At 45.2% G+C, this 1,153,433-nt stretch overlaps 3 protein-coding genes and 1 pseudogene across 6 annotated transcripts; 2 read left to right on the top strand and 2 right to left on the bottom strand.

Annotated features, from left to right (window-relative positions):
• The first annotated feature begins 2,422 nt into the window (after positions 1-2,422).
• LOC146817824 (2-aminoethanethiol dioxygenase-like) lies at positions 2,423-3,105 on the top strand (annotated as a pseudogene).
• An 89,253-nt stretch (positions 3,106-92,358) lies between these two features.
• MCM9 (minichromosome maintenance 9 homologous recombination repair factor) lies at positions 92,359-418,234 on the bottom strand. 2 transcript variants are annotated; one of them, XM_085611281.1, is made up of 13 exons: positions 418,099-418,234; positions 393,618-393,935; positions 359,202-359,518; positions 333,624-333,705; positions 324,045-324,245; positions 296,747-296,872; positions 286,728-286,847; positions 200,222-200,396; positions 161,552-161,754; positions 149,739-149,942; positions 147,893-147,975; positions 108,783-108,928; positions 92,359-95,098 (listed from the first exon to the last, which is right to left on the bottom strand). In XM_085611281.1, the coding sequence occupies exons 2-13, from the start codon at positions 393,925-393,927 to the stop codon at positions 93,361-93,363; spliced, it is 3,705 nt and encodes a 1,234-aa protein (XP_085467407.1). In that variant the 5' UTR covers positions 393,928-393,935; positions 418,099-418,234; the 3' UTR covers positions 92,359-93,360. The 2 variants fall into 2 exon arrangements, with proteins under 2 accessions (XP_085467407.1, XP_085467409.1); XM_085611283.1 differs by lacking the exon at positions 296,747-296,872.
• On the top strand, positions 226,247-265,705 carry ASF1A (anti-silencing function 1A histone chaperone). Its single transcript, XM_085611284.1, has 4 exons — positions 226,247-226,647; positions 242,808-242,923; positions 262,588-262,764; positions 265,284-265,705. Exons 1-4 carry the CDS (start codon positions 226,539-226,541, stop codon positions 265,497-265,499), a joined length of 618 nt encoding a protein of 205 aa, XP_085467410.1. The 5' UTR covers positions 226,247-226,538; the 3' UTR covers positions 265,500-265,705.
• Positions 418,235-494,033: 75,799 nt separating the features above from the next.
• Positions 494,034-1,124,266, bottom strand: FAM184A (family with sequence similarity 184 member A). Of its 3 annotated transcripts, XM_085611278.1 has the most exons (18): positions 1,123,808-1,124,266; positions 872,034-872,879; positions 823,919-824,054; positions 782,487-782,668; positions 761,415-761,612; positions 714,623-714,745; positions 708,812-708,973; positions 683,746-683,867; positions 657,731-657,881; positions 611,448-611,660; positions 610,293-610,446; positions 594,850-594,977; positions 584,532-584,716; positions 552,792-552,938; positions 541,944-542,061; positions 541,563-541,667; positions 496,100-496,299; positions 494,034-494,421 (listed from the first exon to the last, which is right to left on the bottom strand). In XM_085611278.1, exons 1-18 carry the CDS (start codon positions 1,123,976-1,123,978, stop codon positions 494,340-494,342), a joined length of 3,423 nt encoding a protein of 1,140 aa, XP_085467404.1. In that variant the 5' UTR covers positions 1,123,979-1,124,266; the 3' UTR covers positions 494,034-494,339. The 3 variants fall into 3 exon arrangements, with proteins under 3 accessions (XP_085467404.1, XP_085467405.1, XP_085467406.1); XM_085611279.1 differs by lacking the exon at positions 552,792-552,938 and having other exon boundaries at positions 494,202-494,421; XM_085611280.1 differs by lacking the exon at positions 496,100-496,299 and having other exon boundaries at positions 494,274-494,421.
• Between the last annotated feature and the right edge of the window lie 29,167 nt (positions 1,124,267-1,153,433).

Genomic DNA, 1,153,433 nt, shown 5'->3' with positions numbered 1-1,153,433 from the left:
TGACTGACTTTGATATACAACTGTGGTCTTTCACGGTCTGTCTCCATTGTTATGTTATTTTTGTTAAACATAATCTGAACAGTACTGCGTGTTAGATGTATTAGTGGTAAAGTCAAAATACAATTGAAATTCAATGGCTATAAAATCAGTTGCTATTGTTTAGTCTCCTTCTATGTAATGTCACTACAATGTGAAATTTAAAGGCATTTTTGTGAAAATTATCTCAAGTATGTTTTTGTTACTATGAATTCATATTAAATGTGTTACGTATATATATGTCTGCACTAAAGGATAGAAATTAATATGGTTTTGTGTTGTATATATTTGTGATTTTAGAATACAAGTACGGTGTAAAATTTCTTCAGAACCTTCTGAACCATGAGACTTTGTTGCAATTTCTGAAAGCGTCTTTTTCACTCAAATGAGGTACGCTACTAACAACAATTATGTTGGCTTTATCGTTAAGAAAGATCTTGTTCTTTTCACTATGAACTGAAAATTCCTTATTAATAAGTTAGTCCCCATCGTGATAGTAAATGTTAATAGGCCAAGTAATATGTAGCATGTTGTTTGAGACAGTAGATTGAACCAGCTCATGTAAGAAATGAAATGGTGATTGATATGTAAAATTGACAGTTGCGTCTTCTCATAACAAAAAAAAGAGAAAAAAATCATTGTATATATGTAGATTTGGTTTTAAATATCTGTTTGTATGTGTTTTTCTATAGCCCTGAAAAAGTCTCAGTGTGAGACGAAACGTGTCGGCTATGGTCTTTTGAAATCTTAATGAAAATTCAATAAAAAATGTCCTTTGAACAAAAAAGAAAAAACAATTGGACTTTGGATCTTTTCTCATGTGCTCACTGCTTTGAACATTATCGTGTGATTACATTGTAAAGCGCTGAACCTTTATGATTTAATGTGTCTATAGGAATGTATTCCTTGGTGAGGAGTATAGAGGGACGTGCTCCTTGGTTCTTTGCACTGGCACGCTCTACTCAAAATACTATACTTGTCAGGTACGGATCTCTATAGCCCCTACCCTCAGCTTGTCTAAATACACTTATTTTAGTTGAATAATTGATAATTCACATCCAACAGTCATTTACAGTCAACAGAGTAAACATTAAAAAATCACCATTACTGACCATCTGGAGAAAGTTCCACAGGTCCGGGGTCATTGTTTTTCATCAGAAAATTAATTTTATGGGCTGCACAATAAATGATTCAAAATGTCAATTGGATCGTGCCTCATGTTGAATAACCACATTGTAAAGCCTCACAGTGACCAGAATTGCCATTTTAACAGACTTTTCTTCCTACTCAGAAACTTATATTTTGACTGATTTCGGGCAGGAAAATGCCTCCAAACACACTTATTTTAGTTCCAAAAGTGATAAAACACATACAACAGTCATTACAGTCAAAAGGTTAAACATTAAAAAATCACCATTACTGACCATCTGGAGAAAGTTCAACAGGTCCGGGGTCATCGTTTTTAATCAGAACATTGATCTTTTAGACTGTACAAAAATTATTCAAAATGTCAATTGGATCATGCCTCATGTTGAATAACCACTTTTTAAAGCCCCACAGTGACCAAAATTGCCATTTTTAGGTCTCGCGCCTAGTGTTGCAGTGCGTGGCAATGCTCACGCAGCAAGAGACCTATTGGGGTAGTGGGATTTTAGGAGAAGGACTTTTGCTCTAGCCCTTGTTTTCTATTGGGCAACGTCAATATTTATGTTAAACCCTGGCTTCTTATTGCTCTTCAGGGTTTTTGGTTACCGCCCTGTGGCTTTTTTATGCACGCCCTTGGGACATGGAGTCAAGGGCGTCGCTCAGTTTTATGGTTCTTTCCTTATCTGATGAGGTGTGTCAAGGGAAGGTTCAAGGAGAGTTTAGCATGGCATCTGCTTTCCAGGCCGTCACGCTGCCTTCATGCCTGCAGCACGCGCCACTGCGGCTCTCTCATTGGGCCGTGGACTCAGCAGCACACCCCTGACCCACCCCGGCCGGGCTCTGCTTCCCAGCGTCTGCTGGGAGGAGGGGGCGAGGAGGAGGAGGTTGTTTTATTGTGTTTCCTGGAATGCGCGTTGCAGGTGTGACGTAGGAGGGTTGTGTTTATAGTCAAAGGCTGGCTCGTGATTGGCAAAATGCTTTTATTGGGCGAGCATGCCCACTTTCACTTTGAAAGTGCAGCGGGGCAATGCGGCTGTTGCAGGCTTAACTTCACGCCCCCGTACTACATAGCTCACAGAGTTCCGGTTGAAGGAGTTTGCCATTAACATGAATGGATCGGGTAAGGATTGAAGGTTGCGGGATTCAGGCTGTGCCTGCAATGTGTTAGCTTGACCACAGCGACCAGCTCGCGAGGCCACAGAAGTTCAGGCCAGCGCCGTTTCGTAGGGAGACGAGGAAGATGCCACGGGATAACATGGACTGCCTCATCCAGAAGATCGCACGTCAAGCCTGGATCACCTTCCCTGGCGCCACAGCCGCGGCCCCCATAGGGAGTAGCAAGACATTCTCCGACAACCTGAACTAGCTCAAGAACCTGGTAAACGAGTTGCGGGTCGAGGACCTGCAGATCACGCCGTGGAGCTGCAGGGGCGGTGCACCGCCAGCAGCTCCACACAGCCCGCCCGTCACCTATATGCACCTCTGTGAGATGGAGAGCTTCAGCATGGCGTCTTCCTGCTGCAGAGCAGGTAGGCGTGTATCCCGCTGCACGACCACCCAGGCATGCACGGCATGATGAAGGTGCTCTACGGCACCCTCAGCATCTGTGGCTTCGACCGGCTGCAGGAGGTACCCGGGACCACGTCGCCCCCACCATTCAGCCCGCACCTCCAGCCCTTTCAGAGAGACGCGCTGCGCCGATCATTCGGCCCCACCAGCCCTCCCTGCCTGCTCAGCCCGCACAGGGACAACCTGCACCAGATCAGCGCTCTGGATGGGCCTGCTGCTTTCCTTGACATTCTGGTGCCACCTTGCGACCCAGAGGACGGGCGTGACTGCCACTACTACCAGCTGCTGCAGCCATACTCCACTGAGCCCAACGCCCAGGGCGGCAAGGAGGAGGGTGAGAGCCGCGAGGTGTAGCTTTACCCGGGGCCCAGCATGACACTCTGAGAGCATCGGTGACCTGTGAGCAGCTTAGTCAGAACCGTGTCAGCCCCCCAGGAAAGCATCAAATCTGTGCTTGGGGCCCTGGCTCTTTGAGACAGTGGGTGTGCGGGCCGCTTCTCTCCCCCTGTGCGTTAGGTGGACGCACAAGCAGACTGCCTGACAGCGTGTGGCGGTCACAGGATGGACCTAGCAGGAAGAGGTAGGCAAGGGGTCAAAGGACTGGGTTTAAAACAAGCTCCCCTACTGGCCGGAATGTGTATGTTTGTGGGAGGGGGCTGTGCCCATGGATGGCACTCCACACAAGTCTCTGTTGAAACAATTTGTTATCAGTCATCGCTGTCCTTTAGTATTCCCTCTTGGGTATTTGATGTTTTACTTTCAGAGTCAATCACTTTATCTCCCCTTACCTACCAAAAATGAATGTGTCCTTGTGTTATGTAACTGGTGCCCATGTAAAGCACTTTAATACCTTCGGGTGGAGTTTGCGCTGTGTAAAACAAACTGCAAAAAAGAGTGACTCTCCTGCCGCTGGGCCCCTTTTACTTCCCTGTGTCTCTCAAATGTATGTGGTTGTCTCTCTTTTCTTCATTGAATGCATTTACGTGAGTATGTCTTCTAATGGGTCTCTGGGTGTCCCCACCTTTCATTGTCTAGGATTTACTCCGCTTCTTTTGTGAATGTCCTTTAACTTGCTGCAGCTTCAGTAGTTGCAGTATTCTCCACTCTCAGTGCACGCGAGTGGATGCCACCAATCCACCTCTTCCATGTATGTGCAACACTCCACTTGTTCCCACTGGTGCCCTCCCATAGTCGCCTACCGCATATGTAGCACACTTACTATGCCGTAGTTTTTCATTTTAGCCGACCTTTCTATTAGACCTCCCCCGCATATACCCTTACATATATCTTGGCGCTATTGGCAGTCGCTCCCTGCCCCACAAACTTCACACATTATTTCATAAAAACTGTTCTTCCACTTTTAGTAACTCCTTAATATCTGGTTATTCTTTTGCACCGGTGACACCCACATACAATTTTATATACCTTTTAAAGTCCTCCTTAAGAGAGTAAAATATACATTATTTCCCACTTGCTCTCCCCCGGTGTAGTTAGTGTGGTGGTATTTGATTATGTTAGCTTGTGTTGCAGAAATGCTTCTATGAGTCAGTGTCCTTTTTTTCGTACTAGACTCACCCCTCTTGGATTAGCACTTCGCTGTTACTTGTGCACCTGGTTTGTTTATGATTTGAAAATGTTTGGTACTAAACCACTGATTGTAATATAATGTGCTGGATTTTAAAGACCACGAGACACAAAGGTAGACTCCTTATAAGGGGGCTTTCGTTGATTGGAGCTGCTGACCTGTCTGCTGTGGCCTACTTGGAATTAATCTCTTTGTTCATGCAGTTCTTGCAGCTTTCAGGCAGCGGACGCTCCGGGTTGACGGTCCTTTTTGGGGCACTTGGTGCATCAGTGTTTGTTGCTGACAACGAGCCCCCTCTCTTGCTCCTTATTGTTTGCCTGATTTGCTGTTGGGAAAGGACGTTCCGAGAACGGCGGGGCCGGCATCGGCCATGCCAAAAGTATGGCGGTCGTGCCGGCCCCCTCCGGACATCGAGGCAAGCCTGTCGCACACTTTTGTGACGCGACAGGCGCGCCTCCCCATTTGATTGGTCCCGGCCCGGGGCGTGACCCGGAAGTGATTGGAATCACTTCCGGGATGGGCTAACTCCAGGCCGGTTAGAACCGGTCTGGCATGAAACCCGGATAAAAAGGCTTGGGAGCACAGGAGTCAGTCTCTTCGCTCCTTGCTCCCCAGCCTGCCACGTCAGCCTCGCTAGGAGGCTGTAATTTGACTTTCCCACCCACCATCCCCTAGAAGCAAGGTTTGTTGGTATGCTTATGTATGATAATTACTGATTTGTATATGTATTGTTCATATGATGTATATCATGATTGTGTTTATACCTACTTGTTACGTTTACAGGTCATCAATCGTCGTATTTAGTGCTATTCCTTGGTCAGGCGGTAAGGTCATGATTGGTGAGCAGTAAATTTAAGGTCCTTAGAGGGCGGCGCCATTCTTGAATGGGGTCGCCCAAGTGGGAGGGACAAGTGGTCTCTCCTAGAACTCCAGGGGCAGTTGGGTGCGGGGGAGGAGGGAGTCACGCTTGCTCTAGGCTGGTTGGCCACCCCGCACGTGCACAACGGCACCAGTAAATGGCGCAGAACTACAAGGGCCCCTTTTATGGAGATAGTATACAGAGCGTACGGGGGTAACCGGGGGGGAAGTACCCTCACGGTAAACGGGCCCTCTACGCATTCGTGGGCGTGGTTAAGTTAATAAGGATCTGACACCAGTTAGTGACCTTGCCATAGGCCCAAATAGGATAAGCAGAAAAGTAAATGCTGTAATGATTATTAAAGATATGTTAGATTTGGATAGGAAACCTTTGTATTAGAGTTATGTTAAGGTTAGCCATCTGATATCTGTACTTATCAATTGTAATCAATGTAATGCATAATTTTCTGCGTCACTTTTGTAAATTTTGTATTTTTTGTATATTTTAATAATGTTTATTAATTTTTTGTTTAATAAATACGGCCGGGGGGTTTTACGCTCCCCACATCCAAACTCCTCTCATGTCAATATCTGGGTCTGGTTAAGGAAGGAGGGGGTTTAGGTAGTACCTGGCCATATGCGGTGGTTCATGCGAGAATCTTACTTGGCAGGGATGGATTGAACAGTTTTAAAATATGATAGCACAAAATGTAGTGTGGGTTTACTATGTGTCCATTTCAGATTGGTAGCATATTGTATTGTTGTTTGAAATAAAATTGCATAAACCTCCTTCATTTCCAAATTGCCAATATTTACACTTTGCAATGTTTTTTGTTATGATGTTGTTTCGGTTACTTCACAAAAAAGTTAGGCACAGTTGTATAGGCGACAAGTAGTTTGTTTATGCAACCTATAAAACAATTATTGTGAATCCCAGCATTTTGAGAACATAGATAATGCTCTCCTTTTCAAGGAGGATAGTGCTTCAAATATATGAAGGCTTTTAACTCTGCAGATTCTCGTATATGTCCTTACATTGATGCTTTTCTAACACAGAGCCTTTCACATATCCATGCACTAAAGGTTGCTAAAGCCACAAGGTGCCCATGTGACCTAACGGCCAGAGCTGCCTGCTTTGGAGCTGCGGAACAAGGTTCGAGCCTTGGCGTCGGCTCAACATCCTGTGATCCTGGGGAAATCACTTAAGCTCCCTGTGTCTACCAAAAATGAATGTGTCCTTGTGTAACGTGACTGGTGCTCCTTTAAAGCGCCCCAACACCTTCTGGTCGAGTTAGTGCTATATAACAAGCATTGGCATAGCCAATAGGTCTCGCCTTTGGGACTTTATAAGTTTTTAGCCATGCAACAGTTGATGTTATTGCACCAAGGATATTGTGCTGCATAACTAAATACTTATAAGGTATAAAAAGCGAGACCTATTGGCTATGCCAATGCTTGTTAAAATTAGGGACAGTAACTGAAAATAGTCTGGTGAAAAGGGCGATTTATAAAGCTCCCAAAAACTCTGGACAAAGTGCACATTTTCAAGCACAAACCAAGAATCCAAGTGATCTTGCAGACCTACAGAGATGAAACTCACTCTAGAATTTGTGTTAAATAACAGTTTTTCATTATAAATGTTTCTCTTCTTGGGTAAGAGAGGAGATGAGATTGCATTTTTGAAAATGCCAATTCCTTCTGTCCCCACGTCTTGCTCAGATGAGAGAGAACCCACATTATCTCCTAAATAGTTAATAAGGTATGCTTGTGCTACAAGTGGTGGGTGGCACCAACATTAATTTTTGGGCCCAAGGGTTTAATTTTCATTCTCAGACTTTGACTCCAAGAAAGGAATCGAAAGTCAGGAAAGGGAAAAAAAGGGAAATTGAAACATAGGAAAACAGTGACGAAGTCAGAAAGTATGGATGAATAAAGAATCTGCATGATTGAGATACATAGATAGGAAGTGTAGAATGGTCCAAGAAAGAGGTGGAATTAACAACGGCGAGGATGTGGCGCAGTGGCCAGAGCTGCCAACTCGGGCGCTGTGGATCTGGGTTTGTGTCTCGGCATCAGCTCAACATCCTTTGATCCTGGGCAAATCACCTAAGCTCCCTGTGCCCATGGACAGCGCCTGGTACCCTCACGGGTGATAAGCCACGCTATATGAATCTACAACTTATTATTATTACTATAATGATTATCATTATAAATTATTATAATAAGACTAGGCAGCCTTGAACTTGGCGACTCTTGTGTTTGTTGCTGCTGCCCAAACTCTTAGAAATCTTTCTGCTCCTGCGCTTACTTTTTCTTTTTAATTAAGCCCAGCTCTTGCCTCACAACGAGTGGTGGCCGGTGAACTATGAAATGGTTCTGCTGTAAATAGCATGCCCATTTTGTACCAAGCAAAGAGCATAGCGAGTGAACACAGTTCAATTTCATGGGAGCCTGAGGGCACTTTCAAGTCAAGAAAATGTGGCCAGATGCTGCATTTTACATCATGATATTCCAAATATTGTAGTCAAAAAGCTACAGGCTGTCCGAGCGTTTCTATGGGGCACTTAATAAATATTTGACTACTTAATAATCATCCACAGTACATAAAAAAATGATTTATCTGTAGAAGCAGTTTTTTACGAGCCACTCAGGAAAGTGTGCACCTAATAGAAACACAGGTTGCTTGCCAGACACAATGGGGCAGATTTACGTTCCCTGGCGCATCCCGGCAAATCAGCAGGGATGCGCCAGGGAAGATGCGTCACGCAAGTTTGCCCTTGCGCCACCGCTGATGCGCCGCATTTACAATGCGGTGCATCGTGGCGCAAGGATAAGCAGATGCGTGACGCATCTGCCGGTGTAATGTTGGCGTAGTGCTGAAGTTGTGTCGCAAGCGCAACGCAACTCCAGCACTGTTCCAACCTGCCCTATCCCTAACATGGTGCGTCAGACCTTACGCCTGCTTGAAGCAGGCGCAAGGATTTGACGCACCAGCGTCGGAAAAGTGACTGTGTGAAATCTTGTAGATTTCACTGCGTCACTTTTACGAGGCGTTCCTGCACCGGAACGCCCCCCCCTGCGCTGGAACGCCCACATGAAACCTGATGCAGGTTTCATGTGGCGCAGGGCTTTACAACGTGACGCATCTCCCTAGATGCGTCACGTTGTAAATGGGGCGCAACGTGGCGCTTGGTTTACGCCGCCGCTGCGTCACAAAAGTGACGCAACGGCGGCGCAAAAGTGGCGCAAGGGCATTGTAAATCTGCCCCAATGTGTGCAATGACCCTAAAACAGTACCTGATACCTCTTTTCCCCACTTCAAGAAATCCATAACCTCGTTCTCATGCCAGGTAAAGTAGCACATATTTTTAGCACTGTGATGAGAGATGCACATCTTTGATTTAGCATCGCAGGAAACCAAAAAGTTAATAATTGCCATTTTATGCTAGGGCAGGGGTTCTTAACCTATCGTCCGGGGACACGTAGTTGTCCACGACTGCTTAGAAAATTCAATTATGTTAATAGATAAATATAAATAAAGCAGCTAACTGTAAAACGAATAAAAAAATAAAATGTTCAGTAAATCTGAAGGAATTTGAACTTTGAGGCAAAAAATGTTGTTGCTATCATATCGTTTGTGGGAGCAGTGTAAGTGCATCTAGCAGAATATATTGTGGGCTATGGGTGGCCTCAATTGAATCTAGAAAAGCGACAACCTTCGCATTTATATTGAAACTTTTTTTTATTTTTGTTTTTAATATTTGTTAATTAAATGAAAACGTTTATCGTTTGTGTATATGTTTGATGAATGCTTGTTTACATATTTTTGTGTATTGCTTTGTGGTGCAAATCATCGACATTGCTTAGACCGCGGTCCGCTGGCTCCAATAATGACTCAGTGGCGGTCCCCGGATTCCAGTCATGATTAAGTGGGGGTCTTCAGCAGTCAAACGGTTGAGACCCACTGTTCTAGAGTGCTGCTGGTCACCCCATTCCAGGCCCCTTCTAGTATGTATCTGATTTTTAAATCTATCAGAGTGATGCTAATATGTTAGTTAATGTGCCAGTCAGACAATTATGCATTTAATATGCCAACGTTTGTTTCAACCTGCCAGCTTGCTAGTTTCAACATATCGGGGAAGGTATCTTAATGCCTGGCCAGCTGCATATCTGGTAATGCTAGTATCAAAATGCCTGAGTCAGGCAGGTTATTTGTTTGTTTATTTCAGGTAGCTGCATAGCTCGGTCTTCGCCTTAAATGCAACTGAGTACTTCGTATTAACAAGCATTGGCGGCGCGCGCGAGACGCCATATGGGGTGGGGGAGGGGGAGAAGCAGGAGTTGTGCGCGCGCACAGCCAAAGCTTGGAAAACAAGCATTGGCCGCGCGACGCGGGCGGAAAAAGTGAAAGCTCTAGATGGCGCCTCGGGCGCTGAAAGCTGCCGGCTGCGCGCGTGAACGCAAGCGCTAGGCCGTGTGGCAGCACTTTCAAAACCCGTACACTAAATGTCTCGGCCAGACCAGCGCAAGCGCTGGATCAGGCGAGACCTAAAAAAAACAAAAAATGGCAGCAGCTTTCTTAAAGTATGCACCCAGGTTAGACTGTCATCCATATCCAACAGGACTGCCTCACCAATGCTCCAATTAGAAAACTCACCACTTAAAACAAATACTGCATTACGATGCTGTAACACTCGACTTTCGCTCTTAGTAACCAGCTACCCCTCCAAACACAAGCTGACTGTGTCTGTGCCTTGGGCCCGATGCAGTGCCGTGCTGCTTCTCGGCTACGGTTCATCTTTAATTAATCATGTGTATGCATACATTCATACATGTACATAGTTAGTGTTACTAGGTTGTTAAAACACGTATACCTCTTGCGCATTCATAGAGATTAGACATCTGCACTAATTACATGATCGGTCAACACATAAAAGGCTATTTATTGCTGGAATCCATTCAACAAAATATGTTTGAACACTGAAGATATAAGCACTTGCTATGCAATAGGTCTCGCATTTACAAGAGTTTGAGCTATTGGCATTGTAAATGCCAATGCCATTAATTTATGTGTTGCTTTTTAAAACATAAATAAAAGCCATTGTCATTTACAATGTCAATAGCTTAAATTCGTTTTATCTGGCTACACTAGCGCAACTTTTGTTTCTGTAGGAAAATGGGTGGGGGAAGGAGGTACCTAACTAGAAGCTTTTGAATGGAGACTATCTAGATGTCATGGTGTCGCCTCCTAGAATTCAGGATACCTTTCAAAATTCGTAATGTTTGGGGGCAGGGGGAAAAAGAAAAACAAAACATAAAAACAATGTCATTTACAATGTCAATAGTTCAAAATAATGTCACTGCGAGACCTATTGCATTGTAAATGCTTGTTACAGACTGTTCCTCCTACTCAAAAGCTTTTATTTTGACCCTTTTCGGGCAAGGAAATGACTTTAAACACACTTATTTTAGTCATTTACAGTCAAAATATTAAACATTATCATTATGTAAATTTAAAGATTCAGAAATGGCACCGCAAAATTCTTTAAATGTTAAGAAACCTGGGAATCGAAAATCACAGACAATTGATTCATAAACAAATGGAACATATAGTCCCTGTTACCATGCACATGACACACTGCACACTCAGCACAAAAATACAGACAAGCATTCATCAAACACATACAAAAACGCTGAAATATTTTATTTTATGTACATATAGCTACAAAAAAAATCAAAAATTTTAATGGTATGGTTTGAGCGTTTTTTAGGCTCTAATTTCAAATCCCTTCACAGTTAAGGAACGTTTTTAAAATGTTTAGTTTTACATTTTGCTTTTTTATTTGTATGTACTTTATAAATCTGTTACCTTTAATGCAACTGAGTACTTCGTATTAACAAGCATTGGCTGCGCGCGCGAGACGCCATATGGGGTGGGGGAGGGGGAGAAGCAGGAGTTGTGCGCGCGCACAGCCAAAGCTTGGAAAACAAGCATTGGCCGCGCGACGCGGGCGGAAAAAAGTGAAAGCTCTAGATGGCGCCTCGGGCGCTGAAAGCTGCCGGCTGCGCGCGTGAACGCAAGCGCTAGGCCGTGTGGCAGCACTTTCAAAACCCGTACACTAAATGTCTCGGCCAGACCAGCGCAAGCGCTGGATCAGGCGAGACCTAAAAAAAACAAAAAATGGCAGCAGCTTTCTTAAAGTATGCACCCAGGTTAGACTGTCATCCATATCCAACAGGACTGCCTCACCAATGCTCCAATTAGAAAACTCACCACTTAAAACAAATACTGCATTACGATGCTGTAACACTCGACTTTCGCTCTTAGTAACCAGCTACCCCTCCAAACACAAGCTGACTGTGTCTGTGCCTTGGGCCCGATGCAGTGCCGTGCTGCTTCTCGGCTACGTTTCATCTTTAATTAATCATGTGTATGCATACATTCATACATGTACATAGTTAGTGTTACTAGGTTGTTAAAACACGTATACCTCTTGCGCATTCATAGAGATTAGACATCTGCACTAATTACATGATCGGTCAACACCTAAAAGGCTATTTATTGCTGGAATCCATTCAACAAAATATGTTTGAACACTGAAGATATAAGCACTTGCTATGCAATAGGTCTCGCATTTACAAGAGTTTGAGCTATTGGCATTGTAAATGCCAATGCCATTAATTTATGTGTTGCTTTTTAAAACATAAATAAAAGCCATTGTCATTTACAATGTCAATAGCTTAAATTCGTTTTATCTGGCTACACTAGCGCAACTTTTGTTTCTGTAGGAAAATGGGTGGGGGAAGGAGGTACCTAACTAGAAGCTTTTGAATGGAGACTATCTAGATGTCATGGTGTCGCCTCCTAGAATTCAGGATACCTTTCAAAATTCGTAATGTTTGGGGGCAGGGGGAAAAAGAAAAACAAAACATAAAAACAATGTCATTTACAATGTCAATAGTTCAAAATAATGTCACTGCGAGACCTATTGCATTGTAAATGCTTGTTACAGACTGTTCCTCCTACTCAAAAGCTTTTATTTTGACCCTTTTCGGGCAAGGAAATGACTTTAAACACACTTATTTTAGTCATTTACAGTCAAAATATTAAACATTATCATTATGTAAATTTAAAGATTCAGAAATGGCACCGCAAAATTCTTTAAATGTTAAGAAACCTGGGAATCGAAAATCACAGACAATTGATTCATAAACAAATGGAACATATAGTCCCTGTTACCATGCACATGACACACTGCACACTCAGCACAAAAATACAGACAAGCATTCATCAAACACATACAAAAACGCTTAAATATTTTATTTTATGTACATATAGCTACAAAAAAAAATCAAAAATTTTAATGGTATGGTTTGAGCGTTTTTTAGGCTCTAATTTCAAATCCCTTCACAGTTAAGGAACGTTTTTAAAATGTTTAGTTTTACATTTTGCTTTTTTATTTGTATGTACTTTATAAATCTGTTACCTTTAATGCAACTGAGTACTTCGTATTAACAAGCATTGGCTGCGCGCGCGATACGCCATATGGGGTGGGGGAGGGGGAGAAGCAGGAGTTGTGCGCGCGCACAGCCAAAGCTTGGAAAACAAGCATTGGCCGCGCGACGCGGGCGGAAAAAAGTGAAAGCTCTAGATGGCGCCTCGGGCGCTGAAAGCTGCCGGCTGCGCGCGTGAACGCAAGCGCTAGGCCGTGTGGCAGCACTTTCAAAACCCGTACACTAAATGTCTCGGCCAGACCAGCGCAAGCGCTGGATCAGGCGAGACCTAAAAAAAACAAAAAATGGCAGCAGCTTTCTTAAAGTATGCACCCAGGTTAGACTGTCATCCATATCCAACAGGACTGCCTCACCAATGCTCCAATTAGAAAACTCACCACTTAAAACAAATACTGCATTACGATGCTGTAACACTCGACTTTCGCTCTTAGTAACCAGCTACCCCTCCAAACACAAGCTGACTGTGTCTGTGCCTTGGGCCCGATGCAGTGCCGTGCTGCTTCTCGGCTACGTTTCATCTTTAATTAATCATGTGTATGCATACATTCATACATGTACATAGTTAGTGTTACTAGGTTGTTAAAACACGTATACCTCTTGCGCATTCATAGAGATTAGACATCTGCACTAATTACATGATCGGTCAACACCTAAAAGGCTATTTATTGCTGGAATCCATTCAACAAAATATGTTTGAACACTGAAGATATAAGCACTTGCTATGCAATAGGTCTCGCATTTACAAGAGTTTGAGCTATTGGCATTGTAAATGCCAATGCCATTAATTTATGTGTTGCTTTTTAAAACATAAATAAAAGCCATTGTCATTTACAATGTCAATAGCTTAAATTCGTTTTATCTGGCTACACTAGCGCAACTTTTGTTTCTGTAGGAAAATGGGTGGGGGAAGGAGGTACCTAACTAGAAGCTTTTGAATGGAGACTATCTAGATGTCATGGTGTCGCCTCCTAGAATTCAGGATACCTTTCAAAATTCGTAATGTTTGGGGGCAGGGGGAAAAAGAAAAACAAAACATAAAAACAATGTCATTTACAATGTCAATAGTTCAAAATAATGTCACTGCGAGACCTATTGCATTGTAAATGCTTGTTACAGACTGTTCCTCCTACTCAAAATCTTTTATTTTGACCCATTTCGGGCAAGGAAATGACTTTAAACACACTTATTTTAGTCATTTACAGTCAAAATATTAAACATTATCATTATGTAAATTTAAAGATTCAGAAATGGCACCGCAAAATTCTTTATATGTTAAGAAACCTGGGAATCGAAAATCACAGACAATTGATTCATAAACAAATGGAACATATAGTCCCTGTTACCATGCACATGACACACTGCACACTCAGCACAAAAATACAGACAAGCATTCATCAAACACATACAAAAACGCTTAAATATTTTATTTTATGTACATATAGCTACAAAAAAAAAATCAAAAATTTTAATGGTATGGTTTGAGCGTTTTTTAGGCTCTAATTTCAAATCCCTTCACAGTTAAGGAACGTTTTTAAAATGTTTAGTTTTACATTTTGCTTTTTTATTTGTATGTACTTTATAAATCTGTTACCTTTATTTAATTTGCCAACCAGTTGCATCCCCTCTGAGTAGGAATTGCGGGCCCCCTGATCACAGGTTAAGAAGCACTGGATGATCTATCCATCTATCTATCTATCTATCTATCTATCTATCTATCTATCTATCTATCTATCTATCTATCTATCTATCTATCTATCTATCTATCTATCTTCACAGAAAAGACACAGTTCAAAAGTGAATTATGGCTTTAGTCTTGCTCGATGGGCTGTTTCTACTCTGTCATTATCATACATTGTTTTGAGCATGGCGGGCAATGTTAGTTATGGTGTTCATTGTGTGCACTGCAAACCATGACTCGTAAATTGTAGTGGTTTTGCACGTTTGAGCCAGAACTCACTTTTTAACTGTGTTTTTTCATTGTTTTTATGATGGATTTCATTCCTTACCGCTGTTTGGCACATAATTATGGTTTACAGTGCACACAGCACACACCATGACCAATGTTACCCACCCTGCTTTAGTCTTGCTCGATGGGCTGTTTCTACTCTGTCATTATCATACATTGTTTTGAGCATGGCGGGCAACGTTAGTTATGGTGTTCATTGTGTGCACTGCAAACCATGACTCGTAAATTGTAGTGGTTTTGCACGTTTGAGCCAGAACTCACTTTTTAACTGTGTTTTTTCATTTTTTATGATGGATTTCATTCCTTACCGCTGTTGGGTACAGGGCCGGACCTGTAGCCAGGCTTTTCATCAAAACCTCCCTCCTGGCAATGCAGCCCAGTTGAACAAGGCCATCAGCCATGCGCAGCAAAGGCTGGGCACAACGCCAGACCTCTAGTCGACCCTGTGCCCAACCCTCTGCCACCCACTCTCCCTGCAGAGCATGGTCTTCGGCTGTGTCTAGTGGGGTAAAAAATTGAGGTGTTAACTGAAGTGGGTAATGAACCATCTTAGGCAATAACCACACTCCTTGTCCGAGTAAATACAAAAAGTCACTAAATTAACCTGATCTAAACCCCCTGGTAGCTATGGTACAGAGCAGGCAGGCTTAAGTTAAAGGCAATGTGCATGCAGTTCTAAAACAATAATAAAGCTGAAATTAATATCAATAAATAGCCAAAAATTAATTGGAAATGCAGAGTAAAATTTTTTTTTTTTAAATGACACCAAAATACCAACAATCCAATTGGGGACCTGGTCATATGAATTTTTAAAGCATAAGTAAAACAAAATTGCCATGAAGCACAAAGAGATAATTATAGTCAATGCTCGCATTAGAACATAACCAAAGCAGAATTTAAAGCTGACAGCGATGGCATACAAGTCGTATACATTAACCAAGTTAATCCCGGTCTAATATTTTACCTTCTGACTTTAGTCCCTTAAATCCCAATCCACCACAGGATTACACTTCTAAAGTTCCCCAGGAACTCAGTGAGGCACTTAGAGACTCACAGGATGGTAGGCAGAGGTCAACAGCAGTGTCCAGTCCCCGCTTGTCAGCCGAGCAGTTGAGGAAAAGGCCCCTTGTAGCTTGTTGTGTCCCTGTAGCTTTAACAGAATATCAGCCTTATGACCCTTGGAGTCCACAGAGCCTAGTGCAGGTATTGGTATTGTCCACAATAGCTCTTTGACAATAGACAGCTAAAAGTCGCCTGTAGGTGGGACCTAAAAAGCAGAAAATGTATGCAAGGGATTAGGGGGCGGGTCTGCAAGGAGGTCTGTGTGCCAATAATTTTCACCGTGGGACAGACATAGACTGGAGCTTCGTGTATGTCTGTGACTGTCCCACAGTGAAATGTCCTAGAAGCTATTTCCACAATGGATTCTGGAGAGTTTTCCATTAACCCAACAGCCAGAACAATAATAGTTGCATGCTAAATATATACGCACTGAAACAGGGAACAAGATGTATTTATTGTGTCCGAAAACTATGTTGTCCGTGTCTCATGGGGGTGGATACCATTAATCAGTTAGCACAGTGGTAAAGAAGAACTGGAATCTCAGTAAAGAAGATACGTGTCCATTGGGAGCATTTCAGCAAGTAAAAAATGGAGGGGTATATTTACAACAACATTTCGGAACACTGTGTTACGCCATAACGGGTAACGCCGTGCTCTGACATTTTTAAAACGTTGGGATGCGCCGTATTTACATAAATAAGGCTCATCCCTGTGTTGCCCTTAGCGCTGCCACTGATAAAGCTGCCTAGTACCCGTGCAGGCACCCTTGCGCCATGTTGCAAGGTTAGCTGTGCTGCCAGGGCAATTGTTTTTAAAAAAAATTTTATTTGAGTTTTATAGAGCGCGAACCAGACCCGTGAGGGTATCAGAGCGCTTTACAGAATTGACAGGTGGAATACAGGACTTAGGATGGGTGGATACAAAAGGGGTAAAACAGTAGCTGCATTAACAAAAAAAATAAAAAGAGTCATCAATAGCACATCAAGGACACAATAGGGATACAAAAGATAGAACAATAATACAATAATGTAGCCTCAAATCCAGTGTAGGATGTCCAGTAGTGTTAGGCTAGTATCATCCGGGACACCGTGTATAAAACCATACAAGAGTGAGAAACTAAAGTCGCTGAGGTAACTGAACTGCGAGCGTTAGGAGAGGAATTTGCCCATCAGGAAAGTTTTAGCCTCCTTTTTAAAGTGTGTCAGAGACGGAAGTCTTCTGATGGCGGGCAGAAGTGAGTTCCATATTCTTGGGGCGGCACCAGAGAAGGCCCGATTGTACGTTTTCTGTTTTCCACAAGGGTGCCGGTTGGAGCAACATGTCACTGGCAGACCTTGAAGTTCTGGCTCCTCCGGAGATCACGAGTTTCTGGGTGAGATAGCCTGGGGAATAGGCGTAAAGAGCCTTGTGTTTGATGCAAGCCAGCTTAAGTTGGATTCTGGCTTCGAGAGCGAGACAGTTTAGAGCTTTGAGGTGTGGATAGATGTGGTCGAATTTCTTTGAGCCTGTTAGGAGTCTGGCGGCGGCGTTGAGGCAGGCTTTCAATGGTGCCAGAGAGTTCTTGGGTAGGGCTGCGAGGGTAGAGCAACCATATTCGAGTCTGGAGATGACTAATGCCTGGGTTGCCATTTTTAGGTCGTGTGTGTCAAGGAAAGGTCTCAGGTGTCTTAGGTAGTTCAGGTGAAATCTTACAGTTTTGGCCATCGAGTTGATATAGGCACGCATATTCAAGCTATAGTCTAGGGTTATTCCAAGGGAATTAGCAGAGTCCACAATGGTAGGAGGGCAGTTTAACGCTGTTATAGCCTTAATCCATTCCTGAATGTCTGGATTGTTTTTTGGTGGGGAGATGAGAAGAAATTCCGTTTTATTAGCATTCAGTTTGAGCTGGTTAGAGGTGAGCCAGTGAACGGCCAGTCTCAAGGCCTCATTCAGGGAGCGAATGTCCTCAGAAGAGATTTTAATGTAGATTTGGGTGTCGTCAGCATACATGTGGTAGGCGATGTTGGCAGTGCGTAGCACAACTGTGAGCGATTCAAGGTAGAGATTTAAGAGGGTGGGGGACAAGGTTGATCCTTGGGGGACACCAACCGTAATCGGAGAGGGAGCAGATAAATTACCGTTGATTAGGATTCTCTGTGAACGATTCTGGAGGAAGGACCTAAACCATTCAATAACGGGGCCATCCAGTCCCATCCTGAATTGAAGGAGAGTTTCATGGATGACCGTATCGTAGGCTGAGGATAGGTCCAGGAGGATTAGGAGACAGTTTTTGCCTTGGTCAATGGCTTGGAGGGCATCATCCACGATGTGGAGGAGGGTGGTTTCCGTGCTGTGTCCAGGTCTGAACCCGGATTGGAAGTCATCAAGTAGGTGGAAGTTTGTGATGTGCTGGCTCAACTTCTGTTGTACACATTTCTCCAGGACTTTTGATAGTAGTGTGATGTTAGATATCGGTCTATAGTTTTCCGGGGAAGTGTGATCGAGCGTAGGTTTTCTTTAAGATGGGGACAACTTGGCCCGCTTTAAGCGAATCAGGTATGGAACCCTGTAGGAGGGATCGTTGATTATAGCAGTCCAAGAGGGGATGATCGCTTGTGAGACGGCGGCTAGGCAGTTGGAGGGGAGAGGATCAGTCGAGTGATAGTTCAGGTTTAAGGAGGATAGGATTTTCGAGATTGAGAGTTCATCATAGACTTTAAAGTTGGACCAGTGCGCTAGAGTTTTAAGTGAAGACTGGGAGGACAGCGTGGAGAGACGTGGTAGAGCTGGTATTTGAGAGTGCGTTATAAAATTAAGTGCCGGAAGGGACATCTTCCTGCACATAAACAATCTTTAATGGCGATTTGCTCTTTCTATGTGTCCTGCAGAAAGCAGCACACATGGAAAGAGCAAAAAACAAGGAAAAATTAATAATTTCTCCTCGTATCGCTAGTCTAAGACCAGATATTACTTGGCCTTAGTTTATGGTGCTGCCCCAGCCTTGTAAATATGGGGCAGCGTAAAAAACAATGGGTGTTGCGGCGGAACGCCCACTGCACACCCATTGCATGCCTCTTTCACGCTGAGTGAAGCGTGAAAAGGGGCCTTATTTACAAGGCAGCGCTAAGTCATGTTAATTGGCTTAACGGCGCTTTGTAAATAAGGAGAAGGGTATTACGCCTCCAGAACGTCGCTAAAAGTGACGTTCTGGTGGCGATATCCCCTTGTAAATATGCCCCTAAATCTCTAGATATATTCCACTTCGCTTTTCATCAAGTTTGAATGTCGATAGCATAGTTTTGTAAAGTGCGTTTCATTTCGTTGTGTTTTCATCATAAAAGGAAAACACTTTCGAGAAAGACATTTGTTATATAAGCTATACATTTTGCCAAAACTATTTTGTTGGTGACAAAAAGAATCAATCTAATAGTAAATGCATCTGCAGTGAAAATACATAAATCTTAAGTGTTGAGTAAAGTTTAAAAAAAAAGCATATTGACTCATCTCCATTGCCATTTAAGTCTCATCTTTGAATAAATGAAAGGATGCTTAAAAAACGTCAATATTGTAGACTCTTCCATAGGAGAGCAACCAAGAGAAACCAGGCGATACAGCTGTCCCTCACTTTAAACATATGCATGGTTCCGTACATGCCTTTAAGCAGTTTTTACTTTGCATCTGTCCTGACATCTGTCATATGAGAAAATATTTTTGAAGGCTAACTCAGAGGAGAAGCGTCATGGCATCCTCTAGTGGCCAAAATTCGCTTCTCACTTTTTACAACCGGGGACTGAATCTCTTGTCAATTAATCAAATGGGAAATTAGAACTGAAAACACAAGCTGCCTACAGCAGCGAACTGCACTGCTGGCGCGTGGCCAGAAACGACTCCAGGCAATAATGAGATCATATTTCCATAAAATGTGTTTATCTGGTGTAGGGGAGAGGAGCAGCTAAAAATGAAAAAGAATCCCGCCCTGCTTCAACCAGTTTGTGCTTTCGTTCCCGCACACAACTACTTTTGTGTTCGCGATCAAAACACTTACAGGTTTGAACAGTTTACAAACATTAGACAGTTTTTACATTCAACGAAGAAATGTTATGTTCCTAATAAAGTGCAGTCTAGGAAATATCTCTAATTTCTTTTCTGGCCATTCGATTTAAGAGAACATTAGTTAGTTGGCAAGATGGCTTCATCGGACTCGTTCTTCAAGGAAAGTCCATACTTATTGGAGACATCATTTTAGTGTGTGTTTTGCTGAAAAAAATGGGGTGTCAATAAATACGTTGTTGCAGGATTTTATATTAATTCTTCCAAAAGCTGTGTTTTGTTCCGCAACGCCACCAAAATTGATTTTGAAAGTTGGAATATTTGATCTTGATACACATTTTTAAAATTGAGAAAGTGTGTTTTTCTCAAATAGCCAGGCAAAAATCTATTTTGATTACATTTGTGGGACTTAAGTGCTTGAGTGACAAATAGTGGCAAAGACACTGAAAGAAGGGATTTGATCGGGGTTTATTGGGCTACCCCAGCCTAAGGTCTTCCAATATCCCCTCACTCTGGACTGCACCTCCACTAACCTTGCATGGTCATTTTTAGCCCTTCATGGTCCTTGGCGACACTGTCCATCATCGAGTAGGGCATAGATTTCTGTCTTTTGAGCCTCTGGAGACCTGAGAGTTAGCAATCAATTCCAGGACACCGCACCCAGTGGTTAATTTGAGACAATGGTTTCCGATGCTCGGCTCCAGCACCTGCGCTTATGACAGTCTGCCATATGGTGGTGCTGTCTGCCTAATTTAGATATGAGCACAACAAAACTGTTTATTAGTTCAATTTACATTAACAATGACTAATACTTGTGTCGTACAGCAGGTAAGTGGAATTAAATGATTTAATTCATAAATGGACCATCACGAGCAAAGCAGCCGCGGCATCGACAACCACCAACTGTCGTAGCCCCAAAGCTCGGTACAGAACACTCACGCAGTGAGGTTCTGCACCGATGAACACTCTAAGTAGAAAGGAGCATGAGCTACTACATGGGTCTTCCCCCAAAATACAAAAGAAAATGAAAGAAGGTAGACCACAAAGGAGAAAAGAAAACATGAAGAAAATATAACAAAGAACAGTATAAGAGTGCCTGTAAGATCTAAAGTTAATAATATGACAAAATTACTCCATAACAAATTGCAAAGATAAGCAACAATTCCTGCGGAAAGAAAAAACACAGTAATACAAGACAAATCAGACCCTATAATGTGCAGGAATGTTTCTGGTCCTGGACCTGCGTTTCAAAACAGACTGACTCTCACACGAAGAACTCCTGTGACCACCCACGCTACAGCCACCAGATACTTCATCACAGACACCAGATTTCACCAAGAAACACTTTTTTCACCACTGGCCATTCACAAGCTTCACGGAATCACCCTTGACCTCCACTACTTCAAAAGTAGAGCCAAACCTGGAACCACCCTTCCTCAATAGACAGGTTTCTTCAAACGAATACGATCACCGACAATCAACTCAAACTCCTTGACCTTTCTCCTAGTGTCAAAGTATTTTTTTTGCTTTTCTTAAGACTCACCTGTTTCCTAACACAGGCATCTGACCACTGTAACCCACTTACTCATCCAACACGGACAAAAGATAGTGGTAGCTCTGCGTCCTCGCAACAACTCAAAAGGTGAGACACCCGTAGAGGAATGAGGGGTGGTGCGATACAACCAAAGCATGTACAATACACTCCCCCAACACTCTATTCATGCGTTCTACTAGACCATTGGTCTAAGGGTAATAGAGTGAAGTCTTGAGATGCTTGAAGCCACTGGTATGAAGAAAATCCTCCACCTCCCTAGCGACAAACTGAGTGCCATTGTCAGTCACAAGGGCTCCGGAAAACATTCCTTCAAAAAAACGTCTTTTAGAAATTCAACAACAGTACTTGATGTCACTTCTCTCACAAACCTGACTTCAGGCCACTTAGAGTAGTAGCCCATCATGACCAAAGCAAACCTTGAAGTAGCATCAAGTGCATGAAAAGGACCAACAATATAAAGTCCCAATTTAACCCAAGGTGCAGATGGCAACTCAATGGGAGATAGAGGAGGAGTGCGCAACTTAGCAGTCTTATAGCACCTGGAACGAACAACACAAGATGTGACCATTTCATCCACCTCCCTGTCCATAGAGGGCCACCAAAAAGAGAGTATCACCCTTTTTTGTCATGGTGGCTCCCAAATACCCCTAATGAGCACGGGCAATGATACCAGCTCTCAAACACACTGGAGGAACCAACTTATCAGTTCTCAATGGCAAACCATCCTCAATAGACAATTCATCCGCCACCTGTACATATGTTTTTAGTTCAAAACCCAGGTGTCTTTCCCTAGGCCAACCGGTCTCCACATACTTCATGACAGTCAACAAGGAAACATCAGTACTAAGAGCCTGATGCCACTCGTTCTCTGTAAAGCACACAACTGTGGAATATCAACAGCAGCAACAATGAACTCTTCCTTGTCCTCCTCACCACTGAGAAGCCCATCCTCCACAATGTCAGAAGAACGAGAAAGGTAGTCTGCACAGCCTTCTTATTTCCAGGCATGTACTCAGGCAGAAAATCAAGCTGAAGAAGTTTAGACGACAAACGAGCAATACGAGTAGTGAATCCTCTGACATTTTTTTCACTCAAAATAAGAATTAAAGGCTTGTGGTCAGACTTGAAACAAAACCTTCTTCCCCAAATAAAATTTCGAAATTTCATCACCGCCCACCAACAAGCCAATAACTCCTTCTTGATGACTAAATACTTTTTGTCAGCTGGAGAAAGTACTCTTGAGGCAAATCCAATGGTCCTGACCTCATCACCTTTGCTTTGACTCAAAACAGCCCCACACCTACATTACTTGCTTCCACAGTCACAGTGCAGGGAAGATCAGGATCTTAATGCTTTAACACTATTGGCAAAATAAGTTGTTCCTTGACCCAATCAAACACACTCTGGCATTCATCACTCCACTCAAACGCAAAACCCTTCATGAGCATTTACAAAAGAGTCCTCAACTTGGTTGCAAAATCTTGAACAAAACATGAATAAAATTCACAAAGCCCTAAAAAGGACTTGAGACTAGCCTTATCAGAGGGTGTTTATACTTGATAATGGACTCTACAAGACTAGACTTGGGAAGAATTCCCTGTCCCGTGATCAAGTGTCCCAAGTACTCAACTTCTTCTGTAAGGAAGACTCACTTGTCCCTGCTTAGCACCACACCATTAAATTGAAATCTGGACAACACTTCCTGAAGAATGACATTGTGAGCAGCCCTGTCGGGTACAAAAACGAAAACAGACAATCCGTCAATCCCCTTAAGCATGTTATTTATTAAGCGCTGAAAAACAGATGCGGCTGACGCAAGGCCATAAGGCATGCGGACCTATTGGTAGGTACCGAAAGGGAGACAAAAGCAGTGAGATGTCTGAATTCAGGAGCTAACTCAACCTGGTGGTAAGTGGAGACCAAGTCTAACTTTTCAAAAACTTTAGCGTTCTTCAACCCTGCTAAAAGTTTGTTGATATTCGGAAGGAGATGAGAATCCACCCAGATCTCCTTATTTAGAAAGTGGGAATCAAAGCATACCTTCAACTCCCCATTGTGTTGCCTTGCAACAACCAAGGGAGAAAGCCACAGGGAGGAGTCAACAAGTTCTATAATCCCCTTCGCACACAAAGAATTAAGCTCATTCTCCAAATCATGTCTAATACTAAAAGGAACATTCCTGAGTTTGTGTTTAAAGGGTCTCGCACCATCTATCACAATAATCTTATGTTGGTGATTTCTAACCTTCCTAAGTTCACCAGAAAAAACATGAGGGAATTTGTTGATAACAATTTCGAGATCCAAATTGTCCCTTACAACAAGAACTTGCTAACTGGTCCCTGGTCTAAGTAACATACCAAATAATCCCTGGTGAAACCAGCCCAGAATGTTTAACCCTTTGTGTGCAACATGCACTTTCCCAGCAATTTTCCTCCCCCTGAACTCCATAGTGTCCTCAATGTATCCTGACAAATTGATCTCCCTTCCTTCATACGAAAATGCTTTGCGATCAGGAGGTAAGAGAGAACGAGTGGGCCAAGTTTTGTCAAAAAGCTCTTGAGTGATTATTGAAATGTGAGCACCCAAATCTACTAAAACATTCGGGACCTTATCCCTGACCTGGATTTCAACATAGGGGTCAACACATGGTTCTGGATTTCCCACCTTGACTACCTCATCTTGTACCACCACAATCATATCACTTAGATCTTTGGTGATGGACTCATCACCGTCACCATGCACGTTTTCATCCAAGACACATTTGATAGACAAAGATTGTCTACCTTTACTGGCTTGACAAACCTTTGCAAAGTGACTTGGTTTGTTCCAAATCCTGCAAGTAACAAACTTTGCCGGACATTTGTTACCTTTCACGTGAGACCTGTACCAACACCTAAAACAGATATTTTGTTCATTAAAAAAGAATTTTGCTTTTCCCCAGAACCAGAACGTGACTTGTCAAACTGTTTAGTATCCTTTGAATCTTTAACCTTGACTGCAGAAACTGCTTCACTGTTCTTAGGCTCTAGTTCCTATGCTGACAACTGAGACGTCTCAATGCTTTTTGCCAATTTAATAGTTTCCTTCAAAGTTGGATTGCCTATTGAAATATGTTTCTGTTTGATCATTTTGTCCATGCAGAGGCAAATAAACTGGTCCCGCACCAACTGGTCTGCAATATTCTCAAACTGGCATTCAGAGACCAACCTCCTCAAAGAAGTTATATAAGTGTCAACATCTTCACCAGAATTTTGAATACACAAAAACTTGTGTCGCAACACCACTAGGCTAGGTTGGATATCAAACCTGGTTTCAAGACTTTTCACTGTGTCTTGGTACTCATCAAGAATCTCTTCACCTTCAACAACAGGTGGATGAAGGTGTTTCAAAATTTCTCTCCCTTCAAAACCTGATGAATGTAGTAGAAGATATTTCCTTCACTCAGATCTGAATCGAATGGCCCTCAAATCCATCAAACCACTGTCTCCATTTGATGGGTGGATCACCAGGTGTTTCCAAAATTCGTGGAGGAGGTAATACAGCTTGCAAGGTCTCAACAAGTATGCAAAATCACAAAGGTGAATATGAATAAGCAATGACTAATACCAAAGAAAACAAGATTAAAATATAGTGTGAAGTCTGAAATAATTAAAAAGAAATCACAACACTGTCACAGCAATAAAGTTGTTTTGAAGAAAATGAGGGTGTCCATACCAGGATTGGCACCCTACACATGACAATGGGACCTACAATGTTCCACACCGTATGGATGATGTGAAGAACAATACTAAAAACTACTTTACAAAGTCAGAAAGCTCTGTAACACAGCTCCACTGTGAATAAAGAATGCAGTCATTATGACACGCCTCTCCGCTGACACAGATGGAGGCCAACTTGAAGAAATGCTTTGTGACGCAACAATCAAAACTGGAAACGTCTCTTCCTTCCCTGGAAACCAGGAAACAAATAATCTGGAACGCAAGGCTTGCGTTCCAGTTGCAACGCCAGACGCTCACTGTGACCACTCAGCACGCCGTTGTCCGACACATATCTCTGAGCTATGGGAGACTCAGTGGCCCCTCATCACATTTTGCAGGGGGCTCGTTATTTTGAGGTATGCCGCATGTGCGTTCCTGGAATCTATGGTGACCCTCATCCTGGCAGGAATGTTCCTCACTACCTGCAACCTTAGACTGGGAAAAATGGTATAATATAGGGCTGTGGTACTCAAAGTAAGCTTTGGGGGCTGCATGCGGCCCTCCTGACCTTCACTTGCAGCCAGCAGCTGAAGGACTGCACTGGGCTGCTGTTTACTTCAGATAGCACTAACATTCACAAATAAGCTAAATACATGGGAAAACGTTTATTTACAGGCTAACTGAAGTGAAAGAAAGGAAGCAAATAAGGTGCCCTGCAGATGTAACTTTAGTAACACATTCATTTTACAATACATCTAGCAAAAAGTGTAAAAATATGACAAAGTCTCTTCAAAATTTGAAAAGTGTATTTTATTGAAATTCAGACGCATTCCACCTTAGTACATCAGAATAGATAAGTGCATTTAAAAGTATTTTATTTAAAACTGATCATTTTCAAAAATGAGTGTAGAAATATTCATGCCTCCTCACACCCTGACAACAATGCCAATAGTGGATTAAAAAGCAAGTCAGTTGCCATGTGGAGTCCTCTTGGTGGTCAGGGTTGTTATTATAAATGGACAACATTATGCTTTATTAAATCAAATATAAGAGGTCTTTACAGCATAGATCCTGAACTCGTGTATTTCAAGGTGCTCTTATTTGTCATAATGAAGAAAAGGGAGGTAAAGTGAAATTAGGCATTTGCCTCGGATCAAACAGTTGGTTCAAGTGGGGAAGCCGGGATTGAGCCTAGATTTTCTGGTTACTTACTTTTTATTACACTTGCATCTCCCAAGGTAGTGATAGCAAACAGAAAGGCTTACCCCAAGGTGCGGTTGAGGGATAGCAATTCCGATACAGAATAACACAGTATTGTCGAATTATGACTCTACTAGAGACTGGGGACTTAATTTAGAGGGCAGTAAGGAAAGCAACCCTTAAAACTATTTGTCCTAATGACCACACCATATATGTGATTTGCTTACCCTACGTCTACCTTAACTTCCCACAAAGCCCCACTCCCTCCGTGCTGCCAATAATGCGGCCCTCGGGCATGCCACAGAGCATAGTTTGTGGCCCCTGGGGAATCCTTGTGAGTGCACATGATATAGGGTAACCCAATTTCTCAAATATGATTTGAGTTGATATAGAGGTTTATAAAAGTGATTCCTTCATGGTAATCATTTAATATAGATTTCGGTTGTTTTATGAAGAATGCACTGCATCAGCATCCACATTTAAATTGATTGATGCGAATGTAGGTGCAGACGTGCTGTACCCTTTATAAAACAAATGAAATGTCTTAAAAGTGATTTTCCCAAAAGAGTAAGGGGCATATTAACAAGGGCTTTATCTCCGCCTTTTTGGCTTTAAAAGTCAAAGAAGCGGAGATAAAAATATCGCCCTATCAACAACAGGGTGCTAACATGCAAAATCGCATGTTAGCACCCTTTTTCACTACGCTTCCCTTTGCATCTCTAATGCGATGCAAAGTGAAATGAATGAATGAATGAAATGAAAAGAGTTTTTATAGAGCGCGATGGCTACCCTGAGGCATCCCAGCGCTAGAGACCTGCGTATGCGTGAGTGGAAAGTGGGCGTTCCAGAGCAAAATAATAGAGAAATGTCGCAAAGCGACATATCTCCTATTATCAAGCTTCACGCTAACCCTGTTAGAGACAAAAAAAGCAGCGCTAACCACGGTTAACGCTGCTTTTTTACCTCTGCTAATTTTCAGATTTAGCCATGTAAACCAATGGGAGGTGGATTACATGGCTAAGTCCACCATGGGCTATCAACAAGGATATCCCTATCCTTGTAGTTTTATCGCTGCATTACCAGCGATAACCTCCCAAAATGCCGCTATCGCTGGAGTTTTTATCGCCTAGGCGGTTATCGTTGTCAATAACGCGATAACCAGGCGATATTATCCAGCGATAGCGGGCGTTAAAAACATTAACGCTAAGCGCCCTTAGCGTTAATTTTCCCTGTTCCTTGTTAATATGCCCCTAAGTTTTGTAAACTTTTCCCTAGCTAATTAATGCACCAATGACACATGGTGGACCTCTCTGAAATGACGTCGCCCAACTCGGGCATTATGCTGGCTGTGCTCTGGTGTGGCAAATTTTGATATATATTGGGAGCATCCATGGCATGATGGAGCCCACATTTAGCATAACACTGGCTATTCTTGGTATAGTATGGGTATCTTTGGCATTCTGAAAGCCATCCCTGGCATAATTATGGTTCTGGCATAAAGGTGTCAATACTGTTGGCTTTCATGACAAAATTGTAACTATTACTTGCATAATCGTGTAAATCTACAATATGCAGTGGACATCTCTGGCGGAAGATAGTGATGCGACTCCTTGTATTTCAGAATGTGTCCATATGAGCGTAATAGTACATGTGAGAACTTGATGAAAATGACAAGTTCGTGAAGGGGATCATCTCTGTATATTGTAAAGAAGAAAATCTGAAATTTAGGGACATAAATATTGTTCTTTTCTGAAAATGGCAAGATTTTCTTAGGCGGAAATTGAATTTGTGTTTACCAAAAAGAAAAACCTTGCATTTGCTTGCAAAATGTGTCTATTTACAGAATTTTATAGGCTCATGCTTGAAAATATATTTAAATATTAGTCAAACCTGCCGAAATCAAACAGGGGATACGTGTTTACTGTATCATGCGGATTTTTGCATGTTAAACACCAAAATCCACGTTATTCCCCAAAAACTCATAATATGCTCTATTTATCGCACCCGATGAATAACGCACTCTGGGGTATCGGTATTTATGAGGTACACTAAATAGGATCCTGTCAGTGGCCCACTCATAATCAGGGATCCTGACATTTCTTTCCTGATAGAAGTTCAGAAGTTTAAATCAATAAAAGAGAAAAGAAAGAGTTATTACATTTAGTTTCTGATTATGAGTCAGGCATGCAGTATTAGCTTGTGGAATTCGTCTCTGCCTGATGCTAAGTGGGCCAGTGTTACTCTGCAACACTGAACTCTAAAACCTGAAGCTACCAGGAGTTGAATCCGCCTGGAAAAATCACTTGACTTTTGAGGTCAAGCCTCTTTCCCCATCTTTTTCTGGAAAGATCCTCTCTGCCAGAACTGAGTTTCCTCTTCCTCTCCCTACTCCAGACACTCCTTCCCTCCACCCCACCTCATACCGATGCCGAAGCCTCTTATGGTGTAGAAATGCCAAGGGGCGCTCTAGAAGCTTCGCCACATCCACCACAAGACTTTTACCTGGTATGTTAGTCATTTACAATTATTATTTCTCAGAGGGTTATACAGCAGTGACACCTAGTGTGTATGCAGTGTAACTACATGTACAGCAAGTTAAAATATGTGGTAGAAATTTCATTGTTTTCTACTGAGTGTAGTTAGTTGGTGGTGTACAGATTTATGTGTAACTCATTAAATTTGCTAGACAAATCCCTTCATTCTGTTGTCATCTTAGAACTGGCAATTGGTGTTCAATCTGCTCAGTTGATTTTGGTTTGCAATTTTTTAACCTGTATATATTCCATAGTTTTGTTCCCCACCGCACACACGTGGTCCAGTCTCCAAAATCTCTAATCGCAAATTGATACAGTAGAAACCATTCACATAAGGTCGAATGGAATTTCCACCAACGGAGCAGAATACATTTTGTCAGATGAATATCTTTTACCTTGAACATTTAATTGAAAATTTAGCAATACATATTAAATTAGCAGCATATTTCATGCACATACCAGCGTCTTCAGAAGATTATGAAGACGGTATCAAAGTAGACAAAAACAGATACACTTATCATCTCTCACATCCCTGTCTTCCCTCCCCTACAGCATGCAACAGGATAGAGCCAGGTCCAGACTGGGAACCCAAAGCAGTCCTGGCAATTTTGTCCAGCCAACTCCTCTGGGGGCAAGTGGGAAGCACTGCTGCTTTTGTTACTGGTGGTCGATATTGCAGCACCACTGCAAAACCGGCCCCCAGAAACAAAACTGGCCCCCACCACTGCAAAACCAGCCCCCACCCTTCCAGCCTCCCGGTAAAAATGCCCGATGGCAGCTACAGCCAGTCCGGCCCGGGCATCTGCGTGTAAATCCATTGAGCTGTTTTCTACTCTACTTCTCTCTTTGGATTATCAATAAGGCAGCCACACCTGGGGTAAAAACTTGAAAGTATTACTTCCTCTTCCGTTTTTCATTTTAAGAGCTGCAATCTTCATAAATGGATGAGGTATATACTAAGCTATGCCTCGTGCTGGTGCACAATCAAACTGCCTAGCGTCATGCACACAACTTTGCACAATAGTGTAAAGGTTTCTGCATCATGTCTAGCATATGTTTTGTGCTGGAAGGGTACCCTTCATATAAAAAATATGATGCTTAGAGAAACTTTGAAACATTTACTATTTTGTAGATGTGAAAGTCTAGGGAAATAAAAACATTTCTCCCTTTTACGTCTACCTCAAATAGGGGTTATATTTTTTGGTGCAAACCCTGTCTATCATTATTAGTTCATATGGATTTGCATCAAAAACCATGGATGGCTGCACGGGGACTCCATGCACACCCATGGAATGCCCTCTCGATGCGAAGCAGATTAAAGCTCTGCTTTACTTCCAGGCAACATTCCAGCGCAAAACAAGTTTTGTGATGGATAGAAAATTGCAAATAAACATTTTTAACCGGTTTGCACAAAATATCTGCCCCTGAGCAATTCACCAATAGGAGTGCTATGTTGATAAATTTGCATTCCACTTCAACCGTTGTGTGTGTTGGCGTGTCCACCAGGAATGAGGTCACTGCTTCAAGAAAGTTTAATCTACCCATCTCTTCTCTCAGTGTCATGGTAACTGCTTTTCAGTAGCCTTTCAGGTTGGATGTAGAGACACACCATGTGAGGAAATGATGCCTCTTCCGTGGAACATCTGGGGAAAGCACTGAAAAATGATGTAGTTAATGAAATGGAATCTAGCAGGTGTCAAGCAGTCTCATGAAAATAATTAAACTGCATGTATTTGAACCGGTAGTTTCTGGAAAATACTTTTGGGTGCCCTTGTATGTTATTCCATTGTTTTTCATGGATCTTCTGCCCAGAGTTTCTTCCCATTTCGACTAGTTGTGGAATAGTAATGTAAAAGCATCAGGGTTACTGCCATTGAGGTGAGAGCCACACAGTCCATAACTGGTATTCTTAGTCAGTGGAAAATTCGAAGGGGCAGATTTATGAGCCCCTTGCGCCACTTTTGCGTCACTTTTAACAAGGGAAAAGTGACGCGCAAGGGGCTCATAAATCTGCCCCGAAGCTCCTACGAATGGCAGCAACAGCTCAAGGGTAGTTATCATTGAGCAGTTTCACTGGGTCTCTGTATATTCTTACCTGCAGGTACTATAAGGTGTCTGGTGTCCTATCAGTTCTCCATCCATCACATCCTACCTTGTCACGATCCATCATGTCCACAAAATGGAAGTCACGTCTTAGCTCTGTTCATCCAGCATTCCGAAGTCCAGCTGAATTCCTTAAAGATCTGTGTTTACCCCGCTATTTCTGTCCTGAGGGTTGAGAAATGTATCATCTACATACATGACCGTAAGGCCGAGAAGGAACAAGTATTTCGGAAAGCACTGAAGACCTGGTTGTTCGCCCGCTGGTAGCCCATTCCTCTCTTCTGCCTCTGCTGGAGCTGCTGTTAGCGCCAGGACACCTCCGTTGGAGGTAGCCGTGCGCTGTATAAATGACCTATTGATTGATTGATTGATTGATACGGAGATTTGCTTGGTCTCCTGTGCACTGCTATCCCTTTGCAGTTCCTGTTTTTCCAGACTTGGCCGGTCAGATGGTCCATTGTGAGTGCAGGTCTCAAAGATGAACGAGTGCCTCTGTGAACCATGCACGTATCTGATATTAGGCCTCCATCTTTAATCGGGGTATGCGCACAGTGTACAGGAGATAAAGGCACCTCCATTGTCCCCCAAAGTGCATATACTTCAGGGTGACATAGATGAAATCCAACTCAATCCATGTCTATTGCTACCAGCAGGAACAAGCTGCCTTCTTCCCTCAGTCCATTCAGAACATGGAACAGCCAGGGCCGGACTGGCCGTAGCGGGCATTTTCCCAGGAGGCTGGAATGGTGGGGCCGGTTTCGGAGCGGAGGGGGCCAGTTTTGCAGCAGGTCTGCAATATAAACCCCCAGTAACAAAAGCAGCAGTGCTGGGGGCCGGTTTAGTTAAGCAGCAGTGCTTCACACTTGCACCCTAGCCCACCGCTTCTCCCCCACTGGGGCCGGTCTGATAAAATTGCCAGGGCTGATTTGTGTATTCAGTCCGGCCCTGGGAACAGCTGTCAAGAGGTACTCCTCCCAGGCACAAATCCCAACTCGTCCGAGCGGAACAGAGCGGGCATCATTCTCACCAGGTGGGAGGCCAGTATTTTACCCACCTTTTTGTTTCTGTTAAGTAGTGATAGAAACCAATAAGATTTTTTCGTCTAGGGGGGCCCAGTAAGGCTTTAGGAACAGTAACTCCATAGGGGTCTTGAGAAGGGCTCATATGCTGCATGGATGCTTCATAAAGCTCCAGTAACCTTGGGGTGCCACGCTTCTTATATTTCATATCAAACTCAGAGGGAAGTTTGTTTGTACTACAGGGCCGTTTCTAGGTGTTTTGCCGCCCTAGGCGAGAGTTGAAAATGCCGCCCCCCGCCTTTTTACTACCATCACTCTCTCCCCTGTCATCCAGGGTAGAAGAATGAATGCATTAGATATAAAAGAACTTGTATTCAACATTAAACATTAAAACACATCAAACATTAAATAACTAAATAAGCACTGTTCATGATATTTTATTTCGTTTTTAAATTTCTCTCTTCTAACTTCAATGGTGTTTTCTAAGGCCATTGCACTCTATGCCACAACACTGCACTCTACGTCAGTGCCACTCTAGTTTACTCTGCACCACACTACACCGCCCTACTCTACGCCACTGTACTCTATGACACTCCACTATACTCTACGCCACGCCACTCACTATATTCTGCGCTACTCCACGCCACTCTAGTGTACCTCATTCCACTCAACTCAACTCTATGCCATGCCACACCACTTGACTCTACTCTATGCCACGCCATTCTACACCACTGTACTCCACGTCATTCCACTCTACTCAACTCCACGCCACACCACTATATGCCCCTCCTCTCCATTCCACAGTGCTGCACAACATGGCTAAAAGACACTGGCAAAGCCAATAGCTCTTGCGTAGGTGAAACCTATTGGCTTTGAAAATGCTTGTTTAGTTGAGAGAGCAAATATAAGAGGATTCCCCGCCTCCCATTTGTTTATGCTAGAAGTCATTTACATAATGCATATTGTTCCATTAGTGTGGCCTCAAGCACAAAGTAACGCTTGCCAAAATACAAATTGTTTGCTTTGCATAAAAAACGACAAAATAAGAGAACCTTGATAGTTTGAGTAGCCTTCTACCAACCCACCAGGATAGTCCAGTGGATTCTACGCCTGCTGCTAGGGTGCTTGCATACCTAGAATGTACTAGCAATGGATCATTTAGGTCCTATTCAGACTATAAGCCGTTCTGGAAAGATAACTTATGTAACACGTAGCTGTGGTAATCAAAATAAAAGCCAATGAGCCAGTGCGCTTCTAAGCTGCAGGTCCTTGGCTGTAGGTGCTTTATAATGACATCATCATTTCTATGCTTTACTGCACGTGATGCACGTGTGGGCACACACGTACTACTGATGGTGCAATTTTTTAAGTACTTCAAACAGAGGCGCTGATTTTCTTTGTGCATAAAAGTAAACAAGCCTTTTCACTGCACTTAAAATTCTGTTCAGCGCAGTCCCTTCCCCGCACCCTCCCCACCCCCAACACTGCAGGGTCGAGTTCACAGAAAGCAGAATTATCTGTCACTTTGATGAGAGCGCTACATTTTTTCATTACAATCTTTCTACCGGGGATTGGCATTTAATAATTTGTGCTTTACAGAAGTCTCCATCTGGGAGGCAGTATGACGTGAGGCACGACGAGGGCTCTCAAGGGACCTGGTGAGAGGGCCTGCGCTAGGAACGAGCGCACGCACAGGGGCAGCTTTAGGGCACAGTTAGTGGGTTGTGGCACATGGATGGCCTATGCGGAGGGCTCTACGGGGGCCTGGTAGCAGAGGGCTCCTCAAGGGCCTGTGGGCAGAGGGCCTGCACTCTATGGTCACCGGATCTGTGAAGTACTCCAAGCAAATGACGCAGGAAGCGTCGTCACTGAGAGCAGCTGCTGGATCGGGGAAGTACCCAGTGCAGAGGGAGGCCGAGGGCTCCTGGACACCAGGGGGCGCTGGAGCGCTCGCGGCCATGGCGGCCTCTCCCAGCCCAGTGTGTGGACTATGATTTCCGCGCTCGGGCTTTCTCTGGTTATTTGTGGAGAGGAGCGTCCCTGCTGGGCAGGACACTTCTATGCGCAGGTCCTCGGAGGCAGCAGCAAAACAAGCCGTATCCAAGTCCGTCGGGTTACACGGTGATCCGACCAGTGGAACGGGTTTGTACACGCATAATGTGGTACAAAAGTCAGGGACACAAGCTCAAGCACCTGTGGACAGAGGGCCTGCGCTAAGCACGGGCACAGGGGCAGCTTCAGGGCAAGGAAAGTGAACACTTATTAGGTAAATTGTTTCCCCTTTTGCCGCCCTAGCCCTTTTGCCGCCTTAGGCGGCCGCCTAGTCTTGCCTAGTGGTAGAAACGGCCCTGGGTCTTTTCAGTGTTCAGTTAGTGTATAGCAGATCTGACGTCTTTGTATGTCAGTGATGGGTCATATAATAGTTCCCTGTCCTCTGGTGGAGGGTTGAAAGCCTGCTACTGAATTGTTACCATTTCCTGTCCCAACCCTGTATAAATGAGTGTAATAGTTGCTGAAGCGATGGTTAATGGCTTGTTGCATGTACTGAATGTTTACTTTTTAGTTGCATAAGCAGTTATTGGGGGTTCTGTCATCATTTTTGTTTTTAGTAATTGTGCCAATAGTTGGTCCATTCTACCCCCTCCATGTGGTTTTCTGTATATTTACTACAACTCAAATGGCATAATCTTTCCAGTTTTGCTGCATGTTTCCCTGACAAAAGGCAACTGTTTAACTTGTAATTCTTCAATGTATATCTTCCCTTCCTGGTGCTTCATAGTGTCATCTAATAACCGTAGTTCATTACACAATACTGATCTAACTCCACAAATCATTCCAAAGCATATGTCCCTCATACAATGACTTTGAAGGCCTCCCATATTGTCCTGATATCCTCTACCGTTCCTAAAGTAAACCTCTAATTGTCTGGGAGTTGTGACCTGTTTATTACTTGTGTTTCAAGTAAGGTGTGAGTTTCAATTTCCCCCACGGAGCCAGAACAACAGTTTTGTCACCCAAAATACCCCAACCAAATATTCCTTTGCTGATGATCAACATCTTTCTTACTATAGCTAGACAGCTACAAAAACTGAAAAATCGTGTAAAAGAGTAGCAAGAGGGTGGTGATGGCAAGTGCTTGGTGGATCATCTCCACCAGACATCGTCCGGCTGCTTATTACCACATAATGTCTAGTGTTGACCCTACATATCTCATCACTCAGTAACCCACCTTAAGCCTTGGTCTGCAACCCACATGTAATCTTTGCACTGCATCACACCTCACTCTGTATCCTTTACCTACAAAGTATGCGTCACACTTTATGACACTGTATGCACAGAGTCCCCCCCTCTCCATACCTTACTTTAACACTGACAGGGCTAGCACCTATAAAGTTAAAGTTAGGTCAGACTTTCCATAGGAAAGGAATGTTTTGTTTCGTTAATAACTTTGGGGTTGTTTGATGAATCTATGTGAAACTTCCCCCCCAAAAAAGTTCATCCACTTTGGCTCCTTCTCGGAACATTTTGCGCTGGTCCGTCAAGTAGGGAGCCAAGAAGGGGGATGAAGGGGGAAAAGGTAGTATTCACATTTTAATTCCAATAGGAAAGTTTGATCTCCGACACAGAAAAAATGGTGAAAAGGATTCACACCAAATTTAGCACAAATATAGTCCTTTAATCAGAAATCATGCTTTTTGTGATTTGCTAGAAATTCATTAAGCTTTTTTGAGAAATTAGTACTTAAACTGGGGCTGGAGTTGGGCATGAAGGGGTTAACCCTCAGAAAAAAATTAAGATATGCGGACAGTTGGTACTGGGGGACTCCTTCAGTGTAGTACTGTTGCACTCTTGTGGTACCAAAATCAAAGAAATGCTTTGACTTGATTGGTCAAGTGAGCTTTTCTCCTGTTGGCCATTTTGGTGCTAAAGTACTAGTACACACAAATGATCTGATTGGTTGGTGTCAACATTGAAAAAAATGTTGTACCTGCAATTACAGCACTCGGTCCAGAAGCCTGCAATAAAATGCAAAATGGTTTATATGGGGGGGTTGAACAGTGTTTCCTTTGAGCCGGTGGTTTCCAGTGCTCAGCACCAGCACTTAATTGTCAAAAGCAACACTTAATTGTCAACAGTAGCACTTATGACAGGTGCCACATGGTGGCACTATTTGTTGTAGTTAGAGATGAGCAGTATAACAGTCATTTATGAATTCAATATACAATAAAAACAACAAATACCTGCAGCCCTAGCCATTCTTATAGTTTTTGTGCCCTCAAATAGTCTGAATTGTCACACTTACACACAGGTACTGTCATTGGCAGCACTGGCACGTGTACTGTGTGGTGCAAGCTGCAGTGGCCTCCTAACGAGGGACCTGGCCCTTACTTTTTTAGAAATTAAGTACTGGGGCAGTGTGAGCACACCCTAATCCCCAGGCCATCCTAGGGAGTGGGGGGTGGGGGGGAGCTGGTCCTCTGGCTTGCCTCAGTTATTAAAATGTGGAGAAAAAAATATTTCTTTCATCGATACCACAGTACTTCTGCAGAAGCAAGAAAGCCCCAATAAGTTAAAGCGGCACTACTGTGATACTACAGAAATACCATGGTATCCAAATATTTTTTTTAAATAGAATTACCAACTGCCAGTGGGTTGGGCAAGGAGCTTGAATAAAGGGCAGGACCTGCGGCCAACCCCAGCTGTCCATGGCTAAAGGCCGTTGTGCACAGCAAAGGTTGCCACTCAGTGGTGATTCGGGTGCAGGTTCTAGCTGACCCCTGCTGCACATGGCTGAAAGGGTTTGGCTTCTCCCTTGGGCTTTGGGTGCATGCAGTGCTTAATTTGAACCACTGGTTTCCGGGGCTCAGCACCAGCCTTTAATCATCAACACCAGTGCCATTCATGAGCACCAGTTAAGGACATATTCATTTACGGTAGGCATGAGGAGATTAAATGATTTGCACAGAATCACAGAATTTTGAGCCAGACGCCAAGACTCGAACCTGGTTCCCCAGCTTCGAAGTCAGCAGTTCTGGCCATTACACCACAATCTCTTTCCACTTTCATGGTTAGTAGGTGGTTCTGTTTTAGGTGGCGCTAACAGGAGAAATGGGCTGGTGTAAGCTGCCTCCTGAAGAGAGCTCCAACACTTATTGTTTTACAAATTAACCACAGGGTGCATGTCTCCGCTATGCATGGACAAAGATTCCATGGCCAAGCCCCACGTCACATGGCTAAAAGCCATGCGCAGCAGGGGCTGGCTTCCCGCGGCGGATTGAGCGAAGGGCCTAGCTGCAAGCCTGGACCTGCGGCCAACCCCAACCGCACATGGGCGAAGGCTGTGAGTAGCAAGGGGTCGACCACTCCTCAGGGGGTTGGGCGCAGGGGCTGGCCGCTGACCAGGCCATGCACTCAACCTCCACTGTGCAACTTGTGTAAGTGATCATAAACATGGTGGTCTACTGACCCCAGCAGGGCTCCATGAGTGTGATAACAAATAGAATTGTAGTAAGTTGCAATTTGTAACCTTTCCCATGAATATTCCTAATGAAAGTAGGGTTGCGAGCGACTACAATTGAGTATTTTGTGACACAACCTAGTAGTACATAGGTCACTTCACAAAATATCACTGGATTTGCGAAAAGTGGGCACAAATATTACAACCCTGTTAGAAATGGGGTCTCTAGTTGACAACAGTATGTACCCTGTCCAAGCAGGGGCCACCACTCTCGTCAGGGTAAGCTAGATACACACTAAAAAATAACCTGCGCTCACCCTCTGGTAGCTTGGCACAGAGCAGTCAGGCTTATCTAAAGAGGCAATGTGTAAAGTATTTGTGCTTCACACACACACACACACACACACACAGTAACACAATGAAACCACAAAAAGACTCCACACTGGTTTTGAAGAGTAGACAATAATTTTATAAACAAATCAAGACTAAAATTACAAAAATCCATTAAGTAGAATTTGAGTTATGAATTTGTAAAGCATAAAGAGTTCTAGCACTTAGAAGCAATAAGCACCTACGAGTTTATCTGGTTGTGTTGGACCAGGGAAAAGTCAACAATTCAGGCCGACTGAGATGGAGCGCAGGCCAGGGCTAGGAACCACCCAGGCCCGGTGAACAGAGTACTTTGATCCTGGTCGTAACAGCGAGATGCAGAGTGCAGATGAGTGATGCATACATTTCAAGCCCGCAGTTGAGCTGATGCGTCGATTTTCTTCATGCAGTGGTAGCAATCCGTTTGACCTGTTGAGCGAATCACCGGTTCCGAGTGCGGCAGTTACGAAAGCAATGCGCCGGGTTAATCCACGCTGGAGGGTGATGTGTCGATCTTCCCCATGCAGTGCCAGCGATGCATTGGTCCCAAAGCTGCGGTTCCGAATGTGATGCAGCAGCTCAAAGTGCGATGCAATGATTCTACTCCTGCAACAAGGTTGAGGCCCTGGTTCTGCTATACGCAGACTGGAGATACATTGATTTATCTGGTGCAAGTATCTGGGTCCACTTACCCTGAACCAGGAACAGGAGCAGGGGTAGAGACATTGATAGCCCTGAGTCTCGAGTAACAGGAAGCAAGACAACAAGCTCTTGGAGATCTCTTTGTACAAAGCAGAGTCCATCTCTCCTCATTAGGATCTGGGAGCAGCAGGGCAGCACAAGAGGAAAGCAGACCCTCCCAGATCAGTAATCCAGCAGAGTGTCAGTCCTTGATGCAGCATAGAAGTTCTTCTGACGGAGTTCAGTTGTAGATTCAGAAATAGCTGATTTGATGGGGTCAGAACCCCAGTATATATACCCAGTTGTGTCTGTGAAGTGCGGGTGACTTCAAAGAAGGGACTTTGAAGTGCACAGAAGCCCTTTATTCCCAGCCCTGGCTCCAGACTATCAGTAGGGGGTAATCAGCCCTTTGTGGAGGAACAGGACACTGCCTATTCAGGTGTAAGTGTCTGCCCCTCAATCCCTTCCTGCTCAGGGTGAGCCATCAGAATGCAGATGCACACTTAACTTTCCTGTGTTTGTGGCTGTCTAGAGGGAATGCACAAAGTGTAGCAGTCACCCACCCCAGGCGTGTATTGGAGACAGGCTGTAGTCACAGAGAGCTATAAGAGCAGAGAAATGTTCACTTTCTAAAAGTGGCATTTCTGAACTAACAATGTTAGATCCAGCTTTATCATTAAAAAGGATTTGGCATTACCATCAAAAGATATAAAACATGACTTAGCTACTCCGTCTCAATCAGGAATTACAGCTTTAATGGGTATTAAGGAATCCCCAAAGTTAACCTATGAGTTAGGTAGGTCTCACAGCACTGAAAAATGAATTTATGGGTTTTTCACTAACAGGACATGCAAAACTTAAAAGTAGATATCCTTCCTTTTGCCTGCATAGCACACTGCCCTATGGGCTACCTAGGGCCCATCTTAGGGGTGACGTGTAATAAAAAGGCATTTTCGGGTTTGGCAAACGGTTTTAAATGCCAAGTCGAAGTGTCAGTAAACTGCACACACAGGCTCTGAAGTGGCAGGCATGAAACATGTTTAAAGGACTACCTGTGTGGGTGACACAATCAGTGCTGCAGACACACTAGTAGCATTTAATTCACAGGCCCTGGGTACATGGTATACCACTTTGCAAGTGATTTACAGGTAAATTAAATATGCCAATTGCATATACACCAATGTTACCATGTTTAGGGGAGAAGCACATGCTCCTGAGCACTGGTCAACAGTGATAAAGTGCCCAGAGTCCTAAGGCCAACATGAAGAATCAGCAAAAACAGGAGATAATCAAGCATACAGTTTGGGGGAAGACCATCCTAAGTATGACATGTCTAACAAACCCCATTTTACAAATCTAACATTACTATTTCTAGAGGCAAGGCCATAGTAACAAACTTTAACAGTTCAGAACAGACATGAGAAATGACACAACTTTTTTTTCGATTTAAAATAAATAAATAATGGTGGTTCTAAAGGAACCCTGTTTTGTTTGTTTTGAATGATTTACATTTTTATTTTTACTTTTCTTTTCTGGGGGATTAAACTAAACAAAAATGAAAAACAGGATGTCGGATCTTGCAAAGAGAAATTAAGAAATGAAAAACACTTCTTGCAAGTGGCCTGATGACGTAGCACCTCATTTTGCCAAGCAGTGGTACTGTATTCGCCAACAAATATGATTTTGTGGCAGCCCAGACATAAGACTCCAGTCCTGGCAATGCATAGATCACAATCTACTGGTAGACTGCAAAGATAACCTATGAAAGTGTGTCTTCAGCAGCCAAAGCATGTTGGAGGAGAGTGACAGATGTAGACACTACCCATTACTCCTGCCTTCTTCTTTTTGCAGCCCTGAACCGCCAGATGTCTCATGCATTTAGATGCTCATGCATCCTGGAGGTTCTGAAGGACTACTACTTCCCTGTTCCGCTGCTGAATTCCTTTTTACATATTCTTGCATGTGACTTTTTGGACAGACCTTCTTCTTGCCTGATGCAACTGTTTGGATTCCAAATGGCCTCTGCCTTGCCCCTCCATCTCTTCTGAAACTTGAGGTTCAGGGTTAAGTAATCCTGAGTCCATATTCCAAATCATTTTTTAATAATCCCTGAAAACAGGAAAATCCAAAATCTGATAAGACAAGACTTCCCAAGGTGTGAACCAAGTGATCCAAATCCCTAATGCAGGCAATGGGGGTGGACCTATTTCTAATTGAATGAATACAGTAACTCCAACCAATCAGATGCGATTCTACTGCGAATCATTGGTACTGCAGTACCATTGTTTGGTACTGTTATACCGCGACACCTAAAAATGCAGACATTTTAATAAAAACTATAAACCTCTTAGTTAAACAATGACCCCTTCTTTGCCAACTAAACCTTTGTTGGGTACAGTGGAACCAGTAAAGGTCATGCGTGACTCCTTCTGTACTATATAATTTTCTTAATAGGTACTGCAGGAGTACTGGGGTGCCAACAGGACACCAAAAAAAATGATTGGCCACTCAGGGTATACTACTAAATTAACATGTCCACCCCCTTTATAATAAAAAGCTCTAATTATTTTTCTGGACACCATTTGCATACTGCGTACTGGTGAGGAAGGCTGCCGTAAAGACAATCCAAGTCCATCACAGCTTCAGAAAAACTACAGAGCAGAAGCCATCAACCATCCATTGGCCTTTATAGGCCTCAGATGTCACAGGATGATTACATTATTGGGCTGAATAAAACTTCTGAAGAAGCACAACCAACTAGTGCTGAAAAGGAATCATTGATATGGAAATTCTTTTTATTTCTAGCTGGTCAAAAGAAAACTTACCCAAGAAGTTGCATACACCTTCTGCAAGCAGTTGCTCCAAATGGGCAAACTTGGGGGCATATTATCAAGAAACGGCGTTAAAATTATCGCCGCTTTAGCGGCAAAAAACTGCAGCTAAAGCGGCCATAATGGGCTTGATAATATGCCCTTGAGAATTCCCATAGAATCCCATGTTCTAGTGTCAACATGGGCTTCTATTGGAATTCTCTGTGGCATATTATCAAGCCCATTATCGCTGCTTTAGCGGCAGTTTTCTGCCGCTAAAGCGGCGATAATTTTAACACCGTGCTTGATAATATGCCCCTTGGTCAGTACTCCATAAGTGCAAGCAGGATGTAGAAGCACCAGTGGGCTCTGCATCCCAACCACAAGGGCACACGCATAAATGGAGAGAACCCAACAGGGAGCGAAATGAGGTGAAACTACACCACTGGCAGACAGGAACAGGACAGGACAAGAAAAAAATGCAGCCTTTTGCTACATAATGCAAACAATGTCTAAAAATCGCTAGCTTCTGAAGAGACAAATAAAATTATTTTCCCTAAAGTTATGCAGGAGAATCTGAAAAATGAACACAAAGATTTGTGCCAAAAACATAAGAAATAAAAAAACACACTACATAAAAACAATAAAAAATAATAAAAAAGTTAACAAATACAATTATGATTGTTAAAACTAAGTTTTAGGAAAAGTTAAAAAAAATTCAACCCCACAAAAAAACCTTTCAAAATACAACACAAAACATTTCAGAAGCAAACTCCTGCGTCCAATCCCACCTGCATACAACAGACCTTCTATACAGAGGTGGTCCTGTTTGATGCTTCCAGAGAGTTGGGTGCACAGCCTGCACCAAAGGCCAGACTATGCATCCAACACCTAGTGTGCAAGGCTTTAGACCATGCACAGTAGGTTGGTCATCTGAAGAAGTTACACATGCTTAATTTAGAATATGATTAAAAAAAAGAGAAATTTGTGAAAAAAAACCCAAAAGTTTAGGTGACATAGTTAGATATGTTAAACAGATCTTAACGAACGTTAAACAAAAATTCAATGGAAAAAAAGTTACAATTATGTTATTGTTAGGTGTTGAAATAAAACAAGGGCATACATTTAAAAAACGAAAAACCACAGAAACGTCCCAGTTATAGTTAAGTGAGCTAACTATAACTTGAGCACATGCCATGCACTGCTTATGACCTCACATAATACATCACTTGTGACATGTTCAATGACATCATTGATGACAGCAGTCACCCTACTACTGTTCAATTTACTCTATAATCGTAATGCGGAGCCTCTACTACACACAACCTTGGTCTTGGAGGCCTTTGGGGGGAGGGCGTAGGCCCCCACGTCCTGTCGGCTCCTCAACCAGCACCCATCCCCAGGTATTGGTACGTGCCACAGTTGCATGCGCTCCCACCTAACAGTAGCAACGTTTATTTCTGTTTCTGCCCACGCTGGGAGCAAGCCAGTAATTCTTGCTCGCTGTGCTATGGGCTGAAAGATAGGCCTCCTTAAGTGTCATAGGTGATGGCGTCCCTGGACCATAAAACTTGTGTCAGGCCCAAGAGAATGGGTCACCGGGGCAAATAATTGGCTTGGGAGGAAGCCACACACACGCCCACCTCCACAATATATGTCTTTTAATAAAAAATGTGCAACACTTGCAACAACATTGGCTCCCAACATTCATATGAAGGAATTCACGCCCTAACCCTTCCCCCCCACCCCCGAGTCCTGGCACATCCAGTAGGGATTTTGATGAAAAAGGGTAGTCTGCCCTTTTTTTAAATCATTTTTTCCAGCAGTCCCCTGTGGTACTTTCCTTTAAAAAACATTTTTAGGACACCGGACCAAGCTCACGAGTCCTGTAATGGATGCCACAGCATATCTGTTCATGCTGTAGCCAGCCAATCAGGGCATTTGCTCAAAAAAGCTCAAATGGCTGATCAGAACATTTGAATTTTTTAATTGAAGCCCAACTGTGGATATGTGATCAAGGCAGGGGACCCTGCCGAAACGCGTCATGGCTCAAAGCATTAAAGAATAATAAATAAATCCTTATTGTTGGAGACTGCAGCGTCGTCATTTCGGTGCAGGAGAAAGGCACTGGATTTGTGTGATTAATATATATATAATATATATATAATATATATATATATATATATATATATATTATCTACTGGCGGTCGACAGTAGATAGTTATAGTTAGGACCGTGTTTCCATAGGAAATCTGAAAATTCTATTTTGAATAACTTTGGCGCCGGTTGACGGATCCTCGCGAAATTTTCAAAACTAATGGGGCGCTCCGCTTAGCTCCTACCCTGAAAGTCTCGGGGTGATTCGTCAAGCGGGGGCTGAGGAAAAAAGGGGGGTCCCAAAACGCATTTTCCCCATGCATTTTCCCAGAGGACCTTTAGTCGAAGGTACAGCCCGAATGGCTGAACAGAATTACTTGAAATTTGGCAAAGAGGTAGTCCTCAGGTCAGGGATGTGCCTTTTGCATATTTGGTGTCAATCTGTTCAGTAGTTCCTGAGAAAATTGCAGTTAAAAGCACATAAATATCTATATGCGCGCACCATGCGCGCACCATAACGTGCGCGAGCGTAATTCTGATTGGTGGTTACATGTCAGTCAACATTCGAATCGGTCGAAATCAGGAAGTGTCGTCCGCCATTTTGTGTGTGACAGTGAAAAAGAAAGGTGGAGAACATGAAAAGGGGGCAGGGTACAGAGTTCCTGACCCCCTAGCTTTTGTCAGGGGGTCCCTGAAGGACCCCGAAGGGTGAAAAACACATTTTTAAAAAAAAAAAATCGCGAGGATCTCCTCTTGATAAGACAACACCACAAATAGTGCAGGTGACTTTTGGAGCATTCACCTTCTTCTGCCCCTCTGGAAATGTAAAAAACTGCCATATAAAAGAGTCTTTCTGTTTCCTCTGTCTCTATAGCACAAGGGTCTCCTGCTCACTCCCAGAAGATGACTGCTGCTCTGCCATTCTCAAGTACTGGAGTACTGGAAAAGCTGCTCAGCTCCTTCTCCCAGGGAATCAGAAGAAATAATGAGGGGAGTGAGTGTGGTGTTGGAAGTTTCTGGAACTGAAACTACTATAAACCAATGAAAAGTGTTGTTTCTTAATCACATGGCATGCGCGTACGGAGCACGCGTGTACGGAGCACGCGCGCATGCGCGTACGGAGCACGGACGTAAGGAGCACGCACGCAAGCGCGTAAGGAGCACACGCGCATGCGCGTACGGAGCACGCGCGTACGGAGCACGCACGACGTACGCATGCGCACGTGGAGCACGTACGCATGCGCACACGGAGCACGTACGCATGCGCGCGCGGTGCGCGCACGGTGCGCGCACAGTCAAAAACCCTTTAAAAAATTTTTTTTTTTAAAGTGTTTATAAGTTTATAGAAGATATTAACTATGCTGTTCAACTTTATCCAAATTCAAAAAAAAAAAGAGCTGAGCCATTCCATATTACAGGATACAGTCAATCTATAACTATATACATAGGTAGCTTATTATAAAATAAATATTTTAAAAATATAATAATACATTCATAAATTAGCATTTAAAAAACCTTGCAAATTCACTTAAAAAACCATAGGTTTCACACACGTTATAGTTAGGAATTAGCATTTAAAAAACCTTGCAAATTCACTGAAAAAACCATAGGTTTCACACACGTTATAGTTAGGAATTAGCATTTAAAAAACCTTGCAAATTCACTGAAAAAACCATAGGTTACACACATGTTATAGTTAGCTGGACATTTCACTCGTAAAAAACCATTGAAATTCCCCCGTTATAGTTAGTTCAGCTAACTATAACTCGCGCGACCGCAATCCACTGCTGATGACGTCACATATTACATCACTCATGACATGGTCAGTGACATCACTCATGACATCACTGATGACATCTCAAATTGCATCACTATTTGTGCATGGCATATCTAACTCAAGGAAACTAAAAATGAATACCTTTCACAACGAAGCACATAATATGTCCCCCATGTGCGCACGGTGCGCAAAGCGCATCGTGCGTACATGGCCCATCCCGCGTAACGTGGGCACGTGGTGCGCGCAGCGCACCGCGTGACCACCGTGCGTGCACGGCACTAACTGCGTAAAGTGGGCGCGCACGGTGCGCGAAGCGCACCGTGCGCGCACGGAACGAACTGCGTTAACTGGGCGCGCACGCCATGAATGGCGTAAAGTAACTTAGCATTTAAAAAACCGTACAAATTCACTGAGAAAACCATAGGTTTCACACACGTTATAGTTAGGAATTAGCATTTAAAAAACCTTGCAAATTCACTGAAAAAACCATAGGTTTCACACAAGTTATAGTTAGCTGTACATTTCACTCGTAAAAAACCAATGAAATTCCCCCGTTATAGTTAGTGCAGGCAACTATAACTCACGCGACCGCAATCCTCTGCTGATGACATATGTGTCTTTATGAAAAATAAATATTTGTAATATATGTATAGCTAAAATTTAATGGAAGAAGACATGGGCAAATAAGTGTCTAAATACAGTATTAGCATCAGCAGAGGATTGCGGTCGCGTGAGTTATAGTTGCCTGCACTAACTATAACGGGGGAATTTCATTGGTTTTTTACGAGTGAAATGTACAGCTAACTATAACTTGTGTGAAACCTATGGTTTTTTCAGTGAATATATATATATATATATATATAGCCTAATTTCTCCAAAACGACTGAACAGATTTACATTACATCAGAGTTTCTGGACAAAGACCTACCTTTCTGACAAATTTGGTGTAATTGCGTTCAGCTGTTTTGGCTGTAGTGCTGTGTAAAATTCCATATGAAAATGGCGAAGGGAAAAAGCGGTTTTGGATCCCCTCTTTTTTTCAGCCCTCGCTTTTTCGGATTACAGTGAAACTTTCCAGGAAGGGGCTGTGGTGGATGAACTTTATTTTTGGAAAAGTTTGTGAAGATTCGTCAAACAGACCAAAGTTATTAGAGAAACAAATAACTTCCTATGGAAAGTCTGACCTAACTATAATTACACAGTGCAGACCACCACAGTGTAATATACTTAGAAAATACTACTTTCACTGTAAGCATCTGTTCGTAGCCTCTGTAGGTTCACAATATTTGCATACTCCTTCCAGCTAATGTTGGGCTTGAATGTTTAAAGTTGTTTTTCTTCAATGAAGTGTTTCAGTTTACTTGAAGTTCTGTGACTCCTCCTTCAGTCAACAATACGCATGGGCACCAACTTCATCTTAGATTGTTTTTCAAATAACGGGTGAGAATGTATATGGAGTGTGGAGAGAATATAGCACGGTACACAGTGGGGCATATTCCCAAGGGCTTATCGCCAAGTTCTCTGCACTTTATCGCAGCCAAAGTGGCGGTAAATTCATCGCCCTATTCACAAGCTGGTGCCAACAGCCCACATCACCAGCTTTCCTGCGATAGCAGCCGCAGAAAACATCACCACGGATGACACCGGCAACTAACGCTAATGAGATGCAGAGTAGCCGTTCCCGTGCAAAAAGACGCGACAACACCACTTCGCAACATTCTCAACGACCAGCCAGATAGGTGATAAGTAGGCCTGGGCGGTAAATTCCGTTCCGTTCCGTTCGCGGAATTTGCGGAATTTGGGTAATTTCGCGTTCCGCGGAGAACGCGAAATTGCCCAAAAAATCTGCGTTCCGCAACTTCGCGAAATTTTTTGCTTGTTCGCGTTCTCAATATGCGTGTTCGCGAAATATTTCACCCCGAGCACGCAAACAGCGATCGCGAACAGGAAAAAAGTATCGCGAACAAGCAATTCCGCGTGTTCGCGGAATTTCTGCGTGTTCGCGGAGATTTTTTACCGTTTCGCAGAGATTTGCGTAACGCGATTACGCAAATTCCGCCCACCCCTAGTGATAAGATCACAGGCGATAAGGCGAGTAAGCAGCAGGGATTTAACACCTGCTCTTACCTGGTGTTAAGTCGGACGACTACCTGCACCAGAAAAGGGAGCCCAGCCCGAGCCACACCGGAAGATCAACAGATGCCATGGAGCCACTGATCATGCAGCTCGGACACCCAAGAGGGCCACAACACCCACCGCCACCACACCCAGGCCTGCCACCCCCCGGCCCCCTGCCCCCCAGCCCCCCCGGACTACCACAGAGGCAGTGGAGAACAAGACAGCAGACCTTCAGGAAACGCACCAGCCTCACAGACTCAATACCAGAGGATGACATGGCCCACTACAGGCTGAAAAGGACAACCATCCTCCGCATCCTGAATATCATTGCCCACAGGCCGACGGTACCAACACAGAGGACAACCAACATCCCACCTCAGACAAAGCTGCTGGCTGTGCTGCACTTGTTGGCCTCTGGGACATTCCAACCAACAACTGCCAGAGTCAGAGGAGTCTCACAGCCAGCCCTATCAAAGTTCCTCACACCTGTCCTGGATGCCATCATCAGCTTGGTACCCCAGTACCATTACTTCCCCCCACTGCGCAGGAGCAGCTGGAGACCATGCAAGGCTGCTATGCCATAGCAGGCTTCCCGCACGTGTTGGGGCCAATTGACTGCACACATGTCCTACTTGTGCCCCCTGCCGACACTGCACACAATTACCGCAACGGAAAGCACACGAATTCCATCAATGTGTAGGCAATAGTAGACCATCGGGGACTCTTCACCAACGTCGTCGCCAACTACCCAGGCAGTGTGCATGATTCCTACATCTTCAGACAGTCCATCTTCAACCAGTGCTTCCAGGATGGCACCTACGGAAATGCACTGCTCGTTGCTAAGTACCAAATGAACACACCACACAACTCTATTCCACAATCATGCAACTCACTACTCTGGGAATGCATACGTCACAAACTCACATACAACATGCCAAACAACATGCCCGCCTACCAGACATGACAATGCAACTTACTGTGGTAACCTGGGTTAGCCATTGATACAAGCCATCAACGGCATGGCACCTCAGCCACACAACAGCAGAATGTGTGGAGAGGTGGGAACCAGGCATGTGCGAAGGAGGCAAGTAACACACGAATGAGAATGTACACAATGACAAGTGTGGAGTGGATGTGCCGGGCAGACTGCAGTATGCAGACCACAGACATGCCCATGTCGGCATTCACTGCTGGTGTCTGGAGTGTAGTTAACAGGGGACGCAACCATGTTACCCCAGGCAGTGAGGTAGATCGGAAATGTAGCTTGTTACGTCTCCCCTGTAAGCGTGAGCGGAACGGGCTGGTCCGGCATACGCAAGGCCAGTGTAGGGGTGTGAATAAAAAGCTCGTTGCTCGGGCATGGTACTCTTCCTCAATGGCCAACGTGTCTGCCAGGGCGGCGCCTCACAGCCCACCATGAGGCCGATGCCGCGAGCGGCGGTGCCTGCGATCATGTGCGCCTGCTTCACCCCAGGCCCCAAGTCCCCAGACTTGTCTTGGCCGCCCCTGCGCAACCAGGCCACACCGCTCACCTGCCGACACCGGCGTGTGTCAAACAGGGCCCACCACGTTCCTGTGCAAGCTCCAAGCCCGAGGCCCGCGCCCTTATCAGCGTCCTCAGACCATCACTGCCTCCGCGACACAGGCACCCAGCACTCCTTTCTCGTTGACGTACTCCACCGGCCTACACTTAGGTCAAGTAGGTCACACATTTGGAACTGAGTCTTGATTATGCAAGGGCAGAGCACACACTTTATGGCTGAGTTTATATCACTATACTCCCTTCGATGTGGTGCCACCACATAGCATTTCAACCACACCGGTCTGTGGTCCCTTGCTGAGCGCTGCCTCCACTGTGGCCAAGTGGGTCACACATTTGGAACTGAGTCTTGATTTAGTTATGGCAGAGTTTATATCATTGTACAGGCCTCATCGCAGACTGCATCCCCTTTCAGCCACTAAGTCTGTGCCCTGACATTCATGGACACTCTCTGGATGAACTTTGGTGGCGTCTGAGTCCATGGCCTGGGGGTTGTCTTCATCATCATGTAGATGATACCCACTCAGCTCACGTGGCCCTACCTCAGTGCCCTGCAAGTCACCATCCCGTGGCGGTGTGCCTGTGCTGGCCGCAGTGCATCCGGGCCACTAACTCTGTGCAGCTCAAGTCATGGACCCTGTCTGATAGAATATTGGATGGCCTCTGGGTCGTTGGCCTTGGGGTCACCAACGCCATGTGTCTCTGGCCCTGCGCTGTCTGCTGCCTCTGGCCTCAACTTCGGTCCACCAGGGCTAACACATCAAATCGAGTCCTGACTTGCCCGGGCGTCGCATCACCGCAGGATGCACACGCCACCACTGCCAGGACCACCTCCAACCAACAACCGCCAGAGTTGAAAGAGTCTTACTGCCAGACCATCAGAGTTGCTCACACCTGTCGTGGATGCCATCCTTTGCTTGAGACCCAGCTCAGCTCTTCAGGTGCCACTGACTCAGTGCACCACAATTCATGGACTATTTCTGATTGAGTTTTGTGCTGCGGACAGCTCACGCAGCAATGTCACCTCAGGCAGTGTGGAAGACCTGGGACGATAATGAGGAAGATGGTGCAGGTGTAACACACCCCACTGCAGCTGCAGCAGTAATTATCCCGAAGGGACACAATCCTAGACAATTCTTTCACATGAGCATGCTCAGCTCTGGTGCCCCAACCTCAGTGCACTGCAACTCACGGACACTTCTGATTGCATACTGGGTGACCTCTGTACTTGCTCCGCTACCACCATGATGCTTCGCAGTTGTTTCTGTATGGCTGGTGTTTTCTGTTTCCGCTTTAATAGTGATCACTGTTCAAGTTGTTGCCAGCACCAACCACACCGTGAGGGCTGGCTTACACTGACCCCACACACATCCAGCACAGGCTTCACTGTACATGTGACCCTGGCAATAAAGGTGCCGGGCGCACGTGCCCGTAGGCAGTTCCACAAACTATCTTAGTGTGTCTGTGTGGTCATAATGTATGCATGAGGGCCCCGGGCCCCACAACATTACATTGGGCTATGTACAGCAGATGCAACCATGTCACCGCAGGCAGCGGGTAAGACCTTGGACATGTTGCTTTGTCGTCCCCCACTCAATACGTAGGAGCAGAGGACTGGGCCTGTGTACGCGGGTCCAGCGTGGGGGTGTGAAAGATTATACCGGTGATCTGGGCGTGGTTCAGTCCTGGAAATGTGCAAATGCATGTGTCTCTGTCGCAGTGTGGGTCTTCGTTGGGGAGTGTAAGTGGTCCTTGATGGGACTTAGACACCCACGTATGTGATCTAGTTCGGCTTCCATGAGGTCAAACCCCACATGCACCTGTACGGCCACCTCCTTCTGGCAGTCTAACACCTGGCCTTGGAATGCGATGTGTGCTTCGGTGAGGTGCTGTGGGCCAGCCGTGGTGGTGGGTGCTTCCTGCTGTGTGGTCTGTGCAGGGGTGGGGTCTCCTCCATGCAACTGCTCCTGGAGGTGGGTTGCCTAAGATGTCCATGAGCTGTTGTAGGGCGTCGGTGTCGAAGGTGTGGAGGTCCTCTTCAGCATCACTGATGGGTTGTCTGGTTTGCTCTGCTGGAGGTATTGTTTGTCTCTCTGCAATGTGAAGGGGAGATGCATTTTGACATTGTGTTGACATGTATGTTGGCGCATTGTTCATATTTACATACAGACTGTATGACTTTGTACATTGTGACTGTTTGGGAGGAGCTGACTATATGATGCGGGACAGTGGACATTTGGACTACATGACGGATGTGTGGTTGTACACGTACATTTTCATCTCACAGTTTCCTGCTATGTCAGATGTGATTGGCCAGTTTCTACGCACAAGCGGACCCAGTTGTGTTCTCTGTTCTGCAGTGTAAGTGTCGCACTTTGTATCACCTTTTAGTCAATATGGATGTGCTGTTATTGCTATGTGTGTGTGCTGTATTGTGGGGGAGTCACCCCTGCAGCTGTGATTTTGCTGCCCCTTATCCGTTTGAGATGGTGTGCCTTTGAGTTTTGTGCTTTTAAGGAGCTGAGATGTTGGCGACTTGGGTCATTTGTGCTCTTGGACGATTATTGTACTCTTGTGCATTGTTTGTCTGCATATGTATTGTTGATGTCAGGGTTTTTTTGTGCACGTGGATGTGTCAGTGTGACCAGCTCCTTTCTGGATGTGGTCCACACTCAGCCACCTCAGTGTCGTGCCGTGCACAATGTTATGATAATTGTACTGCAACCATGCTGATCGTCATGTAGTGTCAGTTGCATTGTCATTGTGGCTCACAAATACGCATCTTTGCTGGGTTTCGCACATGTGCATGTGTTAGTTGTGAGACTGGTGATGTGTGGGGTGGGATCCCTTTGGGCACATGGTGGACGGGGCATACTTGGTATTTGTATGTGTGCTGCAGTGTGCCACGGGGATCAGGGACATGATCCAGGGTCATTGTGGGTGTGCGGTGTGCTACTCATCGTTGTGCATGTGTGCCATTGTGCCCATCTCCCCCCGTCCCCCCTAGTCCCTGCTAGTTACTCACCCTGTTGATGTTGTGTCAGGTCATATCGAGCTGTGTCCGGACTCCCAACTCCTTGCACCGTCTCCACGCTGATGACTGTGGCCACCATTTCCTCGAGCTCCTGTGGTGCAGGACTCCCACCTCCAGTTGCTTTTGCTACCTTCATGTTGGCAGCAGATTTCTGCTTGGTTTGGCTTTTCACATCATGCCAGCACCTCTTGACCTCCTCCATTGACCTCCTCGACACTCTGACTGCATTCACGTTGTTCATGATGGAATGCCATATTTCCATTTGTGTTGCCAATGACACAGTGGAGGTGACGGACAGTTGTTGGTAGTGTTCTGACGGTGATCAGGTTTTCATGCGACTGTACCCAGTCTTACTCTTCCTCTTCTCCTTGGCCTTCCACGACCCCGAGGTTCCTTGCTGGTGGTCTGTGGGACATGTGGAGTTCACATTGTCCTCTGCACTCGGTCCGGGTGCAACCATGGTGCTACGCAGATTTTTTTGTTTCCATTATTTTTTTGTTCTGCTTTGATGGTGCATTTTCCCGCATGAGGGGTGGGATTTGCAGGCCTGTCGCTGGTTATCTCTGATTTTTGTATCGCGATTGGCCTCATCGCAACTTTTTTCACGTTTGTGTTTCGCGTTTTTTCGGACTTGCATGGATTTTAACGCGGTCATTTGACGCATCATCGTGAGACTTTCGCATGGTGCCGCCGGGTTGAGAATACTACGTTGACACGGCGTTGTTTTCCCGTGATAGACTGCGATATGCAAAGTTGCGTTAAGCTAATTTTGCGATAATTAACACACGTTCTTGAGAATATCCCCCTATGTGTACTGTACCGTCAACTTAGTAAAAGACAGAAGAGCTCTCCACTTAACATGGCTGTCGGTGGAGTAGAGAGGGAGCATGTGAATATACAGCACTACATGTAAAAAGTAGATACAGGGTAATATTTCTCACTTGTAGCATATGTGGCTGTCAATGTAAATAGATAATAAAGCATTGACCACCATAAATGGTGTCTAGCGAGTGGTTGAGGCAGATGTCTGAAACAAAGGTCGCTAAAGTGTCTTAACAACCATAGCCTGCTGGTAGTCTAATGTCCACACAATAGTGCTTAGTAAAAAAAAACAAAAGTGTATGGCATTGGCCTGGTAGCCGCTTTGCAGATGTCACCTAGTGGAGTGTTCCCTAAGATGGCCCCTCTCTTACAAGAGGAGGGTGCCCAAGGGGGTACATGTAAAACTCTCTTAGCTTTGTGGTAGTAAGTTTGATACACTTGACAATCCACCTTGTAATGTCTGCCTTGGAGATGGGATGACCTTTGTGAAGTTTGGCAAAGAGTACAAAGAGTTGTTTAGACTTGCGGAGTTGCTTAGTCCAGTCACTCTATTACATAAGAGCCCTTTTAGCATCTAGCTTGTGTAAGGCTCTCTCCTCCACCGAATCTGGTTCAGAAAGAAGACTCGGAACCTTATAATCTGGTTAAGGTGAAAGAGAGATACTGCCTTTGGAAGACACTTAGTTTAAAATTTTATTTTTTTAACTTTATTTAAATTTTGTAGTCTTACAGTCAGACAAGCAGCACAATAGTACATAATCAATTAAACAAATACTGTTTCGTACATCACCTGGTCAGCACATTGTAAACGCTTTAATGATAACCATTGTATGTCTGACACCTTCGTTCACTGTTGTTCAGTGTGCGATATTGACCTTTGAGTGCATGCTCCCACTATCTATTATTACTTTTCCATGCATATATGTGCTGCCCATCTTAGGTAACCATGAGTGACTCCCCCCGCCACCCAGCGTCTCCACCCACACCTGTTCTGTTGGACCCCTCAGGGTCCACTTCTTCCATAGCCTTCTGCGTCATATAAGTCTGGTACGGCCCCCATATATCCTTAGGTCTGCATCTTTCTGGAATTAGAGCATTATAATTGTCCGATTGTGTGGAACAATAGGCCAGGTCAGTGTGCCAATCCGATTATTTGGGCAGAGGGACCCGCATCCAACGCATTGCTATCCTCTGTTTTGCTAGTAATAGGCTAGTTGCCGCCAGTTTGCGCCCGGATTTGGGTATATCTTTATCATAACCTAGAAGCACAACCAGTGGGGTGTCTGGGATTAGGAGCGCCAACAACTGTGTTAAGGCCAAAAATATCTCCCTCCAGAACGCGTGTATCCAGGGGCATTCCCAAGCCGAATGGGTAAAATTTGCATTACCAGCCCGAACCTCTGGCATCTGTCATCTTCATTCAAGCCCTATTTGTATAGCCGAGCAGGGGTATAGTATACCCTGTGGAGGTATATATAATGTATCAGCCTATGTCGCCCATTCTGTGAGATGGACTTTTGTGTGGTGTCTGAGTGTTGCACCTCCCTGCTGAGTGCTTATAACATTGTGATTCCGCACTGTGGAGAGGTAGCCTGAAGGAGGTATATTAGTGACTTCATCTCTTGTGATTCTGTCATGCCCTTCCCTAGTATAACGTGCAACGCTTGAAGAGCCCTCTGGTATTTCAAAGCATCTAGTGGGAATGTCTGAGGTGCGTGTGCTACAATTTGCCCCCCTGTTTTCACTGTACCGTTAAGAAAGAAATCCCCCATCCGCTCAATTTGTAACTTGCGAAGTGTTTGTATAGCTGCCCTATCTGCAAACATCGGGAACCAATCACACCATCCGATAGGCAATTTGGGAGAGTATATGAGCTGAGCTACTGCTGTGTTCTTCATTTGAGTTCTCGTGCATCCTATTGGGTCGATGATGCAGGGTCTCCCCTGGGACCCACTTACTAGTGCTTTCGGCAATGGGGTAGGGCTGACCACGTTCCTTTCAATGTATAGTTGTGGTAAGGCCTGGGGTCCATGAATCCAATAATATGCATGCAATACCTGTGCGGCCCTATAGTATCTTTCTAAAGCTGGGGTGTTTAAACCACCCTCTGTGTATGTTTTTGTTAATGTGTCCCATTTTATCCGGGGCCACTTCCCAGACTAGGCAAGCTGTATCGTGAGGGTACGGAGGTTTTGAAAGTATGACTTAGGTAGTGTAATTGGGATATTTGCAAATAAGAAAAGGAAGCACAACTATTTTCATTAGGGTTATGCGGCCTATAAGAGACAAAGGAGGTCTTATCCATTTGTCAATTGAGTCTTTCAATTTCTGCACTGCGCGCCCATAATTTTCATGCAGTATCACCTCAGGATCAGTGTGCACCTGAATTCCCAGGTAGTGCACTGGGTCCGTGGTCCATTCTATAGGATAGTCAGTGTGAATGGGGGTAGTTGCACTAGTGAGTGGAAATATCAAAGACTTATGCCAGTTGATATTTAGGCCCGAGTGTTGACCGAATAGCTCAACCTCTTGGAGCATAGGATTTAAATTCTGTTCAGGGTTGCGCATATAGAGCAGCGTGTTGTCTGCATACGCTGCAATGACCGGATTGTGCTGTAGAGATCGAATGCCTCTATAAGCATGGTATTCACCCATAGCGTAGGCAAGAGGTTTCACAACAAGTGGGTACAGTGGAAGGGGAAAAGGGGCATCCCTGCCTTGTACCTCTTGAGATTGTTATCGGCGATGAGAATAGCCCATTAACCCTAACACGTGCTGAAGGCTTAGTGTACAGCACATCGACTCATTTCAGGAATACCTAGCCTACCCCCGCCCTCTTGAGGACAGCATCTAAAAATCGCCGTTCAACCGAATGAAAAGCCTTCTCACTATCTATGAAGAGGGCGGCAGCTCTAACCTTTGGGTTGATACTGCAATAGTGCCGAATAGGGTTCTCAAGTTACACGTGAGGGAACAACCCGGAACAAACCCAGTTTGCGCTTGCCCAACTAGTTTCAGCAAAAGGGGAGCCAACCTGTTCGCCAGACTCTTGGCATACGGCTTAGCGTCCGTATTAAGCAGTGATAGAGGTCTGTAGGAGAAGCATTGATCAGGCTGCTTCCCAGGCTTTAGTAACGTGATCAGAATGGCTTCGCGCATCGAGGGCTGCATTATTCCCTCCTTTGCCATTTCCTCAAATTGATTGATCAGGTGGTGCGTGAGGCGATCCTTGTATGCCTTGTAATAGGCCACAGTCAGGCCATCAGACACTGGTGCTTTGTCGTTAGGTATGTCTTTTAGAGTTGCCGGGATTTCCGTGGCCATAAGTCTTTCCCTATCTGAGTTGTCCAGCCATTTCATCATGATATGGGCAAGATAGTCCTCATCTGGTTCTTCTATGTTAAGTTTGTGTGTGGTATACAGTTTTTTTGTAATATCCACCAAAGGCCTCAACTATCTTGAGCATGCTCCCAACCAGGACTCCATTTTCATCATATATTTGTGAAATATCATTTTCGCTTCTAGGGGGTCGTGTTAACCTAGCCAGTACCGCTGGGCCTGTCCCCTTCAGCATAAACCCGAGCAGTAGTATATTTCCCCAAGTGCTTAATCTCAGTGTGTGGTAACTCATTGAATTCATCTATTTGCGATCTAATTTGTGACAACAGTTTAGGGTCTCCACTTTCTTGGAATTGCTTCTCTAATGTTTTCAATGTTGTTTCCACCTTTTGTAGTTGTGTCCTAATCGATTTAAGGACCTCTGCGTGCTTAGCAATCGTCATGCCTCTTATGAACATATTAAATGTTTCCCGGATAGTGCTTATCTTGGGTACGCAGCCCCTATTGGTAGCAATAAACTAATCTATTGCCTTACCCAGTTCGTCTTGCAAGAAGGAGTCTAGCAAAGAGTACTGTGAGAATCGCCAGGTGGGTACTCTGGTGCATAGCACTGATAGACACCTTTAACATAACGGAAGAGTGGTCGGAGAGGGTGTGCGCCATGTGGATGCAGTTGCATATGAAGGGTAGCAGTTCACACGATGCAAACCAATAATCTATTCTGGTGTGGGTGTGATATACTGAAGAATAGTGTGTATATTCCCTTCCTAGGGGTGAGCGATGTCGCCAAAAGTCAGTGACTCCCTCCGCAATACCAGCTGCCGCTCTGGCAGCCATAGACAGGCGCCTACGGGGGCCTTTCGATCTGTCTAATTCTGAATCCTGTATACAATTAAAGTGTCCCCCCCAGAGTTGCAGTAAATGTGAGTATCGTGTAATTTTACAATGGAGAGTGTGATAAAATTGTGGGTCATCGTGGTTGGGTCCATAGACACCAACCAATAGCACGTTAACATTATCCTTATGACATCTGGCTAGCACGTACCTACCCCCCGTGTCCACTTCCACCTCCTTTACCTGTAATCCTGAATTCCTGTGTACCCAAATCAGCACCCCTCTGGTGTGTGAGGTGAACCCTGACGCTACACATGTGCCCTTTATCCTTCTCGATGCCAGTAGGCCAGTGTCTGGGGATAGGTGGGTCTCTTGGAGTATGGCCACATCAACATGGTGTCGTTGCAAATAAGCCACCACTTTGCACATTTTTCTGTGTCCATTAAGGCCCCTTAAATTCCATGTCATAAATTTTAAATGAACATTAGTGTCAGTGGCTTGTTTTGCGGACAATACATTCACAATTATATAACGGTACAAGATATACGCAATGTGAGGCCAATTATCTAGTCGATCAATGCTATGCGCTGCTAAACTAGTACTGCTAGCTGACAAACTGACTGAATTACCCCTGCCCCCCCGACCACATCATAGCCCAAAAATTACAACTTGGCATAACTTATACAACTGGTTACCCTCCTCCACAGAAACAAAAAAACATGATAAAATGTGACTCCCCGGAGTTTAATGCACTTGGGGGCGGTGGGTGCCTGCCTCCCGGAGCTACCAAATGGCCTATACCAACCCTACTAGTAAAGTGCCATTCAGGTAGTTACAGTTACTGGTGATTATAGGGTGTGCAAGACTATACATTTTGAAGCTGATATAGAGCAACATATCTTACTTATTAGTCAATTGTGCCCGCGTACAGTCTTACGCATCAACTTATCTCGCTACATGGTGCAGATGGGATGCATATATGCCATATAAGTGGTGTCCATATTCGTCTTTCCGACTTTCGAGCAAATCCCGGGAACGTTCCATTACTTTCAATCCTTCTTGTGCACTTCCTTCCTCTACTGCTGGCTTCTGTGGGAGTTTCTTTTTGTTTTCTTTGCTGTGCTTTTTAAGTTCTTGCTGCAATGTTTGAGGCGCATTGTATATCTTGGTCTTGCCATCAAAGGTCACTCTCAATCTAGCCGGATACAGCATTGCATATTCTAGCAGTAGCTCTCTTAGTTAAGGTTTCATGGGTGCAAATTGTCTCCGTGCCTCTTGCACCTGTGGGGTGAAGTCTGGGAAGAGAGCCAGCTCTGATCCCTCATACTTGAGCACTCGTAACTCCCTGGCTCGCTGGAGCGCCGCGTCTCTGTCCCTGTAGTTTAGTAATCTCCCTACCAAGGTACCCCTGGGGGCGGCTTGGGGTCGAGCGAGCGGTGAGCGCGCTCCACCACAAATACAGACGAGAATGTTTTGCAACCCAGCAAGGTCACCAGGAGCTGCTCTGTGAATAATTCCATATTACCGGTTACTGTTGACTCAGGTAGGCCTAGAATGCGTATTTTGTTGCGCATTGAGTGCACCTCCAAGTCCTCCGCTTTGTCGAGCAATGTTGCCATTATTTTGCCCATTTGTTTCTGAGCAAACCCAGCTTCAACTTGCGCGTCCTCTGCCTCAGACAGCCTGCTCTCCACCATATCTAGCCTTTCAGCATGTTTATCCACACGCTCAGACATGCGATCCATTCTGTATGATAAATGAGTCTATTTTACCTTCTATGGTGACCAGGCTTTTCTGCATTGCCGTTAATATATGTCGTAGGTCCTCACCTGGTTCAGTGGCCACATTCCCTTGTTCCGATGACATGCGTCGCTCGAAATTGAGTTTCGGCTGCGCCTTGTCAACATTACCCATGGTGTTAAGCTGCTTGCTCAGACTCAAGAGCAAAAACTGTGTGAGTGCGCCTCCTTGAGAAAGGGTTGCTAGGTCGCCTGTTCCTGCCCCTGCCCCTCCAAACCGCCCAGCAGATTTATATCTATCCCTATTGGGTTCCTGGTACCCCTCTGCATTATGATGCCAGGGTAAAACAGCAGGGCGCTCCCACCGCGCACTTCACGGAGGTCCGAGCTCCCCCGCACCGGTCTAGCCAAGCACCATTCACAGCCGCTAAATGCAGAGTGGAGGGGGTAGCAAGTCCAATGTTCACTCACCACTATCAGGGGTATTTGGGCGGGACATTCCTAGGCACCGCGTGGCACCGCAGGGAGCCTCCCCCGACCTTGTCTGCCACTTTCGCTGTTGCTGGACCTGCACCGCACTGCTTTCCCCTCACTGTCAGTCATTAATTATGCTCATCACAGCCACGGCAACGGCAGGCCTTCTCTGCATGCGGCGGTGAAACCTCAGAGCCGGCCTCCGCCGCCCCGGACCTCAGCAGTTGTTCAGTGCGGCTTCGCAGCACACCCGTGCCAGCATGCACACCAAGATCGAAGCAACATCCGTGCCCTCTGGATGAGGCACGCAAGGATCAGGACCCGGGCCCGCGATCGCGGCTCCCACGAGGCCCAAGTCTCCGCGTCTGCGTACCAATGGGCCCCGCCACACCTCTTCACCGGCAATAGTCGTAGCGGGCACGGTGCATGCCTAGATTGCTCTGAACTAGCAACACCACACCTGCTATGTTCAAAACATTATAATTCCTGGATGCAGAAGGATTCCTTCAGTGTAGTGCGGGTGGCCTCTGGAGCTCTCTCAAGCTGTGGCCATGTTGTTGCCAGGCAAGGTCCGCCCCCAGAAACTTATAGTTGGTCCTGAGAACAACCACAGCTCTGCAATCCTGAATAAATGGCTCTTATAAAGTGAGTACTGAAGACAGTAAAAACCTAGGCAATTGGCTGGTCAAACAAGGACCTATTACAATTCATTGATATATGAAGTGACTCAGTGTACTAAACAATTAAATTATATTTTATTATTATAAATTCATAGTAAAAACAATCTGATCCAAAATGTTGTGACATATTACATTTAACAACATATTAACAAAGATATAATACATACAAGAAAAATAAATGCAATAAACAAATTTCAAACATACAACAAACAGATATAAAAAGATAAATTCATTGTTGCTTATTGGAGAAACGTGGCTAGATGTTTGAACAAGTTCTTATTTTTTTGCCTACGAGCGTTTCGGCGTTTAAGCACCTTCTTCAGGACAGCCACAGCAAACTAGTATAGGTATGCAATTAAGGCCAAAATACAATGTTTGGACCCAAGGTAACTCAATTACTTGTAAAAAAAATTAGAGTAATAGATGACCATGAATATATGGAAGGTCAGTCATTATTATGAAGGCATAATGCTAAAAACAGGTCAGGGCTTCTCTTGTGGATGACTAAATATGATATGAGAAACAAATCACCAGGTCAACCCAGCCGGGTCCTCTAGATTGATCCCTATGTATAATAACAAGGGAAAACTCTTTTTAGCAAGGATAGAGCAAATAATTCCAAAATAGCTGAAGTAGTCAAAGCTGTGTAATAGTGCCAATAAAGATAAGACATTTTGGTCTAAAAGCCGTTTCATCATACGGCCGGGTTCCCAGGATCACAGATCTTGTAAAGTGAGTGCCTGAAGCTCACTAATGCGCCTGAGGTAGGTTATGGCAACTAGGAAGGCTACGTTCCAGGAAAGGAACTGTAAAGAACATGAGTGTAGCGGTTTGAAGGGTGGCCCAGGAGCCTTTTGAGAACTACATTAAGGTTCCACACAGAAGTAGGAAGAGTCCGAGGAGGTATGACCCTTGAGACTGTCATGATTCCCGACCTGTATGCGTTTGTGTGCATGATACATGCGTCATGCGAGTCAGCAGTCTAGCTTCCACTACCAGGAAGCATATCCAGAAGCCACCACCAGGGCACTTCCTGCTGAGACCGCTTAAGAAATCGCGGTACACAGCCCCTGGTGCTTCTGATTCTTGTATTTTCCAGACCAGAGCCTTGGAACATCTCTTCCTTGCCCCTTTTTGCCTCCGAGCCGGTGCATGAGCACCAGCACTGCTTTCCGTGTGTACACGCATAGGACTGCGTCTTAACACACGCCTGCAATCCTCTGCTTCCTGGTGAACCTTGAGGCAATTTCTGACGTCACAGAGAGAATGCACACTGGTGCGCAGTGTCTTTTCTCCGTTTTCTGTTCCTAAACCCCACTCGGTGAGCGCAGGAGCACGTCACCATTTAATCCTTGGGCACTTGTGATTCTACGTTATGGTAGCGCAGGTACCCGCAACTGTCTGAACGCACTTTGGGCATTGCTTTCAACCCAACGGCAAAGCGCCGGAGCGCGTTGCCATCGAGTGCAGTTCAGCACTTCCAAGCCTACACCACGGTGTGCACAGGAACGCATCACCTTCTCTTACTTGGGGCACTTGCATCTCTTCAATAAACGGTAAGCGCAGGAGCGCGTTACCATTTGAATACATTTTGAGCATTTATATTTCAACATACGACAAGCGCAGGAGCGCGTTACCGTCTAGCGCTATTGGGCGCTTTAATCTTTTGAGCACTTTACTGCAGCACAACGGTAAGCACAGGAGCGCATTACCCTCTTTGCAGTTGGCTATTGTTTACCGCATTACGGAAGCGCAGGAGCACTTTTATACTTCGTGAAAATTTTGTTTGGGAATCCATACCTTAAATGCCTGATTATCCAGCGCAGGTGCGCCTAGCTTCTGTTCGTTTTCCTTTTGGTATGCAGGAGCATATCTAAAGATTCTGGAGTGCCACTTTCAGGTGACTATTACTACTCCCCCATAACATCCTTCCTCAGAGTGTGTGTGAGTGTGTGGGTGAGGGCGGTTGTGATTACCTGTTGGTTTGTACTTACAGGCAGTGGTTCAGGAAGGATTCCTGTCTCTCCTTATGGTACATCCCTCCGGGCCCTCTCACCAAAAGGTATACCACCTTCTTTAGGACTCCTTGCCCCGGTCTTCACCACGCCCCCATTCAGGTATCAGTCAGACAGGGGAGTAGGTGGGAGACTACCCTACAAGCGGAAGGTAAGACTTGTGGGGTCCTGACAGAGACACTCCATGAAAGCCTATATTATTGGGATCCGGAAGCAGAATGCATGTTCCCTATTCAGCATGTATGCTGCTACAACAGTGAGGAGTATGCATATGGATGTGTAGGCGAGGCCTGACTTATGCAGATGTAATAGACTATATCCTCGACGCCAGCCTTTAAACGCTCCAGAGTTTTGGCAGTACAGTAGTGGGTGAACCTCTTCCACTTTGCCACGTAATAGGACCGCTCCTGGCAGAGGTTTAAGTATTCAAACTGTAAGATCTCTTGTGTCAGAACGCCAGGTAGAGCTGACTGAGGTCTGGGTGCCGGATTTGTCCTTGCTTCGGAGTAAGATGGTCAGGCAGTTTCTTGTGTGGTCGATGGAACTTTGCAGGAGCATGGGATATCACTACTGCCTGGCCCACGAATGAGCTACCCAAATGAGAATCAGAGATGCCTGCCTTATCTTCCTCACCTCATACAGAATGAGCAGGCGAGGAGGAAATGTGTAGGCAAAGATCTTGACCAGTTCATCCACAGAGCATTGTCCATGGACTGTGGGTACCTCGAGAAGAATCTTGGCCATATTCCGTTGATGGTGGTAGTGAACATGTCTATTTGTGGGGTACTCCACTGCTGGAGGTGGAAGTACTAGTGTAGGACTTGCAAGCGAAGTTCCCACTAATGGACTGGTTAATGCATCCAGCTGAGTAGGTCAGCAAAGTCATTGACCAAACCTGGCAGGTGCTTCTCTAGGAGGTGAACGTTGTGGTGGATTGCCCAGTACCAAATTCCCTGAGCCGAGCTGTGGGGAGTATGTCCCATCTTGTTTCTGAATGTAAAACATCGCTGTCATATTGTCTGTCTAGATGAGAATCACCTTGCCTCGAATGAGCTGGAGAAAGTATTTGACGGCTAGGAGAATGGCCAGTAGTAAAAGGTATATTATGTGGGACCCTGTAGTTGAGAGGTTCACTCCCCCTGCACAGTCATAGCACCAAGAAGCACTCCCCAGTCTGTCAGAAAGGCGATTGTGGTCCCCTACAAAAAAAATCTGTAAAAGCCTTGCCTGCAACAAGTTGTCACTGATCCATCCATTCAGTGAGGGCTGGCCTTCATCAGCACTAGATTCTCCCAGTGACCCTTCACTTCTGACCACTGACTCGCATATGGAGCCTGACGTGAGGTACAGTTGAGATGCATGGGGCCATCATTCCAAGAAAGCACATCACGGTGAGATTACTATTATGCTGAAAAAGAGGTAGCAGCTGCTGGAACGACAACGCTCTCTGGTTGTTGGGGTGGGCTTTTCCTGTGATAGAGTTTTACACAGATCCCAGGAAGGGTTGGATTTTCTGGATGTAGAACTTGGTTTTGTTTATTGTAAATTCCAAGTTCTGGAGCACAGATGTTGCTGTTTGAGTGTGCCCTAGACGTAGTGTCTGCTTCTGCTCTTAATCAGCTAATCATCTAGATATGGGACTACCTGAAAGCTCTCCCTTATCACAAGGGCAGCCACTACCACTAGACACTAAGGATGTACCCTGAACTGGTAATTGTGTCCACTTACTATAAAATGAAAGTATTGGCGGTGGCCAGGGTGGATGGGGATGTACAAATAGGTGTTTTTCCTGTCAAGTGTTGTCATGTGATCGCCTTGGTGGAGCTGAGAGATGACGTACTGCAGGGTTGTCATGTGGAATGTACTGACAGAATCTGTCAGTTGAGAGATCTGAGGTTCAGGATGGGTCCGGAGGAGCTGTCCTTTTTGGGACTGATGAATTAAACAGAGTAGACTCACTTCCTTGAAAGGGCTGGGGGACTGATTCCATCACCCCTTTTTGAAGGATCGCTAGAACTTCCTCAAGAGGCAGAGATGGTCCCGACTAAGGATGTGCCTGTGGAATGATGTGCTGGGATGGGGTGTGTGAAGTTTGTGGCAGTAACTGTGACAAACTACCACTAGAACCCAGTGATCTTACGTGACATCCCCCAAGAGAAAGTAAATCCTGTATCCTCCCCAGACAGGTGACGAGTGATCAGGGTGGAAGTGAAGGGAGTCACTGCTTAGAGGTAGAAACTCCTTTCGCCGAGCCACCTCTGCCCTTCTCTTGAGTGTCACGCCTATATGCACTGGCGAAACCCGCGCCTTCCTGTTGATGGAAGATGTGTTGCTGCCTTGGGAAGGACTGTGGCAAATGTGGTGACGTAGCCCATGCGTAAAGGATTTGCAGGACTCCCATTGACTATCAATCGCCCCAGCTTTAATTTTCTTCAGCATTTCATCAACTGGGGGGGGGGGGTCAGTTGCTCCCTGTGAGACAGGAGGTTGAGGAGCGGCTACGGGACTTCGGCCTTGATCCTGGAGATTGGAAGCCAGGCATGTTGTCTGAGGACACCAGCGTTTATGCCCACTAGAGGCTGTGTCTGCAGCATCAAGAGTACAATGATAACCTCTCGGTAGCCCATGGTATCATCCCACTGGGATGCCCTGACTGAGAAGTGGTCCAAATTGGGATCGCCAGGGTGGTTCGACATCATATTTATCTCATGGGTCATCAGTGGGCCCTGGGTCTAAAGGCCAGTCATAAAGGTCGACAGGATCATATAGAGTGCATGGGTCTGGAAAGGTGTGTGGGTACGTCTCAGGTGACTCTAGTGGATACATATAAGTTGGTGTGCATGAGCATGGTGATAGAGGTTTAATTTTTGGCAAAGGGGTAGGGGGTGCAGGAGGAGGTAGAGGTGGAACATAAGGGTGAGGGCTTGTGCTCCTGCCCTTGAATTTCTTCTGCACTAGGGCCTCCTAAGAAGTTTCTCCTTAAAAGGTGAACCTTCTTTTACAAAGCAGTGTCTCTCTTGTTTTAGTCCGAGACAGCTTTGCCGATATCTTCCCAGTGATGGCATGAACCCCTTCTGCTTGGCATCAAGATTCTCCAGTTGTTGTTCAAAATAGACAAGTCAGATTCCTCGGATCTGGCTGTCGAACTAGCTTTCGATGTGGTTAGGGTCTTCGGTGCTGACTTAAGGTGAGAGCAAGGATGCTCAATGCCCTTGGATGGGCTAGGGCTCGAAGGCCAGTGGGACTCGATGCCCTTCGGTGAAGCCTTCTTAGACTTCCAAGCCTTCTCTCAGTGCTGGCCAGAGCCCTAAGGCTGCAGTGATCCTGGTGACAGCAAAGCCATTTGTCTGTACGTGGGTCTCGATGCCGGTCTCCTGCGGGAGCAATGCTCTACCTTGGCGTAGGACGTTTTCTGTGAAGTTGACTTTGTTGTGTCAGTATCGGAGCCAGGGGGTGTACTTCAGGCCCTGGGCGTGGTTTCCGTTCGAGGGCCGCTAGTCTTCGGTATCGGCTCCACGTCCTCCTCTTCATTGTGCTCCGACACACTGGAGACGACTGGACTGGGTGTGCCCTCAGCTGCCTGGATTCCAGATGGGTCGAGCTTGTCGCCTTCCTCGGTACTGAAGGGGTCTTGTTCCCCATGGATGTCCAGAATGTTAGAGGAAGCCTGTTGGTACATCTTACGGTGTGCCCTTTTCCTTTCCCTTCAGGATATTAGGGTTTCCTATGACTGGAAGGTGAGGCAGAACTCATGGGAGGCGTTGTCCTGGTGGGGAGAAAAGCACAAGTTGCAGATGTTGTGATGGTCCAACCAGAGGTATTTAGAATTGCACTCAGGGAAATTTTGATGGGTGTCCTTTCTACCGCCCCCAAAAGGACTGCATTCTGTAGTGTCGAAAATCGAGAGGGGGCATTGGTCAACAGTCATTCGAAAATGTCCGGCAAAGTACTACAATGGAGAGTTGTCGGCACGCGAACTGGGAAGGTAGATGAGGGGTAAACCCTCCAATCTAACCCCCTGGGAGGGGCGGGCAGAAAGATTGACTCGGCCCTAGGGATGGGGTTGTGGCCCAACGGCAATCCCCAACCCCATACATGTCTGTAATTATCCCAAATGTTGAATATTTTCTGTCCCCACAGGATTGACAGATTTTGTGTAAACCTGCTGATCTAGGGGAGGGGGTGGTCTAAATGCGTCCCAGGTTGCGGGGAAGCAGAAACCCATCCTGGAGGGGCAGCTTCCCCTGTGAACATGTCCTTCCCTGGCGGTCAAGGTGGGTGGATTCCTGCTCTGCGATCACCGTCCTGCAACGGACCTCCTAGCAGGACCCCAGCAGAGGTACCGCTGGAAAGGAGAATCCAGCTTTCCAACAAAAACTCTCCTGCTAAAATCATCTCCCCGGGGTCAGAACTCCGCGCCCTAGAGCACAGTGAAAGCAGATGTTGCTGACAGGTTCCTTTACTTACACTTGATGTCAGCAAGCATGGAAAGCGGATTGTTATTCATAGGCCTGAGCTGGGGGTCAACAAAACTTCACCTCCCCCGAGTTATGAGCCTTTCCCACACGCAAAAAAAGGTAATAAATAACATATTGCAATCTGTGCACCTGCATACATAAAATATATTCAAGGGGATCATGAATCCCTCTAAATGCCATATTGCTCATCTATTTTTAAGGCCATTTTATCTGTTGTTCTACCAGAGAAAGTTTAAATAACACGTCTCTTAAACATAACTAGTACCACCTGACTGAATGAACTTGTACATTGATAGCACGTTTCCTGCTTAATGTTTCCAGTGCACTGCAATACAGCTGTGGAACTTTTGGTTCATGTACATTTAAGGCATAGGTCACATTTCTTTTATATATATATATTCTCCATTATGGAATATCCTAAATATAACAAGGGAGGAGAAAACACGTATGGCGGCTGGAAATAAACATGCCCTGGTGCCAGGGAATGAAAGTTCTAGGCCTTGCCAAGTACATCTGCTAATGTGGGTCTATTCTGAGATTTTTTTTTGTAACACTCTAATTCCATTGTAGCATCACATTTCCAGAATGGTAAAAGACAGGAACATGAGAACAAAGAAAACACTACTGCCGCTAGTACTACTCAGTAGTAGGGAGGATAACATACCGAAACTGTCCCTGTGGGACCAGCCCCTCTGTGGGAGGCGCTATCAGCACCTAGCCCAAGATCATGCCAGGTGCCTGGGTCTTAAACTCAGGAGGAATTCGAGCAGAATTGGAAAGGACAAATTAAAAGGAAAGGAAAAGAAGCGGGTAATAAAATCACTGGGTGGATGTGAAGGGAAAGCAAAGCATAAAGATGGTGAGGTTCTAGGATGGGGCAAAACCAGCTCCTCTGCATAGAAAGTAAATCATGAAGGAATCTGCGTAAAGAACAAAAAGGGATCTTGTTCACCAAGATTCTTGGGTCCAAAGGCCTATAAGTGCAAGCAGGCCGAGGGGAGGGCTTGTAAGGATGACAGGGATTTGGATACATCTCCCCTTCCGTTCCAGCCAACACTGGTCACACAGGATCAGAACTCGATTAGACTTCTTCACAAGTCCATCCGCCTAACAGATGAATATTATATATGGTTTACTGAATATCTGAGCAAAAATGGATACTCACTCTTAAATGTACGAGGCACAACACTGATGCTTCAGCCCCTTGCTTTATTGCCTTCTTTGGCACTTCCTGCATCTTCTGCCGCCCAGCAGCAGTTATTGGACTTAAGTCAGGAAACAAGAGGATACGGTTTCTCTTACGGTATAGCTTTTTTGTAACTGCTGCAGATGTCAGAACAGTTTCCCTCAGACTCACCCAATGTCCCTAGGACTGTGCTGCCTCCAGTGATCTCTTTTAGTTTCATTTGTAGCTAACCATAGCAACTTTTTCATAGTAATTTCCTTAGGAAGGACTTCTTGAAGGTGGAATGCTTCGAGTGCTGTCCTTCTCCTGTGCCCATTCTGAGACCCAGATCAACATGGCCCTGCACAGGTTTTCTAGGCCCTCTACCTGCTCAAGAATCACGACTCAAAGTGGTAGTTCCAGACAGGTCTCACCTAATCTGTTGCACCATTTATTCTACATACTCTTTTTAGGTCTCGCCTAGCGACGCAGCGCATGCGCTGCTCGCCTTGCTAAGAACTATTGTTGTCGGTTTGGTGGGCGAAGGGGGACAGGAGATGTGCACGCGTACAGACAGGAGATGTGCACTCCATATGCGTGCACATCTCCTGTCCCTGCATAGGGCTGGCGCACTTTCACTTAGGACGCTTTCAGGCTTGTTCTCTACTAGTTGCTGTCGGGTGTTACTCTATTGCCATCTGCTGGCTGCAGACGATCACAGCCTCAGAAGGACAAACTGTAATACAGTGCTGTCTAGAGTAGGAATCTGAAATCATGGACAACTGGAGGGGTGATCAAATTCTGTTAATCTTGGACAACTGGAGGGGTGATCAAAATCTGTTAATCTTGGACAACTGGAGGGGTGATCAAAATCTGATAATCTACAGTTTAACATTTAAAATGTATGTTTTTAAACTTTGAGCTGAAGAATGAGAGAGACTTACAGAGATTTGCCATATAGGACTATGGACTATGGTACTTGCATTCATGAAGTTTTTTTTTCTGAAGGACAACTGGAAAGGCTCTTGCAGAAGCGATTTAAGGTACTTGTTGGCATTAACACTATACAAATCTGTTACTTGACATGAAAGGTGGACGCCGAATTAAGCCTGACAGAATTGTAGGTGGGTTCAGGATAAATCTGTGTGTGAACTTCCCATTTCACTTTGAATCCTGCTGGATGGTTCTGAGGTGGACAAAACTGAATTAACAAGCATTTGCAATGCAATAGGTCTCGCATTTGCAACAGTTTGAGCTCTTGGCATTGTAAATGACAATGCCTTTTATTTATGTGTTGGTTTTTAAAACATAAAAAAAAGGCATTATCATTTACAATGCCAATAACTTAAACTCTCGCAAATGCGAGACCTATTGCATTGCACATGCCTGTTTTCACTTGAAGTAGCAACCATCTTTACAGCATGTATAAGTTGCTATTCAACTGACTATTCTAGAGTCGTAGGCAGTAAGTCTTACCTCGATGGTATCAAGTGCATATGCATTTTACCCCATAGATGCCATAAGGACTTCTCACCTTTAGTCTTAGTAGGGAACTTTTGCACCTTATCTGCTGAACACTCAGTGGGGGAAGAGTCTGCCATTGACAAAGCTGATCTACAGGCGCAATTTCGTGACTGTTTCCCTGGGGCGGCACTGGGTGCTTGCAGTTGCTCTTTTCATGTCTTGCCTGTTTTCATACAGTCACAGTGGTGTTCTTCCTTATAGAGTAGGAAAATTAAGCTTGCAAGCATCAACAACACCTCTGAAGAGCACCAGGCAGAACAAGGTAAGAGCTGAGAGAAAGGGTCCCCAGCAGTTCTCCACAAGGATTCAGTTTCCCCCACCTACAAAACATCACCCACCAAACGGTCTCTAATGACCCGAATGCATCCTCTGCCCTGCCTATGCATTCTTTGCCCTCCCTTTACAGATCCACAGAGGGCGTTGTCTCTGGGAAGCATAGGGATCCCTGGAGGCGGAAGAATACCACAGAATTTCGATAACCGTCGAAAGTCACCATCAGAAACAGCTGAAATCTGGTTGGCTTGGTGGTGTCGTTGTCTCAGGGCTACACTGCAGGTATCAGAAGAAAGGATTCCACAGTGACGGATGACCCAGGATGGGCAGGGAAACTGCAAAGAAAGTGGGGTACAAACATATTAGGAGAATGGTGATTGGTGCTTGTGCGCTGGGTGAAGATTAGGTGACACGGTGATAAAGCAGTCGTTCTCTGCTCTTCCCCCAACCTAAAATGGCGGAATATACTATTCACGGTGGCATGAAGCACAATCCATGTTGGTGCTGTTAGAAATCGTGTTTCTGATTGGCCACGGTATGCACCGTGTCCAAGCAAGAACCACAATTATAGTCAGGGTAAGTCAGGTATGCACTAAAAGATCACCTAATCTAAAGAAGCAATGTGCAAAATATTTGTGCACACACTTTTATACACACACAATGCAAACACCACAAAGATATAGATTATTATATTCGGAATAAAACAAGACCAAAATGCCAAAAATCCAAATAGTACAAGTCAAGATATGGACTTTTAAAGAATAAGTGAAGAATAGCACTTAGAAGCAAATAGCTCTTTGCGGTTAGTGTAGGTCACACTAGACTGGGACACAGTCAGGAGTTCAGGTCGCGGTGACCGAGCGCAGGCTGTGTACAGGACCCACACAGGGCCCGCTGTGCAAAGTACCTTATTCCTTCTCACAGAACGAAATGCACTAGTGGTGAGGCGTTGGTTCCGTGGACGAAACGCTGAGTCGGAATGCAAGGGCGATGTGTCAGGTTAATCCATGCTAGAGACAATGTGTTGATCCTCTCCATGCGCTGGCGGTGATGCGTTGATCCCTGAAGCGGTGATTCAGGAGGCGCTGTGGCAGTGCTGCGTGCAGTAGGTCAGGTCCAGACCACGCAGCTGCGTCGATCCCAATGTCGCAGCAGGCGATACATTTGTGTTCGATGGCCAAAGATGTCAAAGTGCAGGTTCTGGAAGATGCAGTATGTTAAACTCACATCCAAGGGCCCTGGACTAGATTGGCACCATTTGGCAGAACAAGACTTAAAGCAAGTAAAGTCCAGGTGCTAGGATGAAGTTGAAAGGTGAAGCGTTTGATATTTCTAAAACTTTAGCAATAGGAGGCAAGCCAACAAACCCTTTGAGAAACTTAAGTCCTTAGGATGTAGAGAGCAGGTCCTTTCCTTCTCACTTTCAGACAAGAAGCAGCAGGCAGCAGATCAACACAGCAAAGCAGGTAGCAAAGCGGCAGTTCCTCATACAGCACAGCAGCTCTTCTTCCTGGCAGAATGTCCTAAGTTCCAGCAGTGTTCTGAGTACATGGTGTTAGAGGTACGGTACTCATTCCCATTTTAGCCTTTGAAGTAGGGATACTTCAAAGAAAGGTCTTTGTAGTGCACAAGACCCTGGCCTTCCTTGCCCTGGCTCCAGAATCACTACAGGGAGGTCTGCAACCCTTGTGTGGGGAGAGGACACAGCCCTTTCAGGGCGAAGTGCCAACTCCTCCCACTCATCCTACCCAGGCAGACCCATCAACATGCATCTATTTTATGTTTCTTGTGCAATTCTGGTTCCTCTTCATTGTAATTGTGTAACCTTTGATTTCTCCAGGTCTTTCTTTTAGGAGTCTTGTGAAAGTTACGGATCTATGGAGCATCCATATGGCGAAGGTATACTGCTGCTTTGTGGTACATGTGTTGCTAATCAGTGCTAATACTCATTTAACAGTTAAAAAAACAATCTAATTTCCATATAAATACAATAACTATAGGACACATTAAAAAGACCTATGATATGTTAAAATACTAAAACAGTAAACAATAAAACAATTAATAAATTACTCCTTTTAAAGAAACAACCTAAATACTAATCAAAAGTGATCCAGCATTTCTATCTTACCCACTCTTCCTGGTTTTTCCTCAGTCTGGTTACTAGGAACTGTGCATTTTGCTTCAGCCCTACTTCCTCAGTCCTTGGTGAAGCAATGGGATTGTCATCTGTATCCTCTGAGAATCTAGTGGTCGTGACCTTGCCAATCTCCTCTCGTTCACAGGTAAGGAATGGACAGACCCTCCTCCAGCACTATTGAGCAGCAGATCTACAGTGCTTGTCATTACCAGTCTCAGACTGGGGAAGAAAATAGGCCCAGGCACCAAAATAAAAGTGGCTCCCATTAGTGAATCAGATATCTAAAAACGTGACCCACATTTGGAAATAGGGGCAGTTTTTATATTGTAAAGACATGGCCTATATGCCTGTAAGACCCTGGCCACTACCCATCCTCGCTGTGCCAAGGGTTGTCCTCTCTCAGCTGTTGCATGTATGGTGCTTGAGCACAGTCATACAGTTGAGCAGGAGGTAGCGGTGTTTCTCTGTTCTCAGAACCCTATTGTAAATCCACCTTTTCTGTGTGGTTACCCATATTTTTCGCCTTTTGCTGGCTGTAGAACTTTGTGCGCTTTACTGCTGCTAACTAGACATATGTTGATATGAAGAGGACAAACATGCTAACACTGGGATACTTCTAATTAACATGATTAACTTTCCCATAAGTCCTTAGTATATCATAAAAAAAGTACCCAGTGCCTGTAAGTTAAATATCACTAATGGACTGCAGCACCCATTGTGCTACATTACAGCGACAGTGCAAACATGACTGCATGCCTACGGATGGCTGTGCAGTTTTAAACTGCAAATTCAACCTGTCAAAATAACCCCTCTGACAGGCTTAAAACCTCCTTTAAAATATTTATAAGTCACCCACAAGGTAGTGTGCATGGTATTTAAAAGTAAGACATGTGGGGGGCGTGGCCAAGCAAGATGGCTGAGTGGACGTGAGCCGCCTCAGCTCCGTACCTCCGATGTTGCCACGAGCTGTTCGCCAGCGCTCATGGAGGGCTGTAAAATGGATGGCCGCAATCGGCACTAACATGTGCTGACCTGGAACTCTGCATGAAGTCCACAAATTGGCCCTGCGATTGATAAACGCATTTGCGGTGTGGCGGGACGAGAGCCCGAGACTGACCCCAAGATGGCACCGAGGTGAGCCCCGATCAGAGCCGTCACATGCAGCTGAGCTCCCGTAACAACCGGGAGATCCTGACCGCGGCTCCGACGGCAGTGCACTCCCCCCTGTATGAGCGCCACTGCGGGTGGGGGGGCTCCGGGGATCAGTTCGGGAGTTGGCGTTTTGCAGTGCAGGCGTGAATGCAATCTCGCACTATGCGGCACTGCTAAGACACATCGCAAGACCGTGCTGCGACAATCGAGGCTTGAGTGAAGCGGTGCAGGAGGCACTGACGGTGTGGACACGGTGAGCGGCAGCGGGAGAGCTTACCTGATGGGTCAGTCGCCTTTGTTCTTGTCTTGGGCGCAATATGCAGAAGGCCTGGAGGGGGCCTGTGAAGTGACGCCTGTCTGACCCTAAGATGGTGCCCGCAGCGTGACAGTCTCCCAGGAGGGCTACCGACTTGGCACCAGCAGCAGCGTGGGGGAGGAAGCAGACGGGCCACCTTCCCCTTCTGCTGCCCTACTTAAGAGGGGAGGAATCCTGTCCCCCCAGTTTTGCTGCCCTGCTCCTCTACATGCCGCCTGACCTTAAGAGGGCGTCCAGGGCTTAATCATCAGCAAAAGGCCTGACACCACGCCTGGGAGACACACGAGTGTGGGGCCAGAGTCTGCATGCCACAACCCGGCAGGGACTTACACTCCTTGCCTTGGCTCTGTGCATCACGCTGCCCCTATGCCACCAAAGAAGGCGACGAACAAAGTATCCCATTACTTCGCAGCCACAGACAAGAACACTTCACCCATCGAGACTGATCAGGAGAAAACAATGGCCCTTACTAGGGAAGACCTGGTTGCTTCCCTCCGGGACTTTAAAACTGAACTGTACCAGGAACTTAAACAAGACCTGCGCGCTTCTATAGATCAACTCAAGGCCGACTTAACAGAAAAGATGGCGATGCTCAGACAAGATGTAGACGCGGTGGGCACCAGGGTGATGGAGGTAGAGGAACAGACGCAGGACCTCGACGCCCACTCTAGTAAACTACTCGAAGCTCAGCACAACCTCCAGTCCCAGCTACAACAAGTGCTCCTGAAGGCGGAGGATTTGGAGAACAGTTCTCGGAGGGAGAACATATGCATCCGGGATCTCGAAGAAGGCGCGGAGGGGCCAGATCTGGAGGCATTTGTGGTCAGCCTTTTCTCTGAACTCCTGGCACCTCGGCAATTGAAGCTGAGAGATAGATCGAGTTCATCGGGTGGGGACCCTACAGACTGGGGAAAGAAGACGAACACGGGACGTCCTGGTGAAGATGCACTCCTTCAAAGCAAAAGAAGCCATCTTAAGCGCCGCGAGGAAGAGGGAAGAGATCTCCTTTCAAGGATACAAGTGCGCGCTTTTCCAGGATTTGGCGCACTCCACTCTGGCGCGCAGGCAGTTGCTTCGCCCGGTCACCACCAAGCTACGAGAGGACAACGCGCGATATCACTGGATGTTTCCCTTTGGCCTTGCCTTTGAATACAAAAATAAGTCCCACCATATAACCAATCTGAATGAGGGTCTACGTATCTTAGGCTTGCCTGAGCCAGAGGATGACAACTGCGCAGGGCTTTCAACTGACTCAGGACAGCCCCGGAGGGAGACCCGGTCCTGGCAGACAGTCGCAAAAAATAGGCAGACTCCTAAATGATCGTTCTCCAAGGGATGTTGGCTACAGACATTGTGCCGCTCATGATGTTCACTTACGGAGCCCCACTGGTGAGCCATTGGTTGCCATGAGCCTGGTGCAGTAGAATAACCAGGGTTCCACCCAGGCCACTAGGTTACAGAATCCATCCATCTATGACAATTCTGATATGCTCAATTGTTCTCTATGTTCCTATCACATGGCAGTTGGGGGGGGGGGGGCAGGCCTTGTCCGTATCGCCCAGAATCACAGTTTTCTTCTTAGAGAAGGATCGAGCTGGGGGCCCGTTGGCGTCTCAGCACAATTTTTCTAGGGTTGGTTGGAAAACATTTTTGGGGGGCGGGGGGGGAGTGGCTTCCTGGTGCTGGTGACGGGGAAATGCTAGTTTTTGGCTCACCAGAGGGTGAGCAGCGTGTGGAGGGGCTCTTGCCTGAGGTGTGGGGCTACGGGGAAGATGGGGTGCAACACGATGAGGGTAGTATACGAGAAGAGGTCGATGGGCGAGGGAGGAGGGGTCAAACTTTCAATGGTCACTATAGTGTCATGGAACGTTAAAGGTCTGAACTCGCCCCAAAAACGGCAGAAGATTTGGAAATATCTTAATGACTGCCAGTTTGAGGTTGTAGCCCTGCAAGAAACACATCTTAAAAAGTCTGAGGAATCGCAACTGCATCACAAATCCTACACCTTAATTTACAGGTCCTCGGCCAGCACTAAACACAACGGAGTGGCCCTCCTTTTCCATACCACAGCCAAGTTCCAGCCCGAGGCAATCAAGCACGACCGGGAAGGGAGAGTCATCATGGTAAAGGGGAGATTAAGGGGCATTCTTTGTACGTTTGTCTCCCTCTATGCGCCCAACTCAGGTCAGACGACATTCCTGGCCAACACGTTAGATCTGATTGAGGGGTTTGCGGAAGGCCCAGTGTTTTTTTGGGGGGATTTCAACCTGACCTGGCACGAGACTTTGGACCGTTCCCACTCCCAGAGGGCGACTCTCAACACCTTTACCAAAGTGGTTAAACAGAAAATGCTCACTTTGGGCCTCTGTGATGCTTGGCGAATGCTACACCCTTCCTCCAAACACTACACATACTTTGCCCATGTCCACCATTCCTATTCAAGGATAGATTAGATCTTCATTAGTCAAACACTGTTGGGCCCCTTACAAGCTGCTCAGATTATGCCAATCTCAATATCAGATCATAGTCTCATATCCGTCAGTTTAGCGTGGGGAGGGACTAAACCGGGCACATCTAAGTGGTACTTCCCGACAGCGATTACCAGAGACAAGACCTTACGAGACAAACTAAGGGCTTCTATCATTGACCATTTCGTGCTTAACATCCCTCAGGATACAACACCCCAAAACAACTGGGATGCTTTCAAAGCGGTGCTCAGGGGTAAATGCATTCAACTTAATGCGGTCCTGAATAAGCAAAGGGAGAAGGAACGCACAGCTCTTGAGGAGGAACTAGAGATAGTGGAGAAAGCCCATAAGGAAACACCCACACGAGAGCTACAGCTCATTTATAACAATAGAGCCGAATACACACTGCTGAAGTTACGACAGGCATCATATGCTCATATTGATAAAGTGGGGTCCCATCTAGCCCGTCAACTGTGTGAGAAGAGGGAACGCAACTTCATTGGGGGTATTTTAGACGGGGACGGTCGCCTCACCCACTCAGATGACCTCAAAGCCAACATTTTTGGTAAATTATATGGGGAGCTCTACTTGGGCACAACCCCCGATACGGCCCTACAGCAACGATACCTCGACTCTGTGGGCCTATCTCACCTCTCCCCGACGGCCATGGAGCCTTTGGAGGTGCCCATCATGTTGGAGGAGGTTGGACGGGCTATTACCAAACTGAAACTCCATAAAGCCCCGGGACCCGATGGTTTAACGGCGCAGTTCTATAAATGCTTTGCATCCGAACTAATCCCACACCTCACTGAGCTGTTCAACGCGATAGCGGTAGGTGCCAAGGTCTCGACTTCGATGGCTGAAGCAGTAATATCTGTAATCCCAAAACCCGGGAAAACCCCCCAGAACTGTGCCTCTTATAGGCACATTGCCCTCCTCAACCTTGACGCAACACTATACTCGGCGATCCTGGCCTCCAGACTGGAGGATCTGATGCTCATGCTAATCCACCCTGATGAATCTGGCTTCATAAAGGGACGGCAGACACATGAGAATATTAGGCGAACTATACAGCTCATCGAGAAAGTATCTAAATTCAAACTCCCTGCAATTTTAGTTGGCCTCGATGCCGAAAAAGCCTTTGACAGGGTGGATTGGTCGTTTCTTTTCCTCACTATGCAGAAATATGGCTTTGGGGACAGTTTTCTTAATATGGTCAGGGCCAACTATCACCTTCCACAGTACCATGTTTTGGTTAATGGCTACACCTCGCTACCCTTCGCCCTTAGCAGAGGTACAGGGCAGGGCTGTCCACTTTCTTCTCCCCTTCTATTCGCTCTCAGTATAGAACCTCTAACTGTCAAATTTCGAGCTAAGGAGGAGATCCGGGGCATATATTTTTAAGAGACAGAACATAAAGCATCCCTCTTCGCGGAGGATATTTTGCTTACGCTCATGGAGTCGGCTTTCTCACTCAGGGGAGTACAGGAGGAATTGAGGTACTTTGAATTGGTGGCCGGATTTAAAGTTAATTTATCTAAATACTCCATACTAAATCTCACGCTCTCCGATGCCGAAGCACTGAGGCTGAGGGGTCAGACGTCCCTGCACTGGGCCAAGCCCTCCCTTTTATACCTTGGGGTCCACCTCACTCCTAGAATCAAAGATCTCTACGCGGCCAATTACCCTCCTCTGGTGGCACAGCTTCAGAAGGATTTTAAGAGATGTTAGCCTCTCTATATTTCCTGGCTCGGTCGTATAAACGCTTCTGCCACGTCTGCGCTCACTTGTCACTAAATTTATCTGGCAGGGCTGGAGGGCACGTCTTCCCTTCTACGTGCGGAGGCGACGAAAATGTTGCCATATTTGCTTATGATGCTGAACAAAAAGAAATTTGACAAAAAGGTAGGATATATAAAAGTGTTACACATGCCCATATGGTGCAAATGGCTCAAAAGCTAGCTTAACTATCACAACTAGGGACAACACTTGAATGCAAAATGAAATATTATTAGTATCTCAGTAATGGGACTAGCTAGAAAAATGATGAAACAGCTACTTTAATAGTTATTAAAATCGTGAAGTTGGATTATTTCTAACTACTAAGGAACAGTAACTTTTAGACTGTTACCTTTTCCCTGCCTGAAGATCCTGGAGACTAATCTGTTTTTTCTTTCCTACTTCTGCAAGGCAGTAATTAGCATTTGAATAGGTTTGAAGTGCCCCCCCAGATGCAAACAATAGGCGGACCTGAATGGACAGAATTAACTCCTGTGAACCTGGCAGAATATGCAGGGTGGGGCTGTAAGTATCCTTTTTGAAATTCGAGCGTGAAATCCTTTTTGCATGTCAATCTTGCTTGACAAGTCTACTGGGTTTTTTATATAACATTTAGGGCACACTTCAAAAAGGCCTCCCCTGTCACAGATAGGTGTTAGCTGACAACTTTGTCCCCCAGCCAAGCAGGCCCCAATCACAATGGGCCTCTTTTTGATATTACAATGTCAAAACCTGCTGAAAAGGTCTGCTGGGTTTACATATAACACTTGGGGAGTACTTCAAAGGAGGGAAACATGTTGCCCAACAATTCTTTTTTTTTTTTTTTTTTTTTTTTTCACCTTGCTGAATGATTTATTCCTGCAGGGCAGCGTTGCATATCCACTGTAAACACACAAAGTTCATCTCGTCACAAGTATTTCCTTACGCGTTTCAGGCGTCACAGCGCCCTTGTTCACAGGACTTTGACAAATGTAGAGTGCAGAATACCGGTCCTCTAATTAGCAGTTTTTTTTTTTTTTTTTTTAAACCGTTTATTACAGGACTCAAAAATTGTAAAAGTATGGGCCTACAACCTTCCGGCCGGCTGCTAGCAATATAAGGAGCATACGGTATACATTTGTAAAACACATGGTGCCGCTGCCGAGCATTTACAGGAGATAACATCGTTGCGTGTCACATTATGCAGACCCCATCATACGGTTCCATTTTAAATTTAAAGCACAGCAAACACAAACAAACCCACAAGGCAATCCTCAATTGAAATAGCAACACGTGCTCCTCTAGAGGGGAAATCTAGCCATCTATAGGAGTCTCAAGAGGTGGGGGAGAGATCAGAACTAGGATTGGGGACACCCGATGCCCAGGTACCGGGGGGATGAGTTGGCTAAGGGGACGGGGCCGGCGATGGATCAGGCAGTAGGGGTGGAGCACAGATTCCCCCGCGGTAGGCGTTCCAGGGGCCCCACACTTTCACCCATGTCGCAGGCTTACCTCTCGCCACATACACCACCTTTTCCCGAAACATGCACCAGTCCATATGCTCCTTCCAGGCCGAGACTGTCGGGGTGCACTGGGATCCCCACAGCTGGGCAATATCACGCTTGGCAATCATATATCCCAGAATCACCCACCACGTCTGCGGCACCGAGTAGTCGGTAGGCTCCCACACATTCAACAGGCATCTCCTCGCTTCGGGCAACAGCGCCACATGCGTGACCACTCGCAGCACCTCATGCACACCTCGCCAGAATCCCTCCACCTGCGGGCACTCCCAAAGGATATGCAAAAAGGTCCCCAGCGCACCACACCCACGCTTACACAAACCGTCCTCAGCATAGCCCATACGCAGGAGCTTTGGCCCCGTCATATAGACCCTGTGGAGTATCTTGAGCTGGACGAAACGAAGGCGAGCCGGTATGGCCACCTCTTTCGGGGAGGCCACCGCGGAGATCCAGTCCTCGTCGTCCAGCTCTAGCCCATCGGCTACCCAAGCCTCACGAAGGGCAGTCAGCAAGTCTGAGCGATCGTTGATTAGTTTTTTATAGATCAGTGAGATCGTGCTGTCAGGGACATGTCCGTCCAGCACTCTATCCTCCAGGGGGGAGCACTCCGGGATGGAGGCGACGTCCGGAAAGACGGAGCCCAGCGCATGCCGGACCTGCAAGTACCGAAAGTACTCGCTGCCCTGCAACTGAAATTCCGTCTGCAGCATCTCAAACGTTTTAAATCCTCCCCTCGTCCAGAGATCCCCCACTCTGCTGACGCCTATTAACTCCCATTTCTCAAAGCCCTTCGAGGTCCACAAGGAGCCCAACCGCTCAGATGCGTATAGTGGTGACGCCCGGGTCAAACGGTCCTTCCACCCCATTGCAGCATTAGCCGTGTGCCACACTTGCACCATGACACGCGTGGGGCCCGTCAGGCGAGCGTCGGGCGCGCTAGAGTAGAGCGCTCGATTATAGTCACCACCTGGAAGTAGAATCCTATCCATTTCAAACGCAGGGTTTAAGGCTGGCCCATATAGGCCCTGATTAATTGCGGCTAGCTGGGAGGCCCAATAATACCGTTTAATATCCGGGAGGGCTATCCCCCCATCATACCAGGGGAGCGTCAGCTTAGCCAGGGCAATACGTGGCCTCCCGTCCCAGAACAGGCGGCGCTGCAAACTCTCCACTTCTCGGAAGTAGCGCGCCGGGACAAGGTCCATCGTGTTCTGTAACGCGTATAGGAAACGCGGCAACGACATCATTTTAAACAATGCCGCCCGGCCGAGCGGCGAAAGCGGCAAACGCCGCCAGCGCGCGACATCCTCTTTCAGACGCTGGAGGGGGGGAAGCAAGTTCCGATCATACCGAGCCTCCGGGTCCAGAGTAATGAAGACACCCAGGTACCTAAATCCCTGCGAGGCGACCTGGATCGGACAGCCCCGCGGGAGGATAGGAGCCTCCCCAGAGAGAACGTACACACACGATTTAGCCCAGTTGATGACCAGACCGGAGTTACGACCGAATGAATGCAGAACATCAACTAGTACTATGAGTGATTTACGTGGGGAAGCTAGGTACAAGAGGATGTCATCAGCGTATAAGGATACACGGTCCTCATACTCGGGGGTCCAGCGGAGACCACGGATGGAAGGCTCCCACCGCAGCCACTCCGCCAGGGGCTCCAAGGCAAGTGCAAAAAGGAGCGGAGATAAGGGGCAGCCCTGTCGAGTGCCTCGGCCCAGCTCAAACGGAGCCGATACTCTTCCGTTCACCACCACCTGCACCAATGGGCCCGAATACAGCAGTTTGACCCAACTGATGAACCCTGGGCCAAATCCAAACTTCGCAAGCATCGCCCAGATATATGGCCATTCAAGCGTGTCAAACGCCATGGTGGCGTCTAAGGACGCCAAAATGGCCGGCTCCCTTATAAACGGGGCATGTGCGAGCACACCGTGCAAACGCCGCAGATTAAGGGCCGTGTTGCGATGAGGAATAAAGCCAGACTGGTCCTGATGAACCAAATCGCCCACCACGCCGACCAGCCGATTGGCCAGTACCTTAGCGAGAATCTTGGGCTCCGCATTCAGCAGCGAGATGGGCCGATAGGATGTAACCCGGTTCCGAGGTCTCCCCTCCTTGTGGATGACCACGATTGTAGCCAGACGCTGGTCCGGCGGGAGGGAGCCCACCGAGTGTGCCGCCAGGAACATAGCCCGGAGGTGGGGTGCCAGCGTATCCGGTCGTAACTTGTACAACTCGATAGGGAGACCATTCGGACCCATGGCCTTGCCGGAAGCGACCGAGCGTATGGCGAGGGCGATCTCGTCGGAGGTGGGAGCGGCGTCCAACGACACCCTGTCCTCCCCAGAAAGGGAGGGCAGCGCGATATCACTGAGCAGGGCGAGGGAATCCTCTTCCGAGCAGGAAGACACCGGGGAATACACCCCATGGAAATAATCCGCAAAGCAGGAGACAATTTCTTCTGGCTCGGTCACACACACCCCATCCGTTTTCTCAATCTGCGGGACCACACGATTCGCTCTCTCTTTTTTGTCCAACCACGCTATAAGCTTACCAGCCTTTTCACCCACATCATACAAACGCCCCTGTTGCTCTCTACTGAGGCCCCTGGCCGCCTCCGTGACGAGGGCCCTGTAGGCCGCCTGCTTGAGTTGGAGGACATGTAATGCAGCATCCGTCACCCCACCTTCTAGATTCCCCTCCAACTCGGCTATTTCAGCCTCCATCCGGGTCACCTCCTCCCGCTCGCGCCTCCGGGCATGGGAAATGAGGGATAGGGCCTCTCCTCGGAGTACTGTCTTGAAGGCCTCCCATAGCGGTATGGCCGAAGGCACAGACCCCACATTCTCATCAAAATATCGCTGAAGGGATTTAATCAATGCAGCGCGAATGGAGGGGTCGCGCAGGTACCAAGGATTGATTGGGACCACCCTACCCTCACCCCTCGGAAAGACATCAAAGTGCAGTAAAAGCGGGGAGTGGTCCGAAATACCCCGTGGCAAATGGCGTACCTCTCCCACCCTCCCAACATAAGCCGCCGGGACAAGGACATAGTCTAGTCGTGAGAGACTACCATGGGCTCCCGAGTGGAAAGTATACTGTAACTGCGCGGGGTGTTTTAAACGCCAGCAGTCCACTAATCCAAATGTATCTAAGAGGCCGGGGAGCCACGCCTGTGCCCGGGGGAGGTCCCTAGGGGGGTGACGATCCAAAGATCCAGATACCACCGCATTGAAATCCCCCCCCACAACCAAAAGCCCCCCCGGAAGGCCAAGGAGAAGGCGCCCAAGGTCCGCAAAGGTGGTCGACTGCAGCCCCGGTGGGATGTATATTGACACAAAGACAACCACTTTGCCCTCCAGTCTTCCCACCAAGACCGTATAGCGTCCCCTATCATCATGGAGCACCTCATCAATCTCCAACGGGAGCGAGTTCTTCACCATGATGCCCACACCCCGTGAGCCGGACGTAAAGCCCGAGTGAGCCACTAGGCGATATCCACGCCGATTCATGGCGCAGAAGGAGTTACCAATGAGGTGTGTCTCCTGCAAAAAGACTACATCAGGCGAGATTCGCTTCAAAAATTGCAGGACCACACCCCGTTTGATCCTGTCCCCCAGTCCATTCACATTCCAGGATAACAAAGTTAGTTCCCTACCCCCCATCATATACAAGAGCCATCATTCGTACCCCGGAGAGCACTTTAAAACCAACACAATAATACGTTTGCCTTGTGGTAAGAACGAACAACACCCCATCCCAACCCACCCACCCCAACAGAACTCCCCCCTCCCTGCACCCCTGCATGAGCCCAAACAGCCCCCCCAACGTGCAGTGTGCCTGTCGCCCCATATATAGTTAGACTAACTAAGCCCCCTAGAGGAGGAGGGAGAACGCCCAAGAGACCCAACACAACCTCCATAGGAGGGGAACTTACAAAAAACTGACGCAGAATTAAAAGTGGCATCATTTTCGTCCAGAGTGAGGCCCATTATGAGACCCTCAGTCCTGATCCAGCGTGCCGTCACCCCCCGCCGCCCCCCCCCCGCCCCCCCGATCACGATCCCCGGGCAGAGTATCCAGCCAGTCCCCGGCCGCCTCGGGACGATCAAAGAAATGCGTGCGACCATCCACCTCCACACGCAACTTGGCCGGGAAAAGCATGGCATACTTGAGGTTTAGGTCCCGAAGACGGCGTTTGACACCTAGGAAGCTCAGTCTCTGCTTCTGGACCGCTGGAGTGAAATCAGGATAGAAATTAACCTCCATATTGTCTAGCTTGACCGGTCCATGCAGTCTGGAGGTTTGCAGGATAGCGTCTCTATCCCGAAAATTGAAAATCCGGGCGATGAGAGGTCTCGGAGGGGCTCCGACATTAGGTCGACCCCCGGGAACCCTGTGAGCCCTCTCCACAGCGAAGAACTTGCTCAGCCCCCGTGGCTGGAGATGGGTAGCAATCAGGTCCTCCACAAAAAGATCCGCCGCCGCCTCCTCGCGTCCCTCGGGCACCCCGATAATGCGGATGTTGTTCCTCCGTGCCCGACTCTCGGAGTCCTCCAGGCGCCGATCCATTAGCGCCGTCGCCCGACTAAGCCGGCGCACCTCCGTTTGCAAGGCCGCCACATCTGTCGTTAGGCCCGATGCGGTGTGGGCCAAAGAATCTACTCGGTCATTGGTTTTGGAAAGATCGGCCCTCACCAGGCCAACATCCACAAGGACCGAGTCAATCTTCAGCGCCAGTGTATCAAACCGCTGGCCCACCGAGGCCTTCATCTCGGCAATGGCGCCCATAACATCTCGCAGAGTCAAATCTGCGGGCAGGTCTGGGGCATCAGGAGGACTCTCAGGGGGCTTGCGCGGTCCATCGGGCGATCCCTTCTGGAGGGTATAGCGGTCCATACTGTTGGCCTGATGGACGGCACCGCGCCGGGTCGATTTGGTCTTTACCCGGTCTCCATCTTGTTTCGTGGCCATGGCCGCCAGTCTCCCAGTCGCACCAGCCACGCCGAGTAGGGCAGGAAAGCAGACACAGGCTCCGGGGGGGCCCCCTCGGGGCAGCGGGGTGGACACAGCCGGCAGGCAGGCAGGCAGGGTCTCCCAGCAAGGCCACACCACACCAACCCCAAGGGCTCCGCGACCCAACCTTGCAGAGACAACAAGGTGGTGCGAAAGTGAAAGTGCGGGGCACGCGAGTCGCCAGGCCCTGCCTGCCGCTGTTGTTCACTTTGTCCCTGGATCACCCCACTGCGCAAATCCGGGGTCCGGCGAGGGGAAGGCCGCACACTTCAATCGGTGCTCACTCCGGTGTCCGAGGTCCGATTCGGAAGCGGGAAACGGGTGCCACCTCAGCTCAGGTTCACCAACCTAGTCCCCTCATCCAGGGCAGGATAATGTCAGGATATTCGTAGGAGGTCGCGGAGGTCCTCGGGAGCCTCGCACCTACGCGGCCATCTTGGTTGCGCGCTAGGCTCCTCCTCCTGCCCAACAATTCTTATGCATCCACAGTCTGGTTGCAGAAAACCCTGTTTTATGTTCTACCACAGTGGTTCTCCTGAGGACCCCCATTGAGTCACCACTGGAAGCCAGGGACCCCCAAGCAATATGTATGATTTAAATGTAAAACAGTAATTCGAAAAATATAGACACGTGTGCACACAAAACAAGTACTCAAATTACTAAGGATTTTAGGAGCATATTTACAAGCCCCTATCGCCATGGGAGCATCACTTTTTGCGATGTTCCCATGGCGATAAGGGCTTCGCCTTATTTACAAGGCAGCGTTAAGCCACTTAACGTGGCTTAACGCTGCCTTGTAAATAAGGCCCCCTTTCACGCAATGCTTAGTGTGAAAGGGGTGGGCAGTGGGTGTTGTGGTGGGTCGTTCCACTGCAACACCCATTGATTTTCACGCTGCCCCTATTTACAAGGGCAGCGTGAATAGGCGGCAGTGCCAAAATTAAGGCCAGGGAAAACCTGGTCTTAATTTGGCGAAACGAGGAGAAATGCTTTATTTCTCATCTTTTTTGCTTTTTCCGTGCAGCACACAGAGAAAAAGCAAAATGCCTTGAATTGTTTATGTTCAGGAAGGTGCCCTTCCTGCACATAAACAATCTTTTAAAAAAATGACATTTTGTAACTTCCATGTGTGCTGCATTAAGCAGCACACATAGAAGTGACAAAATGACATTTCAAGATTGTTTATGTGCAGGAAGGGGACCTTCCTGTACATAAACAATCTTCCCCTGCACGCAGACACCCTTGTACTATTGTGCAAGGGTGCTTGCATTGGCGCTACAATGCTAAGTGTAGTGCCAGCGCAGGGAGAAATGCAGGACTGCACCATAATCTTGTAAATATGGTGCAGCCCTGCGTTTCTGAAGTGGCGGAGCATGTCATTAAGCCAAGGAGGCTAAGAACATGCTCCACCACTGTTGTAAATATCCCCCTTAGTATTTTATATTGAAAGAATTTGCAAAAAACTAAAAATTTTAATGGGAAGGTTGGTGCTGCATCTCCGTGACTTACTTTTAAATGGTTGGTTTTAATTTGCAGTACAAGGCTCCTGCTCCTGCCAGGGCCAGACTGGAAACCCAAAGCAGCCCTTGAAAAAGTTTTCAGACCAGTCCCCATACGGTGCACACCAAGTGCAATGAGTGAGCCTGACCACTACAAAGGGGGCTTTAAGAGGCTCTCTGACCCAAAAAACTTAGGAAACAATGGTGCAGTCTACAACACATTTATAATTATATAATGAATTGTATTAGCTCTTAAAGAATAGTAAATGAAGACCTTATTATGCATCGGGATACGACAAACTTTGTTGGGGTTCTTCAATGATTCCCTTATTATCACCCTTCAACAGTGCCTCTCATCTCTCCATAGCCTCAATGTCACATGTATTTCATTTGTTTTATAGTACCTCATACCAGTGTAGGGTGTTGGAGCACTTTACATCACACACACATTTAGAGACAATGAATCATAAGTGTAAATCAGTGTAGAGAAAATGTTACATAAGGAATAGGGGACTACAAGGTGTAGGATTCACGTGTCATTCATACTGGTAGGCATTTTTGAACAGGGCTTGGTCTGGAGAAGCACAAACTCAGGATTCAGAGCATAAAACAGTGGTTAGCATTAACTTTAACAATAAAAATGTATATCCACCCAAATAAACCTTTTTAGCAGCATAAGGATAATGAAAGACTAGGGAAAAACATAAGTTACTAACTTGTACCATGCAGTTTGCAAGCTGCACTTTGCTGACAGTTTATAGGTCACTGTGCTAGATTACAATTGTCACTTATGAACTGCACAGTATCAAAAGAATCTCTGTGACAAAAGCAGTAACCCACTGACCTATGCACATAAAATACTGTTTTTTAAAACACATGGTACACATTCTTTGCAGTAGGCATATTAACCCTCTGTGCTACATTAGATACGTCAAAGCTGCCACTGGACAAAACTCTCATCTCTCTGCAGCAGGTACATTAATCACTGGCGTTATCTTGACACTTTTATTGTTGCTCAAAAACTGCTAATTATACAAGGAACTTTACAGTGCTTTTAAAACTTTTGCCTGCGGACCCCCTGGGAATGTGTCACGGAGCCCTGGGGGTCCGCGGACCACATTTTGGAAACATTGCTCTATCAAACTTCTGTCGCTGGGTTTTTGGGGGCACTGTGGCAGCTTCAAATTGGATTCTAAGGTTAGATGAGGGAGGACACTGGGATTGCCATTGCACACTCCACACACACCTCCAAGCTTTAGAGCCCAAGATTATTGTGGCCGATGACTTTTGTCATCTTGAAAATGCCCAAAGTGGGTGGAGTTAGCCCTGGAACATTTACCCTACAGGGTAGGACATCCACAGGAGTCATTCTCACCCACTAGCTCATGCCAGATATAAATGTGGCATATCCAGGCACCACTTCAGTAAACTCATGGACTTGTGGGAGATCAGAAGAGGATTGGACCTGCTGTCTGAGACCTGAGAAGAGCCTTAAAGAACTGGACCTGCTCTCTCTTGTACCCAGTACAAAGAATTTGACTCCAAGGGTCATAAGGCTGACCCCTCCTGTTCAAGGTACAGGGATAAAACAAGGTACATGACGACTTTCCTGTAACTGCACAGCTGAACAGTGGCAACTGAACCTGGAATGGACCCTGCTGCTGGCTTCTGCCTGACACCCTGTGAATCGTCAAGTGCCTCCCCTGAGGCCCTGGGAGACTTAGAGGTTTACTCCTGTGGTGGATTGGAACTTAAAGGACTAAGTCAGAAGGTGAAATCTTTTGCCCAGTATGAACCTGGTTAGTGAATCCGACCCGTGCTCATCGCGGTCAGTGTCAAATTGCGCCTAACTCCCCCTCAATCCCAAACATCTGCTATGATTAGCATTCTCTGCTTCTTGGAACGATTGTATCTAAACTTTAAAAAACAAATTCTCTGGTTCTCCTTCTTAGATTTTTTTGTCAATTGGTGGCATTTTGTGCATTACATTTTTCACTATTTTCCTCATTTGATCCGGGGGTTTTATTGTTTTGCATTTCAACTGTATTGCTGTTGATGGTTCACCTTGACAAGGAATGTATTTATTGCTTTATATAGGTACTTATCACCCCTCCCTCTTGACTAATACTCCAATTTCTTGTATCTGTGCTATCTAAGATCTGGCAGCTTCCACACTACTGCACAGAGCAGTCAACTGAATCTGGGACGAGGGGAGGGGGAGCACTGATCTCAACAACCAGGAACTCAGAGGCCAAAGTGCACAGCTCCTAAAGGCACTACCATCCTGGAGCCTACGTAGCCCTGCCCTGAAAAAAAACGCACGCCTGTATCAAAGTTCAGGAATTTTTCAAACATCAACAATAATGTGCTGCAAAAGGTATGTATGCATACACTGAAAATGTTCAATCCATTCACCCCTCCCACATTAGAGGCAGAAAAGGCTGGAACCAGAAAGCAAAACAATCTTTGAGAAGAAGGGTGTGAAGGCGTATGGCGTGAGACTAGATTCTGCACTAGTAGTTTAACCACTGTGTTACTGAGGAAACAGAATAACGTAACATAGGTTCACCAAGATGTGTCTTTTATTTGCTGGTGAAGCAAATATTTAATAAACAATTGCAAATAGGCACCTCAAAACAACAGCTGTTTGATTCATTCCTCGGGTTGTCTAAATATCTAAAGTAGACATTGTAAGATGGGCACAAAAGATGTATGTTGAGACTGTGTTCTGTTAATTTATAACCTTAATTGTTTATATGGGGTAAAGACTAGTTCATAGTTGTCTACCATCCTCTGTGACTTTCTTCACTTCGTAAGGGTGATATGAGCAAGTTACTTACCTTTGGTAATGAACTTTGAAGTGGATACTCTAACTGCAGATTCCTCACCTTTAGACTATCCTTAAGTTCCAGACTGATTCAGAAGATTTTTTAGCACTGCTCCTGTGCATCAGGAGGTGGTCCCATGCAGCTCCAAGTTGACTCTGCCCCACCCTGGAAGTGAGGGGCTGGAGCCACATATAGGTGCCACCTCAGCATTCTGATGTCAGTTTCTTTCTGGCCATTGTCTCTGGTCTCAGGCACAGAGCCCAAATAATAATTATTTGTGCCAGTATGAAGGCCTAGGATTTGGGGCCTTTTTAAATTGAAAGAGTTCATTCTACAGAAAGAGGACGTAGGAAGGCAGTGAGGAATCTGTGGTTAGAAAGAGTAGCCACCAGAAAGAGTATTACCGAAGGTAAGCAACTTTCTCTTTTGATGGATGCTTCTAAATGCATATTCCTCAGCTTTAGAGTAGATACCAAGGTAACACCTTCACTGGTGGAATGACTTAGACCAATAAGTCCTGCTGGACCGAACAGCCAAAATGCCCTTCCAGTGGGGCCTGCCTGTTATGGCAGTAGTGCTCTGTGAGCATGTGTTCTGACACACGCATTGCAGCCTGACAAATATCCATGACAGGTACTCCACATGCCAATGCAGTGGTAGCAGCCCTGGCCCTCGTCAAATGGGTCCTCAGCCCTCCTGGAGATTCGTTCTAGGCCATCATGTAGCAGATTTTAATGAAGGGGATTATCCACTGGACAAAGTCAGTTTCTTCACTGCTAAGCCTGTCTTTGCTCCATCGAAACCCACAAAGAGCTGGCTGTCCACACGATGGTCTTTGGTCCAGTCAATGTAAGATTTGAGCACTGTGATTTCAATGGTGCAGTCTCTCCTCTTTCAATGGATGAGGTAGGGCAAAGAACACTGGGACAGTGGTGCACTGCCTGACATGAAAGTAAGTCACGCCTTTCTGTAGAAAGGCTGTTCTAGTCTTCTATACCGGTTTGTCTGGAAAGAAGGTGGTGTAAGGTGGCTAGTTTGACAGAGCTTGAAGTTCATTCACAAGAAGTGTTGCATAAACTAGGGTACTGGCTTAGCTCTACAAGGTTTGCCTTCACAGCTACAGGTGTCATGAATGAACTTAGTTTAATGCACCAGCAATTGAATGTTAAGAAACATATTGCTGTAGCCCCACACAACCCCAGTCAATACATAGATGATGTGGTGTCTATGCTTTTTAGGTTATTAACAGTCCCTCAGCAGAAATTCAGGGATGCAGTGGTAATGTTAAAGCCAAATTTCTCTCTTCAAATTATCACACAAAAAGCTACACTAAGAATATGACACTTAATGCGTAAAAGTGCTTATTTCCACAGTCTCATCCTCCTGTTGCTTAGCACATCTAAAATAACCACACTAAATATTATTAAAACAGCACTAATGCATGTTGCAAACAGAATGAACATCTCTACCATAGTTAAAACTAATGGAGGTAATAACTTATTCGGCATCTGTATTGGCGACAGTGCATTGTCGAGGGAAAACTAAATGAGTTTTGCAGCAGTGGGGTTTAGGGTAGTTTGTGAACCTGGGGTGCTGGTCGTTGTCAGCAGCATTCCCAACCTTTGCCTCGAAAGGCTTGGGAGGACGGTTGTTGCTGAGGCAATGTCTGATGTGGCCTCTGCTGTAAGACGACTCTCCCTAAGCCTAGGAGGGGATGATACTGCAGGGGAAACTTCCCAGTGGATGGTGCCAGGCCTAGGGAACACAATGCTGCCTTGCTTTCTTTGAAGAGCTCCAGCGCAATGCCCGCATTATCTCCAAAGAAATGGGTGCAATCAAAGGGCATGTCTATGAGCGATTGTTGGATGTCACTCAAGAAACTTTTGGAGCATATTCAGGTGTGCTGTCAAAGCACCCTGCTGGTACCAACTGCCATACCCAGACAGTTGGTGGCATCCAGGAACAACCTGATTACATATTTCGCTGCGTCCTGGCCATCTTGAATGACATGTTAAAGACTTCTTGTACTTCTTTTTCTTTGACTTTAGAAATTTCAGTGCAATGACGAAATCTCTGGTATACAGTCTTGAGAACAAGAACACTCAACTTCTCAACTTTAAACCAGACCAACGCCTTCCGCCGATGCTCGGCGATATACAGTTTAGCCTTATGGTTAAGGGTGGCCTTTGGACTGATCTGACTGCAGTCGCCATACAACTCAGAGTCATGTGAGGAGTCCAGACACTAGCGACAAACTTCATGAGAGATCATCACTGACATGTGTTTGTGGCAATCCTTACAGGGTTTAAAATCTATTGTTTTACAGAGCGACATGTCCCTTGCACATTAGAAAAGTTTTAAAAAGGTTAAAAATTGAAGTCTGTCAGGTGATGGAGATCGAGGGAGCAAGCGCTGTATCTGCGCCGGAAGGTGAAGAAATAAAGGAACTGACATTGGAGCGTTGAGGTGGCCATTATAGTGGGGCCCAATGTCACTTCGAGGCTGGATGGAGCCAATTTTGCACGCCTACTGGTGAGCGAGGGAAAAGCTGGCGAAAAAATCTCCGGATCCTGTCTGGCACATTGGGGGCAATCTTAATCAATGGAAATCTTTCAATTAAAAAGATTTCCTAGAAGGATATCTGGTTGCCACAATGACTTCCAGTACTTTAACAGGGAGATTGAATGCAGTCCGCTGCCTCCGTGCAGTCCCCACACAGGATGGCATAGACTATGCAGGCCTGGGTGCAGGACCCTGCCTGTAATCCTGGAGCAGCAGTCTGCTCGGAGGACAGATGCTCCTGCCCAGAATTTCCAGGTACCACATCCTTCTGCCCAATCCAGAGCCACTAGAATGACTTGGACCCGGTCGTTCCTGATCTTCTTTAGAACTCGGGCAGGGGGAGCAGCAGTGGGAAAGCATACAGGAGTCCCGTGCTCTACTCTAGGCGGAATGCACTTCCGTGATAGAGCGTTCTTGGGAATGTCACTGTGCAAAAGTGTTGACACTGCGTGTCCTCAGTGGTGATAAAGAGATTGAACAAGGGTGCTCTTCATTGCTTAAAGACGCGCTGTGCCGCCTCCGAGTGTAGCTGCCTTCATGATCGGCTAGGTGTTTCTGGCTCACTTTGTCCACCGAGGAGTTTAAAGATCACACCAGGTGGTATATAATCATGGCGATGCCCTGATGAGTCAGCTAAGGCCAGAGGCTCGAGCCTCCTAACAGATAACCCAGGACCCTATCCCACCCTGCTTGTTGCAGTACCACAAGGTGGTGGTGTTGTCCGGGTGGACCTGAACTAGCTTCCCCTTGATGGACAGCGTAAAGTCTTTCAACCGCAAGCCAATGACCCATAACTCTAGCAACCTGATGTACAGGCAGGTCTCTGCAAGAGTCCTCTGATCTCTACTTTTTCCAGATGACATCCCCAACCCAGCAGAGATGCGTCAGTCAGCATAACAGTCTCTATGGTCATGATATTAAAAGAAACCAGGTCCATGGGTTAGCATAACCCCAGAGTTAGACCTTCTCAGGCAAGGTCTGGAGCTCTGATACATCTTCCTCACTAAAAAGTTTAATACTCTCTGCTCAATTTTCAGGGACTAGCAGATGAAAATGCATATCTTTTCTCTTCTCCATGGAAAGTGCATATGCTGTGGGTGTACAACAACACTGAACGAATCATCTGATTGCATTCTGAACTCACCCCACTTTCTTTGAGACAACTATAGAAGAAGCAGCTTCTTTCAGGTAGTCTGTCTCAGGTCAATGATGTCTCAGCGTACAATTTTGAATTTCGTCCAATCATGCCACTAAAATGATAGTTTTGCACACCCTTACTTTCAGGGTTGACTGCCACTAAAAGCAAGGCAATGTGGGTTTTCCCTGTGTCTTGCCCAGACCTAAAACAGTCAGTGAAGAAAGGTGCTCATGCGACCAGGCTTGAAGGGGAGGGCAAAGGGCCGCAAGCAGCATCAATCGCACAGCATATCCTTTAGCCACGGTTTATCGATGGTATACCAGGTGTGGGGATCCAAACATGCTACACATGGAGGAGCTGGGAAGATAAAGAAAGTAAAAACACTGATTTAGCACAGTAACAACATGCTCTGTCTACTGCTATTTTAAAGGTGAAACCATATATTTGGAACATAGGTTTTCACCTGCAACAACCAATACCAATCACTTTTCCTCCAGTCCAACATCATTAGGACTACACTGTAATTGGCAGTGCATGGTTTTAAAAGGGGGACCTAGAGGCACGATACCCAAAGCAAGTATAGGATCACATAGTTATTACAATTGTGGGAGGACCTTAAACAACGGTACAATCAGGGCTAAATACCAGGGTACGACACACTAAATAACTATGTATTTGTGAGAACGCAACAGGATACATCCCCGCTAAGAGAAATTACATTGTCTACAACCCCTTAATTGTGAAAAATATCCATTAGCCCATTTATGGGCATGACTGAAAAGAGCTGGATTCCAGACAAGGTCAAGCACAAGACGCTTTACAAGAGGATTGCAAACTAAAAAATGTTTCACAGTTATAGTTTAATTTGGCTTTAGCTCTAGCAAAAACATAATAGCTTACTATTTACAGCTTGCTAAAAGATAAGTTTATGACAAACATCATTCGTATATGGCTCATTTAGGGACTGGCTTGTGTAATGCTTTGTTCTATCAGTTACATTCTCCCTAACAAATTCATTTGGAATGACTAATGCCACAAAATAAATAGTGTTCCTTTCTGCAAGGTTTCAAGAAGAACTAGCATCTAATTGCTTGAATTACACATTTTAGTGGACCATGCTGTACACTTAATTGGTTAACTCAGTCAAATCCTACAGAAATTTCAGGATAAGCTACAGAACGTAGCCTTGAAAAAGATCCAGAGTTGCACCACTGCTTCTAATAGATCAACACTGCTTATTACTTTCCTTCTTGTTCCCTCTGTCGATACTACAAACAAAACAATACTCGGAAAATGCAGATAACAAAGGACTGGAAGTTACTCTTTCCAAGATGAGTGGGGATAGAAAGCGGAGTCACAGCAACACAAACTCATACCAATCATTACAGGGCAACAAGAAGCAAAGTAACAAAAAATTATCATGATTCATATTATAGCAGGATCATCCATCACAACCTAACATTCCTGAAATATATAACCATTGTTAACTGACAGCAAAGGTATAGAAGTGCAGGTGTAAGTGAACCAAGTACAAGGCAATCATCTTCCCATAGAGATCTCTCCTCCTTGGGATGAGCAATGCCACGTCGGGGAGTTCATAGCAACGAGCTTGTCAAATAAACGTCTCTGGCTTATCGGAAATCCTAAAGGACATAATGGCTGTCATCAAAAAGTGCTACTCTTCTTGAATTAGACAAAAACAAGCATGGTTATAATTTTTCACACCAAAAGCTGACTAAGAAGTTTGAAAAAAATATGTACAAATGAAAAGTGCATGATAGCTACAATGAGAACATAAGACTACAGTAAAGCTGGAGACATGGAATAGCTGCAAGGGTTGGAGCCAGCGCTACGTCCTTGGTTTCTTTTTAATCTCTTCTTCCCAATCATACTCCAGTGTCTCATCATCCAAGTCAGAAGTGGAAAACAGAGACTGGCATGTCAGAAGTTTTTTGCTGAAGGGCTCGAGATCAAAACATTTTCTCTTGTAGCCTGTGTTAGTGTGGGTCCCAAAAGTTAACCCCTGGGCTTCTTTAGTAACTAATGGATCCTTCACAGAAGGAGGGCTTTTAAGATCTGGATCCGGTGGTGGTGAGAAGGAGAACTGGGCCAGTCTTGCAAGGGTACTGGAAGACACCTTTACCTTGCTTTGAATACCGGATGATTTATCTTTTTCATCACACTTATCCAAAGGCGCGGTTGTGACATTAATTGGCGGACCAGTTTTTTGTTCTGAGCGACCACCCCTAAGTTTAACTGCAGCCAACTTTTCAGATTCCCTTGGAATTACTTTATCATCCTGAAGCACTCGACAGCTGTGAGCCTGCCCCTCTCCAGGGTTACTCCCTACTGAACTTCTTCCAGTAGAATTCATAATGTCTGCTTTGTGTTTGGTTGTCGAGATCTCAGTCTGCACTCCAGCCAACTCTTGCTGGTCGATTCCAATACCTTTCCTTTGCCACAAATTGCCCTGGCCAAGCACGTTTCCATTATCCAAACAGCCTGCTATGATTTTTCGCAGCTTCGCTGAAGGATTAGAAGCTGGCCTCAGATGCTCTTCAACACTAGCCTCCTTAGGTAATTCATTTGGTTTGAAAGACTCTTTGGGAAGAGTATGCGGGTTTGTATTTTCTTCAGAAGAATGTACAAGTTTTGACTTTTGTTGAAACGAAAACCTGCCCAACTTAGCTAGTGGTGGGCTGGTGCTTCTGGCTGCTTCAGGTTTGTGGAAGCTTACTGTTGCCTCTTCCTCTTTCTCCATATTAGCTTGACCCCTTTTTCTTGACGTAGGACAGTGCCCTTTCTCCCCTTTGGGAGTACTGTGAGCTTGACCGGAGTAGGTACACCCAGTATCGCAACTACCATGCTGCAAATGATCCATTGAGTCATCCAGGTGCTGAAATGTTGCTGGTTTAGCAGGCATGTCTACAGTTAAGGATAATTCACTCAGTGCCTCTATGTGCTTCTTCCGTAGTTTCTTCGAGACACGTTCTGTGACAGTTGAATCAGGACAGCTCGCAGATGCTGAATCAAACCCTTTTTCTCTGCTACGTTCATTGTGACATGCATGGCCTTTTGCCTCTTTTCTATTGGAACCAGACTCTTGCTCTTTTCCAAAGGCATCAATGCCAAGCGAAGTAGTCTTGTGTGGCTTTTTGCCTTTATCTTGCTCCTTGCTGGGTCTAGTGTTACCTTTAGGGTGGGCTCTGTTCGATAGTGCACTAACGCCATTTGGTGCGTTCTTAGCTGTAGTAATTGTGGAGATCACTGGGGTGCTTTTTGCGCTTTCAACTGCATTGCATTCAAGAGAGTCAAACCATTCCAAGCCATTATCAATGACTACGTCTTTGAGACTTGCAACATTCTTACTGGCAAGTTCTTGGCTGGTAGGACAACATGCCTGTGCACCAACATCTGTACTCTCTGTAACCAATGCAGTAGTCCTGCCACAGGTCTCTCGCTTGTCGGAGACATCTGACTGCACGGTGACATCTGCACTTGCATCTGAATATTCAACTGCAGAGGCCGTGATGTTTGTTACACTTCTTTCTCCTTGCTGTGAGCGACACAGATTTTCACTCTGAAGCCTGCATAGAAAAAAAGTAAAAATTTGCATTTATTTGTTTGAATCACTTTTTTCTCCTCGTAGCACCCTACCACAACCTAATCCCCTAACATGCAGCTAATGAGCTGTGCAGCCATTTACCTAAAGATTAAAACATTGAAGTTTAGAGAGGATAAGGCAAGGAATTTTGTATCACCTTCAAATAGTCTCAAAGAATTCCATTGAGAACATAAATACTTATTTAGTATACACTAAAACATGTGTGTTTGTGCACCCAAGGCACTATGCTGCTTCTGAAAAGTAAAGTGTTACCTACCTTCAGCCACGGGTCTCCAGCCTACGTATGTTTCATAGATTCATGTGCTTGACCTAGTCCCTTTTGTCAGGCTGAAGACCCCCGTACTCAAAATCAGCAAGAAACATGTTAACAATGTCCATAGTCCCAATAACAGTTGTGCTTGTTTAGTAGATTATTCAGCTCAGTGAACAGCAACCAAACTTTAACCAATCAAGTGCATGCACCAAGCACTTTCAGTTCTCAGAAGATGCCAGCAAGTGTACTTTCCAAAGATTTCTGCAATATTTATGCCTGCTTCATTGAAATGTATGGTCAAAAGTAATGTCAGAAATGCATTACAAATGTTTGCAAAACCCTAAAAAATATATACGATCGTGGGTGTCTACCTCATTTGCACTGTTGTCTTATAAATGCTAGCCCACAATAAATTAATTATAAATGAATACACTTCAGATGTAGTCGATGAGGTTATATAACTAATGCAAAAATTAACTCATTGATGTATTGGTAGTAGGCCTAGTGCCTGCGAAATAGCTCCCTGTGATATAGAGGAGAAGGTGGTTAATACACAACTGTGCACAAGCTGTGCTGAGAATGGTAAAATGTGTGCAGAGTGTGACCAAAGAGGTGTTACAATGGCTTAGATTGTGTGAAGCCGCAGGGCATGCAGATGGCGGCTGAGGTGTGAACGGTGAATTGAAGGTGTGCAGTCAGTGACAGAAGGTAGGCATAAGTGTCCTATCCATGTTCCTTAGTGTTGTTGAGGGCTCCTAAAAATTAAGTGGTCAGCGCTTGATATTCTTCTTATTGTGCATTGTTGCAAGTCTCTTCCTAAAAAATTGCCTTTAGCCGTATAAGAATTGCCAAAATAAAGACCTTTTGCAGTTCTCAAAGCTTGCAAACCAAAATATGGATTCACTTCATAAAGGTTTCGGCCTCTTACGTTAAAGATCCATCAGATTCCCGAGTTAAAAGTTAACTTTCAGCCATAACCAATCAGTCTCGAAGAGGATCTTGGCAAACTCCAAGTTGAGTCATACAGTTTCAGCATTGAATATTCATCCACTATTATTTTCAAAAACGCCAAACAGACTTAAAGGAGCTACCATGAAAATGTCTCAGGAACACTCATTGCTTATTTACACTGCAGGACAATCACCCGAATCACCAAGACAAAATCGCCTTCAAGAGAACAGAGAAAGGCGAGCAGCAGCAATTATTCCTTCCAACAAGGTGACATGCACTAAGGTTAGTGAAATGGCATTTACATCATTCAAATGCAATAGAGCACCCTAATTCTTCAATTCTAATTCCTAGACTATTGTGCAGGGGTTTACAGACATCCTGGGTACAACAGTTCCTTCCTCGTAAAACCCCTGAACTAGCCATGTACCAGTAATCCTGGATTAAAAAGTTACTAATTATAGATTACTTTAATTTATTTTCCACGTAGACAGATCTGACAAGAAACCAGCATTTGAATTCATAGTAAATCTCCAAGTCTTCGATTTCTACCAAACAGTCTAGGGCCCCTACCTAACAGCTGACCACACCTTGGGCCTTGCAAATGTGTAAAACATTGCGAAAAACAAAGGTCATACACATTAACTCTGCTCAGACCATTCTTGGATCCTTCCTGACTTAACCAATACAAAAAAATCAAACTCCCTAGAAAACCACATGCTCTGAGTTCAAATGCACCAGACTGTTTAAAAGTGTGAACCCGCCAGCTTTTTAAAATCCTACATAGGTCCCAGGAGTATTCCCAGCTTTTGAAGTTCACCCATAGTCTGAAAAAAACAGGCAAATTATGATTGGATTTATCCTTTTCACTTTCCCAGATCAGGTTAAAGCATCTCAGTCCCTGAAAAGTAAAGTACCTGCTTTCAAGAAAGCAGCTATGGCATACAGAAAGGAGAGCGTGCTATGTTCCAATTTGGCATTATGTGTATATACTGTGTTTAGCACAACAGGCCTTCCATCATATGTGCTTTATCTACTAGGTCTCCATATCCTATCTATTTCTCAACCAGCCAGTCCCGCTACACAAATGCTCATAGGATATTATAATGAAAAGCATGTTCACCAAATGTTAAACTACCATTAATTCAATGTTCATAAGATGGAGTATTAGTGCACTGTTATTTTAGTCCTCATATTCTGTACTAAACATGTAAAGAACATTCCAATATCAAAATTGCAACATATTACAGTTCCTTGCAGAGTAATGTTCTTTGGCAAACTGCATAGATATTTCAAAGGTGTACAAGTTGCTGATAGGAGGCATTATGACATGAAGAAAGAATATTTTTTTTCTCCTAAGAGACCATTTAAAGTTCACTTTCCAACTTTCTTCTTTGAATATATTGACGTGTTTCAGCCTTTACACAATTCCTGGACCTCCTCAGAACAGTTGCTACCAAGGATCATTATTTAACAACATCAAATTCATTTAGCTGTTCTCAAATCACTGTTCTTTAGACAGTGCAACAAAATGCTAGCACACTGATGTAATTTTAGCCCTGTTTAAGAATTACTGGTAAGAACGCCTTCTAATTGCCAACTTGTAAGGAACATGTTTTCAGCAGTGATACCATATGAGCCGTGATGGATCATGAATGGCTCACTGAGAAATAAATAGAAGATGAATCCCTAGTTGAGAATCTGCATATGACAGAAGATTCAGTCTCATATTCTCATGGCTTACAGAAGCCTTTCAATGAACATTAACCATAGAATGACAGAGCTGGCACACTTGCGTCCCATCATCAACATCATCAAGATTAGCACCTCTTGCTCTCATTTAGGAGAAATTGTTGTGCACTGAAATTGCTATACTTCTGTTTTGATATTACCAGAGGTCCACCTAATGTTTGCAGGATAGATCCAAATCGAATTTTCTACCAAGATTTCTAACCGATGAGTGTTGCCAGAGATCAGACAGATCAAACTGAGAGGAACTGCCAAAAGCCATTACTTCAAACGTATTGGAATTAAGCTTCAGACAATTTGACTGCATCCAGTCTGTGACAGCTAAAAGCAGCCCTGAAAATGCACTTCCAATGATCTACCCACTTACTAAAAAAGAGTAACGATTGTCTGTCAACAGCATACGACACAATCTTAAAACCACATGTTTTACACTATTTCTACCAAGGGGGCTAAATAAGCGTTAGAGAGAGTACAGCTCAAAGCAGAACACCAAAACTTAAGTCTGTTAATTCAGATGTAAAAGGGGAAAGGTATACATACAGCTTGTCATCGATCAGAGGGAAAAGATTTCAGCCATCTGAGACAACATCTCTAACTCCTATTGTATCCTGAGGTTCTAGTAAAATATTGTGAGATATGATGCCACATGCCACAGACAGATCTAAGAGAACAACCACAGCTTTGTTACCCTCATCCAATGTCAATTTAACAAATTCGGAGCCCTCTAATAGTGTGGTCTCCATACTTTGCCGAGGTCAGAAATCCATCTGGTTAGCATGCAAAATCTTGTTGTCCTCCAGAAATCGTGTCATTTGCGTATTGACCAGCCTTTCAAGATCTCTGGCCACCAATCGAAGCAAGGAGATGGGTCTAAAATGATTAATGTTAGAAAGATCTGCCATTGGTTATTTAAGTGATGGAAGCTAAAGTGCTTGTTTCCAACAACGAGGGACAGCATCAATAGATAGTGATTGGTTACATAAAACATTGATGTAATTTTTTAAGCAAAGGGTTACATTCTTGAGTATCCATGGAGGGCATGGGTCTAAAGAAGACCCAGATCTAACCGTTTCAATATCTTCAGGCAAGACTGGGCCAAACAAATTTAAAACTGCCCTTTCCAGGGGATTTGACGGGGAAGCAGAAGAATTGTTGGACATTGCATTCCCTATACGGAACGACAAGTGAATGTTCTTTAACTTTTTTCTGAAAATGATCTTAAATTAATCCCACTAATGCTTGAGAAAGGGGAATCTTTTGTGGATTAGCTAATGGGGTCAGAAAAGATTTTACAATCTAAAAAGATTCCCAGGAAGAGTATCCAGATTGAGCAAACAACCCCACTTCTGTTTTCCTGATCAGTTGTCAAAAATTATTCACATACCATCTTATCCACTGAGCGATACATTGTCCTCCAGATTCTCAATAGACTTTTATACACCTGCTTCATACATTGGAGTTGGGGAGAAAAACCACACAGATGATGGTCGATTTCTCCTAGGCCGCTATTACTACTTGGAACAATATTGTCAAATAACTCAGTAAGACCATAAGTAAAGTAGTTAACATTTGCTTCCATTTTGCTTGACACTGAGGTGTTGATAATATCTAACAGTCTAAGGAGATCACTATTCCTAATTTTGTGCCTGAGGGCTGATAAAACTGTAAGTACAAAGGAGACCAGGAGAAAGGGATGAAATGTTGATCAGACCAAGTCACCAGGTAAGGGGGACTAACCTTTACAGAGTCATAATTTGTGAAAATCAGATATACAGTATAGCCTAATTTATGCATAGGGCCAACAAACTTCAAGGCTAGCTTGAGGTCCCAGAAACTTCCCAAAGCTCAACAGAGGCATTATTGTTGGGCTCATCTATATGGACATTAGAATCACCTAAAACGGTGAAGTTGGAATAGTGCAGAAAGTATGAGGTATGAGCATAGTTTCTTGTCAAATTTCCTAAAGTATTCAGGCGGGTGATAGATCAGAGCCCCTGAGAAGGACACAGTTTCAGTGATTTTGATAGAAAAATGAAAGCCCTATGTTTTGCTCAGATGCTCCAGCTTGCTAATCAACCTTGAAAAAAGGATCTGTAGGTATATCACATCAATTCACCCCTCCATCCTCCCAACGCAACCCTCTGGTTCAAGATGTAAAATGGAATACCCATCATCAATTGCCAGGGCGCTATCAATCCTCAAAGAAGCACCCTGCCACGTTTCTGTGAGAAATACCATATCCAAGTTATACTCATTCAATAGGTTCCAGGCATCCATTTTGTGCTTAGGAAGTGACCTCAACATGATGAAGTCTCAACAAATCAGCTTAGAATTACAAGATTACCATACATTTTCTGAGCCAGAAAGCTGAAAGAGTTGGAGGTTGCAACATTCTATCCCCGAATAATTACTTTTGAAACTGAGTAAGTCACATCTATAGGCCTCAAATTTACAACTGGTGTTAGAATTTGGGTTTTTTTGTGTGGCAGAGGTATGCACCCTGCCCTAGCAGGAACCACAAAGCAGGAGGCGAAGTGTCAGTTCTGAAGTACATGATTCATAGGCAATGAGTTGTCATCGAGCTGCATAAATTGGGGATACATCACTGTTGAGCCGCAGACTGTAGAGTTTACGTTGAGAGCTGGAGGCGAAGAGCCACACAAACGGCGATGCAATGTCCTCAGTCCTGCGGTGGCGGCGATGCATTGATGGAGATGTGTCAGTTCTGAATGGCGCAACATCGTCGATGCATGGATTTTGGTAGTTGCAGCAACTTCTACCCACTTCCAAGGGCACAGGACTGGATTGGCACCACTTGGCAGGACAAGACTTGTAGCAGGCAAAATCCAGGTGCTGTTACAAGTGAAGAACAGTCTTTGATGTCTTGAGACTCAGAACAGGAGGCAAGAAGACAAGCCCTTGGAGCAACTCTGGGTTCAAGTGGGTTAGGTCCAGTCTTTCTCACCCAGGCAAGGAGGGCAGAAGGCAGGTGAGCACAGCAGAAAAGCAGTTCTTCCAGAGCAGCATTCCAGCAGAGTGGCAGTCATTCAGTAGCACAACAGTCCTTCTTCCTGGCAGAGTATCCACAGGTCCAGAAGTGTACTGAAGTGGTGGGGTCAGAAATCCAGTTCTTATACCCAGTTGTGCCTTTGAAGTGGGGGAGACTTCAAAGAGGGGATTTGAAGTTCACAGTGATCCTTCCTTCCTGCCCTTGCTCCAGACTCACTACAGGGAGTTAAGCAGTCCTTTGTGTGAGGACAGGAAACAGCTCATTCAGGTGTAAGTGTGAGGCTGTGCCCAGCTCCTCCCTCCCATTCTGCCCATGACTGCCCATCCTAAACAGGAGATTAGGTATTGTTAGGATACAGGGTATGACTTTTAACAGGATATTTTGATCTTTGACCTAGAGCAGGGTAGGGTCAGAGTGAAGAGGCATACAGAGGATGAAAAGGAAGGAGAAAATAATTTTTTTTTTTAAAAGGAGAGTCGACAACAGGAAAAGTCAAAGTCGATTTTTATACGGGATTGGAGGCTTTTTCTAGATTGAATGCAAAACTGTAAAAAGAAAACATTATTTGCATATCTTGCAGTAACACTTTAGACCATGAGAACACCAGCGCACACTCACCACCCTCATCTATGGCGTAAATACAATTAAAAATAAAAATGCTTGAATTTTCGTTTAAAATTCGACTTTTCACAGAAAACATACCGTTTGTGTAGACAGTCCTTCTGCAGAATTTATTGACAGTAAACTCTACTCACAAAAACCAATGGCAAAGCCAGTAGGCGTCACCTGGGATAGTAAGGTGCAGATCTACTGCCTTTGCCACAGTTTGCCAACGCTTATGACAGAAACTGGCCATCTGCGTGTAAACTCCTGAGTTTGTACCGTTGGTGCTCAAAATCATTTGCATAATCATAATGTTACACCATGAAGATCGAGCACTAGACATGACGCATTCGAGCTTTCATATTCACTTTGGTGACACTTTAAATTTTGTTAAGTTATTTTTCGCATTTCACGGAAAGTTTAGCATTGACATTAGTTAGCAATAGAGAGGTGTACACACACTGAACGAGGAAACAGTTGAGTTGTAGCCATTTGCCACGAGACTGCTGCTGAAGTCGGGGAGAAGCTGTGACATCACCGCTGGGGAGAACCACAACTCCCAAACTCCACTGCTTCCACCACGTGCTTAAAAGCGCGCTGCAATTCTGCGGTAATTGTAGCTGCTTGCCACTTGCCTGGAGACTGCTGCTGAAGCCGGGGAGAAGCCGTGACATCACCGCTGGGGAGGACCAGAGCTACTAAACTCCTCTGCTTTCACCACGCGCTTAAAAGCGCGCCGCGATCCTGCGGTAATTGTAGCCGCTTGCCACTTGCCTGGAGATTGCTCCTGAATCTGGGGGAGAAGCCGTGACATCACCGCTGGGGAGGACCACAACTCCCAAACTCCTGTGTTTCCACCACATGCTTAAAAGTGCGCCGCGATTCTGCGGTAATTGTAGCCGCTTGCCACTTGCCTGGAAACTGCTGCTGAAGCCGGGGGAGAAGCCGTGACATCACTGCTGGGGAGGACCACAACTCCCAAACTCCTCTGCTTCCACCACGCGCTTAAAAGCGTGCCGCGATCCAGCAGCGCGGGATGCGCGCACACCAAGGGCGGGCCCGTTCACGTTCGGAGTCCAGGCTGCCCCCCCCCCCCCTCCACCCCCCTAACTTCCTGCATCTGATTTAAGGAACTGTTTTCATTTCTCCTTCTTTGTCAATATGGTGAAACGGAAAGTCACTATAGAGAAAGCAGGTGGAGGAACTGTATCAACACTTGATGTGTTCTTGACCAGAGTAGTGAGTGTCCTCACTCATGAAATTGAATTGACAGAGGCGCTTATCCATGGAACCCCTTCTTTTTTCCCCTCGGGTCACCACCTGGACTGTCCATGAGAACGTTTGACATACTCCGTTAACACAACTGGTAACATCTGGCAACCTTCTTCCTGGCCAATGGGAACCTTCACCTGCTATTTCAGCCTTACCCAACACTAATAGGAGGGGCCCCATGCCTTCACCCCATAATGACTCAGCAAGTGATCCTCCAGCAAAGCGACGTAGGGGCGGCGGGACCGCTAAGCCCAAGCCAACCAAAGCCACTTGTGCTCCCAAATCCAAGGCCGCTCATTCCAAGGCAGTCATAGTGAGTCCACCAACAGCATTGATGCCATTAGTTGCAAATACCTCGCCGGTAAGCAAAATGATGACCACCTTACTGGACCCTATCCTAGCCAAACTAACACAGATCAAAGAGCGATTAGCCAGCCTAGAGTCACAGAACACACCCGCCCCATCCCCGATGGACCCTCAGATTGCTGTCCCTATATGTTCAGTGCGGATAAAATTATCTCATGCCCGTGGTGACCGGGGCACGACTGACCTATTGACTTTGGGTATTCCATCTAGCGCCGTCGCTCGGGTGGGTTGTTCCCTACAGTTCCCGGCCATTCCAACATACAGCCGGAGGTTCCATCTCCACAACTTTTTGTCATAAGGGGCACAACAAACCAGGCACCACTAGTGTTGGGGGACTTAAGAATGGCTCTTCAACCATTAGAAACACAAGATACCCCTATGGCTGTTGTGGATAACCATTTACACCAAGTCCTCCACCTTCCAACGGCAGCCTCCTCCTTAGTGCTGGTCCTGGCGAATATACCTCCCCCGCGGGACAGGCAGTATGAATCCACGTCGCAGTTAATGGACAAATGTCGGCATTGGCTTTCACATCATTTTATGGATTCAGGAATAAGAAGCCATCAGCTGGCTAGTAAAATCGTGATGGCTAGGAGAGTGGGTGGGTGGGCAGCTCCACTAAATCCATTGCTGGAGACTGCGTAGTGATAAACTTCAACAATGCACATAAGGGTACCTCCATCCTCAAAAATCTCCATAGAACATCTCTTAGGAGTATTCAGGTTATTCCTTTACCACTGGAGCCCTTCTATAAACAGGGTGTGATGTCAGGAAATGGTCAGAGGGGCAGGATAAGATGAGGCCAATTTACCTCGAGATATGTGGAGGGCCCCAGCACTATTCCGGGGGTTAGGCTATATAACAGATTTTCTCCCCTTTCAGACCTGGAATCTTGTGACTGACTAACACCACCTATCCATCCACCTGTCAGGAGAGTCTCCATACCAGTCAACCCAGTGTCTGTCATGCAGGAGACCCCTACGATTTCTCTACTTCAGAGAATAGCTGACAGAAATAAGATTAGCTTAGCATCATGGAATGTGGCAGGAATTGCTTAGAAGGTAGGCAATGACAAGTGTTATAACCTCTGGCAATCGCTGGAGATTATTTGCTTCCAGGAAACATGGGCTAAGGAGCCAGTCTTTTCCCAGGGTACCCCCCCTTTTACACAGCCACAGTGCCCTCAGCGTCAGGTAGACCAAAAGGGTGACTAATAACTTTAATCTCCAATACCTTACCATTACGATCAAGGCTGGTGGGCTCCCCGAATAATCATTTCCACCTTCTTCAACTAGAACTCATAAATGAAGGACATTGGATTTTACTTAATTTTTATAATACTGAATTTGGGAGAAATATGAAGCTAGTGGCATACAAATTAAATAATTAGTTAAAAACAATTAACTTACACACACAAAAGGGCCCACCCAGTATAATCTGGGAGGGGGATTTTAATATTCATTGGTGTAAGTATAATGAGGCTAGGGTGTGTGGGCTGGATGATCCTCAGGTTAACCCTCTTCTACACTTTTCACATAATGAATATGGTGATTGCCTTAATAGACTGTTATACACGAGACACCTGAGTATAACCAACATCTTAAAATCAGGCTAGATAGAGAAAACATTTAGGCGGAACAACTATGAGTCCACGATCGACTTAATTCTAGCCTACTCTATAATAGGCGAAAGAGTGGACCACATAGACAACCTATTTACAGGTCACAGCGATCATGCTATCTTACTTATCCATCTAAGCATCCCCCACAAAGTGAAAAAATACCAATAGGCAGTAGATAACCTCGTCCTAACCAGGAAAAATGGTTATCAACTAAAGTGAGCACAGGTTGAGAAGCAGAATTTGGCATTTGTAATATTAGCACAAGTAAGGGATGACATCTTATATTGCTTGGCCGAGGTGACCTCTCTCCCACTACTAGTCACCCAGTTTAGAGCACTTATAACAAAATTAAAAGTGGCACTCACTCGTCCTAAGCCAGCAAATGATATACTACCCAGTTGCTGGTTCGATCCCCCATGTTACTTAGCTAGAAGAGACCTTATCAATGCTTTAAAAAAACGCCCTAGAGACCCAGCATTGATAAGATCACTGCATAGCGACTATAAGCACACCAGAAGTAAACGAGAAAAGGATATAAGGGAGAAGGACTGGGACGACCTTGAGCAAGCTGCCAGCTCAGGCAATAGCAGGGAGTTTTGGAAAGTTATACATGCCCCTCATTTTAAAGATTCCAAGGATCCGTCCCTGGATACACACGTAGATGAGGATGCATGGGTGGGACACTTTTAAAGTATCTTTTGACTAAATACCCCCCCCCCCCCAGCGTTTTTGCCACTTGATTTAGCTCCCCCACCTCAGGGCAGCTTGACATTTTCATTACATGAAGTTAGAAGAGGGCTGGAGGCTTGCGTCCCAGGAAAGGCCCTGGGCCCAGATGGGGCCCCGATCGACCTCTTCCAGGATAACTATGACATGTGGGTATCCCTACTAACAAATGTTTTTAAAAGCGTAGCGGTAGAGGGCCCCCACCATCCTGGAATCATAGTGTAATAATCCCAATCTACAAGAAAGGAGATGGGGGCAGTTTGAAGAACTAAAGACCCATCTCCCTTCTGGAGACCACTGCCAAGCTCATGGGCTGGCTTTTACTAGCTAGGTTGGAAGAATGGGCGCAAGAACACAACATCTTGATGCAGGCGCAATATGGTTTCCAGAAGGGGAAGGGGACAGTGGATCAATGCCTCAATCTCTCGCTCTGCATTGACAAATGCACTAAAGCAAAGGTGGGAAGATCTACATTGCCTTTATGGACCTGTCAGCGGCCTTCAACAGCGTGTCCCACCAGAAGCTGTGGCCCATGATGGAGGAGATGGGGATTCATCCCCTGACCATCCGCTTCTCTCCTCAGTTATATGCCTGTGACACTGCCTGTGTTTGGTATGGCATAAATGGGGAATGCACACGTTCATTTAAGATCGAGTGAGGAGTCAGGCAGGGATGCGTACTCTCCCGTTTCTTTTTTCATCAAAACACAAACTGGGTGGAGGCGGCTCTGTCTGGCTTGTCCTTAAACGTGCCTACATTTTACAACACCCACTCCCAATATTGGCATATGCGGACGATGCAGTCCTAATCGCTAGGACAGGGGTAGCCCTCCAAAGCCTTATAGCTTCATATGCTTCATTCATGGCCTCATTAGATCTTAGAGTGAATGAAACAAAATCTTTCACCATTATAGCCGAAGCTGCCAGAGGAGCGAAATCCCCTATTTCCACCTGGCCTCAAAGAAAAACGAAGTGGTTGAGTCCTTCTCATACCTGGGAGTCTGGTTCGATAAAAAACACTCTTTGACAAACCTGGTGGCAGCAAGAGTCCTAGGTATGGAAAAAAGTCACCAAGCCATAAAGGGCATTGTCAAGAAGATAGGAGCCAGTCCTCTGGACACGATTAAAAACATATAGCATGTCAAAACAAAGGCTGCAGCAACTTACGGGGCGGGAGTCTGGGGGATGGCCCACATTGATCAACTCCAGAGAATGGAAGATAGCTTTTTCAAAACCAGTGTCTCGCCACCACATACATTCTTTAACTACATCTTACACCTTGAACTAGGGCTACCTTACTTGTCTGACTCCATTAGATTGGCACCAATCTTGTTGTGGCTTTCGATTTAACGCAGGACCACTGCTAACACAACGCATAATTGGTGACTGCCTGAAGCTGGAGGGCCATAGCAAGATTGGCTGGCTCAGATATGTAGAGGCTGAACTGAATGCAATCGGGCAGGGAGAACTAGTCAGGGATCCTGTCTCTTGCAGCAGGGTCTCAAAATAGAAAATAATTGCGTTATATATGCAGAGGGCTAACTTCGCCCATAGGGAAAGGAACCAGTGCCAAAAGGCGTCTATTGCATATGACCGTATCCCGCCAAGACCTAGGGTAGGCCACTCATATCTCTCCCGTACAACTATTGCCCATCACAGATTCATTCTGCTGCGCTTCCACCTGAAGCTTATTCCCTTGATGCTTGGGGTCCCAGACAAGAAATTCAAACACGCAGACCTGAGTCCATGCCCGTGTGACAACCATTCGCCCCAGTCCGATCTTCATTTAGTATTGTTCTGCAAGTTTTATCAAACTGAAAGAGAAGCTTTTATTCTCCCAATTCTAAGGCGCCATAATTTTATTCAATGTAGGGTGGCACTGTATTTTTTAAAGGATCTCTCGGACCCTTGTGTTTGTTTTTCGGTAGCATCTTTTTTGTGGGCTTGTTTGAGAAAGAGAAAGGTGAGGGGTCGCTTTACATTATTGTAACTATCTAAAAAATGCAAGTGTATTAAGTGACCCTGGTCCAAGAGACACCTAAAGCCAAATAAGATTTTAAATATTTATATGGTTTTAATATTGTTTGATTATGGCCTATTTGATGAAATTGTGCTTTTATGATCTGTTTGTATATAGATCAAATAAAGATTTTATTGATTAATTGATTGAGTTGGAGTCTTGTGGTCTGTCTTCCAGTTTCATTGAACCGTGTCGGCATTGATGTGCTATGGTATTTTTTAGCGCGTCACAGGTTACGTGCACTTTTTTGAAACAGGAGCTAGCGGTGTCTACACGGACTCGTTCAAGGGCATAGTGAGTACTATGGTTTCGCAAATCACTTAAGTTACGTAACCATTCCTTTTTAATATTTCATAGTGTTTCTTTAATACTTATAGCGGTTGTGTTTTTTGATTTTTGATTTGTGTAGGAAAGTTAATTCCTACGTGGAACCCTTCACAGTAACGATGCGAAGGGGTTTACATCGCAGACGATTTTTAGTACGTAAGGAATATGATGGAGTGAAATGGTCATTATATTTGGAGATTTGCATTAAGCTCATTCAGATGTTTTTGGATTCACAGTTTACTCATTCCTTGGAATCAGTGCTTTGTCGTGTTATGACTGGGTAGGATTGGTTTTACATTTCGGTTATTTTTTCTCTAACATGACCACACGGTTGGGAAGCCCGGTGGAGGATTATTCTGCTGGATTGCTTAATCGGGCCTGTAACATGGATCAGTAAAGGTGCATACAGTGGTTGAAGTGCATGGAGTTTTTTCCACGAACTTTAGGAAGATGTGGGAGAGCACAGGTGGTTATAAGTGTGGATATTTAAACAACAGCATGTACATACACAGTATATTTTCTGGGTCTCGGGCAGGCCTCTTCTGTTTTTGTTTCTGTAGTTTCATCAGTATTGAATACATTTGTTATTTGACATTTCTAGAGTTCACCTGCCTAAGAGTTTTCCCGAAATTCATTGGGAGTGCGGCATAGAATACAACTTCAGATTGTAGCACTGTTCCACAGTGTGATATAAACATTGCAATAAGTATTTTGTAACATTTTGACAATCTTGATGGTTGATTCATGCATACCTGTTAAGTCTCGCAAGCTCTTCGTTCAGCACCTTCTGCAACCCAAGTTTTTCCAAGAGAAGTTCACACTGCATTCTGTACTGCTCAGTTGGGTTTTCCGGAAATGACGTGTGGAGTGCATTTACACCTCCAAGAAGAGCACCACCCTACAGTACAGAAAGAATAAACAAACACTGGCTTCAGTAACAGGCAAAAAATAGTGCCAACAGCAATGTTCACCACACACACATGTAAAGAAATGCAATCTAACATCTACCTGAAGGACTAACTGGGAATTTAGTGCAAGGATAAACCTGGTAAGAAACATTCAGTGCCCTATACTAGAGGCACAGGCGAAGTTACTTGGTTGTAGCATCGGCTTCCTTCAAAGACTGCAGGCATCTCATTTGTAGTACTGACAGCGAATGCAACAAAAAGTGTGAACAGATTGTTATTGTCTATTACTGGAAAGTAGACTCTACAATTCGCTGCCATGACTGAATGCAGATTTCATTTTTACGTGACTCGAAGTAATGCACAAAATAGCAGAGTCTAGAAGAGTGGTGACTGGATGCGATCTTATACAGAGCAGGAACCATGAATTGAAAGTGAAATAAATGAGCCTCACTGAAGGTGCAATCTCATCTCTTTCAGATTAAGATGGCTGTTATGAGCCACCTGTAATGAGCCACCCAGCCTCCACATTACATTGTTGCAGAATCAACTCCCTGGGCCGGGCTCGGGCCGGGGAGTATAAATAAAGTGTGATTTCAGCGCTCGTGGCTTCCGGCACAGACAGAGCTACAGTGTGGTTGTGCGTTATTCCCTGTGCTCGGCATGTTGTAGGCCTCCCAGTAGTTACCTCCATTCCCTGGTCCAGTTAGCCTTCTGTCTCTCATGGTTGGCCCCGTCTACACTATCACATTGGCAACAAGGCGGGTGATCGTCCCGCGCGCGCACGCCTTTTGCAACACAGATCAGCGTTGGTGGCGTGTACTGGTGCAAGCTGCATGCGGAGCGGTGGTGCCGGAGTATCCCGGAAGGCGAGTGGACAGAGTGCGGCCCTGTGGAGGTGAAGGTGGTAGCAGAGGACCACGGTAAGGCGACCGCATGGTGTGGAGGGTCCTGTGGGCTGCAGCAGGAGTGGGACAAGCGTCCCGTGAGGCGCGAGAGGCCTAGAGGAGAGCACGACATATCTGCACAGGCACGCGTGCGCACTAGCACCCAGATGGCTCCCGGCCCTGCCACGTGGGAAAAGAAGGTGCGCATGGTGGTGGGGGTGCCGGCGAAGAGCCAGTGTGAGGGCTGTGAGGCCCCGTATACCCAATGGACCAAGGCCTGGAAGGCGCGAGTTTACTCCCGCTTCCCCGGCAAAGTGAGGACTGCGGGAGATCAAGGTCTCGATGTGTGTGGTGGCAGTGGTGCAGCCGTTGGGGGCGCCCCTGTGGAGTGAGAGTGCCAACTCACCACTGCAATACAGCAAGGAAGGCAGGAGATGTGGTCCATGTCTCCGATGAGCAACCCACTGGCGCACGCAGATGCGCAGGATGCAGGCGCAGCAGGGGCCATGGCTAGTTCACGGATGGCGGTGAAGGCGCGTCCCCCTTTCAGCCAGTTGGCAGACCCGGCCACGGCAGCGCCAAGGTGGCAGAAATGGATTGGGCAGCTGGAGAATTATTTTGTGGCAACCAGAGAAACAAACAATGCAGTGAAGCGCTCAACAATGTTGTTCATGGAGGGAGATGAGCTCTACGACCTGTTCCAAGACCATCCGGACACAGGGGATGGTAACGACTATGACAAGGCCGTGAGGGCGCTTGATCGGCACTTTGACCCGCAAGTCAATCCAGACTTCGAAGATTTCAAACTGCGGGAGGAGTCAATTGACATGTTCTTCGCACGCCTGAGAAAGATGGCAAGTTCCTGCATGGGGATTGACCGATTGTTTGAAACCAGGGCGCAGCTGATAGTGGGGTGTAAGTCGTTGGAACTGCGACAACCAGGAATATCGCTGGACGACATCCTTTTCTTAGGGAGATCATACGAGCTGGCTGATGTGAGGGCGGTGGAGATGGAGTCGGCGCTAGCGAGACGACCTGCCAATCCACAACCGCTTTAACCGAGCCCCATCAAGGAAGAACGAGTGGATGCCGTCAGGTAGACCCACAGCCGTGGGGCTGGCAGCACCAGCGGCGCCAGCGATCGCCAGGGAAAACAAGGCTGCCAGAACGGTGGTTTAGTGAACCATTCCCTGAGAGGATTTACCGCATAAGGAAAACAATGTCTGCGATGTAACGAATTTGGACATTTTGTGAAGATGTGCCCGAGTGTAGCCAGAACAGGGGCAGGCCACAACAGAGGGCCGAGACCACAGGCAGTGCAGGAGGTCGAGGAAATGGACAGCCGGTGCCAGAAGATGCACATCACAGAGGAAGAGGAGGACGACGAAGTGTTCGTGGTGTCAAACATTCGAGGCATCAACACAAAAAGAAGACCGCCGCCCTTTTGTCAGATATAGATTGGGGACAACAGTGTCAAGGCACTTATTGACACAGGTGCATCTGTGAACATTACAGATGCTGTTCAGTATGAGAAACTTGTGCCCAAGCCATTACTTCTACTAAAATAGGCCAAAATCTTCACCTACGGCAGCAACGTGCCCATCCCTCTCCAGGGGGTGATAGAGGTGGAGGTCAAACACAGGAACAGATCTATATGCACCAGATTTCATGTAACCTGTGATCGGGCAGGTTCGATCCTGGGTTGCCACTCCGCAGAAGATTTGGGGCTCGTGATGTTTGCGAGGCATATCCATCAGTCGCAGGCGGACGTGTTCCTGGCGGAATTTCCTGAGCTGTTCCGTGGTCTGGGCTGTCTGAAAGGAGTAGAAGTACAACTCCACATCGACGACACTGTCAAGTCGGTGGCTCTACGGCATCGCAGGGTGCCCTTTCATTTCCGTCCACTGGTGGAGGCAGAGCTGGAGCGCCTGGAAAAGGATGGAGTAATAGAGAAGGTGTCAGAGCCCACTCCTTGGTTGTCACAGTTGGTAAACGCACCAAAGCCCAAGCTACCGGGGGCGATCCGCCTCTGTGTGGATATGAGACTGCCTAATTAAGCGATCCGGAGGGAGCGGCACATTACGCCCACCATAGATGACATCGTAACTGATATCAACGGGGCTCAGTGGTTCTCGAAAGTGGACCTGAATTCTGGCTATCATCAGCTGGTACTGGCAGAGAAAAGTCAATATATAACTACATTTTCGACACATGTGGGGCTCCGCTGGTTTAAACGTCTCAGTTTTGGGATATCTTCAGCAGCTGAGGTGTTTCAAGACGCTGTGAGAGAGGCCCCGTCAGGACTGGTAGGCGTGTCAAATGTCAGTGATGACATTCTAATCTTCTCCAATTCACTTGAAGAGCACCATGTTCAGCTGAAAGCGACACTGAGGAAGTTGGTGGAGCAAGGATTGACTTTGCATAGAGCCAAATTTGGCTTCTATGCCAACGGAGTCGAATCCTTCGGATACAGATTCTCTGCGAAAGGATCCGAGCGGCAGCGATCCCCTAGACCCAATCAGAAGTCCGGAGTTTCTTGGGGATGGCGAATTACTGTGGCAGGTTTATACCACACCTCGCACACTCTCTGAGCCCCTCAGAAATCTTAAAAAGAAAGACGTTCAATGGCAATGGTCCAGTGAGGAGGCCAGGGCGCTCAACGAGATCAAGAGAGCGCTTTTGCAAGGAGCCACAGTGGCCTATTTCAAGCCAGGTCAGGCGACAGAGCTCGTCATGGACGCCAGTCCGGTGAGACTGGGTGCTATACTTCTCCAGAGGGACCAACAAGAAGAATGGGTGCCCATTGCCTATGCCAGTCGGGCACTCACCGTGGTGGAGACTAGGTACGCCCAGTTTGAACGAGAGGAGTTGGCGATTCGTTGGGCCTGCCAGCATTTTGACATTTATCTGTGTGGCCACAACTTCACAGGACCAGAAACCATTGGTACCTTTGTTTGTGGGCACGGCATGGAATGGACCGCCAAGGATAGAGCGATGGGCGGTACAAATCCAGCACTACAAGTTTGAAGTGGTATATCGTCCAGGTGTCAATAACCCAGCGGATTACTTGTCAAGACATTCTCTGGCTATTGGTACCGGGACGAGAGGGGAGGTTGATGAAGGCACGGAGTCATTTGTGAATTAAATCGTGGAGGCAGCGTGCCCACGAGCGCTGTCGATGGAGGAAATCCGAGGGGCAACAAACGAAGATGCGTGCCTACAAGCAGTCAAGCAAATGCTGCACAACCATCAGTGAAAGCGGTGTCTTCAAGGGTCCAGTGGTCTGACGGACGAAGAGAGGGAGTACCGCCTGGGACTGTGGAGATGTCGTAATAAGCTGAGCGAAGGGTGCGAGGGGGTGATTCTAAGGGACACACGCATGGTAATACCCGCCAAGCTATGGAAAAGAACAGTGGACCTTGCCCACCAAGGACATCAAGGGATCGAGAAAACCAAATCCAGGTTGAGATCAAAGGTATGGTTCCCGGGTGTGGACCGTATGGTGGAGGAAAAGGTCAGAGGTTACCATGCATGTCTAATAACGGAGGCTGAACCTCCCACTCCCCCAGTTATTACCGAAGCACCCAGTAATACACCATGGGCCAACGTAAGCATGGATTTTGGAAGCTTCCTGGATGGGAGGCATACCGTGGTCATGATGGACAGTCACTCCAAATTCCCGGTGGTGGAGGTGGTGGCATTGACAGCGTTTGAAGGACTCAAACCCGTAATGGAAAAAACATTCGCGCTCCTCGGAATGCCTGAGGAGATACGCACCGACAATGAAGCGCCCTTCCAAGGACAAGAGTTCCGGGAGTATCTGAATCTCCACTACATCCGACACCGCCGAGTAATGGCGTCAAGCCAACGGGGATGTTGAAAGATTCATGAGGACTCTGAACAAAGCATTACGGATTGGAGCTGAACAGGCAGAGGACCTGTAAGGGTGTTTACATCGCTTCTTAAGGGCCTATCGTCAGACCCCGCACTGCACCACCCGGTGCGCACCCACTGACCTGCTCATGCAGCGAGCCGTGAGAGATGTGCTCCCCACCAGTGAAAGATGGTCGCCAGCGGTATTGGACCCGGTGCGTACCCAGGCTACGAGGCAACACAACAATGACAAGGCCAGTCAGCGAAGGATGGCCAGGCCATCGGAAATCTGCAGGGGAGATTACGTGGTGGTTAAAGATAGACACCCAGGATCCAAGTTTCAGACACCATTTGAGCGAGAGTTGTGGGAGGTGATCCAAGTAAAAGGATCTATGGTCACAGCGAGATGAGGCACCCACCAGATAGCTTGGAATGTCTCCTGGTTCAAGAAAGCAGCCATACCAGCCGCTGTCCGGAGGAGGAGGAGTGGGAAGGAAGTGGGAGTCAGCTTCCGGGAGCAATGGAGGTTCCTGAGCCACAGCCCGCGAAGCCCCTAAGACTCCGGCCATGGGGGTACCCGAAGAAGCCAGCCCAGGACCAGAGGAGACCCGTACTCCCCGAGGAAGCCAACGGTACCGGCTCAGAGCCAACCCCCAGCCCAGCACTCTACTGAAAGACTTTCTGTGTTAACCTAAAACGGACTATGAGCTGCATCGTGAATATCCTGGGACTTTGCTCAGTTTGTTATCTTAGTTTGTTGTGTTGAACATTTATTTTAGTTTGTTGTTTAATCACCCATTGGTTAGATGGGATATAATGAGCCACCCGGCCTCCACATTACATTGTTGCAGAATCAACTCCATGGGCCGGGCTCGGGCCAGGGAGTATAAATAAAGTGTGACGTCAGCGCTCGTGGCTGGCGGCACAGACAGAGCTACAGTGTGGTTGTGCGTTATTCCCTGTGCCCGGCATGTCGTAGGCCTCCCCAGTAGTTACCTCCATTCACCCGGTCCAGTTAGCCTTCTGTCCCTCCTGGTTGGCCCCCGTCTACACTATCATAATGGCTACTCTAAAGGACCAGGCACTGCTGAGCTCCCTTTCTGAGAAACCAGTGACCAGCAATGCAGAAAAAAATCTTGTTACAAAAAATAATATGGACAGTTTTTTAAACTACTCTCCCTATACCGCAATGGTGCAATTAGACCTTTCACGCACTTTACAAACATTATTTGTAGGAAACTGAAGACTTTCCATTAACAGAACAGCCACTTGAGTGTGAGAAGGTGTAAAATGTTTTCTCAGTGATATTTTTCTTGGAGTGTCCAACAGCGGATCCTAGCAGGATAGAGGGTTTAGATACCCCACACTCTGAGGGCTAATGAGGAATGTTTACCAGTGCCAAAAAGTGCATCTATCCGATCCTCGCCCTTACAGTTTCCTCTGCACATGCTCCTCCACACGGACCCTGACTAGAAGCAAGCCACACCAACAGGTGACAACCACTCTTGAATGCATCGGTTCTCATTCATTGTCTCCCTGTCCAAGGAACATGAATGTGTGACCGAAAAGTGAAGGAACGTAATGGTGGTCATGATAAAAGCAACAGACTCCAGTAACAAACAGAAGCAAATGTGGAGCCAGCTGTTAAGAATGATGGTCTGAAAGTTTTAAAGGCAGATCTCAATGCAATGTACCCTTTGGAAGAACTTACTTCCACGGAAATGGGAAGTTGTTCCAAAAGACTAATTTGGGTCAGAATTCACCCATTTAAAGTCCACAACAGGGTGTCCCATAGCCTTTGTGACCCCTATGCGGCAGTTAACACACAGGATGCATTAAATAGGAACAGAAAAGAGATCAAACAAGTGGATCATATGCAGGAGTTGCTTAAAATTTTTAAGAAAAAAATAAAAAGAGGTAAGTAAAGTTTCCATACACGAAGAACTGGTAAGCTGGCATTAACTAAATGTAATTGGCATCCATAGGAGTATGTAGAATGGCTAACCTTGCCAAAGGAAGATGAAAGGCAGTCAGACATGCAATCAGACCAGGATACAGATTACAAAAGCAGTAAAGATATATTAACAGTGGTGTCCCAAGTTGTCCCTATGTAACTCACAATGACTGTCACAGAATCATGCCTGCAGGGCTAGTAGCTTTAAGGAAGCGGATACATATAGCAGTGACTGGCAAAGTTCAATTACCATTCCTGGAAAAAAATATACTAGTTGTTAGACCTGGGTCTCCCCTGCAATTTTTGCCTTTGCATCCTGTGTTTTTGCTGTATGTTGGACTTAGTTTTGCTGGTCTAGATGCTTTGGTCACTTTGCCACTGCTGTTCAGTGCCAAAGTGCAAGTGCTCCCATTTGTGAATTGTTGTGATGGATTGGTGTTTCCATTATTGGCTATTTGATTTCCTAGTCAGACCCTAGTACAGTGTTCTATGTGTGCCCAGGGCCTGTAAATCAAATGCTGCTAGTGGGCTACAGCACTGATTGTGCCACCCACAGAAGCAGCCTGTAAAATGTAACTCTGACCTGCCATTGCAGAGCCTCTGGGCAGTCTGGGATTGCCATGTCAACTTGGCAAGTGCACACACTTGCCAGTCCCTAAACCTTCCCTTTTCTACATATTTGTCCCTCCTAAAGTAATTCCAAGGTACCCCTGTGGGCAGGGTGCGGTGTATGTGAAAGGTAGGACATGCCCTGGTGTGTGTGGTATGTCCTGATAGTGAATTACTGCCAATTTTGTTTTTCACTATTGCAAGGCTACTTGCTCCCATAGGACAGAATGGGGAATTTGTTTATAACATCTTATAAACATAACTTGTCCTGGGAACAAGGTAGAAAAATTAAGTTTAGTATGCCTGAACTCTGAATGTTAAAATGCATCTTTTAGTGAGGGTGATTTTTACATTCTTTGTTTGAAAATACCACTTTTATAAAGTAGGTATTTTCTTGCCCCTGTGTGCCTCTGCTAGGTTTGTATATTGCATGACTGGCTTTTGGGTGACAGGGGCTGGAGAGGGGCAGCGGCTCCAGAAGTCCGATGAGTCAGGGCTAAGCTGAATAGACCTGGGCTGCATTTAGAGTAGGGGGGAAGATTTATTTTCACCTGAATGGGCCTGGTCTCCCTTCAACAATGCTGTCTCCACCTCCTGCCAGGAAGCTGCACCAGTGAGGACAGAACTGGTTTTGGCTGGGTAAAGACACTCTGCCGTCAGAGAACAAAGGATTTCAGTGTTTAAAAAGAGGGGCCCAGACCGCAGACTTTTAGATCACTTCTGGGAAATCAAGAGGAACCTTTGCCAAGGAGAAGAAGCTGAGGAGAAATACTGCCCCTGTGCTGTTTGCTGTCTGGGGTTGGCCTGCAGTGGCTACTTGCTGCCAAGGAAAGGCGAAAAGGACTTTGCTGTTTGCCTTGTCCCCCTGCTTGAAGAAAAGATCTCCAAGGGCAAGGGTAAGTCCGAGTCCGAGTCCGTCGCAGGATTCCGTGTCCTGAAAGCACTGTTGAGAGCAACACATTGCTTCACAACGCAACCCTGGTTTCACCGACTCCATCAACGAGCCGATGTTTGCATCGCGTCCGGAGGGCATCGCACTCCGCAATGCTTCGCTACACGCTGCGAGGACGTCACCGACTCTGTCGCTGCCCGGCGTGAACATCTACTGGCTCCGTCGCCGCACAGGGACCTGCCAGCACCGCAGCGAGCACTGTGTCACCCTTCAACGCAGGCCCTGGTCTCATCGATTCCGTCAATGAGCCGCTGCCTGCACCGAATCGTGAGGACATCGTCCGCGGCAATGCTCCGTTTCACAATGCGACCACGACGTTTTCCCCGACCGACTCGCACCAATGTGTTGGTCGCCACAAGAAAGCTATTGTGACCGAGTCTCCCGACGCTTTAGCTGGCCTGTATCAACGTGGTCGGACGGAATTGTTAGACTCTGTCATATTCAGTATCGCGGTAGCCCCAGGAGGAGCTACCGAGTTGAAGGAACTGTGTTTTATTGATTTTCCTGCAATTTAAAGGTTATTTTGCACAAGTACTATTTTTCAAGGGTATTGTATGTTGGATTTTTATTGTATTTAGTCTTGTTGGTTTAGATAGAGATTTACTATTTTTCTAAACGGGAGTGGTGTCCATTTGTAGTGTTTTCACTGTCTAACTGTATGTGTTCACAAATGCTTTACACACTGCCTCTGAGATAAGCCGGCCTGCTCGTGCCAAGCTACCAAGGGAATGAGCAGGGGTTATTTTAGGAGTGTATCCCCCTTACTCTGACTAGAAGCAAGGGCCCCTATTTGGACAAAGGTACCTACCTCTGCCAACTAGAGACCCCCATTTCTAACACTAGCGAACCAGTGGCCTATTTCAAGCCAGGTCAGGCGACAGAGCTCGTCATGGACGCCAGTCCGGTGAGACTGGGTGCTATACTTCTCCAGAGGGACCAACAAGAAGAATGGGTGCCCATTGCCTATGCCAGTCGGGCACTCACCGTGGTGGAGACTAGGTATGCCCAGTTTGAACGAGAGGAGTTGGCGATTCGTTGGGCCTGCCAGCATTTTGACATTTATCTGTGTGGCCACAACTTCACAGGACCAGAAACCATTGGTACCTTTGTTTGTGGGCACGGCATGGAATGGACCGCCAAGGATAGAGCGATGGGCGGTACAAATCCAACACTACAAGTTTGAAGTGGTATATCGTCCAGGTGTCAACAACCCAGCGGATTACTTGTCAAGACATTCTCTGGCTATTGGTACCGGGACGAGAGGGGAGGTTGATGAAGGCACGGAGTCATTTGTGAATTAAATCGTGGAGGCAGAGTGCCCACGAGCGCTGTCGATGGAGGAAATCCGAGGGGCAACAAACGAAGATGCGTGCCTACAAGCAGTCAAGCAAATGCTGCACAACCATCAGTGAAAGCGGTTTCTTCAAGGGTCCAGTGGTCTGACGGACGAAGAGAGGGAGTACCGCCTGGGACTGTGGAGATGTCGTAATAAGCTGAGCGAAGGGTGCGAGGGGGTGAGTCTAAGGGACACACGCATGGTAATACCCGCCAAGCTATGGAAAAGAACAGTGGACCTTGCCCACCAAGGACATCAAGGGATCGAGAAAACCAAATCCAGGTTGAGATCAAAGGTATGGTTCCCGGGTGTGGACCGTATGGTGGAGGAAAAGGTCAGAGGTTACCATGCATGTCTAATAACGGAGGCTGAACCTCCCACTCCCCCAGTTATTACCGAAGCACCCAGTAATAAACCATGGGCCAACGTAAGCATGGATTTTGGAAGCTTCCCGGATGGGAGGCATACCGTGGTCATGATGGACAGTCACTCCAAATTCCCGGTGGTGGAGGTGGTGGCATTGACAGCGTTTGAAGGACTCAAACCCGTAATGGAAAAAACATTCGCGCTCCACGGAATGCCTGAGGAGATACGCACCAACAATGAAGCGCCCTTCCAAGGACAAGAGTTCCGGGAGTATCTGAATCTCCACTACATCCGACACCGCCGAGTAATGGCTTCAAGCCAACGGGGATGTTGAAAGATTCATGAGGACTCTGAACAAAGCATTACGGATTGGAGCTGACCAGGCAGAGGACCTGTAAGGGTGTTTACATCGCTTCTTAAGGGCCTATCGTCAGACCCCGCACTGCACCACCCGGTGCGCACCCAGTGACCTGCTCATGCAGCGAGCCGTGAGAGATGTGCTCCCCACCAGTGAAAGATGGTTGCCAGCGGTATTGGACCCGGTGCGTACCCAGGCTACGAGGCAACACAACAATGACAAGGCCAGTCAGCGAAGGATGGCCAGGCCATCGGAAATCTGCAGGGGAGATTACGTGGTGGTTAAAGATAGACACCCAGGATCCAAGTTTCAGACACCATTTGAGCGAGAGTTGTGGGAGGTGATCCAAGTAAAAGGATCTATGGTCACAGCGAGATGAGGCACCCACCAGATAGCTTGGAATGTCTCCTGGTTCAAGAAAGCAGCCATACCAGCCGCTATCCGGAGGAGGAGGAGTGGGAAGGAAGTGGGAGTCAGCTTCCGGGAGCAATGGAGGTTCCTGAGCCACAGCCCGCGAAGCCCCTAAGACTCCGGCCATGGGGGTACCCGAAGAAGCCAGCCCAGGACCAGAGGAGACCCGTACTCCCCGAGGAAGCCAACGGTACCGGCTCAGAGCCAACCCCCAGCCCAGCACTCTACTGAAAGACTTTCTGTGTTAACCTAAAACGGACTATGAGCTGCATCGTGAATATCCTGGGACTTTGCTCAGTTTGTTATCTTAGTTTGTTGTGTTGAACATTTATTTTAGTTTGTTGTTTAATCACCCATTGGTTAGATGGGATATAATGAGCCACCCGGCCTCCACATTACATTGTTGCAGAATCAACTCCATGGGCCGGGCTCGGGCCAGGGAGTATAAATAAAGTGTGACGTCAGCGCTCGTGGCTGGCGGCACAGACAGAGCTACAGTGTGGTTGTGCATTATTCCCTGTGCCCGGCATGTCGTAGGCCTCCCCAGTAGTTACCTCCATTCACCCGGTCCAGTTAGCCTTCTGTCCCTCCTGGTTGGCCCCCGTCTACACTATCATAATGGCTACTCTAAAGGACCAGGCACTGCTGAGCTCCCTTTCTGAGAAACCAGTGACCAGCAATGCAGAAAAAAATCTTGTTACAAAAAATAATATGGACAGTTTTTTAAACTACTCTTCCTATACCGCAATGGTGCAATTAGACCTTTCACGCACCTTACAAACATTATTTGTAGGAAACTGAAGACTTTCCATTAACAGAACAGCCACTTGAGTGTGAGAAGGTGTAAAATGTTTTCTCAGTGATATTTTTCTTGGAGTGTCCAACAGCGGATCCTAGCAGGATAGAGGGTTTAGATACCCCACACTCTGAGGGCTAATGAGGAATATTTACCAGTGCCAAAAAGTGCATCTATCCGATCCTCGCCCTTACAGTTTCCTCTGCACATGCTCCTCCACACGGACCCTGACTAGAAGCAAGCCACACCAACAGGTGACAACCACTCTTGAATGCATCGGTTCTCATTCATTGTCTCCCTGTCCAAGGAACATGAATGTGTGACCGAAAAGTGAAGGAACGTAATGGTGGTCATGATAAAAGCGACAGCAACAGACTCCAGTAACAAACAGAAGCAAATGTGGAGCCAGCTGTTAAGAATGATGGTCTGAAAGTTTTAAAGGCATATCTCAATGCAATGTACCCTTTGGAAGAACTTACTTCCACGGAAATGGGAAGTTGTTCCAAAAGACTAATTTGGGTCAGAATTCACCCATTTAAAGTCCACAACAGGGTGTCCCATAGCCTTTGTGACCCCTATGCGGCAGTTAACACACAGGATGCATTAAATAGGAACAGAAAAGAGATCAAACAAGTGGATCATATGCAGGAGTTGCTTAAAATTTTTAAGAAAAAAATAAAAAGAGGTAAGTAAAGTTTCCATACACGAAGAACTGGTAAGCTGGCATTAACTAAATGTAATTGGCATTCATAGGAGTATTTAGAATGGCTAACCTTGCCAAAGGAAGATGAAAGGCAGTCAGACATGCAATCAGACCAGGATACAGATTACAAAAGCAGTAAAGATATATTAACAGTGGTGTCCCAAGTTGTCCCTATGTAACTCACAATGACTGTCACAGAATCATGCCTGCAGGGCTAGTAGCTTTAAGGAAGCGGATACATATAGCAGTGACTGGCAAAGTTCAATTACCATTCCGGGAAAAAAATATACTAGTTGTTAGACCTGGGTCTCCCCTGCAATTTTTGCCTTTGCATCCTGTGTTTTTGCTGTATGTTGGACTTAGTTTTGCTGGTCTAGATGCTTTGGTCACTTTGCCACTGCTGTTCAGTGCCAAAGTGCAAGTGCTCCCATTTGTGAATTGTTGTGATGGATTGGTGTTTCCATGATTGGCTATTTGATTTCCTAGTCAGACCCTAGTACAGTGTTCTATGTGTGCCCAGGGCCTGTAAATCAAATGCTGCTAGTGGGCTACAGCACTGATTGTGCCACCCACAGAAGCAGCCTGTAAAATGTAACTCTGACCTGCCATTGCAGAGCCTCTGGGCAGTCTGGGATTGCCATGTCAACTTGGCAAGTGCACACACTTGCCAGTCCCTAAACCTTCCCTTTTCTACATATTTGTCCCTCCTAAAGTAATTCCAAGGTACCCCTGTGGGCAGGGTGCGGTGTATGTGAAAGGTAGGACATGCCCTGGTGTGTGTCGTATGTCCTGATAGTGAATTACTGCCAATTTTGTTTTTCACTATTGCAAGGCTACTTGTTCCCATAGGACAGAATGGGGAATTTGTTTATAACATCTTATAAACATAACTTGTCCTGGGAACAAGGTAGAAAAATTAAGTTTAGTATGCCTGAACTCTGAATGTTAAAATGCATCTTTTAGTGAGGGTGATTTTTACATTCTTTGTTTGAAAATACCACTTTTATAAAGTAGGTATTTTCTTGCCCCTGTGTGCCTCTGCTAGGTTTGTATATTGCATGACTGGCTTTTGGGTGACAGGGGCTGGAGAGGGGCAGCGGCTCCAGAAGTCCGATGAGTCAGGGCTAAGCTGAATAGACCTGGGCTGCATTTAGAGTAGGGGGGGAAGATTTCTTTTCACCTGAATGGGCCTGGTCTCCCTTCAACAATGCTGTCTCCACCTCCTGCCAGGAAGCTGCATCAGTGAGGACAGAACTGGTTTTGGCTGGGTACAGACACTCTGCCGTCAGAGAACAAAGGATTTCAGTGTTTAAAAAGAGGGGCCCAGACCGCAGACTTTTAGATCACTTCTGGGAAATCAAGAGGAACCTTTGCCAAGGAGAAGAAGCTGAGGAGAAATACTGCCCCTGTGCTGTTTGCTGTCTGGGGTTGGCCTGCAGTGGCTACTTGCTGCCAAGGAAAGGCGAAAAGGACTTTGCTGTTTGCCTTGTCCCCCTGCTTGAAGAAAAGATCTCCAAGGGCAAGGGTAAGTCCGAGTCCGAGTCCGTCGCAGGATTCCGTGTCCTGAAAGCACTGTTGAGAGCAACACATTGCTTCACAACGCAACCCTGGTTTCACCGACTCCATCAACGAGCCGATGTTTGCATCGCGTCCGGAGGGCATCGCACTCCGCAATGCTTCGCTACACGCTGCGAGGACGTCACCGACTCTGTCGCTGCCCGGCGTGAACATCTACTGGCTCCGTCGCCGCACAGGGACCTGCCAGCACCGCAGCGAGCACTGTGTCACCCTTCAACGCAGGCCCTGGTCTCATCGATTCCGTCAATGAGCCGCTGCCTGCACCGAATCGTGAGGACATCGTCCGCGGCAATGCTCCGTTTCACAATGCGACCACGACGTTTTCCCCGACCAACTCGCACCAATGTGTTGGTCGCCACAAGAAAGCTATTGTGACCGAGTCTCCCGACGCTTTAGCTGGCCTGTATCAACGTGGTCGGACGGAATTGTTAGACTCTGTCATATTCAGTATCGCGGTAGCCCCAGGAGGAGCTACCGAGTTGAAGGAACTGTGTTTTATTGATTTTCCTGCAATTTAAAGGTTATTTTGCACAAGTACTATTTTTCAAGGGTATTGTATGTTGGATTTTTATTGTATTTAGTCTTGTTGGTTTAGATAAAGATTTACTATTTTTCTAAACGGGAGTGGTGTCCATTTGTAGTGTTTTCACTGTCTAACTGTATGTGTTCACAAATGCTTTACACACTGCCTCTGAGATAAGCCGGCCTGCTCGTGCCAAGCTACCAAGGGAATGAGCAGGGGTTATTTTAGGAGTGTATCCCCCTTACTCTGACTAGAAGCAAGGGCCCCTATTTGGACAAAGGTACCTACCTCTGCCAACTAGAGACCCCCATTTCTAACACTAGCGAACCATGGCTTCTGTTCACTGAAGATGAACAGTGGGCGCCAGCGGCGGCCCCTCCATTAGGGCAGAGGAGTGCCGCCCCCCTTGCCACTATCATGGTGGTCTCAGGCAGAAAGGTCATGCACGTAAGGGGTACACATAGCCAGTCCTTCACCAACCCCATACTTTACTGTGGAACGACTGGGAGGTGTGTGTGCATTGAGAACTACAAGTCCCAGCAGCCCCAGGGATCCTGACAGGAAGAGGCACCTGAAACCAACCGCTGATTGAGGGCAGGATATAAGCCCCTCCTATACACCGGCCACATGCTTGACAATCATATTCCCTGTGTTTTCCGGCCGCTCTGGGAGCTCTGCTTCCTGGCATCTCCAGCTTTAATGGTTCTTGTGGATTATTTAGCTTGCCCGTAATGCTCACATCCTGAGTGCGTCTCCTGCGCAGTACCGTGTAAGCGCCTTCCTGGAGTTACGGAGACTGCTTTACACGCGCTGTATTCCTCCAGAGCGTCTTGCCCATTGTGGCTGCCAATTCCCACCTGTGTCCTTGCTCGAGGCTCGGCGGTGGGTGCCGTGCCTTATCTGCAAAGTCACAAACGGAACTACCCCGGCATCAACAACTGTCGGCTCCCACATTTCTAACCAAACATTCATATCCGGCTGCCAAACGGTGACGGGGGCCGTGCAGGGACGCAGAGTATGTGCGTTCCTCGTAAACCCCTGACGATTTGGGTTTCCCTAGCCGCTCCTGTGACGGAACAGCGAGCCGCTTTTGGTAAATAGAAAGCAGAGAAGTGGAGGGAGCATCCTTCTAGGTTTCTGAGTTATTTTTTCTTTTCCTGCATCTTATTTTGGGTTTTGATATCTTATCTACTACACTAGTATCTCCTGGAGGCGAGTACGAACTATAGGACATGGAACTTGCAGTGCCTTGCCTGTTGCTTTCACACCCTAACTGGCTGGTGGGCGACGTCCCACAGGTAATTGCCGGGTCCCAACTGAACAGTTAAAGGCATGCTGTGAGAGAGGTGGATGTGAGTACACAGGAACAATAGCGAAGTGCAGTGTTGTGGATGTTTCCTATGTGTGCATGTCTTCCTCATTTCTGTCACCTGTCTTGCACACAGGGCTCTTCCAGTATGGTCAATGGTTCCATGACACCTTAGGAGTCCGCACTGCCCAAGAGGGTTTCCTGACCAGTGCCTTTCCGAAGCACTCCCCAGCCTTTATTGTTTTCTCTAATTCCCCTTTTCCCCTGTGTATTCCCTTGCAAAGTAGTGATTATAAAGCACTCTTTGGGAGGCGAAGTACACGGGAATAGAAGAACCAGCTTCTCACCATCCCCGCTGGATGGCTCCGAAGGTCAGTGGTGTTTCAATCTGGCAGTACTGACAGCCACCACCCTACATTTTTAAAAATCATAAAACGGGTTTTAAACCTGGTTTATTATTATTTACTTTAATCCCCTGGACCTGCCCACAGGACTCTGAAAAGTCTTGGGGGCGGGTCCAGGGGATGACACTGCTGGTGGGGGAGTGGTAGTACATTCCTTGACTGTGCATGAGGGTTTGGCCAGCCGTCTCAGGCCGGTCAAACCCTTATGCACAGTGAAGCTCTCCCTAGCCCCAGCTTCGTTGCTGGGACTGGAGAGAGCAGGCACAGGCTCCCAGTCTACCTGGGAGTGCAACTTGCCAGCGCTCAGGCCAATCCTGACGCCGCAAGTTGTCAGCGCTCAGGCCAATTCTGACGCTACTTCCATGCAGCATCACAATTGCCCGCAATGCAGTCTGGGAGTCTGTGCCCAAAAGCAGGAAGAGCGCGATGCATCAAGAGACGGAGGCGGTAGTGCTGTTAAGGTAAGTTTTTTAAATTATTTTTATTTTTCTTGAAATTAAGAACACATTTGCAGAATACTACACAGCCCTCTACAAAAAGCGCAGCACAACAATAGACAAGGAACTAGTGGAGTACACTGAAAAAGGAGCAATAGTGCCAGTTCCATCTTAGATAGTAGATTAGCTTAGAGCGGACATACTGAAATGGAAATTAAGGAATAGTTAAGAAGATGCCAAGGGTAAAACCCCTGGCTCATGTGGTATCCCGGTTGACCTGTATACCAGATATATTATAATTTTTTTTTAATTATTTGTTTATTAAACAGCTTTTTGGAGCACCAAAATATACAGTGGCCCACTTGCAGGTTGAATGTGTTCTTGTTCTACGACAGAATGTCCATTACAAGCCAATTTTTGTAGTGTCGAAACAACCACCCAAACATGAACTACCCCTACACCCCCCAGCTTCCCCCCCCCCTACCCTGGCACTAATATATACAGTCGTGCCTTACTGGCAGTGGTATATTGCAACACCTTGAAACCAAGAAATGAAATTCCAATTGTCTCATCTCGCATGCACTGTGCACCACAACAGGGAATTATGTCAAGTCCGGGTTAGTAAGGAGATAACCAGAGAGAGGAGCCTAAAAGTCCTTAGGTCTAGATGCTTCGGGCAGCTCCTCCGCATATATTCCCAGCTGGTCCCTGCAGTATAGCAAGGCGCTGATCCACCTAGCAACCGTAGGGACAGCTTTTGCACCCCAGCATTGTGCCACCGCTCTCTTAGTGAAGAGGGTAGATAGGGCTACCAAGCGTCTATTGCAGGGTTTTAACTTCTGGACCCAGCCCAGCAGACACACTTCAGGTAAACACGCAACTGGTTTGGCAATAACATCAGTCAACATCGGCGTGACCCTTACCCAGAATCCGAAAATGCCAGCACATGACTAAGCTAAGTGCATAAAATCTGCGTCTGCCTGACCACAGCACGCATTTTCACACATGCCAAACATGTGTAATTGAATCGGAGTGTAATAAAGCTGATGAAAGTACTTAAAGTGGATGATGCGGAGGTTACAATTTGCGGTCAAACGGCCAGTTTGGGCACAGCAAAACCTCCAGGCGTCCAGTGTTAACTCAGTGGATAGCAGGCGATTCCATCTATCATACGAGGGGGACGCAGCGAGTTCTTGGTCACAAAGAGACTTATTATACAGCTTGGTGATTAAGTCACTTCGATTTTCACTTCCCAACACCGCCCGTAGGGCTTGTAACGTTTGTGGTTTAATAGGAAACTCGGGGTAAACATCCCGAATCGCCTGCCGCACGCGCACATAGGTAAACCCCAACATAAATCCGGTGTCGTGACCCGCCTGCAGATCCGGAAAAGTCCGGAATCGCCCCATCTCGTATAAATCGCCCAGCTTCGTAATCCCCACCTCATTCAATACCTTCAAGGCTGCCGGTTCCCTAGCTGCCAAGATATCAGGGTGGGCAGCAAGCAGTAATTTGGGGGCATACAAGTAGTCCAATCGTGCTCTACGAGAAAGAGCTTTCCATGCCCAGGCCGTGCAGTGGACCAGACTGATTTCAGTACGCGGGCCGCCACTCCCTCCCAGCAACGCAGCCGCTTTCAGGGGCACTGGCAGTATCGAGTCCGCCTCTATTGCAGTGTGCGGTCGAAACTTCTGTGAAAAAGTACCAAGAATGCGCCAATTGCGCCTGGACGCACAGATAATATAGACGCATGTCCGGGGCCTCAAACCTACCGCGGTCAAAGGGTAGAGTCAGTACAGTCCAGCTACAAAGGGGTTCTCTGCCCCCCCAGACAAATTTTAGCAGGGTCGACTGCAATGCGGCGAACAGCACTTTATTCAGACGGATGGGGATATTGATAAATAGATAAAGGAGCTTTGGTAAGAAAGACATTTTGATGACCGCTATGCGGTCCGCAAGTGAAAGGGGAAGCCTTGCCCACGGCGCAGCCTGATCGTGATCCCTTCCACAGCCCGGCCATAATTAGTCGTGATCACCACTTCAGGGTCACTATGCAACCATATACCGAGGTATTTTACTGGGTCAACTGACCACTTCAAAGGATAGTCAAGTTCAATCTCCATGGTCCCCGCGGTCAACGGAAACACAGTGGATTTGGCCCAATTAATGCCCAGTCCCGAGTATCGCTCACACCTGACATACTCACGCAGTAGCGCAGATAAATAGGTGGCGGGCTCTCGAACATAAAGCAACATGTCGTTGGCATATAATAAGACCACCAAGGGCCGCTGTTAAAACCTCAACGCAGCCTGTGCATGCAGTTGACGTAGCTTGCATGCCAGAGGCTCAAGTGCCAAAGCAAATAGCATGGGTGATAGGAGGCAACCCTGCCGCGCGCCTCGTTTAATACAAAATGGGTCAGAGATCCAACCGTTCACCCGAATCCGCGTCACTGGTGCAGTATACAAGAGGTGTATCCATTTGAGAAAGAATGGCGGCATGCCCATACGCTGCAGGACAGTGAACATGAACTCCCATTGTAGCGAATCAAAGGCCTTAGCCGCATCCAGCAGCACGGCCACCGCCTAGAAGTGTCGCTCAAAGTAATGCAGGGTGGCGAAGATTGTGCGAAGATTATGCATGGTAGATCTAGAGGGAATGAATCCAGACTGATCTGGTAGGACCAATTTGGGGACTAGGGGTTGGAGCCGAGTTTCGATCATTTTGGCCAAAATCTTGGCATCAATATTTATTATGGAGAGGGGCCTATACGAGTCGCAAACATTCGCTGCCTTATCCGGTTTCAGCAGCATAACTAGCAAAGCCTCCTTGAGGGATGGAGGCAGGACTCCCGATTCGTACGCTTCGGCGAATACCTCTAACAAGCGCGGTGCAAGGGCATCAGCATATGCCTTGTAAAATTCGCTGGGGAGCCCATCCAGCTCCGCTGCCTTACAGGTCGGGAGAGACATGATGGCTAGTTTGACATCCTCTTCATCAAAGGGTCGCGTGAGGTACTCACGGTAGTTTGGTGGCAACCACCGTAGTGCGACATCATCCAAATAGGCATGGATTTCCTCAGCTGCAGGGATTTCCCGGACCCCATATAAGTCTGAATAATAGTCCAGCACCACCTTGCTAATCTCAGCAGTGCCATATTGCGGCACTCCCTCCTCGTCCAGCAGTTCGGTGATATAAGCTTGGCATCGCGGGGTGGCCAGCTTCTGCACCAAAGAGCGGCTAGGGCGACCCCCTTCCCCATAATAGCGGGCGGTGCAGCGCCAAGATCTGTTCTCCATTTCCTGGTCTACAGTCTTGTTGTGCTCCGTTACCAGCTCACGGATTTTAGAAAGCGTCTCCTGAGCAGGGTCACAAGCATAGGCCCGTTCCAGTGCGGCTATTTCCCCAGCAAGTTTGTGAATTCTACGGCGCAGATCTTTTAGGACCCCTGCCTGCGCCCCAATACAGACCCCCCCGAATCGTAACCATAAAGTCTTCCCAAGGAACCTGGCTATCCACTGTTCCCTCATTTTCTCTGTAAAAATTGTTAATGGCCTCTCCTACTGCATGCTTGAAGACCTGGTCAGTCAGGGAGGACGGCTGCAGCCGCCACGAAAATGGAGGTCGTTCATAACCTGGAACCTGTAGCTCAAGAAGGACCGGGGATAGGTCAGACAACGTTTTTGCTAGGTGTTGCACATCTAGCGCCCAAGTGCAAGCAGCCTCCGAGAGCAGCCTGTAGTCCAACCTGGACCACGAGCCATGCACCGTGGAGATAAACATATCCTACCTGACCCCCGGATGACTTATGCGCCAGACATCGTAAAGGTTCCCTGCCTCCATTATGCCCAGTAGTGTCGTGGTGGTTAATCTCGGACGCCCTGCTCCCGCTCTGACTTTGTCGGCGTTTGCGTCCAAACAGGTATTGAACCCCCCCCCCCCCCCTCAGATAATTTCCGCAGTAGGAAGAGCTGAAATGCGACGCCACACATCCGCATAGAAAGGGTGATCATCCACGTTCGGGCCATGAATATTCACCAACAGCACACTCGTACCCCCAAGCATTTCATGCGCAATGGCCAGCCTGTCCTGGTCTCAGTGCTATGAACCTGAAATAGGACCCCTTGTTTGACAAGGATCATCACCCCCCGGGAATATGATAAATAGGAGGACCTGATCCGCACCCCTGCCCATCGAGATCCCACCTTTTGATCAGACAGTGTAGTGAGATGGGTTTTCTGCAGCATCGCCACATGTACATTGAGCCTATCTAAGCTCACCATCACAGTGCGTATTTTTTGGGGGTTATAGAGGCCCCACACATTCCATGTTAAAAATCGGAAGTTACCTCTCATTACTTTGGAAGAGGCCATAAATACATACACATACAAAGCGTAACTGAATACCATTAAGCCTGGAGCCCATTGAGCTTTGCAGCATAAGACAGTGGTGATCCCAGGTAGCCATACCCCGGAACTCTCAAGACAAAGTAACTGCAAGGCGTACATAAATGCAAGGGTCAGTTCTGAGATTCTCGTGCCATACGTTAAACAGCATCTATTCAGACAGTGCCATTTACTACCCCCAACCTCTCCACCCCCCAACCTCTCCACCCCCCCACCAACTCCCCACCCACTTCGGCCACCCTCAACGTGCCAAAGCCATCCCTGTGAAATCCCTTCAATGGCCAAAAACCAAAACAAACATGTAGCGATGTGTGGGGAACTCCCATATGGGCGGCGGCAGAGTGCTACTATCCTCCCACTTAGTAGGAGGTGGCTGATCAGGTTGTGTACCTGTGTTACAATCCTTAAGCAAATACGTAACTGAGTGCATCCTGCCTAGTATATATATGGCAGAGCAGCATTCACCTTGTGGACAGAAGTAAGAAACATACAGTGAAAAACGCGTGCCCCAACATAAAACAATTATATAATTCAGCACAAGGGGGCCCATTGGGAAAAACTCCAGTCATTGAATACTTAAACATCATCAATCCTCCTCTTCCCGGTCAGTTTCAGTCGCTCGTTGGTGCCTCTTCAATTGCTTTGCATGTTCCATCGCCGCCTTTGGAGTCGTGAAGATCTTAAAGTTCCCTTCCGCGCCCACGTGAAGGCGCGCGGGGTACAGCATGGCATACAGTATATTTTCAGACTGGAGGAATTTTTTGACAGCCCCATACTCACGCCGCGCAGACTGGACCACAGCAGTAAAATCAGGGAAGAAGGATAAAGTCTTCCCCTGATGACAGATGTTGCCCTCTCTACAACAAACATTGGAGACAGCTGCTCAGTACTAAATACCTCCTTAATAAGAGATTCAATGTAATGTTCCATTTTACCAGTGTTTGTGGCTTCTGGAAGACCTAGAAGGCAGGTGTTGTTCCTTCTAGACCTGGCCTCCAAATCCTCGTTCTTGGCCTGTGTGATGGCTAAGACCTTTTCCATATTGAGGGTCTTACTAGTGACATCACTTAGTCCGTCCTCCGCATTAGACACCCTCTGCTCCACTTCCCCCATTCTTGCAGTGTGCTTTTCTAGTTGGGAAGACATATGGTCCAGTCTATGATTTATAGTGGACATGCTACCCTCAATGGCCTGTAGACTTTTCTGCATCGCAAGTAGTGTAGACTTCAGATTTGGAGGGCCTTCTCCCTGTCCGTCCACCTCAGAGTCAGAGGCCGCCTTCTGACTACTTCTACCTGATTTTCACTTCTCGAAAGTGAGGCGGGCTGTGATTTGTCCGGCTTCCCCATGCTCGGCAATGGCGGCGACAGGCGCCTAGGAGCCCCCAAAGCAGTGATGCGATGTCCCAAAATTCATTAGCTAGCAGTAGGCGTAAGGGGAGATCAAAACGGTACAGCATGCGTTCCAGCTGAGTAGATGCGGCGTCTAACAGAAACAAGCCTTCACCGGCAGTCTAAGGAAGGGATATGGCACACAATGAGATGACCCGGGGGACCCTCACTCGATACTCTCGGAGACCAGCAGACAGAAGGCCCCCACAGATGTAGCCATGTCAAGACGGGAGTTCAGGCAGCGGGAACTGGGGTATAGAAGTGGAACCCAGGATCAGGAAGCCCACATCATGCCATGGGCCGCCAGCGTAAGACAGTCCACTCTCCACACAGTCAAGGAGCAGTGGGGCCTCCGCAGCCGCGGGAAGGCCATACCAGGGTCACCTCGCCAGCAACACAAAGAGAGAAACCCCGCGCTGCTCCGTCCAGGCGCAGGCTAGCAATATAGAGAGCAAGAGGCTAATCCATACCGCCAAGAGTCAATTAGCAGCCAGTCTCCACCTCCTATACAGGCAGCTCAAGCAAAACAGCACAGGCAGCAGATGTTGCAAGCGCCGCACAGACAGACCACTGCAGGCAGGCCGCAACCCAAGGCCCCAGCCTGCTCCCACCTCCGTGGTCGCAGGCCTAGGCCCGGACCGCCCCCCACTGCAGTCGGCGTTGATAATGCTCCGCAGCCGCCGGTCAGGTCTGTCAATCTGCTCCGAAGGGTCAGAGTGGAGCCTCCTGGAGTTCGGAACTCGGCCGTTAGTCCCTATGCCCCGACAACGGGCAAGAGACGTGCAGCCGCTGTGGGCGAAGCCAGACCGCTGCACATATTCCGATGGAGCGGTGTCCTCCACTGGCCGCTGACCGCTCAGGGCAGGGGGAACAGAGACTTTCACCCCACACAGTTTCTACACCACGGAGCCCCTAAGAGCATTCAGCACTCTCTCGTCACTGGGGTGGCCGCCATCTTGTCCGCGAGGCGCTCAGAGGCCCTCGGTCAGTTGGTCAGAACACATTCCTGGGACTGTGAGAGCTGTTCCAGGCAGCTTGGCAGAATGTTTCATACCATTTTTATGCTACGCAAGGTTATCATCATGTGTGCAGTACACAGCTGTCGTTAGTATCCCCCCCCACCCCTGAGGATTGTAGGGGTTATATGTTTTTAATGATTTCAGGGTTTCCTCGCAGGCCGAATGCTGAACCATCAAAAGTGAACCACTAGGGAAACTGACAAAAACTACTCGAAAAACTGTACCAACCCTATCAAACTCTGCTGTGGAATTCACCAATGAGGCATTAAAGGCCAGATGCGGAAAGCCACCCATGAAGTCATACAGGCAACATGGGCAGAGACCACTTTCTCAAGGGTGAGAGCCAGATAAGAGTAGATCGCCCATACAGGAGAAAAAAGGGCTGAAGAGCAGTGATAACCTAGAGAAAGATCAATGTGCGAAACCAACCACAAGCGAGTCCAGGTCGGATCACAATATTTTCCACACCACTGATGGGGCCGGCCTGACACTAGTAACATTCAGATCTGTATGAATTGAGTCTGTGCTTTTTAGCCCAGGGCAGCTGGAAGAAAGTAGGGGTTTGTTAAGCACAGATAGCCTAAGCAAAGATAGAGTTGGTCTGCTGGGGTGTGCATTCAGTGGCAAAGACCAAATCCATTCTTCAAGAAATGACAGATACAAGGCATACGATGACTCACTACTGAAGACTGCTCACCTCCCCTGGTATGCATCTTAAAATACTTCATTCTTCCACTTTGCAGTGTGTGTCTCCCTCCCCTACATTACCCGTCCAGAAGAGCCCTTGGGGACGGAGGGGGTTAAAGTGGGGTCATAGTGATTGAGCTTGTCCTACTTTCGGATTGCTTTCTTTATATCTCTTTAGCCTTTTTCCACAGTTTGATTCTCCCTTTTTTGTGGGTTTCTGCCCTCATCTACGTATTTTCGTGTGAATGAACAGTCAATCATTTCCATGTTAATGGATCTTCAACCCTTCATCCAGTAACTTCCAAGTGGTTATTGCTACAAGGAAGTTCCTATCATCGGTTTGGTTGCCTCCTGCAGTCACTGCCCTGATGCGCTGATGCTGGAAACAGCGTCATTGCCTCCTGCACTCAGTGCGCTGATGCTAGAAACAGCGTCATTGCTCAGATCGCTAGACTCACCACCAGCTCCAAGGTCTCTGCATGAGGAAGAAGGTGAAGAAGGGGCGGGTAAGGCCATACACATTGCTCATATAAAAGTATGAATGCACACTCTTGTCCTGGTAAATAGAGACACTGTGGCGAACAGAGGTGAATACGCTCTGCCCATGTTGTGACTCCAAAAAAGCAACGTAGAAACCACAAAGCATGACGGGAGCATCATGGGGCACAGGCAAATCTAGGGTCAACTACTGTTGTTACCAAACGGATGAAAGGTTTTACAGCTTTAACACAATAGTGAATTTCATACCCTTATCTTCGCTGTCACTTCTCCAGGTCTACCTCTTCCTCCAACACTTTGGTATGATAATGTTTCCCTTTAAAATACATGGATTAATGCCACCACTAACTCTCTAGTGAAAATTGCCTTTGTTGTTAATTCCAGCTTCTTGACAAGTTTTCTTAGACTAGTTACCTAAACTCATGTCTACCAACAGCCTGTTTTACTTTTCTTTAAGTAGGTTGCCATGTATCTTCATTATTTGGTAGTATCTTGACTACACTCAAATACTTGTGGAACGCTCTTTGTGAATACAGTGTCCACTTTCTGGTGTGAGATTTATTTTCGTAGATATACTTTTAGAGGCGGGATTGGGATTGAGCACACTTTTTTTTTTTTTTACAAAAACCATGGCATCCATATGGCTTCTTACTTAAGAGCACACACTTGAATCCTGAATCTGAGTCTTTGGTTCAATTAATTTGCCATGCCAAAAATATGATGTGTGCAGAACAGAGACAAACCAGGTTGCTGTTACTATCAGATATTTTTTATGGTATTTTTTTTCAATTACATTTCCGTCTGTATCTATCCATATTTATTTTTTGCTAATTTTATCTGTATTTATCAGGCGCGCAACACCCATTGGACTCACAGGGCTTCAGCCCCCCCCCCCCCCCCCCCCGTCGTGTGTGGCAGCCCGGGATGAGACACCTTCCCGGGCAAAAAAGCAGCCGCACCCGAGCACTTCACAGGTCTTTAAAAGACCATTTGCATGTTAATGAGGCCTTGCTGTTGTTTCACCCCTTCTAAGCGCCCCTGCAGCTCCACTCTGCCTATTGCTTAAAGTTCAGCCCCCCCCCCCCGAAATGTTTGCTCAGCCCCCCCCCGAAATTTGGCTCTAGTTGCGCCTCTGGTATTTATCCATATTTAGGTTTTCTGGAAAAATGAAGCCGAAATTAGTATATATCCACATTTATTTAACCAGTTAACATGCACTCATGCTTGAATGGCCACCAGGTTTCAATGCTGTGAACACCCACAGAAGATCAATCAATGCAATGATAAGAAAATATTCACATTTCAGTATCAATCTTGTGCATATCGACTGCTGTAAAAGCCTTTTTACTAAAATTCCTTTCCGTTTTTTATTTTTTTAGCCCCCTTACCCATCAATCCATGCAGCTAATGGTCTAGCAGTCATGGCAGACAGTTTTTAGAATTACTCAAAAAGCAACTCTCCGTTTTTATCCAGATTTAAAAATAAAAACAGGCAAGAAAATAAATGTTTTCTGTCTGTATTTATCTGTAAAAATCAGTAAAAACGGAAAACAGGGAGCCTTAATTTTATTGAAAAACTGGTGCTCTGTTCCTAACTGCAACTTCCTGGTAAATGTGCTTTTTACACAGTGGCGACCCAGCAACATAAGCTTGTGTGAAAGATGAAAGAATGCCAACTTGGATCACGGTATCCTCGTAGTGTTGGTCCTTGGGTGCACGAGTACAGAAACAATAAAGTCACACAAAAATAATGGGTAGCTCCTTATCAGGGTGGCACTTTTTATCACCAAGCAGGCACTACCGCAGTGCAATTTATCAAATATTCCTGTACTATGTTAGCTGGGCTAAGTAGCCGTGGTGCTATTACACCAATCCCCACTTGCTAAAGACACTTGTGCTGTGACAATATCTTCTCGAAGGGAAAGGGTGTCAAAATGTAGCACAACGTGTAATGATGGAAGCGTGAAAAGTAAACGCAGGAGATTTGAAGTCAGAAAGACAAAGCATCCTGACTCGCCGCTGAAGATATTATACCAAGTGGATTTAACAAGTATGAACGTTATTTCATTCATGTACTAAGCGTTGTTTTTTTGCATTTTTGAACAGTTTAAATTGGAAAAAACATGTATCTCTACGTCTCATGGATGTTTACACCAGTGCTCGCACACAGACCACTCTGGGGAGGAGAGAAGCTGCAATGTACTTCAGAAAGGTGGGCAAAACACACTTTTCAGTACTGTTAGTTCCAAGTTATGGTTGAGGCCATTGTTTACACATTCCTAGAGAGAGAGAGAGAGAGAGAGAGAGAGGGAGGGAGGGGGGAGAGAGAGAGAGAGAGAGAGAGAGAGAGAGAGAGAGAGAGAGAGAGAGAGAGAGAGGTGGGGGAGGGAGAGAGAGAGACGCAGAGAGAGAGGGGAGAGAGAGTGTGGGTGTGTGTGTGTTCAGAATGAAAGAAAGGGGACTGGGCCCGGGCGATGGCTTCCTTTTGCATCGCTCCGTCCGACTGACCCAGATGTCGCGGCTGCCCGGGTCCGAGTGCCGTACGTGGAAGGGTCACCCCTCTGGCCAGCGAAAGGAGCAGCCAGAGGAGGCAAGCATCAGACATAGTGACCACACCGTCATCCGCTCCACTCAACACGCATGCACAGACGTCACCCAAGGATTACACTGACACTTTCATTGTGGGTGAAGAACTGCTGCAGGTTTATTTCATACAACATAAGTATGACGATAAGTGGGTTATCTTACGGGCGATCCAGGGCAAGCAGCCCCTCGCTGCTCCGCCCGCCTGGCGAGCCAGCACGCACGGTGGGTCGATGCCCGGCAGTGCGGCACATATTTTCAGATCATCCACTGGATCACGTGATCTGTTTACTACTCCCGCCCCTTTTGACGGGGGCGGAGCGTGTTGTGGCACACCCCCGGTTGGTCAGGCCCCCCAACCGCCCGAAGGACTAACGGGGCGCCGTCGCGGTCTTCCCAGAAACTCCTTCGGCTCCCGGACCTTGGCTCGGCACCCTTACTGTGCCTGACAGGGGTACCCTTACTGTACCGCCTGTCGCAGAGGTACCCTTACTGTACCCTTCTGCCTCCAGATCGCCCTGTAACTCCGCCTGCAACGCAAGAAAAAACATTAAAACATTCCAATAGCGCGCTGCCTCCGCCGCGCAGGGTAAGCGGAAAGGGTGGGAATTCGCGTGGCCAGGAGGAGCGGCGGAGGAAGCAGAGGAAGAACCGAGGGGGTGAGGCGCCTAAAAGGGGGGTCTAGCCTCGCCCACCCTATTGGCACGCCTCCCTAAGGTAAACCCATTGGGGGCCTCCCCTCCCCGGGGCGCGGCCTCGCTAGCGAGGCGGAGCGGGGGGGGGGGGGGGGAGGCTCCGACGGGCGGCCACTAGAAGGCTGCCCTGCTGATGTCCCTCTGCGTGGGACGCGGGCAGCGGCATAGTGACCACACCGTCATCCGCTCCACTCAACACGCATGCACAGACGTCACCCAAGGATTACACTGACACTTTCATTGTGGGTGAAGAACTGCTTCAGGTTAATTTCATCCAACATAAGTATGACGATAAGTGGGTTATCTTACGGGCGATCCAGGGCAAGCAGCCCCTCGCTGCTCCGCCCGCCTGGCGAGCCAGCACGCACGGTGGGTCGATGCCCGGCAGTGCGGCACATATTTTCAGATCATCCACTGGATCACGTGATCTGTTTACTACTCCCGCCCCTTTTGACGGGGGCGGAGCGTGTTGTGGCACACCCCCGGTTGGTCAGGCCCCCCAACCGCCCGAAGGACTAACGGGGCGCCGTCGCGGTCTTCCCAGAACCTCCTTCGGCTCCCGGACCTTGGCTCGGGCACCCTTACTGTGCCTGACAGGGGTACCCTTACTGTACCGCCTGTCGCAGAGGTACACTTACTGTACCCTTCTGCCTCCAGATCGCCCTGTAACTCCGCCACAGCTCTGGGGAGGCTTCCGTCGCTGCCAGAGCCCCCCTTCCTCCCTTCGCTGTTATGGTGCCCTGCCCCTGCGGGCCAGCTTTTAGTGGGCTAAATTATGGGTCCCGTTCTGTAACCCGTAAATGACGGCATTAATTTGCAACATTACTCAGAAGCCCAGGGCAGACTAACAAAGGATGTCTTTTGGCCCCACTGCCGTTCAGCTTAGACGTGAATGGTGTTCCTAGCTTTCTTAGCGATGCCACTGCAGATCTCCTAACGTAATTATGGGAAGATCTAGCACCTACATATGGAGCCAGAATTGAACCATAGCTGAAATCCTTCCATTCCATCGATTCCCTTCATATCCTAGCACGAAGAAGGTTTTAATTTCAACTTTGTCTACAAAGGTGATGCATTGATGGCGTCATGGTTCCCGAATTGCTGCTGCTGCGAGGATTGCATGATTTCTCGGCAGGGCAAAACCTCTAACGTAACTGCTATATGGACGCCTTTTATCATGACTCCGGATAAAGCCAATATGACTGACTGAGCTGCCGAAGAATACATCTCTCAGCTCGGGGACCCAAATTTGTGAACGTTTCCCAACTCCCTGGCTCCAAGGAAAGGCTGAGCGAGAAGAGCAACACCTAAATCTGTTTCTCAGGCTGGAAAATATGGCATGGGTAACAAGGCATTGGTGAAATAGGCGCTTATGGACCTGCAATCCTGTTAAGAATTTTCAATTGGCCAAATATGGGGCCTTCCTGGCTTAGAATTGTGTTCCCAACAGCTACAGCACAATAAGCTCGTCTACCTCAATAACTAGCCATGTTTAGGAGTTTGCGGGAAGTCATGGTGTCTGTGCAAGACCTAATCTCTGGAGGTTCAAATATCTGGGACCTAGTGTGAAAAAACATGTTCCCCCAAAGTGTTTCCATTTCAAGGATCCCTGGGGAACACCACATGTAGTTTAATCATGGGGGTCGTGACGTGGCCAAGGGGAACCCTTCACGACGCCACATTCAAATCGTAGAATGGATGAAGGGAGCAGTATTTTTTTTTTTTTTTTTTTTTTAGATTTTCACCATAACCACTTGATGTGCCATTGGCTTGACTGTTAGGCAATGTCCTTTTCGAAGGAGTACAGCTCCCAGATATCATCCACCCAACACAGGGCATCTGTGAGTGACACAAAATATTTACAGCTCCTTGTGCTTACTAAAAGGGACCCGCTCCTCAGTTTCCAGCACACAATGCCCTTTAATGTCATCTGGCCCTGGTGCCTATCAAACAACTGTGACAGCCTCTGTCACCTTCATACAATAAATAATGAACTTCACAAGGTCGCAGAAGACAAGCCAGGCTAAGTCTCGGTGGACCATATCACTCTGGGATTTCCCTTGCCTCCCTGTGGCACAGGGAGAATAAACTTAAAGATGTTAAGTCTGACACAAAAAAACCCAGGCCTTCCCCATGTCTCAAAACAGCCCAGGCTGCTGACTGTCCCGTATAGAATAAGCTGCCACTATGACTGCGAGTTGCAGAAAACCTTACACCAGCTGTTTCCGAATAGCAATGCTAAATTTGAAAGGCAGCAGCATCTCTTGACTTAAGCGTGGAACTCGCACTAATAAATACCTTTAGGGTGTTATGTAAGACACACAGACCCATGCCTACAGCTTGTCTCAAAACAGCTCAGGCTGCTGACTTTTCTTTATGGACTAAGCTGCCACTACAAGCTGCCCATTGCATTTATGGTTGAAACTGGGTTTTGGCTGGACCTTTGACATATTTGTACTCCTGCTACCAAGATAACATATATACATATATATCCTCCCTTATCCTGTTGCACCACTCAGGACACATAACTTTGTCACTTCGTACCAACTGGCATGGAGCTACCGCCAAAGAGATTCCCCCCTAGTACCAGATAACCCAAATAAGTGCTGGATTTTGGGACAAGATACCAGAGAACCTATGTAAAGCGCCTTCTGGTGCGTGTGAACCCATGTCATTGCGATCAGTAACTGTTGCTCTGTTTGAACAAAAACATGCCACTTTATTCATTCAGTCATTTAATCAGCACAGCATGCTGGAGATAGAGGAATATGTGGCCGGCCCAACGATATATACAGGTACGACTGCCCCTCAAAATTTAATTTAACTGACAACACAAGCTGAAGCCCTACATGTGTACATATGAAAAGCTGATGTATTGCCAGTGGCGCAGGAGTCTCCTGTAGGTATTAAACTGGTCTCTAAAAAAATTATCATCATCATGACTTGAAGTTGTAGAAAACCACTGGCCCTCAAACCTGCCTAAGGACATAAGAAATGTGGGTTTTTAATCCTATTAAGTGCGTGCCTATGCACGATGATGCCGGGCCGATACCGGGCAATTGGCACTGGTGCCCCACAATGCAAGCTTGCCTGTATCACAAGAAAACCTTCCCCAATTTGGCCATACACACGACCGCCTCTAGTGTCCTGCAATCAGCTATTCCGACTCTGGCTAACGAAAACGACCATTGGCCCAAAGGTAAAGCCACCAAAAGCTAGACCCATTGTGCTTCCCAATGCCGGTCATGCCTAAATTGCAGCAGCAATGCGAGCCCCACCACATTGTCTGAATCTTCCTGGCTGCCCCCAAGGAGGCATTGCACGAGAGATGCACATTGGAAATGCTCTGGGACGAAGGAATGCTGTCTGGCTGCAGCCCTAGCTAGCTAGCCATATGTTTCTCAAAACGCTTACCATAAACCGTGATGAGTACAGACTCATCATATGTCACCCTGTCCCCAAACCTTTCCCATGGAACTAGGGAGAAATGAACTCATTTGCGCAGGGCAAGAAATTCCAAAAGTTAGGATGAGCGTTCGTAGCTCACTGTTGACTATTGGGGCTTTAAGATATACATTGCGAGTAACAAAAGGATGCCTCTTTTGAACATAGTAACCCGCTGACCTATTTACATCATACGCACTCTGAAATCTACCTGGCACACGTTCTTTGCAGCCGGCAAATTAACCCTCTGCACTAACTACACCGAAGTCAAAAACCTCCACTATACTAGTTCCTGATCTCTCTTCAGGAAGATAGCGAATCCCCCTAGTTATCAAGACATTTTATGTGAGGCCTGGAATTGCCACGGAAAGAAACGCAGCATTCGGTGCGTCAAAGCATAATAAACTTCCAAACCCGGCCGGAGGAGACAGCAGGGAACCGCGACGGGGGACCAGATAGCTGAACATGTTGGTATGTCCAGAAACAGAGATGGGCGGTGAGCCCCTAAAAGGAATAACTGCCCCTGAAAGGAATAACTGTCTTATGAGAGCAGCGCCTGCTGGGTGTGAATGGATCCTGTCCGAACAGTGTAGGAGGGGAGGGGTAACGTTATTGAAGGGTGGACACATTACAGCGAGGTACACTCAGCGACACCGGGGCAGAACATATGCAGGGGTGCTTCCCCTCTCCTCACCTGAGGGGGCACTGACAAGGGGTGAGGTTTCATAAATTGACCCTGGAGTAGGTTCAAAGGGACTGCCCGTGAGCCAGACACGCAACACTTTCTACGATTCTGACTGGATCCTACCCCCCCCCCCGCACCCTCATAGCGGACATAATCTCAGCAGGGTTTGTACTTCATCATTCACAGGCCGATGTCGTCAGGACCATCACGTTGTATTCCTGAACTAATCGTAGGCCGAATAAAAGAGATTGGTGAGACGGAGGGACTAGGGCCACAACATTTTCGCCCACGGCTACATTACATATTACCAATACAGGTACTATGGAACTAATGCAGATCAGAACAGGAAAGTTTACATTTAGCCACTTCAGCAATCCCCTCCGGGATGTGCAGTGAAGTGTTGACAGCTGCACAGGACAGGTACACGTGTAGATGGGGACAGAGAGGAGCAGGGGTGACGCACTCAGTGTGACAGCTAAAGCCCTGGTGGCTCCCAGAAGCGGGTTGGCAATAGTGGCTATACTGAGCAGTAAATATATACTGTGACCCAAATACAAACAGGGATGAGCAGTACACAACATGGCCTGGGGTCACCAATGAACCTTAACTATGGTACACATACCATTAGCCCCCCGCGGTCACCACGATGCAATGTGGTCACTGGTATCCCTGCTACTGTTAGCCCTGAGCCTTAACGCACTGCTAGTACAGCCTGGCTGTTAAAATTGAGAGACACGTGCGGAAGAGTGTTAATTTTAAGTAATGAGCACAAGCACCCTGCTCACACCATTTAGCTAATAAAATGTACTCCCGCCTTGTCATCGCTAACAGGCACCCAACTCTTCCGTAAATACATCCGCCAGCAGTGGACACGCGCCATGATGCCTGGCCCTGAACTGCTGTAGATTTCGACGAGGCTGAGCGGTAGACACGACGCTCCTACTGTCTCACAATGTCTGCGCCGAGCAGCAGGCATACCACCCACACCGACCGTATCAGCAAAATTAGTCCCGATGCTTTCTGCCCCACACAGAACAACACCGTCAGTCTCTGCACCGTAAAACAAGAGCGGGCCAAGGGGGATAGAGTGACCCGCCCAGAGACCCCGCGCGAACGCGACCCGAATGCAAGGGGGGGCGCTGAACAAGAGCACCCCACCATCGTGCAAACTCGGGCACGGGACGACAAAGAGATCAGCCCGGGGACACTGCACGACGCGACCCAAAGGCACAGGAGCGCTGCCCATAAACACCGACTCGCAAAATCAAATGCCGCGGGGAGGCGAAGTGGCTGATATGTGAACAGTTATGATAACAAAGTTTTTGTACTATTTTCTAGAAAATCTAGAAGTGACCCTAGCAGTTTTAATGTGGTTTTCTTTCCAGGAACAGGCCCACGTGGGAGATGTTGCTATGCAAATTCACCGCCGCTTACGTTCAAAATCTACAGGCAGACGTTTTCAAAGTTATATTGCAGTCAATGATGGCATTTTGGACTGCCTGTGGCTTTATTTCCAGCAGAGCACCCAACTGGCCAGGCCCTACCCTCTGCCTTCTATTCGTCAGCCGCTGCTGCAGGCAAATCACACACGGTTGTTTCCCGGTATTTACAGAGCCGACACCTGCCTCTCCTAGCTGCCACCGACCACACACGAGCATGTGGGCTTGTATTTACAGGGTTATCTGCTCACAGCTGTGAGATCGTTTAAGTTCTATTTATCCTTGTCAAGCCAGCAATATTGATGTAACCTCTTACAACGGGTCATTTCGAAGATTCCAGCAGCATACAATTGCCTGATGTGAGAAAACATGGAGTCGCGCGGACCCGACGACAATGGGGGCGCCCCACCTCGCCCCGCATCTGCAGCGGCCATGGCACAACACGTTAACGCGCTCCGCCACCAAACAGGCACCCACAGCGATCAAACCTCAACCACAATGCCACAGTGCCTCCGATCCAACGCGTCCCTACAACCAGCCAAGATCGGACAGCGAGCCGCCCTCCCAGCGACCGGACTCGAAACCAGGCTCTCCCGCCACACAGTCCGCCCCCCGCCCCGCACAGCCCGCGAAAACGGCTCCCGCCGCCATCCTCAAAACTCACCACTTTAATATGCTCTGCTTCCCAAAGCAACTACACACTACACTCACCAAAACTGCGACGTGGCGAAAGGCGGGAAAGTAGTAAGGAGAGACCACGACTCGACCGACGACTGTCCGGCGCAAAATCTCGCGTGGCCAAGAGGAGCGAAAGTTCACATACAGGCGAACACAGCTGTTGCCATTTTGAAGCCGTGACTGATATGATTTCTTTTAAAGAAAACGCTCGCTTTCCGATTCAGCAAATAAAAGAAGTTGAAAGCAAATAGTAATTGGCAAAATTACATAAGCTTATTAAGAATGCTTTGAGTAACTGGATGCTTTTTCAAGGAATACGTAATAAGATCAAAACCAGTGAATAAGAAACCTATATAATATATGCCAATAATTACCGAATTGCGAATTGGTTAGAATGTCTTTAGAACACTAATACTTGGAGTACACTCGGTAATTCAAATTCTTCTGACAATTCCTGCATCACTTGCATAAGAATCGAAGCTGCAGTCTCATTTCTATGTCAATAACTCCCTGTACGGACAGGTTCACATGACGGATTTAAGATTGTCCTAGACGGCCCCCGTAGTGAGGTTGCCAGGATACAAGCCGTGAAGCTTCCAGTTACACGCACTCTGTAATCTACTCTGTCTTTGCGGCAGGCACATTAACCCTCTGCACAAATCCCGCTCGCTCCGCATGAAGACAACAAAACAGCGCGACAGAAAATCAAAGTAGAGGCTCCGCGCCTCGCAACACGGCACAAACCGCGCCGCAACACACTGCCCCACCCCCCCCCCCCTCCAACAGCAGAGGCAGTACACGTCCAGAACCACGTGGCGAGCCGGCAACGAGACCCGCTCTCGAACCCCAACACGGAAACTCCCGGATCGCCACGCCGGGCCCGGCCAAAGTGGGAGCACCAAGAGTGAGGAAGGCAGCACCCGGCAATGGCCCGTACTCACTGCAAACAGCCGGACCCGACGACGACACACTGCAAGGCGAAGGGGAGAACATCTCGCGCACACGAGGACGACGACCGCGAGGACGACGACCTCCCGAATTCGCGTGGCCAGGAGGAGCGGCGCAGGAAGCAGAGGAAGAACCGAGGGGGTGAGGCGCCTAAAAGGGGGGTCTAGCCTCGCCCACCCTATTGGCACGCCTCCCTAAGGTAAACCCATTGGGGGCCTCCCCTCCCCGGGGCGCGGCCTCGCTAGCGAGGCGGAGCGGGGGGGGGGGGGGGGGGGAGGCTCCGACGGGCGGCCACTAGAAGGCTGCCCTGCTGATGTCCCTCTGCGTGGGACGCGGGCAGCGGCATTCCCCATTTTTACTGTCCAATCTAGGCTGAGAATGGGGAAGCCTCCACTGCAGTCAAGACAGGGGCCAGGTGGTCACCACAGAAAGTCTCTGGCATTAAAGTTGATGCAGTCTCACAGCTTTATGTCCGAAATGGATGAGTGCACCTCAGTGTCTAACTGAAGTGCACGGCAACTCTCTGTACTTAAGAAATGTTTTCTCTTTTCAGCTAAAAACGGTGCAACTTCTCAGAAGATTTTTTACCAAATCTACATTAAAGTGTTTACACTTTTCACCCCCCTCCTCCGGCTAAGTGTCCCCATACGTTGGTGTGTGTTGCATGTTTGAAAAAATATGACAAATGGTTAAGTTTAAAACTGAGCGCGGCGCCGCGTCAAGGACACCGCTCTCGGTTTATTTTTATTTTTTTACTTTAACACTGAGTGCGGTGTACTTGAAGCGGGCGCCGCGCTCAGTGTTAAAGTTAAAAAAAAAAAAAAAAAACAGAGCGCAATGTCTCTGAAGCGGGCACTGCGCTTATTATAAAAGGTAAATAAAAAAGAATTAAACAGAGCGCGGTGTTCCAGAAGTGGACGCCGCGCTCAACATGAATGTTAAATATAAATAAATATAGTGAGAGCAGGGTCCCTGCAGCTGCTATTGTCCCCATCAGGGTGCATAATCAAAATAGTGCTCAGCCACCAGGTAAAGCCCACCGTGTAACAGGCCAAGTAAAAGGTCCAGTCTTACGGGTGTTAACAAATGGAGACAATGCAGTACCAAGGCGGGACTAACAAGCCTCATAATAAATCGAAAGACAGCATTTTCGAAGGACAATGACACAAAGCCAATGACAAATATGGGCGGAGACTGGACAAGGCTTCCACAGCATACCCTACTCAGCATGCCTAGCAGAACGAGCAACGCATGCGCGCTGATTCTAGGCTCGACATAAACAAGAATGGAATGCTGGATTTAATCTTAGCCTCTGGTAATTACTTGGGCCATACTGCAACGCAATGGACAGGAAAGGGAAGAAATATGGAGGCACACATATAAAGGAAGAGGTAGGAGAAAGAACGACCAAGAGAACAGTGGGAGAGGAACCAAAAAATCAAGTAAGCAGAGAGATAAAAGGAGAGAACGCAAGAAAGGGTCGAGAGACAAAGGTGAGAGACAGATGGGAAAAAGAGGAGAGAGTACAGTTAAGAGTGGACAGAGCAAGAGAGGGAGAAAGAGCTAGGTAGCATGGGGGTGAGTCTGCAAGAGAAGAGAGAAAATTGGAGGTAAGAGGAAAGAAAGAATGAAATATTAGGGTAAACACAGACTCGGAAGGAAGAGAGAGAACGAGAAAATGGAAGAGAAAGAAAACCCGAAAAAGAATAGAGACCAAAGAAAGGAAGAGAGAGAAAAGAGATGGGTGCAGGAAAGCGACGAAGGAGAGGTTGGTTTCTGTGACTTTACAGTGTGCGCGGTTGGACGCTGCCGCGTGGGTCCTAGTGCAAAGCAGGAATTGGGCTCCTTGGATGCTGTTTGATCTGTCAAGTACAGGGATAGTCCAGGGTCAGTGGCCCCTCAGGCTGCTGGGGCCCGGTGCCACTGCACCTTCTGCACTAATGGAAGCTACGCCCCTGGCTGGGTGTCCACTCTGTCTGACATGACCTGTGCTGTGAGGGCTTGAGTTCTTTGTTTCCGTGCACGCTGGGTGGAATGAGTGCTGCGTGTGTTCTATACACGACTGCTTCAGCGTCTACCTCGTCTTGAAGTGCCATGAAGCACAGGTGCGCTTTAACCAATTGTTTAAATGCAGTGCGTGCATCGGTGTGTGCGAGTGCTCACACGGACTGTGCACACGCCTCTGTGAGGAGGCCAGAGAAAACAGTAAGTGTCGTCATGCAGCACTTTCTACCCACGTCTTGCGGCTTCCTAGCGCTGCGAGTGAATGACAATGGCGCACAGACATAAGATTTATTTGTAAAGCACACGATCACACATGGGGTTTCATGGCACCGATTGACAGATGTTTGTTACCCTAGTGAGTGGAGGATAAGAGGCCGGACAGGAGTCAAGGCTGTAACCACAGGTCGAACCTGTGCACCTTCAGTGGAAACTTCACTCCGCCGAGCCATCACACCCGGCTTCCTCCTGCTGTCGGCCTCAGAAGGATAAAGAGCGTATGTCCTGCCGGGATAGGCAGCTGCGACCTACAGAGCTCACACAGACTTCTGGAGCAGGTGCATAACCTCACCGAGCCGTCTTTTCTATTTTCTCATATGTTTTAGTCTGAAATCCAATATAAATAAAAGTAAAAAGCATACAATTTAGAGCGCATAGCACTGCAGCCGCCATTGTCCCCATAAGTGTCCATTATCAAAATAGTGCTTACCCACCAGATAAAGCCCACCGTGTAACAGGCTAAGTAAAAGGTCCAGTCCTTCTAGGCGTTAACAAATGCAGACAAAGCGGTACCAAGGCGGGACTAACACGCCTCATAATCAATCAAAAGCCAGCATTTTCGCAGGACAATGACACAAAGCCAATGACAAATATGGGCAGAGAGTGGGCAAGGCTTCCACAGCATACCCTACTACAGCCTGCCTCGCTGAGTGAGCAGCACATGCGCGTTGCCACTAGGCTCGACCTAAACACTGTACACTACGAAAATTCACCATAAAGACAATACTAAACAACAGCATAGTTTTGTAGGCCTTGAGAAATGCCTACCTCCTCCCGAGACACTCAGAGCTTCTAGAGAGGAGGAAACACAAGGAAACATATATGGCATCAGGTGACAGCTTCTATTTTAAATAGCCATCTACAAGTTGGCCTTCAGGGAAGAATGTGCCTCTTCTAAATACATCGCTCTTCTTATAATTCCTCCTCAAACGCATAATTGTTGTTAATATTGGTGAATTGTGACTCCCATAGACTGAAACTGTACATAATATGTGAGAATATGTGACAATACCGAACTACACGAATCTTTGCCTCACTGGCAAATACTTACACCTATGAAAACTTGCATTAACTGTACCTTATACTAATGCGTATTTACTTCCCTCAAGTGCTAGAGCAGACCTCATTGTTTGCCCCTATCCTGCATTCAGTGCCAGGCAACACTGAACACTTTGTAAACCGCTTTGCGTCGTCATGGGGCTATGTCAGCACCATACAAATACACCCAAAAAATAAATTATAATTAAAACACAAAACGTTCCAATCTTCTACACTGAAAAGTTCTCAAGTTGCAGTCATCTGTGGCACAGAGAAAAGCGACTTCGAAAAAAAGGCTAAAAGTTAGAAAACAAAGGGTGTTACAGCATCTCTTTGGTTTATCTCAGGGGAAGTTGAATACAAAGGCACAGTTTTTTTGTCCAAGCATGGCACAAAGGAATATTTCAAAATCTGAACAATCTCTTGGCAAAAAGGATAAACAGAAAAACACTATCTCAAAGTACGCTGCTGAAAACTCAAGAGTGCACAGTGATGTGCACTGAATGCAGTATTGCAAACTACAAGTGAAAGACTACTAAAGCGAACAGCTCTTCTTTAGCACTTACGTTCTGTGGATATGGAAGTTACCGGACATATTTTGTAGAGTCCTATGTTTTAAGCTAAATGATGCCTCCCAATAATTGGTATCAATAGTGTCAAGGTCACTTGCCTGCATGGAGGACTCCATCACGGACACCACAGTTATTGCATCCTCCACAGTTACAACACTCCTAAACATCAATCTGGCGTGGGCTATAAAAAGACAAAAAGGGTTATTAAACTTGAATAAAACAATATTAACGTCAATTAGATCTGATGGTCTTCCTGACTAGGGTTGTAAACGGGGACACAGCATAGTGTACATTTCCTGGCATCGTTACAAACAGTTTCCAGCACAGTAATATATGTGATGCAAGCAGGGTTATGGGCCAGATGACAGAAACAATAGTTAATCGAGCAAACTGCCTTCACAAGTCCCTTTGCTTAATTTCACAACCAGTTTTGTCACCAATAGTTTAAGAGTGCTTAGAGAGAGCTTTGAGCCTGACCCTCGTTCATAAGTGGGTGGCTTTGCTGTCCATTTCAATTCTCTGCTACTGATGCAATAGCTTTCCTCTCTATTCTTGTGCTTGTTCAACCTCTTGAGCATTCTGGCTTCACCATATCTAGTGTTTAAATGAATGAGTGACTTTTTAACTACAGTTATCAGGGAACTAGTTTTCCTTTTGTAAGTATCTTGGCATCAGACCTTTTGCACTCAGCGGGAGTTCATTGTCCTTCCTCTTTTCCCTTGGTGTGTCCACCGACCCCATCCTCTTTGTTCCTGCGGCTTGCTTCCTGGCCCACCCTCATTCTCTGGCACCTCATTACCCACTCTTTCCATGCTTCCCCTACTCTGGCTCAGTAGCGGCTCCTGGAGGCGTTGCAGCGTGCGCAATGTAATTTGTTTTATTTATTTATTTATGTACTTACCTCCGTTCGGCCATATGCCGGAGTTTACTACCCCCCACCCTGTCCCTCCCCCGCCCCGCAGCACTCCCTTCAGGAGCCGCTACTGCTCTGGCTCCTTCTCCACAAGCAGTCTCTCTGCTTCGTAGCTCTAGCTTACCCCAATCTGTTCAAGTTTACTTTCTTTATTGTGAAATCTATCTTCCCTCAGTCTTCCACTGCTACTCAATTTTGTGTCCAGCAATTTTAAGTGTCTCCCATCTTTCATTCCACCACTCTCTACCTTCCTCTCTTTCTCACTGTTGCTGTTTGTTGTGCATTCATCTGCAGAACTACTGTCTCTGCAGTCATCTGCATATTCAAACTCTCTGCAGATCCTAACTCTTTCTCTCTATCCATGTCACCTTCCCTGGCTATTGGTTTCTTCCTTCTTTGCAATTATCTCCCTCACAATTCTGATGGACTCTCATTCTTTTTGTCCAATGCAATTTGTGATTTCCAGGGGCTGTTTCCTGCACAGGAGCCCAGGGAGGTATTTGACTACACTTCCTACTCCTATCCCCTAAGCTGCTCAGTGAGTTACATACTGACAGTTAAGTGCAGTTTCGAAAGCACCTGAAATTCCTTTGACCAGGTTTACCTTTTCAACTTTTGCTGCACTTTGCAAGGAATGGAGGTAAATGAGGCAGCTACCTTTCCAGTATGCAGCACGGTCTAGGCCAACTAGTATTAGTTTATCTACTCGTATAGAACAGTGTCAAATGCCATCCCCCCCCAACAAACATTACTTGCAACAGAGTCAAAAAAGTAAAGTTATGCCGTCATCAGCAAAGATAATTTGCAAAGGTACAACATTAATAATGTATGTAGCTGAAAATAAACCTTGGTACTTTCCATGGCTGAAGCAGCAGTTGTAGTCCTGCACATATAAACTTGCGTACCATTCCAAGAATGCGTACATAAAACATAGGACAAGCCACCCATCAACAGACTCAGAGTCAAACTCTTAAATATTACAATATCTTGCATATAATTGCACACCAGTATCAAACAGATCTATTGCTGACCTTCGGCCAGGCGGATCAAGCTCTCCAGAAGGCGGATGGTGGTGCGAGCCGCATTACGGTGATCACTCTTGCGCTGCATCTGGTAGTATCGTACCAGGATCAGATCAGCCTCTTCGGACATTCTGGGTTGCAGGCTCTTAATAAGACAGAAGTAGGTTTTCATTTTCTCCATGCTCCACAGCTTTTTTGATTCCTTTGGGCAGCCTGCCATAGTCATAGTTCGAAATGTTAACAGACAGCCCAATCATAAAATACATTTTCATTAGTCGGTAACTAAACCTGAGCATTAAGAGCGGACAAAACAACATTTGTAAAATGTATGTTTAAACAACCTCTCCGAAGCTTAACAATGTTTATTTTTCCTAGGTGGGCAAAATAATGTTAAACGCTACCAGTAAAATTCAAAGGTATGTGTTGCCATGTCTGAGCACCCAACTTAATGCCATGTCATCACAAAGAACCTGTCAAAATAAAGCTAAAACAATAAGTATCTATATTTTAGCAAAACATTCTTATGCTGGGATAACAGATGTGAGAATTATAAGGAGTTTAAAAACCCTCATATAACAAATATTTCTTAAACGTTGCCAATGACTTTCAATGCGTGAAGCCAGTGTGTGCAGGCAAGGTCCAACTTTCGTTTCATAGCAGTGTTCAACAGAATGAATATTGGCTCGGATATCAGAGTCTGTAAATTTCCTTTGGTAATGAAATCACTGGGAGTTCTCTAGCCAACAATCATCTACCATAATAATAAGTTCCTGCTCATTGGAATCCTCGGAGTCCAAGGTCCTGTTTCACTGGAACACCGGTGGGTCCAGTATTAGTACTGCTAAGGATGACCACGGGTCCACACCATGTCACACCATGCCAAGAGGGCTGCAGATGATGAAGTCCAGGTGCTACTTAAAGAGCTATTTCTATAAGGGGCCATTACATCTTTAAGACTGAGCTCAGCCCCAGGGTCAGAGGGCTTTCCTCGAGCTTTCTATAAAGAATGCGGTACCCAGTCTACCAAGGGTCTTTAACGCTACAGCTCTGATAAGGCAGTAGTGTCTGCATGCATGGTGGAGGCAAGAATATCAGTTATACTTAAATCGGATCCAAAAACACACAGGAATGCAGCTCCCATAGGGACCCTATATCATGTCACTGGTAAATTGTTCTGGAAGATATTGTTGAGAAGGTTAAATTCCCTGATGCCCCAGTGGATTCATCTGGATCAATCGGGGTTTATAACCTGGTGACAAGTAGGAGACAACACAAAAAAGGACACACATATGAGAGACTTCATAAATGAACAGAAAAAGCCGGCAATGTTGATATTGTTAGAAGCTGAGAAGACCTTTGAACGGGTCAACTGGAGTTTCATACAACTAGTTCTAATGAAAAGAGATTTGGGCCCATGATTTTGATCAATGGCATTGGCAGGACATTCAAGTTCCTCCGCACACATCATAGTATGTATGATAGGAATTCCCATACAATTACAGCGTGCGCCTCAACTATTTGTGATGTACCTCGAGCTCCTGTTCCAAAAGATCCGTAAAGAACCACAGATTGAAGAGGTGAAACTCGTGATCAATGAGTTCAAAGTATCAAGGTGCACTGACAATATTTTAATTTCCATGTCTACCCTACTAAACATCTTGCAACACAATAGCAAGGTCTCCGAGTCCAAGATAAAACTACAATTCAGAGACTCTGAGCAAGGCATCCCATTAGAAAACCAGAAAAACTACATCACAATCTACGTTTAAGTGAAGTTACAATAAAATTAAATCTGTAGAGGTGCAGTCATAAAACGTTCCTCCAACTACTGACATAACTTAAAGCTGACAAACAACAATGGCATAATCTAGGATTGGCACAGTTGGGCCATATTTCCACCTTAAAAGATGAAGCTGCTCTCCAGACTTTTCTTTTCCTTCCAGGCTCTGTCCCCAATGATACTGTCACACTTTTTGGTAATGCTGCAACAAACCTGTGCCAACGTTATTCAAAGAGGATAGATACAGAGGTTGCTGATTACATTGATTTTTCGTCATCAGATAAGGGGGTGACAAGGGATTCCAAATTATTTTGGCACTACCAAGCTGCATATCTCCGATACCTATTGAATTATCTAAAGAAGGATGGAGAGACACTGGTGGGTTCTTGACCACACTTTGGCCATGAGGTCCCATGGCTTAATCCAAAAGATAGACCAATCAATATGTTGCACTCCCTGATTAAGAAAGCAACAGAGGGAGGAGCCTAGCGCCGGACCAAGATGGCCGCGTGAGCTTTGAGCTCCCGAGACCCACGCGCCCTCCGTCGACTATCCTGTCTTCAATCCTGTTTATATGCACGGCATCTTGCAGATGACTCGCTATGGAGGCGATTGATGCCGCCCGAGTTCGGATCGCCCACCGGGAACCGGAGTTGTGCACGGCGGAAGATTGAGGCCTGTCTCCGAGGGATGCCAGGGGCTGGCGTTGGCAGGATGCCCGACCTCTAATTGAACAACAGCGGCCAGGCGAGGTGTGAACTGTCGGACGGAGGATCCCGTCCTTTCACTTTCACTTTCTCGCCCTTTGTCTGCCTTGGCCCGGGAGTGCTTTCGGCTGCTTTATTATCCTCTGGACGCTCTGCGCCCTACCCTGGCTGGCTATTGCAGATCTGACTTCTCCTGCTCCCTCTACCTGAGAGAGGGCCGTCTTTTTGCACCGGACTGCTTGGAGCCAGACATGTCGGGTAAAGCAGAGGTGGATCGGCTGAAACCCAAGGCTACCAGGCGGGGAGCCTATACTCAAGCCAATAATATGGATCGGTATGCCCAGCAGAAGGGGTCGCCTGGTGGATCGAGCCAGTCGCTGGATGGACAGAAGACTGCCTCACCCCCGGCCTCGGAGCCCTCGTTGCAGGACGTCATGGGCGCGCTCGAAGGGATGCAGGCCTCGATTGGGAGACAGTTTGATGCCCTGGCGCACAAAGTGGATACCATCTTGGTGGACGTTAACCTGATCCGCTCGGACTTGGGCAAAACTAATGAACGGGTAAAAACCCTTGATCTCAGGACCACGGGCCTCGCTGACGATGTCTCGGAACTTCAGACTGAGGTTCGTAAGCTGCGGGCCGAGAGTGACCTCTCCGCCCGTAGGCTCGAGGACTTTGAGAGCCGGGCCAGGCGCAACAACGTGCGCATTATCGGGGTCCCGGAGTCCTCGGACGAGGTTTCTGTAGACCTTCTCGTGGAGGACTTGGTGCTTAACCATCTGAAGCCTAAGGGCCTTGGGAAGTTCTTCGCAGTTGAGCGAGCTCACAGAGTGCCGGGTGGGAGGCCCAAGGTGGGAGCTCCACCGAGACCGATTGTCGCCAGGCTCTTTCACTTCCGAGATCGGGACGCTATCCTGCAAGCATCTCGGGTGACGGGCCCGGTCCCTTTTCAGAACGCGTCGATGAGTTTCTATCCTGACTTCACCCAGCTGGTGCAAAAGCAAAGGCTGAGCTTCCTGGGGGTGAAGAGACGGCTTCGGGAGAGGGACCTGAAGTATGCCATGCTTTTCCCTGCCAGATTACGGGTGGTGTATGAAGACCGAACTTTCTTCTTTGAGTCGCCTGCTATGGCCGGTGAATGGCTGGACGCTTTGCCCCGACGACGGACTGGTGAGGATGCCGCCGCAGACGGGGACAGTGGCCGGGATGGGCAGGGTTGATGCCTTTGGAGCCGGACTGACTTGATTTGGTTCCGGATGATGACTTGAACTGATTGCAGTACAATACGGAGGGTTGCGGGAGGACGATGGGAGCTCTTTCCTCCCTCAGGGTACTTTTTGTAGATTTGGGTTTTGGTAGGGCGACAGGCACACTGCAAGTTGGGGGGGCTTTGTAAGCTGCAGCAGGGGTGCAGGGTGGGGGGGATAGTTGGGATTTTGGGTTTGTTGTTGGGGGTTTGTTTTTGCAAGGCGCAGTAATCATTGTCAGGATTTTTCCATGGTGGCTCTTCGGGTGTGGGGTGGGTCTCTTGTGGTGTGGGGATGGGGGGTAGGGGTTTAAATGTTCTTAGCTGGAATGTTAATGGTTTGGGGGATCGCATTAAGCGGGGGATAGTCCTGCAGTTCTTGAAACGGTCTTTGCCGGATGTCGTCCTACTGCAGGAGACACACCTTATAGGTAATACTTGCCATGCTCTTAATAGGAAAGGTTACAAATTCATAGCTCACTCGGGATTCTCCTCTGGATCCAGGGGTGTGGGCATCCTAGTTAGAGCTTCACTACCGTTTGAGGTGAACTCCACCATTGTTGATGATAGGGGGAGGTTTGTGGCGGTGGCGGGGAGGTGGGAAGGAAGAACTTTGGTTTTGGTTTCGGTCTATGTCCCTCCAGCCCTGCAGGCCTCCACGTTTACAGATCTGGGTAGGGCCTTGTTGGACCTCCCGGAGGGTATGCTAGTGGTGGGGGGTGATTTCAATGCTGTCGGCTCCGGGCTGCTGGATAGGTACCCGCCCAGGGACACCGGGGGGGGGCCTCAGAAGTGGCTTCCAGACTTTCTAGACACACTCGGCCTGGTAGACTGCTGGAGGCTCCGGCAACCCACACAGAGCCAATACACCTTCCACTCCGGGGCGCATGGTAGCCTCTCTAGGATTGATTACCTGCTCACTCTGGCTGTGCATGCCTCATTGGTATCTGAGGCCAGGCATATGGCGCGGGGCATATCGGATCATTCGCCAGTGTGGGTCCGGCTGGATGTCGGGCGCGAGGGAGGGGGCAGGGTTGCTCCTATTAACCCCTGGTACTTTCGTGACCCCAAGATGCGCAGTGCGCTGTTGAAGACAGTTGATCACTTTTTTAAGGACAACCAGGGGTCCGTTGACTCGGCCGTGTCGTTGTGGGAAGCATTTAAGACCGTGCTGAGGGGAGAGGCCCTCTCCTTGGTAGTGGCAGCCAAGCGGCGGAGAGATGGCGAGGTTATGCAGGTTGAGGAGGAGATCGCGGCTTTAGAGGTGGCCCTGGAGGAGGAGGTTACAGAGGCCTCACTGCATGAGCTGAGCCTGAAGCAAGCCGAATATAAGGACCTGGTGACGAATGCCGCCAAGACCCTCAGTAGGGAACAGCAGGGCCGCTTGTATGATGTTGGGGATAAGGCCGGGAAGCTCCTAGCTTGGCTGGACAAAAAAGAACGGGTTAATAGAGTGGTGCCGGAACTGACGAGAGAGGGGGGAGAGGTAGTTGTTGACCCTGAGGGGATAGTACAGTGTTTTTCGGATTATTTCCGTATGGTTTATGCCTCAGTTTCGGATAGGCTGACCGAGGACTCGCTTGACCTCCTGCGGGACATCGATCTGCCCTGCCTGTCTGACGTAGATAGGGACGACCTCGATGGAGACATAACGGTCGATGAGGTGGCGGGTGCCATCCGTGCGCTGAACTCGGGTAAGGCCTCAGGCCCTAATGGTTTGCCGATTGACTTGTATAAGCTGTTCCCGGATAGGGTTGCCCCTCACCTGCGCGCCATGTTTGTGGAGGCGCGGGGGGGGGTGGGTCCCTTCCGTTGGACCAGAGACTGGCGACGATTGTTGTAATACACAAGGAGGGTAAACCCCGAGATAAGTGTTCCTCCTATCGGCCAATATCACTCCTGAATGCTGAGCCGAAAATTCTGGCTAAAATTCTGGCAGGCCGCTTGGTCAGGGTGCTCGGAGACTTGATCCATCCGGATCAATCCGGCTTTATCCCGCACCGTAACACTGTGTTGAACCTTCGGCGCCTCCATGGAGTGATTGCCAGGGCGGGCACGATCCGAGAACCAGCTATTGTGGCATCTCTCGATGCCACGATGGCTTTTGATACGGTGGAATGGGCGTATCTGTGGGCAGTGCTTGCCAAGTTCGGCTTTGGCCCTGGTTTTTTGAGCTGGGTGAGGTTGCTGTATGAGGGTCCCCTTGCGAGTGTTGTGGTAAACGGGCGGGCGTCGACTCCGTTCCAGCTTGGGAGGGGAACTCGGCAGGGGTGCCCCTTGTCGCCTTTGTTGTTCGCCCTTGCCCTCGAGCCGCTGGCGGCGTGGATACACTGGCATCCGGATATACGTGGACTTAGGTGGTCGCCCGAGCACGAGGACCGTATATCGCTCTATGCCGATGACATCCTGTTATATCTCGCCTCGCCCAAGAACTCGCTTATAGTGGTTTGTGACGTTCTGACGTCCTTTGGCAGGAACTCGGGTCTCGTCATCAATTGGAGTAAATCGTATTTGTATGTTCTGAGCGGCGAGGTTCCGCCTGTCCCGCGAGCGTGTTCGATCCAGATCGCCCAGCAGGGCTTTGTGTACCTGGGGATTTTTATCTCCACTGACTCCACCCTGCGGTATGAGAGAAACCTGCTCCCCCCACTGGCGCGCTTGCGGCGGGATGTTGCGGGCTGGCGGAAGCTGCCGCTCTCCCTCGTTGGGCGCGCCGCCTTGTTTAAAATGATGTCTCTCCCCCGGTTCCTCTATGCCTTGCAGAATACCCTTGATTGGGTACCGGCCAGTTACTTTCGGGAGGTTGAAAGCCTCCAACGATCGTTGTTGTGGGATGGAAGGCCGCGCATAGCGATTGCTAAGTTGACGCTTCCGTGGTACGACGGGGGTATTGCGCTTCCGGACATTCGACGCTATTATTGGGCCACCCAGTTGAGCGCGATTAATCATGGTTTCTATGGTCCGGCTCTAAGCCCCGGCTATGCCATGGACCGATGGTTGCTGCGCGGCGGTAATTATCATAGAGCGTTGTACTCTCGGGCGCTGGACTCGTCCCTCACGGGGCCCACTGGGGTGGCGGTGCGCGTGTGGAGGTTGGCGACTGACTCGTTGGGCTGGAAGGATAGGCTCACCCTAGCTACCCCGTTGTTTGAATCTGAAAAATTGGGGAGGCTCTGGCATACGAAAGGTTTTGATAAATGGGACTTGATTGGAATCTCCAGGGTTGGAGATTTGCTGATTAAGGGGAGGGTGAAGTCCTTTGAAGAGCTGCAGCAGGAGTATGAGTTGGGGAACTCCGAGTTCTTCCGCTATGTTCAAGTGCGTCATGCCCTGCGATCAGTTCTCGTAGACGGTGAGAAGGTGCCTGAGTCCTCTCCATTGGAGGATCGGATCCTCGACGGCCATATGCCGGAGAGTACGATTTCTCTCATATATAAGAAATTGATAAATGTTCGGGCGGACCTGCTGTTGGGGCTGAGGGACCAGTGGACTAGGGACGGGCTCGAACTGGATGACGAGGATTGGCAGTCTGCGATCTCCTCTCCTAAGGAGGTCGCGATCCCATCACGTCTGAGGCTGGTGCAGCTCAAAATACTCCACAGAACCTATGTTACGGGGCCTAGGCTGGTACATATGGGATTCTCTGAGGAGGGTTTATGTAGGAGGGGCTGCGGTATGGTGGGTACCTTTATGCATATCATTTGGGAATGTGGCGTTATCATGGAATTCTGGAGGAGAGTCCATACGGTGATGGGGGAGGTGACGGGCATTGTTATGCAGCCGGAGGCGCGGTGCTGTCTCCTGAATGTTTGGGGGCCTACCGATCACGATGAGGGACAGACCCAGTGGGTGACCCTGGGTAATATGGTGGCTAAGCGAGACATCGCGCGCCTGTGGGGCTCAGCGGGTCCCCCCACATTGACTGCGTGGAAAGAAAACATGGACTGGAGTATGCTAAGGGAAAAGACAGTATATTGTGCTAGAGGGCGCCCCCTGAAGTGGCACGCCATTTGGGGGAGGTGGAACCAGTATAGGGGGGGCATATGTCTTGCCCCCGATTTGGATCCCCCCGATGAACAGCTCTCTCCTTAACATTCTTTCCAGCTTTTGTATATGTAACTGATTGTTAATTGACTTTTTGGGCCTCTGCTTTTCCCCCCTTTTTCCTCTTAACACAGTGTTGTGACTGTTAGACGAGGGGGGTCTGCTCTCCCCTGAGGGGCAATCACCAGTGGTATTCAGTGTCCTTCGCCTTGCTGGGGTTTTGTGTGAGTTTGTGTTTATTTAAAATAGAACCTTTTTTGCTTCTCCTCTATGCACTGTGGACGTTTCTTTGTTCTGCTTTCTCAAAGCTGCCGAACCTCCGGGATGTCGGCTGAATAGCTGTGTCCATGTTTTCAAGAAAAAAAAAAAAAGAAAGCAACAGAGGGACTCCGGGATGAAGCGGGCAAAAAAATGTCTCTCACATCTACCTGCCCCTTTCCCTCCAATTTTGGGCAATTCAGCATTGCCCCCAGGAATAGATAGGGAAGCGTTTAACCGGTGGCAGATGGCCCAGTGTGAGGGGGAACATGTCCCCTCCTAAAAGATTTGTAGGGACCGTCACAGACAAATGTCTGTGACAAATCTTCATGAGGTGTCTCTCTGGTGTCTGGGTCACGACTCCAAGTGGTGGAGGGAGTGTGCCCTGATGAACCCAAAGGCAATCTGTGCATTGTTGAACACCACATGAAGTGACAGAAGCCCATTCCTCCTTGAAGTTGTGGACACGGATCCATTCATGCTCTCGGGCCCGGTCCTGCAGTAGGTCATCTATATAATCCAAGCCTTCGGGTAAGTTCAAGTCAAAGCAGAAACACAAAAAGTCCAAGCAGGCATCTTCCCAGTCTCGCCTCTCTCCTTGCGCCTTCTGCTCACACCCATCTATGTCATGTGTAAATTCACACATAGCTAATTTCTGCTTATTCCCAGACAAGCAGTTGTTGCAAAATGTTCCAATAACAAAATCCTATAGCCGTTAGCAATCCAGGCACCATCTGGCATCCTCAGCTAACTAAAAAATAGCTTTCTTCCATTACTTCTTTGCTTATAAATCTCGTCTTGATTGATTACAAGTATCTGTATCACTCTCCATATCGCGGTGAACATTCCGCAGAACATTCTCTCAATCAAACACAACCTTAAAAGGGAACAGTTATGCACCTACATGCCGATAATAGCCTGTGTTTTACTAAATGCATCGACCAGAGAATCTTTGGAAATTATAAGATAAAACTTGTCAGTGTGCGTTTAAGAGGAAATTAGGGTACTACCAGCAATATTAGATTGAGGGAGAACTCTAAAATGGAGACATGCTAAATTGGGAACTAATACACAAGAAAAAGTCTACGATGGTGATATTCGATGTTTAAAGTGGTTTGCGATAATCTGAAAACCATTTATTGGCATAGTTCTCTCAGACCTCAGAGGTAATATGAAGCTGGAAGTAGTGTATTTGGAATATGGACTAAGAGATGGTGTTGCTACTATAGGTTGAATTAACCAACAATCATTATGGTAGTTTAAATAGGGTTTTCGGCTAAATTATTTGTCCAGTTCCGGATATTTGGGCAAGGTCACCGCCAAAGGACAATGCTTTTGTAGCAGGAGAAGTTGTGCATCCATAAGCCCATTTTTTTTTTTTTTTTTTTTGAAAAACCTTTATTGACATTGCAACCAAAGACAAGTATGGGCCTACAACCCTCGGGGCCGGCCGCTAAGCAGTTAAAGTAACAGCAAGCAAATCTTAATCACACGCAGCACCTCGGGAAGCAGATTCTCCATGCTAGTATACTCTAGTCCAGTGAACAGCCCAAAGGGGAAACCAGGATATAAAAGGTTTTCATTTTACAATAAGGGATAGAAGGATCAGGTGCCAATCAAGTTCTCAGCAGCGAAAAATGGCAGGCAGAGTAGTGAACGTCAACAATGAACAGCAATCTATCAAGTCACTGGCGCTGAAACAGGAGGTTCAGGATGTGGAGGAATGTCACGAGCCGTTTGCGCCTGCAGTCCCCTGCCCTAGGACCCAGAAGACATCACGGAAATTGATGCACAAATAAAAAACAATGATTGGCAACGAAGGAAACCTACCGTACTGACCCCAGAAAAGAAAGACAAAGAAGAATAAGAGAAGAAAAAGGAGGCCATAGGAACAAAGTAAAGGACTAAAGAAGCCCCTCCCCCAACCCCCCACCCTGCACCTCTGCAGATGACTACGGCCCCCCCCCCCGCAGTGTGCCTGCCGCCCCAGAACCAGACCCGAAATATAGAAGAAACAGAGAAAAAGGGGAAAGAGAGGAAACCCCCCCTAACAGAGAAGGGGAGAGAGTAGTAATAAACTGGAGGAGGGCCTTCAGTCATGCCCCTGGCTTCTCCCTCCCGCACAATATATTCCTCCCCAAAACAAACAGTAAACAACCAAAATTCGACCATGTCTAAGAGAAATGGGGAGCATTATTCACAGACTACACTATTAGTTATGCCGTGAGAGCACACAACCCCCAAGCCCGCCCGCCTATTAAATGACAACCTCTGAAGGATCAGCCTTATCCTTGGCCACGCTTTGCGAATCCACCAATGCATACCCAGCGACCCATTATCATGTCCAAAGTTACAAGGAAGAGGAGCGTCCAAAGAAGACCAGGAAGGGACACACACATGTAGGGAGGATGTCTCTGAACACCAACACAGTCATCGTCATGGAAGATCACCTTTCCCAGTACTGCCCCAGGGCCTGCGCCGCACACAAGGTCCAGGAAGGAGGAATCAGCCAGAGCAAGCGACCGCTGCGGGAAGATCGCCCGGGTCGCCGGAGGCCGCGCATGGGACAAAGTCACCACCTTCTGCTCAAGTCCAAAATCTCCGGAACAGGCCGACCCCACAGCCAGCCGACCACCCGCTGCCACAGTGTCCGAAATTTCCAGCTGTCCCTTATTCACAGAGGCGGTCACGTTACTTTCCTCCTGTGTAGGGTGAAGCAGATCCTTGTGTACCTGGGGACAGGCAGACCGCAACTGTTCCGACGCTGACGCAATACCATCCAGCTTCCTCCCCAATACCCGGGCGCCGTGAACCAGGGTGGAATGAAGGGCTCCGAGAGCGTCGAGAAGGTCACCGTACCCCAGCACAGCCCCCTGCGCTCGCTCCGCTACGCTCCTCTGCGCCACACACTCCCAATCTTGCTGTGACCCAATGTACAGGATGATAGAGTCCATCCCATCAAGATGGCCGCAGGGCAGGGCCACCCCAGATGGGAACCGGGACTCAGGCACAAGCGCATCAAGTTCCATGGCACTGCAAACAGGGTTCCGGAGGCAGGCAAAATATGAATCCAGTGTGTGGTCACAGGTAACAGTCGTTCTCCTCCTGGGCCAGTGCCCGCGAAAACCGGGAGCAGCCCGCGCAAATCGGGACGAGCCACAGGCCGCGTCCGATCAGTTCACTGGCGAGGGCCCAGGCAATCGCCGAAAGACCCTGGAATCGTCACCCCGGGTATGCACCCACTACGCCACGCTCGATGGTAGGAGCGACCACAGCGAGATTTAGGCCAATATTCGCTCCGCTTCGGTATTCCGACTCCACCCGGTCACCAATGGCCGCTGTTGTTGAACTGCCGCCCGGCCATGTTGTCCACCCGAGGTCCCGGCTCCAGGGCTGCACAGGCCGCAAACTTCAAATGAACATTTCTCAGGCGGTACCGCCGCCAGAAACTTCAGGATCACACGATCGGTTGCCGCTCTCAATCACCAACACGGGCATGTAGCGCAGGCTGAGGATCACATGCAGGATATCTGTGCGGGATGTGGAGGTTCACGGAGCCGGGAGCCTACGCTGCCGTCCCGGTCGCCATCTTGGCTCCTCCCCCCATAAGCCCATTTTTAGATGTCTTATACCATTTTTGTTCAGCCCTTTAAGGTATTTTCTTTCATTTTTAACAAGAAAATGAGAAAATATATTTGTGGATCTGAAGGCTGCCAACTATACAGTTAATGTGATGCTCTGCCCTGAAATGTTGAGAATCTTTAAAACAATGATTCGTTTTTTTTACCTTTCTCTTCCAGAATGAAGCTGGAAATGATTTGGTCCCAATCCTCGTTTCTTGTGTCCAGCAGGACTAACACCAGGTCAAATCGGCTCAGAAGAGGACTTGCTAGCGCTATGTTCACAGAGATGGATTCTGTCGGGTCATACTGGCCCTTTGGGTTTGTGGCCGCTAAAATAGTAGTTCTTGTATTCAGCTTACAAACCAGCCTAGAAACAAAATATTATTATACAGCTTAACAATAGCAACGGGCTAAGAGAGAGAAGCTACAAGTTGTGGAGGCTGACAAATGTCACACAGAGATTAATAAAACACATGCAAGAATAACAACAGATATTGCCATATTCACGGTACATCCTCATGAAGGTCGTTTCTCAAAGGAATACATCAACATAAACCAAGAGGAAATGCTTGATAAACAGAAGCAGTTAGTAACCAGATGCAAATTATAAAAGCTCAACCAAAATGCTAGGCAAACTTTCACAAAGTCCTTTCTCTATGCTATGGTGAGGAGGATGCATATCATAATAGCACAGCAGAGAAGGAAAACAAATGTGTGCCATATTTTTACAACCATCAATCTTTTTACATTTTTAGAGAACAATATTCATGGTCAACAAATCCTTTTCATAAACGTGTTCACATACATGTAAGATTTTATGCACGTCTTGGCCTACTAATACTTCTATCTGAGGGGGCACACAGTCCCACTGCACTCTCTCTCACCACTGTGGCTTCTTCTGCAGCTTGTAATGCATGGCTCAAGTGTCACAGAAACATTAACAACGCCATTAAGCCTCTACATTTGCTACTGGTATTGTGTCATATCTTCTGGCTGCATTAGTGGTCTGTATTTACTCAAGCAGGTTTGTCTTTTTTGCAAGGCTTCTGGCCAAATTGCCACTATGGTAAAACATTTCAACTTTGCTGTGCATTAGCCTTTCAACAGACCAGCCGATAGCCTAAATACAGTTTTCTGTGTGCCTTTGTTTATGTGTGTTTGCTTCTGAGTCATCAGCAATAACTTGGCACGGGTCCTTCAGTGCTTGTGTGAATTCAGACATACCAGATCTCATGACAGAATTTGTCTAAGACATGGCTGTCTTACGTCCTCAACCCTCCCCGCACCCTCTCCCTACCTGTGATCACATGGGGCCTTAAGAGGATTATAGTGAATCAGTAAGACTATTAATGAGGACTGCCTAGATATTCATCAAATTATGCTACTGACATTTTGGCAGGTGGACTTGCCCTTTATGGCAGATGTCCCAATCAATCCTGCACAGATTCCCCATGGCCCCTTCCAGTGGAAGTCCGAACCAGAAGGTAAACACTACTCTATCATGTTGAAGTGTTTTTGAGCTCCTATCAAATCTGCCATACTGCAACAAGTCTGTTCCCCTCCTCAAGTCTCAAATGTTACAATAAATCATCTTCCCTACCTAGATTGGCATCCACTGCAAATTTGCGTGTTTATGAAAGTCCAAGCCCTGGGCAACTAATGTGCCTCCGAAGGATAATTTGCAATCTATAAGATTGGATTGTTGAAGAAACGTAATTGGGACTTCAAATTTTGCTCAAGTCCAGTCAAAGAGCTGGAAGGAGTTCGGGGAAATTTGCCCACATGATGATCAGTCCGCTTTCACAAGCCAGAAATTGGCCAACAAATGAGTATGGTAGTGAGCACACACAAGTCACTCAATCCTCCCCCACAAACTAGAATACAGTCATACAATTTTGGGGAATGACGGTGAGCTTCAGCAGAGAGCTCTGCCATCTACCAGCATAACCATTTAATCAATCACTGTATGTATTAGCAGGCGATTGACAGCCGAGCGCTCTATCATCACCCCGTCTAGCACTTTGACCACCAGAATAATGGTACTTCAGGATGAGAGACTGCCTGTTCCACAGAGGAAGCAACTGTTACATTTAATTTTTAACATGTATTGCAGAACTCCCATGTGCTGGCTCTTTAAGAACTGACTTTACCATACACCAATCACAAAATCAAGGTGTTCATTGTGCAGCTAGATGTGACATACAGATAAGGAGCTAAGATATTCCACATTAATTAAAAAGGTACTTTTGGCAAGTTTCACTTGTAACTGATGCTGTGTTGGATACATCAAGCTGCCCTAGGAATGCAGTTGCGACCAGGAGCAAGAGAAAAAAATTAAGGGGCGTATTACGAAGGCGGGCGGACACCGCAACGGAGCACGGGACCGACCGCCGAAATTGCGGCGGTCCCGCCAGGCAAATTAGAATGCGCCCGCCACACTGGCTGGCGCATCCTCAACATTAACATTGCGGCGGGCGGTGCTGTAAGCAGCACCCGCTGCAATGTTAATGCCCATGTTGTGCATTGCCATGCACAACATGACAGGCACCGCGTGGTGCCTGCCACCTTTTGCATGCCAATGAAGGGGGGTACCATGGGTACCCCCAGTGCAGCCAGCCACACCCCCCACCCCTCCTCCCCTGGGGGCCCACAATGGGCCACTGCGGAGATTTGCTGCATGCCTTTCCATGGCGGAGTCTCCACCATAGAAAGGCATGCATCCCAATATGGATGGCGGTTTCTGCAAGGCACCGCCACCATATTGTGTCCCTTTTCTGCCCAACCGGCGATCCGACCGGCGGAAAAGCGGCGGACGGCCTTTCCGTCCGCCGCGATGCCCCCTGCCATACTAATATGGCGGGGGTGAACCGCGGACATTTGGCAGGCGGATCGTCACCGCCGGGCTGGTGGTGACCACCGCTGGACCAGCGGTGGCGATCCGCCCGCCATCCTAATGGACCTCTATGTTAGTAGAAAGTTTTAGTGAGGCTGAATGCTGGGTCAAGAACTATCCTAAGTTGTTTAATGAGAATTGTGATAACTTGTTGGGTTTTAAGCATAAGATTGTGTTAAAAAGAAATACCCAACCTGGGGTGTGTTTTTTCCAAAATGAGATATTGGTGTATGCTAAATCAGAGGTTAAACTTGGTGAGCGTCTGGAAAAAGGGTTGGACATTCGTCAACAAAATTGTTTAACTGGTGAGGCTGAGAAACGCAGATTTAAGGTACAGAGTGTTACAGAGTGTTACTTATTTAGAACATATTATCAACGCAAGAGGGAATGGTCCACAAGATAAATTAGTTGATGATATCCAAAATGCTGCTGTCCAAAGTAGCAGAGAGAATCTAAGGTCCTTTTTGGGGGTAGCTGAGTTATATTGAAAATTTGTGAGAATGTTTGCTGACAAGACCAAGTAAATGCCCGATTTATTAAAGAAGAGTGCAGGTTTATTTCGAGCCGTGAGTGTCAAGGTGAATTCGATAACATTAAATCTGAGATTATAGGGGCGCCACCTGTAGGAATGTTTGACATTAAGAACAAGATGATATTCACGCCAGATGCAAGTGCTCATCGGCTAGCAGCAGTGCTCAGCCGGGTTCAAAATAATGACAAAGTCATCGTTGCCTATGCATCGTGTACACTGAATGGGACAGAAAAACGGTACTCAGTAATAGAAAGAGAAACCCTTGCAGTAAATTGGTGAATGCACACAATTGGGGCACTGGTATAAAAAGCAAGATGGAGCAAGAGTGGGTGGCAAATATGACCACTGATTTGAGCACAGTGACGGAGGAAGAATGGAGACAGGCATATATGACAAGGATGAAGAACTCATCACACTGGCAAACTGGGTTTAGAGGGCTTGGCCCAGACGTTATGAAGGTTTTGAGATGTTTCATTGTATAAAAGATGAAGAAAGTAACGATATGTGGGGTCTAAGAAGGGGCAGCAAGTTGATTCCTCCCAAAATGCTAAGGAACAAATTGACTGGACTGGCACATCATGGCCACTTGGGACACAACAGAACCAAAAGCAGATTAAAGGGGATATTTTGGTGGCCGGGTATGCACAGAGAGATTGAGAGGGAAGTTAAAGAGTGTTTCTTATGCGCAAACAGTGATAAAATACACAAAATACATATACAACCTATGCAATAGGTGGGTTTCCCATGAGGCCCTGGGCAAAAGTTGCAGTAAACATAAAAGGTTCTATGGAGAAACTTGGAATGCAGCATAGATATGCAGTGGTAATGGTAGATTATTTTTCAAAGTGATTTGAGATTGAGTTCATGGGTGAGATTTTGTCTAGAAGGGTAATAAGATTTATAGAGAAAAAAATCCTAAGTGAAAGTAATCTTGAATAGTTTGTTTCGGACAATGCTGCGCAATTGTGCTCAAGTGAAATGGAAAAATATGTGGTGGACCGCAATACTGTGCACACGAAGATGGCTGTGTACAACCCTAAAGCTAATGGTTTAGTAGAAAGGGTAAACAGAGTTGTCAAGGAAAGTATTCAGTTGGCGATAGCTAATAGCAAACCATTTGAGCATATCAATCAGATGATGTTACAGGACATTCGCCTTCTGAATTTTTGAGAGGCAGGAAACCCAAAACAATGCTTGTTATGGGTGGTGTAGATATGAGTAGCAAGAATGATACAGACAAAATCGAATTGAAGGTTAAGGAGAGACATGTATAATTTATGGTTTGTAAAAAAAATGTCAAGAATAATGGAGTGGCATTGGTCAAATGGTGAGAGTGAGGTATCCATGGATGGTGCAGGAAGAGGATACTAAGTTTTCAGAACTTATGGAGGTGCTTAAAGTGGGTAAAAACTATGTTAAGAACAAGGATGGAACCAAAATTGGAATTCTGGTGTGTGGAAAGAAGAAGAATGATACAAATCAAATTTTGGAACAGAAATGGATCACAGGACTACAGCAAGAAATGAATGTAGAATGGAAAGTACTCGTTCTTTACTTGTGAAGTTCAAAGATTGTGATGGGGAAATGATCCCTGCTCCGGCAGAATAATGATAAAGTAAGAAAAATTCAAACATGTCCAAATTAGCATGTATGTTACATTCAATATTATACAACCATTGCAATTCATGATGTATATAGATGTAAATAGGTTACATGTAAGTAGGAGGGTATAAAGAATATATGAGGTACTTGTAAGCAGGAAATGTAGAAAAAAAGATTAGATTTATACATGTTAAGGCTAGAGGATATATTTCATTTAATGTTGAACATGTATTGTAGAACTCACATGAGCTGTCTCTTTAAGAACTGATTCTATGGTTTATGGTCTATGACATGATATGGGCAGTCACGCCAGAGGCTACTGACTGACGGCAGCATTGGGGAGTTGCTTAATAAACCTACTACTAAATCAATCCTGCACTTTGGATTGCATCTTTTAAGAAGAGATGTTAACAGCTATGAAGCAAAAGTCTTGACAGAGAAAGAGCCAAAATCTCTGGCCAAAAAGCTAGCGATTTGTGAGTTTCTTCTAAAAAATTTATATTTGGCAGCAATAAGGGCAAAAAATGAGGACCGTGATTCAGATCTGTCCTTATTAAGTTCTCCATGTCTACGTGAATATGAAGATGATGTGGCCTAAAATTTCAGATGATGTTGCCCAACCAGAATTCATGTTCAATACAATCCTCAAGGACATCAGTTGTTTTTATTTTTGTTTATATTTTCAGAAACAGTAAGCCCTCATTTCACAATAATATACAAGTAATAAACATCAAATATAAGGCAAAATTATAAAAGGTATGTAAATCATAGCTTCACATCAAAAGGCTGTTCTAATGTATGCAACAATGATAACCTGTTCTATAGGTCATAGGGCAGACCCAATCCAATCCAATCCTTCCTAACTTACTTACTTGGAACACTCCTATCATTTGATATTCAAGAAAAGGGGAACTCGATTATTGCAGGTGAGCACATAAAGGAAAAGAGATGGGAAAAGGGCGGGCAATGTCTAGACAACAGATAACCACAGCAATTACTATGTAAAGTGTTGTTCACCATATATTGTTCAAGAAACGTTTTGAACATGTCCTCAAATATATACCCTGCCTTTCCCCTTTTGTGAAAAGGATCATCAAGTAATGTATGGAAACATATCAATAACCCATTCATCCATGTTAGGAAACTTGCTGCTCTTCCATATTCTTAATGTGCCCCTTTCCGCAATCATGAATGCTTTCCTTAGGAATTGTTTCTGAAGGCTCTTGAGTGAATTCAATTTGAACAACATAAACCATGGCAATCAAAGTTTTACAGACTGCTAGTTGGGCTCCCTACTAAAGAGATCCTCTTGAAAACCGCTCTCGACCACCACAAAGGTAATTAAAAGTCCAACATCTGTCATTATTGTTTGGCCCCAAACTATAAAGTTCCAGCAGCATCTGATATTTTCTGAAAATATCTGTTATTTACAAATATTCCCCCTAAATCACACAGGTGTTAAAACTGGTATTCAGCATATTTGACCAAAAGACATCTATTTTGTGCTCCTCAAGATCCAATCCCCATGCATTCTTTTAGAGCCATAAAAGATGTATCCTCATCTGACATTTTCTGAAGTTTGTCAATAGTCGAATCAATTTCTTCTTTTGTAGAACCTGAAAAAGTAACTACGGGAGACAAAATACTTGAATGGCAAAATGATTTTTACGTACATGACCGTAGGCAGTTATCCACAGGGTCCATTAAATTTACAATATGGGATCAGATGCATTAACAGAGCTTCTGTTGAAACACAATGGCTATACGCCTTGAACCTTAATAGCTCATGTATGAATGGGTGTGCATGCCATGCTGGGAATGCTTGGGGTTTCACAGAAACCTGGCAGACCTGCTATTGTATATCTTTTTAAGGGACTAACTGGCAAACGTTTCAGAACACATGCCCACCACCCTTAGGTATTGAAATTCATTAGCTCTTGTCTGCTGTGTAAAAACACCCTTGCAAACTAAGTTTCTCATAATATTCATACACAATTAAATTAGTTTAATTATTGCATAATTTCAAGGGTATAATGAAACTGTAGAGGTATATGAAATGTTAGAAAGCAGCAAATGCAAGTAAAATCTCATGCGGAGATCTTAATCATACATAACGTTGATCTGTAGTTCAAATTCAAAATTAGTATCAACGCCAGGATGAGGGGAATAGTCAGGATCCAAGTTCTAAAACCATGACATGAACTAGGAAGCAAGGGGACAGTCTAAATGCAGTAACCCTAGCAGTAAACTAGAATATTAGAGGACAGTTGTACAAGAGGTGCCCTAATCCTAGCAGGAACTATGCTGTTAGTAGACATTCAGTATTCACTATACTCACTAATCCTCCTGTGGGTGTAAAAACCAGTCTCACCTAGTACACCTGGACACATCCCTTTTTATGACATGAAGTGATTCAGTATTTTCCTAGCCTGTCCAGGGAGTATCACGTACGGGGAGCATTCTACATCTTTAGTAAGCTTTCTTGATTTTATAGCTGGCACTGTTGCTTCCCTGTGTGGGTGACAATTTCTAAAAATAGAAAGGAACATACTAACACACACACACACACACACACACATTGGGAGCTTGTCAATTGTATTACCTTCTAAATAGAATTCATTGGACTCATTTTAAATTCTTTATATAATTAGTTTTCATCAGAAGAGGCAAATAAAGTTCAGAAATTTGTACAGAAATGTTCCAGTAGGTTGAGGAAATTTGCCATTTATTATGCATCACATAGGATTATATTAAGCATAAGGCAATCCAGATTTGTTTATTCCCCTTACTTTTGGTATAATTCATCTGGCATGTCCTTTTCTGGAACCGAGACCCCTAATGGTTAAACAAAGGCTCAAGTAATGTATTCACAATTCTACTCTTAAACAACTGTACTTCAAAATTGTTCACTCAATTTGTTATTTCACCTTTAAAAACCTTCCACTAATCCTTTCTGTTCACTGACCGCCCACGACACTCCTGGACTAAGCCCTTTGGCTACTCATTGACTTAATCTCGACCCTTTTCTCTGATAGATTACTAACTTTCCAGTAAGAAGCAGGATACTGTTAATGACAATTACCACCTAACACAGAAAGGTCTGGAACACGTGGACCAAAGGTAGATACAGTTATTAAGAGGAGACCCAATCCCCACAAACACCATGAGGATGCCACTGAGGATATCATTTGATCCACTGTATAAGAATCCAAACCCTACAGGGTTTGGCCTGTTAGGAAATTTTAATTGCAACTAAACTAATTTCATTGGTAGGTGTTAACATGATGTATTGTTACAACTCAATTATCCACCCAAGAACCAGAACTTGTAAAAATACAAGCACATTTACATAAAATGGATTGGCCCATGTCAAGTGATTCCAAAATTCTTCTCTCTAAACTTATGGGACACTTGATTTCACTTACTTCCTGATGCCCTAGTTCTATAGCGGATCTTCTACCCTTCTATTTCTCTATTAACTACTTTCAATAAAAGAAGCTTGCACTAGCCAGACTGTGTTGAGTGGTTTTGGACCTTAGTTCAAGGGTAGGTAGGAAACCTGTCAATGTGCTGACCTATGTTTATGAAGCTGCATGTGTCGCTGCAATCTTTGGGGGTATTGGGAGGGTGGCTTAATACAGCTGGAGGAAAACCAAGTTTATTTGGCAGCTCCTGGGTGTTCCCCAGAGCTCATCTACACTTGCCATGCATGAGGATCTTGGAATTAGTTATATCCCATGACTTAAACTTAAGCCTTTATGTTGCTGGATCTCATTTTTGCTTAAGAGAGAGCCAATACTTAACAGATTGATAATTAAAGACTGACTTTCCCTGAACAAGCATGACGTTGTCTCCTTGCTGAGCTATATTAAGTCTGCATTCACAGCCTTTGGCCACCCCAGTCTTTTCAAACAGCCCACTGGCACCGTTAATGACGATTATTGGTGGGTCAAACATAACTTTCGGCTGGGTCTTTCAGGCCCCTAGAGGACACGGAGCTCTGCAAACCATCTTTCGAGCTGTCTGATTAAAACATTTAGCCCTATAGAACCATACCTGACCTGGGTGAAGAATACTCACCACCGGCAGATTTTATTTAGGTTCAGGCTGAACTCCTTTGTCCCACTGGTAAGCTTTCCTAAAGGTTGGGCTGCAGATGGCCTTTTAGGTCCTTGTGAGTGTGACAAAACCTCATCGGAGTCCACCTTCCATGTTGTCATGTTCTGTAGCTAAAACAAGCTTCCAAAGAAAAAGTTTTGGGTTCCTATTTTGAGAAAGGCTCAGTTTGTTCAAATAAGGCCAGCCATGCTCTTTCTTGCCATGTTGGGTGATATTTGTATTTGTGTAAACATGAATATTTTTTAAGTAATGTGGTCAAGATCCGAGGGGCCTGGCCTTAACCAGCTTGCTTTTATAATGTCTGTATAATCTGGACCCGTCCCTCTTACAATTATCGTTGTTTATTGTGCTTGATTTGTCATTTGAATCTCAAGGACTGTGTACCTTGTGTTTTATATTATACGTGTGTTTGCCCTTTTTATTCAGTCTTTATCCCGTTTTATATTTTTAATGGTTACTTATTTAACCGAATAATACGTTTACTACTACTACATTACCTACTAACTAAGGAGTGACTCTTTGTCGGACAACGTACTCCATTAACATCATCTCAAAGTCACAAATTACTTGCAAATGCCGGTGGAAAATGCGGACTATTTTTAAGTGGTTTAGAATACCTTTACAACGGATAACATTGTGAAATTGAAAAATGATTGAAAGGTATGAAGACCAGCTCACGCTAAACATTCTTAAGCATTCTGTGCAAATGTTAGAATCACACAATCTGCTTTGAATAATTTAAATTCTCTATAAAGCGCTTTAATGTACTTGTTTTTCATTTATAAAAATAGTTTTAAAGTTTCTGAAATCAAAAAAGGTGCTGTTTATGCAGAAAGTTGACTTGACTTGAAATGTGGGTCCGTCTGGGCTTCCTGATTGCAAATAGTAGGGTACTTATTAATAATTTGAGCCCAGTCCCTCCACTGATTTGTATCAACACTTTATTGTTTAAGTTTGTAAAAACCATAACAATGTCATGATAGAAGTGAGGGTTCAACAATTTACAATCGTAAAAATGATTTAAAATTTTAAAAAAGAGCATATTACTTATTTTATTCTAAAAGCTAGAGACAGTATCCTTATCATGTTAACAATTTAGGACAAAGCATGATTCTGTATCATAGAATTGTTGACGGAATTAGTGTTTCATCAGATATTGACATTAAAAACATTTAGCATTTTAAAATTTCAATAGGGTTGCTAGACATTACTGGATTGGAAGTGTCTGATTCCTTCGGCCATTTGGTTTTAATAAAAATGTCATCATCTTACAGGTCAACCGAGGGTCTGTTGTTCCAAGTCCTTTGATGATGGCCGATCTGCAAGTTTAAATGCCCCTGTCATTAAAAGACTTTTTTACAAACAATACTTGGTTCGATTTTAAGATGGGGCAGAGACAATTGAGATGGATGAAATCTTGCTGTGCTGCACCACATAAGCTACATGTTTTGATGACTTTATACTTCCATGCAGGTTGATCGGTCAAACTTGGTAATACCCCAAATTTAATTGGCATTAACTTTAGTTTCAAGTGAGGCGAATATGTTGTACTGAGGTATTCCGCAGGTCGTAGTGATGTGTAGGATTGGAGAACCATCCAAGCATGAGATCTTTTGGCTAAAGTGCGTTTATCTTCTAATGATGATGATTGTAGCTTGGCCGCTTTATTTGTCATTCTGCGGAAGGCTTGGAAGGAGGGGTTCTGCGCCCAAAGTTCAGTTGTATTGGTTTCCTTCAGTGCCATTTTCAGGAATTTGCCATAACTTTAGCTTGGATCATCTTCCTGGGCACGCCACAGGGCATCATTTAAGGCAGGGGTACTCACAAACTTTCTCTCGGGGGCCAAATTTACAGTGTGGTTTCTGGCTGAGGGCCGCACCGGTGGGGGCGGGCCAGTGGGGGAGGGGGGGAGGCTAGACCAAAAATCTATCTATCTATCTATCTATCTATCTATCTATCTATCTGTCTCCCTCCCTCTCTCTGTCTCCCTCCCTCTTTCTCTCTCTCTCTCTCCTTCTCTCCATCACTCTCCCTCTCTCTCTCTCCATCTCCCTCCCTCTCTCTATCTCTCTCTCTCCCTCTGTCTCCATCACTCTGTTTGTCTCCCTTTCTCTCTGTTTCCCTCCCTCTTCTTCTCACTCACTCTGTCTCACTCACTGTGTCTCCCTCTCTCTCTGTCTCCCTACTTCCCTCACCCTCCCTCTCCCTCTCTGTCTACCTCTCACTCCGTCTCCCTCCCTCTGCCTGTCTCGGTCTGTCTCCCTCCCTCTGTCTCCCTCTCTCTCTCCCCCTCCCTCCCTCCCTCTCTCTCTCTCCCTCCCTCTCTCTCCGTCTCCGTCCCTCTATCTCTCTCTCTCAATCACTGTTTGTCTCCCTTTCTCTCCATCTCTCTGTCTCCCTCCCTCTCCCTCTCGGTCTCCCTCACTCTCTCCCTGTCTCACTCACTCTGTTTGTCTCCTTCTCTCTGTCTCCCTCCCTCCTCCTCTGTTCTCCCTCTGTCTCCCTCCCTCCCTCCCTCTCACTCTGTCTCCCTCCCTCTCTCTCTGTCTCTCCCTCTTTCTGTCTTCCCCCTCTGTTTTTTTAGTGATTTGCAGTTGAATGTAATAAAGTTTCAAGAAAGACGTATTGGAAAGAAATTATATTTTTAGTGTAACGTTTTTAGACTTTTGTAATGCAGCAAAAGATGACGTAAAACAGAACCTCCGAAAAACACAATAATAAGAAACATAATGTCTCAAAACTTACAGAACTGATTGCTATGGAAAGAAATATTTGTACATCTGAACAGAAATAAGTTGTGTTGAAATGTTGCGATGTGTTTCCGGGCATGGACTAAAAGGGTTGAAAATCACTTTGTTGTGGCACATGTAGGTAAAGACAAAGGGTAAATACAAAAGGTTTGGATCAAAGGTTGTGAGCACAGTTATCGGCTGCTGGGTCATTGTTCAGGCTTTCGTTGGATGGCCTCTTCACTGAAATCACCAATGGCGATGTCTTGGCGCTCTCCCTCTTTTTCTGCTGCTCGGAAGCCTCGAGTCGTCTAGGTATGTTTAGATGTACGTGGGGCGAACCCTGCTCCCCGACTTCACTTTCTTTCTCGTCTTCGGTGTCTTCCTCCTCAATACGCCCCACTGATTCAGGGTCCTCACTGTAGCGGGGCGCAGGGTACGGTGAAGGGAAGCCTCCGTCCCCCCTGAACCGAAGGTGATGGGCAGCCCTGTTTTTCTCCAAGTTTTTGAGGCTGATGGCAGGGGTAGCTCTTCCCTCTCTCCCTCTCTCTCTCCCTCCCTCTTCCTCCCTCTGTCGCACTCGGTCTTCCTCCCACTGTCACCTCACCCCCTGCTCTCACTCCCTGCTGCCCTCCATCACCTCACCCTGCTGTCCTTGTCACCCTCAGTCACCTCACCCCACGCTGAGACAGCTTCCCGGGAACGCACACAGCCACCGCACCCAAGTACTTCACGGGTCTTTTAAAGACCATTCACTTTGGTTTTGCTTTGCTTATTAAGTGAGACGGGCCCAGCGGGGAGCATCAAAGTCCTGTAGAAACTACACCGTGACCCGATGCCAGTGCGTGGAAAAGAGATTCAATGTATGGGTTTTGCACGCTGCCATTGTGCTTTGTTTTTAAGGATTTTTTTAATTAGCTTTTGCTGCTAGAGTTTACGGTAAAGAAGGTTCGCCATAATCTTTGTCTCTGTGAAATCTAAACCTCCTGTCACAATAATGCGGGGGTGGGTTACACTATGGTCCACACAGTGCTACAGTTTGGAGAAAAATACTACAGAAAGAAAACAGAGTGGGAGTTGCAATCTGTATTTTCCGTCCTAGGTATGGAGGAATAACGAAGTCACATGTCCACAAAATGTTGTTTAACTCCAAGTGGAGGCTCTGAGACTTAAATGGGTGGACAGCAGCTGTGGGGCTGTTTCGTTGTCTTGGTGTGTATACATTGTCTTCGTGTGTATACTTCTCTTAGCAGTGTCGTGGAGTAGCGATACATTGGTGTTACATCTGCCTCTCTACAAACAATTTCTCTCCTGAACTGCACACGATGAGAGGGGAGGCGGGGCGGGGCACAGAGTGGCTTGAGCGCACACAGCCGGCGCACCCAAGTACTGCACGGGTCTTTTAAAGACCATTCACTTGTTAATGAGGCTTTGTTGTATTTCGCCTCTTCTTAGTGCCCCTGCATCTCCACTCAATCAGAGTGGAGATGCATGGGCGCTAAGAAGAGGTGAAGTACAACAAAGCCTCATTAACAAGTGAATGTTATTTAAAAGAATCGCCCGGCCCCCATAGCTCGCAACCGGCGATATAAAAAACACAAAGGCATATGAAGTCGGCAAGGTCCGCGGGCCGCCAAGGAAGGCTTGCCAGGCCGCTGGCAGCCCGCGGGCCGTACTATGAGTACCCCTGCTTTAAGGTATTGGATCGTTTCTGCCAACGTTTGTACCAAGTTTTGATAGCGGCAAATTTTCTCCCTATCTCCTGTTGGATAAGGCCGAATTCCAGTTGGACCTGAGCGGGGGAGGCGTTCTGAGGTAGACTAAAATTTTTTTTTATAAGTCTTTGTTTGCAGCGAGTCTAGGAGTTTTGTGCTGCCATTTAACGCTATGCTTGCATAAGTTCCTGTAGGTAGTAGTTTTGCAGCCATCACTGCTGTTAGCGGCTTAAAGGAGGGACCCTGTAGTTTTTATTGCAAGGGCACAGAATGCATAAATAAGGCCATTTCCTTTTTTTTCCAGTTATTGTTTCTGAAAATGGAAATGTAATCGATTGTCTATATATGCCCCCAGGTATTTATATGTACTAACTATTCCAAGGCTCGTTTCTCCCAGCTTGAATTGATATTGAAGTTGCGGACAATTCGCGATTTACATAGTTTTTGTGTTGTTAATTTCCAGGGCATTAGTCTTGGCAAACGTTAGTAACTCATTAAGTGCTCTCTGTAGGCCTATTCTGGTTAGGCTAAGCAGGACTATGTCATCTGCATACGAAAGATGCATTATGGGCAGTGTAGCCAGGCGCGGAGGATGTGTATTTGCCTGGTCCAATTGGGATGAGAGATCTGCCATAAATAGATTGAATAAATGGGGGGCTAATACACAGCCTTGTTCAAATCCAATCTCTGTTTGTATCTTCCTGGACAATTTTGTGCCATTTGCTATTTTCACATGGACCCACGTGCATGTGTACAATTTTATTATGGGTCGTAATACTGTTTCCGGGAGACCCAATTTCTGTAATTTACTCCATAACAGACCACGATTCACACGAATTGAACGCAGCTTTAAAGTCTATGAAACATAGTTGTAGTTTTCTTTGCAGGCGTTTGCACTTGTCCGCTATTGTGGCAAAGGCTGAGATATTGGTTGTTGTGCCACATCCTTTGCGAAACCCTGTTTGGTTGAAAGGAATCAGCCCTTTTATGTTGGACCATTCTACCAAGTCCTCCAGGATTAATGATGCATAGTATTTTGCTTCAACATCTATTAGTGCAATTAGCCTGTAGTTTGCCGGATCCGACCGGTCAACTCCCTTGAAGATCGGGTTGATGAGTGACTCTTTCCAGCTCGGGGGAAGGGTATTTGTTATACCGATCTCATTATAAAGGCCTGCCAACGGTATTGCCCAATAATCTGGATCACTCCTAAAGATGGCCATTGGGATGCCATTTCGGCCAGGAGCCCCATCGTTGAGTCCCAGTTTTATTATTCTGGATAGCTCTTCTAATGTGTAGTGTTGACTGGCCGGGGCTGGTGGTCGAGCTAGGATGGTACCAAGGCCTTGTGGTCCGGTTTAATTCTTCCCTGAGAGTTTAGGCTCCAGAGTCCCTCCATTGAATGTGTATGTATGTAAGTGGACTCTCTTTAGAGTAAACCTAGCCAAAGTCAGTGGAGCGATGTGGCTGATAAAAGTCCTTTGAGACATTCCCAGAATTAATTCAGTTTAGGGCAAGTCCATTATACACGCAATGTACGCATCTCACTTGAAGATTGCAAACTAATTAAGCAACTTAAAAGTGTAGTATTAACAATTAAAAGGATACTTCACAGGTCCTTATATCAATTAAACAAAATGGTACAATGTTATGTTTAGGTTCGCCTGCACCTCACTTTAATAAAAACAAGGACATATTCATTTTTGTTAGGCACGGGGAGATTAAGTGATTTACCCAGAATCACAGGATGTTTAGCAGACGATGAGACTCAAATCTGGTTCCCCAGTTTCCAAGTCAGCAGCTCTGACCGTTCTGCCACACCCTCCTCCGATTGCTCCTACTTTTTTTTTTTAAGTTACGTTGTGCACTCCCAGCTGCTTCTTTTTTACGTCGCTTCTGAGACCTCACAAAATAATCTTGCGCAGCAAGAATACAACAAACATGCAGATTAAAATTCAGCAGGAAGCATTTCACGACCTAGTTGTATATTTCGTTATTGGCATAATTTTTTTCAAAACAAGTTGGTATGAAGTAAGGCACGCCCTCTCTGATCCTGCAGCTTTGGTGATATCTTCCTACACCTGTATAATATAATATGTACTCTTGTGGAAGCCAAGATGAACCTGACTGCTGAAAAAGCTTCCCTGTGACCAATACTGACATGCTCACCACTTGAGGCAGATTCAGCATGCTCTTAAAATACATCACTGTATTACCCTATGTTTACTTTCTCTTTCTTAGCCCTGAGTTTACTTTTACCGATCTGTGCCAGGCCTTTTGGCTCCTCTTCCAAAGCACTCTTCCTTCCCCCTCTTTGTCAGCAGACACCTTTCCGACTGCTGTCTTTTCTCTTAAGTTGATTGTACACCAGATATTGCTGCAACGCATGCAGTCCCATGCTCTTCAGGGACGGTTTCTTTTTCCAGGGTGCAACATTCTGCCCTTTTTTAGGTCTCGCCTGACCAGCGCTTTAGCGCTGGCTCTGGCGAGACTTATAGTAAGCGCGTTTTGGAAGTGCAAACAGTGGCTTTGCAGGCCTCCAACTACAGTGCATGTGACCCGTCCGGGCGCGCGCACCATTTGGAGTCCTGCAACCACTTGTTTGCTTTCACTATTCATCGCACCATTTGGCAGCCTGCGTGCCCGCCCCCACTCCCCCTCCCACTCCGTCAGCTTCGCTTTCACTATTCATCGCACCATTTGGCAGCCTGCGTGCCCGCCCCCACTCCCCCTCCCACTCCGTCAGCTTCAGTGCGCGCTTGTTAGACCACACTATAGAATGACTATAGTTAGACTATAGAATGTCATTGCATTGCCCACCTGACTGGTGTGTATTTGTATAGCGTCGGCTTGACCAAGTAGGTTTTTCCTTATTAATACATTTTAGTTTTATATTTACATGTTCACGAGCAGCGAGATGCAGCGCAATCAGTTTACCCATATTCAGTGCGTGCCTGAACCAATCGTACATATTCACTGTCAGCAGCTTGAAGACACACTAAAATACACAAACGGGGACGCTCAGTTTCTTGACTAAGGTCGTTGGGTGGTGGCCATATTCAGCAAAGCGGGGACTTTTCTTAATTGGCTGCGCGGTGCGCTTCCTATCCCTGCACTTGGCTCTGTGTCCATCCGAGCTCTGCTGCGTTCCTGGGAAGGGCGCTCCGTACAGTGGCTGTTGGTGTGCTTGGAAGCCTTGAGTAGCTGAATCCTCGCGCATTTGGGGGGGGGGGGGGGGGGTTGTGCGTCCACTTCTGTAACGATACTGCTCCTCTAAAGTAGGTAGTAACATTTACAATTGACGGATTCCCTATTCCCCCCTCATTTTCTCGCCCTCTTACAGTTTATTCTACATCAAGCCCACAAAAAAACATACATAAAAGGTGTCAACGTTTTTGTAATTTAAGAAGTGTACCCTTTCAGGGCCGTGTATTTTGTTATGTGTTTCAGATTTTGTTGTTTGATTTGCTCTTGTGCTGTATGAAAGCACTCTCGTGCAACGGGGATACATGACGAGCGCACGGAACTGGGTGCCCGGCCATGGTTATGTGACCGTAACGAGCCAGGCCGCAGTCATTCATTTTCTGGGCGCATCTTTTTTCATTTCCCTCTCAACACGAATCACCTGCCTGTATTCTGTGGAATTGAAGTCTGCATATGATCTTATATCGAATTTTAAGTATCCCACGTTTTGGGTTTCTGATGTTTCAATGTGACCCTTGCTACGTGCCTCTCTAGCATTGTAACCCTTAGCGCTTAGAGGCGCAGAAGCAGCTGCCTAAACGGGATGAAGCCTGCGCATGTTTCCCTTGTGGGAACGAGCAGGGGCACCATATGTTTGCAAGTTAATTACAAACATATGGTGTCCTTGCTCGCTCCCGCCAGGGGATAGCCACACGTGCACAGATTTCGCGAATCCTATGATGAACAAGCATTTGCAATGCAATAGGTCTCGCAGTTGTTAAGAGTTTGAGCTATTGGCACTGTAAATGGCAATGCCTTTTATTTATGTGTGGGTTTTTAAAACATAAATAAAAGGCATTGTCATTTACAATGCCAATAGCTCAAACTCGTATAAATGCGAGACCTATTGCATTGCAAATGCTTGTTTATCATATTCTAGGCATCCGCAGGCTGATCGGAGGTGGCATCACGGGATTTGTGATGGTCGGGGGCGTAGGGATGGCCTAGGGGCTTGGAGGAGCACACTGATGGCGGTGAAGCCGAAAGCTGGGCACACTGAAGCAACACACGACCACACTGGCTCAAGTCCGTGCGTCAGCCACGAGCGCTGACGTCACCCTTTATTTATACTCCCCGGTCCGCGCCGGCCCAGGGAGTTGAGGAGGCAACATTTGCCTACACATGCTCTCCACCTCGTCCATCGCCTCCGCCTTGTGCACCACGTGCTTGCCCGTCCCTTGAGTCTTCTGTCTACTTGCTCCGGCCGATGACCGAGCCGTACTCATGCAAACTTTTGCTAAGTGTCCGAACTTCCTGCCTCTCAAGCACTGTTTGCCTTGCGCCGGACACCCCCTTGGTGGATTACTCTAGTCCACAATTTCTGCACCCTTTCCTTCCTGATCGGTCACTGGCGCCGCCTCTTCCTCGACCTCTTCCCGCGTGGATGGCATCCCCCGCTCTTCTTTGATAGGGACGGAATACAACGGCTGCGATGTGGCGGGCTGTCTCGCCAAAGCAGACTCCATCACTCCAGCCCTCGCGTCGGCCAACTCGTGTGCCCTCCCGAGCACCAGAATGTCATCAAGGGATATTCCTGGTTGACGCAGTATAAGTTTGCGTAGCTCTGATGACTTACATCCCAGTATCAACTGTGCTCGAATCTTGAATTGACGGTCGATCCCCTCACAGGAACTTGCTAGCTTCCTCAGACATGCAAAGAACATGTCAACAGACTCCTCCTTCTGCTTCGCCTGGCGCAGTTTAAAATGCTCAAAATTAGGATTGATCTGAGGGTCGAAGTACCGATCCAGCGCTCTGACGGCCTTATCATAGTCATTTTTATGCCCTGTGTCTGGCAGGTCTTGGAATAACTCATGCAGTTCCTCTTTCCCAATGTGCAACATGGAGGAACGCTTTACTGCGCTGTCTGTCTCTCGCGTGGCGATGAAGTAGTTCTCTAACTGTCCAATCCACTTGCGCCATCGTGGGGCAGCCGTCGCTGGATCAGCTAACTGGCTGAAAGGTGGTAGCGCCTTCAAGGACATGCACGCGCCAGTCTCTCCCAGCCCTGGATAAGTTCCTTCAGCCAGCACCGACATCTTCCGGCTTTCTCCTGTCCCCTGCCTGTACTTTTGTCGCTCTGCAGTGTTCCTGATCTTTTACTCTCCTCGTGCCTCTTTGTGGCGTCTCTCCTGTCGTGGTCTGTGATGTTGCACACCTTCACTCGCTCTGCTGACTCCTCTGCGGGGCCAGGGGCACAGGATGCTCCTCTTGCTTGCACGTGCCTCACTCTTACTTGGCCTGCCACCAGGTGTTGCCTGCACACTCTCCCTCCTGTGCTTCCTTGCTGAAAGAGCCGGCCACACGAGCACTCCCCCACTGCAGCACCGGTACAAACCCCCCACAGGGACACGTGGTGGGCCTCCGCGGCCTGCAATGCCCCTTGGTGTTTCGCGCGCCTGTCCTGAGGGCCGCACCCTCGCGCACGTCTGGGCCACACCCTGCAGTGCGTACAATGCGCTCACACCGCAACACTGAGCCCACACGCTCAGCCAGCACCTCACCGTCTACTGGAGATGCCACTCCGGCCCTGCTATACCGCTCCCCACTGGGCCGCACGCTGCACTAGCGCGGGCCGTGGTCAACAGCACGCGGTTCGCGGGGCCCGCCGTTTCCCGTGCACGCGCCGTCAACGCTGATCTGCGTTGCGATGGCATGCACGGGACACACCCGCCTCATTGCCAATGTGATGGTCAGGGCGTAGGGATGGCCTAGGGGCTTGGGGGAGCACACTGATGGCAGTGGGGCCTAAAGCTGGGCACACTGAAGCAACACACAACCACACTGGCTCAAGTCCATGCATCAGCCACGAGCACCAACATCACAATTTATTTATACTCCCCGGTCCGCACCCGGCCCAGCGCATGCGCTGCTCTGGCGAGACTTATTGAGATGGCTCCAAAAAGTGCTACCAGGCCAGCCTAGAGCTACAGTGCATGTGCGCGGACGCGCGCACCGCACTTTACCGCGATAACTTTCACTTTCACGGCCGCTTTGATGTTTGATCGTGATCGCGATCACTTTCACGACCGCACGGCCGCTTTGCATAGCCAATAGGTCTCGCTTTTGGGACCTTATAAGTATTTAGTTATGCAACTGTTGCATAGCTAAACACTTATAAGGTCTCAAAGGTGAGACATATTGGCTATGCCAATGCTTGTTTAAAGTTACGGTGTGCACTCCAACCTGCTGCTTTCCGTTTAACATCATAAAGCTCGGATGCCTCAGGTAATTCCTCAAGTTCTTCATGGAGTTCCTTGGATATTTCGGTTTCTCTCAGTAGTTCAAAGTCTCTGGGGGAAACAGGACATGTTCGTGAGGCTTGCACAGACTATGCAATTCCCAGTGGGATAACTCTGCTACGGCCCCACCGGGAATCCTGAGCCACTCCTAATGAAGCACCAAGTTGAATTCTCTCTATAGTCAAGGCTACATTTTTCTTTGCCACCACTCTGTTAGGCTTCCAATATCTGGAATTGAAATGGTATGTAAGCTGGATTTTGCTTTATGAAGTATTTACAATATATTGCCTTTCTCAGTAAACAAGTCAGAATACTTTTACGGGGTTTCTGTAACTTATATTGCAAAACTGCTCACCAAACTACAACTTAGAAAAACAAAGTTATTATTAATCACAATGGCTAAACCAAATGGATTTAACAATGCCTGTTTATTTATACGATCATATTTATTTGATAAATCTTTTGAGTATATATGAGAATCCACTCCTGGCTTTTCGCTTCCCCAGTGCTTCAGTCACCGGTGTTGCCTTGCCCAATCGTAGCAAGGTACCTGGCTTTAAAAGGAGGGCGGGAGAACTATTGATGTTTGAATCCCGGCAAGATTTGATAAAGTTTTTTAATAAAATGAAACGCATCATGCATTAATGCCGAAATAAATGGATTTTAAGCAGCTTCTCTGGAGTCCCGTGGTGTTCCTCTCCTTGAAATTTGGAGGAGGTTGGTGCTAATGTTTAGGGGTGCTGCCACGAACACCCCTCCTCATATCTTTTGAGACGTTCTTTCATTGAGCTCATAGCTCCCTCCACTTTTTCAGCTTCCGTGGATTTTTTGACATCCTCATTAATTTCTTGTATTAGTTTGAGTATATTGTCTCTGTCTATCCACGCATACTTTACCAGAATTTCTAGCATCCTTTTGGAGCTCAAGGCAGAGTTCTGTGACCATTCTAGCATTTCAGGATTAGGTGTTTCATAGGTTGGCGTAGTAAAAATGCATAGACCTCTAGGCACCATATCTTGGTCAATATAATTCTGTAAGGAAATTGCTTCCCACCATTTAGAGATCTCTGACCTCTTAAGTTTCTCCAGTTTGAGTAACTTGTCATTAATAGGTTGAATTTGAGTCTTTTCTATCCTGCTAACCCCTTTCGGCTGTCTTTTAGTAAACATAATGTGAGCTGCTGCTCTTCTCTCCTCCTCTTCATCCATAGTGCACACACCCCTGGAGTAGTTCCATTCCAACATGTCTGCCATATTCCTGTGACATTGTATCAGTTATTTTCGTATGTCCCTCATCTATGTTCACTATTGTAAACTTTATCAATCCCCATGTTTTGTGCACTAACCTTACGGGAACAAGGCTTTGCAACGAGCTGAAACGCGTTGTAAGATTTAACACCCCTGTTGAAATAGATTGAACTGGAGTATCTGTTTTCTGAGAGCGCATTTTATTGAACTGTTTGGAGACATTTACTAGCCGGCGCGCTCCGCCGGAATATGCGCCACCTCTCTTGGGTCCCTCGCGTCCGGAAGGAGCAAGTTTTGGGATGGATATATATATATATATATATATATATATATATATATATATATATATATATATATATATATATATATTCACAATCCCTTGTTGACGCTGCCGCGGCTGCAAGGAAGCCCGCACACCAGGTATAGTCCAAAAACAGTTTATTTATCGCTGATGCGTTTCGACCTTGCGGTCTTTATCAGAGCTGGGGAAACATTGTAGCAGTGTTCTCTATATAGCCAAAGAGACACTGTTGCATAATTGATAAAGATAAGTAAAAGACTTTAGGCGCTGTTACATGAACAGTGCCACTAAGTTTTTAAAGAAAGACTACATATGTTAAAAACATAGCAAAGAATAAAGACATTTTTCTTCCCTTAAAATTAAATGAAAACATTGCATTTCATGTGTCATAAAAATATACGTGCTTAAAAAAATTATAATAACTAAATTGAGCCAAAAAGAAGAAAACACCAATTTGAATTAGTTTACCAAGGGAATCATGCAAGTGCATATATACTGTGGTGCAACAGTAGTTCCATAAGGTGCCCCAATTGGAGTATGCCGTAGCGGAGTACAGGTCCAGTGACCTAGGGAAAGTAGAGGGGCAGACACAGAGGGTGTGAAGAAGTATTTTAATCAAGGCAAAGTGAGGAGGGTAGCCCGAAGACAGGGGGGAAAGAGGTGGGGAAAAGGAGAAGGGGGGGGGGGAGTGGGGTTCCGGGCCGGGGGGGGGGGGGAGAGAAGAAGAGGGCGTGGGGGGGGGAAGAATGAGAGGCGAAAGTGAATGGAATGGCACAGGGTTATCAAAAGTCAATAATCTCGCGTTCAGAGTAAGTTATCCCAAATTTACATGAAGCTCCTCATCATATTATATATAATATATATATATATATATATATATATATATATATATATATATACATGAAAAAACAAAGGTTGCCCCAATGAGGAGGTCGCACTTGAAGGGGTTACTGCACACGATCACACCGGCAGCAGCAGTGCCAGTCAGCCCTCAAAGTTTCCAATCGAGACTGCCAGACGCGTTTCGGGCAATTAGCTGCCCTTGTTCACCAGCTCTACAACATCAGGCGGGGACAGCGGATCTATGCAGGAATAGCTTTATTTAAATATGGAGTCCTGCCCTCATGGGCATGAGCAAGCAAGGCATTATGGTTGATGTAGTCTTAACCCATAGCTGCTCTTGACTCTCCATTCCAATAAAACCCGGTTGGGTGCCGCAGACCCCGATGAAGTAGTTCTCACAATGTCATTACCCCAGTGGGCTTGAAAAAATTGTAGAGTCACTTGCACTCCTGCCAATATTTACCGGCAATCAGGCCCCCTTCACTCCAGTCAGCGCTCATAGTACTCAAGCACCGTGGAACCACCAGATTAAGGTAGCGGGACCCCCTCGCAACCGGGCTGGCTGCTAAATTTGAAAAAACAAAGGTTGCCCCAATGAGGAGGTCGCACTTGAAGGGGTTACTGCACACGATCACACCGGCAGCAGCAGTGCCAGTCAGCCCTCAAAGTTTCCAATCGAGACTGCCAGACACGTTTCGGGCAATTTGCTGCCCTTCTTCACCAGCTCTACAACATCAGGCGGGGACAGCGGATCTATGCAGGAATAGCTTTATTTAAATATGGAGTCCCGTCCCCATGGGAGGTAGAGGCTGGCTTAGCTGCTGTCCGTCCCCATGGGAGGTAGAGGCTGGCTTAGCTGCTGTCCTCACGAAGGAGGATCTTACTTCCCGGGTGTGGCCTTTCCTCAGAGGGCAACCTTTCGTTCTACATGTTTAAGCGGCCTGCTCGGTCGCGGAAGGGCCCCGCCGCAAATACAGCGGATCCAGGGTTGCTGATTCAGAGACCTGACTGGACCGGGTTGTACCCAAACGTGAGTGACTTTGCAAAAGGCAGAGGAGGCAGCCTTTTTATTTTACCAAACCCACTGGGGTGAATATTGTTATAATGGAGGGCGTCCAGGAGCACCAACATGGACACATTAACAGTGGGACTACGATAACCAGGGTGCAATACTGCACACGCCTACAAGTGAGACCTCAACGCCCACTGGGGCGGGACTTTATCAAATAAAGAGGCACTTTCCACTACTTGCTGTTGTCTGTCCTCTATTCCCAGTGATCAAGGGCTTGAACGTCCGAAACATGTTTGGCGCTTGGTTGGAGGTGGAGGCTGGCTTAGCTGCTGTCCTCACGAAGGAGGATCTTACTTCCCGGGTGTGGCCTTTCCTCAGAGGGCAACCTTTCGTTCTACATGTTTAAGCGGCCTGCTCGGTCGCGGAAGGGCCCCGCCGCAAATACAGCGGATCCAGGGTTGCTGATTCAGAGACCCGACTGGACCGGGTTGTACCCAAACGTGAGTGACTTTGCAAAAGGCAGAGGAGGCAGCCTTTTTCTTTTACCAAACCCACTGGGGTGAATATTGTTTTAATGGAGGGCGTCCAGGAGCACCAACATGGACACATTAACAGTGGAACTACGATAACCAGGGTGCAATACTGCACACGCCTACAAGCGAGACCTCAAAGCCCACTGGGGCGGGACTTTATCAAATAAAGAGGCACTTTCCACTACTTGCTGTTGTCTGTCCTCTATTGCCAGTTATCAAGGACTTGAACGTCCGAAACATGTTTGGTGCTTGGTTGGAGGTGGAGGCTGGCTCAACTGCTGTCCTCACGAAGGAGGATCTTACTATCCGGGTGTGGCCTTTCCTCAGAGGGCAACCTTTCGATATATATATATATATATATGCCACCAGATCCCACGAAAGGAGAATCGACGCTGTGTCGTTCAGTTAATCCACTTTATTGTCAGCTGGTAATGTCAGACGCGTTTCGCCTGTCCCGCAGGCTTGCTCACTAACCTAACTAACTTAGTGAGCAAGCCTGCGGGACAGGCGAAACGCGTCTGACATTACCAGCTGACAATAAAGTGGATTAACTGAACGACACGGCGTCGACTCTCCTTTCGTGGGATCTGGTGGCATATTGGGACCGAGTCTCGGAGGTCCGGAACGCCGACGCGCACTTCGATTTGGCGGTGGTGGGATTACCGAGGCACAAGTGGAGTATATATTTATATATATATATATATATATATATTCACTGAAAAAAACATAGGTTTCAGGCACGTTATAGTTAGGAATTAGCATTTAAAAAACCTTAGAAATTCACTGAAAAAACCATATAGTTAGCTGGACATTTCACTCGTACAAAACCATTGAAATTGCCCCGTTATAGTTAGTTCAGCTAACTATAACTCGCGCGCCCGCAATGCACTGCTGATGACGTCACATATTACATCACTCATGACATGGTCAGTGACATCACTCTTGACATCACTGATGACATCTCAAATGACATCACTGATGACATCATCCAGTGAATGTGTGTTTTTCTGAAAATTACATATGTTTTATATATGTATATCTCAAGGTCGATGGAAGAATAAATGGGTATATAAGTGTCTAAATGGATGATTTGTTTTTGAAAAATTGATTGTATAACTGACTGATTAAGTGTATCTTAGTGAATACATGGCTTAGTGAGTAATGTTTAAATGTGTAAATATCTGTATCAGTCTCTCACTTTGTGTATAAGTGGCTGCATGGGTTGGTGGGTAGCTACATGAGTGTCTATATAGGTTATTAGTTGGTTTTTTGAGTATCAGTATGAGTGTCTGAGTGTCTGTATGGTTCGGTGGGGGGTATTACGTAGTGCATAGGTGCATGAATGAGTGACTCACTGTTTGTATGTGTTGAAGACAGCATGTGTGCAGGACTGTATGGGTGGAGGAGTGTGTGCATGGGTGTGTTAGTGAGTGAATGACTGTCTCAATAGTGTCTTTATGAGTAACTACATATGTTTTAAACTAGTATATGTGACTATTGGTGTATATAAGTGAGTATATGTGAGAGTGAGAGATTGAAAGAGTTCCTGTATGAATAAGTATGTGTTTCTATAAGTGATTGTTTAAAAGACTAAGTATGTGTAAGTTTCTGTAGAAGTAAGTGTGGTGGTGTGTGTATAACTGTATATGCAAGTAAATGGATGTTTGATTCTTTATTAGCATGAGTGACTATGTGTGTGAGTAACTCTATGGATGAGTGGCGTTGTGTAACAGGATGTATAGGTGTGTGAGTACATATGATGAGTGAGTACATGTATGAGTGACTGTATAGGACTGTTGGTGAATGAGTGGATGTGTATGTGGATCTTAGAATTACTGAATAGGTTGTTGTAACTGGTATTGGTATGTCCATTGTTTTGAACATTGTAGTTTCTATTTTTGAATGTGTGTATCAAAGGTTATATTAGGGGAAGAGGAGGTCTGCCACTCTATCACAAGGATGATGTCATCAGTGATGACAATAGTGATGTAATTTGAGATGTCATCAGTGATGTCATGAGTGATGTCACGGACCATGTCATGAGTGATGTAATATGTGACGTCATCAGCAGTGCATTGCGGGCGCGCGAGTTATAGTTAGCTGAACTAACTATAACGGGGGAATTTCAATGGTTTTGTACGAGTGAAAAGTCCAGCTAACTATAACGCCCCTGAAACCTATGGTTTTTTCAGTGAATTTCTAAGGTTTTTTAAATACTAATTCCTAACTATAACGTGCCTGAAACCTATTGTTTTTTCAGTGAATTTCAAAGGTTTTTTAAATGCTAATTTCTAACTATGCCTACAGAGATAGGACATGTGAAGTAAGAAGAAAAAATGCACAGAAAGAAAAAAAAGAAATGCAGAAAGAAGCAACAGAAGTCCTTAAAGACAAAGAAAAGTGCAGGAAGAAGGATAACGTGCAGAAAGAACAAACAGAAGAGCAGAAAGAAGCCTTGTTGCAAAATCATCCTATACCCTCAACTTTTTTCAGACGGATACTGGTGGTAACTGAGTCTGACTAACTAGTCCTAGAGCCAGTGCTATGTTAAAAGACACTCAGAATACAGTGAAAACACCTACATACACTAGGGAACACTATGCGTTGGGGTCCCCCTGTGATCAGCATGACCTCCTCTGTAAGCCCCTAGTATATAATAGGGCAGGGGATTAAAACTACCTCTTAAAACGCGCCACGGGGCGTTTTTGCACAAGGTCACCTCAGGCCCCGTCCCCTCACTTCCCCACTGTGTAAACACGCCCTGTGGCCGTTTTAAGTTGGGAGATTAAGTCCCCTTGAATCCTGAGGGTCCCTAGGGTCCAACTAGACCACTAGGTACCTCCAGTAAGCGCCACAGAGCTGCGTTGCAGAGAGATGTAAGAAGGGGCACGGCCTAGACCACCTCTCTGCAACGCAGCGGAGTGGTGCTTACTGGAAGCACCTGGTGGGCTAGTTGGCCCCCAGGGTCCCTCAGGATTGAAGGGGAATAATTTCCCCAACTTAAAACGCGCCACAGGTCTTGTTTGCACACGTTAACTCAGGCCCCGTCCCCTCCCTTCACCACTGTGTAAACACGCCCTGTGGCCGTTTTTAGGTCTCGCCTGACCCAGCGCATGCGCTGGTCTGCCGAGACTTATTGAGAGGGCTCCAAAAAGTGCTACCAGGCCAGCCTAGAGCTACAGTGCATGTGCGCGGGCGCGCGCGCTGCGCTTTACCGCGATTACTTTCACTTTCGCACCGCACGGCCGCTTTGACCGCTTTGATGTTTGATCACGATCACTTTCACGGCCGCTTGGCATAGCCAATAGGTCTCGCTTTTGGGACCTTATAAGTATTTAGTTATGCAACTGTTGCATGGCTAAATACTTATAAGGTCCCAAAGGCGAGACCTATTGGCTATGCCAATGCTTGTTAGTTGGGAGATTAAGTTCATTTGAATCCTGAGGGTCCCTAGGGTCCAACTAGCCCACTAGGTACCTCCAGTATGCGCCACAGAGCTGCGTTGCAGAGAGGTGTAAAAAGTGGCACGGCCTGGACCACCTCTCTGCAACGCAGCTCAGTGGCGCTTACTGGAAGCACCTGGTGGGCTAGTTAGCACCCAGGGGCCCTCAGGATTGAAGGGGAATTATATCCCCAACTTAAAACGCGCCATAGGGCGTGTTTGCACACGTCACCTCAGGCCCCGTCCCCTTCCTTCCCCACTGTGTAAACATGCCCTGTGGCAGTTTTTTACGTTGGGAGATTAAGTCCCCTTGAATCCTGAGGATCCCTAGGGGCAAAATAGCCCACTAGGTATGTCCAGTAAGCGCCATTGCAGAGAGGTGTAAAAAGGGGCACGGCCTGCACCACCTCTCTGCAACGCAGAGCAGTGGCACTTACTGGAAGCACCTGGTGGGCTAGTTGGCCCCCAGGGTCCCTCAGGATTGAAAGGGAATGATTTCCCCAACTTAAAACGCGCCACAGGGCGTGTTTGCACACGTCACCTCAGGCTCCGTCCCCTCCCTTCACCACTGTGTAAACGCGCCCTGTGGCTGTTCTAAGTTGAGAGATTAAGTCCCCTTGAATCCTAAGGGTCCCTAGGGTCAAACTAGCCCACTAGGTACCTCCAGTAAGCGCCACAGAGCTGCGTTGCATAGAGGTGTAAAAAGGGGCGTGGCCTCAGAACACCTGTCTGCAACGCAGCTCCCTGGCACACACTGGAGATACCTGTCGGGCTAGTTGGCCCTCAGGGACCCTCAGTATTGAAGGGGAATTAATTCCCCAACTTACAACTGGCCAGGGGGCGCGTTTGCAGAGTGCTGCAAGGAGGGGGCGTGGCCTCCAGCGCGATGCCGGTCTTTTATTTATTTTATTTTTTTTAAGAAGGAGGGCTGTGTGGCCCCCCTTCTTTTTCTAATTTACTGGCCCTGGGGACCCCATCCCCCAGGGCCTGCACCCTATTTTTTTTTGTTGAAAAAAATAAATTTGGCCCTCCCAAGGCCTTAATCGGCCCCGGGGACCCCAACCCCCGGGTCATGGCCTTTTTTTAATTTAAATTCTTTAGGAGGGGGCTGCGTTGCCCCCCTCCTCAGGCCACTTATGGCTCTGGGGACCCCATCCACCGGGGCCGGCCTTTGTTTTTTATTATTTAAAAAATATATATATTTATAGAAACACCTAGGACATGCTGGACAAACCGTATGTACCTATCACCATGACGATTTGCGTGATATTCATTAAAAGGCGACTATGCATAGAATGAATCCACATGGAATGTATTTACACCGCTAGTGAAGCTCTGACGTGTCTGACGCCCTACCGTGCCTAATCCCGGCGCCCCCGCCGGTGGGTACTCTCCAAGTAGACACCCTTGTCGGTTATTTATACAAACATGGGTAGCTATTGACGGGCACATTTAATATACACGCACACCAAGCCATTCAAAGGGGATTCGACAAAAATTCGACCAAACTATGCAAGAAACCCCCCTCACGGTTAATAAAAAACACATCCACCGCCGGATGTGTAATACTTTTTATTTTACTCTCTGGAAAGGAGACGAACCTCACTTGAGAGTCACAGCATGCTCCTGGCTGAGCCCAATGCTGTGTTACACCCACCAGTGCCCGCTGATTGCCTCACACCTCTGTGTTGTATTCCACCAGCTAGTGTGTATGCTATGACACTCTCTAGCCCATGTGCACTGTAACACCACCCCGTGAACATGTCATGCCACACTTGCCTTCGCATGGGTTATATTGCCCCATCTAACGTGCCTTCCTCGATGTGTATGTTATAACGCACAGCGCTATGCCATACATATTACAATCTGGGATCCATATCTTTGTCACAGTGCATATGCAACGTTACACTCCCCAGCACATATTTTATATTACAACTTTAGAGACTAGTTATGTTACACAACACTGCCCTGTGCATATTACACTCCAAGGCCCATATCGCATAGCACGCGCTAGTGCCTGTGCTATCTCGCGCTCTCCAATCAATCTGTCATTGCGCACAATGTATTGCATATTATATTTCACGCCCCGGTTCATCTTATATCACACTTTTTGGTGCATAGTTTATACCATATACTACATCTAGTTTTCATTTTCACTCGTGCTCTCAGGACTATGTTCTATATAACACTGCGTCCACCTACCCTTTTCATGGACATTACATTTTGCGATGGGGGTGGAGGGTCAGGGGGTGTTTCTGCCAAGTGAGCCCGGAGTCACAGTCACAAACGTCCTCTTCTTCCTGAATAAACGTGAGATTATGCTGCATACTTGTTCATATTTCAAGTAGTTCGCACAGACCTACATTTTAAAAACAATAAAGTTCCTAATACCCACCTTCTCTGAACAGTTAGCTTGCTGCCCCATCCACCTCCTCCCTATCCTCTGTCTGAATCCATGGACTAGCCTCCTCCCTCCTGCCATGCATGGTCTGATGTGCTGCCACTGCCCTCCATTTAGCATGATGTACCAGTCCACTCCTCCTGCCCTCCATTGCCCAATTCTATGGCCCATCATTGACCTCCTGCTTAGCCTCTGTGCTTAGCTTGCTGCCCCTATTCTCCTTCCCCCTGCCCTCCGATGTCTTTGTGCATGCCCCTGCTCCATCCTTTTTGCCCACTATGTTCCATGGACCTGCCACTCCTATCTACTCTGAGTGTTCTGTTGAGCTGCCACTCCCCTCCCACCTGCCTAGCATTGTCAGATGACTGTAACCTGTCCCTGCCACCTCCACCCTGCCTGTCCACATGCCATGCCCATATCCCCTTCCTCCTGTCCTCCATGCTCCATTTTACTGCCACACCCTTCTGCCCTCCCTGATCTGTTGTGCTGCATCTGCTCCTCCTGCCTGCCCCGCGCGGTCTGTTGTGAGGCCCCTTCCCCTGAACTCTCTTGTCTGTGCCCAGGTCCTGACCCTCCCTTTTATCCTCCATGGTTCTTTGTGCATGCCCCTGCACCCTCCTTCTTGCCCATCATAGCCATTGTGCTGCCACTAACCCTCCCGTTTGCCATGCATGGGCTTCTGTGCTGCCATGGCCCTACAGAAAGAATTAAGAAAGCCATTACAGAAGCAGTGGAAGAAGCATTAGCTAATGGCTGGATTACTTCACTAGAAGCACTGTTTTTGCATACCCCACATCCGGTGATGCCATACTTTTATACTTTACCCAAAGTACACAAAACCCAACGTCCACCACCAGGAAGGCCCATAATATCGGGCCAAGGATCACTACTAGAACCTCTGTCTACTTTCGTAGATCATTTTTTGAGGCCATTGGTAAAAGGTATGCCTACCTATCTACAAGATACCAAGGATGTCTTACGTTTACTACCCACAGTGGATTTTGATATCGAAAAAGATTTTTTAGTATCATTAGATGTAGAATCATTGTATACATCCATCCCACAAGATGAAACTCTTGACACCATCTTCTCCATCCTGAATGATACGGTTTTGGATTCCATCACTCCTGTTCACTTCATCATGACGCTTGCACATTTGGCTATGAAGAAAAAAAAAATCAAATTTGAAGACACTATATACCTTCAAGTCTCAGGTACCAGCATGGGAAGCATTTTTGCTCCCAGTCTAGCCAACCTATACGTACACTCTTTTGAACAGGAGCATGTACTCAATCATGACAATCCCTTCCTTGACTCAATCAGATTATGGAAGCGCTACATCGATGATATTTTTGTAGTATGGTGCGGAGATCTGTCTTCGATCTCTTCCTTTTTACAGTGGTTGAACACTAGAAACAACTTCTTAAAGTTCACAGTTGAAGCCCACAAAGAAAAATTGTCTTTTCTGGACTTATCCATTTTTACAACTCCAACAGGATTGGAAAGTGAACTCTATAAGAAACCTATGGCTCGTAATTCTCTCCTCAGATACGACAGCCAACACCCTAAATCTCTTAGAGACAATCTCCCGTATGGGCAATTTTTGCGTGTAAGACGTAATTGCTCAACACAAGACAAATACCAGAGGCATGCGCAAAACCTAACTGAACAATTGATTGAGAAAAAGTATCCAAAAAGTTTGATTAAAAAAGCTTTCAAACGGGCCTCCAACAACAACAGGGAGGCTTTGATAGAACCTCCTTTTGAAAAACCTCCGATGGACCGGCTAACCTTTGTCCACACTTTCAGTACTTTAACTAATGGGATTCAAAAGTGTGTTAAGAAACATTGGCGTCTTTTAAATTCATGCAACGAAAAGATACAGTTACCCTTATTTTCTTTAAAGAGAGGAGTGAATCTTAGAGACAAATTGGTTCACACAAGACCTCAAGAAGACAGACCACGTCAAATTGGTACATTGTGGGATTTACCAGCGGTCCAGGGACACCACCCTTGTGGTACATGTTCAATCTGCCCACAAACTAAACATTCTAAATCTATAGACATTGGCACTAAGACACCGTGGGAACAAAGGACTTTTACCAATTGTAATAGTGAAAATTTGATTTACCTGATCGAATGCCCGTGTAAATATCGATATGTAGGCATGACTACCCGCAAAGTTAGACAACGGATGCTTGAGCATAAGAGTACATTCAGATGCAAGAAAACAAACACCAGGTTAACACGACATTTTCTTGAGGCCAATCACCAAGCCAACGATTTCACTTGGACGGTTCTAGAAAAACCTTTTGTACCGTCTCATGTCAGTGATATATCTAATTTTTTGTTCCGTAAAGAACAAAGATGGGTCTTTAAAATTCACAGTGATTTAGAAGGCCTAAACGATGACATCCCATGGTCTTCCTTATAATGTACACTTTTTGCAGTTTTGTCTTTAGATTCTCTTAACTGCAAACATATGCTCATCAGCGAAAATACTGTAATGGCATGTATTTTCATGCCGGTTTTGTAGTAAGCTAGTCGGTGTGGTGCAGCTCCATCTATCACAGACCTAGCACAGATAATTGAGGTTATTTTTATACCCATCCGATCAGCATGCTACACACGTGGCGGACCTCACAATGTTTTATAGATTCAAGTGAATGCACACATAAAAAAAACACATAAAATAAACGCTTACTCAAACTAAACGCTTATTTGTTTTCCATCCTTTCCAATGAAGCTTTGAATAAGGCGTTATTCTTAAGGAAGTGTTCAAGATATTAAGCTATGGACCTTTTTTACATATACCAGCCTCTTGAATAAACAGTTTTTGGATTTGTTAAGTTTCTCCCACTGTCATGATCGATAAAGCTAACATTTTTCAAAACTACTACTTCCCAGTTTGCACACGTCATTTTGTAGTTTTGGAACGTTACTATACACTGATTGGTTACATATTTTCTGCCGATGACGTCACACGATGGTCATTGGTTGATTGATTTACACGCAATTTTGCGTGCTTCGCTGTTGTTTAAATGACCGCGATTCAGACCTTCCGTTACCTCCCAAACGGCTCAGACATATCTCGAGGTACCGACGGAGAGGTAGGCGAACGTGTTCTCTGTAATGAGTTTTGTTAAGAACTTGTCGCGCGTTCTGTTTTAGAGCGATGGATTACTAGTCCGTGATTGAGTCTCCTTTGGGTTTCGCCCGTAGCTTACCAAATGGACAGTTCATTAATATCCCTAGTACTGTCACACATTTGTAGAGCTTGCCTACATAGATTTGATTACAGGCACCGTAGTTTTTAAGCAAACAGTGTACAACTGTAGAGATAAAGAACGGACGCCCGAACTACCTTATATATCGTCTTTCTGTTTGATGAGTTGTCTAGCAGAGTGTTTGAACGGATGTCTTGTTTTTCTGGATCCCAAATGCGATCCTTCAAAACCAATGATTTTTGGCATAGTGCTAACGAGAGATCTCTCTCATCTATAACCATATTGTCGCAACCCTTCCCTCTAATTTACAGGGCGGGGCCTCCCTTAACCTGAGTCAGTACCGGGTGAGGTGAGGCTTACTCCTCGTGCTAATCAGGTAAGCGCTTGGAGATATGTTATTGGTCTTGTTCAATATATACTATCAAATCAAGAGAGTGAATGATTAAACTTGCAGTTGTGTTTCCTTTTTGTGTACAGGTAATTCATATATACCGATCGCACGAAGAGTTATACACCACGAAGGTTGTATTTTATGCACTTATTTTTTGTCACATTTATTGTTGCAGTAGCAATACATGTATGTTATAAGATCCTGAAGAAAGCCATTTGACCATTGGGTCAAGAAGGCTGAAACATGTCGACCGTATTGACACACAGCCTATTTGTTAAAAGCTGTTTTTGCACCAATTTTTATTCAAAGGATTAGTAGGAATATCTTGAATAAAATTCCCCTTTTTTCCTCTAAATCCTTTTTTAAATTTTCACGTTTCTGCACTGCACCTTTCATATATCATTTCTGATACATTTTTTGACTAAACCAGTGATCTTTGCTGTCTTCTTTTTTCCCCTTCCCGGGTTACATTCAGGTGATCTGGCTGACACCTACACCACATGGAACACCTCTTTTTGGAGAGGTTTATAGTGGTGGGAAGGATGGATATCCAGATAATGATACTGACCAATCACTGGTTGTTGATGGAAATCCTTCATAGTCGAACAGCACTTTAAAGCTTCTTTCCTGCCTTTTGCATGTTTTCTATTTGTCTCTCTTGAATGTGCAGACCACCAGACTTCCTTGGTTTATCTGCCATGGCCCCTCCCACCTTCCCTGTGTGGTCTGTGTGTATGCCACCATAGTCTCATTGTTGCTCTCCATGGTGTGTCTTGTTTCTAGTTCCCATCCTGCCTGACCTCCATGGTCATCTTGCTGCTCCTGCCCTGCCACCTTGCCCCCAGCCCTCTGTTTCCATGTGCAGACCCCCTATTCCCTCCCTCCTGGCTTGTCTGTTCCATTGTAATGCCCCTGATCCGTCCCTCCTGCCCTTTATGGTCTGTTATGCTGCAGCTTTCTCTCCTGTCTGTCCATTATGGTCAGCTAGCTACCATTGTCTCTTTCCCATCTGTTCTCTGTTGTCCATGTGCATGGCCCTGTCCCCTCCCTATTGCTTTCTATGGATTGTTGTGCTGCACTCCCGTCCCGCATGCGCTGTGTGGTGTATTGTGCTGCTGCAAACTCTGATGCCTGCCCTGTAGGGTCAGTTTGGTGCACCTCTCCATGTCCCTCCTGTCCTCTGTTATCCGAGTCCATGTCCCTACCCCAATTCCTCCTGCCTACCATGATTCAATGTCCCATACTTGCGAACATTTTGAACTTGGTAAGAGGGAGATTTTGAAAAAAAAAACGGGCATTTTGATTTTCCCCTTTGAGTTACATTGAAAAAGAGGAGATTGTAGACAGGAGACAGATCAAATAAAGCCCATTTGAGCTTAATAACATTGGACGTTTCCTGGCTGAAACAGGTCTGTTGGCATGTATGGTTGTACTACCACTGCCTCTTCCTTCTGCCCACAATGGTCTATTATATTGCCACAGCCTCTCTTGCCAGTCCTGTATTGTTGGTTTGTTGCCCCTGCCCCCCTTTCCACTGCCCTCCATAGTCTGTTGTGCTGCCACTGCCCTTCTTGCCTGCCCAGTGTGGTCAAATTGTTGCCTCTGCATTCTCCTACCTGCCTTCAATTTTCAGAGTCCGTGCCACTGGCCTCTGCCTCTCAACAGTATCCCAATGAAGAACTAGATTGCTAACATTCTATATTTATTACAAAAGTGTGGAACGCCTGACGTCATCTTGATGTAATCAAAACTGTAATACCTAGAGTATTTCCTTTAGAAATTACATATATGAGAGGGTCTTATTTGCATCAAAATTATGGTTAGTGCTCTAAAAAACTAAAATGAGGACATATTTTCTGAGTTTTCAAATAGCGACAAAGAACTTTTAAATTATTTGTAATCTTTATGTTTTGTTATCCAGTTGACCACTTGATTAAATGTTGCACCTTGGCGAGAGGATGTGGTGTTACTTCCAGAGCTGCAGACTTTGCAACTGGGGAACCAGGGTGGAGTTTCTGCTTCAGCTCAACATTCTGTGATTGTGGTCAAATCACTTAATCTCCCCATGTCTACAATCAAAATGAATTTGATCTTGTGTGATGTAACCAATGCTTATGTAAAACATTCCAATACCTGACAAGTCTGCACTATATAAAAAAGCAAATACACAAAAAATAAGTGTTTTGCACACTTCTGTAATTGGGCTACATGTGGGCTACATCTGGGTGATATTTGTGCTGCATTTAGGCTCTTTTGTCTCTGGTGGCCATCTTGGGAGATTTATTTGTTATGAAGTTTCCTAATTTCCTCATTTACTGCAGTCTCCTCAGTAGGAAATGCTTTCAGTTTTTTACTTTGATTCCATCAAGAAGGTATGCAGATATGTCACACATTTGCCATACATTCTGAATGTTAGCACTCTAGTTGCTCATTAGATCACTGTAGTAAAGCTACTGCTCACCACGGAAGTCTGCTGCTGGTATTAAAAGTGCATGTTTCAGTCTGCATATCAGAATTTTTTAATGAAATAGAAGAGGATTTGAGAAGTCACTCAAAATCTGCCCTAATCTTTCTTTCTTCAGCACTAATCATAATTTCTATGGCAAAATGGACCCCCTCATTGAGTTCCTTTTTAAATTAAATGTTTTAAGTGTTACCAGTTTATTCCAATCAAGATGGCTTCAGGTGTGCCATACTTTTGTCATAAGTAAGACAGTAAGCGCTCTAGTTGTTCGTTAGAACACTCTGGGACATTCTGTCATTGGGCTATACTTGGGCTACATCTGGGTGATATTTGGGCTACATTTGGGCTCTTTTGTCTCTGGTGGCCATCTTGGGAGATTTATTTGTTATGAAGTTTCCTAATTTCCTCATTTACTGCAGTCTCCTCAGTAGGAAATACTTTCAGTTTTTTACTTGGTTCCATCAAGAAGGCATTCAGAAGTGTCACACATTTGCCATAAATTCTGAATGTTAGCACTCTAGTTGCTCATTAGATCACTGTAGTAAAGCTACTGCTCACCAGGCAAGTCTGCTGCTGGTATTCAAAGTGCATGTTTCAGTCTGCATGTCAGACTTTTTTTATGACATAGAAGAGGATTTGAGAAGTCAAAATGTGCCCTAATTTTTCTTTCTGCAGCACTAATCATAATTTCCATGGCAAAATGAATCCCCTCATTGTGTTGCTTTGTAAATTAAATGTTTTAAGTGTTACCACTTTATTCCATTCAAGATGGCTTCAGGTGTGCCATACGTTTGTCATAAGTAGGACTGTTAGCGCTCTAGTTGTTCTTTAGAACACTCTGGGAAGCTGCAGTAGAACACAAAGGAATCAACTGACAGTCTCTGCCCTTGTTGGATGTACATGTTTTACTGAGAATGTCAGACTTCATTCTCACATGACTGAGAAAGATAATGTGAATTTACAGAAAATATGCTCTCAGGTAGCTTATAGATCACCTTCCAAACCTCTGTGGGAAAAGCATGAGAAAATAGTTTTCTCTCAAACATGATTCATGATATCACAGCAGAAGGCTTTTTCACATGGTAAAATCACCTTAGACCACACCACAATTCCTAAAATGAGTATGGTACCATCAACAAATGATTTATAATGTAACTAAAGTCTTAAAACCTTATATTAACTGCAATGCTTTTTAATGAGGTGCTATCATGTATATTGGTCCTAAGATGGCTGCCAACACTTCTTGGATGAAGTGCTGACAGCCAATCAGATCTCACGATGAGATGTGTAGTTAGGCTCCGCCCAGATATATATGTGATTTTACTTTTGATTTTCTCAGGAACTACTGAACGGATTTACACCATTTAAGCAAAAGGCACATGCCTGACCTGAGGACTACCTCTTTGCCAAATTTCAAGTAATTCAGTTCAGCCGTTCGGGCTGTACCTTCGACTAAAGGTCCTATGGGAAAATGCATGGGGAAAACGCGTTTTGGGACCCCCCTTTTTTCTCAGCCCCCGCTTGACGAATCACCCCTAGGTGCTGAGCATAGAGCCCCATCAGGTTTGAAAATTTCACGAAGATAAGTCAACCGGCGCCAAAGTTATTCAAAATAGAATTTTCAGATTTCCTATGGTAACTCGGTCCTAACTAGAACTATCTACTGGCGACCGCCAGTAGATAATACATATATATATATATGTATATATATATATATATATATATATATATATATATATATATATATATATATATATATATATATATATATATATATATATATATATATATATATATATATATATATATATATATATATATATATATATATATATATATATATATATATATATATATATTATTTTTTTTCTCTCAGAACACTTTTATTAAATATTTGCAGGTAAAGCAGACAATGGCACACATCGGTACAGGTGATACATATCTAATGACGCAATGTAGTGATCCCTTTAACAGGGTTGCAATGACAACCGTAGGGAGCATATATGCATTCCTCAGCCTAACTGCAACTAGAGACATGGTTAAGCGTAAAAACAAGCAGGGCACGAGCAGTTCTAGAACTGGTATCTGTAGCTCCCAGACGGGAGGTGCATCTATTGTATGGAGCGGGCATCAAGCTCTCCCATCCTACCGGAGCCCACATCAGGCATACACAACGGTCTAGTACCGCTCCTTTCACACACAGTAGGAGGAGCGAGAATCGGTGAGGGCAGGGGCATCTCTGGCATGGCTTCAAAAGCAAGGCAGATGGGGAGGGAAGTCACAGCTCGTTACACGAGCCTCCCTCCTCAGGTTCCTCAGAGTATATATGTATGTATGTAAGTATGTACATGGTATTTTTATAGCATGCACATGGCCTGAAGACAGCAGAGCATTTCACAGTGTCAAAGTCAAGCGTAAAGTCATCAAATTATAGGAGCTATAGATGGGTTGCGGACAGTTTATGCATTGTAATGGAGTGTTCTTTAAGGAGGTGACTTTTCAACTCGTCCCTAAATTGGAGCAGCATTACGGCAGACCTGATGTATATGGGGATGTTGTTCCTGATCCTGGGTGTATAGAAGGAAAAGGCCTTCTGACAAGGACTACAGATTAACACTAAACTAAAAGGCAACAAAGGATAAAACATCAAATAAATTAGTCAGAAATTAGGAGCATAGTGGTTAGCTCCTGAGCAAAACACTTGAGATGATCAGCTCTACAATGCTAAAAAGTACATTAGTAAAATAAGTTGTGCTGTCCGTCATGGTGACATTGTGTATTGAGTTGGCATTAGCCAGGGCCTTGACTAGTTGACCTGGATTTGGATCTGAAACCTCATGTTATCCCTTGAAGACTGTGGAGGGTATTAAAGACTAGGCTACTGGTAAAAACTCTTACCCAGCTTTCGCCACACTTATGGTTTGCTGCTCCATTGCTTCGTGAATGCTCGTCCTGTCATGCTCCTTGATGCTATTGAACTCATCAATGCAGCATAGTCCTCCGTCAGCAAGCACCAGTGCTCCAGCCTCCAAATTCCACTCTCCCGAGTCTTTCACCGCTGTCACTGTCAAACCTGTAGGAATATATATCAACACATGACAATATCGGAGTATAGTGTGTCTATCACCACCTAGATCTTAAAACCCTACAGATAGATTGACCTTACGCTAACATTGATGTAGAAAGCAGCAGATGCACAGAACCAACACATTGATATCTTCAAGCTCTTTAATGGTCACTGAAAATCAGGTTCAGTGTCAAAATTATGAGTTTTACAATTAAGGATGCTGGCAAATGTGTACAACTCAACCTCTTACAATAGATAGCACAACACCCCTCCACAGGAGCCTCCAAGTAAATTATGCTCTCTCAAAATTAAACCCATTAAGCCGTGATTCATGTCACAGGGGGAGTGGCAGGAGGTTCTGTGTCAAGGCCTCTAGATTTCCTATAACAAAATTTTTAAATGCCTTGAGATTTTACAACATCATTTTAGATGTTGAGAGGACAGTTTAGTGATCCGTATGTAGATAGAGAATTGCTCCTTATTACCTTGTTGATTTACTTCATATGTATCATTAAATGTATCTATTATAAATATATAGCTTCCCAGATAAGGTCTTTTCTTTTCTGCCCTCGATCTCCATGATGCTTTTCAGTGATGGTCCTTCATTTTACTGGACCCAAGCTATGGCGTAGACTACCAATGCTCCTTGATCTTTCTTCATCGCTGGTTGTGTTTAACAAACAACAGAAAGACCATTCACTTGATATAGCTTTCACATATGTTTGGTAAATATTGTGCCTTAGGTCTCATAACCTGACAGCACAATGTGCCTGGTTGAGAAAGACTACTGTAACCTTCCAGTGGGTATACAGACCACCCATTGCTTACCATAGGATGGCTTTATTTCACACTCATTTGCATGCTGATTAATCCATGGCTTGCCATCCCCTTCTGGCAATTTGTCCCACCCCTTGAGCATAGACTCTTTATGATCCTTCTGATTGGCTGACTTAAAGGGTTATTTTTGTTCTATTTTATGCATTTCACAGTGTATGAAAACACAAGCTTTGGCACACAACGTTTTTATGGTGCTGGAGGGAATAGCCATCTGCTGCACTTTTTTAGCTAGCATATGAAACAGATGGTGTACTTAGCATGACACGTCTTGTGGAATTCCATAAGCCTAATATTTGAAAAACAAATCAGGCCATTTACAAAGAAAGAATTTCAATGTACAGTTTAGAGATACCATAAGAAATGTGTTTGCTTTTCCTCTAGTATTTTGATTATTTTTGTAATTTTACTTTTTTTAACAATACTTTACAAACATGTGCATTATAAAGGCGAGACCTGTTGTTTTTCTTTTGCCATTCTTGCTTTTAAGAGGTTTTTTCACTTGTCCACATCTAATTTTGCACATATTATCATGTGTATGACACAATTGGAAGAAAGTGCTAGATACATTTAAACAAATAATAAACAGAGTAACAATATGAGGAAAGCCTTACTGAAAAACATATATTTGTGAGAAAATTGATGAAAATGTACAAATGGTGGGATGCTACAACTCTCAGAAAATAATTAGACACTCAACATACATGTTCCAAGCCTTGAAAAAGCACTCAAGGGCTGAAACACGTGGTGTTTATGAATCGATAAATGCTCATGAATCTAGCAGTACATGTTGGAAACTTTTCAAGCGAACATAGGAGCTAAAATTTGAGAATGAAAAACTGAATCCATATTCAATATATTTCAGACCGAGCATGTCTTTGTTTGTCTCCATTAAATCCTAGTTACTGATATCCTAGTGATTGTTATATGAAGTTGAAGTACCCGTACGGGAGGCAAGGCTAGATATTAGCCAGATAGCTGGAGCCAGAGTCTGGGAAGCCCTGGTCAAAAGCTTAAAACACCCAGAAACTCAGGAGGAGAATAACACATCGCATGGCACTCCCCCCACATTGCCAAATTCACTCTACACCACTTTACTCAAAACCAATGCCCGCCAATCGACTCTGCACCACTGCAATATATGCTACTAGACTCTATGTTACTGCACTCTACGCCATTGTACTCTGTTACAGCACTCTACACCACTCTATTCTGCGTTGCAGCACACTATACCACTCTATTCTACTCTGCACCTCTGCTCTCTATGCCACTCTACTCTGCGCCACTGCACTCTACTCCATTGCACTCCACGCCACTCTACTCTACACCACTGCACTCTATGACACTATTCTGCAGAACTGCACTCTCTGCCACTGAACTCTATGCCGCTCTACTCTGTGCAACCCTATTGTATGTCACTGCACTCTACTCTGCACCACACCACGCCATTCTATTGCACTCAATGCCACTCTGATCTACTGTGCACCACTGCACTTTATGACACTGCACTCAATGCTATTCACTCTACGCCTCTCTACTTTAAAGATATGAAGCAAATGGATAGTTGGGGAAAGCCACAGCTGCACTACCCTACTATACACTACAGTGTTGATGATAAATATAGTTCAAATTGCCCACCTCTAAGGTCCACTATCCACAGACCATATACGTTTAGACACCAAATTCATTTAGCAGAGAGGCAAAGTAATAGCAGAGTAACAATAATGATGGTACATAATGTATTTCAAAAGACAAGTATACAAAAAGAAAAAATAGGTTCTTTTAATTTGTTGTAGCAGAGAAACAGCCAACGCGTTTCGCCCAACAGCGGGCTTCCTCAGGGCAAGGATTGGAGAGTAGTCCGATCCAGTCCGAAACCTAACGTTTATCTCGACATCAACTTTAGATCACTTCGCGAATGCTCTTCAAACGTAGATCCCGGTCTACGTTTGAAGAGCATTCGCGGTTCCGTGTTCCCAGTACTCGGAGTAATATGGAGTCGCTTGGATAAGATTACTGATGCTCGGATAAGTATTCACCAATCGAAGTGAATGGTTTTGGCTACTTCTGACGTATGGAGAAAAGTATTTCTTCTATTTTGATTATGACCCATTGATGAACTTTCCGGTGGACTGATTCTCACTAATTGGGACACTTGAGGAGACCTTTTTCGCTCAATAATAAAGTGATCTAAAGTTGATGTCGAGATAAACGTTAGGTTTCGGACTGGATCGGACTACTCTCCAATCCTTGCCCTGAGGAAGCCTCTCTACTTTACTCTGATCCACTGTACTCTATCCCATTCTACTACATACCACTGCACTCTTTGCCACTGCACTCTACGCCGTTCCAGTCTAGGCCACTTTACTCTGCACCGCTCCACTCTACACCGCTCCACTCTACACCACTTCACTCTACACCACTCCACAACACTTCACTCTACGTCAATGTACTTTACGCCACCTCTCTATACCAATTCACACAATGCGGCACCACTCCACGCTTGACACTCCCCTCTACTCTGAAACAATCTCCTGTACGACACTGCACTCTATGCCACTGAACTCTACGCTACATCACTCTATTCTACACCTCTCTACTCTATGACTCTCCGCTCCACCCTGCATCATTATGCTCTACCTTGCAACACTCCACTCTACTCTGAAACAATCTACTCTTTGCCACTGAACCCTACACCACTGTACTCTGCACCTCAGCACTTTACGTTATGCCACTGTACTCTAAACCATTGCACTATACGCCAATGCATTCTACACCACTTTACTCAAAACCAATGCACTCTGCGCCACTGAACCTACACCAACTACTTTGTACCACAGCACTTTATGACACTATACTCTACAACATTCTACCCTATGCCACTGCGCGCCATGTCACTCTACACCATTGCACTGTATGTCACTGCACTCTATGCCACTCTATTCTACTCAGCACTACTGTACTCTACGTCACTGCATCACTATACTTTGCATCACTCGACCCTGCACTCTGACACTCTACTCTGCATAACTGCGCAACTGCACTTTACTCTGCACCACTCTACTACACTCTATATCACTGCACTCTACGTCACTGCACTCAGCGCCTCTGCACTTTACCCTGCACCACTCTACTCTATGCCCTCTTCACTCTACGGCACTCTACTCTACGCCACTGCTATCTACCCTGCACGGCTCTACTCTTTGCCACCGCACGCTTCATCACTGCACTCTACACCTCTTTACTCAAAACCAATGCCCTCTCCGACATTGAACTCTCCGCCAATTTACCCTGCACAACTCTACTTTACGCCACTTCCCTCTAGACCACTCTACTCCACTCTGCTACACTCCACTCTACGACACGCCACAATAATCCACTCTATGATGCTCTACTCCATTAAACTCTGCTCCACTGACACTCTACGTCACTCCACTCTACAGTACTCGGCTTCACTCTATGCCATTCTACGACGCTACTCCACTCTACGACGCTCTACGCAACTCCCTCTATGCCACTCCATGTCACTTTACTCCACTCTATTCTATGACACACTACTCCACTCAATGCATATCTACTTCACGCAATGCCACTCTACTCTACAACACTCTACTCCACTCTACGCAACACCTTCTACGCCACTCCACTCTGCTCTACACCACTCCATGACACTGTGTCACTCTACTCTAAGATACTTTTCTCAACTCTGACACTGTACTTCACTCTGCACCGCTCAACTCTACACCCTTCCACTCAAAGACACTATACTCCCTTCACGAAACTCCACAACACTGTCTGCTACTCCATGACGCTTTACTCCTCTCCATGCTACGTAACTCTACTCTACTCCATAACACTCCACTTTACAACACTCCAACCACTCTCCTTTACCCCACTAACGTTTTTCCATGCTACACAGCAGCTACTTTGGTGTACAACGTTGCTAAAACATATTTGCAAAGCTAATTGTTCTTATATAGGTGAAACCTATTGGCTTTTCTAATGCCTGTTGTTCTTATCACAGTCCATGCCTCTAAGCCAATAAAGCTGGCACACATGCAAAGCCAGATATAAACTGTCTGTGCACTGATGAAACTAGGCAACAAGAGCCTGCAGAGAGAGTGCATGTGTGCACCTTTAACAGGACAAAAAGCAGTGTCTGCTAGGTACACGTGACGTAGGAAGTGGAGGTTTACTTTCAGCGATGACCGAGTGCCCACACGCATATTGGAACTGCTGTCCCACATCCAGCATCTACGATAAAGGTATTGCCTCACATATTGTATTTTTTCTCAGCTACAGTATACAACCTAGGCTGCTTCTGTTCTCTATGCAGCCGATTCCCTCCACTACATGCACCAGCAACATGCTATCACCCAGGTGCTATATCTTCAGTGCAACTGCTAAACATCAGTTCTACTGGTTCAGCCCACTGCACTAATCTGGTTCAGCTTGACAATGCCGTTTTGGGCCCAATTACTGGGGGAACATGCTGTTTATAATGTCACACATGTTCCCATCGTAAATATTATGCACCCTACCTTATGGGCAGCTAAACGTGCTTAGGGGTTACTTATTTAATATTTACGATTAGGTTTTCCTACCTGTCAAAATGATTTTGACAGGTCTATGCAGCACGGTTCACGTCGCTTCCATCAGGATATACAGAGTAGACCTGAAACCATGTTTCCACTGCAGCTATAGTGGATGGCACAATAGATATTGCAGTCCACAAGTTACCTTTACATGCCATGGCTGTATTTCTGCACAAATATATATTATTATATATAATAAATTATATTTTTTATGGTAAGTTTAAATGTGCCAATTAGGTTTTAAGTCAATTTCAACATGTTTTAGGGGTCAGACCACAAGCATTGGATGGCAGGTCCCAGTGTTCGAGTTCAAGATTACCATCAGGTGAGTCCCAAACAAAATAAAAAACTGAGAGTGACCAATCAAAAAGGGTTCACTTTGTGACAGTTCTCTATTATTTCTATAATAGTAACTCCTAAAGTTGGGTACGGGAAAGCAATTTCAGTGACAAGTCAGGATTTCCAAAAGGGTTTGATAAGTGGTGTTGTGTCAGGCATCAGCCATGCTGCACCATGATCACATATGACCTGGGAGCCTACTGTGGTAAATAAAACAGAAGGCACAAATGTTATGTTAATCAAGAAGAAAAAAAAATCTATTCTAGCATGCATTGGAGAAGCAATAATAAGCTCTTTCTTTCTCTCCTATATGCGGAGCCCTACATACGTCCAATAAATCCATGTCAGTTATAACCTGCAAAACGGGAGGTGGTGCATGCTGACAGTCGGGGTGGTCTATAGATCTTCAGTAGGGTGCAAAATGGCATGAAAGTTGCCCACTATTATCAAATGTCCTCTTAATGGTCGGACAAAATTGAAAACAGGTCAGCGGAGAACCGGTATTTTCCTGCACCCGAACTGTATATGGAAAATATTGTAAAGGATCTTAGGAATCAATTGAGCCCTAATATCTTGCCCGCCTTACCAATATATTTACATTCTACACGAACGTCAAGCAGTGTCTGAGAAAAATACTAACCCCATCATTTTATTCACGCTTCAAGAGTAGAACTGGGCTGCAATTGAGCATAAACAAGGTGCAGCCATTTTAACAACACCTTCATTTTCACGGGAGAATTAAGACCATATTTAAGGTGTCTATCGACAGGTGATACATAATTCTCCAAGATCGTAAATGTGACCATGCTTGCAGCACCACCATGGAGGACTCCCCTCCCAAGATAAACCTGTGGAAAAATGACATGATAGTCATTATTGTAAAATATGTTCACTGAGCCCCCCGCGAGAACGTGTCATAACAACCTATGCTCTGCAATACAGTGTGACGTTTCAGGACAAACAAACATGAACTGTGAAGTATCCAAACAAATATGATTAACATTAACAACCGTTTACAAATATAAAGACATTTACATGAAGATAGTACCAAAGCGCACCTATAAATCTTTGTGGCAAGCAACTGAAAGGTGATATTGGTCTCATGCCGCCCCTCCCCCCAACATTTTTAGGATGTATCTAATGACGAAGCATGACTCCAACTGAGCTTGTTGTCTATGTACAGTTCAAGTAAAAATAGTAATAGCATGGGTCGAACAATTATATTTAGCCCTCTTGAGGTGATTCACTAAGAGATATGGATGTGCACTGTAAGAATATGCATTATTAGCTGAAGTGGATGGTAGTAATCTTAAACTAATAATGGCACTGTTCCTTACTAGATGCAGTAAGGTCTCAATAATTTAAACCTGAGCTCAACTCTTGGTAGCTGTAGCACAGAGCAGACAGGCTCATCTTAGGACAAACGCTTAAAGCCAGTACCAAAACAGTTAAACAGTAGAAAACACAATAGAATTACAATTTCACTCCAATTTACTGAAATAGAGATTAATTTAATGAGAAAATAGACATAAAAAACACAATCTGGGAAAAGGAACCAGAGATATGATTTTTAAAGTTTTAGGTGTTTCTAGCGCCAAAAAGTACAAAGTTTAACTGTGGGTATCTGATCGTGCTAGACCGGGTTAATGTCAAAAAACTTAAAGCTGATCGCGTTGGAGGTAGGTTCGGATACAGGGACCAGATCCATCTGGGTGAAACGTTTACCTTCTGACTTTGTTGTTTTTCTGAAAGAAAGGCCTCATCAATGAGGGTTGCAGCTGGTTGGTGTGCAGGCTGGATCTGAAGAAGAGCTTGTCGATGGCACCCAGCTGAAGTGCAGGACCTAAGTGGGACCCTCGGCTCTGGCGGAAATTTGAGGCTCTCGGTCTCGAAGGTAACAAAACACAGAGCAGCCTAAGTCCAAGCCCAGGGTGTCGTTATCGTCGGGGTGATGCTCAGCATTGGCCACAGTGAAGTCCTCCGTGATAGGACTAAGAAACTTGTCTGGATCCTTTTTGAAACGTAAACTGGTAAGTTTAGTCCGACTGGCAGTTGGACACTGGCAGCTGCAGCTCGGCGGCAATTCAGAGGAAGCCACTGGTTCTTTTGGCAAAAAGTCCAGAAAAACTTTCGATTCCTGCAATTTTGATGGAGAGGAGAGTACATTCTAACACCAATCAAAGGTCTAGGACCTTTTGGACACCATTGAATATCTCAGAAACCGCCTGCAGGGCCAGGGCAAATCCAATCCGAACTAGTCAGCTGGGCTCAGCAGAGATTTGTGCTTCTTGCATCTTATGTGTTCCCAGACCTTAACAGGAAGCTAGCCAACTAGCCAGTGGATTCCAGCCTTCTGCCCTTGGTACAAGTGGGAGGCTTATTCAGCCCTTGGGGTTTATTTCCACGGGCTCAATGGCAGGTGAAGTCCTTTTTTTGGTATTCCACAGATCCAGAGGTGTTTTGAAGAAGGTATTCAGGGATGCCATATTTATGCCTGGCACCAGCTTGTGGGTGGTGTAAGCTTGCTAGCTGATAGGGAGTAAGTTCTCAGGGGCAGCCTTACCACTTTCACATCACTTCCTGAGGTGTTGTACCTTAATAATCCCACAGTGCTCTGTTCTGCCAAAATCAAACATGACAGAACCTTTCTTACCCCGATCAGAGCTATGAGCAAACCCCTGTAGTGTGTCCAGGGAAATAAGAAACTACCCCTGCAAACCAGTTCTGAAGCAGGTTTTTTTACCACAGGGATTGGTGTCACTTTGACTACTTGGACAATGATAGGGGAAGGGCTGCGTGGAGTTACATCTGCCTGTTATAGGGGATGCTCCTTTGAAGTTTGTTCAGTTGCTGGGCACATCCCCCAGACCATCCCGTCAATACGAGGTCACACCTCATCCTACTCAAGGCCCTTTTGTTCCCTTTCCTGGTAGCCACTCACACCTACTTGTAAGGGGCCAGCAGACTGCCAGGTCAGGCCTGTTCAGCTTGAAAAGGCTACAGGAGACTATATGCAGGAAATGTCGGATTTTAAATTAAAAATTGCCTTGACCATTAATTTGGATTTTAAATTATTATGGATCCGAGTCCTTAAATCATTGTTCTACCTATTCTTAAACTAAAATAATGGATTATACGGTATAATGTAATTCTGTGCTTTTCTATGGGGGAGCCAGTCTTGCCTCAGTGAAAAACAACGTTGGAGATTTTTCACTGCTAGGACATATAAAACGTAAGCATTCATGTCCTACGTTTTAAATACCATGCACCCTGCCCTATGGGCATTTAGAGCCTACCTAAAGGGTTACTTATAAATATTAAAAAGGAAGATTTAGGCCTGGCAAAAATATGTATTTTGTCAGGTCGAATTTGTAGCTTTAAAACTGCACACTCAGGCTGCAGGAGCAGGCCGGAAGACATGCTTTGCCTCGTCACTTCCGTGAAGACACAATAGGAACTGAAGTCCACTAGCAACATTAAACTTACAGGTCCTGGGGACAGTGGGTACCATATACCACGGACTAATAGTAAGCTAAATAGGCCAATCAGGATTTTTAAGCAATTCAACAATTTTGGGGGGCTCAGAGGATATCACTGGGGTGTAGTTGGAAGGGTGTACAAAGTCCAAAAACCAACAGCATCAGTTCGAAAGATGTGGGTGAGCATACAAAAGAAAAGGCATTTTCTTATATGGTTTTATCAAATTTATAAAAGATCAAGCTTAGTATTAGTAGCAAAGAAAAGTAAACAATGCTTTAGTTCAGTGCAAGCTACTATGTTTTGAAACTCTTGAATAGAACTAACTTCAGAATGTTACTGTTTTGGTTTTTAAGGAAAACAATATGGCTGCCCCAGCAAACTTTACAAACATAGGAGGGCTGCTGTTAGACATTGCATCCATTGTTTTTAGTCAGAAATATTAAGCTAGTCATAATGTATTAAACAAGATATTGGTATAGCATACAGAATTCCGGACCTTCAGCTGTGTAGAGATGGAACAACATTAATGAAGAACTACCAAATCAGCTTATCATATGGGTTGATAGAATTTGCCCATAATTACACTTGTTGCAAAAAGTAAAAGTATCATGGCCAAGGGTGAGAATGTTAGCAAAGGTGTGAAATATTGATTTAAACAAGCACAATCTTGCAACATACGGGAAAAAGTCAGATTATAGAAAGCAACCAAACTTGGCTTTGATGGATTTCATAAGTAATGTAACTCAACTAAGGACTGTGGAAATATCACGTGCCTCAATTTCGGGCAAAATGTCAGAATTTATTCTGCTGTGCCGAGATTGGAGCCGTACCACGCCCCATATTGAATATACTGATTTGGAATCCTATGGTCAATCGATTGAAGCATTCTGCTATTCATGTATATCTGAACTATAACAAAAAGCTGTGATAAAGTGTAACACAGCGAGAAAACGTGTTAGATAAAGAAAGATAATATTTCTTCAATTTTGCGAATTGTAATTTATACAATTGAAAATGTAGGATTGGAATAAATGTGCATAATTTACAATAATTGGAACAGTATCAGGAAATTCCCTTTTATGTTGCCTCAATCAAAAACACTGTAATCCTACCCTTATTGCCACTTGTGAAGGAATAGCAGTGCGCAGGCCTATATACCTTAAATGCTCTAAATATTACACAGTCCTTTACGGTTGATCCTTGGTAAACGCCACACTGACACCTCAGTCACATTTAAACTAATCTTGGAGGGACATTTGCCGCCCATTATTTGGCACGAATAACAGCTGAAAGCAAGGACAGCAATGGCATTATTTTTTTTTTCTTACATAGTACCACTGAGTCTTTGTACTGTACTGTTATCCACCACAGTTTTTGGAGAATGGTCACCTGTTGCTTTAAACTCTTAAATGACTTCACTTTGCTGGCAAGCGTCTTGGGCTGAACTAGAAACCTTGTGCCTACCTTTGTGATTCCCTCCACCTCAGCGTCTCTGTTGCTGCCCGAGTCTCCCTCCCGCCGCCGCATCTGCTATCCCCGCGGCCGCTGTGTGGAGGGAGACTACAACTCCCAGGCTCCCCGGCTCCCCACAACCGGAAGTTGTCACACCATCATCCGCGCCTGGAGGCACTTTAAAAACGACTCTGTCCCCGGTGGAGCGGGTGCTGGCAAGCGTCTTGGGCTAAACTAGAAACCTTGTGCCTACCTTTGTGATTCCCTCCACCTCAGCGTCTCTGTTGCTGCCAGAGTCTCCCTCCCGCCGCCGCGTCTGCTATCCATGCGGCCGCTGTGTGGAGGGAGACTACAACTCCCAGGCTCCCCGGCTCCCCACAACCGGAAGTTGTCACACCATCATCCGCGCCTGGAGGCGCTTTAAAAACGACTCTGTCCCCCGCGTCTCGGGACCGCGCGTGGGCAACGCTGGGCTAAGCCCGGGCAAAGGGCGGGCCGTCTGGGGCCGTCCGGGGCAGGCCGTGGCTGGGCTGGGCCATTCCACTAAATCATCCTTTACCGCCCTGGTTGAGAGGCTGATCGTGACCCTGATATTCTGAGAGCGCTCCCGCACTGCCTGCTCACAGGTGATCTACTTATAACTGGACATTCTGCCTTTAATAGTCATTGCTATTACCATCCTGTACTGTAATATCCCAAAATTTTGATTTCAGTTCTGTGTTACCACCGTTACTGTGCTCAGGGATCATGACCTCACGCGTTACTAAGCCCAGAAAATCAACGGTGGGCGGTTCAGTGAGGGGGACCTTAGATCTCTTCATAACTAGAGCAGCCTCAGCGCTGGAGCACGAAATAGCTATCACAGAACGACGTCTATCTTCTGAACCTCTGTATAAGAAACGTTCCTCATTGGGTAAAATTCAAAGGGCTATTACACCTCCCCCTAATAAAAGGAACAAAACAGATCAAATACATGACCATATTACACCCATGGAGCCACAAGATTCAATTATTTCAAATCACAGGGATGTAGAAGATTTACATTCTACTACAACTCCCGATGCTATTAGTGTCGATCACGCTTCAATTACATCTATAGATGACCCTAATGGTCCAATATCCCATAAAACACGGGTGCATCCAGCACAGAAAAATTAAAAGAATAAAAGTGGGATCACTCAGTCTAGGCGGTCTGTTAAACTTTCTAAGAGGAAAAACACCCCTCTAGTTAACTCTAATCAAAGAACGGAGAATATCATTATAGAAAGTTCCCCCACCTCGCCTAAATCATTAAAAGAACTATTAGGCTCTATGGAACTACTAGTGAAAGCATTAATATTGCCACTTATAGAGAGAGTAAAAAGAATGTCTGTTCAATTGGAGTCCATGGAACAAACTATTATAACCAATACTGAAGTGATCAGGGCTTCTACTACAGTTACAGACCCAAATACAACGGTCCCTAAACCTCCCCAAGAACGAACGGGTGATAAATCATCCACTCAACATTCTCTAGTAGGGAACGAAGCTTTACCAACGACACCCTGGAATCATAATAACCTTAGTATCAGACCTAGCGTAGATCGAGATGCGGGGAATGACAAGATTTCCAACGATCAGGAGAAACAATATAAACTTACGAGTAAACCTCTCCCAACTAATGACATGATAAGGGGTAAACAACAAATAATAGATCTCCCCCCAGAAGCAGCTCCTTATGTGGTGGTACTGACAGGGGTTCCGGAACTAAAGGGACCAAGGATTGAAGGGCAGCAGGAACTAAAGAACAAAGTGATCCATTGGTTAGGCTGTAATAGACCCCTGCCGGCCCACATTGATGGAGAAATTCTCAACGTAAGGAGACTATGGTGGTTGGGACATAGACCCAAGGATATCAGAGGTGACCTTATCATTATCAATTTTAGAGATAGAAATGTGGTTAGACACATGGGAGACTGGCCGAGGGAGTAGGGAGGAGACGCAATCTCTACTCGTGATTTAACTTACTTTTATCCCCAATCTATGTTGTCCAAATCTGACAGAGCCTGTCCCCGACTTGGTTACACTAGAGAACTACCTAGATATAATGTGCCTATTTTTTTTTTTTTTTTTTTTTTATTTCAAAAGTTTTTATTGGTTGTTACAGCATAGACATATATAAAGCAAGTCCATTAGTGTAATATGAGTCATAAATTGACGAATCAAAATTACTGTACGCTACAGTACATCATAGTAAATGTCAGTACAAAAGTACAACAGTAGAGCACGTATCACATACTCACAACAATTCAGTAACAGACATTGTATTTCAACAGCATTTTACTCATTCATTAAGGACAATTATTTACGGTGGCTAGGAGTGCAATGAAGGCAGTCGGGCAGCATATGTTGGTGAGTCGTGGACGGTGTGTGGGCCCATCTAAGGTGGCTTACGTGTCGTGAAGTAGTTATCAAGAGTCGACCATAGTTTTCTCGTGGCAGGACGCCACGGTGTCTGAAGGAGTGTAATATTGTCTGCTCCACGTAAGCTAATTATCCAATTTAACCACCCTGCGTAGTTGGCCTTGCTGGTATCTTTCCAGTTGCTGAGGACTGTCTTAACTGCAGCCGAGAGGAGGAGGTCAAGTAATGCCCTATCATCTGCATCAAGGGATGGGTGCTGGGTGAACCCGAAAACTAGGTAAGGGAGCTCTTTCACCGGTGAGATGGGGAATAGCTTTGAGATCAAGTCGAATATATTCTCCCAGAATTGCGCCACGCAGTCGCATTCTAGGATGATGTGTGATAAGTCACCCCCCGCGCGTTTGCAATTCCAGCAAAAGGCATCTGGGGAGAGGTTGTGTGCAAATAATCGTGCAGGGGTCCAGAAGGCTTTGTGTAAGAGCCAGTATTTTGTCTGTGATAGTGTAGGGCTGATTTTGTGTCTCGTGCAGGATATCCATGCGTTGGTCCAATCTGAGTCTGTGATTGGCCTAGATGAAAGGTTATTCCAGAATTGTGTGATTGGGGCAGTAAGGCCAGATTGTTGGGGACGGCTGAGTTTATAGAGAAAGGAAACCTGGTGTCCTAGTCTGTTTAGTCTGGCAAGGTATGGTGGGAGTGAGGGCGGTGTCGGGGAGAGATTGAGTTTGGACAAAGCCGTTTTTACGTTTAGGAAGTTATAGAATTCAATTGGTGCAAGATCGTATTTGATTTGTAGGTCGCTGAAGGGAATAGGGTATTCCCCCGCGTACAGCTGGTGTGGGAACAGTATGCCTTTTTTGATCCATGTCTCGTTGTGCATGGGCTTACCCTTGTACAGAATGTTACGGTTGTCCCAAAGGGATTCCCATCGTGAGCCCCGGATGTTGATTTCTAGGATTCTATCAAACTTTAGGAGAGCAGATTTTGTGTTATGAAATATCGATTTAGAATGGGTCAGTTTGTTCAGGTTGGATGAGAGGGCCGCGCTAGGGGAGATACCGTTAAGAATTTCCTCCTCAATTTCTAGCCATACTGGGGTGTATTCAGGTGAGGGAGCGAGCCAGTGGGCTCCTTGTTTGGCTAGGAAAGCGGTCTCATATCTCTTAAAGTCTGGTAAATTGACCCCTCCCGCGGATTTGTCTAAGCGAAGCTTTTTTATGCTGATTCTTGCCCTTTTCCCTTTCCATAGGAAATTAGAGATGGCCATGTCTAGTTTGTGATAGAAGTCTGGTGTGAGGGTTAGTGGGAGCATAGATATGAGGTAATTAACTAGAGGTGAAATCATCATCTTGATGGTTTCCACCCTACCCCACCAAGTGATGAAACGGGGGGACCACCCCTCTAGTTGCGTCTTGATTTTATTTAAAGTGATTTTTTCATTTCGATGGAGGGTCTCCATGAGGGAGTCACCAAACTCGATACCTAGGTACTTCACAAACTCTGGTTGCCAACATAGCCCTGAGTCTCCCAGCACCTCTTTGGTGGTTAAAATATTGAGTGGTTTGACCTCAGATTTATCCCGGTTGAGTTTGTATCCTGAATGGGAAGAGTAACTAGCTATGGTGGACATTAGTGCAGAGATTGAAGATTCTGGTGATTCCGTTACAATCAGGATATCGTCCGCATAGGCGGCGAGTTTGACGCACTTATCCCCGAATTCCACACCTTTGATGTTATCATTTTTTTTTATATGTGCAATTAGGGGCTCCATTGCCAAGAGGAAAAGTGAAGGGGAGAGGGGGCAGCCCTGTCTAGTCCCTTGTTCTAAGGGAAAGGCGTCCGACAATGAACCGTTTATAGCAATGCGTGCGGAAGGTGACCGGTATAGGGCCATAACCAAATCAGTGAAAGTTTCTCCCAGATTAAAGGCGGACATGCAGCTCTTGAGAAAAGACCAGGAGACTCTGTCAAACGCCTTCTCTGTGTCGAGGGTAATGGCTACGGCCGGGGCTGCGAGCATGTTGGCTTTTTCAATGACGTGACAGAGGATCCTCGTATTATCGTTAGACATGCGCTGTTTCATGAAGCCTACTTGTGATGTGCTGATTAGCTTTGGGAGTTGTAAATTTAGACGTGTGGCGAGGATCTTAGCATAAATTTTGCAATCTAAGTTAATTAGGGAGATTGGCCTGTAATTTTTGGTTAGCAGAGGGTCTTTACCATCTTTAGGTATGACTATGATGGTAGCTTCACTCATGGACTTGGTAATACTTTTTGTTACGCTAAAGGATTGGAATAGTTTTAGGAGAGTTGGGCTCAGGGAGTTTGTGAGTTCTTTATAGAAGCTGGCTGAGAACCCGTCAGGACCCGGTGCTTTCTTACATTTAAGCGTCTTAATGGACGCTGATATTTCCTGAAGGGTAATCGGAGAGTTCAGTGTGTCCTTATCAGTACCGTTTAGTTTAGGAAGACCCAGTGAGGTTAGGTACCTGTTACACTCTTCCGAGTCAAAGTCTAGGTTATTTTTGTACAAGTCTTGGTAAAATGATTTGAACGTATTAAGAATTAGATTCTGCTTTGTTTGGATGGCATTGTTGCTATCTTTAACTGAGGCAATGTTGAATTGCTTATTTTTATGTTTTAGATATGATGCTAAGATCTTCCCAGCTTTGTTGCCCTCACATGTTCTTAGAGCCTTAAACTTATTGATCCAGACCCCTGCCCTTCTGCTGAGTATCGAGTTGTATTCATATTTGAGTTTGGTGAGGTCGTTTAAAATATTCGAGTTTTGGAGATCTGCTATATGGGCGGTTTCCAGCTTTTTGATGTTGTCTTCCAGAGTGGACAAGTCTTTGTTTAGTTTTTTGTTAGTTTGAGCTCGGATGCCTATTATTACTCCTCTCAAAGTGGCTTTGAGTGCCTCCCAAACACTCGCTATGTCTGAGTCGGGGGTGTCATTATGTTTGAGGTAGTCAAGGATGGCCTCCTCGATTTTTCGTTTGTTTTCTGGCTCGGAGAATATTTCGTCATTGAATCTCCATCTTTTAGGGGGGAGAATGGAACTGGAACCCACTAGTTTGGTCTGTATGCTTGAGTGGTCGGAAATCAATTTAGGGGCAATACTGGTTTCTTCGATGAGGTGGGTGAAGGGGCTATTAATGAGGATATAATCTATCCTCGAGTAGGAATTATGAGGAGGCGAGTAGAAGGTGTAATCACGGCCATCAGGGTGTTGGAGTCTCCATGAGTCGTGTAAGTTGAATCTGGAGCATAGGCGGTGTAAACTAGTATGTGAGCGTGTAGGGTGGTAGGCGCAATTCGAGTGTCGATCGGTGATTGGGTCTAGTGGCAGGTTGAAATCGCCCCCCACAATTAGTAGATCTCCCTGGGGAATACAATCTAGGGTCGGGGCTAGTGAATCCCAAAACTCTGGATCGTCATTGTTGGGGCCATATATGTTTAAGACATGGATATGATCTTCGTTTCTCTGAAGGTGTGCCATGATGAAGCGGCCGTTATCATCGTGAGTGTGTGAAACTACGGAGATGTTGGATTTCTTAGCTATTAGTGTGAGAACCCCCCTTTTTTTGCCAACTGCTGGGGAGCAAAGGTTGTGAGATATCCAATGTTGGTTTATAAAGACAGCGTCATCCTTTGATAGTTTAGTCTCCTGCAGGAGTAGAATGTCACCCTTGGATTTTGCCAGATAATCTAGAACTTTTCTCCTCTTGACCGGATGGTTGAGACCTTTGACATTGAGGGAAACAATGTTAAGGCCCTCCGAGATGGATGTATTACGAGTCATTGGTTACTATGGTGTCGCTCTAGTTCTGGTGTATTATTGTTGAAGAGTACGTTAGAGGGTGGTAGGTGTGTGATGAGTATGAATGAGTAAGCTGCTTCATTGGATCTGTTCTGTCTCGCGTGTAGTGCTGTTACAATGGTGATGTTAGAGCAGACGCATTTCGGGTTTGTAGTGAACATGGTACTGGAGGCTATTGCTGTGGATAGGCTAGTAGCACAATAGGTTAGGTCACCGCATGTGTACTGCGAGGGCCCCCATGAAATATCGGAAAGCAGTCCTTTTGCTGACATATAGTTGAGAAAGAGCATTAACCTCAAATAGAAAAAGCATGCTGAAACAAACCAGATTTTTCCTCCCCCTTCCCCCCCCCTTGCCCCCTTCCCCCTCCCTCCTCTCTCCCTCCCTCTACTACCCTCCCCCCTCCCCCCTCCCTTCTCAACAGAACTTGGGAACTGCGACGGCATTGCCATCCATCTGCAGCGCAGGAAGGAGTTAGACTGATGGATGTAATAGGGAACAGGTAATTAACCATATTCGATAGCTGTAAGTAGTAAGCAGTATATAGTAGTGTTTGATACACTGATAGGTTTTGTAAACATAAAACTTAACCAAGCAGTGAAGTTTAAGAACATATTCAAAAAGAGTAATGACCATTTAGCCACGCACACCGTGTGCATTCATACGTGTAAGACATGCGTAAACAAAAGGTATGCGCAAATAGAAGACAAGATGACATGAGGGGATTTTCTGCAGATACATATATAGATAGTCCCTGAGGAACAGCTGATTCCCCGGTATGATCATGGTGTAGAGAGTGAAGGAGCAGAGCATATGCCCCGATTTCGGATTAGAGAGCATCAAGCAAGATCCATTCTAAAACACTTGTTAAGGATATTAATGGATGTACAGGTGACCACGGTATGAACACTGGGCGGTCTTACCTGACGGAGTCGATCAGAATCAAAGCATCAACAGAAACTGAAAACAGAAGAGACAGCAGAAAGTTCGGCTGCTCAGGGGTGAAGATTATTTCAACTAGCTATTTATCATAGGCGATACTGAACAATGAGAACATTATGCACTTCAAATTAGAGGCTTGAAATTGTTCCGTTAGAGTCACCCATGACCAGAACCCGAGTTTATATTTTCTTGCGAGTTGGTCTTCCGTTTGTTTGAAGAGCCATTGGACAAGTCCATGTTCTGCGGTGGAGAGTCACCGATGAATTGCGCCAGTGCATTGGGGTCCGTGAAGAATTTCGGTTTGCCCTGTATGGTGATCCTGAATTTCGCCGGGCCAACAAAGGAGTATTGAATGCCTTTTGATCTAAGTTTTTCTCTCAGGGCCAGGAAGCCTTTCCGGACTTCGAGTGTGTCCTTTGAGTAGTCCTGGGTGAAAGTTATATTATGGCCTTCCCAGGAAATTTTGTGATTGCGTCTTGCGAATTGAAGTATAGCTTCCGTATGTTGGTACCTCAGTGGTTTGCATATCAGTGGACGCGGGCCTCTGTATCCATGAGGGATGTAGCTAGGAACTCTGTGGGCTCTGTCGAGTTCAAACTCATGGTGGAAGGAAATCCCTGTTATCTTCGGAATCCAAGCTTCTAGAAAGTCCACGCAGGAATTCGCATCTTTCTCCGCATTCTCTGGGATTCCAAAAATGCGCACGTTGCCCCTTCTGTTCCTGTCCTCCAGTTCCGCCACCTGGCGTCTAAGTTGGACCGTTGATCCCTGGAGTTGCTGTATGGAAGTGGATGCAATATTGGATTTGTCTTCTAAGTCACTAATTCTCTGTTCCGCTTCATCTATGCTTTTGTGTACAGAGCTCATGTCAGCTCTAATTGCAGTAAGCTCCAGCTGCATAGAGTCGGTGTTGGATTTGGTTGATTTTGCTAGGTCGTGTACCTCTGCCAGTTTTTTCAGGATTACCTCTAGGGTACTGCTGACGTCTGCCCTCGATTTAATAGGAGAGTCTGATAATGAGGGTTCCGGTTTTACCTTTTTGTTGTTCTTCTTCTCATCCCTGTCCGACATTTTGCAGGCGGGTCGTGTGTGGAGGACGCTATTGCGACGGCCTTCCAGTTTGAGAGAAAGGACAGGGTGGTCTGAAGGATGTCAAAGCGCTGGTCGAGTTAGGTCGTCTAACAGAGATCTCAATATTGTGATCTTAAAGCTCAGAGATCTAGCAGATGGTGTCGGTGCGTTCAAAATAAGGTTTGGGACACTTGCGCTGGACCTTTGGCTTTCAATGTGAACGTGCAGAAAGCTATCAGCCTCAAATGATATAGTGACTAATGCTGGTTAGTGTTCATGTGTCACGCTCTGCTTGTGGCTGTACTACCATTTGTGGCTGCAACTCCAAAAGATAATGTGTCATTAGATTATGCCACCTTGGGTCTGCAGGACTGATTGAGCAAACTTCCCATTTGTTTAAAGTGCACAGAGCACTATTATTGCATCTCTTTCCCGTTTTTCGCGCCGAAAAAAAGGTGGAAAATTGAACAGAGTCGCCATCTTGGGGTCAGGCGCCAGTGAAGGAAGGTTCTCACTATTTTCGGCTGTATCGCCGCTGAAATTGCGCTCTCCCTACCAAGGGCACCCTTCAGGAAGGCGTAGGGCAGAGACACTGTGCCATTTGAACATTCCGCTGGGCTTTAGCAACTGTATTAGCGCTTTTGTGGAGATTTACTTGCAAGGTAGCTGTCGGGCGGCCATCCTAGGGACAGGCAGGCGGACACACGGAGTTACTGGCAAGCTCGAACCACGCCGATAAGCTCACCAATTTTAAAAACTGTGAGCATACATTGACCGGCGCCTCCCTCAAGGCTCACCTTCTCTCCGTGTGCGAGTCTCTTAGGTCCGCCGCTTTCCACCAGGAGACGTGCAGGCTGACAGCGCTCCGCTCCGTGATCAGTGTCGTGGCAGCATGTCAGCAAAAAGGTGCGTCCGGCCGATATCAAGAGCCGAGCTTCGCACCGAGCGTGCCTTAGAGGTTCTAAAGCCCTGCTCCGCGGTGCATACGGGTGAAGAGGTGTTTTTCTGCCCCCGAAAATTGATGAGATCGCTCTCCTGCACGGCAGAGAACAGGCTAGGCGGCCATCACCAACGCCGTCCAAGCCACGCCATGTGCCTATTTTTAATCGATACTCCGCGCTTTCGGAAATGGAAGCAGTGGACTGACGCTTCATCCGGGTTCCCGGGGAAACACAAGCTGAAAAACTACAATTACACAAAAAAGCAATATGCCCACATAATAATAATACAAGCCCTATAGTTCAGTTGGGCAGCAATCACCAAATTTTACTAACACCCTTGAAAGATTTGTTAATCCGTCCCGAACTGTCCCATAAAAGTCTAGACTTAGCGGAATCGATAACACTCAATATCCTTGGAATTAATTCCATTTCGCCTGGACCTATGGAAACTTTAACATCAAAACAGTTTAAAACATATTCGGAGACAACGTTACATAAACAAGGATTACCAATAACACTGCTTTTTTGGAACATAGCAGGTTTATCCCGTAAAATTGAAAATGGTCAGGGCCCTACTCTTTTTGAAAAATCAAATATTATCTGCCTACAGGAGACGTGGACTACAGATGCAATACATATTGTAGGCTACAAAACCTACTTTTCATCTGCTGTCTCTACATCCTCTGGCAGAGCAAAGGGCGGTTTAATCATCTATATTACTAACTTGCTAGGAAATGTTCATATCATTCCATTTATTCTAGATGTCCATTTTCAAATACTGAGCATTCGCTTCGCTAAAGGAGAATTGGTTCTCCTTGTTAATTTTTACAACAACTTAAAGGACTATGATTTACGGGTAGTTCTCCGATAGATCTCCTCCCATTTAACAACACTGATCAAAGCATCCCATATGGGCGCAACCATTATCTGGGGAGGTGATTTTAATTTACACTTGTGTAAAATTAACAAAGGTATTTTGTGTGGGCTAACAGATGAACAAGAGGAACCAACTCTCCATTTCTCGCATATCGGCGCAGGTCCTACCTTAAATGAAATATTAATCGATATGGACCTCGTAATTGGTAACAGTAGGAATCCTGAAACTGATTGGCCGGAGTCGACCTTTATAGGTAGAGAAAGACACTCTATTACTGATTTTATTTTAATTTCAAATTTAGTGGGAAACCGGATGAAGGATTTTGATACACACATCGCTGTATTAAGTGACCACTGTGCCTTGACCATAACATTTTTTCCATTATATGAATCCCAAATGCAAACTGTATCTAGTATATTGAGACAAAATTCCCTTTACTTGGATAAGCTTAACGGTTACGCTCTGAAATGGGAAAAGGTGGACCCAGTAGAAATATTAGGCAGAATAATTAAAGAGGTCTCTAATGACATTGTAAAATGTCTAGATTTGCACACCACGGAACCTGAACATTTGGTCCACTTTGGGGAGATCCTGAAAGCAACTAATAAAGCTTTGTTTGTAAAATCAAAAAAACTAACCCATCTGAAAAAACTAGGTTGGTTTAATCATAGATGTACAATTGCCCATACCAAACTAAAAAAAGCTTTGCAAAAAAAAGATAGGGTACCCCAGGAAATAATAATCCTGAGAAGAGAATATAACTCAGCCCTAAAAGACAGAAAATCTGAACTTAAGTCGGATCTATGGGCACAACTTCAGAAAAGCATTACAAATAAAAATAGTTCTGCTTTCTGGACCATAGTCAAATCCCCTTTTTTTAACAACACTAACGATTCCCCAACCATTGAGGTGGCAATTGATGCAGGGGCCTGGGTAGAGCACTTCTCAAAGATTTTTTCAAATAACTACATGGAAGGGGACACCCAAGACCCGGTAGTCTTAACTGCTCCAGGAACATCCTATCCCCTAAATATTGATATATCCATGGAAGAAGTGATATTAGCACTAAAAGCGAGCAAAAACGGTAAGGCCCCGGGCCCGGATGGGGTTCCCATAGACCTATTTAAATCAAATCTAGAACTCTGGGCCCCAATCCTAACAAGGGTCCTTAATGCAGCATGCAGGGTGGGTTTACTACCTTCATGGTCTAAAACAATCATGATCCCTATCTTCAAGAAAGGAGATCGTCAAGATGTCACTTGTTACCGACCAATTTCACTACTAGATTCGGTGGGCAAAATGGTGGGGAGGATTATATTAGAACGCCTCCAGGACTGGGCCGAGGATTCCAAAATCCTATCGGATATTCAGTTTGGGTTCCGGAAGGGGCTAGGGACAGTTGACCAGGCCCTAAACCTGTCATTATTACTGGGAAAATACACATCTGCTAAAGGAGGCAATGTCTATATGGTCTAGGTAGACCTGTCTGCGGCCTTCGATTGTGTCAGCCACTCGAAATTATGGTCCACACTACGGGATATGGAGTAGACACAGCACTACTAAATTTTTTACGCGAACTGTATTCTAATGCTTCAGCTAGGGTAAGGTTTGGGATAAATGGAGAACTAACCACCCCATTCAATGTGGAGAGAGGGGTGAGACAGGGGTGTGTCCTGGCCCCCTTTCTTTTTACCCTTTATACTAATGGCTTGGAGAGAGCCATGCTGAAGGGGAGTCAGGACCTCCCACGTGTTAAGGATCGTCAGATCCCAGCCTTATTATACGCCGACGATGCGGTGATTTTGGCAAGAACCCCAATCGAGTTACAAAGGGCTTTGAATAGATACTCTGATTTTATGGGCTCCTTAGACTTACGAATAAATATAAAAAAAACTTTTGTTATGTCCTCTGGTCCCAGTAAAAAAACTAAGAAGGAAATTTATTTGAACCAAGAGAAAATTGCTACTACAGCTCAATATCCCTATTTGGGAATTATTATTGACCATAAATTACAATGGAAAGCAGCACTTGAATCTAGAAAGCTTCACTTCGTACGAACTACAAAGGCCATTGTTAATTTTGCCCAAAAATTAGGCAAGAGACCTCCCGTGGAACTACTAAAAATTTACATTGCTAAATGTCAATCTGTAGCATTATATGGGGCAGGTCTGTGAGGCTATCTAGATACACACTCACTTCAGGTAATCGAGAATGCTTTTCTGAAATACCTTTTATCTCTTCCCACGAGTGCATCGACCTTTGTTTGTCACATCGAACTAGGCATTCCTTACATTTCAGATTTAGCCAGAATTCAACCCCTTTTACTCTGGCACCGCATCTGGTCTTCGGATAAGAACTCTTTCACACAATTAATAATCCGAGACTGTATGGAGCTGGACTCTGTAACTAAAATTCGATGGCTAACTTACATAAGATATTTTTTAACTGATTTAGGTATGGAAAAATACTATCTAGTTCCAACCTCAATCAAAGCGGTATCTAGAAAAACATTGAAAAAGAAGTCTCTTAGCCATCTTGAAGAACTCCGGATTGCTAATGAAGGGTCAAAACCAACTGTGCAACAAAGCATCGCCCTTCAAATTACTCCTAATATTCACCCTTACCTAACCTTTGATTTTACCACCTTTGAAAGATTTCTTTTGGTCAGATTTAGGCTGAATTTGTTTCACCGTTTGGTTGCCTTCCCAACAAATAACAATTGGAATAAGGTTTTATCTTGTTGTCCTTGTGACAATATCTCCAAACAGGCAACAATTCATACTGTTTTTTTCTGCCAATTCTACAGAGAGTATCGGAAAAAATGGCTAATACCGCTTTTAAGACTCATCGGAATTAGAAGATGCTGTCCAGCATTACTGGCTTTACAGCAACTGGATGGGGAATGGATAGCAAGGTCAATAGTGAAGTTTTTGAAATATATTTTTCGACATCGAATGAATTTATAAAAACTACACGATGTTCCAGTTTCATAGAAGTTTCCTTCTTTTAATTTAAATCTTATCTTTTTAAATGTCTTTTTATGAATTAGTTGTTATATTAGTATATACATTTGTATAATTAAGTGATGTATTTTTATGTGACTGCTTTTATGGTTTTTTTACAATGACAAAAGCCGAATAAAGTAATTATGACTATGACTATGACTTCACTTTAGTTGTTTTTACCCCTGTAAGAAGTCTGTGTCTTACACTGAAAAGGTAAGAATGGTTAAAATCATTTGTTTAAAACCAAGGACTTTTCTAGAAAACAGGTTCCTACAACTGTTACTTTGGTACCAAGCCCATAGGCTTAAGCGCACACCTATCTCACTTAGAAGTTGTGTAGCACAGGTCCCCGGATGGCTTAATTCACCTAATTATTCTGTGGTATGGTACACTGTTTGCTATAGTAAACTGGATTCAGCTCTTAGTGTGTTAAATTTCAGTGCCTTAAGGTGTATGATTAGACGATGACATCCAGCAAGCACCTCACTTGTTCATTCTTCTGGAATTTAGTCTGTCTGCTGTATCTGCCTTGAAACAGTACACTTGCCTTTTGCCTTAAAACTACAAATAGCAGAGACAGGAAATAGAAATCAGTTGTTTAGAGATAAGCATATTTTTTGTTTCGGTCAGATTTTTTTTCCATAGAAAAGCTCCTTTAAAACCACTAGTTACCTTGTTTGGCTCACGTATGTTGAAATGGGTTTTTTTCTGTTACATAACCTGTAACAGGGTTGTGGCCTTTTTCTGGAAGGTACTGTGTATTGGCATATCTCTTCTCCTAATGCGGATTGTCTTGTACAGATGGGCGTTGACATTTTGTCTTTCAGCATGTCGTGGCTAATACTAATTTGCTGATTATTTCCGAGGACCGGTGGTTACTGCATTAGAAGAGTCTGATTTGAAATATATAAAATTTTATTTTATGAGTTTATATATTGCATATCGTTGTTTTTAATGATGGTTGCAACAAAGCGTTTCTTTTCTGCTTTTCTCATGTTTTCTCATTCCATTTACATTTGAGATTGTGTTCGACATTCTACGGAATTCAAGAAACGTGGACATTTTTCTGAAACATTTGGTAAAATGTTATAAATTTCGGTGAGAGATAAATCGAAAGCAGCATTGGCTCCATTTTCATTCAGGGGCAGTCTTTGCTATTCTTTGAATGCAGCCTCTCGTCGCTTCCATAATTTCGTTAGATATCTCCGGAAATGCGCACACACGCTCATGCAACGCAAACAAACTCGAAAGATCGTGCAGAAAAATATTACTTTTTTATTTTTCTTCGAGAACCAGTGAAACATTTTTATAAGGGTCGTTATGGACAGGCCTATTTCCCCTCTCCACAAATGCACAGAAACAAAAAGGTTTGTTTCCATAATCATTGACTCGGTCTGCCTTATTTACCGTAACATTCTGGTACCTGTAAATTGGATTCACAATAGGAAAAGCAAATCTACATTTACCAGAACAGAAAGAAAAATATGCTTTGATAAGGAACAAAAACATATACATGCTAACCCTCTCAGTTTAGGCCAGAGATTCGGTTTTCCTCGGCGGATTTTTTTTATATTTTCCATACTTTGTATTAGCCAATGGCCAATATACAAATCTCTCTCTTTCGAGCTCTTGGAAGTTCTGACATGTTGGCAGTTATGCAATCTTGAGGTGTGGGGCAACTAGAAATGTAGCAAGTATGATTTATTTTAAAACGGGTATAGATAATGGAAACCCAACATCCCACCGCTAACAGTTTAAACTATATCAGTTTTACAGTGCTGGCAAATGCAGTGCACTGAACTGTAAATCACCGTAAATAGTATTTCAGAGCACAATAAAGGCCACATTTCCAAAAGAAGTGTAAAAATGATGTCCCCTGCGCCAAGGTTGTCTGTCTGTACTCTGTACTCAGTTGCATCACTGGGCTTCCAATGAGAACATTCCAGCACATCGAGTTTGAGGCAGGGTATTATTCTGGTTAGACTAACCTGATTACCACTGCCTCCTGCGGGAGCTGTGCCGCACACCGACTGCCGGCAGGGGGAGCCCCCCGCGCAGGCTCCAGCCCTTCCTGCCAAGAGGTGCCCATCTTGCATTCATGAGACTTTGGCTTCCAGTGGGAGGGCTGGAGCCCGGGACTGCACCCAATCGGCTGAAAGGCTGGCGGCAGCAGCACGGCAGAATGGCTTGGAGTAGAGACAAACTGGGGAGCTGCTCGTCAAATATGGAGATGTTCCTGGTGTAAATAAAAAAAAAAAAAAAAAGGAAAAGTTTCTGCCGCAGCCGTCCGGCAGGCTGGCTGAAATCCGCGACACGGGTCCGCACGAGACCCCCGCGCGCTTCAACGTGCTGCCTCGCCCGCCTTCACGGACTGCGTTTGCGAAATATGGCAAAGGTGCAGGTGAACAATGTAGTGGTGCTGGACAACCCGTCTCCCTTCCAGAACCCGTTCCAGTTTGAGATCACATTCGAGTGCATCGAGGACCTCTCCGAAGGTGAGTGTGTTTTCCCGGTGGATGGCGGGTCCTCGACGGCCTTAGGGGTTGGGATTCGTAGATTGCAGGGGTGGAGAATTTGCACGGGCCTCGTTCTAAAATTGTGCAACCTTGGCAGAATGCACGGCACATTAACCGTAGCGCCTCAACTGGCGGTGAACAGGCAGAGCACAGGAATGAACTGGGAACAACCTAACTTTGTCTTGCTGTCTGTCGAGGCTGTGATGGTGCAACAGGCACCAACACATAGGCTTATTAAATAATAAAGCTCGACAAGGGCACGTGCACCAAGCCGACTCTGTAAGCTCCGACTTCAGTCTCCATTTTTTAAATTAGTTTGCATTCTGATATTTGTTGTTTGGATCCTTGCCTGGTGGAAAACACCCTGGAGTGCAAGTATCCGAATGCAAAAAAACAAGGCAACGACTGGCGCAGGAGGACTTGGCATCTTTGTGTTGGGGATTTGGTTTCTCTACAAAGGACCTGAAAGCATATGTTAATGTCGAGGACACTGACTTTATGCAGGTAGAATGTTTGCATTATTATCGTGCTTTCAAATAATCCAATTCCATAGAAATAGTTGGTGTTCATATTCTTCTGCTTAGCCAGAGACCAGTATTTAACAAATTAGATTGCACCTTAATTTGCTTGTGGATAAAATTTTGACCAACCACCCTCTACCCACTCCGCCACATCTAACCAAATTCAAATGCTTCCTGGACATGCCAAACAATGACAGCCATATTTGGATTGGGAATTACTCTGGTCATGGTAAGCTCTGCGGTCTGTAGCTTCTTCCTAAGCAAGTGCCAAAAGTTAAGGTGTAAATCTGATCAGTGCAGGGGTCTCCAACCTTTTCTGTAGTGAGAGCTACTTCTGACCAGTGAAAATCATTGTGACCTACTGAAGGCCAAACAACTCGCGTGTTACAAGGAAACCCCAATGCACCCAGCTTAATTGACTATAAGCCTAATGTCCATACAGCCAGATGCGTTGGTTTGAAAAAAATGCATTGACTAGGGGTACTTTGACAGGGCAGCCATGCGTGTTAGTGAGAGCGTGGTCTTTGGGGATGTATGAACATGTGTGCGTATGAGTGGGCTATATGTGTGCAGGCGACAGAGACTGTGTTGTATGTACTTGTGGCACTGATCATAACTTTTGCCGTATGTGGCCCCGTTACATGTATAATACAAATGGGAGAAATTTAAAGTGCAGAAAAATGTTAAGAATATGGAACATTTTTCTGCACTTTAAATTTCGCCAACTTAAAATATTGGCTGTATTTTTCTCTATATCGGGAACATGAAACTAAACAGTTTACTTTGTTTATATGCATTGTATAAAACTTATTTAAATTTTCTTCCATTTTCAAGCGTCAAATTTACAAACACTAAGCATCTTGCTCCCAGTGCCCTGTAGATGTGGTGCCATATTGATAACAGAAAAATACATTTGTTTGAATGGGGGGAACTTTAAGTGAATAAACATGCTTCATAAAACATAAAATCTTATTTGGCTTCATTGAGAGTGGAGAAAGAAATTTATACTTAATGGTTCATAAAAAAAGTTTTCTTCTCTTTAAATTTCTCCCATTTAAAAAAAAATACTATGTTCCAGTTATAAATATGGTACAGTGTATACTGGCCACTGGGAGCAAAAGGCCTTCTTGTAGTGAAGGATGATCATTGAATCCAGGTAATTGATCAAGTATATTTATTAAAAGTAGATGGTACAGGATAAGAGTACATAAATTAAGTTAAAGTAAAGGAAATAATAAAACCCCACCAGGAGCAGGATGGTACCAGCTCAGCCCTAACTCTCAACTGACCAACAAAGAGCACTGCAGCATTCTAATACATCATCATGATGTCAACATTCTACAGGCTAGGCAGGAGACTATGGGGAAGGAAGTGTGAAGTGCCATCACTACACTTCTGCTTGTAAATATGACACTTTGGAATGGGAGAAAATTAAAATGAAAAGGTAATCATTAATGTAACTTTTCATTTTGATTTCCTCCCATTCAAAAGCCTCCAGAAACTACATTTTGTTCTCGTGCTTCAATATTGATTTGACAAGGACTTTTAGTTAAGAGTTAAATACTAAAGTTCTTAATATCTGTGACCCAGCCTGGCCCATAAATTTGACTGAGCACTGCTCATTATCAGGCTCTGCTATCTGCAGCCTGATGATGATAATGTAAACACAGCCTTTCCTTAATGTTAAAAGTAAAAGGAGACCCTGTGCTTATTTAAAAATGAACTCAAGGCTGCAAGCTACTTTTTTTAATATAAAGATTTTATGTAAGTTCAAATACAGTAACATCAGGAGCACATACACATTACAATCAAAAAGCACATATTGACACATTTACATTCCATGACACTTCTGTAATCGTTGTCAGCTTATATTAAGCAGTTTATCAGCGGTAGTATTACATTGTGAACATTGCACATCATACTGTAAATACAGAATTCATGTCCCTTGAGCCCAACTCCACCATCTCTAAACTTTTGTCTTCTAACGTCGCAATGTGCGTTTATAGTGAATTGCAATGAACACTTACTTGGTCGTGACTCTTTGCTCAGTCCTCTTCCCCATCTTAGATAACATTATCATTTTGGTTCCGTATAGAGCCCTGCTAGTTATTTACTAAATATGCTCTTAAGGGGTCCCAGATATCCTTAAGCCTGGACGCAATTGGTAAGAGTTCGACATATATTAATGACTGTACAGGCTAGAATATAAGATCCTAGATCCATTCCTTACATTTTGGCGCTCTTCCCCTGCCCCACCTGCATGTCACCCTGCACTTGACCAGAAGCAACGTCAGTGCTGTGTATTTCCTAAATGGCACTGCTATGTCCTCTGTGTATCCCAGTAGGGCCATAATGAAATCTACCTGCAAGGGGGATTTAATCATTTGCGACAATGCACTAAAGACCTGCTGCCAATATTGGTGGACTGGAACACACTCCCATGCCAACTGTTAAAAGTCTGCAAATGCACTGCCACAGTGATCGCATTTATCTTTATCTCGCATCTGGAACCGATGCATCTTGGCAGGTGTATAGTATAGCCAGTGTAAAAATTTAAATGTATTCTACATAATCAGCTGCTGGAAGTTATTTGAGCAGTTTGTTGGCAGCAGTATAGCCATTGCGCATCTTGCAGCGCTGTACCTAGTTCCTCCTCCTAGCGTGTACGTCCACTTATCAGGCATTCTGCAAGTGAGGCTTGTGTGCGGTGGTAGAGGAGAGAAACTACGTGTGTGGGAGATGTTGATTGAAGCACTTTATGCAATGGGGGTAGTATCATTGGTTCGCATGGGAACTCCAGTGTGACAGCCTGCACATTTTGTCTTAACCTGACATATAGGAATAGGTCTATGGACGTGTGCTCAGTCCCCTGAAAGAATTGCTCTCGCATGCGGAATTTACTCTCCATCACCCCATGTCTGCACCTGGACTCTTTGTAGCATTTGCCTGCAGCTTAATTCTTCACTTACTTTCAAGCCAGAGTGGAAAGGAAGGGACTGCAAAGGTGAATAGAGCATTAGTATGTTTAACTAGTCTGCTAGACAACGCCATGCCATCTATCTACATGTCACTGTCATGGGATCAGAATCCCTAATCTTTGGTTTAACAGCAATGAACCCAGATAGTAAAGTTGGCTCCATATATCCCTTCACCACAAGGTGCGGCATGGAAGGGGTGGGCGTGTAGAACCCGTATACCGCAAGGTGCGCTTGTGCACATAGATAGTATAGCCCTAAGTCTGGAACCTCAAATCCCCCCTACCCAAATGGGCGTGTTAGTATTTCCCATTTTAATCTGGGTCGTTTAACACCCCACACTAAGCATATCATCTGCTCTGTGGGTCTTTGAGATGTAGTGTAACGTCGTCTGCGTATAGAGACACTAGAATGTGTCTAGAGGGGTAACGCAATGCACATTCTCGATGATGCTGCCACAATTTGGCTGCTAGTGTTTCAATGGCGAGCACAAAGAGGAGGGGGTGTAGTGGGCACCCCTGCCATGTGCCTCTGGAAATGGGAAAAGGGGTTGAGTGTATGCCATTGGTGAGAACCCGTGCTTGTGGCTGGCAATAAAGGAGCTAGATCCGAGGAGATAATCCCATTCAACAGAGTCAAAAGCTTTAAGGCATCTAAAAATACTGCCACTGCTGCCAACTCTGGATCTATATCCTGCATCAAAGAGAAAAGAGTGCGAAGATTATGGGATGTAGCCCATCCCGGAACGAAGCCCACCTGGTCAGGTAGTACCAGAGATTCCATGAGAAGGCTTAGCCTGTTGGACAGCAATTTAGCCAACATTTTTGCATCACAATTAATTAGGGAGAGAAGTCTGTAGGACTCAAATTTATTTGCAGGTTTTTCAGGCTTTAGCAAGGAGGAGAGCACCGCCTCACGCATAGTATGGGGGAGGATACCGATCTCTCTACTTTCGTCATACAGCTGTTTGAGTATGGAAACTAAATGTTTCACAGATGCTTTGTAAAATTCGGCCGGAAAGTAGTCCGGCCCGAAGCCTTCTCAGATCGCATCTGCATAATCGCTGTGCGGATCTCGTCTTCTTCTAATGGAGCAGACAAGAATTCTCTTTGTGTTTTCCCCAGCCACCCTAGGGCAGTGTCTTTAAGGTATGGGGCCAATGCAATTGGCTGTTGCCTCCGTGTAGTGTATAGTGAGGAGCATCTTTACAGGAGAATGATCCGAATAGGTCCGTGTCAAGTGCTCAACCTTCACAATCCATGGCCCAAGTCACCAAGAAATAATCAAGTAGTCAAGCCTTGACCATGTTTTATGTACAGCTGAGTTATGTGTGCCCCCTTTCCCATTTGGATGAAGGTGTCTCCATGCGTCCAGAAGACAGTTGTCATTAATAAGGCACTGCATCTGGCTCTGGGAAGCTGTGTAGTGATGGGGCAGGGGGTGTGATCTATCCTTGTATGGTTCCAATGTTCTATTAAACCCCCCCCCCCCCCATATAACATGTAGTTCCGATGCTAAGTACTTTCTCTTACAGTGTAGTAAAGTATGTGGGATCATCTGAATTAGGCCCACAACAGTTCAATAATGTGATAGTATGTTGTCAGAGTCTGCCCCACATGATACTATAACGGCCTTGTGTGTACTTAATGGCACCCATAGCTGCATTTGGCACATTTCTTCTTAATAAGTATCGCTGTAGCCCTGGCATAAGTGGAGTATGAGGAGAAGGTTTGATGTCCCACCCAGCGAGCTGCAAAGGTAGGAGTAACCTGAGGATTAAAGTGCGTCTCTTGTAGGAGAGCTACCTGTATGTTGTGTCTAACTAAGTATGCAAAGATATGTCTGCATTTGTATGGGTTATTCAAACCTCCAATATTCCAAGATAGGAATTGGCGTTCAGAGCGGTTAGTTGGTCGCGTCATGAGTATAACAGAGTGTAAAGATAATGATGTGCAATCTTATCGCATGAATAAGCACATGTATACTAATGACTGTATTGCACCAGTTATATCACTTTGCATTTTGTACTCCTGAATATACAACCCTAAACCCCCCTCCCACAACGGCAACCTAAACTTGTCTGAGTCTACTCTCCCACTCCCTCCCCCCCTCAAACAATAAAACGTAACCCCACCACAGTACATATAGCATGTATGGCATCTTTTTGCTTTCCACAATCGACAAGCATGTTATCTCTATACAAGAGGACCCCATCTATATTCTGTAGGGGGTATTAACGGGGAATGTTTTCCCATCACAGCCCTTTCCCATAAGGATGCAGGTGGATAGAAAAAGAATAGGAATGAGAAAATGTATATAGTTGCAACCGCCACTGAGTAGAGTTCAATAATAAGCAATTACAGAATCAAAAATAAGTACAGGGGTTCTTCATAGGAGGTATCACCAGAGGGCCCTGTAACTCTCCTCCTCCAGTGGAAGCATAGGCGGGATAAAGCAGAAGGAGCTAGGGGTGCCCAGGAGTATAACTTCTGTTATTTCCAAGGACCTATCTTTGTATTCTGCACCTGTGCTGTTCTCTCTCACAAAAAGTAAGTTGAGTAATAAATTGAGCTACCGTTCAGCATACCATCATGTCATGATTTGCAGGAATCAGTTTCAAACATTGGTACCACAGTTCACCATATTGTAGCTATACCATGGACCAGCGAAATGACTATAGTCTTAATCACCTATCTTTCTGAGGAAGATATTATCCCTGCTCTGATAGGGGTGAGGAACGCTCAGGAGAACAAGCTGAGGCAGATTTGGTCGCATTTCGGCCGGTGTGTTTTAGAAAGTCTATCTACTACGGATTGTTAAAGATATGCTGTTTTCCTTGATAGGTGACACAGGCGCGCTGGGTACAGCATAGCGTAGCCAATTGGAGCCTAGTAGCAACTTCTTCATGGACACACACGTTTTCCGGGCCTCTTGTACTGTGCTTGTAAAATCTGGGTAGATCGACAGCACGTTGCCTTCAAACTGGAGTTTTCGCTTTTCTCTAGCTATCCTAAGGACAGCATCACGATCCTGATAATTAAGAAGTCTGGCAATTATGGGTCTGGGGTTGGCACCCGGTGGAGGGCGCAGTCCAAGAGATCAATGTGCCCCCTCAAAAAAAAGGTATGAAATAAAGGCGTCTGGGCCAAAAATGGTTAGGAGCATCCGTTCTATGTATTCTTTCATGCAGACTGTATTCGTACTTTCAAGAATACGTATGTTATTGCGCCTGGAGCACGCTTCGTGATCTTCATTTTTGGCTGCAATTGCCCTCAACAAGCGGTCCATTTGCTGTATTTGTTCTTTCCGGCCATCTGGCGTATCCTCTGATATCCTGTGCTCTGCTTCCACAATTCGGGTATTGTGTTTTTAAATTTTCTGAGTGATGGAATCCCTACGAGCAGACATTGAATCCATTTTAGTTTCTATTGAGGTAAGACTGTGCTTCATGGTGAGTAGCAAAGCTTTCAGGTCTACATCCGGATTCTGCACTGTGTCTGGGGAATGATCTGGCTCGGTATGTTCAGATTACTCACACAATACCCCACAACCCCCAATGTCAGCTGGACTAGTTTACCTTCGGTTCTACCCATGATTGGTACATAACTAGTATTTTTATAGGGACTGCATGATTTTATGCTTACAAGGTTTATGACCGACTTCGTTTTACATCTATCTTTGCAGGTGTCGTAATCAGAAACAATTCCTCAGTTAGGTAATGGACCTGTTGGCGCAATATCGTATCAGAGCAGTCGCCCTGTTGGACCCTTGCATCCAGTGATAACAGTTTGCTTGACTTTCCACAGTCCTTAACGCTCAATATTGGCATCCTTGTCAAATCTTAAGTCTCTAGCCATTGATTTTGAGCGCAAGTAAATCAGGCAGCTGTGTCCTAGCTATGCATACTGTAGTACCTCCCCAGCTGATTTTTGGTGTTGGTGCCTTGTGGAGCAGGACTTGGCCTCTACGCACAGTTATTTATATTTGTGGCCAATGCTGTCTTGTGGACTCAGTTGCACTATTCCTTTTTTTCCCCTCCTACCAGCAACACCCATGCTCTCCTCATAAGGCATTAATTGACGGTATCACTGCCAGTTCCTCATGAGCTGTTTCAGGAGGCACAACCGCACCCTCAATTATGGAGCCAGTAAGGCCGTGCACGGAGCTCTAGGGCTGCTTCCCTGAAATGTGGTAGGCCCTCGCTTGCCACTCCTTTCAGTGAGCGCTTCAGTATGTGCATAGGCCAATGCAACCTAACCACAGGCAATGCGTTTGACTTTAGGATGCAGCCGCAAAAGTACCATACTTCAGACGCTTCCGAGCGCGTAAACGTCTCTACAGGGGTATCGAGCCTCATTCTCCAGACTACGATGTGTGTAGTTATGAAAGGGGTGTAGTTTGACTCACCCGCCTTGTGGCTTCTCTGGCCCTCAGTAGCAGAACATCTAACAGCAGGCCCATACAGCAAGCATATTTATCGAGCTTGGGTCGTGAGCAATGCTCGCATATCAATTTTCGCTATAGGGGCATATCAGAGCGTTTCCATGTTCTTCAAACGGATCCCACCTCAATCGCGACTCCTCTCATCTCGCCTGTCGCTTTATGTGCGCAGGCCATGCCGGTGCTCACGGAATCCTCTGGCTCGATTTTCCCCGTTAGCGTCTCAGTCTTCTTCAGTATGAGGTTTCCAATGCGAGCACTGCACGTTCTGTTTCTGTCGCTCCTCATAACAGGAGTTCCAGTTTACCACATTATATTCTCTTTATATAGGAGAGTGCAGGCCATATTGCAATCGGCACGCATCTGAAACTAAGAAGGATTTTTAACGGATCTTGCATCTCGGGCAGCTGGAGCCCCACAGCAGTGCTGCTATTTTGTGTGCGTGCCAATCAAGTGCCCCCCCCAAGGCGGCGAACTACTTTGAAGGTGTCTGGGAGCTACTGGTAGCTCACGATCGACTGGTTGGAAACACCTGGATCAATGAGACTCAAAAAACACAGTAAGGAGAGAGGAGACATTTTGGGGATGAGCGCTGTTATGCATGCATCGAGACCCGACCCACAAAGAGATCTGTTTCTGTTCTGGGGAAAAAACACTAATAATGATAGTTGTACTGCTAGTAGCAAAGAGGCAAAAGCTGTAAGTTAGGCAAGGAATATGTCACTTACCTTGTAAGCATCTATTTGTGGCGTGTAGTGCTGTAGATTCATATGCTTAGCATACTCCTGCCATGTAGTGTTGGGCTCGGACGTTTGCAGCTTGTTTTTCTTCAAAGAAGTCTTTCGAGTCACAAGATATAGGTGACTACCTATAGTCTGCATTGCACATGGTCATCGGCTCCACTGTTGGATTGTTTTTGGCTCATTGGACAGCTTGACATAGGAGCAGTAGAGAGACCGTAAAGATGAACATGCAAAGATATAGTTTAAGAAGAATGTATTATTTATGAATAGTGTGTACGTGAACCATTAGCTTCCAGGGAGGAGGGGGGGGACGCATATGAATCTCCGGCAATACATGCTACGAATAGATGCTTATAGGGTAAGTAATATATTCCATTTGTAGCATGTGTTGGCCGCAGATACATATGCTTTGCATTGAATGTAAAGCAGTGCTCCCCAAAAGCAGTGGCAAGCTAATAGTTGACGTAGATGCTTGAAAAAGTGTTTGGCCCACTCTAGCTTGTTGGTTAGCTAAGACAGCAACGCAATAGTGTTTTGTGAATTTATGTGGGTTATTCCATGAAGCTGCTTTTCAGAGATATGCTAGTGGAATGTTTCCTAGGAAAGCCATGGAGTCGCCTTTTTTGTGTGTGACCTAAGCTCTTGCAGATGCAAGTTTCAACCGGTTAGTAGTTTTGTAGTTGCAAGTTTGAAAGCATTTTACTGTCCACCTTGCGAATCCTGCTTTAGAAATAGGTAAGTCTTTGTGTGGGTTTGAGAAAGCTATGAAGAGTGGTTGAGTTTTTCAAAAAGGCTTTGTTCACTCGAAGTAATCCATTACTGCTCTTTTAACATTGGCGGGGGGCGCTCTTTCCGCCACGTAGTCTGGTTTGAGAAAAACCACAAGGAGCTCAATGGTTTGGTAAATATGAAAAGTAGAAACTAGATTTGGTTGAAATTTGGAATTTGTTATTAGTACTAGTTTATCTTGACGACTTTGGCAAAAAGGTTCTTCAAGGGTGAGCGCTTGAAGTTTACTTATCAGTTTGAGGGATGTAATAGCGACTTTAAAAGCTGCTTTCCATGTGAGATACTGTATATCACATGAATGCAATGGATCAGCAGGAGGACCCATAAGCCTAGCAACAACAATGTTTATATTCCATGTGAGTGCTGGTGGGATAGAGGGAGGAATTACTCTTTTTAGTCCCTCCAAAAAAGCTTTAATAACTGGAGTTTTGAATAAAGACATCTTTGTCTATTTTGCATATAGGCAGCAAGTGCAGCTAAGTGTAACCTAACAGAGGTTTATGCAAGTCCTGCTAGTTGTAAATGTAGCAGATAAGATCTTGTACTGTTGGGGAAAGTGGTTGCATTTGTTTTTTTAGACAGTAATGGACTGTTTCCACGTTGCTGCAAAACAGGCTCATGTGATTGCTGTGCTTGCTTGTTTTAGAATGGTCATACATTCTTGTGGAAAATCGAGGTAACTGAATTCTAGGATTTCAGGAGCCAGATTGCTAGATTTTACTGCTTGGGATTGGGGTGTTAGAAGATATAGGCAGTTTCTCGTGAGCTACAACCAATCGTTGTAGTAGGGTTATGAACCATGCTTGTCGAGTCCATGATGGGGCATTAGAATTAGTATGAGGAATGTTAGCGTGAGCTTCTGAACCAAGTAAGGAATGAATTGGAGAGGATGAAAAGTGGAGGCAAATATCGCGGGCCAATTAATCCAAAAGCCACTGCCTTTGGATTGTGGGTGAGGAAACCTGGAGGCGAAGCTTTAGCATTTTGTGTTTCTGGTGTGAGGTGAAGAGGTCTATCTCCTGGGTTCCCCACCACTGGAAATATGAGTGGAGCAGTATTGTATTGAATTGAATTCCCGCATGTGTACCTGCTGCTGCATTTGGCTGAGCATTTCTGCAAAGTTGTTGTCCACCCCTGGTAGGTATTCTGCTAGGAGGTGGATGTTGTGATGTATTGGGACTGTTGTTGGACTATGCAATTCCTCGTGGAGTTTGCACAAAGCACAGATTGTCGACTGCGCTTTTGAGTTAATTTTTTTGAAAATGCAAAGAGGCTTACCTGTATCGCTAAGCCATGCTCTCAGCTTTCTTTGAAATGAGGAAGTATAGTGAGTACACCCCTGTCCCTGGTATTTTATTAGGACAGGCTGTATGGCCCCCTTTTGATGCAGAGCTAGAACCTTCTCTGGTAAGATAAGAGTGAGAGGTGTTCTGTTGACAGTTTGTGTTCGAGGTGGGATATTGGGAGGATGAGAAGTAAGTCAGAGACAATAGCCAACTTTTATTATTGATAGGACCCACTGATCTGATGTAATATGTTCCCATTATTTGTGGTAGTCCTGTAGTCATCCCCCTACTGGTGTTAACTGCGGAGGGAGAGGCGAAGAGAGTCAACGTTTAGTGGAAGTGGTCCCTTTGGAAATGGGTCCACAACCTCGGCCTTTGTTACCCCTGCAGTGTGATCTATAGTATGACCTTCTAGTGTACTGTAAGTGATAGGGGCTTTGTGTCTTTTGAGGGGTGGATGTGTCTGTGGAGGTGGCTATTTTGGATGCGCCTCTGTATTGGCCACTCTGAAAGGAACTATTGTGTTGGTAGGTTTGAAGGGCACCCATGGTTTTTGAGGTATTGGTGTCCTTTTGTATTTTATCTACCAATTCATCTACTTGGGGGCCAAATAGGGGTTCCCCATCAAATGGTAGATTCAGTAGATATTGTTCCACATCATGTTTTAAACCTGATACACTGAGCCAAGCATGGGGCCTTGTAATAATGCGGGTGCTTACTGCATCTAATGCTCATTGAATTGTGACATTGGATATTACTTTTCATTCTTCTACTAGTTCGGACCCTCGTTGCTTTTACTGGTCAGGGATATGCTGGAGTAAATCATGCATTGCATCCCATTGTGCCGTGTTATATCTAGATAGGAGGCCCATGGAGTTCGCTATTCTAAGGTGGCTGGCTGCTTGGGCTGCCACACACTTAACCACTGCATCATACTTTTTGCTCTTCTTATTATTGGGAGGGGTATCACCAGTACCCTGCGAGTTGGCTTGTTTCCTAGCTGTATGCCCTACCAGTGAGTCTGGTAGGACATGCCCTTTGATGTTAACGCAGTCAGTTAGTGAGGCTTTGTACTTTTGGTCAACCCATGGTGTTATAACCCTGGATTTTATGGGTTGGTTAAAGATTTCAGCTGTGGGTTTAACCATGCCCTTCAACATTGGCAAGAACTGACCAGTGCAGTGGGATTAGGAGAGGGGTTCAACAAGAAAATCGTCCTCATTCTGGATGGTTTATATTTCTACCTTTATGGTATTGTGCAGCCCTGTGAAGAACCTCATGGTAAGTAGTAGTGTTGTCTGGTGGTGAGGGTTTAGAGGGGTATAGATCTCCCCGAGGGTCAACATCATAGCTGTCCCATGGCTGATCAATATTCCAATGTCACGTTGTAGATTGGGGGAGTAAGGTGCATCATAAAGGTCAATATGGTGACTTGGACTATGTTCTCCTAAGGATGATGATGTGGGTGACCGTGAGGGGAGGACCATGATATTGTTGGATAAACTGGAGGAGATGGCATCAGTGAAAGCGGAGGAGGGGGTTGGAGGAGATGGAGCACAGGGTAAAAAAGGTAGTTGGGTTCTGTGAGCCAGTGTGTGCGTTTTTGTTTGGGTGTGGGAGGCTTTTGTTAATGTACTCACGTGCCCCATTGAGTCTTCCGGCTCATTGTCCAATTCTGAGCTATCTCCACTGCTGATGAGTAGGATGGGAGCATCCATTGGAGCCTCCTGGCGTTTTGCCTCCTTGACATCCTCCTCAGTGTGGAGGCTTTGCAGTTGGTCCCCGAAAATATCGTGTGCATCATCGGCTCAAGTTACTTAGTGCCGTTCTCTACGTTGACAAAGAGTTTTCTTTGACCGAAAGGCCTAGCGGGCTTCACACAATGTTTCCACGTGTTCTGAAGACCGGTAGAGGTTGCAGATCCGGTGTTGGTCTTGCTTAGAGTATTTGCAGTGGCACCTGGAGCAGAAGCTGAAGGCAGTCTTTTCCATCACTCTGTGTGCATAGAGTGAAAGAAGATGGCGACGAAGTAGGAAGCTGAAGTTGAAACCCGGGACCGAGTCCGGGCAGGCGAAATGAAAGGTGTAAAAAAAAAGACCAGTAGTTGTTGTTTTCCTGCATTATCCGTTGAAGGTCGACAAGTTACCAGCTGAAGGAGGCCACAGGAACGTGTCGAAACTTCAATCCTGGAGTTCCGAGATAGATGTTCAAACTCAATGGAGGAAAAAAATCAATGTAGCCGATGACCTTGTACAATACAGACTATAGGAGTCACCTATACCTCGTGATTAGAAATACTTCTTTGAAGCAAAACAAGTTGCAAACGTCTGAGCCCAACACGACATGGCAGGCGTATGCTAAGCATATCTACGGCCAACATGTGCTACGAATAATAAACTTCCTCCATGTGGGATTAAAAAAAAAATAAATAAACCTAACCTAAAAATTCCTAGTGAGAATTTACCGGATCATGAATACAATTTATTGACTGTTAATAGTTAAATGTGCGGTTTGTACTGTCTTCATACCAGTCTTCTTGGTGCTATAGTACTCTAATGTAGGCCATAAAAGATTATACCATGATGTGTCCCTCAGCACCACAAAGAAGAAAGCAGCATTTGGGGAAAAAGGTGAGGTTCCATGTCTACATTAAAATACTTTAAGTAACATTTTATAGAGACTAGTATTTTTAAGACCTAAAATCAGGACACTTCTTCTGTTGGGTGGTATGCATACAGGGCACTGGGATGTTTGGTTTCAGAAAAAGCCAGACTGACATTTTTTAAACAGTGATATAAACATGGATGTATTGTGGCTCCCCTATTGTAGGAACTATATAACTAAGGCCAAACCCCCTTTTGAAGAAACAAGACTTACCAAAAAGAGAGGCGAGGGATACTATTCACTTTTGCCCATATCACAAATGCTCTACAGAACTTGTTAAACATTTGGGTGAAACAATGGGAAGACAGTCTAACCAAATATAAAAGCCAACTCAAAAGTCATGTTTTAAGCATCATCAAAACAGGATTGACACTGAACAGGAAACAGGATGGACTAGATAACTGCATACCTTTTCTTATTTGCCTGACCTTTGCACCCCATCTATGACTGAAACCTAAGCCTGCTTCGAGAAAACCAACAGTAAGTCAATGGTATATTGCCACTTTGACTACAAATGTGACACTGATACAACACTAATACCCCTGCTTATGTTGCTGAGATACTACCACCCATAATAGATGACATCCTTCTGTACGACACAAACCTAGAACACTACAACCTTTTCCCAAAGTTGTTTTGAGTGCCTTAGAGTTTCATGCATTTAAATTAGATTTTTTCTTACTTCCCTATATACCATATAGTATGCTGTCAACCCGTTCGCTGCGTTAGTCTGCCAACAGCCATCACGAGCACTACCTCCGTAGTGCTGCGCACGTCTGTTGGCCGACGCGGCCCCGCCTGCGCACGGAAATGCCCGGATTTTACGCCGCGGTTAAAGGGTTAAGGTGAATAAATGTATTGTGAAACATTGTACATTAGAAACACAACACTGACATATAATTATTGGCTAAGTCTCCACCCCGTCCCCTTTCAGTTATCACTTCCAGGACCCACACCTGGCAGCAATTAAACCACACCACATGACCAGCCAGAAATGTTTGCACCAGGACCACACATGGCCATGCCTTCAACCACCAGTTCTCTAGCCTGCCTTTGGCCAAAATTAAGCATGATTATGTAAACCTGTAACACCTCTTCAGGTACTGGAGTGTTTCCTCTTGTTAGGGAATCTAATGCCTTAGCATGGTAATCTAACAGTACCTGCAAAAACTGGGAGGGATTTGCCACATTTTAGATGAAACCACCACAGAAATTCCCCACATCAAGAGACCTCATCAGCTTAAGCATTTTGTGTGAGTGCTTTTATGGGTGCTACAATCTTTCTTAGCATCTCTCATGATATTTGGGTTGGCAAATAGGCTTAATTTTCTGAACACTTGCCCAGAAAAGTGTAACATCAACTTAATGTATTCACTCTTTGATATGATAGGTAATCTGTCCTCATACGACAAGATATCCTCATTCATATTGATGACATTAGAGGCGCAGGAAAGTAGTTTCCCAATCAAATCCTAAGTGACCTACACTGCAGAAGATAACCTCAAACTATGGAGGCAAACACAATGGGGAAAAAAGTAGTTACATACATGGAGTGTGGGCACAGCTCCATTCGATGGTACCCTGCCTCCATATCCAGGTTAGAGAAATAATACACTCTAGTTAGCAACTAGTTGGACCATCACTGGTGGGTGAGGGTTTGTGTTCCTTCTTGATTGTTCTACCTTCCACAAAGATCACAATCTAATTTGACTGCACTGCTTTTTTGTCAACTTCAAATCAGGGAAAGCCAAGGAGGGTGGTTTTGAACTCATATTATCATATTCGGGTATCCTACACTTATTCATCTCTTGTCTGGCAGTGCGAGTGTATGCAGTAATTCTGAAAGGATTTTGGCATGATGATGTTATTAATATACAGAATTACCAGATTTTGAATCAGCCAAGCGCTTCCAAGGAACAACACCTTTGATTTTCAGAATGTACCATAGCCCACCCATGAGGTGATTCTGTGCAACATTACCTATTCACACAAACCCAATGGTTCCAGTACTATGTAGGATTCTCTAAACTGAATCTTCCGATCCTCTACCTTACACTTGGACTGCCTCTGGGTCTACCAATACCCTTGCCAATTATCAGAAATGGAAGACACTAGCTTGACACTTTATTTCACATCAGGCACCTCTCTCCACATGGCATTGTCACTTAGGTATTGCATCACACCTTGGTACAAAACGGGCAATGCGCAAAGTGCATAATGATTCAGTTTGCTACAGTTCAACAGCAACATACTTCCATATATTGAGGTAGAAGTGGCTTTGGCCTTTTTCAACGCCTATGTACATACCTTTTGTTTGTAACAATTCTTTATTAATTTTCCTCAATAAAAATACAACACTAGTTCCAAGCCAGGTCATGCTCAACACATTCCATAAATAGCAGAAGAGAAGACGTCGAGACATCCCACATGTGTCGTGTATGTTACTGCTAACCAACAAACAGAAAAATCCAAGACACCCTAGCCTGATCCCAACATATGTCTTCAAACCAGAACGAGTCAGAAGGGGGTCAAATCATAATGACCTTCTCACATCATGGGTAGCGTAATACATCCACACTTTCAATGTTACTGTGCATACCTTGGAACCGCGTGCTTTGGAGCACTTAGTTAGTATAATGTTCAATAGTGTTGACAGAACACTTCCACCCCCTTTGACATTAAACGCTAAAAAATACAATCATTTACTTTCTGTCCCTGCAGACTTGGAATGGAAAATAATATATGTGGGTTCTGCTGAAAGCGAGGAGTATGACCAAGTACTAGACTCCGTGTTAGTGGGACCAGTTCCTGCAGGAAGGCACATGTTTGTATTCCAGGTAAGCTCACTAATCACAAGAGAAGTTCCATTAAAAGAGTAATTTGAAATGATCACTGTATAACTTGAGCTTAGGCCCTTCAGGTCTAAAGTGAAACATTGTCTACTGGGATATCAAACTGTGCTGAAACATGTCTTTACATTTTTTTTTTGCTGCCGTTTTTATATATACATTCCTCTTCTGCGGTTTCAAACCTACATGCGCTTTGCCACCTGCAGCCTTGATACACCATGCCCCACATCCAGATTTCAAACCTAAAGCTTCCTACCCTCCTAGCGCTCAATTGTACAAGCTGCAAGCTGTCCCCTTCCTCAGCCTGTTCAGGACTGCCCTTAAAATACACCTTTTAAAGGAAAACCATGTATGAACCTCCGACCCCGCGACACCCGTCAACTTTCAGAGCCACCTACATTCTAGTGATACCAGAAATGTGCTACGTGTATTGTCTTTTTATTTTTTACTTTCATGTTTTACTGTTAGAAGGTCTATTATCCAACCCTCAAGTATCTACATCACCTTTCAACGTGCCCATGCGAAGAGAAACAAAATCCCTGCGCCATGTCTGGTGGAAATGTTTTTGGCCTTTTTATTAAGCTGTACAGAGCCAACCGCTGCAAATAAGACCAAGGAATAAAAAGGTGTAATTGCCATTTAAACTGACTGCTTCGGTAAAGGCACACCCAATAGCCACACTTACCAACCCCCCCCCCCCCACCCCTCCCCTAAAAACAAAATGACTATCCACCTCTTAGCCAACTATGCAATCATGGACCATTGTCCCAATGGTCAAGGCTAGTAAAAGAACACAGAAACCGGCGTATGTAAGTTTGCTAGGGATTTTAAAGTTTCACTCTTCCTTCAAGCTCTCAGACAATGTATCGAAGAGTCTGCAAGAGGTCATGTGCGCTGGAGTAATTTTGTTTTTGGTTTGGTGTTCCCCTTCAAGATGTATTTCAACCAAACCCTAAAGACCTTATCACGGGCCTGCCTAGCAGTTCTGTTTTCTGGAGGAGGCGCACATTTACATAAAAATCTGCCCTTGAAGACAAGTGTGGCTACCGTGGTTAGGCAATCATCACTTCCAGGTTAAAAGTATGACTTTCTAGAATAAAGTATCCCTGCAGGAGTCAACGGTCTAATCACAGCCTTTATATTGCAAAAACATTACATCTCATGAAATTCCAAGTCTGATTGTGAACAAACAAGTCAACCTGAAAGCCCTGTCTCAGCAGAGAAGGTTGGCTGAAGAATACAGATTGCTGGTTTCTGAAATTAAAGCATTGTGAACCAGATTTCCCTGGGCAATAGTAAAGGAAGGCACTAGGGACATCTGAAGTAAAGGGTTTATTGTAGAAGATTTGCTTAAAGATTCTTTCTCATACTGGAAGCAGATCTGCAAAATTGAATGCTAAATAAATAAAGGTGCTTATGTCTTTGTTTTATTTTAGTACACAATTTACTTTGTGTCCCCCAAGGGGCTCAGAAAACAAAGCAGCTTTAGCGTGCATAAAACCAACTGACATTCGCTCAAATTCAGGATTTGTGTCAGATAGTCAATAGTCTATTTCTTCATCTCATTTCCTTATTTAGAGTGTTCTCTGGGTAGTTTCAGTTTTATGACAGTCAAACTGTGTGCTATAGGCAGTGCGTCTGATGCAAGAAATGGTGATTATGTAGTGTGACCCTTAACCAGAGGCTGTCCCTGAAATACCAATCCCTCCAAAGGCTTGAGACTTAATCTATCTTTCACACATGTTTAGTACAGCGAGCTCGCCCTTTGGGCAAAGCTATGAGTGCTTTCTTTGTAGTTGAAGCAAGTTTTTAGCTGTTACCCATTAAACAGTCTAGTCTTTTTTTCATGATAAACGGTTTAATGAATGTTTTCAGACAGTTTCTAAAGAACAAGTTACTTACCTTTGGTAACGCCTTATTTGGTAGAGACTATCTAGCCGCAGATTCCTTACCATAGAATTATCCCCAGGCATCAGACTGGATCCAGAAATGTTTCGTGAGCAGTATCCCTGAGTGCTGGTAGGTGGTTATGTTCAGCTCCACGTGGCGTCCGCGCCAGAAGTGACATGCGCGGTGCCTACATCGGCTCCACCCCAGCGCGCCAGACGCCAGTTTTTTTTTCAGACTTTCCACGCCAGGAGCACGGAGCCACCAAGAACACTGACCACTGGTGTGGAAACTGTGGCCCTAAAAGGGGAAAAGGCTGGTCGCTAGAAATCCGTTCTCAGAGTGGGAAGGACGGGTGGGTCGGTGAGAAATCTGCGGTTAGATAGAATCCCTACTAGATATGGCGTTACCGAAGGTAAGTAACGGGTTCATCTAATAGAGACCTCTAGCCACAGATGCCTTACCTTAGAATAGATAATCAAAGCAATACCTCCCTGGAGGTGTGTCTGCGAAACAGTTTCACACTAAAATGTTCTGCAGGACCAAACGGGCAAAGTGCCTTTCCGACAAACCTGACTGTCCAGGTAATGGTGCTTGGTAAATGTGTGCAGAGATGCCCGTGTGGCTGCCTGGCAGATTTCCAGGCCTGGAACTCCACATGCTAACGCAGTGGTCGTAGCCTTGGCTCTGGTGCAATGAGCACACAAACCCACAGGGGGTTGCTTCTTGCCCAATGCATTGCAAATGTTAATGCAGAGCACGATCCATCGGAAGATGGTCGACTCCCGCACGGTCTTTTCCTTCTGTAAAACATACCCCAAGAGTTGGTCGTGCACCCAGAACTCTTTTGTGCAGTCAAAGTAGAACGGAAACACTCTTTTTGGGTCCAGTCTGAAGTCACTACTCTTCCTTTAAGGGATGTGGTGGAGCGTAACAATTAATCAATGTGATGGACTGACCTAAATGAAAAGGAGTAACCACTTTTGGCAGAAAGAAGCTCTAGGGAACATGCTCAGGTATGGAGGCTTGGATGACAAAGCTTTCAGCTCAATGACTACCCTGGCAGATGTTATTGCCACCAAGAAGGCTGTCTTGGTGGAGAGGAGACTGAGAGGACAGTTGTGCAATGGCTCAATGAGAGGGCACAGCAGGACTAGGTTAAGGTCCCACTGTAGCATGGTGAAGTAGGAAACATATGTTGCAAACCTTTCAAGAACCTATGTACAATAGGGAATTTGAAGAGGGATAGCTGGTCAGGAAACTGCAGAAAGGCTTAGATAGAAGAAAGGTAGCCCCTTAAGATACCCACAGCAGAGTCCTGCAGGGCAAGGGAAAGTATAAAAAGAAGGACCTGAGAAAGGAGGCAGAAATAGGGTCAAACTGTTTCTCTACACACCGTGCCGCAAACTTGCCCCAATGGCACGCATATACTGTTTTGGTGGAGCGACGCCTGGCTGCCAAGATAACATTACAGACTTCGGGTGGAAGGTCGAAAGCTGTCAACTGTTGCCGCTCAATCTCCACGCATAAAGGTGGAGTGTTAACAGGTTAGTTGGAGAACCCTCCCCTGTTGTTGTGACAGAGGATCCTCCTGAAGAAGCAGCCTGATCGAAGAACCCACAGCCATGCTCAACAGCTCGGGATACTAAACTTTCTGAGCCCAGTTCAGAACCACAAGAATGACTTGGGCCCTATTGTTCCTGGTCTTCTTGAGAACTCTGGGCAGGAGATGTATGGGCAGAAAGGCGTACAGGAGTTCTGAGCTCCACTATAGTCTAAAAGCATCTCTGAGCAAGTGCCGCCTTGGAAACTCCTGCACGCAGAACTGACATTGTGCATTCTTGACGGTGGCGAACAGATCAAACCAGGGCTTACCCCACTGCTGGAAGAGAACTTGCACCACCTCCGGATGGAGCTGTCATTTGTGATCTGCTAGGCATCTGTGGCTGAATTTGTCTGCCCTGGCATTCAGAGAGCCCACCAGGTTTTGAACCACCAGGGATATGTCCTGATGTTCCAGCCATGTCCAGAGACGCAGGGCCTCTTGACAAACTACTTGGGACTCCATGCAGTTTGTTGCAGTACCACATGGTGGTGTGGTTGTCTGTGACCATCTTCTCTAGTCTTCCCTTGATGGAGGGTAGAAAGGCTTTTAATGCCAGCCAGATCGCCCAGAGCTCCAGAATTTTTTTGCGGAGTCCATATTTCACTAGAGGGCTCCAATATCCACCTCTCTCAGATGGCTGCCCTATCCCAGGATTGGCGCATTTGTCACTACTGTGAGATTTGGTTGGGGAAGGGAGAGGGGCATGCTGCTGACCTAATCACAGTTCGTTAACCACCACTGCAGATCTTTCGCAGTTACCTCTAAGCTCTGGATCATGTTGGAGAGATTCCCCTGATGCTGCACCCACTGGAACTTTAGGTCCCACTGCAAAGCCTGTGTATGCAGAGTCACAAGTAGGATGCAGGAGGCCCGAGGCCCAGCTGCCTCAGAGTCAGTCTCACTGAAATCCAAGCTAGTGGCTGAAACATCAGTATCATAGCCTGAATATCCTGGACTCGCCATTCTGGAGGATAGGCCTGAAACTGCACTCTGTCCAGAACAGCTCAGATGAAAGTTGAGCCTGAGAGGGAGTCAGGTGTGACTTTGGCATGTTGATAGTGAACCCCAGCAAATGCAGGAGGTCTGCCGTAGTCTGTTGATGGCAGACGCCAGCCTTGGGTGAGTCCGCCTTCAACTGCCAGTCATCAAGATAAGGGGAAGACTGGCACCTCTAATCTCCACAGATGAGCTGCAGCCACAGCCATAACCTTGGTGAACACCTGAGGGGCACTAGTAATGCCTAGAGGGAGCATGGCAAACTGAAAGTGCTCGTGGCCCACCGTGAACCACAGTGAATGCCTGTGGGCATGCAAAACAAGAATGTGGAAATATGTGTCCTGCAAGTCAAACGCACCCTCCAGTCTCCTGGGTCCAGGGCAGAAAAGACTTGAGCGAGTGTGAGCATTTTGAACTTCTTCTTGAGTAAGACATGTAGAGGGAGCAGGTCTAAGATAGGATGAAGGCCTCCATCCTTCTTGGGCACCAGAAAGTAGCAGGAATAGCAACCACAACCTACTTCTGGCATCGGCACCCTCTCTATAGCTCCCTTAGCCAAGAGAGCCATTACTTCCTGGCGAAGCAAGTTAAGATGGTTCTCCATCAACCTGTCGCAAGCAGGTGGCATGGTTGGAGGGGTAGTCACAAAGGGGATGGAGTTTCCCTATTGGTCTGTGGTTGTAGACATCCAGTGGGACAGGTGATGGCATATCCTGCCTCCCACATGGTGCCCATGATGGTTAGAGGGCAAACTATAAGGGTTTGGAGGCTTAGTGGGTGGGAGGGTATTGAGATGGCTGGAAGCCCCTTCTGTGGCCACTAAAAAAGCGAAAGGTGGATTGGGAATTGCGAGGGGCCATGGTAACGCCCAAAGACCTGGCCGTAGCTGTGCTGTCCTTAAAGCGCTGTAGCACTGAATTCGCCTTGTCCCCCAAGAGACGGGAGTCATCAAAGGGCGTATTTATAAGCGATGCTTGGAGATCTAAAAAGCCAGTTGTTCTTAGCCAGGCGTGGCACCTTATGGCCACCGTCAAGGAAACTGCTCTTTCTAGTGAGTCTGTGGTAACTAGTCCATATCTAATCGTGAACTTAGCTGCATCTGACCCGTCAGCAACAGCCTGGGAGAGTATGGCCAGGCCTCCTCCCGTACCATGCGCAGCACCTGCGCTACAAAATCCCACAGAGCATGTGAGTAACAGCATGGAAGGCATGTGGTGTCCACAGACCGCAGTGCCAGGCTGGTAAAAGAAAACATCTTCTTACCTAAGCTGTCCAACCTGTGAGATTCCCTATCCGGTGAGGCAGCAGGGAATGCACCAGGATTTACACAGGAGGTAGAGACTTGGACAGCCAAGCTTTTCGGGATAGGATGCTGTGTATCATCAAGATCGGAAGACCCCTGCCCATACCACATCTTCAAGAAAGCCAGCAGCACCATCGCACCTCATCTCCGGAAAACCATAAAAATCTCCTTCGAGACAGCGACCTTCCCGGAGAGCTGGAATCACGCAGAGATCAACGCCTTACTCAAGAAACCCAAGGCAGACCCCAAGGACCTCGAGAACTTCCGACCCATCTCCCTGCTCCCGTTCCCGGCGAAGATCATCGAAAAGGCCGTCAACAAACAATTGACCAGCTTCCTCGAGGAGAACAGCATCCTGGACCCATCCCAGTCCGGGTTCCGCAGCAACCACAGCACCGAAACTGCCCTCATCGCCGCCACCGATGACATCAGGACCCTGCTAGACAACGGAGAAACCGTGGCGCTCATTCTCCTGGACCTGTCAGCCGCCTTTGACACGGTCTGCCACTGCACACTACGAACACGCCTCTACGACGCCGGAATTCAGGAGAAGGCCCTGAAATGGACCTCCTCCTTCCTCTTCGGCAGAACACAGAGCGTCCGCCTCCCCCTTCCGCTCCGAAGCCACCGAGATCCTCTGCGGCGTACCCCAAGGCTCATCCCTCAACCCAACGTTGTTCAACGTCTACATTGCACCACTCGCCCACATCACACGACGGCACGACCTCAACATCATCTTCTACGCTGACTACACCCAGCTGATCCTCTCCCTCACCAAAGACCCCCACACCGCCAAAACCAACCTCCACGAAGAAATGAAGGCCGTCCCCGACTGGATGAGGAACAGCCGACAAACTGAACTCTGACAAGACGGATGTCCTCATCCTCGGATCCACCCCTTCGGCCTGGGACGACTCCTGGTGGCCGACTGCACTAGGAACACCCCCAACACCCACAGACCACGCACGCAACCTAGGGGTCATCCTAGACTCCACCCTCTCCATGACGAAGCAGGTCAATGCCGTCTCCTCCTCCTGCTTCAACACCCTCCGCATGCTTCGCAGGATCTTCAAGTGGATCCCCACCGAAACAAGAAGGACAGTTACCCAGGCCCTAGTCAGCAGTAGACTGGACTACGGAAACGCACTCTACGCAGGAACGCCGGCCAAACTCCTGAAATGACTTCAACGCATCCAGAACGCCTCCGCACGCCTGATCCTCAACATCCCTCGCTGCAGCCACATCACACCCAACCTGAGAAACCTGCACTGGCTCCCTGTCAACAAGAGGATAACCTTCAAACTCCTCACCCACGCACACAAGGCACTCCACAACACCGGTCTAACGTACCTCAACAGCTGACTCAGCCTCTACACCCGCCAGCTCCGCTCCCCAGACCGCGCCCTCGCCACCGTCCCCCGCATCCGAAGAGTGACCGCCAGCGGCAGATCATTCTCCCACCTCGCCGCCAAGACATGGAACACCCTCCCCATTCGCCTGCGGCAGACCTTCTGACCTTCAGAAGACTCTTAAAGACCTGGCTCTTCGAACAGTAGCAGTTAATTGAAATACTTACACTTATTTTTTTATAACCAATTTTATTGACTTTTGATTGCAACAAAGAACACAGCACCATTTAGAAATACCCTTTAGAAAACAAGACCCAGATACAAGCCCATCAAATTGATATAAAAGATTTGATGCACAGACAGCCAGTATCAGCAAGTCCACTTCCAAACTAGAGATCATATCAGTCCAAATCAGTCTTCTATCACTCCGACCCACTTGCCCCAGATACGGCGAAACTGCTTAGAACAACCCCTGGTCACATAAAGAGGCCGCTCCTGTGCGGCACACCAGTCCATCCCCCTGCGCCAACGCACCAATGTGGGTGCGGTATTATTCAGCCAGTGAGCTGCAATGTCCCTCTTAGCTACCGCTAGTGCTGCATTAAGGAAGAGTTTCTCAGACCTGGTGCCGTCCAGCCCCTCTGTGATGCCCAGGAGAATATGTGTAGGGTCGATGGGAACCTCCCAGCCCAAGACCTCCGAGAGCTCTCTCGTTACTGACTCCCAGTACCCCTGTATCACAGGGCAAAGCCACACCATATGATACAAATCATCCTGGGAGTGGGAACAGCGGTGGCAGAGGGCATAGAGTCGAAGCCCAGCACAGTGAAAACGCAGTGGTGTAAGATAGGCAGCATGTAAGAAGTATATTTGGACTAGCCGCAGCCTCGCCGAGACCGCACTTATTTTAGGGGCCATCAGGGCGTCCCTCCAGTCAGCGTCATCCAAAGTCCCCAGCCAACCCTCCCACTTGTCTCGGAGTTGAGAGAGGGAGTTGGGAGCGTTGTTGGTGAGTGAACGGTAAATACGGGAGATCCCTCCCCGGCCCAGATCGCCAGTCATGACATGGGCCTCAGGGGGACTATACTCGGGGAGTGCAGTGCCGTCTGAAATATAGGAGCGGGGGGCATGACGCAGCTGCAAGTATTGGAAAAACTGAGACGAGTGAAGGGAGTGTCGGGCCTGCAAATCCTGGAAGGAGCGTAAGTGGGTACCGCTCCAAACATCGCCTAGCAGGGAAATCCCAATAAGATCCCAGGGCCGGAATCCTGAAAGTGAGGCGAACTCCTGGAGCCGGGTGCCGCACCACAAGGCGGTATACCGGGTCAGCTTACCAGACCAGCGGGTATGACGCAGGAAGGCCCGCCAGGCCAGGAGCACTCCTCGCGTGACATCAGGGAGAGCTTGGGGGACAACATCTCCGTATAGCATCCCCTGGATAGTGGCAAAGCCAAGGGTGTGCAGTTCCAGGCGGTACGCCGGGTCGGACCAGCCGCCGTTGAACCAATCGTGTACTGTAGGAAGCCGGGTCGCCAAGTAATAGAGGTAGAGGCTTGTCATCCCAAGACCACCATCAAAGGGCGGGATCCGGCATTGGGCCAGGGCCAGCCTGGGCCTCCGTTCGCCCCCATAAGAACTTAGTGGCCAAACCGTCCATCTCCCGGAACCAGGACCTAGCGAAAGAAAGATGCGTATTTTGAAGCATATATAAAAAGCGAGGTAAAATCATCATTTTAAATAGGGCTATCCTGCCCAGAGGGTTTAGGGATAGAGTACGCCACTTAAGGAGGTCAGCGCGAACCCGCTTAACCAGAGGGGTGACGTTGAGGGACCACGCAAGATCGGGAAGAAGGGCCACCCAGATCCCCAAGTACTTGAAGGACTGCCGTCAAAGGGGGATCGTCGACTGCCAATCAAAGCACTCCCGGGACAAGTGAAGGGGAACCAAAACAGACTTGGCCGGGTTTAACCGGAGGCCGGAGGTGCGCTCAAAGAGACCCAGAGCCCGAAGGCATCGGGGCCCCGATTGGGCCGGGTCCACTAGGAACAGCAGCACATCGTCTGCATAGAGCGCGATCTTATCCTCCACAAAGCCAGGCCACCGCCAGCCAGTGAGGGAGTGATCAGATCGAATAAGGCAGGCAAGGTGCTCCATCTCTAAGGCAAACAGGATCGGCGAGAGGGGGCATCCCTGCCGCGTACCTCGTCTGATAGCGAAGGGACGAGATAGTCCAATTGACAAGGACCTGCGCCCGGGGCGATAATACAGCATCCTCACCAAGTTGCGGAAAGGAATTCCGAAGCCCATCTGCTCCAACTAAATAACCCCAGTCAACCGAGTCAAACGCGTTCTCAAAGTCCACCAGAAGGAGAGACAAATGGGGGGACAGCAAATGCCGGTTCGCCAGGGCAAGATGAAGGAGTCGAAGACAGTGTCTAGTCCCTCGGAGAGGCATGAAGCCGCATTGATCTGGATGAACCAGGGTAGCCAGGTGCGGTCTTATGCGGTTGGCCAGAACAGAGGCAAAGATCTTGAGCTCAGTGTTTATAAGAGAAATGGGACGGTAGTCAGAGCAGCAGCTCGAGGGGGGTTGAGACTTAGCGATCACTACAATGGTGGCCAGGTCTGTCTCTGGGCGAAAAGAGCTGTATTCCACCGCTACGTGATACATCGCCACCAGAGGTGAGACTAGGGTGTCTCGATTTGACGCATACAATTATTGGGGGAACCCATCCGGTCCCGGCGTCATTGGGGGAACCCATCCGGTCCCGGCGTCTTACCAGCCGCCATGCGCGATATGACATCGGACACCTCTTTGGGGGTGATCGGGAGGTCTAGTGCCTCTGCCTCGGATTCACTAAGACGTGGGAGGGGGAACTTCCCGCCGGAGGAGCTCACCGAGCGAAAGAAAAGGCGCCTGCGCCGAATAAAGGCAGGCATAGTAAGTGGCAAAACATTCGGCCACCGCAGAAGGGGCACGGTGGATCAGCTACCTCTGGAATTATACGATTGGCCATAGGGTAAGTAGCAAGGCGGTGGAGGAGCTTCCCATTTTTATCTGCCTAACCGTATACTCGGGCCACAGAAGACCGCCCAAGTAATTTGGCGGCCTCCAGAGAGGTTTGCCCGATTTCATCCCGCAGGAACGCAAGCCTCCGGTCCTGGGCAGCAGATCTATCTGCTGCGGGCAGTGTCAAGGTGGGCGGCCTGCGCCTCCAAATATGTGAGGTGGGAATCACGCATCGTACGGGTGAGCTTGAGTCGGCCTTTGGCAAAGCCCCGAATGGTGGTTTTCCCGGCCTCCCAAAGAGTACGAGAGGAGGACACCGAACCGTGATTAGTGGTGAAGTAGAGGCGAAGCTCGGCACCCACTTGGTCTTTAAACTCTTCATCTTGGAGAAACCAGGCGTTGAGTCGCCAGATCGGCCGCGAGGACTGGGAAGGGGAGCCGATTTGCAGCAATACCAGGGACTGGTCCGACAAGCCCCTGGGAATGATAACAATCTTTTGGATTGCCCGGCAGTCCTGGGCTGGCAGGAAAACGTAGTCTATGCGTGCGTGTGGTGAGAGGCTGAGGTGTGGGTATAGTGTCGCTCTGTCTGGTACCGAAGTCTCTAGGCATCCCCGAGACCCAGTGGCGGCCCATGTCGAGAGGAGGCCGGATTGGGCAGTCCTGGAGGGGGGCGAAGCGGTGTCCAGGCCTGGGTCCATGACTGCATTGAAGTCACCCCCAATGACGGTTATTCCTAGGGGTAGGGCAGCGACCTCTGAGGTGAGTCTCTGGAGTCTGGAGGCCAGCAGGGTGGGAGGGGAATAGACAGCCAGGAGATTAAGAGGGCGATCTCCAAGGGTCCCCTCCAGGAGAATAAAGCATCCCTGAGGGTCGTGCGCCACTTTGCGTGCCACCAGGGGAAGGGAGCGACGCACCAAAATAGCCACTCCTCGCGACCCCCTACTAAATCCAGAGTGCCAGACTCCGCCATAGCCATGCCGCGCCAGGAAGGGGCAATGATTGCCCATCAAGTGGGTCTCTTAAAGCATAAGTAGATCTGCGGCTTGACGCTGGGCATATCGCAAGACAGCTGTGCGCTTAACCTTGTCTAACAGGCCATTAACATTCCAGGACAGTATCTGGAGTCGCGAACCTCCGTTAGAATCACTGTGCAGGGGGAAGGCGTGCAAGGGGCCGGGCTGCCGGCAAGCACAGCAGAGATCGTGGAAGCGGGACTGCATCTAGAGCCAGTGGGTATGGTGTCATGGTGTAAGGTGGCATGTGTGCGCCGAGAGTAGTTCAAATGCAAGGGGTAATAAACGGGGGGTGCAATTCTGGTCACTGCCCAGTCGTTTCCCAGGTCTGCAGACAGGTTCGTGCAAAAAAAAAAAAAAAATGACAAACAATGAAATCAGGGGACAGCGGTCGCCCCTCCCCAACCCCACCCTATACTTCAGGAACGGAAGCATCTGTCGCCCAGTCAGTGAGGTATTAACAAAAGGCCAAACTATAATGCATGGGAATGGGGGAAACATGGAGGACCCCTCCTCATATCAGGATGTGCATAGGCAAGTCTGTCGGGAATGGAAGAATTAGCGTGCCGCCTCCGACTGCGGAGCCAAGCCCGGCAGGCAGAGGTGGGTTCAGGCGGGGCCCGAGAGGAGCGTCGGGCTACATGAGGTCCGTATCAGGCAGGTCCAGCAGAGACGGGCAGGGCGAAGCACCCCCAGAGTCCAGGTGGCCGGAGGAGCCATACCGCCGCATGGCCAGGTCGTTCCCAGGGAGCGGTGTCGGCTGTCGAGAGGGTCTCAGCGGGTAGTCTGAGCGGGCATGTCCATGGCATGTTCACGAGTTGTTGCGCTGAGGTCAGGGACCGGGGGGTTCCTATCGGACGCCTCCCCCAGCAGCACTCCTGGGTGATGAATTATGGGCACTGACTCGTAGAAGGCACTCCTCCGTGGCCCAAGTCCAGGCCTCCTCAGGGGTGTCACAAAATAGGGTCTTATGGGAATGCACCATGTGTAGGCGTGCCGGGAAGAGGAGTCTGTACTGGATGTTAAGAGCGCGGAGCTTCTGCTTGACCTCCACAAATGAACGGCGCTGACCCTGGACCTCGCGAGTGTAATCAGGGAAAGTCATGATGGTATGATTGTCGTATTTGAGGCATTGCTGCTTGCGGGCCTTGAAATTGAGAATCCTCATAACCGGTCTGGGAGGTGCCCCCGGGGGCGGCTTGGGAGCAAGGGAGCGGTGCGCACGCTCTATCGTAAACCACGGAGAGAGGGAGCCTTCAGGGATCCAGGTGCGTAGCCACCTCTCCACAAAGTTCGCCATCTGGCCCTGCTCCGCTCCCTCCGGAAATCCCACCAGGCAGAGGTTGTTGCGACAGGACCTATTTTCAGCATCTTCTGCCCTCCGGTGCAGCTCCTGGGTGTGGGATTGGAGGCGAGCGAGCTGTCCCTTGAGTTGCTGAATTTCGTCTTCCACGGTGGAGATTCGGGATTCAGTTTCTTTAATCCGAGCCATGGCGTTCCGAAGGTCCTTCCGGAGGAGAGTGACATCCACCCGGACCTCAGCGATCTTGCCCTCTACGGAGGACTGTGAGGCATGGATAGCTTGAAGGATGGTAGATGGGTCTGCAGCAGGTGAGGCATCCTTATCCACACCGCCACCAGACGTCCCTGAGTCCATGGTGGTGAAACGATCCATTTTGGTCTGGGTGGCGGGGTTAGGCGGTTTGGGTGCGACCCATGGCCACAAACCAGCAGGACAGGGGAACCAGTCACGCTTCTGACAAGGTCCCTGGAGGCCCCAGTGAGATCCAACGGCGCATGGTACACGCAGCCGACTGTGCCTCCAGCGGCGGAATCCCACGTCGAAGCAACAGTAGAGAGGTCTGACTCCAGAATTCGCAGCAGGGTCAGAGGCCACTCCGGGTGCCAGGAGAGCCACAGTTCAGGAGCAGGGGGATGGCAGGGGCAGTTTTCCTCCAGGGCCCCAAGCTGCTCGCTACATGCGGCCGAGTCCACCCCCGGGCTGTACCCTCCAAGCAGAGGCGACACAAGAGAGGCAGGGGGAGCATTTGAGGGCAGACAGGGGGGCTAGGACCCAAGTCAGCTTCAGAGTGGGCGGTCCATGCATGTGGGGACCCCCACAATACAGGCACAGTGGGGGCCCCAAGGGAGCGGCACAGGGGCAGCACCGGGGGACTGTTAGGCGGTGCAGCGCAGGGGCAGCAAACCATGGTAGGTAGGGAGATACAGTGAGCCAACTCTCAAGTTGCAGCGTCCAGGTCCCAAATCACCTTCAGGGCAGCAATGGCCACACACAACACAGTCAAAATAGGGGCCCCAAGGGAAAGCAGTACAGGAGCGGCACCGGAGTCCGTTAGGCCGGGCAGGCGCAGCCAACCAAGACAAGCAGGGAGACACAACGGGCCAGCTCCCAATACGCAGCGTCCAGGGCCCAAATCACCTTCAGGGCTGGTGGTCCGTGTGCGCGGGGGGGGGGCCTTTCCACACCACAGTCACAGAGAAGTAGGGCAGGGGTTGCAGGGGGCTCCGTCCCAGGGAGCATGGACCGTCCACCGGGTACTGCCGGATCCACGTGCCGCAGGCCTTATCCCCTCACGAGCGGCGTAAGGACCCCGAGGGAATGGCACAAGGGCAGCTCCTGGGGCAGTCGGGCCGGGCGGGCGCAGCAAATAAGGCCAGGCGAGGAGAACAGTGGGCCAACACCCAACCTACAGTGTCAAGGGCCCAGGGCACCCCAAGAGCAGGTGGTCTGCGTGTGCGGGGGGGGGGGCTTCCACAACAGTCACAGCCTCCCCCCCCCCCCCCCCCACCAGGTCTCTGCGCCCGCCGAGAATCGGGCCTCCAGTCGGGAGACTCCGAGGATGTCAGGCGGCCCTCCAACACTGCCGACTCGGGATACCTGCTGCCCGAGGATGACAGCCGGCACCACGGCAGCGCCGTGGGGGAGCCGAGGGTGCAGTTCCAGGAGTCTCCGCCGCCGCAAGCAGCAGCTCCTGCCCCAGGGCACGGCAGAGCAGTCCGGCGGGCGGCAACGGCCGCAGGAATGGGATCTCAGCCAGGCAGGGGGTGAGGACACCGCAGGTACCACACCGGGGGAGCCCAGATGTCACCACCAATCACCCACAGCAAGGCCAGAAGCGTGTCGCGACAGCTCGGTCCAAGGGCCGCAGGATCTCAGCAGCAATGCGAGGAGGCCGCCATATTGGAGAAGGGCGTCCGGCAGGCCGAGAAGCATGAGAACACCGGATCACCGGGTCCCCAAGGGCCAGGACTTCAGCCAGGGGTGCAGCAGGGCGTCAGCAAGATGATGAAAGGCTGGATGACTCCAGGGACTAGCGGATTCCAGTCGGATGGAGGAGGGGTCCAGGAGCACACTCAAGGTGCGACCACCATCTTAGCTGGGTAAGCCACGCCCCCGAAATACTTACACTTTTACCTAGTAAAACAGCTGTTTTGTTTCCATGGTCATGATGTTGATATGCAATGAAATATAAACAGTTACAACGATCCTTTTATTTTACACAATTACAAAAACTCTGGGTTCAATATTTTTTATAGATCATGACTGCATTTAGCATTTTGAGGGAAAACACAAGAGTGGCACATTATAGACAATGGCGTTACTAATGTGAAGTAAATGGGAACAGGCACCTCTATGCAAGTTTGTAAAAAGTGTCTACGTGTACTGGCAAATAGTTTCCTTCATTTTTGTCACCAATGTGTTACGCTCAAAGAAACCGATCCTTTTCAAGCGTGAGCATATATATTGAAAAGCAACATGAAACGACATGTACATTTTCAAAAGGGGTTAGTGTCAATGTTAGTTGTCCAGTTCAGCAAAGGAAAATGTCTCAGCTATTTACAGCTTCAGGTGAAGCAGTAGGAGGCTACTCTACAGTCCTCTCCTTGATATTATCCATTTGGTTTGGCAGAAAAGGGAGAGAGCGGCTTCAGGAGTGATTCTCTGTTTTGTATGGAGGAGAAGCGTGGATGGAGTGTCTTCATAGAGGTCAACCCAGTATCTGTACTGTACAAAGACTGTGCAAATTGAAGAGAGAGCTGTAATTTTTAAACTTGCTACTCTATGCTTTCAATTTTTCAGTGTGTGTTAACCAAGCTTTAAAGGCGTCCTATTGTCCTGTGCGGATTTGAAGGGCATAAAAGAGATACTACTCCCCAGTTTTGATCACTGCGAGCTGGCAGAACCTCTTTTGAAGAGAGAGGCCCAAAAAATATAGGACTTCAGATTCTACCTCAAAATCTGGGATGATTGGGCAGTATTATGCCACTTTGGGATGGCGCTCAGAACCTTTAAATACATGCCCGATAGTATGAGATCATCTCTGTAAAAGGCATGTCCTTCATAGAGTAATCGGAGCTGTAAGTGGAGGCCAGAAAACTCAACAATTTGGCAGCATTGTTGCACTGCCGCATTGAACATCAAAAGATAGTGCCAAAAAGGTAATTAATGCACGTCATAGCCAAGTGCTCAGAAAAGAAAGCAGTTGTTAAATGCCCGATTTCCTCATCTCGTTATTTTTTTCTGCTTTGTTGGCAGAAGAATAAAAAGATAGCCGTTTTATGAATTCAGCAGATAATTCCCAGGAACAACCAGTGCAGAGGACAAGAGCCCAAAAAGAAAGGTAACGGTTTAGCTCCAACAATTTCAACTAGTGAAGCCAGCTAAACCGAGGGAACAGAACTATTGATACACTTTTGGCAGTATACCCATCAACATTAGATCAGTCTCAAATGGAGGATGACTCAACAACCCATTTTAAAGGAATTTCCCCCCAAGAACTAAAACATTGAGACATAACCTTATTAAGCTGTCAACCTCGGGTAGATAAAGTACTTGAGAGGCATTATTTTCAGTCCACGAATACCCAGGTGAGAAATGAAAACGTCTGTTGACCATCTGGTTTCACCCTCATATGGTGACTGACAATATTGTTTGGTGAAAGGGCCAAGACAAAAGAAGAAACACTCTTAACTAGTATAAGTAGTATTTGACAAACTTTAATATCGTCCTTACTGGTCCCTATCACTTGCAATGTCTTTAATGAGAACATATGTCAAACCAAGCAATAAGAGCAGAGGCTGAAAAAGACAAACTATTTCTTTAAAAGATTTCAGAGTCTGACTAAACAGAAAAATAACAAGCATTTACAATGCAACGGTCTCGGCATTGTTAAAGTTAGAGCTATTGGCATTGCTCATGACAACGCCGTTTCTTTAAATGTTTTAAAAAAAAAACATAAACAAAAATAATGTCATGAGCAATGCCAATAGCTCTAACTTTACCAATGCCGAGACCATTGCATTGTAAATGCTTGTTACTTTGTTGTATACAAGTGCATGCATTGTTAGGATGTCAGATGGGTTGGTCTGTCTCAGTGCTTACACAAATAATTTAAATAGCACTATTTTATTTCTTTTATAGCGCTACTCATCCCAATGCAGAGTGTTAGAGCACTTTACATAACATACACATTATCCATTCCAAATAAGTCATGTAAGTGTGTAAATTAATGTAGAAGATGTGTTACATGAGACAGTCGGGGTTAGAAGGTGTGGTAGTCAAATACACTTCATAGCTCACTGTAGTCTACTGGAGGGATTCCAATTTATTGACTGCAAGTAACAAAAGGATCTCTGTGTTCATAGCAGTTATCCTTTTACCAATCGACATAAAATAAAAATCAGTGATCTGTTACTTGATATGCGTTGCAGGAGACAACTTAAAAAAAAAAAACATTTTATTTCATTTTCAGTTGCCATGGTTATTGACGTTATGTGCTTTGATAGCACGCGTTATAATTTCACTCGCATACTGCCCGACTTGGTTAATCCATCCACTTATTTTTTAAGACTTGTGCCCTGGGCAGGACGCATAAGGGGCTGAACCCCACTGGGGAGCATAAGAGGCCAAAATCCCTGCGACAATGCAGAGGGAGCCCACAGATGGGAAGAATCCCAGATAAGAAGCAGATAGAATGAAGCCAGCCTCCGAGATAGAAAGGCAGGATAGAACCGTACACAGAAGTAGACAGATTGAACCCCAGACAGAAAGCAGATTGGATGAAACACAGAAATCCTAGACAGGAAATAGATAGAATACTTTCCAAACTAAAGTTAACATGCCTCTATCTAGGTTACCAAGGAAACAGCAATCCAGTAGCCCCGCTTCTTTTAGGCTAGATTTACACGATATAAAAATATCACAGACATGCCTATCAGAACATAGCCTCCTGTCTAATCATTGACTTAATCTTTCCTTTCTTTCTTTGACCCTGTACAGTGCCCCACTACCTTTTGCCTGGTTTAGTTCTACAGACATACCACACAACTATCCATAGGTACAACTTCATAATGTATTCTGGTGCTTATTACCGTGATGACTATCAGTGAAACTAATTTGACTAAGCCACAAAATCACAGTGGTCAGTAAACGGAGAGCCCAGACCGTGGGCATGGCAGCCTGGATGACCTGGGGTCATCTGCGAAGCGAAGTCAGACGAGAAACGGTATAACCGGTCATACAGGAAGCAGAGAGGAGCACCGAGGGAGAAGGAGGCGATCGTTTCAACTTTCAAGTTCTGTAACTTGAAAAGATTGAGTCTTTTTACTCTGTTCTTTAACTTGGTCCGATCACGTGTCACTTTATTTAAATCAGTGATGTGCAGAAACACAGTTACTCGTGAGCAAGGAGCTCTAACTACGAAATGCGTAGAGTGTTTTGGGTCGAAGCCTAATAAAATTTTACCTTACAAAATTGAGTACACGGCCTGCTGCTTGGTGTATGAGGAGACAGCATTGGTTGATGTAAAGGGACTCGCCATCCCACCGTGGAACGCCGTGATTTGTGGACGGGGTGAGGCGACTGTGCTTCACGCTTTGCGGTTGGATGAATGTGAGATACCCCCACCCACCCCATAGTACTTCGGAGTGTATTGGACCGCCGGTACAGTTGCCCGTTGTGCCCCATGTGGATTTGTTGTATGGCGGCGACGGATTGTAATGCGGACCTTATAATTCCCCATTTTGCAAGAGAGCTACACAGCACTAACGGCTTCCTCTCAACGAACGCGACAAGAAGTTTAAAAGAGGAGTTTGCAGGCGGTAACGCTGACATTAGTGTTCTACCAATATTAAATTATGGGTATGACGAGATCTGAAAAGCTTCGAGGCAGCTGGCAAAATGTTCGAGAACTACAAAACATGTGAATCACTGGAGCGAAATGAAGGAATAAATAATGCATCACCAAACAAACAGAAGATCCCTTTAAGATGGGGGGGGGGGATTCGGCAGTAGCCACGTGCACGGACGTAGAAGGGATCTGCCTTTTGTGCCGCGGCGGAGGCTCGAAGAGTGGCTTGGGAGCTGGAAATGTGGCAGACTGCGGTGCCCTGAGCTGAGCCTTGCTGCCTTTCTCCGTGGTGAAGCAGAAATGCCTCGGAGAAAGGCAGCGGCATTTTCGGATTCGGGGGCGTGTTTTCGGATTTGGGGGTGTGTTAAACACGCCCTGAGAAAACTCGCAAAAAACACGCCCCCGAATCCGAAAAGGACGGGGCCTGTTCGGAGAGACAATCCTGTTCTCCAATGGCTGGCCAGCATTCAAGAGGCCAGCCAATGGAGAACAGGAGAGAAGAGGGGCGGGTGCAAGCCCCTCTTCTCAAAGACATTAAATCTCCGGACTTCCGGTCTGCCGACCGGATGGTCCCGAGACCTAAAAACGAGAACAATGGGATGGCCATCCTAAATTATGGGACCGATTTGAATCCTGTCCAGTGACTGACAAAACAGGAAAGGGGAAAGAGGTTGCCCCTGCTGTTTTAGAAGTGTATAGTACTTCCAAACCCATCATGCAGATCAGCAGTTGGCACAAGTATGTAAAAGTAATGTAGATGCAGCCTTTCTTCTAGAAATGTTTGCTACAAAAACAGTCATCAGTGCTGAGTATTGTCCCCGCTTATCCCCTAAATGTTTTGTTTTAATCACACGTTTCTGGTTATCAGACTTGCTATCAAATGGTTAGAAGCAAGAAATGGAAAGTATGTTTAATAATACATTTTGGTAATAAATATTCACTTGTACCTGTAAGAATAATGTTCACGTTTTATTAGTAGTACATAGGTTTATTTTTTATGATTTGTTTTCCATTTCTACAGTACCTTTTATAAGAAGCCTTATGAGAGACTGGATTAACAAATTAAAAAAATAAAAATGTGAAAACAATTTGGTAGTTCATACAAGGGAATTCCAAAGTAGAAATTCAACTCTTTCCAACACGTACTTTAGAAAGACTAAGACGGTTTCAATGTCTCAAGACAATGGCAAAAGCACCGGCACCTACCGCAATGACGCTTTGCCCTGCTGAAGTTCCACACCTACTAAATAATTAACAGTGGTGTGTTATTTACAGATTGTGGGTAATTGTATGTGTTCACTCTACTTTTTTGGTACTTCTTTTATCTTTCTAGGCTGATGCAGCCAACCCAGTACTCATTCCAGATGCGGATGCAGTGGGTGTCACAGTTGTTCTCATCACATGCACCTATCGAAGTCAAGAATTTATCAGAGTTGGATATTACGTGAACAATGAATACACAGAATCGGAGCTGAGAGAAAATCCTCCCGTAAAACCAGACTTCACAAAGGTAATATGTCCACAACTCAAGATCTTTATGAATGCTTTTGAGTTTGGGAGAGCTGGGGAGTCACGGGGAGCACATTCACATATTCCTGGTTTAAAATCCCCCTATCGGCCTCCAACATCTTTTAGACAAAACAAATGAATTTTGCAAAACTAACTCATTAACAATCAACCTAAATAAAACCAAAATAATGACAATAAATTACCATAAAAAAAGGAAACGTCTATGGAGATTGGATGGCCAGAAGCTAGAGCAGGTACACACTTACAAATACTTAGGCATTATATTAGACTGCAACGGCTCCTTTAAACAACAACTAGAAGCCATTCGTCGGAAGGGCACGACATTTCTTATGTCGATAAAGCCACTCCAAAAAGCTCTTCCAGACTGGTCTCTGGGTCCTCTTCTGCAGGTAATAAAAGCTTGCTTACAACCAATGCTCACCTACGGCTTCGAATCTATGCAAGGCAAAGATGCAACAATATTGGACAACACCAATCGTCGTGCATACAGGGCAATATTCCACCTTACCACCTACTCATCACCAGCCCAAATTCGCCTCGAGTTCGGATTACAAAAACAAACAGTGGAGAGAAGAGGCGCATATATAAAAAGCTGGTGGAAAATTAGAAAAGCAGAACAAGGAACACTAAATGCTCATCTCTGGACTGAACTGACTAAATGAGACAAATCCCCAGCAAGGACCTACTTAATGGAATCATTGGACATCCTGGGTCTAACAGAACTGTGGGAGTCTCCAACTGACGCCGGTACCTTCAAAAGAGTGGTAACCAAAGTCATCAAGGCGATCTCGTTAATAGAGGACAAGGCAATTTTAGCCAAGAGAGAGCATGGATGGGTGGCTCTGAAAGACTACACAACTCTCAAACCACAACAGTATCTAACAATGGGACTCACACACACAACAAAAAACAAGTTCCTTAACCTCCGCCTAGGTAACATACCCATAACGCCACACCTAGCACCCTGGAAAAGGGATAAAACAATAAATCTTTGCAGACTATGCCTTTCCGGCAAGGAAGATCTTATACACATTATTTGTATTTGCAAAGACCTTATGGACATAAGGCGTTCCTTGTTTCGGGCCCTTTGGAATCAGAGGAGGATAACCAGCTGCAGACAGGCCGTGCTGCTCTGTTTTAACCCCACGGAAATTCAACTGAATTGCAGAACAACAACATTTTTTGATATAGCGGCAGGTAGACTCAAAGAAAAAACGGGACACTAATAGACTCAAACTATGACCTTTAATACTTATAAAGATTTTAAACAAGCAGACATTTCACTCCTTTTCGCTCTTCTTAAACCCAAACTTTTAGCAATGTTATTATTTTACTAAATGTTGTGAGTTTTTATTAACTGTGCAATAAACTAAACCTTAAACCTGGTTTAAAATCAAGATAGAATGCAGTCTTGGCTATCACATTAGACCATTTCACTATGCACTTTTTACTAAGCAGCGATTGTGTTGTAAATTATTTTTGTTACTTTGGTCTGGCAAGCAGAGGCAACAGTTATTTTTAATAAGGAATATCACAGCCATCAATAATTTAGTTTTAATCACTTTAGACCCCTTAAAACAGTTTTTCAAAACGGTTTCAGAAAAGTCTTGTAAATTGGACCACTCATGTTCCCACTGCACCGCAAAACCAGGCTGAGTCTTTCATAGAATGTAAGACGCAGTAATGTCATTGCAGGAGACCTCTGCCAGTAGTCACCTTGCTCTATTACAACTCAGGGGTTACGTCTTTTCATTTGAGTAGATGCAATTTTAAAAGAGAAAGCAGAAACATAAACAGGCTTAAAAACTGACACTTTAATTTGCCTAGGCAAGAACAAAATACTGACAAAATTGACAACATTGAAAAAGGGTAACCAAATAGGTTGATGGTCCTTCCCATCCTGGTAGCATTTAGGATGCTGAAGAGGTCTTGTGTCTGCATGGGAGCCAGAAAAATGTTTACATGGTTTGATAATGGCATTGATGATCCTAGAGGAGAGGAAGTCCTTGGCCAAGATTTGTCAATTTATTTTAGTTGGGGACAGAAACCTTGAAAATGAATAGGGCAAAATCCTTATGTTATTGGAAAGTTGATTGTTGGAAACAGGTTTTCATATAGCAGCAATTTCACTTTAGGGTTGTCTCACTTAGTGTACAGGAGTGCGACTGACTGCACAGTAACATTTAGTTGACTTTGAAGTTGAAATGGTACTGTAGTCATTCAACAGGATATCGTTAAAATATGAGGAGGCACTTCTACAAGAAGTCCTCCGTGAACTCATGCAGATTAATTTCCTAGGAGGTCTGTAATCTGAGAAGTGTTTTGGTTTCTGTGTTGAACTTTATTTCAAGTAGCGTAACTGTGCTCAACGTGTGAGTGTGTGTGTGTAGTCATTGATGCCCAAGCCTGCACTACATGCGCCTACAGTTGTCCATTTCTTTGTTTGCATTCTATAGGGTACAAAGTTAACATGCTTTATATTTGTCCCTCTCTCACCAGCTTCAGAGAAATATTTTGGCATCAAATCCAAGGGTTACCCGATTCCACATCAATTGGGAGGACAACAGCGAGAAACTGGAAGACATGGACAGCAGCAATCCTAATTTACAATCATTGCTTTCCTCAGATGTCCTGCCTTCTGCATCGAAGGGGTGGCCACCCACGTCCGAAAATTCACTTAACGTCATGTTAGAAGCACACATGGACTGCATGTGACTATTGGCAATTCCTCTTTTACAGCAACTGGCCTGTAAAACTACTAACACAACAAAGAAAGCAAAAACAAACTTTCATCCTTAAACTATTTTGCATTGTCCTATGTACAATGTGGAAAATGTCTTACGCCTGTAGAAAGTTTATTTAAAAAAATCCCTGTATTTGAGAAACACGTGGAATATAAAATACAACTATTTTTGAATATGCGTTCTTTTCCATTATGAAGTTTCATTTACGTGTGCACTAAACACAAATTATGATTTCGTTCCTCATTTTACTCTTAATTGCGCAGTATATTGTAAAAAAGTACATTCTAAGGCGTTTCACAGTGCATGTCTAGTGCCATCATTGAGGTGGCCCAGTACACATTTCTCCTAGGAGGCCTTTATCTAAATGGTGTGTATAGGATGATACACACACACACACACCATCTGTAGCACTGTTGAAAAGTAACAGCAAAGCAATGAGGTATTATGAATAAGTCTACCTGTTGCATAGGCTGTGGACATGAAGTATATGGATGGTTTCAGATGTTTCCAAGCTGCCAATGTTTCACCCTGTCATTCATTCTGTGCTGATTGTATATATTTCAACAGTCTGTGGAAAATAGCTATGTTTGGAGCTGTAGCCAGTACTGGATTTATTTGAAAAGTAGTGTAAATTATCTTAAAGAAAATGGATAAAGTCAGAAATGTCTACCACTGGTTAACCCCAAAGTGATTTTCTGGAAAACAAGTTGACCATGCGCTATGCAGCACATTCTATAAGGGTGGCATCAGGAAAGCTTGCTAATCTGTAGCTACTCTGCTTACCAGGGTCTTTTTACAAATGTCTTGGAATAATTGATCAAGTTACTTACCTCCAGCAAGGATTTGTCTTGTGGATACTCTTACTGCAGATTCCTCACGTTTAGAATTTCCCTGGGAGATTTAAAAACAGCATTTCTCCAGCACACTGGTAGGTGCCAATGTGCGGCTACACACCAACTTTATTCTGTCCCAGAAGTGACAGGCAGGCTGACATCACTATCTTTTTTAACCTTGTTTGCACCCTCGTACGCATTGCCAACAATAATTAGAGGTACTAGGGTGCAGATTGCTATGGTGGAACCTATTTAGATTGGAAAAGAAACCATTCCACAGAATTGAGAGGTCATAGAGGAATCTGAAGTTTAAGTATCCACAATAAAGAGCGTTATTGGAGGTACGTAACTTGTTCTTCCAATGGATACTTCTAACAGCAGATTCTTCACTTTTAGAAAAAATGCCAAAGCAGTACCTCCCAAGGTGGTGGATCTGTGCAGTGGTTCAAATCATAAAGTCCTGCAGGTGCGCAGTGCCCTTCCCTTCAGATCTACTGTCAAGGAAGTAGTGCTTTGTGAACATGTGCACTAATGCCCACGTCACAGCCTGACAGACGTTGAGAACGGCCACTCTGCATGCCAATGCAGTGGAAGCAGCCTTGGCCCAGGTTTAATGGGCCCTAAATCCTTCCGGAGGCTGCTTTTTGGCCAGTGCGTAGCAGATCTTCATGCACAGTACTATCCTCCTTGATTGAGTCATTTTCTGGACTGCCTTGCTTTTCTTTGCCCCAGGAGAACCCCATAAAAAGCTTGATTGTCCACCCAATGAGGTTTGTTGCGATCCATGTAAAAGCTAGAGGCCATCTTGGGGTCTGCCGATGGAGTCTCTCCTTCGCTTTTGATGGGTGAGGAAAGCCAAAATACACTGGGAGTGGGTTGGAATGCCCAACGTGGAAGTCGCAACCTCTGTCAAAAATGTTGCCCTGGACCTCGACATCACTCTAGCTGGGAAAGAGGTGAATTAAAGCAGCTGCACAGAGAAAGCTTGGAGTTCACTTTTATGACAAGGTTAAGTTGTAGCGACCAGGAATAGTCTTCAGAGTTAGGAGATGTAGTGGACAGCTGTGTATCATTTCGGAAGTAAGGAAAGTGAGGAACAAATTGAGATCCCAGTGTGACATCACAAAGGGCTTGGGAGGAAACGCAAGTCTAACCTTTTAGAAACCTCATTGCAACAGGGGACTTAACAAGGACAGCGGGTCTGACAAATTTAAAAAGGCCAACAAATAACCTTTAATGGCACCCAGAGCAAGACCTTGCTGGTCGTGAGGTAAAACAAATAACAAAACATTCAACACTTTGATCTGTTAGAGGTCTCCATAGCTGATGGTGCCCCAGGTCACAAACTAGCCCAGTATCTGGCATAAACAGACTTTGTAGAGGGACGCCTGGCAACAAGGATGACATCCACAACTTTGGGGAAGAAGATTGAAGGTAGTCAAGTGCTGCTGTTCTGTACATGGAGATGCAGGTTTGGGTGCCAGGCCCTGCTACTGTGACAGGAGATCCTCCCAGAGGACAAATGCTTATAAACCCACTCTCCTTGCCCAATTCACAGTCGCTAAGATGACTTTGGCCCAGTTATTCCTGATATTTTACTGAGCTCTGGGCTGAAGAGGCAGCGCCGGAAAGGTGTGCAGCAATCCTGAGCTCCACTCTATCTGGAATTCATCTCCAAGAGAAAGCCTTCTTGGAAACTTCATGACGCACAAACTTTGCCATTGCGTGATTTTGATGGTGGCGAAAAGATCTAGGCAGAGTTTTCCCCATTAATGGATGATGCCCTGTGCCACCTTTGAAAGTAAATACCATTCGTGATCACCAGGCTGTGTTCGTTCACCCTGGCAGTCAAAGATCCTGCCATGTGGCTCACAACCAAGGAAATGCCCAGATACCCCAACCAGCTCCACAACCTCTTGGCACAGTACCCTACCATCCTTCTTGTTATAGTACCACATGGCGGTGGTGTTGTCCATGAAAACCTGAACCAGCCTCCCTCTGATTGACTTTTGGAAGGCTTTCAGAAACAAGGTAAATGGCCTGCATTCCACCGGGTTGATGAGGAGAATGGTCTCTGCCGGAGACCAGAGTCCTCGCATCTCCATTCCTCCCAAAAGATCCCTCCATATCCCAGCAGTGACTCATCTGACACCACTGTTAGCTCTGGTTGCGGGAAGGGAGAGGGGTTTACCACTGATCCAATTAAGGTTGAGAAGCCATCACTACAGGTCTTGTGCAGTCTCCTCTGAAACCTGGATGGAATCCAACAGATTCCTCTGCTGCTGGATCCACTAAGACTTCAGGTTCCACTGAAGAGAATTTATATTAGACTTTGCATAATCAACGAGAAGGATGCAGGACGCCAACAGGCCCAGAAGCATCAGAGCCACTCTCACTGAGATGCTGGTCTGAAGCTGAAACATCAGGATCATAGCCTGAATATCCATGACTCATTGTTAAAAGAAGGCTCAAAACTGCCGAATATCCAGGATGCTTCCAATGAGAGGGAGCCTCTGCAAAGGAGCCAAGGGTAACATCAGCATGTTTATAGTAAACCCCAAGGCCTTCAACAGCTAGACGTCAAGGTAGGGGAAAACTGGAATCCCCAACCTATGAAGGTGTGCTGCGACCTCCGCCATCACTACGGTGAACACACAAGGCGCACTGGTGAGGCTGAAGGGGAGTACGACAAATTGGAAATGCTCCTGGCCTACCTTGAACCACAAGTAGCATCGTGGTACTGAAGGGTGAGTACATGAAAGTTGGTCTTGCGCAGGTCATAAGACACCATCCAGTCATATTGATCTAAGGCAGACAGAACCAGGTCCTACCTGAGCATCTTGAATCTGTTCTTCCACAAGAAGGCACTCAGAGTTAAATTTAAAAAATATGACGAAGGCCTCTGTACTCCTTCGGCACAAGGAAATATCAGGATTACCAGCCAGTCCCTATTTCTAGGGCAGAACCTTCTCTATGGCTACTTTTGCCAAGAGTCTGCACTTCTTGATGCAAGGTGAATAGGTCCTCTTCTGAAAGATGTTCTGATGTGGGTGAAAGATGCAGCCGGTTGAAAAGATCTGAAAGACCCACCTGTTAAATTTTATATTTTGCCATCTTTAAGAAAAGGGCGGTTGTGTGCCACTGAGGGCTGTTTGGAGGCTAATGCTGCAGAGGTGGGGGGGACAGGGAAGTTCGCTACACCTGGAGGCTGGGGTGCCTATTGCATAGGTGGTGAGCCTTGGCACTGATTGGTAGACAAAACATCTGAAGTAGCCCCAAAGGAGGTGAAACTTTGGTCTTGCCAGCGTGTAAAGACCTAAGGAGCGTGCCATGGCAGTGTTTTCTTTTTAAGCGCCCCAATGCTAAATAAGCCTTCTCACCAAATAGGTGGGATCCATCAAAGAGCATATCCATCAAAGCGGCTTGCATGTCATTAGAGAAGCCTGCGGTTCTCATTGAAGCGGGACACTGAAGTACCATCTTAGTGCTGACTGCTCTGCCCAAAGAGTCTGTAGTTTCCAGACCAGAGTGGATGATCTATTTGGATGCATCGTGACCATCCTGGTGGTTTGAGCAAAGCTAGCCTGAAATTCTCAAGGACTGCTGGAAAGATCTCGCCGACCATATCCTTTTAAGCGTTGGAATTTCTCCAGAGAAATAGCGGAGGCACTGACTGACTAGAGGGCTCGGCTGGCCGAGGAAGACATCAGTTTCCCCGAATGCGGATTCTTTTTGACTCTGTCCAAGGGAGTCGTACATAATGAATTAGGGTTCCCCCTGCTGGTGAAAGCCTGAACCACCAGACTTTCTGGCGAGGGTGCTGCACCCAGAAGTCACAGTAGCCTGGCAAACTGCCTGTTCACAGGTGGGCAGGAACAGGCTTAAAGATGCCTATTATGGTGTTCATCAGTGCTTCACTGAATGGTATCAGTGCCTCAGAGAAAGTCTATCCAGGCTGCAAAACGTCTGTTAAGACATTAGTTTTGACTTCCATAGTTGGCAGCTGTAAGTCTGATAACTACTGCCCGTCTCATCATCACAGCAAAGAAGGCACTCTCTTCCGTTAGTGGCTTAGGGCACTAAAACAGCCCAGCATCTGGGGAAGTGTCTAACCCACTGGCCATTTACAAATCAATGTACAGATTATCATCATCATGGTGTGGAAAATATTTCTGATCATCATTGTCTTCACTAAAGGCTAGTTGACTCTGATCAGTCAGAACTAAACATTAACTGGGATGCGGCTCTGAGGCAGAGGTATGTCTTTGAGGCAGTGGCATGGCTCTGGCCGAGTTGATCTGAACTGGGACCAGGTGTGTCAGTACGGATTTGGGGAGCAATCTTGGTCAGAGACAAGATGAATTTGGCTCGGAGTTAAATAGGACTATTGGAAGGGGCCTTCCTATGGCTGCTTCGGGGCTGGTGTTGATGTCAGAGGATGGATTTTGGTACCAGACTTAAGTGTGGAACCGTATGCAGGTTCTGGAGAGACAGTCTGCTGAGGACGGACCTGCCAGGGGTAACTCGACTGGAGGCCTATGCAAATCTTTGCATCCCTAAATGCCTCAATCTGTTGTGACCTTAACGAATGCTCCAGAAACTGGTTGCATCAGGATCAGCTGCTTAATCAACTCATCGGCGGGTGACCAGAAATGAGAGAGAGAGGCACTTTGAGGTCCTTGCGACTTCTCCTGCTGTGGCAGGATTGGGACTAGTGCCACTTGGCCTTTTTATGCTTCAACTTACCGGAAGACTTGGACCACCATGAGGACCTTTGCTGGGAACGTCCCGAGAGTAGGAACGGATCCACGCCTTCAACTTCAAGTGGGAATAGGATTTTCAAGACTTTGTTTGGTATTGGTGACATACAACTTTGTTTCGTGTTCTTAGATCATGGTCAGATTCATGATAGCATACTCCTCGCAGGATCTGGAGTAGTGCCCTGAACCGAAACACCAGAGTCACACGTCTTGGGGATCGGTCACAGACATTTTTTTGTGACAGTCCCTACATGGCTTAAATTCTGAAAAAAATATAAACTTATCACATGATAAGGAAATGTTGGGAGCGTCCTCCAAATCCATGTACGAAGGCATGGAAAGAAAGGTACAGGCGTCAGTGCACGGAGGTCGGTAGCACTTACATGCTGCCCTGCTGGTCACTCCTGTGGTGGAATCAGGCGCGCAACACCCATTGGACTCGAAGGGCTTCAGTCGTGTGTGGCAGCCCGGGATGAGACAGCTTCCCGGGCAGACACACAGCCGCACCCGAGCACTTCACAGGTCTTTAAAAGACCATTTGCATGTTAATGAGGCCTTGCTGTTGTTACACCCCTTCTACGAGCCCCTGCAGCTCCACTCTGCCTATTGCTTAAAGTTTCAGCCCCCCCCGAAATTTTTTCTTAGCCTCCCCCGAAATCTGGCTCTAGTTGCGCCTCTGGGTGGAATGGAGTTGGCACGGAGCCGCACACTATCACCTACAGCCGATTGGTAACAATATTGTTTTACATTTTCAAGATCGAGTTTGGCGCCTGGTGATATTTTAAAGGTGAGAAATCTGCACTTAGAAGTGTCAATTAGAGCTGTAACTCTTGACAGGAGCAGAAACTACACTATATATAGCAACTGCATTATGGCCACTTCCCTTCTCTTCTAATTTTATCAAATGTATGTCAGTTATGGCTGCACTTCGGCTAAGGAAAGTGGTTGAAAGTTGGTAATAGAAGACCTCTGGTCTCATTTAGAGGAGGGAAGTAACTGGACTTCTGCCCAAAAATTGGCCATGTCACGTCTGAATCCTCTTCAGTTCCCCATCCTAGTTACAGACTAGGAGAATGTTGATTTCTCACCAGCCAAGCTGCCACCAGCTTAGCCTTAAGCATGCTCCTTGCCGTGGGCCCGACGCCCTCCCCGCTGGTGCAGGTCATGTTTGGTTGCAATGTTAAAGATAGCAGTCCCAGAGAGACAGAACATTTCCAGAAACGACCCCCATGCACTTGGAGCGAAATCCCAGTACATAGGGGATTTTAATTATGTTTTCTGAAAATGGTCTCCCACTTTAGGGTTCGGTCTTTTTTTTTGGGGGGGGGGGGGGGGGGGGGGGAATATAAAGGCAGACAAGCTACCTGGAGGCACATTTTCGTTTTCTCCTGAATCAGTTCCCGCCACGGACGCAGCGGTCACTGAGAAAACAAAAACATCAACTGGGCAGAGAACTCTTATCTTTGGCTGCCAGCATTCCTCCATATCTATCAAAATATTTTTTCAGGTTCGCACTTTCATCAGGAAATTGAACTTCCTTGCTCCCCCTTGTATGCTACCATTTAATGCAGAGAGATTAACAACTTCAATATGGAAAAAAGACCCGTGATACTTTCTGGATCGAAATCATCTCCAGCGCTTTTCACGTGCGTTGTTATTTATTAATAAAATCACACAGTGCAATACTAACTCCTAAAGGGAAACACTTGCACTTTTGATGCCTACATATTTCAAGGCACTTCTCATGCAGTCAAATTCAAGCACATGTTAGAAATTTGGCAGGTTTTGTGGCTTTCTGAAGAAAACCTAATTGACGAAGTTCAATCAACTGAGAGATGCTTTCTCAATTACTGTACACATTATACATTTTCATGCACATCAGTTGAGGATCATACTGCTACTTATTCAGACCTTGCTTGCCCCCCCCCCTCCCCCCCCTCCCCATCGGTATTAACAGAGAGTACCTGGAACTAAGATTTAAGTGCAAGGGACTCGGTAACATGATCTGCTCATGTACCCCTTTGCTCCATGTTTGACTGCACGTCATCCCAGCCACTAAGCAGTGAAGAACAGGATATGAGAAATATGTAAAAGGCTAAATTATCTGAGTGTAAGCGGCAACCTACGACAGGTAATTGTTATGTTATTTAAATTTATAAGCGCACAGCTACCCAGAGGGGTTTGCGGGCACCGGCAGGTAAGGGTGAAGAAGAGTTAGTTGGAATAAATTACTGATTAAACAACCAGGTCTTCACTTGTCTGCGGAAACTACTAAAATCAGATTCCTTTCGTATAAAGCTAGGAAGAGAGTTCCACAGGGAGGGGCCCAAAAAAGAGAAGGACCTACTGCCCATCTGGTCCGTTTAATTCTAGGAATAACAAATTTAGACTGTCCAGCAGAACGCAAAAAACAGGAAGGAGTGTACAACTGGATTAAAGATTGCAAGTATTGTGGGGCTGTTCTGGATTTAATTTTAAACTTAATGCTCAAGGCCTTAAATTTAATACGGTTCTCCACTTTTAGCCAGTGTAGTTTGCGAAGAGAATCGGTGGCTAACACCATCTTGGGTACCTGACACAGCAGCCTAGCAGCTGCATTTTGCACCACCTGCAACCTACGTATTATAGTTTTATTAGAACCTAAGTATAAAACGTTGCCGTAGTCCAGCCTAGACGTAATGAAGGCCTGGACCACAGGACATTGCACAGAGAGGGGTAACATCCACAGAGGTTTTCTCAACCATCTCAGAATGGTAAAGCAGGTCGCAGCCACCTTAGTGATTTGTTGCTTCATTGACAGATGGTCGTCAATGATGATACCCAGGTTACGAACTTGATGTACTGGCTGGGGTAACAATCCCATTTCAGTGGGCCAATGTTGCGGTCCCCAGAGGTCTTGCTCTTTTCCTAGAATCATAACCTCAGTTTTATCTCCATTTAGTCTGAGCAAGTTGTTCTGCATCCAAGATGTAATATTACTCAGACCTATCCGGAGAGCAGAGAATCAGATCCACTCGATGAAGTAAAGGAAAAGATTATCTGTGTGTCGTTCGCATAGGAAAAAAGGGACAGCCCAGCCTCTTCGGCAATATGTGCCAACGGGCACACAGAGATATTAAACAACAGAGGACTCGGCACAGAGCCCTGAGGGACTCCGTTAGGAGATCGATGGATATTAGAACTTGCCGACGTGGAAAAAACTTGAAAAGTTCGATCAGCCAGGAAAGAGCGAAACCATTGTAAGGCAGAGCCTCCAAGGCCTAAGGAATGCAAGGCTTTCAACAGGGCAGTGTGAGACACAGTGTCAAAAGCGGCACTGAGATCCAATAACATGAGAGCCACCCTATCACCATGGTCCAGATGCCATCTCAACATTTCGGTAACCCCAAGTAAAGCAGATTCAGTGGAGAAACCTGCTCTAAAACCAGACTGAGAAGGATGTAGAAACTCAGAGACCCAACCAGAGAAGTCAGCTGAAAATTGACATGTTTTTCAAGAAGCTTAGAAAAACCGGAAGCGGAGAAATAGGACGAAAATTAGATGGCATAGAAGGATCAGCATTAGGCTTCTTTAATAGAGGGAGCACCATGGCATGCTTCCAGTCAGGAGGAACAAAGCCTTCCTGTAAAGAGGCATTAAGAAGATCCATGCTCAACCGGAGCGTCGGTGCCTCAAGCTGTTTCATCACGGAAATAGGAAGAAGGTCTCTAGGGGAGCCTGATTTAATGCTAGCCAATAGACTGTTAAAAGTACTGGGTTCTAAAAGGGGCCATGCTTCCACTCTAATGCTGGATTTTACATTATCCTGAATCCGAGAGACTACCATACTAACAATAGTAGGTACGGTATTGGAAGTCTGCAGAGAAACTAGTTGGTTGTCATAGGCTAAAGTAGAATCCATTTTCTCAACTTTCTACACAAAGAAGCTAGCGAGGTTCTCGCATTGCGTAGCAGTGAGAACACAACGGGTAGTCAGGGTATTAAAGCCAGATAGTTCTTTGACTACCTTAAAAAGAGTTTTTGGACAATGCCGCACTTGAGATATTTTTAGAAAAACAAACTCACCGCGAGCCGATTTACCAAGAATATGATACTCATTTAGAGCCTTTTTATAGGCTCTCTTAGCATCTATCATGTAGTGTTCCCTCCATTGCCTTTCCAAATTTTTACACTTTGATTTCTCAATCTTTAGGTTCTCTGTAAACCAGGGGGCAGGCGACCAATGGTTGCCTAAACGTTTATGGGAAAGAGGACGGCAGGTATCTACTGCATGCAAAATCCATTTTTGAGTGGAGCCCAAGCCAGAGGTAGCAAGCTTTTTTATAGATGGTCTTGATGAATAATCTAAAAAATAATTTAAGACACTGACGTCGAGTTTGGCCCAATGTCTGACTTTAGGTTTAGGTCCGCCCGTAACTGCGGAGGTGCAGGCAGCAGTCTTCAGTAGACATGTCACTGCAAAATGGTCAGACCAGCACAAGGGGAAAACGAGATGGCAGACCAGATCCAACGAAGTAGAAAAGATAGGCTCAAACAAGTGGCCGGCAACATCGGTAGGACCTGAATTACAAAGATGGATATTCATTGCTTCAAGATCCGCAATGAAAGCCGTGCTGTTGGTGCATGCAGAATCATCTAAATGAAGATTCAGGTCACCCAGAATAGTAAAATTAGCAGCATTCAAAACATGGGATATTCTCAGATCCAGGAAAGATACTGCCCAAGGTCCAGCTGGGCCCAGAGGGCAATAAACTAAAGTACCAGACAATGTGAACTTAGGTGTGAGTTTAAATAGCAAAGATTCACAGACCTTAGCAAGGAGGTCAGCACAATTGCAATCAATAGAACTTTTGTGAACAATAGCAATGCCACCCCCCATTTTTGATTTCCTATCCTTCCCGAAGATGGAATAATTTGTGGGGAGTGCCGAGCCACATCCGGCCCTGAACTGTCATGTAGTCGGGTTTCTGTTAAGAAAACCGCACCCGGCTGGTTATTAAATAAAAGATTAAAGATATCCGCCTTGTGCCTTGGGAGCGAGCGAAATTTAATGCTATAAAAAGTGAAGTTTTGGTATGATGGAGGTATACCCAAAAGAGTAGTTTTAACTGCCAAAGTAGCATGATTAAAAAATCCTGGTTCGTCCACTAAGGGCAAAACTCCGTCTTGACAGACATAATTAGCAGTGGTCATAGAGGGGAGCCTACAGTGCTGGCATTCAAGAGGGGCTGTGTCTAATGCAATCTTGGCACAGTTAGGAAGGGTCGGTTTAGACCATGCAGTTGACTGGAGGAATACTTTAACATCACCATAATAAATTGGCCTGGGGTTGTGGCCCCTGGTCCCGGACGGGCGTGCCTTTAGCGCGCCGCCGTCACACCCGCTGCGCGTCCACTCCTGGGCATAGAAATAGTAGTCTGGGGAGCCGTAACGCGAGAGCTAGACCGCTAATTGGAGAGGAAGTGACTGTGCAAAGATGACCTTCAAGGGAGCAGTCCCGAGGTCCAAAAGTATAAAGTGCTAGGAAGGATTTCCCACTGACAAGTAATGCCCCCCAAAAAGCTTAATATAACACACTCTGCAAACAGTAATACAATAATTCATTAAAAAAACGAGTTAAAACAATGTCACAACTCAATTCAGTAAAACAATACTATTTTTAAAAAGTGTCAGGCGAAGAGAACAGAGAGCCTACCAGCCGCGTTTCTTTGTGATAAGTAAAGCATAAAGTAGCCATTCCAGTCTTTTCACTTTGTCTCTAAGGTAGTATCAACAGCATGTTTTAAAGTTTGCCAGTTCCAAGATGTCCAGTATCAGTTTTACATACACACAACAAAGCACCAACTTCGACTGGGCAAGTATGAAGAGTATAGAAAATCCATCTTTTTGCGTGGTCACCTCAGATTTTTCACCTTTGGATGGGCCCTATATTTCGGCAGGGTTTAGAACTCTGTGCACATCACCCATGCTTGCCAGTACTACAGTGCCTGTGCTACTCCATTGAACATGGTTAAATTGGCATATCCCTAATTGGATCCTTTAACTTGCCTATAAGTCCTTAGTATATGTTGTAGAAAATGCACGCAGAGCCTGGAAGTTAAAATGACATTTGTGGACTACAACACCTATTGTGCCATCTACTACAATGGCAGTGCAACTACGGCTTCAGGCCTACCCTATGTATCCTGTCTGTAGCAGTGTAAAAGCTGAAATTCGATCAGCAAAAATAACCCTTTGTGATGGGGAAAAAAATGTCCATTTGGGGGCAGAGTCTCGATGCAGCACAAGAGGCTCTTTGACCTAGCTGCGAGGTGGTCTCCCAGCGGCATATGAATGAAAGTATGGAAATTGCTCCTCATGGACATGGTAGAGCAGGAAAAGAGGGTCCCCAGCAGTAAGGTGCATTTGATATACTGCATGGTCGGACTACGTGAGGAAATGAGGGCCTAAGGAATCAGAAGAGCCTGGACACTTTGAAATCCTCAATTATGATCATATCATATGATGGTGCTCGACAAGCATTGATGCATCTATGACTGCTGAATGAGAGACATGGCGGAGGGTATGCCGACTTGCATGGAATATACTGAGTTTATGGACATAGAGCGGTAATGGGTAGTCACACCGTGGTGATATGAACATATTTGCCTAAATCCATGAGCTGGTAAAAAAGTACGGACGCACTGGGTGCTTCTTAAAAGTGGACAGACAACTCCTGACCTGGTAGATAAAGCATAGTAGTGCCTGAGAGGGAAGCTAAGGAGGGCACCTTGAATTGTGTGCCCCAAGAAGTACACTCAAGGAAAGCTAAAGAGGTTCTTCGAATATACTAGACACCAATGAGAGAACCCCTCTAAGACAGCAAACGATATGTGCACTGAGAGAAAGGTACAATGCCCAACATGACCTTATCCAAAACAGATCTCCGGGCCAGTCTCCAGTCCTTTAAGGCCAAACTTCAGGAAAACTACAAAATGATTTAAATCAAAGAACTCACAGCCACACCTTCAAACTTGGTGGAAAAATTGCAGTACTCCAGAGTGATACCGATTCACCCAGGACAGCCATGGTTGAAGAGGAAGGGAAGATCAACTCACTAAGATAGAGGAGTGCAGGCCTGGAGGACAGTTGTAACACTGCAGTTGCTGAAAAAGACGAGATCATCCGTGAACTGAAGGACCTTGTAAACTGGGCTCAAAGAGAAACATTGAATACAACGCCTTAGGGAAGGAGCAAGTATAGAAACTTTTGTGATAGGCTCTCTGTCATCTGCTGAGGACAGAATCGGAAAGCATCACACTAGATGGAGTGGAATCCAGACCTTCCGCTTACTCAAAGAGACCTCAAGATATGCTAGCGACATTTCATAATTTGCAAACCAAAGAGAAACTTTAGAGGGTGACGAGAACAAGATCAAATATGAATTGAGGGCTAGGATTCAGCTCTTTTTCAAGACATTGCCACCTTTACACTAGCCAGAAGGCAGCAATTCTGCCTTATCACAAACTCCCTTAAAGACCATAAAACACAATACAAATGGCTCTTCCCCTTTGGATTCGTTTTTGAACTAAACAACAAGTCTCACCAAATGTGAAAGAAGCAGGTTGCAGCCAGAATTCTGGGGCTACAGCTTACAGAGGAGAGTCTGGATTTGTGGCAGGGCCATGGAATAAAGGCCCAGAGGTGAGAGGCCTTGAGCTCTAAATGGCACACACCACACCACACCCCCAGAAATGGAGAGGAACAACCTACCAGGAGCATCAAAGAACTAATTTAAACTATACTCTCGCCAAAGAAACCAGAAACCATGACTTCATGAAGAACTCTGTGTAGGAAAAAAAGATTTTAAAAAACACAGTCTTCCCATGTATTTGATCACTTGAGATTTATTTATTATCGCCTGCAGGGCCTCTGGGGACATTTCAGTCCCACGGACAGCCCTGCAATCACAGTGCGTAGAATGCCCCCTGGAAGTAGTCAAGGGGGCTTCAAATCCACATGTAGGGTTTATTCACAGCACTGTCAGACGCTTTTTCTATGCTATCCTTTTGATTCAGTTTCCAAGTCGAGTTATTTAGTTGGGGGCTTAATAAGGGGAGTGTCTTACTGATGCCCATTTGGATCTTACCTCTGTCCCACTCCACTGTCTGGTGAAAGCCCTAACCTTGAATATTAAGGGATTGAATTGCTAATGTAAACGCACAAAAACCTGTCATCACATAGGAAGAGTAAAATTAGATATTGTAGCCCTCCAAGAAACTCATTTAAAGAAACCAAGACTAGACTCCAACATATGCAATATCTGCAAACCTTTTATACATCAATGACACACAACACACCGGGGTGGCACTTTTTCTCCATAAATGTCTTCCATTCATTTCAGTGGCTTTCAAAAGAGATAAGGAGGGTAGGTAGGTACCTTATGTTGATTACTAGCAGGGAGGAATGTTACGATAACAGTACACGACAACAATACTGGTCAGGATACCCTCCTCTGTAAGGTGGTAGACACCCTGGCAGAGTTTGCAGAGGGAAGACTTCAACTTAGTCTGGAACCCTTTTCTGAGTATAATTGAGTAGGTACACATGAGGGGAGGGGAAGACATTTAAAGACATTTAAATACAAATCTTTGCGATGGTCGGAGGGAACAGCATGACAGTGAGATGACACCTTTTCCCCCGCATATTCACAGGACATACTGCAGGACTGACTATGTCATAGTCAACAACACATTGCTTTCTTTTATAATACAGCCTGAGATAAGGGTAATTCCCTCATCCAGCCATACCCCACTCCTTAAAGATGTAGCCTTGATGAATACAATAAAGGAACATTCAGGTTTTCAGTGGGCTACAGGAGAAATTACCTATCTAGCAATCAAATTATCATCAGCAGTTATGGATTTGTACAAACGTAACCGCCTACCTCTCCTAACAGATATATGGGGAAGCCTGCGATGGTGGCCAATCTAACCGTGTACTGGCTGGAAAGAATAGCATCAAAATGAATGTTTTTCCTAGGCTGTTTCTGTCTCCGACATTACCACTGTTGGTGCCTCTGACCACCTTTGCTAATTTCAAGAGTATGATTTAGAAATACATCTGAGGAGGGAGGAGACCTAAAGTTGCATATACGGTATTGTGCAGACCAAGAGAAAGCAGAGAGCTTGCTCTTCTGGATATGCACACCTATTAACAGAGCAGAGGAATTGACAATCCTTGCAGACTGGAACTCACAAGAACCTGAAAAAGTATGGTTGCATATCGATAGGGCAGTGTCTGGACCCTCACTGTGGGACTTGGTATGAAATACCGACAGGACAGACTGTCTAATATACATCTTAGTACATCCAGAAGGACAACACTAATGAGGTGAAAAAACAACTGAAGCTAACTATGTAATTCTCCCTCCCTGCCCCTATGCATTTTAATCCTTCGTTTACTACTGCACTGAAGCCGGGCCCATTCGACAGCTGGCGAGGGGGTGATTGTCACATGCTGAGTAATGTGTTTAGTAAGGGTCACATTAAATCCATCATGGATTGTGAAACAGAATTCTGTCTCAATGAAGAGAGAATAAACTATACACAGATCTGACTCTGGGCACAACAGCCCTCAATTAAGGCAACAAGCATTAGGGAACTCACGTCTGTGGAGAACATGGTGTGCAGAGCTACCGGGGATAAGTAAAATATTCCTGCATCGTACCAACTTCTGATAGATACATCAGATAAAACCCACACCTACAAGGACAAATGAAATACGCTGATAGGCAGTGAGCTTACGTAGGTACAATGGCCAAAAATATGGAGAAGCCTTAACAAAGCCCTGTGGGAAGGGAGGCACACTACAAACGTATTTGACAGGAATCTATATCAGGTTAAACGCCACAGATTCTACCCTACAGTCAGTCTGAAATGTTGGAGAGATTGTGGCCTAATGAGTGAGATAGTTTGAATGTGGTGAATTTACTATGCAGGGGATTATTCCCTTCCTAAAAACCTTCTTCTGTTTCAACCTTCTATGCACCTGTTATTTGCACGGTTATCTGCTGCGTATGATTGTGTGGAAGTGATGCTTGGTTAGAAGCTTTCTACTAGATGAGAGCTAATACAGTTTTCTCTCCTGACAGAGGTTTTCTAGATGCAAGTTATCATCAAGAGCTACTGAATTCCTACACTACATACTGATTTCCCTGAAGGTATGGCCACTTTGCTCTAGATAAAAAAATTGATAAATATATCATAGCATGAATCAAATAGGCACACATATGGTGTGTTATTCGAAATACTTTCAATTTGCCTTTATTGTAATATCCTGGCACTTCAGACGTTCATGAGGTGGAGAACTAATTTACAGCTCTGTTTTAAATGGTTCAGAAACTGGTGTATGTGGTGTCTTCCTATCGAGGGCCTCTCTTCTGAGATAACTCCACATTTATTGTTAAGGTTGAATACACCAGGAAAGGAGTTGTCCCTGGATCACCCATGTTGAGAGCAGATATTACCTCTACTATCTAGGACAAAGCTCAATAAACACCAGCAGAGTCAGGTATACTAGCAAGGTTGTTTAGTTTTAATAAATATAAGATCACAGGTGTTTTGCTAGGCCGGCAGAGAAGACTTCTCGCTGCCGAGGTCTGAGGGCTCTGACACTCAGAGCAGAAGCAGAGGCTATCAGTTGCAACTTTTAAATGTACCCCATTTTAGCATAGGTGGGGGCCTTGACGTTGCGGTGCAGGTGGTGTTTAGTCAGAGCAGCTGCATCAGGAGCAATCCTAATAAAGTGCATAGTGGTATCCCCTTGTGGCACAACAGGCTAAAATGTAAAGGCTAAGGAAGCCAGCTGAAACAGAGAAGCTTTACTCTAGAAAGAGAGAATGGAATCAGAGAATGACATACTTCCACTTGACAACTTATCTACGACTCATGCCCTGTCCCAATTTCTCAGGATGCTAATCTGGATGCTGAGGAAATATTAAAGGTGGCAACAAAAAGATCACTTGTGAAGGTGGAAATTTACTATTTCCGCTGTGTTGGCCAGAAACTGTGACTAAGATGAATGGCCTACATGATGTGACTAAAATGGTCTTACACATACAGATACACATATTGACAGCACTGCAAAGCCTGTATTCTTTCCATTTCTCGCAATTTAGGGCCACAACTAAACTGAACATGGTTAAGAGACTGGGCCAGATGGGTAACCAAAAGCTATCCTGACAAAACAAAATACATTTCAATTAAAATAATGAATGTTATCTTTCTTCCTAGTGGATACCAAACTCTTTCCATCTCTCCATCTTGTGTCGCAAAAAGACTGTTGGGAACTGCTCGCCCTTGGGTGGTGTTCACGTTTTTATTTCTAGTTTTTAATCACACAGAGACATAAAATCTTTATGAGGTGTACCTAGCTGTTCTAAGACTTAAATCTCATTAATCAAATATTGCTTATGTGCCTTTTTTAAATATCAACTACATGCACGTTAGGTCCCTTCAAAACATGTCGAATATTTTCTAACGCTGATTAGTTATCAATAGAATAGGTCATTACATTCTACTGAATCTTACACTTTCAGGCATCAATGTCAAATCTATTTGAAGCACTGAAAGTTTGTTCTCCGGGTTACTGTTCCACCATCTAGCTGATTTTGACCAATTTTTATATTATTTCATGTTGCAGACTTTTCAATTCTTCAGATTAGCTACAATGTTCCCACTTGTGAAGGAGGGGCAGGGAGAAATGTTTTCAGAGTGATCTCTATCCTAATGAAACATGCTAGGATTAATGGAATTTCTCTATGGTGTTTCATATGGCTGGTGTTTCATGATGCAAAATTTAAACTGCACCGCTCGCTATCATATGCCTCGACTTTCTGTCCCCGCTGCTTAGGCCTGTACAAGGGTCATTGCTTAGAAACCTAACTGTTCTTTGTGTGTCTTTAGGTTTATCTCTGTTGAGGGCTCACCAAGCAGTACTGTTTCTCCTTCCATACATTTTATTATTTTCCGCTGCACAGAGTTTTACCACCTTGGCCTGTCTTTCTAATGGGTCCTTGCCAATTTACTTTGTTCGTTCCCATTTGACTCCTATGACAAAGAAGCACCAACTCAAAGATGGAGGACTCCATAGAGGTTGTTCCACATTCTTCAAGCGTTGTCGCCTAAATTATCAGCTTGGAAGATTCTGGTCTCCAAGACAATGTCCTTCCACATAGTTGGCAATACTCACTTAGCTTTTTCTATCTTTGAGAGGCTACTTACCCTATAACTGGTACAAGTGGACCTCTCACAGCCCACACATTATTGAATGACATAAGGCTGCAGCATCGAGGTGTACACATAGGGCCGAGATGAAAGCACTAAGGATTTGGGTCAAGTGCCCCTATGGTATAAGATATGGGGTTGAAGGCTGTGTTTAGCTTACAGTTTTCAGCAAGTTTCATTGCATGCTGTGGGCTTCAAGACGTGCCTCTGTGTATGTGTGAATCTGTTGAACTTGGCACCAGGTTTTATGTGCTGGCCAAGGAGGTGGATAATTCCCTCTTCACACTTATAAAAGATACATTTGACTTTGAGGTGAAAACTGTTATGCACATTTTCTTTATCACCTAGCACACTCTGGATGACAAAAAAGCTTTGATCTGAACCCTAACTAAGCAAGCAGAAAAGGTATTGCGGTCAGAAAAAAAACATTTGTTAGTGGGTTATATTTTTGGCCTGTGTGACAAACGTGCAGGAAGCTTTTCTAACACAAAATGTCCATTTAAGTTTCATTTTGTCCAGCTGTATGCAGATTGGTTGGGGATGGGCATCTTATTAGTTTTGTTTTTAAATAGAAACGTCTATTGAGCTCTATTATCCATTTAAGTCATTTCAGGGAATTCTCAGAAAATGAGAATGCAAAACCTCTACCAGAAGTGCACACCAAGGCAGTACTGCTTGAATGGATACTATGCAGAGAGCATATCTGAAAACCCAGCTATGTGCTCAGAGAGCTTTGCACACAGGTGTACTGGTCATAGGCTCTGCTAAAAGCTATAACCTACGCTTGCTGTCATGGCAAAAGGTTGTGTTAGTGGGAATTGAGGGCAATTGTGGAGCAGTGCCACAAGCCATAGCCAACAGGTACTGAAGCCTGGGATATTGCATACAGGGGTAAGGAGGGCACGTGGCTGAACATGGCAGCCGGCATGCCATCTAAGTACTGCAGCCAAGATAGTGCGGATTAACAGTACTACATTCTTTGTCGTTTTGTCAAGTTTCGTCAAGCACAAATACAAATTTAGAAGTCTATTCAAAGTTTGAAACATTTTGGACAGGAGTTGCAAACATTATGCACAAAATATCATACATGAATTCCACATTACCTATGGAAAGTGAGATATAACTTGAACCATGCTGATTCTATCGCAAGAGAATATTCTATCTATTTATTTGGAAGTTTTGCATTACTTGCATGTCTCCTTGAGGTTATTTCAGGGGGCTAAGGGTCTTATGTATAAATGTAGTCCATAGGGTGAACACATTTTACAGCCTAATCTGAAGGTGAGACCTTATCCAACATCTTCATTGCAACCTGTTTTGTGTGTACAGTCAGCTGTAGGCATGTTTGATGAGTTTGGTTTTCAATAGCTTTTTGAAGAGCATATAGTTTTTCTTTTTTTTTTTTGCGCAGAGTTTTATATAGCTCGAACTTGACCCGAAATAATCAGGTATCAGAGCGCTTTACATAGCACCAGTTACGTTTTTTGTTTTTTTATGAGGACACACATTAATTTTTTTTTGTTAGGCACGGGGAAGATTAAGTGATTTGCCCAGAATCACAGGATGTTTTATTCAGGTTTAGTTCAGCCCTCAAGAGAGGCTTCAAAGCATTCTAAAGTTTGGGACCCTAGTCCCCAAAGGATATCCAGCTAAGCTTCAACCATTTGAAAGTGAGTTGGGTTAGGGCATGTGCTGCGACTGAATGGAACTTTACGGTCTGTTTGTAATTGGGCGGAATTGTGCCTTCGGTCTTTTCCCTCATTTCACTTTGTAGACCGTGCAGAGGGCCTTGAACTTGGTCTTTGCTTCCTGTGAGAGCCACTGTAGGACTTTTAGAGATGTTTTAATGTAGTTAAGATTGCTAAGATTCAGACACACTCTAGCTACTTGGTTTTGCAGTCTTTGATGCCTTCAGTGAGGTACTTTAGGATCCCAGACGAGATGACATGGCAATTATCACAGCATACAAAGACCACAACCCTTGTAAGCTCCACTACGTTTTTGGTTTAGAGTAGTAGGAACATTGTCTATAGGATGAGCAGCTGAATGTTGACCCATTTTGCTACAGCCTTGACTTGAGACATAAACAAGAGGCTGACTTCAAAGAGAAGTCCCAAGTATTTAATCTTTGTTGAAGTAGATGAGAATGTCCTGGGGAAAAACAGAATGCAGAGTCGAGGTTTGTTATCCCCAATCTAGGTTTTAAGTTTCAGCTCTATTCAAGCACAGAAAGTTCTCATTTATTAAGTGGTAAGAGTGGATACTGGCCCAGGACTGCAGTCTGTTTTTTAGTGTCATAAGTAATTTGGGTGTTGTGGGTGTACACTTGAAATCTCACTCTCTGAGGTTCCAGTAGCTGCACCAAGGCAATATGTTGATTTATAGAACAGGAAAGAGCCAGGCAAGTACGTAAACTCTGGGGTACACAGCATAATGTTAGTCAGGACAACCATTCCACTGCAGCAAACTTCATATTCTGTCACTGATTAGATGAAAATTGTATAAAGGACAGAGCCAGCTAGCCCTGTCCAGCTTTCCAACCAATACTGGGGGATTACATTGTCCACCATGTTGAAAGCTGCAGAAATTGAGGAGTATTAAGACCATTTTTTGTCTATGTTCAATAATTTTTTTGTCCAATGTTGGTCTAGACTAATTCCATGCAACTAGTGGATCTGAATCCAATCTCTTTTTCATGGAGGAGGTAGTAATCTTGGAGTTTTCTAGTAATAGCCCTTTCCATGATTTCCTTAGGTTTGGTAGGTTCTAAATTGAGCAGCAGTTTGCGAAGATATTTGGGTGTAAGGAATACTCCATTTACATAAAAAGGCATTGGTCATGTTGGTGATGTCCCCATTAAGTGTTTGGATGAATTATTTGAACCAGGCCACTAGGCAATGTTCCACAGGTAGACTTAATGCTCCCTCTCTTATCCTTTCTATTTCTAAGGACGTTCTTGTGGTCTTGAGATAGGAGTTGTTGAGAACCACAGAAGAGCGGTTATCAAACCAGATCTCTGTGAGGCCAACTGCGTGACAGATTTGTACTTCTTTCGTGGAGGGGTATGACCACAACAATTGTTATTGACTGAGGGCCTGGCACTTCAAGTTGTTCAACCAAGAAAATACAGTGATGTTGTATCATTCTACTTGTACACACCTGCCCTGTACCCCATCTTAACAAAGTCAAGGCTTTTCAAAAAGATTTTTGGTACTGAAAGTTAAATATGCTGTGCTAAGAAAACAATACTGTCAAAATAATTTACATGCAGCATAAACGTCTGCACCCATCATAGCAAGCAGCATGCTTCTATTTTTTTTTGTTTGCCTGAATTAAATACCTGCACTTGTGGATCCAATTCCCGCAGTGAGGACCGATCTTGGTGTAATTTTTGCAGCATACTTGAGAAATTGTGATTTTCCAGTGCCTGGGTCGCCAACAAGCAAAAGATGAGATTCACCTAGGAAAAAATACAGACTTTTAGAGGTAAGGAAGATGGATTCTAGCAGCAGTTACATCACACAATACCAAGCAAAACATGCTAATATTTTAACATTTGACGGTGTTCAGCTCACCAAATATGCAAGGTGAACTAATACTGTCAGTACCTCACAATAGGGTTCAAGTGTAGCATACTGTAGGCTGGCACCTCCACTTTATCTTACACTGTCATTACCACAGATGTTTTCCTTCGCAAATTCAGAAGTAGTCTGCCGACTTGGGCTGCCTCCAGATAATGTGAAATAAATTAATAGGTTTTTGCATTTTTAAAACATTGTAATAGCAGACTTTCACTAAGTGGTTTCTTACCGATTGTTTTTCACAAACAAATTTACTCAACATGGAAGTATTAATACTTTAAAAAAATATATATTGACTTCTACATTTTTAGGGGTAGAGTTTAATCAATTCCTCGCCCAAAAATAATTTTAAACATGGCACCCTGTCCTGAAATATTTCTGATCGCAGACACAGGATAGATTAGAGAGGCACTCTCTACTGAGATCTCCCGAGTGAGACTTATACGCTCCTTTGTATAGAAGATCAATATTTTGGCATCGAACATTTCTCACTGGCAGATACTGCATGAAATAGAAGATATTAACCGGAAAAAATGGAGACTTAGAATAGAAAAGTTACTACATTTAATCCTAGTTCTTCAAAATGGACATTAGAATATCTCCACGTAAACATCCTTACCAATTTTTACAATACATTTTGTAATTTGAGAAACACAAAAATAAACTGAATGCGAATAAGAAACAATGTTTTCTATCTCATTTCAGTTATATAAATGCAGACATCAGACTTCCTTAATACCCCTCTATGACAAATTTGGCCACAAAGATGGTGAGAAAAGATGCATGCGGATACATTTCCTGTAAGAAGTAAAGGAGGCCATTTATAATTTAAGAAGAAAATTGAAAGCCTGATTTGGGCAAATTAAAGAAGTATTCTCCCTTCTTGGCACGTTCCTAAGGTTCACCTGTTTCTGTAAGCACCAAATGCAGTACCCTACCACTTAAGCGTGAAGGACGAGCTAGTGGAAGGGAATTTGGACTCTAACGATATTCATACATTTCTTTAGAATATTTAGGTGCCATACTGCATCTACTCGGGATCCAGTTACTGAAGCTCAGCGATGGCATAGTGGGGTGGGAGATCTGGCCCTATAAGAACTAGGAGAGAAAGTGTGACTGTTAGAGACAGCTGAAATAGTTCCAGAAACTACCATTTCCTCAGCCAGTATGAGAATCATAGTAGTCTTGAATTGTCTCTATTTGGCAGTTACGTCTAGAAGTATGGGAAATGGATAAATAGTGTAGGGAAATATCTTTTTGCAATCAAACATATTTTAGAACTTGTCTTGAATGTGGGCTATTGCTTATCATCAGTTGCTACTTCATTGATCTTCCAAACAGTGATCAAAACAATTAGATTTCAATTTCTGGTGCTCACAATTAGCATCAGGTCTGGCATGCTCACCATTTAGCGCGAGCTAACAACCCCATTTGGTTTATGATGTATTCTAATTTGAACAAGAAGGTTTTATAAATCTTTCCTTTCAACATTATTAAAATGAAATGCATCTTATTGTTTGGTGCTCTTTTTGTGAGAGAACACAAGTATCAGTATTATCTGATAATAAAGAAATGGCCAATTCCCTTACAATCAACAATACTAAATAATTATTGTACTCAAGGCATTTTTGGACTCAACTGGTGCTTTTATCCTGAGAATTTCATTCCTGTTCAACACTGTTCTCTACAGAAAGAACCAGCAGAAATGCATTACAGCATTGCTAACAAGTTTGGGTATCTATCATCCTTATCAATTACCAAATTCAGAAAATGTATGTTCTTTCAACCCAGTCTTTCTAAAGAATACATATGCCATGTAGGCCAGTATCTGCTGATAATTTCAAAACCTTGCAAATCAAGCTCCTTGATAAAGTCTCGGAAGACACTTATGATTGAATCTTGCATGTTAACAAAATCCATTGACTCCATTGATATTTCATGTTCCACTTTGAGTATCTCCGACCTAGTAGCACTTTTACTTGATCTGTTGTGGTCTGTTCATAGTCTTATTGTGGACAACTATAACATTTATCTGGGTGGTATTCTTTAGTAAAATGTCCCCAAGGTTGGTAAATATAATAAACGAATAGGAGTCCTTGAATTTAATTCAATTGAGTGTTTAGTGTACTAAATCTGAATCCATTTTGTTTCAGGCTGTTGTAATCATTGTTTTCAACTGATCATCAAGCCAGTTCATATACGGTTTGCAGCACCTGCATTCCTACTTGGTCAATATTATATATGCATTAAATAAAATATCTAGCCACATGATATTTCGGCCAATTGGTCCTGTGTTGAAATAGTCCAAATTTGGCTTTTTGCTTATTATCAGTATAGTAAATTCTGCATGGACATAGAAAGAAACATAAATATTTGCAATTGCAGGTTATGGATTGAACCAATTTGATCAATTATACAATGTAAGGATGACATATAGTATCTTCTTTTGTGACATTACTGCAATTAGTGGAGTTTGAACTTGGAAAGGTCGTTGGTTATTGCAAATGTTGCTACTGTTAATGTATAGATTTAGAATGTATTTAAACTTTTCTTGCAATTAAATGTAAACTTTAAATTGTATTTGATACGCAATGATCATGGTAGTTCAATCAAGCAGACCAAAGCAGATGTCCAATTCTCTCAAAGTTGGCTACAGGGCAGGAAATAACTTTCTTCAGCAATCGCTATCTTGCGAGAAGCAAATTGAAATGGGGACCATGTTGCCCATGCCGGAGTACAAACCATCCTTTCTTGTCACCATGAGATTCTGTCTGGGCCACTGATGCTGAAGGCAGCAAGCAGTGATGCATCTTGGTGAGTTTTTTGTGGTTAAGTTACAGCTGCACATGTGAAGTACTCTTTGAGAACACAGGAGCATTGTGAACTTTTCTTCTGTAAATTCTAAATTTTGGGGTCCCAGTTTGGTATATGATTTAACTGATCTTAAACCCCTTCAGCCTCCGTTCAGTGTAATATAGCCAGTTTTGATAGATTTCACCTCCCTGGACATTTCTGATGTCACATAGTCAACCAACCAAATTCTTGTCTTTATTGCTGAAAATGTTCTCATTAGAGTCTCCAGGTTGGTCGAAGGCATGGTGTCTGTCTCTGGACAACCAACCCAGGAACCATACCACTGCATCAAATAAAAGTAGATTTTTAGCGCCCGGGCTATGAACCTTAAGGTGGGGCCACCTGAAGTAATTTGGGGGTTAAGGTGGGAGAGTACATGTGACAGGTGGCTCCAGCAACTTCAGAGGGAATGTCCAACGATGCAGAATGCAGGCAGGTCAGAGAATAATGGGTTCTCACACACAATTCAGTAATCTCCGTAGTGTTATTCAGAAGTGGGATGTGAAGATCCACTTCAAACGGGTGACTTGTATGCTTGTTCCCTTGTTCAGTAGCATGTCCAAACATGGAACAGCCAGGGAGTTGGCATGTAGAGTCATTAATGCATCTTAAGACTCTAGTTGCCGCAGTAAAGCACTCAACACCTGTATTGCTGGTAAATGATGTGGTAGACAGAAGTAGTATCCAGTACATCCACAACATCACATGCAAACAATGTATCATACTATGTGATGGCCTCAATTACCTTTTACCGATACTGGACTTTCACTTCATACTCTGAATATCAGGTAACTGCCAGACAACTATGGTGAGGCAGGAGTACTAGGGAAGCTCCGTAATCGATAATAGTGATTTACATTGCTGAACCTTTCATTCATAACAGCAATACCTGATACAAGGTAATGCAGTGTAGGATTACTTGGCTGTATTGCCTACCGATTAGTGACAAAAAGAGATAAACCGTGGGTAGGTTTTATTTGTACAAGGTGGTGATGGGTACAGTGAAAAGTATTTGTGCTCGTCATATGTGTAACACACAACAATAATGGCTTTCCAGTGACTTTTCTATGAATAAAGATGTGTTTATTCAAGTTTAACAAGTTACACAATCGGTGCTCCCCTTCTGAGATGGACTATGGCCCAGACAGTAGAACCTCATCCTCTAAATTTTCCCTTCACAGTGAAACCCTATTACATTCCCTACAGCATTATCACATACTCTCACAGTATTCTGGGACATGTTGAGAACCTGCACAGGATCAGATCATCATGCCGTTGCTTTCCCGGAATCAGTATCACATTTTAATTGCACCCAATCGCTCTTCCTCACATCTGATGCTCATACGTTTGTACAGAATTCCTCATGCTGCGATCATCAATTTTGGAATCTCTTCCACACTTATCATTTAACCACCAAGGCACAAATCTGAAACCAATGCTTGTACCCCCAAAGGAGTTCAAATGGAGTTAAAGAGGAGATGAATTGGGCATAGTCCTAAAACTAACTAGCATAGCTTGCAAATCTTTCCTCCAAATAATATCACCCTTTTTCCCCTATCAGAATGGACTCTTATTACTCTGTTGAATCTCTCAACTTAACTATTCACTTCAGGGTGAAATACAGAGATCCTTCAATGCTTATTCCATCCACATTTGTTGAAGAAATCCTTAATCAGAGCGCTCAAAAATTGTGAGCTATTGTCTGAAACATTGACTTCTGGAATACCATCAATGCAAAGAACTCTAAAAATTCGACAATGTTCTCCAATGTAACTTCACCAACCCTTCTTACTTCTAGCTATTTAGAAAAATAATCCATAACTACTGTTCCATGTGACTCTTGTTCAGGACAACAGAGAACGAACCAAGAATATCAATGCCCAACTTCCTCCTTGTACCTTCAGACAATTCTACAGGACTAGACTTAACAACAATAGTTGTAGCTGACTTATCACTGTGCCATTGCCATAACATTGTTTACACAATCTCACCTGTTTATCAACCATTCCATCCAAATCAGGCCACCAGAAGTATTCATCCAAATGTCTCCTGGTGCCTGAAAAAAACCCATACATATAGCCACAAGAGCAAAATAAATTGTTTTCAATCTTATATTGAAAGGAGGAATGATTTTATCCACTCTAAGTTGAAGGCCATTTTCAGTAGCCCGTTCTCAAATTTTTTACCAACTCTCAAGTTCACCCAATATATCACGTTTGACGGGTGAACCTTTTCTCCCATACTTTTGCACTTCCACCAATATGCGCTCTTTTTCTTCTTCATTAGACCACACCTCCACCGATATCACACCAACACCTCAACTACTTTACTCCAACATAATCACACAGAAAAAGTAAAGGCAACCTAATATTTCTTGGATCCATTAGTGTTAGGTCCTTTTCGTATGGCAGGTACCTTAAACATACAATCAGCACGTACATTACTTTTACCAGAAACATTATCTATTATACACACGTTTTTCTAACATAGCTGTCAGAGTTCTTCCTCTGGGTATTAACATGTTAACTTAAGGTTTGTGGTTCGTTTTCAGAATACATTTTGTATCCTACAAAACCATTCTGTCATCCTCTGCTCCCCAACACAAGTCAATAATGTTTTTCTGTGTCTCTCAGTGTTATATTGTTTCAATTATTGACACATAAGTTTCTTATGCTTCAATAATACAAAAGCCTCACTGACTCCTACCTGAAATAAAAGTAAAATCTTTCTCAATGTGACTCCTCAATGGTTCCACCTTCGTTGCATAGTTCTGAATGAACTTAGAATAGAATTCCGTCAAACCATGGAAAGCCACAAGTTATTCTTTTGTAGTTAGCGTAAGTACTTTTAGTAGAACTTCTAGATGAAAATGCTTAAGCTATATACCAGTGTTACTAATCAAGTGCCCTAGGTATTCTAATTCCTAACTGCAAAATTTACATTTCGATAGTGAGACCTCTTTTCCAAAGAGCCTTTAAAAAATTTAGATAAATTCCTCTCATGGTCCAGAAGACCTTTTCCTTTTTCAAAAATCAGATTACTTTTCTGAAAGGCTATTGACCTGGAATTCCTTCTAAGGTCTTCTCCATTAATCTTGGGAAACTGAAGCTGCACTGGCCAAACCATAAGGCATCCTACAATAAAAATCACATACCATCTGGTGTGATAAACGTCATCATATACTTGAAATAGAAAACACATCACCACCCACACCAATTTAAATACCATTTCATGTAAATTGGAGAATGAATGAGAGTCCATCCAACTTTCTTCATTAAGTTTCCGTAGGTCTATAGAAAGTCTCAGATCTTGACACTTTAATTGAGATTACCACTGGTGATATTCATGGCTAAGACTTAGGGGTTCAATTATATTTTGGTTATATAGGCCCACCAACATTTCCTTCAATGTATATGCAAGAGGTACATTTCTTACTCAGTGTTTTACAGGTACAGGTACAGTATTTTTAAAAATTATGTAAAGGTTAGAACATTTACATTTTCTCAGCTTCACACTGGATCCTGGACCAAACTGTTCTTTCAAATCAGCCATAAACTCATCCAACTCTGGAGTAACAGAAGAGTTTTGATCTATCACTTTTTAACCTGTAGCATTTAAAATGAAAACCGGAGGATTAGCTCTGAGGTCCAATTTGATTCCCATCTCTTCTTGATGAGGTCAGTGTAACAAAACTGGACCATGGCCGGAAATATACACTTTCTCTCAGGTATACCCACCAGAAATATCTAAATCAAACTAGAAATATCCAAAGTGATCCACCAGGGGGGACATTAGGCGTGCGCAATGGTTCATTCACCCAATTTATATCAACCACTTCTCTTCCCTGAATGGCAAATCAAGCCCATGTATATATAAACACAATAATAGCTTTACTGTCCACTTTTATCACCAAAGAAGGAAAACTTCTATCTTTTCAATTTTCATTCCTATCCCCCACACAGGTATATTAATACCACAACACTGCCCAGACAACATTTTTGTCATCATCTTCCACTGCTAAGTTTACCCTCCTCAGTGCCTATGTACTATCATTAAGATTTGTTTTTTATTTTGAACACATTTATTGATCAACAAGGAAAAATTTGGAGTTTCCTAAATGAGTCTGACTACCACACTTGTAGCAGATTACAAGTTAGTTTTTTCTCCTCACATATACTGGTATTCGTCATAACATTTCTTGGATATGGTACTAACACCTAATTTGGGGTCATCTCTTATCCCTTGAACAAAATGTTCAATCCCTTTAGCTATGTCAGTAGCTACATTAAGAGTTATATCACCAGTGGCACATAATCTCTACTGTACTTTTTTGTTATGGGTTTTCATCCAAATTTGATCACTTAATACCGGTTTGCAGTTGATATGCTCAGAATTACCAGTAGATACTAGGGATAATAGAACAGATACATATTTATCAATAGATTATTATACCCCTTGCTTTCTTAAATAGAATTTATACTTTTTCATAACTACATTGTTTTTCCCTAATGCAAATCTTTGTTTGGAAACATACTGATATACATCAGTGTTGCCAGGTCTTTCTAAAATAGGGAAATTCTTGAACTCTTTCAAATCAAACTGCCAAAGGCAATGTTTCAGAAGGCATAATTTCCTTTCGAGTGAACATGAGTCCCTTTCCAAAACTTAAACATATGCTAACAATACAACTTTCTATTCCACTGATGGTTCGCCTAGTGATGACAGAAATTAAGGTGGAAGAACATAACTGGGCATATAGAGGAAATAAAACAGTAAATTAAAGCAATTAAAGTAGACACAGAAGTCTATTGATATTTATTATGACTTTTCGCAATTCGTGTAATTTGCTTTCGCATACCAACATGAAATTATGATAAAATTCTGAAAAACATTTTAAATGTAAATCCATAATTTTTGCTATATTTTAAAGTGAAATGCATCTTTGCGTCAATTTTGGTGCGTGCATGCATTTAAATAAAAGCACTGCCAACAACAGCTACACGCGTTGTGTTGTTCCTGTGAGTTCATGGTAAAAAATGGTGCTTATTTGCGCAATTGCCGTAATTTCTGGAATTTTGTGCAACAAGCATAATGCAAAATTCCCAAAATTACATGAATTGTGACGGTGTAATTTAAATCTCACACAGGCATAATACTGAGGAAAATAATGAAAGTAGGCACCATTGTCTTGTAAAGCACTAGATAAGAGAAATGATGATCCAGGAGAGAGATCCACGAAATTAAAGATGGTTTTGAAACCTAAAGCTCATAGCAATATAGATCAAACAATGCTGTGGCCCATAAGAATGATCACAATTTGCTCAAGTAAGGGTAGTCAAAACTAAAGGACTTATTGGTAAAAGTGCTACGTTAGGTTGGAGGTAGCATAAAGACGATGCAATTACAGTCTCTATATAAAAGGTTATTCAAAATGGCCACACAACAGTCTTGTGGTAGCGTGATGACTGTAGTCACAGTCTAGGCAGGAGATGTCACATTAGCGATACACAAATCCAAAATGGCTTTATGTTATTCCTGTAAAATATACAGTAGCGTGATGAAATAATATGAACAGCTATTGCCGTTGTATGCCACACCGCCTCCGTGGTTATGCTGTGCTTTAAAATTTATTTAAAAATAAAAGTACTTAACATCACACATATAATGCCTCCGTGATCAATTCAGCTTCTCTGCTATCTACAAGAGTGGTGGCTGAAAGTCTGTGACTTGGACGCGAGAAACCATCCAGCACTCCTGTTGTTCTACCACAAATCATCACCAGTGTATTACATATAGATAAATGTATTCCAGTGAATCTTGTATAAATAAACACACACTTATTCAATTTTAACAGGGTATACATATACAACAGGAGCTCCTTCCTTTGAGATGGCCAGGACAGTAGATCTGCACTCTCAAACGGTCACCACTTCAGAATGTTCAACCTATATATATCATTACAATCCATATAATATGACAACCGACAGTAGACATGTATCACATATGTAAGTTGCCACAGTATGGGTGCATTGTGTCCCTGCATTAATTGATGGAGATTCCTGGAGAAAAGATGGATGCAGAGGCATTGCCTCGACTAAAGTAGGTGGCTAGTGATCAGAGAGAAATCTTCTCTTGGGTGTACAGCGGTCAAGCTACCGTGGGAGTTGGGTGTTTTAATTACTGTGGGAAATGTAGAGTGTATTGGAGCTCTAATTATTCCCCTTGGGTCGCTGATACACAATGATGAGGTGCAAACAAAGTCAGGTACAAGTGAAATCTGGGCGACAATCAGTATATTACATACTGAAATATACAAATAGTTAGTGTCAGGAGCCTAGTTGTTGGGCAAGAGGTATGGGGTGTTTCAAGCCTCCCGTTATCCCCGGTTGTCACGTGAGACAAATGGCATCAGAAATGCCTTGCGTGGATGCAACTTTTCTCAGGTTTCAATGCTAAGCTGCTCATATATGCAAAGCGGTAATCAGAAAATGAATCAACCCTGGGCTGCAGTGGTATCACTCGCTGCGAACAGCCCCACAGGCTTCTTGAATCATGTCAGTCAGGGCAGGAGCAGTTTAGCCCTCAGACATTACGATGATACCACTGCGGATGCAGAAAGGAGAGAGGTTGGCGATGCAGAGCTCACAGAATGGAGCCATAATGAGCAAACCCAATCTCTGCTCCCCAGCAACAATGTTACCGCATAGTCAGACTGAGGGCTAAATATGTTGTAAATGTTATTCTTTTTTATACTACTCATAATTTTGATGCATGTCTATAATTGTATCGTTTGCATTTAAGATTTAAGTTTTAACAAAAATTAGAAATATCTTGAGCACCAATAAAGTTGATGAAGTGGTTAACAGAGATAATCTTTAAATTTATACCATGAACGACAATTTAAAAAGTACCATGGATTACTAACCTCTAACTCGTGTTCCTGCAGCATCAATCCTCTGCACACCTCCGGCCAACACCATGCTCACAGCCAGCTTCACCACAAACATACCAAACACTTGAGGGCATAAGCTAGCCAGGATTTCATTCCTACCTTGGACAAGGATGAGAAAAAATATACATTAGACATTCAGCAATATTCCTGTATCCTTTTTCATTTTTGTTGTCAATTTGGACGCAAGAGACAGGAGGCTTTCTTATTCTAACAAAGTGGATGTTTTATTGTGATATTAAAAACAGAAACAGTAAAGGAAATCCTTACACAAATACCGAACAGAAAAGAGTACAAATGAGCAAAACCCCAGAAAAGACTCATCTGCAGCTCTGTATGAAAGTCGTAAAGGTCAAATTACGAGAGATGGAAATGGGAGATTGTATACCTTTTAGCTATGCAATGTTAACTTCTTTGAAGAGGTGGCAAGGAAACAACACTATGGTAAGCAGCAATAGCTCCTTTCATTTTTAAAAAGATCAGTCATTACTAAATTTAAATATCTGGTGCTGGATTGCAACATACAAAAATATCACGCCAATTGTCCTTTTCCTTCTATAGTCAGAGGCAAAATCCATCCGAATACTGACTCCCAGTCACATTTACATCCCATGCTGAGGACATACAAAACTTAAAGCTTATTGTGTTTATCTGTGTTTAAAATGTGTTTATTACAAAACAAAAAGAAATGATAGCCCACACTTATCTAGCGGCCCCTTTACAAAAGTAGCATCACTGGGAACGTGACTCTAAAATTAGGATTTCAAAATTATATTAACCATACTCCAAATTCAATTATGGGGGAAAGAAGGAAAGGAGAAGGGTCTTGAAATGGAGTGGGGAGAGCGAGATTATCAACTCAAAAATGTATGTTAATGATGGGGCTAAATATAATTCCAGCTCGATGAATCTATTTAGATCATTAAGCTGCCAAATAGCCCCATACTTAAATTATTTGCTTGATTTGCTTGACCCTACATCCCAACAGTGTACTCACTTACCATCCAAAAAATCGGATAGATATATGAAAGCTTAAGCTCTTACTCTGCACATAACTGAGCTTTTCCAGAAGTATCACACCTCACCACCAACCACTCTTTTTTTTTTTTTTGGAGGGGGGGGGGGGGGGTGGTCTGGGATCCTGCTTACATCAGGGAAAACAAATACCCTTCTTCCTCTGTACACCAAACCTCAGTTTTTGGAAGATGTTCGAGTAACGGCCACACAATGCTTTGGCGGCTCCCATTTCCACGGGATAATCCCTGCTCATGCATCAATACCCCTTGGTAAATTGCAGGAGGGTAGTGATTTTCATTTCTTTAGAAGACTGTGCCCTGAGGCATGGCCTTGAGGCAGCCAGAGACGGCAGCCCACCATTAGTTGGGTGGGAGCACTACCTGGAGGGACAAGAGACGGTTTAAGCTGTGAATGAGGATATTATCAAGACTATTGATGAGGCTGTATACAGATCATTATGTAGTGCAGTTTCAGCAGCAATGAAGCATGTTTGGCGGCAATTACAAAAAATTTACTCTTTATGGTCCCACTGACCCCTCAATCAGACAGAAAAAGCCACCTCGGCCACAAGGATGGTCACTTAGGACAAAATAATTAGAAAGTTGCAAGACGAAGATGAAACAACTGATAAGCTCAAAAAGACTTTTATAGCTAGTGCTGTACTTTATAGGGAATTATTTTCCAACTAGGAGCAAGAACAATCCAGTGCAGACATAAAAGTGGCAAGTGACTTCAGGTAAGACAACCAGGATAAAGATTCCTAAGACTACTAATGACTATACCTCTGACAGTTCTGAGGAGGGACAGCAGAGGTCCAGGAATTTGCAAATCGAGACAAGACATATGGCAAGCTATGTAACAAAACCTCTTGACAATGAAGTTGGGAGTAGAGCCCAAGATCTGCAGTAGATGGAAAAGTAACTGGGACACCCGAGATTGAGCCACAAATGCTGATGTTTACTGGTATATTTGCTTAAGATTCTAACAAGGGGATCAATAGATCCTAGAGACCTAGTTAGGTTAATCATTGGATTTTTTAGCGTTCATAAATAACATCAACCAATGACTAACATTTTGAAACCGCAAAAGCCACAAAAGAAATATGCACCCAGGTGGCTCCCTCGATACACTCAGGCTAAGATCTGACGAAAATTAGCTTTTTATGAAATGCCAGTTGTGCAAACACCTATCAGTGATGTAGCTCGGTTCTTTTAAGAGATGGCCCTATATTGTCAGAGCTGGCTACCTCAGAGACCGCATAATTTGCTCAAGGATGGCTTTTTCATGATTAATTTATGAAGGGCATGGGTACATTTGTACGCTGCTTCTAATTGCTCAGAAATCCACAAGGAAAGTTTTCTGCCTATGGTTTTTAGACAGGCTGGGCAAGGAAGGAGATGCTAGCTGAGTTGCAGACAGCATGGGTTTGCCACCATCTTCACAACATGAGGTAGGTTAAACATTGTACCTCTTGCCAGAGGCACATACAAGGGACAGGGAACTATTTTGGTGAGACCTACTCCCTCTTCAACTGTAAATTCAGAGTCAATATGGCTAATTATGTGCAACATCAAGGACAGCATAATGAACACGGGGCAAGCAATACATGGCAGGAGATTGGCAATCAAATCTGGAATATCCCTGAATTACACATGCAAATTCAAAGATCTGAAAAGCATGGCAAGGAAATGAGCACTGCCTTAAACCACCTGGGGCTATGTCTCTGGAACGGCAGGTTGGAGTTACTTTTCCCAGATGCCTATACACATTTCCCAACAGGATGGCCATGCTTGATTATATGTGGGCATCAATTGCCCATTTCCATCAAATAAGCAATTTTGAGGTGTATCCATCATTGGTCAGCGACCACGCAATATTGAAATGTGAAGTGACTTTCTGGGGCACTCGCCACCCTAAATTAAACTACATCGGCAATCAAGAGGATTTGGAACCCATTGGGAAAATTTGATGGCTCGTGGAGAACCAAGAGGACCACACTGGAGCAGTTCCTAGAGGAGTTCAGAAGGCAACCATTTAGTGAAGATCCAATGGAAAGCCCTGGCTATCGTTCTCCAGGAGGCTGAAGAGGCCAGTAATAAGCAGGACAAGAAAAGAAACAACAAGCAGGAAAAGAGCATGGCACACCTAGTAAAGCTCCACAAGGGAATAAGTAATTCAAAATCAAAACTGAATAAAGCCCTCAGAGTACAGTGTCGGAACAAAAGGTGACAACTTGATCGCAAAAAGCAGAGTCAACTGTTTAGGAACGACTTATAGGAAGCTGATGTAGTCCAGTAAAAAGGTGGAAGAGGTTAACAGATGGGCACAATCTCATGAGATAATCAAATCAAAGGAGCAAAGAACATTTTGATTATGGATAAATAGCATTGCAACAGTTAAATCTCTTTCAGAAGTTCCTAATTCTCCCCAGCTCATTGGTAAACACATATCAACCTCCTATATAATAATCCATCATCAAACAATTGTATGCTCGTAACAGCTTCTAGCGATGAAAAGGCCAACACAGTGGAAATAGCAACGAGTCATGTGGAAAAGGTGATCGCCGCCCTGCACATAAATGGCACCCCTAGGCCAAATGGCATCCCCCTCAGCAATATTTAAATAGCGCCCAAAATATGGGCAGAGGTTATGTCCCCAGTTTGCCAATCTTATAGCTTTGGTGCCTCAATCTTAGACGGTTGGAGGGGATCCTTCTTAGTACCCACCTATAAGAAAGCGGACCACACAAGCCCAGAGAATTTCAGGTTGATTGCCGTCTTTGACATGCAAGGAAAAGTTCTATGCAAGCATTCTAAACCAGGAAATGGAAAAATGGGCACACAGAAAAGCTGGTTCCACCCTTCCACATAGGCTTTCAAAAGGGCTGCCACATAAAGGACAACCTGCTCTGCATCATGCATCTGACAGAGGATGGAATGGCGACGAAAAATAAATCACTGCATACAGGATTCATAGACTTTACAACATGATACAACCTTCCCTCTTGATACGCTATTGTATCAAGACGGAAATTGTGGTCCAAATTGCATAAATGGGGCATTCCATCTCCACTACTAAGGACCATTATAACACTGTATTCGGGTACTTGGGTAAAAATAAAGGTGCACTCCAGCTGGTTAACATCTAATTAAATACCAACCAACAAGGGCCCGGTTGCCCCCTACTGTTCAACCTATATCTCCCCGATCTAAAGAAATATCTGGAAGAAGCAAGGGCATTTCTACCAAAGATAGTGGGCTTTAGAATACAGAAGCTGTAGCATGCAGACGACACTGTGCTTCTTGATCAGGCCCAGATTGGGCTACAGAGACTTTTGGGTTTCCTGTCCAAGTACTGCGAAGCTAACAACCTATTGATTAATATAGCGAAGACGAAAGTCATAATCACCAGTTGCAAGTTAATGAAAAGGGGAGCATGGTCCATCCAAGGTAGTACAATCAAGAAGGTGGCCTCTTACAAGTATTTGGGGATTTGGCTGGATAGCTGGGGTTGAACAACAGGGCACATACCTAGCAGGCACCAGCCAACTCATTGATGTGGGCCATTTGCAAATTAAAAAGGTTGATTGTGCATCCTTACCTACAAGCTCTATTAAAGGTTATGGCTAGCAAATTACTACCCACTATAGCATATGGAGCACTACCTTTCATAGCAAACTGACTAACTAGCTAGAAAGAGCCCAAGTAACCAGTTTTAGAAACAGTTATGACCTACTGGAGTGTACAACTCATGCCCAAGTCTGCCTATAATTTATTTGACTTCCAAGCAGCTGTTCTTAAAGGCAAAATTCTTGGCTTATTGCCAGAAGGCAAAACAAGTGCAGCCTGACACTTTAAAACACACCTTATGGACGGTGATAAGCCAGGTACTTTCCGAATGGCAATGGTACTTCAACAGCTCTCTGGGTGACCTGGAAGAACAGGACACATGAATCCCTAGTCCATTTGGTCAACATTTGTAAACTGCTACTGCCTCACATAAGATTCTGCCATTTTCCTTTGTGAATCCAGCTTTGCCACTGCCGACACCCGACGCTGACCCAGCCATGCCTGCCACCATTCTATCAGTGGATCTGATGCGGGTGAGGACTGCCTCGGGTCAGAATGGGGCCGGACCCTGGATCATAACGGTGGGCGAAGTTGCAGTGCTTCCTTTGCCGACGCCCCGAAGGGAGTCATTCTTCAGGCCCACCGGAGTGACTACAAAGCCCAAGCCTATCCCACCTTTCTCCACCACTCTGCAAAAGCACCTCCTGGCGCACTTCTGCTTGGGGGGATGAAGTCAACTTCAGTCCTGAGGTCCTCAGGACACAAGGGGGACTCATCACCCCACCAGTAGTGCGTCAAGAGGCGTGGTTGCAGAATGGTGTAAAAATGGGCATGGCCTCCGACCACCTCTCAGCAGTCTCACTGTGTGTGGCTTACTGGAGGTAACAGGTGGGCTAGTTGGCCCCTAAGGACCCTCCACATCGAAGGGGACTTCATCCCCCAACCAACAGCACGTCTGCAGAGTAGTGGAGAAAGGAGACATTAATTAAATATTGGCCCCCAGGGAACCCATCCCCTGAGGCTCCGACAATTTCTTAAAAAACTTTTTTTTAAGGGATGGAGGCCGAGTGGCCCCTCTCCCCCCGGCCATTTTTGGCCCCGAGGACCCCATCCCCTGGGGATTGGCCAACTTGTTGAGGACCTCGGGGGGCCTCAAGGCCCCCGCAGTCCCTGCCAGCTCCCCACCTCCTGGGGGAGTCAGCATTGCTCCCTCTGCCCAAAAGCAATTCTGCTTCGCTTAATAGAAGCGAGAGCATTTTCAATGCTCTCGCTTCCATGAAGCGAAGCAGAGTTTGCTATTGCATGGCGGGAGCAGTGCTCCCACCATGCCATACCAAACAGCAATGTCCCGGGGTGGGCACCCTGGGACATGGCTGGAGCCAGCTCTGGCGGTCCCCAGGGCCATTAACGGCTCAAGGAAAGGGGCCGCGCGGCCCCCATTCCCATCTTTCAAATAGCCCCGGGGAGGTAGCGGTCCCCGGTGCTGTGTGGGGTTGGCAGGAGCCCCTCCCACGCATTTTTGTACATATAGCCCCGGGAAGGTGGCGGTCCCCGCCGCTGCGGGCACCCGCATCATTATTTTTGATAGCCCCCGGGACCTGGCCCACCCGGGGGCTTAAAGAAACCGAAGCGCAGGAGCCTACGCTTCATTTTTTCAAAACCTTTCGGCCAGATTCGCGGATCCAACACAAACCAAGCCAAAATGTTTTCTAAAAAATGCTATTTTGGGCCATGGGGTCGCTATGGAAACCCCCGAGCTGGCCTAGGAGGTCAGGGTGTTTGTACCCTGACACCCTCTTTTCACATTTTTTTTACCATTTTTCTTGTGACTCGGTTCAACCAAATCTCAAGTAGGTTGCCACCACTTCCTGGTTTGAAGTGTTGGCAGCCAATCAGATTGCAGGCACGAGATCGGGAGGGTTACATTTCTCAGGAACTACTGAACGGATTTACACCATTTAACAAAAAGAGTGTTTTCTGAATCAAGAGCTACCTTTTTACCAAATTTGGGATAATTCCGTTCAGCAGTTCGGGCGGTAGCCGTGTCTAAAGTTTCCTATTGATATTAACATGGAGAAAACGTTTTTGGGACCCCCCATTTTTCTCGGTCCCCGCTTGACGAATCACCCCAAAACTCTCAACACAGCAGCTGACCTGAACGCCCCATTAGCTTAAAAAATTTCACGAAGATTCATCAAACGACACCAAAGATATTGGCGAATCAAAAAACGCTTTTCCTATGGATACTACGTCATAACTATAAACTGGCAAATATATATATATATTAAGGGGGCGGCGAAGAGCCCCTGTGAACGGAGCGTCGGAGGACGCCTGCCAGCAGGTAAGCTTTCCCCGACCCGGTGGAAAGTTTATTTGAGATTGGGGAAAACAAAACCGGTATGACTTGGTTTGCACTACAGTTTGAGAAACTGAGCGAAAAGCTAATAACATACAGCAGCGTTACACAATGGAAAATTGGATTAAGGAGAGGGAGGAGGCGGCGGATGTGGTGTTTGATGAGAATATGGCAAGCACGAGTGGGTCAAATCGATTTGCGGTGAAGGTTGCAGTACCACCGGGGGGCGTGGCCGAGCCGCAAGATGGCCGCCGAGTAACGGGGCTCCGCCGGCCGAACGCACAATCCAGACACCCATCCGTCACAAGCCTCTTTATCCCAACAACAAATCTGAAGCGGAGAGTGCCTACGCGCTGAGGACCCGGCGGAAGCTTTCGCGGCTGAAATCGGCGGCGGCGATCGGCCGCTGTGACCCTTGCTGTACCAGCGGCCTGCGCCCAACACGCCGGGCGGACGGGTGCGCTACTTGAGTCCCCGGTCGCGGGCCTGTGACCCGGCGAGCGGAGCTGCACGGCCGCGAGGAATCGCAGGGGCGGGACTGGCCCACCGTACGAGGCTAGATTGCTGAAGCAGACCGTCCGGCTGGCTGTCCACCTGCAGGCAAGCACTGGCGGCGTAAACAACAGGTGACGGTGCGCGCTGCGCGCTGCTGGGGTCTGGGGAGTGGAGGAGCGCCCTGACTCGCTGCCATCGCTGCCGCACATGCCAACATGGGGAGGAATGACTGCTGGGCCTTGGAGGAGAAAGCCGATTGGAGCCTGGTTATGTCTGGCGCCTGACTGCATGAATAAGACTGTGCCTATCCTGGAGGGGCAGCAGATTGAAGGCAGGTGTTGCGGCGAGGTGGCTGCGGTGCGAGATTGGAGTGCCCTGCCCGGTCTGTGCGCCCGGATTCTGTTCTGCCGCTGCGCACCCAGCTAGAGCGACGACGCTGCCACATGTCTGCGGCCAGTGCGTGCTGGTGACTTGCCGGGCTTGATCGGATTGCAAAGGACTATCTTCCCGGCGGGGGTTGTGGGGGCGACCCGAGACGGGCGCCACTCGGACACATGCAAGACGCACCAAATTGAACAAGGGCTACACGCTGGAGTGGCCGATCGGCGCCCCCCCCCCCCCCCCGGTACCCCCCGAGGTGTCTCCCCTGAACAAAAATGGGGAAATCGGATGCCAAGCAGCAGAAGCTACATTTCGAGCGACGAACTGCCCGGAACGCTGAGGTGGAACGGGTGTCTCAGACAGTGGTTCCTGAAACACAGATGGATCCCACGCCAGAGGACGATATCAGGAGTATGTTTCGCGACCTCAAAGGCTGCCTCAAAGAAATAGACACTAAATTGGACTCCATGGCTCAGCGTATTGATGGTATATCGCACAATGTTGATCAACACGAGGAGCGACTGGCGGCAGCGGAGACGCGGATTGCTGAATGCGAGGAGGGCCACGCTGACACCCGAGAAAAACTGTTGCGTATGGATAAAGTCCTGGAAGTAATACGTGGGCGCAACGAGGATTTGGAAGCCCGCTCCCGTAGAAATAACATACGCATTATTGGGATTGCGGAATCCACAAATATTGGTAATATGGAGCACTTCGTAGAGGGCATGTTTCGTGACTTGTTTGGGCCGGACCGGTCGGCCATGTTCCTGGTCGAGCGCGGGCATCGAACGCTGGGCCCGCGCCCAGTGCCGGGAGTGCCGCCTCGCCCGATCCTTGCCAGAGTTCTAAATTACAGGGACAGAGATACGATCTTGAGGTTATCCCGTGAAAAAGGCGAACTCACCTTCCAAAATATGGCTGCGAACTCACCTTCCAAAATATGGCTATCTCCTTATACCCTGATTTTACGCAAGCTGTGCAGTCTGCACAGCGCGAGTTCATGCCGGCCAAAAAGATCTTCCAGAAAGTGGGGACCAAGTATGCCATGTTGTACCCTGCCAAATTGAGGGTTCAGATCAAGGGGAAGCCGGTGATCTTCACGGAGGCGAAGGAGGCGCAAAAATTTGCAAGGCAGACAGAACGATCGCACCGGGAGACGCGCGATGGCCAAGGGACCCCCCGTCTGGCCAGCTAAGTGACATTGAATAGTCAAGCATACGGAAACGAGGACTGTGGCCGTCTGAAGCGCTGCATGCCGCCCTGCGGATTTGATGTTTGGCATACGCAATTTACATTCTTAGAGTTGCCTTGGGGCCTGGGGTGGGCAGCGGGCGCGGGACTGGGCTGCCGGGGACGATTGGCCACGGGGCGGACCCCAGTTTCGCTCAGTGACCGAATACCAATACTGCATTGGGTGCTGCGCGGGGCATGTCCTGCTGAACTCAATCGAATTGTGACATGTTGAAGGCAGAAATGTTCGGCCACCCTGTCACTTACAGACAGGGGAGTGTGCCGGTGACCCCACGCCCTCGAGGGGATGATTCCCATGCTACTGTTACAGGAAAGTTTTTGTTGGGACTGTTTGGGGGGGGTGACGAATCTCAACCTGATTGGGGGGTTGGAGTGGGAGGTGGGGGGGAATATTGTTTGTTGCTTTGTATTGATGTACTGCAGCACTCTTTTCCACAACTGATTGATGGAGCGGTGATGCCCCCTGCCATGAATACGCGGCTATTGAATGCAAGACATGCTGCGCTAGGGTTCTCGCCACGCGCCCCACCTCTTGTACCGCAAACAGACACACCGTTGCTTAGGACCCATATACACACACATCTCTGAGCGCGCTGCGCTGCCTGACATGGAATATTCGCGGTCTAAATGATCACCGCAAGATCCGACTGACTCATGCACACTTGACCAGGCACCATATAGACATCTGTCTCTTACAAGAGACCCACCTCCTGCAGGGAGCTGGGGACAGGCTCAGGCACACCAGATGAGGTGAGGTACACACTTCCGGCTACTCTAACTATTCCCGGGGAGTGGCTGTCTTGATTCGGAGGGGCCTGCCCTGGCGGACGCTGAATGTGCACGCCGACTCCGAGGGGCGATACATAATACTGTTGGGGAAATTATTTCACCTGCAGGTAATTCTCATCAACACCTATGGTCCTAACTCAGACGACCCAGGATTTTTCCGGCAGGTTTGGCTTAAGGCGCAATCAATGGGCGAAGGGGCATATATTTGGGGCGGAGATTTTAATGTGGTTCTTTCGTTGGAACTAGATAGAGAGGGGGCCGCACGCACACATCACCCACACGCGGCGGGCCTTCTCCAAGGCCTAATGGAAGACTACACTTTACTCGACGCGGATATTACACCCCGCGTTGAGGGAGGGAACCTGCTTCACCCCACACAGGAAGGCCTGGTCCAGACTGGATTTTTGGCTGTTAACCCCGCATATTCATGCCTGGGTAGCCGAGGTTCATCACAGGGCACGCACCCTCTCTGACCACACCCCGGTTGAGCTGCTGCTACAGGTCCCCTAGCCGTACATTACACCTTTCACGTGGAGACTGCCGCCGCAGGCATTACTAGATCAGGTATTTCGCGAAGAAATACATCAGCCCATCCTCGACTATTTCGACCTTAACACTAACTCGGTTTCATCTATGGGCACTCTATGGGACGCATTTAAGGTGGTTATAAGAGGCCACTGCATTGCGGGGCAAGCCAGAGTGCTGAAGGGTATAAGAAACACGCTCAAGGGGCTGGAGGACCGTCTGCATGCTCTGGAGGTGCAGTACTGCTCTGACCCCTCGGCGAACACCCTAGCGGAGACGCGCACTAAACTTACAGAATACCAGACCGAGGCGGATAGGGAACTCAAATTTCTACACAAACACGTTGCGGCCCGCCGATATGGTGAGGGGGATCGCCCGGGCAAAACGCTCGCCCATTTGCTACGTTCGCAAAGGAGCTCCTCCTACATCCCATCAGTCGAGACGCCGCACGGTAACCTTGTCTGCACTCCTCCAGAAATCCTGGGAACTTTTCGGACATTTTATAAAGACTTGTACCGTTCCCGGGGAGGGCCCCCACTGGAGGACTTGTCTGAATACCTGGACTCGGTGCAGCTGATCTGGTTCAATGCGTACCAAAAGGGATATTTCGATCGACCCTTTGAGGTAGACAATGTCAAGGAAGCAATAGGATCCTTGGCAGCCGGAAAGGCGCCGGGACCGGATGGCCTGCCAGCGCAGTTCTATAAGGACTATGCTGAACTCCTGGCCCCCAGGCTGTTGGCCGTATGTGCTGAATCTGTGGAGGCGGGCATACTCCCAGCGTCAATGAGAGAGGCCGTCGTAATCGCACTCTTAAAACCAGATAAAGATGCCGAGAAGTGCGACTCATACCGGCCACTATCCTTAATCAACACTGACGCGAAAATTTTCGCCAAAATGCTCGCAACGCGGCTACAGCCGGTACTGCCACTCATGATACGCCCAGATCAGTCGGGATTTGTGCCGGGTCGATCCACATCTCACAACCTTCGTACCCTCTTTGGGGTGTTACACCATTTAGCCCCGCACGTGAAGGCCGCAGCTGTGCTACTGGACGCCACGAAAGCGTTCGACTCCCTGGAATGGGGATTCCTGTTTCCTTTACTTCAGCGCCTGGGGGTGAGTGAGGCTTTTATTCGCTACATTAGGTTACTCTACACTACCATCACTGCCCGAGTGCGAGTGAACGGGCTCATATCTGAGCCCTTTGCCGTTAGAAGGGGTACTAGACAGGGCTGCCCCCTGTCACCCCTGCTATTTGCGATCGCCACCGAACCACTGGCGGCCCGTATTAGGCAACACCTTGCGGCTAGAGGCATCGGGTTCTCTTCCCAGGCTCTGACCGTTTATGTACGCGGATGACATCACACTCTATGTGGTCGATCCTCATGTAAATCTCTCCCCCATGACGAGAGAGTTGATGAACTATGGCCTGCTATCAGGGGTGACTATAAACTGGGAGAAATCGGTAATTCTGCCCTTGACGACTGGGACGCCCGCTTCACTCCGGACTGCCCGTTGAAATGGGCGACTGGCCCAGTGCGATATCTGGGGATATGGATTAGCACTGACATGCAGGAATTGTGGGCAGAAAATTATGGGCGTGCCCTTACATGGGTAGAGGAAAAGGTTGGCCGCTGGAAACACTTGCCCCTTTCGCTAGCAGGACGAATAGCGGTGGCAAAAATGGTTATCCTACCCAAGCTCCTTTATTTATTCGTTAACATCCCGCTGCCCCTAACTACACATTTCCTGAACCAAGTGCGTTCGCGGATGATAGAATTGGCGTGGGGTGGGGGGCAGCCGAGAGTGGCCTGGGAGACCCTCTCTCTCCCGCAGAGGCAGGGTGGCCTGGCAGCACCGGATTTCACGTTATACGCCTACTGCGCACAGGCGCAGTTCTTGCACTACTGGGTGCACCCTACGCCTTTCCAGCCACATGTGGCGATAGAGATGGATAGGGCTGCCCCGCTGCCGCTCAACATTGCGCTGTACGCACCGCACAAGCGGAGGTGCAAAGACATTGACACTGTGCACGCGCTTAAATGGGCCTGGGATGGGCTGCGTCGCCGAGCAAAGTTGGACCATCTCTATGCCAAATCGGTGCCCCTGCGCGGGAACCCCATGTGGCCCCCGCTGCAAAACATGAAAACTGGGGAATGCGCAACATCACACGGCCTTAGAACTGGGGGGGACCTCTTCCCGGGCGAAACCTTCCTCACGCTGGAACAATTGTGCGGTGCGGAGACACCGACGATGATTGATACACTGCTCTATTATCAGCTGCGACATACATGTCAGAAGCTATTTCCTACATTCCCGGCGCCGCCGCCGGACTTGATGGCCTTGGAGAATGTGCTCAAGGTGGAGTCGGGACGTAAACTTGTGTCCCGGTTATACAGCTGCATGCAAAACACTTCTCCGATTGTGGTGCCGACAGCGCGCGGCATGTGGGATACGGAATTGGGAACCGAAATCACTGACGACCACTGGGATATGTGCTGTAGACTGCTTGAGACCCTTTCCCCTAATTATCGTCTCCGACTGATACATTTTAAATACATACACATGATATACCGCACGCCTAGTCGGCTTCACCGCATGGGATTGAGGGATGCAGACAACTACTGGCGCTGTAACGCACGCAGAGCTACATTTTTACATATGGCGTGGGAATGTCCCGCGCTGGCCTCTTTCTGGGTAAGGGTGGTGGAGCTGGTGCGTGACATTACCGGCCTACTGATCCCATGCACTCCGCAGACTACATTACTAGGGATCTTACAAATGGTCAAGCCTAAACACCGTAAGCTGCCGGCCATACTCATTCTGCTTGCCAAACGGCAGGTTGCGATGCACTGGGGAGCTGTTACATCGCCTAACATTAGGGAATGGATTAAAAGCGTAGTACACTGCCAGACGCAACTCACTCTATACGGGGAGCTCCTACCAGTGCGCTCGTGGCCGAAGGACATATGGGAACCCTTTACACACTGGTTGACTCACACTGCGATTCAAGCATTATGAAACAGTGCTTCACGCTGCTGGTGGCCGGAAGGAATCGAGACCCAGTTACACCCTGGGGTGCTGAGGTCATCGACTGTGGTGTGGGAGAGGTGCGAGTTGGCTGTGGGCGGAGGTGGAAGGGCCGTACGAGATTTACTGAACAATGACGGGTTGGCACCCAGTTGTAATATTGATACTGTTGGCTTGGTGGGGAGCTGTGCTGTCAATCTCATGTTACATTTACACTGCAGTGTATTGTGTTTGGTTTGTTGCTGAAAATGCAAATAAAAAGAATTTTTTTTAAAAAAAAGGTTGCAGTACCACCAGAAATGAATGTGCAAGTGAAAATGCGTAGATTGGAAAAACTGAGGAAAACGTTAGTATCAAAGTAGTGTGAATGCAAGTCATTAGAGAAATTTTTAAAGGTGGGAAGAGTGCCTCGAGGCCTACGAATCTTGATTGCCCCCACCTTTGAAAATCCGGACCCTGAAATGTTGCAGGAGTGGGCCAACAACAGTACTAAATCTTCTCAAAACATTATCAAAATCTTAATTAAGTTTGCTAAAAGGGATAGAGAGAAAATCTTGAATGAGATTAAACTTTTACAGCAAGAGATTAACAATTTAGCCAAACCGGATGTAGTATTAAAATTTGAGAAATAATTGAAAGTCAAGTTGAACAACCACGAACAATCGATTAGTGAGAAGAAGGCGATCAAGTTCACAATTGACAGAATTGATTACCAAAGAGGTCAGATTTATACATTTGTGTGATGCTTCGACATTCTGCGTCGTCAAATGCGATCGGATAATGCTGGCCCGGACAATAAAGGGAAGAGAATAATGACTGAAACCAGCTCAGAATTTAGTTCTGAGCTGGATACGGATCAGGAAGATGGATCGGGGCATCCGAGTAATAGTGAAAGTCTGGAGAAACCCCCCTCAGTTGTCGAAGAGATGCGTTTTTTAGGGCTGGACAGGACTATAAACATCAGACCAAGATTCCAAAGAAGAGGAAAAGGCAATCGAGGCAACGAAAAGAAGAAGGAGTAGTCTTGGAACTCCGTTCAGGAGCCAAGACCAAAGAGAACAGGCAATGCAAATGATTGAATCTGCAACTACGGTTATTAATCTATCCGATTTGGTTTTAACAGAGGAAGAGATTAGAATGCTATCATTGGGTCTGTCTTTCTGTACGAGAACAAACTTTAATTATGGCCAAACGCGGATTGACTTCTACAAATTTATAAGAAAATTAAAATTGAAAAAATTCTTTCACAATCAAGCAAATGTAAGGGGAGTGCAACAGCACACTTTTGAGCCTGTCACCTTGAATTTTGTTTGTGGGAGATCTAAATGTACTACGTGACTTGGAACAATTGGAGAGGGGAGATGATGATATCGGTCCAATTACATCTTGAAAGGAGACTGGAGATCTTTTAGGACTGAACATTTATGGGAGCGTCGCAACACCCTTTAGACAAAAGTCCACTTTTATTCCGAACCTGCCAAGGGATTCGATTAATGTATTTTCAGATCAGGTCATTATGGAATTAAAATCATTATCCTTGTAATCTAGTGAGGAATTCTTTAAAGGCACCAAACAAAGAGAAAGAGATTATTCCAAAGTAATGGACAAAATAAAATCAAGGAATGATATTGAAGTCCGCCAGTCGGACAAGGGTGGCAATGTAGTCTTGTGGCCCTTAAGCATGTACAACAATGAAGCAAAATCACAATTGAAAGACACCAAGTGTTACCAAAGGGTCCCACAGAGTAATCTAATTGAAGTTAAAAACAAATACCACAAAGATCTAGTAAGGTGGAGAGGAATCGGCCTTATCACAAAGGAAGAATATCAGTATTTGAAAGTGGATGATCCTATCATACAAATATTGTACTTGATCCCCAAAGTGCATAAGGATCTAGCCAACTCCCCTGTAAAGGCCTATAATATCAGCTATAGGCAGTTTTCTTTAAACATCCTTCCAGTACATAGATTACTTCTTACAAGATCTAGGAAAGGGTCTCCCTTCCTACATTCAGGATACAAAAATGTTTTAAGGAAGAGACACAATCTAACTTGGGACAAAACATACCTTTTAATTACACTTGATGCAGCTTCGCTATACACAAGTATCTCTCATGAAAATGGGCTCAGGGCCATGAGACACTTCCCAACACTAGACCGATAAATCTATACCAACACTTAGAAATGATACTTGAAATGGCCAGATTATGCCTCGAGAACAACTTCTTCTTGTTTGGTAGAGACACATACAGACAAGTGAGAGGCATGGCCATGGGCGCCTTCTTCGCCCCCAGATATGCGAATCTTCACATGGGCTAGTGGGAGGAGCAGGTGCTCAAGTATGCAGCTAAATGGAATGAGAACATAGTGGTCTGGTCACGATTCATAGACTATTTATTTATTCTTTGGAAAGGCCCACGTGAGACAGCCGATAGGTTTGAGTCTGCCTTAAATGAGAACTCCTTTAATTTGAAATTTACAAGTACCATCAGTGAGTCCCAGGTGTGTTACTTGGAAGTATTTATTAACAATGAGAAAGTACATACACGTACACACAGAAAACCGATGGCAGGGAATTCTATTCTACATTCTGATAGTTTTCACCAGCAGAAACTTAAACAAAGCATTCCTTATGCGGAGCATCTCCGCATGAAGAGAAATTGTAGTGAGCTGTCTTCCTTGAGAGTTGACCAGACCGAACTATCTCAGAAATTTATGGAGAGAGGGTACAGCAATCAGGTCCTGACCCAAGCACTTTATAAGGTGGAGGGAATTTCTAAAGCATCACTTTTATTCCCGGAAACAGTAGGAGGGACCAAGAACAGTAAGAAGAAGGATGACATTAGAATAATCATGGGATACAATGCCTATCATGTCAAAGTGAGAGATTGCATGAAGTGAGGAATGATCCTATATTAGGCAGTAATGTTTCACGCAGACCACTTCTGACATTCAAGAGGGCGAAATCTATGAGACAACAACTAGTAGTGGGCAGCCCTGAGGTGGTAGAAACTGAAGGGTGGCTAAAAGCCACTACGGGCTTTAACAAATGCCAGAAGTGTAAGGCCTGCCAACATGGTGTAAATAAGAAAGAAATTCAATCACCTTTGTTAAATAGACCATGGAAGATTCCTCGCGTTTTTAATTTCAAAAGTGATCATGTAAGATATATATCCTTCAATGCATGTGCCCTAAACAGTACGTGGGAAGGACAATACACATGGTGCATGTGAGAATCCTCCAGCATTTCAGGGATTTCAGGGATGTAAAGAATAAAGACAGGACCTTCCCTGTTGCAAGACATATGAATGAGGTCCATGGGGGGATACGAACAAGCTTTTTAATTTTATGATTGACTCAGTCCCGTAGAACAGGAGAGGGGGGAACCGAGAATTAAAGCTCAGACAGTTAGAGTCAAGGTATATAGTTATGTTGAATACGAAGATCCCCCATGGCCTTAATTCAGAAGAAGATATGAATGTCCACATCTAGAGGGCATGTGTCCTCTTGGCCGTCAACCCATATCAGGATACCACATGTGGTTACATAAAATAAGAAAATACAATGAGATACTCACTTTTTATGTTCTCAGAGGCGTATAGGAAAAGAAAAAGCATAGGGAGTTAGATGAATAATAGTCGTTTGTATTTGCACTTTATCCAGGTCTGAATGTGTCATTTTGGGGAGTCGACATAGAAATAGCCATTTAATATTGATGAGTTTTAAGAAAAACAAGGGTACCCCAATACGTGAACCTGGCGTGAAATATGAGGTAAAAAACAATGGTTCGGGTGTGGCCAAAAGGTCCAATAATAAAGTGATCCTAAGGAGAGCACTTATGGTTAGAGAGTTGAAGATTAATTATTCTAAAGGAGCAAAAAAATTAATAATGTACATAGGGACATAAGTCAGTTCATGTGAAACATTTATTTCCACAACAATAGAATTCAGGTGCTCACACAATAAGTGAAAGAGGCGTGACGTGCAGAATGATGGTGAAGTTTAAAATAATGGCATCGCATTGACAACAATAGTGTAAAACTCCTCAAGCAACTTTATAGAATAGGAAGAGTTTTGTTGTAAAGGGTCAACGGCGTTTAGCCCAAGCAGCATGACACGCTGAGCTCCTCTCCCAAGACTTTCCAAATATGAACTGGGATTCTCCTGTATACCCATTTGGAGAAGCAGGTTCAATTAATAGTAATCTTTATCCATAATGTTTTCCAACGATGCCATTCGTGTAAGGGAATCAGTGGCGGAGGCCCTGTTCCAGAATTTACCTAAAGTAACAACTGAGCACAGAACTCCTGTTACAGAAACGAGAAACAATGATGTCAAATCTTTACCAAAAACATTAGAGAAACTGTTGAAAAATGGTGGGAGAAAAAATCATTAGAAAAATATAGAGATGCTAATCGTGTTCCAAGAGTTTTGTGTGTGCTCATTGCGCCTACATTTGAAAACCCGAATCCTCCAATGTTACAAGATACAGGCATCCATGAACATGATCCATATTTTAATCAAATATGCAGGAATCGACCGCAATGCTCTCTTAGTAAAAAATTGACCGCATCAATGGCTTACTGGATGCTACAGGACAAACAGATTTAATTAATAAAGGAAAAAGTGATATAGAATTATGCATCAAAAAATATGAAGAAACAATTAAGGAACAGAAAATTTTCAAATTCACACGTGATCAAAATGATTACGCCACTGGCAGAATTTTTACGTTTGCGCGTAAATACGATAATTACAAAAGACAAGCACTTACCAGTGGGAGCTTAACAAGTAAACACAGACTCGCTAGAAGTGAAGTCAGGGTAAATGAAGGGGACTCTGACTCAGTCTCTCTCACATAAAGTAGCGAATCTGAAGATGGTCAACCTAGCACATCAGAGTTTTCCGCATCAGGCCCTATCAACTTTACATTAGCAGAGGAACTGAATTTTGTCAGCGAGGACCGGCGGTACACCTTGCACCCCCACAAACCTCAGTATGCGCAAGGAGAACAGTCAACAAACGCAGGAGGGAGAGGCGGGTCAAACACTGCAAAAACTACCTCGAGAGGGAATGCACGAAGGAACTGGAAAAAATAAATTGTGACAATTATACAATACAGTCATCAATCTTACAGACATTGTTTTATCCAAGGCTGAAACCCAACTTTTATCATTGGGTCTCTCCTACTGTCCTAAAAATCGTTTTTCATATAATCTGACCAGGATTGATGCGTTCAAATTTATCAGGAAGATAAAATTAATAAAACATTTCCAACTAAATACATTCCCCGGTGGAGTGTCAATAAACTCTCCTAGTAACATCAATACTGATGGGACTCTTGAAGTTAAAGATATACCCAACTTACAAGTATTACACGAACAAAAGGGTCAAATGGAGAGGATTCGTCCTCAATAACTGCAGACATCTGTTCCAACAAGTCAGCTCCTAGTCCCTTTCGCCCGGTTTCTACGTTTCTTCCCTTAATGCCGAAAGATGCGGTTGATGTTTTTAGTGACAGAGCAATAGCTGAATTAAAGGTTTTAAATAGAACCGTGACAACTACTCAACGTCATAGAGACTATAAAAACACACGATACCATGCTCTGATTCCTGAACTTCAAAAAAATCAAGACCTTATCATTAACAAGTCTGATAAGGTGGGTAATACAGTTTTGTGGTCTCGGAAGGAATACTTGGCAGAAGCTGATCATCATTTATCAGATACTTTATGCTATAAAAAATCAACTAAATTGGAAATGAGATAAACAGAGGACAAGACACGTAAACGTATCCATCATTGGAAAAGAAATGGTTTGTTGACCAAGGAAGAAATGTATTTCTTAAATGTTGAACATCCGGTCACTCCTATGCTTTATTTTCTGCTGAAAGTACATAAAAAGACCACGCCTCTACCAGGACGCCCTATTATTTCGGCCCAGAGGAGCATGAATAAAAAAATCTCACCAAATATGTGGACTATTTTCTGCAACCACATGTGGTCTCCTTACCATCATACATAAGAGACACGACAGATTTTTTATAGAAGATCATAGATGTTATTTGCCATCCAGATTATTTGTTAGTGGTCATGGACATTGAATCGCTTTATACAAGCATAAATCATGTGAATGGCCAGAGACATTAACATGAAAGAACATAATTGTATGCTGTTGGAAATAATCGAACTGTGCTTGATGACTAACTACTTTTTATTCCAAAATGAAGTGTACCAACAGGTGAGAGGTGTGGAGATGGGGGCATGCTTCTCCCCCAGCTACTCATGTTTGAATATGAGCTGGTGGGAGAAGCATGTCCTCATGGTTGAACACCAACACTGGTACAAGCATATAGTTCATTATTGGTGTTTTATTGATAATCTGTCTGATCTGGAATGGTTCAAAAGAAGAGGCTGTTGAGGTTGTAGGAGTTATTAACTCTAACGAATTGAATCAGAGATTTACAGCCTCTATAGACAGTTCCAGTGTTGAGTTTCTAGATGTTTTATTGTATATTGATGAAGGGAAATTACATACTAAGCTTCACAGAAAAACCACCGCTGGAAACTCTATTTTACATGCGGAAAGTTCGCATCCACGCCACTTAATTAACAGCATACCATATGGAGAATTTATCCAGAATTGTAGAATCTGTAGTTCAGATTCGGTCTCCATGGAATGTCAACAAGATGCATTTTGTAGGTTCCTTGATCGTGGGTTTAAGAAATCACTTTTGACTCAAGCTTTAAATAAAGCAAACAAACTGCCTAGAGAAACACTGCTAAAGCCCAAGAGTAACATTGCTAGGGATATAGGATGTGGTCCCAATAAAGAGGTACATACAATACGACTAATTACCACCTTCAGTCAACAAGAAGAAAAAATACGTAAGATTATATACTCAGAATGGCCAATTGTACTTACTGATATGATTTTAGGTCCTATTTTACCAAGCTTGCCTGCCATTACTTTTAAAAGTACTCGATGAGGGATGCCATAGTGAAACCTATGCCGGAGGTTAAGACCAAAAGTACCTGGCTAACAAAAACAGGCTTTTTAAGTGCAATTCATGCCGCGCTTGTACATTTGCTCAGATGCAACCCATTATAAGACAGCGTTCAGTGAGAGGGAGATTGCTATTCGAGAACACCTCACATGCCGTACTGAGTATGCCATCTATAAATTGAAATGTACCTGTAACCTGGAATACATTGGCAGTACTAAACTTCCAGTACACAAACGCATCCTTCGACACATTAGGGCCATTGTAAATTCTGACCAAAATTATCCGGCATTTTAGACATTATCCGGCATGTAGACATTTTAAATCAACACACAACAACAAATTGAAAGATCTGGAAAATACAGTTTTAGGGACGGTTCCAATCCCTGGCCGGGGAGGGAATATTGAGAGGCTATTACTACAACATGAATTTCACTTCATTTTAGCCCTCGATACTAGAGTCCCTAATGGCCTGAATATGAGCGAGGATTTGCATAATTTTCTATGATGATGTTTTGATTTATCTGACCTTTTTTGTTGCTACATCTATTGTTTTAGTGATTGATGAGTATTTTCCTTCTATTTAGGTTAGATGGAGATTTTATTCACTGATCAGTTACTCAATGTTGACATGGAAATATCTGTTTCTTAATTCTGTAAATAGTTACGTGCTCATATAAGATGATTTATTTTTCTGTGAACTATACATTGATATTTGCACTTGCACTTTATGATCATTTAGGCTTAAATGATATAGGTTTTTCCAAAGCTGCTAATGAATCTGTATTTTGCACAGCACCATTTTTCACTTTTAATATTTTCACCTTGCACTTTTTTTCGAATGGATTAATAGACATTAACAGACATATGAATCTTATTAGGCAACTTATTATGAGATTAATTTATTAATTCAAATCTGTTTTTAGCTGCCAGAAATATTGAACTTGGCCTGATGGGTCTTTTTGCACTTGCACTTTATTGTCGAACGATTATTCGTTATAGGACTCATGTTTACTTATTTGAATTTTTTCATTCGTAAACCTGACCAGTGCTCATTTATGACAATCAAATACCACAATCTATTGTTGGAGTATTGGGTCTCTATGCTGCTATATGAATCTAATTTTCATATGATGCCCATTGTTGTGTTTGAATTAATGTATAACTTAGTTATACTGTTCTCTTTTGGCCTATTTTGCACAGTAAATTCCTCGATCCGATAAGATTTTATCAGATGCTTAGTGTTGAGGTGTTATTCTATGTTTCAACTGGTAGAGACACTCGCCTCTTTCATCGTGATAGCAATATTGAGAGCTATTGATGATTTATAGACCATGACTGGTTATAATGTGTTTTATTGTATATTAATAAATTTTTAATATTACAATGTGAACAGTATTATATTTTTACATATTTTTAACACCTCATGGCATTTTGAAAGCATAATACATTAGATGCATAATCAACTATGAACTACTAGGAATATGTTATAATCTGTTTTCCATACACATAAACCGGTTGAGCTTGTTTTTACAGGCAATTGTGCACTTTTATGTTTTTTAAGAGTTCCCTGAAAGAAGACACATCATGTGAACAAGCTCCCTGTGAGGAGTGAAATGCGTCATGGCAGGCATTATGCCTGTTTAATTTGTGTGGACTGTTTATTAAATAAAACTTCACTACTTCATCCACCAATACTGAGTGGGATTTTGTAAGTTCGTTGGGAGTACCTGAGGTGCGTGCCTGAAGTTTCTGCCAGATCGAGTGTCAGACAAGAGTTCTCGAGAGATTATATATATGTTTCCAGAAGTTTGTTGTGAGTTCACCGCTCTCCTCCCTCGCGACGCCGGTGCCTGCAACGGTCACAACTCCGCCTCAAATGTTTTTTACCAGGGTATAATCCGAGTAATCTCCGAAATAAATCCAGCGGCACACCAAGGACAACACAATACGCCTTTATTGTGTCACAAAAACAGAACTACGCGTTTCGGCGAAGCCTTTGTCAAGTTGCTGACCTGTGCCCAAATTCCCCTAGAAATACAGGTCAAAATTCATAGACATGAAAGAAAAACTTTGCGAGTGCCCCGTTTGAAACAAAAACAATTACATTCATCAATGATCGTTTTTCATCCAAATATGTGCAAATAAAATTCACAGTTATATAACTTATAGAGGGCGAAGGAATAATTCTAATATCTTATCAGTTTTCAAAAAACATAGGTAATATACCCAAATTATTGTTATCTCCTAGGCAAGTGCCTATGTCACCCATTATTGCACATTTTTTGTCAAGCGGAGAAGTTTCATGATCAAATTAATTAAGGGCTTGATGACTCGAAAAAACTTGATATGCGGCCCTTTCGGATTCATTGAAGATTAGAAAATGCATACAAATTAAGCAATTATAATTGTAATTATACAGACAAGGGTAATGTACCCACAATATCAACATCTCATAGGCAAGCGGAGAAATGAAACTTCTCCGCTTGACAAAAAATGTGCAATAATGGGTGACATAGGCACTTGCCTAGGAGATAACAATAATTTGGGTATATTACCTATGTTTTTTGAAAACTGATAAGATATTAGAATTATTCCTTCGCCCTCTATAAGTTATATAACTGTGAATTTTATTTGCACATATTTGGATGAAAAACGATCATTGATGAATGTAATTGTTTTTGTTTCAAACGGGGCACTCGCAAAGTTTTTCTTTCATGTCTATGAACTTTGACCTGTATTTCTAGGGGAATTTGGGCACAGGTCAGCAACTTGACAAAGGCTTCGCCGAAACGCGTAGTTCTGTTTTTGTGACACAATAAAGGCGTATTGTGTTGTCCTTGGTGTGCCGCTGGATTTATTTCGGAGATTACTCGGATTATACCCTGGTAAAATATATATCTATATATATATCTATATATATATATCTCGTGTAAAACCAGTTCACCAAGTCCCAGAGGGTCACAGAAAGGCAGCACACCAAACTGCAGATCCAGGTCAGTTTAAAGTTGGTCATTTCATGTTTATTGCTTGTTTTCTTCCTTGAGTTTTCAACATGCAAAGTGCATCAGGTAACAGCAAAAAAAAAAAAAAAAAAATTAGTATGTGTTCCCACTTGGGGAACACATACTATCCTCCCTCTGTCGCTGTTTGTTGTCCACTGCTATGCTTGATTTTGACATCCCGCATACACAGATTTTCTGCCTTTGTAATTTTGTCTCTCCAATTGGAGTCACATGGGGTGGTCTGAACAACACACCGCAGGCACTTGCTAGGTACTATGATACCATGCCGTATGGAAGTCATTAATTTTGTTTACATGATTTGTGGTTTATTTGTTCTCTATGCCGCATTAGGACAACATGTGAGTGATAACATTCATGCCTGAGATGGTATTTTGACCACTCCAAGATGGCCGCTACAGTGGGATGCTGCATTGTTACCATGCATTTTGGTCCTTTGTTTGTATTCACAGCTCTTCACTCTTTTTAAGTTCGCTGTCACTGCAGCACTGTTATTCACGTGATCAAGGCTTGTGAAAGTCGAAACGCGTTGTGAATAAACACCCGTTTCTCTATTCCGCTATCTGTGTTGAACTATTTTGTTCCTGAGAGCGCACGACATCTGACAATTTGGAATATTTAATTTCCGGCGTGCTCCGCCGGCGTGTGCGCCAGCTCCCTTGGGTCCCAGCAATCAGAAGGAGCGCTGTCTTTGGAATATATATATATATATATATATATATATATATATATATTTTGCTCCTCCTCACTCGAGTAACTGCCGCCGCACGCCAGACCAGAGGGTGCGTCGTCTTAAGCGAACTACTCCAGCAAAGTCCGCATACTATCCACCAGTCCTCTGCCAGCAGCCAAAGGATGACGACGCCGTGTCTGGGCTCGATAAAGTTTTATTTAATCAGCCGATTTGTACGCGTTTCGCCTGCCCAGCAGGCTTGATCACCAACAATTCAACTGAACTCGAGTTCCTTATTTACATAATTTCCTGTGCTCGTGACACGTCACATGATATGACTACAACTCCAGTGCATTAGAAAACAGACTCGTAGTCCAACGGTACGAAGACTCTTGGCTTGCTAGTGCCCAAGTAAACATACAGAACTTAATATTATACAATTAATACAAAATAATGCAAAATAATGGCAATTTCATATCGTGCCTCCTCAAGGGAATAGGGGCCGGCAGGTGCCCTAATCATTCCAAATTATTACAAGAATAATGGCAGTAATCATCGTAACGACAACATCACGGATACCGCGCATACCCCTGGGATTGTTATTAGCAACACCAGCCTGCCAGTCTTCAATAGTTCGTACATTTACCATTTGCATGTTTCACAAGCTTAACAATTATGCCCAAGTGGGCAGTCATTAATTACAGAATCACACGTTGGACATATCTTGCTATAAACTGAAAACTATAACAAGAATTTTCATAAAAAGAGAAATTGTCTATGTGCACACCATAAAAAACATAACCAAAAAGCAACAAAAAACAATTTTTAACAAATTTTAAAAACACTGTCGAGGGGGATTGCTGCTGCCATTTCATATGACTATTAGACAAGTCCTATTACAGGTGTGTAATTAGGTCTTCCTCGATATTGAGACCTGTGGGGGTACGGGTATTGAGTGCCAAGATGTAGGTTGACTCAAGTCTCCTCAATTTCCTTTCCCTATTGCCCCCTCTCACATTTAGCGGTACACAATCGATGACAAAGTAAGAAAGCCCTTTCTCATTCTTCTCATGATGAGACTCAAAGTGGCGAGCCACGGGATATGACCTGTCCCCATTCTTGATGGCCCTCAGATGCTGTAAAATCCTCTTATGGGCAGGATGAATTGTGCTGCCCACGTACCGCAAGCCACAAGGGCATTGCAGGACGTAGACAGCATAATCCGTCTTACAGGAAAGACTCCCCTTTATTTTTTGATTCTTTTAGAGAGGCCTAATGTGTAAGAAGTCGTGTTTTTGCCGTGGCTGCAGGCCTTACATTTGTTGCATTTTATGAAGCCTGCTCTTCTCGCCAGCCAGGCACTGCCCATAGGCATCTGCTTTTTAGATGTAATCATATTAGACACCAGCATCTGTTTGAAAGAGCGTGCCTTCCTAAAGGACAACAATGGTCTTTTCTGTACAAGTTTCCCTAATAAAGGGTCATTGCGGATTAGATGATATATATATATATATATATATATATATATATACTTACTTACTTCCGGGACTGCAGGAAGAAAGAAGCTGAAGAAGACTGAGGAGAGGCAGCGGCCAGCTAACAAGTAAGTATTTTACTTTATTTTTATTCCCCCTCCCTCACCACCTCACCACTCCCATCTGGTAGCAGCCGCTACTGAGACCAATGTGTCCAGTGAGGAAGAGGAAGAGGAAAGCATTGGATGGGGCGAGGTACAGTGGGGAAATCTGTCAAGTCGATTCCCTTAGCAAGATGTGAACAACAGCTGTTGCACTGATGGGGTTATAGCATATGTGCAGGAAGCAGTCGGCAACCCTCGTATGCAAAGGAAGGGCCGCTGTGTTGTGAGCCGTGGATATTGCAGTGCCAGTTAGGCTGGAGCCCGTGCACAGTGAGGATTCGGTAACCCCGCATACCAGGAGGGGCTCCCGTGGAAGGATTGCCATGTGGAGTGGGCCATAGCCCTTGTGTGGTGAACAGCCAGCAGGCATCTGCTGTGCCGATCGGGATGGTGCCCATGTATAGCACAGATATGATGACCCCATAAGCCAGAAGTCGGTCACCAGAACTAGCAAGAAGTGAAACCTAACCAGGAGCTTCGCTAGAGGATTGAGGCTGTTGTCAGATCCCCACGCACCTACATTGGGATGCAGGAACAGCATTAGGAACTTCACATCATCTTCTCTTCATCAAGGGACAAAATGAAAGACTTAGCCTGCCAGGAGGAGCCATGAGGAACCACCGGTTGCTGAAAGGGTGCAAACGTGAGTGAGGAACTCGGGGATCACCAAGTGCAGCCCGTTTGGGCCACGTGCAATTAACTCATCTGGACCAGCCGCTGCCGCTCTGGCACCCACGGGGGGCATGCTCAGGAACTCCAGGCGCTCAGATTCTGCAGGTGCTCTTAAGACTGAATTCGGCCAAGACAGCCTGGGGGAATTTGCTTGCTAGATAGTGCTTAAGCGCTGGAACACTTTTGGCTTTACAATAGAGTTGGAATGGACTCTTGAGACTCTTACTACCAGGGAGGCTTACCCTGGATGTTGCCTAAAGTGAATATGGTGCCAGTGTCACTAGAGCGAGTGGGACACAGGGAACTGCCTAAGAAACACTAGAGCCCCGACCTCAGGGGGGCTGTGTAGTTTGTGAATGTCCCATTTCCCTTTGCGAGTAGCGGTAAAAATAAATACTTCTTTTACAATAAAAGTGAGTATTTGGCTGGACAATAACTTATTGTTGCTACTGCATGTATTTTGAGTTGCGAGCCGGTGCCCACTCCCTATATCTGCCTCCTCCACCTGAGGGAGCCTCTGACGGTTCAGACGACACTAGTCTTAAGAACCAAGTGCTCACGGACCAAACTTTTCCCGAGTCAAGTGTTGGAGGTGTACTTAGCCCAGTTGCTCTGGATCCATAGGTCGGGTCCGGGACATCAGGAGTAAAAGATCTCAAACCCCACAGTTCGGCCCAGTAGCTCCTGCATGTTCCTGGGCCCTCTAGAAGGGCTTCTGACAGTGGGTCAGATTTGGCAGTTCACCACCCTTCTATTTAGTCTACTCTCCAAGGTCTCAAGAGTTGGGAAAAGTTTTACTTGGAATATTTAGAAAATCAAACAATCCATATTACATCTTCTTCAACTCACCTGCTAAAGGATCACTTTTATGTCTGTCCCAGAAATCTTCATACTCCTTACGTACTTCTTCATTGATAATGACCCCAGTGGGCTGCTGGTTATTTACTACAATGAAGTTGGCTTTGAGGACAATCTCCAGATCGCAGCGCTTGTCAGGACAAAAGGGTTTCCACCTGTGCATCACCACACCATATACAGTCAAGTCATCACCTGATAAAACAAAAGCACTTATAAGGAGCCAAAAATTGATAAGCATGTTTTCCTAGTGAAAGAAGAGTAATTTTCGTGAAAACATTCAACACCACTAAATGGCCCCTCCCGTTCTACTCGGTGCTCACAACTGTTAACAGCAATTCTCAATTTGCTTCTTCAACAAGGACTCCAACTCGCTCTACAAATAATTTTGAAAAAATGATCTCATCATCTAGCCGTTGCAAAAACATAAGCTTGAGTTCCACCATAAAAAAGGGAAAATATGGCATGTACGTAAACAAATAAAGTAAATATTTTATTAGGTGTTAGTGGTCAGTTGTCAGCATCCTATCTTATTTAAAAGAGGAGGCTGGAAGAGTAAAAGGGAAGTGGAGAATAAAAGTCAGCAGATGTTAGGGAAATGTTTGGGGCTACAGTGCTCATACAACATAATGTGAGATAAATAGACACATACAGTGTCTGTATTCCCCTCTTGCTGTGAATATCAATGAAATATGGACATCAGGTTCTTTAAATCCCCAAACCAAATAGGACACATGCTAGCAAACTGTGCTTGAGAGATTGTAGTAACTTGGGATTGTATGCTCACATTCTTTGATCATCGCCCAGATGGTATGCAGACTTTGTGCTGCTTTGTTTTGGCCAACAGACATTTCGCCGTCTGCACTGCGTGCCTAATTAAACACTGCAGTAGTTGCAGGTGACGAAATGCCTGGGGGAGGGGGAGGAGGGTAGCCGTGGTACAGGGGGCACCCCTGTACATTAAAAAAAAATCATGGCAAGTCTGACTCAGCCTTCGATCCTTTTGAAGCAAGTAAATAGAGTATCAACAAATGGCCAAAAGTAATACGTGTTACTTACAGTGCTTAGACAAGACGGAAGTGTGGTATGAAGTGCTGTATATAACACAAGTTAATATTAGCGGACAACAACAATTTTGCCAAATATATATGGCTCTGCATCCATATCAACACACTGCTCTCACCATATCCAAGCACTGATCTCAGAGTTTTGCCACCTGGATGGCTCAGTGAGTTGAAAGCTGATCATAAGTTTGAATCCTAACAAGGCGGATTGAACCTTCTATCCTTCCAAGGTGAGTATATGCAGTACAATTAAAATGACTAATAGCAAACTATCCAAATTATTGCAAATTTGGCATCTTGAAACTTGTTAATAGCATCACTTCTTCAGAGCTTAGAAACTGCAGAGCTGTATATCAAAACCTAGTTATTATTTGCTGTCAGCCACAATCTTTCAATTTTTGGAGTCATCTAATACAACAACGCTGTGATATCTCTAGTATTCAGTGACGGTTAAGTTTTCACCTTGCATCAAAGTGCTTCCGTATTTCTGTGCTCAACATGCACGGGGCAACATTTGTCTCCAATGAACCTAAGCTGCTACATACTAAATCCCTCAGAACAAAAGGCAAAATAATGAGAATTTGAAGCTAACAACAATGGCACTTAACCAAACTTCAGGAACATTGTGGTTGATGGCACAGAAATACCACATACATCTCACACAGAAGGTCATATTTGTGCCAACAAAGTCTAAAGAGGCTGTTAGTTTGGAGAGTTAATGAGAAGCTGTCATAAAGTGACCCTTTTTGCATGGTGTTTGATGCTTGCCTAAGTGTGCCCTGGGCTCCTACTAATCAGGTACCCAGGGCCTGTGTGCTCTCCCCAAAACTGTACATTTGCTCCCACATTGGCACTCTTCTGGCCTATATTATATAAGTCCCATGTAAAAGGTGCCAGGTGCACCAAGGGCCTTGTAGCCAGACAAAGTCTCTGAGGGCTGAAGCATATATTTTGCTACCCTCAGAGACTCCTCCCCTGATGCATACACACTGCCAGTGCAGTCTGTGTGCCAGTGGGAGGCCCTGAAACTACAAGTCGACATGGCACACATCCTGCCATGCCCAACAAAACACTGCCTGTGGCATAGGTCAGACACCCCTCTAGCAGGACTTACAGCCCTAAGGCAGGGTGCACTATACCACAGGTGAGGACACAGTGGCATGAGCCCTGGGCCCCTACAGTACCTGTGCCATTAACATGTATTGTAAGTGCAGTAAAGCCATTTTAAACCATGAGCTGGGAGTTTGGCACCCCAAATTCCACAGCTCCATGACGGCTCTACTAAAGACTGAGAAGTTTGGTATCAAACTTCTCAGCCTATTAAACCCACAGTGTCAGATTTGATGCCAAATGGACTCAGAGAGCATTCTAGAGATGCCCCCCTGAAAAACGACCTAACTCTAGAGTCCTGGCTGAGTGGCTGCTCATCAGCTGGTACCCCCAGACATGTTTCTGGACCCCTGGGTCGACAGCCTCCCACTCTCGGGGTCCTGAAACAAAGCACATCCTGGGCAGAGGTGCTAAGCCTCCTCCCCCAGGATGGGCAGGTCCACGAAGGAGAAGCTTCAAAAGCTTGCCACCTTTGTCAGCTGACCCTACCTTTTGCTGCTCCCAGCAACTGGCCCCCACCTGTCCTAACACCCCCCCCCCCCCCACTTTGGGAGGAAGAATCAGCAAGACAACCAAGATCGGAGGAGATCTGTGCCCACCTTTTCCAACTTCACCCCTCAGGTGAAGGATGCATGGTAAAGAAGTACAATTCTCAGTCCCCGCCATCTAGAGGATGGGGGGACACTGCCAACCAGAGAGAGGCTTATGCTCCCCTCCCACTGGAGGGTGGCATAATAGGAAGGGACTCATTGGTCCCAACCTGCACCTACGTGAAACGCCCCTAAATTTAGTATTTAGGGTTGATCCAAACCTTGCCTTCTCTGACAAGCAATAAGAACAAGCATTGGCATAGCCAATAGGTCTCGCTTTTGGGACCTTATAAGTATATTTACTTTTGCTATAATAGCGGCACGTAAAGCGCGGGTGCCGCGGTTATAGCAAAAGTAAACATACTTATAAGGTCCCAAAAGCGAGACCTATTGACTATGCCAATGCTTGTTTACTTTTGCTATAATCGCGCAGGGGAGGGGGCCTGTGAGATTCCCTTGCGGGAGCGTGCGACCATATGGCGCCACCATATGGCGCCGCGCACTCCCACAAGGAAAATCGCCAGACGTGCACGCGTTGCCATTGCAAGCAATGCAACGCGTGCACGTTTTTGCCCCCAAAGCTGTGCCGATGGCATTAGTTTTCTCGCTGCGTAGGCGAGACCTAAAAAGGAGGACCAAGGAGCCATGCTGAAGGAAGAAGAGGACACCAACTGCCTCGCCCCAGCCCTACCGGCCTGTCCCGACCTCGACCTGCTCCAGCGGAATCCCGGCGTGTCCAGCAGCCCCAGGAACCCGGAGGACCTTCCCTGCAAAGACTCCGTCTCCTGTGAGCCCCAGACTTTCTCAAGAACCAGGCTCTGGCCGAATCCTTGAGTCTGCACCCGACACCCATGGCCTGAGTTCAAGTGGTACAACACCACGAGGGGGTCCCCCCAGCGAACTGGTGATCCCTGACCTACCTCAAGCCTCTCAACGATGCCTCAAGCCTCTATCCGGAGGGTGCTCTCAGAGTGCATCCTTGACCCTGCGGGAACCCTTGTTCTAACCCTAGAAACTTGACTCTCAAAACAGATTGCTTAATTGCAAACAGATAACCACATTTTTTTCTATAGGATTGCATGGACTGTTTATCCTCTGAAATAGTTCTAAGTGTTGAGTTGTGTTTGTATGGAAACCCAAGCAACTGTGTTTTAATATCAAAGTGCTTTACTTACGTTTGTCTAGGAAATGTCCCAGTGTGATATCTAGGCATACCACACTGAGTAGAGAAAGCAGTCTAAAAAGTAATCTAAAAAGTAATCACAAAGTAATTACAAATATCAACTGTCTTTAAATGTTTTACAAACCTGTAACAAAGTCAATTTCATTCAGCTTGCATATTCCTATCAACCGGTTTTGAAAAGTACAACTTTACTTACCTGTACCAAGTCCTGCTTGGTTCTAAAATTAAATACAACTAAAGAAATATTTTGTATACAAACAACTGGTCTGAGTTCAGTCTTTAAGTGTGTGACCTCATTTCTTGCCTAAGTGTGTACAATAAATGCTTAACATTACCCTTTGATAAAGCCTTACTGCTCGCCCACACTACCACAAATAGAGAGGAAGGTGTTATCTACTTTTACCTCTGTAAGCCTTTGGGGATCCACTGGACTCTGTGCACACTATACCTTACTTGGTATAGTATATTCAGAGCCAGCTTCCTCGAGAAAGAAACTAGCCATATAATGCAATGCACTACAATTACCTCAAACAATTGTTATCCAATTTAATTGAAGAAGGAAACACTGCCTAAAAAACTTGAATCATCTGCAATTGTTGACTATGATGAAAGATGGACCACAAGTGGCATGATAAGATGATTAATATGGTCACCACAGATTCAGTTTAAGAAACTCAATTCTTTAGACACGAAGAACCAGGAAAGACCCAGTTGTGGCTTCAGGATGCTACAGTACACCAAAGCAATCAACAAGAGCAGCAGAGTGCTGGATCCACGGATGTTTCTTCTTAATTATTATCATTAAATAATATAACGATGGTTCCCAACACTGAAGTTTTCAAAAGTTCACATACAGTCTACCGTTCTTCCCCAGGTCATGATGAGTATTTTCTATGATTGGTCAACACCATTAAAGGGTTAAAGAAGGTGGAGATATTTTTCTAGCTTGTGCGATGCAAGACAGTTAAACAGTTGGGCACCTTCTGTTCAGTTCTTTCAGCACTAGACAAAGCATTCCCTAATCTGCACCGGACACCAGGTAAATTAAGTAAACAAGCACAAGACAAGAAACAATCGACGAATACCTCTGCTAAAGAACCAGTACTGCAGACAAGTACTATATTTACAATCACAGAGTGAACGCCTACCAACCTATAACTAACCTCCCTCTCCTTGCCAAAACTACTGAAAAATGTGTGCTTTCAGACCTTAACAACCACATTGAAAAATACAGCCTACTTGACACCTTCCAATCTGGGTATAGGAAAGGCTGTAGTATGGAAACTGGAATCCTGAACATTACTGATGACATACACAGATCTCTAGACGATGATGAGGCCTGCATCTTGATCCTCTTGGACCTCTCAGCGGCCATTGATCCAGTTAACAATAACATTCTCCTAAACACCCTCTCACAGCGTTCAGGCTTCAACGGTACTGACCTTCAGTGGTTTGCCTCATACCTGAACCAACAATCCCACTTCATCAAATTAAACAGTTCCACCTCACAAGCAATATCAATCCCACAAGGAGCTCCCCAGGATCAATCTTGTCCCCTGCCTTGTTCAACCTCTCCATGGAGTCATCTTGCAACAGGCCAGAATTGCCAGGTGCTGGATGTCTTTAGATGACGAGATCTTGATGCAGAGTTGGGTGTCATCTACATAGAAGTGGTAGACGACACCCAACTCCACATCAAAATGTCGTCATCTAAAGACATCCAGCACCTGAACGATATTCGCTCCATCGTACAATCCTGGCTGATCAACAACCAGTTAAAGCTCAATCCCAACAAAACAAAAACTCCTACTCACCCAGCCAAAAGGAAAGTCCTATCTTATTCATAACTGGCTTGGCAACCAAGATGCTTTAAACTGTAAACTATCTATCTCCAACTCTGTTCTGTTACTAGGGATTACAGTGGACAAAAACTTAATCATGAAAGACAATATTAATGCTTAAGCAAATAAATTCCTTCTACGCGCTGAAACACTTAAGAACAAAAAAAATCAAACCTTTTAATCACCAGGTGGCACCGCATCTACGTTCAATGTTTGAGGAATGCTTCGAGCAAGGGGTTCTACCTGAGGACCAGAGATTAGCATCCATAGTGGTACTCCGCAAGACAGGGAAACCTGCAGAAGCATGTAGCTTCTAGAGACCACTATCTTTAGTGAAAATAAAGGCTAAGGTATTAGCAAAAATTCTGGCCTTGCGCTTGGTTGGGGTCATTTCCTCTTTGGTTCATCCGGACCAATCCGGCTTCATGCCGGGGAGGAACACGGCATTTAACATCCGACTCCTTCACAATGTTCTGGCTAGGCGGGTATGCATAGAGGAGGATGCTGTAGTGTTGTCCTTGGACGCCACTATGGCGTTTGATTCAATTGAATGGCCATACTTGTTTGAAGTCCTAAACAGAATGGGCTTTGGACCGAAATTTAGGGGGTGGGTGCGACTGCTCTATACCGACATAAAGGGCCAGGTGCGAGTTAACAACTGCACATCACGAACATTTACAATAGGAAGGGGCACCCGGCAGGGATACCCCCTCTCACCGCTGATATTTGCCCTTATGCTGGAACCACTGGCCGCATGGGTGCGAAGAGACGTCATGATAAGGGGCTTAAAATGGACAGATGAACACGGCGACCGTATATCACTATATGCGGATGATATTCTGCTATACCCTGCCTCTCCCTATCGGTCTCTCCATGGGGTGTTAAATATTTTTACAAATTTCGGAAAATATTCCGGATACGCCATAAACTGGAGTAAATTAGTGTTGTTTGTACTCAGGGGGTCAGTCCCGAGACTTCCCAGAGGGTGCAACGTGGAAATCACCACAGAAGGGTTCCGATATCTTGGGATATACATTACAGCAGATCCCACCCTTTTCTACGAGTGCAACCTGGCACCACCGCTGGCCTGGCTGAGAGCAGACGTAATACACTGGAGATCTCTGCCTCTTTCCCTCCTTGACCGAGCAGCCCTCTTTATGTTAGCTCTCCCATGGTTTCTGTACATTATGCAGAATTGCCCACAGCGTATCCCAGATACCTACTTCTCTGGAGTAGAGAGTGAAATCCGGACGCTACTATGGGATGGGGGGGGGGGGCTCGCCGTATAGCTCTGACAAAACAGACAAAAGGGTGGTATGACGGGGGTATTGCCCTCCCGGACCTTCGACTGTACTATTGGGCGTCACAACTGGTGGTGATAAATCACTGGATATATCGTTCCCCGGTTGATCCAGCGTATCAATTGGACAGACACCAAACAGGAAGATTGGGATATTTGGGGGCTCTGTACTCCAGGGCTAGTAAAAACAGATACTTTGGGCCCACCACCCACACGGTCAGGATATGGCACCAGGCAAATTCCCCATTGGGGTGGTCCAATATAGTAACAAAACTCACACCCCTGTGGTATACTCAGCAACTAGGACTCCTGTGTCACCAGCCTGGATTTGACAAGTGGGATATAAAAGGGATATCCACAGTCGGGGACTTAATTAACAAAGGGTCGCTCCTCAGGTTTGACGAATTACGGGTAAAATAAGATATGAACCAAAGAGAATTCTTCAGGTATCTGCAAGTCAGACATGCCCTCACTACGGCGATACCAGACCATAAGGACATACCAGACTCGTCCCCACTAGAGGACAGACTGCTTGACGGACCGCTCCAGACAAAAGCGATATCACTAACATATAGGAAGATTTGTAATAACCTACCAGACCCATTTAGCAAGTTTGGGGAGCAATGGCAGGGAGATGTGGGGATAATGGATGACGAGGACTGGCAGTCGGCACTAATGTCCCCCAAAGAAGCAGCAATTAACTCCAGATTCAAACGGATACAACTTCGCATTCTCCATAGGTCCTACACATATGTCGGGCACTACGTTAGCAAAAAAAGGGGCTAGACCAGACATGCTTGGTCTTAAGGGCTGCTCACAACCAGCTACCTTCTTCCACATGATTTGGGAGTGCCCCGAGCTGAGACACATATGGGAAGGGGCAACGACGCACATACAAAGTGCCCTGGGGAAAGAGATACACCTTACTTCAAGATTGGGACTCCTTAATATTTGGCCCCCACAGATCTTACAGAGGTGGAGCAACAACTGACCTAGCCGGGATACACCCTGGTTAAGTGAGAGATAGCGAGAAAATGGGGGGCAACAGATATACCCTCCCCCCACCTGTGGTTGAAAGAACTAGATAGGTGCACGGTCGCGGAGACGGTGCACGGTCGCGGAGACGGAAGTCTTTAAGACACGAGGGTGCCCAAAGAAATGGGACAGGAAATGGGGTAAATGGAATGAGTACCGGGGTACTCTATGTGTCTCCCCATCGGAGGAACTGGAAATGCAGCGTAATAGAGAAAGAGCTATGGACTCACTATGATCATACTGTTACCCACCGGAGCTAATGTAATGAGAACTGTGACGACCTTGCTGTACTATATGCAACATGTATGTATGTTTACTGTTGAACTTAATAAAAAGATTATTAAGAAAAAAAAACAACCTTTTAATCACCTTTGGAGACTTAACAATCTCTAGTCTTCTCCAAGCTGGATTACGGTAACGCAATAATCACTGGCACGCCAAAAAAACACCTTATACCTGTAAGGTCTACGCTCCATGCAGCGGCTAGACTTCTCTCTGGGGAGAGGCGCTATGATCACATCACTCTCACACTTAAGAAACTCAACTGGCTACCAACTGAAGCAAGAGGCATTTTCAAAACAGCTTGCATAACCCACAAAGTCCCCTACACTGAAAAAACAAACTACCTCGCAAACAAACTCTCAAAAGCTGGCCGAAAGAGGCTTTGCGAAGCTCAAACACTCTACTTGGATTCCTCCTAAATTTAAGTAAAGGAAAATCACTCGCCTGTTCTTTCTCTGGGAACGCACATAGAATTTCAAATGTTTATCAATCATTCCTATACTTTAGGAAGAACCTTAAATTATTTCTTCTCAATGAATACTCAAATCCACCCTTCTTAAATAATCGATTTGCATTTTATGCACTTTTTCTCCAACCGCCAAAGAGCCCAATCATCACTACCTCTGGAAATAACTGATCATTTATTCCTCTAATATCTGAAAAAAACTACCATCCTGACCTACCAAACCTACCTCTGAAATTGAGCAACCATATATTCCACCTTATATTGTATCTTATTACCCTGTATGCATACTATTTGTCTTGTGCAGTCCTCGTAAATGATGTTTGTTCAAACTTTGTAAAGTGCCCTGATACCCTCAGGTCATGTTTGCGCTATATAAAACTTGAAAAATAAATAAAAACGTCTGAAGATTAAAAACCATCTTACAAATACATAAATGTTGCTTGATACAGAAATACAGGTGTGAGAAGTACATTCAATGTCCAGTTAAAACAAACTATAGGAGGATTTATGGATTGGAATTGTCTTTTTCAACTAGGTCTACACTACCAATCTTTACATCAACATTTATCTATACAAGTCAGCCACAAGACATCGATACTTATTTAGGATGTAAAATACACCAGATATTGAAATTTTAAGGAACTTTAAATTGAAATTGGTAGTACTTATGCATTTCTGGAAACTAGGGTTTCTTATACTCACCAGACTTGCAACTGTCTACCAAATCATCTTCCAGAACTACGATCATGGAGCGGGGAATGCACCCAACTGAGAGACGCTGAACCTAGCATCAAGAAAAGCATGAAGAAAAGTGCATGAAGAGAGAAATCCACCAACTATGAACAAGTATGATTATACTGAAATAAAGATATGATCTGCGGCGTAACCCTTATTTATTCATCATCTGATCCAGAAATTTTTAATACAGCTTTCTCTCTTATTACTCCACCACTGGGATGGCTTTTGTGTATTCACAAAACTTAAATATTTCCTGTTGTTCTACCTGGGCTAAAGTCCAGTCTTACATGATGAATAATGGGTGAGACTTGACAACTCTAGACTCTAGTATCTCTAATTCCTTAAAGAAGGCAGATGTCCTTTAAGACTTCTGTTCCAATAATTTATAAAGCAAGAGATTCTGGAGATTTTTGCCATGGGATTTTACCATTCTAGTAATTTTACCATTCTAGTAGATCTTCTCTACACACCCTTCACTCAAATGTGGCCAGAACAACCGACTGCAATAGTACCAAAAAGACTGTATCAATAATATACTCCTGTATGTGTATATGTGTATATTCAAAACTAATGGGGCGCTCCGCTCAGCTCCTACCCTGAAAGTCTCGGGGGGATTCGTCAAGCGGGGGCCGAGAAAAAAGGGGGGTCCCAAAACGCGTTTTCCCCATGCAGATAACATATTATAGTTATCTGAAGTAACTATAACGGGGGAATTTCATTGGTTTTTTACGAGTGAAATATCCACCTAACTATAACATCTGTGAAACCTATGGTTTTTTAAGTGAATATATATATATATATATATATATATATATATATATATATATATATATATATATATATATATATATTTATTTCATCCACTATGGTTCCTGAATGCCGGTATCGCAGCGCTCCATGTGGGTGCGTTCTCCTGCGGCCGAACCACGCCGCTACTTATTGAAACTCAAATCTTCCTAGCCAGGAAGAAATAACGGGCCGCACTCTCGAAGTAACAAACCGCTTCAATTTAACTCCTTCTTTCAATTGGGCATATTCAGCAGACTTGATCAACGCGTTTCGATGCCTCCTGACACCTTGCTCACGATCAACTGGCCCACTGTCCAAGTCTCACTAAAAAGCATTCACTCTGCTGTGATGTCACTTCCTGTGTTCTTCCTGACTCTTTGCCTTCTGGTCCATGTAGTCTCCAGTGGTTTCGTTGAAGGGATTGTTTGTTTCTTTACTTATTTTCTTGCCACCTTTCCTTTCTCTTTATTTCTATTGGAGTAGATGATTTATAGGGATGCATTTATCAATTGGTAGAATGCTTTTTCTCATTATATTGATTACTTTTACTTTGATTTTATTTTAATTTTCTTGTTTCTTTATATATGTATATACTCTTCTCTCCTTAAAACTGTTTCTTTCCAATCTTGTAACTTAACTCCAATCTATCTGAATTGCTATGTCCAGTAATTATAAATGAATGTACATCTCTTCTGATTGATTTAGGCCATGCGGACTAAGAGTTCTCAGATTTAAGATGTAGCGCGATTCCTTCTGGCGCAACATCTTCTCACGATCTCCGCCCCGTTCTTGTTTGGGGATTGTCTCTATTCCAAAAAATCTCAGCTTCTTCCAATCTCCTTGATGGAATTGCTCCATATGTTTCGATACAGCATTTGTTCGATCTTTGTGTATTGTTGCCCTCACATGCTCCATTATTCTTTTCTTTAGTTCGCAAATGGTACTTCCCACGTACCTTTGTGGGCATGGGCATTCTATCACATATACTGTGTATTGTGTCTTGCAAGTGATTAATTGCCGAATTTCCCAAACTTTGTTGTCAGCCAATTTTACTTCTTTGATGGGTTTGGCTATTTGGCACATTTTGCATGAATGGCATTTTACGAAACCTGTTGTTTTCAGCCATGTGTCTTCTTTTTTCTTCATTCTGAAGTGACTGTGAATCAGATGATCTTTTAAATTTCTTGCTCTTCTGTAAGTCACTGTGGGATGGCTACCCACTATATCTTTCACAGTGCTATCCAATTGCAGAATCTTCCAATTTTTTCTTAAGATTTTTTCAATTTGATTACTTTCTTGTGCGTAATCCATTATCATTCGTATTTCATCCGTTCTCCCCTTATTCTCAACTTGTTTCACCGCCAGGCAGTCCTCTCGTGTTCTCTCATTGGTTCTTTCCCAACATTTTGTTACCAACCCTGGTTTGTATTTCCTCTTTATAAAATCGGCTTGCTGTTTTTTCACTTTCGATTTTCCATTCTGTTTCTTCACTGCAAATCCTGCGGATCCTTACAAACTCTCCATATGGGATGCTGGAAATTAAGGAGCCCTGGTGGAAGCTGGTTGCTTCTAGGGTGGCATTTGTCGCTGTTGCTGTTCTATGTAACGTCGTTTGAATCTCATTGTTCTTAATATAGATTTCTGTATCCAGGAAAATTACTCGTTCCTTACTTATCGTGTAAGTAAATTTCAAATCTTTTGTGCAGTTGTTAATCACATTAAAATATTCCTGGAATTCTCTTGCTGTACCATCCCAGATTATTAACAAATCATCAATGTATCTTTTCCAACTGACGATTTTGTTCACAGCTTGATCATTCATTGTACTCCATGCTCCTGCTCCCACCATCCCATAGCTAAGCAGGCGTAACTGGGACTGAAAGAAAATCCCATTGCGGTCCCGCTGTTTTAACGGAATGTTTCTTCCCCAAATACGAAGATATTTTGATTACGACAAATGGATATCATCTCCAACAGCATTTTGTTGTGATTGCTGTATTTCATACTTCTTTCCTGTAGGAAGTGATTGCATGCTTTTATACCCATGTCATTCCCAATATTTGTATATAGGGCTATAACGTCCATTGTTATTAGCTGGTATGATGTCTGCCATGGTGTATTTTGTAACAATCTTAGAAGATCACTTGTATCCTATATATATGAGCCCAATTGGGCAACATAAGGTCTTAAAAAGTAATCTATAAAGTTAGCCATTGGTTCCAACAAAGATCCCTTTGCTGACAGTCTTCCTGGAGGTTTTTTCTGATCTTTGTGCAGAAGTAAATTATCGATGTTACTGGATGCGTCACCGTCAGGAATTTGCGTTCATCCTCATCAATTAGGCCACTTGATGACCATTCTGAAAGTTTATCATCCACCATTTTTTTGATTGTTGCGGTTGGATTAGTTGTTAATTTCTCATAGTATTGGGTTTCCCTAAACTGGCGATGTGCCTCTGTTATGTAGGCTGTCCGTTCCCATATCACTATGTTTCCGCCTTTGTCGGCCATTTTGATTTCAATTTGGTCATCCGTTGATAGTTTCTTGAGGGCCTCCCTTTCTTCTCTCGTTAGATTGTCATCATATTTGGAGTGTTTCAATTTGTACAAGTCTTGAATTACTGCATCTTGAAATAAGTCAATTTTATTTCCCGGGCCCAATTGAGGGTAAAATTTTGATTTGGGCTTCTTTCCACTAACGCCTCCTCCCGTTTGACTGCAGGCCTCTTGAAGGGAGATGTCATCACTATCCATCACATCCAGATTGATTAATGTTAGGAAGCTTTCTGAGTCTTTTGCCTGAAGGCCTCCAGTTGTTTCTTCTCGTGTTGTTTTCTTTTGTTGACTGTATTTAGCTTCCTTGAAAACTTTTGCAAGTTTAATTTTTCTTGTATACAGGTATAGATCTATCCTTATTTGTGCTAGGTCTATCCGACTTTTGGGACAGAAGTTAATACCTCTTTTCAGTAAACGAGTCTCTATTGCATTTATCGGTCTTTTTGATAAATTGACAATTTGTAATTCGTCACTTATTGTTTCTGTCTCTGGCGCATGCTCCTCGTTTCGGTGCCTATTTTCTCCGCACCACCGCTTGCACCTTTTTCCTCTTCTCTGCGGTTTCTTTCCGGCCACCGCCGTCCTCTTCCTCTTCCTCTCTGTTGTTGGTGTTGCTGCGGGGGGCGATTTTGTTCCCACTGTCTTTGTTGCACCACGAGGCGCATGTCCCCTAAAAAAGACATCTTTACAGTATCAGGCATTGATCTTAATTCACCATTGTATGATTCCGCAGAGGCTATTGAGGATGCATTGCTGGAAAGACTGGTCATACTATTCCAAGAGACTTGTTCTTTTAATCCATCAAACTTTCTCGCAAAAGTGAATATTCGGCCTTCAGCATAATCATTTGAGTCACGTATGAATTTCAAATGTTTCCTTTCCCTTACTATATCTTCATGTCTTTCAATTTGACTCTCCAGTTCCTCTTTAAATTTGTTCATTTCCGTTGTTAACTTCAGTTGTGATATTTATTTTTCTGTTTCTTGAAGTTGTAACTTTATTTTCTCCAAGCCAATCTCAATGTGTTTTGCTAGTATCTCAATTAAGCCCAATGACGATTTTAAAATAAACTCTCCCCATTCTTGCAGTAATTCATTGGTGGAATCCTGATTATTGGGCATGAGCATTATTCTTAGACCCCTTGGAACACGTTGTACCTCCAAATATTGTTTTAGGGTGATGAGCTCCCATGCCTTGTTAATTTCCTTGCGACTTTCTTTCTCCCAATTTCTTAATTTACTTTTTACATCTGTTTTTGCTGTTATCATAGTTGTACTTGTCTCTTTTGTTGCATGGCCTTTGTCAAACATATCATTTAGTAATTCATTCCATTTTGCTTCCCTTCGTTCCATATTTCTGCTGCGTTAATAATAGCCCTTTTATTTTTGCGATCTTTTCTACCCTTTGCGTTATTTACTTCAACCGGTATTCCTTATGTCAATTATCACACTAGCCTTTTTGCCGCTCGTTCCCTCATTGAAACAACATTGCGGTTTATTGGTCTTTCAAGTACCAATGGTCAGAGAGAACATCTCTGCCTACGAAAAATGCCATGTTCAATCAAAGATCTAAGTTGAGATAGAACTTTATTGCAAACTTCAGCTATCTAGATCAACCCTTTGCTCTGGTCTTCATGGACCATGAACTCAACACCTGCACCTTACTTGTAATAACTATGCTGTCTCTAACCAACTCATTTTTTTACAATAGAACTGTGTGCACTGTTACACACTATCATTACATCACATTAAAATTCAGTTATAACTGACAATAGAAACAAAGAATCTTCATATTATTTGATGGAGAAAATGAGAAAAATAGAAGAATTCATTCTACATAATGCAGCAAATTATAGTTAAAAACGGCCAACGTTTGCCTAAAGTTTTCCTTGACGATTGTCTCTTCCTTTTTTCTTTGTACATCTTGCTAACATAGTAATAAAAAGACTGTGGTGATTCATCATTCCAGTACTGCATAATAATTGATAAACCAATCAGCATTGCAATACAAATAAAGAGACCTGACGATTTAGAAAGCTCTTTTATACAGAGAGTGCACCCCACCAGACTAACTTTAGGATCCTGAATGATATTGATAAAAAAAATATTATCTTAGTTACTCCAGGATCATAGACCAGAAGCTGCCCAACTGGATAATAGCAACCATTCTGCATATATATGCATTCATCTAAAACCGGCCCCACGTATACAAACAAAAGTCAGTCAGTTCGACTCTTGCCATATATGCTCATTGATATATTTCTTCTGAATTTTCGCTTTGAAATAATAGTGGAGAAAACGGTTTTGGTTTTTTTAACTCAGAAAAACATTCCATTAGCCAATTATGGTCAGGGACTGATTTATTCCAAAGAAGGTCTTCGCAAAACTTGCCAACTGAGCAGTCTCATTGATAGGTAACATATCTGGTGGAATAATGGTTTGACTATATGATAACCAGTACCACACAAACGGTCAATAGTTAATTCTGAGAACTCCTATGGCTTCGACTGTGTTTGATTAATAAGTCCACCACATGAGCGATGCCCATGCAACGCCATTTTTCTATAACCAGCCTTTCTAAAAGGGGAACCATACTTTACAATCTGCTAGTTGATGAAGTTACTTACCTTTGGTAACTCTCTATCCGCTGGATACTCTTTCGAACCACAGATTAATCACCTTGTGAATTTCCTAAAGGCGCTAGACTGGACCTGGAAAACCCAAAAGCAGTACTCAGGTGCACCGGTAAATGGCACTGTGTGACTCCATTCCGCTCCGGAAATGACTAACAGAGCCGCATATAAGTATCCACCAGAAAGAGCATTATCAAAGGTAAGTAACGTGTTCTTCTGATGGATACTTCTAACTACAGATTCCTCACCTTTCAAATAGATACCAAAGTAGTACCTCCCAAAGTGATGAGTCTGTGGAATGCCTCAAACTAAAAGGTCCTGCAAGAACAAGATGGAAAATTGCCCAGCTTGACAGACCTGGCTGTCGAAGCAGTAGTGCTTCCTGAATTTGAGCAATGATGCCCACATAGCTTCCTAACAAATATCCAGTAGACGCACTTCAGTAGTGGCAGCCTTGGCCCTGGCTCAGTAGGACCTTAGGCTCTCTGGAGGAGGCTAAATAGCCAATGTGTAGCAGCTCGTTATGCAGCGGACTATCCATCGAGAGATGGTCTGTTTCTGCATCGCTTTGCCCTTCTTAGTCCAAAAGAATCCCACAAAGATCTGATTGTCCACCCTATGTTCTCTGATATGTTCGATGTAAAAGCGAAGTGTTTCTCTTACTCTTTCAAGAGGATGAAGCGAACCACAGAAGGTCCAACTCTGGTGGCTTTTTCAACATGAAAAGGCATCACCACTCTTTTTTAACAAAAATTATTTTGATTAAAAAACACGTACCAAGTGTAATACATTACATCAGTATTCCCACACATCATGCGTTTCAAGGCCAGCAACCCACAGACCCACTTTAATATTAAAACTTCTTCACAGCACCTGACACATCCTCTCGATTTTGGATTTTTGTTTAGTCCGCTTTATCCTCCGATTGAGAATGCCGCTGTTGTTGGTCCACCGGGGCGGTGCATAGGAAACCTCTATATTCATTCGACTTATTCCAGACTTTCCCCCATTTTAGTGGACAGCCTCTATTTACATAAGACGTCTTTTCGGCCACCATGCACCAGTCCATATGCCTCTTCCAGTCCTTTAGGGTTTGTGTGCGTGCGATATTCCTTTTGGCTATCATCCATCCCAAGGGTGCTAGAATTCGCTCACCTCTCCCCAAGTCAGTTACCTCCCATATGTTAAGTAGGCACCATTTGGCCGTGTGTCGCATCCCTGCCTCATACACTGCCCCCAAGATCTGAGCTATCGCCTTCCAAGAAGCTTGTACTCTAGGACAGGACCATATTATGTGGAAGAAGGTTCCTGCCTGCCCTCAACCTCTGCGACATAAAGGGTCTGTTCCCCTCCCCATCTTTACAAGTGTGGTGCAGGAAATGTACGCTCTGTGTAATATTTTGAGCAGAATTAGTCGAACCCGGGACCTAATGGCTACCTCTTTAGGGGAGGACAGGGCATCAGGCCATTCCTCCTCTTGTATGTCGATGACGTCTCTCTCCCAGTTTTCTCGTAGTCACTTCAAGGTCTCTGGGGCATTATTGATTATTTTCTTATATGTCAGAGAGATGGCCTTTTGGGGTATGTACTCTTTCAGTAATCTATTTTCAAGGAGTGCGAGTCTGACAATGTTTCTTCACTGGGTAATCTTGCCCTCAGGGCATGCCTAAGATGTATATATCTAAATATCTGTCAGGTCCAACTCGTATGATTTTTGTAGGTCACGGAAAGGGACACAGCCCTTATGTGTATATACGTCTCCCACTTGCGATATGCCCAGCAAGTCCCATTTATCAAATCTTTTCCTCCTGACCAAGTCCCCCAGGAGCTCAGGATCCCACAAGGGCGTTGATAGTGTGATTTTATTTTTCCAGCCCAGTTTACGGAATGTTGAATGCCAAAGTTGGATTGTCAGGGCCGTTGGCCCCTCTAGGGGACAGTTTCTTGGCTTTGTGTACAATGCACGTAGATGTCCCCCCGGGTGCATGACAAAGCGGTCCAAACGAAAGGCCTGCACAGTCGTTGGTTGGTGACACCACTGATTGACTACCGTCAGTTGGCCGCCCTATAATACGTTTGAATGTCCGGCAGTGCTATCCCTCCATCAAACCATCCACGGGACAGCTTGTTAAGAGCAATTCTAGGTGCGCCCTCATCCCACAGTAGAGTCCTGACCTCCCCCTGAATAGTTCTAAAATATGTGTCCGGAACCGGAAAGGGTGTATTCTGTAAAATATATAAAAAAACGCGGTGAGGTCATCATTTTAAAGAGGGCTGCCCTACCCAGCAGTGAAAGGGGAGGGAGCACCAGTGTTGTACATCACCTTTTAATCTTGTAAGTGGAGAGAGGAGATTTTTAGCAATGAATAGGTCCCGATGGGGTGTGACAAATATCCCCAAGTATCGGAAACTAACCCTGGGCGTAGTTTGCGAAGTAGCGCTACGCGTAGCTACGCAAAGTGCACTTTGCACTACGCGAGCTACGCGTAGCTTCGCAAACTGCGTAGTACATTGTGCAAGATGCTGTTCGCACTGATTGCACAGTGCGGACAAGCATCCGGCACTGTGCAATCAGTGCAAACTGCATCTTGCACAGTGCAAGCGGTCGTTTCCTGCCGCTCGAGTAGATTTCTACTCGAGCGGTAGCTTTCTCAACGCGGACTGGTAGTTTCTCATCGCAAGCGGTCGCGAGCATACGCGACCACTCGAAATGAGAAACCGGACCTCCCCGCGTTGATAAGCTCGCCGGGAGGTTTATTTTCCACACTCATGATCGGCAACTTGATGTTGCTGATCGCTAATGAGGAAAAAGTCTCGCCGGGATGTCATTTTGCTTGCTCGCGGTCGTCAACTTGACGTTGAGGACCGCGAACAAGCAAAAAATGACCGCTATGCTACGCATGTTTGCACTGTGCTACGTGCAATTTGCGTAGTGCGAAGTAGCGCAAACTTCGCAAACTACGCGAGCGTAGTGCTTTGCCCAGGCTTATCGGAAACCCTCCGACACTACTTGGGCCTCACAATCCTTCAGAACGCGTGGTGCCGGACTATGCAATACGAAGATGAACGATTTGGACCAGTTTATCGTGTAGCCGGAGTATCTCCGGAATGAGGCGAAGATATTCAATATCCTGGAGATAGAGGAGTATAGTGATGCAACGTAGAGGAGAAGATCATCAGCATATAATGATATTTTGTCCTCCCATTCTTCAGTCTATCTAAGTCTACAGATACATGTTGCAAATGGCTCAAGCACTGACGCAAAGAGCAGCGGGGATAAGGGGCAACCCTGCCTAGTTTCTCGCTGTAAGGGAAAAGTCTGCAACACTCTACCGTTCATCACAACCTGTGCCAATGGTTCCAAATATAAAAGTTGTATCCAGGCCAGGAATCGGGTTTCTGCTCCCTGATGCTTGAGGATCGCAAACAGGTATGGTCATTTGATCGTGTCGAAGGCCACGCGAGCATTGAGCAACAGCACCACTGCATCTTCTTGGATTCTGTTTACACGCCCCATGACCCCATTGAGGCGCCTCAGGTTGAGAGCAGTGTTGCGACCTGGCATAAATCCAGACTGATCTGGATGTACCAATCTAGATACTACCTGAACAAGTCGGAGGGCCAATAATTTGTCTAGGATCTTTGTTTCTGCATTGATCAGGGACATTGGCCTATACGATCCACACTTGTCGGGGGGTTTCCCTTCCTTGTGGATTACTACAATCAAGGCTAATCGTTGGTCCCTAGGCAAGATTCCCTTCTCCCCACTTTCTTTACACATTGCTAGCAGGTGGGGCACAGTATATTTGGTTGTGGTTTTGTATAGTTCTATTGGTATCCCATAGGGCCTAGCGCTTTTAAGGATTGAAGCATTAAAACTGCCTATGTTACTTCTTCTGGGGTCAACTCAGCATCCAGGAGCTGCACTTCAGTATTGGCAAGAGATTGAAGGGGTCTATCTTTGAGGAGCTCGAAGGCGTCCTGGATCGTGGACGTTGTTTCGGAGGAGTAAATGCATTTATAGTGGGCCGCAAAAGCTTCTGGTATCGCCTGAGGCTCAATAAGAACCCCCCCTCTCTGTGGATTGAGTAGTTTCGACCCAGCGACTATCCCTCTCTCGTTTATCAAACCAGGCAAGGAGCGTATTCGCTTTGTCTCCGAGCTCATATACTCTGTGCTGTACCATCTGGGCTGCGGCCTCGGTGGTTACTGTGGTTAGGTCTTTGTATTCTTGTCTTTTAAGGCTTAGCCGGTGTCTAACCTTCCTCCTCAGCGCTTATTAATTGTGATTCTAGCTCAAGGATATATTGTTCTAAACCTTCTATCTGTTTCGCAGTATCTTTCTTTATCCCAGCAATCAGGGAAAGGGCTTGACCTCTAATTACAGTTTTATATGCCTCCCATAGTGTCACTGCCGATTCAACCGACTTTTCTTTCTCTTTGAAATATTGGTTTGTTGCTTTTGTGATTTTTTTCCAAAATGTTGGTATTTTAAAATATGAGGAATTGTGATTGTGCGAATAGATCTCTCTTCCCGCCCTGTAGTTCGCCCATAGCGGGGAGTGGTCCGATATGCCCCGAGCCAGATGTCTAATCTCCCCAAAGCCAGGAATTTGAGATGTCAACGAAACTAAGAGGTCGATTTCTGACAACTATAGTGAGCGCCTGAGTGGAAAGTGAATTCCCGAGTAGCAGAGTTACATGTTCTCCAGACATCTGCCATACCCATGGCACCAAGAAACTCGACCAATCGTGTATGTGTTACGAGAGTCTCTCATTGGAAAGCGGTCCCAGGCATCATTCGGAGTCATATAAAAATCGCCTCCCAGGAGGAGGTGCCCCAGCGGCAGCCCCAGCACAAGGCTCCAGAGTTCTGGGAACGTCACTCCGTGTAGCCCTGGAGCTACATCATACAGTGAGAGAATTTCAATAGTTTCCCCTTCCCATTTCCCAGCTGCATATCCCCACCCCCCCCACCGACCCCCCTCATCTGTCCATACTTTATCCACTATGAGTGGGAAGCTCTTCTTGAGGAGAATACCTACCCCCCTGGACCCAGCTGTGAACCCAGTTTGGACCACCACTTTGAAGCCCCAACGGTCTAGTGCCTTTCATGCATTCCCAAGGAGAGGGTCTCCTGGAAAAGGACCACATCCGGTGAATGCCTCTTCAAATATTATAGGACTATGCCTTGTTTGATTTACTCTCCCAGACCATTTACATCCCACAACATTAAACGGAGCTCCGGGATCCTTGCATTATGGACAAACATCTTGGAGGCTGTATCTCACTCCCTTGTCTATCTGGAGGAGGCTTTCGCCTTGATCGGAGTATCTGCTTTACTTGCTGTACCTGGATTACACCATGTCATGACTTTGTACCTTGGTATCTTTTAAACCTAGCAAAATGATACATTATACACCCCCCCAAAGTCACCCCTTACCCTTATAACAAAACCCCCTCCCGCTACCCTGCCTGACGGTGCTAGTTTTGCCCACCACACCCAACTTAGCAGAGTGCCTGGCGACCCACCCAACATGTACGACATTTTAGGGTTTTATCGACTTCCGCTTTCACCGCCCCTTCCCCCCTAAAAGTGATTTAGACCTGTCCCCTGACTCATAGTTCCATCGCTGGACAGTAGGGGATGGTAGGATTTCGACCCCAGCCGGTGTCCCCAGACTTTGGTCTTTTGCTTTGTTTAAACAGTCCCCTCCCTCCCAGAACCCACCTGGTACCTTCAATTCGGGGCAATTTACTCGCAGATTGTACTTTACTCAATTGGTCGTTGTCCGAGTTTCATAGTCCCAAGGCAGTTCTAGACCTCAATCCCCTTGCTCGTTTGTGGAGGGAATCTCTCCACCTGTTCGGTTCCTCTCTCTGCTCGCCGATGTGGATGGTGGTTTTACCCCCCTCCTCCCCGCCTGTGACCTGGCAATGGGGCCACCCACGGTGCGCCATCCCTCAATCCACTCCCACGCCACTTCCGGATAGTCAAAGAACCAAGATTTGCCCTTGACCTCCACCCGCATCCTCGCCGGGAAGAGCATTGAATATTTCAACTCTTTGTCTCGAAGAGTTTAACAGCTAGAAAGCTTTTTCTCTGTCTCTGCACCTTCAGGGTGAAATCTGGAAAAAAGGTGATTTGAGCATTGTCATAGCGTATCAATGGGGTCGAACGGACTGCCTACAACACCACATCTCTGTCCCTGAAGTTAAAGAGGCGTGCCAATATCGGTGGCGGCTGCACTCCCGGGCAGGGCCTACCGCCAGGCACTTGATGAGCCCATTCTACAGAAAAGAATTTGGACAGACCACGAGGTTGTAGATGCTTGAGGATCAACCATGCTTGAGGATCCACCCCTCAACAAAGAGGTCAGTGGCGAGTACCTCTGCTTGTTCTGGGACCCCAAGAATCCAAATGTTATTTCTCCCCGATCTCCCCTTGTAGTCTTTGAGTCTAGCCTCCAGTTGCGCTGTGGTAGTCCCCAACTCCCCCACCTGATCCTTGTAGGTCTTAGTGTTCTGTAGAAGGACTGTTGTCGTGTCCTCGACTTCCTGGATTCTGGTTCCCATTTTTCAGAAATCAGCACAGATCAAGGATATTTCAGTTTTGACGGTGTCTATAGGGCCCTCCAAGGCGGTCTGCACACCTTGTATCGCAGCCATTATGTCTAGAAGTGATAGGGAGGCTTCTTCGGCTGCAGTTTGGGCACCTTTCGTCGCCTGATCTTTAGTGGATTCAGGCCCCTGTATCTCCTTTGGGAGGGCGAACCTGTTCAGTTTAGTCTGGTGGATCCCTTTGATGCTTTTGCCTCCGTCATATTTCCCAGTTCAGATGAGTTAAGTAGTAGAATGGGAGAGAGGGGGGGCAAGCGGGTGATCCCCCTGGTACTCCCTGGCACCTGCCACGGGGAACTAGCTCAGGGCTATTTGAATTACTTTGTCCCTGCGGTAAAAGGCCTAAGGGGTAGACCAATGGGGGGCCTAACAATATGGGCTCGCCAATCTTTAAAACTGGCCATCAAAGTTGTTGACACCAAAAACAAGGATATACAACTAATTAGATTGGATTCAGATAAGCTGGGCAGTGTAGACATCTACAATGTTTATGTTCGGAGCAAGAGGAGAGGGAGGTCTGAGGTATTAGAAGCCCTGGACAGTCTTATTGACACACATTCGTCAAACAATAACACTATCATTGCGGGTGATTTTAATAGCACATTTGAACCCCTGATAAGTGATGATAAATTGTTTGGAGACGAGGAGGATCGACTATGGGGCGTCCCTAAACTAGAGCTCCCTCCCATTGCGCGCTGGACTGCTGATGCTATTGGCCTAAACGCCCTATGCTACGAAAAAGGACTAAGAGCCCTAAATGGCAGGACCAGTGGAGATAGGAATGGTGCAAGCACATTTGACAATGGCCGACATAACAGTAGAATCGATTATGTGTTATGTAGTTTGAAGCTATGGCCATTAATTTGTGATATGATGGTGGAAGGGAGGCTCGAGAGCGACCACAACCCCTTGTGCCTAACGCATAAATGGTGGTCTCACATCAACTTGCCCACAGGATCTCCTGTGCCCGTCCCCCCCCCGGACTGTTCCTACTAACGACATGCGGAGATTAAGATGGGAAAAGGTAGCAATTAACCATCAGGCTATTGCTAGCATCAATAGTCATGTTGACTCAGCTATACTAGACATAGAGCATTGTAATACACTTAGCAATGGCTTAGACAAGGTAGAAGGAATTCACAATTCTCTTTTTGATATAATCAAGGGATATTTCCTTAAACCTGTGAAAAACAAAGGTGACAGAGCACTAAAGCCTGCTAAATGGTATAACGCAGAATGTAGGGAGTCACGACTTGCTCTGGGTAATGCTAATAAGAGAGGGCAAACAGCTTTAATTCAAGCTGCTAGGAAAAACTATAAAACTAGTATCCTCAAGCCTAAACAAGCTTGGGATGAGCACCATTGGATTGAGCTAAAGGCAGCTAGTGACAGCAGGGATTCTCGGCTGTTCTGGCACATTGTTAGATGGGGAAAATCAGGTGGCCCTGAGTCCCCTCATAACAATGTCCCTGAAGCTGAATGGATAAAATTCTTTAAAAATCAATATACTGCTTTTAACATCGTAAACCCGCACGAGAAAATTAGTGTAGATCACCCAAAAGAAAATTTCTTCTGTCCTGGTGAAATCATGACGGCCCTTGATACGGTTGCTTGTGGTCGTGCCCCCGGCCTTGACGGAGTGCCAGCGGATTTATTTGTTAATGATAAGGAGCGTTGGTGCTTGTATATCCATCACCTTATTAATGCTATCGCTCTGGGTGCATCAGTTCCAAAATCCTGGCAGGGTGCTGTAATTATCCCGGTCTTTAAGAAAGGTGATCGATCACTGCCGGGCAACTATAGGCCTATAAGCCTCATAGATACCATCCAAAAGGTAGTGGGTCGTGTGATCGTCAATAGGCTCCTGGATTGGGCGGAAGAGACCAATGCCCTTTCAACTTTCCAGGCTGGCTTTCGACGATCCACAAGTACGGTGGATCAGGTCTTTCGTTTTACCTTGATACAATGGAGGACGGTTGTGCTCGGTAAAGGAAGCCTGTATGCGGCCTTTGTCGATCTACGGGCCGCTTTTGATCTTGTCCCCCGACTAAAGCTATGGACGGTCCTCCAGAAGCAGGGCATTCCAAGCGATTTATTATCTATGATAATGAGGCTTCATGAATCCAATTATGCCAGAATCCAGTGGGGTGGTTTAGGTTCGGTAACTTCGGATTTCCCTGTTGAGAGGGGCGTCCGACAGGGTTGTTCGATGGCCCCAGTTCTTTTTACACTTTATATCAATGACGTTGTAACACGTATGACTTCTGCACAAGTGGATGCTCCTTTTTTAGATGGGATTAAAATCCCCATTTTAATGTTTGCTGATGACACGCTCATCCTAGCTAAAACCCCTAGTGGATTGCAGTGTGCTTTGTCTATCTTTGACAAATTCTGCGGTGAGTACGGACTAGAGGTAAATATTGCCAAAACCAAGTTGATGACTTTTAACCCTTATCGTAGTTCTAAGACAAAAATTACCTTAAACAATCGTCCGCTAGAGGTAGTGAACAATTTCACTTATTTGGGTATGCACATATCTAATGCGAAGAGCTGGCAGCATCATATTGAAATTGCAACAATTAAACATAGGCAATTGGCCGGTGCAATTAGCTCAGAGCACAGAAAATCCCTGACTAAACCTGTAAAACCTGTTTTACAGGTCTATGAAGCAAAAGCTCTGGGTTCTGTACTCTATGGCGCAGAGCTGTGGGGTTTTGAGAAGATGGCTGCTCTCCAATCTTCAGAGAATAAATTTCTTAGGGGTATAACAGGTGTTCCCAAAAGCACTCCACTGCTGCCCCTCAAGTATGATTTGGGCAGAAGAGCCATTTTAGATTTAGCGCGGCTTCGCCCAATATTGTACTGGCACAGGTTATGGACAACTCCCGCACTTTCTCATTATGCAGGAGGTTTTTTAGATATTATAAGAACCGATGTCCATCATAAAATTGGTTGGTTAAAAGCGCTTAGGACATCCCTGCTTGAGCTCGGTTTGAGCACACTCTGGGACGATCCTGCAGGTTCTACCTTCCCTTCTAAAAGTACACTTAAGACTATCTACTGGGAGATGGTCGCCCAGCGCCATTGGAGTAGCTCCAGCACCGGTAACATGACCGGAGAGTTCCTAGAGGCCAAGATGTATCCTCATCTTGAACCTTACTGGGACATTATAACAAAGCCCAGAGACAGGAAGCTTCTCTTCCAATTGAGAGCAGGTGCACTCCCCCTCAGATCTTTGACGTCAAAGTGGGAAGTGGGATCTAGCGATGGCTGTCCAGTCTGCGGTACTAACAAAGAAACCATCGGACATTTTTTATTCTCCTTTAAAGCTTATGCTTTACCAAGGCGTATATGGCTGTCCCCGATGTGCAAAAATATAGGAACTACTAGTAGCACTGTAGCTCTACGTATTATATGCACCAGTACATTGACCTGGATTTCGGTTGCCACTGCAAAATATCTAGGATGGGCGTGGATGATTAGATTGAGACTGCTAGTCGTTTGACTATTCTCTTGAACAGGGAGAGACTGCTAGTCTATCGACTATTCTCCCCCTTGCTATTTCTTGTATTTTATTACCTGTACTCTGTTTTTAAAATTATTGTTAATCAATTCTTTCTGTTTTTAATAATCAACATCCACTGTTATTAACGCGGAATGTTTTACCCAGGGTCTCAAACTAGTCTAATTGGTTGAAGTCAACAAACAACACCTGTCGCTAATCGACTATAACGTTTCCTTCATGGACGTAATCAAGTCAGAATTTGTTTATGTATGCATGAATCGAACTATTATTGAATTTAATCGTTTTTTAACCTGTTTTGTTAAATGTATTATTGTAAATTGTATTTTGCTTTTATGAATGTTATTCGAATAAAGCATACTTTGACTGACTGACAGAAATCCCTGTGCGGCCTTACATGTATTCTCAGGTGATACCACCCTTCAAGATGTCCTAGATGATATAGGAGACGTCCGCTCTTGTATGAAACGGCTGCACGGCAGATCCCTACTTTGGGGCGAAGTGGATTGTCTCTCCCCTCCTCCGATCCCACTCGAGGGCGATTCCTTTGCCAATTATTTCCCTTGTGTGGTCTTCCCTGATATCCTCTGTTGTGCACTCTGGCTCCCACCACTCATTGACAAGGCATCACCACTTTTGTTAGGAATGCAGCTCAGTTCCTTAACACCAGTCTGTCCAGAAAAATTGTGGTATAGGGAGGCAGGACCAAAAGGGCCTGCAGCTCACAAACCAGTCATGCAGATGTTAAAGCAACCAGGAAGACAGCTTTAAGGATGAGTAGGCACAATGGAAAACATGCATTGGTTCAAAAGGGGTAAACATTCAAAACGTGATAACCAAATTTAAGTTTCACTGTAGCATCACAAAGGGCTTGGGTGGAAATATGTTGTAAACCTTTTTAGAAAACGCACTACGACGGGGATTTGAGTTAAGATGGTTGGTCAGGCAAACGTAAACAAGCAGAAAGCGCCAACACATAACCTATAACTGTGGTCATACACATACTTTGTTGAAAGAGACCTGGCTGCCAAGATTACATCAATTACCTCAGGAAGTAGGTAAAAGTCAATCAATAGTTGTCAGTCAATCCCCAGTCATGGAGGTGCATGTTGTGCAGGCCTGGGTGCAGAACCCCGCCCTTCTGTTGTAACAGTCTATCCTCCCGAAGTGGCATCCTAATTGGAGCACAGATGCTGAAGCCCAGAAGCTCCAAGTACCACACTCTCCTGGCTAAATCTGGAGTCACTAGAATGACTCGGGCCCAGTTGTTTCTGATCTTGAGAACTCAGAGCAGTAGAGGTAGCGGTGGGGAGGCAAATGGGCGTCCTGTGCTCCACTCTACAGATTCGGTCTCCAAGAGACAGCCTGCTTGAGAACTCCAGCAAGCAAAAGTGCTGACGTTAAGCATTCTCCGTGATGGCAAAGACCCCGAAACCGGTCCTAGGATGCTCGATTCCGGTCCAGGGAAGACATGGCTTGGCAGTTCGGGCTGGACTGTTCCCATGAGGCACAGTGTCAAGACTGATTTGCATAAGGCCATGTCTGAACTGGGGTGGCGTGGTGAGCAAAATAACGATGGATTAAACCCAGATCTGTGACTGGGGGTGAATGTTTTGCCAATGTGCAACATTCCGTCCATCATCTTGTGTGTTTTGCTGTTCGACCTATGTGGGAAGGTTATGCCCAGATGGGGGTCCGTGCTCACTACGCCACTGGAGTCAAGCTATCCTGGCTGAAGAGAGGTGAAACCCCGAAACCGGTCCTAGGATGCTGGTTTCCGGTCCAGGGAAGACGTGGCTTGGCAGTTCGGGCTGGACTGTTCCCATGAGGCACAGGGTCAAGACTGATTTGCATATGGCCATGTCTGAACTGGGGTGGTGTGGTGAGCAAAATAACGATGGATTAAACCCAGATCTGTGACTGGGGGTGAATGTTTTGCCAATGTGCAACATTCCGTCCATCATCTTGTGTGTTTGGCAAAGAGATCGAGCCAGGCTTCTCTCCACTGTTGGAAGATGTCCTCAGCCACCTCTGGGTGTAACTGCCATTTGTGGTCAACAAGGTGCAGCCATCTGAGTTTGTTCGTCCTGGTGTTTAAAGATCCCACTAGTTAGTATACCACCAGGGAGATCTTGTGATGATTCAGCCAGCTCCGGAGGCAAGGAAACTCTTGGCAAAGGACCCAGGACGGCAAACTGCCCTGCTTTTTGCAGTATGTGGTGTTGCACAGGAAAACCTGCACCATCTGTCCCTTGATGTAGGGGAGAAAGGCCTTCAACGCCAACCATATCACCTACAATTCCAGCAAACTGATGTAGAGGCAAGTCTACTACAGAACCCAGAGTTCTCTGATCTCCACCTCTCCCAGGTGACCTCCCTAACCCAGTAGTTATGCAACCGTCTCCACCGTCAACTTTGAGTGGGCAGGGAAAGGGGTCTATGCTGGTCCACTCCAGTTAGGCAGCTACCACTACAGGTCTTTTGCAGTTTCCTCTGACACCTGGATGAAACCTGACCTGTTCCTTTGGTGCAGGCACACTGAGACTTCAGGTCTCACTGCATGCGTCACCTGGCATGGTTGGCAAGCAGGATGCAAGTAGTCCCAAAAATCTCAGCCTAAGACGAAGGACAGAGGCTGAAACAATAGAATCATAGTTCGAATGTCCTCGACTCAGATTGGGAAAAAACGTTCAAAAGCGCAATGAATCCAGGATGGCATCAATGAAGATGAGCATCTGCAAAAGAGTCAGGTGTGTGTCACTTCGACAGGTTTACTGAGAACCTGTTAGAAATTGGGTTTCTGGTTGGCAGAGGTATGCACCCTGTCCAAGCACAGTCCACAATCCAAGGCTGGGTAAGTCACAAACTCACCCTAAATTAACTTGAGCTCACACTCTGGTAGGTTGACACAGAGCAGTCAGGCTTAACTAAAGAGGCAATGTGTAAAGTATTTGTGCAACACATCAAACAGTAAAACAGTGAAAGGGGAGAGGAGTTGGCCTAACGGCTAGGGCGGTCGACCTCGAATCTCGGGAACCGGGTTCGAGTCTCGGCAATGATGCTGAACATCCTGTGATTCTGGGCAAATCACTTAATCTCCCCATGCCTAACAATGTGTCATCATGTAACGCAACTGGTGCTATGTAAGGCGCTCTAATACAAGATACCTTCGGGTCAAGTTCGCGCTATATAAAACTTTGTTAAAAAAAAAGAAATTACCACAGGAAAGATTCCACCAGAGGTTAGAACAGCAGCTCTAAATTAAATGAATACAACAAGACCAAAACGACAAAAATTCAATAAGTAGAATGTGAAAATAGTCGTTAGAAGCAATAAGTGCCTATTGATATATCTGGTTGCGCCTGACCAAGAGAAATTCAAAAGTTCAGGCTGACCGCGATGGAGCGCCGGCCGGACACCGCAAGGCCTGATGAATAAAAGTACCTTAATCCTTGTCGCAGGAGGAGGAGCCAAGATGGCGACCGGGACGGCAGCGTAGACTCCCGGCTCCGTGAACCTCCGCATCCCGCACGGATATCCTGCACGAGATCCTCAACCTGTGCTACGCGGTCGTGTTTCTGAAGGAGAGTGGCACCCGACTGTGTGACTCCGAGGTTTCTGGCTGCGGTACCGCCGGAGAAATGTGCATTTGAACTTTGCGGCCTGTGCGGCCCCGGAGCCGGGACCTCGAGTGGACGCCGTGGCCGGGTGGCAGTTCAACAACAGCGGTCTGTTGTGACTGGGTGGAGTCGATCCACCGGAGCGGTGCCAAACTCGGCCTACATTTCGTCGTGGTCGTTTCTATTGTCAAGCGTAGCGGACCGGGTGCATGCCCGGGGGTGCAATTCTCAGATCCTCCGGTGGTTGCCCCTGCCTTTGATGGTGAGCTGCCCGGCCGCCGCCCGTATCCTGCCCGGATCATTGCGGGCCGCCCCCGGATTTTTACGGGAGCTGGTCCGTACTGGGGACGACTGTTGCCCGTGACCACGCAACGGATAACTTTTTGCCTGCCCCCGGAACACGGTCACCAGCGACGTGGACATCGAGACGCTTGTCCCAGGGTCCCGGCCCCGGTGAGGGTCGGGCATACTTGGCGGCCATCTTGTTGCGATGAAGCCTACCATCCTGTCCGCTGGGTCGCAGCGGGCTTGTGAGAGTGCGACTTTCGGGAGTGTGGCGGCGCGATCCCAGAGAGCTGTGCTGGGGTACGGCGACCTCCTCGAGGCCCTTGGTGCTCTTCACTCCTCCTTGATTCATGGTGTCGGGGTCTTGGGGAGTAAGCTCAACGGTGTGGCGTCGGCGTTGGGGCAATGGCGACCCGCCTGTCCGCACGTACACAGGGACTACTCACACTGCGCACAGGAGGACACTTTGGCGGCCACCCCTGAGGTTAGTGCACAGCTGGACACTCCGGCCAGTATGCTACAGTGTGTTCGTCCAGTTGAGGGCCTGATCTGTCCCGGAGGCATTGGCCCTGAATGGGATGTGGTAGCCTCGTCCCGTACGTGCCCTCCTGCGACCCAAGGACAGCTCCAGCAACTATTGTCTGCTTTGGCTGCTTCTGCCTTCCTGGACCTTGAGTGCAGTGCATATCCTGGGGCAGCACTGGGAAGCCTGTTTCTCCACGCTGCGGACTGTGTTGATGCTCAGAGACTTCCATCCCACCTGTGTGCGTCGCTTCACGGACGTTATTGGACAATCCTCTACCTTGGAACATCGGATATGGTGCTGGGTCGAGGGGTAGGCATGGGCAAAATTCCAAACAGTGGTCAGGGATAAGGCTGATCCTTCAGGGGTGGTCATCTAGTGGACGGGCGGGCTCAGGGGTTGCGTGCTCTCCTGGCATAGCTAACAGCATAATAGGTGGATAATGCTCCCCATCTTTCTTTGAGAAGATCGATTTTGTGCTGTTTATTGTTCACTTTGGGGGAAACTTACCGTGCGGGAGGGAGAAGCCGGGGGTATGTTTTGAAGGCCCTCCTCCAGTTTATTAATATTTTCTCTACCCCCCCGTCTGGTGGGGTTCTTTTCCTACTTCTTTTTCCCTATTCTCCTATATTTCGGGTCTGGTTCCAGGGCGACAGGCACACTGCTGGGGGGGGGGGCCGTACTCATCTGCAGAGGTGCAGGGTGGGGGGTTGGGGGAGGGGATTCTTTAGTCTTTTCTCTCTTTTTCCATGGCCTCCTTTTTCTTCTCTGATTCTTTTTGTTTTTCTTTTTCTGGGATCAGCGTGATACACTTCCTTTGCTATGACTCGTTGCCGCTCCATGTGTACCACAATTTCCGGGGTGCTCCCCGGGAGTTCTGGCGGGGGACTGCAGGCGCCACTGCTTACAATATTCTTCCCCATCCTGACGTTCTTGTGTTTGCGCCATTGACCTAACAGATTGCTGTAAATCGTTTCTGTCTATTACTCTGCATACCTGTAATTGCTGTTTGAAAATTGTCTGGCACCTGATCCTTCTGCCTTGTTTCATTATAAAATGAAAACCTTTTTCTCCTGGTGCCCTACCTACGCTGTTCACAGTATTAGCATTACGATTCTCCTCCCCGAAGTGCTGCCTGTGTTTACATTTGCCTGTTTTTGCTTTGATTGCTTAGCGGCCGGCCCCGGGGGGTTGTAGGCCCATACCTGTTCTTGATTGAACTGTCAATAAAGGTTTTCAAAAAAAAAAAAAAAAAATCCTTGTCGCAACTGCTAAAATGCCAGGTGTAGCCAAGCGATGCATAGGTGACAACGATGGTGATGCGCCGTATCCGAAGAAGAAGCACCGGATCTGAGACGCAACGGTTAAGAAGCCGATGCACTGGGTTTCCCCACACAATCTAGGGGATGTGTGGTTCGTCACTCTGCAGTGGCAGCAATGCAGTGGTTCTGAGACGGCGGTTACGATGATGATGCGCTTGTTCTGAGTGTGATGTGCCAGTCCTATTCCCACAACAGCAGCGATGGGGCGATTCTGCGCTCACATCAGTGGATGCGTCCGTTCCGTTGGGGTAAGCACTTGGGTCCACTTCCAATGTGCCAGGCACAGGAGCAGGGTGGAAGACTTATTTCCTGGAGTCTTCAATTTAGGAGGCTAGTGAGCTAGCCCTTGGAGTCACTCTGGGTTTAAGTGATCGAAGCCCAGTCTTTACCCAGTCAGAGAGCATCAGGCAGCACGGGCACACAGCAAGGCAGCAGGGTAGCAGTCCTTAAGCACATCAGTTCTTCTTCCTGGCAGAGTGATTTCAGGTCCAGAAGTGTACTGAGTTGGTAGAGTCCGAGGGCCTTTACTTACACCCAGTTGTGCCTCTAAAGTGGGGGTGACTTCAATGAAGGGTCTTTAAAGTGCACAGAGGTCCTCTCTTGCTGTCCTGGCTCCAGACTCACTGCAGCCCTTTGTGTGTGGACAGGACACAGACTATTTAGGTGCAAGTGCGAGGCTGTGCCCAGTCCCTCCCTCTCATCCTCCCAGGAAGATACATCAAGTCACACCTACGTTCCCTTTGTGTGTGGCTGTCTAGAGGGAATACACAAAGTCCAGCTGTCACCCAGCCCAGCCAGTGATCAGAGACAGACAGCAGACACCAAATGGCTAAGAGCAGGAAAATGGCTAACTTTCCAAGGTGGGGATTAAACCCAGATGTGGTCAGCATTCCGTCTATCATCTGTTCTTTTTGCTTTTGTCGCCCTAAGTGGGAAGGGTATGACCAGCCCTTGGACCACTTTGAGGAGCAGAGAAGCCCGCACTAAACGCTAGGCAATGGCAGGTGCTGGCCCTGGATGTAAATGGGTAAACCCTTGCCAGGAATCCCGAAGACACACAGAGCAGGTCCTCGCCGCGGAACAGATCCTCGAGGTACAATATGTCTTCAGAGGTAGAAGTATGTAGGGGGTAATGGTGGAGAGTGACCTCCAGACGGCTCCCAGGTGCAATAAAGAGATGAGAGTGGCAGAGGTGAGCATCAATCCGGCTGGGGTACAAACAGTCAATATAGGGCCAATCGCCATAACCGCAGAACAAGGAAACAGAAACCAGCCCCCTAGGACCAAGGTCCACACACGTGTTCTAGGTCAGTGTCCGAATCGTACTGGCAAAAAACACAATTAATGGACAGAATGCTGAAACGATGTGAAACATTCACCCCAGTACAGATATCAGGGCCTAAATCCATTTTGCACACCATGCCATTCCAGTTTAGACCCAGCCATATTCAAATCAGTCTGGACCCTGCTCCCCATGGGAACAGACCAGCCAGAACTGCCAGGCCAGAACTGCCAGGCCAGGTCCTGCCTGGACCGGAAACAAGCATCCTGGAACCTGCATCACCCCGGCTAGCTTGACTCCAGTGGCATAGTAAGCACGGGACCCACGTCTGGGCATACTCTTCCCACTTAGGGCGACAAATGCAAAAAGAACAATTGATTTACAGAATACTAAAACAATGTCAAACATTCACCGCAGTACAGAGATCTGGGCCCAAATCCTTCGTTTTTGTGCACACGATGCCATTCCAGTTTAGACCCCACCGTATGCAAATCAATCTTGACCCTGCTCCCCATGGGGACAATCCAGCCCGAACTGCCAGACCTGGTCCTCCCTGGACTGGAAACAAGCATCCTGGGACTGGTATCAGGATATCACCACTCAACCTTTTACAAAAAAAAATCTGTTTATAAACTTGACAAACAGAAGCTTTTTTTGTGTCAAAGAGCCCCATGCCACGGTTTCACTTTAATGTTGGCCATACCCCTTTCTTTAGACGTGGCTTGTCTAAAGGAAGGGGCGTGGCCTCCATGAATTTGAAAGCACCGCATGGGGCTAGTAAACAAACAAATCTTTGTAATGCAATAGGTCTCACATCTGCGAGAGTTTAAGATATTGCATTGCCAAAAGCTAAAACTCTTGTAAATGCAAGACCTATTGCATTGCAAATGCTTGTTCTTTTTCAATCGAGGCCACATATCGTCAGTACTATATTCTGTTTGCTGCAGTTGCTCTTCACCCACAAGTCAAACAAAGGCTATTGAAGTGATATTTAGCATCCAATTTCACATTTCGTCACCTTCATAGAAAGTTTGAAAAATGTAAATGTTTTATTTTGCTTCATGTTTATGTGTATTTAATTTTCTAAATGGTCGTGGATCATCTAAGAAGTCATTGGGAACACCTCGGGGCCACAAACTACAGTCTAAGAATCGCTGCTCTATTAACCTCTAATAATCTCTATCAGCTGTTCTGTAGATTCTGAAATATCTCCTCTAGCTGCCTGAGACACATACAGGAAAGTCATTAGAATAACAGAGAATTACTGCTAACTCAGTCTCTGGAACAAAAGCTATCATAATCAGATTTAATAGTCTACAAACAGTGATGTTATGCACTACCTACAAGAGAAGGGAACAAATATTTTCACATGTACAATGTTTAGTTAAAATTTGATTTCACTGTGGCAATATGTGCAATGTATATCTAAAGTTACTCAACATATACTGAGCTTTTGACCTAACTGAGTTTTTATTAGAACGTCTGTCCTTTGGAGCATGTTTGTAAAATGCGTTTATGTTTTAATAGGGAGTCCTAAATGAATTCAGATTACTACCACAGTTCTGAAGATGCCCAAAATCTCATCCGTGGTGGGTTTTATGTAAAACGCAGCTACAGATCATAATTACAGGTTAGTATGCAGTTAACAATAATTCATATGAGTTAATACACATAGCAGATTTGTGACACTATTCCAGAGAGTGAGAGCCTGGGCCTTGCTATAAAGCCAATACATGCACACTAATCAATAATGAGAAGTCAATTTAACAGTGCTGTACACTAGATACAATGTTGTGGGGAAAGATTTATTTCAGGAGTGGTGTAGATTATACATAGAAGATTCATGGGAGAGTTCTGGGCCAAGTAGGCAGCGTGTATGTACCATTGCGGAAGACCAGGATCGCCCAATGATGACTGCAAAAAGGCAAACATGTTTTGGTGGGTCAGTACAATCTACATTATTCATACACAACTCCATGACTCAAGGTGTTAAGTGAAGTTCCATGAGGGATGGGATATGTTTGGGGGGAGGAAAGGATACCAGGGTTCAGGTATTATTCACTTTTTTGTTTCCAGCTGTAATCTTCACTTTAACACTTGGGATTAGGGGTAAATTTTTTCATAATTAGGTCTAAATTTATGTCTATGGTCATGAAGTCTGGCCAACTATGAAACAATTGCCAGCATATAATTTCATATTTTATTTTTAGTGGCTCAGATTGTTTATCATAATTCCTTATTAACTCATTTACACATAACACCACAATCTGATTGTAATTTCAATCCCACCCAAAGAAAATATTAGTATTGAAATTTCTAAAAGAGAAACTTTGTCAAATAAAACAAACTCTTCCATTATAAACAGTAAGGAATGCTGCTGTTCTGGGTACCTGTTCTTGAATTTTAATTTCCTGGTAGTCTCTGCAGCTGGACGGAGCAGATGATGAGCTTGTAAGACATGTGAACTTGGTTGAGTTGCAGCCTTCTTCACTAGGGCAGAAGGCAGGGCTACAGAAAGTGTAGTACTGCTCAAAGTCAGCCTTGACCGTCAGTACGTGCCTACACTTGTTACACATATAGTCTTTTTCAAACTCCAGCACTTTCACCAAGCTGGTACGAATCACTGTCCCAGTCACTGACAGAAAGCGTCCAACGTCGTTAGTTTTAGGTATATGCTCCCTGGTTAGCTCAGGACAAACAAGCAAATCTGTTAAAGGAAAGGTGCAGAATTCTTATAAATTAAACAAGTACAATTCATAATCTTACACTGCTTTTAGTAATTGTTTAAACATTCCATGATCAGGTTAGAATTGCCACACTTGAGGATTTATTATCAGGTGAACTCTCCTGAGCTTCCCAGAGTTACTAGACCAGTGGGGCCTAGTAGCTCTGGGAAGCATGGTGGGGCTTTTCTGGTCTATAGTGCTCTTAGGGTAGTGCTAACCAAACACTGGGATATCAGTGATCTAAAACCTGCCACCAACCCCCTTCTTAACATGCTACATACCACAGCGCACAGCAAACACCTAATCATCTGGTTAAAGAGGGCACTTCAGCAGGATCACTTAGTTACTCTTGTAAAGCTTAGAAACAATTGTCAGGATTCACTGGGGCAGGTATTTAATGACTCCAATTGGTTGAAAGCCTTGGAATATTATTGTAAGGCCTCCAGGAACGCCCGCTTCCACTGCTTATAATCCCATGTCTTATATAGAACTTATTTGACCACCCCCTCCACCCAACGACACCTCATATACAGACTGCAGTAGAATCCCCTGCTGCCAACTACCAAAAGGCTGATATGATCCACATGCTCTGGACAATCACTGAACTAAGTACATCATGGGGAACTATCTTATCTGATATCACTCAAGCCATGGAACGAAAAGATGTACACACTGCACAACACTGCCTCCTAGGCGTATATCCCAGTCCTAAAAAGGAAGTCACAACAAGATTTCGTCATAGTTTTCGGCCAAACGAGTGGTTGAGATTACATGAAAATCTCCCAAGACCCCTTCAGTGACTCAATGGAGGGCAGACGTCCTTAAGTGAGCACAAGTGGAGAGAACAACGCTCCACAGAGCGGAAAGCAGGGCCTGATAAAAAAAAGACTCCTAACAACATACTGGGATACAATCCTTCATGACTTCACTGAGCATGCCAAAGAGAATGCCCGGACACCCTAGACTACCGGTCCATTGATTAATATATGTGGAAAATATTCATGATCAGCATGGTATCCATAGGGACAAATCAATAGTTTACATACAGCTTGCTGTGTCTCCTGTACACATATCCATCTAGCCATAAAAAATCTTAATATAGTACTAACCTCTCAGATTCTCATATCTATTGGCAATCTCCTCACCTGAAAAAAGAACTGTCAGGTCTGTGGTGGGATTCTAGGGGTGGGGGTATTTAAGTAGGCTTCCTTTCTTATTGTTCAAATGTTATTGTTTGCCACAGACAAACCCACAGACGCCAAGAATAACTTCCACGATGGGATGAAGGCAGTCGCCACCTGGATGAAGGACAGCTGCCTCAAGCTCAACAAGACCGAAGTCTTCATCCTGGGAACCTCAACCTGGGATGACATTTGGTGGCCCGCAGCACCCAGAAACCCCCCCCCCCCGCACACCCAAGAACAACAGACAAAACCTCTGCATCATCCTGTACTCCTGTACTCAATGCTGTTTTGCCCGCTTGCTTCCAGATGCTACGCCTCCTTCGTAAGCTCTTCAAATGGATTCCCACGGAGTCCAGGAAAAAGGTCACTCATGGTCTTGCCAGCCGCAAACTCGACTACAGCAATGCACTCTATGGCAGCACCACCCAGAAACTCCTAAAAACACTATAGACCATCCAGAACGCCTCCGCCAGACTCATCCTGAACATCCCATGCCACAAACACATCACTGACCACCTGAGAGACCTCACTGGCTACCTGTCAACAAAAGATTCACCTTCAAGCTTCTCACGCACACCTACAAGGCCCTCGACAATGCTGGACCTACATACCTCAACCACCGCCTCTCCTTCTACACCCACCCCCAAACCTCTCCACTCCACCCAACTGGCCATGGCCACCATCCCATGGATCCACAAGACAAAGGCTGGAGGAAGATCCTTCTTCTACCTCACTGTGAACACATGGAACTCCCTTCCTCTGCACCTCAAGCAATCATCATCACTGCCGCAATTCAGGGAGAACCTCAAGACCTGGCTCTTCGACTGAACCGCAGGTCCCCACACACTCATCGCCTCGAGACCCTCATGGGTGAGTAGACAAGCTATATAAAATTACTGATTAATTAATTGGGTGTTTAGGCAACACTCCCGCGAGTAGACCACTTCACCACAAAGGCCTCAACAATAAATTGCCTTTGAAGAGAGGCATAGCATTTGTTAGAATGAACCCGGATATTGTACTGTGCAGCCCATTTCACTAATACACTCTGGAGCTGAATACCCATCTGAAACTCTTGAGAATTTTGCGATATTAAGTATCATTGTTGTGCATAAACTTATAAAAATAAATGTAAAACAAAAAAAGTTGTCCTACTGCTAACAATGAATGAAGGAGAGGGGGGGGGGGGACATCGGTTTCCTTTCTTCCCATGATGCCCGTTATTGAAGGCTGTAGACCCTAGTCTGTAAAAACAATTATTTTTCAAATAAGTAATCGCTCTGCAAATTGTAAATAAAGACACCACAGTTGGAAGCACCACATGGAACACAGCGGTTGCCACAGCAGCCACCACAGGTGGGGCAATGCAGTAGTGATGACAGCTGCCAGTGTGGAAGGGGCTACCACAAGGACTGCAGCTGTCATCAGAGCTGTGATCACACAAGGGACAAAAGCAGCAAGTACAACAATACCCTCTACAACAGTAGGTCCCATAGCAGCAACTACAGGAACCACTACCCTAAACACAACAGTTTTTACCACAACCATAGTTGCAGTAATAACAGCAACAAAAGGTGCAAGCACATCATAGATCACAGCTGTGAAGACAACTTTCACCACAGCTGTGAAGACAACTTTCACCGCAACTATAACCACAGCAGAGGCGATAGTAACTACCACAGCTGCCAATAGGAAAGGGACAGCCACAAATGTAATCATAGCTGTCATTAGGGCAGAGAGAAAATAAGTTTCAATTTAAGAGCCAGCAGCAACCACATCAACTTCAACAGGAACAACACCTAGAATGATAGGTGTGGTCTCAACTACCACAACAGCAAGGACCGAACAGCGATCACAGTAGCCAACATGGAAGAAACCACAGAAGGAACTACATCTGTGATCTACTTGAGTTACTTTTAATCGTTACTCATATACGTGGAAATAATTTCGGTTGATTTGGGCATGTTGTCGATTGATTTGGGGAAAGGAGGAGGGACTGACCAGAGGGTGAGAAATGCATCTGGTTAGGAAGGGGCTGCTTGAGTGCTTATGTAGGCCCAGTTGGTGTGCTAATTTGGGATTTGTTAGCGTTCTGATCTGACAGATGTGAATAAGGTTCTTGAAAGCTACTGATATGGAGCTATAGTTTAGTGGGGCTATGGGGCTATTCTGAATTTAATCAAACCAATTATGAGATGTGAATGGTTCCAATGGCACATACTCTCCTTTGGTTATTTGGCAAACCACTGACAAGTATTTTACTGAACATTTGGTAATTGCAGCATTAGTTACCTACTGGCAAACGTCTTAATATTTTTCATGCAAGCTGCATACAAAGTTTATCTGCCCACATTTATTGTGCAGGCTGGCATGTCCTTCTGGAACAACTGATGCTTAGCCTCAAGCTCCCTTTCTCCCATTTCGCTATCTCCCCTCTAGCTGCTTCCAGCACATCTGTTTGCACAGGCTCACATAGGCGCCCCCCCCCCCAATAATGCTCTATAAAACGCTTGGTGTTGACCCATCAGCGATCACAGAGGCTTGTGCTGTATCTGAACTCCAGGTCTGGACACATCATACCTGGACCTGCCCACACAGAGGACCATAGTGCCCACATGAATCTAACCGGCCAGAGCGTCAAGGCTACAAGCTAGTGGAGGTGGGAATACATTGAAGGAAAAGCAGAGACAGAGGATGAGTGTGATAGATAGATAAAGACACAAAACAAGCATGAGATACAGCGAGAGAGACCCGGAATAGAAGAGCACACAAGATTATACAGAGAGAGTGGCAGAAGGACAGGAGAGAGATACAGTTAGGGACAGTTGACATACCATAGACAGGAGTCCAGATATACTGTGGATTGCAAAAAACAGTGTTCTATTGTGAGAGCAGAGGAGTAAACTAGAGGGCACGAGAAACATAGCGAATAGGATTGATACACCGGATGAAGGGGCGGGAAAGCAAGATAGACACAAGGCAATTAAAGTGAGCGTGGAGAGACTGTTGGATAATAAATGCTGATGGCGATATGATTGGTGCAGAAGAGAAATACTGAAGGAGAGGGATAAATGGGGCAAGAACACAGATAGAAGGGGGAGACATGTGAGTCACACTGATGTAAAGGAGACTGGGCGAGAAGAAAGATCCTGGCAAAAATAACATGGACATCAAAGAAAAGAAAATATACAGAATATGTCAGGATAGGCGCAGGGTTGTTATGCAAACTGGGGAATGCAAAAATGCTGGCGGTAGAGAGAGTTAGCAGAAGCGGAGACACATTTCAAGAGAGAGCGGCTACTTGGTGAGCACTGAGGGAGAAGGGACAAATGGCAGCAGAAGAAGATGCACATAACTTTGTAAAACTTTTCAAATAAATGAATAAGTGTGGCAGAGTAAATTAATACGGTTTTGAGGAGATATCTGTGAAAGGAGGGTGATGATCTATTCGGAAAGTAAAGAAACACTGAGTTTGAGAATCACATGTGAGAAAATAAGGTTGCAGTCCAAGCAACAGCAAAGTATTTTATGGGGCGTGGGAGAAGACACTGACATAGAAAGGAGAGGCAGACTGGGAAAGAGAAAATAGACATGAGAAGTGGAGAGAGACACTTGAGGTAGAGGCATGGCAGTGTGAAGAGAAAACATGCCAAAAGGGGAGGAATAGACACAGCAAGGAAAAGGAGGGATGCAAGAACCCCTTCCAGAAGGCCACAAGGCAAGCAGGAGCTACTGGGCCCCACCATAGGGGTCGACCTCTTTTACACCTGATGTCCAGGGACCCGGCTTACTATAGTTCCAGAGTGACTGAGCCAAGTACCCCTTCAGCACTTGACTCTCAATGGTAGCATGGGTCAGCAGTCCAAGGTTTCTCGGGGGAGGGGGGAGAGAGACATAGGGGGGTGAACACAGACACACAACTCAAAAGAAGTTCAAGAGCAGAAATAAAGATTTGTCCAGTCACATACTTGCTTTTATGAAAAAAAGAAGTATTTCTATATGGATACAAAGGAAAATATGGCATACACAAAAAAAAAAAAAACACACAACTCCCTGAGGACAGGGCTCTAGTGTTCAATGAGCAGGTCCCAGAGTCCCACTTTCCTCTCACTAGCGTTAGAGGTTATTCCCCATTTACTAGAAGGGACATTCAGGTTAAGCCCTACTTGTGCGGGCACTGAGGCCCTTGACGGTTGCTTGGCGGCCCTCTCTTCCACCCCTAACTATTTTCTCTACTGAGGAGGGAAGTTATCCCGAAACCCGAGCCATGTCTCGGGCGATATTTTAAAACCCGGGACATGTATCGGGTCTAGAGATCATCAGTTCAACAAGTACTTACTTGCACCCACTGGGGTGAACCACTCAAGAACTCCATCAGAGATCATCAGTTCAACAAGTACTTACTTGCACCCACTGGGGTGAACCACTCAAGAACTTTATGTACCGGGTTCCCTTGGGGCGACCCGGAGGAGGGGCTAGCGGAGTGCGGTCCATTGCGGTTGTTTATAAAAATGGCTCCCCCGAGCTTTGAGCTGACGAGCTCCTGGACGACGCACCTGCGTGCCTGTGCGGGCACTGAGGCCCTTGACGGTTGCTTGGCGGCTCTCTCTTCCACCCCTAACTATTTTCTCTACTGAGGAGGGAAGTTATCCCGAAACCCGAGCCATGTCTCGGGCGATATTTTAAAACCCGGGACATGTATCGGGTCTAGAGATCATCAGTTCAACAAGTACTTACTTGCACCCACTGGGGTGAACCACTCAAGAACTCCATCAGAGATCATCAGTTCAACAAGTACTTACTTGCACCCACTGGGGTGAACCACTCAAGAACTCCAGAGATCATCAGTTCAACAAGTACTTACTTGCACCCACTGGGGTGAACCACTCAAGAACTTTATGTACCGGCTTCCCTTGGGGCGACCCGGAGGAGGGGCTAGCGGAGTGCGGTCCATTGCGGTTGTTTATAAAAAAAAGCCCTACTTGTAGTCCGAGTCTCAGGCGTCCCACTCAGAGTTTGATTAAAGTCAAAAGTGTCCCAGCGCCCGAAGCACTATGTGGCAGAACAAGCTCACACGGGTTCTTCTAACCCTGCGATCAGTCTTACACACTCCTGAAAGAATTAGGAGACCAGAGTCTTTGCGGGGAGTCTCTGTAGTAGCAGCGACTGGGTATACATGGCGCTTCCACTGGTGAGACTGTAAATTCCTCTGCTCTTTCCCACAAGCAGGGGGTAGGTTGCTCCAGTTCTGATACTCAGTGGGGGCTGGGGAGCACATGGTGGCCTCGCCATACAAAGACGGCTTGAACCAAGAAACTGCCCTGGTCCTTTCTGGTGGCCCCACCTGGCATACAGAGTTACTGACTTCACTCCACACACGGACTATAGCCCGATCAGCACAACAGTAACCTTCGCAGCAGTCCACTCTAGTATTCGAGACGTCAACTTAAACGTGCATGTGGGTGACAACCTGATTGTAGCAGCAGACATCTCCACACACCTCGCTACAGGGATCCACTTGCTAGGATCCTTCCCTGGACCTTATTCCCTCCAGCACTCTCCGCTTCGTCACAGGGCACAATGGTCTTGGCAAGCAGGCAGACACTGGTGCTCTAGGCACCAGGGCAAGGAGGTTTTAGAATTCCCTTTGTGATGTCCCCTCACCCAGCTGGGAGACTGACAGGCCTCAGCTCCCAACCCTAGTCACAGGCGGAATTCTTGCAGAGCTTCTGCACCTCACACAGCTGAATGGCTGTTGACAGTTGACAATTTTGGGGGACCTTAACTCCCATTCTTATAGTTCATTTCCAGACACCAAATGTGATTGAAGGTCTGAGTCTTTGAAATTTATGTTGGGGGTCTGCCTCCTTTTTTAGTGCCCAATACTCTGCCTTGCCCTTTCTCTAGAAAGTTTGTCACAGAAGAAGTGACTCGAAATCTCACAGCCCCACAACACAAGCAATGAGAGTGACTATAGGATGTCAGCCACAGCAATATGTATATCAAACATTTACCCCACATCTCCAGTGTTGGAAACCGGGCAACCGGGTTAGCAGTCACCAGGTTCCCAGCACAGTGGTAGCTTGGCTCGAGCGGTTGGGGGTCAGGCACCGTGTTAAGCGTACGTCACACCCTCACAATAACCATGCGTTCATCCGTTCCAAAAACGACACTACACCGTAAAAATTATGGAAGTCAAGATGAAAATATATATATGTCTTTATCTTATTTTCTCTTAGTTGCAGGCTTCACATCATAAATACAATACAATAGGATTTTCCTTCAAAAGAGCAGGTCAAATAAACAATGCTACTTCGGAATTTCAACAAATAGGTTCAGGTCATCATTAAGCAAAGAATAAATAGATGTGCAATAAATACAGACGGCAAATAAATACTGTCAGACAATAAATACAGTACAAGAATAAATTAGTGGAAGACAATAAATAAAGCACCTTCAATAATTAAGGTAAAGCAATCAATGACAGTTACAGATCAGATCACTTTCATGAGGTAACTTGGTCTTACTTTGCCCGTATACAGCTTGTGGTCATTTGGATGGCATGGGGGTGTCCCACCTAGATTGGTCAAGGCTGGGGCTTAAGCTAAGGCAGAACGAGGGTAACCTAAAGATCTGGCCCTCCAAACTACACAGCCCTTTACGGAGGTCACTGTACCAGTCTCAGTTCACCCCTGGCACTCCCAGGCTGGTCCTAACACCCCTCTAACCCCTAGGATGGTCTTTAGGGCTCCACGGGGCCTTAGACGCCCCCTCTACCACTTACTGTCCCTTTCACGACGATCGGCTCCGCTCGGCGCCGTGTCGACGCCGTGAGGCCACTCCGGATCGATGTCGCTGGGCGGGCCTCGACTCGATGTCGCTGGGCGGTCTCGACTCGATGTCGCGGGGCGGCCTCGACTCGATGTCGCTGGGCGGTCTTGACTCGATGTCGCCTTCCGGCGTCGCAGGGACACGGTCTCCCCGCTTCCGGGTGTCTCCGGAGTGCGATCTCCACTCCCGACCTCCGGCGCGCTTCACCTCAGTTTCCGGAGACTCCGGTGGGCGGACTTCACTCCCCCGTCGACGCCTCACCTCGACCTCAGGTGACTCCCTACTCGATCTCCGGCGCCTCTCCACGACCTCCGTCGGCGCCCTCACGCGACCTCCGGTGCCTCTCCACGACCTCCGTCGGCACCCTCACTCGACCTCTGACGGCTCCGGGTACGACGTCTGCTTTCTGTCAGCGCCGCTTCTCTACCTCAGGCCCCAGGTCTCCAGGCTTCTCGACGTCAGGACTTCAGGAGGACACCGCTGAACAGGTCAGGAGCTTGCTGTTCTTCCTCTTTAAGGCCTGTTCCAAATGTTCAGATCCTTAAGATGGTTCTTCTGGTCCTGGTCCCACACAGGGCTTTAGGCTGGGCTTGGTCAGTAGGGACTAGCATCAAGGGTGGGTTTCTGGACCCCACTCCAAGCACTGGTTTCCACCCCTGCCGCCTTACTCCGACCTCCTTCTATCTCTGTGTCCTCTCTCCTCTCCAGTCAGATGCCAACTGCCTCTCTAAGATGGCCTCCCAACATTCTAAAACTGCCTCCCATTATCCCAGGATTCTAGAATGTTCCAGAAGGTTCTAGAAACCTCCAGTGAGTTCTGGTTATGTCACAGGTGACAATGGGTGGCCACCATTTTGTGTCTCAGGCCCTCAGACAGAAGTTCCAGGGGTAGGGAAAATGGCTCCCTGACCCTGCATCAACACTAACAAGTCTGGTGGTTCCCAAAAAGGAAAAATTATAACAGGGTTTGAGGCAGAAGTGGGACAAAATAAATAATGATGAGGAGGGACCACCCAAAGGGCTGACAGGTCTAACATCCAGCCATACTCTTATCAGCACATCTCTTTCCTGAGATGTGCCCGGGTCTATATCCAGTGACCTATCCCTGAATCAAGGAGCCCCCTATGAAGTGTAGTAAAGATTCTGGCTCCCTTTTCCACCAGTGTGTCTAGCCCAGCTCATAGCAATCCACAAATCTGTCTGGGCGCGGTGGGTTGGAGGGGACTTCCTCTACTTCCTCATGCACCTCCAGTCAAAACGTGGGTCTCCCAAAATGGAATCCAGAATCTTCCATGTATTGTACAATTCAAATGCACGCACACACCCAGCACATGTTACAGCACACACACACTGCACAGCGGTACAGACTAACTTGATGTAGGCCAAGGGTGAGTTAAGCACAGACCAATGCAACTTTTCATGAGGGAGCCAGTAGGCCTCACTCAAGTGACACAGGTAAAAAGGCCTCTTCGTTTCTGCTAATCATTGCCACCACCAAGCTTGTGCTACTTACCTCCTGGTAAAGACAGGAGCCTTTCATCACTAGAAGGGTAGCACTTTAGGCTCCCCCCGCCCGGTCCAACAAGACTGCAATCCGCAAGATAGGCCTATGTCATGGCACCCATGAATGATCCGTGTTCGCCCATGACAACAAAAATCAGCACCAGTGATCAAGACATTGTTGTAGCTGAGGCACTTGTCCTGTTACCAAGTGAGGAAATATTCCATACCAAGAACAGAGAGCAGATATGTCAGGGGTAAGCGGGGGGACAAGAGAAAATACACATTAAATGGGGTAAGACTGGATACAACTTTATGAACCCAAATACCAGAATAGAGACCAGGATGTTTGTTTTGCTGCACACTAGGTAGATCTGGAGAACAGATGTGCTGGAGAGAAGATATGCCAAAAAGGCAACTGATTTGGTCGAATGGCTGTACCTTGTAGCAGTGTTGGAAAGGATAAGAGTAGAGTGGAATTTCCTATTGCGGATGTGGTTCTTGTACTCACAATCAACAAGAGCCCACATGAATAGGTTATCATCAGAGAGCTTAGGCCTTCACCGAGGCACAAGAGAGTGTCGCCAGTTATCCCCTCTCCTTTTCATGATAGCCTTAAAACCACTTGCATGTCATCTAAAACCTGCATAGGGGTTTAGGTTTTACATGTATAAGGTATTGCTAAACATGTAAGCAGATGATATTCTTCTTTTTGTTAAAAAGCTCGAGGTTAACCTCTGGTGGAAGCCATAATAAAGTTCTGCGACTACTCTGGCTTAAAATAATTCGGGAAAGTCTAAGTCGATGCTATTATCTGACCATACTGCAGAGGTGGGTCAAGTTTGGGCTTTAGATGACAGATGAATGAAATAGGATATATGGGGTTAGATATAAGTTGAGGCATCAGTAGATTATGGGAGAGGAACTATTGGGGAGCCCTGGAAACGTTCTCATCACAAATAATTCGAAGGACCAAGCTCCTCCTTTTTTTGACGAGTCATATCTCTCTTCTGAAGATAGTGTACTGCCTATCTTTCTCTATTTGTTGCTGAATATACCAGTGCAGTTGATGGCGCTGTACATAATAGTGCTTAGGTCTGAATGTGTACAATTTGCCTGGATGGGTAGGCAGGAATGAGTTTAGAGGGAGGTGTTGATTAAGCCTTACAGCATAGGGGGGCTAGTGGCTCCGTATTCCAAGGCACATTATCTGGTTGCCCAGGCCAGTTATATAAGTGCTTAGCCTTCAGAGGCACCAATGCTCCCATATCTGCAAGCCAACAGGTCTTTGGTGCGAATAGTACCCCTATATGGGGTCCTATTCAGAAAACCCCAGAAAACCTAAAAAAGATTCATCCTTAGACACCTAGATGCTGCAGCACATACAACAAGCATTGAAAATGCAATAGGTCTCACCTTTTATTAAGTTAAAGCCATTTGCTTGGCTAATGGTATTGTATAGCAAGGCAAATGGCTTTAACTTAAAGGCGAGACCGATTGCATTTTTAATGCTTGTTTGAAATTGGATGAGAGTTGTCGTGTATGGCCCAAACAGCATTGTAAATGGAAATGCCTTTTATTTATGTGTTGCTTTTTAAAACATAAATAAAAGGCAGTCATTTACAATACCAATAGCTTAAACTCTCGCAAATGTGAGACCTATTGCATTGCAAATGCTTGTTCTGCTTATTTTGCCATTGTTGTGGCATACCAAGCTCAGTGTTCCCTTACAACTCACCCGATCGCCAAACTTTCCATCCAGGCAGGTTGTATTCAGTCTGAAAAACAAGACTTTTACAAAACTGCATAAATGTTTTATATTTTTAGCTCTTTTCTTTGGAGGCTCGGCGACGCAAACGATCAGGTCTTTTAATTTTGGAGTTAAAAAAAACGTGTATCTTTAAAATCATGACTGTCGACAGAGTCTGCAACAGAACTTTTCACAACATTGACCGGTTTGAAACATGGTTATATTATAAAGAAGTGGATGATGCTGAGTATGGGGAGGGCCCCATAAAACGCTGCCGTTTATTGCTACTACAGGAAAGGGGGTCCGGTGTCCGCCTGGCAGTGTGGATAGTCATGGAGAGGGGCTCCCGACCTGATTCTAGGGCCCACGGGATATACACGGCCTGGGGCAAAACTAGAGATAGGGGGCGCGAGGGACGGAGGAAGGAAGTGGAGAAGTGGTACCATGCCCTCACAAGCAGTTCTCATAGTCTGGCATATAAAGAAAGCATGCGCAGAACCCAAACAGTAAAAATGAGACAGGATGAATGATGCGTTCACCTTTGAGTCTGAGACATAAAAGAGATGCAGGGAAGTATGTACGAGTGTGGTATGTTTTTTTTAAAGAACACAGCGAAACAGAGAGCGGACAGGGAAAAAGAAGAGGAAATGAAGAGTTAGTGAATATGTTGAAAAGGAGAAAGAATAACGAAAGAGGCGAATAAAGCGGGAAGGAGTGAGAAAGAGGAAAAGACGAAGAGTGGGAGTTGAGACAGCGAGAAAGTAATGAAACAAGGAAGAGCCGAAGGGGAACAATGGAGGGAAGTATGACATAAAAGAAAGTAAAGTAGCAACAAAGAAAGATAAATACATAAAGAATATTGGAAAGAAAGAACACATACAGATACAATACGTGTAAAAGAAATGACAAGACAAAGAATGAAAAGCAAACTAAGGGAAATATAGAAAGTAAAGTAGCAACAAAGAAAGATAAATACATAAAGAATATTGGAAAGAAAGAACATATACAGATACAATACGTGTAAAAGAAATGACAAGACAAAGAATGAAAAGCAAACTAAGGGAAATATAGAAAAAAAAGAACGGGAGGGTGACAAATAGGAAGAAAGACGCAGGAAGAGCTGCCTTTAGCATTTTATGGCGGGCGCTTTGTCTCGGCCTGTCAGTTCCTGCTCTCGCTCGGACAATGCCCCAGACTGAGGTGTGAAGTACCCGGCAGGATGAAAGGAAAGGCCGGGGGTGCCGAGCAGGAGGCCTTTGCCTCTGGAGCCCGCCACAGATACCGGGCAGTGTGAGACCGGCCTCGTGGCGTGGGCCCTCCCGACCAGCAAGCTACCCTGCAACCGCACCGATCCTCGATGTCACAGACTTCCGGCCCCCATGGACCAACATCCCGAGGGCCGGCCAGATCCCCTACACGCATGCCCAGCCGAGGGAGAGCGAAACCCCCCAAACCAGACCGAGAAGCGCCGACCCTGTCACACCTCTGGTCTCTTCCCCGAGGGAGGTTTCGATCGACCACCAGGCCCCCGGTGAGCGGCCGCCTCGCCTGCTGGGTGTCTGGAGTCCCTCCCAGACCCACCTGAACAGATCAAAGGGCCGAGCGACAGGAAGTCCCGACACACCGCCCCCAGGCACCAGACCCCTCTCCGCGAGGACTCCGAACTTCAAAGAGGAGGGGAAGTATAACAAGGGGTGCTGAAGGGACGGGAGGCAGAGAAGACCTGGACTGACGAGAGCCTGCTGACCTGGTCGCGGCTCGATCGCTCCCCGAACGGAAGAACTCTGAACCATCTGAGCCCTGCTGACGCTGTCGCGGCTCCCCGAACTCTGAACCATCTGAGCCCTGCTGACGCTGTCGCGGCTCCACGAACTCTGAACCATCTGAGCCCTGCTGACGCTGTCGCGGCTCCCCGAACTCTGAACCATCTGAGCCCTGCTGACATTGTCGCGGCTCCCCGAACTCTGAACCATCTGAGCCCTGCTGATGCCGTCGCGGCTCCCCGAACTACGAACTTCCGGTGCCTGCTGAGTGACTCGCGGCCCGCTCCTCCAAGAGAATCGGCGGAGACCGCCGAAAGAAGCAACATCCCCTCAGCTCGAGGATTGAGAGCTGGGCGCCGGATACTCCACAGAGACACTGATTCAAAGACTGTCCCGCTACCCCTTACCTTTCATCACGAGATCGCTGCCGCTTGTGGCACTAATTCTGCACCTGCCTTCCGGATCATAAAGATCCCCGACAACCAACGATAAAGATTATTATCTTGTAAAGAACTCCTGTGTGGTGTCCCTCTATCCGAAGAGAGAGAGTGCAGCGTGTGCAATCCTAGGTACGAGACCCTTCCAGGAAGGGCCTCCCCGCTCTTGCTCGGCCTAACTCTGGGAAAGGTGGGCCTCCGGGTGGTCGGGAACGTATTCCGCAACCTCCCCGGGATCCGCCTTCCAACATTTGGTGGCAGGCGACGGGATCCGAGCCAACACCTAGAGATCGTGCAGTAGACGGCTAACGCACTACCAAGAAGAAATGGAAGGAGAAACCTCCCTAGGTGCCGCAGGCACCGACCCGAGCACGACATTCCGAGAGGACCAGTTGGAATCTTATACGCACCGAGAACTGAAACAATTTTGCAAAGACCTTGGAATCGCTACCACTGGACTAAGCACGAAAGAGGACTTCCAGGAGCATTAAAAACCTGGGTCGAGGCGGGGACTCCCCGGACACAAACAGAAGGAGAGCCTCCTAATGAACCACGAAGCACCCCGGGGAGGAACGGCGCCCCCGAGGGGGGCCTATCCCCAGAGGAACTAGCGGACCGAGAGAGAGGTCGCAACCACGAACTAGAACTAGCAAGATTAAAAATCGAAGGAGAACTAAAACTGGCCGAAAAAAAGCTGGCGGTAGAACAGTTACGCCTACAAGGAGAACTTGAGGAAAAGAAACGACAAAGAGAACACGAAGAAAGAAAACTCCAACTGGAGCACGAACGTAGCCTGAAAGAGATCGAGCTCAAGGCTAAGAAGGCAGAGGCCAGACCCTCGGAAATCCAACCGATCTCCTCCACCGTGGAACCAAAGGTCCACATCCCCAAGGATGTGGTGAAGGAATACTATAAGAACGACGACATCCAGCAATGGTTCAAAGTCTACGAAGTCGCCATGACCTCCCACCGAGTCCCGCAGAAAGACTGGGGGGCTGGGCTGTGGGGCCGGTTCCTGAGCGAGGGGAGAGATACCCTGCTGGACCTGCCCTCCACGGTGATGAACTCCTACAGTCACATGAAAGAGGCCCTAGTAGCCAGATATGGGCTCACCCCTGAAATGTACCGGCAACAGTTTAGACACTGCAAGAAGATACCCAGTACCACCTGGGTGGAGTACGTGAACTTTTACAGCCGGGCCTTGGACGGGTGGATCAAGGGCAGCAAGGTCTCCACCTTTGAGGAGCTGTTCGACCTAATCGCATGGGAACACTTGTCCGCTAATTGCTTTGTAGAACTGCGCCAGCACCTCCTGGACAGCAAACTCACAGACCCTCGAAAACTGGCCGTCGAGGCTGACCGGTGGGTCAACACCCGGGCCTCCCGGGGTCCCGTGGGAGACTACGGTCGCCACAGTCAGGGACCCCCCCGCCAGAGGGGCGGAGGGAATCAAGGCCGGCCAAGGGAACTCCCGGGGGGATCCCCGCTCAGCCCCCCCAGAGGACAACCTCCACCCTTTCCAGCTCCACCTCCGGCCAGCACCGGGCCACCGGGGAGGCCGGGGCCCCGAGTGAGGATCACCTGTTTCCGCTGCCAACAGACCGGACACTACGCCAGCGACCCTCAATGTCCCATGTACCAGCGAACCGCCACAACCACCCCGCCGGCTCGACAAATGGCCTCCGTAGCCCTGGGGGAAGAGATGGAAGACTCCGAAGAATGGGAACCAGCCGCCATGGCCTTGGTCTCCCTAGGGGACCGGGAGATGGTCCCCGGAACGTCCCTACCCGCCAACACGAAGAAGTACCGACAGCAGGTGACGGTCAACGGTCACCGCGTCGAGGGCCTCCGGGACACGGGGGTTCATGGTCTCCGAAGATCAGATCCTGCCCGGCGCCTTTTGTCCCGTCGTATCATCAGACAATTCCGAGAGCCTCTGCCGGATGGCCCTAGTTCCCTTCGAATGGGGGGGGGGGGGGGGGGTGGAACTCACTGGCAAGTTAAAAGTGGCGGTCCGAACCTCCCAGCCCGTGGACTGCCTCCTGGGCAACGACCTGGAGAATTCCCCGTGGGGACAAGTGGAACGAAGAGCCCATCTCGAGATGATGGGCCTACCCGAATGGGTATGCGCCACCACGCGCTCGATGACTCTCAGAGTGCCTTCCTCCGAGGGGGGGGAGGCCATGCCGCTGAGCACCGCTACCATCCCCGAGGTCCAGAATGCGCCACCAGGGGACAACGACCCCCTTCCGGACGAAGCAACCGTTCTCGACGAGGGGTCCGTGCCTCCCGACCCCGAACCCCTAACCGAGCTCGGGGACCTGCCGGAAATGGCCCAGTGGCACTGCGGAGGAGGCCCCTCCCGAGAAGAATTCTGCCAAGAACAATCCACCTGCCCTTCCCTCATTGGACCCCGACAACAGGCCGAGGCCCAAGCAGCAGGCGACCGGACCGGCAACCACTGGGTATACTGGGAAAACGGCCTCCTGTACAGCGAACAGAAGGCGGCCGAGTTGGGATCGGCCCGAGTACTGGTGGTACCCCGGCGCTTCCGAAGTCTCCTCCTGGGCCTGGCCCATGATGTACTCCTGGCCGGACACTTGGGCCAAGATAAGACCTACCAGCGACTCGTCACCCACTTCTATTGGCCCAAGATGCGGGCGAATGTGGAGGCCCACTGCAAGTCCTGCCTCACGTGCCAGGCCAGCGGAAAGAGTGGGGGGAAGCGCAAGGCTCCGCTACAACCCTTCCCCGTCGTCAGTACTCCTTTCGAGCGGGTAGGAATCGACATCGTGGGACCGCTGGACCCCAAGACCGCCCAGGGCCACCGGTTCATCCTCGTCCTGGTGGACCATGCCACCCGCTACCCCGAAGCCATCCCCCTCCGCACCGTGACGGCCACCGTGGTGGGCCGGGCCTTGATGGGGATCTTCTCCCGCGTGGGGTTCCCCCGTGAAGTTGTGAGTGATCGGGGTACGAACTTTATCTCCAGATACATGAGGTCCCTCTGGCAGCAGTGCGGAGTATCGTACAAGTTCACCACCCCGTACCACCCCCAAGGGAATGGCCTAGTCGAGCGCTTTAACAGGACACTGAAAGGAATGATCATGGGCCTCGAAGAACCTCTACACCGGCGATGGGACGTCCTCCTCCCATGCCTCCTGTTCGCCTACCGGGAGGTTCCACAAAAACCCTGGGGTTCAGCCCATTCGAACTGCTATATGGACACCCCGTCCGGGGACCCCTGAGCCTGGTCAAGGAGGGTTGGGAAACGACTCTCCGGGGGACCCCTCCGGATGTGTTCCGATACATCTTGGCGCTCCGCAACCAGACCCGGAAATTCCGAGAACTCGCAGAGGCGAACCTCGAGGCTAGCCAGGAAGAGATGAAGCGCTGGTATGACCAGAATGCTACGCTGGTCGAGTTTCAGCCGGGCCAACAAGTCTGGGTCATGGCCCCGGTGAAACCCTGCGCTCTCCAAGATAAATGGACTGGACCCTTCAAGGTGGTCGAGCGGAAGAGCCAAGTCACCTAGCTCATCTGTGGAAATATGGATTTTTCTGATCAGTTATGTCCCCTATCTTGGACCCCAACGGTTCCATGTATGAATCACAAGTACATGTATGTTCCCTCCAGTTCCAGTTATGAAGACGCAAACACATGTGCGTCCACCGTCAACATGTCCTCTGTCAGATCCGCCATGAATAGGCCGGATATTCTATTCCTAAGTATGAAAGGCCACCGGCTTTATATGGTTCACTTATGCCATTTTACAGTCCAGGCAAGTAGGCCCTGATTCTGTCATCAAACTCTTCTTGCCTTCTGCCTCTGAAAGCTCCAGTTTGAGCCTGCATCTGTAACCATGAACTTTGTCTCATTTCCCTGCGCGGCTCACGAAGTCTGACATCAGCCCGCTGCCTGCCAAAAACTGTATTTCACCTTCGAAATTATCTACTCCGCTCCCTGCCCGATGCATTCCTGTCTAGTAGTTTAAGTAAACATTCTTCCAGCTACCGAGCAAAGGCCCGGCTTCTCTGTCTTTATGAAAGTAATTCATAGCCCTATTGCTATGGAAGATTTCCGCCCTCGCATCCAGTGTAGACACTTAGACGCTTGTACACGCACTAACAGTCAGTATAGTCAGTATAGAATAAGATTCTACTCGAAGAGACCTCTCTTTTGGATAACATAGTTCTTTAAACATGGGATGTTAGATATGATTTGGGATTAGGTTGACTTGACCCTCCAGACTTCTGTCGCCACATGTAGAGCTAAATGTCGAGTCCCCTTCACCCCCTAGTTGCACGTCAATTACACGTCATGCTGCTGCGCGCGCATTTCTGCCAAGTATTTCTGCTGACATTGCGAAATTCTTTCATAGAACCACCCTCTTATGACATCACATCTGATGACGTTCTTTAAATCACTCCCAGTTACGCCCATTTCTCGCTACGCACGAATATATTATCCATACTATCAATTGTTACGCCTCTTGTATTTGCTTCACTGTAAATGCCTATTGTATAAAAGTAATTGATTGTCAATAATGTATGTACTTCACTTCCTGAACCTTCGTGGTGATGGAACTTGGAGCAACCGATTATAATCGACCATTGGAATAAAGCCCATTCCGAACCTCTAATACCACGGATTCTGCCTCTTATTTACTGAGCTATTTTATTATGTTTCTGTATCAAATTAAGTCCCGGTAATTAAATTATTTACCACATGAATGGCGCCCGAACAGGGACACTTTCTCATCTCACGCGCCGGCGGTGAGTTGCAGGCCCGGTCTCCTGCCACAGCTGGACGGACAATTACGCGTACCAGCAGGATTTCCTGTATCTCCCTCCGGTCGAGCGGGGGCGACTGAGGCTGCGATCAACACCCAGACGAGGCGGTGAGAAGTGCGAAGTATCCCGACCAGAGCCTAGCTGAGAGAGCAAGATCCGAGGTATACAGAGGCCCACCAGTTCCCGAAGTCCTGAGTCGAGTCCAGTTTCCGAAGTGTTCGAGTCGAGTCCAGTCCGGTTCAAGTTCAGTTCAGTTTCTGAGGCCTTCCGTTTCCGAGCTACCCGGTGAGTACCATTACTGGGGAGGCATTCTGACGTGCACATAGGTTGTGCCGGTCAAGACGGGCTTGGGTACACAAATCCGGTCTGCACTGTTTCAGCAGTGTATCTGTACTGTTTAGCAGTATATCTAGTATATCAAGTGTATAAATTCAGAATGATTCAGTTAATGTCGAGTATTATGTTTAGTGATTAAGTTTTCCTTAGACCGTCATCATTATTGATTGTTCAGGTAAATGTTAAATGTTAAATGTTTTAAGTACGTTCTGCATATTGTGGTATGAATGACTGTTCATCATCGTGTTTACTGTATTTAGTTTGTTCAAAATCAAGTATCAGATCAGTTTTCAATATGCCGCTCTTTTCGAAATTAAGACAGATCACAACAAGAAAAGGGGTACTCGAAGAAGCCGTTCCTATTCCTCCTAGGGACACTCCAGGGTACTTCATGTATCATAAACATGGCTTAGACGCTATATTATTTCTTGATTTATGGGTAGACTACACCAAGGAATTACCAGAAAGTCAGAGGTGGCCCACAGCGGGAACCTGGGATGCAGAGTGCATCATGAAAGTAGAGGAAGAGTTATGGAAAAGGAAAGTCAGACAGTCACAGAAAGACGCCGTTGAGTTATGGCGTAAAGAATCTCATAGACGTACAGAAAAAGCCCTCCGACAGGAAGAGAGAAATAGAGAGAATTCAAATAAAGTCCGAGAAAACCTATTAATTGAAGAAGGTACAAGAGTGAAATCAGAACAAATAGACAGACAAAGAAATGCCCTTATGAATGGTATGTATCCCCTTCTGGCCGAAGGATTACCTAAGGCTACTCCAGAGATACCAAAAGACTTGCCACCCCCATGGTTTCCAATAAAGGTACATCCTAAGGGGCATCCTAGAACCGCAGAAGACGTTTTTCTTTCCTCATATTTAGATGACGCAGCTCCCGAGTATGCAAATTCCGCCCCACATAGGCCGCCTGCCAGGGAGGTTCAACGCCAAGATCCAGTATCTGTACCTCTACAGCAACAAGTCCTGACACAAGTTCCGGCAAGCACATCTGTTTCTACATCTGTTCCTGCAGCTACTTCTGTAGCAGTGTCCACACCTATAGTTGCTGTATCGCGTTCAACGAATCCTTTCACGCCCGATACCCCAGATGGGGCTACGGGAGGTGCTAGCAACATTTTTTCTACGCCACCCAGAATAAATAAACTTACCTTTCAAGAGTCAGCACATTCACGTACCCCCAAACTCATAAATGCCCGTACGCTTAAGGAACTTCTTGTAGATTGTAGATATGACCCTGTGCCCGGCAAAGAGGACGAAATGATCATGGCATCATTACGCATCAGACGAGCCGCGGTGTATTTAGGGAAGTTACCAGGAATGACTGCGCATCTAGATAATATATACCATTTTGTTCAAACAGGGCGAGATTCTGAATGTATTAACAGAGCTATGGAATACCAGAAAGTGGAGATACAGGGGGAACTGTTACGTTTCCTCATAAATTGTGTGATCAGAAATCAAGACCGACCGGGGGTAGATCCGGAAGCAATGCAAATTCTTACCAGATGGAGCCAGAATATATCAGAAGGAAGACATGATAAGCAAAATTGTATAATAGCCATGTGCCGAAAGATCCGTAAAGAAATAGAACGCCTACACGAAGAAAGATTAGCGGTAGACCAGTTCGAACAAAACGAGGAAGAAGGATCAGGACTGTCCACAGGACAGTCAGACACCATAGCTTATGTAGGTAGAGGAAGATCTTGTAATAGTAATAGATGTCTTATTGGCCCGATACGTCCGATATGTCCAGATAATAACAGGAATTTCCAAACACCTATAATTAATATAAGGTCTAACGAGCATTCATTCCAAGCAGCTGACAAATTACTCCGAGAACGAAGGGGTTATCATTTTCTCGATTCTATGGATGAACAAGAATTAGCCAGGTCAGCTGTCCATTGGGTTGACAGTCCCGGAAAGTACAGTGATGATACAGTAGCACGCACATTTTTGAATCTCACCCCAGATGAGCAGCGTTTAGCTGGGATTTATATGATTCAACAACTCCTTATACTATATCAGAGTCAGCATTCGGACCCTGGTCCCTTACCTGACATATTGACTGAATTGCTCATGAATAGATGGAGAGGTTCAGGTACTAAATTAATTAAAGAAATACTAGAATCAAGAAAACAGTACATTCTTTTTGTATGTTCAGAACATGTCTCATCGCCCATCAAGGAAAGAACAACGTATTACATGGACAGACAGAATCCCTTACGAGAAGTACACCCAATAAAGGGCGAGGACAATGAGTTCAAACGTGTATTCGTATATACGCCCATATCGAAAATAGAATTGTTAGAAATGAAGAAAGTGGTACCCAGTCATGACAAAGACCCAGCGGGTTTTCACCGAGAAATTAAAGACATGTTACTCATGGGAGAGTATACCTATCCCGACATTATGACAATATTAAAGGTATTAATGCCTGCTGGCATTTATGAAAAACTCAGGGAAAAAGAGTGGGAGGTAGGAGACCAAAAGATAGACTGGTCAGCATTAGAAGCAGAAGAAAAGGCCCGAACTGCAGGAGCAGGGCTGGGGGATAAAACTAAAGCACTACCAGGTTTACTAGTACAGGTACTGCCACGTTTATTAACTACGAAAAAGGAAGATTGGGGTACAATTTCAGCCTGTAAACAGAAGCAAGATGAAGACACTAGTGATTACTATGCCCGATTTGAAAAATGTTTCGGTATAAATAGTGGCATAAAAGCAAGTAGCGAATCATACCCACATCTGTTTGTGACCAAATTAGTAGAAAATGCCTTGCCTCAAGTGAAGAATAGAGTATTAAAATTCGAGAGTACATGGCAAGGTAACACTCCATCACAAATGTTACAAATGTTACAATACCATCACAATAGAATTAGAGAGGAACAAGAACATGAACATAGACGCATGAAAGACACGAAAATGAAAATGCTAGTTTCCCAGACAGTTCCAGCTGAAGGACATAAAAAGGGTACGACACATTCCAGTGATTCAACAGGACCTGTAAAAGGGACATGCAACTATTGTAAAAAGCCAGGTCATTACGTACATGATTGTCCAGTTTTGAAACATAATATCGCCATAGGTAATACAAAAGAAAGACCACGGCCACCTAGACAGGATCCGAATGAACAAGGAGCCCCGCAGCATGCACAGTCCATGCCAGCTCCACCACAGTCTATACAATTTGTGCCAGCTGCACCAGCGCTGCCTGTTGCTGCCACACAAACCACGACACGACAGCTGTACCAGACCGCACAGTAAGACTATCCTGATTATCAGCGATACGCATGAACCAGCCTAGAGAGGGAAGTTGACTTACCCCTTATCGAGATCCCAGTAGACCAAGAAGGACCTTATGTACATAGTGAATTATTAGGCCAAGACAGAAAATTTTTACTCGATACAGGGGCAAGTCGAACAACCATCAAACGTAGTGAAGTTCCAGGGGCACCCCTCTCAGGCTCACAGAATATTTCCCTTGGTTTTTCAGGAAAACCTATTGTTAATGAAGTGTCACAACCTCTTCCACTTACGATAGGACCTTTGACCCGAACTACAGATTTATTGCTTACTAAATCATGTCCAGAAAATTTGTTAGGAATAAAAACACTGAAAGCTCTAGGAGCTATAATATGTTGTTCTCCGGAAGGAGTAAGATTGTTTTTACGTGATTTTAAAGGTCACTATGTGTCTAGAGACATGGATCCCCGACTGCAGACTTTACCTACACATCTATGGGCACAAGGCCCTACAGATGTTGGTTGCATGAACATTACACCATATCGAGTCACACTAAAGGCAGGAGTGGTACTACCACGAATGCGACAATACAAGTTACCACCAGATGCTGTAGTGGCTTTACTGCAAATCATTGACGAACTCATTGCCCAAGGAGTAGTTGTGGAAACAGACTCCAATGTATGTAATTCGCCGATAATTCCGATTCTTAAACGAACAGATCCGAAGGCCCCGCCAGTATATCGATTGGTTATTGATCTGCGCGAATTGAACAAATGCATTGTGCCACAATTCCCTGTGGTCCCAGATATCTCGTCATTACTGACAGCTATTGATTCCGAAGCAACATTCTTTACTGTAATTGATCTCAAGAATGCCTTTTTCAGCGTCCCAATAGATCCGGAAAGCCAATATTTGTTCGGATTTAGTTTAAATGGACGTAGCTTTAAATTCTCACGCGCACCTCAAGGATTTACAGAAAGTCCCAGCATCTATAGCCAAGCACTGAAACGAGAACTCGACAGTATCCACATGCCAGTTAACACTGCCTTGCTTCAATATGTCGATGATCTGCTGATCACCGCTAGAAGCGAACACGAATGTGAGAAAGCCTCACTGACAGTTTTACAATTTCTAGCCGAAAAGGGTCACAAGGTGTCCCCTTCTAAGCTGCAATTCTGTGTCCAGCGAGTTGTTTATCTTGGACACTCGCTGTCCAAGGAGGGAAGGCAGCTTACACCCGACCGCATTCAGTTAATAGCTAACATGCCAATACCCAAGACGCAAAAGGAGGTGCGGGCTTTCATAGGCCTCACTTCATATTGTAGGCAGTGGATCCCTCAGTATGCATTTCTAGCAAAACCACTCATTCAGTTGACAACACAGGAGGCAGCCACATCGACTGTTCTCCCTTGGACTCAGGAACATACACAAGCTTTTGAAAGCTTAAAGAAAGCTTTATGTCAAGCACCTGTCTTAGCAACGCCATGTTATAGTAAACAGTTTACACTCTTTGTTACAGAACGCGAAGGTACTGCCTTGTCAGTACTCACACAGGAACAAGCAGGAGCACACAAACCATGTGCTTATTTTTCTAGTACATTAGATCCCGTAGCTCAGGCTTTGCCTGCATGCCTAAAATCAGTGGCAGCGACAGCTTTAGCAATCAGACAAAGCGATGCCATAGTGTTAGGACATCCATTGACAGTTCAAGTACCACATGCAGTAGAGGTTCTTGTAAATAGAACGCAAACACAACACTTGACTATAGCGCGACTTACAGGGTACGAGCTAACATTGTTTCAGCCACATATAGAAATCAGACGCTGTAACACATTGAATCCTGCCACACTTTTACCTGTAATCGGAACAGACCCATTAGCCCATGACTGTATTGAAGTCATTACAATCACAACGAAACCCAGACAAGACTTAACCGATGTCCCATTGTCAGACCCAGACCTGACGTTGTATGTAGATGGTTCATGTATGAGAACAAGTACAGGAGAGTTAGTGGCTGCTTACGCAGTCACAACAGACACTGAAGTCATTGAAACAAATCGCATAAATACCTTGTCAGCTCAAGCCGCAGAGCTCATCGCTCTGACACAAGCCTGTATTCAAGCCGCAAATAAAAAAGTCAACATATACACTGATTCACGTTATGTATTCGGAGTTGTACATGACTTCGGCGTGCTGTGGCGAGAGAGAGGTTATTTAACTTCCCACGGTGCCCACATTCAGCACGGACCCCTCATTCATGCCTTATTAGATGCGATACATCTACCCACTGCAATATCAATCATGAAATGTAAAGCTCATACGAAAGTTACTGATGTCATTTCTCAAGGCAATGATCTAGCCGACAGAACAGCTAAACAGACTGCTCAAACTCAAACATCCGACATGACAAAGACAATAGTCCCGATGCCAACACATTGTATGACAGTTAAAGATCCTACTCTTGACGTAATTGACATACAGACACATGCTACACCAGACGAAATAAAGAAATGGACCGAATTAGGAGGGATTCAAACGGATCAAGGATGGATGATGAAGGAAAAATCTGTGTGGTTCCTTCCTGATTCAATGGTCCAGGTTATAATTAACACTATACATAGTCCAGCACATCTAGGAGAAAAAGCTATGCTAGATAGCATTCAACACATTTGGTTCAATAAACATTTGCGAGCAGCAGCCAAACAAAAAGTTCGTACCTGTATGATCTGTTGCCAGTTCAACCCAGGAAAAAGCGTTCCCGTAGAACAGGGTGGATTTCATCCTCCTGATCACCCTTTTGAAGTCCTCCAGATGGATTATATCCAGATGGAACGATGTCGAGGATTCAAATATGTTCTCGTCGTTGTTTGTGCTCTTTCCCGTTGGACGGAGGCATACCCGGTTTCAGATTACACTGCCCCGACCACTGCCAAACAGTTGGTTCGAGAATTCTTCCCACGATACGGTTTACCACGTGTTGTTCACTCAGATAACGGCCAGCCGTTCTCATCCGAATTAATGAAACACGTTTCACTTTTGTTAGGCTATCAGTGGAAGTTCCACTGTGTCCGACACCCCGAGGCAGCAGGTCTCGTAGAAAGACATAATCAGACCCTGAAAATTAGATTGTCCAAAATATGCAGGGAGAAAGGTGTCGACTGGGTAGTAGCATTACCAGTTGCACTCTTTTACACAAGAATGGTAGCACACTCTCGAACAGGGCTATCCCCGTATGAAGTGATCTTCGGCAGACCACCAAATATGTGGGGGACGCCCATACCACGCAAAATAACTGATATTGACTGTAATATGCTGACAGATTATCTGGCTTCCTTGATGTCTGCACTACAATCTGGTCGTTCACAGGTAGCTGCAGCTTTTCCTGACAACACTGAGGTGAAACCCCATGACGTAGTTCCGGGAGACTTGGTCCTCGTGAGGAACTTTGATCGAAAGACTCAGCTGGAACCTAGGTGGAAGTCGCCTCAGCTGGTGTTGCTCACCACAAGGACAGCCGTGAAGATCGAGGGCAGAAAAGGCTGGATTCATTCAAGTCATATCAAGAAATTTCATGGACTACAATCAGATGTGAATACCACACCTTGTGTGTCTTCACCCATTGACTCAAAACTTCCTTTTGTTGAAAAGAGTAAATCCGAACTGTATAAACTAAAACTTAGGTCCAATCAGTCAAGCAATTTGATTGTTTAAGTCCTCTCCAAGGTGAAGCGGTTGAATTGTCTCTGACATGTATCCCTTGGACCTGAATAGAGAAAACACCCGAAAAATGTTGAAACGACAGGCGTACTGTAAATTACTGCGTAGTCATTGCATAGTGACATTATTAATTTTGTTCTTCTTAAGTCTTTTAATAATTACTACAAGTATATTGTTGCACATATATTATCCTATTTCTAGACATGTTTACAATGTTACTACTGAACATTCTTTTAGTGAATTACCTCCGCTTGAGTTGTCTTATAGATTTGCGCTGCGCAATAACACGTTTATCAGTATGTTACATCATTCCCATCAGGTTAGCAATGCTACAAATTGTTGGATATGTGGCCGACTCCCTCCCTATCAGAATTATAAAGGAATTCTACCTCTCTTTCCATACCCGTTCACACACAACGGCTCCTGTGGAGCATGGTTTAGTTTAATTAATTCTCTAGATTCGAATTCTGCAGTTTATCAAAATAACTGGGTATGGGGAAATTTGAACTTAGTTTTGCTTAAGGTCTGCTACCCTAACAAGGAGGGACTTCCCCAGAGAACAGGAACTGATCTAGAAAATGAAGTGTATGGATTAGGTAATTTTACGCTTAATCTTATGATCCTAAATGTCGAATCCGAAGCTACTCCAATTTTGCCCGCTATGTCAATATTTCCAGTAAAGGGTGAACTATGTGTAAGAAAAAATGGTTCCATACATATGGGTCATAGTAAATGCACCACTGTAGTAGAATTTAGTGATCAAGGCAAGTCTACATTTAGAGCTTCCCGCCATTCTTATTTCATATGTGGTCAGACGGCATATGTACGTTTACCTCTAGATTGGGATGGTACTTGCTATATTGGATTCCTTTTGCCACCTGTTTTTCTAGCTCCTCCTGATTATCACAGAAACACTCATTTAGTAAATAATAGAGTAAGGAGAGATCTCCCAATAGTCGATTACACTGAAACAGCATGGGAAAAATACACAGATTTCAATAAAGGTCTCTTTCCCTATATAGGTACCGTTACTAATAGTAAGCTGATACGTAGATTAACTAGAACCCTTGAAGCAGTAGTGAACGAAACTATTTCCGCCTTAGGCAATTTAACAGAAGAGCAGTCTGCTATGCGGATTGTTGTGCTTCAAAATCGTCTTGTCCTTGACGTCATCCTGGCCGATAGGGGCGGAGCTTGTAGGGTCATCGGATCAAGCTGTTGCATTTTCATACCAGAAAATTCGCCATCTGTATATAAAGCCATAACTCGCCTTCATAAGATTGTAAGCCAGATACACCAGAACCCAGGCACCTGGACTTGGTCCGGTTGGTTTTGGAGTGTATTATCTACCTTTGGATGGAAGGTCCTATCTTTCCTAGGTATTGGCCTTCTCATACTATTCAGTTGCTGTCTATGTCTACAATGTGGACCAGCGATCTGTGGTCTGTGTGCCACATCGTGTATTCCACCACCAGGATTTCATTCATCACGGAAGAAGAAAGAAGAACAAATGATGCTATATGAACAGATCAATGGATTGATGAAGATTGATATCTCTTAACGGGCAAGTAGGGGACAAGGAGGGAATGTGGAAATATGGATTTTTCTGATCAGTTATGTCCCCTATCTTGGACCCCAACGGTTCCATGTATGAATCACAAGTACATGTATGTTCCCTCCAGTTCCAGTTATGAAGACGCAAACACATGTGCGTCCACCGTCAACATGTCCTCTGTCAGATCCGCCATGAATAGGCCGGATATTCTATTCCTAAGTATGAAAGGCCACCGGCTTTATATGGTTCACTTATGCCATTTTACAGTCCAGGCAAGTAGGCCCTGATTCTGTCATCAAACTCTTCTTGCCTTCTGCCTCTGAAAGCTCCAGTTTGAGCCTGCATCTGTAACCATGAACTTTGTCTCATTTCCCTGCGCGGCTCACGAAGTCTGACATCAGCCCGCTGCCTGCCAAAAACTGTATTTCACCTTCGAAATTATCTACTCCGCTCCCTGCCCGATGCATTCCTGTCTAGTAGTTTAAGTAAACATTCTTCCAGCTACCGAGCAAAGGCCCGGCTTCTCTGTCTTTATGAAAGTAATTCATAGCCCTATTGCTATGGAAGATTTCCGCCCTCGCATCCAGTGTAGACACTTAGACGCTTGTACACGCACTAACAGTCAGTATAGTCAGTATAGAATAAGATTCTACTCGAAGAGACCTCTCTTTTGGATAACATAGTTCTTTAAACATGGGATGTTAGATATGATTTGGGATTAGGTTGACTTGACCCTCCAGACTTCTGTCGCCACATGTAGAGCTAAATGTCGAGTCCCCTTCACCCCCTAGTTGCACGTCAATTACACGTCATGCTGCTGCGCGCGCATTTCTGCCAAGTATTTCTGCTGACATTGCGAAATTCTTTCATAGAACCACCCTCTTATGACATCACATCTGATGACGTTCTTTAAATCACTCCCAGTTACGCCCATTTCTCGCTACGCACGAATATATTATCCATACTATCAATTGTTACGCCTCTTGTATTTGCTTCACTGTAAATGCCTATTGTATAAAAGTAATTGATTGTCAATAATGTATGTACTTCACTTCCTGAACCTTCGTGGTGATGGAACTTGGAGCAACCGATTATAATCGACCATTGGAATAAAGCCCATTCCGAACCTCTAATACCACGGATTCTGCCTCTTATTTACTGAGCTATTTTATTATGTTTCTGTATCAAATTAAGTCCCGGTAATTAAATTATTTACCACACATCGATGTGCAGTCCCCGCGGAACCCCCTCCGGGTTCTCCACGTGAACCGCCTCAAACCCCACTTTGTAAGGACGGAGTTGAGTTTACTCCTGGCCACCGACGATGGGGCCGAAGAAGACACCGAGCCCCTTCCAGACCCCCTGGGGGCGAAGGAGACCGATGGTTCCGTGGAGGGGGTGAGATTATCAACCGCCCTCACAGCCCAACAGTCCGACGACTGCCGCCAGCTACTAAGGCAGTTCGCGGACCTCTTCTCCCTAACCCCTGGGGTCACCAACTGGTGTGTCCACGACGTGAACATCGTCGACAGCCCGCCCATGAGACACCGGGCCTACCGGGTCCCTGATCGGGTCCGAACCTGCATCCAGACCGAGGTAGCAAAGATGCTGGCCCTCGGGGTGATTGAACCCTCCGACAGCCCCTGGGCCAGCCCGGTAGTCCTGGTTCCGAAAGCGACTATCCCGGGTATCGCCCCCTCCAGCCAAAGATCGACGCCATCTTGTCCTGGGAACCCCCCAAGACCCAAACGGAAGTCCGGGCCTTCCTGGGCCTCACCGGTTACTACCGGAGGTTTATTAAGAACTATGGCAGCATCGCAGGCCCCCTCACAGAGCTGACCTCCAAAAGACACCCCAAGAAAGTACAATGGACTCCCCCTGCCAGAAAGCATTCGACGCCCTAAAAACCGCTATGTGTACGGCTCCAGTGCTTAAAGCCCCCGACTACACCCAGGAGTTTGTGGTCCAGACGGACGCCTCGGAACACGGCATCGGGGCAGTCCTCTCACAGTTCGACGACAAAGGCATAGATCAGCCCATAGCCTTCATCAGCCGAAGGTTGCTGCCCCGAGAACAGCGGTGGAGCACTATTGAAAGAGAGACCTTCGCAGTAGTCTGGGCCCTCAAAAAGCTACGGCCCTACCTGTTCGGAACACACTTCCAAGTACAAACCGATCACCGACCCTTGCGGTGGTTGATGCCGATGCGAGGGGAAAACCCCAAGCTGCTACGCTGGTCCATCTCCCTCCAGGGGATGGATTTTACTGTGGAACATCGCCCCGGGATGGACCACGCCAACGCGGACGGCCTGTCCCGATTCTTCCGCTTCAGCGAGGAGAACCCCCAAGTGGATGGGTAGTTCTCCCCGCCTTTCAGCTGGGGGGGGCACGTGTGAGACCGGCCTCGTGGCGTGGGCCCTCCCGACCAGCAAGCTACCCTGCAACCGCACCGATCCTCGATGTCACAGACTTCCGGCCCCAATGGACCAACATCCCGAGGGCCGGCCAGATCCCCTACACGCATGCCCAGCCGAGGGAGAGCGAAACCCCCCAAACCAGACCGAGAGGCGCCGACCCTGTCACACCTCTGGTCTCTTCCCCGAGGGAGGTTTCGATCGACCACCAGGCCCCCGGTGAGCGGCCGCCTCGCCTGCTGGGTGTCTGGAGTCCCTCCCAGACCCACCTGAACAGATCAAAGGGCCGAGCGACAGGAAGTCCTGACACACCGCCCCCAGGCACCAGAACCCTCTCCGCGAGGACTCCGGACTTCAAAGAGGAGGGGAAGTATAACAAGGGTGCTGAAGGGACGGGAGGCAGAGAAGACCTGGACTGACGAGAGCCTGCTGACCTGGTCGCGGCTCGATCGCTCCCCGAACGGAAGAACTCTGAACCATCTGAGCCCTGCTGACGCTGTCGCGGCTCCCCGAACTCTGAACCATCTGAGCCCTGCTGACGCTGTCGCGGCTCCACGAACTCTGAACCATCTGAGCCCTGCTGACGCTGTCGCGGCTCCCCGAACTCTGAACCATCTGAGCCATGCTGACGTTGTCGCGGCTCCCCGAACTCTGAACCATCTGAGCCCTGCTGACGCTGACGCGGCTCCACGAACTCTGAACCATCTGAGCCCTGCTGACGCCGTCGCGGCTCCCCGAACTACGAACCTCCGGTGCCTGCTGAGTGACTCGCGGCCCGCTCCTCCAAGAGAATCGGCGGAGACCGCCGAAAGAAGAAACATCCCCTCAGCTCGAGGATTGAGAGCTGGGCGCCGGATACTCCGCAGAGACACTGATTCAAAGACTGTCCCGCTACCCCTTACCTTTCATCACGAGATCGCTGCCGCTTGTGGCACTAATTCTGCACCTGCCTTCCGGATCATAAAGATCCCTGACAACCAACGATAAAGATTATTATCTTGTAAAGAACTCCTGTGTGGTGTCCCTCTATCCGAAGAGAGTGAGTGCAGCGTGTGCGATCCTAGGTACGAGACCCTTCCAGGAAGGGCCTCCCCGCTCTTGCTCGGCCTAACTCTGGGAAAGGTGGGCCTCCGGGTGGTCGGGAACGTATTCCTCAACCTCCCCGGGATCCGCCTTCCAACAGGCAGCCTCCCTGTCTCTGGGGTTGGAGGGGGCCGGGGGCCCTCTGCGGACAAGAAGTAGAACCTGCCGGACCTGGGGAGGGGCGTGGGGGCACGGACAATGCAAGCGGTTCAGGAGAAGAACCACCGCAGTCCAGACAGTGGTCTGTGTCACAGGTGAACACATTCATCTGAAAGTGCATAGTTAGTTAACTATTAAGATGAACCCCTCAAAAGGCGAGATTTAGCATTGGATCACCCGGCAAAAAACAACCAAATTCAAGCAACCCACAAACAGTGATTTCAGAAGGATTGCAGCTTCTAAAACGCGGACAAAATCAGTTTTAAATCGCTTTATCTGCGCCAACGTCAATGCAGCTGACAAAAGCACACTGAAGACATGCATGTAAAATGATTCCATGACTGTCGAGTTTTCACCTGTGTCCATTTAAGTTGGTGTATACTTCAGTTTACATACCGAGAACTCGGAGAGCATAACTAAAACTACACAACGTACATCCTGCTGACAATTTACTCACCTACAAGCGGCCGTGGAAGTGAAAGCGATCGCGCAAAGGCCACGCTAATTAAAAGCACACGTGAAGCAGCATTTCTGTTGCTATTACACCAAAATGCAAAATGGCATCGGACTGTCCACAGTCCCTATGGACACGCGCATGATGTTTGCTATGGACATATGGCGAGAGCAGCCATGTTTGTCCATGCAGACGCATGCATGAAAGCCCTCCCAGAATTGATTCCAAAAGGTACTCGCAATAGTGAGAGCAGCGCATGCGCTTTCGCCAGGCGAGACCAAAAAAAAAAAGGGAGTGGACTTCGATAATCTGGTCTGAAGGGTCTCTTTATTAGCAACTTCGGGGATCGCTTGCCTTAGAAGATGGTAGAAATAACTGTGATTGGGCTACCTAGAGACCCCGGTGTTATAGGGGTGATCATGTGAGTGAGGCACTGAGCCTTCTGGGAGATGTAGTTCTGACGACAGTATGTGAGGACAAAGTTCCTACGGGCGGGTGCAAAAAGTCACCCAAGCCCTAAAAGAGGAAAAAAGAGAGTGAAAGAGTTCCTAGTTAAAAAGCCGTTGATCCATGATTCCTGGGCGTAATGTACCTACAGGGTCAATTTTTTTAGCAGTTTATTTCTGCTCAGGGTACATCTATATGATTCGCTGCATGACGACCCTCCATATTTTCACAAACTTGCACGCACCCTTTTTACCCTCTACACTGAACCCACTTTTTCACACACCCACATGCACCATCCGGCGGTTCTTAAAAGATCTCCGTCAAAGTGACCCTTCGGGGGCCCGTGGGGAATTGCAGCGCTGGCCCCACGAGGAGCAACCGCCCGATGATGAAGCATGACACCCTTCGGGGTGTGTGAGGGCAACAGAGGACATAGAGTGGTCTTCGACTGACCTGAGTGGGTTTTTAACTAGGAACTCTTTCACTCTCTTTTTTCCTCTTTTAGGGCTTGGGTGACTTTTTGCACCCGCCCGTAGGAACTTTGTCCTCCTGGTGATATATACTTAGTCTAGTGAGCATGGACACTGGACCTTTTTTTAGCTCCCAGATCCCCCCTCTTTTTTGTGATTTATAGACAGTATGTGAGGCACAGGGAAAGTAGTTTTGTTGGGGCATCTATAATGAGACCGAATTCAATTTGGGAAATACATCCCTACTGAGCCCAAGGGATTGAAGAAGCAAACGTGCCTATCCAGTTCTTCTGGGAAAGCTGAACTAAATGCAAGGAATGCAACCTGTGATATAAAGACCAGTGTTTGTTTCAGTACAGGGTTAGCCACAACATTATTGGATCCTGGCCATGAAGGGAACACTTGAACTTCATGTCTTAACTACCTGAACAACTGGAGAATAAAGCACCAGCGAGTAACCTAAATCTCTATTGTAAATATTAGACGCTTAACATAAATATATGCAAATGTGGCATATCTGCTTAATTATGCAATTATATACACTCTTGGTCAGGGACATGGGACAGTGAACACTCAGACTGTTATAGGACACTGTGAGAGTGAACATTAACACTGAAACAGGAACTTATACCAGAACAAGCATTTGCAATGCAATAGGTCTCACATTATTGATAGTTTGAGTTATTGGTGTTGCAAATAATAATGGAACGACAATAGCTCATACTTTCAGTAATGCGAGATCTAGTGCATGCAAATGCTTGCGTAGTGAGCCAGGAACCAGCACTGTATGTCTCAGTGCAGTACCGCAAGCTCTTCCCAGAGGTTCCTAGTGAGCAAGGCACCAGCACTGCATGTCTAGGGCAAGTACCGCAAGCTGCTCCTAGAGGTCCCTAGTGAGCATTATAAACTACCTAAGCAAAACAGTACACAGCTGCTTGGAATATGAGCAATTATATGTTTAAAGTTGTACGGCCGTGGTGACATCAATGGACAGCTGACGATTCCATGTAACAAACCTAAACAGGCGCGCCCATCTTCAGGCAAAAGAAAAGCACATCTGCCATTATCCTATCTGAAGCAGCTGTGCTGCTTAAATTTTTAAAAAGCGTTGTGAGAGAGAGAAAGGGCGTGTCCTGCCTGCAATAGCAGGAAGTAGAAAGCCAATTAAGAAACTAGTGCTTCCCTGGCTCTAATTAAAGCATATGTGTAACAACCGAAGTAAAAGAGCCATTCCTCATGGGAGGTTACAAATGAAGACAAGCGGTACTAAGGAGGGACTAACAAACCTATTAACGTATCAGAAGCCAGCATTTACGAAGGACAATGACAAGCCAACAACAAATATGGGCGGGGCTACAAGTACATACTGCAATACAGCATGCCTCACAGAGCAGCACATGCGCGCTGACTCTAGGCTCGACCTAAAAAGGACTACACTAATACTAGGAGCTTGAGGCAGGGACACAAAGGTAGAATAGGCAAAATGGGTTAGTGAGAAACAGCTAAGCACACTGGAATACAGAGACACAGATTCACTCTGGAGTAGGAACACAGACCAAGACAGGGAGAAAGGGACATGCTGACAGGGACAAAGACACTACACTGTAGCCATACTGGCCCAGTGAGACACTGACATGTTCATCTCACTTATATGTACACAATAAGAAAAACACAAGACTCACTGATCACACTCACATACGTTTGGTTCAAGATCAGGCCAAATAATGCCAATATCACCTTCCAGAACCTTTCATGACCGAAAAACACACACTCATTGGACACTGTGCATACTGTGAAACCCTAAATCTACGTGAGCTCATGAAAATGGCAAACGCTACACCATAAGAAAACCATTAAATATAGTAGAATAGCTAACAATAATGAGCACGTTGTTTCACCAAATGTTTCCCAAGTCTGGCAAGGACTTACTAGAGATCCTGGCATGTAGATTCTGCTTCATGATCAGGTCTTCTCTCTGCGATGCAGACTGCAGAATGGTCATGGCTGCTCGGCGTAGAGCGTTGTCAAAGATGGGAAGCACTTCATTTGGAACAGCATTCAGGTACTCGCCGACCTCCATGTTAGTCTCAAAGAGGGTCATTGCATTGACGACAACTGCATAATGGGCCTCTTCGTCATTCTCCATCAAGATCTGCAACAAATCCTTCTTGTGTTGCTCCACAATGTATGACTCAAACACCTGCCCAGTCAATGCAATTTGTTCTGTATTCAAATACATGTTTTATCCTACAAAATATTTAAAAAGGAAATTCTTAACTTGATCAAGCAGAAACATGTCAGAACAAAATTTGCAGGAATGCAAGGGGGGGTCATGGTGCAAGGGAGAAGCTGGGTGGGGGCTGAAAAGATTAATTTAGAAGACAAATGCGGGAGCAGCAGCAGCAACAGGGAGTTGGTTGGGATGTGGGCTGTCTCTGCCTAAAACTAAATTACACAACAACGGGCGAGAGGTGGTTGTGGGGGGGACCGCACCAGGATCTTAAGGAAGATGCAAAAAATGCAAGCAGCGTAGGGACGGCATAGGGAGATGAAGATATTTAGGTACTATAATTAACAAGGCAAGGAAAATCAGCCATCTAGTCGTGGACGAGATCCCATAATAAATATAAGTCCTATAAAACGAACGGATCACGTGGAACGCCGTATCAGCAAAAAGAAAATCCTTTTCAAAGCTATTTGAAGGATTGATGGGAAAGCTAAGCTAACGTTCAAATACCATTTTTATAGTTTGTTCAATACAAATAAATCGAAAGAAATTCCAGGAGGCTCCCTCAGAATGACTCCTTCTTCCCCCACACTGAGCTCGCTTCGGACATGCCACAACTGTTGGCGAGCATGGCTGACTTCTTGTCGCAGGGTGCGGGCCCCATCCATGAAATGGGCCCATCCATTGCTGTCCAGTGCCCTGCGAACGCGAGAGAGCGCGGGGTCATCCCGCGTGGCCTGGTCGATTTCCTCCAATGTCATAGCCTTGGGACACGCCCCTTGCTCTCTTCTTCCCTGGCGCTCTAGCAGTCAGGTGATTGAGGCGGAGGCAGTCCTCGGACATAGCTCTATAAGTGTGGACTGAGGTAGGATCACTTTACCAGGTTCTACACCATCGCGCGCTGTGCTTACTTCAAGACGTGTTTGTAATTTTTAAAATTCCCTGTTTTGTATTTTCGTTGCTTTTAGGTTAGCCTAGGTCCTTTTCCCCTGTTTTACTCACCCTCCGCACTGCTGCACTGTAATTGTGTCCCTCACCGCTTTTTGGCGGCTCTGGCCCTCGCGTTTGGATCGTATTGGGCGCCATTTTGGGTTGGTTGGCTTCAGGGAAGCTCTCTTCTTCCCTGGCGCTCTAGCAGTCAGGTGATTGGGGCGGAGGCAGTCCTCGGACATAGCTCTATAAGTGTGGACTGAGGTAGGATCACTTTACCAGGTTCTACACCATCGCGCGCTGTGCTTACTTCAAGACGTGTTTGTAATTTTTAAAATTCCCTGTTTTGTATTTTCGTTGCTTTTAGGTTAGCCTAGGTCCTTTTCCCCTGTTTTACTCACCCTCCGCACTGCTGCACTGTAATTGTGTCCCTCACCGCTTTTTGGCGGCTCTGGCCCTCGCGTTTGGATCGTATTGGGCGCCATTTTGGGTTGGTTGGTTTCAGGGAAGCTCTCTTCTTCCCTGGCGCTCTAGCAGTCAGGTGATTGGGGCGGAGGCAGTCCTCGGACATAGCTCTATAAGTGTGGACTGAGGTAGGATCACTTTAACAGGTTCTACACCATCGCGCGCTGTGCTTACTTCAAGACGTGTTTGTAATTTTTAAAATTCCCTGTTTTGTATTTTCGTTGCTTTTAGGTTAGCCTAGGTCCTTTTCCCCTGTTTTACTCACCCTCCGCACTGCTGCACTGTAATTGTGTCCCTCACCGCTTTTTGGCGGCTCTGGCCCTCGCGTTTGGATCGTATTGGGCGCCATTTTGGGTTGGTTGGTTTCAGGGAAGCTCTCTTCTTCCCTGGCGCTCTAGCAGTCAGGTGATTGGGGCGGAGCCCTATTTGTACTGGTCATTATGACGCGCAGCGTTAGCGCGCAGCGTGAGCGCCACAGTGACGCCGGAGTCACGCCAGAGTCCAGCCCGTCTGCGCCCGTCCGCGCTGAGGACGGGCTGTCCGGCTGGACATCAGGTCAGTGCAGGGAAAGTTTTACATCCCGTTCATACTCTATGAGCGACTTACTTAGGCTAAAACCCTCCAGACTCCCATGTTTCCATAAGACCGCACCGGATAAATTTGTACTTCCTTTGGGTTGTGGCTGTTCACTGGTAGGATCGGGAGATTTGATCCTCCCCCCTATCTCCCATTTGTCAACACATAACACCAAGGTTGAAATCAATCTGATGGGAGAAGACTGCATTCTTATTAATGCTCGCTCATTGATAAAAAACAATACGTCTTTTAAGGAGCTTGTATTGGACAGGAAACCCTCATGGGTCTTTGTTACGGAAACATGGGCTAGGGACTCCTCTGGTCCTGATTTGGTGGAAGCGGTCCCTATGGGCTATTGTCTGTCTCGGCAGGATAGAATCGGTCGTGTTGGAGGAGGTCTGGCGATTTTGTATAAAGACACTTTCTACTGCCACACTTTATCTTTATCAGACCCTAAAGACAATTTTCAGGCTATGTACTTTTCTTTAAAGGCTGCTCATGAGTCCACTTTCAATGGGATTTTGATCTATCGTCCCCCTGGTCCCAGAGGGGACTTCGGTCATCAGCTACTCCACATCTTAGAACCCTATTTCGGTCGCAAAAACCTTACGGTTCTGGGAGACCTAAACTATCACTTAGAATCACTGGAGTCTACCGATACTCTTTAAGCACAATCCAATGGTCCAGCACCCAAAATGCAACAGGTATTAAACATTTGTTGTGACATAAGTAATTGTCGACAGTTTGTCTTTCAAATAAAAACCATGGACTTTCAGCAGAGTTGATTCTTTTCCTTTTTGATCCTTTATTCAGAAATTTTCTTTCAACATGTTAAAACAGACCATAGCCAACGCGTTTCATCCTCGCGGACTTCTTCAGGGCTATAAACAATACATATATATATACATAAAATTAATATACACTATTTACAAAAGGTTTTCTTTTTTTATTACACTTTATACAATATGAACAATCATTACATCTTGTTATATAAAAATAAATAAATAAACCATATTGGTTCGAGTTTCCCGATTCTTTCTAATTAAGACAATGAATCAACAATTCTTTTAACATGAGAGAATAAAGCAAAAGTCCTCAAATCTCATTCCTTCCTTTTGCCTATTTCTAGTGCATCTCATATGGGATCATAATCACTCTGCCGAATTCAAAGTTGTAAAAAGGAACAATTATATGTTATATTCCTCGGACATATCATTTGTTTACATTTCCGTATATGCTTTACATGAATATTTAATGTCATACTGGAGCATCTCAAGACCCTTGACTAATAGGAAGAAAGTATCAATTCCATATGGCTTACCATTGATTAGTAGCTTTGTTTTTCTGTGGTCTGTGCTCTATCGTTAAGATTGCGGTATTCTTGTCTTTGCAGTCTAATTTTTGTGTGCGCTTTTGCGATATCTATCAAAGAAAACATTTCATTTTTTGTGGTGCGAAACACATATGCAGACTTGTAGACATATTCGCCAAAATAATGTTAAGACACGGGGATTTACGCTATTTTTTCTTTTTTTCCCTAAGTTGCGAATTTAGGTAAGATTTGCATATCCCTACCTGACAGAGTGATGTGGCGATTAGAAGATTCGGTTTCTTTTTATTTTCCCGGTTCGTTGGGTTAGTCAATATCAGCCATCCCTCGGTCAGTAGGTATCTATCTAATGAAATAAACAACATAAAGTATGTGGCTACCCCTATCCATGGTGATCATAGGCCAATATACATATGTCTCTTTTTACTATTAAATCACATAATCGTTTTTTTCCTTATCTCATGCACACAACCTATTATGCCATTGCCTCAATAGGGATATATTGTTAATCTAAAACGAGATATGTTTTGATTTTAGTCCCAGGTCTTTATATAAATATGACTTAAACGTGCTCATAAGACTATAGAAATTCGATACAAATACAACCCTCACTTCTAAATAGGTATTTCTCCTCAATTCCATATCACGCAAATATTTGGGCTGCAAGTTAAGGCAGTCTACCTGCTGTTCTATCAGCTCCCCACTAATCTCAGTTAGTTCCAATCTGTAGATCCATACGCTTACCTTTCCGTTTCTATTTGCCGGCATAATCGCGTGGCGTCAGTGTTGCGAAATGCAGTATAATCGCCTGGTTTAAATACCCCGCTCAAATTGGAATTCGAAACACCTGTGTCAAATAGGCGCCTCGCCCATTATTGATTTCTAATCTCGGTCGCCATCTGTGAGTAGTTATTTTATCATATATTATTCTCGTTTTTACTTGAAAGGATCTATTTAATCATTTAATTTGTTTATATGACGAACTCAAACATAGTATTGCGCGTATATATATTATCCGCTTCCTATTCTTCAAGTTGAATCATGTAATCATAATCATATTGCAAAGCCTCACCCGTTGTTTTGTTGTCGCCATCTTTGAATGGTTTACAAAAGCGTGCTGCCATATAGCAAATGGGAAGATTTTAATATATCCACACACGTTCGAAAGCTTCTCCTTTTACAGATGTTAAAATATACGTTATATATTCTTAATCACATGATTCTATATATTATCAACATTATTCAGTTATACCCGATCTTGTAGTGTATTCTATTAGGCTTTATAAGAACGTATACCGCCATTTTGAAACGGGAGAATTTTGATATAAGTAATATCTTATCGTTTCGGTAGCGCGCATGTATAAATGCTATATATTATTATTTACGCATATTAACAGCGCTTTTTTTAAGTAATACATTCTTAGTCACATGATTATACATATTATCAACATTATTTAGTTATACCCGGTCATAAAATGTATTCTATTGGACTTTGTAAAAGTGTACCGCCATTTTGAAACGGGAGGAATTTGACATAAGTAATCTCTTTTCGTTTCATATGCGCGTATATATGAATGCTATATATTGTTATTCAAGCATGTTAACAGCGATTTATTAGGTTATATATTATTATCCACTCCGTTAATTTACAAGCCTTTAATATGAGGAGCCTCCATTGGAAAATTCCACATCGACATTCAATAGTGGAATTGTTATGTTTGTATTGAAAGCTTACCGCCATTTTGGATAGGGAATGCTTCAAAAACTCCTCATTTCATTAGTACTCATATATAAGTACTATACATTTATCTATTATTTCTAATATTAAGATCTCCAACTTTTTCTAATACCGGGTGAATTTTGTTAATTTTGATTTCTAATCTTTTGAGGATAAACACCACTTTTTTGATTACGAGGGTTTAGTGTGTTAAGGATTTCTGTATTTTACTCACAATGCACGTATAATCCTACAATATGCTCCCTATGATATGCTCCCTATATGACTATTATTTAGTTCTCCCTTTCTTATTTTATTTAGTTACGTAATATGTACTAAAATCTCTTTATGGGAGATTCAGTATTAATAATCAATTTTTGCTCATTGCATTTTAGTTTCTGCCATCTTGGATTGGTATTCTATTTGTCTCATTTATATAAAGAAAACGTTTTTTTAGTATATACAGTGATCTAATTGTCATGGTTCTTTGTGATATTAAATTTACACGACATCACGTCGTGAATCATCTGAATATTGTACTATGCGTTCAAATAAGGCATTCCGGATATTATCTAAATGATGTTTTTATTTACACTACTTACCACATGGAGAGTGACAGTATTTGTTTTTATTCCGATTCTCTCCCAGGAGTTGCGTTATACCCCAGGTAGTTTTTGACAGTCTGTTTAGGGGAAAAACTTAAGGTTCAAGGGGGCCAGTTTTCAATCATAACATACCCTTATATATGTGTCAATCATCATACAAAATTTATTTAGAGATGGAACTGTCCATCCGTAATCGCTCTAGGGCATTCAAATTCACAAAAAATGATAAAGTTCATCATTTGTGTTCAGACCCAAAACTACTGTTCTTAAGCGGCAAATCCAACCAGCTTCCGCTTTTCTTAGGATCAATTCTCTGTTTCCACCCCTCTCCGGTATTTTTATGTGTTCCAATGCATGAAACCATATGTCTGTTTTCAATGGGTGACATTCGTGGATGTGTATTGCTACTGGATAACGTTCATCCCTGTTTTTTATAGCCCTTATGTGTTCCTGGATCCTAGTTTTCAAATTTCTGATACTACTGCCTATATATATTTTATTACAGGCACATCCAAGGACATAGATTGTGTAAGTTGAATTACAATTAATAAATGTATTAATTGTATAGCCTTTTTGTGTGTTATACCGGAAATCTGTTTTTTTGTTGCATCCAAATTTACATACACTACACGATCCACATGTAAAAAACCCTGATGGTTTATATGGAATCCATGTGGTTGGTTTTATATCAGTTTTCTTAATGTAACTTGGACAGAGAATCTTTTTCAATGTTTCTCCCTTTTTATAAACCACTCTCGGTTTTTTAGATACACTACCAGGTGGCATTTGTTCAGTGGCAATTAAGTGCCAATTTTTTCGCAAGATATTGTAAACATGATCACTATAAGCATTATATTTGGTTATAAACAGAATTTCTTCCGATTTTACCCCTCTGTTTTCTTTTTGTTGGCTTGATATTAAAGTAGTTTTGCGATCTATTTTTATTGCCCTTGATTCTGCTTGTTTCAGACATTTTTCTGTGTATCCCCTATTCTTGAATTTATGTTTGATGTTTTTAATGCTTTTTTTAAAATTGCTTTCTTCACTACAAATACGCCGCGCTCTAATCATTTCCCCGAAGGGTATGGCATTGATTGTAGACCTGGGGTGTGAGCTTTCAGCATGCAGAATACTATTGCATGTAGTTGGTTTAACAAACATTTTACTTTGTATTTGATTATTTGCCACATATAGTTTTAAGTCAAGAAAGTCAATTGAGTTTCTAGAGTAATTGATGGTCATCTTCACATTAAATCTATTTTGGTTTAGGTATTTGTGGTAATCCAATAGGTCTTCCACCCTTCCATTCCATATTAGGAGCACATCGTCTATGTATCTCCCATAGAAAATGATATTGTTGCTCCAGTTTTTTGAGCCTGGGCCCCAGGCGTGCTCCGTCTCATACAGACCCATGAAAAGGTTTGCATAAGACAGAGCAAACCTGGATCCCATGGCTGTGCCCTGTTGCTGCAGAAACCATTTGTCACCATGCAAAAATGCATTCATACTGAGAATCAAGCGAGTCATTTCAAGGAGCATAAGAGTATGCTCCAGGTGACAGGCATTTCGTTTGTATAAGAAATGTCTTAAAGCTTCCAATCCAACATCAGTTTTTATGCACGTATACAGACTTTCAACGTCGAAGGAGACAAATAGAAGATCACTACTGTCCCAGATAAAATCCTCCAGCTTACAAAGGACATCCCTACTATCCTTAAGATACGATGGCAGATTCTTAACAAAGGGTTGTAAAAACCCATCTACATATTCTGAGAGGTGCTCAGTTGGTCCCCCATTACCCGAGATAATTGGTCTTCCCGGGGGAAATCCCTCCCCTCCCTTATGAATTTTCGGGAGAATGTAGATACATGGCTTTCTAGAATCCTGTGCTAGTAGGTATTTATATTCTTTATCTGACAGAAGACATGATTCATGCCAATCACGTAGACTAGCATTGATATTTTGTTCAATTAGCTTAGTTGGATCTTCCTTTAGTTGTGTATAACAGTCACTGTTTCCCAATTGTCTGTCAATTTCACCCAAGTAGTCACATCTGTTCATCACCACAATATTTCCTCCCTTATCGGCTTCTCTTATAACTATCTCTGGATCTTCCCTTAATGATGTTAGTAAGGTTACACAACAGTTACATCAGTTGGAGGACAAACATACCACCAATGCCCACTGTAAGCACAAATATAATATAACTAAAAGAGAAAGGGAACTGCTAACATCATTAAGGGAAGATCCAGAGATAGTTATAAGAGAAGCCGATAAGGGAGGAAATATTGTGGTGATGAACAGATGTGACTACTTGGGTGAAATTGACAGACAATTGGGAAACAGTGACTGTTATACACAACTAAAGGAAGATCCAACTAAGCTAATTGAACAAAATATCAATGCTAGTCTACGTGATTGGCATGAATCATGTCTTCTGTCAGATAAAGAATATAAATACCTACTAGCACAGGATTCTAGAAAGCCATGTATCTACATTCTCCCGAAAATTCATAAGGGAGGGGAGGGATTTCCCCCGGGAAGACCAATTATCTCGGGTAATGGGGGACCAACTGAGCACCTCTCAGAATATGTAGATGGGTTTTTACAACCCTTTGTTAAGAATCTGCCATCGTATCTTAAGGATAGTAGGGATGTCCTTTGTAAGCTGGAGGATTTTATCTGGGACAGTAGTGATCTTCTATTTGTCTCCTTAGACGTTGAAAGTCTGTATACGTGCATAAAAACTGATGTTGGATTGGAAGCTTTAAGACATTTCTTATACAAACGAAATGCCTGTCACCTGGAGCATACTCTTATGCTCCTTGAAATGACTCGCTTGATTCTCAGTATGAATGCATTTTTGCATGGTGACAAATGGTTTCTGCAGCAACAGGGCACAGCCATGGGATCCAGGTTTGCTCCGTCTTATGCAAACCTTTTCATGGGTCTGTATGAGACGGAGCACGCCTGGGGCCCAGGCTCAAAAAACTGGAGCAACAATATCATTTTCTATGGGAGATACATAGACGATGTGCTCCTAATATGGAATGGAAGGGTGGAAGACCTATTGGATTACCACAAATACCTAAACCAAAATAGATTTAATGTGAAGATGACCATCAATTACTCTAGAAACTCAATTGACTTTCTTGACTTAAAACTATATGTGGCAAATAATCAAATACAAAGTAAAATGTTTGTTAAACCAACTGCATGCAATAGTATTCTGCATGCTGAAAGCTCACACCCCAGGTCTACAATCAATGCCATACCCTTCGGGGAAATGATTAGAGCGCGGCGTATTTGTAGTGAAGAAAGCAATTTTAAAAAAAGCATTAAAAACATCAAACATAAATTCAAGAATAGGGGATACACAGAAAAATGTCTGAAACAAGCAGAATCAAGGGCAATAAAAATAGATCGCAAAACTACTTTAATATCAAGCCAACAAAAAGAAAACAGAGGGGTAAAATCGGAACAAATTCTGTTTATAACCAAATATAATGCTTATAGTGATCATGTTTACAATATCTTGCGAAAAAATTGGCACTTAATTGCCACTGAACAAATGCCACCTGGTAGTGTATCTAAAAAACCGAGAGTGGTTTATAAAAAGGGAGAAACATTGAAAAAGATTCTCTGTCCAAGTTACATTAAGAAAACTGATATAAAACCAACCACATGGATTCCATATAAACCATCAGGGTTTTTTACATGTGGATCGTGTAGTGTATGTAAATTTGGATGCAACAAAAAAACAGATTTCCGGTATAACACACAAAAAGGCTATACAATTAATACATTTATTAATTGTAATTCAACTTACACAATCTATGTCCTTGGATGTGCCTGTAATAAAATATATATAGGCAGTAGTATCAGAAATTTGAAAACTAGGATCCAGGAACACATAAGGGCTATAAAAAACAGGGATGAACGTTATCCAGTAGCAATACACATCCACGAATGTCACCCATTGAAAACAGACATATGGTTTCATGCATTGGAACACATAAAAATACCGGAGAGGGGTGGAAACAGAGAATTGATCCTAAGAAAAGCGGAAGCTGGTTGGATTTGCCGCTTAAGAACAGTAGTTTTGGGTCTGAACACAAATGATGAACTTTATCATTTTTTGTGAATTTGAATGCCCTAGAGCGATTACGGATGGACAGTTCCATCTCTAAATAAATTTTGTATGATGATTGACACATATATAAGGGGTATGTTATGATTGAAAACTGGCCCCCTTGAACCTTAAGTTTTTCCCCTAAACAGACTGTCAAAAACTACCTGGGGTATAACGCAACTCCTGGGAGAGAATCGGAATAAAAACAAATACTGTCACTCTCCATGTGGTAAGTAGTGTAAATAAAAACATCATTTAGATAATATCCGGAATGCCTTATTTGAACGCATAGTACAATATTCAGATGATTCACGACGTGATGTCGTGTAAACTTAATATCACAAAGAACCATGACAATTAGATCACTGTATATACTAAAAAAACTTTTTCTTTATATAAATGAGACAAATAGAATACCAATCCAAGATGGCAGAAACTAAAATGCAATGAGCAAAAATTGATTATTAATACTGAATCTCCCATAAAGAGATTTTAGTACATATTACGTAACTAAATAAAATAAGAAAGGGAGAACTAAATAATAGTCATATAGGGAGCATATCATAGGGAGCATATTGTAGGATTATACGTGCATTGTGAGTAAAATACAGAAATCCTTAACACACTAAACCCTCGTAATCAAAAAAGTGGTGTTTATCCTCAAAAGATTAGAAATCAAAATTAACAAAATTCACCCGGTATTAGAAAAAGTTGGAGATCTTAATATTAGAAATAATAGATAAATGTATAGTACTTATATATGAGTACTAATGAAATGAGGAGTTTTTGAAGCATTCCCTATCCAAAATGGCGGTAAGCTTTCAATACAAACATAACAATTCCACTATTGAATGTCGATGTGGAATTTTCCAATGGAGGCTCCTCATATTAAAGGCTTGTAAATTAACGGAGTGGATAATAATATATAACCTAATAAATCGCTGTTAACATGCTTGAATAACAATATATAGCATTCATATATACGCGCATATGAAACGAAAAGAGATTACTTATATCAAATTCCTCCCGTTTCAAAATGGCGGTACACTTTTACAAAGTCCAATAGAATACATTTTATGACCGGGTATAACTAAATAATGTTGATAATATGTATAATCATGTGACTAAGAATGTATTACTTAAAAAAAGCGCTGTTAATATGCGTAAATAATAATATATAGCATTTATACATGCGCGCTACCGAAACGATAAGATATTACTTATATCAAAATTCTCCCGTTTCAAAATGGCGGTATACGTTCTTATAAAGCCTAATAGAATACACTACAAGATCGGGTATAACTGAATAATGTTGATAATATATAGAATCATGTGATTAAGAATATATAACGTATATGTTAACATATCTGTAAAAGGAGAAGCTTTCGAACGTGTGTGGATATATTAAAATCTTCCCATTTGCTATATGGCAGCACGCTTTTGTAAACCATTCAAAGATGGCGACAACAAAACAACGGGTGAGGCTTTGCAATACGATTATGATTACATGATTCAACTTGAAGAATAGGAAGCGGATAATATATATACGCGCAATACTATGTTTGAGTTCGTCATATAAACAAATTAAATGATTAAATAGATCCTTTCAAGTAAAAACGAGAATAATATATGATAAAATAACTACTCAAAGATGGCGACCGAGATTAGAAATCAATAATGGGCGAGGTGCCTATTTGACACAGGTGTTTCGAATTCCAATTTGAGCGGGGTATTTAAACCAGGCGATTATACTGCATTTCGCAACACTGACGCCACGCGATTATGCCGGCAAATAGAAACGGAAAGGTAAGCGTATGGATCTACAGATTGGAACTAACTGAGATTAGTGGGGAGCTGATAGAACAGCAGGTAGACTGCCTTAACTTGCAGCCCAAATATTTGCGTGATATGGAATTGAGGAGAAATACCTATTTAGAAGTGAGGGTTGTATTTGTATCGAATTTCTATAGTCTTATGAGCACGTTTAAGTCATATTTATATAAAGACCTGGGACTAAAATCAAAACATATCTCGTTTTAGATTAACAATATATCCCTATTGAGGCAATGGCATAATAGGTTGTGTGCATGAGATAAGGAAAAAAACGATTATGTGATTTAATAGTAAAAAGAGACATATGTATATTGGCCTATGATCACCATGGATAGGGGTAGCCACATACTTTATGTTGTTTATTTCATTAGATAGATACCTACTGACTGAGGGATGGCTGATATTGACTAACCCAACGAACCGGGAAAATAAAAAGAAACCGAATCTTCTAATCGCCAAATCACTCTGTCAGGTAGGGATATGCAAATCTTACCTAAATTCGCAACTTAGGGAAAAAAAGAAAAAATAGCGTAAATCCCCGTGTCTTAACATTATTTTGGCGAATATGTCTACAAGTCTGCATATGTGTTTCGCACCACAAAAAATGAAATGTTTTCTTTGATAGATATCGCAAAAGCGCACACAAAAATTAGACTGCAAAGACAAGAATACCGCAATCTTAACGATAGAGCACAGACCACAGAAAAACAAAGCTACTAATCAATGGTAAGCCATATGGAATTGATACTTTCTTCCTATTAGTCAAGGGTCTTGAGATGCTCCAGTATGACATTAAATATTCATGTAAAGCATATACGGAAATGTAAACAAATGATATGTCCGAGGAATATAACATATAATTGTTCCTTTTTACAACTTTGAATTCGGCAGAGTGATTATGATCCCATATGAGATGCACTAGAAATAGGCAAAAGGAAGGAATGAGATTTGAGGACTTTTGCTTTATTCTCTCATGTTAAAAGAATTGTTGATTCATTGTCTTAATTAGAAAGAATCGGGAAACTCGAACCAATATGGTTTATTTATTTATTTTTATATAACAAGATGTAATGATTGTTCATATTGTATAAAGTGTAATAAAAAAAGAAAACCTTTTGTAAATAGTGTATATTAATTTTATGTATATATATGTATTGTTTATAGCCCTGAAGAAGTCCGCGAGGATGAAACGCGTTGGCTATGGTCTGTTTTAACATGTTGAAAGAAAATTTCTGAATAAAGGATCAAAAAGGAAAAGAATCAACTCTGCTGAAAGTCCATGGTTTTTATTTGAAAGACAAACTGTCGACAATTACTTATGTCACAACAAATGTTTAATACCTGTTGCATTTTGGGTGCTGGACCATTGGATTGTGCTTTGGTTGTTTGAAGCGTGGAGCTTCAGGAGATTTAGAGGTTTTGGATCTCCGGTCATTAGCACCATACCTTTACATAATTTCACTAGGGATAGGTGCGGTTGTGCTTTGCCCCAAATCCTCTCTTTTTTTCTAACAAACTACCGATACTCTTTCCCTGCTGGAAGTTATGTCAGCCTGTGGATTGATGCAATTGGTCAGAGGCATTACCCATCGAGCGGGTCATACGCTTGACGGGATCTTTTCGAACGATGAGAGGTTGGGAGTAAGGGACCCCTTTTTTCTCTCTTGGTCCGATCATCTGGCTGTCCCATTTGTGGTGTCTTGCCCGACTATGAACAGGCATGATAAAGCTCCTAGCAGGATGGAACTCCGTAGGGATTTTAAGAAAATTACGGATAGCTCCTTTGCTCCTTGGTCTTCCAGCCTGGCTGTCTCTCAAGAGGAGAATGTTCAGGGGGCGGTAACGCTATTTGAAAAGGCTGTTACTGACGCACTGGATGAGTTGGCGCCTATCCGGGTGCGTTATTCAGCGAGAAAAAAGCCTTCTGCCCCTTGGTTTTCGGAGCATCTAAGATCTCTCAGACAGGAAGTTAGGAGACGGGAGCGGCTCTGGCATTCTAGCTGGGATTGGAGGAACAAGGAAGCCCATAGAATCTTGATGAGGAAGTATAAGCAGGAAGTGATAAGGGCTAAACAGGAATACTTTACGGCCCTTTCCTCCTCTCTTTCCTCTCCTAAAGAGCTTTTTAGGATAGTGGACTCCCTTATGTCCCTTCAAACTCCGGACCCTGTTACTGCTTCGCAGCAACTCTGTGACAGTATAGCTGTCTTTTTCCAGACAAAGATCTCTGATATCTATTCCACCTTGGAGTTGCAGAGGACTTCGACCATTGAGCCCCCGGTATTCAGGGATGTGGCTCATGTTCCCATTGCTCTAATGGATAATCCCTCTCGGGGACATTTGGATTCCTTTCCTCTTCTCTCCTTGCAAGATTTAGAGATCCTCCTGACTAATACTAAGTCTGGTTCACCTCTGGATATTTGTCCCCTTAAGATTCTTAAGCAATGCAGGGAAACCTTCTTGCCTCCCCTTGTTGACATCATGAATAGGGCCATAAGGGATGGTATCTTCCCTCCTCAATGGAAAAGGGCTGTAGTGAAGCCCCTACTCAAGAAACCATCTCTTGATCCTGGGGTCTTAAAAAACTTCCGCCCCATCTCACTGCTCCCTGCCCCTAGGAGGGAACACAGCACCGAGTCGGCCCTCACCATAGTGCTGGATAATATCCGCACTCGGGTAGATGGGGGTCAGACCGCCCTCCTTATCCTACTGGACCTTACGGCAGCCTTTGATACCCTATCTCCCTCAGTCCTGTCATCTCGTCTGAGGGAGATTGGGGTTGATGGAGCAGCTTTGTGCTTATTGACCTCTTTTCTTGGTCAAAGAGAGCAAAGAGTGAAGTTGGGGGAGTTCCTATCTCCATCCCTGTCTGTGCAATGTGGGGTCCCTCAGGGGTCAGCTTTAAGCCCGACCCTTTTTAACATATATGTGACCCCCCTTGCCAGACTTATAAGATCTTTTGGGATGGAGGTAGTCTCCTATGCAGATGACACACAGATCCTCGTCTCTCTCTCCCAGTCAGTTATGTCAACTGCCTCCAACTTTAGATCTTGTATGGAGGCTGTAGGACAATGGATGATTCACAACTCACTGAAACTGAATGGGGAGAAGACGGAGGTGATGGTGTTTGGCGGAAAGGAAGAGGTCTGGTCACATGATTGGTGGCCCGATTCATTGGGAATGTGCCCTGACCCCACCTCGTCGGCCAAAAATCTAGGCGTTCTGATCGACCCTACCCTTAACATGTGTCAACAAGTTAATAGAACGGTCTCTACCTGCTGGGGCATTATATACAGATTGAGAAAAATCAGACACTATCTCTCACAACAGGCAAGGAAACAAGTGGCTGTTGCTCTTATCGGTTCTCGGCTGGACTACTGCAATGCGCTTTATGCGGGACTTAATAGAAGTCTGCTGCAGCGCTTGCAAGTAGCCCAGAACGCAGCAGCTAGGTTGGTCCTTGATTTGCCTAGGTACGCCTCGGCTACCTCTGCCAGAAAATTGTTACACTGGCTGCCTATAGAGGATCGCATACTCTTTAAGACCATGTGTATGACCTATAGGGCTCTGGCTAGGGGTAGCTCTTCTGGTGTGGGTGCTATTCTGTCCCATTATAGCCCCTCCAGGAACTTGCGTTCCTCTAATAAACTTCTCCTACTGGTTCCCCGTATCCGGAAAATGAGATGGGGAGGCAAAGCCTTTTCCTTTCTGGCACCTAAGTGGTGGAATGATCTCCCACTCGAACTTAGGTCTCTTCCCACTTTACAGCTTTTCAGAGCTGCCTTGAAAACCCATCTTTTTGTAAAATCATACTTGTAGTGGTGTTTTGTTTTCTGGTTTTGATCTGTTTGGTAGGCGCCTTGATGCCTTCGGGTTTTAGTTGCGCACTATAAATTTATTTCATTCATTCATTGCAACACCATGCTAACGAATGCTTCCGAGCTGCAGGTATCCTCGGAAGGGGTGGATGGCCGGGCTGACTCCGGGTGACGGGCAGATAATCGGCCGGGTTGTGGGCCCCAGGACGGTAGACTACCTTGAAATTGTATGCCTGTAGCTGCACTGCCCACCGTTCAATTCTCAGCGGCGCCAGCCTCGACAGCCCGTCAAACAGCGGGAGCAGCGGCTTGTGGTACGTTATGACGGTGAAATCCTGCCCGCACAGGTACAGATGGAAGTGCTGGCATGCCCACTTGATGGCCAGCGCTTCTCTTTCGATCTGGGCATACCTCGTCTCGGTGTCAGTGAGCGCCTTACTGGCATATGCGACGGGCTTCCACACTTCGTGACCATGCTCCTGCAGGAGGACAGCACCGAGGCCCACCGGGCTGGCATCCACGACCAGTTCCGTCTTCCTCCGGGGGTGGAAATACGCCATGATCGTCTTGTCTAGGAGCCCCGCTTTGATATCTTGGAACGCTTTGTTGGCCGCGGGTGTCCACTCCCACTTGTTGTCGTGGCGCGTGAGGGCGCGTAGCGGCTCTGACATGGCTGCGAGATTGGGAATAAATCGTCCGCAGTAAGTGGCCATCCCAAGAAAACTCCTCACTTCGGTGGGACTCTGAGGCGTGTTTGCGGCCCAGATAGCTTCAGCCTTCTTCGGATCTACCAGGAGCCCTCCGCAGCTGAAGAGACTCCGAAACGGAGCCTTTTGTACCTCCTGAGGCCAACATGAGTCGAAAAAGTGGTGATGTACCGGCTTCCCGGGTCCAGCTCCAGCTGGTGGTAGCCGGCATTTAGGTCCAACTTCGAGAACCATTTCGCCCCATTGAGGTCCGCCACAATGTCGTCCATCGTGGGGGTGATGTGCCGCTCCCTCTTCACCGCTGTATTGGGCAGCCGCATATCCACACAGAGTCTGATGGCCCCTGGTTGTTTGGGCTTGGGAGCCACGACCAGCGGGGACACCCAGGGGGTGGGGCTGGATACCTTTTCAATGACATCAAGCTCTTCGAGCTTTCGCAGCTCCTCTTCCACTTGTGGGCATAGGTTGAACGGCACTCTCCTATGCCTGAGGGCCACTGGTCGTACCGACTGATCTATATGCAGCTTGAATTTCTTGCCCTTGAGTTTCCCCAGGCCAGTGAAGAGCATTGGGAACTCCTTCAGTATGTCCTCTGCATGTGAGTCATGAACCTGATTTGCGAAGAACACAAGGCCTAAGTCCTCCGCCGTGTGACAGCTGAGCAGAGTCCCTTTCTTGCCTTCCGTGACATGGAACTGCGTCACCGTAGAGTAGTCCGCGCTTGCAATAGTAGCGCTGATGACGCCACAGAGGGGAAAGAGGGTCCGTTCCTCCATACGTGTATATCCGCGCCTTGGATGGCGTCAAGGGGGGTCGCGGCGACAGGCGGTCATACTGGTCAGAGTCCATCACATTGACAGATGCCCCTGTGTCAATGAGGGCTTGTACTTCCGTGCCTCCGACTGAGACTGAGCACATGGGCGGCGGCCGTTGCCTGGAGCCTGTCCGGCTGACGTAGGACACCATGAACACATCGTCATCTTCGTCCTCGTACACCGGGGGTCGCGCCTGGGGCTGGTGTTCCAGGCTTGACGGCGGGTCAGCATGCGAGACCTGGCGAACTTGCTGTGGCCCGAACCTGGGTCTCGACGACGGCTGTCTGAATCGCCCGCCACGGCACACCCTAGCATAGTGATTCATCCTTCCGCAGCGGGAGCACATTTTCCCTTTCGCCCCGCAGACGGCCGTTGCCGGGTGATCTTTGCCGCAGTACCCACATGACCCTCCCGGTGCGGGTTTGGGCGCCTGGCGAGGTGTAGCGGGCTGCCTTTGGATAGCTTCCACCTTTCTTCCTTGATGGGCGGAGTCTTGAACACCGATCCCGTGGCCACGGGGCTGTGTAGGGCTGCTTCCATCTCTTCCGCCCGAGCGTCCGACAACTTATGAGAGCGTGCAAGTACCAGGATCTCGTCCAGCGAGATTCCTGGCTGTCGGAGGATCAACTTCCGTAGGAGCTTGGAACGACAGCCTAAGATGATCTGATCCCTTATTTCCTCTCTTTGGTCGGTGAAGGGGCACGTGCTGGGCAGCCGCGCGTAGAACATGTCAACCGACTCCATGTCATTCTGCCACGCCCTCCGGAACTTAAATTTCTCGAAGTCGGGGTTGAGCTGTGGGTCGAAGTGTCTGTTTAGCGCAGCGACCGCCGCGTCATAGTAGTCATCGTTTCCTGTGTTGGGAAGCGTGTCGAACAGGTCATAAATCTCAGCCCCTCCATAATAGATGAGAAGGGATCGCTTTACTGTGCCATCCTTTTCCCGAGTTCCTTTGAAATAGTGATTTAGTCTCCCCACCCATGCTTTCCACCTTGGCGCGGCAGTGGCGGGATCCGAGGTCTCACTGAAAGGTGGTAGCGGTGCGACCGCGGTGTGGGTGAATGTTGCCGGCGCCTGGATTGTGCCTACCAGCTTGCGATGCGCCTGCAGCGCTCATGGTGTGGCCTCTCTGTATATTTTTATGGGTTTTGCCAATGCTTGTTTGTCCAGGCTAGCTCCTTACCCCACTTGGTGCCTTCCACAGAGTCACCCTTCCTTCTTTCCTTTGTTTTTTCTAGTTTTGTTTTTTTAGCTAACTGGAGTATTTAAAGCCAAAAGTCCTGCTTCTCCCTTTCAATGTCCCTTTTCAGGCAGGCAGGCAGAAGGGCAGCCCTGCCGAGGTCCCCTCTCATAGATTGGCAGAGACGGACGGGAGCCAGCGAAGGCAGAGCATCCACGTGGACCTCAGAGCAGGGGGAACCGCCGCCAAGCAGGAGATTGATGCAGCGCTCCAGGCCAGCCACTCACCCGTCTCGCAGCGTGCTGAAGCGCCGCCGGCCGAACACGCTCCCGATGTCAAGGGATGCGCGTGGGCGGCGCAGCGCTGGCAGGCAGATCAAAGCAGCGGAGGACAGTACGCGGGTGGGCTCTGAGATTTTCAGACACTTCAGGTATCCAGCAGGAGCGTCAGCATGCAGGTGGGCTCCGCGCGCTCCAGATGAATAGCAGGGCAGGGAGACACACACGCGAGGGTGCGACCGGCCTCGTCGCCAGTGTAGCGCGGCAGGGCCTGTGTCGCAGTTGCTGGCAGTGGCGCACAACAAGGGACACACGGACACCGGCTATCGTTTCTGGGCTGGAAGACCACGAGCGGTCCCGCCCACGTTTATCCCCTCGGGACGAGCCCGCCCCGAGGGGTGTATGGATGCATGTCAAACGCAACATTGTTGGAGAGAGTCCGGGTGGCTCTCTACATCACTCAAACAAGATTCTTCCTTCCTTTTGCTATTTAACCATCTTGGATGCATCTTGGTGCCTGCAGGTCTCCCATAAGAACCTGGAAAGGGGTACGAGCATTGACCAAATTTGGACAAGTTCTGTGTGCCCACAACTTATCTCTGAGCAACTCCTTTAGAGAAACACCGCTTTGAACTGTCTGCTGAACGCAAGCTTTATCCACCATGTTCATATTCCCCACCAGAGCATTTGTCTGGGGAGAATAAAGTGCTGTTCTCATGCAAATCACACCCATGTCCTTTAAAAATTCAAGCATTTCAGCAGACACAAACTACACACCATTATCAGTTACGACACTTTCAGGCACCCCTTCATTAGTAAATTCATCTTTAAGAAAATCAATTACAGGAAGGTAGTGGCACTGTTAACACATCCTGCTGCAAAACTAAACAGCCCCACAATATTTAGGCCCAATTCAGAGAGCCAACAGGTAGCTTTGCATTGAGAGCACTGCACAGACAGTCCTTCAAGCTGCCTCTCACATCATCAGCCCTATTTGTGTGCAAACGTGGCCTTGTGCACCAATGTTCGTGCAGCAGGGGCGGCTCTAGGCTCATGGTGGCCCTGTGCAGGGAGCGCAGGTAGGGGGGCCCCGGAAGAGGGGGTCCGGGCGGGGCGTAGCTCAGGAAGGTGTTTTAATAAAACGTCCAGAAAAGGCGTTAGATGACCAGTAACATGGTAACAGAAAAACGACGTTTACTTTTTGAGTGCTCATCACTTGGATACTTTGTTTTAGAATCTGGGTCTCTGGAGGGACCCCTTTCAACAAGAAAAACACGTTGCGCGTCCGTAAGAGAGTTCGGCCACAAAGAGGGATCCCTCCAATCATATAAATCATATTCAGAACACGGGTCTGTAACATGGTCTTTCTCTTTGGCTTCCTTTTCAATACCAGCATCATCCGTCTGTAAACTCTGAACCTCCTTCAGAATGCCAGAGGTTGATAGACCGATGAATGATGTTTCAGTTTCTCTGTCTGAGGGTCTTTTGTAATAATCCTCATCCTAAATTGGTAATTGCTGCATGTTTGTATCAATTTCAGAGTCACCTTGTTCATTTTCATTGGTCTGCTCATGAGTATCATTCTGCTCATGAATATCATCATTTTTTTGTTCTTCTTTATGGTCGTCAGCGCCTGTTTTACCTAGTGCATCAGCAGTACTCTGGCCAGAGGATTCTCCATCTTTAGGTTTCCCTTGGGTGATAAAGTTCAGGATTGCTCCTTCCTGTGACACTACGAAAGCCTGCTGAGCCACCTTTCTCTTTCGTTTCGAATAACCAGATTTGTGCACTCGAATTCTCTTCATTTTGCTTGCAATGCAGCGGGCGAGGCTAGCAGTGGGTAGGGAAAAAAAGAAGACAATCAGCAGTGGCGGCTGCTGACAGATTTTGATGTGTCATTTTTATTTTCTTGCAAAAACAACAGTTGATGGACAGAATGCAGAACAATGTCATACATTCACCCCAGTACAGAGATCTGGGCCTAAATCCATTGTTTTTTTGCTCACCACACCACCCCAGTTCAGACATGGCCATATGCAAATCAGCCTTGACCCTGTGCCTCATGGGAACAGTCCAGCCCGAACTGCCAAGCCATGTCTTCCCTGGACTACACAATGAAGGACCAGCATACCTTAATGAACAAGTGAATTTCCACCAACCTACCACAAAAATATGTTCCAGAACCATCTCCCTAGCAGCCACCCAATGCAGCCGCTGATAAAACAGTGGAGGCCGCTACTTCTCCCACCTGGCAGTGAAGACCTGAAAACCCTCCCCCTGCACCTCAGAGCCTCACCATCGCTCCAGCAGTTCAGGAAGGACCACAAGACCTCGCTGTTCAACCAACAAGCAGCATGATCCAGCAGTATGAATCCCACACCGCCTCGAGACCCTTATGTGTGAAGCAGCTGAGCTTTACAAACCCTGACTGATTGATAGTAATTACCCTTCCCACTACATGTATGACACATTATGAGGACTAGCCACATATGGAAGGTTTATTTGAAGAGTGTTATAAAACTATAGGGTAGATCATGTGACTTGGCATACAAGGTCTGTTTTCTCAATCCACTTAGAACAGTAGAGCCTGGAGAATAGTTCATGATCTATTTAGGAAGTGACCTTAGCAGGAAGAGAGTAAGCTACATTGAAATCATGGCACACAGAGACCTGTCTCAGTACGTCACTAACTGATCCTGAAGACAGCCTACAGGTAACCAAAGACTCGTCCACTTTACCACATTGTCAAAAGATAAAATGCAATATATTTAATTAAGGTTTCTTGTATAGTACCATATTCCAGCAACCTATTAAACAAGGATTAATTACAGTGAGTCCTAAGGCTATGAAAAGGCACTAGAGGTTCACTGAAGCAAAATTAATGTGCAAGGAACATCCAGTCAGGAGACAACTTTCAAGCAGACGTACGAATCACTAGCACAGCGTACCAACGACCCCATGGGCCGTGGCATAAGCAAGGAAAATGGCCCCTTTGGCTGCTGCTCAGGAAGTAAAATATAGCAATTATCAGGGTTCAATGGGCCCCTGAGGGTTTTGGGTCTCAGTACCACTGTACTTGCTGAACCAATGGTAACTATGCCCCTAGTATGGACAGAGAAGGCTGCTTCACCAATTGCAAACTGAGGACTAGTTAAACTAGTTTTCTCTGCTAGTCACATGACAAGCACTGGAATGTAATTAAAGAAATGATCAAGAAGCAAGTCTCCTACCAAGGTCTCTGCAAAAGGGCATTAGATTGAGTTAACATGGGTAGGCACTGCCATCCTATTCCAGGCGTCCATCCATAGGAGCTTGCATTTCATGTCTGCCTCAACACCATATAAACAGACATAACCAAATGCCAAGTACATTCGAACACTCTATGTTTTAAAAGATTTGTGCAGGCAGATCCACTCATTAGATCACAAGTATCAGCTTCATACTCTGTTTTCATGATTGTTGATAAGTAATTGTAATCATTTTAATGGATCCTTAACATTACGTCTAACACCTCGTACCCTGCTCTCCTCTTCCCCCCAATACGACCGTGCCTCCCAAGTTACACCTCCAAAAGTCACCATGCCTCCCCTCAGCCACAAGTAAACACCGCCCCTGCACTCCTGACTCACTCTTCCCTTAACATACAGCGCCGATCTGTACCACTCCCTACCTCTGGTGGCTCTCTCTCACGATTCATCATGCCCTCCCTTCCCATGACCACCAGAATACCTCCAGCTCGCCACCTCACATGGCTTACCTCCACCCAGACCCAAAGCACACACCATCTACAATAACATCCTCACCCAACCTTCCCCACGCCCCCGGCTCCTCACCCCCACGGGCTGGGATACATTCCTACGCCTGATCTGCCCTCCTCCCCAGGGCTCCCCACACCCTCGTCCAATGGCTCACCTTCCCTTGGGTTCACTCTGCAGTGGCACACGCTGACCTCCTCACTCCCCCTTCACCATGCCCTGACCCTCGGGCTGCTCACCTCGCAGCTGGCACCAAAGGTTGCACACTGGCATGCTATCCTCTGCAAGGCGGCCTTTCTTGCCCAGGGTCTCTAGGGGCGCCGGTGCATGGCCTCGGCCGGTCTCGGTGCTGCTCGCTGCTCGCCGGGCACGGGTGCTGCCACCCCTCCTGCCACCAGTGATGCGTGGTGCTTCTGTAACCCCTTTGCTGCAGGACTCGCGGGCACTGCGCATGCGCGCGCATGCGAGCCTCCGGAGGTGCCAGATCTGGACTATTAAAACAAGCTCGATTCTCCTGGAAAAAAAGTTCTAAACAAGCACAAGACCTACCAGAAGAGCCCGAAACAAGGCCGACCCCACACAAAGACGAGACTGGGTTAGAAAGGAAAAGCGTATAAGAACAACCATTCAGCGTGCATCACATTGGATTTAGCACGCCTCAGTCGTTCATGCGCCAAATCCCTGCCAGGGGCCACCACGAATATGTATTGTATCCGATTCCTCGTGGTGGCCCCTGGGGTTTGGTGGCCCTGTGCAGGTGCACAGCTTGCACATGCCTAAGGCCGCCCCTGCGTGCAGCCTTTATCCTCTCTGCTATCCTTGCACACTTATGGCAATGAAGACAACATTGCGATATGCCAGTCAAGCAGACGGCCAGCACTCGTCAATACCAGCCATAGCGCCTTTCCAATGCCGGCGGGCACAGAGCTTGCCAGTCACGCATAATGCCAGCCATGAAACGTTGACTGTGACAACGCCATTGGCTCCTTGCACTATACCAATCGTGTTGCTTTCCAGTCCTGCGCTTCCCGTCAGTCTGCAAATTGACAGCCCTTTAGGTAGCCTCATGCCTGCTAGCCTAGCGCATTGCCACTTCCGCGTTGACTGACAGCTACAACAATCGGCCAGTGCTTTCCACTGTAAACCATGACCGTGCAAGTTTTAAAAACATCTAAGCACCTGCCTGCCCTGCAGACTTTATGAAAGCCCTACACCATGGGCATGTAAATGACAACGTAAACATAAACTGTGTTAAGATAGCACTATGACCTCTTGGGTAAATAAACAATAGCGCTTTGACCTCATACTTTGTTTTTGGCAGTTTTATTTATATAGAAGGAACTCGACCCGAACGCTTTACACAAGCACTGGTTACATTATACAAGGGCATGCATTTTTTTGAGACACGGGAAGATTAAGTGATTTGCACAGGCTGTTAACTTAAATTTTGCCACACAAAAATACATATCCCTGAAAGCGGAGTGCCTTTGGCTATCTAAAAACAGCAGGGACAGGGTACGGTGCTGCACATAACATGGCACCTGCGTATGATCACAGCACATAGCAAAAGAAAATAGAGTTTATTACGCAGGTGTTTTAGCAACATTTCTTTCTTTTGTTATCCTTCTAAAGCGCTATCTCTGCTGAAGAAGCAATGCGCTTGAATGAGGGATGGATGTTGAACAAATGTAGAGAGCCAGTGATAAATAAACAGGGGAGCAACAATGCAACTTTAAGCAGCTGCGCAATGGGCGGTGAAGGTTAGCCGCTGCTGTCACAGGCTCATACAAAGTGGCGCGAATTGTTTTATCATTCAAATGTATCACAACATTACCAAATACTTTCACTCGCAAGCAGCATTGTGGAACTTACGCACAGCGTCAACTAAGGTGCACGCTTCAACTTTGCAATATTAAGACAATTAAGTGCCCAAAGCAACACAGTGAAATCATGTTGCTTTAATTTCTAGGGTTTATTTAGAGGAAACACTGATGTTAACCTCACAATCTGGAGAGAGAAACCCGAGCGTGCGCGATACTTACAGCCCAAGGAAAATAGGTTTCTTCTTTTTCTTCGCTTTCAACTCTAACCATCGCCAACCAGAGAGATAATTGGGAAAGCTGGGTTTGTAGTGATGGACAGGCGGCCAGGTCTGTCTGACTGCACCTCCCGTTAAACTCCTGCGATTGGTTGGAACGAGCGGCACGGCCATCCAATACTGAAGAAAACAACCCCCGCTGCACCGGAAGAGGTCGCCGAACTGCCCCGGAAAACATTGCTCAGCCGCAAGGGGACCGACACCCCTAAACTGTGTGTCTTGAAACTTTGTAAACCTGACACCTGGCTGTCGCCAGCTGCTTCTGACAACAAAAGGAGCGCGAGAATTGTCTGCCGCGGGGAGATTAAACGTCAGCATCAACGAGGGGGTTGAAATCTGCATGCTGGCGAAATCTGAAGCAGCACTACAGCTGCAGAGAGGATAGTGCAGAGGACTGTGCTATATTAATGTCCGAGAAGGCGTCAGTGTGTTTTGGGGGCACATGAGTGGCCGGCAGAAGCCCCATGATTTGCCAGGAAGGGCCAGTGATAGTGTCATGCGATGAGCATGTGGCTGGAGGCGCTACAGAGTCCCAAAAAGAGCCTCGGGTAGCCAGAAGTCGGATTGCAGTGCTTTAAGTGTGACCAGAAGGGGCAAATGGGGCAGCGCTGGAAATGGAAAACAATGTACCCCTAAAGAAAAAGGCACCAAGGGCAACTGTGATCAAGGGACTGGCCCGAAAATCAAAATACCCCTACTTCGAATCAAGGCTCTTTTTGCACCAAGCAAAGGAAGCAACTCATCACGCCCCTCCCCAGAAGAACTCTCTTGTCTCGTCCAACCAAGCATCTATTCATTCATACTTCCATCCTCCTGCTTATATATACCCACCATTTCATCTTTACATTTTGTCATTCATTCATTCTTTCATCCATCATTCGGTGTTTCAGTCTGCCTGCCCAGCCATGTCTAAACCCATCCATCCTTTAACTCGTTCATCTCTCCATCCACCCTTTCACTCATCCATCCTTAGTCATTCACCCATCCATCCTTTCTTTCATCCATCCTTTCACTCACCCATCCATCCTTTTGCTCATCCATCCATCCTTTCGCTCAGCCATTCACCCTTTCACACATCCATCCTCTGTTCACTCATCCACCATTTCAACCATCCATCCTTTCACTCATCCACCCATTCATTCTTCCTCTCATCCATCATTTACCCTTTCACTCATCCATCCACACTTTTACTCATCCGGCCACCCTTTCCTCCATCCATCCACCCTCCTTTCACTCATTCATACATTCTTTCACTCATCCATCAATCCTCACTTTCGTCCATTAATTCACCCTCCCTTTCACTCATCCATCCAAGCTTTCACTTATCTGTCCATCTATTCACCCTGTCTTTCACTGATCCATACATTCTTTCACTCACTCATCCATCCGCCATCCCTTTCACTCATCCCCCCCCATTGTTTTTTCTCATCCATCCATCCTTTCTCTCGTTATCCATCCATCCTTGTATCCACCACCCTTCCTTTCATTCACCCTTTTATCAATCAATCATCCCCCCTGCCTTACACTCATCCATTCTTTCCCATCCATCCTTTCCCTCACCCATACTGTCTCTCATCCATCTATCCACCCTTTCACTCATCCATCCATCCCCTCTCCCTTTCACTCATCCATCAATTCTTTCAGACATTCATCCACTTTTTTATCCACCCTTTCGCGTTATGAGCCTTTGTCTGCCAAATTGCAGGCAGAAGAGGCCAATTAATAACTCCACCCCACTGTAGCTGCTAAAGTTGTGGCTTCACGACACACCTGACTTAAGATAGCACTTCGGTTCCGAGTTACTTGATCATTCACTAGCAGATATAATTTTAAAATACCTTACGGGGTTAACGTACCTCGTGCTGAGATATTTCTGTAACCAGTATGTTTTAGGGTATAGTAGCAAGCAGAAAGTTATCTCTGGCGTACTGGGAACATTTTGAACAGATGCAGCACCGTGGCTGAGACTGCACTACACCTGATTCACGTGCATTCAAAGCTTTTTTTGAAGAGGTTGGCACGTGTTCGTGTCTACAGCAACCTTTCTTAACCTTTAGACTTCTGTGGACTCCTAATGAATCACCACTGAAAGCAGAGGACCCCTACCTACACAATTCTATGATTCACACCCCAAGACGTTAGCCAAAAATAAAGACACAAGTATATTTCCAACAAATACACAAATTATGGAATATTTTATTTAATTCACAAAGAAAATATGTGAACATTTTAATGGGATCGTTGGAGCTTTTCAACTTGTAAAATCAAAGGCTATATGCTAGACTCTGTCTTTTTTATCTCCTACTGCATGCTCTCTTTTTTGTTAACACACCAGTGCTGTTTCAATGTAGGCCCCCAGTCATCATTACTAGATTCTGTTTGCTGTACTTGTGCAGCTCCTACAAATCAAGATAAGCATACTGTGAGAAATTGGGTAACAGGCTGAGGGTGGTAAAACCTTCTAAAGCAGCAACCACAATCCTTCTAATCAATCGATCAATGAATTTGTAAAGCGCGCTACTTACCCGTGAGGGTCTCAAGGCGCTGAGGGGGGAGGGGGGAGGGGGGGGGGGTGCCGCTACTGCTCGAAGAGCTAGGTCTTGAGGAGTCTTCTGAAGGTGAGTAGGTCTTGGGTCTGCCGTAGGTGGGTTGGGAGGGTGTTCCAGGTCTTGGTGGCGAGGTAGGAGAAAGATCTGCCGCCGGAGGTCTTTCGTTGGATGCGGGGGACAGCGGCGAGGCTGGCGGAGCGGAGCTGGCGGGTGGGGGTGTAGAAGCTGAGTCTGCTGTTCAGGTAGGCCGGTCCGGCGTTGTGGAGTGCTTTGTGTGCGTGGGTGAGGAGCTTGAAGGTGATCCTCTTGTCGACGGGGAGCCAGTGTAGGTCTCTCAGGTGCGGGGTGATGTGGCTGCGGCGGGGGACGTTGAGGATCAATCGGACGGAGGCGTTTTGGTTGCGTTGTAGTCGACGCAGGTGTTTGGCTGGGATGCCTGAGTATTATTATTATTATTATTTATTTTTATAGAGCGCGTAGTCACCCGTAAGTATCCCAGCGCTAAGATCAGTACAACTGGGGAGTCAGCGGAGGCAGGGAGGGAGGTTGGTTAAGGGAAAAGGTGGGTTTTCAATTGCTTCCTGAACCGTAGGTAATTAGGTTCAGTTCTCAGGAGGTGAGGTAGGGCGTTCCAGAGACGTGCGGTGTGAACCGAGAAGCGTCTTCCTCCTGTTCGTGCCTTCTTCACTCTGGGAGTGACGATAAGATGTTCCTGATCGGAACGGAGGGATCTAGGAGCTTTGTAGGGTTTGATAAATTTTTCCAGGCTTGGGGGGCCATTGTTTTGAAGCAGTCTATGTGCCAGGCAGAGGGCCTTGAACATCACACGTTCTCTCACCGGGAGCCAGTGGAGACGCTTCAGAGCTGGTTTGACCGAAGCTCTGGCAGGGGTGTTAGTGAGGATCCGGGCAGCTGCATTTTGGACCCTTTGTAGTTTGTTCATGGTTGCCTCTGGGGCCCCTAAGTAGATGGAATTACTAAAGTCGAGCCTGGAGAGTATCAGGCCTTGAATCAACAGTTTCTGGGATTTGTGAGGGAGCAGGGGCAAGATCTTTCGAATTGACCTAAGCAGCCCAAAGCACGTCCCGGCTACCTTTTTTGCTTGTGTTACGAATGAGAGGTCCTTATCTAGCCAAACACCCAGGCTTTTTACCTCTGGTTTCGGGTCTGGGGGCGGGCCTAAGCTGGGTGGCCAGATGTTTTGTAGTGGAGAGGGTCCCTTTTGACCAAGGAGGAGAATGTCAGTCTTTGAACCGTTAAGTTTCAGAGACGATCTGTTCATCCATCCTTGTATCTGTGTCAGACAGTTGTACAGGTCCGCAGGTTGTTGTCTGGGATGTGAAAGGGACACCACTAACTGTGTGTCGTCAGCATAACTAACGATGCTCACTCCGAACGGAGTAACAACCTCCTCCAATGGGGACATGTAGATGTTAAATAATGTGGGGCTATGGGAGGAGCCCTGAGGCACGCCACATTGGAGGGGAGTGTCGGAGGAGCGGGTGTTATTCTCCCAGATTTGAAAGGAGCGTTGACTCAGAAAGGACGATAGCCAGGACAGGGCAGTTCCTTCAACACCGACACTCATGAGTCGTTGGATAAGAAGTTGGGGATTGACGGTGTCAAAGGCCGCACTCAGGTCGAGGAGGATCACTGCCACTGATCCTCCTTCGTCTAGGAGTGCTCTGGCCTCTTCCACCGCCATGAGGAGGGCGATGTCGGTGCCCTGCCCGGGGCGGAATCCCGTCTGCGAACTTTTTAGACGGTTGTTGTTCTCCAGAAATTGTGAAAGTTTTCTGTTCACAAGCTTTTCCGCGATCTTACTAGTTCCCGGGAGGAGGGAGATTGGTCTGTAATTTGCTAGGTCGGCAGGGTCAAGGGAGGGTTTTTTTAAAAGTGCCTTGACGACTGCCGCCTTCCAGCTGGGAGGGACGACTCCTTGTTGAAGGGAGGCGTTAATAAGGTGGGTAAGGGGGGGAACGATCGTGGGTGCTACCTTTTTGAGAATACGTAAGGGGGCCGGATCCCTGGGAGACCCGCTTTTAATGATGTTCAGCGTATTTTTAACCTCATCTGCCGTCACTTGTCCCCAGGAAGTGAGACATGGGGGGGTAGGAAAGTTGTAGGCTTCTTTTTCCTCGCTCGGACTTATGGATGGAATAGAGTCCCGGATTTTTGGGATTTTCTCCTTGAAGAAATTCGCTAACTTGTAGCACTTTTCCTCATCACCTTTGGGGTTTGGGGGGTCTCTCGGTCTCGGGTCCGGGATTTTGAGGAGTTCGTTTAAGATGGTGAAAGATTCCTTACTGGAGCTAGCGGATTGTTCTATTCTTTCTTGGAAGAATAGAGTTTTGGTATTGCGGAGGGTGGTTTTATAGTTTTGTAAGGCGGTGTGATAGGCAGCCTTCTTTTCATTAGATTTATCCTTTCTCCAGGAGCGTTCTGTTCTCTTACATTCCTGTCGAAGGGATTTGAGTGCCGGAGTATACCAGGGGGCAGGAGTCACTCTTTTGGTATGTTTAAGGGTGATAGTTTTGGGGAGGAGTTTGTCCAGTGAGGATGTGAGCCAAAAATTGAACTGTTCGTCGGCCGTGACCGGGTCCGTGGAGAGGATAGGTGTAGAATCAGAGAGCAAACTGGCCCATTCCACCGGTTCAAGCTTGTGTCTGTCACTCGGATTTTGGGGGGTTGGGGGAGTGCATTGGTAAGGTGCCAGAAAAAGGGAACAAGGAAGTGATCTGACCAAGGGAGAGGGATGGGGGGACCCGAGGTGATATCCCTGATGTTGGTCAGGACGGGGTCCAAAAGGTGACCCTTGTCATGGGTAGGTTCGTTGTTAATCAATCGGATATTGAAAGACCTAAGGTCCTGAAGAAGCTCCGAAGCTGAAGAATCTGTGGGGTCATTAAGATGAAGGTTGAGATCGCCCACGACGAGAAAGTTCGAGGTGGAGGAAACTGATTGTGACGCCGTGTCAGTGAGGGCGTTGAGGAAATTCCCTGGTGTCCCCGGAGGGCGGTAGAGCAACAGTCCTGAAAGGGAGTGTGCCGGGGAAATTTGAAGGACAAAGTAGCAGCTTTCGCAATCTTCAATATTGGCATTGCTAATCCTACAGGCAAGATGTTCTCTGTAGATGATTGCCAGCCCTCCTCCTCTCCCCTTAGGTCTATGTAAGGTTTGAATGAGATAGCCTGGGGGTAGGGCATTGACAATGTTCGAGTCCGTGCTGGTGGAGAGCCAGGTTTCTGTGAGAAACAGAGCGACCAGGCCATGATCCTGTATCAGCAAATTGATTTCGTGCGCATGCTTAGGGAGTGAGCGGCAGTTAAGGAGGCCCATCTGTAGTCCCGGCTTTCCCGGGCCGTATTCGGCTGAGTTACAACGTGCACAATTGATAAAGGGTTTACCTTCGGCATGGACGTAGTGGCAGTCCTGAGCTTTTTTCTGGTGAAGGGCCCGAAGCATGTCACTTGTGTACACCAGGCGATCCTGCAACAAATCCGGCAGAGTTCCTGGGCCTGGGTCCGGCTGGGCCCGGACGGGCCCAGACGGGCTTGCCTTTGGCACGCCTTCGGCGCGCTGACGGCGCGCCCGCTGAGCCCGTCCGCTGCGCGTCCGAGTACTGTGCATAGTTTTATGCGGGAAGAGGACGTAGGGGGGTGTGGCCTGGAGAAGTGGCCGTGGCCTGTGAACAGGCTGGGTCGCTGATGGCGGTGCTTGCGAATTCCCAACCCCGTGGCAGCGTTCAGATCGGCTGCGCGGGTAATTAGGTACCGGATAGATGCCCCAACCAGCCTAACAGGTAAGGGAGAAGTACGCAAGTTTTAAAAACAATTTACATAAGTATTTAAAAGATCCAATTTCTAGCAGAGCTCCCGGCTGTGCCTCAGGAGTACAGATACTAAGAAGGGCTGGGCGTCGGTGCTTTATATAATCAGGGGGGCGTGGCCTGGAGAAGTGGGCGTGGCCTGTGAACAGGCTGGGTCGCTGATGGCGGTGCTTGCGAATTCCCAACCCCGTGGCAGCGTTCAGATCGGCTGCGCGGGTAATTAGGTACCGGATAGATGCCCCAACCAGCCTAACAGGTAAGGGAGAAGTACGCAAGTTTTAAAAACAATTTACATAAGTATTTAAAAGATCCAATTTCTAGCAGAGCTCCCGGCTGTGCCTCAGGAGTACAGATACAGATATAGTAGAGTGCGTTGCCGTAGTCCAGCCTGCTGCTGACGAGGGCCTGTGTCCCTGTTCTTCTGGTTTCGGTCGGGATCCACTTGTAGATCCTGCGGAGCTTGCGGAGGGTGTTGTAGCAGGATGAGGAGACGGCGCTGACCTGCTTCGACATGGAGAGGGAGGAGTCGAGGATGAATCCTAGGTTGCGTGCGTGGTCGGTGGGTGTTGGTGCTGTTCCCAGTGTGGTCAGCCACCAGGAGTCGTCCCCGAGGGGGTGGGTCCGAGGATGAGGACCTCCGTCTTGTCCGAGTTCAGCTTCAGACGGCTGCTCCTCATCCAGTCGGCGATGGCCTTCATTCCCTCGTGGAGGTTGGTTTTGGCGGTGTGCGGGTCCTTGGTGAGGGAGAGGATAAGCTGGGTGCCGTCGGCATAGGAGAGGATGTTGAGGTCGTGCTGTCGGGCCACTTGTGCGAGGGGGGCCATGTAGACGTTGAACAGCGTCGCGCTGAGGGATGAACCCTGGGGGACGCCGCAGATGATGTCGGTGGTTTCGGATCGGAAGGGTGGGAGGCGGATGCTCTGGGTTCTGCCGGAGAGGAAGGACGTGGTCCAGTCCAGGGCCTTCTCTTGGATTCCGGCTTCTTGGAGACGTGTCTTTAGAGTGCGGTGGCAGACCGTGTCGAAAGCGGCTGACAGGTCTAGGAGGATGAGGGCTGATGTTTCGCCATTGTCTAGTTGGTGCCTGATGTTGTCTGTGGCGGCGATGAGGGCCGTCTTGGTGCTGTGGTTTCGTCTGAATCCGGACTGGGACGGGTCTAGGATGTTATTGTCTTCGAGGGTGCGAGTCAGTTGCATGTTGACCATTTTCTCGATGACCTTCGCCGGGAACGGGAGTAGGGAGATGGGCCGGACGTTCTTGAGGTCCTTGGGGTCCGCCTTGGGCTTCTTGAGGAGGGCGTTGATTTTGGCGTGCTTCCAGCGGTCCGTGAATGTCGCTGTTTCGAAGGAGATGTTGATGACCTTTCGTAGTTGGGGTGCGATGGCTGCGTTTGCTTTGTTGAATACGTGGTGTGGGCACGGGTCTGACGGAGATCGTGAGTGAATGGAGTTCATGACCTTGCGTGTCTCGTTGGCGTTGGCCCAGGAGGTCAGGCGGATGGTGTGGGTGGTGTTCGCAGGGTGGGTGGAGTCCGGCGTAGTTGTGGCGGTCGTGGTGTAGAAGCTGTCGTGGGGGTGAGCGATCTTGCGGTGGAAGAAGGTGGCCAGTGAGTTGCACAGTTCTTGTGAGGGCGGGACGTCATTGGTGTTGGCACTGGGGTTGGATAGTTCCTTCACGATCCTGAAGAGCTCTTTGCTATCGTGTGCGTTATCCAGGCGGTCTTTGAAGGAGGATCTCTTGGCTAATCTGATGAGGTGGTGATGTCTGCGAGTGGCGTCCTTGTGGGCTGAGTGGCTGTCCGGTGTGCGTTCGTGGAGCCATTTCTTCTCCAGTTTCTAAGGGTGAGGCACAAGCGAACTCCAAAGTAACCTGTGCTTAACCCTCTGGTAGCTTGGCACAAAAGCAACCAGGCTTAAAGTAGAGGCAACGTGTAAAGTATTTAGCAGCACTTCAAAAAGAAATAAAGTGAAAACACAACACAAGAAAAAACCCACACCAATTTAAAAAATGGAGAAAATTTAAACAAATAAATCAAGACCAAAGCGATAAAAGTCCAATCAGTAGAACCGGAGATATACAGTCTTAAAAACTTAAATGAGACCAGGAGAAAGTCACAAGTTTAGGCCGACCTCAATGGAGGGTGAGTTGGATACAGAGACCAGGTTAGTCCCGCTGAAAAGTTATCTTCTCAGCACAGCGCAAACAGTCCTGTTCGCAGTGGAGGGGGCTGTGAGGAGCAGGAAAGCATTGAGGACGGTCATCGATGTAGTGCGAAGAGCAGTCCTTGTATCGCAGACGGTCGTCGCTGTGGCACGAAGATCTGTTGTCACTGCGAATGGTCAGGCCAGAGCGTCGCAGTGGCACTCCCCATGAGCGGTCAATGCTGTAGCGTGAAGGTTCGAGCTGATGAACTTCACGTTGGCGGACAGTGCGACTGACATGGTTTTTCATCAACTGGCTCGTTTCGGTCACAAAGAGCCCCAAAACTCAGCTCCACTGAGGCCACACAAAGTGTCCAGGACCTGAGGGGCACTACTTGTAGGTCAGGGGCTTACTCCAGCTAGATCTAGGTGTTGTTTCAGGTAGTTCTGAGTAGGATGCCAGTAGACTAGCCTTTCGAGTCACTCTGGGAGTCCTGGTTTCAGTTTGCAGGTCCACATTCTCTGACTCAGGCAGGAGGGTAGTAGGACAACAGTCCAGCAGGACAGCAGTCAAGCAGAGTGGCAGTCCTTTCAGCAGCACAGCAGTTCTTTCTTGCAGAGTCTCCACATGTCCAGAGCGTACTGAAGAGTTGATTTCTGAGGTCCAATATTTTACCAGGTGCCTTCTTTGAAATGGGAGAAGCTTCAACAGGTTTCCTTTGGAAAGACACAGGTTTTCTGCTTCCTCTGCCGCAAGACTAATTGCAGGGATTATGCAGCTCGTTGTGTGACTATTCAAGTCTAAGTAGGTCTGTTCCCAGCTCCTCCCTCCCATCCTGCCAGTGGTGGCCCATACAGGAACACCTAAGCTTGCTATTGTGAGTGGCTGTCTCGGAGGAATACACAAAGCCCAACTGTCAGCTACACCCAGTCACGTGACCCAGAAACAGGCTGCAGTCACTAAATGGCTAAGCCAGGAAAATGCCAACTTTCTAAAAGTATAAATTAGAACAGGGCAACCCAGTATACCCTAAAGGAACTGGGTAATGTATTCTACAAAAAGAATATGTTCCTGGAGGATTTATTTCCACTACACTTAATCCTTATGCCTGTCACACAAATGATCCAATAATGTTAGCGCAACATTCATGTATAAAAACCAGTGACGTAATGATGTAAACACAAATATATGGCTAAGTTAGAAAGAATTTGACTATCTGAAAAAAAAAGAATTACATCATATCAGTATTTTATACACTCCCAAAAATCCATAAAGATGAAAAAAGACTACCAGGGAGATTTATTGTTGCAGATTGCCAATTCATCTTACAACCTTTAGCTGAATACCTTGACTTTTTTCATTAAGCTGTTTGTCGCCCTTACTAGATATTACACCAAAGATGGTCTTGCAGTGAATTTACAAATAGAAGGTTTGGAATTTGTCAGTGACATGTTAGTAACAACGGAAATTGAAAGCCTTTACACTAACATCCCACAACTTGAAGCATTAACAGTCAAAGAACTGTAGACCGAAAACCAAGACCAAACAGGGTACCTACCAGTTTTATCAAAGATTGCTCTACAGTTGCGTTCGAACTACACTAGTTTATCTTCAATAGTGAATTTTATGCCCAGATAAAGGGAGTGGCATTGGGGGACATTTTTGCCCCAGATATAGCAAATCTTTACGTCGCTACATTTGAAGACGCAGTCATTTACAACAACACAAATCCATTTGGTGTCCATATTAAGAAATGGATAAGATATACAGATGACATACTACTGATTTGGCATGGTTCTACGACCATCCTACTGGAGTTTCATGTCTGGCTCAATAAGCAACACAGTATTCTGGAATATAAAAAACTTTCTATGCATTTTCTAGATCTGCAGATTACTAATGATGATGGGATTTTATTCTTGAGCTTATATACAAGCCTACACCTTGAATCACGCTGTTGAAATATACAAGCCATCACCTTAGAAATCATAGGTTTAACCTCCCATTCGGGCAGGTTAAAAGAATTAAACATAATTGCTCAACAGGGCTGACTATTTTACTGAAGTCAAGATTGTGCTTGAAAAACTTGTGACAAGAGGATATCCATATTGTTTAGTTAAACGGTCACTTAAGTGAGCATGGTATTACAACCAAGACTCCTTGCTTCAGGTTAAAGAGAGACCTGCACAACCTACTTGTGTTACTACCTTTGGCACAGAGTCCAACTGGATCAAAAAGATTATACTAAATAATTGTCAGTTACTTGATAACACTCAAGCATATTGTAAAAAACCTATGTTTGCCTTTAAGAGAGGCAGAAACCTGAGGGATTGGTTGGTTAGGGCATATAATGATCCAGAATCAGTGTCATTCAACCAGATGTGGGGGTTAAGACCAATTTGTGGGCACTACCCATGTGGAAATTGTTCGGCATGTACTACAACGTCAGTGGTAAAGCCCTGTGTATTGAACAAGAGATCCTGAATTCTAAAGTGTCATTCTAATTGTGGTTCTAAAAATTTCATATATTGCATTGAATGTCCCTGCGCTATGTTTTATATTGGTAAAACAACTCAAGAAGTGAGAAAACTAATCACCCAACATCAATCACGCATTCGCTGTAAAGTGTTAAATGCCCCACTTGTTGAACATTATGTAAACATGAGACATGCACCAACTGCGATGAAATGGTTTGTACTTGAAGTGGTTAAAACAGATGGATTTGGATGGTCAACAATGTAAATACGGGTCTGAACCAACATGTGGAATGGCAGGTTTTGGCAACACTTTAATTTCCATTCTTAGATGCGTGCTATGGCCTGTTTGGGACTTCTTACATTGACTAATGTGTTTAGTGATTTTTATTGTCCTCTTTAACTGTTTTTTGAATGGGTATACCTTCTTCTTATTCAATGAATGTTGCCTCGTATTTCTATGTTGAAGGGTGGCAAAGTGGGATATCCTCTGCTGGATTGATGGTGCGAAGTTTGGAGTTTGTGGGTCCTCACAATACTCTTAAGATGGCAGCTGTATTTTACACTTTGTTCTTGGATGTTTTTGGACTGGACCCTTTCTCGCAATCCTTTTGGTCTGAAACTTTGTGACCTAGTAGATTTAATAAGTGATTTATTTTACGTTAGCGTCACTGTGAACACATTGCTATGTACATTTTTTGCTGGTAAATGCATCAATGATTATAATCCCTTTCGGGTACATTGTGGGCAGATGTATTTTAGTGCAAAATATATTTCCTAGTTTTTATTGCAATTATGGTTTACTAGGCAGTGATGTTTGACACGCATTTATTTGCTGCAGTTAGGTGGTTGCTCATTTCATTGTTTCCTTTTGTACATAGAGTTCCTTTGGCTATTGCAAGATGGCAGCTGAGTTTTGTATTAGTTTTGCTTCATTTGCACCACATTCACGTGACCAGGCACTTCTCATTTAAATACATCCTGCCCTCTCTGAAGTTTGAACGTGCTACAGGATTAGTTAGGTTTTACCCAATAAGTCGGAGATATAAGTAAGTAATCTTTTGGTTTTGGTCGTTTCCTGCTGGATTTATGTTGGATTTTTAGATTATAGTTCCCCGGTTGTAAAATTCACGTATATAGATAAGATATTCTATACTTCGCACAATAAATCATATCCCACTACTTTTTTTTATTTAGCAAAAAAGGGCACTTTATTAAGACAGGTACATTTTGTTACTTTATGTAGATCAGAATTAACAACTCAAGATTCCCAATACCTTAAAATAAATCAATTACCAAATTAGCTTAACATAGCTTCAAAAACAGAACCCCATGGTCATGGAGCATCCTCAGACGAACTGCACTCATGTTATAGAAAGCCCCATCGTTTTTCTTCCCCTTCCCTGTGTCCTGTCCTCCCCCCCCTTAAACTCCCCGTGGGATGGATAAGCCCGCTCGAGACTGTCCACCCCCCCCAAAAACCCGCCACCCAGGAAAACCAAAGAGTTTTCCTGACCCCACCAAATAGAAATGAAATTAAAAATCCTATAATTCTGCTGGAGCACCATACATTTTCTTTCTATATTTTTGCAATCAAATCTCTCAATTCCAATAAATAATACGCCTGCCCCATTTGAGATAAATGTACCACATCATCACGAAAAAGATGCCCCTCAGTTCCTTTTATATTGGTAAGAGACAGGACTGTAATCCCCTTAGTACCACAAAAAACTCTCATTGCTCTGTTGAGTTTATGTCTCGCTTTTTCGATTGCTGCATGGATTCTTGATCCTCTCCAATGTCGACGAGTTATGAATTCTGTCCAAATTACAATTTTACCACCCCAGTTATTTTTTATAACAGCCAAATCCAATTTCATTTGTTTTATTAACCACAGACCCGATGAATTTACTAAATCATTTTCACCTAAATGAATGACTAACATATCAGGGCAACCCCTACTGGAGCACATTTCTGTCAATGTATTAAACAAACCCCCCAACGCATTCCACCTTCCCCCTTCCATACCACCTCATGTCTGATTCTAGGGAGTCTAAGAGTTCTGCCATACATTTGCTGTTCAGCATATATAGCTGCCCATTTTATGAAGAAATGTTCCACTATCCAGATGTTCCTTTTTTATAGATAATGGCCCTTGCACACAACCTAAATAGAAAACCAAATATTAGCAACAAAAAATAAAATATATATATAAATATTTTCTAGCATATCTTTCACAGCATTTTGATTTCTATCTCCCAATTCTACGGATATCTGACCATGACCAACCCAATCTTGCAGCCTCCGTTGCTGCCCCAATTCGGAATGAATGAGTGCCAAAAAGCATAGGATATTTTCTTAACCTGCTGATAACCTTTCTCATTACTGTTAATAGCTGTGCAATTGAGATCCATTTCTTCTTAGCATTGCAAAACATCTCCCCTGTTTTAAAAAACCTTGAGTTTTGAAAATTCTTCCATTCCTCCACGGGGCAACAACCCTCCACCCCTCTTTTGTTCAAAGACACCCATTTTCCGCTGCCTAATTGATCTGTCTTGGATGCTCTCAACCAAATCCTTAATCTTTGGTGCTCTAGAAATACTTCATCACTACGGATGCACGCCTGACTTCTTAGACCCAACAACTCGGATGCCCTTAATCAGGGGTCTCGTACCGGTCGATCGCGAGCTACCGGCAGCTTGACGAACCGCCATGAGTAGCTTGTGCCTCGCATTTCATTTTTGTTGCCTGTTCTTCTCATTTATTGTTCTTAGGCCTTTTTCCATAGCCGTTGCCTGCCATCACCAAAACCAGCTGCTCAGATTGGCCTAACGGAGCTTAGCTGGGGCGGGGCAGGGAAAAGTTGATGACGCTGTTGCTGAACTGGTCTCCATGCCACTTGCCTTTCACAGCATGGCACCGCAGTCTTGATTGTGCAGAACGTGTGCCGGAGCAAGCAGCGGGCGGGTCAGAACGGAGCAGCAGGTCCTGGAAAGCCTGCTAGCATGCAGGTGGGGCAAGCAGTATTGAACTGCTACGAAGCCCCACCACCTGCCTTTTTTTGTCTGGAACATATTTTAGCAGCAGATCAAACAGTAAGCCCTGGTCTGGGCAGTAAACACCATAATTCACTGTTCTCTAGACTGGAGCTGCGATGTGCGCCTTCTATACTTAGCCGCTGGTATGCCATGGGCTCTTGAAAGACTGGGAATGTCTTTTTCTCCCGCTTTCCAGCTCTGGGTTATAAATCAGGACAGCAGTGAGTTGCCAAGTTTCAGTTTCCTTTACCGAAGGCACACGATAAAGAAAGCTCTTCCCGTCTGCACTCTTAAAAAAGAATGTAAGTGTTCCACTCTTCAGAACAGCTATTAATTTACGATCCAGTTTCAACTCTTTCATACCCTCTGTGGCCAGGTCACTGACCGAGCACAGGCACGCTCGTCCAAATTATGCATGCGTTTACTTTATATCCAATATTAAGGGATAGTGATGTGTGTTTTCAAAATTTGACACAGCAGCAGCTCACTAACATTACTGCAAATATTGTCTGTGGTGCTGTCCCATTTCTAATATGTGATTTTCTGTTTCAATCAAAAGAAACTTTTTTATAGCTATTGCATGAAACATTAACACAACATTTCTCTGCAAAATGTCTGTAGCAGACTCTCACACATCATCCACATTCATAATAAATTTAAAACGATTTGTTTAAAAGGTCATTCGGGCAAGGCTCTGTGCAGAACAGAGCTTGCTTTATCGCGCCCCCTGAAAGGGTGGGGCTCTGGGCCAGGGCCCTCTTTGCCCATGCCTTAAAACATCTCTGTTCCTAGTGCATGTGGTAATCAACACCAACAGTACAGCAGTTTCTCTGGGTAGTAAAGTTCTGGATCATGGACAGATCTGGAGTATTCTCAGTAAATCCTCAGTTTAAAGGTTGAGTTTGACTGCCTCTTAGGAACAGAGCATATCTGTTAAGAGCGCTTCTACACCGATATATATATATGAAAATAGACATCCTTATTCTTTATTCAATAAAAGCTGTTCAAAAACAGGTGGTTCCCACACTTTCATTAAGAGTCGGGTCCCAAAATCTTTCTATAGATGCATTGTGAGCTTCTGCACAGACCTAGTAGCTGCATTGGCGAGGCGGCTTTGCTGATTTTACTTGCACACTAAGTGCTGTAAAAAAAAAAAAAACAATGTGAAACTCTGCTTTATTAATGATTACATTTATTCATTGAAATAATGCAGCGTTTCAAACTCTTTATTTTCTCCAAACAAATAGCATCTATCTAAGAAGTTATCCTGTTTACGAAGGAAGCTATGGGAGGGTACCTACCTGCCTAAACAGAATACCCACATGAAGAACTGGAAACCTTCCAATTGGCCCCGGGCCTAGAGCATCTGTGACTGTTGAAATTCTATTTTTTCGCAAACTCAGTTAAGCTTGTACTTGATTGGGCCATGTATTATGTTGAAAAATATGTATTCTACGCAAAGAAAAATCCCTTTTCACCCCGACAAAGAAAAAATGGCAGAAAATAAAACCCCTAATGAATCAAATGAGAACAATTATTTAAATCTGAACCAGGATGGGACATTTTAAAACTTTACAAAAAAAATAGTATGTGTCGAAGGGGAAATAATTGAGGTTCCTAATAAAAATGAGTCTCTTTTTTGAAAACTAATGACTGCACATCTAAGCTAGACTTTTGCAGTGTGTGAACAAGTTGATCGAGAATCACAAAAGGAGGTCATAGGCTTGTATCCCGCATAGCTCGTTATACGTCCCAGGAATGCTTCCAAACAAGAGAAGCTTTTGCTTCAGGTACCCCAATCTGTGTCTGTCTGTCACTTCAAAAGAGGGAGTGTGGCCCCTTTTGTTCAAACGACAGTAAGGGCTCCAAAGAAATTAGTCCTAAAGTCAATGAATCTGGGTTTCGGGTAGCTCTCTAAAAAATGAGCGAGTTGCTTGGCCTTTAGCAGCTCACGACGATTTCCACTGACCAGAAGTAGCTCTCACTACAGAAAAGGTTGGAGACCTCTGCCTTAAATGCACCAAAAAACAACCACAACATGCATAACCTAAATTCAAAACATTCAAATTTGTCATAGCAGCACAAAGGCAACTGTATACCTTTGTTGTAACAAATCAAAAGTCACTTGTTCTCTTAACCATTTTTTGCCACTCTGCTCCCTACTTAGACCTTTTAAGGCTTTCTTCACCAGTACTCCTTCCACTGGGTCCTTACCACACCACAACTGACCATAAAAAGAAATTCCTGCTCATTTTCCTGAGATAGTGGTGTGTGAAAGACTTTTGTTTATCAAATGCAGCACTAAACCTAATAAAAACTGCTCCTCATTTGTCACATTCCCAAGCTGGGCATCGATGTTACCATAACTTATGAATTCTCTCCAGGCTTTCTGGTAACTTCTTCTTGTGGATGATGCTACTGACTTTTCTACGAGTTCGACTGTCCTCAATCCCCCCTGGCCCAAACGCTCAATGGGATCTGAGTATTGTTGATTTTGAAATTTCTGTCACTGAAATCGAGACAGAACGTCTGCTATACTGTTTGTAGTTCCAGGAATGTGCCTAGCTCTAAATACAATGTTAAGTTGCAAACATTTTAGCATAAAAGCAAGTAAAGACGTAAAACTCTCAAATCCTTCGCCTTCTGTTTGTTAATTAACTCAACAACAGCCATATTGTCCACATTGAAAAGGACCAATCTGTTTCTAAATTCTTCCCCCCAGATAAACAATGCCACCAGCAATGGGAAGAACTCTAAGAAAGCTATGCTGGGGGGGGGGGCGTGGCCAACTGCTGAGGGAGATGGCCGCACGGTAGCCAAGCTCCGTCTCGCCACTCCCAAAAAATCCACATATTCCAGTGTACCCCCGGCCCCCATCATTCGCCTGGGCTGCTTACTGCCCTGTCTCCTTGGCCTGAGGTCCGAGTCCAGTTTCGCCACTGTCTGAGGCTCCAGCGGGGCGGGACAAGCTCCGATACATTGCAGGGGCTCCTGATGCACGGCGTGCGCCCTTCTCCATCCTGGGCGCCCGCAGCACTCGACGCCCGGGTCGCGGCATGGTGGGGAGGCCCTGGAGTTGCAGCCTGACGATCGGAACTTGCTCTGCCACAAGACCGCATTGGGACAGCCGCCGCCTGGGCCCCCGATCGCCGGCGGACTACACAGCGCGCCCCCCACGGCAGGCAAGCATTCCGCTATTGTGCCATAATGAACTGTTTCTCGAGTGGGCGTGGCCGGCGGGGAGGAGAGGCCTGGGGCCTGGCGTCCCCACATCACAGTGTCTCTCTGGGGCGTGGAGTCACCATACGCCAGGCGGGAAGTTCCCATCAGTTGTTCTCTGCCTGAGCCCCAGAACAATCATGCTCCCTGATCTGTGCTTGAGGTTGGGACCGGCTGTGACCTCATTTTGTTGATCCCCGGAGGGTCAGGTCAGTGTTTTATCGGACCCGAGTAAGGGGGGCGGGGTGCTCACCAGGTGCTCCTTTGGCACCCAGTCAGTGCATTGCCACTCCATGCTGGGTCGCCTACATCCCCCCCCTCCTTTATGTTAAGCGCTGTATTCGGCGGTGGATAGGCCTACGTCCAGACTCTCTCAAGTGGGGGGAAACACCTAGCCAGCGGAACCCGACAGGACGGTGTGGGCTGACACCCGCGGCAGGCGGCAGCGAGTAGCCGGTTGGGACTCTTCTCCCGCCCCCCTTTCACCGCTTTACCTACTTGGGCCTCTACCCTCCACAATGGCGTCAGGCCGTGGCGGTCATAGCGCCGTCCAGGCCAAACTAGATAAATTTGCTTGGCAGAAGAGCCAGGAGGGAGATCAATCCACCCCAAAACCCCACGGAGAGCAGACGGAGCCAATGCTGCAGGACATCCTAGCCACCATCGCAAACGTTCGTACCTCCCTCGAATCCAGTGGCCTCGGAGGTGGCCCTCATCAGAGCGGACAAGAGGAAAATGTCTGACCGAGTTGGCGCTGTCGAAGATACCTCTAAGGAGCTGAGGGCTGACTCGGACCTTCACAAGCGCCATGTATCGGAACTTCAAAACGCACAGGAAGCCCTGACCTTGAAGTTGGACGACTATGAACGCCGCATGCGAAGAAATAACATATGCATCCTGGGTGTTCCGGAGGGAACGGAGGGGCAGGCGGCAGATCTGTTCGTGGAGGACTTGGTTCTCAAACAGCTGCAGCTGCATGGCCTCTCCAAGTGCTTCTCCATTGAGCGTGCGCATCGCATCCCCGGTGGCAGAACTAGGCCCGGGGCGCCTCCCCGGCCCCTACTGGCAAGTGTGTTTAACTTCCGCAACCGGGATGCCATTTTACAGATGGCGAGAGCAGCCCCACCACTGGTCACCGACAACAGCAAGGTCACCTTCTTCCTGATTTCACTCTGCGTGTCCAGAAGCAACGGCGCAGTTTCCTGGAGGTGAAGCGCGCTTTGAGAGACCAAGACATCAAGTATGCCATGATGTTCCCGGCCAAGCTAAGGATTGAATCGGAGGGTAAACTATGGTTCTTCACTAGGCCAGAGGATGCTTGGGACTGGCTCGAGGGTTGGAGAACCGTTGGCAAGTGCTCTCACAGGTTCGTGGGCAGCTCTGGGGGCCCTCGTGGGCGCGGCCCTCAGCATGGATCACCACACGGGGACGACTTGTCGACTCGGAGTCCGGAAGGGTGAACTGCATGGAACTGCAAGTATTAACGCCCATCGGTGGTGGTCTAGGACCCTCTGAGAGTCTCCCACATTGATACTGTTTCTCCCTATTTACAATGTCCTTTAAAGTTTTTTGCCTTGTTGTAGGTGGCATGTTCATTGATCTTCTACTATTAGCTGCCTCGCCTTGGGGGGGGTTGACTCAGTCTTTCAGTTATATCCACAGGCTTATCGTGACTGTGTAAACCATTTATTGCACTGTTGGTTGGCCGGGGGTGACAGTAGTCGTCACTCACGTTTGCTGAAGGGAGCGGGGTTGTTTCAGGTTCCCCAAACTGTTACGGGTGGGCGACAGGCGCTCTGCAAGTTGGGGGAGGCGGGAGGTTGTTTACCCTTCATGCAGGGAGGCAGGGTGGCAGGAGGGTGTTGGGGCGGGGGAGGGATTGGGGGACGCTTTTCAAGTTTGGTTTTTCGTATCTGTGCATATTTGTCTTTTGTTAGTCCTTGTGTAACTGAGTCCACTGGATCCTTCTCATATTGAAACGTCACAGCTGCCCACTATTTATGTCACTGGTCTCTGCCCTCATCCATGGGGGCACCAACTGTGTTCCTTTGCATGACACCGATTCCCTGGCGGGTGGTCCCCGGTACATGGTCTACATACGTTTGCACTCAACACACTTCGCTCTTATCGCTGAGCTAGACCGTTTGGCTCCTCGCTGTGTCTCAAATAATGGGGTCTACCAGGAAATTACTGCATCGTCATTTTGCCACTGCTCACCACTCACATGGCTGGTTTCTTACCTCGTGGTCGGTGGCTGCAATCCTTGCTCCTGGGTCCACACCCGCTCCATGGCGGGCTGTTCCCTGCATCCGGGGTTTTCATGCTCCCGCTCTTCGCATTACATCCTCCCCAAGGGGCTACAGCAGTTGCACGATGCGTCCATCACCAGCTCTCAGACACTACATTAACCCAGTACCACCACACTCATGGGAACTAAACTAGTGCTAAAAATACTAACGTGGAACGTTAACGGCTTGGGGGATAGGATCAAGCGGGTGATAGTTCTTCAGTACATTAAACATCAGACACCAGACATAGTACTACTTCAGGAGACACACCTGATAGGCAATTCCTGCTGTGCACTGAACAGATGGGGTTACTGCATGGTCGGACACATAGGGTTGACCTCGGGTTCGAGAGGGGCCGGGGTGCTTCTGCGCAGGGGATGTCCATATATAGTGAATAAGACTTGGGAAGATGCCGAGGGCAGATATCTTGCGCTCTCTTGTATGTGGGAGGGGTGGGTAATCAACCTATTGTGAGTATATGCCCCACCAGGTCGTCAACAACCGGTATTGCGTGATATCGGGGTGCTCCTGCTCCAACTTCCAACAGGAGTGCTGCTGTTGGGCGGTGACTCTCGCAGTGGATGGCTCTCGGGATCGCCTTCCTCCCAGGGGTGACCCCAGTGGGGATCCCAATTGTCCGGATTTGCGTCCGTGCTGGGTCTGGTGGATGTGTCATGCTGGCTCAACCCTACCACCACACAATATACTTATTATTCAGGAGCCCATAATAGCCAGTCTCACATCGACCATATATTTACACAAGATGTCCAGTTCTTCGTGGCCTCCGATTGTTTAGCCCGTGGAATTTCAGATCACTCCCCGATTCTGACAACACTAACCATGGGGCAACCTAGGAGTCGCTCCACCCTCACAATAAACCCGTGGGCACTTAAGATACCTCATATCAAGGAGGCTTTACTTAAGGACTCCGAATTCTACATTAAAGAAAATGTTGGGTCGGTATCGTCGCCGTCAGTGATCTGGGGGGCATATGGGCGGTCATTAAGGGCAGGGCTCTGTCACTCATGGTGGGGCACAGGAGGGAACTCACCAAATGTGTGGTTGAACTAGAGGAGGATATCCTCGTAAGAGAAAAGGCCCTGGCGTTGACGCCCGATGCAGAGGCTCAACACTTGCTGGACATGGTGAGGCTAGACTACCGTCAGCTTCTAAATGAAGCGGCCACGGCCCGATATACTGCTCTTCAACATAAAATATACGAGCATGGCGAGCGTACGGGCAGGATGTTGGCTTGGTTGGAAAGGAAAGAACGTTAATTCCGGTGGATACATTCACTTCAAGGGGCAGATGGCGATCTCCTTACCGACCCCCAAGACATTACGAACGCATTTGCAGCATATTACTCCTCGGTGTACACACCAGCCGAGAACTCGCAGTCCGCCATGGCCTCGTAACTTTTGTCGACCGTTAAGGTTGCTTGTCTGTCCACACAAGACAGGGATTCCCTCGAGGGCGATGTCACGGTGACGGAAATCCAGAAGGCCATCCAAGACCTGCGCTCAGGTAAAGCCATGGGACCTAATGGGCTCCAGATCAAACTTTTCAAGCCAATGGCGTTCAAGCTCTCCCCCCACCTGTTTAGCATGTATATGGAGAGTTTTGACACTGGGGTATTGCCCTCTGACGCCAGGATGGCTTCCATTGTGGTAATACACAAACCAGGCAAACCAGCGACGAACTGCAAATCGTATCGTCCGATTTCTCTCCTCACGGCAGAGGCTAAAATCCTGGCCAAGGTATTGCCCAACAGGCTTCTCCCTTATCTGACCGGATTGGTTCATCCGGATCAGTCCGGGTTCATGCCAGGCCGCAATACGGCCTTAAATCTACGCCATTTGAATGGGGTTTTGGGACGAATCGACACCATAAAGGAAGATGCCATTTTACTTTCACTTAATGCAACAATGGCTTTTGACACCATTGAATGGGAGTTCCTTTTCACGGTCTTGGCCCGGCTAGGGTTTGGCCTTAAATTCATCAAATGGGTTAGTCTCCTTTATTCTCAGCCGACTGCGCAGGTGGTGGTCAATAACCATGTATCGAAAGTGTTTCCACTGCAACGGGGTACCAGGCAGGGATGGCCCCTGTCACCCCTTCTTTTTGCGCTGGTTCTCGAACCTTTAGCGGTTTGGATCAAGGGAGATCCAATGATTAGAGGGCTGAAATGAACTGATGACCATGAAGACCGTATTTCCCTATACGCGGACGACATCCTTCTTTACCTAGCCTCACCCAAACGATCCCTCAATCAAGCCCTAAATATTTTGCGGATATATGAAGCCCATTCTGGATATATGATCAATTGGTCCAAGTCGCAGTTGTACATCGTTTGGGGTGACCCACCGCGTAACTCGAAGGGCTACGACATACCAGTGGCTTCACAGGATTTTAAATACCTCGGCATTTTTATCACTCCTGACCCGGTCTTGTTCCACGAATCTAACCTGCTCCCGCCATTGACCCGCCTCCACTCTGACGCCAAGCACTGGCAGTCTCTTCCCCGTACTCTCCTGGGATGGGCTGCCCTTTTTAAAATGCTGACACTACCGCGCTTTCTGTACGTGTTACAGAACTCCCCTAACAGGATTCCCGACGCTTACTTCACTGCGTTGGAGGCCACGGTGCGAGCACTACTCTGGGAGGGACTTGCCCCACGGATCGCCATCAATAAGTTGACGATGGGTTGGTACGATGGGGGCATCGCGTTACTTGATATTAGGTTCTACTATCAAGCTTCTCAATTGATCGCCATCAATAAGTGGGCACACGGTGAGCATGATGACCTGAATTTTCGTACCGACCGCTGGCTCCTAGGTAGGGGCAGTTATAATCGGGCCCTCTACTCAAACCCACGTAAACTCCACCTTACTGGGCCCACGGGGCGTACAGTAGAGATCTGGCATGGGGTTAATAAGAAATGGGGTTGGAATGACACATTCACCAATGCCACCCCACTCTGGGAACCCGACATGTTAGGCCAACTTAGTCAGTGCCCTGGGTTTGATAAGTGGGACATGATAGGGATCTCATCGGTGGGCGACATGTGGGTGAAAGGTAAGCTAACAACATTTGAAGATATGCAGGCCAAATACCACCTAGCTCGTACAGAGATTTACAGATATTTACAGATCAGCCACGCAATTGCTGCTGCCCTGCCTAAAGACGGTCCTTTGGCTGCATCCTCCCCGCTTGAGGATAGACTGTTACTCGACCCTATGCCTTCAAAGGCCATATCCCTCACTTACAAGAAGCTTCTGAACAACCGGCCAGACCCCATGACCCGATTGCGCCAGCGCTGGGGGGTGGACCTGGGAGAGATCGAGGAGGAGGACTGGCGTGATGCCTTGGCGTCCCCCAGAGAGGAGGCCATTCCCTTGCGCCTGCGCTTAGTACAACTGAAAATCTTACATCGAGTTTATTTTGACACTCGCACACTGTTTGAAATGGGGAGAAGACCTGATCATCTGTGCCTTCGGAGCTGTAATTTGCCAGGCACCTTCTTCCACATACTGCGGGAATGCCCCAAAATACAAACATATTGGGGGAACATTGCGAAGCAGATGGAGAGGGCGTGCGGTAAATCTGGGAAGGCTACCCCCCAGCTCTGTCTACTCAACATGTGGGACGCCACAGATCTTACACAAGCAGAACAGGCATGGGCTTCAACAAGGTGGTCACTCGCGGAATGCAATATTGCGCAGAAATGGGGAGTGGAGACGGCCCCAGGCCTGAGGGACTGGGGGATAGACATGGACAGGGCAATGATTGCCGAAAAAGATGTTTCCAAGCACAGAGGGTGGCCCAAGAAATGGGATCACAAGTGGGGGAGGTGGAACAAATACAGAGGTGGCCTGTGTGTATCCCCTACCATTGAACTACAGCGAGATTGACGCCTCATGCTGGAGGTCTACGGATTTGACGATACACTCCCGCCTTGATGAGAGCGTCACGCTTGCTTTATAATATGTCACTGAAAAGGTATGGGACTCTTGCCGTAAATGACGATGTGCTCAGGTGCGGATAGCTGCCTAATAGTTATGTTATTCACATGTGTGTGGGGCGGCGGGGAGGTGGACTGTACTCAAGTCGTACTATATAAGATGCATTTGCCATGTTTTCACAAAGGACCCATATGACGACTTATCAAAGCACTGTACCATGTCTTTTTCTTTTTGCTTAATACAAATTTTTTATAAAAAAAAGAAAGAAAGCTATACTGTGCCCTTGTTTCAACCACTTTTGGCGCACTAACGACCCTCACAAAACGATCCAAAACCTTTCGCACCTGAAGCGTCAGAGAATATTTGTATCTACCAGATCATGTCTTCATCAACAAAAAACAAAGAGACTCCAATAAAATCCGCAAGAAACTTCAGCCAAATGTGCAGGTCAGCCCTGATAGCCATGGATATCCTTACTCTGTGATGAGGGATATAGGCACCAGACATGGACATGCCCAAACGCCTGCAAACAGTTCTGCCTGCCTTGACCACTCTACATGCAAAATTCAGATCACCCAATAATCTCTGCACCTTTCCGAGCTATAATTTCCTTTCAATGCTTACTGACAACAAGAAGGACCTTATCTCAAGAAGTTTCTCAGCAGGTCGCCTGGCTACCATTTCCACCATACCTAATTCAATTCCCAAGAAAGTCAACATTGTGCTTGGCCCTTCAGTTTTTTCTGGGGCCAATCGTACACCAAGATCTTGAGGCATAACCTGAACATTTTTTAACGCCTTTCTGCATTGGTCAGTGTTCCTTTCACCAATGAACATGAAATCATCTAGGTAGTGACAAACCAGATTGTGGCCACTAAACCGCGTAAAACACAATTGCAAAAAAGTGCTAAAGGTCTCACGTAGGGCGCAAGATATTGAACAGTCCATAGGGAGCCCTTTATCCACATAAAATGCACCATTGAAATGCATACCTAGTAACTCGAAATCAGAAGGATGTATGGGCAGAAGTTGAATAGCTGACTGTATATCACTTTTACCAGCTCCGCTGCTTTCCCAGCTGATCTGACCAATTTCGATACATCATCCACCGATGCACAGGACACACTTGAATCAGATTGGGAAATAAAATCATTAACTGACAGGTCTTCTGGCCATGATAGATGATGTATTAAATGATATTCTCCAGCAGCTTTCTTGGGCACAACACCCAGTGGAGAAACAATCAATTTATCAAGGGGGCACTGTAAGAAAGGGAAAGCTACTCTGCCTGCCACGTGGAAGCTCCTTAGCGGATGTAAAATTATCTGACCAACGCTTCTGCCTAGGCCGATGATGACCAATTTTAAAACCCTCTTTCAAACCCCAAAACAATTTGAATGGCGCCTCAGGATCTGGATAGAATCTCAACCAGCTTGATAACTCCTCAAGTCTAATTGGTGTATGGCCCCTTAGTTGCAAATTGAAATGACTGACTTCTCCCTCTCTGCCCTCTCCCTTGCTCACCAAACCTTTGACCCGCTAAACATTGGGTGAGTTGATGTCTTCCTCCACATTGCGAGCACTCATGCTTGTAATGGCAGAATTGTCTGTTACAGAAACCTCAGTTAAAATTCTAGCATGCCCCTGTAACTGGTGCTTGGCCCCCTCCCATAGAACCCTGAATAGAACCCTGCCCCAGACTGGGCAGGACAATACTTAAAGGGCCAGTAAGTGACCGGTAAACCACTCGCCGTAGCTGGAGGATGAGAGGAAGACACCCACTGTAACCATAGCTCTGAGTCAATGTCACCCCAAGGTTTATCATTGAAAATACTAATCCTCGCTCTACACTCTTCGCCATAACTTAACCAAGCGTATGCACCAAAATACATTTGTGCCTTCCGTATTATGTCTATCTATTTAAACATAGCCACTGCCCTTTCTTGGTGACGTTCACAGTAAATGCTCACATAAATAAGGAAAGCAGATGTCCAATTTTTTATCATTTTGGTAACTCTAGGTCTTTTTGCTAATTCCCACTCTTACTCCTTGGAGCCTTCTTTGGCATGAATATCCCTATGTAATAGTTTAAAGACATCAACAAACTCATGCCTCCATATTCTATTCTTAGTCTTTTCCTGATAAATGAGAACCCAAGGGCATTGCAATACCCATATAAGGAAGTTTCTTGTGCATCATTTTATCCTCTTCCTCTTCATCGTGATCATCTTTTGCAATCTCAACTACCTTCTTAGCTTTGTCACTACTGTTCTCTTCCACTTGCACAGACCCTTTAGCATTATCCCAAACCACAACCTCAGACTGTACTTCACCCTGCTAGATTTTGTCAAAACCATTACCCAACTCCCCCCAACACCAATAGATGTTGTTGTCAGTTTCTGTGCATTATCAGATTGTTGCCATGCTGCCCACCACTATACCTTACCTTTGGGCAATTACGATGAGCTCCTGCGATATTCCTTGGAGTCGTCTTTATGCTGTCCAGCCTTTAATTCTTCTTGCTCAATTGCTCGGTCCGCTCTTGACGTCTGCAAGATACTAAAAACACTGGTTTGCCCCGACAAACCCCTTTGATCCCCTTCCCTTTGCATATGAGTTTTTTCATGTTCTCCACAGTCCCCATCACTCAATTCACCCACCTCTAGTTCATCGCTATGTTATGTTATGTTATGTTATGTTATGTTATGTTATGTTATGTTATGTTATGTTATGTTATGTTATGTTATGTTATGTTATGGTAACAGGTTTTATAGAGCGCGGACAGCTACCTCAGCTAAGAGGCGTCCCGGCGCTGAGCAACAAAAGAGCCATACGCATAAAACACTGAAGGCCTACAGGGAGGGGAACAGAAATGTCTTAATGGCTTTCCTAAAATGAAAGTAGTTAATAAGCCCACGAATGCGGGCCGGCAAAGAATTCCACAGAATGGCAGCTCTATTGCGAAAAGAGCGCCCACCCGCACGGACTCTTCTCACCCGGGGAATCACTACCAGATATTGTCCCATAGATCGAAGTGATCGTGTAGGAGTGTAAGGTAGAAGAAGGTCAGACAGAATTTGAGGAGATGCCAATTTCAGAATTTTGAAGGCAATACACAATGCCTTAAACTCAATTCGCCTGGCTACAGGCAACCAGTGAAGGAGGCGAATTGCACTGGTCACTGAACAAGTTCTGCGCAAGCCCAAAAGAGATCTTATGGCCGCATTCTGGACTCTCGGTAGCCTCTGAATTTCAGATTTATTCGCTCCCAGGTACAGCGAGCAGGCATAATCCAGCGTGGACAAAATCAGGGCCTGAATAATGATCTGCCTGGTCGAAGCCTCAAAAAAGGCCAGAATAGGTTTGAGCCCGCGCAGCAGACCAAAACAAGTTCCTGCCACCCTTTTTGTTTGAATCTGGAAGCTAAGTGAGTTGTCCATCCAACCCCCCAGGTTCTTCACTACAGGCTTAGGGATGGGGGCCACACCCAAACTCTTGGGCCACCACAGTTCACTCCAGCAGTCATGGTTCCCTCCCACCAACAACACCTCCTCCTCATAGTCCAATTGTTCTTCATAACCGCCCAAACAAGCCTCACTCACACCTGGCTTTTCCCCATCTCCCACCCCACCATCATAAAATCTCCATTGATGCGCTGTCATATGCTTAAATTGTTCTGACGATGAAGGAAAATCCGCTCTAGATCTTGCTTTTTCTTCGGGCCAACATACTAGAGCCACCTCTTGCTCTGTTGGCAAACCTCTTGTGCCTGCCTGTTCCTCCACCGTACTTACTGACGCCTTTCTTTTCAAGCTGCTCAGACCTGACTGGTCCCCTGCTCCCAAACCCCCCTCCTTACCCACCTTGCTAATCTCACCCTCTGCAGCAACCTTATTAGTATGTTCTACCCATACTCACTAACCTGACCCTAAGTTAGTATGTTCATCTTGCACTCCCACGCACTGATATTGCTGACCCAAAAAGGCTTCATTATAGGGCTGCAAACCTTTCTTAAACACTAATTGTTGCTCAACTGTCTTGCCTGAAGGCCTTCCAACCAAAACTGAAGCCTCCATAAAAACTTCTTGTTAAGCCACATAGGAACTTTTGAAAACTTAACACTGTCCCTTGACTCAGTCTGTAAGAAAACATCCCCACAGCGTGAGGGTTTCCTCATAATCAAGCCCTGCGGTGCTGAGCACAAACCACTTGTTGGCAGGCCCCCCTCCTCTCCACCAGACATTTTTACAGCAGGCAATGAGGACAAGTGTACACATTTTAAAGTTGGTTCAGCATTTACCAAATAAGCAAATTACAATAATTTTCCCTGTCAGCTACAATAAATTCTGAGCCCTTTCCCACAGGGGAATGGCCCGCCTCCTTCCGCATACGAGGCTTGAGCTCCCCAGCAGATGCACTCTTGGCCCTCCTCCTTTTTCTGTGCGCTAACGACGCTGCTGGCTCCGCACAAGTGGCGCCTCCCTTCGCTCTCACCACTCCTCCCACTGAACGCCCCTGACGAGTGGCTGCGGTAGCGTGCTGGACCTGCGCTGTGCCTCGGGCCGCCTGCCCTGCAACCAGCGACAATGCGGGACGCCCTGATGACATCTCTGGGTCATTCTCTTTGCCCGGTGAGAGAAATTCAGAAACTTCGTTATTTGAAATTTTTTACTTTGTTCGCTGCAGACAAACACGCAGCAACAGCGATGCCACACCGCACACCACCTTCCTTTTTGGATGCGCCAGCCCCACCCAAGCTTCACCTGGCACACCCGGTTTCAGCGAGTCCTCCCTGCCTGAATCACAAAGGACCCTTATAGCATTTCTAACTTCCTCATTCCCCGCTATAATACCCTCACAAAACCTCAAATTACTACAAAATAGCTACCTGACTGACTAATTTCAACTAAGAAATTAATATTTTTACCGTCCCAACGACCTCCTCCGCCAGGGTCTTCCCACCCAAAACACCACTATATATAACCTCCCCCTAGATCCTGCCCTCACCACTACCTGCACGTAGCCGCACCTGTGGCCTGCTCCATTGAGTGAAAACACCAAGGGGGAGAACAGGCTCGCCCCAAGCTCCCCCTGTGCCCCCCCTTCTCCATCCGGTGTGAATCTCAGGTACTTTCAGTTGGAGAATTGTTTAAAATTGAATTATGCTTAATTTTTAGCTGAAACATTTTGATGCATACGGCAATCCTTACACACAGGAATTCTTTCACATGTGGTCCTATCATCAATACAAGCAGTATCTCCATAGATGACTAATCATTACTCTACTGACCATTGCAATATGAAGGAAACTGGTCTGAACTGGTGTAACACCACTCCCAACGTTACTGACTTTCTTTTTCTACACTGCAGCCTCTGGTGACAGTGTCGCCCCGGCAGCATTCTGTGGTTCGGGTGATGTTGCACCAGTATTTTTTAACAAGAAAGATTGAAAAGGGCCGCAGTAATTCCTTGGGCAGCTTCTGGGGGTAGTAATTGGCTATACGTGTCAGCTTGGGTGTTGCAATACAACATGTCTGTATGCCAGTCTGCTATTTGTGGAAGCGGGCCCCTCATCCCACGCAACGCCACCCTTCGTTTTGCTAGAAGAAGGCCAATAGCCACCAAGGGCGCAGGATCTTATTTACTGGGAGGACCCACCCAAGAAGCGCCAATTGGGGATCAGGTTCAAGGTCTGAGCTAATAAAAGATCCCAAATCCTTGAACACTCTTTCCCAGAATGCGTACACCCCTGGCCACTGCCAGGCGAGGTACCAGAATCCTGCTCCTTCCTGACTGCATCTAAGGCAACCAGAAGACTCTGCTAGACCATAACGGAACTGGCATTTGGGGGTACAATACGCTCCATGGAAAAATTTGATGTGTATGTGGCTTCCATTAGTAGAGACTGATCGGGTGCGGTAGGACCATACTTTATCACTAAGGAGAGTGCCCAAGTCGCTTTGCCATTCCAGCCTCACCTTTAAGACTTCAGATTTACGTGTGTCCTGAAGACTATTATAGAATTTTGTGATTAACTTTGCAGGTTCTTCCGTCTTAATGAGTGTAGAAAGTGCCCCTATACTTTGTGGCTCCAGTAAATCATCACCTATGAGGGCTCGCTATGTTTTTCGGGCCCTATAGTAATGGAATAAAACTGTGCCCCCCACTTGCTTGTCCGGTGATTGAAATGACTCCAATGTCGCCAGCACACCATCTTTAAAGAAATCTCCCATTTTGTGTATACCTATAGACTTTAAGGCCTGCCTTGCTCCCCCCTCCTGGCCCAGTGGAAACCACATGCACCACTGCAGCGGGATTTCTGGTGCATATAAAAAGGGACCCGCCTGCATGTGTAGTAGAGTTTGCCATGCTTGCACTATAACAGTCACGGAGTCAACGACCTGTAAATTCCTGGTTGCCGGTTGTGTGAGTCTGTGGTAGTGTGAGCGGGTCAGCTGCATTTCTTTCCAAGTACAGGAAGGGGAGATCATTCGGCCCATGTATCCAATAGTGCGCAAACACACTGCTCACGGCCCTTTAGTATTATTCCAGGTCAGGGGCCCCCAGGCCACCCAAGTCATATGGGAGGGTGAGTGAACTCCATTGTATGTGAGATTGTTTACCGGCCCACGCCAATTGTATTAATTGTGAGCGCCAGCATTGAAACATGTGTTTTGGTAACGGTATGGGGATGTTCTCAAATAAAAACAGGAATCTTGGTAATATGACTATCTTCATAATGGAGACCCTCCCCATTAACGAGAGTGGAAGCTTGGTCCACTTATCTACGTTATCTATGAGCCTCTGTATGGCCTTACCATAGTTTTCCTGCAGAACTATTGCGGGGTCCGTGTGGAATTGGACGCCCAGGTAGCGTACCGCTTCTGTGGTCCAGTGCAGGGGGAACTTCATGGGAGGTTCCGTTGGGCAGGGAGTGAGGGGAAATATAATCGACTTGTCCCAATTGATATGCAACCCAGAGTAACCTCCGTACTGTACGACTTCTCGTAAGATAGGTGACAGATGCACCTCCGGTTCCCGTACATATAGCAACATGTCATCTGCGTATGTTGAAATATTCAGTGTGTATTCAGGGAAACCTAGACCTCTGTGTGCATGATACTCGCGAATTGCACACGCTAGGGGCTCAGTAATAATGGCGTACAATAGGGGGAATAGGGAGCAGCCCTGTCTCGTCCCCCGGGTGATGTTGAATGGGTCAGTCACCTTGTTCCCGAGTCTCACTCTGTCTGTGGGTGAGGTGTATAGTACGGTTACCAGACGGAGGAATATGTCTCCAACGCCTATTTTAAGCAAGACCAACAACATAAACCCCCACTCGACCGAATCGAACGCTTTTTCAGCATCTAAAAAGACTGTTGCCGCCTTAATTTCTGGGTTTAGTCTCTGCACTAGGCCGAATAAGGTCCACAAGTTGTGAGATAGATTGCGACTAGGTACAAACCCCACCTGTTCTGGATGTTTAATTCCCGGGAGCAATAAAGCTAGTCTATTCGCCAAGATTTTAGCGTACAGTTTAGTGTCTACATTTAATAGTGAGAAGGGTTTATATGATGAGCAAGCGGTAAGTGGTTTGCCTGTCTTTAATAATGCGACAATAACTCCTTCGCGCAAGGAGGACGGCATGATGCCTGCCTCTGTTATATCCTCAAAAAGCATCTTCAAATGGGGGATCAGTAGGTCTTTGAATTCTTTATAAAAGGCGACGGTGAGCCCTTCTGATCCTGGAGCTTTTTCAGACGCCATCCCTTTCAATGCCTATGTTATTTCATCTGATGTTAAGGGGGCCATCAAGTGTTCCCTATGTTCCACCGCCAACCATGGCATTTTGATCGATTAAAAATATTCTTCTATTGTGTCGATACTGGAGTTGTTTTGGGAGGTGTATAACCTCTCATAGTATGTGCGGAATTGGGTTGCTATGTCCTCTGTCGTGTGCAATGTAGTCCCGTCATCATCTCTCATGCCTACTATGGTGTCCAACTCTCTCTTTGGCCTAAGTATCTCTGCTAACATTGCACCTGGTCTCTTTCGTTCTCCATAATAATGAGCCGATGCATATCTACTCATGTGTTTGATTTCATCATTGGCTGTGTCTAGGTGTTCTGCCAGTTTCTGCTTGAGTTCCGCCATATGTTGTGTATGTCAGCCTTCTTCTGCGACTCTTTCTAGGCACCCAATTTCCTTTTCTAATGTGTTTAGCCTACTTCTTATGGAACGTAACACACCTGAATGAGTGGATATAACCACCCCTCTGATGAGCACTCCAAAGGTTTCCCACACTGTGGTAAATGAGGTCACTGACCCAACGCTCTCAGAGAAGAAATTCTCTATAGCTGTGGCCAACCCTTCCCTGAAAACAGCGTCAAGTAATGAGTAAGGAGGGAAGCGCCAAGTAAACGGTGGGATGCGTGGTGTCCCGTACCTCAAGGCCAGTTGGACGGGTGAATGATTGGAATATGTGCGCGATAAATGTGTACATGACACCACCCTGAAAGTCAGTCTCCCAGAAAGTAACCAGTAATCTATTCTGGTGTGAGTGTCATGTACTGAGGAGTAGTGCGTGTAGCCTCTCTCTACTGGGGATCTATGCCTCCATATATCTATGAGACCACTTGCTTGCATTATATCTTGGATGGCAACGGCTGCCGCCACTTGACATCTGGGTGGGCCCTGTGTTCAATCTATGTTTGGATTTAGTATACAATTAAAATCTCTGCCCCATAGTTATGGGATCCCCTTCCAGTGTACTAACTTGTCGGCTAGGGAAACATAAAATTGAGGGTCATCATGATTGAGGCCATGTATACCTAGTAGGAGCAATTGCAAGTCCCCTCTTTTGCATACAGCGAAAGCATATCTACCTTGTGGGTCCTTAAGCATGCCCGTCATTTCCACTCCTGCCCTTTTGTCCACCCAGATCAATACCCCTCTTGCAGGTGATGTAAAATCTGCAGAGTAGCATACCCCTTGTAATTTGCGACATACTACCTCACTACATTCAGGAGCGAAATGTGTCTCTTGTAAAACAGCGATTGCCACAGAATATTGCTTTAAATAGGCGCCCACCCTCCAAATCTTTCTATTATCATTTAAGCCCTGAACATTACAGGTTAGGCGCTGCAGGGCGTGTGTACTCTCACCCGTTATCATCATTTTGCTTGGACTATTTCTGCCATGTGCTATTTTCTTTGCCTATAATATATAACAAATGTGATCTCTGTTGCAAACTCAATACAGTGCCCTCGTCATGCCTAACAAAACATCCCTTCCCTCCCACGCCTCAATAATCCCCAACTGTCGTGGCTATCTGGCCTCCCTCCCCCTCCCCGAACTAGAAAACCCAACCCCAACTCAAGAACAATTAAGATGAAAGGTGTGATACACACGGGGGCAGATGTGGCCATCCAGGAATGTTTCCAATGCCATTTTAATAGTTCCCATTAATGCATGAGTCTCTAGATGCATCGTCTCTCCAAGGTGTAGCAGGGTTTAACTGCTGTGTCTAGTGCACCCTTGGATGTCTCAGTCAAAATACCCCAATGCGTCAGCAAGAGTTTTTGCTCATGTGCAGTGTGCGCTCAATGTTCTCGTTAGGAAAAGATAGCGATCCCTAGTGGGGTGGAGTACTCAGTGCGTGGTTGAAAAGTTCACTACGTTACCCTTCTTCGCCTTCTTCTGAAGCTGTTCTGAGTGTAGGAGAGTAGGGTCTGCTATCCTATGGTCACCCCGAATTTTTGCTTTTGCTTCACTGGTTTTATGACTTAGTGTGGCTGTGGGCCTGCTAATCAGACCCACAGCCCTGCTGCTCTCGCCCTAAATTAATGCCAATGCACACTAGGTGCATTACCAATTGGAACTGGTTCACCTTATTGGACCCTGTAACAGTGGACCCCAGGTACCCAGGGCATAGGTGTATCCAAGGCCTACCAGGGGCTGCAGCATGTATTATGCCACCCCTGGTCTGGCCTCACTATTTGACACAACTGGCTGATCACTCAGCTGGGGTAAGTTGGTGTAATCACCTCTTACTTAGATATAGTATATCTATATCTAACATATATGGACACATGGTAACCTATCAGCCACTCCTATGGCAGGCCTTAACAATCCTGGAGGCAGAGTGCTTGGTTTCATGTGAGATGGTGCTCTGGCATGAGCTGAGCCTGTCTGCAGCTTTCGGAACGACGTCCTTTAGCTGTTTTATGATATTGCCATACCATATACTCTTAAGTGCATTATGTACCTCTCGGTCAAATGCTAACTTTGGTTTGGCTTTATCAAAACATGTTGAGTAAGGTGTCATACGATTTGGAATACTACCCCCTCGCCAGTTCTGGCGACGGGGGTAGCATTCCACTCTTCTAGAGGGACACGACATGGATCGATCAAGAAGCCGACACCGCCATCAGCTAGAGCCTTCGTGGGACAGCTCGTGAGTGACTCCTGGACGTCGTCGATCCCTTCACTTCCACGTGGCTGCGGAGACAAGCTTCCCTTCTTCACCTGTTAGTGACGGGGGTAGCATTCCACCCTTCTAGAGGGACACGACATGTACCTAACCTGAAACCCGGGTAAAGTTAGACAGAGCCTCAGCATCACAAAATGGATGCTGCCACCACAGACACAAGTCTGCCCTCCTGCTGCTGGGAGTTCTTCCAGCTTGGGAGGTGTGGACAAAGGGTTTCCTGTCAGGGGAGGTGCTTGCACCACCCCAGACAGGATTTTGTGTAGTGGGTTAGGGAGGGCTGAATAGATTGAGACATGCCTGGGGCACACAAGGTGTCCCTGTGCATATGCCTGTTCAAACCGGAGCTGGGGCTCTCCAGCCCCAGTCCTGGCGCGAAACTGGACAAAGGAAAGGGGGTGTAACCACCCCCCTTCCTGGTCCCACCCAGAGGAGGGACCTAGCAGGTAATCCGGCCCCTAGATTTGGAATAAGAGTAGGAGCTGTGTCCCAAGACTTCAGATCATCCTGAAACTCGACTTTAATAAGAAGAACTACTGGACTTCGACGTTCTGCTGCACAGAAGACTGAAGAGAATCTCCCTTGTGGCCAAGGAGTGACCACCCTGTGAATACAGGCACCATCCAGCAACTCAACGACTGCTTTGCCGTCGCCTCCCGCCGGAGACCGAGCCGAGAGCCCGACAAGACCCAGACTCCCAGACATCTCTGAGCCAGATCCACAGTCCCTGCAAAGAAGAAACCCGTGGAGGCACCGAGAGACGTGGGACCGCCATCTTGAAACGTCCACAACAAGCTGACTGCGCAGCACCTTAGGCATCCTCAATGCTGTGCCAGAAACCGGTCCTAGGAAGCTTGTTTCCGGTCCAGGAAAAACATGGCTTGGCAGTTCGGGCTGGACTGTTCCCATGAGGCACAGGGTCAGACTGATTTGCATATGGCCATGTCTGAACTGGGGTGGCAGAGTGGGCTAAAGAACGGTGATGGATTAAACCCAGATCAGTTGACTGGGGGTGAGTGCTTGCAATGTTCAACACTCCGTCCATCATTTCCTTTGGTTTTTGCTTTGTTCGCCATAAGTTGGCAGGGTATGCTCAGACGTGAGTCCCTTGCTCACTTTGCCACTGGATTCAAACAAGCCTGGCTGAAGACGGCTGAAATGCCAGAAACCGGTCCTAGGAAGCTTGTTTCCGGTCCAGGAAAGACATGGCGTGGCAGTTTGGGCTGGGCTGTTCCCATGAGGCACAGGGTCAGACTGATTTGCATATGGCCATGTCTGAACTGGGGTGGCAGAGTGGGCTAAAGAACGGTGATGGATTAAACCCAGATCAGTTGACTGGGGGTGAGTGCTTGCAATGTTCAACACTCCGTCCATCATTTCCTTTGGTTTTTGCTTTGTTCGCCATAAGTTGGCAGGGTATGCTCAGACGTGAGTCCCTTGCTCACTTTGCCACTGGATTCAAACAAGCCTGGCTGAAGACGGCTGAAATGCCAGAAACCGGTCCTAGGAAGCTTGTTTCCGGTCCAGGAAAGACATGGCGTGGCAGTTCGGGCTGGACTGTTCCCATGAGGCACAGGGTCAGACTGATTTGCATATGGCCATGTCTGAACTGGGGTGGCAGGGTGGGCTAAAGAACGGTGATGGATTAAACCCAGATCAGTTGACTGGGGGTGAGTGCTTGCAATGTTCAACACTCCGTCCATCATTTCCTTTGGTTTTTGCTTTGTTCGCCATAAGTTGGCAGGGTATGCTCAGACGTGAGTCCCTTGCTCACTTTGCCACTGGATTCAAGCAAGCCTGGCTGAAGACGGATGAAATGCCAGAAACCGGTCCTAGGAAGCTTGTTTCTGGTCCAGGAAAGACATGGCTTGGCAGTTCGGGCTGGACTGTTCCCATGAGGCACAGGGTCAGACTGATTTGCATATGGCCATGTCTGAACTGGGGTGGCAGAGTGGGCTAAAGAACGGGGATGGATTAAACCCAGATCAGTTGACTGGGGATGAGTGCTTGCAATGTTCAACACTCTGTCCATCATTTCCTTTGGTTTTTGCTTTGGGCCCTGAGAAGCCCCAAAACCAAGCAGCAATTGCACCAAAGACCAGCCCTCCACCATCCACGAGATCTGCGTGGGGCCCTTTTGCTTTTTGCCACTCGACGCGTCATCCCGGTTACTGGCCCGTTGGCTAGTGGCCATCTTGGTGACAAAATCTACGAACAACACCGCTGGTGTGGTTGCTCCAGACTGGCCCTTGCTCCTGTGAAAAGGAGCAGCCCCTCTGACCTTGCTGGTTAAAGCACCAAGCTTTCATCGATCCCTGCGTGGCTTGTATTAGCCAAGGCCTGTTTGCTCCGATCAAGAAGCCGACACCGCCATCAGCTAGAGCCTTTGTGGGACAGCTCGTGAGTGACTCCTGAACGTCGTCGATCCCTTCACTTCCACGTTGCTGCGGAGACAAGCTTCCCTTCTTCACCTGTTGGCACCCGACATCGCCTGGTTCCTTCCTGGTTCCACGCCGGTCACTGGCTAGTGACTTTGAACATTGTCCCCTCTGCTTACAGGTCGTCTACTCTTCAGATCCACCCTTGGGTCCACCCGAACTCTTCCTGCCTGGCCGCCTGCAGCATCTTCATCCTCAGGCTCCATAGACCTGCACGACGAAACCCGACGCACTTTGACCCCTATGCACCCGCTTCCTGTGGGTGAGGTAACGTGGCACTCCAGTGCTCCTGGGTAGAGAAACATCTCTAGTGTCTAGGTTCCAAGTTGTTAGGTTCTGGTCCATCCGGAAGACTCCTTTTTCTTTAACTTTGTGACTTTTACGCACCCATTGAAATCAATAGGTGCACGCGTGTAACTTTTCACACTGCACACACAGCCTGTGGGCCTCCTGGTCACTAACTACAGTTAGCTCCTTGTCGTCCCAGCGATTCCCAAGGCCCTAGGCCTTCCTTCCTTTCTATTCGTGGTTCTTATACCACTATTTTAGTATATGGTTTAGCTGGCCACCTGGCCCATCCATAATCGTGCAACTTTGGTATATTTAAACACTGCCTTGTTTTAACGAATGTGCTTCTGTGCTCATAAAGAGTATAGGGGATACTTTGAAGTAAATAAATACATATATATTTTGAATATATATCTGTGTGGTGTCCTTTCATTTGGTATTCACGGAGGTTACATATGGTAAAACAGCTGGCTTCACATGCCCTCAAGAGTTTAGCCTGCAGACTGCACTGTCCACGCTACCACTAGGATAGCTGGTCTATCAAGGTTGACTTCAACCACCACCATAAGGGTTGTTTGGCATGGTACAAGGTGATCACTAGAATTAGTGAGCAGCATATACCAGGCCAACTTCTCACACTGAGGATCACTCTTCTGTGTTGTGCTCTTCCCGGGCTTGTGAGGAGTTCTCCAACTGTCTAGGCGAGTGGCTTGGTGACCCCTGACGTTTACAACGTTGTTCCTTGTCAGTGATGAAACGTATCGCTGTCTTGGGATCGGTAAACAGGTGTACCTTGCCGTCCGCTTTAACCCTTAGATTTGCGGGATAGAGCATGCTATACTCTAGATTAAGATCGCAAAGATTCTTTTTCACAGGGGTAAAGAGTCGTCCCGCTTCCTGCACATGCATGGTGAAGTTAGGGAACATTGTTATTTCCATTCCCTCATGTCGAAGGTCCCTCAGTTCTCTGGCCTTGCGCAATGCTGCATCCCGATCCCTATAATTAAGAAGCCTGGCAATGATTGGTCGGGGAGCTGCGCCCAGTATTGGTTTAGGCGCCAGGGACCGGTGTGCGTGTTCCACCACCAGTATCTCAGAGGTGTCCCGACCCATGAGTTGGACCAGTAGTTTATCGATATACTGCTGCATATTGCCAAAATTGGTGGATTCTGGTACACCTAAAATACGAATGTTGTTACGTCTAGACCTCGCTTCAAGATCTTCGGCACTCGCTTGCTGGGTGCGCAGAATCTTGTCTCTCTCCTTATCGGTCTCCGCTTCCGCTCTGGTAATGTCCTCCATGTCCGAGATTCACTGTTCCGCTGCATACAGTCTGCCACCATGCTTATCTAGTCTTTCGGACATCCTGTCCATACAAAACAACAGTGCGTCGATTTTACTGTCAATTGGAGAGGCTCTGTTGGATGGTGTGAAACGCCTGCTTCATATCCACTTCAGATTCAGGTCATCTGGAGTGGAGTCTTGTTCCAGGGTCATGGTTTCCTTGGATCTGGGGTTTTTCTGTAGGTCAAACTGTAATTTGGGTTGCAGTTTGTCCGTCTTGCCCTTGATGCCAATCTGCGTATCTTATGCATGCTGGATTAGTGTCCAAACGAGTCCCGCTGTCTCCTGTTGGTCGTGCGTAGACTGCAACTTCCCGGTAATTTCTCACCTGGCTGCACCGCACTGCGGCTGATGCAGTGCAATGAGAGTCCACTAGGGAATCTATTGCCAATTTCACCAGGTCGTACTGCGATATTTAGGAGGTCCACAGTGCGTTTTTCTTTTGCGAGGTGTCGCCGCCAACAGAAAGCACCCAGCCGGATTCTAATTCTGCCTGTTTGTGACACCTTGGAATGACTGCAAAGGTAAAGCACCAATACAAGTAATGATTCACCTATTAGTGAGGTCTTGAGCCAACCATGTATTTCCCGAGCGTGTTCACACACCAGCTCTGCTCCGCTGCTTGGGGCTGTGAGGATATTTGGAATGCACGTGGTTGATTTTCCTCCAGATGTTTGTGCGATTCCCAGCGTGTACTCAGTGTGCCTCCTTTGCAAGCTGGATCCTTCTAGATGTCTCCCCGTCGGGTAACAAGGGGTGCATGCCCCTCCTTAAGGGTCACCGGTGCAGGGTATTGCTAGTGTCTCTTTGCTGCCAGTTACTCCCGGGTTCGCCCCCATCTGCACACGCCCCCTGTGGAGGTCTCCACTCATCAGGGGGTGGCCGCTGTGCTACAACGTGTGTGATTGAGTGTACCTTTTGATGCGGAGGGGCCCCAATATTCCTGGTTCCGCGATCTCTCCCAGGTTGCGATGGCTCCGAGTCTCGCAAGTCAGCAGCTACACGCCATGCTCTGCTCAGCTGTCTCCTGTTACATTAGCGAAGTCCCTCAATGCAATATTCTGGGTCGTCTCACCCTCAATCTGCTTTCGTCAGGATCGCCGTAGTGAGCACACCGTTCCTCTCCCTTGTCTCACACTGAGGCCGGGCGTGGAGTCGCGGAACTTGGAGCCGCCTTACCCTGCATTATCCGAGGTGCGTGTGTCCCCGCACCGATCTTTGCCGCAAAACAACTCTTTTTGGAGCGCTTCTTTTCCGCTGTGCTTTCCGCCATCGGGGATTCGTGTTTTTGTAGTTAACGAGGAGGATAATGCCGGATATTTTGTGTCGTTGGGTAGAGCTTCCCTAGCTAGCGGCCATTTTGGGATCAGGCAAGCTCCGCTCCCAGTAACATTCAATTTACAGGCCCTAGGCACAGGTAGTGCCACTTTAATACCGACTTGCTAGTAAACTAAACAGGTCATTAGGGTAATAGCCAATTCTACCAGGTTTTACACACTGCAGCGTGTAGCGATATCACGCAAGATAGGTTTATGCGCTGAATTAGTCAACTGGTTAGCTAAGCCCCCATTAAGGTGAGGGTACTTATCTATCAACTCATCAGTAAGGATGTTCAATTCAAACTCACTGAAGGGGGGGTGCCTTGTCATCAAACCCCTCAGCATTTTTGGGGCCAGAATAGATTAACAGAGTAGCAGGATGGTGGAGGATGTTGCTCTGAGTTTAGGATGGCATAGAAATAGGACAAAATGACTGCCTTCAACTTCCTGTATGTAACTTCCTGTATCTGACTACCTATGTATTTTCATTGGTTTCTGACCTGATCGAGGAGTCGCTGCCACGAGTGAGGACCCTCCGCCCCTTGTGCGGAGCAGGATCTCCGCGCACAGGGTGAAAACTCCATGATTGGGACTGAAATCAATGACAATACGCAGGAAGTGACAAACAGGAAATTACATACAGTATGTGTAAGTTCACCATTTAGATGTCAAACAGTGCCATTCACTCCTTGTCAATTATTTATCATGCTTCCTGGAAGTATTCATGAGAGAGTTACATATAATAAGATATGTACATTAGACTGTATTGGTATGTGTGATACCCTCAGCATCATACACACAAATCCAATAAACCTTCTACTTTTTAGTTGGGCGCATGAAGGAGTCTCTTTCTGAGCAGAGACAACCCAGGTCATTACACAGGTAAACTTGCTGCATGCACTGTATGTCTGACAGACATATAGCTACAATGCCACATGAGTAGCAGCATACCCAGATACAATATATATTTCCCTATCTGTATCTACATGTGTTTAATGTTGTGATTCTTAATCACAACTTCACAGATACTTTCTCTAATGCATTCAGTTCTAAATACATCACATATAAACAAAAAAAGTCCACTTGTGATCGTCCTATCGATGGATAGTAAGCTTTATCAGAGAAAACGATTTGTTTTCTTAAAATAACTCTCACCCACCAAAATGTCCCATGTTGGCATGCTTCATCAGCGAGTTCTTCCCGCTGCGGGACTGGGCGTTCTACAACCAACGAAGACGTGCAAGCACTTTGTTGGATGTTGACTATGAGGGGATGGGTACTTTTTCACAAGACCTATTTTTCTGACCTACCCACTACCATCCCCTCATAGTCAACACCCAACAAAGTGTTCCCACGTCTACGTCGGTCGTAGCACGTCCCGCAGCGGGGCGGGAAGAATCCGATGATGAAGCATGCCACCATGGGACATTTTGGTGGGTGAAGGTTATTTTAAGAAAACAAATCGTTTTCAATGAAAAAGCTTACTATTCCATTGATAGAACAGTCACAAGTGGACTTTTTTTTGTTTATGTACATATGACAGGAGGCCGAGTCCACCTTATACCTTACCTCTCCCTCTCCCCTTTGGTTTACATTGTAAGTACATCACATATGCAACTTGGATAGCTAATGAGTGTGTAGTATGTCACTATAGCATCATGCTACCCGTCATGATACAATGTTGGTAAACAGTGGATCATGCCCACTATTATTTATACATTCCTAGCCTCACTAGGTCATTACCATGAACTGCTGTGTCTTCACCAATGACATTAAGTTCAAAATGTAATTAACAGTATGTAGTTTTTTATATTTCAATAATTGGTTGTCCATAAAATATACAGTGAGTGAGCCAATACGTTTTCGTCACTGCCTGTCACCCCTTGCAACATATGTTAGTAAGGGCTATTGTAATCTCATCTGTTGTACATATTCCTGAAGGTTTCCTTGTTGTACACAATGTCTATCCTTACTCTCTCCATGCATAGACATGACTCATAGTGACACCTGGTACAGACAAAATTTCAGATGTCTACTGTCTGGGGACATTTAACACATGCAGGGACATTTACTCCCCTAGGGCAATGTAGTCCTTTGAGACTTTGCTCACACTAATTGCTATCATATGTAAGAAATATGTTGCATGACTTGTCTTTTGATTCTTGACAACAGCTGTTATTTACATACATTAGGTATGGCTTACAGAATAGTCTCAGGATGGAATTTATGAACAGAGTGTTAGAATGTCCACCAATCATTATAGACAACAGACTGTGAAACCACATGAAGGGCTTAACACAACTGGTGGCTCAAGAGAAAAAAGTGTCAACTAGCTGGTCACACACCTGCATACCCTGCCCTCTGTTTATGATAACAATCTGGTTCCTAGAATTCAGACCTTGGTGAGGGTTCAGAGGTATGTGTAAGCCTAGATGTACTACAATGTTGTGCAAGACACAACAGGCTACTATTATCTTGCACACAACTTGAGGGGAGTACTGTAGCACCCCCGCCCACACTTACGATCAATCATCTGAATTCCACCATTAAGAGACCAAAAGTGCGATCTATGATGGCTTGCGCATGAATGTGTGCCCTAATGTACCTATGCTGAGGTACAGTGATTGCACATCTCTATGGTGTGAAGAGATGAGGAAAGGGCATATGTAGCATCACCTGAGGAGGAAAATGAGGAAATATTTATACATGTCCCTACTGCATCTGTAAAGTTCAGAATGTATGGAATGGTTCATGCAGTGTCTTTTGGGGGTCATGTATGCGTCGATGAGAATTAGTCATTTGTAAGGGTTGTGGATATTCAAACAACATTTATACATATCAGACATGTATGGTACTTGAGAACTTACCCAAAAGCCACATGTTGCCAAATTATCCTGTTGCCAACTGCTGGGCAAGAGGTGACCAGCAGAATATGAATCCATGATGTGTACTGCCTGGGAATACTGCATACACAGCAGTAAAGCAGCCACTGACATCACACACAGCATGCATGTTGATGGAGTGCCGGTGGTGTCTGCAGTATAAGATATATGCATTGTGGCAAAGTGGCTGACCACATGAGAGCAATAAATTGCAAAAAATGCATTTGGGTAGCTGGAAAAGAGGTTGAAATCCCTAGCAACCTTTTGCCTTCCTGCCAGTGTATGTGGCATAACTATGTGGCGATGCACTCTCCTATTCATGTAGCTTAAAACCCGATGCAAGCATCGGAACTGGTTCACGTGAGAAATGCCCACAATGTCAACGGACACCCTCTGAAATGACCGATTAACAAAGAAATGTAGAGCTGCTAGGATCTTGTCATAGGCTGGCATGACGTTGGAGCGGCATGTCACAGAATCAAGATCCTGCTCCCACTCACAAACCATGTCCAAGATGATATCAGGTGGAAAACGGAATCCTGAGGTAACATCTTGGCTGGATATCTCAAAGATGATGATACTTTGTCTGAAGATCCTCTCAGCTCTCCTCATCCTCCTCAAACCATTCCCGCTCATTAAAAGGGGCAAATGACAAAACACATTGAGCTACATGAAAAGTCTGAAAGTGTTTGCGGGTACTAATATTTTATGTATGCAGCCAGGCTGTGATTGGCTGTTGGGCAAACAACATTCTAGTGAAGCTGGGTGGGGGGAATGGTAAGCACAGACTTGAGTGTGTAGTGTTTTGGAGAACGTGCAATCTGAGGTTTGATTAGAGGTTTTGACTTGTGTTGTAACATTCACATTTGAACTGACTGTGGAAGGCATTACATTAAATGTGCAACTGAAGAAGAGATGTAACAAATATACTTGTGATGTTCTTGTTGTCACTTGAAGGGTCATATGAATACGTTTTTAATTCAATTGTACTTGATATATCTACACTGTTTTAGAGGTGTGTGTTGACTATCACAATTACCCTGCCAATACACTCCTTTTATAGCTAACTGGTCCTGCTTCCATCACATTTGTACAACACCTTTTATTTTTTATCACCCCCAAGTAACATCTGCCCCTCACTCATTGTGTAATTTAATGTTTAGTAACATGTTGCCATACTCTACTGTTACCTACATGCACATGTCCTACACATACACGTACGTAACAGCCATTGCCCAGTGGTGGCTGGTGACATTTGAAAGTGGTGAGGCGTGAAACAATTATCGTACTGCACAGCAGCGAGGGATTCGAACCACCTACAGGTGGTTTAGGGGGGTTCCTTCCCCAGAGAAAATTTTGAAAAAAGAGTGGGCAAATGATGCAGAGGAGCAGAAAAGGAGAGAGGGGTCGCAGGAGAAAGGGAGTATGATGAGAAAGGGAGGCTAAGAAAGACATGAACGATTAGGGAGAGGACTTTTAAATTATGTATACCTAAAATGCGCAATACATGTCCAATTCCCTTTAAGAGGTCTACAGTTCCCTACACATCACCACGAGCTGCCTCGCCTGACCACAAAAGTCTCCCGTAGATGGACAGAGACGATACAACACAGCAAGCGAGAGTGATTAGTGTTTCACCAAACAAGAGCACCATTAACGAGTTTATCAAAAGTGGCCTGTGATATTTTCGCGCTGTGCCATCAACCAGAAAACCATTTTACAATCACAACAAGCAAGTTTGCCGAGGCCTTGAAACCTCCTGTAGCCGTAAATCAATTCTGACACTAAGACCAGACATCCATATTCACGACGCTTGTATTCATGTAAATGCTAAGCTATCAATAATACTCGGCAAGGTGATCCAATCACTTGTTGCAGAATATCTACTTTACAGCATACCTACAGATCTGAACAATTACTCTGTATTGTATTTTCAACAAATATGGATAACTGCTTGGCAGTAAACCTACATACCTACAAGTCAAAAACATTATGGGGAACATATTTAGCAAAGGTTACAAAGACTACATTGCCAGTGAACCAAAAAAACTTCAATGCGGTGAAACACTCACACATCTCTCAGACTCTCCCGAAGGTTGATGCGCATTTCTGCGATCCCTTTAATCATTCGTTTCACAAATTAAGACCGTATTGTTGAATATAAATGGTATGGTAACTCGACAAAGTGTTGGGACATACGAGTTCAACCAACACAGGCGGCCCAAAACACCAACAACCACTTCACATCACAACATGGGAAGACATCCACACATCGATCCCACAGTGTTAGAGCACGCGTGTTTAAACAACACACAGGCAGCAAAAAACACCAACAACCACTTCACATCACGACACGGAAAGACATGCAGTATTTGTCTGTTGAGCATCGCAAAAAATATTTTACCATTCCTTACCGGCCCGCGCAGCCTCTGCACGACTGTTGAAGAGCGCGGGACCCCGGACCAGGAGCAACAGGAACAGTCACTGCAATGCCAACCCCTCTACTAACGCTGCTCCAGCAGCGTCGCCAGGATTGGTTGAGGGCAGGGATACTCCCTGCCCAATAGGAGACTGGGGGCTGCGGCATCAAACCCTCGGTCTCCTAATGTGCAGCCTAGAGTGCGCATGTTCAGGCTGATCGTAAAAATGATCAGCCCAAAAACGAACATGCGCACTATTGCTGGGACTGCAACAGTGTGACTGTCTCTAGTGCGCTGCAAGCCTGTCACTCAACTCCCTGAGTGCTGCCGCAGCCCCGCCCCCACCCCAGCGTCCCTTGTTCTACTTCTCCGACGCAGAGACGCTAATTCCAATCAGGACAGGAGTCCTGATTGGAATTAGCGTCAGAGAAATAGAACGACGAATTTGGGGCCGTGGCATTAGTAGGGCAACACCCCCAATGGACGCACCGCCACTGCGTTTGCCTACATTTAGCTGGTTTCATTTTAAAGTGAGGCATTTTGTACTATGTTGATTGTACAGCTAGATGTCGTATATGCCATAATACATGAATCTATGCATATGTGTTGTGGCATGCACCAATGTTTGCCACTTATTTAACTGTGTTGCAGAGGTTGCGCCTCAAGTGCAGAGTGCGGAACTTCCTCCAGAGTGCCAAAACTCCACAGGCATAAAGATACTACTCGTAAGTCCCTTTGTGAATGCCAAAAAAGTTGTAAAGTTAGACTTTTGATCTAAGTTAGACTTTTGGTCTAAGTTTACCTTTGGGAATTGGGCCCCCATTCTCTGCTACAGTTTCTGTGGTCCTTGCAATGCAATTTTTACTTCTCCCCAACTGGTTTAATGTTGATGATGTTACTTCTTCTGTAATGTTACTTCATTGTTAATTGTAAAATGCTCCCCCGGGGCACTACATCACCACCATTATCTAATGGCATATTATATCATATTTGGGGAGGGGCCCCTCAGACCATGCTTTTCTAATGTTCTTTCATTCATTTACCTTGTTTTTAATCAATTAGCCATTATTCTTTACTAAAGTGGATGACCGTCAAGCACTGGGCTTTGTGAAGGTCTGACAAGTTTTCTTTTTGTTTGCCTGAAAAATGGATGATTCCACCCAGTAGCGATGGTATTACCATACACTTTATAAAACACGTGAAATGTGTCAAGTTTAATATTAATAGGTTCCAAGTAGGAGGAAAAGCAACCAAAACCTCCTTTAAAATATTTATACCATTTGATTGAAGATGAAGATTATGCAGAAGTAGATAAGCAAGGTACCAAATGTACACTGACATCAAGGACCATGAGAGACCTAAGCAAAGACTTCCAAAAGAAGATCTAAGAGGTTCCAGGCTGCAAGTAGCAAACATCAGGGACAAAAATAGTACCATGTGGACAATCAACTTGATAAAAAATAAGAGAATGAATGTGTTGAGACATCCATCACTCATTAGTGCCTCCTTTACATATGATTCAAACCGGAACTGATATCACAGTTAAATAATCGACTTCATCTTAAATTCGGAGCCTCGGGGAAAAGAACTCTAGGCCAGCCACCATCCTGGAAAAGGCAATTCATGTCTTAACCAAGCATCTCTCTTCTAACACATTACTGTGGGCACCAACTACTTAAGCCCAAGTTTGAACTTTTTCATCTGATGCAGAACCTTGCAGTAGTGCCACTGCTATTCTCACCAGATGCTCCTCACAGGTTGCAGAGCACCCATCCAATCTGTTGCATCTTGGCTGCTTGGGCACCCAATAACCACAATACTTTTTGGAGTCTCACAGTTCCTGACCGCAGAAGACGTTATACGAAGCCTGCAGCTGCAGGCTGGGAGAGTCTCTCACTGGAGCTTGTTTCTTCTTGTGTTCTTGGGTTCCTGGATGCTGCTCCTACTCTCTTTAATGGCAAAATGGCAATCACCTATCTGAGGGTTTGCAGCTCCCTTTTGAGGCAACTCTGTAGCTAATCCACTTTAGGATTTTGTTCTTTTTTTCTATTCCCTTTCCATCATGGCTAGTCCTCCCTTGGTTTCTTCCTGACTTTCTAAATACATTATGTTTCGTGTCATGTGGTGTTTGATGTCATTTTCTTCTGTTCTTTTACTATTTAAAGGCCTCAGTCTTGTTGGAGGATGTGTTGCAACAAAGCTCTGTTTCTTCGGTTGTTTCCTCATCCCCTCCACTTGCTGTTCGGGACTCCTCACCCCTGAAGAATTCCACTTTTGGTTTCTGGATTCTTTTTTTGTCCAATTCTCTAAAATCTTGGTCCAGCAAGGGTTTTTTTTCTACACCTTTGGTTTTTCCTCCTGAGAAGGTGGCAGCTTCTTGAGGGCACTTGCCTACCATATATTTCATTGTATCTTCTGGAAATAGTAACCCATGCATCGGAAGACCCAGACTGGATAAACATTCAGACGTGAACATAACTGCGAAATGATAGGAGACCTGAGGACTTCCAGACATGTGCTGTTTGCATCTTTCTGCAGCATTCGCTCTGAAGACTGAAGCCATATTCCTTGTTAAAGGATATTCCAGGACCTGTGTCAGTGTGTCTTCTTAATGGACATATTATTCTCTGAAGTGCTGTTTCGAAACTCCTTCCACCACTTTTTGTGAGCAGTAGTATCCTATCACCATGAAAGTGGCTCCTTGAGACTGAACCAAAGGGCCAGTGAAAAGAGTAGTCCTGATACTGTCAGGTTCCACGGGTCTTACCACCTCCCCGCAACGCACACACAGAAACACCGGGAGACTCACTTCCGGTTGGAGGGTGAGTCCCGGTCTAGTTGTTGCAGCGCGCGAGAGGTCGCAGAAGCACTTCCGGGGGAAACGCTTACACTTCGCGTTTCCCGCCGGTTCCGTGCTTCGGATTCAACTGGATTCCCCCAGTGACGCTAGTGCTGTGATCCGAGTCGAGTATCGACTCCAGTAACCTATTTCCTTCTTCGCTGAAGCGTACCTGGTAGATCCTTCTCACCGCGCTGGAGCGCACCACGAGTATTTGATCCTATCCCGCCTTAGAGCCTCCCTCGCGCAGGAGCGCTTAGAGGCTGCCTTGATCCCATAGCGCAGGAGCGCTTGTGGGATACTTTTGTTTGTTTAGCGCAGGAGCGCTTGTGGGATACTTTTGTTTGTTTAGCGCAGGAGCGCTTGTGGGTTATTTTGATCCTATAACGCAGGAGCGTTTGTGGGATACTTTTGTTTTGCTTTATTAGCGCTGTTGCGCTTATGGGATACTGAAGAGTTCATAGCGCAGGAGTGCTGCTGTGACAAAGTACACCATTAGAGCTGGAGCATTTGTTCTTGCACCTACCTTGCTTTGTGGGATGCCACTGTTATAGCTTGCCCCCGTAGTTTGCCGCAAGATTGCGCAAGAACACCATTGCGCATGGTTTTTGACCTTTACTTTTGACACGAGGGCGCAGGAGCGCTTTAATTTGGTTGCACGGAAGGAGTAGTGTCCAGGAGCACCTCGCCTGGAGCAGTGCTGATTCTGGGTGCCGTGGTCCGAAGAAGCATCGGTGAGTCCCCGGAAAGACTATCCTTTCTGTGTGTGTGTTCGTGAGGGTGCTGTAGAACAGGAGTTGGGATTCTTTATTGATCTGGTCCTTCCTGTCTTCCAGAGGGCACCAGGATACTCCCCCCACCAAGCCAGTACGTCCTTTCTGGCTCCCTTCCCTGCGTCCATCTCATCCCTGTTGGTTCCTACTGTTCACGAGGGTCAGGTGGGTACAGGGACGGGTGCTCTTGTCGTCTCTGCGGAATCTCTTCACAAGCAAAGGTGAGTCTTGTGAGGTATCTGACAGATACATAGGTTAGGGGGAGAGTGGCTGTGCAAACTGGTACATATTTCGCATTTTTTCGGAAGTTAAGATATTCTAAAGCTAAACATGGTTGTGGCAAAGTAGGTTCCACCCATTTAATCCCTCTGGGGTTTTCCCTTTTTGACTACTCAGTTTTTGGACTTCAGCAAGCTTTACCAACTAAGGGCCAGATGTAGCAAGCGAAATAGCGATCGCAAACGCTGAAATTCGCAGAATATCAGCGTTTGCGATCGCAATTTAGCTGTGTGCTATGTAGGAAGGCAAATACCGACTTGCAAAATAAGGAATCACAAAAATTGCGATTCCTTATTCTGCGCAAGCATTTAGAGAATCGCAATTTGCAATTCCCTAAATGCTATACTAGTAGGCACCGCAAATTGCGATAATGCCTTAAGAAATCGCAAATTACCACCAACTTCAAGTTGGTGCTAAGTTGCGATTTCCTTGGGAAAAAGCTATTTTTTGCTTTTTTTCAAAGTGCCATGTGGCACACATACATGCCCTTAGGGCATGTATGTGCGCCACATGTGCACACATGCACAATTCAGGGGTGTAACAGAGTGTCCTTCTGGAACCCTTGCACCCTTGAAATTGCATACGCAATGTGCGAGTACCTACTGGGTGCTCGCAAGTTGCGAGCGCAATTCCCGTTCATTCTGATGGACCTCTTGGGAAGCCATTCCTTATTTGCGAATCGCAAATTGCGAGTCGCAAATAAGAGAATGGGTAGGAATCGCAAAAATTAATGCAATTTCTACCTACATAGCAATTTGCGAGTCCTTAATAGCGAGTCCCTAAAAATCGCTATTAAGGACTTGCTAAACTGCTTTAACCTAAATCTGGTCCTTAGGGCGTTATTTCGAGTTTGGCAAACAAGATACTCTATCAAAATGTGTAAAATATCCCTTACGCCATGTTACAAGTGCTATAGGCACTTATAATAGGCAGAGGAGACATCCACCATTTCTGTGATGGACTATCCCATCCACCAAACTCTAAATAAAGCCCTTACTCTGATTATCTGACCCTTGACCCTGTTCCAGGCAGGTCGCTCCCCGCGCCGCACAGCTCCACCTGTCTGTGCCCGTGTCCCTGCTCCCTGATCTCGCCGCTGCCGCGATTTCGAGGCCCTCATCCACCCGCAGGCTCCTGTCTGCACCTCATCCCTGGTGGCCCAGTGGGGAGCCGTAAGTATCTTGTGCTCGCTCTGTTCCTTTTTGCCTGTTTTATTTGTCTGCTCTTGCATTACTGTTTGTGGTATCTGTTTTCCACTGTTGTACCCTTTTTTGTATTCTGCTGCTGTATTACTTTGTGCCCACTGTTGTACTCCTTTTCTCTGTATTCTGTGCTTTTCGCCCGTTTTCGCTCTGTAGCCCTCCAGCGTTCCAGCCTTCCTCTACCCGTCCCACCGCTGCGTCCCCGCCCCCCTGCTCGCCCATTCGTCCCGCTCCCGCCTCCCAGCTGCTCCTCCCTCCCACCTCCCCTTCTTATGGCGTGCCAAAGGCAAGCCCATTTGTGCCCGTCTGTGCCTGGACCGCGCCCAGCGCCAGACACCCTGGCCCCCGCGAACACCACAACGCCTGACGCCAGTACGACGCCAACAGCCTCCACGCACTCAACGCTGGCCAATCATACAACTGCTTCCTTGCCACCCCGAGGAGCACCCAAGAACCCTTCTTCTGCCGGAGCTGCAGCTTCACCAGCCTCCAAGCCGCCACCTCACCCACCGGGGTAGGACGCAACAACCTCAGATGCATACTACTCAACACCCGCTCCGCCCGCAAACACGCCATCGAACTCTGGGACCTACTCGACTCATCCTCCCCGGACGTCGCCTTCCTAACGGAGACCTGGATAAAACCCTCCTCGGCACCCGACATTGCCATAGCCATCCCTGACGGCTAGAAGACCACCCGCAGGGACCGCACCAATGGAGCAGGAGGAGGAATCGCCATCGTCCACAGGAACACCCTCAGTATCTCGACCAGTACCGACGACACCCTCAGCGCTGCCGAACACATGCACTTCCAGATCCACATCGACCCCAACACCACCCTCAGAGTAACCCTCGTCTACAGACCCCCCAGTCCCCAGCCACAGTTCAGCGACTCCATCACCAACTTTGTCAGCACGCACGCCCTTGCATCCACGGACTACACCCTCCTCAGAGATCTGATCTTCCACATCGAGAACACCAACGACAGCAACTCCGCTTGCCAATCTCGCCAACCTCGGACTCAAACAGTTTGTCACGACTCTCACCCACTGCGCCGGACACACGCTCGACCCCATCTTCTCCTCCAGCAACCGTGTCACCTTCAGCCACACCACCGAACTCCACTGGACCGACCACCACTGCATCCACTTCACCTTCGAGAAACCCACCACAACACACAACGGACCCCCCGCCGCAGCTGGAGCAAAATCACAGAAGACCAGCTAATCGCCACCCTCGCCCGAAACCCACCAACTGACACCGCCAATACCAACACTGCCGCCCGCAACCTCAGGCAATGGATCGACGACTGCACCAACACTCTTGCCCCGATCAAGAAACCCTCAAACAGACGCAACGACAGAAAAGCCATCGGGTTCACCACCGACCTCCAGGCATCCAAGCAGACCTACCGAAGGCTCGAGAAGAAGTGGTACTACAAATGGACACCGGACAGCAATGCAGCCCACAAGAGCGCCATCAGCAGACACCACCAATTCATCCGAACCGCCAAAAGGACCTCCTTCAAGGAACGCATCGACAACAAAGCACACAACAGCAAAGAGCTCTTCAACATCGTGGAGGAACTCTCCAACCCCAGCTCCAACTCCAACGACATCCTGCCATCGCAAGACCTCTGTGTCTCCCTAGCCACCTTCTTCCACCGCAAGATCGCAGACATCCACGACAGCTTCAACAACCAGGCCCCCCCAACAGCTGCCGACACCTCAGACTCACCGCCCCCCAGCCACACCGACCGCCTGGTCTCCTGGACCCACGCCAATGACGACGACACCATCAAAATCATGAACACCATCCGCTCCGGCTCACCATCAGACCCCTGCCCGCACCACATCTTCAACAAAGCAAGCTCCACCATCGCACCACATCTCCACAAGATCATCAACAACTCCTTCGAGACTGCCACCTTCCCGGAGAGCTGGAAGCATACCGAGATCCACGCCTTACCCAAGAAACCCAAGGCAGACCCTAAGGACCTCAAGAACGTCCGGCCCATCTCCCTACTCCCGTTCCTGGCAAAAGTAATCGAGAAGATTGTCAACAGGCAACTGACCCTCTTCCTCGAGGAGAACAACATCCTGGACCCGTCCCAATCCGGATTCTGCAGCAACCACAGCACCGAAACCGCCCTCATTGCCGCTATCGACGACATCAGGACCCTGCTGGACAACCAAGAAACCGCGGCCGCCTTTGACACAGTCTGCCACCACACCCTATGCACACGCATCCACAACGCAGGGATCCCCGACAAAGCCCCGGACTGGACCACCTCCTTCCTCACCGGCAGAACCTAGCGTGTCTGCCTCCCTCCATTCCGATCTAAAGACACCAAGATCATCTGCGGCGTACCCCAAGGATCATCCCTCAGCCAGACACTCTTCAACAGATACATGGCACCGCTCGCCCACATAGCCCGATCGCACAACCTCAACATCATCTCATACGCTGATGACACTCAACTGATCCCCTCCCTCACCAAGGCCGCCACCACCACCAAAACCAACCTCCACGAAGGAATGAAGGCCGTCGCCGAATGGATGAAGAACAGCCACCTGAAACTGAACTCGGACAAGACGGAGGTCCTCATCCTTGGCTCCACCCCCTCCGCCTGGGACGACTCCTGGTGGCCGGCTACGCTTGGAGCTGCACCGACACCCACCGACCACGCACGCAACCTGGGGTTCATCCTGGACTCATCGATGTCAATGACCCAGCAAGTCAACACCGTTTCCTCCCCCTGCTTCAACACCCTCCACATGCTCTGCAAGATCTACAGATGGATCCCCACCGGAACCAGAAGGACGGTCACCCAGGCCCTCGTCAGCAGCAGACCGGACTATGGCAACGCCCTCTACGCGGGAACCTCGGCCATACTCCAGAAATTACTACAACGCATACAGAACGCCTCTGCACGCCTCATCCTCGACATCCCTCGCCACAGCCACATCACACCCCACCTGAGAGGATCACCTTCAAGCTCGTCACCCACGCTCACAAAGCACTCCACAACACCGGACCAGCATACCTCAATGAACGACTCACCTTCTACACCCCGAACCGCCAGCTTTGTTCCGCTGACCTCACCCTCGGCACCGTCCCCAGCATCTGAAGAGCGACCACCGGCGGCAGATCTTTCTCCCACCTCACCGCCAAGACATGGAACACCCTCCCCATCCACCTGTGGCAGACCCAGGACCTGCTGACCTTCAGGAGACTTCTCAAGACCTGGCTGTTCAAGCAGTAGTAGCACCCCCCACCCCCCCAGCGCCTTGAGACCCTCACGGGTGAGTAGTGCGCTTTACAAATGCATGATTGTTTGATTGATCTTTGTACAGGAAAGCTTATGTACATGTTTCACACTGCTGCAATAATAAATGCATTATATGCTGGGTGCCTTGAACATTTGTCTGTGTGTATGTAGAATTTCACTAGTGAAAACCTAGCCGAAAGCGCCATACGAGGTCAAAGATAAGCATTAAAGGAATGGTAGGTGGTTTGTTGACTGTTCAGTGTTGTGTGTGCAACATATGGCTGTGAAGAAGTAACCCACTCAGTGCCCACCTGACTGGGTAGTGCATCACACACTTACTTCCAACACTCAATCAAGGATTTCGGATTGCGGTGACTCCTCGCCACCCTCTTCTGCTTGTGCTTTTTAAGTACTGATGTATCCTTGATGAATCTACCTTGGGCCAGGGCTAGTAACAGGCTGTCCAGGACGTGGATCTCCGTGGGTCAGTTTTGTCATCCAGACGGAGATCTGTCTTCTCTCAGGAGTCCTCTCAGCATGCTGTACTAAAGGTATTGTCATCTACCTGGTTGTATATATTTAAAGGTTAATGCATAGTATTTGGTAATGTATGTGTAATAAGGTACTTTTCATTTTTTATATGAAAAAGCAATGAACAGACAATGATTTATTGAGTGCTGTTGCATACCAGCGAGCTGGGGACACTAGCCCACACATCCGCCAAAGAATAGGCCTAGGACTGCTTCACCACCTTGAGAGGGTCAAGTACTACAATGGGGTTCTTGGTTCCTTGTAAAAGGAAGTTTGCAGACCTTTTACTTGTGAAGGACTCACACCCTTTGCAAATAATAACCCACTTTCTTACAGTAGGATTTTTGTTTCAGTGAGATACTATTTAGACCTAAAATTCTCTGCAAACGCTTTTTGTTTTTATTAAAGCATGTCCCAAAATCAGAAGGTACTCTCCTGAATGCAAAAGCATCCCCTGTAAATGCGGAGTTTGATAGGGACTAAAGAAAACAGGGTTAGACTTGCAGTATCCATACACAAATGGGCAACCGGGCGAAAAAGAAGAAAAGAAGGGAACCGCTTGAATGGCCTACTGTGAAATCTGAAGTTTTTGTAATAGACGCCTCACCCACTAGATAGTGGCTTGATTGGTGCCTATCCACACCCTGGTAGGATAGTACCACCAGGGCGGACTCAACCACAAATGGGAGTTCTCATATAAGGTATCTTTCTGGATAAAGCATGGATGTAATTGAAAAAAAGAGACTTAAAAATGCCTCAGGCAGCTGACGAGATTGCTACCGCGATTCGTTCCCTTCGTTCTGGTAAGGCTATGGGCCCCAATGGATTGCCCATTGAATTGTACAAATTGCGCCCGGACAAAGTCGCACCGTTTCTCCGTGATATGTTTTTGGAGTCGCGTGAGCTTGGTTCCCTCCCTAGTGACCAGCGTCTGGCCACCATAGTTGTGATTCCTAAGGAGGGCAAGCCTCGTGATCGTTGTGCCTCATACAGGCCTATTTCCCTATTGAACGCTGAACCGAAGATTCTCGCCAAGGTCCTCGCTAATCGCTTACTCGCTGTTATCTGTGACCTGATTCATCCGATCAATCTGGTTTCATTCCGCACCGGAACACTGCTCTCAACTTGCGGCGTTTGCATGGCGTTCTCGCCAGGGCGGAGTTTCTTTCCGAGCCGGCCATCTTGGCTTCCTTGGACGCCACGATGGCCTTTGATACGATAGAATGGCCATATCTCTGGGCCACTCTGGCGAAGTTCAGTTTCGGGGCGGGATTTATTAGTTGGGTGAGACTTTTATATACGGATCCGCTAGCTCAGGTTGTTGTCAATGGGAGGGTGTCCCAGCCCTTCGCTCTCGGGAGGGGTACTAGGCAGGGGTGTCCGTTGTCCCCCCTGCTCTTTGCTCTTGCTCTAGAACCGCTTGCAGCCTGGCTCCGATGGGAACCGTCGATAAAGGGCATTCAGTGGGCCCATGGCTTTGAGGACCGAGTCTCGTTGTACGCCGACGATATTCTTTTGTACCTCACCTCCCCGCGTGAATCCCTTAATGTCCTTTTTGACGTCCTCACTTCCTTCAGTAAAAACTCCGGTCTGATCATTAATTGGTCTAAATCTTGTGTGTATGTTATTTCCGGTGGCCTTCCCCCCTTGCCGAATAGGTTTCCCATTCAAATTTCGCAATCCGGTTTCAAGTACTTGGGGGTCTACGTATCGTTGGACCCGGCGGTCCGCCATGAGCATAATCTCCTTCCTCCTCTCCGGCGATTGAAGTTGGATGTGGCTCGGTGGCGTAGGTTGCCGTTGTCGCCACTCGGTCGAGCGGCACTTTTTAAAATGATGTCCCTGCCCCGATTTCTCTACGCACTCCAGAACTCCTTTGATATTATTCCGGCGGCCTACTTCCGGAAGGTGGAGGGTTTACAGAGGAGACTTGTTTGGGACGGTTGCGCTCGTATCGCTCTTGCAAAACTGACTCTCCCCTGGTATGACGGGGGCATATGACGGGGGCATTGCGCTCCCGGACATCAGGAGGTATTATTGGGCCTCCCAGTTGTCCGCTATCAACCATGCTACATATGCACCCGGTCCAAATCCGGCTTTCGAGATGGATAAATATCAGTTGCCTGGTGGCAACTTCAACAGAGCACTTTACTCTCGGACGGCGGGGAGGAACCTAACGGGACCCACAAAGATTGCAGTACGTGTGTGGAAGGATGCCAATGTGGCCATGCGTTGGAATGATCGCCTGACACGAGCGACCCCCTTGTTTGCGTCGGACGGATTGGGATGCCTCTGGACAACGAAAGGTTTTGAGAACTGGGATATGATTGGCATTAGCAGAGTGGGTGATCTCTGGGTGAAAGGTGCGGTCAAATCCTTTGCGGTGCTTCAGAGTGAGTATGAGTTGAGTGAGAGGGAGTTCTTCAGATATGCACAGGTTCGTCACGCTTTGCTGTCGGTCTTCAAGGCCGGTACCACGGTCCCTGCAGCTTCACCACTCGAGGACCGTATACTTGATGGTCATCTGCCCGATAGTACGATTTCCTTGATTTATAAGAAATTAATCAACAATCGGGCGGACCTCCTTGTGCGTCTTCGGGAGGCCTGGACCGGAGACGGGTTGGAGTTGGATGACGAAGACTGGCAGTCTGCACTGTCCTCCCCGAAAGAGGTCGCCATTCCTGCCCGTCTCCGTCTCGTCCAGCTCAAAATTCTTCACCGTGTTTATGTGACGGGTCCTCGTCTGGTTGTGATGGGTTTTTCTTCGGATGGGCTGTGTAAGCGCGGCTGTGGAATGAGCGCCACCTTCCTTCATATTCATCGGGAGTGTCGCAAGGTTGCGGCTTATTGGCACCGTGTGCATGCGGTAATGGAGTATGTCACTGGGGTCGCTCTGTTGCCTGAGGCTCGTCGATGTTTGCTGAATGTATGGGAGCCGAATGATTACAACGTTGCCCAGGCCCGGTGGGCGGCACTTGGGAACATGATTGCAAAGAGGGATATCACGCAGCTTTGGGGTTCCCGACGGCCTCCCACCGTGTCAGTGTGGAAGGAGAACATGGACTGGTGCATGTTCAGAGAGAAGACGGTATATCTGGTTCGGGGCAACCCCGGGGCGTGGGGTAGAATTTGGGGTCAGTGGAACACCTACCGAGGTAACATTTGTACGCCCCCTTTTGAAGATACTCCTGACATTTCTCTGTCCCCCTGATCCTGAGGTTCCTGGAATACTGTACCCTTTATGCTGATTGTTCTGACTTCCCCGCTGCCTCCCCCCCCCGGTCATCTCTATTGACCTCCTGATTATTTACCTGGTATGGTGGGGTCCCCCCATCGGCGCTCGACACCGTCTAGACTGTTTCTCGCCTTGAGTTTTGTTTTTTGTTTCTTTGTTCGTTCTTTTCTTCTAAAATTTAAAATATTTGTATCCTGCCTAACTTCTGAGTTGTCGAGAATAACTCTTGTAATCCTGCTGCGCCTCTGGGGATCAGTCGCTGCTTTGTGACGTCAAGCAATTGGCATGCATATACTAGCGGCCGGCCCTGGTGGTTGTAGGCCCATGTTTGTAATGATGGTTTTCTGCACAATAAAGTTTTTCAAAAACAAACAAAAAAAAAATGCCTCAGGGTATACCCAACCAGAATTACTATTTATTAATAGGGTACCATGGCATGTTTAAAACCAATTACAGGGCTCTGATTAATCATTAGTATCTCAATCACCCCTGATTTGCGCCAACATGTTTCGGAGCTCGCACTGAGCCCATGTGGGTCTGGGGCCTTCTTCAGGGCTGCACCTATGTATCCCTGCCTTTCTCTGAGAGCATTCTGTGCATATCAATGAGGCGTAAGGCTCTCATCTGAATCTGGGTCCTTCTAGTTTCAGAGGTACCCTATTTATTCTTTTTTCAAGGGTCATGCATGTCTGGCAGAGGGAACTATCCTGTAGTCATACAAACGCCAAAGATTCTGATCCGCTCGTCAACCTAGACGTGTTGCTCAGACCGCCGCCGAACAGATTGGCAGTATGCCTGATGTGTAAAACAGAGGAACTATCTGACTTCTAGACGCCAGTGGACGCTTCTTGAATGTGACCTAATGTGATCGCAATGTCGCCCAGGTTCCTAGAGGTTTGCCATATTTATTCCCTTGACGTTGATCAATATTGGAACAGTCTCACATTTCTGAATCCATTTAGTTTATGTATTTCGGGCAAATAAAGCCTCAACATTTTGGTTAATATACTTAGGGCCTTATTTGGAGTTTGGTGAATGGGATACTTTGTCAAAAAGTGGCAGATACACCATCCACCATATTACAAGTGCTATAGGATAACTGTACTTGTAATATGGTAATGAAACATCCACTATTTTTGTGACAGACTATGCCATCCACCATGCTCTAAATAAAGCGATTAAGGACTCTGATTATTGTTGTGCAGGAACCCTTACGTATAAGTCTCACACTACTGCAATAACGCATGCATTGTAGGCTGGGTGCCAAACTCTACATTTTCATTTGTATGTAAGTAGTATTTCAATAGCACAAACCCAGCCAAAATGCAACAGAACATTGTACAGGGCCAAAGACGAGCATTAAGTCAATAAGTGAAAGAAGCTGGTTTGAGGACTTAATTCATGCACCCAATCAAGGGATTTGGATTCTGGTGACTCCTCTCCATCCTCTTCCTCTTGTACTGTTTGACTGCATGCACGGACAGGGGGCCCTTGAATAATCTGACTGCTAGTACCTTAGACTTGGGATAGTTGCAGACCATCCAGCACATGGCTTCATCACCCAGTAGTGGGTCCACCTTCTTTCAGGAGTCCTCTCAACATCTTCTAACTCTTCCATTCCTTCTAACCCCATTCTAGACTATGTATAACTGTAGCCTGACTGGACTGCCATGTGGACAGCTCTCCACACGCTTGTTCCTCTCAGCTCTCTATCTGATGGTCTACTGCCTCTTTGGAAATGTCAGAGCCATACATATCCACTCTCAGTAGGCACTCCAATGCAAGAACACACTAATTAGATCATTGCAATCACTGTCACTCCAGACCCCACACTAGCTTCACTCAAACTTCACAAGCATCGTTAGGAAGAAAGCAACATCTGTTAGGAATGCTGGCGTGGGTCCTGATTTTGTAGAACTAGAAGACGGTTAATCAAATAATCAGGTGCCACAATGAAGGGCATTAGTTTGGTCTGTCCTTGAAAAGATACCTTGAACATTTTCGTGGACCTGAGGAGGTAAAGCAAGCTTAGGGGCTATGTGTTGCATCTCTTTGAGCGTAGCCGAAGCCCGTCATAACGACGCATTAAAGGATTTGGAGACTGAAGAAAGATTCTCATTCAGATTATTTTTTTAACCTTTTGGGCATGTTGTGGGAGGTTTGGTCTCCAAGCTGACACTAGTGCTTCTTCCTATTTCCTTATCATGAGCAACTTTCAGACATTTAAGCTGTCATAGGCATGTATTTACTAAAAGTTAATCTTGCATAATGCCACAGAGCACCGTGGTATGTCTGCACTTTTTGAAAGGTGAGAGCTATAGACAATTGTTTACCTTGTGTGAAGTACAATGTGATGCCAAAAGATAACCATACCAACAATCTGCTCTCTCTGCACAATTTCACTTTATTTTACATCCCCTCCAACAATTTAATCTTCTCTTTCCCTCTCTTGGTTTAGAAGTTTTCTATATCATCACTTAAGAACAAGTCAAAAATATAAGCATTGCAGATGGTGGGGGCGTGGCTAGAAGCCAAGCAAGATGGCCGCAGCCTACGAGAGCTCCGTGACCGAGGGAGCCCTCCTGATCAATCCGCTCATTAATCCTGTACCAGCACGGCCCAAACAGGGCGCTAACGAAATAGGAGCACCAGCAGAGCAGATTGTGATGTTCGGGAGCTTCGAGGACCTGACGGCTGCCGACTTATGTGGAGCGTCGCATTAAAGCCTGCGAGAAGCACTGAAGCCGGGGCCTGGCGTAAGCTCAAAGGAGTTGGAGGTGCACGGCGCGGCCACGCACGTATGCCTGCTGCGATACTGACCCTGAGATCAACGCGGACTAGAGACATGAGGGAGTGTGGCTGCGGTGACAATGCTGCATTGAAGAACCGGGTGAGTTAATGGGCACATCTGACTGAGCTATTTAAGGGAGAGGTGAATGAGAGTGAGGAGGCTGTGGGGCACAGTCCCCGGATTCCCCCAGCATGAGACAGGGTATATGCCGGCGGATGAGTCTGGTAGTGGCTGGAGCCAGTCCTCTGGTGCGCAGTGTTGAAATTTCCCGTCTGACTGATGCCACTTCCTGGTGGGTGATGATACACACCTTCCCCCCCTCTGGTACACTTGCCTGTACTCATCAGAGTCCCCCCCTGGCCGCTATAATCGGCCTCCGTCCTTCCCCAACTCCACTCTTGAGGTGTGGGTTCCGTCCACTCCCTTTCCCCCTCCCGAGAGAGATGCTCTGTGACCCTCAGACTGAAATTCGTGGCACGTTTGGGTTAAATGGGTGGGTTAGGGTGGATTGGGAGTTGGAGGGTTGTTCGGGAGGCATTGCCCCCATAGATACAGAACCTTGTAGGTTGGGAAGGTAGCACATAGCTATGATCGGATACATAGTAATGTGATTGACTGATGTACTTTCCAGCTTTTGTATGGCTTAATTGGTGTGCATCGACAACTATGTGGCACCATTGGTAAGACTGCACAAGATACCTGTGTTATATCCTTAGACCTATGTATAAGTACTGTGTTTAATGCAGATTGTAACTCATTGCTCCTTCCTATGCAAAAACTGAATAAAAATTTGTTATAAAAAAAAAAAGAAGAACCGGGTGAGTTGCGAACGACGCACGCAGACGCTCCTGGGCCCCAACCGGCAGAGGTGACATACCCGGCGTGGCTGCGCGGAAGCGGGCCGGAGTAACTTAAGAAGGCGGAGGCCCTGCCCTGCCCATAGAACAAAATCACACCAGAGACATACGAGACCTCCGGGGGATGGGGAAACCGCAATTGAGTAAAGCGGAACCAACGCTTAAAAGACTGTCGCGCGGGCTGGTCCAGCGCGGTGCGGAGAGGGGCCAGAAGGGGAGCGCTGCAGGTCGACACTGGCTGAGAATCAAAAGTGGGAATTACTCCCCTTGTAACCCGTAAAGACGAGCCGCTGTGGAAGAATGCCTTCAAAACAAGCACAGGTCACTGGACACCACTCGGCTGCGCTGCCACTGCGTCATTGCCACCAAGCTCACGTTATCACTCATTCAATCCACAGACTCCCCCCGCAGCCATAAAAGAATGGAAGCTTAAGAATGGGCAGTACTGATGAGATGCTATAGCCAAACGGTGGACCACATGAACACAGAATTGACAGCGTGACACTGAACAATACTGGCCCGCAGGCCCTACACTCCCTGTGCCATACTTCAACATTTCGGAGCAATTGGCACCTTGTAACAGTACCGCAGGCAGGATATCAACTCGGATCAATGCTGCCTACATCCAGCAGCATGGGAGGAGCAGGTAGGAAACCTGAAAGGCCGTGCTTTGTAACGTAGCACGCGGCATGCAGCGGCGAATACTGCCCTCCCCTGTGCGCCTGGTGAGACCCCTGGTGCGCGGGTCGAGATGGGAGGCCAGGGCCAAAGGGGCCCACCAAACGTGAGACTGGACAAATATGCCTACAGCAAAGACCAGACTGAGAAACCGCCAATAAACACTGCCCAAACAGAGGCCCTACACCTAATGACCCTGCTGAGGTCACACTGGTGGACATTATGTCCGCCCTACAGCAGGTCCTGTCCTCTATTGGCACGATCTCCACAGATCTATCCCTAATACAGGCAGACTTTTCAAAATTATCAGAAAGACTAACGGAGGTCGAATCTACAACAACGGCACTCTCCACAGATACAGCCACGCTACAACGCCAGGTACGCCACCTGGAAGCTGATAATAAGCTTATCCTGGCTAAACTAGATGACCAGGAAGGCTGCTCGAGGCGCAACAATGTGCGACTTATTGGAGTACCCAAAAACGTGGAGGGCCGGCCTTAGACCTCTTTGTGGAAGACCTCATTAAGAACCAGCTACAGCCGCGAGGATTATCCAGCTTCTTCTCCATAGAAAGAGCTCATTGTGTGCCAGGATGGAGGCCACGACTGGGTGCCCCCCCTGACCTATACTGGCGATCGCGATGCTATTCTGAAGGAGGCAAGAATAGCTCCTCCTATCCGGATAGAAAACTGAACTGTCACGCTCTATCCGGACTACACAGCTGCAGTAACCAAACAAAGACGCACCTTCATAGACATAAAGAAAGAACTGCACGCCAAAGAACTTAAGTACTCAATGCTCTTCCCGGCGAAATTAAGAGTAGAGGCAGAAGGAAGAACCTGGTTCTTTGCCACACCTGAGGAGACCCGAGAATGGCTGGAGGGATGGCGCCCAGAAGCAAGATCCGGTAAACTAAGAAGCCAGCAAAAACACCGACTGCATGAATCACAAAGGTCCAGGTCAACTGAATCCAGCGAAAAGGGAGACTGAAAGAATACAAATGGTGGGCACCATGGCTGACACTACAAGACAAGATATCAGACCTAGTCAACACTTAGACGTCACTGAACCAACGCACCAACCACCAGACGAACTATCCCCAAGGGGGCTACGATTTCCCATGTCCGCGCCTTATTCGCCTAGAATACAATGGCAAGTAAGACGCCCTGTGTGGTTGCGGACTGCTTATCTCCAAGTATGATGTTGGCCGTTGCAGTTGATTGCTAAGGGAGGACTTCCGAGGGTAGCTGACAGACTCTCCCCCCCACGCAAGTACAAGTTCTGGGGAAAAAGCACTCTGTTCAGTTGGGGTGGCAGGAAGTTCAAAGACCGCCGGGCAGGGAGGAAGGGAGGGGGAGGGAAATGGGGAACAGTTCATAGTTTTATGTTTGTTTTGGTTGTTTTTACTAAAAGGCGATGACACAGTAAAGTGGATACTACAAGGTGCATTTCACCCTTACATTGCTAATATCGCAGATGGCGCACACAGACTCACCAAGAGACACTGCAGATAACCCTTCCCTGAACCCCAGGGGGCTGCCTCCTCCTTTTACAGTGCTGTCATGGAATGTAAATGGAGTGGGGGACAAGATTAAGAGGGGGCTGGTCCTCAGTACATTAAACGCAGAGGTCGGGCGGTGGCACTGATACAGGAGTCCCATTTGACGGGTACAGCATGCAAGGCCCTAGATAGATGGGATATAAAATTGCAGTGCATTCTGAATTTACCTCTGGTTCTCGAGGTGTGGGAATCCTGATTAATAAACGTTTCCCACTGATACTCATGGGCTCGTGAACAGATGATCAGGGGCAGTTCGCAGTACTGACATGTCAATAGGAGGGACTATCGTATAACCTGGTCTCAGTCTATATCCCGCCAACACTACAGCAAACAACCCTCCCAGCACTGGGAAACTTTTTACTCTCCCTACCACAAGAAGAAACCAGTACAGGTGGAGACTTTAATGCCACAATTGATGCATCCATAGATAGATAACCCCGTAGGGCCCCCAGTAGTGCAAACCTCAAATTAATTGACTTTGTGGAGGCTGTTGGTTTCGTTGACGTCTGGAGAGCTAAGCACCCGCGGGATCGACAGTATATCTTCCACTCGGGGGTGCACAATAGTCTTTCAAGAATAGACTATATATTGGCGTTAGCAACAGGGCTAGAAAGGATATCAGAGATCCAACACTTACCCCGGGGCATCTCGGACCATTCACCAGTATACATGACATATACAACCCACACTACAACTTAACGTAGATTGTTCCCACTATACCCAGGATATCTTAAAAAACAGAAGATAGGAAAGAGTCTGCTAACAGCCACGAAGCAATACTTCGCCGAAAACGAACACTCAAGTGTCCTCACCTCTGACATTGTGGGAGGCGTATAAAACGGTATTGCGGGGTCACGCAATTTAATTGATTGCTGGACATAAAAAGACACAAAGACAACAGATTGAAGCATTAGAACATGGAGCAGCCGAGGCAGAGGCGGATCATGCACTATATATCAATGATGACACAACAAATAGGTTACATTTAGCACAGGAGGAATATAAGGCATTTACACGGGAAGAAGCGAAGGCCAAGCTAATGACCACGCAACATACTGTTTACGAACTCGGCGACAAAGCAGCTAAGCTTCTCGCCTGGCTAGATAAAAAGGACAGAGCTAGCAGATAGATAGCCCAACTCCGGTTAGAAACTGGAGCTATGACCTCAGATCCTCAGCAAATAGTTGACGCATTGGCCTCACATTATGAAACTGTATACAAGCCCACAGCCAATAGTACAATAGAAGACAACCAAGCCTTCCTGAAAGATATTCGTATGCCCACACTATCACAAGACGCTGCCCTGGCGCTCGATGCAGATTTGACCACAGATGAGCTTACTTTAGCCATTGGCATACAACACACGGGAAAAGCCCTGGAACCTAACGGCATCCCGGTGGAATTCTATAAGAGAGCAGCTACCCACCTTACACCACACTTACTTAACATGTACAAGACAAGTCTACAAATTGGAGAATTGCCCAGAGATCAGCGCCTTGCGACAATAGTAGTGATCCATAAGCTGGGCAAGCCACCGCAGGAATGTGTGTCGTATAGGCCTATATCGCTGATAAATGCGGAAGCAAAGATACTGGCTAAAACATTGGCAATGAGATTGCAGCCCTGTCTCACAACAGTGATCCATCCGGATCAGTCAGGCTTTATGCCAAGCCGTAGCACAGCCTTAAATCTCCGGAGGCTCCATAGTGTCATGGCATGCAGGTCCACTATTGCGGAAGACACAGTTATCCTTTCCTAGATGCACGCATGGCATTCGACGGGGTCGAATGGCCCTTCCTCTTCGCAGTCCTCTGACATATGGGCTTCGGCCCCAAATTCTGCGACTGGGTGCGCCTGCTATATAATAAACCCCTGGCGCAAATCGTGGCCAATGGCCGCATTTTGACGGATCTCCCCATTGGTAAGAGGACGAGGCAAGGTTGCCCTCTTTCACTGCTCTTATTTGCCATAGTACTGGAACCACTGGCGGCATGGATACGCCAGGACCCGGTCATCCAAGGGATGAAATGGACTATGGGAGGGGAAGATCGCATATCACTATATGCAGATCATGTATTGCTATATTTGACGTCCCCAGCACGCTCTATCAACTGCCTACTGGACATCTGTGCAGCATATAACAGGGCCTCAGGCTATACTATCAACTGGCCGAAATCGATTCTCTACATCCTGCTCGGCTCCCTGCCCAGACTGCAGCGCAACTGCGACATTCAGATTGCAGAACAGGGATTTAAATATCTTGGCATATATGTCACACATTTGGACATGCGTTTCACTGAAGAAAACCTTATGAAGCCCCTGGCAAGGTTCCGCCGAGATGTCAAACACTGGCGCTCGTTGCCGCTCACTCTACTGGGAAGAGCGGCCCTGTTTACGATGATGGCACTTCCCAGATTCTTATACATCCTACAAAACACCCCATTCCTGGTTGACCCCACCTATTTCACAATGATTAGTGCTGAGGTAACCAAACTGCTATGGGATGGAAGGTCTGCCCGTATCACCATGAAGAAACTAGTGTAGGGCTGGTATGACGGCGGTATCGCCCTTCCAAATATACAAATGTACTATTGGGCGTCACAGCTCATCGTGATAAATCAATGGCTTCATGCATTGCAGGATAACCCAGCATTCCGTATGGATAGGCATCTTCAAGAAGCGGAAGGGATCATGGGGCATTATATAATAGTTCTAGGAAGAAGACACACACAGGTTTCACGGCACACACATTGCATGTTTGGCAAGCGGCACAGGGGGCATTGGGATGGGAGGAGGTTCTCACACAAGCGACGCCACTGTGGGTCACCCGAGAACTGGGGCAATTGCGAAACACCAAGGGATTCCGACAACCGGACTTGATAGGCATCTCCAGGGTGGGAGATCTGTGGAAAAAAGCTGGTGTTATCCCATTTGCACAGCTGCAAACTACTTAGAGACTGGCACAGGCAGAAAACTTCAGATAAATGCAGGTCAGACATGCGCTCATGGCAGCAATTTCACCAACCACGCAACTCCCAGAGGCCTCACCACTAGAGGACAGACTTCTCACAGAATACTTAAGTAAAAAAGCCATCTCCCTAACATACCGGAAAATAATCAACAATCAGCCGGACCCCACGGCAACCCTTAAGGAGAGATGGGAGGCAGACGTAGGCGACTTAGATGAGGAAGACTGGCAGGAAGCCCTTGCGTCCCCTAGAGAAGTAGCTATACCTTCCACACTAAAACTAATACAATTGAAAACCTTACATCGCGTGTACTACACACAAATCCTGCTACATAAGCTAGGCAGGGCGGACACTCCACTCTGTCTCAGACAATGCGGTGCAATAGGCACCTTTTGGCACACAATTTGGGAATGCCCGGCAATTACACTCTATTGGGAGGCAATCATGCATACAACTTCACAGGTGACTAGAGTAGAGGTCTCACCAGAACCAAAGAGATGTTTGCTTAACATTTGGGAACCCACATATCTTAATCACGCGGGTCAAGACTGGGTGGCACTGGGAATGGCGTGGGCGAAACGCAATATAGCACAACACTGGGGTTCAGGAACGACTCCAACTCATCGACAGTGGTGCTGTGATATGGACAGCACAATGATAACCGAGAAGTCTGTTCATGTTCATCGGGGATGTCCCCAAAAATTGGCCCGGGTGTGGGGAAGATGGAACACATTCTGCGGTAATATTTGCGAACCCCCACAGGAGAGAAGATGTCGGAAGATAGCGACTAACTAACGGAGATGGGGGAACCAGGGTCTGGGTCACAGCACGCAGCAGAGCAACAAACGCTGAGTGTGAGTTGAAATTCATTGTTCAAATGTAAGAGATGTACTATTGCTAAATAACGTTTATGTCATCCACTATATGCACTGCTGAGTAATCCACTGATGTCTTGATCGTCAATTTACACAAAATGCCAATAAAATATTAAAAAAAATATATCTATATAAGCATTACCCGATAGGTGCTGAATCCACAAACTGGTAATTCAATACCTTCAGCATACCCTTCATCCCCAAAAACCAAAGAAAAGACAAGAGGATAACAGCTAGCACATTAGGATAGCATAGGGACACAGAGTTAACCTTTGCATCCATTTGGGATGACTTAAAACTCACAGTGGACAGTGGCTGCCTTAATGCGTCTAGTCTTATCAGCAGCATTTGACACTGTTCATCACCAGGCTCTATAACACAGATGTCATAATAACGGAAAATGCAAAAAAATGGAGTACCGCATTCCTCAAAGACAAACAAAGCTTGGTTTTCAAACTAAATTTTGTGTACGCTCCTCACAGTCAACATTGTGGTTATTGAAAGTAATGATTCTGACGTGAGGCAATGGAGACTGACTTTGTCTGTTTGTCTGCACCAGTCTATTTCTCTACCATCTACTGGTCTCACTGTCATGTACCCATTCATCTCTCTTTGTTAGAGGTGCGCGAGCCAAAATATTAATTAGCAGGTAGAGCCAATTGGAGACGAGCCAAGCGTATACAAGACAGTGGGCGAGCTATGAAAATGATCGGCATGTTGATCATACAGTAAACATAATGTAAATGTTCTATAATGTCTCTTCAGAATTAAAAAAAAGTACATTTCTTTAACGCGTCACCTCAGTACACAAGATTATAGCACTGAATTGAGAGGAAGTTATTAAAAGTGCTTGTTTTAAGCTTGAGTTAAAACACTGCTGCTCCTCCCGCCCAACAACAATGCCATTTGTGAACTAAGAGGCATCAGTTGCCATGTATACCCGAATGTTGCCTATAGTCTTATTATATTTAGAGTAACATTAAAATCTAGTTCATTCAACAGAAGAAGTTTTTAAACAGCACACATCTTGAACTCGTATATTTCAAGGTGGCAATAATAAAGATGAAAACAGAAGTGCCGGCAGGCAAGAAAACACAAACGGGAGTGGGGGGGGGGAGTGTGAGAAGTCACAGACTGAGGAAGTGGCGATGGGGTGGGGAGACAGGGAAGAAATTAGTGTTAGGAGTAAAGGGGCCAATAGCCGTGGAAGGATACAAATGATGAATGAGGAGGGACTAACAAGCCTCAAACCAATCGGAAGGCAGCATTTAGGACAAAAGCAAATACGCAAAGAGTGGGCGGAGCTTCCACAAAGCTTCCACACTACAGTATATACTGGATGCCTCGCAAAGTGATGGTAGCGTATTTGCGCTGCAACGCTAGGCGAAACCTAAAAGAAAATAGTGTTAGGAGTAAAGGGGCCAATAGCCGTGGAAGGATACAAATGATGAATGAGGAGGGACTAACAAACCCTCAAACCAATCGGAAGGCAGCCTTTAAAACAAAAGCCAATGGGCAGAGAGTGGGCGGAGCTTCCACGAAACTTCCACACTTCAGTATATACTGCATGCCTTGCAAATCGATAGCAACTCATTTGCGCTGCAACGCTAGGCGAGACCTAAAAATGTGCCTTTATCCCTCACACTTCCTCATCTATCTCACCAAGAGCTACATCGCAGAACAAGATAACCGACTATGGTGTTGATCACGCATGACATGTAAACACTTCCCACATAGGTTTAAAGCAAGCATAACTCTCTTCCAACCTCACACAATAGCGTTCTACATGCCTGGACAAGCATTTCAGCACCCCACAAATAGGTATTAAGCGCTATACAAATATGATAAAATACAATAAAATAAGATAATATAATATAATACAATAAAATAAAATGTGAAGACAAATGGTATTTAGTATTCTCTGGAAGTCTCTGACGTTTTTCGAACTTCCAATTTTAACCTTTGACATATGCTTATGATGCCTTATTCTTTAGTCAAATCCAGCAGGTTGCTTAGAATGCTGAACAAGAGTCAATTGAGAACATAACTCCCTTGCAAATCATAATTTTGAGTTATAACTTTCCTCGTCTTTCACGTGTCCTTGCTAAGTAATCAAGCTTCAATGTTGCTGCAGCCAGGAACTTGCTATTTTGGAATTAGGATTTCGTATTGGAAAAATATGTTGCTTTCTTAAGAGTTTTTTAGGAATATGTTTTGAATGCCGAGAAGTATTCTGAAAAGTAAGTGTTGAGAAACAACTTTGAACTATTTTGAACATTTGACTTTAAGATTTGCTGAAGGATTATGAATTGTTTTATTTTGAACTTGGGGTTCATTTTATGGGGTAACAGGATGAATTTTCACTTCAAGATAAGAGTTACACATGATATGTATTTGTGGATATGAGTACGGTTCAAGGAATTCTTAGCCCGTAATACATGTATGTTAAAAATATGAATCACAGAATATAAGCATGTTAATAACTTTCAAGTGACACAAGAATCAAGTACAAAAGAGCAAGTTACTTTCCTTTGGTAAAGCTCTTTCTGGCGGATACTCTATTTAATTGCAGATTCCTCACCTTTAGAATAGTCTACAAGCATGAGACTGAGGGCCAGATGTATGACTATTTTTAGCGGTCGCATGCGGAGAATCAGGCCATTTGCGACCACTAAAGTGACTTTTAGCATGTACCAACCCAATTTTGTAGGTCGGTAACTTATTACGAATTCTCAAAATAGGGTTTGCTAGTCGGTATTAGGAAGGGGGTGTACCAAGGTCGTGCCTTCCTAATAGCGAGTCGCAGGGGCATGTATGAATGTTTTGCAACTGGAATGAGGTCACAAAACATTCATATTTTACTGGCTCCAAAAAGGAGATGGTAACTCATTCGCAAATGGGAAGGGATCCGCTAGGGACCCCTTCCTATTTGTGAATGTGGGTGCCAACATTTTGGGGTGATGCCCCGAAACCGGTCCCAGGATGCTTGTTTCTGGTCCAGGGAGGACCTGGCTTGGCAGTTCGGGCTGGACTGTTCCCTTGAGGAACAGGGTCAAGAGCAAAAGAACGATGGATTTAACTCAGAACTCTTGACTGGGGTGAATGTTTGCTTTGCTTCGCATTCCCTCCATCATCTGTGTGTCTTTTGCTTTCTCACCCTAAGTGCGCTGGGTATGCCCAGACGTAGGTGCCGGGCTCATTGTGTCACTGGATTCAAGCTAGCCAGGCTGATATGGGGTGATTGCCCAAAATCGGTCCCAGGATGCTTGATTTTGGCCCAGGGAGGACCTGGCTTGGCAGTTCGGGCTGGACTGTTCCCATGAGGAACAGGGTCAAGACTGATTAGCATATGGCTGGATCTAAACAGCTGTGGCATGATGAGCAAAAGAACGATGGATTTAATCCAGATCTCTTGACTGGGGATGAATGTTTGATTAGCTCTGCATTCCGTCCATCATCTGTGTGTCTTTTGCTTATTTAAAAAGCAGTCACAGACACCATCCCAGTGATTACAGGCCATTCCCAATGGGCCACAAATTGCAGCCTACCTTATGAATATTGATGAGGTAGGTCATTTGCAACCTCATTGGGAATCGCTAAATGTGTCAGATGCTCATTAGCACATCGCATTTTGCGAGTCCCTAATTGTGGGTCACAAAACAAAATCGCAATAAGTGACTCGCAAAATGAAATGGTCGTACATCTGGCCCTGGATCTGGTTGCTTTTTGCTTCAAGGCTCTCATGCACCACTGGGCCGCACCATGCAGCGCTACGCTGGCTCCGTACCACTCTGCATATTAGTGTCAGTTTCTTGCATGACTCTTTCTGCACCTTCAGACGTAGAGTATATAACAATTGTTGGCATCAGTGTGCAGATCTCTAACTTGGGACCTTTTTAGATTTTTGATGGCAAAAAGTAGCCACTCCACAGAACAGGGAGGTGGGTGGATGGTGAGGAATCTGCAGTTAGAGTGTCCACTAGAAAGAGAGTTACCAAAGCTAAGTAGCTTGTTTTTCTGATGAATACTTGTAACCACACACTCTTTGTGGAATCATGCAAAACAATGGGCACAGCCCATTCTCAGCGGTGGCAAGAAGATCTAGCCAAGGTTCTCTCCACTGCTGGAAGATGCCCTGTGTCTCCTCTGGATGCAGATACCATTCATAATCTGCTGGATGCAAACGACTGAGTTCGCCCGCCCAGCCATTTAATGATCCTGTCAAGTGGTTCACAACCAGGAAAATGCCCTGACCTCCAGCCAATTTCAGAGGCTCTGAAACTCTGGAGCCTCTTGGCACAGGACCATACTCCACCCTGCGTGTTGCAGTACCACATGGTGGTGGTGTTGTCCATGGCAACCATCCCCAGCCTCCTTCTGATAGACAGCATCAAGGTCTTAAAAGCCAGGCGGATGGCCCGCAATTACTACCGATTGATATGGAGCTGGGTTTCCATCAGAGACCTCTGATCTCCACTTCTCCCAGATGACCTTCCCAACCCAGCAGTGATGCATCCATCACAACTGTCAGATCTGGGTAGGGAAGTGAGAGGGGTCTGCTGCCGGTCCAATTGCAGTTGATCATGCACCATTGCAGATCATGTACAGTTGTCTCCAAAATCTGAATGGCTTTTGCCAGATTACCTTGATGCTGGGCCCACTAGAATTTGAGATTCGATTGAAGAGCCTGCATATGCCACCTGCCGTAGTACCGAAGGAGAATGCAGGAGTTTAAAAGGCCAAGAAGCCTTAGTGCTGCTCTCACCGAGACCCAGAATCAAGGCCAAAACTTTGGGATCATAGCATGAATGCCCTGGACTCGTTGCAACGAAGGAAAGACTTGAACTGCTACATATCTAAGACTGCTCCAGTGAAGAGAAGATCCTGAGAAGGAGTCAAGTGCAACTTTGGCTCATTGATCAAGAACCCCAACAAAGTCAGGTGGTCGTCTACAACTGACTGAGACAAGCCCACCTTCAACTGGCAGTCATTAAGGCAAGGGAAAATGGGTGAAGATAGACGGTGACCAACACCTCCCTTTTGTGGACATGTAAGGGGCACTGGTGAGGTTGAAAGGGAAAACAACACACTGAAAATGCCCCTGGCCTACCTTGATCCGCAGGTAACATCTGTCGGACTGCAGTATGGAAATATGAAAATGCGCATCCTGCAGGTATAAAGTTAATATGTAGTGGCCCGGGCTCCGGGCAAACAGAATCTGGGCTAGCGTGAGCATTTTTAATTCATCACTCTGCAAGAAGGCATTCCTTCCAAGATAGATCAAAGACCTTCATCCTTCTTCGGCACAAGGAAATAGCAAGAGTAACAACCCATCCCTAGTTCTGAGACTGCAACCCTCTCAACGAGCCACTCTGGTGTAGGAGGAAGGTGCACCAGGGCAGAAAAAAGGATAAGGCATAGCCATGCTGACATTCCGATTTGTCAGATGTGATGGATCACCACCCTGGAAGAAAGTGCTGGATCTTGCCTCCCTCCCACAGGATTGGTGTGTGCCACTAGTGGCAAGATAAAACAGCTTAGATGCAGTTGCAGCAGGGAAGGGGACTGGTGGCCATGGTGACCTGCACGTTGCTGGCAAATTCAGCTTACTGAATCACTTTGACCGCGAAAGACTTCTCGCATGAACACCCTTGAAAGCGGGAGCGTGTCCGTGCCCTTGATTTGGAGTGCTAATTAGACAAAGGCCATGACTACTTCTTGTGTTCCGCGATGTACAGCTTTTGCTTCACAATCTTGGATCACTTTCGGGTACACTCATCACACAACTTTGAGTCGTGCCCGAACCCAAACACCAAAGGGACACATTATGTGGGTCTGTGACGACACCTGTTTCATGCAGTCATAACATGGTATGAAGCCTGTAGGTTGAGGAGGACATCTTCCCTTTCACCCTGAGTCTGTGGAGTCAACGGAAGATCAATAAAAGATGGAGCAGTGCTTCGAATGTATGTTCAAAGGCATGGAAAGAAAAGAAATGATATCAGTGGACAGGGTTGGAGCTTAGCCACTTCCGTGTACTTCAGTCTACAGCCAGCACGGAGCCGCACAGCGCCACCAAGTGGTGCACAGGAGCACTGCAGTAAAAAATGTCAGATCTGGTCTGGTGCCTGGGGAATATTTGAAAGATGAGGGATCTGTGGTTAGATGTATTCATCACAACTAAGCTTATGTTCATCTGAGAGTGCTTAGTTACAACTCTTCAGTTAGTTGATAAACATGTATAAAGGTGCTCATATCTTGTTGTACTTCAGTTTCAACAATATCTCCATATCAAAAACACAGATAGTTGGTCAGATAGAAATACATCTAAGGTGTATACTTTTCACGACTGAGGCTAGTGACAGAACTTCATAGAAAGTTACTAAAATATTTCCTATCGCCTTTAGATACCCACTTCGACCGGCATACATCAGTGCCTACCAGAGAGATGAGTCAGAGCAGTGGCATCCAGAGTGCCAGTTTTCTGTCTTATCCCACTCCCTGTCCACATTTCTACTACTGGCCTTCATAAGCTCGTATGCGATTATTAGCGGAGGAGGTGAGACACAGAAGAGTGCATTGCTCCTAGTAGATCTATAATACATGGTTATTGCTTTCTGACAATTCCTAGGATGACTTGGGTGTCATCAATATAGTTAAAAAAAATATTTTTTAATGAACTAATCAGTCTTGTAAAAAGTAGCAAAAAATATTATAAAAAATGGAGACAGGGTTAATGTCTCTGGGACGAATCATTTTCAAGTGCGCACAGCCAGATGAAAAAAATGAATCTAGCTTTGTTCCTTCAATGCCAGTCTGGCCAACTGTTTCCAACAAGACCTAATGATAGACAGCCCTGGACGCTGTGGATGTGTTCCGCAAACTGAAAACCCTATCACTGTTCAATGCTACTATCCCAACTGGCTCAGTACCCCACTTCCTCGGCATAAACCGCCCTGCGGTTTACCCTCGAAGCTACTATCTTCGAGATAATGTTGCAATTATGTTGTATCAGCTTTCTTTATTAGTTTTGCTGGGTGCAGCAGTCCTGAAATAAAGTGGCCCCATGCCAGCTCTGATGGGTCTAAGGAAGGCCTTTTTTAGTAAAATTTTCAGAACAGGTCTTTTTAGGTCAGAAAGAAACATGTCTTTTGTTAATTAGCTTTCTCAAAATTGGGGTGATCTGGTTATTAAGTGCCAAATGTGTATGGTAATCACTGGGTAAGAGATTATCTGGGAGTGTGCACTGTTATGTTTCATCTCATTTTGCAGGCATTCATGACTGTCATAACAGAGGTTTGTTTTGAGTGGAAAAAATACAGCAAGATGATGTGCAGAAAGCGTAATTCTTGTAGAATACTAAACATTTTTTCTAAACATTTTTTGTGGCGAGGGTGAGGTATCAAAAATATACTTTGTGTGTTCCAGATCAGTAGACATAATTAAGACTTTATTTTACATTTTTTACTTATCTAATTGTATGTGTGAAAGCCAACCATGTTTTGAACCGTGAGCCGAAAGCACTTTGATTAATTAATAAATCTGACTTTATAGAATTCTCAGTAAGAGAAATGCTATCTTAGCTTAAAGTGGTATTCAGTGTGCATTTTTCCTTTTAATACATTTTTATATAGGGTTTCCACAAGTTGCTCGTTAAATCGTTAAGAGATACTTGAGCATTTGATGTATGTATGTGTATGGTATTTTTATATCACAAACCAGGCCAAAAGGCAGAGGAGCGCTGCACATGGTCAAAGGCAAGCTTAAAGTCGGCGAGTAACAGAAGAAGCAGCTTAGTTGTGGACAGTTAATGCATTGTGATGTGTTCTTTAAAGAGTTGAGTCTTCAAGTGTTTCCTAAATTGAAGGCAGCATTTTAGCAGTCCTGGTGGATACATGCATATGGTTGTATATCCTGTGTGCATAGACAGAAAAGGCCTGTTGTATTGTTTATTTTTTTATTTTACACTTTTTTGTCTAAAGTCACATGGTGTCAAAGCTGCTGGTGTGTTGAGAACCACCAGATATGGGGAGCTTCTCTGGAAGATAAGCGGGGATACTGATTGTGAAGGCTTTGTAAATGATGCAGCTAGTTTTGAAGACGGTGCTTGCAAGGGGAGCTAATTGAGCTCCATCAGGGTAGGGGTGATGTGATCATAATTCTTCAGGCCTTGGATGAGATGTGCAATGACGGTTACGATGTCCCCAAGGGGTGCCAGTGCAGTGTCTGGGAGACCATAGAGTGCTTCCTTGATTGTAAGGAAAGAAGTTAATCTAAACCTAGTTAAACTGGCATCAATTTCCTGTAACAAAAGGAGGCAGAATTGACTTTTTCAAGTGGAAAATACAATCCAGTCAACATAGAAAATCCTCATGGTGGAGATTTTCCTAAAACGTCATCCCAAACAATTTTGTGGCTTAGCTGACAGACCATCTTCTGCAAGTTTAAGATAAAACTGGTTTGTAGTATGTTTGGATAATGAAACCATCTGACAGACTCTCTTGAACATTTGCAGTCAGTAAAAACAAGCTCTAATGTCTGTTACAGTTTGTGTAGGGAGGCTATCGTGAACTGTCCAAGTACCATATGCTGTATTACTAATTTTAAATTGTGTTAGTACGTTTTATGCCGCTCAGGTGTTGGGCAGATCTCCCCAGACAATGAACCCTCCTAAAACAACAATTTTGGTGACATGGCTAGTTCCGTCAGTAAGTTTGAGCCTTTATATACAGTGATTGCAATGGGGAGAGAGGTGGAGTCAATAAATGTCTAGAGATTGGACTGTGGTCTCACTTGTGGGTCGGTTAGGGCTTAAAATGTTAGCAATCATTAATACTAGATGAACATAATCAACATGATGAGAACATGGGTACTGCTGTTTCCATTAGGTTTCCCTGGATCGGTCTGTTTGGCCTCTCTTGCTGAGCAAATAACTTAATTAGTTCTGGTCATTAGAATAGTAATTTGTATAGGCACTGTTTATTTATTTTCAACAAAGACACAATCCCCTGTCTGTTGTTTCCTTTCCCAAATCCCTTGCCATTCTAGTGTGCCACGAAGCATCTACTTGCCGACTAAGAGATTTATAAAAAATCAAATAAATAGATTAAACAATAAATACATAATAATAACACCAAATGAAACAAAGAAACATGACCACTGATATCAAGCTGCACACTCCTCTGTGGCATGCAGTAGGTCTTGCAACTCTTCTCCTTCAGTTTGGGAACTAACACATTCTGTTTTCTGACCAATCTGCTTGTGCTACATTTTGTTACCATAGAATAATACATACATACAATATTAACAGTCAAAGTTCGAATCAGAAAATATTTGTTCTAACAAAATTTATTATGCAATTATTACAAAGTTTCAAGATTTTTCCATTTCGATTAATAATAAAAATAACGGGGATAGTTATTACACACATTATAGAATACAATGTAAAGTGATTCCAACAAATAGCACAAGAAATACAGTGCATTTCATTTTTTTTTTTTTAAATCGGAGAGACAAATACGTTCTTGTTCACAGTGTTTGACATAGTTACAGCAAAGCTTGTCACGTGGGGTTCTGTATGAAGTCATGCTCATAAAAATAGTCCATACGAAGGCTGTGCCACAAAGAGAATAAAAAACTGTCTCTCAAAATGTGAAGTATCGGGCAAACCATTCCTGGTGCTGTGGATCGGACGAAGTCACTGGTGAACCATCAGTCTGGTGAGGGCTAAAGTTACAAAAGAAAATACATATTAACACCATATACAAAATGCCAGAATGCACAACGGTTTGGAAAAAAGTAATCAGCAGCTACATGATTAAATTTTCAGTTCCCATGGCCTTCTGCCCCACCCAAGTTATACATAATACTAGTTTATTGTAAAATGTATAATCCTTGTGTACCCTATCATCCACTCCATTGGAGCGCACCAGCAGCACACCCAGTGCGATATCAAGTGTACATCTAATACGGAATTCATTTCACAAATATTTAATTGAAAAAATAAATTAAAGTCACTCGTAGTTATTAGACTTATGTTTTTTTAATTTGAGGTACGTCCTCATTTTTGTCAATTTAGAGAGTCCCCCTTTTAGCATCCTTTTTGTTGAAGTTGTTTTTAGAAGCATGATGTAACCATCATGCAAATGCAGAAATGTGCTGAAATGTTTCACTTACTGAACAGAAACACACTTTGGGATTATACATAAATTACATTTAAGGGTCCCACAGTAGGAGTTTCGTGCATTCTATTTTCATGAATTCGGAATCGTCTATATAAAAAAGGTTTATTAAAGTTATAATAAATTACTGCCTTGAAGTCTCTTGTGGGAGACCAAGGGATGCAAAGAAACACAATTATTTTAGCTTCTTTTGACGAGATTCTTTGGCTTGTTAGCACACATAAAACAAGAGTGGAAATACATACCATCTCACAGGGAAAACGCATTTCAAAGACATTCCAATGTCTGCCAATCCTGGACTTCATGCAGGCTAACATGCATCTTACTGACACTAAACATATGCAGGCACATGCAAAGCAGAAACAACAATGTGAAATATACATAGAATTGGCAAAACACGTAACAGATGTTGTTTAGAATATGTTTTTTTTCTATCACATTTAATATCTACATTTAGATCATCCTGGTTACAATAATGCCACATAGGATGGCGTTGGTCCATGGGCCAGGTAAAGTGATACCAGGGTATTTGCTTGAATTTATCAGAAGAATGTGCTGTACAAACAGAACAATGACAGCCAATAGACCTGAAACTGTGATTTGAAGAGGAAGAATTCATAAAAACCCTACATGCCTGATCAGAAGCTGCAGGGTCACAGATGACAAGCAGAAATTGTTTGCTATAAAAACAAAATCTGCAAGTTTTCGTAGAGGGTAGTGCAGTTACTATGGGCACCATCCATTCAATGCACAAGCCAATATTCAATATCATAGTTCTTTTATTTCCATTAATTATTATGATAGGGATCCATGCAAAATAAACAGAATAGAACTGTCATGCAAAATATATTTAAAAAAACGAGTAAAATAAGGAATACAAAAGTGCTTTAAATCACATTTGGAGAACAAAACTGCTTTGACAAACACTCAACACACTGAAGGCAATTTGTTGACAAACATTTGCAAACACATCAATAGATTAACGCTTATGCGACTTTACATCTTACAGATAAATACATGGAACACATTTCACATTTCAACAAACTGTACACTAATAAAGGAGTACTGTAAAGAGGTTTACTATATATACATATTATAAAATAAACCCACAGAAAGACTGTTGTCCTCAGGCATGAAAGCAATGGGTTTCATTTAGATCCAAAAGGATATGAAAGTCGCCCGTAGCCTAAATACGAAAATATACCTGGTGAGTCACTGCTCACCTCAAAAACGTCTTGGGCTCTTTGGGTGGCACTGGTTGAGGAAGTGGTTTGCTGCTGTTGAACTCAATATCGTGGATGGGTGAATTGGGGATTGGTTCCAGGCGTGTAGGATGTCCATTGCCCACTGTGCTATTCTCCGTGGCACTTAGATTAGGGACACTCACAAACCTGTTAGTTGATTTATCATTCTTCTTCTTTTGCTGCATGAAAACAACAGATGTGAGGAAAGCTCCTTGCATCACATTTGTTCATACAGTAAATGATGAGAAAGGAACATTGCAAAATATGTTTAGCACTTTAACATGTTTGCCCTTTTAGCCACTTTTCACAATTATATGGTGAAAACCTAGAAAATAGAGACATTGCAATAAAGTAACTTTGCATGGGTTCCAAGAGAAAACTAATAAAAATTAAGTTTATTGCATGTAGGTGAATAAACTGAAAGTACTGAAGAACAATCTAATTTAAAACATTTGTTTGCAAAAATAGCTCTCAAAAATAATTTTTACCTACTTAGAACATTGGAATGTTGAGTGCTACACTGATGACAGTGGACTAATTACGGCTGATATGGGTAGTGTCCTCTAACATGTCAAAGTGTTTCTTTCTGTTTCTTGTTAATTTAGAAAATTATACCCTCAGTAGGTGTAATGTTCAAATAGCATTATTGCCATTTGGCCTCAGATTTTATCAGGTGGAAAAATCCCTCTCTTTCGTTATTGGCCCTTGCCTGGGGCTCAAGTCTATTACTCACATAGAGGGCCTTAAATGACAGGCATGGCCTAGGGCAACGGGCTGTATTGTTATTGTAAGTAACGCTTAAGTCGATAAAATAATATGTGAAGTGCTTGCTATTTGAAGAAGGAAAAACTGTAGTTTTAATTTCCCAGTCTCTCCTTAATGTGACTGTTCCTCTCCTTTTTATTCTTTACACTTCTCAAGTTGGAGAGATTTCCTAGCTTTAAAGTCTTTATGTAAATCTTCATTTGCCAAGGAATGACACTTTAATACACACTAGAAAACAACTAGAAACTCATCCTCTTCTATTCTGAAGATGCTAGTTATCACTGAATCATTGGTCTATTTTTGATATGGGCGCTGTCCACTCCTCTACATAAAGCATCAGATATTTTTCACTGTTATTTCTACTGCCTCTATTTTGACATTGGGGCAAAACCATTACTAGAGATACCACTTTAAAAACAAATTAGAATAAGTTGTTTTAGTTTTTTTATTTATGTATCATGATTTTATGTATTCTTTTATGGCTATGTGCCGAAATAAAGATTTTTTTACTACTATTATTTAGTAAGTGCAACATTCACCTAAACATTTGGGCACTAGGATCAGAAGGGGAAAGGTATAAAAGCATGAGAAATAAGTAAACATAGGAGAATCACTAGCCGATCTCAAGAGAAAGACTAAGGCTGAGAAAGTAAGTGAATTTTTACAACAGATTTTAAAGTTCTGAAGTTGGGGATAGTGCGTACACGCAGCGGAAGATCATTCCATCACTTGGGACAGAGCAAATAAAATGCTCTGTCCCCACCTGGGAACCAACCAAGTAACAGTTAGCATGGAGGCAGAGTTGCATCATAGTGAACTTGCCTGCTGGTGAGGAGTCACTAGACGTGTTACGTAGGGAGGTTGAAATAAGCTGTCTGGGTGACGTAGACAACTTTCAGATGGAACCTAGTGTAATAGGGAGCCAGCTAAGAATTTGCTTTATATGAGACTCGTAGTCGAATTTCCAAAGACCTTCTTGGAACCGGACAGCCTTTTTCTGGAGATGTGGAAGCTTGGAAATTACTTGATTCGGAAGGAGCTTTCCACTTATCAGAACCCATCTTTTCTAACTTGTCCGATATTTGCTGTCTCCGTGCCCTCCCACTATGTTGGTCTGACCACTTTCCTGTTGTCTTTCATTTTAAAGTTGTTTCTGGCCCCCTGGTAGCCCCGAGGGGTATTAAGCCCAAAACGAGAAATTGGAGAAAGCTTGATATTGGAGCCTTAAATTATCTTATAATCAACAGTACCCCCTGCAATTGAACAAATGAGAATTGCGGACCATGGGGTGATCCAAAGCTGTCTTCTACATTCAATTGATTCCTGTCTCCCTCTCTCTAACAAACGGTTTAATAATCAGCGTCCCCTTCCCCTCTGGTTCACGGAGAGGCTTAAAAATGACAAAACAAAATGTAAAACCTTAGAAAGACTATGGACGAAGAATTACGCGCCTGATACTAAATGGACCTATAAAAAGACCATAAGGGAATATCACTCTCTTTGCAAAATAGCCTGTGCTGAATATGTCTCCTCCACAATTTCTCAAGCTCAAGGACTGTTCTAAGACCTTGTTCAAGGTGGTCAAGGAACTATCTTGAGCCAAAAGTCAGTCTACCCCTCTTATCCTTAATAAAAACAGTGTGAAGATCTTGCCCACTTTTTTGTGAGCAAAGTAAAAAATATATATTCTGCAATGACGGGTGATAACCTGACTAATATTGCAAAGCCAGCCTATGCCTTTTCTAATGCAAGTCACTGCCACAAGACAAGAGTATGGTAACAACTCTAAATCCATCAATAAAATGGAATCTTGGGTCTTTACTGGATCCTAGTTCTTTTAATTTGATCCTGGCCAACTTAAAATCTGGCTCCCCTTGCGATTTGCTCCCTATCTCCTTACTGAGGCAACTTAAGTCTCCTTTGATTATGCTAATCATGGAGCTCCTCAATGCCTCGTTACAGGAGGGAATAGTCCCGCCAGAATGAAAACATGCCATGGTTCTGCCATTCTTAAAAAAGACAAATGCTGATCCCTCTCAGCCTTCTAACTTTCGACCGATTTCTCTTCTTCTGCCTTTTCCAAGATTTTGGAAAAACATGTTAATTCCCAACTTTCCTCCTTTTTTGTGGCCCAGAACTTTTTACACCCTTCAAAATCAGGTTTTAGTGCAGGATTTTCTACTGAAACTACTTTGCTAGGAGTCACTAAAATGCTGCAACACCGCTTGGTCATTGGTGACACGGTGGCCCTCATTCTTCTCGACCTGAGTACGGCATTCGACACTATGTCTCACACCGTGTTACTGAAAGCGTTGCAATCCCTGGATATTGAGAGCCTTGCTCTCCAATGGATTGACTTTTCTTAACAACCATACGTTTCAGGTCTTCTCCTCCACGGCCTGTTCTAAAACTCATCATTCTCCGTATGGAGTGCCCCAGGGCTCGGTTCTGATCCCTCTCTTGTTTAATATTTATGTTCGCCCACTGGCAGATATTGCCGAAGATGCAGGGCAGTCCATATTTTCGTATGCTGATGATACTCAGCTAATGTTTTCCTGTTCGACAGCTAAGGAATCTGAATCTTCTACTCTCCAGTTTGGGGTGATTATCGACGTTCAGTTATCTATGAAAAAGCAAGTCGTGAAGGTGGCCTCTATCTGTATTACCATTCTTAAATGACTGAAGAAGATTCTTTGGATGCTCCCCCTTTCCACTCAGAGAACTGTGGTCGAGGCCCTTATAACATCTAGGCTGGACTACAGCAAAGTCTTATATCTGGATTGCAATAAGGATGTGATACAAAGTTTGCAGATAGTGCAAAATGCGGGGGCCAGATTGCTCTGCCAGGTCCCTAGGACTGCTTCTATTTCAGGCTTTCTTCGTAACCTTCACTGGCTTAAGGTGGAGAATCGTATTAAATTCAAAGCCTTGAGCTATATTTTCAAAATCAAAACTGGTTCAGCCCCTCAGTACCTGCAGTCTTTAGTCCAACCCTATTTACCCTCACGCACTCTTCGCTCCACTACTCAGCTTAAATTTACTGTCCCTAGAATCAGATTGAGGCCTATGCGAGGTCGATCCTTTGCCTACTTGACCTTAGGACCCACCCTGAGGAACTCTCTTCCCATTTCCCTACGTAAAGAAACAATGAACATCTGTTATTCAGCGCCAAGAGACCTCTGGGTGAACGTGCGCTTTACAAATACACATGTTATGTTATGTTTATGTTAATTTTCTAAAACAGCTGAAAACTTGGTTATTTAACTTGTAGTTCCTTTTACTTTCCCTCCTTCCTTTCAGGCTGGCACCGGGAAACCCCTTGGGGTAGCTGTGCGCCTTATAAACTCAAATAACATAACATAACATAACATTGGGGATAAACAGACAAACAATCCTCGAGATTTTCTATTGCAAAAAAACAGCTATCCAAACTTTTTGAAGTTGAGGGTTACAGGAAAGCTCTTAGCCAAAAAGGAATCCCAGGCTCTTGAACTACCTCGCAGCGATAGGTGGGAGGCTGACTGATAAGGGTCCTTGAGGGAAACTCCAGGACTATGAATTCTCCCCAATTACTAGTGGCCCAGTCTTCTCTCCATTAATTTGAAAGAAATTATTTAGCATCCATTTCTGAATGGCAATCATGCAGTCTTTCAACATGCTGCTGGAGTTGGATGAGGACTGTTGAAACCTAAGAAGCAGCTGGGTATCATCTGCGTATCAGAGTGTTGCAAAGCTAAACAACCTAACCAGAAAGAAAAGGGGTTGGATGTAAACATTAAACAAAACCAGAATCAAAACATATACGTCAGTACTACACAAGAAGACGACTTTGGGTGGTGCAAAAGGGGTAAGGGTCACTGTCTGGAATCTATTTTCCAAGAATGAAGTGAACCAGTATAAAGCTTTGTCAGCCAGACCCACAGCATTGAGATGCCACAGCTAGATGTCATGTTTGTCCATGTCAAAAGACGCAGAGATTTCTAAACGTAGGATCCCTCCTGCCCTTCATCCTTGTAATTCATTGATAATGTCCACAAACAAGCATTCTATGCTGAATCTCCAGCTTGTCTTTTATGTCGAGAAAATTATGCCAGGTAGGAGCGTCTCGATCACCTTAGCTATAGCTAGTAATTAGGATAGGGCAATACTTTTTCATCTTTGAGGCATCTAGTCTGGCTGTTTTCAAAGGGGCATGGGAGAATTATCCCCTTTCTTGAGTTGTTCTGGGACCATTCCAGCTGATAGTTAAGCATTTGTTAGTGGCATTAACCAGATTCTCATTAACAGGCATAAAATCTTTGACGCCAATTACTAGGTAATTTGCTACTTTTAATCCCAACTCCAATCCCAAACCTGCTGCTGAGCAAGTACTTTTAGAGTCCCAGTGAAAATGTTTTGCTCTTTGGGTGCTCCTTTTTCCATAGCAACAAGACCATTTCTAGGTAATTTGTTGTAAACTGTGCATATCAGTGCGGTGCCATAAAACGGTTGCCAACAGTAGCCTTACTGTATTACTTATCCTGAGAAAAATCCACTTTGTTCCAGAGAGTCCACTGTATAATACAATTATCTTAGATCTTGTGACCCCCCTCATTGATTCTGACAGTTGGAGAACTCCCCATTACCACATCACCTGTCTTCTTAATCACTCCTCACCATGTGAAGGAAAGTCCTCGACCACAAGACGGGCGATGCATTGCCCCAACCTACACTGTCCCTTGTTTAAAGGCCCACAGTCACATACAAACAATTGGTCTCCACATGCAGTCTAGGGGTTCCTTACTTGATCCAACAGAAGACCGGAATATGGCACAAAGTGGTGATTAAAGTATTGAACTGAGCCTCATTGCACTGACTGTTCCTCTGGCCCCTGAGACAGTTCTAAAATATGTTGAAAGATATGACCTTTCTTGGATGGTGGGAAGGAACTTGCAAAACGGGCAGGGATCTGTTTATCAATAACAGATTCAAAGCGCTATTACAACTGCAGAAACAGTTTTGGCTAGGGCGGTTCCTGCAGCATCTTGGTCCCAGAGGGAGCACCGGAACATGCAGTTGTGCAGTGGCTGTTGGACTTGGCAGGATGAAGAAAATTAATTACACATTTATACACCGTGCTGGTGTTAGATATGGTGATAACACACCTCATGCACCACAGGCAGACCAAGTAGGGATCAGTCACAGACATCAATAACATGGGCCTTGCACACTGGAAAAAGTTTTTAAAAAATGGTCTTGGGAAACTAGATTTTATTACGGATACCCACTAGTTGGTATGAAAAAAAAACAACAGATGTCAGAGCAAATGGTTGGCACCTATATAGGCCAGCTTACATCACATTCAGCAGTGGACAGCGTCATCACGGAGTTACACGGGACACCTCTTGGTGCACAGTGGTATTGCTTCAAAGTTTTCCAGACCCAGCCTGATGCCTGAGGGAATATTTTGTGGAATCTGCAGTCAGAAGTCTCTATCAGAAAATTCATTCTGCAGTTGAAGTGCTAGCAAACTGAGACCTAATTTCCATCTCCCCACATGTGGAGAACAATTGGGGTGTGCTTGATTTTGACTCACAATGAAGCACACTACAACTGTGTGAAATGCATTCATCACCACAGGTGTTTTAGAATTTGTTTGTGGTAATTGCACTGAAACATGCACCATTCTCTCAAAACTGTGCTAAGGCATGTGAGAGAATATTATTCTTCTGAGGTGGCATTTCATGACAAGACTGGATTATTTCACTATAGAGTACGTTCAGAACTTTATGCGAAACTGCACTATTATACCACAGCTGAAATTCGAGTTGGGTACAGAGTTTCAATACTTTAAAAAAATCACTACCCACTGCTGCAGCATGGATCCCATTAAATGCATAAATATTAGCCAAGCCCTTCACTGCCCCACTCACTCTACCCCACTCAGTTCGGTGAGTGCCTTTCCACCCCAAAGCCTGATTGGTGTCCATGCCAACATTTGAAAACCATTCTCTCTTCATTCCTCATCATCATCATCATCATTAGGATTTGTAGAGCGCCTGGTTACACCAATGGTGTGTCCCCGCGCTAAAGCAGATTCTCAGAATGACATGAGATAAGTAGGTGTGCCCTAGCTGTCATGTTTCTAAGTCTATTCTAATTTACTGGTGGGAAAAAGCCAAGTTTTCAGCTTTTTCCTAAAGGCAGCTTCACATGGCTCTCTTCACAAATCCACCGGTAGTGAATTCCCCTGTTTTGCTGCTAAGTATCTGAACGAGCAGCCACCTAGCCAGCCAAGCCTTCCTAATTCTGGGTACAATTACTAGTGTCTTTCCTTCAGATCTTAGGTTTCTACTGGGGGTATAGGGTGTTATCATGGTTTGCAGATAACTTGGGCCTTTATTAGCTAGGATACAGTGACAAAAGCCCATTGCCTTGAACAGGATCCTTTTGCCCACAGGTAGCCAATGTAGGTTGGCCAAGGCCTTAGTGTTGGACAATCTTTTGGGGAGATTCAGCACTAGCCGGGCAGCGGCGTTTTGAATTGATTGTAGCTTCATCAGCCTATTTCTTTTGCTACGCCTAGGTATAGAACATTGCCGTAGTCAATCTGAGAGGTGACCACGGCATGTACTATGGTTTTTCTGGCCTTAACCAATAGCAGGTCAATGACCTTCCGCAGGGTTTTCAGCGTTCCGAAGCATTTGCCTGTTATTTTTCGGATCTGACTTTCATATGTCAGGTTGGAGTCAAGCCATACTCCAAGGTTCTTGACTTCGGCTTTAGGGGTTGGGAGTTGGCCAAGCGCTTCCGGCCACTAGGCCAATGTCCAGATAGAAGGTACCCTTCCCATTGCCATCACTTCTGTTTTACTGCCATTGAGTTTCATCCATGCTGTTACCTCCCCCCATACATTGGGAGAATTGATGTGCATTATGTTCTGAGTTTTGAGATAGTGTGACGATAAGCTGCGTATCGTCAGCGTATGATACAATGGACACCTTGTAACCTTCCACTATATTAGCGAGTGGTCCCATATATAGATTGAACAATGTGGGGCTCTGTATTGATCCTGGGGTACTCCTTGTAATAGGGGAGATCTCTTAGATGTAAATGTATCTTGTATAACCTGGAAGCCCCTTTCCGCCAGGAAGGATCTCATCCAGCTCAGGGCCATGCCCTTAATTCCACAAGATTCTAACCTCTGGAGAAGGATTGCATGGGAGACTGTCAAATGCTGCACTGAGGTCCAACAGGTTCAGTGCAGATGTGTGTCCTTCATCCGCCTGTTGTCTTAGAGTTTCTGTGGCCAGGAGCAAGGCGGTTTCAGTGGAGTGTGCGGCACGGAAGCCTGATTGTGAGCAGTGTAGTAGGTCATTACTATCTCTGTGGTTTGTGAGCTGTGTATTAACTATTTTTTCTGCAATTTTGGAAAAGAAAGGTAAGAGTGAAATGGGACGTAAATTCTCTAGTACCTCATAATCTATTTGTGGTTTTTCCTTAATGGACGGACCATGGCTTGCTTCCAATCAAAGGGACCTTCGCCCGATTGGAAGGAACGGGAGATAAGTTCCGATATGAATGGTACAATACAGTTTGCTCCTTGTAGTAAGATTTCGGGACGAGCTGGGTCCCTTGGTGAACCTGATTGGATTCCATTTGCTAGTTCCCTTATTACCTCTGGCTCTGGCACTTTGAATTCATATAGGGTTGCACCTTTGACTACTGTAAACGTAGTGCCTTTGGAGCTGGTGCCCTGACGTGCTTCCCTAGGTAAAGTATCATAGATCTTTGTCACTTTCTCTGTAAAGAAATCGGCAATTCTATTGCAGGATTCCTCTGATACAGAGGGGGGCTCTGTTAGTCTATCCGCTGACTGTAAGGATTTTAGTGTGGCAAACATTTCATTTGAGGAGTTTCTAGCCATTTCAATTTTCCTAGTGTAGAAATCACATCGAGCTTTCTTTATTAGTGCTTAATATGTTTTTTTGTTGTTGTTTATACTCTCCTTTGATGTTTACACAGTAATTCTTACGCTACTTGCGTTCCAACTGTTTACACCTTTGTTTGGCCTTTATTAAGGTGTCATTGAACCATAGAGCTGAAATATTCCCCCTCCTGGTATTTTTGGTCGTCCAGGGTGCTATTTCATTCAGTGCTTCGGTTATCCATGTTCTCACTTGTCTCTTGGCTCAGTTATTAAGTTCCGGCTCATTTTTTAATAGTGCCTGTGTAAATGAGTCCGGATTAAGCTTCTCCCACTTCCTACGGGTTACTGTCTTTTTCGGTAAACTGACTCGTGGGTTCGTGTGTGTGATCTGAAAAGGGATTATGTGGTGATCGGACCATGGAATTGGCCAGGATGCTCCCACTTCAATGTCAGTTATATTAGTAAAAATTGGATCTAAAATGTGTCCTGCTTGATTTTTTCCCCTAGGCTGGTGATGAATTGTGTTTCTGGGCCAGGAGGAGGATAAATCAAGAAACCAGCTATAGTGTCGTTGCCTGCTATGGAAAGCGTGAAAAACATCCCCTCACATTTTTCTAGGTATGTTTCCTTAAAGTCAAATTTTTTCGGTGATTTATAGATTATAGCAATCCCCCTCCCCCCTTTGTCCAACCCGATCCTGTTTTGCTATCCCATAACCTTCAGGTAGAGCATCTAGGATATCTGGGGTAGAGCTATCATTGAGCCAAGTTTCGGTCAGAAACATGGCATTGGGCTTTTGTCCCTCCAATACATCATGAATTTCATGTTTATGTTTAGTTAGGGATCTACAGTTCAACAGGAGGAAGGACAGTTCTCCCCTCTGTTGTGTATTCGTTATCGTTGAGGTGAAGTCCTTACTGCAATTACTGCAGGACAGTACCTCCTTGTCTCCGTGAATATTATGCTTACATGCCTCATAATTTTTTTGAAAATATGTTTTTATTGGCATGAAAATCACTCAAATACAGTGCAATCAACTTCCCACGCTTGCCCGAAACATACCTACATACAAGTCCCTTTGCACCAACATCCTTACTATGACTCCACAATATACTAAGTACTTCAGTGCCTCCCCAGCAAACCTTGTAGGGTAATCCGTGAAAGTCCCCCATGCAGTGTCCATATGTAGGCAGCTCATATACCCGTAGGTCTCGGAGTCTCCACTCAGGAGATTCTGCCGTGCAATAGAATCAACTCAACTAAAGTAAAACAGCAACCCCACGTTACATCCCTCCCCTCACCCACCACCCTCAACCCCCACCCCCCTCCGGCATGACTTAATGACAGAATACATGGTAAGGCACTCAAGTCTGTGATGCTACGCCTCCGACTTGCCCAACACAGTACCGTCAGCCACCCAAGCGTGCCACCGCCCGACCCCTCAACGCTCCTCTAGGCGGATGCAGGGGAGGATGGGACCCGCCCTCCCTCCGTGTCAGACACCCCCTCACCCTCAGCGTCAGCAGCCTTCAATAGTTCCTGTCTTCAGTGCTTTCAGTCCTGTTTGGTAGCTCTTTTGACGCAGAAGTGAATTGAGGTACTGTAGTTTTCAGCTCTTTCACTGTGTCCTTTAATTCTGATATGCAGCCTTCAGCCTGAGTCACTGTGTCAACTGTATTTTGGTTCCGACAGCTGCTCAGAAGTACTGGGTCACTTGTAGGATAAAGTCGGTTAAGAAAGCTGGGTCAAGACGATCAGTGCACGTATTTTCCACAGCTGATGTGGCACCTCTTGCAGTCAAAACTGATGTTGTTGTTGAGACAAGCATACCCTTCTTGTCCTGGTTAGGGAAAAGTTCAAGCTTGTCAATAGCCATGATTTTCAAGTGATCTGCATCTTTCTCTTGTGTGTCCCCTAGCTGTAGTTATGTGTTTTAATGCTGATGGCTGTTTTAAACTCTGTCAAGACTATATGCCTATATCTGGATTATCTGAGGTACCCTTCAGGCTCCTGTTTGGTGCCACTCCTTCTGGGTCACTTTCAATGCCCTACCATTTCAGTCAAGTGGGGTGCAGAGACGTAGTGGGCCAATTTCACGGATACCCAGTATGTAAAACCTCCCTAATTAAGATCACTGTATGTTGTACATATTTGTTGCACCACAAACCATACCCACTCTTTCTCCTTGGTTGTAGGTCTCTGGACTCATCAATGGTCCTGATAACTGATAGTGCAACAGGTGACCAGACTATTCTGGAAGGCACCTGTCTCACATCTGTGACATCAGTTGTCATTCAATCCACTGTGCAGCGTTCCTAGTAAGCACACCTCCAAGCTAATGTGCCAATGCACTTAGTAGCTGAAGATACTACCAAGCACACCTTGTCTCTTCACATGATCTTGCCTTTACTTTTATGAGTTGCCTGACATCCAATCAAGCAGGAAAGGCTCCCTTCAGGTGTGACAGTTAAGCGGGCACACCACTTCCCCCTTCCAGGCTAGTCTCACTAGGTCAAACGCATAGTTGCAGCTGCCATCTTAACACACTGGCCTGTCGCTGTGTGTCACAGTGGTTTCTTCATCACCGTTGTTGATGCTACAGCTGGTGTGTGTCGGAGCTGTACCCTCTTTACTGCTGCTCTTGTCTTGTGGTAATGGATCGTGATGGAGTGTCTGACTTGTGATTTTCGCCCCATGATCAGCTTTTATGGCACTACAGCTGTAGTTTCTCTGTTGCCTCACACAATCATCGGTTCTAGGTGGTCCAATGGGGCTTGTATGTCACCATGTGACAATAACCTGGCTGTTTAAGGCCAGGTTTGGGTGCTCAAGGTGATACTGCAGAACGAGTGGGCGCGAGGCTAGAACCTTAGAAAAGCACGTCCTCCATGTTGGTTTTTGCCCCCTGAGTGACTGTCATTCATGTAGAATCCTCGTCTAACAGCGATATCCTAACATTTTACGGTTTACCTAAAGGCAAACTTCAACTATAGTTCTAACATACATTTTGGAGATCTTCACAATGGTTTTTGTCACCGTCCTGTGAATACTCATGTTCATTCTTTAGTGCAGTTCTGTCTATTATGCTTCAGATTCAATGTTAATTAATAAACAGTGTTGCAGTTGAGGAGATATTAAAAACTGTTTTATTATTAAAATAATACATAGAAATATGGTTTGGGATTTTTTGGATCGTTATCATGGCCTACTGTAAGTATGTGTTGTGATCTTTGCCTAATGGGATCCACATACTTTTCACTATAATCACATTCCAATTCAAAGTCTCGGTATAGCCAATTTCATAACTACTTTTGTTTTTTTACTGTGATACCCTTAGCATGATTGACAGTTATTTTCATCATGATTCCTGAGCGAACTAAGGCTACATTGGACAATGTAAAGAAAAATAGTGTTACATTCTGACAAAATTTTGAAGATTTACTTTTCATGCTGAAATTCATACATGAGGGATCAAAATGACGTTAATTATAGAGTTCTCATATGGCCTGTAGCTGGAGGCTAAGGTTTTGGGCTAGGGCTATTCGTGTTGAAAAAACTTTCATCAGTAGCTCTTATTTGCAGCAGTACTAAGTACTTGGTGTCTTCGCTGGATGTTTGTGTGGAAACTATGTCTCGTTGGAGTCTTTTGGCTGCCAGAATCTGTTGGTGGAAGAAATACAAATAAAGGTAAAGGTGGAATCTGTTTCAGGTATGGGGTTACTGGGTGACATCATAGAGAGTCATTCTAACCACGCCTATTTTGGCAGCCCACAAACAAGATTTTGGTAAACACAAGTTGTTCTTTCTGAACCCAAGTCTGCAAAAGTATATTTTGCTAAGTGTGTTAAACACACCAAAACTATTTTATTTCAGAACACGGAAGGGTGCACTACTCTTGTGTTCTGTCACAAAAATGCCATACGCAACTGCTATTTTTCCCCCTTATGTATCGAAGTCACTATGTAAACCTTTAAATGTCAAACACATATTGTATGAAGACACTGTTGCACACTAGTATGGCTTCCTCTCACACACTTTAAGATTATATCCCCTGTTAACTAGAGTTATAATAATGATTCATGAATTGCGCTGTTTGTCATGTTAGGGTACCTGTCATGGGCCAAGGGTCATGTAAACAAAATACAAGGCTATCATTGTGATTACAAATGGTAAAATTTGAAAATGTTTTCGCTCTAAAATTTGGACCAATATCACTTTTGTCCTTTATTCCAGACTCTTATTAAATATCGAGTTTGGTCAAGTTTAAAAAAAAAGCAGAAATGGTTTGAATAATAATTTTTCGTAAAATACTTCAATCATTTTAATCAACAGTTTATATTGTGTCAATTTGTAGGGATACCTTTGCCTGAGTATGACTGCATCCCTCTTGTTGCGACCGCTCCAACATTGCTGTAGCATGCAGGCTACCTGTTGCAGTCTTTCTTCTAGTAAAGGGCGTTAGGTATTTTTTCATTTCATTTTGTGTTAAACAATTTGTGACTTAAAATACGGGACATATGGTAATTAAATTAGTTCGAGTGAATCCCGTGAGAGTGCCATCTTTTGTTCCCGTCGCATGAGGGCACTTGGTTCTCATATCAAACTGACCTTGAGGATTATATATCCTTTTTATTTATTGCCAGAAACCGGTCCTAGGAAACTTGTTTCCGGTCCAGGGAAGGCATGTCTTGGCAGTTCGGGCTGGACTGTTCCCATGAGGCACAGGGTCAGACTGATTTGCATATGGCCATGTCTGAACTGGGGTGGCAGAGTGGGCTAAAGAACGGTGATGGATCAAACCCAGATCTGTGGACTGGGTGTGAGTGTTTGATTGGTTCTGATGCTCCGTCCATCACCACCGCCTTTTGTACCGCTTTGTTCGCCATAAGTTGGCAGGGTATGCTCAGACGTGAGTCCCTTGTTCACTTTGCCACTGGATTCAAGCAAGCCTGGCTGAAGACGGCTGAAATGCCAGAAACCGGTCCTAGGAAACTTGTTTCCGGTCCAGGGAAGGCATGGCTTAGCAGTTCGGGCTGGACTGTTCCCATGAGGCACAGGGTCAGACTGATTTGCATATGGCCATGTCTGAACTGGGGTGGCAGAGTGGGCTAAAGAACGGTGATGGATCAAACCCAGATCTGTGGACTGGGTGTGAGTGTTTGATTGGTTCTGATGCTCCGTCCATCACCACCCCCTTTTGTACCGCTTTTTATTTACACAGCCAGGGCAAGTTGTTCACCCCTTCTGCCAATAGCTATTTGGTACATGTCTGAGGTACATTTCTGTATGTTGCACTATCATTCTAAGTATTCACACCAGTTATTTTATCCTATTTTTTCTATTTCAGAAGCTAAAGACATTTGCTTCTCCCATCAAAGTCTCCATCACAAACTTTGCTGACTAGACTGGTCACCTGTCATTTGTATGCAATATTTGTATAACCACAATCAGCTTTCTATTTAACTTTTATTTTCCCGTTATTTAGTCATGCTGGCATAAATTCCATTTGAGCAGAGATAAGATTTTCCTCTAATTTTTGGTCTCACCTAATTATTTAACCATGTTCCTTGTTTTTGGAGGTGCGTTTATACAATACTGTTCTCATGAAAATCCAATTTGAAAGTATTGATGGGGTGAAAACTTTGGGACTTTTGAGTTTTGGATCGGAAGTAATATTGCCTATAGGACGGAAATTATAAGTAAAGAGACATTTGGATGTGTGAATTTATTTTGTGCCAGCCAATAGTTGATAAAATTAGAGCTGTTCCACAAATTCCATAGTTTATTCCCCATGACTCACGTGCACTGAGCTCTATCACTCACAAGGAGCACCTTATTTATTTATTACTTGGATCTTTGTTCACAAATATTATACAGATAGCCTACTCTATTATGACTAATCTACAAATATGACAACTGAAAAACTGAGAATGCATTCATGAATCTCCCAAAAGTACGGAAATTGTTTTCTAAAGGATTCAGAAAGTACCACTTATGCGGATAACGCATTATTTTTTTATCTTCTAAAGGCAAAGAGTGTACTCCTGCTGGCTAGGATATATTTGTGAATATTAAAATATTTTGTGACTTCAATGATCTATAAGCCTGAGAAAAAGATATGCGAGGGAGTAGGAGTAGACATGTAACTATATTCTAAAAGGAGACTTGTAAACGAATGGGCTATTGGTGCAAAGATGGGAGGGAGATCTGTATACACGCTTCAAATCTTTAAGATGTGCAGAATGAGGCATAGTTTCAGCATGTTTGGTTAAAGCCTTGAAATTACTTCCACAAACGCAAACAGTTATGTGTCTTCAAAACCACACTAATGCATATTCAGTGAAAGAATCAGTCAAGTACAGATGGCTGTCAAAACCCAAACACAAATGGGCATTTTACACTTATGAAAAAAGGTGCAATATATTTCTCATTAACTTCCCAATTCATTTATTACTGTGTGAGGGAGGGAAGCACTACTATTTATACATTTGTCGCAAAGGTCAACAACCTTATTTCCGGCAAGGTGAAAAAGAAGATGCATTTAGTTATGAATTTTCTGTATTATACAAATTTCAAAAGTATACACATGTTCTATGTTTGGTTACAGTGCTCTGGTGGTGGGCATATATATTTTTCTAAAACCTGCCTTTTGTCTTTACATGCAAGAGAATTGAACTCAAGATCCACCATCTCCACTTATAAGTTCCAGGAGCGGCCATATAATTTTCTGGTGTAATGGCTAGATGGGTAGGCCTGTGATGAAACAGCAATCGATGTTAATATAAATGTTAAAAATGACTTATAAAGCCCACGTACACCGGGTGGTTTCATGGCGCTGTGAAAGGCTCCAGTGCTACCAGAAGAATCATTAGTCATAGGCTTGTGCAAATAGCCACGTTTTGAAGGACTTCCTGAACTGCAGAAGATCAGTGCAGGACCTGATCTCCACCGGGAGAGAGTTCCACACTCTAGGGGCGAGAGTTGCAAATCTGCGGCCACCCTGACATACCCGTTTAAAGACAGGGATGGTGAGGAGTGAGAGGTGAGCGGAGCGAAGGTTGCGAGAGGGAGTGTGTCTGAGTATCAGGCTGTTGATAAATTTAGGGTTATTGGCATGCAGGGATTTGAAGATAGGGCAGCCCACTTTAAAAGTGCAGCGTTGAGGAATGGGGAGCCAATGTAATTTCCTCAGCAGAGGGGTTGCTGGCTGCCATCTAGGTTGATGAAGAATCAATCTGGCCGAATGGTTCTGGGCTATCTGTAGCCGTTTGAGCAAGTAGATTGGCATGCCCAGGTACACAGAATTAGCATAGTCCAAGTGTGAGATAACAGTGGCTATTACGACTTGGATCAGAGCTTCATGTGTGAAAATGAATATGCTACTTACCAGTATGCATCTGTTCTTGGCATGTAGGGCTGCTGACATTCATATCTGTGCATAGATCGCCGCCTAGTGTTGGGTCCGGATGTTTGCACGTTGTTGTCCTGGAAGAGTCTTCGAAGTATCCTGGGATAGGTGACTCCTCCCCTGGACTACAGTGCGCATGGGCATCCTCTCCATCCTCAGATTGTTTTTCGCCATTGTGGCAGTGATGGAGTAGATACAGAAAGGGATGACCATGCTTACAGTAATTCTGAGAGCTGCAGCTGTCACAGGCGCCGGGGAGGAGGGAGGGCGATATGAATGTCAGCAGCCCTACATGCCAAGAACAGATGCATACTGGTAAGTAGCATATTCAGTTCGAGGCATGTGGGCTGCTGAATTCATATCTGTGCATAGAATACATAGCAGTACCTCCTATTAGCGGCGGCTACCAGTGCCAGCTGCAGCGGTCTGAAAAAGAGTTTTGAGAACAGCCTGTCCTACAGCTGCCTGCTGTTTTGATTGCACATCTACACAATAGTGTTTGGTAAATGTGTGTGTAGTGGACCAGGTGGCTGCTCTACATATATCATGCAAAAGGATGTTTCCTAGGAAAGCCAAGGAGGCCCCTAACTTACGTGTTGAGTGGGCTCGTGGGGGAATCGTTAATGTGCGTTTAGCCTTTTGATAGCAAATTTGAATACATTTAACGATCCATCTGGCTATACCTGCTTTGGAGATAGCGTTACCTTTGTGGTGTGGGGCAAAGGCAACGAAAAGTTGTTTTGTCTTCCTAAAGATCTTAGTCCTGTCGATATAGTACATGAGGGCTCTCTTCACATCTAGTGTATGGAGTGCTCTTTCTGCGACAGTTTGTGGGTTTTGAAAGAAAACAGGCAGTTCAATAGTTTGATTCATGTGGAACTGCGATATCACCTTGGGCATGAATTTGGGGTTGGTACGTAGTACGACCCTGTTGGCGTGAACCTGTATAAATGGCTCTTGAACGGTTAGTGCCTGGAGTTCACTAACTCTTCTTAAAGAAGTGATCGCTACTAGGAAAGCTACTTTCCAGGTAAGGAATTGTATCTCGCATGAGTGTAGAGGTTCAAAGGGTGGACCCATCAGGCGTGTGAGGACCAAGTTGAGGTTCCACATTGGAGCCGGTGGGTGGCTTGGAGGAATTACTCGTTTGAGTCCTTCCAAGAATGCTTTGATGGCAGGCACTTTGAATAAAGAGAGGTGCTGCCTGTTCTGGAGATAGGCTGATATTGCGGTCAAATGGACACGTATAGAGGTGTACGCCAGATTGCATCGGTATAGGTGTAAGAGGTAACAAATTATGTTTTGGATGGATGCGTCTAGCGGGTTAATGTCATTATTATTGCAATAAATGACGAACCTTTTCCATTTGGCTGCATAGCAAGCTCTGGTAGTGGGTCTTCTAGCTTCCTTAATGATGTCCATACAGTCAGGTGGCAGGTTTAGGTAGCCAAACTCTAGGACTTCAGGAGCCAGATCGCCAGGTTTAGCTGTTGCGGATCTGGGTGCTGAATCTCTCCATGGTTCTGCGTCAAATGCGCGGGTTTGATCCGCAGCCGTTGATGCGGCACCACGGAAAGTTCGAGAAAAGTGGTGTACCATGCCTGGCGTGCCCACGTTGGAGCAACCAGGACGAGTGTCAGGGAGTGTTGTCTGAGTTTGCGAGCCACCAGCGGTATCAACGGCGCTGGGGGAAAAGCGTACGCAAATCTGCCGGACCAGTTCATCCATATCGCATTGCCCTGCGATTGTGGATGTGGGAACCTGGCGGCAAAGCTTTGGCATTTTGCGTTTTCGCTTGTGGCGAATAGGTCTATCTCTGGATGACCCCATTGCTGGAAGTACGGTTGGAGTACTGATGGGTGTAACTCCCACTCGTGCATCTGGTGGCTGTGTCTGCTGAGCAGATCCGCCATCTGGTTGTCCTTGCCGGGGAGGTGTTCCGCCATGAGGAACATGTTCCTTTGAATGGCCCACTTCCACATGCTCTGAGCCAGATGAGACAACTGTGGAGAGTGTGTTCCTCCCTGCTTCTGTATGTGGTACATGGCGGTCATGTTGTCCGTCCGGATCAACACGACTTTGTTGCACAAGTGTACTTTGAATGCTTTCATAGCCAAGAAGATTGCCATCAGTTCCAGAAGGTTGATGTGCATCTTCTTTTGTTGTGTTGTCCATAGTCCCTGCACTGTGTAGTTGAGTACATGAGCTCACCATCCCTGGAGAGACGCGTCCGCTGTCAGTATTATTTGTGGAACAGGCTCTTGGAACGGTCGGCCCTTGCAAAGGTTTTGTGGATTCCACCAATGCAGAGAGTTGTATGCCCGACCGCTCACCAACACTAGGTCTTTCAACTGTCCTTGAGCCTGATTCCACCGACGTGCTAAGAACTCCTGAAGCGGGCGCATATGTAGTCTCGCGTGTGGGACTATGAAAATGCAGGAGGCCATCATGCCTATCAACTGCATGAACACTCGCGCGGGAAGGGAGTGTTGTGGTTTGAACTTGGAAATCAGTATTTGCATGCTGTTGATTCTCACTAAATTTGGCTGAGCTGTGGCCGCCAGAGTGTCTATAGTCGCACCTAGGTACTGTTGTACGTGTGCGGGTTGGAGATGGGATTTTGGGTAATTTAGTGAGAACCCCAGACTGTGAAGGAGGTGAATGGTGCGGGACATGTGGCTGGCACATTGCTGGGCTGACTTTGCTTGAACAAGCCAGTCGTCCAGGTAAGGGTAGACGTGTATGTGCTGCCTCCGTAGATGTGCAGCCACAGTAGCTAGGCACTTTGTGAAAACTCTGGGTGCTGTTGTCACGCCGAAGGGAAGGACTTTGAATTGGTAGTGCTGCCCCTGAACGGTGAACCGGAGGTATTTTTTGTGTGAGGGGTGAATGGGTATGTGGAAATACGCATCTTTGAGGTCCAGTGTGGCCAGGAAGTCTCCCTGCTTGAGCAGCGGGAGGACTTGCTGTAAAGTGAGCATGTGAAAATGCTCGGAGAGAATGTAGCGGTTCAGGGGTCTCAGGTCTAGTATAGGTCTGAGTGACCCGTCCTTTTTCGGTATTAAAAAGTACAGGGAGTACACCCCCGTACCTTGCTCGTGGACGGGTACGACCTCTATTGCGCCTTTTAGTAGCATACTTAGCACTTCCTGCTGTAAGAGCGTTAAGTGCTCTGAGGACATAGGACGGTGTTTTGGAGGTATTGTGGGTGGAGTCGAGGTTAATTCTAGGCAGTAACCGTGTTTGACAATATCTTTGACCCACCTGTCCGTGGTGATGGAGTTCCACGTGGACAGGAACCTTTGTAGCCTTCCCCCGACAGGTGTTATGTGGTCGGGAGGAAGGGAGAGGGCGTCACTGTTTGTTCTTGGGGGAGGACCTGGTGTTGCCGTATCCGCGTCCTCTGCCCTTTGTGCTTGAGCCACGATAACCACCCCGGGTGTTTTTATCGTAGGAACTTTGTGTGTTTCCCTTGTTGTAGGTTTGCTGTGACCCCTGTCCTCTACCTGCTCCTCTATTTCCGGGGCGACGAAAGGAGCCGCTCCGAAAGGACTGCGTTTGGAGAGCCCCCATGGACTTTGCAGTGTCTGTGTCCTTTTTTATTTTCTCTAGGGTGGTGTCAACCTCTGGCCCGAATAAGTAGTCGGGGTTGACGGGCTGGTTGAGGATGTTATTTTGTACCTCAGGTTTGAATCCGCAGATTCGTAACCAGGCGTGTCGTCATGACGCTAGTGTTTATGGCTCTGGCAGCTATATCCGCGGCATCCAGTGCACACTTAATGGATGCGTTTGTGAGGAGTTGTCCCTCCCTGATGAGGATCTCTGCTCCCTCTTTGAATTGGTCAGGGAGATGTTGGAGTAATTGTTCTAATGTGTCATAGTGTGCTCGATCGTAGCGAGCGAGGAGCGCCTGAGTATTGGCAATGCGCCATATGTTAGCTGCCTGGGCCGCAACCCATTTGCCGGAGGTCTCTAGCACCTTGGACTCTTTGTCCGGGGGAGGAGCATCACCTGTTGTTTGCGAGTGTGCCCGTTTGCGAGCATTCACAACTACTATGGAATCCAGAGGTAACTGGCCTCTAATGTAGGTAGGGTCCCCAGGCGCCGACCTGTATTTCTTGTCGATCCTGGGGTTTATTACTCTTGCCCTGGTGGGTTCCTTGAAGATGTCCTTTGCTGGTTTGAGGACACCCTTCAACATGGGTAGAGTTTTTATATTCCTTTCTGAGGATGCGAAAGTATCCATGAGAAAGTCGTCCTCGACGGTGTCAGAGTGGAGTTGCACACCATGATTGGCCGCAGCACGTTCAATGAGGGCGTTGAATGCGGCAGTGTCCTCTGTGGGAGACGTTTTGCTCCATAGAGTTGCGGGTCCTGTGTATCCATAGGTGCACCCGAGTCTACAGGGTCATCCCAAGCTTGGTCAGGGTCCTGTTGGCCTTCAGGGTCCATCTCTCCGGGGTAGGGGACGTGGTCACCTAGGTAGTCCTCCAAAACGTCTGTTTCGGAGTGTGTGGGAGAGAAGGACTGTGGATCTTGGTAAGAGGAATGGAGAGGTTCGTAAAGAACTGGTTCCGAAGCCACTGGCAGCTTTTTCTTAAGCGGGATCCGGAAGGAGTCCAAAGCTGGCTCGGAAGTTATTCTCCTCTTGTGGAGCATCATCCTGCCGGTGTCGGCGTCGATGATGTGTGATGGTGACGTCTCTGCAGGAGAGCGTTCGGCAGGCGTGATCGTGGTGTGGGTGACCCGTGTTCTGATTTGGAACAGTTTCGGGGCCGTGGATGGCGGCAGGCCAAAAGTGATGTTGGCTGGTGCCATAGAGGCTGTTGGAGCTTTTATCGGCTCGGAGCCTGACGTGTCCTGGAGGACTGCTTTGTGTTAGACGCGTTGCGCAGCAACTGGTCGCACCTGGAGCGCCATCGATTCTTTTGCGCCGACCGGTTCTGTAGAGGCGGGCGTGGACTTCTTCGGCGCCAGTGGGTCATCGAGTCGAGGAGCGGTAGTGGCCGTCGACGTCGTCGATGAGTGTGCCTTTGGTGGTGCTGTCGAAGCGGTGTGAGACGCAGCAGGCAGTTTGACCTTTGGGGTCGGCGCCGATTGTTTCGGTGCCGGGAGCCGAGTAGGTTTGGTGGCACCGAAGGTCTTTTTCCGTGTGTCGGCGCCGACGTCGGCTGCTGCAAGCTCGGCACCGAAGTCTCGTTTGGTGCGGTCGGTGCCGACGGGTTTTGCTGGTGTCGAAGGTGTGGTGGGCCTCGATCCGACCAGCGTCACTTTTGGTTTCGGTTTCTGGTGAACCAATACAGCTTTCGGTTTCGGTTTCGAAGAAGGGAAACCAGCCGTTTTGGATAGTAATGGCTGCCGCTGAATGTCCGAGGCCGGGCCAGAGGGCGGGGCCGAAGAACTGCGGGATAGGTCTTGGGTACGGCCCGAAGGCGATCCCTCGACCGGAGCCATAGACTGGCGCACTGGGATATCCTCAGTCTGTACGGGTAGGCCTTGCTCGTCACCGGAGCTACTCTCTTCGGCCCCTAAGGCCTCATCGTAGTCTCCTACCTCGGTGTCGGCTTCATCTCTGTGAAAGAGTCGTTCTTCGACGTCCTCCGATCCGGAGTCGTGTTCGGAAGCGGGGCTGGAGGGTAGGTTCTCCACGTCTTCGACATCTTCATCCTCGGCGCTGAAGATGTTGGTCGGGGCCGGCGCCGCTTGCTGCGCTTCGAGTCTCGCTGCTCGTCGATTCCGGAGAGTCTTCTTGGATCGGAATCGGGCACAGGCCATACATGTGGACTCGTCGTGATCCAGTGAAAGGCATTTGTTGCACACCGGGTGGACGTCGACATGGGGATATTTCGCATTGCATACAGGACACCGCTTGAATGGTGTCCTCGATTCCATCGTCGATGTCGGGTCGATGGTCGGGTAAGATGCGAAAAGGTTGGTTCTGGAAGTTAGTAAACTAACAAAGATACTATCGATACCGATCGGGAACAGTACCGACGCGAACTAAAGGCCTTTTGGCCTGGAAAAAGTTTTTCCTAACTTGAGTCAAGATAAGCACATCCGAACCCAATGGCGGAAAAAAACAATCTGAGGATGGAGAGGATGCCCATGCGCACTGTAGTCCAGGGGAGGAGTCACCTATCCCAGGATACTTCGAAGACTCTTCCAGGACAACAACGTGCAAACATCCGGACCCAACACTAGGCGGCGATCTATGCACAGATATGAATTCAGCAGCCCACATGCCTCGAACCGGCTAATCTTCCTAATCTTCCGTAGTTGGAAGAAGCATTTAGAGAGGACAGAGCCAACCTGAGTTTTCAGTGACATATCGCTGTTAAGGGTGACTCCCAGTGTTTTGGCTGAGGGGGAGGGTGGTGGTCCTAGCTCTGATGGCCAGTAGTGTGGGCCCCAGGAGAAAACAAGTTACTTACCTGTAAATTTGGTTCTCCAGTATTGGTAACTTTCATAGATTCCCATAGCTTGTATCATTCCCCGTTGTCGGAATGGGAGCCTCGGTAAACAAAAAATAACATAGCAGTAGGTACAAAAGAGAAAGAAAGGCCTAGGCCTCATCTCATTTTGTAGCATACCAATAAAAAACATGTAACAACCAATCAGATTAACCTCACCCCATAGAACCTTCCTGAGAGAGCCTCAGATTTTCGTAGCCGTTGTGTAACAGTAACCACATTTGCTGAAGGCTGAGCTTTCCCAGGGGAGGAGGGTGGGCGCATGGGAATCTATGAAAGTTACCAATACTGGAGAACCAAAGTTACAGGTAAGTAACTTGTTTTTGTTACTCCAGTATTGGAACTTTCATAGATTTCTTAGCTTGTATCAGAGTAGCTAGCAGTTAGCAATAAACCACATTTTGTGACATAAATACTGAAATAACTCTGTATCCATACTTTCATAAGAAGTAAACAAACATTGAAACATTAGTCAGTAAATATTACCAGATACAAAATGTGCAATAACAGGAAGGAGGGATAGAAGGGAAAGCTCACCGCTTATTGTACGAGATTCCTCAGGACTGCTTGTCCCACTGCCGCCTCACTCCGTGTGGAAGAGTCCAAGCAGTAGTGCTTTGTAAAAGTATGGGCACTGCTCCATGTAGCTGCCCTACAAATGTCCTTGATAGGAACTCCAGCGAAGAGAGCAGCAGATGATGAAACTGATCTTGTGGAGTGAGCCCGTACACGTCCTTCTAGCGGCTTACCCGCTGCTTGGTGACAATAGTGAATTGCACTGGCAATCCAACGGGAAATACCTTGCTTTGAAAGGGGAAAATCTTTTCAAGGAGAACTAAAAGCGACAAAGAGTTGCGTAGATTTCCTGAAATCCTTTGTGCGCTGAAGATAAAATTTCAGACATCTCTGGACATCCAAGGAATGAAGAGACATTTCTGCTGGAGTGGTAGGTCGAGGGAAAAAAGATTTTAGAACGACAGGTTCATTCAAATTGAAATCCGAAGGGACCTTTGGAATACATTTTGGATTCGTTCTTAGAATCAGAGTGTCGTTTTTGAACGGTAAAAAAGGTTCCTTAATCGTGAGAGCTTGAAGCTCTCCAACTCTCCTGGCTGACGTTAAGGCTAGAAGGAGGGCCACCTTCCATGACAGAAATTTAAGATCCGCTCTATGAATAGGCTCAAACGGAGGTCTCATGAGATGAGCAAGAACCAAGTTGAGTTGCCACATTGGAGGCGGAGGTTGAACTGGAGGGAAAACTCTAAAGAGTCCTTTCAGGAATTGTTTGACAATCCTTGCAGACCAGAGGGAAGGGCCAGAGGCTGTCCGTCTGAATCTAGAGATGGCCGCTAGGTGTACCTTGATGGAAGAATGTGCAAGACCTGACTTGGCCAGCGATAGAATGTAGGGCAATATTTGATGAGGAGCAGAAGAGAACGGATGAAGGTTTTCTTGGTGGCACCTCAAACAGAAACGTTTCCATTTTGAGCGATAGGTCTTATTTGTACTTGGTGCACGGGCTTGAGCTAAAACCTCTTTACATTCTTTTTTTTTTTTATTAGAAACCGTTAGCACACAATAAAATACAGACAAGGGCCTACAACCACCAGGGCCGGCCGCTATAGAGCCCGAAGGCCCGCAGTGCAACGCCACACATTCAAATGAGCCCGAGGCAAAGCGCCCGGCAGTTCGTGAGCACATATAACAGACCGTGGCCATAGGCCAGGAGCAATCGGAAACAACAGTTTCGTTTTCTATTACATATAAAACACACTCAAGGCAATGAGAGTCCGAAGTAGCAGCGTGCCTCTTTACATTCTTGAGGGATATTTAAACTCTGGAATTCTCGGTGCTCAGGAGCCACGCTGTCAACTGAAGTGAGCTCGAATCCGGATGCACTACTTGGCCCTGGGACTTTGTCAATAGGGAAGGAATGGGACGCAGGTGAACCGGCTGATCTTGAGAGAGTAGGAGAAGCTCTGTGAACCAGAATTGGCGAGGCCACACCGGTGGCATTAGAATCATTGTGCAGGGTTCCGTCTTGAGTTTTCTGAGTAATCTTGGAATCAGGGGAATTGGCAGAAAGGCGTAAACAAATGCGCCTGATCAGGCCATCGAAAGAGCATTCCCCAACGATCATCGATGGTGATCCCTGCTTGCATAAAACCGGCATTTCCTGTTGTCTTGGGTAGCAAACAGGTCTATGGACGGAGTACCCCAATGTGCGAAAACACTGTAGAGAATGTCCTGATCCAGCTCCCACTCGTGACAGACCGACTTCAGACGACTCAATGTATCTGCTGTCGTGTTGAGGGTACCTGGAAGATGTTCTGCTGAGAGAGCGATTTTTTGAAGAATTGCCCATTCCAAGATCTCCTGGGCCTCCTTGGAAAGAAGTTGAGATCTCGTTCCACCTTGTTTGTTCACATAATGTATGGCCGTCGTGTTGTCTGTACGGACCAGGACGGTGGAGTTCCGAATCCTTGGAAGAAAAGCCTGTAAAGCCAAACGAATCGCCTTGAGCTCCAGAAGATTGATGTGGAGAGTGGGTTGTTCGGGTGTCCAGTGACCGCTTACTTGAAGGTCTTGCAAAACCACTCCCCAGCCTTCTAGCGAGGCATCCGTGGTCAGTATTAAAGGAGCTGGAGCAACCTTGAAAGTGAGACCTTTCGAGATATTGTCTTTGATCGTCCACCAGTTGACCGCCTCTCTCATAAGACGAGTGACTATTCTTTTGTCGTCGAACGTGCCTTCCGCCTGGTGTCATTGCATGTCCAGTTGTTCTTGTAAGGGGTGCATACGAAGTCTGCATTGCGGAATTAAGGGAATGCAGGATGAAATCGATCCTAGGAGAGATTTGTACAAACGGACAGACAGAGATCGTCTTCTTTGCAATTGATGGGCGGAAAGAATCAGCCTTTTCGTCTTTCCTCTGATGTGTGGTAAATAAAAATTCCTTTACCGGGACTGAATTTGATACAGGAACATAGTAAAATAGCTCGATAAAATGAGAGGCAGAATCCGTGGTATTAGAGGTTCGGAATGGGCTTTATTCCGATAATCAATTATAATCGGTTGCTCCCAATGTTCCGTCACCACGAAGGTTCAGGAAGTGAAGCACACACTTTATTGACAAGAAGTAACTTTTATAGTACATACATTATAATGAAGTGAATACAGTAGGCGTAACAATTGATAAGGAAATTGACGTTTGGTCTGCGTAACCGAAAATGGGTGTAATAATGAGTAAAAAGGAACATGATTGGTTATGATGTCATACATAGGTGGATCTATAAGATAATACTTGGCCTAAATGCGCGCGCAGCAGTATGACGTGTAATTGACGTGTAACTAGGGGGTGAAGGGGACTTGACATTTAGCTCTACATGCGGAGACAAGAAGTCTGGGGGGTCAAGTCAACCTAATCCCAAATCATATCTAACATCCTATGTTTAAAGAACTATGTTATCCACAAAAGAAGGACTCTCGGACAGAATCTATTCTATACTGACTATGCGTGCATGTACAAGCGTCTAAGTGTCTACACTAAACACGAGGGGGTAGGAATATTCCATGGTAACAGGGCTATGAATTACTTGCATGAGGACAGAGAAGTTGGGCCTTTTTGCTTGGTAACTGGAAGAATGTTTACCTAAACTACTAGGCAGGAATGCATCGGCTGAGGGGGAAGCAGATAATTCGAAGGTGAAATACAGTTCTTGGCAGAGAATGGGCTGATGTCAGGCTTCGTGAGCTGCGCAGAGAATGAGACAAAGTTCATGGTCACAGATGCAGGCTCAGACTGGAGCTTTCAGAGGCAGAAGGCAAAAAGAGTTTGATGACAGAATCAGGGCCTACTTGCCTGGACTGTAAAATGGCATAAGTGAACCATATAAAGCCGGTGGCTTTTCATACTTAGGAATGGAATATCCGGCCTATTCATGGCGGATCTGACAAAGGACATGTTGACGGTGGACGCACATGTATTTGCGCCTTCATAACTGGAACTGGAGGGAACATACATGTACTTGTGACATGCACATGGAACCGCTGGGGTCCAAGATAGGGGACATAACTGACCAGAAAAATCCATATTTCCACATTCCCTCCTTGTCCCCTACTTGCCCTTCAAGAGATATCAATCTTCATCAATCCATTGATCTGTTCATATAGCATCATTTGTTCTTCTTTCTTCTTCCGGGATCTTGAATGAAAATCTTGATGTGGAATGCACGATGTGGCACACAGACCACAAATCGCTGGTCCACATTGTAGACATAGACAGCAACTGAATAGTATGAGAAGGCCAATACCTAGGAAGGATAAAACTCTCCATCCCCAGGCTGATACCGCATTCCAAAACCAACTGGACCAAGTCCAAGTGCCTGGGTTCTGGTGTATCTGGCTTACAATCTTATGAAGGCGAGTGATGGCTTTATATACAGATGGCGAATTTTCTGGTATGAATACGCAGCAGCTTGATCCGATGACCCTACAGGCTCCGCCCCTATCAGCCAGGATGACGTCAAGGACAAGACGATTTTGAAGCACAACAATCCGCATAGCAGACTGCTCTTCTGTTAAATTGCCTAAAGCGGAAATAGTTTCATTCACTACTGCTTCAAGGGTTCTAGTTAATCTACGTATCAGCTTACTATTGGTAACTGTACCTATATAGGGAAAGATGCCTTTATTGAAATCTACATACTTGTCCCATGCCGTCTCAGTATAATCGACAATTGGGAGATCTCTCCGCTCTCTATTGTGTACTAAATGAATATTCCTATAATAATCAGGAGGAGCTAGGAAAACAGGTGGCAAAAGGAATGCAATGTAGCAGGTACCATCCCAATCTAGGGGTAGACGCATATATGTCGTCTGACCACATATAAAGTAGGAGTGGCGGGAAGCTCTAAATGAAGATTTTCCTTGATCACTGAATTCTACTATAGTAGTGCATTTACTATGGCCCATATGTATGGAACCAACCTTTCTTACACACAATTCACCCTTCGCTGGGAATACTGACATGGTGGGTAAGACTAGCTCAACTTCGGATACGACATTTAGAATCATGAGATTAGGTGTAAAATTACCTAATCCATACACTTCATTTTCTAGATCAGTTCCTGTTCTTTTGGGGCGACCCTCTTTGTCAGGGTAGCAGACTTTGAGTAAAACTAGGTTCAGGTTTCCCCATATCCAATGATCTTGGTAAACTGCTGTGTCTGAGTCTATGGAATTGATTAAACTGAACCATGCTCCACAGGAGCCATTGTGTGTAAATGGGTGTGGAAAGAATGGCAGGACTCCTTCATAATTCTGATAGGGAGGGAGTCGGCCACACACCCAACAATTAGTAGCATTACTAGTCTGATGGGAATGATGTAACATACTGATGAAAGTGTTATTGCGCAGCGCAAGTCTATAGGACAATTCATGCGGGGGTAAGTCACTAAAAGAATGTTCTGCAATAACATTGTGAACATTTCTGGCAATAGGGTAATATATGTGCAACAACATACTGGTAATAATTATTAAAAGACTTAAGGAAAACAAAATTAATAATGTCACTATGCAGTGGCTACGCAGTGATTTACAATACGCCTGTCGTTTCAACATTTTTCGGGTATTTTCTCTACTCAGGTCCAAGGGATACATGTCAGAGACAATTCAACCGCTTCACCTTGGAGAGGACTTAAACAATCAAATTGCTCGACTTGGTGGGCCTAAGCTTTAGTTTGTAATTTTCAGATTTGTTCGGTTCAACAAAAGGGAGTTTTGTATCAGTCTGTGAGGGAGTGCAGGGCACAATGTCTATATCCGAGGATAGTCCATGAAATTTCTTGATGTGGCTTGAATGAATCCAGCCCTTGCGGCCCTCGATCTTCACGGCTGTTCTTGTGGTCAACAGGACCAACTTGGGTGCTTTCCACCTGGGCTCCAGCTGAGTCTTTCGGTCGAAATTCCTCACAAAGACAAGATTACCCGGAACAACGTCATGGGGTTTCATCTCAGTGTTGTCGGGAAAGGCTGCAGCTACCTGTGAACGAGAAGATTGTAGTGCAGACATCAAGGAAGCCAAGTAATCTGTCAGCATATTACAGTCAATATCAGTTATTTTGCGTGGTATAGGCGTCCCCCACATATTCGGTGGTCTACCGAAGATCACCTCATACGGGGATAGCCCTGTTCGAGAGTGTGCTACCATTCTCATGTAAAAGAGTGCAACGGGTAACGCTACTACCCAGTCGATACCTTTTTCTCTGCATATTTTGGACATTCTGATTTTTAGTATCTGATTATGTCTTTCTACGAGACCTGCTGCTTCGGGGTGTCGGACACAGTGGAATTTCCACTGATAACCTAACAGAAGTGAAACGTGTTTCATTAATTCGGATGAGAACGGCTGGCCGTTATCTGAGTAAACAACACGTGGTAAACCGTATCGTGGGAAGAATTCTCGAACCAACTGTTTGGCAGTAGTCGGGGCAGTGTAATCTGAAACCGGGTACGCCTCTGTCCAACGGGACAGAGCGCAGACAACTACGAGAACATATTTGAATCCTCGACATCGTTCCATCTGGATATAATCCATCTGTAGGACTTCAAAAGGGTGATCAGGAGGATGAAATCCACCCTGTTCTACGGGAACACTTTTTCCTGGGTTGAACTGGCAACAGATCATACAGGTACGGACCTTTTGTTGTGCTGCTGCTCGTAAATGTTTATTGAACCAAATGTGTTGAATGCTGTCCAGCATAGCTTTTTCTCCTAGATGTGCTGGACTATGTATAGTGTTAATTATAACTTGGACCATTGAATCAGGAAGGAACCATACAGACTTTTCCTTCATCATCCATCCTTGGTCCGTTTGGATCCCTCCTAATTCAGTCCATTTCTTTATTTCGTCTGGTGTAGCATGTGTCTGTATGTCAATTACGTCAAGAGTAGGATCTTTAACTGTCATACAATGTGTCGGCATCGGGACTATTGTCTTTGTCATGTCGGGAGTTTGAGTTTGAGCAGTCTGTTTAGCCGTTCTGTCGGCTAGATCATTGCCTTGGGAAATGATATCAGTAACTTTCGTATGAGCTTTACATTTCATAATTGATATTGCAGTAGGTAGATGTATTGCATCTAATAAGGCATGAATGAGGGGTCCGTGCTGAATGTGGGCACCGTGGGAAGTTAAATAACCTCTCTCTCGCCACAGCACGCCGAAGTCATGTACAACTCCGAATGCATAACGTGAGTCAGTGTATATGTTGACTTTTTTATTCATGGCTTGAATACAGGCTTGTGTCAGAGCGATGAGCTCTGCGGCTTGAGCTGACAAAGTATTTATACGATTAGTTTCAATGACTTCAGTATCTGTTGTGACTGCATAAGCGGCTACTAACTCTCCTGTACTTGTTCTCATGCATGAACCATCTACATACAAGGTCAGGTCTGGATCTGACAATGGGACATCGGTTAAGTCTTGTCTGGGTTTTGTTGTTATTGTAATAACTTCAATACAGTCATGGGCTAGTGGGTCTGTTCCGACTACTGGTAAAAGTGTGGCAGGATTCAATGTGTTACAGCGTCTGATTTCTATATGTGGCTGAAACAATGTAAGCTCGTATCCTGTAAGTCGCGCTATAGTCAAGTGTTGTGTTTGCGTTCTATTTACAAGAACCTCTACTGCGTGTGGTACTTGAACTGTCAATGGATGTCCTAACACTATGGCATCGCTTTGTCTGATTGCTAAAGCTGTCGCTGCCACTGATTTCAGACATGCAGGCAAAGCCTGAGCTACGGGATCTAATGTACTAGAAAAGTAAGCACATGGTTTGTGTGCTCCTGCTTGTTCCTGTGTGAGTACTGACAAGGCAGTACCTTCGCGTTCTGTAACAAAGAGTGTAAACTGTTTTCTGTAACATGGCGTTGCTAAAACAGGTGCTTGACATAAAGCTTTCTTTAGGCTTTCAAAAGCTTGTGTATGTTCTTGAGTCCAAGGGAGAACAGTCGGTGTGGCTGCCTCCTGTGTTGTCAATTGAATGAGTGGTTTTGCTAGAAATGCATACTGAGGGATCCACTGTCTACAATATGAAGTGAGGCCTATGAAAGCCCGCACCTTCTTTTGTGTCTTGGGTATTGACATGTTAGCTATCAACTGAATGCGGTCGGGTGTAAGCTGCCTTCCCTCCTTGTCCAGCGAGTGTCCAAGATAAACAACTCGCTGGACACAGAATTGCAGCTTAGAAGGGGACACCTTGTGCCCTTTTTCGGCTAGAAATTGTAAAACTGTCAGTGATGCTTTTTCACATTCAGGTTCGCTTCGGGCGGTGATCAGCAGATCATCGACGTATTGAAGCAGAGCAGTGTTAACTGGCATGTGGATACTGTCAAGTTCTCGTTTCAGTGCTTGGCTATAGATGCTGGGGCTTTCTGTAAATCCTTGAGGTGCGCGTGAGAATTTAAAGCTACGTCCATTTAAACTAAATCCGAACAAATATTGGCTTTCCGGATCTATTGGGACGCTGAAAAAGGCATTTTTGAGATCAATTACAGTAAAGAATGTTGCTTCGGAATCAATAGCTGTCAGTAATGACGAGATATCTGGGACCACAGGGAATTGTGGCACAATGCATTTGTTTAACTCGCGCAGATCAATAACCAATCGATATACTGGCGGCGCTGTAGGATCTGTTCGTTTAAGAATCGGTATTATCGGTGAATTACATATATTGGAGTCTGTTTCCACAACTACTCCTTGGGCAATGAGCTCGTCAATGATTTGTAGTAAAGCCACTACAGCATCTGGTGGTAACTTGTATTGTCGCATTCGTGGTAGCACCACTCCTGCCTTTAATGTGACTCGATATGGTGTAATATTCATGCATCCAACATCAGTAGGGCCTTGTGCCCATAGATGTGTAGGTAAAGTCTGCAGTCGGGGATCCATGTCTCTAGATACATAGTGACCTTTAAAATCACGTAAAAACAACCTTACTCCTTCCGGAGAACAACATATTATGGCTCCTAGGGCTTTCAACGTTTTTATTCCTAACAAGTTTTCTGGACATGATTTAGTAAGCAATAGATCTGTAGTTCGGGTCAGAGGTCCTATCGTAAGTGGAAGAGGCTGTGATACTTCATTAACAATAGGTTTTCCTGAAAAACCAAGGGAAATATTCTGAGAGCCTGAGAGGGGTGCCCCTGGAACTTCACTACGTTTTATAGTTGTTCGACTTGCCCCTGTATCGAGTAAAAATTTTCTATCTTGACCTAATAATTCACTATGTACATAAGGTCCTTCTTGATCTACAGGAATCTCGATAAGGGGTAAGTCAACTTCCCTCTCTAGGCTAGTTCATGCGTAACGCTGATACTCGGGATATTCATACTGTGCGGTCTGATACATTTGTCGTGTTGTTGTCTGTGTGGCAGCAACAGGCAACGGTGGTGCAGCTGGCACAAACTGTATTGGCTGTTGTGCGGCTGGCATGGCCTGGGCATGCTGCGTAGCTCCTTGTTCATTCTGATCTTGTCTTAGTGGCCGTGATCTTTCTTGTGTTTTACCTATGGCGATATTATGTTTTAGCACTGGACAATCGTGTACGTAATGACCTGGCTTTTTACAATAATTGCATGTCCCTTTTACAGGTCCTGCGGAATCGGAATGTGTCATACCCTTTTTATGTCCTTCAGCTGGAACTGTCTGGGAGACTAGCATTTTCATTTTTGTGTCTTTCATGCGTCTGTGTTCATGTTCTTGTTCCTCTCTAATTCTATTGTGGTGGTACTGTAACATTTGTAACATTTGTGTTGGAGTGTTACCTTGCCAGGTACTCTCGAATTTTAATACTCTATTCTTTACTGGGGGCAGGGCATTTTCCACTAATTTTGTTACAAACAGATGTGGGTATGATTCGCTACTTGCTTTTATGCCACTATTTATACCAAAACATTTCTCGAATCGGGCATAGTAATCGCTAGTGTCTTCATCTTGCTTCTGTTTACAGGCTGAAATTGTACCCCAATCTTCCTTTTTCGTAGTTAATAAACGTGGCAGTACCTGTACTAGTAGACCTGGTAGTGCTTTAGTTTTGTCCCCAAGCCCCGAACCTGGACCTCGGGCCCTTTCTTCTGCTTCTAATGCTGACCATTCTATCTTTTGGTCACCTACCTCCCACTCTTTTTCCTTGAGTTTCTCATAAATGCCAGCAGGCATCAACACCTTTAATATTGTCATAATGTCGGGGTAGGTATACTCTCCCATGAGTAACATGTCTTTAATTTCTCGGTGAAAACCCGCTGGGTCTTTGTCATGACTGGGTACCACTTTCTTCATTTCTAACAATTCTATTTTTGATATGGGCGTATATACAAATACGCGTTTAAACTGATTGTCCTCACCTTTTATTGGGTGTACTTCTCGTAAGGGATTCTGTCTATCCAGGTGATACGTGGTTCTTTCCTTGACAGGCAATGAGACATGCTCTGAGCATACAAAAAGAATATACTGCTTTCTTGATACTAGAATTTCTTTAATTAATTTAGTACCTGGACCTCTCCATTTATTCATAAGCAATTCAGTCAGTATGTCAGGTAAGGGACCAGGGTCCGAATGCTGACTCCGATATAGTATAATGAGTTGTTGAATCATATAAATCCCAGCTAACCTTTGTTCATCTGGGGTAAGATTCAAAAATGTGCGTACTACTGTCTCATCACTATATTTTCCGGGACTGTCCACCCAATGGACAGCTGCTCTTGCTAAATCTTGTTCATCCATAGAATCGAGAAAATGATAACCCCTTCGTTCTCGGAGTAGTTTGTCGGCGGTTTGGAACGAATGCTCGTTAGACTTTATGTTAATTATAGGTATTTGGTAATTCCTGTCATTATCTGGACATATTGGACGTATTGAGTCAGTATGACATCTAGTCTGATCCCTATTACAAGATCTTCCTCTACCTACATAGGCTATGGTGTCCGACTGTCCTGCAGGCAGTCCTGACCCTTCTTCCTCGCTTTGTTCGAACTCGCCTGTCTCTAATCTCTCCTCGTGTAGGCGTTCGATTTCTTTACGGATTTTTCGGCACATGGCTATTATACAATTTTGCTTATCGTGTCTCCCTTCTGATATATTCTGGCTCCATTTTGTAAGAATTTTCATTGCTTCCGGATCTACCCCCGGTCGGTCTTGATTTCTGATCACACAGTTTATGAGGAAACGTAACAGTTCCCCCTGTATCTCTACTTTCTGGTATTCCATAGCTCTGTTAATACATTCTGGATCTCGCCCTGTTTGAACAAAATGTTATATTTTATCTAGATGCGCAGTCATTCCTGGTAGCTTCGCTAAATACCCTGCGGCTCGTCTGATACGTAATGATGCCAGGATCATTTCGTCCTCTTTACCGAGCACCGGGTCATATCTACAATCTATAAGAAGTTCCTTAAGCGTACGATCACTTACGAATTTGGGTGTACGTGAATGCGCTGACTCTTGAAAAATAAGTTTATTTATTCTAGGTGGCGTAGAAAAAATATTGGTAGCACCTCCCGTGGCCCCGTCTGGGGCGTCGGATGTGAAAGGATTCGTCGAACGTGACACAGCAACTATAGGTGTGGACTCAGCTATAGAAGTACCTGTAGGAACAGATGCAGAAACAGATGTGCTTGCCGGAACTTGTGACTCGATTTGTTGCTGTAGGGATACGGGCACTGGATCTTGGCGTTGAACCTCCCTGGTATGCGGTCTATGTGGGGCAGAATTAGCATACTCGGGAGCTGCGTCATCTAAATATGAGGAAAGAAAAACATCTTCTGCGGTTCTAGGATGCCCCTTAGGATGTACCTTGATTGGGAACAATGGGGTTGGCAAGTCTTTTGGTGTTTCTGGAGTAGCCTTAGGTAATCCTTCGGCCAGAAGGGGATACATACCATTCATAAGGGCATTTCTTTGTCTGTCTACTTGTTCTGATTTCACTCGGATACCTTCCTTAATTAATAGATTGTCTTGAACTTTGCTTGAACTTTCTTTACTCTTCTCTTCCTGTCTACGTGCTTTTTCCGTACGTCTATGAGATTCTTTACGCCATAGCTCAACGGCGTCTTTCTGTGACTGTCTGACTTTCCTTTTCCATAACTCTTCCTCAACTTTCATGATGCACTCTGCATCCCAGGTTCCCGCTGCGGGCCATCTCTGACTTTCTGGTAATCCCTTGGTGTAGTCTACCCATAAATCAAGAAAAAATATAGCGTCTAAGCCATGTTTGTGATACATAAAGTGCCCTGGAGTGTCCCTAGGAGGAATAGGGACGGCTTCTTCGAGAACCCCTTTTCTGGTAGTGATCTGTCTTAATTTCGAAAAGAGCGGCATATTGAGAACTGACCTTATACTTGATTTTGACCCGCTACTTGAATTTGAACAGACTTAATACAATAAACACGATAATGAACAGTCATTCATACCACGATATACAGAACATACTTAAACACTTTAAACATTAAACATTAAACCTTTAACTGAAACAACAATGATGATCGTCTGCATAACTAATCACCAAGCTTAATTCTCGACAATAACTAGACAATAACTAGACACTTCGGAATACTTCGGAATACTTGATATACTGCTAAACAGTACAGATACACTGCTAAAACAGTGCAGACCGGGTTTGTGTACCCAAACCCGTCTTGACCGGCACAACCTATGTGCACGTCAGAAATGCCTCCCCAGCAATGGTACTCACCGGGTAGCTTCGGAAACGGAAGGCCTCAGTAACTTGAACTTGAACCGGACTGGACTCGACTCGACTCGACTCGTCGGACACTGGGCTTGACTTCGGACTGGTGGGTCTCTGTATACCTCGGATCTTGCTCTCTCAGCTAGGCTCTGGTCGGGATACTTCGCACTTCTCACCGCCTCGTCTGGGTGTTGATCGCAGTCTCAGTCGCCCCCGCTTGACCGGAGGGAGATACAGGAAATCCTGCTGGTACGCGTTATTGTCCGTCCAGCTGTGGCAGGAGACCGGGCCTGCAACGCACCGCCGGCGCGTGAGATGAGAAAGTGTCCCTATTCGGGCGCCATCATGTGGTAAATAAAAATTCCTTTACCGGGACTGAATTTGATACAGGAACATAGTAAAATAGCTCGATAAAATGAGAGGCAGAATCCGTGGTATTAGAGGTTCGGAATGGGCTTTATTCCGATAATCGATTATAATCGGTTGCTCCCAATGTTCCGTCACCACGAAGGTTCAGGAAGTGAAGCACACACTTTATTGACAAGAAGTAACTTTTATAGTACATACACTATAATGAAGTGAATACAGTAGGCGTAACAATTGATAAGGAAATTGACGTTTGGTCTGCGTAACCGAAAATGGGTGTAATAATGAGTAAAAAGGAACATGATTGGTTATGATGTCATACATAGGTGGATCTATAAGATAATACTTGGCCTAAATGCGCGCGCAGCAGTATGACGTGTAATTGACGTGTAACTAGGGGGTGAAGGGGACTTGACATTTAGCTCTACATGCGGAGACAAGAAGTCTGGGGGGTCAAGTCAACCTAATCCCAAATCATATCTAACATCCTATGTTTAAAGAACTATGTTATCCACAAAAGAAGGACTCTCGGACAGAATCTATTCTATACTGACTATGCGTGCGTGTACAAGCGTCTAAGTGTCTACACTAAACACGAGGGGGTAGGAATATTCCATGGTAACAGGGCTATGAATTACTTGCATGAGGACAGAGAAGTTGGGCCTTTTTGCTTGGTAACTGGAAGAATGTTTACCTAAACTACTAGGCAGGAATGCATCGGCTGAGGGGGAAGCAGATAATTCGAAGGTGAAATACAGTTCTTGGCAGAGAATGGGCTGATGTCAGGCTTCGTGAGCTGCGCAGAGAATGAGACAAAGTTCATGGTCACAGATGCAGGCTCAGACTGGAGCTTTCAGAGGCAGAAGGCAAAAAGAGTTTGATGACAGAATCAGGGCCTACTTGCCTGGACTGTAAAATGGCATAAGTGAACCATATAAAGCCGGTGGCTTTTCATACTTAGGAATGGAATATCCGGCCTATTCATGGCGGATCTGACAAAGGACATGTTGACGGTGGACGCACATGTATTTGCGCCTTCATAACTGGAACTGGAGGGAACATACATGTACTTGTGACATGCACATGGAACCGCTGGGGTCCAAGATAGGGGACATAACTGACCAGAAAAATCCATATTTCCACAGATGGGAAAGCTTTGCAACAAGTTGTATCCAGAATGGACCCTAGAAACGTGGCCGACCTGGATGGAAGGACTGACTTGTCTTTGCTGAGCTGAAGACCCAGATGATTGAAAAGCTGAATGCAACTTTCGACTGCCCTTGCAGTTGCTTGAGAAGATGGAGCTTTTATCAACCAATCGTCCAGGTAGGGAAAAACCTGTAGAGACTGTTTTCTGAGAAACGCTGCAACTGGGGCCAATACCTTTGTGAATATCCGCGGAGTGGATCTGAGTCCGAAAGGCAGGACCTTGAACTGAAAGTGGCTCTTGGCTACTGTGAAGCGTAGAAATTTCCTGTGGGCTGGGTGAAGAGGAACATGGAAGTATGCGTCCTCGAGATCCAGAGTTGCCATGTAATCGCCTGGATTCAGGAGACGCAAGATATCCTGAAGAGATACCATCCGAAACGAGAGTTTTATGAGATAGGTGTTGAGCTCCCTCAGGTCTAAGATAGGGCGACATTTTTCCTCCGTCTAGCGAACCAGGAAAAACTCGTTGGGATAGAGGTACTGGCTCTATCGCTCCTTTGATGAGCAGTTGATGTGCTTCGAGACGTAAAAGATGTAGATGTTTTGATACGGTGGCGCGAGGGGCTCTGGGAGGTGGGAGGTGTTGAAACTCTAATGTGTGGCAAAACCGGATGATATTGAGGACCCACCAATCTGATGTTATGATCTTCCAGCTGTGGAGACATTGTGATATCCTGCCCCCCACTCATGTTACCGGGGGTGCAGGAACAGAAGGCAGAGCCGGGAAGCCGCTAATGGCGTTTAGAGGTATCTCTCCCCTGACGCCCCTGTCGTCCTCTTGAAGGCTGGCGAGAGAAAGATGCCGAATGGCCTTGGCGTTGAGAGTACTGAGGATTATACGACTGTGAAGACTGTGAATAGGGGGAGTAGCGCTGTTGGTATCCTCGTCTGTACGTAGAAAAACCTTTTCCTCTTGCACCCCGGAAAGGCACTTTGCGTTATTGCAATGTCCCTAGGGACCTTGCCGTTTCTGTGTCTTTTTTTATGTCCTGTAGAGCGTCGTCCACATGCTTCCCAAAAAGCATATCTCCATCAAATGGCAAATCTAAGATCTTATTCTGAACTTCAGGGCGAAACCAGGTAGCCTGAAGTCAGCCTTGCCGTCTTAGAACAGCTGAACCTGCCAAGGCGCGAAAAGCAGTGGTGGCAATGTCCATTGCGCAATCGATGATTTCTGAAGAAGACCGCTCTCCTTCCACCAGGATCTTCTTCACGTCAGCCTTGGAACCATCTGGCAGTTGATCCAAAAATGGAGATAAATCGCATCACATTTGGCAATCATATTGTCCCAAAATTGCTAGTGCATTGGCAGCTCTAACAAGGAGGCTGGACATAGAGGAAAACCACTTCCCCACATTGTCTAGGCGCCTACCCTCCTTATCTGGTGGTGTGGTAAGGAGCGCTGATGGATTCTTTGACTTTCTTTGAGCCGCCTGCGAGATAACAGAATCCGGCTTCGGTTGACCAACCAGGCAAGCGGGACTATCCTCAGGAGCCTTATATTTTTTCTCCAGCCGCTGAAGAACAGGGATGACGGTAGCTGGAGACTGCATCACCTTTATTCCCTCACTCCATACATGCTCCACAATCGGGATGGAACGGATGGATTTTCTGTGAAGCTCATTAAAATCATAAAGAAAGCACTCCGATTGTACAATTGGAATGGGAAGGCCAAACCTCTTGGAAGTTCTCTCCATAAGATTATGGAAACCTCCGATGTCTGCTGGAGGAGAATCTATAGGATCCGGTGATCGCAAAGCAGGATCCGGAATGATATATTCGTCCCATTCTCTATCAGGATTCGGGACCTGTTCGCCATTCTGATCATCATCTGATGAATCATCATCATCATGCACAGTGACGATATTCTGGCAACCTTCTATTGGTTTCGGCTCCGGAGGTTGAGATAATTGAGGAGCCACTGCAGCCGAAGAATAGGTCGGAGGTGGCGGCGGTTGCATTGATTGCTGATCAGAGGTTTGAGATGGAAGTCTCCTCTTATAATCTAACACCATGATTTGTAAGTCACTAATAAGAGAAGACGCATGGCCACTATACCCTGTTGTGTTTGCTCTTGAGGTCTATCTCGTGCAGGGTAGTGTTGTTGTTCCAAGTAATAATCGTCAGAATCCGAGTCCTGGTATTTTACATGAAGTTGGGATGGACTGTACGCATCCCCATAAGGACCTTCTTCTTCCTCTGAATATTCCTCGTCCAAGAGCAATGCCGGAGGTAATGGTGTCACTCTACGCGGAGATGTCATTTCCGGTGTGATTTGGCGTCTTTTTATAGAAATGTGAACTTTCTGTATCGTCGACGAGGTCGTCCTCGAAGGAATCGTCAACGGAAAATGGATCGTTGACGAAGATGGTCTGATCGTCGACGGTAACGTCGACGAGCTCGTCGTCAGTACCATCGTCGCCGTCGACACCATCGTCGGCGTCATCTTCGTCGGCGGCGAGGTTGTCAACATCGTCGACGACATTGTGACAGGTACCTGTAGGGTTGACGAAGTCGTCGTCGGCGAAGCTCTCGACGACGGGCCCGTCGACGGAGCTGGAATCGACGCCTGGTGAATCTTAGATGCCGTCGTCGACGTACCTGATATTGCCGTTGTCGATGGACGGATTTTCTTCTCAGATTTTCCCTCCTGAGGTACAGATGCTGGTTTCTTGAAAATGTTTGCCTTTTCAGATGGTGGAGAGGAAACAGAAGGTCCATGGCTCACCTTCTGAGTAGAAAGTACCTCAGGAACTAGTCCCTCCCTCTCCTTTACACCTCGAGAGGAGATTTTTTGGGACTGGGCCTGTCAGACCTATCAGAGGTCTTTTGTAAGGTCTTAGTAGGAGGTTCAGTCGAAGTTGAAGGGGGGAAGACCTACCCCTCTTTTTAGACCTCCTTGAAGATGTAGCTGAGGAGGAATCTTCACTGTCACTGGATAATACTTCCTTACGTGACTTCATCTTTTATAACCAGGTCAATAGACGTCCTTCCCTGTCTCTCAGAGTCTTGGTAGAGAAGGTAATGCAGATCTTACAATCAGTGGCCTTGTGATCAGGGTGCAAGCAATAAACACAGTCTTTATGCTTGTCCTCAATGTAAAGTCTTTTTTTAGAACAAGTAGCACAGGCTTTAAATAAAGCTTTCTTTTCATTGTCTGACATCCTGAAGAGAAAAAAGATGAAATCCAAAAGTTGTAGAGAAATCTGAGCAGACCACAACATGTGGTAGAAAATCTGAGGCTCTGAGGCTCTCTCAGGAAGGTTCTATGGGGTGAGGCTAATCTGATTGGTTGTTACATGTTCTTTGGTCTCTTTTGCAAAAGGAGGGGGATATGCTACAAAATGAGATGAGGCCTAGGCCTTTCTTTCTCTTTTGTACCTACTGCTATGTTATTTTTTATTTACCGAGGCTCCCATTCCGACGACGGGGAATGATACAAGCTATGGGAATCTATGAAAGTTCCAATACTGGAGTAACTTATGGCTACCCCCCGTAAAAACTAACTCTGTCTTATCAGGATTTAACTTGAGGTGATTGTGATCCATCCATTGATGGGATGATTCAAGGCAACACTGCATGTTTTTGATTTCACATGGCTGATTTGTAGTCTGTTACTTTGCCCGGGGTGAAGTATGCATTTATGTTAGTTAGCCACAGGAGCTATAGGCTCTGGTTTACTTTGTTGAGCAGGGATGGAACAGTTTATGTAGTTGGGTGGAATTATGGAAGAGAATGTTTTGGCTAGTAAGGTTAGGGTGATTACCATGAATGCGTTCCATGAATCTGTAGAGTTTTCGGTGTCAAAGGTAAAATGTGAGTCTATAGGAATGGGAGGTTGTATCACATTGTCTACATTGTTTCAGTAACAGACTTAGCTACGCCTATGCTGCTTCGACTGGAGTCAAGCTGTTGAAGATGTGAAGAGGTAGTGCTCGATTGGTTGATGAGCTTAAGTAATTGTAGAGGGTGAGGAGGGTTCAAGCAATCTGCAGTTTCTTGAAACAGGGCAATTTTGATTCGAGGATATTATTTGTATTTTTCTTTTGCACCTTTAGAGTGTTTACAGTGGTGGGTGAGGGGTTTCCGCGTCATTGTCATTCAGGTTTTCTTAAACATTCCCTTTCTGATTTTAACTGTATTGAAACAATTTGGCTGAAATTTATGGGTTTTGATTCTAAGGAATAAAAAAAGTCCTGGTACTGCACGGGTTCCAGTATTGTGACTGAATGTTGTCAGTGAAGACTCTGTAGAATTCTCCCACTGAACCAGTATCAGAAGACTCCTGAATAGGGTAGACGTAATCACACCACTACCAAAGGGCTATGTCGGCTTCAGTACAGAGTTCCTCTAATCAATCTCTTCTTTACAGCATCCTGCAATAAAGTTAAATGTAACCTGCAGCATTGACTCATTTACAGATGCTAGCATACGCATGAGATAGTTTTAAAAGACATTAGCGTAATCCCTACAGACACGATACAAGCTTTATGAGGGTTAGCAACAAATGAATGACTGACCTCTGAAACTCATCTAAAACTTGAATCCAGACATAACATAACTGTGCTGCTCTTAGAGAAAAGGGAGGTGTCGCTGTCCTACCTTTTTCCATAGAAAAATTGAGAAAAGAAAAAAATAAGGATTTTAGAAGTTAAGCAAGACACATACACGTTCTTGAATCAAACCCTAGTTTGGAAAACAGGAACTGTTGGTGGTTATTTGAGAAGATTAAAAGGTGGATGTGTAGGAGAATCAAACCAACAGAATGCCCAATTCTGATCTCTTACTAGGATAGGAATGGTTGATGAGAGACATATAGCGGGCATGAGCAGTACTAGGGGTCACTATGAGTTCTGTCCTCATGCAGGTGAGGGCAATGCATAAGAAAGGAGAGGGTCACTAAAAACAGCATCATTTGTTTCATAAGAAATCTTCATCCTGGTCTGCTAGAGCAGGCTTTCCTACCAATTGGAAAAAGAAGTGAGGAGGACGAAATTGCACTTTTGTTAATTGCCATCTGCCTACTGCATGTCGACAAAACAATATGAGACAGCAAACTTTGGACAGTATATTTCCTTACTAGAAAACTAGCAATACATTTACTGGGAAGCCTCACTCTTCTTTTATCTAAGTTGGTTCTGTTAATATTGAAAGAAATTAGTACATAGATATCCTGAAACCTGACAATGTATTACTCCATGTTAACCATTTTAGGAAGTGACACTGCCTACGAGGTATTTTTTTCTTTTTTTATGAAGTAACTTCTATTCATGCTCTTGCTCCACTGAAATCTGAGCTGCATTTAGTTGTGAATTGTGGGGCCACATGCTGGTAATTCAAAACTCACTCCTTGGCACCCACGTATCTCTCATCCATGGGTATCAGTTAAGCCATTTGTGGATTTTTGTAAATCCAGGAAGGAGTTCCAAAAATACAAACCAGAAATCGAGACTAAAATAAATTGTGTTATGTTAAATTATTATTTTAAATCTTGATGCCTCGAAGTACTCTTACCCTAACAAGTGTGCAGTTTTTTTCTTATCAATGTCTTACAGAGTCCTTAAAGAAAATGTTAAATGCCTACTGAAATTCCAAAAGATTCCAAATAGAATGTGTTAGAAATTGAGACTGTTCTAATATCATAAGAGCTCTACTTATTCGGGCCATGGAAACCACTGGAATGGATCAGTTGTTCATCCAATTTAGGAAGTGAACTATGTGAATGGCTCCATGATCTATAGAGACTCATTTAAAGTAAAAGAATTATTCCAGTTAGTAGCCAGCTGAGGTCTCTAATAGCTTCATGACTTTTTTGTAATTTCTCTCTAAATCTTCATGACTATAACGCCGCTCCTCAAATGTCCACTTCATTCCTGAGTAGTAGGTTTCTTATCCAATGCCAGATGCAACATGCAACCGACAACCCACTATGCCAAGGCTGAGATGCTTCTTTCCATCCTTTTATTATACATCAAACTATTTCTTGTCCCATTTTTTCCCTCCACATCCAATTTTCCCCTCACCCTGTCTATGCTCGCAGAATTTACTTTAAAACGGAAATGCAGCTTGCAACCTGTATTATCATTGCTATCACTGCCACCAACAGCCAGCTGCTCAATAACCATAGGGTCTACCTCCAACTCACATTTGACCCTTCCAATAACATGCTTTTTGCCTTTCTCGAAAAATGTCGCATACTGGTATGACAGGGGGACTTCTTTAAAAAGTCATCTAGAATGAGCGCAGAGAACCATAGAGAATGGTATTGTCACCATTACTGTTCAATATCTAATTGATTCTCTTCAACAGCATAAGATATAGTTGGCCACCGTTGTTCATGCATAGCCAAACATGTAAAAAAAATCCACAGTGAAGCACAAGTTATTATAAGTATGTTTCTCTTATGTCACCGCGTTTTCTCACTTAACCCCTTCGCTGCTGCGGACATTCCGCTGCAGCGCTGGGGGGGGCAGGGGGGCAGCGCGGTGGGCCTGTGCTCATGACGGAGCCGCTCCGTCATGAGCCACAGTTGAGCTGTGCTCATGACGGAACGGTTCCGTCATGACTCCGCCCATTTGCGTTGTCCCCCGCACAGGCGGGGAAACAGCGCCGCGCAGGCGGAGCGGCCGCCAACAGGATTGTCATGACGGAACCGTTCCGTCATGAGCACACGGCAACCGTGGCTCATGACGGAACGGTTCCGTCATGAGCGGGGAAGGGGTTAAAAGACTTGATATTATTTATGTTTCTTTCTGGTTTCATTTTGAATCAAAAGACCAGTCAGAAATTAATTTACAAAAGAGGAAATGGTCTTGATGCGCACAAAAGTTTTTAGTTCACAAATCACTAGAGTTTGAAACTTCTGATGCAACTAAACCATTTCACTTTTCAAATCTCCTATGACAGTGCCAGACAGTATCTGGCCAGCAGGCTTTAATATTTCAAGGTTGGCACGCATTCTAATGGTCCGACGCATGACTCTGCAACGGGTGTGAGGCCTTGCACATTTTACAGTAGCTCACTTCAGTCTTTCTATTGCCTGTTGTCTAGCAGTGTAATAATTTACCTCACATTCAAGAAGCCTTTCACTAACAGCAGAAGGAGGACCTTATTGAAAACACTTTGGAAATCGAGGGTAGAAGCACAGACGTTACCTTACCTATTGTTGCTGGCACTGACAATATGAACATCACAGTGCGACATATGGAAAGCCTATCTGTACCATAGTCACACCCCTCCAGACATGGTTGCTCAGAAACCTACTATATGCTCCATACATTAGTTGGTCTTTCCTATCCTCAAGATGTATCTGCATGTTGGGAAATGATCATGCTCTATACAGATAGCTAAGAAGACACACTCTGTTGGCTACACTGATAATAGCAGGGCAATATTTACAAAGGTGAATTTGATCATAAATGGAACTAAAGTCCACTCATTGGGAGGAAATTGGGCATTTTCAAGGCGTGGTTTGCCTTGAATGTTTGGTAATGCACCTAAACTTGTATGCATTCTCAAACTCTCTGCTGAGGGTTTCCACCCTGAAAATGGTTAGAGATGTATTCCCCTACCAGGAAGAGACAGGGAACGTATCACCCACAGACTTGGTGGAGGTGTAAAGAAAGGGCTGCAGAAAAATTGTTTTCCCGCAAAGGAAAATAGGTGCATTTTCACAGGAGCTTTCATTCAACCTGTGATGAATTCTCTGCTACAGAGACCTCCACATAGGGGATATAGAAGAATTCTTCAGAAACAGCTGCATGCCATTCCCATAAGTAACACCCAGTGCAGTCTTCCAGGCATACTTCTGTAAATGTTTGTGAAGATCAAAAAGTCGTAAGTCTGTACTCGCACATAGGCATATTTTTACGGGTTCAGATACTATGTTTTTGGCGAAGAGGGCTCCCAGTGTTTTAACGTGTTATTTATTTGTTTACACAGTAAGGTTTTATATCGTGCCTTCCAAGCCAAAAGGGCAAGGAAGCACTTTACATCTGCAACAAAAAAGAATACTAATTTTTGGTATAGTAATACATTTGCTACAAAGATGACAATCTATGAGACATTTCAATGGAAAATACAAACATTTAGAGGACTGCTAAACTGGATGGGATGGGAAATTACAAAGATATGTTCCTGGGTCTATGGCACCTGTCTGCTAAACTGAGCCTTCTGCCTTATGTCCTGTAAAAAATATAACCAAAGGATTGGGTCATGAGTTTATATGCTTGGCGGTGAGACCGCATGATGGATGATAAGGATGTGCGCTACTGACAGCCTCTGGCCGCCAGAATCCAGTACAAACTATTGCATACAATGTATTGAGGCCCAGTATATCACTCCCCAACAACTTCAGAGGATTTTTAGGCAGTGCAGGCGAACAGCTATAGAATAAAATTGCAGAATACTCCATGTGACTAGCAGGAGATGATTATTCTGTAGCTTTGCATACATAAACAAGTATATGCATGCGCTTTTGAAAGAATGTAGGTTACACAAAGAAACAAACTTTGCACACTGCATCCCAACTTTGTGCTCTTTGATTGAAAGACATGCAGACAAAGGCACTTACTTTTACGAGGGGATTAATGACGCCTACATTGGGGCTCGCATTGAAGACTTTGTTGAAGTTTGTCTCTCTGTTCACAAGCTCCAGCTGGTAGAACTTCTTGTCATCCTTTGAAAGAGACACAAGGTACTACAACTTAATGATCGACGAGATAGAGAGCAGTGGAAGAGTGTGAACCACTTCTAACAAATGTGAAACATAAATATTGAACATGCAAATGGTACGCTTCATAAATAACCTAAAAAGTAGGCAATTATTTATGAACCAATGAACAGCTAAGGGTGCACTAAATGATTTATTATAATGGATCTGAATTCTAAATACTCTTCGGTTCTAGCAGAGGTCTGTCAGACAACGTAGATGTAGAACAAAGAAACAACTTACAATCAGCTTCTTTATGAGCTGATCCCGCTCTACGATCATGTCTTTCAGCTCAGCGATAACTTGCAAGTCTTCAGGTCGAGATTCTCGGTTTTGATACTTTTCCTCCATTTCTTCTAATCTTAAAAGTAGACAAAAACATGAGTGTAAGTGGACCTAGCAACTTATTCAGAAACTCTGCACCATGGTCACTTCGGACTGTTGGGATGATACAAAAATCCACTGGTGAGTAATTTAGAAGTTACGAAAGAAAACGAAATATTCCTGAATCAACCACTAGATTGGAAAACAGGACCTGATGGCGGTTATTTGAGAAGGTTAAAAGATGGGCGTGTAGGACAAGCAAGTCCATTTCTGATCTCTCACTAGGATAGGAATAGTTATTTTACAAAGACCAGAGAATTCAATGACACTGTTGCAATGCTCAGGCAGCTAGACTGTACAGCATAAATAGCAAACTATGGGTGTCTACAATGTGAACAGAACTCTATGTTGACCTGGAGCAACATATTTTGCAGGTGATACCTGGCAGCTGATGACTGAGGTGTGTGTGAGGGAACATTCATCTCCATAAATACTTCGGCCGAAATGAGAAAATTATAAAACAAGGCCAAAGGAGAACAAATATTAACATTTATAATCAAGCAGAGTATTTCATTCTATAATATCTTGAAAGTGTGCGTGATTTACAACTATCAAATAAAAAGCTTCAACTAAATAATGCAAATAATAAAATCATTATTACAATACTTTCTGCAGAAACAAAAACATTATACCTCTGAAATGCAATGGCACACATCTAGCGTAACACTGAGCGTGATCCCTCTCACGAAGTTGGAAACATTCGATATAAACACACCTAACCATACCAGGATATTACAAGTCACTGCAGTGGTTCATACAATGCAAGGGCTGGAGGCGTAAGTAGAGGGCCTTCCTAAGGTAACAGACAACCAAGGCGGCTTACTACATCCTTTTCATCTACAGCTGGGGATATGTAATTACTTAGATTATATTGCACTCTGTTTTCTTTGTAGTATACTCCTTCCATAGCTGATATTTATTTATGCCACATCTGAGGCGAATAATGAACAATATAAAGAGTTAACAATTCACAAGACTAGAGAAAATGTATAGATGAAAATGGGAACAAATTATCTTTAAAATTGAGTTTTTACACTTTTCTGAACTTTTTTACTGGAAGAAAGTAGTTTAGGATGAGTTTAGGTGGATGATCCAATATGCTATTTTTTCTAACCTGCTCTACTGAGTTTTCTATCTTTGTATTTTGTAGGTATGAATGAATACACAAAGAACATCACGTATCCACCAAAGCATATCTGAATAAAGTAATGCAGGGAGACAATAAAGCATAACACCCAGAGGTAGCTCCTCCATTGTGGCATAGGAGAGTCGCCCCACTGAAAAATAAAATGATAATAAAAACCATTTTACTGCAGATGAGTATGGCCTAACACAGGTTGGTGTTTAGTCCCACAGTAAGCATTTACATTCAAAATGTAAAAAAAATTCTGAAGGGTGTAAATCATGGAGCGATGTTCTTGATATCTGTAACCTACTAGTATATGGGTAGATGCAATACACAAGCGGGCAGATTTACAATAACTGGCGCATCCCTGCATATCAACAGGGATGCGCCAGTTATTGTGCATCACAGCTCCGCCACCATGGATGCGCCGCATTTACAATGCGGCGCACCATGGGGCAAAAACGGACAGATGCATGACGCATCTGTGCTGTAAATGCAGCGCATTGCTGGAGTTGCGTCGCAAGCGCGACGCAGCTCGAGCGAGGCTCTGGGGTGCCCTATCTTCACAATGCTGCGTCAATCCTTATGCCTGCTTCAAGCATGCGCAGGGCTGTGACGCAGCATGGGCTCAAAAGTGACTGAGTGAAATCTTGTAGATTTCACTCAGCCACTTTTAGGAGGCGTTCCTGCGACGGAACGCCTCCCCCTGCACAGTAACGCCTACTTCTGGCGCAGGGCTTTACAACGTGCCGCATCTCCCAGATGCATCACGTTGTAAATAACCCGCAGCATGGCACTGGTTTTGCGCCGTCAATGCGTCACAAAAGTGACGCAACGGCGGTGTAAAAGAGGCGCAAGGGGCTTGTAAATCTGCCCCATGGTTGGAAGCATTTAGAAAGCCGTCCCATTATAGCCTTCCAGGCAAAAATCTCAGAGCACAGTGAAATGCACAAACTTGAAGCCATTGATGTTGAGACATTTCCAGGGAGGCTTAGAATGTTGCACTGGTTCTCCAGCAGAAGCTTTTAAAAAAATATGTTTTTTTCCATACAAGTTATGGTATGGCTACCTCGAAGAAAATTCTGCACATTCTCAGTACTGGTTCATCACACCCCAATCCATTTCTTGAACTTGCATGGGTCCCCACCACTTAGCTTCCAGGTCTTCAAAAATGCCCACTTGTTTCAGGAATGTCTGAACCCTCTAACGTCAGGAAGGAAATTCTACAGGGTAAAACGGGCGTCACTGGCAGGATCCTGGCCCCATTTAGCCCTATAGGTCAGCAGAAGAATGGTGCTGCTAGTCCTGAAGCGAAATGCTGGAAATTGAAGTTCAGGTAGTGAAGGAAACAGCTCTCGCCAATGATTTGCCAAGAGAGAGGTCAGTCTCACAACAAAGGTATATTGTCAATATTTGTACTCCACATTAACCAAGCTTTCGGTCATTTTGTCTAGCCAGGTCAGTATCCTTGAATGTACAATTGTTTAGACAGGCTAGTATTTTAAGTTCATCAGTCCACGTATTCAAAGCAGCATAACGAAAAATGAATCATATTTATTTTATTTGTATATTTATTTGAAATGTTTTATAAAGCGCAAACATGACACATCAGGGTATTAGAGCGCTGTACATAGAAGTACACAAGATAAACAGGTGAAGGTGTCAAATACTAATCACATAAGGAGGTAAACAAACACAATGGGAAAAAAAATATATATGATAATAGCATTGTAGCTACTTGTTGTATCTCATTGCTTAATACCTAGCAACAATAAATGCCACTTTACAAATTCATACACATCATGTCTGATAAACACTTACAAATAAAATATTTACCAGCAGTTCATGAACGTTAGCATAATATTTAGGGTTCAAACCCTAGGGTCGAAGAGTAGATGGAATTATAATCTTTGATTCTAGTTTTGTCAGTCGCTCTTCTCATTTCTCATGGTAACAGTGTTACAGCACTCTGCCAATTCCTGTACATTTTAAGAGTAGGATACACTCGGTGTGCTACTTTGCTAACTAAATTGTGTGAGTAATCTAAAGGTGTCCATGCTGTTATCTGAAACTTTACATTTTCTACATCTATATGCTTGGAGATGCTTCTGGGATATTGTTCTACTATGAAAAACACAATATGGATAACCTTATATTTGTCACCCAATTTAAGAAATATGGTGGTCATATATTTTGATACTTTGAGAAAGTCATTATTGCCGGCAGGGCCGGCTTTATCACTAGTGGTGCCTGGTGCAACAGTCTTTTTTGACGCCCCCATGACCTCCTCCTTAGATACCCTCACCAGACACTAGAGGTGCTAGTAAAGGCTGGCTCTACTAATCCATTCAACTATCCACATAAAATACAGATCTATTATTTGCAGCATGTATGTTAACCCTCTGTGCTACTGTATGTTAAGTCAAAACTGCCATTAACCAAAACTCAGATCTCTCTCTCCAGCAGGAAAATTAAACACATGAGTTATCGTGACATTTTTATTGCTGTCAGAGAGTTGGGCGTACAAGAAACTATGCAGCAGGTGCTTTTAAATCGTAGGTTATTTCTAAACACAGCGTCCCCCCCCCACGAGATCCATGCCCCTGCCCCCACCCCTATCCCCATGTCAGCGTCCAGTGCGGCCGCACCGGTAGTACTACCCTAAAGCCAGCCCTGATTGCGGTGACAATTATGTGTACATCGGTCACAATCTCCTCAATGGTTCTGGCAGGTCCCAAGAAATTCTTCAGTGCAATAGGGAGGGGTATTTTTCCTCCTCTTCAGTTCCAGGCAGATTCACTATTTGAGTGGGTCAGGTAGGGTGTTCTAATGTGGAAGTGAGACAGTTATTGGTGATGTGATCTTGCAAATAAAATATCAGGCTTCCCATTCCAAAATAATGAATGCCTGCCTCAGCTGTGCAAAAGTTTATAATGCCTCCAAATACCACAATATACCCATTCAGGAGGAGGAAGCCTGACAGGAGGAAAAGTTCTGAAAAGGCCTTTCATAAACTGCTTGATGATGCGAGCAGAGCAATGTGAAGAAGTGTACAATATCCGTCTAAATAGAGAGATGGCTGCAAGATGGACTCTTATTGAAGCATAAGCCAGACCTGGTCTTGCCAGGGATAAAAGTTACCTTTTATGAATACCATTACGATGGCACCAAGAACAGAAATGTTTCCATTTCAGTCTATATGTTTTTGACGTAGATTCAGCTCTTGCTCTGGACAAGAAAAATTTACAACCCTGAGGGATGTGTAAATCCTTGTACTCATTGTGCTCAGGTTCCAGGCATGCAATTGCAGAGAAGCTGGATGAGGATGCAGGATCTGGTCCTTGTTCATCGTCAGCAGTGTGGTTGACGGAGGAAGGCGATAAAGCAGGAGGAGCTCTGTGAACCAGTTTCGACGAGACCAACATGGAGCAATGAGGATGAGCTGACACGGTTCCCTCTTCATTTTCATCAACACTCTGGAGATTAGAGGATATGGGGGAAAAGCGTAAGCAAAGATTCCTGACCATCTGATCGAAAACGCATTCTTCCTTGACCCTGGCTGAGGTTCCCTGCTGGCATAGAACCGGCATTTCTGCTTCTCCTGCAATGCAAACACGTCCAAGTTGGGTGTTCCCCATCTTTGAAATATGCGGTTGAGAACCGTTTAGTTCAGTTCCCACTCGTGATTCGATTGAGTTAACCTGCTCAACGGCTAGGTTGTTCTTTATTCCTGGGAGATGCTCCACTTTGATGGCTATCTGATGCTGTAATGCCCATTCCCATATCTTCTGAGCTTCCCAAGATAGAATCGGGGATCTTGTCCCTCCCTGCTTGTTCAGATAATGCATGTAGGTAGTGTTGTCCGAGCATATGAGGACTGAGGATGCTTTTATCCTTGGGAGGAATGTTTGAAGGGCTAGAGAAATTGTCTACAATTCCAGAAAATTGATATGCATTTTGGAGAGAGTGAGACTCCATTTGCCGCTTACTTATAAGTCCTGCAGATGTGCTCCCCAGCCTTCCAAAGATGCATCTGTTGTCAGAACAAACTCTGGAAGAAGAGAAAGGAATGACAGTCCCAGAGAGAGATTGCAAGGACACTGCCACCAAAGAAGTGCCTCTTTCATGATCAGAGTTATCCGCACTATGTCGTCGAATGATCCTGATATTTGAAGCCATTGGTTGTCTAACTGCTCTTGAAGTGGTCTCATTCTCAGCTGAGCATGAGGAACCATGAGAATGGCGGAAGACAACATCCCGAGAAAGGATTTGAGGAGACATACAGAAGCGCACTTTCTTCTGTGAAGGCCGTGAGCCAGAGACAAGATGGCGTTCATTCTTTCCGTTGATAAGTATACCTTGTTTTGCAGAGTGTCTATCAGTGCTCCTAGAAACGTTAACCACTGAGAAGGAGCTAGAATGGATTTTCAAAGATTGACTGCTAGACCCAGAGAGCGGAACAGCTGTAGGCAGAAAGAGATGTCTTCTGAAGCCTGACGAAGAGAAGAAGCTTTGACCAGCCAATCATCGAGGTATGGGAAGATTAGTAAGCCTTTCAGGCATAGGAATGCTGCCACGGGGGCAAGACACTTGGTAAAAACCCGTGGAGCTGAGCGAAGCCCAAATGGAAGGACCATGAACTGATAATGCGTGCCAGCCACTGTGAACTGTAGAAATTTGAGATGCTTGGGGTGAATCAGGATATGGAAGTAAGCATCTTCCAGATCCAGGCTTGTTAAAAAATCCGAATGATTCAGAAGATGTAAAATGTCTTGAAGAGTGACCATGCAAAAGGATTTCTTCAACCGGTATTTGTTGAGTTTTCTGAGGTCTAAAATGGGACGCCATTCCTCCAGCCTCTTCTTTTTTATGAGGAAAAAGCGAGAGTAAAAACCCTTCCCTTTCTGAAAATGTGGAACAAGCTTTATTGCTCCTTTTTTAAAGCCTCCTTCTTTAATAACTGAAGATGATGAGCTGCTGATCCTCGTGGTGGGTGATGAGGTGGCGTTGTGGTCAATTCTAAGGTATGGCCATACCTTATTATATCTAGGACCCATTTGTCTGATGTTATATTTTCCATTGATCCAAGAAATGAGAGAGAGGGATTTTCTTTCTGGAATTCAGAGGAGAGGCAGGCGGCGAAGCATCGTCACTGCTTATGGCCCGTATCTATGGGCTGAACCTGCTGTTTTCTTCTAGGCTGTCTAGAGTAGGCAGCCTGTGGAGGTCCGCGATATTGTTGTTGCTGCTGGTAGGACTGCCTGTAGGAGGTGTATGATTGAGGTTGGTACCTTTGATAACTTCCTCAAAAGGAATAATTTCCTGTGCCCCTCGTTCAACGAAAGGGGGTTATCCTGAATTGTAGCGCTCCTAGGGCTTTAGCCGTGTCAGTATCTGTTTTGATGGCTTGTAAAGCATCATCAACATGCTTGCCAAAGAGTGACTCGCCATCAAAAGGCATATCCAGAATTTTTCCTTGTACCTCAAGGCGGAACATGGTTGCTTTCATTCAACCCTGGCGTCTCAATACAGCATCTCCAGCAAGCTGGCGGAAACCCATAGACGCAATATCCATGGATGTGTCTATGATTTCGGAAGCTGACCTCTCCCCTTCAAGCTGGATTTTTCTCGCTTCCATCTTTTTTCTTCCGGAAGTAGATCTATCAATTGGGCAATATCCAACCACATCTGTCGATTGTACCTGGCTAGAATCGCAATAGTGTTGGCAGCTCGAACAGTTGCCCCTGATGTGGTCGTAAATCTCTTTCCAATATTATCCAAACGCCTCCCTTCCTTGTCAGGTGGAGCAGTGACTGGCGTTAGAGGATTCCTCGATCTCCGTTGTGGCCTGTGAGATGACAGAATCAGGCTTAGGATGACTTATGAGGCACGCTGGAGCATCGTCCGGAGCCTTGTATATTTTATCAATTCTAGGCAAAACTGGAATAACGGTGTCTGGAGTTCTCATCACTTTCAATCCTTCCTCCCATATGTGGTCAACAACAGGGATAGATCTAACCGATTTCCTAGAGGTGTCTTTAAAATCATAAAGAAAGCAGTCTGATTGCTTTACTGAAAGTGATAGTTGGAAGCGTGATGCTGCTCTCTCAATTAAAGCATGAAAGCCGCCGATGTCTTCTGGTGGAGATTCAATCATTTGAGGAGATGGAGAAGCTAGTGTAGATATGACATAGTCCTCCCACTCATCCCCTGTTTGAGCCTCCTTCTGGGGCAGAGTATCCTCAATTTCTCCCTCATCAGAGGTATCTGGATGCAGCCCACTAGTATCTCCCATCGGGGGCGGTGCGGACACAGGCACAGAAGTATGAGGTGGTATAGTGACTGGTGGTGGAGGTTGAGGAGGTGGAGGAGCAGGTGCTGCAGGAAAACGTGAACGATAGTCTCTTAACAAATCTTGAATCATTGCAACAGGCATGTGAACCATAGGTTCGGAAGCTGGCTCCTTATATTGCATTTTTGCATGAGAAGGAGGATATTCCTGTTTATAGTATCCAGCATAGTCCTCGTCATCATCTTCCTGATACTTTACATGTAATTGGGAAGGACTATCTGCAGGTCCGAACATCCCTTCATCATAAGATTCCCCCAAGACTGTTGAAGGAGGTAAAGGAGAAATTATTGCAGAATTCTGCTAATATTGTCTCGCCGATGGTGTCATCGACGAGAACGTCGTCGGTGGATACATTGGTGTAAGCTGCAGGGAAGATGGACGCTTACGGCCAGACGTAGAGTAGAACGGCTTTGTCAACAGTAAAGGCGTCTGCATCGTCGACGAGGACATGATAGGACCAGATACAAACGTCGTCAGTATCGTCGACGAGGTTGTCGTCGTCATGGTCATAGACTTAGCCGTCGACGGAACCACCGTCGTCGACAGGACTACCATCGTCAATGGGACCACCGTCGTCGACTAGGACGCAGACGGAAAAGTTGCAGTCGTCGTCATTGATGTTGTCGTCGACGAAGAGATCGTCTGCTGTACGACACTCATTGTCACCTGATGCATCATCGACGGGACCGTCATCGAGTCCGTCGTCGGCGATGGAGCTTTTTTCGATGATGATGAAGGAGAAACTTGTTTTGGAGATGGTTTTCCTGATGACGAAGACTCAGAAATTAACGCCGTCGGCGGTAAAAGCTTCTTAGAGACAGATACATTCATGGAATGAAAAAAAGAATATTTGTCTTTGTCTTTTTTAAGGCTTTTTCCCTCAGTAGGAAATGAAAGCTTTCCTTTTTGTGAGGTACTTTCTTCTTCATGAGGAGATTTCTTTGATGTCTTCATTTTTGAAACCTCAGGAGAATCAAGAGATCTTTCTCTCCTTTTAAGTGTTTCCTTAGATGTCAATGAGGTAGAGCTCTCCTCATCCTCAGAGAGAACATCAGATTTCACCTTAATTTTTTGAAGCCAAATCAGAAGTCTACTCTCCCTGTCTTTGAGGGTCTTAGTAGAAAAGGTTCTGCATATTTTGCAATCTTTTACCTTGTGTTGAGGGTATAGGCAGTAGATGCAGTCCTTATGTGGGTCTTCAGAATGTAGCCTCTTTTTTCCACACAATCCACACAACCTGAAGAGACTTTTCTTAGAAGATTCAGACATGTTTGAAGAAATACTACCAAGAAACTTGAAGAAACAGAGAAAAACTGAGCAGAGCACAGGGAGACTCCCTTTCACACGTCGTGCGGTATAAAATCTGAGGAACCTAGCCTCTCTTGGGATTGTTCTAAAGGGTGCTGTCGCTTGATTGGCTGTTGGTTGGATTTTGTTCTTTTTTTACAAAAGAAGGTGGATAGGCTATGGCACTGACTTATCATTGCATGGTAGACTATGGTAATTTTATCTACTGCTTTTATATATATATCGTGGGACTCCCACTACGACGACGGGGATGATTTAAGCATGTGAATCTATGAAAGATCCAATACTGGAGAACTAAGCAGTCATCTGTATGTTCTTGAAAAACTTTAGCACATTTGGTAGAACCACTGACAGCTTCCATATTATCTTAATAGCTAATTCTTACTTTTTCAAATACCTCTAATTTTATGGTAAAAAACCAACTATTTTTGTTCTCTATTGTTTCTCAAAAATTGTGAAGCTATCCGTCACCTTCATATGAAGTCTGATTAGCTTTTTATACAGAAGAAATACATACTTTTTCTATTTATAGGTAGAGTACATCATTCACTGAATATTTTCATGTATGTCTCTTACAATAAAAAACACATACAAACTGGTATATTTGGTATTAACTCCCAGCCGTGCTCTGTAACAGTTTGATTTTTATATTCAATATAAGTTTTATTTCAGTGTAAAACATTTAACCATAAAAACACATAAAGAACATATTTAGATCACTCTAAAGCAATCATTACTGCACATCGCTTAATTCAACAACATAGTATGTCATCTTATATATACACTTCTTGAAAACACAAAGCTAAAACACTCAAAGAATAATTAATGTAGCCATCCAAATTTTAAAAATAATTAAAAGAAAGCTTTAGGATATATCTATGACTTCAACCATTCCATACCTTTTCCTTGTATCCAGATAGAGTATTCAAAGACATTGAATCGAGCTGCCTTGGGAAAAGTATTTCATTATTTCACTGTAGAAGCCATGTCTAATTTACCTTACCTGTCAACAACCTGTCACTTCAAACAAAGCCTTGTGTGAAGCAAGACTGACAGGTGTGAGAGCAGGGTTTCACACTGTATTCCTTCAGACAGCTGTCAGTCACTTTTGGCTATTTTTAAGTCCAAATCCTAGCCCCATCTGTTACAAGCACAAATGCTATTGTGTGGACTAGACAGAGCAAATGTTCTGCACACAGGGCGGCGTTGAACTTACTTTACTTAATGGTGAAACATTAGTGCCTCTAGCAAAGAGTACAGTGGATAACAAGTGTGCCGGGCCCTGTTTTAAATGTACCGTGGCAAGAGCAAGTTTGTAAGCTTGCACCATGTAGATACATTTACCATATGAATGAATGTTCCCTTGTAATGTGAAATGCTGGGCAAGGGAAGTACCCTTTTATCTTTCCATTTATTGAAGTATTCCATTGTATAAGATGAAGAACGGGTGCGCTGTGATCGAATGAGAGAGAAATCATATAGGATTAAAATGAATGTGGCCAAGTCTACAGGAGAAGGCTCTCCTTGCCTGATGTGTCATTATTTGATTGTCCAGCAGATGGAAATGCACAGTGGTAGGCAATATTCCTAAAATATCTCTTTCGGTCTTAACAAAAGCATGCCCCTGGAGACATCAAACATATTTGTGTAAAATAAACTGAGTACATTCACCTAGCATTAGTATAAAGCTAATGTCCGTTGTGTGTGAATTGTGTTTCCATTGTTTTCACTACTCTTAGAGAAACATCTGCAACAGTTTTCAGTAACTACCCAAATAACCAAAGGAGAAGTGGAATTCTGCCTCAAATCCCTTCACTTAATCTTCACCTTGTTACAGCCAATGAGTGATGCAACTGGATATCACAACATTCTTAAGTAGGTTTATCAATTCTCAGTCATTACATAATGGAGTCAAACTTACGATATTTGAAATGCCGAAATGTGATCCCGAAGCATCTCTTGAGTCTTATTAAAATCTGCAAGCATGCACTGCTTCTCCCTGATGTGGTCAGCTGTCAAGTCATTCAAATCTTCCTCGTGCCTCTTGCTTAAATCTTGCTCATGAATCCTTTTTAAAATCAAATATACATGTTTTTATCTCTCTTGCTATATTATGCTCTATGAATGTGAAACAACATTAGTCATCACCTTTTCTCCTGTGGTAGCACATAAAACATACTGCGATGTTAAGCAACAGTGTAGATAAAATGCAAGACCAGGCACAGGAGTTAAACTGTACTATTGAACATGACAGTACAGATAGAGAATTAAAGAATTAGGTATTAGTAGAAGTCATGAGGGCCAGAGATAAGAAATCTCTTGCGATGTGATTTAAATAAGAACAAAGAAAGGTAGGTTTAAAAATAAGGCACTGCAGGGAACTTTGAAGTATCATAGGCCCTGCTTGTATAAATAAATCAAGAGAAAGTTGATGCAAAAGCTGAGAAAGCAATATAGAGTTTTGGTAAAAAAGATGCAGTGTTCAGAATATGCACCAGAAAGGAAGAATCAAAGCTGTATTTTCAGAGAATAGAAATGATTGTCCAGATGAAAAAAGACTTCCTTCTCGCAAACGAGCTCTCACTAGTTTTCCTGTTAATTACCCAATTAGAAATAGCAATATTTGTAACGATATTTTAGAATTCTACAAAGCAGATTGCATTACAGATCTGCCTTTAAAATGCACATTTAAAATAATGACAGTGATACAAGAATATTCATTGAAGCCACTACAGTGGATTCATGGCCAGACCTTTCTGGGGTGAAAAAACACACGCTGGGTTGCTGAAGGTTATTTTAAGTGGAATCTACCTTGTGTACTTCTTTTCTACAACCTTTTTTCTCACACTAAAGGAAAGGGATTATGCTAGAGTCTTTCAGTGATGAAGCCATGGAAATAGCAGGATGGAAGTTACATGGCCCTCCAGCCCTTGCAAGATAACGTCAAATATGTATTGGAAATCACTGAGCCATTTAGGCCTACATTAAATAACGTGACTGGTGCATTTAAATACCTTGGGAAGGGGTAGGGCTTCTTCTCTAAGCCTTTTTGCTCACTGAGTTAAGAAGAAACTCACACAATATAGTAAAGATCAGCTAGCATAGAGAAAAAAGATGAATAAGATGTAAGACTCAAGAAAAAAAGTAACAGCAGACTGGAAAGCAACTAACACAAAACAGAAATATGATCAAGCTGTAGTTTTCAAGAAGAGAATACAGATATAAACTAGTTGAACAAATATGTAACAGAACTATGATAAAGATACAGTGTTCAAGAGAGTAAAGCTAAACACTGGGGACAGCCAACATAGATAGATCTATAAACCAGCTGTAATTTTCGAAAATGGAATATAGCTATTGATTTGCAGAAACCAAGACAACACAGAAGATGGGGAGCAAACAACAGAAAACCAGCACCGAAATAAGATCAAGCTGTAGACTTTTGGCAGAGAATAAAGAGAAGATTGGAAGCAAACAGCACAAGACAGAAATGTTAATAAGCTGAAGCCTTCAAGAAGAGAACAAAGATACAAATTGTAGCAACCAACATAAGCTAAATAGCTAATGATTTCTCTTGAGTAACTATCCTCCAGTTGACACAAAATGGGCTTTACATAAATATTTAGGAACATTTTCTGTTCTTATATTTCTTAACTGAGAGGGTACTACATTTGTGCTATATATGGTTACTGCTCAAAGATGTAGAAGGTTTGAGGTTAAAAAGAGTGCAATACACTATCCATAAAAACCATTGGCAATGCCAATAGGTCTGGCTGTAAATGAAGGCTGCATGGTAATGTGAAGCATTACAAGTAAATAGCATGGGGATAAATATGTATTCGTGTGGAAGCAAAGACCTGTAGAATAATATTTGTGTAGATTTAAAGGTCAAGTGACAGTGGCACTATTGAGCCAGACCTAAAAATCTACGGCAGCTTATGACTGCCATACCCCCCATGTGTGCTGCTGCCAGAGAAAAACAACATAAAGTATCTAGCTATCTGAAATACTTTAATAGCAACCAATGTCATGTGTGTGCCCCTAAACGTTCAAGCTTACGCAGCTTAATAAATAAACAAAATGATCACAGTTGCGTGGAGGGCAAGCACTATTTTTGTGGAAGCACACAACTTCTAACCAATCAAAACATGTACTCCTGACTCTCAACATGTGGGCGAAGTCAAAGCCCCTCTCTAGTGTGGTTCACATAATTGTCTGGCAAAAGCTGTGTCAAGCCAGATCAGCAAAAGCGATTGACTTAAAGATCAGAATAAAAAAACACAGACCTCAAAATAGTTTTGTGGGTTTGTCTCACAGCATGTGGTCAGCTTAATAATGAATCTTTTCACCAATACAAACACACAAAAACAAACATTCACACACACACACACTCTCTCTCGCAAAACAATTAAGTACACTAGAATGGGAAAGCAAGCTTTCTAATCAGTAAGAACACAAACTTGTTTTATCAAATAATATTGTATAACGTGGTTGATTTACAGTTAGGTCTGGCTGGCACTGTTTCATTTTACAGGCACAGTGAGAAGGCGTAAGGTCTAAAAACAAAGAAAATATAACAATAAATTTAACGAGCAAGAGGACGTTTCGTAAGTAATAGTTACTAAGCAAGTAATTAATTTTTGATAAATTATTTGAATCACTCATCTTTTCAACAATATCATTATTTAGGCTTGGGGAGACAATTCAGAGAAGGATGAATTCCAACATCTGACCTCCAGAGGATGAATGTATGCAATCTCTTGAATGAATGATGTCGTCCTGCAGGAAGTCCTGACTCTAAAATATAATTTCATATGGATTACAATGGGTAAATCTGAATGACCGTGGAACACCAGGTGGAGAACCTGAAGTGGACATCTTACTTCCTTACAAATAAACAATATTTTGTCACTGTTCCTCAGGACAGATCGAATCCTGAGGCTGTCACGTGAAGTGTGCCTGTGGATTAAGAGCAGTCCCTAATATGCGTGGAGACACTGAGATGAGGTATTAAAATATGCTTTCACCACCATATAGTCAATACTCAGTTGCTCTGACTGAAATCTGCCTGCAAAATATTGAAAATATGGTTGATCACCCACTTTCTGAAATAAACCCCTTCACACATATCCCCAACATACCAGTCTGATTCCCAGCCCTTGGAAAACCCGATCCTTGGGCCTCCATCAGATGGTCCCTATTCCTATGGTTGAATCCCTGGGCTGATGTGTAAGCTTTAAAAGAAGCAATAACGGTGTCTGTCATTCACCTTCAAAGATGACACAATCTGTAACCCTACCACTATAATAACTCAGTTCATACTGCATGTTACTAGTTTTGTGATAAGGAAGTCTTTGCTCCTTGCTTTTTAAAAAAATTGTTTTTTTAACAAACTTGGCGATACATTTAGATATCACACAACAGATTACGGTCTTCATATATATCAGGATAGCATTCACTCTCATTACTTTGATAATACGGTATTACAGTAAAGAGTTCAAAGTCATCCACAGCACTCCTCCGTTTCTTGACTTGAGTAAGCAACATTTTTTGCATTACAAATAATGATTCATGTAGGCTTCAATGTCCCCTGTACTTCGTCCAGCAACCCCAAATTGTTTCCCATTTCTTAGGGCAACCTCTGCCCTGAAACACCACTTTTTCTGCTACACAGCACCAGTTCAGATCTTCGCACTACTGATTCACAGTTTTTTTTTTTTTTTTTTTTTTTTTTTTTGAAAAACCTTTATTGATGTTTCAATCATTTACACGTATGGGCCTACAACCCCCCGGGGCCGGCCGCTAAGTAACCAGGATAATAATAGCAAATGTCAACACAGGCGGCACTTCGGAGAGCAAAGTCTTCAATCCAATATAGTCCGGCCAATAAGCCGCGCAGGTATGACACCAGGAGAGAAAGGGTTTTTCATTTTATGATAAGACAAAACAGTAGGATCAGGTGCCAAACAATTTCCCAACAGCGAGAAGGGGCAAGGATAAGAGACATAAACAATAAGCAGCACTACATTAAATCAATGGCGCAGGCGCGGGAAAGTACGGATAAGGAGAAATATCAAAGATAGTTGCGCCTACAGGTCCCCGTACCTACAGCCCAGCGAACCCCCCGGAAACTGTGGCACACATGAGGAGCAAACGATTCACAATCAGGGTGGTGTATCGCACTGATCCCAGAAAAAGAAAGCAAAAAGAAACAGAAAAAAGAAAAAACGGAGGCCATGGAAAAAGAGATAAAGACTAAAGAGTCCCCTCCCCCGTCCCCCCACCCTGCACCTCTGCGAATGAGTATGGCCCCACCCCCCAGCAGTGTGCCTGTCGCCCTGGAACTAGACCCGAAATATAGAAGAGACAGGGAAAAAAGAGAGTGAGAAAGAGCCCCCCCAGACGGGGGGGCGGAAAGAATATAATAAACTGGAGGAGGGCCTTAAAAACATACCCCCGGCGTCTCCCTCCCGCACGGTGATTCACAGTTTTTTTGTTTGTTTTTTAAGTTATTTTTTATTTATAGGTTTAGTGTGAGTAGTACACAAGTTGCAGCAACACAAAACATAACAAAGGAGTAGAAAGAAAAAGAGAAGAACCCCCCACCCTCCAAAATGGCCATCCCTTGTGGTTATAGCATATGACTTTGTGCACGTTTATAGAGAATAGTGTAGTTTACATTACAAGCATTTGTATCATGAGCAGTTCAAACAGGGGAAGGCCCAGCAAGGGTCCCAGCAGGCCCTTAAACAATATACAGGAGCGTGAATCTTACTTTCTTGGCTAAAGTTAACCACTTTCCACCTGTAGCAACACCACAGCAAGGGCCCCACCAGTGTCACCATCCGCTCCCTTTCATCCTGACGCACTCAACTCCATTGTGGCTAGATAGCTCTGGTAAAGGCTCCAAAAACACCTGGTGCGCTTCTGTGGGGGGAGCAGTTCGCTATATAGTTCTGATTGCGTATTGCAGTATAACATGTCCTTAGACCACTCAGCAAGTGTGGGGGCCGGGCCAGAGCCCATCTCATAGCCACTCTATGCTTCGCCATAAGCAAACCCATATCCACTAATTTGAGCAAATCTTTCTACAGCAGTCTAGAATGTCCAAGGAGTGCCAGCAATGGGTCAATAGAGAGGGGCGTGCCTATGATGCTGCCTAACGTCAGGAAAATCACCTTCCAGAAATTTGCTATAACTAGGCATGACCAGGCTAGGTGCATGATTCCCGCTGGGTCAGTGTTGCATCTTTCACACTCAGCGGAGTCTCTATGTAGTCTGGCTGGGGTGTAATAAGTTCTATTTAGGAATTTAAATTGTATAAGTCTGTATCTACCGTTGAGCGAAAGGCACCTAGTGGACTCACAACAGAACCGCTATGTGGTATCATCAATAATCATGTCTAGGTCACTTTGCCACTCCAGTCTGGCATTAGTGTAGGTGTTTTTACTTTCATCCTGCAATAAACTATAAATGATAGATACTGTCTTATTAGGGGAATCTGCAAGTAGTATGTGAGACAGGGGGGCAAACTCAGGTGGCTCTATTGTGTCTTCACCAAGCAACCCGCAAAGGGAGTGCCGCACTCTAAAGAAGTGAAACCTCGTCAGCGAGGAAATAGTATGTCCCTCGGCTTCTATTTCCCCCCAATTGCACTGAATCTTTGTTGGTGGTTGGTTCTTTCACCATGCTCTTGCTATGTTTTGGCTACAATGTCTGCTGTCTTAAGCAAAGTGTTACATATTTGGGCAATTGTTCTTCTCCTGTCACACATAGTATATGCCATTTGGCCTCCATAGGGACTTCTTGTCCCACTACCTCCACCATTATTTGAGTTATTTATTTCCATTACTTTTGTATATGGGGGAAGTCCCATAGCGTGTGGTAGAAGGTGCCCCTTCTCCCACAACCCTGTGTACATACATCAGTGTCACTGCAGTTCATTCGGTATAAGAGTGCTCTAGATGAAAAGGATCTATGTAATATGCGTAATTGTATGAGACGGAATCTCTCTAGGACTCTGTATCGCCTGTGCCCAGTCATCTTCCCCCAGAGAACCTAGGTCAGTATCCCATGCTGTTCGAAGAGACACTAACTGGTCTGGAGAATTGTTCATAATTTTTTTGTAGATTAGAGAGGTTGCTTTGGCCGTCTTAGCGTCAAATAAAATTCTGGCCTCTAGAGGTGTGTATTCTGCTATGTGTTCACCGGCTGGTACATGACATCTCAGTGCATGTTTCAATTGAATATATCTATAGTTTTCGGAATCAAGCATTTGTATTCCTGTTGTAGGTCGGGAAACTTAAACATCCTTTGCCCTCTCCACACGTTCCCCAAACTCTCTATCTCCAATATTGCCCATTTGCGAAACCCCTATATTACTCCAACCTCCCGTAGGAGGTCGCTATCCCACAATGGGGTTTTCTCTGTTAGTTTTCTGTCCCAACCCAAGAATTTCATTGCCTCTCTCCGTATTCGAATCACATGTTGGGTGTGCGGTGGCAGCTGCGTTTCCACCCTTTTACGGTACAGTGCCGCTGGGTATCCTATCTTCCCCATTGATGGATGGTCCACCCTATAGGCGGGTTCAGTTCAAACTCTTTATTTCGATGGTTAAAAAATCATCATAAAAAGTACATATTTAAAAATACACAACATATACAATTATACATTTCATTAGTATAAAAATAACCATCAACCGAACTGTTACAATTCATATAAATGCGAAAGGTGAATTAGTCTCTAGTGCTCCTTAGTCTTACTGCAGCTTTCAAAAAGCTTATCACTGAACATAGCGTATACATATCATTTGCTCTTTGAAGGAACAACAAGGCTACCTTCGCATGTCGAAATTTTCCACGTTTTAAAATATCAATTCAAAACATGCGTCTAGGAAGACAATAGAATGGGCACAATAATACAAAATGAAGGGTGTCCTGCGGAGACAAATTGTCGCAGCCGCAGGCACCCTTCTGCTCAATAGTCGCAGTAAAACCCGATGGGTAAGATAAAATATTATGCAACAAATTGAGCCTAAAACGACACATTAAAAATCTATCTTGTTGATTATGCAAGAGAAATAGATAGGGTTCCATACCCGCTGTCTCTTTAACTAAACAATGCGCTACCACTGAGCGTTTTAATGTGAAAGCTTTAGTCTCCCTGAGGGATTCCATTTTATCCAGCAACAGACTTTTAATTTGTATTTTACTATTTCTTGAAATTAGAGCAGGGGTACTGAAAAGTGTCTGCTGGCCTACAGATTCTAAAGTTACTTTAACATATTTCAGCCATGGGATTGACATTCCTTTATCCCTTTGTAAGCAATCATTAAGAATTTCCTTGCTTAGCTCAGCATCCGGGTTTGCCCAGATGCTGAGCCAAGCCAAAACTGGTTTAATTTTGACCAAATCAGCAATGTATGGGATACCAAGTTCAGAATGTGCAATTTCGGCTGGTATCGCGTGTGGGATCTTCAGGATCCTACGAATAAATTTATCTTCTTCCAATTGTAGCTGTTTAACATCCCTGAAGCCCCACACCTCTGCTCCATATACCGCTTTAGCTATACTTATTGAATTATATAAGGTCATAACTTGCTCGGGGGACCAGCAGCCTAATCTTTGTGCAAAATTCATAATTGCACCACATGACGAAACTAGTTTGGAGCAGCGTTCCTCCAACAACTTATCAAATTGAATTTTGCAGTCGAACAGTAGGCCTAGATACGGGAAGGTAGTTACTATATCCATGACATGGGTCCCAATATTGAACATCGGTTTTTTAGCCGGTTTTTTGCCTGCGATCAACGCAAAGGATTTAGTCAGATTTACAGACAGATCTAATTTTTCCATAAAATCTACAAATCCATTAATCAATATTTGAAGACTTCGCGGTGTCCTAGCAAGGAGAACCGTGTCATCCGCATATAGGAGGACTGGTATTTGGCGCTTTCCTACCCTAGCACAATCGGCTGCCTTGGCTATGAGGGTTGACTCCAGGTCGTTTATATATAGTGAGAATAGGAAGGGGGCAAGAATGCATCCCTGCCTTACTCCACTGGAACATGGGAAGAAATCAGTTTGCCCCCCCTCCATACTATAGCGAACCCTCGCTGTAGTGTTCCAGTGTAGCTCTCTCAGAATGTTTATCAAACGCTGATCAATCCCCAAGGAAGTCATCATTTCCCAAAGCTTACTTCTATTCACATTGTCGAAGGCCGCTGCTAGGTCCATAAATCCCATGTAAATGGTCCCATTACTTGCACTAGTATATTTAGCGACCAGTAAATATAAATTTATCACTGGTCGATTTTCCTGCTCTGAAGCCATACTGGGTATCAACTATTGTGCGCTGCTCTTCTGTCCAGGCCATTAAACGATTTAAAACCACCCGCCCCAGTATTTTAGCCGAAACATCAATCAATGATATAGGTCTGTAGCATTGGGGGTTGTCCTTGTTTCCTTTTTTAAAAATAGGAACTATTAAGGCAGTAGACCATGACCTCGGGAGTCCTGTTTTAATGGCTGCGTTTAGCACTCTCATTAAAATTGGTGCCCACAAATCGACATTACTTTTATACAGATCTGGGGGAGTGCCATCAGGCCCAGGTGCTTTATTTGGTGTTAATCCAATAATTGCTTGCGTGATCTCAGTGAGTGTAAAATCCTGCACCTCATTCCTATTACCAACCCATTCCCATTCTTGTTTACAAACCTTGGAATGATTGTAAAGTTTCTCAAAATGAGCTACCCATTGCTGTGGGAGGATATTTGTGCTGAGGACCGGTGTGTTACAATCATAAAAAGAGGGCCTATTTATAATCTTCCAGAATTCAGTGAAATCTCTGTTTTCGCCCGCCTCTCTTAAATCAGCCCATAATTCAGCTTTTAAGGTGGTTTTCCTTTCTTTGATCTTAGTTCTATAGATTTTCCTATACTTTGCCACCTCCACTATGTCCCTCGGATTAACCTTAAGACTTGACTTTAAATTTCTTAGTGCTCGTGCACAGTTTACGTCAAACCATCTTGGGTGAGTCACTGGTTTTCTGGGACCTTTTGTCAACAATAGTTTTCCAGCGCATTTAGTTAGCTCCCTGAAAGCGGCAACTAGGTCAACTCCCTCTATTTGGAGATCTAAACACTCCTCAAGCCACTTTTTCCCCTTTTGCACCAGTGCGGTATAAAATTCAGGGGCATTGATTTTTGTCCATTTTAAACGCCTACCCTGGTCGGTAGGTTGTAAAATGGTATCCAGCTGTTTATTCATTTTAATATAATCCTTATACAGTATTTCTATAGCCAGAGGGTTATGATCGCTAAAGGCACTCCATTTAGTGATTACCTTCCCAATCCGGTATTTAGCAAAGGTGGATATAAAGATGTAGTCTATAATAGACGAACATCCCCTTCCTTTAAAAGTCGGTATCAGGGTGCCCTCTGGTTCTGGAATTACCAGATCAATAGTGTGGGCTAGTGAGTGACTCCCTAGTATTTTTGTTATTAATATACCCTCAGCTGTGTGCTCCAAATGTGGGCCCTTTTTTAAGTGGGCAAAGATCCCAGTGGGTAGTTACCGGTATCAACCGTGAGCAAAGATGACAATTTAGATCCCCCATTAAAAGGACGAATACGTTTTCTCCACCTTTTCTTAGATCAGATTCCTGCTTTAGTCTAAGATCTAATTCCTCCAGCACGGCATTAGTGCCACTTCCTGGGCCAGGGTTATAAAAGTTAAATAATTGTACCCTCAACCCCTGTCCCTGGAAGGTTACTGCTTGTAAGTTGTCTGAGGACCAAGGTGAGACAGTCCATCTCCCCTTTAAGTTGACGTCAGCGTATATTATTAGGCCTCCCTTCGCTCTACCAGCCCTACTCTCCTGAGCTGGAACAAAGAAGGACTTATACCCCTCTAAATGATGATTATCGGGCTCAACTACCCATGTCTCCTGTAAAGCTATTATATGGGAGTCCCTTAGTTGATTCCTCCACTCTATATTGCTTATTTTTCCAGCTAGGCCTGCGATGTTCCAAGATGTTATTTTCACCCTTGCCCCCTGTGTCCCGGACAGCCTTGGGCCATGAGTATCTAATTCATGTACCTCCCTCCTTCCTAGTGGTGGTTCTTGCCTCTCCCCAATCTGGCTTTGCGGGCCAATTTCTGGGTGATTCGATGTGTGCCTTCCCTCTGAGGTTAATTCATTTATTTCCGTAGATGCCCTTATTTTCTTCCCTACCAAACCTACCTCTGAATTCGTTAGTCAATCATTTCCATCCAGCGATTGAAGGGGACTAAATCTATTCTCCCACTGCGGACCATTCAAATTTAATAGTGATAGAGAACTGTATTCATATTTCCTTCTCCAGTCTCCATCTGTTCCTCCTCCCTTCCTGCCTAAATTGTGACCCTGAGGGAACATAAGGCCATGTCTGGGATAAAAATAGGCCAGAGGCATAGTTCGAATAGTACTGGTTGCATTTTTGTTATAGTTTCCCAGTATATACTCCACCAGCTTTGGGTTCCTAAAATTTGCAATAATGCAATCCCCTTCAATGTCCTTTCCTCTGTTTCCCAACCATGGTACTCTTCTTACATGGATGATTTCTCCCCTTTCCCTCCCTTGGAGAGGTCTGTGTATATTTAACCAGTATATAATCTTGTTTTTTAACTCTAGGTGTGTCTCCCTTTGACCCTCCCTGAGTTCAGGAACCCCGGCAAAAATCACAACATAGGGACTTACTTCGGGGGGTAGATTTACTCCAGGGGGAGGAGGGTGGATTTTTCCCTTACTATCAGGGACTTTCTGCCATACATCCACCTGCTCATGGGACACAACCTGCCCTGGTTTTATCTGTAATCTCCTCGGCTGATCTTTGTTTATGGGGTGACAGTCTTTCGTATTTTCAGGGCAACATCTATCCTGTGATTGGTCTACTCTTGTGGGTGGATTATGAACCTGTGCAGTAATGCATAGCTCATTTCTGGTGCCAATGTTTTCCATAGGTAGTGGCCTTAGGGGGGGAATTACAGTTGAGGTTAAATTTCCAATAGGGTTAGAGTTGCTTTCCTTCAGCTTTGCCTGTTTATAAAGCTCATTAGTAATTTTATCTAGTTTACTATAGAGTGGTTTTATTTGGGCAGTAATGAAGGTTTCTAGATGTTTTTGCAAATTGGCTAAAACTGGTTGTAGCCATCCTGGTGGACTTAATGGAGTTGGTGTATCTACTTCTATGAGCTCTTCCTCCATTGGTTGTTTCTTCCCACCCTTATTGGGGGGTTTTGGCTTCCTTGCTTGCGTGATCTTGGAACCTCTTTTGGGCAACCTATGCTTAATTAAATTAGGTCTTTTTGTTACCTTATCAATAGGTGAATCGACCTCTATTAGCTGCTGGCCACAAGGTAAATTCCCAATTGAAATGTCCGGGCTATTATCCAGCAGGCTATCACAAAGGTTTACTTGTGGGGCTTGCATAGGACTACTGTGTGTTTGTAAATGGGAATTTTGCGTGGGGGTCATTGATAGGCGTCTCTGGGTACGTTCAATTTCCCAGTTTACTGCCCCAATGACCTTACGTAACATTAGATCTATGGCCGTTGGGGGTGCAGAGTGCCCAACAAGAGTATCTGTGTTAAGTTGGCTATTTGTCGTAATCAACGGGGTGCTTGCTTTACGCTTGGTTGATCTAGTTTTCGGTTTAGTAGCCATGATGCTCTTTCTGTTGACAACCCACTTTTCCCCCACTATGTTCGCGACTGAGTGGCCAAATATTTATCAAAATTTGTTACTCAGCAATTATCTACTCACAGTATCAATGCACCTCATGTATATCCGTTACAGTATTACTCAATATACTTCATAACCACCACAATAACCAACCCATGAATACTGCATAGGCCAAACACCACTACCACTTTAACAATTTTGCCACAGAGCACTGAGCACTTATATGCGAGGCAACTCAAATACCCAAATTTTTCAACAATAGTGAATGGTAGTGGCCCAGCCCGGCCTCCTTGTGCCTCTGAGGGCCACAGAGGGCCCGCCCTTTGCCCGGGCTTAGCCCGGCGCCGCCCGCGCGTGGTCCCGCGACGCGGGAGGAAGGTTCACTTTTGTAGCGCCTGCGGGCGCGAAATCCGTCGCTTCCGCTTCCGGCCAAGGGATCGTGGGAGGTGTAGTCCTTTCCTCCCCCCACACAGCGGCCGCGCTGTCCTGCGGCGGCGGGAGGGAGAAAGAGCGAGCAGCAGGAAACTCAGCAGCCCACAGGGATCAAATGAGCACAGGTACGTTCGTCACCGTTAGTCCGTTAGTGGCAAGAACCCCCCGCTTTGCCGGAGGAAGGTTCACTTTTGTAGCGCCTGCGGGCGCGAAATCCGTCGCTTCCGCTTCCGGCCAAGGGATCGTGGGAGGTGTAGTCCTTTCCTCCCCCCACACAGCGGCCGCGCTGTCCTGCGGCGGCGGGAGGGAGAAAGAGCGAGCAGCAGGAAACTCAGCAGCCCACAGGGATCAAATGAGCACAGGTACGTTCGTCACCGTTAGTCCGTTAGTGGCAAGAACCCCCCGCTTTGCCGGAGGAAGGTTCACTTTTGTAGCGCCTGCGGGCGCGAAATCCGTCGCTTCCGCTTCCGGCCAAGGGATCGTGGGAGGTGTAGTCCTTTCCTCCCCCCACACAGCGGCCGCGCTGTCATGCGGCGGCGGGAGGGAGAAAGAGCGAGCAGCAGGAAACTCAGCAGCCCACAGGGATCAAATGAGCACAGGTACGTTCGTCACCGTTAGTCCGTTAGTGGCAAGAACCCCCCGCTTTGCCGGAGGAAGGTTCACTTTTGTAGCGCCTGCGGGCGCGAAATCCGTCGCTTCCGCTTCCGGCCAAGGGATCGTGGGAGGTGTAGTCCTTTCCTCCCCCCACACAGCGGCCACGCTGTCCTGCGGCGGCGGGAGGGAGAAAGAGCGAGCAGCAGGAAACTCAGCAGCCCACAGGGATCAAATGAGCACAGGTACGTTTGTCACCGTTAGTCCGTTAGTGGCAAGAACCCCCCGCTTTGCCGGAGGAAGGTTCACTTTTGTAGCGCCTGCGGGCGCGAAATCCGTCGCTTCCGCTTCCGCTTCCGGCCAAGGGATCGTGGGAGGTGTAGTCCTTTCCTCCCCCCACACAGCAGCCGCGCTGTCCTGCGGTGGCGGGAGGGAGAAAGAGCGAGCAGCAGGAAACTCAGCAGCCCACAGGGATCAAATGAGCACAGGTACGTTCGTCACCGTTAGTCCGTTAGTGGCAAGAACCCCCCGCTTTGCCGGAGGAAGGTTCACTTTTGTAGCGCCTGCGGGCGCGAAATCCGTCGCTTCCGCTTCCGGCCAAGGGATCGTGGGAGGTGTAGTCCTTTCCTCCCCCCACACAGCGGCCGCGCTGTCCTGCGGCGGCGGGAGGGAGAAAGAGCGAGCAGCAGGAAACTCAGCAGCCCACAGGGATCAAATGAGCACAGGTACGTTCGTCACCGTTAGTCCGTTAGTGGGCGGGTTCATCTCGCCCCATGAATACCCAATCATTGATAGTGACCAATTGTGATGCCCAGTAGCATTTCCTTATGTCTGGGACCGCCAACCCACCCTCGAACACTCCCTTCTGAGGTTTGTGTAATGCTATTCTCGGGCATCCCCCTTCCCATAAGAGCAATCTTATTTCACTATCTACTTTCCGAAAGACTTTCCAGTGGCACCCTACATGGCATATTTTGCAAGACATATAAAAATCGTGGCAATTCCATAATTTTGAACAATGTTGCCCATCCAAACAGAGACAACGGGAGATGCCTCCCATGTGTGACGTCCCCTCGAAGCCTATCCAGTTGGGGCATTAAGTTGTCTTCTAGGAACTCTGTATCTGTCCTAGAAATTATTATTCCTAAGTATTTGAATTTATCTTTGACCATTAATACTCGTGCGCTGGATGGTAGGGCCGGAACGGGTCCAGCTAGCACATGGATCAGGGATTTATCCCAGTTTATTTGGTATCCTGAATATCCCCCAAAGAGATGGAATATATGGAGGATGCGGCCTATCGATGATTTTGGGCTTGTGATGTATAAGAGTATATCGTCCGCACGTAAAGATATTTTCTCCTCCCATCCTTCACTTCCCGGGATACCCCGTATCATTGGGTCACCTCGGACCCACGCCACTAAGGGCTCCAACGCTAAGGCAAAGAGCATAGGGGAGGGAGGGCAGCCCTGCCTAGTGCCTTTATGCCGGGCCAGTGGTCGGGACATCGCCCCCTTTTAACTTCACTCTTGCTATCGGATTGGAATATAGTAGTCGAACCCAGACGCAGAACTGTGGACCGAATCCAAATTGCTCTAGTACCGCAAATGAGTAGTTCCATTCGATACTGTTAAATGACATACGGGCGTCCAGTGACAGTCCAACTGCTTTTTTTTCCAGTCTCATTGCTGTAAGGTATTGGACCCCGTACAGCCTTATTAAGTTGAGCCAGGTACTCCTATGCAGCATGAAGCCAAACTGGTCAGGGTGTATTATGGACGTTATTATACCAGCGGTCTTGTAACTAAGACTTTTGCTAGTACCTTCACCTCCATATTTAGCAATGATAGTGGACAATAGGAATTGCAGTATGTCTGCGGTTTACCCTTCTTTGGAATGATTACAATAGTAGCCATCCGTTGGTACTCCGGGAGGCTACCTCGAACCAGTGCCTCACAAAACATAGCTAGCATATGCGGGGCTATCACAGATGCCATTCCTTTGATTAATTCGGCTGGGATACCATTTGGTCCAGACGCTTTGCACGATTGTAGGGCTCCGATGGATCGCCTAATGTTCTCTGTTGTAAGGTCCCCGTCTAGCACATCTCATGCCTCTGAGGCTAACACCAGGAGTCTAGAGTCTTGAAGGAGTGCTGCATAGTCATGTCCTGTTTTAACAGAGGTGGAAGTATATTGTTTCTCGTAGTGCTTTGCAAACGCAGCTGCTATCTCCTTCCCTGTATTACAGATCTCCCCTTCTGGGGTGTGTATTTCGAGGACCCAGTTTCTTGCGTTGTCTCTCTTGTCTAACCAGGCCATCAATTTGCTGGCTTTATCCCCAACCTCATACAGGCGGTGTTGTGTCGGGCCATCTCCTCCGATAATTCTTTCATTTCCTTCTGTTTAATGTGAATTTGGTGTTTAACTTGGGCAGGTACCTCTTTTGCTTCTATTGGTAATGTCTCGAGTTCAACCAATTCCGCCTCTAGAGGATCGTAACAGAGTCTTTTCTCTTTCCTCTTTACCCCAGCGATAGCCTGTACATGACCTCTAATTACTGTCTTGTATGCTTCCCACAGTATGCATGTATAGTCTACAGATACCACGTTTTCCTGACAGTATTGTTGCGTCCTTTCCACTCAGTTTGTGTCTAGTTTGTCGTTAAACAGCCAAGGATCTCAGTGTGGCGGCAGTGCAGTGCCACTTGTGGGTCCTGTCAGTCGAACTTCTAACAGTGAGTGCCCTGATATGCTGCGTGCCCTATGTAGTGCTCCCCAAAACCACCCTGCCTCAGAAGTTTGTGTCATTAAGTAGTCCAGTCAGGAATAGCCCCCATGTGGTGCAGAGTAGAATGTGTATTGTCTTATTTCTGGGTTGTGTTCCTTCCAGAGATCCACTAGTCCCATGGCTTCCACAAATGCTCTCAGAGGTTTTATTCCCACTCCCTTATTAGAGGTTGACACTCAATCTATGTCAGGGTTCATTACCGCATTCATGTCCCCACCCAGTATGAGAGTGCCACTTGGTAGTTCTAGCAGCATCCCACAGAGAGCCGAGAGGGTATCTGCATGCAATCGCGGAGGTATGTATTGAGCATAGATTTATAACCTTCCCTTCCCTATTTTTGGAGAATAGGAGAATCTCTACAGAAATGTTGAAACCAACAGTACAGGCCCATCAGCTTATATTGACCAAAGACAGTATTCAGCCTTATTTGAGAAACACTTTAGGTGGCTATAATAGATTTGTGTTAACCCGATTTAGACTAGGCTTGGTACATAGATTAATCAGTTTTCCTGATATGAACGACTGGTCTAGAATTATGTGTAAATGCCCATGTGATGACATGTCACAACAGTCGACACTGCATGTTCTTTTGCTGTGCAAATTTTATTCTGTTCAGAGAAAGAGATGGATTCTGCCGATTTTAAAAACACTCTGCCTTAGGCAATGTCGCCCTGCGTTATTGGTTATGCAACTATTAGAGAATTAATACTTTACTATCTCGATAGCCATGTTTTTAAAAAATGTTATAAAATGCAGAAAATCTATTTTAATATGCCTCCCCCATGAGTATGATGTGAGAATGTTATAGATATATATTCATGTATTGATTTTGTATTTAAATTGTATTCATACATGGTTCTTTTAAAACCTGTAACTATGGAACATGATTTTATGTGCTTTTATGATTTTCTTTTTAATGAAGTCGAATAAAGCTTTATTTAATTGAATTGAATATAACCTTCCCTTCCCTTCCCACATCCCAGTCAGTGCTATGTATCTTCCCTGTTCATCACTCCATATCTTGCCTGGTGTGAAAGGCAAAGCACTGCGAACCAATATGCCCGTTCCACGTGACCCCGATGTAAATCCTGCATGTGCAAGGAGCCTGTATCCGTACCTATCTAAGACTTTGCAGTTGTTGCCCTTTAAATGCATCTCCTGTAGGAGTTCTATATCCGGGGGGTTGCGCTTTAGGTATTGCAGCACCATAGTGTGCTTTATTTTATGACGAAGGCCGTTTACATTCCAGGTCATTATTTTCAAACTGGTCTGATCCTGAGCGTTCCCCGGGTGTGGGCCCATATGCCTCGTCTTTATAGTCCTGTTTAGCTCACTATGTATCTGTTCTTCTGCCATCTACTGTTGCTAGTGACTGCGGTGACTCTTGTCTGAAGTTGTTGTGCAGTGCTCGCTGCCCAGTAGAGCGCTCCTTGGTATCATTTTGATTGGTGGTTCTTTATTGGATAATGAGGGACCATCGTGGATGCAGAGAGACTGTAGTCCTAGTGTGGACCATTAATTCCTCTAATTTCTCTAGCCCTGTGCCAAGCTTGGGCATCTACATATTGTGGCTGCGGTAAGTGTATTCAGCAGCAACACAATGAGTTGAGGAGGGGCAAAGGGCTCTTCCAGTGTGACTGCTGTCAGAGCGTAAATCCATTTTTGTAAAACCTGAGTTTAGCACTCAGAGTCACTGGACTACCATGCTTATGTCCTAACAAAATACTGTGATATGAAAAGAAGCTAAAGACTACATCTCCCACAAGGCAGTTTAATAATGGCTAGAGGCTATACATCTGGTTGCAGTAACATAATTGTTTAACCATGTACACTTTCAGCGCTGCCGAGTTTTCAAAAATAGAAATCTGCGTTGAAGGAGAGAGGGAGCAGAGGAAAAGCCCCACCAGTCATTGCGGCAGGAAGCTCCCCACGCAGCCAGTCCATACCCGGAGGCACAGGTAAAAATCACCCAGCCACATGCCCGGGCAAAGACCGGGCCAAGAGTCTGCGGCCGGCCTAGGCTGGGCTAGGCCACCGCTCTTGGTTTCTTGGCTTAAAAGCTCAGCAAGCAGCTGTACAGCACATGACTCTCTGGACTAAATATAAGTGCCAAAATGGGTAAGAGGAAACTTGGAGGGGATTTGAACAGTGTACAATCACCACCCCCCCACCTCCCACACAATGCTTGACAAAATGTTACAGAAAGAAGATTGTCTCTCACTTCAGCAGTGGGTTTAAGTACCAAAATTAACACTCCTGCTTTTTTAAGGCTATAGCCCATTCAAGCAAAGCAAGCTCAATCCTGCTGCTCCAGACCTCAGTAATCGAGGCTCCCGAGGGTGTTTTACTGTCTTCGAATCCTCTGTCTTCTGAAAATCGCCAATCCCGTAAGGCCTCTAAGCAAGCTAAGCAGCCTACAATACCAGAAAATGGAAGAAAAACCACCCAGACAACTAAGCCCACCAAAGAATCGAAGACCACAAAGGATCTAGGAATCTTCCCAGCTCCCATAGATTGAGAAACCCTAGAGGCGGGGGAAAAGCATGCCAATTACACCAAGGGGGGGATTCGGTGTCTGGAAGCAGGATTTATTGAACAAATCTCTACTCTCCTACGGGAGGAACTGCGACCGATTTGGGCTAGACTGGATGCTATAGACTGTGCCTTAACAGGACATTAAAAATATAAAAGGGACTCTGGAAGTCATTCCTCCCCACCCAGCCAATGAAACCCATAATATTATAGGCCAGCCAGGATTGCTAGAGCAAACCCAGAGGAATAAGTCCCCCTCTAATACACCTAATCCGTATCCCATACCCCCTACAAATTCTGAATGGGATCAAGCTAGACCTCATTTCAGGGTGGTCCCAGGGGATACAACTATGAAGAAGCACAAGTGGGGATGACTGCAACCCGCAGTCAGAGTAGCAAAGGGAGGTAAAATAATGAAAGAGAAGAATTACTTCAAGAAAAACAACCAGTAATAGGCATTCTTCCTGCTGCATGCCCATATGTAGCCATCCTTGCACGGGTTCCCAGGTTAAGAAAAGATCACAAGGAACCGCATGAGGAACTGTTCAATAATACCTTAAATTGGCTGGCCCGTCATAGAGGCTTTCCTCTTTCACAGGCCCAAAATGTCTTGATGGTAAAGAGGGGATTGTATATCAAAAAAAGGGGGGAAAGAGAGGTTTTTAACGGTTAGGTTCACCCTCCCAATGTATGTATAATTAAATAAATAATCTGAGTCGTCAGATTATGAGAACCTAACCAAAAGGGTATAGGGAAAGCACTTGTTTCCCGAGAAACCCAAGAAAAAGAAAGAAAGGGCAATTCCTTTCTTTAGTCCCCTCACTCACCAGGGTTTCCCCACGGTGACATGCTTCATCATTGGGGTCCTCTCAGTCCTCTACGGACTGAGGCGTGCTGCGACTTGCGGATTTACGTAGGAGCACTGAACAAGACTATGTGTTGTGCAAGTGTTGTGGTGTGGAGTGGTTTAAAGTGAGTTAAAATAATTAACTTGTGGGCCAATCTAAATTTATTGTTGCTCCTAGCTAATTAATTAAAAAAGTGGGTAATATGCTAGAGATAACTACTATAATGGGTAAGTGTACCTAGCATATGTTGTCGACTAGTTTCAAGCTTCCCAAGCTCTTCATCAGGACTACACTGGGACCAGCCCAGTGTGAATACCACTCCTAGAAGACCTAAATTGGTGCATAAAATAAGTGAAAAAAACGAAAAACGCTGTGCAAATTAAGCATGCGTTATTCAAAATACATACGTAATGTACGTCTCATGGAATTATTTTAAAAGGCAAAACTGTGCCTCATGGTCGACTGAGGGGGGGTTGGACACTCGTACACTTGTACTTGTCAGGCCACCCGCCGGAAAACACCTACTGGTACACTGCCTCGCCGACCGCATACAGTATGCGGTCGGCGAGGCAGTGTACCAGTAGGTGTTTTCCGGCGGGTGGCCTGACAAGTACAAGTGTACGAGTGTCCAACCCCCCCTCAGTCGACCATGAGGCACAGTTTTGCCTTTTAAAATAATTCCATGAGACGTACATTACGTATGTATTTTGAATAACGCATGCTTAATTTGCACAGCGTTTTTCGTTTTTTTCACTTATTTTATGCACCAATTTAGGTCTTCTAGGAGTGGTATTCACACTGGGCTGGTCCCAGTGTAGTCCTGATGAAGAGCTTGGGAAGCTTGAAACTAGTCGACAACATATGCTAGGTACACTTACCCATTATAGTAGTTATCTCTAGCATATTACCCACTTTTTTAATTAATTAGCTAGGAGCAACAATAAATTTAGATTGGCCCACAAGTTAATTATTTTAACTCACTTTAAACCACTCCACACCACAACACTTGCACAACACATAGTCTTGTTCAGTGCTCCTACGTAAATCCGCAAGTCGCAGCACGCCTCAGTCCGTAGAGGACTGAGAGGACCCCAATGATGAAGCATGTCACCGTGGGGAAACCCTGGTGAGTGAGGGGACTAAAGAAAGGAATTGCCCTTTCTTTCTTTTTCTTGGGTTTCTCGGGAAACAAGTGCTTTCCCTATACCCTTTTGGTTAGGTTCTCATAATCTGACGACTCAGATTATTTATTTAATTATAAAGAGGGGATTGTATCATCGTTAACTTTAACCCCACATACCTGGCTAAAAGTCTTTTACTGGGAAACATGGGAATACATTTAGAGGCAAGTAATATTGATTTGCAGCTTCTTGGTTATTTTTATAGACCTAATTTTCAAACACGAAGGGCCCATACTGGAGCCACCAGTTATGTAGGATGGACAGCAGTGAGTAAGAGCTCCCCTAATTGCAGACAGGGGGGTCGTCACCCGGGCTAGAACCTTCAACATCCCCACTTATAATCGTTATGATGGCCTAGCAGACATTGATTGACTTGTTAGGTCAGAACCAACACATCACAAGGTAACCTGGTGGAGGGGGGGGAGGGTGGGGGGGTTGGAAATTCAGAAGAAACAAGGATGAGAAGGGGCGAGATATGAGGTCTAGCAACATCTGTGAGCCTGTGGGTGGGTTGCGTAGTGGAACATGACTCAGGGATTATTTTGAGAGTTTTGATATCATTTCCTTAAAAGGTGAAGGTTTTAATCATAAATTTCCATAATTCACCCTCTTCAGAGGCTGCTCTGGAAGTTGAGCTAGGAAATGTTTTCTAAAAGGTCTTGAAAGACTGGCTGATTTTCCCTTTTATTATTTTACTGGGGGATTTAATTTACAGCCATATACAACCTGTACTATTAACAAAAGGGATGCAGACTCTGAAGTGGGTTGCGAAAAGGTTAATTTCAGTCATTCACGACAGGGTGATATGATTGACCTCCTCCTATCAGAATTAAATCTTATTAACTTAATAAGCATTGAGGATTATGGTTCACATAAGACAGCACCAGCCTTTAAGGGTAGAGGGGCAGCCTTCACCATTGATTTTATCTATGTATCTACAAATCTGTACTCGCATCTAGTGGGGTTCAGGACCTTTTGGAGCATTTTGAGTGAACATAACCCCCTTTTGGCTGAATTTGGCTGGAATGGTTTAGAGGAGAAGCCTTCTAACATTTTTAGCAATCCCCTAATACTAAAGAAGCAGGACAGGCAGATAGGCTGGGGCAGGATAGTCCCTGAGGATTTTGGAGGAAACTGGTTAAGGTGTGCAGTCATGATTTTGAGGCGGGTCTAAACCCCAACTCTCCGGACCAGGCCATTCTGAACGCGTACTCCAATATTTGTAGAGAGGTACAGAAAGTTCTTCTAAGTCCTAAATTGAAATCTAATGAGGAAGGCCCCAAATGGTTTGACAGGCTCTGCACAAAGGCTTATAAGAACTTAAAGCGGGCCCTCAAACAAAAGCCAAGGAATACGCTGGCCGTTAAAGAGGTCAGAAGGAATTATGTGCAAGCACGAAAGGATAGGAAGAGCCAACTTACAAAAATGGCATGGGGAGGATTTACAGTAAGCGTGTGAAGGGAGAGGTAGTCTAGCGCCTTCTGGAGAGTTGTGAACCATTCTCTTTTCAATGAAAAAAACGCACCAAAGATGAGCAAACCATACCAGCCAAGAATTGGGTTGCGCACTTTGAAAATATTTATTCCATTGACTGCGCCCCTAGCTCTTATCCTGTGCTAGAGTGGGGGCCGCTGCTGACATTTGAATGAGAGGAGGTAAGAGAAGGCATAGCAGGAATAACACTAGGGAAAGTGCCAGGACCTGATGGGGTGCCCGAAGATCTTTTTAAATCATGTAAGGACCTCTGGACTGCACTAATCCCTCAACACCTGAATTCTCTAGCCCGTGGCCATATTCCTTCATCCTACATCATGGAAACAATCAATTATTGTATCTGTTTTTAAAAAGGGCAACCAAAAGGACCCACCGGCCTATATCATCAATAGACACTGAGGTAAAGGTTCTGGGCAGGATTCTCCTAAAACGATTGGCAGACTGGTCTGATTGCAAAGAATTTTTGTCCGACATCCAATACGGCTTTAGGCTAGGCCGGGGAACAGTTGAACAGAATCTACATCTCTATCTAGTGATTATAAAAATGCAACTGTTAAAAATGGCAGCATACACCTTGCCTTCATGGACCTCAGCACAGCATTTGACACAGAGGATAGATCTAAACTGTGGGCTTTGCTGAGGGACATGGGGGTGGATGAACTACCTGATTAGTGTATGACACATGGCATTATTTCTGTATAATGAACTACCTGATTGTCGTGTGACGCATTGCATTTTTTCTGCATAACGAACTACCTGATTAGCGTATTACGCATTGCATTATTCGTGCATAACGGACTACCTGATTAGTGTATTACGCATTGCCTTATCGCTGCATAACTACGTACTTGGTGGTTGTATTACGCATCGCATTATTCTTACATTGCAAAGTGTCTGATTGCTGCGTTACGCATTGCATTATTTTTACATTGCCAAGTGTCTGATTGCTGCATTACGCACTGCATTATTTTTACATCGCAAAGTATCTAATTGCTGCCTTACGCATTGCAATTATTGTTACATTGCAAAAGTGCCTGATTCTAGCATTACAAACTGTATAACATGGTATTAGGATTACAGGGGAATGTTTAGAAGAGCTCATTAATATCGCCAGAACTGACAAGGGCTGGCCTAACAACCGGCCAGGAGAAATAGTACACATATTCATATGTTGGATTCATATTTGTGGTCTTATCGTATATCTTTTTATATAAAGTTTACACTCGTTTTTATAAAACTCATGTGGAGTCTAATTGTGGTGTCATCATTGGGTTACACATTTGCCTTGAAGATAAGCCTGGCTACTCATGCCAAGCTACCAAGGGGGTGAGCGGGGCTATCTCAAGAGGTGACCTTCCTTTCCCTGACGTGGAACCGCAAGTCCCTATTTGGCCTAAGGTACCTACCTCAGCCAACCAGGGATCTCAGGTCTAACATTTTGGTGGTCAGCGGTGTGGGATTTTAATGTGTATTTGCAAATTCACTCACAGTGATTGGTGTACATCACAAGTTTAACGCAGACCACGACGCAACCACGTATTGTGTTCTTGATTTGTTGGTTTTATTTTTGAGCAACCTTTAAGCCACACATCATGTCTCAGAGGAGTTAGGAGCTAGTGCGGCTGAAGAATTAGATTTCGACATTGAGGCATAGTTTACCTACAAAGTTGATTAATTGAGGCAATTCTGCAGAGCTTTGGGATGTCCCATGAAAAGTAGCGCCAAGAAGGAGGAGCTGCAAATGGCCTTGAGGGCCTGGTGGGAAGCCAAAGCGGCTCAGGAGGTGGGTGATATTGAGGTGGATTAGGATGACCCAGGGAAAGGATTTGGTCCACAGGATTTGCCAGTGGAAGGACCAGCTTCAGGGGCTTGTATTAGCTATTCAGGGAGGAGTTTTTCACCAGAGGAGCTGGAGGAAATCCAAAGGGTCAGAGAGCATGAGTTGGAGGTTTTAAAACTTAAAACTCAGACAAAGGAGAAGAAGCTGCTCATTGAAAGTGAAAAGCGAGCGGAAGAGAGCAGGAACGCTCTCGCCTTGGAAGAGAAAATGATTCTCTTAGCTCATGAGTTAAGCTTGAGGGAACTGGAAATGAAGGTTAAACAGGCCGAGTCCAGTTCAAATGGTGGCAGCACACAACCAGTGCCAGTGGGGAAGGTGTACATTCCCAAAGACTTAGTACGAGATTACCAGAGGGGTGATGATATATATGCGTGGTTCACGGCATATGAGATCGCACTGAGGATGAATGAGGTACCTGAGAAGCATTGGGGGGCGGGCCTATGGAAACATTTTGAGGATTCTGGGAGGGATGTCTTACCCCCTTCTGCTCCAGCTGCGCACGGGCCTGGAGGCTTCAGTGAGGTTTGGCCCCAAAAGAGAATGAACTCTCCACTTTCAGATAGGACGGGGGTATTTTGGCCCCCATGCTCTTTATTCTGTATATTAATAGGCTAGACCAGCTTCTGAAAGAACACAGCCGGGACATGCCAATGGTGGTAACTAGAATGGTCCTGGCATTATTGTATGCGATGAACCAACTAGCAGCTCTTAATCACCTTCCACACATTATAGATTCCTTTAAGATCACTAGCAATAACCCCTGACAAGAACTTAAACATGCAGGAGCACATCAGTACTGCCACTAAAGGGGCCAACTTCCAAAGGAGAATCCTAAGGAAAATTAAACCGTTCCTCCCCCTTGACGACTTCAAATCAGTTGTTCAAGCTCTTGTGATTTTTCTGGTGTCATTTTAGCTATGAGGTTCAGCAGTTCATTCAGGTGCCACTAAGCCCAGAGGGCTCTGTATTTTCCCCTATCCAATGAAGGGCCATAGGTTTCCCCAGCACTGCATCGTGATCATAGACAAGAGAGATACATGGTCAGTCAACTGCACACTGTGTTTCATGCAGAAAGGCATGTGGCAAAGGCAAAGTACCACTGATTGCAATCATGAAGTCTACCTCAAACAGGATATGTTGAGTTCTTTTTTGTTGGACATCACTCATGTCTTCTAAATCTTCTCATCCATTTCTTACCCTTGGGAGCCATCCAAAAGGATCATCTAGACAGCATGCTGGACTTTAAGCTCTACTATGTTTAAAAAAAAATCAAATGATGACCCAGAAACCAGAGAGCTTTGCCTCTCTTGCATTTCTAAAGCCTCAGTGTGGCCCAGCCTCCCTACCTTTCAACATCAATGCTGTCTGAAAGTCAAAATGATATTTACGACTTAACCTTTTGAGGTTATGATCTGCATTACCCTTGCTCAAACCAAGTTCAGTTTGGTGATCCGTATCTACCAAATTGAAATGTATCCCACAGAGAGTCCATAAGGAAAAGCTACCAAGCTAAACGTGGTTATTTATTTATTTTTCAACCAACTGCCTCAGACAAGCTCTGGTCTGGCTAATATTGAGGACAATATTTATCATTGGCTTTCATCTTCAGTTCTACATGATCCTTAGGTATAGAGAGTTTGGTGCTTAGGAGTGTCAGTCAGTCATAAAATCTTTATTCGGTTTAAGTGCAAACCATAAAAGCATACTACAATAAATACATATTTAAAAAACAAAGTTCATTTTTAGTGGATTACCAAACTTAAAAAGAAACACATTTACACAAATTGGTTTAACAAGGTAACGTGTCCAGTTAAAAACATTAAAAGAGTACAGTTCATTTCTTCAAGGTACGAATTACCACAGTTAAAAAACTTGCAATATTAAAAGTTTCCCAAACATTGTTTAACAGCTGTAAGTACAAAAAAGCAGGTCTCACTTGAACAAAGCCTTTATCTCTTAATATTGGGATTAAAAAACGTTTCCTAATGTCAGTAAAGTGCTCACAGAAGAAGAAAAGGTGTATCATATCCTGGGAGGAAAAGTTATCACAGGAACAGGGGCCAGGGTCCAACGACCTTTTCCAGTCTTTCTTAATTCCAATCAATAGGTGTAGTTGATTCAATCTAAATCTGGTTAAAAGAAAACGATGATTTGCATTTGTTACATATCCAAGATAAGGTTCCATAGAGGATATTGTTTTACAGAGCTGGTGGGCCCTAACGGAGCCCTTAACCAGCTCCTTCTCTTCCCTTGCCGAGGTAGATATGTACATATGAGTTTCTTTGCACCAATTGATGTCACCTTTTACCAGGGTCTCAGGAAAAAGAAACAACTCTGGTCTACCAAGCTTGTTCGCCAGGTTCCGAATATATTTCAACCAGGGTATGTGCAGTCCATAATCAAGCAACAGACAGTCTTTCAAAATTGTGTGATTCAGGTGTAAATCCGGGTTAAGCCAAATGCTGATCCATTTGAGCATCGGGGCCAGAGCAATACTATCTTCAAGAAAACCGATACCAAGTTCCTGATGAACAATATAGTTGGCAGTTGAGATCGGGACTGAGAGGAGGTTTTTTAAAAATCTATCCTCAACAGTCTGTATGCTTTTGGCATTTTTTATTCCCCAAACCTCAGCTCCGTACAAAGCTATGGAGAGACACTTAGCTTTGTACACCTGGATAAGGGCCTTCTTTGGTCTAGCACCCAGTTTTCTGGCGAAGCCCAGAACACCCACTGTTGCTCTTGAAAACACAATCTTTTTTGCCATAATTTGGGTTACCCCGGAATCTCGATCATCAAAAAGAACACCCAAATAAGGAAAAGAAGAAACCCTGGATAGTTGATGACCCCCACATAAAAAGGTTTTAGATTTAGCGGATTTAGGGCCGATGACCATGACATGTGATTTGACAAAATTAACAGATAAGTCCAGACCCTTCATAAAATCGGCAAATGAATTTAGCAATAGCTGAAGGCCCACTCCCGTTCTAGCAATTAGGGCGGCATCGTCAGCATATAAAAGGGCAGGGACTAAATATTTCCCTGCACGGGGATATCTTTACATGAGGCGATAAGGGTATTGTCTAAATCATTTATATACAGTGTAAAAAGGAGAGGTGCCAAAATGCACCCCTGCCTGACCCCATAAGATATGGGTATATCTTTTGTGCAATTACCCCTTTGATCGTAACGAACTGTAGCTATTAACTCTCTGTGTAGGTCCGCTAAAAAGTGGACGATGTCTTTGTCTACACCAAGTGCAAGGAGCATGGGCCATAGTTTTGATCTATTTACACGGTCGAAAGCCGATGACAAATCCATAAAGGCAACCAGCAGGGCTCCTTTTTTGGCCACCGTGTATTTACCAATTAAAAGTTGTAGATTTAAACATTGGTCTATGGTACCCATCCCTTTCCTAAATCCATACTGGACCCTAGAGAGTTTTCCTGATTCCTCTAGCCAACCGTTTAGTTGGGCGAGGACCACCCTCCACAGGACTTTGACTGAGGAATCTATGAGGGAGATTGGGCGATAACAGCTCGGGTCGCCTCTGTCCCCCTTTTTAAAAATAGGAACGATGACCGATTTCGCCCACGTTGATGGAAGGCCCAGTTGACAGGCATTTGTGAAAACATTAAAAAGGATTTTGGACCAGAGCTTTATATCTGATTTAAAAAGATCAGCCGGGACTCCATCCGGTCCCGGCGCCTTATTACTTGTCATTTGCAAAATAGCATTCGACACCTCTAGTTCTGTGAAGGACAAAGTATAACTCTCAGAGTTAAATGAGGACCCCACCCTCGAGCCATCTCCATCATACACTTGTTTAAAATTAGTATACCATTTGTCCTCTTGGATACCGCATTCAAGCTCAGTGTTGCTTTTACCGTTAAAAAAAGGCTTGTTTACGATAGACCAAAATTTCGCACTATTTTTAATGACATCAATGGACAGGAGTTCATTCCATGCCTCATCCCTAATTTCATTTTTGCGTTTTTTCTGAGCCATTTTATAGGCCTTCCTACAAATGGCAATTTCTGCTCTATCAAGTGGAACCGCTTTAAGAGCTGACATTAGCTTCCGTTGGGCAGATGAGCAGCTGTGATCAAACCATTTCTCCCCAATTTTGGGTTTATCCTTACAAAATTTTTTAAGAACACTATTTACCTGACAGCAAATTTTATCATAGGCTGTCAGAACTGCGTCACTACAGATCCCGTCTTGTAAACACAAGAGTATTTCGTCCCCAACCGTGCCCCACAAGTTTTCAGTAAAATCCTCTGGGACCAACTGACACCATTTCAGGCGTCGAGTTTGGTCAGTTGGCCTTATGTCCAGTGTTCTGACAGTAGAATTATCAGAAACTCTTTTTTTGAAATCATCAGTGAGAATTAACTGGACGGGGTTGTGATCGCTATAAACAGACCATTTTACATTATATTGACTTACATTTCCAGCTAAGTTGGATGTGACAAAGATGTAGTCAATAGTGGATCCTGAGCCACTTCCTTTGTAGGACGGGATGTCATTAATGTGATTCGCGGGATAAACCATAGAATTCCCAACTAGAAGCTCATCTAAAAATATCCCCTGTGGTGTGTGTTCAAAGTGTAGATTACCTTGATTGTGTGGACCTAAACTGTCCCGTATAAAACAATTTTTAGAACAGGAATGAACATTAAAATCACCAAGCACAACAACCGAATAAGAATTTTTACAAGATTCACTATACATTTGTAAAAAATCAAATAGACTGAATAAATGTTCATTTGGCGTATTCTGAATAAATGAATTATAAAAATTAACAATGAGCCAGATCCCATTAGAGTTGAAGTGGATTTCTACTGCTAAACAATAAGGCGAGCCTGTCTCCACTTTACTATATTTACCATCAATGGTCAATGCAATAAGGGTTAAAAGTCCGCCTTTAGCCCTCCCCCTACTAGAGGCCACCGCTGGTGACCAAAAAGCAGAAAACCCATCCAGCAAAAAGGTATTTTCAGTGTCCCAGGTTTCTTGTAGACCAATAATTTCGTGGCCTGATAGACTGTCCCTCCAAATAGGATCATGAACTTTGTTGTTTAGGCCAGCTATATTCCAGCTAAGGACACTTGTACCTAAGGGCATTCGAGGGGCACTGACAGTATCATCCACTCTTTCATCAATGACAATCCCCATTGCAGGCGTAACGTTTTGGGTGCCCTCTCTACTTGTAACTGGCACAGAACCACTGGGAACCATGTCCTCTACTTCTATAGGGGATAAACTTTCCCTAATAAGTCTAGAAGTAGCCCCACCAGAGTGCAGTCAATCATTTAAATCTAAGTTACTCAGAGCCTGAAAACGATTTGAGATAACAAGACCTTGAGGAAACTGGCTTTCAGGATGACATGCTCTGACCTCCAATGGAACACTGCGGGGTAAATTTATCTGTTGTTTATAAAAATAACCCAATGAGTGAAGGGTAATACCCTCGTCAGTGTGTGGGAGCAAGGTAGCTTTTGATAAGATATTATGCACTATGAAGGGATTTCTAAAGTTTATTACTACACAATCCCCCTTTATAGTCTTGCGCGATCGCCCAACCCAGGAAACTCTTCTCGTTGTTAAAATCTGGTGGGATAAGTGTGCTGGAAAACCATAATGCTTATTTAACCACGAGACTGATTTATTTTTAAGAGATTCATGGGTTTCAGGGAAAGAATTCTTGGCGACGTCCTTCAAGGGGGGTACATTTGTTAACACTACAACAAATGGGGCACAATCAGGGGGAAGATCTGGTTTTGCTCCTCCTGAATATGTACTTGCCGTTGCGTTATTACTACTTAAGCAACTTTCAGGAGGTAAAGTGTTATTTTCATTTGTCGTGGATTCGACAACCAGTGGTGCTATACTGTTTAGAGTATCCTTTGGGGGCCTAGGGATATCAGCAGAAACAGGTGGACCCTCGGCTACTCTAGTTATATTCCCAGAGGAATTATTCTTACGTGTCAAAAGATTACGTAGGCCTTCAATCTCAACAGATAGTTCGTCAATCTTGGTGACTAAGGGTTCAACAATTTTCAACATTTTGGACTCTAAAAGACCTAACAAGGAATCAAGTTGGTGAGAGTCTAACTTAGCCATAGGGTTATTAGGGATGGCTGGTTCCTTGGTAACCTGTTTTGTTGGAGCAGGACCCGTCTTTTTATGAGTGCTTCGTGGGCAACCCTGTTTCAAAAGAGTCCGTGTACGAGATCTTAGCACTCTCTGGGTTGGCCGGTCCGGAGAGTCTTCTACAGTCTCGATAACATCAGTTACTAAATCTCTGTTAACTTCAAGTGAATCTTGTTCACTAGGAAAATGATCACCCAGGGTTAATAAATCATTATCCTCGTTTAAACAATTCTTAGTAGTAGATGGAGGAGAGGATAAAGTGACTGTGTTATTTAACAGAGGGCTAGTAGTCGTTAGGTTTGAACCCTGTCCCAAGGATTTACGCCTATCACTATTAATTTTAGTGACTACTTTGACTAAGTAGTTATCTAACGTTGACGTAGTCGTGGATTTGCTGCCTGCTAAAGCTTTAGCCATGTTTGGCAAACCCCTGGGAAGACCTAAAACTTAGATTAAACTTAAATTAAACTTTCACACAATGTGGCAACACCAACACATATGATGATACCTGATAGCCAAATATGAACAAGCTAAAAACAATACTACAGAACCGATATGTCATAAATAGGGCAGATCACCCCCACCGTGTACCTGATAATATAGGCTTGTAAAGTCTTACACGTTAGTGAGGTGGCCCGTCCCGGCCTCAATCGGTCCTCTGAGGGCCACAGAGGGCCCGCCCTTTGCCCGGGCTTAGCCCGGCATCGCCCGCGCGCGTCCCGCGACGCGGAGGAATCGGATGGCTTTTAAGCGCCTCCGGGCGCGTGGATGACGTCGTTGTCCCGAGGGAGTCTGGGGGCTGTAGTCTCCCCCCGCTCCGAGCCGCGAGGTGCTGTGGCGGCGGCGGGGGAGACACGCAGCCCAGAGATGCCGGGAGATAGTGAGCACAGGACCTGGCCAGCAAAGCGTCCGATGGCACCCCCAGCAGGTAAGTGATCCGCGTTTCTAGCTTTCCCCTTGGTGCTTGGGAGTGGATAGATGATGGCTTTCAACATGGATCAAATGTGTGAATAAAAGACAGTGTTGTTTAATTGCAAAATGAAGCACAGGCAAATAATTCTGAAATAATGCATAGAAAATGGATTTACCTATTTTGAAGAACAGAAAACAGGAAGTATGATCATTTTGAGGCAAATAAACAACAGAAACTACAAGCCACAGAGATAGAAATATATCGTACTAGGTTGTAGAGGTCAATTCATTTAACTGTTTGATCGCATTGTTAAAAAGTTTACTTTCCCAAGATGTAAATGACAGGAAAATAAAGGAATGATAAAGTCACATTTATACTAACAGCATGTTGATACAAATCCCAAAGAAACATGGAAATGGATTCTAACATGTAGCACCCCATTACGTAGTCCCCAGGAACTCCAACTCAGCCAATAGTGGGAGCAACCAACAGGATCACGATTACAATGTTCACTATAACTATGCCCATCAGTTCTTTTTCACCCAAAGAATCCGCTGTTCGAAGTAGGTGGAGTATCTCTGGTAAATTTCCACCCACAGCCGCTAATGGTATTTCTATCTCCAGGTGCCGAGTTATTGGGGGAGATCATGGAGTTCATAATGCGGTCTCAAGCATTTTTGCATGCTTAATTAGGATTATATTGGTATGATGGTTTTAGTAATTCTTTTTTTAGCAAAGTGTCACTGGAATTGTTAGTGTGTTACAGGGATTTGGACTAGAACAATTTACACAAGGTTAAGCTTCAGAGAAATCCAGTTTCACATTAATACAATGAAGCGGTATCAATGCTTCAAATCAAAGGCAGCTCTGATGTTGAGGCTACTTCACAAGATGATATGTGCACATACATATACTCAAACACACTCTAGGAAAAGAGCATTTTAAATTGATCACTAGTGGTCAACTATTCCTCACGGTGACGTATAAAAATCTTTTGAAAGAATGTCAAATTAACTTCTGTGGTTTTAAACCATGGTACGTTGTGCTGCATACATCTTACCTTCCTTCCACCCACACAGGAACCTCTGACTTTTATTTCTACCAAGGATTTACATTCCCATTAAAGGGATTGTGTTAGCTCTGGGAAGACAACAATACATACCTAATTTGCTGGTTGGCTTCACTTCGTATTCGAAGAATTTCTTTCCCCTTGAACTCTAATTCCTTTGTTAATGCACTTATATTTTCGTGCAGCTTCATCACCTCTTTATCCAGCTCAGCGATATGGCGGTCACGATGCCGCAGGTCGTCTTGTAGGATTGAAAGTTGCCCCACATACTCTTTCTCCTGTTATTCAAGAAAAACAAGCATTGAAATAGGGGTCCCAAAATATTAAGTAAACTATTTTTCACAGCAGTCAAGAAGGCAGAGGTACACCTCTATTCTACTTCTTTGCACTAAGGGACGTTCTTTCTTTACATGATGAAAAAGGGACACATGCGCCGACAGAAAAATAAACAGTATAAATATATGTCTTTCATGTTAGCGCAATCAAAATGCATTGTGCAGTGCGTGCAGCAAATATTTTCTTGCATCACACTCTCAGCATAATATGACACACTGTCCCTCATTTCGAGTTGGACGTAACTGGGGGCACTGTAAAATCACATACAATTTTAATGTTATTGTACGATACATCCACCGCAGTACCCCAGAAAATGGGGAATTACTGTGTAAGACCGATTTTTCCAGTTGTAAAACCACACAGAATAATCAATTTTGCGGGGTTTATCGCATACAGTTACCACCTGTCTGGCCAGGGATGGGGAGGTGGGGTGGGGTGGGGAGGGAAAGAGGGAGATGGGCAGAGTAGGTAAAATAGGGTAGGAAAGGAGGAGGTGTTTTCTGGCAGAGGGGAGCATTGTATTCTCACATTATGGGAAATGAGGCTTGGCTTTTGCAGCCAAAGTTCATGCAGTTTTATAAGGCAGAATTACCACACTGTAAAATCTGGTCTAGTTCTTCCACACCCAGAAGCAACACTTGTTGAAAAACACAGCCATCTTGGAATCAGGCAGAGGATTTCCATAAGACAATCCGTTCCACCTATCTCGTATTGAGGGACACTGTCTTTTCTATTTTTCAGAATCCTTGCCTTGACTGTGAACCCCCTTTGGCACTAACAAAATTTATGACACCGTTAATACATAAAGCCATTCAACCCAGTTGATATATTAGAATACTCCTTGTTTTGCAACAATTTTATCGTAACACGGAAGAGAAATAGGCATTTTAAGTTTTTTAATATGATGGAATTTGTTCCTTCGAAAAGCATCAGCTTCAAGGATCTAAAAGAGAATGCGTCATAAACACAGAGAACAACATGAGAGTAGAAGAGCAGTTAAACACTGCATAGTTTTTATTTTCACATGCTCAAGTTGAAAGGCTTGCTCTAGTTGAAGCGTAACTTTATTTTAACTACATTAGCGGTTGGACGCAGGGTGGGCGCTTGTGCACCCTGCCCCTGCTGCGTACAGCCAAAGGCCATGCATAAGGGGGATACACACTAGTCTGCGTGGTACTGACTCCAGCTGCCTATGCATCCAGCCCACACTATGCACAGCCTTTGCTGTGTGCAGCGACGGCTTTGAAGTTGAGCTTAATCTTCACGGCAACAGAATCAGATCTGTCAGGGGATAAAGTTACAAGGGGAGTAGGGGGCGATGGGAAGTTGTATTTCTAATTTAAAGTAGCATAGGAATGTTTTCTCTCTGTTGCAACAAATTCTGCTGAACAGATTAAAATACACCTGAAAGCAGAATTCAACTCGGAAAAAATATTTTTTTGATTTGGTGTAAATCTATTCATTAGTTTAGATATTATCATTTGAAAAATTGAAGAAAAAAGTCAAAAAAGCACATACAACACAATGAATTTGTAAATTTTAAGAAATCTGCACACACACAGCAATTTTGTATTTGGAAACGGCCACCATTTTACAGAATGTGCTAGTTTCAGTGAATTCACAAACTCTGGAATTAAAGAATTTTTAGAAAATCATAATTGTTTTTTTTTAAAAAAGGTGAAGCCATCAATGCTTTGGCTGGGTAAAAGCTCTTATAGGATGCATGGGATGGTGGAAGCAATTAAAGATTATTTATGGTCCAGCAAAGAGATACCTGAAAAAACAGTGTTGATTATGGTAAGCAGTGAACACACACCGTAACCCGCACCCACATCATGTTTTGCTAATGGTAGACCGCTTCTCTTTCCAGTGATGTTCAGCAAAGGGTGTACTGAGCATAGCAGCAGCACACATTATGGTGTGCATTGCATACAATAACAACAAATTTAAGAGCCGTTTCGGGGATCATATCTAGGCTTTTTAACTGTGTGTTTTTTCAGCGAATACACATCTATGCCACCCGCTCTGACGTGGGACATTATTAACAGGATTTCTAATTGAATAGAGCCAAGAATCACAAATTGGCTCAAGGTCTAATCTCTTTTAGAGAAAAAAGAAAGCTGTTCTTCCAGCAACCTATGTAAAATGTGTTTTCCTTGGACGAGACCTAGCCCTGAGAAATAAGATGGTAGGTGTAAAATCAGGTCATGGTCAAAATATGTTGTTTTATGCAACACATTATTTTGAAACTAAGCCTTTTAAAGGGGGCCTGAGAAGAGAAAAACATTAACCTCAATCACTGTTTCACCAGAGAGGAAAGCAATATATGTTTTAAAGCAATGGTTGGTTCACATAGCTGGTTCAATAATATTAGCAGTATTAGTTTCAGAATGTATACAGAGGCAGGTTCATCTCCAAGAAGAAATACATGCTATTGTATCTTTCAGAAGCACCAAACTGATGCTAGTTTACTCCAAATTCCTAATTTACAAAACATTTAAGGTTGAAATGATTCTGCAGATACCATCTTGAAAACCTTTACTGTTTGTAAATATAAGTCTCTTCAGTAGAAGGTACTATTAGAGTTGCCATAAACTCTAAAACTTCTTTTTGCACTAGCCTCCTGAGTGGAATGGCCACAAATTCAAAGAAGACTTGAGGAGAAGGAGCCATCCCATAATATGGAGAAGACCACAGCACACTGGAACTCTCACAGATGAACCTGAGTCAGGAAAGAGAACCACAGCAGACCCAGGTAATTGAGAAGGATCAGATTGGCCAACTGAAGTCGCTAACCTTCTGCATTGCCATATTGAGTGAAAGAACTGAGGCGAAACTGAAGAAAGAGGCTGTCTCCCAAAGCTAGAGAAGACCACTGTACTGAACATTTACCCCTTCCCATCCTTAAGAAGTTAAGATGACATTTCCAGTTATGCTATATAAAGTGGTATATCTGGTTGTCCCACTGTTTAAGGTTTTCCTTCAGGACACTCACATGTGCTCTCCAATTTGAGAAGGTAGTTTTCATGGGCACTCCTTTTCCTTCTAAGTGTATGTTCGCAGAGTGATTACCCCCTCATGGATTGCCTGGTCACACTTCTCTGGAGTCAGTGGGGTGGTTTTTCACAGTTGTGCGTTTTGTCAGTGTGAGCATAATTTGAAATTAGGTTTGTAAAGGGAATGTCTACTGTGCTATGTGAATGGCAACTAGTGTCAATGGAAATGAGCCCCTCCTAGAGGATTCTGAAAAAATAGCTATATTCATATTTCATGTGGGAAGCAATAAGAGGCCTAAATCGAGAGAGTTTCTGCCTCAGTGATGACCCTTTGAAGCTTTGCTCACTGCTTTAGAGCGATAGTCACTATTTTATATCATTAATTTCTATTTATATAATTATGGAGCAGTAGCTCTTTTAAAGTGTTACACCAAGCATACATGACCCCTGCAGCACTGCACAGTATAGGCATCATCAACAATGACACCTGTCCCAGTTGTCTACACAAAAGGGCAACATTCTTACAAATGATATGGAAATGTCCTGAGATTTAAGAATTCTTGAAATATGCGTTTGATAAGGTGGGTACCAAATATACTAACCTATATACCATTATACCCGAGGGCTTGTCTGCTGCACAATGTAAAAGTGAGAAATTGAAACTAACATTAACTTAATTAACACTTCTGTTGCCAAACACTGTATTGCAATGAAATGACACCAAAAAAGGACATCCGAAGGCTGAAAGATATGGTAAAACACGCCGATGCTGAAGCTATGCATATGATTAAAAGTATTGTGGGCAGGAGATTGTTTGCTAAAATATGACTTTTCCGTCAAAGACAAGCGAGGGACATAAAATACTCAAATAACATGGAGCGGATGTACTGATAAAAGCACACTGTCCAAGATAGACAAATGGAAAAGTGTATTGATACTATCCAGGGATTAAGCACTGAGCAACTGCACTTCACACAAATGAAATGTAACATGAGATATAAATATTTGGGCATTGAATTGAAGTACACTACATCTGTCTGTTATCCTTTAGTGTGCTAAATCTGATACAACTGCAGCAGCAATGCTAGATAGGAAGCCAGAAAATGCAGACAGGAAAAGCGACACTGCCAAGCCTCTTCCAGCTATACTTTGAGGTGTGGAACATCATCCAAGTCCAGATCTGGCAGGTACCATTCCTTCTCCAATTCTTCCATTCGAGCAACACCTCATCACAGTGTAACCACCGGGATCTACTTTAAGAGATCTACCCTTTACCTTACATCCTGCCCCCCCTGCATCACCAAAGTCACTCACTTATTAACCTTCAACAAAAGCAACCAACTCCTTCTTCTGTCTCAACTGCATCCCATCCACTGTGTCATCCACCTTCGCCATATTGTAATTCTGCTATTTCTCTTCCCCTGCCAGTTCTCTTGTTGCTCCAAACCATCAACATTCTCGCATGTTCAAAGTAAAGTTTCATGTTGTACTGTGCTCTTTTGCTCATTCTTCATAAATCAGATACATGAGTAAACTTATTCCATCAGGTGCCTTTCTGGTCTATAATGGGGAGGAATTTGGATTCAATGGAAGAACTGAGTTGAAACTTTACTTTATCTTAGTTTAGTCTGTATTCGTAGAGCACATTCTTACCAACGGTATGGCTTGCCAATGAATAAGGAGCAATGGATCATTGTACCCATAAAATATTACCGAGATGACTTGTGATGATCGTGACTGTCATCGAATAAACAAGCAAGATGGTAAAAGGCAAATGTAATTAGACGTGGGATTGAAAAAGCCTTTGCTTGTTTACTTTTTTAACTTCCTTAATCTATAAGGTCAAAACTAATTTTAGATTAGCCAATCTCGATCACACCAATTGGAAAGTAGCCCTACGTAGGATTCTGTTTACTTTACAAATTAATTGTAAAACGTATTTGGTGACAAGATAACGTGCTGCTTTATACATCAAAATTGGTGGATAAGCACATTCTGTTTTCATCAAGAGTCTGAAAGCAGCTCAAACTGTTTTACCCCATCGTAAACTGCTTTGACACATTCTACCCTTCTTTTCACGTTCCCAACAGTGTCAAACTATTCATGATTTAGTTCCTTTCAGGCTGGACAAAATAAATGGAAAATACCTAAACCTAACTTCAAACTCAATCTGCAACACAGTCTTAGTTACACAGTCTGGGTCTTTTCTGGCCTTATAAACGTTATCATGCAATCCCCACTTGAGAATTCCTCACTGGATCCCATTACAGAAGCTGGTCCAGTTTCAATATAACCTTCTGCAATATAGGCCTTCCTTTTCTAGGAACCTGATTTTTATCAGAACTCTCCCTCAAAGTCCCGCCTTTTGACTCTACTCAATAGATGACAAATCAGTGGGCACAGCCTCCTGGCGCAGAGTGGAGGAACCCCAATTTTGGACTCTTGCCATTCAATTCCAGCACTCATCAGCATCAGGCCAAGAGAAAGGAATCCCACGCACTCTGGGTAAGGACTTTGGTCCCCTTCAACACACAGCACAAATTGAACAATCAACTGAGGGAGGCAGCTCAACAATAAGCAGCCCTTTTCCTGTCTGTTCTAGTCCAAGATGCTCCCCCAAATTTGACTGTCCACGCCCCCAAATCAGGGAGTGTAGGGGTGCAGTAAAACAATGTTGGGGTTCTACACCATAAGTCCCATCTTCTGAAACCACTCCATCTGTGAGCTAGGGAAGCACTGCATGAGTGCCCACATCCTGCAGATTCCACTTCACGAGAATGCTCTAATACAAAATGGTAGCATGTAACCATCACAACTTGCAGATCCCCTTTGAAGATGGAGACCATGTTTAGAGAACCTGCTCTTATCTGTCATTCAGAACAAGCAATGTGAAAGGACCTTTCCAGTGAGAGTTGGAAAAATGAAGGTGCTACTGCTGATTTTTTGGGAGTATCTTCATGGTAGACGTGCTTTTGCCCCTGCCCTAGAGAAAGCTATATTTTAGGATTTTGTTTTTCCTTTTCTGTCCTTTACCATGTTGGATTATGACTGCTAATTTTTGAGTCCTAGAACTGCAATCATGATCATCCATTCCTTTTTGAAGCATGCATTTAATTACAGCCCAAGGATATTGCTGAATACGGGTTTTTATTTTAGGGAATGAAAAACAGATATTACCACTTGTACTCTTCCTTACTATACACTCCTCCCACTTATGGCATGTGAGCCCTTGTTCCTGTCGCATCCTGGGGCAGCTTACTCCTGGGGCCTCAGCTAACAGCTGGTTCGTTGCTGTTGCATGGGGTAGAGGCGTTGTCACATTTGTAGCTGCTCCTGAGACTTAAGGTACAGACAACTCCTCGGAGTAAAACTTTCGAACACCATCCACGAATCTTTAAAAGAATGAAAGTCAAATTTGGGAAGATAAAAAAGCTTCTCTTCATGTAATACCTTCTCTTCTATTGTGTAGTGGATCATCTATTCCAGAACTATATGAGGAGACCTGACACTGCTAAAACCATAGCTTTTATAACATAAAAATGCCGCACATTATAGGAAAAAATTATAAAATAATAATTGGTGAATTACATAATAACCAAGAAGCGATGAACATTTAAAGATGTAACATATTTCCCATATAGAAAAAACTAAATGTTTATTTTGACTACAGATCTAACTGTATCAACAGGTGATTTAAACAAGGACGGTTGGTGCAGTAAATGCAAAAAGGTTGGAAGGGCAGGCAGATAACCTTTATCAGTGCACACTGCAGGTCTCGGCTCAGCCAAAGACAGAACAAACAGTAACACTTTGTCAGTTTACCTTGTAACAGGTTCGCATTACGGGAGCAAACACCAAGTTTCAAACATGTCCCAAAGTCCTGCGTACACAGAGTTTGTAGAGGGCCCCTATGATGACATCCACTACTTCAGGAGGCAGATCTTACACAGTATACTGTAACCACTCCATGCTTGGAGGTGTAGAATGCAATGGCCCGGGTACAAGACCCTGCCCATCTGCTACGAGAGAAGATCTTCAGTATGGGGCCACTAGAGCGACTTGGGCCTGGCCGTCCATGATCTTCGTCAGAATTCTGGGCAGGAGAAGCAGAGGTGGAAGGCATACGGGAGTCGGATGTTTGAACCCAGTTGAAAAGCATGTCCTAAGGAGGACCTTCACTGGAACTCCAATTCATGACGGTTTGGATACTGCATATTGCAGAGAGCAGCAGAAAAATCTCGGAAAGCACCCTCTGCCAACTCAGGGTACAGCTGCTAATCACGATCTGGTTGGTACAGATGGTTGAGATCGTCTGCCCTAGCGTTCAATTATTCATCCAGGTGGCTCACAATCAGGAAGGTGCTCTGATGTTCCAACCAACTTCAAAGTGAAGAGACTCCTGGCAAAAGACCCAGGACCCCACTCCACCTTTCTTGTTAGACAGTACCACATGGTGAGGGAGTTGTTTGTGAGAACTTGTGCCAGCCTCTTCTTGATGGATAGCAGGAAGAGCCTTAACAGTAGGTGAATGGCCTGCAACTCCAACAGACTGATATGGAGGTGAATTTTAACTGGAAACCAGAGTCCTTTGATCTCCACCAATTCAAGATGACCTCCCCAGAGCAGTAGTTGTCAGGGTGCAGGAGCCACCACTGCAGATCTTCTGCAGTTTCCTTAAAAACCTGATGACATCTGACACGTTTTGTTGGTGCTGAGCCTGCTGAGACATCAGATCAAACTGTGGAGCCTGCATATGTCAACTGATAAAGTAGACAAGGAGGATGCTTGAGGACAACAGGCCAAGAAGCCCCAGAGCTGCTCTCATCAAGATCCAGAACAGAAGCTAAACCATTGGGATCAAAGCCTGAATGTTCTGGACTCATTGTGACAGAGAAAAAGCTCTGAACTGGACCGTGTCCAAGACAGCTGCTATAAAAGGAAGTCTCTGCAAAGGAATCAGGTATGACTTTGGCTTGTTGATCGAGAAGCTCAATGATTTGAGGAGGTTCGCTGTCGTTAGAAGGTCGCCTACAACTGACTGTGGCCAACCAGCCTTCAACAGCCAGTCATTGAGGTAGGGAAGACTAGTATCCGAATGTGTGCCACTCTGATATGGGAGGAAGCTGCAGTGTGCTGGAAAGGAACGGAAGGGTGTACTCCTGCTGGATGATCTGGTTAACCCATCTATTGCATGTGATGAATTGCACCCCTGGAAGAAAATGTTGGACCCTGACTCCCATAGTGTGGTTGTGTGCAGCTAAGGGTAAACTAAAGTGGCTTGAAGGCTGACACTGCAGGGGAGGGGAGGGGGAAAACCGGTGCCCCTGATAACCTTCATGTTGTCTGGTTGGTCCCCGTCCCCAGCCATGAAAGGCCTTTGATAACTGCAGCAGGGGCGGGCAGCTTGGTGTGGCAACTCTCTGGAGTAGGCTCAGACGGGCTGAAACTGATGAGGAAACTGTCTGGCAGGGTCAGAAAGGCCGAAAGAATGTGCCCTAGCCCTACTTTCCTCAAAGGACTCCAGGCTAAAATCAGTTTTTTCATGAAATAGGCAGAAGCCATCAAAAGGCATATCCATAAGAGAAGCCAGTACATCTCTAGAAAAGCCTGTGGATTTTATCTATGCAGGGCGATAGAGCCCCCACTAACACAACTGATTGCCACAAACAGACAGTAGTATCAAGACTACCTTGAATAGTTTGAGCCAAAAAGGCCAGAACCTCTTCTGGGACTGCCAGCAAGATCTCGCTGACGAAGCCCCAGAGGACCTGTGCATAGCGGACTAATAAGCCAACCGCATTTACTGAACTCAAGGCTAAGATAGCCAAGGAAACATTTATTTCCCAAATATCTCAATCCTTTACGCCTCCCTGTCTCGAGGGGTCGCAGGGAATGAACTTGGATAAACTTTGCTGGTGAAATCTTGGATCACCAATCTCTAAAGAGTAGAGTGCTGCTTAAGGAAGGCATCAGATTGAGGCGTCTGAACACCTGCCTGTTCAACGGTGGGCAAGAGCAAGCCTTAGACCAAGTGCCCATAAGGAGGCAGGCCCAAATTGTATAACTTCTGTAAGAAAGTATGTCTTCACGTCAACAGAAGGTAGTTAGTGTCCAGGACCTCAGCAGCACATATAGTTACCACAGCAAAGGAAGCACTCTCTTCTGTTGGCAACCCAAGGGGGGAAATCAACACTGTATTTTAGGGAAGTATCAAGCCTACTGACTCCTGGAAAACTGTCACCATCGTAAGGTGGGGGTAATTCATCCCCATCATTACCACTCTCATTCTTCAGGTGGTGATGAACTCTGGTCAGAATGGTAACCAAAATGATGATGAGCCCTTGAGGACATATCCACATATAGTAAATGTATTGTCTGAATCAGGCTGTACAGGAATCAAAGCATGAGCTTGGTCGAGACAGATTTGGCTTGGGGACAGGCACCAGATCCCTCTTCAGTGCCAGCGATGACAGGACCAATGTTGATAAAAAAGGGATGGCGCAGGTCTCGGAGCACCTGCGTTGATGCAGAACCTGAGACCGGTTTTAGGGGCTCAGACGGTGCCAAGGGTGGATCCGCCAGCTGTAACTCAACTGCAGATCCTTGGGGCCCCTAGGTGCACAAAAGGGAGCTGGAAGAGTGCCAGAAATGTGTAACATGGTCTCCTTAAAGGCCGCCATCTACTGTGGCGTCGCTGATGATCCAAAGGGCAGAGGGCACATCGGGATCCACTGCAGGATCTGCTCCTCAATCAGGGATCAGAAGTGAAATCGAGTGGCACCTTGATGATGTCACAACTCCTCTTTATGGGGTTGAGTCCTGCCTTACCTTCTTGTCTTTCCTCTTTGGTTTAGACTTTAACTTACCAATGACCTTGATCGAAAAGAAGACCTGGTGCAGGATCGGCCTTGAGAGAGGGAATGGGTCTGCACCATCGACTTGGAGCAGGACCTACACAATGTCTGTGATCTTCAAACAAAGTACCTATCAAATTATATTTACTTGTAAACTATGAATAATTTGCTGAGAAGAATCACAAGAGGGTTTCAGCCCCCACATAATACTTAAGTCCTTTTTACCTGCCGTCTGCTAAGTTCAATACTTCTTTCTACTTCCAGAGTAGCTGCTGCCATTTCTTGTTGGTGATTGTGTCTCAGTTGGTCGATTGCTGCTGCATGTTGATGATTTAGCTCTGAGCGTAGAGAGGCTAATTATGAAAAGCAAAATTTCGTTTATTAGGAAATACTTATCTACCATTGTATTGATCACACCCAAGATACAATCTAAAGACAAAAATCCAACACCACTACAGTAACGTTAAGACATGTGACTTACTTATTAAGCTCTCATTCTCTAATGCGCTTTGCTTTCAACAATCACAATCTTCATGAGTTCCTCATCACTAGTATTCCAAAGCCTCTTAAAAAATACGAATACCGAAAATAGTTTCCAGCAACATGTGAGGCTTGGAACAAAATGTTGCAGTAAACATATGCCCAAAGAAATATGTCTAGAACAATTCTGATTAAATGCTTAAAAAACATATTTTAAGGCAAAACCAGTAAGTAGGAAAACTCATTGGTGCTCCAGATGATGATGATGCATGGATATGCCAGCTAAATTATTATTTTTAATTGGTTTAATCAGATAAAAAGACCCAATAAACCATTCAACATTATGACAATATATAACATGAAAAAACATAAAGGCATACCTGGAATACAATAATGTAAGAATGTATAATCCATGCATCCATAAAATATTGCCCAAGTTAACATTCTAGAATATTCCCATAGTCTGAATTTTCCTTCTAATTTGATAGGCAGCATTTAAAAATTCAGAGCTAGCATAAAAGGATTTAAATTAATGTAATGGGAAAAATACACCTATTCTTGGGTTTATCGTGAAAAAGGAAGAATAGTAACACTTGCAAAGTGGTTTCAATCATGTTGTACAGAAAAAGAAAAGTCCCAGTCTGGGGTACAGCTGTGTTCCATTTTCTGGTCTAATCATCGATTGGAAATATTTCCACCCTCTGTTTGACATAAAATGATCATGTGCAAGCGGGGGTAAGTACAACTTGCAACCCAGTGGTTTTTATCTGCATTGTTTTAAACATTTAAAAATGTGAATTCCCATAGAAGAGACAAAAAGAGTACAAAGTTCCTCAGGTCAAAGAAGAGAAGGTAATAGTTTCAGCAAGAATTGTCGTGTGTCACGGAAAGGGGGAAACCCTTTTGTTGGAACTAGGGCTCTCACACACCCAGCAAGCTAGGTGTCATGCTTCATCATTTGAGCCTGCCCCTCGTCAGGTCGGCGCTGCAATTCCTGACGGGCTCCCAATAATGGGGCTCTTTGGCGGGGATCTTCTGTTCCTGCCAAAGGGTGCTGTGGGGGTAAGGGGCCCTAGACTGTGTAGATGTGGTGTGAGGATAAAATAGGTACTGTTAGTCCACGAAAAAATGTATTTAATGAAGTGGTAAACAGCCTAATTAAAAGAAATGAGAAAATGAGGTGGGGATAGCTACTAGTGGTTATGACGCTAGTTGTGTATGCCCTACACTCAGGAAGATCAACATGTTTCTTGCCTATAAAGCCAGTAAATGGTCACGGCAATTCGTCAGGATCAAAAAACATAAACTATCTACAATGAAGGTATGTGTATTTTACATACCAGAGAGGTGCTCAGGAGTAACCTATGGAAAGATGGGAAACAGAAAAAACACATGACAAAATACCGCACGGTAAATTATACACACACAACAAAATGAGCTGAAATCATCAAGAGTCTCCTGGGGAGTTGCTCCCAGGGGGGTAATGAAAGGTCAAAAATGACGAGACCAACCCAGAGACAGGACTAAGGGCGGAGACAGACAGAGGGGAGGTGCAGCACTCACCTCGTGTACTTGCAAGGAAATCTTGCAGCAGTCTCCGGCGGGTAAAAAAGGACTCAAACTAGAACAAAGATGGGTCCTTAGGTTGTCTTCACATCTGACTGGTTTGAACGACGACATCCCATGGTCCACACTCATTGGTTAAACATAATCCTTACCAGGACCTGAGCCCCCCCTTTCAATACACGATGTGTGTTTACATCTCACACGACTGCTCTGGCAGGTCTTGGTACCTTTAATGCGGACCTCACCTCCTTAGCATTGAGGATAGTGGAGAATACACTATTAAGAGATCATAAGCCACGTAGATCCCTCTTATTTTACTGCAATGAATAGATATATAACACCTGTATCTTATTTTACCTTTATCTGCCACCCTCCCTCTTTTTGTTGTGTGTCTGTCTTCCTGTGCGGATAGTTACCGCTCTGATTTTACACCCCAATTCACGGATAACATCCCCGTAGATTCTATAGGTCTTTGACACTTCATCATGGCCCCCGCGACTGCCGCCGCTATCCCGATTCCTTGGGGTTTAGCCTTGTTGCACACTTTTACCAAGCCTTACCCAGTATCGCTATGGCAACCCGTTCCTTGTCAACTTCCACCCATGTCAACTTCCACCCTTGACACTTCATCATGGCCCCCGCGTCTGCCGCCGCTATCCCGATTCCTTGGGGTTTAGCCTTGTCGCACACTTTTACCCAGCTTTACCCAGTATCGCTATGGCAACCCGTTCCTTGTCAACTTCCACCCATGAAGAATCACTTCCTGACACATACCGGATACCGATAGTCATTTACACTACCCGTTCCAACATGGCCGCACCATAGTTCATTCCCCCACCAATGGGATTGAGACAGCCGGGGTCACGTGACGCATTTGGCGTCTCCCGGGATCCTTATCTGGCCAAGACTTACACTGTCCGGTACCCATCCCAGGTCCGGCGGTAGGGGTAGGTCTTTCATCTCGAGCGTCGAACGACGCAGGTGAGTGCATCGGGCTCTCCGCCGCTCAAACATCCATAAGGTGAGTTTTGCTACACTTAGGGGGTTGTTGGCGCCTCCTTGACTTCAATGACACCACGAGCGAGAACGTCCTGCACTGACCCATCCGCTACCAGGGGCTACGGCGGTTCCCTACTATGTTCATGAGTTTTCCATGACAGTATTGTTATTGACCTCAATGACCATTCGTGTGGCGACACACCGGGGCCCCTGAGTATGAGGGTCACCATGGCTGCACACCATATCGCTCATGTTAGTACCTTTTGAAATATAAGGCGGCCATCACCTTCCTGCACTTCACTCACCCCTTGGATTGCTGGGACGGTCGCGCCATAAAAGGGTTTTGGTCTGTTCATGTTTTTAAAATCCCCTTTCCCGGTTTTTTACCCCAGGACCCACGTTGGAGTCCTTTTTTACCCGCCGGAGACTGCTGCAAGATTTCCTTGCAAGTACACGAGGTGAGTGCTGCACCTCCCCTCTGTCTGTCTCCGCCCTTAGTCCTGTCTCTGGGTTGGTCTCGTCATTTTTGACCTTTCATTACCCCCCTGGGAGCAACTCCCCAGGAGACTCTTGATGATTTCAGCTCATTTTGTTGTGTGTGTATAATTTACCGTGCGGTATTTTGTCATGTGTTTTTTCTGTTTCCCATCTTTCCATAGGTTACTCCTGAGCACCTCTCTGGTATGTAAAACACACATACCTTCATTGTAGATAGTTTATGTTTTTTGATCCTGACGAATTGCCGTGACCATTTACTGGCTTTATAGGCAAGAAACATGTTGATCTTCCTGAGTGTAGGGCATACACAACTAGCGTCATAACCACTAGTAGCTATCCCCACCTCATTTTCTCATTTCTTTTAATTAGGCTGTTTACCACTTCATTAAATACATTTTTTCGTGGACTAACAGTACCTATTTTATCCTCACACCACATCTACACAGTCTAGGGCCCCTTACCCCCACAGCACCCTTCGGCAGGAACAGAAGATCCCCGCCAAAGAGCCCCATTATTGGGAGCCCGTCAGGAATTGCAGCGCCGACCTGACGAGGGGCAGGCTCAAATGATGAAGCATGACACCTAGCTTGCTGGGTGTGTGAGAGCCCTAGTTCCAACAAAAGGGTTTCCCCCTTTCCGTGACACACGACAATTCTTGCTGAAACTATTACCTTCTCTTCTTTGACCTGAGGAACTTTGTACTCTTTTTGTCTCATTAGTCGTTAGGGTACGTACACTGGACCTCGTTAATCTTACCCACTTATCCCTCTTTTTGTTGACACAATTCCCATAGAAGCCCAGGTTCCCACCAGAACCTGGGCTTCTTTAGGAATTCACAGGGTATATTATCAAGCCCATTATTGCCTCTTTAGCAGCAGTTTCCTGCCGCTAAAGCGGCGATAATGTTATCGCCGTTCCTTGATAATATGGCCCCTTGTATGTATGTATTATTTCTTTAGAGCTAGCTAAAATGCTGCAGAGTGCTGTAAATAGTCAAAGTTCAGCATAGAGTTGATGAGTGATAGGAGAAATAACTGGTTTGTGGACTGTTAATGCATTGTGATGTAGTTTTGGGGTGATCCTAATGGGTACAGAGATGTTGTTCCAGATCCAGGGTCCACAGACGGAAAAGACCCGTTGTCTTGTTTTTTCCTTTTGTGCACTTCGTAGACTGCAGTCTGATGGTGTATTGGTGGCGGGTGTTTTGAAAATCATTTGAGATGGTGTGCTTGTATGCAAGGCAAGGGAGTGCTGGTCATGTTGGCTTCATAGATAATGCAGCTTTTGAAGATGGTGCGGGCTGGGAGAAAAGAGTCAATGCAGTTGTCTTGGCAATACAGCCATCTCTAGAGCACAATGTATCAGGGGAGAGACAAATCTCAGGGCACCTACATAATAAGACATTTTTTATGTGTGTAATCCATGCAAATGAAGCAATGCCCTCCTTGGAAAGAAGATCTCTCACAATCTCTAAACGCTTCTCCCTAAGAATTTGTCCTGAGTCATGTATTAAAAAGTAGAGGTCTATGTTGGGCTCGGTGACAGATGCTTAAAAAACACAAATTCCTCATGGAACAAGTAGGAGTAGATTGAGGGAGGATCAATAGGGGTTTAAAAAAACTTTTTTTCTACAATAGACAAACGTTTTACTTCACTCTGCCCCATAATTCAGATTCATATAGTGCAATGCTAAGGCACCATAATTCAGATGAATTTAGTGACAGCTAAAGCTGCTACTTCCGGTTGAAAGATTGCAGTCCAGCAACAGTGGTGGTGAAGATGTTTCAAGACTTTATTTTATTGGTGTGGACCATTTGGCAGATGAAGCAGAACAGAGGCCTAAGTAATCAGTGTCCCTAACTTAAACCAAGGGACTTCATTGAGGCAGAACTTCTTCCTCAAGTTTTGTTTGGGACCTAATGCTAGACTTTAGGCTTCTCAACAATAATAATAATGTTTGATTCAAGGTACAATTGCTCAAACCCTGCACATGATGACTCCAGTCCATTTTCTTTTTGCGCACACAGGACTGAAGCACTGACATGCAATAAAAGGGTGACTTGATCTGAGCTCAGTCTGGGTGTATCACATTGGATCCCTTTTAAACCATCATCAAGACCATTTATATATACAGCAAAAAGAAATGAGGCTAGAGTACAGCCTTCGTGAGCACCTTTAACAGTATCTGATTCCTTGGTCCCAATGCCATCCCGTCCATGGTGATCATATGCTACAATATTTAAATGAAAATTCTAACGATTACTTACAATTAGTAGCCCCAGATCAAACCTAACGCTTTTATAGTTTCAGTCAATCAGGGCCTGTGTGCAACTACAAAAGTAAGTTAATTTTCAAATTGAGAAATACCTGTTTTGCACACCTGGCCTGGCAGTCAGGGTCAAGACTGCATATGTCAGAGTTCAAACTGAGGTGGCATGGTGTGCAAAATAATGATGAAGAACTGGGAGGCTAATATTATTTCAAACATTCAATCACTTTTATGTATACTTCAGTGTGATGCTGTAAATGGGAAGGGGTATGCCCAGACGTGGGTCCCATATACCCTGTGGCACTGGAACCAAGCTGTACCCGACTGATGAGCCCAAATAATGGTGATACCATCTTGGGTTGCTTGTGTTCTATTTCAGTAGGGACCTTGCCTGGCAGTTTGAGCTGGATTGTTCTCACTGGAGCAGGTTCAAAAATGTTTTCCAATGAGGTGGCATGGTGTGCAAAATAACGATGGACTGGGATGTGGCCCCAAGTAATTACCAGTAGCTGAGATTAATCCAAGCATTCCATCCATCACTTTTTTGTATGCTTCAGTGTGATGCTCTAAGTGAAGTAGGTATTACCAGATGTGGGTCTCAAGGATACAGTGCCACTGGAACCAATCTATACACAGCTAATGATCCCTAATAAGTTTGAAACTTGTCTTGGGTTGCTTGTGTTCTGGTTCAGTAAGGACCTGGCTTGGCTGTTCAGGCTAAACTGTTCCCATTGGAGCAAGGCCAAGCCTGACTCGTATATGGTTATATGTGCAAAATAACGATGGACTGAGATGAGGCCGGAGTAAATACCAGTGGCTGAGAATAATTCAAGCATTCCATCCATTTTGTTTGGTATACTTTCTTGTATAGATCCACTGCCACTTTGTCTGGGGCTGGTGCTTTTCCCACTTCAAAGCGGCCAGGGTTCTATTGACCTCTGTCTAAATAGTCTGAACAAGTCTACTTGGTCAAGGGGTTCAAGACTAGGAATAATTGGCAGGTCAGTCATATCATCAGATATATATAGTGCCTTGAAGAGTAGTGACCAAGTTTCTCCTGAAATTGAAGAGGAATTTACGTTAGGACCTGTGGCGTAAAGCCCTTTCACATAAATCTTCAAATGCCTTGGAGTCTTGCCTATATGGCATTGTGTAAGTCTTCTCAACTTTTTGTGGAAGTAGTCTTCCTTCTTTCTTGTTACTAGTGACTTATAAACTAATCAAAGGTCTCAGGATTAGACATAGAAGTACAAAAATGACATGCACAAAAACCTTGTTGGTATAAGTAGGTAGACAACAGGGAGCAGGGTGGGTCAGTGAGGAATCCACAGGCAGATACTGTATACACCAGAAAAAGCGTTACAGAAGGTAAGTAACTTGTTCTTCTGATGGATACATCTGCCCTTGAATTCCTCACCTTTTGAATTGAATCCCCAAGCAGTCCCTCTCCCAGCGGAGGGTGTCCACCTACTCATACCAAAAATTCCTGTAGCACAGAACGTGAATTCTCTCCTCCTCCTTGGAAGGGCGAGGAGGAGAATAGAAAGTGGGTAAAGTGATGGTCTGACCTAGATGAAAAGGGGTGACCACCTTAGGCAGGAAAGCAGCTCTGGTCCTGAGAACCATTATATCTGCATACATGGTTGTAAAAGGAGGCTTAAAACTAAGAGCCTGTAGCTCACTTTCCTTCCTGGAAAGGTAATAGCAATTAGAAAAACAGTCTTGAATGTGAGAAGCTTCAACGGGCAACTATGAAGAGGATCAAAAGGAGACCCCATCAGGAAAGTCAGCTCCAAATTCAAGTCCCACTAAGGCATAATGAAGGGAGTGGGAGGAAACAAATTAGTGAGGCCCTTAATAAACCTCATAACTATGGAAGACTTAAAGAACAAAGGCTGGTCAGGCAAACAAAGGAAGGCAGATAAAGCCGACAAGTAACCCTTAACAGTATCCACAGCAAAACCTTGCTGGGCCAAGGAAAACAAATAGCTAAGAACATCAGATAAATGGGCCTTCAACGGATCAATCGTCTTCTCTCCACACCACCTCACAAATCTGGCCCATCTACAGGAATAAACAGATTTGGTGGAGTGTCTTCAGGCCGATAAAATAACATCCACCACATCCGGTGAGAGAGAGAAAGAATTCAGGTTGCCCCGTTCAATCTCCATTCATCAAGGTGCAGGCTCTGGAGTTGGGGGTGTAGAACCTGCCCCAGCGACTGCGAGTGGAGATCTGCCCTGAGAGGGAGATGGAGGGAAGTGTGCAATGAGAGATTAAGAAGGTCCATGTACCACACCCTTCTTGGCCAATTCGGAGCGATCAATATGACTTGGGCCCCGTTTTGGCAAATTTTCCTCAGAACTCAAGGAATCAAGGGTATCGGAGGAAACGCATGGAGGAGTTGCGAGCCCCAATCCAACTGAAATGCGTCCCCCAACGCATCAGATACTGGAGACTGCAGAACAACGGGCAGTGCACGTTCTCGTGAGTGGCAAACAGCTCCAACTGAGGAAACCCCCACATCCTGAAGATGTGCTGGACCACCTCCGAATGGAGACGCCACTCGTGATCGGCCGAGTACTGTTGACTGAGACTGTCCGTATGCACATTCAGCACTCCGGCCAGATGATTCGCAATCACGCCAATCTGATGGTCCTGAGCCCAGGACCAGAGTTCCAGAGCCTCTCTGCAGAGGCGATACAACCCTACTCTTCCCTGCTTGTTGATGTACCACATCACGGTGGTGTTGTCCTTCAGGACCAGAACGGACTGACCGCGAAGGGAGGGAAGAAAGGCCTTGAGAGCCAAACGTATCACCTGCAATTCTAGAACATTGATGTGAAACAATCTTTCCTCTGGAGACCAAAGGCCTTTGATCTCCAGATTCCCCTGATGAGCTCCACACACCAGAGTCGAGGCATCCGTCATCACTGTGGCCACCGGTGAAGGAGGCTGAAACAACTTCCCTTGAGACAGGTTGCCTGGAACACTCCAACATAACAGATCTGCCGCAGTGTCTCTGGAGATTCTGACCACCTCCTTGGGATCTCCGTTGTGCTTAAACCACTGCCTGCGGGGGCACCACTGGAGTGCCCTCATATATCAGTGTGCATGGTCGACCATCAGTGTGCAGGAAGCGAACAGACCGAGCAGGAGTAAGACCTTCAGGGCTGGAACTTCCGCCTCTCCTTGAAACAACGGAACCATAGTCGGGATATCTAGAATCCTCTGAGGAGGTGGGAATGCATGACTCACAGTAGTATCCAGTAATGCCAGTAAGAACAAGTTGAAAAACAGCGGAGCTGTTATCTGCAGATGATGCAGCACCAACTCTGAAGACTTCGTCATGAGCAGCCAGTCGTCCAGATAGGGGAATACCAGAATCCCTGACCTTCTGAGATGAGCTACAACCACCTCCATCACCTTTGTGAATACTTACGATGCAGAAGTAAAAATGAACGGAAGGACCGCAAATTGGTAATGTTGGGATCCCACTGTAAAAAGGAGATACTTCCGATGCGACCTCAGGATGGGGATATGGAAATACGCATCCTGCAAATCGATCAACACCATTCAGTCTTCATACTGCAGCGCCAGAAGCACCTGAGCTAGGGTCAAAATCTTGAACGTCTCCTGTTTGAGGTAAACATTCAAGACGCCGCGGTCCAGGATCGGTCTCAATCGCCCGTCCCATTTGGGAATCAGGAAATACCGGGTGTAACACCCCTGACCCCTTTCCTGCTCCGGAACCACCTCTATCGCACCTTTCTAAAGCAAGGCCAGGACCTCCTGGTGAAGAAGCAGCAGATGGGTCTCTGAACACCCGCCCTGGCAAGGAGGGTAAGTAGGATGAAATTCCTGGAAAGGAAGCTTGTACCCATTTTCAACAAGATTCAAAACCCAAAGATCTGATGTAACAGATTTCCAATTTTGTAGAAAATGGGACACCCGACCGCCTACAGGACCAACCTGCTCCAAGATGGGGGATTTAGAGCTGTTTCCCTGTGGAACCGGTGGGGGGAACAGGAGAGGAGGAGGAGGAGGAGGAGGAGGAGGAGGAGGACTGTTGCCGAGCAGATCCCCACAAGCGGCCTCTTCCCTTCCCTCTGTATGATTTGTACAGGGGGTTCTGCTGCTCCTGTTGTTGCTGTCAGCCTCGAACGGAATCCCCCTTTCCAAAACCACGAAACCTCCTGTAACCATATCCCCTAGGCTGCGACTGCAGGCAGGGATCTCGCAGTAGCCCTGCTGTCCTTGAAGCATTGCAGAGCTGAATCCGCCTTTGTCCCAAAGAGCCTGGATCCATCGAAAGAAAGATCAAGCAGAGCAGCCTGCACATCCAGAGAAAATCCCTCAACCAGGTGTGCCTCCTGGTAGCCACAAAGGAGACTGCAGTATCGGCGGCAAGAATCTCGACGCCGGGAGATGCCATGATGGTGTCATCGGCATGAAGGGCACGAATAGTGCCTGGGCATATTGTTGGAGGATGCCCAAATTGTATGCAAGCGGACCGACGGGGCCAATCTAACTTGAATCCAATGTCACAGTGAGCACAGGACCCACATCTGGGCATACCCTTTCCACTTAGGGCGACAAAAGCAAAAAGAACAAATGATGGATGGACAATTTGAATATGATTGGGTCCAAACTTTAATGGCATGGTGAGCAAAAACAAAATGGATTTAACCCTGACTTAGGGTGAATGTTTGATTTGTTCAGCATTCCGTCATTCATCTGTTTTTTTGCTGATGTCAGAACAGGCTAGCCCTACCACATACTTAGAAGAAGCAAAAAAACAACCTCTGGGCGCAAATTGTCCTCTGTTTGCAGTGGACACTGACTGGAAAAATACACCAGATTGCAAAAAAATAAAAAACAAAAGCTGTCCTTAACGCAAAATGAAAACACTGACAATTGAGCAGAGAGCATTAGAGAACGACAGGGCCATAAGATGAAATTGCAGCTCAGTTTTACACTGGAAATGTACCGGCCTCTGTTTGAAGAGTAATAAAGGTATCCCCCTGCAGGCTGTTGCAGTGTGTTAATGCACCCATCTGCAAAGGAATGCCTGGGGGTCCCTGGGACCCCTCAGCCCCTCCCGTGGGGTACATTTGAAGGTGCAGTGACTGGGCCTCCCAACAGCTCTTTTGCCTGTGTCCGGGAGTTAAGGCAACGTTTTTCCTCATTTGCATTGGCCAAAGTCATCGTTCAGAGCTAGTCAGAAATATTTGACTTCAGTGTTGTCAGATTTACATGCCGTTTCGGAATGAAAATGTGTACTGACCTTTACATTAAATATAAAGAGTTATAGGTTAATCTGCCGTTGAGTGGAGATGCATGTATCATAATGATTTAAGCCGGATTGCTCATATAAACCGGGAAAGGCATGGTACAAGCATGTCCTCACACCATGTGACATTGCACCATTTAAGGGTGCAGATGAGGGAATAGGAGGAAGCACCCATAATACACCTTTGTCCCATGTAGATATCAGGATACGGAGGAGAACATATTAATAGATGAAGAACTTAAGTTGAATTTGAAGGAGGCTCTCTGTAACCTCAGCTTTGTACAAACAGAACAATAAATAATGACATACCACCTGCCCCTCTGTAGCCGCCTACATTATCCACTATACCTTGGACAGCAATGCCGATACAGCGATTTGACCGACTAGAAGATCTCAGCATGATCTTCGTATAGTCAGTCATTCAATACCTGAATTTGTGATGCCAAATAGTATTGGCAGAGGTCGGCCATACTCATACCTCTGTCATAGAGGGATTAGGTGCATTTGTTGAATGTGATACAGGCAGTTTGATTCCACTAGAGAAAGGAATGCACTTTGCCTGTCAGGTCTCAATCTAAGTCTGCAGTACCAGCAAGTGGAAATTATGTAGGACATACAGGAATCTTGGTAAGACCATCATTTAAAAGAGAGCCACTCAGGCATGATTGGTAAGGGGGGGCTAACATACTCAGCTCCTTCTGTGACAAAGCCAACAGTGAGCAAGATTAAGACTCCATGTAAACCCTGGCTCCAATGCAATATGCATTCCCAGGACCTGGAAGCTGAGTCTTCAGACAGGAAGGCTTTGTAAAGCTGAGTTTCAGGCCAAAAGTCACACCATAAATTTTTAACATTTGGATCAGTCAAGGGCCTATATCAAGGGATCGACACATTAAAAGAAATCTCATTGGCATTGAGGGAAATCAGGTACCTCAAGCCACCATACCAGCAGAATGTGCATACCTGCGCATCACATCGCTCCCATGCAGCCAGGGTTTTTTTTGACAGGCGAGGAGGAGGTGCTAAATGGGCCAGCCCTGCCTGGGATGAATTTATAGAACATTCACAAAGGACAGGAAGCGGAGCCCAAATCCCATATGAAGAAGTACTCTCAACAAGATCGATCAATCAAGGGAATCAAGGGAATCGAATGCTTTTTCAAAATCTATGAGCATGAGTGCAGTGGGGTCCCCAAACCTATGGAGTTACGCCAGCGAGATGTGCACCCTGTGCATGCAGTCAGGTGCTGCGACGGTGGCTAAAACCACAATGATCAGGGTTAACAAGAGAGGTAACCACTTGCAAAAGCCTGTAGGCCAGAACCTTGGCACTGACTTTGATCTCAATGTTTATGAGCAAGATAGGGCAATATCAAGAGCATTGATCCATGTCCAGCTATATGAATGATCATGATTGTGCATTAAGTTCAGAAGGAAACAGACCCTTCTCTATGACTTCTCGATTCATAATCAGTAAGTGGGGAGATTGATGATGATGATGAGAGAAACTTATTGAGCGCAACAAATACCCTGGGGTGTCTAGATTTGATCAAATCGAGTTTGTTATAATATTCAATTGGGAACCAATCTGGGCCTGATGTCTACCCTGATTTCATATCTTAAAGAGCTGCCCAATCATCTTTACTTAGACAGCTGGACTAGACTGACTGTCAGCAGTGAGGGGGCTGAAGCTTTCACGGACAGATCACTGGTGCTGGGCATACAGGTCCCTATAACAAAAGCAATCTCTGCCGCTATACTGATCTGTTTCCCTGCTGGGTCCTGTAGTTTAGGGATCGCTTTGCTCTACTGGCTGACAACCAGATATGTAATCTCCAGTTAAATCTCTGGTTGCCTGCCACTAAAGCAGTTTTGCAGATTTCTCTCCACACTCATAGTTTTGTCTGCTTGAAGACAGCCAGCACTGCCGAGCTTCCTCTAAGCCTGGTGTAGTGAAGCCCTGTTGGTAGATAGAGCTGAATTCTCTCATCCATCTTAACAAGGTATTCACAATGGAGTGCGAGAACCCTCATCGCCAGCACAGACACCTACCATTTTTTCTCTTAAGCTTTACTTCTCAAGAAGGATTTTGCCTTTCCATGTATGGTGGATCCTCCTGTAGCCTCTAGAGTCCACATGCCTTCCACCGAACCCGCATTGATTTCACAATAGGTTTCCAGTTCTTGTAATATGTTCTGCAGGCATTCCATATCAACAGTGCACCACACGTTCATATGCCAGTCTGGGTGACAACTCTTAAGGTTTCCTCATTCTAATCATAACTGCTTCCATGCAGTTCCATGCAAGCTTCAATGTGCTGCTCAAATATGGATATATTCAGCTGCACATTGGTGTGATATTCACCAGACAACGAATAGGCCCAGGACGTTTGGCCAGTCAGCCAACACAGGGCACTTCCGCGGCTTTGCTGTCCTAGCTCCATTGGATTCTAATGCAGGGTTGAACACTGCATTCAAATCCACACCTCTGATGGTGAGACCTTGGGGTAGTGCAGAGACCTCCCTGACATCTTGTGTTATGTGGAAATACTATATTGCTGCTGAAGAGTGAGCCGAAAAGGAAGGGCATACGAAGAGAAGGGTGCAACACTGGAAGTGTTTAATTTAGCTCTGGCCCAAGGCTTCCTCCAAGGCAGGATTTCAAGGGCCAGAGGGTCCACAGTTTGGCAGTTCTTCCATCTATGTTTCAGTCTTCGTCAGCTCCCTTCCATCTCCGAGGAGTGTAGTGAGGAGGGATTTTGATTGGGTGAGTCTTCGCAGTTTGCTGTTGCCAGCGTGGTTGTTGCTGCCGGAGGTATGAGCATCTTCCACAAGTGGGGAGAGGGTTGTATTTCAGGTCTTCCTTTGCCGTAACTAGTGCTTAATTTGAGCCAGTGGTTGCAGGTGTGGCCCACCGGCACAAATTTTTGGGGACCCTAAATTATTTTTCCTCATCACGCTTTGACCCAGAGCAAGAAAGAAAATTAGACATAAGGGGGAAAAGGAGGAAAAAAAGACGGTAAAATGTTAACAAAGGGAGAAACAAGGGATATGAAGTGTTGGTGGAATAAAAGGATATGGGGTGGAATCAAGAGTACGCAGCCTTGGTATTCGGCACCCTGACATTCAATAGTGTGGGCCGCGGGCTTCTGAGCAAAACCTTGGACCCTAGCACGTATTCTTTTACAAATGAAGCACTATCTGCAACCCAGTCCCAGGCTGTCTCAGTAGTATCGAAGTAGAAGGAAGGAGAGTTGTGGAGTACTTTAAGTCTGGCTAGGAACATAAGCATGTATGTAAGAAACATCACCTGGAGCATCTGTTTCACAAGTTTGAATGATTTTCTTTGTTTCTGAACCAGGTGGGTATTATTTGGAAAAAGTAGGATATGGGTGGGTTGAAAAGAAAGGTTCCCCATTGCTCTTGCACCTTTAAGGATCTCATCCCTATCTTTATAGTTTAATACTTTAGTGATGAGAGGCTGAGGGGAGCACCTGGTGAAGGACACTGCATCAGAGCTTGATGGACTCTTTCTAGGGGGAAGCAGAGCAACAGTTCAGAGAGGTTTCTCTAAAAGTGGTGTATACCGCCAAAGTTCTGCAGCAACTTCTGTCTCATCGTGGTTATCATTACTAAGGACACACCAACTTAGAAATGAATGCATTCTATTCCTCCTACAGCAATGAATAATTTATAGAATTATAGATGCACCATTTAAATAATGGGGATCATTTTCACCGAGTAGTTTTGACTGACAAATTAACAACTCAAGCAAAGCTCCAGTTTTCTATGCTGTTCCTCGGAAGCCTGAAGTGAAAAAATACCCATTATTCACTGCAACCCAACTACAATTTTCTGTGATGTAAGGCCCACTCAAATCATCTGCACCACTGTCATCGAATAAGACAACCTGGCATCCTGCCACCCAACCTCTTCACCAACCCCTTCACACCCAAATCTGAAAAACCAACTTAGTGTTCTGCCACCCACTCACACCATCCATTCTTAAATCCACTCACCTCCCCCCGAATATATAATAATAATAATACCCAGTCTCCTGCAATGCATCCACACCTCTCTCTATGCCAACTCCCTCCTTTCCACACCAAGGTTGTGCTCTCTGCTTTCCATTAGAGAACAGAACCATTGCACAATGGAAGGCTCTCTTGCAAGGCCTCTCAGCTGCAGCCTCGAATTCCTTTATGTTGAAGCAACTGTAGCTACATCATAGCTGTGAATAACCTGATATAGAATCTGTCAGTGACATATATTTGTATCAGTGACAGACATGCATAATAAACTCTTTTGCTCACCTCAAGATGCTAGCGGCTTCCATTTCGCTGAAAAGTTCATTTCATCCTGTTCATTAATTTAAGAACTTCCTCTCACAATCTGCCAATCTGCTTTATAGTTTATCAAGCAATTGCCTCAGGTCTCTGCTTGAGCAACTGTAAAACTGCCTCCTGAAGTGGCAACAAAACCATGCTCCTAGCTGAACAACTAACCAAAGTCACAAATCCCATTAGCCTTCGTTTGACACAGTGACAATGCTATGAAGTAGTTACCTAGCATGGCTTTCCCGTCATCTTCCAGCTCAAAACGCAGAGTTTGATGTTCTTGCTCCATTTCTAACCGGAGAGACTCCATGGCCTGCCTATGAGCCTCTTTTACACTCTGAAGTTCCTTTACATGTTCCTGCTGGAAACGATCTTCAAATTCCTGCGAAATTAGAACGTATGAACCCAATTTATAAGAAGCAACAAAAATATGCATAAAAGCAACATTCACTTCTTAGGTTACAGTGCTACTCTAATGGATTACAGATAATTTGCTGATCACCTCATGAGAGCTCCATATTAAGAATAATTTTTATTTATTGGGCTTGAGTAAAGCAAGCATTGACAACTTTGCTATTTTCTTATCTAGCACCTTCAAGAACTTAAAGAGGTTGATTCAGAAACAGGAAACCTACTCATCACACACTATGACTATAACGTGTAGATCTCAGACTTTTAGGGGATGCACAAAAATACTCAGAGAAACCTATGCAAGATGTTGACATCTAAGTACACCACTGCCGCCCCACACTTACAGGTGCTCGACCTGCATTGGTACAAGATTTTTTCCTCAATCTAACAAAATGTGGGTGTGGTCAGAAAACTGTTCTGCACCATTTGCACACTTGTTCTAATTTGTTTTGGGAGCAAGTGCCGGCTGGGTGGAATAAACACTGGGATGGTTTATGAATTTTAGAACGTTTTTGGAGTTTATCACCTTCTTAAAGCCACCAGCTATCTTTCTGATTGAATCACCCATGATCCTTCCCAGTTCCTGGTCTAAACTTCTGACTATAGTAAATCAGCCATATTTGCGATTGAGTTCTCTAGCGTCATATTAGCTTGGTGGTGGTAAATGTGTTGTTTTGTGTATCTACATTGTATTTTGATGCAAAAAATATATAACGCGGGTCAATAATCTATTCTCCACAAATTCTAAACATAAATTCAACACATAAATGGTTTAAACACAAATAATTATGCACTTTAAAAAATCCAATAAGGTTTTACTAAACATTTGCTTTGTCCTATAGGTTACGTCAAGCTTACTCAAGTGCGGTGCAATTGCTATAGTAATGGTGTAAGTGCCAAGTGGCTTGCATGCATTCTGTTAGAGGTAAAAAAGAGAGAAGAGTAGCAGCATGGTATAAAAGATGTACATGCCTTTTGTTCTAGATGTTTGGATCCTTCCAGGTTCTGGAATGCAATTTCATGTGCTTCTTGCATGGATTTCTGCTTTTGCTGATGTTCTTCTTCGAGTAGCTGCATTTCCCGGGTAAGGCGCTGCCGTTCCTGACTGAACTGGGCATGGAGCTGCTGCATTGACGTCTGCGACTGGGAGAGCTGCATCTCAAGGTTCTGTTTGAGCAGGGAAATCTAAGCCAGGAACAGGAGAACACCAGAGGATAAATGAAATGAGCACAAAAGGAAAATCAATACATAATTTTAGGATTTAACGTTTATGATCTTTGCATTCAGAGACATGTTTTTCTAAAATAGATTTGAAGCTCAAAGCATGAAATCAGCACACCGGCATCATATGTTATAGTTTATAAGGACTTAATACTACCACCTACAGATTTTATCTCTTACTTCAATAAGCAATAGCTCAGGATGACGTTGGCAAGACAAGCAAATTCTAAAAAAAGGGCATTCTTCCAGCCACTGTGTTAAAGCAAGCCATGCAGCTGTACCTCATTGTCACAGAACATAACAGCAACAGCAGAATGTACAATTCATTCAATCTACCCCTTATGCGGCGAAAAAATATATTTTGTGCTTTGTTATTATCTTATCATGACTTGAAAAATCAAAACAACTCTTTTGGGCACAGCTAACCAAAGCCTGCCCACTAATAGACAGAATATACTGAAAAGCCACAAAATATAATAGTTAATAATAACCTAGAGAGAGAACAGAGTGCATTATATCCTATGGCACTTGTAATAAGGCAGACAGGATATCCATCACATTTGTGACCAAGTACCATCCGCCAAACTGTCAATCAGACCCTCAGTCATAAACAGGAACCTTCAAACCCTTAGCTGAACATAAAACATAGTTAACACTATTACAGCACGGCTACCATGGCATGAAAACAAAAATAATGGTCCATGAATCCCTCTACAGAATGACGGGAGTAACAGTTGGTATAATATCCTATATAGACAAAAGGCCCTAAACTCTTTCATGGAGTGATGGGGGGTGATTGTGATTTTGGTGGATAGTTTGGACACAATACCAGATTAACTGCTCACTTCCTCAAAGTCCCGTGCACTCACGTTGTTCATAAACAACACTATGGATGGTACGGGAAACTGGAGCAAAAGCTTTGAAAGAGAGAACAATGATGAACCTGTGTTCCTACCATGCACCGTCTAGGTTATTCACCTCTGTTTCTTAAAAACTGTTCAATGAGCAGAATATGTTATCAGCTTCCAAGCTATACTGACAGAAAGGTCTGTCCCTCTAAGCAAGTGTTCCTTAAGACGAGAAGTGCAGAATTCAGCACAGACGTGCACCTTATTTTTACCCTTACTTCATTTACACCATTTTAAATGTTTTGAGAGGTACAGAAGCAGGAAATAAACAGGACAAGGGCAATCCCCAGCTTAAAACCTTTGCTGCCGTACCGCAAAAAATAATTGATGATTAAATGGTATAAAAAATATAGTTTATTTCTATACTTCGCATCAAGATATATCTTCATGAAAGTTTGTCGTCTTCAGTCACTGAAAAATCCATTTGAAACACAATAGATTCCCTACCAACAGAAGGAAATGAAAGACTAAGGCAAAGCAACAGGTATAAATTAATTAAAAACAAAGGGGACACAAGTATGGACACCAAGAAGAACACACACAATGCCATGTAGCAGTGTCTGTAGAAGACAAGCCAGACAGTCTGGGTCACCATCTTTAAGGTTTCATGGACGGGCCCACTCTCTTGAAAAAACAGTGATTGATCTGGAAGGTGGATCTCAGGACAGAATAGCTTTCAACGACAACACAGGAGGCAGGCAAGCCGGCAACAGATGTCATAGACACCTGCCCTCATTGTTATTTCCATCATAAGGAACAAAGAGATTGGAAGTATTGATAGCGAGTGATTTAGTGAGTGGAATACTTATAAGTGCAAAAATTGCACAAAGGCATCTTGAAACTAGGACTGACTGATAGAAAAGACAGTGTTTACAGTAAGCCTTTAACAAAATAAGTGGGATTTCAGAAACTTATGGAAACTAGTGTGCTGAATCATCTTTTATAGGAACAAAGAGAGCCTGTTCCAGATCTAGGAGACAATGATGGAAAAAGCCTTCGCAGCAAGCTGGGAACGTTTAAAATGTGGAACTGTGAATAAGAGAAGAGAACCTGTCTGAAGAGTAATGGGACATTTGGTCAAAGTCTGGCACGAACAGAAGTTGGGCCCTATAGGAAATGCATCTTTTTGCATGACCCCCAGCCCCAATTTTTGTGGACTGATGCTGCTGTTTTTTTTACTCTGTACACTGTGACTCTGCTAACCAGACCACATGGGACTCTGCTAACCAGACCACAGTGCAAGTCCTTATTATTTGCTTTGCAGTGTACCCATGGCCAATAAGTTAAATGGCACCACTAACATTACAATGCAAAACATGTCTGCAGACCTACCACTGTAGCCTGTCTGTGCAGTTGTAAAACTGCTATTTTGACCTGCCAAAAGAATCCCTTTGAACAGGTATAACCCTCCTTTAAAATATTAATAAGTCACCAGTAAGTAGGTCTCAAATGCCCATTGGGCAGGGTGCATGGTATTTAAAAGTAGGACATTCACATTTTTAATGTTAAACATGTTCTTACAGTGACAAGGCTAAAAGCTTTTTTCACTGTAGCAGAGCTAGCCATTCCAACGCAAAGCACTGGGATACAATATTACAATTATTAATGCTATCTCAGCTTAGGAAACAACTACGAAGTCTATTCTTGGAATTTTTAAAATATTAATAACAAGCCAAATCCATTGGTAAAGCAAGATTTGCAGCAAATAATATGCAAATGTTACTTTTAAAAAGTCACCTTTTATCTCCTAAAACCTCTAGAAGCTCATTTGCAGAAGCTTCCAGCTGTCACCAGAAACTAAATAGCCCTTTTGATGAAATGTGAACTTGCTCCCAGTGCTGACACAAAGGATTTGGGTGTGGGGAGATATCTGTCCTCTGACAGGATGACCATTTTGGCTGTGCTGAGAATGTTAACTTCAAAGAGGCCTACTCAGTTACAGGCAGATGTAGTTAACAGTTAGGCCTGCTCCCTCCTGTGTCCTAGTCAGTCAGGCAGGAATCCCTATCGGAGAGGAGCTGCCCAGAGAACCAGTTTTGAGTGATCACAGAGGATTGGTTGCTCAGTTCTCTGGCCTCTCTGAGATTGTTTGGAGTAGGGCACACATAAACTGCTGCAAACGTGGGTGGAATTACCCCTGGGAACCTTTTCCGCATGGGTTAGGGAGGGACCAGGAGTCACCCCCACCAAGAAAGTGCCAAGAATATATGTGGCACCCTTGGGCACCCTCTTCAGAACACTACTGGACCTATGAAAGACAAAAGAGGACTGTACCTGCTGTTGGGACCCGAAAGGATGGACCTTCTCCCACTTGTACCCGGGATAAACAAGTGGACTCCAAGGGTCAGCTGGCTGACCTCCTTTTATGCTACAGGGACACAAAAAGCTGCTAGAAAGCCCTTTTCCTGAAGGGAGCAGTTGACCAGTTTAAACTGGACCTGCTTTGGAACCGACTGGTGGTTCATGCTGGAGTCGTGACCCCGAAGTGCTGCTCGAAAGGTCCTCAGACTTTGGCTGTGTCAAAGTGTACTTCTCCTAACATCCTGAAAAACCTGGGATTTAGAAACTTTTTTGCTCCAACGACCTCCGGAGGACTAGGACAAAAATGGCGAGTCTATCCAACGAAGATGTTTAAGCATGTGGGCCAAAGATTCAGGCTATCCCCATTCAAAGCTGTTCTGCAGCAGCACATCTATTTTCACAGGACGTCGTGGCGAAGGTATCTGACCTCATGGAGCCCTGTTTGGCAACGGCTTGAAGCCTTGCCTCGCTGGAGGAATCCAAGCTTCGGAAAAGTGCCTAAGACCAAACGTTTAAATCTTCACTGAGCGAAGGTGCCAAAAGTATCGGGCAGGTGAGGGACCTTCTTTGGGAGCACATTCTGAATTTCTCCAGCTCTGAGCTTTCCCACCAAAACTCAATTGCTTTGTCAGGACCTCGTCCAATGGCCATGCAGACTCATGGAGCTCCTCTTGGCCACAGCCTGCTGCCTTGCCCTGCTAAGGATTTTGACTTCCATTTCAGAGACTACGTAAGAAGGTAAAACTTCTGACCGGAACAAATCTGGTTTCTGTATCCGGCCTGAGCTCCACTGCGGTCAGCCTGAAATCGCACCCAGGTTGAAATGCAACCAGATGACTGAAGTTGGTGCGTAACACTTTTTGGCACTATTTTCATTTAAAATGTTAACAGTTGATATTGCTGGTTCCCCTTTTTGGATTTTTGTTGTTTTGGTGTAATTTTGTTCATTAAAATATTCTTTATTTTTATAAATTGGAATGGTATTTTTATTGTTCTGTGCTTTTGATGTTTTAACTGCTTTGGAACTTCTAAATTCTTTATCCATTTCCTTAAGTTAAGCCTGTCTGTTCTATGCTATACCTACAAGGGGTTGAGCTCAGGTTTAAATTATTGAAACTTGACTGGACTTAACAAGAAAAGTGACTAATGGACTACCATCCACCCCTTGTAATAATCCACTTTCTCACAAGCCCCAATGCATGCAACGCACGCTGATCTAAACAAGCTGCTTTCAAATGGACCTACTGTGCCACAGGACCAAATGGAGAGAACAGCAACAATCATGGTCAAAAATAACCATGGTTGCCTGGCCAACATATTTTGGACCAACTGAATCTCATTATCGTGGAATTAAGTAAACCCAAGTTAGCAAATGTTGCAATAATGTAATCTAGACAAAACTGCAGCTCCCACCATAGGTCATGCAAATGTTGGGAAATTAGGAGTAGTATCTTTTTCTACAGTCTGATTTGATGAAAACACGTGTAGGCCTGTCAATATACACTTCTGACAATGAATTATAAAACCATAGTCTGGAAGGCGTAACATGGTCATCATTGGCTGGTGCGCCGTGAGCTATTCCTCTGGAACACTTCCGTTTCCACAGCATGAGAAACTGCTTCAGATATCTGGATCAGGTAAGACAACATCTCAAAATGGAGAGTTCGCCAGTCCTACTAAGTGTTTGACCATATTATGTTGCTTGCTTGCCTTGTTTCTCGGCTCCCTATACCCCGTCTCTAGAAGTTTAGGAGATATTCCACAGGACGGAATTTTTTGTACACCGTAGCAGCTTGATTGCACAGTGCAGTGATCTATGTGCACCGAACGTTGCTGCCCTTTTAGCGTATTTACACTTAAAGACAATCTATGTGTATCATTTACACAATATTCCAGCCCAGAAATTGAGACATTTTTATTATCATGATTTTAGGAGGATTGTGATTTGACTGTTTACTGGCCATAAGTATCTGAGAGATCTGAGTGAGCCTTTCTCATTTTAGTAACCTCTTGAATGTCTGATTTGTGCGCATTGTTTTTCAGAACTGGTCTGCTATGTAAGAGGGCAGTTTAGAGTTTGGGTTAGCATAGTCTCTTTTTCTCTACTTACTCTCAGCTGGTGTGCCTCTTGATTAATAGATTTAATTCATAGTTGTTTTCCGTGGAAAATTCCTTAAGACAAGATTGTAGATTTCTTAAAAGATCTGTTTTCTGAAGTTACAGCCCATTCTAACAAATGCAATAATTCTGTAGCTTGTTGTGTGATTGATTATTTAGAAAATGTAAGCTTCTAAAATTCCAGAGGGAATAAATTAAGGTTTTCCTTGTGTTTGTTTTTGTTAGGAATGCTGCAGTGCATATTTTAAATCCAATTGGGGTGTGGTTTATCGCACTCCTGAATGTATTCCGTGTAATCTGATTTGTTCAGGTAGTGGGTGCCGTACTGGTGAACCCTTCTGGGCGCAAGGGTGGGTAACAATAAGATCACGGGCGTTGTCTCCTGTAAGAGTAACGTCTCCAAGTAGGCACTCCTCAGAAAAAATCTCAACAAAATTTCAACAAAATTCCATGAAAAAGTCTTGAACTTGCTTTTGTACGATTGTTTAATATCATTTAGTTAGGTTCCATGCTATTATATTCATAGTACATGGTGACTCGTGTATTTCGTTTCACTTATATTCTGGAACCTAACTAAATGATATTAAACAATCGTACAAAAGCAAGTTCAAGACTTTTTCATGGAATTTTGTTGAAATTTTGTTGAGATTTTTTCTGAGGAGTGCCTACTTGGAGACGTTACTCTTACAGGAGACAACGCTCGTGATCGCAGTGCATATTTGGCCATCTAAGCAGCATGGGAAAAGAGACAGCCTTTTTTCAGGTAATTGATAATTGTATTATAACATCCGTGTTTTAGAAATAACGGAGTTCTAAGCTAAAGACTAATATTCTTCTTTGCAGGGATATTGCAGAAGAATTGTTCATATCATTCTAGAGTCACAGTGTTCTTTAGCTGTTCGATTCTTCGGCAAAATCTCATACCCCGCGATCCCAAACCATTCACAGGACAGTCAGTAATATATATATATAGTGATGCAGATACATGAGAGAGAGGAACATTGACAAATTGACCGTGTTTCCATAAGAGCAACTAACAAAAAAGCTAGTGACCATTGTTGATTTATGAAAAGATCACAGAGCTCACCTGTTCTCCCTGAGAAACCAGCTTTTCAAAGCAAAAACTAATATTCTTAACCTTGTAGAAAGGAAACGCAGGAGATCCAATATTACTGGAACAAAGAGTGTGGCTCCACAAGCTATTGTGCCCAGAAATAATACTTAAATTTTGTCTGCATTGAGCTTTAGCGGATTACTATTCATACAGGCCGGGATAGCAGATAATACCAGATGACGAGTATGAGGAGGCACAGATGGTCTACTGAATTGCAGAATAAGCTGGGTATCATCGGGATAAGAATTGAACCCATATAAAATGATCTAATAATGGTCCCCAGTAGTTGTATCTATATAATGCAGATGGGGAATACGGAAAAGCCCTGTGAACCTCCGCAACAGACTAGCACTGGCTAGGAGAGAAATGGTGGTAGAGCAAATACCAGACTCTGATCACTAAGAAAGGAAGAGAACCAACAGATGCCCACTTCATGCAAGCCTACTACCATCAAACACTAGATCAAGATGAAGTAATCCACGGTGTCAAAGGTGGAGCAAAGGTCTGAAAAAAAGGACAAGCAGAATGGAAAATGTACATGCTCAATCTAAGGTCATCCCGGACTGTGGCCAGGGTGGTTTTATCATAGATCATCTGAATCTTCCCTGTGAATTAAGTATACTGTTTATCAAAGAGGATTTGAGAGTGAGGAATGGAATTACCAATGCCACAAAGGGAAGGAAGATTGCCTTACAGTCACAATCAGAGCATTAGTTGATTTCGAAGCTAGAGCAATTTTATCGCTTAAAATTATGGAATGTGAGTGACAAGGACACACTTTGTATTGTCCCAATTGCAAAAGGTAAATGAACTAGGATTCTTCAGAATAAAAGAGGTGGCCTTTGAATTCAGCCTGCTTTGTTGCTAATCTATCGGCCTTAAAGTCAGTAGTAAACCCCCAATTTTGTGGTCTACTCCATCGGCAGGCCTTTCCAGAAAAAGGTTATACTTGGTCTGAGCACACACTAGTAGTGTCAGTAAAGAGTTGTAGCAGAAATTCAGGTTTAGCAGCAGGGAAGACAGTAGCAGAGAGCTGTCCAAATTTAGCTGTAGGCCATTCCACATTATGCCCTTTAAGAATGGTTGAAAGAATAGTTTTTAGGAGCAGGAAGTGGTTCCACGGTCTACTGCCTACTCTTAATGAATGAAAAGAAACTTTTCATTTTTTTTAGGAAACACATCCCATTTTCCTTTAAGGAACACAGACAGCATTAAAAAAATGATTGCTTTATTTGAAAGCAATCACAGACATTGTGGTTTACTGAAACTAGCAGGCCACCAACCCTGTGATTTTTGAGATTCCCAGGGGGTCGCAAACTGAGACCTACCACATTAATATTCATGAGATAGGTCTTTTTGCAACATAATGAGAAACGCAAAATGTATAAAACACACTTTTGTACATTAGTGTTTGCGATTACCATATAGCCATCTGGCCCTGTGTGACCTAACTGAGATTATGTCCTGACCAAGAAAAGGTAGCATGGAAAAAGATGTTAAATAGAACAAAAATCATTCATCTGCACCAAAGCCTTAACAGTTTAGTTCTACTAAATGTAGTGGTACAAAAATGAGACCTAGGGCATAGTCAGCTGTAAGGGTCACTCTCTTTAGCCCTTGAGAGAGCTACAGAACAAAGGAAATACAGAGAAAGTGGTTCTCTGACCTGTTAGATGGGCCTCAAACAAAACGTTAAAGTCTTAAACGACATAAGCTTTACACAAATTTATAGCCAAAATGCCTAAGAGCTCGATGAGTTTGTATGCCAAAGCTCGAGGGGCAGAGGAGGGAACTGTATGCCAGCACAAATAATATGCAGTAAGTTTGCAAGGTCAAATTGTTTTTAAAAATCAGGAACTCCTTCAGTGGTACTTCAAGAATGTTTGTGTAAGCAACATCCTGGTGTGATTTAAAGATAAATGTGATCCAAGTCCCCTCAATGCGATGATCACAGGATAATATCCTATAACCAATAGGGATGGATAAGACAATATCAGGACCTGAGGACTCACTGTGCCAGGGTTCTAGAATAAACTGTCACGCTGGTAGTCTGAGAGGAGAACTGTTGCCCGAACAGTGCATGTGTTAAATAGGGCAGATATAACATGCGAAAAATGTAAATGGGACATCAAAGAAGCCTTGGTAGAAGAAAGGAAACATATGCAAACAGATCCTCAGCTCCAATGTACGTGCACAAATGGCTGAAAAGAGGTCCTTGATGCATACTTCTCATGATACAAATTACTGATGGCAATGTTATGCCGTCTGCTAAGTATTGGCATGGACAGGCTTGCCTTAAATGTGCCTTTCGAACAGCATTTATGCATCTAAGAAATTAAGTCAATCTTTCGCCAATGCAAATAATAAAAACACCCTTATACTTAATTGTGATCAAGTGAAATGATCCTTCGTCAGCTGCATATTGCCAACAGATCTATGTGCTTAATACTAAACCACCACAAATCAGATTTTTAGGTAATAAAATAAGGGGAGAGATGAAGAATCAGCCCTTGTGTCAGGGATGGAATGTTTCCCATCCGTGGTACATGCAGGATTCCGGCCTGATCAAGGATAAGAGATCCCAAGCAACGCCTATGGAACACCTACTCACGGTAGAGTAACTCAATTCAGTGTTGCATTACTCCAGATTTTGAAGCCACTCAGAGCAATGCAAAATGACATTGAGTGGCTTCAAAAATCTAACTTAGAGGTTTGTGTCATGCATGTACCATGTTACATGGTGCAAATGTGACACAATCCTCTCAGAAATGAGCCCCTTGTTGAAAACATCACATTTGGCTTTGGAAAGTTCCATATGTCTAGATGTTTGACACCATGGAGTTTAGTCCATGTTGGTAGGTTGTGATGAAGTGTGCTTAGCCTCTCTGGCTCCAAGGTCATCATTTCTGCATCTCTTCTGAAGTCCTCTAGGCCAGAAGTGGCTGGCAGACTGGAGCAATAGTACTTTGTCTCTCATCAACTTAGATAGCCGTAAGCTGCATTGTTAATTCTCTCATCACAGTCTACGTATTCACCAGTTTACCATAGGTCTGGCTCCTGCAGTGAAGTATGATATCCTGCAAGATATTTACTCATTGCCAGAAATATAATGGATTCCTATCCGGATGAAGTGGCAAACAGCTAGAAGTGATAAAGAGCTAAAGGTTTTGTGATTTCTCTGAGAATTTTACCTTCGATCATTGGAAAAACAGTGAGTAGAGAGTTCACTGGATCATGTGCAATCTGTGTAAATGAATGTGTTTGTGGAGTGGTCCTGAAGAGTCAATTGTCCAAGTAAGGACTGCCCTATGAAGCATTACAGCAACTATGGGCTGACCCTGCTAGCTAGATCCTGGTGAGCATCTGGAATGCTACTCTTTGGTCAAAGAGAAGGACCTTGTAATGTAACAGGGTGGAACTATCTGCTGAGCTGTCCTCTCCTCTTATCACCTGGTGTTAAGGTAAACAGAATCTGAGGTAATTGCTATAGGAAAATGCTTCTTCAAAAGGGAAATTACAGCAAGCTACTGGAGCCATTTCATGCACATTCTTCACAAGATGTACAAACAGGTGAGATGCCTAATTGTTTTCCCAGCAGCTGTCTGGTCCTGGAACCAGGTGGTGCCCCCTCATCTCCAGCCCTGTTTGCAATACAAATTGTATAACATTAATAAATCATCTCTGATTTTCTGAAGAATGGCTGAATTATGATTTCAAACAATTTCTGCCCAATCTCTGGTCTACTCATAAAGGGGGAGGTGAAAAGGTTTTTTAGTGGCAAATCATAAACTCAATCAAAGCTTAAATTTCATGCATGTGAGCTTGATCTGATGAAACTGTACAGCTTCCAAGCCTGATCTGATTGGTCAGTGAAACAAATTCTGAATGCATAAAGGGCTTTAGCAGCATTGGATGCCAAGTGACATGCATTAGTGCAAATGAACAGATGTGGCATGGAAGTTCAGGTTAACCAGATGCATCAATTCACATGACATATGCATTGCCGTTATCAGTGAGGTCCAGGAGGAGAAAGCTTCGAAGCAATGCTTTTAATCAGTGTGCAGGAGTATTAGCATTGCATTCATGCCCTAGCGCAGAAGCCTCACTTACATTGCTGATAGATTTATGTAACGCTTCACCCAGACAGTGCCGCTACAAAGGAAAGATCACAGGAATAAAGGGACATATTCAGAAATCAACTGCATAAAAGAAAAGACGATAAAGAAGGAAGGAAGGATAAACATAGGAGAGTAATTACAGGGTGCCCATATACATAGAGGGAGACAACAGTTTGAACAAAAAGACTTATCAGATACACAAATATCTGCTGCTAATCTGAAAAGGGACGAATTCGCAAATTCAAGACATCCTTATTACTGACTCCATGGTTCCACCTTCATCTCATATATGTTGTGCTGTCAAGCGAGTTCTCTGGCTTGACGATTCGACATCTCAGGTGCATGTAGGTAATCCGGGTAACAAATACTGCTGTACCTGGAAATGAAGACACTGGACACTACTGCAAGCTCACAGCAATGCAAAAGGCCTCCCTTTTAGGCTTTGTCTGTCAGAGGTAGCCGGATTGAACAGTCAAGGTTTACTCTTGGTTGTATCACTCCTAAGGAACAGATTGTCCACGCAGAGTTATATCTTTTTATAAAAAGGCTCCTGAACTGAACCGCAGATCCACCCTCCCCCTGCCCCCACTCAGTGCCTTGAGACCCTCACGGGTGAATAGTCGTGCTTTATAAGAAACCTGATTAATTGACTGAGACTGTTATTAGTAAGCAAACATTCTTCTAAACTTTATGAAGTTCTACTGTACATATCTCACTTTGCATTAATTTAGCAACCGCCTTTCTGCTGCCTTTCTAGGGCAGCAGGGGAAGCGCACCTGGGGAAATCAGGGTTGCAATTATACAAGAATTTAGCATTACATTAGCCAAGCACAAAGTATTCTTTTGTCTACCGGCTATGGTGCACATGCATCAAGCAAACCAAAAGCGATTCCTTAATAGCGAGAAATAAGGAATCGTTATTAAGGAATCGCTTTTGGGCATGCATCAACAGATTCGGTAATTATTAGCGATTCCCTAAAAATCGCTAATTTTACCGAATATACAATAGCGGGGCATGCAAACTCCGATTAGCTAATAGCGAGTTCGGTAATTCCGAATTAGCAAATAGCGAATTCGGTATTAGCGAAATCGCAAATGACCGCGTCGCACCAGGAACGTGCAGATGACATCACCAACCAGGAAATACAGCAGCCCCACCCTCATTGCATCGACAGAGGAGCAAACAGGAGCACTGACTGCAGACTGCCTGTGCAGACTGAAGCCACACAGACTGTTCCATCTGCCAAAATACACCATCCATGGAGAAGGAAGCCCCATCCAGCGCTGAGGCTGCGCGCAAGCGCAAGCGCAAGTTCTCCGACAGGGAGCTGGAGCACCTAATTGAGGGAGTCTCGAGCAAGCACGATCGCCTCTTCGGCAAGCTGTCCCTCAAGGTGCCTGAGGCGGTATAAGCGCCGCATATGGCTGCGCATCCGCGAGAGGGTGAATGCAGTAGGTGTGACGCCCCGCAGCATCGACGACCTAAAAAAAAGGTGGTACGACCTGCGGAAGCGTGCGAAGGAGAGGATAGCAGAGAGGCTCCGGGACGCAAGCAGAACGGGAGGCGGCCCTTCCACGGTCCAGGCTAACACTGCCCTGGAGGAGCTGGTGGAAGGAACAATTGAGCGGGAAGCCGTCGTGGGAGTGACCCAGATGGACAAGTCCGGCGCAGCCACAAGTGCCCAAGGTAAGATGCATGCCTGTTGCCATACCCAGCATAGCGTAAATCCCATTCCAGGCCCCCAGCAGGATCTGAGTGTGCATGCAGCTTTGCAACACACAGCTTTACTCCTAACACTAGTGCATCATGGGAGTTGTAGTCTACTCAGGCAAGTGTGCATGTACAGGGGTAAATGCAATAACCATTCACCAGATCAGTAGAAGCTGGGTATAGACAGTATATTTAGTGGATCACAGAGGGACATGTATGTGTACAACACTACGTAGGTCTAACTATCCCACTAACCATGCACTGTTTCACACACAGATGCATCACCTGGGGATTCAGATGACAGCGGCCGGCTGATAATCTCCGAAACACCGGTTGAATCAGACCTTGAGACAGCGCAGGATGCCCTAACATCACCTACACCTGCCACCCCACCAGCACCACCAGCACCAGCACCAGCAACACCAGCACCAGCAACACCAGCACCACCAGCACCAGCATCAGCCACACCAGCTGCTGCCACGACAGCCACCAAAGCGCCGCGGCACAGGTCCCAGGTTGCGCCCTTGCCGGTGATGGAAACACCCACCACACAAACGGGACACGGTCAGCGCTCCATCACACCACCTGATGCACCACCTGTCCACGCCAGGCTAACACAGCGGCGCAGGTCTCGCCAACGTTCGGTCTCCTCAGGCAACCTGGATCTCCAACACACTCCTGGCATTGAGGAGAGGATGCTGTCTGTACAGCGCGTGCAGAGCCGCCACATGGCAACCATCAGCAGCAACATCGTGCACCTTGTTCGTGAAATGCGAGCCATGACTGCCGCAGTAACGGCCATGGGCACGGCGGTCAGGGACATGAGCACTGTGGTGGCAGAGGGCAATGGTCACCTCAGGGAAGATATACAAGAGCTCACCAGTGCCATGAGGGAGGGCCATGAGTGCCAGAAGAGGAGGCACCGACAGCAATTGTTGCGTTCCGCTGCCGCTACTAAGGCTATCACGCGCCACAGCAACAGTACCGCAGTGTTGGCACGCCGAACTGTGTCCTTGCAGGTCGACCTTGGGCACTTCTGCGGGGATGTGGCAAAGGCACTGGGGCAGTTGACCACTGCTGTGGAACACTTCCAGAGCAGCACATGCAGTGCTGCAGCTTTGGGGGGGATGACGCTAGTGAGGCTGCCTCCAGTGTCAGCAGCGTGTCACTAGCAGAGGCCAGCACCAGGCGCCGCAGTTCGCGGGCATCCACGGGGACAGGCCGTGGTAAGGCTTTGGAGACACCTGAGCGGAGGCTTGGGGTACGTGGGAAGCGCCACTAGACAGTTGGACATGCATACAGGACCATGGTGGGGCAACCATGGACATCCACTTACTGAGTATGCACAGGCGTGACTTTAAGGCACATTTTATTTTACTTTATGCAATTGGAGCATGATTTACATAGCTAGTTTTGTTGCACAAACCTCAGTTCTACTGTGCATTAAACAGTTGCACCCCAAACTAACTTGTAATGTTTCATTCTCACATGTTTCAAAAATGATTTTGCATGATGTATGTCCGCCTCCTATGGCCCTCTGCTGTGTTAGGGACGTGTGCCTGTCGTTGTTGGGCGGGTGGTTGGTCATCCCGGTGGTCGTCATTGCTGTCCACCTCTATGGGTATCCCCTTTCTGGTCGCAATGTTGTGCAGCATTGCACATACAGCAATTATCCGGCAGCATGTTTCAGGTTTGTATAGCAAGGCGCCGCCAGTCTTATGTAGGATTCTGAAGCGACTCTTCAGAATCCCAAATGTCCTCTCTATGACATTCCTAGTGCTGATGTGTGCAGCGTTGTAGCGATGTTCCTGTGGGGTTGCTGGATTGATGTATGGGGTGAGTATGTATTCACGCAGGGCGTAAGCACTGTCACCTAGAAGATAGAAGCATAGACTTAGCATTGGTGATGTACATACATGTGTGGTGTTGGTGTGGGGAAGCGTGTTTTTACGTACCTAGCAGGAGTCCCTCTCCAAATTCTCCGTTGATTAGTCGCCTGTGCATTCCACTGTGGCGGAAGATGTAGGAGTCGTGTGTGCTCCCCGGGAATTGTGCCACTAGGTCCGTTATGATGTTATTGGCATCGCACACAACCTGCACGTTGATTGAGTGGTATGACTTGCGGTTCCGGAATATGTACTCATTTGCTGCGGGTGGACATATGGGGATATGCGTACAGTCGATGCATCCAATCACATGTGGGAATTGTGCCACCTGGTAGAATGCCTGTTTGGTGCGGTCCAACTGCTGTGGGGTTGTGGGGAAGCTGATGTGGGTGTGTAGCATTGTCAGCATGGCATCTAGGAATTTCTTGAAGAAGCGTGACAGTGCGCTTTGCGATACGCCTCCGGCCACCTCAATTACCCCCTGGAAACTCTCTGAGGCCAGTAGGTGCAGGCTGCATAGGACCTGAATGTGCGCAGGGATTGCATTGGTCCGGTGTGTCTGGTGCTGCAGTAATGGTTCCAGGTCTGCAATCAGGCACATGATCATTGCACAATTGAGGCGATACTTCTCGTACACCTCGTCCTCATTCTGCCCGAGCAAGGTTATGCGCAGTCTGAAAACTCGCTCCTGGACCCTTCTCCTGCGCTGTCCTGCTGCATTGATACGCATCCTCCTTGCAAGCACGTAGAGGGCAGCCATTTTGTGGGAGCCAACAGGGTCTCCTGGGCCACATTTAAGGGTTTTGTGATTGCCTCAATCATTTGCACATGTTGAATTTTTTTTTTTGCATTTGCGTTTTTTTTTTTTAACTTTACCTCCAGGTTTTGATTCCCCTTATTTAGCTCTGGCAAAATAGCGATTTTTGGGATTTTCGTTATTAGCGACTGTTGTTGCATTGGGGTGTGAATCGTTATTTGCTATTGGCACTTTCCGGGAGCTAATAGTGATTTCGGTAACTGCTAATTCGGTATTTAGCGATTCGGTAATTTAGCATTTTGGTTATTAGCGATTCGGTATTTTGGCGGATTTATTTTTTGCGATTCGTTATTTGCTCACATTTTGGGTTCATGCATTTGAAGTAGGTATTTTTTAATCGCTAACGGGTGATTTTTGCGATTCGGTATTTTACCGACTGGATTTTGGCTTGATGCATGAGGCTGCTAGTATCTTACTGCTTAGAAGTCTCCTTGAAGTGTTTGGGAACTCACAGAGGAGTTCAGGAAGTCTGCAATGCCAGGTCTGCTGGTCTTGGTATAGGAGGGGTGCAGTAAGTGGCACTGTCCCATACAAATGAGGGCAGACCAGATGATGTTTGATAGGGCTTTATCACTGTGTGCACTTGGGAGCTCATGCTGTGCACAATGGTGGCAGATTTTAATTGGACTATGTGGGTGGCAGAAAGCCTCACTGATCTGGATGATGGTCGCAGGCATGGAGGAGAAGATGGCGTCTGCTTTACAGCTTACGGTTGTTGCATCAATAATGTGGGATGTCAGATGCAGTAACGGTCGGCTTTCAGGGGGCTCACAGGAGTGATGGATACACATGCAGGATCACATATAAGACTTGCACCTGCAGGTTGTAGAGGCTCACAATGGTGATGGGCCTCCTCAGAAATGCCTCTCACTGGATAACAAATTGGCTTCATGTCTGTGAAGTGCGAAGACTCACAAGGACGGGGGCCAAGTTATAGGGTGCCTATGCAGTATCACAAGGTGTCCTCACATCCGTAGAATGCAGGGGCTCATACCAGTGATGGGGAAACACATGGAGTGCCTTATGCAAAGACACATTCTGGCCTTGAAGCTTCAGCACTGGGTGTTCTGGTGTTGGGTTGACGAATAATGTATTCTCCAGTCCTGCGCTCACCATTGCTAAATAATTCACAGCAGAATATGGGCTCTCCGTGGCAGTGCAAGGCATGTTGTCAGCATGCAAGTCTGTCTACATGCTTCTCAGCAGAGTTAGCAGTTGTATTTATTTTGTTTTTATCAACTGAAGGAAGACAGCCATGGATTCTGTCTCTCATCCAATTCTTCCTGCACAAAGCTGTGAGAAGGTTCTTCAAGTCAAAAGGTGAAGAATTGATACTTTAACAAGTTCTCTAGACAGTTAGTGCTTTTAAGTGTCACTTAAAATATAAAGTTAGCCCCAAACATTTGTGGGAAAGCAATACTTGCACAGTAAATTTATTTTTCAAGTACCCACATCTGTATGACAGCCAGTAAGTGAGTCAAACTATGACCTTGCCTCTTGTTTCTAGCTGGTAGATGGTTCCTGCATCCAGCACAGAACACAGGATGCAAGTTGGGGGATAGCCTACTCCTTCTTCTATGCTGAATGTGGTATTTGGCCTGGCCATCTTGCCAAAGTCTTTGTGCGAGTGAAGTTCTCTTTCCGGTCACACTCTGACCTGCAGGAACTAGTGCATAGTTTCAGTCAGAGCACAACAGTTCCATCCTGAGAATGCATACTGAAAGCCAGACAGTACATCCCGAAATGAAGGGGATCTGAAAAAGCAGCAATAGGGGGCATGCTGTAAAGGAAGATAGCAATCTCAGACCACCACTGGTCAGATGGAACATCCTATTGCTTTAGCGGCTTCATACACACAGTGGCAGCCCCAACGTGTATATCCCACACAGCCCACAATGCATGAACCCAGGCATCTACATGAGCACACAACTTACACTCAGTAGGAATCGGGAGTCTTGTTATGACTTTTTACACTGATTTATCTGGGAAAGCCATAAGACAATCCCCTGTGATGTTCTCCTAAAAAGGACCTGAACCACTCAAATAGATTCAGCTGTCACCAACCTCTACACGTCATATATTCTGTTTCTTCTTAGAAACACATCATTTAACATGCGGCATGTCTGTTTTTTGTCTTTTTCTATGGAAACCAGCTTGTATAAAATCAAATAAACTAACATTCTCAATGAAAATGAATGCAGCCCAAAACATGTAATGCAGTGTGAATGAGTGTTAATTGCATGAGAATACCAAGATTTACTATAAATCAGTTTCAAGCACACAAATACTCTTTCCCCCAACCCTTAGCTCACAAACAAAATCATTTGTAGAATAAAAATAATAATTAAATTAATAAAGCATTTTTTTCTGTTGTAAAATCCAGCAGCACAATTGATGGATACATTTGCAGAGCTCCATAGCAGAGAATTCCCTACAATAACTTCAAATATATATTTTCTTTCTGTAACAAGACGAGTGCCTCTGTAACTGCAGTTTTTATCACACCGATAAATAACAACACCCCGGGGATCGTTATTTACTGGATGTGATAAATACTGACATTTAAGAATTTTGACATGAAATATGACAAAATATGGGGATTTTGGTAATACATGCACCAAAATTCAGACTTTTTCACCTGGTAAATTTCAGCAGGTTTAAACTTCCCTAAGGAGTCTGAAAAATCTGACCAACCGGTAATTGTGACACCAGTCCAAACAAGGCTTTGCACTGGTCCACAATTTTTCTGAGACACTCGTGATCAAGCAGCGGCGGAGGAGCATTACCCCCGCCAGCAGCTGCAAAAATGTAAAAATAAAATGATAATAAACCAGGTTTAATAATATTTTATTTTTCTCTACTGGGCGAGTTTTGGGGGCGGGCCGTCGTGGGGGAAGTCACAGAGGGGGAGTGGTGGGCACTGTTGCCAGTGCGCATGTGGGTTTGGCTGGCCATCTCTGGACGGCCAAACTGACATGCGCACTGAAGCTCTCTCCAACCCGAGCTGCGTTGCCGGGTTGCAGACAGGCTCCCAGTCTCTCTGGGAGCGCAAATCGAGGGTGCTCAGCCTAATCCTGATGCTACTCTCATGCAGCATGAGAGCAGCATCTAATCCTGATGCTACTCTCATGCAGCATGAGAGCAGCATCAGGATTGTCCGCAGGGGATTCTGGAAGCCTGTGCTGGTGAGGAGCAGAAGAGCTGCGATGAACCAGGTAAGTTATTTATTTTTAGTTTTTTTGTTTTAATGTCGTCATTCGTCCTCCATCCACCGCCGCCCCGCCACTCAGCCCGGACAACAGCCGCTTCTGTAAGCAAGAACTTTGATTTGCATATCAGATAGGGCTTATCCATGCATGGTGCTATAGGAGATTTCTATCATAGAATAAAACATTCCAAATTGGCATCTCATGATATTAAACACGTAACTCAATAAAAGGCAATACTTCGACCTGAGCGTGAATTTGGCCTTTTGCATTTTTCTAGATGATGTCAGTACTGGTATATGCATATGATAATACTCATGAGTGCACAGTGGCCAAAAATAAGAAATGATAGAGATGAGAGAATTATAAGTAGATGGAGAATTAATCTGTTGATCTTCATCCAGAGTGTCAGTAACCTTTGAGGGAGTGTGGCCAAAATGGTGCCAGAAGCAGTCGCCTTTTTGTAAACGCTCCGCTCCACACTGGGCCCATCTACATCTATCCTATTACGGAGATGCGTTATGAGTCCCCCAAACCGGAGGGGGAGTCTCTCCCTCATTACTGTGGATGGACAGGGGTGTCCCGATTGACCCCTGATGGAGCTGACAAGGTTGCGAGCAAGTTATCCGACAGGCCCTGCCTCATGGCTAGGCCTGCGCCCTGCCTCGGGCTCTGGACTTTGCTGCAGAGGCCCAGGGTGCGGGCCCCTTTGCAGCACAGAGTGGCCGGGAGCAGCGGGGGACGGATGCGGTGGCTGGCCGCCCACGACTGGCCCCATGCAGCCACAACAGAAGAGATTGCGCGGCTGCCCTGGGAACTGACGCAGCAGCACTTGAGAATGCTGCTCATCTTACCGAGTGAGGCATCGTGAAGACAGGCCCCGTACAGCCTTGAAGAAGAGGCTGTGTGTCTGCACTGGAGTCGGACGCAGCCGTGCTCCAATACACTAATTGCCTTGCTGAGTGAGGCCTACTCAAAACTGTGGGCTCGACCAACGCCAGCGTCTTCGATACCATTGGGCCCAATTGAACGGCCCAGCAGACATCGCTTGATAGGCGCGGCCCTCCCCATGCACAGGTGTGAATGATACTGCAGGAGGACGCGGGGCCCACCTTGCGAGTCAGATATCTTGTTCCTCCCTTCAGCCCGGAGGGGCTGCCTGGCATGGCGATCTGGCAGTGCATGGAGGGCCGCGAACAGCGCTGTGGGGCACTGACTGTTACAGCACCTGTGACGTCTGGTGCGGCTGCTCTCTGGAGGACCCCCCAACAAAGTGGTTCACGGTTTGGCACTTGTAGCAGGACGGAAGGCACAAGCTGGGGGCTGCAGGTACTCCTTTATTAATACCTGTGCATTGATGAAGGGACTATGAGGCCGGACTGAACAGTCACCCCTTTCTTTGGCCCCCCCTTGAGCCCACTGACCCCCTCACCTGGCGATAGAAGCATGACAGGTAACCAGAGACATCCCTGCGGCGCATCCGTGGTTCCTCCCTTGTTAGCGATGGCAGAAAGGCACTTAGAGCACGGCTCCTGAAAACAATTCTAACTTTCCTGACCGCTTCCTTGGCAATGTAGTGGCATGGTCTGCTGCTCCGAGGATCCACAGTTCCCCTATGCCCACGACAAGTGCTGACTTCCGAAGGATGCCCTCCTCCCTCTCTTGCTTCATGCGGATACAGACCCAGCGCGGTCAGTGGCGTGAGACATGGATGCCACTGAACTCTTGCTCTGTACCTGGTAGCTCACTTGCCGTGCTGCTCCCTTCCTTATGGCTCTCTGGATGCCCTCTGCCTTCCCAGAGCACTGTTGATAATCAAGACATAGTTGCCGCCCTTTGTTTCAGATATCCAAACGGCGAGCACGGCAGCTGCTGGGGCATGGTCCAGTGAAAGCCTCCAAGCTTGCGCTCCAGGAATCTATCATGGTTATACTGGCAGACTCCCCCGCACCGGTGGACGAGATCCACCAGCTGGAATGCATGCTCAAAAAACATACAGGAAGGTTTGACAAGGTGCTACAAGCTATCCAAGACTCTAAGACACCTGTGGAGTCCCAACTTGGGGTGATCAAAGTAGAGACTGGCTTGTTGCAGGCTGAAATGGAGAGTGTGGATGAAGCTGAATCCTTCTTGACTTCAATGCGACCCTCCCTGATAAACATGGAAGACCAATTGAAATCCTTAATAACCGAAGTTCACAATCTCAAGGTGTGAGCGGAGGACACTGAGTTGCCCTCTCGGCACGAAAATATCTGTCTCCTGGACTTCAACGAGGGGTCAGAGGGCCCCATAGTAGAATTCTTCCTGGAGGACTGATAAAAAAATGATGGTTCTGACCAACTGGATTCCAAAGTTTTTCTCCATTGAAAGGGCACATAGGAGTCCATGTTCCCCTCTCCACCAGGGGCTCCTCCATGTCCACTGAGAGCACCCCTGCTCAGCCCCACTGAGAGCACCCCTGCTCAGCTATAGAGACAGGGATCTCCTACTGCAACTATCCAGAGCAAAAGGATCCTAAACTTATAATTAGGCTGTCCGGTTTTAGGTTTAAACCTATAATAACTGATAAAACCCCACTGATGGAGAAACAGCCCTCACCAGTGAAAACATATAAAGACTGAAAAAAAACCTGCACAACCACAAACTAAATTCCATTTAAAGAAAGGAAAGAGAGAGTGAAAGTCATTTTTTTTCTTCCTGAAGGGGCCAATACAATGTAACTTTGTTATACAAGCTAGCAGTAAGAAAGTCTGGGCTAACACTATTCTGCTTGAGTTTTGTTGTTTAGGGATGCCACTAAAATATTGTTTCTTCTTCCTTTTGTTTTTTTTCAGTTTTGTGGTCTTTGGTCTAAAGATGCAGGGTTTAGAAGCATGTTTTAGTCTTGTTTCATTATTTTATATACTGTAGAGGATCAGGAAACATTAAAATCATATTTGATATTTTGGCTGTGTTTGATTCTTTCAGTGATAGGTAAAATGTCTGGTTTCATAAGAATCTTTCCGAATATGTGTCATCACATTTACCCACAGAGAATAGGTAAAAACCCTTAATACATCTGCCCCAAATTTCTACTGAGTTAGTATTGATAGTAGGGGAATTTCCATCACCTCAGGCTTTAAACATTCAATGCAAGGCAAGAATATGTGAAAAGAGCGCTATCACCAAGCATCTGGGATAGTGGTTAAAATATGACACCAGACTTTTGGAAAACATGGAATGCAGTGTCACTTGGAATGCTCTGCAAAAAAGGTTATTTCCAAGGTCAACAAAGATTAGAGTCTGAAAACACCCTTGTCTGCCAAGTGTTCTGCATAATTGGTGTAGATGTGAAACATCTTCTTGAGAGTAGGCTAGGGGACACCTTTAGTGACTTTGGCACTGTAGTGACCTGAGGGCAGGGCACTAGGACCCTGCAAGACACTAGGTGGACACGAAGGGAACCGGACACCACATCCGGTCAGGGGATGTGGGAGGGCATTGCAGAGTAAGGGAGCGAGGTGGGCAGACGTGCGTGGGCACGGCGACAACAACATAGACTCCAATAAAGTATTCACTCATCCTTACCTGTCTCCTGTGAGTCTGTCACGAAGCGACACGACATCTGGCGACTGAAGGCGGGATCCGAAGGACAGAAGTGGATTAGAACGTCTGTTTCCTGGAGAAGAAGCGCGACGGAACCAGGAGCCCACTCTGGTCCGCTGGCCAACTCAGGAAACACTCGTGCGTGGTGGAGTGACGGGGAAAGAAGAGCGGAGCCAGGAGCCCACCCTGGTCCGAGCAGTGCAGCCAGAAAACAGCGCGACGCGGGAGCCCACCCCGACCGACACATCGGTAAGCGCGCTGTGCATAGTGAGGAAATAAAGAGGGAAGCGGCAAGCAAATAAGCTCCTGCACCCAAGAGCACTCCGATTAAACTAACGCTGAGAGAAGGAAGGCGCGCGTTAGTTTGAACAAACTATCGCGAGACTACGGCAGCCATTTTAGAGTCAGGCATCCCGGGCCAATCAGAAGCAAGAAACGAGCGGCGGCCATTTTTAAAAGTCAGGCGAAGGGAGAAAGAGAGAAAAGACACCTCGCAAGACTACGGCGGCCATTTTAGAGTCAGGCAAGGGAGCCAATGAGAAGCCAGGCATAAGAGGCGGCCATTCTGAAGTCAGGCGGCCATTGAAATACATTGAAAAAAACAAGAAAAAGTGGAATAAAGGCGCAAATAAAGGAAATAAAGCACAAGGAACAAAGAAATAAGAAGAAAAATAAAGAAATAAAAGGGAAAGGAACAAAGAAAGAAATAAAAGGAATAAAGAAATAAATAAAAGAAAATGAATGACAACGAGGAGAAGCAGAGCACGCAAGCCATTTTCCGCAGGCCGTTACCATTTAGCCTATCGGAGCCACAAGCGGGCATTAGGTGGGAAAGATGGGTCAGGAAATTCGAGCGCTACATGAGTGCCACAGACGTCCCGGATAGCAAGCAACTGCACCTACTACTGAATCTCGCAGGGGATGAAATAGAAGATCTCTTATTAACATTCCCTACTGACCAGACTGCGGACTACAAGGGAGTGATGCAATGTCTCACACAAAAGTTCGACCCCCAACGAAATGTCGATTTTGAAAGATATACATTCAACACGGCATGCCAGCAGGGAGAAGAGAGCTTGGACGACTTTGCAACGAGACTAAGGAAGCTGGTCGCATATTGCGAGTTTGACAAGTTCGACAATGAGCAAGCAATAAGACTGCGCATCATCGAAGGGTGTAAATCGGTGGAGTTCCGAGCACGAGTTCTGAAAGAACCGACGACGTTGGAGAAGATATTGACGATGGCTCGCACAGAAGCACGGGCCACGGAGCAAGCGAAGCAGATGGAGATGGGGAAAGAGAAGAAAGCGGAGCTAGCACATCGCGTCACTGGGAACTTCAAGAAGAAAGAATTCCAGGCGCCGGTCCTACAAAAGAGAGGCGAACAAACGTGCTATCGATGTGGCCTAGAGTTCCCGCATGTAGGCGCCTGCCCAGCAATGGGTCAGAAGTGCAGGAAGTGCAACAGGGACAATCACTTCTCAAGCACGTGCATGACCAGACAATTCAGAAGTGAAAGAGGCAGAACGATGAGGCCACGGATGACAAGCAACAGATACGCACGACACATGGACACGGCAAATCGCAGCTCCTCCGACGAGTCAGAAGAGACGGCAGCATCTGTGAGGGAAGCGAGACTATATCTGATGTCAGACGCCCCAAGAGAGGACAGAGAGACAGAACATGTGCATCTCGTAGAAAAAGAACAAATAAAGAAAACGGCCACTGTGGACATCGGCGTAGGAAACCACAAAGCAAAGTTTGTGCTTGACAGTGGAGCAACCTGCAACATCATGTGCATGTCAGAATATCAAAAAATGATAGTGAAACCACGGCTATCACCATCAACTGTGGACGTGTTCACGTGGGGTTCCAAACGGCCGGTAGAAAACATGGGAAAATTTACAGAGACTCTGACATACAAAGGCAAATCATACCAAGATGAAATACATGTGCTTAAGGGTGACATCCCAGCACCATGCCTGCTCAGCAACGTGACGGCCCAGGTGATGGGGCTACTGGCAATGACGTACCACATGTCAGAAACGGAAAACATCTTACTAGAATACCCAGCCATATTGAAGGGTCTTGGCAAACTAAAAGGAAAACAGATAACATTACACATAAATGAAGCGATCAAGCCAGTGGCCCAGCATCACAGACGAGTACCAATTCACCTACAACCACAAGTTGAGGAGGAAATAACAAGTCTACTGGCACAGGATATAATTGAACCTGCTGAAGGACCGACGCCCTGGGTGTCCCCGATTGTGGCAGTCCCAAAGAAGAACACCTCAAAGATCCGCATCTGTGTGGACATGAGGATCCCGAACACCGCAATCGCAAGAGAACGTCACCCGGGGCCACACCTAAATGACATGATCAGCTGCCTGAGGCCAGACCCAAGCAAAGTTGAAACACTGAAAAATGCAAACCACCCGACAGATGTTGCAGAAGTACGGTCGTTTCTAGGTCTCGCCAGCTATTGTGCGCGGTACATACAGGACTTCGCCACGGTGAGCACACCACTAAGAGAACTGACAAAACAAGGACAGAAGTTCATCTGGTCTCAGGAATGCGACAGGGCATTTGAAGAAATAAGAGAAGCGGTGGTGACTGTGGAACACCTGGCCTACTTTGACCCACTACTGTGCACTGAACTGACTGTTGATGCCAGCCCAGTAGGACTAGGAGCGATACTAGCGCAGCATCTGCCAGGGAGAGATTCACAAAGGAAAATTGTTGCGTATGCGAGTAAGAGTTTAACGGACATTGAAAGAGCATATTCGCAACCAGAAAAAGAGAGCCTAGCAGTGGTCTGGGCGTGTGAACATTACCACATGTTTATCTACGGGAAGTCATTCACCATCATAACTGACCACCAGGCGCTAGTGACGATCTATGGCAGCCCGTCAGCCAAAATGCCGCCCAGGATTGAACGCTGGGGCATAAGGTTGATGGATTATGACTTCACAATTGTGCACAAGCCAGGGAAAGAGCACAACCCAGCAGATTACATGTCGAGGCACCCACTACCGAAAGCCCATGAGACGACATCGATGGCAGAGGAGTACCTCAATTTTATACTGAAACAAAACACCCCGGCACCAATAACACTAACAGAACTGGCAATTGAGACGAAGAAAGACGCCACGATGCAAATGGCTTTAGAAGTAACAAGAAAGCAGCGATGGAGGCATGTCAACAATAATTGTGCCTGGGAAACAGGAGTATGCAAGGAAGAAGTGCTAGCTCTCAAGAAGATTAATGAGGAACTGTCAGAGACAGCCACAGGGATAATGATGAGAGGAACAAGAATAGTGATACCAAGATCACTCAGGAGGCAACTGGTAAACCTGGCTCATGAGTCACACCGAGGCATAGTAGCCACGAAGAAGTTGATAAGAGAGAAAGTATGGTTCCCTGGCCTAGACAACATGGTAGAAGACACCATAACGACCTGCCACCTATGTCAAGCAACAGGATCACCAGCTAGGAATGAACCACTACAAATGTCGGAACTTCCGAGAGCGGTGTGGACAACACTAGCGGCGGATTTCTTTGGGCCCCTAGAAACAGGCAACTACCTGCTTGTGGTCATAGATGAATATTCACGGTTCCCAATAGTACGACAGGTCCCGTCGACATCAGCAACAGCAACACTACCGATACTGGATGACATCTTTGCAGCATGGGGTTCACCAGAAACACTAAAAACAGACAATGGTCCTCCATTCTCAGGGGAAGACTTCCGCAGATTCATGGCCTACCTAGGGATAAACCACAGGAAGATAACTCCTCTGTGGCCTCAAGCGAATGGAATGGTGGAGAGGTTCATGGGAAACATCAAAAAGGCAGTTCAAAGAGCAAAACTGGCGCAAATTTCACTTGGCCAAGCTCTATGCCAGGTTCTGCGTGATTACAGAAACACACCGCATAACTCCACAGGAAGATGCCCAGCAGAGCTAGTACTGGGGCGAACAAGCAGAACAAGGTTACCGCAAATTGAGGCAACAATGACACCGGATCACAGCAGCATTGCAGAAAGAGACAAAGAGGAGAAGAACAAAATGAAAAGATATGCAGATGCCAAGCGACATGCCAGAGTGTCAGACCTAAAGGAAGGAGACACGGTGATAGTACGTCAGCGGCAACAAAGGAAATCAGACAGCACGTTCTCCAAAGACCCGCTAACAGTAACGAAAGTAAAGGGACCGATGATCACGGCAGAATCAGCACATCAGCGGATAACACGAAACAGTTCACATTTCAAAGAACTAAAAGAGGAAAAAAGAGAGGACCAGGATAAGGACACAGTAGAACAAGAAGAGCAAGAGCATAACAATGGTGAGGGGCCAGCAGAAGAGCAACAGACGGAAGCAAGCCAGAAAAGAGCATGCAGACGTCCAAAAAGACTAATAGAAGAAATGTGATGATGGGAGGCACACCGACAAGTGCCCGGGCAGACTTTGCATCTATCTCTATCTACACATCTCTATGTTTCATTTTTCTCGTCACTTCTTTGTGACAAAAGGGGGAGATGTAGTGACCTGAGGGCAGGGCACTAGGACCCTGCAAGACACTAGGTGGACACGAAGGGAACCGGACACCACATCCGGTCAGGGGATGTGGGAGGGCATTGCAGAGTAAGGGAGCGAGGTGGGCAGACGTGCGTGGGCACGGCGACAACAACATAGACTCCAATAAAGTATTCACTCATCCTTACCTGTCTCCTGTGAGTCTGTCACGAAGCGACACGACAGGCACTGCAGCATGTTCCATGTTAGAGTGCTTGCCACTTGGTAAGCAAAGCAATGGTGAAGAGCAATTCAGGAACTTTTATTTTACAATGTATGAGAAATGGCTTACAGTGATACATAGAAATGTCCCTCACCACCAATGGCAGTTGAAGTCAATGAAACCTCACTGTGGTACTCTTCTAGATCCCTTCCGTAAAGGGGAATTTCTTCCGTAGTTTCAAAAGAGCTGCTTCATTTTTGGCCGCTTCAATATCTCTGAGTATACAAACGCCCAGATCAGCGCAAATGTTGCAGAACCTGCTGTCAGGATGGGGCTGAATGCTACAATCACGCCGCGCAGTTCGTTAGGACTGCATCGAGTTTGGGTTAAGCCCTCCCTCTGCAATTTATGGACAAGTATTTAGAGCTTTAGATTTCGTTCAAAGATGGCCGCCGAGTTTTCCTGACTAGCCCATTGCGTTTGAAGTCTCGCGGGATCACGAGATTTCGTCTCCTAACGAAGCGCGTCTTGCTGCGCACTTCAATTTAACCATAGTCGTGTGAGGGAGCTTTAGTTCACGCTCCTCACAAAAGAACTCCTGGCACTAGGAAATTCATTTGTCTCCGCAGGACTGTTGTCAGCGGATGGAGACGCATCTCAGAGAGAATTGTAGACTTAAAGTCTGAGAGAGAAATAACCTTAGTCAGTTGGAGAATTGAACCAGAGTCGCAGAAGTAAGGAGAAGTGGTATCAGGGTTCCAGAGTAACTTCAGAATATCCAGGGTCTCTCGTCCTCCGGTAGGCTTACCGTTGAGTAAGGAGTCCGCCTGGAGACCGGCAGCAGATACGGTGAGAGTGTTCACTCAGTTATCTCAAGTAGCAGATTCAGAGAGACTGGTGTCCAGTTCATTCTCCATTCAGCAGAACTTTGCTTCGTCTCAAGCTCTGTCTCCCCTTACCGCCCTATGCGCTTTTCCTTGAACTTTCCCTTCCTCCTGTCTATCCTTCCCTGTCCCTTTTTGCACGTTACCTTGAGAGCAAGGGAGACTTGAGACTTCACTGCAACCATCCTTCCAAGCAGCAAAGGCTTGTAGTAGAAGAAAGAACTACAGGTTCTCAGAACTACGGTTACGAATTGTCATATCTGCTAAGAACATAGACTGGTAAGAAAGAGTAGAAGAGTAATGTTATGGTGGAATCTTGAAGGAAGTAAGTGGAGAGTAACTCAGGGTTTTTCTGTGCATATACAGGTTATAGAAAGCCGTAACCAGAACAACATCGAACAATATAAAGAGTGGCAATACTCAAGCAAAAGATCTGGTAGGAGAAAAGCTCAGATAGAGAGAGAGAGAGAGCGAGTGAACAAGATCTGTTAAGTAGGTTAGAAAGGGTACTGAATGGCATTCTGTCTCCTTCTGTGCATTAGGTCTCCCAGAAATCCCACTGAAGATTGAGGAGGGAGCCAGGCCAGCTCGAGTGTCTCTTTCTCTGTCCAACTCCCCTTTCCCCCTGCCTGGAGCAGCTGAATTAACGCAGTGAGCTCTGGGAGGAGGGCATTGGGAACTTATCTTCATTCTGCCTCCGTGGAGAGTTTCCGTTTGGCCTTCTTGACACCTGCCCTGAGAATCGCAATCTTCAAATAAACCAGTCTTGGCATGGAAAGCTATGTCAGTAGCCAGAGTTAACAAATTGTGTACTGGCTGGTTTGGGGTTGCACATCTCAAGTGCCAATGTTGAGAGGGCCTTTTCACAGAAGTTTACATGGCAAGGAAAGAGAGAGCGCACTTGACCAAAGACTCACTGAAGAAGTATTGTATGGTGTACTACAATAAGTTTAATTTGCAAAAATCTATTTGGACATCATATACACTATACTTACACTGTCTATATACCATGCGCTATCAGTGCAGAAAGCAAGCAATAAAAGCAAAACGTTCCATAAACACCGGAAAAACACTGTTTCTGTAGTTTTTAATGGAGCGAAAATGTGTAACCACTGATAACCACTGTTTTTTAAAGTATTGAAATCACTTGAAAACACTGAAAAAACACCACCAGAATTTACCAAAAATAGAAACTGAAAACAGGAAAGCCTACTTATAATAGAAACATCACGGTGAGACCAGACTACACAATGGAGATCCAGAGATGTCGCAACACCTTTGGAGCAGTCAAGGTACAGCTACGTACTCTGGTATTGACATATGCATTACTTTTTCCGACCATGCTTAGGGTTGTAAATGCTGGCACGAGGCATTTCTTCCCCTCCCTGGAGGAGGCCTGGGGATGGTCACACTCCAAGGGGGTACAGGACCAGCCGGGAACGACTGGAGCTGATTCGCTGGGCTGGTCCGATGGGAGGCCCAGGTGCTGCCAGTGCCTGCGCAGGCCACGATCTCGCCCCTCTGGGAAACAGATTGTTAAGGACGGGCACAGGCGGTGGCGGAGGTCTCCTTCCATGGCATCAACAGATTTCAGGTCCTGGCCCCTGATATGGATCAGGAATCAGTGCTGGGAGCCCCCAGTTCAGTGACCTCAGATGAGGAGTCCACGATTGTGCTGAGAAGATCGCCCCAATTCTGTAACTTTCCATTGTGTGATAGACTGAGCTCAATCATGATGGGGGTGGGTGGGGAAGGAGGGGTCTGGTTATCCCTTGATATCCATGTTTACTAAGATGGGATCGCTTTGTTGTATGAACTCCGCATTAGGGTCCAGGAGGCCCAGTTTGTTACAGGTTCTCCCGACTTATACTCTTGGTCCAACCCTCCAGAGACTTCCGCAAGGACTATTTGGTGCTAAGAACACACATTAGTTGCTTATTGCACTGTTGGGGACATTGTGGCATAATGCCTGTTGTTGTCCAGGCCAAGGGTGAGGGAGTTGTTGTTATGTTACAATTTTTTTTCTTAGGACTGGGAAAGCGGCACTAGGGGGAGTGCGGGAGTAGATGTTGGCACAATGGTGGGGAGGGGAGGGGGGAACACTAAAAGTCCTTGGACTTGGGCAGTAACACCATACACATGGCAACTGCATACAATGTCCTGTCATGAAATATTATACAATATAGAGAAGAGTTGCACAGCCTTAGTAACATCGACTATAAGTCCTTTCTGACATGCTAGCATGCGGACGGTGACAGGCCAGGATGCACTCGGGCATGGCTACTGCACTCAGTAGTACCTAGGACACTCATAGGAGCAATTTGCACTCCCTCTGGAGACATCGTAAACACACACGTGTACATAAATGAGGTCTTTGTCCAGTACTATGGGGTTCTCTATTCCCCCCCACCCCAGACCAAGTGCAGAACTATATTTGAAGGGTCACCCTTCCCCGCTTGACCCCTCTCTAATTCTAGGAGCTGGAACACTCTTATAAATTGAGGAGATACAGGCGATGATACGTCAGATGGCCCAGAACAGGGTCCCAGAAATAGAAGGGTTCCCTGTCGTATACTATCCAATATTTCGGGCCACCCTTGCCCCCAAGTTGCTAGCTCCCTACCAGGAGGCCCACCAACAAGGATGCTGCCTGATTTCCTATGAGAGGCCCTCATAGTGGTGTTACCCAAACCAGGCAGAGATCCTTTGGAGGTGAGATCTTATTGCCCATTATCAATGCTCAACATTGATTATAAGATATTAAACAAGGTGCTCACCAATTGGCTACTCTTACTACTTCGGTCACTGGTCCGCCCTGACCAGTGTGGTTTTATTCCCCACAGAGCAACATATTGTAATAAACTTCGCCGGTGTCACATTAGGCAGCGGTCGAAGAGGCAAAGGAACTCCCGGTGGCGATCACCCTGGACTTTAAGAAAGCATTCGACACCCTAGGGTGGTCGTCCTTGCTGCTAGTGTCGGAGGACCTTGGGATGGGATCGGTGTTTCTTGGGTGAGTCAAATTGCTTTATGTTGCACCGTGAGCCAGGGTGAGAAAAGGACACCAAATATCACGTCACTTTGAGATCGGCAGAGCCACATGCCAGGGCTGCTCCCTATCACCCATAATTTTTGCATTGGCCATTAAGCCTCAGGCTGCATTCTTGCGAGCAAGGGACCCAGACTGGGGTGTGGTGGTGAGACCAGATTGGCACACAGTCTCCTTCAATTCAGATGACGTGTTGGTCTACCTATCTGACCACAAGCGAGTAATGCTGGCCTTATTTGATCTATTAGACCATTTTTGGTGAAATGGAGGGTAAACTGGGAGAAGTCCTGTGTTTTTCCCTTACGCAAGGTGGAGCACTCAAATGTGGCGGAGCCGGAGCCCAACTGCCTACCCTAGCACTTTGAGACATTCCAATATCTTGGTGTTAATTTGTTCTGCGCCGACAAGGTGGATGGTAATCATAGGAAAACCCTTGCTTCGCTACATCAGTCCCTGGGCTTTTAGACATGTTTGCACCGTCACCTATAGGCCGGGCTTCCATAGACATGATGATAGTGCTCCCACGGCTCTTATTTTTATGTGGCAGTGCCGGTAGTCCAGATTACAGCAAAATTAACAATTGATGGACTGAATGCTGAACAATGCTGACATTCACCCCCAGTCACAAGGATCTGGGTTTAATCCATCATTCTTTTGCTCACCTGCCACCCTAGTTTGACCCAGCCATATGCAAATCAGTCTTGACCCTGTTCCTCATAGGAACAGTCCAGCCTGAACTGCCAAGCCAGGACCTCCCTAAACCAGAAACAATCATCCTGAGACCGGTTTTGGGGCATCACCCCTCATTAGCCAGGCTAGCTCGAAACCAGTGGCACAGTGAGCATAGACCCACGTCTGGGCATACCCTTCCCACTTAGGGTGACAAAATCAAAAGGAACAATTGATGGACAGAATGCTGAACAATGAAAACATTCACCCCAGTCACAAGGATCTGGGTTTAATCTATCATTCTTTTGCTCACCTGCCTTGGCAGTTCAGGCTGGACTGTTCCCATGAGGAAAAGGGTCAAGACTGATTTGCACATGGCTGGGTCTGAACAGGGGTGGCGAAGTGAGCTAAAGAACAATGATGGATTCAACCCAGATCTAACAGTGACTGGGGGTGAGTGTCTGAAAAGTTTCAGCATGCTGTCCATCATCTCCTTGTGTTTGCTTCGGTAGTCTAGACTACAGCATTCTTTGAAGACCTGCAAAGGTAAGTCCATGACCTGATATGGGGCGGGGCTAGCCAGCAAGTGTCTATTCAGATACTCCAGCAGCCAATGTTGGAGGCTGGTCTGGGGGTGACCGACCTCGAGCTTTATTTTGGGACAGCACTGATACACTAGCCCATGCAATGGCTGGTGGGTGACACTATGAGAAAAAAATAGGTCAGGAAGAACTGGATGACATTGGGTTCCTGGATTAGCTGCTGATGCAGGGGGCTCATCTAGGGACCTAGGCATATTGGTGGATGCCGCTAAGCTCTGCTGGAACACGTAAATACAGCAAAGACACCCTACACCCCATAGTTGCTTATTTGGAGCGTGCCTAGGACGAGAGCCCTGCTGGGGGCACATGATTTGACACCATGGCAGGAAGCGGGGGTGACCTGCATAGGCGACTTATATCATGATGATACCCTGGGCTCCTTTCAAGTGCTGCAGGATGCATATCGGTTGACAGCTGGTAAATTTCTTGCCTATAATGCGCTCATCCTGGAGATTAGAAGAACTTGGGTGGTAGGGCAGGAGGCACCAGCCCTCCACCACAGGCTAAAGTGCATCCTAACACATGGCCTGGGTAGAAAGGCAGTCACAATGTTATGCGCAGGTCTGCAAGCTGGAGACGCAGATTATGCACTGTGCAGTAAGGTCCATTGGGAGGAGTGCCTGGGGATCGTACTGACGACCAAGCAATGGGGAATGGCAACAGAACAGATTAAACGCATCTCCGGCAATGCCTGCATCAGGTTTACACAGTTCAACTACTTCCATCACACATACCTTACACCACACCAGCTACACACAATGTTCCCGGGCATTGCCATGCTCTGCCTACGCTGTGGCCACCTAGATGCAACTCTTCTACACATGGTGTGGGAGTGTTAGACACTGGCACAGGTATGGGTGCAGGTGATGGAGCATATCTCAGCAGTGGTAGATATGCAGTTGCCGCCTGTCCTCTTGTTATGCCTGTTGGGGATTATCAAATGGATGAAATTACCAAACACTACATGAAACTAGCAGACATGGCCATGGCCATGGCCATTTTTAAGCTCTTGATAGCAATGCCCTGGAAGGCTGTGCAGCCGCCCTTGATTGGATGTTGGCTATGGGTGGTACACAAATGGGCGGCAGCTGAGACCGATGCCATGTCACGTGATATGAAGCTTGGGGGGAGGTGATGCTGTTACACTCTGGGACACATGTATGCTTAAACTCCAGGACAAATTAAATGTCCCTGCATAGTTCTCGAATACATGTGATGTCGAGGGAAAGAATCTGGCCCAGAATGTGAACTCCATGGTGGGTCCTGAGAGAGTCGACACAGCTCCATTACCCGCACTGGGGGTTCTCAATGGCTGGCCAAGAGGTGTACCCTACTTCCCTATGCCCTCTCATACAGATGCTTCTGTCATTGTTCTTGTTTTTATCTTACCTGTGATATTGTGCTATTGCCCCTGAAGTTCTGGTTTGCTGTTTAACGTTTCTGTTGCTATGATTGTATTTAATTTTTTGGCATCACCTTGGGGACTGTAATGACCTTATTCACTACATCTGTAATGCTGTTGACACAAGAAGCTTACCTGTGGGCTAATTGCATCTCCATTCTGCTTGTCATATTATTATGTGCACTGTTGCCTTATGTGCTGATATATTTGCCGACCAAAGATTTTGATCTATTGTTGAGATATAACTAAATGGCATTAAAAATATTTCAATAAAAAAGTTACCTTTTTGGAGAAAAGTCATAAAATTCTTATCACAAACCTTTGGCAAATACTCCAAGTGTAAGCCAAATTCTTTAAATTCTACAATTTTGGAAGCACATCGCTCTGATGACAAAGGCATGGAAATCAAACGTTGAGTGAGAAGGTAGACGGTACCCTTCAGAGCTCTATATTTTTTGTTCTAAGAGCAGAACAGATGACACAGCAGCCAATGTGATTTGTGGGAGCCCCATTGGGGCACAAAGAGTGATGTCTGGACATCCAGGAGAGAAACAAAGTAAAGAAACACAGGCAAAGCAAAAAGATCTGGGTTTAATGATAATGAATGTAAACACAGGAATGCAGAAATTATGTTTCCATGCAAGAGCACATTAAAACCAGACCTGCTGCCTTTGCCAATGCAAGGTAGTAGTGGTACGGTACTGGTGGTGTATTATGGTGATATAGTGGGTGGCTTTGGTGCCTGGTGGTGGTCATATTGCTGCAGAGGTATGTGATGTTAGTGGTAGTTTTGGTGCTAGTGGTATTGTTGGTGAGGGATAAATAATGGTGGGGTAGTATTGGTGGTGATCTTGGTGAAGGGAGTGGTCTTCTGGGATTGGTGGTCATATAAACAAAAAACAATTAGGAGACCATGATAGGCTCAGCCATGCATGGAATGATGAAAAAACATCACAAATGCCAGCTGCATTTACCAAAAAAGCTATAACACAATGCATGTATGAGGTAAAGAATTGAATATGAGAACAAGTGTGATAGTTGAGTGTCCATAGGAGGAAGAAGGATACAACCAAACAGTCAAAACATGAAGGGATACTCTTCTGGGCTTTCACTGACAATGCCTCAAACCATTGACTGATAGAGGCTGATCCAGATAAGCCAATAGTTTAAGGGACTGACTGAAAGACAGCTCTATACACATTGTGAACAATGGAACTTTTGCCAGTTTAAGGGCAGTTCTTAGATTTCAAATCTGGATTTCGTAATTGTAATTTCAATGGCATGAGGGCACTTTGAGGGATACCTGCTAGTGCAACATTGCCAAAATCAAACCTAGAGAGAAAGAGAGCATGGGCTTCTACTTTTAAAAGTGGAGGGGATTAAAGCAGTTTTATCTTTTTTAGGGCATGCAGATAAATATGGCTGATCTGAAGAATGTTTTGACATGGAGGATTCTGGAAAGGGTTAAGTCCAGTGTAATACCAAGGGAAGAGACAGCAGGAAAGAGTGATGGGTAAAAGTCAAGGATGCTAAGGTTGTTAATTAAGAGTGGATTGAATAACTTCTTGAACCTTTAGGAGAAAAGAAAAATCCTGTTTTTGAGGGTTTAACATGAGACAGTTATGAGTCATCCAGGTCTGCATGTGGAGCAGGACAGAATGAAGAGCACAAATGTCATGGACAGAGGAGGCTTTAAGGAAGACTTGGGTTTCATCAGCATATTGGTAGATGTGTACCTGTTTTTCTTGGGAGCTTTTGAAAAGGGATTCAACATAAGGTATAAATAGAGTGGGAGCCACTACAGATCCTCGGGGGACTCCAGATAAAATGAGAGTGGGTTTGCATATATTGATATATATTGATATATTGATATCACTACTTGATAGGAAGGATTCAAACAAATTTAGGGCAGGATATATGACTCCAAAACACTGATCTTGGGGTAGAGCAGATGTGTATGATCAATAGTGTCGATGGTGGTAGTGAGGCCAGAAGCACTAGGAAGCATATGTCACCACCATCAAGAATGTGGTGGATTTTGTCTAGAATTTTGAGTGAAGACATTTTGATGCAAAAGCTAGCTCTTAACAGAGACTGACTTACTGCGAGCAGGTTAAATTAATGGATGTGATCACAGAGTTGAAAAAAAGAAGCACATTATTCCAGTGCTTTGCCTAACCAAGGAAAGTTAGAAATCGGGTGGTAGTTAGATGGTAGGTTGGGATCAAGGTGCGGTTCCTTCAGCAGGGGGTGATTTGATCCCATTTTAGTGAATCAGGCAAAACTCCTTGGCTAAGGGATGCATTTATAGGTGGTGCTGATAGGAGGAGTGGTGTCCGAATCAGGAGGATCTTGTTGTTAAAGCAATCCAGGAAGGTGTCAGGATTGTTTGGCACTGCCTCCTTTGAGGATTTAGACATGGGGAAAATATAGCCATGGACAAAAGGAAATCGAGACCTGGAACAGTTTGGAGATTGTGAAAGCTCAGAATGCAGGCAATTAGACTTGGCAAGGAGGGCTTTATTTGTAGTCTTTGTTCAGAGCCTTGAATTTAGTTAGGAGGATGAGGAACTTAAAAGTGCTCCTTTCTTTTTCAATCTTGAGAATAATGCGCCTCTTCAAATTAGGGTCATGAGCAAACCATGGTTGAGAAGGTCTTTGGAATTCCCGTTTGAATTTTGATCTTTTTAGAATTCTTTTTATTTGCTTTGCTTTTGTAACATTATGTTTGATAATACATAACTCTCTCTCGCAGCTTAGACCAATACATTGAAGCAAGCATAGAGATTCTACAATCCAGCACAATGCTCTCTCAAACCAGGTACATTTAGTCAAGATGATCCCACCATGCATCCCATGTCTTGTGAGATGTTCGTGAGCAGCCACAACCTGTATAGACTGATTTTTCAGCCACTGAACATATAGCCATGCCCCAGGTCCATTCTTCAATCCTTGGGACAGATGCGATCCATGGTTGCGCAATATCACGTTTTGCCATCATAAGTATGTGGCCACTAGGCAGTGGGAACTCACAGAGTCATTTTCTGCGATTCCCAAAATGCTATGTTTAGGGTTTGGTGTCAGTTTATAGCCCACACCAACACTAAGAGTGTTTGTGGCCCAGTAATGACTAATGAGGGGGCAATCCCATATCATGTAAACAAAAACCAGCACACTCTGCCTGACATCTTGGACAACAGTTATCTTTTTGCTCCCCATGTGACATAGCTTATTTGAGTCGTAGTACACGTGATGACAATTTTTGAATGGAATCAGTCTAAGCTTAGCTGATATGGTCAAGCACCTGACTGCCATTTTGCCCTCATGCCACTTCTCATCTGTCAATGAACCAACATCTTGTTTCCAGCTATCCAGTTAGTGTGTAGAGGGAGCTGGTGTGTTTACCACAAGTGACCTATAAATATGGGAGATCCCCTTACCCTCCAAGGGTTCCATTGTCACCAGGGCCCGAGTGGGTTAAACTCAGGGACTTGTTTTAGGAGGCAATCATATTTTGTCAAGGCATGAAAGAGTTGTAAGTAGGAGACGAAATTAGTTTTATGTAGCCTAAATTCTTTGGAATGTCAAATAGCTTGATTTGATTGCCAGACCAGATGTCACCTATTTTTGAGATGCCACTCAAGTCTCAGGCTTTAAAACCCTTCATTTTCGACATCTGGGGAACAGGGCCGTTTCAAGGTGTTTTGCCGCCCTAGGCGAGAATTGAAAAATGCTACCCCCTCCCTTTTACTACCATCACTCTCTCCCCCGGTCATCCAGGTGTTGGGAAATAGAAGCATGCTTTTGTGCCTCTCTATCTAGTCTGGCCTGTCAAATCCGTATTAAAGTAAGTCATCTGTGTCAATTGTTGCGGCTATGTAAGTTATTGCCCTGTTCTGAGGGGTATTAACTCAGTTATGCTATCATGGGCTTGAGTTGGGAGAACAGTAGGGCTATTGGCCTCTACCACCTCCAATCACACCCAACACAGGCAAATACACAGACCCACGCAGAATCAAACCAACCCATAGTATGCTGCTTTATGGGGTGAGATTCTCGAGACAGAGCAAGCTTTATCTTAGACAATATATCAAGCAATGCCAGGATAATCTTTTTCGGAGCGGGCCCCGGTACCAGCTATACAATAATAACACAGGCACACAGGACTCTTGGTACTTAACGGGTGGAAGACCACATGTGATCTCAAGCATTTGCAATGCAATAGGTCTCGCATGTACATGAGTTTAAGCTATTGGCATTGTAAATGACTATGCCTTTTATTACTGTTTTAAAAACCAAAACATAAAAAAAGGAATTGTCATTTACAATGCCAATAGCTCAAACTTGCGTAAATGCGAGACCTAGTGCATTGCAAATGCTTGTTCAAAGTGCGATAGAATACTAATGTGCCGTTCAAATGACACAAGCGCTTCCTTTTACCCGCCTCGATGTATTTTTACTTAGCCTGGATAAAAAACTCCTTGTCAGTTTTTCATGCTCTGTAACCATCTCCAAAAGCTTGTTCCAATCAGGAGACCACCACAAGGCCCCCACATGTGAGATCTGAAGTTTTAAAAGTGATGTCTGGGTTTTTTAATTAAACAGACCGGGACGTCACTTGTCGAGTTTTGTGCCAATATATTATGTACACGTTTCTGCTGCATGGTTTTCAATCTCGATTAAATATCCCGAAGAGCTGGTGGGCCCCCATGGCGACAGTAATGTTAACACAGGGACAGGTGACAGTAACGGGGGAAGCACAGCTGCAGTGAGCATTACCAGAAGACAGCAATACAGGCTCACAGTGGCAGACACTACCAGCAGAGGGCAGTGTAACATCTGTAAAGGTGCACAGAGCAGGCAGCACTCACGGTACACCTGCCGTCACGATACATCAACAGTGGACTGTAAAGGAAGGCATGAATAGAAACAGGAATATAGTGCCATGAAACTTGAGACGTGGCTTCTAAGAGTCAGACCTGGTCCAGCAGTCCCTGTGGCGCGGTAAGGCTGCGGCCTAGTGGTGTTTTTAGGCACTCGTTCCATCTAGGTTGGAAAAATGCATGTGTGCTCCAAGTGAGGCCCTTTGAATGTGAGTGACGGTGGGAAGGGGGGCGGGGGGCGGTGTATCCCATTATCACTTTCCCGACCCCCAGACTGCAGCTCATGGTACAGCACATATTGAACGCTTATGAGAACATATGCACCACTTTTCACATGTCCCGCTGGCGGCACACTGCCCAGGGGCACAGGTGGGTTCAACAGAAAAAGAGCCCCCATCGCCGGAATCCGCATGGTTCTCGCTTTCTGGCCTCAGTTCAGTGGCGTGACATAAAATGATGCTAAGCCTCTACTCCCTGCAGATTGTGATGAGGGGTCCCTGACTCTGCCGTACAACACAGATATTTATTTACCCCCGACAAAATGGGGCACTGAGTTCTGAAGGGTTGGGGCCTTCTGTACCCTGGGACTGCGTTACGCGCATGCACACATGTTTAGTTTTTTGCCAACCTCCCCCTTCTGCCGCCCTAGGTGGCTGCCTAGTCTTGCCTAATGGTAGAAACTGCCCTGCTGGGGAAGCCAGGAGCCCCACCATAAAGCAGTTTAATTGGTGATGGCCTTATGCTATCTAATGCCTTTAAGGGCATTGTGCCAGCAAATCAGGGGAGCCCGAGATGGCTCCAGTATCCCATCGGGAACCAATAAGCCATATAGTATTGATTCTAAACCCCAAGTCTGCAGGTAGCCTTCCTCTATTCGGGAGGTTGGATCATCCCAGTCTCCAAATAACCAATAATTGATTACTAACAGTTGTGACACCCAGTGATTCAAGCCAAATATATGGGATTCCCAACCCACCATCAAAGTAAGCATTTGGTGGGAGAGGCTTGGGGCTGTGCGCCAGACCAAAGAAATATTTTGAGTAGTGCATTAATTTTGGTAAATAGTGGAGGGGAGGGGCAGGGTATAGTATAAGGGATGTTTTTGAGAATATGCAAGAATCACAGCAAGGCCACCATCTTAAATAGGGCCCCTTGACCCATAACCGATAAAGGGAGTTTATACCAGGCCTGCCATTTTCCTACAAGTTTAGCAATAAAGGAACAGTGTTGAGATTCCAGGATTGTTGCTGGTCTGTGGCAAAGAAGATTCCAAAATATTGAAAGGGCGCATCTGTCAGTGTAAGGGACCAATTCTTAGGGATGGCAGGGCGAGGACCAGCTATGGGGAAGTAGTGGGACTAGATACAATTTATTTGTAGGCCAGAGGTCTCTCTGTAAATGCGTAGTATGTCCAGCAGCCAGGAACAGATAGCTCAGACCTCTTCACATGGACTAAAGGGCCATTGAAGTAAGCAGTTCTTGGTCCTCATAGGCAAGGTCCCATTGGATACCAGACAGTTAAGCGACTTGACAGATCCACTCTACCTGGTGTTCGAACCCAAGCGCAAAGAGGAGAGGGGTGAGAGGACACGCCTGTCTGATGCCTCTTTCAATTGAGAATGGAGAGGACAGTGCACCACGGACTCAGGCCTGTGTCTAGGGTTGTAGTGGAGCCCTCGGATTAGTCGAAGGAGGAGGGTCTGATGTTCATCCTGTGTAGGATATGGTACATGAATGGCTTTTTCTGAGTCTATTAATGCTAGGGCTGTTGTCTCCTACATCTCCTTGGCTCCGGCCAAGATGCAATTTTATGGTAATATATTTTTTAGAGCACACGATTACCAAAGAGGCGTCTTAGCGCTAGTGTAATTTGAACCTGAAAGCATGGCATCTTTTTATTCTGGGTACACATACCTGCCTGGCATTGCTAGACATCAGAGTATGCAAAGGGACATTCCATTTAAAGACAACCTGGAGAAAATGAGGACCAACTTGATACAGTGCCTTATGGGCCCAGCATAGAGCTTTGAATTTCATCCTTGCCCTAATGGGCAGCCAATGAAGATCTTTAATGGCTTTTGAGGCTAAGAAGAATTTGGGAAGATTTTCAACACTCTTGCTGCTGCATTTTGAAGGGTTTGCAATTTGTTGAGATGGCATGACTGGGAGCCAACATAGAGAACATTACAATAATCTATTTTAGATATAACAAGAGCTAACTGTTTTCCTGAGCTCCATGGGACGGAAAGGCAGGATTTTCTTTAACATTTTTAACATGAGGAAACAGGATGATATCACCTGCTTAGAATAGTCAATGAAGGTGAGATTTGAGACAAAAATGACCCCCACATTTCTAGCTTTCTGAACAGGAAGTGGAAGGGACCCAAATCTGGGTTGCCACCAAGAGGAATTCCAGAATGAGGGATCCTTGTTGAATAGCACTACCTCTGTTTTTTGTGAGTTCAATAAAAAAAAAAATCTGCATCCAGTTTGCAATCCTCGTCATACACATTCTGAAATCTTTGCCCACTTTATCGGGTTCAGTAGACACCGATACCACTATTTGGGTATCATCGGTGTAAGAAACACAGAGAACCCACATGATCAAACTAATTTGATTAAAGGGGTGATGGGCATTAAATTGGTCGGAATTAGTGAAGATCCCTGAGGGACCCCACATGGAAACGTAAATGCATTGGAGGTAAAAACGTCCAAGGCCATGATTGCTTTCTGCTGGACAGCAAAGGCTTTATTAATTTGAGTGCAGAACCTTTTTTTTGGGGGGGGGAGTTTTATATAGAGCGAAGTAGAGCCAAAGGTATCAGAGCGCTTTACATGAGCACCAGTTCCTTACAGAGGGACACATTTCATTTTATTTTTGTTAGGCACGGGGAGGTTAAGTGTTTTGCCCAGAATGTCAGGATGCTGATTGATCCTGCTGAAACTCGAACCCGGTTCCCCAGCTTCCAGATCGACCACCCTAGCCGTTAGGACACATGCTCCCCCAAATGCCTATCCTTTAATGCCTATCCTTTCTTAGCAGTTTACCGGAGCGAGGTGGTCAACCATATCGAATGCAGCCGAAAGTTCCAAAAGATTAGCTGCAGTCGACAAATACAGCCTAGTCCCGCATTTTGGCATGAAGCCATTCTGATCAACTCTGACAAGGGAATGGATTACTTGCAGTAGTTGCATGGCTAAGATTTTTGCCTCTATGTTGATCAGGGTAATTGTCTGATTTGAAGCGAAGTTGGTAGAGTTCTTATCCAGGCTATGAACGACAACAAAGGTGGCCCCCTCATATTTTGTGTCAATTATTCTTTCTCTGTTGTCTCCTCGAAGAGAGTAAGGAGGTGTGGGTCCACAAAGGAGGAGTACCATTTGAAGAACTTGGCAGGGAACGCATTTGGGCCCATCATCTTGCCAGAGTTCAAAGAGACAATGGCTTTCTGTATTTTATCAAGCTTCACAGGGGCCTGGAATTCTCCCTTCTGAACATCATTCTGCGGGTGCACTGGGAGATCCTTGGCTTTGGGGACAGTTCTTTCTTGATGCTGTCTGCATAGGGTGATGATAAGTATTTTGCCAAAGCCTCAGAGATAAAAGCATGCTTGGAGACCAGCTCACCATCACATTGGATGGTATTTTTATGGTAGACAAGTACAGTGGATCACTCAGCATGCACTTCAGGATTTGATATACTTTTTACATACATGTTGGCACCACTTTAATTTCATTATAACAGAAGATGGTTAGATCCATGGTGCTTATCTTTCAAAAATGTTTTTTAAGTTTAAATCTGCAATGGTTTGTTACTTCACACTTTATTATCTGAAAGGCACTTTACATACGTCGACATTCTAGTGCAATCTTAACTTACAACTGTCAATTCTATCATATCAATCATTGGATGGCGCTATTGAATTTGCTTTAAATATATTTATAAAGTTGCAATGGTTTTAATTAACAGATGAATATCAATGCACTTGAAACTTGAGCTCACCATCACTATGACGTATATGTGGAATCACTCTGAATTCAAGTTCCTGTGTTGCAAGCCACAATACAAGATGGCCCGCTTTGTCACCTCATTCATAGATGCGGTGTTGGATCGTCAGCCAGTTTTGTTTGGCTGTTTTCAATCTAAGTTGTCTCGAATCCTCTACCGCTGCAGTTAACCGTCTCAATGCACCATCTTTACTGCCATTAATAAACAGTGTTTTCTGCAATTTCTGTTTCAAGTGTGTTCTTTTTTTGTGCTGATAAAATAACATTTAATGTGGACACGTGCTACAGCTTTTAAGGCCTCCCATGAGGTGGCAGCGGAGTCTACTGAGGCAACATTGATCTCAAAATATGTGGAAACTGCATCCCGGAGGCTTTCCACAAAGCGCTAATTTTTTAGCAACCAGGCACTTTAAATGCGACGCAATTTGCGAGTTTCAAATTGGTGGGTCGTATATCTGGCCCCAGATCCTCAGAACACTTGCACAGCGAGAGATGCATATCTTGCCTCCACATAAACACGATTCTGATCATTCAATGGGTGTACGTGAACCTTACGTTCAAAGGTCAACTATAGTCATGAAGCATGTCAATTGATCCTGCCTTATTGGATGGTGTTTACTCTCTATATAAATAGATTCTTCTCATCAATTTCTTTACTTCTGTTGATACTTTGGCAAAAAAAGTGTGATCTTATCCAATGCCCATAATTACTCTGCCGAACTGTATACAAATTAACTGTGCATCAGGCACCTGTATGACACCTGGTTAAACTGCTCACAACAAAATGTATATTGTTCGGTCTGTTTTAACTTGATAACCGTTGCTGACCATAGATGAAACCCTGTGTCCTTATCAGCTTCATTGGCAATACGCTGGACGGTACTCAATATCTATGAACACGTAATGCTGGACACTGAATTAGAAGGCAGCAAACTAGCAAATGACGACTACCGATTCGTAAGACTCCCTAGTTTGTCATATCAACAATGTCTGGGATCTTTATTCCACCAAGAGAATGAACATTGGTTATCATGTACCATTGATGTAGTATCCTTTTACACCTCAATAGCACACACATTGGACCAGCGTTTTTTATCGTATTGCACCTTTTAAAAAATGTTCATCTGCCTTTTCGAGAAGTCCAGTTCTGTGGTTCTCTGAGAATTTGCCTCAAGAGAAATCGGTCTGTAAACGCCTTGAACATAGATGATGTCTTACCAAATCCCCCAAGGATAAAGCAGAATATTGCTCCAGGCTTAGAGTCTACCATAATATGATTAGGGCAGTGAGGAAAGCATACGTGGCCTTTTCAATTGTTAATGCCTAAAACTCCTTGAAAGAGCTATATAAAGCATTGAATAGCTTTATGAATCCCAGGGCAAGCACTTCTACTACTTTGGCCTCACAAGAGCTGTGCAATGAGTCACCTGACTCATCTGAGAATGAGTTTGATCTTACTCTTCTACATCCCTCAGTTATGGGAAGCCTGTGTGACTTCGAACCTTGTTCGGAGGACCAGGTGTTGAATCTGCTTCTCCACGCCACGTCCGGTTTTCTAGAGGACATCTGCCTGCCTAAGCCAATGGCTAGTCTAGCAGTATGCCTGGCTCCCATGGTCACAGATTAATTCAACCTCTAGCTGACTACTGCTAAAGTACCCAGGGACTGGAAGGGTGCATCAGTGTCTCCACTGCTGAAAAAATCTACTGCTGATCCAACAGTTATTTCCCACTATAAACCAATTTCACTATTACCTTTACTTGTGAAAATTTTAGAAAGGTTTATAAATAAACAACTTTCAGTCTTTCTTAAAGCTAACCGCATCTTGGATATCTCGCAATTGGGTATTAGAGAGCTTCACAGTAGTGAGACAGCGCTATTGGCTGTGTCAGATAATATCAGGCTCTCCCTTGATGTTGGAACTCTAGTCATGTTGGTATTGTTGGATTTATCAGCAGAATTTGACATGGTCTCCCACTCTGTTGTTACTCGCTGGCTTCAAGAGGCAGGGCACTACATTGGCTCATGGACTTACTTGCCCACCAAACATAACAAGTCTGCTTGGATTCTTTCAAGCCTTGACTGATGTATATGGATAAGGAAGTCCCCCAAAGATCGTGCCTGAGCCCTACTTTGTTTAACATAGATGTGGCGCCATTAGCCCAAATCATTAGAGTCTGCGGTGTGGAGATCATGTCATATGCAGATGACACACAACTAGTGTTCTCCTTTGGTCCTGATCTTGACAAGGTGAAGAGAAAATTAATAAACTGCATGATGGAAGTCGCTGTCTGGATGAGTAACAACTGCCTCCAATTAAACAGCGACAAGATAGAGATCATGCTTTTTGATAAAGGCAGTGAGATATGGTCAACCGATTGGTGGCCCGTACAACTTGGCTCGGCTCCTACACCTAAGCAAGTAGTAAAAAATCTGACATGAGGCTGGATCAATCTCTCTCCATGAAAGATTAAGTCAGCTCCAACTGCGGAATATGTTTTGCTACATTGAGGCTTTTAAAAAAAGTACTGCAGTGGCTTCCAGACACCGCCAGGATGACTCCTGTCCAGGATCTTATAACCAGTGGCCTGGATTATGGGAACACCCTGCTGATCTCAGTAAATGATACTCTACTGTCGAAAGTGAAGGTGGTCCAGAATACTGCAGCACGACTAATCTGTAACCTTACTTCTCACTCGTTTTCTTCTCCGATCCTTAGAAAGCTTCATTGGTTGCTTACTAGGAAGTGTGTTTGGCACACAAAGCTCTTTTAAGATGCGGCCAGCTTATCTGTCATCTCGGCTAAATCCTTACCGTCCTTCAAGATGTCTGAGATCATCGGACAAGGTGCTTTTGGTGATTCCTCGCATCCGCACCTCAAGATGCGGGGGCAGCTCTTTCTCCTACACTGCCCCCTATCACTGGAACAAACTTCCTCTTAGCCTTCACTCTTGCCCAGACTTCACTTCCTTCAAGAAAGGGCTTAAGACTTGCTGTTTTAGATTTTCTCTTTTTCTCTTCTTGTGCAGTGCAGCACCCAGATGCTCCTTCGGGAGAGAATCACGCACGATATCAAATGATCAAATAAATAAATGCATTTGTAGAGGGCACAGCTACCTCCGAGGAGGTGTCCAGACGCTAGCAGAAAGGATCACCCAAAGACAGAAGAAGAGAGGCTATTGGATACGCGGTACAGGAATCAAAAAGTAGGAATCATTCAACTAAAGTGAAACAAGATTGTTGTCTTCACCTGCCATAGTAATGTCTCAAAACCAATGCTCAATGCCAAACATTCCAGCTAAGCAATTGTGTCCCATTATTATAAGGGAAAAGAAAGGGCCCAAATGTTTTGCTAGGAGGAGGAAACTTGAATTATCTTCTCTGAGAGGCTTTTCTACTAAAATGAATCGTCGTTTTTAATCTCATTCATGCTCCTTGTGAACTGCTTAGACATCTGAACATTGCACATCTGGAGATCCAATCTCCAAAATTACCATGAGAAACCAGAGAAAGGTCAGGCTCAGATCAAGACGGTACACCCCAACACAGAATAGAACCCAAACTGCTGGGTTTCTGTAATGTACTTCTAAGCATGTTTGTTCCACTTTATAATGCTACTTTCTCTACCAAAGTTGATATGTAGACTGGAGATAAGTGCTAAGTTTAAGATGCTGACAAAAAAGAGTCATTCATACCAACTATGCAATCTCTACCGTACTCATGATCGTGAATACTCAATTAGTGGATAAACTATTTTCAAATTGAATGTTCTTGCACTATTTATAAGGTTTCAAGTTCTAAAAGAAAAGTTGTGAATGATTTAAATCCTTGCCCATAATCGATGCTGGTAGTAGCTATTGAAAACTGTATGTAGTTGTCACTCAGTGAATAATCCTTATGGTAGACAAACAATCACAAAGTGTTGCCATAAAAGGTTTAGTAAACTATTTCACAAAAATAGTGCTCTCTGCATAAAAATAGCTGAAGTTTCACTTGTTTTGTTTTGAAAATGAATTGTAAGGTTTACATTTACCTGGTCTAGAAGATCTTCCACCTTCTTTTGCCATCCATCTCGTGCTGCAATCATCTCCCGTTCCTTTAGATGCATGATTTGATTAATGGCATTTTTTTTATCCTCCTCGTGTTGAAGCTTTAACTCTTCACGCAGCCTGTTACACTCTTGTCTAAATGAAATTATTATTATGAAAGATATTATTAGATGACATTCCCATATAAACAGTGGATTTACACCTATTTATCATACTTCATACATGTGTTCATAGTTGAGAATATATTAGTGTACACACATGCACATACAAAATGCTTAGTTTTAAGAGTTACAATTATTAAATATATGTTTCTATACGCCACACCTGCAATAATGATTGAACCCGCAATTTAAAAATCTGTCTCCTGGCAGGATCATGTATAAGTAATACATTTATCGACGAGAAACAAAAATAATAAAAACAAAAATAGAGGTCCTTTCAGCAAAACATGAATATAACTACAAATTAATAACATTATAACAGTATATCCAACGAATGCACCAAAGCACACCAAAACACCGTCACTTTTATCCTCAGTCAGTAATGTAGGGAAGAAAACACAACAAATTATTGAAGCTCCCTTTGCGACTTTCCAATAAGTGATCCACAGCAGTAGATGTATCAGGTCATTTAAATTGATTTAAAAAAATCATTTTTTTTTTTAAAGCAGCCCCATTTCTTCAGCAGAAATGGGGTTGCTGTTAAAAAAAAGTTTTCATTTTTGCAAAATATGAGTGAGAGTTGGCAGTGGTCCACTGAACCAGTGCGTGTCCCCCTGGAGCTGTCACTCCAATTCGCAAAGGGGAAGGGCTTCAAAAGGGACCCCTTCACTTTTGCGAATGAGTTGCCACCCCAACTTAGGAGTTGGTAACTTATCAATTGTTTGGGACCGAAATTCCATTAGCAAACCATACAATAATATATAAGGTTCCGAATCACAATTTAGAAGGGATGCTCACAACACACACTTTCCATTCATAAACCCATTTTATGAGTTAGTAAAACTTTATTAACTCCTAAAATGGATTTAGTACATTCAGAAAATAAAATTTTAACGGTTGCAAATACAATTTTGCACATTGGAGTGTTTGCAACCACTAAAAGGTTTAGCACAGCTGGCACGTTGTACCAAGCAGCTCCAAATTAAATGGTTCACTATGGAATCAAGGCAAAAATAAAAGATTTTTGGTGTGCCCATTTTAGACAAGAAACCTACACTTTTCAATAGTAGGCACCTCGTGAGAACCACACTCCCCCCAAAAAAATATATAGATATATAACTTTACAGGCAGCATCACAGTGACTTTGATAGGAAGCAGGAATGTAGAAAATAAGTTTGTTTGCCTTTCCATTACCACAGGTCATGTATTTCAAACCTGATTGTAGTGGATCCCCACTCTAAGTCTGATGTGTTAGCGGTGATAGACACAGTGACAAGAAGGTACAAGTTTCCTAGAGGGTCGAGAAGTGTAGAACTGACCACAGATTTTAACTAACACAGTGCCTCTTGGTTTGGCATTACTTTGCCTGATTCCTTTGGGATGACACATGCACACCAAACCCATTTACAGTGTTGTCAGTGGCAAAATCTTTACAGTTGGCTATCACAACCAGCACCCGCTTAAATTGCAGACAAGCTCACCATTACTGGTGGATCTTGGAAATACCTGCAGCCAAGACACCGCCAGATTGCAGACTAAGAAGTGTAAAAAAGAAAAAGAAAACAAGACAGCAGGCCTTTTTCGTCTGTGCACCCAAGATCTGGAACAACATCCCTGTATCCATCAGGACTGCCCCAAAGCTGCTCCGAGTTTAAGACTCATTTCTTTAAATAACACAACATCACAATGCAAATAAAATCATCAACTCAGCCCCAGCTACTCTTACTCATTGATTTTATGCTTGTCTTTGACCATGCACAGCGCTCCACTGCCCTTGGGCTAGGTTCATGCTATAGAAATACCATATACATGCATACATAATCAAACTCAGAGCTCTGTGAATCCAGGCTTGATACCGATCCAAAAAACATAAGACTGAATCTGGAAGTACTATATACAACCGAGATCCCTAAAGGATATTACTTTAATTGTTTTTCAATTCACACTTTACTTTGGTAAAAATAAGATCAGTCTATACCTATTTCACATTTTTATAATTTGATACAAGGAAACTATTTTCAAGATGAAGTTTTAAATTAAAAATGCAAATCTTTTATTTGGTTAGAAAAATCATCTATATTTACATAAAATCAGAAAAACAGAAGACAAGCAAATTACAAATTATGTAGCCTTTGGAAGCTTGTACCTTCATGTCACTAGTCTGATATGTGTCCATGACCACTTACATCAGACTTCGAGTGGGGGTGTGGGGGATCCACCACAAGCTCCTTCGAAATACATGACCTGCGGTAATGGAAAGATAACACATTATGCAGTAGCACAGCTACACAGGTATGGCTGGGAATGCCTTCTGAAATCTTTTTGCGCTTGGAACTCAAATAACATGTTTTAAGGGTTAGCTGTTGAGCCAGTATGTGCTAAAGTGCTTTGTTACTGTTTACTGTATGTCATATATGTATGTGTGTCTTCAAACTCATTTTTGTTGTTTGAATATGTTTCGACCAGGAAACAACATTGAAACACATTTGGCCTGCAACTGGCATTAGTGCCACTAATGACTTTTACTGGATGATTGAAAGGATGGGAGTCCCCAGACCCTGACCTATTCATCCAGAATATAGACGTGCAAATGTCTGGAACCAAAGCAGGTTTTTGCCAAATGTTTGTAATCTTGTAAACCCCTTCAAATGTCAAAAAAGGATCTTTAGTCATTTGACCAATTATGGAGAATATCAGTCATTTCTTCAGAGCTAAGAGGTTTTAACAATACAAAATTAGAGATCTTTTCACCCGTCAATATAAGTTCACGAGTGGCAGTCTCTAGAAGAAACTCACTCAAAACTTTCTCCACCCAAGTATCAAAGGAATTAGCATGTTGGAACTCATGTGTAGTCTGAGCATCCATATTTCCACTTCCACAATCTCTCCTTATTAAATTTGTAACATACAAACTTATCACATACATAAAAAAAGCTTCTATGAGCGTGAAGAATCTGGGGCTCACTGATTAACTGACCAAGAAGCTGCGCTGTGGGAGAAAAATATAATGGGGGTAGTGCAGCAAATTAATGCTTCATCTGATATTTTCCTGAGAAGACTATATGTGTAATGTATGTGTTGACATTATTTAATAATGACTACAAGTATGAATTGATAGGGAATGAAGCAGTTTCATGCTACTGTAGTCTTTCAGTTCCATTGGGGCAAGCATTTTACTTTGGCATGAGCCATAATTCAATTTCTTTACCTCAAAGTCTTAATAAAAAAATATTCACAATTTCTATCGTCATTACATACTTTTACACCCCATACATACACAGCTGTGATCAGTGTTCATCGTAAATATAACCTTTGCATAGCTGTTACAATGCTTAAGCCTTGTGGGTGTTTACTAATGTTTAGAGAACAAACTCTGTAAAACTTAAATATGGAAAAGTGGGATGAGGGCAGCACTTGGGGTTTCAATTTATTTTTGTGACTGGATATTGGTATTGATATTTTAGAATGAAGAAACAAAAGAAATAAGTAGATTAGAAGGTAGCTGGAATCACCTTTGGTAAAACATTCTATCCCAGCCACATTTATCACAAAATGACAAACTAAGCTCTTGAATATATTTTCTACACCCATATACAATTTTATTTCACAACATTGGTTTTATACCGATTACTTTCTTGGAAAACATTAACAGAAATGATTAAAGAAGAGAGATCTATAAACAGATTCACTAGATATGAAACACTGTAACGCAAATGTAAGCCCATAGGAAAGGGGGTGAGGGGAGTTAAGTGGCACTACTTGGGCCGGACATGGATGAGAAAGGGGAGGGGGAGCGGGAGGGAAGAGGAGACCAGTGGCTGCTCCTCCGATAAGGTGGAGGAGCGTTGCCCCACTGCTCTGAAGCAGAGAAATGAAGGGAAAATAAAATGATAATAACTCGAGGTTATTATCATTTTATTTTGTCCTCCTGCTGCAGCTTTGCAGGGCGGGGCTGCTCTGAAGACAGGAGAAGGGGAAGGAGGGGTGAGCACACTTTGAAAGTGCGCATGAATGTTTGGCCGGCACATTAATGCGCACTTTGCATGTTCTCCTGGGTGGTGAACATGCCCAGGCTCCCATTCCCTGGCTGAGCGTCGAACCACGGCGCTCAGATCAATCACAATGCAGAAGTGCAGCGTAGTGATTGGCTTAGGGGAGCCTAAATGTGCTTCCTGTTCCGGCTGTGCAAAGGGACGAGGAGGAGAGAAGGATGTGAGACGCGGCAGTAAGGTAAGTTATTTTTTCTTATTATTTTCGATCCACTTCCAGCCCCACCCTACCCCCGCCTTGTCACCCCCGATCCATGCCGGCCGCCATTGGAGGAGACACGAGAAGTAGTGCACAATGGACTTTAATATTAGGAGATTACAAATCCTTTGACATATCATGATGAAAGTGGCATTGTGTGGACTTGTTATTACAAATTTGAATATATTAATTCTTTAAACAAAATATATTTCAGCATTTTATTGAGTGCTTCAGGCCTTTTAGATTTTTGGAAAAAATGTATTTCTCATTTACTATTTTAATAGTTGAATAACATTTGGAGTTACCCACAGTTGGTTACTAACATGTCTGCCCCTGCTATGTAGGATCAAAGAGCTCCAAGTTACATTGTCACCAACACACCCACCATTGACTGGAAGGGAAAAAAAGCACAAAGGTAAAAAGCAAATGGTAATGTAAACAGTAAAGAGAGGGAATGTAATGCTAATACCCAGAATGCAAGTCTTTACTATAAAGTGCCTGCAGAACTCCCATAGCCAACAACCTGAAACTCACTATTCTCACCCACCACAATTGCCCAAATCAGGATGTTGATGGCACTCGAACATCTGCACCTCCCTGAAATCCTCACCACCTGGAAACAACTATGTTGATTTCATTAACCAGAAACCCACCACCCCAAAAACAGTGTGCAGTTATAAAATCCTCCCAATGACCCTTAAATCTGTCACCCCAAGAAGAGCCTATGATAAAGTGAGCCTCTTCTCTGTAATCAATGAATGTTTGTCACTCAAGCTTCCATTTTAGTTTATCTTGTTTAAGAGGTTCCAACACCAGTGAGGATTCACCTCCCATCAGTTAGGTGAACTAAATTAATTTTGTTGGTGATTCTTTCATTCTGAGTAGGTAGAGGCCTCCTCACTTGTAGAATTAAAAAAAGAGGACAAACCAATAAGTCTAAAACACTGCTACTCATGTCTATATATATATACATTCACCAGATAATGTCTCCTACCATACTGCACACATGCCTTTAACTTATTAAACTGAGAATTTTGCAAAACAGTTTCACCTTCTTTTCCATGTTTGCTTAGTATTTCAGTCTCCTTTGCGCCCATAGGAGAAATGACTACAGACCATGTAATCTCTCCCCACAAACCATAAGGGCAGTACTTCATTTGTAAAATGACAAGTGCCTGTACCAAACATTTTCCTGAGAAGGCAATAGCTCACTTCCAGCAGTAGCGCTTCCTCACATCTACATGGAGAATATCCCAAGTCTTTGGTGCTTTAAATCATCAAACCTAGTGTGTAGTGCACAATATGCTGCAATACTTAACAATGCCATTCAGCACACATTTTGTACATTATCTTTGTTTTACCTCATTCACTTACTACCATCACTTACCCTTTCTCTGTAAATCCAAGGAACTGCTCCATATGTGTATCAGTGGACATAACACCAAAAAGAGCATTTTCTAAACCAATGTTCACCTACCCAAACCTACTTAAGTGATTTTTTTCCCTGGGAAGTGAAACAGACATGGTCAAATGCTGTTCAGAGGGCCACAGAGCAAGTGGGAGATATTGGACCCAACTGTGGGGGTTGAGACATTTTACTTCCGATGTTCCGATGGATCATGAGCACCAGTACCCCTTCAGCACTTGACTCTCTGTAATAGCCCTGGTCAAGTAGTCCATGGCTTCTCCAGCGGGAGCGGGACAGTGGAAGGGGGGGGGGTGGGAACACAGGTGCATAACTCAAAGTATGTTCAATAGCAGCAATAAATGATTGGCCCGGCAAATACTTGCTTTTATGAAAAAAGGAGTATTTATATACCAACACAAAGTAAAGTATGGCATTCACAAACAATACACACACTTCCCAGAGGCCAAGGCTCTATTGTTTCTAAAGGCAGTCCAGTCCCACTCTCCTCTTGCTGGTGGTAGTGGTTATTCCCCATTCACTATAGGTGACATTCAGGCTATGCCCCACTAGTAGTCCAATTAAAGTCGAAAGTGTTCCAGCACCAAAGCGATATATGGTAGGCACGTTCCCACAGGGCCTTATTGCCCGCTAATCAGTCTTACATGCAACAGTAGGACCTGCACAAACAAAGTCTCAGAGAGCACCCCCTCGTGGGTGCTGAATCTGCAGCGGCGGTCTCTGATGAGTACCACACACACAGCCCTGCAGGGGTAATGGCCTGGTGTCCTCTAGTTCCTCACATGCAGTTCTAAGGGGGCAGCAGCCTGGTGTCCTCGATGCTCCTCCGAAGCCTGTTAGTTTTCTTGGATCCTCCCCACAGGTGGGTGGGGGGGAAAGAAATTAGATGCTTCTGGTGCAGAGCCTCAGTCGGGACTTGGGTCCGCACAGGTTACCACAGTGGCCTCTTCTTCTTGATGTCAGTCTCGACCGGACCATACTACTAGCCTTCTTCCCAGTGGCTCCACGTGGCATTCAGGGTCACAGACTTCCCACTGCACATGGGCTACGACCCAATCTGTGAGGAAGCTGTCTCCTTGTACCTTGCTTGAGAGATCCAATCACCAGGAACTCCCACTGACCACGCTCCCTTCAGCTCCCTCCTCTGCCTCACAGGTCACACTGGTATTCACAAGCAGACAGGCACTGTTACTCCAGGGTCTTGAATTCCCTGGATAATGTCCCCTCACCCAGCTGAGAGACTGGCTGGACTTCGCCTCCAGTCCTGGTCACAGGTAGAACTCTTGAAGAGCTTCTCCATCCGCACACAGCCCAACTGGCTGCTTGACAGTTGACAATTTGGGGATTTTCGAGCTCCCCTTCTTATAGTCCGTTCCCAGACACTAAATGTGATTTAGGGTCTAAGTCTTTGAAGTTTATGTTGGGGCCCTGCTTCCTTTTAAAGTGCCTTCTCCCCTGCCCTGTCTCCATGAAGCAGCCTGTCACCGCAGGAGCGATTCCACATCTGAAAGCCCCACAACACAGGCCATGGGAGTGACCAGAGGTTCACACCTGGATGTCAGTCACAGTGATGTGTATTAAAAGGTTACCCCAGGGCCTCAGACGTCCTCTTTATGATTTTTTATCAGCCCCATCTCCTTTCAAAGATGTGCCCAAGCCTCTTTCCAGTGACCTCTCTTAATCAAAGAGCACCCTTTCAAGTGTACTGGACAGCCTGGTTCTCTTTCCTCCAGTGTGTGCCCCACTCAGCTTAACAGTAATGCAGCAATCCATCTGCCTGAGGGGATTTCTCTACCTTCTCATGCTCCTCCAATCAGCCATGGGTTTCCTAAAATGAAACCCACAATAATCTATATATTGTACCATTCAAAGGAACACATACACCCAACACATGCATATAACACACACACACACTCACACACACCCACACACATGCACACACACACACACTGCACAGCACTGCATTTTCTATGTATTGTACCATTCACAGGCACACATGCATATAACGTACACACACTTCACAGCACTACATACTAACCTGATGCAGGCCAAGGTTGAGTGTGTACACAGCTGTCTGACTTTACAAAAGTAAGCCTTTAGGCCTCACTCCAGTGACACAGGTAAAATGGCCTATTCATTTCTTCTAATCACTACATGGTATGTTGCCAACAACACACTTAACTCCAGGCAAAGGCAGTAGCCTTTCACCACTATGAGGGTAGCACTTTAGGGGCCCCTGCCGGGTCCAAATAGAACACAATCCGTGAGAAAAGCCTATATCATGGAGCTCCATGACAACAAAAATCTGAACCCGGGATTGAGACATCATTGCAGCTGGGGCACTCCGGGCAGCAGTACATGTCAGTCACCATGCAAGGGACTTTTCCGCCCAAACAGATGTCGTCAAATAATGTTCTTTAACTTTTAGTCTGTTTTAGATCATTTAGAGATGAGAGATTGAGTGGGTGAAAGTCTATGCACAGCCGACCGACCACTGGAAAAGGTCAAACACACCGTCATGGAGAGAATCTGCTTTGTAGACTGTGATGCAAGTCAGTCATTAGTTGTCAGGTGCTACTGGAGCAGTACTGGTTAGCATCCACTGGCACTCTGATGATGAGACCAATTGCAGACAATTTTCTGGAGTTGGAGATTGGCAAGCTGCCATGTTCCATCAGTACTAATCAGCATCTGGGGCAAGAGGCAACATCACACATGCTAGTGGTGGTTGAACTCTACTTGGTACAGGCACGAAGAGTCCATGGCAAGGCTCATAGGCATCAGGCACTGCCAGGAATTGTAAGCTATCAAGTAGCACTAGCACACAAAAGTACAGAGCGTGCCTATATTGAAAATGAACTGAGTTGTGAGGTCTATACTGAGCAAGACCCTGGCTGCTCACAGCAACTACAAAGATACAGGGCTTTTATTATGGTTCTACTAATATATTGTATCCAGACTACAGACTACCACTATATTGTGAGGGTAAGAAAGTATAGAATTGCTATTCTTTTCTCTGTACCTTGTTGATACACATCTTCACGGTATACAGGTGTACATTGTATCATGGAATCTAGATGTGAAATTAAGAATAGTAAATTGATGATTTTCTATATGTAGCCATTCTTTAACGATATAGGGGTAGTTGGTATTCTGGGTATAATATTTGTGAAGGAAAATCTTTTCATTTTCGGTCCTTGAAATACAACAGTAACTCGACTGAATGTGTGCGTAAAACTAACTACAAGTCAAATTAAACTGCACCAACATGCTGCACAAGAAAATGCAAGGGCCTTGGTGGGAAAATGAACAATACATGCAACCAGCTGGGACATTTTCACTTAAGTCACACTGAGAATTAGCTGAAGCATTTATGTAGATACTTCAGGTAACAATGCTAGTCTGGCCCAGTGGTGACCACAAGCTCAAATTAAGCACTACTTCTGGATCTGTTTCCAGATAAACTCTCAACTGGCAGTGACTGATCCATCATGTCTGAACTATTTGTATGGTAAATAGCCAGTGGGTAAGTCATCCAGTAGTCTAAAAACTATTTATAGAATGGGAAGCCTTTGAGGATAAGAATGTTAAGGCCTTGCCCCAGGAATGGGTCCTTGGACAAATGACTCTGCCTAGATCTGCAACAAAATAAGTTCTTCCACGATATGTGATTTGTTCAAGCAATTCTCTCAAAGCGCATGCCAATAGAATCTTCACTTTGGGGAAATTCTCTACAACCAAAGAGGACACCATTTATGACATTTCCCAAGGTCTTTTATTTTAAGTCCCTACCGCCATTATTTTCTATGGGAGGATGTTACAGTACCAGTGGTTGGCCGTGTGGTTTACTAATGTTTAGGGACCCTTTTTGGCTCTAGTAACTTTAGAAGTAAAGTTTGTGAATACCAATTTTTTAGATCTAATAAAGTGATGATGATGATGAATCCCAACGTGTATACTATTGTCGGTGGTGCTTCCCCCACCCTAAAATCCTCCCTAACCTTCCCCAAACACATTCTTACTTCACCCTAAACCCCTCCCATTTAGTAGAAAGCATGCCCCTTTTTTCAGCCACTCCTGATAGTCTCTCCCACATTTACTACTAAGTAGTAAACTTGCATGTCCAAGGATCTCCTCAAAGAAAAGACAGGAGAGGTGGAGGTCAGGAATGACACTCATAGGTTTATGAAAAGCATTTTGCAGTACTTTAGAAGTGCTACTGTAGTACTATAGTACTATTAAACATACTACAACATACTGGTGGAATGGGGTGCCCACCTAAAGACTCTACCTCCTATCGGGAGATTTAGTGTGTGGCATCTGAAGGCTCCTGAGTGTGCCCCCGTTGTAGAGGAGGAGCTGCAGGACTTCTTTCAGGTTAATGAAGGCTTGGTGTCGTCGAGCAAGCCCTCCATGAGGGGGCTGTTGAAGGACTATGTGAGGCAGCAAGAGTCTCTGCAACAAAAGCGGGTGGCTGACCTCGAAACTCAAATCCTTAATTTGGAGCGCCGCTCCCAACAATCTGACAAAGAGGAGACACAGCACCTCCTGGTGCTGGCACAGGCCGAGCTGCAGCAGCTTGCCCTTGAGTAGGCAAAGCAGTGCTGGAGGGCCTTGATCCAGAGAATTTACAAATCTGGGGTCAAATGTAGTAAATATTGTAATGGGTGGTGACTCACAATGTCTCCACCACTGTGGTGCCTGCCATTAGAGACTCAGCTGGCGTTCTCCAGGAAGAGCTGCCGGCAATCACCCAGGTCTTTGCAGCATACTACCAAGACCTCTACACACAATGTCCGACGCCCCTCTCGGAGATATAGAGTCCTATTATTGGGGATATTCCACTGCCCTCTATTCCATCTTTCTTGGCCCATGAATTAGACCAGTCTCTGACTGAGGAAGAGGTTGGCCAAGCCATATCTGGACTCAAGACCGGGAAGACCTCACCCCCAAACGGCTACCTCATTAAATATTTTAAGAGGTTCTGTAACATTTTAACGGCCCATTTGCTGAACTTCTACGCTGAGGCAATGCAAAGGGGATCATTCCCCCCTGACCTAGACTGTGTCACCATTATTGTTATCCCTAAAGAGAGCCTGCCTCCAGATCGATGCTTCTCTACTGTCCAATCTCGCTTATTAATGCAGACATTAAAATCTTTGCTAAAATTCTGGTGTCTCGACTGACCCGTACCCTACTGCACCTGATTCACCCGGATCAATGTGGGTTCATGCCGGGCAGAAGCACACTTCACCGCATTCGTTGAGTGCAGGCCAGGCACAGGACCTGGACGGAACCTAGGCCCTCCTCCTTGTGGACTTACATAAGGCTTTTGACACGGTCTCCTGGGACTTCCTGGAGGCGGTCCTCCTGCGGGCAGGTTTGGGAGCAACGTTCCGCAGAAAAGCCCTTCTTCTCTACCTCAACTCAACAGCTCAAGTCCGGATGAATGACGTGTTGTTTGCCCCCTACCAAATCTGCTGGGGCATGCACCAGGGCTGTCCCCTCTCCCCATTACTCTTTGCTCTGACTATTGTGCCACTGGTGTGCCTCATACGCTGCAATGCGCGGACACTTGGCTGGAGGTGGGGGAGTGGGATTGAAGAAAGAGGGGTATGCAGATGACATTCTCCTTTTTCTTGGGGACCCCTAGGCCTCTGGTTCCCGCAGCCTGGAGATTCTTCTTCTCTATGGTGAAGCCGAAATGACCTTGATGGGGACCTCCGCCGCTGGAACAGCCTGCCTATTAAACCCATAGGGTGCAGCGCACTCTTCAAGATGATGTGTCTCCCCCACAATCTGTATGTCTTAGCAAATTTCCCATATCCCCTACCCCGAAGGTGGTTTCGATCTCTGACCTCTAAACTCACCACCTTTATTTGGGCGGGTAAGCGCCACAGAGTGGCATTCAACTCATCACAGAAATCACCCTTTGATGAGGATCTGGGAGTGTTGCACATCTATGTGTATTACCTGGCAGCACAAATAGTGCCCATCAATGGGTGGTTCTATGGAGGTTGGGATGACCCTGCCTACCTCTTGGAACTCCATATGATGGGTTTTGAGGGGCTCTGGGGTCAGCTCTATGGGGGCCGACTACCCCACGGGTGCCCTCATGTACACGAGTGACGGTGTATGCTGGAAAGCATCAGTGTGATTGTTTGATGGGACCGCCATTTGATGGAACTGACCCCCATGTGGCAGGGCACATGGCTTGAACTAGATGGCTTTCACCAGTGGGACCGAATAGGAATGACATATCTGGGGAATGTGTACAAGGGTAGTAAACCTGATGTCATTCCAAGAATTAAAGGATCAGTACACTCTAGCCAACACTCACTTTTTCCGCATTTGTCCACTGTGACACGACCTGCGGTCACATCTTCCCCCGGATTCTCAGCTCCCTGAAGTCAGCCTCCATGAGGCTTAGCTCCTAATGGGGCACCTGGTAAATGGAGCGAAATCTAAGGTCTACCGCTCTGTGATTATCCATGCCCCAGATGGCTTTGATTCCCTTCGGCAGAAATTAGGGGGCTGGGTGGGTGAGCAGGCTGACGATGACTGGAGGGGGGTTTGCCTGGGTCCTAGGGAGTTGGCGATATCTGCACGCCTGGGTATGGCGCAGGTGAATTACCTACACGCAACATATTTATCCACGTGTCGCATGCAACAGATTTTCTGCTGCTCCTGATATCTGTGCACGCTTCGCACTGCTGACTTTTTTCGCATCGCATGGGAATGCCAACGCTGCGATCCTTCTGGACTAGAGCAGGAGATCTCTGCAGTACCGGGGCATCCGATTGAACTGGGTCGCCAAACTGTGGTACTGGGACTTGTGGAGGATTTGGGGGGTCCACAATCTGAAAGGCTATCTATAGGAGTATGTTGGGATGACATCACGACCAGCAAAAATCTGCACTGGGGAACACAAAAGTAATGTCTGATGTAAACAAAGCACAACAAAAATGGCGACACACTTTCTGACTGAAACACATACAGTGAACGACCTCCAATGGACATTCATAGAACAAATACAATCTGAGAACGGTCTTTTGGAAAAAGAACAACGCTGGGTGTTCCGCCTGGGCACCAACATAACGGGTCTTAACGATAATATACTGTGGAGCCAATTCTCTTGAGTAGAGAATAGAAACCGGTTGCCACCTTATATACTAAATCTCCCTGTATCTGTGGTGTGACCTCTCACCCCCTCATTATCCACCTTTTTCCAGACGAGGAGCACCTGTTTACCTTTCGATTTTGGCCCTTTTATAAAAAACGGGATAGAGGGTCTGGGGATATAATCCTGATCACCTTTTTCCAGTCTTACCCTGGATTGTGTGCATACTTGACCTTAAATTTGGCTTTTTCCATACATGGTTATGGGTATTACAAATTCTAGCCCTTATTTGCTCTCATTCCGTTCAGTTAACATAATTTGTTAAAATTCCCTTCTAATATAACTCCTATTGATTATGAAAATCTGAAAGGTTATAAATTCCACCTTTCAACTTTTTCCTTTAATTTTCACACAATGGGCAAGTTTTTTTGCACTCATTTATGTATGGTAATCAGAGTGGCATTTTTTCGTTATTATCTCAGTGCAGATTTTCACTGCAGGGCTGCTCTATCACGACCGCAGCGAGCGCTCTAGTTGTTAGCACACCGTGTCCCTCCACTTCCGGGTGAGGGTACGCGCTGTAACTTCCGGGTTAACGGCTATCCCCGGTTTCCCTAATCGCAAGGATGAAGTGCTCCACGAACGCACGTAGACACCGACAGTGGCGGGAACAATGGGGGCAATTGAGTACAGTATAAATAAACACTCCCCTCGGCACAACCACATCGACGGAGCCACGAGGGGGACGATTATGCGAGGCAGCACCTTGGTATATGTGAGTATGGCATAGCCGCTACAGAGAGGCCAGCTCTAATTCTCCACCGAATTTGGAAACCGACCTAATGCAGCTTTTTTATCTACAGAGTGCAATTAGCACAGGGTCCCTTTCGCTCTAAGGCTTATGATGCCATTGGCCTCAATACAGCAAGTATGTTTTTCAATTCCAGGCTGTTATATCTCATTTCTGGTTCTAAAAACTCCCTAGTCACTGCAGGAACTATCTTGGGATATAATCCTTTTAGCGTGTGTGTTTTTTGTTACATGTGTGTATGTCTTGTACGTGTCTATTTTATTACAGGACACTTCACTGGCACGATGATCACGTAGTTCTCTACATTTATAGGCACTGTATTTATCACCTATACAGGTCACGAATGCCATATCTGGAACATAATTTGTATACCAGATGTTTCTTTCCTAAACCTTGTGTTTCTTTTTCATATTTGCAACTAAGGAATTACCTTTTGGCATATAATTTCGATACCATTGTGTCCCTTCGTGGTACTATCTACACATAGGGGCAGATTTATGAGCCCCTTGCGCCACTTTTGCGTCACTTTTCCCATGTTAAAAGTGACGCAAAAGTGGCGTAAGGGGCTCATAAATCTGCCCCATAGTATTTAAACTGTTGACATTTGTCATTTCATTCGTGTGAGTAGGGTAGGGATCTGAGTACCCGTCCTGAAGAAGAAGCAGCACGCTTTGAAACATGTTGACACACGCAGGAGGTCTTGTACATTAATACAACATACCTCCATCTCACACCTTTTTAATAATACCGGCACCAAGGTAAATTAAAGTTTTTTACTCCTATGATGCTAGGTGTTTTTTAACATTCACTTATCACTCACTCCTGACCCTACCTCTCACCACCTCTCACACCACACATAGAGATAACATCAGTGCTCCTGTGTATTCGTTGGTAGTAGCACGCCGGTCCCGTAGAGGGATGCGAAGACCCCTATGATGAAGCATGACACCAAGGGCCCTTTTGGTGTGTGAGGGGTATTTAAAAAACACTAAGTGCTTCCCACCAATGTAGGAAACACACTTGACCCATGACCAAAATCATCAATTGCATTTTTTCTTGGGTGGATCCTTTTTGTTTATCAATAATGTAAGGGGAGGCTGAATCCACCCCTGGTGTTCGTGTAGGACACCAACTCTCCACTCCCTCCTTTGTTTTTCTCAATATTTATAGGGTAGCCAGTCTGGTAACCAAAGGAATCTTGCATGGCTGTGGAAGCAACCTACACCCACTTCAATACGGCTGTGGTGAGTAGGAGTCGATTGGTGCACGCAGCAAGAAAAAACGATCTATGAGGCATGTGGATGCCGCCACAAGCATGATGAAGAGTGGGGGAATTGGTGGTCCTATTATGGACTGTACACATGAAAGGGTCGGCTCTGGTGGGATTGTCTTATGTACTGTTGTAACTCTGAATGCTCCGCTTTTACTGCTTGTAATGTTGGATGGTGCTGCTGTATAAACAAAATAAAGTTGGATAGAAAAATAAATACTACAAAATGCATTTTGTGGCTATGCCCCAATATTTTGTTTTGTGTGCTTTAAAGTGATTTGAAAACCTTTCAGTCCACAACTCGCACATAACTGGATATCCAGTGAATCTCTGGCCTGCAACTATGTTCTTTGTTCTGATATAGGGCATACCCATGCGCCACTGTACATTTCCTCTGCTTTTTTATTTATCCACCTACCACGTTTGTGTGTGTGATTGACTGTAGAGTGCAGGCTGGTAAATACTTATATTTATTATAGAATCTGTAACAAAACATATACACTTGAGAATAATTTTGCAGTAACAAAATATATAATCTCTTGTTGAGCCTTGAAACTATTGGTGAATATGCAATGTTATTTGTCTACCTGACGTATATCTCTGACTCCACTTTCTCATATGGAACACCTTACTCATTTCATGGACAGGGTTCTCAACTGTAGATGTCAGGAGTCAACCGAAAAGTGATAGCTTTAAAAAGAGAGTGGTCAAGAAGCCAGAAAGGGTGCCCTCCAGAGGCAGTCTGTTGCCTTTATGCAAATGCTCAACAATAAGGTAATCATTTAGGTTCCTTAATAAAAAAGATGGGGGGATTCTACTTAGGATGTACAAGCTGGGGACAATGTCATTTGGGTACAAGAGACCTATCCTTAATGTGAGGTTGAAGACAGAGTGAGATCCGGTTATTTTGTTTGGCAATTAACAGGAGAAACAATTACAAATCTTTCAGAGTCTTTGGAAGAAGATGAACAGGAGGCAATATATAGTGAGTTCATTATTGATACGTGGAGTGAGAAAAGTTACTTATTGGAAGCAACAGTTCGTCAGCATTTTTTTCACCGATTCACATGCTTTAAATTCATTGACACTAAAAGAATGGGAATGCTCTATGCATCAATAACACACAGGTGGCCATTTTACAGACAGTGCCCTGGAGGCACAACAGGAGTATGTATCTGTTTTCTGTACCATGGGGCAGTGTAGTAATACAGAAGAAGGCGCAGATGCTTGTGCATGTGCACCTTCCACTGCAATACAGATAGCGTCGGAGCACACAGAGTGCCGGCGCTTTCTTCAAGGGGTGTTATCACATTAACATGAGGAGCATGTCCCATTCCTAATGCGGGAGCCTCTTTGCCTCTGCGGCCACATCTATAGTAGGGTTCGGGCGCATGGGCTAAGAGGCCATCAGGAGGCGTACTGATTGTGAGCCACAAAAAGGTGGTACACAGTCACTACGCGCCCTGATGGCGTCCAAGCAAATGGGGAAAGGGAGTTCCCATGGACCCCACAGATTTCTGACTGTAAGTGGATGCAGTGACTCACTGCACCTGCCTGTAGGGGATCTCTGTCCCCTCTTTGAAATGCAGGCGGGTGGCACTTTCACAGAAGAAAATAAACCAGCTGCTTCAGTCAGCCGGTCCATTTTTCTCTACTGCACTGCCCCCAGGGTAGTGTAAGCTTTTGTTTGCCCTGGGGGCAATAGACTACTTGTAACAGTGACAGTGCACTCATTATGTGATACTGGCCCAGTAATCTTAATAACACAAGAGAGCTGCAGCCTGTTCTGCTCATTGCTTTAGGCCACTGACTGGGCATTAAAGTGGGCAGGCCCTCCATAGTGGCCATCTTCATATTCTCAAACAAAGGTGTGTCCAAAATGCAGCACTTTGCCTAGCAGGGGAGAAGGGTTGCTTGCATGTGAATATAAGATAGATGCCAATGTAAATAATGTTTTCTTCTCTAGATCGAGATTGTTTATAGATTCACATAATTTGATTTACAATAACAACCCATTCGTAGAACCAATAGGGCGACGGGAAAGAGACTTACATTATCGGAACAAGCTTTGCAGCTCCTCCTGACCCACACTCATCTCTTTTATAGTGAACATCCAGGAAATATACTACTGATGTATTGTGGCTGTATTATTATCCAACGGAAATACTGTGACTAAAATATCAACTATCAAAATATTGTGAAGGTAATTATACATAGGTAAGTAAGGTTTACTACATTTATTTTCACACACGATATATATCTTCAAGGGACGTGAAGTTAAGAATTATACACCTGTACTCACCTAAGCGTACTTAACTTCACAATATTTTGCCTCTCAGTAATAAGGGCACATAATTTTTGGAGGATATGTCATGTCAATCCGTGGTATTGTAAATAAGAACCATCTAGGTAGTAATGACACATGAATGTATGCAGAGTCACCATGTTGAGGTCTACAATAGTGTTTCCCAAACTGTAGGTCACGACCCCCTGGTGTGTCGCAGCCGATTTTTGGTGGGTTATGAAAGTGCAAGCAATAATGAAGGATGCCTTTAAATTCTGTATTTATCTTTTTGCACTTGCTGTGCTTCAGAGACAGAGGTCAAATGTCAGGCTATAACTTCTGACAAATTGCTGCTTATGTTTGTAACACGGGGATTGATGTTCACAAATTCCTCTCGCTTTGCAGTCAGAGAAAAAAAGTTAAGTGAATTATGTGACAATCTTGCTGAGGTGTAGGGAGTATGAACAGGAAGGCTGGATGATGTCATTTTTTGTAACACACAACACAATGTAAATACCTGCACATGAACTGTAGACACTCAGCAGTTAGGAAAGCAGAAAAGAAGCACTTTATTTTGTAATTCTGAAGTGTGATGGAAGCAAAGATTTTAAAAGGGTCAAAACAAATCAAGACCCTTGGTTATGCACAAATGATAAATATTCACTGCAACCCGATTTCCACACATTATCATTTGTGTGCAATATAGTTTTCTCAGTAAAACTCTGTCTGTGCAAATTTAGAGACCATTTCAATTGAAAACGTGTTGTTTGTAAACGACAGAGCTCTGCCACACGATGCTTTAGTTACATTCAAAAATCGCCCGCCTCATGTCCATTAAAGATAGGTGGGTTACGAAAGTTTGTTGTTCGAAAAAGTTTTGAAAGCACTGGTCTAGAAGATATCCTATACTGACACTTTAGCACATAGTGCTACGTTATTGCCACCACTCTACATGAATGAACCTTACTTTTGCGTCTGACGCTTCTGCTTACCTTTCGATTGCACTTGACATCCCTCTGGGTCTTGTTCCTGCTGGATGAAAATTTCAATTGAATAAATACAATGCATGCAGCTATACTTCTGTTGCTTCAATAAGGACTGTCCCCAGCTTGTTTGACCGAATGACACAAGAACAGTCGTAATGTGCACATGTAGTTGGCTCTTCCCATTGAGTATGTCAACGCTCACTCGGAATGCAGACTATGCAAGGCATGTTTCTGCGTGAGCTCATGTCTGAAAGAATGTCTGAGGTGAAGCAAGCCGATTCAACTGGAATTCACATTGGGCATGAAAGACGCTCATTCTCAAGGTCACCTTGTACTTGCCTGGCTGATAGCATCATATTTATGGAGGCAGGTTTCCCGGAAAAATATATAACTTCAGCATTGTGCATTGGCTCACGTCGGTGCCCCATCAGCTCTCTTGAAACTGCATTTATAATGGCTTAGCGTCTGAAGGATATGTCTTTCATCAGAACCTTTTATGACACGCGGAGTATAGGGGTGTCTGCTAAAGGAACTGGGCTACTCTAGCGATACATGATAATTTAGCATCTCTGTGGGATTTACTAAACCTCCAAATGTAATGTCATCAAGAGCCAAGTCACAAACCATCCTCACTGAAGTCAGGCTCCGATCCACTCTTTCCTACCTGTCTTTCAGCACGCGTGGATGGACTATCGGTTTGAGAAGGTGCTGATCAAGACGTTGGCTCAAGTCTGTGTACCTCACTTACTTGGCCCAGTCTGATAATCATTGTGCATGGTTAGCAATAAACCTTCTGCAGGATCCTTTGTTGGAGGAAACGCATAAACAATACTCCCTGGTCGGAAAATTGAAAATTCATCTGTCAGACTGTTTGGTTCTGGTTAGCAGAAGGGGGTTTCCTGTAACACAAAATGGCATTTATTCAAAGTTTCCCTCATTGGGCAAGCAGGTGTTTCATTTCGTCAAGTTCCTACCTGTGACAGGCCTTAAGGTGTCTGCTTTTGTGATCCACCTGGCTGATGATAGTAACTTGTAAAAGTTCCTGAATCACATAAATGCTGTGCTCAGTGTATTTATTTATTTTATAGCATTTTATATAGCACGGACATTTATCCGCGGGTACTGTGAGGCTTAAAACCATTTAAAAAAAGCCTTAACTGATTCATGGTTTTCACTATTGCTAGGACATGTTTTAAATGTGTTTCTGAACTTCAGTGAAGGTTCTTTAAGCTCCTCAATAGGCAAGGTGTTCCACCGCTTGGCATCCGCAACTGAGAAGGACGGTCCTCCTTGGGTCACTTTTTATCTCTTGGTACATTTAATAGGTCTGCATTTCTGACTGAAGCTTTCTATTTGGCCTGTAAAATTAACATTTATGAGTAAAGAGACCGTGATGAGAGTCAAACAGTGCCTTGTGTGCGAGGCATATGCATTTAAACTTAATTTGATGGTCCACTGGAAGCAAGTGTGCTTTCCCAGGCCTGCTGAAGATTGGCTCAAATTTCCTGTGGTTAAAGATCAATACAATTGCCCCATTTTGCACTAAAGGAAATTTCTTTATAGATTTAAATGTCAAACCAAGGTAACGTGCATTGCAACACTCCAACTCCGCTGAAACAAAGGTGTTCACAATTACGATTCTTTGCTCAGTTGAAAAGAATGATATAATACTTTTTAGGAACCATGACTGGAAGAAACAAGTGGCGGTTACCTGCCAAATTTGATCCTCCATGGTTAATCCTTTGTTCGTCTTTACACCTAACTTCTTTAAAGTATTACCTGCGGTGAGTGACTGTCTTCACGATGTTGGCTAAAAAGAGTACTTCCATATAGTTGTCTGATGGTGTGGTAAAAGAATTTTAGTTTTTCTCCCATTCAACTTCTGGTAGGTTTGCAGCATCCATGTTTGAACCAGACATGCAATCATGGAGGACAACTGCACACACACTGGCATTGACTGTGGGCAGTATTGGTGTGTCATCAGCATACATGAGCACTTTCAGTCTGAACAACTAGATTAGAAATGCCAATGGTAGCATGTAAAGGTTAAATAACAAAGGGCACAGTGTGGACCCCTGAGGGTCTCCACATGTCACATGCTTCAATTCTGGCAACAATGGCCAAAGTTCAACCTGGACAGACCTCTCAGAGATAAAACCTTTTAACCATTCACAGCTTTGTCGTTGATGTCTAAGAGTTGCAGTCTTTGTATTAAGATGTGATGGTCAATGGCAGCAAATGTCGAAGCAAAATCCAGTACTACGAGTGTGGTGGATTTATCACAGTCAGCAAGAGGCAGGAGATCATCAAGCACAGCTGTAAATACAGACTCAGTACTACATTCAGCTCTAAAACCAGCCTGCAAAGGATAAAGCTAATTCTTTGATTCGACAGTCCAGGGTAGTTGGTTGAATGCTGCACTTTTCCATAGTTTTGCTACATATGGTAGCTGAAATGTTCCAAACACTCCTGATCCAGTGTAGCTTTTCGTAAACGAGGGTCCATTTAGCTCTTGTTGATAGCGAATAGTGTTTGTTTAATCTCCCATTTACTTAAAATAAAGTTCTACCCAAATTGGCAGATTTCAGAATGCACTCCGCGTAATGCAGAACTTTCACTTTATTAAATTCTTTTTATTATATTCATAATTGCATGCTGACCAATTAGCTTTATCTTTTCTAGATAGTTCCAGCTGCAGGTCTGCTCTGAATTCCTTAATTAACTTCTCATCAAACCTAACTTTGTTTTGAACCATGTGCTTTATTTATTCTTGTCACAGTGAAGAATGGACTTCTGAGGCACAAATTAATTGATTCCATTACTCTGAATGACATTATAATGATTGAGTAAGCCACTGGTATTATCATTCAAATTCAGTGTATTAGATGTTTCTAAAATTTGAGTACCAAGTTATTTTTTATGTACGGCTCATCAATTTCTCACGGTCTCAGTGATTTTAAAGGTGGTTTGCCAACTCTGCTGTAAACTGATGGCCTGTCGAACAGAATGAGGTTCATTGAATGCAGGTTGGACTTTGAATTGTTTGCTGTCACAGCAGACTATCTCCAACATATTTCCTGCATTGTGATCTGGGCGGATATCTTCTACGAATAAATTAAATAAGCCTAGGGTTTCTTTACATTTATATTAAGTTGGATTTTCAGTTTCACCAAAAATAGATGTTAAAATGTGCCTGCATAAAATCTCGCAAAGAGAAGGGTCTAGGGGTCGGACAGAGTTTTCAAGCTTACAGAATGCCATGTGCCCAGCTTACCTGACTGGTATGTCTATCCAAATTGGGGTACAGTAACTGGCCACTGGTCTAGCCAAAGCGCAGATGGGCTTGTCTTAGGCATGCCACTGTCACGTCCGCTACGCGAATGCATACTCAGCTCCCTTAGGTACCAATCCAAGTTGTCATCTGCACAAGACTAGACTCCCAGCCCATCCCCTCATGCCAGAAGTGAGGAGCATGTAATCCAGCAGTGAAGGCAGGGTTTGTATTCCCGCCTGCCTCACTAACAGCTTTTTTGGCACTTTTTCCTCAGGAAAGATTAGCTCGTAAAAAATCCAATTATAAAATACACGTTAACCCCATTAAAACACACACTGTGCCTTAGACTTACACAAATTCTAACATCAGAATTTGCCTTCACAGATAAAAGGGCCCCTGAAGATAAACTATTTATTCACTCTTTGTATGTTGAAGTGTAACTCAACTATGTCAATCTATAGGTTACACAATTTTTTTGCAGTTTCATTTATCTCTGCTTTCAAATCTAAATCATGTTGTCAAACAGGATCTTCATCCTCCTGTTGTGAATGGTCAGTAGAAATGACTACAATGGTACTTAACACTCTAACCTCCACGACAACCAGGTAGAGGTTTCTCGCCTGCGCCCAATGACCTTTGCATGAAAGCTAGCGCAGATGTAACCCTCATCTTGGGGTTGATGCATTAGTAACAACTGTTTCCTGAGTGATTGAGACCTATAAAGGCAACTAGGTTAAAGGATTTCCTGTCGATCTTCACAAAGAAGTCGATTTAGGTCAATAGCACTGAATTTCCTCTTTCTTCACAAACGGGTTTCTGTTGCAGGTCCTGCTGTAGTAGGAATGGGTTTATATTCTAACTGCAGGGACAAATGAGTGTGATATAGATTAACTTGACTGCTGCCTTTTACCATCTGCTTCTTCCAAATTCCTTGTTTTCCTTTGATAGAATTTGCATTTTCTGCTTGTGCTTATCGACTACCAACTTTTTTTTCTTGACAATTGCCCAAGACATGTGAATGTATGTAGACAAGCTCACAAGGTGTTTCCTCGTGTTAAATCAAAAGCACTGTGCATGCAGAATGTGCAGGAGGGACAGTATTGATTAAAGTATCATTTGCTCATAGAGCACTCTTACCAGCTAATCACCCAATTATGGGTTACCATAATGACATATTCAGGCAGATAAGCATCCACTGAGGTCATCCATTTTGTAGGGATTGGGGGAAGATCTGAACCTGAAGAGTACTGCCCATTTCCCACAAAGCAGAGGTATATTCTGCTTCGTGACAATTGCAAAGTGGACTGGCTTGGCTTAATCCACATGTATTGGTTACACTTTCTGGGGGTACCTTGAGTAGTTTGGACCACTCACCTTGAGACAACCACCGAGGGTTATAGCGATGTGGTCTCTATAAAATTAATTTCAACATAAAATATGCATGACCTAGAGCAATTATAGCAAAAAAGGTGGTATTATCTGAAAAGACTGCTTTCTGAGTACTTTGTTAATAAAGCATAAATCCAGAATGGTTTTTCATCCTAAAGTCTTTTTTGTTTTGAATAGAAAGTATCCGACATATAGTCTGTGGTGCGTCAATACAATTCCTATGGCTATGCTAAATAGCACATAAGGACTTGTTTCCTAGCTGCTGGAGAGGGTTTTTCGACACTTCTTTGGAGGAATCGTTTTAGGGTGTCATTCTGTACCTCTACTTTGGGATTACAATAATTTCTCCCACTCAAGGAGAAGAGGGCCTGATCATTGAGTCAAGTTTGTTTCAGGATCTGGCTTTACCAGAAGCTCTACTTCTAGTTCTCCCTCTGTTGCCTCTCCCTTTAATTATCTCTGGGGTAAGTGTCTTAAAACTTGAAACTTTAATAGGCGAATGAGAAACTGAATGAAACCGGGCTTCTGCCTCGAGCTCACTGAGAGGAACTGTTCCTCCATGTATGCAGAGATCTTAGCATGTTCTCTTTCGGTCTGCAATGTCTTTTCAGTCTTTTGTATGCAATGGCAACTCCAAAATAGACGTTTTGAAATTTTCAATGACAAGACAATTGTCACTACCAGATCACTGAGTCCTTGCCAGCAGAGATTCATAATGGTAATTAAAAGAACCGCAAATTTAGAATTTAAGCAGTTCTGTAAAAAGGTTTATGTTCAGATTCAGAACTTTTTATTGCACTTATTCGAAAATGAAAAGTGGATTCTGCACAAACAAAGATAACAGTCTATCGCAGGAAGACACTATTCATTTACATTAAAAAGTCAGTTATTGTGTACAATAATATTTCTCAGGCGAAAAGATTCAGTAATTTACCCTAGCCACCCTGAAATAAGAGGTAGAAAAGACATCTGGAATCAACAAAAAAGTGCAATCCCAATGAAATGCACAGCATCTTATTGCTTTTGGTAACAGTTCGAACCATTAACACACCAGACATATCCTCACCTTCCTAATTTGGGGGGTGACATCAGACCAGTCTCAGAGCCACAGCACCTTGGGCGCCAAACGAGCTATAGGTAGAATCCCGTATACCACTGGCTGAACATCACAATCCTCCCTGGACAATATTCAATCCCTTGCCATTGCAGGATTACCTAAAACAACGACTTTCTTCTCTCTCTCTCCCTCAGTCATGTCAGGATGGATAGGGGAGCCACCGGCCTACAAGCAGCCATCTCTTTTTTAATGGCTTTCAGATCTTGTCTAAACGTCAAGACAGCAAGGCTGAGTTTTCAGAAAAATATAAAATCCTGGATCATTAACTCCAAAATCTTCTCTTTCTTGACATGCATGCATGTGATCATTTCCTAATACACTAAGTCCATCGGTTCAGCCCATTTGTTGGTTTCTTCCTGGGTGGTCACCGACGTCTTAGCAGAGGCCATACATTGGTTCTAGGACCCATTGTCTCTCTCTGCCCCACAACATGACTCTTTCAACAACCTCTGTTAAATTGGGCCCTTAGTAAGAAGAAAACCCCTTCTAGGCCTTGTTCCCACACTGTTTATTCTCTTTAGGGACCATTGCCAAACCAAAAACACTTAGTACCACTTCGCCCAGCACAAGTGAGCTCAAGATTAGTCGTCACTGAGCAAAGGCGAAATCCAGTATCCAAAATCAGACTCTACCCTGTCTCCATTGCTTTGTCTCTCTCCTCCTTGCTTCAGTGCCTCATAATTTCAGCCCTTCCAAACATCTCCGATATTAGATTCTCCTGAGAGCATATCACAAACTGCCAAGGCTCTATGCTATTTTACTTTGTGTAGAAGTGCAAACAGACCCAAGAGATCAGCCACTTCAGTATGTATGTATGTATGGATATGTATGTATCCAATATTTCTATTGCATGAACCTAGCAGAGGAACAGAGTGCTGTACAGGATCAAAGACAAGCATAAAGTCAGAGGTAGCTGGGTTGTGGATGGTTAATACCTTTTGATGTAGTGTTCCTTAAAGAGGAGAGTCTTCAACTCTTTCTTAAATTGGAGCAGCATTGAGGTGGTACTGTTGGATACAGGTAAGCTGTTCCAGATCCTGGGTGGATAGATGGAAAAGGCCTGCTGCCTTGTTTTTTTTTTTACTTCTAAGTCTCCAGCCTATTGGTGTTCTAGCTGCAGGTGTGCAGAGAACAACCAGAGATAGTGAGCTTGTCAGCCAGATAAGCTGGGGTAGTGGTAGTGATGGCTTTGTAAATGTTACTGAATCATAATTTATGCTTTGAACATATGTAAAAGCATTTTTGTGGTAGGAAACTGCCAAATAGACCAGTTTCCTGCTGCAGAAATGCTTTGTAAATATGGTCCTATGTGTTGTGCAAAGGATGTGTGAAAGGCTGGTACGTCTATATCTGTGTGTGATTGTGGGGACTGAGTTCAAAAGTAAAGTTGGGTTAGAAAAATAATCAAATGCTGTGAAGAATGAGAGATGGCCAATGGCAATTTCAAATTCTGACCAAGTAGTCATAATTAATTCGTAGTCAAACCATAGAGAATATATAGTCCGTTCGTGAGCACCAGTGCCAGACGCACACACAGTGAAACTCAGGAGATATTTTCCAAAAGTTTAAAAGTGTAAAACAATATAGCTTAGAAAAGATAAGCACTTCAAAAATGTCTCAACAAACTTCAAGGACTTTGAACTGTAGAGTAAATCGCATCATTAATTAATTATCAGTGCTAGTTGTATCCCCTTGATATAGAAATGGGTATCATTCACTCAGAAATGCTCTAACGATCTGGTAACCTAGATTCTCACCTTCTATTGTTTTACTTACGGCTTCCGCCAGGTAAGTTTGCACATAATCCAACAAGATACACACAATCAAGTTCAGCAGGAAATTCTTACACTGTTTAAAATATAGTGGTATGTACAGGTACAGGCTATATCCAGGAAGATAAATCCAAAAAGTACCTGAGATTTTCTGTCCATTTCAACTCCATGTCACGAGCTATTTTATCTATTTTGAATTTCTCTTCTTCACGTGTGTTGGAAAGTATTGCTTCATGTTGCTGTCTCTCCTGTTCTAATTCTTTCTGTGTGACAAAAACACAGACCAAGTAACCATTTGCACATATCTGTAAAAGAGTCCTGGGAATAATCATTCGTTGTATTTGAGAAAAAAAAGGCTTTTCTTAAAACAAGACGAATTTCCACATGAAAACCACCAGAATACTGTGCACATGCTAAAAGAAAAAGAATAACAGCTCAGTAATATAAACTCCATGCCCAAACAGGCTGCAGATCACAGAAAGTGACAACTGCTCAGTTTCCAAAGAAGAAGTGACGTTTTCTGAGACAGAAAGACAATTGCTGGTGAGATGACTAAGAAATATGCAAATGGACACGGGCTTAATCAAGAGCACATCTAGTTGGGCTTTCACCAAGGACAGACCCCAGCTTGGACCGGTGAGAAAGTGGGGTAGAAATTCACGTGTAGTGATACAAGACTTGAGGTAAAAATGTCTGCTTAGACTTCTGCTTGGAATTGGCCTTCCCTTTAAAAGGAGAAACTGATCTACAAGGTGCTGCTACAGGTGGGGAAGTGAGTTGAACAAATAGGCCTCATGGTCTTTTTCTGTTTGTGTCACTTTCGGTGCATTGATAAACCTCTACGGCCTGGCAGTTTTCCATCTCAGAGGGTGGGTAACCTTCCAGCTAGTGGGATGGTGGGAAATTAATTTTAAGGCTGTTAAAAACAGATATACCATATTTGCACAGTACGTGCACTGCGTGCATTTGTGCCCTTGTAAATCCCCTGTTTTCGGCCAAGTGGCCTCAGGAACTCCTTCTTTTGACCTTAACAAATTCCTATGCAAGACCACTCCCATGTTCCTTTTTAGGTCTTGCCTGACCCAGCGCATGCGCTGGTCTGGTGAGACATTTTGTGAGGGCTCCAAAAAGTGCTACCAGGCCAGCCTAGAGCTACAGTGCATGTGCGCGGGCGCGCGCGTCACGCTTTAACGCGATTACTTTCACTGCCGCTTTGATGTTTGATCGCGATCGCGATCACTTTCGCGGCCGCACGGCCGCTATGATGTTCTCTGTGAGGCTTCAATAGATTGCAGCAGTTAAAACAAGCATTGGCATAGCCAATAGGTCTCACTTTTGGGACCTTATAAGTGTTTAGTTATGCAACTGTTGCATGGTTAAACACTTATAAGGTCCCAAAGGCGAGACCTATTGGCTATGCCAATGCTTGTTTATCTTATTTTAGCTTTTTTCTTGTTTTCTTTTTCTCTCTCCTCTGCAGCTTAGGTAGCTTATGCACAAAATTCCTGCTTTATGCCATGCGCTTAATGTCAATAACCATTTAAAACATCTCGTCTGCAGAAACTCAGCATATTTATTCTTTCTTACCGATGAAGTAGTGAGGCCCTTTACCAACTGCTCCTCCCACTACGCCAGTGCGTTCAATGGGAAAAATAAGTGCAGATACTCATCCAAATAAGCTGTGGAGTTTGGGCGAGGCTAGGGGAAGGCTTGGTTTGCGCAGGGCTAGGTAGCGGCTTAAGTGTAAGCAATTAATGGCCTCCATATCAAAGGTTGGTAAATTGAGCACCATCAGTACTGGGTAAAACTAACATCTGTTATTTACAGGGAATAGATGAGGATGAAGAGTGCATTTAATTTCATTAGAGGTGACTATGTTGACTACATTATGTAAAAGTATACATGATAATGTGTCCAATTATAAACTAACTTCTGCCAAAGGATAGCAGTGATATTTGTTGCTCTCCTCTCAAGCTCTTGCTTTACTCTTTTTCTCTTCCACAGTCTCTCTAATTTCCATTATCAACTTTCTGCTTACCATGTTTAACTTTCCTTTTTTCATCTTTCACTCCCAAGCATGTATCCACTGGTTTGTCCTTTAACTTTCACTTATCCTGTCCCTCCCTGTCTCATGTCTCATCTTCCTTCCATGCTTGTCTCTCCTTTTTCTCCTTCTTTTCTCTCCATATCTCACCCCATCCCCTTTCAGGTTCTCCTTTCTCTCCTCATACCTCTGTACTTGGATTGCTTTCCACTGCCTCTTCGTGTCCAATGCCCATATTACTACCTCCTGTTGTCGCTCTTTCTCTCCTAGCCCTGCATTTCCCTCCTCTGTCTCTTTTTGACTCAGTGCCTGACCAGGGCCTCCTGAAAAAAATGAGGACAAGGTGGCATTAATTCCTTCTCTCTTTCACCATCCTGCCCTACTCTCTGAGGATTATGTTACTGACCTTGTAAGTATCTGTTCGTGGCAAGTAGTGCAGTAGATTCACATGCTCTGCATACTCCTGCAATCTAGTGTAGGGTTCACATCTATACAAGTTGTTTTTCTTCAAAGAAGTCTTTCAAATTCAGGAGGTAAAGTGACTCCTCCTCTTGGTGATATTGTGCATGGGCATTGACTCCATTGTTAGATTGTTTTCCCGCAGTCGGGTGAGAATGGAGTGTGAGTATGTTTTAGTTAAGAGTTGACCATGCATATGATATTGTAAGTAGATATTGCAAAAGCCACTGGTGTCCGGGGAGGAGGGCAGGCATATGTGAATCTACAGCACTGCATGCCACAAACTCATGATAACAGGGTAAGCAACATAATCCGTATGATGGCATGTGTGGAAGTAGATACACATGCTATGCATAGACTATAAAGCAGTGCATTCTAGAACGTTGTGGCTAACCTGTGGGTGTTGCAGTTGTTCGGAAAAAGGTATGTAGCACTGCCTGCCCTACATTTGCTTGTTGGCATGCTAATACATTCACACAGTTATGTTTAGTGAAGGTTTGTGGGGTTGACCATGTAGCTGCTTTACACAACTCAGGTATGGGTATATTGCCTAGAAAAGCCATATATGCTACTATTTTGCGAGAGGAGTGTGCTCTAGTGGTGTGGACAAAGTTCTTTTAGCTTTGATGAAACACGTCTGAATGCATTTAATTATCCATCTAGAAAGATATGATTTTGATATGGGCTTTCCTATGTGAGGGGGCAAAAAACCCCCTAAGAGTTGCTTGGTTTTACGAAACTCTAAAAAGACTACTTTCCAAGAAAAGAATCAGAGAAGGCAATTATGCAAGGGTTTAAATGGTGGACCCATAAGTCTGGTGAGTACAATGTTTAGATTACAAGCAGGTGCATGGGGAACCCTGAACCCTGGGTGGAATTACTCTTTTAAGGCCTTCCATGAATGCCTTAATAACTGGTATCTTCAAAAGTGATAAATGTTGTCTGTTTTGCAGGTATGCAGCTACTGCACCTAGATGCAAGCGTATTGAAGTGTATGCTAGTCCAGAAGTCTGCAAATGCAGCAGATAGCAGACAATGTTTTATACAGTTGCATCAAATGTGTCGATGTGTTTACCATGGCAGTAGAAAACAAATCTTTTCACTTCGCAGCTTAACACGCTCTAGTTGTGGGTTTACGGGCTTCTTTAAGAATAGTCATACATTCTGGTGGGAGATTTAGGCAACCAAATTCTATGACCCCTGGAGCTAAAGAGCAAGGTTGAGTTCCTTTGGATTTGGGTGCCTCACTTCTCCATGTTTCTGAGTGAGAAGATCTGGGTTGAGGGGAAGCTTCTCATGTGGCACTATTGAAAGCTCGAGTAGTGTAATATATCATGGTTGTCGAGCCCAAGTGGAAGCTACCAGAATGAGGCTGAGAGACCTTTGCCTGAGCTTCCGAACCACAAATGGAAGAAGAGGGAGAGGTCGAAAAGCGTAGGCAAATATCCCTGACCAGTTCATCCATAGAGAATTGCCCTTGGATAGTGGGTGTGGTAACCTGGAGGTGACGTTTGGGTATTTTGCGTTGTCTGCGGCTGCGAGGAGGTCTATCTGTGGGATGGGAGGAGGACTCTGGGGTGGAGTTCCCACTCGTGGACTTGTTAATACATCCTGCTGAGGAGGTCGGCAAAGTTGTTGTCCATCCCTAGGAGATGTTCCGCCAACAGGTGAATGTTGTGTCATCCTTGCTGAGAGAGAGCCGACACTGCCTCTCTCCTCCTTCGCGCTACTTTCCTGATATTTGCTTTTTGCACTGATATTTTTAAAACCAAGCTAGTTTTCTCTGCTGCTCATCCATTTTTAAAATGTTATTGTTGTATGTACTGTATTTCTGTGTGACATTGACATTGGGGGAATTGAACCGGGGGGCTGAAATCTTTGTATCGTGTGTGCCGCCATTTTTCCTCCAGTTAGCACTCTAGACGCTCTGGAGGCCTTAAAACAGGACGCTGCGCTAGCGCGCGTGATCCTTGCTGAGAGAGAGCCGACACTGCCTCTCTCCTCCTTTGCGCTACTTTCCTGATATTTGCTTTTTGCACTGATATTTTTAAAACCAAGCTAGTTTTCTCTGCTGCTCATCCATTTTTAAAATGTTATTGTTGTACGTACTGTATTTCTGTGTGACATTGACATTGGGGGAATTGAACCGGGGGGCTGAAATCTTTGTATCGTGTGTGCCGCCATTTTTCCTCCAGTTAGCGCTCTAGACGCTCTGGAGGCCTTAAAACAGGACGCTGCGCTAGCGTGCGCGATCCTTGCTGAGAGAGACCCGACACTGCCTCTCCCTTCCTTTGCGCTACTTTCCTGATATTTGCTTTTTGCACTGATATTTTTAAAACCAAGCTAGTTTTCTCTGCTGCTCATCCATTTTTAAAATTGTATTGTTGTATGTACTGTAGTTCTGTGTGACATTGACATTGGGGGAATTGAACCGGGAGGCTGAAATCTTTGTATCGTGTGTGCCGCCATTTTCCCTCCAGTTAGCGCTCTAGACGCTCTGGAGGCCTTAAAACAGGACGCTGCGCTAGTGCGCAGCGGATGCGCGCAGCGGGCGCGGTGCTGGCGCGCCGAAGGCGCGCCTTAGGCAAGCCCGTCTGCGCCCGTCAGCGTCCGGTGCAGGGAACGCTGCATCTCCCGCAGGAATCAACGAGGGCGAGAGTGAGAACAGGCTGAAATACAGTAAAGATTTCCTTACTAGGATTAGAAATCCAACACCTTGCTGTACTCCCATCATTCTAGCCTCGGCATCAGAGAAGCTGTTTTGTAACGTTTGTAAAACTTAAAGCTCTTCTTATTAACACCAAATCCGTGAATAAGCATGAATTTCACTTATACGACCTTCTTGTGGAGGCCAAGCCGGATCTTTTATTTATCACAGAAACATGACTCCACGAAGGATCTAACCCCACCCTTGCGAACGCCATACCCCCGGACTACAAAACTATTAGGAAAGACCGAATTGGTAATAGAGGCGGGGGGGTAGCTACTATTTACAAGAACTCCCTCCGGTGCTCTGTTATTCCAGTGAACGACCTTGAAGGAGTAGAGGGATTAGGGTTTTATCTTTCTATCTCTGCTCACCAGTCTGTCGCAGGAATGGTCATATACAGACCACCGGGGCCGGCGGGACGTTTTTTAGAATCTATTGGCCAGGCCACAGCATCTATTGCCACTAGATATAACCATTGTATGGTTCTAGGCGATTTCAATCTGCATTTTGACCGGAAAGAAGATCCGGAGTTCAAGATGCTATGTGAATCTTTAAATGTTTTTAGTATGGCTCCGCATGTGTTTACCCAAACGCATGACAAGGGACATATTTTAGACCAGATCTTCTCCACACACAACATTGAACTAGATAATCCTCTACCGATTGCTTGGTCTGACCACTTCCTGCTTACCTTTTGGTTAAATATAGAGCGTCATAAGTCCTGCTCTCTGAGTACCAAACTACACAAGGTAATTAGATCTTTTAAGGCCATTACCCCGACTCCCTAGCAGAAATAATAATTCATCATCTCATCCCTGTGGATGGACTTCTTGAGGATGCAGCATCCGCACTAGAAAACTGGCTTCACAATTGGACATTACACCTTGCCCCCCCTAAGGTTGATAGGGTCGCTCGGGGAAATCCCCCGGCTCCTTGGTTTTCTGAGGAACTGAGAAAGAGCAAAAGGGTTTGTAAATGCCTCGAGCGCTCATGGACAAAAAGCTATGACTCTCAGAGCAAACATAACTACAAACAGGCACTTAAAATACACTATTTGAAGGTCCGTAATGAGAAGAATAGTTTTCTGGCTAAAAAAATTGATTCCGCTAATAACTGCAGCAAATAACTTTTTAAGATAGTGAAAGATTTTGTTTCCCCTAACGCTACCCAGAGTCCTTTTACCCCCACTCTAGAATGGACCGTGAGCATGGCTAAGTTCTTTCATGACAAGATTAAGTCCATTCAGGATTCTTTTGACCTATCCTCATGTTGAAACTTGGCCGACGTTCCGGACTCTATAGGTTGTGCCAGGGCGGATGCTCTTGTGGAGTTTCCATCTATATCTTTGGACACTTCCCTTACCATCTTGAGTGCGCTTAAATCCGGGTCGCCTGCAGATCCGTGCCCTGCTAAAATAATAGCATCTGTCGCCGAGGTTTTAAATCCCGCCGCCAACCAAGTTATGAATCTCTCACTAGCCACTGGAAAAGTTCCAGCTAGATGGAAACAAGGTAAAATCCTCCCTCTTCTAAAGAAGCCTTCTGCTGACCCTGCCGTTGTCAGCAATTATAGGCCTATAACTCTGCTTCCTTTTTTTGCAAAAGCATTGGAAAAACATGTGAATGCAGTCATTACCAATTATATAGAAGCTACAAATGCCCTCCATCCCAGTCAATCTGGTTTTAGAGCCAATTATAGCACCGAGACAGCTTTGCTAGAAATTTCTGAAAGTATCAAAAACACCCTTGATAGAGGAGGAAAAGCAGTTTTAATACTGCTCGATCTCTCGGCCGCTTTTGATACCGTGCCCCATGATCGTCTCCTTCAGAGACCGAGGGAATGTGGTCTTGGGGGCACGGTTCTCAGCTGGTTTTCCTCCTTGCTGAACGATCGTCAACAATCTGTCTGGTCCCCTCCTTTCTCTGCGGATATTCCCCAACTTAACGTTGGAGTACCTCAGGGCTCTGTGTTGAGCCCGACTCTTTTTAATATTTATATGGCTCCTCTGGCATCACTCACGGAAAAATTTGGTGCTAAGATTATAACCTACGCAGACGACTCACAACTCCTGTTCACATATGGAAAGGATGAACCTTTTAATGAAAGTGAAATTAATGAATGTCTGTCCAACATCTTTGGCTGGTTTAATCGGAATCAGCTGTCTTGTAACTCGGCTAAAACCGAAATTATCTTCTTTGGACATACTCCGGGGGATGAATGGAAGAACTGGTGGCCCCAGGACCAACTGTCTCCCCCTAGCCCTGTCACCACTGTGAAAAATCTTGGAGTCTTATTAGACTCGGATCTTTCTATGAAGTCGCAGGTGAAATCTGTGACTGGTACGGGCTTCAGGCTCTTAAAAATGTTGAGAAATTTTCTCTCACTTCTGCCTCTGCCCCATAGACAGACGATAGTTCAAGCCTTAATCATTTCTAGATTGGACTATGCGAATGTCCTCTACCTGGGCATCCCGAAATATTTAGTAAACCGCCTCCAGCTGGTTCAAAACGCAGCGGCCAGGGCTATCTTGATGGTCGGGCCTAGGACCCATTTAGCTAATCACCTAAAATCGTTACACTGGCTCCAAGTAAAAAATAGAATTAATTTTAAGGCGTTGGTTCTAGCTTTCAAGGCCTTACATGACAGTGGAGCCTTGTATCTTAGAAAGAGAATCACTCCCTACTGTCCGGGCAGGATGCTAAGATCTTCAACACAACATCTGCTAGAGGTGCCTAAATTTTTCTTAGCAAGGAAGGGGGGACGCTCCTTCCAGGTGATCGTAAGTAGATTATGGAACGCGCTCCCCTATGACCTCACGTTTTTGTAAATAGAACATGGCTGTTGTGTTGTCCGTTCGGTCCCACACAACTTTGCCTTTGAGCTGGACTAGAAATACTTTCAATGCTAGGTGGACTGCTTGAGGCTCTAGGTAGTTGATGTGGAGACTCTGGTCTTTGGTGTCCCAGGGACAGTGAACTATGAGATTCTGTAGGTGTGCACACCGTCCTGTAAGGGATGCATCCACTGTGAGAATGATCTGGGAAACAGGGTCAAGGAGCAGCCGCTCTTTTGATATTTGTATTCCACCACTGCAGAGAGTGGTGTGTGAGGTTGCCTATCAACACTAGATCTTGTAATTGACCCAGTGACGGAGACCACTGACTCACCAGGCATTCCTGCAGCGGACGCATATGTAGTCTCGCATGTGGCACTATTGCAATACATGCCTAGAAGTCGGTGAACTATTTTGACTGTTATATGTTGATTGGGGTGAAATTGATGTAGCAACGCTGTGATGTTGTGAATCCTAACTGCTTTGTAGGCTGATCCCAACTGTGCGTTGAGAATAGCTCCTAGATAAGGCTGAATCTGTGAAGGCTGAAGATGTGATTTTTGTATGTTGATTGTAAAACCCAATTGATGAAGAAGTTGTATACTGGTCTGAGTGTGTTGTAGGCACAACTGAAGTGTACTGGCTTTGATGAGCCAATCGTCCAGATATAGGAAGACATGAAGACATGAATACTTTGTCTGCATAGATGTGCTGAAACTACCGCTAGACATTTGGTGAACACCCAGAGTGTGGTAGTGACTCAGAATTGAAGCACTTTGAACTGATAATGTGTTCCTGCTATGGCGAACCTGAGGTATTTTAGGTGAGCTGGATATAGTGGGATGTGAAAGTAAGTGTCCTTTAAGTCTACTGCAGACATAAAGTCGCACTGTTGTAATAGAGAAATTACATCTTGAAGAGTTACCACGTGGAAGTGATCTGAAAGGACATATTGATTTAATCGTCTACGGTCTAGTATGGGCAAAAGTGAACTGTCTTTTTTGGGAATGAGGAATTACAGAGAATATACTCTTGAACCTTGTAGTAGAGGAACAGGCTCTATGGCTCCTTTTTGCAAGAGAGTCTGTACTTCTTGTTTGGAAAGTATGTGCCTGATAGGTGGTATGTTTAAAGGTGTTTAGATGAGCTCCAAACAATAACCATTTTGGATCATTTCCAACACCCCTTGGCCTGTTGTTATGGTCTTCCAGTCAGAGAAGAAAACTTGTAGACGTCACCCGACGGGTGTTACATGGTTGGAAGGAATGAAAAGTTAGTCACTGTTTGGAAGTGGAGGGTGTGGTGCGAGTGGAAGCACCTCTTCCACGGCCGTTGGAATTATTCCCTCTATATGTGTCTCTGTAATATCCTCTTGAGGGAGAGGTGTGATGCTGTTGCCTATAAGAAGAGGTAGAGACATCTGATGATCTTGTTTTATTACCCTGTTTGTATGTGGGGCACCGCAAGGGACCACGAGGAGTGGGAGTCTAAAGAGCTTCCAATGATTTGGCAACCTCTGTGTCCTTCACTTTTTCTAATGTTTGGTCCACTTGGGAACCAAAGAAATGTTGTTGATCAAAAGGACATTAAGGAGTGTCTGCTGTGCCTCTGGCTTAAAGCCAGATTTATGCAGCCAAGCGTGTCTATGCAGCAGAATACTTGTATTTATGTCCCTGGCAGCTGTGTCCGCTGAGTTGAGGGCACATCTGATGGAGTTGTTTGAAATTAATTTACCCTCCTGGACAATTTGGAGGCCTATTTTTTGTACTCCTCAGGGGGATGTTGCAGTTCCTCCATCTTGCCCCAATGGGCCCTTTCGTACCTCGCCAACAATCCCTGAGTGTTGGCAATTCACAAATGGTTGGCTGCCTGTGTTGCCACCCTTTTCCCTGAAGCATCAATGAGTTTCGACTCTAAGTTGGCCCTTTATGTAAGGTAGATCTGAGAGTGCAGTTTTGTATTTTTTGTCTACTCGTGGTTAAATAATACGTGTTCGTATCTGATCTTTAAAGCTTTCATCTAAGTGACTGAGCATCCCTTTTAGCATGGGCAGATATTGACATGTCCTAGTAGTAGAGGAGAGTGTTGCAAAAGGAAGTAATCCTCTATGGGGTCTTTGTGCAAGAGGACCTGGTGATACGCAGCTGCCCTTGCAATAAGCTCCTGGAAGGATGTTGCATTACCCAGGGGTGATGGCTTAGTAGGCGGGTAAAAGTCTGGGTCATTCTCCCCGGGGGAGGTTGGTACAATGTCATAGCTGTCCCATGGATCTGTGGACAGCTGATCATCATCATCTCCTCAACCTTGATCCCCAGTATCAGACTGTGGGGAATCATGTAGACTAATGTCTATTTGTATCACTGAGAGAGTGATGTGATGAAGAAGGTGGTGGTGGTGGAGGAGAAGCGGGCAAAGGTGTCTGTAAAGAACTGGTTGCAAAGTGCTTTTTCTGGTTCTTAGGAGGTACAGGTAGATCAATGGACTCCTCAAAAGTAAACTGACATTTCGATAAAGCAGGCGCTGAATGTACTGTCTGTCAAAATCAGACCAGTAGACGGCTGATTATGTCTCTTCTTCTGCTTCGGATCGAGTCTCTCTATCATAGTATTGAGGATCAGTTCTTGTGCCGAAATGGATGGTTTCAGAGCCAAACCTGATTTTGGTTTTGGCGCCGAAGTGGTTGGAGCCGATGGTGTGGATGGTCTGCTCGGCACCAAGATTGGTCGGCTCGATGTGGAAAGTTTTGGCTTAGCTTTCTGTGTCGGGCCCGAGGGCGGGGCATCCTTAGCAGATATTCAGTACCTACCATGGCCTGACAGCAGTAGTGGCCCAGGGGGCGTAATTTCGGTCGAAACTGAGTGTCTCTTAGTGAGTTGGGCAGGAACATGGGTACTCACTTTGTGTTATCCTGAAGGCAAGTTCTTCATCTCTAGGCCAAACTCTATTTCAGATTTGGATGCTGAGTCTGATATGGAAAGGCGCTCTTCCTCTGCAGCCGTGCAGTTCCTCCTCTGTCTGTTCGACATTGTGTTGGCCAAAGATGTTGGGTGTATCTTCCAGATCTAGACACAGCATCTTTTTTTGACACACCCGATGGTCCACAACATTTTCTTCGATCGAAAAGATCAACAGGCCTCACAGTTTTCCTCATTGTTGTCAGGAGATAGACACAGGTTGCAAACCTGATGGAGGTCTGTATGCGGGTATTCAGCATGGCAGTTGGGACAGAATTGAAATGAAGTTCGGTCCATCAGCAATGCATTATTGGTCGAATCCGATGAGACAGTAAACAAGGCCTGAATGGAAAAGGCCCGACTAGAGGAAGCCAAAAGGCCGCGTCTGGAGAACGTCGAATTGCCGATCGAAGGATTGCTTCTGTTTTCGAAAGGCAACTTTGTAACGCGATCGAAAACAATACAGACAGGTATAGAGGTTAACAAATAAATCTAGGGAGCCCTAAAACAGTCTCGAACCAGAACACCGATTAACACATCCGAACCCGATGGCGGAAAGAAAACTATCAAATAAACGGAGTCGATGCCCATGAGCAATATCACCGAGATAAGCAGTCACTGTACCTCGTGACTTGAAAGACTTCTTCAAACAAAAACAACTTTCACATATCCAGACCCAACACTAGAGGGCAGAAGTATTCAGTGCATGTGCATCTACAGCCACACATGCCATTGAACATACAATTCACTTGTTGCATGAAGCGCCTGGCCTGAATGCAACAGTATTAGAATCATTAGGTGGGATTTACCCAGAGACCCATCGCTCCCCGGCAAGACACATTGGGTATGATTGAGTAACAGTTGGTAGCATATGAGTAAGTTCTGACCATATCCAGTGGGGTGTGCAGTCCTTTATTTTAAAAAGTGCAATGCTAGCTGCAGGCAAAGACAGGTTTGGGGTTACAAAGGGCCCACTGGCCACCTGCCACCAACCAACTCCACTGGCCCGCCTTACCATGGCCGGCCCCTCTGCTTCCTTACCTTTATAGCTTGTTGTCTGCAGAGTGCTGATGCAGGGCTTGTAGAGTTGGGGTGCAGGCTGCATGGGTGGACTTGCAGCATTTTGATATGAGTGGGTACTGAATGCACAAACTCACATCACTCATGCAAGTACACACAATAATGGTGCACTCAGACACTCGCGCACTATTCACTCCATTTGATACCTTTTTATTTTAGGAAAAAAGTGGAGAACGCTCCCTTTTGTTCCTTTCAACCTGCACCTGCGTCTACAGTCTTCTTCACATCCTTCTTAAGTCTGCCTGGTCAAAGAAAGATGCATTAATCACTTCATCAGGATGCACTTAGTGACACGAGAGGCATAGTGTGATCGACTGTGCAGGGCCTATGCAGACCGTGTCCTGTTTATCACAGCATGACGCAAGTCCTCTCAAACCCCTGCATTCCCGGGAAATTCAAACAGGTGCTGCTTGAGTCTTTGGCAGTGACTCTGCACCAGGCTACTTCAGAGGCACAGTGTGCTTACAAGCTCCTCAGAAGCATAGCGGCACCTGTCCTGCCATGGAAGAGATACCTAACCTGAGGCTGTCATGCAGTTGATCACGTTACTGGTACACTCCCTAGCTAAAGAGAAGTTCTGGTACTGATGGCTGGAAAATTCAGAAGTGCCTGTACTCAGGACCGGTGAGTTCGGCCTATTTAAACCACTGCACTACGTTGATACATGTAAATGGGAAAGATGAAAGTACTGTCTTGCAAGATCATCCTTGTCCAGGTACCAGACAACTTGTTTCTTCAGGATCTAATGGTTAATATTTGGGGAAGTGTCACAAAGATCCTGGAGATCTCTGCAGGTATCAAGAGTATGTTGATGCACATCAGGTCAATCCTAGCTGGAGATTATTGGCGGAGGAAAGACAAAGTACACTGCCTGAAATACTCCACATTACACTTCTGGAGGTTTTCTATTCTGTTTTGCTCATCAAAGGCTAGTATGAGTACTCTGAAGTACCTAATGCTAAAACAGTAGAGCTGGCGTTCCCTAAGGGGTGTAAATATGGATTCTATATGTGTGTGTACATATCACCCTACACTGTTGGGGAAATTTAGTAACAGTGACTTATCTGACTTTATTTCCAAGGCATGGCAGTGATGTTTGAGGCCTCTTGTTCAACCAAGAATGTCCGCTCACTAAATAAGGGCTTCAGTCCATAGTCCTAGAGCAGGTGGGAGTTGGGGCATTATGGACTTGCTGGGCTTATCACTGAATTCTATCCCACATGCGGAGGCGGGCGCAACCAATGTGATCAATGTTTTCCTTAAAAGGGTGGTATGACTGCTGGTTAACCAGATGACATTTGAGTGTAGAAGTGAAGTATTCACTGCAGGCAGACACCCTGACATGTGAATCTATTTTGAGATTAACACTGAATGTTCTAGTGTCAGTGGGGCTCCGGAGTGTCGCAAAAGCACTACATACTGGCCTATATCAGCGACATTCAGGAGAGTCATGGAAAAATAGACGTGATAGATTTGGTTAATGCCTGAAAATATGGCATGGACAAGACAGCTTCCTCTTAATATTCCACCTACTATGACTCCATGTCTCACAGACTACCACCTGTTTTCCAAAAATCAGCCCAAAAAGCTCACAGATGTTGTTATAGTTACTAGAAAGTTCAGACTTTTTTTTACTCCTAATGCGGGCTTGGTCTTTAAGACAGGCACAGTTTTGGAAACCTTGAAGGTCTATAAATAGGCAATTGTACATAAAAGCAGGCTGAGGTTTGTAAAGCTCTTATTTCATCATCAGACAATCTGGAGGTGAAATCAGTAGATCTAGAAAACAATATATTTAGAGCTGCAGAGAAACTAGGCAGAATTGAGCTGGGAGCAGGTTGATTTTAGAAACCTGGCTACTGGGAAACATGTCAGAGAACACAGATATGGCAGAGCATTTTAAACTAATGTGGAAGTAGTGAAGGACTCAAAAGTTCAAGAGGTATTATATTTCTAACATCCTCAGAATCACTGCCCCCTATTAACTTTGACTTGAATACATTGAGGACAGTGGCATCGACCACTCAGTTGACTCAATACTTACAGGAGGTAAAACTGGTTTAAATAGATGACTCAAGCAGGCAGATTCCAGAGGCCTCAGTAATGTGGAGCACAAGGAAGCTATTAAGAATCTCTTTGGCAAGAAAGAAACCTGGTTGGATGGGTCCACCATAGAATTTTTAAAAGAGTTTGCCCTGTTTTTTTGGCCAGGTCTGAAGAGGCCTTCATAGATGGCAATCTGGCATTTACCACTAGAGAAGACGTTAAGACTATGTCGAGACCTTCAAAAGATGACTGACTCTATCCCACCTACCAGCATTTGTGCAAACAGAATGAACCTGTTGTGTTACCTGATCAGGTTGGGAACCTAAAAGGCTGTGCAACTATTTACAATCACCACACCCTCTTTTGATGCTTCATCTCCTTGATCTGATCTTGATAGGCGACTACTGTGCCCTTTTCAGGTGCAGAGAAGGCATTTGATTCTCTTAGCTTGTCCTTTCTTGTGAAAGAATTGTGGTGTGGTTGTGAGGGGCGATCATGTTCTGACTAGTTTTATTGCTGTGTGCAAGCTCATCTGCCATGGTGAGGACTAACAGCTTACTGTCAGACATATTTACCACGATGAGTGGGATGAGGCACAATTGCCTGCTGTCGCAACTCCACAACTGTAATAGCACAGTTGAATTGTGAGCTTCTCTAGATCCACATGGCCATAAAATTCCTTTCTCGATATTGCCTATATCCACATATGCGGACGATATCCTCTTTTATATGAGGCAACTTATTTTCTATCATCTGTGCTGTAGTTGAATTATGTTCCTTCTCTGGCTTTTACATAAAGTGGAGTAGATCAGATGTATTTCCACAGATACCATCCACCAAGATCACTGACCTGGATGTCCCACTTTGCCAGCATATGTTCTGTATGGTATTTGGGCTTTACAATAGACGGGGATTGTGAAGCAGTGCTTAAATACAATTTCAGACATATGATGGATGAGCTATCTGCACAGATTGAGAGACTACCACTACCACTGGTAGGATAGCTGTCAGAAAAATGTTTCTCCTAAATTCTTGTATCGATTTCTTAACATCCTGATTACATTAACCAGGAACTTTTTCTCACTCCTGAGGGTACACTTATCCAAATTGACATTAGCGAACACACTACCTTAAGTATGGTGGGAAGTGTCAACACAATCATATGCTAGGGAGTGTTTTCATGGTTCTGGCATTGGATCTCTATTACTGCGGATATAGGTTCACTTCGCTGAGTTCTGGTGCCATCATTCATCTCATCTGCTTCATCTAGCAGTGAAGTCTGATTTTGGTACACTTGGAACAAGGCTGATTGCTTAGATGCATAGGACATGCAGGACGAATAACCCAACAAAGTCTGCAGCACATTCTGATGTGGCCTAGCGTAGTGCTTTTGGGATAGCTGGTGCTCCTACATGACTCTTTTGCCTAACAACCATTACATTGGGTAGGTTGGGACTGACCTGTATAGGTGACTTATTTGATAGCTCACAGTTCTTCAAACTAAAACAATGCAATAACAGAGGGGACATTATCCCATTAAATATTTTTATGTACTTCTTGCCGTGCCAAACTTTATAGGCAGGTGAGGAACACTTTCCCAGTGAACCACAGGAACTTACACTACTTTCTCAGATCATAACAGCCGCAGAAACATGGTGATAGTTGTAACAAACATATGAAGAAATTATGAAAAGTAGATCGTACTGAAATGATTGCTAAGAAATTATGGAAGACAGATTTGGGTGACAGGTCTGCTGTGCACAGACTCAGCAGATTTAACTGAATTCGAGGCACATATTATTACAATTCAAATCGGTGTCCTATGGATCTTAAACTCCTGTAAACATGCAGACATTTTAGCCATCTATGAGTTTAAATTGTCTTAGACACAATTATCTGTCAGCTTACTTGCTGCATATGTTCTGGACTTGTATAGATGTAGGGAATTACCAGACGAACGTCTTTCGAACATACTTAAGGCCATGTTGATTCCTACTCCTCTTGTTTTACACTTTTTTGTATATGCAAGATAACCCTGCATTGGCTTTACTGCTGGACAAGCGTAAGGGAGCTTTGACCTGAATGTAGGACCCAGGCCCACAGGGTCTATCTAACTGGCTAAGAAGCCTGATGGCCTACGTGTTAATGCCAAAACTTTCACCTCACTGATGTATGTTAATGCATGACCGAGAGACATTTTGTGGGATCTGAGAAGGTCTAAAAAAAGCAAATGACTAGACTATTATTTCATGATGTATCTGCTTTCTGTCATATTCAAAGATGCTTTGTGAGGACTTGAGGTAAGTGCATAGATTACTAGTCCTGTTTGGATGCAATAGCATCAGTCGGAGCACAATTGTATTTTTGCTGGGATTTTGGGATATAGGGCCAGATGTACAAAGCCTCTTTGCGTTGGTAAAAGGTCCAATTCACAGAATCAGGCCAGTTACAACTTCGAAAAGGCTTTAATTTTGTTTTTAAAGGCATTTCATTTTCAATTAAGAAAAATGGCTTGCCTTTTTTCTAAAAAATATGCTCTATTCAAAACCATCCCAGTGATGGCTGCGATTCACAGTGTGTTCCAATTTGTGACTTACCTCATAAATATTAATGAAGTAGATCGAACTGCGACTCACTATGAATCAGTATTTTGCAAACTGACCGATTAATACATAGGTCAGTTATCACAATAACATACTGGTCGCAAACTGCGACCAGTATTTTGCGAACAGTGCTTCGTTCATTTGGCCCTAAGTTTCTGGTGACATCATATTTCCATTCATGACACTTGCACCCTTGTTGCCTCTTGTAACCTGGGTCTGCCAAACACAATGTATTGAAACATTGCACCACTGCTTGATTATTGAATGCTGGTGTATCTTGAAACATAAAAAAAGCTATAAAGAAAAAGAATGATCGCAAAGCCTGAAATTCAGTAAATGGGGCCTGTTGGACCTGTCAGCCCTAGGGTGGTCTCCCCTTCCATTTTTGTATCGTGCCTCATTTTTTCCACCCTCATTTTTATGTTGGACTAGGTCTCCGGGCGCCTTTTCATTGCCAATCAGTGTTAAGGTGCAGGTGCTCCCTTCTCCCAAGATGGCTGCCACAGACCCCTGCTACTGCAGAGTGGTCTTTCATAGTAGCACCCCAGCTGCCAGGAGCTGGCTGAAACCCCACAACAATGTTGCGACACCAGCCCGCCTTTTTGTCCCATAGGTAGAGTAGGGAAGCTCCTGGAATGTGCTGGAACCTTCTAGAAGGGAGGTGTGGTTTTTCTTTTGCCGCCTTGGCTAGAGGTCACCTGACCTAGGGCTACTTAAGAGAGGGAGGGAAACTTTTGTGGTGAGTTGGCCATTGGGGTGAAGCAGAGCTGGAAGAATCCACCAGGAGTGTAGGCGGTAGGGCCTAGCCAGGGACTTATGCCTCTGAGAGTGACAGGATCTAGGTGCTGCCTCTTAAGTGAGTGAGGGACCCTGTGAAACCCACTGATCTTGCCCAGCAGTAGGAGGACCCAGAGACTCTCTGCCCAGCCTGACTAGGAAGGATCTAGTCGCCCTCTCCATTCCTAACCCCCTGTAACAGAACCCCTTAAGGGCACCAGATACATCGGCGCCAATAAGACTTCATCTAACAGCTGAGAACCAAAACTGAATACTGAGACTGCGTTTCCAGACTGAACTCCAAAGCCTATTCACCAAGCACTGAGACTGTGTGTCCAGACTGAACTCTAAAACCTATTCACCAAGCACTGAGACTGCGTGTCCAGACTGACCCCTGAACCCTGATGCAAAGCTGACTGGAGAACCACCGGGGATCGACCAGGTATTAGCGCTGTGACCCCTGCGCTCCCTGCCCTGGTCTGGGAGCCCCGGCAGCCTGCTCCGCTGAGCACAGAACCCCATCCTTAATTCGAGCCCCCCCCGGTGACGACGAAGCCAGCGCGCTCACCGCCGTAGCCTGGAGAAGGGCCCTGCCGAGTCACGAAGCCCGCGGAGAAGCCCGGGGCCCCGTCGCTGCCGTCGCAGCTGCGTGAGGAGGTGTGCGAGGCCGGGGGCGAGTTCCCCCATCATCGTGGGAGGGACGCCTGCTGACGCCGAGATCGAGGTAAGCCCGGAGGCTGGGATCGCCCCCGGTGCGCCCCCTGCGGGTTGGGAGCCACACCGCACCCTTATTGATTACGAGTGGCGCCTTGTGTTATACGCTCCGCTCCAAAGTACTGAGAGTCATTGATTACGAGTGGCGCTTTGTTTTTACATGCCCTGCTTTAAAGTCTTACGTGCGATTGATTCCGAATAGCGCTCTGTGATTCATATGCCATGTTGAAGTGTTACGTGCTATTGATTCCGAGTAGCGCGCTGTTATTCATATGCCAGGTTGAAGTGTTACGTGCTATTGATTCCGAGTAGCGCGCTATTATTCATGTGCCATATTGAAGTGTTAAACGCTATTGATTACGAGTAGCGCTCTGTTATTTATATTCCCTATTACAGTGCTATGTGCCAGAGATTACGAGTAGCTCTCCATGCTAGGTGCCCCGTTCTGAGGTCATCACCGGTTAGCGCGCCCAACGCGCGTGTACAGCTACGTGAGTGGTAGTTGTGCCCCAGGCAGTACTGTTATTTCATGAATTGCATATGTGGTATGAACAGCCTTTATAGCTCCTGACTGATATGTACATCGCTAGCTATTGTATTATCAGCTTATGAAATGTACTGCTACCTCATGAACTGCATCTAACGTGATCTACTTGGATAAACTTGAGTATTTACATAACTCCTACAGTGTGGCGTCACTTATTGTGTGTGTTCCTCGTCGCATGTGAGGTGCGTGTTGTATGGTTGCTTTACACACAGTCCTCTGGTGGCCCGACCGCTCATGTCACGTTACCGCCCCATAGGGCCTGGAGACCCCAGGTCCTACAGGGCCAGGAAAGAATGTAAGTATTTAATCTTCCTTAATAAAGTGATGGCAAGTAAAAAACAAAACTGATAGTCAAAAGATGAAAAAAAACACTGATCAACTGAAGAACACTGGTGTAACCTCCTTGCTATCCATCATTGAGCAAACAAGGAGGTTCAAAGGAGATGCCATGAGTGCGGTTACCTAGTGCCGCTTAGGTGGCATGGGACTAAGCTGCAGAGAGAGTTGTAAATACTTATGGAGCAGTGTGACAATGATTGATTTTGGTATCATTCCTACACCAGGTGGGTCAAGTTGAACAGTGTCGGCGGCAAAGCTGTGGCCAATGTAATCTGGAGGGTGATTGCAGAGTAAAAAGAGTGAGGCCGGCTGCCAATTTTGTTGAACTTACTCTCGACTAACTCTGAAGTGCACAAACATGGTCTACAGATACTGTGGCAGAGTATCCGAACACAAAAACAAAGGTGACAACCAAGACTTCTATTGACTTTAAAAGAGTGGATTCTATATCGTAGACAGCTCTAAAAAAGTGATCATGCAGTTGATGCATCCCTGAGGACACAGAGAACAAGCACATATCCCTGAGCAAGCATCACTGAGAATAAGCATGTAGCGGCAACACAACAGAGAGAGGACAGCAGCAGACTGAGCACAGCCTTCACAGTGACTGAGGGAAAAATGGAGGTACTAACAAACAAAATACAGGAAGCTGAAATCCATAATCAGCTATAAAAGAGGTCACAAGAAGAACACAATGCAGATAAAATAAGAATACTATTCAAGCTGAAGGAAGAATATGTGCCACAATGCTAATCAGCTTCATGGAGCAGTGATATAGACAGGCCTGATTGCCAGTAACAGGACCCCACAGATGGCATTTTTCCCAGAAAGTGCCTAAGGACAGCTGTTTCAAATAAGGCAGTATAGGGAAAGGGCAGGTAGAACCAGGGCTGTTGATAGTGTATACATGTAGCATGCACATGCTCTAGCACTGAGGGGGATCGGGATAATTTCCCCCCGTCATTCATAAACACCTAGGTAGCGAGGTGGTTATGCAGCAAGAATAATACATATTACAGGACTGCTAAGATCTCATACCACCGTTATGATAACATCTTAAGTTGGCTCTCCTGGGACCTTGCAAATTAAAGTCTCTTGCATCTTTTTCCTCACCTATGCGTCTTCAGTAAAGAGTGAACCCATATCTCAAAATTGTGTTGCATGTAAAGGGCCCTCGTCCATTACCCCTGCAGGCAGTCCAGGTATGCAGGAGAAAACTATTTGGTACTCCAGGAATTGACTCTCAATGTTACATCAGCATCTGAGACCCAGACAAAAGCAGTACATTAGGTTCCCACACTGGAATCGCAAAGAGATCTCTCAGCCCTAACTTTATCATGGATGCACCAAGCTACAACGGTCTGAATAACTGAAAAGTGTAATGATCTCATCAACATAACCTTAAACCCAAATCTACCCCACCACAGGAGCCTACAAGTGAGGACCAGTCTGGATCCAAGAGAAACTTGGACTCCACAGTTGCAACAAGTCTAGCAGCAGCAGCATAAACTGAATTCACAGTAGAAGGGAGCAAAGAAGTAGAAATGAACACTTTACTTTACAACGGTCTGCAACCAGAACTACTAATTAAAACTTGCAAAGCCACTCTAAATCTTGACACAAAGGAGAAAGAGAGCCTTCCCTTCAGCAAAGGCATTAAAGTGAGTGGTCAGTAACGAGGAATATGTCTTATCTTTGTCAGAAGCCTCAGACGTTTTAGAGTCAGACAATGACACTGGGAAGCAAAATAAGCCCAACATACTCCCAAAGGACAGTCCGAAGTGCCTCTCCCGAAGGGCTGCTCCAGAAGCATTATAAACTCTGGACTAGTAAGAAGTAGAGATCATGGTCTTCCTCTTCTACAAGTGTTGACAGACTGCAGCCATGTAAGCATCAAGCCTGGAACCATGACACAGAAGTACATTCCACATTACTAACTGTTCACGGGGAAGACTCATACTAATTTGCAAGTCATGGACATTCTCAACTTGTCAGATGAAAGAATCCCTATGAGCTGTGAACCCGTGTCCGGGGTCTCTGGTTGTTCAGATGCAGAATTACAGAAAAGGGTGGCAGGAACACTTGAAATTCCCACTGATTATACAAACATTTCCTTTATAAAAATTGAGTTCTGGATACTGGTGATTCACGTTTATCAGATCAGATTTTGGTAAAGTCCTTTTGCCTTGGGGCCACACACACATAGAATCATTATAAGATCTCTGTCTCCAGCTTTTGAAGATTCATGTTCCACTCTTGTTGTTGGAGCAGGTAAACACAATTCAAATGATCATAACTTAACATCTTTCTTCACTCAATGGCATCTTCAAATATAGGGTACAAGGAAGCCCAGATGTACACTTCTCTACTTAAACAGCAGTTGCTGGTTTAGGTAGAGCGGGCAGTTTCCCACTTTCAGTTCTATCACTGGAAAGCTATGAGCTATAGGCTCATACCACTAATACAATCCACAGCAAAGACTCCAACATTCACTGAGATCTTTATCCTGCCCAGGTAATTGTATTTGTTTTGATTGATTCTCTGCCCTTGATTCATCAAAAATATGTAAATATATCCAGTACTACAGGGCCTTTGTAATGGTTAGCATGATATTATGACACTTTCTAAATTATGAAAGCACCATGGGGGACAACCAATCTGGCACCACTCTGGCTGCTGACTTCCTGTCGTCTCTTTGCAAAAGCCAGTTGCGTGCTACAGTCTGTACATCAGTTCTATAATGCAGAGGTTTTCAAATTGTTTTCTGACTTTGAGGCAGAATTTGGAATTCCAAGCAAGCAATTATTTAGATACCTTCAGATGAAACCTAGCTCCTACAACACATAATGATTAGTATAGCCTATAATTTTCTATATCACACTATAGAGATGACTTCACAGAATAGGCATGGAAATGTAGTAGGTTGTGACACAGTTCTGTCCAGGAGCCAATATTTCAAAATTCAACTGAGCTTCTTCAATCAGACCTTTTAATGTATGAACATGTTACAGCACTATAGACTGTCTTCAATTTTTATATAATACAGAACAACATTTTATAATGGCAGTTGGGAGACAACCCTGTCAGAATAGTTGATTGGAAATAGTTGAGTGAGTGCACCTCCATGCACTACTGTCAAGGATTGCACGGTAAGAAGGTCTGTTGAGTCATTGACTGCCTGAGGAAAGGGCGACTCCTCCCAGTAGCCACAGTGCTATAGTATACACGAAAGGTGTAAATTGTCTACATCTTAGGTGGGAAAAAAACAGTGGATTAAAAAAAACTTCCTTGGATATCTTGGAGCTCTTGACTGGAGATGGAGATAAAAGCTGCTGCGATTAGCAGAGCATCAGACTCCCGCAGACAACAGGGATGAGACAAATGCCAGGTATGATATCAGGAACTATAATCCGATAAAAGGTTCTAACTGCTAGAAGTAAAATATCAGGGGGGGGGGGGGGGGGGGGACTGCAGGAATGGGGGAAAAGACCATGACAAATACATTAGGAAACCAATGTGTTGTGACACATTGCCCTCTCATTAACGTCTCCTTTATAACTGATTCAAAAAAGGACTGACCTCACAGGAAAATACTCTACTTCCTCTTGGACTGGTAACCTTAGTAAACATCCTATGAACGGGCCATCACCTTGGAAAGGGATATTTATAGATTTTGTCCATACCCCTCTCCTGGAGTTCATGGTGATCATCTGAAAGAAAAGATGAAGCCCAGGTTTGACATACTTGGTGCTAAATTCTGCAGTTCAGCTGCCGCCATTTGTGTTGTCAGCTCAAAGCACAGTGCAGGACTTTTCTTAAGGTTACAACGGGTACGGAGATGCCAGAAGCATAGACATGGCGAGGATGCCCAGCCTTGTGCTCAGCATGGCGTCCAAAAATGAGCACTAGAGCATTACGGGAAGCACTCTCTCCTTCTCTGAATGTGTGAAGGATTGGATACGCTCTTGGTACTGCTCTCTGTTCAGCTCTCAGAACAGATGTGACCTAACGGCTAGAGCTGTAGACCTTGAAGTTGGGGAACCAGGTTCGAGTCTTCGGTAGGTACGCTCAAAATCCTGTGATTCTGGGCACATCACATAATCCCCCCATGCCTACCAAAATGAATGTGTCTGTCTGTAACGTTACTGGTGCTCATGTAAAGCGCTCTGATACCTTTGGGTCGAGTCTGCACTATATAAAGCTCCCCCAAAATGCTGGTTAGGTTGCACAGCATGTCCAGTGAATATAAGTTTGATATTCACTTCTGTGCTGCAACAGCGAAAGAAGTGTTAATTGATCGCCTTTGGAAAGGCCGTGAGCCATACACCTTGAGTGAACGGAGAATGGAATTCACTCATATCTATATTTATGTGAAGCACATGTCACTCGCTTACCAAGAATCAAGATGCCTCTTCAAGGCTAACTTAGCTGTTTTTAAAATGTGTGTAAGGGCGGATCAAGCTATTTGTAAATTACACATATTTGCACTTTTTGGATTAGATATTCTAGTTGTATGATGCTATTGTTGCATATCAAGTATATTTCTCTTGTTATTTCTTTTTTATTTAAAGATACAAACGTGCTTTTAAATTGTAATCAAAAGGAGGAAAACACTGCCTCAAATCCTAATGTTGGAGAAAAAAATCATAAGAGATCTATAACTTGGAAGGAATACTAAGAGAAGAATGGCAAGAGAAAACACACTTTATTATGGCAACAAAATGCTGTCATTGCTGGTCCTAAGCAGGACAATTATTTTTGTAATGGAGAGGTATGGAAGGGGTGCTCAAGGCGCTGTTGTCTCTGAGACAGAGAGCTGATCAGGAAAGATGTGGAAGTGGCCAGAATTTTCCGACACCCTTAAAAAGTCTTCCTTCCTCTCTAGTTATTTAAATAGCAATTGACTCTTTGGTTGTTAAAGTGAAGAAATATGCCAGTCAGAATTTCTGGAGTTGTTTAGCTAATGGGATGCCCTCTTTATAGTACCCCTTTAAATTCCGGTATGTGCAGTTCTTTCGCACATACCGGAACTCTGAGTTTTGAGGCACAGGCCACACTCCACTGTTTCAGGGGAGCATGTATGGAACATGGGAAATGTGCCGTAAACGTCCGAAGACCGGTGTATTTTGGTGCAAAAAGCACCGAAGAAGCCACATGCTATGCCGCATTTGAAAGGGCAAAACTCGGGTAGGTGACAAATATTGCACCCAATAAATTCTGAACAAGGCAGTGTCAGATTTCATCGGTTGCAAAAATTATCACATCCAACAAAGGGGCACTTATAATGAGGGACTTCGGGCCTGTTTAAAATCTGCGGTTACATTCTGATACTAGCATAAACAGAAGTTTGTGAGGGACAGAATTTATCACACCCCACTGTTTTTCACCCGACAGATTTTGGCAGATCAAACTGCATACATTTATTGGGGTAAACGGTCCAGATATAAAGCAGAATCTGCAGACCTTGGTGGAGTAAAAAAACAATTATGCACGTTATTCCTCATTTCCACAGTGAAGATGTTGAATGGGAAGTATTTACCATCCCTGGTAAATACCTCAACATGGAGTAATGGTATTTACTGAGCGTAGTAAAGAACAACAACCTATTCCGCACAACTTGTAATCAGGTCCCTACCGTATGAAAAATGTAGGTTTGATATCTATTATTGACCACTGTTCTAGTTTCCCGCTCCTGTAACTCCTACGATATCCTCCATACACAGGAGAAGCAGGCATTACAGTAGTCAGAGGTGGTGTGTTCTAAAACAGTTTCCATTAAATGTCTTTCTATGTTTGAAAAGCATGGACATTTCCTTCTATACTGCATTTCTTGAACACTATCTTCCCACTATTACTGATACAAGATTGTCTGTGCCCACTCTAATAGAAGACAAAGATAAGCTATTGCAGATTGTGAGAACTTACATACACACCATTGGTTGAAAAAAGGATGGAATGGAGTGTGACAAAAAGCAAACAGTTTGAAATTGACAAATATGAAGAAGACAACTACAGGTTGTTGGAGAGGTTGTGGTAAAGGATACTTTGATCATTCCTAACAATGGTCTTTCTCAAAGTGTGCAAATATGTTTTGTGATTACCTGAATACTGAGCAATGAATCACTGGTTTCACGCAACTTAGTTCTGGAAATATCCAAGTCCTTCTGAAGTCTTTCTTGCGCTTCCTTCAGACTGCTAATCTGCTCTTCAGCAAAGCCAAGTTCTTGATCACTTTTTCTCACCAAATCTTCCAGACGAGATACCTTTATGAAGATACAGTGACGGGAGTTATTGTAGTTTTATTTGCATTAAGAAAAAAATACTCCATTCTATGAATTAGAAGAACTGTACAATCTGGTTCTGAAAATGTCTGACAGTCACAAAGTGTAACCTGGAGCCTTTGCATAGTCTCCAAAACTTCCCTACCTTTGACCAAATCATGATTTTGGTGGGTAGCGCCAATCAGAATTCTTCTATGTAAATCTTCCAAAAAAGATCACTCGATGTGCCCTGCTTTAGGATGTCAGTGGATGGTCTTGGGCAGTAAGTAGTCGTGTGCAAAGATTCCACTGAATCATGAATTTCTTCAGTCACTTTGCAGTACTGTTCATTATTTATGAAAGACCCATCAGATTTAGGTGTTTATTCAACAATATTTTAGGTTATGTAAATACCTTTCATTTTTAACAACTGTACTATTTTTACAGTAATCTATAAGCAAGCAACTTTAAAGGTAATGTGTTGTGCCATTCGTAGTCTACAAAAGCCATCACATTTTTACATTTAGGCAATAGCTAATGGTAGCCATGAGGGTTAGAGTAAGGCACTACAATTCGTCCACCACAATTCTGAGGCAGTGAACTATGCTTACTAATAGGACTGGAAATAGCTTACATGCACAAGCATGTTTTACAAACCAAAAACAACCATTTGCACAATGAAACACACTTTCTTTTGCTTCTGCAACACTCTGATTTCTCCTCCCATCTTGCATCCACTTCCCTGCGTTATCTAGCCTCCCTATTACCTCACTCCTCTACCTCCTCATCGGGGGTAGGGGGGGAGGGGGAGTTACCTGGAAGGACATATCTATCACCTCTCGAGAGGCTGGATGAAGATGTACAACACCTCTCAAAGCTACCTACTTCCGATCTCCTTTAACTCAACCACAACTCACCCATCTCTTTCTTACTTTAATCACTCCCATTTCCATTCCCACCCCTCGTTAAATAGTTGTCCTTAAACTGAACTCATAAACTATAATTCACCACCCACTTCCTCTTGTAATCCCCCCTACTTTTCTCCCCTGTTATACATCCACTTTTTTGCTTCTTCCTCAAAGTTTTCCTCTTATTGCCAGATATTTTCACAGGGCCGTCAGAAATTGACAATAGTTGCCACAGGTTTGAGTACTCGACTGGCATTACGCTGAAAGGACCAGTCCTAATGTCCCGAAGTGTCTCAGTTTTCCTTTTTTCATCCCTTTATGTACACACTTCAAATTGCTTATCATACCCCATCTAAGCCAAACCCCAACTCAAATATGATCAGATCTGCTAACATCGCTCACCTTATATTAAAGGTGATCTCCTAGTTAATATGATAAGATATATTTCTTTTAATCTGCCTAATCTTAATAACTGCTTACACTGGGTCAGCTACACAACTCCCATACTGGAGTTTAATTGAGGTATGTTGCATATATTGTGCTAAGTAGCACCTAGGACCCCGACTACACAAAAGAAACCTTCTCCTCTCCAAGGAGAACTTTCTTGATGGCCTAGAAGGTGACTTCCAATCACATGTATCTTAATTCTTTTTTTCCTGTCCTTATCTCACCATGCCCATCCCTACTATGCTAGAACATAGATCACTTCATTCAACATAAACGTCAAGGATAGTCAAACACAATAATCTTATTGCGATTCCATTGAATCCAATGATACGTGTTTTACCCGAATTGTTATTTCCTCAATGTGGTTTCTTCTACATATATGTAGGTCATCTGCTATAAAGACAGATATCAACCTGCAATACTATTATGAAGTGGCAAGAAAAGAATTCAAACGAATGCTATTCACTGCAAATGGTTATCCAATGACTTGTACTCCACAGTCCAAAGACTGCTCTTTGAGATAAATTGACAAAATGCACCCGTTGTCAGACTAAGTGTTATCTACGACATCCTGGTGATCATGCAATGTATGGAGCATGTTAAGAATCCACTTCTCTCAGATTCAAATATTTTCCTTGGAGACTTCAGCCTTTAATTGGGTGATTCTTATGAAACAGCTGTTCTAATTAGGCACTGAGTCTATTCAACACTGCTGCAAACATATTTACATTAAAGTTTGTTCATGTCATCTAAAAACATAAGATACTCAGTACTTATAATTCATCCTCTGTAGAGTGGTCTGATCACCTCCAGGTTTATTTAATTCGTTTTTACACTTGGTACAACTTTTGCCCAAATAAAAAAAGGAAGCAACTTGTTTTTTAGATGCTAACAATATTTGTATTAACACTGTGGAATGGAGGACCATGAATAATCTTCCTCCTACGTGCCCTATTCAAGATGTTGATGCCTTTCCCTCTAATTATAACAGATGCATGAAGGCTGTTTTTGATGAAGTTGCACCAGTTGAACGATCAAGTACAAAGACTTGTACTCTTGGCCATGTGGTTTTCTAGTGAACTCTGAAGAAAGAACATTTTTGAATGTCATGGAGAATAACTGGAAAAAATGTTCCTCCTCTTCAAAAGTGGATATGCTAAGGGTTGCCAGAAGAAAAGTAGTAAGGAGAAACACAGTTTTAATACAAAGGGCACCCACATAAAAAGTTTAAAATCACTAACATTTGCTCTAAACAACTCTTGAAGTCCAAAAATTGGATCTAATTTACTCAGGTTTTCTAATAAGTCTGACTCACTTGACAATCATTTGTAGTTACTTTCTAGTCCCTTTCTTTTTTGACTGTTGCCCCCTCCTTTTTCTATTTTTTTCCATCCTAGTGTTATGTTAATTCCCTCAGGACTAGCTTATCTTAATCTATTCTTGAAAGTTGGCACCCTATATGTCTGCCTTTCAAACTTAAACTAAACTCTAATATGGGACACAATTGAGGTAACTTTGTTGATGACTGCTTAATTACCAACTTTGGTCCCCTCAATTCACTGGTGTGTTACGCTCTCTGGATAACTTCTTCTCAGCCAATTGTTTATGTAACTTTGTTTATGCAAGTTTTCTTGGTATACCTGCATCGGTGTCCAATTATCTGCAAGTCAGTAATTTGGCTTGTCAAATATAACTGTAAGGTGCTTTAATGCCCTTGAGGCACGTTAATGCTACATAAAACCTAAAATAAATAAAGATATCGCCAAAGAAAAGAATCTGGTTGCATTACATACTAGGATACTCGTGGGTACTGAGTCGGGACAAGTTCCCATTGAAGGGTACGTAACAAATGTGTTTATCACAAATCTTTGCACTTGCATTTTTGGTCTCTTCGAGACACAGTGAGCATGGGAGCAAAGTATTTGTCTTTTGGTACGAACAACAGTAGATTTTATGCAGTTAAGGGAAACTGACAAATCTATATTTGTTATTAAACCTGCAATGGATTGAGGAATAGTACGAACCTAAAGTGAAGATATCAATAGTTTTTCCAATACCGAGGAGGTAGTCTCTTCTAAACAGGGGAAGCTAATCTATCAATACGTGCATTTCATTACAAAATGCAAGATCTGCTGCTTATGTGACCTCAATTGATTAGGCTTCAAAATCTTTCAAACCCCTGGGGCATAAAATGTATGCATTTTGTCAATGAGGGACTGTACCTAAGCAGGAAAGGCTGGCCATCTCGTGCTGATGGGTATACTTCAGGCACAAATAGGAATTTCAAACTGAGGTACACTAGTTTTTGCCTATGGGGATGTGAGAGGAATTCCTGCTGGTTTCTCTAAAAAACGATGTACTAAAAATGCGTTGGGTGACTTACACTGCTTTGTTGCACTAAAACTAGTACTCCTGTGTTTGTATGAGGGAGAAACATGATGTTTCATATCAGCAGTTCTAGAAAAAAACAAGTTAATTACCTGTAAGCTGTAGTTCTCCAATATTGATATCATTCATAGATTCATATGCTTGAATCTTCCCCTTCATCGAGATGGGAGTTCCACAGTAAATATAAGTAGTACAAGGCAATGCATTATAAAATAAAGCCTAAACTAGTCACATTGATAACCAATCCATAGTTTTAGAAAGAAACAAACTGCAGCCAATCAGAGAACAGCTCCTGAATCATCCTTCCCCTCCTGGGCCACTATACCTCAGGGGGCATATTTACAATAACTGGCGCATCCCTGCATATCAGCAGGGATGCGCCAGTTATTGTGCTCCACAGCTCCGCCACCATGGATGCGCCGCATTTACAATGCGGCGCACCATGGGGCAAAAACGGCACAGATGTGTGACGCATCTGTGCCGTAAAAGTGGCGCATTGCTGGAGTTGCGTCGCGAGCGCGACGCAGCTCCAGCAATGCTCTGGGGGGCCCTATCTTGTTAATGCTGCGTCAATCCTTACGCCTTCTTCAGGCAGGCGCAGGGTTTTGACGCAGCATGGGCCTACAAGTGACTGAGGGAAATCTTGTGGATTTCACTCAGCCACTTTTAGGAGGTGTTCCTGCGCCGGAATACCCCCCTGCGCAGGAACGCCTACATGTGGCGCAGGGCTTTACAACGTGACGCATCTCCCAGATGCGTCACGTTGTAAGTACCCCGCACCATTGGGCAGGATTTGCGCCGCCGCTGCGTCACAAAAGTGACGCAACGGCAGCGTAAATGAGTCGCAAGGTGCTTGTAAATCTAACCACATGCCTAGTGTAGGGAGTCTATTTCAGTTGTTTCTGCTCTTTTTTACCTTTGGTTAAACGTCAACTGCCAGCTGACAGAGGGCAACATCCTGTCTGTGGTTTTCTAACAAGATTCTCTATGTCAGAAGGATTCTACTATGTAAGTCACTCCACAAGCACAAGGAATGCAAAAATCGCAGGGTTTTCTCTGCCAAAGCCCTTAAGGTTAGGGAGGCAAGGTTTCTTTTGTGGCTACAAAAGAATAGATCTGCTGAAACTCCAGGAGATGTAGAAGAAGGAACATCAACTCCACTCAAAAAGACCTTGTGAGGGACAGACAAAAAAATTTATTTGGATGACCTTGCCAAGAAGGTATCCAAGGGACAAGAGAAAAGGAGAAAAAGAGGGAAGTCTGGAACAACCCAAGTCAAGACATCCTGCAACTCCTGGGTCCACAAAAAACCCAAAAACGAGCCCACTAGAAAGACCTTTGACCACCCCCCCCCCCCAGGGATGGAGAAACCTCTGCACTGTGGCACTCCAATCGCAATGACAGTAAAGATTCAAGCACGAGACTCTATGAAAGATTCCATACTAGAGAAGTATTGGTTGTTAAACTCAACCAGACATACATTTCTGATATCTTTAAGTATCAAAATGCAATGCCGAATTTCACTAATCTAATTAATGCCTTGTCAGTACTGTGCCACCTCTGACCGATCTATATAAGCTATATTATCCTTACACATTTTTAGTTTGATTAATTTATTTTTCTTTGAACTAATCAAGTCCAAGATTCATAAGGCATCCCTTCTTGTGTTTTAATTTAGTTCAAAAGGCTTGTGATGTCACTATCCCTGTAATTTTGGTGACCTGACATCCAAGGGCCAAATAGATGTAATTTGCAAAGTACAGCAGAAGGGGAACCTGGACCTCCCATGGCAGAGACGCTGATCCATTTTGTTATATCCGATCTCAATGTGAATAGTTTAAATAATCATTATTGATTAGAGGTGCTCCAATGCATCTGACAGTTAGATGATAGACATGTGGGTACTTGCCTCCTGATTGGCCGATGTAATTTTGGTCGTCAGTTCTTCTCTTAGGTTTTCCAGCTGCTGCTGAAGTTGTTTCTTCTCCTCCTCCAGAAGTAACTTCTCCTTTTCAAAATGCTGTTGTATTTCCTGAAAGAAAAAATGAAGTCTGCTTATGGTAAGCACATATGAAGGTGAGAAAAAACATACATATTACTTCATACTATTAGCTCGGACGTGTCTGCTAATTAAGAGTTAGGCAATAATTTGAGAAAATATTATAATTTGATTGGATAGACAGGGAATGATATGGATTGTTCTATTTTTGTCGACCCAGATATTATTGGGGTTTCAGGAAGTAACCATACTCTTTCTGGGATGAAAAGCATCCTGTGTAACATTAGGTCGCTCTCGAAACATAGTGCTGAAGTTTGGGACCTAATCTCTTCCAAACAACCAGATTTATGCTACCTCACGGAAACGTGGTTGAAACCACACTCCACTCCTGCCATAACCTTGGGAGTCCCTAGTGACTATAAAATAGTTAGGCTGGATCGCCCCACTAAAACTGGTGGGGGGATCGCAATTGTACACAAACAGGAAATTGGTATATCTGTTTTAGATGAAATAAGCTCCCCTGAAATTGAATTGATAATTTTTAAAATAATACTGCCATCTAATGATACCCAAAAGGGTGCACTAGTATATCGTCCCCCTGGATCGTACAATAATTTCTCCAGCTTATTGACTGAGTTACTTGCCCCATATGTCAATAGTGACAGCGAGTTTATTTTAGTCGGAGACTTTAATGTACACTGTAATAAGTCGGACTGCTGCGAGGCGCAATCCCTACTTCTTGACCTGTCCTCATTGGGCCTTGTGAAACGCAACTCTGGGCCCACACATCAGGCGGGCCATACCCTTGATTTGGTATTTTCCAATTTTATGCTACTCTCTTGTCCACCAGCAAGGCAGGTCAACTGGACAGACCACTATGTTGTGGAATTCCTTACTCCCTACCCGAAACGTATCTCCTCCCGAACTAAACAGCTACCGAGGACACGTAGACAGTGGCACAGAATTACCGACACTATTTTTAAAAATAATTTTCATTGCCCACTTTTTGTTTCTAATGAAAATATTGATACGGCCGTAAAAAACTGTGAAAAAGCTATGGTGGAAACTATTGACAAGATTGCCCCTTTTAAACAATTCAAACCCAGACATACAAAGAAACAAGAAATTTGGTTCACTGATCAACTTAGGACGTTAAAATTGCATGCCAGGAAACTTGAGAAGAGATGGAGAGCCTCTCATTTGATAGAGGACAAAAATGAATATTGGAATTCACTATCTATATACCACAAAGCCATTCGTGTCGCCCGCAAAACTCACATTGCATCGCAAATTACAGCTGCAGGAAACTCTTCAAGGATTTTGTACCAAGTCCTACAATCCTTTGTTAAACCGGCAGCATGTGAATCTTCGGATCTTGCATCCCAACAGCTGTGTGATGACATCTCTTGTTTTTTTACGAACAAGATAGATACTATCTATGACAAAATAGTTTGCACTAATAACAAACTGACTACAGATATGGCACCTTTGGAAATAGATGCTGACCCCTACCTGAATAAACTTATGTTACGCTTTTTTCCACCCATTTCCTTACAAGAGACATCTGCACTAGTATCATGGATTAAAAGTGGTAGCCCTGACGATATCATCCCAGCCAGGATTATGCCTATCCTGACTGACGAGCTGTGTCCCATGATCCAAAGGTTGGTGAATCTTTCTCTGGGTTCAGGCATTGTCCCAAGAGAATGGAAACGTGCTCTTATCAGGCCGATTAGGAAGAATACTGCTATCCCATGGTCCGATTTAACAAATCTCAGGCCCATATCCCTTTTACCATTCTCAGGGAAACTGATTGAAAAATATGTTAATGCTCATCTGTCCAATCATATCGAACTTGTTGGCGGCCTGGACTATTCACAATCAGGGTTCAGGCCGAAACACAGTACAGAGTCCAGCTTGCTGTCTGTTATGGACGACTTACATATGTATCAGGACAAGGGTTTCTCTGTAATCCTAGTTCTTTTAGATCTTTCAGCAGCGTTCGACACCGTGTCCCATACCATTCTTATTGACCGGTTGTCGAACGCTGGTATTGAGGATAAAGCCATTGATTGGCTAAAGAGCTTCCTATCGGGGCGCTCCCAGAGAGTGATCATGGACACATATCGATCAGCGGAGGTGGAGATATCTAAAGGGGTGCCACAGGGCTCTTGTTTGAGCTCTACCTTATTTAACATCTATGTTGCACCCCTGGCAAGAGTGATGCGCAGCTATGGATTCATCCCAGTATCCTATGCAGATGACACGCAGCTCCTCTTCCCTTTTAAGACAATGTCCGCAGAAATTAAAAACTCCTTTTCTGGGGGCATGAAGGCGGTGGCTAATTGGATGTCTTCTAACTTCCTGCAATGCAATGTCAGTAAGACGGAACTAATGTTGTTTGGAGAAGCCAAACTATTGTGGACCCCTGATTGGTGGCCCCCCGATTTGGGAGTAGCTCCAGAACCCAAACAGGTTGTGAAGAGTTTAGGGATTCGGATGGATCAAGACCTGTCATTTGGACAGCATGTTAATCATACTGCTGGAATTTGTTTCCATACGATTGGCCTGCTACGCAGAGTCTTTCCCTTACTACCGGACTCTTTTAGAAGAACTCTGGTCCAGACATTGGTTCTGAGTCGTATAGACTATTGCAATGGCCTGTTGCTTTCTGCCAACGAAAATGTGTTGGCCAAACTTCAGGTCATTCAAAACACCGCGGCTCGTCTTGTCCTTAATGTTCCTCCAAGAACTGCGTCCAAACCCCTTCTGGAGAAACTGCACTGGCTTTCCGTTCGCCAGAGATCTAAGTTCAAGATATGCTGCTTGATCCATAAATGTTTAAATGGCCAAGGGCCTATTTATCTTCAGAACAAATTTGTTCCTTATGTTCCTAGTCGCTCACTTAGGTCCAGTAACTGTCTTCTTTTGGTGACTCCCCGTGCAAAGAAATCTAGACACGGTAGTAAAGCGCTATCTATCGCAGGCCCTACCCTATGGAATAGACTTCCTCTTCATCTGAGACAGTGCAAAGAGCATCTCACTTTCAGGAAATTCCTGAAGACTGTGTTGTTCAGAAACGAGATCTAGCTCCTATTATTCCTCTGTTTCTATCGGCTCCAGAAAGCGCAGAGATACTCCAGCTGGAGTTGATTCTAGCGCTATATAAACCCACAAATAAAAATAATAAATAAAATAAATGTATCACAGCAGAGAAGGGCTTTTGGACTGAGGATGATATCATGTAATAATGAACCCTTTGACATCTGCGTTTTGAGAGATTTATTAAGTCATAATGTGTGCGTTAGCCCCACCCCAAAATAACTATGAATACAGCTTTTTAGGTATCTTACTAGGCAATTACAAACTGAACATTTTAGGTTACATCCCGGTATTTGCATACTTAATTTTCAGTGCTTTTTATGGTTTCAAAGGCATGACATCACAGTGGGATGGGAGTCTTTAAATAGCCCATGGGTTTAGAGTACAATTCTGACTTTTTGGGGAATTCACAGATGATTCCAGGTGTATTTATTGGAAGCTGCAACGGTCACAATTTTCCAAGGAAGGTCTGGAATTCTTTTTTGAATTCAAAGTTCCTCCTAAGTAAAGTAATTTCTACAAGCACATATATAGCAGGTGAATGCTTATGCATAGGTAAACACTTCACAAATGCAATTGCACTTTAAAACTTTTTTATGTCCTTACCCGGAGAAATATTTTAATACATGGAGAAACCCCTTACAGTTCTCACTGTGATGTAAATGTACTGGGCCACACATACGAATGTGAACACCCATAAACTCTTACGTTGGTAGATGTCCATCTACTTTGCCAGCCATAAATGCATTGGCATGCCCACTCCTCGTCCCTTTGAACAGATTTGCTCACACCAAATATTGGCCTATAGTGGTTTACTCTGTGTCTGAGTAAATCGCTTTAAGATTGGTATTACAGGATTTGTAAATAAACCATGTGAATTTGGACTCCTAAACCAAGCCATTTGCCTATCTGAATCTCTCACAGGAAAGGATTGTGGTGGTAAAATGCAGCAATTTCGAATCAAAAACATTAACTTTTACATAGAACATGCTTATAGCTTTCATTCCTTTTTGCCTCATAGTACAACTTATCAAAATCTAAACTTAAGTTTAGCTCGTAAAATGCATAAAAGGACAAACATTATTAGCTGTGATTTCTGTATTTATTTCAAATGTATGTACAGAATGCTGTAACGGCTCTAGAGCAATCAAAAGGATTATTCAAACTTTAGAATCCGCAAAGTGCAGCTACACACACTCATCTTTGCCTTTTGTCTTGCCCCTTTAGCATGCCTCCCCTCCTGTATACGAATGTATATGTCAAAAGGCAGTGGGGTACTGTACAAGGTCAAAGACAAGCGTTACTACTCCTCTTTTCCTTTTACAATGACCCCATCTGGGCTCGCTTTTATTTGCCTAATGTATTACCTTCCATGGTGCAACTGTCCCTGAATCAGTGATCATTCCTGTTTGTTTGTCATGACTACTTGTTAGCGATTTTGCATGTATGTCCTCCTCCCATCCTAATGTGAAGCGCTCTGCTATCCCTTGGGATCTTGTTCGCGCTATATAAAACTTTATCAATAAATAAATAATGTCAATGAGTGATAGGAGAGATAACTGATTGTGGACGGTTAATGCCTCGTGATGCAGGTGAACCTTCAACTCTTTCCTAAAGTGAAGCCAGTTCGGGGAGGCCTGATAGATATGGGGATGTTGTTCCAAAGCCTGGATACATACAAAGAAAAGGCCTGCTGTCTTGTTTATCTGTCTTACAATACTTAAGTCTGCAGTCCGATGGTGTCCTGGCTGTAGATGTGCTGAGAACCACCAGAGCAAGTGAGCTTTGAGAACTACATGAAACAGAGAGCTTGTCTGCAAGATGAGCAGGTCTGGTCATGATGGCTTTGTAAAAGATTCCACTAGTTTATAAGAAAGTGTGCTGGGAGGGGGGGTCAATGGAGTTCCATCAGGATATGGTTAATGTGATCATGTGTCTTCAGGCCCTGGATGAGAGAGGCTGCAGTGTGAATGATGCCCTGCCAGTGTGGGGTGCAAGTGGTGGAGATATCCGTATAGAAAGGTATGGAGAACGTTTGCCTATAATTTATCATATTGAGATCTCTGCCCCAACTGCAAAGTCTCTCTATGGTAAAGTATAGGAAAAAGTTTGTAAAACTATTGTTATGTTAAATAATAATGTAAAAAGTGCTACAGAACTATTAACTGCATTTTGAAAAAAATCTTTTATGAAAATATATTCGATTATATTTTTTTTCTCAAGTTTAAGTTAAAATAAAATAAGGCATTTGTAATTATTAAAAGATGTGTATATATAAATGGCACTTAATTTAATTATATTGAGTAACGTATTGTTACATTATTTTTAAATACAAAAAGAATATTAAAATATTTTACAACTGCAGTCAAAATATGTACTCATTTTATTATTTTAAATTATATAATTATATTTATTTATTTGTTTAACTATTTTAAATACCTAAATTTAATTTAACATTATTTCCTGAGTCCACTTCCATTATTTTCTATGGGAAGTTGTTGCAGTACCAATAGTTGGCCAAGTGTGGTGCTCCTTTTACATCAGCACTGACTTGAGTAATTTACTACAGTTTCAGGTCCCTTTTTGGCTGTAGTAACTTTAGATGTGCAGTTTGTTAATAGCAGAGGGCTTATTCTTTTGTGGGTGGGTACATGTCCCTCCATAACCCCTGCCTGACCCTTCTGTCACCCCTTCTTACTACTCCCACAACCTTGCTTCCTTAGTCGTAAGTATTACCCATTTTCAGCCCCTCTACCTGTCCCTTCTACACTTACTAAAAAAACGTACACTTATATGTGAGGAGACTAAGCAGATGGGCTGGAGATCTCCCACAGAAAAAGATGAGAGGCAGAGGCATAAACTCCTTACATAGGTTTAGGAACAGCAGCAGTTTGTTTGTGGCACTATTGGGGTACTAAGAAACAAACAAAATGCAGTTTGTGAAGAGGTCCCACAGACTTTCCAACATGTATCAAAGAACATACATTAGACCAATTATGGTCTTCTGACACTAATAATTATGGTATATCCACTAAACCAGGGGTCTCCAACCTTTTCTGTAGTGAGAGCTACTTCTGCTCAAGGAAAGTCTTCCCGAGCTACTAGCAAATTTTATACCTGTAAAATAGTGACTACACTATGACCACCCAAAGCAAGATTTTCAGTAGTTACCACCCAAGTATACCAACTGCGGTTACCAGCACAAATGCTGGAAAAAAATTCTTCAATATTAAATGCCTCCCCTTTACTTATGAAGTAACATTCAAATCTTGACATGCCCAGTGGCACAAAGGACATAAGCACAGCAGTACGTCTCCCCACCTCAGCTTGAATTATCATTCACCAGTTTCTGAAAATGCAAATTTTTCTATTAAATACTACTTTCCACTGTGGGCAAACAAACTCAACTTTCCAGAAGAAACCCCATTTTGGAAAATTAAAACTGCCTTTCAAATATCAGTTTTTGAGAAATGCACAGTCTCAAAACATCTGCTTGTCATTATCATCATGTACTCCCATGTACAAATGCCTCGTATGGACAGACTACTTTGAATTCCCAGGTATTACAGTCATATGCCATGGATGCTCACCATTGGTATAGGAAACAATGGTCCTAGACTTCTTTAAAGCTACAATTCAGTTATGAAAAACATTCATTAGTCAAAGGGCATCCGGTACATATAGAATTAGCATTTTATCATTAATGTAACAGCATTTTCTTTACAATGCAAACAAGTATATCCTCAACAGACACAAAGGCACAAATAATCGCTCCAATGGTGACTGTTTATTATTTAGTTACTTTTATAACAGATCACCATATTCAATGCTCCAAATAGAGAAAGAGGTTGCTCCAAGGGGAGTGTGAAAAAGGAAAGTGCTCATGAGGTAGGACAGATATAAAGGAGGGGAATCCAAAAGGCAAATTCAATAACCAATCAATTACACATTCTGGTATCCTTAGTAAAACTGGTCGTGGTTCATAGTGGCACCAGTTTTACAGATAGGCCTGTCCCTTATGGATTTACAAATATTAATTTCATGATTTTCTGATGACAAAGCGGTACAAAAGGGGGTGGTGATGGACGGAGCATCAGAACCAATCAAACACTCACACCCAGTCAACAGATCTGGGTTTGATCCATCACCGTTCTTTAGCCCACTCTGCCACCCCAGTTCAGACATGGCCATATGCAAATCAGTTTGACCCTGTGCCTCATGGGAACAGTCCAGCCCGAACTGCCAAGCCATGCCTTCCCTGGACCGGAAACAAGCTTCCTAGGACCGGTTTCTGGCATTTCAGCCGTCTTCAGTCAGGCTTGCTTGAATCCAGTGGCAAAGTGAGCAAGGGATTCTACGTCTGAGCATACCCTGCCAACTTATGGCGAACAAAGCAGTACAAAAGGGGGTGGTGATGGACGGAGCATCAGAACCAATCAAACACTCACAACCAGTCAACAGATCTTGGTTTGATCCATCACCGTTGTTTAGCCCACTCTGCCACCCCAGTTCAGACATGGCCATATGCAAATCAGTCTGACCCTGTGCCTCATGGGAACAGTCCAGCCTGAACTGCCAAGCCATGCCTTCCCTGGCCCGGAAACAAGCTTCCTAGGACCGGTTTCTGGCATTTCAGCCGTCTTCAGCCAGGCTTGCTTGAATCCAGTGGCAAAGTGAGCAAGGGACTCTACGTCTGAGCATACCCTGCCAACTTATGGCGAACAAAGCAGTACAAAAGGGGGTGGTGATGGACGGAGCATCAGAACCAATCAAACACTCACACCCAGTCAACAGATCTGGGTTTGATCCATCACCGTTCTTTAGCCCACTCTGCCACCCCAGGTCAGACATGGCCATATGCAAATCAGTCTGACCCTGTGCCTCATGGGAACAGTCCAGCCTGAACTGCCAAGCCATGCCTTCCCTGGACCGGAAACAAGCTTCCTAGGACCGGTTTCTGGCATTTCAGCCGTCTTCAGCCAGGCTTGCTTGAATCCAGTGGCAAAGTGAGCAAGGGACTCTACGTCTGAGCATACCCTGCCAACTTATGGCGAACAAAGCAGTACAAAAGGGGGTGGTGATGGACAGAGCATCAGAACCAATCAAACACTCACACCCAGTCAACAGATCTGGGTTTTATCCATCACCGTTCTTTAGCCCACTCTGCCACCCCAGTTCAGACATGGCCATATGCAAATCAGTCTGACCCTGTGCCTCATGGGAACAGTCCAGCCCGAACTACCAAGCCATGCCTTCCCTGGACCGGAAAACTAGAAAACTAATAGGAGTTTAGCCATATTCATAATAAGCACCACAATTATTTCAAAAAGAGTTTTTAACTTTAAGTGTGGGTTGACTTATTTGATCTATCAAAAGGCAGTCCGAGAAAGCTGCCCTAGTACCTCTCTCGCACTCACTGTCGCTCTACTTCAAAACCGCAAAGCCAAGCTTGTTGGCGCAAGCCGCCTCTTTGTTCAATACTTTTACATATGATCCTTAGCTACTTCCTCTGTTCATATGATCTTAAACTCTTCTATTTTCATCATCATCTTATAATTTCCTTATTTCCAGGTGTTACGTATGCTTCCCCAGCTACATGCTAGGTAGATATTGTTGATCACATTAACTTATTATGTATTTGAAATGTATACCTTGCAAAGTCCATTAGCTGCATCTTTAACATATAATATGAAATGAAACATCATAATGTAACTACACTTAAAAATGCAATGTTGCTATTTGTCCAAATATTCACACATTAAAAAAAGAAAAACCAAAGGTTCTGTATATAACAAAGAATTGCAATAACTATAATGTTAAACCGATTTCAAATCTGTTAGCGATGAAACAGGCTTTTGATGATCTAATGTTCTAAATGCTTGCTGTCCACTAAATCAGATCAAATGATATACCAGCTGAGATTTTGAAAAAGGATTATATTCACAAACGTGTTCATCATCAAAGCTACTAAATTAAATCCCAAAAGATCCCTTAAAAATATAAATAAGAAATGGGCGAAGATGGCGCATGCCAGCTCTAAGAAAGCTAAATGGATGAAGTGAACTGTGGAAAGATCTTAAATTGCTTTTTTTTCCAGAAGGTACTCTGAGAAGATAAACCCGCCAAAACAACTGGAAACAGCAACAAGGGAAGTATTATTCAAACTGAATGATTTGCTCCACAAAGGCGTTAATAATACACACTTTAGCGATATGAATAAATCATTAGATAGAGAAAGGATAGAGGCCAAAGTAATTTGACTTTTATTTCACTAAAGCTGTTCCCTTGTGGGCCAGAAGCTATGGAGGCTGCACAGGCAACCACGAGAGCCCCAGGGCAGGCAAAGGTGAAGCACTTGGGCGTGAGAGGCCTGCACTGACTGCTGAATCTGAAAGCAAGAGCAGCCATCTGTCTAGGGGTCCCGGAGAAGAAATACTCTAGGAATTGTTGTCAATGAAGCACTATTTATGAACTTGTAAAAAATAAAATGCACTGCAAGAAAAGGAACTAAACAGGAGAATGATTTATGTTTCGTGTAGGTCTCGTAAAACCTAAGTAATCAGTTTGATCACTTTAAGTTGCATGTAATAAACACAGACTTTCAAGTGTTGCTGTATCTTAAGCTAATTTATTTGTTTTTATAATATATATACATTTTTTCCTTGTAATAATTCAATAGTGAAGCCATTGTAGATAAATAGTTATGATAAAAATGTATTTATTTATGCAGTGACCTATATACAAGCCAAACATATAATAATATCACCATAGGCAATATGTACATTTGTTAAGCAGAGCTAAAGAATATATATTTATAAACATAATTATTATACACATATATACAAAGGAATACTCATCTTTAACCTTCAGATATTTTCAAATTGACAAAAAACCCACAATGCATTTTTTTGTCAAAATCTTTTCATTGCAAGTTTCATTCAAGATAAGCAATACAGGTATCATGTTATCCCTGAGTTAAACAAGCATTGGCAAAGCCAATAGGTTTCACCTGTGCTGGATCTATTGACCTTATCAATGTTTTTAGACATGTTGCAGGGCAGTGCAAGCTGCTATGCAACATGACTTTAAGTTAAGAAAAAAAGTGTGGCCCACGTCTTAGCACGGGATGTTGTACTACATGGCTTAGAGTTAAAAAAAAAAGCGATATAGCGGGCAGAGTTGACTGCATCATAGCTCTTTTTTTTCAAACCATGTTGCACAGCAGCTCACGTTTGGAGGCAAGCCACACAAGGGAGGTGTGGGGGAGGGACCAGCAACAAATTACAGCAGAGGGGAAGCAACACGAGTAAGGCGCGGGGGAGGATCGTGGGAGCGGAAATAACACGAGAGAGGTGAAGGGCAGTTAGCAGCAATAACAGACAGCGTGAGGGAGGGGGTATGGGAAAAGCACAATGAGGGAGATGCAGGGGAGGAGGTAGGGAGCACACATAACCGACAGTGAGAGGAGGGCAGGGGGACAAGTAACACAGGGCAGGGTGGAGGAGGGAGACAGACTGCAAACACATGCACTCTTCAAGAATGCATGTCAAAAGTTTTTTTTTTAAAGTACCTGCAGGAGCGCACAGCCAGTGGAAGGACAGTGACTGCAGACAGGAAACAGTACTAGGTTTGTGCTCCACAGCAGGGACGCACACTGGAAGCACCTGGAGGAAGGAGGCACTGAACAACCAGAAGCAAGGAAACAAGAGTGACGTCGGAGCCAATAGATTTTGCCAACAGTGCATGCACACTGCTCCGGTGAAACCTAATAATGATAAGTTATAAGCAATGGACGGACAAAAACAACACAGATGGTAGTTGTACATCCTGATGTATCATACAAGTCTTTAGATGTCTTAATATCTTGGAGATAGCGATTCAGAATCCAAACAAATGATATCCCAATTAACGTACCTATCACCCCCCAATCCATAAACCCAAAAGTACTAAAAAGAGAGAATTGGAGGGGAGAGAAGAGCAGAAATCAAGAAGTGAGGGACATGTGCGGAGCTTGCATAAGGACGGAAGCACAGAAACAAAGAACGTATGTGAGGAAATTTCCCATCAAAGAGACCTCCTTTGCATTCGGCAGGATAAAGTAACATGGGGTAAAAGAAATGCTGGCTTAATCAAACACTTCCCCCAACTGCCCCATAGAATAAAGGGTGTGTGCAGGAAGGGTATGGTCACCTCACCTCCATCCCATGTTTCAGTCAAAAAGTTGGAGAACACTCAGTCTTGTGGGTGTGAAACATAGTTATTGGAGTCTCAAGATACAGTGAATAAGAGGTTGCCAACAAGCAATTAAATTATTTTCATAGTAAGAGTTTGTGGGACACTAGTTTTATTGCTAGTGTGTGGCAAAAGCTAAGAAACCAAAGTTAAATGGGAGGTGCATCTTTACTTTTCCAGAATAGGGCAATGAGTTGTTTGGCTGCTCCAGGCATATGACACAATAACTTCCACACATTAGGTGTCATGCCGTTCAGCGTCACTGGAGGTGACCCAGGATCAGAATGTTAGTCAACTGTGATTGAATAACCCAAAGTCCCTTTGATATGCCCCCAAATCTCTTTCCAAAGGGTTTAAATACACACGTATGACCACCAGATGTGTAACAATTCGCCAGTTAATTGATCACAGCACCAGCACAGTGTGAAGGGTGTAGGTTACATTCTGCTCTGTCTTATTGGGATAAGGTACCACTGGTGAAGCACTGTATAGGCAGATTCCATATGGGGGATGATTTTGTGGAGTTTAGATATATCTCTCAGCCTCCCTTCCATTTTTTGTCCAAAATCTGCGGACTCAAGTCAGTCTCCCATTGAATCTAGGAGTTAAACAGAGGAGTGCGACATTAGGGGCTCAGAGATTAAGCATAGTCAGTGTGGTTCTACTCTTTATTACCTTCAGCTTCAAGTAGTGACCTTCCTTGTCCCTGATAACTGCTAAGGGTTGTTGTCCTTAGTGTGCTTTCAATAATATGACACCTGCTGTTTTGCTGGAACAAGAGGCACAGTATTGGTGAGGGTATCTAGAATGTTTCATACAAAATTGGTCCTCATGGGCGTCATTTGGAGGTAGTCAGGGTTCGCAACTGTGACCTCTAGCTTGCTCCCTGCTACATCTGGCACTTCCTTTGTGACCCTTGCCCTCAGAGGTCTAAATGACGTCTATGTTGGTCCTGCTTAAGAAGGTGATTTTCTTGGGAAATATATTATTGGCATCTTGGTGAAGGAGGAGCACAAACCTGACACAGTTTGTTGAGGGAGTTAAGCCCATTTATTGAGGGGAGTTTGAGGTTGTCAAAGTCCCCCATCACAATAAAAGATTAAGACTTATCATGTGCATTATGTTACATTGCTCTCTGCTCCAACAAACCCTGTAGCTCTTTGAGGCCTAAATACTCTCATATGAGAGCGATAAGGTACAGCAATCTATATGTACAAGGGCATCTATATATGAGATCCCTAACCGCCCCAAATTCCTCAAACCTCCTACATCCCGACCCCCCTCCCCATATCCAACAAAGTAAGAAAAACAACATAATATAAAGCTAAATAGATGGCCTACCAGGCTCAACCAAACATTAAAGGTGGGACAACCAGGTTACTTGTCTCAACTAGAAAGGCGAACCTCAATGGTCCAGCATATAAAATAAGTATGAGGAGGGGGAGGCCAGGCAAGAAGGGCAGATAAGGTACCAGTCTTTACAGGTTTCTGCAGCTCAAATAAACATAACAGTCTCAGACACTACCCCCTGCCCATTTCGTATCCCTTCTCTGAGGTCATCAAGTGCTCTGATAAATTATGTGCCAGTATTAGTTCTTCCGGCGAGAGAGTGTCTGGTAGTGTATTTTAAGTTTTTATATTCTGTAGGTGGAGTATTACATAAGCCTTCGCCTCTTTCAGTGTCTAGTCTATGTCTCTGCGTATTCTAGGGAGTCTGCACATTGTTCGCCATCCTCAGCGAAGTTCAACATCTCCCTCTGCTTGCTTAGGAATCCATCAGATATGGACATTATTATGTATCCTCCTGCTTTCAATGTGTTCCTGTTTCATTTGTAATCTAACATGTTGTTTCTTAAAGTTATTGAACTCGGTGCCACAACATCTCTTGATTCTCCGTTCGGGCAACGGCAGAGTATTCCAGGTCGTCTACCCTATTACCAAGTTCAGTGATGTCTCTGTGCCCCTCCTGAGTGCAAGGTTTGAGATCTGTCTTAATAGAGACATTTTCAGAGCAAATTTGACTAAGGAAGTGCTACATATATTCTTAGTTATTGGAATCAATGTAACACCTCCACATTCATGTGGAGGTTCTTCTTGCTTTTCCGCTCCTGCCTCTGAAGCAGTCCAACCCCACATCTCCACCACAATGTTCCCTTTCTAAGATTTACTTCTCATCATGGCAGAACAGGGCATACTGGGAGCTTGAAGACCCTAATTAGTACCTCTGGGCAATAGGAGTCAGTAACTATCCAGTGGGAAGGTCGGTAAGACAGGTCGGCTTCCAGCAGTGTCTGATGTCTGGAACCAGAGGGAGCCGAATTGTTAGTCCTCACACGAAAGGCTATAGGAGATGGCGGTAATAGGTTTACGGAAAAGGAAGGCCCCTTCCAGAGCTGTATAAGCGCTGAACACAGAAGGTAGTGGATCAGTCAATTTGCTGAAGCAATTTCCAGATGCTCCCTACGTGTTGCATGTGGCACAGGCCTCTGATGTGTCCCCATAGCCGCAAGGGTGTTGTCTATCCAAGTTTTACTATTAGAGAAGGACCCTCCATGATGATCGAACATTAGTGTTGGAGAAGGAAGGAGTGTGAGGCAAACTTGCCGCGCTCACAGAGGCTTGGTTTGGAGCCTGCAGTACGATAACAAGATCAATTGCAGCACGGCAGAGATATCAGGGGCAGAGAACAGCTGTTGCTGAGGCTTCGTTCAGATGTTCATGGCCTCCACAATAGTAAATATTTTCCCTTTGTGCGAGCAGAAACCCCATTGTGCATTGAAATGTAGTAGAATGCTTCAATTGACTGGTCGCATCCCTTTGGGGACTTTTGTGACACTCTGGATATTTGTGACAAAGCGAGGTATGCTTTCATCTCAGTTGTAGAAGTTGTAGCGCGAAGTGAGTCACAGATACCCCAAACCTCCCAGTCCATACTGGTCCCAGCTGACTGGGGTCTGAGATCGATAATAGAGGAGATGGTGAGGGAGATCCTTTCTCCTGCAGAGCACAGTTTGGCAGAGGTGGCATGCTAGTAATGGGGACTCCCAGGCCACACTAACAATTCATCTATGCAGGCCCCGCCTTGTTGAGTCTCGTCCATGGATCGGTTTACCCATTGCCTGACTTGTGCTTCGTGGAAGGCGCATCAATTCTCCCTTGTCAGTGTTCCACAAGTATGGTGACCAGATTTAATAAACCCAAAAAAGGGACATTTCATAAATATAGAAGTAAGAGTACACCTTTTGATCTGACCGATGGCCACAGAATGCCTTAAGACAGAGCTTGTCGACATGAAAAACAAAGACAAAGAGACACAAGTATAAATTCACACAGAGAATCATATGTGTTATTAAATTGATTTGTAAGAAGGCTTGACACAGATTGTACATTGGAACACACAAAAGCATACCTTCCTCTTTGTGCACTTTACACTCCTTAAAAACAAGGGCATGAGTTGAAATCAGTGTCATTTGCTGGGACAGATGATGAAAACCCGTGACTGTCCCAGCAAAACCAGGACGTCTGGTCACCCTATCCATAAGGGTTATGCATAGAAAAAAGGCCGCTGCCTCATCCAACAGTAGCTCCAGTGAGGAAGTGTGCTGTTCCTCACTGTGTGTTGTCCAAGACGATGGGTGCTGGGTTGAGCTGCGGGCAAAGCCTGCTTTTTGCCCGTGTCATGCACGGGAAGTTGTCTCTGCCGCCGGTACAAAGTATGTGCCATATTCAGGCCAGTCTGTGTGGCACAGTGCAATCTGTGTCTTGGAAAGGGGTGCTTATAAAGCAGTTTGGACTGCATGGGAGAGGAGCTGCTAGCGAGTACATCTTACTCCATGTTCGGCTGGCCACACTCCAATCCACAATGCTTTTCAACACCATTATGCGGCTGAAATCTTTTGTAACTTCCAAAACCAGGGCAGCATGGAATCAAGTTTTAAATACATGCATGATCCCTCAAATTTCCGTTTTCATACAGCAGTATTTAATTTTAGCACTGTTCCTAAGCAAACTTAACGAAGTAACTTGACTTATTGGACGTTCTAATTTTGAACTTCTCCCCTCTCGCCAAAGTTGTAAACCTTCATGCGACCAGGACAGTTGGCTACTAGTTAAGAGCAGAGCTCTGTTCAAACTACTTATTGTTTTCTAAGCCACCAAGGGATCTTCCATCAGTTATCTCTCTCAAATCCTATTTGCTACATATTGGCTTACAAAAAACACCAGCTAATTAAAACAGAGTAGTATTATTATGCAGACCGCTTCTATGTATATGAATCAAGTTGAAGAAGAGACACTGGTGCATATGTTGCCCATTGTATGCATAGTGAAGGCTCAACTACAGATGACCTTCCACATAGCCAGGTTGCTGGTGAACTGCAGGAGTGTGAACCCAATGGTGGTCATTAAAATGGTGAGAATAACTCCGGTACAGGTGGCAGCTGTAGAATACGGGAGTCTCCATCATAAGGGTCCACACGAAAAAGGTGTGGCAGTACTTTTGAACTTCATCTGCCACTTAACACACTATGCGTAAAAAATGGATTGGCCAGGTATATGAGCCAGTGACTTCCAGAAACTCTAGGGGTTTCCTATTCGTAAGGCCCGCTTCCTCCCTCTCCAAATCACACCCATTGCCCTCTTCACTACAGTCCTAAATTACCAAAAACACTGATCACACATCTAGCCACATTCCAGACAATAAGGGTGCTAGAAAAACATCCGCTCAGAGCAATTTCCGAGTATGAAGGATGAATACAAAACAGGTCATAGACTGCTGTAAACTGGTGGAACTGGGACAGAAGAAACATGTTGAATCAAGTGATTTCTAAATGGCTTCTAGACATGTAGGCAGGCAGATTCATTTATGGTGGCAAGGCTGTGTAGGCCACTGTGAAGTGGCAGCCTTGGCATTAAAGTGTTAGCCCAACATGGCCACCAGACATGCACGCTGCGTGATACACATAGTGGGCATCTCTGGCAGCCATGTTGAAATGGTCATAAAAAGGAAAGAACCTGGTTCTACCAGCCAGAGGCTAAGTTATGGTGGCGACATAGGCAAAGGGGAAGGCAGGAGCCAGTCTGAGAAGCCAAAGGCTCCAGTATGGCAGCAATGGCGGTGCCAAAGGGGGCTAAAGCAGCAGGATGAATGGGAAGATTGGTTGGAATCACTACAGCAGCCCTCCTGAAAAGCACTACTTTCACTGAAATGCTGACATCAGCAATATGCGATATGGAAAATAAATGCAGGCAGTGCCTTAACAGGGCTAAATCAAGTAAGTCAATGGGTGAAGAGGGCTGACCAAAATCCCCTTTGTGTCAATGTTCATGCTTTGTATGTATATTTTTTGGGGGTTGAGTGTGGTGTGGTGTATGTAGTATGATGATAATAGATCTTTCCAAAAAGCTACAGCAATCTGTAGTCCGATCTAAAAATACAAATACATTTATTTGACAGAACAGCTGAATGAGAGACATGGAATAATACGGTAGAAGTGGATACAAACTAAACATAAACAATTTAAAATCTAATGTCTGCCTCTGAACGATATGATACTTTCATTTATTTTTAGCAAATCTTTCAATAAATGGTACATAATCAGTGGACACCAACCACTGTTTGAAATAGACATGAATTTCTCTTTTCATGCTACTCCAATCCAGCCCTTGGGACTAATGCATCAACACTCCCAAAGCACCACTACCCTCCTAACCTTTAGTAACTATGCCTGTGGTGCCAGTTGAAAGAATGAGGCATTGATCTGCAAATTTTCCCATCACCTTCACTCTGTTCTATATGTAGGCGAACTGTGCTATAAGTACTGAGGAAGCTGAATTTTAGCAAAATGTCTATGTTTTTATTATGAACTATTTGGAAAACCTGAGCTAAAAAGAATTTGAGACGTCAATGATATATAACTGAGGATGTGAATGGTGATGTGATATGTAATGTTACCAGAAATCTGGCAGATGATGCAATTTTTTATATTATTTTTGACAACGTGTGAGATTATGAGCAGTGTATTTTGGAGAGTTATGGTCTTTTATGGATTTTAGATCATATCTTGACATTCCCATAAACTAAAGTTTTATTAAGGGAATTAAGGTTTTTGCTAGCATTTATTATTTTGTGATCAGTGTTAGCAAAAACAACCTACCTCCCTTTTACATTTTTTCATATGCTACTGAAAGGGCAAAACACCAAATCTTTAAGTAAGGTTAAGTAGGTTAGTCCATAACGGAATTATTTTTTGATTGCCAATCATTTTGGCTGTGTTTAACATGCCTGCACAAAACATTTGAAAAAAAGGTATACATGCATCACATATTAATCTACAGTAACAAAATAAATAAGAGTCAGGGGAAATTCCAAAATGTACTTTCTTTTTACATTCTTATGTAGGGATTTGCTCTCCACTATAGCAAGACCAGCTTGACAGAATTGCAAAAATGCACCCTAAATTCTGGCCCACATTATCCTACTCGTGTTGGCCTTATGCGAAGGTGCAGTACTCCATTTGCCTGACAATAAGGGCATTCAGAAGAAGGAAAAATTGGAGGTGTGCAAGGAGTGGGAGCGCCACTTAGGGAGAGACTTTGTATCTTCAATGAAGACATTAAGGTAGACACATCAGTTCACTTGAGGAAAACTACATGTCCCATGAAGCCACAGGATTCTTATGATCTTTGCAAACAGAGGTGGCCATTTTGAACTCATAAATTTTAGGTTCCTCATGGTCCAGAGTGACATTGCTTGGAATTGGAGATACACAATGGCAACAGCCAGGACCTTGTTTCCAGATGTTTGGAATATTACAAACTATAATTATTCTTGGAAGTCGACAAAAGACACGATGCAAAGAAGTATTCTAGGAAAATACTTGGGTTTAAGGGTTTTACACTTCACTTGAAACACTAGTTTACAGAGTTATTCCTTGAGGTTATAAACTCATACATTTGCACCCTGTTATTTCCATGAGAGGAGCGACAAGGATGCTCATCTTTGTACAGATTTGAAAATATTTCTTGTGGTACAAGCAGGGATATTAACAAATTGATATAGTGATATAGTGACGGAGGTGGTTGCTTGCTGTCAGGTGAACTCTATAGTTCTAATGTGCATTTATTAAATTGCAATTAGAACCAGTCATGTTGAACATAATTTCAATCCTTGAGAGCGTTCATAGAACAGGGAAGGTAATTGTCCATAATGAGAAACAGGTAATAGCCCTAGCTATTCTTCACAAATATTTCCGAGAAGGTAATTGTGGTTCAGCTCTAGGAAAACACAGTTTCATTAGACATCGGAGAGTTGGAGACACAGAGATTGCCTACAGGTATGTCATTTGCAATATAAGTAATTAGGTGCTGTAGCAAGAATGCTGAAAAAACACTAAACTTCCTCTTGTCTTCAGATAGCAACGCGCCTCCAGCTGAAGACAGTGCCCAGCTGTATAACCAGGAAAAGTGGTGGTGTCCAGTGTCTCTGTTTCCCTCTCTTATCTATTACCCTTTCCCCTGCTCTGCTTCTAATCAACATAATAGTCAGTGTATGGTTGGTAGTGGATTTAGAGAAGTGTGGAAACGTGCATCGCTCTCTTTGGATCTGGACTATAATATAAGTGCATTCTGACATATGGCCACCAGGGCTAATTCTGAACTTTGAATGATAACCATCTGTGGGAGCAAGCATTTTTTACTCCTCTTAGCCAATCAGATTGTCAACTCAGATTCAAATTTTCAATTCTCAAATCAGTTCTCAAATAAACTTGTTGTGTAGCATAATATTTTTGACCATTAATGTTTGGAAGTTTTTTGAAAAACAGTGGACAGATTTATACCAAACCAGGGGCGGCTGGGGACATTTGAAAGTGGTGAGGCGTAAAAGTTAGGGATGCCTTTTATGTAGCGAGCGAAGCAAGAAAGCTAGACTGACAAAAGAAAAGGGGTTTCTCGCTGAGCTTTCTGTTGCCGCATCCAGATATATAATGCAACGACTGATATACACCTAAAACCAGCCAGTACTATTGGCTTTGTCAAATGGTTGTTAGCTGTTTAAGAAAAAATGGGTATCAACAATGATTTTGGTGTAAATAATTAAATTTCAAATGTCTTAATTATGAAAATATGAGAATGGTTTTAAATATTACTGTGGCCGGTGGAAGGAGTATCGGTCTTCAAGTTATGTGTACTTTATGTGAGATCTGTATGCTCTTTTCTCTTTCCACACCTCGTCTATCTGCATAGCTTGCACCTCATTTTTTCCTCATTCCACACTCTCCTCAATGCACTTTCTTCCATCGCCCTTCACTTCTCCACCTCCAAACATCAATGCACATGCTCACCTTAATGCACTGCATTTACTTTTACTTTTGTCATTATTTTGAAAAATGTCCACCCCTTCACACACATTTACCCAGTATTTCACTTGTAACTGGAATATGTGATTATTGCTGTGAATGCTCTGCAGAGAGGTCACAGATTCAATGACCATGCATTCTGTACACATTTTGACCCACTGACAGGTATTGTGAGTAATTGGCAGTGCCTTCAGACTCAGGTCCAGAGCTGTCAATCATGGCCCATTGCACACAACTTGTACTCAGTTCAAAGTATGTACTGTACTAGTGTAATTAGATGAGAGTCGAGCGTGGGGTCACAGAGCAGAGCCAACTAACCTAAGCAATCCAGGAGCTGCTCTCATGCTGTTTATAATAGTCTTCTTCTTGGTAACTTTATTTCGGTCAAAGACCATAAAAGCACAGGTAAAATATATACATACAAGATAAAATACATAAATATTTAAGCACATAGGTTAAAAAGTTATTAAACAAAGAGTTATCAAGGAAGACATAAGGAACAATTCAGTTCATCGATATTAAGAACAGTTAATCATGGCAGACCTCCTCCGCCACATACCATATAAAAAACGGGAGACAGAAAACACAATGGGGGGTGAGGTATCGTATCTTAAAATCCTACAGGCTTGGGCACATTGTTTTAGGCCCAGGTTTCTACACAATGGTACCAACCAGGATCTACATATTGCACTATAAGCAGGGCAGAAAAATAAAACGTGGACCATATCTTCTTTACTCTCATTACAGACTGGGCAAATTCCCTCTCCTCGTCCAGCCCATTTACAAATCAATGCCCCAGTCGTGCCTTAATTGTGTATATAACTTTTTTGCCATGGGGGGTTGAATCAAATCTAAGAATTCCTCTCTCCTGGGCACAAATTTTATTTGCAGGAATTCTATGGTCAACCTACCCATAACTGGCGAGCGGTGCAGCAAACTTAAATTGTGCTGTCTAAGTACAGCCAGCAGCTCAGTTCTCCGCACCGCTGGGCAACTTTCCTCTGGGGTCTCCCATAATTGAGGCAAGCCTATTTGATGTACAACAGCTTTAATGTGGGATAGCCAGGGTATATTTCTACTCTTCAGCTGATCCCAAATTGCAGAGAACTCAGCTCTATAATCACCGAGTTCAGGTACTGTCCACAGCCTTCTCCAATACAAAAGGGGTCGAGTCGCTAGGAGTTCCGAGATAGGCTCTAGACCTAGATCTAATCTCAGAGGTATAAGCGGAGTGCTCTGGGGGAGCCCTAATAAGTTCCTGATAAATGTGTGCTCAACCTTAGAGAGGCTCAATATACACGTATGGCCCCAAAGTTCTGCACCATACATTGCGGCTGGTCTAGCTTGGGCACCATAGATTTCAAGGGCTGGGGAGACTGGCTTAAATTGAGTTTTCCTCTGAAACTTACTAATACCTCCCACTATCTGTGTGAGCCTCAGGGCAGATTTGGTTACCTGGGGACCCCAGCCGAAATCTTCAGTCAGGGTAACACCCAGATATACAAAAGTTCTAACCCTTTCAAGTGGGGTGCCATTTAAAACTGGGCTGGGGCGGGTGCGTTTCGGGGGACCGAAGATCATGAACTTCGTCTTTTCTAGGTTGATCTCAAGTCCCCGCGAGGCGCAGAATGATACAAAACTGTCCAGTACCCTCTGGATGCCTGTAGAAGTTTGAGACAACAGTAAGGTGTCGTCTGAGAACATCAAAGCAGGCACCCTTCCGGACGCCAGCCGAGGGGCATCGCTATCCCTAACAATATCTAGCTCACCCACCAGACCATTTATGTAGAGGCTAAAAAGCGTAGGGGCCAGGGCGCAGCCCTGGCGTACTCCTCTAGTTACAGGGAAGCGGGACGATAGTTCCCCATTCTTCCCACATCTAACCTGGGCATAATTCCCTTCGTGGAAACGCTTCAGGACGTCGAATAGGTAGGGTGGAAGGTCTAGTTCTTTCAAGACCCTCCATAGATTTTCCCTGGGCACAAGGTCAAAGGCGGCCCGTAAATCTACGAAGACCAAGTAGAGGCTACCACCCTCAATACTTACAGTCTTCCAATAAAAGACCTGTAGCCTAAAGAGCTGGTCCAGGGTCGAAGTCCCAGATCTAAAACCAGCCTGGAGAGTAGTTATTACTTCATTCTCATCCGCCCACCTAAGTATTCTATCCAGAAGGATCCGGCCCATAAGTTTCTGGGTAGTATCCAGAAGACTTATCGGCCTATAGTTTGAGGGGACTAAGGGGCAACCCTTTTTGAAAATGAGAACGATCTCGGCCCCTGCCCGGGTGGCCGGCAGTTTAGCTCCCAGCAAAACCGCATTAAACAATACGGATAGGTACGGTGCCCAAATTTTTGGTTGGGAACGGAAGAGATCACCTGGTACCTTATCAAGGCCTGGTGCTTTATTAGGAAGCTGCCTAGCAATTGCAGATTCAACTTCCTTGACTGAGATACTCTCAACACTTCCAGAGGCCAGCCTCACCCCAGCGTCCAAATGACCTGTCTGGTCTCCCCAGTCCGAGGCCTCCCGCAGTCGATACTCGTGCGGGAGGTCTAGGGCCGGGGGAGTACAGAGATGATCATCTGATTGTAATGTCGTAGCCCTATTCAAATGTTCAGGTATAACAGCCAAGGGAGAAGTGTAAAGTGCGGCGAAATGTGCCTCCCACACTGAGGAAGCAATATTTGGTAAAAACGATTCCCCACTATCTCTCGTAGCAGAGTTTACCAATGCCCAAAATAGTTTAGCATCCTTTGACACTAGGGCATCCCTCAATTTTTTCCACCTATCTTCTTCCCATTCTATCTTGCCCCTAGACAGTTCCTTCTTATACATCTGCCTAGTAGCCCTGATATTCACTATGTTTTTCGACTTAATTGCTGCCAGGAGCTCCTTTTTTAATTTCCTGCAGGCATCATTAAACCAGGGGTGAGTTTTCGGCACACACCTCTTGGTTCTGCCTACAGGATTAAATACATCCCCCAAGACCTTAACTAGTGTTTTATGTATTTCCAATGCCTGCAGTTGTCCAGTTGGAGCACCCATCTGGGCTAAAAGGGGTATTACAATTTGGTAAATGTTTGCAAGCTGTGAAGGTGACTCTGCAAGATGGGGCCATTTCACCCTCCTTCTGTTATTAGTCAGTACGAGGGGGGGCATTGCCATAGCAGATTTGGGATCAGGATTAGTTAGTCCAAAAGACCCTGGATTAAAAGTTAAGACCAGGGCATTATGGTCACTGTCCTGTCTTTTTTCAATTCTAAATTCCTTCAGCTTATCCCAATTTTTGGCTTCTACCATTACATAATCAATGATGGATATTTTATTAGCCCGATTGAATGCTTCTGCTGCTGGGCGGTCAGGGTCCACTCTCCCATTGCACGCCCACAGGGATGTTGCAAGGGAGAGGGATTTTACTTGTAGCACCAAAGGTGTCCATGCTCTAACTGGGACGATATTAGGATCTGGAATGTGCCATAGCACATCTACTTCATCCTGTTCGTCCAGCTCGACACTTCCCAGCGGTTCGAATTGGCAGTTAAAGTCCCCACCAAGAATTATAGCAGTAGAAGGGTCTAACCCCAAAATAAAAGAGCCCAAGTCCTTAATTGTGTCTGATTCTTGGCCATTTCTAGTTGGTCTCGAGTAAATATTTATTAATGCTACTGGTGGGTTATTTGGAGGTTTTAGTAAGACACACTGGACATCCAGGGATTTTGTTTGGATTTGTGTTGTTTGGATTCCCAGATGTGTGCCTATCCAGATTGATAATCCACCGGATGGGCGGCCTTTACCTGTGGACACTGCCAAAATATCAAAAGTAGCAAAGGTCGGGCTGGAACTCTTTTCCAATGCCCAGGTCTCTTGCATTAGGCAAATATCATGCTTTGCCATAAATGCGGCCCACTCCGGAGTATGTAATTTGTTTTTTAGACCGGCTATGTTCCATGAGACCAGTTTTAGGCAACCTTCCACCAAATTTTCAGAACCCTCAATTGCCATACTCCCTCTAATACTAGTCCTTTCCAGAGGTATCTGGTCAATTTTTAAGTCCTCCCTAGGGGTTGATGATAAAACATTTCCCTCTATTGTCCCTACCCAACTAGGAGCTTCATGGATGACTTGTGAAATTTGGTTTCCACCTGATCTGAGTCAGTCCACCTCTTCCAATACGCTAAACCTGTTCCATTGCGGTTGTAGCGGAAAGAGGGGGGCATTGGTAGACCTACCTTCCCTAAATGTCCCCCCATTTTCCGGATTATGGAATTGAAGGTGGCACCCCCTGTTATCGAACCTGACTCTGGGGCGGTATAATTCCAAACTAGGGGTAGGATAAAAATATGAGAGATGCAGTGGACATATTTGAGTGTTTTGCCTATAGGGAGGAGTATTTTATTTATTTATTTGCGTGTTTGTACCGCGCTAGAATCGACTCCCTAAAGAGTATCTCCGCGCCCTTTAGCACCAACAGCCTCAAGAACAAATAACAGCCATATAGAATGTAACCAGAAGATATCCTAGTCTTGAAAGAGGAAAGTTTTCAGACGTTTCCTAAAAGGAAAATGTTCTCTGAGCAGTCTGATCTCTATGGGAAGGCTGTTCCATAGCGTGGGACCCGCCACGGATAAAGCTCTAAACCCTTGTCTTGTTTTCCTGGCTCTGGGGACACATAACAGAGCTCGCTCCCCGGATCTAAGGGAGCGTGTAGGGACATATGGGATGAACTTATTGGCCAAATAGACCGGGCCAATTCCCATCAGGCATTTATGTATGATGCAACATATTTTAAACTTAACCCTCTGTTTCACTGGTAACCAGTGAAGTTTGATCAGCAAAGGTTTGGAGGCTGTTCGAGTGGGTGTGTTTAGTACAAGACGAGCAGCAGTGTTCTGAACCACCTGTAATCTAGAGATGACTCCTTCGTTGGCAGATAGTAACAAGCCGTTACAATAATCCACTCTGGTCAACACTAACGCTTGCACCAAGGTCTTTCGTGTGGCGTCTGGGAGTAAAGGAAACACCTTCCTGAGAAGCCCAATAATGTGGAAGCATGTGCCCACCACTTGGTTACCATGTTGTTTCAATGAAAGCTCCTGGTCTAACCTCACCCCCAAATCTTTCACCACCAATTTGGGCTCAGGGACTGGCCCAAGATCTTGAGGCCACCAGTCCGGAGTCCACAGACGTTTAGCCTCACCAAATAGCATCACCTCCGTTTTAGCCACATTACATTGTAAGTAGTTGGACGTCATCCAATGTGCCACTGCTTTCATTCCCTGGGCAAAAGAGTTCCTAATCTCTGTAGTGAGAGTTTTAAATGGAAAGAGGAGTTGTGTATCATCGGCGTAAGACACCGGAATGAACCCATGGGATCTCATGATGTTAGCCAAGGGGGCCACATAGATGTTAAAAAGCGTAGGGCTCAAGCAAGAGTCCTGTGGCACCCCTTTTGAGATCTTTAGCTCCTCTGATCGAAATGTACCCAAGGTGACACTTTGGGTACGATCTGTTAGAAAGCTCCTCAGCCAGGCCAGCGCCTTGCCTCCCAGGCCACTGTCAGCTAGCCTGGAGGTCAAGATGTTATGTGACACAGTGTCAAACGCCGCAGACAGATCCAACAGCACCAGTATAACGGAATAACCCTTATCCTGGAGCATGTGTAGATCGTCTGCGACGGACAGCAAGGTGGTCTCAGTGCTGTGTCTAGGCCTAAACCCTGACTGGGAGGGGCCAGAGTCCCAGTTCTTTCGATATAGGTCGAAAGATGGCTGTTTACAAACTTCTCAGTTAGCTTTGCCAAAAAGGGAAGAAGAGAGATTGGTCTCAAGTTAGATAATTCTGTCCAGGGTATGGCATTGCTTTTCCTTAGAGGTCTTACCAGCGCCCGTTTCCATTCTAGGGGAACTTCCCCTGTACTCAGGGACAAATTAACTAATTGCAGGATTCTCGGGCCTAATTCATTAGCTAATATGGGCATGATACGTGCCGGGATGGTATCCAAAGGACTACCACTCTTTATTTCCATAATTAGTCCGGTTACCTCATCTATCGATATGGAAGGGAATTCAGTGAGGTACAGTCTAGAGTGAGACTGGGCATCAGCAGCCAGTGTAATGATGTTATCAATTAATACGGTTTTGTTGGAATGTATTATTTTATCATAGATCCCATCTATTTTTTGTGTGAAGAATCGTGAGATCTCATTGCAAAGTCCTTGAGATGTTAGTTCTGCCGTTTCACAGGCTGCTGGCTTTGTGAATGTTTGTAAAATTTGGTATAATACTTTTGAGTTTTTACCAGCTGCAGACAGCTGTGTTGCAATGTGATTTTTACGTGCGGTCCGAATAGCCTTATGATATATTTTAAGAGCTAACCTGTGATGTTCCCTATCTTCAGTCCCCCGTGAGGATCTCCATATTTTCTCTAGTTTCCTAGTCTTTGACTTAAGAGATCTTAGTTATTCAGAGAACCAAACCTCTTGCTTGTGAGCTGCATGTGGTTTAAACACTCTTAAAGGGATAGTGGCATTTATCGCCTTAGTGACCGTTTCCTCAAACATTTTTAATGTAAGTGAAATATCTCCTATTGGGCTATGAATTATGGGTTCCTTATAATTATCCCTGAAATTCTCCAAGGTAAGTTTATGCCAGGGTCTCCTTGTGCTGGCTAGCGCAGTCTGTGTAGCCTGAAGCTTATAGTTAGTAGCAGTGTAGAATTTAAGAATGAAGTGGTCCGTCCAGTCCACTTGAGTCGGGGGCATACACTTAATCAGGGGTGAATTGGACATAATTAGATCCAACGTATGGCCAGCTTGATGGGTAGGGCCATGGTTGTACTTTTTTAATCCCAAAAGGTCTAAGTCCGTAAGCAGGGTAGTAGCCTCCGGACAACTACCCAGCTCACTATGGACGTTAAAGTCCCCTACAAGGAGAAAATTAGATTTCTCTTGTACATGAGGGGCTAAAGCCTCAATAAGAAGAACAGAGAAGTTCTCGCATGGGCCAGGGGGGCGGTACACCACAGCTCCCTTCCTATTTTCCTTTGATGTTAGATTGATTTTAAAAATCATTAACTCAATCTGAGGTGTACAAAGTTCATCAATGATGGTAACATTCATCTCTTGTTTAAATACAATAGCTACCACCCCCCCCTGTTTTATTCGGGCGGTCCAACCTGGATATTTTATATCCTGTCGGTACGCCCAGGGTTATGGCCGGGACTGAATGAGGTTTGAGGCAAGTTTCGGTAAGGAAACATAAGTCTGGTTCCTCCGATGATATAAGGTCCCATACCTCCGAGGAATGTTTGGCTAATGAGCGAATGTTACATAGCAGGTTCTTACTTCCCCGTGGTGAATCGGTCATAGGGTTATTTGCCACTGACATGTGTTGTACTTGACCCACCAGTTCCGGGGGGCATTCCCAATATTGTCCGATTTCAGAGGAGTTACAAAATTGCCCATGACATCCACGACAGGCAAACGGCCCCTCCAGATTGGTTCCCACCTCATATGTACAAACTCTAGGTACATTTGAGCCAATCTCCATCATTACCTGTGAGATGTATGTTATCCTGTTGCCGCAAGAAGTATCTGTGCTGGCTGGATTTTCCTCCATAGCCCCCTGCCCCTCGTCCCGATCTGTCGTGGACGGGTGCAGACGGGCTAGTCTTTGGTTCGTCTTAGGCGCAGGAGTAGGCGCCACGCTGCGCGCAAACGCTGCGCGCTAGAGGTGACGAGGGGCTAAATAGCCCTCAAGTGAGTGGAAGCTAGAGCGCTAACCGCTCGCCTTCCTGTGTGGGCCTGTCACTGCCCCGCCCTCCGCACCCGTGATTGGCTACTGGGTCGGACCGGGCGTGTAGGCACTGTTCGAGCTTTAGAGCGACACCTAATCCCTTTGTGAGTGCGGGAATGCAGTTTTAAACAGCGTGACACTAAATTTCTGGCATCAAGAGGTCCCTACAGCAGCTAAGATTACAAGGTAACAAAATATTTTAAAAACGTTTCCACTTAACAAGTTCTGTTAAACAGCACACAGCAAATGAAATGAACCATCAGCAATATTGGCGCCAAGCGGGGTCGGGACTAGCTGCCACCGTCGTCCCTACCGCAAAGGTTGGAGCCTCCTCGCTGCCTATATAACCCTCAAGTGAGTGGAAGCTAGAGCGCTAACCGCTCGCCTTCCTGTGTGGGCCTGTCACTGCCCTGCCCTCCGCACCCGTGATTGGCTACTGGGTCGGACCGGGCGTGTAGGCACTGTTCGAGCTTTAGAGCGACACCTAATCCCTTTGTGAGTGCGGGAATGCAGTTTTAAACAGCGTGACACTAAATTTCTGGCATCAAGAGGTCCCTACAGCAGCTAAGATTACAAGGTAACAAAATATTTAAAAAACTTTTCCACTTAACAAGTTCTGTTAAACAGCACACAGCAAATGAAATGAACCATCAGCAATATTGGCGCCAAGCGGGGTCGGGACTAGCTGCCACCGTCGTCCCTACTGCAAATGGTTGGAGCCTCCTCGCTGCCTAAATAGCCCTCAAGTGAGTGGAAGCTAGAGCGCTAACCGCTCGCCTTCCTGTGTGGGCCTGTCACTGCCCCGCCCTCCGCACCCGTGATTGGCTACTGGGTCGGACCGGGCGTGTAGGCACTGTTCGAGCTTTAGAGCGACACCTAATCCCTTTGTGAGTGCGGGAATGCAGTTTTAAACAGCGTGACACTAAATTTCTGGCATCAAGAGGTCCCTACAGCAGCTAAGATTACAAGGTAACAAAAATATTTTAAAAACGTTTCCACTTAACAAGTTCTGTTAAACAGCACACAGCAAATGAAATGAACCATCAGCAATATTGGCGCCAAGCGGGGTCGGGACTAGCTGCCACCGTCGTCCCTACCGCAGATATACTCTACAACGGAGGCATCCCTGAAATTCAAAATTATTACATCACCTGCTATTGTCTTTGGGTCCCTCCCAATCCAACCCACTCTTCTGGCCAGCAGAATTTCGCCTGAAGCATTCGCTGGCAAGGGTCTATTTACCGTGAGCCACTGAATGCACTTGTTTTTTAGCTCACCCTCCCTTTCTCTTTTCCCCTCACTTAAAGGTGGTACTCCTACAAGTGCTACTACATATGGTTGGGCTTCAGGGGGTAGATTAATTGTTGGCAACTGTTGGGAAGTAATTCTTAGTGTTGCAGTGCTTTTCAATAATGAATTAATTTTATCCCCCTTTTCACCTTCCTTTGCCTTAGTTGGGACTTTATCTGCGGCACTTGCCGGATTTCCTGCAGTTTGGCTACTCTGTTTCTGGAAACCACTACTAAGTAAAGCTTGGGGTGGAACAGGTGTGGGTTTTTGGGTCCCTAACGTGGCTCCTACGTTGGTAATCTGTGCTGGGGGACTATTATTTCCAGCTATTATGTTACAAGGAGCGTTATGTGATAAAGCTTCAGTAGCAAGGGGTGCAGGGGTTTTTCGTAATTTGGCTGACTCAGTTATCCCTCCCCCTCTAGTATTCATAATGGAAATGAGTTTATCGAGTTTTGATACCAGAGGCTTAAGTTGAGTAACAATTGTCCGTTCCAAGGATGCTTGTAAATCCGAAACCATATTAGCGACCCAGCACGGTATTCCTGACGTAGAATCAGCTAAATTACTAAACGGGGTCACCAAATCGTGGTTTGTAGAAGTATTTTTGCCCGGTTTGTTTGGGATATTTGCTCTCTTATTCCTAGGGCAAGGTTTACGTGCATCTAGCCTTTTCTCAGTAAAGGGGGGGTTCAAAGTAATTGGGCGATCTTGGGGGTCTATAGGAGTTTCTGCAGGCATCTGGCTACAGGGCAAATCTACATATGATGAGGTCATATATGAGCTAACCTCCAACGCATCAGTCATGGTAATCGAAGTGTCTCTTTCCTGAGTTGGCATGCATAATGATGGTGTAATAGATAGCCGTCTCTCCGTGTTCTCAATGGCATTTGCCACAACACCGATGGTCTGTTGCAACATTTTATCAATGGCGGTCAAAGTAGGTAGAGGTTGAGGGTCTACTGTCAGCAGCTTAGTATATGACCGTGTGGCTGGGGTTTTAGTTTTACGTTTTTTGCCCCGATTAATCATTTTTAAAAGTTGAAACACAAAAAATATAATACAAATATGGCAACAAAAAAAAAAACACTATCGGGAAATAGACTCGTTTTACAAATTGCCTGCAAGTGCGTAGGTGTATATCAACCCTAAAGGGGTCGGCAGTTAGGGTCTTAATCACAACAGTACCTTGCTAGGCGTTGCCTTGTCAGTGTCACATCCTCATGAAAACGGAAATGAATAGGGGGTGGCCAGTCCCGTCCTCCTCCGTCCCTGGACGGCCACAGACGGCCCGCCCTTTGTCCGGGCTTTGTCCGGCGCCGCCCGCGCGCGTCCCGCGGCGCGGAGGGAGCCGTTTGGTTTTAGCACCTCCAGGCGCGGAAGTCGCGCTGTGTGGGGGCGGTGACAGTGGCGAGGCTTCTGGGATGCGTAGTCCTGCGCTCCCCTCGACGCACACTGCAGGCACCAGCAACTACAGCGGTGAGGGCAGGAGAAGCGTCCGCACCAGCGAACCAGCCAGCAACCAGCGAATTCCCAAATCTACTGCCCAGGTAAGTAGGCTCCACTCTGTCGGCCTTCTGTGAAAGACTCCCGCTCCACCGAGGGAGCCGTTTGGTTTTAGCGCCTCCAGGCGCGGAAGTCGCGCTGTGTGGGGGCGGTGACAGTGGCGAGGCTTCTGGGATGCGTAGTCCTGCGCTCCCCTCGACGCACACTGCAGGCACCAGCAACTACAGCGGTGAGGGCAGGAGAAGCGTCCGCACCAGCGAACCAGCCAGCAACCAGCGAATTCCCAAATCTACTGCCCAGGTAAGTAGGCTCCACTCTGTCGGCCTTTTTTTGCTGCAATTTAAAGCTTGCGAGCGCGGCAATTCGGTAAAGGGCGCTTGTGGCCGCAATCAGAAGTACGACTCCGAGTTTCGCCCAAGCCTGCTGGAAGCAACTCGCCTCGACTCTCCAGGAGACAGTAATCAGCATGAGTGCTTATGAGACTGGGGGGACTGTGTGTGCGCTCCACCTAGCTGTCTGACACAGCTTGGGATTGAGAGGTCTGAAGTGCTCATGTCGGGCTGATTGTCGCAAGCCACCCAGCCAAACCGACAGCCGCACTCCATACTTTAGGCCGAGTCATCTCTGCTCCCAATTGGCAGGAACGGCCCCTCCCCCGCCTTCACACTCAAGCTGGAAAGGCACCGGCATGCTTTATAATAACATGGTAATAACACCATTTTCTTACAATTTTATTTACATTTGCTGTGCTCGCAGCTCTGAAGGAGGTGCTACAGCACCAAACCAAGAAAAGGGGTTTCCTGTGGAATATGCTCAATCTTTGTTCTCACTCTCCAAAAATAAATAAAACAAGTAAGGGTCCCTAGACACATGGGTATCGTGCATGTATCATAGTTTTTGATTTGCTGTAGTTATCCCCAACTGTAATAACTCTGCCACAAAATCTATTGCATCTCCTACCACATCATGACTCATTGGAAAATTTAAAAAAAGTAATAATTTGGTAACATGTATAAAGTCTGCAAATGTTAGACATTCCCTACTTTGTATTTTCTATATGTTAAAAATCGTGTTAAAAATATTTTCGCCAGCTAATTGGGTAATCCACCAGAAAATGTTAACATTGTTTGAAAAGAGTGCTCTAATTGGGTTTACTTTTCTAATTATGGTTAGCTTTGTTTCATGGAGCATCTTGCTAAAATGGTTAAGGTTTATTTGTTTATCATTATATTTCCTATAAGTTTCCTCCAACCTAGGAGCACATTAACAGAAACGTATTGAAGTTCCTGATTGACTGTAGATGTATTTCTTTTGTACATTTCCTTGTTAGGTCAGCCCTATTAAAATTAACGAGCTACAGCAAATACTAAATCCAGATGCTTTCCGAAACACCTCAAAATTATGCTGTATCTCCCTTGCATCTTGCAAGAGATCCTTGAGATACAGCAGATACTAATCAGAATAAGCAAGTATCTTAAATTCAGAGGCCCCAAATTGGAATCCCATGAAAACATTTCATCCCTTTATTCATCTGGCAAGTGGTTCAAAAACCTTTTAAATAAAGCAAACATCTCAAGACCCTACCAGTTAACTCAAGCACTTTAAGACATCATTATATGAGATGAAAGGAAGTTCTTTAAAAATTCACTGTACATGCTCGTATACATCTTGCACGTCTTAATACTTCCTGTACACAGTTTTTAAAATATCTGAAAACTAATTAAACTAATACAAAAGAGTGTATTAGAACTACAACTGCTACACTGATTTTGAAAGCTATAAGAAGAATAAAATAAAACCTGCCTAATGGAACATATTGGGCCTGGACTTTATTTCATATTGTAATAAAACAGCTAACTCATAGAAGCAATTAAGAAGTAGATACAATAATGTGATTGTTTTACTTTGATTTATAAAGTATAACATTAGATAATACTATTTCACAAAGGGTATTTTAATAGCTGTGGATAGCGCATTTTGATTGTATTTTCTTAAAGAAAAGGAAGATTATGTGCAAGTTGGTAAGAAAAAAAGATACAATTTGCAAATGTTTGTGGTTCTGTTTTCAATGAACCACTAAAGCAATCATATTGGCAATTATGGCACAATGTGTGTGAACAAGTACAATGCAAATCATAATAGAAAAGAAGTAAATCAGTAATGGCTGCAAAAGGAGATTCCTCAATGGACCAAGCTTGAATAGCTCTCAGTGGATTAGAATTGCCATCTACACGAGACTGTCTGCTCCATTACAAAAGAGTATTAATTAAATAAGACTAAGTGCAATAGAAACATAGCTAGCAAGTCAACCACACCTAATCAGCATACTACATCAAATTTGGAATAAGTTTTGAAGATTAATATATGTAAATGCCGCATAGATTACTTGAATCAAATGATATGGCTGGAGGATTCATAACGGGAAGCTTGACTGCATTACCAAGAAAAAACGCACATCTCCACAATTAAAAGACAATAGTGAACAGTAATGAGTAAACCAATTAATTCAATTCATGCATTTGTTACGCAATATAACTACTCTTGCAAAAACAAGGTTACTGTGTTGGTAAAGCACAAAAGGAACAAGATTACGGTTTCCTTGATTGTAGATATTTGAGATTCAATTGCTAACCATTCTAATGCCCAAAAGGCTATGACTATGGCCACAATAAATGAAAGATCTTCATTGTGCACACCTCTGGAATATATATTTTGAACGTTAAAAGAGTAAAGTAGAAATTCTTTTTTTTATAAAACTTCCTTGTGCTTCAGGATGAGTCTTCACAAACAACAACACTGCAAAATCAAGTTTCAAACCACATTATTGTCAGAGCACACTATGATTACTAACATTTTAGTTAAATCAACCCAATTAAAACAACCACCAAACATAACCTCAAAACCTCAAAGAAAAAGTAGCTTAATAACTTCTGTTTGAAATAGTATAAATAAAGGAGAGGATGGAGCTTCATAGCATGTATGACTAGGAAATAACTGATGAGCTTATCCATTTAAAAACTTCTTCTAAGAAGACCAGACTTTTACAAAGTCTAAAGGACTTGCTTAGAGTACTAAAAGCAAAACATTAAAAAATCAAAGAATGAAAAGGGCAAGCTCATCCGCACTGCACTACAGTAAAACCACAGAGTGGAAAAAGGGACTTTATTACACCAGAGTGACGTCAACTAAGAGTAAAACGAAGACACTGTTTGAAATACCTGCTAAAGGTAAATCAGGTCAGCTCTCCACATAAGCTTCTAATTACATCTGATGCTAGTCTATAGATGATTTCGGGATACAACAGAATTTAATTTAACAGCAATAGGATCACTTGCCTAAACTAGAAAAGTCCAGTCAAAACCACAAAAGCAAACATAAAAAAATGTTAAATAACTTGATAAGTTCACCACAGATTGTCCAGCCAAAGTCACCAATGAAGAGATAATGAACATAATTAACAGTATGACCTATGCACACTTATCAGCAGAAATCTTCCCAGCATGAATTTTTAAAAAAATATTCCCAAACCCTGCTGGCAATTGCAAAAAAAGTAATTGCCTTAGTTTCACTAAACCTAGTACCAAAATCCCGTACCAGATGTGTATCACTCTATTACTTAATAATCATTGGCGATGTCAATAGGTCTGGCTTTGATTAGCTGTACCCTGCACTCTCAGTGGGACACTAATCACCCAGCACTCACATGGGCAGAGTCCTTTACCTCTGGTGTACCAGAAATAGAAGCAGAAACCAAGAAAGAGCGCTTGCCTGTGATGGAACATGGGCACAATCAAAAAAGCATGAGAAGAGAAAGAAAGTATATCAAACGGCAAGAAGCTGAGAGCTGAGCTACTCAGGACAAATGCCATCCAGTGCCTTGTGCACCATGCAAAGTGTCTTAAACCAACTTGGTTTTAACAGAAGTGTGTAGAATTAAATAATAGATGTGGCAACTGCATTTGTACAATCTAAAGCAGACAGAGCATATTTAGGTAAGTCAAGCAACACTGCATTCCAATAATCCAAACAGGATGAGACAGCTGCCTGGGTCACCAACTTCACACCTTTAATAAAGAGACAAGGAAGAATTTTCTTTAAACTCTTCAAAAGGCAATGACATGTACCAGAGATATTGTTGACATACAAGGAGAAGGTAAGTTCAGCACTGAAAATGATACCCAGCATTTTTGGTCATATTAGTAGAGGCTAGTAGTGGACTAAGCCATTGACTGCCAAATGGAGGTCCAAGTCTAGGGATAACTCCATGTAACCAACATATCTGTTTTATCTGCATTCAACTTCAAAAGGTTACTGCTCAGCAAACATGTGACTGAAGCAAGACATTCCTGAGGCTTAAGGGGGAAACCAGTGTTACTACCAGTTTATCTCTGTAACTGAAAATCAACTGTGTACTAAAAAAAAGATTAGTCTCAAGAACAAATTAAAGCATCTAAAGAAGTTAACTAAACATTAAATGACTCCCGAAAGTCCACAATAATGATCCATGATCTTAACTGATCAATGCCCAGTGTTTTTAATTTTAAAAAGCAAAAGGGAGGAGGTGTGGCTTAGCGGTAACAGCTGCTGACTTTGGAGCGCAGTGACCCAGGTTTGATTCTCAGCCTTAGCACTTGATTCAACATCATGGCATACTGTGCAAATCACTTAATCTCCCATTGTCGAAAAATGTTAAATGTATGTGTTAATCCCCTGCTTGATGTACATGATCTTGTAGATTGTTTCCCAACCCTCTACCATCACTTTGTTGCTTCCTGGGTAAGTCTGTAATGTATGAATAACAACACATGCATAATTCGCATACAGCTAAATGCTTAACATAAAATTACAAATACACACTTTGATTTTGAGAATACCACCAGAACCAGAGGTCTGTTTTAAATGATATCTTATTGTTAAACAATGTAAGCCCCTCCTTCTGGTGTTCAACAAGGAGTCAGCAACATAAATCTCTTCCTATTGTAGTTATCAGAGTTCCGTGTAATCAAACTTGTGGATCTTATCAAGAATGGATGAGGAGAACCCTTTCCTCTTGCATTTGACAAACAGAGTTCAACATGTAAACACCTTACTAGTGCATTAGTTAGAGATTTCATAATGAAAAACCTGCCTTCCAGAGTCCCGAAAGAGTGTTGTCCAAGGCTGCCTCACAAAGGTGTTTTGGGCTGAAACTCAGAAACGAGCAACATACATCAACAAAATGCAATAAATTATTGTATAAACGATGATTTGTCTTTAAAAAGGTTAAGTAGCTCCCTATCCAATGGGCGACGGATACAATTCCGTACCTGGGGATCCAGCTGGCTCCCTCCCTCCCTGAGGTGGTTAAAACTAATTATGCGATATTGCGCCGGAAGATCTGTCAAGAGCTTGGCCGATGGAAACACTACCCCCTTTCGTGGCTAGGTAAAATTGCAGCGGTCAAAATGACCATTCTGCCACAGATCCTTTATCTCTTTCGCACTATACCTCTGAGGCCACCTGTGGGGTGGATTCGTTGGACGCAATCTGACTTGGCCCAGTTTATTTGGAACAGTCGGAAACCTTGCATGCGACAGGCACTACTGACGCTGGCGCCGGAAAACGGAGGACTGGGAGTCCCTGATCTCCAGCTCTACTGCCAGGCAGCACAGTTACAGTATTTGGTGGAGTGGAGCAGATGGGAATCGGAGAAACATTGGTTGTTTTAAGATCAGGCGGTGGCGGCGCGACCCTTGCAGGAAATTCCTTTCCTGCGCAAGCCCCATAGGCCCCCTAATCTCTACGCCGCGTATATCACGGGGGTCCCCCTGGAAGTTTGGGACGCCACTAACATTAAACACGAATTCACAACCTTCCCTTCCCCACTCACCCCGTTGGCTGACAACCCTGATTTCAACCCTGGAATGGATAAGGCAGCGTTTGCGGGCTGGAGGTCGGCTGGTTGCCGGTTTCTGTATCATATCTATGGCGCTGGAGGGGTCAACTCATTCGCCCAGTTGAAGCAGGACTTTGGGCTCCCAGAGACAGAGAGACTAAGATATCTACAAGTACGGCATTGGGCGCTTCAACCACAGGTCCGCTCTGAGGCGGACAGGCGCCTTTCCCCTTACGAAAGATGCCTTGTCACCCGTACGTCAGATAAAAATCCCATCTCCGACCTTTATAAGCTGCTACAGATCAACCACGCACACATACACAACCCTAGCAGGGAGCGGTGGGAGCGTGAGTTGGGTAGGACACTCAGCCACAAAGAGTGGGAGGGAATATATTATAGGGCCAGACACTCTGCATATCACATGGGGCTCACAGAGACACTTACGAAGATTGTGACATACTGGTACTACACCCCGGAACACTTGCATACAATGGACAGAGCCCAAGAGGCTATGTGTTGGAGGGGCTGCGGACAGGTGGGCAACCTGGTACATTTACTTTGGGAGTGCGAACACGATCAACCCTACTGGACCCAGGTGCTGGATGAGGTGGACAAGCACTTTGAGACTGAGATACCACGTTTTCCAGGCTATGTACTATTAGGTCTCCCTAATTCTCTGACCTATTCCTTAAAATCTCGTAGAGGTAGACAGATGGCTATAGCACTAGGGTCGGCGACACAAAACATACTTACGCACTGGTGCACCCCCAACGTTCCAACATTTACAGGCTGGCTGCACCGCCTGTGGTATGTCCTTGGTATGGAGAAATTGGCACTTACAATGGCGGGGGAGGGAACCCGGTATGACGAGCTGTGGCATCCATTTCTATCGCTTTTGGTGGCCGAATTCCGGGTGGTCACATGCCCCCGCTATCTCCGGTTGTTGCGTCTTACGGAGACAAAACGGGCGGATTGCTGAGAAGGTAGGGAGAGCTTAGCATAGCTTTGGTGATGGACGTGGAGCACGAACAGGGAGGGGGGGCAGAGGGGGTATACCGGGGGTTCTTTCTTTTTTCTTATTCTTTTTCTCTTATTTAATTGTTAATTCAAGCGTGCTATCTGTCAGCTAAGCGCTCACTGGCGAGATGGTGCTCTACAGTCACTTAGATCAGTGGTTATATCAAGGTGGAAGCTATATGTGTATTGTATGCTGTTTTTGAATTGCAATAAATAAAAATAATAAAAACATTTAAACCATAAAAAGGTTAGGTACTTTAATCGACAAACAACTAAATACTATACTCAAAATTGCAAATAATGACAAGACTTCAGGTGGAATCATAAATTGTATCCAATCCTTTAGAGGCAACTCAGACTAAATAGGATGCAAATCTTGTACGCTAAAGCAATATCCCCGGGGCAACTAACCCTGTAACTCTGGCCTGCTTTAGTTATCTGTAAGGCACTGTGTGGAAATTTGCACGCAGCAGGCTTTAATCCCAAAAACCACCATTGGTCCTATATGGGCTTTTCGCAATCGAAAAGTGAAGCCTACTGGCTTTGTCAAGTCATTCAAATCCTAAAATGAGAGAGCAAATGTATTTGTCAAGACACTTAATAATCAATAAGTCGCGCCTGTTAGCTTTAACATGAAAATAAACAAGACTATGAAAACTTTGCATAGAGAGAAACTCAACAAATATTTTAGGAAGGCTAAAATTATATGATATGAGCCCTAAATCTCCCTCTGCAGACATCAATCATTTTCCGGTGCCAGTTTAAGAAAAGGGACAGAAGAGAATAAGTTAAAAATGTGAAGCCCCTTCCTATTGTGTTTGTCCTGGAAATACCAATGTAAATCCCCATCATATTGCATTTGGGAGATATTTACAAATGTGAGCCTCTTCCTATGGTGTTTGTCTTTGACCAGTCAATGTAAATCCCCTTTCTACTGCATTTGCCAGATAATTTACCAGGTAAAATCAAATTATTCGACAGCCCAACACGGCGTTCTTTACCAGCGTTTGGACGATCTTCAACTCTGGTAGAAGACACCATGTTGGGCTGTCACCTAATTTGGCAGCAAGACGAGCTTAAAAATATAGTCATTTTTTCATATTAAGTGAAGGACTACACGCTGACATACACAGCAGCTGCAAAGGCACTTACAGATGTACTCATCCATTCTTGATAAGATCCACAAGCTTGATTACACAGATCTACCCATGAAAGGGTTGTTAATCTTCGAAAGAATGTTTTGTCCTGAAGATGGTCTTCTAGATTCATTACAATAAAGACTGAATCATCAACGCATCAACCCATTTTCTATGTAATTGCTGTCCAATAATCGTGAGTGGAGGAAATCTAGGCACAATGTATAAGCCAGTTTTCTTGACATTTTAGAGAAATGGGTGTATTACATTGCTGACTAGCACTAAATGTTATATATGAAGATGTAACTTTGATCATCAATTTTCTTGAAGAAACATCTGTATCCTCAAAAATGTATATAATACACTATAAAGCTATAAATAAGAAATACACCGGGTTCTATTGAATTGTTTCTTTGTGGTGAGCTAAAATATGTCTTTGAAAATTAATTTATGATGCTACAGTAGAGCATCCCAAGTACTTATAAAAGCATTATTATTCATGAAGTCAAACCCCTTGTTGGCACCGTTACCTGATAATCTTCAGTACCCAAGCCTACAACGGTATATTGGGTTGCCCGAATTTTTGAGAACTTTTAGAACGTTGTCATTTCTTGCCTTAGCCATTTGGTGCCTGCAGCCTGTCTCTGGTCACATCACTGGGTGTAGTTACCAGTTATGCTTTGTGTATTCCTGCTAGACAGCCACACACAATGGGAGTTTAGGTGTGACTGAGTGGGCTATCACTGGCAGGATGTGAGGGAGGAGCTGGGCCCAGCCTCACTTACACCTAAATAGGTTTTGTCTCATTTCCACACAAAAGGCTGCATACCCCCTGTAGTTTGTCTGGAGATCGGGCAGAGAAGGCAAGGCAACTGCTGTTTAAAGGCAAGTCTCTAGAAGCTTCTCCTCACTTCAAAGGAATAACTGTGTATAATAGAAGGACCTCAGACACCACCACTTAAGTACACTTCTAGGCCTGTGGATTCTCTGCCAGGAAGAAGGATTGCTGTGCTGCTGAAGAACTGCCACTCTGCTGAACTCCTGCTTTGCTGTGCTGCCCAGCTGCCCTCTTGCCTGGGTGAGAAGGACTGGACCTGCATCTCTTGAACCCAGAGTGACTTCAAGGGCTAGTTGGCTGGCCTCCTGATCTGAAGCCTCAGGGACATAACAGGCTTCCAACCTCCTTAAACCTGCACCTGTACTCTCCCACCTGTGAGTCTACCCTGCTAAGGGGTGCCACCCTAAGTCCTGGACCCCTGGAAGTGGGCCTAAGGTGCTTCCCTGTGGAACCAATGCATCTTCTCTGCTGAGCAATGCATCCCCATGCGGAACCGACACATCCCCTTGGCTGAGCGGCACATCTCCGAGCAGAACCGACACATCATCGCTGCTTCGTTGATTTGGTCCCGTCGCAAAGACCCGCATTGCCCCAAAGTCCTCAGAACCGATGCATCGCCCCAACGGCGCAGCAAATCCACAGCCCGGTTCTCGCATTTCCCGTCAATGGCAGCATCAAGGACAAGGTCGGACGCAGCATCACAACCTCGCAGCTCCACAGAACCGATGCATCGCCAGCTGTCTGCGGCATCTCCGATGCCGGACTTTGCATTGCAAGCCCTGTCGAGGGAGTCTGCAATGACGATGCAACAGCACCTCACACCGCACCCTCGCCGCATCTCGGAGCAGACACATCGCTTTGGCTGTGCAGTGCATCTTCAATGCGGATCCACGAAACGTTCTGCAACCAGGATTTAAGGTACTCTGTTCAGCGGGCCTAACCGTACCACTGTAGCCAATCTGCGCTCCATCTCAGTCAGCCTGAACTTGTGGCTTTGGACCTGATTTAGATCTTGGCAGTCGGGTTAATTCGTCACAAGGGTGGCGGATATCCTGTCCGCCGAAATAAAAATTCCATTGTATCGTATGGGATTTGTATTTCGGGCAGACGGGATATCTGTCATCATTGTGACAGAGTAACCTGTATGCCAAGCTCTAAATCAGGCCCTTTGTCCCGGTTTGGAGCGATCAGATATCCTCAGTAGCGTTTTGTGCTTATTGGCACTATTTTCACTAGAAACTCTAAAATTCAATACCTCCAGTTCTACTAATTGGAATTTTTCCATTTACGTCTTGTTTTATTTATTAAAAATGCCTCTATTTTTCTAGCTCTGTTGTGGTCACCTTTTGTGGTGTGTTTTCATTCTTTTACTGTTTGAAGTGTTGCGCAAATACTTTACACATTGCCTCTAAGTTAAGCCTGATGGCTCTGTGCCAAGCTACCAAGGAGGAGAGCACAGGTTAATTTGAGGTCTGCTGTGCCTTACCCTGACAGGATTGATGTTGCTGCTTGACCAGGGCTTACACCCCAGTCAAACAACAACCCAATTTCTTATAACAACCAAAAAGGTTAAGTCTCAGGCTGTGAGGAAGAATGGGGCTTGTGTCGGGAATCCAACATGGCGATGTAACTAGCCATGGCGCTGCAGCATCCAACAGACTAGACTCTTTGGGTATGTAACCTGGAAGAAAACCGCCTATTTCTCACAGGAAGGAGCAGGACATCAGCGAATGGAGCAAGGACCCTGAAGTGAAGGACGCCCAATGAGAACCAAGGGACGAGGGAAGAGGTTGGCTTCCCAGGGAAAGGGGAGGAGACTGGAGGGAGCAGCAAGGCGGATGAAGCAGTCGCCTTCACAAGCAAGAGGGTGCTTGGATGAGAGCAGGACCCCGAGAGCCCCATGGCAACGCGGTTAAGCCCGGCAGCAAGGACGTCTCGGGTACCACTGCCACAGCTTAGGAGACAAGTGTTGGGGCATTGCGCTCTCGGTGGTGGAGGTGGTGGGGTGGTTGAGAAATGTGTCATAAACCACGCAAAGGAAATGCAAACACCAAGTGGGATATAAAAGAGCACATAGGGGTGTGTATAGACAAGTTGAATCACGAGCACAAACCTGGTGGTGGTAGCACTTAGTCTGATTTTAAGGAAAGCAGGCCTTTCAATGTGGTGCTTTTAGGTTCTTCTTTGAGCGATTCAACTGGCCACAAGGAGATGCAAGCTATACCAGACGGGAAGGCCTGGAAAGGTGGATAGGCCGAAGAGCTGCCAGCTATTTGTGAGGAGCTGCTGGTTTTCCAACCCATACCTATAATAATACCAAGTTGCACTTGTGCAATGTGACTAATTTCTGTCAACAGACAACCACACCGATCTTTTATCTAAAAGCTACAGTCATCACATCAGTACACATCAATACACAGTGTGAAAAAACGAAACGTGGGTCTTGCACAAGCAATCAAAGCCTCTGGGAAGGGTTGCTACAATGGGCTCTATTTAAGGCTGTACTCGTCATATAATCCACCATCCGCTGCATAATCTGCAGATTTTAACAACAACAACAAAATGTTTCTAGCTCATACGGATCAAAAATTATTAAAAACGTAGCTTGGATAGTGTTCTTCTGTATTGAGTGACCCTCTGCAAAGGTTAACTGGTCATCTTTCAGTTGCGTATTTATGTATTTGGTTGTTAAACTGTTACTAATGAGGTGAAATATTTGCCCAGACAGTATTACCATGTGTATTAGTTAAAACATAATGAAGTATTACTATTTTTAAAACTATGCTACATGATGTCGCATAATTTGCCTTTCTTGCATAATTTAGTCATCCCTGACACATTATTTGGTATTCCCCTGCCACATAATTCCAGTGGCCCTGGCTATATTTAATGCCCAAGATGATTAATCGGACACAGAGAAAATCCCAAAGAACGCAGCAAGGGAGGTCGTGTAAGCTGCAAAAAATACCATATTTAACCAATATTATGAATCTGAATGAGAACTATATTGAGTTTAGATAGCAGCTGCGATTCACCAGATAATTTATGGCTTGTCCCCAGACCCTGAAGCGACAAAGCGGCTTGGTTCCTTTCTTGCAGAATCTGATCACCATGCCCCAATGCAAGTACATCACTGATGTGGAAAAGAGAGTAATACATCAACAAGGGGCCAACAGGCGGGATATTAATCCAGTACATTTCAGCATCGGGACGACAGCCTTCTCGGGAAGCAACCGAAGAAAGATTTTCAAACCACCGGTCATTTATTGGTAACCTACTTCGACTGGCCGAGCTCTCAAGAGTGTAGATCCCACATGGTTTACCTTAACGTGAGGAAGAAATATATCGAATATGGAACAGTGGCACTTACTGTAAAGAGACTAATACTGTACACAGAATATTTATTTAGGATGTTTCAAACGGACTAAATCGTCTTAGTCCCTGGTAATCCTGGTTCTGTGGTAATAATATCCAGTGAAGCCAGATGCGCTTTTAACGACTACTTGCTTTTACGTGATTAGAAACGGGCGCGCTGCACCCGCGGCAATGAATCCACATAATTATACACATAATGGGTGAATGAAGTCACTCCGCTGAGGACAGCTGAAATTCCACATCACCGCGCGGCCTGTCATGTCTAATTGCTGCCGTGCCAAACAGGCCATGGCGCTACGCTGACGTGAATGACCTAATGTACTGATGTGAGGGGCAGAGCGCGGGCTCGCGAACCAGTCACGCGCAGAGCAACGACAAGCTACAATTGTGATGTCCACAGCCATCACGAATAAATAAATAACATATAACACCCATGAGTGTCACAACTCTCTTTTTCTCGAATTTGGCGCGAATGTTTTTTTAGATATTCTATCACCTTGGAAAAAATACATTTTTAATCCTGGAGCACGGTTGCTGTAATTAATTATGCATTGGTTTTCTTTTAAAATATAGCGGTGTGCAATTGACTGTAGTTTAATTAATCCCGCTTCAGATATTGGACAGCAGTTTAATTAATCTTACTTCAGATGCCAGACTTTAGTTTAATTAATCTTACTTCAGGGCATGAGGGAGGGGTGATTAGCCTCCGAGTCACTATCCTCTGTGTGACCAGTTAGATTTGAATCTTGACTGAAAAGTTTCTTCATATGGGCAACTCTTTGAGCCAAAGGGAGGTGATCTGCAAGAAGTTCGCAATGAAAATTGGCACAAAATGTGTCTTTTGACGCATGGATAAGTTCTGCACACTTCGAGGGTGGAAAATGGCGCTGAGGTGGGATCCAAGGGTCATGACAGAGAGGGCACTCGAAGCAGCACCGAAGGCATGGATTGTGTGCTGAGGAAACCGCAGAGGAAGCACCAAGGCTGGAGTCTGTGGTGAAGCAAAGTCGGCAGTGTCTGGGTCAGGGCAGGCGCGCAACACCCATTGGACTTAAAGGGCTTCAGCCCCCGCCCCTCCCGTCGTGTGTGGCAGCCCGGGATGAGACAGCTTCCCGGGCACTCACACAGCCGCACCTGAGCACTTCACAGGTCTTTGAAAGACCATTTGCATGTTAATGAGGCCTTGCTGTTGTTTCACCCCTTCTAAGAGCCCCTGCAGCTCCACTCTGGCTTAAAGATTCTGCCCCCTCCCGAAATTATTTCTTAGACCCCCCCCCGAAATTTGGCTCTAGTTGCGCCTCTGGGTCAGGGCCTGTGTAATTGCCAAACTACGAGGAACAGGCCCACCTCTGGGCTGTGGCCCAGGGTAGTGGGTCTGCCTTGAATACGTCTAGCATAGCAGATGAAAATATTCTACCTGCAGAGGGTTAGCAGATGAAGCCTTCGTCAGTTTTGGAACCTGCTACAATGATGAGGAAGAGACCAGCATCTGAGACTTAATCAAGTCTCTGAACAGTGTGAGAAGTGGGGCTGTTTCCTTAAAGAAGAAGAAGACCTCTTCCTCCTGTGCCATTTCTTTGGGTGTAGATCATTCGGAAGATCATTCCATATCAGGTTTTCTGACAGCATCAGTCAGTGCTTCATGGTGTACCTAACTGCCTTTGCCAAAATTATCTTGGCCTCCCATTCTCTGAAGGCCTTCAGATGCGCTGAGAAGCAGAAGTTGTTGGGCAACGGATCATGGTCAGTGCCAACACCTCACATGCAGACATCACACAGATCCAACAAAGACATTCTTACAGCATCAATGACAGAGTTTAAATCCCCAAATCTTAGGAGGAAATGTTTACCAAAACCCCCAGACCCTAGGTGGATATGTTTCATTTAGTCACTGTAGAAAGGAATTTCGACCGTGAAGGACTGAGAGATCTGTTCCTCCAGTGTTTTGTTTTTTCAGGTTACACCTGATCTGTATGAATAGATAACTGCATTCCTACGATTACATTGTATGGTTAGGCACTCATAGGATAACTCCATGAAGCTGAAAATGTAACTACCTTTGCCAAACGACATGCTTCTGTTCTGCAGGAAAGAACCAAACCAGCTTAAGGGTGCATCTGGCATCCTGGCTAAAGAATGCAGTTGCTGAAGTAGAATTTTGTGGATAAGGTGTCAAATGCTATAGTCGGAGTCCACCCTTTTCAACACATCACCCAGCAATATAATGAATTTGATCTAGTGCCATGTAAGAGGCAAACAAACGTAGAAGATTCAAGATGATAAAATGATGTAAGAATGACTGGAATGTGGGTATATGTATTCCATATCCTTCAAAAGTATTGAGGAGGTGCCCCTGATATGCATGGGGTACACTTGTGCACATTATTCCCAATGCCTCAGCAGTGTGCTTCAGATCTGGGTTTTTGCTTCAAAACAACACACCACTGGGTCACTGCCTTTGAGTGGGTGTTCAAATGGGGAGGCAAAGTGAGCTAAAGAACGATGGTGGATTCAACCCAGATCTGTGACTGGGTGTGAGTGTCTGAATTGTTTCAGCACTCCGTCCATCATCTCTTTGTGTTTGCTTTGTTCGCCCTAAGTTGGCAGGGTATGTCCAGAATTGGGCCCCTTGCTCTCTTTGCCACTGGAGTCAAGCAAGCCTGGCTGATGAAGGGTGTTACCCAGAAACGGGTCCCAGGATGCTTGTTTCCGGTCCAGGGAAGACCTGGCTTGGCAGTTCGGGCTGGACTGTTCCCATGAGGGATAGGGTGAAAAGTGATTTGTATATGGGTGGGTCTGAATTGGGGTGGCAAAGTGAGCTAAAGTACGATGATGGATTCAACCCAGATCTGTGACTGGGGGTGAGTGTCTGAAAAGTTTCAGTGCTCCGTCCATCATCTCTTTGTGAGTGCTCAACTGCCACCAGTTGCACAGGCCACTGCATGTAATATGGCATTGATTCTGATTGAATGGACCAAGTCTTAGTTTGATGAGACAGGTATATTCGCTTCATTATGAATTTCATTACATACCATTCTCATGTGCTATAAAACTGATGATGTACAAATATTTACAGCTGCCTGGCTGTCAACAGAAAGGAGTGGAGGTGTGGAGTATACATGCAGTACAGCAGTGACAGGGTGCACCAGTTCCCAGCTTCCTGTAAGACCCTTGTCTTTACTCTCCTACTCTGCTCCATTTCTGGTACAGGGCCAGGACCTGTTTAATCTGCCACTCACTCTACCCAACAGTACTACATATATAATCCTAAACCCAACCTAACTCCCAAGACATTACAGTGTAAGTACGTGATATATTTATTTTAATAATCAAAATAGTACAATTAAAGGTGTAAAAACTTCATGATCAGTACAAGTATCGGAGATGGGGAAATATTTATAAAATAATAATGTTGTAAAATACAAGGCATAAAAACAAAACGGTTTCCTTGCATATGAGAATGGACAGAATGAAAATCACTAAGTTGATGATTTGTGCGCCTGATCTAAAAATTGAATTGGCATATTATTGCACTACTGTCCTTAAGACTATCACAGTGAGAGGCGGATTAAACGGTAGATCTTGTTCTGCCCACCTGGAAATCCCTGGCAAAATACAATTTCTCAAATACAATTCTTTTGGACACGTACAAACGTTCAGCGATGTATAATTTTTAATCAGTATATAGAAGCAGTTTGCATGAATCTTGATACAAGCATAATCAAGCACAGTACAGTGGATTGCTCATCAGCAATACTTTGTTCCAGAATCTTAAATGAGTCCTGCTCCCTCTTACAGCCAGATCCACATTCCTGTCTACTTTGAGGTTAATATGCACATGCCTAACTGGCCATTACCTTGTAATAAGCACTTGAAATGGGGAAATAAAGTCTACTATTTATGGGCATAAAAAAGAGGCTAGACTCTAAATGTCTTTTGTAATGGATGGGTAAATTTGGCTAGTGCCCAGGGAATAGTTAGAGGAGGGGACGTGGGTCTCAGTCATCAATAGAGGTTAACAGCGATGGGGCCAAGCAGCAGTCTTTTGAGGAAGGATGCAGGACCGACATAGGGTTGCGGTGGATGAGAAGCTCAAATGCTTGGTGGGAATGATGTATGGTAATGAGTTCCATCAGACTGAGCAGAAGAACTTAACAGAAGAAGCAACCTCCATTACTTACATTCTGCAGCATTTTCTTCTCCTTCGAGGCTGTGCTCTGTGCAGCCTCAAGAGCAACATGATGCTTCTTGGATAGTTCTTCTAACATCCTTGCTTGTGCTTCTTTAAACCGCTGTGCTTCCTCTTCGAACTGAATTCTCAAATTCTTAATTTCTTTCTCATAATACTCTTGCTGATTTAGCTTTGCCTCGTTTATCTTCTGTAAAACAGAGCACACATTCGGGAAATCATTCGTTGTCAGACAAACAGGAGAGAAAAACCTGTAATGACCATGCAACCTAAAAGAGTGTTCAATATTTGCAACTTCATGCAGTTTATATCTGGGGTAACTGCAGTGGCAATCGACAGGAGGGAACAAACTGCACCACATGTTCGAAAACATTTAGAAAATAGAACAAATGACAGAAGGGAAGCCTTAACAAGATTTTGGGTATTTTAAAAGAATAAGAAAGGTTATAAAAAAAAGTAAATTATTTGAAAAACGTATTTCTTGTCACTTCCTTCCGCTCGCTAAAATGATTGTAGGAAGGATAGAAAATGTAGTTTATATGTATGAATTGATTCAGGTTAATCCTCTGCCACTATCGCTTACACATTAATGAATATACGACAAACAAACAGAGAACATTGATCAGGATAGATGCAGAATGAAGTGCAGTTAAAAAAAAATTAGGAATGCTGCTGACTGGAGAGACAAGGGTGATAACTGATAGCTCTTCTTATTGTAAGGAAATGAATGATTAATTGGGGTGGATGGTAGTCCACCATAGGTAGTGAAGTCATTAACCTGTTGTGTCCAGTAAAAGTTTTCAGTAATTAAACCTGAGCTCAACCCCTGCTAGGTATGACACAGAGCAGATACGTTTAATTTAAAGAAAACATGTAAAGCATTTAGAAGTACCAAAACAGTTGATAAGCCGAAGACATAACATAACAAAAATCCAACTCCAATTTATAAAAAACGAGAATAAATTAATAAGCAAAATGATAACAAAATGACAAAAATACAAAAAGAGAACTGGAAATCAGAATTTTAAGAATTTAAATTAGAATAAGTAAAGCATTTATGATAGTCTACGGTCGAGCTCAGCCAGGACCTAAGTGTGATTTCAGGTCGACTGCGTTGGAGCACAGGCCGGATACACCAAGTAGGTTCACCCTGGTCGTCGATTTTACCTTGGAGCTTAGTATCTGAAATGGAACTTAAAATCCTCCAGCAGGGCAAGGTTGCAGGCTGTGTCCGCGAAGAGTTCAACTAGGCTGAATAGCCATTGGACGAGGCCCCACTGAAGCCATTGGTTTAGGTGAAAAAAGATCAGCCGGGAAATTCAAATTTTGTGCCCTAAGAAGTCCTCTTGTTATCCGCACTCTTCTACCACCTTGGCCCGGTCAAGATTTCTATGATGGAACTTAGGGCCTGATTTATATATTGGCAGAGAGGGTACTCCGTCGCAATGGTGACGGATGTCCCTCCCCAACAATATAGTGGTCAGTCTGCCAAATTTAATTGATTATGATTATGAAGTATGGCCATGGTGAAGATTGTTCTATCCCACCGTGGTCAAACTTCTCCGATGGCCCAGGGGAGTAAGGGCCGTCAGAGTAATGGCTACATCTCCACCCACCCTAGATGGGCAAACATGTAGTCATTGTTTACTGTTTCTTACCGCAAGGTTAAACCCAGCGGTGAGGGAAATTAAAAACATTATAATGCTCTCCCCTGCCATGGGAGAAGCCTCCCATAGCGAGAAGAGCATAATTTGTTTTCTTTTAAAAAAAAAAAGAAAATTCCTTTTCTGAGTTTTCTTTTTGCAAAGAATACTGTCTGCTACTGAACTGCGCAGCAAACAGTAAAATGCATTGACAGGAACCGCCGTGGCAGTGGTTCCTGCCAATGCCTTTATAAATGACCGCCAGCTAGGCGGTCCTTTATAAATCTGGAGGGCAGAGTAGTCTCGGTCTGGCAGACGTAAAGTCGTCTGCCAGGCCAAGGAAGAATATGCCATATGCATATGCCATCTTTTTCCGAGCTCAGAATCGTTCAGTGGGACAAGGTTACAGGCTGCATCCAACAACGATTTTCACAAGACTGGATACCTTCTAACTGAGGGTCTGCTGAATTAGGTTTGCTGCTGTGGAGAAGATCCAAGCGAGAGAAACTTTTCCTTTAGCCCAGCGAATTTGTACATTGGGCAGATTTGCTTGGTGGTTGCTCCCAGTCCTCTATAGGTCTGGAATTCCAAACATTTTCAAAGTCCCAACTTTTCAGAGATGTTAGGAGAAGTCCAGTTAGACAAAGCCACGGGTCTCAGCACCTCAGGATCACGACTCATACCAGCAGGGACGAGTCCATGTCCAGCTGCTACTGGTCAGCTGGGCACTTCAAGAAAAAGGCCTCTTACAGCTTGTGTCCCTGTAGCCACACAGGAGGTCAGCCAACTTACCACTGAAGTCCACTTCTTTGTTCTGGGTACAAGTGAGAGCAGGTCCAGTCCTTCAAGCCTCCTCGCAGGTCTCAAACAGCAACAGATGCAATCCTTCTTCTGTTCTTCCAGAGGTCCAGAGTGTGTTCTGAGGCTGGTGCCTTGTGGTGCCATTTATACTTGGCACCAGCTAGTAGGTGAATCTTAGCACTTTCCCAACTAATGGGGCAAAAGGTTCCCAGAGGCAGCTCTACCCACTATTGCAGCCGTTCCTGTTTGTCCTACTGCATATAGTCCCACATTGCAACTTAGTCTCAAAATCCAAGATGGGGAAACCCTTCTTCCCTTCTGCAGAGCCTGTGTGTCCACCCAGAGGTGAGGACAGGGTAATAAACAATTCTCTCCTCTGTGGTCACTCAAAATTGGCTCTGGAGGTAGCTCTCCTCCCACTGGGTTTGGTGCCATCCTGACTAGGGGGGCATAGGCTGGTCCTCCCCAAGTGTCATAGGATATTTACGTGTGGCAGTGCAGACCCTTTTAAGGTTAATTAAGTTCCAGGGCCAACCCCAACTCCTCCCCACATCAAGGCCATTTCCCTGCTCTGAGAGCAGTTTTCACACCTCATTAAGGTCAAGCACTTGCTGGACAGCTGCTGGAGAATATCAATCAAGTGAACAGGGTGTCAATATCCCAGAATATGCTTCTAGGAACAATCACTGGCAGAGAAGCTAAATAATATAACAACTGCGGCAGAGCCACCCTTTTTGTAACCGCTGCGTGACCAGACAGAGGCAGCGTTTTGCAAAACTCTACTCCCCCTCTCACTGAAGCCACCCCCGCCCCAATATTTCCCTCCAGGAGGTCCCGGTGCTCATGGTATATGCCGACCCCCAGATATTTCAGCAACTCAGGTGCCCCTGCAGACCTACTGGAAGCAGGGGCTGGGCTACCTGCACCCGAACAGGAAATAGGCTTGTCTCTTTACAATTGATACGGAGTCCCGAGATGTCCACAAAACCATCTAGCAAGCAAATCACCTTCACTGGATAAGTACAAGTGGTTTTTAAAAAGCGCAACATATCATCCACATCTAACGCAATATGATGCACAACCCGCGGCACAGCATGCCATAGAAATCGAACCCCATACGTGCCCTACCAACCAGGTGATCCACCACCAACATAAATAGCAGAGGTACCAGTGGACAACCCTGCCGGGTCCCCTGACACACCGCATATGTAGCAGAAATAAAGCTACCTGTTTTAACTCATGCCTGTCGGATCAGAGCACAACAGTTTAGTCCAGGCCACAAAGTCTGTCCTTAGGTTTATCGCCCCTTTCAACTCATAAAGGTACGTCCAATCCAGGCTATCGAATGCCATCTCAATGTCCACTGTCATAACTACCCCGTCGTCCTCGGAACATGCCCCATCCTGCAGAATGTGCAGCACTTTGCAGATATTGAGTGCCATATTGCAGCCAGGGATAAAGCCCGCCTGGTCCCGGTGGATCAATGTAGTCATATCAGTCAACAAATGCGACACAATGTCTTGGAACGTCAACGGATTGGGGGATCGTATCAAACGGGGGGTTGTGCTGCAATATTTGCGTCGTTTGACTCCTGATGTGGTATTCTTACAGGAGACGCATTTGGTTGGTAATGTTTGTCATGCCATGAACAGGGGGGGCTACCGACTTGTGGCCCATTCCGGTTTCACCACCGGCTCTAGAGGGGTGGGCATTCTCCTACGATCTTCACTTCCGCTAGAGATCACCAGGGTTGTCCTAGACGATAGAGGGCGCTATGCGGCCCTGACTGGGAGGTGGGAAGGACAGTCCCTTTCCTTGGTTTCGGTTTATGTTCCCCCGGGCCTCCAGAACTCCACTTTCTCAGACTTGGGTCGTATGCTGCTTGAGCTTCCTGACAGTCTTTTGCTTATGGGTGGGGATTTTAATTCGGTTGTTTCGGGTGATCTGGATCGCCACCCGCCCAGAGCCCTCCCTGCTGCCCAGGCGTGGCTCGGCGGGCTCTTGGATACCTTCGGTCTGGTGGATTGTTGGAGGTTAATGCATCCGACACAGTGTCAGTACACATTTCACTCTGGGGCCCATGGGAGTCTCTCCAGATTGGATTATTTTCTTATGCCCGCGGCCCAGACTGCCCGGATTCGAGAGGTTAAGCACCTGGCCCGGGGTATCTCTGATCATTCCCCACTGTGGTTGCTTTTCGACACCGGGACGCGGTCCGCTGGGCGGATCACCCCTATTAACCCTTGGTACTTACGAGACCCCAAGATTCGTGATAGCCTGGTTAAGTCGATTGATCAGTATTTTCTCGAGAATGAGGGGTCGGTGTTGTCCTCAGTGTCCCTGTGGGAAGCCTTCAAAGCAGTGCTCCGCGGGCATGCCCTATCCCAGATAGTGGAGGCTAAGAAGGTCAAGAATGAGGCGGTGGTGAAGCTGGAGATCGAAATATCGGGGCTGGAGGCAGCTTTGGAGACGGGTGTCACTCAGGATGGGCTTCATGCCCTCAGCTTGAAGCAGTTTGAATATAAGTCTCTTGTTATGGACGCTGCCAAGACCATGTATAGGGAGCAGCAGGGTAGGTTGTATGATGCCGGGGACAAGGCGGGTAAACTGATTGCTTGGTTGGATAAGAAGGAGAGAGTGAATCGTGTGGTCCCGGAGCTTCGGAGTTTGGATGGAGTGTGTGTGGCTGACCCTGGTGAGATTGTGGAGTGTTTTGCGGACCACCTCCGGGCGGTGTACTCCCCGGTGTCTGATAGAGATGAGGATGACTCTCGTCTCTTGCTGCGGGATATTGCCTTGCCCGGCTTATCCGTCGAGGACCGTGAGCAGATGGAGGCCTCACTGTCTGTCGACGAGATTGCTACCGCGATTCGTTCCCTTCGCTTGGGCAAGGCTATGGGCCCCAACGGACTGCCGATTGAACTGTATAAACTACGCCCGGATAAAATCGCGCCCTTCCTCCGTCGTATGTTTCTGGAGTCGCTTGAGCGGGGTTCCCTCCCCGACGACCAGCGTCTGGCTACTATAGTTGTGATTCCCAAGGACGGTAAGCCACGAGACCGCTGTGCCTCATATAGGCCTATTTCCCTACTAAATGCCGAACCGAAAATCCTCGCCAAGGTCCTCGCTAATCGCTTGCTGAGAGTTATATGTGATTTGATACATCCGGATCAATGCGGCTTTATCCCTCATCGGAATACCGCTCTCAACTTGCGGCGTCTACACGGCGTCCTCGCTAGGGCGGAGTACCTCTCTGAACCGGCCATATTGGTTTCCTTAGACGCCACGATGGCCTTTGATACCATCGAGTGGCCATTCCTTTGGGCCGTCTTGGCGAAGTTTGGCTTTGGGGAGGGATTTATTAGTTGGGTTAAGCTCCTCTATGCTGGACCAATGGCTCAGGCTGTTGTCAATGGGCGGGTTTCTCGGCCCTTCGCTCTCGGGAGGGGTACTAGGCAGGGGTGTCCGTTGTCCCCTCTGCTCTTTGCTCTCGCCTTGGAACCGCTCGCTGCCTGGCTCCGCTGAGAGCCCTCGATCAGAGGGATCCGGTGGGCCCCGGGCTTCGAGGATCGGGTCTCGTTGTACGCGGACGACATTCTTTTGTACCTCACCTCGCCGCGGAAGTCGCTCAATGTGCTTTTTGATGTCCTTACTTCCTTCGGGAGGAATTCGGGGTTGATAATTAACTGGTCCAAATCTTGCGTGTATCCTATCTCCGGTGGCCTTCCTCTCTTACCGCCTCGGCTTCCGATTCAAACATCTCAATCCGGCTTTAAATATTTGGGGGTGTACGTTTCGTTGGATCCGGCGGTCCGCTACGAGCAGAATCTCCTGTCTCCCCTCCGGCGTTTGAGGGTGGACACGGCTCGGTGGTGTAAGTTGCCCTTGTCTCCACTTGGTCGCGCAGCACTGTTTAAAATGATGTCCCTCCCCAGATTTCTTTACGCACTCCAGAACTCCTTCGATATCATTCCGGCGGCCTACTTTAGGGAAGTGGAGAGTTTGCAGAGGAGACTGGTTTGGGACGGTCGGGCGCGTATCGCTTTGGCAAAGCTGACTCTTCCCTGGTATGACGGGGGGCATCGCGCTTCCTGACATTAGAAGGTACTATTGGGCCTCCCAGCTGTCTGCCATTAACCATGCTACGTACGCTCCTGGTTCGAACCCGGCATATGAGATGGATAAATTCCTGCTTCCCGGCGGTAACTATAACAGAGCGCTTTACTCTTGATCTGCCGGGAGGACCCTCACGGGCCCTACTAGGATTGCGGTACGTGTGTGGAAGGCGGCGAATGTAGCTGTGGGCTGGAGTGAGCGTTTAACGTGTGCTACTCCTTTGTTCGCCTCAGAGCGCTTGGGAAGTCTCTGGACAACGAAAGGCTTTGAGCACTGGGATACGATCGGCATTAGCAGAGTGGGGGACCTATGGGTTAAAGGCGCGGTTAAATCCTTCGCGGCGCTTCAGAGCGAGTACGAGCTTAGTGAAAGGGAGTTCTTCCGCTATGCCCAGGTTCAGCACGCCCTAATCTCTGTCTTTGGGGAGGGGACCACGGTCCCTGTTGCTTCGCCTCTCGAGGACCGTATACTCGACGGACACGTGCCCGACAGTACTATCTCTCTGATTTATAAAAAACTAATAAATAATCGGGCTGATCTCTTGGTGCGTCTTCGGGAGGCGTGGACGGGGGATGGGGTTGAGTTGGATGACGAGGACTGGCAGTCTGCGCTGTCATCCCCTAAGGAGGTTGCCATCCCGGCCCGTCTCCGTCTGGTCCAGCTTAAGATTCTCCATCGTGTCTATGTGACGGGTCCCCGTTTGGTCTCGATGGGGTTTTCTGACGACGGGCTCTGTAAGCGTGGCTGCGGGCTCAGTGCCACCTTTCTCCACATCCTCTGGGAGTGCCGCGAGGTGGCGGAATATTGGCGCCAGGTGCATGATGTTATGAAACGAGTCACTGGGGTCGCTCTGCTGCCGGAGGTGCGCCGATGTGTTCTGAATGTGTGGGAGCCCAATGACTATAATGCGGCCCAGGCTCGGTGGGCGGCCCTTGGGAACATGATTGCAAAGAGAGATATTGCGCAGCTATGGGGTTCCCAAAGGCCTCCCACCGTGTCCGTATGGAAGGAGAACATGGACTGGTGCATGTTCAGGGAGAAGACGGTGTATGTGGCTCGTGGTAAACCGGGGGCATGGGGTAGAATCTGGGGTCAGTGGAATGTGTATCGAGGGACTATCTGTTCTCCCCCCCTGGTGGATGCGTCTGAGGTTGCCTTGTCCCCCTGATCCTTGAGGGTTCCTTGCCTAATTTGTTCATCTGTGTATAGGTTTGGTTTTCCCGTGGCCCCCCCTCCCTCTCAGACCCCCTTTTTATTGACCACCCTATGGTGGTCGGGTGTGGAGTTCCTCTGCTGTGGTTAGACGCCCTTTCAATGTTTCTCGCCTTGCTTTTTGGTTTTTTATTTAATTTTTTTTTTTTTTTTTAAAGTGTGTATCCTGACGTCCCTTATGTGCAGTCTGATCTCCTGTAATTTAGCGGAGCCCCTGTGGGCCAGTCATTGTTTTTTGAACTGCTTGAACATCTCTGAATACTAGCGGCCGGCCCAGGAGGTTGTAGGCCCGTGCTTGTACCCTTTTTCTCTGCACAATAAAGCTTTTTTACCCAAAAAAAAAACAAAAAAAACAAATGCGACACAAGCACCTGACTCAGGAATTTATAGTCGACATTCAGCATCGACAGCGGTCGATATGCCTTCATGTCAGACGAGGGGAGTCCAGGCTTAAGCAACGACACAACAAACGCCTCCCTGAAGGATTGTGGCAAAGACCCACACTCCCTAGCTGCCTGGTACAACTCCACCAACTTGGTTGCCAATTGTTCAGTACACGCAGCATAAAATTCCACATGCACCCCATCGGAACCCAGGACCTTCCCTTGGCCAGTCCCTTTAATCGCTGCCTTAATTTCCTGTACAGTGACAGCAGAACCCAAAGCCACTGCCTCCTCCAAGGGCAAGAAGGGCAGCAGCATAGCAGCAAGGAAGTCCAATACTCCCTGTTGCCCAGTACCTGTGTCCCCAGCATACAGTGCTGTATAATACAGTTGAAACTATTCATTAATGTCACTTTGTTTATACACCCTCTCCCCGGGATCCACTTTAAGTTACAATATGAAAAACTCTTTCTTTGAGGGACTAGTTATCAAAGACAACAATGTACAGGACTTTTTCCGCTCAGCATGCGCCTTGGTCATATATTCCTGATAATCCAAACATAGGTGCCTCTCCATGTGCTCAGCCAATCTCTCTTTGGTGTCCAGCAGGGACTGATAAAGTGCTGGGTTCTCCGACCGCTGCCTCTCAAATTCCCTAATGGCCTGCTCCTGTGCCTCAAACTTATGTACCAGTGTCTTGCGCACCCCCACCTCCCTTACAAAGTACTGCCCCCTAATCAATGTTTTGAAGGCATCCCATTCCATTAATAGTGAGGATGCAGTGTTCATTCTCTGCAAAATAGTGCCTAATCCCTTCCAACTATAGTCTGACGGATGACCTGGCCATCCAGTAACTCAACTTTCAGTCTCCAGATGGGGATAGAGGTGCGCTTGGGGGGTCGATGCCAAGGACAACACAAGTAGATTGCGATTGGACACCATTCTGGACAAATATTCCCCATTCAAATCCTTATATTATGCATTTTCATTGTTTGTGCCAGGTGCACCTATTAATGGTGCCCCCGGTGCAAACAATGAAAGTGCACCCTATTATGATGAATGTGCTGTTCCCGGGGCAGCCACGAACTTGCGCTGCCCCCAGGGAAGAGCATTCATGTGAAAACACAAAGCGGCTGCTTGCAGCCGCTCCGTGTTTTCCCAGTGCAAGTGGCACCCGCCTGCACTTTACAGGGGATTAGAGATCCCCTTGCAGGCGAGTGCAGTCAGTGACTGCACCCGCCTGCATGAGGATGTCTTTCCCCCCATCAGAGGGCTGCTCTTAGGGGGCGCACTCACAATGCACCACTCGAAGGTGGCGCACTGTGAGTGCGTCCCCTGAGTGCTTCTTTGCCTCTGCCTGCGTCTGTAATATGGTGCGGGCGCAGAGGCAAAGGAATTCCCTCATTTGCATAGGGCACACCCCGATGCAAATGAGGGAATGCCCCCTAAAGGTAGCGCTGGCGCTTTAAGTGCACCAGCACTAGCGGTATTACTGAAGGGGGTGCACAAGCATCTGCGCCCCCTTCTGTAATACCAAAGTGCCACGGGAGCACGCAAAGCAAGTGCAAACGCCTGTTGCACCCCCGAGGCACTTATTGTAATACAGCCCCAGGAGTGCACAGGAAGGTGTGAAGACGGACATGGAGCTCATGGAGGCCAGAATAAAATGAATAATCCCTGTAATGGGGGTGTGCAACCCTCAAAGTGTCCAAGAGACATCAGTGCACTTGCCACTCTCTGAAATTCCATGCCACTCATGACAATTGGGAATTAGGCAATGGCATATCGAGCCTGGGGTCCACCAAACAGTTAAAATCCCCCCGCCCCCCAACAACACAGCATGGGTCATATAAGCGGCATGAACATTTGACAGATCATCAAAAAAACTCCCCAGATCCACATTAGGAGCGTAGATATTAACAAAAGTGATATCCCTCCACCCAGCCTTATCCGCCACCTCCCCCAGGGTTAAGGGGACCCCACAGCACACCCAAAGAAGCACTTCTCCGCAAAGGCAGAGTAAGCAGTACAAGATACCTGGCCCCCCAACACCTACACTGTGTCACACCCTCAGCAGCAGTCAAGTGGGGTTCTGGAAGTACAGGAATGTGTATCCCCCTCCGTTTAAGAAAAGACTGGACTTTATAGCATTTCAACAGATTTTTCAGTTTCCTGACATTCCAGGTGATTACCTTATAACACCCCATTGCAGCAGTATACTCAACACAACTGACTTTCAGACAACCAAGGAGGCCCTCCCCAATGACCAGAGCCATAGCAGTGGAACTCGAAGCAACCCGATGGACCTAAACAAACATCCCTCGCCCCAGGACAGTAAAGCAACGACTCCCCATCCAAACTGTTGAACAAAACAACAAACCCCTGTAAGCAATCACACGGCTACCAATGAGAGGAATAAATCCCACTGTACCCCACCCCACTGTCGACACCCAAGCCATCTGCCCAAACTTACTGCTGATAGGTCTTACAACACTTCTCATGCATAACACAAGCAGCAATAGACAGAAACCCCTCACTGGTGACTACAAGGCCACCGGTGAACTTGACCCCCACTCAACAGAGCTGCTGCAGCCAACAATGCTCAGATAATGTCATCCGCTGAGGGAGGCGTACCCAGGGCAGTTCCAGGCTTCAGTCCACTCGAAGAACCATCTGAGTCTTTGTCTTATGGTACCGAATCGACGGTCCTGTTACACTTGTGTGAGTGTGGGCACCTTCCAATTCCTCGCTGACCTGCTCTCTGAGTGCAGACGGCCACCACCCCTCACCATACGGTCCTCTGGGGGGAGCTGTTTGTCAATCCAGTCCCACACTTCCTTAGGGGATGTGAAAGAAAAACTCCCCCTTCAGTGGAAAGGTGGAGTTTCGCAGGTAACAACATAGCATTCTGGAGACCCATTTGACAGAGGCGCATTTTGGCTTGATAAATGACGCCAGCTGTTTCTGCACTTCTCTAGTAAAATCAGGAAATACCATTATTCTGTGATCGCCCAACATCAATTTACTGCGGATATGTGCCTGGAGTAGTATTTGGTCCCAGTCTTTATAATGCAACAACTTGGCTATCACAGGGTTTAGGGCCGCTCCAAACAGGGGTAGGCGACCTCACCAGAACCCAATGGGCCCGTTCCAAGGTGAAGAAAGGGGAGAGACCCACCGGGCCATTTTGCCTTTGAACCAGGTTTCCAGAAATTACATCATATCACTCCCCTCAAAACTCTCCGGTAGACCAACCATATCGATATTATTTCTCCGGCCCCTGTTTTCCGTATCCTCAGTGCGATACTCCAATACCTTTGTACGTTCCTCTAACGGCACCAGCCTCTCCTTCAGTGTTCCCTGTTCTGACTAGATGTCTCCCAACACTTGTTCATTAGTAGAGTCTCTCTCTGTCAGTTTACGTTGATAATCTCACAATAGATCCACATCGATAACCACTGCATCTATCTTTTGATCCAAAGCCTCCCTTGTTTCCTTGATGGCCAGTAGGATTGTGTCCAGGGTGGCCGAGGACTCCGTGCTACCATGGCCAAGGGGGTGATGCTACCGTTCCTCAGCATCACTGTGGGAGGGAATTGCCAAAAATATAGGACCTCCTCCAGCCTTTAGTCTGGAATACCTGCTCATGTCCAACGTAGGGAGGGCCAGGAAGAACAGGGCTGTAGTTCCGCCTTCAAGTCCAACCAATCTGCAGATTGGTAGTTCTTATAGAAGTGCCAGCGTAAGAAAAAGCAACTCCTGAAGCCCAATTGTCCACCCCAACATAGCCTCAAATTAGATGCAGCAGCCTCCAAGACACCACCACTGGGTCCTTCAGCAGGCCAGAGACCTAGCCATGACCAAAAGGCAGCAATATGGCGAGGCGCTCTGCACCAGATGGATCTATGGTGCAGTATCAAACTCACAGTCATGTCTGGACAGTCACATGAAGCAAAGCCCCTCAGTGCCATCCCACAGCAAACCTTCCGATGCCAACGCTCTGAACTGCATATGGGGGAGACAGGCCCACACTCTGCACTTATGGCCCCCCTCCGGGGCACACTCCAGAGACTCAGGGGCCCCGGCAGTGGCAGCCACAGCGGGATGCATCCGCCTCACCGGGTCTCAAAATCATGCAGCCTAAGACCGGGTTGCCAATTATCACACCTCACGTCCTGGCAGCAGCGGACCAAGCACTGACCTCCATGGCACCAACATCACAGTGTGTGCACCTGGGATCCTGTCCGCATCGACCCCAGAGGGCTCAGTCGCCACCACACATTCTAGAACTTAAGCAGCGCAGGTTGCAGCGATCTTGTGGGCGAGGTCACACCGCCACTGCTATCTTAGGGTTTCATACCTCTCTTCTGGCCCCAGCCAGGCAGGAACCCCTCTGCATCGGCCCCCAGCAAGGGGCAACAGGGTCCTTAGAGTCTGGGGGTCAAGGAGTCAGAATCGAAGCAGGATGGTGCCCGATAGCCAAGGCGCTGCCGGAGGATCCTCAAGCTGTGACTGCCGCCATCGGCATCAGGCCATAGCTCCAGCTTTTGCTTTCTTGACGACAAAAGCTTGGAATTCCTTGCAGTTACACACGTTTATCTATTTCCATACTACTATTCTGTACGTTTCTGAAAATTCATGTTCTTTCCATCTAAGTTATACTTCTCTTTTTTTCTCTTTAGCATCAGGACAACCAGTTTCCAGGTAACAGATTTCTCAATCGTTCAATTATTCAAAGTTGGGTGCATAAATCTTAAGAAGGATCAGCTTCTTGTATGGCTTACTCATGACTTTCACATACCTTCAGTTTGCGTTGTTCTAATATCTGCCACACATAGCCAGATTTCTGGACTTATCCACGTAAATATTCCTGTATCCGAGGAGGTAAAAGAAGAGTACCAGTAAGAGCCTCCATATTGGGTGCTGACGATTTCTTGGACCATCATCACTATTGTAGCCTTTCTCCTACGTAGGTAGGACCATGTACCTAATGTAGCATTCCTATTGATAAACCAGCGATATGCAAGTTGCACACAAAGCAGTTTGCAAATGGGACTGCAATTTGCAATGCAACCTACATACTAATATCTAACAATGCAAATTGATATCTATCCCCGATTCACAGGGGATTGCAAGACAACCTTCTTGTTGAATCATAATTTGGAATTGTACACACTGAAACCCTCTGTTGGCTGTAAATGCAAGGAAGGAGGCCTGCATGGGACAGAAGACCTCCATCTCTGCACTTCCATTTCCAAACAGGAAATAGGTCTTTTTAAGCACCCTGTATTTAAAAAATAATGTGGCAATACATTGACAGGAGCAGGTATGGTCCTCTAGACAACTGCCTGCTCTCCCTGAGTCTGTCGTCATGATTGCCGAAGGCGTAGATGCCCTATAGGGAGAGCTTCATTCTTTGTGAATAAGATACCACAACATTTGAGGTTTTGCTATCTGATCAATGTTTTGCAACTTCATTTCATGTAGGAGGAGGGTGCCCCTTTCATGCCCTCTCCTATTTGCATTTCAAAAAGGGTCAGAAAAACACTTTTACAAGTAAAAAATATTTTCCTGAATCAGAAAAGGCCTTTTGTAAATAGTTAAAAGGTATTTTGTGAGCCAGGGGAGCGTGGGCAAGTCCAATATGGTGCTGGGCACTTGATTGGAGAGCTCCAATGCTCGCCATGGCTTATCAGTTTCCTGGAGGCACCGTCTGTCATCATCCTTGGCATATGTAAAGGGGATTGGCCTTCGGGGTTGCGAGTGACGGCCTGTTGGACAAGCAAAGTGTGCTGTTCTCTAGCAACAGACCGCAAGGGTGTGCAGCATGGCGGCTGCAAGATGACGGTGACAGAGTGGGCTGTAGGGACCTGAAGCTGCAGCCGGAGGGGGTCCTTCAGGAATCTGAAGCGACGATGGATGTTCATCTTGCAGGGAAAAGGAGTTCCTGGTGATTGTGGATGTATACTCGGGGCTCCATGATGCTAGGCCAAGCGAGGGACTGTCAGGAACGGGACTGGTTGGCCGGTCCCGATGTTGAAGGCCGTGGTGTACACTCTTTGAACTGAGATGGATACGCGGTAAGCCACTGTGCAACCCCGACATTGCGCAGCCTGGCACTGGGCATAGGGTCCCTAGAGGGATTGACCCAAGCACGGCAGAGAGGCACCTTGAGATGGTGGCGTGATCTGAGGTTCAACGTCAGGAGACTTTGATGCAGGTGGGATACAATTGTGGTCCTCCCTACCCTGAAGCGAGGCGGAAGCCTCCTCGCCAGAATAAGAGCAAGACCCAGGACTTGTCTGTGTAGGAAGTGGTGGCCCCAGTGACAGGAATGAGGCTGTGGGACCCAGCAGAATGTGGTGGGTTTGAATAAAGTGGATCTCTACATAGTTGGGAGTGATGGTGTCTGGGGGTGCTGAGAGACCTGTGGCCGGGGCCCCACACTGCTACCAGAAGTAATTTTGAGTGAGGCTGCAATGGATGATGCTGATCTTCTGTACACAGCCCCCCTGCAAGGGTGACCCATGAGATAGGGGGAGGTTGAGGACTCAATGCAAGAGGGGCTGAGAGTCCTCAAGGGAGGACGCTTCGGCAGGCCCTCTCCTAATGCTCCTGAGATTGGCCCTAAGCGAGAGTCAAAGACAGTGACGATGACACACTGGCCTGCTGAGGTGGTCATGCATGGGACCCTCATGAACAGGGGGACTGAAGAGGGACCGATCTCTGTGACACTCTGATGATGGCTGTTTAGTAACACCCTGTTTGTTCTGCCCATGAAGATTCGGCTCGCCCCCTGGAGTAAGTGAGCACAGTGGCTGCAGACTCTTGGGGAGAGAGTAGGATGCTCACAAAATCAGTGGAGCCAGCATGGGCGATTCGCAGCAACGACCTACAACAGGGGTCCCCACTCGGTGAGAAGAAGTGGAGCTAGCCGAACTCGTGACTTAGAATAACCAGCGATCAGCCTAGACACAATCAACAAAATAATTGTAGTCCAGCCTGGGCTGTGAGGCATCACAAGTGGGACCCGATCTTTCCAGTGAGGTACTTATTTGTTGGACCCAACTGCGGAACTCCGCATTCTCATGATACAGAACTTCTGGCCACCACCGACAAAGGTCCACTGTGACTGCAACAAGGCCCAAACAAGACCTCAATCAAAGATCTTCCCAAGGCCTCCGCCACCAAGAAAGGGGAGGGGGGCCATGGAGGTTGCAAGCAAACAGGGAACGAGCATGGAGAAGTGACCCCATCCCAAGGGAGGAATACCAACAGCTCATCAAGAGTTTCATGATGCAAATCTTTACTGATATTGAAAAACACAATAGGAGCTGTCCGTAAGGACCTCAGGCAGAGCCTGAGAGAAGTGCAGAAAGACCTTGATTATCTAGGGCACAAAGTTGATTCACTAGAGTCTACAAAAGATGAGCAATGCCTGGATCTAGAGCAGTTCAGCTCCCGCCTTGCTACAATGAATGACTAATTGATCACTCTACAAGAAAAGCAAGAAGATTTGTAGAATCGATCTAGATGGGGCAATCTGCGCATCAGAGAGGTGCCACCGGGTAAAAAAGAAAACAACAAAAAAACTTTGTCAAGGGCCTTGTAGAGCCACTTCTCGAGAACCATGTCCCAGGCCCCTTCCGTATTGACAGGGTCCATAGAGCGAGACAACGCAACTAGAACTTGCACCTGCTGCCAGACATTATATTCTGCCTGCATCACTATGAGGATAAAGAAGCTGTTCTTGAAGCGGCGTGGGGGGAGGGTTATCCGCTGTAAGGGTTATGATCTACAAATCTTCCAAGACCTTGGTTATTACAATCCTAAAAAGGTGGGCCTTCCGACCGGTTACGTGCTTCCTTGTGGATAAACAAGGGGGCACCATTTTCGCCTATTCTTCTAATGGCATGGCAAGCACTGGGCAACCAAATCTCTCAAAGAGGCTTGTCGGGTACCAGGTCTGCCAATCCTTGACATGGGTGCTATCCCTCAATAGACCTTGCCACTTCCGAACTGCCTTGCATAGATGATAACACGGGGCCTGACAGGAGGAAGGCTTGAGCGTGTTTTGCAATGCCACGATACAGCCTCTTCAGGCAAAAGAGTTGGTGTTTTGATCTCTTAATAAGGAAATTGATGCATTCATTGTTAAAGATGACATTTCGTCCTTATTTACAGAATCAGCCGTTGTGAACTTCACATCAAACTCGACTCGCAAATATGTAGTCAAGTAGGCCCTGAGACCCAGGCCCAGGATTGCTGATTGATAGGCCACAGGTGGGAGGATGCGTGGTTGGCAGGCAAACACTCGGGCAGGAAAGTCTTGATAAATCCCACAGATAGGTACAGCAACATTAAAAGGGCCAAGGTAGATTGCCCCAATAAAATACACAAGGCCGGAGCGATCCCAAAAACACCATAAAAAGTCATTTGTCACATGAGTTAGGTGCACACAGCTAATCAGGACTAGCACACATAGTGATCACTCGCTCTCCATGCTGGACATGTTATCCACTGACCACATTGTGTCCACGCGAGGTCGAGACCCACATGTAGTAACCAATAGACAATTAATTTATGACTCCAAAGGCAGCAACCAACATTCCTCCCCAAATATGGTAAGCCGGAAACTTTTATAACCTGTCGTGTTTTGTATAAAAGAAGGGCATACACCGATTGTAAATTGGACAGTCCTCGGATCTCGTGCCTGTAACTGTTCTCCTGGCCTTAATGTTTAATTAAACAAACTGTTCCTGTTTTGCCAAACACCTGTTGTCTTCTGTTTTTTAAAGGATTTCAAATTCAAGTAACATATCCGGGAGCACACCAGCCTCTCTCTGAGCAGATGAGCCCTCAGCTCAAGGGTCAGCTTCTTCTGCTCTACCTGGTAGTCAACAGCTCTTGCATGGCTGTCACTCTCCTTCCCGCTTCTTCCCAGGCAGGCTAGCCTCCAGGTGCTTCAGAACAGAGAGACAACTCTTCCTTCCAGTTCAGGTTCCAGGTGAGGTCCATTCATCTCTGGGAAGCTGGCATACACCAGCTCTGGTTACACAGCAACCCTCTGGACACTCTGTGGAGCACCCCTTCCTTGATCAAATGAACTTGGAACTGGGACAACAAGTGGGACACTGGCACTAACTTTTATACAGGTAAAACAGATAGGGGATGTCAATTCTCTTTCTGCACTCTCAGATCAGGTTTGGGTTGGTACTTCTTTCAAGCGTCATCTCCAGTCTGTCTTTCAGACTCAGCCTTTGTGAAGAGTGATGCTCATAACAGCAGGGTCATATCCAGTTTGGAGCACCTACAAAGGAGGCACAAAGAGATGTGAGCATTCTGCACTAGACTTTCAATGACCAGTCTGAACAGTGATCAGGAAAAGAAACAAAAGGCTGACCTACCCTAAAGGAGCCTTCACACTCTGAACAACAGAGACTGGAGACCCATCTGCAAACCCAGCATCCATCAAATCACATTTCTTAGGGAGACTAATCAGCAGCTCTTTGCAGCAAAATGATCTAACCTAATTCCTAAATGAAGCCTTGTCTCCTCTTTCCACTTTATTGTTTAGGTTCCCGCCATCCAGATTCGGTAATGTCAGCCGTACACCTACCCTGTCTGGAAAAGCAACCGTCTCTCCATCCTGCACACATGAACAGGCCTGAAGCTTCCAAAAATGGAACTCACCATTTTCCATTATCTGGTTTACTCATACATACAAAGGATGTACCACACAGTCCATACATATACATGCACACAAACATGCACTGGGATGCTAATGCTTGGGCCTGGGTTAATGTGTCACAGCAGAACCTTACATGAGTGGGCCAGTAGGCCTTCATTCCTGAGACACAGATAAAAAGGTCTGGTCACATCTAATGATTCACAAAACAGAAATCGATATAGACACACCTTGTCTTAAACTCAAACATAGATCAGCCAAAATCTACACTAAAATCTCAGACACTCACAATTGGGATCTCACTGAAGGGGAACTCAACTGTACACCAGCAGAAGATATTGGCATACCAAGAAGGACTCATCACTTTTCCTTTTCCCGATTAGGAGTTCTCTGCAGAAATGTGCCCTATTTTCATAGGGTTCACTTGCCAATATTTCATGTTTTCATTTGAGGATCTGCGTATCTTTTACCATTAACTAGTATCTGAATAATGGATGCTAGAAATATCATGGTGACATTGCGCTAAGTCAGCTTACATGGTCAAATAAAGAGCTATGAAAGCAGCATTGGAACACCCAGATGCTTGTACAATACTTCGAATGTTTGTGATGCACTGTGTCATGGGTCTGTGAGAGCCGTGGACCATGGGAAATTACACTTGCAACTTGTTAGCAATGTTGTGTTCTATCCAACACGTGTTTTTAATGACAGTTTTAATTATACGAATGGGCTTTATGCAACACTGGTTCTCATTGGTGTTATTTGCTGAACGATACACAATTTAAGAGGCTAAAAAAAATCATACAATAAATGACATATTAAAGATAAGTCACAACAGACCACTACATAGGAAAGGAAAAAGGAAATTTATATCTGCAAACTTCAACAAAAATTACATAAAGACACAAGTACAAAACGAAACACAATGCAATTTGTGCCCAGTGTAACAGCCATAACAAGGACAAATACAAAAATCAGGAAGAGATAACAAGCGAATGTATTGGTAATAAACAACAACATAAATGTATCAAATAATTCCATGTCCCCCATCTGTGTTGATGATGTTTTAACCCTTAATTAGATACAAGGGCGTCATATGTCCAATATACTAAAGCGCACCTGCACACCTTAATGCGGTGAGGAAAGACTGTACTCACTCAAGGGGAATGACCCTGGTGTTGATACCTTAATCGCCGTGTGTGGAAGAAGGCCATATTCAGCTAAAAAAGCTCCAATTCGGAGCACACCGCATAGAGTCTATGCCCCAGTGCACATTTTCATTCCAATTGCTTATTAAGCATTGACTCTCAGATGTCCCCCTTTTCCCTGGTCCTTATGAGACCCTTGTATACTAATGAGAACCCGTTTTGCATAAAGCCTGTTTCATACCCAGGTTCTCATGGGTCTAAGGGTTGCTCTTGCAGCCTGATAAGATTCATTATACAAATGCCACAGGAAGGAGCTTTAGCAGTTTCTGACTGTAAAGAAAGTTAGTCTGTTTCAAGTCTCACAGTATGCAATGGAGGCTTTAGGAGCCATTTCTGACAACTCCACTCTATTGTAGTCTCTGTGCAGCAACAGAGCATGATCTACCTTTCCATGGATGTATGATCCGACACAACACGGCTGTGTTGCAAACCAGCTACTGGTAGGCTTAATGGCCCTCACCACAGCACCTCCAAGGTCAGAGAACATGGGAGCCGCACTGATGACATGCAACCAACTGGACCAGCAGAGTGCCAGCTTCTGCACTGTCTACAGGCTACTGGTCACCGAACCGCTGATGCCCCCATTTTCTCATACATCAGCCTCATCAGAAAGGAGAACACCCACCCAACACCTCTCGTTTTCTACTTGTTGATCCACACACACAACAGCTCCGAAGGAACACCAGGTGTTAGAAGAAAGTCCCTATGTCTACCTCTGCTCCTCAAGCCGCCCATGTCCTGCCAAGCTGCCAACCAGAACAGCAGACCACTGTGATAGAGGATCCTAGGCCAAGGTAGCTGTCAGGAACATTTACTATACAGGAAGGGGGTCAAATGTGGAAGTCTGGTAGGAATGCAGGAAAGTTAGGCTGCTCAGGAGGGCATCTTGTTTCCTCCCTGTGCTGAGCTGATGTCTTGATGTTACACCATACAGGCAGCATTTCTAAATGAATTGCATCTTGCTAGAGCAAGCATCTGGGAATCCCACTGGCCATAGATCAAATATCTTGTCAATCTGAAGGCACCCCAGTCTAGTGGAAGACTTCCTGTTCTACGCAATGATCTGTATTCAGTCGCCTGAAAGGTCTACGTCTTCAAACTCTAGACTTTATGGATTCAGGCCAAGGGATTCAGGCTGTCTGTTCAAGATTGGAAACACCAAACTGTGAACTGTGATAGGCAATAGTATCAAAAGGTAATCTTAACTATGACAACTAGACGAATCTGATAAAAACCTGTTTGCATTGACCACCTTGGTCACTCTGGATGAGACAAAACAAAGGGAAGTCATAATGGATATTGTTTGTTTTCTAGTCCTTTCCTCTAGCGATGTAAAAGCGCTCTTATACTCCGACTTCACAAGCAAGTCCATCTTCAGAATCTCTGTTGCAGATCACAAAGCAGTGGGATAAAGATGACAGTGAACATATCCCTCATACCTTCAGTAGCAAACCAGCGAGAGCAAATGGCTCAGTTTTTGTATATCATACTAATGTAATGCAATTTATGATGGCACGATAATTTACAAACCATTTGCGCTGGGAGTACAACGTTTGTAAAATATTGTTATGAATGATCTGTAAAGTGATGCCTTTTTCAACAATCAGCACTTAATTTCTACAATTATCAAAAAGGTGTGCAAGAACAATAAAATACATTCAAGTAAAAGATGTTCAACAACTCTATTTACAAAATGTAGTATGTAGGGTTTATGCTGCTGCCTCCATCACATATATTGTCCGTGATATGCTTAACATGAGGCTGTTACCAAAGTAAGAGCTTGGTTCTGATAGAACCTCAGATATGGAAAGTTTCATAAAGCTACATTTGTTGATATACCCTACTAATTCTTAATATTCTGTAAACTGTCATCTGTGTTTCAGACAGCATTGCAGGTGCCACTGTATACCCTAACTTTGTTAGCAGCCTCTTGCCCATTAATTGTATTTTAAAACTAGAAACAACATTGCCTGCAGCAGTAGATACAGAGCATTGTCGATTTGATATATTTACCTTTTCTAAGGCCAAGATTTGCTGCCGCTGCCGTTCATCCAGATTTTGGTTTTTGTTTTGCAGCAGCGTTCTTTCTTCTTCTAGTCTAGCTATCCTCTCTTTGATCCTAGATTTTTCAGATTCCAGGTCCCTTATTGTTGCCTCCTGTGTCATTTGCGTGGCTTGAAGCAATCCAATATGGCCTGCGGGTAGAAGAAAATATTAAAACTAAAACTCCTGACTAGACAAAAAATGCTGTCAATCATAGACAGGGCATGCAATATTGTACATTTCAACTGCATACAAGTAGGTGTTGCATTTAATATATGTCATTCATTTATTGTTTAGGTCAGGAGTGGCTAATGCACGTCCAGAAGAGCTTTTTCTCATTTCTGATATCACAGATAATCATTTTGGGCCAGATGTACGACTTACCAATTTGCGACTCGCAAATTGCGTCGCATTTGCAACTCACAGCTTGCGACTCGCAAATTGGGATGTACAACAGTGTCTTAGACACTGTTTGCGTTTCCTAATGGGGCCGCAAATTGCATGCCTCATTAATATCAATGAGGCAGGCGCACTTTGCAACCCCATTAGGAATGGTTAGCACTCACAGGGATAGTGGCCTGCTGGGGTCAGCAAACCACCATGTTTTTAATGCAGCCCGTTTTTCTTAAAGGAAAAAGAAAAATGTAACTTTTCAGTTACATTTTTTTAAAGGCAGGCAGTGGTCCCTGGGACCACTGCCTGCTCTTTAAAATATTTTCTCACATACTCACAAAGGAGTCCCCTGGGGACCTCTTCCCTTTTGTGAGTGGTTTACCACATACTTGAAGTAGGTGGTAAACTGCGAGTGTTTTGCGGCTGCAAATGCGGTTGCAAAACAATAGTGCATGGTGACTCACTATTAGGAAGGGACACTCCTTCCTAATAGCGAGAGTTGCAAATGCTGTTTTGCGAGTCAGCGACTCACAAAATACCATTTGTACATGTCATTACCCATTTTTGCGGTCGCAATCGGGAGGTTCTCCCGTTTGCGGCCGTAAAAAAGGGTCGTGCATCTGGCCCTATGTAAATGGGCTCCATTTGAATCATAGTAAGTACATTTATCTTGTGGATATCTTTAAAATCTGGTACAGACTTTGCTATCTAGGACAAAAACTGAAAGCCCCTAGCTTCACTATCAATAAATATTCACATTTCAACAACTTGTAAAGCACTTATTGAAGGAAAAAAAAAATTCTAGGCATTGGACTAAACAATTAAAGTGCATACTAAAGTTCATAATCCTCTTCAATGTTTTCATGCATGCTGGAAGAAAAGGTTTGCCATTTTTCCATTTAGTCAATGTGGATTTACATTTTAATTTCTGGAATGGTCTACGACTGCAACATATATGTTTTGTTACCCTACGTTTGTGTTGATTTGCAAACAGCATTACCAAGTCACTAAGACAATAATCATAATAATTTCTTACCAAATACCCGGAAGTAAAGGATAAACTCTACTCCTAGACGAGACAGATAAGTATGAAATGTTCAACATCTAAAATGATTGATAACTGAATAACGCAGTAAATTCAACCATTTTACCCTTCATTTTATAGTTCCTCTCTGCATAGCGCCTCAAGTGCAACAGTTATGCCAGTCATGGGTCTAGTAGCTCACTCTGCCAGAGGATTCAAGCTGCATCGCACTGATGGTGCCCAACAAGGTTGAAGCTGATCTTGGGTTGCTTGTGCTGCTGTACAGAGGGAGCACTGGCAGTTCGGACATGATTGCTTACATTGGAGGAGGACCAACACTGATTAGCATGGTTGCTCCACGCCTGGAGCCAAACAAACAGTGGACTGGATGTGGCCTGGAGTAATTGCCAGAGGCTGAGATTAATTTAAACCTTCCACCTACCACTTGTATGTTGTTTCTACAAGTAAATCATCCAGTTTACAGCTTATTCAGGGATATTAACCTTTCTATTGGTGTAGGACAATTTCTGATTAACCACAACGAAGCAAGGATTGGGCTGGAATGATTATGGGTAGGACACGGTTTAGTGTGCCAAAACGTGGGACTTACTGACTGCACTGAAGGGGATCAGATATACTTTTATTCTAAGTTCTTAATTCACAAAATGCTCATTTATGTTTATCGTTCTAGTACTGGGCAACTGACGATACTTTTTCCAACTTTATATTACTCCCTTTTGACTATGAAGTTTCTGTTTTATTTAGGAAACTTGAACACTGTACAATATCACACTAAGCAAATGAACAGTCGATTAGATAAGGGCAATTAGACCACGGTCTACTTGTGTCCATAATAAAAGTAACACTACTGTTTTCTAATTCAACAGCTATGGGCAGGGCCACTGAAATTATGCAGCAGAAGAGGCCCTAATTATGCAGTAGATTTCATTCAAATATGTGTCAAGAAAAGACAACGTTTATAATGCACCACATTTTTTTATATGATTAATTCACTAGTTTGTCATTTTCACACCTCCTAACAGTGTTTGGGAAAATAGTTCACCTTATTAGTACTAATTAAACACCCAAATACAGCAATAGGCAATTGAAAGATGACCAGTCAACCTTTGCGAAAAGCCTTCGGGGGTGCAGAGTAGCCATATTTTTCGTAACTTGCCATATTTTTTCATAACTTTTAATCTGTTTGAGCTAGAAAAAAAATAATTTTACTCAAATCTGCAGATTATACAGCAGATGATGTATGACATGGAACATCCATATTTGTGTGAAAATTGCTGCAGCAGTACAATTGCATAATTTCACAGTCCCTGGCAAAGTGGGTTTCTTTTTGCTATTAAAATCAAGAAAAAAATATTTTACCATAATATTGTTGGTCCCAGATTCCATATCAACGAGCAGGTGGAATGGAGAATGGAGAAGAAAACTTACTTAAATTTGTTCAAAGTTAACTCTGAAAGCTTCTCTGTTTCTCATCAATTCCCTTTGTTTCAAGATCCTATGGTATTTACTTCCTTATGTGGAAGACATCTCAAGAGACTTTATTCCACAGTGAAGCTAACACGAACTTGCATGACAGTTCACACAAAATATTACACAATGTCATATACCCTCTCTCCCTTTAAAAATTCAAGCATGCTATCCTTACAGACTATCGACACTGCGCCATTGCGCCTTATGGATTACACATTCAGCTTTCACAAAGTGTGTAATATCAATGGAGAAAGCTAGACTCTTTTTTTTTTTTTTCTTCTTTTCTGTCCTCATTTCACCAACTGCACCAGCAAAATTAACAATCAAGCCCCATTTCAACCTGGGCGCCCTGGGCTTATGTTATTGCCTATGCATTAGACCGACCAGGCCAGCTTCTTTCGTGCGAGGCTTGGTGTAATCATTAGACCTATGAGGCCTTAAACCAGCCTCAATTCCTTGCCTCAAAGGATCAATGGTGACCAGATGTTATTATCCTGATTGTCCAACATGCCCTGATCCAGTCTTGCTATGCCCAGTGCTACGCCCAACCAGCTCTCATAAGACAGAGGTCTAGGATCCTTCCATAGCTTACAGATCTCTCTACGGGCAATCAATATCAAACTCAAGAATAGCCCCACTTGCTTCGTAGAGAGCTGCCTCATAAGATCATTATCCAGTCCAAAGATTACTCGAACTAAGTTAATATGCAGTTTAATTTTAAAAACACCTTCCATAGTACTTTCCAGATTATGCCAAAAGTCTCTCACATGTGTGCAGTCATAGAAGATATGCATATCATCAGCCTCAACCAAGTTACATCTTGGACACCTAGGGGATGGACAAGAAACACATTTTGCTATCTTCTTAGGCGTGTAATACAGCCTATTAATCACGTCAAAATTGTTTTTTTTAAGAGATGCTGGCTTGATGAATTTATATAGGATTCGGAGAGAAAGAGCATATAAACTGGCTGATACATTTCCCCCTATAGTGGAACTCCATACCAGATGGGAAGGGGGAAGCTCTTCATCCTCGGCGTCTAATAAACTCCTATACCAGAGTCCAACCTCCTTTCTTCTTGGGTTTACATTCTGAAGTATAGTCTCAATCTCCCAATTTCCACCTGTAAACTCCTTCTCTGATAAAAACCAGGAACATAATTGCAAATATTTGAATCTAGAAAAAGAATCACCTATTTTTGATCTAAGAACCTCCCAAGGAAGGACTCCATTGGACGAAATGAGGTCAGACCAGATCATAATTCCTGCATTTCTGATTGGGGACGCCAAACTGTCTTTCAGACATACTGGTAATCCCGGGGAGTCCCAAATTGGGGCAAAGTCTGAATAATATTTTATCCCCCATTTCACCTTGACTTTATACCACACATTAAGTGCAGATTTTAAAACCTTTAAACAAACTTTCTTAAAGAACCTAGGCGCCCCGAACTTATACAAGAAACCAATACCCCCACCCTCTGAGTTAGCCATTACCCTCAAGATCTTCCCCCAATTAGTATCGACAGGACTAGAGAGTAGGGAACGTATATTTTTAAACTGGAAGGCTAAGGAATACAAAAGCACATCTGGAAGGGCTAATCCACCCTTTAGCAGTCTTTGTTTTAGCTTCTTCCAAGATAGTCTAGAGTTTTTATTAGACCATATAAAACTGCTAATTTTACTTTGGATTTTTCCCCAAAATTTACCTGAGAACTCAAGAGGGATTGTACTAAATAAGTACGTCAATTTAGGCAGTATTACCATCTTGACCAAATTCACACGGCCATAGATGGTGAGAGGTAAATTCTGCCATCTAGAAAAAAGATGATCAATATCCTTAGCCACTTTCCTCAGGTTTATCCATGGGATACTGCTTAAATCCTGCACTATAGTTATCCCCAGGTACCTAAACTCCTTACTACTCCTTTCAAGCCAATTCTCAACGCCCCAACACATTACCTCAGTCTTGGAGGGGTTAACTAAGTACCCAGAGTACAGACCAAATTCCTTTAAGGTGGCTTCTACCTTGGGAAGCACCTCCACTGTATTGTTGGCGTAAACCAAAAAATCGTCCGCATAAAGGGCTAATTTGCAATTATAATCTAAGGCTTGAAAGGGGGTGATTTGTGTATCAAGTCTCAGTGTTTGTGCAAGGGGTTCGATATAGATGTCGAACAATAGGGGTGAAATGGGGCACCCCTGTCGGGTCCCCCTTTTTATTAGGCCTGGGCGAAGCACTACGCTACGCTCGCGTAGTTTGCGAAGTTCGCGCTACTTCGCGCTACGCGAACTGCACGTAGCACAGTGCGAACACGCGTAGCGTAGTGTTGCGTAGTGCTGCGGTCATTTTTTGCTTGCTCGCGGTCCTCAACGTCAAGTTGGCGACCGCGAGCAAGCAAAATTACATCCTGGCGAGACTTTTTCCTTGTTCGCGATCGCGAGCATGGAAAATAAACCTCCCGGCGAGATTCCCAACGCGAGAAGGTCAGGTTTCTCATTGCGAGGGGTCGCGTATGCTCGCGACCGCTCGCGATGAGAAACTACCAGTTCGCGTTGAGAAAGCTGCAGCTCGAGTAAAAATCTACTCGAGCAGCAGAAAACTACAGCTCGCACTGTGCAAGATGCCATTTTCAATGATTGCACAGTGCCGGTTGCTTGTCCGCACTGTGCAATCATTGAAAACAACATCTTGCACAGTGCGAACATGTTACTTCGCAGTTCGCGAAGTGCTACGCGTAGCTCGCGTAGTGCGAACTTCACTTTGCGTAGCTTCGCGAAGTGCTACTTCGCGAACTACGCCCACCCTTACTTTTTATACTAAAACTCGACGTCAACAGACCATTTAAAAGGATGACTGCAGAGGCGCCCTCATAACACTTGATGAGGGTTTGTATGAATATTGCACCAAATCCCATCATTTTTAAGGTTTCCCAAAGGAAGGCCCAATTAACACAGTCGAACGCCTTGGCTGCGTCATATGCCGCCACAGCCAGGGGCTCTGACAATGCCAATGCCAAATCAATACTTCCTATCAGCTGTAGAGATTGCTCTTGGATGAACCTACCCGGAATAAACCCCTTTTGGTCGACATTAATCAATCGTGGGACTATCCTGACCATTCTCCCCGCCAAAATGCTGGTAAAGATCTTATAATCCGCGTTAAGCAGGGAGATTCGCCTATAGGAGTCTGCCTTAAGAGAGTCCTTTCCTGGCTTCATAACAAGTACTATTGTTGCCTCTTTCCATGAGGGGGGAACCCTACCTTCTGACCTGTAGATGTAATTAAAAAGTTCTTGTAACCTAGGGACTAACTCCTCCTGGAGTGCCTTATAGACTTCCCCCGGTAGAGCATTTGTCCCAGCTGCCTTATTATTCTTGATTTTCTTAATATGAAGTTTAATTTCCTCTTCTGTAATAGGATCATCTAGCATATCGCGCTCCTCTGCTCTCAATGTTGGTAGTGCCTTATTTTTTAATCATTCTTGAATACTGTTAGGACTGGAAGATGTCTCCTCTCTATAAAGATTAGAAAACACTGAAAGGAGGCACCTTTGTATATCCTCTTGGTTACAAGAGGTGTCTCCTGTCTCATTTATTATCAATTTATTGATGTTATTTTTTACTCGATCTGCCTTTGCCTTCCATGCCAGGATAGCACCTGCTTTTTCTCCATATTCATAATTCTCCATATTGTGGACCAGCCATTGTGCTTTTACTTTTTGGTCTAACTTGCCTCTATATTCTGATCGCAAATGCTCCAGGTCGCTGAGAGTTTGTGCCAAGATGTCCGCTTTGGCGGGGGTCTTGGCAGCCTTTTTCGGGGGAATTGGTCTTTTGTCAGCTGAGGGGCCCCACCAGATCAAGAGCCGGTGTAATTGAAGGTGAGATCAGGAGGGTCACGTGCAGCTCGGGAAGCCCTGATTCGGTTTTGTCTCTCCCTTTGAGAAATCGCGGAGAGGCAGCACCGGCCCAGAAGTGGGAGTGGAGCGCAGAAGACGGGCTTCGAGCTTCCTTTGGAGAACCAGGGGAATGTACTGATATATTCGTGACCGGGACTAATGAGTGCAGTCAGATTCAAGTGAGCTGCATGGAGAAGCAAGTCAGTGGGGGTCTGAGCAGTGGCAGAGGCAGCGGCAGAGGCAGTAGCAGTGGGATACCCACTTCTGAGCTTGCGGTCAGCAGATTTACTCTGCGCAATAGGTATTTGAATACTGTCTCAGTCTTATCTAAGCCCCCTATAATTTCACCTCCCATAACAAAAATTAAGGCAGCTTCTAGGAAGGAAAGCCAGACTGTGGTTACTACGCCCCCAGGGAAAGGAAGAGGTAGGAAAAGGGCTCGAGGGGGGCTGGAGTGAGGATAACGCCTTCATTGAAATCCTATTATAAGGTTCTTTCTATTACTGTATTTGACCAGGGGCGAGATAAAAATATAGATATGAATGTGGATATGGCTGTTCTTGCCGTTCCTACCGTTCCTATAGCTGCCCTCCCCAGTATTGCTGATCAACTCTCCTTGAGCTCTCCCACGGATATAGAGGGGGAGGAGTGCGTATCACAAGATCAGCAGACAATAGTACACTCTTCAGTGGAGTTAACAAATAGTTTTTTGGCATTAGAAGACCAGGGGGTTGTTCAGGAAGATGCTCGAGGAGAGGACTGTGGAACCCCATTAGTGGGGAGAGAAGAGGCTCCAAAATCTATTATACCGGACCCTCAATCGACCAGTCCCCCCACCCCTCTAACATCATCGGCGCCTGGGACACTAGTAGAAATTCTGTTAGGTCTTAAAGAAGATATAGGCAGGAGATTTACAATCTTCGAGACCAACCAGGTAGCTATTCAGGCCTCATGCGAATTACTGGCTCAGAAAGTGGAGGAGGTTTCACAAAGAACGGATGCCCTCCAGGCAGAAATTCCTAAGATCAAGGAAGCCTTATGTTCCTCCTCTGCAGTGTTGGATAAGCTGGTTCAACAAAACAGGGAGTTGAAGGACGATATTGAGCGCCTTGAAAATCATTCTAGAAAAAATATTTGAAGATTCTGAATGTCCCTGAGGATCTGGAAGGAGGCGATACAAAGACCTTTGTAGTCTCCCTCTTAAAAACTACCATCCTAAAAGATCTGTCAGGGGAAAATCTGGATTTGATGGCTGATATTCAAAGGGTCCACCGTGATCCATTTAGGCGGAAACCCGGAAAAGAGCATCCAAGGAAGATTCTGGTGAACTTTCTTACGTTCACCATTAAGGAGAAAATATTGTCTTTGGCCTTGAAAGCCGGCCATGTGAAGTATGCTTCTTTATCCAGCTCGTTTTCATTCCTTATTCGCTCCGATGTCTCCCATATCACTGCCGCAAAGCAGTGGGAATTGGGTAAGAGGATGGTAACTTTGAATTCGTTAGGAGCTAAGACACAGTTGAAATTTCCTGCTTCCTTACGAATCATGTGGAAAAATCGCATGTATAATTTAAATCAAATAGAGGAAGTTGATATCTTAATAGATGAGATTGGAAAAGGAGGTGGAAGTAGCAGTGAGAGTGGGAAGTAAAGATTAAAGCTATCTGATATTGGAAATTTATTCTAACTAATGAATAAACAGAGAGCAGGGGGAGCGAAAAGAGAGGGCAAAAGGAAAAAAAAACAAAAACAAAAAAAACGAAACATAATGCAAAAGATAAAGGAGATATTTATAGTTTTGTATGAATATTGTTGCCGTTCCTATCTGATTATTCTGTAATTGGTTACGTCACACACCAGGTGGACCCCGCCAAGGGCACAAGCCCAGAGGAATAGGGGGGGTTCCCCAGGGAGTTGAAGGTGAGAGGGACTCACGGGCGGGAGTGGGGTGGGAGGGATGCACGGGTGGGCTAGCAGTGGGGAAAAATATAAAAATAAGTCCTCTTTCCATCTTTTCTTATTATTTAAAGAATAAGTTCTTTTGGGGGTGGTTAGTCAAGGAGGGGGAGAGAAGAGTCAGACACGATGACTGCTAGGATAAGGTTTATCTCGTGGAATGTCAATGGGCTACGATGTCCGCGAAGACAAAGGTTGATAATGTCTTTTTTGGAGCAATCTTCAGCTCAAGTGTGCCTCTTACAAGAGACTCACTTGAGTAATCTTGAGTGTAAGATTGTTTTTGGAAAATATAGATGGGTTGAACTTTTTTGTTGTTCTGAGCAGACAATACATAATAAGGGAGTAGCTGTCTTATTTAGAGTAGGAGTGGGTGGCTCCATAAGGTCCGTACAAACAGATCAATCTGGTAGATGGGTCTTGGCGGATATTAGGGGTACTGAGATTGCTATAACATCTTATAACGGCCCCAACGTCGATGACCCGGCCTGTCTGCTCAGAGTACAGACCAAATTGGTAGATGTTACTATTCCAGTCGTAATTGGAGGGGATTTTAATGTTCTTCTTAATCCCGTTCAGGATAGATCGAATTGTAGTCACTATGTGGCGGCCCCGCGTATGCGCAGGGCAATGACCAATATGATGCATGAGCTGGGATTGGTAGATGTATGGAGGGCTAAGAAGGGAGGAGAACCAGGTTTCACCTTCTTTAGCAAAAAACATAAACACTCCTCTAGAATCGATTATATCCTTATGGATAGATTGGGGTTGGAGAATCTGGAAGACATTGTAATTCTTCCAAGTATTCTATCTGACCATGCCCCTATAGCTTTCTCATACCTAGGAAATAAGCCTAAGATTATCTCCACCCCTAGGTGGACATTAAAAAGGGTATTGTTATCCAACCAGGAAATAATTTGTGCCATCAAAACATCTACTACTAATTCTTTTTTAGATAATATGGGCTCGACGTCATTAGACTATGTATGGGACGCATTTAAGGCCCATATCCGAGGTCTGCTACACAGTTTGATATGTGCTAAGAATAGAGAAGAGGCTCTAGTATTCCAAAAATTGGAGAAAGCTAGACTCTTATGTATCCAAAAGTTAAACCAAGAGTCTAGCATCCAAAAACTCTTTTAATGCCTACTAGATACAGGGTCTTTAACGGTGATAGGCAGTTCACTACTGACCCAAAATTGCAGATAAGTATTCCTTTTGTTGGATCTCATTCCATTCCAAGAAGCACCTGGCTGAGCGGAGCACATTCGCACTTATTAGCCTCAACATTGGAATTAATAGAAAAATGTCATCCACCAGTGTGAAGCTACATGATGGCAATAATATGTTCTACTACATTCAGAGTGAAGAAAGAAGCACATACCTACAATGCTCTGTTACACAGGGTGGACATTACGGAAGATGTGGAATCTAGAACAATTGGATAATTAGATAAGTGCCTGGTGACTCTGAATTAAACTGCATGGGCATTTTATCTTCAATTTTCTCATGCATAAATTAGATTTCAAGATCTACATTCTGAGTTGTTTCTCTGGTGCCCACAATGTTTATTCATAAAAATGTTTGTGTAGTAAGTCAGTCTTGAGAAGTAGTCTCCGACTCCTTCTGTCAAAGCCACTGCAGTGCCCATACCCCTTATCTTCTGTAAGAATTTCGGAATATTCAGATCCTTTACTCTCACCACCATTAGTATATTTAAGTACTGGAAAATAGGCCCATGACAAAGATTACCTCAAACATCTCAAAATACCTCTCAATTAGAAAATCAAATTTCGGTTTCAGTTTGAAAAATCTGTTTCCCTACTGGTGAGCATTGGTAAGACCGTCCCCTCTTCATGCACAGGAGGATTACTCAAACATAATTAGGTCTCTCCTTTTTCAAAGAAATAAATTGCTGTTTAAAGTTTTCCTTCATTGTGACTCATGCCGCATACAGGAGTCTCCTCTTTGTTGCTGTCAAGAGCTTGGAAACTGTAATGCCAGCTATTCCTGGTCATATTAAAGTTCACCAACTAGTCTGTGAATACTTTTACCAAACTGTTTAAGTCTACATACAGTACAGGTGCTACATTATGTTTTCTACATTTCTGGGTGTGTTAGCAAGGCAGGCTAAAGTACACCTTGAGTGCCTTATTTGGGACAGTCTCCCCACCGAATTCTAATTTATACAATTTGAATAGCTTAGTGATCAACGTGGGTGAAAAATATTGATAACATTTCGCAGACAAGTTATGAGTCGTAAACACATTTTTATGTGTTCTTATATGTCACTTTACTTCTAGCCTACTCAGCAGCCACATGCGCCCATAGCATCTCTAAAGTATACAAAAATGTGATGAATGGAATGCTTGAATTAATCTCAGCCACTGGTAATTACTCAGAGTCGCATCCCAATCCATCATTATTTTGCACACCATGTCACCTCAGTTTGGACCCTACTATATGCAAATCAGTCATGCCCCTACTCCACTCGCCCGAACTATAAGCCAGGTCCTCCCTGAAGTGGAACACAAGCAACCTAGGACTGGTTTCACCCTAGTTATGGGCTCGTCAGACAGGGACAGCTTGGTTCCAGTGACACAGTGTGTACGGGATTCACATCTGGGCATACCCGTCCCACTTAGTGTGACACACTGTACTATACAAAAAAGTGATGGATGGAATGCTTGAATTAATTTCAGCCACTGGCAGTTCGGGCTGTACTGTTCCCATTGGAGCAGGATCACGACTGATTTGCATAGAGCTGGGTAAAAATCAGCCATATAATTTTGATCACAAATTTCCATTCTTGTGCTGTCAGTGTTTTGCTGACTCCAGGCTTGAGGTGTTACATATAATTAAGGATTACGTTTTATTGTTATTAACAACCTATTACCACTTTCTTTCAATGGTCATAGGTTTTCTTTTTTGTAGATATTATCAACATATGGATTTAAATATGAAAAAATTGAAAATACACTTTAGCACACTATATTAATAATGTTTATTTTTAAATTTGAAACGCAGAACTCCCCATTTTTATAAGAAATATATATAAACGTATAAATATTCTTTCCTACCTATTAACACTTTACTAAAGGGGCAACAGGTATGTGAAAAATACCAAACCTATTATTTACCTACACTGAATGTCATAACACAGAACACAGGGAAACTCGAACTGACAACAACATGACTTTCACTTTTATAAAGCTAATGATTACCTAATCAGCTAACGACTTGTACCATGCTACTACTGCGAAATAACCCCATATTTAGCAAAAATACCCCAATAACAAATAGTACTAACTTTCAATACATTAAAACTTATAAAATAATTACATAACTTACCTGCACAACACAAAATAAACATGTGCGCATCATAATATGTAACCCAGCCAAATTTAAACAAATACAACTCCAGGTTTTCGCGCAATAAAAAAATTTAAAAGCATATATTAAATATATTCAATGAAAGAAATTTTGGGACTACCCTCTTTTTCCTTTACATCCCCTTCAGTCAACCCTACAAAACGTTTGCTCCTTCCACAATTGAACTAGTGAAAAAGTCTGCTAAAATGTGGGGACATTCCTCATATGGGTGTAAAGTTATTACAGTATAAAGCTTTTTTTAAATCCATAGGTCGATAATATATAGAATTTTCAAAACAAAAATGTCAAACTATTACTACTTCATAAAAGTGACAATAAGTTGCTCACAATAATAAAAATGTATAATTAACAACATGTAACACTCTAACCCAGAAATCAGTGAAACGCTGACCAAACAATAATGCAAATTTGTCATAAAATCTACATGGTTGATTTCTGCCTCTGGTAAACACATTCATCAACCAATTAAATCACCAGTTCTAAACCACATGTACTGTGGTATACAGTGAATTTTGCAGGTTTTACCATAGGACAATATGAAACTACTTTTTTTACAATGTGTAACTTTAGAATTGCTTACAGTATTATATATACAGCCAGAAATGTACCATTTACATATTAAAATTCATATTTTTCAGCTATAACCATCAAATGTTTACATAATTTCACCATACCTTTCATTTTAATTGCACACTCCACTTTATGCCACTCCTAAGTAGAAGAGATGCCTTTACGCCACTTCACTCTACACTATTTACAGAATGCCATTCCACCTTATGCCTCTCCAGTAAATGCCATTAAATTGTACACTAATCTACTGTACGTTATTGCAAGCTACTCCACCCAGCTCCACGATACGCCCCTCCCCTACACCAATATACTCTATCCTATTATACTGTTCACAACTGTTCTCTATTACACTTTAGAGTATGCCAGTATACTGGTCGACCCTACACACTGCTCACAACTGTATGTTATTTCACTGTATGCAACTCCCCTTTACGCTATTCCACTATGCCCCACTTTATGGCACACTACTGGAGTATATGCTATTCCAGTGTATGCTACTCCACTCTATGTCACTCAGTTCTACTAAAATCCAGTATACACCACTGCAGTGCACAACAATGAACTGTATGCTACTTCTGCGCCGCTCCAATAAACAACACTTCACTGAACGTCATTTGACTCTACGCTTACATAATTAACCCTATTGAATTGTACTATACTCTACTGTACGGTACTCCACTATATGCAACTCCAATGTACATCTCAAGACTTAACGCCAGTAAACTCTACGTTATTACCGTAAACACTACTTAATTGTACTCTACTCCACTGTATGGCAGTACACTTTAGGCTACTCCAGTATACGCTATTGCACTGTACCATATTACACTGTGCTCTGCAACACTGCACTCCAATATATGCTACTCAACTTTACGCAATTGTACTTTACAACACAACACTGTACGACACTTGAATTTACATAAGCCCATTGAACACCACTCAAATGTACACCACCCCACTGTATGGTACTCTACTCTGCCTCACTCTAGTGTACGTCATTGCCATTTATGCCACTCCAGTGTACCACAGTTCATTCTACGCCACTCGACTCAATGCTATTTAAGTATACGATAGTCCAATATATGCCCCTACACTATACAACACTCCACCATACGCCACTTTGTCTTGTGAAGCCGCTCCCTGCCAGGTGATTGGGGAGGCAATCGAGAGCGTGAGGCAGCGCAGCTGAGAGAGTGCTGCCGATCTGAGCCGCAGGAGCTGCAGGAGCCGCGGGAGCAACAAGAGAGTCGCGGAAAGCCCCGAGAGAGCCGCGGGAGCCACAGGCTCAGCTCCGTCAATCGTCAATCGTTCAGTTTCTTTACTCAACGCTTGTCGGAGGCGGAGTTCCGTGATTTGTGCCGGGCAGACGGCGGACGGTAGACGGTGGAGGCGAGGAGCCGTCTCCGGAAGCTACAAGCCTTCAGCGGTGAGTCGAGGTTCCAAGGAGTTGAGCGTCCGGGAGCCCATTGAACGTGGTATGAACATGGTATGCGGCATTGTAAGGCTCTGTAAGCAAAGTTAACAAGCGGAAAAAGCAGGTGAGCGTGGCTGATGCTAAAGTCAGCCCAAAGTGCTGAGCCCTGGTGCGCTGTGGAGGAGGCCCAACTAGGTTGGGAACAGACTGTAGCACCCAGCGTGCCTTGCTCTCCTGCCCCGTTCCAGTGCCGCATCACTGCGCCGATCACCGACCGCCGATTGCAGACTGCTGATCCCATTGATCCCTGACCGCTGATTGTTGACCGCTGATTGTGGACTGTGGACTGAGGACCGAGCTGCCAGAAACCAAGTGGCACAGCACGGTACGGCATTCTCACAGCGGACTAAGGGGGTTTCAGCGGGTGTAGAGCAGAGCAGAGCGGAGCTGCAGAGTATTCACAAGTGCGGGGAGCTGCTGGGAATTGCGGGAACTGTGGAATTTGAGTGTACTAGGACGACGAGCAAAGAGCAGAAGAGAGGAGCAGCCTGAGGGAAGGCGAGAGAGGCAGGAGGCAAGAGAAAAGTAGTGATCTCAGTCCTATTCCGCCAGAGACGACTATCAGTCTGTCTGACTGTAGGCGGCGGGCTGCAACACTGAACCCACGAGCAGGGGTACACAACAGACTGTCTTAGTCACCATCTTATAACAAATACCCACACGCAGCCATCGATGCCATTTCCGCCACAGTCATCGCCTTTACTATCATCGTCTTTACCCTCACCTTCACCTGTACCAGAAGCAGAAGACCTCTGTGCAAAGTCCTCCGTGTAACGGCAGAGAGCGACAAATACTCCCACGCTGCCATTGCTGCCATCTCTACCACTGCCATCGTCTTAACTAACATAGTCTTTACCCTCACCCTCACCTTCACCAGAAGTAAAAGATCTCCGTGTAATGGCAGGGAGCCAATGGATACGGAGAGTTGAAGGTTGGAGCTCAAAATAGCTACTGATTCTCAGTTACTGATTTCTCAGAGTCATAATCTCTACTCTGACTGCGGTCCGGACTGCAGGGTTTAGCACAAAATAACAGAACAAAGAACGTGGCAACTGGCCGTTGGACCGCTGGTCAGTAGTAAACGATGAGATCAGGCAAACAGAGATCTTTAGCCCCGCAAAAGAAAAGGAAACGGAGAGAAAACTTGGAGTCAGCGAGTCAGGACCCAACAAGGACTCTAATTTCACTGTCAAGTGCTCCTTGCAGAAACTCAGGCACGGTGGCCTTGGGCGATGAAGGATTAGCTGCAGCTTTTCCGAAAAATTTACAACCCAAAATAACGTCTAAATTTGCCTTTCTGAAAGACGCAGGGTCAGCTGTTTTTTCAAGTAACATGAAACTCAAGGGGCTCCCTGCTCCGCTAAACCCGATAGTGTCTATCATAAAGGGATCTACTGGAGGATGCAGCAACGGCGGTGAAACTCTAACCCAAGGATCATGCACCAACACCCTAGCATTCCCCCCGTTAGAAGAGGGAGGCCTTATCCATTCTGCGTCGACAAATTTGGAGGCACTTGCTGGACCTGTCCAGGGAAAAGTTTTTTTCAAGTCTACAGGACTATTAGCAGAACAAACAGCACAATCAGCTCAGTCGGAGCCTATGAAGAAGTTTACCGACGCACTTGTCAGCAGCACAAAATGCTCCTCCGCAAGAACTAATTTACTAAATAAATCTCTTATTCACCCTAAGTCTTCCTTATGTTGTAACTATTCTGAACCAGCTTCAGAATCTGTCTTAAGTCCTACATCAGGTGGCAGCTTGGAGGGGAGTAAACCTACAAACATGTTTACTCCAATATCTCCAGCGTCACCAGCACTAGGTGCTTTGGAGGTGGAAGGAAAAACCGTCTCAGAAGTTAGCTCTCATCAAAACGTAAGTGGGCAAACTTCCTTGCATAGCGGCCAAGCCACGGAGAGTGCAAGCGCGGTGGAGCGTAATCTCTCCTTTTTCAACACTAATGAATGGGATAACTTAATGTTTTCACACACAAGGGAATTCCCTATTCATTCTCAACCACCGCTACCCCCCCCCCCACAAGAGAGGATTTAAAAGAAGTTGCTGGGCAAGAGAAAGCATGAACAACAGCTTTGGAAATCTTGCAAAGATCAGCGGATGCAATGAACTTTCAAGCCGACAAAATGGATATACAGATCAGCCTTTTGGATACACTTGCTACGTATATAGTCAAAATTGATGAGAGAATCTCGAACTTGAACAACTTGATCAAACGGGCACAGGAAGGTGGGGAGTACCAACAAAAAGGCTGTGGCTGCTCACCAATAATAGAGAAATTAGGATCCCTTCCGGAAACGATGGGGAACTTACTGGCAGACTTAAAAGGAATTGCATACCTTAAGGTATCATCTCCGAGCTGCAAAAGACAAGACTCGACTCAAGGAAGTAAAGAAATGGAAACAAACAGCCAAGGAGGGTGCAAGGATGCGTCAAATAGATCTCTCTCACCCAAGGTTACTTTAGCAATTGCGAGTCTAAAGAAGAAACAACAACAATGTCTAGTGGCGGATAACATTTCTATAGTTTCTGACATTTCTCCTCCCCATCAACAACAGGCCACGGAAGTTCAATCTGGCAAAGGGAAAAGACAAAGGAAACGGAAGGGTCGAAACAAGATCAACAGGGCGAGAAAGGACCTGAGCCTTTATCCACTGTTCAACAATTGCAGAAGGCCAGCAAGCACAGTTCGCGATAATCAATTGGGTAGTGATGATCCCGGTGACAAACTAGAGGTTCAATCATCTACCTTAGGAAGAGATCAACAAAACAAATCGGTCTTATGGGACGGAGTTGAAAGCAAGGAGCAAGCCACGTTCGATGAGGTCAACACAGGCCCAATAGAGGGAATCAAGCAAAAGGACCCAACCATCTTGAAAGGCACGCTTTCTCTAAATCCAAAGAAAAAAAGGACAATAGCCCTAAGCCTCAGTGCCCCTAAGGACTTGCCCTGTTCAAAGACTTTGGATAGCCAGGCTCCTCAATCCACTCCAAGCAAAGGCCTTATAGGCCCTTCCCAGTTGGAGGGGCTGTGCATGAATGAAGAGCTGACAAAAACCAGGAAAAAGAACCTACGTAGCCCCAGTGCACAAACCAGGCTATTTCCTCTGCCAGCCCAGAAAGAAATATTGGGCTGCCCACTACAAAAATCAATAGGAGCAGCACTGCACTATGCGGCCGTTGGTCAGGGGAGACTAGCAGAAAGTCAAGTAGGTTCGGCCCACAGCGGCACCACAGCCACGCTCCTCTATCCGGAGTACAAATCAAAAGGCAGTTGGGACATATTAAATCGAGGGAATATTATTCGACTGCTGAAAGGCTTAGATCCATTAAATCCAATAACCTCGCAGGACATAATTTCCATAGAATTTATCGCACCCAGCATAGGCCAATTGAATGAAAGCACAAAGGTCACTTGGAGAACGCAAGAGATAGCGGACAATATCCTGCAACAATCGGAAGCCTTTAAAACATGGGGCATTCTTATCCAACATGCTAGGGATCCGGGCTACCCATATCCCTTGCGGGAGCAACACGGCCTTGGAAATCTAAATATAAGAAAAAGTGCGGTTTACTCCGTTCTGAGGGGCGCCCGCAACCAAACTCCTCCGCCCGATGCAAAAAACAAAGGGGGAGAGACCAAACCTAAAGGGGATTCGAGCAATGCAGATTCATGGTCCTGGCTTGCGGGTGCTTTGAACTCCACCAGGCTACTTCGCTGACAGGATAATTGCCAGCGGGGATATGACACCAGCCCGTTAAGGATCTGCTCGTGGAATATAAACGGGCTAGCAAGGAAAATGGAGGACTCAGTTATAATTGCTTATTTGCAAACGTTTGATATCATATTCCTTCAGGAAACATGGCTACTGGATCCGCAGGAAATTGAAGGTTACAAAATCCACTATATTCCAGCCCAGAAAATGAAATCCACTGGAAGAGGCAGCGGTGGCTTAGCAATACTCATATCAATTAAAAATGCTATTACATCATGGGACCTTGTACATGATTCTCACTCTTTTCAGCTGGTTGGAATTACATTTAGAACAAACAAAGGGCAGCCTAGGGCATTAATCTTAATAAACGTCTATGTTCGACCAAACTCGGCTGCTAGACAAATCTTCTCAGAAGAACTGATCGAGACCTTAGCGAGAATGAAGTCAAGCCTGGTGAACACGGATTTTATCCTATCAGGCGACTTTAACATGTGGCTTATGTCAGATTTACATGCCAACGAAGTAACCCTTGCTCAAGAAAATGGGTGGTCCATTCCATTACAAGTCCCTCCTATATGGCAAAAAGAGGATTTAAAGGGTCGCTCCCTACAAACCAACTTGGAAAATCTTGGATTAAGGGCTTTAAATGGGCGATTCTATCCCGACAAACTACCAAGTCCTTCATACTTATCAAAAACCGGGGCATCTTTGATTGACTATACCTTTGTTAGCCTCGGTCTTTTACAACACATAGCAACCTTTGGATTTAGTAACATCGTGGGGAGCGATCATAGACCCCAAGAAATTCTGATTAATATTAGCTTAAAGCAACATGAAGAGGAAAGGGCACAAATTCATGAGAGCCACACAGTGAATTTAAAACGGATAAAGTGCACGGTTCTAAACTTACAGGAGGTCTCCACTGAAGCCAAACAAGCCTATGAGCAAGGATGTAGGGACCCAAAGGATAAAATAGCATACTGGACGACGTTTGTAGCAGCACTGACAGCCAAGTATGCTAAACAAACCAGGCAAAGAAAATCACATGAAAAGGAAAATTCAACATTCTGAAGTACAGCACTTCGATCAGCAAAGAAAACTGTGAACCAACTATGGAGGAAACTCAAAAAAAGGCCATCAGACTCAGAAACATTAACAAATCTGAGAACAGCACGTAACCATCTTAAGAAAATCAAAAGAGAACTTCAAAGGGACAACTGGAATTCATTCTGGGCAAAACTATATCAAGATATTAAGTCGAATAACTCGGCAAGGTTCTGGCGTACTATTAATGGCATTGGCGGGAAGGCCACAAAATTGGCATCCTCAAACATCTTGGAGTCGGAGTGGAGCTCTTTTCTGCATATTCACTTTTGTGTCCAACCAGCAGTCCCCAACGATCAGAGACGAGGAAAGATGGTGGACGCATCTAGGAATGAAGCACTCTTGCCCCTTGGGCAGGCCAGCAACAACATTACAGTCGCTCCTCTTACCGATCCAGATCCCGCTGAATCAACCAACAGGATAACATCAAGACTTAGCCATCTAAACAGTACTGAAACACTAACAATCCAGGAGGAGGACATAGTAAAACTGATTAAAAAGGGCAGGCAAGACGGTGCCCCTGGCCCAGGAGGCATTCCCCCGGCTCTGTACAAAGAGGATCCAGTTTTTTGGGCATCAAAGCTAGCCCCCTTGTTCTCTTTCATTTTACAAAAGAACATTATTCCGCCCCTTTGGAATGGATCGATCCTGGTGCCAATCTTCAAAGGAGGAAATAAGCAAGCAGCTGAGAACTATAGACTGGTCGCACTCATTGATAATGAAGCAAAGTATTTTGCTGGGATACTGTTGAACTCACTACGGGCTTGGGCGGAGGAAAACCAAGTAATTCCGCCAAACCAAACTGGCTTTATGAAAGAAACAGGAACATCAGTCAACCTCATGTCACTGTCCTGTCTGATAGATCAGGCAGAATCAAGCAAAGGATCTCTCTACATGGGATTTATTGATTATAAAGCCGCTTTCGATAATGTTAACAGGACAAAGCTTTGGCAGAAACTTTACAGTCTGGACATACCACACGACCTACTAAGAGCCATACAGTTGCTGCACCATGACACCTGGGTCAGGATAAAGATTGGGGATGGATCAAGACTATCACGTCGAATAACAACATCTAGAGGCCTAAAACAAGGATGTGTTTTGGCCCCTACCCTTTTTAATCTTTTTCTATCAGACCTTCCTGAGGCACTAAATAAAATAAACTCCCATGCGCCTAAACTTGCCAGCTTTCGGTTGTCAAGCCTTTTATATGCAGACGACCTGGTCCTTTTAAGCAACACAAAAATAGGCCTGCAAAGACTAATGGATGCAACTGCTGAGTATTCTATACGGAACGAGCTTCAGATAAATAACAAAAAAACTAAAATCTTGGCGGTGCGTCCTGGCAGGCCCCGGAAGACGGCTTGGTTTTCAAACATGGAGAGAATTGAAGAAGCACCTTGTCAAAAATATTTAGGTGTCTTTTTTAACAACAACGGCAGCTACAAAACTCAGCTAGAAGAGCAAAAAAAGAAGGGAGTAGCACTTTCTTTTGCTCTCAGCTCCATCTATAAAAAACTGTTCGGACCAACTTTTACCCCTATTTTGCAGACAGCCCAGGCAAAAGTTATTCCCACCCTATCATATGGAAGCGAGGTTCTAAAGGGGCGGGACAGTGGCAACTTGAACACAATTATTGCAAAAATCTTTAGAACAGTGTTTAAGCTTCCAAAAAACACCTCATCAGCACAGATCAGGCTTGAATTGGGCATCAGCAATCAATCTCTGGCGAGACTAATGAGTTTTTTAATAATCTGTCATAAACTAAGGTCATCAAAAGCCGGGAGTTTGGCACAATATCTTTGGTCTAATATATCCACAAACCAATGGCATTCGGGGCATGCATACTGGGCCAAAGGCCTGGCAACTTTGAACTTAATTGAAGCATGGGATTTGCAAATCAGCCAAGGCGAATTTAAAAGATTGGCAAAAATAAGTATGAAAAAACTCTCTATAGTAGAGGAAAAATCAAGCCTTGCAAAAAGGTCACACGGCTGGCTAACTCTCAACACGTACTCCAATCTGTCTCCCCAGGGGTACCTATCTTTACCATTCTCTGCACATACCAAACTTTGTTTTCTAAGATTAAGACTGGGAGTGTCCAACCTGCTTTGTCATCTGCCGAAGTGGAAAAGAGACCAAACACAGCAGCTATGCCGCCTTTGTGGGAAACACAAAGAAGATATAATCCACATTCTCTGTTTATGTACAAGCCTGATGCAGGAAAGAAGGTCCCTCCTAAGGAAAACTTGGAACAAAATGGAAATCAGATCCTGCAGAGCTGCAGTTTTAGCAAGTTTTAATTCACAATATCCGGAGTTAAATTATGCCTTAGTAAGGTTCAAGGAGCAGGCCGGCAAAAGAATAATGAAAGGGTCAAAAAATTGAAATCATGATCATGGACCTAGTTGGTATGCTGCCCCTGAGTGGTGAGGTCAAACGTACTTTAAATCAGCCCACACCAAGACCTAGCAAAATTAATTTTATAGAAATTTGAAATTGTTTGAGCAAGAGCGAATGGAGAATGGACTCCTAACCTGATAGGCCGTACTTTTAAGCTACTCAATGCACTTTATTGGTTGTACAGAATGCCATTTTAGAACCTGTACTGTCTCATGGTAACATCGCAACTATTTAATCAAATCTTTTAAACAAAATGTGTTGCTTATCTACCTGGGTTTATGTCACTGTACAATGTAGTGGATTGCAAAGGTTTTTATTGAACTAAGCAATAAAGTTTACTTACTTACCATACGCCACTGCAATCTACGCAAATACATTCTACAATATTTACAGGATGTTACTCCAACTTAGCACACTACACTCTATGCTATCCTGCTGTATACCACTGAACTGTATGACACTACACTCTATATCACTGCAATATACGCCACTCTACTCTGTCCATCTTCAGTGCATGCCACCCCACTGTATGTGACTCCACTCTCTGCCACTCCGTTGTATGCCATTTCCATGTACGCCACTTCAGTATACCTAATTCCACTTTAGTCCACTCCAGTATACCAAAATATACTGTAGCACAGTACACTTTACAACACTATCCTCCACTATGATCTACCACTCAACACTCCACTCCTCATCACTAAACTGTACCAATATTACACATGTGTTACTGACATTACAAAAACAATTGAAATGGACACAAAAAACATAAAGGTTAAAGATAAGTTATAGTTTACAAAACTTTCTTTATGTTTGGTATAGAAACCCAACTTACACTACACAAACATAAGAAATTCTACATTTATAGTCATATCTTTAATTTATCATTTAAGCACTACTTACAAAGTAATATGTCTTACTTCTAACTCACATTTATGCTCACACACCACCTTAAAATTCAGAAAAACTGACGCACCTCCGTACAGTCTTCTCACCTCACTCACCACACTATTTTATGTTATGTTATGTTATGTTAAGGGTTTGTTGAGCGCGACAGCTGCCCCAGCAACGGGGCGTCCCGGCGCTAAGAACCATAGCATGACCTGTGGGGGGGGAGAAGGTTTATAGGGGTGGGAAGAGGTGGGTTTTGATTGCTTTGCGAAAGGCGGCTAGGTTGTCGAGGCAACGGATGTGGAGGGGAAGAGAGTTCCACAGTTTTGCTCCCAGCAGTCTGAAGGAGCGGTCCCCAATGCGGCAGAATTTCGTGCGGGGGACCACTACTAAGTGCTGCCCCGTAGAGCGTAGATGGCGTTGGGGGGTGTACGGTGTTAACAGCGGGCGGAGGAGTTCAGGGCCATCCATTTTCAGGATTTTAAACGCCGTGGTCAAGGCTTTAAATTGGATGCGGGCTTCTACAGGAAGCCAGTGGAGTTTGTGTATTGTGGCTCTAGCCGAACACCTTCTAGGGAGGCCTATTATTGCTCTGGCCGCAGCGTTCTGTATTCGCTGGAACCTGATTGTCTCGGCTTTATTGGCGCCCAAGAGTAGGACGCTTGCATAGTCCAATCTAGCCAGGATGGTAGATTGGACAATGAGCTGCCGTGTTTTGTGGTCGAAGAAGCCTAGAATAGGATTAAGGCTTCTCAGCAACCCGATGCAAGTAGCCGCTACTTTTTTTGTGTGATTCTGGTAGTTCAGTGCAGAGTCGAGCCATACACCCAAGTTTTTGACCGAAGATTTAGGAGGGGGGGTGGGGCCCAACAGGGGGGGCCACCAGTGGTCATTCCAGCAGCTGGAGTTCTTGCCTAGGAGTAGCACTTCGGTTTTCCCTGCATTAAGTTGTAAACAGTTTGCTGTCATCCAGTTGGCGACTGCGGCCAGTCCATCCCTAAATCTTGTGGCGGAAGTGGAGGGCACCTCTGTCAGGGTGATAACCAGCTGTGTGTCGTCGGCGTACGACACCAGCGTGAGACCCCATTCCCTGGCTACTGCCGCAAGGGGCTGCATGTACAGATTAAAAAGGGGTGGACTGAGGGAAGACCCCTGCGGGACTCCCTGGCCTATAGTCTGAGGTTGGGAGATAAATGGAGGGGCTGACACACGGAAGGACCTGCCCGTAAGGAATGATCGGAACCACTCCAGTGCCAGTTCTTGTATTCCAAAACTTTCCAAACGGCTTAGAAGGATATTATGAGAGACCGTGTCGAAGGTTGCGCTGCGTGGGTCTCTGCCAATTTGGATACCCAAGGGAGCAGTGATACGGGCCTGTAGTTCTCCGGTTTAGTGGGATCTAGGGTGGGTTTTTTAATAATAGGCTTTACCCATGCTAGTTTCCAGCAGGTGGGTACTGTGGCCGATGAAAAGGAAAGATTGAGAAGTGTGGCCAGTGAGGGGAGAAAAAAATCTAGGGCTCCTAAAAAATAAGCTGGTCTCATGGGGTCAGAGGGGGCCCCCGATTTCACCCTTCTACAAAATTTAGCTAGATCATCATGAGAGATAGCTGGCAGATGTGTAAGCCTGGATCCCTTAAAGGGACAGTTAGGGGGGCTGGTGTAGATGGAGGAGTTTGGTGAAAAGGAATTATAAATTTTCCTCACCTTGTCAGTAAAGAATGTAGCGAGGTCTTCGCACTGTTGGGTGGAGGAAATAATCGAGGCAGGGTTGCCCCCGGTTTGTAGCTTTTGGACTAATTTAAAAATTGTTTTTGTGGGGTTAGAACTGGAATCAATTTCCTTGGCATAGAAGGAAGCGCGGGCGATGCGTATAGCTTTATGATATATTTTGAGTGTGGTCAGATATAAGTTTTTGTCCTCGTCCTTGTATTCTTTTCTCCATTGGCGTTCCGCTCTTTTGCATTTTTTTCTCAATGTTTTTAAGTTCTCGTCATACCATGGATTAGATGGAGTAGAACGTCCTTTAGTCCATTTGTTCGGAATGAGAATATCAAGTCCTTTGGTAATCCATGCTTGGAAGGCGGCATATGACGCATTAACGTCATTTGTGGTATCAAAATTAAGTTCTCCTAGTCTGGCCGGAAGGTCTAAGTTTTGGAGTTTGTGCCAGGGTCGTTTGAGGCAAGAGGTAGGCGTCGCCCTGTTGGATTGGGTAGCGACTGATGTCACGACTGTGACGAGGAAGTGGTCCGTCCAGCCCATGGGTTTAGGTGGATCCGCATTAGCTCCCGGTATATTGGTAAAGACCGGGTCAAGTAGGTGCCCGGCGGAATGGGTAGAGGATTGTATAAGGGAGGTGAGTTGCAAGGCTGCTATGTCAGCCAGGAGGTTGCTGATGATAGGATCCGAGATGGCATCAAAATGAAGGTTTAGGTCCCCTAAGATCGTAAAATTAGCGGAGCTAGCGACCAACGCATGAGCTGACTCTAGGAGCTCCTCAATAAATTTGGAGGAGGGTCCAGGGGGTCTATAGATAAAAAGGCCAGATAGGGAAAAATGAGGGCTAATGGTGATTTTAAAACGGGCACATTCACATCCCGTAATATTTTCCTTTGAGAAGGAGCAAGAGTAAGCTGTTCTATAAATGGCTGCAATGCCGCCTCCTCTGGAATCTCTGTTAATGGAGGTCATAGAGAACCCCTCCGGTAGCGTTAGGTTAGGAATGCTAGTCAGTTCGTCCTTGAGCCAGGTTTCACTCAGGAACATAATGTCTGGGTTTTCGTCTTCTAGTAGAGTTTTAACCTCCGCATGGTGTTTGACCAGGGACCGGACATTTAGCTGGGAAATAATGAGCGCAGTTTGGTTCCTTCTAATGGCTTTGTATCGGGTAGGTTGTGGCTCAGGGGTGTGTAAGTTACAGGGATTACACTGAAGGGCAGTCTGACCAATGTAGCCCTCAAACTTGTCACAGCGTTGGCCTAGGTTGAGTGAAAGGAGATGATCTTTGTCATAGTGATAAGACGTCAGTATTTGTTGGGCAGGGTGACTGGCGAGAGGCGATGACTTGGCGAGGACGGGCGAAGACGGGCTTGCCTTAGGCGCGCCTTCGGTGCGCATACGGCGCGCCCGCTGCGCCCGTCCGCTGCGCGTACGGTGGTTGCACATTATTTGAGGGGGAAAAAGAGGGCGGGGGGCGTGGCCTCGGAGTGGGCGTCGCCTCGCGCCTCGTTGGCAATGGCGATCTTGTTTGCGTCCTCGCTCGATCCTACACCCAGCGTTAAATCCGCTGTGAGGTGAGTGAGGGGTTCCAACACTGCGGTCCAAAATATGCCAGGAGACAGTGCAATGTTAAAATACAAGATTATTTGTGACAATACAATGTTTAAAATAACAGCCTCGTAAAGCTCCCGGCTTCCGCTTCAGGAGTGTGCTAGGTTCCAGGTAAAAACACTCTCAATCAGTGTTTATATACTCTGTGAGGGCGGGGGGGTTGGCCTCGGAGTGGGCGTCGCCTCGCGCCTCGTTGGCAATGGCGATCTTGTTTGCGTCCTCGCTCGATCCTACACCCAGCGTTAAATGCGCTGTGAGGTGAGTGAGGGGTTCCAACACTGCGGTCCAAAATATGCCAGGAGACAGTGCAATGTTAAAATACAAGATTATTTGTGACAATACAATGTTTAAAATAACAGCCTCGTAAAGCTCCCGGCTTCCGCCTCAGGAGTGTGCTAGGTTCCAGGTAAAAACACTCTCAATCAGTGTTTATATACTCTGTGAGGGCGGGGGGCGTGGCCTCGGAGTGGGCGTCGCCTCGCGCCTCGTTGGCAATGGCGATCTTGTTTGCGTCCTCGCTCGATCCTACACCCAGCGTTAAATCCGCTGTGAGGTGAGTGAGGAGTTCCAACACTGCGGTCCAAAATATGCCAGGAGACAGTGCAATGTTAAAATACAAGATTATTTGTGACAATACAATGTTTAAAATAACAGCCTCGTAAAGCTTCCAGCTTCCGGCTTCCGCCTCAGGAGTGTGCTAGGTTCCAGGTAAAAACACTCTCAATCAGTGTTTATATACTCTGTGAGGGCGGGGGGCGTGGCCTCGGAGTGGGCGTCGCCTCGCGCCTCGTTGGCAATGGCGATCTTGTTTGCGTCCTCGCTCGATCCTACACCCAGCATTAAATCCGCTGTGAGGTGAGTGAGGGGTTCCAACACTGCGGTCCAAAATATGCCAGGAGACAGTAGCTAGAACTCCCCCTTCTCCATGCACTACCTATAGCATTGCATATTACAGAAGTTAGATCATGTGCAATCACTGCATTAATAACAGCACTCATTACATATCACATTACATTATTTGCCTGAACACACTGCATTTACCACAATTGGGTCTTTATTCAAAAACAGCCTCACAGACATCAAAAGAGCACATTCTACTAAGATGACAACATCACTCGGGAGGGAAACAGACACAATTTCAAAACTTTCCAAAACCTGAGCAAATTAGGTTCAGCTTAGTGGTGGAAGGGCAAGGGATTGGTCCAATAAGAGCCAAGTGTAATATGCAAAACCATGCCTCTAACCGTTTTGAAATGAAATGTGTGGACCACTGACTGATTATGCCATGATGATCTTAGCTGGCTGCTTGGGGAGTACCAGCTAAGCCTGGATTGGAACAGGTGGCGAAGGGAGGGTAAACAGTTTTATTCACCAGGCAAACAGATATGATAAGAATCCACTATTTCACCGGGTGCCACTGCAGAGGAATAAGGGCAAAAGAAATATGGTCTCTGAAACGAAAATCAAGGGCAATCTTGGCCGCACAGTGCAACTGTAGCCTGCAAATCTGCTAGGCAGGTAATTCAAGGTATATTGCACTGCAGTCGTCCAGCCAACAGGACAGAAAGGCATTCAGTATCTGAAGATTCTGACAAAGGGTAAACGAATAAAGAATACGCTTCAGAAAATGAAGCTGAAAGAAAAAGGACTTGACAACCGTATAGATTTGTTCTGGGAGAACAGTTACTTTTGATGCCCACGTTCTTTACAGCGAAAACAGGTGGGGGAATAGGCAGAGACATAGGGCCTAGCTCATCAAGCCAGAAAGACAGGTAGACAGGTTCAAAGAGCAAGTTAAACAACTCTCTTACTTTCACACGTTGCATCACAAATTGGCAATGTGTTGTATGCTCTTTTCATCTTTGATCATTAGGAAAAAATCATCAATGTGTATTTTAACATAAGGATTTAAAATTATGTCTTCTATTTTTACCAAGTACTACCTTTTCAACTTTTCAGTTTCAGAGGTATAAGGTATGCATACATGTGCCAAACATGAGTGTGTCACATGTTAATAGTTACACAATGCCAAGCCACTTGGTTTCCCCATTAACATCAAACTCAATCTCAATGAACACACTGCAAAAACACAAAGACAGCCTGATATTAGCTCTCTTTTCTAAATAAAGTGAAACTGTTTCCTGTGGAAAGCAAAGCGAGAACTGCTATTCAAACTCTTGTATTCTTGCACCTGGTTGGTAGTAAAGCCCTGCTCCGTGGCCTTTCAGACTCTACAATGGGAATCCTACATGCCCAAGCATGTCTCATCTAGGATATGAAGAAATATGATCACATAACCCCCATTCTGGTAAAACTCCATTGGCTTTCCTCACCAGCATGCACCATCTTCAAACCCACCTGCACTATTTAGAAAATAATCGCAACCAACACCCCCTATTATCTTTTTATTTTTTAATTTTATTTTTTATTGAGAGTTCAAATATAACAATACAGTAAAACAAAAAGCAGGATACCGTTGAAAACCAATTGATACAGTACGAGATAAGGAATACTAAAAATATTCATACAAATTATCATTATAACATTTAAATTATAAAGTGCAGGATTATAAAAGAAGAATAAATTAATCGACTGTCATTAATATTCAAAAAATTTTGTTAGAATGGAAACAGTACGAAGCATTTAAATGCAATGGGCGACTTCTCAGTTAATATTACAAAACTGATTTATAAAGTGCCACGTGCGAGGTCGAGACGATCATAATAGACTAATAGACTAATAGATGTTCTCGCGAGAGTATAAATCTTGTTAAGTAATAGCAAGACAAATTTAAGAATCAAACACACTCCAATATTTATCATATTTTTTGAGAGCCCCTGATCTAAGAGCATAATTTCTTTCCCTATCCTGGATTTGGAGTAGTTTTGCCTTCCATACCTGGAAGGATGGAACAAGATCAGTTTTCCAGGACTGTAATATAACGGATTTAGCTAATAAGGAAGCTATAAAAAGGGACTCATCATGTTGGGTGTGAATAGGAGAGCAACCTAGAAGTGGAATTAGGTCATCAAATACAATATTAGTTTTGAGAACAATTGAAAGATATTTTTCTATTTCCTTCCATAAAACCTGGATTTTTGGACACTCCCAGACAAGGTGTTTCCAAGTGCCTTTTTCATCACATCGGAAGCATTTGTTGGCTACTTGGGGGAAAATATTATGTAAAAAGGACGGGGTTCTATATATTAACCATTTGTTGTAAAATTGCATACGTTTAAAATTTGCTCCACGAAAGATGGTTTTATTGAATTTATTTATTTTGTCCCATACCTGTTGATTGATTGTAATATCTTCCCTCTTTTTCCATCTTTCAGTAATCTTGCTGTAGAGGTCCTGGACCTTACTTTCTTTTAATATTTTAACCCAGATACTCATTTTCTTTCGTATTTTATTATTAAAGATAGTGGAAACATTTTCTTTATTGAATACATTTCCTATATTGAGTTCTCTGAGTTTTAGATTTATCCTAATAAAGGACCAGTTCAGCGTTAAGTGGGAGTGGATTAACTGGCTATGGATTTCATCCCAAGATTTCCACCTATTTCCCAGGAGGAAGTCTTCAATTTTCTCAAACCCATTCTCCTTCCAAAGAGTTAATATATTTTTGTCCATGCAACAAGCATCTCCCAAGCTAAAATTTATTAAATTTGTCTTATTAGTTAAAATGGGCAACTCATAAAAATAAAAAAAACTGAGTTTTCACCTTAAAAATCCACTGAAGGGATTTATAGCGTACTTTTTTGGGATCTTTCGTGACTCTAACCGGATCATAGATTTTCAATTCCAGTAACATCCTTTTCATAAAAAAATTATCTGTCTCATGAGAATCTAAGAAAAAAAACCTGTGACTATAATGTGCAAAAGACGCGAAATAATATTCTTTGATATTTGGGAGGGACAGCCCTCCTTGTATAAATGGTAAATATAAAGTGCTCAGTGCTAGTCTGGGAGATTTTTTTGCCCATAAGAAAGAGCAGATCAAAGCTTCTATTTTCTTAAAATAAGAAGCCTGGATTGCGCAGGGAATTGCACTAAAAAGGAAATTAAAGAGGGGTAACGCCGACATTCGAATTAGCGATGCCCGCCCCATAAGAGACAGGGGTAGTAAATTCCAGCGGTCTAAAAGTGAGCCCACCTTTTTTAATAAAGGTAAAAAATTAAGTGAAAAAAGATCATCTGGGCTATCGGATAGGAGTATTCCAAGATATCTCTTTGGATCCGTGTTTGTATATCCTCCTGAATTCTGGAGCTAAGGTGTCTGTAGTGCAGTTAAGTAGAATAATTTCCGTTTTGTTTACATTAATTTTATAGCCCCCTAGCTTTTGAAAGTCAGAGAAGATTTTTTAAATCTTGAATTGACTTGAGGGTTTAGAGTCTATGAAAAGGGCAATATCATCTGCATATAATTTTATGTTTGTCATTCCTAAAATTGGGGCAGTGTCAGCTTTGATATTCCTGATGGTGATCGCTAGAGGTTCAATAAATAATGCAAATAGAATTGGTGACCAGGGGCATCCTTGTCGCGTGCCTCTAGTAACCTCACAGGATCCAATATTGGTGTTATTGACGATAATTTGCGCCCTAGAATTCATATACAATTTTCGTAAAATACAAATAAAAACATTCGGGAAATTAAAACTACGTAAAATTGCAAACAGGCAATCCCAGGACACTAGATCGAAGGCTTTCTCTGCATCTAAAAACCAAATTTGAGCCTCCACCTTATTAGTTTTAAAATAATCTAGTGCCTCCAATAAAAATGTAGTGTTGGAATGGAGATGCCTGCCTGCAATAAAGCCACACTGATCATGGGCTACCAGAGATCCTACTATTTTATTTAATCGATTTGCTAAAAGTTTTGTAAAAATATTCTAATCTGTATTCGAAGGCTGATCGGTCTATATGAGTTTATATTTTCCTTATCTATTCCCTTTTTTAAAATACTGACCACCACCGCTGTATGAAAGGAGTCCGGTGGGGGACTTCCTTGAAGTAAATTATTAATTAGTTTCAAAAATTCCTTACGTAATATTCCCCCCAATTTTTAAAAAAATTCAATGGGGAGGCCATCCTCTCCGTTAGCCTTGCAATTGGGGAAGGACTCTATCACTTCGTCTAATTCTAATAGTGTAAAATCCTATGTAAGGTAATTCTTACCCTCAGCATCTATTTTAGGTATTTCAAGTGGCTGTAAAAATTCCGTGATCGAGTCGGGTGTAGCCCCCTCAGTCGCTTGATATATCCTCTCATAGTGTTTTAAAAACAACTCGCCGATGGAAATGGTTGTCTTAGCTTGTATTTTAGTAATGGGGTCTATTAACTGATCTATTCTATTACGCACCTGCTTTTCTTTAGATTGCCAGGCCAACAGCTTTCCTGTGTATTCACTCTCCTCATAGATCTTTTGTGCTTGTGAATTACTATTAATCTCACCTAAGTCATAATAAAAATCCTTCATCCTGCGCTTCGCCTCAAGGAGTTTGTGTCCAGAGAGCATAGATCTGACCCTATAGTGCTCTTGAGTTGCCTGCGAGAGTTCAGATTGAAGTTTAGTTTTCTCCTCCCTTCTTGCCTTGAGTTTGGGAATTTCTTTAGATGTAATTATTCCACGTAAAGTGGCTTTAAATGCATCCCAGATTATATTTACTGGGGCTGTACCTCTATTCTGTATAAACAAATTGCTCTATCTTTTCGTTAATATCCGTACACCATTGTTCGTCAAGAAGGTTAAGTTTGTTAAAAAACCATCTACTTGTAGAACTTACTTCATAATTCCCCAAATTGACCTCCATGCAAAGAGCTGCATGGTCTGAAAAAGCGTTAGGTAAGTAGGCATAGTTATATAATTCTAGGTCATAAGATGAAATAAAGAAATCTAGCCTTGACGCAGAATTATATTTTGCTGAGTGGCATGTATACTCGCGCTTGGTAGGATTTAAGTTGCGCCAATGGTCAGTAACATCTAAGTCAGTTTTACAGCTTTGGACAGCTAAGGCAACTTGAGGTTTATTCTGTCGGCGGTCTTTCTTGGAAGAGTCTAATCGGGGGTCTTGTAATAAATTAAAATCGCTCCCCCAAATTATTGGCCCAGAAAGACCGGTTAATGCCTGTTTAGCCTGTAGAATAGCTTGAGGGTCGTCCAAAATTGGTGCATAGATTGTGGCGAGGATAACATTAACATTATTTAATTTACCATGTGCAACTGCCCATCTACCTCTGGGGTCTATGCATGTCCCTTCAAGATTAAAACCTACATGTCTCCCTATTAAAATGGAAACTCCTCTCTGGGCCATTCCGGCAGGAGCAGATATGTTATAGCCCGCCCAGCTTTTGAAGAGTTTAGCTGACTCTGTCTGATCTTTGTGGTGAGTTTCTTGAAGATAGCTGACGTCTGGTACAAGATTTTTCAACCAGCACTCAATAGCGTTCCTTTTGCGAGCGTTATTCAGGCCATTAACATTTAAAGAGATGAATTTCACCATGTTGTTTGATTTTCAAAACATTGGTTGTAGCCCTCAGCTAAAGTGCAAATGTGCAAATGTGAAAAAGCGCAAATGTGCAAATGTACAAAAGGCAGCAGCAACATAAGCAACTGACACATAATATATATACCTCTAACAGTAAAGAACAATACATGAAGAATCTAATTTTCAATGTGCAAATATGCAAATGAGCAGCAACAGTGTAAGGTAATGTTATTTGGAGAAACATACCGTTCATTATGCAGACAACGTATTTTAAAAAAACAAACAAAAAAAAAAAAAATTGACCATATGGATATATAATATCATTAATTAAAAATAAAATACCAGATAATCAACAAAATAGTGCATATATCAGCGTAGGCCTGGAGGTTTCGAGCCCCTCTTAGTGCAAAATGAGCAAATATAATTATGGGGTCTTGTCAACTTAACATGATCCATATGGACAAAGATGACGAAAAGAAGATTTTAGTAAAATAACCTTACTTATACCATGATCACTAAAGTATGAAAAAACATGTTGCCTTAGAACTCTCTTTTTTCCCCCCTTGCAACACCCCCCTTCACCCCCCTTCCCTCCCCCCTTGAGTGGACGGAGACCCCAGTGTCCCACTTCCGTCCATCTCTGTTGTGTCTTCTTTTTGGATGCCATGGCATTGCATCCTTGTGTGCTTCCTGTTTCCATCAAGTGACCGCCCTAGGATAATAGTACCTTCAGCAAGATACATCAACTTATTTAAATTATCCCCCAAGGCCGTTGAGGAATGTCTGAGCTTCATGTAGGACCGAGAATATAAAGAATTTTCCTTTAGCCAAGACTTTGAGTTTCGAATACTGCACTATCATGGCTTGGGCCCCCTTGCTCTTAAAGGAGTCGATGAGCTTCACAAAGTCCCTGCGTCTGTGAGCAGATGCTGCCGACATATCACCAAAGATTCGAAAATTATTCACCCCCTCCACATTAAAAGTTCTTTTAGAAAATGCGGTATTTAGAATTTTTTCTTTCATCCTAAAGTCTGAAAAATTAAGCAGAATTGTACGGGGGTATTTCAAATTATTAGGTTTATGTGCAGGGACTCTGTGCGCCCTTGTAATAGTCAGGTCTCCTTGCAGCTCAGGGATAGCTTTTTTCAATAGATAATCTGTCCACCTGACTACATCCTTATCTTCAAGACCCTCTGGTATCCCTACAAGACGTAAGTTAGATCTCCTATTATAATTCTCAAGGTCCTGGAGCTTTTCTTCTAAGTGGGATTTCTCTCTATTTGCCTCCACGAGATTTTTCTGAATTATAATTAAAGAGTCCTCTAGAGAAGATATCAGAACTTCGGCTTCAGAGACCCTCAAAGGAATGTTGCCAAGGCACTCCTCCAACTTCGTAAGCCTACTGTGTAAGAGTGAAATTTCCTGTGCCTGCGAGGATTTAAATTCTCTTAGTTCCTGAAGGATAGTAACTAGGATATCTTCCATCGTGTTTGCCTTTGTAGCACTCGGAAGAGCAAGCAATCCGTCGTCTTGGGAGATCGGGGAGACTTCTAGGCTTAGGGCTTGACTTGGAACTATCATGATTTGCTTGCTGCTTGAGCCTGAGCTTGAGCATGGACTTATAGCTGGTGGCAGTATAGGATGGAGGGGAAGGGAACTGTTGGAGGAAATCGCAGATGGAACCGTTGGTGTGGGTGATGCAACATCTTCTAGCCTTGTCGGTATTTTCTGCATTGTGGGGGTGCTTACTTGACCTCCAGTGTGAACGGCATCGTTCTCTAAAATGACACTTGTGTTCCCCAGCTTTAACCCCACATGTGTAGGAGTACTTAAAGACTGTCCCTGTTGAGAAAGGAGTTTTGAAAAGAGAGGGTATTGTTTCGGGGTAGAGCGACTCTCGTGGCATGAGGTAGAGGACATATTAGCAGCCATGACCGTTTTATCAGTTTTCTCCATACTTTTACTCCCCTGGACCATTCTTGATCCCTTAACTTACGCACCTCCCTCTTCTTTGTCGCCGACAGCAAGCAAGCTCAGTTCTGCAGACAGTTCAGACAAGGTCAGGTTCTCTACCTCTTCCTCTTCATCTTCTCCGCCCTCCTCTTGATCATTTTCCTCGTTATCGTCATCTTCAGCCAGTTTCCCTAACACGTTGTACTTATTTTTTCTGTATAAGTCAGGGGATACCAACGCCTTCTGTTTTAGGGCTTCTTTTTGCTGATTTTTCCTTTTGTTTTTTCTCTCTCCTTTTGAGGTTGGTGGAGATCTGATCGGAATTGGGGCCTTGACCTCCTTCCCCATCTCTAACTTGGACTGTTTGCCCCTCGCTCTTGCTGCCATCTGGAACGTATCTATTAAATATGTTTTTTCTCAGCTCGCCTTACTGGGTGAGAGAGCGAAGAGCAAGGTTCACGGGGTATAAGGGAAGAGAAACAGCTTGCCCCTTCGTAGTTTTTTCACAACTTTCAATCAATACACCAGTGAGTCGCAAAAGGGGTACGGTGCAGCGAGCGCGGACCGGGTAAAACCCAGCGCGCCTTACCTCGCATGGAAATCAGGAGACCAGCATCCGGTAGCCAATTCCCCCAATTTCCAGTTTTTCACCATCAAAGGTGCAACGGCTTTAATCACTGCATATAGCCGCTGGCAAGAGAGACATCAAACAAGGACAGCAGCGTTGCGTTGCTTCACCCCTTGACCCCTTGTGATTTTCAGCTTTACAGACAGCGCCTCAGCGCACCAGCGTGAAATCCCAGAGGAGGGCACAATACGAGCACAGCGAGTGCGAACCGGATTAAAACCCAGTGCGCCTTACCTCGCAGCGTCCAGCAACCAGTGCCCCCGGCTCCTCGGCAGTCCGCCTACGTAGGTGCCAGCAACATCCCAGGCACACTCAGCTGCTCCGCACAGCGGGATGTCGAGCAGGATCAGCAGGATCAGCAGCGCTGTACTGCAAGCGCCCTCCGACACGACAGGCACACTACCAATTCCGCCTTCTCCGCAGAAGGACAGAGGGTAGGGCAATGCTCAGCGCCAGCCCCCACCTCGGAGGAAAAACAGAAGAGACAGCTCCGTCTGGTCTCGCAGCCTTCCGAGCACAGCTCAGGCTCTTGCATTCAACGAAGCAACGGCATCGGTGGCGTTCTGTTGCACGTGGGCATGTCCACAGAAGCAGGAAACAGGAAGCACAGTGGTGGCGTGGGTGGGTCCGCGTCAGCCGTTCATCCTTCTGGTAACGAACACCCCCTATTATCTTGCAGACAAGCTCACCATCACTGGTGGTTCTCTGCACACCTGCACCTAGGACACGTTCAGACTGAAAACTATGAAGTGTAAAAAACAAAAAAACAAGGCAGCAGGCATTTTCCATCTATACATTCAGGATCTGAAGCAACATTCCTGCATCCATCAGGACCAACCCAAGGCTACTCCAGAGTTTAGCCAAAGAGTTGAAGTCTCGCCTCTTGAATGAACACTACATCACAATGCACTAAACTTGCATAACCCAGCTGCCTCTCCTACCGCTCGCTCAGCTTATGCTGGTCTTTCACCCTGTACAGTGCTCAGCTGCCTTTTGGCTAGGTTTGCATTATATAAATACCATATACATTCATACATACATACATACATACACAATGGTAACCTTGCAACACAATTTTTTTTATAGTTTTTGGTAACGCAGATATCAATAACATCTAATTTATTTTTTGAGGGCTTATTTTACCTTTTGTGGAAACAATATCAAGGCAGGTTTGGGCCATTTCTAGTACTTTGGAAACTATTTCAATGAATCATAGACACTCCCGCTGCTTACTTGTTTGCCTACTGTCATGTCATTCTGTTACTGACATTGACTTGATTAGCGCCGCTTCTTACATCCCATTTTTAACTCTCTTTGTGTCCTAGCCCATAGATCATCAGAGTTCCTCTGCTCCCTTCCACACACACCTCACTGGTGGTGCTGCCTTAGCGAACAATGAATGTTCATTGGAGTTTCACAGGTTGTTTATATTAGTAGACCCTATCCTGTCTGAACATTGGGCCAACCGGGACGGAAGTTCCGCCATCTTGGGGCATTTGATATTCTCGTTGTTGTGTTACTGGGCATGTACAGGCCCACATCACACCACTTATCCATACACTCTGCGTGGCCACGTAAGTGGTGTTCCAGAAGCGCATCAAAGGTAAGCTCATCTGCGCTGAGTCTGCGCAGCATACTGCCCAACCCACCCCAGCTATAATCAAGAAACACTCCTTATGTTGGGTGTAGCAGCCTCATCATAATGCCAGGAAACTGCACTCAGTATTTCAGCAGCTTGGTTTGGTGTAATTCCACCATCCTGCCCTATATTATTCAGCATTCCTTCACCGCACTCGCAGATGCGCTACCTGTCACTAAGTCGATCAATATAAACCAGCACCAATCCAGTGCAACACTTCTAGTTGTATGTCCACTTCCCGCCCATTGTACTCAAATATCCAATCTCCTGCATTCTTAAACCCGGGGTCTCTTTTTATACATGAGACTTGGCTGATTGAAAGTTCTACCCATGACTTTGAGATTGCCATCAGTGACGGCTATGAAATCCTGTACATTTATCAAACCACATGCAATGGTAGACCACCAAGACCTTATACACTGCACAATCACTGATTCACACTTAGAAGAAAATGTCAAAGTGCTATTGAGTAGCTGCTCAATTTCATCAGATAATCGGTTACATATCCTTTTACACTATCATTCTCCTTTACATTAAACCTAAACATTGCCTGACCTTTATGATTTCATAGCTCAAACACTTCTGTGTTTCTTTAGATAAACTATCCTGTTTCACTTTGATTTGCATACTGATAATTTTCATGATAATCTTGCACAATAGTTTTCAAACGCAATTAATTTGTTTGAAATTACACAAATTATAGCCACCCACACATAATAAAGGTTAAATCATAGATCATAATGGTACATCGAGGCATTTTACAATTTTTCAGACCTAACTCTCCTACCTTAGTCAGACCCCAATCTGAATCGCTTTTAAACCAAATCAAATAGGAAAGGAGGTCCCCATGCCCCATCAACCTAACTACTTCTCATGTCTGTAGCCTTACTACATTTTAATAACATTCTATCAATCATTCCCGACCATGAAATTCCTCTGATACATCCTAGGTCTCTATCTCCCAGACCCTCCGGTACACAGAGACTCTAAAAGAATGTCTTCTTACTCTTTGATAACTGGAACCTAAGTGGCTTGGATCTAATGCTAAAATCAATGTCTTACAATACAAATCTCAATTGATAACCTCAGCTATTTCTAGCAAAATCTACCAATCCTTGCAAGCAAAATCTGGACTCAGCTCACACAAGATCTTTGCACAGTTCGTCTCTTCCAAAATCCACAAATCTAATTGGGAATTGAAAATGTGCATTCCATTGTAACTAACGCTTCCTTCTCTGTAGAGCTTAATTTCTCTTCTCTTTGACTAATTGGTCCTACTGCACTCCCCTCTGGAGAGCCAGGTCTGATCAGGCTTTCATGACGAGCCCTGCGCTGTGTCTTTTCTACAGATCTGCTCCCAATCTCTAGGCCCCATTTTGACTAACATCATCAATCTGTTTTGTTCCACCAGAACTATACCACGGGACAGGAAAAAGGGAGTAGTCAAGCATTGATTTCAAAAGACTACCTACACAGATCTGTGTATAAAATGGCAAGATAATCACAATCCTTCCAGCCTCGGAAAAAATTATAGAGTGGAATGTAGCCAAGCAATTGACCTATCTGGAAGAGTTTAACTGACTTGACCTCTGGCAGTTGGGAATCCATCTCAGTAGTGGCCAGAGATGGCCCTTGCTCTCACCCTTGATGACTGAGATCCATCATCAGCCAAGGACACTCTGCTGCTCTTATTCTATTTAACCTGATGTTTCCATTTGATACTGTGGACCATCTCTTGCACTGCTTTACCAGGGCAGGTCTTAGCAGTTCCAGCCTAGCACAGTTGTACCCCTTTTTGAAAGAACAAACCAAGACAGCAGTGCTGCCTCCTTTCTGCTTGTCTCCACAACCAGTCAATTGTAGGTTAACCCCAGGTTACACCCCCCTCCCCAATTCTGTTTAATATTTAAGTTCATCCTTTGGCCTGGCTTATTAGACCTTTCTCTTGCATCACCGTTTCTGACCCTGACAACACCCAGCTGTTTGTAAACCTAGATCATCAATCTACTCAGTCCATGATCAAGTGACTACATTACTGTTTGAAGTATAAAAGCTGAAAGTCCTCCAGTTTTCTCAAGTTTAATGACAATAAATCATACATTTTTCTAATTGTAAATAATACTAAAAGATGCCATTACACTCTTTGGCCTATAACAGGGGTCTCCAACATATTCTGCAGTGAGTGCTACTTCTGATCAGTGAAAATCATCGTGAGCTACTGAAGGCTAAGCAACCAGTGTGTTGTTACCAGACACCCCCACACCCAGCTTAACCCCTTCGGTGCTCATGACGGAACGGTTCCGTCATGAGCCACGGTTGAGCTGTGCTCATGACGGAACCGTTCCGTCATGACCACGCCCGCGCAAGAAACCGTCAGCACAGCGGCGGAATTTGCGCGGCATGGAAGGGGTTAATTGACTTTAAGCCTAATGTCCATAGAGCCCAATGCTACTGTTTAAAAAAAATACTTTGACAAGGCTGCTGCTCTATATTGGGGTTGTTGTATCCAGTGTGTCAGCTGGTCATAGTGGTATTGTTCAGAATCAGACAAATTGAAGTCACTTTTGCAATTCTTAAATGTAAGGATGCCCCAATTATGAAAAATATCTGCTATTGTCAGGCATCCTCCTTCTATTCATGCATCGAAGGGACCTGGTTCTAATGCAGGGGGGAAATCAGGATTAAAATGTATGGGTGTGTACCGAGAGGGGAATACTGTTCACCCATTCTGCTATTCACCTCATTCCATACTTTCAGAGTGGTTCGTGAAGGTGTACTGAGGTAGGCATTTGGAGGCTTGTTTTAGGCTTCCATAGAACGACCCATAAGACCCTTACTACTACGGCCCTATCCATATGTAACCAGTGCTTGTCTGAGTCTTAAGAGACCATTTAGCAATCACTCCAAGTTGAGCCGCGTTATAGTAAATCATTGCGATAAATTTGTCACAAAAGCCAAAGTGTGCTGAAATGAGAGAAAGAAAGGACCAGTCAACACGATCAAATGCTTTTTCCGGTTCGAGATCCAAAAGCACTGCCGGGATCTGTTTGTTCTGGAAAAAATTCTGCATTTGAATTTCTCCAACTTAAAATAATAGATGTATTTTTCACTCTATCAAGAAAATGAAACTGAAGAGTTTACTTTGTTATATGGATTCTATAAAACACATCATTTAAATTGTCTCCCATTTCCAAGTGTCATATTTACAAACACCAAGCATCTTACTCTCAGTGCCCTGTAGACGTTGTGCCATATTTATAACAGAAACATAATTTTTTTTGAATGGGTGGAATTTTAAGTGAATAAACATGCTTCATAAAACATTAAGACATCTTTGCCTCAATTGAACGTAGAGAAAGACATTAATACTTAATGTTTCATAGAAAAGGTTTTCTTCAGTTTACTTTTCTCTCATGTGAAAAATACGACTATTTTTCAGTTTTAAATACAGCACAGTGTATACTGGCCACTGGGAGAAAACGGCCTTCTGCTTGTAAATAAAGCACTTTGAAATGGGAGAAAATTAAAATGAAAAGTTAATCACTAAGGTAACTTTTCATTTTTCTTTTCTCCCATTCAAAAGCATTCAGAAACATATGTTTTGTTCTCATGCTTAAATACTGATATAACAAGGACTTTTATTTAAGAGCTACATTTTTCAGTGCTTCAGTTCTTCGCCTCTGTGACCCGTCCTGGCCCATAAATGTGACTGATCTGTAAAGTAAACACAGTATTCCCTTAATGTTAAAAGAAAAATGTGACACTGTGCTTATTTAAAAATGAACTCAAGGCTGCCAGCTACTGTGAAGGTGTCTGGGAGCTACTGGTAGCTCAAGATCGGATTGACTGGTTGGAGACACCTGGCCTATAGCAATGGTAACTGGCGCTTCCCTTGTAGCTAAGGTCAAATCCTTTGGTGCGCAAGGAATGATTATTGCAATCTAATTTATCTTGGACCACCTGACTGTTTGTTGCCCCAAATACAAAGAAATCCAAATGTATTATCCGGTTATGTTGCAAGCTAAAGAAATAGGACCATGTCACCCAGGCACGAATCCACTTACACTGGCATCCAGTAAACCAAAGCAGGAGTCTTTGTCTTATCCATTGAATCTTTCATTGCATTGAAAAATCACCCTTTTATCACATTTCTCCCTCCAAAACGTAGTGAAACCTGATGTTTACACTCCAACTCACAAATGCTGTTCTTAATCTCATGAGCCCAATGCTCCTGGTGAGGTGGCCGTGCTCTTACCCTACTTGGTCTTCAACTCTGGAATGGCCTTCCTTTGGGCATTAAGTCCATTCTGTGTCTCCCTACCTTCAGAAAGACTTTTTTGCTAACTTTACCCTGTTTTCTTTCCTATGGTTTGTCTCTTCACTGACGTGCCAAGAGGCTTATGTTGGTGAACAAGAGCCTGATAAATACATTCCCTAACCTGCACTTACACGGTAAATGGGAGTCATTTTGTGAATCTCTTTCTGTCGTTGGTTATTTTGTTCCACACATCTTATTTACTTAAACTAAAAATGCAATTATTTAGTTTCAAACGTAGTTCAGATCCAATATCAAATCTAACTTACTCATGAAGTTAACAACAATTTCCCTGTATTAGTTGCAAACTTGAACACAGTCCTCGTAGCAAAATATTAAAATCCCTCATCAAGCACTACGCGACAGCTGTGTGCTTCTCTTATGGGAAAACTCTGTCTGTTGATGAATACTATGCCATCAAAGCCATCTTATTGTTCTATTAGGATTTAGGGGGAAAACGTCAGTTAAATAAAAACCTTTTGTCACATACTGTTCTTGAAATAGTTATAAATGTGAGTGGATAAATAAAGAAACCATCATTTGCTGGGAAATTATCTCGCGACAGTGCAAGCTCCTTGCGCTCTAGCGTACAATTTTACACAACCGTTTTTCCTATATGGCAATCATGGGAATGAATGGCTACGGCACAAATAATGTGAACCCTTACAGTACATCGGATGTGGTGTCTGAAAATGAGAGTGCAGTGAGACGAGAAGACATACTGGCTTTCAGTACGAGCTCGGTGGCTTGTTGCTGCAGTCGGTCTTTAGCAGCTGCTAGGTCAGTTTCCACCTCCTTGTGTTTGCTGAGAAGAGATGATTCCTCCTGCTTGACATCCTCCAGCTGCTTCTGAAGGACCTGCAAGTACATACAGAATTCATGAGCAAACCTGGCTGTTGCTAAAATAAGCACACCATGGAAACAAAAGCAATACACCTAGGGACTGATGGCACACTTTCCCATGAAATGCTGCAGGGTTCATTCAATGACAATCAGTAAACTTACCAGAAATTGGAATTCAAAGTTAAATCAATTCAGTCAGAAATTCTGTTACAAAAGTAGTTTACTTTTAACTAATACCATTGGGCCATAAAAAAATGCCTATGCAGAAGTCTGGCAATTCTTGTAAAATGGACTACAGATACCACACACTGAGCTTTGCCAACATTGCATGTCCTGCGATCATTACACAGTAAATTTCAGCAAGGCCAACCAAACCAGTCAAAATGTACTGTAGGAAAAACTTATAGACATACGAAATATAGTGTAGAACTCACACATTTGCATGCTAGTCTTCATTTTGCCGGGGAATACAAAGTATTCCTTGCACCCAGTAAATAGCTCTCTGGAATAATAGTATTCACTGGGGTCAGTAACTACTCCACCCCATTCTAGGGCACTCATTATCAGGGCCCTACTAAAGTGCACAAAAAAGGAGTAGAAAACAAAAGAATAACTTTTCAGCAGTTAATGAAAGACATCTAATATGTCCCAGACTATCTACACAGATGTTTTGTGTCTTCCTCCTTCCCCTTCTAGATTCCTACTGTTTTAGTTTTGAATGCTTCTTGAAATAATCTAATGTTGTGTAGTGCGCTGTCATAGTGGGATCCACAAGTATCACACTTCAAAATTGTTCCTCTATGTATCAGATGTTATCCGTAAATACTTGCTTGTGTTCCGGGTCAGGGATGGCCTGGCAGTTCAGACTGGACTGTTCACAGGCTCAAGACGGGTTTGTATATGGCTGGGTCCAAATTGAGGTAGCATGGTTCGTAAAATAACGATGGGCTAGGATGCCGTCTTGAATAATTACCCGTAGCTGAGATTAATTCAAGCATTCCTTCTATCAATTTTTTACACACTTTAATATGTCGCCCTAAGTGGGATGGGTATGCCCAGAAGTGGGTCCCGTGCACTATGTTACTGGAATCAAGCTATACCTGGCTGATGAGTCCTAACTAGGGTGAAACTGGTCCTGGGTTGCTTGTGTTCGGGTTTAGGCAGAAGCTGCTTCTGCTTGGGCTGGACTGTTCCATTTGGAGCACAGTCAAGACTGATTTGCATATGGCTGGGTCAAACTGTGGGTGCATGGTGTGCAAAATAATGATGGAGTGGGATGCAGCCCAAGTAAGTACCAGTGGGTGAAATTAATTCAAGTCTTCTATCCATCAATTGTTTGTATATTTTAATTAGACACTTGGCGGCATGGCCTGGAATGGAGAATAAGTGTTGGTGCATTACTCGCCCCATTAAATCAGCAGTGCAGGCAGATTAAAGCTGACAAGACAGGATCCGTTGTTCATTGTTCCAACCTTTCCTGACATCTGTGGACGACTGTCAGCCCACAAATAGCTGGACTGAGATTGCTAGTAAATTCATTCATCCATGTAAATTTTAAACGAGGCAGATCACTTTTCAAACTCTTGACTTATAAAAACCTATGAAAATGCTTTTTGGGGTTCTATGCAAATTTATTGGATTTGCTTTTGCAACCTTAAGCACAGGAAGAAATCCTCGAACAATCAGAAATACAGCAACGTTGTTAGTGATCCTGAAGAAACCATTTTCCTCTTCTTTTCTGCTTAAGCTTACCTTATGCTGGATGAAAGCCTTTAAGTGGGAATGAATTCAGAACAATGTGAGGACACTAAGGGCAGTGATCACTGGGTAAACTAAGAGGTGATGACTTGTTGATGATCAAGGCCATGACAGTGACATCAAAAAATGGAATGGTGAAAGAAGGAAACACATGATTTAGTGAATGAAAGAGATGAGGCAATTAAAGGTTTTGTGATACAACGACAGTGAAATTACAATGTGTTCCCTCATTTTTATGTACCATAACTGTAACAAGCAGCAGCTTTAATTTCGTACTCATGCTAACTTTGTCTACTGCATGTGCTCACCCCAGTAATTAGTTGTTTTGCACCTTGGCACCTGAGATGGGAAACTGGCAAACCAGCTTGCTCAGCCCAAACCATTTACATTTCTAGTATTCGTCAAGGCCATCTACTAATTCTCATAAGATCACTATATTCTTGGTGATAATTAGGCCAATGTTATTGAGAATTTTAGTCGTGTGATGGACTAGTAACTATGTATGAAACAGAGCATATATTTGTGCTCTATCTTTTTTTGGAAAGCTCCATTGCATTGTGGGGATACCCCCGTTTGTAATTTCTGCGACTCACAACTACTAATTTTTTAGTAAGCAATTCACATAGTCAACCTAATCTTGAGATGGAGTTTTCATCTACAGAACCGGCTGCATTGGTAGAGAATCGTAAAGACTTCCCTGGGAACTGAGAATGGAGCTGGATGGAATTTCCACGCGACATCTCCAGGTGACAGCGTTTTCTCCGTAGGAGAAATTTGGTGAAGGACAGCTGAGTATTCGGGTTGCCATTTAGTTTAAACAGACTTATGCGATTCCATTTTTGATATCTGACTCTTTTTTGTATTTATTAATTACACAATATATACTTTTTTTGTTACTTTAATGTTGGCTATAAGTTGCCTGGGATGGAGACAACGAGAAGAAATGGTTCAATAAGAAAGGGGTGAGGTTAGGGAACATGGAGATAAATGTGTGAATAATTATCCATGGAATTAAAGAGACGTGCCTTGGAGGGATGGTGGAGTTGCATAGGCTCCTAGTTCAATACCTACTGAATGAGTGTTCAGCAGCCTCAACGTCTGTGAACATGACAGGATATGTTCCTATTGTATGGGGTCAGCGGACAACCAAGAGTGCACCCTCTGACCTCCATCCTTACCCTTTCCCTGAACCCTTCCATTTCCCCACCCCAAATGAATGAGCTAGATAGGTGGCAGATGACCTAACCCCATTTTCCAGAGAAAGTGAGGGTACATTAGGTGAAAAAGGGAACCAGAGAATGAAAAAAGAACAAGGTTCTCTTGGAAGGGCTCTCACCGACATTACGTGTGGTATGTTACAAGCAGGTGGAGGTATAGAATGAGCTTATTCTTAAATGAAGACTGGGGAACCCAAAAAATTCTCACCAGTTCAGTGGATGAACTTCCTGAATTTGAAGAAGCAATGAAATAGCAGCAGGAATTGCATGTAAGAGATCATTAAGGCATTCAGGAGGAATCGAGGTACCAAATAGTCACAAGAGTGACAGGATCTGAACTTGCAACCCCACTGCACATCCTCCCTCACAGCCTTTCACCCAAACAACATCCAGGAAGACAGGCAGGAGGATTTCTCAGCTATCCTGTGTTACTCAATTCCGGCGGATGGTGCCTGTGGTAGTACCCAGTTGTAGTGCAGCACCAGCGGATAAGAAATCCCAGATTCAGCTAGCAGGAGTAGCACAAGTAGAGAGTGCAAGCATTAATCTGCAATGTGATGGACAGTAATGAAATAAGTGTGAGGACCAAACGAGACCCATTAAGACCACAAGTTGCTCTTGATCAGTACTTTACCATTCGAAAGCACACTCTCAAAGCAGTCGAGGACATACACTTACTATTAACTGGTATAGGCTGTGTCTGACTGTTGAAGGAAGGGATGTGTGTTCTGACTGAATAGATGAACCCCTGTCCCCCAGTGATGATGATAGTAAAAGCTTTTGTCTTCTTTCTAGCATTCACCCATATGCCCTGTTACTGTTAAGCGAGTACTCTGGCCTCTAAGAAAGAAGTTTAGGTCACATATATGTCCCCTGGTCTTCATCTGCTCATTTGAATATTACTAGATATGTTTCCAAAAACCAAAGAAAAACCCCAGAATTTGTGGGCAGAATCCAAACTGTTTTTGAATGTTACAGTCCTAACTGGGCTGTTGTTACCACATTTTGTGTGTTTTTAAGCCTGGAGAAGGCTGTCACTGGTTTTGGCACTAAGGCAATGTGTCCTCTACAAACCCTTAGATACAATAATGCAAGACTGTTGAGATGTCAGAGCACTCATGAATAGCCTTCTCCTCTGAATGAGTATCCACCATTTAAGGACAGTCCAAGAGGAGACATATCCAAAAGGAGCATCCATACACGCTTTGATCCCCAAAGACTAGAAAGGGCCTGAATTCAGCAAAGTAAAGGGAATTCCTTGCTTTATTATTACTGGTTTACAGTGGTGGCTGGTGAGATTTGAAAGTGGAGAGGCGTAAAAGTTCAGGATGCATGCCTTATGGCGAGCGACCGAGCCCAACTGCCATTAGGGGAGTTTGAGGGGGGTGGTTCGCCCCCCGGTAAAATTTTGAAGAAAGAGTGTGAAAATGGTACATTTGCAAGCAAAATTGAGAAAGCAAGAAGGTTAATAAAGCAATTCTTCTATAATGTCAAATAAGTTTACTCAGCCTCTCAGCTATGATGATGGGCAAAGAACAGACAACATGCACCTACAGAAAGAAACATACACAGATGCGCGTGCACACAAACAGATAACACACACAAATTCAGATTCATGCACATCGAAATGCATACACATGTCCACAAAACTCAAATCCACAGACACACACAACCACTCAAGCACACAATCGAGGACATATCCTAACAATGGTGCACAGTGCAGTTCCAACCAAAACAGCAAAGTGCCAAAAATTCCACCGTAATTGTAACTACACAGCCATGAAGCATGCCACGATACTGGAAGCCTCAAAATCACATAGAATATGCGTCAGAAATTACATCAGGTACATACAGCAACTCATATTGCATGTGGATAAAAAAAATCAATAACTGCAAATACAAGAATATTTACTAAGACAATTAATTGATGATTTACATGGACCAGGCAGAGGAGAATGAGATTTGGGTATTCATACACACCGATAATGCAGTCTCTCAGGTAGTTATGCCGTGTGACAGGCGCTTGGCCAGCATTCTTTCCATTCTGGAACATGCAGTCTATCCCCAATTATAGCAAAACTACTAGAGGTGGATATGCTCCGGCTTGGCTTGGAACCTCCAGACCAAAAAACAAGGCAAGGAACTATGTGGCTTCTGTCACCCACCGCCTTACCTCAATTGCCATTTTCCAGAAGGTGTTCTACTATGTGTGTGATTTAACATGTAATGGAGTGCTTTACATAAGCACCAGTTACATTACACAAGAACACAAGCATCATTCGCCCAGTCAGTTGTTTCACTTCCACAATAATCAGGCCATCACACAGAATACAACAGTAACACACAGGACATCACACAGAGCACAACAGTAACACACAGGATATCACACTTAACACAACAGTAACACACAGGACATCTCACAGGACATAACAGTAACACACAGGACATCACACAGAGCACAACAGTAACACACAGGACATCACACTTAACACTACAGTAACACACAGGGCATCTCACAGAACACAACAGTAATACACAGGACATCACACAGAACACAACAGTAAAATACAGTACAGTGCACAGAACACAACAGCATCCTCCACCAGGTTGGTTGTTGGGATAATACATGTCATAATGCACAGAACATCACACAATACTGCCCGCAGCTGACTGCTTGAAAGATTCTTGGCAATCACGCATTTACGCCCAGAGGTTTTGAAGTGCAATCGCCCTGGGACTCTGCAGGAGGGCTTCTGACGCCGACTTCAGCAAGAAGCCACACAGGGTGAATCACACCGATCTTTCTCTCCTGCCGTGGAGGATGTGTGTAATGTCACACACTGAACCCACTGGCAGGGGGCAAGACACAGAGGAGGGCCCACAGCTCATGCCACTACCATACTCGCGGCAATGACAGGAAGTTTGACCAACCTCCCCAAAGTTTCTTCATTGTGCCCCAAGCTAAAACCCACCACCACCCCAAGCCATGATGTACCATAGAGTAAGGTACAAAGAACCCTCCCCCACTCCACAGAAACGTCGTGTAAAAAGCACAGCATTGTGTCTTTACTAGGCCTGGGCTAAATTTCCGTTCAGCTCACGGAAATTGCGATAATTTGACATTTTCGCGTTACGTGGAGAGCGCGAAAATGTCAAAATTTCCGCATTCCGCAGCTTAGCGATAATTTGTTTCTTGCTCGCGCTGTAAAATAATACATTCTCGCGCGCGCGCGATCGCCTTACCTGAATCCCCGCATTCGCCGACAAGTTTTCCCGATCCGGTCGCGTTCTTCACGAGATGTTGGATTGTTGGTAGCCATTTGCGCTGTCTCGCGACAGTTCGCGCCCGCAGTAACGTCATGTGTCGCGCGATCACATCTTTCTTCTCACGATCATGCACCGCGAGAAGAGTGAAAACAAGATGGCCGCGCCCGCGAGCAACCGCATGGGTAAGTTGGCGAGCCGCGACCACGCAGAAAATACCGCGAACGGGCGGGAAAAAAACGTCCGCATCTACGCGATATTTCCGCGTGTTTGCGGAGATTTGTAACATTTTCGCGATAATTTGCGAAAGTCGCTTTTGCAAATTCCGCCCACCCCTAGTCTTTACCTCCTCGCTGAAACCCAGCTCCTCGGCACACACAGCCCATACAATCCACAGCAGAAAAGGTGCCCGTGCCACTTAGAGGGTTCTGCCCTTCACAACGAAAAAATCCTAAGCTTCTAAACAACTCACCATGTGAGGATACGAACTTTAGGAAGCACGATGACGATCGAAGGCGGCAGCTCTTTTCAAAGCAAGAAATGCAGCCTCTCTCTCTTCATGCCGCACCGAGGGCAGATTAGAAAGAGAAACACAGCCTCCTCCGCACTGTGCGACTTCATGAGCATACACTGCCAGAGGCCCCTGCAACTAACTAATTCCGCACCGTGAAGCGCACAATTGCAACTTTCTTGTATGACTGTTATGCTCGCACAAAATGCGTGTGCTGCATGCACGCAAAGTTAATGCAAGGGTGGCATTGCCACAGTAGTGTGACTAAGCAGTAACCAAAAATTGGCCCTCGCTTATCGCAACAGTAAAGAAAAGCCAATTTTTTTTAAACTTTATTTTTCAATTTGCATTATACAAATACAAAAACAAATCGGCATCAATACAGCGTACATAGACATATTGTTGGTGTTATCAATGGCATGTAGCACAGATGGTCGCATTGAGGGGATGGGCGGAAATACCATGGGATCACAGAAGTATTCAGAAGCATACTACAGTGAGGAGAGAACACGGGGCATAGCATAGAGTCCCATTGTGCATATAGAAGAGACATTATTTAACATTACCTTGCAGTTATTACAAGAACAAACGCAATTAATGCTTGCTTAAATATACATACAGCTAGACACAGTGAATGTGCATGATCCATCCACACCAAATGTGATGAGTGCGCAGTTCAGGAAATTCAAGCAGCACGGCTTTGAAATACACCGGGACAAAATAAGAGAAATCACTTGAAAGAGTAGCCCTTTTAGGATTTAGTAAGTAGAGTCCTTTGTTAGCGCTCTTACATTAAAGGGCATGTGGAATGTGAAGTGGCGGTCCCTCGCGACACAACCATGGTTACCAGCGGCGGCCGGCATGCTCGCGGGAGGGAGGGAGGGGGGGGTCGTGGGTGGGGAATTAAAAAATAAAAACAAAACGCACCTTACTGCCGTGGCGCGCTGCCTGCGCTCCTGGTCGGTCACGCTCAGCGGCAGTCAGGTCCGCGCGTTCCTACTGCAGGAACAGGAAGCAGCCAGCAGGCAGCTCCCCTCCCTTACCCAAGCCAATCACAACGCTGCAATGGCAGCGTTGTGATTGGCGAGGCGCAGCGGAGAGCTCCCCAGCCGGGCCATTTTCTCTATGTAGGCTGCATGCAGCAGCCTACATAGAGAACAAGCATTGGCATCGCCAATAGATCTTGCCTTTGGGGCCTTATAAGTCATTAGAGAGAGCTATTTTAACGTTTTTAACATGTGTTGCAGATTGTGAATGTTGTGCAGCATGTTTAAAAGTTATAAGTTATAATTAAAAAAGTGTTATAACCATTTGACTCTTTATATATAACATAGAAAGGGGCGTGGCTTGGCACGCGGCAAGTTGGCCGCACTGTAGTGTAGCTCTGCCGGACGCCTTTATGATCCTTTCAATATTCTGCTCCTAAGGTTCCCATCGACTCTGTTCTCTGGGCGGTTGTGATTGCTGAAGTCTGGAGCTGCTGGGCGGTGAGATTGGCGGTGGTGACGGCGGCCGCTGAGCATAGACAACGAGCGCCGGATATTTTCCTCGTGGCCATAATGGCGCATGGGTGGTCGCCGCTGGCATATCCTGCTAGGTGCTAGTCCCGTGAAGCAGAATCCGCTGTGACCCCTCGCACCGTGCTGCGGATTGTGGACGACGCTGCTCATACAGTGAGCTGCGTGCCGCCTCTCCGGCTTGGTTTCCTGTTATTTCTCGTGAGTGCCGGCGGCCCCGGAGGTGTGTGCTCGTTGGGACGAGAGGCGCGCTGAATGAGCAAATTACGGGAGCGGCTGGCTTCAGATGGCAAGGTAGGCCTGTACGGGGCTCCGAACACCGTTCCCTCTGCTGGCACTGCCTTGTGCCTGGATGGAGGGCAGACATCTCACAGACCTGGATCCCGCTTTACACTAAGCTCTCAACACCGATTGGTGCGGAGGAGACTGTTGCGACCTGCGAGGGCGCCGCTGGATACGATCGCGCTGCGCGCTGCTTTGCTGCCTCCATCAACACGCCTTCACTCCTGCAATGTTGTAGATAGGAGCAGTTGCATTACTGTATTTGGCTAATATCCTGCTGCTGTGAGGCGTACTAACGCAGTGGAACTTATAGACTGGCTCTGAGTACACTACCTTTACCAAGTCTGAGGTCTGATAACACTGATACGACGTGCAGCCATTATTATGTTCCAGCGTGAAGCATTGTAGTGGCTGCTGCATATTGGGGCGACCGGACTATAGTTTCTGCTCTGTCGTGCACGTTGTAGTGGCGGACGACAGAGGCCTGCTCACTCTGGGCCTAAGAGGGTTGCCCTTTCTTACATAGACACCGAACGCAGACGCCTCCCTCTGTACTCACTCAGTGCTACAGTAGTGCCATTCCGCGCACAAATTAGAGGCACCCTGCGGCCCATTATTAGTGTCGGACCCACCAGGGACCAGAGCTGAGTACCTAACATATATGTAGACGCCCTGCTACTAGACCTCACGCAATTGTACGCTACTCGGCTTTCTTGCCTTCTGGTCTTGCACCCAGTTCATGACGCAGTGTCTCTCTCCCTCCGTCAGCATGGGTACACCAGAGAAGAACCAGCCGAGACTCACCTTTGACTTACACAAGGGAGGTAAATCTACACAAAATGCTGCCTCGGACTCGGAACTGGAATCCGTCGCTCAGGCCCCTACCACCCTAGAGAAAACCCTGTCTGCAATCCAAGCCAGCCTGCAGTCCATCGACGGCAAAATAGAAGCTCTCAACGGCCGTATGGACTATATCTCATCAAAGTTGGATAAACAGGCGATGAGGATTGGAGAAGCTGAACAACGTATTTCGGACACTGAGGATGGCCTGCAACAGGTTGCCGACAAGACCACAGATATTGCGAAGTTACTGGCGGTAATACAAGCTAAAAATGAGGACATCGAAGCGCGCACTAGGCGCAACAATGTGCGCATTTTGGGTGTGCCGGAGTCCACAAATGTAGGACACCTGGAGGATTACGTCGAGACTGTGCACCGAGATATCTGTGGAGCCGAGAATCTCTCCAACATGTTTGCCATCGAGCGTGCCCACAGGTCACTGGCAGTGTGACTGCCACCTGGTGCTCAACCCAGGCCGATCATCACACGGCTACTGAACTTTCGGGACAGGGACACAGTGCTGCGCATCACTCGGCAAAAAGGCATCATAAGCTATCAAGGCAATGTCCTGTCCTTTTTCCCTGATTTCACAGCCACAGTTCAAACTGCACGGAAGGAGTTCCAAGAGGTCAAAAAACTCCTAATGAAGGAGCAAGTCCCATATGCCATGATGTATCCTGCTCGCCTACGTATAGGCACTGATGGCAATGTAAAGATCTTCGTAAATCCAAAGCTGGCCATGAACTATGCTAAATCTCTACGGCGCAAGCAACCCTCTCCCTCTCATACCTAAGATGTTGATGACTGATCGCCGGACTCACCCTGGCACTTCATATCCTTTGTTGTAGTCGACAGCACATCACCAGGGCTTAATAAATATCTGTGTCTCTATATTGTCTGATCACATGACTGGGTTAAAAACGGGCCCCTGTACGTCTCAATGGCGCATCTTATACACATGCTCTTTTGCTCCCTGATAGCTTTGCAACATGTACCTGCATATTCATCTGTCTCCATTGTCAATTTGCAGGATATAACCTTTTTATTCTACAGATATGGACATATCGAGTGATTTTGTTATGCAATAGAATCTGCCTCAATCATATTAGTGCATTGTTCCCTCATGTTCCCGTTTATCATGCTGCTCGACATGTTTCTTTCTTCTAATTTTGTTCCGATGGCTAGGTGCTAGGAGCTCTACAATCCACGAGGCAGCCCCCTCCCATCTTCACCGTGGAGTGGTCTGTGCCGCTACATTACCTGGTGGGTATACCCCTCATTGTGTTTTCAAGTACGTTTCTAGTTCTGGTTATGGCAATGGGATTTGTCTTTGGCAAATTGGGGTTGCTAAAGTGGGTGGTGGGAGGGGGTTGGGTATTGTTTTTCATAGCTGTATGTAGAATGATCAGAGTACTAACCACGGATAGAATCCTTGACATGGTGCACAGTGGATATCAGTTGTCGCATACTGGTTATGTATCCAGAATCCCTGAGATAGGCGATGGGTGAAGAGTATAAGTGCCTAACGTGGAATGTCCGCGGACTTAACACCCCCAAGAAAGTTTGCCAAGTGCTGACATATCTAGATAGGCATAATGTCCAAATTGCCCTGCTGCAGGAATCGCATTTAAGCAAACTCACAGAAGCTAAAATAGCACACAGGTGGGCAGGTTTTCGTTTAGCATCATCGTACTCTACTTACGCAAGGGGGTGCTCATCTTACTTAAGAGAGGTATACCATTCTTACCTATACATACTCATACTGATTCAGAAGGTCGCTGGGCCATGGTACAAGGCAAATTGGTTATGACCATTCTCACGATTATTAATATCTATGGCCCTGTGGTGGACGACCCAAAGCCCTTTATCCAAATGCTTACTGTTCTACGGTCATGGCCTGAAACAGTTGTCCTCTGGGGAGACGATTTCAACACGCACCTAAACCCACAGGTCGACAAATCTAACCCGGCAGGTGCCCGTATGATCAAGGTGGCCCAGTGTGTGCGTGAGGCCATGGCGGAAATGGGTTTGGATGATGTCTGGTGCTTGCGCAACATGAATGTTCACGAAGGTACTCATGCCACTCCTGCCTACAATAGTTGGTCCCGATTGGACTATTGGCTGTTAAATGAAGATGCAAATAGCTGGGTCACACACATACGAAACCTGCGGCGTACCCTCTCGAATCATAACCCCGTTTGTTTGCACTTGCGAATCCCTACAAACCCTCACCGCCCCTTCACCTGGCGCTTCCGGGCTGCGGCTTTACTCAACCCTATATATAGGGACGCCATTAGAACTGCCATTACTCAATACTTCGACGAAAATGTGGGCTCGTGGAGAGTCAGGCCACGCTTTGGGAGGCATTTAAAGTACGATCAGGGGGGTATGTATTAGCACCACATCGGGGATTTTAAAAGATATTAGAGGACAACTTTCTAAGACGGAGAAAGCTCTGGGGGATTAGAAAAGAAGTATTGGACAACACCATCTACAAAATCACTGGCCTGCCTGCACGAACTCCTGGCGGAATATGACACACTAGCCGAATCGGAGACAAGGTATATAGCACGTCGACATGTAGCTCGTGCATATGGCGAAGGTGGCCGTCCTGGTAGGAATTTATCCTCTAAGTTACGTTTTAGATCAAACCATCATCAGATTGTCAAGATAGCTGACAGTCACGGGACAGAACACTTCACTCCCCAAGCAATCGTTGACCAATTCAGTGACTGCTATAGGACATTGTACACTACGAGGGGAGGTTTGGATGATGTTGCATTAGATGAATATCTGTCGGACATGGCATGTGCGTGGCTGTCCGACACCCACCGTGAGTATCTCTCTCTGCCCATAGATGAAACCGATGTCAGAGAAGCTATTCTCCCTCTTCCTAACAAGGCCCCAGGGCCGGATGGACTAACAGCAGAATTCTACAGAGCCTATGCAGACCTTCTTGTTCACCATCTGTTGGAAATGTATGCTAAGGCTCACAAATCTGGTATCCTAGCCCCCTCTCTGAGACCAGCTATGATCATCACCCTTCTCAAAAAAGATAAACCGCCCACGCTCGTCCCCTATCACAAATTAATCTAGATGCAAAAATATTAGCAAGGAACCTAGCTACAAAAATTCAACCCTTGATGCCCCTCCTTGTGCTTCCTGACCAATCCCGGTTTGTGCCAGAGCGATCCACATCCCATAATCTACGGACCATCTTCGCCATGTTCCACATTCTTAACCCGGACCTACCAGCAGCTGCCATCATGCTCGACGCGGCTAAAGCGTTTGACTTCATCGAGTGGCGCTATATGTTTCACATATTACACAGACTGGGGTTCCAGAGCGTTCTGACAATGTGGATCCAGATCCTATATACGGCCACATCAGCTAGAGTGCGCGTGGGTGGGCTCACCTCGGAACCTTTCAATATTGAACGTGGCACCAGACAGGGATGTCCCCTATCCCCCCTTCTTTTTGCTCTGATGCTGGAGCCACTTGCCTGCAAAATACGCCAATGTCACAGGGCATCTGAGGTTAATTTTAATCACCGACCTGTTGGCATTTCAATGTATGCAGATGATATGGTTCTCTTTATTCGAGATCCCCAGCAATATTTATCCCCTATCCCCGGCGAATACATTAGATTTGGCCTCTTTTCCGGTCTCACAATTCATTGGGAGAAATCGGTTATCATACCACTGACAACAGTCACATCTCAGCCTCAATTGGACTACCCCTTGATGTGGACAACAGACCCGGTTAAATATCTTGGCGTCTGGGTGCATTGCAACCCCGACGTTGTAGTTAGAGAAAACTATGGTCAAGCATATAGCGCTCTAGTCCAGCAAGTAGATAGATGGTCACGTCTTCCACTCTCTTTAGCGGACCGCATTGCAGTAATCTCTGCTTCCCTATGGGATTTAATAGTAATCTTGAGCAAATGCCCTGCCCATGTGGCACCGGCAGTAATCAAACGATGGTACACTTTTTATGAAAAATACACAAAACAACACCTGATTCAGTATTTTAAGGCATCCGCTTACATCGATTATAGAACAGCATACCTGGAGATTATTAGATCTGATTTTTCGTGTCAGTTCTTTCCTGAGAGCGGCAGTCCGCTCATGTATTTCCATGAGCAATTTTTAATGTGTTAAGTGCACCTGAAAACATAATACTGCTCTATTGTACGCACTTACCTTTACCTTATAGTTGGAATACTAACTAAAGTGCTACCTGCGGTCTGGAACATCTTATAAGCCTAAAATGTAATCGCACTTACATTATGCTGCTAAAATTGTTTACAACTGATTGCACTTTACCCCAATATGCTGCTATATGTTTGTCCAACCTTTTAATGTGCTAACATTTTAACGCCGCCATCTACCCATCCATTTGAAAATTTTAATCATGATATTGCTGTTTGTACATTATGTCCCTCGTAACATTTGAACACAATTGCAGCCTTTTTTATCCGAAAAGTTCTTGTTAATTATTGCTTTTTATATGGTGCTTTTTAAAATAGGAAATTGTACTGTTGCTGGTGTATCTGAACTGTGCTTTTATGGATATCTGTATCCGAATAAAGATTATTGAAATGAAATTGCAGTAATCAAAATGGTCATTCTTCCTCCTTTTCTATATCTTTTCTGTAACATCCCGATCAAATTGACAAAACAATTTTTTACGACAGTGCGGACTCAGCTTTTAAGATTAGTGTGGGGTGACGGGCAACCCAGAATTAGCTGGCAAACACTGACGCTCTCTTATGACAAAGGAGGCTTTGCCGCATTAGATTTTTATATGTATTACCTCTGCGCACAGGCTCAATACGCCTATTACTGGTTTAGATCACATGACTTTATACCACACGTCGCGGTGGAAGATGGAGATGCGCATCCTATACCACTTGCGAGCATGCTGACCCATACTCGCAGACACACGCCAAAAGCAAATTAACACCATAGACGTCACCATTGCGGCGTGGCAAGCGATCGGCGCACGTGTACATAAACTCCCCTTGTACGCACCTGCTCTGCCGCTGGCTTATCATGCGGCCTTGTCCGTTATTCAGGAGGTGGGCCCCATGAATTCCCTAAAAGAAGCTGGCATTACTCATATGCGCGATCTCTATCCGGAGGGTGGTTACATCACAGGGTGTGATCTGGACTACATACAAAACCCCACTTTACTTTTTCAATATTCCTGTTATCGCCTGAAACGTGCGATACAGGACCATTACCCTGGCTTCCCTGCTGAGCCCCCTACGCTTAACTTGCTACAACTTTTGGTAGTAGCTCCCACAGGAAAAAACTGATTACTAAATTATATAGGGCTGCACAGGAGGAAACAGTCCGGGGACCCGACAAAAGCCTTAGGCGCTGGAATGATATATTGGATCCCCAGATTACTCAGAAGGAATGGGAACAAATATGAGGATGGGCTTCCTTACACCCAACGGCAATTTACGTATCATCCACTTTACATTTATTCATCAAATATATCACACCCCTGCCAAATTGCACAAACTGGGTCTAAGGGAGTCCGACCAATGTAAACGATGTGGTCAAACTAAAGGCGATTTTATCCATCTTGCATGGCAATGCAGACTGGTACGGACATACTGGGAGAAGGTGGTGGAATGCATTCACACTATGACAGGCACTGTAATACAATGCACACCCCTAGAGTGCTTGCTTGGTTATGTCCCCCAGTCGAAGGGCACCTTGGGCAGGTTTATGAGGGTCGCCCTTTTGCTAGCTAAATGCCGAATTATGTTAACATGAGAAAACACACTTTCCTCGAAAATTGCAGGGTGGATCAAAGACCTAGTGTACTGCCGTGAAAACTTGGACTTATACGCTGAAGAACTGCCGGTAACATCCAAACCTAAAGATATATGGGAACCGCTTAGGCACTTCTTAGCACTTCAAACTCACGATGATGGCGGGTGACTTAATGGCCTATTTGTGTTTCTGCTCTATTATATTCTATGACTGTGTCCATTGTGCCACTGCTGAAAGACCTATATACTGTATGTACTGTAAACACTGATCACTGAAGATTCGCACGTTGTTACTTCTCTACTGTTGCTATGGTTTATACTGCCCTGTGTGGCAGCATTGTTTGTGTTATGACAAGAAACTAATAAAAAGAATTTAAAAAAAAATAAAAAATAAAAAAATATATATATATAACATAGAAAACATTATATACAACTGAAGTATCCTAATAAAAACTAGAATTAACACGAAAAATGTGTTCTAGTTTTGTTGTTTATGCAAGGAAGGGGAAGTGGGGGAAGGGGAGTGGAGGTGTAGGGAGGGAGGTGGTGGGGGAGGGGAGGACTGGAGTGGAGGTGTAGGTAGGGAGGGGATGGGATGAGGTAGAGTGGAGGTGTAGGGAGGGAGTGGGTGGGGGAGTGGAGGTGGAGGGAGGGGGTGAGTGAGGGAGGTGTAGGGAGTGAGGATGAAGTGAAGGTGGGAGAGTGGAGTTGGAGGTGGAGGAGGTGGGAGTGGGAGTGGAAGCGGAGGGAGGAGGAGACGAGGTGCAGGCAGGGAGGAGGGGGAGGAGCTTTCCTATGGGTTGGTGTACCCAGGGTACTTTTGGCCCCTGTGAGTGTGATAGCTCACCGGCCCAAACTTTCACTCACTTTGTATTATTTTGTCCACACTTTACCTGGCCTAGAAAACAATTCTTAAAGATCTAAAATTCAAACAAGTGAGGCCTGCTATGTTACATCTTTTTATGCTTAGGAATGTTCACAACTGTGTATGCGTAGCCAATTTTTTGCGCTGTGTAATTAAGCTTCAGGAGGCATGGACTTAATCTTATCAGGGGTTTGGTTTGAGGGATGGAAAATAAAGGTGTTATCTTATGTTTAGTCAGTTAGTGCCGGTGGAGCTAGTAGAAGCCCTTTTGTATTATTTGCAACGCTCAAGGCCTCCTCTTATGTTTGACATGGAATTGTAATCAATGTTATAATGATCCAAATGGATGTATGTCGTTACAACGCACACTTTTACAACGCATGCACTTACAACGCATTTTTTACAACGCAAAATCCATTACAACGCACTACACTTACAACGCATGACACTACAACGCATTTTTAAAAACTACCTTTACAACGCATACCATTACAACGCATAATATTAAATTGCATTTAAGGTAAGTATTAGATAGTATAAGGGTAAAAATTACTTTTCTAACTCCAGGGGGTGCAACAGTAGGGTAAGTGTTGGATAGTATAGGGGTAAAAATTACTATTCTAACTCCAGGGGGTGCAACAGTAGGGTAAGTGTTGGATAGTATAGGGGTAAAAATTGCTATTCTAACTCCAGGGGGTGCAACAGTAGGGTAAGTGTTGGATAGTATAGGGGTAAAAATTACTATTCTAACTCCAGGGGGTGCAACAGTAGGGTAAGTGTTGGATAGTATAGGGGTAAAAATTACTATTCTAACTCCAGGGGGTGCAACAGTAGGGTAAGTGTTGGATAGTATAGGGGTAAAAATTACTATTCTAACTCCAGGGGGTGCAACAGTAGGGTAAGTGTTGGATAGTATAGGGGTAAAAATTACTATTCTAACTCCAGGGGGTGCAACAGTAGGGTAAGTGTTGGATAGTATAGGGGTAAAAATTACTATTCTAACTCCAGGGGGTGCAACAGTAGGGTAAGTGTTGGATAGTATAGGGGTAAAAATTACTATTCTAACTTCAGGGGGTGCAACAGTAGGGTAAGTGTTGGATAGTATAGGGGTAAAAATTGCTATTCTAACTCCAGGGGGTGCAACAGTAGGGTAAGTGTTGGATAGTATAGGGGTAAAAATTACTATTCTAACTCCAGGGGGTGCAACAGTAGGGTAAGTGTTGGATAGTATAGGGGTAAAAATTACTATTCTAACTCCAGGGGGTGCAACAGTAGGGTAAGTGTTGGATAGTATAGGGGTAAAAATTACTATTCTAACTCCAGGGGGTGCAACAGTAGGGTAAGTGTTGGATAGTATAGGGGTAAAAATTACTATTCTAACTCCAGGGGGTGCAACAGTAGGGTAAGTGTTGGATAGTATAGGGGTAAAAATTACTATTCTAACTCCAGGGGGTGCATCAGTAGGGTAAGTGTTGGATAATATAGGGGTAAAAATTACTATTCTAACTCCAGGGGGTGCAACAGTAGGGTAAGTGTTGGATAGTATAGGGGTAAAAATTACTATTCTAACTCCAGGGGGTGCAACAGTAGGGTAAGTGTTGGATAGTATAGGGGTAAAAATTACTATTCTAACTCCAGGGGGTGCAACAGTAGGGTAAGTGTTGGATAGTATAGGGGTAAAAATTACTATTCTAACTCCAGGGGGTGCAACAGTAGGGTAAGTGTTGGATAGTATAGGGGTAAAAATTGCTATTCTAACTCCAGGGGGTGCAACAGTAGGGTAAGTGTTGGATAGTATAGGGGTAAAAATTACTATTCTAACTCCAGGGGGTGCAACAGTAGGGTAAGTGTTGGATAGTATAGGGGTAAAAATTACTATTCTAACTCCAGGGGGTGCAACAGTAGGGTAAGTGTTGGATAGTATAGGGGTAAAAATTACTATTCTAACTCCAGGGGGTGCAACAGTAGGGTAAGTGTTGGATAGTATAGGGGTAAAAATTACTATTCTAACTCCAGGGGGTGCAACAGTAGGGTAAGTGTTGGATAGTATAGGGGTAAAAATTACTATTCTAACTTCAGGGGGTGCAACAGTAGGGTAAGTGTTGGATAGTATAGGGGTACAAATTGCTATTCTAACTCCAGGGGGTGCAACAGTAGGGTAAGTGTTGGATAGTATAGGGGTAAAAATTACTATTCTAACTCCAGGGGGTGCAACAGTAGGGTAAGTGTTGGATAGTATAGGGGTAAAAATTACTATTCTAACTCCAGGGGGTGCAACAGTAGGGTAAGTGTTGGATAGTATAGGGGTAAAAATTACTATTTTAACTCCAGGGGGTGCAACAGTAGGGTAAGTGTTGGATAGTATAGGGGTAAAAATTACTATTCTAACTCCAGGGGGTGCAACAGTAGGGTAAGTGTTGGATAGTGTAGTGTAATATTATGCGTTGTAATGGTAGGCGTTGTAATGGAATGCGTTGTAAAGGTAGTTTTTAAAAATGCGTTGTAGTGTCATGCGTTGTAAGTGTAGTGCGTTGTAATGGATTTTGCGTTGTAACAAATGCGTTGTAAGTGTAGTGCGTTGTAAAAGTTGCGTTGTAAAGGTTGTTCCCCGATCCAAATGTGGTTCGGATTTTATGTTATGTGCTCGGTGAAGTTTTATTGGAATCTGTTCTTTAAACTATGCTTTTATGGTCTATTTTAACCGATTAAAGATTTATACTACTACTATTGTTTTTTGTCCGGTAATGTTTTCTCATCTCATTTTGCTTTTGTTGCATCATCGCACCTTCAACTCCGTTCCATTCCCACAGATGCCACAGTTCAGCAGTAAAGGAGATATTTTACTGCCAAGTGTTGCAGCTTTGCGACACAAAATTAAATTGGAACAGTGCTTTAAGTGGAAATATGGAAGTGCCGGTACTCACGCTGCAGAGTAACTGCTTGCTGGTGAGAAGTGCCAGTACTCTCCCATTACATGTACTGCAGCAGTGCTGGGAAGAGCAGGTGCTCTCCGTTTCAATGTAAAGAAGTGCCTGCCCATTTAAAGCACTGTTTTGAAATGAAAACTTTTTTTTTTCGCCATAAATTAATTGTGTCACTTTCTCTTGTTCATGAGAACATAAGTTCCTATCACGAAGATGCGTCCCGCACCTCATCGCTTTGTTCCAATCTTTGCTGCATTAACGAGCCACCCTTTAAATTTTAGAGAAAACAGGCTCCGTGTATGTGGCTGTAGGGTAGGTCTGTGGGCAGTCCTGGATTTTAAACCGACTGCCTGCTTCCCACTGAGGTTTAATGCTCCCTATTTAATGAAGGGAAAGTGAAACTACACGTCCCAGAATGCACCGTCCTATTGGTCAAAAAGCCGGCACAGACTACAGACGTGCAGTAACTAGAGACATACAAATATACACAGAAGCATGGAGTGCAAGCAACACCAGAGCAGCAGGCGTGAACAAGTACAGCTGCCCATGCATCAAATTTGCTGTGTTAAGAGTGGTTTGCAAAAAAGTTACACGATCAAAATACAAAACATCAGTGGTCTGTGGAGAAGGCCTCGAAACGGGCCTGTTGACGTTCTCTGCAAATAGAAAGGCGCCATGAAGCTTTCTGCCAGTGTTTCTTGCAGGTCTATGTTTGCAGCCTAAGTCTGATCTCCCAGTAATTTCAGCACTTGTGCACACGTCTCCAAGCGGCACTAGCGCCGTGAAGCAAGACAAAGTGTTCCCGCTGTAAGCACCACTCAGCACAAAAGCCAAGCCCTTCACGAGGCTCTAAGATGAATAAGGGCCTTGTTTAGATCCCCAGCGATGTCACAAGGCAGAAGAGGAAAGCTCGTAGCAATAATTACCACCTCCTTTGTGGCATCCTGCGGCTTCCGTCAGGTTAAATAACACACTGTATCTGCACCGCTTAACTTTTATGACACTGCCATCGAGGCTGATAACTATAATAACGGCCATGTGAAAGGTGAACGGCTCATACCATTGTCTGATGTGAGATCCCCAGTTATTACAAGCGCGGGAGTGGTGCGCGTGCGCTTGTGCCCCCGCTGCACGCTAAAAACAGGGGAGTGCCATCAGATTTGCAGAGAGAAACTTAGATGGACCTGACAGATGGGCGGAGTTGGCGAATCATGTGATGCATAACAGGAAGAAGCAAATTAGACCATAAACAAGCGCAGACATGCTGCCGCAAAAGGAATGCGAGGTATGCAGCTGGCTGCTGCTTGCTCCCGAGCACCATAGGCCAGGGAAGAGAGAAGGTGGGACATGCACCCACCTTGTGCCAATTACGTGCTGTCTTTCTTAGAAAGACGCATGCAGAGGCCAATAGCGGGAGATAAAAAAAAGCACACGCACGAGCCTGTGTTTCGAAGTTTAAAGTGCTTACTAAAGCCTCGCAGAGCAGCGCATGCGCTCTGGCTCAGGCGAGACCTAAAAAGGGGTAGTGCGCATGACTGCTTTGTTCGGCCCTGGGGCCGACCAAACAGTCAGTACCCACAACAATGGGTAAGCCACTCCCCCTCTGCTCTCGAGCAGGACTGCCCACCCGCCCGCCCCCAACCAGGCGCAGAGGCACTTCTGCTTTCTCGCAGTGCGAGAAACAGAAACATAAATGGTAGTTTTTACCGTTTATGTTTCTGCCTTCTCCCACTGCGAGAAACCAGTGAGACGCCGCCCTCTCGCCCCAATGGGGGAGCCGCCACTGCTGGTTTAGTAGATTTGCCCTGAATACCACTGGGTTTTCTTCACACCTGTTGGGCAAAACAATTGATACACTTGGTGTTACAAAGACATGTGATTTGGTTTAACTTACTGAAGGAAGGGGGGCATGGCTAAGCAACATGGCCAACAGGACGTGAGCTCCTGACCAGCTAGCCACCAAACCCTGAATCATCCTGTCTGCTGACGCCCACAACAGCTCCCCTTGTGCGGCGGGAACTCTGCACGCTGTGGGGACACCCTGGGAGAAATGTGGTCGGAGTCGACAACGGCGGCTCTGCGCCCGTCGGCCCGGCCAGCTGAAATCACGTGAGGCTGGGGATGAGGCCTACGCCCTCCTGAGATCTCCACGGGCCTCGAGGGTGGCGATTCCCTCACCGCTCGCCCTACGACCCCAGGGGCTGCCGGGGAGGCGCCCTCTGCAATCGGGAGCCTCCTGATATCTCCTGACACCGGCCCTCGCTGCTGAGCCTTGGAGAGTGGGACGATCCCCGAGAGGCCCCTACATCGGCTGCAAGGTGCCCCCTATCACTGGGGGCCCCTATGTGCACTGCGAGCCTGTGGGTCCCCCCCTGCAGTGTGAGGTGCAACACGGACTGAGCCGCGAGTCAGGCCTCGAAGGTCTGGTGTGTGTCGGCGGCCACCCAGAGGTGGCGGGCGGTCGTGTGCTTCCCTCTGACCTGCTGGGGAGCTCCTGAGCCTGAGAGACTGCTTTCGGCCCCGCTGGACTGGTGGGTCGGCGCCTTTGAGGTACGGCGCGAGGGGCTGCTACGCCTCCCTCGGTGGTAACATCCTGAATCCTCCTACTGGGGCATGGGGACCCTCTGGCTCTTGGGGCCCCCGGGGAGTACATCACCACTGCCTGGCTGCGGCACTGATAGGCGGTGGCTGCCTTGACGCAGGTTACTTAGTACTGCCCCGAGTGGGAAGCCGCCCGCCCAGGTCATTTTCTTCTCTGCCTGCCCCGTTGGGTGATCGCAGGGGTGCCCGACCCCTCTTGGAAACCCTCACATAGACTGTCTATCTGGAGACAACTACAGAGGCGAGTCTGGTGCCCGGGAGCACTGTGGGGACCCTCACAGGTGGATGACAGGTCGAGATACCTCGCGCTGGCGACAACTTTGGGGTGAGCAGCCCTAGGGTCACTGCTGGACACTCGCTTGGCTCCTTCCTTGGGACGTGGCGGACTTGGGCTACCCAGTTTCACTGGACGGGAACGTGGGCCCTCTTGCGCTTGACCTGGCCCCCTTTGCTCCTGGTGGCATCTACGGGAGGAACATGAGTCCACTGTCGATGGCCCTGTAAAGGGACATTGGGCTTGCCGATTGCACCACTTGCGGACACCTGGTTGTTCCACTGAGGCCTACATCATAGGCAAGGTCAGGCTGCCGCGTGCCTCCAACCCCAACACCATCACACAGTACACCACACAACGCCTAGCCACGCAACTAATCACTCGTCAGACGGGCCAGGATGGAGAGGGAGATGCCTCCAATGAGCCGTCTCGAGCCGAGCTCCTAGAGGCGATATAGGGGTCCCGTACCACCATGGAAAAACAAATTGAGACAGTCTCCATTGATGTAAATTTACTACGGGCGGATCTGCGGAAGGTGGCGGGTAAAGTCTCCACAGCGGAGGGAGACATCGTCCAGCTCCAGGGGGAGGTGGCCACCCTGAAGCAGCAGGTCTCTCAGCTCACTAATATTAACGGAGCGCTGGAACGACGAGCGGAGGAGGCGGAAGGGCGGGCCCGTCGAAGCAACATCAGGGTCCTGGGCATTCCGGAGCGCTCCGAACAGGGCAATGCGGAGCGATTCCTGGAGAATTGGATACATACTAAGCTATGCTCCACAGATCTGTCGGAGGTCTTTGTGGTGGAGCGAGCCCACAGGGCACTGATTCCTCCACGGCAGCCTGGGGCTTCTCCCAGGGCCCTCATTGCTAAAATCCTGAACTATCGGGACATGGACTGTATCCTGAAAGCCCCTCGGGAAGCGACAGACCTACTTTTGACAACGCCAAGATATCCATTTACCCGGACTACAGCCGCCAGGTGCAGGAACAGAGGAAATCTTTTCTCTGCATCAAGCAGAAGCTGCGTGAACTCCACCTCCAATACATGTTACTGTACCTTGTGAAACTCAAGGTGCTAACACATGGGAAGGCCCATTTCTCCGAATCTCCGGAAGAGGTATGGGAATGGCGTGAGATCAGGGGAGAAGCCCTCTCCCAACGCGAGCAAAGAACCTGGGGGACCAGACGACCTGGGAACCGCAGGAACAGACGCAGGAGTCAGGCCGTAAACGACGCTCATCGGACTCCGACGACCCTCCCCCACAGACTGTGACAGGGACTCCCGAGGACAGCCTGGTACCAGAGACTCTCCTGTCCACCACCCATGTGGTTCCAGAAACGGCCATGGACCCGCTTCCGCCCACTACAGCACCGTCCTGAAGATGATATCCTTTTTTCTCTTTTCCTATTGCTGGGGTGGAGGGGGCCGGACCTTAGCGGCCTAGCGATTATTGCCTTACAGGGCTTTGGGAGACTTATTTGCTAAAATTATGCTGCTGTTGCAAGCCTTTGATGGGATTTGTCAATCACTCTGGCATGGGGGTTTCCCGGATACATATTTGGTCAGTCCGAGACATTGAACTATGCCATGAGGCGACTGGTCTGAGTCAGGAGTTGGACTTGGGGGAGGGGGGTTTTCTTCTTCTTTTGAAGAGTAGTTCTAGCCCCGTTTGGGCTAATGGGTCAGCTTTGCACATCCTGGCACTAGCAGGGGAAGGGCATTTCTGTATGTTTTGTTGTCAGTACATTGCTCGTGGGAGGGGGGAGGGTGTTCCTAGGGGGGTGTTTTTTGTTCTTTTTAGGCATCGTATGTATCGCATTTAGGGCACAGGGCCTGTGTAGCTACACGGAACACGGAACACACAGGGATTGGTTACTTTACCATACATGGGGTTTAAATTTTTAAGCTGGAATGTGAGGGGGCTGGGTACATGCACCAAGAGATACAGAGTCCTCCCTCCGCAGACATCATGTCTCGATAGCATGCCTCCAAGAAACTCACCTCACGGACGACGGGGCTCAGAAATTTGCGAAGAAATGGCGGGGACAGGTTTTCCACTCTTCATTTTCTACCTATGCCAGGGGGTCCTTGTGTGGGTGGCCCCTGGGGACCCATTTGCCATCCAGTATGTGGAAGCTGACATCCATGGGAGATATCTGCTCCTTAGAGCTAAACTAGATGGTAGAGATGTTGCCATAATGAACACCTGTGCCCCAAACACGGATGACCCGGACTTTTGACTTTTTTCAGTCCCTGCAGGAGGTCCTGGTATCGGAGATGGACCCCATCCTTGACAGGTCCCCAACCAGAACTGGCACGAAACCAAGGATGACGGCGAAACTCCGGGAGGTCATGGGGAATATAGGAGCCCAGGATGTATGGTGCCAGAGACACCCAACTCAGAAAGTGTACACCTGTTTCTCAGCCACTCATAATACACACAGTCTCTTGGATAGGGTCTTACTCGCAAATCCTGATGCGACTATGTCCTTTGAGGTGTCTCATCAAGCGCGATTCCTATCTGATCAGTCCCCTGTGGCGTGTGTGGTTAATTGGGCAGGTCCGATATGTCGCCCACGGACTTGAAGGCTGCCGGCAGAGATTCTCGAGGACCAGGTGGGGAAGCATCGCCTAGAGACTGCCATAACTGACTATGTTGACCTAAACTGGGGCGGGTCGGACCTATCACTGGCCACGAAGTGGGAAGCCCTGATAGCGGTAGTGAGAGGGGCATGCATAAGCCTTACATGTGGGGTTCGGAAGCATCTCCAATGAGAGCTGCATGAGGAGGAACGCCAACTCTTGGAAGTACAGACCTCTGAGGCCCCTGACACAACGGGAAGGGAGGAGGAACACGATATGCGGAAACACATCCATGACATTTGGGACAGGCTTAATAAATACACCCTCACACAGTACAGACAACATCTTTATAGGGAGGGAGATAAATCGGGCTGCCTTCTGGCCTGGATTCTCCGGCGGGAACACGCCCCGGATGCGATCGTGGCTTTACGGGAGCCCACGGGCGGCCTGATCCACTCTGAGGTGGGACTGCTGCAGGTTCTTAAATCTCATCTCCAGTTGGTGTATACCGCAGACCCCGCAATCTGTGAGGTGTCCTATCTCCCTTACCTTCCTGATCTGACCGTACGGTCTATCCCCAAACTAGCACAGAAGGAACTCAACGAACCCCTAACATTGGGTGAGGTACAGTCCGCCCTGCAGCACCTACTGAGAGCCAAGTCCCCACGTAGTGACGGGTTCCCTCCAGAGTTCTATCAAGCATTCACGGGTACACTTCCCCGACTCCTGTTGCAGGTTTATCTCGCGCATTTGATCGCAGCGTTCTCCCACCGAGCATGACACGGGGGAAATATGCATGATTCTAAAGATGGGAGGGGATGCCAATGAGCCTTTATCGTATCGACCGATCACGATGATCAACACAGATGTTAAAATCTTGTGCAAGCTCTTGGCCTCTCGCTCAGCGCCATACATGACTCACTTGGTCCATGAGGATCAGTGTGGGTTCATACGGGGACGAAACACGGCTATGAATCTGCGACGGCTGAATCACATTCTGCATGAGGTGTGGGGTCGGGAGAAGCAGATGGTATTGGCATCCATTGACCTCGCCAAGGCGTTTGACACGGGGGATTGGGGTTACCTTCTTGAGGTCTTAGGCGCTGTGGGGTTGGGTACCAAATTTTGTCGCTGGATTCGCATTTTGTATACACCTCCCTGCGCTAGGGTAAAACTTGGGGGCGCGAGGTCAGAAGAGTGGCAACTGGGAAGGGGTACATGCCAGGGGTGCCCCCTTTCACCTTTATTGTTCGCCCTAGCCATAGAGCCCTTCGCTGTCCGGGTTCGGACTGATATGGAACAGTGGGGAATTAGAGTGGGTGACACGAGTAATGTTATTTCCCTATATGCTGAAGACGCCCTGTTTTATTTGGCTTCTCCCCGGGATGCACTGCCGGTATTGCTGCACCAGCTAGACCGGTTTGGGGAGGTCTCTGGATTACAACGTAACCGCGGTAAGTCCTTGATCTTTCCATTGGCGGGCCTGGCCTCGGTGCCCCTGGGGCATCTGCCAGACCTCGGGCTGCACTGGGAACAGGAAGGGTTCCGTTACCTTGGGATACAAGTGGCCCCGACGGACACACAAACGCTAGCCCGAAACGTAGGTCGCATAATCACGTTGTTACAGCAGTCGGTGTCATTCTGGAACACTCTTCCACTTTCATTGATGGGCAGGATGGCCATCTCTAAGATGCTTCCTCGGACACTATACGTATTCCAGAACTCACTATGTCCTTTGCCGCAATGAGTTTTCAGAACTCTAAACACGTTACCCAAGTCTCTGCTCTGGGCGGGCCGGCGCAGTAGGGTACCTCTCAACACTATTATCCATAGCTATGAGGAGGGTGGCCTGGAAGCTCCACGCTTCGCCCTATATTACTATGCAGCCCATCTACAACATGCGGCACGTTGGCTCACAGACAGACAACTGGGAGAAACGCCTTCTCTCTGGTAGGGTGGACACCCAGACGCTGAAGGAAGCACTGATGCAGGGCAGGGGGTCGGACACATCTATTCCCTATATCGTGCGACACACAGCCGGTATATGGCAACGGTTTGTAGAGAAGGTCTTACGAAGGGCACCCTTTCACAGGGAGCACCCGATCTGGATACTGGCCCCCTTCATAGACATGGGCAATATATGTCCTTTCAACCTTGGAGGGAGGGTGGGTGCGAAGTTCTGCCCGACCTTTTCCCCAACGAGACCCTCATTACTTACGAGCAGGCGGAAGAGAACTTTGGCCTTGGACAGGGCCAATTCCTACACTTCCAGGGAATTCAGGATGTGGTGAAAATCACCTGGCCTCAGTATCCGGACATTCCACCGCTGACGCACACCCTGGATATCCTCCTTTCATGAGGTATGGGGCGTAAATTGATTTCTCTCCTGTACAAAGCTATGAAACAGGATTCTACCCCTCTGGTACCGCCGTCTCGGGCTGGCTGGGAGAAAGATCTCGCTACCCAGCTGGAAGAGAAGCAATGGGCAAGCATAGGCTTCCTCACATGCACAGTTTCATGCAATGCCAGGTTTAAGTTGACGCACTTTAACTTTTTACACCGCACCTACCTGACCACGGTATCCCTGAAACGCATCTCTAGTGACAGGGGAGATAGATGCCCTTGATGTGCCGCAGAGAAAGCGGGCTTTTTACACTTGGCATGGGACTGTCCACTTGTCAGGCAGTTTTGGGTGGGGGTGGTGGTAAGGATTGTTGCAGCCACAGGCCTTCAGATGACGCCTGAACCCTTGTATTGTTTACTTGCATTAGTCCGGAAGCCCAAGAAAAAGAAACTCCCATATAAGCTCCTACAATTTATGCTGGTGCTAGCTAGGCGCAGGGTAGCTATAACTTGGATGGGGCAGAGGGCCCCAGAAGTGCCTGTCTGGCTTAAAGATGTCCGTAAATGGTCCCTAGCCGAAGAAGCTCACATGAAACTCTCTCGAAGGGATGAGAAGCTGCAAGGAGACCTAATGGCTTGGCGGGACATGTGTACCTCTGGGTTGGCAGAGGGGGAGCCCTCCCCGCAGGATACAACTGACAGTGTGGAGAGTGAGTTAGATATAGCCAATGGGTCTGAGCCCGAAGGGGAGCGTGAGGGTCGACCCCAGTAATGTCCGCATTGTGACTCAGTGCCATGCCCGGTTCCTTCCTCACGGTACTATGTTTGCAAATGTTTCTTCTTTCCCCATTGTACCTTTCCCTCCCTGATGCTGCCTTTTGTCCTATGTGCCATTAATACTGTCAACGACATGCCTATATACAATGTTCTGATGCCAATTTGCTTTTTCTTGTATTTACAACATGTAAACTGAAAAAAAAGTAAAAGAAAAAAAAAACCTACTGAAGGGAAATTCCCACCTATCAAAATACCCCCTTCATCATGAGGCAGAAGAATGAATCCGTCCAGTTATTGCTGCTCTATTAAAACAAAAACCTTTGATCTCCTCTATAGGCATCTGCAATATTCATGTTTACCCATCGAAAAAGCCTTATTAAAAACAAATTGTCATTTTGGGAAAGATTTGCAAGCCATTCATGCTATTGTATTGTCCAGTTATCCTGCTGTAGAAAACCCTGCTATAATTTTCTCATGTATTGCGCTGCGCCTACAGCCCTGTTTTATTTTTTATTGTTTTACTCTCTGCTTTCTTCTCTATAGCTATACACCCTCAGAGACCGTTTTAGTTTTGCTTTCTCATTCAGCAGCTCTCACATGGCATGGGCTCAGGTTGCACAGAATCACCTTCTATCTCTTCAGTATGTCAATGATTTGTTGGTGACGCTGGATTCCAAGGACCAATGCAATTGTTATTTCCTCTATCTATTCAATGAACGAGCAAAACGAGGACATAAAGCCTCCAGGGAAGATTCTGTTTGCCTCGTGTTCAATAGCTAGGTCAGAACATCTCAGCAAGAGAAAGAAGACTCTCTGCTAATCCCATCCAAGCTATCTATCTACAAGTTATCCCATCCAATTATTGTGTCCTAAATGTATACTTCAGCTACTGTAGTCAACTGATTTTTGACTATGCTAACAAAGTGAAACCCCTGCAGGATTTAGTAAACAGTGATACTTTGACACCTTTGCCTGGGTTCACGAAAGCTGCACAGGAATTTCAAAAAATACATTGCCTGATTATACAAAACTTTTCACTCTCTATTTACCCAGGACCCTGGAAACAAAAACGAAACAGACCATTCGTTGTTCCTGTGCTCTTGATACTCTGGCTTGCGCACTCTAGTGGCAGCTGCCTATCTTGTTCAGGGGTAGGCGTAATGGTTCGTTCCACCCGCGGAACTGGCGGAAATTGGCGACTCCGCGTTGCTCTTGTAACGCGGAGTTTTGGGCACATTTCGCCAATTGTTGCATGGTGGAATTTTTTCCCGCGAGGCACCAGAAATTCAAGCGAGATTTGGCGCCCTCTAGCACCACTTTCTAACACGGGCAATCGCAGTAGGAGGGCTGTTTTTTTAGTAAATGTGCTGCTGCTCAAGTACTACTTGAGTGACAGTGAAATCAGTCAAAATCAACTCAAATGGGTGAGCGCTCTTGCACGCTGCATGGTTCAGTTCGCGCTGATTTTTTAGCGCTGCTCACGCTACAGGCTGTAAATTGCAGTGCGAGCAGTGCGACATGCACATTTCTGATCCTTGGCGGAACTCCGCAGAATCCTGCAGAGTTTTTATGTAACTCTGCAGAACTCCATGGAGTGAAATTCCGCAAGTTCCGTCCACCCCATCATCTTGTTGAAGTGTCTGAAGATGTCCACAAATGTTTCTTTGGGATCACCTCTGACTGTTGCTATGCCTCATGCTTAATGGTACATTGAAAAAGAAAATATCAAGGTCACATGAAGAACCGGAAGTTAAATTGCTTGAAGCCCTCCCTTTAGCCCTAATGTCACTGAGAGACATTCCTAAAAGAAAATGAGCCCTTTTGAAATTTTCATGGGCAGACCAACGATTCTCCCATCCACTCTTCAAGCTTTTCTTGATTTGCATCTTTCTGAGAATGTGACTTTAGACTATTGCAAGCAAGTTATTCACAGTCTACTGATTTACTGTCTCAACAGTGTTTATTCTCAGGTGCAAGCTCTTTCTCACCAGCTCAACCGAAGACTGCCACAATCTGCAAAGAGGGTATTAGATTCACATAAATATTCATCCTCAATAGGGGTACAGAATTCATATACAGATTCATCAGCGAAAGCTTGCTCATCCTCAACACTGTTGTCAAGTACAGAGAACTGCTTGCTTTTATCCACGCTTCACACTGCAAACAGATCAAAGAACCAAGAGACACTGACCCACTGATAAAACAACGCCCTTGCCCCTTCAGGCAAACCACAAAGATGCTGAACCTCAGTCTGCATAAAAGCTATTTTCACTGTAAGATGGTTGGCTGTTCCATGAGTAAGCAGTGGGATCCAATATTAAGATTAATAAATGTTATATCCGGCTAGAAAACAGATACAAATTTAATTATTGGACTTTTTTCTAAATTTTCATTACAAGTTCAGTTCACTGGTGAAGTCAGATTTCTAATAAATATTTTGGAAAGACTACTTTTAGAAATTTACCTTTGTGCTTCCTGAAGTCCCTGGAAGCTAAATCTGCATTTTGCTTTCCCTCTTCTGCCAGTGGTTAGCATTTCAGTAGGTGTGAATAATGTGTGAACTTGTCTCCCAGTACAGGCAAAAAATGTCTTTGGGTGTGGTGAGGTTGTAGTGCCCTTGATGGGATGGCCTGTGGCTGGGCCCATGGACTTCATTAATATCAATGACGACTACCATGTCAAAATATATGCAGTTAATACCAGGCCTGCACTCTTCTTTTGTCCTCTGAGCCAGACTAGCCTCCATCACAGTCGGCCTCTTGTTGACACTACAGTGTCAGGTCCTGCTGGAGTGTTGAGACCTGCTTGAAAGGTCTATTGGGATTTCTCGTATGACACTGGGGAACACTTCAAAGAGGCCTCCTCTGTTAGAGGTAAAGGTTAGCTGACATCTGGGCAGGGTCTTCTATTGTCCCCCTAACCAGGGAGGCTCTAGTCACAGATGGGCTCTTTTTCACATAACAGTGTCAAATACTGTTTAAAAGGTTTGCTGGGTTAACATATAACTAATGGGATGCACTTCAAAGGATGGTAACAGAATGCTAAAACAAGTTGTGTGTATTCACGGTCTAGTTGCTGAAATATCAGCTTTGTTCTACCAGACTTCTGTCTATGAACTTGTTGGGGGTACAGAGACTGTCTAAAACTGGATTTTTGTGTTAGATGTTGGAGGACACTAAGATGGCCATAGTACAGTCCCCACACATACAACCAGCCCACAGAGCCCAAATTTAGTTGAGCAGAAGACTTTGACCATCTTGAAAATGCCCAACACAGGTAGGGTGGGCGCCCGGAACCTTTACCACAATGGTAAGGGCATCCCCGGGGGTCACTCCCACCCACTAGCTCATAGTAGGCATAAATCTGTCTTTATTAGGCACACTTCAGAACACTCCTGGACCTGTGGAATATCAGAAAGGACTGAATCTGCTTTAGGTGAATGGGGACTTAAAGGACTAAAATCGGAAGGTACATTTTTTACCAGGATGAACCTAGTTGATATATCCGACCTACGCTCCATCATGGTCAGTGTCAAGCTGGGTCTAGGACCTGTCCTACCGTGAAAACAGACTATCATTGGCACTTTGTGCTTCTTGGCACTATTTCAACTTAAATCTTCCAAAAATAATTTCTGTGGTTCTCTTTTTATATTTTGGTGTCATTTTCATCATTAACTTTTCATCTATTCCAGTCCAAAAAGCTTTATTTGACACTTTGTCATAAAAGCATTTTACATATGTATACATGATTATTCCGGAATACAGCAAAATATGTGACAAAGAGATAAATATCCTACAATAGTTATTACCACTGGAGCAGGTTACAATTAAAAAGAGTTAAGAAATTGCCTTAAAAAACAGATAAAAAAGAATTGCAATAAAAAATTGTACAGTATCATTATGTCTTTGTTCACTTCCAGTTAATTTTGACAATAGAGTAAATCTGCTGCCTGGACAATATAATTTTCATTATATCAATCAATCTACGGCTATCTAGTTTAAACAGTCAAATTTGCTCATGTTATTGTAAGTTTTAGCCTTATTACCCACGCCCACCCCAGAAATTTGGCAACTCCAGTAGAGATATACGATAAGGTGCTAGTACGTATTATCCTTTCTGCCTCCACACTCTTCCTCGTACCCAACATTTTACATATAGGTTTCAACAAAATCCGGCGCGGGGCAGCATAAGCTGGGCACACAAATAGCATATGGACAATCGTTTCACTACATGATAAACAGACTGGGCACTTGTCGTCACCTGAGCTCGACCACCTAGATGTAAAAGATTTAAGAGGCAGCGAGCCCACTCGCAGCTGGAAATACAGTTTTCTATCCAATGGTTTGGTTATGGTGTCCCAGTAGGGTGCAAAGACAGGGCTGTCTTTAGAATTCAAAAACAAAACTGTCAATGAAGATGATTCACTATATCTTTGGGTGTTATGCACCACTACCTCCCAGTACCTTTCTTTTAATGCTTTTTTTGAGGGAAAACATGCTGAGAGGGAATTCATCCCCATACTTGTAAGGACATCCCTAACTCCCCGCAACCAACTTATCTTGTGGAAAGTATCAGAATTAATAACATCTATGAAACCCAATGCATACAACTTCAATTCCGGTGTAGTCCACAATGTACGCCAGTATAAAACAGGGCGTAGTTTTGCAATATATGATATGGGCACTGTGGTCTACTTTGGGGGAGATTGGTGATACTACGCAGGAATCTATTTTCAGAGACTCTAAGTTTGGGCATATTCTCGAACCCCCAGACTTCGGCACCATAAAGGGCCGCACTGACCACTTTCATGTCGTAAACCTGGAGCACAGGTCGCATAGGTTTAGTGAGTGACTTTTTGTGCTCCGCATTTAGCGCACCTGCCAGTTGTCGCTGTTTAAGTGTGGCAAGATCAATTTGTTGATTTCACTTCATATCACTCTGAATGTTTACCCCCAAATAAGTAACTTGGTCCAGTGGTTGATTATTCATTAAAAATCTTCCTTTAAAAACATTATATGAAGTAAAAATCATGAACTTCATCTTAGATACATTGATTTCTCGACCACGGGCTGTACAAAATTCTTCAAAGATAAGCAAAGCTTGCTGGAGTCCGCTCGGGGTTTTTGAAATTATCAAGGTATCGTCGGCGAACATTAAAATGGGTATTTTGGTCCCTGCAAGTGTTGGGGCATCAGTATTCACGGATATGTGATCCACTATGCCGTTGATAAACAACGAAAATAGGGTGGGTGTCATAGCGCACCCTTGGTGCACCCCTCGCTCTACTGGGAATGTACTAGTATCCATGCCCTGGGACCCCCATCGGATTCTAGCTGAGTTATCCTCGTGCAGCCTAATTACCATTGATAAGAGTTCACTTGGCAACCCTAGATCTTTCAATGTTACCCACAATTTTGTACGTGGTACTAAGTCAAAGGCCGACTTCAAATCCACAAATGTGGCGTAAAGACTGCCTTTGCTCAGAAACACTACTTTCCAGGATATAAGGATAAAGCGAAACACCTGATCAATGGTGCTAGTGAATGCCCGGAATCCGGCTTGCAGAGGGGACAGTATATTATTGTCGTCTATCCAATCCTGTATCTTACTTAGCACTAACCTACGTATGATGTTCTGTAATAAGTCGATCAAACTTATGGGTCGATAATTCCCAGGTAATGATTTATCCCCTTTATTATATACGGGGACTATTATCGCACCCTTCCAAGAATCCGGGATGGGTGCTCCCTGTGCTAAGGCATTTGCCAACATTTTAATATATCTCCCCCACCATTCCTTATCATGTGTAAACACATCTGCAGGGATACCGTCTAGACCTGGTGCTCTTCCACCCGCCACTAATCTAAAGGCCAATTCGACATCCTTACTATTAAAAACCTCTTTAGTATAAAACACATGGTTAAATTCTACCACATATTCCTCAGATGGGCATCGGGCATACAGTGGCTTAAAATGGTTAACCCAGTCATCCTGGGTGACATGGTTATGTGGTTCCTCAGGTTGGCCGCCATGATCCCATTTTAATAAGCTCCAAAATAGTTTACTATTATTTTGAATGCTAGCCTCTCTAAGGTCTTGCCAGTGATTTTCGTCCCAGGAACGCTTGGCTTTGTACATCGTGGTCTTGTAATTCGCCCTGGCAATCCGTACCTGTGCAGACTCCCCAATTTTGATCGCCCTCCCAAGGCTAGCATGCGCCCGTCTACACTCGTTATTATACCAGCGGCAAGATCTTTGGGGTATCAGTTTCTTCGGCTTATGTCTCTTAATAAAATAAGTTCTCATGTGGGCAAAAAACCTTTCATGTAACTGGGTGACACATTCTAGGTTCCTCCCAGCAGATATAATATTTTCTAACTCTATCAGGGCACTGGCAGTATCATTAGAAATACTAGTCAGTACATCACCGTGTTTTGCTAGATTTGCCCATTTCAGTCGCCTCATATCCTGAGTAGGAACCACATCTAATGTGCATAATTCTACCTCACTGAGTTGGAGATACGTATGCCACCACTTCTCGAAGGTAACACACATGTCATCTATTTTATGCCACAGTTTCAAACTTACCAAGATGTAGTCTATTCTACTATTACTAGACCCATTATTAAATGTACTCAACCCTAATCTATCGTGTGGTGTCCTCCCATTTAGTGCTCTTAGTCCCCTGTCAAGACAAATGGTGTTGATCTGAATAACTACATCTGTCCACTTCTTGACAGGGGTAAGTTCCAATTGTGGAATGCCCCATTGAGCATCCTCCTCCTCGGTAAGAGGCAAATCTCCTATTTCAAGTGGCTCAAATGTTGTATTCAAATCTCCCGCTATTATAATATTAGAATTAGCAGAATATTGATCAAGGAGGTCCTCCAGGGCTGATAACATTTCAGACCTGCCTCCCCGTGTTCCCCTGGCATAAATATTGTAAATGTCGATTGACTCTAGTTGACTTGGCTTTAGTCGCAGCACCTGTATGTCATTATTATTAGAGGGGTGTTCTTTTATATTGATGTTCAGTTCCTGGCGAATTCATATTGTTAGACCACCAGAAGGGCGACCCATTCTCCCTTTTACCGCTGGGACATGGTAGTTTACAAATCCCTCGCAGTGCAGAGATGTCAAGAGCCATGTCTCTTGAAAGAGACATATGTCAAAACGATGGATAAAAGCTAGCCACTCAGGTGACAAGAGTTTTGAACTCAACCCTGCGATGTTCCAGGATAACAATTTTCCCCTGGTGGGGGGTAAGACAAGTAGTCGCTACTTCACTAACATTTTCCAAATGAGTGTACCCTGGCACAACTGGACAATCAGAATGAAATTTACATATTGCAGAAGATGGTGTACACTTTAGGGGACTATTTGTATATTTAGAGACTACCCCTAGACTCTCACAAGCAGGTACTAAAGTATCAGAGACCATCAAGGGACTACAAACACTCTCAAGCTCCAGTCAATCAATGTGTTAGACCTGTCAGCCCTTTGGGTGGTCCCTCCTCATCATTATTTATTTTGTCCCACTTTTGCCTCAAACCCTGTTTGAATTTTTCCTTTTTGGGAACCACCAGACTTTTTCGTGTTGCTGCAGATTCAGGGAGCCATTTTAGCTACCCCTGAAACTTCTGTCTGAGGGCCTGGAGCACAAAATGGTGGCCACCTGTGACATCACCAGCATCCACTGGAACCTGCTAGCACCTTCCAGAACATTCCAGAACCCTGTGACGGTTGGAGGCGGTTTAGAATGTTGGGGAGTTAAGAGAGAGAGTTGGCAGTTGGAGCTGGCAGTTGGCACCTGACTGGTGAAGAGTGAGCAGCACAAACGTGAAGGAGGAAGGAGTGAAGCAGCAGGGGTGGAAACTTGTGCCTGGAGTGGGGTCCATAAACCCACCCTTGATACTCGTCCCTACTGACGGAGCCCAGCCTAGAGCCCTGTGTGGGAAGAAGTCAGAAAAACCATCCTGAGGACCTGGACAGCAGGAACAGGCCTTAGAAACAAGAGAACAGCAAGATCCTGACCTGGAAGCTGGTTTCCCTGAAGTCCGACGTCGAGTAGCCTAAGACCTGGAGCCCGAGGTGGAGAAGCGGCGCTGACTGGAAAAGCAGACGTCGTACCCGGAGCCGCCAGAGGTCGAGAGAGGGCGCCGTCAGAGGTCGTGAGGAATACCAGAGGTCGAGGAGGAAGTCACCCGAGGTCGAGTGAGCGGCGTCATCGGAGGAGTGAAGTCCGCCCTCCGGAGTCGTCGGAGACCGAGGTGAAGGGTAACGGAGGTCGGGAGTGAGGATCGCACTCCGGAGTCGCCGGAACCTGTGAGAATCGTGCCGGAGGTCGGGAGTGGAGGTCGCACTCCGGAGTCGCCGGAAACCTGTGAGGAGCACCGGAGGTCGGGAGTGAGGATCGCACTCCGGAGCCGCCGGAAGTCGACATCGAGGCAAGGCCGGCCGACGTCATCGAAGCCGAGGTCGCCATCGGACCGGAGCCGCCCGAAGTCGACATCGAGTAAGACTGCCCGACGCCATCGAATCGGAGGCCGAGGTCGAACCGAGGCCGCTGACGTCGAGACCGGAGCCGCCGCCGGCGTCGTCAAAGAACTGACATTGTGCCGAGGCCGCCGACATCGAGCTGGAACCGCCTCACGGCATCGACCCGACTCCAGCGGCGTCGGAGCATCAGAAAAAGGGCAGTAAGTGGAGTAGAGGGCGCCTAAGGCCCTGTGGAGACCTGAGAGACTGCTCTAAGGGGCTAGGGAGGTGCTGGAACCAACCTGACTGTGCCAGGGGTGAACTGGGACTAATCTAGAGAAGTTGTGTGGAGAGAGAGAGCCAGGTCTCTGGTATTTCCCCCCTTTATCTACCTCAGTTTAGGCCTCAGCCTTGACCAAGCCAGGGAGTAGACACCCTCCAGCCTTCCACATCCCCACAAGCTGTGCCTGGGCCAAATCAGCCCTTAGGAATTCAAAAGTGATCTGATTCCATGAGTGTCACTGTCAGCTTTTAAGTATTTATTAGGGGCACTGTATTTATTGTATTTAACCTATTTATTGTTCCACTGTATTTATTGGTCCACAGTATTTATTGATGCACAATATTTATTGGTTACAGTATTTATTGCCTCAGAATATTTAATTGCCTGTCTGTATTGCACTTGTATTTATGCCTTCAGTATTTATGATCACCCCTATTTATTGAATCATTAAGCCAGTATTTAATTGACCTGCATTTTCTAAAAAGTTTGTATATTGTGATTGTTATTTATTTTCTCCAATCAGCAACTAAGAGAAAAAGCAGATAAAGAAAGTTATTTTTCATAATTTTTACGGTGTAGAGTCGTTTTTGGAACGGATGCACGCATGGTTATTGTTTGGGTATGTCGTATGCTTAGCACGGAGCCTGATTCCTGACCACTCAAGCCAAGCTACCACAGTGTGTTCTGGAAGACCTCAACCACCCCTTCTAGTGTGGGAGTGGTTTTCCAACATAAATTGGTGTTCAGTGGTGGGATAGAGCTGTGCCTACGCATACTCAACAATAACTGTGGGTAGTCCATAGGCCTACACCGGGAGTTTTCTCAAAGCGGCCTTCCTAATTGTGGGTTTTTGTTTTTTCCAAATTTACTCTGGTGGTGGGAGGAGGTATTATTAAAGGTACCCCCCTGCATAGTTACTGCACAAAACCTGTCCTCTAACCTGAGTGGGCGAGATGGAATTTGTACTAGAAAATCTAGAAACGTACACTGTGGCCCAACTCAGGGAGTTTTGCCAGCGGGAGGGGGTGTACTGTCCCCCAGGAGCAAAGAAGGGTGCACTCCAAACCAGCTTAAGGGCTTGGGGGGAGGCACGCCGAGAAAGCAAGGCTGAGGAGGAAGACAGGGATGGAGAGCCTGACCCCGAGGGGGCTGAGATGTACCAACCTGAGGTGGGGAACCTGTCAGCAGGGCCCAGAACCATTTCTAGGAAGGGCAGCAGTGCCTCTAGCGGTGGCTTGTCTGAAGTGGAGCTAACAGACCGGAGGGAGAAAAGACAGCTCACATGGGACTTAGCAAGGCTGGAAAAGGAGAAGGAGGAGCAGAGGATGGCCCATGAATTACGACTGAAAGAAATAGATCTTCAGATCTTGAGAATCGGGGCACAACCTGTTCCTAATGGTGGCAGCCAAACCCAAGAGATCACCAGGGAACCTAAACCATACCTGCCAAAGGACATAGTAGCTAGCTATGGAGTGGGCGACGATATCGCCAAGTGGCTAGCGGCCTATGAGGTCTCGTTGAGGGCCCATGGGGTTCCAGAGAAGTACTGGGGAGGGGGATTGTACAAGTACATGCCTCCAGCTGGTAGGGATGCTTTATTGGCCCTCGAGGAGGATGAGCAGACCCACTACCCCACCATGAAACTGGCGCTCATCAGAAAGTTTGGACTAACACCTGAAAAGTACAGACAGAAGTTCAGGGGTAGTCACAAACTGGGCACGCAGAATTGGGTGGACTTCCTGGACTATGCGAAGAAGGCACTTGAAGGTTGGATTCAGGGCAGTGAAGTGAGGAACTACGAGGGGCTGTTTGACCTGGTACTGAAGGAACACCTGCTCGAGAAATGTTTCCCTGAACTGCGGCAACACCTGGTGGATAGCAAGCTGACCAATCCCCGGAAGCTTGCTGAGGAGGCGGACATTTGGGCTAGTACCCGGGTGTCCACAAGGGGGACTGGAGGGGATACTCAAAAGGCCGGACAGGGCGCCCCCCAGAAGAAAGAGGGAGGGGAAAAGAAAAAGGAGTTCTCCAAAGGCCCCCAAAATAACTTCCAAGGGAAGGGAACAGGATTCACCCCTAAGGCTAACCCGCCCAGAAACCCTAATCCTGGCCAGAGTCAGCAGCCAAGGGTTGTCCATTGCTATGAGTGCGGTGGCGTTGGACACTATAAAGGAGATCCGAAGTGCTTGAAACGACCACCCCCTCCCACTGGAGGAAAGACCCCCGGAGTAGCTAGTGTAGTGCTCGGGGAGGAGATGCCCTTAACTAAGGGAAGGGAGTGGGCGGGTGTCACTTTAGTGTCCCTGGGAGAACGGGAGATGGTTCCTAAGATCCAGGTGCCCGCAAATACCGCAAAGTATGGGCAGTGGGTCACCATCAACGGCCAAAGAGGGGAGGCTCTGAGAGACACAGGAGCCAGTATGACTATGGTGCGTAGCCAACTGGTGTCTCCAGAGCAGGTAATTCCCGATGTACTCCACCCAGCCGCGATGGCTGACGGCAGAACAGGCCACTATCCGGTGGCCGAGGTTCCCTTTGAATGGGGGGGGTTGCAGGTTCACTTCGAGTTGCCGTAAGCCCTGCCGTGCCAGTCGATTGTCTGCTGGGGAATGACATGGGGCACAACGCTTGGAAGGAGGTGGAATACCGGACTCACACCGAGATGCTGGGTACACCTGATTGGGCCTGTGTTAGCACAAGGTCCGCGACTACCCGAAGAGGGAGTTCATTTCGGCTGGAGCCTGGAACAAAGGCCCAGCCAGCTGCCAGTCAAGGGAAGAACCGAGGACAGGAGGAGCCTGCCTCGGCGTCCCAACCCCGTAGGACGGATAGGCCACCGGAGGTGGTGGACCAGGAGTCTGCGGTGGGGGACGTTACCAACCTGGAGGACCTACCCATCCCGGCCGAGTGGCACGTGGAGGGAGGCCCATCCAGGGAGGAATTCTGCCAGGGCCAGAGGGAGTGCCCTACCCTTGAGGGGCTGAGGCGACAGGCCGAAGCCCAGGCAGCAGGGAACGTTGAAGGGAACTACAGTGTTTACTGGGAGGATGGCCTCCTCTACAGTGAACCCAAGGCACCCCTACATGGATCGTCACGAGCCTTGGTAGTTCCTCAACGTTATCGAGCCTTCCTTCTGGAGTTGGCTCACGAGATACCATTGGCAGGACACCTGGGGCAAGACAAGACCTTCGCCCATCTTGTCCCACACTGTTATTGGCCTCAGATGAAAGTGTCGTCCGATACCTACTGCCGGACATGTGTGTCTTGCCAAGCCAGTGGGAAAACAGGGGTGAAGCTGACAGCTCCCCTGGAACCACTTCCTGTCGTTAGCACCCCCTTTGAAAGGGTGGGCATCGACATTGTGGGTCCGTTAGATCCACCGACTACAGCTGGTCACAGGTTTATCCTGGTTCTGGTGGATCATGCCACACGGTACCCAGAGGCAATACCTCTGAGGACCATAACAGCACCTGTTGTGGCAAGGGCCCTGATGGGAATCTTTACCCGAGTGGGTTTTCCCAAGGAAGTTGTGTCCGACAGGGGGACCAACTTCATGTCAGCATATATGCGGGCGATGTGGAAGGAGTGTGGAGTGACATACCGGTTCACCACTCCTTACCACCCCCAGACCAATGGTCTGGTGGAGAGGTTTAACAAAACCTTGAAGGGCATGATCAGAAGTCTGCCTGAAAGCCTGCGGAGGAAATGGGACGTCCTCCTACCCTGTTTACTTTTTTCCTACAGGGAAGTGCCACAGAAGGGAGTGGGCTTCAGCCCCTTCGAGCTTCTGTATGGGCACCCTGTACGTGGACCTCTCAACCTGGTGAGAGACGGATGGGAAAGAACTCCCAGAAAGCTTCCCCAGGATGTGGTGAGCTACATGCTGGCCTTCCGGAGCCAAATGGCTAAGTTGTGGAAGCAAGCTTCTGACAACTTGGAAGCCAGCCAAGCAGTGATGAAGGCGTGGTATGACCACAATGCTCACCGGGTGGAGTTGGAGCCTGGCCAGAAGGTGTGGGTGATCGAACCAGGAGAGCTTAGTGCCCTCCAGGATCGCTGGTCAGGACCCTTTGAGGTGTTGGAGAAGAAGGGTAAGGCTACCTACTTGGTGGACCTGAAGACCCCTCGTCAGCCCCTGCGGGTGCTGCATGCCAACCGCCTCAAACCCCACCACGAGAGGCCCGAAGTCATCTTGATGATGGTGACTGATGGAGGAGAGGACGTGGAAAGCGAGCCTCTCCCTGATCTGTTTGCGTCTCAAGAGAAGGATGGGTCGGTGGAGGGAGTGATTCTCTCCCCATCTCTAACTCCTGAACAGCAGGAGGACTGTCGCCAGGTCCTGGGGCAGTACTCCTCGTTGTTCTCCCTTGTCCCGGGTAGGACTCACCTGTGCGTCCATGACATGGACACAGGAGACAGCCCACCTGTGAAGTCCAAGATCTACCGGATGTCAGACAAGGTGAAGGCCAGCATTCATAGTGAAGTCACTAAGATGCTGGAGCTAGGAGTGATCGAACCTTCTAGCAGCCCCTGGTCCAGTCCGGTGGTGTTAGTACCAAAAGCTGCACCACCGGGTGCCCAACCAGAACTGAGGTTCTGTGTGGACTATCGGGGACTGAATTCAGTGACCAAAACTGATGCTCATCCGATCCCTAGGGCGGATGAATTGATTGACCGGCTGGGAGCTGCCCAATATCTAAGTACCTTTGACCTTACTTCTGGGTACTGGCAGATCTCTTTGACTGATGGAGCAAGGGAAAGGTCAGCCTTCTCCACGCCCAATGGCCACTACCAGTTCTGTGTGATGCCCTTTGGGCTCAAGAACGCACCTGCCACGTTTCAGCGCCTGGTAAACCAGATCCTCACCGGAATGGAGAGTTTCTCTGCTGCTTATCTGGATGACATAGCCGTCTTCAGTAACAGCTGGGAGGATCACTTGCGTCACCTGCAAGCTGTTCTCCAGGCCCTGAGACAAGCTGGATTGACGATCAAGGCCAGCAAGTGCCAGATCGGGCAGGGGTCGGTAGTGTACCTTGGACACTTGGTGGGTAGGGGAGCGGTGCAACCCCTCCAGGCGAAGATCGAGGCCATCATGGCCTGGGAACCCCCCAAGACACAGACTGAGGTCCGAGCATTTTTGGGCCTCACGGGATACTACCGCCGCTTCGTGAAGGGGTACGGTACCATCGTAGCCCCCCTCACGGAGCTCACGTCCAAGAAACAACCTCGACGGGTAGTCTGGACGGAGGCTTGTCAGCAAGCCTTTGAGAGATTGAAGAAAGCCATGTGCGAGGCCCCGGTCTTAAGGGCCCCAGACTTTTCCAAGGAGTTCATTGTCCAGACAGATGCATCAGAACATGGCATTGGGGCAGTGTTATCGCAACTCAATGAAGAGGGTCTGGATCAACCCGTGGTCTTCCTATCCCGGAGACTACTTCCCAGGGAACAGAAGTGGAGTGCAATAGAGCGTGAAGCCTTTGCAGTGGTATGGGCTCTGAAGAAGTTGCGGCCATACCTGTTTGGCTCGCACTTCCTGGTTCAGACCGACCACAGACCCCTTCGTTGGCTGATGCAAATGAAGGGGGAGAATCCCAAGTTGTTGAGGTGGTCTATTTCCCTACAGGGAATGGACTTTCAGGTGGAACATCGGCCTGGAGTGGACCACGCCAATGCAGACGGTCTCTCAAGGTATTTCCGCCTTAGTGATGAGAACTCCCAAGGGGTTGGGTAGCTCTCCCCACTTTCAGCTGGGGGGGACGCGTGTTAGACCTGTCAGCCCTTTGGGTGGTCCCTCCTCATCATTATTTATTTTGTCCCACTTTTGCCTCAAACCCTGTTTGAATTTTTCCTTTTTGGGAACCACCAGACTTTTTCGTGTTGCTGCAGATTCAGGGAGCCATTTTAGCTACCCCTGAAACTTCTGTCTGAGGGCCTGGAGCACAAAATGGTGGCCACCTGTGACATCACCAGCATCCACTGGAACCTGCTAGCACCTTCCAGAACATTCCAGAACCCTGTGACGGTTGGAGGCGGTTTAGAATGTTGGGGAGTTAAGAGAGAGAGTTGGCAGTTGGAGCTGGCAGTTGGCACCTGACTGGTGAAGAGTGAGCAGCACAAACGTGAAGGAGGAAGGAGTGAAGCAGCAGGGGTGGAAACTTGTGCCTGGAGTGGGGTCCATAAACCCACCCTTGATACTCGTCCCTACTGACGGAGCCCAGCCTAGAGCCCTGTGTGGGAAGAAGTCAGAAAAACCATCCTGAGGACCTGGACAGCAGGAACAGGCCTTAGAAACAAGAGAACAGCAAGATCCTGACCTGGAAGCTGGTTTCCCTGAAGTCCGACGTCGAGTAGCCTAAGACCTGGAGCCCGAGGTGGAGAAGCGGCGCTGACTGGAAAAGCAGACGTCGTACCCGGAGCCGCCAGAGGTCGAGAGAGGGCGCCGTCAGAGGTCGTGAGGAATACCAGAGGTCGAGGAGGAAGTCACCCGAGGTCGAGTGAGCGGCGTCATCGGAGGAGTGAAGTCCGCCCTCCGGAGTCGTCGGAGACCGAGGTGAAGGGCAACGGAGGTCGGGAGTGAGGATCGCACTCCGGAGTCGCCGGAACCTGTGAGAATCGTGCCGGAGGTCGGGAGTGGAGGTCGCACTCCGGAGTCGCCGGAAACCTGTGAGGAGCACCGGAGGACGGGAGTGAGGATCGCACTCCGGAGCCGCCGGAAGTCGACATCGAGGCAAGGCCGGCCGACGTCATCGAAGCCGAGGTCGCCATCGGACCGGAGCCGCCCGAAGTCGACATCGAGTAAGACTGCCCGACGCCATCGAATCGGAGGCCGAGGTCGAACCGAGGCCGCTGACGTCGAGACCGGAGCCGCCGCCGGCGTCGTCAAAGAACTGACATTGTGCCGAGGCCGCCGACATCGAGCTGGAACCGCCTCACGGCATCGACCAGACTCCAGCGGCGTCGGAGCATCAGAAAAAGGGCAGTAAGTGGAGTAGAGGGCGCCTAAGGCCCTGTGGAGACCTGAGAGACTGCTCTAAGGGGCTAGGGAGGTGCTGGAACCAACCTGACTGTGCCAGGGGTGAACTGGGACTAATCTAGAGAAGTTGTGTGGAGAGAGAGAGCCAGGTCTCTGGTATTTCCCCCCTTTATCTACCTCAGTTTAGGCCTCAGCCTTGACCAAGCCAGGGAGTAGACACCCTCCAGCCTTCCACATCCCCACAAGCTGTGCCTGGGCCAAATCAGCCCTTAGGAATTCAAAAGTGATCTGATTCCATGAGTGTCACTGTCAGCTTTTAAGTATTTATTAGGGGCACTGTATTTATTGTATTTAACCTATTTATTGTTCCACTGTATTTATTGGTCCACAGTATTTATTGATGCACAATATTTATTGGTTACAGTATTTATTGCCTCAGAATATTTAATTGCCTGTCTGTATTGCACTTGTATTTATGCCTTCAGTATTTATGATCACCCCTATTTATTGAATCATTAAGCCAGTATTTAATTGACCTGCATTTTCTAAAAAGTTTGTATATTGTGATTGTTATTTATTTTCTCCAATCAGCAACTAAGAGAAAAAGCAGATAAAGAAAGTTATTTTTCATAATTTTTACGGTGTAGAGTCGTTTTTGGAACGGATGCACGCATGGTTATTGTTTGGGTATGTCGTATGCTTAGCACGGAGCCTGATTCCTGACCACTCGAGCCAAGCTACCACAGTGTGTTCTGGAAGACCTCAACCACCCCTTCTAGTGTGGGAGTGGTTTTCCAACACAATGCATTCAAGCGTTGAACTACCCATCCTATTTATTCCATCCCGAGGAACTTGTCCCAACTGGGATCTAGGTAGGGCAGTAGATGGTGCCCTTCTCATCTGAATTAAAGATGAGTCTTTTGTTCTAATTTGTAACGGGATTTTTATTGTTTTGCAGCGCAACTTTATTACTGCTTTAGTACTGCATAAATACTTACAAACTGCCTCTAAGTTCAGGCTGTCTGCTCTATGCCATGGGGTTGAGCTCAAGGTTGACCTCAAGTTTATTTTGTGACTTTAGTGGTTCACCCTGACAAGGGTTTTATTACTTGATATGGGTGCTTTCCTCCCTCAGCTAATAACCCAATTTCTTACAGTTTGCACTCAAGTTGGTTTTGAAGTCCTACATGTTATGATGTACATGTAATATGGCGAAACCTATTAAAAGACAATAAGACAATTTAAAAAAAATCACTGCTAAGTGAATAACTGGGAGCTTTCCAAACAACAGGTGGGTCACATATGAGAGCCACTGCTCTTTTGTTTGCATGCATACCACAAACCTCCTTAATAAACACTCGTGCTATCCACATTCTCTAAAAGGCACATGAATCTTTACTATACGTTATTTTGGTTATAGTCATCTACTGTTTTCCGTCAGGCTGTTTTCCTTATTTCCTAACCATTTCTTATACACAGATTTAAGGACATTGGCCTCTTTAATTAATTCATCTGAGGGACAGTTCTTTTGAGTACTAATTCTGTAGATTATTCTAAGAGTAATGTATGTTTGTTTTCATCTCCCAATCATAAAAACTTCTGTGCTAGTCCTACACTGTGCAATCAATATTTCATACAAGGGTAATAATATATAATTATATGCCTTGGATTGTGAATGGGAAATCATGCTTCAATAATATCACTTTTGAGTTGAATATGTGGCAGGTCAGCATAATTAGGCAGTGGAATATTTCTCCAAGACATTCAAGCATGAGGGAGGTCAGAAAGTGTCAGAAATTGAAGAACTAGGCGATATGGAAATTATGACTGTCACAGGTTCTGTAATCACCAAAGAGGGGAGGTTTGATTGGAACACACGTTGGTGGTAAACTTTTAAAGGTAACGGGGGATGTCGTAGGAGGAGGACAAGTCTGTGCAATGGTGGTAAAGAATTCACGTGTTAGAGATTAACTGTGAATATTTCTGTTTTTAGTTGAAGCAAGTTGGTGCCACAAGTGGATCCTATGAACATATGACAAACTAGGGGCATAAGGAGAAAGCATGGCCTAATGGAGAGTTAGAGAAAGATTTTGTTGGCCTGCTGTTGAATTGATGGCACTGGGAGAAACATTGTGTGGCACTGTGGTTACTGATAAAGGCTTAAAAGCGCTTAGCAGACTTGATGGATGTACAGGTTCCTAAAAAGGTGTGGCAACAGGGGACTAGGGATTCGGAAGGGGGCTGTGGATTATTTAGATATAAACCACAGACTCATTGTGGTGTTGGTGGATTATTTATGGCGCTGATTAATTATTTATCTCAGTGAAATGAAGTTGAGTTTATTTTCAAGTGACCATGAGTGACATGATACATGTGTTTGGATTTTCTTGAAAGACGGTGTTGCACAAACACTTATCACGGACAATGATGCCCAAGTATGTTCTAGGGAGATAAGTGTGTTCTTGTTGAGCCATGGAGTAGACATAGATGTGTAGCATTATACAACCCAAATGAAAATGAGTTGGTAGAGAGAGTCAACTGAATGCTCATGGAAAATGTATAAATAGCAGTTAAGAGTCTATTATCTTGGAAAACAGGATCCTAGTCACGGAGGTGATCGAACACCATCAACAACTGTTCGTCACCTCCAACGTGTCATTAGGCTCCAAAAATGGAATATGGCGGGACATCGTAGACAAGGTGAATGCCGTCGGAGAGCACAAGAGGTCAATGGACGAGGCCAAGAGGCAATAGATTGACATCAAGCGGAAGACCAAAGAGAAACTTGCAGCAAACCAGAAGGCAGCAATCCAGACTGGAGGTGGGAGCCCAGCGCCACAGCTCGTGCTGGTTGACATGGAGGAGCTGGTATCAAGAGTCATCAGTGTGGAGACTGTGGCCGGAGTCGGGAGACCGGACACTGCTCGACAGGACACAACACAACCGCAACAGAGTGACCACCAGGTACTGGGGGGACGGGTGGAGATGGCCACAATGGCACACATGCACAATCAAGCAGAGCACAGTGAACACCCACAATGACTCTGGGTCATGGACCTGATCGACAGACTGCCACAATGTACAATGCCATGCTGTCTGAATGTCAACATGTACCATGCGGCTACAGAGATGTGGACACATTGTAATACACCATCTCCCCTTCACATTGCAGGGGCACCGTCAACACCTCCTGCAGAGCAGTCCCAGACACTCTTCACTGATGACGAGGAGGACACCCCCAGCATCGACACCCAAGCCCTCCAAGACATCATTGACATCATCCGCAACTCACCTCGAAGATCAGGGCAGCCCAGCTTCATCAAGGAGACCCCACACCCTACCCAAACCACCCAGCAGGAAGCATGCTCAGCCCCGGCAGTCTCCCACACGCTCCCTTTTATGCTGCAGGTGGTCGTCCTGCTTAACACCAGCAAAAGGCAGGTTTTAATTCCCTGGTGCTTCCGCGGCTTATCGCCTGTTTTTGGTTCGCATCGCAGATCTGGCAGGTCGTTGTGAAAGTGGTGTTGTGTTTTTTTCGGGTGTTTTTGCACGGGAACGCCTACTCTGCATCTCATTAGGGTTAGTTGGTGGTGTCCACCTTGGAGATAAATTTTGGGGCAGTTCTCGTGGGAATACTGGCGGTCTGCAGTTTGCACTGGCTTGTGAATGGGGTGTTAAATCTATCTCCACTTTTGATGCGTTAAAGTGGAGATAAATCGGAGATAAGTCCTTGTGAATATACCCCTTGGTGTGGTATTTGTTACTGACCTAAAAGATGCTACAAGCCAAGAGGGCTGCCTCAGACTGCCAGACTGAAAAGAGAGGTAGGGAGCAGAAGTGAAAAAGAGAAGGGAGGCAAGAGCAATGTGCAGCATCCAGAAGGTAGCATCCCGGTTCCTGGAGTGAAAGGTAGCTAACTCATAGGAGTCATGCAAAAAAAAAAAAAAATCAAGAGAATAATGATGTAGTCAGCTCATTCATAAACAGAGAACTATGTAGGTAGGATATTGTGTCACTTACAGCCTGAAAGACCAAGAGATCTGACCACATGAACTGGAAAGACCTTTTAGAACAGGCTAAAACCCTTCTGTGTCTGAAGCTGTCTTGTTGCTGGGGTCAGGATATTCAATCTTTAGCATCAAATGTGCTCCGATTGCCCCGCTCCCAATTCTCTTCTTATCAAGGGGAGCAGGCGTGAATTAGATATCCAGACTTCAAGAAAAAGTATGCTCTCTGAGTGATGAAGGGGATGGCGGCTTGCACTCAGTTCATGGTTTAGAACCTAGAGTTTAGGAAGTGTGAGGTCATTTCTTATATTGAGTAACCCAGAACATTATGAGACTGTCAGCTATTCCCGAGGCCTGAGACTGATATGGTGCGCTCCACTGCGGAGTGCCCTTTTTTTTTTTACTAAAAGATGTGACTGCCTCCACATCACGTCCTGTTTATACTACACCGTCACGTTTGAGTTTCACCTGTGAAAGGCTGATAAGATGGGGCCAGGATGTATATTTTACTTGGCAATCAATGTATATAGAACTTGAAATACATATAGTTATGATGCTTTATTTTGTGATGGAATTTCTCAGCACAATGATGTCACAGATTGTAACCATTTTGAGTACATCAATTAAATACATCTCCTCTTCAACAGTGATGTTTGAAGTGTGTTTACAAAAGACATTCCAAATACATTGAGAGGCTAATACTGCTTACCTGGGCATTGTTTTCTGCAGTGCTCAGAGATACCTGAAGCTTTTGGCATTTTTCCTTGAGACTTTCTGCTTCAGTCTGCACAACCTCAAACTCACTTTTAAGCTTTCCCAAATTCTTTTGTAAAACAGCTTCTTGGCTTTGAAACTCCCTTCTCATCTCTGCCTCTTTCTGCATACAGGCTTGCAGACTATCCGCTGTATACATTTGTGACCTTTTCAGAGCTTCAAGCTCATGTTCATAAAAAGCCTGAGCTTTGCTGAGTTTTCCTTCATAATCCTCAACAAGTTTTTTCCTTTCCTGGCGTAAGTCTTCAAGCTTACAGTTCATGTCCTCCATTTGCAATCGATGCATCTCTTCAAGGGTCTCTTGCCCCTTGGATAGACATGCATTCTGAGTCTTGAGAATCTCTTGAATTTCCAGTCTATGAGTGACTCTCAAGTCTTCCAAGGCAGCTCGCTTATCCTTCTCAAACTGTAGCTGTTGCTGCATGAAGCTCCGTAGCCTCTCCTCGAATCTCTTTCTGATCTCTTCCACCTCTCTAGACATAGTCACTACTCTCTGGACGTGCTGGGCCTCTGCACAGAGTTGCATGTCTTCTACTCGGCCTTTAAAAACGTCGAACTCTGCCAAGGCTTGTTGCTTCATTTTCTTGTGCTCTTCAAGTGATTCCTCCAGACCTTGTATCCTTTTCTTGAGATCCACTTCCTCTGCAACTTTACTCTTATACTGCATTATTTTTTCTCTTGTTTCTGCAAGGATCTGTTGGATCTCCTCCTCATGCGCCTCCTTGATGGCTTGTATACCGGATTCGTGTTCGTCATTTCTAGTATTTAAGGCATATATCACCTGGAAATACAAAGGAATGAAGGTTAAAAAGGAGCATACTTGTTATATTGCATTATATTAATGAATGCAATGTGCATTACATTAATTAAAAGCAGTACATGAGTGTTTTTCTTCTTAAACCAGTCGAATGTTTGTTCAATAAGGAATGAGGTTAATGCAACAGGAAGCTATTTATGATTTTTAGAGAATACCTAATGTAGGGCACATGGGTAGAGTATACAACTGGGACGGAGGGTCCATAGACAGACACGAAGCATTGGGCCCAATTGTAACCACTGGGTCTTTTGTCACTGCCCCCCCCCCCATACTGCAGACCTCCCACCCGGTTACCAAGTACCCTCTTTTAGCAATTTACTCTCTGGGTAGTCAAGCAGAAGAAATAAGGTGTGGCCTAGAGACTCAGGATTAAAAAATACAACAAACAAGACTTCCTAAATTGCTGCCCAGACAATGGTTTTTCAAAAGGAAAGCTATTGTATTACACACTCTATCAACTACTACGCACAAACTAACAATAATGGGAGGTGAAAATGCCTAAGATGCCACCCTCTCAAATTTTGCCAAGATGGCACAATCAAGCTTTGATCACTATCCACTCTTCCGCTGTCTTTAACTACATCCCAAATACAATAGCTGGTTCTGTCCCTCTGAAACCTAGAAAGGGAGACACTAGCGTGCGTGAGTGATGCCAGAGGTCTGGCTGCCACCCTTGATCTCTGCAAGATAAAGGACATGGCCAGGCTTGCCAATAAGTGTGAGTTATTTAGCCCATTCAGATTTTGCCTCTACTTTCTTCCTCTCCCAGGAGAAGGCTAAATCCCTCTGAGTCGTTCTATTGTCAGAGTAAGGCTTTAATATATCTGCTGCCCAGCAGAGTAATTAACTTGGCTCAGCAGAGTAGTTCAAAGGCAGAATCTCATTGAGTGCTGACTCAGGAAAATACTGAAAACCCCAAAGTATGTGACGAAGTGAAAATGTGTCCAAAATAATATTATATTGGTACTTGGGACCTTTTTAAGCATGTGGAAATCATTTCGCTGTGTTGAATCAATGCAAAGTTAATATATTTGCCACATATTTCACCAACAGAGTGAATATGGTAAAACACTACAGAGTCACAGTGAAGCACTAGAAGAGACTCACTATATCCAAAAAGAAATAGGAATAGGTCTTGAGTTCCCAAGTAAATTATAATGGCTGTACAGGCAATAGGGGAGTTTCTAAACGCCCCATACGTGATAGTCAATTTGTGTGCAGATCCTGCAGGAGCGGCCCGTGCATGTAAGAGCAGGGGAGAGGGATTCGACATACAACAACGAGGGACACTTAAATTTGAAAAAAGAAAAACATAGTTTTCTTTTTTTTAATGTAAGTTTCCCTTGTCGTCGTATGTCGAATCCCTCCCCCTGCCTCACCGCTCTTACCTGTGCGGGCCGCGCATGGGACCCTGGGCTGAATTAGACAGTCGCCCCACTCACTCTGCCCACACATGTGTAACCACATGGTTTCACATGCAGTTCACTCAGAGCCTCTTACCCTACCACCCCCCACTCCCCCAGAACAGCAGACCTTATTTTAAGAGGAATATACTTGTGGTTAGCCTTTACAGGCATTTATGAGACGCTTTCAGTGAGTGAGACATAGATGGTGAGACTCACTCACAGCAGAGGACCAAGACCCAGGTGGTTCAAAATCAGAAAATATAAAGAGGTTTGCTTGCTTGTGCCAGAACCAACTCTCACAGAAAATTAAAATCCTATAATATATATTATAAGGTTTGGAAAATATAACTCAAACATAAAAATGTTAAAGATGTTATGCCATAAATATTAGTACTATGCAAAAACTAGACTAGGGTATCTCACAAGCAGCTAAAGTTCTAACATAACAAGTCTGATTTTTTTTTTGAAAATGTGTTTATTTGCATGAAAATCACTCAAATACAGTGCAATCGACATCCAACACTTGCCCGGAACGTACCAACATACAATTCCCTTTGCACCAACATCCTTATTATGACTCCACAATATACGGAGCTAACATAACAAGTCTGATGACACATATGAGTAACAGAGCATAATGTGATATATTCCACTTGAAGGATCATCACTGTCAGACTTTAATAATTGATTTTTTTTCTAATTGCATCACACATAACAAAGAATCTGAGTGTTTATTTACTATCAAAGACAATTTAAACTCAGTGAAATTAACAACACCTCTATACAGTTGATGTTCTCAATCTATTGTAGGTATCTCAAATAAGTTAATTAGGAATGCCTCAAACTCTAAGACAATGATTGCCAGTGGGCTGGACAGGGTAAGGTGGTTACCACACCTGGTAAATAATAGAACCCTGGTTTACAGTATTCACAAGGTTTGGTAAATCGTTGCTATTCCGCGTTTATCAAGAATATGAGGAATGGCATGCAGAACTGGGCTTTCTACACTTACTCTGCATGTCTTAGCATTTACCAAGCATTTTTCCCTGGTGAAATGTGACAGGTTTGACATTTCGAGTTGAGGTTATTACTGCACAATCACAATTCCTATCTCTGTGCAAACTGAGGTTTGCACAGTGATCAGAATTCCGCCGCCCACTTTAAATCAGGGCTTAACTGGGGAGTATCCTTTTAAATGTTCACAGCCTACCTTTGCTCTTTTATTTTGAGCTCATTAGCCAAAATTTGGAGTAAAGAATGATGTGTTCTACAATAAACAATAAATATTTTCAGTACAGCTTCTCTTTCACCAGTAGCCCATTGGAAAGGGCTGCATGCCACATATATGAACCAAGACCTATTATTGACAGTGCAACTGTCTGAGGAAATGCGCAAAACTCAGTGGCCAATAAAATCCTACAAATCTCACAAGAAAGTAGGGGCTTGGTCTTCCAGGATATATATTCTTACTATATCTCAGCCCTATTCTGGGCAGTGTTTGAGTGGTCGCTCAGAGAGAATGTGAAATACTGGACCATAATTGAGAGGAGTTTGTTGGGGAGACCCTTGGAGGATGTACTATTGCTACACAAATCTGCAGGATTAAAAGTAGCATATGTATCAGATGTCACAAAATAATTTATGATAGCCTGGGATGAATTCACAAGATCCGCCCTAGTAATGACTTTTCCTTCATGATTTACACCTTTTTTAATAATCCGGAAATCACCCCAGCCAAGAACAGGACCCAGTTTGCGATATGGCGAAAAAGGCACTGTACAATACTAAGAGACCGATTCCAGACCCAGGGGTTCAAACTTAGATATTGCCAGTGACATTGATGCTTACACCTCTTGATTAGGAAGGCGGGACAAGGGAATTAAAAAACTTTGAAACACTATTCCCCACCTATGAAACCACCAGGGGCCATATCTCTGGGGTCCTATCTCTACCCAAGACACACAAATGGCCCCCTATGCATAAATGGGAAAAAGCCTTGGGACCGGATATCCCCATGAAGAAATGGGCAGGATTGCAGAGCCTCATATCTAAACACTGTGGAATATTCAGGGCATGAAAGCCTTGTACAAAATGTTTACGATTGGTATAGGATCCAGCACAAATTGAAGCAGTTGTTCGCCAATCGTGATGATAAACGCTGGAGGGGATGTGTGGAGAAGGGAACTGCATTACACATGGGGTGAGGCTGTTAAGGACTTTGGAGTCTTCGGGAAATAAATACTTTGTCATATCAAGAAGGTGACAAGCTTGCCAATCCCACATGATCCACTGGTTGTTGTTCTGGGGCTGTGCCCACGCGGCTTGGAGGGTTAGAGATGGAGCGAATGGACAGTGATATCACACATGTCTAGAGTACCTCAGTCTGAGACAACTAAGTTGATTGTTTCTGATCTTAGCAAGTTTGTATATGCTGTTTAGTGCTAAAGGAAGCAGGAGGACTTCTTTTTTAACATGGGTATAATTACTTTGTATTGATCTAATATCTATGAATTGGATTTGTAATGTATTTTGTTATAGGGCAAATCCCCAAAATAAACATCATTGTTGTGTTTATCCTTAAAAGTCCAACTGGAATGTTGGACATGTCTCACTTAAGTCAGCAGGAATGCTGGGTATGTCATTGCTATGACATACCCTGTAGAATGCTTTTGAACGGCAGTTGAAGAACGCTGTCTGATGTAAAGATGTGTTGATCTTCTTGGATGAATCTTTAAGAATAAAGTGTCTTCTCCTATCTGAGTGTCCGGAGTATATTTAACTATCATATTCTTTGATCTATATGCCAAGTAGTTGGGACGTTTTTCATTGTCAAATGAAAGAATCCAAATTTTTTGATATAGAAAAGGAAAATTGTTTAGTCCATGCAGCTTTTTTTTACACAAATTAAGACTGGCACCATATTTGTTACTGCTGTCATTTATCTGAGGGCCTGAAACACAGATGCGCGAGACATCACATTTCACAGATCTTTCAATCATTTCATGCCTACAAAAATTGCATTACTGCGGGTAATTATTATGCTACTGAATACTCTGTGGCACTGTAATTTTCTATTTTTGTCTCACGATCGTCACCACACAATGAGAATCTTTGACACTCTTATAACACAGCACATTGTGGAGATTAATAAAAAAAAGAAAACACCTTAAAAGGGATTGATAGTACCAGAGTATGTTCTCCTAAGCCAAATGTTGAAAACTAAAAGCTTTCAAAAATTAACTGCAACCAGGTTTGATTTAAGAGAGCCACACAGGAGAAAAATGCAGTTGTATAAATTTAAAACCTACTCAAATTTATTCTTAGTACATTTCTGTATGGTAATAATGCTGCCCACGGAGCAAACACGTTTGTTGACTACCTCAAAGTCGGAAGACATCGCTGTCGGTTACAACACCGTGGCTGTGTTTTAACCTTAAGGGACTATAACTGCGACAGGAGGCTTTAATGGAACATAATCTACTCGATGGAAGGCGTTGTTACTATCTTCCTTCTAACTGCAGAAAACAACAATTCGTCACCTAAACGACAGCTCTTTGAGGAGTGGGTGGCTTATTAAACTAAAACCAAAGGGGATGATGGACAGAGTGTTGAACATTGCAAGCACTCACCCCCAGTCAACTGATCTGGGTTTAATCCATCATCATTCTTTAGCTCACTCTGCCACCCCAGTTCAGACATGGCCATATGCAAATCAGTCTGACCCTGTGCCTCATGGGAACAGTCCAGCCCGAACTGCCAAGCCATGTCTTCCCTGGACGAGAAACAAGCATCCTGGGACCGGTTTCGGGTTCATAACTCTCATCAGCCAGGCTACCTTGAATCCAGTGGCAAAGTGAGCAAGGGACCCACGTCTGGGCATACCCTGGCAACTTAAGGCGAACAAAGCAAAACCAAAGGGGATGATGGACGGAGTGTTGAACATTGCAAGCACTCACCCCCAGTCAACTGATCTGGGTTTAATCCATCATCATTCTTTAGATCACTCCGCCACCCCAGTTCAGACATGGCCATATGCAAATCAGTCTGACCCTGTGCCTCATGGGAACAGTCCAGCCCGAACTGCCAAGCCATGTCTTCCCTGGACTGGAAACAAGCATCCTGGGACCGGTTTCGGGTTCATAACCCTCATCAGCCAGGCTATCTTGAATCCAGTGGCAAAGTGAGCAAGGGACCCACGTTTGGCATACCCTGCCAACTTAGGGCGAACAAAGCAAAACCAAAGGGGATGATGGACGGAGTGTTGAACATTGCAAGCACTCACTCCCAGTCAACTGATCTGAGTTTAATCCATCATCATTCTTTAGCTCACTCCGCCACCCCAGTTCAGACATGGCCATATGCAAATCAGTCTGACCCTGTGCCTCATAGGAACAGTCCAGCCCGAACTGCCAAGCCATGTCTTCCCTGGACTGGAAACAAGCATCCTGGGACCGGTTTCAGGTTCATAACCCTCATCAGCCAGGCTATCTGGAATCCAGTGGCAAAGTGAGCAAGGGACCCACGTCTGGGCATACCCTGCCAACTTAGGGCGAACAAAGCAAAACCAAAGGGGATGATGGACGGAGTGTTGAACATTGCAAGCACTCACCCCCAGTCAACTGATCTTGAGGTGTGGGTGGCTTATTAAACTACCCTTTACCTTTGATGAATGGTGTACATTCGGTGCTCGATTGCCACGGTCTGCAAGTGGTAACTAAGGGCTTGTGCGCAGAGTATAAATTATACATTGCCCGGGGCATCATTTCGAACAAAGAACAAACTGTGGAAATCCATTATCAAATCTGGCAGTGTAATATCTAAAACAATGTTCACTGATTTCAAAGTACCTCACACTAATAAGTGTATTAAATATACTTATTGTGTTTATTTTACATTGTGGCAAGCGCCATTAGTTGTGATCATCATAAATGCGCAGAAATCTAATGCAGAGCACTCACTGTACCGTGTAACAACATTAAGTAATCTTTGAATGCTTCGAAATGAGGTCAAAAGCATGGAAGAACAATTTCACATTCTGAATTTTAAACAGTTTAATGGAATCCAGGATGGGACCAATGTTTATTTTTAGACGCCCAGGGCAGCGCCATACTACTGCTGCACTGCCAAGTGCAGTCACGTAGGTTTCCCAAGAGAGGTGGCACAGAGAGGTGGCATGGAGAGTGTGGATCAGGAATGGGGAGGCGGAGCTTCCAATACCAGTCTGCATGAGAGAGATAAAAGGAGGGTGGCCCTGCAGTCAAATAAAACTTCATGTCAAGTACGTCTACTCTGTGTAGCAATGGCCAAACAATTTAGTGTTTCACAATTCCAACAGCATCACCATGTGCCTTCAAAATACACAGCCACTATTTTCCTAGGTGTTGCTATAGTTTGGAGCAGTGCTTGTAATGGAAACATAGAAGTGCAGGTACTCTGTAACCAGAGTACCTGCTTGTTTCTGAGAAGTGCCGGTACTCTCTAGTTAAAAATATTACATTTCTCTTGAGAAGTGCTGGTACTCTCCCTTTCAAAATAAAAAAGTGCTGGCACTCAGTACCGGACAGTACCAGCTACTTAAATCACTGTTTTGGACATTATCAGTATACATGTTGCTTCTTTGAATAACACAAGAACACAGAAAAGCCTGCAGATGGAAGACTGGCAGCGTGCAGACACTTGACCCCTGCATCAACAGTGGCTTTAATGGTGGTGGTGAGAACAGTGATTAGGATTAAAGATCTTGGTAAGGTAACCTCACATAATCCCGAACACACCAAAGAACATCAGCTACACATAGGGCTGGCCCAGCTAGGCTACGGATAAAGGTAGGAGAAAAGACGGCAGATCAACAGATGCCTCCGTCAAGGTACTGCCCACAAAACATGGGTGAACTAAGTGGAAAAGCAAGTGAAGTCTAGACAATTAAACTCACAGGAGAAGGAATAGTCTCTAGGCACATAGCACCATGATATAAACAAGGAGATCTAGGCTTTGGGAATTAGAAGCTTCCACAAAGTATCCTGTTGGGCAGATGTCTAACATCTGGGAAAAGAGCTTCTTCAATGATCAGTGCCAGAGAGAGAGCACCAGTTTTAAACAGCTTATGATCAGTGCAATAAGGTTGTTTTAGCCTTCCTATGATGCTGTGGGACGTACTGCTCTACAGCCTCTCCTCAACAGAAAACTACGGACATCTGTTTTCAAACTAGTCGAAAGTTATGTTCCATGCAGAAAAAAAGTTCTGATTGAAGAACATCAGATATGATTCTACCTCATCAATCAGAGCAATGACCATCAGTATTGAACTAGGTTGACCCCCTCAATTCAATGCTTATCAGTGCACACTAGTAACCAATAGGAGTTACCAGCACTCTACAAAATTCAAATAACTAAACATAGGTTTGGTGTGTGGCAGTACTCCGAGACGGGGAAAGGCCTCCAACTGCATAATGGATTATAATAATTGAATTGGAAAAGAGGTAGGGTGCAGATACTCTTAAGGAGGCAGTGATGCCATCCTAGTCCTTTTCCTCAACCGCTCCCTCCCGAATGGATAGCCGCCATCTAAACGCAAATCCCTGCTCGTCGTCTCTTCCTGCCATTGTAGCTCTAAGACTTACCTCCTCCCTGCTATTTGACCCCTCCCCCCCTCCGCCCCCCCCCCCCAAGTGGTATCTCAGGACTCAAGGACTACCTCAATGCTGCTCAGCACACTTGGCCTTCCGAACCTATGTAGAATACTGCTTTCTTGGATCAATACTAAGAAAACGTGCACTCTATGAGGTTATCTCAGGACTCACATACTACCTCAATGCTGCTCAGCACACTTGGACTTTCCGTACCTATATGTAGAATACTGCTTTATCATATGAATCTTGCTCAAAAACTGTTGTGAAGTGCTCCAATACACTCGGGTCAGGCTAGTGCAATATGAAAACTCCTTAATAAATAAATAATAAATAAAAATCCTTTGAGCGGAGGAGCCTAGCGCGCAACCAAGATGGCCGCGTAGGTGCGAGGCTCCCGAGGACCTCCGCGACCTCCTGAATTAATCCTGGCGATATCCTGTCCTTGTTGAGGGGACTGTGTCGGTGAACCCGAGCTGAGGCGCCACCCGTTTTTTGGGCTCGAATCGGACCCCGAACACCGGTGGGAGCATCGATTGAAGGTTGCGGCCTTCTCCTCGCCGGCCCCCCGGATTGGAGTAGTGGGGCGATCCGGGGACGAAGTGAATAACAGCGGCGAGCGGGGCTGGGCGACTCGCGTACCCCGCACTTTCACTTTCGCTTTTGCGCCCTCCTTGCCTCAGGCGGGGTCGGGCTGCGGAGCGGGGTGCGGTGGTGTTGCCTTGTCCAGGTGCCCGGCTGACCCGCCGGCGGTGGGTTGACCCGCGGCCCGGTGGTCGCCCCCGCCCCCCCCCCTGACACCCGTGATTTGGTGTGGCGGCCCGTTTGGAGATCTTGGCACGACGGTGGAAGGGCCAGCATGTCCACCAAACAAGATGGCGACCGGGCGAAGATGAAGACAACCCGCCGTGGCACGGCGCACCAGGCCAATAGTATGGATCGCTATACGCTCCAGAAGGGTTCTCCGGAGACATCGCGGTCATCCCTGGTGGGCCCGACGGAGGCTCCTGCCCAACCGGTGGATCTGACCCTCCGGGACGTCATGGGCGCCATCGCAGAGATGAAGGCCTCAGTGGACCAGCGTTTCGATACCTTGGCGCAAAAAATTGACTCGGTCCTGGTGGATGTGGGCCTTGTGAGGGCAGACTTGTCAAAAACGAACGACCGAGTTGACTCCCTGGCCCACACCACAACGAGCCTCACTACGGACGTGGTGGCCCTCCAGAAGGAGGTGCGCCGGCTTGGCCAGGCGAGCGCCCTGATGGACCGGCGACTGGAGGATTCCGAGGGTCGGGCCCGGAGGAACAATGTTCGCATTATTGGTGTGCCGGAGGGCCGAGAGGCGGAGGCGGCAGATCTCTTCGTGGAAGAACTGATCCTGACCCATCTCCAGCCCCGGGGGCTGAGTAAGCTTTTTGCGGTGGAGCGTGCCCACCGGGTCCCTGGGGGCCGCCCCAAGACCGGTGCCCCGCCGCGGCCTATTATTGCCCGGATTTTTAATTTCCGGGACAGAGACGCCATCCTCCAGACCTCCAGGCAACAGGGACCGGTCAGGCTGGACAACATGGATGTACACTTCTACCCAGACTTTACTCCGGCGGTCCAGAAGCAGCGACAGAGCTTTCTTGGTATTAAACGTCGCCTAAGGGACCTAAACCTCAAGTACTCAATGCTCTTTCCGGCTAAGCTGAGGGTGGAGGTGGATGGCCGTACGCACTTCTTCGACCGGCCCGAGGTGGCTGGGGACTGGTTAGATACTTTGCCTGGAGATCGGGGTGGGGGGGGCGCGGCTGGCGGGGAGGGCCCGCCGGATCAGAATTGAGGGGTGACTGTATAGGCCTTGCTCTGGATATTGTTCCTTTACCATATATTGCTTTCGTATGTTCCCCTCCCATGGAGGTCGGGTGGGGTCTGCTGGGGGCTTCCCTCCTCCTCGGGGGGACTAGTTAGTACTTAGCTATGGGGCGACAGGCACACTGCACTTTGGGGGGGCTGTCTGGGCTCATGCAGGGGTGCAGGGAGGGGGGAGTTCTGTTGGGACCGGGGGGTGGGGGGGGTGTGTTGTTTGTTAGCACCACAAGGCAAACCCGCAACTGTTTTGTTGTTTTTAAGATGCTCGGTGGGGGGCGACCGATTGTTTTGACGTATGATGGGGGGTAGGGATTTGATTGTGTTGTCATGGAATGTTAATGGCCTGGGGGATAGGATTAAGCGTGGTGTGGTCCTGCAGTATTTAAAACGTATTTCTCCAGATGTTGTCTTCCTGCAGGAGACACACCTTATAGGTAACACCTTTCATGCAATGAATCGGCGGGGATATCGTTTGGCGGCCCACTCCGGCTTCACTTCGGGCTCGCGGGGGGTGGGTATTATGGTCAAGAACTCGCTCCCGTTGGAGATTGACGAGGTGCGCCATGATGAGAGGGGACGTTACACTGTTCTGGTGGGACGAATGGAGGGTAGAGTGTTTATCTTTATATCAGTGTACGTCCCGCCTGGGTTACAAGCCACTACATTTGCGGACCTGGGGCGCCTCCTTCTGGACCTTCCGGGTGGCCTGTTGGTGGTTGGAGGGGACTTTAACGCGGTTGCCTCTGGGTCTATGGATCGCCATCCCCCTAGGGACCTCCCCCGGGCACAGGCGTGGCTGCCCGGCCTTTTAGACACGCTGGGCCTGGTGGATTGCTGGCGCTTAAAGCATCCCGTATTGCAACAGTACACCTTCCACTCGGGGGCCCACGGTAGCCTCTCGCGGCTTGATTACATCCTTGTCCCGGCGGCCCAGGCAGGGAGGGTGGGGGAGGTGCGCCATTTGGCACGGGGTATCTCAGACCACTCCCCATTGTTGTTGCATTTCGATGTCTTCCCGAGGGGGGATGGCAGAGTGGCCCCGATCAATGCATGGTATTTGCGCGACCCCACCATTCGTGCCGACTTGATCAAATCCTTACAGCGCTATTTCGATGAGAATGTGGGGTCGGTCCCGTCTGCCATCTCCCTGTGGGAGGCTTTCAAGGTGGTTCTTAGAGGGGAGGCCCTCTCCTTTATTTCCAATGCCCGGCGGCGCGAGCGGGAGGAGGTGACCCGGGTTGAGGCCGAGATTGCAGAACTGGAGGGTGACCTGGGGAGCGGGGTAACAGACGCCAAGTTGCATGTTTTGCACTTAAAGCAGGCGGCCTATCGGGCCCTCGTCACGGAGGCGGCCAGGGGCCTCAGTAGAGAGCAGCAGGGGCGATTGTATGATGTGGGTGACAAGGCTGGCAAATTGATTGCGTGGTTGGACAGGAGGGAAAGAGCGAGCCGCGTGGTGCCTTTGATTGAGAGCGTGGATGGTGTGTGCGTCACTGAGCCGGAAGCCATTGTCTCCTGCTTCGCGGATTATTTCCGCGAAGTCTACTCCCCGGTCTCTCCCTGCTCGGAGGAAGATTCCCATGCCTTGCTTCGGGACATCGCACTGCCCTCCCTTACGGTGGAGGACAGGGATTCGCTGGATGCCCCGCCCACCTCGGACGAAATTGCCTCGGCTATTCGCTCGGTTGCATCCGGCAAGGCCATGGGCCCCAATGGTATTCCCATTGAGCTATACAAGCTACGCCCGGATGTGTTGGCGCCCCACCTGCGCGCGATGTTCCTTGCGGCCCACTCGCAGGGCTCCCTCCCGCCTGACCAGCGTCTGGCTACAATTGTGGTGATCCATAAGGAGGGGAAGCCCCGTGAGCGGGTCACATCCTATAGGCCGATTTCGCTTCTGAACGCGGAGCCCAAAATCCTCGCCAAGGTGTTGGCCAACCGGTTGGTTGGCGTGGTGGGCGATTTGGTCCACCAAGACCAATCGGGCTTTATACCACACCGCAACACGGCGCTTAATCTGCGGCGCTTACACGGGGTGCTCGCGCGTGTCCCATTTGTGCGGGAGCCGGCCATCTTGGCGTCCTTGGACGCCACCATGGCGTTTGATACGCTCGAATGGCCATATATTTGGGCGATGCTGGCGAAGTTTGGGTTCGGCCCGGGTTTCGTCAGCTGGGTCAAATTGCTATACTCGGGCCCGTTGGCGCAGGTGGTGGTGAATGGGCGAGTATCTGCCCCATTCGCGCTGGGGCGGGGCACGCGACAGGGTTATCCCCTGTCGCCTCTCCTGTTCGCCCTGGCCATGGAGCCCCTGGCGGAGTGGTTGCGGTGGCACCCTTCTATCCGTGGTCTCCGCTGGACCCCCGAGCATGAGGACCGCGTGTCCCTCTATGCTGACGATATCCTTTTGTATCTCGCCTCCCCGCGCAAGTCACTGATCGTCCTGGTGGATGTTTTGCGCTCCTTCGGTCGCAACTCAGGCCTGGTCATCAACTGGGCGAAATCCTGTGTCTATGTGCTCTCCGGGGAGGCCCCGGTCTTGCCACGGGACTGTCCGATCCAGATTGCCTCCCAGGGTTTCCGGTACCTGGGTATATATATCACTCTTGACCCGGAGGCCCGCTATGAGCGGAACTTGCTGCCCCCCCTCCAGCGTCTGAGGGAGGACGTGGTGCGCTGGCGGCGTCTGCCGCTCTCGCCGCTCGGCCGAGCGGCCTTATTTAAAATGATGTCCCTGCCGCGCTTCCTCTACGCCCTCCAGAATACCATGGACCTGGTCCCGGCACGCTACTTTCGCGAGGTGGAGGGCCTCCAGCGGCGCCTGTTCTGGGACGGGAGGCCGCGTATTGCTCTGGCTAAATTGACGCTCCCGTGGTACGATGGAGGGGTCGCCCTCCCGGACATCAAACGGTATTACTGGGCCTCCCAACTAGCTGCAATTAATCATGGCCTTTACGGGCCCGCCTTGAACCCGGCATTTGAGATGGACAGGACGCTTCTGCCCGGTGCCGATTATAATCGAGCGCTCTACTCTGGCGCGCCCGACTCCCGTTTGACGGGACCGACGCGTGTCATGGTGCGTGTCTGGCACGCGGCTAATGCAGCTATGGGGTGGAAGGACCGTTTGACCCGAGCGTCTCCGCTGTATGCATCTGAGAGGTTGGGCTCCCTGTGGACGTCGAAGGGCTTCGAGAAGTGGGACACGATCGGAATCAGCACGGTGGGAGATCTCTGGACGAGGGGGGGATTCAAAACTTTTGAGACGCTGCAGGCGGAGTTTCAGCTGCAGGGCAGTGAGTACTTTCGGTACCTACAGGTCCGCCATGCGCTGGGCTCCGTCTTCCCGGATGTTGCATCCATTCCGGAGTCTTCCCCCCTGGAGGACAGAGTGCTAGATGGCCATGTCCCGGACAGCACGATCTCCCTCATATACAAAAAATTGATTAACGATAGATCGTGTCTGCTGACTAGTCTCCGCGAGGCTTGGGTTGCCGACGGGCTGGAGCTGGACGACGAGGATTGGATCTCCGCGGTGGCCTCTCCGAAAGAGGTGGCCATCCCGGCTCGCCTTCGTTTCGTCCAGCTCAAGATCCTTCACCGGGTCTACGTGACGGGGCCAAGGCTTTTACGTATGGGTTTTGCCGGTGATGGAATGTGTAAGCGTGGCTGTGGTGCGTTGGCGACTTTCATGCATATACTGTGGGAGTGCCCGAAGGTGGAGCGATTCTGGCGTGGTGTGCATGAGGTTCTACGAATGGTTACGCGTGTCGCGCTGCTGCCTGAAGCGAGGAGATGCTTGCTGAATGTCTGGGAACCAAGTGACTACTCGGTCCCGCAGGCGCGGTGGGTGACTCTGGGATACATGATAGCCAAGCGTGATATTGCCCAATTGTGGGGATCCCAGAGGCCCCCTGCGGTGTCGGCCTGGAAAGAGCATATGGATTGGTGTATGTTTCGTGAAAAGGTGGTGTATGTGGCGAGGGGTAAGCCTGGGGCGTGGATGAAACTCTGGGGCCCCTGGAACGCCTACCGCGGGGGTATTTGTGAGCCGCCGCTGCTACCGGCGGCCTCGCCGGCTCCGTCTCCCTAGATGGCGCCCCTCCCTTGGCCGCGGGCGCGCGGTCCCCCAGTCCCTGATCTACTCCCGTCCCCCTCTTCAGAATTTTGCTGCTGGTTTGGATCCCCCACTTATGGAGCACGTGTTGTCACTTTGGATTGAGGGTTGCCTTGCGGTTGTGGTTTGTTTACGTTGTTTTGCTTTAAGAAAATGGAACCGTACTGTGGGCATGGAGCTGTGAGGCCTGCACCATTGATCACTCCTGTCTTCCTACTGTGCACCGCTGAGAAAGTTTTTTGCTGTATGTATGTAATATGCTTTTGATGCTCTAGCGGCCGGCCGTGTGGTTGTAGGCCCATTCCTGTAACTTCTATAAACTGCAATAAACGGTTTCAAAAAAAAAAAAAAAAAAAAAAAAATCCTTATTCAACCACATGAATGCATATCCAAATAACCTAACTCACCTAAGGCTGATTTCCAACTAACTCAAAGTGGCCAAAATCTTAAAGTGAGCACTAAGTTAAATTGAAAATTACCTGGAATATTATCACCTTTTCAGCAGAGTGGCCCCTGCAACTCTTAGCATGTAAAATTACAGAGACTCAAATTTTACAGGGTCAAATAGTAACTGCAGACCTGCACAGAGATGGCTTGCTAAGCTGCATTGATTCTCCTGGATTTCTATGCACCATTTGAGGCTGTGGACCAGATAACTCTCCTATGGACTACACGTAAATGACTGAAATTCTACTTCTTACCAAGATAGGCTCCTTTTTAATGGACAGTCATAGCATGGAGAGTCAAGCTGGAGGGTGAGTTTGGCTTTCTTGCACACCTATATTGTCCCATTGGCACAGATGCTCAAGGGTTCAAGATGCATTTTAATGTCTGCTTAGATCACACATATATTCACTACAGGAATCTTTCCAGAAGACCTAAAAAAAAGGCGGACACAAGCCCATTATTAAAGAAAATTAACCTGGACTAACTTGATCCTGACAACCACTGATCGATTACAAAGTGAGCTTTCCTGGGCAAACTGAGAGAAAGAGCAGCATTCACCCAGATGTCGCAATTCATTGAAGATAACTCTATAGTTACTGACTTCTATACAGGTTTCAATCCAGGAAGAGGGCACAGAATCTGCCCATATCACCATTTGGGATGACCTTAAAAACATAGTAGACCGCAACAGGATTGCTGCACTACTTCTCTTGGATCTCTCAGATGCCTTCAACACAGATGACCAGGTCACTGTAATCCAAAGTCTCTGCAAAGCCAGCATAGAGGGGGCTACTACCCTCAACTGGATCACATCTTACCATCAAAACAGAACAAATGTCATCTATTTTCCACCTTTCTCATTCAAAACGTTTTTCACAAAAGTAGGGGTCGCTCAAGGCTCTATCATCTCACACATGCTTTTCAACATCTGCATTAAGTCATTACCGGCAATCATCAATGAATTTCAACTCACATGCTATAACTATGCAGTTGACACACAAATACTCCTTAAACTGAAAAGCCCCAAAGACATTGGAAACTCACAAAATCTTCAGTTGCCTCAGAGCCATCTCAAATTGAATCCTTCCAAAAGGGAAATACTCACATGTGGAGATTGGAAAAATGATGACCCACTTTGCGCCTGGCCTAACGACCTGGGACCACCTCCTAAAATATCTAAGGAAGTAAGAAACCTAGGAATTACCATGGACACCAAGGTATCAATGAATGTCCAAGTGAACAAATTAACAAGATCAAGCTTCATTACTATGAAAACACTGCGACACATCTTCCCCCACCTGGGATTTCCACACAAGGTCCAAGCCACTATCTCTCTTGTACTGTCTAAACTTGATTACGCCAATGGCCTCTACCACCGATCATCTTTATCAACTATGAAAAGACTACAACGGATTCAGAACTCTGCTTCCAGACTACTCCCATGTGTAAAGCCACAAGCCCACCTCTCAACTGCCTTGCGGCCGGGCCCTACATTTGTTACCAGTTGCCAGAAGATCCGTATTAAAGCTGCTTTGTGTCACCCACAAAGCAATACATGGAACAGGACCACTTATTATCAGGAATAAAATCACCAAATACATTCAACAAAAGAACCTCTGCTCCAGAATGGCACCTCGCCTCAAAGTCCCACCATACAAGAAAAAAACCATAGGTTGCACATCTTGCTCTGTTCAAGCAACCAAACTATGGAATTTATTACCCCCAACATAGGATCCACAGATAACTATCTTATCTTAGGAAGACTACTCAAGAGTTGGCTCTTTTCTACATAACCATAATGCTCAGATACAAATGTACAGCATATCCCTGTATATATAAACATTTAATTTGATTATATGTATGTATCTAGATATGTGTATTTCTTGATATAAATATGTATAATAATATGTACTTATGAATCTATATATTTATTACTTTACTCATACTGTAAAAAAACTGTGACTCTCTCAATGCACTACCCTACTCTCAATATATCCTCTGCCTCCACTCTCTCACTCATCCCAAACCTCATTCTTCTACTAAGATCGCCAAAATAACCCTTTCTAGCCTCTTCCCTCCTCTGTCCCTCCTTAGATCACCCCAAACCTCATTTTAATACTATGATCTACCTATTCCAGCTCTAGAGATTCTTACCTCCTCCATCTCTCCTTATACTCAACCCAAACAGCATCTTGTTACTATTATCTCCCAATAAACACTTTCTAGACTCTTCCCTCTTCTATCCCCCAACTATCCTTTGCAATCTAACTAACAGACTCACATGTCCACCGCTCAAATTATGTCAAATTTCACTATGCTAATCAACCACTAGTCCTTTTTGGGTTCCGGAGTGCATTTTGACACCTCATCGGGGGTAGTAAGCGCTATATAAATACAATTACAATTCAATACAATACAATGTAAGGCATGTATAGGTTCGCGAATCCTGAATGCTGGGAATTACACTGTTTTGCTTTGTTTTCGCAAGTTTACATATGTTGTTTGGCGCTTGTATGTGCTCTTTGGTGAGTGAGCATTTGCTAAAATCAATAAAGAAATATATAAAAAATATGGACACCGGTGACACTGCAATATTGTTGGAGTTTCACTAAACATCTGGAGATGCCTTCATGATTAGCAACTGCTTTCACAACTGGCTTACTTAAACAACTGGCTTGTAGTGGATGGGATAAAAACAGAAGAGGTTCTGTAGGAGAAGATAAATATATGCCCTTCACATGGCCATCTGTATAAGGTTCCTTTGACCAAGTCAGTGGAAAATATTATTCATTTATTTATTCAGATGTTTTTTCACATTCACATGCCACAGTGTAGAAGCTTCATAGCCTAAAATAAATCAAAACATCAGAAGGATGGGACTTGTACGAAAAGAGTTCACTTGTTGCATTTGTCCCTCAGGTAGCCGGCATAACCTGCTTTACAAGTAATATGGTTTTGGTGCAGGAATCCCAAGGGACGGAATCTCTGATCCCACGTGGCATCCTCTCACCAAAACCCAGCCATGAAAAGATAATGAGCCTGGTATGGGGAACAACATGTGGTCCTAATTTTACCAAATCCTTTTTTGCAGATAATCCCCAAATCTAGGCCAATTCTGGGCCCTTCCATGTATATATTATTGCAAAAACTGAGCTAGATGAGACTATACGTATGGTAACCATAAACGTCATAGGTGTCTAGGCCATGTTACATCACGCGGCTAACCCCATTATTTGCGCAACATTTGAGATGGGTGATTTAAAAATATAGGTCATATAAATTTGGAGGGACAAAGCTGCACAAATGCAATGCAGTACACTGTGCTCTTCTGTGTCATTTTACGGTGATATAATATGAATAATCTGACATCTTTTAATAACAACAAAAACATTTTAATTCAAATGTCAAAGCATGATGATTTTCATTATATCGCTTAGGGACACACAAATCTGTTTTAGTACACACAACTGCCTGTGCTTTTTATTTGTTGTCAAATTACAGTGTGCTTTTTATGTAAACTCATAAAAACTGTCCTTTTGTAAACTCGTCCACCGATGTATTTTATTTTATACCTTCCGATATAGTTCAAGAAGCGCTCTGACAAACACATATCTTTCTCCTTTAAATGACTGCCTAACCCTTAGGCCTTACTTGTATCATTAGACACAACTGAAAACAAATCGGTGAAACTACTGATATCCATCTTCAGAACGTTAGAGTTTTGACTTCTAATTAGCCTTATTTGGCTCTGTGTAAAAGAAAATTTTGAAGGAGAATGTCCACAGCTCAGAATTGATTTAGGTTCGACCTGGTAAGGTAAAATGTCTGGCAAGAAATAGTGTAGTAGCAAATCCAGAACATGCAAATCTTTAATTTAACATCCATCCCCAAGTTACTCTATTCACTTAATACATGTACTATGAAACATTGACTTCTAAGTGATTGGGGTCTACTTTGTTCTTGCTCTTCCAACTTCACAGCTTGGCTGGAGAGGCTGTTGCATCCAGGCTCTAGAAACAGCTCTTAAGAGTGCACTAACTAGGAATGTGTGAGGCATGCATTAGTTTGCACAACCTTCAATACAAACAGTAGCGGTCCGTGGAGGGAGTTCGGTGGGGCAGCGAGGCGGGGCGGGGGAGGGGCAGGGTGGGGAAATGTAAACACCGGAATATGGATGAACGGAGGTAAGTACACATTTAAATAAATAAAACGAATTTCGTTGCACGCGCTGCATCGCATTTTGCGATGCAGCGCGCGCAAAGGAATTCCGGTGTTTACATTTCCCCACCCTGCCCCTCCCCCGCCCCGTCTCACTGCCCCACCGAACTCCCTCCACGGAACGCTACTGTATACAAAAGAGCCTTAGTGGACCTCACATGGCGGTTGGTGACCCACAAAAAAGGTAGGTCGACATTAATACTTTATAAAAACATACAGACAAATAAACAAACATTAAAATATGAAAAAAAAGTTTCACTTACCTTAGCCTGCAGCACGTCCTCTGTATTCTCCAGTGCCAGGCTTCAGACTTTGAGCGCGAAGACCCACAGCTCCCACAGGTCCTTATCCAATCCAGACACTGTTCTCATGCTGCATGCATGAATTGTCTGGATTGGCTGGAGCAGGCTGCCTCAGCGCTCCGGAGAGCACTGAAAGCCTGTGCCTGCTCTCCAACCCGGCGGATAGTTTGAATTATGCATGTGGGTTTGGCCGTATCAAGGTAGCCAGCCAAACGGACATGCTCAATTCATAATGAACGGGCCACTCGTCATCGCTGCCAATCAGCAGCAATGACACACTGGCTCCGCCCTGCCCTCTCTGTTCGACAGAAAGCCTGAAAAATAAAATGGTAATAAAATCCTTTTGTTGCCATTTTATTTTCCAGCTTTCTGCGCAGCAGTGTGAGGGGGGCGGCGTTCATCTGCTCCCACGGAGGAACCGCCGCTGCATAAATCACTGTCTTACCTCAATTTCACAACACAGTGGTGACAAGACACAAGCCCATGGGGCTGACGAAGCACACTTAAACCATCACAAATGTAAGTACTTAAATCACCACAAACGTATGTTGTGTTACTTCTTTGCCTTGCTGCCCCTCATTTTCAACTTGCTTGGGACGAATTTCACAGAATGACTAAGTGGGAGCAGGCATCAGCTTTTGCCTAGCCAGGAATTCAACACCCAAATTGTGATGTACCTCCTGAACAAAAGCAGCTTCAGATCTCGGTAAAAAATCCACAGGCCCAAGTGACTCATATACATTTATGAAATAGGCACGTCTTTTCAAAGGCATCAATACTGGCCTGGTTCTAGAGGAAAGGGATGAAGAATACCCTCTGATTTGGGTAACAGCAATAAGTGTAGCCCGCAACCCACCTGCCAGTGGTTACTTTGTATGCATTGTTTTTATAGTAAAGTCTACTGTTAGTAACAAAGGGCCAGATGTACAAAGCATTTTTGAGCTCGCAAACGGCCCGATTTGCAGAATTGGGTCGTTTACGACCAAAAATTAGCATTTTTAAATGTACAAACCCTATTTTGTGATTCGGTAACCTATTACCAAATCGCAAAATGGGTTTGCGATTCGGTATTAGGAAGGGGCGTGTTTAGGGTGTCCCTTCTTAACAGCAACTACTCACAGTGGTATGTATGTGTGAATGTTTTGCACTGAAATGCGGTCGCAGAACATTCACATTTTAACGCCAACTCCGAGTTTGTGATAACCCATTTGCAAAAGGGAAGGGGTCCCCAAGGGTACCCGTCCCATTTGTGAATATATGCAAAAACGTTTTTTTTAAACACTGCCTACTTAAAAAATGAAAAGAAAACTTTTCATTTTACAGTTTGAAACGCATCCCGTTTTCCTTTAAGGAAAGTAGGCTGCATTTCCAAAAATACAAACAGTTCTTTATTTAAAAGCAATCACAGACACGGTGGTCGGCTGACCCCAGCAGGCCACCATCCCTGTGATTTTAGCGATTTCCAATGGGTCGTAAATTGTGACCTACTTCATGAATAATAATAAGGCAAGTCTATTTGCAACCAACTGGGAATCGCTAAATGTGTTCAAAACACATTTGTTCATCGCTGTTTGGCATTATCTAATAGCTAATTGCACAAATTCGCTATTATGTAATCGCAAAAACAAAGCTATGTACATCTGGCCCAAAATGTTGACCAGAGCTCCTAAACGCATTGCTGTTTTGTAGGATTTGTTGAGGCTTCAAGACTTTGCAAGGTCTCCTCAGCAGAGGAAGCGCTGATTAAGATGAAAACCTGATAACAGCTCGGGAATGAACAGAGGTACAGAGTTCAAACTGGTGTCTGTGAAACATAGCGACAGCCTCTTCCCAGGATAAGGTCAGAAATCAACTTCTAAGTGATGCTAGAATGTCAACAAAGCCTGTGGGGTTAATGGGTTGTGCTTCATGAAGCTCGAAGGCAAGGCTAAATCCCATAGAGACGCTTGCAACCAAACAGTATAGGAATATCTCATCACAATGGCTTTCCGGCGTTTAATTTCTGAGTTAAGAAAATCTCTTAAGGGATGTATAGATAAAGAGCAACAGCTGCTAAAAAGAATGAAAGGCTGCACTAAATAAGACAAAAAAGATAAGCTATTGCAAATGAAAGCAGCAAAGAGGCATACTATCTTGCCTAAAGATAAATGGCACCTAGGGCCAGATTTACAAAGCATTTTTCCGGTCGCAAACAACCCGATTCTGCGGGCCGTTTGTGACCAGAAAAACACTTTTCCTAATGTACAAAATAGGATTCTGTAACTTTTTACTGAATCGCATTTTGCATTTGAAATTCGGTATTTGGAAGGGGTGTGTTTAGAGTGTCAATTCTAAATACTGAATTGGTAAGGTATGTTTTAATGTTTTGCGACAGAATTCCGATCAGAAAACAGTAAAGGCCAAGGGCCGGATGCATCAAAGGGTTTTACCCATTCTGTGTCTATGGGAATATGTGTTCATACATATGGCCCATTATGTACAAAGCTTTTTCGCTGATTCCGGCCGTTTGCGACCTGAAAAAAGCATTTTAAATATTCAAAGTCCTATTTGCGATTCGGTAAGCTAACACCAAATCGCAAATTGGGGTTGCGATTCGCTAGTAGGAAAGGGCATGCCAAGGGAATCCCTTCCTAATAACTAGTCACAGGGGCATGTATGAATGATTTTTGGACTGGAATGCGATCGCAAAACATTCATACTTTACTGACTCCGTGAAGGAGGGGGCAACCCATTCTCAAACGGGAAGGAGGAGTCCTCAAGGGACCCCTTTCCCTTTGGGAATGTGGGCGCCAACATTTTTTAATAGCAGGTAGTGATCCATGTGCCAACTCTTAAAAAATAAAAATAAAAATTTGAATTTTTCTTTTTTAAATACATCCCGTTTTTCCTTAAGGAAAACGTGCTGCATTTCATAATTTAAAAAACTGCTTTATTTAAAAAGCCGTCACAGACATGATGGTCTGCTGACCCCAGCAGGCCACCATCCCTGTGAGTGTAGGCAATGCCCAATGGTTCGCAAATTGCAACCTGCCTCATAAATATTAATGAGGCAGGTCCCTTGCGACCCATTGGAAATCGCAAACAGTGTAAAACACACTGTTGTACATAGCTGTTTGCGATTTCCTAATAGTGAATCACAAAAATTCACTATCAGGAAATAGCAAACGGAAGTCTATGTACATCTGGTCCTAATACTGTATACCCATTCGCTAAGGGGAAGGGAGTCCCCAATATTTAGGTCTCGCCTAGCGACGCAGCGAAGCTGCTCGCTAGCGAGATCTATTGTCGCCGATTTGCTTTGCGATGTGGGACAGGATAGGTGCACGCGCTTGAAAGGCATCAGCTGTGAACGCATACGGCGGCGTTAGCTGAAGTGGCAGGACAGGACATGTGCACTGTGTGTGCACATGGCGCACGGACAGCCCATGTGCACGCTCACAGCGTCTCTTTCAGACAGCCGATGTGCACCCGCAGCGTCTCTTCTCTTCTCTAGCAATCTCAGCACTTTTGCGCGCTCCCCCACGCTTTCACTTTCGCAAGCGAGGCTCGCCTTTCTGCTGCTAAGGCGTGTCACCCGTGCCAGCACTCAGCATGCCTGCTGCCTCCTCAGCACAGCCGGCTCCTTTGCCTTCCTCTACAGAGCCGCTGAGACGCAGCACGCACTCCTCGGCTCCTCACTCGGTCTGGGGAGCCTAAGCCCACGCGGCACTGAACTTCATTGCCGGGCAAAAGACCCCCAGCCTCGGGTCGCTGTGAACCATCCTGGCGCGCCCTGCTGCCGAGCCCCGTGATGGAGGAGGCTGACCTGCTTTGGGAGCGGCTCAGGCCATCACAGTAAGTGCTGCTCTGCGTGTCATTATGTGGCGGGACAGTTACTTACCGTCCGGCACTCTATGCTGGAGGCGGAGAGCCGGGGCTGCTAATCCTCGCAGAGGGCTGGGGCGCTCATGAGGCGCTCATAGTCTCATGTGGATAGCCCTGGGCAGCTTCAATCACGTGCTGTTGTATTACAGCTACCCCCCGCATGCCTTACCGTTACGCCTTCGCAGAGCTCACGGGGTGCTCCGTGTACCTCTCGGCTCAGGCGGCTGCCGTCACACTGGCCGTGCTGCCGTAGGAGTGTGATTTGGTGCATGCCCGGCTCAAGGACAGTTCAGCCTCCCATTGAAACTCGGAGCCTCAGCGCGGATAGACGGCGTGTCTTCTTTGGCGATCCTCAGCTTACACCGGGACAGCCGATGTGTACGTTCATGGCGTCTCGTGCGCTCCCACCGCGCTTTCAGTTTCGCGCTCTCAGCCAGAATCCCAGGCGGCGCTGTGGTTGGTGGATAAAAATATTTATGTTGTCCAGGGAGAAATCAGCATTGTAGTTGGTGCCATCAAACGAAATTCAAGATGGAGCACTCGCACCCCTATGGTAGGTTAAACCTGAGTTTTATATTCAAAATAGTTGAGGTACATTACTAGAGGCATGGATTGTTTGTGCTGTAGCTATAATTGTTTCAGCACTCAAGTCAATAGAAAATCGGTCATGGGTGTTTGAAAAATCTCAAGCCATTGATACCCACTATGTAGATTTTACTCTTTTTAATAGTTTAACCCCTTTCTGTGTGTTTGCTGTGATCACCGTGTCATTATTGATTAAGAAATCTTTAAATACATAGAAATTTAGTGGGAATAGGGAATTGCATATCCACAGTAAATGTTTTTATGAAATCTCCCTGCTCATTCAGTGCAAACAAGGCATAGATTTTTTTTAATGAAATCCTGTTTTGTAAATTATCGATTACATTCTCATTATTTTTTCATTGTTTCTGCTGCTTACTTATTAGCTGACTGTTGGTGTGCTATGTCTTACCATTGATTTAATAATTGAATACTGGTAATTTTTGGGTTGTACTCTTGTCACTTCCTCTTTCCCACGTATGTCTGCATAGACAAATTGTGCCATGCACCTGGCCTTTATACAATTTCATGTACCTCCATGAAATTGTATTGTATTTTTACTGTGAGACCGTCAATATTCCTACATATTGATGCCTTAAAACAAGCTCCTCCCTAAAATCCACTCACAAGGTTTTCTTTCTAAATTAGTTAAACATCTGTGTTGAAAGGTGTCTGTCTGTATGTATGTATTGCACTTTGGATATATTGCACCTATAAAAAAACCAGCATTTGCAATGCAATATGTCTCGCAGTTACGCGAGCTTGAGCCATTGACATTGCAAATAACAATGCCTTTTATTTTTGTTTTCGTTTTAAAAACATAAATAAAAGGCATTGTCATTTACAATGCCAATAGCTTAAACTTGTGTAACTACGAGACCTATTGCATTGCCTACTCTTAAATAATGAAACTTCGAAATTTAATTTTTTACTTTTTAAACGCATCCCGTTTTCCTGGGCTGCATTTAAAAATAAGATTGCTACATTATAAAGCAATCACAGACATGGTGGTCTGTTGAACTCAGCAGGCCACCATCCCTGTGATGGTTGGGATTCCTAATGGGTCGTAAACCGCAACCTACCTTATTAATATTCATGAGGTAGGTTGATTTGAGACTCACAAGGAATCCCTACATCAAACTCAATGAGTTTCATACATCAGGAATACTGATTTCCTAATTGCGATTCGGAGAGAATCGCAATTAGGAAAGAAAATGTTACTTACCCAGTAAGAATCTGTTCTTGACATGTAGAGCTGTAGATTCCCATGCTTTGCACACTCCTGACATCTAGTGTTGGGTCCGGATGTTTGCAAGTTATTTTTCTTCAAAGAAGTCTTTACAGTCACGAGTTAGGTGACTCCTCCTTCCAGTGATAGTACGAATGGGCATCAACTCCATTGTTAGATTGTTTTCCAGGAGAGAGTGAGAATGGAGTTAGTAAAGGTAGAATAGAGATGTCCAAGCGTATGTGTATAAGATAAGAAAGAACTGCAACAGGTATAGGTGCCTGGGGAGGCGGGTGGGAGCATGTGAATCTATAGCTCTACATGACAAGAACAGATGCTTACTGGGTAAGTAACATTTTCCGTTCAAGGCATGTGAGTTGTAGATCACATGCTTTGCAGACTATACAGCAGTATTCTCCCAAAGCGGTGGCTAATCTGTAGCTGTTGTAGTTGTTTGAAAAAGCGTTCCAAGTACTGCCTGGTCTACATTAGTTTGTTGTTTCGCTAACACATCTACACAATAGTGCTTTATGAATGTGTGTCGTGTAGACCATGTTTCAGCCTTAAAGATGTCAACCATGGGATTGTTTCCTAAGAAAGCCATAGTAGCCCCTATTTTGCGAGTGGAATGCGCTCTAGGGGGTATTGTTAAAGTTGTTTTTGCTTTCGCATAACATGTTTGAATACATTTAACAATCCATCTAGCAATACCAGATTTGGATAAAGGATTGCCTTGGTGAGGTGGAGCAAAAGAAACTAAAAGTTGTTTTGTCTTACGAAATGACTTTGTTCTTTCTATGTAATATAACAAGGCTCTTCTAACATCTAAAGTGTATAGAGCTCGTTCTGCCACTGAATCTGGTTGAGGAAAGAACGCAGGTAACTCAACCGATTGATTGAAGTGAAAGGCAGATAATACTTTAAGTGGAAATTTAGCATTGGTACGAAGGACCACTCTGTCTTTGTGAAACTGGAAAAAAGGTTCTTCTACGGTTAGTGCCTGTAGCTCACCCACTCTCCTCAGTTAAGTGATTGCAATGAGGAAAGCGATTTTCCATGAGAGAAATTGCAGTTCACATTTATGCATGGGTTCAAAAGGTGGGCCCATTTACTAGTGTAAGGACTATGTTAAGATTTCACACTGGGGCAGGTGGGAGTCTTGGCGGTATAACTCTTTTTAGTCCTTCCATAAATGCTTTGATAACTGGTACTCTAAAGACAGACAAGTGCTGCCTGTTTTGTAGGTGTGCAGCTATTGCAGCGAGATGTAAGCGGATAGATGTGTAAGCTAATTCTGACCGCTGCAAGTGTAATAAATAACAGATGATATTTTTAATGGAAGCATCCAGAGGATTGATATTGTTATTATTACAATAGATAACAAATCGTTTCCATTTAGCTGCATAACAGACTCTTGTAGTAGGCCTTCTGGTCACTTTGATAATGTTCATACAGTCTGGTGGAAGATTCAGATAACCATACTCTATAAATTCAGGAGCCAGATCGCTAGGTTAAGTTCTTTGGGATCTGGGTGCCTGATTTCTCCATGTCTCTGTGTGAGGAGGCTGGATTTGAGGTATAGCTTTTGATGTGGAACTAATGACAGTTCCAGCAGGGTGGTGAACCAAGGTTGATGGGCCCATGTGGGAGCTATTAATATCAGTGTGAGGGATGTTTGCCTGAGTTTTCGAACCACTAATAGAATGGGTGGGAGAGGCGGAAAAACATAGGCAAATATCCCTGACCAGTTCATCCATTGTGCATTGCCTTTGGGGTGCGGGCGTGGATACCTGGAGGCGATGCTTGGGCATTTTCCGTTTTCATATGTGGAAAAAAGATCTATTTGAGGACAACCCCAATTTTGAAACTACAGAAGGAGAACTTGAGGGTGATTTGTTGCCTCTGTCTGCTGAGAAGATCGGCAATCTGATTGTTTACTCCTGGAAGGTGTTCTGGTAGGAGATACATTTTGTGGTGTATGGCCCATTTCCAAATGGCTTGAGCTAGGCGTGACAATTGGAGAGAGTGTGTCTCCCCACTGTTTTTTTATATAGTACATCGCTGTCATGTTGTCTGGTCGGACTAGGACAGTTTTGCCTACATGGTGAATTTGAAACGCTTTGAGCACTAGAAACACTGCTAGCAGCTCTACATGATTTATGTGGAGAGCCTTTTGCTTTTGACTCCACAAGCCTTGAATTGTGTGATTGTGGAGATGAGCTCCACAACCAGTGAGCGATGCGTCTGCTGTTAGCACTGTCTGTGGAAAAGGGTCTGTGAAGGGCCGTCCTTTTGAGTGTATTCCACCACTGCAGAGAGCGATGAGTACGGACGTCTACCAACACTAGATCAGTTAAGAGACCCTGTGACTGGCTCCACTGATGCGCTAACCATTACTGAAGGGGATGCTTGTGAAGCCTTGCATGGCGAACAATCATGATGCAAGAGGCCATCATTCCCAGCAGCTGTATATACACCCGAGCTGGTAGTGAGTGAGTGGGCTGAAACTGACTAATTAGAGCCTGAATATTGCAAATTCTGGCTGCATTGGGAAAAGCCAGAGCTCTTTGAGTATCTAAAGTGGCTCCTAGATAGGCTTGAGTATTGGAAGGTCGGGGATGAGACTTTAACACATTGACTGTAAACCTCAGTTGATGCAGTAACCGCAGTGTTATGTGAGTGTGCTGGAGACACTTTAGGTACGTACTGGCTTTGATGAACCAATCGTCCAAGTACGGGAAGACATGAATGTGCTGTCTTCGCAGGTGAGCAGTTACTACTGCCAGACATTTAGAAAATACTCTGGGAGCAGTGGTGACTTTGAATGGAAGCACTTTGAACTGGTAATGCTGCCACGCTACCACAAATCTGAGTTATTTGCAATGAGCGGCATGTATTGGAATGTGGAAATATGCGCCCTTTAAGTCTAGTGTAGACAAAAAGTCGCCTTGTTGTAGAAGTGAGAGTACTTGTTGAAGTGTCACCATGTGAAAATGATCTGATTGTATGTAATGATTTAACTCTCTGAGGTATAAAATGGGTCTGAGAGAGACGTTCTTTTTGGGTTTTAGAAAGTACAGGGAGTATACGCCCGACCCTTGATATTGTATAGATACGGGGTCTATGGCTCCTTTTAAAAGGAGAGACTGAATCTCTTGTTTGAGGAGTTGTAGATGGTCTCGTGAAATTTTGTGTGAATGTGGAAGGATGTTTGGAGAATTGTTGGTAAGCTCCAGGCAATAACTAGATTGGATAATTCCTAGCACCCATTTGTCTGCAGTTATTGATTGCCAGACGGGTAGGAATTGTGAAAGACGTCTCCCGACAGGTGTTGAATGATCGGGGGCGCGTAGGCAAGTAAATGGTTGTTATTTGTGGGGGAGGTGCGTGTGTTGGGACCTCTTCCTTTGCCATTGTTGCCTCTGTAGTTTCCTCTAAAGAAACCTTTTGAAGAAGAGGGTTGATTGTTGCCTTTGTACAGTGTAAAGGCAGTGTCTGAAGAGATATTTTTGCACCCCCACGATAGAAGGTGCGCCGAAAGGAACTATGAGTAGAAGGGGATGTAGGGCAACCATAGACTTTGCCACGTCGGTGTCCTTTTTTATTTTTTCTAAGGGCGTGTTTACTACAGGACCAAAGAGAATGGTGTGTTGAGAATGGAAACCTGACCTTCGGGTTTAAATCATGAAATTCTTAACCATGACTGTCTTCTTAGTAACACACTGGTATTGACGGCTCTAGCCGCAGTGTCAGCTGCATCTAATGCACACCTACTAGAAGAATTAGAGATGAGCTTTCGCTCTTGCACTAAGTCTTGAGCATTGGATTTATGCTCATCGTGTAAGAATTAGAGCGATTGTTCCATTTTGTCCCAATGCGCCCTATCGTATCTGGCTAAAAGAGCCTGGGTATTATCAATATGCCTTTAATTTGCAGCTTGGGGGCTACTCTTTTCCCAGAGGCGTCTAAGAGCTTAGACTCTTTGTCCGGAAGTGGAGCATCCCCTGATGTCTATGAATTGGGCCGTTTATGGGCATTAGAAACCACTAAGGGTAACTGGCCCTTGATGAAAACTGGATCTGATGGTGCAGTTTTATATTTTTTGTCTATCCTGGGGGTGAGAATGCGTGCAAGAACAGGATCGTTAAATATGTCGTCCACAGGTCATAACATACCCTTGAGTATAGGGAGTGTGTGGGTGGATCTTTGGGAACTACTAAGGGTTTCAATGAGGAAATCCTTCTTCTCTTGATTCCTTATGTAATTGCACCCCATGGTATTCAGCAGCTCTACTTAGAAGCTCTATATAGCCTACATTGTCATCTAGTGGAGAAGGTTTAGTAGGATAAAGGTCAGGATCATTATCTGTGGGAGAGTCTGTATTATAATCCTTCTAGGGGTTTACAGATGAAGGATCATTGCCCCTATCCCCATCATCCTGATCATCAGGTGCTGTGGTTGTAGTGAATTAGTAGGAGTAATTAGTAAATGCTGTGTTTCTGGGGAAGGAGGTGATGGGGAGGAGGAGGAGAAGGGTTAGTAACAACATGTTTCCTTTTTAAAGGAATTTGATAAGTGTCCTCCGACTCTGGTCTGTGTTTAAGCAGCAATTTGGTTGCAATATGTCCACTTTTTGGATTAATGTATAGCTCCTTTTGTTTCGGGTCCGGTTTTGCAGGCGGGATGTCAAAACGGGGCTCCTTTGGTGGTATCGGAGCATCTTTATGTTTTGGTGCCAATGTTTTTGGTGCCGGTGTCGAGGATTTCTGTTCCGAAGACGGTTTTGGTGTTGAAGGATTTAGGTCTGAGACTGGTTTCAGTTTCGACCCCGAAGGTTTTGGTTCGGTGCCCGAGTGCGGACGACTCGATCCTGAGCCGGAAGGCTTTAACGTGTGTTTCAGTGCCGAACCGGAAGGCAGGGCATTGGAAACATTTTCTCGGTGCCGACCATGGCCCGAAGGCAGAGGTGGGACCGGAGCCTTTTTCTTGGGCTGAGTAGGACTTTCGGGCAAGGGAGGTTCAGTACTCACGACACCCTGACCTTACGGAATGTATGTCCATTTCGGAGCGGGATTCGGAGATGGATATAGGATCCTTCTGTTCTTCCACGGCACCTAGTGCATCGCCGGTCTCTTGTTCGGAATCTTCTTCGAAGAGGTCCGGAATGGATCCAGTGTTTTGGCTCTGCATGTCGCGACATCGAGTTCAACGGTCGCGGAGTGTTTTCTTTGAACAGAAAGATTTACACGTGTCACAGTCCTGTTCGTTGTGCCCCGGAGATAAGCACAAGTTGCACACTTTGTGTGATTCGGTGCGTGGTAACTTCGCGTGGCACCGAGGGCAGAATTTATATGGAGTCTGTTCCATCGACTGCGAGGGGGACAGACGCAGGTTTCCCGATCGTAAAGAGCTTTGTATTTGATACGGTACACGGAGAAAGGTGAATACGCGATCGAAAACAATACCATTGAGGGTAAGTGGATTGCGCACCGAGGGGAACCTGAGAAAACGGTTTCGAACCGGAGCGCAGCAATTCACGTCCAAACTCGATGGCGAGAAAAAACAATGTAACAATGAAGTCGATGCCCATGCACACTATCACCGAAAAGAGGAGTCACCTACCTCGTGACTGGAAAGACTTCTTCGAAGAAAAACAACTTGCAAACATCCGGATCAAACACCAGATGGCAGGAGTATGCAAAGCATGTGATCTACAGATCACATGCCTTGAACATTAATATTCCTGATGTTTATACATCTGGCCCTAATTACTTTGAACATTAGAGAGGCTGGAAAGATGGAGATGTAAGGCTAGCAAATGTACTATGAGGGTTGCTTTCCACTTAGGAGAAGCATGAGTTAACAGCAAAAGTTGCAGTGACCAACTGAAAACATAAAAGCAGGATTTGTATATAAAATCTTTGAGCTGAGGCTGCAGTAGCCAAAGAAAGAATTCTGAGGATAAGGGAAAAAAACACATGAGAAGACATGTCAAGAGGCCTCTTTTTGGGAGATAAAGACTGGCATATTCTTAAAGCAGCTTCCAGTTTACTCTTACTTGCAATTCTTATGTGTGCACGATTATACAGGTGATTTGACTGCGTGCCCGGGAGCCTGACACCTGTGCAGTACTGAAATGCACACAGTTTTTGTTAACTGCTTTTTAAAGATGGTCATGATAGTCTAGCCACAAGATGACAACCCTTCAATCAGCATCACATCCAACCCAGTACATGTGAGTGTTAACTTTTAAGTATGGTGCAGGAAGTTCGTAACCACAGGTGTTAAGACCCCAATTACCACGGCCGCTTAATTCTTAAGTGGCCGATATCAGTGGACTTATGAGAACAGCGCTAACACCACAGTTCTCTGGAATGGGGCTCGGTGAAAAATGTTATCTGGGACAGTTGCATTAAAAAAGTTCACAAGGACAGTGGTGGCTGAAACGGATCATGAGTGGCGGGGTGGGAGGAGTCGTAGAAAAAGAAAAAGAAACTTACCTCCTCGCCGCATCGCCCCTCCGTCATCTCTCTGCGTCCGGTCGGAACGGAAACAGGAAGCACACAGGCTCCCCTAAGCCAATCACGATGCTGTTAACAGCGTCGTGATTGGTATGAGCACCATGGTTCGTCGCTCACACAGGAACTGGGAGCCTGGGCATGTCCTCCACCCAGGCTGTAATACAGCTTGGGTGGAGAACATGCAAAGTGTGCATGACTATTTGGCCTTCCCAAGACGGCTGACCAAACCGTCATGCACACTTACAGAGTGCCCCTCACTCTTCCCCCTGTTCTGGGAGCAGGGCAGCCCCGCCTCACAAATCTGCCTTAGCAGTAAAAAATAAAATGATAATAACATCGAGTTATCATCATTTTATTTTTCCTTTTTTCCTTTTTTTACACTGCTGAAAAGCAGTGAGGCGACGCTCCTCCGCCTTAGCTGAGGAGCTGCCACTGCACAAGAATAGTTTATTTTTTTTAAATACTGTCAACTTGCAGTCTTACGGTCATCCAACCCTTAGTGAAACAAGTCTTAGCAAAGACGATAGAGCTGTAACACACGAGGCCAGGCTCTCTATCATTTTATTTTGTGTCTTAAATTACTTTGTATGCTTGCTCCAAATCTTTTTAAGTATATAAAATTGGATGGAGGAAAATTGGTTGGTAATAGAAGGAGCAGCAGAGCACCGATAAATGGGGGCAGGAAATGGTCAGCGAAGACGCCACGGGACTGAACTTGCTTCTTTACAAAGAAAACAAACACTGGCAAACTCAATATGTTGCGCCTACCAGACCCAGCGCTACCTGCGTCATAGTGCTTTTAAAAAAATGTTGGCTGTGTGCTCCCTGAGGCAACATGGAGGGAGGATAGGTGGAACAAGCCGATAGACACGAATGCAAGCTGATGGTCAGCGGAGTATAGATGGGAGGACAAGCAGACAGACAAGGGAGAGAGGGCAGGTGAGGCAAGCTGATGGACAACACCGAGAGGGCGGGTGTAGGTAAATAGAGGTGCTTCAGCTGGGAGGCAAGCAGACAAACAATGGGCGTAGCATGGCTAAAATTAACTAACAAAAACACTGTGACACCACCAGCGCTTGCCGCGTCAAAACATTTCTATTTTTTATTTTAGTTTTAGCTTTGTGCTCCGGAGGGTGGGCATGGGGAACACACACACACAACTGAGGCTGGGCAGGGGGTCAAGCAGACAGACCGCAGATGGTGGGCAGGGAGGCAAGTAGACAAACAATAGCGAGCCGGTGGTACAGGGTTGGGGCAACACATGCAGGATGAGATTGGGATCGCAATTAGGTCCGGGCAATTTCAAATAAAGTGGCCCACATTCGTGAATCGTGCCCTTTCATGAAATATCATTTGGTTAGGCTCATTGGAGTCATTTTTAGAGAAATGTTTGGTAACCTAAGCATTTTAAAGCCTATAGCATCAGTAAGATTGGTGAAAACGAGAAGCAATGCATTTTGGCCAGGTGGGCGAAATGAAATAAAATGTCCCAAGGGCCACTATACCAGATCTGGCTAGGTTTGTTACTTGGCTGTTTTTTTTACTGACATGACCTGTATTTTAACATCCTGACCGTGGCGACAATGAAGATAATCACAGAAAGTCTATATTTTTTCCTCTGATCAGTATGTATTTTAAACAGTCAACGAAGTTGAAACCACTTTAAAATGTGTTCTAAAGCTGCCTTACTCAACTGTGGCTAATAGCTAAACTAAACAAAGGCAGAAAATCCATGTTAAAAAATAATATCGATATTTTTATATAAAGAGTGCTCTCAAATTATCATGCTCTGGCCCTTGCAGAATCTGATAACATGAATAAATTGCCGTTTTTTTCCTAATTGCTCTTTTTATAGTTTTACATAGGCTGAACTTGGCGCTAGGGCATTGGAGTGATTTACATGAGCATCAGTTACACTACACAAGATCAAATTCATTTTTACTTCAGGCGTTCACTGAATCACAGGATGTTGAGGGGACGCTGGGACTGGAACCTGTTTTCCCACTTCCAAAGTCATCATGTTTGACTGTAACGCCACCTCCTCGCTAGTTAAATAAAAGCTTAATAAACATTGCCTCACAGCGTGGCCTATGCAAATACATACATTACACGCCCACCAGTAAGACTTCTCTTACTTCACTCCCTCCCCAGCCCTCCATAACCTCAGGGCGACGGCCTTGCGGTGAACGGGTCAACAAAAACTGCTACTGCTGCTCCAGCGAGGGCTGAGGTGTAGAGGGCCCATAGCCAGAAAATCCCAGCCGCCCCAGCGAGGCCCCTGCATACTCCCACCCTCCCCCCACCATCACTGCCTGAATGTGATGGCTTGGCAGCAGAGGGGTCAGGGGCAAGACACTACTTCTGGGCCAAGCTGGCCCCATGAGAGGTGGGGGGGGGGGGGGGGTGAGGAAAGAATGGCTCAACAAATGGAGCAACACCAGGCAACCTGTAAGGCCGACTGTCACACTTACCACCCTTACCCATCCAGCATAGCCTGAAATGCGATGGCCTGGAAGGGCAGAAATTAAGCAGAGGCCCTTAAAAAATGGGCTACATGTCAGCCTTAGGCACCAGCCCATCGCCCAATGCCCGAATGCCTGCCTTTTAAATCTGACCATGGCAACATGGCCAACACAGAGTGGAGGAGAGGGGCTGGGGCTATCACACTGACAACGGAGAGTGGGTGGGAGAGTCGGGGGCAACCACAGAGACAGTAGTCAGGAGAAGTACACGAGGGAGACAAATGAAAAACTTCCATTCTCGTCGTGTACACAAAAAAAGTAGCACTTGGAAAAAAGAACAGTGGAAGGACACAAGTAAAGCGTCTATGCTCCAAGTGAAGGACAAACACCGGAAGGAAAGAACCTTACGGAAGCTAACGAATAAGAAACAAGTAAAGGAGAGTGACAATGAAACCAACCAATGGTAAGGAATGGCACCTCTAAGCCCTCTGTAAAGGTGACAAGCGTTGTCATAACGGACAACACGTTCTGTCGATGCGAGACCTGAAAAGGGTCATTGAGTGCGGTCCCAAAGGGCCATCAGGGGGACTAAACATTTAAAGGAAGTTTGCCTTACAGAGCAGCTGTGCAGCATGGTACACAGTGGCAATGTTGCAAAGATAACTAGGGTGGGTCTGATGGTTATATAAGGAAATCTTTAATTAAACCAGACGCTGAAAGTAACAGGGAACTTGGAAACCGTGGATAACAACAAAGGTGCCGAAGATGCAAGAAGGCTTGCAATCAGCCCACGCTGCAGTTTATGAATAGATTTGTTGCGTTTCGAATCATCATGTCCTGACATGACTGAAGAGCGAAGCGGAAATTTGGTCGTTTGCTCGCGGATGGTGCGACAACATCAAAATGAAGGAAGAAAAGGGCACAGAGTGAGTTTACTGCAAAACAAGAAGCCTTAACATCTACTTCAAAACTGGAACAAGACAAGATGTTATGGAAAGAGGTGGAGGTCTAAATGAGAATCAGAGGAAGGGAATAAGAAGATTGGTACACAATGAACTGCAATGAGATACTGTGATAATGGCATTGTTAACCGTAGAAAGTTTTTAACTTTCTGAAAAATGGGTCCTTTTCGTTCTGGTGTATTAAAAAACTACCCAAACTTTTAAACAAAGAAAAGATGCACGTGGTTTCTTCCTTTAAGCTTGTGCGGACACAGGAAATGCATTCGGTACAGTGAAACTGGGTCCAACGGCATCACAGTTAAGATGTCGGTTTTCACTACCTAACCAGGAAACCAGGGGCCTGTCAGGCACAGGTTTCATAATCCTGATCTGGCCTGCAAGGGAACTCTAACTGCTGAGACCACAGTGTTACATCCCTCTTTCTGCCATACATTTTTCAAACCAACAAGCACCGCTTTTTTTATTTGATATGGCTGGCAGTATTTTTTTTATTCAAGAGTGTTACTGGTCGAGGTTCTGAAAGGTCTTGTTTACGTGTCTGCATGGTAAACACGTTGTTTAGCATAATGTTATCATTTAAACATTGCAAATCAGCATGGGAGAATGGGTCACTTGCTTTACTTTTTCCTCGAGCTGTGATGTTTTTTGTTGTCCAGGGGATATATTCCGTTAGTGACAGTGTTTTTGGCCCATATAGTGAGGACATGGCCTGGAACAAGGTGCTTCAGGTTCTGTGGTTTACCAGGACCACCTACCAATGTAGGCGCTTGGAGGCGTTCAGATGGAGATGCCCTTTTTTTTAGTTCTCGCCTGACCCAGCGCATGCGCTGGTCTGGCGAGACATTTAGTAGGTGGGTTTAGAAAGTGCTACCCACCTTTTTGTGCTGGCGACAAGCTACATGTTGCCTCGAAGATTCCTCGGGAGCGGATCGATGCCAAAAGGGGTCCACCTCTCGACAGCCCCAACCCTGAATGCTGTTAAAGCACAGGAGAGCGGGATGGTCAAGCGGGGGAAGGAAAGGATGGGAACAGCAGGGAGGGAGATCTGAAAAGAAAAAAGACACTAAAACATTAGCCTCCTGGCCCTCAATGGAGGTGACTCCTGCCTGTAGGAATATCGTAACTAACACACCTGTAAATCAATAGAACTCTTGTTCTCCAGGTGTAATCATCCTGGACTTCACACAATCAATAATAGGTTCTGTAGGCCACTATGGTTTCTATGGAGAAAAGGAGACCTGCTAAGTACATGCACCCTTCACCACTCCACCATGCACCAACTCCCAGCCTCTCCCGGTAACCATACACACCAGAGTCAATACCGTGCTTCTCGTCACAGGGGAAGAGCAGACTGCCGCCTCTTAAACCCCCTGTTAAAGCATACAAGGACAGGTGAGTTAAAATACGTCTTTCAACTCCATGAATGTTGCTCTGGTTACAAGGTTACAAATGCCTCAACAGGGGTACTGGTTTCCTAATCACCTAACCCCCTCAAGACTTGCATTGGTAGTTCAAGTTAGTTTGCAATGTTTCCGATACTCAGTACACAGGAATACGAACAACGCCTATAGCGTATGACTTTGCCAAGAGCAACGCGTTCTCCGCGTTAATATCACGAGAGCCGGTCGGCTCACAAGGTTCTCGACGGTGCAGGTGCACCCTTACCCTACACGGGTGGTCTGTAGATCTGGGACTCGAATAGCGGCTTCGAAGTTCTCGGCTGCATCCAGGAATAACCAGCAGCGAAGGAAACGCCAAGCGGCGTTTTTGAACAGGAGCCGCTTCCGGGTTACGCCCACGTGATCGGCGTCAGTAACGGCGAGCTGGGTAACCTGGGAACTGTAGTCTGGCGCATGTTCTGTCCGGGCTGTCCGTCTCTGTTATTTTCCTCGAGTCGCCCCCACCACTCGGTCAGCCACCCCCAAAGGGCCTTTGCTTTGGTTTCCTGTCGTATGCCCCCATCACCTCTCCGCGAGGTCAGAGGTGTACACGGTACGCTCGATATTCGGGGGGAGGAGCATAACAGCACATCCTTCTTTCGGGGCCCCTTTTCGAGGACCGGGTTTACTCGGATGGTTCTTATGGAAAAGAGCGACTAGACGAGGAGCGTGTATATTAGCCGCTGGCTCCCATGAATTTTCTTCGGGTCCATAGTTTTTCCATGCCAAAAGGTACCACAAGGACTTGCGTCTCCATTTGGAATCAAGGATTCTTTTCACCTCGTACTCGGGTTCCCCGTCTATTAATACCGGGTTCTGTGGTGGTTGTTTTGGTCTGGTCGAAGGTTTCAGAAGGGAAACATGAAAAACCGGATGTATTTTCATGTGTGAGGGCAAGGCAAGTTTGAATGCCACTGGGTTGACTCTTTTTAATATGCGGTATGGCCCAATGTACCGTGGATTAAAAATACTGTATTTGCGAAATCGTAAATTTTTTGTAGAAAGCCACACGAAATCGCCTTTCTTATAGTCTGGACCCGTTCTACGATGTTTATCAGCCTGTCGTTTGTATAGGTCCTTAGTTTTTTGTAAGTTCTTCCTAGCGTTCTTCAAGTTCTCTTGTATGAGCGTGATTCGTTCGTGTACTTCTGGTATCCTTTCATTGCCGTGAGGTTTTGCCATGGGGAGAAAGCAAGGATGAAATCCATAAGTACAGTAGAAGGGTGTGAGATTACTAGAACTATGCAGGGCATCGTTATAAGCAATCTCGGCCAACCATAGTAGATCCACCCATTCCTCTGTTGATTGGTCGACATAGCATCGTAAGTATTGTTTTAAAGTTTGATTAAGACGCTCTGTCTGTCCGTCTGTTTGGGGGTGGAACGCCGTGGATGTATTGTTTGAAATATGCAGGGTTGTGCACCAGGTTTTCCAAAACCTGCTAGTGAATTGAGGGCCCCTATCTGTGATGATGACCTTGGGTAGGCCGTGAAAACGAACGATGTTTGTAAGCAATATTGTTGCCAACTGAGATGACGAAGGGAGACCTGTACATGCAATAAAGTGACCCAACTTTGTAAGGCTATCCACTACCACCAGGATGACTGTGTAATCTTTGTCCTTAGGTAACCCTACAATGAAGTCCATAGATACAGTTTCCCACGGTTTTTCAGGAGTGGGTAACGGTTGCAGCAATCCTGAGGGTTTCCTGTGGTCTGCCTTGGCCTGGCTGCACACTGTGCACCGTTGGATTCTTCCAGTAACATCTTGTCTGAGTTTGGGCCACCAAAAGTTCCGTGATATTTTCTCCATGGTTTTCTCAATTCCTGCGTGTCCTGCACAGGGATTCTCATGGCACCAGTTGAAGACAGTTTTCCTTAAACTAGCGGTTGGTATTAACAACTGACTTTTCCTCATAGGAAGGCCATCTTTTACTTGCCATTCGGTATTGTTTTTCATCCATTTCTTCCATGCTATACCTTTCATGGCTTGTTTCACTTGGTCCAGGAATTTATCTGTTTGGATTACACAGATAACTTTATCGGAGGAAATGATGGCATGCAGTTCAGGTTGTTCTACAGCAAGGGGATTGTCCCGGCGAGATAGGGCATCTGCCTTCCGGTTCTCTGCCCCTGGTCTATACGTCACTATGAAATCAAACTCAGCGAAGAACAACATCCATCGTAGTTGACGCGGTGTAAGCAAGCGGGCTGACTTCATGAATTGCAGGTTTCTATGGTCCGTATAAACCGTGACCGTATGTCTGGCTCCCATTAGATGATGCCTCCACTCCATAAAGGCGTCTTTGATGGCTAGGAGTTCTTTCTCCGCTATCGTATAGTGGGTTTCTGCCGTGTTCAACTTACGGGACATATAAGCCACCGGATGTAGTTGCCCGTTTTCCTTATTTCTTTGGGATAAGATGGCCCCTACCGCCACATCCGATGCATCTGCCTCTACTATATAGGGCACGTCAGTGTCAGGGTGAGCCAAAACAGGGGCGGTGGTGAAGGCGGGTTTCAACCTGTCAAAAGCCTTCTGGGTGTCTTCAGTCCAAGTATAGGCAACATTTTTCTTCAGTAGTCCTGTCAAGGGGGCTGATACCTGTGAGAACTGCTGGATAAAACGCCTATAGAAGTTTGCGAATCCCAGAAAGCGTTGTAGCTCTTTCACATTCTTGGGAGGTGACCAATCTAGGACGGCTTGTATTTTTCGTACTGCCATCTCTTGTCCATCAGCGGATAGAATTATTCCCAGGAATTCTACCTTTCTCACCTGAAACTCACATTTGCTTATCTTGCAATATAGGCGATGTTTTCTAAGAGTAAGCAACACTGCCCGAACATGTTCAACGTGGTCTTCTTCTCTTTCTGAATACACCAAAATATCATCGATGTATACGATGACCGTGATATCAAGGAATTCCCGAAGTACATCTGTCAAAAAGTATTGAAATGCGGCTGGGGCGTTACATAGTCCATAAGGCATAACGCAGTACTCAAATAACCCATATCTGGTACGAAAGGCAGTTTTCCATTCATCGCCTTTGCGCATCCGTACCAAGTGGTATGCGCCTTTTAGGTCCAAGCGGGTATATATTACCGCCTGACGTACTTGATCTAATAGCACGGGAATAAGCGGCAAGGGATACCGGTTCTTTATGGTAATGCTATTCAGCGCCCTAAAGTCCACACAGGCTCGAAGTTCTTGGTTTGCCTTTGGTATAAAAAAGAGTGGCGAAGCTGCGGGTGATTGGGATGGTCTTATGAATCCGTTGTGCAAGTATGTGTCCAGATAGTGGCGCAGATGCTTATTTTCTGGCTCGGTGAGGGCGTACACTCTTCCACACGGCACCACCGCCCCTGGTATCAAATCTATTTGGCAGTCGTAACTGCGATGCGGTGGCAATACATTGGCTTGGTCCTCGTCGAATACGTCCTTGAGATCATGATAGTGGGACGGTAAAAGGACTTCCTTTTCTTCAGCTGTGGCTATCACATGTGTTGGGAAAGGTTCTTTCCCTGGTCTGTGGCTATGAAGGCAATGTTCCCTACAATAGGGTGATGTAAAGTTAATTACTTCTTTCTCCCAGTCAATGGCTGGATTGTGCTTTCTGAGCCATGGAAGACCCAAGATAACCCCATACTGGGGTGCATGTATGACGTTGAAACTGAGTGTTTCCCAGTGTTGGTCTTCCCAGGAGATCACCAGATCTTTGGTACAATGCCGAATGGGGCCAGAAAGTAGTTGCCTTCCATCCACGGTCATCACTATTTCCGGTTCGGATTTGGGTATCAATGGTATCTGCAATAAGGTAGCTAGTTCTTTATCCATCAATAGGCCGGTGGCCCCTGAATCCACCATGGCTGTAAAAGAACACTCCCTTTCCTCCAGGTGCACGTGTAGCCGCACATGGAAGTGGGATGTCGGTCCTTCAACGGTGTTTTTAACCGAAGGGATTGTTTTCATGCCCAAGAACCTCCCTTCTTGACTTCTTGAGCCCTGGGGTTTTCCGCCTTCGTGCCTTCACCTCCCATACGAGGTAACAGCTCTCTGTCCCTCCCTTTAGGTTTTGCTACACAATCTTTCACATAATGTCCTTTCTTACCGCAGTATAAACACAATCCATTCCTGCGTCTTTGCTCTTTTTCCTCTGCGGTGAGGGGGGCCCGTACCGAACCTATTTCCATAGGTTCTGGTGCTGTGGTATAACTTCCTGGAACTGTTCTAGCTCTGTCATACCTGAGTGTGGGTTTATCTCCTCGTCTTTTATCTACACGGCGATCTGCTAAGCGATGATCTAACCTCTGGGTTAAACTTATAAGAGCTTTACAAGAGGTGGGTTGTGGGTCGATCGTCGCTAGGGCGTCCTTGAGGTCATCTTTAAGGCCCTGATAAAACAGTGCGCTTTGTTTACTGTCTGGCCACTCAGTTTCCGTAACCAACCGTTGGAAGGCGTTTACGTAGGCTACTAGGTCCCTATTCCCTTGTCGTAATTCCAGCAACTCACGGTCAGCTGTAAAGGTGGCTGCCCTGCGATCAAACACTCGTTCAAATTCCTCACGGAACGCGTCCCAGTCATACAACAGGGGATCATCTCGCCTTACTAAGGGAACGGCCCACTGGGCAGCATCGCCGTTTAAGTAAGAAATAGTAAAGGCCACCCGAGACTGGTTAGAAGGGAATGCCTTAGGCTTACAAGAAAAGTGTAGGAGAATTTGTGTAATAAACACCTGGACCTTATGGGCTTCCCCTGAGAACCGTTCAGGTGCTGCAAGCGGAATAGGCGTTGGCAATTCTACGCTAAACGGTGTGGCTGAAGCTGAAAAGCTCCCTGAGGGAAACCTTCCTGTACCTGCATCAAAGGGATTTCGTTGCATTCCTTCGAATCTTTGTTTTAAGGCCGCTGTCTCTTCCCGAGAGGTGGCTAGCTCTTGCTGCACTAGGGACAGGGCACCCAATACCTCCTCTAGTGTTGCCATGTTTGCATTGACCCGCCCAGGAGGAAGTCAATTCGTGGGCTGGTTATTCTGTTGCCTCGAAGATTCCTCGGGAGCGGATCGATGCCAAAAGGGGTCCACCTCTCGACAGCCCCAACCCTGAATGCTGTTAAAGCACAGGAGAGCGGGATGGTCAAGCGGGGGAAGGAAAGGATGGGAACAGCAGGGAGGGAGATCTGAAAAGAAAAAAGACACTAAAACATTAGCCTCCTGGCCCTCAATGGAGGTGACTCCTGCCTGTAGGAATATCGTAACTAACACACCTGTAAATCAATAAAAATCTTGTTCTCCAGGTGTAATCATCCTGGACTTCACACAATCAATAATAGGTTCTGTAGGCCACTATGGTTTCTATGGAGAAAAGGAGACCTGCTAAGTACATGCACCCTTCACCACTCCACCATGCACCAACTCCCAGCCTCTCCCGGTAACCATACACACCAGAGTCAATACCGTGCTTCTCGTCACAGGGGAAGAGCAGACTGCCGCCTCTTAAACCCCCTGTTAAAGCATACAAGGACAGGTGAGTTAAAATACGTCTTTCAACTCCATGAATGTTGCTCTGGTTACAAGGTTACAAATGCCTCAACAGGGGTACTGGTTTCCTAATCACCTAACCCCCTCAAGACTTGCATTGGTAGTTCAAGTTAGTTTGCAATGTTTCCGATACTCAGTACACAGGAATACGAACAACGCCTATAGCGTATGACTTTGCCAAGAGCAACGCGTTCTCCGCGTTAATGTCACGAGAGCCGGTCGGCTCACAAGGTTCTCGACGGTGCAGGTGCACCCTTACCCTACACGGGTGGTCTGTAGATCTGGGACTCGAATAGCGGCTTCGAAGTTCTCGGCTGCATCCAGGAATAACCAGCAGCGAAGGAAACGCCAAGCGGCGTTTTTGAACAGGAGCCGCTTCCGGGTTACGCCCACGTGATCGGCGTCAGTAACGGCGAGCTGGGTAACCTGGGAACTGTAGTCTGGCGCATGTTCTGTCCGGGCTGTCCGTCTCTGTTATTTTCCTCGAGTCGCCCCCACCACTCGGTCAGCCACCCCCAAAGGGCCTTTGCTTTGGTTTCCTGTCGTATGCCCCCATCACCTCTCTGCGAGGTCAGAGGTGTACACGGTACGCTCGATATTCGGGGGGGGGAGGAGCATAACACTACAGTGCACGATGGAGTGCACACGCACAGCTGCTCCCCGCATTCCCCTCTCCCTTCTCGCCCAGCTATCTCCTGCGCCAGCCTTCAGCACCATACCCCTGCCCCCGCTGCTACGCGCACATCCCTAGCGTGCATCATTGCGATCGCGATCACTTTCGCTTTTAGAGTGATCGCGATGAGGGATTGTCAGTGTGTAAGGGATACTTTAGAGTGCCCGCCCCACTCTTCTCCCTCCACCCTTTGAATTTGTCTGCTCTGCCACCCAACCACGGAGTCCTCAACTGTAGGGGCAATCTTATTCCAGTAGTCGGTTCCCACCACACTATTCAGAAGAGTTGCACTCGCCTCTTCCATTATGCGCATTTGACTGCATCGCCATTCCAAACGGGTCTCCCAACTTCTATGGCAGAACCAGACACACATGCAGTACATTCAATATAGCGAGCACCATACCCCTCCCCCTGCTGCTGCGCGCGCATCCCTAGCGTGCATCATCGCGATCACTTTCGCTTTTAGAGTGATCGCGATAAGGGATTGTCAGTGTGTATGGGGTACTTCAGAGTGCCCGCCCCACTCTTCTCCCTCCACCGCTCCAGCCTTTGAATTTGTCTGCCCTGCCACCCAACCACGGAGTCCTCAACTGTAGGGGCAATCTTATTCCAGTAGTCGGTTCCCACCACACTATTCAGAAGACTTGCACTCGCCTCTCCCATTATGCGCATTTGACAGCATCGCCATTCCAAACGGGTCTCCCAACTTCTATGGCAGAACCAGACACACATGCAGTACATTGAATATAGCAATTGTTGATACTTTGTATCACGTTGCTTATATTTGAATTCAACCGTTGTAAATGTTAGTCGCGTCTCGCTTTATGTTTATTGTGGTGCTTTGTGTGATCAGCTCTGCTCTTTTCATTTTGTTCACATTACCACTAACTGGTTGGTGTGTTAATTTAATACCCTCGCTCACATATATATATATATTGTTATTATTTAATTTCCACATATTTACTGTAGTGATGGTTTTATGGTCTAGCTCTTCATCTGCACTGAGCTTCTAGTAGCACGGTGCTCTTTTCGCATTAACTGTTGCAAACTTTTGGATTAACTTCACTGACAACACAAGAACTTATTTGGCTCTTTTTTCGTGCTAATCATTTCTAAGCGTAATGCTCTATCTGCACCAATAGCTTCACACCTTTGTGCTTTTGTAGTGACTGCACTCAATTTGGTTTTTGACGTTGGTACGTGTTTCCTTAAAAGTACAGCGCCGATGCTGAAGTCTCCGTGAAACAAACATTGGCATAGCCAATAGGTCTCGCTTTTGGGACCTTATAAGTATTTAGTTATGCAACTGTTGCATGGCTAAACACTTATAAGGCCCCAAAGGCGAGACCTATTGGCTATGCCAATGCTTGTCTTCCATGGGGCAATGACATAATATGCAAAAGGTAATGCTAACAGGAACATTTTCTAATTTTCCAATTTATTTAAAATGTTTCCCGTCTGTTGACGTATTAAGATTTTTCCCCAACGTTTCCTGCACAAAAGTATGTGGTCTTTTTATATGGTTAGAACTTGAAAATATTGTGTCCGATGTAACCTCAGTGGCCAGACCACTGGGACAGGTGTGCTCCCTGGTTACCCCTCCCTCGAGAAGCGTTGTTTGGTGCTGGAGTAGAGGTGCCATAGATGAACTAATGTAAAGGCAGAGCCCTGGGGTTACAGGGACTTGTGAATCCAGACTTACGGTGTGCGTGTAGTTATTTACACTGAGCAAGGCACCGCGCCCACCAACACACAAAGTGGTTACCAGGGCCAAGATCAACTGCCCGCAGTGCCCTGTTCAGTGAGTGGAGCCAGCGAGGCAGGCTACGCCCCTACGGTACTTCTGCCGGGGAACAGAGGAGTGAAGAACCCCAGTTGTGCCAGTGTAACAATGCACCCACCGCGGCCCGGGAGGAGCATGTGGCCCACAAGAGCCAGAGTAAAATATGGCCTACTTGGAGACCTACAGGAAGTAACACTTGTGTCTGCAAGAGGTATGAAACTGCCGAGGCAAGCACGTGACGCAGAGCCCCTTATTGTTTGCCGACCAAAAGGCAGCAACGGAAGAGGCGGTATGTAGAGCTGGCCACGAGTGTTCGATCAAACAAATACCAGAAAAGTGAAGAACATTTGGTAAGAGTCCTATGCGAGTGTGGTAGCACACAGCAGCCTTCAGGTGGTTTCGAGGTGCATAAAACACATGAAAACAAAACCAAAATAAAACCACTACCATGCAACGAACAAAGAGGGTGAGTGTATGCCAACCCCTTAGATCATAAGACTTCTGCATCACCATGCCGAGAGGCCAGTACAGAACCCTGCTTGGGAGGGCCGCCAATGGCATAGCTGAGAGAAAGAATGCCAGCTAAAATTACCCTGTCAATCAATCCACTTGTGCAAGGGAGAGAGTCTGCCTGGACACTGCTATTAAGAGTCTCAGTGAACCATAACAGCCTCGCCCAACACCAAGCAAGTGACAGATCCCTATTTTGCGAGACATCACAAGTGAGGTGCCTCTGGCATTCCAGTTATTGAACCTTTAGTCCTCTCTGGCCCCCATCGGCACAACCTTCCAAGTGGAGACTGTCGATGGAAAGGCTAGAGACAGCATCAGATTGGGAAGGCGAGCAGTCAGGCACTGGGCAGTGGGCCAGTGCCTAAGGGTCACCTGTGGGCAGGTTTTTGTCAATTGGCGCACACAGCCTCACTGTCTTGCCTGCCAGGCTACTGTAATGTGGGGCCAGCATCATGCAAGTTTGCAGCATCGTCGCTAGGTCAGTATTGTTCTGGCCGCTGCATACTTTATCTTGCAACCCCCACCAACATCCCGTGTGGCCGGCGCAGACGCCCAGAAGCAGTGTCCCACTTCCCTGCTGTGTGGTTACAGTGAGGCAGGGTGTTGAGAGTGCAGGAGCCTGGGTTGGGGGCAGGTGATGTGGCCGTTGGGCTATCACCTCAGTTCCCCTGGAGCAGCAGCAGCTCTGCGCTTTTCTTCAACCCTCCCCTGCCAGGCCATCGCCCTAAGGCTATAGTTGGCTGGGGAAGCGGAAGAGTAAGTGAGGGCCTCTTTTTGGCACATCGGCTCTAGTGTCTTTCAGTCCTTGGTGGAGGGGAGTGGTGTATGTTTGCATAGGCATCGCTGTGTGGCACCTTTCCCAGAGAGGAAAATTGAGAGGATGCAATGTTAGGGTCAGAGCTGTGAATGAATAACTATGAAAATAGGTTCGAAGTCCCAATCTCAGATCAACATTTTGTGATTCTGGGCAAATGACTTAATTGCTCAAGGCTTAAAATAAAAATGAATTGCATCTTCTGTAATGTAACTGGTGCTCAATTATTCTCTGCCCTCGGGCCTAGTTCACCCCATATAAAAACTAAAATAAAAAAGAACCTTCTGTTTGCTCAGGTTTTAAGAGTCTGCAAGGATGAAACCTAATAATGAGAGAGGATTCTTTAAACAATAATAAAAAGTCTGCATTCCTTCTTAAAATGGATTTTCCTCCTTTGTTTTGTTTTAAAGCTTTATCAGTTACAGATTTTTAAAGCAGCTGTAGACCACATTTTAAACTGCTTTCACCTTATGTTTACTGTTTAACCTTTAAAGTACATATCGATCAGAGAAGTACTAGCTTTAGGTGATTTTCTTCATTTTTGTACCATTAAGGACATTAATATATTGGTAATGCCGGCTAAATAAAATGGCCAGATAAGGAATTGTGATCTTTGGGCCACTTTATTTCACCTCGCCCGCCCAGCCAAAATGTAGTGCTTCTAGTTTTCACCAATGTTTCTGGCTCTATGAGCTTTAAAATCCATAATTTATCAAACATGTTTCTAAAAATCAGCCCAATGAGAAGAGCCAAATGCTGTTTCATCAACAGGCGTGATCCAGTTATGTCAGCTACTTTTTTAGGGGTGCCCAGGCCAGATTGTGATCGCAATCCAACCCTGGCTAGAGATGTATTTTGACGCTGCCATGGTGGAAGACAACAGAAAGAGGCCACTGGTACTATACCTACTATCGCCCACAGTCCCTGAAACAGTGCTCACTCCAGGCGTGCAACACCCATTGGACTCAAAGGGCTTCAGACCCCCCCCCCTGTCGTGCGTGGCAGCCCGGGCTCAGACAGCTTCCCGGGCACACACACAGCCGCACCCGAGCACTTCACAGGTCTTTAAAAGACCATTTGCATGTTAATGAGGCCTTGCTGTTGTTTCACCCCTTCTAAGAGCCCCTGCAGCTCCACTCTGCCTATTGCTTAAAGATTCAGCCCCCCCCGAAAAAGCTCCACTCTGCCTATTGCTTAAAAATTCATCCCCCCCCCGAAATGTTTTCTTAGCCACCCCCAAAAAAATTTGGCTCTAGTTGCGCCTCTGGCTCACTCACACACATGCAACCCTTGTTACAGCCCTCAAAATACGTTATGAGCATATGGCTAACCCAGACTACGAACGTTGCCTCTTTTGTCATGCATGACAACAACCAGAGGAAACAGCACACGCTTTCTACATCAGGCGCAAAGAGTTGGCGAGCATGTGCGCATTCCAGAATTAGACTGAGGAGATAAGAGCTCAAATAATTCAGGACTGTGCCACAATAAAGTTGAGAAGACAGATCCTTCAAGAACCCAGAATCCCTTGCAGTTCAAGGAGCTTGCTATGATAGCTTGCATTACGTCTACATCTGCATGATACAGTAGCAGTGACTTCATCCAGTTGTCTTCCATTGTGGCAGCTGTGAAATACATCTCCAGCCTTTTCACAGACAGTCTCCACTAGGGAGCTTATGCCAATGGGGGCTCAGAGAGGACGGTAGGTTAAATAGCTGGAATATTCGCCATCCAGAGCTCATGTACCTGAGGCACCTCACCCGTGAAGTCGCTGTGAGGCTGGCTACCCTTGCAAGATATCCTGATGCAGGGCTGCTCAAAAGAACTGTCAAGAGTCTGGGATTCCCACATAGACACCCACACTCTCGACAGACCCATCAGAGGAGAACCAGTCAACCCATCAAAGTTAACCAAGTCAAGCAGTTTCAGCCTACAAGAAAAAAGGAAAGTCCAACAGACAGTGCGGCGCCCATGTGGGTACTGAAACTGTGCGCGCATTGCAGGAAGAGGGCCCATCTTCGGGAAAGAAGCAAGCATTGTGCAGCAAGCAAAACCATTTTGCAAAGGTCTGCTGCCCTGCCTGTTACCCGAAAGTGGCAATAGGCCAGCAGTGAATGTGCTCACTAGCTCACCAATTGAGGGAAGAGAAGATGACATGGACAATCAAGACGGAGAATGCACAGTTCACACGCTATTTACAATTGATCCAGTTTGCTCTGAAGCACAATCTCCTCCGAAATGTCAGGTAACGCGGGGAACAAAACACTGGCTGATATCATAGACAACGAGCCTCAATTATTGTCCTGCATAGGAAAGGTATGAAACCCTCAATACGTGACCAACCATCCAACCAGCAAAGTCAAAGTCTATGCCTATAAGCAGACACTGCAACTGCCCCTAGCTGGTATGCTTGTGACCAATGTCCCACACAACAAGATCACTACCCTGGCCAAGATGTCATGAAGGGAGGTGTTTGCATCCTGCTGAGCTGCCAGACAGCAGAGAGGCTTCAAGTAGTGCAATTCACCTTCCACTACTCTGTCCACTCGCAATCGACACAGCACTTACCCTGCGCCTCGCCACGGGCGTTAACGGCTCAACGACCCTGCATCACCTCCAGGAAACGACCCATCACTTACGACAAGCGATGCATCACCTCCAAAGCATCAACTGCTTTAACGACTCCTCACCTCTCCTGCGCCACACATCATCTTTGATTTTTGATGCATCGAAGGTACTTTGTCCTGGTCAAGCACAACCATTGATTTGTAAGAGCTACAACTTTATTTAGCCTTGAAATTTCGTATCTTGACTTGTGTATGTTTGATTTTTGTTGTTTTGGTCTTGTTTTAATTAAATATTGGTTGTTTTTTGTAACTGGTGTGGAGTACGTTTGAGGTGTTTTCACTGTATTTGGGTACTTATACTTTACACACTTCATCTGAGGATAAGCCTGTCTGCTCTTGCTAAGCTAACAAGCGGGTGCCCTCAGGTTATTCTGAGGGTGTAATTTACTTACCCTGACTAGAGTGAGGTTCCCTACTTGGACATGGTGCAACCACTGCCAACTACAGACCCCATTTCTAAAAGTAAGCAATAAGCGGTCTCTAAGCTCACTGATAAAAAACAAAAGGTCTTGAGGAGACAGCGCATTAGCTGTCAAGACGAGACCTAAAATGTGATTATTATAACAATGGACATTTCTTGAGGGAACATTGATAATAACAAGCAAGAGCCAGCGAATGACAAAAAATAGCAGATTCAGTCTTTGTAGCTATTGTTCAGTGAAATGCTCTTGACTCGACTACCTAGGAGGTTGGAAGGCTGGGGTTAGCATTAGTAATTCTTTTGTGGGTCTGAGAGCAATCAATGGCTAAATTGCTGATTTTGGGTCTAAACAACCATGGTTTGAAACCCATCTTTGGTAAAATTGTGTGATCGTGAGCAAATCCCTTTATGATTCATTAACAACTAAACACAGATGTTGGCATGAAAATACCAAAAAACCTATAAGGTCTTCCTTCCATGCTGCACCAGGATTGGAGTCCATACCAACAGTGCTTAATTTGAGCTGATGGGTATCACTAGCACTTATTTTTGATCGACCAGCACTTATTTTACTGTATGATATATTCTGTGAGTGCCAGAGAGGGGAAAACAACCAAATTGTAAAGACAGAGGAAGACCAAGATGGAAAACCCTTCACAAAGTTAGAAACCAGGACCATGTGAGAGTGAGTTAAAGGGGAAGGGAGTGTCTAGTAGTGAATTAAAGAGGCATGATGTGGATTCTAGACTATGCAGCCTTGGTGTTTGGCACACCAACGTTTAATTGCATTGGCCACAGACTTCTGAGCAGGAGATTTGGGCCCCAGCACTCTTTCCTTTAGAGGTGAAGCCCTGCATGCCAACCCACTGCCATACTGCGGCAGCGCACGGTGGCTGCAGAATGCATAATAAAACCTCTTCTGTATTCGGGATTTATGACTAGCTTGCAGGTAAGTCTCGTGCAGTTATCCTGCTGACTGAGATGTACTTGAGAATATCGAACACAAAAACATCGACCTGACAAAACAGATTTACAATTTCTAAATCTACCTCTATGTATATTAAATATATATTTACATATCTTCATGGAACATATATATGGAGTAAAATAGTAATTCTTGGGGGATATTCTCAAGAACGTGTGATAATCATCGCAAAAGTTACTCAACACAACACACAACATCGCAGTATATCGTGGGAAAATTATGCTGTGTTAACCAAGTATTCACAACACGGCAGTACCATGCGATAGTCTCCAGATAACGAGTCAAATGACCGCGTTAAAATCAACGCCACGCCGCAAAAATGCAAAACACGAATGCAAAAAAAGCTGCGATGAGGCCAATCGCGATACAAAAATCAGCGAAAACCAGCCACAGGCCTTCAATTCACATACATCAGGCGGGAACAATCACCATAAAAGTAGGAAAAGAACAGACAAACAAATGCCAAACAACAGCGAAGCACAATGGACGCTGCCGGAGCAAGTACGGAGGAGAACCAGAACCCCACAAGCCGCCCGGAGGACAAGCCTGGGACCTCGGGGTCAGTGAAGGCCAAGGAGAAGAAAAGTAGGAGGAAGTGGTTCAGTCCGCAGGAAAACAGGATCCTGATAACGGAGGTGGTAGAACACCATCAACAACTGTACGTCACCTCCACTGTGTCATTGGCAACAAAAAATGGACTTTGACAGTCCATCGTGGACAAGGTGAATGCAGTCGGAGTGCTGAAGAGGACAATGGAAGAGGTTAAGAGGCACTGGAATGATGTCAAGCGCAAAACCAAGCTGAAACTCGCATACAACCGGAAGGTAGCAATGCAGACTGGAGGTGGGAGTCCTACGCCACAGGAGGAGCTGGACGAGATGGAGAAAATGATGTCCACAGTCATTGGTGGGGAGATGGTAGCAGGAGTCGGGGGACTGGACACTGCTCAACATAACCGGAAACAACAGCACCAGGGTGAGTAACAACCAGGGACTGGGGGGACGGGGGAGATGGGCACAATGGCACACATACACAATGAAGTAGAGCACATCTGCGGACACACCATGCCCCAGACCACCAACTCCCACCAAGAGACAAATGTACCCATGTATACTACATGTCAGCACTGTACAAGCACAGAAGTCAAAGGCACACCGCATGAAAGTGATAAGGGGCAGCAAAATCAGAGCTGCAGGGGCGACTACCCCAAAATGCAGCACACACACATAACATGCAGCGCACACCAACACTGACAACAATGTGGTACAAACCGCAAAACACCTACAACAGAACACAGGACATAACTGGTGCCGCTTGGGTGCAGACACTGGCCAATCACATTTGGCATTGCAGGGAAATGTGAGTTGATAATGTACAAGTACAAACACACACACGTCTGTTGTCGAAATGTTCACTGTCCCCCATCAAATAGGCAGCTCCTCCCAAACAGCCACAATGTACCCAGTCATGCTGTCTGTATGAAAACATGTACAATGCGAAAACATACATGTGGACACATTGTTAAACTGCATCAGCCCTTCACATTGCCGAGGGAGAATCAACACCTCCTGCAGAGCAGCCCGGCCCTCTCTTCTCTGATGACGAAGAGGACCTCCACAGCTTCGACTCCGACGCCCTCCAACAGCTCGTGGACAGCCTACGCAGCCCACTTCCAGGAGCTGGACAGCCCAGCAGCTACGAGGAGACCCCACCCCCTGCACAGACCACACAGCAGGCAGCACCCATCACCACGGCTGCCTCCCAGGACCCCCACGAAGAACACATTCCCTTCAAACGCATGTGTTGGGGTGCCAGGAGATACTGGCTGAACAGGTGCGGGTGGGCTTCGACCGCATTGCAGACAAACTAGATGCCATATGTGGGTATCTAAGTCCCATCAGGGACCACTCACGGTCCCTAACGGACACTGACCGTCCGCTCCATGCTCTCCAACAGACCATGGCTGACATAGCTGGAGCCCTGACTCAGAGAATAGAACACGTGTCCAGTCAGACTGGCTCTAGCGATGTCACACGGGAGTTGGGAAACATGCAGAGGTTAATGGAGACTATGGAGCGGGCGAATGCGGAAAGAGCGGCTGCCACAGCTGCACACCAGCGAGTGGTAGCTGGGTTCCTCAATGACCTCAGGACCATCCACATGGCATTGCTGCCACAAGGCCTGGCTCTGATGCATGCTGCTGCTACCACTCCATCCACATCTCTGCCCCCTAAAGTGTCAGTACCACACAGTGCGGCAGACCTTCCACCTCTGGCCACTGATGTGTCACTGCCACACAGTGCTGGAGACAGACCACCACCACCCACACGTGAGGCACATGAAACAGCAGAGAACGAAGATGCGGATGATTCTGCCCTCGTGGTAAGAAGGATGCAGTAGCATGCATCTCCGCCATAGGGCCGGCTTCAGCTTGGTTCTGCCCTCTGCATCATCACCTTACACTGTCCCCCGTTGCACTCTGCGACACTCATCTTTGACCGTGACATGGACTGCCATATGCTGTTTGATCGCCAATGACACATCAATCTGACTGCAGACTGAACTCTTCCTCTTCCTTTGGACTTGTCATTCCCTGAAGGATTCTGGCTGGCCCTCCACGGGCCAACATCGTCATGTGGGGTTTGCATGGCTCTGTACTGCTCCCGATGCAACACTCCACTGAATGTGCATTAAACATTCATGATCACACAGATGTGTTATGTCTATGGTCTTTAAAGTGTGGAAGTATGGATGAATGTAGGTTCACTGTACTCCTCTTACCTCCATGTGGCTCATGTCGTAGAACAGGGGTCACAGGGTGACACATTGCCGAATGCGGTCCGGGTGGCGCTGACACAACAACAGGGACACACGTATGAGTTACTTCCTTGTCCAGCCCAGTACGGAACCACGCCCAGGGCAATGGAGTCATTTACAAAACCTTACGTTGGACTGGCATATGCCAGGCCAGCCCACTCCGCTTACGCTCACAGGGGGGGAACGGCAACGCTACATGTTCCAGGTCTTCCCTGTAATGATCTACTGATCACAGGTCTAGTTGTCAACATGCCACAGCCACTCCCTCGCGGCTGGTTTAGACCCACATCCCACCCATCCAGCACACGCGTCTCAGGACATGTGACCCCGTCAATAAAAAGGGTTGGACGCACGGGCTCGACGCCATTTCCACTCTCTATCTGGGTGCATCCGTGTGGTGTTAATGTAGGCATGAGGGCTTCGGGCCCTGCAACATCACATTCCCCAGGACCCGAGTTGACATGATGGTGTCCGCAACACGATACCCAATCATAAAGGGTCCTTGACTTTGGGGGCACAGACTTGGTGGCACAGGATACATTGCGGCCGGCACAGGCACACCGCCACAGGACGGTGACTTTGGATGCACTGAGGTAGGGGCACCTTAAGTGCTGAGTGGGTGTGCAGCCTGCGATGATGCCCCGTCCCGGCGGTCTGGGCTGCTCAGGATTTGTGTGCCCTGCTGGACCGCAGTGTAGGCCAGAGCCAGCGGGCAGCGCGGGCCGACCGCCACGTGGCGTCGCATCCCGGATCACAGAGTTAGTGGCACCTCAAGGGCTGAGCGGGTGTGCAGCCTGCAATGATGCCGGGTGCACTGGTATGTCCTCTGCCATGACAAAATCAAGACCCAGAATCAAATGTGAGACCTGGTGGCCTACAGAGCGGGGCTGCATGATGTGGAGGGTGCCATGTTTGAGGGCCCTGGGCTTGGGGCTTGCACCGGCACGTGGTGGTCCCTCATTGCGTCATGCCGGTGGCGGAAGGTGAGCAGTGAGGCCTGGGTGCGCAGGGGCGGGCATGCACCGCTGGCCGGCAGGAGGGGCTGGTATGCAGCTGCCTGGGTGCGCAGGGGCGGGCATGCACGTCTGGGCGGCGGGAGGGGCTGGGGTGCAGCTGCCTGGGTGCGCATGGACGAGCAGGCGATGATGTTGTGTGCAATTGTATGTACTCTGCCATTCATGTATCTGGACTCTGTTTCAGATGACGGATCTGTTGCAGATGTGGGACCTGGTGAACTGCACTACATACCAGCACATGGTTGGAGACACACCGGCGACACACCTTCTCATCATGATTTTTGTCTTGCAGGCTGTGACCTACAGATTGTCCCGAGGGGAGCCGCCATGTGTCTTCATTTCTGTTCTGTTTATTTGAATACATTTTCATTTGTTAATTCGAAGGTGAATGTGTGATGCTCATTTTTGTGACAACACATGCATGTCACCAAATGTGATTGTGCGACATCAAGTGGATTAATTGGTACATGAATCTGTGTAGTTGATGTGGCATGTCTGACAGGGGGAGGGGGGGTCCTGGGGGTGGTGGCTGTGGGTGTTGTGGCCCTCTTGGGTGTCCGGGCTGCATGATCAGTGGCTCCATGGCATCTATTGCCCTTCAGGTGTAGCTCTGGGCTGGGCTCCCTTTTCTGGTGCAGGCTGTGGTCCGACTTTACACCAGGTCACAGCAGGTGTTCATTTCCTGCTGCTAACGCGCCATATCGCATGTTTTGTGATCTAATCGCCGATCTGGCTGGTCTTTGAGAATGTTGCAGAGCAGTGTTGCCGTGGCTTTTTGCACGGGAACACCTACTCTGCATCTTATTAGCGATAGTTGCCAGGGTCATATGTGGCGATGTTTTTTGCGGTTGCTATCGCAGGTAAACTGGTGCTATGGGCGGATAGCACAGGCTTGTGAATGGGGTGATACATTTATCGCAACTTTGGCTGCGATAAACTGCAGATAACTCAGCGATAACTCCTTGAGAATATGCCCCCTATACTTATGCACATAAACTCACCTCTAGGATCACTGTATTTTGGCGGGCCAATATTTTAATCTCGATATTGTCGCAGAAATTTGCTGACTGTTGCTCCTGTCTCTAATTTTTTGCAACAAAGTGACATGCGGGCTTGCATCTGGGTGTTTGGCTTTCTTATGAGAAGGAGAAGCAGGTGGTCTTAAGGCACTGGTATCGGTAACACCTTGACCGTACAATCTCTACAGCACCATAACTTCCGGCAACAAGTTCAGGTTTAAATGGGAGATATTTTAAATGCAGGAAAGCTTTCAGCAAAGGAGCGAGAACTCCAGCAGCGGCTTCACTCCGTGGAGTTTTGAGACCACAGGCTTCCAAAAATACCTCGGCTTTTCAAGCAGTCTTATCTCATATCCTCCCGTCACTGCTAAGTGCTAAGGCTGAGAAGAAGATATTTTAAAAATGCATGCTTTTAAACGGTATGCCTCGAACGTGTCTCCATCCTTGGATAGCTTTCTTTAACCGTTGCCAACAAGCCCTTGATATACAGCGAGTCCTTTTTCTGTTTCAGTAAGAAAAGGTCACGAGCCGTTTTGGGGGGGTGGCCACCTAACGCGAGAGCCGTTCGAGCAGAGTCTTGAAATGCCATTATTATGAGCCATTTACCATCGTCCCAGGCGAAAGATTACCACTCTACAGTTAAAAAAAATTCATCGACTGTCACAGTGTGGGACCGAAAAGCAGGTTTGAATAATTCCATGTGACAACCACTCCACATGCATGTCATTTTTGCTACATAGCACTTAAAACTCAGCGGTGATTGTTGGTGTTTAGAAAACGTCAACAGAGCGGTGCTGAAGTGATTACAGCACAACGCATTATTTACAAAGATTATGGTTTTTGGGCCTCACGGGGAAAAGTTCACACAGGAATGCAGAATAAAATAGCACAGCGCATGACTTTCAAACTGCTTGAAAACACCCCACTAATTCTCGGCTTCACAGCTGCACAGCGAGGAGGCAGATTTATTTACAGACCGAGGCCTCAGTACAAAATGCTCCAGCTTTTTAAAATAAATGTGAAAAGTACAGACTGAATCAGTAGCCAACACCTGATATTTACCAGTCAACAGACTTTGAGGAAGTACAAGGGTTCATTAACAAAAGAGCTAATTTAACTTTTCGGTATTTATAAATAGACACAATACAAAATACAGACTCGTAAGGGAACAGACACTGGCAAAGCCTTAAAGGCTGACTTTAAAATACTGATGCATGCAAACTGAATTTGCGTATGCCTGTATTTCCAGGCATTATCCCATTAAAGACAGACCTAATGGCTTTGCCAGAGCTTGTTTTGTTTTAAGCAGCTAGATTGCGCACCCGGTGTGTGTGTTTAAACATTATGCGTACAGGTGTGTGTGTGTGGCATGCACACGATTCTTGATTAAAAAAACATTGAAAACGTTATCTGCAGTGGAAAAAACACAAAAGGATTGTTTCTATATACCATACATGCAGGAGATAAATGTACGTGATTATTCTGTGTTCTTTTGAAATGTAAAATAGGCCATCATGCATCTCCATGCAAGTATACTTAGAGGCGGAGATGGAAAGGTGCATCAGTCAAGATGAGATGAGAGAGAAATACTCCTCTGGAAGGGGACACAGCTCACTCTGTGGGCCATATGTACAAGGACTGGCGCTAACTAACGCTGACGGCAGTTAGCAATTTTTTTACCGCCGCGTACTGCTGAAAACTATCACCCTGTTAGCGACGTATTTACAAGACGTCGCTACATGGCGATAGTTTAATGGAGCCGCGGTGAAAAATGCCAGTAACACTAGCGTGAAGGCAATAGAAATTCTGGCGTTAGCGGGCGGAAACTAACCAAAGGCCCATTAGCGGCAAAAAAAATCACAAGTTAGTCAGCCTAACGTGAGTTTTTTGCCTCTATAGGCAAAAAGAGCCTATCAGTCCACCTCCAATGAAAAATAGGAAATAAAACCAATGGAACGCAGAATGGAGCAGCCAGGGCCATGGGCAGCACAGATCAACAACCCTCTCAAGCCCCCCAACAGCCAGGATGACCAACCAGAGTCCCAGGGGAAGAGGAATTTCAGGGCTACATCTATGAAAAGAGGTGCATCGCTGTGCAAAACCAGTGATGCATCACTTTTCACTTCACACTCCTTGCAACACCATGGCATCCAAAACCTTGAAAGCGCAGACAGTCCCCAAGGCCCGGAGGCCTTGCTGGGCCTGAGTCTGGGACCCGGATTGGGATTCGGGGGTGCTGTGGAGTTGCTGGGCCGTGGCGGTAGACATTGAGGCGCGGCGATCGCCCTTACCTGGTGGTGAAGTCTAGTAGGTCGCATAGAGACACTTTGCTGACCTGTGTGAGAAGACCGCCTTGAGCTCCTTGGAGATGTGAACAGTAGAGGCGCTCCTGCGCACCAACGTAGGGAGGTCTGCATCACATACTACGATACACCACTACACCGCGGTGCACGAAGGAGACTACCAATGGTGGGCGGCGCATCTCTGCATCCGGATGATGTTGGGCTGGCCGGACACTGTGGAGGGATCCGCCCCTGAGCTGCGCAGAACTTTTGTGGCAGGAGCGCTGCAACTTCACGCCTAAGGGGGCCCTGTTGCATCACCTGCATCCGGAGGTTCCCAGCAGACTTGGCGGCGACTGCTGTACCCAGGCTTGTGAAATCCTTCCTGGCTGAGGCTCCTGCTGGCTGAGTCACAGAATAGGAGAGATTGCAGCAGATTGCGCCACAGTGTCAATGTCCAGGTAAGGAGAAGATGGGACGCGTAGCAGAGGAGGCCCGGGTGTCGAGTAGCCCGACCTAGCACCTGTGAATGACGCACCTCCAGTGGCAGCTCATCCGCTATGGTGGAGGAGCATTGCCTCACTGCTTTCAAGCAATGCAAGAAGAGACAAAATAATAACATGATGATAACTTTCTGATGCACTCATGCTATGTTTCCTTGTGGGCGGGAGGGTGGGCAGGGCTGCTCCACTCATGGAGCAGATTTTGTTAACAATAGTCCCTAGCTTATTTGGAGTTTAGGAAGTAAAAATTCAACATAGACTTCAATGAGACCTATGTGATTTCCTCCTGTGTCCAGCCGGACAGAGGAGCATTTAATCTTGATTATTTGAGAAAATATAAGCAAAATCTGGAAAGGCTGATGAAACAAGGGCACAGTCCTGTACCGAGTTTCCAAAAGAGAGAAGAAGGAGAAAGGCCAAGAAGTTAGAGGCAATTAAGAATTGATAACAGGCAAACACATCTTGGAGCGTCAATGGGGGCTTGCAATACAATGAGTGACTTTTAGATAAGCTCTACCCAATAGTATCCACAGTACATTTAAACAATTGCCATAATGTGGAACTATTCAAACAAGTCGACGTAACGTTTCGATCCCAAGCTCCTATTATACAGGGATCATCATCAGGACTGAAGGATATGTCAACAGAGTAATGCCTGGTAGAATTAAAACGCCTCGGTGGGAGAGGGGAGGGGAAGGAATTTGGGGGGCTGGTGAAATGGATCTCAGGGAAGTATTTCCTTCCTGCTCCAGGTGGATGCGGCTTGGTCTGGGCAGTGGAGTTGCGGAATCGTTACAATTAGATTGCCCGCTATTGGAGTCAGGGGAACGCGTCTGAGTCTTGGGTGACAGCTGGTTGTGCTGTCTGGGTGAAATTGCCGCGGTGTCACATGGGGAGAACACACACTTTGGAATCAGGCGGCGTGTCAAGGTCTGGAAGCCGAAATTCAGCTAAATATGTAGTGCATAGGAATTAGACCGCATGATCAAGACAATTGAAGCGGCACAAATAATGAAAAACGGAGGACTACGTTGATGCCGACTTCCTCCAGTCGGCAGCTGCAATGGCTGTCCGCGTGCTTGTTCTTGTCTTGCTTCCGCAATGGGGAGTCGAAGACAGTCGCCGACTGTCTTCGACTCCCCATTGCGGAAGCAAGACAAGAACAAGCACGCGGACAGCCATTGCAGCTGCCGACTGGAGGAAGTCGCATCAACGTAGTCCTCCGTTTTTCATTATTTGTGCCGCTTCAATTGTCTTGATCATGCGGTCTAATTCCTATGCACTACATATTTAGCTGAATTTCGGCTTCCAGACCTTGACACGCCGCCTGATTCCAAAGTGTGTGTTCTCCCCATGTGACACCGCGGCAATTTCACCCAGACAGCACAACCAGCTGTCACCCAAGACTCAGACGCGTTCCCCTGACTCCAATAGCGGGCAATCTAATTGTAACGATACCGCAACTCCACTGCCCAGACCAAGCCGCATCCACCTGGAGCAGGAAGGAAATACTTCCCTGAGATCCATTTCACCAGCCCCCCAAATTCCTTCCCCTCCCCTCTCCCAACGAGGCGTTTTAATTCTACCAGGCATTACTCTGTTGACATATCCTTCAGTCCTGATGATGATCCCTGTATAATAGGAGCTTGGGATCGAAACGTTACGTCGACTTGTTTGAATAGTTCCACATTATGGCAATTGTTTAAATGTACTGTGGATACTATTGGGTAGAGCTTATCTAAAAGTCACTCATTGTATTGCAAGCCCCCATTGACGCTCCAAGATGTGTTTGCCTGTTATCAATTCTTAATTGCCTCTAACTTCTTGGCCTTTCTCCTTCTTCTCTCTTTTGGAAACTCGGTACAGGACTGTGCCCTTGTTTCATCAGCCTTTCCAGATTTTGCTTATATTTTCTCAAATAATCAAGATTAAATGCTCCTCTGTCCGGCTGGACACAGGAGGAAATCACATAGGTCTCATTGAAGTCTATGTTGAATTTTTACTTCCTAAACTCCAAATAAGCTAGGGACTATTGTTAACAAAATAAGCTTGTACCCGTGGTCCTTAGTTACTTTTATCGGGTTCCCTTGTTACTTATACCACTCATGGAGCAGGGCAGGGGTGGAGTGGTATGCCCACTCAAGTGAGCAATGACTGTTTGGTCGGCCCTCTCAGGCCGCCCAAAGCAGTCATGCGCACTTCCCTGTTTGCAATTCAGGCTGCATGGAGAACATGCCCACCCCTCCAGCCCCTGGCTGAACACCTTGTCACGGCGCTCAAGAACAATCACAACACCGCATTGCAGTGTTGTGAATGGCTTAGGGGAGGGAGCCTGGCTGCCTGCTTCCCGTTCCTGGAAGCAGACTACGGAGAGCAGGAGCACAAAAGACATGGGACCCGGCCTCGAGGTAAGAAATCTTTAAAAATATATTTACACCCCCGCTCACACCCACCCCCCTGTGTACCCGCCCCCTCCAGTGTCCTTTACCACGTTTCCTGCCTCCCAGCTGTCCAGTCCCCCCCCCCCCCCTTCCCCAGCTCTTCTCAATGGCGGACGCTGTGCGCCCATGCGCAGCGGTCGTACTACTGGTCTGCCAAAGGGATTTTTACGTTACAACGCATATCATTACATCGCATTCCATGACAATGCTTACTCTATACTACGCATATTGCAACAGTGGGGAAAGTGCTGGATAGCGTAGGGGTAAAAATTACTATGTCACTCCAGAGAGTGAAACCCTAAGTCTAACCTTTGCACCCCAAAACCCACCCTGAAACCTCAAATTAACCTCTCTACCCCAAAACCCACCCTGAACCCTCAATTTAATCTTTGCACCCCAAAACCCATACTCACCCTAAAAATCTAAATTCTCCATTACTAACATTACAATGCATTGTAATGGCATGCGTTGTAAAGGCACCTTGTGTTGTAAAAGTTGTGTTGTAAAGGCATTACGATGTAATGCCTGCGTTGTAATGGACGTCTCCCATGCCAAAGGCAAGCCATAGGCAAGCCCTTCTGCGTCCATCCGACCCTGGACCGCACCCAGCACCAAGGACCCTTCCTCTTCGACACTCCACCACTAAGACGCCAGAAGCCTCCTCGCCATCAACCCTGGATGCCACATCGCCTGCCATCTAGCAACACTGTTGAATTCTCTTGAAGCCTGCGCCTGTTGACAGTACAAACGCACCTTCTGCCACATCAGCCCACCAGTGCCTTGTGCCGCCCAGCCTACCAACAGGGCACACGACCAGCTCAACTGCATCCTCCTCAACGTGCAGTCCTTCCACAAACACGCAACAGAAATCTGGGACCTCCTCGACGCCACCTTTTCAGACATCGCCTTCTACACGGAAACCTGGACCAACCTCTGCTCCGGGCTGGAAATTGCCATCGCCATCCCTGACGACTACTAAATCACCCACAAGGACCACCCTGACCGTCCAGGAGGAGGTATTACCATCTCCTCCAAAAGCACACTCCGACTGACCACGCACTCTAATGACCCAACGGTGACCATGGAACACCTCCACTTCCAGATCCGGACCAACCCCAACCCCATCCTCTGCAGGCACCCTCATCTGTAGGCACCCTGGGCCATGGACCCCCATTCACCGATACCATTGTAGACCTCATTGCACCCCAGGCTCTCCCATCCTACTCGAAGCCCTCAAGTTCCACCTGGACAACCCCAGTGACCAGAACACCACCACCTCCTAGAGAAGCTCACCAACATCAGACTCAAGCACCTAGTCACCGCACCAACCCACATAGCAGGACACACGCTCGAGCATATCTTTTCCGCCGGCGGGAACTTCAACTACAACCACACCACCAGACTCTCCTGGACTGACTAACATTGTATACATCACGTCTTCACCATGCCCACCGTACACCACCGTCATCATCGCTCCCCCGCAGCTGGATCAAGGCCACCGAAGAACTTCTCGTCAACTCCCTCAGCACCACCACTCCGCTAACGCTTACAGGCGATAACACCGCAGCGCGCAACCTACACCGATGGACCTCTAACTGCGCCAGCACCCTGGCACCCCTCTAGAAAAGACAGGCAAACAACACTCCAAGAAGGCCAACTGGTTCACTCCCGCCCTCCACTAGTCCAGATGCCCTGCAGATGTCTTGAGAAGTGATGGAGCCACAACATCAATCAACTCCGCAACACAGTCACACTTGCACCATGGCACTAGGGTGCCTGCATTGGCGCATGGCAGCCATTGTGCGCCAACGTAGCTGAAAAAGATAGGGGTGCTTATTCATAAGCCCCTTCTGACAGTTTCACCCTGACAGTGCATCAGTTTCTTGACGTACTTGCAGCGTGATTCTTGCATGGTATTTGCAAAGTGACGCATGTAGACATATGCGTGACCTTGTGAAGCCCTGTGCCACATTATACCTGCATCAGGTATGATTTATGCAGGGTGTGTGTTACCACGCAACAAAGCCTCATAGGAATGGCACAGTGAAATCTGTCAGATTTCACTGCAACTATTGTAGGACGGCACTGTGTCAGTAGCTTACGCTTGCCTCATGGCAGGCATAAGGGTGACGCAGTGCCACAGGGATAGGCTGGCCCCATGCATTGGTGGAATTGTGTCATGCTTGTGACACAACTGCAGCAATGTGTGACTTTAGCGCTGGCAGATACGTCAGGATTCCAGACGTATCTGTCATTAATTGCGGCATTGAGCGCTGTACAGTGCATACAGCGCATCCATGATGTCGCAAGAAGGGTGTAGTGAAAAGTGTTGCAACGCTGTTTTGTCACAGCCCTGCAACACTTTTCATGAATGAGGCCCAGAAATGCGCCCTATCTTATTGATGGTGCACATTCCTGCCCTGTAGTTTTGTTGCAGGGCATTGCAGCAACATTCCTTGCAGTGCTGTCCAGCACCAAAACCTGCAGAAATGAGGCCCCAAGTCTTTGCACCATTTTTAAGACCAGTTATTTTCTGGTCTGCAGTTAGAGGCAGTTTTTTGGGTCTTGCTCCATACAAGGAATTCCTTGTAATTATCGCAAAGTGGGGTTTGCGGCCATTTTTGTACAGGAACTCCTACCTTGTATCTCATTTTCATTAACTATCGCTGACAGAATCTTTAAAATGCACGTTTTCGCCAGAAAACTGCCGCTAACTGAGGTTAGCGACAGCTTGTACATATGGCGATAAAAAAATCGCTGCCGGCGGCGTTAACTCCTTGTACATATTCCCCTGTGTATTTAAAGAATGGGTAACAGTAGGTCTACAGACAGCTGTTCTGGCAAACCAGACCTAGAAAGGAAAAAGGTCTTCATGCTTAAACTCCCTGAAAGCTTGCTATACTATCAACTTCTACAGTTTTAATCTGCGATAAAAAAACACAGACGTTTCACAGTTTATTTCACAATCACCAAGGCTTCTGTCCGCATTCTTTTATGACCATAAGTATCGTGCAAGTCATGAAAAAGTGCCAAAAGTGCCAATCCCTTTAGTTTGTAACCCAGAACCAAATTTGAACTAATAGAGATCTCCTCCCAAAACGTAGCGGTGCACAGATGCCCACTGTTTATATTATAGGTTTTTGCATCAGTTGCAAATGAAAATTAGATTTTACCCTTTCCCCCTCAGGGTTATCTCACAGTACAAACTATTATGAACATGTGCATCATAATATGTTTTAGGTTTAGGGCTAGAAAATCCTATACTTGTGTGTTTTCCTAAAAAGTACAAATAATGCTAGATTTAAACTATATCTGTAATCCAACAAAAAAAATTCAAAAAACTTTCTAAATTAACTCTGTGGGCTTCCGTAACTGCAGAAAGGATGATTTTAATGGCTTCAACCTCTCAGAATCAGATGCAACCTCTGCTTGAAGTAAGATAATGAAAGAATGCATTGAATTTGCGAAAATCCTATGAATTGTATTCCAAAGTATGTTTCATTTTATTGTTAAGCATTTTCAGACCCGTGGGTTCTTTCGTTCACAGACAAAGTAAATCACAATTAAATTGTCAGTAAAATAAATAAAAAATGGAAAAATTGAACTTAAAGGTGGGTAGAACAGATTGAAAATGTAAAGCATTAGACCTGGAATCATCTCAGCATTTTCCTATAGTTGAAAGTCTATATACACTTCCTTCCAAAGCCCTAGTTCTAATAAAGGCACACATTAAGTTTTCTATGTAGAGGCACAAAAAACGAATCAAATCAAATTCAGATGTATTTGTCTTATGCACAATTAAAACTATTACGTGTAGAAAAGTGGCCATGTTAGAAACTGTAATTACCAGGCTGTTAGGCAATTCATTTAATCCATTAAGGGTGGTATACAAAAATGAAAAAAAAACCGTTTAATTGCGTTGCGGTTTGCCAGGAATAAAACCAGAGCATATGTTAAAGGAATCTTAGGTTAAACCATCCAAAGTTTCTCTGCTAAATCCAAAAATGTTACAAGGTAAAATGTTCAAACCAATATTTTTCGCTTTGAATGCTTGAAATAAGGCTTATTTGCATGCCCAAATATCCAGAAAATGAAATGGCTAGTCAAACAGAGCTCTTCTCTCTTTTAGAAGTGCGGGAAAGAAGCAAACTATGTGAAAGACGTTTTCAGCTGCTTTTTTGCACAGTCTACATACATTGGCAGGTCTTTTCTTACATCATTGTGGCACAAAGTCTAATGTCTATGCTCCTCCAAAACAATTTGCCTAAATTAATTTTTCACAAACAATGTTGCAAAATATGATTGCTTAAAATGTACAGTGGGAGAGGTGTCGCAGCGGCCCGCGACCAGGGCAGCTGACTCCGGAGCGCACAGTTCACGGTTGGATGCTGGCGGCAGTTCAGCTCAGCACCCTGTGACTCTGGGCAATAGCTCACCAAGGGCCATATGTAGGTAACATACTATTTACCGATTCATAAATACCGAATTTTACCGAATCGGTATTTATGAATCGGTAAATAGTATGTAGGTAAACATTCGGTAAAATTTACCGATTCGGTAAAATTCAGTAAATGAATACCGAATCCACAATACCGGCCGGAATCATGAATCGGTATTTACCGAATCGGTAAATACCGAGGTGTTATTTACCGAATCGGTAAATACCAAATCGGAGTTTACCGAATCGGTAATTCAAATATACATCACTTGATGAATCAGCCAATCCTGTGCAAGGCCAACCCCACCCAACCAGGAAGTGGCCACACCCAGGCAGGTGCACACAATCAACAGACTCTGGAGAGGCTGGTAGTGCAGAGCAGAGCAGAGCAAGGGAGCCAGTGCCTGATTGTAAAGCTGTAACTGACAATGTCCAGCCAGGAGACAGAGAGAGATGGAGGGGAAAGGAGGAGAAAACAAAAATTCAGCCCAAAGGAACTGCAGGTACTAGTGGAGGAGGTGGTCAAGCAGCACCAGAAGCTGTTTGGGAAGCAGTCCCTGCAAGTGCCTGAGTCGGAGAAAAGGAAGATCTGGCTGGGAATCCAGGCGCAGGCCAATGCAATTGGAGTGACCCCCCGGGACATAGACGTGCTGAAGAAGCGGTGGTACGACCTACGTATCGTCACAAAGAGGAAGATGGGGGAACTGCAGAAAGAGGCCAGCCGGACAGGAGGGGGAAGGAACAGGGCACCTGCCCTGACAGAACTTGAGAAGCTGGTGGAGACAACAATTGAGCCCGAGAGTGTCGTGGGCATTGGGGATGCAGACAGCTCTGCCAGAGCCGCCACCAAACAAGGTAAGATGCATGCACAGCAATGTGGCCCCCCTACCCCTATCCCAACTCCCCAAATGGGCAATGAGAATCCCACTCCAGTACAGGTGTTAGTGCATACTAGCAATGCATGATGGGAGATGTAGTCCCTGAAACCCCAAACATGAGACGAATAGCACAGAACAACAAGGCATGTTACACACATTAGCGAGAAGCAGGCAGAGGACAATGAGAGAGTGTTTCAGAAATGTATTGTGATGCTAGCAATGCTGTGCATCAGGTACACGTAGCTGATGTTGCATTTCTGTCCACAGGCGATACTTTGCGCAGAACTGCACATGAGAAGGGAGAGAGGGCACACCGGAACAACAGCTCTGAGAAGGCCACCACAAGTTCTGGCCAGGGATCAGCACCACAGCCAGCCTCACCACCACAGCCAGCCTCACCACCACAGCCAGCCTCACCACCCCAGCCAGCATCGCCACTCCTGCTGGAGTCACCGCCATCATCACCACCTGCATTGCCCAGGTCGAGGAGGCGTGCTGCTGCCAGGTTGAATGTATCGGAGTCCTCATCTGAAGACTCGAGGGGGGCGGAAACGTCCACTGTGCCCCTGGATGTTAGCCATGCCAGTGTGCCCTCCGCCTCTGAGGGAGCACACACAGGTGCCAGACGTCGCCGCAGGGCTCGGGTGCAAAGTCCACCTCCACAAGGTGAGAGCCATGGCGTCTTCTCAGGGCTTGAGGCCACCATGATCAAAATACAGCGCCTACAAGCAAAGGCAATGATGTCGGTGCAGCTCCAAATGTGGGGCCTCAATGATACTTTTGTAAATATTGACAGGGGCATCAGCGCTATGGCGGAGGGAATGGGTGAGATGGCTGCGGGCATGCGGGACATGTCCCAGTCCGTCATGCTGCTGTGCTCGAAGCTTGATGAGGACAGGGCAGCACGGCGCCGGGAACGTCAGAGGAGAGACCCTCACACACAGGCAGTGAACCGGCTGGCAACTGCCACTTCGCTGCTCTGCAGGCGCTCGGTGGCAATGCAGGAGGGCCTTGCACACTGCAGCACTGACGTGTCAAGGGGGATGGTGAGGGTCACCAGTGCACTAGAAGTGCTGCTCACCAGCCAGTCTGCCACAACTGGTGCTGTGGATGCTGGGGACAGCGAAGAAACCACCAGCAGGAGCAGCATTAACCCCCTGTCCCAGACACACGGAGGAGCGAGGAGCAGCAGGCGGCATGGGGCTGGCACTGGTCCCACAGCCAGTGAGGACGCACACTCAATGGCATCCCTCACTGGAGTGCGTGGGCGCAGACACTAATGCTGCACACAATAGCATGAGACAATTGGGTGAAGTAACCCTTGACTCACAAATAGTGATTGCACATTATTGATGGGACAGGTTTTTCTTTGTGTTGTGGCGTAGTGCCACATGATTAAACTACGTCATGGCATCCAACTACTGGCTGTGTCCCCTTACTTAATCAGAAATAGTTGCATGTGATCTCTGCCCGTCTCTCTCTCCCATCTGTTGCTGTTGCCACTCCTGCTGCGTTGGCCTCTGGCTGTGCAGACTCATCATCATTGTCCTCACAATCAGTTATTTCCACCTCTGTACCTCTCTTCGTGGCAAGGTTGTGCAGCATTGCACAAGTGGCAATGATCTTGCAGCAGATGATGGGTGTGTACTGGCGTGCGCCTCCGCTTTTGTGGAGGCAGCGGAACCTGCTTTTCAATAGCCCAAACGTGCGCTCCACAACGTTGCGTGTTGATTTGTGTGCCACATTATATCGTCTTTCACTCAGGGTTGATGGGTGTAGGTAGGGAGTGAGGATGAATGACCGCACGGCATATGCACTATCGCCTAGGTGAGTAAGAGAGTAGCATTAGTCACATGCCTCAATACACAATCATTTGCAATCAGTATTAGGGAGCGTCACAGTGTATTACCTAGCAGGTATCCTTCTCCAAATTCTCCGGCAACCAGGCGTGTGTAGATCCCACTGTTCTGGAAGATGTAGGAGTCGTGGGTGCTCCCAGGAAACTTAGCCACGATATCAGTGATTATGTTGCCTGCATCGCAGATTACCTGCGAAATTTATGGAGTGGGTGGACTTTCTGTTCCTGTAGATGTGCTCAGTGGCTGCTGGTGGGCAGATTGGAATGGGTGTGCCATCAATACAGCCTATGACATGCGGGAACTGTGCCATCTGGTAAAAGCCTGTCTTGGTTTTCTGCAGTTCAGCCTGTGTGTTTGGGAAGCTGATGTAGTGTTGCATTCTCTGCATCATGGCATCCAGGAACTTCCTGAAGAAACGGGACAGGCAACTCTGGGATACCCCGCCTACCGCAGCTATCACCCCCTGGTAACTGCCAGATGCAAGTAGATGTAGGCTACAGAGAACCTGCACATGTGGTGGTATGGCATGCGCCCTTGTTGTTGGCTGGTCCAGGAGTGGGTGCAGGTCCCTTATCAGGTCCATGATGGTTTGTGGGTGTAGCCTGTACCTTTCATGTATCTCAGCCTCAGTCTGTTGAAAGAGTGTGATGCGCTGTCTGTAAATGCGTTACTCCCGTCTCCAAATCCTCAGACCTGCTGCCTGTAGACGTAGCCGCCTTGCAATCACATACAGAGCAGCCATGGTGTCCACGCTGTTGCATTTTGGGATTGCTTATATGCACCGTTGCTGATTACCACCTGCTTTCAATCTGTGTTAATTACCGACTCTTAAATACCGAATTTCATGGATTTCTTAAATACCGAATTTACCTACATCTCTTTTCTCGTTTTACCACTTCATATTTACCGAATCGGAAAATATGTATTCGGTAAATATGAATCGGTAATTTAGAATTCGGTAAATATGAATCGGTATTTACCGATTCATATTTACCGAAACCTTCTTTTTGGCCTCCTACATCTCAATTGACTAAATACCGGTCGGTAACGGGATATTTAGCGAATTTCGGCCGTTACCGACCGGTATTTAGCTACCTACATATGGCCCTTAATCTCCCCAACAGCCCCCAGCGCCTTGAGACCCCCAGGGGTGAGTACCTCGCCCTTTACAAACCGGATTTAGATTTAATTATTTATTATTAACCATGCATGGGTCCACCTGGTCAACTCGTGTTTGTCTTGAAAATGGGATAATGTCCAAATTGTCTTATTTAGTTTTTTTTAAAACTTAATTTAATGTAACTGGTACATTCCAGAGCGCTTTTACTTGCAAGTTGTTTAGAGATTCCTCCAGATTGGGGTGGGGGGTGGGGGGGGGGTAGGCGATAGGGGACTTTCTTATTTCTCTAGAGGGAAATACTTTAGTCTGGGCTTTGAGAAAACATTGGGGTCCCGAGGAGGATGGTTATGATGTTGCTATTTTATTGAAATTAGCAGACACCACTTAAACCTGTGTTGTCTGCTAATTTTTCAAACACAAGGAGATGATGAACGGAGTGCTGAAACTTTTCAAACACTCACCCCCAGTCACAGATCTGGGTTGAATCCATCATCCTTCTTCAGCTCACTTTGCCACCCCAGTTCAGACACAGCTATATGCAAATCAGTCTTGACCCTGTGCCTCATGAGAACAGTCCAGCCCGAACTGCCAAGCCATGTCTTCCCTGGATCGGAAACAAGCATCCTGGGACCGGTTTCGGGCTAACAGCCCTCATCAGCCAGGCTAGCTTGAATCCAGTGGCAAAGTGAGTAAGGGACCCACGTCGGGGCATATCCTGCCAACTTAGGGTTAACAATTTTTGCCAGCAAAGTGATAAATTTGCATGATCAAGCTATCATCAAGACTAAAGTACTGTCCCCGTAGGCCCTGTAAATTCTCTCTCCTGAGGACACTTTATGATAATCTTCATACCGCCATTTACATTTCTCATTTCTTTACAAAACCCTAAATCAATGGAATGTTTCCTCTGACTTTCCCGATGTAATGCTGTCTGTGATCATCTTCAGATGTTGAGATCCTAACTGCACTACAACTAACGTCTAATGCAAGCATGCAAACACTTCGCATCTATCCATTGGCTCCTTCCCTTTAGGCTTCTGCACATTGGTTATTATGTTGCACTTATCCTGTACCATTTCCTTCAGTCTCCTAGCTGTAATCATGGGGTGTTTGAATTTGAAATATCTCCCAATGGTTCTTGTTATTACTTTATTATTCAAGAAATTTCTGGATGATAGAATGCATTTGAGTACATGAAGCCTTTTCATATTTGTCTCATTTGTCAGAAATGGAATGGTCGGGCAGTGTTTGAAGATTTTTTCAATATTAACTCCTGTTTGACCCACCTGATCCTTCTATTATCCTACGGTCTGATGCCAGTCTGTGTGTTTGAGTTCGTTTTTTCCACTCTAGGGATATCCAACACCCCTCCTTTCACCCCAAAAATATTTATTACTACAATCATTCACAATAAACCTACTTAGCCAGTAACCTTTCCTTCATTACAGTCATGCAGATTTCCTACATCCACTAAGAAAATTCTGAGCTGATCCTGCGGGAGCCCCTTTCACATTTGGTTGACAGTAACAAAATATAGGACCACACTGTGTGGGGAGCAGGCAGGATGGGTGGACTTTTCACCTCTACATGTGTCGATGTTGAGACTATGGAATATTGGGGGGGGACAGATCTCTTGCACTGGCCTAATTCATTCTCATGCCCAGTCCATTTACTTCTGTCCACCAGGAATCTATAAAGCTCTTTATTGCATAACATGTACCCACACTAGATCTTCCAGTATAAACAGTCTTGAAGTTCTTCTCATTGCTATTAAGCTTTGACTGTGCATCAACTCAGTCAGTATTTCTTTATTCGATGATTAAAAAACATCATAAAAGCACACATGTACAGACAGTTAAAAATACAATTAAATCATTATCCAGAAACCTGACTGCAATTACACATTTAGTTCCCAGATGTAGACTCTCCGATCAGTGACTAGTTCAAGTCATTTGATTGCAGGTATTTGTAGGTCTAACCAATGGTTTGAAAACCAAAACAATTAGTGAGGAGGAAGGCATGTTTGAAAAAAGCTAAGTAGACAGGATTACTGTTAAGGTAAGCGGTAGGGCAAGAGTTAGGTTTAGAGCTGTGGTCACTTAGGGATAGGATAAGGATTAGCTATAAGTTTAGTGATACTCTGGGTGTTAGGGTAAGGATGACAGTGAGTGGTTTGGCTAAGGGCGGAAATGAGGGTGATGGAAATTACTCAGGGCCGTACAAGGTTAGGGTTACAGAATGGTTTACGGTTAGATATAGAGTTTAAATTGCAGTAAGGCATAGAGTTAGGTTCAGGGTAAGTGTTAATCTTACCGGTTAATATAGTGTTATAAAAGAGGAGCACAGTTATAATTAAGGCAAAAAGTGAGGGTGAAGGAAATGGCTGGGGTTCGGGATAAGGTTAGGGTTACAGAATGTTTTGTAGTTATGACTAGAGTTCGGCTTGCAGTAATGGATAGAATTAGGTTCACTTACAGGTTATAAGTGTGGTAAAAAACAGATTATGGTTGGATTCCTGTTAAAAGGTGAGATAAATTAAGGGGGAAACTATGAACTAAATGGAAATGCAAATCAAATGATTCAAGCTAATGTCCATTTTAGTTGTCACGGGCAATTTCAAACCATTTGCTAAGAAACACTTCATTAAAGCTAAATGATTTTCTCGTAAATTCATTAGAACGCTTCACATAGAATCTTTGCTGGCATTTAACAATTTGTGGCAGGATGATGCACTACATTTCTGAAAGTTCCTAAGATATCATTAATATCTTTCATTATAACCATGCAAGCTATTTTGCACATTCTGTTTTATTTGCTTATAGTTATCGCTGGGTGACATGCTGAGATTAGAAGAAAATTTGATATTTCTTTATAAATATGTAATGATGATTCTCCGAAGGAGCAACCACCGTCTCGTCTAGTGTCTCGAGCTTGTTCATCAACCACCTCAGATGAGATTGATTGCATGGTACATGGTATTTTTAAAGTGCTTTATCTGCCAGGTAAATGGCCTCCTGGCACCGAGAATAAACTGAGAGAGAGAGCAGAGACAAGTACTTCCTCTTGATGGTCTTCAATGACAAAATGCCAGATGTTAATGGACTGCTGGCGATCCACAAAAAAGCAGCAGAAAACACCAAAGGATCGCAAGACTCCATAAGTCCTACAGTATTAATGAATTTTCAACGGGAGAGCTGGCGAAGGGTACATATTTATGATTTCAATTGTATTAGGTACTCTCCTTAGAAAATGATTGCACAAAATCCATTGAGACTGTCAACAAGATGCAGCCCTAAGGACTCAGTTTCATAATTAGCCTGTTAATTTCATTTTAAACACACTGCAAGTGTTTCATAGGAAATTCAGGAATTCTATGTAAATGTGATTTGGAAAAAAAACATAGAAATTTGTGAGGAAACAATGTCTGAAATGCACTCCCATTTATGGAATGGTAAGATATGTGAATATTATGTTATCAATTCTAAGAAAACAGATTCACAACTATCATGGACAACCGCGTTTAGCTCCAAGACCATAGTGAAACTAGCTTCCATGGGGCCATCCAAATTATTTATCATTTGCGAAGAAGGCAGAAAGGGTGCTAAAGCAAGAGGCCTGAGCTTACGGCGTGCAAAAGGGCTACAGATATTTGCAATTGTAATCCCTGTTTTGTCAGGGTTCAGTTGCAAGCGATTGTGAAACATCCAAACATCTCCAGCCTAAAGACATTTTGTAAATGTGGGCTAGATATAAATATAAAAGAGGAGGGGATAATGGATTCCTGAGGTACTCCTTATGGCAGAGGTTGGGTCAGAGACATGGAAAGTAAAAAAAGAGGCCCAACACTGGTGCCACAAGAGAAAGAGCCTGCCTGAGACTGTTAAGGTGACATGAAGGCTTCTTGGTGTCTGCCTATTAAGAGGACTGAAAAACACACACTGAGGAACTTAGCTCATGAGGGACATGCGTACAGGTCCACAGTGGTTAGGACTAGTACACAGTCCTAGCATTGGCTCCTGTGTGCTATAAGCATTCACTTGAGGACAATCAGAGTACCCACATGTAGATGTGTTGGGTGCACAACTGATGCATGTTCCTTAGGAAATAAGAGATGCAGCACAACTGCCCGAAACACAGTGGCCAACAACCTTTATTATGTCTAAACACCATTCTCTTACCTGTTTTAATTGTAGATATTGTTGTTTTACATTTAAGCAAGGATGCCTGGAATTTTGATGATTTCTTCTGTTTTTAAGCACTATTGCCTACCTTTTGCCGAATATCTTTTGGTAGAGCCAGGGTAACCTCTTTAAGGTAACCTCTAGGTTAGGACAGTTCTGCAAGAATTTGACCTGAACCCCTCTCATCCTGTTTATGCTGTGATTTTATTGGAAGCCAAAATATGTTACACCTTTTCCTGGAAACCCTTTTACTTGGTAGTCAGACCGGAAAGGTATCCGTAGGTTCCCGAGCTACTGCTTTCACTGCAATGCATATTGTTGGATGCTTGTTTTGTATAACTAGCCCATCATACTCTTAAATCCCTTATCCTATCGTTCTTCAGATAAGGACAAGTTAGCATTGCGATAATGGCACATACCACAAGCGATTGGAAAAGATCATCTTGAAAGGCACATTGGTGGATACATATTCGCAAAGGCTCTTGAGGAATTCCTGCTTTTTGGGTCTGGGATTAACCAAGGTCTTTTGATTAAATTATATATACATTTTACTTATAGGGACTTTTGGCCAGCCCTTTTCATCCATAGGTTCTGTTGTCTCATTCACATATTTCTTCCTTCCACCACAGCATCAAGCATTAGGCAGTGGGTCAGCCTACTTCAGCCATTGGTTAACTTCACTATTAGAGACAGCATTCTACTCTTTCACAAGCAGCACATCCACACCACACGTAGTACTTTTCAGTGCCAGGGACTGCTATGCAGTGCATGCATTTTGTAGACCAAAAAATGTTTTTCTTCTTAGGGAATTTGTATTATTTTTTTAGTAATGGCGAAGGCCTGACATTTCCCCGAACAAAAATGGTTTAATAAAAATTAACAAAACCAGCTTTGACAAAGCCAAAACCTCACATCCAAATGCAACGCCAGACCTATTGGTTTGCCAATCCTTGTTTCACATATGTGCCAGTCTCAAGTTTTGGAACATAACACTGGCTTCTCCTCTGACCTTGTGTAGTGAATGTTCAGCCGCATCTAGCAAGAGGCATGAAAAAGGCAAGCCTTCTTCAAAACTACCACCTGAAGGGCACAAGTGTGTGTCCTTTAAGCCACAAGAACTTGTTTTATGTTGTGACTTACATCACCAAATGGAAATGTGAAAAGAACTGTTTTACCGCATAAATGGCAACACATTTTGAACGGAAGCAAGCGACCGAAGATAAAGACTATATTCAGTATATCCAGTGGATGGAATAAGTAGCGCTAGCAACCAAAAATAGAGGGAAGAATGGCAATGTCTGCAAAGGGAAAGAAACCACACCGTCCCAGTAAAATATTCAGTAAGCGTGAAATTGGTACGGTACATACGAATGTGTTTTAAGTACATTTTAATAAGATTTTAAAGTATGAAGCATTCTGGTGAGTTCTTCCAGTGTGGGGAGAGTAATGGGCGGCTATACAAATGGCCTAGTGTACGTTTTCGAGTTTTTGCAAGTGTCTGAGAGACTAGGAGGTCTGCCAATAGAAAGGCGATCAATTAAACAGCGAAAAGCTTTATACAATCCTCCATCACCAGCACAAAGAAGGACTGCTTGTGTTCGTTTGTTAATGACAATATTCGTAGAACTGCATCCTAAAAAGAGATTATGTTGTGAAACGGAAGACAATTAAAACAAGCAATGACAAAGCCAATATGTCTGGTATTCTTGTACAGCCCTACACAAAACCCACATTCTTATATATGTACACACACATTAGCACACCAACATGAACACACATTTAAACTTGCATACGAACCTACAACCCTGAAGATTTGCAGACATATACAGGCACTCAGCAGACAGCTACAGATTTGGAGACCTGCACCAACAAACACACCACTAAAAAGGCACAAAGCCCAAAAGCACACATGCACCCATGCACGCATGCACACACACGCCCACACGCACGCATTTGGATTGTACATAGAAAGCAACAGACACATACATATACACAAGCCAAGTTTCAGTCAAGTCTTTGCTTGATGTGACAAAGAAAGGCATAAGCAGTAGGGTAACCAGGCGTCCTGATTTCTCACCTTCTATCCGACAAATGTCAGTAAATTTAGCACAAGTACCGCTTTTCCAAGAGGGTCTACTGAACTCAGACAGAAGGCAAGTTTCCAACTGCTCCAGTGCAAAATTTGAAAATTAAATATAGACAATCCTGTGTGTAAATTATTTCCCCTTAATACCGCACTGTATGCATTTTCGACGTTGGTGACACTGTAAATGACCTTCTATGCCTCTTGGTCAACGCACAATTATAGTACTGCTTCTATATGTAGGGAATGTCCTAGTTTTTAGTTTTCGAAATCTGGTCACTCTAATGTAATGTAATGTAAGGTGGATTTGTAGAGCTCTGCTTGTCACCAGTGATGGTACCCAGTAGGTGAAAGTAGACGTGTGGGGAGGCTGGGCCTGAGTACCGGTCAGTCTTGAGGGCCTAGCAAGAAGGCTGATTGAAAAGTCAGGTCTTCAGCTTCTTGCAGAATTCAAGAAGTGAGAAGGAGGCCCTGATGTGTTAGGGGAGGTTTATCCATGATTTGGTGGCTTAGTAGGGAAATAATCTACCTTCCATACTGCTTCTATGGATGCGGGTGTGTGCGCGAGTGAGAGTGATGCTGAGCAAAGTTTTCTGGTGGGTTGGTGGAAGTGAAGCCGGCGATTGAGATATGCGGACCCCGTGTTTTGGAGTGACTTTAATTTGTGTGTGAGAAGTTTGAACTGGCAACACTTTTGGATGGGGAGCCAGTGGAGTTCTCTGAGGAGTGGTGTGGCATCAGCGTGGGAGGTCGTGGACAAGTCTGGCACAGTTGTTTTGGATAGTTTGAAGTTGGCGAAGAAGATGGATTGGGATGCTGGCGTAGAGTGTGTTACAACAGTCCAATCTACTTGTGATTAGGGTCTGCATGATGGCGCTTCTGGTGTCCAGGGAGCCCCTTGAAGATTTTACGTAACATGCAGAGGATATGGAAGCATGAAGAGGGGATGGCATTGACCTGGTACTGCATGGTGAGGTTGGTGTCCAGGATCAAACCTATGTTGCTAGCGTGTTCGGTTGGGGTGGGTGTGGATCCAAGTTCGGAGAGCCTCCAGGTGGAGTCTCAAGGTGAGCTCTTATTCTAATAAAAAGACGTACCTGGATAGCTGTCATATATGTAGAATGTGAGAATGCTCAGGCTGTGATCTAGAGTATCTTCAACCCCTGGGAGTGTGTTGTGCAAGCTCAGAGATTCTTCTCTGAAATACTTCTTACACTGACCCTATATGTTGTGAAGGCCTGGTGGTGACTGTAATTGAAGCCTGTGCTATAGGAAATGTCAGTGGTATATACCTAGGTTATCCAGAGAGGTTTAGTGGAATGGTGGCTGCCAGCCTTGTGCATCATGCACCAACAAGTCACATTAAATTCAATGCTGCTTTCTGCCTCATTAAGTGTACTTTTCCTATTTTATATTCTTGTGTAATTTGAGAAACTGAGAACAGTCAGGGGAGGATATGAATTCAAAGTTTTGTCTTACACGGACACATGCACATCGGCATCTGGCATCTACGGGGGGATGAAAGGGGAGGCGCTCGCTTAAAATAATATACATACAGAAATAAAACTTACCTGAGCTCGGCGATGTCCTCGCTCTGGACCTCTTCTTTCAACACAGGAACCAGAAGCACCAACTCCCTCGGCCTATCCTATGGCTGCTCTCACCAAAATGAGAGCAACCGTAGGACTGGTGGGAACGGCCTCACTCGGCGCTCCACAACGCTCTGGAGGCTTTGGTTTTCTCTAACCCAGCTGTCTTAAGACAACTAAGTTAGAGAAGTTTGAAGCGCGCATGTGTGGCTGCGCGTCACAAGACGGCTGGCCAAAAAGACACACACACTTTAAACAGTGCAATACCAGCCCACCCTCCTCCCTGCTGAGTGACATGCTTCTGTCACTCAGCAGCGGCCCGCACCCGTCCTGACGTTCGGCTCCGGACAGGGGATAAATAATAAAATGGTCATTAATTGCCATTTTATTTTTCATCTTTAGAAGGATTTTTAAGTGGGGTGATGCTCCTCCGCTTAAAGGAGGAGCCGCCCCTGACAAAAGCACAGACTTGCAGGCAGAGAAGATCAGGGTAAATAGCCTGTCAACCCAGGTCCAGCAAGCAGATTACACCAATAGGAGTATACCGTCTTTGCTTTCCACAGTCTACTGTGGTGCCCTTTCCCCTGCTGGCAAATCTGCCCATAAAAAGAAACAGTCAGGTCACTCTTTCCCAAGGAGTGGGGGGGTTATGGACATTACTTTGGGGGAGCACTCAAAACTGACTCCTTTTCACTCTACCAAGGTATCATTGCGTGACAATCCGTTAATTCAGGACCGCCCAGCAAAATACATCATAGTGGCTCGCTAAAGCTTCCCATCTCTAAAATTGCTATAAGAATGTATTCTAATGCAAATGTTTCAATTATATTCTCTTACAAGGCAACATATTTTAGAGAGTTATGAAAGATCTCCCGAATCAATAAATTCACCTATCAATCTATTTGGAATGTTTTTGGCATACAAACTGCAAACATCACTGTTGAAGAGGAGATTTATTTAATTGATGTACTCAAAATGGTTACAATCTGTGACGTAATTGTGCTGAGAAATTCCATCACAAAATAAAGCATCATAACTATATGTATTTCAAGTTCTATATGCCTTGATTGCCAAGTAAAATATACATTCTGGCCCCATCTTATCAGCCTTTCACAGGTGAAACCAGAGGCGTAGCTAGAGCTTGTGGCGCCCGGGGCTATCCCTCAGATTGCCGCCCCCGGGGGGGGTGAGGGGGTGTTGCTGGGGAAAAAGAGGGCGAGCACTTGAAAGAGGTCCAATTGACACGTAGGATCGCTGCTAATAGTTACCTCGATCATGCAAGTTACAGGACACGGTCCAAGGCTACACAGTTGAATACACTATATAAGGGCTACAGTATATATTAGCTTCCAGCAATCCTCTGTGGCGCAGGGTGGCCCCAAACCTTTTAGGGGGCCCCCATTCAGCCCAAAGCCTATGAATACTTATGAGATATTGGGGACTTGGGGCCCCTTATCACAATATGGAGGGGTACCCCATCATTTTGTGTTACGCCACTGGTGTCCTTAGGGTTCATGTTGATGTCCGATTTTTCATGGTATCGGGCAGTCACTGTAATGAAGACAGTGGTTGGTGACTGTTGTCACGTCTTCATCGCCCTAGCAAGATTCTTTTGACCAACTTTATTTAGTTATATTTCATTATTTTAAACAATGGTTAATTCAGAGCGTCCTGCTTTATAGATTGCGGTGGTAGTGTCCCCTACGGATGTCTCACATGCCCTCCTAGGATGAGTTTACAGCATTTCTTTCTGATGGCAAATTAAGACGCTCAGCAGAAGTGCGCTGGCCAACAAGAGGCAAGGGGAGGTGATTTTTGTTTTTAGTACACTCCCTGTCCAAGGGAGTTTCAACTTAATAGTGCCCCATTTGCCATTGAAAAGGCAGACCTTAATAAACCCCCCCCCCCTTCAATTAGTATTTTGGGACTGTGATGTCATGTGACGTCTCACTATGACAGAGAGGAGAAACCTTATGCCAGAGGTGCCACTGGAATTATTAGACTCTGCGTCATAGAATTATTCCACAAAAATATGGATTTGCTGCACTTTCCACATAATCCGCCATCTGCTATATAAATTGCAGATCTCTACATAAAACGTTTCTAGCTCAGATGCAACATAAGTTGGTGCCATACAGTTTCCAGCTGTAGAAGATCATTTCATTGACCGGATGCCACCAGCGCTAAAGCTGGCCCTGAGCAGCACAGTCTGTGCAGGAAGACTTTTTGTGGTGCATCATCAGCTCTGCGGTCAGGGCATAAGGCCGCCTCCTTGTTGACAGGTATGTTGAGACGGACAAATGACAGGACACGGACTGCTTTGCTAACCATCCAAGTGCCAGAGGCATGCGTTTTTAGCTTTTCCCTAACCTGTGCACATCACCATGCGCTAAACCAAAGCAATCCTGGTGTGCAGGGGTAACATCGGGCAGATCACGACCAACCCCTCCTTGAGTGTCACACACGTCCCACTACAATTAATTGCAGGACAGCTCTGATACCAGTATTCGAATGCACCCCCTCATTTGTAATTCTGTCACACTCTATTCCCATTCCAGAATAACCAACAATAAGGTGCGATGAGATGTTGCAATGCAGATACATAGCATGAGCACAGCTTAAAACCATCAAAACATGGGGAAACAGATCAATAAGTCGTCACAGGTCCTTGAACGGCCCAGTGTAGCTTCTGAGAACCTGATGAAACCAGGATTGGCAAAGAAAATAGACCTGGCCTTGAAAAGCGTGAACATTTTTTTTAATGTCTTTTTTTCTAAACATTTGCAATATCCAAAAATAAATTGCCAAATGTATTAAACAGTGAAAATGAAGCAGTGTCTCAGCAGCCTTGACATACCTCCCCTAGTCCCCTGATACTAAAGTGCCCTCCTTTTCAGGCGGCTAAGCACATACGAGCAGATAAAGTGCTGTCACTCACAGTGCACATCGCCAAAGGAATCAAGTTGACTGACGCATTGAGCCCATACCACGGTGGGCGGAAGTAAATCTGACTGACAGTATGAACAGACCAATGGATGAATTGGGGGAACCGAAAGCCCTGTATTTATTTCTTCATTACGTTTGGGATAACATTAGGCGTCTGTAGGCCAGACCTAAGCACATTGACTGCAAAATTATAGGCTCAGAAACGAAGACTGACAAAATCTCGACCACATGTAAATATCTCCCGACAAAAAGTCGACTTGCTTCTAAGCACACCATCAAACAGTTACCTCACCCCCCGAACCTGATAATACTGAAGTTTAAGATTAACCCAGTCTTGCAAGAAATTGAAAGAAAGTGAGTTTTATTGCACTTTTACGTTTTATGCCTGCTAATACCGTCGCTCATTTGCAAGGTAAACTGCTCACCTTTCGGTTTCTTGCATATGAAGCTCCCCTCACATTCCACAAACAGTGCTCTTGCGGCGGAGGAAGCTTTCTGCTGGTTTTAAATGGCCCGTCTTCGCAAGCACGCACGGCGCAGTCAACCTTGCAGAAGTTAATTCTGCGTGTGACGGGACTATTCTAGGTAGTCTTGGCGTGGCGTGCGTGCGTGCGCTGCACGCTGCAGGCATTAGTTGCAAGTAGCAGGTGCACTTCAAACGGGGCCGTGCGCGCAGCACTGATGGCCCGTTGCGGCGGCCTTTATAATTTATTTGGGGACACTTCTGTAACGACTGACAGTAGTGTCAGTCAGTGAGTGTCCCCAAATAAATTATAAAGGCTGCCGGAACGGGCCACCAGTGCTGCGCGGCCGCCGCCTCCAAAATGGTGCCGCCTGGGGCGGACCGCCCCCACCGCACCCCCCTAGCTACGCCGCTGGGTGAAACTCAAACGTGACGGTGTAGTATAAACAGGACGTGATGTGGTGGCAGTCACATATTTTAAAACTCGAAAAATTCACTTCAATATTCGTGACAGTTCAGAGCAGTATTATACTGCAGCAGAAAATATATTTGTATGTACTAACCAGAAGAAATCGAGGCTCAGTATGCACGACAGCTTTACTCTAATAGGGGAATTTAGACACCAGTACTAGTGGAAAAACAGGTCGAAATGCAACTTTTGGCTGTTTGAGCACTAGCAAGGAATAGGATTTCAGCACAAATTGTGCTTACTTAAATATTTGCGTGGGCTATTATCACTAGTTAATTGCCTCTGCAATGCTGCATGACATGGGTAAAGAGTGTAAAACAGTCACAATTACTGTTTGCCAGTGTGTCTCTCTCTCTCTCTCTCTCTCTCTCTCTCTCTCTCTCTCTCTCATTACACAGATTATAGAAGCCTGTATCAGCCTTATATGTCCAAAGATAAACTAGCTTTCACCAAAAATTGTAAAGGGAATCGTCACACACAGATCTGGGTGGCGAGCTTCATCATTGGGCTGCCTCATTTGTCAGAAATTATTATAGTGACAAATGGGCTCCCCGATTACAGGAAACACTTTTTATGTGTGTGGCATCTGCGGGTGTTATTCCCCATTATTTGGTAAACAGGTGTAAATTTGATGCAAAAATACATCAGGATTCCTGTGCAAATGTTACTTGCACCTGGACGTTTTTCAAAAGTATTCATTTTATTCTTTAATTAGGAGAGCGCCATGGATTGTCCATAGGAACATCAGACTACTTTAATTATGCCACAAAATAATGTGTCCATAATGTCTCCATCTAAAATTATACCACAGCAAAAATATAGCCCATCATTACACATTCCTGTAGAAATAGCAGCCATTATACATCTTGTAACTGTACCTTCACTGCCTATCAAATTGCTGCTACTGAGAATATGTCAATGAGAAATCATGTGCCAGAAGACGATTCCTATAAGATAGCATGTGCCGGAAATTAATTTGAACAATTGTGGGGGGGAAGGGATGCACACCTTTTTCTACTGTTCATTTGTCCAAGTTTTGTCCATTATTCAACAAGTGCGTGCAGACTGGTGAATAGTGCCTTGCCCAATTGGCACCAGATTGGCTTCAACAATGAGGGGTGGGGCGTCCTCTTAGCCCCTACCAGTCGCACAGCTGTGTGCGCCATCGTGGCGATCCAATAGTTAATCCGTTTTAATCAATATTAATCACTCTGATCCTTGTAAACCTGCGCTTTGAACATCCTTTCAAGTTGCGCTTATATGTCAAGCCACACACGGAATAGTTTGCCATTTTCCAAGTTTCTTATGTTCCAACCGTGCCCATCCAGACCTCATGAAAGAACATGACCAATGCAAAGATTCCTCCAAGGCAGTGTTTTATTAAATTAAACCCAATGCATTTCGGGCAATCAGGTGCCCTTCATCAGGGGTCACTGTGAATAACAATAAAAACAACAATATTCAACATTGTCATTTAAAAAACGACAATAATCAACATTACCATTTAAAAAACAACATTTCTAAATTTTACTTTAAACTAACATGTACAAAAGCGTTTCTCCAAATGCCAAATTACAATACATCCCTCTTTTGTTTCCCCACTCTGCCTCCCTCAGACAGTACTAATATACATCCATCGTTCATCTTACAAGCCTATATAATGATTGATACATTCCCCAGTCTTTGCACCGTGGTTACTCAAAACCTGTTCAACAATTGACTTTCCCATGTTGTCTCCAAATAACACTCAATTCACACTCACAGCACTCCCCCCGATGACCTAGACCCTCCTCCTTATCCTACTTCCATCACCCTACATGCACCAAACCGAGTTCTCTCCCCTACTCTCTTAATCATAAAACTTGTCTCATTCTACTGCCGGTTTTCTACGTGCAAACACTCCTGTCTCCTTAGACCGATCTATTTCAGGTTTCCCTGACTTTTCCTCTTGTCACTGCTACAATTCTTCAACCATTTCTCCCCCCATAACTCAGTCTTTAACCCCACGTTTACCCTTCAGTTATAATAAACAACCCTTCTCCTCCCGTACCTGCCATGAGCGTTTTAAAACCTTCCAGTCTCCTCTCCGTTCCAAACCAATTGTTTACTCTGCAACCCTCCCTTATTTAACCACGTGTGTCTTTTCTTAAAGCTCCCTGATAGGCTCATTACGAACGCTTTCCCGCCATCAGTGCAGAAGTCAAACCTACTTTCAAATTCAACCAACTACATTACCCATAATGCAGTGGACAAGTCCTAGTTCCGACAAAACTAACATCATCGCATTACTCCCTAGCCCATGGAAAACAAATGATGTAGAGTATTCAATAAAATTAATCACCAACTCGTAATGTCAATTATTATTATGAATATCAATTGTTGTGATAAATTGTTTTTTGTATTGCTTTTTATGAATAACCATTGCCTTTTTAATATCAACACCGACTTGAATGATGAATCAAGATGTTTCGCCGTGTGTGGTCCCATGCACAGTTCTCTCACTCTGCTTCTATTTCCGTAAGAATCTTGAGGGTGCTACCCCAGAGCTGGGCAATCTTCATACATGAACAATTGTGGGGGGGAAGGGATGCACACCTTTTTCTACTGTTCATTTGTCCAAGTTTTGTCCATTATTCAACAAGTGCGTGCAGACTGGTGAATAGTGCCTTGCCCAATTGGCACCAGATTGGCTTCAACAATGAGGGGTGGGGCGTCCTCTTAGCCCCTACCAGTCGCACAGCTGTGTGCGCCATCGTGGCGATCCAATAGTTAATTCGTTTTAATCAATATTAATCACTCTGATCCTTGTAAACCTGCGCTTTGAACATCCTTTCAAGTTGCGCTTATATGTCAAGCCACACACGGAATAGTTTGCCATTTTCCAAGTTTCTTATGTTCCAACCGTGCCCATCCAGACCTCATGAAAGAACATGACCAATGCAAAGATTCCTCCAAGGCAGTGTTTTATTAAATTAAACCCAATGCATTTCGGGCAATCAGGTGCCCTTCATCAGGGGTCACTGTGAATAACAATAAAAACAACAATATTCAACATTGTCATTTAAAAAACGACAATAATCAACATTACCATTTAAAAAACAACATTTCTAAATTTTACTTTAAACTAACATGTACAAAAGTGTTTCTCCAAATGCCAAATTACAATACATCCCTCTTTTGTTTCCCCACTCTGCCTCCCTCAGACAGTACTAATATACATCCATCGTTCATCTTACAAGCCTATATAATGATTGATACATTCCCCAGTCTTTGCACCGTGGTTACTCAAAACCTGTTCAACAATTGACTTTCCCATGTTGTCTCCAAATAACACTCAATTCACACTCACAGCACTCCCCCCGATGACCTAGACCCTCCTCCTTATCCTACTTCCATCACCCTACATGCACCAAACCGAGTTCTCTCCCCTACTCTCTTAATCATAAAACTTGTCTCATTCTACTGCCGGTTTTCTACGTGCAAACACTCCTGTCTCCTTAGACCGATCTATTTCAGGTTTCCCTGACTTTTCCTCTTGTCACTGCTACAATTCTTCAACCATTTCTCCCCCCATAACTCAGTCTTTAACCCCACGTTTACCCTTCAGTTATAATAAACAACCCTTCTCCTCCCGTACCTGCCATGAGCGTTTTAAAACCTTCCAGTCTCCTCTCCGTTCCAAACCAATTGTTTACTCTGCAACCCTCCCTTATTTAACCACGTGTGTCTTTTCTTAAAGCTCCCTGATAGGCTCATTACGAACGCTTTCCCGCCATCAGTGCAGAAGTCAAACCTACTTTCAAATTCAACCAACTACATTACCCATAATGCAGTGGACAAGTCCTAGTTCCGACAAAACTAACATCATCGCATTACTCCCTAGCCCATGGAAAACAAATGATGTAGAGTATTCAATAAAATTAATCACCAACTCGTAATGTCAATTATTATTATGAATATCAATTGTTGTGATAAATTGTTTTTTGTATTGCTTTTTATGAATAACCATTGCCTTTTTAATATCAACACCGACTTGAATGATGAATCAAGATGTTTCGCCGTGTGTGGTCCCATGCACAGTTCTCTCACTCTGCTTCTATTTCCGTAAGAATCTTGAGGGTGCTACCCCAGAGCTGGGCAATCTTCATACATGAACAATTGTGGGGGGGAAGGGATGCACACCTTTTTCTACTGTTCATTTGTCCAAGTTTTGTCCATTATTCAACAAGTGCGTGCAGACTGGTGAATAGTGCCTTGCCCAATTGGCACCAGATTGGCTTCAACAATGAGGGGTGGGGCGTCCTCTTAGCCCCTACCAGTCGCACAGCTGTGTGCGCCATCGTGGCGATCCAATAGTTAATCCGTTTTAATCAATATTAATCACTCTGATCCTTGTAAACCTGCGCTTTGAACATCCTTTCAAGTTGCGCTTATATGTCAAGCCACACACGGAATAGTTTGCCATTTTCCAAGTTTCTTATGTTCCAACCGTGCCCATCCAGACCTCATGAAAGAACATGACCAATGCAAAGATTCCTCCAAGGCAGTGTTTTATTAAATTAAACCCAATGCATTTCGGGCAATCAGGTGCCCTTCATCAGGGGTCACTGTGAATAACAATAAAAACAACAATATTCAACATTGTCATTTAAAAAACGACAATAATCAACATTACCATTTAAAAAACAACATTTCTAAATTTTACTTTAAACTAACATGTACAAAAGCGTTTCTCCAAATGCCAAATTACAATACATCCCTCTTTTGTTTCCCCACTCTGCCTCCCTCAGACAGTACTAATATACATCCATCGTTCATCTTACAAGCCTATATAATGATTGATACATTCCCCAGTCTTTGCACCGTGGTTACTCAAAACCTGTTCAACAATTGACTTTCCCATGTTGTCTCCAAATAACACTCAATTCACACTCACAGCACTCCCCCCGATGACCTAGACCCTCCTCCTTATCCTACTTCCATCACCCTACATGCACCAAACCGAGTTCTCTCCCCTACTCTCTTAATCATAAAACTTGTCTCATTCTACTGCCGGTTTTCTACGTGCAAACACTCCTGTCTCCTTAGACCGATCTATTTCAGGTTTCCCTGACTTTTCCTCTTGTCACTGCTACAATTCTTCAACCATTTCTCCCCCCATAACTCAGTCTTTAACCCCACGTTTACCCTTCAGTTATAATAAACAACCCTTCTCCTCCCGTACCTGCCATGAGCGTTTTAAAACCTTCCAGTCTCCTCTCCGTTCCAAACCAATTGTTTACTCTGCAACCCTCCCTTATTTAACCACGTGTGTCTTTTCTTAAAGCTCCCTGATAGGCTCATTACGAACGCTTTCCCGCCATCAGTGCAGAAGTCAAACCTACTTTCAACTTCAACCAACTACATTACCCATAATGCAGTGGACAAGTCCTAGTTCCGACAAAACTAACATCATCGCATTACTCCCTAGCCCATGGAAAACAAATGATGTAGAGTATTCAATAAAATTAATCACCAACTCGTAATGTCAATTATTATTATGAATATCAATTGTTGTGATAAATTGTTTTTTGTATTGCTTTTTATGAATAACCATTGCCTTTTTAATATCAACACCGACTTGAATGATGAATCAAGATGTTTCGCCGTGTGTGGTCCCATGCACAGTTCTCTCACTCTGCTTCTATTTCCGTAAGAATCTTGTGGGTGCTACCCCAGAGCTGGGCAATCTTCATACATGAACAATTGTGGGGGGGAAGGGATGCACACCTTTTTCTACTGTTCATTTGTCCAAGTTTTGTCCATTATTCAACAAGTGCGTGCAGACTGGTGAATAGTGCCTTGCCCAATTGGCACCAGATTGGCTTCAACAATGAGGGGTGGGGCGTCCTCTTAGCCCCTACCAGTCGCACAGCTGTGTGCGCCATCGTGGCGATCCAATAGTTAATCCGTTTTAATCAATATTAATCACTCTGATCCTTGTAAACCTGCGCTTTGAACATCCTTTCAAGTTGCGCTTATATGTCAAGCCACACACGGAATAGTTTGCCATTTTCCAAGTTTCTTATGTTCCAACCGTGCCCATCCAGACCTCATGAAAGAACATGACCAATGCAAAGATTCCTCCAAGGCAGTGTTTTATTAAATTAAACCCAATGCATTTCGGGCAATCAGGTGCCCTTCATCAGGGGTCACTGTGAATAACAATAAAAACAACAATATTCAACATTGTCATTTAAAAAACGACAATAATCAACATTACCATTTAAAAAACAACATTTCTAAATTTTACTTTAAACTAACATGTACAAAAGCGTTTCTCCAAATGCCAAATTACAATACATCCCTCTTTTGTTTCCCCACTCTGCCTCCCTCAGACAGTACTAATATACATCCATCGTTCATCTTACAAGCCTATATAATGATTGATACATTCCCCAGTCTTTGCACCGTGGTTACTCAAAACCTGTTCAACAATTGACTTTCCCATGTTGTCTCCAAATAACACTCAATTCACACTCACAGCACTCCCCCCGATGACCTAGACCCTCCTCCTTATCCTACTTCCATCACCCTACATGCACCAAACCGAGTTCTCTCCCCTACTCTCTTAATCATAAAACTTGTCTCATTCTACTGCCGGTTTTCTACGTGCAAACACTCCTGTCTCCTTAGACCGATCTATTTCAGGTTTCCCTGACTTTTCCTCTTGTCACTGCTACAATTCTTCAACCATTTCTCCCCCCATAACTCAGTCTTTAACCCCACGTTTACCCTTCAGTTATAATAAACAACCCTTCTCCTCCCGTACCTGCCATGTGCGTTTTAAAACCTTCCAGTCTCCTCTCCGTTCCAAACCAATTGTTTACTCTGCAACCCTCCCTTATTTAACCACGTGTGTCTTTTCTTAAAGCTCCCTGATAGGCTCATTACGAACGCTTTCCCGCCATCAGTGCAGAAGTCAAACCTACTTTCAAATTTATGTTTATTATAACTGAAGGGTAAACGTGGGGTTAAAGACTGAGTTATGGGGGGAGAAATGGTTGAAGAATTGTAGCAGTGACAAGAGGAAAAGTCAGGGAAACCTGAAATAGATCGGTCTAAGGAGACAGGAGTGTTTGCACGTAGAAAACCGGCAGTAGAATGAGACAAGTTTTATGATTAAGAGAGTAGGGGAGAGAACTCGGTTTGGTGCATGTAGGGTGATGGAAGTAGGATAAGGAGGAGGGTCTAGGTCATCGGGGGGAGTGCTGTGAGTGTGAATTGAGTGTTATTTGGAGACAACATGGGAAAGTCAATTGTTGAACAGGTTTTGAGTAACCACGGTGCAAAGACTGGGGAATGTATCAATCATTATATAGGCTTGTAAGATGAACGATGGATGTATATTAGTACTGTCTGAGGGAGGCAGAGTGGGGAAACAAAAGAGGGATGTATTGTAATTTGGCATTTGGAGAAACGCTTTTGTACATGTTAGTTTAAAGTAAAATTTAGAAATGTTGTTTTTTAAATGGTAATGTTGATTATTGTCGTTTTTTAAATGACAATGTTGAATATTGTTGTTTTCATTGTTATTCACAGTGACCCCTGATGAAGGGCACCTGATTGCCCGAAATGCATTGGGTGTAATTTAATCAAACACTGCCTTGGAGGAATCTTTGCATTGGTCATGTTCTTTCATGAGGTCTGGATGGGCACGGTTGGAACATAAGAAACTTGGAAAATGGCAAACTATTCCGTGTGTGGCTTGACATATAAGCGCAACTTGAAAGGATGTTCAAAGCGCAGGTTTACAAGGATCAGAGTGATTAATATTGATTAAAACGGATTAACTATTGGATCGCCACGATGGCGCACACAGCTGTGCGACTGGTAGGGGCTAAGAGGACGCCCCACCCCTCATTGTTGAAGCCAATCTGGTGCCAATTGGGCAAGGCACTATTCACCAGTCTGCACGCACTTGTTGAATAATGGACAAAACTTGGACAAATGAACAGTAGAAAAAGGTGTGCATCCCTTCCCCCCCACAATTGTTCATGTATGAAGATTGCCCAGCTCTGGGGTAGCACCCTCAAGATTCTTACGGAAATAGAAGCAGAGTGAGAGAACTGTGCATGGGACCACACACGGCGAAACATCTTGATTCATCATTCAAGTCGGTGTTGATATTAAAAAGGCAATGGTTATTCATAAAAAGCAATACAAAAAACAATTTATCACAACAATTGATATTCATAATAATAATTGACATTACGAGTTGGTGATTAATTTTATTGAATTCTCTACATCATTTGTTTTCCATGGGCTAGGGAGTAATGCGATGATGTTAGTTTTGTCGGAACTAGGACTTGTCCACTGCATTATGGGTAATGTAGTTGGTTGAATTTGAAAGTAGGTTTGACTTCTGCACTGATGGCGGGAAAGCGTTCGTAATGAGCCTATCAGGGAGCTTTAAGAAAAGACACACGTGGTTAAATAAGGGAGGGTTGCAGAGTAAACAATTGGTTTGGAACGGAGAGGAGACTGGAAGGTTTTAAAACGCTCATGGCAGGTACGGGAGGAGAAGGGTTGTTTATTATAACTGAAGGGTAAACGTGGGGTTAAAGACTGAGTTATGGGGGGAGAAATGGTTGAAGAATTGTAGCAGTGACAAGAGGAAAAGTCAGGGAAACCTGAAATAGATCGGTCTAAGGAGACAGGAGTGTTTGCACGTAGAAAACCGGAAGTAGAATGAGACAAGTTTTATGATTAAGAGAGTAGGGGAGAGAACTCGGTTTGGTGCATGTAGGGTGATGGAAGTAGGATAAGGAGGAGGGTCTAGGTCATCGGGGGGAGTGCTGTGAGTGTGAATTGAGTGTTATTTGGAGACAACATGGGAAAGTCAATTGTTGAACAGGTTTTGAGTAACCACGGTGCAAAGACTGGGGAATGTATCAATCATTATATAGGCTTGTAAGATGAACGATGGATGTATATTAGTACTGTCTGAGGGAGGCAGAGTGGGGAAACAAAAGAGGGATGTATTGTAATTTGGCATTTGGAGAAACGCTTTTGTACATGTTAGTTTAAAGTAAAATTTAGAAATGTTGTTTTTTAAATGGTAATGTTGATTATTGTCGTTTTTTAAATGACAATGTTGAATATTGTTGTTTTTATTGTTATTCACAGTGACCCCTGATGAAGGGCACCTGATTGCCCGAAATGCATTGGGTTTAATTTAATAAAACACTGCCTTGGAGGAATCTTTGCATTGGTCATGTTCTTTCATGAGGTCTGGATGGGCACGGTTGGAACATAAGAAACTTGGAAAATGGCAAACTATTCCGTGTGTGGCTTGACATATAAGCGCAACTTGAAAGGATGTTCAAAGCGCAGGTTTACAAGGATCAGAGTGATTAATATTGATTAAAACGGATTAACTATTGGATCGCCACGATGGCGCACACAGCTGTGCGACTGGTAGGGGCTAAGAGGACGCCCCACCCCTCATTGTTGAAGCCAATCTGGTGCCAATTGGGCAAGGCACTATTCACCAGTCTGCACGCACTTGTTGAATAATGGACAAAACTTGGACAAATGAACAGTAGAAAAAGGTGTGCATCCCTTCCCCCCCACAATTGTTCATGTATGAAGATTGCCCAGCTCTGGGGTAGCACCCTCAAGATTCTTACGGAAATAGAAGCAGAGTGAGAGAACTGTGCATGGGACCACACACGGCGAAACATCTTGATTCATCATTCAAGTCGGTGTTGATATTAAAAAGGCAATGGTTATTCATAAAAAGCAATACAAAAAACAATTTATCACAACAATTGATATTCATAATAATAATTGACATTACGAGTTGGTGATTAATTTTATTGAATACTCTACATCATTTGTTTTCCATGGGCTAGGGAGTAATGCGATGATGTTAGTTTTGTCGGAACTAGGACTTGTCCACTGCATTATGGGTAATGTAGTTGGTTGAATTTGAAAGTAGGTTTGACTTCTGTACTGATGGCGGGATAGCGTTCGTAATGAGCCTATCAGGGAGCTTTAAGAAAAGACACACGTGGTTAAATAAGGGAGGGTTGCAGAGTAAACAATTGGTTTGGAACGGAGAGGAGACTGGAAGGTTTTAAAACGCTCATGGCAGGTACGGGAGGAGAAGGGTTGTTTATTATAACTGAAGGGTAAACGTGGGGTTAAAGACTGAGTTATGGGGGGAGAAATGGTTGAAGAATTGTAGCAGTGACAAGAGGAAAAGTCAGGGAAACCTGAAATAGATCGGTCTAAGGAGACAGGAGTGTTTGCACGTAGAAAACCGGCAGTAGAATGAGACAAGTTTTATGATTAAGAGAGTAGGGGAGAGAACTCGGTTTGGTGCATGTAGGGTGATGGAAGTAGGATAAGGAGGAGGGTCTAGGTCATCGGGGGGAGTGCTGTGAGTGTGAATTGAGTGTTATTTGGAGACAACATGGGAAAGTCAATTGTTGAACAGGTTTTGAGTAACCACGGTGCAAAGACTGGGGAATGTATCAATCATTATATAGGCTTGTAAGATGAACGATGGATGTATATTAGTACTGTCTGAGGGAGGCAGAGTGGGGAAACAAAAGAGGGATGTATTGTAATTTGGCATTTGGAGAAACGCTTTTGTACATGTTAGTTTAAAGTAAAATTTAGAAATGTTGTTTTTTAAATGGTAATGTTGATTATTGTCGTTTTTTAAATGACAATGTTGAATATTGTTGTTTTTATTGTTATTCACAGTGACCCCTGATGAAGGGCACCTGATTGCCCGAAATGCATTGGGTTTAATTTAATAAAACACTGCCTTGGAGGAATCTTTGCATTGGTCATGTTCTTTCATGAGGTCTGGATGGGCACGGTTGGAACATAAGAAACTTGGAAAATGGCAAACTATTCCGTGTGTGGCTTGACATATAAGCGCAACTTGAAAGGATGTTCAAAGCGCAGGTTTACAAGGATCAGAGTGATTAATATTGATTAAAACGGATTAACTATTGGATCGCCACGATGGCGCACACAGCTGTGCGACTGGTAGGGGCTAAGAGGACGCCCCACCCCTCATTGTTGAAGCCAATCTGGTGCCAATTGGGCAAGGCACTATTCACCAGTCTGCACGCACTTGTTGAATAATGGACAAAACTTGGACAAATGAACAGTAGAAAAAGGTGTGCATCCCTTCCCCCCCACAATTGTTCATGTATGAAGATTGCCCAGCTCTGGGGTAGCACCCTCAAGATTCTTACGGAAATAGAAGCAGAGTGAGAGAACTGTGCATGGGACCACACACGGCGAAACATCTTGATTCATCATTCAAGTCGGTGTTGATATTAAAAAGGCAATGGTTATTCATAAAAAGCAATACAAAAAACAATTTATCACAACAATTGATATTCATAATAATAATTGACATTACGAGTTGGTGATTAATTTTATTGAATACTCTACATCATTTGTTTTCCATGGGCTAGGGAGTAATGCGATGATGTTAGTTTTGTCGGAACTAGGACTTGTCCACTGCATTATGGGTAATGTAGTTGGTTGAATTTGAAAGTAGGTTTGACTTCTGCACTGATGGCGGGAAAGCGTTCGTAATGAGCCTATCAGGGAGCTTTAAGAAAAGACACACGTGGTTAAATAAGGGAGGGTTGCAGAGTAAACAATTGGTTTGGAACGGAGAGGAGACTGGAAGGTTTTAAAACGCTCATGGCAGGTACGGGAGGAGAAGGGTTGTTTATTATAACTGAAGGGTAAACGTGGGGTTAAAGACTGAGTTATGGGGGGAGAAATGGTTGAAGAATTGTAGCAGTGACAAGAGGAAAAGTCAGGGAAACCTGAAATAGATCGGTCTAAGGAGACAGGAGTGTTTGCACGTAGAAAACCGGCAGTAGAATGAGACAAGTTTTATGATTAAGAGAGTAGGGGAGAGAACTCGGTTTGGTGCATGTAGGGTGATGGAAGTAGGATAAGGAGGAGGGTCTAGGTCATCGGGGGGAGTGCTGTGAGTGTGAATTGAGTGTTATTTGGAGACAACATGGGAAAGTCAATTGTTGAACAGGTTTTGAGTAACCACGGTGCAAAGACTGGGGAATGTATCAATCATTATATAGGCTTGTAAGATGAACGATGGATGTATATTAGTACTGTCTGAGGGAGGCAGAGTGGGGAAACAAAAGAGGGATGTATTGTAATTTGGCATTTGGAGAAACGCTTTTGTACATGTTAGTTTAAAGTAAAATTTAGAAATGTTGTTTTTTAAATGGTAATGTTGATTATTGTCGTTTTTTAAATGACAATGTTGAATATTGTTGTTTTTATTGTTATTCACAGTGACCCCTGATGAAGGGCACCTGATTGCCCGAAATGCATTGGGTGTAATTTAATAAAACACTGCCTTGGAGGAATCTTTGCATTGGTCATGTTCTTTCATGAGGTCTGGATGGGCACGGTTGGAACATAAGAAACTTGGAAAATGGCAAACTATTCCGTGTGTGGCTTGACATATAAGCGCAACTTGAAAGGATGTTCAAAGCGCAGGTTTACAAGGATCAGAGTGATTAATATTGATTAAAACGGATTAACTATTGGATCGCCACGATGGCGCACACAGCTGTGCGACTGGTAGGGGCTAAGAGGACGCCCCACCCCTCATTGTTGAAGCCAATCTGGTGCCAATTGGGCAAGGCACTATTCACCAGTCTGCACGCACTTGTTGAATAATGGACAAAACTTGGACAAATGAACAGTAGAAAAAGGTGTGCATCCCTTCCCCCCCACAATTGTTCATGTATGAAGATTGCCCAGCTCTGGGGTAGCACCCTCAAGATTCTTACGGAAATAGAAGCAGAGTGAGAGAACTGTGCATGGGACCACACACGGCGAAACATCTTGATTCATCATTCAAGTCGGTGTTGATATTAAAAAGGCAATGGTTATTCATAAAAAGCAATACAAAAAACAATTTATCACAACAATTGATATTCATAATAATAATTGACATTACGAGTTGGTGATTAATTTTATTGAATACTCTACATCATTTGTTTTCCATGGGCTAGGGAGTAATGCGATGATGTTAGTTTTGTCGGAACTAGGACTTGTCCACTGCATTATGGGTAATGTAGTTGGTTGAATTTGAAAGTAGGTTTGACTTCTGCACTGATGGCGGGAAAGCGTTCGTAATGAGCCTATCAGGGAGCTTTAAGAAAAGACACACGTGGTTAAATAAGGGAGGGTTGCAGAGTAAACAATTGGTTTGGAACGGAGAGGAGACTGGAAGGTTTTAAAACGCTCATGGCAGGTACGGGAGGAGAAGGGTTGTTTATTATAACTGAAGGGTAAACGTGGGGTTAAATGAGTGTGAATTGAGTGTTATTTGGAGACAACATGGGAAAGTCAATTGTTGAACAGGTTTTGAGTAACCACGGTGCAAAGACTGGGGAATGTATCAATCATTATATAGGCTTGTAAGATGAACGATGGATGTATATTAGTACTGTCTGAGGGAGGCAGAGTGGGGAAACAAAAGAGGGATGTATTGTAATTTGGCATTTGGAGAAACGCTTTTGTACATGTTAGTTTAAAGTAAAATTTAGAAATGTTGTTTTTTAAATGGTAATGTTGATTATTGTCGTTTTTTAAATGACAATGTTGAATATTGTTGTTTTTATTGTTATTCACAGTGACCCCTGATGAAGGGCACCTGATTGCCCGAAATGCATTGGGTTTAATTTAATAAAACACTGCCTTGGAGGAATCTTTGCATTGGTCATGTTCTTTCATGAGGTCTGGATGGGCACGGTTGGAACATAAGAAACTTGGAAAATGGCAAACTATTCCGTGTGTGGCTTGACATATAACCGGAAATTAATTTCACATGCCCGGGCCTTATCTATGTGAGATATTGAGGCAGAGGAATAGTTCAGTTACATGAATATCGCAGGAATGTCTATTAGACATACCAATTTGTAAATAAATAAGCAGGCCCATGAACTTCTTTTCCCCACCTGTCTCTGGACTCCTCCTCTTCTGAACTCTGAAATCTCTCCTGTTCCTCTGTCGGTATTTTCATTGTTTTGTTAACAATGTGTCCATTCCCAGGGTTTCTTTGCCCACTCGTACCTAGCGGGTGTCTGCAGCAAGTCTCTCCTTCTGCAACATCTCCCTCACTCTCTGTCTATACATCTGCCTCTCTCTGGGCACGTCTTTCGGTGCCTCGTGTCTTATTAGCCTTAAAGGACCCTAACAGGACCGTGATAGGACATTACATCCTCCCCCCTGTTGGAAGTTACTTTTAACCATACCTAAATAACCGTTAAAAAAAGGGGCACGGACGTTGGTTTGAGGTATTTTTATCTTTTTATTTACCTCGACTAGGAAAAATATTCAAAGTGCTCCCTGAAATACGAATGAGCCCATCCTTGTTTTGAGGGACCGGGATGAGACCCTATGATGAAGCATGCCACTACTAGAGTGGGCGAGGGTCTACCAAAGAAAAAGTGTTTTTTTTCTTCTTTCTTTGTTTATCACTAGCAAATCTTCTTTTGTGAAGTGAATGGGTAAACTAGGTAGGGGATACGTTTTTGTGTTTGTTGGTTCAAATAGGGAGACTTTTTCCCCCTTCCTGCATTTTGAAGTTCTCTCTTCCCTTCCCAGGAGTGAGATCCAGTTGGATTCTGCTGCAGGATGTTTTGGTTTGTAATGGTGAATGGAAAAGCCGAGCCTTCAGCTTCTTGTGTAATTCAAAAAGAGAGGAGAAGGCTCTGATGTGGAGTAGGAGGACGGCCGTTCCACACTTTAGGAGCAATGTAGAAGAATGCCCATCTTCCAGAAGTAGTTCTGTGTGTGTATGGGATGTGTGGAGGAGGAATCCAACATCTGCACATCATGGCCACAATGGTGGCCCCAGCTCTCCCACTAAGACAGACTCTCGCACTCCCAGCCAGAATCTGGGTCCATGGGGTGCATAAGGGGAGGAAAACGGGGTTTGCACCAGCCACAATCCCTCATGGAAGCAGAGACCTTCAGTCAATAAGGGGAGTATGCACTGCACTTAACTAACAATTAAAATGCTGCACTAGTCATTCATGGTAACAGTGGAGGGCAGGAGTCTAGCTTATCCTCGTCAAAAAGGAAAACCAGGACAGTGATGTTCTCGTCTAGTCAATTGCTTACAGAGAGTGGACTACTAGAAAGCAGCCCATCCGATGGGAACCGATCCAGGCATAGCTTGATACTTTGCATGCAAGATGTTTCCGTGCAGTCCTGGCCACTGAAGGTTACAGCAAATTGGGCCTATAACTGGACTCATTGTTAGTGTCACTAGTGGGCTTTTTAGAAGATGCTCAACAAGTTCTAACATTGTGGAACAACAACGGTGGTGAATGAAGTGTTTACCAATTGTGTCAAAGTGATTCCCACAGAACTTGACATCATCCTCAAGGATTAAACAGTCCTGGCAGGTGGCATGAAATGTCTGGGTTTTGTCTTATTACTGTCACGGATTAACTGTATTTTTTCAGACAAATACTCGGCAAGCCTGTCTTCTCACGTTGGAGTTATGATGCTGATGGTACTGTTACAGTACATATCAGGGTGAGCATGGTTCACAAATCATTTTTCATGAACTTTGATGATGGCCACATGTAACTGGCTAATAGGAAAAGGAAGATCTTAGAGCATGAAGACCTGGCGACCTGCACAGAATGCATGAGGCAGGCAGCAGCATTGCTTTCTAATTGCAATAGACTTACTCTCATGTATGAGGGCAACAAACATGCTCCTCCCATCCTCAATAGCAATGCTTACTCCCTGCCAGCAAATGAGAGGTGACCTGCGCCATGAAATGGAGGCTCCTTTCTTTCAAAACTATCTCCCCTAGACCTGACCACACGTAAAGACATGCAGTGCAAGTGTTGTGCTAGACTCTTAAGGAACAGCTCACCAGGGTTAGCACTGATACATCCTACGATGAAGAAAAAATTTAAAAAAACAGGCCAAGACAGTGCACAAAAGGCGGTTCCTCAACTAAGGTGGAGAAGTGTCATTCCACTGCTCAAAAGGAAAAATAAAATGAAAATAACGTATCGCTATTATCATTTTATTTTCCCTAATGCAGTCAGTGGCGAGCGGGGCTGGCCAGCGCAGCGGAAGAAGTGGTGTGCACTCCCTAAAGGCACATGAACTGTTTGGCCAGCCCTCTTGGGCCAACCAAACAGTTCATGCGCCCTTTGCATGTTCCCCACCAGGCTGCATTACACAGCCTAGTGAGGAACATGCACATGCTCCCTGTTTCCGTCTGAGCGCCGAACCACGGCGCTCAGACCAATCACAACACTGCATTGCAGCGTTGTGATTGGCTCAGGGGAGCCTGTGTGCCTGGGTGCTTCCTGCTGCCGGCCTAGACAGGAAGAAGGACGAGGGCACAGGAGAGGCGGTGGCCAGCCGTTTCAGGGAAGTCTTTTTTTTAATTTAATTTCTCTCCATTTTAGTTTAAAAAAAAAATAATTTAAGGGATGAGGGGTTGGTGTCACGCAGGGGTAAATTTTTAGGGTTCACAGGAGGGGTATTTGAAAGAAGGGTTTGTGGGTGGGGGAATCGATCACCTTTACCATGAATATGCCATTATCATGCATGGTTTTACAACGAAAATCGTTTTAAAGGTATGCGTGGTAAAGGCATTTTCGTGATAAAGGTTATGCGTGGTAATGGCATTCGCGCTGTAACGCATGCGTGGTAAAGGCATGCGTTGTAACGTCATACAACCTGTTTCTACCAACAATCCAGTTGCCTATTTGAAAAGCTTGGACCACAAACCCTTTTTCACACCAACTTGTTCTTGTAAATGTAATCTGACAAATTGTACTTTTCGCATTGTTTTATCGAAGGTGTTTGATATGGCACTAATGTAGGTCAAAGAGGAAGTGGGTCGCCTAGGAGCATCTTAGGGAAAAGGTATTCATTTAAGCATATGTTCAACATTCAGAGGGCATTTATGAAAATCCCCAGGAGTACTCAAGGAAGTGCAAACAAGCACAACATGTCCACGACAATTCCAGCTGCCATGCACTTACTCTTGTTACATATTAACAGTGCTTCGGTAAACCAATTTTAAATTGAATGTTTTTCTTTCAGTCTGAAAACGGCAAAACCCTCAAAAATGAGACTCGGGATGTTAAAGGCTTCCATGCACAGTGTTTAAATTATGACTGTGGGATTTGGAGCTTCTTAATCTGGCAGAACTCCAGTTTATCTAAATGTAATATTTTTCTAAATCCCTAATTGCAGTTCCAGGGCCGAGATTAGGAGTTTTACAAATCCCATTGGCCGATATGCCTTTCATTACACTATCAAAATTGAAAAAAGCGTGACACAAGAGGACCCCACCACATACCGCACCGACCTTTTGGCTTATTTTTGTCTTCGAAGTGATTTATTAACAAAACTGAACACATGCAATTGTTCGAACTGCCCAAAAAAGTAATGACTTTCATAATGTGATATATGGGATTTATGAATTTCACTTCAAACATATTAACTGAAGCCCTCCATGCTGGGGACAAATATCTTCAAATAGAAAAAAGAAATCAAAGGTTATAAAAACAGTTTTTTGTTTTCGAATTTCCTAATCGTACTCCTGCATACCAATAACTCTGGGTAGAAAACGGGTGCAATTTCGCTTTTTTTGTGAATACCACAATCGTAAACCCATTTCTTCTGATAGGTCCAATTTACATATGCCTGAGCAGGCCCATTTTGTGCCTACGCCTAAAAGGCGTAATTTGCATCCTTGGGAAGGAGCCACTTACAACAGTGCGCAATAATTCACACTTTGTTTATGAATTGACAGTGGTTTCGTTTGTGTTTTTCTATGTTATTGTACATCTATTGCTTTGAAGTTGTATTTGAGTTTGACCCACATGCATAGCTGTAGCTCATTGAACGCGTACCAGCCTGTGGGCTAGTAAGGATGACTCAGCGGCATTATTCCCAGTGGTCCATATGCAAATAAGCCAAGGTCTTATTAGAGATCTGCACTGTGCAATCAATGCAGCTACATCTGGGAACAGTGATGATAACTGGACAGATTGGCATTTACAGCAGAGCTCACACGCCCCTTCTTCTTATTTGCATCCTTTCCACAGGCGTGTGCAATATGCAAATAGCAACGCTATACTAAAAATACCACAATCTCGCAGAATTTCCTATCTACCTAAGATACACTTTTAAGAAGCATAAAATATAAAATGAGCAAAGATATTCGAGGGAGTTTAGTCAGAGTAACACAGTTCTTAATGAGGGCTGATGGCAGATGGCATCAGATACAGACTCTGAGTCCTGTGCTATCTAGGAGAGTGGACCTGGTGGGGGAGAGGAGACGAGGAAAGAAATGCGAGGAGGGCAGAAAGCAGACAAGAGAGGAAGTGAAGGGGAAGAGAAGGAGTGGGGGAGAAGACCAGTTAGGTGATATGTGTATGACAGAGCCCTCTGTAAGAGACTAAGACCACCAATGTCACTAGGGCCAGAGAGAACAACATACACTCAATATCAATGCTGTGCTTCACCCCCAGAGCAGACCCGCCAGATGTACAAAAAAACCCTCTTCAGGTCACACTGCAACCTGATGATCATTCAAGGCATTTCTTAAAAGTACCACATCGCTTTACTGCGTGCAACAATATATCACCCCAAAACCTTCAATTAAATCAACAGAATGCACCAATCAGGAGCAACATTACCAATCAACTTAACTATCAACTGCTGACAGAAACATTGATCGCTTGGTAACTCCACCGCCTTAGTTAAATGGGTGCATGGGTCTACAACTTGACCATGTGCCCATTTAGGCATCCAAGGTCCAGAAGGGTCTTACCATATTCAACCAGAATGGTAATTAGGGATTCTTGAACATGTATGCAGGAAATCGTGACCACATTCTATTCTTCAACAGAGTCGCAGCCTTTGAGTATTCCGCTGATAACTATAAAGGTAAAAATCGTCACTTATGCTACCCTGAGAGCTTGAGGTCAGTCACAAACACTCTTTGCAGTGGGACTGCTGCTGTTCCATCAAAAGCATACATTCTGGATGTTGTTGATTCAAGGTCCATATACACTATCTGTCACCGATCAGGTTGCACAGGTGTGGGTAGGACACAGATCGACTTAATTTACAACGTTCACTGACATAGAAAATACAACGAAACACTAGAGCAAACTAAACGTCACTGACAAACATGAATACGTGTCTTTCTATATTCAGTCGAATCTCTCTGAAACCTTGGACGTGTTAAATTAAATACAATTTACCGGGACAGACAATGAAAAACCAGGACTGTCACAGCAATTCTGGGATGCCTGGTCACAATCGCATGTGTGCCAATGACTGCCGTCAACTGATATTTCAGACTTCAATTGCACATTTCAAGGGCCTTCCTGATTTTCCCACCGCTGTCCTCACTGTTCCTCCAAAGAAGAACCTATCGCTATCATCTGCGGATTTCAATATAAAAACTACCAACACATGGTTATTGTTAGGACTGTTGAGCTCCATAATCTTCTACTTCTCCAGCCTCACACCTTTGGAATGACCACCTAACGTGCACACCACCTTTGCAAAGTGAGTAAGATTGTAACACATCAGGCATGATAGGTCCATCGCTGGACAACATTCTATATGCAGCTCCTGACCACCAGAGTTGTGGCACCTTTCACTGAGTGAGGTGTCTTGCTTAATCCAATGATCTCCAGCAAAATGGCATCTTAGTTTACCATGGCCAGCCATATGGCATCATGGCTGCATCTGGGGAATGACAAAACACTTTCTACACAAGCAGCACAAGGAAGAGCGAGTTTGTTCACCCGGCTGGCCATGTCCAGGAATCTTCCAAGAGACATCGCTAAATCGGGATTACCGGAAAGAGTTTGCTAAATGTCTCTGATCTTGGAATCCTTATTTTCTCTTGTTCTCTCTCTCTCGCTTGCTCCCTCTCCAGATCTGGGTACATTAAAAATGAAAGGTCTATTTTAATATACTTGATACATTCAACAAAATATCCACATAGCTACCAAGTGACTTCATATAAGGTGTAACGATTTGAACCATTCCTGACATTCTGGGAAACATTCAATTGAACATGGGACTTTTTGGCCTTTGTTTCCATTATAAAATATTGAGAAAGGTACACACTAGAACGCCAAAAGTTCCTGGGACAACAGATAATTAATTACTGTAACTGGTTCTGACTAAAACAGGAAGACACATACATGTTTAACTTTTTAACGTGGGTTATGAATTTGAGACTAATGCTTGCCCACCACTCTAATCTCTCTACTGTCACTCCCCTGGACTACTGTAGACGCGGCAGGGGTCAAAGGTCTTGCACAAATAAATTTGCTTTTCAAATCACTGTGAAGAGGATGGGCAGAAAAGGTTGCCGTTTAAACATCATAGGCTCCTCTCGCCAAAGGAGAGTCACTGAAATGAGAGCGTGCGATGGGGGAGTGCTACGTGAAATGGTCCTCTCCAGGCATAGGAAGTTTCGGGAACTTCACACAGCAATAAAAACACCAGGAGTAAAGAAACACGCATTGGCAATACCAACATGCCTTCCTTTAAGGAATGTATGGTAACGTGAAGCAATGAACTGTAGAATCGGTGTAGGTTAAAAGGCAAGGTGAAAGTTGCACTGTCAAGCTAGCCCTGGAAATCCATGTAGGTTAAGGACTCTCCTCCTCCCATCTGTGCTGCTTCCAGAGAAAAACATCATACATTTGTTTCAGATGTATACCTTTGCTCCATCAAGGGTAAACTAACCAATGATCTCATCTTCTACTCCAGAAAACGTGCTAGATGGAGGATTGTCTTTCACTCCATGCTTCGTATCACTGGCACCAAGAAAATTCCATATGGCCTAAAACCTTCTGCTTCACCTTCGCCCTTCTTCAATGTGTCCGACACCATATCTCTCTACAACAATGGTATTATCTTAATCCAAGCCTTGAATGACAATTTAACTATAATGGATAAGATCTTCTCTATCCTCAAGAAAGCTGTGAATAATAAGAGCTCTCATCCCCCTTCATTTCACCCTAATTGCCTTGATCTCACTCTCACACCTCAATTTATATCCCATCCTGGGTGTCTCCAACACCCCCTAACCATCCCCAGACCTTATACGATCGCTACCCCAACAAGTGCCCTGTCCTACCATCACCAGAGCCTTCATCCACAACAGGTCCTTCGAACGAAACGGTTAGTTGCCCTATACTGGCACAGAACATCCCGGCCCCCATTCTGTTACACCAGGGATCCATCACCGCTGTAACCTCTCCCACCCACCCGCTCTATCCCCATCCCTAGTTACTACCCTGTAAGCCTCATCCATGCTGGCCATCAGCCTATACCGAGTTCAAGAGTCCACCACCCTTGGCTCCTATACCAGACAACTCATGCATACTCTCATCGTCCTCATCCTATCCGCAGCCCTCCTGCCCCCCTACCCTCCTCCCAACCATGACTCCCTTCTCCCCTCAGATTAGCCCTCCTCAAGACCGCCTTGTCTCACTCACTCTCCCTGACCATAATAACACTGTATCTGATCAACCGGCCCTCCCTCGAGAACTCTTTCCCCGACCGGAACTTGCACCGCAAACCTTATCCCACTGTCACCACGTTGATTTGGAAGCTTGCCTTGATGAGATCTCGACCTGTCGGCTGCCTCCTCACGGATAACCCCCAGAAACTGACAGCCACCACTATCGAGCATCTAACCATGCTTTGACTCACTAGTATCCTAGGGTCATCGTCTAATTCCCAAACAGGTTCATCTCTTGCCCCAGACCCCTTCACTGCGCAGCCTAAATTGAAAATGTACCCCTCCTAAATGCCTCCTCGCGCCCCAGAAGACTGAAGGCTCATCTATCTAACAGTGACATCCGTGCCCTACTCCTCTCATATACCAGCCCAATAACCTCCAACAAGACCTTCCTGGGTCAAATCCAATCCATTCAAGGTAACCGCTTCCGAGAATCCTAATGTAACCACAGAGGTATAAATAGTGACAACCTTATGGGCATTTACATCCCCCAGAACCCTTCTGGTCATTTCACTAGCCAATTGAAATGCATACTTCTTAACTGTAGATTAGCTAGTAAACATGCCCCTGATATCTACGACCTCATCCTCACAAATGAGCCTGATATCATGATCCTCACGGAAACCTGGTTAAACAGCTCCGCTACACCTATCCTTGGCCTACTAGTCCCCCCCCCTCCCCCCCCCCCCTCCCAGCCATGACATAATTTGACTGGACAGAATTCTGAAGCAGGGTGGGGGAATAGCCTGCATTCACAGAAATACACTCTCTGTGTCTCAATCAGAACCCGTCACCCTGCCCACCAGTGAGTACCTCTGCATCAGCATCTCAAGCAACAACAGCCCTATCTGCAAAGTACACACATTCTACCATCCCCCTGGAAACAATCTGGCCTTCATTGAACAACTCATGGAAATCGTCACTTACAACGACGATCCTCTAATGTCCCAAATTTTCTTGGTAGACTTCAACCTCCACTGGACAAACCCAGACAATCAATCAACGAATTGGCTAAAAACATTCTTATCGGACCACGACCTAACAAAATTCTGCCTTAACCCAATCCATAATAAAGGTGAAACACTAGACCTCATCATATGCAAAAGGAACAATATCACAATGGATTCCATTCATCCTTGTGACTGTTCTGACCTTTACAGCATCAACTTCTTTATCAACCTAGAGGTGACACTAAAGAGGATCCAACCCAAGAAAATAAAACAATGGATAAGGAACCTTCTAAACATTAATCCCCAAAGCTTAGCAGTCCAATGTACCACTGCCATGACCCGCCCAAAAGGCATGGTAGATGTACATGACCTCACAGACTTCTATAATTCCTCTATCATAGGAATCTGTGACTCTATCGCGACAAGATAAAAACATTTCCTCCAATATATTAAAACCCTGGTTCAATGATAACCTTAACTCTGCACGCCGCTGTCTATTGTCAGCTGAAAGATCTTGGAGATCCATACCTTCCACCGAACACCTAAAACATCTTAGATCAGTGAGGAATGCTTACAACAGAAAAATCAGAGATGCAAAAGCGGTCTCCTTCAGAACCCAAGTTAAACAAGCCAAAAACCGTCCCAAAAAACTGTTTCAAATCTTTAAACAACAATCGCTCAATGCACCTAACAGGCTTAACCATGGAAACAACATTCCCTCAACTAGCGATGAATTGGCCACTTTCTTCTTGAAGAAACCAAAAATCATTGACATCAATCTAGAATCAAAGAGGGCACTTCTTCCTAACACAGGAATAGCTTCTCTATTCTCCTCCAATGGCCTTCACCGGTTTGGTCTCCCGGAAGATGTACCTAAGAACAATGCCTCCGGGGACTCCTTCACTCCACTCAGGGAAATTGACATCTATAACATTCTTCTAACGATCAACCCATCTAACCACTTCCGTTACCCACTACCACCCGCAATCTTCAAAGAAATTAAAGCTGCCATTCTCCCACTATGGTCTAAGATTGTTAACTCCTCCCTACTGCAAGGCACTATTCCCGACCGCCTTAAAGTAGGGCAGGTTACCCTCATTTAAAAAAAAAACTAATGCTAACAGCTCAGACCTTAACAACTTCCGTCCCATTTCCAACATCCCCACTCTGGCGAAGCTTCTAGAAAAATGCATACAAATTCAACTCTGCACCCACATTGAGACCTTCCAACTCCTGGACCAACTTCAATCTGGTTTTCGTCAAGGTCACAGCACTGAATCTGCACTCATTCACATCATTGATGACATACTAATAATGTTAGACCATAATGAATCATGACGTTTGATTCTCCTTGACCTATCCTCTGCCTTCGTAACAGTTAAACACAACAGCTTACTATTCATGCTAGAACGAAGGATGAGGCTATCAGGGCCTGTACTGCAATGGTTTACATCATTCCTTCACAATCGAACCCAAAGAGTCAAGGTAAATCAATCTCTCTCTCAACCCTCTGCTGTCAATATGGGATATCTCAGGGGTCCCCTCTTTCACACATTCTCTTCAATGTATTCTTGGAACCACTTGCGAATATTCTGAACTCTGCGAACATTCTTTATCACATGTATGCAGATGATACTCAACTGTATCTGAAAATATCCTCCCCTGAAGACTTCATCTCCCTCAGCTCAACTGAACCTTGTTGAAAACACAAAACTGGCTCACTGATAACCATCTTCTGCTTAACACTGCCAAAACGGAATTCCTCCTCATAGCCCTAACAAACACACTCCCAAGATCGACCTCTGGATGAAGCATTTAACAGCCTTCAACTGTACACCTCACATTATTGAGTCCTCTAAATCCCTTGGAATCACTCTAGACAAACACCTAAATATGCAGAATCATATCAGCAATACAACTAAGGGAGCTAATCACCATATTTTAAGGAAACTCAACCCCTTTCCACCACACGATGACTTTAAACTGGCAGTCCAAGCTCTTGTATTGCCTAGACTTCACTACAGAAGCTCCACCCTTTGCGGTCTTCCTAAACACAACATGGCCCCGCTAAAGGCCTCCCTTAATGCGGCGGCCAGACTGATAACTGGTACGAAAAGAAAGGATCACATATCCCCAGCCCTAAAATCTCTAAAATGGCTCCCGTATGAAGCTAGAATTCTACTAAAGATTGCGTGCAGGACTCACAAAACCCTACATTTCAAGACCCCCATATATCTGGTGCATAAGCTTGAGTTACCAGGAGGATGCAGACATTCACAAACCGCTAACTCTTTATTACTGAAACCACAGGTCTTGCAAAAAAAATAAGAAAACGAGATACAGAGCCTTCTTGGGCATTGCCCCAAAGATTTGGAACTCTCTGCCACAGGAAATCCGTTGAATCTCATAGACCTCCTCAATTAAATATGAAGTGAAAACTATACTAATGAATACTTTTTTGCTCTAAGACACAGTATGTTTTATTGTTTATCTATCTGCCTGTTACTCCGATGCTCTGACTATCCACTACTCCTATTAGCAAATATGGACTCCAGCCTTAGCATGCTCCTACCACATTTTGGAGGATTTTTTGTACCTACTTTGGTGTCCCCCATACCCTATGATGTGAAGCGCTCTGATACCCTCTTGGGGCTTGTTCGTGCTATGCAAAACTTTATAAATAAAAATAAATAAATAAAAATAGATATCTAAGACACTTTTACAGTATTGCAATGTCATGTGTATGCCCTGAAAATGTAAGCTCAGGCAGCTGGATAAACAAAATGATAACAGCTGCTGTTTAGAGGGCAAGCACTTTTTTGTGGAAGCACACAAAGTCTGCATAATCAAAACATGTACTTCTGGCTCCCAACACGTGGGTGGAGTGAAAGTTCTTCTCTAGTGATGCTCACATAATTATCTGGTGACAGCTGCACTGTCAAGCCAGACCATACAAAGTAAAGCAGCGAAAATACATATTTTCAGATTGAGAACAGCTAAACATCAGGGAAAATGCACATGCTACTTCCCATTTAAGAGTGGTTCCAGTGAGGACAAGAACCACAGATTCATTTTGAGTTGTCCATTCACTGTAAACATAATTAATGTTAAAAAAATATAAATTACATATCACCTACTGGTGGTCGCCAGTAGGTAGTTATAGTTAGGACCTGTTTCCATAGGAAGAGTGTTTTTTCTTTTGCTGATATCTTTGGTGCCGTTTGACAAATCCTTGCAAAATTTCCCTACATTAGTATGATGCTTACTTCAGCTGCTGTCTTAAATGTCCGGGGGTGATCTGTAAAGCGTGGGTGTGAAAAGGGGGTAGTCCCAAAACACGTGTTCCCCATACAAATTCCCATAGGGATTTTAGACACGACTACAGCCTGAACTGCTGAAAGGAAATACACCAAATTTGACAGAAAGGTCGCTGTTGGTTCAGAAGGTGACCTTTTTGTGAATTGGTGTAAATCCGTTCAGTAGTTTTTGAGGTATTAAAAGAAATCCAAATTTGGATATATAGGCTTGTGAATCCTCTGAGGGTCTGATAGTCCCCGTGCTGAAATCCGATTGGCTGCCAACACTTCAACCTGGAAGTGGTGGAAGCCATTTTGGGACTCGGTGTCAGCCTACTACCACAAAAAACATGTTAAAAAAATTAAAGGGGACAGGGTAGGAATAACCTGACCCCCGAACAGTGGTCCCAGGTTTCCCCTGTGACTCTGACAGGGCCAAGAAGCACTTTGTAAAAAACATAATTGCTGTGGGAATGCGACAAAGACGCAAATCCACAACAACAACAAAAAAAAGCGGTCACCCCCGCTTGGTTACATTATAGCCCCGAACAAAATAAAAGGTATCATCAGTGATGTCACTGACCATGTCATGAGTGATGTGGTATGTGAGGTCATAAGTAGTGCATTGCTGGGGCTAGGTCAGGTATGGTTTTGTACGAGTGAAATTTGAGCCTAACTCTAACATCCCTGCAACCTTTGTTTTTTTCAGTAAAAATATGTATATCGGCTAGATGATTCTCCCCTTGTTTTTTTTTTTCTGAAAACTTTTTTTATTATTTTCATATTCAAGGCATAGACAATTCTGATACTTTAACCAAATACTTATAAACATTACCTTTGCATTGTTGAAAATTATGGCACTTGGTGTTATAGAATCATAAACATCTCGATAAAATGAAAACAGTCTTCACATTACATGTCCAGCTCCCCTCCGTTTTCAGTGTCCGAGTCCTCCTCTACTCTTATGTCGGGGGGTTCACAAATGCATCCCCTGTACTTATTCCAGGCCCCCCATACCTTGTTCCATTTCCTCGGGCAGCCACGTCCCCTTGTTTTTAAAAGTACCATGTGTCAATGCCCTCAAGACACTACTTATCGAGAACAGTAGTTCTATGATCCGAGGACAACACTAAAATTCCAAATAAGTATTAATCATTGCTGTTCATCTGCCAAAACACTGGACTGACAGTAGAACAAAACTGAAATTAAATTAATGTTAGTGATCAATTCATAGTACCGCTGCCCTTCTCTTACAACACGGGACAGGCGGTGTAACAAAACTGAAATTAAATTAATTACTTTCAAGGAGCCTTTTACGGTTTGCAAGGCCCATTACTGCAATTAAACGAAGAGAAAATGCCCAGCGGTATTAAATTACTAGGACAAAACAGAGTATCTGCATATTATAAATATTCATATTTGTCAAATACAAAATGTTTATTTAACACTGAAGTCTGTTCCTACTGTTTTATAAATGAAAGCATTTCTTTCCTTTAATGAAAATAAATGGAATTGATCTTCTTGACTAACATGAGCACAAACCACTGTTGATTCCGTTTTTGAGTGCTAATTAAGGATAAAAGAGTCTATGTATACACATACAAATGTGTGTGTGTGTGCCTGTTTATTTCTGCCAACATAACGAATAACTATGTAATATGGCCCAATGCTGCCATGGAAGGATTCTGGTGACATCATAAACTGAGTGCTGAGTGCTTTATAAGCGTCACCAGAACCCTGAGATGGCAGTACTGGACCACATTACATGTTGCCCATTATTTATTTTATGTTACATTTGTAATTTAAGGTAGTTAGCCTGAAAAAGCTGTTTTCTTCATGGTGCAGCCAACAAAAGGTCAATGACTGGATTTAAAAGGTTCGGTTTGGTTTATTTCTCATTAAAATGTTTGGTAAAACTTTAGGCAATGGTGATGGCCAGTGGATTTAGGAAATTATGTGGTTATCATGTTTTCTGCATAATTATGGATTTCTGCACTTGCCACATATTTATCATAATTTGCAGATTTCACTAAAATGTTGTTTCTGGCTGAAGTGGAAGGAAATAACAAAGCCAGAGAATGATCTGTATCATTTGTGTCTTTTGCTGCATAATTTTAATAACACTGCTGCATAATTTAGTACCCCATGTTGCATAATCCTAGCAGATCTGGCAGTGGTAATGCTCTGCAGAGTGGATTGGGGCAGTCATTCTGATGATGTAATCCCTATTTCACAGGGAACCATGAAATACTTTCGATATTTCACTGTTACCGGCATGTTGATCAATAAAATCACTCTCACATTTAATAAATGTGTGCGCGCGCGCGCGCACACACACACAGACATAAGCATTTTGTACACATGTGAAGTTGACTGTAGTTGATGTACATTGTAAATGTTTATAGACCCAAGTGTTTATACACACTGAGGATGCAAGCTGAGAGCTGTAAGAGCACTGTATCCTCCGAAGCAGTCCATCCTTTTACACTATGTAGCCAACAAGGCAGCCCATATTAGATATATGAATCCACACATTGTATGTTTTTCATAATAAAATGAACACTATATTTATTGCAATTGAATGTAGATTAGTAAATACCCACCCCACTTTATGAAAATCAAAGGGGTGGTGGCCATGAGGGGCAAATGTAGTCTGTTGTTGATGTACTGCTTTGCTATGGTATTGTGCTGTGCACTGATTTTCTGCAATGCTGTGTTGCTTGTCCTGAGTGCTAGTGTTTTATTCTTTATGTAGTGCTGTCTAGTTGTGTTGGGGTTTTATGTTAAGCTGTAGTGTGGTGTTGCATTGTTACAATTGTTTTCCTATTGTTTTGAGTTGTTTGCATCGTTATATTTTGGTGTTTGTTAATTATGCCTGTGTTCTATTGTTCTTGTATAAGAGTGTGGCATTGCTCTGTTGTTTCTTCACGTTGTTACATATTGTGGTGTTGTGTTTTTGTAGTGGTGTGAAAGTTTACTATGTTGTTTTGTTGTATTTATTTGCATTATTTGTTTATGAAATGTATGTGTTGCTTTGATGTCCTGTGTGGTGTTCCTGTGTGTGGTGTAGCACATCTGTGTTGTGTTTACAAGGTGTATTGTTTACTTCTATGTGGTTGTTTTATTTTGTTATTCGCATATTTCTAAAGAGCTATAATTATTTTACTGACATATCGTATATGAATTGTCTAAAAAGGGCCTCGAATGGACCATTTAGGGGCCAGGAAATGTTCTTATGGATATATGTGGACTGACAATTGGATGAGATAGCATTTTCGATGTTGTCCCTTGCACATCAGGCTGCAGAGTTACTAATGTGCTGGGCTCTGATTGATTGGCAGTCACAGAAAATAAATGTTTTCAAGTCATTACCCAACATGATGCACTGAGAGCTGTGCTGAGAAAAGTAAATCAAAAAGGGCATAAGGGGGGGAGGAGCCTAGCGCGCAACCAAGATGGCCGCGTAGGTGCGAGGCTCCCGAGGACCTCCGCAACCTCCTACGTCTATCCTGAATTCATCCTGCCTCGGTTGAGGGGACTGTGTTGGTGAGCCTGAGCTGAGGTGGTACCCGTTTTCCGTTCTCGAATCGGACCTCGGGTGCCGGAGTGAGCACCGATTGAAGTTTGCGGCCTTCCTCTCGCCGGACCCCGGATTTGCGTTGGGGGGTGACCCAGTGGCAAAGTGAACAACAACGGCGGGCCGGGCCTGGCAGGTCGCGTACCCCGCACTTTCGCTTTCGCACCGTCTCCGCAAGTGAGATCGCAGAGCTTTTTGTGTTGGTGTGGCCTCGCTGGGGGACCCTGCCTGCCTGCCGGCTGTGCCCCACCCCGCCGATCTGGGGTGGCCCCCCCGGAGCTCGTGGCCCTGATTGCCTGCCCTCTACGGCGTTGCTGGTGCGATTGTGGGACTAGCGGCGATGGCCACGAAGCAAGATGGAGATCGGTCAAAGACTAAGTCGACCCGGCGTGGCACCGTCCATCAGGCCAACAGCATGGACCGCTACACCCTCCAGAGGGGATCTCCCGGCGGACCGCACAAGTCCCCTGAGGGCCCTCCTGATGCCCCGGACTTGCCCACGGATCTGACTCTCCACGACGTCATGGGCGCCATTTCCGAGATGAAGGCCTCGGTGGGCCAGCGGTTCGACACCCTGGCACAGAAGATCGACGCGGTCCTTGTGGATGTTGGCCTGGTGAGGGCCGATCTTTCCAAGACCAACGACCGAGTTGATTCTTTGGCCCAAACCGCATCGGGCCTTACGACTGAGGTGGCGGCACTACAAAGGGAGGTGCGCCGGCTTAGTCAGGCGAGTGCACTAATGGATCGGCGCCTTGAGGATTCCGAGAGTCGGGCCCGGAGGAATAACATCCGCATCATCGGAGTACCCGAGGGACGGGAGGAAGCGGCGGCGGATCTATTTGTGGAGGACCTGATCGCTACCCATCTCCAGCCTCGGGGACTGAGCAAATTTTTTGCCGTGGAGAGGGCCCACAGAGTTCCCGGGGGAAGGCCGAAGGTTGGAGCCCCTCCGCGACCTCTCATTGCCCGGATTTTTAACTTTCGGGACAGAGACGCGATCCTGCAAGCCTCCAGACTACAGGGGCCGGTTAAGCTGGAAAATATGGAGGTGAATTTTTACCCTGACTTCACCCAAGCGGTCCAGAAGCAGAGACTGAGCTTCCTGGGCGTCAAACGCCGACTTCGGGACCTGCACTTAAAATACGCCATGCTCTTCCCGGCCAAGCTGCGAGTGGAGGTGGATGGTCGCACGCACTTTTTTGATCGTCCCGAAGCGGCCGGGGACTGGCTGGACACTCTGTCTGGGGATCGAGATCGAGGTGGCGGGGGGGGGGGGCGGCGGGAGGAGACGGCCCACTGGATCGGGACTGAGGGGTCAATATTGGGCCTCACTCTGGACGAATACGATGCTATTTTCGATCAAGCGTCTGTCTTTGTACATTCCCCTCCCATGGAGGTTGTGTGGGGTCTAGAAGGGGTATTCTTTCCTCCTCTAGGGGGTTTAGCTAGTTTCATTTTATAGGGGCGACAGGCACACTGCAAGTTGGGGGGGCTGTCCGGGCTCATGCAGGGGTGCAGGGAGGGGGGAGTTTTGTTGGAGTGGGTGGGTTGGGGTGGGGTGTTGTTCGTCTACACCACAAGGCAAACGTATCATTGTGTTATCTCTACAGTGCTCTCTGGGGGACGAGTGATGACTTCTGTTTATGATGGGGGGTAGGGGACTGAGTTTGTTGTCCTGGAATGTTAATGGACTGGGGGACAGGATAAAACGAGGTGTGATCCTGCAGTTCTTGAAGCGAATTTCGCCCGATATAGTTTTTCTGCAGGAGACGCACCTCATTGGCAACTCCTTTTGCGCTATGAATCGACGGGGCTACCGCCTTGTGGCCCATTCGGGCTTCACGTCTGGTTCAAGGGGTGTGGGCATTATGGTTAAAAACTCGCTCCCGTTGGAGATTGATGAAGTGCGCCATGACGATAGGGGACGTTACACGGTATTGGTGGGCAGAATGGAGGGCAGAGTGGTCGTTTTTGTGTCAGTATATGTCCCGCCGGGGCTGCAGACGACCACCTTTGCGGACCTGGGGCGCCTCCTCCTTGGCCTTCCGGAGGGGATTCTAGTGGTGGGGGGGGATTTTAATGCTGTAGTTTCCGGAACTGTGGATCGTCACCCCCCTAGGGATCTCCCCCGGGCCCAAGCGTGGTTATCTGGCCTCTTGGATACCCTGGGGCTGGTAGATTGTTGGCGTTTAAAACATCCCACGCAGCTAGAGTACACCTTCCATTCAGGGGCTCATGGTAGTCTCTCACGGTTAGATTATGTCCTGGTCCCAGCGGCTTATGTGGGGAGGGTGGGAGAGGTGCGCCATTTGGCACGGGGTATTTCGGACCACTCCCCGCTCTTGTTGCACTTTGATATTTTGCCGAGGGGAGAGGGTAGGGTGGTCCCGATCCATCCCTGGTACCTGCGTGGCCCCACTATTCACGCAGAGCTGATTAAATCCCTTAAGCGCTATTTTGACGAGAATGTGGGGTCTGTGCCATCGGCGGTCTCACTGTGGGAGGCGTTTAAGACAGTACTCCGAGGAGAGGCCCTGTCCCTTATTTCCCACTCCCGGAGGCACGAGCGGGAGGAGGTGACCCGTGTTGAAGCTGAGATAACTGAGTTGGAGGGTGATCTAGAGTGTGGAGTGACGGATGACGAATTACATGTTCTCCAACTCAAGCAAGCGGCCTATAAGGCCCTCGTCACGGAGGCGGCCAGGGGCCTCAGTAGAGAGCAACAGGGGAGACTGTATGATGTGGGTGATAAGGCTGGTAAATTGATTGCGTGGCTGGACAAAAAAGAGAGAGCGAGTCGAGTTGTCCCGTTGATTGAGAAAACGAATGGTGTGTGTGTCACTGAACCGGAGGAAATTGTCTCCTGCTTCGCGGACTATTTCGTGGGGTGTATTCCCCGGTGTCTTCCCGCTCTGAAGAGGATTCCCATGCCCTGCTCAGAGATATCGCGCTGCCTTCCCTTTCGGAGGAGGACAGAGTGTCGTTGGACGCCGCTCCAACCTCCGAAGAAATTGCCCTCGCCATACGCTCGGTCGCTTCCGGCAAGGCCATGGGTCCTAATGGTCTTCCCATCGAGTTATATAAACTGCGACCGGATACGCTGGCGCCGCATCTCCGTGCTATGTTCCTTGCGGCCCACTCGGTGGGTTCCCTCCCGCTAGACCAGCGTCTGGCTACCATCGTGGTTATCCACAAGGAGGGGAGGCCACGGGACCGGGTCACATCCTATCGACCCATTTCGTTATTGAATGCGGAGCCCAAAATTCTTGCCAAGGTGTTGGTCAATCGGCTGGTCGGCGTAGTGTGTGACTTGGTCCACCAGGACCAGTCCGGCTTTATTCCCCATCGCAACACAGCGCTTAACCTGCGGCGTTTGCATGGGGTGCTCGCACGTGTCCCGTTCATACGGGAGCCGGCCATCTTGGCGTCCTTGGACGCCACTATGGCGTTTGACACACTTGAATGGCCATATATTTGGGCGACGCTCGCGAAATTTGGGTTTGGCCCAGGGTTTATTAGCTGGGTTAAATTGTTGTACTCCGGCCCACTGGCGCAGGTGGTTGTGAACGGTAGAGTGTCGGCTCCGTTTGAGTTGGGCAGGGGCACGCGGCAGGGCTGCCCGTTATCGCCGCTCCTTTTTGCGCTTGCCTTGGAGCCCCTGGCGGAGTGGCTGCGGTGGGAACCTTCTATTTGTGGTCTCCGCTGGACCCCTGAGTATGAGGACCGCGTATCTCTATACGCTGACGATATTCTCCTGTACCTGGCTTCCCCACGTAAATCACTGATAGTACTGGTTGATGTATTGCATTCATTTGGTCGTAACTCCGGCCTTGTCATCAACTGGGCTAAATCGTGCGTGTATGTTCTCTCTGGGGAGGCTCCTATCCTTCCGCGGGGCTGTCCTATCCAGATCGCCCCGCAGGGATTTAGGTACCTGGGTGTCTTCATTACCCTGGACGCGGAGGCCCGGTATGATCGGAACTTGCTTCCCCCCCTCCAGCGTCTGAAGGAGGATGTCGCGCGTTGGCGGCGTTTGCCGCTCTCGCCGCTTAGCCGGGCGGCATTGTTTAAGATGATGTCGCTGCCGCGTTTCCTGTACGCTCTGCAGAATACAATGGACCTCGTCCCGGCGCGCTACTTCCGCGAGGTGGAGAGTTTGCAACGCCGCCTGTTCTGGGATGGGAGACCGCGTATCGCCCTGGCGAAGCTGACGCTCCCGTGGTATGACGGGGGGATTGCCCTCCCGGATATTAAACGGTATTATTGGGCCTCCCAGCTGGCTGCGATTAATCACGGCCTATACGGGCCCGCCCTAAACCCGGCCTTTGAAATGGATAAGATGCTACTGCCGGGTGGTGACTATAATCGAGCGCTCTACTCCGGCTCGCTCGACGCACGTCTGACGGGCCCCACGCGTGTCATGGTACGAGTGTGGCACGCGGCTAATGTAGCGATGGGGTGGAAGGATCGTTTGACCCGTGCGTCACCACTATACGCATCTGAGCAGTTGGGCTCCCTGTGGACCTCGAAGGGCTTCGAGAAGTGGGACATGATAGGCATCAGCAGGGTGGGGGATCCCTGGACGAGGGGGGGATTCAAAACGTTCGAGATGCTGCAGACGGAATTCCAGTTGCAGGACAGGGAGTACTTTCGGTATATGCAGATCCGTCATGCACTATGCTCCGTCTTCCCGGACGTCGCCTCCATCCCGGAGTACTCCCCTCTGGAGGATAGAGTGCTGGATGGACATGTACCGGAAAGCACGATCTCATTAATTTATAAAAAACTGATTAATGACCGCTCAGGATTGCTGACTAATCTTCGTGAGGCTTGGGTTGCCGATGGATTGGAGCTGGACGACGAGGACTGGGTCTCTGCGGTGGCCTCCCCGAAAGAGGTGGCCATACCGGCCCGCCTTCGCTTCGTCCAGCTCAAGATACTCCATAGGGTCTACATAACGGGGCCACGACTATTGCGTATGGGCTATGCCGTGGACGGGTTGTGTAAGCGTGGGTGTGGTTCTTTGGGGACCTTTCTTCATATTTTGTGGGAATGCCCAGAGGTGGAGCGATTCTGGCGTGGTGTGCATGAGGTCCTGCGGGTGGTTACGCATGTGTCGCTACTGCCCGAAGCGAGGAGATGCTTGTTGAACGTGTGGGAACCAACCGACTACTCGGCGCCACAGACGTGGTGGGTGACTCTGGGATATATGGTGGCCAAGCGCGATATTGCTCAACTGTGGGGTTCCCAGAGGTCCCCGACTGTTTCGGCCTGGAAGGAAAATATGGACTGGTGCATGTTTCGGGAAAAGGTGGTGTATGTAGCGAGAGGTAAGCCTGGGACATGGGTGAAAGTATGGGGCCCCTGGAACGCCTACCGCGGGGGAATCTGTGCCCCGCCGTTATTGCCCGATCCATCGCCTGCCCCGTCCCCTTAGCCGGTTTAGCTCTCCGCTACCGGGTACGGAGTCCACCCAGTCCCTGTCCTGACCTTCTCCTCACCTTGATACTCCTATGGATCGGTAGGGTCCCCCTTCTAGGGGAGCACATGCTGCTGTTTTCGATTGTGAGTTGCCTTGTGGTTTGATTTTTTGTTGTTATTTATGTTAAAAAGAAACCGTTATGTGGGGTCCGGATGGTGTGGCCATCAACGCTGCTAACTCCTGTACGTTTCCCTTTGCCGCAGCATGTGTTTTACTGTGTGTATCATATGCTCCTCTTGTTCGCTAGCGGCCGGCCTGAAGGTTGTAGGCCCATCTTTGTATATTCTTTGAACTTTGAAATAAACGGTTTAAAAAAAAATAAAAAAAATAAAATAAAATAAAAAGGGCATAAGGGAGCAGGTATACTTTTACCCCGAGGCCCATGTGAGGGACTTCAAAGGATCTTCTGGCATTTAAATACATTTTTGAAAGATTATATTGATCATGCAGTTTGGGAACCCTGGATCCTCACTCAGAAACCTGATCTCTCCTGGAGGTCTCAGGATTCATGAATCCAGTACAAGATTAGAGAATCTTATAAAAATGGAAAAAAACGAATTTGGCCCACTATAGCTGCGCTTGGCCAACTCCCGCTGCAATGGATAATTCACACGGCTTAGCCACAGGACTCGTACAACAACCAAGTAAACAATAACTTGCTCACCAAATAAATTCAAAGCTTAACGTCTCACAATATTTATCACAATAAGAAACAACACATAAAAGCACAACATAAATAAATAGCAATACATACGTATACAAATTATACTTTTTCATCGTGCTAATGGTATAATATTTTATTTCATCTATAAGATTATTTATAATATTTGTAATTGCATCCCATCACCGCAAAGGTAAAGTCAAGAGCATAGCTTTTGGTTAGTGAGTTATAGTTTGCATGTGTGCTATGCATGTTTAAAAAACAATGTTTATCAAGTTCAGATACGGAATAGCAGGTTTCATGCAGGTCCTTCTAGGAGATGGGAAATAATGTGTGGGTCCTATTTAATTTACATGGGAATCTTTGCTCTCTGCTACAAAAAAAAAGGCATTTGCAATGCAATAGGTCTAGAGATTTACGAGAATTTGAGCTATTGGCATTGTAAATGACAATATCAATAGCTTTAACTCTCGCAAATGCAAGACCTATTGCATTGCAAATGCTATTTTTGGGTAAGCGCCTCATGCGGCGCTTTCACGTTAATAGCGGCCAGGCCCCTTTCTTTAGGCACGGCTCGTCTAAAGAAAGGGGCGAGGCCGCCATTAAAGTGAAAGTACAGTATGGGGTGCTTTTGTGTAAAAGTGCCCCATGGCACGGTTTCACTTTAATTGCAGCCGCGCGCCCTTCTTTAGATGAGCCGTGTCTAAAGAAAGGGGCATGGCCGACATTAAAGTGAAAGCACCATATGGGGCGCTTGTAAACCAAAAACTGAATAGTAAGAGAAAAAAACATGCAGCCATGTTCGCGCTGCAAACAAACTAAAGGCACGGCCACCACTGTATCAGCGTAGCGTCCTGTGAAATATAAAATAAAGCGTTGGGGGTGAGTGTGTCCTGCCTGTAACAGCAGGCAGGATCAAACCATTTAATCAAATAGTGCTCGGAGGCTGTAATTAAAGCCTACTGAGCAACAACACATGTAACAGGGGGTGTCCTGACGGGAGGTTACAAAATGAGACATGGTGGTACTAAGGTGGGACTACTAAGCCTATTGACCAATGAAAAGTCACAGTTTACAAAGAACAATGACACAAGTCAATGAAAAATATGAGTGGAGAGTGGGCGGAGCTTCAAGTCCATACCTGATTACAGCATGCCTTGCAGAGCAGCAAATGCGCTGCCCAGGGTCGACCTAATAATGTTTAATGGAATTACACTAAACATGGCGCGAAACTAGGACTTTACTTAGAGTAGTGCATGTGCTTGGTTTGGTATAAATTCATTTAGTGGTCTCAAAAAGTAGCATTTCAAAAAATTAATTGGCAGGCCTTGAATGGTTAAAAGTTAGAGCTGTCTTGACAGTCGAAAAGGTGCTTTTGATTTGCCTATAACTTTCATGAATTTGCATGACATTTAACAGATGCTTAACATGTTTAGGTTACTCTTATGCAAGGGGAGCACAGTTAAAAGAGGGTCAAAATATGCCAGTCTGCAAATAACTGTGGGTCACCCCTTAACAGATTTATCTGGCAGACATTTAGCGTGCTTACTAAACTGTAGGTAAGGCAAGGGAAGCACTGTTGGGGGGGGGGGGAGGGGAGGCAAAGGTGTTCATTTGCAAATAACATTGACACCCCATGACAAATTCCCACAAAATGATTCAGGAATTTAGTTCCCATTTGTGCTGGTATGTGTAACTTATGGCAGTGCTCTAAGGTTTCACGCAGATTTGACAAAGTGTGGGAGCTAAATTTAAAGGGGAGGTGAATCAAACAAACTTTGATTAGCCAATAACCTTGGCACCATCTGGTGGATTTGCCTAAAACTGGGTTAATTTGCAAACTCCATGGACAGCTGGATCTGGCTGCATGGGAGATTGGTTGCCTAGGGCAAACCACTGTTGCACACGACTGAAGACTACATGCAGCGATTGCTAGCAGAAAGGTGCGCGTGCCCACGGCCCAGTCTGCATGAGTCAACCACGGCTAGATACAGTCGAAGGCTATTGGTTGCAAAACCACATTTTATTTGTTCAAAGTATTTTATTTAGTGTATAGACATATAGCAATATGACATGCAATACAAGTATAAGGTTTGCTGTAATATAAACATTACAAGTATGTGTAACCCATTTCATATAAACGTTACAAAGAATCCTTCTCACATACATTAAAGTACATAGAGAAAAAGGACTTAAAAGTTGGGTCCACCATAATACGAAAAACATAGGTGGGAGTGGATAAAACAAAGGTTATGCATAACGAAGTGTACCCACATTATAGGACGTTCGTTATTGAGAACAAGGCACACCTAAAATATCGCGTATATCAAAAGAACACTCATAGGAAAGAATTCTAAACCATTAAGGGGACCAAATGTAAAAAATTTGGTTGGCGCTGTGTTTATAACTCGTCAAAATTCATTTTTCTGAAATATCTGACTACTTTATCTATTTACACTTTTCTGCTTCCCTTAATAGGATGCATGAATCCATTCACGCTTAGGTTTTTTCCTTTTGATGTGTACGGAATACAATTAGTTTTGCTTAAAATTTGAAGAAATTGTTTGATTACTAGTGCAACCCTCTTTACTATTACCTCCAAGCTGATCGCTTTCAACTGCTGGAGAAAAAGATAAAAATTCCCTTCAGGGTCTGAGAGAACAGTGGAGAGAAATATGTAATCTCTGAGAAATACACACAGGTGCACGCGCGCACACCCTTTAGAATTAGCGCATGCGCACATCTAAATGAACACATGCATACCCACAACACGCCAGAACCAGCACACACACGTCTGAATGATTTGGGAGTTCAGTGTGTGCTTGCTTACTCAACTGAGCATGTCGGTGCCAGCATCAATCTGTGTAACCTTTAGGCCTTTCATTTTAAATTACCTATGCTTAGTTCACGTGAGTAAAAAAAAAATCATAAAGAACAGATTAGAAATGTAAAATACACCACCGAAAATATATCTGTAATTTCATATTTATTTCATAACAAACAAAAGTGGCTCTTAAAAAGGAGTACATTTCTTCAAATTATATTTGTATATTTTCTTCACAATGTACAAGTTACATACCTTTGGTGGTGCTCTTTTTGGCGGAAACTCTAACCGCAAATTCCTCACCTCTAGAATTTACCCAGGCACTAGACTGGATCTGGACAACTGCCCTTCATGCTGGACCCGACTATCAAGGCAGTTGTGTTTCGAATAACCTAGATTTACCTACTGACGCTACATTACCAATCATTTGGTCAGATCATACGGCTGTCGATTTTTTTCCTGTTAACAGAAAATCTGTGGAAGGCAAGAAGGTTCGAGCCTGGAACAAATTCAATAAAACTGAACTCATCGATTTCTTAGATAGGACTCGGCCTCTACTTACGAGCGGCACAAATGTAGCATCATGTAGTTATTCCGAATGGATAAATGCGGCAGTCACCAAGCTGGCCCCTCTCAAAACGATTAAAAGCTATAGAAGTCGGCCCACAGCACCCTGGTTCTCTCCTAAACTCAGGGAACTGAAACCGAAGTGTCCTAGACAGGAGAAATTGTGGAGAAGAAACTACTGCACTGAGGAATTGAGATATTATCAATACATCCAGCACTACAAAAAATCGATTATTGCTGAAAAAACTAATTACTTCTTGGAAATAATCAACTTAGCCAAAAACTATATGAGAGAACTTTTCAAAACAGTGCAGGTACTTTCTAGTCCTAACACCAGTAGTACATTGCCCCCCAGCAAATCGCTATGCAAAAAGTTGGCAGAATGTTTTAAAAATAAAGTAAAGGAAATACATGGAAAATTGGACTCTAGCCATACTGTTACAGCTATGGCTCCTTGGGTAGACTGGACAGACCCCAATAAAATTGAATTCTGTATTTTTCCTCTTCTTACCACTGAAGGAATAGTAGAATGTATTGGACATAAGTCAGGAGCCCCGTCACATCCCTGCACGCCAATAATTCTACATGACATAGTAGGGACGGTAGCTATTATGCTTACTATTCTACTAAATACCATTATCAACTCCATCATTTTCCTTCTAAGTGGAAAAAGGCCTCTTTTCTTCCTCTGCTTAAACTCTCACTGGACTCAAATGAGGAAAAAACTATTGGCCTTTCCCTCACCTTCCTTTTGCGGAGATCACCTAAAAGCATATGAACACTGAACTCTCAGAGTTTTTGGATAATAATGGAATCCTGGATAGTCTACAATTCGGCTTTAGACCAAACCAAAGTACTGAGTCGGCTCTGGTAGTGGCTAAGAAGCATTCTGGACAACGGAGGGAAGGCTGCAGTGATCCTGTTTGACTTATCCGCAGCCTTCGACAACGTGAGCCATTCTGTCCTGTCGGAGTGCTTAGCGGAGATTGGGATTGGTGAATCAGCTCTGGATCTTGTACGCTCATACCTTTCTGACACAGAACAATCAGCCGCTCTTGGTGATTTCATATCAAAGCCTTTTTCTTTACCGTTTGGTGTTTCTTAGGGGTCATCACTGAGCCCTATGCTGTTCAACATTTATGTAGCCCTCTGGCTAGACTAATCCGTACATTTGGCTTCTTTTCAGTAGCATATGCTGATGATATGCAAATCATAGTGTCAATCTCCAGTTATGTATCTGAGGCCGTGCACTGTTGTAATAGCAGCTACAAGCGGGGGTGCACCAGGCAATGAAGTCCAAGAAACTTTAGTGGTATCAAACGTCTTCATTTCAACTTAATCGTTTCCTTAAGTTAATAGCACATACAGCCCAGCCAACGCATTTCATTCCCACAAGGAGAACTTCATCGGAACTTAATAACACAAAAGCTCAGAACACTGTGTGGAGAAAATCCAAAATCAAAGATCCAGTGTATTGCGCTGAATGCGAAGGGAATTACCAGGGCTAAGTCATGCCCAAAAGCGAAAATCCGTATCCCTTGTATCCTCCAGACTTGGGATACGGATTTTCGCTTTCGGGCATGACTTAGCCCAAGGTGGCTTGCTGCGGTCTGTTACGTGAAAGTTTGATAAATATGTCTCATTGTATCCTGGGTTCTGTATTTTCTAAATGTTTCCCCAATTCAAACAACAATTCATACATAAAAACAAAAATTGCAACCTTAATATATCCAATGAGATGATTATCCTTTCCAAAGTTATGGACGCTTCTCAAAATACAAAAACTACATATTTTGGGGTCCTGATTGACAAAGGCAGATCTAAATATATTACTGTATTATTCTTGAAAACAGACTTGGGGTCCGAGGGAGGGGTTGCCACAATGGGTGTATGCTGCCACTACTGTCGGTCTATTTTTTGTGAGTATTGTTAGACTACTTATGTTTTATATTAGGTTGATCAGGAAAAATGCAGGTGTGGTTTTGCTTGTTCTTAGACAGATATAGACTGGGGATGTGTGGTTGTGTGTCAGACCTGATGACACTACTGCACTGGGTGCTCAGCCCCAAACTGTAGATATTAATTCAAATTAGTGATGACTGGCTGCCACAGATACTCTCCAGTGCATCTGTTTTTACCAGACTATAGAATGGATATGCTCTTTCTCTCTCCTAAAACTCTGCTTTGGAAATAGGAAGCGTTGTCTAGAAAATTGGTAAGTTCAGTGACCGATGTAAACCCAAAGCGGTAGATGCTCTGTTGCCCCTGGACAATTACTTCCTGAGTTGTTATAGCCTTCTGCCTGCATATGTTGAGGTACTTGTCGCAGTAACTCAGGACATACAGTCCCTTTACAATGCTGGTTTGTGCATCATCATTTCAAAAGAGGTGTCGCTCCCATTAACCGGATTCTGGCAACTAATGCCAGTAACATGGGCGGACAGACACGCTGGGACATGGAATTTCTTCCAGAAAGGAGGTCCTTGTTTGAGAATATCTTTTATCAACAGGAGGGACATATTGCCCCCCCTCCCCACCTCCAATTGTATTCATATTGTCCAGCAGCTCTGTCCTTGTTCAGAAACAAGCCACATATTTACTCACTGTGGCTACCGTGCTATGCAAAAATAATCTTACAGTCAAGTGCCTGAGCAGAAATGTTCATATGCTACCAGTTCCACCTACTGAACTTCCATTTGATCTTCTATGTCCTGTGATCTCAATGGCTAAACCTCTTTGGCACCGTGTAGACTAACTGCGACTAATATTTTTTTCTCAAGGCCCACAGACAGGAGCTTTGGGATGGATGTCCTTTACTTGGCTTGCTTGGAGGTCCTCTTGAAGAACTGTTGCTCTTTTCTTCTTTGCCCATATTCTGAGGCAAAGCTTGAGTGAACCAGCTCTGCTAATTCTAGCGGGATCATTCCACGCATACCAACCTGGTTCAGTCTCCACAAGGGCATGGCATTGGCAGAATTTACCAAGTTGCCTGTGTCCTCTCTTCTCAGTGTTGTTCACGCTTCAATCATCAGTCAATCCACCATTTGTGACCACTGTCTCCTGAATGCAGTCATGGAGACCAAAGACTACACTGTGTTGAGGAAAAGTCATAAGACTACTCAACTACTTTCAGTCAAAAGGATCCAAATATCTTCCTACCCAACTAAAAAGCCTTATCTGACAAGAAACGTTTACCCTCTATTAACCTTGAATTCTTTGAAGCAACGATTGGACGCATGTATTGCACTTTTCAAAAACCCACTACATACATAAATATGAAATAGATAGTAAGCGTTGCCCTTGTTCCAAAACAACTACTTTCTGGTGATAAAGTGATTCAATGAAACAATTATGTTATATTCATATTTTTATACCGGCAAACAATAGCCATTCATCACTAAGCTTGCCTTACAAGCGCACCCCACAAATCTAGTGTTCACAAAGCATTGCGAGATTTGGTTGAAGGATCAAGAAATTGAAAGCAAATGGACCTAAAGAACAAGTTACTTACCTTCGGTAACAATATATCTGTAAGAAACATAGGTTAGTTATCGATGCGCAGGGGTACTGCTGACAAAAAACTTTCCGAATCCAGTCTGATGCCTGGGGGTAATTCTAAGGTAAGGAGTCTATAACTAACTGTTTCTTTCAGATTAGCATGTTGCTGTATAAATCCTTATAGAAGAACTTTACCACTAGTTATCTAAACAATTGACACCTCGATTGTCACCAAACATCAAAGGGATTTACTCTGAACATGTGCTTTTTATAGGCAGACAATTCATGGAGCCATGAACAATAGACCATGTATTGCAAAGTTACACATTTTGCATATTTTGTGCATAGATCATTAACAGGATATGCAGACTGATTTGCGTTGCCTCTATATAGAAATGCAAATAAAGGTGCACAGTATTATATAGATGGTTAAAGAGGGAAATAAAATGGCGAGGTTGCAACACAAGAAAACATGCATGTACTTTATACCCGAATAAGCAAAGTTGCGTGATTGTTGCAAATTAAAAATTACATTTTGCTTAATTGGCTTGTGTTAGATGAATTCCCCTTCATAGATCATTTTCAGAGATTGTCAATTGACATGCAACTCCTACAACTTCAATATTTGTTTAATTGAAACTTTGGTTTGAATATAATTATTTCTTAATTGATTTACATGAAAATCATTTATGTTTATATACATTTTGTTTATATAGTGTAAAATTGTAGCATGAAATTGCCTCTAAGCACAGAGGCATAAAATGAAAACATTGCTAAATCATTGTACATTTAGACTGTAGGTACATTTATTAGAGAGGGACTGGCCAGAAATGGTTACAGAGACGGAGACTGGAAACAGCGATGCAAACAAACAGGCATAAAAGAAAAAAAACAAGCATTGAAAATGCAATAGGTCTCGCCTTTTATTAGTTTAAGCCATTTGCTTTGCTATACAATACCATTAGCAAAGCAAATGGCTTTAACTTAATCAAAGGGGAGACCTATTGCATTTTCAATGCTTGTACAGATGTCACAGTCTGATCGCAAGTACATGGACCGATCATGGGATTTGACCATAGAAGTCTGGAGTGGTGTCACACTCCCCATGTGCAGTCCCCATTTGTTAGCTGGTCCTAGCGTCGTCATAGCCTGACAACTGGTTCCTAGACTGACATCAGTCTGGCTTGTGATTCTTGTCATTTCTACTACTATTTTAACCCACTTTGGAAAAGTTTGCAAGTCAGATTCTAACATGTTAAATAGTGATTGTGCATGCAGCACACGTCTGTATTCACACTCATTAGCACTTTAAAGGCAGACTTATTTATTAGCTTTGCCAATGCTCGTTTGAGATGTTAATCCCTAAATTGGCCGATGTGCTGCCAGCAAAGACCCAAAAACCACGAATCACGTGAATTACCACACGCATTATGCAATGACCCGCAAGGACAGCGCAGGCGTGACTTCTGGCAGTCACTGCATCCTATATCACTCTGGTAGAGGATCTGATGAATTGGAAGGTGACAGCTCGCATTGAAGCCTGAGTTGCCATGTCAACTTTTAAGTGGCTTTACAACATTCACATCCACAGCTCTGTTCGCCTTCCAGGAACTGCAAAGTGAAGTCAGCACCTTTCAATATCAGCACAGCAGCAGCTGAGTCAGAATGACGCTTAATGGCTTCAAGGAAGTCTGAACACATTTCCCTTTCCGGGGACTCTGTGAGGAAACAGAAGTACCAGTGTTTCTTCAGTATTCCTAGTCAGAGCGCTACCCCAGGTTCTGCCCATCCTCTAATGTGGCACAGCCGCTGTAAAGACTCACTGGGATGTAAACAAGCATCTGCCATTTTGGTTTTCCATCTCTGTGGCCCACGCGGTCTCTTTCTGCATCATCGTCTGTACTGCCATGCATAACTGTGAGTCGCAGATCGCCTCTATGCCATGACTTTACGTATGCAAGTAACGCCATGGTGAGTCTCTCTACTCCTCCACAAACATGTGCCTCAGAGCAGAAGACTCCCGTTCCACTCCACTGGAAGTCTGTCTCGCACAGGCGTTGGTGCCACTGTGGCTGTCCGCATCAGTGGACTGTGGGGGGGTCCCAGATACCTTTTTTTGTTAACACAGTGCTGATAACGCCCCCACCCCTTTGACGCGCCCTCACCTGTTTAGAAAGCAGTCTTCTTCACAGCTAGTCAGCCGATCAATGGTGCAGCCTGAGCTTATAATCGATTGTATTGATGGAGGCAATCGATTGTAAAATTATTTACTACATGCGGTCTTCTTGTTGTCCTTGTGTTCGTGACATGCCCTGCGTGCCCCAGGGTTCTTTTTTCACCCGGTGCGTGCACCTGTAGGCATGTTGTGTGCGCCGCCTCCGCACCCTCATCTGTGTGCTTGCACAACATGACATTGTTATGTGTTTATCACACATTTGGAATTGAAGCTTATTAAAGTAATTCGCGCTTATCAAAGTAAAGTAAAGTAAAAAAGCATAAGGCGGGGATGGCGGACGACACAGAGGGTGGGTAGCGGTGGGGAGGACGACGGGGGGAATAAGAGGAGAAATAAAAAGGGCGTCAGCCATTGTTGAAGGCAAACGCATAATACGAAAAAATAAGTGCTTAGCAGCTAATTGAGAGACACTGTCTCCTGCCGCAAGTAAAAGATCAAATCCCGGTGGGCGGGGCCAAAAGAGGACAGGGTGGCAACCCTCAGTGTAATGATTGCCTCCGGTGCAATCATTAGACTGTGTTTTGCCTAATCTATGACGCAAAATGATGCCCACGAATCAAAAATGGAGGCGGAGCGACTACACGACTTCTGGAATCGTATCGATTCCAAGAAGCCCTCGTATGACGAGAGCAGCGCATGCGCTGCTTTAGTCAGGCCGAGACCTAAAAAGGGTCTGATGGGGTTACAGATAACAGGGCTGATTCTGTGTGCCCCATTGTTTTGCTCATGGTTTTATTGAAAGTGTCCGGTAGGCAATCTTTATGTATATTATATAAACACAGGTGAGGCACAGATATGCATAATGTCCAGTACGGCAAAGCATATTAGAATTAATACATAATGGAGAGGAGTCTTGGTTAGAACAGAAAAGTCTCTCATCTCAACTTTAACTGCATGAGAAATTGGAAGTGGCAAGTTGTTCCCGAGGCAGACGGTGTGTTACCCCTCTTTGTGATTACGGTTTTGAGGGTGACAATGGGACATTTTTTGCATAATTGTTTTCTTTGGTATTTGAAGTTGATGCATTTATATGTAAGACAGAATCTTGAATGTGATTCTATCTTTTACTGGGAGGGAGGGAAGGTTTTTAAGGCGGGTCATTCGTGGCAAATTGTTTTTTTTTAGTCCAAAGATCACTCTTCCTGCAAGTTTTGTAACTTTCCATGTATATCCATTTGGTATGCTGGACAACAAAGGTACAAGGAAGAAAACTGGTCTATTCTTGAATTATACTATGGGTGGGAAAGAGTGTGATACATGGTAAAGTCTTTGAGTCTGATTTGGTGGAATGATGTTTTGATAACTGTTCCCACTTGTGCGTTCTCAAAAAGGAAGGAGTCCCCTACCACTTCAGGGACAGCTTTTATTTTGATGGACACATGTTCACTGAAGAAACTGAGTGATGGGCAATTGGTGCAGAGCTTATTTAGTTGGTGTGCCGGGCAAAGCACCCAAAAGTGTATTTTTGCACCAAACAATTTGAGGCTCTTCTCTGACATCCATACCTCGAGTCTTGTAAAACAGTGCTTATTGTTTCAAAGTGATTAGAGTGGCCTATGACTTTTCTATGTGGAGAAGTCACCGATTTGCCTCAAAGGAAAGGAAATTAAGTGGATAACTATGTTATCTTCAGAACACTACTCAAGAGTTGGCTCTTCCCCACATAACACCATACTCCAACACAAATATACAGTATATCCCTGTGTATATAACCATTTATTTAGACTATATATATGTGTACCTAGATAATTGTATTGATTTGTATAAACGTGTTTAATAATTATATTTATAAATATATAGGTATTCATTAGTTCTGCCTAAAAAATGTACACATACTTATGGTTGTATTATTCTATGTCTAACATATATGTATATAGGTGACTGCATAATTAAGTAAATTGTTATCATAACTATTTATCTACAATTGCTTCACTATTGAGTTACAAAAAATATATAAAACAAATAAATTAACTTAAAGTACAGCAACACTTGAATGTCTGAGTTTATTAAATACAACTTAAATCTACATACATTACCTTCCTTATACATTTATAACTTCCATGTACTTATGTGTCTTTATATTTATTACTTTCCTTCTAATTCAGCATTTCCAATGTACTACCCTATTTCTCACCCTATACCTCTCTCAATATATTCTCTACCTCCACTCTCTGACTCATCCCAAACCTCATTCTACTACTATGATCCTCAAAATAAACCTATCTAGACACTTCCCTCCTCTACCCCTCCTTGCATCATCTCATACCTTTCACAATTCAGATATCCCAAATTAGCCTTTCAAACCCCTTCTCTCCGAATCTTTACCTCTTCAACTCCCCTTCACTCATCTCAAACCTCCTTCTACTTCTATGAGCTCCAAAAAACAAAAACAAAAAAACACTTTCTAGACCCTTCCCTCTTCTATCCCTCCAGTATCCTTTTTAATCCAACTAACAGACTAACATTTCTACCACTCAAAATAATTTCATATTTTCCTATACAAATTCCCCACTAATCTTGTTTGAGTTCCAGTGTAGAGAGCTACCCACCGAAAAGTGCCTCTACACATCATCAGAGGTAGCAAACACTATATAAATGCAAACCCTTTCCTTCTCTATCACTGCGCTATCATTTTTTAATCCAAATAACAAACTCACAAGTCCACCGCTCAAATTCATCCCTTATCTCCCTATACTTATTCACCACTAACTCTCTTTGGGTTTCGGAGTAGCATGCTACTCGCTGAAAGATCGCTTTGACGCCTCATCAGAGGTAGTAAGTGCTATGTAAATGCATTTACAAAAAGAATCTTGTCAAGGGAGGATAAGAGAGATCTCTGTCTGACTGAGCATATGACCTTATTTAATTAGGGAAATGATTTTTCACATTCACACGCTTCAATGCACTCTTTCATATTTAAACAAATGGGGGATGGGAGCACACTGCCTCACCTCCCAGCACAGTTTGCCCCTTAGCATTGTGGTAAATGCAGTTCACAGTGATTTCTTACTTGAATTTTAGCTGTAGTAGTTCACCAAAGTTGGTGCAGGTTAGTGCTGTGAATCTCTAGACACATGTGTTTCTGGATATTATCCGTCTTCAGTAGAGATAAAAAACGAAAATTCCTTCTGGGGTTGCTGGAAAGGCTGCCATAGTCTCTCAGGTCTCAGTACCTCTCTCTGGCGCACAGGTGCATCGCCAAGAGCTCGTCAGCTCAGTGGCTCAAGGGAGCCTTTTCAAACAAATGGGGGATGGGAGCACACTGCCTCACCTCCCAGCACAGTTCGCCCCTTAGCATTGTGGTAAATGCAGTTCACAGTGATTTCTTACTTGAATTTTAGCTGTAGTAGTTCACCAAAGTTGGTGCAGGTTAGTGCTGTGAATCTCTTTCATATTTACTTAAATGTTATTATTATTGTGTTGACCACCATCTGAGGCCCGGGGAGTAGAATACTGGTTTATACTATGTACAATGCAGCTGAACTGTCTCCTACCCAGAAGGCTAATGTGACTCCTCATTCACAATTTTGAGTGGCTTGTTAACCAATTAATTCTTTGTTACGTCTTTAGGATTGTTTTTTTTTTATCAAGAATGCTCTTTGACTCAATTTGTTTTTAAAGTTTGCTCGTGAATTTTTCATGTGTTATTGAGATCCATGGAAGAGGTGTGGGAGTTAGATGTGGGGAAGCTGTGGGGAGTAAGGTGTTCTTTTTAGGAGTTTGTGATTCAGGAGTGACTGCAAGCGTGTCAGTGACTATGTTATTTGTAATGTTGGTGTTGATGGATCTGGTCACTTGGTTATATAAATAATTTATTTGACTTTTTACAGACTTGTTGTCTCAGAGCAGACAAGATTGTTTTTAGATATTGATTGCAGTTTGTGGAAGGACAGTGATGGGGGAATGAAAATGGAAACCATAAGGGAATGAATCTAGGGAAATGGTATTAAACATTGGCGATGGGTAGAGAAAATGAGAGATGGATATAAAGAAAAAGCAAGGATTTTTAAGTTATGTAGTTTTCATTTTAGTAGTAATATTTTTGAAGTCGCTACTTTCTCATGGTACTTTTTTTCCTTTTTGAATGCGAATATAAGACATCCATAAAATATCTACCTACAAAAATATGAATTAACCTATGAAACATTCCCAAATTTTGCCACAATCACTTTCCACCTATTTTAGAAAAGACTATATGCAATAATGCAGTAATGTATGGACTGCAAACATATTTGTGGGTAACAGATTGCTGCACATAGCAAAGGGGTGGCCATAATGACTACACCATGGTTGTGGAAGTTTGCTTTGATATTGACTATAATAGCCAAGTAAAGAGAAGGTTGGGCGTTACGTTTGTGGGCCAGAGGACGAAGTGGTCATATTGTAAGTCAACATTATATGTTATTTCAAGAGAACAAAAGAACACTGATAAAAAAAGGTTTATATATTTTCCACATTTGTTTTCCAACATCTATGCCAGGGGTCTCCAACCTTTTCTGTAGGAAGAGCTACTTATATTCATTGAAAATCATCCCAAGCTACTAATCTTAATAGTGTTGCAATAGTGACAACTTCATACAATGTTACATTACTGGCCACCATATGCAAAATTACTAGTAGTGATCAACTCTGCATCAGGCTCGGTTGCCAGTTGTAATATGAAAAAAGGCTTTGTCAATGTGAAATGCCACTACATGGGTAATACATAACAGCCACAACTCCAATGCGCCCTGCACTAAGGTAACAATATAAATAGTAAGTCCCCCCAGTGCCGCATGATTTATCACTGAGATATCAGCTTTAAAAATATTTTGGAAACTCAATTACCTTTTCTCCAAACATCAGCTTATTAGTTCTCAAAATACACATATTCATTCTGAATAAGTGCTTTTCCATTTTAGTATGCATATATTCAACCAATCTAATATAGTTGGATGGGCTGCACACAGGAGAGCCACTTACAGGGAGACGGAGAGCTACCAGTAGCTCACGAGCTACTCGTTGGAGAAGCCTGATCTATGCATACATAAAAGGCAGGAAGTCATCTCTGGAAAATGTTGCAGTTCTGATCAATTAGAGAAATTCCAGTATTATTTTTACCATTTAACTTCCGTACTAGAGTCAATCATTTACAAAAAGAGCTTTACTGACTAAATTGTGATACCTTACACACTGCAATTATCTCCCCTGCTGAGGAGAGTGAAGGACAGTCAGCATTAGATGGGCTGTCTTCGTCCTCACCACAGGAGTACACCTTTCAATGTGTTGGTAAAGTATGATTATAGGTTTTAGCAGAGATGGTATGTAATTTAAGCTTTTATGGTACAATGTCAATAATATGTCGAGGCACAGTTTGTCTTCCAGTCACTTTCTCTGTCAGTCACGGAGAACACTATAGACAGTTTCTGCTACACAAAGGTCAGGAGACCTGCATTTCTACTACAAATAATGCTGGTACTTACTGCTATTGCTTGAACTATATGCAATATGTAGGCCTCTCCTTTATGGCTCCTTGCACGTAATATCTAAACTACATAATAAGTCAATACATAGAAAACATGACATTAAGAACAGGGTTGGCAGAATCTGTCCTTGAAAGGTAAAATTCTCCTTCTGCTACCCCACACCCTATAAAACTAAAAACAGAGCTGCAAAATAACAGCTGATAGATGTCAGTTCAACCTTTCCTGATGACTAACCAAGGTTTCTGCAATTAACGTGCCCTTTCACAAACTCTGCATGCCAGATCCGAAAAATGTAGCCCTTCATGTCTAGATATGAATTATTCCCCACACACCAGGAAGGCACACACGGCAGACTGCACTGATATATGGTCTATCATGTGCCAAATTAAGGTTTGGTGGTATAGGTACATCTGTCAAACGCTGAATCATAACTTTCCTAATTTAGCACTAGTTGCTAGACATACCTTTCACAAGTCTGTAAAGTAATTTATTTCTGCATATGAGTCACTGATATGTGACAGATACATTGATGCTCTTATACTTCAAAAATAACCACTGCTTTCTTATCTTAATTGTATATTATTGGCATGCTGAAAATGCAAATGATCATTGTTCTATTTAACTATTAGCTTTGCAAACAAGTGTTTAAAGTATGTGCTGTAGCAACTTAGTCCAAATAGAACATTCTACTCTAAGTTCAATCTCACATGCTACAATATGGTCCTGGGTAGGAATGCTGTGCCGTTTAAAGACCAAATTCATGTTTCTATTGGAGTGCTGCATGTGTAAGATATAACAGATGTTCAATGGCAAATTAATTGTTATAAGTCTTCAGATAAGTAAAATACAGACCTTATAATAAGCATTGGCAATGCCAATAGGTCTGACTTAATGGAATGATGAATGGTAATGTGAAGCATTACAAGTAAATAGCAAGGGAATGGATATGTGTTTAGGGTATTTAGGTGGAATCAAAAGACTGTAGAATATTGGGGTAAGGTAAACAGTCAGGAGAAAGTTGCACTGTCAAGCCAAACCTAAAAATTAGCATAGGTTAATGACTGCCATTCTCCCATCTGTGCTGCTGCCAGAGAAAACCAACATGCATTATCTAAGTATCTAATACACTTTAAGAGCATTACAAAGTCATGTGCTTGCTCCTGAAAGTTCAAGCTCAGGCAGTTGGATAAATAAAACAATATGACTACAGCTGTGTGGAAGGCAAGCTCTTTTTTGGGGAAGCACAAAACTTCTGTCCAATCAAGACACTTACTTATGGATCCCAACATGTGGGTGAAGCCAAAGCCCCTCTGTAGTGATTCCCACATAATTGTCAGGTGACAGCTGCGCTATCAAGCCCGGCCAATTGCCTGCCTGCGCTATCAAGAGAGGCCAATTGCTAGAGCCTTTGAGACACCAAGTGCAACTGCTGGCCTAGCAATTGGTTGAGAGAGTAATGTAAGAAAGCACCACTGATGTTTAGCATAAGCACCAGGAGTCATGCCATCTAAAATGTCCTGTCTGAATGCCTGTCTATGCAATGGCAACAAATCATGCATTTAAAGTTCTCTTCCATGCTCCCATGCTCCAAAGCAACACTGTTTTAAATATTTTACTTACTTTACCATTTTCTCTTGCTCTCTTTGCATGGAGGATGCAAATCACATTCATAGCCCTTTCCATGAAAGGAAACAATAATGTCACTCCAGAGCACCCCCTCTAATTTTCCATATTGTACCTTCCAAGTTCTAGGAATACATTCCTAGTACAAACGCCCCCCCTCCAAATCATGCCAGCCACTCAATCATCCTCAATACATGTCAAGATGTGTGCCCTGTCAAACTATAATACTCAGGGGCTGATTCCGATGCAGGCAGGAAGGGCTACGACCTCGGTCGGAGCCCTCCTGCCCGCATCAGAATGTGCTGTTCGAATTCCTTTCCAACCGAGCCATTCTGATGGGCTCGGTCGGAATGGAATCCGACTCGGTTTTCTGGATGGCATACGACGGGCTCGGTGAGTCCGTTCGCCATCCGGAAACCCTTCAGTACTCCCCCGACCGCCTCTTTTTGGCCAAGGGAGTACGATGGCAGTTTCCCACTGCCTTTTTGTGCCAGTCTTTCCGGCACAAAAAGGCAGTGGGAAACTGTCTTTGGGGGGCCCCCAGCAGTGCCCCCATGGGTGTGAGGCCGCCGAATGGTGGCCTAGGGGGCACTTAGGGTGCCCCCCTGTTGATCCCTGCACCTGGTGGCAGACACCTTGAGGTGCCTGCCACGGGGCGCAGGAATGAACTGCACCTCTGCAGTTAACAATGAGAGCATGTATTCCGTTCAGAATGCATGCTCCCACTGTTCTACTTGCAGATCTGGAACTGACGACAGTAGGTTGAATACTTTGTTTTGTAATGATATGCATCAACATGAATTATGTTAAGATGGCACTATGTTTTGATTAGCAAAGAAGGACATCTGAAATGTAGTCCGTTCTTCACCTTCATGATTTTCATGTATAATTGTATGCCTTTTCCGGCGGAACTGATGACACAGAGGAAGGCGACTGCCGAAACGTGTTTGTTTGCACGAGAAATTAAATCATTGAAGAAACTCACCCTCGTGAGTGACACTTTTTAGGATAGAACTTATATATATATATATATATATATATATATATATATATATATATATATATATTCCTGCCCCATTAAATCATTTAACGGGGACTTCTGGCACGGACCTCTTCCAGTCTCCACACAAAATCAAAGAACCACAGAAATGTTGCGGTGAGCAGTGCAAGATTTATTAGTTGTAAATGATTACATCCAGGAGTGCTCGGGCTTAGTGCCCACCATTGACGTGTTTCGCTCGCTCACGCGAGCTTGATCACATGTCACGCTTAGGGATAGGGAACAAAAATACAAAAAAGTGCACTATTGACTATAGAAAGTGAATACCCTGTGAATAGAGCTAACAAACAGACTGTTAACACACATTGTTACAGATTCCAATACCCGCATACCCAAAGTACGAGCAAAACATTTCGAAGTGCGGTATATATAGACGATAGGTAAAGTCATAATGGAAAAATAGCTAAATAATCACACAGTGCGAGTTGGTCGTAACAATTTCTAATAACAACACAAAGCTCATATTCCTATTAAAATTACACCATAGCCCAAAATGGTCCTAGTCTATAAGTATACATGCCAGAGCAAGTGCTACAGGCATTCCCTTCCGAAGATCAGGGTCATAATAGACAATAGGATTGTAGATGTAAACAATAAAGTGCTAGTGCAAAATCCGCATAGTAGGCAGATAATGCAGTACCTTTTAAATCTGTCAATGTACCAATACATAAAGATAAAAACACATTGTACCAATACAAAAAGATAAAGCGACATTGTATGGGCGGATAATTAAGAATTGAAAACACGCTATAAAATTATTACAATAAAGTGCAACTGCACAGCATCACAAAGCACTGTGTGAAGGAATAGTATAGTATGGTTTATCATGAATCGATAGTACCTCCACTATATATATATATATATATATATCACCATTTCATTGAAATCGTAACACTTAAAAGGTCTTCTCGGGTCTAAAACCTGAATATTTCATTTTAAAAAAACAAGTCTTTTAAAGTGCTGTGCAATGTGCAATTTACGTGAATACATATTAAAAAAGTGCAAGAAAATTTCATCTTTGTTAAAATATACTATGTGTAGCAGCAGATACTCTTTGTCCAAGTCTGAACAAAGGTACAATACAGATACCGATAGTGTTGAATGGCAGAAAAATACATACGCTCATAGAAAAAAGCAGTGTCAGAGAAGTCAATCCATAGAATACAGAGTCTAAAAAAAGAGAATGTAACTTGAGAACTGCCTATGAATGATAAAAATGTGTGTTTGGATTACAGGAAGTTGTGCATGTCTTCGCTATTATTGAGACCATTCGGCATCTTGGTATCAAGCGCCAAGATAAAATGTGTCTCTAGTTGCCGAAGGGTCTTTTCACGGTTCCCACCCTGTCCAGAAATGGGAGCAGCCTCCAGTACTGTGTATTCTAAATCTTTAAGTTTGTTATTATGGAACAACTTAAAGTGTCTGTCCACTGGGTAATTTGGGTTGGAATTGACGATGGCCCTCACGTGTTGCAGAATGCGTTTGTGTACAGGGAGCTTAGTACTGCCAATGTAATCTAAGCCACATGTGCAGCGTAACTTGTAGACAGCAAAATCAGTACGGCATGTCAGATGTTCCTTAATAGGAATTTTTTTATCGCTTAAACCTGTTGAGTATTCAGTGGTATTAGTAGCGAAGGTGCATGCACGATACAAATGACAATTAAAAAAATCCTTTCCTTGATAACCAAGTGTTTTTAGGTGTTATTTCTGGACTAGGTTTAACAAGGGCATCCCTCATGGAGGGTGCCCTTCTAAATGTAATAGCTGGTGTGGCAGGTAAAATAGATTTAAGAGTGATATCTGTCAAAACTATTGGCCATTGAGAGTATATTATTTTACGAATTCTGCTCTCCTGCTGACTGTAAGTGGTAATCAGTCTAACATTTCTTATATCATTATCAACTTCAAGCGTGAGGGATACCGAAGTTGTCACATGGTCTTTCTTTGGAATCAGTAAATCCTCCCTAGGCAGTATGTTAGCTTTCTCCAGGGCCTGATTTAATAACAATTTAGTGTATCCTCAATTTAAAAAGCGAAGAAAAGCCTCATGCTGACATTTATCACATTCAATTTTTTCACTGCAGATACGGTGAATTCATAAGCATTCGCCGTAAGGTATACTCCGTATAGTGTGGTGGGGATGTGAGCTTTCAGCTTTAGGATTGAATTTCCCGCAGTTACCTTATGGTGCAATTTAGTGTGTAACCTGCCCTCGCTGACATATAGAGACACGTCTAAAAATTCAACACTGGACTCATCAACTGAAAGATAATTTTGTAATTAAAGATTATATATTCACCACGGCACCTAAATTTAGGATTTCGAACGGTAATGCAGGACTTAAGGGTATACATCAGAATGTCGTACTATTGTTATCGTGATTTATAAGGAACTGTGTACTCATGCCCACTTGGGCTGTATTGATGTTGGTAACTTTATTGAACCTGACATGAACTATACGTGACACTATGAATTTTTACCCATTGGGACTGTAGTGAATTCGGCAACTTTATTATGCTTCACACGTACACATCCCTGGTTTTCTCTAAATGTTTTGATTATCATTTTATTTCAACATGATATTCATTTGTTACACATATTTTATTTATGTGCAATGCATGGGACTGATCTGCATTCCATTTGATGTATTTACTTCATGTGATGGCAATACTGTTATACCGTTACAAAATGGCCGCAGCAGTAACATGAACTTTCCTTACTTGGGTGTTACTAGTCCGTCTTCTTAGAGACTTAATTTAAAAAAGATGTGTTGCACTACGAGTTCGAGCGTGAGCAAGCCGTAATGGCAAAACGCGTCGTTCAGCACTTGGAATAAATCTTTGCATTCGACTTTGGAGTTCGAGTACTTCTTAATAATATAGGAGGTTGTGTGGAGTGAATAATTTCGGAATTCCGGTTTCCGAACTCGGACCGCCGCTGACAGACCGCAACTTGTTGACCGGCACTGGTGGATTTCTTTATTGAACGGAGATGGTCTGACCCCCTCTACGATCTTTCACTACCCGTTATTTCTGGCGAGCAGGAGACAAGACAACCTGGGGTGAGAGCTGCAACGTGTGGAGTATGGTGTAATATATCGCTACCATCTGGTTTTGACTCCGTGGACGGTTGGAGGAAGCACGTACCAGGAGTGGGACGGGGTTACTCTTTTCTAAACACGGAAGTCTGTTTTCTGGATACAGTATTGGTTCCCACCATACACAGCACACAGAGAGGGGCTTAAGGAGCGTGTTGGGGCCACAAACTACGCTGTCCTGCAACACGCGTTAGTCGAATGCAACGACACATTGTTACATCATGGCAAGTGCGTTAGATGCTCGACGTAAACTTACTGCTGACAAGTTATTTTTTACTCAGACCGGACGGGGAGACAACATCTCCAACCCTGCTACGAGCATTGCGGAAGAAATGAATTTACAAACGTTATTAATTACCCTGGAGAAGCTACATAGAAAAGAATTGGCTAAGTGGTGGGAGGCGGAGTCCCTGCAACGGTACATCGATGTGAAACGGGTACCCAGGGGACTTAGAATTTTTACAATTCCCACCTATGAGGATCCGGACACCGATATGCTGGAAGAATGGTCTGATAATTCTACTGACTGTTCTATGACCATGATGCGTATCTTGGTAAAATATGCGTTGAAGGATCGTGCCAAACTACTACAGGAAATTGATAAATTATTTTTGGAGATCAGTCATCTCATGCCCAAGGAGGCATTGGAAACACATATGAATAATTTAGCCAAAAAAATGGACAAACTGGAGGAAGAAATAACAGCCAAGAAACAGAGGAAGTTCCTCCGGGATTATAAAGATTACCAATCAGGAAGAACACTGACATTCCACAGAAAATATGATCATCTGTTTGAAAATAAGACAGGAATTATGGTAATTCTGCCTGGAAACGGAGGCACCATAGGGAAAATCAGTGAAGGTGACATCTCTGATGGAAATCTTTCGGATGCATCAACATCGGGCATTAATCAAGAAATAATGAATGACCCCCTAAAAAGAGCGAGTAATTTTTTGTTACAGTTTCAACTACTAAACCAAAACAGGACAGAATACCAGCAGGAGAGTGGGGTCCAAAGAGGACGTGGACGAGGAAACAGAGGAAGAACAAGAGGAACAAACAAGCCAAGAAGAGGTGCAAGCAACGCAGACAAAACCTTAGTGGGAATGGAAACAAGGGGAAAAAGGCAACAGAAAATATGACAGTTGTCAACCTATCCCAACGGTCTCTCTCTGATGTTGAGATTGAGACCCTTTCTCTTGGACTGACTTTTTGCCCGTCCTCCAACATGAATTTTGCGCAAACCCGCATCGATCTATTCCTGTTTTCGAGGAAATTGAAACTGAAGAAATGGTTCAACACTAAACCATCACATCAAGATATAGTAAGTGTGAAACCCAAAGAAAGTAATCTGAATTTGAGGGACATTGAATTATTACATGCTCTACATTGTAGCACAGAAAATGTTGATACTAGTCAATCTGTACCTGAATGGGAAACGTGGGGTGAAGATGTTGACATGAATCCAGGGAGTAAGTTCAAACCTAAATCTGTGTTCCTCCCTAATGTCCAAAGTGAAGCCATTGAGATTTTTGAAAAGGGTGTCCTATATGACTTAAAGAAAATGAGATATAATAAGATCCCTTGGGACAAAAAGAATCTTACAATTAAACAAATTATGGCTATTGACAATTTAAAAACAGATCAGAATATTGTCATACGCCAATCAGACAAGGGTGGCAATGTTGTCGTTCTAGACAAACATAAATACCTACTAGAAGGATTAAGACAACTTAGTGATCAGGATTGCTATGTGAAGACAGATATGGCCGAAGTATTAAAATCTAAAACCTTATACAGAGAAACATTGGTGGGGTGGAAAGACAAAGGACTACTTGAACAGGAAGAATTCAACTATCTATACTGTGCACACCCTAGGTTACCGATCCTATACCTGCTCCCTAAGCTACATAAAGACATGCACAATCCGCCGGGTCGACCCATAGTATCATCAATAGGGTCCCTATATGAGAATACATCCAGATTCATAGATTACTTTTTGAGACCTTATGTAACGTCATTACCCTCTTATTTAAGAGATACGACTCATTTTCTAACAATAATTGAGGGCATACACTGGGAAACAAACTACGTCTTGGTTTCCTTGGACGTGAATAGTTTATACACCAGTATCCAGCATGACTTGGGACTCCAAACTATTCTACACTTCTTCAAAAGTAGATCTATCTCACTCTTACATCATTCTCATATGTTATATGAGATGATTGAGATTTGCCTCAAAAACAATTTTTTCATTTTTAATGACATCATATACCGACAGTCACAGGGTGCTGCTATGGGAACCTGCTTCACCCCCAGCTACGCGAATTTGTTCATGGGCTGGTGGGAGGAGCAGGTGGTCGCCAATATGCTTGAATTCACCAACGTTGCCCTGTGGCTGAGGTATATAGATGATATTTTTTTCATCTGGTGTGGTGATGAACTGTCAGCCAAAACATTAATTGACAAACTGAACATCAACACATATAATTTACAGTTTACCGAGAAGATCAGTGTAAACACCATTGACTTTTTGGATGTTCGTGTGGAAGTCAAAAATAATCAACTGACTACTAAATTATTCCGTAAAGAAACGGCGGGTAATAGCATCTTGAATGCAAATAGTAGTCATCCACGCAATCTGGTGCGTAGCATCCCTTATGGAGAGTTGCTTCGCGCTAAAAGAAACTGTAGTACAGCAGAGGCGTACAAAAATGAGGAGAAAATTATGTGTGCTAGGTTCAGGGAAAGAGGATATAGTGCTAAAATTGTGAATGAAGCCAAGTCCAGAGTTGAGACCAAATCCCGCAATGATCTTATTTTTTCCAAACCCAAAGTAAACAAACAAGAAATCATCAGATCCATCACCACCTTCTCAGAACAAGCCCAGGAGATACGAAGTATATTTAAAAAACATTGGCATGTGTTACTTACCGATGAACATCTTAACGATGCTCTCGGTAGTAATCCCCAAATGACATTCAGGAAAGGGCGCTCCTTAAGAGACGAACTTAGTCATAACTACATCAGAGAGAGGGGTATGAATACCAATCCGGCTAATGGGGGATTCAGGTGTTGCCATAGATGCAAAGCCTGTAGACACAGCAGAGATTGTGACAAACTACAAGTACCTATTTCGAGAAGAGAATTTATTATAAAGAAAAATCTCACTTGTAACACCACATACTGTGTTTATGTTCTTATCTGCCCGTGTGCGAGATGGTACGTAGGCAGTACAAAACACACGGCCAAGAAAAGGGTGCTGGAGCATCTACGTGCCATCAAAAACAACAATAGAACTTACCCAATTGCTAGACACTTCTTTGATTCACATTTTCAAGATGAGACTAAGGCTAGGATGGTGGTGATTGACTCCGTGGATTTGGGAATAAGAGGGGGCGATAGGGAATTGTCTCTGAGGAAACTAGAATCCCGGTATATAGTGGACTTTGAAAGCCTGGCCCCGAAAGGTTTAAATATGAGTGAGGAACTTGCAGTACATCTGCAGTGAAGTTTGTGAAATATCTTGTCAGCAGTTTTGTTGTGTTGTGCAGTTATACATTTTATATTTGTATTTTATCCTAGATGGAGTCACACCCGGTATTACATGAACTCTACATATGAAGATGGATGTATTGTATCAGACATGCAATGATATTGTTCATTTCTAATTATGTGTTTACAAATGTAATTTTTGCTCACTAGGGAATGACTTAGTGTATATTAGAAATTTGAATATATCATGATGTATAGTATATCGACTGATGTTTTAAGTACCTTTATTTCTTGAGGCTAACTGAAAGATAATTTTGTAATTAAAGATTATATATTCACCACGGCACCTAAATTTAGGATTTCGAACGGTAATGCAGGACTTAAGGGTATACATCAGAATGTCGTACTATTGTTATCGTGATTTTTAAGGAACTGTGTACTCATGCCCACTTGGGCTGTATTGATGTTGGTAACTTTATTGAACCTGACATGAACTATACGTGACACTATGAATTTTTACCCATTGGGGCTGTAGTGAATTCGGCAACTTTATTGTGCTTCACACGTACACATCCCTGGTTTTCTCTAAATGTTTCGATTATCATTTTATTTCAACATGATATTCATTTGTTACACATATTTTATTTATGTGCAATGCATGGGACTGATCTGCATTCCATTTGATGTATTTACTTCATGTGATGGCAATACTGTTATACCGTTACAAAATGGCCGCAGCAGTAACATGAACTTTCCTTACTTGGGTGTTACTAGTCCGTCTTCTTAGAGACTTAATTTAAAAAAGATGTGTTGCACTACGAGTTCGAGCGTGAGCAAGCCGTAATGGCGAAACGCGTCGTTCAGCACTTGGAATAAATCTTTGCATTCGACTTTGGAGTCCGAGTACTTCTTAATAATATAGGAGGTTGTGTGGAGTGAATATATGTAAATATATATATATGTGTGTATATATATATATATATATATATATATATATATATATATATATTACCTACTGGCGGTCGCCAGTAGGTAGTTATAGTTAGGACCCTGTTTCCATAGGAAAACCGCAACATTCTATTTTGAATAACTTTGGCGCCGGTCGACGAATCCTCGCGAAATTTTCAAAATAGGTGGGGCGCTGCGCTCCGCTCCTACCCTGAAAGTCTCGGGGGGATTCGTCAAGCGGGGGCTGAGATAAAAGGGGGGTCCCAAAACGCGTTTTTCCCATGCATTTTTCCATAGGACCTTTAGACACAGCTACAGCCCGAACGGCTGAACAGAGTTCCTTGAAATTTGGCAGAGAGGTAGTCTACAGGTCAAGGAAGTGCCTTTTGTAGGTTTGGTGTAAATCTGTTCAGTAGATTCTGAGAAAATAGCCTTTAAATCAATATATATATCTGAGCCAGCTTACGGTGCGCTTACGGTGCGCTTACCGTACGCGTACGGTGACGTGCGCGAGCGCGATTCTGATTGGCTGTTAGATCTTAGTAAACATTCGATCGGTCGAAACCAGGAAGCGGCGGCCGCCATTTTCTCTCTCGCACTCTGAGTGGGGATTAAAAAACATAGGACCAAAACATGTAAAGGGGCTGTTTAGACAGCTCCTAAGCACCTAGCCATGTTGGAGGAGTCCTCAAAGATCTCCCAAGGCCCAAAACGGAATTTTAATTTTTTCTATAATTTCGCCGATTACGCTTACCGTACGCGTACGGTAAAAAAAAAAATTTTTAAAAAAATTATCCATACTCTCCCCACCCCATGTGCAAATGGTGCCCGAAGGGCACCATTTGTGCATGGCATATCACAGATGTGAAAAATTAAAATATTACCTTTCACAACGAAGCGCATCATATGTCCTCCATGTGCGCACGGTGCGCGAAGCGCATCGTGCGTACATGGCCCATCTAGCGTAACGTGGGCACGCGGTGCGCGTAGCGCACCGGGTGCCCACCGTGCGTGCACGGCACTAACTGCGTAAAGTGGGCGCTCACTGTGCGCTCACGGTGCGCGAAGCGCACCGTGCGCGCACAGAACGAACTGCGTTAAGTGGGCGCGCACGCTACGAATGGGCGCGCACGCCGCAAAGCGCATCGTGCGTACATGGCCCATCTAGCGTAACGTGGGCGCGCGGTGCGCGAAGCGCACCGCGTGCTCACTGTGCACACACGGTGCGCGAAGCGCACCGTGCGAGCACGGAACAAACTGCGTTAAGTGGGCGCGCACGCCACGAATGGCGTAAAGTAACTTAGCATTTAAAAAACCGTACAAATTCACTGAAAAAACCATAGGTTTCACACACGTTATAGTTAGGAATTAGCATTTAAAAAACCTTGCAAATTCACTGAAAAAAACATAGGTTTCACACATGTTATAGTTAGCGGAAATTTTACTGATAAAAAACCAATGAAATTCCCCCGTTATAGTTAGTGCAGGCAACTATAACTCACGCGACCATGGCGAACCGTCAAGACTGACAAGGTAAGCCCTGCATATGCAATTGGGGCGCCGGATTCTGTAACTATAATTGAAGCTAGGCGAAGGGAAGGTAGAGGCAGCTTCGTTTTCAACAGGAGTATTGCGACAAACATAATGGAGATGTTTAACGAGGCAGACCGGAGAGAAGCGGCATCGGGCATTTTTAAAAAGAAAATGCCGGACATTGATACAACATCAACAACGGAAGTAGGGGATATTCCCAACACGTTACAATCACAATTCATGAAGCTGGAAAGGTTGTATGAAAGAGAAATACGTAAGTGGTGGGAGGCCACATCCCTGCAGAACTATATTGAAGTGGAGAGAGTACCGAGAGGGTTACGCGTTTACACGGTGCCTTCCTATGAGAATCCCGACCCACTTCTCCTCGAGGCATGGGCGTTACATACAGCAGCGTTTTGCAAGGGCACGCTGGAACTATTGGTCAAGTTCGCGTGGAGCGACAGAGAAAAGGCTTTGAAAAACATCAAGGAATTAGAAATGGAAATCAACAAGGAAACTGATAAAAATCGACTAGATCTATTACGATCAGCGATGAAAAGAAGACTTTCTGCTTATGAAACGAAGATCAAACAACGTAAACAAGAGAAGTTTCAGCGAGACGAAAGAGACTACGCCTCAGGGAGAGTGTTAACTTTCGCAAAGAAATTCGATCAATCCAGAAAAGAAGTTCAAAAAAGAAAAACCATGCCTCCGGAAACAACAGTTCAAGTGGTAACCTCGGAATCAGATGTGACCGAAAATGAGTTCTCTGAGGATGAAACAGCCGGCTCCTCTGGTGAACATACTACTCCTTTTCAATTGGAGTTCAACATCATACGCCAGACGTGGCTAAGAGGAGGCAAAAGCAAGCCCCCCGAAAAAGAAAACAAACCAGAAGGGGCGGCTGGAAGAGGAAAAACCAGGAATCAAACCCCTCGTACAACACGAGCCAAAAGGGGAGGTCGATGGTAGAAGAAACTGACCAATTAACCATCATCAATTTGACTTCTAGAATTCTGACTCCGACAGAAGAAACAGTTCTGAAACTAGGACTCTCTTTCTGTCCACGAACCCGTTTGGAATATACGCAAACCAGGATTGATATCTTTAAACTAGTGCGTAAGTTAAAATTACACAAATTCTTTAAGTTAAAACCAACCAAACAGGAAGCCAGATTCCTAAAAACCCAACATAAAGACACCGATCTACTGACGGTAAACGACCTAACCACCTTGGAAGTGTTAGAAAATCTAAGGAAAGAGGGAACCTTAGAAGAAACATCGATATACATGACTTCGACGCAAAGGATTGAAGCAAGCAATGTGACACAAGAAGCACCAACGAGTGGCCTCAAACAACCTTCCCAATTTTTACCCCAAATGCCGATGGACGCCATTGATGTTTTCTCTGAAGGGGTAATCAAAGACCTAATCAAATTAAGAGCGAGAGCAGGAAATTGTAAAACTGAACAGAATCTGACTCTTATACAGAAAGAAGCTGTAAAAAATCTACAAGAGGACACCACCATGATTATTAAACCCTCAGACAAAGGGGGCAACATTGTTTTAATACCTCGCGACCAGTATGTAAATGAAGCCTTAAGACAATTGCAAGATGCTAATTGTTATGAACTCACCACAAAGGAAAACTATTTAGAGAGTATTAAGAAATTGCATTCTATCATCAAGAAATGGCACGACACAACAATGTTGGACTTGGAAGAGTATCTATTCTTGAGAACAACAAACCCTGTAACGCCCACCTTTTATCATTTACCCAAAATCCATAAGAACGCAACACTACCACCAGGAAGACCAATCGTCTCGTCCATGGGAAGCCTAACGGAAAACCTGTCCAGGTTTTTAGATCACTTTCTCTTCGAATTTGTATTGAGACTGCCATCTTACATAAAAGACACGACTGATTTCATTCACCAACTTGAAAAAATTGAATGGGACTCATCATTCTGTATGATTGTATTAGACATTACCAGTCTTTATACATGCATCAATCATAATCAAGGACTAAAAGCCATTGAACATTTTCTCAGGAAGAGAGCTCTAAAATTTGCAACCCATAACAAAATGCTATTGGAACTTATTGAATTCTGTCTTTACAATAATATTTTTCTCTTCCAAGGAGAATACTTTAGACAGATCTCCGGAACCGCGATGGGCACCTGCTTCGCTCCCAGCTACGCGAATCTGTTCGTGGGCTGGTGGGAGGAGCAGGTGGTCTGGAGCGTTGAAAATTCAGATTGGACAAAGGAGATTGTATCTTGGCATCGATACATCGATGACCTTTTTATAATCTGGAGAGGTTCCACGGGCAAAGCAAATGATTTTATTCAACACCTTAATGAGAATACTGTGAATCTACACTTCTCAGGGGAGATAAGTTTAGTGGCAGTAAACTATCTAGATTTGAAGGTAGAAGTAAAATCAGGGAAATTAACAACTGACCTTTATCGCAAACCCACAGCAGGGAACAGTATCCTTCATGCGTCTAGCGCCCATCCTGAAAAACTGAAAAATAGCATTCCATATGGCGAGCTCCTTAGATTAAAACGAAATTGCTCAAGAAATTGTGACTTTGAAAAAGCAGCAGAGAGCAGCCTCAAACGATTTGAGATGAGAGGGTACAATATAAATCTTTTAGAGAACACTCTTGAACGAGTCAGAAAAATACCTAGGGAACAAACTTTACAAACCAAACAATCTGAGAAAGTTACGGAAGGCCAATTTCGGCGGTCTATCCTCAGAAAACACTGGCATGTACTAAAAACTGACCCTATTATTGGGTCTGATGTTTCAATGACTCCCCAAATCACATACAGAAAAGCTCGATCGTTGAAAGACAACCTGGTACACAGCCATCTAGACCCCATTTCCCGCAAACAGGGCACTTTAAAAGAAATGAAGGGCTTTTTTCCCTGTGGGAAGTGTAAAGCCTGCGCCTTTAGCAAAAGAGTATTACACTACAATGTTAAGGGCTTACCTAAAGAAAGAGTCATCTCGAAATTTCTGACTTGCCAAACACCATGGGCCTCATGTAGGTAGCCAAATACCGGTCGGTAACGGCCGATTTTCGGTAATTATACCGTTACCGACCGGTATTTTGGCTATTGGTATGTAGGGGGACAGATTGTGGATTCGGAATTTACCGATTCGGTAAAATTACCGATTCGGTAATAATACCGAATCGGTAATGTTACCGAATCGGTAATTTTTCCGATTCGGTAATTTTACCGATTCGGTAAATTCCGAATCCACAATCGAGATGTAGGGGGAGTGTGTGTGTGTGTATACGAGTCGGTATTTACCACCAACTTATAGTTGGTGGTAAATAATTAATGTATGTGTTACTGCATTTTGATGCGCGCAGCAGTGTGCAATGTGGCATACATACATGCCCTTAGGGCATGTATGTGTGCCACATGTGCACACATGGCCGAATCAGGGGTGCAACAGGGTGTCAATGTGACACCCTGCCACCCTTGCATGTCTTCCCCCCATTACCGAATCGGTATTTACCGATTCGGTAATGAGGCATACCTTCCCATCAATGGGAAGGTATGCCTCATTACCGAATCGGTAAATACCGATTCGGTAATTACCGAATAGTAACGAATCGGTAAAAAATACCGACTCATTACCTACATACGAGTTACCACTTCTAAAATACCGATTCGGTATCGTTCGGTATTTTAGAAGTGGTAACTCGTATGCTACCTACATGAGGCCCCATATGTGGTATATTGTTTAAAATGCCCATGCGGGCTTATGTATGTGGGAAGTACAGTGAACAGTGTTAAATTCAGAATTCTGGAACACATGCGGGCGATAGCGAAAAAAGATCTCACCTATCCCGTAGCGAGACACTTCGCTATAAAACACAACAGCAACAGGGATCTGTTGCAGTTTTTTGCGATTGATTGTGTCTTAGCACATGCCAGAGGAGGGGATAGAGTAGCAAGATTAAGGCGACTGGAGTCAAGGAATATAATTGATCTCCAAACTAAGACCCCATATGGGTTAAACTCAGGAGAAGAACTGATTGTACATCTAGGGACCTAGATAATAGATACTCTAGGAGTCATTGCCACTCAATAATACTTGACCTACTAATCATCAACTGTAATTTTGATTGTGACCCAATGTTGTTATCTGAATATGCTGTCTAGCATTGACTCTAAAAATATGTGTCACATCTTCTTTCTTCTGTTCCTGTTTTTCCCTTACCCCCCTTTTTTCCTTACCTCTTTTTTCTTTCCTTGCACCATTCCTCCCTTTTTTGACATTGATTGTTCTTTACCATTTGACTTATTAGCTAATAGTGCCGATACACGGCGAAATATTGACAATTGCATAATTATGGTCAAAATGAATAGTTTTGTCCGGCACCTATCACGGGGTCATAAATCGCCTGATATAGGCGGACTGCCGATCCACGGCTTTATAACTAAGAGATTGCACTGTGAAACATATCCAATGTGATAATTCTATTTTTTGCATCTATACTGATGAAATGTTTTATGTATTTCGAAAAAACATTAACTATTTCACAGCCAATCCATGATCATATATCCTTATATGTTTGTATCTGAACCATTATTTTTTGACCCTTTAAAGATGGCGCCCAAATATCCCGGACCGCTGTCCCCTCTGACCTCCTCTATGTTTAATTTTGAACGATGTATATAAGACGTAGCTTGCAATGAACTTAGTAACAACACTGAGGAAGGACTAGCTCCGAAACGCGTCTGTTGTTTACTCCTCTGAAATAAACGAAGCTGCCGTACTACTTACCTGTGAGTGCTCGATTCTTTCCTGGAAACCCGAAGGAGTCATGGAGCGTTAATAGAGATTGCGGTGCACCTCCGCATTTGAAGCACCCGCCTTCAGCGTGCCGCGCTTTCCAGGTGCAGCTGAGCAGGATATATATATATATATATATATATATATATTCTGCCAAGTGTGGGCCAAGAAAAAGGAAGGACTCCGAAAATGCATTTCCTCCATTCAATTTCCCAAAAGAACTTTAAACACAGCTACAGTCAAAATGGCTGAACAGAATTACACCAAACGTGACAAGTTAGATTTTGGTCCAGAAAGTGTGCTTTTTTTGATTTGGTGTAAATCTGTTCAGTAGTTTTTGAGAAGTTAAGGTAAAAAATGAATAGATATCAGGCAACACTACTTTCACAGTACTTCTGCAGTGCACTGTAGTACAGAAAGCTAAAACACAGTATCAGATTTCCTGGCGTGATGCAGAGAGGTTAAAATATACAATATGATTGGTTGGCTACAACATGAAGCAAAAGTTGTGGCTGCCATTTTATGAGTCTTGGACTCAGTCCCCGTGTCTTAGAAAACAAATAAAAATAAGGACCAAGAAAGGTGGTAGAGGTACCTTGACCCCCTGGGTCCTTGTGGGGAGGGGGGGGGGGGGGTTCCAGAGTAGCTCCGACTAGAGTCAAATTAAACAGGTTTTTTTTGCATGAGGCTGCGGTACTACCGTGAGGCTCAGCTCACCCCCGTGTAGTTCTGGGGTAGAACCACGGTACCGCTGCACCATGAGGAAAATAGGGCACTCCTTGGGGCACTGCAAGACCATGGGGGTTAAATAGCAACAGGGCTGTGGCCAATCCATGGGGGGGAAAGGTTGGGCGCAGAGCCTGGATGCAGGCCTGGCACAGCGGCCAAGCCACGCTCGGCAAAGCCAAAGACTGCATGCAGATTAAAAGTCTGCAGAGGGGTTGAGTGCAGACCCTCTCCATATGCTGCCAGACCCTGCGCACGGCCAAAGGACATGCACTTCAGGGGGTTGGCCGCCTACGGTGGTTGATGCAGGGCCTGGCCTGTGGCCAGTCCCTGTGGCAAACCGTGGTGCACGCCGTGGGGTAAGCTTAGTTAGGCATAGTAATAAAATATTACTTTTTGTTAAAAAAAAAAAAACTCGAAATTCAAAGAAAAATAGATTGGAGTGACATTATAGTGTGGTGAAAATTTCTGTTAAAATTTTACATTTTAAACTAAAAAAAACTGACAATCACCAGTATATAGTTAACTGAAGTAACTATAACTCGCACCCTTGCAATGCACTGCTTTTTACTTCACATATTACATCATTCATGACATGTTCTATGGCATCACTGATTACATCAAAGCAGCATCTGAAACAACATCATTGATGAGAATACTGAGCATATTGGGGGCACGAGTTATAGTTACTTCAGTTAACTATATATGGTGAATTTCAGTGGGTTTTTTTTATAGTTAAAAATGGATCGTTTTACTGACATTTTCAGCTAACAATAACGTCACTTTAACCTTTGGGTTTTTTCAGTGAATATATATTACCGCGTCACCACTGAGTAAATATATATTACCCAGTGGCGGTCGCCACTGGGTAGTTATAGTTAGGATCATGATTCCACAGGAAATTTATTCTTTGGGTAGCTACTAACTTCGCCGCCGTTTGACGAGTCCCCACGAAACTTTCCAAAAAAGTGCTACTTTTTTACTAGTTAGCGCATGGAAAGTGTCGAGGTGATCTGTGAAGCGGGCAAAGTAAAAAGGGGGGTCCCAAAACTTGCTTTCCCCATTTTTCCATTTGAACTTTAGACACAGTTACAGCTTAAACCGCTGGACAGATTTGCATTAAATTTGGCAAAAAAGTTACATCTTGGTCTAGATAGAGTGCTTATTTTGTTTTGGTGTAAATCCATTCAGTAGTTTTTGAGCAATTAATTCTCAGAAACGTTCTATTACTAGAGACGTGGAGCCTCCACGGATCCCAACAGATCTCCTGCTAAGATCTGATTGGCTGCCACCGCCTCAGCCAGGAAGTGGTGGCTGCCATCTTAGGACTCAGGCTCAGTCCCCGGTACTAAAAAAGGTTTTAAAGAAAAGACATAAGGGGTGAGTGTAAGGATACCCTGACCCTGCTTGGGACCCAAAACGTTTTATTTTTATTTTGCTGCAAATCCGTGGCAAAACGTAAAAAAAAAAAAAAAACAAGCACTGCCCCTACACTTATTGCTTATTGTTTTTAAAAAAACTTTAGTAGGCCAGGGCCCGGGGGCACAAGGCGTTTATTTTTATGAGGCAGCAAGGGCACGCAACCCCCCTCCCTGGGCTGATTTGAGCACCGGGGACCCCATCCCTCAGGGCCCTAAATCTTTTTTAGAGGGACCCCGTTCCCGGGCAATTTTGGCATCTGGTACCCCATTCCCGGGACACAACGTTTTCCCTACCCGCACTGGTGCAGGCGGGAAACCTGTGTTTGCTCCCTCTTGGTTCAAACACAATCTCTGCTGCCAGCCGGTCGGAGCTTTGAAAAAGCTCCTGCAGGCTGGGAGCAGATGTTTGATCTGTTTCCCTGCCCGCACTGATTCACAGATCAAAATATTGCTCCCGCCTGAGGGAGCGGCATTAATAGCTAACTTCGAACGGGAGCAGTACTGGATCCCTATGCATGCAGGGAGTCAGCTGGGGCTGAGAGGGCCTTCGCACCAACGAGATTATGGGGGGTGCCCTGTGTGGTCAGCAGGGCACCCATAGGGGATAGGGAACCCGGGGCTGACTAAGCTCAGTGAGGGGGGCCATGCTGCCCCCCTCCCCTTTAATTAAAATAAACAGCCCTGGGGGATGGGGTCCCCAGGGACTATCTCCCCTTTGATTAAATTAAGTCCTGTGGATGGGGTCCCCAGGGTCTAATACGACTTGGGGAGGGAGTACACATGGCTTCCTCTTCCCTTTAATTAAAAAAAGGCCCTGTGAGATGGGATCTTCAGGGCCTAAAAAGGCTCGGCGAGAGGGGGACAAATGATGCCCCTCCCCTTTAAAATAAATACCACCCTAGGGGATGGAGGTTGCAGGGCCTAATGAGGCCTCTCCTTTAAAAATTGTACATATGGCCCTTGGGGTTGGGGTCACCAGGGCCATATTAGGTTGGTGGTGGGTGCCACATAGCCCCCTACCCTTTCTTTATATATAAAGGGCACATAGCCCCCTACCCTTTCTTTATATATAAAGGGCCCTGTTAGATGGGGTCCCCAGGGCCAGGCCCTGTGGTCAACCCACTGCAGTGCACGGCCAAAGGCTGTGTGCAGTGTGGGTTTGCCTGCCTTTTGGGGGGTTGGCCACAGGGCCTGGGCGATGGCCAGGTAGTGTGGCCAACCCTAACCGCACACGGCCGAAAATCATGCGCAGCGTGGGGTTGGCTGCATGTGTGGTTTGGCCACAGGGCCTGGTTGCTGCCCAGACCCTGCAGCCATGGTCCACAATGACAGGTTTGGATTTACGTTTAGTAATTAAATATAGCTCTACGTTAAAAAATAAATAAAAAAATCACTGAAAATTACAAAGGTTAAAGTAATGTTATGGTTAGGTGAAATGATCAGAAACAACGTAAAGTTTTAAACTCTGAAAACCACTGAAATTCACCAGTTATAGCTATAGTTATCTCTTGTAACTATAAATCGAGTCCTAAGGTAACTATAACTCGTGCCCTCGCAATGCACTGCTAATTACAACCAATATTTACATCACTCGTGACATTTTCTATGACATTACTGATATTATCCATGCTACAGTTGCAATGAAATTATTGATGGGAAAAGTATGCATGGGGGGGCGCGAGTTATAGTTACCTTAGGGTTTGAGTTATAGTTACTTGATAACTACAACTGGTTAATTTCAGTGGTTTCCGACCTTCCTACTTCACTATACCTTTTTTTAATCTCTTTTTCCCCACTAATACTTACTCCATCCATCTTATTACTTTCTAGGTACTTCTCCGCTCATTTTCCTTTTTTATATTTATTGCTCTTTCATTAGATTCTCTTTCCATCCTTTGAGGATTTATATATTATTTTTCTATTTTAGAGCCTTCATATCTCTAGTTAACAAGGCTTCCCATAATATATTTGTTATCCTCAAAGTTGTGGTACTTCAATCAGGGCACATGAGAGCTCACGACAAGGAGCTGATGAAAGTAGAGCAAATAACTTTTCTTACAATTTTTTTCTAGTTTTATATACGCGAACTAGACCCGAGACATCGGGTATCACAGCGCTTTACATGAGCACCAGTTTCGTCACAGATGGACACATTCATTTTTGTTAGGCACGGGGAGATTAAGTGATTTGCCCAAAATCACAGGATGTTGACCGTCATTGTCAAGACTCTAACCCGGTTCCCCAGCTTTGAGGTCGACCGCTCTAGCCGTAAGGCTACATCGTCTCAATAAAATCAACTAATTTCCCATTGCAAACATTTCACACTCATTAGAAATTGTGTTATAAAAATATAATGTAATATTAGTACTACAATATATTCCAAAAACGACATACTGTACATAGAAAAATAGAAGAATCCTCTGTTTCTAGGAAATTCAAGCATACAAATAATTATACTTAATAACAAATCACAAGTTTCTGCTAGACAGAAAAAATCATAAAATTAGAAAGAGGCAATTAATATTTCCTACTTCTAAAGTACTTAAAGTATTCAATAAACAGCGGACAACCCAATACATTATTGTGTTGACTTGCTGAGGTCTAGTGCTCCTGTCGAACTTGTCATTGGCTGTAGATTTTCTATCAGCACAAACTCGCACAATACTAAAGTTTTACTCATACCAAAAACAAAAACAATTAGTTTGTTAGCGCCTTGTGTGTAGGAAGGAAAGTTTTCACATGGAAAAATATTTTCCATGTAAAGAAAAAAAAATCAATTTTTAATTTCACATTCACCCACACCTAGATATTTTTCAAGATGCAGATGTTCTGGCCAAGAACGGACAGGGACTGCAGGCAAACCTCTCTGTTCAAGGCCTGGTGTTTTTATGAGCAGATCTGAGCCTGAAATTCCCACAAGCTGGCGAGGAACACACTAGTTCATTCTGAACCAGAGCCCCGCCGTTGAAAGAGTTAATCGCAGCCGTCACTGCAGTAACTGGGGCATTTCTTAAAATGGCAATTTACATGACCACAGCTGTAAACAGTCACAACTGAACATATAATTACAACGTTCCAAGCAGGCGCAGGCCGCCTTAGTACAAGCTGGGCAGCGCGACATTTACATATGCAGAAATATGTGTCCCTGTCAAATGAATGCTTTCTGTTTTGACAGTAAAAGCAATCGTAAAAAGAGAAATGGAGATTGCATTTTTTTTTTTCAAACCACGAAGGCACTTTGCAGCACATCCAGAAAATGGTGATGGAATTTCTATTTGAAAACTGCCGATTCTCTGCTGCAGAGAGAGCATCATACCATCCTCAAACAGTGGAACAAATGTACTTTAAATAACACGATTAGCCATTAATTAAATGAAATTGTAATTTATAAATCGCTCTACTACCCGTGGGGGTCTCAGATATATGGCGGAGATATCTCAGATATGGCTGAGATATTCTGGCAAAGGAAAGAAAGACAGGGGGGAGGGGGCGGGGGGGGGGGGGAGAGAAAAAAGGTCACCGGATTAAAAGAACAAACAGCAATATACAACATGTTCATATGATCACTATGAAACCAACCTTGAATAACACACACTGCAGCGATGGCCAATTTTTTATCAATGGGCAGCGAACCACTGGCAAGGCTTGAATCGTCACTGTAGAATAGATATATTTAAGGTTGTCGGTGTCAGGAATTTTCGGGAGCACCTCAGTGTTGTTTGCCGCTTAGCGTATTTGTTTGTGCTCCCTTTGGTAATTCTGCCCTACTAACAAAGGTCTTTATATTTATGTAAAGCATTATCATAGAATTTCAGTTACTTGAGACAGGATTTTGATAACCACCTCAAGTTAATTTTTCTAGCACCAATGCACTAGCAAGCCGATATAAGAAATCTGACTCATACCCGCAGTGCACCTCGGTGTGAGGTCACCACATATGGCCAAAGTTGAGGCAGTTATCTGTTCCCTTCCAAGAGCCAGACAGCAGCCACAAGGTGGATTAATATGTCTCCACTGCTGTTACGTTCCCTCACCAGGTATTCTTCAGCATAAAGGCACATACATAGCAGGTACAGTAGCAGTCATCTTTCCACTGGAGTAAGTGGCTAGATGTAAGTAGACACAGCTCCCAGTTCATGACTTCTATTGGGCAACTCAATCCTGTTGTTCAATCGCAATATTCCTCCCATGACACCTTGAAGCGATTCTCTACCTGTTGGTACAAAAGTATTTTCTGGGACACTGGAGACCACAGCATAAGAGGAGACCAACTGAGAGAAATGTACAACACACTTTCCCGCTGTGACTGTTCCAAGGACAACACTCCACTGTACGCCACTCCATTTTATGCCACTCCACTCTACTATACGCTATTACACTCTAAACAACTCCTCTCTACGTCACTCCACTATACGCCACTGCAACTCTACACTAATCCACTGTACGCCATTCCACTCCACTCAATAGCACTCCACCGTACGTTATTACACTCTACGCCACTCCAGTCTATGATATTCCAGTCTAGACCACTTAACTGTACGCCCTTCTACTCCACGCTACTCAAGTCTATGCTACTCCACTGTACGCAATTCCACACTCAAGCTATTCCACTCTATGAGCCTCTACTTTCGACCACTACAGTGTACATCTCCACACTATACGCCACTCCACTCTACATCACTCACTGTATGCTATTACAATGTACACCAGCCCACTCTGAGCTATCCCACTGCATGACACCACACTCTGCGCTATTCCACTATGGCACTCCACTCTATGCCACTTTTCTCAACGTTATTCTGCTGTCCATAACTCCACTGTATGCCACTCTGATCCATGGCACTCCATTCTATGCCACTACACTCTATGCTATTCCACTCCACACCATTCCACTGTACAGCACTACATTCTGTCCCACTACACTCTAACCCGCTCACCTCCACAACACTCGACTCTATGGTATTCCACTCTACACCACTCCACTCCACGCGACTCTACTATATGCTATTTCACACTTCGCCACTCCACTGTATGCCACTTCAGTCTACGTTATTCCACTGTACGCCACTACACTGTACCTAACTCCGCTCTAAGAAATTCCACTTTCTACTGTATGCCTCTCCACTTAACGCTTTTCCACTCCATGTCACTCCACTCTACCCTACTCCAGTGTGCACTACTCCTCTCTATGCCACTACACTCTAAGCTATTCCACTGTACCTCACTTCACTGTATGCCACTTTACTCTACATCACTCAACTATATGCCACTCTGCTGCTCAGTATTCCACTCTAAGCCCCTCCATTGTACACTATTCCACTGTACATGACTCCACTCTACGCCACCGCACTGTACGCCTCTACACTCTATGACACTCCACTCTTCGCTATTCCACTATAAGTGACTTCACTGTACCCTACTCCACTCTATGCTATTCTACTGTATGCTAGTCCATGCTACGCCACTCCACTATACACTTCACCACTGTGTGCCACTCCACTGTACGCTACTGCAGTCTATGCTGCTCCAATTTACGCTATTCCACTCTACCCAATTACACTATATACCACTCCACTATAGGCTATTTCACTTTACGCCATCCACTCTATACAACTGCAATCTACGCTATTCCACTGTTCACCACTCCAGTCTAAACTACTCAACTGCATGCTATTACACTCTACTCCATTCCACTCTATGCTATTCCAGTGTACACCACACCACACCACTCCACTCCAAACCACTCCACTATACGCTATTCCACCGTACGCTAGTACAGTCTACGCCACTCAACTATGCGCTATTCGACTCCATGGCTACACCACTCCATTGTCGCTTCTCAACTCTTTGCCACTCCACTGTAAGCTATTCCACTGTATGCTACTCCACTGTACGCCACTCCAGTGTACTCCACTCCACTGTATGGTACTCCAGTCTTTGCCACTCCACTGTAAGCTATTCCAGTCTATGCCACACCACTCTACACCACTCCAGTCTATGTTATTCCATTCTACGCTACTTAAGTATAACTACTCTACTGTACACAATTCCACTGTATGACACTCTACTGTATGCAATTTCAATGTACGCCACTCCACTTTACACCACTGCAGTGTATGCTATTTTACTGTATGCCACTCCACTCTACAGCACCGCACTGCACGCTATTCCACTGTATGCCACTCCACTGTATTCCACTCCAGTCAACACCACTTCACTCTATGCCACTCTACTTGATGTTATTCCACTGTACGTAACGCCACTCTACCCGACTCCACTCTATTCCACTCCTCTCTACGCTACACCCCTTTACCCTAGAGCACTGTGCTGCACTCCACTGTACGCTAGTCCACTCTATGCCACTCTAGTCTACCCATCTTTACTCCACACCACTCCACTGTACTCCGCTCAACAACATTTTACTCCACTTAACAGATTCCACATCTTCACTCTACCACACTCTACTCCTATAGCACACACTGTACAAAAATGTACTCCTGTCAATGGCAGTGAACAGCACTCTACTTTACTCTATATCACTGTACGATACTCTACTCAACTCCCTCTAAGCCGCTTCATCCCAATTTACAATACTGTATGAGACACTACTACACTGTGGCCACTACAACACTTTTTGCCACTCCACTGTACATTACTCTGTGCCTCTCAACTCTACGACAGTCAATCCCACTCCACTTTACTATACTGTACCAAACTTTTCGCTACCCCTCGCCACTCCACTGTACAACACTGTAATTCACTCTGTGGCACTCTACTCCACTCTATGACATTCTCTGACACTCTACAACAAGCCAGTCCACGCCACAGTACCACACACCTCTCCATTCTATGACACTTTACTCCACTATATGCTATGCCACCCCACTCTACTCCTCTCCTCTCCATGCCACTCTACAACACGCTACTTCATTCTATGCTATGCCACTCCACTGGGCTCCACACTACTCTACTCTACAGCACAACACTTTACCTCACTCTATGGCACTGTATAACACTTCACTCTACACAGCTACATTCTACCACACTCTATGCAACTCCACTCCACAAGACTCTACTACACTCTGTGCTACTATACCATACTGTACTCCAATCTATGCCCATACGCTACACTGTACAACACACCACTCCACTGTTTTATGTAAGACGCCACTCCAATTTATAACACTTTGCTCCAGTGTATGCTACACCACTCCACTCTACCACACTGCACTCTACTCCATTCAACGACACTCCACTCTACACCACTTCACAATACCCCACTGCATTGTACCCCTCTCCACTCTACAACAATCCACTTAATGCCACTCCACTGTAAACTACTCCACTGTACGGTATTCCACTATACGCCACTCCACAGTGCCCACACTTCACTCCACTCTGCAATACTACACAGTAAGACAGTACACTGTATAACACTCTCATTTTCTCTACTGTACCACACTACATTTAATGACACTCCACTTGATGACACTAAACTCTACGATTTGAAACACATTTTTATGTAAAAACAAACACTGAAATTCAATGGAAAAAAACCAAAGGATAACCCTTTGTTATAGTAGCGAAAGATTAATGTATTCTTCCTATACAAACCAAACAAACTACATGAACATTAGATTCTGAAGTTATAGTTATACCTTAAGTTTAAAATTTACACACCACCGTTATATTACTAAAACTTTATACAGAAACCAAACAGAGTACACAAAAATTAGAAATTCTAAACGTATACCTTTAATTTATGATGTGCGCACCACCTTCAAATTGTTACAACTTGCGCACCTCCATACACAGTGCATTGAGCTTGGTAGCCACACTACATTAACTATAGCTTACGCCTCCCCCAAGGACTGCTTATTCACTTTTATTTTATATTACTAATGACATCTAAAATAATAGCATTTACAATAACATTTATGACATGGCAAATTACATAATTCGTGAGAACTCAGTGCATGGTAGAGTGTCTAGTTATAGTTAATGTAGTGTGGCTACAGAGTTCGATACACTGTGTAAGCAATCACCTCCAGCCAATGCTCCAGACTCCACACTGGGCCCTCTAAAGGGCATCATACACACTACAACACATCTCACCTAGGGCCCTGAGAAATATGATCACATCAACCCTACCCCAATGGAACTCCACCAGCTCTTCTTGCCAGCCTGCACCATCTTCAAAACCAGCTGCATCATTTACAAAGCCATCAGAACATGTGTTGCCGCCTATGGACCTGACAAGCTCTCAGCTCATCCTCAGCCAGGATACTGTCTGACAGGAGACAAAAAATAAAAAATAGATGAAAAAAAACAAGGGATCTTGCTTTCCTATTTAAAGCACACAGCAGATGGAACGACCTGAGCTGGTGGGCACACCCTTTTCAATGTCACAATAATGAAACGAGCACTGGCAAAGCCAATCGGCCTGGAAATGCTGCCAGTCTTTTGGCTTTGCGTCAGGTCTGGTATCAAGCTTTTACTCATTTATCCGCAGAATGTTACACAAATGATGACGGTTCCGCAACCTCCCCTGGTCACCCTCTGCACCTCACTCAATTTGATTACAGATGATAACTCTGGAAGAAGGGAGAAAACAAGGAGGGTAAGAGGTCCAACGTTGCACCGCACTCTAGACAAAATCGGAGAGCCAGAATCAAACAGCCAAGAAACCGTCTCTGTAATGAGAAAAGGCAAGCAATGAGGTAAGTATGCGAAGTGTGTTTTCTTCCAATTTAGTTCTGTTCAAGAAGCACTTGTCTCTACCTGAATTATACCCTTCTTGCAGGAATGTTTGCACTTGACATAAGAAAGGAGAGTGCGGTGCATCTAGAAAAGAGAATAGAAAAAATAACTAAAATTAATTTAAGTTAGGAAATTAGTGGGAAAATGCCATGTAGAATAAAGTTGTACCAAACAGGAAAAAACAAACCTTATGTAACGTAGTAATGAACCAATATATATGTTCTTCATGGCATAGAATTTACATGTTTGTTTTGTCCACCTTAACTCCAAGCAGACCTAAATACTATATTTTCTAACTTTTCAGGTATCCCGAGAACCAAAGATTAATGGAACAGAAATAAGCGGACCTCCAGAGACTAAGAGCGTAAATCAGATAAATCCAAAGAAATATTCTAATAAAGTAAATTATACTGGGGGGGGGGGAAAGGGCTCTGTAAAATAATTGAATTATGAAGCTTTTGTTTATGTTCCTTTAGACAGAAATTTCCCAGGCAAGCACCGGAGCAGGCATCAGGGAATTGCAGGAGCCCGAGGTAAGCGCCGACAGGAAGGAGGAGCACACGTCTTGAGATGACGCGGAGAAACAGGGAGTGAAGACGCAGAGTGCACATGAAGATCATGGACACTGAAGAACTCCGATGCCCACACGAACACGAAAGACTCCAGCGACGATTCCCCGGAAAGACAGGTAAGGAGAAATCAGTAGTTCCACCCTACGTCTCGAAGCAGGAACGCGAAGTGTCTCTGCTCGGGACTATGGTGTATTTGAACTCTCCGGCGACTCCCGAGAATGTGCGTTGCAAGAGCCGTCCATTTTTGTAGTTCGACGGTGATACGCGACCGGCAACTATTACACTTTGTCAATGGTTGTATTGTTTTGCCACATTTTTGTAAGATATTGGTTTAGGAGCTGCTGGCCTCTTGCACATATTAAAAAAACAGAAAGAGAAAAAAAGCTAAAATATTTTATTTGGTCTCAAAAAGCACACTTTGCCATAGTAATCTCTGGCACTGAAGGAACAACTTTGTGTCCACGTGTGTCCCTTGTAAAAGAGTAGAATTGCTTCACTCAGACTGAAGGTAAACAATGGCAGAAGAAAACAAAAGACCATAGGATGAAAAGAGAGAGAGAGAGAGCAGACTACCAAAATATAAAAAGCGGTGGGCCTATTGGCTGTATCAAGGGGTCAGCACATCAACGTATATAAAACATATGTAAAGCAGTCACAAATAACTATAATCAAATGTGTATTTCATAAATTCACAAAATTAAATGTTTAGTATTAGTGAGTGTCACAAAATATTTTCGAGAAAGCATTATTAAAAAAAAACTAAACATGTCTCGGAGTCTTTTTTTAACATTTTCAGGCTACAAAGTGCAGACATAGAACCAACCACAAGGGGTCCCTACACTTCAGAGAAAGAGCATACAGCTGTGCTCCCTACAGCTCTCCAAAACATTAAAGAGATGGTTGGTGGTGCCCATGAGGAACAAAAAATATGATTAAATAGCACTCACAGGGCATTATGGCGACCTCTTTACCTGCAGGAATGAATAATAAATGAGCGTCTCCTGATGCTAATTTATTGATCTTTTTTTTATTTTTTTTTTAAGGTCTCAGTTCCAAGGCCCCCATGGCCCATGCCAGCTCCCCAGTCAGCACCCATTGTGGGTGCTGGCGGCAGCCGAACATTTTTCCTTTTCTCTGAGTGATCTGGTGCCCACACGGGGCACCCACACTTTTTGTTTTTAAGTTGGGTCAGCAAGTGGGAGTCTTAAGGCCCATGTGGCGACTCTTAGCTTTAGAAAGCACCCTGACAAGAGCCTGCCATTTCCTTTTTACATGGGTTCCCCGGTTCCGAACCCACATCTTTTTTTCCACTTGATGGCTGCAGGGGGAGCCCCGAGGTCCCTGCACCCCCGCCCAGCACCCCTTCCAGCATCCATGCTGGATGCTACGAAAGCCGGCTCCATTCCTTTGCTCCCTCCTGGCAGAAGCAAATTTGTGTTGTGTTTCCTGCAGGAGAGTGCAGGAAGGGAAAATGTGTATTCCCTGCCCACACTCTCCCAGGTAGGGAACATCAGTGTCCAGGGGATGGGTCCTCCCCATTCACTGCTGTTTACACCACATATTAAATTACTCATGACATCTTACATAATATAATTGAAAATATCACTGCGACATTTGTAATTAAATTATTGATAAGAAAACTGTCCATGGTGGGGGTGCGAGTTAAAGTTACCTTAGGGCAGGAGTCATCGTTACTTGAAATAACAATAACTGGTGAATTGCTGTGGTTTTTAAAATTTAAAACGTTGTTACTGAACATTTCACCTAACTACAACGTTACTTTACCCTTTGGTTTTTTCAGTGACTATTCATACATACATATATATTGTTTTACTATAATCAAAAGATCATGTCTAATGTCAGAATTACAAACTAAAATGAAACGAAAAAGAATTAAATGATGGTGCTCCAGAAACAGCCTATGGTTCATATAACAGTTTTCAGTCAAATGGTCTGCATAAAAGTGCCTTGCCGAGAATTCCATTTAGGAATAGTATTTAAAATATCTTTAAATTCTTTAGCTGTAACATGCCAGGGTTTCAGTACACATGGTGCCCTGTGCATAAAGGCTGTTTAGAAACACAAAATTGGAATGATGATTGAATGCAAAAGCAGCAATCCACCCCCGACTAGAAGAAATCGATGTCAACAAGGCATTGCCACTGAAGAAATTTGCATGTGCAATTAGTTTTGCTACATTAGGCTTCTGCCTCATGGGCTTTTCTTTTATATACTGTAGTTAAAACACCTGGGCTGCTGCAGATTTAAGGCCAAATGCAAGCAAGCGTCACACAGTTGTCAAGGAGAAGCTTTTTAGACTTGGCTGGTGTTTTCATTGCCTTGTAAACAAAATGAACAAAACATTTTAGAGTACCCTGTAGGGTGCTACAGAAAAATTCATATTATGGGCTTAATGCAGAATGCTAAATTAAAGGAGACATAGTATCAAAATTACGTTAAATTCGTGTTTTTTCCTTTTAATATAACAAACTAGATGTAAAATAGAAACGAGGATTCAAATGAAAGGACATGCTGAAATGTGTGAAAAAAGAACAAGGGAACATGATATGAAAAGAAATGGGGTGGAAAGCTGCAACACAAATACCCATATGCGGAAATACAAGAAAAACAAGCATTTGGCAAAGGCTTTTAATAGACTCGCTGAACATGTGTGCGCTTTCACTCGTACTTGTAGCCATCTTGAAAAGGTTGAAAACATTTTAAAGATAGCTGCCTAGTGTGTGGCACTCAGAGAACAAGGGGTTTGGAAGGGAACGTGGGCACTGAGCAAGGGGGTTAATTTGTTAATAAGGAGGAAGTGGGAGCAGATAGAGAGAAAGAACAAGAAAAAACAGTCCCTTCGACGCACTGCAATGGAAGGTCTGCTGTCAACACTGGAAGGATATATGCCATAAAATCAAAACACAGAGACCGAGGGGGCGTGGCCTAGCGAGCCATCATGGTGGTCGCAGAGTAGGCGAGCTCCGCCGAGCCCGTTTGCATAATCCTGAATTTATCCTGCTCCCTTAGAGATAACGTATCGCCACGTGTCAGCAGCATTCCCGAACTTCTGGTTGATCCTGCGACGACAACTGCGGTCATTATCCTCCGCTCCGGAGTAAAGATCGTCCAGGCGCGATGCTGACGGTTCCGGCGGCGGGGCTGGAGGAGGGCTCCTGTTGAAGTCACTCCGCTCAGAGCTCGGCCGGAGCCTACGCGAGGCCCCGGCTCCACTGAAGCATACAGGCCGTCGGCGGGAGACTTGGCTGCAGGGGGACGGTGGGTGGTGCGATCGGGGGTTATATACCGGCCCCTTCCTTCCCCCCCGGCTAGCTGGTTCCGTTGGGAGTGTTGCAGCCTCGCTGGTGGCGAGCATTGTGCCGATTCCTTGGGACGCTGGGCGCGGGTTTGCCTCCGGACCGCCGCCCCCGTTCTCCTCCTTGCCACACTGAGGGCTGCCCTATCCCGCAGTGGCCGCATTGTCATTAGTGTAGGGTGGTGGATGGACCCCGAGCCCGGACTCCGTCATCATCCGCTGGACGGGGGGACGCCGCTTGGGAGACCCGGGGTTCCGCATGGGCGCCGTGTGGACGGATGGCTACGTGGGTGGCGCAGTGGGGACCCTCCATACTGCTGACTCAGCCCCGCTTCTGCCTCTGCATCCATCGGCGGTCATGTCGGACCACAGTGGTGCTGTGCGGGAGCTACTACGGAGGCTGCCGTGTGCTGTTGATCTGCTTGTGGGGCTGCAGCTGCGATTGGGGATTGACGCTCAGGCTGCTGGGGGCTCTGGCCTGCAGGTCTGCTTGCTCGGCCCAACGACCTCCTTCCTGTGGCCCGTAGGTTGCGGACACGCGGGGGCCCCAGTGCGGTCCCACTGACGCTGAGGGGTGAAGGTCGGTGGTGATTGCCTCGCTGTGGCTTGTGAGCGGCCGGTTTCCACCCGTGTCCCCCGTGCTTGAAGATAAATGGGCCTGAGCCCCACCTGAAGCAGATACTACCCGGACTGCCCCTAAGACCTGCCTGCCATATCGGGCAGTATATACCAGATTGGTTTGAACCCTCGGTCTTCATTTCTCCTACGACCGTCTCGCAAGCACCATGACGAGAGACAAATTGCAGGGGAACACAGCGAGACAGCCCACGATTGACCGCTGTACTGGACTGACCACGCAGGCGGCGGACCAGGGGAGCGCCCAGGGCGGACCACCGGACAATGCAACACTTCTGGCGGCAATAACACAGTGCAGGACAACCCTCGAGACCAAGATAGGTGAGGTGGGTTCAGAAGTCCTACTTCTCCACCAAGAAATGTAGTGGAGAGCGTCACAGTTGCCGAGACCACAGTCTCCGAAGTTGAGGACTCTGTAACTACTTTAAAGAAAAAGGTGGCGTCCTTTGAAACGATATCTAGAACCTTGGCCTCATGCGTCGAGGATGCAGAAGGGAGGGCTCGGCGAAGCGAGCTCCGCTTTGTGGGCTTTCCCGAAAGCTGCGAAGGTGGCGACATGGAACAGTTCTGCCGCCTGACTCCATGTCCAACTGTTTCATCATCGAACGCGCCCATAGGGCCCTTCTACAGAAACCTCCTCCAGGTGCCCAGCTGCATCCCATTATTGCGAAGATCCTAAATTACCATGACAGAGTCACTATCCTGAAACAGGCCCGCCTCAAGGAGCCCCTGCACTTTAACAATGCCCGCATTCTCATTCTCCCAGATTACACAAGACTGGTCCAACAACAACGACAGTCTTTTGCGGCAGCCAAGGCACGCTTCCGTGGCCTACAGATACAGCACGCCCTCCTGTATCCTGCCAGATTGAGAGTGATCTATCAGGCCCGCACATTATTCTTTGATTCTCCAGAGGAGGTGTTTGCCTGGACGGATGAGACCGTGAAGTTGCGCCCCAATCTACCTTCCAGATTGGACTTGGACTCCTCCTCTGGGGATCCAATGCTCACATCTACTAAACCCAAGAATAAATCGTCCAGGAGATCCCGATCCCGTCGCAACTCACAGTCCCATGGCGGCACTAGCAGAACGCCGTCCACTTCCAGATCGGGACACACAGCATCGTGAGTACTTTGGCCTTATCCTGCTGGTGACGCTGGAGCTGCTTCTCTGAGGCCACCCTATACCCATGGGGGGAACCCCCTCATGTGACTTAGCTTTGTTCCATGTGACGCATCCTGGCCCAGCTTTACTGCCGGGGAGCATGGATTGAACTCACTTATACATGTCGGCCCGAGACTTTGAGTTTGTATGCTGCTGATCTTTTCAGATTTTTTCTTACAATTGCAATGTTATCTTTGATGGGGCTTGGACTGGGCTCCACCTTTGTTAGACCCTCAGTGGTCCAGGGACGGGCCCACAGTTCCAGATGGGCTCTTGGGGATCCATTGGCGTAGAGGTCGAGGTGCCCCCATTGGGGCCCTCGTATCCTACTCACCACGATAGATACTTCAATGGTTCTAAGGTATTGGGGTGGGGGGTGGAGGGTTGTTCGTGGGTTGGGGGTTGCATTTTGTACTTGCATATTGTTTCGCTATTGTTAGGCTTTTTATCTGTGCACTGATCACTCACCGTTTTCTGAGCCATGCTCATATTACTCTACTGCCTATTGGCTCTATGCCCCTGCTGCCTAGGTGCTACTGCAGTACCGGGGTCCCTCGCTGGTCACTCCGGAGGACGCACCTAGCCTGTATGACATCTATACATATCTCACCCAATGCCGTGCCCACAACCTAAAACAGGCATACTCCGTATACTCAGCTGGAATGTGCAGGGAGCACTTGATAAAATTAAACGGGGTGCCATTCTCCGATAAGTCAAGTGCGACGGCGCAGATATATTGATGTTACAGGAAACACATTTATTAGGCTCAAAGACCCCTTGTCTTCTCCGCTATGGGTTTGCGCAAGTCTTCCATTCCGGCTTTACTAGGGGCTCCAGAGGAGTGGGAATCCTTATTCATAAGCGCGTTCCTTACGTACACTCCAAATCCTGGGTGGATACGCAGGGCAGATACATTGTCATTCAAGGGTCCATTTTTGGGGAACAGGTGGTTTTGGGCTGCGTGTATGCTCCTCCCCGCTTTCCTGGTCTCTGACAGAACGTCTCCTAGCCCTTTGGCTGGAGATACCCCCTGGCGTAACGGTCGTTGGAGCTGATTGGAATGATGTCATGAATGTGACCCAAGACCGCTGGAGACAGGGGGGGCTGCCTATGCCCTGCTCGGTCACTAAACTTAGTTCTTTGGTGGCGGGAATGGGCTGGTCAGATACGTGGCATGAGATGCATGGTGTGGAACAGGGCTATACCTACTTTTCTTCTGTCCACGAATCCTTCTCACGCCTGGATTATTTATTCGTCCCTTTAGGAGCTATGGGCAGAGTATCTGCGGTAGATATCCTTCCGAGAGGCCTTTCGGACCATTCCCTCGTCACCCTAACGCTACATCTTGGCCCTACGCGGCCACCCTTTAGATAGCGCCTTTCTACCTGGAACCTTCAAGATGAACAGTACAGAGATCATCTAGACCGAGCCTTAGACCAATACCTGGAGCTAAACGTGGGGTCTGTGGAGGTAGCTGAGCCTCTCTGGGAAGCCCTGAAGTCCACGATACGTGGTGTGGACATCTCATATTGCTACGCCGCGTGCCGGGCCCGGAAAGAAGAATTTTGAGGTCCGAGGCCCGCTTGGTTACCCTGGAACAGGCCAGTAGGGGGGAGCAGGGCGCACCGGCGTGCCGTCAGCTGACTCTCGCGAGACAGATGCATGCTGATCTCTTAATGGAGGAGTATATATCAATGGGGGGACAAATCCAGCAAATTGCTTCATCCCCTGACTCACTCTGCAGTGGTGGGCCCTGATGGTGGCCCTCTGCGTGACCCCCAGGCCATCGCCGAAAGTTTCACATGCTATTATGCAACACTCTACGCCCGCATGGAGTACTCGTGGTAGAGCAGATCCACCACTTAATAGATGCTCTTCCGCCTCAGCGCTTCCCTACCGCGGCGCGAGATTGCCTGGATTGCCCTCTCACAGTGGAGGAACTGGGGGTGGCCCTACACGGACTCAACTCCGGTAAAGCGCCAGGTCCTAATGGCTACCCATGCGAATTTCATAAACGATATTTACGAAACTGGGCCCCCACTTCCTGAACACAGTCGAAGAGGCGAGAGATCTTGGCCGCCTTCTGCTGGAATGGCGCTATGCAGAGATTGTGGTCTTTCCAAAACCAGGACGACCCCCCCAATCAGCACACGTCATATAGCCCTATTTCGCTACTTGACATAGAAGCCAAAATACTGGCCAAATGCCTTGGAAAATAGACTCTCCCCCTATATAATCCAGGTGGTCCACCCAGACCAGGCGGGCTTTATGCCCCACCGTGCAACGCGGCACAACATTCGTCGTGCACATATTGCCGTAGATGCCTTTCAGAGGCTTGATGTGTCTGGCGCGCTCCTCCTTGCAGACAAGGACCGTGCCTTTGATTCTCTCAGCTGGCCATATCTATTTGCACTCCTTGACCGACTAAACCTCGGCCCGCGGTTCCTATCATACCTGGAGCTACTGTATACTGAGATTACAGCATCCGTCCGCATCGCTGGGTCGGTCTCGACCACATTCCAGGTGGGCTGGGGGACTCGACAGGGGTGGCCGCTGTCGCTGTTCCTTTCTGCCCTTGGCGGCATGGGTGAGACTAGACGCCATGGTTACGGGATTTGAGTGGGCACATGGACACTCGGACCATATAGCCCTTTATGCCGACGACGTTCTTTTCTTCCTCACAGATGTTAACAGGACTGGCCCCCAATTACTCCGCATCATGGAGATCTTCGCGGAGACCTCGGGCCTCTATATGAATCACTCCAAGTCTACACTGTGGACCAGGGGCCCACAGATACTCCTCGGTCCCTGGGCTTCTGCAATACAGGTGACTACAGTCGGCTTGAAGTACTTGGGGGTGTTCCTAGCAGACTCGGCAAACGTCTCATGGGACCATAATATCCTCCCGGCATGGACGCGTGTTGAAGATGAACTTAAAACCTGGTCCCATATGTCCTTGTCGCGTCTGGGTAGATCCGCCATTTTTAAAATGGTGTCCTTACTGCGGTTATTGTACCAACTACAGAATTATCCGTTCCGTATCCCACCTGCGTGGTTCCGCCAGGTTAACTCGGCCCTGAGTGAATTCCTATGGGCCGGGAAAACTCCTCGAGTGGCGCAACGTACTTGTTTTCAGTCGACATACAGCAGCAGCCTAGCCACATCGGATATCTTGTTTTACTATATGGCCTCACATTTGCTTATCCTAAATGAGTGGTGGTACGGGGACCGTTCAGACCCGGCCTACCTGCTGGAGCGCAGACTCATGGGAAACCACTCCATACATACTATTCTCTATTCCGCCCTGCTGCGCCGAGTCCTTCTGTCAGCTACAGGTATGGTGTTCCAAGTGTGGAAGCAGGCATTGCGGAAGATAGGATGGTGGGGCAGACTGACAAAAGAGACTCCGTTGTGGGCGTACTGAGGTTTGCCTCAGCTGGCTGGCCTGGCGGGCTTCCATCATTGGGATGCTATAGGAATCTCGACCCTCGGAGATGTTATGCGAGGTGCGACTCTTAAGTCTTTCTGTCAACTCCAACAGGAGTTCTCAATGCCCAAGACTCAATTTTATAAATTCCTACAGTTTTGACATGCCCTTATTCCCAACATCGCTAGCCTAGAATCCCTCCCTGAATTTAGCCCCATCGAAGCTAAACTCTTCATGGGAGACCTGCATGATCATAAAATTTCCAAAATCTATCAATCTTTGGTGACAAATAGCCCCTCCACATTAGATAAACTTCGGGGGACCTGGGAGGAGGACCTCGGACCTCTGGAGAGTGAGGATTGGACGGAAGCACTTTATTCCCCTAGGGAGGCGGCAATAGCTATGCGTCTCTGCCTGATCCAGTTTAACTACTCGCATCAAATATATTACACTCGGGTGCGACTATGGAGGGCTGGCCTAATAGCCTCCCCACTCTGTCTCCGCTGCTCTCGGGAAGACGGTACCCTGTTCCACACGGTATGGCAATGCGATGTCATTGTACGATTCTGGAGGAGAGTGTTGGCCTGCTTAACTGAAGTCTTGGGATGGGATCTCCCTTTCTCACCTAAATTAGTACTATTGCATATCTTGGAGGGCATAGGGGGCAACATATACAAACGACACTTATTGCTCCTGGGTCTTACCTTGGCTAAAAGAGACATAGCGCGCAGCTGGAAGGCGACCACTTCACCACCAATAACGGCCTGGAAGAATGGGTTAGATTTTAATATGGGTTTGGAACTGTGTTTCGAGCCCGAGGATGCCCTCAAAAACATGTGAAGATCTGGAAGCGATGGGCGGAGTATAGGGGTCTCTCCTTAGAACCTGATGTGGCCGCGACTGAGATCTATGGCAGTTAGGATGATCCCATACGATACAGGTTTTATTTGTGCGGACCTGCCTGTTCCCGCCACAGGATTAACTGCGATTATCGATGGGAGGTGGAGTATCGACAGTGCACAGAGGGGGTGAGGGGGGTTAGTTGTAAATGTAATAGTTCTTGCTTTTTTTTTCTTTGTCAAGATTATTCATGTAATACATTGTATAAATGTCAGCATATTCATTATGTTATATATGTAGCAGTACGTCTCTGGGTTACAGAGCACTGCAAGATCTTTGTTGTTTGACGCAATAAAATTTGTTAAACAAAAAAAATAACACAGAGACCGAATTGCTCCTTGAAAGTGACATACACAACAAGCATTTGCAATGCAATAGGTCTCGCAGTTACACGAGTTAAAGCTATTGGCATTGTAAATGACAATGCCAATAGGCATTGTTATTTGCAATGTCAATAGCTCAAACTCGCGTAAATGCGAGACCTAATGCATTGCAAATGCTTGTTGTAATAAAGTAAAGAGGTCTTCAATATTATAATATAGTTTCAAAATAGGATTTCAAAAAAACAAATGTAATTTAAAATACCGGTAACTCACTCAATGGTTCCTACTTGGGCATACGTCTGTATTTCTAAAGAATCAATAAATGGGGGAGCAGTTATTTGGGTTTTCTGATCGAACATAAATAAACCCACCCTAGCCACGGACACGCTACTGCAAAGTCGACGACTTCATCTGGGAGACGGTCGTTGCTGGCCGGGAGCTGCCTCAGGCAGTCAACAGAAAACATGCACCCTTATTATCAGTAGTTTCAAAATAAAGGTCACTGCTTTATATATTTTCACCCCCCAAAAATGCCCAGAAAAAACTGATTTCCTCTAGTTTCATATGTCTCCTAAAAAATGAGTCATGTCCTGGCTTTGACGCGCTCCCATTTAACCATAAGAAAAGGAGACACAGATCCATTGTCTTGGCAGGACGGCCGATCACCTCACCACAGGAATATAATGACTACCGCCAAACAGTGCACTGTGATAAGTAAGCAGTAAGAGTCATTAATGCTGTGCGCCCTCCATTTCTGACAAGAATGATTTTTAAATATCTGGAAAACATAATCGCGGCGAAAGTGATCGCGAGGGTGCCCGCGAGCTATGCGGCTGCACCACGAAAGTGAAAGTAATCGTGAGGGTGCCCGCGAGCGCAGCAGATCATAAGTGAAAGCAAACAAGTGGTTGCAGGACTCCAAATGGTGCGCGCGCCCGGACGGGTCACATGCACTGTAGTTGGAGGCCTGCAAAGCCACTGTTTGCACTTCCAAAACGCGCTTACTATAAGTCTCGCCAGAGCAGCGCTAAAGCGCTGGTCAGGCGAGACCTAAAAATCGGGAGGAAAGTCATTGAATCAGGATCCAAGAAGTGAGCTAGACTGGACGAGAAAGCTATTGAATGATAAGTATGGTGCTCCTCCAAGGCCCACCCTTTGTATTGTATTGTTCACAGAAGGCCTTTGACAAAGACAGCTATGGCTGCACTCTAGGCGAGACCTAATAAAGCAAACTTTCAACCTCAGCTGATTGTCGGCCCCCACACAAAGCCCAGCAATGCACCACACAATTACAGAGTTTGAACAACTGAGCAAATTTCGACCAGCCAATACATCCGATGCTTTCATCAAATTTAGGCCATAAAATAGTAGGCATGAAACAACAAAACATATATATTATCAATTTATATCAATATTATCAAGAAAATGTTAAAACTGATTGCATGGCGGAATATAACGTTTATTTGTCTAGCATGTGTCACTGAGCACTTATGTCACATGATCACTTTTATATGTAAATATTCACTGTATGTTGACAGCCTCCTACTACTGCATTTGTGAATATCTATGAATGAATTAATTCTGATAAACAAAAACAGTAGAAAGTATCCTGAGTTTTGTTTCAATTCTTTATTAATTAAGTGTTTTCTTGTCCAGGCGATAGAGATAAGGTTGCTAACAATCAAAATTTAGGGCATTCAGTACGCCACTAAGGGCCTCATGTAGGTAGCTAAATACCGGTCGGTAACGGCCGAAATTCGGTAAATATGCCGTTACCGACCGGTATTTAGACAAGTGAGATGTAGGAGGCCAAAAACCAGTTTTCGGTAAATATGAAGCGGTAAATACCGATTCATAATTACCGAATTCTAAAATACCGATTCATATTTACCGAATACATATTTACCGAATCGGTAAATATGAAGTGGTAAATATGAATCGGTAAATATGAAGTGGTAAATATGAAGTGGTAAAACTGAAAAAGACATGTAGGAAAATTCGGTAATTAAGAAATCCATGAAATTCGGTAATTAAGAGTCGGTAATTAACACTGAGTGAAAGCAGGTGGTAACCATCAACAGAGCATATAAGCAATCCCAAAATGCAACAGCGTGGACAACATGGCCGCTCTGTATGTCATTGCAAGGCGCCTACGTCTACAGGCAGCAGGTCTGAGGATATGGAGACGGGAGGAACGCATCTACAGACAGCGCATCACACTCTTCCAACTGACTGACGCAGAGATACATGAAAGGTACAGGCTACACCCACAAACCATCATGGACCTGATAAGGGACCTGCACCCACTCCTGGACCAGCCAACAAGAAGGGCGCATGCCATACCACCACATGTGCAGGTGCTCTGCAGCCTACATCTACTGGCATCTGGCAGTTACCAGGGGGTGATAGCTGCGGTGGGCGGTGTATCCCAGAGTTGCCTGTCCGTTTCTTCAGGAAGTTCCTGGATGCCATGATGCAGAGAATGCACCACTACATCAGCTTCCCAAACACACAGGCTGAACTGCAGAAAACTTAAACTGACAATTTTCACATGGCACAGTTCCCCCATGTCATTGGCTGTATTGATGGCACACACATCCCAATCTGCCCATCAGCTGACACTGAGCACATCTACAGGAACAGAAAGTCCACCCACTCCATCAATGTGCAGGTAATCTGTGATGCAGGGAACATCATCACTGATATTGTAGCGAAGTTTCCTGGGAGCACCCACGACTCTTACATCTTCCAGAACAGTGGGATCTACACACGACTGATTGCCGGAGAATTTGGAGAGGGATACCTGCTAGGTAAGTAACAGTGACGCCCCATGAAACCTGCAAATCATAGTGTATAGAGGCATGTGACTGATGGTTCCCTTTTACTAACCTAGGCGACAGTGCATATGCCTGCCGGTCATTCATCCTCACTCCCTACCTACACCCATCAACCCAGAGTGAGAGACGATATAACGTGGCACATAAATCTACACGCAATGTGGTGGAGCGCACGTTTGGACTACTGAAAAGCAGGTTCCGCTGCCTCCACAAGAGCGGAGGCGCACGCCAGTACACACCGATCAACTGCTGCAAGATCATTGCCACTTGTGCAATGCTGCACAACCTTGCCACGAAGAGAGGTACAGAGGTGGAACTAGCAGATTTTGAGGACAACGAGGATGAGTCAGGCCAGCCAGAGGGCAACGCAGCTGGAGTGGCAACTGCAATAGATGGGAGATAGAGACGGGCAGAGATCACATGCAACTATTTCTGAGTAAGTAAGGGGACACAGCCAGTTGTGGTATGTCATGACGTAGTTTTAATGCGGCACTACGCCATTCCAACAAGATCAAGCCAATCTGGCAACATAGCATATTTACAAGGGGTAAGTCCAGGGTTACGTCACCCATTGGGAATTGGCTACGCAGGGCTGCATCAATGTTTGCGCACACGCGCTGAAGTGTGGGATGGCACGGATTGAGCATCCTCACTACTGCCAACCCCAAGCCGCCTGCTGCTCCTGCGTGCTTCTGGGACGGGGGGTGTGATGCTGCTCCTGCTGCTGGAGTCGATGCTCTCCGCAGCATCCCCTGCAGCAGTTGTGGCCGCCTGACTTGTTAATAGCACCTCAAGTGCACTTGTGACCTGCACCATCCCCCGAGACACGTCGCTGCAGCAGTGTGTCAGGCCCTCCTGCATCGACACAGAGCGCCGGCAGAGTAGAGAAGTGGCAGTTGCCAGACGGTTGAGTGCCCTGGTGTTAGTGTCCCTCCTCTGCCGTTCCCGGCGCCGTGCATCTATGTCAGCATCTAATTTGCTGCACAACTGCTGGATTGACTGGGACATGTCCCGAATGCCCGCTGCCATTTCACCCATCCCCACTGCCATTGTGCTGATGTTCTTGTCCATGTTTACAAATGTTGATTTCATGCACCGTATATGCCTCTGGACTGACATGACTGCCTTTGTTTGCAGGCGCTGTTGTTTTAACATTTTGCCCTCGAGCCCCGAGAAGACACCATGGCTGTCAATGTTTGCTGGTGGACTCTGGACACGCGACCTGCGGCGCCCTCTTGCACCCGTCTGTTCTGCCTGTGAGGTGTAGGGCACAGTGGCATGGCTCCCATCCTGGGGCATAGTAATTTGCTCAGGGCCCCTGCTGTCGTCAGACGAGGTGTCTAAGGCTCGCAGCCTGGCGGCAGCACGCCTCCTCATTCTCACACATGCAGGCGGTGATGTGGCCGGTGACTCAAACATGAGTGGCGATGCTGGCTCTGGGTGAGGTGATGCTGGCTCTGGTTGAGGTGAGGCTGGCTCTGGTTGAGGTGAGGCTGGCTCTGGTTGAGGCGAGGCTGCCTGTGTTAGTGGTGCGGCTGCCTGTGGCACTGCTCCCTGGGCTGAACTTGTGCTGGCCAGAGCTGATCTGTGTGGCCGGTGTGCCCTCTCTCCTGCAGCATGTCCTGTCCTGCGCGATGTCACATCTGTGGACAGAAATGCAACATCGGCTCAGTGTACCTGAAGGGCTGCATTGCAAGCATCACAATAAAATCATGTTACACTCTCACATTGTCCTCTGCCTGCTTGTGGCGAATGTGTGTAACATTAACAAATACATTAACAATGTGTGTAACATGCCTTGTTGTCCTGTGCTATTTACTTCATGGTTGGGGTTTCCCTGACTACATCTCCCAGAATGCATTGCCTGTCTGCACTAACACATGGACTGGAGTGGGATACTCATTTCACAATGGGGGATGTGGGATAGGGGTAGGGGGGGCTACATTGCTGTGCATTCGTCTTACCTTGTTGGGTGGCGGCTCTGGTGGAGCTGTCGGCATCCCCAAGGCCCACGACGCTCTCTTGCTCGATTGTGGCCTCCACCAGCTCCTCCAGTTCGGTGAGGGCAGGTGCACTGTTGGTTCCACCTCCAGTCTGGCTGGCCTCCTTCTGGATTTCCCCCATCTTCCTCTTGGTTACAATCCTCAGGTCATACCAGCGCTTTTTGAGGACCTCTATGTCCCTGTGGGTCACTCCCACAGCATTGACCTGCGCCTGGATGGCCAGCCAAATATTGCGCTTTTCTGCCTCAGGCACTTGCAGGGACTGCCTCCCAAACAGCTTCTGGTGCTGCTTCACCACCTCCTCCACCAGCACCTGGAGTTCCTTGGGGCTGAATTTCATCTTCCTCCTCCTTTCCCCTCCATCTCTCACTGTCCTCTGCGTCGACATGATGTTTTTGTGCTGCACAAACAGGCACTGGCTCCCTGCCTCTCCTCTGCACTCCAAGCCTCTCCAGAGTCTGTTAATTGTGTGCACCTGCCTGGGTGTGGCCACTTCCTGGTTGGGTGGGGTGTGGTTGCACAGGATTGGCTGTTTCATCCAGTCATGTGATTTTTTTTTCCCGATTCGGTAAATACCGATTCAGTATTTACCGATTCGGTAAATTACACTTCGGTATTTACCGATTCGGTAAATACCACCTCGGTATTTACCGATTCGGTAAATTCCGATTCTTGATTACCGAATTATTACCTACATATAACTTACCGATTCTTAAATACCGATTCGGTACGGTTCGGTATTTAAGAATCGGTAATTTTTATTTACCTACATGAGGCCCTAAGTAACTAACCTACCTTCTACCCGACAGAACCTTCTTTTGCTTACTGACCTTTATGCATAGACATTGGTTATATCTCTCTGCCATGCTTATGTGCAGCAGATTAAAATATATATATCCTTTGTATATATGTTTCCATCGCAGAAGTGTGCATCTGCTCAACAGACATTTATAAAGTTTCAGTCTGGTATTCATGTAACTAACAAAAGCAGTGTGTCTAACTTCAATGTGTCAAGTGGGAAACCTATGTAGGTCTACCACGCAAAGTGCTGTTGACTAAATGGTTTCATAAACTGCACTTCCCAGCACTGCTTGATGCAAAAGTAAGAGATTGGAGAAGAAGCTAGTGGTTTTACACAATCAGTTGCTACATTTCACTGCCTCAGTCGGGGAACCACCTTGCTCCAGTTGGCTTGTTTACAAGTATTACTGGAGAACAGACTGCAACTCGAGGGAAGTAGTGCCAAAGCTTTCCATTATAAAACAAGCATTGGCAAAGCCAATAGGTCTCGCCTTTTGGCTTTGCCTGTGCAGCCCTAATGGCTTTGCAAATGCTTTTAGCTATCAGGTAATGCTGTTCAGCGCTGGCAAAAAGAAACAAGGCGGATAGTAATTTGCAGCTATATACGTAAAAGTGATTGTTGTTTTAAAGTAACTAAGGCCAAAATGTGACTTCACAAACAAAATATCATTTTAATACAGTGTAATACCGCAGACACTTTCATATGAATGCAATCATAAAGTGGTGGGAATCATTGGATAACTTGTGAACTGGGGTGGTGGAGTGAGCTAAAGAATGATGATGGATTAAACCCAGATCAGTTGACTGGGGGTGAGTGTTTGATTAGCTCAAACGCTCCGTCCATCATCCCCTTTGGTATGAACTTGTATGGTGGACCATAAACACGAACAGCAGAAATACTAAGCAAAGCTGAGAACATTAAAATGGTTTCTCATCTAGTATCAAAAAATGTGCTTTCTATGGTCAAGCCAACTTTTAATAGTAATACATGGGCATACATTGGTTTGTGGATGTAAACAGTCATATACATAAAGCAGGAGCATTTAATAGCTCGTAATGCAGCGCGTTAGAAGCAGACATCCACAAACATTTCAGGTTTTGACAGTCTGCACATTTCCACATGGTGTACACTAAATACATGAATTTAGTATACTTTTGAAGAAGAAAGTAACTGAGGATTTGTAGGGAAAGGGGCGTAACGCACAGCACAGGCAGTGTGGGTGATAGCAAGTGAGGGAAGGAAAAGATCAGGAAGTTGTGGGAGGAGGACAGAAAAGCTGCAGGAATTTGTGAGCAAATGTGGGAAGGAGCAAAAGAGTAGGGAGCCCTGGGTGCTGCAATGAACAAGGAGCCGTGGAAAGTATTTACAAAAAAAAAGGTACAAATTGAAACGTTTACAAAAAGCTTTAGAGACTATAAAACCACACATGAGTCCACATAAAACAGTTCGGTTGCTTAGTTGAACCAGCTGATAAAAAGTCAGGGTTTATGTGTTTTTTGTGTGGAAGATAGTAAGAATAAAACAAGCAATGACTGGGTGAAGGGGAGGGAAGGACGCGGGGGAGGATGGGTGAACCAACAATGAGTGAGGGCATGAAGATGAAAACAGCAATGGGAAAATGAATTATGGAGGAGGATTTGAGGGCAAGCAGAACGGGTTGCAGAGGGCACTCTAATGGAATGCTACAACTAAAACTGAGAGAAATAAACAAGCATCCGAAGAGACATTTCAGCCGGGCCGAAACAAAAACAAGCATTTGCAATGCAATAGGTCTCGCATTTGCGAGAGTTTAAGCTATTGGCATTGTAAATGACACTGCCTTTTATTTATCTGTTTTGATAACTAATACATAAATAAAAGGCATTGTCATTTACAATGCCAATAGCTCAAACTCTTGTAAATGCGAGACCTATTTCACTTCAAAGAAGCGGCCGCCATTGTCCCGGGTTGCTTGGAAAGTGAAAGTGCGCATAGAGCGCTGAATGTTGCAGGAAAGCATGTTGTGGCTGCAATAGGAGAAACTCATTCAAGAAAATAGTGCTTACAGACTAAATAAGACATACCGTGTAACAACAGAAGTAAAAGCACCAGTCCTCATTGGAGGTTACAAATGAAGACAAGGAGGGACTAACAAGCCTATTAACGAATCAGTAGCCAGCATTTACGAACCACAATGACACAAGCAGTGGCGTACCAGGTGGTACCCGGTGCGGAAAATTTCTTGTCACCCCCAGCTTGGCTTGACAAAATGGCAAAAATATGTGTTTAAAACACATATTTTTGCCATTTTGTCAAGCCGGGGGTGACAAGTGTCATCACTGAGGTGGGTGACAAAATGGCAAAAATATGTTTAAAACACATATTGTTGCCATTTTTTCACCCCCTCAGTGATGACACCTGGGACTGCCCGCACCCACCGCACCCCCATTCCTACGCCCCTGGACAAAAGCCAATGACAAATATAGACAGAGAGTGTGCAGGGCTTTAAGGCCATACTCTAATACAGCAAGCCTCGCAGAGCTGCGCATGCGCTGCCCTGGCTCGACATAAAAAGTAGGTGCTGAGACTGGTCCCTTATCGGCTCCTTATTTTTGCTCTCTCCCTCAGGGTGGAAAAAAAATCTTAACTCTGCAGCAATACCACCCTTCACCTGGATGTAACTTCAAAGAGACTCGTTATTATATAGTTCTTTCACAGTCTCAGCATTTCAGCACTGAAGCATTTTCAATATTATATTCAACGAAGCCATAGTTGTTGCTTATTTATTTTATGCAAATAACAACCATTGACAACAACAACATCCTGGCTTGTTGTAGGTATAATCTTACTTGTAATATATATCTGGATTCAATGATAGAAGCAGCAAAATACCAGTAGCACAGCAAACTGTGCTATGCACAGATATTTAGCGTGTTTTTAAGCCACGCCCTTAATTACATCAGCCACGCCCCTTTGAGAGACCCCCAATTTTTTCATCTCACTTAAAGCTCTGCTGCTAATATTCTTTCAATTAACAAGGCCACGCTACTGAAAGACATTTAGTTGCTTATCTGTTTAGGGGCTCTTCCCTTTTTAAACCTCCGATCAGCTGTCCAGCCGTTCCACGGTTTAAAACCACAGAGGAGCGGGCATTTCAGGGTCTGCAACCATTCTTCACGCGCTCCTTCCAGCAATACCCCCAAAGCCGCACCATCGGGCCGAAGTCAGGACTTGTGCTGGCCACGGAATTCAAGACACCCGACTTTTGCCCCTTCAGCTTTCTAAATGCAGCTCAGAATAAAAGTGAGTGGGGGGGATATAATGTGGCTGTGTGTCAGTCCGGGGTGACCGCCGCTCCTTTCAAACAGGCTTCAATGCTGAATATGTATGACGTTTTGAAAAACACAAGCAATTGCGCACCAACCTCCCCCCTCAAAATGGTGCACATTACACCGATCCAGTCATTTTTGTAGTGCACATTCTTCTTCTGTGTGACCTCGCAGCACTACATTAGGACAATCCAATTTAACATCCTCTCTAAGCAGCCCTGTTTGTTTCAATCACGCAGACAGGGCAAACCTTGAAAACGGGTGACATTAGGCGGTTTATTCTCTTTCTTGTTTCCCAAGTGATCGATGGTTTCGCTGGCGATGAAGCGCTGGTTTCATTATCAAGTCCATTGCAGTGATCAGATTTTTTCCTCTCCATTGTTATATAGCACAAACTCGACCCGAAGGTACTGGAGCGCTTTACATGAGCACAAGGACACATCTCTTTCTCCTCATATCGCAAGCTCGGCTCGGATCCGTCATTGTTTCGTCATTGTTTCGCGTCCCACCGGCTGCTGTGGGAGTCCATGACTTGCATGTCGCTCTTTACAACTAAGACTGAATAAGTAGGCCTCGGTGTGGTAAGAGAGTGACTTGCGGGCCCGGAGTCTCTTGTTCCAACGTCGAAGGCAGTGGGTATGCTTTGTGCTCCAAGCGATGGTGACAACTGTTTCACATTTATTTATTAATATTGTTGAGTGCATAGTAAGTCAATGCCGACGTCAAGAGCTCTGTGCCAGGTAGAAAAACCGGTCTGTAGCTGAGACCATAGAAGGGCCATTACATCCATTCGATCAATAAGGGGACAATTAAATGAGCGCAAATGAAAAATAAACCCACAGTACACATAAATAAACTAATAATTTGAAGGCCTAATTGTCTATTTTAAGTGATTCCTCTTGAGGGTAACTATGACCTACAGGTTAGAGGATTCCTCTCATCCTTCTGATCATAGGACATTTGAACGTCTCGTCCACACACAGCTGAAGCCTGTTAGACCTATTCATCCAATATACTTACAATGGGATTTGAGTCCATTCCTTATTTGTGATGATGTTCTTATCTCCGTTCCCACTCCTAATTGGATGGCTTGTCTACCCATTTGTGTGTTTTTCTAACTCAGAGGAACATTTGTGTCTCATATTTCGATTAGATGAGTTGCAGTCTTCCACTGCTTATGTCAAGACCTTGCATAGGAGACTATTTTCTCTCGGTCTCTGTCTTCTTTTCTTTCCTTGCTCCCCTTTAATGTTCAACCACTGCATAATTAAAATCCTGCTCTCCAGTAGCGCCAGGATGCCCCCTCATGCTCCATTTACTGCCTGCCACTAATATAACAGCAGACAGCTTACTTTAAAAGATTCTTAAACCATTCCAAGATGGCAGCCAGTGTGTGGCACTGACAGCGGTAATAATGGAATACTTTTTTATACTTAATGAATAAACAATCCAAGCAGGCCGCGTCTGCACGTCTGTTCCTACACCGTCAGGTACAAAGCCCATATCCGCACCCAATGCAAGTGTCTAATTAATTCTCAACACAGCCGAATACATTCAGAGTGTTATAGCAGGATTTACAAACAGAGACCAACTCCATGAGACAAAGCTGAATTATAAACCCTCTGACACTTATCAGAACAAAATATTTCCACCCACAAGTCATATCTATCACCATATTTGAGAAACAAATGATGCCCCCATGCTTAAGTCGATGAATGTTTATATCCGTAAAGCCCCCACCATCGTCTCTAGGAGCTCTGTCTAGGAGAACAGAGACATTAGTAACCACTGCACCGATCCGTTTCCTGTAGACATTAATCATCGAAGCCTAAGTGCACATCTCTCCCTGCTTTAGTGTAGAGTGGAGGAAAAAGTCTGGTGATGGAAGGTGTGTGGGCTAAATATGGAATATTATAACATACACAAGCATTAACAAATGATCTTAAGTGACAGCTCAGAAGCAAAAGGAAATAGGAGTATACAAATGGACTTTCATATCAACGTGTATCCATAGCATGATGGAATAGCTGCACCCCTAAAAATGGAACCCACCTGCAAAATCTCCTTGTCCTCCAAGGGAAATGCAAATAAAAGTAACATCAGCATTGGCAAAGCCAATAGTTCTGACTTATAAATAAAAGACCCTCTTCTTTCAGGGGGGAGTTTATGCAGCAAGTCATCATGCATGCAATCTGTCACTCTTCCTTGCACTCATGCATACATTCATCCATCCACTGATTCATTCTTGCATTCACCCACATACACATCTTCCATAAAACACAAACTTATCTAACATATACAAGAGACATTAAAAGTAAAAGAAAAGAAAACATGCTGCAGCCAAAACATGGTGGGCATATGCTTGCAACAAAAAATACAATTAAACATAGGAGTGGACAGCTGCCTTGAAATGGTACTTCACGTTCAGAAGCAGCATGTTGGCCATTTTGAAATGTTAAAACAATGATGCACTATGAACAATACCCTTCCAAGGTGGCAATCTGGTGTAGAATAGAAGCAGTTGCTGCATGGGAGGCGGCACACTAGATGAAATGAGCAACAATTGAGCGGCCTGCTTGCAGTGTCTGGGGAGCTGCAGTACTATCTAAAAGCAAAATATGAAAAGGAGAAGAAAAGAAATGACACGGAACCTATAAAATGAGAAATTGGAAACCTAAAGGACCAGCCTACTAGCCCTGAAGTGCACTATTTCTGGAGGATGTGCACAGAGGTACAGGCAAAATGCAATAAATGTGTGACAACAGAGACAACAGAGCCAAAGGCTGGTAGTCGAATAAACCACAGAAGAGGGCTGGAACAAACCCCCTATATATATATGCATGCCTGCATGCTTGTATATATTATACGCTTGTATGCATGGACTTTTAATTTTTTTTTGTCACCGTAGCCTAAAAAATAAAGCCTAAAAAATAAACCTGCTAGACCCTCTTGAAACGGTAAAGCAAGGACTATCACTGTGCAAATCATTTACCCCCAGGATTTGTCAAATATTTTATTCAGCACCAAAACCCTTACTTACTAAGGTAATATACGAGATTAAAAAATACATATCTACAGCAGTGGTTCTCAAACCTTTTAAAACCACGACCCACTCTTAAGAAGGACAAACTTCTGCGAACCACCTAGCTTTAATGGACATGATATGAGGCGATTTTTAAAAGTGATTAAAGCATTGTGTGATAGTGCATTGTCATTTACGGACAGCACATTTCCTATTGAAATGGCCAGTAACTGTGCACAGACACACAGTTTACTGATCAAACTATGTAGCACTCAAATGACATTCTGTGGAAATTGGGTTTCTGTGAATAGTTGTCATTAGTGCATCACCAAGTAAAGTGACTTGATTTGATTTGATCCTGTTAAGTTATATGTTTTCACACTGACAAATATGACAAGATAAACACAGAATTTAAAGGCATCTTTACTAATTGCTGGACTTTCCGACCCACCAAACATCTGCTGGTGACCCACCTCTAGGTAGCCACCCACAGTTTGCGAACACTGATCTAGAAGATTTAACACTGTGTAATACCAGTTTACCTTGAAAGGTCTATATTCTTTAACATCTGCTTTGCTTACTGCCATTTGTCATAACTTTTTCTAATGTACAGATCAGTGGCATCCAGAATCAATCAGGCCTAGCAAGCCTTTACAACTGCTTGTCCACACAACCAAATCAAGGCAGCTGTACTCAGAATAAGCGATGCCACATTGCAATCAGCATACAGTCATAAACCTATAAATATGAACAAGAATTCTAATAGTGCAAATCTTTTACCCTTATTTTTTGCCAGAGGAGGTCACAAACATCAAAGGCCTTCCCTACTACCATAAACTGTGAGATTCTATACAACAACATGTCTGTCTACAGCAGTGGTTCTTAACCTTATGACTTCTGTGGACCCCACTGAACTACAACTGGAAGCCAAGGACTCCTAAGTAATTTTTACTACTGGTACCGCAACGTTAACACACACAAAATAAACATGTACACACTATGTGAACTCAGCACATCCACTTTATTCTGCAACTGCATACTGAAATATGAGAGGGACTACACACCGGTGTAAGACCCAGTTAGTATACACAAATCAATCGGTAATCATGTGAAATATTTGCTCTTGGCAGAACTGGTGGGACAGAAGTAGTAACTGGATTGACATTGGCCTTTGACAGACACTGGGTAGCAGCTGAGATTGGCATGGACAAAGCTGGAGACCATGCAGGGTTTGTGCATCATAAGGTGACAAAGACAGTAATTGCGCAAAAGACAGAAGACCAGGTGTTCCATATGCCAGAGTACATGCGGCCTACTGGGAAGTGGTACCCTGCCTGTGGATCTATTTGGCTCTTCTGAAAATTGCAGACTTGCCCCTTTTACAAAACAACACATGCAGGTGGTTAGAGTCTGTAAAAAAAACTTGGAAGCGACTTTTGGAAAATCTACATGCACAGATCAGGGAGCGCTTAGAACACTGGCTCTCTAAGTATGCAGATGTGTATATTTTTTTTGAAAATCAAAAGCAATTCAAAATTGTTTCTATTGAGCTGCCAAATGCTAGGTTCGGTTGGAATGTTTTTGAATGTGAAGAGTGACTGTGCGCATTCATACATGCCCTGCCCCGAACTAGAAATCCGCTTTTGACTAACAATATTTTTGAAATGGTTATGATTATTTTTTAAACATATATTTTTATTAAAATATATTTTAAATATATTGGAGTGGCAATACAGTAGACTTCAAGTATTATTGTTACTTGATGAAAGTAAGGAAAAACTACCTACATATAGTTATTTTGCACAAAATGCTTACGATTATTGACAACATATAATGGCTACAGGCCATTAGGGTCAGGGGAACCCTTGAATATTCTTGGGATCTATGGACTACAGGTTAAGAACTGCTAGTCTAGAAAAAAGTCTGGTGCAGGAAGTGTATTTTAAAAAAAAAAATTACATCAAGAAAAAGTTTGCTGTGCTAAACCTACCATCTTTCCATCATTCAGGAACAAGCAGAGTTGTAAAAAAATATTTTTTCATCACAGCTTTTGTATTTTTCTAAGTGGTAGTCAATTTTGGCTATGTGTGCTTTCTACCTACTTTCAATTTGCAGTGGAAATAGGTGTGACAATGATGGGTGACCGCGGACAGCTGTACATTTCTGAAACGTAGGCAAATACTGGAATGGAGGCATTATTTATATAGAATCACTCATGGTTTTTCCCAAATAAACTAATCATTGACATTAACAAATGTTAAAAAATAGGAAAAAATACAAGTAGGTGACAACATTTTCACGTGCAACTTTTGCCCTTATGTCCGATTTACAAAAGTAATAATACACAGTTGTATCCATCAGACTGTCCTGGTCGCAAGGATATATAGTGTTTATTGGTTGACAAAAACACAATACCCACAGCCAACAACTGAGCTGCTGCTAATAATATTTCATTGTTTACCAGCCATGCAGCAATTCATATGGTACAATCTAATGAATGAAAACTGGGTATGAAGTCAACATGCGCTTCTGAGATGAGCCGAAGATACTGAGATTAGGAAAAGTTATCATTTGTTCAGCTTTGAATGTGGGGTTATCCATACTATCATCTAATTCAGGAGGAAGGTTGCAAGTCCATTATCTGAGATAAGAATGGACCAAATCAGGCACCACGTGAAGACCACATTGACTTCCAATGGTCACAGTTTTTATCCATTCCTGTTGAGAGGGGATAGGCCAGCCACATGAGTGGGGTGCTGTTTTCTTTTCAGGAGAAGGATGGGCGATAGGAATTTTTTTAATCCCCACAGATTCTGGAATTTTTCTTTGCAGAAATGTGAGGACAATATGTGATATTAGCCAAAGTTTGAGGTTTGGAGGGCATTCTGGGTAAGAAAACAGAGTGGACTCCACACTGGAATCCCGTGTGTGCCTGGGTGTCCAGTTTTCAGAAATGTACCGATTTAATAGGTTTTCCTGGGTGGCAGTTGTGCCTGGGCCCAAATACTGCAGCTACCCGCATTGCCAAAATGGGGCAATTTTCAGGGCAAAAGTTTGATGTCTCCATGTTGTATTTTGTGGCCTTTACGATCGTGGGCAACAGGCCGAGTCATCAGAAAAGTGTCAACACTTGGTGGTTGCAATTTTGTGGATTCCCACAGATTCTGGTACTTTCACTCACAGAACTATGAAAACAGTGCATGATTTTAGCCGAAGTTTGACGCTCGCTTGGTGTTCTAATTAAGAAAAGGTACTGAGATACAAACAAGCAACACCATTTCAGAAATGGCCAGGGTTGGCAGGATCCCCTGTTTACTGGCCCTTAATAGTACTGTCATTCACCATAGTAAGTGAGAGGAAATGGGGATTCGTTCCCTCTCTCATGGCCCATATCCCCAATAATCTAAATTTCCTCTTGCTTGCCGTGGGGTTTGGAATGAGGATGCTCTAGACCCCACGGAGGAAGAAAGACAGTTGGGGATTTTGGGGTGGGAGTACGACATGATATCAGGAAGGGCCAGCTCCCACCTATTTTTTTTTTTTTTTTAATATCCATGACTTCCAGTGGGCTTTTTGCAGTCCTAAGGGCTGATCGGGGGTAGATCCTCCAATCATCTACCTAAAGGAGAGGGGAAGAAGAGGTGAAAGGAAGACCGATCAGGCTTTAGAAGTAGGTAGTATGGTCTGTTGCAGGCCTGCTCCACTCCACTCCATTCCTGTTTTTTAAACATCCATGGGTGTAGTGGGCTTTCTGCCTGCCCTCCGCGGGGGCAGCAAGACTGCCAAGGCTGTTCTGGGGTGCAACCCTACACCCACCCCTTCTTTTTACCATTCTCCCTGGTGTCTAGGGGACTTTCTTCAACTCTCCCACCCACCCAGGTATACATTGGGGATAAACCTTCCAGCAGGTCGTTGGTGGCAGAAAGACCGTTGGACCTTTGTGGGGGTGGGAGCATTGCCCAATGCCATGGTAGGCCACCCACCCTTTTTTGGCCAAAATTATCATAAAGCTATAAAGAGATTTCTGCCCCGATGGATGTGAAACTAGGGGTAAACTTCCCAATCGCCTCCTCACGGAGCAATAAATCTGATGTTTCCTTGGGGGCAGCACTTGCCCATTGCCCAGGGAGACCACAGTCCTCCAAACGAATCCCTGGTGTCCACTGGATTGGATCTCTGCTTGGGAACGGCCCCTTCATTCAAATCCCCTAGCAGGGTACCAATTGGGGATGGTGCATCTGGAAAGGGTACCCTATTCTGACAAAATATCAGTCAAAAAATATTGTGCGGCCAAATTATTGTATCAAGAACATAGATGACAAAAATATATATTAAGTTAGTTTCTAAAGTAAGCAAAGTTTTACTATATATAACTCCACATATATGTACTGTGACAATATATATATATATATATCTCTTTAAGGTACGTAGTTGTAGAGTTAAGCATAGTAAATCTACACTTACCTATTTGCACTTACCTTGTCGATATTATGGTCCTCGATATTTTTGACAGAATATTCTGTCCACACAATATTTCTGTTTACAATATTATGTCAGTGATCCAAGAGAACACTGTCTCTTGTACTTCTCCCACACTGATAGTGAGTGGGGGAGGGGGTCAGAGTTATGCCGTCCTTGAGTACCAATCAAACAGAAAGCAGTCAGCGCCTCATGGCAAAGACTGCTTTCAGTTTCACACTGTGTCATCAGAGCGTTGTGCTCTGTAATTTGGGGACATGAGGTATACTCTTCCCTTGTATTCTAAAACAATTTTTTATAGCAAAAAATCCAGTGGTGCAAGCACACCGTACAAAACTGTACCACGTGAACCAGAATAATCAACCCAGAAATATGATTCAACAAACAGGAGCGAAAGGCTTGGGAGTTCAGGATGATGATTTCTGTTCTGTTCTCTTGGAACACAAAGTAACTGCAGCTTCATTTGAAGGAGTACATCTGAAGTCAGCAGAAAGCCCACCAATGTATAATGCAGCAGGTTTATTTGGACACTGGCCGAGAAAGTTGTTGGATAAAGTAAACCCAGAAATCAAACCTGCCAAGAAAGGTGATGGGAATATATTACCCTTTGTTTGTGTCTTCTTAAATTTAAATAAATGGCATTTAATTGACAGGTAAGGGCAGTGGAAGATAACGAGTCCTTCAAGAAAAACTACAAGGAGACAAAGGGCCAGTTGTATCAATATTAAGAATACTGATTTCTTAATTGCGATTCTCTCAGAATCACAGTTAGGAAATTGGTATTCCTTATATATGAAACTCTTTTGAGTTTCATTAGAGATTCCTAGTGGGTCGCAAATAGACCTACCTCATGCATATTAATGAGATAGGTCACAATCTGCGACCCATTAGGAATCTCAGTCATCACAGGGATGGTGGCCTGCATGGGTTACCACCTCCTTAAAGGAGCTGGTAAAATATGCAACCATAATTCAGTCGCAAAACATTCATACATCCCATTCAGATTCGGTATTTGAAAGGGTCGGCCTAAACACACCCCTTTCAAATACCGAATAGAAACACAAATTGGTAATGTGTTAGTGAATTGCCATTTACATTTTGTACATATGTAAAAGCATTTTTGGGGTCAGAAACTGCCCGATCGGCTATTTCAGACCACAAAAATGCATCGTACATGTGGCCCTAAATTCTAATCAGCAAACATATTTAAACTATTGGATAAAGCCTATTTATGTTACTCATAGTTTCTAAAAACACTAAACAATACATCAATTTAATATATAATAGTGAAAACCATTGAATAGTTTCTAAAAACACTAAACAATACATCAATTTAATATATAATAGTAAAAACCATTGAAGTGTCAATCTTTCTTAGAGACTATTACAAAAAAAACAGCATAATAAACCATATAATATCATGCCTTATCTACATGATGAAAAAGAACTGGAATCACCCGGCTCGTTAACCCTTACGCACCAGCATTGGCAATACTTGGAACACCCAGGAGTGACAGATTCACATTGGCAGCAGAGCCCTGGGTGATCTGTATTGGGAGGGGAATCTAGTCACATATGAGATGCTGATGGAAGGGAACGGTTTGCCCCCTTTCCAATTCCCGTAACATAATTCATTGATTGCATCCTTATGTCACAAATGGGACAATATGACCCATGAGCATCCAACCCACATCACGATCCAATATCACATTGTGACGGGGACAGGCACACACCACATCCATTGGTTTGTGGACTCATTGCAGACTCACACTGCCCCACAGCTCACCACATGACGTCAGTGCTGGGAGACTGGTTTGAAGCGCCCCTGCACAGATAAGGAATGGGCTTCCTTGTTGGAAAGCCCAATGCATGTTCTGCATAATGCCCGATTTAGGCTAGCTCTCGTTTCTTAAATTTAGGGGTTTTGGAGGCCAAACGCCTTATCACTCGTATGTGGAAGTCACCTGAACCCCCCTTTGGCAGTATGGTTGCACTAGCTACCTAACTGGGCACAAGCAGAGAGCGTATCTCTACATACAAAAGATAACCTTGGACTACGAAAATATCCACTTGCTACTCACTGGGATACCATTCTGACTGAACTTCAGACCAGTACTCACCATGATGCTGACAGTAACACAGACTTACCATAGGAGGGTACAGATAAGAAACTCCCCAAAATGGTCTATTAGCCGCTGTACACCGATGACTGACAGGCTCCCCTCATAGGAACATTCCTCAAGGTTCCTGATTATGTCCAAACATGGGTGGAATCCAGTGAATTCTGGTATTTTTATGCTTGGTGTGGGCGATGGGCGGGCCCTTAGTCGTATGATTCATTGGTTGGTTGCTTTTGCTTATTTCACTGTTGAACATTTTTTTTTTAAATAAATGAAACTGCTGCTCCATTTATAATGACGGACTCATCAGCCCCTGAGAACGGGTCAATGTACAGATCTATCATTTCTTACAGCGCAAGGTTGGGTTGCATGGGACAATCAGGGTTTGATGCTAGATTTACTCCTCTTCTTTTATGCCCCCTGGTGGCTCCTCTCCAATTCTTTGGCCCAACCCTTTAGCTCATTTCTTTCATTCATGACAGTACCCACTGTCGCTTATGTGACATTACGCATTTAATTGTGAATCAGCCTCACTGTTACCTGCACTATTATTGTATTGTAAAATAAAAAACTAATAAACAGATTCAAACAAAGAATAAAAATGAAAAAGAACTGGAAATAAGCATGTATAATTGCGCCAGTCAAAAAGGCAGCTTGTTTGAACTTCATGTTTATTTATTTATGCATGTTTATAAAGCGCGGACTTTACCCGAAGGTGTCAGCGCGCTGTACAATAGAACCAGTTACGTTACATGAGAGAAATGTTACAAAATAGAACGTACAAAATTAGCAGGACACAGAATCAAACACAGCAGGCAAGAGGAACACAATATCAAACACAGCAAGCAAGGAATGTACAAAAAATAAATAAATATAACAAATTTACAATGACTAGCGAACTTCCTGGCGGGGTCTGTGAATGAAGGAATTAGTTCTGAAAGTGTCTTTGGAATAGAAGAGATTTGAGGTCCGCTTTGAAGATCCTAATGGAGGTGGTGGCACGGAGCAACGGAGGGAGCGAGTTCCAGATTCTCACTGCATTACCTGAGAACGATTGAGCCATCAATTTTTCCCTTTTGAAGGAGGGAGGCTCAAGCAGGAACTTTTCCGCATTCCGAGAACGTCGCAAGCCTCCAGACAATTTCAGTTTATTCGCCAGATAGCAAGGGGAGGAAGAGTGCAAGGCTTTGTGGGTGATGCATGCCGTTTTGTAAATATCTCTAGCCTCGATGGGAAGCCATCGGAGAGAAGACAGTATAGGAGTGATGTGGTCACTTCGTTTGGACCTTGAAATGAAGCGAGCTGCTGAATGGAGGACGAATTTGAGGGGGGAGAGGTGAGATTTGGGAAGGCCAGTCAGAAGAGAATTACAATAATCCAGTTTAGAGAGAACTAGCGATTGGACCAAGGTTTTTAGGTCTTTCTCCAGGAAGAACTGACGAATCCCCCACAGAAGGCGCAGCTGATAGCGTGCGTTCTTGGCAATGGAGTTAATGTGTGAGATTAGGTTGAGTCTTTTGTCAAGTATGACACCTAGGGATTTAGCGCAGTCGACAATGATGGGTTTACTGTTGAGTAAATTCAGCTGATCCATCCAGGATTAAACAGGAGGCGGGGAGAGAGAGGTAGATAGGAGGAGGAATTCAGTTTTGGAGGGATTGAGAATGAGTTGGTGAACTAACATCCAGTTGTGAATAGAGTTGAGAGTAGAGTTGAGTAGTGAGAGATCTTGTGAGGAAGACACCTTGAGGTCTTGCTAAAGAGAGAAGTCAGCTGAAGAGGTGTTCAGACTCTGCAAAACGTTTGCAGTAGAATAAAAAACTGGACAATTTAGGGCTTTCAATTGTTAAAAAATTATATAAAAGTGATTTTGAAATGGAGTTTCTTCTTGTTCGACGTAGCCCTCAGTCAAATGTAACTTTCTAGCTAAACTGTATTTCTGCGGGTAAATTGTGTTCTAGCTTAATGTCCTGGGGCAGACTGTGAAGTAGTACTTAATCTGTGCAGGTAATTTTGGGGACCAAGAAATATTTTTCATTATCAGGCTTTGGACCAGAAGACCAAAGAGAATGGCTGAAAGGGAGAAAGAAGGGAAAGAAAAAAATGGGAGGACAGCCACAAAAGGACAAAGAAGGGTTAAAAAAAAGAACATGCAAGAGTCAGATAAAGAAATAGGAAGTGTAGGTTAGTGGAAGAAAGAGGCATGGCGCGTAATCAAGACTTGACAGTTTAAGTTTTCGGCAACCCCGCCATTCGGCATCCTGGAGAAGGGATCCTATGAGAGCATTTGGGACTCGTTGCAGGTAATAAAAAATAGTGAACTATGATGGCTCAATATGAACACTTTTAGAAACCAGTATTGGCAAAGCCACAAGGTCTTGCCCCGGGTGAGCTTTTGACTTTGGCAATCAGGTGAGAGTGGTGAACAGGGGCGGGGATGGAGAAACAGAGATGGGGAGGGAGAATCAGAGACGATGGGGGAAGAAGGAACAGGGACGGGAGGTTGAGGGGAGGAGAAACAGGGTCGATAGGGCGGGTGGAAAAGAAGAGGAACAATGATCGTACACAGATATTCGATATCACAGAAAGCACATATGTGCATTTTTATGTTATTATTATACATTTGAAATAAACGATTGCTCTGAACTCAACCCCAACATTGTTTTTCTTTTTTGCCTTTAAAGTGCTACAAAATGGCATGTTGACAGAGCCAATGTTATACAAATTCCTTTTAGTCTAGAACTTGGGCCGAACTGAGGTGAATGGGGACTACAGTTTCCATTATGCACTGTGCTCGTAAATAATGGTCCAGGAGAGCAACTTTGTGCCCTCAATAACAATCGTCTATGCCACAGACTACAGCGTATGTCCTGATGATATATTGTTACACACAGGCTGTAATTTAGCGAAATAAGGTTTGTCTAGACAGCTCTGCAAGACACTGAACAGCTAGGCAACTGTGTTTATAAAGTTAAGTCATCTGCGGAAGCGTGGCACGCCAACTGCGGCGCTCAGGTTGTCACTAGCCGGGCTGCCCTCAACCTCTGTAAACAAATGCCGCATGCATTAGACACTAAGCAGCTTTTATCGGAGGTCGCTCGCTCGTGTTACAGCCACAAATAATAAACAGGAACACAGAGACTAAAAACACAAGCACTTGCCAGAAATCAACAAAAAAATAGTGTGCTGAAAGTAACATAAATAGCCAGAAGTGAAATGAGACATGTAACAGGGCCAGTGTACATGGGAGGGAACAACACACCAAAAGGAGGGACAAATGCCAACAATTTATCACTGAAAAGCAAGGAATTTCAAAAGGCACACAAAGGAAGGAAGAAAAGCGATGGATGTGCTGAAAGCGCACAGAGTAGATTCAGCATATCTTGAAGAGGCAGAGCATGCCCTGCCTAGGCGAGACCTAAACAAGAGATAATGCAGACCAGCCTGCCATGTAATGGTAGCATGGTAGGTTGACATGGTAGGTTGGTCAACATGTTTTTTTGTTTCTCACAGGCAAACTTTCAAACATTTGTCCATGAAAAAATAACAGTATCTGATGTGCTGAGTATTTTCCCTCAGCGAAACTGAGACGTTGTTACTTTTCCCTGCCCAGTAGTACCATGCCAGTCATGGTGGTATCAGAAAGGTGAAAACAGCTTGTGGAGCTCTGCCCCAGTGCTTAATTAGAACCAGTGGTTGCAAGTAGGATCCACCGACACTCATTTTTAGGAACCAGAACTTATTTTGCATCATCAGACTTGGACCCTGAACAAGAGAGAGAAAGGCAGAAAAGAGGCAAAGAAGTTGAAGAGATAGTCGGGAGAAGAGTGACAACGGAAGAAAGCAGGGATAAAAAAAAGCATGTAGTAGTGAGAGAAAGGGGCAGAGATGATAAATTTGTGGAGAAAAAAGGCATGAGGTGAATTCAAGACTAGTCAATGTTGGTTGTTGGCAACCCTGACATTTGGCAGTGCCGGTGGCCCTCTTCTGAGAAAATCTTTGGTCCCTGGCATTTACTCTTTTTCACATTAGGCATTGCCTGCCCCTACTTAAGAATGGCTCTTCGGATGCCATGGAAATGATGGTTCTGTGGTGGCTGGCTTGCGTTGAAGTGCTTTCCGACAGTCGAGCCAGCCAAGGCTCTGTCACCAGAAACAAAGCGACTCCCCCATATCTATCGTACTCCCCTTAAATCTGACTTTTTCTGAAATAGTCAGAACCTGCCTAAACCATTCTGTGGTTTAATAATCACCTTTGAAATTCTTTGAGTGATGAGAACTGTTTTACCTGCAGACAATTCTTACTCAACATTAGAGTTCTCGCACATCAAATTCTGGAATACTTAATAAGTCCTCAAAATCTTTGAGAAACAAAACATTATTAAACTGAGCACAATGGGTGCAGTAGCAGTAAAAAGTACGTAGAAAATGCAGGCTGAAGAGTCTTACAATCACTTCTTAAGAAGCCAGCTGTCATAACCCCTCAGACTTTCCTCTGCTTCAGAGATCTCATATGCAGCCATGTTTTCTACAACTGCCTCTCTGTCTTTGGGTGCTGATAGTAGCTCTCTGGCAGACGGCTGCCTCTCTGTCTTCGGGTGCTGATAGTAGCTCTCCGGCAAACCTCAGATGCTGCCTCTCTGTCTTCGGGTGCTGATAGTAGCTCTCCGGCAGACCTCAGATGGCTGCGTCGGGTGCTGATAGTAGCTCTCCGGCAAACCTCAGATGCTGCCTCTCTGTCATCGGGTGCTGATAGTAGCTCTCCGGCAGACTTCAGATGCCTGCATCAGGTGCTGATAGTAGCTCCCCAGCAGACCTCAGGTGGCTGCCTCTTTGTCGTCGGTGCTGATAGTGGCTCTCTGGCAGACCTCAGATGGCTGCGTCGGGTGCTGATAGTAGCTCTCAAGCAGACCTCAGATGGCTGCGTCGGGTGCTGATAGTAGCTCTCTAGCAGGTCTCAGATGGCTGCCTCTCTGTCATCGGTGCTGATAGTAGCTCTCCGGCAGACTTCAGATGGCTGCATCGGGTGCTGATAGTAGCTCTCTAGCAGACCTCAGGTCGCTCGCTCGTGTTACAGCCACAAATAATAAACAGGAACACAGAGACTAAAAACACAAGCACTTGCCAGAAATCAACAAAAAAATAGTGTGCTGAAAGTAACATAAATAGCCAGAAGTGAAATGAGACATGTAACAGGGCCAGTGTACATGGGAGGGAACAACACACCAAAAGGAGGGACAAATGCCAACAATTTATCACTGAAAAGCAAGGAATTTCAAAAGGCACACAAAGGAAGGAAGAAAAGCGATGGATGTGCTGAAAGCGCACAGAGTAGATTCAGCATATCTTGAAGAGGCAGAGCATGCACTGCCTAGGCGAGACCTAAACAAGAGATAATGCAGACCAGCCTGCCATGTAATGGTAGCATGGTAGGTTGACATGGTAGGTTGGTCAACATGTTTTTTTGTTTCTCACAGGCAAACTTTCAAACATTTGTCCATGAAAAAATAACAGTATCTGATGTGCTGAGTATTTTCCCTCAGCGAAACTGAGACGTTGTTACTTTTCCCTGCCCAGTAGTACCATGCCAGTCATGGTGGTATCAGAAAGGTGAAAACAGCTTGTGGAGCTCTGCCCCAGTGCTTAATTAGAACCAGTGGTTGCAAGTAGGATCCACCGACACTCATTTTTAGGAACCAGAACTTATTTTGCATCATCAGACTTGGACCCTGAACAAGAGAGAGAAAGGCAGAAAAGAGGCAAAGAAGTTGAAGAGATAGTCGGGAGAAGAGTGACAACGGAAGAAAGCAGGGATAAAAAAAAGCATGTAGTAGTGAGAGAAAGGGGCAGAGATGATAAATTTGTGGAGAAAAAAGGCATGAGGTGAATTCAAGACTAGTCAATGTTGGTTGTTGGCAACCCTGACATTTGGCAGTGCCGGTGGCCCTCTTCTGAGAAAATCTTTGGTCCCTGGCATTTACTCTTTTTCACATTAGGCATTGCCTGCCCCTACTTAAGAATGGCTCTTCGGATGCCATGGAAATGATGGTTCTGTGGTGGCTGGCTTGCGTTGAAGTGCTTTCCGACAGTCGAGCCAGCCAAGGCTCTGTCACCAGAAACAAAGCGACTCCCCCATATCTATCGTACTCCCCTTAAATCTGACTTTTTCTGAAATAGTCAGAACCTGCCTAAACCATTCTATAGTTTAATAATCACCTTTGAAATTCTTTGAGTGATGAGAACTGTTTTACCTGCAGACAATTCTTACTCAACATTAGAGTTCTCGCACATCAAATTCTGGAATACTTAATAAGTCCTCAAAATCTTTGAGAAACAAAACATTATTAAACTGAGCACAATGGGTGCAGTAGCAGTAAAAAGTACGTAGAAAATGCAGGCTGAAGAGTCTTACAATCACTTCTTAAGAAGCCAGCTGTCATAACCCCTCAGACTTTCCTCTGCTTCAGAGATCTTGTTGGAAACAGCCCACCTCCACTCCGCAGGGTGGTGGTGGACTCCCCGAACACACTGTGGTAGCTTGGCTCGAGTGGTCAGGAAACAGGCGCAGTGCTAAGCATACAATATACCCATACAATAACCATGCGTGCATCCGTTCCAAAAACGACTCTACACCGTAAAAATTATGAAAATATCCTTTCTTTATCTTTTTCTCTTAGTTGCTGATTGGAAAAATAGATAACAATCACAATATACAAATTCTTAAATAGAGCAGGTCAAATAAATATTGGCTGTTTGCTGAAATAAATAGGGGTGATCATAAATAACAGGGCATAAATACAAGTGCAATATATACAGACAATTAAATACTTTGAGGTAATAAATACTGTACCAATAAATACTGTACCAATAAATACTGTACATCAACAAGTCCTGTGGACCTATAAATACAGTGCAGCATTAAATAGATAAGAATTTAATAAATACAGTTTCCCCAATAAATAATTAGAAGTATACAATAACACTCATGAATCAGATGACACTCCAATACTTAAGGGCTGATTTGGCCCAGGCACAGCTTGTAGGGTGTGGAAGGCTTGGGGGGTCCTACTCCCTGGCTGAGGCAAAGGCTGAAGCCTAAACTGAGGTAGATCAAAGGGGGGAATTCCAATGCCCTGGCTTTCCTCTCCACACAACCTCTCTAGGTTAGTCCCAGTTCACCCCAGGCACAGTCAGGTGGGTTTCAGCACCTCCCTAGCCCCTTAGAGCAGTCTCTCAGGTCTCCACAGGGCCTTAGGCGCCCTCTACTCCACTTACTGCCCTTTTCTGATGTTCCGACGCCGCTGGAGTCGTGTCGACGCCGTGAGGCGGTTCCGGTTCGGTCTCGGCGGCCTCGGCACAATGTCAGTTCTTTGACGACGCCGGCAGGCGGTTCCGGTCCGATGTCGGTGGCCTCGGTTCGATCTCGACCTCCGATTCGACGGCGTCGGGCAGTCTCTTCACGATGTCGACTTCGGGCGGCTCCGGTCCGATGGCGCTCTCGGCTCCGATGACGTCGGCCGGCCTGGCCTCGCTGTCGACTTCCGGCGACTCCGGGGTGCGATCCTCACCCCCGACCTCCGGTGTTCCTCCTCACAGGTTCCGGGCGACTCCGGAGTGCGATCCTCACTCCCGACCTCCGGTGCTCCTCTACCTCGGTCTCCGACGACTCCGGAGGGCGGACTTCACTCCTCCGATGACGCCGCTCACTCGACCTCGGTTCACCTCCTTCTCGACCCTTGGTATTCCTCTCGACCTCCGCCGGCGCCCTCTTACGACCTCAGGCGGCTCCGGGTACGACGTCTGCTACCTCAGTCAGCGCCGCTTCTCCACCTCGGGCTCCAGGTCTTCGGCTACTCGACGCCAGGCTCCAGGGAAACCAGTTCTCAGGTCAGAATCTTGCTGCTTTCTTGGTTCTAAGGCCTGTTCCTGCTGTCCAGGTCCTTAGGATGGTTTTCTTCTGTCTTCTTCCCACACAGGGCTATAGGCTGGGATCCATCAGTAGGGACAAGTATCAAGGGTGGGTTTATGGACCCCACTCCAGGCACAAGTTTCCACCCCTGCTGCTTCACTCCTTCCTCCTTCACTGTTGTGCTCCTCTCTCTTCACCAGTCAGGTGCCAACTGCCAGCTCCAACTGCCAACTGCCTCTCTTATCCTCCCAACATTCTAAACGGTTTCCAACTGTCACACAGTTCTGGAATCTCCTGGAAGGTTCTGGAAGGTGCTGGTAGGTTCCAGTGGATGCTGGTGATGTCACAGGAGGCCACCATTTTGTGCTTCAGGCCCTCAGACAGAAGTTTCAGGGGTAGCTAAAATGGCTCCCTGAATCTGTAGCAACACGAAAAAGTCTGGTGGTTCCCAAAAAAAGGAAAAAGTCAAACAGGGTTTGAGGCAAAAGTGGGACAAAATAAATAATGATGAGGAGGGACCACCCAAAGGGCTGACAGGTCTAACACGCGTCCCCCCCAGCTGAAAGTGGGGAGAGCTACCCAACCCCTTGGGAGTTCTCATCACTAAGGCGGAAATACCTTGAGAGACCGTCTGCATTGGCGTGGTCCACTCCAGGCCGATGTTCCACCTGAAAGTCCATCCCCTGTAGGGAAATAGACCACCTCAATAACTTGGGATTCTCCCCCTTCATTTGCATCAGCCAACGAAGGGGTCGGTGGTCGGTCTGAACTAGGAAGTGCGATCCAAACAGGTATGGCCGCAACTTCTTCAGAGCCCATACCACTGCAAAGGCTTCACGCTCTATTGCACTCCACTTCTGTTCCCTGGGAAGTAGTCTCCGGGATAGGAAGACCACGGGTTGATCCAGACCCTCTTCGTTGAGTTGCGATAACACTGCCCCAATGCCATGTTCTGATGCATCTGTCTGGACAATGAACTTCTTGGAAAAGTCTGGGGCCCTTAAGACCGGGGCCTCGCACATGGCTTTCTTCAATTTCTCAAAGGCTTGCTGACAAGCCTCCGTCCAGACTACCCGTCGAGGTTGTTTCTTGGACGTGAGCTCCGTGAGAGGGGCTACGATGGTACCGTACCCCTTCACGAAGCGGCGATAGTATCCCGTGAGGCCCAAAAATGCTCGGACCTCAGTCTGTGTCTTGGGGGGTTCCCAGGCCATGATGGCCTCGATCTTCGCCTGGAGGGGCTGCACCGTTCCCCTACCCACCAAGTGTCCAAGGTACACTACCGACCCCTGCCCGATCTGGCACTTGCTGGCCTTGATCGTCAATCCAGCTTGTCTCAGGGCCTGGAGAACAGCTTGCAGGTGACGCAAGTGATCCTCCCAGCTGTTACTGAAGACGGCTATGTCATCCAGATAAGCAGCAGAGAAACTCTCCATTCCGGTGAGGATCTGGTTTACCAGGCGCTGAAACGTGGCAGGTGCGTTCTTGAGCCCAAAGGGCATCACACAGAACTGGTAGTGGCCATTGGGCGTGGAGAAGGCTGACCTTTCCCTTGCTCCATTTGTCAAAGAGATCTGCCAGTACCCTGAAGTAAGGTCAAAGGTACTTAGATATTGGGCAGCTCCCAGCCGGTCAATTAATTCATCCGCCCTAGGGATCGGATGAGCATCAGTCCTTGTCACTGAATTCAGTCCCCGGTAGTCCACACAGAACCTCAGTTCTGGTTGGGCACCCGGTGGTGCAGCTTTCGGTACTAACACCACCGGACTAGACCAGGGGCTGCTAGAAGGTTCAATCACTCCTAGCTCCAGCATCTTAGTGACTTCACTATGAATGCTGGCTTTCACCTTGTCTGACATCCGGTAGATCTTGGACTTCACAGGTGGGCTGTCTCCTGTGTCCACGTCATGGACGCACAGGTGAGTCCTACCCGGGACAAGGGAGAACAACGAAGAGTACTGCCCCAGGACCTGGCGACAGTCCTCCTGCTGTTCAGGAGTTAGGGATGGGGAGAGAATCACTCCCTCCACCGACCCATCCTTTTCTTGAGACGCAAACAGATCAGGGAGAGGCTCGCTTTCCACGTCCTCTCCTCCGTCAGTCACCATCATCAAGATGACTTCGGGCCTCTCGTGGTGGGGTTTGAGGCGGTTGGCATGCAGCACCCGCAGGGGCTGACGAGGGGTCTTCAGGTCCACCAAGTAGGTAGCCTTACCCTTCTTCTCCAACACCTCAAAGGGTCCTGACCAGCGATCCTGGAGGGCGCTAAGCTCTCCTGGTTCGATCACCCACACCTTCTGGCCAGGCTCCAACTCCACCGGGTGAGCGTTGTGGTCATACCACGCCTTCATTACTGCTTGGCTGGCTTCCAAGTTGTCAGAAGCTTGCTTCCACAACTTAGCCATTTGGCTCCGGAAGGCCAGCATGTAGCTCACCACATCCTGGGGGAGCTTTCTGGGAGTTCTTTCCCATCCGTCTCTCACCAGGTTAAGAGGTCCACGTACAGGGTGCCCATACAGAAGCTCGAAGGGGCTGAAGCCCACTCCCTTCTGTGGCACTTCCCTGTATGAAAAGAGTAAACAGGGTAGGAGGACGTCCCATTTCCTCCGCAGGCTTTCAGGCAGACTTCTGATCATGCCTTTCAAGGTTTTATTAAACCTCTCCACCAGACCATTGGTCTGGGGGTGGTAAGGAGTTGTGAACCGGTAGGTCACTCCACACTCCTTCCACATTGCCCGCATATACGCTGACATGAAGTTGGTCCCCCTGTCGGACACAACTTCCTTGGGAAAACCCACTCGGGTAAAGATCCCCATCAGGGCCCTAGCCACAACAGGTGCTGTTATGGTCCTCAGAGGTATTGCCTCTGGGTACCGTGTGGCATGATCCACCAGAACCAGGATAAACCTGTGACCAGCTGTAGTCGGTGGATCTAATGGACCCACAATGTCGATGCCCACCCTTTCAAAGGGGGTGCTAACGACAGGAAGTGGTTCCAGGGGAGCTTTCAGCTTCACCCCTGTTTTCCCACTGGCTTGGCAAGACACACATGTCCGGCAGTAGGTATCGGACGACACTTTCATCTGAGGCCAATAAAAGTGTGGGACAAGACGGGCGAAGGTCTTGTCTTGCCCCAGGTGTCCTGCCAATGGTATCTCGTGAGCCAACTCTAAAAGGAAGGCTCGATAACGTTGAGGGACTACCAAGGCTCGTGACGATCCATGTAGGGGTGCCTTGGGTTCACTGTAGAGGAGGCCATCCTCCCAGTAAACACTGTAGTTCCCTTCAACGTTCCCTGCTGCCTGGGCTTCGGCCTGTCGCCTCAGCCCCTCAAGGGTAGGGCACTCCCTCTGGCCCTGGCAGAATTCCTCCCTGGACGGGCCTCCCTCCACGTGCCACTCGGCCGGGATGGGTAGGTCCTCCAGGTTGGTAACGTCCCCCTCCGCAGACTCCTGGTCCACCACCTCCGGTGGCCTATCCGTCCTACGAGGTGGAGACGCCGAGGCAGGCTCCTCCTGTCCTCGGTTCTTCCCTTGACTGGCAGCTGGCTGGGCCTTTGTTCCAGGCTCCAGCCGGAATGAACTCCCTCTTCGGGTAGTCCCGGACCTTGTGCTAACACAGGCCCAGTCAGGTGTACCCAGCATCTCGGTATGAGTCCGGTATTCCACCTCCTTCCAAGCGTTGTGCTCCATGTCATTGCCCAGCAGACAATCGACTGGCACGGCAGGGCTTACGGCAACTCGAAGTGAACCTGCAACCCCCCCCCATTCAAAGGGAACCTCAGCCACGGGATAGTGGCCGGTTCTGCCGTCAGCCATCGCGGCTGGGTGGAGTACATCGGGAATGACTTGCTCTGGAGACACCAGTTGGCTACGTACCATAGTCATACTGGCTCCTGTGTCTCTCAGAGCCTCCCCTCTTTGGCCGTTGATGGTGATCCACTGCCCATACTTTGCGGTATTTGCGGGCACCTGGATCTTGGGAACCATCTCCCGTTCTCCCAGGGACACTAAAGTGACACCCGCCCACTCCCTTCCCTTAGTTAAGGGCATCTCCTCCCCGAGCACTACACTAGCTACTCCGGGGGGCTTTCCTCCAGTGGGAGGGGGTGATCGTTTCTGACACTTCGGATCTCCTTTATAGTGTCCAACGCCACCGCACTCGTAGCAATGGACAACCCTTGGCTGCTGACTCTGGCCAGGATTAGGGTTTCTGGGTGGGTTAGCCTTAGAGGTGAATCCTGTTCCCTTCCCTTGGAAGTTATTTTGGGGGCCTTTGGAGAACTCCTTTTTCTTTTCCCCTCCTTCTTTCTTCTGGGGGGCGCCCTGTCCGGCCTTTTGAGTATCCCCTCCAGTCCCCCTTGTGGACACCCGGGTACTAGCCCAAATGTCCGCCTCCTCAGCAAGCTTCCGGGGACTGGTCAGCTTGCTATCCACCAGGTGTTGCCGCAGTTCAGGGAAACATTTCTCGAGTAGGTGTTCCTTCAACACTAGGTCAAACAGCTCCTCGTAGCTCCTTACTTCACTGCCCTGAATCCAACCTTCCAGTGCCTTCTTTGCATAGTCCAGGAAGTCCACCCAATTCTGTGTGCCCAGTTTGTGACTACCCCTGAACTTCTGTCTGTACTTTTCCGGAGTTAGTCCAAACTTCCTGATGAGCGCCAGTTTCATGGCGGGGTAGTGGGTTTGCTCTTCCTCTTCGAGGGCCAATAAAGCATCCCTACCAGCTGGAGGCATGTATTTATACAGTCCCCCTCCCCAATACTTCGCTGGAACCCCATGGGCCCTCAATGAGACCTCATAGGCTGCTAGCCACTTGGCGATGTCGTCACCTGCCCCATAGCTCGCTACAATGTCCTTCGGCAGGTAAGGTTTGGATTCCCTGGTGGACTCTTGGTTTTGGCTGCCACCATTAGGAACAGGTTGTGCCCCGATTCTCAAAATCTGAAGATCTATTTCTTTCAGTCGCAATTCATGGGCCATCCTCTGCTCCTCTTTCTCCTTTTCCAGCCTTGCTAAGTCCCATGTGAGCTGTCTCTTCTCTCTCCGGTCTGTTAACTCCACTTCGGATAAGCCCCCACTAGAGACAGTGCTGCCCTTCCTAGAAAGTGTCCTGGGCCCTGCGGACAGGTTCCCCACCTCAGGTTGGTACATCTCAGCCCCCTCGGGGTCAGGCTCTCCATCCCTGTCTTCCTCCTCAGCCTTGCTTTCCCTGCGTGCCTCCCCCCAAGCCCTTAAGCTGGTTTGAAGTGCACCCTTCTTTGCTCCTGGGGGACAGTACACCCCCTCTCGCTGGCAAAACTCCCTGAGTTGGGCCACAGTGTACGTGTCTAGATTTTCAAGAACAAACTCCATCTTGCCCACTCAGGTTAGAGGACAGGTTTTGTGCAGTAACAATGTAGGGTGGTACCTTTAATAATACCTCCTCCCACCACCAGAGTAAATTTGGAAAAAACAAAAACCCACAATTAGGAAGGCCGCTTTGAGAAAACTCCCGGTGTAGGCCTATGGACTACCCACAGTTATTGTTGAGTATACGTAGGCACAGCTCTATCCCACCACTGAACACCAATTTATGTTGGAAACAGCCCACCTCCACTCCGCAGGGTGGTGGTGGACTCCCCGAACACACTGTGGTAGCTTGGCTCGAGTGGTCAGGAAACAGGCGCAGTGCTAAGCATACAATATACCCATACAATAACCATGCGTGCATCCGTTCCAAAAACGACTCTACACCGTAAAAATTATGAAAATATCCTTTCTTTATCTTTTTCTCTTAGTTGCTGATTGGAAAAATAGATAACAATCACAATATACAAATTCTTAAATAGAGCAGGTCAAATAAATATTGGCTGTTTGCTGAAATAAATAGGGGTGATCATAAATAACAGGGCATAAATACAAGTGCAATATATACAGACAATTAAATACTTTGAGGTAATAAATACTGTACCAATAAATACTGTACCAATAAATACTGTACATCAACAAGTCCTGTGGACCTATAAATACAGTGCAGCATTAAATAGATAAGAATTTAATAAATACAGTTTCCCCAATAAATAATTAGAAGTATACAATAACACTCATGAATCAGATGACACTCCAATACTTAAGGGCTGATTTGGCCCAGGCACAGCTTGTAGGGTGTGGAAGGCTTGGGGGGTCCTACTCCCTGGCTGAGGCAAAGGCTGAAGCCTAAACTGAGGTAGATCAAAGGGGGGAATTCCAATGCCCTGGCTTTCCTCTCCACACAACCTCTCTAGGTTAGTCCCAGTTCACCCCAGGCACAGTCAGGTGGGTTTCAGCACCTCCCTAGCCCCTTAGAGCAGTCTCTCAGGTCTCCACAGGGCCTTAGGCGCCCTCTACTCCACTTACTGCCCTTTTCTGATGTTCCGACGCCGCTGGAGTCGTGTCGACGCCGTGAGGCGGTTCCGGTTCGGTCTCGGCGGCCTCGGCACAATGTCAGTTCTTTGACGACGCCGGCAGGCGGTTCCGGTCCGATGTCGGTGGCCTCGGTTCGATCTCGACCTCCGATTCGACGGCGTCGGGCAGTCTCTTCACGATGTCGACTTCGGGCGGCTCCGGTCCGATGGCGCTCTCGGCTCCGATGACGTCGGCCGGCCTGGCCTCGCTGTCGACTTCCGGCGACTCCGGGGTGCGATCCTCACCCCCGACCTCCGGTGTTCCTCCTCACAGGTTCCGGGCGACTCCGGAGTGCGATCCTCACTCCCGACCTCCGGTGCTCCTCTACCTCGGTCTCCGACGACTCCGGAGGGCGGACTTCACTCCTCCGATGACGCCGCTCACTCGACCTCGGTTCACCTCCTTCTCGACCCTTGGTATTCCTCTCGACCTCCGCCGGCGCCCTCTTACGACCTCAGGCGGCTCCGGGTACGACGTCTGCTACCTCAGTCAGCGCCGCTTCTCCACCTCGGGCTCCAGGTCTTCGGCTACTCGACGCCAGGCTCCAGGGAAACCAGTTCTCAGGTCAGAATCTTGCTGCTTTCTTGGTTCTAAGGCCTGTTCCTGCTGTCCAGGTCCTTAGGATGGTTTTCTTCTGTCTTCTTCCCACACAGGGCTATAGGCTGGGATCCATCAGTAGGGACAAGTATCAAGGGTGGGTTTATGGACCCCACTCCAGGCACAAGTTTCCACCCCTGCTGCTTCACTCCTTCCTCCTTCACTGTTGTGCTCCTCTCTCTTCACCAGTCAGGTGCCAACTGCCAGCTCCAACTGCCAACTGCCTCTCTTATCCTCCCAACATTCTAAACGGTTTCCAACTGTCACACAGTTCTGGAATCTCCTGGAAGGTTCTGGAAGGTGCTGGTAGGTTCCAGTGGATGCTGGTGATGTCACAGGAGGCCACCATTTTGTGCTTCAGGCCCTCAGACAGAAGTTTCAGGGGTAGCTAAAATGGCTCCCTGAATCTGTAGCAACACGAAAAAGTCTGGTGGTTCCCAAAAAAAGGAAAAAGTCAAACAGGGTTTGAGGCAAAAGTGGGACAAAATAAATAATGATGAGGAGGGACCACCCAAAGGGCTGACAGGTCTAACAGATCTCATATGCAGCCATGTTTTCTACAACTGCCTCTCTGTCTTTGGGTGCTGATAGTAGCTCTCTGGCAGACGGCTGCCTCTCTGTCTTCGGGTGCTGATAGTAGCTCTCCGGCAAACCTCAGATGCTGCCTCTCTGTCTTCGGGTGCTGATAGTAGCTCTCCGGCAGACCTCAGATGGCTGCGTCGGGTGCTGATAGTAGCTCTCCGGCAAACCTCAGATGCTGCCTCTCTGTCATCGGGTGCTGATAGTAGCTCTCCGGCAGACTTCAGATGCCTGCATCAGGTGCTGATAGTAGCTCCCCAGCAGACCTCAGGTGGCTGCCTCTTTGTCGTCGGTGCTGATAGTGGCTCTCTGGCAGACCTCAGATGGCTGCGTCGGGTGCTGATAGTAGCTCTCAAGCAGACCTCAGATGGCTGCGTCGGGTGCTGATAGTAGCTCTCTAGCAGGTCTCAGATGGCTGCCTCTCTGTCATCGGTGCTGATAGTAGCTCTCCGGCAGACTTCAGATGGCTGCATCGGGTGCTGATAGTAGCTCTCTAGCAGACCTCAGGTGGCTGCCTCTGTCGTCGGTGCTGATAGTAGCCCTCCGGCAGATCTCAGATGGCTGCGTCGGGCGCTGATAGTAGCTCTCTGGCAGACCTCTGGTGGCTGCTTCTCTGTCGTTGGGTGCTGATAGTAGCTCTCCGGCAGACCTCAGATGGCTGCTTCTCTGTCGTTGGGTGCTGATAGTAGCTCTCCGGCAGACCTCAGATGGCTGCATCTCTGTAGTTGGTAGCTGATAGTGGCTCTCTGGCAGACCTCAGATGGCTGCCTCTCTGTCGTCCAGTGCTGATAGTAGCTCTCCGGCAGCCCTCAGATGGCTGCATCTCTGTCGTCGGGTGCTGATAGTAGCTCTCTGGCAGACCTCAGATGACTGCCTCTCTGTCATCGGGTGCTGACAGTAGCTCTCCAGCAGACCTCAGATGGCTGCCACTCTGTCGTCGGGTGCTGATAGTAGCTCTCCGGAAGACCTCAGATGGCTGCCTCTCTGTCGTCGGGTGCTGACAGTAGCTCTCTGGCAGACCTCAGATGGCTGCCTCTCTGTTGTCGGGTGCTGACAGTAGCATTCTGGCAGACCTCAGATGGCTGCCTCTCTGTCGTCCAGTGCTGATAGTAGCTCTCTGGCAGCCCTCAGATGGCTGTATCTCTGTCGTCGGGTGCTGATAGTAGCTCTCCGGCAGACCTCAGATGACTACCTCTCTGTCGTCGGGTGCTGACAGTAGCTCTCCAGCAGACCTCAGATGGCTGCATCTCTGTCATCATGTGCTGATAGTAGCTCTCCGGCAGACCTCAGATAGCTGCCTCTCTGTCGTCGGGTGCTGACAGTAGCTCTCCGGCAGCCCTCAGATGGCTGTATCTCTGTCGTCGGGTGCTGATAGTAGCTCTCCGGCAGACCTCAGATGACTACCTCTCTGTCGTCGGGTGCTGACAGTAGCTCTCCAGCAGACCTCAGATGGCCGCCTCTCTGTCATCAGATGCTGATAGATGCTCTCCAGCAGACCTCAGATGGCTGCATCTCTGTCATCATGTGCTGATAGTAGCTCTCCGGCAGACCTCAGATAGCTGCCTCTCTGTCGTCGGGTGCTGACAGTAGCTCTGCGGCAGACCTCAGATGGCTGCCTCTCTGTCGTCGGGTGCTGACAGTAGCTCTCCGGCAGACCTCAGATAGCTGCCTCTCTGTCGTCGGGTGCTGACAGTAGCTCTCCGGCAGACCTCAGATAGCCAGGCCTGGGCCCTGTGGTGATTCAATCTGTGCTGAGGCTTCTGCCAGCTCAGCTCAGTGAGCCTGAGCCCAGGCACCCACCTCTATCCATTCAATCGTTCACAACGCTTCTCTTCGGGAGGAGTGCGGAGGATCAGGAAATTATCTGATGAAAGAAGACCATATGTTCTCCAGCGAGACTGCACTCTTTCATGTATAAACTGACAACTTCTATACAGCCAGAATACTAATCATCCTTTCCACCCACTCCGTGTGAGTGGGAGGAAGGTGTTCGAGCTAAGTGCTCTACAGACGATCCTGCGCAGTTAGAAAGGAGTTACAACTTTAAAGTGGCAGCTCTGGATGTTTCGTTAAGACAGTCATTTCCAGTTTTGCACGCTACAGTACAGTACGCCATTGACGTGTTCTCTTTTTACCTCAGGCCCATCAGCCATTTTGGTGACAATCCATTCACCCCAGCAGTCCACAACATTTACGTGTACCATCGCCCTCTAGTAAACACATCAAGGGTCAGTCGAGAATAGGGACAGCACTGGCAGTAGAGTTAAATGTTTTCACTAACTGCTGCAGGCACCAAGAATTATTTCAAAATAAAGAATCATAGAAGGCAAGGTAAGAGAAGCAACACAGACTTTTCCTGGTTATTAGAAAGATAAACATATCCATTGTTTACGACAGTTCAAATGTTTTATGAATGTACAGGAAAAGCTATACTGACTTCTAAAATGGCTTAGAGAATGGAAACCAATTTGCAATTTGGAAGAGGCGTGTTATAGGCATCCCTACAAAATTGTAAATCAGTATGTGAGGCATCAGTGTTTTGCAACCATAATCCAGCTGCAAAACACTGAAACATTACCGACTCCCAAGTTGGGATGGTAATGCATTCGCAAAAGGGAAGAGGTCCCTTATGTGAATCCTAAAAAAAAAGTTTGCTTGGCAGGAGAAAGTGGTCAAGGCACGACTGTCAATTTGTAAACATAATTTTTTCAATGGAATTTGTTTTTTTAACGTGCCCCGTTTCCTTTAAGGAAAACGGATGACATTAAAAAAAAGCTTGCTTTATTGAGAGGCGATTATAGACTCTACCAGACTGGTTGTGTGACGTTACCCTGTATGCATTTACCCTGCATGCTTTTACCCTGCAGTTTTTACTCCGCAAAATCTTTTACAAAGCAGGGCTTTACAACGCACTAAATTACAACGCATTCCGCAGTACAACGCAATTACTATTCTAACTCCAGGGGGGTGTTACTCTGGATAATGCGTTGTAACAGTTTGCGGTGTAAAGCCCTGCATTGTAAAAGTTTTTGCGGAGTAAAAAATGCAGGGTAAAGACATGCGGAGTCTAAAATGCGGGGAAAAGGATGTTTCCTACCAGGCCACCATACCTGGGATGGCCTCCAACTGTAGTGGGCAACAATTTGCAACCAGTCTCATCAATATTCATGAGGTAGATTGTATTGTGACAAACTCAGAATCTGAAGTTTTTGATCAAGCCTATTAGTACGTCAGTTCGTAAAATTCTTTACTGGTTGCAAACATACTAATCAAAAATTGCGACCAGAGGTTTGTAACTGGTTCTTTGTACATCTGGCCCTAGATCCCTGCTGACTCCATAGGACAAGAGATTCGCCTTTGTAGGTGTGCATGGATTAGACTTCATAATACCCATGTATGAGTAACAGCACCAACAGATAAAGTACACCTCAGGGCAGAAAATATCCAGCATTGGCAAAGCAGTGGGTTTTGTATACTGCTACCACCCTGAGACACATCATATGGTCACATACAGCATAAATACATGCAGACATCAACAGAGTGCATACAAACATTTCCATCAAGTTCAACCAATGTACGTGCATGCACCCATGCACAGATACCTATAAATAAACAGACATCAAGGCATCCTACATAATCATGTGCAGGAGTGGGCACAAGATGATGTGCAGGAGTGGGCGCAAGTTGATGTGATTGACTGAGAGCATAAGGTGATATGCATAACTGGAAACTTGAGATGCACTCCAAGTAAGCACTGGGTGATGCACCTCAGGAGAGCACTGTTGCTTCAGGTGGGCCCTCCTTAAGCTTTTTGAAAGCATTGGATAATATGCGTCATGACAGCACTTGGTGCTTGTTGTGCATCAGGGAAGCACTTGGTGATGTGGCTCAGGGATGCACTTGGTGATGTGCCTCTTAAAAGCACTGGGTGTTGTGCACCTGGGGGCCACTGGGTGATGTGCCTCATGAGAACATTGGGTGTTGCTTCAGGGGAGCCCTGCTAAAAGCTCTTGAGAGGCGTTGATAATGTGTGTCTTGTCAGCACTGGATGCTGTACATTAGGGGAGGACTGGGCGATTCGCCTCTTGAGAACACGGAGTGCTCCCAGGAGTGATAAGCATTCAAGCAACTCGGGTGTTGTACTATACTTTGGGAGGACGAGGAGAATTCCAGTCCAGTATGCATTCTCCTCCGATAAAGTACAGTGTAAATAGGGGTATGCTATTCCACACTGACTCAACAGACTTACAATAGGGGCCCGGGTGTCGTCACTTGGAGCATGTGCTCTTAGTACCAAGTGCCCTCCTTGGCATGCTCCTTCATTGGTGTTGCTCCTCGTTGGGCTGGAGCTGCAATGCCCAACGGGCCTTGTATGAGGGCGCTTTGCCAGAGATCTTAATCACCAATGGAGGACTCACAAATTGGAGGGTCACTGTTTTTAGGTGAGAATACACATAACTATGTGAGTGTTTACTGTTTTTTGCATTTTGGTTGGATTATTACACCATCCACAGGGGTGAGGAAACCCAAATAAATTGTAGGCTTCCTGCACGAAAAAAGATTAGCCATATAGCTACTAAGGTCCTGAAAAAATGCTACTTGATTGTATCATGACATATTAAGGCATAAAACAGGTCGACCAGTAGCTAAGATCTATGTACACTCACTTGATCTTACACCATATAGTACACCTTCGCATCTGAGAGACGTGGATCATTATGTCCAGCGGTTTCTCAGACTGTTTTTATCTTAACATATACCTGGATCCCTATTGCATAGATAGTCCCACCAGGTCTATAGTTGACTTTAATTTGCATATTTCTCAAATCTTCTCACTTACCGACTAGAACACACTCACTTCTCTAGTCCTCCACTGGCGATTAAAAAGATCTCCGACAAAGCACCCTCTTGTGGTGAGTGTTGGGCATTGCAGCGCCAGACCAATGAGGAGCAAGCCCAATGAAGCATGCTACATTCGGGTGGGTGAGGCACTTGCTCCTAAGAGCACAAGCTCCCAGTGACCACACCCAGGCCCCTATTGTGAGTCTGTTAAGTCAGTGTGGAACAGTATACCCCTAATCCGACTGTTGTACAGATCAAGCATACAAAGTTCTGGTTATTATGGGCAACAGAATGATGGTGGAGCAGAACAATTAGCTTACTTGACTAACTTCTAGGACTTTAGTGCTACTATGTTTCTTAGCGTGCCCTCAACACTCATATGTACATACAACAGCCAGGGAAGTACATATTCCTCCCACTATACTTGTAACCTTCAGAATGGCACATTATACATAACAACAAAAGTGTAATCTTTAAACTGCAAAAGAAGGGCAGGCCATACGATGCGATAGAAGTGCACTTTATACTGCAGTGCGACAATCAAGCAAACTATTATGTACACTGCAACAAACGTGCCTCTTGTTAACTGTATAATAACTTTATGCAAGATACTGAGGCATGCCATCGTGTATACTATGATGGAAGTACATAATTCAAGGTGTTACTTTCTAGTCCATTTACTTTGGGGGAACCCGCAAAGCATAAGCTTGAAATATTGTTTAATTATAAACACTACTGCATTCTGATTGGCTGCTCACTCACAGGACCTTATTGGCTGATAGCCAACTTGGAACGTATAGACGTCATTTTCACCCTGTGTAACTTCATGGCAAATACACTAGTGATCAGCAGCAAGGCAAACTTATCTTTCTTCCTGTAGTCAAAACCCTGATAATGTGCAACGAGGCGGGTCCCTTGTGGCTGAGACGAGTCCCTGTTACATCTGCTTCACAAAACCATCTAAAGGAAGGAGACATAGCCTGGATTCAGATTGGACTCTGACTAAGGTGCTTGGTCTGCCACAGTCATTGATTGAGAAACATCTTCATTTTCTATTGTAGCGCGTTTCCTCCACATGGCAATCAGGCTTAGGAGCAGTTTACAACAGCCATAATGTGCAGTGGGAGAGTCTACTATAAAAAGTACTCCACAGGCTGCTGGGAATAGCCAATGACATTACCTGTAGTCCTCCAAACCACCCCTGCTACCTTTCATAAATATCTTTGTTGGTTTACCCTCACCATTGAGGGATATTGCTACTGTATTCACTCTAAAATACCTAAAGACCAAACTTAAAAAATATAAGCATGTAAGCACAAGAACCAGCTGGGCAGGCTTTTCTCTAACTTAAAACAAACTCTGGCAAACTCCCATTTCTTTGAAAATGCAGACACTGTATAACGGTGTATACATAAGTGCTGGTATTGAATTCAGGTGGTCCTGTCGGAGGCAGGTGTAAGTATGGTGTTGGCGTTATGTGGCTTTGGAAAGCGTGGTGATATAGGTATCAAAGTAGGTGGGGTTGTAAGGGCTTGTGTCAGTGCAACATGGTGGTATGGTGTGTAAGTGGTGGTGTAGGTAGTGTGGATGCAGGTGCTCGTGTATTTTGTAGATTAAGAACAGATGGTAATATGAGGTGTTGGTGGTGGAGTAAGGGGTGTTGTAGTATACAGTATGCAGTGTTATAGTATATATGGGGTATATGATGTATGTGGTATAGTAGGATTTTGGTTTTGTAGATGGGTAAGTGATGAGGGTGTAGATGGTGGTATAGTGTGTTAAGGTTAAGTAGGAGTATGGTGGATGTGTAGTGTTTGTAAAGGGTGTGGGTTGTCATATATAGTGCATAGGGTGTAGAGGGTGGTGTATGGCAATGGAATGTAGGTATATAAGGGGCTACAGGAGAAGTGGTGACAAACATATGGGTTTCGAGATATGGGGGTAATTTATGATGTAGTGTGTAGGTGGTGCCATAGAATATAATTATTGGTGTAGGGTGTAACTGACGGTGCACGTGATGCAGATAGTGTGTAGTAGGTAGTTATGTAGGTAGGCTGTAGATATGGAATGTATATGATGTATATTGTAAATGGTGTAGGGTGGTGGTGCTTTAGGTGACGTAAGCTGTGTGTGGTGATGTAGGGGATGCTGTAAGGTGCAGGTGATATCGGTTGTGTTGAAAAATCTAGGGTGTCGTTGCAGCTATGGAACTTAGTTGAGCTGTAGACAGTGTGGAATATAAGTGGTGGTGAACGATGGTGATAAAGATGGAGTTGTAGGTAGTAATGTATAGGGTAGGTTGCTCTCTACCATGTATGCAGTGATGTAGCTGTACAGTGTAGAATGTATGTGGTGTAGGTGATGATCATTTTCAAGGGAATAAAGGTATGAAGCAGGCAAAAACCGAACAGCATAAAACTAGGAAGACCTGAAATGATGATCGAAGACCTTGAATTGCGTACCATTTGAGGTGTGTGGGGTGTGAGGCAGGAGGCCAGGTATTTATTTTTCTGTCCGGGCAGGGGTGAGGAAACGGTGGTTTGCAAAGGGTCGTGGAGATGTATGGAAGGAGGCAAGCTATATTTTTTAAATTTGAAGAAAGATGGGGAAGGTTTTTAAGAGGGTGGTGTGGCAGGAGGCTAGTTTTTTTTTAATTTAATTTTCATTATTACAGGTTTTATAAGGCACCCCCATTACGCCTCCCCCCTGCGTAAGTGTTGTAGCCCGGGGCACATTATTTGGGGGCCATATACGGCATAAAAGTATTGCCTGGTAAAAGTTGAATAACGGGAATGTTTTTCACAATGGGTTCCGAGTGAAATCATGGACAACTTGAGCTTTGTTCTTGTCTATTTGAAGCCGTACAGACAGGGCTCGAGTCGGGGGTACCCGCAGGTACACGGCATGCCCCCACTCTTTTCACAGGGTGGACGCCATCCCCCCTGCCAAGAAGCTGGCCCCCACAGAAATAAGCTGAACGTGTCCGGTGTAATTTTCAGACACTGGGACACGTTCAGCACGTGACTTCATGAGGTAATTTGCATATTGTCAGTCCCCACTTCTTTTTATAGGACTTGTGCCCTGCGTACAGACCACCTCAGTGAAAAACATCCCAGTTATTCACAGGTACACACCTACAATTCTATGCTGTATGTGGGTACAATGGCCAGGCACAACAGCGAACATGCTCTTAAACTGCTGTTATTCATTGAAAATATATCACAGAGGTGAGAACTAAATCGTGTTTTCCATGGCTGTGAAGTAACAATGCACAGTCCTCGAGCTGCCTCCTTCAGTCCATTTTTATTTCTTTGTTCAAAATATCCCCATTCAAGAATCTTGTTCACAAGAGTGGGCGAGTTTGAAACCCACGTACAACATACAATTGCGGATGGCAACAGTAAATAAAGAGGATATCTTTTCACGGGCTTCTTTCTACTTCCGGTCACTCACCAGCCCGCGGTGGAAAACGTCCCGGTTATTCAGTTACCCGCCGGTGATTTATATAAGGTTTGGCACTGGTGTAAAGTTGGTCAATGAACACTCGGAACACGGTGGTCCTACTGCTATGATTTATTAGCACACTTATGAGCAGTTACACCGAGGAGCGCCGGCCACCACAATGTGCGCTCACTGCCGCGCACTCACTCTCTCCCCGCTCTGCGCTCACCTGCGCGCGCATCCTGGCGCCCGTGCGTAGCCGCGTCACGTCACGTGACGCGCTAACAACTAGACCGCTACATATCTCCCCCTTTTACCGACCCAACAATAAGTCACTTACAGTTCGCAGTCCAGTTCAAAGTCTTGGAACCTGGAAGGCCTTACAACTTGTCTTCCGCTCCTGGTCACCTTACCACTAGACCCTCGAGCCCCTTGGCTCTGTGTTTCCTCACGTTCTGTCCCTTCGGCCATCGCTCCTCCGCTGTCCAGATTACCTCCTAGCCTGTCCATCTCTGTCACTGGGGTCTTACCCCCTTGCTCTCCTCCTTGCTCCTCTCCTGCTCCTGCTTCTTCCCTTTCTTCGCTTCCGCTCGCCATGTTCTCTTCATCCACGTCTCCCGTGCCTTCACCTTCCGTCTCCCACTGTTCCCATCTCAATATCTTGTTGCACCGGGCCATGCGGTCCTGCGACCACACGTTCCCATCACTGAGCAGAGCCGCTCTATCATACACTTCCTTGACCTGCATGGGCTTGCTGTACTTGCTGTCTCCTTTCCTCTGTAGGGTAGCCAACTTTACTCTCACCCATTCTCCTCTCACTAACCGAGTGTCCTTCACACTCCTCCTCTTATTGTAGTTGTTGGTGTAGATGGCTTGAGCCCTCTCCATATTTGCTCTCACGACTGCTGGAGACCATTCACTGGTCACTATCTTCTCCTTCCAGATTCTGTTGTCGTGCGTGAAAGGTTCACGTCCTCTCAATATTTGGAACGGGCTGTACCCTGTGCTTGTGGGCGTTATCCTGTAGGCCCATACCATATTCTCCACCGCTTTCTTCCAGTCTTTGTTACAGGTGATGGCTGCTTGTATGGCCCCCATCACCACCCTGTTAAATCGTTCCACTAGACCGTTTCCTGCTGGATGGTATATGGCCGTGTGCTTTACCTCGATGCCGTTTCTCCCCATGAACTGTTTCCATTTTTCTGATGTGAACTGTGGCCCGTTGTCACTTAAGATGGACTTGGGAATTCCCTCTCGGGTGAATGTTTCCGATAGGAACTCCAGGATGTTCTCCGTGTCCATCGTTTCGCTCACTTTTATCTCTGGCCACTTAGAATAACGGTCGATGAGGACACACACGTATTTCTGTACGCTCTGGTCATCCAGCACCGGCCCTAAAATGTCTATGGACAACTCTTCCCATGGGTTTGCGGGAGTGTCGAATTTTCCCAGAGCCGGGCGTAATGGCCTCAACGTTTTGTCAGCCCCTTGGCATTGGGGGCACTCCCTGACATGTCTCTCTGCTCTCACGTCCATGCCTGGCCACCAGTAGTTCTGTTTCGATCTAGCTTTGAGTTTCCCAATACCCAGGTGGCCTTCATGTAATAGGTCCAGTAGTTTGTTGATGAGATTCGTGGGGGGAATTACTCTGTCTCCCCGGTATATGAATATGCCCTCATCTCCCACAGTCAGTTCCTCTCTCACTTCATAAAAAGGTTTGAGGTTGGGTTTCACCTTTTTCTTATCGGGCCACCCTTGGGTGATGTGAACTTTTGCCTCCATCAGGTCCGCATCTTCGTCATACGCGGCTGTCCACTCCTGTCTGCTGATGATCTTCTCTTGATCCTCAATGAGAGCCACCATCTCCCCTCTGTCCGCAGGGTCTTCTTCTCCCGGCTCCATGGCCGCCGCTCGGCTCAGGTAGTCTGCCACTCGGTTCTTGTTTCCCGGGATGTACTCTACGTCATATCTGTAGTCCAACAATTTTAGGGACATTTTCGATATCCTGGGTGTGGCGCTGGCGTGTCCACACGATGTCAGAACCTTCACTAACGGCTTGTGGTCCGTTTTGAGCAGGAATCGGGTACCCCATAGGAATTGCCGGAATCTCGTCATGGCCCACACTACCGCTAACATCTCCTTCTCAATGACGCTGTACTTGCCTTCTGTCTCCGTCAGTGCTCTGGAGGCGAAGCTTATTGTCTCCATGTCTCCACTTCCTCGGTCTTGCATGAGTACAGCGCCCAACCCCTTGTCGCTGGCGTCCGTGATGAGTATGGTGGCGCCTTGCGGGTCATAACCCTTGAGAGGCATTGCTTCTAGGATCCCTTTTTTGATGACTTCAAATTCCGCTTGGGCTTCCGGTGTCCATTGGAACACCGTGCTTTCTCTGGTCAGCCTCCTCAAGTTATAGGTCTTGGATGCGAATTGCACCACGAATTTACTGTAGTACTCCGCCATCCCCAGGAAAGACCTGACCTCCTCCTTGTTCTTGGGGGCCGGAGCTTCAACGATGGCCTTCACGTTCTCCATCTTGGGGGTGACCCCCTGTTGCCCTATTTCGTGGCCTAAATAGGTCACCGATTGCATTCCCAACCGGCATTTCGACCATTCCGCCGTGAGACCTTTAGCTTCCAGTGTCCGTAATACCTTTTCCAGTGTCCGGTCATGGTCCCTCCTATCTCTGCCCATCACCAATATATCGTCCTGGAAGTACTGCACGTCCTTGCAGTCTCTGAACAGTTGGTGCATCATCTTCTGGAAAACGGCCGCCGCCGAGGCTAGCCCGAACGGCATGCGACAGAATCTGTAGCACCCAAACGGGGTAATGAACGATGTGAGACTTTTGCTGTCCGGGTGTAGGGCTACCTGGTGGTAAGCTGATGTCAGGTCGATGGTGGAGTACCACTGGATTCCTCTGGTTCGTGCCAGCATCTCCTCTATCTTGGGAAGGGGAAATTTCTCCACCACTATGTTCTTATTGAGTTCTCTCAAGTCTACGCAGAGCCTGACCTTCCCGTTGGGTTTCATCACGACCACCAAAGGCGCCAACCATTCGGCACAGGTTATGGGTTCTATGATGCCCTTCTTCTCCAGATCTTGGAGTTCCGTCTGGACAGCTTCCCTTACTGCAATAGGCACATTCCTCACCTTGTGTGCTACTGGTGTGGCTCCTTCCTTAAGTACTATTTTGTGTTGAAATTTCTCCATTTTTCCAACTGCGCCCCCAAACACTCTTGGGTAGTTTTCTTTCCATCTGTCCATGTCCAGCCATTCCACCTGGTCTGTGAGCAGGATCTGCTCCTTTCCTCCTGGGTCGAGTTTTATGCCCAGGTCGCCCTGGTCCAACCATCCCAGGACGGAGGGTCCTTTCTCGGCCACATACAGCTTGCACCACGCTGCACGGCCTCTGAACTCGAACAACAGACGTCGGAACCCTAGCATGGGAATGCGATCACCATTGTATGTTACCGGTCGTATGTCTAGTTTCTCCAGCCCAGGGCCCAACTTGGGTTGGAATTGTTCTACCCACACTGCACGCTGTACGATGGTGAATGGGGATCCGGTGTCTGCCACAACAGAGATGGTTATGCCACCCATGGACATCTCCAGGACCGGTTTGGTTGATCTCTTGGCATCCACGCTCAGTACCTGATCGTATATGCACAGTACGGTGACCACCTCTTCCTCCGTGGCGTCTTCCTGGTCTTCCGCGCTTTGGTCCATGTATTTCACCACTCCCTTCTGTTGTTTCTTCCGACACCCCTTCTCGTAATGGCCCATGATACCGCAGTGCATGCATTTGGCTCTGAAGGCCGGGCAACGTCTGTCGTGGGCTTCGTGGGACCAACTTCCACACCTGTAGCACGTTTTCTTGCTCTCACCGTCCGCTTGTTTCCCTTGCCATCTGCTGGTCCCTTTGGTTGTGGGAGACTTGGTTTTCTGGTCCCTGCGGTGATCTCCCTCCTGTATCCTGTTCACCATGGTTGGGGTGCCTGTGTCTTTCCTGGTAGCATCGGCGCACCTCTTTGAGAGTTCCGCCCTCTTCACTATGACCATTACTTCCTTGAGTGTGGTGTCCCCACTCGCCCACAGCTTGTCTTGCACGTTTGTACTGGTGGTGTGCATGATCACCTGATCTTTTATAAATTCGTCTTCCCACAGTGCGTACCTGCACGGGGCTGCTAGCTTCCTCAGTGCTGCTACATACTCTTCGATGGATTCCCCCACCTTTTGTTTCCTTTGCTGGAAATTATATCTGTCTACCGAAACACAGACGGTGGGGCGGTATCGCTCATCCAGGTCCTCCACCGCGTGCGCATACACATCATCGTCTGTGTCTTCTCTCTTCGTGGGCACTAGGCTCTTGTATATTCTCAGCCCTTCGGGCCCTAGATTTAGTAGCAGGATGCGTTTTTTCCTCTGGGGCGTGAATTTTTCTTCGTTCTCGTCCTCCAAAACCCCTATGAAATTGTCTATGTATTCCTTCCAGTCCTCCCATTTCATCATTGGTTCACCTGGTTTCGTTAGGAATTGCACCGGTGCAATCGCATACCCTGCCGGGGTACTCATCTTTGCTTCCTTGGTGCTTGTTTCGTCGGTGGCTTTGCTCGGGGGGCTGCCTGGGGTGTTGTCGTTGGTTCTTGAGTGCTTGATCCTCTGGGGGCTCTTGTCACTGGACCCCACTTCCTCCTCTTTGGTAGCCAGTGCAGCGCTTAATGTGCTTGATTACGTGCGAAGGCAGCTCGTGTGCTTTCGTTGGTTGTAGACGGCGTCGTCTCTTTGGCCTGTATGTGGTTCGGTTATTGTACCGTGGCACTGCCACGCTCCTCGGATGCTCTATGCCTGGGGTCGACCTCCGCAGTTGGCTGGGGCGTATCCCGTGACTTCCCCCTTCCAGGCGGCCTGTGCGGTGTTTTGTTTGGGCTTGATGGCCTGGTGGCGTGTCTTCCTTTGACTCGTGGGGCCACGTGGAGTGTTGCCCTCTACTGCGCTTCCCCGTCGGTCTGGTTTCCGTCCCGACCTCGTCGCCACTGTAAAGTTGGTCAATGAACACTCGGAACACGGTGGTCCTACTGCTATGATTTATTAGCACACTTATGAGCAGTTACACCGAGGAGCGCCGGCCACCACAATGTGCGCTCACTGCCGCGCACTCACTCTCTCCCCGCTCTGCGCTCACCTGCGCGCGCATCCTGGCGCCCGTGCGTAGCCGCGTCACGTCACGTGACGCGCTAACAACTAGACCGCTACAACTGGTAGCTCAAAACATACTCTATAATGGGGGCAATGAAGAATTAATGAGAAACTGGCTAACTATATTTCGTCTCGCATTAAGTCTAATTATAAAACACAGCTCCACTGCCCCTTGTTTGGCACACGACATGTCGGGGTTCTAAATGCTCATCACGGCAGCTAATAGCGCCCCTGCTAGCGAATAAACATTCACTTGCCAGGATCTGCTCGAATTTGGCTCTAATCTCGACAGGTTTCATCAAGGCCTGGCTTCAAGGTTCACAAATGGATCTGACGAATTCACACCAGCTGCTAGCCAATTACTTTGCTAACTGCGTTTTTTTCTTCCCTGGGGTGATGTTAAAATATCACCAGTAATGCCACTTGCTCAGGAAGTGCTGTAAAAACGCGTGTGATCAAAGAAGTCGCTGCTCATAACTGCTGACAGGAAAGAAATTACCATCCGGCCCCGACGAAAGGAATACATGAACGCGCGACGGCGCTGTGCACGCGCACAGTCTAAAAAGCTGCCACATCACATGGAATAAAAATTAAACAAAATATGAAAGTGTGTTATAAAGTTGAAAGTATTACAAATATTTTTGTCTAAAACATTTCTCTTAACAAAAATGTTACGGTTTTGTCCTATACTTCATTTAAAAAAAAAAAATTGGCATCGAATTGATGCATAGTGGTAGAGACAGTGTACTATAGATTTTAACGAAAAATATTACCATAACGAGAAACAAAAAATGCTAATTAGGCAAAAGATGAATCAGGATAAGGATGTCTTCTGAGGGCAGGTTTTCGTTTTTGCATTTTGAAAAGAAAGCCACATATGCAAATGGAACAACACGCACAGCGAAAGTCTTTTAGTTGCAAAAGGGTGTGATAGACATAAAGAAAAACAGGCAGGATGCTAGACTTACACACTTTTAAATCTAAAACGAAGTATGGAACAGGATCAACAACTGTTTGACGTTGATGTTGAAATGTAAATCACTCTTACTGTTGGATTTGTTGTAATAAATAGTCAGACATGGATAACAAAGTTTGTTTTTCGATGGTGTTAATTTAGCTCATCTACGAATGTCATTGTTGGGCTGTTTGTCTGAATGACGATTAATGCCACAAAAGCACTTCCAAGGGCACTTGGAAAACAAGTGAATATTACATGTGAACTCTTTTGTTGTTACTATACCCTTACTAGAGTGATTCTTGACTGAGAGGACGATCACGTCCAATGCCAGCATGTGTTGCTGGAAAGAAAGTTACAAGATAAGAGGGAGGAATGTAAGCCGGTGCTGTGGAAGGAAGTGTGCTCATGATTCTAAGATAAGCAGAGAAGATGATATGACACGGGCCACAGGGCCAGGGAGATGATCGCGTGGCTGAGTAGATGCGAGGATGGTGCAAGAATTTAAGGGAAATAAGTGAAGATGCGTGTGCCTTCATAACAGGCAACAGCGAGATAGGAGGAGAGGCCTTTGCTGAATATTGTCAGAATTTCTTCAGTTAAAAACGTACCTGTGAAATTGACGATGTAACTAAATGTTTAGTGGTATTATGCGTCTGACATTCGACTGAAGAATACAAATCTGGTGTAAAATACCCAAGAAGAGGTGGGGCGTGCAATTTATAAAATCCAGAAAGGCAAAGCACTGGACCAAATTCTTTACACTCTCATCTTTGGACTCAATAGTAAGATAAAAAATATTAGCTAAGATTTTGATGAAAAGTCTACTCCTGATTCTGTCTGAACTGTCCCATCCAGACCACTCAGGGTTCACAAGACTCATCCTTCATAGACTGTATAACAATTTACTGTGTTAATATCAGAACCGATTACCTTGATGTCTCTCTATGCCGATATGGCTTTTGTCTCATTAAAATGGTCCTTAATTTTTGCAATTTTGGGAAAACTGGCCTTGGACCCACTATTAAAACAAGGACAAAACTGCTATGCAGTAGTCTACTGGCAAAGGTAAGTGCCAACGGGACCAAATGAGATCCTCCCCAAAATACAGTAGGACAACACCGGACTCTACCTGATTCTAGTTCCTTTAGTTTTAGAACCTTAAGCTAACTGCATTTGCAGAGACACCACCAGGAGGTGGAACTTGTATGATAACTGCAATAAGCGATTATTTTTTACTGCAATGATATACTACTGTATGTAGCTCACCCAAGCACATCTTAAACAGGCCAATGTTCATTTTTGAGATTTAGGGAAGATATTCTGGGTTTTGAATCAAGTGGATGAAGCTGATGCTGCAAGTTTAGTGTCCATGTCATCATGTCTTCCAATGTATTTAATACTTGAGCCTAAAAAGTCTGAAAACTTGGACAACTCCATAGTGTATGGATCTAGTTTCAGCTCAGACGACATGCCCTCAAGCACATTTCATCATCCAGTCCCTCAGACCTATAAGTTGGGCCACTGCACACGAAATTCTGTGCAGTTTTTTCAACTGGACCAGACAAAACCTCTATCTATTTGACACCACCGGATGGTGCATCAGTGCATCTTCCTAACATGCATCTTAAAGGTCCCTCACATCTTGAACCCAGTATGTATCCTGAGTCCCCAGATCTGTCTGCGTATTAGCCATCAGAGTGCTGTATCTCATTGGCCAACTCTTTCTCATAATCATGTCGTTCAACAATCCACTTTTTAGTGCTGATATAGGTGTTGACAGCATGGGAGACCATGCATTTGACAAGAAAAGCAGACTACCAAGTTTGACTTCCTTACTGCTAAGAAGTGTAGTTCTTCCTGCTAAGAAAAAGAACCTGTATTAACATATTACAGGGAACACTAATTTCAAATCCATAACCTTACTGACCATCCATACATTGGTGGTGGGTAAGGTTGCGAGACCCAACTACCCATACATGGCCACAAGAAAACACAACAATGAGCAGACAACCACGCTAAAAGAGACGGGTGTTAGTGCATCCTGGGTCCACATTACTCCTGCAATCACTCCAAATGATGATCTGCAAATCTCTCGCTCTAGGGCACATTTTACCATTGCTCTCCTCTCGGCCTCTCTCAGAGGGCATATGTCTCCCCTCTGTTCTCCAAAGAGCAGCGAGCAGTTCCACACCTACCTCTAAAGAGCATTTTATTTTGCAGCAAGCGTTTGCACACCTTCCTCTGGAGAGCATATTACTTTTGCAGTAAGCGGTTCCACACCTTCCTCTAAAGAGCATATTGCTATGGCTTTTCTTTATTCCCCACTGACATCGTACAATTATCCCCATCTTCTCTTGACGGCTGGTTCTTCCCGACCTCTCTCTCATTTTACTACTGTAGCCCTTTTGTGACCCAGAAGGCACATGTTTCAATCCTCCTCACCATTGTCAATAACTAATTACCCCTAATGCTCCACTAAAGATGTTGCTATTGTTCCTTCCTTGACAGAGCAAATGTCTCTCCCTTTCACCTCCCCCATATGGCTGCACGTCTCTTTCCCACTTCTCTTCCTCTGCCAACTGCATGTTGCTTTTGGTTCTCCATGGGCATGCAGAGTGTAAATTTCTCACTTCAGAGAGCATATTTCTCCCTTTTTCCCTCCAGACCGTGATTCAATCCTTCCCTCAACCAACAGATCAACACTAAATGCTTTTCGCTAAATAAAGATACATATACCGCTTGCTTGTTTCGTAAAGACCTTTCCCCGTGTTTGATCCCTCTACATATTTGTTACATTTTGAACTTTCGAGAAATGTATAAAAATCTATTTGCTTGGTTGCTTAGTAAATAAATGATAATGCAATACCGATGTTTCACACGTTAGTCTGACGAAAAAAGTTTGTAAACGTAAACCACCATTTTATAAATTTATTTTAGTGCATTTTGTAACCTTCGAAACAACAAAAAACAATCCTCTCTTAAACATGTCATCCATTTTCATTTTACGCACATGCTACCAGAAAAATGTTTGAATTGAGCAATCGCATCATTGAAGGCTATATACTCCTCAACAATCACTCAGATACGAACGAGACCATTTTCCTCTGTGATTTAAATTATAAACGGGCACGGCTTGTAAACCAGCAAGTGCATCTGGAGGCGGAAGCCACTCTTTTTTCTTTTTTATGCCATCTTTATTGGGTTTGGATACTTTTCATATACATTGGAAAAGACGAGCATTCCAGTACAACAGTGGAATCACAGTATTGTGTAGCATAGAAGTTCAATACCAGCGTAGACCAGTGAATCGTAATGGTGTAACAACTTTGAACCGTGAATAATTAAACAAAAGCCATGAGCCCGATCCCCTTTTTGCGTGTAGTTAACGCAAGCGCGGTCTAGATATGCCCACAATCATTCTGAGGTGGGAGAGTAGCCACATCACCTCTTTATAGATACATGGCCTTGGTACACCAGTAATGACGTTATCCAGGACGCAATTTTCCAGCTGTTGTCGTGCGGGATAAACTCCCTGTGGTTCTTCCCAGGAAGATGGGGTGTAGAGAAGAAATCAGCTGCATGGGGGGGCATAAACATCCTGTTGGTTGTGTCCCACTCTACAAAGCTGTCGGCACTCTTAGAGGTTCCCTTAAGCGTTGAGAGGAACACTTCCTATTCGGCTGCAATGGGGAGCATCCTCAGACCCCCGCCACTCATCTCTGCGAAGCACCACTGCCTATACCCCACCCCACCAAACAGTCACTGTCTGCCACTGTGCCACCCTTGGGAGTGTGGGGCCTTCCAATGCATTGCAATTGCGTGCCTAACAAGTAGCAGTGCCAAATCTATGAGTTGGTTCATGGCGCCACCCGCTCTTCTACGCTTGTAGAGGTCCAACAGACAGCTGGCAACATTGTCTAGGTCTGAGCGGCCTGTAACCCGGGCGAGGGCCACTCATACCTCTGCACACAGCTCAACGGCAAACGGACAGCTTCAGAACATATGTAGCATATTTGCCACAGGGGCTTGCAGTGAGGGGCCTCAGGCAGGGTATATTTTCTGCCGTCTTTCTTGTGTTAGGTAGGCTCTATGTAATATATTAAGTAGATGTACTGAAATCGGGCATTTGCGGGAGACCGTATGATGATAGAACAGTGCTCTGCTCCATTCCTTTGCAGACAGTGCACAGCCAATGTCCAGTTACCAGGAGTATCCAAGAGTTGCCAATGGGCCTTGTAACTAATGGGAATGGTTTTTGTGGCATTCACCCCTCCAATGCTTCTAGAATCGCTGATCCTCCCCTGAGCAATATGCATTTCTTGCAAGAAGGCTATGTGAGTCTCCCTGCCTCCTGATGTATTGATGGACAGCGTGACGTCTCTTGGCCGTGCACATGCCCCGGACATTCCAAGTTAGGAATGATATTCTATTCATAATCGGGGAGGGAGGGAGTGGAGTGGGCCAAGAAGGTTGATCACCGTCCATCAGGAAGGGTAGACTGGCTGGAAGGTCCCCATGTTTGATGCAATGTGTATGTGTTGGGAAGCTCAAATATAACAGTAATAGAGCATACCCAACTCGCAACCCCAGCACAGCAGAGAAACATCTGGCTGCCCAAACAGTTAGCGTATTGCGTCAAGCTTATGGGTACTATGTTATGGCAAATGTGTGACACATCTGAATTGATGGAACCAAAGTAAAAAACTGAAAGTATTTCCTACTGAGGAGACTGCAGTAAATGAGGAAATTAGGAAACTTCATAACAAAGAAATCTCCCAAGATGGCCACCAGAGACAAAAGAGCCCAAATGTAGCCCAAATATCACCCAGATGTAGCCCAAGTATAGCCCAATGACAGAATGTCCCAGAGTGTTCTAACGAACAACTAGAGTGCTAACAGTCTTACTTATGACAAAAGTATGGCACACCTGAAGCCATCTTGATTGGAATAAAGTGGTAACACTTAAAACATTTAATTTACAAAGGAACAAAATGAGGGGGTTCATTTTGCCGTAGAAATTATGATTGGTGCTGCAGAAAGAAAAATTAGGGCACATTTTGACTTCTCAAATCCTCTTCTATTTCATAAAAAATTCTGACATGCAGACTGAAACATGCACTTTTAATACACTTATTTTTTTTGTATTTGCAGTTTTATATAGTGCAGACTTGTCAGGTATTGGAGTGCTTTACATGAGCTTTGGTTACATTACACAAGATCAAATTCATTTTGGTTGTAGACATGGGGAGATTAAGTGATTTGACCAGAATCACAGAATGTTGAGCTGAAGCAGAAACTCCAACCTGGTTCCCCAGTTGCAAAGTCTGCAGCTCTGGAAGTAACACCACATCCTCTCCCCTAAGTGCAACATTTAATCAAGTGGTCAACTGGATAAAAAATATAAAGATTACAAATAATTTAAAAGTTCTTTGTCGCTATTTGAAAACTCAGAAAAATGTCCTCATTTTAGTTTTTTAGAGCACTAACCATAATTTTGATGCAAATAAGACCCTCTCATATATGTAATTGCTAAAGGAAATGCTCTAGGTATTACAGTTTTGATTACATCAAGATGACGTCAGGCGTTCCACACTTTTGTAATAAATATAAAATGTTAGCAATCTAGTTGTTCATTGGGATACTGTTGCGAGGCAGAGGCCAGGGGCACGGACTCTGAAAATTGAAGGCAGGTAGGAGAGTGCAGAGGCAACAATTTGACCACAATGGGCAGGCAGGAAGGGCAGTGACAGCACAACAGACTATGGAGGGCAGTGGAAAGGGGGGCAGGGGCAACAAACCAACAATACAGGACTGGCAAGAGAGGCTGTGGCAATATAATAGACCATTGTGGGCAGAAGGAAGAGGCAGTGGTAGTACAACCATACATGCCAACAGACCCGTTTCAGCCAGGAAACGTCCAATGTTTTTAAGCTCAAATGGACTTTATTTGATCTGTCTCCTGTCTACAATCTCCTCTTTTTCACTGTAACTCAAAGGGGAAAATCAATACCCCAGTTTTTTTCAAAATCTCCCTCTTACCAAGTTCAAAATGTTCGCAAGTATGGTACATTGGATCAAGGTAGGCAGAAGGAATTGGGGTAGGGACATGGACTCGGATAACAGAGGACAGGAGGGACATGGAGAGGTGCACCAAACTGACCCTACAGGGCAGGCATCAGGGTTTGCAGCAGCACAATACACCACACAGGGCATGCGGGACGGGAGTGCAGCACAACAATCCATAGAAAGCAATAGGGAGGGGACAGGACCGTGCACATGGACAACAGAGAACAGATGGGAAAGAGGCAATGGTAGCTAGCTGACCATAATGGACAGACAGGAGAGAAAGCTGCAGCATAACAGACCATAAAGGGCAGGAGGGACGGATCAGGGGTATTACAATGGAACAGACAATCCAGGAGGGAGGGAATAGGGGTCTGCACATGGAAACAGAGGGCTGGGGGCAAGGGGGCAGGGCAGGAGCAGCAAGATGACCATGGAGGTCAGGCAGGATGGGCACTAGAAACAAGACACATCATGGAGAGCAACAGTGAGACTATGATGGCATACACACAGACCATGGAGGGAAGGTGGGAGGGGGTCAGGGGCAGCTAGCTGACCACACAGGGAAGGTGGGAGGGGCCATGGCAGCATAGAAGACCATGCATGGCAAGCGGGAGGGTTAGTGGCAGCACAATGGCTATGATGGGCAAGAAGGAGGGTGCAAGGGCATGCACAAAGGACCATGGAGGATAGAAGGGAGGGTCAGGACCTGGACACAGACAAGAGAGTTCAGGGGAAGGGGCCTCACAACAGACCGCGTGGGGCAGGCAGGAGGAGCAGTTGCAGCACAACAGACCAGGGAGGGCAGAAGGGTGTGGCAGTAAAATGGACCATGGAGGACAGGAGGAAGGGGATAGGGGCATGGCATGTGGACAGGCAGGGTGGAGGTGGCAGGGACAGGTTACAGTCATCTGACAATGCTAGGCAGGTGGGAGGGGAGTGGCAGCTCAACAGAACACTCAGAGTAGATAGGAGTGGCAGGTCCATGGAACATGGTGGGCAAAAAGGATGGAGCAGGGGCATGCACAAAGACATCGGAGGGCAGGGGGAAGGAGAATAGGGGCAGCAAGCTAAGCACAGAGGCTATGCAGGAGGTCAATGATGGGCCATAGAATTGGGCAATGGAGGGCAGGAGGAGTGGACTGGTACATCATGCTAAATGGAGGGCATTGGCAGCACATCAGACTATGCATGGCAGGAGGGAGGAGGCTAGTCCATGGATTTAGACAACAGAGGATAGGGAGGAGGTGGATGGGGCAGCAAGCTAACTGTTCAGAGATGGTGGGTATTAGGAACTTTATTGTTTTTAAAATGTGTGTCTGTGCGAACTACTTAAAATATGAACACGTATGCAGCATAATCTCACTTTTATTCAGGAAGAAGAGGACGTTTGTGACTGTGACTCCGGGCTTACTTGGCAGAAACACCCCCTGACCCTCCACCCCCATCGCAAAATGTAATGCCCGTGAAAAGGGTAGGTGGACGCAGTGTTATATAGAACATAGTCCTGAGAGCACGATTGAAAATGAAAACTAGAACTAGTATATGGTATAAACTATGCACCAAAAAGTGTGATATAAGATGAACGGGGGCGTGAAATATAATATGCAATACATTGTGCGCAATGACAAAATCATTGGAGAGCGCGAGATAGCACAGGCACTAGCGCGTGCTATGCGATATGCGCCTTGGAGTGTAATATGCACAGGGCAGAGTTGTGTAACCTAACTAGTCTCTAAAGTTGTAAAATAAAATATGTGCTGTCTGGGGAGTGTAACGTTGCACATGCACTGTGACAAAGATATGGATCCCAGATTGTAATATGTATGGCATAGCGCATCGAGGAAGGCACGTTAGATGGGGCAATATAACCCGTGCGAAGGCAAGTGTGGCATGACATATTCACACGGTGGTGTTACAGTGCACATGGGCTAGAGAGTGTCATAGCATACGCACTAGCTGGTGGAATACAACACAGAGGTGTGTGGCACTCGGCGGGCACTGGTGGTGTAACACAGCATTGGGCTCAGCCAGGAGCACGCTGTGACTCTCAAGTGAGGTTCGTCTCCTTTCCAGAGAGTAAAATAAAAAGTATTACACATCCGTCGGTGGATGTGTGTTTTATTAACCATGAGGGGGGTTTCTTGCATAGTTTGGTCGAATTTTTGTCGAATCCCCTTTGAATGGCTTGGTGTGCGTGTGTATTAAATGTGCCCGTCAATAGCTACCCATGTTTGTATAAATAAACGACAAGGTTGTCTACTTGGAGAGTACCCACCGACGGGGGCGCCGGGATTGGGCACGGTAGGGCGTCAGACACGTCAGAGCTTCACTAGCGGTGTAAATACATTCCACGTGGATTCATTGTATGCATAGTCGCCTTTTAATGAATATCACGCAAATCGTCATGGTGATAGGTACATACGGTTTGTCCAGCATGTCCTAGGTGTTTCTATAAATATATATATTTTTTAAATAATAAAAAACAAAGGCCGGCCCCGGGGGTTGGGGTCCCTGGGGCCGATTAAGGACTTGGGAGGGGGGCCACGCGGCCCCCTTCCAAATTGATTTTTTTCAACAAAACAAAATTAGGGTGCAGGCCCTAGGGGATAGGGTGCAGGCCCTGGGGGATGGGGTCCCCAGGGCCAATAAATTAGAAAAAGAAGGGGGGCCACACAGCCCTCCTTATTAAAAAAATAAAATAAATAATAGACCAGCCATCGCGCCGGAGGCCACGCCCCCTCCTTGCAGCACTCTGCAAGCATGCCCCTTGGCCAGTTGTAAGTTGGGGAATTAATTCCCCTTCAATACTGAGGGTCCCTGAGGGCCAACTAGCCCAACAGGTATCTCCAGTATGCGCCAGGGAGCTGCGTTGCAGACAGGTGTTCTGAGGCCACGCCCCTTTTTACATCTCTATGCAATGCAGCTCTGTGGCGCTTACTGGAGGTACCTAGTGGGCTAGGTTGACCCTAGGGACCCTTAGGATTCAAGGGGACTTAATCTCTCAACTTAGAACGGCCATAGGGCACGTTTACACAGTGGTGAAGGGAGGGGACGGGGCCTGAGGTGACATGTGCAAACACACCCTGTGGCGCGTTTTAAGTTGGGGAAATAATTCCCTTTCAATCCTGAGGGACCCTGGGGGGCAACTAGCCCACCAGGTGATTCCAGTAAGCGTCACTGCTCTGCGTTGCAGAGAGGTGGTGCAGGCCGTGCCCCTTTTTAAACCTCTCTGCAATGGTGCTTACTGGACGTACCTAGTGGGCTATTTTGCCCCTAGGGACCCTCAGGATTCAAATGAACTTAATCTCGCAACTAAAAACGGCCACAGGGCGCGTTTACACAGTGGTGAAGGGAGGGGACGGGGCCTGAGTTAACGTGTGCAAACACGCCCTATGGCGCGTTTTAAGTTGGGGAAATAATTCCCCTTCAATCCTGAGGGACCCTGGGGGCCAACTAGCCCACCAGGTGCTTCCAGTAAGCGCCACTGCGCTGCGTTGCAGAGAGGTGGTCTAGGCCGTGCCCCTTTTTACACCTCTCTGCAACGCAGCTCTGTGACGCTTACTGGAGGTACCTAGTGGTCTAGTTGGACCCTAGGGACCCTCAGGATTCAAGGGGACTTAATCTCCCAACTTAAAACGGCCACAGGGCATGTGTACACAGTGGGGAAGGGAGGGGTTCGGGGCCTGAGGTGACGTGTGCAAACACGCCCTGTGGCGTGATTTAAGAGGTAGTTTTAATCCCCTGCCCTATTATATACTAGGGGCTTACAGAGGAGGTCATGCTAATCACAGGGGGACCCCAACGCATAGTGTTCCCTAGAGTATGTAGGTGTTTTCACTGTATTCTGAGTGTCTTTTAACATAGCACTGGCTCTAGGACTGGTTAGTCAGACTCAGTTACCACCAGTATCCGTCTGAAAAAGTTGAGGGCACAGGATGATTTTGCAACAAGGCTTCTTTCTTCTCTTCTGTTTGTTCTTTCTGCACATTATCCTTCTTCCTGCACTTTTCTTCGTCTTTGAGGACTGTTGCTTATTTCTGCATTTCTTTTTTTTCTTTCTGTGCGTTTTTTCTTCTTTCTTCACATGTCCTATCTCTGTAGGCATAGTTAGAAATTAGCATTTAAAAAACCTTTGAAATTCACTGAAAAAACCATAGGTTTCAGGCACGTTATAGTGAGGAATTAGCATTTTAAAAACCTTAGAAATTCACTGAAAAAACCAAAGGTTTCAGGGGCGTTATAGTTAGCTGGACTTTTCACTCGTACAAAACCATTGAAATTCCCCTGTTATAGTTGGTTCAGCTAACTATAACTCGCGTGCCCGCAATGCACTGCTGATGACGTCACATATTACATCACTCATGACATGGTCAGTGACATCACTCATGACATCACTGATGACATCTCAAATGACATCACTGATGACATCATCCTTGTGATAGAGTGGCAGACCTCCTCTCCCCCTAATATAACCTTTGATACACACATTCAAAAATAGAAACTAAAATGTTCAAAACCATGGACATACCAATACCAGTTACAACAACCTATTCAGTAATTCTAAGATCCACATACACATCCACTCATTCACCAACAGTCCTATACAGTCACTCATACATGTACTCACTCATCATATGTACTCATACACCTATACATCCTGTTACACAATGCCACTCATCCATAGTTACTCACACACATAGTCACTCATGCTAATAAAGTATCAAACATCCATTTACTTGCACATACAGTTATACACACACCACCACACTTACTTCTACAGAAACGTACACATACTTAGTCTTTTAAATAATCACTTATAGAAACACATACTTATTCATACAGGAACTCTTCCAATCTCTCACTCTCACATATACTCACTTATATACACCACTAGTCACATATACTAGTTTAAAACATAAGTAGTTACTCATAAAGACACTATTGAGACAGTCATTCTGAGGAAATATGAATTTTGTGATCAGTTATGTCCCCTATCGTAGACCCCAACGGCTCCATGTGCATGCTATAAGTACATGTATGTTCCCTCCAGTTCCAGTTTTGAAGACGCAAATACATGTGCGTCCACCGTCAACATGTCCTCTTTCAGTTTCGCCATGAATGGGTCAGATATTCCATTCCTAAGTATGAAAGGCCACCGACTTTATGTGGTTCACTTTCCACATTTTACAGATTCAGGCGAGTAGGCCCTGAATTCTGTCATCAAGCCTTTTTCCTGTCTTCTGCCTCTGAAAGCTCCAGTCTGAGCCTGCATCTGTATCCATGAACTTTGTCCTACTCCCTGCGCGGCTAACGGTGCCTGATCCAGCATATTGCCTGCCAAAAACTGTATTTCACCTTCAAGATTATCTACTCCGCTCCTCATCCGATGCATTCCTGTCTAGCAGTTTAGGTAAACATTCCTCCAGCTACCGTGCAAAGGGCCAGGCCTCGCTGTCCTCATGCAAGTAATTCATAGGCCCCGTTACCATGGAATATTCCTACCCCCTCGCATCTCATGTAGACACTTAGACGCTTGTACACGCACTAACAGTCAGTATAGAATAGATTCTATCCTAGAGACCTTTCCTTTTGGATAACACAGTTCTTTAAACATAGGATATTAGATATGATTTGGGATTAGGTTGACATGACCCCCAGACTTCTGTCTCCACATGTAGAGCTAAATGTCAAGTCCCCTTCACCCTCTAGTTGCACGTCAATCACACGTCATGCGGCTGCGCGCGCATCTCTGCCAAGTATTTCTGCTGACATTGCAGGATTCTTTTATGGATCCACCCACTTGTGACATCATGTATAATGACGTTTATTAAATTACGCCCATATGACCGCCTCTATTAGTTACGTATGCACAGTTTATCTGTATTATCAGCTGTTACGCCTCTTGCATCTGTTTCACTGTAATGCATTTTCCTATAAAACCGATTATCTGTCAATAATGTATGCCCTTCCTTCCTGAACTTTCGTGGTGATGGAATAGAAGCCTGCTATTCGAATTGCATTCCTTTGTATAGGAATAAAGCCTTTTAAAACCTCTAATACCACGGATTCTGCCTCTTATATTTACTGAGTTATTCTTACTAGACTTTACCGCATAAAAAATAGTACCGGTAATGAAATATTTACCACATAAATTGGCGCCCGAATAGGGACACTTTCTCATCTCACGCGCCGGAGGTGCGTTGCAGGCCCGGTCTCCTGCCACAGCTGAACGGACAAAAACGCGTACCCGCAGGATTTCCTGTATCTCCCTCCGGCCAAGCGGGAGCGACTGAGGCTGCGATCAACACCCAGACGAGGCGGTGAGAAGTGCGAAGTATCCCGACCAGAGCCTAGCTGAGAGAGCAAGATCCGAGGTATACAGAGGCCCACCAGGTTCCGAAGTTCCGAGTCCAATCAAGTCAAGTCAAGTCCAGTCCGGTCCAGTTTCAGTTCCGTTCCGAGGCCTTCCGTTCCGAGCTACCCGGTGAGTACCATTACCGGGGAGGCATTTAACGTGCACATAGTCTGTGCCGGTCAAGACGGGTTTGGGTACACAAATCCGGTCTGCACTGTTTCAGCAGTGTATCTGTACTGTTTAGCAGTATATATAGTATGTCTTGCATATAAATAAGTATTATCTAGTGTCAGTATTATGTCAGTAACTAGTTTTCTATTAGTTATCATTGTTCGTTAAAACTGTTAAATGTTAAATGTTTTAATACGTTCTATACATTGTGGTGTGAATGACTGTTCATTATTGTGTTTATTTGTATTAAGTGTGTTTAAGATTAAGTAACCAGATCTAAAAATGCCGCTCTTTTCGAAATTAAGACAGATCAAAACCAGAAAAGGGGTACTCGAAGAAGCTGTTCCCATCCCACCTAGGGACACTCCCGGGTATTTTATGTATCATAAGCATGGTCTAGATGCCGTATTATTTCTTGATTTATGGGTGGACTACACCAAGGATTTGCCAGAAAATCAGAGATGGCCCGCAGAGGGGACCTGGGATGCAGATTGCATCATGAGAGTAGAAGAAGAATTATGGAAAAAGAAAGCCAGACATTCACAGAAAGATGCCATTGAATTATGGCGTAAAGAATCATACAGACGTACAGAAAAAGCACTCAGACAGGAAGAGAAAGGTAGAGAGAATTCAAATAAAACTCGAGAAAATCTATTACTTGAGGAAGGTACCCGAGTAAACTCAGAACAAGTAGATAGACAAAGAAACACTCTTATGAATGGTATGTATCCTCTTCTGGCCGAAGGGTTACCTAAGGCTACCCCGGAAATACCAAAAGACTTAACTCCTCCATTGCTCCCGATAAAAGCACATCCCAAAACACATCCCAAAACAGCAAAGGACGTTTTCCTTTCCTCCTATTTAGATGACGTAGCTCCCGAGTATGCTAATGCCATACCACCCACACCGCTTGCCGATGGTGTTCAACACCAAGAGCATCCGTCTGTATCCCGCAACTACAAACTCTTACACAAGTTCCCACAGGTCCGTCCGTTTCTACAGTTTTTCCCGCATCCACAATCTCTATCCTACGTCCAACGAATCCTTTCGTGCCTAGCGCCTCAGATGGTGCTACAGGAGGTACGGCAGACATGTTTGCCACCCCGCCGCGAAATAAACAGACCCTTAGAGATTTAGCACTCCAACGTACACCCCAATTAGCGACATCCGACATGTTTAAAGAACAGCTTGTGGATTGTAGATACGATCCAGTACCAGGTAGACAGGACAAATTGCTCATATCATCACTACGTATACGACGAGCTACATTATATTTAATGACGATACCAGGAATGGTTGAACATCTAGACAATATATATCGCTTTGTCCAAACAGGACGAGGTCCAGAAAGTATTAACGAAGCTATGGAATACCAGAAAGTGGATGTACAAAGACAACTACTACGTTTTTTCATAAATTGTGTAATTAGGAATCAAGACAGGCCCGGGGCAGATCATGATACCATGCAAAAACTTGTCAAATGGGGTCAGAACATATCAGAAGAGAAACATGATAGACAGGCGTGTATAATCGCCATGTGTCGAAAGATCCGCAAGGAAGTAGAACGAATACATAAAGAGAGACGAGAAACAGACAGAGTAGAATCAGAAGAGGAGGAGGAGCAAGAATCAGAACAATTAGAAACAATAGCTTATGTAGGTAGAGGAAGACCCCATAATAATACTAGAGGCTTTAATGACCCGATACGTCCAATGCGTCCAGAATATAATAGACATTTTCCAAATCCTATGTTAAATACAAAATCCCCCGAACACCTATTCCAAGCCGCTGATAAATTACTTCGAGATCGAAGGGGGTACCATATGCTCGATTCCATGGACGAACAAGAATTAGCCAGGTCAGCAGTACAATGGGCTGACAGTCCCAGCGACTACAATGATGATGTACTTGCACACACGTTTCTGAATCTTGACCCATACGAACAGCGTTTAGCTAGTATATACATGATTCAACACCTCCTTATATTATATAAAAGCCAACACTCCGATCCAGGACCCTTACCTGACATATTGACAGAACTACTCACGAATATATGGAGAGGGTCAGGTACTGATTTGATTAAAGAAATTCTAGAATTCCGAAACCAATATTTAACTTTCGTATGCCCAGAACACGTTCCAGTTCCCATCATAGGAAGAAAAATGTATCACATAGATAGACAGAACCCGTTACGCGAAGTACACCCAATCAGAGGTGACGGTAATAACTTTACACGCGTGTTTGTGTACACGCCTATAACCAAACTGGAATTATTAGAAATGAAGAAAGTAGTACCCAGCCATGACAAGGATCCAGCAGGTTTCCACCGTGAAATAAAAGACATGTTACTCATGGGAGAGTATACCTACCCCGACATTATGAAAATATTAAAAGTCCTATTACCCGCCGGTGTTTATGAGAAACTCAAAGAAAAGGAATGGGAGGTGGGAGACCAAAAGATAGATTGGACAGCATTAGAAAACGAAGAAAGGGCCCGAGCTGCAGGAGCAGGACTTGGGGAAAAGACTACAGCACTAGCAGGACTACTAGTGCAGGTACTGCCACGTTTATTAACTACGAAAAAGGAAGACTGGGGTGCAATATCAGCCTGTAAACAAAAGCCAGATGAAGACACTAGTGATTTCTATTCCCGATTTGAAAAATGTTTTGGTATAAATAGTGGTATAAAAGCCAGTAGTGAGTCATATCCACATCTGTTTGTGACAAAATTAGTTGAAAATTCTCTGCTACTAGTCAAGAATAGAGTATTGAAATTCGAAAGTACCTGGCAAGGTAATACCCCATCACAGATGTTACAGATGTTACAATATCACCACAATAGAATTAGAGAAGAACAAGAACACGAACAAAGACGTATGAAAGATACAAAAATGAAAATGCTTGTTGCACAGTCAGTTCCAGCTGATGGTCATCAAAAGGGTGATTCCGCAGGTCCTACGAAAGGGACATGCAACTATTGTAAACAACCAGGTCATTATATACACGATTGTCCAGTCCTGAAACATAATATTGCTACAGGTAGAACCCAGGAGAGACCACGTCCACCTAGACAGGATCAGAATCAACAACAAATCCCTCAGCATGCACAACCTAGGTTAGCTCCGCAACAACTAGCTCCGCAACAGGGAGCTCCACAACAGACCGTAGCACCACCACAAGCGCAGCCTATTGCTGCAACACAAGCAACAACACAACAGATGTATCAGTATGCACAAGCAGATTATCCCGATTATCAGCGATATACATGACATAGCCTAGAGAGGGAAGTTGGCTTACCCCTTATTGAGGTTCCTGTAGACCAAGAGGGACCTTATGTACATAGTGAACTATTAGGGGAAGACAGAAAGTTTTTACTTGATACAGGGGCGAGCAGAACAACTATAAGACGCAGTGAAGTTCCAGGGGCACCCCTCTCAGGCTCACAAAATATTTCCCTTGGATTCTCAGGAAAACCTATAATAAATGACGTAACACAACCTCTTCCACTTACAATCGGTCCATTGACACGTACTACAGATTTATTGCTTACTAAATCATGTCCAGAAAACTTGTTAGGTATAAAAACATTGAAAGCTCTAGGAGCTATAATATGTTGTTCTCCGGAAGGAGTACGACTATTTCTACGTGACTTCAAAGGTCACTACGTGTCCAGAGATATGGATCACCGACTGCAGAATTTACCTACACATTTATGGGCACAAGGCCCCACTGATGTTGGCTGCATGAATATTACACCATATCGTGTCACACTAAAAACAGGAGTAATACTACCACGAATGCGACAATACAAGTTACCACCCGATGCTGTTGTGGCTTTGCTGCAAATCATTGACGAGCTCATTGCACAAGGAGTGGTTGTCGAAACCGACTCCAATGTATGTAATTCCCCGATAATTCCGATTCTTAAAAGAACGGATCCAAAAGCACCACCAGTATATCGATTAGTTATTGATCTGCGCGAATTAAATAAATGTATTGTACCACAATACCCTGTGGTCCCAGATATCTCTTCATTACTAACAGCTATTGACTCAGAAGCAACGTTCTTCACTGTAATTGAAAAATCTATATGGTTTCTTCCCGACTCCATGGTTCAAGTCATCATTAGCACAATACATAGTCCAGCGCACCTAGGAGAAAAAGCTATGCTAGACAGCATTCAACACATTTGGTTCAACAAACACTTGCGAGCAGCAGCTAAACAAAAAGTTCGTACCTGTATGATATGTTGTCAGTTTAATCCAGGTAAAAGCATCCCCGTAGAGCAGGGTGGATTTCAACCTCCCGATCATGCTTTTGAAGTCCTCCAGATGGATTATATCCAGATGGAACGATGTCGAGGATTCAAATATGTTCTCGTAGTTGTCTGTGCTCTTTCCCGTTGGACAGAAGCCTACCCGGTTTCAGATTACACCGCCCCGACTACTGCCAAACAGTTAGTTCGAGAATTCTTCCCACGGTACGGTTTACCACGTGTTGTCTACTCAGATAACGGCCAGCCGTTCTCATCCGAACTAATGAAACACGTTTCCCTTTTGTTAGGCTACCAATGGAAATTCCACTGTGTCCGACATCCCGAGGCAGCAGGTCTCGTGGAACGTCATAATCAAACCCTGAAAATTAGATTGTCCAAAATATGTAGAGAAAAAGGTGTCGATTGGATAGTAGCCTTACCAGTTGCGCTCTTTTACATGAGAATGGTAGCACATTCTCGAACAGGGCTATCCCCGTACGAGGTGATCTTCGGTAGACCACCAAATATGTGGGGGACGCCTATACCTCGCAAAATCACTGATGTTGACTGTAATATGCTGACAGATTACCTGGCTTCCTTGATGTCTGCACTACAATCTTGTCGTTCACAGGTAGCCGCAGCTTTTCCCGATAATACTGAGGTGAAGCCCCATGACGTGGTTCCTGGTGACCTGGTTCTGGTCCGGAATTTCGACCGAAAGACCCAACTGGAGCCTAGGTGGAAGTCGCCGAAGCTAGTTCTACTAACTACAAGGACAGCCGTGAAGATTGAGGGTCGTAAAGGGTGGTTGCACTCAAGTCATATCAAGAAATTTTATGGACTACCATCCAGTGTGAATACTCAACCTTGTATTCCCTCACAGACAGACTCAAAGCTCCCCTTGGTTGAGCAGTCAAAACCAGAACTTTACAAACTAAAATTGAGGTCTAGCAAGTCAGACAATTTGATTGTTTAAGTCCTCTCCAAGGTGAATCGGTTGAATTTGTCTCTGACATGTATCCTCTAGACCGGAATAGAGAAAGAAATCAACAGATGCAGCTTAAAAAACATGCGTATTGTAAATCACTTCGTAGTCACTGCACAGTAATGATTATTTAATTTTGTTTTTTCTAAGTCTTCTGATCATTATTTTCAGCATACTATTGCATATGTATTACCCTATTCTTAAGCGTGCTTACAATGTAACTACAGAACATTCTTTTAGCGAATTACCTCCGCATGAGTTGTCCTACAGATTTGCGCTGCGCAACAACACATTCATTAGTATGTTACATCATTCCCATCAGACCAGCAATGCCACAAATTGTTGGATATGTGGCCGACTCCCTCCCTATCAAAACTATAAGGGAGTTTTGCCCCTCTTTCCATATCCGTTCACACACAATGGCTCCTGTGGAGCATGGTTTAGTTTGATTAATTCCCTAGATTCAAATTCCGCAGTTTATCAAGACAACTGGGTATGGGGAAACCTGAACCTAGTTTTGCTTAAAGTCTGCTACCCTAACAAGGAGGGACTTCCCAAAAGAACAGGAACTGATCTAGAAAATGAAGTATATGGATTAGGTAATTTTACACTTAACCTCATGATCCTGAACGTTGAATCTGAAGCTACACCACTCTTGCCCGCCATGTCAGTATTCCCAGTAAAAGGGGAATTATGTGTAAGAAAGAATGGTTCCATACACATGGGCCATAGTAAATGCACCACTGTAATAAAATTCAGTGATCAAGGCAAGTCTACATTTAGAGCTTCCCATCATTCCTACTTCATATGTGGCCAGACCGCATATATATGTCTACCTTTAGATTGGGATGGTACTTGTTACATAGCATTCCTTCTGCCACCTGTTTTCCTAGCTCCTCCTGATTATCATAGAAATACCCATTTAGTACACAATAGACAACAGAGAGATCTTCCAATTGTCGATTACACTGAAACAGCATGGGAACAATATACAGATTTCAATAAGGGTTTCTTCCCCTATATAGGTACAGTCACTAATAGTAAGCTGATACGTAGATTAACTAGAACCCTTGAAGCAGTAGTGAACGAGACCACTTCCGCCTTAGGCAATTTAACAGAAGAGCAGTCTGCTATGCGGATTGTTGTGCTTCAAAATCGTCTTGTCCTTGACGTCATCCTGGCCGATAGGGGCGGAGCTTGTAGGGTCATCGGATCAAGTTGCTGCATTTTCATACCAGAAAATTCGCCGTCAGTATATAAAGCCATAACCCGCCTTCATAAGATTATAAGCCAGATACACCAGAGTCCAGGCACCTGGACTTGGTCCGGTTGGTTCTGGGGCGTGTTGTCAGCCTGGGGATGGAGAATCCTATCCTTCCTAGGTATTGGCTTTCTCATACTATTCAGTTGCTGCTTATGTCTACAATGTGGGCCAGCGACTTGTGGTCTGTGTGCCACATCGTGTATCCCACATCCAAGTTTTCGTTCAAGATCCCGGAAGAAGAAAGAAGAACAAATGATGCTATATGAACAGATCGATGGATTGATGAAGATCGATATCTCCTGAGGGTCCGTAGGGGACAAGGAGGGAATGAGGAAATATAATTTTGTGATCAGTTATGTCCCCTATCGTAGACCCCAACGGCTCCATGTGCATGCTATAAGTACATGTATGTTCCCTCCAGTTCCAGTTTTGAAGACGCAAATACATGTGCGTCCACCGTCAACATGTCCTCTTTCAGTTTCGCCATGAATGGGTCAGATATTCCATTCCTAAGTATGAAAGGCCACCGACTTTATGTGGTTCACTTTCCACATTTTACAGATTCAGGCGAGTAGGCCCTGAATTCTGTCATCAAGCCTTTTTCCTGTCTTCTGCCTCTGAAAGCTCCAGTCTGAGCCTGCATCTGTATCCATGAACTTTGTCCTACTCCCTGCGCGGCTAACGGTGCCTGATCCAGCATATTGCCTGCCAAAAACTGTATTTCACCTTCAAGATTATCTACTCCGCTCCTCATCCGATGCATTCCTGTCTAGCAGTTTAGGTAAACATTCCTCCAGCTACCGTGCAAAGGGCCAGGCCTCGCTGTCCTCATGCAAGTAATTCATAGGCCCCGTTACCATGGAATATTCCTACCCCCTCGCATCTCATGTAGACACTTAGACGCTTGTACACGCACTAACAGTCAGTATAGAATAGATTCTATCCTAGAGACCTTTCCTTTTGGATAACACAGTTCTTTAAACATAGGATATTAGATATGATTTGGGATTAGGTTGACATGACCCCCAGACTTCTGTCTCCACATGTAGAGCTAAATGTCAAGTCCCCTTCACCCTCTAGTTGCACGTCAATCACACGTCATGCGGCTGCGCGCGCATCTCTGCCAAGTATTTCTGCTGACATTGCAGGATTCTTTTATGGATCCACCCACTTGTGACATCATGTATAATGACGTTTATTAAATTACGCCCATATGACCGCCTCTATTAGTTACGTATGCACAGTTTATCTGTATTATCAGCTGTTACGCCTCTTGCATCTGTTTCACTGTAATGCATTTTCCTATAAAACCGATTATCTGTCAATAATGTATGCCCTTCCTTCCTGAACTTTCGTGGTGATGGAATAGAAGCCTGCTATTCGAATTGCATTCCTTTGTATAGGAATAAAGCCTTTTAAAACCTCTAATACCACGGATTCTGCCTCTTATATTTACTGAGTTATTCTTACTAGACTTTACCGCATAAAAAATAGTACCGGTAATGAAATATTTACCACAATTCACTCACTAACACATCCATGCACACACTCATCCACCCATACAGTCCTGCACACATGCTGTCTTCAACACATACAAACAGTGAGTCACTCATTCATGCACCTATGCACTACGTAATACCCCCACCAAACCATACAGACACTCAGACACTCATACTGATACTAAAAAAAACAACTGATAACCTATATAGACACTCATGTAGCTACTCACCAACCCATGCAGTCACTTATACACAAAGTGAGAGACTGATACAGATTTTTATTTATTTAAACATTACTCACTAAGCCATGTATTCACTAAGATACATTTAATCAGTCAGTTATACAATCAATTTTTCAAAAACAAATCATCCATTTAGACATTTATATACCCATTTATTCTTCCATCGACCTTGAGATATACATATATAAAACATATGTAATTTTCTGAAAAACACTGGATTATGTCATCAGTGATGTCATCAGTGATGTCATTTGAGATGTCATGAGTGATGTCATGAGTGATGTCACTGACTATGTCATGAGTGATGTCACTGACCATGTCATGAGTGATGTAATATGTGACGTCATCAGCAGTGCATTGTGGGCGCGCGAGTTATAGTTAGCTGAACTAACTATAACGGGGGAATTTCAATGGTTTTGTACGAGTGAAAAGTCCAGCTAACTATAACGCCCCTGAAACCTATGGTTTTTTCATATATATATATATATATATGAAAAAACCATAGGTTTCACACATGTTATAGTTAGCTGGACATTTCACTTATAAAAAACCATTGAATTTCCCCCGTTATAGTTAGTTCAGCTAACTATAACTCGCGCGACCGCAATCCACTGCTGATGACGTCGCATATTACATCACTGTATTCACTAAGATACTGTTAATAAGTCAGTTATACAATTAATTTTACAAAAAAAAACATCCATTTAGACACTTATTTACCCATTTATTCTTCCATTAACCTTTAGATATACATATATAAAAAATATTTTTTTTCCAGAAAGACACATATTCACTGGATGATGTCATCAGTGATGTCATGAGTGATGTCACTGACCATGTCATGAGTGATGTAATATGCGACGTCATCAGCAGTGGATTGCGGTCGCGCGAGTTATAGTTAGCTGAAGTAACTATAACGGGGGAATTTCAATGGTTTTTTACGAGTGAAATGTCCAGCTAACTATAACATGTGTGAAACCTATGGTTTTTTCAGTGAATTTGCAAGGTTTTTTAAATGCTAATTCCTAACTACAACGTGTGTGAAACCTATGGTTTTTTTTAGTGAATTTGTCAGGTTTTTTAAATGCTAATTTATGTATGTATTATTATATTTTTTATATATTTATTTTACAATAAACTACCTATGTATATAGTTATAGATTGACTGTATCCTTTAATATGGAATGGCTCAGCTCTTTTATTTAGAATTTGGATAAAGTTGAACAGCATAGTTAATATCTTCTATAAACTTATAAACAGTTTAAAATGTTTTTTTTTTTAAGGGGTGTTCACTGTGCGCGCACCGCGCGCGCACCGTGCGCGCACCCCGCGATTTTTTGAAAAAAAATAAAATGTTTTTTTTACCCTTCGGGGTCCTTCAGGGACCCCCTGACAAAAGCTAGGGGGTCAGGAACTCTCTACCCTGCCCCTTTACCCGTTCTCCACCTTTCTTTTTCACTGCCACACACAAAATGGCGTCCGGCACTTCCTGATTTCGACCGATTCGAATGTTGACTGACATCTAACCACCAGGTTCAGATAACTATAACTTGCGCGCCCGCAATCCACTGCTCATGACGTCACATATTACATCACTCATGACATGGTCAGTGGCATCACTCATGACATCACTGATGACATCATCCTTGTGATAGAGTGGCGGTCGCGCAAGTTATAGTTATCTGAACTAACTATAACGGGGGAATTTCATTGGTTTTTTACGAGTGAAATGTCCACCTAACTATAACCTGTGTGAAACCTATGGTTTTTTAAGTGAATGTGTACGGTGTTTTAAATGCTAAGTTATGTATTTATTAATATATATATTTTTTAAAGGTTTTTCACCGTGCGCGCACCGTGCGCGCGCATTGGGCTCATGGTGGGCCGCGCGCACCGTGCGCGCATCGTGCGCGCACCCCGCGATTTTTGTAAAAAAAAATAAAATGTTTATGTCCTTCTGTGACCCCCTGACAAAGGCTAGGGGGTCAGGAACTCTCTTTCCTGCCCCCTTTTCACGTTTTCCACCTTCCTTTTTTCCCCCTTTCCTTTTCAGTGCGAGAGACAAAATGGCGGCCGACACTTCCTGATTTTGACCGATTCGAATGTTGACTGACATCTAACAACCAATCAGAATTTTGCTCGCGCACGTCACCGTGCGCGCACCGTGCGCGCGTTTAGATATTTATATGCTTTTAAATGCTATTTTCTCAGGAAATACTGAACAAATTGACACCAGACCTGCAAAAGGCACTTCCCTGACCTGAGGACTACCTCTCTGCCAAATTTCAAGTAATTCTATTCAGCCGTTCGGGCTGTACCTTCGACTAAAGGTCCTATGGAAAAATGCATGGGGAAAACGCGTTTTGGGACCCCCCTTTTTTCTCGGCCCCCGCTTGGCGAATCACCCCGAGACTTTCAGGGTAGGAGCTGAGCCGAGCGCCCCATTAGTTTTGAAAATTTCGCGAAGATTCGTCAACCGGCGCCAAAGTTATTCAAAATAGAATTTTGAGATTTCCTATGGAAACACGGTCCTAACTATAACTATCTACTGGCGACCGCCAGTAGATAATATATATATATATATATATATATATATATATATATATATATATATATATATATATATATATATATATATATATATTCAGTTTCACAAGCACCCAAATGCAGCGCGCACTCCCAGTCAGCTCTCTCCAAGTAAGGGAAGATACAGGTGCAACCAGCGTCAGCAGAGCCTGACGCGTTTCGGGCATGCGCCCTTCCTCAAAGGCTTTTCTGCTACTGAATGACTGCCACCATTAAGATTACCAGTGTTTGTCCCTTCTTTATTTCATTCATGATCAAACAATCACAGCTGGGTAAGTTCCAAGGAATTCTGGGACTGGTAGTCTTTTCAAAATACATCCCAAGTGGGCTGAAGGCAGTCAATTCAATAAAATGTCAATTCATTAATCACGGGTGTACCTGCACACTTCCTCCCCGTTCAAATATTGAGCCAGACTGATCCATTCCGCCGATAAACACACCAGCAGTGGAACCGCTAAGTAACACGGCGGTGCGCCCCCCGGACGGGTCGGCCGTAATATAGTCAGTTTCACAAGCACCCAAATGCAGCGCGCACTCCCAGTCAGCTCTCTCCAAGTAAGGGAAGATACAGGTGCAACCAGCGTCAGCAGAGCCTGACGCGTTTCGGGCATGCGCCCTTCCTCAAAGGCTTTTCTGCTACTGAATGACTGCCACCATTAAGATTACCAGTGTTTGTCCCTTATTTATTTCATTCATGATCAAACAATCACAGCTGGGTAAGTTCCAAGGAATTCTGGGACTGGTAGTCTTTTCAAAATACATCCCAAGTGGGCTGAAGGCAGTCAATTCAATAAAATGTCAATTCATTAATCACGGGTGTACCTGCACACTTCCTCCCCGTTCAAATATTGAGCCAGACTGATCCATTCCGCCGATAATCACACCAGCAGTGGAACCGCTAAGTAACACGGCGGTGCGCCCCCCGGCCGGGTCGGCCATAATATAGTCAGTTTCACAAGCACCCAAATGCAGCGCGCACTCCCAGTCAGCTCTCTCCAAGTAAGGGAAGATACAGGTGCAACCAGCGTCAGCAGAGCCTGACGCGTTTCGGGCATGCGCCCTTCCTCAAAGGCTTTTCTGCTACTGAATGACTGCCACCATTAAGATTACCAGTGTTTGTCCCTTCTTTATTTCATTCATGATCAAACAATCACAGCTGGGTAAGTTCCAAGGAATTCTGGGACTGGTAGTCTTTTCAAAATACATCCCAAGTGGGCTATATATATATAACTTCGATACGCCACTCCTCCACTAACTGACACATAGATATTCCAGACAACAAGAACTCCTTCTGGAAACCAACACCCCTTGGGGGGGTGGGGTGTTCGCCGGCTGAGAAATACCGGCATTCAAATTATGCAGAACATCCACTACAACGCGCTCTCAGGTCACAAACTCCAGAAACGTCCCAATTTAGAGAAAAGGGGATTTATTGAACATCATAAATCCTCTGTGATGCGTTTCGACCTAAAGAGGTCTGATCACCACACTGACAGGATATATATATATATATATATGTGGTATTTTGTCCCTCGATATTGCTGTAAGATATTCCGCCCCGTCGACATTTAGGACTCGATTCTACCAGCCAACACCTTATGTGTAGGATTGTGCATTATTGAAGGTGTTCACTTTTTCTTTAAAATGAAGTTTATTATAAATATGATATTGCATAGGCACTGCAGCAAAACAAGAAAAGAGCACAGACTTTGGCTCTCATGCACGACTTCAATACACTACCCATAAAGTAACATGATGAGCACAGCCTCTTCTTGCCATAGCATTCCTATAGAGTAGTGTGCTACCTGGCAGCAAATGGGCATTAGCACTTCATCACGATTATTAAGCGCTACATAAACGCAACTGATGCAACACTGCAAAACAGTTAAATATCAAATAGTGAACTTTGGCCTTAAATTAACTTTTTACTCGAAAATATAACAATCTATCAAATGATTTACTTATTCTGACATTAGAGATGATCATATAACGATATAGGATAAGGAGCTTCAATATAATACGTTTCGTTTACAAGGACCAAGTCAGGGCCTCCCCAACAAGGTTGATACGTTAAAATACTGTATTATAAGTGCAGTGAAAAAGAGAGATAGGGAACCAAAATGTGCGATATTTAGAATATTCCTGACCATAAGTAAGAAAAAAGTCAGTTGAGTAGGAATTGAGTGAAAAAAAATATTAATGTAAACACGGAATATGGATAACTCTCTCTCACATATTATATGTCCAATGTGGGTTTCTCGTTTTTCTGCAAACAAGCCTTGACTTGAATATCGCACATTCTTGAATCAGGGCATGCCAGAGTCATGTGCTGTGTTGACAGCTGCAAAAAGCGAACTCCTTTTTCCCTTACCTGGGCCACTTAAGAAATACAAAACTACAGACAACAAAGACTCCTCTTTCAATCCCCTACGTTCCGCGCATAGTTAGATACGAGGAATTTGTAAGAGCACAGGCAGGCTTTGCAATCCAAGGGGAGGCCTGGGTGCCTACATTTTAAAAGCCAGATCCAAGAAGCTTCGTCCTCTGGTTCTTTCTCCCTTTTACTTGTTATTTTTGAATTACAGTGTAGCCTGTTAGTGACACACGACTTGAACTGAACGTCTGAGGGGGCACAAAAATCTGGCCAACTTGCAGCCATTACTTTAGGCCGTACGCCGCTTCCTGGCCTCTCACTGCGGGTTCCTGGCACGAATGCCCGCTCTCGTGCTCTGTCGTGGAATCTCATCTTCCCCGGGCACCATGTGGCTGAAATCAGGGCACCTATACTGGGAGCCATGGTTACACCATTCACAGCAGAGAGAGCAGCTATGCTGTGCTGTCAGAACGCATCACGCTCCCTGGCTGTCCATAAACCATAGCGCACAGAGCGTCAATGCACTGCTAGAAACTGGAAAGTGATGTTCATGCTGGGCTCGTGGCTGCCAACCTACAAAGCGAGGCTAATGACTCGAGCAGGGTAGTTCAATTAACGCTTTGCAACAATATCACATATGTATTTCTTTAAAGGTTGAGTGGTTTGGCACTACTGGACACCTACAGATGCCCTCACCTCACGCACAGGGATACAAACAACAGCACGAAGTTAAGATGAGCTGTAGACTAACAATATTGGATTGTACTGCAGCATTTACACAGCACTTACTACCCCTATCTGGGGCGCTGAAGTGAAGCCTACATGAGTAACATGCTGAGCATGTAGGATGTGTGGTTGGAAGAATGTTGATCCAGTTTTGATCCTATGTGGGAAGTGTTTCCATGTTATGCATGAAGACCACCAAAGTTTGGTTATCGTGTTGTGGGGTGCAGAGAGTAGCAGTGTGTTGGATGATGTAGTGCGGGGACAAACATGGGTTTCAGCATGCTGGTAGCTGTGAACAGCCCTGCAGGCCCCTTTATGGTATTTTATATGATATAGTCTGCTTAGATGGTTACTGAACTGGGTTGGCCAGTCTGAGATTTTGTGTATAATTGTGGTCCAGAGCTTGCATGGTAAGGACGAAGAGAGAAGTAGAGGAAACAGTTGGGGTGGGCATTTTTTTTATCATCCCATATCGGAGTGTCTTTGTGAGATCTATAGAAGTGGTCAGATTGTATAGGGATTTGGGACCTGCAGTGAATGGACTGTGACCCCCTCCTCTCACTGAATAGCAGTTGAAACAATGTAATATATGTAAATTCTGTAATCTTCATTATTTATGACACCTCTAAAGTGAAGCTATGTCTAATCATAAGTGTGCTATAGACTCTCCACCTCTGCTTTTGTAAACTTCCACCAGTGATCCTATAACCTGCACTTGATGATGTGCAATACCACGCGCTCTCTCTAAAGTGCACTACTTCCCCAGGGACTAGGACCTGGCTGTACAAGTGGAGCAAAAAGCATTGTGGCCACTTCAAAAACTGAACATCACAAACAGCGCCTTAACAACCAAGGAACTTAAAGAGTACACGTTTCAGGCAGCTGGTCTTTCATTATCCTAATGCTGCTAAAAGGAATTGTTTGGATAGAAATAAATTCTTATTAGTAAATGTAACCCTAACCACAGTGTTACATTTTGAATCCTGAGTTTGTGCCAGCTCGAGCACTCTTAAAAAATGCCTACACCTCGGAGTGCCCTTTGTTTTATGTAACATTTTCTATACACTAACATACACATTGTCTCTATGTGTGTGTGATGTTAAGTGCTCCAACACCATAATCTGATATGAGAGGCGCTATAAAACAAATGAAATACATGTGAGAGAGGGGCTATGGAGAGATGAGGGGCACTGTGGGAAAGTGATAGTGAGGGAATCATTGATGGGCCCCAATAAAGATTGTTATATCCCGGTGCACTGTAAGCCCATCATTTACTATATTTTAAAAGCTAATACAATTGAATATATAATGAAAAATATGCACCATTTTTACAATTTTTTCACAAATTTTTTGGGGCGGAGAACACTGCCCAAACCCTCCTTGTAGTGCTCAGGCTCGCTCGCTGCGCTTGCTCGCTATGTAACGCGCGTGGGCTGGTCTGACAAAAGTTGCCACGGCTGCCTTTGGGTCCGAGTCCAGGCCTGCCAGTAAAATGAACACATAATCCTGCCTCTTAGTAAAGACTACTGGATATTGCTGAATCTTTTTTAAAAATCTGCGCCATATTAGACTGTTAAGAAAATAATCTAAATACGCAAAGTTACCAAGAAATAAAATGAACACTGAAAGATGTATCCAACAGAGCTAGAATTACAATAAGGTTGTTAAGCCTATGTTAAAAGAGTAGCAGAAGACAATGTTATGACTAGAAAAGCGCTAGAGTGCACCGCTTAGAAGCCATTAATAACAACTATTCGCTAGAATATATCAACCGCCCATGGTCAGTAAATACAGAAGTCATCTACAACGCATGATGAAACCGCTGGCAGCAGTCTGGTTAGTCAAAAAATGCAGATCAGATTACTTTTCGATGACAAGAAGTGTTTACGTTACTGGACACATACGTCAATGAAACCACGAGACTGAGACTCACAATACTGAGGTCGGTATCGACCTATAAATATAACAAGACCAAAAAATCAATGCCCAAAATATTGCTATATGACCGTTAATAGTAGTCAATATAAACTTACCTCCACAATATTTAATATAGTTATTATTATAGTAAGGGTCGAAATTGTGCCATACAAACTGTCACAGAAAGGTCTAATTTACAAACAACCACCCCGTGTAAAACAATCATCATGTGTGCTCTTTTCTGCTGGACAACATGAGAAACAAAACAAACAGCTGGCCAATAGCTGTAAATTGTAACTATAGACCAACATCAACCACAATGAAACTCCTTTTACCCGTAGGCCAAACCAATACCAAGGAGATAACGGTCACCTCAAATAGCATATGTCAGAGTGGCTGCTGGGGTCAGTAAACATCTGTATACATAGGGGAACACTAAGATAAATTAACACCAGCTGGCTGCCAACATCTCCTAGCCATGGGTTGATCAATAACACAGAGACAACTGTCATCTAAAATCAGTGTTTTAAATGGGCCGGTACTCACCGGTACTGAGTACCGGCACTTCTGAATTTTCTGGCCCTCAGTACTGGCACTTCTCATTCGCCAGGGAGAGTACCGGTACCCTAGTAGATGGCACTGCAGGCTCCGGTTATTTATCTCCTCTAGCACAGGGCAGATGCCGCTCTGCTTCTCAGGAGCTTGTAAGAGCGCCAAGCCTCATGCTGAGTCCCTGCTGGAGATTCCAGCAGCGCCCATGTGAATGGCCTGAGCCTGCAGGGGGCAGAGGGCTTGCCGTGCGTCACGCTGTGACTAACAGTGCAGGGTCTAGACAGACCCTTCACTGTCGATCATGTGCCCGAGGACTATTCTGCTGAAAGTGCTTTAGCCTCACCCCGCCCCTCTCCATCAGGTGTGTAAATGGGTTGGGACGGGCAGTCAGTCAGGATATTGATTGCACTGGCCATTCTAAAGCAGTGACAGCCCAACAAAATCCTCTGCCTTCGCCAAAGCCGGTTTTCTTTTCATCTTTTTGTTCAGGACAGGAGCTGCTTCTCTTTGTGGACGGAAGGAGTAGGGATGAATGTAAAGACGTGAGGTGGTTGAGTTTTGAAATCATGAATCGTCTCAGAAATTGTATTTTAACACACATTTCTGTAAAGTCAAATCCGGTGCATTTCTTAACTTTAATTTTCCAGACGGCAAATTTAGGGGATGAGTGCAGCATGGAGGGGTGAACAGGAGACAAGTACGGAAAAACCAGGGAGAAAATGTAAGACTTGTGGAGAGTAAGCAAAAGAGGAGCAGAACTAGTGAGAAGTTTATAGGCTGGGTGAAGATTAGAGGCAAGTGGAGATAAAAGGGAGAGAATCAGGACACTCAGTAGATTTTAGAGGGAATGTGGAGAGATAGAGCGTGTGCGTGCACACTTGAGAGCATATAGTATTGTGCCGCATAACAGCATGGCATTAAGAAGCAGCAAATATTACAGAACGATAAACTGTTAACATATCATCCTTTTTGGGTTTCATTTTGTGTAATGAGTTAACCTGTTTTGGTTACATAAACACATTTCTCATGTGTTTTTCATAGTTGCTGCAACTGATATAGAAGTCATTATGTATCGTCATATGTTGCCCTAAGCCCCGCCCCTAGCCCCGCCCACTCACCACGCCTCTAGCTCATATTAATGAGTACCTGCACTTATTTTTTCCCATTTAAAGCACTGTCTAAAATACCACACCTCAGAGGCACTGCCTCGCACAGCAACAATGTGTACAGAGTGGAAGACAAACGTACATCAATACGTATCAACATCCAGGGGCTGCTTAACCTCATTCGAATTACACAATCAGGGAAACGCCTCTGGGGCACACACAGCAAAGCCAAACAACAGTAGTGAAACAGCCTAAAATGTGAGTCTGTGATGTAACCGCCTGGTGTTAGGTCACTGAAACCCAACACCGTGGGTCTAAACTCAGACGTGCGAACACCATTCTTTTGAGCTATTATGGGGTCGCACCATCTCTGGATTTCCCCCTATTTTCCCCACCACCAATAATCCGAAAACTTCAGGTTTGAAGTATGTTTCAAGTCGCCTCGCTGTCTTCCGCTGTGTTCTTGCTATACAGCAAAGGGGAAATTTAACAGTAGGTTTCGTTGGTAAACATATTCCAATATCTCCGAATAAAACATTCATGCGTTTGTGCTGCAGGCCATATTTTTCAAAGGTGCCCACCAAAGGCATCAGATGAGGAAAGCCCTTTGATAAATCATGCTTGTCTCTTTGTGCGCTGACAGATCCATACATCAAATAACATTCCTGTCAAGATGTGTTTTTATAATGACAGGACAACCTCGGAGACAGGTGGTTTATCAAACTACTCAGCTGCGCTTCAAAGTCTTTGCTATCAGTGTAAACAGTAGACTTGAGAGACTCTTTAATCTATGTGGCAGTCTCACATCCACCGTTTGACATCGTGGCCTAGAGTATGAGAAAACAAATGCTACGCCTCCCCTCTCCTACATCAAATATATATATTTACTCAGTTGTATTTACTAGAAGCAAAGTTGCAGCGGGGTCCGGCTGCAAACGTATGAAGAAACACTACAAAATAAAAGTCATTTCATATTTCATGCAGTCGTTTCTATCGGTGGCGGTTACTCTGCTATGGCGGAGGAGCGTCGCCCCACTGCTTTAAAGCAGTGCAAAGAAGAAAGCATAAAATGAAAACTTTAAGTTATTAATATTTTATGCTTCCTGCTGCTTTGCAGGCAGGCAGGGCTGCTCTGCTCTCGGAGCAGGGCAGGGGAGGCGTGGTTTGCCCACTTCTAAGTGTGCAATGACTTGGTCGGCCCTCTCAGGCCGCCCAAACCAGTCATGCGCACTTTCCCCGTTCTCCATGCAAGCTGCATTACAGCCTGCATGGAGAACAAGCCCAGGCTCCCATTCCCTGGTTGAGCGTCCAGCCAGGACACTCAAAACAAATCAACGCTGCATTGCAGCATTGTGATTGGTCAGGGGAGCCTGTGTGCCTATTGCAGCGATGTGATTGGTCAGTGGGGGCCTGGCTGTGCTTTTGCTCGAGAAGGAGAAGAGCGGCAGCGGAGACGTGGATCCGGCACAACAGTAAGTTTATTATTATTTCTTTTTTAAGTATTTTTTTAAAAACATATGCACGACCACAGCACAGCCCGCCCCCGCGTGACCCACCCACCCCACCGCGAGCCATGTCGGCAGCCGCTTTTTCTTGTAACAGCCAATGCAAGCTTACAGAAAGCAGGAAAATATGCTGTACACAGAACATAAGACAATAGTGACCCCAAAAGATTCAGGTTGGGCCTATTTTTTGACCCATGCACATTTGACTACTAACCAATCTGTTCGAATTGCTTACAAAGATCGAAGCTGTCCTCAGACATCATGTTTACTCATTCAGATAGCGTTTAATACCTGCAGTTAGCTCTCTTCTAAGCACTCTCAGATTTGCCGACAAGTTACATGAAGAAATATGCTCCTGACAAGGCAATGATCAATTAGTGGTGCTTGAACTAGGACAGTGGCCTCTTGTTTCCACATCCAACAGTACTTCTGCTTGCATTTACACAGCAATAAAGTCGGATGTGGGGTGTAAAATGAAAGCAGGATCAGATGCTTCCAGAATCCCTTTTAGATCATAATATGTAAGCTCTGAAGAGAAAGAAAGTATAATAAGACAATGGATATGGACAAGCGTTTCCAACATAGTTCTCGATGTGTTAATTTGGCCTCCAGTTGTTTCTCGTCTTTGTGCACTGAAAATAAATCGGCTGCAAGCAAAATGAAAACTTATGGGAATATAACATCTATAGAAAATTGAAAAGGCTAAGCAGTGATCAAAAGCCAACCAATAAGGAAGAGGCAGAGTAATATGAGATGGATAACTGCTGTGGCTCTCGACCAACCCTGTAGTGACAGTAAGCACTTCTGAGTCCCGCCCCCGCCAGCTAGACACACAATAGGTATTAGCTGCTCATTTTAACCTCCCAAAGGCCGGAGATCAAACACTTTCAGATATTGTTACAATGTCATCTTCGCTGAGCAGGTCGTTATCTGTAAAATGGCCATTTGGGAAATGGCTGAGGAGGAAAAGGAAACAATTAAAGGATTCCCCTGTCCCTGGAACACAATCAATATTCGACAGGCTTACACAGCAATGCTCATCTCTGAGGAGATCATTTCACTAGCACATAAAGTCCTACCCGTCCACCTGGGGCAGACCTGCTGGTGCCCACGCATGATGAGGAAGGCTGTGTAAATGCCATTCAATCATGCCAGATAAACAGCTGGATCCTTCAGGCACTCCCTGGAATGTCCTGTCTAACCACAGCAGGGCACAGCACAAAAGCACGGTCTGTGTGTGGGACAGGGGCAGGACAGCGCGCTGTTACTGTGATCAGCATGCCATCTCTGCTACACATTCATTTGTGCTTAAGAATTTTTCCATGGATTATTAATCAGACATGGAAAGATAGTTTAAATATGCATGCTCCCTGGATGCTTAACTCAATTTGCTAATCAGGGCTCTCCGGGGTCACACCAAGAATGCATTTTTCTGTAGAAAGAAATTTTACAAAGCTATAAAATCATTGTAAAGTCTCTCATCTTAAAAACTGTAATAACACAACATACTTAAGAAACACTCAACGGTGATTGATCAAAAACAATTACAGAGTCCATGCCTACCCCGGGTACCTTAGAACGTCAGCAGTTGACGTTTCTTGCAGTAATTGGTTCGAGCTGGCATACCCTGATTTTACAAGCACATCGAGAGGACATCGAGAATTACATCTAATATTACATTTATTACATGTAGGGATGTGGAAAGGACCAAACATGGCCAGCTCTATCCCTGTAATATGAAAAAGCACGCAACTCGACTAACACCAAAGGCGAGTGGAACAGAGCGAATACTTCAGTAACCTTTCCTGGTGGTCCTGGTGGCCCTGGTGCAGGTATGATGATCACTGCATTTTCAGAGTGTTATCCTTTTCTAGGGTCTTCTTTTGAGATGCATCGCAAACAGCAGCCCAATCGTGGTCCAATAAGGACTGTAAAACCAACCCACCCGTGCAACTGTAAGGAGATGTACCTCGCAATCTTGAAAATTGCTCCTGGGAGGTTTATTGCATGGGTGCAATAACAGGAATATATCCATTATAATCATTCCTGAGTCAGGGCATCCTAGGACAATGCCCTGCATTGCAAGTAACATTACATTTCATCACTTCCCTTTAACCTCATACTTGGTGCATAGGGTACCACCCTGTGGTTGTTGTACTTTAGTCCTTTGTACCAATGGTTTCTTTTGAGGCTCATCACTCGGGTGTATGGGGGTGGGGTCTCTCATCACCAGATATTAGACTAGAGACATAGAATGTCTTGACACCATTACAACCATCTGATATCAACCCTAAGGGCAAATGTTGTGATAGTGTTTCTGCATTCTCACTTAGGTAAGATTTGTTAGAGCTCATTCACGGGGAGTTTAATCGCATAAAGGACCCAAGACTTTAAATTCCTTGTCACATATTACATAATTCACAAGGGATGCCCCATCTACATTCTTGTGCAGGCTGGCTGCTGTCCTATGAAGCTTGACTAAGATAACCTGACAACCGCAGGGCTGTAAAGATCCTGATTGGTTATTCTACGCTTTCTGTTCAAAGGGTTTCTATTCAATTGTCTCTCAGAGAATGTTCGACAGGAATTATCATTTAACTGTTTGCAACGCCCACACACAAACGTGTTACAGAAGAATACATTTGAAGAAATGCGCATTCGTATTCTATAAACTGATGATCTGGTTGTACAGTACAAGCCTTTGGAAACACCCGTTAAAGAGAAGTGATGTAATTAAAAGAAGCGCGTGCACACACACTCACGCGAGCACGTGGGCAGCAAAGTCCAAACGGCCAAATGCTCCTCATGAACTTGTGCCCAAAGATGCATGGCAAATTCTCTTTTATGGATTGCAACGAATCAAACAGCAAAAAATAGACGCCAATGCAATGTTATTTGTGCAACTTCTCTCTCCGAAAGCAACAGAAAGTGTTTGTTACAACTCGTGCTATTCTGTGAAATACCACAGTATCTGTGACCATTCCAAACAGTTACATTTCTCTGGTTATGAATAGTAATAATATAAGCCAAGATGCCCCACGTGCCTCTGGTATTCCCATTCCTTCACAGTGTCGCTGCTGCTTCTCCAGCCAGAATAGCTTGATGGGCGCTACTGCACAGCTGTACCCCTGGCTCCCCTTCCCCCTCTCTGCTGTGCCCTACCCCTATTGCTAAATGTGTCTCTGCTGCCCACAGGGCATCTGTCGACATCTTCCGTTGCACCTTGTTACCCCTGGATCTATGCCCCTTAGCTTCCTTCGTAGTACCTCAGCACATGGTTGACCCCAGTGCCCCTGCCCGCCTGTACCTTGGTGAGCTGTGCGATCTTCTTGCTCATCTTCAGGTGAAGCTCTGCACTGTACTCCAGCCCACCCACTGGCTGGTGCTGCTGCTGGGGGGTGGCAGGGGACGAAGGGAACCTGCCGGGGACGCTGCCCCCGCCGGTATAGTAGTGGTGCCAGTTCATGCCCGTCGCCATCTTCACCCACTGCAGCTAGGGGCACAGCGAGTTTCTGTGCAGGGGGCGTGGGGTGGGTGGGTGGTGAGTCCGCGGTCAGGGCTTTGCTACTAGGGGATGGGGGCGATACCGGCGCCGGGGCTGCTGCAGAGCGCTTCCCATGCTCCCCCTGGGCTGAGGGAGGGGGTCTGGTGCCGCCCGAGCTGCGAGCCGATGCCCTCTTACTGCCTCTGCCCGGAGGCTCTGCTGTTGTCTCTGTTGCTTCGGCGGCGGTGCCCGGTTACCAGGGCTCGCAGAGCAACTGTTTACGCGGCACCGTGACGTCACTTCCGGTAGTCGAAGCAAGCTCCCCCTATCTCTCAGCTTCAGTGGTCATGGAGCTGTCCAGATGCACAGGTGCTGAACATCAGCACTGCCAAACTGTACACATGAAGGCGCAACACAGTATTCGTACGCACAAAAGCCCGCACAGACTGCGCCCCCTCACACAACCTGTGCACCTAACACGTATGCACAAACGGTGCACACTACATCCCCACTTTTACACCCGGTAAACTCCCCACATAAACAGAAATCTGCTGTCACGTACACTGCCATTATTACCACCCTGCGCGCAACGCACAGTGCGACCCCACGAACGAACACGCAAGCCGTTTTTTGTTCCTTTTCTGTGAGAGTCAATATTCTTGAGCGTGCAATGATTATTCTACTACAGCGTATGCGAGGTTTGGAACTCTATAACAAGTGCATTCACTTCGTCTTTATGGCACCCGCTCCAGTCCAGGCTCCAGCTATCACTAATATCTATATAATTTTTTCAATTTCTTTCCAATATTACGTTCTTGTAGATGGTAAATTAAAAAGCCAGTGCGGTGCAGTCTCGCAGAAAATAATTGCCCTGCTTTTTCCCGCTGGGTCTGCGGCGAGAGGCTGACGAGAAACAGTGAAATATTGGTTTCCTTTCATGATATGTGACAAATCATGCCTGGCATCACCATGGGGAAACACACAAGCTTGCCTTTAAACCTGTGTGTTGCAGTCTCTGTGAAGTTTCGCTAAGGTAACCGAGCCCTGCTTTCAAGAGATTTTTATTGGTTGGCATTGAGGGGGTCACCACAAATCAGTATTGGGTGAGACGGCGGCACAATCCAACAAGCATTGGCAATGCAAGTAGGTCTGGCCTTAAAAGAATGTTGTACAGTAATGTGACGTATTGCAAGTAGATTGCATTGGAATGGATATGTATTTGTGCGGAATCAAAGACCTGTAGAATAATATTGGTGTAGGTTAAAATGTCAGGTGACAGTTGCACTGTGCTGTTGCCAGAGAAAAATGCTATAAATTATCTAGTTATCTAAGGCACTTTATTATCATTACATTGTTGTGTGGTTGTACACTTGAAAGTTAAACCTCAGGCAGCTGGATAAATAAACAAATGATCACAGCAGTGTGGAGGGCAAGCACTTTTTGGTGGAAGCACATGGCCTGCCCAACCAAAACATAAATTCCTGGCTCCTAACATGTGGGTGGAGTCAAAACCCCTATCCTGGTGATTCTCACATAATTGTCTAGTGACAGATGTGCTGTCAAGCCAGACCCTATAAACTATTCTGACGGTCAAAAATGTGTAGAAAAGGCTGTAATAATGAAAGAGGTGCGTATCACAACAATGAATCCCAAGGCACTTAATCATACAAACTAAATTGATAATTCATTATACATCAACATAACCTGTCCCATCCCTTACCCCTTGCTCTAAATAACCCCAACCACATACCCATATCAATTGCATGTGTCTTCACTAATCCCCTGAATATCCGACCTGTTATTCGACATCTTGACACTCTAAGCCTTAAAGTTTGAGCTGAATGAATTCTAAACTATCCCAACCCACTCTTTATTTCTGCCTTCAAAGGTGATACCCAAATACAATACAATCAACCTGTTTTTGATCCTAAAATAGCCTGTAAACCCCCCACTCTTTTCGGGACCTGCCCATCAGCAAATCCCCAAGTATTATCCATACAACACCAAAACTTTGTGTCTGACTTACTAATGATATAAAAACTCTTCCCCACACTATTCTTGTCCCCACAAGTCTATTATATGAGGGGGAAGGCGGGGTTAAATACTTCCATCCTAGGCACCTGGTAGCCACTTGTCACTTTCCCATAAAAGAGGACCCTAACTCCCTGCCCTTCAACTTTACCCCATGCACTCAAGAAGTGCTATGAATAGAAAATAATTCAGTATAAGGAACAGTAACTGGGTGACTTGTCTGAACCACCTTCTAAAGCTACCAAACCTTTGGATTGGATTTGAGCTGACAGATGATCAGTGTTTGTGCTTAGAGTCCTTAGTTCAGGGAACTGACAACCCATCATTAAGTGCACCACCAGTATGGGGTGATGGAGGGTTATAGCCATAACTGATCCAAATGTAAATGCACTGCTATCCATGATACTTTACTTCTATTCCTGGGTTTGATTTAGCTACTTGCACACAAAAGAGAAAAAGAAGGAAATGTAGTATTCTATCGAATCAAGAATATCACATAGGAAAAATACAAAGTTCTTTAAAAATGCCCCCACCCACTACTGGCATGCTTCATCACTGGCTGTGCTACAACATCCCTGCACAGACCAATAGATGGAGCAAAGGGAATAGGGGAAGACAATACACACATTTAAGGGGATCTACTCTGCAGAATAAAAAAGTAAGTAAAACTACCTGAAAGATGTCCTAAACTCTCTCTGTTATTCAACTCACTGGATAAGAATAAAAACATCAATGGGGGATGAAATGGGGGTATTAGTGCCCCTACATCCCTCTTATCCACTCTCTTGTCGACATGTTTTGGCTACTCTCAATCGCCCATCTGGGTCATTCGGCCTTCCTCAGGACTCAGAGATCCCACTTATTTTTCCGCCCCTTATAGTTTTATTTTGAGGGATGGGGATACAATTATCCAATGTATAATGACCTTACTTGCCATTCCTCAGTAACAACACAACAGTGATCATGAATTGAAAAACACAATAAATGAAAAAAATGAATAAAAACAACACGTTTTTCTAAAGGAAAATGTGATATAGCCCCACATTAAACCGGACACCATGAAGTCCATGACTCAATACTTAATGTATTTGACTATACCCATTACAAATATTCCTGATGCAGAATCTCCCACACCCTCAATTATAGTATTTTCAGCATGCACACCATCACCACACTCACATATCACCCAAAGACGTGAGGTACAAGAAAACAGTTAATGCAGGGGTCTCAAACCTTTTCTGTAATGAGAGTACTTTTGATGAGCAGTGAAAATTGTCATGAGCTACTGAAGGCCAAGTAACTTGCGTATTGTTACCAGGCTCCCCCCCTCTCTCAGCTTCATTGACTTGAAACCTAATGTCATTGGAGCCGATACTATGGTGTGAACAAAATGCTGTGACTAGGAGTACCATGTACGTCAGTGAGTGCATGGTCTGTGGGGATATATGTGCATGAATGAATGGGTTATATGTATATGGGTGACTGGGATTCAGCGTCATATGCAGTTGTGACACAGGGCATACCTTTTACGAAATGTGGCACCTTTACATGTACTACATGTAGAAACATCAATTTTCTTTTAAATGGGAGAAATTTAAAGTGCAGAAAAACGTTCTGCAAAAATGTTCATAATAAGGAACATTTTTGTGCACTTTGATGGAACATTTTTATGCACTTTAAATTTCTCCCATTTAAAAAAATTGCTGTATTTTTTAGTTATTAATATGGCAGCATGTCGACTGGCCACTGGTAGTAAGATACCTGCTGAATGTAAATGAGATACTTAGAAATGGGAGAAAATGTAACTGAAGATTTAACTTTATGTTTATATGCTTTACAAAAAACTCATCATTTTTATTTTCTCTCATGTCAGTGTCTTTAGAAACAGCCGGCATATTACTCCCACTGGGGAAACAGTCAAAACAACGCAGGCTCAACCACGCGTGTTCCGACAACACAAGCGCGGCCACGCTTGCCCTTAACCATGCATATGCCTTAAGGACACATATGCGTGGTTAAGCTGCTGTTGGGCGGAAGCAGAAAGCAGTAAGCAGGAAGGATCGGGAGAGCCAGAGGACGCAGTGAGGTAAGTGGGGCTGGGGCTGGGTTTTGGGGGTAAGTATGTATGGGTTAGGGGGTAGTTTTCAGGGCTGGGGGGTCAGAGTAGTTTTCAGGGCTGGGGGGAGTCAGGGTAGTTTTCCGGGCTGGGGGGGTCGGAGTAGTTTTCAGGGTCTGGGGGTCAGGGTAATTTTCTGGGCTGGGGAGGTCGAGGTAGTTTACAAGGCTGGGTGTTGGGTTATTTTTAGGGTTGGGGTGGGGTCGGGGACATTTTAGGGCTCAGGGGGGTCTGTTTTGTTTTGGGCTTAGGGGAGGGTGGGGTAGTTTTTAGGGTTTGGGGCAGTGAGGATGTTAGGGCTGGAGGGGAGGGCGTTGGGTTTTAGGAAGGGGTAGTTTTAGATGTCAGGGCAGAGGCTTGGGGCCGTTTTAGAGCTCAATGTGGGGGGCAGAGATCAGGGTCATTTTTAGGGCTTAGGGGAGGGCGAGGTAGTTTTTAGGACTGGGGCAGGGACCTTTTTAGGGCTCAGAGGGGAGAGGGTTGGTCTTGTGGAGGAAGGGGGTATTTTTAGGACTCAGGGCAGGGGTCTGGGGTAAGACTTACCTGTTAAGTCTTAACCACGGATATGTCCCTGCCATACATGCCTTAACAATGCATATTTTGTTGTGAAGGCATGTGTGGTAAAGGCATATGCATGGTTAAGACTTACGTCATTGAGACCTCATGAAACCAGCATGCATGGTAAACGCATGCATGGTTCCATCACACAACCCTCCTAGTGGCCCGTAGACATGGTGTCATATTAATAACAGGAACATGCAGTCATTTGTTTGAATGTGAGGAATTTAAAGTGAAGAAATATGCTTCATAAGAAATAATTGGCTGAATTTAAAGTAGAGAAAAAATTCAGACAATGTTTCACAGAAACATTTTTCTTCACTTCAAAATTCTCCCATTCAAAAGAAAATGGCTGCAATTTTCAGTTATAAAAATAGCACTGTGTCTACCAGCCACTGGGAGTAAGGTGCCTGCTGTTTGTACATGCAACACTTTGAAAAGAGATGTAAGTAAAAATGAAGATTTAACTTAATCATCAAGTTAACTCTTTATTTTAATTTTCTCTCATCTAAAAGCATTCCGACACATACTTTGTTCTCATGCTCCACTATTTGGTTGAGAACCACTTTTATTTAAGAGTTAAATACCTCAGTGCTTCAGTTCTGAACCTCTGTGACCCACCTGGGTCATAAATCTGGGTGGAGCACTGCTCATTATCAGGCTCTGCTGTCTGCAGCCTGATAATAATGTAAGATAAACATAGTCTTTCCTTAACTTTTAAATGAAATTGGAACACTTATGCAGTTTTTAAAAATGAACTCAAGGCTGGGAGCTACTGGTAGATTGCAGTCAACTGGTTGGAGACACCTGCCTTGTACCATTTCAGGTGAAGATATGTGAAGGGATAAATTGATTGGGAGGATTTGAGAAATATTGGTGCCTTTAGATATTAAAATGGAAAACGGTACAGCGGAGAAAGAATAGATATGATTGGTTACTGAAAATAGGCTTTTAGATTAAAAAACTAGAGTCAACAAAAGAATATGTGTGGCTAGGTTATATCTGCATGTGTTAGGTTGAAGAGATCCAAAGAAACTCAATATTGTGCTGCATCCAAACTGCCAAAAACAATTTGTTGTGGTATGTGAAAATAAATAACTCTTTAATGGTCTTAAGAGAATGCTTGTAAAGCTTGAACGGAAGAAACTGAAGGATGTAGATGTAATTGGACCAATTGAACCTGCAGAATGGACCACTTCTTTTGTCATTGCACAATGCATCAACAGAAATGTTCAACTCTGTGTTGACATAAGGGACCTTAGCAATAACATTCTGGTTGGCAAATGTTTGTTATCAAATTTAAATGAAATTGTAACACTCATCAAGGATATGTGTTGGTTCATTTCTGCAAACCTGTTGTCTTGTATCATCAGATTCCTCTTCACAAAAGGGGCAGATCATGTGTTGCTTTCTTTACTTCTGAAGTTATTTTCAATTTTGTAGGATGTTGTTTCGATTGGCGTCCTTGGTAGCTGTTTTTAAGCAACTAATGCATGAAATGCTTTGAAAAGAGAGTGAGGTGATGTATTTCAAAGACAGTATTCCAAAATATGTTCTTATCATGGGGAATACAAAGAAAAGCATGATGAGAGATTCAAAATAGTGTTAGGAATTTTAGAGCACAAGAAATTAACAAATGAATTCAATAAATGCACATTTTCTGAACACCAGGTTCTGTATGTTGGCATGAGCTATGTAAGGACAAGTTAATGCCAAAGGAGGAACTTGTGCAAGATGTGTTTGAATCACTGTCACCTTAACTACAGCTGATCTGAAATTATTTTGGGGACTTGTTGAACTCTGTTTGTAATTTGTACAATTTGTTTCACCACCACACACCCTATGAGGAAGTTAGTGAAGAAAGGAGACACATTTGTATTGAGGAAAGAATGTGAGAATGCCTTTTCAGTGTGTGAAAATGTCTTGAGCTTAAGCCTAAGGAGAATAACATTATTGCCACTGATGCCAGAGGAAAAGATTTATTGATGGTATTTTCTCAGTTCAGGAAGGGGAGAGAATGCATCATTGTGTTTGTCTCATTCACTTTCACCCACTGAATCAAAGTACTCAGTAATTGAGAGGGAGGCACTGATGTGTGTTTGGGGACTTGGACAGTTTAAGCAGTAGGTGTGTGGGTGCTTCTTCACAAATTGAGAATTGATCACAAACCTTTTACCAAGTTACTTATGATGGATGGCATGTACAGATCTTCAGGAAAAATTGCCATAATGTTGTCTAAATGTAAGTGGAATAAATGTTACAGTGATGATGAGGTTCTAAAAGTTCTAGCTGACTGGCCAAAAAAACACACACTTTAGAAGCAGTTTTGTGAGAGAAGGGATACATATCTTATTATCATTTCATCCCATCTATGGGTTATGGGTATTTTTCAATAAACCTGTCCGCTCCTCCCTATGTAAGTGCCCACTCTCGGTGATCATCCGCTTAGCAGCTATTTGCTGCCAACCTGTAGCAACAGGCGGGTGAAACATTTTTCAGTTCATGGTTTACTTCGTCCATTTTACTCAGAGATCAGATATTCGTTCAAAGTTGTTTAGTATTTGCAGAATATTGGAGAGGTCTGCAAATGGCATCTTGTATATAAATTAATACATCATCTGCATACAGTGATGCTAGCTGATTGTCATGTTGTTGGAGCCCCCTTTGCACACCCATTAGGTTAAGACGAGTGGTCAAGGGCCCTATTGCCATTGAAAATAGCAGTGGGGATAGTGGACACTCCTGGAGGGCGGCCCAAGAAAAAATCAAGGAATCTGATATATAGCCTTCAATCTTTACCCTAACGTTTGGGTCACTATAGATGATTATTCCTATGTATTCTCAGAGACCAAATACCTTCACAAATACATGCATTTAGCTCCAACTCAGGAAGTCAAATCCTTTTTCCACATCCAGGGATATACAGGCAGCATATGGCCCTACATCCCTGGTACTGGCTACAATGTCCCAAAGTTTAAGGAGATTAAATGATATATACCGAGCCAGGTATGGAGCCTGTCTGATCATCGTGCATTATATAAGATGGCTCAAAAAGTCCTGTATGGGATTGGGGCTCCCTGACCTGTGGTCGGATCCAGCTAACGCCTCACTAACGATCCCACGAAGAGCTTTGGTCAGTGCTTACCACGAGCAGAAATTAGCTATGGCCCTAGACTGCAAGAATGAGGGGTCATTAACATTTCTATTCGCGCAAAGCAAGGACTCATACCGGCTGGAGAGGGTTCTGGACGCTATGTCTCCTGTGTTGGCCAGGAAGCTATTTCTCCAATGGAGATATGGCACATTGCCTCTGCGATCTTACACCTGCTCCTGGTCAACACTGCCATCTACCAAGCTATGTCCGACATGTGTGGGAGCAGAGGAAAGCGATCTGCATGTGGTCTTGTTTTGTCCAACTTACAAGGCCGCCAGGAAATATTGGCTCCTACCACTTATTAGAAACCTTGGTTTTAGGGAGTACCTCCCGGTGTATAGAATTTTAAAAACTGACGTTTCAGGTCCAATTGTGTTTGCACTAGCCAAATTTCTTACTAATGTCTGGTATATTCGTACCCGTATTCTAAAGTCGCAGACTCCCACCTAATTTTAAGTTCTAATTTTAATTGTATGGTCTTTTATCTGATGTGTTTCCTGATTATTTTTCTTTGACGGTTTTACATGTTCATATGTGTTTCTTGTGTATATCTTTTATGGCCAAATTGGCCGAAATAAAGATTAAAATATAAAATAAGATGGCTCAGGGAGAGGTTGATTAGTTAAGATCTTAGCCAGTATTTTGTTGTCCTCTTTCACAACTGATAATGGTCTGTATGACACAACATTGGTGGGGTATCTACCAGGTTTCAGAATTGCAGAGATAAATACTTCTTGCAACGTTGGAGCAAAACCACCCAAACGATTAGGTCCTCTCATAACTTCCAACAGCTGGACTGCTATTTGAGCTTACAATGTAGTATAGTATTCCTGTGGGATACTGTCTGCACCTGGTGATATCTCTCTAGCTGGTTCAGTAAGGTCCCCTGAGATCTTTTGCAGCAAGATATATTGACTGAAAGAGTCACAGGTGTCTACAGAGAGCCTACAAAAGGGGAGGTTTTGAAAGGTCATTGGTGTCGCCATACAATGCACTATAATTATCATAGAAGGCAGTGTTGATATCAGCTTGTATGTATACTGTATCGTCATTTGTTGTGGTGATTGCTAGTGGTAGGGTATGGGGCTAAACAATTTTAGTAATTTGGGATAGCAGTCTGCTTTTTTTTTCTCTTTCATTGTCACTCTGAGCCTGATAATATTTAAGGTCATGACACCATAGGATTTCCATTTTAACACAGTAAATGTTTTTCAGTTGTTTTTGATCCTTTTTCGATATAGGGATGTAGATATTAGCAACTCTAATTGCTGCATATCTTTTCTGATTTGTATAATTTTCTATATTTACCATTTGACGACTTCCTAATGTGGACTCTATGCAGCACCCCCTTAAATGCCTCCCATTCCACTAATATGGAGGACACTGTGTTTTTGTTCTGATTAAAATATGTATCAAAATGTTCTTGAATAGAATGACAAAACACAGCATACTCCATGGTCACTAGCAATATTTGCCAAGTTGATATAGGTGTCAACATTCTATGACCACCAAAAAAGGGTTGTGGTTAGAGAGTACTTTGAGGTGATATGTGATTGATGTAACACAAGTTTGTAATTCTGTTGTACAGACAAATCGATCAAGGCGAGAATGTATGCCATGGATGGAGGCGAGTAGTAAGAATATGCACGGTGTTGTGGATTGCAACTACACCATATAGTTATTGCAGCATGGAAGTCGGTCCATGAAATTCTCCATAGTCACTGTGGGGCCACCTCACCCAGCGGCATGTATCATCCAGTTCAGAACACTTGGGGCAGTGCAACCCGCAGGCTCCAAATTTCTGTGGTGTCCCTCAAAGGTATTGTCTCTCACAGTTGTTATGTAGAGCTGCATGCATCTTGTGGGTCGTGGCAGCAGCCCTTTAAAGGCCCAGTTTACAGGAAGTGGGTACACTTTGTTGCCTCCTAAGCCATGTGTGACGTTCAGGTCACATTCTGTCTGCAAACAAGTGGAGGAAGGCTGACCCTGGTCCCGTGCACAGGGTCACTTTGGTAGCAATGTTCTCCACTGCATTGCGTGTGCAGCAGGTCAGGACTCCAAGGCCTCAGCGGGGACCCAGGTTACAGAAGAGCAAGCACAGTCCCTTTCTGTCTCTGCACAGGTTTGAGATGAGGCTCTGCTCCCTCACCGCAGTCTCGCTGGCGATCTTCCCACCTACAGTCAGCCATGGCTACATCTGCCGGTTTTTCAACAAGGGCACTGTGGTTAGGCAGAAATGACTATCTGTGCCTCAGGAATGGCAACCCCCTGCAGGGTCTGTCACAGTAAGGCTCTATGGCCGACCCTCATCTCATCCACAGGATTAAGGGTCTCAGCCAGCAGCAGATGAGTTGTGTATTACAACAAACCAGAAGAGCCCAGCCGACTGAGTGTAGGCATTCAAAAAATGGGGTAACCCAGTAGCTAAGGACCTGGGTGTAATCTTGATACAAAAAACAGTGGTCCTGAACCAATTATTGATACACCAGAGCAAGAGGCTCTCACTTAGTGATATCATTTACTTAATCACGAGCTGAATGAGAAAGGGTTTTTTAAGTAGCTCACAATATTAAATATAACATTCCAACATAAAAAGGCAACATCCAAAACCCAAATCACCAAACATTTATTTTCATTTGAGGCAATTAAAAATTTCAATTTCTGTATTTTACGACAACAGGTACTGAGTGTAGACAGCCCAGGGCAACGCAGACATTCATATGGCAGGAGGTGGCTCAGGCGTGGTCACAGCGGAAGAAAGAAAATCACCCAGTCGTGTAGCAACACAGTCCTCTCTTCTGCCAATACCAGCTGTCTGTCACACTCTCCTTGCTTGGCAGTAGTCTCATTTCGGCATCAGTTTATGTTTCTCCCTTTACAATATTGTGAAGGATATTATAGGCTGGTGCAGAGCTCCATTATAGTGTGACCAACATGTTTGGCAGTTGGCTACGCCCCCAAAATATTGTTTAGTTAAGTCATAAAGGCCAAGCATAGTTTGTACAAAACTAAGGATGAACAAATAGTTTTGGTGGCCTAAGGGTGATACTGAAGTTGAACACTGACCAGGAATTGATTGTCATGCGATAGTTCAGATAAACATTTAAAAGCATTGAGACCACCCTTGTGGCCCAGCATGCCTTGGGATAAGGTTGGTATAGGTATTGTAGGACAATCCAATTGAAGGATATTGTGAAGTATTTTATAGTTCTAATGTTTTTTTTCTCCACAAAATGGACAGAGTTGGAAGTTGTAAATAATGTTGATTCCATTGTAGTGGTCAATGTATTCAAAGAAAATTGCCAGGGGAGGGGGCCCCTGCTGTGTTGTTGAATGATAATTGTGTGTGGTTTAGATGAAAGAAATTTAGAGTTTTGTTAAATGAGTAGGATTTTTTGCATAAACTTACATTACGTCATTCAGCAGAACTAAAACTGCCTAAAGGTTCAACAGAGTTATAAAAGGTTCAATTCAATTGGATCATTTGAGTGGGAAGAATAATTTGCAGAAAACAGTGTGGTCGTACAGTTACCATAAATGATACCACAGGATATAGCCCTTTTTGTGAGATAAAAGGTGGAGCAGCTTACTAGAAAGTTATTCTGAGCTCGATGTGAAAGTCAAAAATAATGAAGTAATACTGAGACATTGCAAAAGATTGTATTGAGAAGTAACAAGAAAACTAAAAAAGTGTCACAAATGAATGGGAGCTAAGAAGGAGGGGCACTTTGTTAAAGTGAAGAAAGGGTTAGGAATGCAAAAGGTGAGGCAGAGTTCTCTTAATTTATGCAGGTAAGCAAAATCTTACATAACGCTGCCAGACTAGAGGATGGAAAGATGGCACATGGGAAGCATTGCCCTTTGCAAGCAGTTTAGATGGAAGTCAAAAACACCATTCACATTATCTGAGACATTGAAAGTAAGCATTGTTTGATGTATGTGAGGAGGCTTAGGGCCCCTTCAACCTGTGACCGCATTTCGGAAGCGAGACGGACTCAGGCTGGATCCTGCTTTCTACAGGATACAACGAACACGGACGCACCCGCCCGTTTGTCTCATTGTTTACTCGATCACCATATCCTGTATCACCGAACCATTTCTTGTTAGAATTCCCCCTCGACCGGGTTGGAATAATCGATCATGTGACTATAGCACAAGAATCAGCCCTGAAGAGTCACAGGTTACTACCCTGGTGACGAAACACGTGTCGGCTGGTGTTTTGCTTTGATGAATTCTAAGCTTGCATAAACATCGTTCATTACATGAAACTACCAGTGTTGACCTCTGTGATTTCTCATTAATTGAGCACTGCAACTGTACTTTTGACTTTTCAAATAACTTTATCCCTATACGTGTGCCCAGGACTTGTTTTGAATTTGGTTATGTGGGTGCTTGGTCCACATATTATACAGGGGTTTTTTGGGTCTTCCCCTGACCTGGTTGCACCGTGAAGCACTTGTTCTTCTTCTTCCTCTTTATACTCCACCGCTAACCTGCCTGAGCGCCACTATCCTGCTTATCTGAAACCCCTCGCAGAAATTGTAGGTATTGAAACAAAGTTGCTGATGGAGCGTGTGTGACGTGTTTCTGGGGTGGAGTTCAGGGTGCTGTGTGTACTGGAGTGCAGTGATGGTAGGTCACTGAGAGAGAGACCGACCCGCAGTGAGGCCAGGATGCAGGGGCCAGAACCTGACTAGCGGAAGCAGCACAAAGACCTACAGCATCTGGATGCGAGGTGTTGAGGAGAAGAGGAGCCCGTGGTCATCTATCCTGCACTACTGTTCTTCCCCTGACCTTCCCTCATGCCCTCACTTGCGCTTTCTCACCTCTTCCGGCATCCATCTGTCCCAGGGCAGGTGTGAGCTGTGGGGGTGTGGGGTTGAGTGGGAGGAGGGGTCTGTCTCGTATCCTGGTGTAGCGGCTTAACTCGACCCAACACCGATTTGGCTTGTTGCCGCTCTACATCTGCCGGATGATCCCAGCCCTCACTCCCCCAACCAACCCCTCCAGCAGACAGCCTCCCACTAACAGTGTGCCAGACAAGTTACCAACTCAGGAATTTCCGGACACAGACCCAGCCCCACCAACTCACTATGTACCAGCAAGACCCTCGCACCGCAAGACCCCCACACCGCCAGGCTCATCGCCTGCCTTGTAACCTGCTTTTTACGAGGCCGGTCCATCAAGTCTCCTGGTGCCGAAAAAGGAGGGGCTGAGTGGCCAAGCTAACCGAAGTGCTTTAGGGGAGAAGTGTGGTTGCAGCACTGTCGCTGTGGCTGGAGGGTCGAGCCGGAAAGGGGTGGTGATGGCCAGTCCAGTTTCTGGTGCGGTTTGCCCCCTTCACATGCTCCCTCGCCTCCAGAAACCACCCTCTGACACACCTTCCACACTGGCGATCATCTGACTACCCTTCTCTATGGCGTGAGAAATCATGTGGTGGCTCTACTCCTGCCCTCCAAACCAGCAGTCAGCCAACAACCTGTCAACAAACTGTAGCTGAATGCAAAATCCCATCTGGCCATCACAGCACCAAGAATGCAAAGAAGGTGGGGGGGCATGGCTAGCCAACACCCAAAATGGCCGCATTGTGCTGAAGCTCCAAGTCTCTGAGCTCTAAATCCCCCCTACAATCCAAACATTGATCTGTATAACCCGTTTGAATACCGGCACTGTGTAGCTGATGACTTGCGGAGTCCCCTGGTCACTTGCTGCCGCAAATCTGTGCATCCGGCCCAGAGATACAAAATCGCAGCTCCGGACCGCGGCCGCGTGGACGATCTGGCCATGAAGGAGTCCGGAGCCGCTTACAGCAGAGGCAGCTGATGCAGCTGGGCCTTGAGTGCGGGTGGCCCTCAGCCTTTGGTGCCTGCTGATTGCTGGGCGTGGTGCCACACCGAATGGGCTACGGTACGAGCGCGTATATTGGTGAAGAAGACGCCATTACCCAGGCCAGTATTTTGAGAAGACGCGGGGGCCCTTCCCCCTCCCTCCCACTCGGGCTTACATACCAGCACTGCTTGGTGAAAGATATTAATTTAGACCGCTTCCCCCGAGTGGGACTGCCATCACGGACCGGTAAGAGGCCCCTCCCCCATCATTGCTACGGAGTGTAAAGGCATTTTACTGTTGGTCCTTTCTTTCTACGATGGAGATTTTTATGGATTCGTGAATATCTGCAGATCTAGCCCTTGATTGCCTGTGACATTTGATATAGTGGGGTGTGGTTGGCCTGACATCTCCTTGCACCTAAAGCATGCCGGCATAGTGTAAGCCCGGATTTATTCATAGACTGCACTCCTTTGCCATAGATTCCACGGCCGGGCCAATTGTGAGTTGAGTGTTTGCAGTGGTGCTGTTTGAGTCCGAATTGCGGTGAGTGTGAAACCCCTCTCCCCCAGTTTCTACCCCTCACAACCATTGCACCAAATTACTATTGATAACTGTGTTTCTGGCACTATGGCCACTAATAAGGGTTCTAGACAATCCAGCGTGCTTAAATTAACACAATTCGCCCACTCTAAGGCTGACGCATTGGATGACAAATCATCTGAGATGGAGGTGCAACAGACAGGGCCTACTGAGGGCCCATCCCTTGTCGATGTAATGGAAACTATCCAGGGAGTTTGCACGGCATTGGAACAGAAGATTGATACTGCCATGACGGAGATGACTCTCATCCGTGCTGACCTTCGTAAAATGGGGGATTGGGTTAAAGAAACGGAAGACTCAGCGAAAACCCTCCAGACTTCCACAAAGTCCCTCGAAATTTCAGTCAAGCGTCTACAAGCACAAGCATCAGACTTTGAGGCGAGGTTGGAGGATTACGAGGGGCACGCGAGGAGGAACAACGTGCGCATTTTGGGGGTTCCAGAAAAATCAGAGGGGCAGGCTGCTGACTTGTTCGTGAAGGAATTAGTATTGAAACATCTACAACTTGGGTCCCTTTCAAAGTACTTCTCTGTGGAACGGGCGCACCGTGTACCAGGGGGCCCCCTGAAACCTGGCGCTCCTCCACAACCCCTGTTGGCGAGGATATTTAATTTTCGCTATAGGGATACTATCCTCCAGACAGCTAGGACTGCCCCACCACTCAAGTTCGAGAATGCCACTATCACCTTTTTTCCGGACTTTACCTATAAAGTGCAGCAGAGGTGCAGGTCCTTACTTGAAGTCAAAAGAGCTCTCTGAGATCACGGCTCCAAGGCTCACCAGCGATCATCTCCGAATCATGAACAGGGACAGGACAATCACCTAGAAGGAACTGAATGAAGTGGGAGTGAGTGATCACCGGAACTATGTTGGTGCGATTCAGACAATGATGAGTATTGACCAGCTTTTTGGGGGAGGCGGTCCAGTTTTTGTGGTTGGGCGGGATGCTGCTCCATTTGTGTTGAATCGCTCCACAAGCTTGGAAGCAGTCAGGACTGATGTTGGCGTCCTATGTCGTACTGTGGATTTATGATGGGCCGGGGGTCGGGATACTTGTCTTTAGCTTGTATAGTTAAAGTGCCAAGCTTTGACAACATTGTCTTCCAGGGACTTCTCCATTGACTTCACCGGGGGCTAGCAGGTCATCACTTGGGTTGTTTGGTTGAGTGACACTCCCTCCATAGAATAGTTGTTTGGGGTTTACAGGCACTCTGCAAATTGGGGCGTGGCAGCTCGAAGTCCAAGTTGCAGGGAGGAATGGTGGGGGGATCCAGGGTTTGTTATTGGGAGTTTTTATAGTTTTTGCATGTGTGCTCAGTACAAGTTTACAAATGAAACTTCTTCCTTGGCGCTTGGGGACATTCTTCTCTTTGATTTCCATATTGCACTGCTGTTGTGTTCATTCCTCTGTTCTGCCGCTGGGCGGGAGGGGTGTGCAAATTTGCCAGTATTTTCTTTCGGTGATCCAATGTGTATATGTGTCCTTTATTGCAGGTCAAATGAGTACGGTTAAGGGTTCAAACCCGCGATTTGGTCACCTTAAATTACTTTCTTTGAACGTTAATGCATTGGGTGACCGCATCAAATGGGGGATTGTACTGCAATATTTGAAACGACAGGCTCCTGATCTGGTTTTGTTGCAGGAAACGCACATCCAGGGTACCTCCTACTGTGCCCTTAATAGATGGGGATATAAACTGGTGGCACATGCTGGGTTTGCTGGGGGGTCCAGGGGAGTAGGTATCATGATGCGAAAGTCACTCCCCTTTCAAATACAATCAGTTTCCCGTGACTCATTGGGCAGATTTGTGATGGTCTCTGGACAGTAGGAGGGGAGACCCCTTAATGTAACTTCTCTTTATGTGCCACTCCGGCTACATTCCACTACACTGGCCGATCTAGGGCCACATATATTAAGTTTACCAGAAGGTGATGTACTGGTGGGAGGCGATTGTAATGCTGCACTCAATGGGGAGGTAGATCGTTTGCTGCCCAGAGTGGGAGAGTCGGCTGGGAAGTTATTGAGAGACTTTCTAGAGGCACTGGGCCTTATAGAAGTATGGAGGACCTGTAACCCCACCTCTTTACAGTACACCTTTCACTCTGGGGTTCATGGGAGCCTGTCCCATATTGATTACATATTTTGTGGAGCCCCCCAGCTTCCTGTGTTTGAGGGTATATCCTTCCTCCCTAGAGGCATCTCTGATCACTACCCGATAGTGACATATTATGGCAGCGTCCTCCCCTACCAGGCATGAAATGGTATTTAATCCTTGGTACCTCAGGGTACCAACCATTAGATAACAATTGGTTAAAACTACTCAAAATTATTTTACGGAAAATGATGGGTCAGTGGCATCCGACGTCACACTCTGGGAGGCCTATAAAGTAGTTGTCCGGGGGGAGGGAGTGGCGGCAATTGTGGGTTACAGGAAGGAGAGGCGCAAACAGTTGGAGGAATTGGAAGCAGGGATATCCGCGCTTGAAGCCAAATTGGTGGCCTTCCATACTCCAGAGACTGCACATAAGTTATTCATTAAGCAAAAAGAATACAGGGATATTGCTGAAGAGGCTGCTAAGACTCGGTATCGAGCCACTCAGTATCGTATTTATGATGTAGGGGATAAAGCCAGTAAATTGCTGGCGTGGCTTTATAAAAGGGAGTTGGTGAACAGATGGGTGGCCCAGATAGTGGGACAGGAGGGAGGATAAGGGACAGGGCTGAACTAGCCTGTGCCTTCGCCAGACACTTTGAGCAAGTATACACATTCAGGCAGTCATCCACTCAGGCTGAATCAGCAGAATTGCTGGCCACCCTACCGCTACCTACTCTAGATGCACAAGATGTGGCGAACCTGGAGGCAGACTTTACAGTCGAAGAGGTTACAAAAGCCATTGGCTCTCTGCAGGCCAGTAAAGCTATGGGCCAGAGTGATCTTCCAATATAATTTAGATAAATCCAACGATACTACTAATGCCCCTTTCTTAATAAAAATATACAAAGAGAGCCAAGTTCATAGTGTTTTGCCTGCTATGCAACGACTAACCTCTATTGTAGTGATCTATAAAAAGGGTAAACCCCCGGAGGAATGTATCGTCCCATTTCTTTATTGGACCCGGAAGTCAAGATCCTCGCCAAGCTCTTGGCACAACGCCTCTCTCCATGCCTTTTTAAACGAATACACCCCGACCAATCGGGTTTTATGCCCACCAGAAATACAGCATTAAATCTCCGAAGGCTGTATGGAGTGTTAGGTAGGGCTGCCACTATCCAAGAAGATTCCATTATTGTGTCCCTTGACGCAAAAATGGCCTTTGATATGATAGAGTGGCCGCACTTGAGCGGTATGGTTTTGGGGGCTGATTCCTGTCTTGGGTGCGTCTTCTTTATGCTGACCCCTTGGCACGGATTTCCTTTAATGGTGCCCACTCCGCATCCTTTGTCCTGGAGAGGGGAACAAGACAGGGTTGCCCACTGTCACCCCTGCTCTTTGCCCTAGCCCTGGAACCCCTGGCGATTTGGGTCAGGGGGACCCGCTTATTACGGGCTTGCACTGGGCGCCTGATTGATCCCATGGGATTTCCCTTTACACCAACGACATTCTGTTGTACCTGGCCAGACCTTTTTTCCCACTGCGAAGTGTCCTCCATATCCCATATGCCAGTGTACAGACTGCGGTGCCCATACTTGACCACGTTGTCTTCACAGAAACAGAAACTGTAGTTGCTCTTAAACGAGTCCAGAACGGTAAGGCCCCCGGTATGGACTGTGTCCCAGCGGACCTTTTTAAGTATGACCAGGTGCATTGGGTTCCGTACATAACTACCCTAGCAAATGCGATAGCTAGAGGGACCAGGATCCCAAATTCATGGAAAGGGGCAGAGATCCTGCCCGTGTATAAAAAAGGGGACAAAACTGATGCAGGAAACTACCGACCCATCAGTCTTATTGATGCCCTACAAAAGGTAGTGGCTAGAATGCTTTTAGGAAAAATCGACACCTGGATGACCGAAGCTGACATTCTCTCTCCATTACAAGCTGGCTTTAGGGCTCACATTAGTACTGTAGATCAGATCTTAAGATTTGTTATGATCTACTGGAAAACTGTGTTTTTGAGAGGTGGCACGATATACGCTGCATTTGTGGACCTCAAATCAGCGTTTGATTTGGTCCCCAGAGGAAAGATGTGGGCTGCATTAAGAAAGATGGGAGTTCCTTCTGCGCTCCTAGAATTTACCATCAGGATGCACGAGGGAAATTTTGCTAGAGTTAGGTGGGGCCGCCAGGGCCAGGTCACAGAACCCTTCCCTGTGACTCGTGGAGTGAGACAGGGCTGCGTCCTGGCCCCTACCCTTTTCATACTTTTTATTAATCAAGTGGTTAAGTTTCTCTCAGAAACCCCTACCGATGCCCCATCACTGGGTGGGACTAAATTCCCCCTTTTAATTTTTGCTGATGACACGCTCATATTGGCTAAAACACAGAAGGGTCTGCAGGTAGCTATAGACAAATTTGTGGATTTCTGCAATGAGAACGATTTAGAAATTAACATCAACAAAACCAAATTTATGGTCTTCACAAAGAAAAAACCACAGAGGGGCAATGTTACGATGAACGGGTCTAGTCTGGAACAGGTTGAAGTTATGACCTATCTTGGTGTGACAATGGACTATAGATTACGCTGGAAAGAGCAAATAGCGGCGCTTAGCTTGAAATTTACGCGTCTGTCCGGTTGTCTGGTGAAGGAGCAGCGGAGTTCTCTGACCAAAAGGGTATTGCCCGCTCTTAAAATATATAGTGCAAAAATCAGCTCTGCCATATTATACGGGGCTGATATATGGGGTTGTGTGGACCTGGCTGTCCTTGATAGGATACAGAACAAATTTTTCCGAAACCTAGTCAGTCTTCCTCCATCAACACCCGCTCTACCACTATTGATGGATATGGGGTTCCATTCAATTAAACATCAAGCCCAGTACAGGATGGTGGCGTTATGGAGACGAATATGGTCCACACCGGAACTTGCCATGTTTGCCCAAGAGCTTCAGGATGTTAGATCACAACAGGGGGCAGGTGAAATTCCGTGGTTTAAGTCAATTAGAAACACTCTTATCGGAATGGGCCTCCCCCAGTTGTGGTTTGAGCCGGGCTCTCACATCTTTCCCTCTAAGAAAGATTTTAAATCTCTCTTCTGGTCTATGGTTAAAGAAGAACACGTTGCTCTTTCAGAGAAACCGAACCTGACCGGTCTGTTCCTGCTACATAAAATAGTCCCTCATACCGAGTGCTTTTGGGATGTAATTGTCAAAACCTTAGATAGGAAACTTTACTTTCAGTTCCGTCTAGGTACATTGCCATTACGGGCCTTCACCAGTGGTTGGCAGAAGCCGGCGACTTCACTTTGTCCATGTTGTACTGACCATAAAGAAACAATAGGTCATTTCTTGTTTGTTTGTAATGCTTACCGTGAACCACGCCACAAGTGGCTAAAGCCTATATGCTATAGATTAAAGACCCGGTCGAGCAGTGAAGCCTTGCTCATTCTAAGAACTAACACCTCTGAATGTCTTTCCATTGGATTGGCCAAATTCCTTGGATGGGCTTGGTTATTAAGGTCTAAGACAGTTTGTAACATACCGTCATGAAAAACCCATATAGTACGTTACTTTACTAGATTGTGTCTCCGACCAGTATTGATGTTGTGTCTTTTAATATGCATTTGTTCAATAATAATCTTCTCTTGTCGTCTTTATGCACATATTTAATTTAATTGAGGTTTTAATCAATTCTTAATTCTTTTTGTTCTATTGTTCTTTACGCTTAATTTTCATATAATATCATTGATTATGTAATATTGTTATTATTTATATGTATGTAAATATTTTGTCTTTTATGAAGAATATTCGAAATAAAGACGTTAAAAACTGAAACTGAACTGTGTCCTCCATATCTTTGCTCCGGGTATACTATCAACTGGGACTAGTCCGTGGTGTATGTGTTGAGTGGGGTGTCTCCGGTTTTACTGAGGGGTTGTGAGGCCAACATAGTGACTGATGGCTTTCAATATTTAGGAATCTACGTTATGCCAGATTCCCCTGTCTTTTACAAATGTAACTTGTTACCTCCCTGCTGATAATCAGATATCCATCATCGGAAAACATTACCCCTTACATTGTTAGATAGGACGGCCCTTTACAAGATTATGGCCCCATTTTTTGTACGCTTTACAGAATGATCCATACTCAGTTCCTCCATGGTATTTCCAATTAATCAACTCCGAAGTTAGGGCTTTGCTCTGGGATCGGGGTGTCCACCGTATCGCTCATACTAAACTAACAAAGAGCTGGTACAATGGTGGTATCGCCCTGCCTGACATCAAGTCTTATTACTGGGCCTCCCAATCAGTTGTTCTAAATAGATGGGTTCATCGACCTATTTCGGACCCCGCTTATAGAATGGACCGACATAATATGCTACCTGGCTCCTATCTCAGAGCACTTTACGGGGGTACACTTTATGTACCCAGGTTTACTCCCACGCCATCTACGGTGGATATATGGAATAAAGCAATGCGGGCTTTGGGGTGGAGAGACAAAATAACACAAGTTACCCCCCTGCTGGAATCCGGCCGCTTGGGTATGCTCTCCCAGCAGGCAGGATTCGACAAATGGGATTTGATTGGTCTTCCTACAGTCTGGGATCTGTGGAAGTGGTAAAGTGATTCCTTATGCCGATCTGCAGAGAGATTATCAATTGCACAATCAAGAAACTTTCCGTTATCTGCAGGTCAGAAATGCATTGTATAAAGCCATTCCTAAGAACTCGGAGGTACCGGTTTCCTCGCCTCTGGAGGATAGGTTGTTGGATGACTATCTCCCGGAGAAAGCTATCTCTCTGACTTACTGGAAAATCCTCAATCATAATCCAGATGCTCAGGATAAACTGCAGGCTAAATGGGCTGACGATGTTGGAGATCTGGATGACGACGATTAGAGAGAGGCGCTGGCATCCCCTCGCGAGGTTGCAATCCGATCGCGATTCAGACTCATACAACTTAAATTTTTGCACCGGACGTATTACACCAGCTCTGTATTGGTTAAGATGGGGGTGCTGGGATCCCCTGCTTGCCCGTGTGGTTGTGGCCTGGATGGTACTTATAGGCATCAATGGTGGTACTGCCCTGTCCTACGAGAGTATTGGGGAAAAGTTATTGCTGGTATGACTCGCGTTTGTAAAACTAAAATAGACGACTCCCCCCAGATGTGTCCCCTTAATATTTGGGACCCCACAGATTTGTCACGTACCGAGAAGTTGTGGGTTACGTTGGTATGTTTGGTGGCAAAGCGTAACATTGCAAGGACATGGAGGGGTGCGGTTCAGCTGTGTTATAAAGATTGGGAGTTAGACATGGACTGGTGCATGCAGGCTGAGAGAGTGGTTTATGAAAGTAGAGGTTGCCCATAGAAATGGTCCAGAATATGGCACCCATGGAACAAAAGTAGAGGTCTGTTGTGCACCCCTGTTGCCGCCCTCCCTCCCTAGTGGTAGACGATGAAGATATTTAAGTGCTTGAATGTGGAACGACAAAGTATGCTCTTTTGTAATTTTTCCCAACGCCTCAATGTATATATTTGCCGTGTCTTGAGACTTTGTACTGTGAGATTATAGTAATGTACTGTCCGGATTGATTTGTATGGTTTATCTTTTATGTTTGAATAAAAAAAGATTTTATAAAAAAAAAAAAAAAAAAGAATGCACAGAAGGAAGCTGCAAAATCACCGCAAGACAGTGGCCGAGGGGAAAAATGAGGGAGAAGCTTACCCTTCACTTACAACTTATCCAGACAGCGAGAGGCACCAGAAACCAACCAAGGGCATTAGTCCACATTTGAAAATGCGCTCTGCTCCCCAAATGCCTCGTAAGCCTACTCAGACAGGACTTATTACTTATTATTTTCAAGCCTCACATGCCGCTTCAAGTAACAAAAGCTCAGAAGCACAAAATAACAGTTTGAACCACTCCCCAGCAATGGACTCCAACCAAGCATTAATGGAGAGGAGCAGGACTCACTCCTGCCCAAAACTGAGTGGGGGTGCTGCATCGGGCGATTACTTAACCCAGTCCCCCTTCCAAGCCTGTAGCAGAATCAAGAACCCAAAGGGACCAGGCCACAGGCGAACAGAAGGCCTGAATCCTCGCCTAAGATCCAAACCTTTAACGCGCCAGCAAATCGCAAAATCGTGACCATTGGTCCACACAAATCACACTAATCATCCTGCTTTGCCTCAGATTGTTCCACTCGAACCAGCTGGCCCAAATGCAAACATCGCAACTGAGTTCACCCAAGACCTAAGCAATCTCTTTCCAACCCTCTACCATTACCTCAAAACTCAAATTAAAAGAACTCTGATACTTACCCCCAAGCTTTTTAGAGAACTTAATGCAACAAGGCACAAACTCCCCGAGTCTCCTCAACCAGCTGACCTGCTCATGTCCTCCATCAGTGCCTCCCAAGATGTCATCACCAGAGCGCAATTATGGCAATCATACAAAATGGAGCTTTAAAATAATTTTTTTACAATAACTGACCCTTTGGCTAGGTGATCTGAGTACCAAGCTGAACTCCATTGAAGCCAAAATCCAAGGTGAGATGGAAGGAGGTCAGTGTCTACCAGTTACTCACCAGGAGAGCAAAGAAAATACTCCAAAAACAGCTCAAGAAAACCACAATAGTCGAAAAAGTGAAACTAGCACTAAAGGCATGCAAAACTCCAAAACCTTCAGCTAAGGGCAAAGCTGTTCCTCTGTACCCAAAATGTGGTCTAAGGGAGTGTCCAGTAAACAACATACTCGTTGCCTCATCAAGGCCAAATCATGTGCCCAATGCTCCTATCTTGCAACCAAGGGAAAAGTGGATGCGCACACCCAAGTTGAACCAAAAAACACGCTAAGCACAGAATTTCCAGGGCCCCAAGGAATTGTTATCAGCAACATGCCCTCATACTAAACATTTATATACAAGAACTGCTGTTCTCTCCCCACCTTTATCATACCACCTTGGTTCGGATTATGGTACTTTAAAATGTCCTGAGGAAGGTGTATGACCCCACCTCGTCTTCCACCGAACGCGTGTCGACACGATATAGGTGATCCAGTCAAATCATGCAACATAGAATTTAACATGAGATAAATGCTATAAATACTTGGGCAATGAGAGAAATTCATCTTGGTATATGTCAGAAGAAATTATTTATCTAGCAGTAATGTTTAAGAAATGCAATGTGACATAATAGAATAAAGATGCAAATGATTTAGTCATTCCGACCACCAATATCAAGGGTGGAAATATATATCTATAGAGTGCATATGCGAAAAAATGATGTCAATATATGATGAACATGTATGTTCTGATCCCCTACTGTTTTTATATGTAACGTATTCTTGGGTACACCTTTGGTTTGATCGAAGGATGAATGTGTAGATGGATGGATATAGTAAGATAGTGGTTTTTAGCACAATGTTACTAGGCTTGAGTGGCAATGTTTTTCAAGAAAAATGCTCCTTGGTATAATACTGGAAATGACAAAAAGGAATGATTTTAATAAATTATAAAAGACTTTGATGGGGGGGCTGGGGGGGGTTCTGAGTTTATGATATCAGACTAGAACCAGGGCTCTTGAGACAAGACCTGGAATTCCAATGTGCACTATTGAAAAATTACATCAGGATCCTGCAGGCTCCAGAAAACTCCCTTAAGGCGCGACTCAAAACAGTATTTGAATCCGCTGGCAATCTGTGGCCTGACTACTTGGAACAAGCAGTTAAAAACCTAAAATTGAAGCTAGCAACATCCATCATTCAGATATCCCATTCTCATCCTCAAAATAAATAGTGAACGGCCAGGTAATAAATACCTTGTAAGAACAGGACCTGAGCAGCCTATGATGCTCCTCGAACATGGAGGCACTTTATGCTTCTTACATGGTTGGGAAAGAACAGCCCTATCAGTACCAAGCCCATACTCGCAGTAAAATTCTATACACACGCCTCCTTGCCCTACCAGTTGTGGAATTTAATTCCATATGGCCAAGGGAAAGAGAAGAAAGATCCTGCAGACTGTGCAACTACCACAATGAATCTTGGCTCCACCTGCTATGTTACTGTCACAAACTGGATGGAGACTGCCGCCGCCTGCTCCCTTACTACTGGCTCAAAGAGCATGCACCTGCAAAGTGGCCACAGATTTGTGCTTTTCTCAAACCTCCCTGGGACCCTAGCAAGGTTTGGGAAATGTGTTGATGCCATCCGCAAGGTGCTTCACCTTTCGTGACCTGGTTATAATGACCAAGAATCCACCTGACCCCTGTGCCACACTTCCAGTAGGCCAATGACATGCACTTTTGATAAACCAGCAAAAATGCCTCTCAAAGTAACTACCCACACCTTTTCCTGGCGGTGCTTTAATACGGAGTACTTTTTACTATTGCAAAGCCACCTCGGACACCCATAGTTGGCCCCGATGTAATACACAGACTCAGTACTCACTGACTATATTAAATATATAAGCAGTGTTGAAAGCACTCAGACTTTTTGCCGATGTAGTTTTCAACACACATTTACTGATCGATCTATCTATCTATCTATCTATCTATCTATCTATCTATCTATCTATCTATCTATCTATCTATCTATCTATCTATCTATCTATCTATCTATCTATCTATCTATCTATCTATCTATCTATCTATCTATCTATCTATCTATCTATCTATCTATCTATCTATCTATCTATATCTTTGTCCACCCTCTGTCCATCTGTCTGTCTGTCCATCCGTCTATCCATACACAAAGTCAGTATTGGGTAAGGTCAATTGCCTCTGTCTCAACAGCAAGAAAACCGATCCTACTCTGGGTTTAGGTCTATTCCACACCTTTTCCTTTCACTTGTGGAAGTTCTTTGAGCCTACTTCAATCACTGTTAAAAAAGACACACATTCTCAGAGTCTTCTTCAATATTGATTTAGTTTTCACAAGCCATGTTAATACACTCATCGAGACTGCTTTCCACCACCTACAACAACTTCTGACAGTTGCTCACAAAATAGCCTTATCTCTTAATGTGACCTCCTCACTATCGGGCAACTGCAACACCAACTGTAAAGGACATCCTAAACAAGAACTCATAAGATTCTAAATGGCTTTACACCAGGCTGCCTGGCTCATACTCAATCCAAGTCACCATAAGCACATTATGACTTCTCTCAACATTTTGAACTGGCTTCCTGACTTTTTTATTTCGTACTTGGGTTTTTATAAAACCACAAACATACATTTTAGAATTTAGTGGTATATGCAATTGGTTTATATAAATATTTCATTACAAATGCATGAATTCTTTAAAAGGAAAACAGGAGACCAACACCTACGTTTTGTATCATCAATTAACTACACCAAGAAGAATCCAGTAGTAAGGTAAGTTTATTCTACGGCAAATGAGTGAGGGTACAACAGCTCCATCCAGGCATTTCTCAGCTACCACTCCAACCATCCTTCTCTGGAATTCCTCATTATCGCCAAAGAAACGTGGCCACAGCAGGGTTCCACACTCCCTTCTTCCTATGCACTACCTCACATGTACAAGCCACCACAACAAGAATTCCTTATCATGGAGGAGCGCGCAGCGGCGGCAAGATGGCTGCACCCTGAAGAGGTTCCGCTGTGCCGAGCAACTCTTCATTGCGAAGGGACCTCTCATCTCACCTGTACCCGCTCACGAGTTGCTGTGAGTACGTCGGAAACCGCCAGGAGTACATTGGTGAGTTTCCGACCAACGCAATGTAGTTTGGACCCGTTTTTAAAAATTGCGCTTCTTGCTTTGTTTGCCGGGATTGCAGCCTCCATTTCGTGCGCGTTTGAAGCTGCGCAGCAAGATTCCCCTCAGAGCAACCTGCCTCATGAACGCGACAGTGGTTGCTTCTGACAGCGTAAATAGCTAATATAGTCAGAGTTAACATAGCGGCTACAACATTTTTTGCCTGGGATGCTGATTTTTGATGACAGACGTAATGTGAGCACTTCTATCTTCACAATTTATCCCACTTCTGTCTAAATTGCATCGCTGCTGAAATTGTATGTGCTCTAGCAATAGTGCAATTAATGATTCATCTACGTAAACAACATTGTGGCCACCACTGCACGCTTATTTATAACAGCACATGCTTTACTTCAAACTGCATCAACCTGTATTTATCTGTCATGCAGCTCACTTATCTGCCTATGCATTGTGCCTTATAAAACAGCTTTCTCCTATGCGCCTTAGGTTTGGATAAAATACAGTATTTTGGCCCATACTAATTTGTTACCTCAATCTTCACCTGGATTTTGGAATCAGTCTCCTCACTATGAAGGTTGTAAGTCTATCTTTACTAGTCCTTCTTCTGAATTCTTAAAATTGGGATTTTTTTTTTGTGCTTAATTTAGCAGCGCCATTAGTCCCTTGGTAGACTCTTACTGCTACTTACTTTATTATACAAGTACTAACGGATCTTTCTACCACTCTACTGGCTGCTTTTCAACGTCTTCCGTCCACGCTGTGTCTACTGGATTACTGCTTTGTTCTTTCCAGACTTTGTTCCTCAATGACTGTATTCCTCAGGATTTTGTACTCTTACCCTGCCATTTTTGATCAGTACTTTTGACTCTAATTCCTTCTCTCCTGCATCGTCTCAACATGGATCTTACGCAGTCTAACAAATCGCATGGAACTTCAGGGACCGCTTCTGGAGGTCGCAAAGATTCTACAGTTAACAACAGCAGACGCCTTAGGAAGGATCCCTCCTCTCCATCCAAATCTCCTCTTCCCATCAGGTAAGAGGACATTATGGATGAATTGCGTCTCTTTCGCCCATTCATGTCGCATACTACCACTACTCTTAAAAGAATTGAGGAAAAATGGTCCGGCCTTGACATGAGACTATCTGATGTTGAACAGAAGGTGAGCGATGCACAGGATGTCATTGCCAAAGTTGAGACCCTCACCAAGGAAGTTACTCAGCTTAAAAAATCTACTGAGGATTTAGAAAATCGTAATCAGCGTAATAATCTACGCATTTATGGCATTCCAGTGGGTTCCGCAGGTTCCGACATGATTTCCTTCATGAAATCTCAGGTTTTGCAGATTATTGGCCTCCCAAAATCAGTTGACTTTAACATTCAAAGAGCGCATAGATTAGGTCCTCAAAATGCATCTCCTACAACCAAACAAAGAAGTATCATCACCTACTTTCTGCTCTACTCTGACCTTATGGCAATCCTCACTGCTGCCAAACAACACAAGCAGATGTTCTGGTCAGGCCACAAGGTTTTTTTCAGTCAGGATGTGTCCAAACCAACCACCAGTAGACGCAAAGAATTCCTTGACCTCAGACCAGCCTTAAAATCCATGAACGCTCACTATGGCCTTATACACCCCTGTTTTTTCAAAGTGACTTACAAAGACAGAACATTCTCATTTGATGATCCAGCTGATCTCCGGAAATTTATTCATACCCATCAAGAGGAACACATGGAACTTGGCAAACACTGATTCTCTTGCCTATGTCTTCTGAATTTTCTCTCGTATTTTTTATTTTTTTAAATATTTTCTAGGATTCTGCATATGTTTGGAAGTCATTGTGAATTGTTCGTTTGTCTCTTTTCAGGTTCTTCCTGTGTTGTGATTGAAGACTCCACCTTACGTCATTCGTTTGTCTAATCTGTCTGATGTATACAGTTTACTTGTTCCCTTTTGTCTGGTAAATTCTCTTTCTCCTTGTCTTATTCGTTCAGTGTGTTCTTTTTGGAATATTCCATCCCTTCCTTCTCTTCTGATGTTATATTGTTGTTTTTTGTTCTCGGTGCTCCTCTCAGTGGTGTGGCTGTTTTGGGTTTTTTCCCGTCCCCCCCTCCCTCAATAATGTTTTTCATTCCCTCTTTTTGACCACCATGACTAAAGCCTGTTGACTTTTTGTCATCTTCTCTCTTCCATTTCTTTTGGCAGACTATGCTCCCCACTTCCACTGTTCTCTTTGTTCCTTCTTTCCTCTATCTTTTCCTCCTCTACTGCATCTTCCTTTTACCTTTTCTCTTACTCTATTTCTTTCCTTTTCTATTCAATATATGATACTTTATTGTTTTCCTCTCCTTCCTTCTTCGTGGCTATTATATACAAGTTTCTCCTTTCTCTACACTTTCTGCATTTTCTTCACCTTTTATCTGCTCATTTTCTTTATTGCTTTTCTTCTTCATTTCCCTGGCTTGATTTTAATTACAAGCATATCAAGAGTTGAACCTTATAGATGAAAGGTTTCAGCGTTGTAACCTGGAATGTCAAAGGTATCCGTAATCATGTTAAAAAGCAACATGTCTTATCTCATTTAGCAAGACTAAAATGTCATATTGCATTGTTACAAGAGACACACCTTAAATCACAAGATTTGTCTTCATTACGTAAACAATGGGTAGGAGAAGTTTTTTGTTCTCCTGCTGTGAATAACAAAAATGGTGTGGTTATTTTGTTTCATAAATCTTTAAATGTTCAATTGCAAAATGAGTTTCATGATGATAATGGTAGATGGTTGTTTCTTAAAGTTAATGTTAATAATACTCAACTTTCTTTTTGTAACATTTATGGTCCAAATGGTACTGACTTTCAATTCTGGAATGATTTCTCAGCCTTTCTTTCTTCTCATGCTGTAGAAGATTTGATCTTGGGGGGTGACTGTAATCAACTGATGGATCCTTTTCTGGATCGCAAATCGCAAACCAAATATGTCCCCAACAAAATGCAGAAAACGTTTTATAAAGCAATTACATCTAGAGGCCTTATTGACTCATGGAGAATTTCTCACCCTGACACTCTGGAATTTTCCTTTTTCTCTCCTGTTCACATGTCTCATTCCCGCATTGATTACATCTTTCTCACTCAGCACTCCCTACAGTTCATGACCAACTCAGAAATTGGTTCCATCCTTATCTCAGATCATGCCCCTGTTATTTTAGATATGGACCTTCCTACACCTTCCCCTACTTCCTGCCGATGGCGCTTCAATAACTCTCTTCTCTTAGATACCCAGTTTATTGAACAATTCTCACTTTTTACGGAGGAGTTCTTCCATAACAA

Source organism: Triturus cristatus, chromosome 6, assembly GCF_964204655.1.
Source record: "Triturus cristatus chromosome 6, aTriCri1.1, whole genome shotgun sequence".
NCBI lineage: Eukaryota > Metazoa > Chordata > Amphibia > Caudata > Salamandridae > Triturus > Triturus cristatus.
The sequence above is the reverse complement of the archived record's forward strand: the minus strand, read 5'-3'. Positions and strand labels throughout refer to the sequence as shown.

Coding starts and splice junctions, on each gene's coding strand:
- ASF1A (XM_085611284.1), top strand. CDS start 226,539: ATGGCAAAGGTGCAGGTGAACAATGTAGTGGTGCTGGACAACCCGTCT. Junction 226,648..242,807: donor CATCGAGGACCTCTCCGAAG/GTGAGTGTGTTT, acceptor CTGTCCCTGCAG/ACTTGGAATGGAAAATAATA. Junction 262,765..265,283: donor TAAAACCAGACTTCACAAAG/GTAATATGTCCA, acceptor CTCTCTCACCAG/CTTCAGAGAAATATTTTGGC.
- MCM9 (XM_085611281.1), bottom strand. CDS start 393,927: ATGTATTTGAATACAGAACAAATTGCATTGACTGGGCAGGTGTTTGAG. Junction 359,519..393,617: donor TCTACATGCCAGGATCTCTA/GTAAGTCCTTGC, acceptor TTCCTTTAACAG/ATTTGCTTGTTTGTCCTGAG. Junction 149,943..161,551: donor CTTCATTCTGGAAGAGAAAG/GTAAAAAAAACG, acceptor TGACTATGGCAG/GCTGCCCAAAGGAATCAAAA.
- FAM184A (XM_085611278.1), bottom strand. CDS start 1,123,978: ATGGCGACGGGCATGAACTGGCACCACTACTATACCGGCGGGGGCAGC. Junction 594,978..610,292: donor TGACGGGAAAGCCATGCTAG/GTAACTACTTCA, acceptor TTTCATAATTAG/CCTCTCTACGCTCAGAGCTA. Junction 494,422..496,099: donor GAGCCCAAGACGTTTTTGAG/GTGAGCAGTGAC, acceptor TTGTAACTTTAG/CCCTCACCAGACTGATGGTT.